General features: G+C 41.1%; 3 protein-coding genes and 1 long non-coding RNA gene across 7 annotated transcripts; 1 reads left to right on the top strand and 3 right to left on the bottom strand.

Moving 5' to 3' along the window:
* Positions 1-15,913: 15,913 nt before the first annotated feature.
* rpl38 (ribosomal protein L38) lies at positions 15,914-551,772 on the bottom strand. 3 transcript variants are annotated; one of them, XM_068004142.1, is made up of 5 exons: positions 551,767-551,772; positions 25,679-25,723; positions 23,802-23,862; positions 21,388-21,510; positions 15,914-15,994 (listed from the first exon to the last, which is right to left on the bottom strand). In XM_068004142.1, exons 2-5 carry the CDS (start codon positions 25,679-25,681, stop codon positions 15,969-15,971), a joined length of 213 nt encoding a protein of 70 aa, XP_067860243.1. In that variant the 5' UTR covers positions 25,682-25,723; positions 551,767-551,772; the 3' UTR covers positions 15,914-15,968. The 3 variants fall into 3 exon arrangements, with proteins under 3 accessions (XP_067860243.1, XP_067860242.1, XP_067860241.1); XM_068004141.1 differs by lacking the exon at positions 551,767-551,772 and adding an exon at positions 50,512-50,517; XM_068004140.1 differs by lacking the exon at positions 551,767-551,772 and adding an exon at positions 25,925-25,968 and having other exon boundaries at positions 25,679-25,720.
* Positions 44,947-50,505, bottom strand: cdc42ep4b (CDC42 effector protein (Rho GTPase binding) 4b). The gene has a single exon (XM_068004139.1). The coding sequence runs from the start codon at positions 50,374-50,376 to the stop codon at positions 49,369-49,371; it is 1,008 nt and encodes a 335-aa protein (XP_067860240.1). The 5' UTR covers positions 50,377-50,505; the 3' UTR covers positions 44,947-49,368.
* LOC137341158 (uncharacterized) lies at positions 59,725-67,211 on the top strand. Its single transcript, XR_010966972.1, has 2 exons — positions 59,725-60,161; positions 65,743-67,211. It is a non-coding gene; the product is annotated as an uncharacterized lncRNA (long non-coding RNA).
* Positions 88,637-801,525, bottom strand: sdk2b (sidekick cell adhesion molecule 2b). 2 transcript variants are annotated; one of them, XM_068004137.1, is made up of 45 exons: positions 801,256-801,525; positions 446,468-446,627; positions 370,059-370,165; positions 363,774-363,921; positions 357,746-357,879; positions 325,526-325,637; positions 315,446-315,636; positions 312,759-312,842; positions 311,113-311,307; positions 308,851-308,967; positions 306,712-306,879; positions 301,806-301,908; positions 300,224-300,400; positions 296,926-297,062; positions 294,022-294,169; positions 293,404-293,544; positions 292,664-292,845; positions 291,068-291,183; positions 282,533-282,728; positions 277,169-277,267; positions 275,866-276,057; positions 274,422-274,543; positions 272,229-272,338; positions 268,486-268,636; positions 267,096-267,333; positions 254,031-254,146; positions 253,104-253,293; positions 249,910-250,008; positions 248,684-248,878; positions 247,304-247,505; positions 241,428-241,531; positions 231,874-231,944; positions 231,458-231,593; positions 227,732-227,788; positions 220,579-220,680; positions 218,100-218,215; positions 210,458-210,644; positions 200,071-200,208; positions 199,186-199,347; positions 197,180-197,305; positions 184,800-184,964; positions 177,095-177,235; positions 161,031-161,169; positions 131,128-131,257; positions 88,637-90,542 (listed from the first exon to the last, which is right to left on the bottom strand). In XM_068004137.1, exons 1-45 carry the CDS (start codon positions 801,386-801,388, stop codon positions 90,162-90,164), a joined length of 6,618 nt encoding a protein of 2,205 aa, XP_067860238.1. In that variant the 5' UTR covers positions 801,389-801,525; the 3' UTR covers positions 88,637-90,161. The 2 variants fall into 2 exon arrangements, with proteins under 2 accessions (XP_067860238.1, XP_067860237.1); XM_068004136.1 differs by lacking the exons at positions 227,732-227,788; positions 254,031-254,146; positions 267,096-267,333; ... (22 more) ...; positions 446,468-446,627; positions 801,256-801,525 and having other exon boundaries at positions 253,104-253,289.
* Between the last annotated feature and the right edge of the window lie 149,024 nt (positions 801,526-950,549).

Genomic DNA, 950,549 nt, shown 5'->3' with positions numbered 1-950,549 from the left:
CAACTGCCCATTATCACAACTCGGCATAGATATAATCAAAGCAATCAAAGGAGTGGATGGTGTTCAGACAGAGAAACATTACATCCCAGACTACTGAATACACAAGCGGTCATAACACAAAGACAGAGAGAGAGAGACTCACAGAGAATGACCAGTTGTATTAAAAACAGATAACTTTTTTTGCTGGTGGGGTTACATGTAGCATGAGGCCATCCTCATGGGTGCTATCAATTTCTTCTCGACGATTTTGCGTTGTCGTGTGTCTCGAAGGCCGCCTTGGAGAACGCTTACCCGCAGATCGGAGGCTGAATGTCCTTGACTGCTGAAGTGTTCCCTGACTGGGAGGGAACCCTCCTGTCTGGCGATTGTTGTGCAGTGTCCGTTCATCTGTTGTCACAGTGTCTGCATGGTCTCGCCGATGTACCATACGTTGCATCCTTTCCTGCAACGTATGAGGTCGACAACATTGGCCGAGTCACAGGAGTATGAACCATGTACCTGGTGGGTGGTGTCCTCTCATGTGATGGTAGTATCTGTGTCGATGATCTGGCATGTCTTGCAGAGGTTGCCGTGGCAGGGTTGTGTGGTGTCGTGGACGCTGTTCTCCTGAAAGCTGGGTAATTTGCTGCAAACGATGGTCTGTTTGAGGTTAGGTGGCTGTTTGAAGGCGAGTAGTGGAGGCGTGGGGATGGCCTTAGCGAGGTGTTCGTCATCATCGATGACATATTGAAGGCTGCGAAGAACGTGGTGTAGTTTCTCCGCTCCGGGGAAGTACTGGACAACGAAGGGTACTCTGTTGGTTGTGTCCCGTATTTGTCTTCTGAGGAGGTCTATGCGATTTTTCGCTGTGGCCCGTCTGAACTGTCGATCGACGAACGTCATATCCCGTTCTTACGAGGGCGTCTTTCAGCGTCTGTAGGTGTCCATCGCATTCCTCCTCGTCTGAGCAGATCCTGTGTATTTGCAGGGCCTGTCCGTAGGGGATGGCCTCTTTGACGTGGTTAGGGTGGAAGCTGGAAGAGTGGAGCATCGTGAGGTTGTCCGTGGGCTTGCGGTAGAGTGAAGTGCTGAGGTGCCCGTCTTTGATGGAGATTCGTGTGTCCAAGAATGAAACCGATTCTTAGGAGTAGTCCATGGTGAGTTTGATGGTAGGATGGAACTTGTTGATGTTATCGTGTAGTCTCTTCAGTGATTCTTCACCGTGGGTACATAGGAAGAAAATGTCGTCGATGTATCTGGTGTATAGCGTTGGTTGGAGGTCCTGTGCAGTGAAGACGTCGTGCTCGAACTTGTGCATGAAAATGTTGGCGTATTGGGGTAACCGTCTGTAGTGTTCCTGGTTGTCCAGTTGTCGGTATGCTTCTTTGCAATAGTCCGTTCTGTTCTGTATGACGATGGCTCCTCCTTTGTCTGCTGGTTTGATGATGATGTTGCGGTTGGTCTTGAGAGCGTCGATGGCGTTGCGTTGTGCTCGCGTGACATTCTGGACTGTGAGTGCGGCTGATGAATCTGGCGTTGACGCATCTCCTGACAGCTTGAGCATACATGTCAAGCTTAGGGCAGCGACCCTCCGGAGGAGTCCAATTTGACTCTTCTTCGGTTGCTATACCGCGGATCCCTCTGTCTGCTGTTCCGGATCGTTGATTGTCTCATTGGGTTCGCTGCAGAAGCAGCAGACCTGACAGCTGGCAACGAGAAAATGAGTGAGCCCTTTAATTAAACTGAACAAAACAAAAGGGGGCAGAGGAGAGGAAATGGATTGAATGTCCATTTTTTTTAAATGCTGGAAATAAGTGTAAATTAGAGACCAGATTTTGCTATAGCAGGGCATTGAACGGCATTTGCCATTAATTAGACTTGCCCCATGCAGCTTTGGCTCAAAAAACTTTTGCCCACAAAGTTGCTGAAAGTGTGAACTGATAATGGCACAGCGAGCGAAACAGGGCACCTGGGACCTGAGTGAACAGGGCAACCACCAAGGATCTCCTTAACTAATGAGATTTAAGAATGGGAAATAAACAGCTGAAGGACTGAGCAGGGGTTGAATTCAATGTCAAATCAGGTACAGAAAGAGAAATAAAGAGAGGGAAAGAAAGATTGGATTAAGAGAGAAATGACGCAAAAAGGAAAAGTAACAAAACAAAAAATTTAAATTTTAAATTTGACATTTTTAAAATTTCCTAAAACAATTCACAACCTGAAGGACTAAGACTCCACACTTCAGTTAATTTTCAGTGCCAGAGGTTGATTGGCAGTCATTAACACTTACCACAACGCTAAAAGAGTACTCACGCTTGTAATTACTAGCCCGAAATATCTGCAACAGGTTTAGTTCATATCTACTGTGCAAATACAGCAACTTCACGACATTCAATGCATGTCTCCAGTGAGGCAGATAGCGAAATGCCGTTTTTGAAAAATTAACGGTGGAGCGGCACAACTCAGGCAGCAACTTTTGGCTATTCGCATTTAACCGCACCTCTGACCCTCGCCTGAAGTTGATATACCGTTTACACATAAACGGTGAGCACCATTAGCCTCACCGTTATTTTGACAGCAAAATGTAGCCCATTAAATCAGATGTCAATTAAAGATCATTTTGGTGAGCCAATTAAGAGAATGAACAAAAGCAACACAAGACCTTTAGCTGTCTTCCTCACTCTTCCCACTGTCTTCGGAGCAGAGGCTGAGCGAGATGCATGGGAGGGCCGTTAGTAGGCTAGCAGTGCAAGTGTGGACTCCATCAAAATATAGTTTTGTTAATGAGTTGTCGGGCACTCAGGCTTGTCTTTCCAGGTCCTGGTGAGACAGGTATGTGTTGCCCATGTTTTCTGATTTTATTAAAGTTCCTGTATTTGCATTTTCCTCCCTTCTCCTTATTACATTCTTTCACTGCCTTACTTTACTAAATTTGGGATGAAATGTTGCCTGAACTTGCCAATTGGCTGACGACCTGTTTGTCATTTGCAGCCAATTCAAATTTTCTCTCAATACATACAGCCACTTACCATGGCTCCCTACTGCGTAGGAATATTGAATTAGCTGATTTAAACAGGCTACAATGAACAAGTGGGCCTCCCCCTTGTGAGATCCTGAAACAAACCCATCCCAATTGAGGCAAATCATGACAGGCTCATTGCATGAGGCTTCGACGACTGCGGCTGTGAAAAATCCAAGCATTAGGAATTATAGAATCATAGAAGTTTACAACATGGAAACAGGCCCTTCGGCCCAACATGTCCATGTCGCCCAGTTTATACCACTAAGCTAGTCCCAATTGCCTGCACTTGGCCCATATCCCTCTATACCCATCTTACCCATGTAACTGTCCAAATGCTTTTTAAAAGACAAAATTGTACCCGCCTCTACTACTGCCTCTGGCAGCTCGTTCCAGACACTCACCGCCCTTTGAGTGAAAAAATTGCCCCTCTGGACCCTTTTGTATCTCTCCCCTCTCACCTTAAATCTATGGCCCCTCGTTATAGACTCCCCTACCTTTGGGAAAAGATTTTGACTATCTACCTTATCTATGCCCCTCATTATTTTATAGACTTTTATAAGATCACCCCTAAACCTCCTACTCTCCAGGGAAAAAAGTCTCAGTCTATCCAACCTCTCCCTATAAGTCAAACCATCAAGCCCCGGTAGCATTCTAGTAAATCGTTTCTGCACTCTTTCTAGTTTAATAATATCCTTTCTATAATAGGGTGACCAGAACTGTACACAGTATTCCAAGTGTGGCCTTACTAATGTCTTGTACAACTTCAACAAGACATCCCAACTCCTGTATTCAATGTTCTGACCAATGAAACCAAGCATGCTGAATGCCTTCTTCACCACACTATCCACCTGTGACTCCACTTTCAAGGAGCTATGAACCTGTACTCCTAGATCTCTTTGTTCTATAACTCTCCCCAACGCCCTACCATTAACGGAGTAGGTCCTGGCCCGATTCGATCGACCAAAATGCATCACCTCACATTTATCTACATTAAACTCCATCTGCCATTCATCGGCCCACTGGCCCAATTTATCAAGATCCCGTTGCAATCCTAGATAACCTTCTTCACTGTCCACAATGCCACCAATCTTGGTGTCATCTGCAAACTTACTAACCATGCCTCCTAAATTCTCATCCAAATCATTAATATAAATAACAAATAACAGCGGACCCAGCACCGATCCCTGAGGCACACCGCTGGTCACAGGCCTCCAGTTTGAAACACAACCCTCTACAACCACCCTCTGTCTTTTGTCGTCAATCCAATTTTGTAACCTTAGGGAGGCAGATGGACCATTGAGAATCAGGAAACACAAGAATATTATTGTGAAAATGGGGATTCCTGTGTAAGAAGTACTTCATCCAAGACTGTATGCTCAGTACAACTGCAGGTGTCTAAAATCCTGGGTGGCACCAAAAATGTCTACCTTCTGCCCATTCACTTAGTCTGTCTACATGTCTTTGTAACTTCCTGCTCCCATCTCTACAGCTTACCATGCCTCCTAACTAAGTGTTATCTGCAAACTTGGATAGACAGGCCTCTATTCCCTCAGTCAAGTCATTAATATATTGTGAAAAGCTGAGGTCCCAGTACAGATCCCTGGGGAACACCACTAGTTACATCCGATCAGAGAACATTCCCTACGTTGTCCCCAATCTCCCAACCAATTACCAACCCATGTGACAAGCTTACTTCCAATTCTGTGCGCTTCATTATTGCTAATAATCTCTTATGCAGAACCTTATCAAAGGCCTTCTGAAAGTCCAGATGGACCAGTGTTGTCCAATATTTTAGCCTCTAGCTACATGTGGCGAATTAGAAATCCAGATGTGGCTTTTCTGATTATTATAGAGTCATAGAGTTATACAGCACGGATAGAGGCCCTTCGGCCCATCGTGTCCGCGCCGGCCATCAAGCCCTGTCTACTCTAATCCCATATTCCAGCATTTGGTCCGTAGCCTTGTATGCTATGGCATTTCAAGTGCTCATCCAAATGCTTCTTGAATGTTGTGAGGGTTCCTACCTCCACAACCCTTTCAGGCAGTGAGTTCCAGACTCCAACCACCCTCTGGGTGAAAAAGTTCTTTCTCAAATCCCCTCTAAACCTCCCACCTTTTACCTTGAATCTATGTCCCCTTGTTATAGAACCCTCAACGAAGGGAAAAAGCTCCTTAGTATCCATCCTATCTGTGCCCCTCATAATTTTGTACACCTCAATCATGTCCCCCCTCAGTCTCCTCTGCTCCAAGGAAAACAAACCCAATCTTCCCAGTCTCTCTTCATAGCTGAAGCGCTCCAGCCCTGGTAACATCCTGGTGAATCTCCTCTGCACCCTCTCCAAAGCGATCACATCCTTCCTGTAGTGTGGCGACCAGAACTGCACACAGTACTCCAGCTGTGGCCTAACCAGTGTTTTATACAGCTCCATCATAACCTCCTTGCTCTTATATTCTATGCCTCGGCTAATAAAGGCAAGTATCCCATATGCCTTCTTTACCACCTTATCTACCTGTTCCGCTGCCTTCAGGGATCTGTGAACTTGCACACCAAGATCCCTCTGACCCTCTGTCTTGCCTAGGGTCCTCCCATTCATTGTGTATTCCCTTGCCTTGTTAGTCCCTCCAAAGTGCATCACCTCGCACTTTTCCGGGTTAAATTCCATTTGCCACTGTTCCGCCCATCTGACCAACCCATCTATATCGTCCTGCAGACTGAGGCAATCCTCCTCGCTATTTACCACCCTACCAATTTTTGTATCATCAGCGAACTTACTGATCATACCTTTTACATTCATATCCAAGTCATTAATGTAGACCACAAACAGCAAGGGACCCAGCACCGATCCCTGTGGTACCCCACTGGCCACAGGCTTCCAGTCACAAAAACAACCTTCGACCATCACCCTCTGCCTTCTGCCACTAAGCCAGTTTTGTATCCAAAGTGCCAAGGCACCCTGGATTCCATGGGCTCGTACCTTCTTGACCAGTCTCCTGTGGGGGACTTTATCGAAGGCCTTACTGAAATCCATGTATACCACATCCACTGCGTTACCCTCATCCACACGCCTAGTCACCCCCTCAAAAAATTCAATCAAATTAGTCAGACATGATCTTCCCTTGACAAAGCCATGTTGACTATCCCTGATTAATCCTTGCTTCTCCAAGTGGAGACTAATTTTGTCCTTCAGAATTTTTTCCAATAATTTTCCTACCACTGATGTTAGGCTCACTGGCCTGTCGTTCCCTGGTTTTTCCCTACTCCCCTTCTTGAATAATGGTACTACATTAGCAGTTCTCCAGTCCTCTGGCACATCCCCTGTGGCCAGAGAGGTTCTGAATATATGTGTTAGAGCCCCCGCAATCTCCTCCTTTGCCTCACACAGTAGCCTGGGATACATTTCGTCCGGGCCTGGGGATTTATCCATTTTTAGGCCTGCTAAAACCACCAATACCTCCTCCCGCTCGATGTTAATATGTTCGAGTATATCACAGTCCCCCTGCCGTATTTCTATGTCTACATCGTCCTTCTCCATTGTGAAAACAGATGCAAAAAATTCATTTAGAACCCCTCCTACATCTGCCGGCTCCACACACAGATTGCCATTTTTGTCCCTAATGGGCCCTATTTTTTCCCTAGTCATCCTCTTACCCTTAATATACTTATAAAACATCTTAGGATTTTCCTTTATTTTGCTCGCCAGTGTTATTTCATGGCCCCTCCTTGATCTCCTAATTTCTTTTTTAAGTATCCCCCTGCACTTTTTGTACTCCTCTAGGGCTTCCTCCGTCTTTAGCCTTTTGTATCTGCCAAAAGCCCTCCTTTTTTTCCTAATCCATTCTCGTATATCCCCTGACATCCAAGGTTCCCTGGAGTTCTTGGAACCACCCTTGACCTTTACGGGAACATGTTGCCATTGTATGGTCTCAATCTCCCTTCTGAAAGACTCCCATTGCTCCGATGCAGATTTTCCTACAAGCAGCTGATCCCAGTCCATTTTGGCCAGATCCTGCCTTATCCTATTAAAATCAGCCTTCCCCCAATTTAGAACCTTTATTTCCGGCCCCTCCCTGTCCTTTTCCATGACCACCTTAAATCTCACCGAATTATGGTCACTGTCACCAAAGTGCTCACCTACTAGCACTTCTTCCACTTGGCCGGCCACATTCCCTAGAATTAGGTCCAGTACCGCCCCCTCTCTTGTAGGACTTTCTGCATGCTGGCTCAAAAAGCTCTCCTGGATGCATGTTAAGAATTTTGTACCCTCTAAGCCTTTTACACTCTGAGTATCCCAGTTAATATTGGGGAAGTTGAAATCCCCCACTAATATTACCCTACTATTTGCACAATTTTCTGAGATTTGCCTACATATCTGTTCCTCTATCTCCCCCTGACTGTTTGGGGGCCTATAGTACACTCCCATCAAAGTGCTTGCCCCCTTTTTGTTTTTAAGCTCCACCCATATGGCCTCATTAGAGGAACCTGCTAATATACCATCCCTCCTTATGGCAGTAATTGATTCTTTAATTAATATTGCGACCCCCCCTCCTCTTATACCTCCCCCTCTGTCTCGCCTGAAGATTCTGTGCCCCGGAATATTGAGCTGCCAGTCTTGCCCCTCCCTCAACCATGTCTCTGTGACAGCAACAATATCATACTCCCATGTGTTTATCAACACCTTCAGTTCATCCACCTTATTCGCAAGACTCCTTGCATTAAAATAGATGCCATCCAGCCTTGCCCTCACATATTTGCCCTGTCTTCCAAGCTGACTTGATTTTTTCTCTATATTTGGCTGCACATCACCCCCTATTGTAGCTCCACTCTGTATCCCATCCCCCTGCCAAGTTAGTTTAAACCCCCCCCAACAGTGCTAGCAAACCTCCCCGCAAGGATATTTGTCCCGCTCTGGTTCAGGTGCAACCCGTCCGACTTGTACAAGTCCCACCTTCCCCAGAAGCAGGCCCAGTGATCCAGGAAACTGAAACCCTCCCTCCTGCACCAACTCTTTAGCCACGCATTCATCTGTTCTATCCTCCTATTTCTATACTCACTAGCCCGTGGCACTGGGAGTAATCCAGAGATTACAACCTTTGAGGTCCTGCTCTTTAATCTGCTACATAGCTCCCTAAATTCTTGATGCAGGACCTCATCTCCCTTCCTACCTATGTCGTTGGTCCCAATGTGGACCACGACCTCTGCCTGCTCACCCTCCCCCTTGAGAATGCCCTGTAGCCGCTCAGTGACATCCACTTTTTCATTACTTTTTTTTTTATTTGCTAGACACCATCATTGGGCATATGATATCAATACTCACTCACACAACATTTTCACACAGCATATTCATGTGTTCTTTAACCTTTTTCTGTATTTGTTGGTAAAACAAAAAGCAAGTGTTTTTTGATCATTGTGAGTGCTTTAGTTCCTTGGTTATTGAATAATGGTAGATACTTGGTAACTATATATACACACACCTGTGAAGTAAATTTACCTGTATTGTGTGTATGTAATGTGTTTTCTACTAAAATTAATGCACGTGGCTGAAGCAGCGTCACCGTAGCCGCACCTGTAGCTCGTCAGCAATTTCTATTGGACAACAATGAGGTAAACATACGTAGACACTCCCTTATCCACCATGCTAGTGACCTCCTCAAAAAATTCAACTAGATTCATCAGACACTATCTACCCTTCATAAATCCATGCCGACTCTCTGATCAGGACATACTTGTCCAAGTGCTCAGTCACTCTGTTCCTAATGATAGATTCCAGTAACTTCACCACAGCTGATGTTAAACTGACTGGTCTATAGTTACCTGGTTGCTCCCTCCCTTCTGAAATAATGGAGAGACATTTGCAATTTTTCAATCTTTAGGCACAATTCCTGAATCTAGAGCGCTTTGGAAAATTCTGACGAATGCATCTGCAATTTCCTTACCTGTTTCTTTTAATACCCGGGTGTAGAAACCATCAAGTCCTGGAGATTTATCAATCTTGTCCAATTTTTTTTCCATTACCATTTTTAAAAAAAACTTCTATTAAATTCAATATGTCCCTCTCCCTGACTTATTTTTAGGTTCCCTTGCACTGCTGATATTTTACCCTCCTTGTCTCCTGTGAAAACAGATACAAAGTACCCATTTAGCAAGTCTGCCATTTCCTTATTATCCATTATAGTCTTGCCTGCAAGCCTTTAACACCCACATTCCCTTTTACCACTCTCACTATATTTGTAAAAACTATTGCCATTAGCTTTGATAGCCCTTGCAAGTTCTTTTTCATAATCCCTTTTTGCACTTCATAACTTTCTTTATATCCTTTTGTTACTTTTTAATAGTTCTCCCAGTTTGCTGGATTAACACTTTTCCTTGCATTTCTGCTCACGATTTCTATCTGGTGACTGCTGTTGGAAAGGTGAGGGTGGAAATTGAACTTGGTATGATACTCTTCCCAATATTCTACTGACAGTCAGAGGCACAGGTGAAGAATGGCTATGTGAACAAGCTATTGGATAAATGACAACTGTAGAAACACAGTATAATTGAGTTCTGAAGAAGCGTGTACACTTGAAAACATTAACCTGTTAACCTGTCTTTTTCCATTTAAAGAACCATATCCCACCAATAATCTGCAGGTTTAGGAGAGAACAATTGGAGGGAAAATGAAGGGATTCCCAGCCACCAAAAAAAATTGCAAATCTAGTATAATTTGGTTCAAAAAGTTATTATTTACAGGTTTTCTTTATTGACTTATTTCTGTCTTTGCTTTCCTTATAATTTACTTTCTAGTTTTCATATTTTTCCTCAAAATTCAGGCACAGTACAACTGTTGTGTAACTTCCGTGCTGATTCAAGGTAGGTGAAGAAATTTCAACCATCAATTTGTTATTAATTAATACTACAGGACTTTATTCTTGATGACACTTAATAGTGATTGCTGAATGCAAACAGGCCTCCGGGCAATGCTTTCCTAAAGCAATATGTCAAGAACAGGAAGTCAGCGAGGTGGGAGAATCATATTTACAAACCCACATAGTAAATGCTGGCAGTGTTTCCATACTTGCTGATGCATTGAACTTTTGTTTGCAGCAAACGTTTTTTTTGAAAAAGAATGCAGATTTACTACTACCTGCCATCTGTCAATAACATTGTTAGCAGCAGGGCAAAAGACAACTCAATTCTCAAAAGCAAGGGAATGCAACTACTTCACATAAAAAGTGTGAATCTGCATTTAATTTCTCCTCATTTACTTATAACCCAGCAGATTTTAGAAATTGTGACAATTTATTCCTAACTTTTTAAAAAAAAAATTCTTTGCATTTGCCTACATTGATCCATTCACCAGCAGAACCCCAAGTAAAATATCCAAAGCCAAATCGCTGCAGCACTTGTTAGTCTCACAAAGACATCCAATGGTGCTGGAACTAGTTCGAAAATCAGGGCCCATGTTTTTGGGTTTCCATTTCCAATACATCCTTTAAGAATTTCAGAGGAAAACAGTCAGTTAGCACTATTCCAAATTAAATCTGACAGGAGTGCAGCTGTCCACAAGGAGGCCTTTCTTTTAGTTGTTTCATTAAACCCTAAAATGACACCCTAACGGCAATTCAGTTGCACAAAGCAAAACAGTGCAGTCCGAGATACAATCCAACTAGCAAGGATTTCATAAATGTCAGCTCGCAATGTCCTTAATATTGAGAAATTAACAGAGAAAGACAGAGACAAAGGGTGGCAGAAGCAACTTGGAATGTCATCTCCACTTAATTCTTCCCGAGAGGGTGGTTGATTGAGAATTCCTAGATTTTTAAAAAATTCTTCTAATTTCCTTTTATTTAGTTTGTGAGGATCAGTTTATTATGCCCTTGAACAAATTAATTTTAATACGCACTACCTGTTACAAGTTATGTGCTCTAACATTAAGCATTGGGAGCAATGGAATGCTGTCACAGGAAGTAGTTAAAGGCAGAGACCATTACATTTTTTAAGGAAATGTGCATAAACATTTAAAGCAGACAAAGATAAATGGCTAACGGGAAGAGAGCAAAGCCTTGCACTGCTCCAGCTAAGAACCCACACTGACACAATGGGCTGATTGGCTTCCTTCTGTGCAGTACACTTCTGAACAGAGATATAAAGAATGGTAATCTATTATACTCTGGCTCCCCCTTATGGGCATATCAAGTTCTGCTCATATCATGCTGAGGTGTTGAAATGACCAACGATAGCTAGCAAATCTTCAACTGTTACCACACAAGTTAAAGAACAACTTGCATTTATATAGCACCTTTAACATTGTAAAACATCCCAAGGCGCTTCACAGGAGCGTTATCAAACAAAATTTGACACCATGCCACATAGATATTAGGTCAGGTCAGAGCTTGGTCAGTAGGTAGAGGGGTTAAGGGAGGGAATTCCAGAGCTTAAGGCCTTGGCTGCTAAAGGCACGACTGCCAACGGTGGAGTGATTCAAATCGGGGATGTGTGAGGGGCCAGATTTGGAGGAGCGCAGAGATCTCAGAGGGTTGTAGCACTGGAGGAGGTTACAGAAATAGTGAGGGGCGATGCTATGGAGGGATTTGAAAACAAAGATGAGCATTTTAATACACGTTGCCGGACTGGGAGCCAATATAAGTCAGTGAGCTCAAGGGTGATGTGTGCATGGGGCTTGGTGTGAGTTAGGATACAGGCAGCAGAGTTTTGGATGAGCTCAAGTTTAAGGAAGATGGGACACCGACCAGGAGAGCATTGGAAGTCAAGTGTGGAGGTAACAAAGGCCTGGATAAGGGTTTCAGCAGCAGACGAGCTGAGGCAGGGGCGGAGATGGGCGATGTTAGAGGTGAAAGTAGGCAGCCTTGGTGATGGAACTGATGTGTGTTCGGAAATTCATCTCTGGGTCAAAGACGCCAAGGTTGCGAATGGACTGGTTCAGTGTCAGTGGCCAGGGAGCAGCATGGAGTCTATGGCTAGGGAACAGAGTCTGTGACAGGGACCAGTCTTCCCAGTATTTATCCAATATCCATAGGGGCTTTACTTTTGAAGTTATACCAAACATGCACTCTTCTCCCCTCCCCTCCCAACCGAGATTCTAACCTAATTATAAACACGTCCCTTGGTAATGACTGGATAGAGAAAAAAAAAATCAAACAGCAGCCTTTCATTTCATGTATTGGATCACATTTATGTAATAACAGAAAATGCTGGAAACGCTCCAAGTCAGGCAGCATCTGTGGAGAAAGTGTTCATGTCTCAGATCGATGACCTTTCGTCAGAACTGTTCAGGTCAACAATAACTTTCTTTCTCCACAGCTGCTGCCTGACTTACTGAGTATTTCCAGCATCTGCAGTATTTTGCATTTATGTAATGCCTCCCTTGCAGGAACATTTCAGTGGTGGACACCAAGAAGGAAAAGGAGCAATTTAGGGTGAAAGGATAGAGACCAAAGACAAAGTATGCTTTTTAAAAAAAAAGTTAAAATGCAAGTGAAGGCCGAAAGCTGACAAATCAGTGACTTTGGAAGAATTCCCAAGGCCAAGGTAATGGTGATTAAATAATCAGCCTCAACAAAGGGAATGGATTAGAAACAGTAACCCGGAGTCAGAGGAGTGCAAAATGCAGGGAGCAAAGTATGATCGAATATTGGTCAGGTATAGTTCAGAGAACAAGTGGAATTTGACAAGATGCATATGTACAGGAGTTTGTTCAGGACACTGGCTTTGGAATTCTGGATTGTAAAATATGTGAAGAATGGAGGGATGGGGGTTCTCAAGGTGATGGAGCCATAGATAAGATTTTAGTAGAGGAGGAAAGGTAGGGCATGTTTTTTTTTCATCTTTCGTTACAGCATAATCCAGTGAATGTAATACACCCCTTTGACATACAAACTGGATATGTCTTTCGTACCTGCCTTCACGTGCTTCTTCAATCTTTTCGAAGACGCACTAAGAAAACACTTGGTAAGACAAGCCAAATACAAATTGTTGATATCAGTTTTATTTCTCGTGACAGATAGAATCAGACCCACTTAATTTATATCAATACAACTGGTCTTCACATTATACAAAACAACAAACTGTGCTTCATTAGTCGGTCATATTGCTCAACTTAAATCTAAAATTCTAATTGCCCTCTTGCATTCTAACCTTCCAAATCTGGTGAATGCTTGTCCTTGCAGCTTTCTGTGTTTAAAGTCCTGACTGACAGGATGCATCTCAGTCACTTTTTTTATTTCAAATCTCCCCCCGTTTGTAAGTGGAGGAAAGCCAATGCCAGACAACCTCTACTGGAGCACATGGGACCAGAGATCTCCCACCACGATGGAGGTGAGGCATTTATTAATTCGCTTGTTTTTGCAGAAACAACTTCAAATCCTAGCTAATTAGCATTTTAAACACCTTTTGTCTCAGTGCCTTTTCAAAAAAAAACTTGTGAATACACCACTAAAAAAACCCTAAATGCAACGTCCAAATCCTTGTGCAGCATAAAAAAAAAATCAATACACCAAAATGTGACAACCATAAAAAAAGTTAACAAGTTGGAAGGAGACCATTCGGTCCATTATGGCTATACTGGCTCGTTACTGGAACAATCTAAAACTAATCCCACTGTCGCACTCTTCCCTAATAGCACTGTAGCTTGCTCTGCTTCAAATATTTATCCAGTTTTTCTGTAAAAATGCAACAATCTCTGCCTCAATCGTTCTGTGGCAAAGCATTCCATGCTTTTAACAAGCCTCTTTGTAATTTCTCTTGTGTATTTCTCCTAACCTTCTCATTTTCAGTGTTAATTCTGAATTGGTGGTCCTTTGTCACCTACTCCATCAAAGGAAACAATGAATGGGAAAAGATTATCGAGTCCTAATAACAAATCCAACAGTTCCATTGTGGGTTTCAGGTCAAACTTCAACTCAATACAAGATGTTGAAGGGAAGAATATTTCAGCTTATACATTTGAATAGATTTTTCATTAAAATGATCTCAAAGTACCATAGTTACGGTCTACAGCAGACTTGTGAAAGGTAACATGACAGGACAGTTAAATTGGATTAATTGGTCAGATAATAGGAAACTGGTTAACAATGGACAACAATCAAGTCATTCTTCCCCTCAAGACTTACAAATGTGAAGCGTTGGTAGAACCCGAGTATATTAAAATTGTTTGATATTCTACAATATTCAGAAACAAGGGGTACTCTTAGTCATACAATGAAATTTGTACTAAAATAGCAAACAGCACACACTAAAGGAATATAAAATTAAATGCAGTGCAGAATAAAGAAAGATTTTATACTCTCGCTGAGCAAACATTAAATGTATGCGAGCAATTGTTGAGGAAGAGGGGGTAGAGTTTGCGCTTTGGGGAAAATTGCACAAGTTAGGTTAGTTCAAGTGTCTGATAAAATGCATTTCCATTATCAAATGTAAAATCTCCCATGATCCAGTGCAAATCAGGTAGTGTAATGGAACGTAATTGTTTTTTCCATTAAAAAATATTCATTGATGTATTTAAGAGTGGTAACTTGGTGCAGTTTTATTAATACAGCTGAAAATGGATTGATCTAAAAAAAAGCATTTTTACCAAGTGTCCAGTCGTCGACCGGTGAGTAACCCGATTTTAAAATCAATAAAATTACTAAAAAACTGTACTGAACCATTTACTAGTTTCGTTGCTGTCGACTAGTCAGTTTCTTAGTAAATTAAATATTTTGATATATAAAACTATTAAAATGTGCCTGTGCACCTAAAAAAAAGAGCAATTTGCTGAGTCTTCCCAAACCAGCGCAAATTGGCAGAAACTCGCAACGTCAACCTGAGGGCATGATCCAGGCGAACTGAATCTTAAACCAGTGTAAAAGATCGCAGAATACCAGAAAGGGGTTTTAGGCGTAACTCACCCATTTAAAATTCTCCAACCTTTTGTGCTGGTTTGGCGGATTGCGCTAGAATCTGGGCGCAAAGCTAGTGGAATCTCTATGCCAGAATGGTTAAAATGTATCAGATCCATTTAATAAATGAACACAAATACTGGAAATGCACAGAATGTCAGTAACCGCAGGGTACAGACCGGCCTCCTGTGAATTTCCAGCCTGGTTTCAGATTCCACAATTCTCATTTTGCTTACTTCCAATGAAAGTCCAGATTAAAACACCATTCTTAGAATTGGTTTCGGTCACCATCTTTAAGACACAATCAGAAAGGGTACAAGTAAACAAGTTTAAAATCAACAAGCTCTTTAAGTCAAAGGATCTGCACCTTGTTCCATTTGGAACAAAAACAGCATGTGACATTTCTTTTTCTAGTGCATCTCCTGGCACTGTTATACAGATCAATAAAGGAAGCAGGTTAACTATTTAAAACAGGAAATGGAAGTGGGAGAAAAAGCAGTCTTGGGCTTATTCACCACCTCCTTCCCAAGACAGCAATTGATCCATTAATGGAGAACAAAAATCCCAACCAATTACCATTAGACAGGGTCTTTCCACCACCTAACTAGAGAATTAGAGCAAATTATCCCAAAAATTCAAGATGAATTAAAGTTGTTAAAGTAGGTCTAGATTGTCAATTTGTAACCATTTCAAGTGTTTATGCCAACTAGTCCAGACAAATCAGCACAATCTAGGCTGGTACTTCAGTATCATGGACCTATCTTCCCTATTCAGGTGTATGTAAAAGATACCAAGATCTTATTTGAAGAGCATGGGAGTTCTCCAGCTGTCTAGGCCAATATTTTTATCTCACCCATTGCTGCCACATCCCGACATTACAACAGTGACTACACTTAGTACACTATTAGATTGACTGATGCGCTTTGGAACATCCTGGGGGTCATGAAAGGCACAATATCAATGCAAGTTCTTTGTTAGCAAATTATTTGCTGTTTGGATGTGTAGAAATATCACAAATCCGATCACGAAAGCAACTTTTAGTAATTTTTTTTATTTCAATAAAATCTGAACATCTAGAGATTTCAGATCTTTACTTCAGCTCTTTCACAGCCAGACCTGGTAAAACAAAACAAAAAATCCAAATGAGATTAAGAGGATCTAGAGGCAGTAAAAAGAAAGAATGAGAACACTACCCAAATAAACACACATACACCCAATTAAAGCATTTCTTAAAAAAAGTTAGCAGGAACAAAAGTATTTGTGGAAGTCTCCTACTTTAGTGGGGGAAATGTGACTATTTTTAAATCTCAAACTCAGCTATGGTCACCAGCTCGAAAGAGTAACATCATTTTGGTCTGGCGAATCGTATAACTAGGGCGGGGAGAAAGCTTTAACTAAATAACGGGGGCGAGGGATTAAGAAAGGGAAGATGTGATAAATTGAAGAAAGACGACAGGGCAAGACAGCAAGGTAGCAATAAGGGAAATGATATTCCGAGCATGGCAGGAAGGGACAGAGCATGCAAACTTAAGAGTGCACTAGCAAATAAGACTGGAGGTTGCAAAAATAGTAAAAATACAGCACTAAAGGCTATGTATCTGAATGCATGTAGCATTCATAACAAAAGCATTCATAACAAAATCGATGAATTGACAGCTCAAATAGAAATAAATATGTACTGATAACCATGACAGAGACATGGCTGCAATGTGACAAAGGCTGGAACCTGAATATTGATGGGTACTTGACATTTCGGAAGGACAGGAAGCTAGGAAAAAGTAGAGGTAGCTCTGTTAATTAAGGAATGACATGAGTATAATAGAGAAATGACCTTAGTTCTAAGACCAAGATGTAGGATCAGTTTGGGTAGAGATAAGAAATAGTAAAGGCAAGAAGTCACTTGTGGGAGCAGTTTATAGACCCCCTAACAGTAACCACACTGTAGGACAGGGTATACAGGAAGAAATAATGGGGGCTTATGAGAAAGGAACAGCATGGGTGATTTTAATCTACATATAGATTGGAAGAATCTGATTGGCAAAGGTAGCCTGGAAGATGAGTTCATAGAGTGCTTTTGGGACAGTTTCTTAGAGCAGCACGTTCTAGAGCCAGAGAGCAGGCTATTCTAGATCTGGTAATGTGTAATGAGACAGGATTAATTAATTACCTCATTGAGGACATAACGTACAGGGTTGATAAAGGGGAACCAGTGGACGTAGTGTATTTAGACTTCCAGAAAGCATTCGACAAGGTGCCACATAAAAGATTATTGCTCAAGATAAAGAATCACTGGATTGGGGGTAATATTCTGGCATGGGTGGAGGATTGGTTATCTAACAGGAATCAGAGAGTTGGGATAAATGGTTCATTCTCGGACTGGCAACCAGTAGTCAGTGGTGTTCCGCAGGGGTCGGCGCTGGGTCCTGGGTCCCCAACTCTTTACAATCTATATTAACGATTTGGAGGAGGGGACCGAGTGTAACATATCAAAGTTTGCAGATGATACAAAGATGGGAGGGAAAGTAGAGAGTGAGGAGGACATAAAAAACCTACAAGGGGATATAGACAGGCTGGGTGAGTGGGCGGAGATTTGGCAGATGCAATACAATATTGGAAAATGCGAGGTTATGCACTTTGGCAGGAAAAAAAATAATCAGAGAGCAAGTTATTATCTTAATGGCAAGAAACTGGAAAGTACTGCAGTACAAAGGGATCTGGGGGTCCTTGTGCAAGAAAATCAAAAAGTTAGTATGCAGGTGATCAAGAAGGCCAACAGAATGTTGGCTTTTATTGCTAGGGGGATAGAATATAAAAACAGGGAGGTATTGCTGCAGTTATATAAGGTATTGGTGAGACCGCACCTGGAATACTGCATACAGTTTTGGTCTCCGTACTGAAGAAAAGACATACTTGCTCTCGAGGCAGTACAAAGAAGGTTCACTCGGTTAATCCCGGGGATGAGGGGGCGGACATATGAGGAGAGGTTGAGTAGATTGGGACTCTACTCATTGGAGTTCAGAAGAATGAGAGGTGATCTTATTGAAACATATAAGATTGTGAAGGGGCTTGATCAGGTGGATGCGGTAAGGATGTGTGAAACTAGAACTAGGGGGCATAATCTTAGAATAAGGGGCTGCTCTTTCAAAACTGAGATGAGGAGAAACTTCTTCACTCAGAGGGTAGTAGGTCTGTGGAATTTGCTGCCCCAGGAAGCTGTGGAAGCTACATCATTAAATAAATTTAAAACAGAAATAGACAGTTTCCTAGAAGTAAAGGGAATTAGGGGTTACGGGGAGCAGGCAGGAAATTGGACATGAATTTAGATTTGAGGTTAGGATCAAGGTCGGCCATGATCTTATTGAATGGCAGAGCAGGCTCGAGGGGCCGATTGGCCTACTCCTGCTCCTATTTCTTATGTTCTTATGGTCTTAAAGGAGCCTCTAGGTAGCAGTGATCACAATATGATTGAATTTCACATTCAGTTTGAGGGAGAGCAGAGTAAATCTAAGACTAGTGTTTTAAATTTAAATAAGGGCTATTATGAGGGCATGAAGACAGAGCTGGCTAAAGTGAACTGGGAACTTCGGTTAAGGGATATGTCAGTAGAGATGCAGTGGCAGTCATTTAATGATATATTTCATAACTCAGCAAAGATACATTCCGGTGAGAAAGAAACACTCTAGGGGAAGGACGTAGCATCTATGGCCAACTAAGTTAGATAATATCAAATTGAAAGAAAAAGCATACAATTCCACAAAGATTAGTGGCAGGTCAGAAGATTGTCATTCTTTGCTGTTTTTTATATTCTGACCAAAGAATAACAAGGAGGGAGAAACTAGAGTACAAGAGAAAGCTAGCTAGAAATATAAAAACAGATAGTAAGAGTTTCTACAGGTATTTAAAAAGGAAAAAAAAGTAGTGAGCGTTGGTCCTCTAGAGAGTGAGTCTGCAGACTTAACCTTGGAGAATAAGGAAATGACAGATGAATTGAACAGATTTTTGCGTCTGTCTTCACTGTGGGAGGATACAAATAACATGCCAGAAATAATTGTGAATCAAGAGGTGACAGGGAGGGAGGAACGTAAAACATTTACAATCACCAGGGAAAGGGTTTTGAAAAAATTATTAGAACTAAAAGCTGACAAGTCCCCAGGTCCTGACGGACTTCATCCTAGGGTCTTAAAAGAAGTGGCTGCAGAGATAGTAGATGCATTGGTATTAATTTTCCAAAATTCCCTAGATTCTGGAAGGGTCCCATCAGATTGGAAAATAGCAAATGTAACTCCTCTATTCAAGAAAGGAGGGAGACAGAAAGCAGGAAACTACAGAGAAGTTAGCTTAGCATTTGTCATAGGGAAAATGCAAGAATCTATTAAGGAGGTTATAGCAGGGCACTTCGAAAATCTCAATGCAATCAGGCAGCGTCAACATGGCTTTTTGAAAGGGAAATCGTGTTTGACTAATTTATTAGAGTTCTTTGAGGAAGTAACAAGCAACGTGGATAAAGGGGATCCTGTGGATGTGGTGTACTTGGATTTCCAGAAGGCTTTTGACAAGGTGCCACATCAAAGGCTACTACACAAACTAAGAGCTCATGGTGTAAGGGGCAACATATTAACATGGGTAATGGATTGGTTCGCCAACAGGAAACAGTCGGCATAAATGGGTCATTTTCAGGTTGGCAAGTGGAGGGCCACAGGGATCAGTGCTTGGGCCTCAACTATTTACAATCTATATCAACAACTTGGATGAAGGGACCGAATGTACGGTTGCTAAATTTGCTGATGACACAAAAGGTAGGTAGGAAAGTAAGTTATGAAGAGGACATATGGAGTCTGCAAAGGGATATAGATAGGTTAAGTGAGTGGGTAAAAATCTGGCAGATGGAATATAATGTGGGAAAATGTGAACCTGTCCACTTTGGCAGGAGGAATAGAAAAGCAGTATATTATTTAAATGGAAAGAGACTGCAGAACTCTGAGGTACAGAGGGATCTGGGTGTCCTAGTACATTAATTACAAAAAGTTAGTATGCAGGTACAGCAAGTGATTAGGAAGGCAAATGGATTGTTGTCATTTATTGCAAGGGGAATGGAATATAAAAGTAGAGATGTTTTGCTACAGTTGTACAGGGCATTGGTGAGACCACATCTAGAATATCATGTGCCATTTTGGTCTTATTTAAGGACATAATTGCTTTGGAGGCGGTTCAGAGAAGGTTCACTCGACTGATTCCTGGGATGAGGGGGTTATCTTATGAGGAAAGGTTGGACAAGTTGGGCCTGTATACACTGGAGTTTAGAAGAATGAGAGGTGATCTTATTGAAACATATAAGATCCTGAGGGGACTAGAAGGGGTAGATGCTATGGGGATGTTTCCTCTTGTGGGAGAGACTCGAACTAGGGGGCACGGTTTAAACATAATAAGTCTCCCATTTAAGATGGAGATGAGGAGAATTTTTTTCTCAGAGGGTCGTGAATCTGTGGAATTCCCTTCCCCAGAGAGCGGTGGAAGTAGGGTCACTGAATGCTTTTAAGGCCGAGTTAGGTAGATTCCTGATTAACAAGGGAGTCAAAGGTTATAGCGGGTAGACGGGAAAGTAGGGTTGAGGTCACAATCAGATCAGCCATGATCTTATCAAATCAGAGCAGGCTAGAGGGGCCGAATGGCCTACTCCTGCTCTTAATTATTTAAAAAAATGGTCCTGATGTAATGGTCCTATAGTGTTTCTCAATAACAAGACCCAGTGCTTATGAGTTTGATACCCTCAACATTCCAGGTTAGAAAGGGATTGGGGTGGGGGGGGGGGGGGCTGTAACACATCTAAAAGGCCCATGCTGGAACCTGCATGTGGACAAGATCAATCGTAGCTGTGACGCCCACTGTATAAGCTAGTCAACAACTAGCTTATACATGGAGGAGATAGCCAGCACCATGGAACTATAACCTAACAAGAATCAATGCCTTTTGGGAGTTTGAGGCACAGGAGAGGGAAGGAAAGCAGAAAAATTGACAGGTTACAAAAGTTAGGACAGGGTCTCAAATTAGTGGTTTGGACTCCATAAGAAAAGGGATCTTGACCATTGACAACTGGCACCAAAATTAAAATAGAATTTACAAAGAAGCAATCTCCCCGATTTCCCACCAATGTCCATGCACATGCAAATTGATTTGTATCAGGACTTTTCTATATGCCAAGCATTACTTGTGGGACCTGTGCACTTAGCTCCCACTCACTCGACCGATGTTGTCCAATCCATTAAATAAAACCTAATCTCAATAAGGCATCAATTTTATACTGGCAAACAAAAAAGTCCTTAAAAATATTTCTAACCTTGCATGGATCACTGAGTTTAAACCTGCAGCCCATTAATCTGTGGCACATCACACAGTGCATGGAAAGACTCTTTCAGCCTGCTGACACATTGCCATTCGTAATACACGATTTTGCTCCAGTACATTCCCCCCCCCCCCCCCAAAAAAAAATCTGGACATTGTGAATTTCTTACCTGGAGGCAGGGACTGTTTGAGTTTTTCAGCCTTCTCTTTATCTGTGATGACTAGTGTGTACAGGTACCTGCTGCACCGTACCTTGAATTTTACATTATCTTTGTTCTTCTTAATTTTCACAGCTACATAAAACAAAAAAGGCACAAATCATCTTAATGTAGCAGACAAGAAAAAAATCCTGATGAAACATTCCAAATCACATATCTCGACAATCCAGGCTTCTCGTGTGACAGTCACTGATGCCCAGGCAAAGTGAATTCAGGCGATCTCCTATCCTTTCCAAGACCACTACACAAACCTACTCAAGTTGCCAATTGCTCCCGAGTCACGGTAAATGCCCCAGCACAGCGAACAAATAACTAAAATTAACTTCTGAATCTGCCTTCGCATCAAGGATATCCACCAAAAAAATTCTCTGATCCAGGTATTTCAGAATCATGTGCAGGCCACTAGACCAGTCTCAGTTATAAGGGTTGACCTGCTTGACCAGCAGTTTGTATATTCATGACTGGACAGAACGACATTTACTCACATTATTTCCTGGAATATTTATTGGTTCAGTTACACAGAAAATCTAGTCTTCATTCCCTTTCACTTTTAATTGATTTACAAAAAATATAGGTACCATACGATTGGCTTCACGTGCCCCCATGAATTATTTGTAGACAACTTCCTACTGTGCCTCCACCAAACCAGTTAAAAGCAGGCACAAGATGATTCCTAGTTTTCAATCGCTAGAGAATGCCTTTATTTTGGATCGAAACCACAACTGCATCCTGGAATATTAAGAGTACGCATGCCTCAATGGGCAAATCCAAATCCTGCTGTCATTCACACCGATCTCCAAGGCTATTACTGACGTCCCCCCACCCCTCCTTCCTGGCATAGCACAGATTTTAAGAATTCAGTATAAACACCCAGGCTGAAAGATTCGACCCATGTGACACTACTCTCTGGCATAATTTCAAATTTCCTTCCTTCAACAATGTTGCTTTCTTTTTGCACTCAGGATGTTGAAGATTGGAACTGCCGCCAGTGGGCAGCAAAAACATCCACTCCGCAACTCAAGCCCAAACCTCAGAACACCCCATATCTGCACAACTGTTAAATTAACATCTCCCATATCGGCTATCCTGGTGGCTTCTGAACAGGACTATCAGCTAGTTCCCAACTGACCATTTTGTATTTTGGAATTGTGTCCATTGGAAACTAGGCTAAAACTCAAGACGCTTATAGCAGGAGGACGACTAATTCCATTTATCTACACTTGACTCAAACCCAGCAACCAGTGACACCACCCAGTACCCCTCAAATAATGTTTTTAAATCGATCCAAATCACAGGTACACATCACAATGAAGTGTCAATTTACACAAATATCTGCACGTTTGCTCTTTGCTTTAAAAAACAAGCTATCAATGGCTCAACTGGTAAATGCACAGCCCAGTGGTATTAAAGTCCACAAGCCAGGAACGTTCCAGGTTGGATTCTTTTTGGTGCTGAATTATCTAATGAGGGCATTCATTTATCACCACCCAGGGATCCCAGCTAGCAAATATGTCAGCAAGGGCAATGACAGGACCAGGCTTAGCTCTGATGCCACCCTCACAGGTGAACAGCCAGCCAGCATTTACTGCTCGCGCTATACAAGGGCATTTGACCAGATAACAAGCTTCTAGCACCTGCAAAAATCGCACACGAGGAAGAGACAGTACTGTCAAAACAGATGGGGAGAAAAACAAATGCGACTATGGAGTTTCAATATAAACATGGCATTCAATTGCGACTTTTTGCCAGGAGAGATCATGGCTGGCACCTTAACTAGCATATGAGAAAGCACTTTACATTATAGGAAGGCAGCAGACAATGTGGGTCTGCAATCTGGGGACTAAGCCCAGGAGGGGACATCTACACTCTACAGTAATTGGATTGCCATATTAAACATTCTAGCAGCGCTAGAGACTGCCAGCCAGCGGAAATGTTCCAAAGAGGAAGACTTCTCCTGAGATACAAACAATTGTAATGGCCAAGTACAATTACACTAAACTCCCCATAACACAAAAAGCTGAGGTAGCTGACATTTAAAAATAAAGCTTTTTCCTCTACATTTTCAGATATACAGTTAATATCTACAATAGGTCAAGCTGAACAGAAAAGCACACTAAGTAGGGCTTCCAACATAACAGGTGATGATTTCTGGCCACAAACATTGCAGTACTCTAGTATTCAACTATACTACACTGAGCACTAATCGGTGTCTGGCATAATATCGAAAATAAACAAAAGTCGACATTCCTATCGAGTCCAAATTTATACCATAAACTGTTGCATGTTGGCCCTCTGTCACATTCACCATCTTAAATTTAGTCTTACATTTCTCATTCTAGTTACAAAATGCCTTTCAATTAACTTACATTTTGCATCCTTTCTTCTTGCCGTTAGCAAAAAGTCTTTGATTTCTGCAATCATGCGAGGCTGTTTGAACACAAATAATAAAGTTGGATATTTTAGAAGTTTTGTAACACCACACAAAAACATCACTACCACTAATGTTCCAAAAAAAAGTGCTTTGACACCGTATAGCAGTACAGAACCAGTTAATTCCCCCAACAGTTCTCAATCTGTTTCCTGGGAGGAGGAAGTCACACTCCACTTCAGAGAGTCAATTCAGGACTTGACCAAAATTTGGTATCAGTGTTAAGCTGTTTTGGATTCAGACACTAGACTTGTGGAGTGAATGCACAGTCAGACACATGAAGTTGAAAGGAATACAATAAGTACAACATTTGTCTCCGTTACATGGCCTTTTTAACATGGCCAACATTGATGGTAGTATACAAACTAAAACAAACACATCAAGAAAGGTCTATGACAGTCATATACCAACATATCAGAAAATGGCACAAGCAACATTTATATAGCATTTTGAACACAGTAGAACACCCCAAGACACTTCTTGGGAGCGTAATCAGACAAAAAATTACACCGAGCCAAAGTGGCTTCAGGCCTAGACAGTTGAAGACATAGCCGCCAATGGTGGGGTGAAGGGAGATGGGGGTGCACAAGAGGACAGAGTTGAAGGAACAGAGTTCTTGGAGGAGGTTACAGAGTAGGGAGGGGCAAGGACAAATTTGAGCACGAAGATGAGAATTTTAAAATCGAGGCATTGGTGGCCAGGGAGCACAGGGGAGATGGGTGAATGGGACTTGGCAAGTTAGGATACAGGCATAGTTTTGGATGAGCTCAAGTTTATGGCCAGGAGATTGTTGGAATGGTCGATTCTTGAGGTGACGTTAGCATGGATGAGGGCGTCAGCAGCAGATAAGCTGTGGCAGGGGCGGAGATGGGCGATGTTACATAGGTGGAAGTAGGCTGTCTTTGTCACGGAAAGGATATGGGGCTGGAAGCACAGCTCAGCATCAAATAGGAAGCCAAGATTGCAAACAGTCTGGTTCAGCCTAAGGCAATGTCCAGGGAAGGGAATGGAATCAGTGGTTAGGTAACAAGAGATTGTGGCAGGGGCCAAAGATGATGGCTTCGGTCCTCCCAATGTTTAATTGGGAGGATACTGCGACTCATCCTGGACTAGACATCGGACAAACAGTTGGACAACTCAGAAGCAGTGGAGAGGTCGAGAGAGGTGGTGGTGAGGTAGCATGTGGAATCTGACATTGTCTCTTCAGCCGATATCGCCAAGGAGTATGTAGATGCAAAATAGGAGGGTGCCAAGGATAGATCATGGGGCGGGCGGGGGACCTCCACGGGTCACCTCAGTGTTGTTTCTGGAAATTTAAATCCACTCCACACAACAAATGGTGAAATTGGAGCAACAAACTGGAAGCAATTGTTCAATATAAACTTTTCATGCGTTACCAGGTCCAGCTCATAGGCAAATAGTTGATTGGTTCAAAGAATAGGATTTGAATGCTATAAGCTAAATACACATGCACCATGGATCAAATTATGTAAATCAGGGGTTCGAGTGCTGTCTTCATGTGAATGTCAAACCCGTTTTATTTAACACTTATTCGATTCTTAACAAAAAAGTGAAATAGATCAGTGATGTTGGGATTAAAGGTCTAGCTTTCTGCTTTTGTGACACCAACATCGAAAACCATTGAACTCCAAACCTGACGTTATTTGGGGGGGGGGGGGGGGGCGGCTGCTCGGGAGCCTCAGGTCGATGTCTTGGATCGCTGGTTTTCAACAGTATTTTAACCGCTTTAAATCAATTTAAGAGATTTAAAAGCAGCATCTTACCGCCCCCCGCCACTCCTCCACCAAGACTTACCATAGTTGCGATGGTTCTAGCGGCGTGGATATGAACCGCAGTCTGCAATGCAAAAATTAAAACAAACGGGTCAGTAAGGAAATCGCTTTAAATATAAACTTTCCGCGGTCAGTATCTGCTCCATACAGACAAAAAACGAGCTGCTGAACGCTTCACTTCTTGGCTGAGGTCGGTTATACCCTAATTCCGAGCGTTTTGAGTGAGGATGGCGAGAGATGCAATTGCTGAAACACCAACTGCCATTACCTGAGGCTCAGCCGCTAACGAGAAAGAGGGAAGGCCCACCCAACATCCGGGAATTAAACCAGGGCGCCGACGGATTCCGCGTAGGGTCAAAACATACTCAACCACTCACAGAACGAAAAAGTCGATACGAGGAGCATGAACGTTTATTGACGTTATCAACACACAGTTCACATTCACACATACCTTACAACCGAGAAAACAAACGAAAGCTAACCAATAGATTCGAAAATAAAGTTGGCGTAGGCCCAAAAAGCTGACAATTTAAGAACAGTCTCGAGTATAATATAAGAACTAAGAACATAAGAAATAGATGCAGGAGTAGGCCAAAAGGCCCCGCAAGCCTGCTCTGCCATTTCTTTGACCTCAACTCCACTTTTCTGCCCGATCCCCATATCCCTTGATTCGCCTAGAGCCCTGAAATTTGTCTATCTCAGCCTTGAATACATTCAACGACTCAGCATCCACAGCCCTCTGGGGTAGAGAATTCCAAGGATTCACAACCCTCTGAGTGAAGAAATTCCTCCCCATCTCAGTCCGAAATGGCTAACCCCTTATCCGCGACCCATGGGAACTGCTAGATGGTACCTATATCATAGATGATGAGGACAAGATTATAATTTTGAGCATCTTTTAGTTGGAATGGACCATCTCTGAAAATGTTACATGAGTGGTGCCCTCTGGTGATATTGTTGTTTCGATGCACTCCTATTGGTCTGTTTCAAAATAGACCAGTTCGTATTGGCACTCTTCTCCCTCACCCCCTCAATTCGACCTGATACCCTTCCCTCCAATCAAGGTGAAGCTGGTGCTCTTCTTCCATCCCCATTCAAGCTGGCAATATTCTTCCTCCAACCTAGTTTAATTTGGTACTCTTTTCCGGTTCTAACCCCATCAATTTAAGCTGGCATTATGATTCCTCACCAACCCCTCTCAGCTGACACTTCATCTTCCCCTATTCATGCTGGCACTCTCCCTCCCCACCCAAATGCACCACCCTGAGCTTCTGCCATCTTCTCCACCCCCAAATACCGATCTCAGATTCTAGCCACTTCCTCTTGCCTCAACCACCGTCCATTTTCCTGTCCCCTTCATTGTCTTGCTCCCTTATCCTCTTCATTGATACCTCTTCACTTTCCCCTTCATTGCCATCCATTTCCCCCTTCTTTTTCCCCATCACAGTCATTCAGTTCCCCTTCCCACTCCTCTTCATCACCATCTATTTTCCTTCCTTTTCTTCAAGTGTTACTCCTACCTAAGTGCTACTGCCAATGGAAGGGACTTCTGCTACTGCATACTGTATGAAGGAACTTCTCATGAGAAGTCCCACCTAAAGCATGCAGCACTTGGGATTTCTTCTTTTCGGGCAGCACTCAGAGGCAAGGAGACCAGTCTGTGCTGATTTTTGTTATCAAATGCTGCGACACTCACCAGGCCTCTAAATCGTTGATTATCGGCATGAAACTCTGATGGTTGGCAGGCATGTTTATATTCTGTCTTTCACTTAACAAATGCCCAAAATTGCTTTACAGAAAGAGAAGAAAGCTGGGGGAACTGACAAAAAATACAGTGAAAGAGGTAAGTTTTGAAAGGGCTTTTCAAGGTGGAGAAAGAGTGGAAAGACAAAGTTTAGCGAGAGATTTACAGCTCAGGGATATGGGAGCTGAAGGCTGTGCCACTAATGGTGAAGTAAAGAGGTGCACAGAAGACTAGAACTGAAGGAGCTGAGAGTGCTTCCAGGGAGCAAGAGCAAGACTGTGAAGGGATTTGAACTTGAGAACAAGGATTTTGAAATTAAAATACTTAGGGAAAGGGAGCCTGTGGAGATTGACATAGACAGGGATGATGAGTTTGCAGGATTCATGGGGTAGAATAAGGGAGCAAAGTTCTGAATAAGTTGGAGTCTGTCTAGGGTGGAGGGGGAAGCCAATAAAGTATTGGAGAAATTGAATATTAATGTCACAAATGGTTTGATGATGGTTGCAGTGGTAGTGGCCGTGAGGTAGAAGTAGGGGTGAGGTTCCAGGGGTGGAGCAGTGGATCTTGGAAATGGAGCAGAGATGCACATTGCAACTCAACTCAAGGAGCTGAAGAAGACACTGAAGTTTTGCACTTTCAGGTTCAGTCTGAGTGAACAACCGGGGGAAGAGATGCAATCAATGCTTGTGGTACAAAGTATCTGCCAGAAGCTGAACAGGGTTGGCTTTGGTGTTGCTAACACTGAGCTAAAAGAGACTCTGGCTCTTCCAGGGTGGATGTTAGAATGACAACGGTTGTGGAATAAAGGGTGGCGGCAAAAGGTAGAGCTGACTGTCATCAGCATACGCGTGGAAGTTGACCCAGTATTTGTGGATGGTGTTACTAAGAGCCAGCATATAGATAAGGAATAGGAGGGATCAAGGATAGATCCTTAGGGTTTACTGGAGATGACTACATTGGCATGGGAGGAGAAGCCATTGGAGGAGATGTATTGACTGTATTGGGGTAGGTAGAGATAGAATCAAAATAGTTGGGACAATCAACAAGTGCTTGACATGGCTGGACAAACTTTTTAAAGAAGGAGAGAATGGGGTGTGTTCAAACAGAAATTTGAGAATTTTAAAGAGGGTTATAACTTAATTTAGAATTGTACAATCGGAAGTAATAGTGTGCCCAATATCATCCATGTTCATCAATCAGTGCAGGTAAAGTTGGTATTTGTCCATTTGCTTTCTATTTCTGAATTAAGGTCGTTGCTCATGGTGACTGTAAAAGGTAGAGTTAGAAGGAAGTGCAGAGCAGAATGTTTCTCAAATGGTGATTGGATGTCTGGGTCCCCATTTTTCTTTATATTATTCAGTGATGAGCATCATCAGGCAAAACCATATATAGTCATTGTTTCAGTTTTATTTATTTTTCAATTATCTTTTTTTAAAAATAAATAAAACACACTCTGCCCATTCTGTAAATCATAACCAAAGCTTAAAAATGTGATTCACTAATACTTTTCCAAAAAAAAATTGGATTCCACTGTCATTTGCGTTTTTGTTATGAAACAAAGATTCTTGTGGTTGTGGTCTACTTTTAAAAAAAAAATTTCTGCAGTGACAAGCTAAACAGGACAAATGAGGTCAAAGCAGATTGCAATATACTTTTTATCACATGGAAGTGTTATCAACCGTTCTGGGAATGCTAGTATTCTTTTCATGAAATAACTTTTAAATGGGTTACCACGACTGAAAAGCACACGCTTCAAAATCCTTAGAATGGTGTGCGTGTAAATTCCTCTGTTTACTCCCCAGGACATGACAGGCCATTCAAGTGTGGGGAGAGCATAGGCAAACCCAATTCTGTACACACCTGACATTCTCACGTGGATTTCCGGCAGGGGTCACTGGACAACAATCTAGAGCAGGAGCTTTGGCCAATTTCCCTCTCTTTCTGCCCAGCCCCACTACAGGCCGAGTCCAATTTCAAGTGTTCCTACCGGCACCCCCACTGACATCAGTTGTCTCAGCACAGACAGGATTGAATCTGGATCCTTCCTGGTCATAGCTAAGTGGGCAGGTGGGTAATCCAGGCTTCCTCCAGTACTGTTACCACGAGCCAGGTATGAGGAGGTATTTGACAATAGCCTGCCAATAACTCTTCCGACAACTTCCGGGGAAGTTGTCGGAAGAGTTATTGGCAGGCTATTGTCAAATACCTCCTCATACCTGGCTCGTGGTAACAGTACTCTGTTGAGGAGAGGTGTCTGACTTCCATTCAGCATCCTTTCAGAGCAACCGGGCTAAGTTCAAGCTCTCGGCAGTGAAGAGAATCCAGATGAAACATGTTTAATAAAAAAAAGAGTTAACGTTGAAAAATGTAATCTGCCAAAATTGTAATCACACTTATTTAAATTTATTATTCTACTCAATACCCCATAATATGTGAGAAGAGTGATATTTGACTCAGCAGCATGAATCTTTCAAAATGTTTAGTTCTGATATCAAATCACAAATACAACACCTGCTGGCAAACAGTACTGTTGTGATTGGTAACTGATGGACTACTGCACACTTTCCAAAGAAATCAAGGCAGCCTCCCCATTTACTGACATGATTTAAAGTTCTTACAGTCAAAAACTGATAATAGCCTTAAAAACGTCAGGTAGCTGTTCCCTTGGTGACTCAGCCAGTTATCCAGCGAGCAGTTCATTACCTCCTTTGGTCTTCCCCTTTTCCTACAAACTTTAGATTTTTAAAACCCAAGCTTTGAGTCACCTATTACTACTTCCTGATTTGTCTCAGCTCCTATTCTTTTCAAACTTGGTGTCTTGTATTATTGATATTGGCTCTCCACTTTGGCTTTCCAAAATAAAAACAAAGCTGCAAGTCTTAAAAGCTTCAGGTCAAGGCTCCAGCATTGTACTTTGGTTTTACTGTTCATTGGATAAATTAGCACACAGACCAGGAAGGATCCAGATTCAATCCTGTCTGTGCTGAGACAACTGATGTCAGTGGGGGTGCCGGTAGGAACACTTGAAATTGGACTCGGCCTGTAGTGGGGCTGGGCAGAAAGAGAGGGAAATTGGCCAAAGCTCCTGCTCTAGATTGTTGTCCAGTGACCCCTGCCGGAAATCCACGTGAGAATGTCAGGTGTGTACAGAATTGGGTTTGCCTATGCTCTCCCCACACTTGAATGGCCTGTCAACATTTACTGTTGAAACGCACAAGAAAACCACTTGGATAAATAGTAGAAGCCAGCAGATGAACTGTATCCCTGGTGGGAACTTATACCTTCAAGCCAGCCAAGAGGCAAAAAAAAGCTGGAAAACAATAAAGTAGCATTAAGCTCAAAGAAAGACTTTTTTTTACAAAATGGAGAACGACATTCATTTTTTACTCCAAGTATTGACTTTTTCTGCCAGTTTTTTTCCCTGCCACAGTTAATAACATGCACTGCCCAGGCTCACATATGAATAGCTAGTTATCAGGGGGCATGCACTGCATGGGTTACCACCTTCAGTAAGGAGGGGATAAAGTAAGAAAATTGAGAGCCAACATCTTAAAACTTGGACACTTCACTTAATTTATCCATATTGATTTACATACTGAGCCTAGATTAAAACATTGAATCTCAGAGCAAACACGAGGAAAGATTAGAATCTTCTTCCAAATGATGAATATACCAGATTATAATCATTCTAAGTTTAAACACCCTCTAGTGGCTGTAAATTTTATAGTACCTGTTGTTTCTCATATACTGTAATTGTTTTGCTTTCCTTTAAAAAATGTATGTGCTTTATTTTTTGCTTAAGTTGCAACATTGACTCACTGCTTTCAATGTTCACATCCAACATTGTCTCATCTGCTATGTATGGTCATCTTTAATGTTGCTTAAATCATCTGAAAATTTTCCTGCAATAATTTCCACGCCATGTTTGGTAATCAATTGCACAATATAGCACACAATGTTTAGCTAACAAAGCACTTGAAGATTGTTTTTGTTAATATAAATAATCTTCAAGTGTATTTGTTAGCAGCCAAAGGAACTGTGCTATGAACACTTTTTAAAAAATCAGCTAGCCACTGTTCGCTGATCCTTGAAGGCACTAACTCCTTGCTAGCATATGGTTTCACAAGAATTGGTGTGCAAATTGCAAACAAAAATGGGAATACTTGCTGATTTTCTCCTCCCTTCTTTGCACAGAAGTTAATTGTAGCACCCTGCCAACATCCCAGCTGAGATCAGCCAGCTCAGCACAGAGCAGGGAATAAACCCATCAGGAAAGCCAAGCATATTATTTTGTTTGGAGAGGTAGCAAAATATTAAATGGAGCCTGCTGGAATAAATCCTACAGACACACACCCCTGAATTCAATACTTCTTTTAGATTCAGGTATGGAAGAGGTTGTTTCAAAAAAAGAGGGAATAGTTTCTTGGCTGCCATAAATTGCACCTTTGTTGTAGAATGCTCTTAACAGATTGCTGAACTGGACATGGAACACCTGTAATCTACTTAATATCAGAAAATACCCTACGAATACGTACCAAAAAAAAACCACAGCCATAGTTTAGTTATCAGACGTGGCTGTGATGTCTTTTACTGGGGAATATTGTCTGTTCTCTGCAGATTTAAAGCAGGGAGCCACACCATCCCAGTTCCTTTTAATGTTCTTAATCTAAGACTCAGTGCAAAATTAATATTAAAAGTCACATATATGGAGAGAACAGACAAGTTAACATCTTGACTGCTAACCTTTTTGTCAAAACTGGAAGATATTACCGATGAACAGCATTTAAAAAAACAGTACAAAGGGAAAGCACAAACACACACAGAAGAAGAAATAGAATGATCTGTAAAGTGCTTGAATGGAAAACAGATGGTTAAATGGCAGAAATGATATTAGCATGAGACAATAGGAGGCACAATAAGAGAAATCAAAGGAATAAAATACGTATGAGACACAGTGTACGTGTGACTAGCTGAAAGAGGTGAAGGATGAGGCAGGTGGAAAGGAAAGCATCAAAAACTGACAAAGCAGAGGAGGCTCCAGTAGCCCAGGAGTTTGGTAGAAGAAAAAAGCAGGTCGACACAATGGGTTCAGGCCTCAGCACCAGCAGTCAATAATATTAATGCCAGAGGGCTGCAAAGTTTCAAGCAGAAAAATATGGTATTGTACCTCAAGCTTGCATTGAACTCCATTGGAACAGTGAAGAAAGCCACAGACAGAGGCCAGAGTGGGAGTGGGAATGGGAATTCAAGTGGCAAGTGACAGGGAACTCAGGCTTGCACTTGTGGATAGAACTGAGTTGCTTGCCGATATGATCCCCAAATCTGTGTTTGGTCTCCCCGGGGTAGAGACTGCACTGTGAGAAGCAAATGCAGTACACTAAAAGAAAGAAATTCTTGCATTTAAATAGCACCTGTAATGAACTCAGTACATCCCAAAGTGCTTTACAGCCAAACAAGTACTTTTTTTTTAAAAAAAGGTATTGTCACTGTTGTAGAAACCGCAACAGCTAATTTGCACAGTGCAAGGTCCGACAAACAGCAATGTGATAATGACCAGATAACTGTTTTGGTGATGGTGGGCCCTGCTCTTCTTTGAAATAATGCCGTGTGATCTTTTACCTCCACCTGAGAAGGCAGACCGGGCCTCAGTTTAAGATCTTGTCCGAAAGCCAGCACTTCCAACTATGCAGCACTCCCTCAGTATTGCACTGAAGTGTCTGCCTAGATTTTGTGCACTGGACTGGGACTTGAACCCACAACCTTATGACTCAGAAGCGAGAGTGCTACCACTAAGCCACAGCTCACATGTTACAGGTTGGAGGATGTACACATTAATTGCTGTCTCACCCGGAAGGAATGTTTGTAGCCCTGAACAGTTGCTTTGTGTGGCAAGTTTTGCATCTTCTTTGCTTGTGTGAGAAGGTGCAAGGGGTGGTGGAAGAGTGATCAAGGGTGTAATGAAGGGAAAGCAGAGACAGTGGAAGGGAGGGGGAAGATGTGTTTGGTGGTGGAATCATGTATGAGGTGGCGAAAAAGGCAGACGATCTGTCAAATGCAGGGTGGAAGGTTAGGAGCGGGGGAGGGAAGAAGCACAGGAAATGGGATGGACTTAGTAGAGGGCTCTGTCTACCATGGTGGAGGAGAATCCTTGGCTGAGAAAAAAGGACATTTCGAAAGCTCTGACGTGGAAGGTGGTATCATCAGAGCAGATGTGATGGAGACGGAGAAGGGAATGGAGTACTTACAACAAGTGGGGTAGGAAGAAGTATGATCCAGGTAATTGTGGGAGTCGGTGAATTGCACAGTTAATAACAATTTGATGAACAATAAATCGTGGCTATAAATGGCTGAGCTATCTTAATCTGAAATGATTCACCGACCACAGTTGTGCCTCTGTGTGTTTGTAATAGAGTCTGATGGATAATTACAATAATAAATTATTGTTACACATTACAATAGTAACCTGCAATGTTAACAAGAAGCTACTTATGCTGGAAAGCTAAAACAAAATCAGAAAATGCTGGATATACGTCTTTAACTTTTATGTGGTTGTTCTGACTTGACCCTTCCCTGCCTAGACTTCTTTCTCTCTATTCCTGGGGGTGAGCTTTCTACTACCATCCATTATAATTCACTAACCCCCACAATTACCTGGATCATACTTCTTCCTACCCCACTTGCTGTAAGTACTCCATTCCCTTCTTGGTATTCACAACAGAATCTAATAATTTTAAACTTTACACAAAAAGCAAAAGCATATCTCCCATGATTCAACAGTTGGGAACAGAAAATGCTGGAGAAGCTCAGCAAGTGAGGCAGCATCTGTGGAGAAAGAAACAGTTAACGTTTCAGGTTGAGGACCTTTCATCAGAACTGGAAGATGTTAAGTGAGTTAAAGTTTTTGAGCAAGTATGGAGCCAGGGAAACGGGACGGGGAGGGGAGGAAAGAACAAAAGGGAAGGTCTCTGATAGGGTAGAGGGCACGAGTGATTAAATGACAAAAGGGATGATGGTGCAAGGCAAGGAAGGTGGTAATGGGACAGGTTAAGAAATAAAAGATTGATCAGGAGTAGCTGTAAATGGCAGCAACAGAACCATTACCCGCACTAGCTGACTGAAAAAATGGGAGTAGTGGTTATGATCTGAAGTTATTGAAATCAATGTTGAGTCCGGAAGGTTGTAAAGTTCCTAAACGAAAGATGAAGTGTTGTTCCTCGAGCTTATGTTGAGCTTCATTGGAACAGTGTAAAAGGCCGAGGACAGAGTAGGAGTGGGAAGGGGAATTAAAATGGCAAGCGACCGGCAGGCCAGGGTTATGCTTGCGGACAGAACGGAGGTGTTCAGCAATGTGATCACCCAGCCTGCGTTTGGTCTCCCCAGTATAGAGGAGACCGCATTGTGAGCAGCAAATACAGTACACTAAATTGAAAGAAGTACAAGTAAACTGCTGTTTCACCTGGAAAGTGTGTTTGGGGCCCTGGACGGTGGGGAGGGAATGAAGGGGCAGGTGTTGCAACTCCTGCACCTCGCATGGGAAGGTGCCATGGGGAGGAGAGTGAGTGTTGGGGTGATGGAAGACACCTCACCTTTTGTTTAGGCACTTTACAACCTTCCGGATTCAATATTGATTTCAATAACTTCAATATAAAAGGAGAGTCCGAGAGCGGGAGGAGAGTTCGAGAGGTGAGCACAGTGTAAAAGGAGAGTCCGAAAGCGGGAGGAGAGTCCGAGAGGTGAGCGTGCTGTAAAAGGAAAGTCTGAGAGGTGAGCGCAGTGTAGAAGGAAAGTCTCGAGAGCGGGAAGAGAGTCCGAGAGGTGAACGCAGTGTAAATCTAAGGCAAGTCATGGCAGCAGAGCTCGCACCCGTGATATGCTCCTCCTGCACGATGTGGGAAGTTATGGACACTACAGGTGTCCCTGGCGACCATGTGTACAGGAAGTGTGTCCAGCTACAGCTACTGACTAACCGCATTTCGGAGCTAGAGCTGTGGGTGGATTCACTGTGGAGCATCCGCAATGCTGAGATTATCATGGCTAGCACGTTCAGTGAGATGGTCACAACGCAGGAAAAGATTACGCAGGCAGAAAGGAAATGGGTGACTGCCAGGCAGAGTGAAAGGACTAGGCAGGTAGAGCAGGAGTCCCATGGGGCCATCTCCCACTCAAACAGATATACCGCTTTGGATACTTTTGGGGGAGATGGCTCATCAGGGGAAAGCAGCAAGAGCCAGGTTTGTGGCACCATAAGAACATAAGAAATAGGAGCAGGAGTAGGCCAATCGGCCCCTCAAGCCTGCTCCGCCATTCAATAAGATCATGGATGATCTGATCCTAACCTCAAATTTAAATTCATGTCCAATTTCCTGCCCGCTCCCCGTAACCCCTAATTCCCTTTACTTCTAGGAAACTGTCTATTTCTGTTTTAAATTTATTTAATGATGTAGCTTCCACAGCTTCCTGGGGCAGCAAATTCCACAGACCTACTACCCTCTGAGTGAAGAAGTTTCTCCTCATCTCAGTTTTGAAAGAGCAGCCCCTTATTCTAAGATTATGCCCCCTAGTTCTAGTTTCACCCATCCTTGGGAACATCCTTACCGCATCCACCCGATCAAGCCCCTTCACAATCTTATATGTTTCAATAAGATCGCCTCTCATTCTCCTGAACTCCAATGAGTAGAGTCCCAATCTACTCAACCTCTCCTCATACGTCCGCCCCCTCATCCCCGGGATTAGCCGAGTGAACCTTCTTTGTACTGCTTCGAGAGCAAGTATGTCTTTTCTTCAGTATGGAGACCAAAACTGTATGCAGTATTCCAGGTGCGGTCTCACCAATACCTTATATAACTGCAGCAATACCTCCCTGTTTTTATATTCTATTCCCCGAGCAATAAAAGCCAACATTCCGTTGGCCTTCTTGATCACCTGCTGCACCTGCATACTAACTTTTTGATTTTCTTGCACTAGGACCCCCAGATCCCTTTTTACTGCAGTACTTTCCAGTTTCTCGCCATTAAGATAATAACTTGCTCTCTGATTTTTCCTGCCAAAGTGCATAACCTCAGGGGTGGCTCTGCTGCTCAGGAGGGGAGGAATAAGAGTGACAGGGCTATATTGATAGGGGATTCAATTTCTGCGGCCGCAAACGTGACTCCAGGATGGTATGTTGCCTCCCTGGTGCTAGGGTCAAGGATATCATGGAGCGGCTGCAGGGCATTCTGGAGGGGGAAGGTGAACAGCCAGTAGTCGTGATCCATATCGGTACCAACGAAATAGGTTTAAAAAAAAGGGATGAGGTCCTGCTTGGTGAATTTAAGGAGTTAGGAGATAAATTAAAAAGCATGACCTCAAAAGTAGTGATCTCAGGATTACGACCGGTGCCATGCTAGTGAGTATAGGGACAGGAGAATAGACCAGATGAATGCGTGGCTGCAGGGATGGTGTCGGAGGAAGGGTTTAGATTTCTGGGACATTGGGACCAGTTCTGGGGAAAGTGGGACTTGTACAAGCGGGACGGGTTACACCCGAGCAGGACCGGAACCGATGTCCTTGCGGAGATGTTTGCTAGTGCTGTTGGGGAAGGTTTAAACTAGAATGGCGGGGGTTGGTGGGGGGGGGGGGGGTTGGTGGGAACCTGAGCAGGGAGACAGAGGAGGGGGAAACAAGGATAGAAACAAAAGACAGAAAAGGAAGAAGCAATAGTGGAAGGCAGAGAACCATGGCGAGAAACAAAACTGAGATGACTAGCAATCTTAAAAAGACAAGTCTAAAGGTATTGTGTCCTAATGCGCGGAGCATTCACAATAAGTTAGATGAATTAATAGCGCATAGATATTAACGGTTATGATATAGTTGCGATTACGGAGACATAGCTGCAGGGTGACCAAGGATGAGATCTGAACATACAGGGGTATTCAATATTTAGGAAGGACAGGCAAAAAGGGAAAGGAGGTGGGGTAGCGTTTAGTAAAGGAGGAAATCAATGCAATAGTGAGGAAGGATATTGACTCAGAAAATCACAATGTGGAATCTGTATGGGTGGAGCTAAGAAACACCAGGGGCAGAAAACGTTGGTGGGGGTTGTCTACAGGCCCCCAAACATTAGTGGAGATGTAGGGGAGGGCATTAAATAGGAAACTAGAGATGCATGCAAGAAGGGTACATCTATAATCATGGGTCACTTTAATCAACGTTTAGATTGGTCAAACTAAATTAGCAATAATACAGTGGGGGAGGAATTCCTGGAGTGCGCACGTGATGGTTTTCTAGACCAATACGTTGAGGAACCAACTAGAGAACAGGCAATCCTAGACTGGGTATTGTACAATGAGAAAGGATTAATTAACAATCTTGTTATGTGGGGTTCCTTAGGGAAGAGTGACCATAACATGATAGAATTCCTCATTAAGATGGAGAGTGAAGTAGTCAAATCCGAAACTAGGGCCCTGAATCTGAATAAAGGAAATTACGAAAGTATGAGGTGCGAGTTGGCTATGATAGATTGGGGAACTTTACTAAAAAGGAAAGACAGTGGACAGGCAATGGCTAATATTTAAAGAACGTGTGCGGGAATTACAACAATTATTCATTCCTGTCTGGCGCAAAAATAAAAGAGAAATCAACCGTGGCTTACAAAAGAAATTAGGGATAGTATTAGATCCAAAGAGGAGGCATATAAAATTGCCAGAAAATGCGGCAAGCCTGAGGAATAGGAGCAGTTCAGAATTCAGCAAAGGAGGACAAAGAGATTTATTAAGAGGGGAAAAATAGAATGAGAGTAAACTAACAGGGAACATAAAAACTGACTGTAAAAGCCTCTGTAAATATGTCAAGAGAAAAGGATTAGTGAAGACAAATGTAGGTCCCTTACAGTCAGAAATGGGGGAAATTATAATGGGGAACAAAGAAATGACAGAACAATTAAACACATACTTTGGTTCTGTCTTCACAAAGGAGGACACAAATAACCTCCCAGAAATGTTAGGGAACCAAGGGCCTAGTGAGAGGGAGAAACTGAAGGAAACCAGTATCAGTAGAAAAATAGTGCTAGGGGCTGAAGGATGACAAATCCCCAGGGCCTGATAATCTACATCCCATAGTACTAAAGGAAGTGGCCCTGGAAAGAATAGATGCATTGGTGATCATCTTCCAAAATTCTATAGACTCTGGAACAGTTCCTACAGTTTGGAGGGTGGCAAATGTAACCTCACTATTCAAAAAAAGGAGGGAGAGAAAAAACAGGGAATTACAGGCCAGTTAGCCTAACATCAGTAGTGAGGAAAATGCTAGAGTCGATTATAAAAGATGTGATAACAGAACACTTGGAGAGCATTAACGGGATTGGACAAAGTCAGCATGGGTTTATGAAAGGGAAATCATGCTTAATAAATCTACTGGAGTTTTCTTTGAGGATGTAACTGTTAGAATAGATAGGGGAGAACCAGTGGATGTGGTGTATTTGGATTTTCAGAAGGCTTTTGAAAAGGTCCCACACAAGAGGTTAGTGTGCAAAATTAAAGCACATGGGATTGGGGAGAATATACTGGCATGGATTGAGAATTGGTTGACAGACAGGAAACAGAGAGTAGGAATAAACGGGTCTTTTTCCAGGTGGCAGGCAGTGACTAGTGGGGTACCGCAGGGATCAGTGCTTGGGCCCCAGCTATTCACAATATATATCAATGATTTGGATGAGGGAACTAAATGTAACATTTCCAAGTTTGCAGACGACACAAAGCTGGGGTGGAATGGGAGATGTGAGGAGGATGCAAAGAGGCTCCAATGTGATTTAGACAAGTTGGGTGAGTGGGCATGAACATGGCAGATGCAGTATAACGTGGATAAATGTGAAGGTATCCACTTGGTTGTAAAAACAGAAAGGCAGATTATTATCTGAATGGTGATAGATTGGGAAAAGGGGAGGTGCAACGAGACCTGGGTGTCCTTGTACACCAGTCGCTGAAAGAGAGCATTGAGCTGCAGCAAGCAGTTCGGAAAGCGAATGGTATATTGGCCTTCATTGCAAGAGGATTTGAGTACAGGAGCAGGGATGTCTTATTGCAGTTATACAGGGCCTTGGTGAGACCACATCTGGAGTATTGTGTGCAGTTTTGGTCTCCTTATCTGAGGAAGGATGTCCTGGCCATGGAGGGAGTGCAACAGAGGTTTACTAGACTGATTCCTGGGATGGCAGGACTGACGTATGAGGAGAGACTGGGTCGACTAGGCCTATATTCATTCGAGTTTAGAAGAATGAGAGGTGATCTCATCGAAACATATAAAATTTTAACAGGACTAGACAGACTAGATGCAGGGGCGGGGGGGGATGTTCCTGATGGCTGGGGAGTCCAAAACCAGGGGGTTATAGTCTCAGGATATGAGGTATGCCATTTAGAACAGAGATGAGGAGAAATTTCTTCACTCAGAGGGTGGTGAACCTGTGGAATTCTCAACACAAAAGGCAGTGGAGGTCAGGTCATTAGATGTATTCAAGAAGGATATAGATATATTTCTTAATGCTAAAGGGATCAAGAGATATGGGGAAAAAGCAGGAACAGGGTACGGAGTTAGACGATCAGCCATGATCATTTTGAATTGCGGAGCAGGCCCAAAGGGCCTACTCTTGCTCCTATTTTCTATGTTTCTATGATCATAACCACAAGTAACATTCACGCAGATAAGGACTATCTCCAACAAGAGAGAGTCTAACCACCTCCCCTTGACATTCAACGGCATTACCATCACCAAATCCCCCACCATCAACATCCAGGGGGTCACTATTGACCAGAAACTTAACTGGACCAGCCCCATAAATACCGTGGCTACAAGAGCAGGTTTGCAGCGAGTGACGCACCTCCTGACTCCCCAAAGCCTTTCCGCTATCTACAAGGCACAAGTCAGGAGTGTGATGGAATACTCTCCACTTGCTTGGATGAGTGCAGCTGCAACAACACTCGAGAAGCTCGACACCATCCAGAACAAAGCAGCCCACTTGATTGGTACTCCATCCACTACTCTAAACATTCACTTCCTCCACCATCGGCGCACTGTGGCTGCAGAATGTACCATCCACAGGATGCATTGCAGCACCTCCCAAACCCGCGACCTCTACCACCTAGAAGGACAAGAGCAGCAGGCACATGGGAACAACACCACCTGCACGTTCCCCAAGTCACACACCATCCCGACTTGGAAATATATTGCCGTTCCTTCATCGTCGCTGGGTCAAAATCCTGGAACTCCCTACCTAACAGCACTGTGGGAGAACCTTCACCACACGGACTGCAGTGGTTCAAAAAGGCGGCTCACCACCGCCTTCTCAAGGGCAATTAGGGATGGGCAATAAGTGCTGGCCTTGCCAGCGACACCCACATCCCATGAACGAATAAAACAAAATTCTACAGATGGATAGTCTGATTGACCCAAAAAAAATTAATACAGAAAAATCGCATCAGACAATAAGATTCTGGCAGCCAACAAAAACATTTATCTTTGTATTGAACTATTTGAATTTTGCCTCCAAGTTGCTTCAATCCAATTGAAACACTATTTTCTGTAGTTGGTTCCTGAAATTACAAGTACAGAATCATACAATTGGATTTCTCTATTCTTAATTGTAATGTACTCTTACAGGCAAACAATAGACTTATGCTCATGTATAATTCAGAAGTAGGTGTGCTGAATGACCATCCTGACCATCTGCTGACTTAGCAACTAGATTTAAAATGATGGCCATCAACCAAACACATTTTATCAGACTTCCAAGGTGGAGTGTTTACCACCATAAAAAGAAACACTGATTCTAGCCTGAGAATTAATTAGATTATCTAATTGTGCAGTTAATAAGGCAACTTAATTTTGGTATAAAAACTAAAAAGTGTCTCTGAAAGGGTTAATGATTTGGCCTACCATGAAATAATACAATGTAGAAATTGCATCAAATATTTTGATACAATGAAAGTTTGAAGTGTCAAGCTCTTTTAATTTAATCATTCCTGAAGTTTTGTAGCAGGTAATGAGCAACTGTTTTTCTCTTCCCCTTCATGGAACAGCTGCAATAGCTTTGTACATTTACAAAAGGCTTGTGTGTGATCCACAATTATAGTGCCGTGTGTAAAGCTGGCAAGTAAACATGTTTTGTAATTGATTTGCTTTAAAGACCAGTATGAATAAGCATTTTCTAGCAAGCCTACCACAGGCATTATAGAAATCTTGTTTTCACAACAAACTTTAACACGATATATAAACATATTATGGCCCTTCAATTTGGATTGTGGGACTTAATTCAGTATTCCTACATGCGAAGAGCACATTATCCCCAAGCCGTAACACGTTAAAATTCCTGGAATGGAGCCAATTCAGAACTGTGCCATATAATTCCATTTTAAAGATACTAAATTTTTTAAAAAAAAAATCTTTTAGAATGCAGTCTCCATTCAGTATCTCCTTCACAGACCCAGCCAAGATCAGTAACTGACTTAGCAAGTGAGAGCACAAAATGAATTTAGTAAAATCAAGTCAATTGCATGACTGAAGAAATTCACATATCCCAATCAGTTTGATTATAGTCTAAATTATACGACAAGGTGCATTAGGCGGTGATTCACACCGGACACTTTAGTCTCAAATCGCATTACTTCAGGGATGTTTTAAAGACAGCATTTATAGCTGAGGCTTCAATTCTTATGTGGTCCTGTGTTTTAAAAAAAAAATGCTGTTGGGAGCATATTACATGGAGTTACATCAAAACTACAGCACGGAAACAGGCGATTAGGCCCAACTTTTTTTTTCCACAGCTAGTGTTAACGCTCCACACAAGCCTCTTCCCTCCATACTTTATTTAACTCTAACAGGATACTCTTCTATTCCTTTCTCCCTCATGTGTTTATCTAGCTTTCCCTTAAATGCATCTATGCTATTTGCCTCAACTACTCCTTGTGGTAGCACGTTCCATATTCTTACCACTCTTTGGGTAAAGAAGTTTTCCCTGAATTCCCTATTGGATTTATTAGTGACTATTTTATATTGATGACTACTAGTTTTAGACTTTCCTACAAGTGGAAACATTTTATCCACGTCTACCCTATCATCTTAAAGATCTCTATTAGGTCACCCCACAGCCTTCTCTTTCTGGAGAAAAGAGCCACAAGCCTGTCTAATCTTTCCTGATAAGGATATGCTCTCAGTTCTGGTCTCATCCTTGTGAATCTTTTTTGCACCCTCTCCAATGTCTCCGTATTCTTTCTGTAACATGGCATATTGTGCACAGTTCTAGTCTCCAAGTGTGGTCTAACTATTAGCATAAGCATTCTTCACCCCTCTCCAATTTCTCTCCTCCTCTCCTGAAGGTTGGGGTATAGTTCCATAGGTGCTAGCAGCCTCTTTGTATCTCAGCCAAGTGCCCATTCTTCATGAGAGTCTAAATGAGGAGCATTACTGTTCAATTGCAGACAGCATCACAGCCAAGTTTAATCCTACTCTTACCAGAAATCCACTCATGAAAGGATAGGTAGGAAAAAAAAGTATATTTATATACTGCCTTTCATACTGTAGGACATCCCAAAGCAATTTACAGCCAATGAATTATTTTTAAAGTGTAGGCAGTTTTGTAGGCAAACAACACAGCCAATTTCTGCACTGCAAGGTCCCACACACAGCTGCGAGACAACTACTTGCATTTATATAGCGCCATCAATGCAGCAAAATGTCCCAAGGCGCTTCACAGGAGTGTTATCCACAAAATTTGACAATGAGCTACATAAGGAGCTATCAGGACATGACCAAAAACTTGGTCAAAGAGATAGATTTTAAAGGAGTGTCAAATGAACTGTAATTTTTTTTGGTGGTGGTGGTAGTGGAGGAATAAATTTTGGCCAGGATACCAGGAGAACTCCCCTGCTCTCCAACTAGTGCCATGCGATTTTTATGACCACCTGAGGAAGCAGACGGAGCCACGGTTTAACGTGTCTTCAGAGGGTGAAATATGGCACCTCCTTCAGTACTGCAGTCTAGATTAAGTGCTCAAGTCCTGGAGCTGGGCTTAAACCCACAACCTCCTGAGGTGTGAGTACTACCAACTAAGCCATAGCTGGAGTTAGTATCAGCAAATAGTTATCAGGAGTGAGAACGATAGCTGATACTGCTCTATGGTTTACAGATGCCAAAGTAGGACCCCAATTATCACCACAGATAACTGAGTACTGACTGAAAACTGAACCTAGGATTTTCTAGTTTATATGATCTCATCCTCGCTGCTCCTGATTACTATCCACTGACTGTGCTGGATACTGCATCCTTGTACACAAGATTGGACTTCACTAATATTCCTCCTCCCCACTTCAAAACAATTAACAGACTCCGAATGCTCACCATCTAAGCTTACAAATTTAAATCAGCTGTTTTGTCAAGGCACAGCTGCCACCACCCATGGAGCCATACCCTTTGAGTAGTCATCAATTCTAATTGGGAAAAAAAATTGAGAGATCTATAATGATCACTTACACTATACCTTCTAACAGACATTTTTATTTTGTGCATTTAATATAATTTTACTGACGTGAGAAAACATGAACCATTAAAAAAAAAATCAATTCTCAATCACTGCAAGGATGCACTGGCTGGAACAGTATCTGCATGTAAAGAACTTTCTCTCGGAACAAAATTACTGCAACATTTAGTCAGATGTGTCATTCCTAATGCTCATTATTTTTGTACAGGGGAGACCAGCCAATGCCCTTCCACTCAAAAGCACATAATATATTTTTTTTGTGGTGTTATCTTTCACTGACCTTTCTTCGGTCATGATGTGGAGATGCCGCTGATGGACTGGGGTGGACAAATGTAAGGAATCTTACAACACCAGGTTATAGTCCAACAGTTTTATTTTAAAATCACAAGCTTTCGGAGCTTACCTCCTTCGTCAAGTGAGTGAGTGAAGGGTTTTAAAATCGCATAGCATATATTAGGCTGGGAAATAATCACAGCAATCAAAGGTGTCGTTGGTGTTCAGACAGGTTAGCCATGGAAAACATTACATCCCAGTATACACAATGGGTCAGATGACAGAGACAGAGACAGAGACAGAGAGAGAGAGAGAGACACAGAGACAGACAGACACAGACTGTCCAGTTGTACACTACACGTACCCCCACCAGCGGGAAAAAAAATTATCTGTTTTTAATACAACTGGACATTCTCTCTCTGCCTTTTGGGTCTCTTTCTCTGTCTGTGTAATCTGACCCATTGTGTATTCAGTATACTGGGATGTAATGTTTTCCATGGCTAACCTGTCTGAACACCAACGACACCTTTGATTGCTGCGATCGTCTCCCAGCCTAATATATGCCATGCGATTTTAAAACCCTTCACTCACTCACCTGACGAAGGAGGTAAGCTCCAAAAGCTTGTGATTTTCAAATAAAACTGTTGGACTATAACCTGGTGTTGTAAGATTCCTTACATTTCTTCGGTCAGCAATAGCTAGAGGCTGGAAAGAGGTCAAAAATATTAAGTAAATAATGGCAAAACAATTCACAACACAAAAAAGAGAGTTCACTTTGCACACAGTTTATTAACCAAAAAAAAATTCCCAAATGAATCATCAAACTATTGAAGAAAATCACTACTCTGATATAACAAAGCATTTTGAAATATTAGGTTGTGTGTTCTGTGAAGTCAGTGATAGTACCCCTTGGGTTTTAGTACTGCCAATGCATTTCAAAAATAAAACCTTTAAAATAAGACTTGTCAGTTTATTTACATTCATTTTCATAAAGAAAAAATACACCATAAAAAAGTGAACTATCAATATGTACACACATACAATGTAGCATCTCTCTGGTTAAATATGGTTGGGGGAGCATAGAAGAGAGCACTTCACAGCTGCAGCATATTATAGCAACCACGTTTTCTTTAAATATTTGGCACACAATTGGATTTATTAAGAGATTACTAGCAAAATAGGATGTGAAAACTAAAAAAAAAATCATTTTAGCGGTAACTTACAAATCTTTTTTTGTGCATTTCATTGGCGTCCCAGTTCGTTAACAAGTGAACCTGTATTGTATTTTCCACTCAATCTTCCAGACTCCAAATTATCCAAATCAAATTAGTTTATTTACAGAAAAATATTCTAACCATGCTCCTTTTATTCCACCTGTTCTGCAGTTTCCTGCATCAGCAGCAACTGTACCTGCAAGCCCTGCAGTTAGATATCGTGAAAGAACATATAATACAAATCAAGCAAGCATGGGATACTAATGTCCTTTATCCATGCACTAGTATGTTCCGAACAGTACACACCCAAAACGTCATAACCAGTCACAGATACTAACTTGAGTGTTTCCAGCATTTTGTTTTATTTCAGATCTCTAGCATTTCTAGTGTTTCCTTTTTACTTTATGATTTAAAGATGCATGTGAACTGAAATTAGATCAGACACAAGTCTATACAAGAAAAAACACAAACACTTTGCTGCTACTTTCTGCTGGGATGCTCTGGTCACCATTTCAACAAGCCCATTTTGAAGTTGATCAAATAGTATTCAACTTATGTTTTTTTAAAATATAAAAGAAAAAGAACTGAAAAAAAGCTTTAATTTCATGTACTGCAGTTTGTATCATGGGTTAGAAATACTCAACTCATGTACACTGATTTCTCTTTCTATAAACACAAGGAAATGCATTTAGTGTTGAATCTATATTACACACAAAATATACTGTATATGTAGCACTGCATCAACAAATCTGACCTGAAGTCTTGTCCAGAAACAAATTAGGGTCAATATGTGCAGTTCCCCAAAATGAGAAAACTTTAACCTTCACATTTCCAATTAAACATGCACAGTTAATGCAGTACCCTGGGCTGTATGCAGTTGTCATGTTGAAAATTTGCAATGTTCAACATGCTGACTGACCAACACATACTCAAGATTAAACCAATATTTTACACTGTACCTTTTAAAAACACGTAAACAGCTAGAAAATTTACATGTTCATAATATTAAAGAAAACTACAGTCCTGCAGAAACTAAGTCTTTTATGGCATCTTTTGTCACTTTCACATTCCAGCTTCATGGTAAAATATCATCCATCACCACATATAAGCATCAATTTTCAGTTTAAAAATTCAGGTCAGAAAGTACCATATTGCGTAACACCACGACATGTCCACATGTTCCTAAAAAAAATGCAATTACCATTGTCCATTTTTAAAAGAAAAAACCAGAAAATTCTGTTCTTAACCCATATTGCATTGATCTGTAATATAAATGGAAAATTTGAAAAAGGAAATTAATCTTGCTCAAGGCACTTCAGATTCCTGCCTTTGAAAGGTATTCAAATTTGCAGTGCCTTATATATGTTCCATTGGAGAGCTTATTGGGGAGCAGGGTAATAAAAGTTCCAAGTTTTGTGGTTCATACAAAAAAAATCAGAATATCAAAATATTGAAATTTTACTATACTCAAGCAAACATTTTCTTTATTTTTCATCACTAGACTGCAAAGAAAGATTAGATACTAGTGTTGTTCATAGGTAAATGAATGGGTCTAATTCACCACCTCAAGCTAGGTAGAGAAGAAACTGGAGGCAGAAAGGAATTCATGACTGCTTTGCCAAAAAAAAAAAATCATACAAGAGCAACTCCATAACCTGCCCCCTTACCAACACTTTTTTTGTAGGATTCTCAACAATGAGCAATGCCATGTAATTATGCATTTAAAGTAATAATTCTACTACTGGAGGGGATGAAAATCAGCTCTGGTATACTCAATTTTTCTGGTGCAAAACGTGACTAACTTATGAATTAAGAGTTATTTAAGTCAAAAGTTGAAATTATTGATGAACTGCTGGTTATTGGATTCCTTTTCTGTAGAAACAGTGCACTTTAATTTAACCCTTTTAATGACAGTTAGCAGACTAAAATGCTCCTTGAAAGGGGGGGGGGAACCTGCATTTTCTTTTGCATTGCTGGGTTAATTTTTGTGCAGTCACTGACATTTTGCATCGGAGGCTTTTGTTCCAAGACAAACAGGTGCAAATTTAATACAATGGGTACATTACTAATTATTTCATCTGTGTTTCAGATTTGCCATTTACCATGTAATTAGACTTTTCAGCTATATAATTTGTATATTAAAACTATTATATCTATAATACACTACATTTTAATTGACACAGTATTGAATTTTGGAATACAATCTGCAGAATGCCTGAAGAAGGTACAATAAATAGAGGGGGAGAGAGATATTATTTGTAGGTTGTCCACACAAGATCAGTTTTATCCTACGTGTGTGAACATCTTTATCTCGGAATATTCACCTTCATCTCAAAGATCTGAGACAGGATGCTTCTGGGATATGGTGTACTGAAGTAAGCAGCTTGCATATCCTCAAAAGTCCTGATCGGCACTCACTGTTATCCTAAAAAAAAACATAAAATCTTAACAAAATCTGTGTCTTGGCAAAAATCAGGAGGATTAAAAAAAAATCCTTCTCTATACCTCCCTCAACCTTAGTTGCTAAATTTAGGAACCAGCTGGTGTGGTTGATCTGTTCCTTGGATGTAAAACCCCAAAGTCTGTTGCTCCTGTGGAATATGTGAAATGTGACTTGAAAGTGATTTTTTTTTTGGGGGGGGGGGGGGGGGGGTGAAAAAAGGAGAGAGCAGTGCAAACAATATTCTATGAATTATTATACACATTTAACAAAAAATTGATGCGAAAAGCAGTTAGCCTTAGAAAGCTTCAGTGACAGTTCAATGTGGATGGATAATGGTCCATAACCTGGTTCTCATCATTATGATGAATGAACTTTCATTTATATAATGTCTTTTGCAACTTCAGAATGTCCTAACATGCTTTGCAGCCGATGAATTACTTTTGAAGTCACTGTTGCAATTTAGGGAGACACAACACTTGGATGTTGGACCTACAGGAATGCTTAATCCTGCAACAATGCAGTTGGTGTAACAGTGGGATGAATTCAAGATCAGTCCCCATTCAATGACATGCTAATCCACTTTCACTGAATTAACTAATTTGGCAGAAAGTGGTCAGAAGTCATCACATCTCTAGATGGCAGGTTTCAATGACCAACTCAAACCCATCACCAGTGGTCTGAGTACCAAAGACCAGTATGCCACTAAGTCATAAACTGCTTTGCATCGGGACAGAGATAATTAAACATTTAGGAAGCATTAAGAGTAATAGCATTCCACAGTGAATAACGTATGTGGTGTATTTTAACACTCAGGACTGTTTATTGTAAGAAGATTGAAAAAAAAAGATTCTTGGATTCCATATGCTATTTCACAATACTGAGCAGCTGAAATGTTATGAAGTGATGAGAAAAAGGTGCGTATCTTAAAATTTCTGAAAATAACTTAGCATCTTAAGAGTTAGTGATATCCAGCCATCTCAAGGCAAAGGTTTCAATTGGGATGCATCACAGCAGATTGTGTACATATACAGAAAAGATTTGTTCTAAACCTGCCAAATGAACATATAGAAATACAGCCAGAGGAAGTGGAAGGTAATTGAAAAATTGGGAGTGCAGCACCTTGAACCATTTTCGAAATACAAGACAGTATTTAAACAGGAAGTAGACATGCCAAGTCTTCTGAAAAAAGTCCTTTTGACCTCACAGTATAGAGTCAAAAATTAAAATACAAGATCAATAACAGCATGTACTTTTTATAAAGGTAGCACAAACATATTTAGGAATGTACATAATACACGGTTAATTCTGGTTGACTAAAACATAAGCAGTGAGTCGCCATGAGTATCTACAGATGCTGCTGTTTTATGTGGATTAGAGAATTTGGTTACAGCCTTTATTACAGAATTTGTTTTGAGTCTGTGGTGTAAGAGTCTAGTGCAATCCCGCCATAATTCATTAATGCTGTAAATTCCAGGACAGACAAATTCATCTTGTTCTCTAAATCCTTAAAGTAAATATTCCACAAAGGCCAAATCTACACACGGATTTCATCCTCTTCATCCATGAAGGTAAAATCCTTATCTCCTTCATTCCCCTCCTCTCTAAAGGAATCTCTGGATTCAGCAATATTTTTCATACTGTCGACATCGCCATGACTAACTCCCTCATAAACCGACCGCCTCTCTTCTGTAGTCCCAGAGGCCAAACTTGACACAGAGCCACTACCTTGTGATAAGTGACTCCCAGAACCTGGGCTATATGCAGCACTTTTAACATTACTTTGCAAAGCCACTGTTGAGACTGAGGGTCCTTCTACAAGCTTCTCTGTGGCCACCTTCTTTTGTGAATCAGAATAGTCAACTTGCTTGTCATCTCCAAAACCAAGATCAATATCATCATTTTCCCAGGTATCTTTCTCCATAACACTTAAAATATCACTGAGCATCGAAGGACCAAGGTCAACATGAAAGGACATGATGGATTCAGCATGCTTTAGCGGAAAGCCACCACTGGAGAGAGATGCAGGAAGATCTGTGATATCTCCAAAATCTCTCTCATCTTGATATTCTGTAGGTTTACTTTCAACTATGCTGGCAGCCCCATTGGCAGGTTTATCCTCCATTTTTTCACTTGCAAGCTTCCTTATGGGGCTTGATGAAAGGCTCTTTGCTAGTTGATTAGTTGGCTCCACAGTCTTATCATTGAGCTGAGGCAGAGACACTGCATTTTTCACAAAGATAGCTGAATCGCTTGATGTCAGTGTGTCTCGCTTATCAACACGTGTTACTGACTGAGACCGTTTGCTGCTGCTTCTGAATTTCCGAGAGAGCAGACCTGGCTTGGGGGTTGCTTCAGCAGCAGCAGCGTCTCCAACCCTGCTAGAAAGGAATGACGTGTCTCCAAAGACATCACCCCCCCGACCCACATGCATAGTGTGGCGGAAATCACCCAGAGGAGCACTAATCATATCTGCAGTCAAATCTACACGGGAGCGACGTTTGGACTGATTGGAGCTGGCCACAAGCTGTTTCAGGATTGGCATCTTCCAAACTTAAGTGATCACAACACGAGAATATATACTGGAATTCTGGGACCTAAACCTTAGAGGATTGAAAAATTCTGGTCTTCAGTTATATTCCATAAAAGCTGAATCAATTCTTGACGCAGATAAAAGCCAAGGCTCAGCCTACAATCCAACCACAATGCTGAATCACCAAAACCAATTTCTGTGACAAAATTATTACAGTTCATGAAGTGTCACACTATCTTCCATTGTAGCCGTTCTTTGCCAATGCTTCCTTCAGTATTCCAATCTACTTAATGCACCTAAACAGAAAAAGAAAAAAAAAAACTTTTTAAAAAACATTTCAAATCATCAAAATTTAGCTTTAGACACGATATGGTAGGAAAGTGCAGTTTTGTTTTCACTTCAACCAAGGTCACATATGCTCATTAAAAAGAATTATTCAAACTGACCAACTGAGAGTTATTGTTGAAATTTTAAATTCTTGAATTTGTTATCATATGCTTCAGAAAATGTCAAGCAACATTAGTAAAACACATAGACTTAAACAAAGGTAGGTTAACAAAATCTTTGATGCTGGTAGGACAAGTTGAGAAGGCTGTTAAAAAAAATCATATGGGATCCTTGGCTTCATGAACAGCGGTATAGAGTAGAAAAGCAAGGAAGTTATGCCAAGCCTTCATAAATCACTGTTTAGGCCCCAGCTGGTGCACTGTGTCCAATTTTGGGCACCACACTTCAGAATGGATGTCAAGGCCTTGGAGAGGTTACGGAGGAGATTTACTAGAATGGTATTAGGGATGAGGGACTTCAGTTATGTGGAGAGACTGAAGAAACTGGGATTGTTCTCCTTAGAGCAGAAGGTTAAGGGGAGATTTAATGGAGGTGTTCAAAATGATGAGGGGTTTTGGCAAGAGTAAATAGGGAGAAACTGTTTCCAATGGCAGGAGGGTTGGTAACTAGAGGACACAGATTTAAGATAATTGGCAAAAGAACCAGAGGGGAGATGAGAAGACTTTTTTATATGCAGCGCATTATGATGATCTGGAATGCACTGCCTTGAAGGGTGGTGGAAGCGGATTCAATTGACACACACACACACACACACACACTATGGGGAAATGGGCAAAGAGAAGGGGAGTGGGACTAATTGGATAACTCTTTCAAAGAGCTGGCACAGGCAAGATGGGCTGAATGACCTCCTCCAGTGCTGTATGATTCTATGAACTCAAACAGGATTAAAAATTGTTGAATGTGCTAAAGCTGATTTAACTGAAAAACAGGTTTGTTTACAACTAGTTTGTGTTGATGTATCTGCAAAAAGATTCAATTAGAAAACCTAGCCTCACTTTTTTCCAAATTAAGTTATGCAAATTAAGACATTAAGCATCCAGTCTAATGCTACATTCCTATTAAAGAACTGGCATCAATGGTAGGCCTACCTCCCAACTCCAGTGGCTGCTCTGCAATATAGATATGGCAGTGCTAGTGCATTTGGTGGCAAGGAGATGCACTTCAGAAAATGGTTCAGCTCCATGCTGCCAGAGGGTGGAGTTAATTGTCAGACTACATGTACAGGCCAAGGACGCTGGCCTAAATAGATCGTCCCTTACCAAACACTGAGGAAGGTCTGCAGCCATAGACCCAAGTCATTATTTTAAACAACTGCACATGCACAATGGTTTTCATGCCTATGCTCTGAATTCCACTCTGCAGTGCAAACGAGGGAGGATCTGGAACATTAAGTGTCTCAGTATATCACAAATGGCATTGGTTGGACACGTCATTCATGGACCATACAGGTTTAAAACTATGGATGTAATTTTCACCACCTGATATTCCCTGCCATTGATTTTGTGTCAGTTTTACACTCCAGTACGTAAGTTGAAAATTACCCCGTGTTCATATTTTGATCCAAAACAGAAGTTATGTACCTCTGGGCTTAAGCTTACAGGACAGCAGTGAGAATCTGCATAAATTCATTCAATGGGTTTCAAGACTCAATAGTAAAAAGAACGAAAGACCAATTATATAGCGCCTTTCAGGCAGTGCAAAACTGCTTCACAATCAAATAATTGCTTTTTAAGCGTATTCACTGTTTGTAGGCAAACGCAGAAGGCAGTTGGCACACAGCAAGGTCCCACAAACAACAAAGAGACAAATGTCTAGGCTGGGGGCACTGTGCAGGCAATTGCAATACTCCTGTTACAGCTCTAGCTGAGATCAGCTAACAGTGGAGAGGCTATTGAACATCGATGTTACGTCTGTATGTCTACAAATCACCAAGCCTTTGTCGGCACTTTAATGGAATAAAGCAAGACTGCATATTTATCCTCGGGAAATGTAAATGGTTCCACTTATGACTCTTACACAAATAAACAAACTTTGGAGCAATATTTCCACATCATGCAGAAATTCATGCAAGGTAACCTCGGTAATTCGAGAGGATCATGGACTCTAGCTAAAAGCTATAGCAGAAAAAATGGTAACTTGGGTTTCAGATGCTATTGAGTTCGGTAAATGCAAATAAAAAGTCTGTATTGCATCTTCAGAGGACAATATTTTATCCTCATCAACCACTTCAAAAAATTGTGGAGAACAAGGACCAAATGGAACTAAAATTATTTACTCCAAGACTTACCAACAAAAAAGCATGGGAAACATTCCAAAACTGAAAGACAATAATTTGAGGAAGACAGTTCAACTTTGAACAGTTCTGACCAACTTTAGCTAATTACGGCCTGCTGATTTTAATGAACGGAAAATAAAACTGCTCTTCAATTAGTCACAATTATGGTTCCAGTCTAAAGCCATAGTAGACTTCACTCACACAGATGAGATAAAGGCAGTTATATAATCTAGAAGAGAATCCAGTTATAATGTCAAATTCACAAGTTCAGAACCAAGAATTGAACTCTCAAACACTTTTGCTCCTCCAGGGTTACTATTGCGACATTGTCACAATGTTCTCTGAATGGGACACAAAAGTAATTTGTTATAACGTATAAGTAAGAAAAGACGAGTTAAGCTTAGGCTTCTTTGTACACAATATAGATGTCTCCCTGAAATTTTATACTTTAGATGGTAGATTGCATTTTTCTTCTGATATCAAACCTGGCTTTTATTGGGTTGGTCAAGTTTACGTAATCCTATATATCTCTCAATTTCATGAAGATGTGAAGGAAGAGTGATGAGCAAAAAAAGAAAAAAACACAGGCAAAAAAAGGCCTGCAGGAAACATGGTGCATCCTGAGCATTGACGACATATCAAAATTTTGGTGAAGGAGCACACACTTTGAAATCTTGACAGATTGGGTAACTTCTTTTTAAGATGGCTTGATTGTAAAACAAAATAAATTGATATTTACTTTTCCCGTTTCTTGGGTTGCCCCATGTAACATACTAAGTGCATGGAGTGTGCTTAGTCTGCTCTGAAATGGACTGGTGATGGCGCGCATGGAAGTGGACCAGGCAACTTACTCCAATTTTCCCTATGGAGCAATTTCAGGCCTCTGCGGGACACCATAGAAAAGATACAGTACATCGTGTCCGCACCTGCTCGAAGAACAACCAGGTACCCATTCTAATCCCACCTTCCAGCACCTGGTCCGTAGCCCTGCAGCTTACAGCACTTTAGGTGCAGGTCCAGGTACTTTTTAAAAAAGAGTTGAGGGTCCTTGCCTCTACCACCAATTCGGGCAGCGAATTCCATAAACCCACCACCCTCCAGGTAAAAAAGTTCTACTCCAGAGTGATAGAGATCAGGGACACAATAAAGGTGGGGGAAGAGGGTGTACTGGAGTCAGGGACACAAACCATAGTCTACCACTCCCCTGTTATAGTATCACTCTTGGCTAGATGCTGGTTTACAATTTTTCAGATGTGATACCATAGGAGAACCCACATCCACACAGATGAAAGGTACTTACTCACTGTGCCACCCAAAAAAAAGGGGAGGGGGAGGAGAGAAGGCGAAGATAGAGAAAAAGGAAAAGGATAAATAGGTTTCTTTCCATGCTTACCTCTCCTGCCATGTAAACTCTACTCATATTCACAGCCATCCTCTTGATCTTGCCATCTCCTGTGATCTCTCTACTCCCATGGTCTCAGTCACAGTCAAGGAAATCACTGACCCCTTCCTCATATCCCACACCACACATTCCCCTAACCCCTTCCAACCACACTTCCTTCTGCATATGCCCCTGGAAAAACATCTCCACAGTCACTTTTAAACTGCCGAGCCTTTGGTTCTATATTTGCAATCATACTTCTGCAGCTGTATCTGCTCAACTACTCCCACACCTCCACTTTTAATGTTCTTGTCCCCAATAAAACATTTACTCTCTCCCATCCTGGTCATTCCCCTTGGTATGGCCTTCATCTTTGCTCCCTCAAGTGCAAGGGGTGCATAACTGGTGTAGCCATCCATCACTGGATCCGGCTGGGACCACATTAAGTGCAATTAATAAATCCTGAATGCTGGCAATTTAAAAAATGTTTCCTCCCTTCCACTGGTCTAGTATTAGATACATTATTTTAGTAACAATATTTACTGTAAGCATACGTATTTCAAAAGGTAGACCCTATATTTAAAGATATAAAAACTGTTAGTGGCTCAAAATCAAATTTAAAGTTACTAAGCTTTTTTTTAAATTGTGGAACAGTTTTTGTGGGGTATGTTTTTGGGGGAAATGCCTACTTTATGACATGGCTTGCAGTGCCTTATTTACAAGCATACACAGCAACTTCATTACAATGTTCAGGTGCTGAAAATGAGTACAGTATTATTTGAACCAAACAACCGAGTTCAAATCAGGAATAAAGCATTTTTCAGGAAAGTTTTTTTCAATGAAATTTTAGAGCAGTCAGTTTGATTCAGTTACATGAAAGAATAGACTGTTCACATCCCTGATAACATGATCATGTGAATGCAGTCTAGCCAATAACAATATTGCTACTTATTCTTCTCAGGTTACAACTACTGGAATAGGTGTTCCCCTTCCTTCATAAAGACAGGACCTAGTAAGCATTAGTATCAGGAATTTCCCCATTACTCATGCCAGGTCAGCCTCAGGTGTTTACCTGCTAAAACTCAAGTCAAAATCCCTACTTATACAAAAAGCTATTGCAATGTTGCATGATTTCAAATGTTATGAGCTCACACAAAGATCATAACATTATACAATCACATTAATAAGTTCCAAGAGTAATCTCACAATTTATAATTACAGTTGGAAGGAAAGAAGGCAGTTGCACAGGATCCTCAAAACAGGGGAGTGGATGATAGTCACTACAATCTCACATCTAGTTTCTTAGGATTATAAATTCAGTGAAAGGACACCAGTTTCGTCTCCATTATACTTACTTTAAAAGCTCACTCAAATTTTCCCTTTTTAAAAAAAATACACACAAGCTGTCCTGCACTATTCCCCAACCAATAGGCCACACAGAAAACCTGCTTCCTCTGAGAACAGCATTTAAGGCAATGCAGATTGAGGGTGTATAATATGAGCTGAAATTGAATCTCTCTTTTTGAAAGGGGATAGAAAAGAAAATAAGCACCTCTATTCCACTCAGTATTCACCTACCCCAGAGGGTTCAAGTAATGTTTGGAAAATCAGCACAGGGGGGGTGCGCGGGTGGAGGAGAAGAGGGAAAAAAAAATCACTGTTGAAATGTGCCGGATGATGATGGCAGAATACACACCAGGTTTGCAACTTAATGACAGAATGAAAATTAAATTTGCCAAGTTCAATCTAGATCACAGGGATCTGAATTGAACGCAATTCTACACTGCAAACTGTATCAAATTAATTGTGTTGATGATGCACAGGAAGGACCAACTAATTAGACGTCAGTTCCCTCTACAGCACATGTGCATGCTACTTTTAAACCATAAAACATTTGAAACAATTTGAAGAAAAATTGTCTGCAGGACATATTGTGCATGACAAGGAAGCACTTAATGTGAGGGACAGTTCCTTGAAGGATACCTTCTCTTGTTGTACGGCATTCTCACTTTATATTGTAACTGCAGTAGCTCTAGCTAGTCTTTCAAGCTAGACTGTCCATAAGTACGATCCAAAAGCAAACAAGCCAATTTTATTTTGTCACTTAAGCATCTGTTTAAGAAATCCTGTTTTGCAAGAGTAGCTTTCATGTGCTGCTCTACTGGTTTTATGCTCGTTGGAAGTTGGTCTCTGTAGGCATGCTTGGCTGCTCTATATAATAGAAACCACCGGACCAGTTCCGAACATTCACTTTACCAAAACAGTTGGCCTTAAGCAGACGCCACATTGGAAACCCATATTTTCATTAATCTACAGTGACGTTTACAGTCTTTAATACAACCAAAAAGGAGAAATCATAGTCTGACAATGGTTGCATCCCTCTATTGTAAAAGTGGCAATAGATACTGGACCAGTTTCAGTACATCACTTTAGGTACTGTAATAGTCCGCAGGTTGCTTTTATGTTACTGCAGACCACAGGTATTATGTAGTAGGGCAATTTCAAATTCTTACACATTGTTAGTTTGAAACTTGTAGGAAAGGTATGCACAGAAAACCTTACGGCAGTGCTATGCAAGAGCTCAAGATCACTATTAAAACTACTTTACACCATGGCATCACTAAGTTTCACAGGAACAATGGACAACCCAAACATAGGCCCACTGTTACATAGATTATTGTTAGAGAGTAAACATAACAAAATATAAGCTGCTTCACTGTATGCAATACTACTACAGAATATACCCCCTTCTCCCAGTGCTGCACGGCCAGAAGTGCCGTCTTTCAGATGCGGCGTTAAACCAAAGTCCTGTCTGTCTGCTCAGGTGGGCCCAAAAAATTCCAGGGCACTCTTCAAAGAGCAGAGGAGCACTACCAAAGGCCTGGCCAATATTTCTCCCTCAACTAACATTACTAAAACAAACCATCAGGTTATCTATCACATTGCTATTTGTGGGACCTTGCTGTGTGCAAATTGGCTGCTACATTTGCCTAGAACAGTGACGACAATTCACCAGAATTTAATTGGCTGTGAAGTGTTTTGGGACATTCTGAGGATGCGAAAGGCTCTACATAAATTCTTTTTCTGGTTGGTTTATGAACATCTTTTACCAGTTATAAACATTCTCCCTTTTCCCTGTTCACCCTGGGCCCTGCAGCAACTGTGGCTGTCCAGCTTCCAGTTCCTAGTTCTTCACCAACGGCACTTTGTACCGCTACAGGTGACTGCCAATTTTCTTTCTCCTACAGAAAGCACCTCGTGTCTGGGCAATGCATTCCACAATGGCACAGCCAAAATGGCACTATGTTGATAGAGGGATTGCCGCAAAGCAATAAAACATAGTTTCGCTTAGTACAGGAATAGATAATTGTATGTTAACTACAGGGTGACAGGTGAGCCAGCTATGCAATGGCTCTGCTTTTTATGGTCTACATTAACAATTTGGACTTAAACGTAGGGGGCATGGTTAAGAAATTTGCAGATGACACAAAGATAGGCCGTGTGGTTGATAGTGAGGAGGAAAGCTGTAGACTGCAGGAAGATATCAACGGACTGATCAGATGGGCAGAAAAGTGGCAAATGGAGTTCAATCCGCAGAAGTGTGAGGTGATGCATTTGGGGAGAGCAAACAAGGCAAGGGAAACAATAAATGGGAGGATACTGGGAGGTGTAGAGGAAGTGAGGGGCCTTGGAGTGCATGTCCACAGATTCCTGAAGGTAGCAGGACAGGTAGATAAGATGGTTAAGAAGGCACGTGGAATGCTTTCCTTTATTGGTTGACACATTGAATATAAAAGCAGGGGTGTTATGCTGGAACTGTATAAAATACTCGTTAAGCCACAGCTTGAGTACTGCACACAGTTCTAGTCACCACATTACAGGAAGGATGTAATTGCACTAGAGAAGGTGCAGAGGAGATCTACGAGGATGTTGCCAGGACTGGAGAATTTTAGCTATGATGACAGATTGGAAAGGCTGGGGCTGTTTTCCTTGGAACAGAGGAGGCTGAGGGGTGATTTGATTGAGGTAAACAAAATTATGAGGGGCCGAGATACAGTAGACAGGAAGGACCTATTCACCTTAGCGGAGGGGTCAATAATCCTTCTACCCGAGGGTGGTGGGGGTCTGGAACTCACTGCTTGAGAGGGTGGTAGAGGCAGAAACTCTCAACTCATTTAAAAAATACTTGCAGGGCTACGGATCAAATGATGGAAAGTGGGATTAGGCTGGGTGGCTCGTTTGTCAGCCAGCACGGACACGATGGGCCAAATGGCCTCCTTCTGTGCTGTAAATTTTTTATGATTCTAGTGCATGCAGCAATCTGACAACAGTCTGCCTCACATCCCATTCTCAAGCATGTGTTCCTGAGTATAGCTTATTTGAAGTATTAATTGTATACTATATTCAGACTAATTTGAATACAAATTAATTTTCAAAATTCTCAAAATGAGATTGATATGAACACATTCTGTAACACTTCTTAAACACCTCAGGCTTGCAACTTCTCTGGTCGCCTTCAAAAGCCTCGTCAAAGCCGTTGGTCACTTTTCCCAATTCATCGCCAGCTACTGCTTGGCATTAGTTTCTCCTTCGTGAAGCACCTTCGGATGTTTTACTAAAAAGGTGCGATATAATTGCAAGCCGCATTAAAACACTTCATTTGGAATAGTTGAGAGATGCTCCCTTATGACGTTCGGTCTTGTGTCGACACAACGCACCCTCAAAAAGAGCAATTTTATTGGTCATCTCAATCTGAAAACACACTGAAAAATGCTCACTTACTTAGTTTCAAGCTGCAAAGCGCTTTGAGCGATTCAATTAAAATACTGTTTCAGCTTGCTCCCAAAACGTTTTCATATTAACGTTCTGTTGTGGCGGTAACATGGGGACCCAAAGTGGCTCATTAATAGAAACTACTTCCACGCGATTGTTAACTGGTGAAGGAGGTATCTATGACTCAGTTTCAACCGTCCCTATTACAATTCAGACTGTATTTTGTTGTTGATTCCTATTACAATTCCGACTGTTTACTCGGATTCCTTCTCCTTCGATCCTTTTGCAGTTTTGGCTGATTGCAAACTGCAGCAATTGCCTCTCCGGGTCTCCACGGCGAGGCCAACCAGAGACCAAAATTCAGCAAAACAGTCTACTGAAAGCACACTGTCGCAACTCTTAACTGAAAGGAAAAACACAAACTAGCTGGCGATAAAACGTCCTTGGGGAAAAAAAATTGAAAAGCTGCTGAGCACTGCGGAGAATCGGTTCCTACATCACCTCTATATCCGGACAGGGGGCGGCAAACCACTGAAATACTCCAAACTCCTCCAGCACACGCCTTAGCTAACATTGGCAAACAGTGACATCATGCTCAAAGTGAATCGATTGCAATGCCCGGACGAATCTACCGAAAATGTTACAAGTATTGCACAGAAACCGAAATAAGAGTTTTCTAAGGCGATCAAACTCACCCGGTTAATAAATTTGATAACCCTCTAAATCTGTAATCCAATAATTAAAAATGGCAAGAACTGCAATAATATCCCTATCGATCGCGGTTCGGAGATTTGAGTTTGGAACTTCGATCTGTTTCGTTTCTTCCTCGTGTTTTGTAAGGGAGAGAAGCTGACACCTCGTCCTTGTGAAGCTGGAGCCTGGGATCCCGACCCCTTAAGCCGTGTTACGTTTCCGCGCCTAAAAAGGGGCAATTCTCAGATTTCTCCACGGACTTACTGGAGCAGATAGAGTCGTGGACTCTTGACTGTCTCTCTGAAAGAGTACACAACTTAGACTGAGGTAGGTGGCGCAGTTTCAGCCAGTTCACCATCTCCTCCCCTTTAACTCTCACATACATACATCCACGTGGAAAACTGCACACATTCACGTACGGTTACTGAGCAAGACATAAAACGAGAACTTACTCAACGCTATAATTGCGTTTGAATGCATATGTTAAGAGCGTTTTGATTTGTACACAGTGAATGAAAGGATATGGCAAGATGATAGATTCCTAGGTGGAACTAGCACAATTGCAAGTTCAGAACTGAGCCATACTGATCAGATCAGTCTCAGGTTGGATAGCCAGGATCTTGAGTGAGCTAGGGCACTAAACTTGCTAGCCTCAAGATGGTTGTGGATAAGTAAGGCCAACAGCCCATCTTAGCTCATCCATTCCCAAAGAACCTCAAGGTCTCCTCCTTTCCCCAATCACAGCATTTACTTGTTCCTTATGTTATAAGCAGAGTTAAACAATCCCATAATTAATAATAGATCAAGTCAAAACTTTGCAACCCTGTCACATCGAGTTGTGAATGGTGGTGCACAATTAAGCAACCAACAGGAGGCGGCAGCTCCATGAGCATCCCCATCCTCAATGATGATGGAACCCAGCAAGTGAGTGCAAAAGACAAGGCTAAGCCGTTTGAAACTATCTTCAGCCAGAAGTGCCAAGTGGATAATCCTTCTCAGCCTCCTCCTAAGGTTCCCACCATCACAGTTGCCAGTCTTCAATCAATTCATTCATGCCACGTGACAGCAAGGAACGACTGAGTGTCCTGGACACAGCAACGGCGACAGGCCCCAACAATATCCCGGTTTTATTGCTGAAGATCTGTGCTCCTAGTTCAGCTATTCCAGTGCAGCTACAACATTGGCACATCTATTCAATGTGGACAGGACATAGCTGGACAATTTTCCAAAAGCAGCAGCACAAATCCAAACCGGCCAATTACTGCTCCGTCAGCCTACTCACATCAGCAAAATGATGAAAGGAGTAATTAAGAGTGCTATCAAGCAGCACTTACTCACAAATAACCTGCTCACCGATACTTCGTTTGGGTTCTGCCAGGAACACTCTACTCCAGACCTCGTTATAGCCGTGGTCGAAATATGGATACAAGAACTTAATTCCAGAGGTAAGACGAGTGACTGCCCTTGACATCAAAGCATTCAACCGTGTGCGGCACCAAGGAGCCCTAGCAAAACTGAAGTCATTGGGGTTCAGAGGCAAAACTCTCCAATGGTTGGTGTCATACCTAGCACAAACAAAGATTGTTGTGGTTGTTGGAGGCCAACCATTTCAGCCCAGGACATCGCTGTATGAGTTTCTCAGGGCAGCTTCCTAGGCCCAACTAACTTCAGCTGCTTCATCAATGACCTTCTGTCCATTGTAAGGTCAGAAGTGGGGCTGTTTGTTGATGACTGCACAGTATTCAGCTCCACTCACGTTTCCTCAGATAATTAACATTCACGCCACACAAGTGCCAGGCAATAACTACCTCCAACAAGAGTCTAACCACCTCCCCTTGACATTCAATGGCATTAGCACCACCAGGGCAACTAGGGATGGGCAATAAATGCCAGCAACACTCACATTCCAAAGAATGATTTTAAAAAGTGGTTGTAGGTTTGCCTCCACTAATTTATCTGGATATCTATTCCATGTGTTCATTACTCTATGAATGAAGTCCTAAATTTCCTGGTTTGAACTTGTGCCCTCTTTTCCTACTGCTACAGCTTAGCTTGAAATAGTGTTCCGACTGCATCATGTCTAAACCATTTATTACAGGGATGTTCAACCTATGGCCACAGGGCCAGATAAGGCCCCAGAGCCTTGACAATCCATTCCTTAAAACCTAGACAATCGAGGCCTGTTTGTGGAAATCTGGCACTTGAAGCCCAGGCAACTCAATTCAATTTGTGTTGATACGTCCTCTAAATTATGTGGGCCTGGAAGGATGGAAAGGACTCTTAGAGCTGTTAATCCTCAATCAGAAAACCAAGAACTGTTAGCATCAGCAATTTGAGATATTTACAAACTTACATAAGCATTTAAACTTTGTATTTGGCTCCTGAGGCTCCATGGTATGCATTTATGCAGCCCACAAAAGAAAAAGCTTGCACATCCCTGGTTTACTATATTAATAGAACTCTACAAGGTCTTCTCTCCTTTACCTAATTTCAAGGCCGAAAAGACCAAATCTGTCTGCTTTTTCATGTTAGAGGCCAGTCTTGGGGTTCTTTTCTGAATTTGGGGTTGAATGTTTGCTGTATGTTTCAGTAACCAGAACTGGACACAGTATTCAAAGTGTGGTTCAATCAGATACGTACAAGTTCATCTGATGCACATCTTCAACCGTACTCAGTTTTGACCGTAGTTCAGCATTCTATTTGGTTTGCTGATTGCTGCTTAGTGATTTGACAAGTGCAGAGTATATGAATATCCCTAAACCTTTCAACTTCATCCTCATTTCAGCACTACTCATGAAGTACGTCTGCAGTTTTCTTCATATATGCAATACTTACAATTGTCTGTATTAAGTTTTATCTACCACTTACATGTTAATCTAACTTATTTTGTAGGCCCCTAGCTGTCTCCTCAGATTCAACTGCCTCCTCTCAGTTTGCTATTATGTGCAACTTACGTCCTGGCGGGATATAGTTCCACAGATTCCGCAACCTTTCGGTACCTTTCCTAAGTGGCCATTCTTTATGTGTAAGCCTAGACAGCAAGTCTTGGCAAACTATTTGATTCTTGGTGGCATCAAAGCTGAGTGAGATCGTTCATGATACTTACCATTTATACTTGCAGTTTATCACATCTTAAAAGTGCCTAACAATGAATTAGGGCAGTAAATCCTATTCTCGAACACTTCCCAGCAGGGATCACTGGATAGTGAGCTGGAATGGAAACTTCTGCTGCTTTCCCCCTCCCCCAACCCCCACCACCCGCCCAGGAGCACAGATGCCAATTACAGCTACTAATACCCTGACTGAGAGCAACGAACTCAATTTGGCATTTTCTAGTCTGCAAAGTAGGCTGCCATTTCCCGAAGCTACTCCTACAAACAACTAACTCAGGTCCGACAACGAAACAACAATGGACATTCTTGTCCTCTATAATGCACTAAATAAGCGAGAGCTCTGGCCATATGCACATTTTTCAGCATGGTTACTTGGAACGGGAACCTTGGTTGATATTTAACTTTGTATTCAGTGGGGAAATGAAATAAAAACATTAAGTTGATGTTACAAAACCTCACTTGTGAATTGTTACATAGGAACATAAGTAGGCCATTCAGCCCCTCGTGCCTACTCCGCCATTTGATAAGATCATGGCTGATCTGTGATCAAGCTCCATATACCTACCTTTGGCTCATATTCCTTAATACCTAAGATAGCTTTTTGGCAACCAATCTCACATTTAAATTTAGCAATTGAGCTAGCATCAATTGCCGTTTGCGGAAGAGAGTTCCAAACTTCTACCACCCTTTGTGTGTAGAAATGTTTTCTAATCTCACTCCTGAAAAGGTCTGGCTCTAATTTTTAGATTGTGCCCCCTACTCCTAGAATCCCCAACCAGCGGAAATAGTTTCTCTCTATCCACCCTATCCGTTCCCCTTAATATCTTATAAACTTCGATCAGATCACCCCTTAACCTTCTAAACTCTAGAGAACACAACCCCAATTTGTGTAATCTCTCCTCGTAACTTAACCCTTGAAGTCCAGGTATCATTCCAGTAAACCTACGCTGCACTTCCTCCAAGGCCAATATGTCCTTCCGAAGGTGCGGTGCCCAGAACTGCTCACAGTACTCCAGGTGCGGTCTACCCTGTTCTATCCTTTTTTGATCCAAAGTGGATGACCTCACATTTGTCTACATTGAATTCCATTTGCCAGTTTTGCCCATTTACCTAATCTATCAATATCTCCTTGTAATTTTATGTTTTCATCTACACTGCTTACAATGCCACCAATCTTTGTGTCATCGGCAAACTTAGATATGAGACTTTCTATGCCTTCATCTAAGTCGTTAATAAATATTGTGAATAATTGAGGCCCCAAGGCAGATCCCTGTGGGACTCCACTAGTCACATCCTGCCAATTTGAATACTTACCCATTATCCCTACTCTGTCGCCTTTCGCTCAGCCAATTTCCTAACCAAGTCCATACTTTTCCCTCAATTCCATGGGCTTCTAACTTAGCTAACAGTCTCTTATGTGGGACTTATCAAATGCCTTCTGGAAGTCCATATAAATAACATCCATTGACATTCCCCTTTCCACTACTTTAGTCACCTCTTCAAAAAATTCAATCAGGTTTGTCAGGCACGACCTACCTTTCACAAATCCATGCTGGCTCTCTCTGATTAACTGAAAATTCGAGGTGTTCAGTAACCCTATCTTTAATTATAGACTCCAGCAATTTCCCCACAACAGATGTTAGGCTAACTGGTCTATAATTCCCCAGTTTCCCTCTCTCGCCTTTCTTAAAAAGCAGAGTGACATGTGCAATTTTCCAATCTAGAGAACTTTGAAAGATTATAGTTAGGGCATCTGCAATCTGCTCACCTACTTCCTTTAAAGCCCTGGGATGGAAACCATCTGGTCCTGGGGATTTGTCACTCTTTAGTTCTATTATTTTCTTCTTTACTGTTGCTTTACTTATGTTAATTTTATCAAGTCCCTGTCCCCGATTCAATATTAGTTTTCTTGGGATTTCCAGCATGCTATCCTCTTTTTCTACTGTAAATACTGACGCAAAGTAATTGTTCAACATGTCCGCCATTTCCCCATTGTCAGTGACAATATCCCTACTTTCAGTTTTTAAGGAGCCAACACTGCTCCTGACCACCCTCTTTTTTCCTAATATAACTATAAAAAGTTCTTCGTATTGGTTTTGATATCCCTTGCAAGTTTCTTTTCATACTCTCTTTTTGTAGCTCTTACTATCTGTTTTGTGACCCTTTGTTGATCTTTGTATCTTTCCCATTCGCCAGGGAGGGAGAGGGGGGTGGAGGGAGGGAGGGAGGGGGGGATTTCTGAGCCTCCCGATTCTTGCTACATAAGAGGAGACGAGAAGGACCAGATCGACAGGTAAGTGCCTTTATTGCAATGATTGTGGGTCAGGAGAGTTTCCTCCAGGCCCAACAAGCTTGCCTGCCGCGAACCAACACATTCGATCAGCTGAACCACCCCCCACCCCATGTCTCTGACCATCCCTCTCCCACATCATCAGACTTACCTACCATCCGACAGGCAGCCAACCTGTCAATCTGGCTGTCTGACGGGCAGGAAACCCGCTGAAAAAAATGTCCTGCCCTCAAAAGCGTCAGGACGTCCAGGAAACACAAACTTCAGGGTTTCCCATCCGGAAAATCACCCCCCAAAACAGCTCAGTGTAAAAATCCAGGCCCAGATGTCATTATGGTTATTTTCACATAAACTAGAGAGTTCTGTTATCTATTGTGTATGGAAAGTATACAAGAGTACAATTTACAGCTATTTGGACAACAGCAAATGCTAATAATCAACAGTGGATTTAACTGGTTTTGTAACTCATCAGGTTTCCAACACTTCCTATTTATTTTAACCTTAGTATTGACTGAGCCATTGCGTGAGGAAATATTTCTCAACGCTCTACTGAATGACAGCAGTAAGCTATAGGCTTCAGTGAATGGCAACAAAGCACAGGATGTCAACTTCAAGCACGATTACTCTCAACCTCTTCTGCAACACTCAGGACAACAGATGACCAATACAATCCCAAGCAGTAGTTACACAAATACTGTATATATATTTATTTATCTGTATGATTAAAAGTCTTGCATATGTCTGTAACAACACAACTTACAAACAGAATGGCTTTATACAAGGTTCTGTCTCCTCCATCACTTGGTGTCAGATAAGCAGTTGGATATCACAATAGCAGTTATGAAGTTAAGGGTGATGGCAAAAAACGTATACCGGGGTGTCATCAGCAGATATACAGACACTCATCCCTCGGTGACAGATGAAATTGCCGAGGGGCAGCAATGCAGATGGCCACCTTTGTGTGTGGCTGCCTCAGGATGTGTGTAGAGCCCCAGTATGCAAACACCAAGTGCCACTCCATGCTGAGTTTCTACCTGACCAATACAGAGAAGGCTAGGTCTGGCCACACTGGCTGAGCAGGCGCAGGACATCCTGTCCAGCTGGACCGCCCCCCCTCCCCCCCCCCACCTGTTCCAGGTGGAGAATTTCACGAAGAGGAAACCCTTCGACCACAAGGCCGTCAGACAGTGGTCGACACGAATCCTGCAAGGAATGGAAAGAGTGGACTCGATCGTTTTTTTCCCCCTGACCAGACGGTCGATGCCATGTGACAGAACATCGTGTCACCGGAACTGACTAACAGGCACCAGGATGTAGCCTGGGTGGTGGTGACAAAGGCCCTCCAAGTGCGGTCCTTCCAACACGCACAGAACCTCAGCGCACCACAAGCTGCCCTTGAGGCTGCGGTGGGAAGGAGACCGTTGTCCACTTCCTGATGGGCAGCCCCTTTGCGCAGAGCGTGTGGCAAGAGATGCGTCGGTATCTGTCCCGGCTCATCCCAAACAGTTCGGTAACACAGGACGCTCTGCTCTACCGGCTGTACCCCAGGACCCATAACGAGACAGATATCATCTGCGGCTGGAAGACCATCAACTTGGTGAAGGTGGCCCTTTGGTCTGCCCGAAACCTGCTGGTCTTCCAGCTGAAGGAGCTGTCCACGACCAAGTGTTGCCGACTGGCGCATTCGAAGGTCAAGGAGTATGTGCTGCGAGACGCACTGAGGCAAGGTGCGACCTACGCAAAGGCTCTATGGGGAAAGGCCATCGTATAAAGCCACCCCACCTTGTATTGTACAGAATGTATAGAAAATATGTAGTGTTTTTAAAATTGTAACAATTAGATCATAGTGTATACGATCTGCACTGTATTGCTTTGAACTGCTGTGTTGTATTTTGTGCCCTTTATTTGAACTGTGTGTAAACTGTGTGTATCTTTACATTTTAAGGAATAAAGTATATTTTGAAATTTAAAAAAGCAGCATGCAGATGAGGAATAGAAAGAGCCAAGCATAGAACGTCTAATCATTTGGGAGGTGCTGGTGACGAGAAGAGCCAGTGCAGATGTGTTGACGATGTTGAGACAGTTAGGAATAGAGAGGCAGTGGAGGAGGACTGAATGGTTAACACAATCAAAGGCCTCAGACATTGCTGTGGACAAGGAGGAATAATGCACTATGGTCACAGTCTCAAAGGACAACGTTGGCAACGTGGACCAGGGCCGTCAATGCTGTGGGCAAGGTGGAATTCTAACTGAAAAGGATTCGGCTGAGAAATACCGAGAGAGGTCATCAAAGTGATCCAGTAATGGAAGACAAAAATCACTGTGCGCTCAAACCCCTGACCCTCGGATTTGAGAATGTGGAGGTGAAAGTTGGGAAAGTGGGAGTTACACACTTGAATTTGGTAGGAATGAGGATGTCAAAAGTGGAGAGAGTTGTCAGCAGATCAACTGAGCTGGCAATATTGTGGTGGTTGGAGAGGGAGTTGGGGTGGTGGTGAAGGAGGTAGTTTTTTTTCCCCAGGGACAGAGGGTGATTACAGGATTGCAGGGAAAATTAAATGGTGAGAGAAATGAGGAAGTTAGCGATCAAGACTTAAGAGATGGCAAGGTCAACGAGGTGGTCATGAAGGTAATATGTGTGTAGGTTGAAGTCACCGAGGATGGAGGAGTCATTTAGTGCTTACCTAGTTGTTAGAAAACAGGGCCTGCCTGATGTCGAGATCTGGGGTCTGTTTACTGCAGAGTTTCAGGTTGTGTGAAGGGAATCTGCCATGGAGTTCCTTAAGTTCATTTTTTTTTGCATGGGTAAGCTATGGAAGGAGGGAAGTGAAGATAAAATAGCAACTTCATTGTTCTTTTGATTCTTTCCTGTTTATAAAACTCCTCTCTTAGGCCTCAAAGCAGTAAAATTTGTGAGTAGAATCTGTACTTTCTGCTCCTTAGTTGGCTTGCATTCTGCGATCTTTCAGCAATTGGGCATTTACGGTAGTTGCAGACGGGGCATTCAACTGTGCAAAGAAAAGGTGGTTTTGTACAATCCTGAAGAAATACAAGCTGAAAATGTACTGAGTGGAAGGGACAAGAATTGAAAAGAAGAAAGACACCAACTCAAATGCCAGGATTGCTGAGAATTTTAAAAGTAACATATCTCAGGAGGAGGTCATGACAGAGTTTACACAGAACTTTGCTCTGGTGTTCTTCTTAAGCTCAAAATACAACATCCTACATTCTCCACTTCCTGGCGAAATCAAGACTCATTGCGCCACCTCCTACTTTAACTTATTCTTTCCCAGGACCAAAATACTATAGAACTTTTTATCCTTCTCATTCTTCCCACAACCTACATAGTTTTAAAACCATGGTATCATCTAGTCATCACGTCGAGTTCTTACTTTCCTATCCTTTTCAACCTTGATTGTGTTGACCTATCGGGCTTGGCCCTTCACCAAGGCGCTCTCATTAAATATGGGTCTATGGTGTTAAGACGATTTTGTGCATCACAATTTACATGGCATAATACTTAATACAAGGACAGCCTCTGATTTCCAGGGTTGAAGGTGGTATAATTGCAAATGCCCTCTTATGAAATTGGTAAAAACTGAATTAACACCAGACTAAAAATCTGTTCCAGCTATCATTAAAATATGTCATGAGGAAACAGATGAGGAAGAAAAGGAGGATCTCAATAATTTTCCTTCAACAAATCTATGGTCCACATCTATCAACTGGCACTCATTAGTTAAAAAAAGCAACCTTAAAAATATACCCAGATCCATATATTTAAAACAGTTTGCAAACAGTGCCACATAAATGGCTCTCCAGATTAAGATACATTAAAAATTCCAGTTGCATATTATCCACAAAAGAAACAAATCTAAAAGGGGAAAACTAACATTTTATTCTAAATTTAACCCTAAAACAGAGCATAAAATTTAGCTGTTGCTATATTGCTTTCAGACTGGCCACTTTCATTCTTGGCAGAAGACCCACTCAGTGGTACAAAAAATATATAATCTGCTACTCAAGGTTTAGTTGCTGATCCATACTGAGTTAGGTGATGTCAGCCCAGGCCAAGACAATGGATATCTGCACTCATGGGTAGCAAAGGCAAGGAAGGATATGGGAAAGAGGGCCAAGCTTCACACTCCTGATTGCAATCCAGTGCTAGGAACTGCATGCATTTTTGCCACTGGATGAGGACATCCAGACTCTCCTGTTATGCCCCCACAGTCAAACAGCCCAATGACAAGTCAAGTTTCTATGCCACACATGAAGTTGGGGTACTTGGGCATGTATTGAAAGGCTGCCATTATCCATGGAACTTTACCTAGCACATCAGCTTACATATAATTACATGGAAATAATAACACAGAAACAGGCCTTTCAGACCAACCAGTCTACACATGTTTAGTCTCCACGTGAGCAGTCGTCCTAATTGTGTATGTCTGGCCTATTCCCATATCCCTTTGTCCCCCTTTCCTTCAATCACCTATCTGACCTATTCTTAAAAAATCTATATGGTCTCTACTTTAACCACCATCTCTGGTAGTGCATTCCACAGTCTCTTAAAAAAAATCTCCTGCTCTAAGAGAAAAAAAGAGAAATTAAAAATTATAAAATTTTATATGTCCCACTCATTAACTGTAGGCACAGTTCTACATATTTATATGGGCAAACCATTTACCAGTCACAAGTGATGATGCAGATGTTGGCTGGCGCTCTCATGCAGTTACAAAAGGGAGCCAGAGCTTCTTTTGTCTGTGCAGATTGAAGCATAGAATTCACTTCACGAACCGTATGTATACAATGCACAGCTAATCAATACAGAAAACTATTCACGACAGAAAACACACCGCTGGGATTGTTTTGAGGCATCCTCTTGTCTAGGTTCCTTGAAGTACCTTTATGAGACGTTAGTCCTGTCCTGCCCTGCCCCTTAATGCATTGGGTGGGAGAACGAAGACAAACAAATGGAAGAATTCCCATTCCTGATTTGTTGGAAATGTGCCCATCAGGTGAAGAAATGTTTCTTCTGGACGTGACAGCCTTTCAGTCTGATACACTAACAATCATTGTCCAGAGAGGTACCAGAACGGTGCCATCAACCACGTAACTAGGCTGCTTTTGGGAAAGAGAGGATTAAAGGAGGACCTTCCCTCAGGCAGTGCCTCCCGATTTGGATGTAAGGCGGTGCCTCCGGCTCCCAGCGGGAGCCTCTCGGTCTGGGCATGAGGCGGTGCCTCCGGCTCCCAGCGGGAGCCTCTCGGTCTGGGCATGAGGCGGTGCCTCCGGCTCCCAGCGGGAGCCTCTCGGTCTGGCTGTGACGAGGCAGCTCGCGCCAAGCAAACCGCCATTAACGGACGTTCTGTTCCAGATCGCAGCCGGAATTCGAACGCGCAACCCGACCCGCTCGAGCCCACCCCCGCCCAGCCCGAATGCAGCGAGGATATTCCTCCATCGAGCGGCAAAGATTCACACTCGCTCAAGAGCAAAAAAAAAAGACGGTAAAAACTCCGCCAGACCAGGCAACGCCGAACAGTATAGACTAGCAGAAACAGTGAACATGCCTATACAACAGGATAAATGACAATAGTAGCGATTGTGAACTACACGTTACGTTAATTACGAGAATCGCTCCAGCTGTACGTACCTCCCCACTGATTCTAAACACCTCCTACGTCCGGCTCTGTGGGGTTTTTTTTCCCCCTGTTTTTTGTTTCTTTTACGTTTACTCATTGTATGGAATCGCTCCGGGAATTCACAAATCGTCCAATCCCCGTCGGGTACGTCATTGAGATTACGTCATTTTAACCAACGGCCCAATAAACTGCTTCTTTAAACGATCATCATTTCATCATCACCATCGTTCAAAAGTTTGAAGCTCTCTTGTCAACTTTCAGTGTGTTGGGGCAAACATAGGTGGAGTGGCATTCGTTTGTAGTTTGCTGGGTAAAAAAAGAGCAGACTTTTATTAATGCTCAGTTCACTGCGACAGGGAAAAGGTAAACTAGTGTTAGTCTTTATTGTGTGGAGTCAGGGAAAAGAAACACATAGTGTGCTGGGTTATGGGTAACATAAAATTAACATTAATCTTTTCGAGCAGGAAAAGGTAGACTGCTATTAACCTCAGTTTGCTAGAACAAGAAAAAGAGGACCAGCAATAACATACAGTGTGCTGGGTCAGCAGGTCAACCTGACAACATCCTTTGCATGAAGGATGACTGATGACTTTAATCTCTCCAATTTTCTCCCTCTGCCCCTGCAGGTGTTGTTAGTGGGGTATGGATTTATGGGTACTTGCAGTATCTCACCCAAATGGACATTTTTTGTATGTGCTAAACATTGAGAGTTGTCAGGATATATTATAGTAAGTACAGCACAGGAGGGGGCCATTTGGCCATCGTGCTTGTGCCAGCACATTGAAAGACCTATCCAATTATTCCCATTCCCCTGCTCTTTCCCCATAGCCCTGTAAATGTTTTCCCTTCAAGTGTCTATGCAATTCCCTTTTGAAAGTTACAATTGAATCTGCTTCTACCACCCTTCAGGCAGTGCATTCCAGATCATTACAAGTCGCTGTGTTTCTCAAAAAAAATGTTTCCTCATGTCACCTCTGGCTCTGGAGGGTATCACAGCCAAGCCCAATCTTGTCCTTACCTGATGTGTATGTATGTGAGCTTTTCAGCAAGGGTCACCAGATAGGAATCGGGAGCCCTAGTAAAATTGAAGTCAATGGGAATCAGGGGGAAATCTCTCCAGTGGCTGGAGTCATACCTATCACAAAGGAAGATGGTAGTGGTTGTTGGAGGCCATTCATCTCAGCCCCAAGTCATTGCTGTAGGAGTTCCTCAAGGTAGTGTCCTCGGCCCAACCATCTTCAGCTGCTTCATCAATGACCTTCCCTCCATCATAAGTTCAGAAATGGGGATGTTCGCTGATGATTGCACAGTGTTCAGTTCCATTCGCAACCCCTCAGATAATGAAGCAGTCCGTGCCCACATGCAGCAAGGCCCGGACAACATCCAGGATTGGGCTGATAAGTGGCAAGTAAACTTCGTGCCAGGCAATGACCATCTCCAACAAGAGAGAGTCTAACCACCTCCCCTTGACATTCAATGGCATTACCATTGTCGAATCCCCCACCATCAACATCCTGGGGGTCACCATTGACCAGAAACTTAACTGGACCAACCACATAAATACTGTGGCTACAAAAGCAGGTCAGAGGCTGGGTATTCTGTGGCGAGTGACACACCTCCTGACTCCCCAAAGCCTTTCCACCATCTACAAGGCACAGGTTAGGAGTGTGATGGAATACTCTCCACTTGCCTGGATGAGTGCAGCTCCAACAACACTCAAGAAGCTCAACACCATCCAGGACAAAGCAACCCGCTTGATTGGCACCCCATCCACCACCCTAAACATTTACTCCACCACCGGTGCACCGTGGCTGCAGCGTGTACCATCCACAGGATGCACTGCAGCAACTCGCCATGGCTTCTTCGACAGCACCTCCCAAACCCGCAACCTCTCCCACCTAGGACAAGGGCAGCAGGCACATGGGAACACCACCACCTGCATGTTCCCCTCCAAGTCACACACCATCCCGACTTGGAAATATATCGCCGTTCCTTCAGGGTCAAAATCCTGGAACTCCCTACCTAACAGTACTGTGGGAGAACCTTCACCACATGGACTGCAGCGGTTCAAGAAAGCGGCTCACCACCACCTTCTCAAGGGCAATTAGGGATGGGCAATAAATGCTGGCCTTGCCAGCGATACCCACATCCCATGAACGAATTTAAAAAAAAGAACCCAGGCTGTCTTTTTTTCCATCCTCTGATGCTGTGGCCATTTTTGCATCAAGTTGCTGCCTCAGCAAAATTAGCCCAGACCAAGAATTGAACCTAAGATTCTCTGGTGTATACAGAATAATTCTTTCTAGACAAACAGGGGACTCTCGGGGGGGAGGAGCTAAATACGATTAAAATCACTCAGGAGATGGTACTCAGTAAAATAATGGGACTCAAGGCGGATAAATCCCCTGGACCTGATGGCTTCCATCCTAGGGTCTTGAGGGAAGTGGCAGTAGGGATTGTGGATGCTTTGGTGATAGTTTTCCAAAATTCCCTGGACTCAGGAGAGGTCCCGGCAGATTGGAAAACTGCTAATGTAACACCGTTATTTAAAAAGGGTAGTAGGCAGAAGGCTGGAAATTATAGGCCAGTTAGCTTAACATCTGTGGTGGGTAAAATTTTGGAGTCTATTATTAAGGAGACAGTAACGGAACATTTAGATAAGCATAATTTAATAGGACAAAGTCAGCATGGCTTTATGAAGGGGAAGTCATGTCTGACAAATTTGCTTGAGTTCTTCGAGGATATAACGTATAGGGTGGATAAAGGGGAACCAGTGGACATAGTGTATTTAGACTTCCAGAAGGCATTCGACAAGGTGCCACATAAAAGATTATTACTTAAGATAAAAAATCACGGGATTGGGGGTAATATTCTGGCATGGGTGGAGGATTGGTTATCGAACAGGAAGCAGAGAGTTGGGATAAATGGTTCATTTTCGGACTGGCAACCAGTAACCAGTGGTGTTCCACAGGGGTCGGTGCTGGGTCCCCAACTCTTTACAATCTATATTAACGATTTGGAGGAGGGGACCGAGTGCAACATATCAAAATTTGCAGATGATACAAAGATGGGAGGGAAAGTAGAGAGTGAGGAGGACATAAAAAACCTGCAAGGGGATATAGACAGGCTGGGTGAGTGGGCGGAGATTTGGCAGATGCAATATAATATTGGAAAATGTGAGGTTATGCACTTTGGCAGGAAAAATCAGAGAGCAAGTTATTTTCTTAATGGCGAGAGACTGGAAAGTACTGCAGTACAAAGGGATCTGGGGGTCCTAGTGCAAGAAAATCAAAAAGTTGGTATGCAGGTGCAGCAGGTGATCAAGAAAGCCAACGGAATGTTGGCTTTTATTGCTAGGGGGATAGAATATAAAAACAAGGAGGTATTGCTGCAGTTATATAAGGTATTGGTGAGACCGCACCTGGAATACTGCATACAGTTTTGGTCTCCATACTTAAGAAAAGACATACTTGCTCTCGAGGCAGTACAAAGAAGGTTCACTCGGTTAATCCCAGGGATGAGGGGGCGGACATATGAGGAGAGGTTGAGTAGATTGGGACTCTACTCATTGGAGTTCAGAAGAATGAGAGGCGATCTTATTGAAACATATAAGATTGTGAAGGGTCTTGATCGGGTGGATGCAGTAAGGATGTTCCCAAAGATGGGTGAAACTAGAACTAGGGGGCATAATCTTAGAATAAGGGGCTGCTCTTTCAAAACTGAGATGAGGAGAAACTTCTTCACTCAGAGGGTGGTCGGTCTGTGGAATTTGCTGCCCCAGGAAGCTGTGGAAGCTACATCATTAGATAAATTTAAAACAGAAATAGACAGTTTCCTAGAAGTAAAGGGAATTAGGGGTTATGGGGAGCGGGCAGGAAATTGGACATGAAGCTGAGTTCGGATCGGTCAATGCCCTGTGGGTGGCGGAGAGGGCCCAGGGGCTATGTGGCCGGGTCCTGCTCCGACTTCTTGTGTTCTTTAGATTTGTGGTTGGGATCAGATCAGCCATGATCTTATTGAATGGCGGAGCAGGCTCGAGGGGCCGATTGGCCTACTCCTGCTCCAATTTCTTATGTTCTTATGTTCTTATAAGCATAATTCAGTTTAATAATTACTCTTTCATGGGCAGAGTTAACCAGGCATACTGCCAACTTCAATCATGCGGTATCATTTTAGGAATATAGGAACCGTAGTATGCCATTTAGCCCTTGAGCTTGTCCCACCATTCATTGAGATCATGGCTGATCTGTGACCTAACTCCACATACCCGCCTTAGTCCCATATCCCTTAATACCTTTGGTTAACAAAAATTTATCGATCTCAGATTTAAAATTAACAATTGAACTAGCATCAACTGCCGTTTGCGAGAGAATTCCAAACTTCTACCACTCTTTGCACGTAGAAGTGTTTCCCAACTTCACTCCTGAAAGTCCTGACTCTAATTTTTAGGCTATGTCTCCTACTCCTAGACTCCCTAACTGGCAGAAATAGTTTCTATGTACCCTATCAGTTCCCCTTAATATCTTGAAAACTTTGACCAAATCACCCCTTAATCTTCAAAATTCCAGGCTCCTTGTCCGGCAACATCTCGATTTTAAAATTCTCATCCTTGTTTTCAAATCCTTCCATGGCATCATCCTTCCCTATCTCTGTAACCTCCTCCAGCCCTACAACCTGCCGAGATCTTTGCTCTCCTCCAATTCTTAACTCTTGCGCATCTCCGATTTCAATCACTCCACCATTGGCGGCCTTGTCTTCAGCTGCCTAGGACCTAAGCTCTGGAATTTCCTCCCTAAACCTCTCCACCTCTTTCTCCTTCTACTAGATGTTCCTTAAAACCTACCTCTTTGACCAAGCCTTTGGTCACCTCTCCTAATATCTCCTTGTGTGGCTCGATGTCAAATTTTGTTTGTTATCACTCCTGTGAAGTGCCCTGGGACGTTTAACTATGTTAAAAGTGCTATATAAATGCAAGTTGTTGTTGTTGTCTTTCAAAGTTCACACAGTTAAGGCACAGCACTGAAACTGGCTCCTGTTACCAAATTTAAGAGGCAGTATCATCAGGTATTTCTTCTAGCCAACCAAAACTTTTTTGGAAAAAAAACTGGCATTCTTGAGCAGGTAACAAGGAGGGTCGATGAGGGTAAAGCGTTTGATGTAGTGTACAATGGATTTTAGCAAGGCTTTTGACAAGGTCCCACATGGCAGACTGGTCAAAAAAGTAAAAGCCCATGGGGTCCAAGGGAAAGTGTCTCGTTGGATCCAAAATTGGCTCAGTGGCAGGAAGCAAAGGGTAATGGTTGACGGGTGTCTTTGCAACTGGAAGGCTGTTTCTATGGGGTCCTCAGTACTAGGTCCCTTGCTTTTTGCGGTATATATTAATGATTTGGACTTGAATGCGAGGGCTTGACCATGAAGTTTGCAGATGATACAAAAATTGGCCATGTGGTTGATAGTGAGGAGGAAAGCTGTAGACTGCAGGAAGATATCAATGGTCAGGTGGGCAGAAAAGTGGCAAATGGAATTCAATCCAGAGATGTGTGAGGTAATGCATTCAGAGAGGGCAAACAAGGCAAGGGAGTACACAATAAATGGGAGGATACTGAGAGGAGTAGAGGAACAAAGGGACCTTGTAGTGCATATCCATAGCTCCCTGAAGGTAGCAGGACAGGTAGATAAGATGGTTAAAAAGGCATATGGGATACTTTCCTTTATTAGCCAAGGCACAGAATATAAGAGCAGGGAGGTTATGCTAGAACTGTATAAAACATTGGTTAGGCCACAGTTTGAGTAATGTGTACAGTTCTAGTCACCACATCACGGGAAAGATGTGATTGCACTAGAGAGGGTACAGAGGAGATTTATGAGGCTGTTGCCAGGGCGGGAGAATTTTAGCTATGAGAAAAGATTGGATAGGCTGGGGTTGTTTTCTTTGGAACAAAGGAGGCTGAAGGGAGATTTAATTGAGGTATATAAAATTATGACGGGTCTAGATAGAGTGGATAGGGAGGATCTAGTTTCCTTAGCAGAGGGGTCAGTGACCAGGGGGCATAGATTTAAAGTAATTGGTAGAAGCATTAGAGGGGAGCTGAGGAGAATTTTTTTCACCCAGAGGGTGGTGGGGATCTGGAACTCACTGCCTGAAAGGGTGGTAGAGGCAGAAACCCTCAACTCATTTGAAAAGTACTTGGATGTGCACTTGAAGTGCCGGAAAGTGGGATTAAGCTAGATAGCTCTTTTTCGGCTGGTACGGTAGCATAGTGGTTATGTTATTGGACTAGTAATCCCGAGGCCTGGACTACTATTCCGGAGTTATGAGTTCAAATCCCGCCATGGCAGCTGGGGAATTTAAATTCAATTAATTAAATAAAATCTAGAATAAAAAAAACTAGTATCAGTAATGGTGGCCATGAAACTACCGGATTGTTGTAAAAACCCATCTGGTTCACTAATGCCCTTTAGGGAAGGAAACCTGCCGTCCTTACCTGGTCTGGCCTATATGTGACTCTAGATCCACAGCAATGTGGTTGATTCTTAATCGCCCTTTGAAATGGCCTAGCAAGACATTCAGTTGTTCAAGAAGGTGGTACACCACCACCTTCTCAAGGGCAATGCCAGTGTGCCCACATCCCGTGAACGAATAAAGAAAAATATGAATAATGACCATTTGAGCAAGGTACTAGTGTCTGTAGAACTGTACACAGCAAGGAGTTCCAATTGAGGTGAGAAAAATGCAAAAATAGTGATTTTTTAAAATTAAAAAAATTACATTTCTGATTGGATTACTGTGGTCATGCCTTGATAACCCTCAGTAACCAATTTTGTGCTTTGTCCGCTCTCGTATAGCTTTTAAAAGAATACCCTCAAATACATGTTTATTGAAATGTATTTTTTATTTGAAAGGACTCAGTGTCAAATATAGATTTTATCCAGAGTTTCCAATTGGAAATAATCCTCAATCATGAACCAGGACAGAATTAATCTTTGTTTTGAGGTTCACCACTATAATGCACTTTTTAAAAAATCACACAAATTATGAGGATGCTCTGGACAGCAACACAACTCTATTTGTTTTTACTGAAGTTCCTATAACAGTCATCCTAGAAATGGTGTAATTTTGAGAACGTGGGCTCATTGGCAGCCTTTTCCATACACAATTTGTAGGCACTGCAAGCAATAATGCAAATCCTGGCTTTGACCAGAAAAAGAAAATCGTCAAGAATGAATGACCAGACCTTAATTCCCTCAGGTTCCCAAGACAAAGTTTAATTCCTGATCGTCATCCCTCACCAAATCAGTAAATTGGAACTTTATAGCAATTATTTGGTCATTTTGACCTAATTTATTGATCAAACTTATGTGCTAGCACCAAGAAGTGAAACAGAATTCAATACAAGAGGTGATCAATCAGAAATTTTGAATTTCAATTCTGAGTACCTCATGTTAACAATTGATACTTGAGGTGGTTTATGTTGGAGGATTTATAATCTGGTTCAATTTTACATTTCTGCAGTGTAAACCTTTAGAATTAACCTCTCCCACACCACCATGATGGGCAATGAGTTGTTGAGCTGTACTGACCAGATCTCAGCTCGGGTTGGAATAGGGGCATTCAATTAGTTTCAGTACTCTTAAGTTAGGGAGGGGAAAATCAACCAAGGTCCTCACTCCTGATCACTATCCATTGACCCTTGATGAAAGTGCATATGTGTGGATGCCAGTTGCCCCTCGTGGTTGAATAGGCTGCTGATAAATACTGTTAAGGCTCACACATGAACAAAGGCTACTTGTGCAAAGTACAAGAGGTAAACTGGCCTCCATGGAAGTGAACAAGTTTGGGTCGGGTTGGGAGGGGAGATAAGATAATTGATAAAGAGAAAACTCTGAAAAGTAAACTATACTAATACAGATCAAGTATAAATACTCATCCCTCATGACCCTTCCTCACCATTGGTTTAATCCCAATATAACATCAGTATAAACATACCTGAGACAGTATAAACACCCCAGGATGTATTATGTTCAGTAAATTTTGAGGTATGCATAACTCTTGGTCAAACATTGACTTTACAATTTTCATGTTGCCCTCTGCTATGTGCTGCAACATATACAAGGCAGCTTCAAGATAACATGGCTAGGAGTTAGTTGCATACCTCAGTATTAAGGAGGCTAGAGATCTAGTAATCCAGACCTTGTTTTTCTTGCAGGTTTTGTTAAATAGAAATCAGCATCATGAAACTGAGGCTCACTAACCAGCTATCTTGAATTACAACTCTGACACCTTCTTTGTCGTGATAGACATTTAGATTACATTATGAGCTGGCTTCAACAAATCCAGTCTTGGATTCCAACTGTGATAGCCTCAGTTTAGAGGCAGACATTCAGTTACATTATGAACCAGCTATGATAAACCAATCATTTTAAACTCTAATTCTGATACTTCTATCACAATGGTAGACGTCTAATTTTGAATAGCGATGAAGAACCAACAGCATTCAATTCTAATTCTCAATATCTTTATTCTGACCAAATTCCAGTTCCAATGATTTCTGTGGCATAGCAGTGGCTTTTAAATTCAATTTGAGCATCAATATTTTACGAAGTTATACTTATTCTTTGCAGGAATTTTGAACAGTTATCACTTCTGTTATACATCAATATTTTCAATGTAAAATACTATTGTGTGTTGCACAACACCAGTTACAGGAAGCAGTATTATGTGTGGAAAACATCAATAAGTTGGCTCTAGTTCATTATGAAAGTATTTTTGTTGTTGAGATTTTCCTGCATTTAACTAAAAAATGGACACCTCAAATAATTGTCAAAACACAAGATGCTTCAAATTGGCCTTGCTGTCACCCCCAGTGTTCCTGTATCTCAGTTATAAGAAACTAGGTCAGATTTTTATTTTACATTTTTATCTGAAAAATGAAGGACTCTATAGTCCCAGATGGAAAGTTTCAATAGATCTATTTGACAATTAAGATGTATGAAATCAACACTACCTAAGAGAGAATAAAATTAAGTGCTTGTCCTGAAGTTAATGCCAGAGAAACCTCTCCTCACTGTTATATTCCATCACTTACAGATGAAAGCACAACAATGGAGGACTGGAGTTTAGAAGGGGAAATATGGAGAAGAGCAGGCCTAAAATGAATGTGAGAATACATAAGTATTTTTGAGGGTTTTTTTTCCCTTTGGTACCTTGGAGAATTGTTAGTACTTATGCAGAATTCCCCTCAGGAGATGGGTAGAGTCCATGATAGGGTAAATATTCTTTTCCAGTTACAGAAAGGGAGGTTTCCCTACTACCTTACCAACTTTGGCATAATAGGTTGACTGTGTCATTACGTCTTTTTATAGGTACTCTGTGCCCTGGCTTGAAAGTTAACTTGAAATTCTTTTACAATAGTTTGTAGAGTGGATAACAAGTTTGCTCTCCAATGTCCAACAATGAACCAAACAATCAGTCTAATGTGATGTTTTAAATTAATCTGGTTGAGTTCCACCCTGGTAATGTAAGCTGTCTTTTCTCACTACTTTAGGTCCTCTTGTTTCATAAGATAATTGGCAGGAAACATGTTTTGTGGACTGTGGCTCTTTTAAAGCAGCCACTAGGAATGTCTCAAACCTGCTGCATGATGTATTATTTTTGTACATTATGTTCAGCCAATGACATTATCTCCACCGACCTCTGCTACATTAAATGCACCTTCTATTTGTGACACCAAGATCATCTTAACCTGCTCCATGCTTATGCCTAATACAAATTATATTCTTCCCAGCCACATACAAAACTGAAAATCAACATGAGCCTTGCACTTGTTATCCAATTTATCAAAAACCCTTTTCCTGTTCATCAACTGTTTCTGGAATCATCCAATATTACAAACAAAAAAGACCAGTATAACAATGATTGATTCTCTGCAGGCCTCACTGAAAATGTAGACATTAGCTTGATACTTACTAACATGTTACAATACATGAAGTACTTTTTTATGGCCCTAAGGATAATAATTGAAGAAAAAATAAACACAACTATTTGTATATGTCTTTTCTTGAAGCAACGTTTAAAGTATCAGGCTCAAAATACATATCAATTCTCTACTACCTTATATTTGATGAGATCTTATAAGTGTAAAAAATATTCAGTGTATTGGGCAAATTATCTCCATTGACCTGAGATTCACAATAAAGCCAAACTTCAGGGAGAGGGGAAACAAAGATAAAACTAATGTATTCAAACATCATGAACAAAGGCATATCAGAAAAAAAACCTCACATAACAGCAAAGTACTGTGTACAGAGAAACACACATATAAAACCATAACATTGTTGTAGATAGAGCGCAAATTTGGCATGAATTTGGCAAAACATTAACTATAAATAGCTTAAATTACTAAAAGAATGGTACAAACTTACTGATTCATAAAACGCAAATATAACTGAGAAAATTCACACGTTTAACTAATAATTAAAAATATAGCAATATATAAGTCTACATTTCAGAGCAGGATTTCCACCAAACAGCAGAAAATATCACAGCATGTGAATGGTATGATAACACTTTTCATAAAACCAGTTCAGACTTTTGGACTCAGTGGCAAAACAGCTACTGAACATATGCAAAAAGATGGGGCAATTTTCTTCATAAACACTTTATAGTTTGATAAAAGTCAGATTTACAGCTAGAAGCTGAAATATTATGTAGAAGCACGTCCCTCAGTTTGGACCTACCATACAGACATATCTGTCATTCATTGTACAGACATAAAACTGAAGTATGAATTCTTTTACCACCTCAGAATATTGATTTCTAAAATAATGCATTTTTCTTCATGATTAATAATTACATAGGTTTAAAAACAATAGTACCATCTCAGAAAATTTAAGAAAATATATAGAAACACTTTTTTGTATAAAGATCACAAATATCTTCAAAAAATGGACTGGTTACTGTTTGCAGTTACCATTTCCCTTTTTGGTCATCATTTGCAACCAGGGATTTTTTTTTTACTTCTGGTTGGTAGCATCAAATTCTATAATGGAAGTCTGTGGACAGCCAGAGAAAAATAAATTTTATACCTCCTTCCAGGTTAGACTAAAATCCAGGTACCAAAGTTGAAAGAACACTTCTTATCAAAGAGAGAACATTTTTGTTCTTTTGTTCTGCAACAAATGCAGGCCCCACAGATGAAAGAACAGTAGTCTAATAGACAATGCAATGAATTTTATGTTTGTCAATGTGAACGCATCAGTGCTGAGGAATGAATCACTTTCCACTTTGTACACCCAGCGGCTGATTTTAACTGTGGCCACCTGGCGTAAATGGGGCAGTGGTAGCCTGCCAATGGCATTTGGCCACCCCATTTACACCAGTGCTCCAGTCACCACCACCTTGGCATTAGATGGGCGGCTGGAGTGCCCACCTGTTTCAGGTGGGAGGCCAGGTTTAATATATAATTGGATCCTATAATGTACATAGGACCACAATTGCAATTTTAATATAAAAATGGATGGAGCGATGCATTGAGAGGCTTAACCAGCAGTTCTTAAAGGGACTGCTGGAGGCCGCTTAAAAATTAGTTGAAACCTTTTATTTTTGTGGGGACAGGAGGAACGCTGGTTTGGTACGTGCAAATAGATGCAAATGAGACCCAGGTCTCAAAATGGCTTGGGCCTCACATAATGGGCAGGTGGCAGATGCACTCTGCCCAACAACCATCCATTTTGTGCCAAAACTTAAAATCAGCCCCTCAGTGTCAGTGTGAAGCACTCACAGATCAGCCACTGCATGCACTGAATGCAAGGTAAAGGCCCCTTCTACCACAACATGTGTAACCTCTAACCTCAGAAGAGCATCCCTGCTGCAATAATGTGAATAATTGCACTTCTCACCATGATTATGCTTTCTCTGACCAAGAGCGTCAAGTTGTGCTCACTAAAGACTAGTATGAGGTCGTCAATATTAATTTCACCAAAGACTTTGGAGCAAGTGGTGAAGTTCATCCTATCGGTATAGTCTGGAATCAAACGCAGATCTCAAAGGTGAAAAAAAAGTGTGCCAATTCACCGTGCCAGCTATTGCCTTTGTCCTATGAGTTTAACAAATTCTCTGCCAGATCACAACAGCATCACTCTATCTGTTAGATGTTCCTGATTCGCCAATGCAAATACAGGACTTTATATCAAACATTAACTACAAGCATGTTTTCAATTTGAAACATGTTTTGAAACTCCTGACATGAAAGTGACTTAGCCAAATGATCAATATATATATTTGTTATTTATATGTCTACGGTAGATACCAAGATAAAACACACACTAAAAGGCAACACTTTGGTGATTTCTGACTCCCTAGAAGTCACTTGTACAAAGTAAAATTTTGATTTAAAAAAAATCTCATTCTATGTGCAACACCACTAGCAAACAATTGATACACAAATTATATTTTTCAAATTCTTATCAGTGTACTTTCTGTCAGCCTACAGATTAAGTAATATACTATTCAAAATATTTGACTAAAAAAAGCTTTCCCAGGTGATGCTGAGAGCGATATACATAGCACTGGATACCACTTCCAGTCTTTCACCATCTCCAGAAAGTAGCTTGACTGAGATGGTAATTGTGTAAATAGATTGGTTCAATTCTACACTCACCACCTGTGATATTGGACAGTGTATGTGTTTGACAGTTTTTAATATTTAATTTGAGGCATATCCTGTGGCTAGATAATGTACAGTGTAAAAGACAGGACATATGTTTACATTCTGTAAGTTAATGACTGATCATTTTCCTATCAAATGTTTGAAGCTGACTAAAAAAGACACGAGTACTAGTGTCCATTCTTCATTTGCAACAGGCATAATTATATGCATTTGTTTTGCTTTTGTGAAATAAGTCTAGAATAACAAATAAGATGACATCATAAATCCCAAGAACAAAACTTAAGCTGTTAACAACCATTATCTGAACTCTGACATTTGATTACTTCCTTGAAATCTCTCCAAAGTAACTTGTAACTTTTTCAATTAATACCGCTTTACTATAGGTGGTTTAGTGGGGGGCTGATTAATATGGCTGTTAACTGTCATTGTGTCTCATCCCATTGATTCGTGACAATATTCACACTAGAAATGGATGGCTGTGATAATATGTTGTATCATATTTTAATGATTGAAGTTCCTGCTTTAACAGTGAAAGAGCAAGACGAGTACTTTAAATACAAAGAGATTTTTCCCGTCAATCTAGATATTCTTAAAAAAAATTGTAAAATATCTCCTTTGAAAATGTGTCAACAACTATTTAGCTGTATAAGCCATCAAAATCTGATCTGTGCACACCCGACATCCAGATTTGTACATTTCCAGTAGGAGTCACTGAGTAACGATCAGTAGCAGTAATACTGCTTGATTTTTCTCTTCCCTGTCATGGAACACTGAGGCCAGTTGTAGTGTCCTGCCATTGTCTCACTTGAAATCAATTCACTCAGCAGAGATGAGGGATTGAACTTTATCTACTTGGTCTAATGGCTCACCAGCACACCATGCTCTGCAGTTAACCAAACTGAGAGTCTCATGTTCCAAGTTTTAATCTTAATTTCATTCCTCATGGGATTTCTTTTACTGCAAGAAGCTGCTGCACTGATATTAGTATTGAATAGCACTACTGGAATTCCTGTACATTGACATCAAAACAATCAAGATACAGATCAGGCAGGCAACTAAGCAGGCATCGTTCAGTTCCCACCCAGGACTGTGGTGATAATGAATTTCAACAGCTAGATTGCCTCCGATTGGCATTTCTTCTTTAAACTGAAAGCATCCCCCAACACACATGCTCTACTTTACCAACCAAGTCCCCTGTGTTAAAAAGTATGCTTTATTTCTCCCAATATCAATAGTGATGAGTTGAGAGCCCATATTGGAGACGTTTTGTTCAGTAAAAAAGTTAGCGCTTCAAGCAAAATGATCAGATTAAATCTTTAGTACCATATTCCTGGACAACCAGGAACACTACAGACGGTTACCTGCAGATCCGACCAAAGAACACACCCTCCAGCTCAACAAACTGATCAAGACCTTCGATCCAGACCTTCAAAGCATCCTACGCACTCTCATCCCACGTACTCCCCGCGTGGGAGACTTCTACTGCCTCCCAAAGATACACAAAGCCAACACACCCGGACGTCCTATCGTATCAGGCAACGGAACCCTGTGTGAGAACCTCTCTGGATACATCGAGGGCATCCTGAAACCCATCGTACAGGGAACCCCCAGCTTCTGTCGCGACACTACAGACTTCCTACAAAAACTCAGTACCTACGGACCAGTTGAACCAGGAACACTTCTCACCACGATGGACGTCTCGGCACTATACACCAGTATCCCCCACGATGACGGCATCGCTGCGACAGCATCAATACTCAACACCAACAACAGCCAATCTCCGGACGCCATCCTACAACTCATCCGCTTCATCCTGGATCACAATGTCTTCACCTTCGATAACCAGTTCTTTACCCAAACACACGGAACAGCCATGGGGACCAAATTCGCACCCCAATACGCCAACATTTTCATGCACAAGTTCGAGCAGGACTTCTTCACTGCACAAGACCTCCAACCAACACTATACACCAGATACATCGACGACATTTTCTTTCTATGGACCCACGGCAAGGAATCACTAAAGAGACTACACGATAACATCAACAAGTTCCATCCCACCATCAAGCTCACCATGGACTACTGCTCAGAATCAGTTTCTTTCTTGGACACACGAATCTCCATCAGAGACGGGCACCTCAGCACCTCACTCTACCGCAAGCCCACGGACAACCTCACGATGCTCCACTTTTCCAGCTTCCACCCTAACCACGTCAAAGAGGCCATCCCCTATGGACAGGCCCTGCGAATACACAGGGTCTGCTAAGACGAGGAGGAACGCGATGGACACCTACAGACGCTGAAAGACGCCCTAGTAAGAACGGGATATGACGCTCGACTCATCGACGGGCCACAGCAAAAAATCGCATAGACCTCCTCAGGAGACTAACACGGGACGCAACCAACAGAGTACCCTTTGTTGTCCAGTACTTCCCCGGAGCGGAGAAACTACGCTATGTTCTCCGCAGCCTTCAACATGTCATCAATGAGGACAAACACCTCGCTATGGCCATCCCCACACCTCCACTACTCGCCTTTAAACAGCCACCCAACCTCAAACAGACCATCGTTCGCAGCAAATTACCTAGCTTTCAAGAGAACAGCGTCCACGACACCACACAACCCTGCCACGGTAACCTCTGCAAGACATGCCAGATCATTGACACAGATACCACCATCACACGAGAGGACACCACCCACCAGGTGCATGGTTCATACTCCTGTGACTCGGCCAACGTTGTCTACCTCATACGTTGCAGGAAAGGATGCCCCAGAGCATGGTACATTGGCGAGACCATGCAGACGCTGCGACAACGGATGAACGGACACCGCGCAACAATCGCCAAACAGGAGGGTTCCCTCCCAGTCGGGGAACACTTCAGCAGTCATGGACATTCATCCACCGACCTTCGGGTAAGCGTACTCCAAGGCGGCCTTCGAGACACACGACAACGCAAAATCGTCGAGCAGAAATTGATAGCCAAGTTCCGCACCCATGAGGACGGCCTCAACCGGGATCTTGTGTTCATGTCACGCTACACGTTACCCCACCAGCGAACAAATGTTATCTGTTTTTAATATAACGGGTTAGTTGCTGTCTTTTCTATGTTTCTACCTCTCTATCTCTGTTTTTTTTTGTTTGTTATTTTTTTGGTGATTTGTATATTCTGAGACCTGGCAGGTAACACCTGTCTGTCTGCACACTGATTGCCTTGGCAACGGGCAGTTGAAAAAACTGTCTGTAATCACCAAGCATTGTTCTGTGAATTATAAATGCGATTTCATTTCGAGGATTTCATTTTCACATCGTTCACCTGATGAAGGAGGACGCCTCCGAAAGCTTGTGAATTTAAAATAAAATTGCTGGACTATAACTTGGTGTTGTAAAATTGTTTACAATTGTCAACCCCAGTCCATCACCGGCATCTCCACATCATATTCAAAGACAGAATTGGATTTCTGTTTTTGTTTTGTTTCTCCCAAGAACATTGTGAGTTCAGGCCTCTTTACTTATGTACATTACACTTAGAATTTGAATGATGCAACTTAAGTCTCATCTCACTGTCTCCTGCTCTAACTCAGTCTTCCCGGTATCTCAAACCTGTGGAACGTCTTACCTCCCTCAGGCTATCTTCCTTCTGCAAATCTATTGGATTTTAAAACCCAAGCTCGGCATTACCTAACTACAACTTCTTAATTTATCTTTTTTCCATTTTTTTTTCCAACCTCTGTATTGTCCTGCACTGTGGGCTTTGGCCCCATACCTAGGTTTTTCTAGAAAAAACACACTCGTCATTGGAAATATAGAGAAAATAGCTTTTGCGATAATTATGAAATTAAAATGATAAATATATATATGTATGTATGTATGTATATGCGCGTGTGTGTCTGTATGTACATATACATGTTCTAAAAATGTCTTTCTGTACCTAAATGCTTTGTGGCTTCATTACAAAATCATGACAATTTTAACATCATGATAACTTTAAAAAATGTATGTAACCAAAAAAATACCATAATCCTCAAGCATCTTGAAAGGATTAACACTGAAGTTAAAAGGTGCTATGTTAATTTACCCAGAGATTACATAGCTTGCCTTTAACTCTGTATCGTAAACCTTTGGTTACTACCAGCAATATCTGGTACATCAGTTATTCAGAGACATATTATTGCATTGACACTATTAAAGCACAATTATTTTTAAAATGTTATTCTGTATTCATCCGGATAGAGTTGTTGCTTGAGTCTGGAATATCTACTGCCACTAACTCCCGAAATATATTCCTGACACGTCTATAAAATGACCAGCTTTGGAATTGACTTTGAACGATGATTAGAGATATGCTTTCCTGACACAGGTTCACACCTGAATTTGTCATTTAATTTTGGGACTGATGATGGCCAATCACAATAGAGAGGTGGTCTCCAAGGTAAGTTTCAAGCTTTATATATTTATTCCACAATGCAGTATAGCAAGTAGGAACAGAAAATACTTTTGAATGCTGCACTAAGATGATCTGCCATTCACTTGTACAGTGTATTGTGTTTCTATTTTATTATTTACAGAACAAAAATCTTCAGAACTAAGGAAAGATCCCTTTGGGCCAGGATCACATCAAGAAGTTTTCCAGATAGATATATTAGAACATCATTCCATTTTCCTGTATTTCTTTTTAATAATAAACATCAATATTTGATACAAATGACTATGCTCTGACCTGAAGCCCACAGTCTACCCTCAAGTCGCAGAATACCATGCAAGATAACACTCTGTTGGTATTTAAAGATAATATATATTCCTCTGACATTACAAATCACCTTCAATATGGATTTGGAAGTGAATGGTAGTTTATATGGCACCCGGGTGCTTATCTAATGCTATCTAGGCAATATGGTCATACTAAAGTCACTGCCGTGCTGAATCAAATGTTTACAAATGCCTGTGGAATGAAAAAAAAGAAAGTAAAACTGATTACAATTTTTTTTTGAGTAGTGAAAGGTCACAATAACATCTGGCCACAATGCATCAATTTTTGAAAGTTCATGGTGTGGTCTGTTATAAATTAAAATTAGATTCCCCCCCCGCCCCACCCCCAAGGGTTCAACTGTGTTTTCCTTGTTGTATGAACTTGCATTCATTTTGCTATGTGCTGTTGTGAAAAACAGAATGATCACTGCCAGTGACTCCTCAGTTACTACGCTGTTTGTTACAGCTACAAGAATGGCCCCACATACCATTCCTATTTTGCTGCTCGTGGCTAGAACAATGGGTCCATGTGACTAAATGTTGTTCTTCATAGCAATGACAATGTCCCCATGTTATGTTACTCTGTTGTTCTTCACAACTAGTACAATGGCCCTACATGATATTACTGTGTCATTCTTTGCATCTGGAGCAATGTCTCCATGGAAAAGAAATCAAGTGGAACGGAAAAATCATTGTACATGACTCCTAACAAAGAAGTGGGCTTGGCATAAGACTGATTACTGGACTTGACAAACTTGTGCCGAAACTATTTTTGAATTTATTAACATAGTAAGAGAAATTTGTCAGCAGTTAACGAATTTGCATTTGATACATTTTTGCAACTACTTCTCACTATGATCAAATTTGAGGACAGAAGAAATGGGGAAAAAAGTCCACTAGCGAAAACCACGTGTCCTTGACTCATGCCATTAGAATGGGGGATTCCTTGTGTTGGAGGTAGTTATACTGTGGAAGAAAATCCATTCACAACCATCACCCATTAACTTCGACTTATATCTCATGGATATTTCTCCTGCTTTAAACCCAAAGACAGATAACTTGTCTTATTTTTGAAAAAAACTCTTTGCATTTTGTAAGAACCTATGAAGAAAAAAACTTACATCACAAAGACTGTGACTTTAAAAACCAATGGCCAATAACTTCTTGTGATTCATGCAAAATATTTTTGTCTTTGTGAATGACAACTCACAAGTTAACAGACAAAGAAAAGGCAGACTTTTTTCAAAGCTTCAGATATGAATCTGAAGATTTGTCCAAAGAAACTATTTTTAAAAAGCAATGTTAAACTTATTAACATTACAATATTGGTAACACAGGTAAATTATACAAGCTTATTGGGAGAGTCACATTGTAGTGGTCATGCAGCAGTAATAAAGTGAAAACTAGCCAACAAAATTAGTTGCAAATAGCCAGGATAGCAACTAAATTAGACCTGTTGGTTTTATATATAATGGGCGCATTGAAACTAACAATAGCCACCAGATTTTTGACTTGCCAATTGGCTACTATAGTATCAGGTTATGTTTTTCTCCCACTATGTATAGATATACATTTTGAGGAGATTCATACACTTCTCAGCTGATCAGAATGTAAGCCCATTGGGGTAGCATGACTAATTCTAAGTGGGCAAAATGTCTGCCCCGCCACTTCTTTTGCAGTGGCTAGAGTCCTCTTTCTTCTCAGACCAGGGCAGGATGTCACACTGGATGCTCTTGTAATGGTTCTTTTCCTTTTAATCGTGGGTTTTTTCTGTGAATAAAATCTGTGCAAGGCTGCAAGCAGCAGATCACTGATTGTCTTCCACACAATAACTCTTCAAAACTAAGAAAGAAACACTGTTTAGCATTGTTTAAACAAAAGAGGAAAATCCTGCTAGTGGGGTCCTGGATCCTGGAGCAAGGCTGCTAGCAGGTCGATACAGGATGCCTGGCTGGCTGGTGTTATTGGAGGTGTGTTGGGGGGTGGGTGTAAGGCTTCTCTTAGCTCGGAAGAGGCTGCCTTGCTGGGTGGCCTGAGGAACATGGATGTTGTTGGTTGAATTAGTGGCAGGTTGGTGGCTGTGACCTGGATCACCTGATTCACTCTCTGTGTAACTGTAGGCCTGAATTCTTGAGATGCCTTTCTGCTGCCGTCTCCATGAGTTGTAGTATGTCGGATCACTTATGTAGTGATTAACAAAAGAATGTGTCTTCGGTCTGTTCTGATCGACTTCACATTCACTATCACTTCCCTGTGGAAGAAAAAATAATTGTCAAAAGTTTAATGATTACAATTTTTAACGTGCCTGTAAAAAAAACATTCTTGACAGATGCACAGTTCAATTTTAGAATTTTTTATTGTTTCTTGTCAGAAGCTGCTGCATTTAAGGCTGTAGGAGTAAAGAAAGTAATGAAAAGACCATAAAAAAAATACTAAATATCAATATCTGATGGCAAAAACAAAATTTTTGACAAGTGTTTCTCTTTACATGGAGTTTAGGGAGGTAAGTTATTGAGTATGCACCAACAGTGGGGAGCCTTACCTGCTATAAGCACATATCGGAAAACTGGGGGTGTGTTGCCTGCATTTTTCCGTAATGCGCTGGCAGCGGGTGTAGTTCCTGCCACCAGTGCATATTTGCAAAATTTAGTTTCCATCGTATTACGGCATCTCTGATTTTTGCCAAAAAAACAGACATGGACAACTAAAGAGGTAAGGGACAGTATAAGACATAAGGAAAGGGCATACAAAAAGGCAAAAAATGGCACCGATCCTGGCGAATGGGAAAGATACAAAGATCAACAAAGGGTCACAAAACAGATAGTAAGAGCTACAAAAAGAGAGTATGTAAAGAAACTTGCAAGGGATATCAAAACCAATACGAAGAACTTTTATAGTTACATTAGGAAAAAGAGGGTGGTCAGGAGCAGTGTTGGCCCCTTAAAAACTGAAAGTGGGGATATTGTCATTGACAGTGGGGAAATGGCGGACATGTTGAACGATTACTTTGCGTCAGTATTTACAATAGAAAAAGAGGATAGCATGCCAGAAATCCCAAGAAAACTAATATTGAATCGGGGAAAGGGACTCGATAAAATTAATATAAGTAAAGCAACAGTAATGAAGAAAATAATAGCACTAAAGAGTGACAAATCCCCAGGACCAGATGGTTTTCATCCCAGGGTTTTAAAGGAAGTAGGTGAGCAGATTGCAGATGCCCTAACTATAATCTTTCAAAGTTCTCCAGATTCAGGAACTGTCCCTCTGGATTGGAAAATTGCACATGTCACTCCGCTTTTTAAGAAAGGAGAGAGAGGGAAACCAGGGAATTATGGACCAGTTAGCCTAACATCTGTTGTGGGGAAAATGTTGGAGTCTATAATTAAGGATAGGGTGACCGAACACCTCGAGAATTTTCAGTTAATCAGAGAGAGCCAGCATGGATTTGTGAAAGGTAGGTCGTGCCTGACAAACCTGATTGAATTTTTTGAAGAGGTGACTCAAGTAGTGGACAGGGGAATGTCAATGGATGTTATTTATATGGACTTCCTGAAGGCATTTGATAAGGTCCCACATAAGAGACTGTTAGCTAAGATAGAAGCCCATGGAATCGTGGGAAAAGTACGGACTTGGTTAGGAAGTTGGCTGAGCGAAAGGCGACAGAGAGTAGGGATAATGGGTAGGTACTCACATTGGCAGGATGTGACTAGTGGAGTCCCGCAGGGATCTGTCTTGGGGCCTCAATTATTCACAATATTTATTAACGACTTAGATGAAGGCATAGAAAGTCTCATGTCTAAGTTTGCCGATGACACAAAGATTGGTGGCATTGTAAGCAGTGTAGATGAAAACATAAAATTACAAAGCGATATTGATAGATTAGGTGAATGGGCAAAACTGTGGCAAATGGAATTCAATGTAGACAAATGTGAGGTCATCCACTTTGGATCAAAAAAGGATAGAACAGGGTACTTTCTAAATGGTAAAAAGTTAAAAACGGTGGATGTCCAAAGGGACTCAGGGGTTCAGGTACATAGATCATTGAAGTGTCATGAACAGGTGCAGAAAATCATCAAGAAGGCAAATGGAATGTTGGCCTTTATATCGAGAGGACTAGAGTACAAGGGGGCAGAAGTTATGCTGCAGCTATACAAAACCCTGGTTAGACTGCACCTGGGGTACTGTGAGCAGTTCTGGGCACCGCACCTTCGGAAGGACATATTGGCCTTGGAGGGAGTGCAGCGTAGGTTTGCTAGAATGATACCCGGACTTCAAGGGTTAAGTTACGAGGAGAGATTACACAAATTGGGGTTGTATTCTCTGGAGTTTCGAATGTTAAAGGGTGATCTGATCGAAGTTTATAAGATATTAAGGGGAACAGACAGGGTGGATAGAGAGAAACTATTTCTGCTGGTTGGGGATTCTAGGAGTAGGGGACACAGTCTAAAAATTAGAGCCAGACCTTTCAGGAGCAAGATTAGAAAACACTTCTACACACAAAGGGTGGTAGAAGTTTGGAACTCTCTTCCGCAAACGGCAATTGATACTAGCTCAATTGCTAAATTTAAATCTGAGATAGATAGCTTTTTGGCAATCAAAGGTATTAAGGGATATGGGCCAAAGGCGGGTATATGGAGTTAGATCACAGATCAGCCATGATCTTATCAAATGGCGGAGCAGGCACGATGGGCTGAATGGCCTACTCCTGTTCCAATGTTCCAATCAGATCAAATCAGGACAAATATACAACTTCAAACTAATCTAATGCTTAAGCATCACTTTTCACAATTTACAACTCAGCTTCCATGAAGCAAAATTGAGTTTCTTCATTTGACTCAATAAAGGAGAAACAGCAAGGTCTTAACAAGATTTAAAAAGAATGTATATATGCATTTATGAATTTCTAAATCACAGGCAAAGTCATTGCTTTAAGCTGGGCGTTCATTCAGGGAAACTGTTCAATAAAAATGATAATAAAATGTTTCTGTGCACCATAACAATATACATTATTTAGACATGAGATACTACTTTCTTGTTTAATATTATTAGTATGTTTTTTATTTATCATTTGGGAATTACTCTAGAACTGACAGTTATCCAAACTAATGGAATTGAAATGAAGTTGCTTCAGAGCACTATTCTACCAAGATATCAGAACTTCAATCAATAGTAATGGAAAGTTGAAATCTTGAAAATAACCATTATAATTAAGAATAGTCCTGTAAAGTCCCCCAGTAGCTCACTGTGCAAATGTCCTGTATTTTTAGTAGTAAACGATACAGAGCAGCAAAGCCCAAGTTTCAATCCTAGGTCTATGCTGAGTTCATTGATTTTATCTGGCAGGCTCAGATGCGACAATTAGCCTCAGTATCTCTGGGATATGGAGGGGAATAGTAACCAAGATGAGAAGTTGTTCAGTGCAGAGGCTGAAAGAGGAAATAAGGGAAGATTATCTTTGACAGACTGAGGGTGAGACCTGCGGGAGGCAGGAGAGAAAGAAAACTTGAAAGGAAAGGCAAGAGGGTGGAACAATGTGAGGCGATCTAAGAAAAAGGTACCAGAGGTGTATGCGGAGAGACCAAGGAGTGGTTTAGTGATAAAGGCCACGCCACCACTGTGGAATGGGGTGGTGCAGGTGATTAAAAGTATAGCCAGCCCGGGAGGCTTCAGCAAGGGGCAAGGTGGCGTTACTCGAGAGCCAAGTTTCTGTCAAAGCTACGCTGTCAATCAATGCAATCGTCCACAATGTCCCTCTTAATTAATACTTCTAACAACTTCAATTTCACTGAGAATATTTTGAAGAACATGGTTTGCATCAGGCTAAGTTTCAGCAGAAACTGATTTTCAATTTTAATCACAGTTGACATCTGTATTTTATAAACTTGGCAGCTTCTTAAGTCCTTCGTAAATTAGCTCTAACCTTTCATACAAAGGAAGCATTCAGTAGCACACGACATGCATACACATACACACACACACGTGCATATTTTCAACGGGACAGCTCTTCATTGATTCCTGGAGATTCAGATCACTGTTTTGCCCCTTTTTTGGCCTGAACTTTGTGAATATGGTACCACTCTCCCCTCTAAGTCAGGCCGTGGTTTCAAACCACAATGCAGGACATGACCTCATATTCTAGACTGACATTTCAGCACAGTACAAGAAATTACTGCATTGTTAGAGGTGCCGTCTTTTGCATGAGACTTTAAATCTGCCTGTTCAGGTGGATCTAAAAGATCCCATGGCACTACTCAAAAAAAAAGATGGACTCTCCCAGTGTCCTGGCCAATAGTTATCCCTCAACCAATACCACCAAAACTGATTAACTCATTGCTGCGCATAAATTGGCTGCCACATTTGCCTTCGTAACAATATTGACTACACATCAGAAGTAATTCGTTGGCTGCTTTGGACATTCTGAGTACATGAAAGGCACTGCAAGTTATTTCCTTCTTTATTTTCTCTGTTATTTTAGTGGAGGCATTAACTCATTTATTTTAAGTGGGCTATTGCTTTTGTTAAAATAGTGAATACAAGCCTGTTAAACATTCAGATGATAACATTGCCAACAGGAATTATAACCTTACTTGAGTATCAAGAAAATACTGCAAATAATTGACTGTCATTTTTTTAAAAGAGAGATTTTAATATAATTTTAAAGATTTGAAAAGATCTTGAAGGAAAATGAGAAAGGAAGAAAATATAATGTAAATTTTAAAACTTGGAAAACATAAAGTGCTAGATTATAAAAGAAATAAGAAAGAGTATGCATGGACACGCGCACGATTTGGGGAATAGTCATTTAGAGATTCTCACAAACCTCTTTTGTGAACACCAGCATAATGATTTTATACAATATATGAATAATGTGTGATGTGATAGAGCAGCTGAGCAGGTCAAACTGCAGCATATGTCTTGCCTTAGGCCAGGCAGCTGTTTGTTTTGGTCTAACAAGGACAGTATAATTCCTAATCTGGTTGTACAAAACATTAGATTAATTTTTCCATTACAAAGCCACTGAAGTAGGTTTTTCAAGAACTGGACAAAATCATTGGTTTTACTGTTTCTAACTTCCATCTTTCACACTATCTCTTGTATCCTTGCCATTGCCTTCTTTACAATATCTTCCCCCCCCACCCCCCGCCAGCCAAAAGGTGCTCAGTTATCCAGCAGTACAACAGACCATCTGACTTTCAACAAGATTGCTTTAGGTTTCACTCCCAGGGCTTGGAAAAATGATAAAATAAACACTGCTGTTTTCCACAGCTCCAAGGTAGCTCCTACAAAATAATCAGAGAACAGCACTGGCATCATTCATACCAAAATCTACACTACCCATCTTGCTCTCTTAACTGCATGGAATCACAGAGAAAAACAAAGAAGGAACACTATATTGGCAAAATGGTGAAAATTATGGAATAATATTATTCTCTTTTAGGTTATTCATGTCCTGCAAACGACAAGAGGTAATTTTATAAGTAATCTTGCTCACTATTAGCAAATGTCAAGAAATCATGGGCGCATTGTTGCAAGCACATACTCACAAAATTTACATTAATCCCAGTCAAGATGGTGCAGTGATAACCCACTTTGTCAAAGCTGCTCTGCAATCCTGGTTGCTAAAAGGTCTGGGAGAGCTACCCAAAATGGCTTTCTTTCAATTTCTGTGGGGAAGCTTAGTGCCTCCCTAATTGCCTGGTAATTATGGTTCTTTCGTTGTGCAGGGAACAGCAGGCATAAGCCTGCAATCCATCACTTTATAGCACAGTGCACTGTCGTACCAGACCACCTTGAGCGGAATTTTCTCCTTTCTTTACCACCTTCCCCCCATATCATTACTCCTCCTATCCGAAAGGTAGTCATTCAGGCTATGTACAGTTCACAGGTCTGACAGTCCTCCAGTACTTCATTCAAGTTACTATTCGCTATTTGTAAACCTGGACATTTAAGGGCTGATTTAAACTCCCGCTCGGCTCTCCACAGCATGAGGCCCAGGGAAGTTTAACCCCTGGGTCTCATCTGCATAGGCCCGTCAGTCTTCCACCTCGGCGGGGTGTGCTAGCTGGCTGGTGGTCAGGAGCGGTATTTTGGGCGACAGGATGCCGCTGTCAGGGACCCAAAGGAACTATCCCCGGCATTCATGTAATTGTTTGGGACGGGCGTCGAGAGGGCATTGCAATCAGGGAAAGGGAAGCTCAAGAACTCCTGCTCCTCCTGGCCCCATAAGGAAACAAAAAAAAATTAACTCACCTTTCTGGGCCTCTTCTGGCTCCGGATGCTCTTGCTGCTAGGTAGGCCTGGCAAGGATGCCACAACAGCTTCCCCGCACAGGCCACGGGTTAAAATTGCTGTTGGGCACCAATGATATCATCAGAGCCTAATCTGCATATTTAAAGAAGGACCCCACTGCCTTCTGGTGGATGTTCCTCTCACCTGCTCAAAAGAGCAGATTAAAATTGTAGTAGGATTGGTAGTGGTAAATCAACATGCCCAATTTAACTGCCCACCCACCCAGTTTCCTCCTGGTGAGCACAGTTAAACTTGGCTCTTAAGTTTTAAAGAAAGAACGTACATTGATATAGTGCCTTTTACAAGCTCAGAATTTTCTAAAGTTAATTAAGTATTTTTGAAGTATTCTCACTGTTGCAATGTAGGAAAACATGGCAGCCAATTTGTGCACAGCAATGAGATAAATGACAATATAATCTGTTTTAGTGATGTTGGTTGAGGGATAAATATTGGCCAGTACACTGGGAGAACTCCCCTGCTCTTCTTTGGATTGTGCCATGTGATCTTCTATGTCTACCTGAGACGCCAGTTTAACATCTCATCCCAAAGATGGCATCTCCAACAATGCAGCATTCCCTCAGTACTACACTGAAGTGCCAGTCTAGATTATGTGCCCAAGCCTCTGGGGTGGGGCTTGAACCCACAATTTTTTGGCTTAGTGAGGAAAGTGCTACCCCTGAGCCAAGGCCGACACCTGTTGGCAGGTGATTTTTCTTTCGGGGGGGGGGGGGGGGGGCAACATCACAGATGAGCCCAAAGTTGTCTTCACTTCACATCCAGACACATGGCACGTTCTAATGGCGGTCATTGGATGGTAATCAGGAATGGATCCCTGGATGATTCGCAACTTCATTAGCCTGGGAAGGCTAAGGTCAATTCTAGTGCACCTACTACTGCTCTGGTTCAGATAATTTAACTCAGTACGGATCAGGAATCTGCTCAGTACCTCAAATGGTGATGCAGTTACCAAAGTGAGCCATTGCGGAAGAAGAAAATAAATACAATATCAACGACACCAAAAAGTGCCTTTGAAGGGCAAAGAACGAATCATATTATAAACACTGATCAGGTCCAAAGAGACTTTTAAAGGCTTTTGTCTAATAATTGTCAAAACAAAATAAGAACCATCCTTCAATACATAGGTAGAAAATCAATTATCAATTATTGTACCACTGTCTATGTTCTTGGTTGTACAGTCTTAGCAGGGTACATTACCTTTTCTCTGATCCCTCCTCCGGGGTTGTCCCTGAATCCAAGCAAAAATATCCATGTTGACAAGTGGTCTTACAGCCAACCCACAATTGAATTGAATTTGCATTCCCCTTCGACTGTAAGAATTCCTCAGTTGTTTGAGTGTCAGGAAAACCATTAAAACAACCCAAGACGATTGCCACACATTTTCTCCTGTAATTGTAATCTAACTGTACATCCTTAAAGCTGGTCACCGTACAAGCGCGTGGAACACCTGGGCGTAAGCACTCAAGTTGAATTGTGATGATGCATTTATGTTGATGTTTAAAAATCAAATTTTGGAATTGGAAGCTAGAAAAAAAGACAACACAGAAGTCCTTTACAATTTCCTAACTGGGAAAATGCTAGTGGATTTATACAGTTTTTACTTGTCAACTTTCCTACCTCAAACAAAGTTTGCTCGTGAATTTCACCAACTCATCTTAACTATATCCTCACTTTGGTATCTTGATCTCTGAGACAAAAAAAATGCAGCAACACAGCGAGCATATGTTGCAATGTGATTCATTGTGCATAGATGGTTTGTCACTCACTTTCTTGGTTTTTTTAAGTCTGAATTTCCTTGGTCTGAAAAACAGCTCAAAGCAAGAAACTGCTATTGTTTAAAAATCAATAGATGGTATTCAAAATATTAAACATATTGAGACCAAAATTGTTACTACTTTAGGCCCAAGCTGTAATACAAGATCTGCTAGCCAGCCAAATAGCATGTTACGGTGAAATGTACAGCATAAAGAAAGTTCCATTCATCTGAACAATGGTCAAACAAGAAATCATGGGAGTCCTGCTAATGTCCCAACGCTGCTCCTTATCTTATCCTTCCTATGACTGCGGCTGTTGTTTCCAATTTCATAGCAATATCAGGCACTGATCAAATTGCAGCCAAAACATCATCCCATCAAACTACAAAGCTTAAACTTGCAACAGCAAATATAACATACTGCAATAAAAAAATTGTAATAATTTAGCAATTAAGAAGAAAACCAACACATTCCTTGGATACAGTATTTTGCTTAATCAAATACTTTGTGATTACTGGTGAAATATATGGCAACCATTTAAGTGTATACAGACGGCCAGAGACAGGACTGACTGCATTTTAAACCAAAGAAGAGCTCACTGACATCATGTGAATCTTAATGCAACTTTTTAAATAACTCCATTCAAATGGTGCCAGACATAGCCAACTTAAGCTATGTAAAAGACAAGTTCACCTTCAGTAACGTGTGATCCAAATTGAATGCACTTTTTTATCAGTCACAGTACTCTGGTCTCTAAGCCTTTGCATGCACTTTCCACTGAAACTAAACTACCACTCCTTTGCTACGTACCATGATAGGAGATTCATATTAGACCTTGATGTGAATATGCTGATTCACAATAGAATTCATGTCTGCTATCTTGTCATGAGTTTTTATTCTGAGCTAAGGGCAGAACACGTAACTGATCTGTTCACAACAACAATGCAATTATAAAGGGCCTTTAATGTAGAAAAATGTTCCAAGGTACTTCACAGAGGCGTAAACAGACAAAAATGGACACTGTGTCTAAGAAGGAGCAATTTGAAGAAGTGACCAAAAGCTTGGACAAAGAGGTGGGTTTTAAGAAGGGACTTAAAAGAGGCGAGGAAGTGGAGAGGCAGTGAGGTGTAGGGAGGGAATTCCAGACCATGCGGTCTGGATGGCTGAAGGCATGGCTGCCAATGGTGGGGTGAAGGGGGAATACACAAGAGGCCAGAGTTAGACAGAGAACTCTGAGGGGGTTGTAGGGCTGGAGAAGTTTACAGAGATAGGGAGCAGTAAGGCCATGAAGATTTAAACACAAGAATGAGAACTTTAAATTGGAGACATTGGGGAACTGGAAGCTAATTGATGTCAGCAAGGATTTGTGAGCAGGACTTGGTGCAGAATAGAATATGGGCAGCAGAGTTTTGGTTGAGCTGAAGTTTATGGAAGGTGGAGGATGGGAGGCTGGTCAGGAGTGCATTGGAGTAGTCAAGTCTGGAAGTTACAAAGGCATAGATGAGGGTTTCAGCAGCCAAAGGGCTGAGGCAGGAGTGGAGGTGGGCAACATTATGGAGGTGAAAGCAGTTGGGCTTTGTGATAGAGAGGATACGAGGTTGAATGCACAGCTCAGGATTGAGATTGCAAGCAGTCTGGTTCAACCTGAGACGGTGGCCGGGGAGGGGATGGACTCAACTTTGGTTCTCCCAATGTTCAATTGGAGAAAATTGCAGCTCATCCAAGACTAGATATCGGACAAGCAGTCTGACAACACTGAGGCAGTATAGGGGTTGATGGAGGTGATGGGAAAGTAGAGCTGGATATCGTCGGCGTACATTGGGAAGCTGACCGCATGTCTTTGGATGATGTCGACAAGGGGCATATTTAGATGAGGAAAAGGACGGGGTCAAGCATAGAATTTTGGGGGACTCCGGAGATAATGGTGTGGGGTGGGAGGAGAAGCAGTTGCTGTAGATGCTCTGGATACAATTGGATAGGTAATATGGAATAAACAAGGGCAGTCCCACCGAGCTGGACAATGGAGGAGGTTGTGATCGACCATGTCAAAGGCTGCAGAGAGGTTGAGGAAGGATAGTGCACCACTGTAAAGGATCTCATTTGTGACTTTAATTAGGACCATTTCAGTGCTGTGGTAGGGGCAGAAACCTCATTGGAGTGATTCAAACATGGATCTGGTGAGGGATGGCTAAACCAGTCATGCACCAGAATCATTCAAGTCTGTATCCTTTGGATTTAATGGAACAAATATGGGAGCCACACCGGGAGAACAACTAGGATGTGAGAGTTTAAGGGTTTAACTGGGGACAAGGGCATCAAAGGTGGAGGAGAGCGAGTGATTGAGCAGTAGAAGTATCATGGCAAATGGAAGGCCAAAAGGCTGGTCAGTTGGCAGCTGGAAAGTGCAATTATAAATGACTTGGGGGGGGAGACTTTTTTCCATGGGTGCATTGGAAGGGGGTAGGAGGTTGTGATAATGAGGGATAGATGGAACTGGTTGGAGATGGCCTTGTCTGTGATCGAGACCATGGGAGCCATGTAAGATAGGAAGTTTGAGGGGGTAGCTGTTAATATGGTGAAGAGTTTATATGGGAGAGGTTTAAGGAAGACAGGAGGGCAGTAAAAGCAGATAAGAGAAGGCAAGGTGAGTTGAGATGGAGATTAAAATCACTGTGGATGAGTTGTTCAGTGCAGAGGCTGAGGGAGGAAAGCAGGGAGGATATCTTGGCGTCAAAGGACTGCTGAATTTGAATGCCAGTTAAACTTGGGATTTAAAGTCACAGCTCTTCAGAATTTGTCCATAACTCTGCTAATCAGGGCTATTGAGGTTGCACTCATCTACTAGGAAAAATCTTGGTAGACTTGACAACTGACTGAAGATGTGTCACTGAAAAAGTTAAAGGTTCTGACTGAACAACACCATGGACCCATGATTGGAACTAAAAAGATATCAAGCCATCACAGCATTTGGTCAGTTCTAAAAAAAAAATTCCTTCATCTTCAAATTTCTCAGTCATTCTTCTCACTCCGATCCACGATGGCTCAGTAAGTTATTCAGTGAATGGTCAACCCATACAGACCTAAAAGGTCTGAGGCCTGTGCAAAATTAACTGCCATCACCAGAACAGCATTATGCGTCCACAATTGATCTCGATGTCACTGGGCTCAGCATGGGAAGAAAAACTAATTCCCATTCCTGAGTGTTGACATGCATCCTCTTTCAACTATGCTAGAACAGAGGGAGAACATGACTGTAGACTTTTCTATAATGGTCATATATGTGGCAATATGTCCCTTCACTGAGTCGAGTGTCTTATCTGCCTTCATGAGGCAGTGGACTCAGATCTGAACAAAAAACTAACAAATGTTGAAATCATAATGCTGCTGAGCTATCTTCTTTAAATACATTTTTTTAGTAAAACAATTCAATTGATAGAAATGGACTTTACATAATCACCTTGGTGAGTATTGGTTAAAAGTAAATCCCAAGCACAGTGCAACACTTCTGGATTATTTAGTTTAAAATCATTTGGTATTAAACTTGTAGTAAGTTACCTCTCCTAAATATGCATCTTCTGCCTATCACACAGTGTAAAACAATCAAACAAAAAGAGCTTCCACCAATGAAGAGTTACTTTACTGTTCTGCTGAAATTCAACACAAACTTATCACTCCTCATTTCCTGACTTTTTGGGCATGTTGCCAATGTCCTTTGGAGAAGGATTGCGTTACCACAAGGACATAGTCCAGCACAATGCACAGCTATCATCTTACAAAAGCTTTCTACTGAAATCAGATCGCTCTATACTCTCCAGGGACTTTTACTGGTCTGCATGTTTGGTTTAAAACGGCCGAGTCTTTTTGAAATGAATAAATGAAGCGCTTGTAGTATTTTTTACTCTAAACCATACTGCAGTCGCACAAAGATAACCTGGTTACTGTATACACCTACATTTCCTGCCAAACTACACCTATTACAACTTGTCAACACCCACTTATTCATACTTAACAGATTAATTTACATTTAAACAATATCTAAATATTCAGACAAATGTCAGCCATTTTCTCTCACAATAATTTACAGTGGATGGTGTCAGCTTGACTTATTTGACAGGAATCTGGATTAGATATTTGAGGGTTCAGGTCCCACACCAGGATTTGAAGAAACAGGGACCAACACCTGTGCAGAACAAAGGATTTGCTGCATTTTTGTTTTATTCGTTGATGCAATGTGGGCGTCACCGGAAAGGCAAGCATTTATTGCCCATCCCTAATTGCCCTTGAGAAGGTGGTGGTAAGCCGCCTTCTTGAACCGCTGCAGTCCGTATGGTGAAGGTTCTCCCATAGTGCTGTTAGGTAGGGAGTTCCAGGATTTTGACCCAGCGACGATGAAGCAACGGTGATATATTTCCAAATTGGGATGGTGTGTGACTTGGAGGGCAACGTGCAGGTGGTGTTGTTCCCATGTGCCTGCTGCCCTTGATCTTCTAGGAGGTAGAGGTCACGGGTTTGGGAGGTGCTGTCGAAGAAGTCTTGGCGAGTTGCTGCAGTGCATCCTGTAGATGGTACACACTGCAGTCACGGTGCGCCGGTGATGAAGGGAGTGAATGTTTAGGGTGGTAGATGAGGTGCCAATCAAGTGGGTTGCTTTGTCCTGGATGGTGTTGAGCTTCTTGAGTGTTGTTGGAGCTGCACTCATCCAGGCAAGTGGAGAGTATTCCATCACACTCCTGACTTGTGCCTTGTAGATGGTGGAAAAGTTTTGGGGAGTCAGGAGGTGAGTCACTCGCCGCAGAATACCCAGCCTCTGACCTGCTCTTGTAGCCACCGTATTTATATGGCTGGTCCAGTTAAGTTTCTGGTCAATGGTGACCCCCAATATGTTGATGGTGGGGGATTCGGCGATGATAATGCCATTGAAGGTCAAGGGGAGTTGGTTAGGCTCTCTCTTGTTGGAGATAGTCATTGCCTGGCACTAGTCTGGCGCGAATGTTACTTGCCACTTATGAGCCCAAGCCTGGATGTTGTCCAGGTCTTGCTGCATGCGGGCATGGGCTGCTTCATTATCTGAGGAGTTGCGAATGGAACACTGTGCAATCATCAGCGAACATCCCCATTTCTGACCTTATGATGGAGGGAAGGTCATTGATGAATCAGCTGAAGATGGTTGGGCCTAGGACACTGCCCTGAGGAACTCCTGCAGCAATGTCCTGGGGCTGAGATGATTGGCCTCCATCTTCCTTTGTGCTAGGTACAACTCCAGCCACTGGAGAGTTTCCCCCCAGATTCCCATTGACTTCAATTTTACTAGGGCTCCTTGGTGCCACACTCGGTCAAATGCTGCCTTGATGTCAAGGCCAGTCACTTTCACCTCACCTCTGGAATTCAGCTCTTTTGTCCATGTTTGGACCAAGGCTGTAATGAGGTCTGGAAACAAGTGCTCCTGGCGGAACCCAAACTGAGCATCGGTGAGCAGGTTATTGGTGGGTGAGTGCCACGTCGACGACACCTTCCATCACTTTGCTGATGATTGAGAGTAGACTGATGGGGTGGTAATTGGCCGATTGGATTTGTCCTGCTTTTTGTGGACAGAACATACCTGGGCAATTTCCCACATTGTCGGGTAGATGCCAGTGTTGTAGCTGTACTGGAATAGTTCGGCGAGAGGCGCTAGTTCTGGAGCACAAGTCTTCAGCGCTACAGCCAGGATGTTGTCGGGGCCCATAGCCTTTGTTGTATCCAGTGCACTCAGCTGTTTCTTGATATCACGTGGAATGAATCGAATTGGCGAAAGGCTGGCTTCTGTGATGGTGGGCATATCGGGAGGAGGCCGAGATAGATCATCCACTCAGCACTTCTGGCTGAAGATGGTTGCAAACGCTTCAGCCTTGTCTTTTGCACTCACGTGCAGGACTCTGCTATCATTGAGGATGGGGATGTTCACAGAGCCTCCTCCTCCCATTAGTTGTTTAACTATCCACCACCATTCACGACTGGATGTGGCAGGACTGTACAGCATTGATCTGATTCGTTGGTTGTGGAATTGCTTAGCTCTGTCTATCGCATGTTGCTTCCGCTGTTTAGCATGCATGTAGTCCTGAGTTGTCGCTTCACCAGGTTGGCACCTCATTTTTAGGTACGCCTGGTGCTGCTCCTGGCATGCTCTTCTACACTCCTCATTGAACCAGGGTTGATCCCCTGGCTTGTTGGTAATGGTAGAGTGAGGAATATGCCGGGCCATGAGGTTACAGATTGTGCTGGAATAAAATTCTGCTGCTGCTGATGGCCCACAGTGCCTCATGGATGCCCAGTTTTGAGCTGCTAGATCTGTTCTGAATCCATCCCATTTAGCGTGGTGGTAGTGACACACAACACGTTGGATGGTGTCCTCAGTGTGAAGACGGGACTTCGTCTCCACAAGGACTGTGCGGTGGTCACTCCTGCCAATACTGTCATGGACAGATGCATCTGCGATAGGTGGATTGGTGAAGATGAGGTCAAGTAGGTTTTTCCTTTGTGTTGGTTCGCTCACCATCTGTCGTAGGCCCAGTCTAGCAGCCTTCAGGACTCGGCCAGCTCGGTCAGTAGTTGTGCTACCGAGCCACTCTTGGTGATGGACATTGAAGTCCCCCACCCAGAGTACATTCTGTGCCCTTGCTACCCACCGTGCTTCCTCCAGGTGGTGCTCAACATGGAGGAGGACTGATTCATCAGCTGAGAGAGGGCAGTAGGTGGTAACCAGCAGGAGGTTTCCTTGCCCATGTTTGACCTGATGCCATGAGATTTCATGGGGTCCGGAGTCAATGTTGAGGACTCCCAGGACCACTCTCTCCTTACTGTAGATCACTGTACCGCAACCTCTGGTGGGTCAGGACATACCCAGGGATGGTGATAGAAGAGTCTGGGACGTTGGCTGAAAGGTATGATTCTGTGAGTATGGCTATGTCAGGCTGTTGCTTGACTAGTCTGTGGGACTAGTTTTTGGCACAAGTCCCCAGATGTTAGTGAGGAGGACTTTGCAGGGTCGACTGGGCTTGGTTTGCCTTTGTCGTGTCCAGTGACTAGTGGTCTGTTCGGTTTTATTCTTATTATGACTTTTTGTAGCGAGATAGTACATCTGAGTGGTTTGATAGGCCATTTCAGAATCAACCACTTTGCTGTGGGTCTGGAGTCACATATAAGCCAGACCGAAAGGGCATTAGTGAACCTGTTGTGTTTTTAAGACAATCCGGTAGTTTCATGGCCACCATTACTGATACTAGTTTTTTTTTATTCCAGATTTTTACAATTTAATTAATTGAATTTAAATTCTCCACCTGCTGTGGCAGGATTTGAACTCATGACACCGCATTATTAGTCCAGGCCTCTGGATTACTAGTCCAGTAACATGACCACTATGCTACCATACCTGTTATCCAATTTTTGGAGCTGGTGTCCTTTGGATAAGTCTTATTACCATCTTTATTACTGTGGGTAGATGTTAAAATCCAATGATACTATTTGAAGGGCAAGGAGTTCCTCTCAAGTCCTGGGCAATATTCTTCCTTCAACCAATACCAAGAAAAAAACATTCATTGATCATTCATTCATTTGCTGTTTGTAAAACAATGTGGTTTACGTTGGTTGCTGCAGTTGCCTTCACAACAATCACAGCACTCCAAAAATAATTCATTATGTTAAGTATACTGAGATGTTTCAACATAATAAGTTGACATATAAATGCTGGCTTTTTAAATTTTATAGTATGTTATTAATGATGTCCCTTCAATGGGGAGTCTCAACCTCACATATCTTCATATATACAAAAACACATAAATACAATAATCATTCTTAGTTTATTCTAACATTTGTGAAGCTCTGACAACAAGAGTTAGTGGGAAAAAAAATCAAGATTAAAACAGATTGCAATCTTTGCTGTCTTACTTGTTAATGTTGGATTCCTTTGCTCAAGAAATCTGTGACACTCAAACCTCTTTAAAACTGGCTCCATAATAACTTGACCTGAATTAGTTTGATGCAAACATTCTGTATTGCTACCAGTTTAGCAAATGCATGTCCAGGGCTAACCAAGAGTGGAAGTGGATACCTCCTTTCAGATGACTCATTTTTTTCAATTATTTAATCTCTGAAGTTTCACAAGCATGAAGCGAAAATTAAAAATCCTTTCATAATAAAATTACAGTGTGTTTGTAACAAAGAACACTGGGACTGCCATTCCTATCTATATCATTGAAAGTCTTGCATCTAGCTCATGTCCAAAGCAGCACACTTTTCAAAAGTGTCACACCTCACAAGGGTTACAGCTCAAAGTATCACTCATCTGTCGGGCAAAACAAATGTGATTGACTCAAATAACCAATATCTGTTAAATTACCAATCCCAGCACCAGGTTTCAATTTCTTCCGTCCACCTAACCCAAGTCTCATTCCCTAGCTCCCTCATGCAAATGCGACAAAATATAACACATCCCAACCTCCCATCCTCAAAGAGAGACAAGATTGTTTCTGTGGTAATCAGAGGTTTGGGGCCTGTAGCCTGCCTCCAGCTCTCCATGGCAAAGGAAAAGAATAAAGTACAAAACATAAAGGAAAAAAAAGAAACAGACTTAAAGGAGAAAGGGAGAAAAGTGTGCGAGAGGCTTACAAAATACCAATCATACACCAAAAGAGAGAAATCAATACACAGAGGGACAAAGAAAAATACTGAAGGGCAGAGACTGCGAGAGGTATACAGAAAAGAGGACCTACACAAAGGGAGAGTTGGAGACAAACCCAGGCGTACAGAGACGACAATGAATGTCTGTAATATAGAGAGAGGGGGAGAGAAATTGGGAGACAAAAAGAATGGAAGACATACACTCACACACACAAGGATGGAGACAGAAAGAAAGAGAGTGGGAAAAAAGAAGAGACACTGACAGGCAGAGAGCTATTTATTTTTTTCTTCTAATTATTGTCTGTCACCACCAGATGATGTGGAGATGCCGGTGATGGACTGGGGTTGACAATTGTAAACAATTTTACAACACCAAGTTATAGTCCAAAAATTTTATTTGAAATCCACAAGCTTTCGGAGGCTTCCTCCTTCCTCAGGTGAATGTTGTGGAAATGAAATCCTCGAACCCTTCGCATTTATAAATCACAGAACAATACCTGGTGATTACAGATAGTCTTTCCAACTGCCCGTTGCCACGGCAATCACAGTGTGCAGACAGAGAGGTGTTACCTAAAAGGCCACCGAATATACAAACCACCAAAAAAAAACAGAGAGAGAGAGGCAGAAACATAGAAAAGACAGCAAATGACCCGTTATATTAAAAACAGATAACATTTGTTCGCTGGTAGCGTGACATGAACCCAAGATCCCGGTTGAGGTCGTCCTCATGGGTGCGGAACTTGGCTATCAATTTCTGCTCGACGATTTTGCGTTGTCGTGTGTCTCGAAGGCCGCCTTGGAGTATGCTTACCCGAAGGTCGGTGGCTGAATGTCCTTGACTGCTGAAGTGTTCCCCGACTGGGAGGGAACCCTCCTGTCTGGCGATTGTTGCGCGGTGTCCGTTCATCCGTTGTCGCAGCGTCTGCATGGTCTCGCCAATGTACCATGCTCCAGGGCATCCTTTCCTGCAACGTATGAGGTAGACAACGTTGGCCGAGTCACAGGAGTATGAACCATGCACCTGATGGGTGGTGTCCTCTCGTGTGATGGTGGTATCTGTGTCGATGATCTGGCATGTCTTGCAGAGGTTACCGTGGCAGGGTTGTGTGGTGTCGTGGTCGCTGTTCTCCTGAAAGCTGGGTAATTTGCTGCGAACAATGGTCTGTTTGAGGTTGGGTGGCTGTTTAAAGGTGAGTAGTGGAGGTGTGGGGATGGCCATAGCGAGGTGTTCATCGTCATTGATGACATGTTGAAGGCTGCGGAGAACATGGCGTAGTTTCTCCGCTCCGGGGAAGTACTGGACGACGAAGGGTACTCTGTTGGTTGCGTCCCGTGTTAGTCTTCTGAGGAGGTCTATGCGATTTTTCGCTGTGGCCCGTCGGAACTGTCGATCGATGAGTCGAGCGTCATATCCCGTTCTTACTAGGGCATCTTTCAGCGTCTGTAGGTGTCCATCGCGTTCCTCCTCGTCTGAGCAGACCCTGTGTATTCGCAGGACCTGTCCATAGGGGATGGCCTCTTTGACGTGGTTAGGGTGGAAGCTGGAAAAGTGGAGCATCGTGAGGTTGTCCGTGGGCTTGCGGTAGAGTGAGGTGCTGAGGTGCCCGTCTTTGATGGAGATTCGTGTGTCCAAGAAAGAAACTGATTCTGAGGAGTAGTCCATAGTGAGCTTGATGGTGGGATGGAACTTGTTGATGTTATCGTGTAGTCTCTTTAGTGATTCCTCGCTGTGGGTCCATAGAAAGAAACTGTCATCGATGTATCTAGTGTATAGTGTTGGTTGGAGGTCCTGTGCAGTGAAGTAGTCCTGCTCGAACTTGTGCATGAAAATGTTGGCGTATTGGGGTGCGAATTTGGTCCCCATGGCTGTTCCGTGTGTTTGGGTAAAGAACTGGTTATCGAAGGTGAAGACATTGTGATCCAGGATGAAGCGGATGAGTTGTCGGATGGCGTCTGGAGATTGGCTGTTGTTGGTGTTGAGTATTGATGCTGTCTCAGCGATGCCGTCATCGTGGGGGCTACTGGTGTAGAGTGCCGAGACGTCCATCGTGGTGAGAAGTGTTCCTGGTTCAACTGGTCCGTGGGTACTGAGTTTTTGTAGGAAGTCTGTAGTGTCGCGACAGAAGCTGGGGTTACCAACAGTTACCCGCAGATCCGACCAAAGAACACACCCACCAGCTCAACAAACTGATCAAGACCTTCGATCCAGACCTTCAAAGCATCCTACACGCTCTCATCCCACGTACTCCCCGCGTGGGAGACTTCTACTGCCTCCCAAAGATACACAAAGCCAACACACCCGGACGTCCTATCGTATCAGGCAACAGAACCCTGAGTGAGAACCTCTCTGGATACATCAAGGGCATTCTGAAACCCATCGTACAGGGAACCCCCAGCTTCTGTCGCGACACTACAGAGCATGGTACATTGGCGAGACCATGCAGACGCTGTGACAACGGATGAACGGACACCGTGCAACAATCGCCAGACAGGAGGGTTCCCTCCCAGTCGGGGAACACTTCAGCAGTCAAGGACATTCAGCCACCGACCTTCGGGTAAGCATACTCCAAGGCGGCCTTCGAGACACACGACAACGCAAAATCGTCGAGCAGAAATTGATAGCCAAGTTCCGCACCCATGAGGACGGCTTCAATTGGGATCTTGGGTTCATGTCACGCTACACGTAACCCCACCAGCGAACAAATGTTATCTGTTTTTAATATAACGGGTCATTTGCTGTCTTTTCTATGTTTCTGCCTCTCTCTCTCTGTTTTTTTTTGGTGGTTTGTATATTCGGTGGCCTTTTAGGTAACACCTCTCTGTCTGCACACTGTGATTGCCGTGGCAACGGGCAGTTGGAAAGACTATCTGTCATCACCAGGTATTGTTCTGTGATTTATAAATGCGAAGGGTTCGAGGATTTCATTTCCACAACATTCACCTGAGGAAGGAGGAAGCCTCCGAAAGCTTGTGGATTTCAAATAAAATTGTTGGACTATAACTTGGTGTTGTAAAATTGTTTACAACCACCAGATGAGACCAACTATCCTAAATAAGATTACATTAGGGATGACGTTACAAGGCTCTGTTGGTGCCTCCCTAGTGGCAGGCATGGGTTGTGAAATTGGTGGCCTGAAATTGAGAATCCCTACGTGGTCAGTTTTCGGTAAAATATTAAGATGCCTACGTGGCAAAGAAGCAGAATGCAAAATGGTTAGAAAGGGTTAATTAGTTAGTAACTGAGATTGGTACAAGTGGCCTGGCCTCCTGCTGGGCCATATGTTTGCGTAGTCAGCAGGTTTGCATGGTCTTATCAATGTAGAGTCTTTGATGTGATTCAAGGACTGGTCTGAATGTCTCCATGTTTATGGCAGATCAATATAGGTAACGAGCTTAGCCAAAGTTGAAAGACATTCCAGGTTGGGAGATAAGGAACAGAAGGGACAGGGAAGAACATTCCAAGTTGGAAGGTGAGGAAGTATCCCCTTTGATGTCTAACAGCAACATGATCAGCACATGGACGATTTATGATTGGCCGGAAATAATGTAACCTCGCATGGCAACCTATGCCCGGCCGGAAATAATGTAACCTCGCATGGCAACCTATGCCCGGCTTATGATTGGTGTTGACCCTCGTTAAGTATGTTCCAACCCTATTGATTTGTATAAAAACGTGTGGATTTCTGTATGTTTTTGTTCTTGCTCTGCCAGCATAGAGGGACTCTATTAGGAGTCCAAATCAATGCTGCAGACTAAGAACCCTGCTATTAAAGTTGTGATGAACTTTAAAATGTATTCGACTTCAGTTTTTACTGAACCAGACTGAGGGGAAAGAATCCGGATCGTCAAAATCATGTCCAACTCGTAGTGCGTTGAAGATGTGATCTTTACGGGGCAAAGGAAGCAGAGCTGCTGGAAATAGAACCCAAATTTCAATCCAATAATTATTCAAATGAGGTCCCAGCTGAACTTCATAACCTCAGGCCTAGCCATGTTGCCTAATCCTTAAAGTATGGTTGCTATTGTTTGAGTTGATGAACTGTAACATCTTGCATAGCTTTTTTGGCCTGCACATTTCTGTTGTTGCTAACGAATTTGGGAGGATGGGAATCTCATTGGATGTTTCCATTGTGCTTTATAAGTGTGATGAGGAGGTTGATTTCATAAGGGGACAAAATAGTCAGGTTCAGTGAAACCTCAAGCAGTATGTTTGTTCCTGTCATTACCCAAGGAAACATTCTCATGGGCCATGACACTCTTATCCGGGTATCTCAGAAGAAACCTGTCTTCTTCATCTCTTCATAGAGGCAGTGACCAAGATGTGCTACTTTCTGTGGGATGACTTACAGACAACTTCAAGGTCTGGGATGGCTCTTCCCAAGCTGCGAAGGTCACAAAGGCATTAAGTTTCTCTGCAACAGCATTGTTCCGGGCCATCGTTGGGCGCACCTGCCAGATATGCCAGTCAGCAGTTTATACCGACATAAAGCAAGTAAATGCTGCCATGTTTGCCAGTGAACACATCCTTATCACTTTGTTAGTGGAAAGAAGAGCCCAACTCGAGAGGACACAGAATGTTTATTCGGTGGCAGCTTTTCCAAGAGCCCAGGGCATTCTCACTGGAACGCATGTGACCATCGAGGTGCCACATGTCAACTCTAATGCACAAATGAACAGGAGGAACACTACTCTGTAAATATTTAGGTGGTATCTGACTGCAGAAACATGGGGCAGAATTTTAACTTTGAAAAACGGGTGGGTTGGGGGTGGAGGGGGGGCATTGAAAATCGCATTAATTTCAGACCCTCCGGTTTGCACCAGGGCGGGATGAGGGGCGGACAACCAACCTGCTCCCAGGAGGCGGGTTGGTCACTAAAACATTTCCAGGAGGCTATGGGCCTCCATTTTCAAAGGTTTCGTGATTTCAACCCCTGGAAGACGGGATTCCCAGGCCTTCTCCTTCACGCCACGTGAAAGGAGATGGGAAGGCCCGAAACTGCAGGTGAGTACCTTTCTGGCACAGCTTGTGCTTCCCCCTGGCCCAACAAGCCCACCTGCAGCGACCGCCACGATGATCGCAAACACTGCCCCCCCACTGATCTCCAATCCTCCCCCCCTCCAATGATTGTGGACCCCCACCATGACCCCCATGACTGACTCCTCCGATGACTGACTCACCCCCCACCCCCGTGAACCCCCCCATGCCCATCGGTGCCCCATGCCCACCCATGCCCCAAAGTGCCCCCATGCCATCAGTGCCCCTGTGCCCACACATGACCCCACCCCTCCATCCATAAAATCAAAGACTTACCTTTTCACGTCCTCTGCCTTGCTCTGTTCCCGTCCGACTGAGACCAACCTGTGAATCAGGCCAGCCAGTCGGACGGCAAACAGACAGAAAAAAATAACAGATGTCCTTACATCAAAATCGTAAGGACGTTTGGGAAACCCATACGTTTTTTTATTCATTCATGGAATGTGGGCGTCGCTGGCAAGGCCAGCATTTATTGCCCATCCCTAATTGCCCTTGAGAAGGTGGTGGTGAGCTGCCTTCTTGAACTGCTGCAGTCCATTGGTGAAGGTTCTCCCACAGTGCTGTTAGGTAGGGAGTTCCAGGATTTTGATCCAGCGACGATGAAGGAACGGCAATATATTTCCAAGTCAAGATAGTGTGCGAGTTGGAGGGGAACGGCAGGTGGTAATGTTCCCATGCGCCTGCTGCCCATGTCCTTCTAGGTGGTAGAGGTCATGGATTTGGGACGTGTTGTTGAAGAAGCCTTGGCGAGTTGCTGCAGTGCATCTTGTAGATGGTACACACTGCAGCCACGGTGCACTGGTGGTGGAGGATGTGAAGGTTTAAGGTAGTGAATGGGTACCAATCAAGCGGGCTGCTTTGTCCTGGATGGTGTCGAGCTTCTTGAATGTTGTTGGAGCTGCACTCATCTATGCCTTTTTTACCTCTAGACTTGACTATTCCACTGGTCTCCTGGCCGGCCTCCCACCTTGCACCCTCCATAAACTTGAGCTCATCCAAAACTCTGTTGCCGTATTCTAACTCGCACCAAGTCCCGTTCTCCCATCACCCCTGTGCTTGCTGACCTACATTGGCTCCTGGTCCAGGAACATCTCGATTTTAAAATTCTCATCCTTGTTTTATAATCCCTCCATGGCCATCCCTATCTCTGTAACCTCCCCCAGTGCTGCAATCCTCCGAGAGCTCTGCGCTCCTCCAATTCTAGCCTCTTGCACATCCCCAATTTCCATTGCTCCATCATTTGCGGCATATCTTCAGCTGCCCGAACCCTAAGCTCTGGAATTCCCTCCCTAAACCTCTCCACCTCTCTACCTGTGTCTCCTCCTTTAAGATGCTCCTTAAAACCTACCTCTTTGACCAAGCATTTGGTCCTAATATGTGGCTTGGTATCAAATTTTGTTTGATAAGTTGAGAAGCAACTTGGGATGTTTTACTACGTTAAAGGTATTATATAATTGCAAATTATTGTTGTTGTTTGTAACGTTTTGCTTTTGTAGCAGCAAGTTATGGATTCAAGCACTCTACACTCACCTCATACTGATGAATCCAATATTCAGGAAATGCGCTGCTGGGGATTCTTTTAATGAAATAATAAATTAAGGTCCTACCTGCCTCCTGCTTGTGAAGGCAGTGAAGGTCTCACAGTACCATTTGCAAAATTACAGTGTAAACCAAGTGTTTTGGCCATATTCCCCCAAGGTTAATCATTTTACCATCTTGTTTCCAACAGGACCAGATTATAAATGAGAAATGTAATGTTGGCGGGCTACACCCAGTTAAATATCTGCTGATACTAATGCACAGACTGAAAGAAAATCACATATGGTATCAGCATGCTGTGTGCGCTTTACTTATTGTTGGCAACAGTATTGGAATGTAGCAGAAATGTAAATTGCATAGCTAACTGTTTGAGTCAGTGTTTGGACAATATTATCAACACACCGGGCCAGATTTTCCTGTGAAAATAACAGCGAGGCTAACGGGGCTCATTGTTATTGCTGTGCAGATGGTACAGCAACTTCCAGCTACCGCGCATGCGCAGTTAAACACGGAAATCCGCAAGTTGCTGTACTAGATGCCATTCCTCCATAAGCTTCGCGAGAACGATATCTTGCTGACTGGCTCTCTATTCAAATGAATGGAACAAATGATTGCACAGTGTTCAGTTCCATTCTTAACCCCTCAGATAATGAAGCAGTCCGTGCCCGCATGCAGCAAGACCTGGACAACATCCGGGCTTGGGCTGATAAGTGGAAAGTAACATTCGCACCAGACAAGTGCCAGGCAATGACCATCTTCAACAAGAGAGAGTCTAACCACCTCCCCTTGACATTCAACTGCATTGCCATTGCCGAATCCCCCACCATCAACATCCTGGGGGCCATCATTGACCAGAAACTTAACTGGGCCAGCCACATAAATACTGTGGCTACAAGAGCCGGTTCAGAGGCTGGGTATTCTGCAGCGAGTGACTCACCTCCTGACTCCCCAAAGCCTTTCCACCATTTACAAGACACAAGTCAGGAGTGTGATGGAATACTCTCTACTTGCCTGCATTGCCCTGATGAATGCGAACTAATCTCGCCAAAAAAAGTACGTCAAGACATTTCAAGTCTCAGCACAATTTTAACAGTGTGGTAACTCGCTGGCACTGAAAATTAACTTTAACAAGTGTGGAATCTCTTCCTTCACATTTTAATTGTTGTTGAACATTTAAAAAACATTTTTTTTTAACTTTTCCATTCTGTCTATTTTACCTGTCTCTTAATTTAATATTTCTTATCCTCACTTTATTTCACTTTCTGTATCTGATTTGACATTAAATTCACTATTCTAACTTACACTTCCGGGTTCTGACTCTGCCCGGCTTATTAACATGCTTCAATCTGATTGGTTATGGGGATACACAGTTGCTTGCCCCGTTCACACAAGTCCCAGATGCCCGGGAGAGGGCACGGAGTTGGATTGAGGACCTCATGAGAGGAACTTGCCATGCAAAAGCCCATGAAAAGTCTATGGGCAAGTACAACGGCGGGCGCCGTTTGTCTGCTGCTCACAGGAAAATCCGGCTCATTGTTTAATGGTGCCATTCATTTTACAGAAAGTGGATTAACATTGGATGTGGTAGCCATCATTGATATTATGAAATGTTGACCGTCTCTGGTTCTGCATTCGCTCTTGCAATGCTGTTACTATTGGAAAAAGACATGCCTTGAAGCATTTTTATATTAATGATATGCTGTCAGTAACATGAATAGGAAATTATAATGTGAAGAAGACAAACTTTTCATAGGTCCAGAAAACAGTGGCTGAAAGCACAGAAAACTGGGGGTCTCTTTCTACTGACCCTCCACAGGGACTGGTGCACAAAAAAGGGGAGAATGGCACTCTAGCACTGCTTTCCTTAAACCTGAGCAGAAGTATAAAACTGCCTGTTGTTTGATGATTTATCCAAAGGATAGTGCTAACATACTGGACCCTTCTAGATTGTTCAAGATCAATTAAATGTCCCAAATAGACAGGAGGATTTTAAATATGCACCACTCAAAAATGCCCAGATCATTTAGACCTTTTACTTATCCTGTTGTTTTCCCCCACCTAGCCCTTTGCTGACATTGTCTGCATGCATATCTCCAACAGTAAGATATCCAATAGCTTTCTGACATGATAAATGGACTTGCAGATCTTTGACCCTGTAAGGAAAACTGAAGCTTCTGATTAACCATCTGCAGATCAGAGATGAAAAGCCAGCCCCCAGGCATTTAACCCCTGCACAAGGTCACTAAGCTCTTTTATGCAAATCACTTGCAAGTAAACTGTTTAACACCTGCTGTAAGGCACAGTGCAGATTTACAGTATTATCTTGGCCCCAGATTCTAGCTCTCACTGCGTTGAACTGCAAACAGCATGGCATAATCAGAAAGAATCATTCAATGAAAACAGAAAATGCTGGAAATACTCAGCAAGTCAGGCAGCATCTGTGGAGAAAGAAACAGAGTTAACCAGCACCTCCTGTCCGAGAACATGGGAACAGTGGTTATGATCCCATTGATTTCAATAACTTCAGATCATAACCACTTCTCCCATTTTTTCAGACAGCAAGTGCTCGTAATGGTTCTGCTGTTGCCATTTACAGCTCCTCTAGACCCATCTTTTGTTTCTTTACTTGTCCCATTACCACCTTCCTTGCCTTGCGCCATCATCCCTTTTGTCATTTAATCACTCCTGCCCTCCACCTATCAGGGACCTTCCCTTTTGTTCTTTCCTCCCCTCCCCCACCCCCTCCAACCAGCTGTGCCCGGCTTAAAAACAGTTAAATCTTTAAATTCTTCCAGTTCTGATGAAAGATTATCAACCTGAAAAATTAACTCTGTTTCTTTTTCCACAGAATCTGCCTGACTTGCTGAGTATTGCCAGCATTTTCTGTTTTTATTTCAGATTTCCAGCATCTGCCGTATTTTGCTTTTGATTATACATGCAATATTACTTCTGCAACTTGGGAGGCAATTTTTAATATTTAAAGCTTTAAAATTGCAATTAATATTTGTTTTTTATTGTTTCCTTCAGGTAAATTTTAAATAAAAAAATAGGAAAACTTTCAGCCACATTGGTGACTGCTTAAGTATTTTAATTTTAGATGCAGGCTTTTAGTGGCTGCAGTTGGATAGAGATTTTATTTTTTAGTTTCTGTGAATCATGGGATTAGTTTTAACATGACTGAGTTATTAAGAGAATTTTCTCAATTTTTTGAAGCTTGGTAAAAAGATTCCTGGTGAGTTAAGATAATACAATGTGTTCAACAACAAAAAATAACATGGCGAAAATAACCATGAACAACTTATTGCAAATACCTAGAGTGTCTTTTTGCTGCTGGTTGACCATACAGATTAATAGAATTGGGAATTGCTAGCATGTTAAAGGCTGAGGTTCTGGACTTCGGATAGGAAAAGCAAGAAAAGGACAGCCTGGAGTTAGACGCAGAAACTGTGAGGCCAACCTGGGGATTGTTGTTCCGAGGGGTCGATATTACTATAAAGTTATTTACACCAATCTGATTCCATTTTCTTATGCTAAGGTGACAGATACCATAATATTATTTATAAAATCCTGGATCATAAAAGGATCTATTAGATTTCCATTTCTCTTTTAGGACTCAAACCTGAAAATAACCATATTATCATTCATTGCTATTTTCACATAACCTTGGTGTGACACAGCTTATATTTGGGATGGATATTGTTTACAGGTTTACGACCAGAATGTGTGAGCACCTGTGGACTTCAACAAATGGGTTGTTCAAGGCAGATATCACCAAATGTAGCTTTGTGACATAAGTACCGTGACAAACATGTGCATGTCTAAAGGGTATTGAAATTTCATGGTGGCATGGTTGGACCTCGTGCAATTTCCCACATGGTATTTTTTTTTTCCTTTTTAATTGTTTTTCTTGTCAAGATGAGGGATTTCAGCACAGATATATGGAACATGCTTACTCTTTGGATACCCATTGAAAATTGTGATGTCAGGTATATTACAGCCAGTTACAGAACAAACTTCCCTTTAACCTGCCTCAACAAGTGTTTGAGCTACATTTGTAATGTTACTCAGCAAGACTGCCAATTTTCATGCTAACTTGCAACAGAGAGAGAGAGAGAGACAGACAGACAGACTTTGATCACATCAGTCTGAGCTGGATGCAAACCTTAGTCCCAGAAGGTAACCTCTGTACCATTGAACTTGCCCCCGTCCACCAGTACATGGTGAATTGTGACTTCATTTGGGCCGCCTGAGGCAGAGAGTTGAAGTACTTGCCCAAAGGGAGGAAGGAAAACTGAATGGTGAGGAAACCTCCTTATGCCAAAGGATTGGCACTGACTTGTGAACTAGGTTGCTTGCCTTCTCAAGCAGGAAATGGGGCATGATGTGGAAAATCTAAATGAGGGAAAAAATAATACAATAGGACACAGAAATAAACTTTTAACAATGTTCACACCATTTTCACTTATTTGAAACTTTGACACTTTTAAATATGTATGGGTGTTTTCAATATGATATTAAACTAAATTTAAAAGGAGTGATGCACCACCAAGTGTGATTCTGAGACAACCAGACCAGTTTTAAGTTTGATATATGGTCTGTGCTGAATGAACTGATCCCAGTTGGGATGGAAGTAGGGATGTTACAACTGAATTGGTAACCTACTTTTTGGCAGAGAAAATGATCATTGGAAAATTGGGTGCAGGATAACAGTTGCACGTGAGGTTGTAGGCCAAATTTTCCAACCCATGCAGCTGGTGAAGCTCTGGTGAGCTCCAGAAAATTTACCCTAATGTATCAAGTTAGGGAGAGAGAAGAAAATAATCACCCAAGGTTTCTGCTCCTGATCATTATCCTGTGACCTCGACTGAAAACTGCATGTGTATTGAAGTCAAATGAGGACAGGGTTAGGATTGGTTGTTATTTGTATAGTCAAATTGCCGAGCAACATTCATTGTCTAGAAGCAAACCTTGGGTGAGGTAATAGAATACGGCCGGCAGCCAGGGAACTCTACACCTGCCTTCAAGACAGAATGGATCAAACTATGGGGTGGAAATTAAAAGATTTACTCAAAATGGTTTTGTAATTTTAAATCTAATCCAGCATGTTGATGTGTCATAAACTTAAAAGAAAGGTTTGGTAGTTGAAGAATAAATCAAATTATTTATAGTACAAGGTACCGCATGGCAGGTTGTTACATAAGGTTAAATCTCACGGGATCCAAGGTGAGGTAGCCAATTGGATACAAAATTGGATTGACGACAGAAGACGGAGGGTGGTTGTAGAGGGTTGTTTTTCGGACTGGAGGCCTGTGACCAGCGGTGTGCCTCAGGGATCGGTGCTGGGTCCGCTGTTATTTGTTATTTATATTAATGATTTGGATGAGAATTTAGGAGGCATGGTTAGTAAGTTTGCAGATGACACCAAGATTGGTGGCATTGTGGACAGTGAAGAAGGTTATCTAGGATTGCAACGGGATCTTGATAAATTGGGCCAGTGGGCCGATGAATGGCAGATGGAGTTTAATTTAGATAAATGTGAGGTGATGCATTTTGGTAGATCGAATCAGGCCAGGACCTACTCCGTTAATGGTAGGGCGTTGGGGAGAGTTATAGAACAAAGAGATCTAGGAGTACAGGTTCATAGCTCCTTGAAAGTGGAGTCACAGGTGGATAGGGTGGTGAAGAAGGCATTCAGCATGCTTGGTTTCATTGGTCAGAACATTGAATACAGGAGTTGGGATGTCTTGTTGAAGTTGTACAAGACATTAGTAAGGCCACACTTGGAATACTATGTACAGTTCTGGTCACCCTATTATAGAAAGGATATTATTTAACTAGAAAGAGTGCAGAAAAGATTTACTAGGATGCTACCGGGACTTGATGGTTTGACTTATAGGGAGAGGTTGGATAGACTGAGACTTTTTTCCCTGGAGAGTAGGAGGTTTAGGGGTGATCTTATAGAAGTCTATAAAATAATGAGGGGCATAGATAAGGTAGATAGTCAAAATCTTTTCCCAAAGGTAGGGGAGTCTATAACGAGGGGGCATAGATTTAAGGTGAGAGGGGAGAGATACAAAAGGGTCCAGAGGGGCAATTTTTTCACTCAAAGGGTGGTGAGTGTCTGGAACGAGCTGCCAGAGGCAGTAGTAGAGGCGGGTACAATTTTGTCTTTTAAAAAGCATTTGGACAGTTACATGGGTAAGATGGGTATAGAGGGATATGGGCCAAGTGCAGGCAACTGGGACTAGCTTAGTGGTATAAACTGGGCGACATGGACATGTTGGGCCGAAGGGCCTGTTTCCATGTTGTAAACTTCTATGATTCTATGATTCTACAAAGTGTCCCTACAGTATGCTAGAACGCTACAATAGATATTCTGTACTCTCGGCAAAATGACACAAGTCATTGTGAGCTTTGAATGCAATATCTGTTTCTCTCCAAACCACTGACTCGAGCCTACTCCACAGCTTACAGACTCTGCTTTGAATTTATTGCTGAGTAATTGAATGCAGGATCTGAACACAGATTCCAAGCACTCAGAAACCCTTTCAAAACACAGCCCTCATCCTTGATTTTTAAACTAACACACTTGAGGCCTTTGTTGTTTTGGATTGTTCACTGTAAATGCCATTTTTTAACTGGACCACACTGATCAAACTACTTCATGTCAAGATATCTTTCATGTATTATAACATCACATTATTTTGCCTAAGTTTTATTCTATAAAATAATACACTTTGAATCATCCTCAAGCTATGAGAGATGAGGAAAGGGTTAACTGAAGTGAACTCCACAAGGGTGCAAACATGTGGTTTCATGTGATTTTCAGAAGTCTACATTGGTGAGTTCCCCAGAGGGGTTATATTGCACTTCTATGCGAACTAAAGATATTGTAAAAAGGAAGTAAAGAGGCCATGTGGATAGGTTCTTGGATATATCACATGCACTGACATGTGGGATTGACTGACAAGCTGGAAGTGAATATGGACAGATTCCAGCAGCAGAGGAGGACTGAGAAGAATTTGCTGAGAAAAAGGATCATCTGGATCAGTGTTCTGTCTTAGTTTGTTTGTCAAATCAATAAACATGTTGAAATACAACTGGCTGTCATGTTCCTTCCCTTTCACAACACATACCTAAAATAAAGGCTAAAGTAGTTTAATAAGAACATAAATGTGACTCACATGAACAGGTATTTCTCTTGTGCACAACAGATTTGATGACAAACCTTGCAAGAACAGCTGCCTTGACATCACCACAATATCCTGACTTGTTACTGCCTATACCCAAGCTAAGCAATCGCAACTACCTTTCAACATTTCCTTCTATAATGGAACAATGCCAAATGATATCTTAGGGAATGAGTTAAAATGCAACTATGTTCAATTAGAAATGAGGTTGAGTGACTGATCAGGCTGTTGCATGGTTACAGATAACCACCTACTCCCAATGAAGTCAGCCAGGTTTCTTTTGATTGCAACATTATTGGCTACTTTTAGCACGTCACTGAGGCCAATTTTCATTTAAGGTGTTAAGGGGGCAGGCGTGATAGGAATAGCACCTGCCCAAGTTCATGATTGCTGAACCTGGCTGAGATTCTGGGTTCAGCCTATTGTTCATATTGTAGACGAGCTGCAGGCACAAGTCAAGTTTGGGATTGGCAGCTCGCCCATTAATCAATGGGCAATCATGTGATGTTGCATGTCTTATTCAGACTATTCCAAAGCTCTCCTGGCCAGCCTCCCACCTACCACCTTCCATAAACTTAAGCTCATCCAAAACTCTGTTGCCCATAACTTAACTCGCACCAAGTCCTGCTCACCCATTACCTCTGTGCTCGCTGACCTACATTGGCTCCCGGTTCAATGTGTTCTTTTGGCAGAGAGAACTCCAATTTACTGTATCGCTGCTACCCAGCCCTGGGACAACTTGGTGCTGCCAGTGGGTGCAATTAGCAAAATAAAAGGTAACTGTTTTTAAAGCAGGAATATGCTTAGGAGAAAGCAACAATATTGTTCTTGCCTCCGACACAAATATACTTGTGTCTCTTTGCAAAGCCCAGAATTCATATCCAGAAACTGGATGGTTTCATTTCAGTAATGAACGCTTCAGATGCTTTTCCTTATTCATGCTTAATATGTTTTCTATTAAAAAGAAGTTTGCTTGGATGTGGGATGTGGTGAATGCTTGTTAGTGTTGGATAACAGTGGCATTGGGCCAGCTTTTCCAGCAGCGCTAAAAATGGAGGGTGTCTATGATCTAAAACCATTTCTGCCATACAGGTTGCAATAGAATATTGTTTATTATAACTGTTTTAATACTAAAAGTGGACTTGAACATAATATAACAAAAAAATTTTTTTTAAGATTATTTTGAAAAAATGTTGAACTACATGCACTAGGTCAGTATGTACATAGGAACATAGGAACAGGAGTAGGCCATTCAGCCCCTCGTGCCTGCTCCGCCATTTGATAAGATCATGGCTGATCTGTGATCTAACTCCATATACCTGCCTTTGGCCCATATCCCTTAATACCTTTGGTTGCCAAAAAGCTATCTATCTCAGATTTAAATTTAGCAATTGAGCTAGTATCAATTGCCGTTTGCGGAAGAGAGTTCCAAACTTCTACAACCCTTTGTGTGTAGAAATGTTTTCTAATCTCGCTCCAGAAAGGTCTGGCTCTAATTTTTAGACTGTGCCCCCTACTCCTAAAATCCCCAACCAGCAGAAATAGTTTCTCTCTATCCACCCTATCTGTTCCCCTTAATATCTTATAAACTTCGATCAGATCACCCCTTAACTCCAGAGAATACAACCCCAATTTGTGTAATCTGTCCTCGTAACTTAACCCTTGAAGTCTGGGTATCATTCTAGTAAACCTACGCTGCACTCCCTCCAAGCCAATATGTCCTTCCGAAGGTGCGGTGCCCAGAACTGCTCACAGTACTCCAGGTGCGGTCTAACCAGGGTTTTGTATAGCTGCAGCATAACTTCTGCGTCCTTGTACTCTAGTCCTCTAGATATAAAGGCCAACATTCCATTTGCCTTCTTGATGATTTTCTGCACCTGTTCATGACACTTCAATGATCTATGTACCTGAACCCCGAAGTCCCTTTGGACATCCACTGTTTTTAACTTTTTACCATTTAGAAAGTACCCTGTTCTATCCTTTTTTGATCCAAAGTGGATGACCTCACATGTGTCTACATTGAATTCCATTTGCCACAGTTTTGCCCATTCACCTAATCTATCAATATCACTTTGTAATTTTATGTTTTCATCTACACTGCTTACAATGCCACCAATCTTTGTGTCATGGGCAAACTTAGATATGAGACTTTCTATGCCTTCATCTAAGTCGTTAATAAATATTGTGAATAATTGAGGCCCCAAGACAGATCTCTGTGGGACTCCACTAGTCACATCCTGCCAATGTGAGTACCTTCCCATTATCCCTACTCTCTGTCGCCTTTCGCTCAGCCAACTTCCTAACCAAGTCCGTACTTTTCCCTCGATTCCATGGGCTTCTATCTTAGCTAACAGTCTCTTATGTGGGACCTTATCAAATGCCTTCCGGGAGTCCATATAAATAACATCCATTGACATTCCCCTGTCCACTACTTTAGTCACCTCTTCAAAAAAGTCATCATAATACATTAATACAATTCTTTTTCCAGCTTTTATTAGGTAGAAACTTTGGACATGTAGATGCAAAGAGATTCAGTTCAAGGTGAATTCCTTCATTTATTTTATGTTCTTACTGAGAAGTTCTCATTATGGAATTATATCACAGCATGTAAATTTAATGAAATGTAAGTTTAAATAATTGATCAGTTTGGCTTGTCCTTTCTATATTTGATGCATTCCCATGTGGTAAGAGAATCCACCCAATGGGAGAACAACTTAAACTTTTCCATTATTGATTCTTCCTCATAATTTCTCGACGCTCCTTCAGATATTTTTCTTTTTTAAAAAAAACTGGCAGGTTTAATCTCACAGGAGGTTCAGCTGTCTGAAGCTGAAGTTCATCATTAATCATTAATAACTGAAAATATTTGTCTTCACTCATCTGAACGTCATCCAGCATGGAATCCAAATCCAAAAACTGGACTGTATTACTTATCTTTACTGAAAGGCTTGTTAAATGCTAATCATTATACTATCAGCATGGATGATAATTTCACCACTGAAATCATTAATGATAAACAAGTGTGTAACAGATGCACTATTGCAAATACCTCATCAAACAGAACTATATATAATAGTACCTGTTCAAAAATTGTGCTGACACATATTTAGAACTTTTAAATGCTTTAACAAATTAAGGCAAAACTAAGTTCAAGAAATATACAGAATATCTGTCCTGAGATCAACAAACATTCTGTTGAAAGATGTACATTAACCACTCACAGTTACGAATCTTTCAGACGATTGAAAGGACTGCTGTGTTGAACAATTGTAGGTAGTATCATATACTGAACGTAGAATTACCAAATGATGCAAATTTTTTGGCCATATAGATCACACTGGTTCCAGGTTCTATCTCTGGTCTGTGCTGCACCCCTGCGATTTATCTTCTCTGTAATATATACTGAATATAGAATTGCCAAATAACTGCATATTAGTTCTCAATAAACCTACAGTAGTAATCTCACAGGGATAAATACCTTCCACTCCTTAGTGGGACCCAGTAAACCTACTGAAGTGTGCCTTGAATCCCCTGCAGTCAAATAGCCTGTAGAAATTCACAATCAAAGTTCTCACATGAGGAATGACCACTTGACTGAAATACCAATGGTGTCTGTAGGACAGTATCTCAGAAAAATCAGAAGAAAAATTAGAGAAGAACAAAAAATAAACCATGCATTTAATTAAGAATAACAAACAAGGACATGTTCAAGACTGTCATGTTATTCTAATATTTAGTTAATGGTTATAAACCACTTGAAATTTACTTCTGAATTTTTTTGGCATAATATGATTTTTCCATAATTAAATTACAGCTTTGTAATTCACTCCAAGATATTCATTAATCCCTTTTAATACAGCAATTGGGACAAACTTAAACCCCAAAGGACAAATGGGAGCCCAATAATCAGCAATTAGGATGAGTTAATTTAACTGAAGGATAAAACTGCAGCAGTTTCTCAGCCACAATCTAATGTACAGCTGTGAGGCCATTATCTCTATTGAACAATTTCATATTCTTTATCCTTTTTTTCATAATTATTACAAGGCCATGCTTATACACACATACTCCCATGCTGCTTTGTGTTAACATCACAATACATTCTAACACCAACTGAATGTCAGTTAGAAGTTAATGAAAGTTATGCAGCCTGCCTGTAGGTTCATGGGAAAAAATGCCTGGACTTTCTACCCAGAGGCTGGTTTACCTGAATGCCAGCCTTGGTAGATACTTAAGCTCATTTATCCTTGTTGGGTAAATTTAATTAGTTTTCATCCATTCTGCCGAAGGGCAGAATTCGGTCATTCTTCCTCATTCTTTAAATGATTTTATCTTCCACTTATCAGTGAATAGTTCATCAACAATGGGAGAAAGTTTCTTTCAGGCATTTTTGCAGAAATACATATATTACACGACCCTCCCTTTGCCACAAGTGAGCCCAGTTGACAGCTGAATAAAAATGTTAAACTACTTATGGTGTCTAGATATGACGATTGCTCCAGGCAGCAGATAGACTGACTGACAGACAGAAAGAGATAGTAACATAAGTCTGATCAGAATCAATACAGTAATGTACTGTCTATGCTGAAACAAAAGCAAATGGTAATTTTCAATGTAAGAAATTTCATCACACATTTCCAACAGTGGTAATTAAGTTAATGTTAGCACAAGGTTTAGATTACACATGGACCAGAAATATGAGATCTTTTCTTCTCATTTCATAAACCCTGATTTGAAAGGGTGCTGTGTGTTTGAAATGACAATCAACAGGAACATCAAAAGCAGCAGTGGATGCTAGATGAATTCTAATGGAACTTGGTACAGTTTCTCACAAATTAGACGACTGAAGGATTCAGATTTACATCTTCATCAGAATGCTAAATTGAAACTTTTTCTGCATGGCACAGGATTAGATTTTCTTCCCATTGACTATTAATCAGTGGAAAATCTACTTAATGCCTTCTTAATAGAAAGTTGTGCCACTTCTACAATGTGATTTATTACCTTTATTCTTTCCCCTTTCAATATAACATTAAGGCTCATTAGAAAGGTTTGGAAAATCTGTCTTTTTATTTTTCTCCTTAATTTTCTGCCCTTGCCTTCTCTCTCCTGAAAGTGCTGACTCCTTTATGGGTTATGAATTCACAGGCTCCCTCTGGTACCTCACCCAAGCATCTATTATTCATTTGTGAGCCTTGATCAGTGAGCATTGGAAGGCTATTTGACTTCCAGCAAGAGTACTGGATAGCAATCAAGAACAGGAACGCTGATTGATGTAATGATTCTACCCAGGGGCACTGAGGCCCAATAAAGTGTCCCTACCACTGCCCAGCTAAGATCAGCTAACTCAATGCAGAATGGAGATCAAACCTGATACTTTTCTGGTCTGTAAGGCCGAGCTACTCACTGGATAAATTCACTCAATGAGACAGTTGGAGAGCCACGGAAGATCTGGTCGTTCACTTTTTATATATTTATCCTAACTGCAGAATGATCAGAATTGCAACACTCAAATTGAGCAGGTTGAAATTCATGACTTCAGAGTACTTATAGACTTGGGCTATTTACTGGAATGAAGAATAATGTATCTTGGTCAGCTCTATTTCTAGGGGAGTAAAAAGCAAATAAAAGCTGGTTATATCACACCTTCAATTTTCTTCCTTTACCATTCCTTTCTTAAAATCAGCAATTCATGTTGAAGTGCTGTTCTCCAGGTGGTGGTAACCCTCTGATTCGTTGGCATTGTTATTCAAGTGTGATGTTGGTCATTGAGTGTCAGAGATGATTCAGCTACGGGGCCACTACAGCTGAATCTTATTCTTGTTCTTACCCAATGTCCATAAATCTGTTTTTCTAGCAGGGGTTAGAAGCAGGAATTTTGATAGATTTTGGGCCCGACATTAGGAGGGAGGCGGGTTGGCAGCGGGGGGTCGACTGGGTGCGTGGGTAACACGCCCAGTGAAATCGGGGTGCTCCACACGTGATCACAGTCTAATTGAAGGTACTTCCGCCTGCTTCCGGGTTTCCTGTTCCAGACCTGCGCAGCGGACTCACTGCGCACCCACATCGCAGGCTGTCAGCAGGAGGAGTCCTATTTAAAGGGGCAGTCCTCCAATGCTCCTTCTGCAGTAAAGAATTGGCAGCATGGAGCAGCCCAGCGGCAAGGCTGCTCCAAGGTTCTCAGACTCCTCACTCCAGGTGTTGCTCGATGGGGTCAGGAGGAGGAGGAGGGAAACGTTTTTCCCAGCAGACGGGAGGAACTGCCTCTCCACCAAGAAGGTCTGGCTAGAGGTGGCAGAGGAGGTCAGCAGCAGCAGTAACATCTCCTGAACCTGGGTCCAGTGCAGGAAGTGCTTTAATGACCTAACCAGGTCAGCCAAAATGAGTATACTTACGTATTCTCCCAAACTCCGTCTTCCACATCAACTCCACCACCACCTTCTGCACTGCCACCACAACGCTCTCGCATCACTCCTCACATCCACTCAACCATCATCCTCACCTTGCCTGCACTTACTCACTGCCCCAGTTCCCATTCGAACACTACCACGCAACCCAATCCTCATACAATCTCATGGCTATGTCTCACATGCACCCTCCCATGCATCTCCTTCACGGTCACCCCCACCCACACCAATGCATGCAGCGGGTCACTATGCTACCATCACTCAATCACGCCTCTCTGTGTTTTGCCTTGATAGGAGAAGAGATGCCAGAAGGCCCAGGAGAGGGATGATGGCAAAAGGGGACATGGAAGTGGGGACGCCACTCAAAGCGCTCCCACGTCTCACCCGTTGCCCCCCTCTCAACCAGTACCCGCAATGCTGCCTCCTCTCCAGGTGGCCGAGTCTGCCTCTGCACAGGTGCAGGTGCAGGTGCAGCAATCTTTGAAGGGACCCTTACGGGCACTGAAACCCAGAGGGCGTCCGCGCAAAGCATCTCATCGGTCAAGAGCAACCTGCCACTACCTCTGCTGAAGCCACAGAGGTAGCACCACGTAGGGGTTCCTGTAAACATACGGCTAAGGTTTTGTGAGCACAAAGGGGATGCACAAGGGTGTATGACAGAATGTCATGTTTTTCATTTGGTTTTGTTTGTTTTGCCAAGCACATTTAAAATTTGTTATCACCACTACGGCCACGTCTTTGCAAATCTCGTCTGGTTTATGCAATAATTCCCTTTCCTGAGGATCACCATGAAGACCCACACCTGATGCCACCCATTGGGTCACTGCAGAGTGGGTGTAGGTGTATTTGCAGGGCTCTTTTGTGCAGACGGCTGAGAGACGTCGGCGATGTCCCCGTTGGCACCCTGGAAGGATGCGGAGGAGAAGTTGTTGACGGCAGTGGTGACTTTGACAGTGACAGGTAAGAAGATGGTGCTCGGGCCAGCCGGGAGCAGCTCAGCATCAAGGAAGCTGCAGATGTCCATGACTACATGTCGATTGACTCTGAGCCTCCGTGTGCACTGCTCCTTAGAGAGGTCCAGAAAGCTGAGCCTCAGTCTGTGGACCCTGTGGCGAGGGTAGTGCCTTCTGCGACGCATTTCTCTCTGCGGTTGCCCTCCCTCCTGCTGTGCAGGTGGATGTGTCACAGCGCTGTGTTGTGGAGCTCCATGTGTCAGAGGTGGATGGCGTGGCCGGCGAGGCTGGTGATGCTGTTCGTCCTCCGAGGAGGTAATGACTGCAGCTATGGTGGCCCCCATCCGGAAGATGTATGTTTGAGGGGGTCCGCAAGGTAGGTAAATGTTTCTGGACCCCGGGGTAAATGTGCAAGTTGGTGAATTTTAGTGTTTGGAGGAGGGTGGTGCAGGCCGAACTTTGTCCAAAGTGACAGAGTGACCTCCTGTAATGAGTGAGTGTCTCCCTCCACACCTGTCAAATGGACCTTTGCAGCTCCCACAGGCTGGTGGCTGCAACACGTCTGTTTCAACTGGGAGTGTTTCCCCCAGTATGGGAAACACACTCAGTTTATATGAAAATCCCACCCCTCCTAAAATATCCTCCCAATCAGGTCTGCAAATGACCTGAACTATCAAATTAATTGTTTCAAGTGGGATCCCGCTGGCTTTAATTGCCGGTGGGAGTCCCGCATGCGGGGGCTGCGCACGCATCTAAGCATGTCATTGGGGAACCCGGAAGTGGGCGGGTTGGAGCCGGGCTCCGGACCCGCCCCGGGAATCCCCAATTTTCGGAGCCCCCCTGCCACGAACGCACCCGCTCGGCCATCCTAAAATCGACCCCTTTGTCTCTTACGACCGTGTCAATTCTGAGGCCATTTGTAGCATTCCTGCTGCTGATGTGGCTAAGGCCGTCTATTTCAAGGGTCGGGTCTGGTTCCTTCCTCGTTTGGTGTGTTCCCATTCCATACCATGTGTGCATTTACCAATGAGGTGGTACCTCAGAAATACATTGACAACCAATCATAAAGCTGGGAGAGGGTTGCTGGAGAAACCTGTATTCAAGACCATTTGATTCAACAATACTAAATATTTTTAAGGGGTTTGGGTCTAAGAATTTGAGAGATTTCTGCATTATATTCTTATATGACTTTGGCTAGGCAGGGCAAATGTGTTTTGAAAATTGTCTTTAGCCAGCAATATCTGTTAAGGGAGGTTCATTGTATTTGTGCAAGAGAATCACAGATGGGTTGTGTGAGCCAAAGTGCCAGTAGCCCTTGAATTCAAGCTAATCAAGCTATTGATCTTTTGAACGACAATGGACATTTTATATTCTAACTCCAGGTCATGACCATCATAAAGTCATAGTTTCATTTACAGTCAGGCATGAAAAACAAACAGACCATCGAGTGGTCAAGGCATGACAGTTCATACTGCATCTACTTGAGAATTAAAATTGGTTAAATCTTAATAGTCCGAGCATTGAGAAGAAATAGTTTGACCACTAATTGAACCTACTGCATCATCAAATTAAAGAAAATAATATAATCGAGGAAGAGTCACGTGATTCCCTGTTACTTGTTTCGCGCCTCAACCACGTGATGTCCATCAAAGACTCAGTCAGAAGCATTGAAAATACGACAAGAATTTTGAAACCGTTTCTATACTGTGTAAGTCCAATATTCTATTTTTAGTATCTCGCTGTGTTTTACTGCTTCTTAAAAGTAAATTTATCTCTTAGTTTTAGCTTCTACACATTCATCGGATAGCACTATATTAATTGCCTTTGAGTAGACAGGAGACCATTATGAGCATCTAATATGATCTCTGACATTCTCCAGTCAAGGGTAATTGTCTGGCTTATTGCATGTTCTGTCATTCATGGTTTTGATTCATGGAACAATTGCTCTGCTTGTGGAAAGTGCCTTACTGATGTGAACACAAGTTACATAGTGTCTACAGTACAGAAACAGGCCATTCGGCCCAACAGCTCGATACCACCGTTTATGCTCCACATGAGCCTCCTCCCAACCCCTCTTCATCTAACCCTATTAGCATATCCTTCTATTCCTTTCTCCCTCATATGCTTTAATGCATCTATGCTATGCGCCTCAACTACTGCTTGTGGTAGTGTGTTCCACATTCTTATCACTCTTTGGGTAAGTTTTTCCTGAATTCTCTATTGGATTTATTAGTGACTATCTTATATTTAAGACCTCTAGTTTTGGACTCCCCCACAAGTGGAAACATTTTCTCTATGTCTACCCTATCAAACCCTTTCATAAACTTAAAGACTTCTATCAGGTCATCCCTCAGCCTTCTATTTTCTAGAGAAAAGAGCCCCAGCCTGCCCAGCCTTTCCTGATAAGTACACCCTCTCAGTTCTGGTATCGTCCTTGAGAATCTTTTTTTGTACCTTCTTTGGTGTCGCTATATCCTTTCTATAATATGTAGCCCAGAACTGTTCACAGTACTCCAAGTGTGGTCTAACCAAGGTTCTATACAAGTTTAACATAACTTCTTTGCTTTTCAATTCTATCCTTCGAGAAATGAGCCCCAGCGCTTGGTTTTGCTTTTTTTTAATGGCCTTAATAACCTGCATTGCTACTTTTAGTGATTTGTGTATCTGTACCCCTAGATCCCTTTGCTCCTCTACCCCATTTAGACTCTTATTATCCAAGCATTATGTGGCCTCTTTGTTCTTCCCATCAATTGCACCACCTCACACTTGTCTATATTAATTTGCCAATTACACACCCATTCTAAGTTTATTAATGTCTTCTTGTATTTTGTCACAATCTTCCTTAGTATTAACTATACTAGGTATTGGGAGAAAGCCTGAACTGTTACATTGGGCACAGTATGAATCAGTGATATACACTTCCAAGAATACTCCAGCAATCTTGGGTATTGTGACATTCCTGGAAGAATCTCAGCATGTCACTCACTGGTGCTTACCTGAGAGTCTGATATTTCAGAGGGTTTCTCAGTCAGGCTGCTGCTCTCTGCTGGGATTAGGTCATTGTATTTTGTGCTGACGTCCTCATCTGAGTAGTGGAGGCTACCGGGACTTGGCCGTGGGGGCGATCTGTGGAAACGAGATACTTGTGAGAGCCTGTAATAATCTTTGATAATGAAATGCATGACATTTTTATTGTCATCCTGTTATGAGCACAGAAATTAAAGGAAAAGCTCTGGAAACAAGACACCCCACGTAACACCACATTGATAGCACTGGGTTTTGGAAGAGTACCAAGCAAATTTCAGAAGGAGACTACATATTAATGTAATATCTGTTTGATTAGGACTTCACTAAAATTTGGAACTCTTCTTTTGGGCTTACGTACAAATAATATCAGGACTGCACTAACACCAGCTTTAGGGGTAAATGTACTGGCATCAGTTTGTGAATAGCTTGAGGTGTGACTAAAAAGATATCAGTTGAATAACTTGCTACTTCACCATGGAGTTGCATGAATATTGTATTATATTTAATACCATGCCTTCACCTCTTCATAAATGATAGTCCCTGTGTAACTTGAAAGGCATGTGTATTCATCGAACCTGAGCACCATTTAACCCATACTTGGCATACAGACACAACAAAAACACTTCTTTAGAACTTCTCTGTATTTCTTCTTCTTTAGAACACCTCTGTAATACTGCCAGCTTTGTATTGATACAGCATAGTTACAGTCACTATGTACTGCAGTGTCATTACACATTCACAGTGTTTCCATGACCTACTGTTTGTAGTTTACTGCATTCTTGTGGTTAGATAAGCAGAGTGAGGACACCCCCAGTGGCTCAGAGGTAAAGCAACTGTCAGTGAAGCATACAGAGGAGGAAGACCCCAAATTAAATCCCCAGTCTGTCCTGAATTTGTCGATATCAACCAAGGCAGCTGCATGGGCTTTGTAATTGGACTCAGCTCCTCTTGTTAGGGAGGGAGACAGGGCAGGTTGAGAAAGCGGTTAAAAAAGCATAAGGGATTCTGGGTTTTATAAATAGAGGCATAGAGTACAAAAGCAAGGAGGTTATGATGAACCTTTATAAAACACTGGTTCAGCCACAACTGGAGCATTGTGTCCAATTCTGAGCAGCGCACTTTAGGAAGGATGCGAAGGCCTTAGAGAGGGTGCAGAAGAGATTTACGAGACTGGTTCCAGGGATGAAGGACTTCAGTTACGTGGATAGACTAGAGAATCATAGAAGTTTACAACATGGAAACAGACCCTTCGGCCCAACATGTCCATGTCGCCCAGTTTATACCACTAAGCTAGTCCCAGTTGCCTGCACTTGGCCCATATCCCTCTATACCCATCTTACCCATGTAACTGTCCAAATGCTTTTTAAAAGACAAAATTGTACCCACCTCTACTACTGCCTCTGGCAGCTCGTTCCAGACACTCACCACCCTTTGAGTGAAAAAATTGCCCCTCTGGACCCTTTTGTATCTCTCCCCTCTCACCTTAAATCTATACCCCCTCGTTATAGACTCCCCTACCTATGGGAAAAGATTTTGACTATCTACCTTATCTATGCCCCTCATTATTTTATAGACTTCTATAAGATCACCCCTAAACCTCCTACTCTCCAGCGAAAAAAGTCTCAGTCTATCCAACCTCTCCCTATAAGTCAAACCATCAAGTCCCGGTAGCATCCTAGTAAATCTTTTCTGCACTCTTTCTAGTTTAATAATATCCTTTCTATAATAGGGTGACCAGAACTGTACACAGTATTCCAAGTGTGGCCTAACTAATGTCTTGTACAACTTCAACAAGACATCCCAACTGCTGGGGTTGTTCTCCTTAGAGCAGAAAGGGTTGAGAGGAGATTTGAGAGAAGTGTTCAAAATCATGAAGGGTCTAGACAGAGTAGATAGAAAGAAACTGTTGTCATTGATGGAAGGGTCAAGAACCAGAGGACATAGATTTAAGGCGATTGGCAAAAGAACCAAAGGCAACATAAGGAAAAACTTTTTTACACAGCGAGTGGTTATAATCTGGAATACACTGCCTGAGAGGGCGGTGGAGGCAGATTCAATCAAGGCTTTCAAAAGGGAATTGGATAAATACTTGAAGGGAAAAAATATACAGTGCTACGGGGAAAGGGCGGGGAAGTGGGACTAGCTGGACTGCACTTGCAGAGAACAGGCATGAACTCGATGGGCCGAATGGCCTCTTTCCATGCTGTAACCATTCTATGATTCTGGGAGAAAAAATAGCCAGTTCAAATTCCGGATTGCTATCCAATGAATGCTGCTGTAAAGGGTCCTTCCCCCCCACCTATGCTAGAATAGCCTACTGACAGTCATTGTCTGGGATAGTACATGAAGAATGGCCATCTTACTATCTCTTAAACTGCAGAAAAATAAATGATTAATACATTGCAAAATCAATATATTAAAAAGAGCAATACAGTACTTAGTAAATGCGTTGCCAAGTGTGAACCATACTGAAGGTCTCAGCTTTGAGCCAACTTAGCTAATTTCAGCTAGGATGGGTGTAGGCGTGCTACAATTATTCCCAGTGCCCCTGTATTAAGGAGGGAACAATAGAGCAAGCTTCCTGCTCCTGACTGCTTTCTACTGACCCCAGCTAGAGGTGCCTGTGTGTGGACATCATGTGAGACAGGGGTACTTGACTATGATGTATAGCCTGCTGACATTTTCTGTCTAGACTCACATGTGAAGAATGGTCACTTGGGCGAGGTACCAAGGGGACTAGGATCTGTGGAACCAAATCCAAGCAAGGTATCTATACCTTCAGGGAAGTAGATAATATTCATGAGAGAAAGACAATACAAAATGGGTAACAATAGGACGTTGAGCTTATCCCAATATTGATTTTAAGGCTTTCACTATCACCTGTTGATTATCAACTTGTTGGTTATGTAGTTACATAGTTTTATTTATTCATAAAACAAACATCATGTCCCACTTGTGCCTTTGATTTTTACCACAGAAAGGATTATGAAACCAATGGAACATTTTTATTACAGCCTTGCAGTGAAGTTTTTACGACAGCAGCAACAATAACTTTGCTGATGTCATAAAAACTTTTTTTATAATATAACAAAACTTGAAACTCTAATATTGTCCAATGTTTGGCCCAAAAAAGAAATGAATTATGAAAAAGAAAGGCAACATGTTTCCATTTGAAACAATCAGGTAGTTTGATTCATTCTGGACTAGACTGTAGGCAATTTATTTACATCAACCTCAGCAGCACATGACATGGTCACACAAGCACGCTGGCAGCGTGGATCATTATTTGCACTGCAAACAAAACCCTGAATGTGTTCTCAGTAGTGCTGTCAATCCCAACACAGCGCTGCCTGAAAGACTGATAGTCAATAACATCTGAGACCTCCAACTTTCAGTGCTTGCAGACACTATTGTAACTCAACAAAACATTTGGAAGTCCAGGCGTGGCATGTCAGACTGTTGGAACAGCGGCAACACCATTTCTTTGACAAAGCATTTCAATAGATCATAACAAAATTCCCCTAATTGATTGAAACATCTTGCCTGTACAAGATTTGAGCAATGGTCAATCTTGGGAACCCAATACATGATGAACTGGTTCTGAAGTCAGTACTAGAAAGTGCTAGGCCATTAAATTGGCCTGACATTTTTTAGGTTTTCATACCTTTACAATGTACATGAACTGAGCCATTTGGACCACAAGGCCCCTGGCTTAATCCTTGGTCTGTGCTGAGTTAGCTGATCTCAGCTGTGATGATAATAGAGATACTGGAATTGGGCCAGGAAAGTGAAAATCAACCGAGGTTCCCACTCATCACTGTAAATGATCCCTGATGCAAAGCACACCTGTGTTAATAGATTGAACCTTCCTTCCATGGTCAACTAGCTTACTGAAACTCACTATCTAGGCTCACACATTAAGAATGGCCACTTAGGAAAGGTACTGAAAGCTGGCTGGGCACACCATATCCAAACAGAGCTCAGTTATTAAAAATACAGCAATATTTTGAGGTGGCAAATTATATTTTCTGTCGGAGATATAACATTAATTTGATCCTATCCCAGTGTTTTTGCACAAGTTGGTACTCAGAAACCCTAACTATCCATCTGTAGATTTCAAATAAACACTTGCAGTTAGCCCATCAATGGGATATTTATATTATATCAGCAAATCTGGACCCACAGATTTAGGGTTTCATGCAGGCCATGGAACATTTCAACAGAGCTATTGGTTGCTCCCTTCGTGATGCTAATTTTCCTTCCATCAACTATTCCGCCTTTCTTCTCACCCTTTCCACAATTTATGGTCCCTGACACCAAGATTACAGTTATTACTTAATTTGTACAGAGCTATGAACCAGGCTATTAGCAAAATGTTAGGAATGAGATTAACGATTGAAGGAATGAAACAGATTGCAAACCCATTTAAGCACCTGGAACTGTGTGATTATTCTAAAGAAAGACTTGCATTTATACAGCACTTTTCACAACTTCAGGAGCGAAGTAATTTTGCACTGTATTCATTGTTGTAATGTAGGAAACGCGGCAGCCAATTTTGCACAAAATACAGTCTCACAAAGAACAATACGATAATGACCAGATAATCTGTTTTTAGAGATGTTGGTTGAGGGATAAATATTGGCCAGGACACTAGAATGAGATACATCAAAATAGGTTATACTTCGAAAATAAAATGGGAGACACTTGGGCCTGCAAATGAAACAATACAAAGCTAGACACGCAATGACGTCTTGTGCAGGTGGGAACAAGAGAAAATTCCAATAAAGCATATAAATCTTTTGAGGGCATCTAAAGTTACGTTTATACTATGAAAAGACCCGTGCCAGTGGTACTGGTTCCTGACTTCTGAGTTTCCCAGTCAGATGTAACCCTAAAGGAAACTTGTCAGAATTCACTAAGATCTAGGTCCTGACACTGGTCTTAACAAATCCTGGCAACCTTACTTTCAGGTTGTAGCCAGCTACATGTGACCTGGGCCCTGGAGGCCAGTAGCATAGGTCTTAGTGCAATAAACAAGTAGCTTATGTGAATTTAAAGCAGGAGCAATTCATTACAGCAGAGCTAAAAAGTGAATTTGTTTGTCTATGATGCTAGCAACTAGAAAAAGTAATCTGATTTCAAAGGACAGGGTGGCAGCACAGTGTATTGGAGCTATAGAGTGAAAGGATTCAGGCCTGTGCCTGCAGTAACTCACTTGAAGGGTTCCAGTCCTGGCGTATGCGGCTCAGGTAGTTACTCACAGGGAGGGAGAATCATAGAATCATAGAAGTTTACAACATGGAAACAGGCCCTTCGGCCCAACATGTCCATGTCGCCCAGTTTATACCACTAAGCTAGTCCCAATTTCCTGCACTTGGCCCATATCCCTCTATACCCATCTTACCCATGTAACTGTCCAAATGCTTTTTAAAAGACAAAATTGTACCCGCCTCTACTACTGCCTCTGGCAGCTCGTTCCAGACACTCACCACCCTTTGAGTGAAAAAATTGCCCCTCTGGACCCTTTTGTATCTCTCCCCTCTCACCTTAAATCTATGCCCCCTCGTTATAGACTCCCCTACCTTTGGGAAAAGATTTTGACTATCTACCTTATCTATGCCCCTCATTATTTTATAGACTTCTATAAGATCACTCCTAAACCTCCTACTCTCCAGGGAAAAAAGTCTCAGTCTATCCAACCTCTCCCTATAAGTCAAACCATCAAGTCCCGGTAGCATTCTAGTAAATCTTTTCTGCACTCTTTCTAGTTTAATAATATCCTTTCTATAATAGGGTGACCAGAACTGTACACAGTATTCCAAGTGTTACGAATGTCTTGTACAACTTCAACAAGAGATATTCAGACAGGTCACCCTCATGCATCTTACTGGCCAGCTTGAAAGCAGCATTGTTTGAGGCTTGGAAGCATTATAAGGAGAGAAAGCAAGGTATGAACATGGGAAGGGACAAGGAGAGAATTTATGAAGAGATAAAAGGGAAAAAGTCAATTACGTGAAAAGTATTGGATTAGTGGGTAAACTTCCTTTGTGGTGTTATATTTAGCCATACTGACCAAATTCAATCCTCAGCTTGTGTAAAGGTAGCTGATCTCAACCATGGAGCAATTGAGTGCTATAATTAACCTCAACAACCCTGGAGTAGAGAAGAGAAAATAATTAGCCAGGGTTTATGATCCTGATCACTATCCAATGGCCTCTACAACAACAATTTATATTTATATAGCGCCTTTGATGTAGAAAAACATCTCGCGGTGCTTCACAGAGGTGTAATCTGAAAAAAAATGGATGCCTTAGATATTAGGAGGAGTAACCAAAAGCTTGGTCAAAGAGGTGGGTTTTAAAGAGAGTCTTAAAGGAGGAGAGAGAGGTGGAGAGTCAGGGGTTTAGGAAGGGAATTCCAGAGTGTATGGCTGTGGCAGCTGAAGGGACAGGGATGGACAAGAGATCAGAGTCAGAGGAACGGAGTGTTCAGGGGGAATTGTAGGGCTGGAAGAGGTTACAGAGATAGGGATGGGCGAGACCATGAAAGGATTTAAATGCATGGATAAGAATTTTAAATTGGAAGCTTTAAGGGACCGAGAGCAAACGTACATCAGTGAGGTCAGGTGTGATGGGGGAGCAGGACTTGGTGCGGGATAGGATACGAGCAGCAGAGTTTTGAAGCTCAGGTTTATGGAGATGGGTGGCTGGCCAGGAGAGGATTGGAACAGTCAAGTCTAGAGAAGACAAAGGCTTGGATGAAAGTTTCAGCAGCAGATTGGCTGAGGGAAGAATGGAGACAGTTGATGTTACATAAGGTGCAAGTATATGGTTTTTATGATGGAGAAGATGTGGGGTCAAAGCTCAGCTTGTTGTCCAATAGGACACCGACATTACAAATAGTCTGGTTCAGCCAGAGAACAATGGCCAGGGAGAGGGAATAGAATCAGTGACAAGGCTAAGGAGTTTGTGGTGGGGTGCTGAAGACGATGGCTTCAGACTTCACAATGTTTAACTGGAGGGAATGGCGGGTCACCCAAGACTGGATGTTGGGCAAGCAGTCTAACAACAGAGGCAGTGGAGGGGTTTAGAGAGGTGGTAGAGATGTACTGCTGGGTGTTGTCAGCGTACGTGTGGAAGCTGAGCCCATGTCTCTGGATGATGGTGTGGATGGGGCAATATATAGATGAGGAAGAGGAAGGGTCCAAGAATATATCCTTGGGGGATTCTGGAGGTAATGATGTGGGGGTGGGAAGAGAAGTCATTGGTGGAGATGTTCTGGCTATGATCGGATAGGTAAGAGTCAAACCAAGTGAGGGCAGTCCTACTGAGCTGAATAATGGAGGAGAGGCATTGGAGGAGGACAGTATACTTGACTGTTTGAAATACTGCAGAGAGATTGAGGAGGATGAGCAGAGATGATGTATCATTGTCACAACATACAGGATGCCATTTGTGACTTTGATTAGGGCCATTTCAGTGCTGTGGCAAGGGCAGAAACCTCATTGGAGAGATTCAAAAATGGAGTTGTGAGATAGATGGACACAGATTTGGGAGGTGACAACACATTCAAATACTTTGGAGAGGAAAGGGAGGTTGGAGATGGGGCAGTAATTTTCAAGGACAGAGGGGTCGAGGGTGAGTTTTTGAAGAGGTGGGGTGAAGAAGGCAATTTTGAAAGGGAAGGGACAGTACCTGAGGAGACAGAACCATTTATAATTTCAGCTGGCATGGGGGCCAGGAAAGGAAGTCGGCAGTTTAGTGGGAATGCGGTCAAGGAATGGGATGAGTTCAGAGAAGACATGAGGGGAGATAGGAGAGAAACAAGAGAAAGACATTGGTTCAGGGCTAGAGCAGAGGGAGTCTTGGGGGAGGTTTAGCTTGGTGCATAAGAGGAAGGGGGAGCAGCAGATCCAACTGAATGGATGGTCTCAATTTTAGTGACAAAGAAATTTATGAGCTCCTCACACTTGTTCGAGGTAAGAGTGGAGGAGGTGGGAGGGGGATTTAAGGAGATGGTTGATAATGTAGAAAAGGAGCCATGGATTATCATTGCTCTCTAGAATGATCCTGGAGTTGTGAACGGTTTTGGCAGAGGACACTGAGGCCTGATAGCACTTGATGTGGTCCAGCCAGATCTGGTGATGAATGTTTTGCACCAGATTTGTTCAAGTCTGTGCCTCTTTAATTTGAGGGAGTGAAGGTGGGGACCATACCAGGAGGAATGACCAGGATGGGAGAGAGTGACGGTTTTACTGGGGCCAAGGGCATCAATGATGGAGTAGAGGGAATGGTTGAACAGCTGCAGAAGTATTGTGGCGAAGGGAGGGCCAAGGGGTAGGCAGTTAGCAGCTTGAAAATGCAATTCTAAGTGACTCGGAGAAGTTTTTTCCAGGGGTAGCACAGAAGAAAGTGGGGTTGGAAGGGGATACAGTAATGTGGGTGGTGAGGGATATAGGAAAGTGGTCAGAGATGGCCTTGTATGTGATCGAGACCACGTGAGATGGCAAGGTCGAAGGGGAGGCCACGAATATGGAAAGTTTATGTGGAGGGAAAGGCTAAGAGAAGACAGAACAACAGTGAAAAACATTTTTAAAATTCAGTGAAGTACAGGAAAATTGAAGTCCTTCTCAAAGCACCTGCTACGTTTTTCATTTTGTGCATTCAGTCCCTCATGTAATGGTTACTTAGCTCCTGACAATAAATAGTATTTTTATGAAGTACGAGCATTTACAGACAATTTTGATCTAGCCTGTAAAGGCTTAACTTTTTCTTTATGGCTCTTGACACCATGCAGATGAATCATGGTAAAACAGATCTTGGACAAATGGCATGAATATATTTCTACAGCAGTGGTTTGGCATGATATCTGTTTTCATTTACTTTGTGAAGTTGCCAGTCTCATGAACTGTGACAGAATATTAATAGTGTTTTTTTTTAAAAAGACTTCATCAGATTTTTGAATGCAGGCATAAACAACTTCTGTTTTACCCACTATCAGTCCAAGGTCAAGTATTATGGCATATATTCTAACAGTGCATTAGGGTGGTTTGGACTTGGGATTTTGGAAAATTTACCTCATTACATCCCTATTGGCACCATTTAGCTGTGATGTGAAAACTTGTCCTACACTGGCATGTGGAATTTAACTTGTCGTAGTGTGAGGATTTTACATGGCAAAAACTCTCGCACTTCAGCCTGTAAATATTCATTCCAGTTTTTGGTGCTGGAGTTCATTCTGATTATAGTAGAGACTTTCATCAGCTATGCACTTGCTGCCTATATATAATTTTGAAGGGACATTGTCTTCATGCATTATTGGTATTGCAAGCCAGAAATTCATGATGCAAACGAATTGGCTCACATAGCAGCGCAGCCCACCATGGTAGAAAATACTAAATTCAGTGCAACTTTTTCATTAAGTCCATTTTCAAATTAGCTAATAAGTATGGTCTTCAAGTGAAAGCTGCTACATTAAATTGACATTGCTGAACTCTTCAGAAGGACTGTTATTGAAAAGCTCACAATGGGCTGGAAATTCACCATCATGTTGGTTAGTTCATTTGCTATTGTTGTCAGCCTTGTCTCAATGGTAGCACTCTCACCTCTGAGTCTTGAGGGAATAATCTCCGCTGATGCTTCAATGCAGTACTGAGGGAGTGCTGCATTTTCAGAGGTGTCACCTTTCAGATGAGACATTAAACAAAGGCCCAGTCAACTCTCTCAAATGGATATAAAAGATCCCATGGTACTATTCAAGGAAGAGCAGGGGAGTTCTCCTAGCATCCTGACTAACATTTATCCTTCAAACAACACCAATAAAACAGATTATCTGATCATTTATCTCATTGCTGTTTGTGGGACCTTGCTGTGTGCAAATTGACTGCCACATTTGCCTACATTACAACAGTGACGACAGTTCAAAAGTATTTCAATGGCTGTGAAGCAATTTAGGACGTCCTGTGAAATGCACTTTATAAATGCAAGTTCTTTCTAGACATTGAGAGTGGGCTGTGCATGCACTTTCAGGTGTCAGCTTGGCTCACTTGGTAGCAGTCTTGCCTCAGAGTCAAAAAATTGCAGGTTGAACCCCCATTCCAGGACTTCAGTACATAAGAATTCAGTGCAACATTAAGGGAGTGCTGCATTGTCAGATGCACTGCCCCTTAGATGAGACATTAAACTGAAGATCTACTTGCCTGTTTCATTGGTTCAGGTGAATGTTAAAGATCCTACAACACTATTTAAAGAGCAGGGAGTTCTCTGGTGCTGCAAGATAACATTCCACCTTCGACTAACACCAGTAAAAAGATTAACTGATTTTTAATCTTATTGCTCTTTGTGGGATCTTGCTGTGTGCATAAATAGCTGCACTATTTGCATAGGCAAATAGGCCACTTAGAAGTAATTCACTGCATGAGAGGTACTTTGAGATGTTTCTGAGGTATGTGATCAGATGTTACATAAATGTGAGTCTTACTTTTTCTTTTGCTAGTGCTTTCTTTTGAAGTCACTGTATTGCTATCAGTGGTGAGAACCCAAGAACATTTTTTGTCAGATGTGAAGCTGTTCATCTCACTGCAAACCTGACTGAGACTGGCAAGGTCTAACGTTCTTTTTTTTTTGCTTTTGCTTGTCAATTTTCTCCCCCCTTTTCCTGAAAGTGTCGCCTCCATGTCTCCAGTACCTCTCCCAAGTGGTCACTGCTGATGCATGAGCCTTGCCAGGGAGGATTGGAAGGCTTTGGAAATTGAGATTTTCCTGATCTGTATGGCTTAGCTATTCAGATAAGCTTGCTGACTCGTTCTCAAGACATGAGTGATTCTGAAACTTAAACTGTACTTTCCTTTAAGTTTAGTGTCAGTGCAAAGAAATTTCTGCTTTGCACTGATGCTAAACGTATGCAGCGTAAATTCGGAGTGAAAATCTTTTCTTCAGGGATTTTCAGTGCAATTTAAGATCCAGCCTCGATTCTGGACGTGGGCTACATTTGCAATAATCATAACATCAGTGCAAACCAACACTACAGTTGTAGTGTAAATGTAACCTTATTTAGATGCTGTGCTTCCTATAATTCTGATGCAATGGATTTCACTTTTTTTGCTGCCTGAATGTTCCATTCAAGCATCACATATATTGCCAAACTATGTAGTGACGTAGTCTGTGGAGAAATCGCTGCTGTTTTGAGTAGGTTCATAATGTTCCAGCTTTTCCTGCTATATTCATGCCCTTGAACTCTTGCACTGTGCATTGGCATTTGATGTTGGTTTGCTGCTGGTTACTAACAGGACATTGATAATAACAAAGCTCTGTTAGAATATTAATGCAGATGAATTATTTTGAGACTGGGCATCATTTTCCAAGCATGAATGTGAAGAGGCAGAAAGAAAGGACAGCTCTAAAACTGGTTTAATGGTTTGTTACTGGCAGCCTTTCTATTGACACAGCTGTTGGGAAGAGTGCATTTAAAATGTAAACGTGTTCATGTCCACAGATATCTTTACCTCTTCAACATGAATAAAATTGTGCTTTGCTTCGATATGGTGCTGTTAGTACAATGGATTTCTGTTACTGTTACTTTCGATCTTCTACTCCAAAAGTGGAAAAAGCATTAAGTGCATTCCACTCTCTGAAAAATCTAGAAGATACTTAATGGTCTTCAACAGAATATTCAATATATTCTGAAATGAGAGAAAGAACTGATACCTTGTTTATCTCCAAACTCAGAGAAAGGATAAGGGTCTAAACCTTTAGAGGCACATGCTCCTCTTTGTGAAACTACCCTGTTTATACCTCAGACATTTTTGTTAGGCAAGGGTATTAAGGGTTACGGAACCAAGGCGGGTAGATGGAGTTAAGATACAGATCAGCCATGATCTAATTTAATGGCGGAACAGGCACGAGGGGCTGAATGGCCTACTCCTGTTCCTTCATTCCTATATTTTCACAAGCAGCAGTAGAAGCCTGGCCACATTGTTAAACATGGCTATCACCACCATGTCAGACGCCCAATCTCCCACAATTATTCCACCCTCCCACTTCACTCTTATGTACTTTCTCTTTGCCCATAGTAAAATCATGGGGAAAACTAGAATTTCATTAAATAATCCTTTGAATAATATAAAGCACCAATATGGTTTGAATGCCCATTGTATGTACATATATATCCACGTGTCAGGGTTTTCTACCAAAGTCCAGTCTAGATTTTTCTGAGAGAACATATTATAATAATATTGTGTGTGAAAAGAGAAGCCCAAAGGAAGACATAGTTAAAACTGCTAAGAGGCGGACAGTGGCAGGGGCAGGTGGGCTAGCAGTGTTCATGCTTTTTGCCACTGCAACTTAGATCTTGGAGCCCACTGCAACTTAGGTCTTAGTCCCTGTATTACCAAGAGCTATGGACGTATTATGATAGGCTAAATTTTCAATGTTTATAGCAGCAATGGAGAACCATATCATCTAGTGTGCGGCTGATTACCCAGCCATTTGCAATTACGAATGAAGTATCTTTCATTACAGAGCTGTTCAATTATAAGGCTATTAGGCATTCTTTTTATACCTTTCCTCTGTTATTAATAATTTGAACAATACTGTAATGTTCAGGAAGTCCACAAAGCAAGAACCAAGTCTACACTCTAAGTGCCCAGGTGAATCAAATGGTGAGTAACTGAGCGATAGAGACTAGGAAGGTCCCAGGTCTGAGCTGAGTTTGCTGATCTCAGTTGGGGAAGTGGTGGAGCAATAACTGTCCTTATCACTGGGTTAAGTCAGACAGTGTTTCCAATCCTCAGTGCTATTCAGCAACCCCTGCTGGAATTGTGTGCTAATGGGCATCGGGTGAGGAAAGGATCAGACTCTGTGTGACACCACAGATCAAATAGCCTGCCAACCCTCCCTGTCCAGACTCACATGAATATGTACTACATTGGTAAGGGCCCTTGAACCCTTGAAATCTGACCTCAGAAAGAGTCAATACCCTCACAAGAGAAATAGAAGGAAGGTAGGGGAATAAAGTGGTGTAAAAAGGAAGGGAAAAACAAGTTTGAATGAGCTTGCTGTATAAATAGATAATGGGAAGCATTAGCTCTGATTCTCCCTCTTCTCTATGCACAAATACTGGCCTCTGCAGTGCTACAGAGCACCTGAACTCAGCAGGGATAAAGATCAAACCAACATCCCTCAGCATGTTGCTGCTCCAAAGCACTGCCCACGTAGGGACTTTCATGTTCAAACAGACTGATCACAAAGTTACATCCAGAAGGCCCTTAATTGTTAACCTCAACTATCAGAACCCTGGGCTATAACCACCTTGAATTAAAGAAAGCAATTAATAAATATATAGCAGCTAATAATCTCCCAGCCACAGTAAATATTATTCTCTAACACATTTTGCTACACTGGGATAATTATAAATGTTCAATGTATTATTCATCCAGGTCTATTTCCTGGGAAAGATGGAGTAGTTATGATGACATTCCCACTGGATATCTATCCAGAATCCTCGGCACAGATCTGATGTGCAGATTGAACGAGTAGCACAGCAACAAGTTTAGAGATGTTGAGAGGAAATGTTTCTGAAAGAAGGGGTGTAGTGAATTAGGAAATGGCAGCAGGAAGATGGGAATTATTATTTCCTTTTACAATCTCTATTGGAGCATGTGTGTCGTGGTGCCAAATAGACAGATATTTGAAAACAGGAGAAACAAAATACATCTCACCCACTGCAAATGTGTCACTCCAGAGACTTGAGCGTATAATCTAGGCTGAAATTTCAGTGTGGTACTGAGGATGTGCTACACTGTATTTATTCCTCAACGAATCACCAAAACAGATTATCTGATCAGTTATCTCATTGCTGTTTGTGGGACCTTGCTGTGCGTAAATTGGCTGTCGCATTTGCCTACTTTACAACAATAACTATGAAGTATTTTGGGACATCCTGAGGATGTGAAAAAGTGCTTTCTTTCCTATTGGCAGATCACAGTGACATTGAGTTTGAAGTTGTGTAGATATCTAGGGCTCATTCAACTGATAAGGAAAGTGTACAGAACAGAAAGCTCAAGGTGAAGTCTCACATGTTAAATTAAAAAACAATAATAGTAATACCACTTTTACTTTTCCCCTATCTCTCCTGACCCTGGAGTCTTTCACTTTCATGTACGTGTCTGAGAGGCAGGGCTTGCCATGTAGCTTAAGGCTATTCTGCACATCATAGTAATGTCCCAGCCTCCTACTAGAATAACATATTTAATATAATTTTAAAAGATCAATGATAACCTGGTTTGCTGTTTTATCCCTGACACCTTAGATATCATGTTGAGGTGTACAAATGCTTAAAAGCTAATCTCAAATCAATAGTGCTGAATATTAGACTTGAATCATTTGATTCAGATGGAAGAAAAGATGTTAATCCAAAACTCATCTGCTTGTCATATATTTATGCAAGTTTATGGAGCATTGGGAACATTGATTGATTTTAAACAAAATCAAGCTGTAACCAATGCTAGAGGATGCAGTATCTTATTAATAACACCAGTTGTCTCAAATATGCTTTGTAAAAAGATTCAGTAGTGACATCTAATGGCTGCACATCAGGAACATGCCATCTGTCCCTTTTAATAGTGGGTGAGTGGGAGGTAATCCTTTTTCTAATGCAATGGCATAATGTGTTGGAGATTCAATTCCTTGCAACATGGAATGCTGGATTTCAGGTTCACTGCTGTGTCCCGACCCACCACCTCACCCCCACTGTATTGATTTATCATTCTTAGTTATGCTGGTCTGGGGAGGGGCCTAGTAAAGGTTGGATGCCTTTTGAAAGAGAGGGAGGAAAAGTTGGACCAAAAGTCATACTTTTTCTCGCTCACCAATTTTCTCTGCTGTTCTCTTCTTGGGGTAAGGTTGGGTGCTGGTCACCCTTTGGTAACTCACTTGTGTGGACGTTGTTCATGTGTGAACCTCGACCGTGAACATCAGCAGACTTCTGGAGTATCACAGGCATGTTTGATCGTGTCCTTACCAGATGTAGACCAGATGTCTACACACATATGTGCTTCCAGGAAGGATCACAAGATAGCAATCAGAAGCTGGAACACTGTCCATTTTCTCCTCACTATCCCAGGGTGCTGAGGCCAATTGTAACATTCCTATCACATTCCTATCACTGCCTTGCTGAGATCAGGTAATTTAGCACAAATCAGCGATTGACCCTAGGCTTCCTGATCTGTATGACTCAGTTACTTACTGGATAAACTTGCTGAGCCACTAGTGCAGTGGAAAAGTCATACTTGATCCACTGGTGTCAGACTAGCAATGCTGGACGTCTGATACCACTGCCTGCCAGAGACTCCCAAAGCTGTGAACTGATTCCGTTCATTAAGCTTCTGACCAATTGGGAGTTTCAGTTACATTTCTAATATTTTTTAAACGCATCTACATGTTTTGATAACTATGTATAGGAATACAGTAGTCACTTTAAAATTTGGTTACTGCAAGCCCATTGTTGATTGGGAGAAGAATCCATTTCCTCAAAATGTGATTGTATTCGACAGATATCATGTCCTGCAAGTTGGCGCAATGAGGCAATAATGTGTTAATAACTGAACCATTTGGGTTGCTATCACCTGATAACTGCTGGTTTTGTTCTAAAAGTAGTCTTCAAGACGTTTGTTGTATATTTGAGGGAAAGTCTCACAGTTCATTCAAAGTATTAGAAAATTAGAAACCAGTTTAATGTGACCCTGAGCAGGAGCTAAGGAGCTGTGAACACAGGCCAGCAAACATCCTCTGTGTTTTACTTCTGTGGACATTTGACAGCCTGATGCAATTGTGCAGCATACATATTCAACATTCCCAGTTCACCAGTTCCTCCAGGCCATAGAGATAGCAGCCGGAGACTCCATGGGTCTGATGAAACCCTACATCTAAGTTACGTTTGAGATCCACATTTAAGATCCAGAAATAGAGTTAGCAAAGAGTCATGTCTTATGCTATTTTGTATCTGAGGAGGGACAATGAACTAAAATGTTCTGTAAAAATAGCGAAGACCGCTGCATTGTCTTTGCCACTGCTTATCTCATTTTTGATGTGGAGATGCCGGTGATGGACTGGGGTTGACAATTGTAAACAATTTTACAACACCAAGTTATAGTCCAGCAATTTTATTTTAAATTCACAAGCTTTCGGAGGCTTCCTCCTTCCTCAGGTGAACGAAATTTTTAATAAACCTCCGTTCATAGTTCATTGTCTAAGTTACAGTGTGATAGATTGTTTATTCTACCACCTTCTGAAATCTAGGAGAGGGCTCGTGACATATCTAATAAGCTAAAAAGAGTGACGATGGTTTCTGTGTGAACATTACTAGATCTTGAGTGCATAAAGGTACATTGCAGTTTGTAGGGACTGAGGAGTTATTTATTGAGCCTGAGATATAAAAATAAACAAAATCATAACTGAGCTTATATCTGTTCTATCAGTTCCAGATGGAATAAGAATGTGTAGCTGTGGGTTTGGACCAAAAAGGAGCGTTACATTACCAAAAATAGAGATCTGTTTGAAATCTTAAAAATATAGATAGTATTGTTTTCCATTTTCTAACATTTCAAATGGTGGATGGTGTGAGCCCAAATTAAATTAGTTGCAAGTCTCAAGGCTTGGGGTTAAAATTGCACTGAGCTTTGATAGTAATAAACATGCACTAATATGTAACTTTTTTTTATATACACTTTTAATGAAGGTATTAGTCTGCATATTTTAAAAGGCTTAATTTCATAGGAGTGTGTTCTTTCCTAGTACAGTATCACTCTATGCAACTTCAGTCCCTTTTACTCCTAAATCATAAATCTTATGATCAACAAGTTAACTGAAATATCAGCATATGTCTGCTTTCAGTTGCAGCTTTTTCCAAACAAATTCTTTGAAGGTTGACATAAAGGCTGCAAGTATCCCCAAACAAACTGAATTATTGTAAGATAGTCTTGTTTTCAAGTACAGTGTTAAAATGCCATGATAGCCAAAGAAAAAAAATGTTCTTGTGGTTTGGAGAAGGAATTTCTGAGAGAAAGCTCCTCGTTTTAAACACAAAGGTCCTTTCAGATGGAAAAAGTTAGATGTGAAAGCTTTCAAAAGAGGCTCCAGTTCCACTGCACTCTGACCAATCGTGTGGGTCCCTGCCCCTCCCCCACTCTGGCTGCTGTCCAGTTTCATTTGGCTACAGTCTTTGCTGTTAACCGCAAATCCTTTTCTACCAGCCTGTGACACAGCAGGGCCCCATCTCACTCGGTCATCATGCATAGACAGAGCAGGCTTTGTCACACACAGTCACGGAGAGCATAAATACGCTTCTACCCGGGGCACTTTAATTATGCTTTACATAGTCTATTGAATCCTTTGCTCTGATATCTTATTTGAACTAAGGATTGGATTGATATGAACCAGCATACCGTTCTGAATTTCGACCACACCAGTGCATGCATTGGACGACATCACATCACAAATCTCTGATCATGTGAGTGCTGTCAAGGGTAAGGAAACAAAGATTAATTGAGCTAATGCTGTTTACCAGCCTATTTGAAACCATTCAATTCTAAAAGGCCCAGGAGATAGAGGTTTTTTATTCTAAATGATATGGAGTGTGTTAATTCTCTACTGAGATTTTGGAATTTCACTGGTTCAGAACTGGCACTCAGTTCACTGGGCTAGGTTAAGCAAGGGTCAACCAAACAAAAGTGTGTTTCCTTAGTAAAATTGCACGGACCATAGGGTTTACATCCGGGCACTTGCCTGTAAATGAAGCTAACGACCGCAATTCCATGAACTATATCAGTCTGGAACCTGCATATGACGTGCACGATGTTGATGCAGTAAAGCATTGCATCTGTTTGCGGGGGAAAAAGCACTTATGCCTCGATGGCCACAGAGCCAGCAAGCTTGATTCAGCTCAGCAAGTCACATTTACACTTGTGGCCTGTGCTGAGTTAACTGGTCCCAGCTGTGCAATTAAGATGCTACAATTTTATGTGCAAGAAAAGTTGGGGGGGGGGGGGGGGGGAGTTTGGTTTCTTATTCCTACTGATTATCTAGTGACCCCCAAAACTGTCAACGTTTTCAATTCCGAGCTACATGAAATCAAAAACAAAATACTGCCGATGCTGCAAATTTGAAATAAAAACAGAAAATGCTGGAAATACTCAGCAAGTCAGGCAGCATCTGGGGAGAGAGAAACAGAGTTAACATTTCAGGTCGAACCAGTTCTGACGAAAGGTCATTGACCTGAAATGTTAACTCTGTTTCTCTCTCCACAGATGCTGCCTGACTTGCTGAGTATTTCCAGCATTTTCTGTTTTTTATTTCAACCAACATGAATATGATTAAAAGTGACAAGCTGTGTCTGTTACTCTGGCCAGAAGGAACTGCCAACTAGCAAGGCTGCATTTCTCTCTAATCTTTTCTTGTCTCTTTTTTTCTCTGTTACATTTTCTACAATTTTTTTCTCAATTCAAAGCTTGCCTGGCTGTGGGACATGCAAAGATGTTCTCTCTCTGAAATGCTGGGAATTACTGGCACAGTCCATATACCCGTGGGAGACCCTAATTTAGAAATAGGCGGCTGGGGGAAATCAGATCTCATGTGTAACACTCACTCTGAATGCAGAAGGGCTGGATGACCCCTGCTGAAAATGCTAGATGTTGGGCGAGGATGTGATTCGGCTTGGCAGTGATGCCCCTCATGGTCAATTTGCCCACCAACATCGCCAGTCTAAGTTCACACATTAAGAACAGTAATTTGGTGGGCTACAAGCACCGAGGGCATTGTAGCTTAGCATGAGTGAATGACTTCAGGAGAAAGGGGGGGAAACATTTGAAAAATAAAACAATACTTTAGGGTGGATTGAAATAATGACTTCATGACTTGTTCAGTTTTTTACCCATTTGCAACTCTCTTCTGATTGTCCCACAATCTCAGCCCCCTCTTCCCTCTGACCATTTTTGCACTTTCCCTCGCCACAGAAGCCATCTCAGTCTTTTCCGGACTTGTCCATTCCACTCTGTTTCTCCCCATACTCTGGCTCCCATTATCTTTTGAATGTCTCTAGAAAAAGTCATTGTGATTTCAAGCCTGCTGGCAATGGAGGAAAAAAATCTTCAAGCATGGCCCACAGGAAAAAAACCAATTTCATAAAAATTAAGGACTCTGTGGCTGCATTAAAAAAAGAAAAATAAACCAAATCAGCCTTGAAAACGTGTAGCGACTGATCTCCCAAACCGCAGTGAGTGATTGAAGGTTAGATTGCTCGTGGTAGTAGTCACTGAGACAGACACACTCCAGCACCACGTGCACTGAGCGGATCAGCACCTCGGATCACAAGCTCCCCAGAGCTTTCCTCCAGCAATTACGTTAGAAACAGACACAGACAGAAACACCACTACACTAAAAAAAAAACTCAGTGTTCAGTTCACAAATTTAAATGCAGACAACTGACAGTGACATTTCTACTTCAAAATCCTAATTTACATTACAGTTTGAGGTCTGTTTGCAATCTATGGACTTTTTTTTAATTTGCACATAACCAGTTAATTTACAGTCCTACAGGAAGTAATTCTACAGTTGGAATAACCAGATGGATAGCATGCGAACTCAAAACACGGGGACAACAAGAAGTGTAGTCAAGCAGACAAAATAGCCTCACATTGCAAGATTAAACAAAGAAAGACTGAAAACTAGGATAACAAATTGAAGACCAAACAAAGGGGCATTGAGACACTGGAGTGCAACCTTGCGAGATAAATATTAAAACAAAAACAGAAAATGCTGGAAACTGGTAGCAGGCCAGTCAGCATCTTTAGAGAGAACATACATTAACATTTCAGGTGTGGACCCTTCGCCAGAGTTCTGACTAAAGGTCCACACCTTTGCCTGGTTTCTCTACAGATGCTGACTGACCTGCTGAGAGTTTCCAGCATTTTCTGTTTTTGTTTCAGATTTCCAGCATCTGCAGTATTTTGCTTTTTGAAGATAAATGTTAATTGCTGCAATGCTCACTGGGGAAACTGAGCCTTGTAGTTGAAGGAGATTACAGGGGAAGAAATTACTGCAATACTTCAAGACCAGGAGTGAAAGAGTAAATGCAAAATAGTGGCTGTGAAATAAAGTTTACCATCTGAAGGAGGGACTGAGCTGTTCATCTTGTCAGCTAAAATAGGGCTAAGCCTCATCAACAACAACTTGCATTTATGTAGCACCTTTAACGTAGTAAAACGTCCCAAGGTGCTTCACAGGAGTGATTATCAAACAAAATTTGACACTGAGCCACATAAGGAGATATTAGGACAGGTGACCAAAAACTTGATCAAAGGGGTAGGTTTTAAGGTGCATCTTAAAGGAGAAAACAGAGGGAGAGAGGTGGAAAGGTTTGGGGAGGGAATTCCAGAGCTTAGGGCCTAGGCAGCTGAAGGTACGGCCACCAATGGTGGAGCGATTAAAATCGTGGATGCGCAAGAGGCAGGAATTGGAGGAGCGCAGAGATCTCGGAGGATTGTAGGGCTGGAGGAGGTTACAGAGACAGGGAGGGACGAGGCCGTAGAGGGACTTGAAAACAAGGATGAGAATTTTAAAAATCGAGGCGTTCCTGCACCAGGAGCCAATGTAGGTCAGCGAGCACAGGGGTGATGAGTGAAAGGGATTTGGTGTGAATTAGGATGTGGGCAGCAGAGTTTTGGATGAGCCTCCACAATATCAGCTATAGGGGGGGCTGAGTCACCTAGATTGCCAGCCTAAGTAGGCATATAAAATAAGATTTTTTTTACCAAATCCATAACCAGAGGGCCCCTCTGGGGGAATTGCCTTTCAATTGCAGTATAAACGCAGCAGAAATCAAACAAAAAATATCTGATCAGACAGAGATCAAAGCAGCAGCAACCCAAGTTACAGACACTAAAGAACACCTACAGGGTCTATATGAGGTTCGTATCCGCAACTTAAGATATGCAAACTAATGGGGAAATGGATTTAAGGTTTATAGGTGGCCTGCAAGGCATGCCGAAAAATTGGCCACAAAGGCAACAAGCTTGGACACCCCTAACCTAACAACTCCACTGCCATCAAAACACCTCATCTACACCATCATTTTAAAGCTCAATGTCTTTAACGCTTCCCTCAGCGGCATCCCCAGGTCTACCCTACACAAATTCTAACTCATCCAGAATTCCATAGCCTGTACTGTATCTGACACATGCAATCTCTGTGATTGCCAACTCCACTGGCTCCATGACCCTCAGCACAGGCTTCAAAATCTTCATCCTAATCTTAAAATCAATCCACGGCCTTCCCCCATCCTACCCGTTGTAATCACCCGACACTGGTGCCTTGTGTATCTCTTCCTCCCCTCCCTCTACTCCAGGATTATTGGCAGACCTTTCAGCTACCACGACCCTGATTCTGGAATTCTATACCTATACTTCTTCACCTAGTTACCCCTCTCCCCACTTTCAAAAGCTTCATCAAAATTCACCTCTTTGACCATGCCTTTAGTAATCCCTAATTTCTGCCCTGTTCGGCATATACCACCCCCCTTGAAAAGTGCCTCGGTACTCAGCCACAAAGACCAGGAGGGTCTTGGGTTATGTGAAAGCAGCAGCTGTTACTTTTAATGAGTCAGAATTTTAATGGTTTTTTTGGGAACTGTAAAGAGGTTGTATTACTTCCCTGCAAATAAATTAGAGATTCAACTAAATGCAGGCAACTAGTTAAATCCTGTACTCCTTCTTCAGCCGATGAACTAAATTATAACACAAAGTCACCGATAATATTCTCTGTGAACCTGACCATGGCATGTTATCCCTCCTTGTCCTACTCAACCTTCTGGGTCATTTTACAAAGTTGACCATTCTATCGTTCTCCACATCTCTCCTCTGTGGTCTATCTCAAGAAGGCTGCTGTGACTTGGTTCCTTTCCCAGTATAGCCAGCACATTTCTAGCAACAAATTCATCTCCAGCCCCCTATGGTGACATCTGAAGCATCCCAGGGTTTCATGCTTGGCTCCCTCAGTTTCCTCATTTACATGCTGACCCTCAGAGACTTTATCCACAAGCAGGGGGTCAATTTCCATGTGTGTACTGAAGACACTAACTTTACTTTCGCATGACTGTGATTGGTGCCATGAGGATCTCTGCTGAGCTGATATCAATTATGTATAACTGGACCTTGGGAAACACAATCCAATTTACTTGTTTCCTGCCAACGACCCTGCATCCCAACCCTCAATTACATTCCCCTCTCAGCACTTCACTCAGACTGTGCATTATCTTGGTGGTCTGTTCAATCCTGAGCGAAGCTTCAAACACCAAACACTATGTAAATGCAAGTCTTTCTTTTCTTTTTTGAGTCAGAAGGTGTGAATTCAAGTTCCACTCGAGAGACTTGAGCACAAAATCTAGGCTGACATTCCAGTGTAGTACTGAGGGCGTGCCGTCATTCGGATGAGACGTTAAACTGAGGCCCCATCTGCCATCTCAGGTGGATGTAAAAGATCCCATGGCACTATTTCGAAGAAGAGCAGGGGAGTTCTCCCCCGTATCCTGGCCAATACTTATTCCTCAACCAACATCGCTAAAACAGATTATCTGGTCATTATCACATTGCTGTTTGTGGGACCTTGCTGTGTGCAAATTGGCTGCCATTTTTCCTACATTACAACAGTGACTACACTTCAAAAGTACTTCATTGGCTGTAAAGTGCTTTGGGATGTCCTGAGGATGTGAAAGGCGCTACATAAAGGTAAGTCTTTCTTTTCTTTTATACATCATTCAGACTGCTTACTTCCACCCCCACAACATTGCCCTCATCTACTTACTTCACTCCCAATGCCATTGGGGAAAAAGCGGGAACAGGGTACAGGTTAGACGATCAGCCATGATCATTTTGAATGGCGGAGCAGGCCCGAAGGGCCAAATGGCCTACTCTTTCTCCTATTTTGTGTTTCGATGAAATCCTTATCCATGCATTCAACACTTGATTTCTTCAATGCCCTCCTTGCTGGCCTCCCAAGCATCACCCCACATAAACTCGAACTCCACAAAATTTCATTGCTTGTATCCTCCCATTTACCTACTAGCTCTGTCTTGCTAACCTCCATTGCTGCCTTCTTCCAATACAACAAATTTAAAATCTCTGTCTATAAATACCTTTATGTCTTTGCCTTACCCCCCCTGCAACCTCCTACATCACAACCCATGCCCTTCAATTGCTCAATTTTAGCCTCCTGTGTAATCCTCCCTTCCCACTATGCCTCAAATGGTGACAAAGCCTTCAACCTCAGGCCTACTCTCTAGAACTCCTCCCTAAGCCTCTTTTCTTTGCTGCTACTTCCCGCATTTTTAAAAGTCTCCTCAAAACCATGCCTTTGATCATGTCTCTTAACTCTTCTTACATTTAAGCTGTAGTTGTAGGAGTCTTACAACACCAGGTTATAGTCCAACAGCTTTATTTGAAATCACAAGCTTTCGGAGGCTTCCCCCTTCGTCAGGTGAGGCCGCTCACCTGACGAAGGAGGAAGTCTCCGCAAGCTTGTGATTTCAAATAAAGCTGTTGGACTATAACCTGGTGTTGTGCGACTCCTTACATTTGTCCACCCCAGTCCATCATCGGCATCTCCACATCATACAACTACAGCTTGGCATTTGCTCTCCTCTATGTGAAGCACTTGGCAAGTTTGTAACATTAAAAGTACTATATAAATGTAAATTTTTGTTCTTTGAAACTTTGAACTTCAGCAATTGAGAGAGACACAGAGCTCACAGTTTAATCCAAATTGTTATTAGATGTGTATTTATTGGGAGACAATGTAAAATGTACAACTCTATGGTTGCTTTAAGTGCTTGAAGCGTTTTTTTATCGTGACAATTTGTCTTTCACGGTTTCCTGAAAGTTTTGATTCTGGGGTGCAGTTTCATGGGCACCGTTGCTCTTCAATACCTTTCCCAATACATATGTGAGCCTCAACAGTGAGCATTGAAAGGCTTTTCAATCATAGAAGCCATCAAAGCTGAACCTGACCTTGTCCTCACTCATACTCCAGTCTGGGACACTGGATAGTGATTAGGACCAGGTATTTCGATTGATTTTTTCCTCTTAATCCAGGCTCCAGAGGACAACTCTGACGTTCCAACTGCTGCTTCAGACCAGCTGACTTTGGGATTGAATCTGGTACTTTCCAGGTCTGCATGGCTCAGTTGCTCATTGGATAAACTCACCAACATCTGGGGAGCCAAGAACATTCAACAAGCAGACTTTTCCCATCCACTGTGCAATCATAAAAATTACTGGGCAGCCAGCCCTGAAACCAGACTGTCCGGTTCAAAATCTGACAGATGGCTATCCTACTTTGGAAGGAAATTGGGCAGGGGAAAAATAATCAAGGAAACAATAAGCCAAACAATAAATGTAACAAAAATAGTTTCTGTCCATTCCCTGCAAACAAATCACTATTTGAATATTTGACTAATCTGTGAAGAGCAATAACAGCTGGAGCTGGGCACTCAATGTCTTTTGCAGCTTTTAAAATAAAATCCATTTTTACTGTGTAGCAGTTTTGTGCAATTTGACTTTTCTTCCCAAAATGTTATCGAATATTCAGATAATAACTAGGATTAAAGTGTTCAAGGACTATATGTATTTACGCAACATACAAAGCCCCTGAACATTTTTACACTAAGTATTGTAAAACCAGTTCCTGCAAACAATCTGTATCTGAAACATGAACTTATCTTTTTTCTTTTCTGATGGTGATGGACCTGCAGTATTTTGTTTTTTATTCTAGCCCCCACACTCCACCATATGGCCTCGAGGCTCAATGCCCTACATGGTTTGGTACTGGTACTGAGCCATGCAGACTAGAAGGTTCCAGGCTCAGTAACTTTACACTTTGGTAAAAACACACTTAAAGAATGTTCTAGGTTTAATTCCCGGTCTGTGCTGTTAGCAGATTTCAGTTGGATTGATGTTGGGAGCATCACTATGTTAAGAAAAGAGAAAATCTGCCAAGATTCCCACTCCTGATCATTATCCAGTGACTCCCTACTGGAAATGTGCACGCATGAGCATTCACCAAGGACACAACCAGGCTCAGTTGTGATGATGCTGGATGGTCCAATAGCTTGCCGATACTGACTGTCTAGATTTACATGAGTAGTTGCCACTTTGAGAGGGTATTGGAGGGTGCCCAATGTCCACGGAACTGTACCCCAGCATGGAAGTCGATGTTTTTAAAGAGGGGGAAGGGTGGAGGTGAGGGGAGAAAGTTGGAAAAAGAAAAAAAATCTAAAATGGTTTATTTCACACTTGACTCCAGAATTTTCTGTATATGCACATTTGGTCACCTAACATCTTCACAAAGGATTTCCCACAGATATATCTGAATTGTAGCAACATGCAGAGCAATAGGACATTGCTTAACTCTGAACATTTTGGAAATAAACAGAATTGTATCCTTATTGATTTAATGCAATCTCCTTCAGTCCATATTCACATCTCTCTGCTACTCCAAAACAAAAGCAAAATACCACAGAAATAAAAACAGAAAATGCTAGAATTGCTCAGCAGGTCAGGCAGCTTCTGTGGAGAGAGAAACAGAGTTAACGTTTCAGGTCAATGACCTTTCATCAGAACTCTGTTTCTCTCTCCACAGCTGCTGCCTGACTTGCTGAGCGTTTCCAGCATTTTCTGTTTTTATTCCCTGCTACTCTGCACGGCCTTCACTGTTGCTTCATATTTGAATGTTAAAGCCTTCCGTGCCAGCATAAACAATTCTTATCATACTGCCAAAGTTTAACTTTACAACAATCTCTTCACTCAAAGACAAATAATGTTTTGTGCTCAAGCTGTTTTGAAGGATGCTCATTAATTCCAAATTTAGGCTAAAAAATGAGTGAATGTCTGTATTAATCAAGGCAAAGGAAGACAGTGCTGTAGAATGACTCTTCGATCACAAGCTTTTTTAAGACAATTTCTCCCTGCCCCCACCAAAGGCACTGATGCATGCAGGGATCTGGTTCCATGGACATCAGCCAACCTCCAGAAACCTTGCCCAAGTCTCCACTCTTTCTGCCCAAGGCTGGGAGTGTTGGCAGGCTATTTGACTGTGGTGTAGGAGTGTGTGTGGGACAGGCTTTCGGGGAGGCATGATAAAGGCACAAGAGAAACTTACCCAGCAAAAGACCTTACAGTCAGTAGGTCTGTAATCTATGACTGACCTTAACAATTACTCTTTAAAGTGTAAGGAAGCCAGTCTGACCTCCAATTGACCAAACTTTTAACTGAGATCAGCTTCTGATTAATTTCAAGAATAGAGGAAATTAGACAATGTAGCCTTAAAGAGACACACACCTGCACTTTTGTAGCAGAATACACGTTGATTGTTACAAGGTATTATGCTCCTGCCCTTTGACTTACTGTGAAAAGTGCCACAAGTATATCGGTATATGGGGTGCCATAGCAACAGGATGCCTCTGGAAAGAACTAATAATCATACACAGGCTCTAGATGGAGCAGGCCAGATGGGCCAATTGGCTTTTTCCTCACAGAAACACAGAAAATCTCTGGAAAAGCCTGCAGATCTAACATTGGGAAGACCAAAGCAATCATCTTTCGCCTGTCTGATTCCATTTCCCCTCCCTGGCCACTGAAACAGACTGAACGAGACAATTAGCAACCTGGCCATCCTATTTGGCTCTGAGCTGTGATTCTGAACCAATATATTCTCCCATCACAAAGACCATTAACCTCCGCCGCCATAACATTCCCGATTCCGCTACTGCTCCTGAAACCCTCATCCATGGCTTTGTCACCTCCAGACCCAACTATTCCAATGCTCTCCTGGACAGCCTCTACCCTCTGTAAACTATAGATCAGCCAAAACGTTGCTGCCTGTATCCTACTACAGGCCACGTCCTGCTCACTCATCACTCCTGTCCTCGGCGACCTATATTGGTTCCTGATCCCTCAACACCTCAAATTTACAATTCTCATCTATGTTGAAATCCATTTGTGGCCTTGCTCTTCTCTATCTGTGTAACCTCCTATACCCGTACAGCACCTTCTGCACCACTCCCCCAACCCCGCCACTGCTCCCCCATGAACTCTCCATTCCTCTAAATCTAGCCTTTTGTATATCCCCTCCTCCCTTCGCCCCAGCATTAGCAGCCATTCCTATAGCCACCTGGGCCTGAGGCTTAGGAATTTCCTCCCTAAATCTCTCCGCCTCTTCACCTACTTCTCCTCCTTTAAGACCAATCTCACCAGCCAAGCTTTTGGTCTCCCCTCCCAATATCTTTTTCCTTGGTTCAACATTCATTTTGTTCTTATGCCTCTGTGAAGCACTTTGAGACATTTTTTTCATGTTAAAGGCACTATAAGTGCAAGTTGTTATAGTGATATTTAATTTAATTATTAACATTTGGTAATCAACGTGAAAAAATGAGATTGAAATATCATCTAGTTTCACCTTGGCCGCTTATGACCCAAAAAGAAACATTTTTTAGGTCGATCTCCCTGGATTGGATTTAAATCCAGATATAGAAGTGACAGGAATGTTTCCTAATCCATTTATGAATAAAATGAATCACAGTCTACCATTTTGTTTATTCTGGACCTTTTATTCACCAAGAAAGTTTGAGCAGTGTACAGGCTTTCATTTATTTTAAGTGAATTTGTACCAGGTTTGTGCTACACAGTTGCATTTAAAAGCAGCAATGGGATTTTAAGTTTCTCCTGCCTGCTACTGGAATCACCCTATTTCTACAGCGGGCTGGCTTCACCAATTGAGCAGAGGAAAAGATGGTTTGTGTTCTTTTCAAGTCGTTTTCATGGGACACACTTGAGATTTGGTACTCTTGCTATGAGTCTAATAGGGAGCACAAAAAGAGTTGTTTTCTGCTAGCCTGAAGGCTCGAACCCCAATTGAGATATGACTCCACTCCAGCTTTCCAGTGTCTTCCCAAGTTGCCAATCTTCTTGTGTGAGCCTGAACAGTGCTTGTTAGCAGGCTATTCAACAGTGAAAGCCACAACAACCGACTCCAATCCTGTCTCACACGACGTCAATATATATGTCCTATCCAGCAGGAGTTACTGGATGACAATCTAGAGTTGAAAATCTGACTGATTTTTCTCTCCTTAACCCAGGGGTCACTAAGGCCAACTGTAGCACCCCAATGCTGCTCTAGCTGAGATCAGCTGACTGGACTGGAAATTGAGCCTGGGGCCTTGCTAGTCTATATGGCCTAATAACACATTGGGCAAGGCCTCTGGTAAAGCTGCATTAAAAAAAGTAAAAAGTCCATGCACCAACAGGCTGTGCATATTATGTGCACGTACATTACATTTTAAGAATATACACCTGAAAACTCCATTTTGGAACCACAGAAAGAGAGCCAAGTCCAAAGTAGGTGCCATGACAACCATTTGAAGGACAGTTGGAAGCTGAGGGCAGGATCCGGGTGATCTTCTGGTGGCCATGTTAATTCATCACTGCAAATTCACATTTGGAGACTACCAGATTTTATAATTATGGGAACTCCAACTAGAATATTTTGCAAAACACAATCCACCAGCAAGCAGATATTATTTCAACTTCTCAAAGTGTTTTTTCTTGTTGATTCAGATCCCTGTTTGCTACTATAAACAAGGTATGTCTTGTAGATAGAACCAGCACCAGAAAGAACTGGAATGAAGACATTTATTACTGCATTATTATTTAACTAGGGTTGCCACCTGTCCAGTTTTTGATCCAACGACCCAGTTTTAATTTTTTTAAATGTAAACCGTGGACAACAGTCTGGATTTCTGCTCTTTTGTCCAGCTTTTAACAGATTTTCTTTCCAGGATTTACAGTAAAATATCAAAATTGGATTGATTTGAACTGTTCCCACGTCTGCAAAATCATCATGGCCTTCAAGTTAAATGCAGCACCACCAGCAAGGAGAGTAGCAACCGGTCCCGGAAGTCAATTGTGAAATTTGGGGTTGCACAGCTAGTGGCTTTTGATGAAGTGGAGTGCGACTTATGGGTGATGCTTGAGCAGCTGCAGTACCACTTCAGAGAGAAAGGTAACGTAAGGCACAAACCAGCCGCAACTGAGAACAGGCTCATTTACACAAGATCTAGAGAACGTGCAGTTAGTATGGCCTGGCTCCTGGTCTGAAGGAGTCTAACTCCTCCAGTCAGACATCATCAGATCTGGGAAAGGGAGTGAGGCAGCACCAAGATAAATATAAAACATAATAGACATTACCTTCAAATAAATATAAGAACTAGGGTCAAAATTAATAACAGATACAAAATATAATACAGTACAACTATTAAACAGTCATAAATAGTAAGGCACTCCAGCAAAATAATATAAACAAAGAGTCATAAAAGAATCTTACACTATAACTGGAAAGCATGGCAATGGCTCAAAATAAAATACAAATACTGGGTACAAAATATAATACAAACAATGAGCAATAATAAGGAGGCATAAGCACTACATCTAATCCAAAAGCAGGCAAACATGCAGGAGTCTGGATATCCCGCAACACGGAGAAAGAAGCGAGAAGCTGCAAAGAAATAGGTGTACCTGCTACTGTTAACTGTTGAGCCCACATAATGATTGAAGTAATTTACCATAATACATGCAATTTAAAAAAAATTCTGCAGCAGTGCCTGCCCCCTCCACTCCCCAGCAGCCTCATCCTCTGTTCAGTTTGGACTGGACAAATGATGGCAACCCTACTTTTAATCCAATCCCTGAATCTTACTTCAGACAACCATCAAGAAGTTATACTCAGCAGATACTCAATAACGTATTTTTTTAAAAATTGCGTGCGATGGTGGCTACCTGTTGTAGATGCCATTCTTTCTACAGAAGGAGTTCTTCACTGAAAGTCGTCTGTTGTTGAGTTCCAGTGCTGGGAATCGTCCATTGTCGAGGCTCATGATTTCCTCATGAGCCAGTGTGCCAGTCTTCATGTTATTCCCTGAAACAGAAAATAAATGTGTAAATCGAGCACAATGAAGTTAACGCTCAACATATTGTGGTCTTAGCCTCAGTGCAGTTAACATCAAACAGTGTGCTGACAATTGCACTTGAGTTTCTGAGGAACAAATGTCATTTCTCTGGGAAAATTGATCAATCTGATTTCAACAGTTCTCCTAGGTTTTTGCAAAATTAAGAAAAATATTGCTTTCACAAGCTTATTTCTGGGGATAAAAGCTGCTTTGTAAATTATATATTGTGAAGCTTTTTAAAGGTATAGAGAAAATGGTTCTTATACCACATGGTTTCTGTAACACAAATCTGGAAAAAGGAATTTCAGAAATGCCAGGACAGCACACCAAGAGGACACAGGTTCAGGATGGTGGAGGGCAAATGTCAAGAATTATTTCTTTGTACAGAGGATAAGCAATAGCTAGAAAGGGATGCCAGAAATAGAAACATAGAATCTTACAGCACAGAAGGAGGCCATTTGGCCTGTCGTTTCTCCGCCGGCTCTTTGAAAGAGCTGCCCAATTTAGTCCCACACCCCAGCTTTTTCCCCCCTTACCCTGCAAATTAGTCCTCTTCAAGTACATGTCCAATTCCTATGGAATCTGCTTCCATCACCCTTTCAGGTAGTGCGTTCCAGATCTTAACAATCCTCTGTGTGAAAAAATTTCTCCTCATTTCCCCTCCAGTTCTCTTGCCAATTATTTTAAATCTTTGACCTTTGGTTACCGACCCACTTGCCAGAGGAAACATTTTCTCCCTGCTTGCTCTATCAAAACCCCTCATAATTTTGAATATCTCTATTAGGTCTCCCCTTAACCTTCTCTGATCTAAGGAGAATAATCCCAGCTTCTCCAGTCTCACAACATAACTGAAGTTCCTCATCCCTGGTATCATCCTGGTAAACCTCCTCTTTGTCCTCTCCAAGGCCTTGACATCCTTCATAAAGTGTGGTGACCAGAATTGTTCCCAAAGATGGGTGAAACTAGAACTAGGGGGCATAATCTTAGAATAAGGGGCTGCTCTTTCAAAACTGAGATGAGGAGAAACTTCTTCACTCAGAGGGTGGTAGGTCTGTGGAATTTGCTGCCCCAGGAAGCTGTGGAAGCTACATCATTAGATAAATTTAAAACAGAAATAGACAGTTTCCTAGAAGTAAAGGGAATTAGGGGTTATGGGGAGCGGGCAGGAAATTGGACATGAAGCTGAGTTCGGATCGGTCAATGCCCTGTGGGTGGCGGAGAGGGCCCAGGGGCTATGTGGCCGGGTCCTGCTCCGACTTCTTGTGTTCTTTAGATTTGTGGTTGGGATCAGATCAGCCATGATCTTATTGAATGGCGGAGCAGGCTCGAGGGGCCGATTGGCCTACTCCTGCTCCAATTTCTTATGTTCTTATGTTCTAATACTCCAGCTGAGGCCAGTGATTTGTAAAGGTTTAGCATGACTTCCTTGTTTTTGTATTCAATGCCCCTATTTACAAAGCCAAGTATCCCTCATGCTTTCTTAACCGCCTTGAAAACAAGGATGAGAATTTTAAAATCAAGGCATTTCCAGACTGGGAGCCAATGTAGGTCAGCGAGCACAGGGGTGATGGGTGAATAGGACTTGGTGCAAGTTAGGATAGGGGCAGCAGAATTTTGGATGAGCTCAAGTTTATGGAGGATGGAAGATGGGAGGACCAGCCAGGAGAGCATTGGAATAGTCAAGTCTAGAGGTAGCAAAGGCATGGATGAGGGTTTCAGCAGCAGATGAGCTAAGGCAGCGGCAGAGACGGGCAATGTTACGGAGGTGGAAGTAGGCGGTCTTGGTGATGGAGCGGATTCGTGGTTGGAAGCTCATCTCAGGGTCAAATAGGACGCCAAGGTTGTGAACAGTCTAGTTCAGCCTCAGACAGCGGCCAGGGAGAGGGATCGAGTCGGTAGCTAGGGAACGGAGTTTGTGGGGGACCAAAGACAATGACTTCGGTCTTTCCAATATTTAGTTGGAGGAAATTTTTGCTCATCCAGTATTCGATGTTGGACAAGCACTGTGACAAATCAGAGACAGTGGAGGGGTCGAGGGAGGTGGTGGTGGTGAGGTAGAGCTGGGTGTCATCAGCGTACATGTGAAACCTGACGTTGTGTTTTCAGATGATGTCGCCGAGGGCTAGCATATAGATGAGAAATAGGAGGGGGCCAAGGATAGATCCAATGGGGGACTCCAGAGGAAACGATGTGGGAGCAGGAAGAGAAGCCAATGGAAATGATTCTCTGGCTACGACTGGATAGATAAGAATGGAACCAGGTGAGCACAGTCCCACTAAGCTGGACGATGGAGGAGAGGCGTTGGAGGAGGATGGTGTGGTCAACCATGACAAAGGCTGCAGACAGGTCAAGAAGGATGAGGAGGGATAGTTTACCACGGTCACAGTCACATAGGATGTCATTTGTGACTTTGCCGTTTCAGAACTGTGGCTGGTGTGGAAACCTGATTGGAAAGAACTCAATCAGGTTAGCGAGACACGATTTGCTTTTAACAAATCTGTGCTGGCTGTCCCTTATTAACTCATACTTCTCCAAGTGAGAATTAATTTTGTCCTTGACAATGGTCTCTAGTAGTTTTCCCACCACTGACTTTAGCCTGACTGCCCTGTAGTTACCAGGTTTATCCCTTTCCCATTTTTTGAACAGGGGTATAACATTTACAATCATCCAGTCCTCTGGCACCACTCCCACATCCAAAGAGGATTGAAAGATTGTGGTCAGAGCGTCTGCTATTTCCACCCTTGCATTCCTCAGCAACCTAGGATGCATCCCATCTGGACCGGGTGACTTATTAACTTTGAGTGATGCCAACCTATTTAGACCCTCCTTTCTATCTATTTTTATCCTATCCAATATCTCTACTCCCCCCTCCTCTACCGTGATATTAACTTCATCCTCTTCTTTTGTGAAGACAGATGCAAAGTATTCATTCAATACCTCAGTCATGCCCTCTGCCTCTGTAAGATGATTTCCTTTTTTGTCCCTAATCGGTCCCACCATTCCTTTAACTATCCTTTTACTTTTTATATGTTCATAAAAAAATTTTGGGTTCCCTTTTATGTTACCCGCTAATCTTTTCTCATACTCTCTCTTTGCCCTTCTTATATCCTTTTTCAATTTCCCCCTGCACTTTCCGTATTCTGCCTGGTTTTCTACTCTATTCTGTACCTGACATTTGTCATAAACCTTTTTCTGTATTATTTTAACCTGTATTTCCATTGTTATCCAGGGAGCTCTAGTTTTGGATGCCCCATCTTTCCTCATGGGAATATGTTTGGTGTGTACCCGAACTATCTCTGCCTTGAAGGCCTGCCATTGCTCGTTTACTATTTTCTTGGCCAATCTTTGTTTCCAGTCCACCTGTGCTGGATCCCATGTCAAATCAATGAAATTGGCTCTCTTTCAGTTGGGTATTTTCACCTTTGGACTTGTTTAAGAAATAGCTAGATACTATAATGGGAAGATGGCGGGTTTGTTATTCTGGAAGGAATACACTAATTGGATTGCAAAGCTTCTTCATTCCAATCTAAAGCTTGTGATTTCTAGTCACGCATAATGTATAGAGAGAGGGAGAGATTTGATCTGTACACTATTTGTAACAAAATTTTAACTCTTCCTGGGTAAATAGGCATGATGTGGAGATGCCAGTGATGGACTGGGGTTGACAATTGTAAACAATTTTACAACACCAAGTTATAGTCCAACAATTTTATTTGAAATTGGGTAAATAGGGCACTGACAACTGGACATCAGGGAATTGAGCTTCTTCAAATCTGCTATGGTGCAGTTCCTGCTTTTTCCTTTTTTAAATGGTGGTCAACAAAATAAATGTGTAAATGCAAAACTATTGGACTTTATGGTCTACGGCCAGCCCACCACATTTGTTGGTGTAGACCATGGTGATTGGCTCTTCCGTGAGCAAGTATATGTTTGCTAGATAGATAGATATAGATATATATCAATCATGACACAAACACATGATGCTACATTTGGAATTTGTGTCACTGACATCTCCCTCCCGCCCCCGCCATTCCATGGACTGAGCAGAATTCATTATACTTTGAGACTTAGGCTTTTCAGTCTGCAAAGGAGGCATATAAATAACAAATGGATTGGAAAAGGATAACCTAGAATATCATAATTTAAACTGTGGAATAGGAAAAGAGGACACAGGTCAAACTAGTAAAATGTAACTATGACTGATATCAGAAGGTTCTTTTTAACACAGAGAGAGATCAACACTTGGAATTAACTTCTGGGGAGAGTGGTGGAGGTGAAAAGCCCTGGAATCATTTAAGAAACAACCAGATGCAGCAATGGTAGAAATGTTTTTTTAAAAAAAAGCAAAATACTGCAGATGCTGGAAATCTGAAATAAAAACAGAAAATGCTGGAGAAGCTCAGCAAGTCAGGCAGCATCTGTGGAGAAAGAAGCAGAGTTAACATTTCAGTTCTGACGAAAGGTCTTCGACCTGAAACGTTAACTCCGTTTCTTTCTCACAGATGCTGCCTGACTTGCTGAGCTTCTCCAGCATTTTCTGTTTTTATTTATGGTAGAAATGTAGTTTGTTCTGGAAAGATGATTTAAGATGGACTGAATGTGCTTCCTCATCTTTGAGATATCTTGTGATCTTGAAAAGCGCCATATAAATTTTCTTTCTTTCTTTAAGCACCCAGCTTCTAATTAAATGGGAAAACTGGATGGCTTGTGACTGTAATCATTCTCCCCTACCATGACCCTCAGTGGGACTTTCCTACTAACAAGAGGGGAATTCCTGTTTTTATCGATACTGTGCCAGTGTAAAATCACATTACCAATGCTAGTCATCTTGTTGCTTCCAGCAGGAATATTATATCCAATAAAGAATTCAATTAACCCAAGGCATTAGCTAAGCAGCATTTTGTAATTATTATTTGTTTTGCTAATTTAGCTGATCAGTTAAACAACTGATCCGTAGCCATGAGGTTCAGATTCATACAATGGGACAACGCTGTAAATTAACAGATAATCAAATGATTGAGTAAAACATGTGTTCTTCAGTGGTCTGATCTTAATCAGATCTTACATTACAATCAAAAATATATTCTTCAGCTTTGTAAATTTTACTTTTATCTGAAAACAACCCAGCAGAGAATAAATTAACTCAAATAATGCAGATTTTGAACGAAGCAAAAATGACCTAAGTACATGACAATGCTTTTGCTAAATCTGACTGGTTGAATAATTAATTCAAAGCAATAAAATTGGGATACTGCAGTTCATAACTTTAAATGCTAGATGTGCATTCAATCTGAAGCCTTTATAAATCCAGTGAATATGCATTGTGGAGAACATCATCTGTAACAGAAAATAAATTCAAGTTTCCCTGATGGCTCAGTGAATGAATGCACTCGCCTCAATGGCATGGAGGAGTACAAACTGGTAGGGTCCTTCGTCTGTGTTGAGTCAGCTCACGTCAGCAGGGATGAAGTTAAAAGGCCTCTAAGCAAGGAGGAGGAGGGATGCGGGCATAAGAGGGGTGACGATCCCAGGCAGCGGAGGCACTCAGGTCAAGGCCTCCCTGTACATGGATGACGTCGCCGTCTTTTGCTCGGATCAGCTGTCGGTCCGCAGATTGATGAGCATCTGCGACCAGTTCGAACTGGCCTCGGGGGCCAGGGTAAATCGTAGCAAGAGCGAGGCCATGTTCTTTGGGAACTGGACCGACCGATCCTTTGTCCCCTTCACCGTCAGGTCGGATTACCTGAAGGTGCTGGGGATCTGGTTCGGGGGGGCCGGGGCGTGCACCAAAAACTGGGAGGAGTGTATCTCCAAGGTTAAGCAGAAACTGGGACTGTGGGATCAACGATCCCTCTCGATCGTGGGCAAGAACCTGGTCATCAGGTGCGAGGTGCTCTCGGTGTTGCTGTATGTGGCGCAGGTCTGGCCCATTCCTCGCTCCTGCGCCGCGACAGTCACCCGAGCCATCTTCCAATTTGTCTGGAGATCAAAAATGGACCGTGTCCGCAGGGTCACGATGTACAAATCTCCAGAGAAAGGGGGGAAAGGCGTGCCCAACGTGGCCCTCATCCTGATGGCCACCTTTGTGTGCGGCTGCATCAAGCTGTGCATAGACCCTCAGTACGCAAACACAAAGTGTCACTACGTGCTGAGGTTCTACCTGTCCCCGGTGTTGAGAAGGATGGGCCTGGCCACGCTGCCACGGAACGCTCCGTCCAGTTGGACCGTTCCGCCCCACCTGTCCTTCGTGGAAAGGTTTGTGCAGGAAAACACCTTTGACCACAAGGCGATCAGCAAGTGGTCCGCACGTAACGTCCTCGAGACCCTGCGGGAAAAGGAGATGGTGGATCCTGTCGGTTGGTTCCCCGAGCAGACTGTCAATGTCATTTGGCAGAACGCCTCATCGCCAGAGCTTTCAAACAAGCACCAAGACCTAGCTTGGCTGGTGGTGAGAAGGGCCCTTCCCGTCAGATCCTTCATGCACTCCCGGGCTCTCAGCGCCACCGCGCGCTGTCCCAGAGGAGGCTGCGGTGGAGACGAGACCGTCACCCATCTCCTTATGGAATGTGCCTTTGCAAAGAAGGTCTGGAGAGAGATGCAGTGGTATCTGTCCAGGTTCGTCCCGAGCAGTTCCGTAACACAGGTTTCTGTGCTCTACGGGCTGTTCCCGGGGACGCACACTGAGACGGACATCGGCTGCTGCTGGAAGACCATCAACTCGGTGAAAGACGCCCTTTGGTCTGCCCGAAACTTGCTGGTCTTCCAGCACAAGGAGCTGTCCTCGACCGAGTGTTGCAGACTGGCACATTCCAAGGTCCAGGACTACGTGCTGAGGGACGCACTGAGGATGGGTGCGGCCGCCGCAAAGGCCCTGTGGGGAAAGGCAACCGTTTAGAGCCTTCCCGCCATTGTAAACCGAGGGGCTGCAATCAGGGAAAAACCCCCTCGGGCAGAATGTAAAATTCAAATTGCTGTAATGTACCTGTAATGAATCTGAAATGGACCAGAAATGAATCTGTAAGCAATAATCTGTGTTGAGTATGATACAATGAGACACCCTAGAGTGTCATGAACTGCAATGATGTCCAATGTGTTCATTGTACTGCACTTAACGTAACCTGCAAATTGTATAATCTGTATTGTGTACGTTTGGAAAGTGATATGACAACTGTTTTGTATGTACTGCTGCAAATTTTATGAATGAAGTATATTTTTTGAAAAAAAAAGGAGGGGGCCTTTTTTTTTTAACCCCCCCACCACCCCGCGGGTTTCGGTTGGGCGGGGAGAATACAAAACAAATTTGCAGGCTTAAATTTGAGGCCTGGTGTATTTTAACACTCGGGCCTCATCTGCATACGCTGGTCTAGCTGCTCACCCAAAATAGATGGAAAGCGACAGCTGGTCGGCGAGCAGGAGCGGAAGTTCGGGAATTTGGATGCCGCTGGCCGGCATCAAAAGAAGGTTCATTGTCAAGCTGGTAAATCGTGGGGAGGGAGTTTTGGAGGGTTTCGTGGGAGGGAACTTGGGGGGGGTGGGGGGTGGATTTCAGGTCAGGGGAGGCCACGACATTCCTTGTGGGGCCCACACCAGCTCCTCCGGACCCCACAAAGAAAAGTTTTCCACTTACCTTGGAGGGCCTCTTTGTCCTCCAGAAAGCTGACAACCTCCCTTCAGCTGGCCCCGGCAGCTTCTCCACTCAGGCCCAGGTTAAAATGCACTTGGGTTCTCATGACATAATGAGACCCCGGTTGACATTAATGTATAAGGCTCCTACCTACTTCCAATGGGCGCCTCAGTCACCTAACTACATTGAGCAGTTAAAATAGTGGCCAGCGAGAACATGACTGGATGCTCCATTTTAAAGGGCGCCCTGTCTCATTCCTGCTAGGCAGGGTGGATTAAAATTCTCTGCAATATTTCTGCTGCTGATCACTGTCTCGTGACCCCTGCTGGAAGTGTACATGTGTAGGGATTGGGTGTGGACAGAATAGAGCTTGGCTGTCATGCCCCCATGGTTGAATAGCCTGCGAACACTCACTATGTCGCCTCTCATATGAAAATAGCCAGTTGGACAAGGTCCCCCATTAGTGCTCATGGAATAGTACTCCGGGGTGAGAGGAAGGGAGAGAAAAAAATTGAAAGAAGAAAATTAACTTGTGAGGATAGTTGACCTGGCCTCAGTTTAGTTAGATTTCCTAAGAAAGAGAAAAAACATGAGGGCAGCTGAATAGATTTAAAGCTTCTGTTATTGCTACCGGGGGAATGACATGTGACCTGCCATTGAGAGATAATGGAAAATGTGACTTCATTGGTGACCAGAAAAAGTATATTCATCTACACTTTCAGTGGTTTATTAATATTTATTGAATACACAATGTTGGAAAGTGCTTAGCTTTAAGATGCATCTTCAAAAAAGATTTGACCTCAAGGGATAATAAATGACGGCTATTATTTTCCACTTATGGCAGTGCAATATTACAAATATATCCTTCAACTAAAGGGTTCTATTAAAAGAGTGCCCACGTTGAGTGCATAGTGTCTACTGTATTTTTGCTTAAATATAGCATGTGACAACTGTGTTATGCATCATCTATTCCTTCAGCTATCGTGCCCTCAGTAAGTGAAATGTTTGCTAGCAACAATATCACTGACACTTACAAATGGAGCTTGGGCCTATCAAGTTCCAAGGGTCAGGCTTGCATGACCTGCTCACCTTGGCTGTAAATCATCTTTTTAGCCCGTTAACTGAGGCCCATGAGAATACAACTACAACGTCTTGTGTGGCCACTGTGATAGTGAGTCTGTAGCTGATATTATCAACAGTCTTTCCTACCCATGTGGTTACATTTTAATTTTATAGAATAATATGTTCTTGTCTATTTCATGTGATAATATTTACTTCACTATACTACTCACTAAATTGCAATGGAATCATCAACAGAGAATACTGATTCAAAGCAACATGATAAGGTACACACCATCCCAGAAAGAAGTGCCATGCTTAAAACCGGTGGGTTACAGGCATAATTTTATTCAACCAGACTGGCACTAACCATAAATTTGATATCAGGAAAAAAAACCTCACATTGGTCCATCGCTAATTTATTGTGAGACTGTACTATTGCTGTTATAACTCGTGATGGACCTGAATTGGGGATGGATGGCGCAAATCAAAATCAGAAGTCTGGGAGAAAGAATCTCTGATAACGAGCAACTGGTTGGCTTCAGTTTAATATCTCATCTGAAGGGTGCCATCTTTGATAATACAGCACTCCCTCAGTACTGCACTGGAGTGTCACCCTAGATTAAATCCTGAATGAACTTTGAACCGACAACCTTTTGACTTAGTGGCAAGAGTGTTATCAACCGAGCCAAGCTGACAAGGTGAAACTAACTAAGCCTTTCACAATTTAACTCAAAAGTGCAAATACACCAGGCAGCCACCATCATCGAGTACAGACTAGGGTCTTACACATCACTTAATTCAGCACAGACTCTTAATTAGGATAACAAAATTATTTGCATTTGAAGTTGTTTTTAATTGAAAAGCTAGGAAGGGACATTTTTGCTTCTCTTTAATACATTCATATACTTTAAAATCTGGCAGGCTGAACTTCCTCACTGGCTGTTTGGGAGGTGCACCCAGTGTGATACCAGGCCACATACATCAGAAAGTTCCCAAATTTGATTCCAAGTCTTGGCGGACTAGTTGATCTCAGCCAGTGGTACTACAGTTGGTCCCAGATTGGGGAAGGGAATAATCAGCCAGAGTTCCCACTCCTGATCACTTTCCAGGAGTGGACAGGACCAGGATTATCTATGATACTTTCAATAGTCAAATAGCCTACTGATGCTCATTGTCGAGGTTTCCACAGGAAGGTCACTTGGATGAGGTACCTGAGTGCTGCCTGTGCCTCGAGAGCTGTACTTCAGCAAGAGTCAGCAAGCTTTTTTTAATGGATTATCTAAAAGATTTTTTTTCTAAATTAAAAAAGTCAAACCTCACTAAAAAAATAAAACTTCACTGTAAAATAAAAAACGGAAGAGTTAAAAAGAGTTTAGTCATTCAACAACAAACACCTGACGGTTGGCTGTTTCTCACTTCTCATCTGGTTCCATTTACTTCAATGGGTTGTACTACAGTTAATTTTTATCAGACTGCAAGAGGATATTGATCAACGGAAGTGAAATTCACAGTAAAATTACAGGAACACAGAAGGAGCTGTGCCACAACAGGTTGGGATGTGGCTTTCTACCACAAGGTAAGTTCAGCTGTGGTGTCCAAGCGAGCATCCTCACAAGAAGGGAAATTAGAGAGGTCAGACTGCTCTCAGAGTTCCTACACTAACCCTCTATACAAAAAGACCATTTGAAATTGTCTTTTCTTTCAAACAACATATTCAAAAACATATGATGTGCAAAAATAAAGCCAAAGAAATGGCCAGAATATTTCTTATTCATTATTCTAGGAATAAGCAATTAGAATATTGTTAGTTATAGTTGGACAGAAATATAGTTTTCAACAGCTGCCCCCAGATCTGTGGCCTGTTTTCTCGCCTTCTGTAGCTTCCTTGCTACAAACACTACTCTGTGCCAAAAGGCTATTTCCTCCTCTCAGATGGCAATGGAACACATGGATAAGCCTTTGCTGCAGGTGGCACTAGCAACAGTTCAACAAATTGAATTGAATCCTCTTTCCTTTGCTGTGAATGACAGGTGTTTCCTCAGTCACTCAATGACTGTCTTGCAATTCTCACCCTGCATGACCCTCACACTCGATAGATGACGAACCCTCTCATCAACAGAAAACTACAATTTAACAAGAACAAAATACCTTCCAGGCAGGACGTTGCTTATTTACAATTATGGGTAAAAATTGTTGTCATTGCTAAATTTAGTGAAGACGTGAAACTGATGAACTGCAATAAATTAGAACTGGGTTGCAGACAAGCTGCCAGATAGACTTGCTGCAGATTAGTAAGATGATCCACTTTTGGGGACTTAAAGGAGCCAGTACAGAGCAGCTTGGGCTGTGCCTCCTGATGGCTGATGACAAAATACCTTTGGAAATTGTATATTGGATGCATTACCAAGACTATTAGATACCAGGGAGTTGGACCCATCCCCTGGCAGGGAAGTTAAATACATAACTGTGTTACACTATCAGATGCACATCTCTACCAGGGTGTTGGAAGTGTACCCAGGCTTGACTGCCAGGCAATTGCAAGCAGACCAATCTGCAGGGAAACAGAAATATAATCATACCAAATCACTGGGGAATCGGAAATGTACCTTTCCTAGACTGCCAGAGCATTACAAGTGTACCCACGGCAGAGCATAGGCATACTACATTGGCAGGTAATCAAAAGCTGCCAAATTACCACCATGAATACATCAAGACTGACACAAAATGGCTTCTCCGATGATTCAATGAATTTATCTGGTGATTATCTGAAAAATAGAGACTGCTGTGACCCCTGGACTGTGGTGAGTTTGCTGATCTTAGCCAATGCTGCATTAGAGGTGATGGAATTGTCCTCTATTTCTTTCGATTAGGATGGAGAAATCAATCAAGTTTCCTGCTCCTGATCACAATCCAGAAATTCCTGTGGGAAGTGCGTATATGAACATCAATTAACGACAGGATGAGACTCGGCTGTGATGCCTGCCTGCAGTTGAATAGCCTGTTTATACTGACTGCCAAGGCTCACAAATAAATAATGGCTATTTGGGCAAGTTGCTACAGGATACCCAGTACCCGTTGAACTATGCCCCTGCAAGGAGTTAAAGCCTTCAGGAGAGGAAGAGAATGGAAGTAATTGGAAAGGAAAAAAAATCATAAATAAAATGTAAATAAGGGCAGTCACCCCATTCTGTTGATTATTTTACCTGACAAGGAGACTTGTTTGGGTTGCTGATATGCCCAAGTAACTTTTTTCCAAATCCCTGAAGCAAAGAATTCATGCCTTGCTTTTAACCCTCGGTATAACATAACACCAGTGGAATAATGCTCTATTTCCACTTGTACTACTGTCAACATACGCCCAGATACCATATATGATGTTAAAAAAAAATCAAAGAATTAATAACATACAATCATGTGATGTTTTCTAGTTTTGACTGACAAATCAAATATCAGTGGTACTGCGATATGTCTCAAGTTTACACCAGTTATGGAGCAGCTGGCTGAAAATACACTCAAGGTTAACTTGTTGACTGGCTCCGCAGGGAATACAAATATAGTTACAGCACCATTGCTGTTGCGACGATGTATTCTTGGCACACAAGGACAAATTTCCTTCAAGCATAACTGACTCCATTTATAGTGGATTTCACTATTCTATCAGCTGTTCATGGCCTAAAGTTGCAGTTCACCTCCAGGACTATAGCTGGGAAACTGCAAAGCACACTCTCAATTATTGTGCAAGATAACTTGTGTTTCGCCAGTGGAATGGATGGTTAGGTACACTTATAATCTGACTTTCATCCAGAAAAACTTAAAGCACAATAGAATTCGTTCTGTCTCGGAGATTTCTGATTGTCTGAAATACTTAATAAACTGATTATGTGCTCTGTATATATTGTACTGTTACAAGACTTCTCCTTGTCCCATCCTGAGAATGTTGACTCCTTACTGGGGTACAGTTCCTTTACCCAACAGGTATTATTCATGTGTGAGCCTTGACTGTGAATGTTAGCAATCAATAGAGTGGACGGGTGAGACCTCAGCTGAACTTGATCCAGTCCTCAGCCAATGTCAATATGCACACTTCCAGCAGGGATAGCAATCAGGAGTGAGAACCCTGACTAATTTTCCTATCCTTAACCCAGGGGCACTAAGATCAATTCCACCACCCCTATTGCCACCCTAGGCTAAGATCAATTAACTCAACATAGACCAGGGATCAATCTTGAGACCTTGCTGGTCTGTACGGCTCAGCTACTCACTACATAAACCCACTGAGCCATTGGAGAGCCACAACTTAAGTATTAATTACAGGGCACTGAAAGATTTTTGATGTGCCCTGGACAGCCTTGGCAAATTGAGAATAAATTAGATTACAGAACAATATCAAAGCCCACTGGTGCTTTTCAATTATATCTGAAAAAAGTTGTACATTCTAAAGTAGCATTGTTGTTTATAGGGATGTTGTCAGTGTTCTGGGTTGTTTTCAGGTTGGCTGAGTGCCTGGAACAACTGCTATGCAGAGTCCAGCCAAATTGCATCATCTTGGCTACCAGTGAAAGTTTGTGTTTTACAAGGCACTTTGGTTGTTGCTGAGTAACTTCTGACATGCATTGTAGATTTCTATTTTATGTTTCTTTAATTTTTCAGTCTTGACAGTGAACGTTGACAGGCTATTTGACTACAGGGACCATGCAGCTGAATCTGATTCTGTTCTTACTCACCATCCGCACTTCCAAGTGTCAGTGGGTAATGATCAGGGGCAAAAAAAAAACACTGGCCAATTTTCAGCTGTCGAACCCAGAATACTTGGGCTAATCATAGAGGTTCTACTGGCATCCCAGTTGTAATCAGTTAACTCAGCACAAATCGGGGATAGAACTTGGGCATTTCTGGCCCATATAGCTCAAGTACATAAGAACATTAGAAATAGGAGCAGGAGTAGGCCATATGGCCCCTCGAGCCTGCTCTGCCATTCAATCAGATCATGGCTGATCTTCAACCTCAACTCCACTTTCCTGCCCGATCCCCATATCCCTTGATTCCCCGAGAGTCCAAAAATCTATCTATCTCAGCCTTGAATATACTCGTGATGTGGAGATGCCGGTGATGGACTGGGGTTGACAATTGTAAACAATTTTACAACACCAAGTTATAGTCCAGCAATTTTATTTTAACTTCACAAGCTTTCGGAGGCTTCCTCCTTCCTCCTTCCTCAGGTAAACAACATTTACCTGAGGAAGGAGGAAGCCTCCGAAAGCTTGTGAAGTTAAAATAAAATTGCTGGACTATAACTTGGTGTTGTAAAATTGTTTACAATTGAATATACTCAGCGACTCAGTGTCCACAGCCCTCGGGGTAGAGAATTCCAAAGATTCACAACCCTCTGAGTGAAGAAATTCCTCCTCATCTCGGTCTTAAATGGCCGACCACCTATCCTGCGACTATGCCCTCTAGTTCTAGACTCTCAGCATCTACCCTGTCAAGCTCCCTCAGAATCTTGTATGTTTCAATGAGATCACCTCTCATTCTTCTAAACTCCAGAGAGCATAGGCCCATTCTACGCAATCTCTCCTCATAGGACAATCCTCTCGTCCCAGGAATTAATCTAATGAACCTCCATTGCACCGCCTCTAAGGCAAGTATATCCTCCCTTAGATAAGGAGACCAAAACTTTATGTAATATTCCAGGTGAGGTCTCACCAAAGCCCTGTACAATTGTAAACAATTTTACAACACCAAGTTATAGTCCAGCAATTTTATTTTAAATTCACAAGCTTTCGGAGACTTCCTCCTTCCTCAGGTAAATGTTACATTAACATTTACCTGAGGAAGGAGGAAGTCTCCGAAAGCTTGTGAATTTAAAATAAAATTGCTGGACTATAACTTGGTGTTGTAAAATTGTTTACAATTGTCAACCCCAGTCCATCACCGGCATCTCCACATCATGTACAATTGTAGTAAGACTTCCTTACTCTTGTATTCCAACCCCCCTGCAATAAAGGCCAACAAGCCATTTGCTTTCCTAATTGCCTGCTGTACCTGCATGCTAATTTTTTGTGTTTCTTATACCAGGACACCCAAGTCTCTCTGGACACCAACATTTAATAGTTTCTCACCATTTAAAAAATATTCTGTTTCTCATTGATTAGTTTTCCTGTGTCGGTTTGCATACACATTTTCCATGATGCTGCGGACCTGAGCCCATCACTTCTATTACGCTCCTTAAAACCTACCTCTTTGACCAAGCTTTTGGTCACCTGTCCTCATAGCTCCCTATGTGGCTTGGTGTCAAATTTTGTATGATTACGCTCCTGTGAAGCGCCTTGTGACGTTTTACTACGATAAAGGCTCTATATAAATGTAAATTGTTGATTAACCTGCCGAGATATCAGGCAAGCTCACTTATACTAATAGCTTTACATTAACATAGAAAAGGTATCCAGGAGGATGTGCGATTGGTGATGGAAACTGTCCTTGCACACTCGTGCACAAATGTGAAAAAAAATGTCAAGATATTTTACAAAGTAGCAGTACTCCTTTAAGTGAGGTATCTTCTAACACGAATCATACCATCATAACATGTGCTTGTATCCATCATGCAAATTCTGAATATTTAAAGTGAAGTTACGGGTGGGTCATAACCATTTAGGCGAGGAGAGAGTTCTGAAGAAACCTGTATCATTGTCTTCATGCAAACAATGTCATGATGTTTCTCACAATATGTTTTCTGATGCAAGTGGTGTCACTTTGAATGTTTGCGGGGGGGGGGGTGGGGGGAAGCTTTTCCGATAAATTTACATGAGCAACAAAGTTGGTAATGTACTGGTGTGAATACTACTTAGGAAACATTTGTGCTGAAGCAGATTGCAATCAGAACTTTACACCAGCAGCCATCAGGACATCTTTTGCAATGCAAGCTGTCCCTGGCAATGCCTTTGCAGTTACACATTTTTTAAAATTTATTTTTCAAAGAGTGGTCTATTTATACAGTTTGCTAATTTCATTCACAGGATCCATTGCAAAATATCATTGTTGGAATATTTTTTATGTTTTATATTTTTGTGTGTGCTGCAGAGGTAGGGTTCAATAACATTGTTGCATTACTCTACATAGAAAGGATCAGTTTAGGCACCTTTAGTAGCTTCAATTTTAATCCCAGTTTCACAAGGACCCGGTGAGCTGACCTGGCATTCTCGTGTACTCACCCGATTCTGTTTTTTTTGTGTATTTTTTGCTTTGTCCACGGATTATCAGCACAAACACCAACAGAAGGATAAAGATGAGTCCAACCAAGGCAATAACCACCAAGAACCACCACTCTTCATAAAACGGGGCAGCATTCTGGGCTGAAAGATTCAAAAAGTAGAAAGAAATCTAAGCAAGCCCAAGATGATAATAAATACCATGTAATGGAAAACAGTTGTGCAAGTTTCGGTGACCTGTACTCTGTGAGGTCATTCAGAAATAATACAGCCTCTCAGCTTGAGGCCAATTTTGATATTGGCTGTCATTATACTGTTGTTTCTGTATTTGAGCTTTGTTTCTCATCGCCAGTAAAGTTCACTCTCTGGACTTCAATATGAACACAATGAAGGATGAAAGCAAATGAAACACATGTGGCTCTCTTTCTGTCCAATCACTCATTGCTTGGGTTCATGCATATTTTTGTAATCCAAATGATTTTATTTGCATGACGTCAAATCTGCTGCTTTTTTTAAACTACAGGAGTGTTTCTGGGTGTGGCCTGTCTGGAGTTCTAATGTATGAACACACAAGAATGTTCTAGTTATCTCTCAGTAGTCCGATATCACTCACTGTTCGTGAAATTTAGCAAACTTTAAAGAACCAATCACAGCAGCCTATTCATTATCATAATTTAGCACTTTAACCAAGCAGGAAATGAACTTTTTGACCCCTATGAGAAATCAACTCTTTGCTATTCCTGATGTACTGATCAGAAACTCCAGAGAAATGGCCCAGCAACCTGCAAATAAGGTGCTTATTATCAATATTGAAGTACTGAAGCCATCCTGATGGCTAGAGGTAATTTCTCTGTTGCTGAGACTGGGCCACAGGCTGTGCTGAGATGGCTGATTAGGAATGCTACGGTTCGGGGGGCCTCCGGCCTGCACTAAGAACTGGGAGAAGCTGATCACCAAAACCAAACAGAAGCTTGGTACGTGGGTGGGGCTTCCCTCTCCATAACCGGCAGGAACCAGGTGATAAGGTGTGAGGTACTTGCAGTGTTCCTCTACGTGGCTACAGTCTGGCCCATTTCCCATAACTCCGCCGTCACAGTCACCCAAGCTATCTTCCACTTTGTCTGGAGGTCCAAGGTAGAACGCGTCCGCAGGGCCACCATGTACAAGCCCCGAGACAAAGCGGGGAAGATTGTCCCTAATGCCGCTCCGATCCTGATAGCCATCTTTGTGTATGGCTGCCTCAGGATATGTGTAGTGCCCCAGTATGCAAACACCAAGTGTCACCACGTGCTGAGTTTCTACCTGTCCAACACAGGGAAGGCTGGGTCTGACAACACTGGCCGAGCAGGTGCAGGACATCCCGTCCAGCTGAACTGTTCCCCCCCCCTCCCCACCCCACCCCTGTCCCAGGTGGAGAAGTTCCTGAGGAGGAACCCCTTTGACCACAAGGCCGTCAGACAGTGGTCGACACGAAACGTTCTAAGAATCCTGCAAGGAATGGAGAAGATGGACTCGATTGGTTTCTTCGCCGACCAGATGGTTGATGCCATTTGGCAGAACATCTCGCCGCCGGAACTGACCAACGGGCACCAGGATGTCGCCTGGTTGGTGGTGAGAAAGGCCATCGCAGTGTGGTCCTTCCAACATGCACAGAATCTTAGCGCCACCGCGAGCTGCCCTCGAGGCTGTGGCGGAGAGGAGACTGTCATCCACCTCATGATGGGCTGCCCCTTTGCACAGAGGGTGTGAAGAGAGATGCGTTGGTATCTGTCCCGGTTCATCCCAAACAGTTCGGTAACACAGGACGCTGTGTTGTACGGGATGTTCCCTGGGACGTACACCGAGACAGATATCACCTGCGGCTGGAAGACCATCAACTTGGTGAAGGCGGCCCCTTGGTCCACCCGAAACATGCTGGTCTTCCAACTGAAGGAGCTGTCCACGACCGAGTAGCACACTCCAAGGTCCAGGAGTACGTACTGCGGGATTCACTAAAGCGAGGTGTGACCTACGCAAAGGCTCTATGGGGAAAGGCCACCCCACCTTGTATTGTACACCATGAGTCAGAAGAAATACCGTGTTTGAATTATAATAATGAGATCACTTTTTGTACAATCTGTAGTGTTTTGGTTTGAATTCTACTGGTTTGGAATTGTGATATTTACATAGAATTTAAAGATACACACAGTTCAATGAAATAAAGTATATTTTGAAATAAAATAAAAAGATGAGGAGTGCTACAAATGATCCCAGCACTCATGGGTTGGGAAAGGGAAAAATTCACCAAGGTTTCTGCTCCTTATTCTACCCAGCAACCCTTCCTGTTCTCTTGCCGGGCGTGAACAGGACCAGGTCTTGACTGTGATCTCTTAGAAACATAAGAACAGGAGTAGGCTGTTCAGCCCCTCAAGCCTGTTCTGCCATTCAATGAGATCATGGCTGATCTGTATCCTAGTTCCATTTACCTGCCATGGCTTCATATCCCTCTATCGATTTCAGATTTAAAATTATTAATTGGGCTAGCATCTACTGCTTTTTGTGGGAGCGAGTTCCACACTTCTACCACCCTTTGCATGAAGAAGTGTTTCCTAATTTCTCTCCTGAATGGCCCAGCTCTGATTTTAAGGTGACGTCCCCTTGTCCTAGACTCCCCCACCAGCGGAAAAAGTTTCTCTCCACCTATCCTATTAATTCCTTTAAAATCCTAAAAACCTCAATGAAATCACCCTTTAACCTTCTTTATTTCTAGTTCATGTAATCTCTTCCACAATCAGATAGTCTGCTAGCACTCACTGTTGAGGCTTATGCATGATTAACAGCCACGTGGATGAAGTTTTAGAGGGTGGCCCATGTCCGTGAACTGTACCCAAGTGAGGGAATCAATAACTTCAGGAGGCAAGAGAAGAAAATGAGAGAGAGAAAAAATAATACGGGTCAAGTGGGCAGCAATATTCAATTCTGGTGTTGCCCCTAATCCTACATCTGAATTCAATAGAGTAAGCCTGGAATGAGATTGCCAGCCAGGTCAGTTCTGTATCCACCACCTGTAAAACCTGGCAGTAGGTTGGGAAAAGGTTCTATGATGTAAAAAGAAAACAAACAAAAAAAGACGACTAGTACTGGGACCACAGGAGAAGAAGCAATTAGAAAATTGTTGGACCAAAACCCTAATCCACATTTTGATCACCTCCAGAATAGATTTCTCTCATGTTGTCATTGACCTCCTCTCCTCCACCTACCATAACTCCAGTTAATCCAGAACCCCACAGCTTGAGTCCACACTCTCACAAAATCCTGGCACATCCAATAGCTCTGTCCTGGCTCAGCTCCATAAGTGCTTAGGCTTCAAGATTGCTGTCTAGGACTTCATCTTCAAATGAAGGTGATCAAAATGTGGATTAGGGTTTTGCTGGCAGATGAAGAGATGTATGGGCACAGATGGGCAATGTTTCAGAGCTGAACAAAATGCAGTCTTGGTGGCTGACTAGGTGTGGGATAGCTTGTGGTTGCACTCTACCAGTTTCAGCCTGAGCAGGTATTAAAGGAGGTTAATATGGCTGGGACTGGAAGCATTTAGTGTTGGTAGGAACTGAAAATCTAACTGACTTGTCCTACCAATAAAGTCAAGTGGCTTTGGAACTCATTTCCGAAACCACTTTGCCTTGCAATCTCTCTCCATTCTTTCAAAAGCCTCCGAAAATATATCTTCTTCACTGCTCCCTTAATTCTTCCTATCCTCGACTCAGTATTCTCCTTGCCCTCTTGCAAAGTGCTCCATGTTGTTCTTCTATGCTGTTGTTGAAGTGATTTGTTAGATAGGCTCAGAAACCACCACAGATTAATTCTCGCTTTGTGTTTAGTTAGCTAATCTCAACCAGGACAGGTGACAAGAGTTATTTTAACTGGCTTTAGTGTCCTGGGATAGGGAGGGGAAAGCTTATTGTTGTTGTCACTGCTGATCACTATACACTGTTCTGGAGGTGCACATGTAGGGATGCCAAATGAGTTTATGATAAGGCAAAGCTATGATGGTCCCCACTGCTGAATAACCTGTTCAGGCTTACATATGAAGTACGGCGGGTTGGGTGAGATCTGATCCTAAAGGAACGCTCCTGTCACATTTTGGGTTTTGTGACTATCCCTCCACAGTAGGATACATTTTTATATCCCTTGGTTTACGCCATCATATAAATAGATATTGGACAGTGAGAGTAAATGCTGGAATGTAAGGAGACATGGGATCCACTTACAGGAGTAACTGATGCCACTGAACCAGAGAATGTGTCTGTGGAAGACCATGAATTTGTAACAATTGGTGGCAGCTACCTGGGATGTTGATTTGCACAGTGACAAAGGTGATTCAAAACTTTAAAAGTTAAAATGAACAAAACAAGAATAGTAATTTCTAAAAAAGTGACCAGGTCAAAAGGGGCAGAAACTGAGTTAATGTGCTTAGCGGCAGAGGAGAAACAGTGCCAGCATGCAACCAAGGAGAAAGACAAGGAAAGGGTGTTCCACTTAGAAATGTTAAAGTTATCGGCTGAGAAAAAGCACTGGAAGCAGGAGGAAGACCAACGAGAAAAAGAGCAACATAGAGAGGAAGCAGAGTGAGGAAGGCAGGAAGCGGAGTGAGGAAGACAGGAAGCGGAGTGAGAGAGAGCAACATAGTCAGGAAAAAGAGTGAGAAAGAGAGTAACAGAGACAGGAAGAAGAGTGAGAAAGAGAGTAACAGAGACAGGAAGAAGAGTGAGAAAGAGAGTAACAGAGACAGGAAGAAGAGTGAGAAAGAGAGTAACAGAGACAGGAAGAAGAGTGAGAAAGAGAGTAACAGAGACAGGAACAAGAGTGAGAACGAGAGCAACAGAGACAGGAAGAAGAGTGAGAAAGAGAGTAACAGAGACAGGAAGAAGAGTGAGAAAGAGAGTAACAGAGACAGGAAGAAGAGTGAGAAAGAGAGTAACAGAGACAGGAAGAAGAGTGAGAACGAGAGCAATGCAGGCAGAAAGAAAGGGAACAATGTGAATTCGAGGCCGAGAGGGAGAAAGAGCTTGGTTACGCTCTTGAACTGGCAGAGAAACACGCATCAGCAGTAAATCCCGTTAAGTGGGTCCACCATTTTATTTAAAAAAAATTTATTCCAAATTTTGAGAGAGATGATGCTGATAGTTTTATCCAAGCATTTGAATTGTTAGCTGGTCACTACAAGTGGGACAAAAATGAACGACCCAGCCAACCCACGACATCACTAAGTGGAAAAGTGCTCTCTGTGTTTTCTCATGTTAAGCTGGATAATAATATTGATGAGATTATTATACAATGTGTGAATTGCACAGGCAGAAATTTAAGAAACCATGAAAGGACTTGGACAGTACTTATAGAGAAAAGGTTATCCAGCTCGAAGACACTTGACCGACGAGGCAAGTAAATAAAGGTGTAACAGATTACGAGGGGCTTCGTCATTTAATGCTAAGAGATAGATTTCTGGAAATAGTTCAGTCGATTTAAGAATCTGGTTACTTGATCGGGAGTGTAATTCTCTCAAGCAGCTAGGGGCATGTGCTGATCATTTTTTGGCCTCATGAGCAGAAGCCAGCTGTCGAACATAAGGGAGACCTAATGCCTCACGCTGTCCCACAGACAAATTGCTCAGCAAGCCAGTTGCTCAGCCTGCCCCGGGTGAGGACAGTGGGCAGCAGCCAAGTCGAAGTCAAAGATCTGAAGACAATGAAGTCAGGTGTTTTAAATGTGACGAAGCAGCCAACAAGATAGAACCAATGACATTTACAGCACAGGAGGAGGATCTTCGGCCCATTCTGTCTGTGCTGGCTCTTTGCCAGAGCAATCCAAAACTAATCCCACTGCTTTTCTCAAAGAAATCCCATGACTCAACATGGGAGGCTGTGTGAGCTCCTCAGATATGTGGTGGCCCCCGATGCAGATATCTTCACCCCATCACGGTGAATGGGACACACATAAGGGGGTTGCAAGGCACTGGGGCTGCTGTTTCATGATGACACAAGGCAGCCTGGTAAAAGACTGCCATTATGTAAAGGACAAAGTGGCCTACATTCAGAGACTGTGAATGACCACAGAAGTATCTGTGCCAGAGTTTGGCTGGAATATTTTGGTTACGCAGGGGTTACAAAAGTGGGAGTTTATTTGTGCTGTTCATGCTTTAATAGGTAATGGCGTAGATACTGAGGGGATTATAAAAGGACAGCTCAGGGAAGAGGAGATAAGGGCAATGTAGCACAGAGCCAGCCTCATTGGTCCAGCACAGACACCTGCAAAAGTCACTGTCTGGTTTCCATGAAGTCTAGAGCTCCCCACATCGGAAGACACTCCGGTAATAAGGAAATTTCAGGGAGACGGCTTATTGGATTGGCTTCAAGTATAGTGGCGATGAGCAGTTTGGTGGCAAGCTGTGCGTCAAATGTTGTTAAGGGGTTTCACAGTCCAGGGAGGCCTGGACAGTACAAATTGAGGAGGATGGTGGATGTGCAGCTGGCCAACTGCACCCAAGGGTTCAGGGAATGACAGAGAGAAAGCTCACCCTTCACCTCGCAGTGTGAACGTAAAAGGGCACCATATCAAAGGAGAGTGTGTTCAGTTACATGGAGGGGGCGGTGGGGGGGGGGGGACACAAGGTGCTCGAGAAACAAATCTGCACCACACCTTGTGCAGACGAGGTAGTTTTGTGCGTCTTACTTGCTCAAGGGGGAGACATAGGAGGTCAAGTGGTACACCGCCTAGCTGGGGGCAGGGCAAGCCCCATTCGTATGATGCATCTGCTTCAGTTTGGTGGAAGATGGACAGATGGAGGTAGCCTATGGAGGAACCTGAGGGCAGCACCCAGGAACATCCAGGGATGAAGCTGGGGCCGAGTGATGATGTGATCGCATGGACCGTACTGGCATTTAGGGGCCTCCTAGATGACGCAGTTACATCCTATTGTACAATATGTATGGCCTACTCCTGCTCCTATTTCTTATGTACGTGGAACTGCATTTAATGCAAGGGGTCAGAGGTGCCAAGCACTGGGGTTGCATGTTTCTCAGGCAGGTTTCCAAGCAGCTCATGGACTCCGGGGGTAAGGAATGATTTGCATTTGTGGTGGCACATCTAGTTTGGGCTCATGGTCTTCATGAGCAAGCTGTCAGGCTCATACATAAGGGTCCTATCCTGTGATAGAGAGATATATCATATTTTGAGATTCAGACTATGGCCTATTGGGGGATGCACTGTTACAACCCCAGGTTATGCTATTGTGCAAGTAGATACTGGCAGTGTGAGTCAGCTCCAAAACATAAGGGTACACAGGATCCACTTCTTTCTGGAGTTGACTCACACAATACCTACTTACACAATTGCATGGGAGTAACCGATGCCACTGAACCTGACAAGGTATCGACAGCAGACCCCAGATTTGTAACAGCTCCCATAGATTGCATACAAATGCCTCTTGAAAATGATGACTCAGATTTTGTACAGAGAGAACCAAAAAGATTATATAATTTTAAAAAAATTTCCACTGACATTATGAGTGCATTGCAGCTTCCATCACAACTTTGAATGATTCAATTTACCTTCAAGTCTGCTGAATTATCAGAAACTCCACCAAGGGAGTGACGAGCATTTGAGGGCTCAGATTCAAATAAGCTCCACACAACAATATTATTAACACAATTTTAAGAGGCAAATCTTGTACCTGAAATAGATGGAGAAGGGGAGCTGGGTGTTCCATATCCATAATCATTCACAGCTATCACTCGGAAATCATAGCTCACACCTTGTTTCAGGATGTCCATGCTGAAGGTGTATGATGTCACTTCCTTAGGAACGTCCTTAATTAGAATATCCCACAATCCTTCATCTGGAAAACACAGAAGTAGCACTGTCACAAATATCCAAAAATTATCTATTTATTCAATGCTCGCCCAGCACCTACATAGGAGTGAGAATCAATACTGCACTTTAGGGAATGTGTGGGCACATTTTCCTCTGTTCAGTAAACAGGTTTCCCCATTTTATACTCACCTTGGCTTTTTCTTCTACATTAGTGACTGGAGAAACATGTTCCAATGATTCTTCTTTTTTTGAAAAAAAGTAAAATCAGTAACTAGGTTTTAAGCTAATCAGAGCAAGAAGATTCCAGGTTTCAGGTAATGTCGCACATGAAGCACAAAATTCCTGAGGGCTGTCAAGGCCAGTGGAATTGGACCATAGCAAGAGTAAGCGGTTTCAGGAGCAAGGGCGGAAAAGATAAACTATGGCCATCAGGGTTCCTTTAAGGTAGAAATTCCGGCCAATGATTTTATCACACGGATGTTTAACTTGCTTGTACTAACTTCCTCTTTCCACTTTTTTTTAAATTGTAAACAATTTTACAACACCAAGTTATAGTCCAGCAATTTTATTTTAAATTCACAAGCTTTCGGAGATTTTCTCCTTCCTCAGGCAAATGTTTCAAGAGCTCCTTTTTTTTTAAAAAGAGAGGAAGGAGGTAAACAACCTATTTCAAATAGGTTAACACCGCCATTAAAATAGTGGAGAGAGGAATTTAGTATGGGCACGTTAAACATTCACACAACAACATCACCAACAGGAGTTTCTACCCTTTTGTTTCATTAGTAGTGCTTGCAAGCTATAAAATGGAAACAAAGAATGATCATCATATGCCTGTAAGATCAGTCTACACTCCTGCTGAGCACTTAAAAACACTGAACAGCAGTCAATTCATGCATTAATAATGGGGACTAATCTGCAATAGCTGCACATGGTAAAAATCTCTAGAAAGCTGCTGCAGTAAAATATTTATGAAGCACAGTCCCACAGGAACAAATGGCCCTAACTTTTGAGGAAGGAACAAAGAACAAAGGTTTAAAGTACTGATCGCAATACCAGTACTTTAAAAACAGTGTTGCTCAGTTTGTTGATACATTGCCCAGAGTGGTGTTGAGCCAATATTGCTCCCCAGTCTGTATTGAGGTCTCATCGCAACTGTGGCGTTGGTAGCATTGCTGCACTTAACTTCACTGCACCCGGGCGAGGAAAGGAAAGAATACACCAGGATTCACACTCCAAAACACTATCCAGGGACCTCTGTTCGAAAGTATACACATGTGGAAATTGGAGGAGGATAAGAATTTGACTCAGTTAAACAGCCTGGTGACCCTGAAAATTCATAATGTTTTTGGCAGATGGAGATTACTGGGATTGGAAGTTGGGTTGGGACCAAATAACGCTTGGATTCTGCCCTGTTCCGTGATGCTCTGGGGTTTTCTATGGGGGCTGGTGTGGGTTGCCCTGTTGCAGCTGAAGTCTGGAATCGAAGCAGGATTCATAGGAACTGTTAGAATTCCTTCTAATCCCATCTCTGGCATCCCGCGTGTACTGCTGGCCTACAAGAGACATGCGCACAGTACTTCTCAGTGGCAGAAATGGGGCCCACAGGAATCTTTCAGGCTGGAATTGCCTCCCTAAACCTTTCCACCTTCTACTTCTGTCTCCTCCTTTAAGATGCACCTTAAAACCTACCTCTTTGACCAAGCTTTTGGTCATCTGTCCTAATACCTCCTTATGTGGTTCGGTGTGAAATTTTGTTTGATAACACTCCTGTGAAGCGCCTTGGGACGTTTTACTACGTTATAGGTGCTATATAAATGCAAGTTGTTGTTGTTGGTACACCGAAGACAATCAGATTTTGCCTACGTTAAAGCAACCTTCCGAGAAAGGGGCCGATTTCCTATAATCTTTACGACAATCTTCAGACAAACCTGCCGGCTTTACCACCGAGCGGCTGGCCATTACTATATTTTGCTGACTCCCCTCCCACCGAGTGGGTGCTTCAGCCCATGTGATACTGGTGTCACCACATACCAACAATATGCTAATTGCCTGACTATGGAAATTCCAATGTGGTCAGGAACTTTAACCTTGGGTGCATCAGAGGTCCCCCAACACCACTCTTATGCCGGCAGAGGGGGAACCTTGATTTTTGGGCCTGTCTAGGTTTGTTAATAAGTAATGATCATTTGGGAATGGTACGAGAGGGAGACTGGTGCTTGCAGAAGTTTATCCCACTGCTTCTTCAGGGGTGGACACAAGAATCCAAACAGAAATCCATTTTAATGCATGGAAATATCTCAAATCAGTCAGCTTGGTATTGTGTCAACTGATGTGGAAGAAAGCATTGAGAAAAAGAACAGTTTGCCCCTTGGCAATGTCTGTCCAAAATGTCAGAGGAATAAATGGACATTCTCTTGTGCAGACAAATTTTATGAAACTAAGTTCAGACTTTTTTTTAATGGTCCAAAACAGAATTTGTTCTGACAATTCCAAAACATTTTAACTTGACGGGTTTGGTAGGGCATACAAAAAACTTTCTGGGCAATGTTCATGCCTCGGGCAATCAGTGATCGCAGAGTCAAAGGCTTTTTTTTGGAGGGGGCAGAATAAATGATTCAAACTATCCCAATTAAATGTTTCTTCCATTACCAGTAAGTGACAAACATAGGAGAGTATTGTGCTGTGAACTTCAAACTCCTAGGATCTGGACTGCCAAAGCTGTTAGAAGCAGGTTTTCATCATTCTCTCTAAATGATCCCTCAAAGCCTTAATTGCAGCGGTCAAAGCATCCTCCCTGGTAGCTTTCATTTGTGTTGAAGCCTTCTCAGATATTGGCACTGAGGCTAGGACTCCCACTATGATTCATGCCATCTGTGTCAGGTCCTCTGAGATGGCCTTAGTGCCTCCATGTGAGAGTGATGCTCATCCAGCATCCTATTTTTTAGTGCAGGATTGCAGAGGCCCGACTTCGCAGGGACAAGAGCCAGGGGCTTACTTCTGCAGAGCCTCCGCACCCCACCATCTGGTTCCATTTCCACCTTGCACTTTTATGACACTGTCAGGGTAATGCGTCATAAATAGACTGCAAGGAAGGACCAGGCGAAGCACGTATGGTTATTGAACTACTTCTTGCAGTGCAAAGGAGCCCTGTGGTTCAAGGAGGTGGCATTTACTTCTCCTGCCACCGCTAGCCAGCCATTCAGAGCCTAACTCCTGCCTTTTCCCCAATTTCCACCTCCATCCCTCAGCATATCTGAGATGTTACAAGCTTTATATAGAAAGCCTACAAGCCTCCCTATACTTAAATTGGCTGACCCCGCAATTTACAACAGGATCAGCACCAGGCAGGTAGAACAGGCTCAAAGGGCTGAATGGCCTATTCCTGTTCCTCTGAGTGGGAGTCCTGTCCTATTTTACTTCCAGTGGCACAATGGGTACTGCTAGGATTTGGGGCCCATTTACTTTTTTGTTCCCCCACTAAATGTCTTTATAATGCTTTTCTCCACCAATCATTTTGAATAAAGTCACGTCCGGTTTGCAAGAACTTTATCCTCAGTTTGAAGGTATTTAAATTTAGTCTCAGACACAATCACTCCTGCTCTTCACCCGATGACAAACATTCCCCTTTGTTTTTTCCTCCCTCCTCCCGTTTTCCCTGTTAAATCTCTAACTTCTTCCAGTTCTGATGAAAGGTCATCGACCTGAAATGTTAACTCTGTTTCTCTCTCCACAGATGCTGCCTGGCCTACTGAGCGTTTCCAGCATTTTCTGTTTTTATTTCAGATTTCCAGCATCCGCAGTATTTTGCTTTTGTTTTAGTCTCAGACACACTTGCAATTGCAAAACAATTGCTTCACCATACTAATTAATCTGAAGTGGACTATTGCTAAATATACTTTAACACAACCTGCAACAAATTTACCGTTCAAGTAGCAAAATGAATAGAATTATAATGAAACCAGGGGTTGACACAGTTTCACTCTGTGGAGGACAAGCAGAGGTCAGAGTTGGTGGAGTGGCACACTGAGAAGATACATTAATAGTTTAAGTCAGCACAGCAGCATTCCAGGGAGGAAAAATGGCAATCACAAAGAAAGGGCAACTCCAGAATTTCGCGTTAAAAATTGCAAGATTTTGACACAATATTGTGAGTAGACTCAAGATAGTAATTCTCATGATACAAACATTTGAGTTGATTTCTGTACACCAGCACACTATTAGGCAACCTATTGACATGGATAGGGAATTGGTTAGGGGATAGGAGACAGAGAGCAGGGATAATGGGTATGTACTCCAATTGGCAGGATGTGACCAGTCCCCAAGGAATCTGTACTGGGGCCTCAACTTTTCACTATATTTATAAATGGCTTAGATGAAGGAATATCAAAATTTGCTAATGACCCCAAGTTAGGTGCCACAGTAAATAATGTAGATGGGAGCAGAAAGTTGTAAAGGGACATTGATAGATTAAGTGAGTGGGCAAAACTGTGGCAGATAGAGTTCAAAGTGGGGAAGTGTGAGATCATCCACTTTCGACCTAAGAAAGACAGATCAGAGTATTTTCTAAATGGTGAGGAGCTAGAAACTGTGGAGGAGTAGAGAGATTTAGGAGTCCAAGTACAGAAATCACTAAAAGCTAAGCGGACAGGTAAGAAAAGAATAATTGAAAAGGCTAATGGAATGTCGGCCTTTATCTCAAGGGGGCTGGAATATAAAAGGGGTGGACGTTATGTTACAGCTGGACAGAGCTCTGGTTAGACCCCATTTAGAATAGTGCGTGCAGTTCTGGGCACCACACCTCAGGAAGGATATATTGGCCTTGGAGGAGGTGCAGCACAGATTCACCAGAATGATACCTGGGCTAAAAGGGTTAAATTATGAGGACAGTTGCATAGACTTGGCTTGTATTCACTTGAGTATAGAAGATGAAGGGGTGATCTAATTGAGGTGTTGATGATGATTAAAGAAGTTGATAGGGGAGATAGAGAGAAACTATTTCCACTGCTGGGGGACTCAAGAACAAGGGGGCATAACCTTAAAAGTAAAGCTACGACATTCAGGGGTGATGTCAGGAAGCACTTTTTCACATAAAGGGTAGTGGAAATCTGGAACACTCCCCCCCACAAAAAGCTGTTGAGGCTAGGGGTCAATTGAAAATTTTAAAACTGAGATTTATAGATTTTTGTTAGGCTTTTTAAGGGTTATGAAACCAAGGCGGGTAGATGGAGTTAAGATACAGATCAGCCACGATCTAAGTGAATGGCGGAACAGGCTCGAAGGGCTGAATAGCCTACTCCTGTTCCTATTGTTTTTTTTTTGCTTGGACATACCTCACTGATCAGAGTCGTACAATTCAGTAAATTATCATTTCTAATTTCATTGCAATGAATAAAAGCATCACCTCACTGGCCAGTAGAATTATCAGTCAGATCCCAGGAACAAATTATACTAACACAATGAGTCAAACATACCTCACTGACCGAAGGAATAAAGCCAACTCAGTAGAGCACAGAAAAAATAAAGATTGAGACTGTCTCTTCAAAAGTAGTATTTCCACAACATGCGCCACTTTATAAAGCTCTGGCTTTATCATGCTGAGCTTTTAGCATTGTTTACAACAGCTGGGACTTTGGGCCATATGGCATGCAGAAAATCAGTCCTACAATGGTAATTTGACAGCTCTATAAGTAAGCTTTACACAGCTGAGGTAACCCCCAAGATTGTGACCTTTACATCAAAGAGATGACCCTCACAGCATCATCATCTGGGCTTGATGCTGATGGAAGGTCAGAGTGCAACTGCTTAATGCCCCTTGGAGAATACAAAGTGCCAACCTAGAATTTCCTGCAACAGATTAAATACGGAAGATACAGCCAATTTCCATAAGTGAGTGATCTGAAGGACCCAGACAGCTCAATGGGTAACAGCACTGCCTTGTGTGATTCAGACCCATTCACATGAGCAAGGTCGAGTTTTTTTAAAGTTTTATTTTTTAATGCTTTGCCTCCTCCAATTTTCTCTTTTCCTTTCCTGAAGCCATTGATCCTTGCTGGGAGGCTTACAGTACCTTACCCAAGTAGTTATCCTTCATGTGTGAGAGTAGATAGTGAATGTTGACAGCATAATAAACAAGGTGCAGCTGAAAGATATTGTGCTGGGGACAGACATCTCAAGAGGATTGAATGTGGTGACTGCTGAGACCATGGAATGAGCTGGTCAATTTGGACCAGGGTGCCAAACAGCCTTACAATGGCCTAATGCAAATTCCACCAATCCAGGCTCAACAAGGCTGCACTTGAACTTGTGCAAAAATGACAGAGTTTCAGGGGACAAGACTTGGAGACAGTGCCACCAGCTTGAAAAGTGGTATAGAAAGAAGAAAGTCTTGCATTTACATAGCGCCTTTCACGACCTTGGGACATCCCAAAGCACTTTATAGCCAATGAAGTACTTTTAAAGTTTAGTCACTGTGGGAATGCAGGAAACGCAGCAACCAATTTGCGCACAGCAAGGTCCCACTAACAACAATGAGATAATGAGCAGATAATCTGCTTTAGTGATGTTGGTTGAAGGATAAATATTGACCAGGACACTGGGGATAACTCCCCTGCTCTTCTTCAAATTAGTGCCATGGGATCTTTAGGTCCACCTGAGAGGGCAAACGGGGCCTCAATTTATCGTCTCATCTGAAAGGTGGCACCTCCAACAGTGCAGACTCCCTCAGTACAGCACTGAAGTGTCAGCCTGTATTATATGCTCAAGTCTCTGGAGTGGGACTTGAACCCACGACTTTCTGACTCAGAGGTGAGAATGCTACCAACTGAGACACAGCTGACATAGCAGAGGAAGCTTTGTCGTTGTTATGCCATAAAGACATTTTGGACTAATAGAGAATACGAGAAGCAGTTACCACAGTTCTAGCATTATTGATCCAAAGAGCAATTACTACGTGACTAAGTGCTTTTAATACCAAATTTGCGGTATGTGTGTATCGACACATACAAACAGTTGTGCACAGACGCATGAAGCAAGTCATGGATGCATTGTTCTCTACAACTTGTAATTTGACCAGTTTCCTATTGACAAGCAGCTGCCACATGACATTTCAATTTTACTGAGTAGCATAATTTCCAAAGTTCACGGAATCAGAGATTGAACCCCTGCAGTCATAAAAGCTCCCTTGATTAATGTCAATATTACATCCACAGGAAAGGTTCCCATTCTCTCGATGTGCAGCTTCTTTGCAACCTGCAGCACACCATCAAGCAAATGAATGCTCGCTTCCCAAGCAGCTGCCATGATGCCTTCATTTCAGGAACTCCAGCATGTCAGCCCTCTTTACCACAGAAAGGCAAACCTCTGGGTGTATCCTTGGAGATCAAGGTCATCCTCTACAGACATGGCTTATGACACCTGTGTCCTTTCTTAGGGTAACAGCTGAGCAGCGTTGCAATGACTTATATTCATCTACCAGTCATCATGAGCATACCATTGGCAATTTGATGGCACGCTTCAGGTGCCAAGATCAATCTGGGGCGTTCAACAATCATGGTGGTGTGCTGTATATTACACAATTTCACTCTACAAAGAGGCTTCCGCATGGAGGTCCCAGAGACGAAAGCTCCCCTACTGTGAGCAACAGCCTGAAGATAACACAGAGGAGAATACATTGATGGCTGCAACAAACCTAATGGTATGTGAGACTCAGTACAACCCAGGCGTCAGCAAGCAGACCAGAATGGGCTTGATGACAAGTCCATGCACAAAGCAATTACATACCATGTGGGGCTTTTAGTGGGATGATTGCATGTGAGGCCATAAGTGAAGGAACACTTCTAGGTGAAGGCTGAGAGCGTAAAAAGAACTGCATAGCCTATAAATTCAAGCACTTTTACACAATGTGAGGGGAGAAGACTGAAAGTGTCTGGCATGCTTGGTACAGTGCATTCCTGGAAGGTGTGGCTTACTGCCCTGATTTGGTAGATTGTGAAACTTTTTCCTGCACTGAGTTCCATGTAGTAGTTGGCACTGACAACCCTGGCTGCCTCCTGCTACGAGAGCTGTGCGGCTCTCCTTATGGGCTAGTATTGTTACATGCCAAACAGTGCCTCCCTCCTCTGCCTGACTTCATGCAGAAGGACTTATACATCAGTGAATCTACAGGTTCTAGGCTTTTCAGTTTAGTTACCATCATTATTTAAACTAGGCAGACCCTAGAAACTGCAGAAATATTTAGCCCATGGGTGTTACTGGGCTATTTGACTGTGGGGAAAATCACAGCCAAACCCAATCTCGTCTTAATCCATGTCCACACAGACACATTGGATGACAATTAGGAGTTGGAATTCTGTTTGATTATTTTCTTCCTAGCCCGAGGTCAGTGAGGTTAAAAATGGGAATTGCTGCTCTGGCGAAGATTAGCTAACTGACCAATATTGAACCTAGGTCCTTTCTCCTCTTCACTGCTCAGATCCACATTGAGCAGAACATTTATTGACTGAATCATCAGTTAGAGCATGTGGTTCCATTTCAATTTAATAGTATTTTCAGATACACTGAAATAAAATGCTGACACTTTGAATCATTTGCACTTAACCACTTTATATTTACCTAGGCTGTTTCTCAGATCGAATATACTTTTATTATTCACTCTAAATTGCAATGGGATCCTCAACAAAAAAAAACTCCTCTATGTGAAGTGAAAAGAAACACCAATGCATGACACAATATTCCAGAACAAATTGCCATGTTAAAATTGTGGGACTACGTTCTCTATTTGGTTGCTTGCTTGTATTCAGCAAGCCCAACAATAATCACAAGTTCAAATCTAGGGGGAAAAAATGAATGGAGTCCACCTGCGGGATGAGGAACTCTAGCTCACTTTCCCCTCCCTAACCCAGAGAAACTCAGGCCAAATAAAAACTCCAACTATTGCCTAGCCCGAGGTCAGCTAACTCAGCATAGATTCAAATCTCGGAGCTTCAGATCCATTTGTTCTGGTATCATACCAAGGTGTGCAATTACCCACTAAGCCACCAGGGAGCTAGAGCAGCATAGAGTTAAGGAAAACTATCACGTCATAATATCTACCAACCATGGAAGGCAAGACAATATAAATCAATTTAAGTTTCCATGTACAATAAAACTGCAAAGGTTCAACAGCTCTGAATGAACAAATGAAAGCTAGAACATGTCTCAACAGCAGTTACAGTCAATCAGACACAGTTCATTGGTCTCTCAACAAGTTAACACATCACATTTCTAGAAAACTATTTTTCAGCCTCATAATTCACAGATACTACAATGAAACCAATAAAATGTTTACAGTACAACTTGTTCATTCAACCTTATTTTTTTGAATAGGATTGTTCCACAAAAAAATGTTTCTCCTTCATGAAGACTACTACTACCAGCCATCCCATTCCAGTCTATGTCCCAGGAGACTCTGTCCAGTGTGATCAGCCAACTGCAGGTACAAATGTATGGCCGAGACTTGGACAGAGGTCTGGGTTATCAGATCATCAATCAGAGTAGCCATGTATTAGTTGGCGCTGACTGCCCTGGTACCATATTAAATGGGAGGGCATCAGACTCATAATCAAAGAAAATAGTTTCTTTGCCAGAGTTTCCAAAAAGGAAAAGAATACCAGGACAGACCATCCAGCCATACAAAGAAAAATGACACTATTGATGATTACATCAAAAAGAGTAAAGTAGATAGCAGCTTCTGTGATTCATAGGCCCTCGGTTAGAAATATTTTTTGCTCATTGGAGGAATTCACTTTCGTTTGTCCTCCTTATACAGACCTCATTTAACTGTTTGTCAGGTGTTTCACATCTAGCCTATATATGATTGATAATTAGTAAATATCAGCTAGATGAGTATTTTTTTCTCTTCTAAGAGTTCATAAGGAATTGAATCATTCCTACAGTCGGACAGATACGATACAGGAAGTTTTCTCTTAAATATCTCCCTTCAGTGTGAAATTGATGAGCCTTTATTTTTTCTGAATTGTTGGTCCAACTGCCATTCAATTTTATAGGTGTGATTTGACCAGGGTGGGCAGGATGACATCACCTCAACTTCCTTCTTTCATCGAGCTGAGAACTGACCCAACTTAGCCAACTAAGGCAAGTAGGCTCTAGTGACAGGCATCTTACTCTCAAAAACATTTGACTGTTCCGTTATTAAATCATCCATTATTATTTAAAATTTCACCACAGGTACGTTAAGTTATCATTTGTGCTCGAGGTGCTCAGACAGAAGATCTGGTAGAATCCAGTCAGTTGCAGTGATGATGCTGAGGATCATGAAGAAGAATCCAGAAGCCTAAAAAGAAGTTCCAGCAGATAGGAGTTCAGAGAGTCGGGGCACTGAGTGTGGATGGCAGATAACTTGGAGGAGGTGGTGGGGCACTAAAAAAAACCATCAGGAACCTTGGGAGAATACGGCAGGAAGCACAATCAAGACACTGGGGAATGGAGAAGGGATTCAACATGTTTTTATTTTGGCTTTCACAAGAAAAACTCAGACCCATAAAAATAGCAGACTATTATAAAGAGACTGCTACAGGAAGGGGAACATTTATTTACTACTGTGCGTAGGGGGAAAAATTGCTTTGAATGCTATGTGTAGCAATGTTGTAAATGCATTGAAAAAGATCATGTTTACGATTTTGCTACATGGCGACCAAAGCAATTAATCCGCTATGATATAAACATATTTTGTCCTTCTCTTGATCTATGAAGGATTTAAATGTATGAAAACTTTTTGAAAATAATTTTGGGTGAGTTCTCTCAGGCTGTTTACTATTTCTAAAGCATAGACTTTGGAAAAGAGAGGGGAGTGATTTGAGTTAATTTACTGGATTTCTGACAACTGTTCCATTAATGTAGCTGATTGTAAGATTGGATTCAAGATATAAACTGTTTCCATGTCCAAACAGTTATTTTATCAACATTACAGATCTGTACTTTATTTGTATTTTTATGTTTTTTAAAAATCATTTTAACATTTGCTTTTGATTGCTCTATTTAACAGTCCCAGTGTAATAAAGATATTGGAAAATTAATTGGTGGGGGGGGGGGGGTACTTAATGCATCTGAAAGATTGAGAAAACAATTTGGAAACATTCTTGGAAAATCTAATCAAACATAAGCACTCAAAGCAGATGTTGATTTAATTTGTGCAACTCTGTTAACCCTTTAAAGACTTCAGTAGCATTTCTGCAGCAAAACAAATAATCTTGAGCCTATGACTGCAATTAATATTGAGATTTGTATAGCATTGATATCTTTAGTACTATTGTGCATTTGTTCAATGACTTTTGCAGTAACATTTGATGGGTAGATGTTAAGTTGACCACAAGGAGAGAAAATATGGGACTCTGGATAGAGAAAGTGAGATAGAAAACATAGAAAATAGGAGCAGGAGTAAGTCATTCGGCCCTTCGAGCATGCTCCACCATTCAATATGATCATGGCTGATTCTCTATCTCAATACCATATTCCCGCTCTCTCCCCATACCCCTTGATGCCTTTTGTGTCTAGAAATCTATCTAGCTCCTTCTTAAATATATTCAGTGACTTGGCCTCCACAGCCTTCTGTGGTAGAGAATTCCACAGGTTCACCACCCTCTGAGTGAAGAAATTTCTCCTCATCTCAGTCCTAAATGTCCTACCCTGTATCCTGAGACTGTGACCCCTCATTCTAGACCCCCCAGCCAGGGGAAACATCCTCCCTGCATCCAGCTGTCTAGCCCTGTCAGAATTTTATACATTTCAATGAGATCCCCTCTCATTCTTCTAAACTCTAGTGAATACAGGCCTAGTCAACCCAATCTCTCCTCACACAACAGTCCTGCCTTCCCAGGAATCAGTCTGGTGAACCTTTCACTGCACTCCCTCTATGGTAAGTATATCGTTTCTTAGGTAAGGAGAGCCAAAACTGCACATAATACTCCAGGTGTGGTCTCACCAAGGCCCTGTATAAGTGCAGTAAGACATCCTTGCTCCTGTACTTAAATCCTCTTGCATTGAAGGCCAACAAACCATTTGCAGGATGATTGGCAAGTGTACCATTATGCGAACTCTTATGCCATGAAATGATAAACTGTGGAATGTCTGTTCTCCAACCCCACCCCTAATATTATTTCCGAAATGGTTGGTACCAGATCTCAGTCATGCTATTGGGGTGAGTGGCGGAAAGAGACAAAAATCAGATGAGTCGAATCTTCTCACCTGATGGTCTGGCCTCAATGACATATCGGCTGATTGGTGCCTTGCCGGAGTCTCCACTGGACCAATGAATAGTAATGGCTGATCCATACCTGTAGATCACTGGCTCACCTGGGGGGCCGGGAGCACCTTGAGGAGGGGGGAAAATATCTAATCAATAGAAAGAAGGAAAAAATAATTTGAATGTAATAGCGCTTTTCACAACTTTAGGTCATCCCAAAGCGCTTCACAGCCAACGAAGTATTTTCTTGAAGTGTAGTCACTGTTATAATGTAGGAGATGTGGCAGACAATTTGTACACATAAAAAGTCCCACAAAAAACAATGAGATAAATGACCAGCTTTTGAGTGATGTCGGTTGAAAGATAAACATTGGCCAGGACACCAGGAGAATTCCCTTGCTCTTCTTCGAATAATGCCATCATGGGATCTTTTACATGCACCAATATTCACCTTACTTTACATATTCATTGGAGAAAAGGCAGCATTTAGGGAAAAAGGACGACACCTTCATAAAATGGTCACTAACTTTGTCAATGGCTCCCTCTCCTCAGGTTCATCAGGCCCCTTCTGTTCAAGACGGCCATCATTTTTCTTCCCCCGTCCCCTCAAAGATCCCACCCTTGATCCTTCTGTCCTGTCTGAATACTGCCCTTTTTCAAAATTGCCCATCCTCCTTCAAGTTCAGTATGACATCCATCCTTCCCTCTACGAATCCCTTCGATCCAGTTTCCACTCTACCCGTTGCACTGAGTCCATTTGCATCAAAGTCACCAATACATCCTTTGTGACTATGAATACAGTGCACCTATCCCCCCTCATTCACCTTTACCTCTATGCAGTGTTTGACATAGTGGACCACTCCATCCTCCTCCACTGTCTCCCCTCTCTGGTCCACCTTTGTGGCACTTCCTTAGCCTGGTTCCACTTCAACCAGCACATTTCCACTAAAGCCTTCTCCTTCATCCCCATGTAGTCATCTCAGATGTGCTCCATTTTTGGCCCCCTTCTTTTCCTCAGCTAAACATTGCCTGTTGGTGACAGTATTCACATTTAGGCTGACAACACCTAGATGAACCGCTCTGCCACTATCCTTGATTCTTTGATCACTTATATGCTTAGTCAACATCAAGTCCTGGATGACCAACTTCCTTCAACTCAATATTGCCAAGTCCAAGGCCACCTTGTTTGATTCCAATCAAAAATTCAGCACCTTATCCCCTGACTCCATCCCTCTCCTCAGTTGCTCTCTCAGATTGAGCCTGATGATGTGCAATCTCAGTTTCCTGTTTGACCATGTATTGAGATTGAAATCCAACATCCTTGCTCCCAGCAAAACTGCCTATTTTCAACTCCACAACATGGCTTGACTGTACCATCTCACTCCTACTGCTGCTGAAACACTTATCCATGCCGTTGCCACCTCCAGACATGATTATTCCAATGCATACTTCAGAAATTTTAAATGGTCCAAAACTCTGCTGCCTGCTTCCTATTACGCAGGCTCCCACTGCCCTTTTCATAGCTATTATTAATCGACTCCCTATCCTCTGATGCACATATTTCAAAATTTTTGTCCTTATTCACAAATCCAGCTGATAAGATGGCGAGGTGCTAAGTGCCAGCTATTATTGCTGTAAATAGCACAAGGGGAACTCAGAAGCCAAGCACAGTGAATTGGTTTTGAGCTGTTAAAATGTGGAATTTTTCTAAACAAAAGCCACCAATTTATCTTTTTTTTTAATATGAAGTATTTTAAAAATATATGTATTATATTGAGATTGAGATGTCCCTGAACCCTGGACAGGCTTGCCTGAGAAACTACATTCTCATAGGGTAGAATTTGGTTAAGGTTGCTTTAAAACTTGACCATGGAATTTTAGGTGCATGATTATAACTGAGCTGGCAGTGCTTGAAGCTGCCACTAGGTGAAGATTATAAAGAATTGCAACTCAAAACAAATTGAAAAGGCAAAGAATTAAAACTTGGAAAAAAACCTTATTTAGTTACCTTCTCCTGGTCCAGTGGTGATGTTTGCCTCAATCTCTGGTCCATATGTGAACGTTTTTGCTTTGATTCGGTAAGTGTATGTCACACCGTCTGACAGGTCTTTAATTTTCATCCATCGAGGACTGTTTCCCTTCACATCCACAGTTACAATCTTACTAACTCCTGTACAGTGAGAGAATTACTGAAACTATCTCAGCCAGCCCACAATGCCAGGGACAACTATAACAGATTTTGGAGTAATTATAATAAAAGGTGAAAAGGTACACAAGGCAATCACTTCGAAATCAAAAATCAGTAAATCTGATCACAGTGGCATGCACCATAATGTATCATTCTTTTCTCTTATTGCCCATTTTCTCCCCTCCTCTTCTGAAGATGAACTCCTAGCTGGGGAATAGTTACATGGACATGGGTGCCCTGTGGAATCTTTGCTAAGTGGACATTATTCATGATTAACTGTGCGATGATGCAGAGATAGGAGTCATCAAGTTTTGTTCCTTAAAATACTCGTTTCCTTCTTTCAATTTTCTCTTTTCCTTTCTAATTATTGCTTTGATTATTTCGGTTCTTATTTTATTTATGTATTTTTTATTTTTCTTTGCTCTTTTTTCAAACTTTTTCTCTCCTGTGTCTTTTATTCCCATGATTTTGTTTCTCCCACTGTCTTTCCATAATTTACTGTTGGTGAACCCACTGTTCTAGGCCTCTATAATTATCTACAGCAAGACTGAATGAATGTAAAAGACAGCTTGTAAGAATTAGTAGACACTCATTGATCTTAGTTCTATGAGGAGGATTCCTTCCGCTCTACCTTTACTTTCTACATACTTCTGTACCAGCTTAATAACGTATTTCAGAATACAATTACAAACTTTACATGCTTACCATCGACTGGTGTGCAAGGCTCGTAAACTAGTCGATATCCTTCAATTATTCCATTTGGATATTTTGGTGCTCCCCACGACACATTCACAGAGGTCGTCGTCAGTTCACTGAATCGGATGTAGCTTGGAGTGCTTGGAGCTGTTCGTGGAAAAATAAAATTGTTAATCAGCCACACTGTTATCTGTATTTACAAGTCATACAATGAGGAAAAACCAGATGTTTGATAAATGTGACCTTTTAAAATTTGTACTGTTAATGGAGATATTTTTAAATATTTCTTAACATTTTCCATTCATGTTCATGATCTCCCATGGCATTGCACATGGGGAGTCAAGATTAAGTGCAGTATTCAGGTCAAGAGAAAGGGAGCAAGAAGCTTGTAAAAAGAGAGGAGGGAGAGGAGGCAAAAATGGAGAAAAACTGAAAATATATGTGTGCATTTGTAGCTCTGTGTACATATGTATGTATGTATTAAAACATCTTGCATCTGCATGCATTTTCTGTCGACAAAATCTTACTTCCTGTTGTCATGATTTTGTTACACATTTGTGTCAATTTTTCCCATTATGAAGTTCTCTGTCCACATTTATTATGGAAAATGCCCATGTAAAGTTGTCATGCCATAATTGCACTCACTAGCTAGTGCATCTCAGTTTTGCACCTCCCAGTTTTTCAGCCAGTACCGCAGAGAAACTCTTATGCTTCAACCACCTCTACATCTCTGCTTTCCAAATTGGTGTTAGGTTTTTCTTTTTAACTATAAATAATATTTTCAAATCACAATATTATATAAAAATAAGGATAGCATGCATGACTTTATAATGGGGGCTGAATTACATCTGCTCATCCTGGTCCAAATATCTCCTACCTTCTAATTCCACTTCACCTAAAGGCTACACTTGGTCTTAACTCTTCATGTGCATTGCCACAGGATATATATCTACATCTATCTTTCTAGCTTAATATGAAGGAGAATGGGAGGGGAGGGAAGGGAAGGGGAAAGGAGAGGAGAGGAGCGGATAAGGAGGGACGAGGAGGAGGGGAATGGAGGAAGGGGGAAAGGAGGTGGAGAATAAAAGGAAAGCTGGGAAGGGGTAGAGTTGGAAGTAGAGGAGGAAGGAAAGGGAAAGAGGGGGAGTGGAGGTGAAGCAGTGGAGGAATCATAGGGAAGGGGGAGGGAAGGAAGGTGATGAGAAGAGGGTGTGAGAGAAGGGAAGAAGTGATTAAAATGATCCCCTCTCTTACCTCTTCCCCTTTGAACTACCCACTCAACCGCCATAAACTCTCCTCCCCTCTTCTCCTCTATTCCTTTTCCGCCTCTCCTCCTGCTCCCTCTTCATCCTTCTGCTTCCTCTACTCTCACAGCAGAGACTTCAGCACAGAACCTAGGCTGACCGTCTAGTGGTGTACTGAGGGATTGCTGTACTGACGAATGTGCTGTCATTCAAATGGGACGTTAAACCAAGGCCCTGGCTGCTTAGTCATGTGAATGTAACAGATCCCATGGCACTATTCAAAGAAGAGCAGAGGAGTACTCCCAGTACCATTGTTATCATTTATATCTCAAACAGTACCACTAAAAATAGATTCTCCTCTCATTCATCTCATTGTTATTTCTGGGACCTTATGATGTGCAAATTGGCTGCAACAATGACTGTGAAGCAGTTTGGGACATCCTGAGATGTGAAAGTTGGGACATAAATGGAATTCTTTCTTTCAGATTCCTTCCGTTATTATTTTTGTAACTTTTTACCCCATTTCTCTGCTATTTTGATAAACTACTACCATCCAGTCAAGAGCGAGAAAAAAATTCTTCACCAGCAGGTTTGTGTATAGTGCCAGCTTCTTGCAGTTCCTGGAAAAGGCTGTATATTTCACACCACCAACAGACAAAGCATCTTTGTTTGAAAAATTGTCTTTCTGAGGCTTTCCCCAGCAAATCCCAAGTGAATTTTATTATGCACCAAATAATATCTAAGACACAGCTAGCTTTTTTCTTGAAAGGGTCAACAGTATGTAAATCATATAACACCATGCTCTATCTCCATGGCAAAATTTTAGTAATGCTATACAGATTTCTCCAATAAAATATGGGTAACTTGCACTCTAAGGAGTCTCTTATGACCAAAACATTTTATTTAAAAAAGATGTAAAGACAGTGTTGCTCTGATTTCAGAAATAATTCATGTTTCCAATTTCACCTTGTAGCCAATTATCCCATTTATCCATTATTTGACAGGAAATATGTGCTGAGTTAAAGCAGTCCAGGGTAAATTGCCCTCTGAATTTCTTTTATGTGGGGAAAGACTTGGGGATAAATTTTAACCCCACCAATGGGTGAGTTGGGGGTGAGCAGGAAGGTAAAAATTGTAAAAAAGTAAAGCCCTCCCCAACACGCCCACTTCCAGTTTTAATGGAGGTGGGTCGAAGGGCGGGCGACCAACCCGCTCTCAGGAGGTGGGTTGGTCAGTGAAAGCTTTGAAGGAGGCTGAGGGCCTCCATTTTGACAGGTTTTTTACTTTTAACTCCTGGGGGCCAGGATTTCTGGGCCTTCTGCTTCACGCCACGTAAGAGAAGGCTAGAAGGCCCTGCTTAGCAGGTAAGTGTCTTTATTGCACTGCTTGTGGGCCAGGAGGAGCAGGAGTGTTTCCTTCAGGCCCAACAAGCTCACCTGCCATGATCCCACTCACGCGATCTGACAACACCCTCCATGATCTCCGACCCCCCCCAACCCTCACGATCTCTTGACACCCCCACGACTGAGCCCCTGATGATGCCCTAATGATCGCTGACCCCAATAACTCCCCCGATTACTGACACCCCCGACATCCCCCAACCCCTCTCGAAGACCCCTGACCCCGACCTCCCCGAAGACTGACCCCCGACCCTGACGACTGACCCCTCAAATCTCAGACTTAACTACTGGCATCTGTTCCCTGGCTGTTCTCCCATCCGACTGACAGCCAGCCTGTCAATCTGGCTGGCCTGTCGGGCGGGAAACGTACAGAAAAAAAATGAAAGACGTCCTTGTGTCAAAACCGTAAGGACGTCCGGGAAACCCGTACTTACGGATTTCCCTCAGGAATTGCCCCCCAACCCCCCACCTCCCAACCACCCTCTTCCCGGCTCCTCATTAAAATTTACCCCTTGATATCTGCCTGCCATCTCTCTTGATAGCATAATAATGTTGAAGACCCTTTCAAAAAATATACACAGTAATTGCACATAGTTTGCGGAAATGAATGTCATATTCTTTGCAAATATATGTGTTTGAATCCTGCTTCGCACTGGGCTTTACACTGTGTGTACAGGGCACCAAAAGGCTTTAATGTTCATCATCAAAGGACTAAAAAGAACAAATACAATTCACAGTAAAGTCTGTGTAGTTGCCAAAGTTGAACCTATCAGTTTTTCCATACAAAGGCCCTTTTTATAAGGTACGCTGCTGTGTCTCTGATAAAGCCTGGTTTTTATGGGTTGCTTGTTCATAGGGAGCCCATAAAAATACATTTTACAACAGTGTTTTTTTATATGACTTTCAAAAGCAGCTTTATAAAAGAGAGAGAGGTCTACTGTAAAGTTGGATATTCTACTTATTAATTTAAGAACCAAGCTACCCTGACAGCTCAGAGAGTTTATTCTGTAGGTTGCTGAGCCATACACACCAGGAAGGCCCCAGGATTGATCCCTGGTCTGTGTTTAGTTAACAGATACCAAGGTGGTTTCTGTTTTAGATTCCAACGAGGAAACTGGCATCTCACAGGTTATGAAAAACTGTGGGCCAGATATTGTCCTGAGTGGCGAACCAATGGCGCCCGACGTTTGTTGGACTTGCCATTAAACTGGCCTGGGCCTTTAAAACAAGGTGATAATAAGTAGAAAGTACCAATGAAAGATCTGACAATAAGTGCTATCGATATTGCTGTTGTCAGGTGCCATTGTGTCTGCTTTTATATTGGTCGTTAGCCACCGGCTCCTGCAGTTACTCTCTCACACAGCCAGTGGCAACATCAAGTTAAACTCAATGGCTCAGATTTTTGCCATGAGCGGCGAACGAACAGCACTAGCCGGTGGTTAGATTGGCACTCGCCCATAGACTTTCTGAGAGGGATACGATTGCCTATGTACAGGACAGGGGGGTGAACACCTGCCTCATCAGCCTAGACCAGGAGAAGGCCTTCGATAGAATATCCCACATGTACATGATGGACGTGCTCTCCAAAATGGGGTTTGGGGAGAGAATCCGCGATTGGATCCGGCTGCTCTATACGGACATCCATGGCACAGTCCTAATCAACGGGTGGGAGTCAGAGAGCTTTCCAATCAGATCTGGAGTCAGGCAGGGCTGTCCTCTCTCCGCGGTCTTGTTCATATGTTGTATCGAGCCGTTGGCCGCGTCCAGCAGGAAGGATGCAGGTATCAGGAGGGGGCTGACGATCCCAGGCAGAGGAGGCTCTCAGGTTAAGGCTTCCCTGTACATGGGTGATATCACCGTCTTTTGCTCCAATCAGCAATCGGTACACAGACTGATAGACATCTGCGACCATTTCGAGCTGGCCTCGGGGGTCAGAGTTAAATGAAGTAAGAGCGAGGCCATGTTCTTTGGCAGGTGGGAAACCTGATCCTTTGTCCCCTTCATCGTCAGGTCCGACTGCCTGGTGCTGGGAATCTGGTTCAGGGGACCCCAGGCCTGAACCAAGAACTGGGAGAAGCGGGTCGCCAAGGCCAAACAGAAGCTTGGTATGTGGGTGGGGCGATCCCTCTCCATAACTGGCAAGAATCTGGTGATAAGGTGTGAGGTACTCACGGTGTTGCTCTACGTGGCCAGGGTCTGGCCCATTCTCCGCCGATCCGCCGTCACAGTCACCCGAGCTATCTTCCACTTTATCTGGAGGTCCAAGGTCGAACGCGTCCACAGGGTCGCCATGTACAAGCCCCAGACAAAGGGGGGGGGGGGGAAGAGCGTCCCCAACACCGTTCTGATCCTGATGGCCACCTTTGTGTGTAGCTGCCTCAGCAAGTGTCACTACGTGCTGAGTTTCTATCTGTCCACCACACTGAGAAAACTGGGTCTGGCCACGCTGGCCAAGCAGACACAGGACGTCCCATCCAGCTGGACCGTTCCCCACCACCTGTCCCAGGTGGAGAAGTTCCTGAGGAGGAACCCCTTCGACCACAAGGCCGTCAGACAGCGGTCGACACAAAACGTTCCCAGAGTACTGCAGGGAAAGTAGAGGGTGGATCCGATTGGGCAGTTCCCCGACTAGACAGTTGACACCATTTGGAAGAACGACTCGTCTCCAGAACTAACCAACAGGCACCAGGATGTAGCCTGGATGGTGGTGAGAAGGGCCCTCCCTGTGCGGTCCTTCCAGCACGCACAGAATCTCAGCCCCACCACGAGCTACCCTCGAGCCTGCGGCAGGGATGAGACCATCGTTCACTTCCTGATGGACTGCCCCTTCGCGCAGAAGGTGTGGAGCGAGGTGTATCTGTCCCAGTTCATCCTCAACAGTTTGATAACTCAGGATGCTGTGCTCTGCAGGCTGTTCCCTGGGACACACACTGAGACAGATATAACCTGTGGCTGAAAGACCATCAACTTGGTGAAGGAGGCCCTTTGGTTCGCCCGAAACCTGTTGATCTTCCACCTGAAGGAGCTGTCCACAACCGAGTGTTGCCGACTGGCACACTCGAAGGTCCAGGAGCTCATGCTGCGGGACACACTTAGGAAAGGTACGGCCTATGCAAAGGCTGTATGGGGAAAGACCACTGTGTAAGGCCACCATACTTTGTATTGTACAGAATCAGGGTCCTGTTGACGTATTAGGACCCCAATTTGCATGGGCAATTTGCATGCATTAGAAGATATGTACTGTGTTTTGAATTGTAATCATGGGATCATAGTGTGTACGATCTGCATTGTGTTGGTTTGAACTGCATTGCTTGGAATTGTGTCCTCTTACATTGAGCTGTGTATTGCAGTTTGAATATTATTGCAATGTTTAAACCAGATTGATTTTATGAAATAAAGTATATTGTGAAAAAAAAAATCCTTGTAAGGGCCGGAGCCAAGGATGCCAAGGGGGCAGGGACTCGGACCCTGGCAGGTCCGAACTCCACAACCTCAGTCGGACCTCAGCATAACGTGGAAACCAGTTCACCCAGTGAGATGAGGTGTATCAGCCTCCAGAAAGACGCATGTGGGTCCGACTGTGTGCAAGGGGTTGGCGCAGCAATTAGTACCCCATTCCCATCTACACCTGGGGCTCTGCCATTTAGGTGGAGGCCTTGAAATAGGTGGCCCAGACGCTTGCTGGAAACAGGATGGAGCCTCATTAGCCCACGCAAATTGTGGTCCTAATACGTCAATCGGACCTTGATTCAATTTTCAACTACATAAAAGGAACCTTGCAGACTACTCAAAAAAAAATATTTTAAAAAGGTGTTTGAATAATTTTTGTGGGGTCAGGAGGAGCACTAAAACTCCTCCTGGTCCAAAAAAAATCATTCCTATGCCCCCGATGCTCAACCCTCCAACACCCCTTCAACAACTGGGAAAAATTGATCAGGGGGAGCACGAGCGATGTGTGGGGGTGGGAGGGGGAGATCTTGGAGTTCATGTAGGCTCATCACTGTATAAACAGGGTGGTTCCAGGGACCAGGAGGCACCAATTTCCACTGCTGAGCCTGAATACGACTTCAGTCCTTGACAATTAAAGAGGGATTTGAGAGGTTTACCCGTTCCAACAGAAAGATCTTTTGCTTGACCTGCAGCTATTACAAAAGCCTTGTTGTCCTAAAGGCCTATTTGCAAAGAAGAAAGTACTATTCCTACATCAGGACTTCATTACCGAGTACTGACCTCACCGTCCCTTGTCCGGGTGATACGATAATGACAGCTGCATGTAACATCATGCAGCTGCCGTTGCTTTTGCAGCAACCCGGATTATTCCAAATTGGTTTCAAAATTGTGCTCTAGCAGCAAGTTTGATGATGCATAGCCTTTGATAAAATACATGCCATTCCTGAACTCTGTGCACTTTCTGGATTCTTAGTACTGCCTGAAAGTCGTCATATGAACATCGCTGCTTTCTACATTCTGCTGCAGAAAGACCAGCATCTTTTCGAGACTGTGATCCTGGCAGAGGCCAGTTTACAGAAAGCAAATAAAAGTCAGAAAAGTGCAAAAGAGTTAACAGGTCTCAAACATCCCGCTGTGATATAACAGACATACTTTGGAATGTCTCAGCAGGGAAGGACTCCTGAGGAGCAAAAGGTTTGATCCTTGTTAGTTTTTATTCTCATTCCATTTTTCATATATCTTCAACCAATAAAAATATTGTATTTGGGAAGAGGGTAGAATCATCAATTAAAGTGCCTGAGCTGTTGGAACTTGGAAGCAAATGAAAAGTTCTCTCCAAATTCAGAGTATTTAATTTGTGTGTTGGATAAATCAGATTTTCTTTATCTCTTAGGAATTATATAATACCAAATCCAAACTATAGAAAGAAAAGAAAGGACTTGCATTTATATAGCGCCTTTCAGGACCTTAACATCCCAAAGCGCTTCACAGCCAATGAAGTACTTTTGCAGTGTAGTCACTGTTGTAATGCAGGAAACATGATCTTATTGAATGGCGGAGCAGTCTCGAGGGGCCATATGGCCTACTCCTGCTCCTACTTTTTATTTTCTTACGAAACGCGGCAGCCAATTTGCACACAGCAAGGTCCCACAAACAACAACGAGATAAAGACCAAATAATCTGTTTATAGTGATGTTGGTTGAGAGATAAATATTGGCCATGACACTGGGAGAACTGTGCTGCTTTTCGAACATTACCATGGGATCTTTGACGTCCACCTGAGAAGGTAGATGCGACCTCAGTTTAATATCTCATCCAAAAGATGGCACCTTCAACAGTGCAGCGCTCCCTCAGTACTGCACTAAAGTAACTTTATAAAAAAAGACATGTATTTACTTATCAGTCATTTGAGGTGTTTACTGTATCTGGGGAAAAGTCGGAGGCAACCAAATCTGTTTGTACAATAACCGCAACTTCCTGAAGTCATTCTTATCACTGAAATGATTAGCAAACAGCCAATTCTGGGCAGCATTACTCCCCTGCTAGATGAGGTGGTGATTTCACTACTCATCACTAACATATTCTTAACTTTTATATTGGTGCTGCTTCAGTTCACTGCTGGTGCTGCTTCAGTTCACTGCTGGTGCTGCTTCAGTTCACTGCTGGTGCTGCTTCAGTTCACTATTGGTGCTGCTTCAGTTCACTGCTGGTGCTGCTTCAGTTCACTGCTGGTGCTGCTTCAGTTCACTGCTGGTGCTGCTTCAGTTCACTGCTGGTGCTGCTTCAGTTCACTGTTGGTGCTGCTTCAGTTCACTATTGGTGCTGTTTTAGTTCACTAGTGGCATGGTTTTAGTTCAGACCCCAAGAAACCAGCATCCATGAGCCAGCTCCAGAATTTTGCACTGCTGAATCCAGCTCCATTATCCTGGTGGCAGACCAGTTTTTCATGAGTCTGCCTCTAAGATAAGGGAGTCAGACTGTGCAATATAAACCCAGAAGCCAGCTGAATGCTGGTCTCCTGCAATCCAAACTAATACAGTACCATGATTACACCTACTTTTATATGGTGCTATTTTAGTTCAGATTCCAACAGCTCTGACACTATTTTGTCTCACTTTTACAAGAAGTTTGCACTTTTAAATTGCTGAACTCTCTATAATTGAAAACCTTCAGCTGTTTGCAGATTCCCATTACTGCTATTTTTGTGACAGTCGAAACTGACTGTTTATAGTACGGAATGATTCCTGTCTTGCAAAGCAGAAGTTTTTGAAGACTATATGGAGAGGCGAAGTCGTCATTTATAGTCATAACTTTATATATTTTTTTAAAATGTTCTTCCCTTCCTGGAAGTGCTAACTTGAGTACAGTTCTACAGATTCTGGCAGCCATCCAATGCCTCACACATGTCCGTGCTTCATGTGCCATCCTGGGTAGGGAGCGTTGGCAAGCTATTCATCTGGGAGAGTAAGGCAGGGGGAGGGGGTGGCGGTTATCACAACCAAGCCTGATCAAATACTCACAAGGCATCCATACATGTGCACTAGGCACATTAAGGATCATTGGATAGCAATCAGGACAGGAACCCCAGTTGATATTTCCTTTCCCTCAATTAGTTAAGATCAGTTAACAATTCAGGGTAGGGATTGAATCTCGGGCTTCCTGGACTGTAACACTCAGCTCTCCTCAAGGAGGGCAGTCACAGTTTTTACATATTTCTGAAGAAATGAGTAAAGCACTGAGTGATCCCCAGGAAATACCTACATATTGCTTCAATGAAGAAAGGTCAAAGGAAAACAAATCTAAACAGGATGTCTACAATTTCTGATACTATTTGCATCGGTGAATTGAGCACAAGCTGCAACTCATTTCAGTGAGAATAAGTAATAAGGATATGGTTAATGGGAATAATGTTTTAAAGGGACATTTGCTCAGGCACCAATCAGTATTAAAATACTCAAATCATCTTATTTAAACGTGGCGTTTAAATAGGATAATTGTATTTCCAGCTTTTTGCTCTAATTAACTGGATTCAATTGTTTAACAGTAACTATATTCATTTTGTGTAGAGGTGTCTTTGAACTTATTTAAAGGTTGGTCCAGTGTAATTTACTATTTGTGCTTTAATGAGATTTGTATAACCCGACTTTCTATAAATTAAGAGACTAAGCAAAATTTGAAGAGGCATTTCACACAGATCAAAAAAAAAGTCATGGGGAACATTCAGTCTTGATTCACCATGGTAATGCCAGAAACAGAGAACCATAGCTGTGAGGAGAGACTTGTTGGAGCATGGAATGGTTTGCCACATGGATTGGTTGAGGCAGAAACCATTGCAACTCTTAAAAGGATAATTGGATAAATATTTAAGCCAAGAAAGATACATGGGTATGGGAAGAGAGCAGGGCAGTGGGATTAATTTTGGATTGCTCTCACAAAGGGCTGGCACAAACACGATAGGCTGAATGGCCTTCGTTTGTGCTGTAAACGTCTATGGCTAGCGAAAAATGAGTAAAAGAACAAAGAAAATAAAAAAGTAAAGTAACTGATGGCTATAAAATTTGAAAGAAATAATTATAAACCTTACAGACTTCCTTAAAATGACAGCATGACACTACAGCCAAAGCTTGAACAGTCTGAGTCCTCCATCTTTTTCTCACCACCCACTGGGCAGTGATCATCAGCTAACCCTTGTATAAACCTTTCAAACTATATGAATTTGAACAAAATACTGTATATATTTTTCTCTTCATGACATTACTATCCAATGGCTGTATTTTCTTAGACTTATTTTGAGGCTCTCACCTGCTTGTTGTGTCCGACTCCTGATAGGTGTACTCCTAGGACCATCACCAGCAGCATTAAATGCACTCACACTGATCAGGTAGGTCGTGTACCCAGTTAGGTTCTTCAATTTCACATTGGTTTCAGGTAGGAAAAGTGTCTTCAATTTTTCTGTCTCATTCTGACGCTGGAACTCCCAGTAGTAAATCTGAAAGGAAAACAGCATCATTGGAGTCTTTGAAATCCCGCAGAGTAAGGCCCTGTCTCTGATGACTTTATCCTCAACTATTCATGTGAAAAACACACACCTGTACTTAATTTAAAAACATTATATTCATATTTGTAAAAAAAATGAAACTTACTAAAGACAGTTAGCCTTCCAACCTGAGCTATCATTTTCTTGCCATTTCCAATATTAGGCATGTACCGTTAAATCCAGATACAGTGGTCACCATTTGTAATGATCATTCACTTACAGTGGCCAAAAAAATCTTTTGTCTTTAACCACAATCCAGTCGATACTACATTATTGTGACTGTAGTGATCAATGAAGTTCAGTTGTATTGATCAGTAATGGCAGTTCCCCACTGTCGTCTGAGTTGCAACACTATTGATATCTGTGATCTAGCATATGAATGGGTAACGATATTAACAATAGGCTAATTGGATGTAACTAACCTCCCGATTCCCCAAAGCCTTTCCACCAGCTACAAGGCACAAGTCAGGAGTGTGATGGAATACTCTCCACTTGTCTGGATGAATGCAGCTCCAACAACACTCAAGAAGCTCAACACCATCCAGGATAAAGCTTGATTGGCACCCTATCCACTACCCTAAACTTTCACTCCCTCCACCATCGGCGCACCGTGGCTACAGTGTGTACCATACACAGGATGCACTGCAGCAACTCACCAAGGCTTCTTCGACAGCACCTCCCAAACCCATGACCTCTACCACCGAGAAGGACAAGGGCAGCAGGCACATGAGAACATCACCACCTGCACGTTCCCCTCCAAGTCACACACCATCCCGACTTGGAAATATATCGCTGTTCCTTCATCGTCACTGGATCAAAATCCTGGAACTCCCTACCTAACAGCACTGTGGGAGAACCTTCACCACACGGACTGCAGCGGTTCAAGGAGGCGGCTCACCACCACCTTCTCAAAGGCAATTAGGGATGGGCAATAAATGCCGGCCTTGCCAGCGACGCCCACGTCCCATGAGCGAATAAAAAAAAAGCTTAATATAAAGGATCCTGTAACAAAAGCAAATACTGCAGATGCTGGATATCTGAAATAAAAACAGGAACTGCTGGAAACACTCAGTAAGTCAGGCAGCATCTGTGGAGAGAGAAACAGAGTTAAAGTTTCAGGCTGAAGGCCTTTCATCAGAATTCATGAGAGGTCATTGACCTGAAACATTAACTGTTTCTCTCTCCACTGATGCTGCCTGACCTGCTGAATGTTTCCAGCATTTTCTATTTTTTGTTTGATATTATATTATAAAAGATCCTATAGCTGTTTTTGTGTGGTGCTGGAGCCACTGGCTGCTGATGCATGGCTCTTGCAGTGGTGGTGGCAACACCGAAGATAAATTTGCCAGATTCACTAAGGCTTTCCAACATAAACTTGCCAAATTCACTGCCAGTAGCTGGGACGATCCTTTTTAACGAAGAAAAAATAGGCAACTCCATGAATGGTGTTGAAATAGCTAAAGGTGAAATTAAAAGAGATCAAGCTGTGTCAGCAGATCAGCTCTTAACATGTCAGTCACTGCAGAGCAGCAATTATCAAAGCAAACAAGATGCTAAACTATACAGCCAAATTAGTAGAGTACAAGGCAGGGGATGTCATAATAAAGTTGTGTTGTGCAGATCTAGAGGATTGTGTCCAGTTTTAGTCAAAGTCACAAGTCAGACATTCAATCCTGGAGATGGTGCAGAGAAGAAACAGGAGGCTGATTCCTAGTTTTAGTGGACTGAGTTATGAAGAAAGACTGGAGCATCTTGGGCTTTTCAGTTTTGAAAGGGAGGGACGAAGAGGGGACCGAACAGTCACCAAAAAGATAACAAATGGTATGGAAAAAGTAAATGTGGAACACTAATTCACAGGCTTGTCAATTTAATTCAAATTATGACAACAGGACAAGGCAGTACAAGTTCAAACAGGCGAAAAGCAATTCTTCAATGTCAGGGCATTCTTTTTCACATAAAGGGTGATGAGTACGAGGAATGGATTTCTGGTAAATATAACCTGGAAGACAAACATGGAATTGTTTTAGGAATAATTGAATACGATGATGGAAGGAACTGTAAGGTTTTTCTGAATGACTGTTACGATGGGCCAAATAGTGTTCCTCGTTCATAGATATTTTCTGATCTTGTGAACCACAATGACAAGCACACATTATGCCCTATTTAAAGGAGAATATAGATAAAACTACCCCACATTATCGACAGGTAGTTTTAATTAGGGAGTTTTAAATCTTGAACTGTTTTTCAAAATTGTGATAAAGTGGAGTGGACCATACTTGATCATAGGAGACAGATTAAAGCCAGCATGTCTTTACTTCACATTATCATCTCTTGCAATTTTGGAATGAACTGTCTCAATCTATAACGTAATCATAATCTGGACAAAAGTCAAAACTCAATACAGAGCTAGAATTGTTCTTGCTAAATCCCACCGAAAAGATGCATAAAATTGATTTGTAGTGACCCAATGTGAACATATTTGAACTCAGTCAAATTTTTGTCTGTCTTAAGACTGCAGCTGGGTGCCATTTACACAGGGTCCTATAGAGAGCACAATAAATTCAGATACACAAATGATCTTAGTCCTTTCCTTGTGATCTATTGATGAACATGCTACTTTCCATCTGCATGTAGTACTAACTGAGCTCAAGGGATTGTTTGCCACAAGGGATTGATTTATTGCAAAAGAAAGTCAAATTAAATGCTAGAATATAGCATCCAACACATCGATAGCTCCAAGCAAAACCATTACCTAAACTGCCACTATACAGAACTAGATCTGTCACAAAATCACTGCTTACTGTGTAGCTAGGGTGTCCAAGCTTTTATCCTTGTGGACTACAAAGGTGTGTACATGGAATTTTGGGAGCCACAAGTTTAAAATCAATGTTCCTGTTAATGTGTACACATCTCAAGTTTCTGGTACTGACAGATCTTGATGTTCAGATTTTGTATTTATCCACCAGTGAAATAACAGCATTAAAAACATCTCTCTACAAACAGGACAAACCGGCAAATATGAAATATGAAATTAAATAGAACTGAGTTGCCTGGGTTTCGAAAGCTGGATTACCAGGGCTCAGGGGCATGTGATCCTAAGGCTGAGAGTTGGACCTCCATCTCTCCCCTCCACACCCCGTCCTTGGTCAATGATTATCAGTAATTATTCATACCCAATGGAACGTTTCATAATGGATATTCAAGTAAAAGTTAAAAACAATGAATTAGTCAAATCTGTAAAATAACAACAACTTGTATTTATATATCGCCTATAAATTAGAAAAAGACCCAAGGCTTTTCACACAGGTGTAATCAGGAAAAAAAATGGACACCAAGCCAAAAGGAAGAAAGGAACCAAAAAACTGGTTAAAGTGGTGGGTTTTAAGAATGGTCTTAAAGAAGGAAAGGAAGGTGGAGAGGTTTATGGAGGAAATTCCAGAGCGTAGGGCTGAGATGGCTGAAGGCACAATCACCAATGGTGAGGCAAGGGGCTGGGGGAGGGGAGAGGGGGGAGAGGGGAGAGGGGGAGGGAAGGAGGCACAAGAAGCCAGAGTCTGAGAAATGCAGAGTTTGGTGGCAAAGGCATGCATGAAAGTTTCAGCAGCAGATGGGCTGAGGCAGGGGTGGAAGTGCGTGATGTTACAGATATACGTTTATATAATTACACATTGCCTCCAATTTTTATATTTTGCATCTCCACTGTACATGTCTGTGTCTGCTACACTTCAGGTATTAACTGTTACACATGCAAATTTCTCTGTCACACTTAAAAGAAGTGTAATAAAAGAAAGATAGCCAATCTGTCTGCTAATTGATCTGAGCAAGGCACAGCAATTATAACTTGGAGCCTTAAAGGAACATATCAGTTGCACACAGTTGCACCTCAGCAGCAGAATGATGTATTGAAAATTACTTGGTATAGTGTTCCTGTCCTTATGAATAGTATATTCTCTGACCTACCTTCAGCAGCATCCCAGGGCATCTGTTAATGTATTCCACATAGCTGTAATGTCATATGCTGACTATGTGTTTCATGCTCATCTGTTCAAATTATTCAATAATGAGCAAAAGTAGATGAGATCATAGACTCTTACAGCACAGTAAGGGCCATTCAGCCCATTATGCCTGTGCTGGCTCTTTGAAAGTGTTATCTAATTAGTTGCACTCTGCCTTTCTTTCCCCATAGTCCTGCAAATTTTTCCTTTTCAAGTATTTATCTAATTCCCTTTTGAAAATTACTATTGAATCTGCTTCCACTACCCTTTCAGGCAGTGCGTTCCAAACAACTCGCTGCGTAAAAAAATTCTCCTCATTTCCCCTCTGGTTCTTTTGCCAATTATCTTAAATCTGTGTCCTCCAGTTACTGAGTGGAAACAGTTTTTCCACATTTATTCTATCAAAACCCCTCATAATTTTCAACACCTCTATTAAATTTCTCTTTAACCTTCTCTGCTCTAAGGAGAACAATTCCAGTTTCTCCAGTCTCTCCACATAACTGAAGTCCCTCATCCCAGGTATCATTTTGGTAAATCTCTTCTGCAGCTTCTCCAAGGCCAAGATGCACATATTTATTTTTTGGAACTGCAAGTTACCTAAATAGCAAACATGTATATATAACATATACATGTACATATTTGCTATTTTTAACTGCATTACATGTGAGGGGGGGGGGGAGGGGGACAAGGGAGACACAAATTTCTTACCTACCTGTAGTGGATGAGAAGCGCATTATTTATTTGTCCGCCATTTTAATTTTTTTAATACATGAACGACGCCATGGCAGCTCCATTTGTACTTAATCAAATAAACTTCCTTTTATCTTTCCATGCATTTGGGTTATATATTTGAGTATGGAAACCCTCCAGTCATGAATGTGTGTGTATTGGGGTGGGGGAAAGAGAATGAACAGAAGCACAATCACCAGTAATTCTGTACTTCCCCCATTCATGAAAATCCAGGTCAACAAGTCTGAATATGTCATATGTACCCTCTATTAAATAGTTCACTGCAAACATATTGAAACAAACCAGAGGCAAAACACAGCAGAGGCAACACACATCAATGCCTAACTTTCATGAGCACAACTTCCTGACATCATTCAATAAGTCCTGTTCATTGCCTTTTACACTGTAAAAGAACCAGTGTCTTCAACCATCTCACGAGTTACCCTGTACTGATTCTAGAATTCAACCATCTGAGTTGTTCTCCTCCAGTGATTATGAAATACAGAATGACATACTGCTAACAGAAAACTTTTAATTTTGATATGATTCTATTTCTGAAAAAGATGAAAGAATTACAAGTATTCTGATATATTTTAATTATGAATATACAGAATTCTTACCTACTTTGTACACACTTGTTAAGGTGTATTTTTTTCTAGTCTACCTCGATAAATGATAAATTTATCCGGTGAGGAGTTGGGCTGTAAAGACCTAGAGGTCCCAGTTTCGATTGCCAGCCTGTGCTGTCAGCTTTATCTCAGTTGGGCTCGTGACAGAGGATTACAATTAGCCTTGGTGCTCCTGGGTTAAGCTAGGTAAAATCAGCTCATTGTCACTATTCAGTGATCACTGTGTGAAAATCAGTTGTGGTCGAATAACTCAGTGATACCTCTGATCCAAACTGACACTTCAGTGCAGTACTTAGGAATTGTTGGTGCCGTATTTCGAATGAGGCATTAAACCGAGACCCTATCTGCCCTCCCAGGAGGACGTAAAAGATCCCATAGCACTATTTGGAGAAGAGCAGGGGAGTTCAACTAGTGTCCTGGCCAACATATATCCCTCAATCAACATCACTAAAAAAGACTATCTGGTTATTTATTTCATTGCTGTTTGTGGAACCACGTCGAGTGCAAATTAGCTGCTGTGTTTCCCTACATTACAACAGTGACTATACTTCAAAAGTACTTTATTGGCAGAGAAACACTTTGCAACATCGTGAGGTCATGAAGGACACTATATAAATGCAAGTTATTTCTTAACATTTGTTCCACAACCATCGCCAATAAAAACAGATTAACTGGTCATTTATCTCATTGCTGTTTGTAGGATCTTGCTTTCCACAAATTGGCCGCTGTGTTTGCCTACATAACACGGTGACACTTCAAAAGTAATGAATTGAATGTGAAGCATTTTGAGACATCCTGGAGGATGTGAAATGCTTGGTTTAAATGCAATTCTTTTCTTTCTTTATCAGAGAATCCTTGCCATTGTACACCGACTTGTTGGAATGAACTACATCCCGCCAAGTGATTCTCCTCTCTTCGGTAGGCAAATTGAACGTACACTCTAACTTCGACCTGAAATGTTAACTCTGTTTCTTTCTCCACAGAAGCTGCCTCACTTGCTGAGCTTTTCCTGCATTTTCTGTTTTTATTTAATAAACACTTCCCCTGAAATAAAAGCAGAAAATGCTGAGAACACTGAGCAGATTCGGCAGCTTCTGTGGAGAGAACAGACAGGTTGAGGTTTGAGATGTGACCTTTCCATCAGAACTGGAGGATATTACAGATGAACAGCATTTAAAAAGGAACAGAACTAAGAGGGGGGGAGGGGAGCACACACACACACACACACACAAAAAGAAATACAATGACTTGTAAAGTGCTTGAGTGGAAAACAAGAGATGATTACATGGCAGAAGTGATTTTGCATGAGATACTTGCTAAGCATAATGAGAGAAATCAAAAAAAATTAACAACATTTTTGAGACAGAGAATGCGGTAGAAATGGAAGTATGAAAAACTGGAAAAATGCTCTTCCACTGCCCTCACTAAGATTAGCTAACTCAGCACAGACCGAAGATTGAACCTCTAACCTTCCCATTAGTTTCTTGCTGACTAAACTCACTGAGCTATCAGGGAACTATTTTGTTTCTAAACAATTATTATACTAAACACAACACATACAAAATAAAGCTTCTCTTAAATAAGTGCTCCATGATGGCAAATGTAAATATTTAACCAGCAGAGACTTTGGACTAGTGAGAAATTTCACCCAGTCTATTGCATGATACGCTGTTCAGTTTGTAAACCCTAAATGTACACTGTTCAGCCTACATAACAACAATGAATGCACTTCTAAAGTAATCTGTGACACTAAAGCGCTTGGGGACACCCTGAAGATGTAAGAGGCTCTATGTAAATGCAAGGTTGTTCTTTCTTCACAGCTCCACGTGTAAAGTAACATACTATTCTATTTGTACAGCTATCTTGTGTAATGGTAATGACCTAATTTGTTTGTATAAGCCTCTGTGCAAAGGTAAGGGATTGCTCAGCCCATGTAGTTTCCATTTAATGAATTGTACTATTCCATCCATACATGTTCCTGCACACTGCTACCATTCTTATGCAATTATTTGAGCTCCTTTCTTTTTGCAAGATGTGGCATAAATTGACTGTACCTTGTATCCCTGCATGTCTCCATTCTGTGCTTCAGGTGGTGGAGGCTCCCAGGTCAGGTCCAGCTGTGTCGCTGTTGAGCTCTGCACCTGCACATTTTGGGCTGGTGCAGTGGGAACTAAATGAAAGAAGTGAAAACTGTTACGAATAAGAATAAAACTATAGTGCTGTCGTACAGAAAAAAAAGGGAGGGGGGTTTAATTATATTTTAAAATGCCATCACCATCCAAATGCTTGAAGGAGAAATATATAACATAGAAAATAATCAGATCTAAATACCAGTTCTCCCACTTTAGTTTGACTTCGAATCATAGAATCTTACAGCACAGAAGGAGGCCATTCAGTCATCATGCCTGTACCGGCTCTTTGAAAGAGCTATCCAATTTCTTCTGTCCCATTCACGCTTAGCTTTACCTCTCCATCACCACCCTTGATTCCATGATTGTCGTTGTGCCTAATTACCTATCCAAAATCAAGCTGTGATTGAACTCGAACATTTTGTAGCTGAACACTGGCAAGGCTGAAGCTACCTTGTTCAGCACCAATCAGAAGCTCTGCACCCTACCTGATTCCAACCCCGATCCTAGATGCCAACTCAAGTTCAACCTGACAGTGTGCAACCTCGGTTCGCTGCTAGACCCTGGGATTACCTTCAAACCTCACCTTCGGTCATCAACAAGACCACCAACTTTCACCCCAAAATATCACCCATCTCCGTCTCTGCCTGGTGCCCCTTCCTGCTGAGATTCTCATTCACGCTTTTGTCACCTCTAGCCTTGAGTTTTCCCATGGCTTCCTTGCCAGCCTCCTGAGCTCCACCCAACTTAAACTCCAACTCACTCAGAACTCTGTCCTCCACACCTATCCTGTACAAAGTCCCACTCACCCATTACCCCCAACCTTCATTGACTGTTGTCCCTTAACTTCAGAATCCTCATCATCTGCAAGTCTTTCCACGGCTGTGCTCCTCTAGTGCTATCATTCTTGCTCACATCTTCTGCTTCTCCTAACTCGGATGTACTGTGTATTCCTTCCTCCCTATTCAAAAATCCTCTTGAAACCTACTGCTAACAAATACAAATCTCTCCTTTTCCTGCTTGGGAAGAATTTGCCATCGTAAAGGTGCTACAAAAATCCAAACTATTGTTTTATGTCAGCCCATTTAACTGTTTATTTTACAAATAAATCTCAGTTAAAATGACCTGAAGTATCTTATTCTGATCAATGTTCAATGCATTGGCTATGTCACAGATTAGCACTTGCAACTCCCGAGTGTCCAACCTCAGGCAAGTTATCGGGGCAATACGTTGAATGAAGATAAAGTTCTCCACTATGAGGGAGGGAAAATTGGAGAGTGAATCATCTGGGGTCATTTTCATTCAGTTGCTAGAGGCCATTTCAAGAGGAATTCCATAGAGGCCTAATTGCAGGTCACCTACCTGCCCTCTTAGCTAGGGAATGTTATGTGCCACAAAATCACTAAAAATAAGTGAAAATACACTTAAAATAGAGGTGGGGGAGAATGTAATACTCTTACTAAGTATCATTGATGGAGAAATCTTCCTTAATTTACTCCAGTTGGAAATGTACAGATTGAGGACAGCGTGATGTTTATCCTGTTCCTTAGACAATGCATTACTATGAAATCTGCTATACCTGTTCAACTAGAGCCAGGACTGAAGGAGGTGGGACTGGATTGATTAGGCATGATGTGGAGATGCCGGTGATGGACTGGGGTTGACAAATGTAAAGAATCTTACAACACCAGGTTATAGTCCAACAATTTTATTTGAAAATCATAAGCTTTCGGAGATTATCTCCTTCGTCAGGTGAGTGAGTGTGGGACTCCTTGAACGTTTCGCATTTATAGTCAGAGAACAATACCTGGTGATTACAGATAATCTTTCCAACTGCCCGTTGTCAAGGCAATCAAAGTGTTCAGACAGAGAGATTGATTAGGGGAGTGACTGCACAATTATAAAAATATAACAGATTGAAAGACGCACAGTGCCATCAGGAGGAATGTGGCGATTGCACTTAAAAAAAAATACAATGTGAAAATCAATTGTTAAATCTGATTCTTTTAATAATTTTCTCATTTAAAAAAAAATGTATTTATTTCAAAATGCAATTTAGCAGGACATAGAGCTGGGATACTACATATTGCTTCGAGTGGTTCTGAGACAACAGTGAGACACGTGTTGTTCTTTCAAATGCTTTCAGTTTTCATGCTGTAGACTTTTCCCCGATAATAAACTTGGCAGCGAGAGATTATTGTATCTATTTATCAGGAGTCAAAATATTAAAACATTGATATTGTTCTGCCAACTGTTTAGGCTAAACGAGAGGTGTAACAGCCAGGCTTATACCCAGACACAAATGAGAGCTCTCTGTGGTGCACACCATTGTGTTTCCGAAAGAGATTTTACTTGCTCTTAAAATCTCTCCGTAACTCCCCTACATTAATGCGTCTGGACTTACCTGCTTCACCTACAAACACTTCTTGAGGTGGGCTGGTCGGCCCCTCCCCCACTGCATTGTACACGCTCATTCTGATTTCATAGCGTCTGTGCTTGTTCAGATCTGTGGGGATTCAGAGAGCAAGTCATTATAACTGACATAACTGATGAAAAATACATTTTTAATGCTCAAATACCATTCTAATCAAAAGTGATACCTTGCATTTCTTCCTGACTAAAAAACATTTAACTATCCACTGCTAATTAAATACACTACTAATGTAATGGAATTGACAACTGGTTTCTACACCGAGTTCCAAGGATTGGCCCATAGTGCTCCACTCAGCACCCCCTCCCCCCTCCCCCCCAGTCTGGCACTATGGTACCAATATTTACGGGGAGGCGGGGAGGGAGTGGGGGAGGCCGGAAGCAGCCTAAGAACCCGGCAGAGCCGGGGATGTGGAGGTCCTGCCGAATTTAATGGCAGGACCTCTTTATCATTTTTTTATTCCTTATCCCACCCAGCAGCCGGCCAAATTGACAGGCTGGCCATCTGCCGGGTGGGAAAACCAGCGACAGGAGGCCACAGCCAGGGACCCTTGGGGACAGTCCCCGGCAATCGGGAGGGGGGCGGAGGTGGGAGGTGGGGGGGGGAGAAAAAGAGAGTCGGCCGTGATCGAGGGAGGGGAGCAGGCTACAGATCGGGGCTTGGGGAGGGGGGAGAGGGGAGCGGCGATGGTGGCAGGGGCTGGAGAGAGTCTGCGATCGGCAGAAGGGAGGCCGAAGGCTTCCTTGAGGGGTCGGGGGGAAGAGCGCCAGCTCCTCCTGGTCCACAAGGAGTGCTATAAAAGGCACTTACCTTCTGGAGCCAGCAGCTCCTGCCTCCATTTCGCAGCTGGGTTTCCCAAGCCTTGGGGAAACCTGCACAGCAGTAGTTAAATTTAAATCTTGGCTTCCAATTGCACTGAGGGAGCTTGATTAAAGTGTATTAATGAAGTGTCCTGCCTCTCCCAAGACAGGACACTCACAAGCTGCCGTAAAAATGGCGGCAGGCGTGTACGTGTCAGGTTGGGGCTGCGTTTAATGCTTTTTAGGGTTTAATCCTTCCCCCGACCTCCTCTCGCCCCTTGTCGGGGGGGGGGGGGGGTTAATATCGAGGCCTATGCCTCTCATGAGTACTTTCTGTTTCCTTTTATTAAATCTGATTCTTATCCAGTCCCATATTCTACCAAGGATTCCCATGATTTAAGCTTAATTACTGGTCTTTCCTGTGGGATTTTGGAAAAGGTCCTTTGGAAATCCAAATAAACTATATCACAGCAAGTCGAAGTTAAGGAGGTTTACCAAGCAGAGCTTTCTCCTCCTAAATCTATGCTGACTGTTAGTTATTAAACTAGTACTACCCAGGTGCTCCCCCAATCTAATCCTTAATACAATTTTCTTCATTTTATGAACGTTGATATAATCTGTGTCAGATTTATCCTCCTTTTTAAATAAAGGCACTATGTTTGCTGACTTCCAATCCTGCAGAAACCTTGTAAGGAACCTTACAATACCAGGTTATAGTCCAACAGTTTTATTTGAAAATCACAAGCTTTCGGAGCTTCCCTCCTTCGTCACACCTGACGAAGGAGGGAAGCTCCGAAAGCTTGTGATTTTCAAATAAAACTGTTGGATTATAACCTGGTGTTGTAAGATTCCTAACATTTGTCCACCCCAGTCCATCACCGGCATCTCCACATCCTGCAGAAACCTTCTCATTGCCCAACAAATCTTCCATTTTCTGTTGCCAGTTCTCTTCAAATTTCCGCCCTGGTCTCCTTTAGCATCTTAGAATATTTGCCACCAAGACCAGGGGCTTTGTTGATCATGTAACTTGTCAGCAAACAGCTTGCCTCAGTTGGTAACACTCTCACCTCTAAGTCAGAAAGTTGATCTTGTGGTTTAAGTGGTTTTAAAGATCCCTTGACTCTATTTAAAGACTAGCAAGGACTTCTGTAGGTATCCTGACCAACAATGTTCCCTCAACCAACGTCACAAAAAGAAGCAAATTAACCAGTCATTCACCCTGCTGTTTGTCGGATCTTGCAGTGCGCAAATTGACTGCTGTACTTACCTACAAAACAACAGTCACTGCAAAAAGTAATTCATTGTGTGTGAAGCACTTTGGCATGGTTGAAGCACATGATAAGCCAATAGATAAATGCCTTCCTTTATCAAGCACCTTCTCCTTACTCATTTCAAAATATTCTATGATATGCTTTGTAGCACAATAATTGGATAGCAAACCAATATTTTCATCCCTGGTGAACACGTGTAGAAAATAACCAGCAAGTAATTCAACTATTTTCCCTTCATCCTCAATTATTCCATCGTTTTTATCTTTTAAAAATATAACTTCTTCCTGAACCATTCTTCTACTATTATGATGCTGAAAAATGGGTTTTCTCATTGTGTTTAATGTCCTTTGCTATATTTCTCTCCAGTGGCCTTTCTGCACCCCAGTACCTTTTTTTAAAACCCATTTTGATATTTCCTTATGTTCCTTCTGAAGTTCATCCTGTCCCTGTTCTCTGAAGGTTTTATGTAATACATTTTTCTTTGTTATCTCTATTTTGATTTCCCTGTTCATACATTTTGGCTGGGTAGTGGATGGTAATTTCCATCGGATGGTTTCGGTCACTTTCGGGGTTGATTCTGACACCCTTGGAATAGGAGATTGCTCATTTAGTTTACACATTTCCCTGCTTTCCACTTATCTTGCATACTTGACAATACAGCTTTAAAAGTTTTCAATTCTTCCTTGACTGATGCCTCAATTTTAATTTCTTGTAATCCAATCCTCATGCCTTTAAAGTCTTCGATCTTGATATCATATACTTCTTTCTTGGTTCCTACTGGCACTGACTGGCAGATGATCTCAGATTTGATCATATTATGGTCATATGTTGCCACAGCTCCATTACTTCTAAATTGTTGATGCCATCCTGACTGCTTTGAAGAAACACATCTAGATGTGAGTTCCCCCTAGTGGGTCCATGACATATTGTGCCAAAAAGTACTCTGGCATCTCATTTATCTGTGTAGATTTTGTTGTCTCACTTCCGTTTGGGCATTCCCAGTTAGTTAGGTGGCTGCAATCACCCAATATTGCATTATTAAATGTACAAACCCTTCTAATCCAATCACATAAAATGCAGTCATCTTCTTTCATTTGAAATCAGGAGGGGGGAGGAATTCGACTTCCGCCTGAAATTTCTGCATGAAGCTTCCTGCTGAAAGCCAGTTTTGGGAGACCCGAAACAGATTTGGGTTCGGGCCTCATTTTAAAAATCGCTGGAGAGCTGTGGGCGCCAGCGTGCAGCTCTCTGGTCGGGGAAGGCATAAATTGGCCAGCAGGATGGGCTGAGGTGGGGGTGGCAATGGGCCGGAGCAATTTTGTGGGCTCTGGTGGAGCCCTCCTGCTTCACCCACTTGTAGCTGAAATTTGCAATCGGTTGTAGGACCCTGATTTGTGTACTTAAGCAGCTGTACGCCTGTTTCAGACAGGTAGTCTGCTCATTCATTTAAAGGCATGCCTGAACTTTTTTTTTTATTCGTTCACGGGATGTGGGCGTCGCTGGCAAGGCCGGCATTTATTGCCCATCTCTAATTGCCCTCGAGAAGGTGGTGGTGAGCCGCCTTCTTGAACCGCTGCAGTCCATGTGGTGACGGTTCTCCCACAGTGCTGTTAGGAAGGGAGTTCCAGGATTTTGACCCAGCGACAATGAAGGAACGGTGATATATTTCCAAGTCGGGATGGTGTGTGACTTGGAGGGGAACGTGCAGGTGGTGTTGTTCCCATGTGCCTGCTGCCCTTGTCCTTCTAGGTGGTAGAGGTCGCGGGTTTGGGAGGTGCTGTCGAAGAAGCCTTGGCGAGTTGCTGCAGTGCATCCTGTGCACAAGGTGGGCCTTGGCATCAATGAGGTTCTCGCCCCCCTCCCCGATTTTTAACTATGCAATAAACGGGCAGCTGGCATTTGAAAATCATCCCCGGGGTCTGTAACAGATCTAAATTATTAACCCAGTCCTCTGCCAGTTTTTAATTCCAACCCGGCTGCTTCATTTTTCCCTTCCCTTGAGATTGGCTTCAACTTCCTTTAAACCCAGATTCTTCTGTATGTACAAAGCAACCTCTCCTATCATCTCTATCTTTCCTGTACAATCTATAACTCTGCAAATTGAAATCATTTCCATCTTCTGTGGTGAACTATGCTTCCAGGATGCCTGTGAATTCATATTTTTTTCATGACATATGCTTCCAATTCCAGCATTTTATTCCAATTGCTTCTAGCATTCAGGTAAAGGCTTGTTAATTGTGTTTCTTGCTTTAGTTTTAGTTTTGATTTTACCCTTTCTGAATTTATTAATAGTGCTACGTTTAAATTTCTTAACTTGGTTAATTACTGAGCACTCAAATTCCAGCCAGAATGCTGCAAGGGTAAAAACCCTAGAGCTGCTCAGCCATTCAAACTTATCCACCTTAGTGAGGAGTTCTGAGCCACAATACTCGATAAGGTGATACACAAGGGCAAGTGCTCCAACTCAATGGATGATAAAACTGACACCCTTATTTACTGTCACTGCCAACCGTTTTCAAGCTAATGCTGATAGTTGGCCTCTGTCCCACATCTCCAGTTACACGGTGTCACATGCAAGGAACATGGAAGAGGTCTCTTGCCGAACTCTTTCAGCTGGGGAAGGTGCATACCGCTGAAGGAAAATCAAAGGGGAATTTTATTTGTCAAAATGGAAAATGTATTGAGTTTTTTTTCCTCTAATATGAACATTCCAAAAGCCTCAGGATCTGAAAGGGTTGAAACTGTGTGTGAGGTACTTGTTATTAGATACCAGTAAGAAAGCTCATAAGAACAGGGTTTACCCACACGCAATTCATGAATCAGGAAAAAAATTAAACATTAAACAGATAACATACAGTACAACATATTTCTCCAGGTTTAAGCACAAGACATTGTGTAAGGTAGAGTTTAAGATGGATTAAAAGTAGACAAGTGCCACACAGCAGAAGTGCCACAATTGGCATCAGCACCCCTAGATTAGAGAAGAAGGGAGAAACGGCCAGGGCTCCCATTCCAGATGCTAACCCGTGACCTCTGCTGGAAGTGTAATTTGTGAACGTCAGGTGAGGACAGGATTGAGTTCAGCCATGGTGCACCCGATTGTCAGCAAGCTATTTAACCGTCACTGTCAAGGCTCACACATGAATGACCACCATTTAGGCAAGATACTGGCACCAGTGTAACTGTATATCAGCATGGAGTCAAGGGCTTCAGGCAGGAGGAGAAAAAAATTGATATGAACTTTCTCAAATGTTAAGGTTTAATGTGCAGCAATTAATAGTGATTTATACAGGATTTAAATGATAGCATGTGAAGCATTATAAATGTTTATGTCTGATGATGGATAAGCAGATTAGATCAGTGGGGGATTAAGGCCTGGTTTGGATTTGAGTTGCAAACTATTTAATGTTCTTCTCATCTTTCAAGCAACTTAAATTTCTCAAATGAGGCCAAGTTTCTTAACGTTCTTTTTAATTATTTCATTTTAGTGCGTTTCACTAAGCGCATCTACATGGCCTGTGAACAATGATGCTTTGCGCCCAGAGGCTGCTGAAGTGTGATCCAAAGCAGCAAGTAGGCCAATTTCAAGTAGAAATCAAAGCCAATTTTCCTCCCACCCAGTGACGAGGCACCTTGCACCTTGTATTCACAGATATGCCTGAGAACCTGTTTAACAGTGGTAGTATGTGGCCGTGGAGAAGATCAAGTATGAGCATCAACTGAGGCTCAGAGTCAACCCTGGTGTTCCCATGCTCTGCATTGAAAAATTAGAAATTTAAAAGATAGTGCAGCTGTAATGTGAGCTGTAATTTTTAAGTGATTTTGTTTCTTCACATGAAGAAACAATATCCTTACAAGATTTCTTTTCGTATGAAGGTTTAAGCAATCTCTTTGATAAAGTACTTTCTTCCCTACCACAGCTTCCTAGAAGCAGGTCGCCCACTTGCTTTCCTAGTCATCATTTATAGCTAAGAAGAAATGAAAGCAATCCATTCCTAGGTCTACATTTGTTAAACTTTGAACATGCTTTTGGGAGGTGCGTAAGAAGGGTCCAGATATTACTTTTTCTTCTTCCTTATGTTTGGTGACCAAAACCGAACACAGTACTTGAGAAGTGGTCTGACAATAGCACTGTACAGTCCAACTTATGGTCAATTGATCTAGTAATATAGTTTAATTTTGCGAGAAGGGTGTGTATCTGCAACATTAACTAGTCTATTCTCTCCACAGATGCTGACTGACCTGCTGTTGCGTTTCCAGCATGTCCTTTCTTTTTTTGTTTAATATAATTTAGTATTGTTTGCTTTGTTTATTGCTGTTCCACAGTGTTTTGAAATGTTAAGTGCTGAATTCAGTGGTGTGAGGGGCTCCAAACATGAACCCAAATTCCATCATAACCATAACTTTAAATTGTGCATTGGTGCCCCAAAATGCTCTATCAATATGCCTTCTCCCTCTAAAATGCCAAATGATGAGTTACTAGCATAGAAGAACGTTGGCAATAAGATGCAAAAGAAAAACACTGAACAGTTTGCTGGCTAAACTAACCAGGAAAATACCAACCAGTTCCTCCTTCATGAAGCAGCATCATACGATGGGCTTTTAACTTGCTATTTATTTTATCACAAGCTACTCTTAGTATTAAGAGTTGAATGAGAAATTTCGAGCTCCCAGATGGCTCTCTGGATAGATGCACTGCACAGTATGAAACTGAGCCATGCAGATCAGGAAGGTCCCAGATTTGCACCAGGTTAATGCTGAGTTAGCTCAGCTCAGCTAACAGTGGGGGGGACTAAATCTGGTCTTATTGTTCATGGTTAGGGAGGTGGGTTATCAGCCAGGGTCTGTAACATTCTCCAGTCATGAAGCACAATCAAATTATGTGCTGACACTCCCTGTGTAGGCTCTGACTTGAAGAATACTTATTTGCATGAGATACCAAACGGCTGCAGGCAGTCATGGAACTATATCCCTGCTTAGGAGGAGAGAAAAGGGGAGAAAATGGGGTAAAAAAAGAAAACTACATAAAAGAAAAGAATAAGAAAGTTGACTTACTGTCCAGCTCATATTGTGCTAGTGTGGAGTCACTCAGGTTCCGAACATTATACACTGCTACAGGAGGTGTGATAGAGTGAAGAGATAGGTTACAATGAACAGTGAATATTAGTGAACAAAAACATCAATCAAGTAACATTCATTTAAGCAGCAGCAGGCATAATTGAATAACACATTAATAGCATTGTGCTGGTTATTGGGAATTAATGCAGTGTTATTGAAACAAAACTCAGACATGGTAAAAAACACAGGCAACAAACTGCAAGCTATGAATATAATGAGACATGTGGGATACCACACTGGTGTCAATATGCTACACAATGGTTATTTAAACAGTAATTATAATACACGTCACCAATACAATTTTCTGTTTATATTGTAGCCATTTCTTTGTTGGATATAAAGCCTGTACTACATGGCGTGTATGGTGGAGTTCATAAGGTGATTCTACATTATGTGGAGATGCCGGTGATGGACTGGGGTTGACAATTGTAAACAATTTTACAACACCAAGTTATAGTCCAACGATTTTTATTTGAAATCTACAAGCTTTCGGAGGCTTCCTCCTTCTTACCTGAGGAAGGAGGAAGCCTCCGAAAGCTTGTAGATTTCAAATAAAAATCGTTGGACTATAACTTGGTGTTGTAAAATTGTTTACAATTGATTCTACATTAGTGTGTTGAGTGAGGCCTATTAAGCTGCTTCAGTTCCTCTGTGTGTATCTGCAACAGTTTAAGTCACGTGTTAAAGGAGACAATAGATGGGAAGATCTCAATGATCACAGAAAAACACTAAGTGCATTTAAATGTACTGAAACGCTAATAATCTGCAGATGTTATAAGATACTTGTATCTTGCTACATAAAACACATTGTATGGACAAATATATTGGTCGTATCTGGATCTGAAAGCAACAGCAGGATGTGATCAGAAACAAAGGGTGAACAAATTGTAATGTTAAACATTTGCTTCTTTTGGATTAATGTATATTGATCTGACTATGTTGCAACAGTAGAGCTTTCATATGTGCAACTATTACAAAGGTATCAAAATGCTTTACATTCTGTTTCCCTAGATTGTATTGGGTGAGGGTGGTCACAATGGTAAAACATCACATGGAGTGAGGCAACTTTCTTTGTGCACAAATGTAAATAAATAACTACAGTATTACTACTGTAAAACAAAACTTGGGAGAGTCTGTGTTCATCAAGGTAAGAATTTTCAGTGTAGGGGAATGAGACGTTTTCCCACTTATTTCACCAGTGTTAGCATCAAGTACTCATGGGTCAATACAGCATAGGTAAGATGGAGGAATGCTTCCTTTAACACTTCTCCAGCAACGTGCCTCCGCCCCAACTGCAATAGTGCGACACCCATATATAGCACGCACCCGTTTTGTTTCCCTCAGTGAGAATGCCAACTTAGTGCCAATTCATGCATAATTATTTTGCTATTGACAGTGCTGTGCTTATTTTCTTTCTTGTTCCTCTTAAACTGAAAATAAACTGTGCTACATGCTCAACTGTCTCCCTGCATCCTCACTGTGTTGAAATCAATGCTCACAGCACAATCCTTTCTCTTTCTATGAGAGAAAGAAATCTCATTCTTTGCTAGCGCCTCAAAACTAATTTCCCCTCGTTCTGTCCTCCCTTCTACACTCTTCAAGCGTTGAAATCCCAAACTTGGCATCATCCAAACACTATTTTCCCTTGGATTATATTTTTTTCATCCTTGGTAGTGTCCAGTATTATGGCCTTTCACCAAGGTTTTATCAATTAAAAAAAAACTATGGCCGGCTTTATTTTGTGTACTCGTTCTGACTCGAAACTGGATTGAGTTTGACCCAAACTCACTTCATTAGGAAACAATAGAGAAATAATAGAAAAGAGTCTTTGACTCCTCCAGTCTGTTTTGAAAGATGAAAGAATGATGTTCAACCCAATCCCCACTCCAATGCTAATATAACCACTGTTGGACGCAGATGTAAAAGTCATAAAGAAGCTTTACTGCAGGAAGTATTTTGGTGCTGGGTAGATCGCGAGTTGTTTTTAAAATCCATTCTTGGGACATGGGCATTGCCAGCAAGGCTGGCATTTATTGCCCATGATGTTTGGTAGGGAGTTCCAGGACTGTTGACCCAGCAACAATTTGAATGGCAATATATGTTCAAGTCAGGATGGTGTGTAACCTGGAGGGGAACTTGGAGTTGGTGTTCCCACAGGCCTGGTACTCTTCCCTTTTTAGGTGGTGGAAGTTGCGGGTTTGAGAGGTGCTGTTGAAGAGGCCTTGGTGAATTGCTGCAGTGCATTCTGTAGATAGTACACACTGCAGCCACGGTGCGCCAGTGATCTAGGGAGTGAATGTTTAAAGTACTGGACAGGGTGCCGATCAAGCGGACTGCTTTGTCCTGGATGGTGTCGTGCTTCTTGAATGTTGTTGCAGTTTCACCCATCCAGGCAAGTGGTGAGAATTCCATCACACCCTGGCTTGTGCCTTGTAGGTGGTGGAGAGGCTTTAAGGTGCCAGGAGGTCCACAAAATACCCAGCCTCTGACCTGCTCTAGTAGCCACGGCATTTATGTGGCTGGTCCAGTTGAGTTTCTGGTAAATGGTGACCCCCAGGATGTTGATGGTTGGGGACTCGTTGATGGTAATGCCATTGAATGTCAAGGGGAGGTGGTTAGACTCTCTCTTGTTGGAGATGGTCATTACCTGGCACTTATGTGGTGAATGTTACTTGTCACTGGTTGCTGTCCAGGTTTTGCTGCATGCAGGCATGGACTGCTTCATTATCTGAGGAATTATGAATGGAGTTGAACACTGTGCAATCATCAAAGAACAGCCCCACTTCTGACCTTATAATGGACAGAAGGTCATTGATGAAGCAGCTGAAGATGGTTGGGCCTAGGACACTGCCCTGAGGAACTCCTGCAGTGATGTTTTTGGCTGAAATGACTGGCCAACAACCACAACAATCTTCCTTTGGGCCAGTTATGACTCCAAACACTGTAAAGTTTTCCCCCTGATCCCCACTAACCTCAGTTTTACTACTTTGTTTAGTAATGTTTGGTACATTTTCATAAGACTTCCAATTCAAATAGATGATTTTAAAAGCCAGTTTATTTCAAACATGAACTCAAGTCTTAAATTACTTCTTTTGAGCTTTAGGAATGACATAAATGCTAATAATTTGAAAAGAATTAGATCTAAGTGGATAATTCTATCCATGTATTACGTGAATCACATTTCTCTCCATTTTTTCCTTTGAAGTTTTCTCTGCTACTTCTTATTCCTGTGGCTGCAATACATAGCAAAACTCAATTGAAGTATTTTGGGATGATAAGTGATGTCAACAAGGACTGCATTTCCTGCAAAAAGCATGCCATCTCACAAAATCATTCTCACCAACTGAAAGACTGCTTAAACTCATTTAGTTTAGAGGCTATTACAACCACGATTGAGGGGGGACCTTCAGTCACCTCTGTCCCAGTTTAAATTGGACGTTTGCCCCAGAAGTGAAAGTACAGTATTGCAACATGCTGTATCACCCAATTCCCTGGAAGGAACTTATTAACTGGAACAAACTGTACATGCTTGTGTAGGGGAATTAGAACTGAAAGTGCCAGGCTAAATCCATAACAAATTAATAAAACAACAGTACATTGTATAGAGAAACAGAGAGGCGACCTGTATGCCGGTACAACACTATGAAGATGAAACAGACTTACGTGTGAGTTCGGACCATTTAGCATTGGGATTGCTCACACTGCGAAGGGTAAAACTTCTGTAACTGTCATAAACTAGTTCTCGGTAGCGAATCCGGTATCCTAAGAGGATTCCATTAATCTTCTCTTCTGCGGGTGGCTTTGGGGAAAGGAAGTATCGTCAACAAGCAATTTCTTTGGGGTGGTGAGCTGCCAATAAGTTCTATTCCACATGTTTCCATTTTGGTACACTGCAGCAGTATAACACAGCACGGTTTAAAATCAACACTCCAATAATTTCACAAATAAGTGTGCCATGGCCTTATTTCACAATAAATCAGAGGAATTAACACTAGATTGGCCACATGCTACTTATGGAATCAAATTACAGAGTAGAAAAATGGAATGGGGCCAGTTTTACTGAAGTATCTCGAACTCACCTGCCAACGAATCATTACCGAGGTTGTGGTATGTGGTGTCACGGAGAGAATTTCAGGTGCCTCATCTGGTGCTGCAATACAAAATTAAGCTTTTGTTGAAAGCCTTTTGACAGCATTGTGACGTTAATCACAGACCTATGCAGAAACATTGCAGATGATACTTGTATTAGATTATGATGTGGAGATGCCGGTGATGGACTGGGGTTGACAATTGTAAAAAATTTTACAACACCAAGTTATAGTCCAACAATTTTATTTTTAATCCCACAAGCTTTCGGGGGCTTCCCCCTTCCTCAGGCGGTGTGGAAGGGGGAAGCCCCCGAAAGCTTGTGGGATTAAAAATAAAATTGTTGGACTATAACTTGGTGTTGTAAAATTGTTTACAATTGTATTAGATTAAGCATGTATAGCCGCAAGATTTGTCATCTCATGTGTCTCCTCCTTTAGGCGAAAGTTTGAAGGTCTATAAAACTGCACTTCCTCAGTATGCTGCTAAAATGTCTCCTATATTTTCCAGTGTTCCCTTTTTAAAAAATTGCAATTTTCTCCCCTCCTTTTTTCCTAAAGGCATTGTCTCCTGCTGAAGTGTGATTCCATAGGTGCTGGTCACCTTGCCCAAGTGACCATTCTTCATATGTGACGGGAGACAGGGAATGTTGGCAGGCATTGCAGTCGAGCACAATCCTGTTCTCATCTGATGTCCATTCACATGTACTTTCCACATGTACTGGATAGTGCCTAAGAATGGTTCACCTGGCTAAATTTCTCTTGATTTCAGGGGTGCTGAGGCCAATTGTAGCACCCCAACTGCCACTCCAGTTGAGGTAAGTCAACTCACACTCAAAATTGAACCTAGGATCTTCTGGTCTGTATGGCTCAGGCTTTATCAACTGAGCCATCAATGGATTTCATTTCATTCTTCTTTTACAAGTTTGTACAAAGCCAAACCTGTACTGTCTCATCACAGTCATAGTCCTGTAGAAGGCATAGAATTACATACAATGTACAGCACAGGCCATTCAGCTCAACAGGTCCATTCCAGTGTTTATGCTCTACACGAGCCTCCTCCCACCCTTCTTCATCTAACACAATCAACATATCCTACTATTCCTTTCTCCCTCATGTGTTTATCTAGCTTCCCCTAAAATGCATCTATGCTTGTCACCTCAACTGCTACTTGTGGTAGCCAGTTCCACATTCTAACCACTCTGGGTAAAGAAGTTGCTCTTGAATTCCCTACTGGATTTATTAGTGACTATCTTATATTTATGGCCCCTAATTCTGGTCTCCCCTGCAAGTGGAAACATTGGGCTCGATTTTGGCGTCGGGTTTCCGGCGGGTTTCCAGCGGGGGGGCCCCGAAAATCCCGATATCCGGTCACGTGACCGGATCGCGACGAAATCCCGGCCACTTCCGGGTACCGCGCTGACGTGCGGGGCTGCGCGCGCAAGCCCCGCTGGTGGGAATCCCGCAGGCAATTAAAGCCAGCGGGGTTCCACTTGAGAGTACTTACCTTGCTTGTTGAGGTCAGTTAATGAGCTGAAGCAGCTGTCAAAAGAGGAAGTGTGGGATTTTAGGTTCAAGGCAGTGAGTTTCCCACACTGGGTGAAACAGTCTCTCTCCAACCAGACGTGTTGCAGCCAGCAGCCTGTGGCAGGTGCCAAGGTGCGCTCCACGGGGGAGAGCCCTCACCCACGCAGGAGGCCACCGCGTCACATAGGGCAACCCCTGCCCCCCACCACCCCCCGCCAAGCCAGAGGACAGACCGACACGAAACCGCAGCCCCAGTCCGAGGAACCACCCACCTACCCTGCACAACCACTCAGACCAACACCTGCCAGATGGGTGGTGTGTGGACACCCTCGGAGGACGAACAAAATGACCAGCCCCAGCAGCCTCGCAGTCCACGCCGTCCGCCGCAGAGACGTGGAGCCCCCCAACACGGTGTTGTTGCACGCCCACCTGCACAGCAGGAGGGAGGGCTACCGCAGAGAGAGACGCATCGCAGAGGGCACTACCCCACTACCCTCGCCACAGGGTCCACAGACCGAGGCGCAGCTCCCCGGACCTCTCCGAGCAGCAGTGCACACGGAGGCGCAGATTCGCTCGACATGTAGTCGTGGAGATCTGCAGGCTCTTTCATGCCGAGCTGCTCCTGGCTGGCCCCAGCACCAACTGCTTACCTGTCGCTGTCAAAGTCACCACTGCCCTCCACACCTTCTCCTCCGCATCCTTCCAGGGTGCAGCCGGCAACACCGCCGATGTCTCTCAGTCGTCTGCGCAGATGAGCCCTGCAAATACACCTGCACCTACTCTGCAGTAACACGATGGGTGGCATCAGTGGTGGGTCCTCATAGTGATACCCAGGAGCGGGCATTATTGGACACAGCGGACAGGATTCGCGGAGACGTGGCAGTGGTGGTGTCAATATAATGTGTGCTGTTTGTTGCTCTGAAATTCAATATAGGTAACACCCATGACAAACCCTCCGACACCCTTGTGCACCCCCTTCATGCTCACGACACGTTTGCCTTACGCTGCCTACTGCACATATGTGATGCATGCCCTGTGGCTGCAGCACAGGTGGTGGCAGGTTGAGTGAGGCTGGCCGTGAGGGAGATGCACGAGAGGGTGAGTATGGGATGGAGCAATGAGATTGTATGAGGATTGGGTTGCGTGTTAGTGGCAGGATGAGTACTGGCGAGGTGAGTAGGTGGAGGTAAGATGAGGATGGGGTTTGAGTGGGTATGAAGGGTGATGTGACAGAGTAGTGTTGGCGGTGCCGAAGGAGATGTGGGGTGGGGGCAGTGATGTGGCAGACGGAGTGTAGGGGAAAGACTTTGTGTTCTCACTGTGGCTGACCTACTGCGGTCATTGCAGCGCCTCCTGCACTGTATGCAGGTGGGCCATATGTTGGTGGCGCAGGTGACACACTCTGCCACCTCGAGCCAGGCCTTCTTGGTGGCAGAGGCAGGCCGCTTCCTCCCGACCGCCGGGTGGAAGATCTGTGTCCTCCCCCTCCTCCTCACCCCATCTGATGATACCTGGGGTGAGGCATCATTAAACTGGGAGCAGCCTTCCCCCTGGGCTGCTCCATGCTGCAATTTGTTCCATTGGTTGCAGCATCTGTCAGTGGAGGACTGCCCCTTTAACTAGAGAGCCTCCAGCTGACAGATCGTACTGCGCATGCGCAGCCCGCCCGACGCGCAGGCCAGCGCCGCGGACCCCGGAGGATCAGGTAATTGATTCCTATTAGTGTGTTGCCTGCTACGATCGCGCGGGCAACCCACTCATTTCTCCGAGCCTGTTGACCACGCTTCCGAAACCCAACCCGCCGGAAACCCGCAGGCCTGCTAAAATCAGGCCCATCTTCTTTAAGTCTACCCTATCAAACCCTTTCATAATCTTGAAGACCTCTATCTTCTCTTTTCTAGAGAAAAGAGCCCAAGCTTGTTCAATCTTTCCTGATAGGTATAATCTCTCAGTTCTGGTATCATCCTACTAAATCTTTTTTGCACCTTCTCCAGTCCCTCCATATCTTTTTTATAACATGGAAACCAGTTCTGTTCGCAGTACTCCAAGTGTGGTCTAACCAAGGTTCGGTACAAGTTTATTATAACTTCCCTGCTTTTCAATTCTAGAAATGAACCCTAGTGCTTTGTTTGCTTTTTTTATGGTCTTATTAACCTGTGTCGCTACTTTTAGTGATTTGTGTATCTGTACCCCCCGATCCCTCTGCTCCTCTACCCCATTTAGACTCTTATTTTCCAAGGAGTATGTGGCCTCCTTATTCTTCCTATCAAAATGTACCACCTCACACTTATCTATATTGAAATTCATTTGCCAATTACACGCCCAACTGCAAGTTTATTAATGTCTTCCTGTATTTTGTCGCAGTCCTCCTCGGTATTAACTGTACCCCCAATTTGGTGTCATCCACAAATTTTGAAATTGTATTTCCGATTCCCGAGTCCAAATCGTTTATGTAAATGGTGAACAACAGTGGTCCCAGCACCGATCCTTGTGGAATATCACTTCCCACCTTTTGCCAGTCTGAGTAACTACCTTTAATCCCTACTCTGTTTTCTGTTTTGTAGCCGGCTTGCTATCCATTCTGCTACTTGCCCTCTGACTCCACATGCTCTGACCTCTGTCATGAGTCTACTATGCGGTACCATTTCGAAGGCCTTTTGAAAATCCAAATATATTACATCTACTACATTACCCTTGTCTACCCTTTCTGTTCCTTCTTCAAATAATTCAATAAGGTTGGTCAAGCACGGCCAAGCAGTGTGCACATCGCCATGCATAAATTGTCCTCATACCTTGCTCATTACTATGGTGCCTATTTCTTTCAAGTTTTGCCAGGTCTTAAATTTAGTAACTTCCAGTGCGTGGATAAAACATTATACTATCTTTCCCTTTGACTGATGCAATAACACAGTTAGTACCAAACATGTCTGAAATAAACAGATTATGCATTAAGCTGCATAACCCATGAGCGAAGGGTTCGAAAGTAATTTGCTATGCTCAGATTCAATATTTCCTATTTCCCATCACATACTTTTTTCCCTCTTCCTCTTTAGGTTCTTTTGTGCTGTATACTAGTCCTTGACAGACAGGGCAGGCAGCCAATCTGCTCTCAGGCTTCTGTTAAGATGGCTGCAAGCAGGTGTACCAGGAGAACAACAAATTGACTCACCACTATTCTCCTAAAAAATGAACTCTTTACGGAGGAAGGAAATGACACCTCTGAGAAAGGCACATTCAGCAATATTGGCTGAATAAAGCAAACTTCTGCTTTTTCATCACAATTGAAGATATTATAAAATAAATGTTTTCATTAGCGTCCTGGTGAAAAAGAATTCATCCAAAAGTGAAAGGGTCCAAAATAAATAGTGGTAAGTGAATATTTGAAATGTGGAGGAAGCTTTAAAATATTTGATGCTGACATTTATCTTAATCTTGCATCAAATCTTACATCTTTAAATTCCTGCTAAATTCATTTTTTGGCCAGATTTTACATTTTATCACATTTTACATGGTCATGAGCTGCATCGTTTCCTGCATACATGCCAAAATACATTAATATTGCAGTCCGAAGTACTATTAACTTTTCACCCCTGTGATTATCAACATTGAAAGTGGGGCAGAAAATAGCAATAACTTGTTAAACTCTATCTAATTATTTGTACCACAAATTCACAGGGATTCATATTTTGAAAAAAGCATGTGTGTTTTTTTTTAAAATAAAGATTTTTGCTGATAACGTGCTGCACAGCCACACAACAATTTGCTTCTTTCCAACATCTGATTTTGTTCAGTTTCTATTGGAATGTTAACTGTTCAATGACCCAAAAACCAAGTGTTCTGAAGTCTTTTGATCATTGTTGTTGAGTACTTCCTTTACAGAGTTGAGGAAAGTGCAAAATAAAATGTGAAATTTGACAAACTGGTACCAAGAATACTCCAGCGTGTGTTTAAATAACACACTTGGGTGGGGCAACAACAGGAGATTTCACTGTTTCCTAATCAGCTGGATATGCAAAAATCCGGGACACTAATCTGGTAACAAAAAGCAAAAGTGGAAAATGGACCAACTGTTCTACAAGTGGATGTATTGCCCATAGTAACCTGTGCCTGCTCATCTCATTGGAAAATCCAGCCTCAGATATTGCACTTCATAGCCCTCTATACATCATAAATTTGGTGTTAGGGCTGTTAACCCCCCATCTCATCTCACCTTGCCTTATTTCCTCTGCTTTCAATGCCTTCTTGTCCTCCCCTAAGCTGTTCCTCCATCTAAACACTCCAACCTATATTAATGGTCACCCCCTTGATCTCGCAATCTCACGCGGCCTCTCTACTCCCATCATCTTGATTGTGGATAAGGCCATCTCCATCCACTTCCTTGTAACCTTCACCACCCCCATCCCTTATCCCCTTCTAATCCCACTTCTGTGTCTGCCCCTGGAATAAATTCTCTCCCAAGTCATATTCAAACTCCCAACTTGGCCCTCCATTCACCATAATACTTCTGCAGCTGTCGATCTGCTCAACCACTCCTTTACCTCCATCTTTCATCCTTTGTCCTCAGTAAAACCCTAACTCTCGGCCATCCTGGTCTTTCACCCAGTTTGGCCTCCACCTTCGCTCCCTCAAATCCAAGGGGCACATACTTAAGAGTGATTGCTGCACAACTGGTTTAGCCATCCATTACCAGATCTGGCTGGACCACTTCAAGCACTATCGGGTTTTGCTCTCTTCTGCCAAAACCGTTCACTATTCCAGGATCACCCTGGAAAGCAAAGATGACCCCCAGCTTCTTTTCCCTCCACTACCAACTGTCTCCCCTGCCCCCTCCACCTTCACCTCCAACAAAAAGTGCGACAAGTTCAAGGACTTCTTTGTCACTAAGTTTGAGACCATCTGTTCACCTGCCTCCGCCGCACCTCCCCCTTCCCCCTGCCCACTAAGCCAAACCTCCCCCAAGGTTCCCCCCCGCCCCAACTCTAACCATGAACCAGCAGCTTTCTCTAATTTCTCTCCTATCTTCCCTCATGCCCTCCCTGAGCACATCTTGTCCAGGAAACCCACTTTCTGCTCCCTTGACCTCATTCCCAATAAACTGTTGACTACCCAGCTTCTCTTCCTGGCCCCTTGCTAGCTGAAATTGTAAACGGTTCCTTCTCCTGAGCTACTGTCCCCCTCTCTTTTAAACCTGTGGTCATCACCCTCTCCTCAAAAAATCCACCCTCGGCCTCTCATTCCTTGCCCCATCTCCAACCTCCCTTTCCTCTCCAAAGTCCTTGAAAGCATTGTCGTATCCCAAATCCGTGCCCATCTTTCCCAAAACTCCACGTTTGAACCTCGTCAATCAGATTTCTGCCCCTGCCACAGCAATGAAATGGCCGTAAACAAAATCACAAATTACATCCTCTGCAACTGTGACCATGGTTCACTATCCCTCATCATCCTTCTCAACCTCTCTGCAGCCTTTGACACGGTCAACCACACCATCTTTCTTCAATGCCTCTTCTCTGCTGTCCAACTCAATGGGACTGCCCTCGCTTGGTTCTAATCTTACCAACCTAATTGTAGCCAGAACATTTTCAGCAATGGCTTCTCTTCCCACTCCCACACTGTTACCTCTTGAGTTCCACAAGGATCTATCGTGGTCCCCTCTTCTTCCACACATACATGCTGCCCCTAGGTGACATCATCCACAGACAAGAGTTCAGCTTTAACATGTACATGGACAGCACCCAGCTCTACCCCTTTACTGCCTCTCTTAGCCCCTCACTGTCTCTGTGTTGTCAGACTGCTTGATCAACATCCAGTTCTGGATGAGCTGAAATTTCCTTCATTTAAATACTGGGAAGGCCAAAGCCATTCTCTTCTGTCCCCATGACAAACTCTGCACCCTCACCATTGATTCCATCCCCCAGCCATAGCCACTATCTCAGGTTGAATCGGATGGTTCACAACCTCAGCATCCTATTTAACCGAGCTGAGCTTCTGATTCGTTATTCTCTGCATCACAAAGATCACCTACTGCCACCGCTGCCCATCTGCACCCCCATCTCATCTCATTTGCAGTTGAAAGCCTCATCTACACTGTTGCCACCTCCAGTCTTGATTATTCCAATGCTCTGCTGGCCAGCCTCCATCCTCCATAAATTTCAGCCCATCCAAAACTCTGCTGCCCGTATCCTAACCTGCACCAAGTCCTGCTCACCCACCACCCCTGTGCTCGCTGACCTACATTGGCTGCCCGTCCCCCAATGCGTCAAATTTAAAATGCTCATTTTAAGTGTTTAAATTCCTTCACAGCCTTGCCCTCCCTATATATGTTACCTCCTTTAACCCTACAACCTGCCAAGAACTCTGCGTTACTCCAAATCTGGGCTCTTGTGCTTATCCCACTCCCTTCACCCAACTATTGGCAGCTGTACCTTCAGCCATGTAGTCCCTAAGCTCTGGAATTCCCTTCCTAAACCAATTGGCCTCTCCACCTCCCTGTCCTCCTTAAAACCCATTCCTTTGACCAAGCTTTTAGTCACCCATACTAATATTTACTTCTTTGGTTTGGTGTTGATTTTTGTTTGATCATGCTTCTGTGAAGCGCCTTGGGATGTTATTTTACGTTAAAGGGCTATATAAATGCAAGTTGTAGTAGTAGTAGCAGCATGTGTTGCTGCTACCAAAACAGAGAACCAACCCAAGAGGTGCAGCTTGCTTACTCCTCGGGAGACAGCAGCGTTGCCAGTGGTGAACATACGTGCTTACTATTGACAGTACAGGCTGTCACGTTCTGTGGCAGCAGATGGGCTGTGCTTTGAAAACTGTATCACTGGCCTGAATGGACCTATTCCATCCATTAGGGAAGGTCTGTGATCAGAAATGAAAGTGGTGTTCTGCAACTTTTAAACAACTGCACTTGTACAAGATTGTTTTTGTGCAGTTCTTTCCTCCACTGACACTGGTGTTGATGAATCCACCCCACGATATTCCATAGCCTTTTTGCTTGAATTAGTCTGTAATATAAAGGGGGCTTTACTCACAGCAATGCTCATGAATTATGCATTTCCACATTGAAGAAAGAACAATGAAAATACATCACCACTCTCTGCAATGAGCCCATGCAAATGACAGTTAAATTTATTCTGACCTCAGACAAACACTGAAAGCAAAAGAGTTTAAGCTTGGGATAGCTGTTGCTTGTCCCAAGTAATGTGCAAGTAATTTTCAAAATGACAACCTCATGTTCCAGTGATATGGTGATGCATTTAAAATAGGTACTTGTGCTAGTGAACGGAATGCATATTGACATCAGATGACTAGTCATTGGCATTATAGGGATCAATTTTGGTTTGGTTCCTGGAGTCACAAGCAGGTCTGTGGGTGAACTCTGAGCCAGTAGATTTATTAAATTTAAGTTAAATAAGCATGGATGAAAAAGTCACATTTGATCCCATCCTTCAGGAATACCAACCCTACCGTCTTTCCATTACAGCCTAAACATCCACCGGAACAGGTAGATAAGACCTTGGTTTAATATCTCATCAAATGGATGGTACCTATGACGGTGCAGCATTCTCTTAGTTCTCTGGTGGAGAGTCAAGCCTGGATTAAGTGCTCAAGCTTGATATGAGACTCAAACAACCTTCTGACCCAGAGGCAAGAGTGCACCCAATTGAGGGAATCTATTTTAGCACTAGTTGATCTTGCAGGCAGGAGCAGAGCAATGTGGGGGTGGGTAAGGGGGAGGGGGGGGGCGGTTGCTGCTGAAAAGGACTGAGATCAGGACATTAAATATCCAGGAAGTGCAATCAGCAGTGTAATTTAGGGACATTTGATTATCTGCCAATTTCTATTATCCACCAGAGGGCTCCATTAAAAGACAATGGAGATTCTACCGTATCATTTCCTAAAAAGTATCCCCTTGATTGATTGCCATTTGAAATATGCTGTCAAAAATGCTGAAAAGGATTAATAATGTAAAACACTTTGCCTATCCTACCTCTGGCTTCATGGTTTACCCTGAAACTCACCAGCCTGCAGCGTTGTGACAGAATCTGACTCCTCGCTATATTCACTGTCTCCGATGTCATTAGTTGCTTTCACACGGAACTTGTACGAGGTGAAGGGCTTCAGCCTGTAAAACAAGTATTAATGTGACGTCACTGGGGTTCAATAGTGTCAAATTAAAGTATCTTTGGAGTCTCAAAAGTGTAACCGTCGTACAAAATCTGTTCTCTGTAACCGACTCTTGATTATAAAACTGGCTTCATTAAAGACTAATGTAAATGTAATTTTTGCTTGTCACATTTGTCAGCAAACGTTGCTATTTCTCAACAACTTTCCCTTATTTTTTCTAATTCCCCAGCACAAGATGTTTCCATGAAGATCCGCAAATTGACCTTGGTAGATCCTGATGCCACGTTGTCACCTGAACAATGAGGTTCCCGGTGATCTCCTGGTATGGCCTGTCATTGGCTTTGCCTGATTTGAAATGCATGGACTTTGCTGCATTTAACACCATCTCAAACCACGATCCATCTTGACACACACCTGTTTGATCTCTGTTCAATTTTGGCCTTAGACAAAAACTAAGAAAACTAACTTTTCCAGATTTCTTAGCCTACTCACAAGAGGTAATACATTTACAGTGTTTTTGAGTCTTGACTTGAGCAGTCACAGATATGCTGAGCAGGGATATGTTATTAGGAATGCAGTGGCCCCATTGTCTCTTGACTAGGGTAGGGGTGAAAAAAAATTAGCCAAGAATCCTGCTCCTGATTGCCTGTGACTGAAAAGGCTGCATTTGGGGATACCAAGTGAAGGCAGGATCAGGCTCAGCTCCAGGGTCAAACAGCCTGCCAAAATTCACTATCCTGTCTCACACGAATGGGCCCTTGAGTGAGGTTCTGGAGAGCTATCTGCAGAACTACACCATAGGATGAGTCATCTGTTTGAGAAGGGCAGAAAAGGAGGATAAAAAAAGACAGCGGTAGAAAAAGAAAAAGATAGCAGTGACTGTATTTTTTTTTAAAAACTGCACAGGAAGCCTTCTCTCCTTTTTGGTGCAGTATTAAAATGGCAAGACACAGTTTTTCACTGTACTTAAATGACACTGAATAGTGACTAATGTTATGCACTGCATGAGTGCAGGAATAGAAATGTATAATTGTACAAAAAAGGATGTGGTGAGTTTATGTAGCTGATGACTTATTGAACTAAGAAACAAAGGCTGAACCAATTCAAGTGGCTTCTGTAGAGCTCAACATAAGGTCAAGCTATTGCAATTAAATATCGGGGTCTTACTGTAAAGAACGAACAACTATCGTGCAATAACACTATAGCCAAAGTTCGTTTACAAAAATAATAAAAAATAGAAGTCAAAAAGCAGAACAACTGGGAATCGTTACATTTTTTAAAACCGATTTCCACATTAAATGCATGGATTGTTGGGGCTTGCTGGGTCGGTAAAAAAAGTTTCTCTCAATTTTTAAATTTAAAAACCCAAATTCTCATTGGTCTTCACGCAGAATCCCGAGGTGTGTGTGCACTGCGTCCGTGACTTCAGCTCGTGCATTGTGTACCATGCTGACATGACGAATGTGACTGGCTCACACTCTGGCTCTGATTTTGGACAGGAAAAGAACTGTAGGATTTAGCATTTGTATTTTCTTTTTTAATGTTCCTGATCTTCTTGGCTCAAATCAAATTAGTTCAAGTTATAACATAAGTGCTTCTGTTAAATAATTGAATTTATTTTATTTATAACCTGTACTCATACAGACCCTACTGACCAGAAGGTCCTAGTTTCCATTACTTATGCTGAGTTAGCTGATTTCAACAGGAGCGGCAATGAGAGTGTTATATCTGGCCTCGGAGCCTCTAGTTCGGAGAGGAAAAACAAATTAGCCAGGGTTTCAACTCCTCATTGCTACTGAATAATATCTGCTGAAAGTGTATGCATCTGGACATGGAGTGAAAAGAAGATCGTGCTTGGTTGTGATGCTCCACTTGGTAGAATAGCCGACTGACTTTCACTGTTCAGACTCATAAATAAAGAGTGGTCACTTGGGTGAGGTAGCAGAGGGCTGCCAGGGCTTGTGAAAGCAGAAGTCAATGCCTTCCAGAGAAAGGGAGAGGAGAAAATTGAAAAAAAGTGAAAAAAAGACGTCAGTTCACAAATACTCCTGTAATTTACCTTGTTACTATACGTGTTATTTATGAATTTTTAATTTTATTATTTAAAACCAGTAGCTTCATATATTACCATTCATATCACATGCACTCAAAGCAGGTAGAAATCTTTTTTAAAATTTACTTACTTGTTAAACCTATCTTTTAGCTACTCATTTGAATCTGACTTGCTGCATAATACCTAATTTAAAGCAGGTATTGATTAAACCATGATTTGAACTCAATGTCAACATTTACTTAACCAGGTTTACAAATCTCCAATACTTAATCCTTTGTTTTCCAATTATAAACAGCTTTTTTCAATCCTGACATTTGATTTTTTCGGATTTACTAAATCTAGATCTACAACAGTCAGTCAAGATTTTGATATTTATTGAGATCTGCAGCCTTGGTTGATAGAAGATCAGAGATTTACTGCTCATTCCTCACAATTATAATCTTAACACTTCTCCCAGTGTAGCTGACTGCCAGCTGATACCAAAGCTGGTGAAATTATGTCCAATCTCGTTCTTTCCAATGGTAACTTGTTGAACCTTTTCCCACTTCTTATTTTAAAAAGTTTACATAATTTCATTGCACTAAGTGTTAAAGCAGCTAGGGCAAAGTTACAAGGATAAAAAGATCAGCAAGACGATAAGCTTACAGTTTGTGTACTGGATCTGGAATGAAAAAGTTGTTCTGAAGCAGCCTTGTTCTGAGATTGACATTTCTTTAAAAACAGTTGCACAACTGGACCTAAAGCTGTATTTAATAAGGAAGAGCTCATGATCTTAAAAGTTGTGCTTCGAATGGATTATTCTTTTCAAAGAAGAATTTAAACAATTTTTGGACACAACAGCAACTGGCAGAATAGGAGAAGTTGAATAAGAACATCTGTGACTGTAAATGTGCAGCAGTCCTAATCTCATTTATTAATAAAGCTTAGTAATTAGTACTTAATAATCCTTGACTGTAGCTTTCCTGATTTAGTAACTCGGGGCAAATCTGGATTTAGATCTGTGTCAGGAAGTTACCAAATTAAAAACATCAGCATTATTGATTTAACATAACAGCTGATCTTTCAAGGCTTTGCTCATGGGTGGTCTGGGATTTGGAGAACAGCTGCAAAAATGAAGCTGTGCTTAACGTGGTCTGTCCCTTAAGGTCACTGCTCATAGAAACATAGAAAATAGGAGCAGGAGTAGGCCATTCGGCCCTTCAAACCTGCTCCGCCATTCAATATGATCATGGCTGATCCTCTATCTCAATACCATATTCCCGCTCTCTCCCTGTATCCCATGATGCTTTCTGTGTCGAGAAATCTATCTAGCTCCTTCTTAAATATATTCAGTGACTTGGCCTCCACAGCCTTCTGTGGTAGAGAATTCCACAGGTTCACCACCCTCTGAGTGAAGAAATTTCTCCTCATCTCAGTCCTAAATGTCCTACCCCGTATCCTGAGACTGGGACCCCTCGTTCTAGACCCCCCCCCCAGCCAAGGGAAACATCCTCCCTGCATCCAGTCTGTCTAGCCTTGTCAGAATTTTATATGTTTCAATGAGATCCCCTCTCATTCTTCTAAACTCGAGTGAATACAGGCCTAGTTGATCCAATCTCTCCTCATACGACAGTCCTGCCATCCCAGGAATCAGTCTGGTGAACCTTCGCTGCACTCCCTCTATAGCAAGTATATCCTTTCTTAGGTAAGGAGACCAGAACTGCACACAATACTCCAGGTGTGGTCTCACCAAGGCCCTGTATAACTGCATGTAAGATATCCTTGCTCCTGTACTCAAATCCTCTTGCATGAAGGCCAACATACCATTTGCCTTCCTAACTGCTTGTTGCACCTGCATATTTGCTTTCAGACTGGTGTACAAAGACACCCAGGTACTTGCTGTGAGGAAGTGTTCTAAATAGGCACATTCTGAGGTCAATTAGAGGCTAATTGTTGAGGAAGCTTTCTGTAGATTTGCAGCTGTCTGTAAATTGCTGGCCCTTGACCCTGTAGATCGGCCAGGTTATCAAGGTTAGAGAAACCAGCAGCATATGACTGACTTTCCTTAGTTTAAAAAAATACTTTCAAGTGTGACATCTCAAGTGTGGTGGATGCAAGCTTTTTTGTAAAAAAAATGCAGATAATTTTTTAAAAAAGAATTTAACTAAAGCTTTATGAATAAAAATAAGCATAGAAATTTCAATCTAAATATAAGTAACTACTTAATAAATGACCTTATACGCAATTTAGCTAATCATAAACAATACAGCAGGATTCTTTAAGTAGATAAATAAGTCAGTGTTTAATGGACATCTGACAACAAGCTATCAGATTTAACTAAAGCTTTATAAATAAAGATAAATATAAGCATAGAAATGTCAATCTAAACATAAGTAACTACTTAATAAATGACCTTAAACACAATTTAATAAACCATAAACAATACAGCAGGATTCATTATGTAGACAAATAAGTCAGTGTTTAATAGATATCTGACAACCAAGTTATCTATAATGACTGGTACCGAAATGAGAGATGGAGAGACTGCATTAGAACAGTTTTATGTTTTTTCAATTGTAGACTATTTGCATAAGAAGCCTCCCTGACTGAGAGGGATGGACTGAAAACTCACTCCCAACCATTTACTAGTGCTGTTCTTTTAGGCCTAAGGAGACTCACTCCTTGATTCTGGTCTTCCTTCCTTAGGAAAGTATGTCTTTATGCTCTGGATCTCACTACAACAGTGTAGTCAAGAGTGGAAGTTCACTTTGGGAAATCATGCAAAGCCGCACCTTAAGTCCAAAGTATAATTAATCAATATCTCTGCCTCCTTCAAGCCCTATCATATAATGTATAAGCTGGGCACCTACATCCCTGTGTTTTATATCATTACATGGATTACTTGTTAAGGTTTAGCCATTTCCCCAACATTTTTGCCTTGCGTTCATAGCTAAAGGCAGTTGCCATAAGCAGACTGAGACTCCTAGGGACTGATAGCTATGTCCTTGTATGTGTCACATGTGGGTTAGTGTGCTCAGGTATAACAACTAACAGCTAACTGTAGTATACTTTTCATTGGATATCGCATGGGATGCCCACCACATTCTCCTGTCTTTCCCAGAAGATTGAAAATATCACACCAACAGCACAAAGCATTTATACCATAATATTTGATCAGATTTATTTACAGGTTAAAAAAGAAGCTAAATGATACAGAAAAAAACTGAATCAGTATTATACTTAAGAACAATAAAGTTAGTATCAGTCAATGAGGGGTTAAAATTTCCTTATTCCTTACGGAGTCTGATAGGTGCCATGACTTTTGGATAAAATGGTCAGGTTTGTCTCCAGGTAGACCTTCTTGTGCCAGAACTAAAGACAATTGTAGAATTCCCCTACCAGTGGAAGGGTCTCTGAAGGCAGAGCTGTTAATCACCCATGATTAAAGATGCAATAGTAGGAATTATTGTGTAGAATACAGATACGGAAAGTTCAAGTCATCATGGTTCCAAGTACCTATTAATACCTTGACCATGTACAATTCAATTAGCACCTAGAACAAAGCTTGGTACCCTGACTATTTTCCAGATCAGCCAACCAGGCTGTCTCCCATTCTTCATTTTATCCATTTTAACTCTAAATATTTCACAACTGTATGAAGTAAGCACAGAAATGTGTCCATTTTGTTACAGTACCCGCTTGAAATCTCGACCATCCTGTGTAAACACTATCACTTACCTGTCTACAAGATATGTAGTAGATTCGTGGCTCACAGAAGCTGAGTGGAGTGACCAGTTTCCGCCAGGTAGCTCTAGCGTTTGGGTGGTGTAGTACCTAACTGGAGACAGACCGTCACTTCCTGGTTCCCATGACAACAGCACGCTGCGTGCCTGCACATTCTGCTGTTGTATGGTAGGTTTACTGGGAGGTTGCGGGTGAGCTGGGGACAGAATGAAAATGTTTAGAGGACAGGCTGCCTTTTACTCAGCGAATCATAGAATCATGCAGCACAGGAGGAGGCCATTCGGCCCATCATGTCTGTGCCAGCACTTTGAAAGAGCGATCCAATTAGTCCCACTCCCCTCCTCTTTCCCCATGGTGCTGCAAATTTCTCCTTTTCAATTATTTATCCAATTCCCTTTTGAAAGTTACTATTGAATCTGCTTCCACCACCTTTTCAGGCAGTGCATTCCAGATCATAACAACTTGCTGCGTAAAAAAAATTCTCTTCATTTCTCAAATTTTACAGAAATTTTATGAAATCAGAAGTGAAAAAGTTCCTCGGGGAAATGATTAAAAAGTTATATATAATTTTCTTTGGCAGGGCACAGGAGGAATCAGAGATTTTTAACTTTGTTTCAACCCCCTGTTATTCATAATTCCATGATGTCAGCCTTTCGTTTGAGAGGTCAAAATGGTTTCGGTCATGGAATATTTTTTTAAAATCAACAATGCTGCTCAGCTTCCACTGCCATAGGCTTGCTTTTTCAAGCGGGACAGTTCTTCTGGACATTAATCCCTCCTGGTAGGACTGCTCATGTCCATCTCCCAGCGCAGTCAAAAACTCCCCATAGGGAATGACAATACGTTTCAAAGTCATTCAAACTGATTTCAGCTGGAACTTTTAGAGAAGAATGAGCTCTCCATCCTATCAGTCTGAAGATGGATTGAAATTCAGGTTCCAGGGGTAAAAGTGTTTTAACCCATCGTGTGTGAACTGCTAATCTCACATAACTTCTGAATGGTGTTGTATCAGTTTGAGTTACACAGCATGATTCTGTTAAGTTTCCACTGAGCTTTGTTATCTTCCAGGTTTCCAAATTTCTTGTTCGATCAGCATTTTGATTTGAAATGTATTACAAAATAATAAGTAGGCATATGTTGCCAGAGAGTAGCAGATTCCAGGGACAAACTGATATTGATAAAGTGCTCAACATTTCGTTTCATCACTTCTATCATTCGAACCCTTCAATGTGTCACTGGCTTGAAATACACTTCAAGGTCTCGGACCCATTATAGAAAATAGACTTTTCAGGAGGCCAATAGTTTTTTGATAAATACATAGAATTGCTCTCATTAAATAAAAACAGTTGCATTATTTATATTGTTCCTACCTACCTCTCTTTTCTGTTGTTACCACCAAGGCTTCTGCTGCTTCACCCCATCCTTTGCGAGTCTGAGCTGTAATGCGGAAGACGTAGCTGCACTCTGGTTTGAGTCCAGTTGCTGTATATTGTCGAGCACTAGGGTTCAACACATCCACTGTGGCGGTGTTTGTGTTGCTTGTGTTTAATCGATAAGTTATCTGGTAAGCTGAGGAAAAAGATGACTAAATATTAAAATAAGATCAAAGTATGTGAAATTAAACAGTGTGAGCGCACTACAGCATCCTCCCAAAATTGTACCTATGGTCTATAGCTTTCCAAACTGGGGTCTGTAAAAGGATCCCAGGGATTGCACAAGGTCATTATATTTGTGCCTCTCTGAGGTCAGACTTGTGACAAACACAGTGGGGTAGAAATTCTTCTTGGATGTTTCATAGAAGTCAATAGGACTGAGTAACGGGTGGGACATATAATGGGCAGCAATTGCAATTTTGTGTTACTGTCCAGAACAAATTTCTCTCCCAGTCTCTCAAGTACTCTGTATTCTTCTGCCTTTGTTGACCTCACAGCACATTATTTCTTTTGCTGTATAAAAAAAAATCTGCAATTGTAATGCTATTTTCATTTGGGTAGCTGATTTTGGAAATTACAACAGGGGGTCCCCAGCTGCATGTCAAAAGTGTCAGGGGTCCCTGAAAATGTGTCAACACAGTTAGTGGGCCTGCAAGACATTTAGAATTTGAAAACTATTGCCAAAGTATATGAATATGTCCCCAGTGTGAGTTAATACAGTATGGTTTTATGTATTTTTAATATTACTTTACAACAGTCATTGTTAGAAAGTTACAGCAGCATCTCAGATATAACCCACATTGCCAATCAGTCTGTTAAATAGGGGACAATTTCAAATGCCTTTTCTATAACACACTACAAAACTCTCTTTTATCACAGATTCAGTTATAACATACAGCTGCTCTTCATTAACAGAGAAATGATATAAAACAAGCCCTCATTATCTCATGCTTTTGCGTGGCTTGAGACTATCATATTTGCACCTCTTGCACATGTTTGTTGAACACTGTAGGAAATCAAAGGATTAACACAACCAATATGTTAGGCTTTTCCAACAGTGTCCTGGCTCTAATTTCCTCCTACCATGTCTGACCAGAAAGATAGAAACACTAAAAAGTGTTTTGTTTCACATTTAATTCAAGTTTCAGGAGTTCCCACGTCACCCACCCAGGATGATCCCGTTGGGTTCCGCTGGAGGTTGCCAGACTAGACGCACAGATGTTGTTCGAACTTCTGGAAACAGGATTCCTACAGGGGGTCCAGGCACTAAAAAAAAACAGAAATAATTAAAACAAGTTACTTTTGCAGCTTAACCTTTTCACTGGACAGCTGTAATGATTCAGGAGCTCCCACTGTTGCACTATGTTCCACTTGTACATGACAGTGTCCTTGAATATCACTTTTGAGTTATCTCTTTGATCAGCTCTAGTTTTCTCTTGCCAATTTTCCCCTTGCCTCCCCACCTCTCACGAAGGCTAACTCCACAGGCTCTGGTCATTTCGGGTGCCTTGGCCATTACTTATATGTGTGTGTTAATAGGTGACATATGTTGACAGATGAAAAGCATCACTTGTCAAGTCCAATTCTGTCCTGTCGTCATCAATGTCTAAACATGTACAGTTCCAGGAGGGTTCACTGGATAGTGCTCACGTTTGCTGATGATCGCACAGTGTTCCGTTCCATTCGCAACCCCTCAGATAATGAAGCAGTCCGTGCCCGCATGCAGCAAGACCTGGACAACATCCAGGCTTGGGCTGATAAGTGGCAAGTAACATTCGCACCAGACAAGTGCCAGGCAATGACCAACTCCAACAAGAGAGAGTCTAACCACTTGACATTCAACGGCATTACCATCGCCAAATCTCCCACCATCAACATCCTGGGGGTCATCATTGTTCAGAAACTTAACTGGACCAGCCACATAAATACTGTGGCTACGAGAGCAGGTGAGAGGCTGGGTATTCTGCGGCGAGTGACTCACCTCCTGACTCCCCAAAGCCTTTCCACCATCTACAAGGCACAAGTCAGGAGTGTGATGGAATACTCTCCACTTGCCTGGATGAGTGCAGCTCCAACAACATTCAAGAAGGTCGACACCATCCAGGACAAAGCAGCCCACTTGATTGGCACCCCATCCACCACCTTAAACATTCACTCCATTCACCACTGGCACATCGTGGCTGCAGTGTGTACCATCTACAAGATGCACTGCAGCAACTCGCCAAGGCTTCTTCGACAGCACCTCCCAAACCCACGACCTCTAGCACCTAGAAGGAAAAGGGCAACAGGCGCATGGGAACACAACTACCTGCACGTTGCCCTCCAAGTCACACACCATCCCGACTTGGAAATATATCGTCATTCCTTCATTGTCACTGGGTCAAAATCCTGCAACTCCCTACCTAACAGCACTGTGGGAGAACCTTCGCCAAACGAACTGCAGCGGTTCAAGAAGGTGGCTCACCACCACCTTCTCAAGGGCAATTAGGGATGGGCAATAAATACTGGCCTTGCCAGCGACGCCCTCATCTCATGAATTAATATATAAAAAGGAATGGGAAACCTGTCTAAAACCCTCTACCTAACCCAGAGGCAGTGAAACTCACTGTAGTGTTTTGACTGCTGCCCCAGCTAAGATCAGCTAACTTGCAACAGACCAGGATTGAATCTGGACCTTCCTTGTTTGCAGTTCAGCTACTTACTGGATATGATTAGTTGTCTTATTCTTGCACCAGATGCAAACTTCAGACAGTGAGGTTATGTTGGGTCAATGAAGCATAATGAAAACCTGAGCTTATTACATTTTCAAATCATGTCTTAAAAACAAAATCATTAAACCCTTTAAGAAGTAGTTTTCAACAAAAAAAAATCAGGGAAAATGTGGCTTCATGCAACTTTAACATATTCATAAAGTGAAAATAAAATTTCTTTGAACAAAATATATAATTAAAATGTCACAAGATCATGTAATTGGCATGAAAAAGGAGTATTATGGACAGCAGTGAAATGATTAAACCATTTTCATCTAATTTTTCTTGTCTCTCCAATCTAAACCAAATTGGTTTTGGATCCAAAAGTCACCGTGACACCTTCTTTAACTGCTAGATCTCCAGTTACTTGCGAACGAATGCAATTTTAACGACTCCACCAAAGCTCTATTAGCACTACTTACCTGTGTGATCATTGCTGGCTGCATTTACACTGCCTTCACAAACAGACAATTCTCTTCACTAGTGAGTAAATTGACAAATGAGTCCAATTCGGTAAATTTGCAAACTGATGTTAATTACAATTCTGTTGACAAATCACACTGCCATCATTTATGTGCAGGCTGTAAATATTAGCAGCATAGTAAATAAAGGTTTCATGTTGTCTCATGACTTGGATGACATAAGTTTAAATCTCAAAGGATGAGAGGTAAGGTAGTAATAGTATTCAAGAAAACTCCGAACACATAGAATCATAGAATGGTTACAGCACAGAAGGAGGCCATTTGGTCCATCGAGCCCGTGCCAGCTCTTTGTAAGAGCAATCCAGTTAGTCCCATTCCCCTGCTCTTTCCCTGTAGCCCTACAAATTTCTTCCCTTCAAGTATTTATCCAATTCCTTTTTGAAAACCTCGATTGAATCTGCTTCCACCATCCTTTCAGGCAGCGCATTCCAGATCATAACCACTCGCTGCGTAAAAAAGTTTTTCGTCATGTCGCCTTTGGTTCTTTTGCCAATCACCTTAAATCTGTGTCCTCTGGTTCTCTACCCATCTGCCAATGGAAACAGTTTCTTTTTATTTACTTTATCTAAACCCTTCACGATTTTTGAACACCTCTAACCTTCTCTGCTCCAAAGGAGAACAAACGCAGCTCCTCCAGTCTATCCACGTAAGTAAAGTCCCTCATCCCTGGAACCATTCTGGTAAATCTTTTCTGCACCCTCTCTAAGGCCTTCACATCCTTCCTAAAGTGCGGTGCCCAGAATTGGACACAATATTCCAGTTGTGGCCAAACCAGTGTTTTATAAACTTCCTTGTTTTTGTACTCTATGCCACTATTTATAAAGCCCAGGATCCCTTATGCTTTTTTAACCGCTTTCTCAACCTGTCCTGCCACCTTCAAAGATTTGTGCACATATATCCCCAGGTCTTTCTGTTCCTGCACCCCCTTTAGAATTGTACCATTTAGTTTATATTGCCTCTCCTCATTCTTCCTGCCAAAATGTATCACTTCACACTTCTGTGCGTTAAATTTCATCTGCCATGTGTCCGCCCACTTGTTTTTTACCAGCCTAATATAATACGATTGAAAGTACAAAATTGGGATTGAGACCACTTATCTATTCTCATTTATCATTGCAAAAATACCAACCATCGTCCAGTGTTCTCTCAAGAATGGGTGGGAAGCTTGGCATTCCATCTCCAATTCTGGTAAAAGCAAGGACTTGGATTTCATAGAGCACATACTTCCCTAACTCTGTAAGTTGAACAGCATGTGTAGTGTTGCCTTCAATGGTCCGGAACTGCATAGGAGCCTCCAAGTCCTTCTCTTTGTACAGGACCTACATTCAAACAGAGAGCAAAGGGTAGGGAATATTGAGGGAATTCTGTCAACATCATTGTGAAAAGAAGATATGTTTCATAGGAGTCCATTCATAAAGTAAATAACAGCATCCTTCATTTTTTTTGTTGATGTATAATGCACACCAAGCATTTTTAAATTCTCCCCATGAGATGTTTCACCAATAGTGATGGCAGTATCTAAGGATGTCATCAGATTTTAAGTTGACTTCTTTTTGTTAATCGTGTTAGTGTTAATAATATAGTTCAGCGAGACAGGCGGCCCAAAACTGGATACAACAGTCGGGCGAGCTGCCTCTGGAGGCGGAGCAGGCACTGGCAGTTTGCCAAAATTAAGCAAATGAGGCCCAAATGTCATTGGTAATGGACCCAAAAACAGAGATAGAAAACTTTATTGTACCAGTCTGCTACATGGGCTGGATTCAAAATCAACCCTTTTGATGACTCAAAAAAATTTCAGTTAGGCTCCTCAGCTAAGAAAAGATGCTTTAATTCTATCTGGTCTGGAAATTCATTTAAGTCCCAGAGATGAAAAATCAGCACTGTATTGCAGAGAGCCATCTAATTCCCTCTGCCTCATTTACCTTTTAGAGATATGGGTTTAATTTAGAGAAAATCAAAATGTCACTGAATTAAATATACAATATTTTTGTGTTCTCGTTTAAAAATGGACTCAAAATGCTTCACTTTTAAGATTGTGTCCAATTAATCAACTTGCCTTATAGCCAAGGACTAGTCCATTGCGATCTTGTTGTGGGACCTCATTCCACTTGACCAAGATACTGTTTGAGTTAAGGGCAAGAGTAGAGACATTTGTTGGTCCAGATGAAGGAACTAAGAAAAGAAAGAAAGGCATTTTTGTGCATGGAACAAATATCCTTATACAGTTACAATGAGAATTTCAAAATCAACCGTAATTACGTTTTTGCAATCGCCATCTCAACAATAGTAACAAAAGGTACCAACGGCACTAACCGTATCTTCCATAAGCAGCACGATCTGCTAATATCATGTTAATGTACTAATCCCAGTCAAGAACATGAGAAACCATCATTAGTCAAGGATGAGGATTGTTCCTCTTGTTTTTAAACTCTCACACCCAAACACATTTTGAATTCTGTCTTTGATTTCATTACCTGTCCAAATGTTCATCATTCTTTGAGTAAAGATTTTATTTCTTAATATCTGTTTCACTAATTTAAACTTATGTCCTCTTTTCCTGCTGACCAATAATCTCAAAGTAATATTCTGGGTTCAACTTTGTATAGGTCAATGAGGTCAGCCCTCGACAACTCAGTTTCTCTCTCTCCACAGATGCTGCCTGATCTGCTGAGTATTTCCAGCATTTTTTTGTTTTTATTTCAGATTTCCAGCATCTACAGTATTTTGCTTTTACCTAACAGAAGGTGATACAGGCAAGCAAATTCACAAGGAATGTTAATTAGATGGCAATCATTGTGTTGGTCAGGGCCTTTATCTCACTCAGTGTGGAACAGGTTACACAAAGAATTTACACTTGAACATGTTAACAACCTTTGCGTGCTACGCACATTTTAACAGATGAACGAAAACAAGAGAGGAAATTGGGCAATACCTTTCAGCTGCATCCACATTATATTCTTCACAGTAAACCACATAGTAGGTACAGCACAGGAGGAGGCCATTCAGCCCATCGAGCCTGTGCCAGCTCTTTGAAAGAGCTAGCCAATTAGTCGTATTTCCCTGCTCTTTCCCCATAGCCCTGTAAATTTTTTCCCTTCAAGTATTTATCTAATTCCCTCATGAAAGTTACGATTGAATCTGCTTCCACCACCCCTTCAGGCAGTGCATTCCAGATCATTACAACTCGCTGCATAAAAAATGTTTCCCCATGTCACCTCTAGCTCTTTTGCCGATCACCTTAAATCTGTGTCCTCTGGTTACTGACCTCTCTGCCACTGGAAAAAGTTTCTCCTTATTTACTCAAAAAAACCATTCATGATCTTGAACACCTCTATCAAATCTCCCCCTAACTTTTTCTGTTCTAAGAACAACCCCAGCTTCTCCAATCTGTCCAGATAACTGAAGTCCCTCAGCCCTGGTACCATTCTAGAACATTTCTTCTGCACTCTCTCTAAGGCCTTGACATCCTTCCTAAAGTGTGGTGCCCAGAATTGAACACAATATTCTGGCTGAGGTCTAACCAGTATTTTATGAAGGTTTAGCATATCTTCCTTGCTTTTGTACTCAATGCCTCTATTAATAAATATGCTTTTTAACAGCCTTCTCAACTTGTCCTGCCACCTTCAAAGATTGGTGTATGTGCACCCCCAGGTCTCTCTGTTCCTGCACCCCCTTTAAAATTGTACTATTTAGTTTATATTGTCTCTCCTCATTCTTCCTACCAAAATGCATCATTTCACACTTCTCTGTTAATTTTCATCTGTCATGTGTCTTTTAATATATAGTAATATATCTTTTAATATATATTTCATAAGGCTGCACAGACGATATTTACACATGTTGACATTGAAAATATTTCACCAATAAAACAAGCATATCTATTAATAACTACACACTAATAGGCTGCTTATAATCTCTGAAGCTCAACAACATCAGGAGAGTTTTAATGACTGCAACAATATACTGTAATGATGTCATTAATGTCCTAATGAAGGGTGTTTTACATTGCAGTAATCATTAAAAATGTATCACAACATTTCAATTATCATAGTCTTTCAGCACATCAATAATACAGTTTGTTCAAATAAAAAGGCCTCACTATTGTCTTCAGCTTGGTTTGCATGTATAATGATCTTCATAAAACGGAAAGAGTTAACATCAATTCAACTTATACTGGAAAAAACCCGTTAGATATGCAATCGCATCATATACACATAGATGAGTGAATAATCTGATCCTGCAATACTGCTCGGGCAAGACTCGTGGAAATGCTTTTAGAAGCCACATAATCAATATCATGGATTTGCTTGATTCCTGAAAATCATTGACTGGCCTCCCTCCACTCGGTGCGAAGGTAGAGCTAATTGCTGGTAAATCTCCTGGAAATTGAATTTCTACAAACCACAATAAAAACAGGTAAGAGGTAGCTAAAGAGAGTAAATCAACTGGAGAGGGAGACAGAGTTGGGTTTAGACTAAGTACAACAGCAAGGGAGATTTGTATTCACAACTGAATGTCTTGTAACTCTCTCTTGCTTATCCATTATTCATTGCACCACAGATTAATGAGGTAGTCAACCCATCATTATTATCAATTACAAAAGTCACAAGTATTTACGAATATCTTTTTAAAGTCTATTCAGAAAGATTTTTGAAATTTTATTTATGATGATTTTTGGAATTTTATTAAAACAGTGAATGGTGATTATCAGTTGTAGAGCTAGGGTCAAACTTCAGATTTGGCCAAATTGGCCCCACAGTTGGCTGAATTGATCTCTGTGAGCAGCTCCACCCCTCAGCCACCTCCTCCTCTGCTTCCATTTCTAAGAGGGTAGAACTGAGCGTTCAGGGCCAGAGACAAAGCAGGGAGTGCCTGAGCACTGACGGTCTGATGAGGAGCGCTGCAGGAAGAGGACCAAGCTGGGGACTAGAGAATGCTGACTTACTTAGTCCGTATGCTGAGCCGGGAACTGCCCAGATTTGCAGGCCAAATCTGCAGGCTGAAGACGGGTGATGGAGGTTCCCGAGAGCAAAAAAGAGGCGGTCCTCAAAAGCTGCATTGGCCAACCTAAAAATGATTGTGCGGGGGTCGGGGGTCAATACCCTCCACGATCCCCCACTGGTGATCATATCTTTGGTAATGGTTGGGAAGGTTTACTCATCCCAGCAGGATGTTAGAGTTGAACTGATATTAATGAATTGACTGAAGGAGGGAATGCATAGGTGGAATAAACCTCATCAAACACCTTACTGAGACCAGCACTCCAAGATCACCAGTCCAACCAGCTGGAGGGGAAAGTACTCGAGAGCAGTGGTATTAAACATTGGGAGCAAAGTGTGTGCTAATACTCCTTAAACTCTGTTCCAAATTTCTAGATTACAACTTCACAAGTTGCAGTGTAGATGTATGGAAAAGCCTCAAACCATATGTTCTGCATGTTTTGGGATCTAGTCCCAGGCAAAGGTGGATTTTTTTTTGACAGATTTGGATTATAAATTTCTATTTTGCAAACAGCAGTGAATCTTCTGCCAAAGTTGTACTCCAGACTATTTCCTATAAAGAGTTCTTAATTGTACATGACAACCACGGCAACAGTTCACCTGCTCCAGAAAAAGCAACAATAATTTAAATGTTATATGCTCGTGATGCATCCTTTGGCAATCCTGCCATACTAGGAAACAGTGAATAATTCTTCACGGAAGAGGTAATACACAAGATTGCTACGTGGTTATAACCTCCTTCACAAACAGTGGCACAGATGGTCATATTGTAAGCAGGGATTGTCAAGCACCCGTGGTCAAGACTTGGAACCAAGTACCTTTCAATCTCATTTTGATGAAAATACTTTTCAATAAGAGGAAGGTCTCTTTGGCTGAAGTTTACTGTCTACCATCTAATGATTTCAGCTTTGCTGACCAACCAAATATGATTGAAAGAATTTGATTAACTACCCCTAGATGCACCATTGTCCTGATTGTCAATTGTCATTATGACTGGCTTGCAAGCAAAAGAAAGGGAGACAATGACAGCACTGCTGCACTCTGCTTTACAATTGCTAATGGCCTCACCCAACTGATTTACTCTCCAAATAAGAGGAATGCTTGTTCAGATTTGGCATTATTTGGCTCTCCTGAATGCCCAATAGTCCTGAAAAAACCAGTTAGCAATGCTTGACCACCACTTGGACTGCACCTAAGTTGCCTTTCATTGCTACCTGGTAAGAACATGAAATACAAGGTTATATTGTATGATCAGGACAACTGGAACAGCCTCTAAAAGGAAGTAACTATCACAGACTGCCATCCCACCGACCAAAGGATCTCGACTTTATCTGGGCTCAAAGCAAGTACGGTTCCAATAAAAATGCTACTGACATTTGCGAATAGCACAGTTTAATTAAAGATCCTTAGGGTATACTTTGATCTGCTCTTTAGTGCCAAAAATGCAACTGAGTTATGGTCAGCATCACGAGTGGGATCTAGATCGTATTCCATAGTTTCTCACCTTGTATTCTATATATACCGTTAAAAAGGTAGATGAAAATAATTTGAAATCTGAACTATATTGATGTAAAGACTTTAGATCAGTCGTTTCTTCTCTCATAATTCAATTTGTCTCCAGTTTGAGATCATCTCCATGAAATATGGAAATATTTCACAGAGAAACATCACTGTACATGGTGACAGTATGAAAAGTAATGGTGGCTGGTGAGTTGTGATCAGATTTTTTTCCCTCTACAATTAGGGCATGGTTCCATGGACAGTAGATGCCCTCCAGTACCTTGCTCAAGTGGCTTTCATTGTGTGAGTCTGGACTGCGACTGCTGGAAGGCTATCTGGCTGTGGAGGACGTAAAAGCGAGCGTGGTCTAGTTTTCACCGAATGAAAACACACATGCACTTCGAGTAAGGGTCACTGTATACCAATCAGGAGGGGAAACCAATGCCAACAGTCCCTTCTACAACCCAGGGGCTGTGGCCGGTTGTCACATCGTTACAGCTGTTCGTAAATCAGCTAACTCAATACAGACCACAAATCAAACCTCGGAGTTTCCTGGTCCACGTGGCTCAAAGGCAGAGACTTCACTTGTGAGCCACCAGGATAGTGATCAGATATTTCAATATAATAATTACTAGTTTCCCTTTAACACAATCTTGACTTGACCAAGACGACTGAACATACTTGTAACATATACATTGCTGAACAAACAACTAGAACTACCTAGCTGGTTGATGATAGTTACATTTTATTTAAGCATTCAAACATTGCTTCCTGCTATAATTCAATGATTCCTGCACCCTGAACCTGGATGTAATTCTGCACTAAATAACACTATATTATCAGCCTTCTCACAACTTCCTTTCTTAGAATATGAAATCACAGCTGATGGCTGCAATCATTGAAAGATCAGCCATCAGGAAATTACATTTCCAATGACTCTGGCACCAAGATAATCTGTAATCAAATGGCTCCAGGATGAGATCAGTTTATAATATTTGCACCACTGTCTTTGATTTTATATACAGTCAAGAAACAGCATTATTACAATCAAATAAACACGGGACTGATGTAGCTTCATGAAGGCTACAATAAAATTATTCTAGGGTTAAAACACGCTGGTCTCATACCAAGTTGTAATGAGGTTGGTTGCTAAGCTGATGGCGAGCTCCTCCAAAATTCTGCTGCCCGTATCTTAACTCGCACCAAGTCCCGTTCACCCATCACCCCTGTACTTGCTGACCTACATTGGTTTCTGGTCCAGCAACACCTCGATTTTAAAATTCTCATCCTTGTTTTCAAAACCCTCTCTGGCCTCGCCCCTCCCTATCTCTAACCTCCTCCAGCCCTATCCCGCCACGATCTCTGTGCTCCTCCAATTCTGGCCTCTTGCGCATCCCCGATTTTCATCGTTCCACCATTGGTAGCCCTGCCTTCAGCAGCCTAGCCCCAAACTCTGGAATTCCCTCCTTAAATCTCTCTGCCACTCTACCTCTCTCTCCTCTTTGAAGATGATCCTTAAAACCTACCTCTTTGATGAAGCTTTAGGTCACCTGTCCTAATATCTCATTATGTGGCTCGGTGTCAAATTTTGTTTGATGATCGCTCCTGCAAAACGCCTTGGGATGTTTTACTATGTTAAAGGTGCTATATAAATGCAAGTCGTTGTTGTATTTATGATAGAAAATGTCATAAGTCTCCCTGCTTCAGTGCACTTCCCGGTTACATTTGTGGTGCAGTAAACTGGTATAAATCAACAAGAACAGTTCAAGAAAATTTATTATCCTAACATGGGTAAGTGGGACATATTTATTATTCACTGGTGAGGGCAACTTGGTGATGATAAGTTTGAGTAAATGAGGTTTGTTTTATGTTTTGCATTACAAATTTTCTTCATTATAAAATATTTCTTTCTTAAGGGGCATATTCTTCTTTAGTTCTGGTGCACTTTCTCCTGTTTTATTCCAGTTCCTTCACATTTATTGGGATTGGTCCTTTGGAGAGTGTGCACAGTCAGTACACAAGGAAATGGCAGAGATGTTAAACAAATATTTTGTATCTGTCTTCACAGTAGAAGACACAAAAAACATGGTGGGGAACGAAGGGTCTAATGAGAGTGGGAAACTTAAAGTAATTAAGATTAGTAAAGAAAAAATGCTGGAGAAATTAATGGGACTAGAAGTCGACAAATCCCCTGGGCCTGATGGCCAGCATCCTAGGGTTTTAAAAGAGGTGGCTGCTGAGATAGTGGATGCATTGGTTGTGTTCTTCCTGAATTCCCTAGATTCTAAAATGGTCCCCATGGATTGGAAGGTAGCAAATGTAACCCCGCTATTCAAGAAAGGAGGGAGAGAGAGAACTATAGGCCAGTTAGCCTGACATCAGCAGTAGGGAAAATGCTAGAATCTATTATTAAGGACGTTGTAACGAGCACTTAGAAAATCATAATATGATTAGGCAGAGTCAACACGGTATTAGACTTTTTTGAGGGTGTAACCAGCAGGGTAGATAAGAGGGAACCAGTGGATGTGGTATGTTTGGATTTTCAAAAAGTATTTGATAAGGTGCCACACAAGAGGTTGTCACACAAGATTAGGGCTCATGGGATTGGGAGTATTATATTAGCATGGATTGAGGATTGGTTAACAGACAGAAAACAGAGAGTAAGAATAAACAGGTCATTTTCGGGTTGGCAGGTTGTAACTAGCGGAGTGCCGCAAAGATCAGTGCTTGGGCCTCAGCTGTTTACAATATATATCAATGACTTAGATGAGGGGAACGAGTGCAATGTATCCAAGTCTGCTGATGATACAAAGCTAGGTGGGAAAGTAAACTGCGAGGAGGATGCAAAGAGGCTGCAAAGGGATATAGACAGGTTAAATGAATGGGCGAGAAGGTGGCAGATGGAGTATAATGTGGGGAAATGTGAAATTATCCATTTTGGTCAGAAGAATAGAAAAGCAGAATATTTTTTTCTTTTTAAAAGGTGAGAGACTAAGAAATGTTGGTTTTCAGAGGGATTTGGGTGTCCTTGTACATGAATCACAGAAAGTTAACATGCAGGTACAGCATGCAATTAGGAAGGCAAATGGTATGTTAGCCTTTATTGCAAGGGAGTTGGAGGATAAGAGTAAGGAGGGCTCTGGTGAGACCACACCTGGAATACTGTGTACGGTTTTGGTTTCCTTACCTAAAGAAGGCTACACTTACCTGAGAGGTGGTGCAACAAACGTTCACTGAATTGATTCCTGGGATGAGAGGGTCGTCCTATGAAGAGAGGTTGAGTAGAATGGGCCTATACTCTTTGGAGCATGGAAGAATGAGAGATGATCTCATTGAAACATATCAAATTCTTAGAGGGCTTGACAGGGTAGATACTGAGAGGCTGTTCCCCTGGCTGGAGAGTCTAGAACTAGGGGTCATAGTCTCAAGAGAAGGGGTCGGCCATTTAGGACCAAGTTGAGGAAAAATTTCTTCACTCAGAGGGTTGTGAATCTTTGGAAGTCTCTACCCCAGAAGGCTGTGGATGCTCAGTCGTTGAGTATATTGAAAACTGAAAGCAAAAGATTTTTGGACACTAAGGGAATCAACGGATAGGAGGATAGGGCAGGAAAGTGGAGTTGAGGTAGAAGATCAGCTATGATCTTATTGAATGGCGGAGCAGGCTTGAGGGGCCTTATGGCCTATTCCTGCTCCTATTTCTTGTGTTTCTTATCTTCTTCGTACCCCTATCTCGACTTTGCTATATTCCAACCTCTTTATTTACATCTAGCTGACATAGTAAATAGTTCTCTGTTTCCAGGTATTACCCCCTCCCTTTCAGAAACATTGCTACACCCACCACCAAAAACCTCACCCTCGACCTCTCCATCCTTGCAAACAACCGCCCGATCTCCCTTTTCGCACCAAAGTTTTTGAACATCTTATCGCCTCCACAATTCTCTCCCACAACTCTTTGAATCTCTCCAATCAGGTTTTTGCCCCTCCAACAGCACTAAAATGGCCCGAACCAAAGTCGGGGCCAATGAATGACATTCTCAGCGACTGTGACTGTGTTTCATTATCTCCCCTCGGCTGCTCTGCAGCCGTTGACATGGTCAACAACACTCTGCTTCTTTAATGCCTCTCCTCTATTGTCTAGCTCAGTGGAACTGCCATCACTTGGTTCCTTGGTTCCATCCACTCTTAATGATCCAAGTGTAAGCAGAGTAATTACTTTTCTTGCCAACCCAAAACCATTGCAGTGGGAGTACCTCAAGGATCCATCCTTGGCCCTCCTCTTTCACATGCTGCCCCCTTTGTGACATCATCCACAAAAATGGGGTCAGCTTCCACAGGATGACACCCAGCTCTATCTCTCCACCACTTCTCTCGACCCCTCCACTGCCTGTGTTGTCAGGTTGCTGGTCCAACATCCAGCCGCAATTTCCTCTAGTTTATCATGAGTAGGAAGGCCAAAGCCATCGTCTTCAGCTTCCGCCACAAACACTACCCTCGCCATCAATTCCAGTCCTCTCCTTGCACACTGTTTAGGTTGAAATAGACTGTGCACAACCTCCGACCCCAAACTGAGCTTTTGACGCCACATTTTCTCCGTCACAAAGATTGCCCACTTCCACTTCTGTAATAAATCAGGCAGTAGGGCAAAAGACGCCATACAGCCCAGCCCACATCCTTCGTTCCTCTGAATCCACATTACTTCTTGTCCTTCGCTTCAGTATCAAAGGGACGATTTTTCACTCATTATGTCCCTATCCTCTGGAACTCTCTTCCAGAGCTATGCTGCCTTACAACCCTCTCTTCAAATTTTCAAAACTGTCCTAAAAACCTGTCTTTTCAACTGTGCCTTCAGCCTCCTCTGCCTTCCCCTCAAATTCCTTACTTCCTGTTGTGACCACCACTCCCTTGTGTTGAAATAATTTTGTACAATTCACCATTGCTACAGTATATCATTTTCCTGATTATAAGCTCTTTGTATCTCAGTCTCACCTCTTTGATCTCCTCTGGAAGTGGAGGATGAAACAGAAAATCAGCAAAAAGCAGTGGTGTTGCTATCCAGGGTTCATGATGGCTTTCTGACCTTTTCAACCTACTGTGTGCATCTACACTTCATAGTATACTACATTCATTCTATGGCCGCCCACATTCCTTCTAATGAGCTGTTAGAGGCTCTGTCATTTATTTCTACACAGAACCACGAGAAATGGTGATGCAGCTGAAAGACATGAATATTGCACAGAATTATAGACGTGCAATCCACAATACCCACTGCACGACAGAAACTGAGGCAACAAAAATAAAGAAAAATTGATATTTTAGATTTCTGTCCTCTCCTTTAATTATCATATTCTATTAAAATAATTTATGGGCTGGATAGTGTGCCTATTGTGAGATTATTCCAGTTTAACAGATTGGGGAGGACCATGGGACATAAGTTTAAACTGTGCAAGAGTAGGAATAGACTGGATGTTAGGCGGTTTTTCTTTTTCCAGAGAGTGGTGAATCTCTGGAATAAGTTGGCGCGGTGGGTGCTGACTCTCTGGATGCCTTCGAGAGGGAGCTGGACCTGTTCTTGACTGGGGCAGGGATTGCATCATATAGAAGGTAAGTGTCTTTACAGATAACCCATGGTCAATGTGATCTCGTGGACTGGTTTCGATCACCTGAGAGGGGGGGAGGGGGGTCGGAGGGGAGTTTTCCAGAGTATTTTTTCCCTTATTGGCCATGAGTTTTTTGTCTGTTTTTTTTTGCCTCTCCCAGGAGATCATGTGGCTGCCGGGGAGGCGGGGTGGATGGGAAGTGTCTAGTCACAATGCTCCAGCCATCATGAGGTGTGGGGCAGGCTTGATGCACCAGCTGGTCTTTTCCTGCCCGTCAATTTTGAATGTTGGTAATTAGGCCTCACTGATCAATGACCAGCCCACACCTGAAACATTAACCGGCCTTTTCTCTTTTCAGATACTGACGGACCTGCGGAGCGTTTTGGCGGTTTTGGTTTTTAATTGTCTCCAAGTTGCGTTCTTTGATTTGTTAGATTTTAGTTACTGAATTCGGTTTTGCTTCTTTAAAATTTTATTGCAGGCAAGAAAATTGAAACAAATCACGTCACAATTTCTGTGTAAGAGGCAGATCAGGAGGATGAGTAAAATAAGAAATTGGGGAAAAAATCTGAAGGTAAATTAACAACGAGGCAAACATTGATCAGTGTAGGGGACATCTTAATGTTGTTCCCTGCTCCAATCGATCCCAATTCAGTAGAATTACTGCCCTGAAGGGGAACATTCAGTAATAGCTTTCTGTAATGGAATGCAATATCCAGATCTATGCTCAAGTTGAACTCTTGATTGCTTATTTGCTGGTTTCAGATAAGAATGAAAAATTGCCCAGCCTCTTTCTCAGAGCAATTCTAGGGCAAAGTTTAATGTGACTTTTATTGTGTAAATGCAGGATTTCTGTGTTTACCGGAAATATTTTGCTGGCTGGGAAGGAGTTACTGAACTGAGCTGTATTAAGGGACTGAAGCGACTGACATGAGTCCAGATCAGATTCAGCTCAGAATGAATCATGTAGAGTAAGCAAGGCTAAAGTATGACAGCTTCAACTGTAATCAGAAACTGCACCTCGGGTGACCACAAGAAACAGGACTCTGGTTATTAAGAACACAGCTGCCAGATACCACAGCAAACTAACACAGGAATTCTTACTCCACAGGGAAGCCTGAGAAATCAGAAATCACTTAAAAAGAACAAAAAAGGTCCTTTTTCCAAATAGAAAAGCCACTAATGGCCTTTCAATTATTATCCTACAGAAGTATTGTGACATCCAGATGCTAAACTTAAAGATCATTGATCAAAATATTAATAAACTGCAAAAATCTCAAAATATTGATTAAATATTTACTCAGTTATGGTAAAACAAATTAAATTTCCCCCTTTAAACAGTTACTGTGTATGAGGCCACTCAGGATAAACACTCCACTTCTTATCTGCAGAGCAGTTTAATGCCATCTTGTGGCAACAATTGATTACTGCAAGTACACAGCGCTGCCTTCCAGCATACGCTTCAGGGGGCATCTTCTGATTTTGTGCGACCAGTGGGGAGCCTCGATCACTGGGAACGTATATTAGAAATTTGGACATATGCAGTGCATGATGTTCCAACTATTTAAAATGATGGTTGGAAAATTGTGTGCAATGTGCACTTGAATATCCACTGTGCACTCCTAGCAGTGTTTGGGAGCATGAAATTGGAAAATAACCCATATTGTTTGTGGTGCAGGGGATGTGCAGCTTCTGATGGGTTTAGTGGAGCTTCACAGGGACCGTTTTCTTCCCATTTTGCATTGTATAAACTTAATGTGGGAATTCCATCATAAGATTGCGATCGCTATTCTCCTATTGCAAAGCACTTTAAGACGTTTTTCTGCGTGTGTGACGTACTGTATAACAACTTACATTTATATAGCGCCTTTAATATAGTAAAATGTCCCAAGGCGCTCCAAAGGATCGTTATCAGACAAAATTTGACACTGAGCCACATAAGGAGATATTAGGACAGATGACCAAAAGCTTGGTCAAAGAGGTAGGTTTTAAGGAGTGTCTTAAAGGAAGAGAGAGATGTAGAGAGGCGGAGAGGTTTAGGGAGAGAATTCCAGGGTCGTCATGCCCCGTTGGAGCCCATTTTATGCCGGCATAAAATGGGCTCCAACGGGGCATGACGATGCCCCGTTTATGCCCATAAAATGGGTGCACGTTACTACTGCCTTTTATGACACATTTTGATTTCAAGCTCCTACTCCAGGACTTCATTAGAGTCTAGGCTGACTTTCAATGCAATAGCTGCATTGTCTGAGGTCCTAACCTTTGGATAAGACATGAAACCAATATCTGTTTGGCTGGTTCAGGTGGACGTTAAAGACTGCATGGCACAGTCTGAAGAGGAGCAGGGAATTCTTCCCATCAATATTTCTACTTCAGTTACCATTTAAAAAAACACAGATTAATTGGTCATTCAGCTGAACGCAGTACGGCTGCTGTGTTTGCCTATGTAACACTATTTTACAATACGTCGAAGTAATTCATTGTATGCAACACACATTGGGATGTTTCGCAGAGATGTGATAAGGCAGTACTAAAATGCAGATTTTTTTTCTTTTACAAAGCACAATTTACATTGTCCTACTGAACTAAAATCCTTACATTATGTTGTCATGCCAGAGCTTTCATATTTTTTCAAAAATTAAGAGCCGCGAGTGTCACTTTCACTGCGGGAAGCACGTGGTAACATTGTGGTTATCAAAGACCAGAAGAGAGAAAACAGCAATGCTTAAACTCTGGACTCAGTGAAGTTGAAATTGATCTCGTTGCGCCCATTTTATAGGCATAAAATGGGCACCAATGGGGCCCAACGTCCTGGGCCCCAAGGACATCTCAAAAACATCTGATCCAAAAGATTAGATCCTAATTTTGAGACAAATTTAGTGCTTCAGGTTAGCATGTCCATATGGCAGAAAATTAACCAGGTTGACCTCCATGTCTCTCTGGGAAGTTTCTTAATTTGATGTTGGTAATAATGTGAAACTTTCCAGAGCTCCTTGTTGTACATAAGGTTTAAAAGAACCTTACCTGACTCTCTCGTGCGACCCTTGACCACTGGGTTCCATGGTCCAGAGCCAATAGCATTGAATGCTTGAACTTGCACTCTGTATTCAGTCCACTCCTCTAGATCCTCGATGGTAAATTCCCGCTCGATTCGGTCACTGATAATGTGTGTGAGAGTGGATCCATTTCCATCTGACTTCCCGTATTTTATTTTGTATCCAACGGATTCCTGATTACCATTATACTCTGATTCAGGCAATGGCTGGAAAAAAAAAGATTCTGACTGTATCTTCTTTATCCTTTCATTTTTGGGCGTTTTAATTAGTCATGTTGTAAATGCCTAACTTATCTAAACAAGCTTAATCTAGCTTTTTTGCAGAACCATTAAACTGAACTGATGGTAACCCCTATCCTGATGCACTCAGTACTAACTCGACTAATTCGAGTTCACAATTGCCCTCCATATTCTCACTTTTTTCAACCACAATAAGAAAAATCTGCAATTTAGATTGGGAACTGAGTAATCTTCATGGTATAAGGTATAATTGATCATTTTAGCTTAATTAGCATCGCAAATGTTTGTCTTCACCTCACTATACTTGGGCTTGTATAGAATCACATTCAGCAGTTAATAATTGCTATGCGCTCATGACATCTTCCGGCACAGATAGCTGCACACCACTTCATTCATTTGCTTTCTTTGAGGAAATGAACACTTTGTGGAGAGTACTAAACATTGATGCACGGTGCTTATCATCTCCTCTTTACATGGCTTGAAAATTAAGGTCATTGAAGTAAAAGTTCTAAAAGGTTCAATCTCTGTTGAACACTTCTGTATGACGACTTAAAAAGTCTTCCAAACGAGCACTGAAAGGAAGGGTATAGCAGATTTCCATTCCTACACCATAAAAGCGCTTTCGATTGTGGTTGAGATAGAGTCGGGAGACAGGTGGGTTGGTGGTGGTTATCTTATTATTGGCACTATGACCATCTTTTCCTCTTTTGTGTGGTGAAACCTCCCTCTGGTACAAATGGTATAGTTTCACCAACAGGAGGGAGAAGCCCTCAATACTCAGAGCCACTTTCTGCCCACAGAACTTGCCATACTGTCACGGTATCTGTCCTCAGATGGTCCTGACTATAGGGATTGACAGTGCACTCAATAGAGTAATTACTCAATGAGTAATGGAGGATGACCTGCAGAGGTATTCTCTCTCTCTCTATATAGGATGAATGCAATGTAAAAGATGTCAAAGAAATAGATTCCAGAGGAGAATGTTATCCACAATCAATTGTCTACCTCCTGCAACATTAGAATTCACAAACTTTACAACTACTCAAACAAAGGCACAAGCTAAAGAAAAATCTATATTGGTGCTTAATCCTGAAATGATTGCCCACATCTGTTACATACCACCCAACGGAGCCAGAGGCTTGTCTCACTTGCAGTACGCAGAGTCACATTGGCAGGAGCCATGTCAGGCGGGGCCTGGAGGGTTTGAATTTTGCGTGATGACTGACTTGGCAGACTTGTTCCAACAATATTGACCTGTCTCATGCGAAATCTGTAGAAACACACGGCTTGTATTGAATGAAAGGGCCTTCCAAATATTCAGAGACATCCTTAACGGTAAAGGTAAATAAACTGCTTGTAAAATGAAAGTAATGGAAATGAAAATCGTGTGGTTTCTAGAACGGATGGCCATTCAGTAATGGCAGTTTTATGCCTGGGCGGCAAGTTGCTAATCTACCCCAGTATATCGTCGTTCTCCTGGGCACTCTGCAGCCCTCTGGTCTGAACTGTAATTTTGGCAACTTCTGACTTCAGTTATCTCCCACATTTTCTTGCTCCTTTCTTCAAACTACCCCCTTCCACTTCATTCCCTTTGATTCTCGAACTCGTTTTTAAATATCCATCTCTTCGCACTGCTTTATTTAGCTATTTTCACCCTCTTGTTCTTTTATTTTCACTCCCTTTTGTTCTTTAACTGCCTTTTAATTATCTGACTGAGACCTTTGTGTGCCATCCAACAGTTTTTACTTCTTTCTGGCTTTTAAGAAGAAAAATGTTAATGTGGATATTTGCAGGGTATTAAACCCATTTAGTGCCTTTCAGCGAAGAAGTCAACATTTCAAGCATCTCAACTTCTACCTGTTGCTCTCCTCCCCACCACCTTCATTTTACTCAGTCTTATAAAGGAATTTGCTGATCTTCCAGTTTCCACTTCTGACAAATAGTCCACACTTAAAATGTTAATCTGTCCTTTTGGTGAGTGGCTGTATATTTCCACTTTTAGTCAGATTTGTATTTTTTTCTTTTACACAATAATAAATAGCTGAGCAGTGCATGGGCACCCAGAGGCTGAAGACAGCTTTTCGAACTGTTTAAAATGCCCAATTTTAGAAAAAAAGCACCATTCAAATATTTGAAAATATATCTTTAGAGAACAGTTAAAAAATACTGAATTATACATTGAGATGTCCTCTAACATTGGGCAGATTTGCTGAAGAATTTATGTTCTCATGCTGCAGAACTTGGTTGGATGTGCTGTGGAAGTAGATCCTGAGATACTTCAGAAACCTAAATAAGAGTGGAAAAAGACCCAAACTGCCTGCAGGATCATCAAGAACAATTCACGGCTTCTTTTTCTCCAATTAAATTACTAGATCCAAAGATAGTAGATAGATCCTGCAATCATTTTGTTTCGGTCTTTTCGTGCTGAAAAAGAAATCTTGATTTGGGTTTGAACACAAGGCCTGAAGATAAGGGCCACTTCTGTTAAGGAGCTTTTCTGCTATTTGGGCAATGCTCGCAAGACTGCATTAAATGCCCATTTCTTGTTGCCCTGAGAAACTCGTATGGGCCTTCTCCTTGAGCTGCTGCAGTACTTGTGACGATGGTGCTCCCACAACAATGTTAGGTAGGGAAATCCAGATTTTGGCCCGCTGATGAAAGAACAGTGATAAATGTCCAAGTCAGGACAGTGTATGACTTGGAGGGGAACTAGCAGGTGATGGTTCTCATGACATAGTAGCTGTTGGATTTCTTGGTGTTAGAGGTTGCAGGTCTGGGAGGTGCTGTTGAAGTAAACTTAGTTTCTGCAGTGCATTTTGTAGATCATACATACTGCAGCCACAGTACGTCTGTGAAGGATATTAAATTCAGTGGCAGGGGTGGTGATCAAGTGGATTGCTTTATCCTGGATGGTGTCAAACTTATTTAATGTTGTTGCGGCTGCATGCATCCAGGCAGTGGTGAGTATTCCATCAATCTCTGGACTTGAGCTTTTTACATGGTATAGAGGCAATGAAGGGTTGGGAGGTGAGCCACTCATTACAGATTACCCAGCTTCTGCCCTGCTCTTGCAGTCACAGTGTGGACACGGCCAGTCAAGTTAAGTTTCTGGTCAATGGTGATTGCCAGGATGTTGATGGTGAGGGATGTGATAATGATAATGGTGTTGAAGGTCAGTTGGAAATGGTCTTTGCTGTGCACTTATATGGCACGAATGTCACATGTCATTCCAAGCCTGGATGTTTTCCATGTCCTCCTGTAGGCTGGCATGGGCTGCTTTATTATTGCTGGACCTGTGAATGGAGCTGAACATTGTCGAATTATCAGTGAATAGCCCCTCTCCTGGCCTTACGACAGAGGGAAGGGCATTGATGAAGCAACTGAAGTTGGTTGGGCCAAAGATGCTGCCCTGAGGAACTCCAGCAGCGATGTCTCGTGACTGTGATGATTTCCCTATGAGAACCAGGACCATCTTCCTGTGCGTCAGGTATGATAAGCCACTGGAAGGTTTTCCCACTGACCCCGGTTTTGCAAGGGAAATTTGCTGTCATACTTAGTTGAATACTGCTTTGATGTCAAGATGAACTACTCTCACTGTCCTCTGGCATTCATCTTATGTCCATGTCTCCATGAAGGCTGTAATGAGTTCAGGAGTCAAGTGGTTCTTGCAGGACCCAAACTAAGCATTGGTGAGCAGGTGATTGGTGAGTAGGTATGACTTGATGGCACTATTTCTTCCGACACTTTACTTTTGGAGAAGGCCGATAGGACGGTAATTGGCCGAGGGGGTTGGACTTATTCTGTTTTTTTGAACAGAATATACCTGGTCAATTTTTCATATTGTTGGGTCGATGTCAGTGTTATTCCTGCACTGGATAGCTTGACTTGGTGGGAGGGGGCAGGTGTGCAGGTCTTCACCTGGGATGTTATGTTATCAAGGCCCATAGTCTTCGCTGTGCCCAGTGTACTCAGTTGCTTCTTAATAAGAACATAAGAAATAGGAGCAAGAGTAGGCCAGTTGGCCCCTCGAGCCTGCTCCGCCATTCAATAAGATCATGGCTGATCTTCGACCTCAACTCCACTTTCCTGCCCGATCCCCATATCCCTTGATTCCCAAATGTCCAAATGTCACAGGGAACAAATCGAATTGGCTGGACATTGGAATCTATAATGTTGGGGATCTCAGGAGGAGGCAGAGAATGATCGTCCTTTTGTAGCTGAAGTTACTAGTGCCTGACGATAAGTTTTGGTAATTTCGTTAGCAGGATGCCAGTTTGATTTTTGAAGTTAAGTAAGAGAGTTGTTCTTGGGAATGTATGTTTGTTTCAGCCATCTAAATTTACTTTATATGTGAAAAACTGCATTGGATCCTTAGGGTGGCAGGGTGATGAATTGGAGCTCCAACAAGCTGTGACGCAGAGTAGGTAGACATGGATTGTACCCATGACTTCAAACATGATGAGTGCCTGATCTTGACCTTGCCATTCTGAGGAGATAAGAGCGGAAAGAAGGTGATTTTTCTCACTGAGGGAGGCAATATCAGAGGGCCAGTCGGCTTAGACTGCTCTCACACACCTCATACTGGGCAGCTATAAAGTAGCATTGGTGCAAGTTTCTAGTTCATCTTCTCAACAGGGGAAAGTATCTACCATGTGGAGGAGGAGGGGAGAAGACTTACAAATGGAGGTAATTAGAAAACAACTTGAAAAAAAAAACTATATTTCCCTTGGTGAATCTTTTATGATTAAGGACCAACTTGGATTTTCAGGGCAATACGTGTGGGTTAATGTTGATCTCTGCTCACTAATACATGTTTATCATATGGATCCTAAAGGTACTGTAATAAAGACAGTCAACTGTACCTGTAATGTGTGAATGGATTGAGGTCGGGAACCTCCAGTGAGCGAACATCAGGCTCATTGACCAGCTGATGAACAAGAAGCCACTCTTCATGGTCACCTATTACACCAACCTGAGGAAGGAGAGCAATAATTGTCATACAAGTAGACTGTCCTAAATCTGGGAATATTCTTCATAATTCCACACTCATGATGAAATAATGGAACTGATGAAGCGCCAATGTCATAAGAGGCAATAGATCTCAAAAAAACTAGGTAAGAAAAATAACACATGAGGGTAGAAACTATTGTTGGTAATGTCATTGTTTGACTGCTTAAGCACTTAAATCAAATTTCTTTTCCCACTACTTTAATGGAAGCAGTAACCCAATTATATTTTAAACATAGGCTAACATCTAGATTAAAATAGTTTGAAGAAATTTGGTATAAGCATGTTAAGTGTTTGTACAATAACCTCACCAATTCTTTTCACCAGAGTATTTAGCTGAGGTTAGAAGTTCAATCAACTATTGAACATATTTGTCATTTTCCCCTCCCCTACACAGGATTCTTTTATATGTAATATTGACTTCATTACAACAACAAGAACTTTATATAGTATCTTTAACATAGAAAAACGGTGTTGCATAGAGGCATAATCAAACAAACATGGATGCCACGCCAAAGAGAGATATTTGGAGGGTTGACCAAAAGCTTGATCAAAGAGGTGGGTTTTAAGCCTGGTCTTAATGAAGAGGGAGATGGAGAGGTGGAGAGGTTTAGGGAGGGAGTTCTAGAGCCTGGGGCCTGGAGAGCTGAAGGCATGGTCAACAACGGTGGGGCAATGGGAGGGGGGGACTGCACAAGAGAAGAGAGTCAGAGAAATGGAGAGTTCTGGGTAAAGGGGATGTAGGGCTGGAGGAGGTTACAAAGACGAGCAAGGACATGAACAGACTTCAACACGAGGAAGAGCATTTTACATTGGAGGTATTGGGGGATTGGAAGCCAGCATAGGTCAGCAAGGGTAGGGATAATGGGTGAGCGGGACTTGGTGTGAGACAGGATATGGGCAGCACAGTTTTGGAAAAGTTTACAGAGGGTGGCTGGTCAGGAAAGCATTGGAAAGTCAAGTCTGTAGGTGACACAGGCATGGGAATTTCAGCAGCAGATGGCCAGAGGCAGGGGTGAAGTTGGTGAAGTTAAGGAAATGGAAGTAGACGGTCTTTGTGATTGGAAAGATATTGGGTCAGAAGCTCAGCTCGGGGTTGCGAGCAGTCTTGTTCAACCTGAGACAGTGGAATCGCTGGCAAGGGTACAGAGTTTGTTGCAAGGCCCAAAAATGATGTCTTTGATCTTGGGTTACGATTATGGTTCTAAGCAAGCACTCATCCAGGCCACTGCTTTTCCTCCAGGCAAGTTAAATACAGCTTGAAATAAAAGTGTGAAGTTCAATGTGCCCTTATGCCAACATGCATTTTCAGTGGGTACATGCTGGGATCAGTGACATAGTGATGCACTGCAGTGTGCCTCCTCTGAAATCCATATGGATAAAGTAAATGCAATTATTTACTGGAATTAATTTCTAGGGAGCATTCAAGTTGAATTCAGCAAGGACCACAAATACATTCCGACTCACTTTTGCTCCAGATTGACTTTCACATGTTCTCTTTGCATTCAGATTACTAATTAGGTAAACAGGCTTTAACATTAAGGAGCCTCTGCCCAACAGATAGGTTAGTTCAGTCAAGCTGCAAAGGAACTCTAACTATAAAAGGATGAGACACGAAAAGAGACATAGAGCATCCAACGTCCCAGGGGGATAATGATAGTCATTCACGTACCTAATTTCAGACATGTAACATCCAAAGTAGCCTCAACCCCTTACATTCCAGTTCCCACCATGTTTTTCTCCTCCTGTTACTGTGAATCTCAACCAATGTATAAAGTGAAAATGTAAGTTTTATTTTCTGCTGGCAAAGTCAGAAACACCTTGAACCTTTATTTCTACTGATCAAGCTCCAAACCAAACTTTATCCAGATGAGAAAAATTAACAACTTTTCTCATTGTCATTCAAACTGGCAGACAGGAACATTTTAGTGGTGACCTATTACAGGCCTGATTAAACTGGAGAATTTTTTTTCCGGGTATTTCTAGTGAATGATTAACATTTCACATTGTTCATCATTGGGAAGTGTAAGTGCTTGTGTCCACTCTACCTGAGCTTCCACCAACCATCGAGAAATGGAGGTTTTACCATCATAGCCAGGTCTAAACTGAAGAGTTACTGTGCGAGGGCCAATGTTAGAGATGGCTAAGTTTGTGGGGGAACCAGGCAATTCTGTTGGAAGAAGCACACATGACATACAGTATTTTAATAAGGAACTTAAAAAAAAGGAAATATCCACAGAAACAATGCTACACTTTAGAATGTCGATCTTAAGCGAAAATAGATTGAACAACAGTTGGGAGCAATTGTATATTCCTCTCACTCGTTCTGAAGCATTCCAGGCTGGCAGCATTTCCCTTAAAGTGCGAAGCTCAGTTTCTCAGTCAAAGAGTGACCCTTAAAGATACTTTCTGATTTGGAGGAAACCAATTAAGAATTGTCGAATTTCTGGTCTCTTAACATTTCCTGGCAATCTCACTCACAGAGGCATAAGTATGACTGGCAGAAGTGGGAATGTTCATACAAGTGCAGTAGGGGATGGCTTTTCTGAGATAGAGGTTAAAATGTGTGGGTTGAGTTGGGGGAACTTTTGATCACATCTGAACACGTGATAGCTTATGTGGAAGTTCTGGCTGGTGATGGAAGTGGAGCAGTATTCTATTCATCTGCATGACACACTTTACTTTGATAAGCACAGAAAACAGCAAAATAATATTTTCAGAAATAACCCCTATGAAGGATGATGAGGTTCAATTTACATCGAGAAAAAACATACAACTTTTAAAAGTCCTAGGTAAAAAATATACTGAGGATTTCTAAATGTTTCTCTATTTGTAAATTCTGCACTTAATAAAGTATAGAATGGTATTTATTAGAAGAATTGTCATTCTGGGCTGTTCATTACTTTTTTCCATCTTTGTTTATTTCACTTGTTCCTTTCAAGCCCGAAGTTGACTTTCGAAAACTGTCCCCTCCAACCAAACACAGCTTTAAAAGAAAGCACAGAATGGGGCAACATCATCCAGTATTCATCTTTGTTATTTTGAGGCTGAAAGCAATGTTTAGCAATAGCATTCACAAAAATGACAACTGGTTTTTGAAATATTAAGTTGAAAAATTTTGCTAAGTTGAATTTTAAGTGAGTTTCCTTTTAATGAGCTGGAGAGTGAACAACCAAGTATTCATATAGTCCAGATTTAATTTTTGTGAACACCCGATTCTAGGTGGGATCATGTGGGGAATGAAAACTTCAGTTTAGAAAAAAGGCAAAATAGTCCTGCAGAAGAAAAATGTTGTGCTTTTAATTGTATAAAAAGGACAATTTTGGCTGATAAAGTATTTTCCAAAGTTAAATGAGGATTTTAGCAAATAAAACTTATGGGATTGTGCAGCTTCAAGTAAGTAACTCAGCATCTTCGGATAATGGAGATGGTGATCATCATTATCTACTCGTGTAATTATACCAAGATAGCCAATGTAGATATTCTTCATACCTGGAGGAACCCCTGAGGAGATGGTGGATGAGGAGGTCTGTCCCTGTCCCTTAGACGTCATGGCAGCTACCTCAATGGTATAAGTGGTGAGAGCAGTCAGTCCAGTAACACGGTAGTCCAGTGTCACATTAGGCAGATAGTGCGTCACCCGTGTGTTAGTGCGATTGTACTCTTCCCAGGAAATGCGGTAACCTAGGTAGGAGCAACAGCGCAGACATTTGAATTATTTGCTAATAATACTTTGTAACTGAATGTAAAGGGGATTCATTCAATTGTTTTGAGGACTGGGATTTCAAATATGCTGTTAAATATAACAGGGATTTTGTGACAGCAGAAAAGATTTAATAATTCAATCCTCGCATAACCTCTTCAGGATTACAATAAGCTTTCTTTTACCGAAGTAAAACAATTGCAACTTCAACTGTATTCACAGAACATTCTGAAAGAATAATGTTTCTATGGGGCTGTACTTTTCTGTAATTCTACTTTATAAATGACATTTAGCATTGTTAATTTACAAAACTGAATAATGATTCACATTCCAAGGCCAAGGACTCATTTAACCAGTCCCTTTGTGGTTAATCAAACAGATTAATCTCACTTTGTTTGGAAAATCTGCTAACTCAAAATGAGTTAAAGTTGTCAAAATGAAAACAACCAGCTTCAAAAGCAGCTGCAGCAGAATGCGAAACCTAGAAAAGGATTTTAAATGTGTGGAAGATTGAAAACCAGAGCCGCTGCTGTGTTGAAATCACATGATAGGTAAGGAAGTGATATCTTTCTAGGAACATAGTGGGGTCATTGCCGAAATCCAGGAAATGATTACACTCTCTTGGTTTGTTTCTTAGTAATGAAAACATAAGGGTTAGAAAGAGCACATTGTTTTGTGATTTAAAAAATGTATTTGAAAAAATTATGCTATGCAATAGCAAAATGTACAAATCTGAAAGCTGTGAAGCCAATTCAGTGCTCTGGTGACTGAAATGGCTATCCCATGTAAGTACTGTAATAATTTCGCCAGTCTGACTTGTCCCAAAACAAGTCCACCAGTTAGCTTTCTCTAAAATCAATAAACATGACAGGCTCGTTGTTCTTTTTTTCCCCATTTAGTATAACTTAATCCACCTTGCCTCCCAATGTATCAAAGAAACACTCAAAGCCCTGCTGTTCACTCTTCTGTGATACACATGTGAAAGAGGGGACCAGGGCAAAAATGTCCATTCAGGTTACAGAAATTAATTCTAAAATATTATTTTATGTTTACATAAAAAGCAAAATATTACCAAGCTTCAGAAAGTCTAACCTGTGAGAATTCCATTCTTTTCATGTGGTTCTCTCCAGCTGACTTTCAGAGACGTGTCCAGGATCTCTGTGAAACTGAGGTGTCCGATTGGACCAGGGTCTGAAGAAAGAACAATGTGATTATGTTAGGGCACTTAATCCAACAGTCACCACAATGTGTAACTATTTCTTCCTGTTAGAACCCTCAAATGTGGAAGATCACAGTGGATGGGGGAGCGCAGTGAAAACAGATATTTATAGCTGGGACACTAGCATAGTGGAGCACTGTACAGTTTGATCACAATTTCCTCTGACTTGCATTCTACTGTTTTGGCTATGCAGTTCAACATTCTATTGGTTTTGTCCTTTTGAGGTTTAACCTTGTCTGATGTTTGTTGATTGCTGCTCTGTATTGGTTGGAGATGTTGAGTCTACGAAGGCTACGTTAGATCCCTTTCAACTTGATCCTTAGCTATTTCAACACCATTCATGAAATATGCATGTTGCCCACTTCTGCTTTCTATGTGCAATACTTTACCACTTTCTGCATTAAATTTCATTTACCATTGTTTGGTCACTGTCATGTTTGTTAAGATGTGGAGATGCCGGTGATGGACTGGGGTTGACAATTGTAAACAATTTTACAACACCAAGTTATAGTCCAACAATTTTATTTTAAAATCCACAAGCTTTCGGAGGCTTCCTCCTTCCTCAGGTGAATGTGGAAATGAAATCCTCGAACCTATCGCATTTATAAATCACAGAACAATGCCTGGTGATTGCAGAAAGTCTTTTCAACTGCCCGTTGCCAAGGCAACCAAAGTGTTCAGACAGATAGGTGTTACCTACAGGGCCACCGAATACACAAATGGCCAGAACTAAAAAAACAGATGATGTGGAGATGCCAATTAAAAAAACAGAGCGAGAGAGGCAGAAACATCCGGAAGGAAAAGACAGCAATTGACCCGTTATATTAAAAACAGATAACATTTGTTCGCTGGTGGGGTAACGTGTAGCGTGACATGAACCCAAGATCCCGGTTGAGGCCGTCCTCATGGGTGCGGAACTTGGCTATCAATTTCTGCTCGACAATTTTGCGTTGTCGAGTGTCTCGAAGGCCGCCTTGGAGTACGCTTACCCGAAGGTCGGTGGCTGAATGTCCTTGACTGCTGAAGTGTTCCCCGACTGGGAGGGAACCCTCCTGTCTGGCGATTGTTGCGCGGTGTCCGTTCATCCGTTGTCGCAGCGTTTGCATGGTCTTGTCAATGTACCATGCTCTGGGGCATCCTTTCCTGCAACGTATGAGGTAGACAACGTTGGCCGAGTCACAGGAGTATGAACCATGCACCTGGTGGGTGGTGTCCTCTCGTGTGATGGTGGTATCTGTGTCGATGATCTGGCATGTCTTGCAGAGGTTACCGTGGCAGGGTTGTGTGGTGTCGTGGACGCTGTTCTCCTGAAAGCTGGGTAATTTGCTGCGAACGATGGTCTGTTTGAGGTTGAGTGGCTGTTTAAAGATGAATAGTGGAGGTGTGGGGATGGCCATAGCGAGGTGTTCGTCGTCATTGATGACATGTTGAAGGCTGCGGAGAACATGGCGTAGTTTCTCCGCTCCGGGGAAGTACTGGACGACGAAGGGTACTCTGTTGGTTGCTTCCTGTGTTAGTCTTCTGAGGAGGTCTATGCGATTTTTCGCTGTGGCCCGTCGGAACTGTCGATCGATGAGTCGAGCGTCATATCCCGTTCTTACCAGGGCGTCTTTCAGCGTCTGTAGGTGTCCATCGCGTTCCTCCTCGTCTGAGCAGATCCTGTGTATTCGCAGGGCCTGTCCATAGGGGATGGCCTCTTTGACGTGGTTAGAGTGGAAGCTGGAAAAGTGGAGCATCGTGAGGTTGTCCGTGGGCTTGCGGTAGAGTGAGGTACTGAGGTGCCCGTCTTTGATGGAGATTCGTGTGTCCAAGAAAGAAACTGATTCTGAGGAGTAGTCCATGGTGAGCTTGATGGTGGGATGGAACTTGTTAATGTTATCGTGTAGCCTCTTTAGTGATTCTTTGCCGTGGGTCCATAGAAAGAAAATGTCGTCGATGTATCTGGTGTATAGTGTTGGTTGGAGGTCCTGTGCAGTGAAGAAGTCCTGCTCGAACTTGTGCATGAAAATGTTGGCGTATTGGGGTGCGAATTTGGTCCCCATGGCTGTTCCATGTGTTTGGGTAAAGAACTGGTTATCGAAGGTGAAGACATTGTGATCCAGGATGAAACGGATGAGTTGTAGGATGGCGTCTGGAGATTGGCTGTTGTTGGTGTTGAGTATTGATGCTGTCGCAGCGATGCCGTCATCGTGGGGGACGTCCATCGTGGTGAGAAGTGTTCCTGATTCAACTGGTCCGTGGGTACTGAGTTTTTGTAGGAAGTCTGTAGTGTCGCGACAGAAGCTGGGGGTTCCCTGTACGATGGGTTTCAGGATGCCCTCGATGTATCCAGAGAGGTTCTCACATAGGGTTCCGTTGCCTGATACAATAGGACGTCCGGGTGTGTTGGCTTTGTGTATCTTTGGGAGGCAGTAGAAGTCTCCCACGCGGGGAGTACGTGGGATGAGAGTGCGTAGGATGCTTTGAAGGTCTGGATCGAAGGTCTTGATCAGTTTGTTGAGCTGGAGTGTGTGTTCTTTGGTCGGATCTGCGGGTAACCGTCTGCAGTTTTCCTGGTTGTCCAGTTGTCGGTATGCTTCTTTGCAATAGTCCGTTCTGTTCTGTACGACTATGGCTTCTCCTTTGTCCGCTGGTTTGATGACGATGTTGCGGTTGGTCTTGAGAGCGTTGATGGCGTTGCATTGTGCTCGGGTGACATTCTGGACTGTCTTCTGAGTGCGCCTGATGAATCTGGCATTGACGCATTTCCTGACAGCTTGAGCATACATGTCAAGCTGAGGGCAGTGACCCTCCGGAGGAGTCCAGTTTGACTCTTTCCTCTTCGGTTGCTGTACCGTGGATCCCTCTGTCTGCTGTTCCGGATAGTTGATTGTCTCATTGGGTTCGCTGCTGGAATTTTGGGGTTTGTGGAAGAATTCCTGGAGCCTCATTCTCCTGATGAATTCCTCTGTGTCCGCCGCGAGACTGGGAGGGTTCCCTCCCAGTCGGGGAACACTTCAGCAGTCAAGGACATTCATCCACCGACCTTCGGGTAAGCGCACTCCAAGGCGGCCTTCGAGACACTCGACAACGCAAAATCGTCGAGCAGAAATTGATAGCCAAGTTCCGCACCCATGAGGACGGCCTCAACCGCGATCTTGGGTTCATGTCACGCTACACGTTACCCCACCAGCGAACAAATGTTATCTGTTTTTAATATAACGGGTCAATTGCTGTCTTTTCCTTCCGGATGTTTCTGCCTCTCTCGCTCTGTTTTTTTAATTGGCATCTCCACATCATCTGTTTTTTTAGTTCTGGCCATTTGTGTATTTGGTGGCCCTGTAGGTAACACCTATCTGTCTGAACACTTTGGTTGCCTTGGCAACGGGCAGTTGAAAAGACTTTCTGTAATCACCAGGCATTGTTCTGTGATTTATAAATGCGATAGGTTCGAGGATTTCATTTCCACATTCACCTGAGGAAGGAGGAAGCCTCCGAAAGCTTGTGGATTTTAAAATAAAATTGTTGGACTATAACTTGGTGTTGTAAAATTGTTTACAAATCTTTGTTGAGCTCATTCTGTCGTTTCTGGGCAGCCTCCTTAAATTCCACTGACACTTCTCGTTTAGATTAACCAATTTGCATTGAGTTTCAGAATCGTGGTAATTGATGCAAATTAGAAAAATAATGGTCCCAATACTGAGTCCTGGTGCAACCCCCCTCAGTATTTCCCCCTACCCTGATATTAACTCTCTAATCAGTACTCGTTGTCTTCAGTCAGTTTCTTATCTAAACCTAAATTTTGCCCTGAATCCCCAAAGCTTTGACCTTACTTAGTAATTAGTAACCTTTCGTGTGAAACTTTATCAAATGCCTTTTAGAAATCTAAGTACACAACATCATAGGGTTTGATTTGGGTTGGTTTTTCAAAGAAATCAAGGTGGTTGGTCAGGTAGGATATTCCCTGTCTAAAGCAGTGTTGATTGCTGTTTATTGGATTGTTGTTGTACATATAATCCTCAAATTTATTCCTGATAATTGATTCCATTATTTTACATGGAATTGCGGTGAGACTAATGGGCCTGTAGTTGTCTATGTCTGTTTTGTCACCTTTTTGTATATTGGCACCACATTCATTCATGTCCAATCTTCTGGTATCTTTTCAGTGTCCAGTGACTCTCAGTGATTGTCAGTGCCTCACAAATCTCAACACTCTGAGATAAATACCATCTAACCTGGGGATTTATTTCCTTTCAGCTCATCTAGTTGCCCTCTGGTTGCTTATCCAAGTGATAATTCTTCACAGGTAATTGTCAGCAGGCTATTCAATTGTAAGTGGTATTACAGCTGAACCCCAATCCTGTCGACATACACAAGCAGTATTTCCATCCGTGATCCTTCATGGCGATCAGGAACAGGAAAGCTGTCTGATTTTTATGGCTGGAACATTTGAGTTTGTCAAGGCAAAATGATGGTGCTCTGTGTTGCAGCAACAGCATGTAACACTATAGAACTGTGCAGGTGCAGATTCAATCCCTCATTCCACTGAATTTCCAATCTCACCTGCACAGCACTAGCAGACATAGAGAAGAAGCCAGGAGTCTCCTTGCAAGAAAGTGGGATCGGGGTAGGTTACATCAGACACGGAATTTCACTGGCCTGCTCTTGTGTTCCTCCTGGTTGCTGGCTAAGAGCATCGTTGGTGATAGTCTCAGAACTGGAAATCCATCCCACCCTCCAGTACATAATAACCGTGTGATTTGGGAGGGGAGAGGAAAGGAAGGACCAGTATGGGGAACATATTAAAATGGCACTAAAGTTTTCTTAAACCACATAACAGCCTTTAGTGTTGGAAATACTTGAAACTGTGGTAATTGTTACAATAAATTGATGCAGAGATCAGGGTTTATCTATATAATTAAGTTTTGCATCTGTAGGGCAAACATATCCCTGGGGCATAAAAGGTCTAGACAGCAAATAATTAAGTCAGTTGCTGCATTTAATAATTTATTAATTTACTGCCTGCAATTATTTAAATTACTCACAATATTTTCAAAAAAAAATCATATATTTAGTTCATTTTACAAATTCATGAGGTCCTCACTATAATTAATGACATTTTGGTCTGAAAGTAAGAACTTAGAACCTCAATTCCTCAGTAATAACCCCATCCGTTTTGTCCATGAGCAACACAAGGGATAATCAACTAGTATATTATACACATTTGGAAGGACTCATGCAGCTGAGAAAATACTTACAATCTTCATGTGTGCGCACAAGGTGGGCTGGACTCCTGGGCCCATCGCCTGGTGTTGTGAAACACAGCACTGAGGTGTAATATTCTGCAAACCTCTTCAGACCTCGGATGTAACCAACATGGACCATATCCTGGAAATTTGGCCGGACTGTCACCATAGTAAAGTCTTCAATCTGACCGGGCTCCCAAGCTAATAGCTGAAAGATTAATATAAATATTGGGGAGGGGGTGGGGGAAGGAGGGAAGTTTTATAACGCATTGCTGTAAACCAACATATTTTCAGCAACCACAAGGTTATGTGTTCTGCTGTTATGTGTTTTCTTATTCTAGATTAACTGCAAGGAAAGTGTAGTGAATTTCAGTTCTCTACCAGTCAGAAAGTTAATTTTGTGTGAATTTTATTGAATATGTTGTTATTGCAAGAATGACCATTTTAAATGTGGAACCTATTTTTGGCTATTTAAGTGAAACTACAGCAACTTTTCTTTATCAATTTTTCAAAAAGTACATTAACATTTATATTTTATGAAGCTACTGGACATTTTGGTGCAGAAAATAATCAAGAAGGCAAATGGAATGTTGGCCTTTATATCTGGAGGACTAGAGTACAAGGAGGCAGAAGTTATGCTGCAGTTATACAAAACCCTGGTTAGACCGCACCTGGAGTACTGTGAGCAGTTCTGGGCACCGCACCTTCGGAAGGACATATTGGCCTTGGAGGGAGTGCAGTGTAGGTTTACTAGAATGATACCCGGACTTCAAAGGTTAAGTTACGAGGAGAGATTACACAAATTGGGGTTGTATTCTCTAGAGTTTCGAAGGTTAAGGGGTGATCTGATCGAAGTTTATAAGATATTAAGGGGAACAGATAGGGTGGATAGAGAGAAACTATTTCCGCTGGTTGGGGATTTTAGGAGTAGGGGGCACAATCTAAAAATTAGAGCCAGACCTTTCAGGAATGAGATTAGAAAACATTTCTACACACAAAGGGTTGTAGAAGTTTGGAACTCTCTTCCGCAAATGGCAATTGACACTAGTTCAATTGCTAAATTTAAATCTGAGATAGATAGCTTTTTGGCAACCAAAGGTATTAAGGGATATGGGCCAAAGGCAGGTATGTGGAGTTAGATCACAGATCAGCCATGATCTTATCAAATGGCGGAGCAGGCACGAGGGGTTGAATGGCCTACTCCTGTTCCTATGTTCCTATTTTGATTGTATGGTGCTTGTGGGAGGAGGGCCACGGCACGTCCAGGTTTCTTGGCATAACTGCTCGAGCTGGGAGCAATGTAGGTCAAGGGGTTGAGGCAACTTGTTTGGTCTTGGTTTCTAGGGATTCATTAGGGCCGGAGAACCTTTTATAAAATGAGATTGCTGTGATCTGGTAACTTAAGCTTCCTACAGTCATACCCATAAAGTTTTTCTGGACCAACCAGGATGAACAGATTTCTGTGATGAAAACGTGTCCTGTTCGCGTGAACTGTGTGGTAACACAAGGCTTTTTCTCGGTCTCCAACTTTCCAACATCCATAGCAAAATGATACTATAGGGCTGGCTGCCCTGGTGACTCCGTCAGTAAATTTGGTGTCTGATATACTCCTGTATTGCCTGGTTTTAAGTTACATGATTTTACATGACATTAGTTAGGCCAGGGCAAGGGAACACTTGAAAGAAAGACTTGCATTTATACAGCGCTTTTCATGACTGTAGGATGTCCCAAAGCACTTTATAGCTTTTGAAGCGTAGTCACTGTTGTAATGTAGGAAACGCGGCAGTCAATTTGCGCATAGCAAGGTCCCTTAAACAGTCATGTGATAATGACTAGATAATCAGTTTTAGTGATGTTGGTTGTGGGCTACATGGGTGAACTCCCCTGCTCCTCTTCTTCTTTGCTGACTTCACTATGATTGCTGTCAGTCCAGGGAGTTTTCATTGGGCTGCTCTTAAGTGCAGCTGTGTCACTGCGGGGTGGAGTTATAGTGGGTAAAGAACTAATTTATCTATCTTTCATCAGCGATGGAGTGTCCCACTACATATGGCTTTCTGACTGGTAGAGAGTCCAAAATCTCAAAGAGTTACAGATAGTTTAGAGCGATAGCCTGGGAAGAATCCACTGCTCCACTCTTCAATATCAATTATTGATCAATAGGAACAGTGGAAAAATTAAAATCCTCGTATGAATAGTTTCAGTTCAGAGGCAGTATGGAATTGCCTCCAAATATTTGTAATTTTTCAGTTACAACATACCAGAATTCCTACACAGTTACCAGTGATGAAAAGCAATTGATTTACAGGAGTCAAAGGAAACACACATTCAAAAAGTTAATGCTCTTGGAAGTTTTCTGACAGGCTTACTTGCCAACTGCGGTGAAAGAATTGATGAGATTTCTCACCATCTGCTTCAAAACTGTATCAGAGAGGATGAATGGGGAGAGTGTAGATAAACCTTTGATTATATAGCTGTACTGACAGTGCTCAGCTCTGCAGCTGGAAACAAGTGTGACTCATCCAGCCTACCACATGTGCTATTTTTCTTCAATTCCTTGGGGATTAATTTTACACTGACTGACTAGACATTCCAAGCAGATTTTCCAGTTTTACCTCATTACCTTTGCTGCCATTAGGAAATGTTTGTTGTGGTTGTCCACAATCCTTCTCTCAACATGATTCTGATCCTTACTCTTCATAGAAGTTTACAGCACAGGTGGTGGTTATTCGGCCCATTGTGTCAGTACCAGCTCTTTGCTAGAGCAATCCAAAACAAATCCCACTGCCCTGCTCTCTTCCCATATCCTTTGCTTCAAATACTTATCCAATTTTCCCTTAGAAGAAGCAATGATCTCTACCTCAACCACTCCATGTCCCAATAACCTGCCAAATAAAGGAGTTTCTCCTAACCTATCTCCTCACTCTTTTACTAATTATTTTAAATTGATGACTTCTCATCACTGACTCCACAACCAGAGAAAATAATCTTTCCCTATTCATTCGATTAAAATACATCATAATTTTAAAAACCTCTATTAAATCTCATTTTAGCCTTCTCTGCTACAATGGAAATAATCCCAGCACCTGAATTCTCTCCTCATAACTATAGTTACCCATCTCTCACATCATCCTGGTGAATCTACACTGTATGCTCTCTATGACTTTATTGTCCTTTCTATTATGTGGTGCCCAAAAATTGCACACAATAGACTGCCTTCTACCCAATGTTCGGTATGCATTCACCATTATTCCTTTGTTCTTGTACTCTGTTCTGCTATTTATAAAACCCAAAATTCTTTTGACCATTTTATGGCTTTATCTACCTGCACTTTCAGGGAATTATATATTTGAACCCCCAGGTGTCTCTGCTCATATGCACCCCTCAGTGTCTTTTCATTAAGTGTATACTCCCATTACCTGTTTTTCCCTCCCAAAATATGTTACCTCACACTTATCCACATTTTAAATCGGTTATTTCTTCAAAAGATTCTCTAAAATTAGTACAGAACTTGCCTTTAATAAATCCATGCTGATTGTCCTTGATTAACCTTTGTATTTCTAAATGCTTACTAATTTTATCTTGAATAGTGGATTTTCAGAGTTTGCCCACAACTGACGTTAGACTAATTAGATAATAGTTACCCAGTTTATCCTTCTCTCCCTTCTTGAACAAGGATTTTACTTCGGCTACTCTCCAGTCCCATGGTACAACTGGCATATTTAAGGTGGATTGAAAAATTGTGCCCAGAGCCTCTGCTATCTCCATTCTGACTTCTTTCAGCTTCAGAGGGTGCATATCATCAGGGACTGGTGGCTTATCTATCTTTAGTACTCAACTTATTTATTTCAAATTGCAGAGTTTTGACTAGAAATTAGACCTTACACCAAGCTTTCACTTTGCCATTGATTTGTAGGAAGAGATTTGAAGTTAAATCTCTTGGATTGAACCAAGACAAACTCAACACATCTTTCACATGGATACAGATGGCTTCACATTTTAATGAACGTTATACAGCTGCTTACTAAATCTGCATTGTATTTTGGTTGAAGAATGCTTGCAGCCACTTGCTGTACCGCAGGCTGAGTGTAGCTACCGTGAAATGAATAGTTTTCTGTAGAACTGGTAGTTGGCAAGTATTCATGATATTGTGATTGCTTCAATAAGTCAGTTTAGTGGTTTTGTGATTTAAGTTCAGGTTTTATTGCAGTGAGACATTGCTACATCCTTGACTTTTAAGAATGACTTCAGGAAGCATAATGGTTCTGCTTATTCCAGAATTTATATTAAGGTATGGAATCTCATTTGAGAATTTACAGCACAATCATTGGTCAATCCCAGAATTATGAAGAAACAGAAACTGTAGATTCTTCACCCAAACTCCATTGTAAAATTTGTGTGTGGGTAAAAACCAAAAATGCAGATGTCTCTGTTGGGAAACTGTGAGTAGTGGGGGAGGGGTAGTGTAGAATGGCATGCAGTAGTGCAGCAGCCATCCAGAGCATGCACCACGCATTAATCCTAATTGGAGGAAAAGCTACTCTCAATGAGGCAATAAATGGTTTTCCTCCTGTCCCTTTTTTAAAAAACTTATCGAGGAATGGAGCTCTTTCTATTTCAGGTACCCACTGAGAGTATCAAGCACTTCCAGGTCAGGTAGAACACAGCTTGATGCAGAATAAAGTATTTTTTTCCATTTCCCACACGAGCCATTCTTAGGCCTGTCTGAGTAACATTCCTTAGTAGTGAATTGGGGGTAGTTTTACGCTGAGGGTCATGCCCACTAGGAACTGGATTGAAAACGTCCTAACAGAAATAATAGAGAATATGAAAAGTAGAAGAAAATCTCTTGTTAAAAAAAAAAGAATAATCAAGAGTGAGAACCTTAGATGATTTTATCTCCTTTAGAGTCCAGGTACACTGAAGTTTTTTTGCAGTGCCTTTGTTGCTGCTCTGGTTGAGATCAGTTAACTTAGCACAGACTAGAAGTCAAATTTGAGACCATCCCGGCCTGCGTGATTCAGTAACACAAAATGAATTGCATCTACCCACTGAGGAGAGCGAGACAATGTGTCTTCAACTTCTACAGAGTTGTAAATTTACAAAAAATAGTTTGTGCTTAAAAATGTCAATGTTACTCACACATTGCTGGCTGATGAAAAATATCTTAGATGCTAAAGAATTCAAAATTTGTTAGAATTAGAATCGAATTGCAAGATTATGAGTGATGTGGAGATGCACCGGTGATGGACTGGGGTGGACAAATGTAAGGAGGAAGCCTCCGAAAGCTTGTGATTTCAAATAAAACTGTTGGACTATAACCTGGTGTTGTAAGACTCCTAAGATTATGATTAACTGTAGTGATCTATATGATGCAATATCAATAAAAATGGTTTGGTTCTCAAATGTTTCACATTAGAATGGCTTTTCTCAACTTACAGATCTGCGTTTTCTGCAACTAAAGGCTATCAGCATCGAAAGACATTTTCATCTTTCAATGTGATGCTCTGCATTGATGTCCCAGTACAGTGTGCCACAGGTGGAGCTTGTACACTTGGTGCTCCAGACAATGAATTTCCAAACTCAGGCATGCTGCTAGAGGGAAGAAACCAAGTGGACAGTAGAGGCATGCACACATGGACTGAGAGAAAATCAGAGGGAGAGACCCTTGAGTCACTCTTGCAATCCTGAAAGCCAGCATTTTTAGAATTGCATTGGAAAAGGGCTAGCAGCAGGTCGCCTGGTTGCTCATCTAGAGAAGGTGAGTGACACTGAGACACCAAGAAAGAGTAAGGAGAGAAAATACATTGTGGAAAGAAAATACATTGAAGAGAGAAAATCTCACCCTCAAAAGAAATTATATATAGACTAGTCGATATCCCACGGTATTGTACACAAGGAGTGAAGACCAATTGTAGTCTTCAGGTGAAGTGGGGTTAGAGGATGGCGTATAATTCAACCGGGGTGCGTAGATTCTATCCTTTTTTCCATATAATGCCTTGATTTTATATAATTATTTATAATCAAAATAGCAAAACTTAGGGCAATTTGGGAAGTTGAAAAGTAGAGTTGGTTGGAGCATGGGAGTTTCTCTGCAGCACAGGTTGAGAAGCTGGACATTCAAAACTGAAGCCTTATAGCACCACCACTAGTGGGAGAATGTAATTACAGCATGACAAATTTATAGAAGCAGTTTCCATTATAAATGTGGACATATGAATTTAGAAGGGAAGTGCACAAGTACATAAGACCTTTAATATATTACTAGTTGATCTCCTGTGCTGTGCAATCTTCAGGTGAAATGGGGTTAGAGGCTGGGCAATATTTGGACAATGGCTGCAGATGTAATTCAGGCCCATTTTAACGTTATACATTCTGTCTTTACTTTTATACTTCCATTATAAATTCCTATATCGACATTTACAATGGAAACTGCTTCACTGAGGAGAGGGTGTAACTACAACGTGACAATTTTACATGGTAATTGCCATTATAAATATGGACGTAAGAATTTAGAATGGAAAAAGTTGACAGGAATTGTGTGAAAACTTACATTTTTAAATATATTAGATACATATATGTATCTGTAGAGTTGGAGAAAAGTAACCAAAGAACTTTGAGTTGGTAATACTTGGAATAAATAAAATATCTTTAAAAAAGTTATCATTTTGATTTTAGTGCAGGATTGCTATAGCAGTCCAAAGGACATTGACTCCTAATTAATTGTTGTTTAGACTTTTGTCTGTACTTGGTACAGTATAAGCACAAAAAAAAGTTATTTTAAGTATTGTGTTCCAAAGGAATTTTAATATCTCATAATACTAGTTCATTTGTGTCTAACAAGCCATAAAAATTTGCTGTAAATTTCATAACTAGATTTCTGACCAGTTTCAAACATCAGGTCTTGATTACATTTTTAAAAATGTTCAGAAAACATGTCCATGGACTCATTTTCTAACCTTACATCAGCAGTAACCTTTTCAAAACAATTAGACAGGCCAGACAATGCAGTCTGATTTTGTAGCTGGATTCACATCTGAGCAAATGAAAAACATGCTGATCCTTTTCACTCAAGTAGGTTTTCCTCCAATATCATATTATCCCCGTGGGAAAAAAAAATATCATCTGTACAGCAGGACAGTAACACCACGCCACAAGGGGGTTGAGTGAATTCAAACAAAAGACAGGACAGGGTTAGAAATATTACAAAATAATGACAAAAACCATTGGCTGAGCAGTCACTGTCACAGCGGCTGGTGTTTCTGTCTCATTACGTTCCCAGGCAAGGAGCTAGAGTAGAGATAGTCAGATAGCATAGGTCAATAACAGAGCAACTGAACTCAGTAGAAACATTTAGCAAAGAATGAAGATAACTTTGATCATTACAGTTTTTCTCACTGTTTAAATGAACATTTCTTTAGAATTAGCAACTGATAATATTATGAGATGGACGAGGAAGCATTACTTGCGATGGACTTGCCCCCTTTAAGACAAGCTTTCTGATCTGCTTTTTATTTTCGGGGTTAACGTTGCTAAATTAGAAGCAGCACTATTTTCATTGAAATAGTCGTATGTTGTAATATTATCTTTTTCTCTGTAAAGAAAAAACCTCAGATACCCATGTTATTTTAACATATCAAGGGCTACTTCAAAACTTCAGACAAAAAAAATTAAAGGATGAGAAAGGAGCGGGTCAAAACCAAAAGTCTTGATTATCCTTACAATCTGAGATTCACTTTCTAAAACACAGATTTCATTGCAGATAAAATATTTCTGTCATAATATATACCAATCTGTGTAGGGATGTGGAATTCCACACTGAACCAACCAAGGTGTTGAGAATGTAGATCCCTGTATATTAACCATATTGCAAATGAAAACAAGTCTGGGTTATGTGTCGCATAAGTTTCCTTTTTAGTTACTGCAGAGACAAAAAAATAAACCAATATGTATCAGAATGTGACTGTATTACTGGAATTTGTTTCGCTACAGGTTAGTTAGGAGTTAGATCCGTCACCTGCTCCAGAATGGCTGATAACCTACACAAAGTATTCAGAGGTTTAGCAATGGTGCCCTGATTTAATTGCATTTCAGGGATTTCTCTCTTAATTTCTGATCTACTCTGAAGCTGTATCTAAAAGAACATGATGGGCAAGGGGTGGGAAGTGGGATAGCCTTCCAAGTTTATCCGATAGCAGCCCCTTCACAATAAGGAGATGATGCTGACAGCAGCCCTAACTATGATAACACCATTGTAATATAAATGAGATGATGCTGCTGCCATTGGAGGGAGACAACCATCTCAAGAGGTTTTTTTTTTGACAGGACCAACAGTGCAATTTGGCCACAAATCTAAATGCTGATTGCACCACTCATATAGCCAATGATGGAGTTTGGTAAATTGCTGTTCTCTGCAGTCCTTCTGTAGCCAACAGGGAATGTTGAGCAATAATTCCTGGAGCGCTGGCAACACTATGCACAATCTTACACTGAACAAAACCTAACCAACAATATTAATCTTTGAAAGCTTGTTGAAGTTATGGGTATTACCTTGTAACCTTGGTTAATGCCATTGATGAACTGAGGGCTGGGTGGTGTCCATGTGAATCGGATGGTTGTAGAGTTAATGGGTTGTGCTTGCACATTTCCTGGAGGCACTGTAGGAACTGGGAAGAACAACAGATAAACTTCAAATTGGTTCCACAAGAAAAGGGAGAATTGGAGAGTAAATGGTCCTTCGAGACAAAGCATTCACACAAATAGAATAATAAATCATTTTGCAATCATTGCTGATGTGTACATAGCCCTGTTGTGATCAGTATGGTTCAGAAGTCATGTTCCTGCACTATGTTTACTTTGAAATTGTGGCTTGGAACTCCTAATGACTTCTTCTGCTATCAAGGTTGATCACAAAGGATCCAAATAAGAATGATTTGATTTACATCAGTATCATGTAATTTGAATGTGCAGTTTATTTTCTATTTTCTCTTTTGGGGGTTAAGGGTGTGGATTGACATCATCTTATGTGGGAGTGCAATGTCTTTTCTCCTGCAGTGGTCACATCGGTCCATGCAATTATGCATCCAAGCAGGTGGAGTGGCTGGTCCCTGTTCAAGACACCATGTCTAATACTTTCTCCTACTGGAAGCTCATGGTCTCCACTGAGAATTTCCTTGAAGCATTGGTCATTGCAGTGGGGGAGATTGAACCTGTGTCCTACTGCTCTGTGGTGCATGCATGCACTATCATGTGAATGTGACATTTATTTTACCTTTCTCAATATTTGCTGAACTTGTTCCCATTCTATACTCTCTCTAGGACTGCTTTTCACCATCAGAGAGGACATGAGAATCTAGGCTGCAGACTTCTGTACCACTGCTCTCAGTATTACTCAATGATTGCCAGCAGGAGGTGAGAGAAACAATCTGCCCTTTGTGCTTCAAAAAGAAAGCCTCTCTTGAATACAATGCTGAATAAAGGGCCTGGGTGAAAATTAACATTTAAGTCATCTTCTCCATTAGCCTTAGAGGGCTGATCGTGCTGCTGGTTCTCAACATGCAAGTCTCATGCTCCCATTGGGAACCACAATGTAAACTTGCCAGATTGGAGTGTAGAAAGACCCAGTAAAATACAGGTTTTCCCAGTGACTGATCTTAGCGAGTCAGGCAAGTTTACATTGGGATGCCACTGGGTGCATGAGAACCACATGTCAGGAATCAGTGGCACATGTAGCCCCTATAGGTCCATGTAAAAGCAGCTATAGTCATAGTACTAAGGAAAACAACACTACTTGAGCGTAACCCAACAGTGTTCAAAGACTAGAATCGGTTCTGGGCTAACTGGATTTAATTTGAATCAAATTGGATTTTAAGTATGCATTAAGAATGTTGTGTCCTCTCCTTTATTGTGCATGTAAATTCACACAAAAATGTGCAATTTACAAAGAATTGGCTGAGTTTCCTGAATTGCTAAATTTACCAACAAACCATCTGCTACATTTACTAAATGTTTTGATGCAATCCTCGTCAGTGATTTTAATGTCCAAACTGGTGATAGTACTTTTACTAAAGCAGCGCCATTTTGTGGCACTTTACCCTTCCTTCACTCTCCCCCCTCCCCACCCCACCACGAGCCCTCAGTACCCACCCCCTTGCAGGGTCCATTCAGTGACAGTTGGGCTGTAGATTCCCAGACCAGCCCCATTATAGGATGCAACTGCAATCTCATAATTGGTCCAGATGATGAGGTCTTCAAGTAGGAAATTATTGACATCAGAATTGGTGATATTCTTATACTGGTGCTCTACAGGTAAACCTGCCAAGCAATACCTACAAGGAGACAAGAAAAGTTCATCATACAACTGATTTAGCACTTTTCCTAGGTACTTTTGAGTACTATGCACATCAGAGTATGCACAAAGTGTACTGTAATAAGAAAATATCATGCTGTCTGATTCCAATAAAAAGATATTTTGGCATAGCAAAATGTTTTCACATTAAAAACTCTGAATTGGCCCCGTCTTGTTGACTCTTGAACACAGTTTTCAAGTTAAGTTACCAAGGCACAAGAAGACAAATACAAACACAGCAAAGTATAACTTATAAGCAATTCAAAGTAAAATACAAAAGGAAGCAAAGAAAGCTCATGTTTAACATCAAACTTTAAGGGCCATCAGGCAATAATACATTTTTTAATTGATTTCCCTTTGTTTCTTCAAAACAGGATATTGCATCATTTTCTAGCTTGTTAATATTTTTTGTCAGCTCTGAATTGCTTTTTGCAATGGAAACGAAAGAGAAAATGTATCCTCAAAAATTAAGGCCATGTTTATCGTCTGTAAGCTTCATCCATTAAGACAGCAAGATAAGGATTCTGCTCTGAGATACCTGATAATGTAACCCTTCAGGGCTCCATTCTGATGGTTTTCTGGTGGTGGCTGCCATTGAATCATAATAGACTGATTGGTTCTGCCACTTGCAATGACGTTTTGTGGGGATGCACTTGGCGGTTCTTCAGGGAGTGACAACCTGAAAGAATTTATACCATTTGGTTATGAAAAATATACGGTTAGAGATAATATTCATTTTCACCAAAACAAAAGTTAATGGACCTGAAAAAATAAAAATGGGGTGCACCCAACATGCTATACCTATGGCTCATGAATTTGTTGCAGTTCTTTAGTGTTTAAGAATAGTAGATGTTGGTAATATGGTAGCTATTGTATTTGATAAGCTCCCATACCAGAGATCTATGGCTACAACAAATCTTCTTGGGATCAGTAGGAAATTGCAAATTAGATAATGAATGACTAAATAGTAGGAAACAAAGGCCAGTTTGTGATCAGTGGTGGCAGTTCCAATTGGAGAGTTGTGACATGCAGAGTATCCTAGTGATTGGTCCTTGTATCTGAGTTCATAATATGCATATACAATCTCAATTAAATTTGTGGCATATCACAATTCATCTTTTAAGCCAACTGCACTGTATTGGAGGCTAGCCCTTACCTCTCAGTCTCTCTACTGTATTGGCCCTTTCCGACATCATTCACAGCACAGATACGGAACTGATAGGACCTGGCTGGAATGAGTCCCCTGACCATCAGTTCCATGGATTCGGGGTTAACGTTCATCAGATGAACAGTCCAAGGGGAATCTGTAGCAAAAAAGGAAGGTTTTTTTTTTGTAAGTACTCAGTTTTTGACTTTAAGCGAAATATGGGACAACGAGAAGGAGTGATGTATGGACAGAGAACAAAGGCTATTAAGTTTGCAGAGTGTCACTTTGTTTTCACTATTCTTTGAACAGTTCCCCACCCCCTCAACAACAACTTGCATTTTAATAGTGTCTTCAACATAATAAATGTCTCCAGATGCTTCACACATAGTAGGCACAGCACAGGAGAAGGCCAGTCGGCCCATCGTGCCTGTGCCGGCTCTTTGAAAGAGCTATCCAATTAATCCCATTCCCCTGCTCTTTACCCATAGCCCTGTAAATTTTATCCAATTCCCTTTTCAAAGTTACTTTTGAATCTGCTTCCACCACCCTTTCAGGTAGTGCATTCCAGATCACAACAACTCACTGCATAAAAAATTGTTTCCTCTGGCTCTTTTGCCGATCACCTTAAATCTGTGTCCTCTGGTTACCGACCCATCTGCCACCAGAAACAGTTTCTTCTTATTTACTCTGTCAAAATCGTTCATGATTTTGAACACCTCTATCAAATCTCCCCTTAACCTTCCCTGTCCTAAGGAGAACACCCCAGCTTCTCCAGTCTGTCCACGTAACTGAAGTCCCTCATCCCTGGCACCATTCCAGTAAATCTCTTCTGCACCCTCTCTAGGGCCTTGACATCCTTCCTAAAGCATGATGCCCAGAATTGAACACAATACTCCAGTTGAGGCCTAACCTCAGTAGTAAAGAGTTAGCAGAGATGACCAAAATCATGGTCGGAAGGATGGGTTTTGAGGAGAAATAAGTTGCAAGAAAAGGAGATCTAGAACTAAATCTAACCCAGGCAAAATCTAGTATCCCTACTCCAGGCCCCAGCTGAGTTCAGCTAACAACTGATCGGGGATCAAACCTGGATTTTCTGTCATTACAAACAGTTATCGGGGAGGTAGGCAGCATTTTCAACAAATGTCCTAATGAACAGCAAGACTTCTGATCTGCCATAGTGGAGTATGCAAATATTTACAAATACAGCTCTGAAGAGGTTCCCCAAATATCCTAAAAATTAATCTCAATTTCATTAAAGACTAAATTATTAGGTAAAAACATTTTATTCAAAATTATGTTTTTATATCAACAATATTTCATTGTGATATTTTGCAATTTGTCTTGTACTGTGATATCTGAATTACAGCTCAGATGTTACACATAGAGCAAATCAACTTCTAAGACCGGTTCAAGTTTGAGTCATTCATTTATTGCAGGAATGATATTTTAATAATATTAAATATTATGTGCATTTATATTGTGTCTTATGATGTTGAAACATTTCTAGGAGTTTCAGACAATGAATTACTTTTGGAGTGACAGTTACGCTGGCAAACCCAGGGCCACTGATTTATCATGGCTGATGAAATCAAATTCCATTTTTATGAAAGAGATTCTGAAAGATTTTCTGCGAGTATTTCCATTTTTCCTTGGAAACTGTGTATCTGCGGCTTTGATTAACCAGATACCAGTAAACCTGCCTCACAGATTCACACGAGGATCAATTTGCTAGTGAGCATCTGTATTGTGCTTCAAAGTATCTGAATTCAACCATGAAATCTGTGGAGTCAACTTCAGAAAGTATGTTCTATGACAAAAACTAATATATATTTATAATAATGTTTTATATTTACACCAATATACCAATTTAGGGCTGTCTCAAGATAATATTTACACCCAATAGATACATAACAATGAGATGTTAAATTGAGCTGATTTAGAACTACAATTAAATAAATTAACATTTGTAAAGGTGAGAATGGGATAATTAATCCACTGTCTAAATATGCTTTGTGGCCAGGAATTGGCAATTACAAGGGAATTTTTCACATTGTGCACTTTACAAAACTGGTTTCTGCAGAAATGAATGGTGACTGAAAAGGAATATGAATTCTCACTTCGTATAAAAGAAATGCTTAATGGTTATACATTGAAGTGATAACAGATTTTAGCACAGTTTCCTCTTAGTGTTATATACACTGAATATGCTAATACCATCACCGAAACCCTTATGCTAGCAAAAACCAACTGGATGGCTGCAGAAATTGCCAATTTTACATTAACCCCAGATGACAAGAGGCAGACAAAGCTGTCATAAACCTCTGATAAAGACTGACCTGTCAGTCTGCAAGATATGACATGGGCGGATGACGATTGATTTCTTTCTTCTGCTTTACACTGGGTGCTCCCTAACTCTCATGATAATTACACCTTCGCAGCTGCAATTATCTTCAATAATATATGGCATGGGTTACATGATGTTTAAGTTCCAATAGTGGCTCATCAAGTTAGCACGTTAAAAAGAGTGAGAACAAGAGAAAACGGGAACATCCAGCCAACAGGTTTTATATGTTGCAGCCAATCTACTGTCCACAATGCCCCATACCGTACCTGACCAATGGGCAGTGCCTGAGAACACCATGGCCATTCTCCCTCCTTACTTCCTGCCTCTGACATCCCCAATCGAGGTTGTCATCGTTACATAGGTCAGAGTCCAAAGTGCAATTTATTATAAAAGATAATTCCTAACTATCAGGACAGTATTACGAAATGAATTTTAAACATGTTTACATTTGTACAGAGTAAAGTGAATATTCATAGCATCATGGACATTTTTGCTTTTAAATTTACCAAAAAACAGCACCACAATGAAGATAGCATGCACTCTTAAGAATGTGTTGCTGCATCACTCACTGTTTTCAGACACTTCCAAAATGTAGTGAATCAGGGGGCTGTTCCCATCAAATGCTTTTGCCCATGTCAGGGAGATGGCTCTTTTTTCACTGGAACTCAGCTGGGCAACCAGGTTCTCTGGAGAGTGTGGGAGCTGCCTGTAGCAAGAAAGTAAAGCAAGAAGAAAATAAATAAAAGTGCATTTTTTTTTAAACGGAGTTACTTGCCCACCAGTTTTTTTTTTCAGATTGTCTCCTCATGTGCCTGAATTCAGTCTCCAAGTCTTACTAAACACTGGCCCAATACGATTCAAGTGGCGTATATCATGCTGCTTTTATACCCTAATGGAAGCAGTTCAGCAATTGAGCCAGTTCCGATTGTTGCTGAATCTTGTGCATTGATGCTTAATATAAAGTTCCATTCATGATTATATCAAGCTGGATGGAAACTTCCCTAATGTCGGCGCAAGGTAACTGATAACTGATGGCAAGTACTGTTGGTGGGAACATTTTGGAGTTCCTGGCTGCACAGTTTACATAGAATATACAGCACAGAAACAGGTCATTCAGTCTAACTGGTCCATGCTGGTGTTTATGCTCCACACGAGCCTCTTCACACCCTTGTTCATCTAACTCTATCACAGCATAACAACAACAACGACTTGCATTTATATAGCACCTTTAACGTAGTAAAACGTACCAAGGCGCGTTACAGGAGCGATTATCAAACAAAATTTAACACTGAGCCACATGAGGAGATATTAGAACAGGTGCCCAAAAACTTGGTCAAAGAGGTAGGTTTTAAGGACCATCTTAAGGGAGGAGAGAGAGGTGGAAAAGTTTAGGGAGGGAATTCCAGAGCTTAGAGCCTAGGCAGCTGAAGACATGGCCACCAATAGTGGAGCAATGAAAATTGGATACATTTCAGGTACAAGGAAGCGTTCAATCATCAATTAAACTGCGCAATACCAGCATTGTTGCTGCCGATTTAATTCCTTCTACACTTCTCTTTCACATTAGGGGCAGGTTAAATAGTTTTAAATTATGGTTACACAATTTGGTGGGGCCCACCACAGTCTGGCCTGCACGAAACATCTTGTACCTTCTAACGACAGTACAGTAATGACAGTTCAATGAGACGGCTAAATGCCTATTATGAAAACATCAAGATGACTAAGATCAGAGCATGTGGAATCTGGGGACAAGTAGCAGAATGGATAGCAAGCTGGCTACAAAACAGAAATCAGAGAGTCGGGGTTAAGTGTAGTTACTCAGACTGGAAGAAGTTGGGAAGTGGTGATCTGCAAGGTTCGGTGCTGGGATCACTGTTGTTCACCATTTACATAAATGATTTGGACTCGGGAATCGGAAGTACAATTTCAAATTTTGCAGATGACAACAAATTGGGGGGTACAGTTAATACTGAGGACACTGTTGCAATAACACTGTCAGAGGGAATTGCTTGCTAAATGCTCAATTTTACATTAAAGGCGTTGTCATGAGAAAATGTTCGGGCGGGATACGTTCCTTCAGCGGTCCTCTCTGTGCTGGGGCCCCGCCTCCATCAACCTTCTATTCCTTTCTCCCTCGTGTGTTTATCTAACTTCCCCTTAAATGCATCTAGGCTAAACGCCTCAACTACTACTTGTGGAAGCAAGTTCCACGTCTAACCATTCTCTGGGTAAAGACGTTTCTCCTGGCATTCCCTGTTGGATTCATTAGTGACTATCTTATATTTATGTCCCATGGTTTTAGTCTCCCCCACAAATGAAAACCTCTTCACTGCATCTACCCTATCAAACATTTTCATAATCTTCAAAATCCTTTAAGATGCTCCTTAAAAACTACCTCTTTGACCAAGCTTTTGGTCATCTGTCCTAATATCTCTTTATGTGGCTCGGTGTCAAATTTTGTTTGATAATCGCTCCTGTGAAGCGCCTTGGGATGTTTCACTATGTTAAAGGTGTTATATAAATGCAAATTGTTGTTGCAAAGACCTCCATCTGGTCACTCTTCAGCCTTCTCTTTTCTAGAGAAAAGAGCCCCAGCCTGTTCAATCTTTCCTGGTAGGTGTAACCTCTCAGTTCTGGTATCATCCTTGTAAATCTGTTTTGCACCTTCTCCATTGCTTCTATGTCCTTTTTATAATATGGAAACCAGAATTGTGCACAATACTCTAAATATGGTCTAACCAAGGTTCTATATAAGTTTAACATAACTTCTCTGCTTTTCAATTCTATCCCTCTAGAAATGAACCCCAGTGCTTTATTTGCTTTTTAAAAAAAAATGGCTTTATGAACAAGCATCGCTACTTTTAGTGATTTGTGTATCTGTACCCCTAGACCCCTTTGTTCCTCTACCCCATTTAGACTCTTGTTTTCCAAGGAGTTTGTGGCTTCTTTATTCTTCCTACAAAATGCACCATCTCACACTTATCTATATTGAAGTTCATTTGCCAATTACACGCCCATTCTGCAAGTTTTTTAATGCTTTCTTGTATTTTGTTGCAGTCTTCCTTCCTCAGTATAAATTATACCCCCCAATTTGGTGTCATCTGCAAAATTTGAAATTGTACTTCTTTTATGTAAATGGTAAACAACAGTGATCCCAGCACTGAACCTTGCGGATCACCACTTCCCAACTTTTTCCAGTCTGAGTAACTACCCTTAACCTCTACTCTCTGTTTTCTGTTGTGTAGCCAGCTTGCTATCCATTCTGCTTCTTGTCCCCAGACTCCATATGTTCTGATCTTAGTCATGAGTCTACTATGCGGTACCTTATCAAAAGCTTTTTGAAAATCCAAATATATTACATCGACTGCATTATGTCTACTCTTTCTGTGACTTCTTCAAAGAATTCAATAAGGTTGGTCAAGCATGACCTTCCCTTTTGAAATCTGTGCTAACTACTCTTTATTACATTTTCATTTCGAGATGTTTTTCAATTACATCTTTGAGTAAAGATTCCATAATCCTTTATACCACTGACATTAAGCTAATTGTTCTATCTCCCTTTTCAAATATAGGAATCACATTAGCTGTCTGCCAGTTCTCTGCACTATTCCCTTTTCTAATGATTTTTTATATATATGTAATAATGCTTCTGCTATCTCTTCCTTAACTTCTTTTAATATGCTTTCTATCAGAACAATGTAACAAAATTCCCACTGAAGAAGGTGCTTTGGTGTCTTTTAAGGCACTGACATTGGATCATTTACGCTATAGGGTTGGCCCCGGCAACTTTTGCCATCGCAGAGAATGTCGTAGCACGAAGGTGGCTTTCAAGTGCTTTAACATTATTTCATCAAATTCCTCACTTACCTGACTCTGACTGGAGCACTGCGAGAGTCATTCCCTCCCACTGATAGCACTTTGCAGGTGTACAACCCAATATCTCCTGACCAGGTCTGAGAGATGTACAATGTTCCTGCTTCATCAAGTCGCATACGTGGGATGGCATCCACGTCAATCACAGCCCCATCCTTCTGCCACACGTATCTGCATAAGAAGAAAGGAAGAGAGTGACACAGCACAGAAATGTCATAGGATTAACACAGTAAAGTGGTATATTGGAGAGCAAGATTACATTTTTTTTTGTTTTTCCATCACAGATTGCTTGTTTCCAATAGCAACCATCAGCCAGGAGCTGAACAGGCGTGATCATAGATTTTTACTTTGGTCAACAGGATGTCTGACACATGCACAGAAACTTCCAACGCACTAATAGAACCTGAGGGAGTACCTACCAGGGCCTGGAAGTTTTCCCACTCAGCTCCAGATAACTCTAAAAGCCAATGCTCTAACAGATTGGATGGTTCTAGCTGGGACGTCACCTACAAGAAAGCTACGGTCTGTCGGGTCAGACACAAACTCAGTACAATGCTCTTTCCAGATCATGAGGATGCCCTCTCGAATTTGTTGGAGAGCATTGGATTTGACAGTTATTTGCACTAGGTCAGTGGAATTGATTTGATCACAACTGATAATGGACTTTAGCTAACCAAAGAACAATTTTTGTGTAAGTGTGCACCCTTGCCGATGAATGTGACCTACTTCATGTCTCTAATGATCCTCCTGGCCTCGCAACATGGTGTATCATGCAGCAGCTCCTGATCAATTCTAAAAGGCTTTTAATACTGCTTTTTTTTTCTCTTCTTAGCAGCTGTCCTTCCCTTTGCAGTTACCTTAACAAGTGTTGTTTAGTGAATGAGCACCCAGCAGGCTTGAGCTTCAATTTGTTTATGTTTTCAGCTGCAGAGGCAAGAAAATCTCTGGCACCATCATCTGCAATCGAGTCCACCCTACTGGCAGTCACACTGACCCAATCCCAAGCTTTGAGGTCACCAATATCCTTCTTGTGGCTCGGTGCCTTAGCCTGATCACTCACAGCACAGATGCCATCAGCCACTCTGACTTGGCGGTGACCTTTTCTCTGAAGTACCCCCTCTAGCCCAATACAACTGAGAGCTTCCCTCTTAAAGAGAGCAGCAACCGGCTAGTGCTCTGAAATTTCCAGCAACACTGAACACTGTAATCGGAAAGTAAAGGACATGCCAAGCTATTCAATTGCTATGTCCTTCCGAGCCCCGTGTCATACCCTGTAATTAATGACCCTCAGAAAGGAAGCAACAAGCGCTGCTGGAAGTGGATTTTGCATCACTTTTAAGCTCCAAAATTGTCATATTCAAATAACCATAAAGAGTAATGCACAGATAGATAACCTTTCTGCGAGACTATCCAGAATTGTACCTGTAGTCTTGGGGGATCTCCAATGCTCAGCACCATGCAGCTTCTGAGAAATGACAATGGATCCCATAGACTTCATTATTAACTAGAGGAATGAGTGAGGACAGCATAAGGACTGTAGCCATTGGCTCTTCAGAAATCTCACCAAAAACCATACCTGATTACAACATTAGGGTCATGGGTCACGCCACAGGTTAGCACTGCCATGGTTCCCTTGATTACGCTTTGTTCCTGCGGGGGATTTGTGATACGAGTGCGAGCTGTAAAACAAGTTATAAAAATTAAAATCTACCATTATTTGGGTCGTTATTAACATATTGGTCGTCAGTTACCTTTTAAAAAAATTGATTCTCAATGCCTTTCCTGTGAAAAAACAACCTCCATCAACAAGGACTTGGAGGACAGACTGGATAAGGTACCAGACCCGAAAAATCCTGATTTCCACCCGGTGGGGAAGGCGGCCCACGAATTTAGGGTTGAACCCAATTACAATGGGATTCCATCCTATTGAGACTGACCTTTTACTTTTCAGTCAATTGGGTTCTTCTGCCCACCCATCCCCGCCTTCCCTCCCCCCAGTCAAGAGGATTTATCTGGGGGAGTTTGCGGGGAGTTCCCCAGCTTCGCCAGGAAACTCTGTTGTTGAAGCCTTCCAACAGAAAGCTGGCGCGAGTCCTGTAAAAAGGCTCAAGCCTTTGCTGAAGAAAGCCTCTTGGAGGGGATCGATTACCTTCCCAAAGAGGCCCATTTGCTCCACTGGTAGCAGAACATTTGAAGAAGAATTTCTTCGGGACCTCGCCAGACTATTCTCTGCCATCAGAACAGCAAGGTACTGCTTCAACGTTCCCGCAGGCAGTCTGGAGCGGATGCCAGTAATGTGCCCTTGAGATGCGATACACACCATGGTCCTGGCCATGCAAATGACTGCTTCCCTGTGATTTGGGATGGGGTCTCCAACTGGGGGCTAGGGCAAGTAGGGGATCTGCTCTGTGGGACTTGTGCCGGTGGAGTAGGCCCCCAGTAATTCCAGAGCATCATACTGTTCCATCACTCTGTCTGTGTGACGCAGTATTTTGGCAGCAGGGCAGATATTAAACCTAAAGTCTTTTTACCTCCACCTTCTTAGAAGCAGCTGAATTTCCACAATGTGCCCAACTAATTGTCAGGGATTGAATACCATATATATCAGAGGTCCTGGACTTGTTATTTTGAGTCTGGACCTGCAGAAAATACCAAGTCCAAAAGACATGTAGAAATTTTGAGTACTGAACCTGAGAGTTACAGTACTCACACAGAATCAGTAGAGGGCACTCTAACATAGACTGTTCACTCTGAGGCCTGCAGCAGAAATATTGTATAGCAGCATTATAATACGAGACATTATGGCATAGTTAACTCCTGCACTACTTTGTATAAAAAAGACACATCATATGGAATTGTGATGCCTTGTCCAAATTTACCTCGTCCAGAAGTATCGCTATTGCTATTGTTTAGTCCTTTCCTTTAATTACATTTAATTTCTTCGCAACCAACTGGTTTGACTTTGTGGAAGCAAACAACCAAAAACACATTGTGCAAAGTTACTCTGTTCTAGTGAAAATAGCATTAGTCTGGCCGTGATAGAATCAGATGAAAACCTCAAAAGAGAGAGGTTCACAGATGTTGTCCATATGGACTTCCAGAAGACACTTGATAATGTTCCGCACAAGAGATTGTTAGCAAAAATGAGAGCACACGAATTTGGAGGCAACCTTGTGACATGGGTTGGTAACTGGTTGGGAGGTAGGAGACAGGGAGTAGCGATAAAAAGTTTGTTCTCTGATTGGTAAGATGTGACAAGTGGTGTTCCCCAAGGATCTGTACTGGGACCTCAACTTTTCACCATATATATTAATGACTTGGTTGAAGAAATAGAGAGTTGCATATCCAAGTTTGCAGATGACATTAAGTTCGGAGACACAGTAAGTTGTGTGGATGGGAGTAGGAAGTTACAAAGGGACACAGACAGACTAAGTGAGTGGGCAAAACTATGGCAGATGGAATTCAATATGAGAATGTGTGAGGTCATCCACTTTAGATCTGAGAAAGACAAAATTGAACTTTTTTTAATGGCGAGAGACTAGGAGCTGTGGAAGAGCAAAGGGATTTAGGTATCCATGTATACAAATTACTAAAAGCAGGTACAAAAAGTAAACAGAAAAGGCTAATGGAACGTTGGCCTTTATCTCAAGGGAATTGGAATTCAAAAGCTTCAACTGTACAGAGCCTTGGTCAGACCCCATCTGGAGTACTGCATTTAGTTTTGGGCACCAAACCTCAGGAAAGATATGTTGGCCTTGGAGGGAGTACAGTGCAGATTCACCAGAATGACACCAGGGTGTAAAAGGTTAAATTGTGAGGACAGGTTGCATAAACTTGGCTTGTATTCCCTTGAGTTTAAAAGGTTGAGGGGTGATCTAATTGATGTGTTTAAAATGATAAAGGGATTCAATAGGGTAGATACAGAGAAACTATTTCCACTGGTGGGGGAATCCAGAACAGGGAGGCATAATTTTAAAATTAGAACTAGGTCAGTTAAGAGTACAATCAGGATGCAATTTTTCACACAAAGAATAGTGTAAATCTGGAACTCCCTCCCCCAAAAGGCAGTGGTTGCTGGGCCAACTGAAATTTTCAAGACTGAGATTTTTGTTAGATAAGGGTATCGAGGGATATGAACAAAGGCGGGCAAATCGAGTTGAGGTACACATCAGCCATGATGGGCCAAATGGCCTCCTTCTGTGCTGTAACTTTCTATGATTCTGCGATCTAACCAAATGGCGGGACAGATTCTTATTCATACGTTTTAAGGTTTGCACTTCTCTGGTTTCAGCATTCATGAATCAACCTTTATATCGGAGCACTGCAAAAGATTGCAGCCAGTTCAAAACATGGTACTCTGAATAGAACAGAGTCCCTCTGTTTATACTAAACTACTGACCACAATCACTTCATATCCTGTTGATATATAAGCTTGTATAATGGCAGTATAAATAGGTTGTCCCTAAATTTCCTCCACCATTTTCGCCACTTCCAGCGCAAAGCCACAACTAAATATATCTTCCCCTCGCCTCCTCTTTTCACATTCCGAAAGGACTACTCCCTCCATGACAACCTGGTCCACTCTTCCATCACCTCCAACACCCGCTCTCCTTCCCACGGCAGCTTCCCGTGCGAGCACAGGAGATGCAACACCTGCCCTTTCACCTCCTCCCTTTCCACCGTCCAGGGCCCCAAACACTCCTTCCAGGTGAAACAGCGATTTACTTGTACTTCTTTCAATTTAGTATACTGTATTCGCTGCTCACAATGCGGTCTCCTCTACATTAGGGAGACCAAACGCAGACTGGGTGATCACTTTGCTGAACACCTCCGCTCAGTCCGCAAGAGTGACCCTGATCTGTCGATCGCTTGCCAATTTACTTCTCCATCCCACTCCGACCTCGGCCTCTTACACTGTTCCAAGCTCAATGGAAGCTCGAGAACAGCACCTCTTCTTTCGATTAAGCACTTTACAACCTTCTAGATTTAACAATGATTTCAATAACTTCAGATCATAACCACTGCTCCCATTTTCTCAGACATCAGGTGCTGGTAATGGTTCTGATGTTGCCATTTACAGACCCATCTTTTGTTTCTTTACTTGTCCCATTACCATCTTCCTTGCCTTGCACCATCATCCCTTTTGTCATTTAATCACTCCTGCCCTACACCCTATGAGAGACCTTCCTTTTTGTTCTTTCCTTCAGTCCCCTTCCTCCCCCCATCCCCCACCTTTGCCTGGCTCTGCACTTGCTTAAAAACTGTATAATCTTCAACTTCTTCCAGTTCTGACGAAAGGTCATTGACCTGAAACGTTAACTCTGTTTCTTTTTTCACAGATGCTGCCTGACTTGCTGAGTATTTCCAGCATTTTCTATGTCTATAAATTTGTCTGTTTAGTGTTCTAAAACAGATGGGGATACAGATGAGGAAGGACACTGAACCCATTCTAACTGATTCATCCAGAATAAACCTACACAGCACCACAGCTCCAACTGTTTCTTAATGATTCCAAGGTTTTTGCCTTCCTATCTGGAAATCCATTCCGCATGCTGATCACTCTTTCTGTGAAGAATTCCCCAACATCAGTCCTAAATTTTGCCATTCACCAGTTAGAACCTGTGGTCCTTGTTCTGCTATCATGGTCTAATTTGTAGTAGTGTTCCAGATTTAATGTTTCTATACCATTTGCTATATTATACACTTCTATGAAGTTCTTTCTTTTTCACCTTCTTTCAAGGCTGAAAGGTCCAAGGTTCCAAGTCTTTCCTCAAAACTCAGTTTGCTAATGCTAAGAATCAGCCTTGTGACTCTTCTCTGCAACTCCTTCAGGGCCTGAATGTCTGTCTTATCTTTCAGTGACCAAAAACAGACACAATATTTGTGGTCACTGGATTACAGCTTTGTTCCATTTTAAGTTTTGTTTTTTTCAAAGTCAGCTTCTGGCTCTGAGACACACCAAGCAGTTAGACAACAGTGTGTGCCAAGCATGTATCATGGGCTTTAGGCTAAACACTAACATTACAGTACACCTGGGTTTGTTTTGTAATGAGACAAAGCCAAGTGAAAAACTTCAATCACAGATGCGAAGTAAAACCCATGATGAATAAACGGCTCTGAGTTCATTACTGGCATGAATATTTATTATTCAGATTGGCTCTCCATTCTATGCTAACTACATTTACTTTGCATACACAGAATAGACTGATTACAGAACAGACTGATTATAAAATAGACTTTCCTCTAGCTCAAATAGCACAGGTGGCCTGTACTGTTCAAAATCATCTCCTGTTGGTCTGTTGTGTTGATGCCACAGCTACAGCTCTGGTGCTTATGGACTGAAGGTTCTGAGAAGTAAGAAAGCTATGCCTTGATGATGGGATTAACAATTGTTATCAGCTTCCTCCAATTTCTAATTTAACATGGAGCATCTGTGGTAAGAATTCTTTCATTCAGGCAAGTATGGCAATCTCATCTCTTACCCCACACAATGAGATCTCCAGAAGCCTCATCCACTCCTCGAGAATTTGTGGCCAGACATGTGTAACTCCCTGCGTCCGAGATGTGGGAAGGGCTGATTAGAAGGCTGCCAGATTCCAGCAATGTGAAGCGAGGGAACTGGACAGACCCACTGGCGAGTACTTTCTCTCCTGTTTTTAAAAAAGAACAGAAGTGAAGAGACCATTGCACAGCGGCTGCTGTCTACACTGTGATAGCACAGCCAACCTGCAGGAAAACTATGGGACTCGAAATGCTACCCAGTCTAAAAAAAAATCCCCCATGACATGAAATCATAGTATTGTCACCTTCGGACTATAAAAATCATGAGGCACTCGTTTGCGTCAAAAATAGCAGCTGCTTTTCTTCAGCCAGTAACAGGGGACAGTAGAAATCAGCTTGGGGGGGTTCCGGGGGCAAGAGGAGGGGAAATGGGAGCGAGTGAAAATCAGCAGGTGGGAGGCCACCTGACGTAGATAGGATGAGCACAGGTCCGCAGGTCGGGAATGGGGACTGCCTGGGTTCAAAAGAAATGGGGATCAAAGATTAATGGTGGTCAAACTCTATGGGAGATCCGGGAACAGGGGTTGAATGATAGGTTACCCAACAGCAGTGCATGCTGAGAGCCCAGACTGAGTGTGAGCAGAGCTAATTCAAGAACCTGTGCTACAGGTTTTTAAACTTTTAGGAAGCAAAAGGCAGTAGGTTTGGTCGCCACCACAGGAGAACTAATGAGAACAGTTGATGACCAGCATGCATGGCTGGGTGATGCCAACATTGGGAACAGAAGGCAAAAAAGGGAATTTAAAAATGAAGAAAAAACCTGGAGTCTGTTATAAAAGTTTAACCAAATCACATCTTTTATTTTGTAAATTAAAACATTTCCCTCCCAAATGGGTGCAGAGAACAAAGAATAAAATATTACCGAGAGGAACACAGAAACAATACATTGCCAAATTAGTGTCCAGGTGAGGGGGAGGGGCACGTTCAGTAGTTTTAAACAGCAAATGCTCACAAATACATAATGTTTGCAAGTAATAGTGCAAAAGTGCAAAGAGCTTCAATGCTGAAGCCTTACAAGTAAAGAAAAAACTTAACATATTACAAAGCTCCTTATCACATTCGCCCAAAGCACTTCACAATCAAAGGACTACTTTTGAAGTGTGGTCACTGTTGTTATGCAGACAAACATAGCAACCAATTTAAGCACAGGAAGATCCTACAAATGGCTAATGATCGAATGGCCAGATAATCTGTTTCTTTTTGGGAATGTTGGTGAGTTGGCAATATTGTACAGCCATGATCCTACCCTCCATACTACGGATCAACAAACAGCGTGAACTGTGTTTGCTCTGCAAAGGAACATTTCCTTTAATGCAGTTTATTTGATCTTTCAGTGTGATTTGAGAGAACAAAACTAAAATAGTGATCAAGCGAAATGTATCAATAACGACCAGCCTTGGAATGGACACAAGTTACTTGTCGTAGTCCGGTGGTCTACTGATCGAAGATCAAGTCAGAATCATCTAATTATTGTTGGCACTGATGTTGGATGTACCATGTAGAAAGGGCTACAGATAGTGTTTCACATACCATCCATTTTACAGGGTTGCCCCTGATGGAAACAGCACAGTTGGAGTAATGACCTGGAACCAGTGTCCTTGGCGCACTGGAACCCTGTTTGAGAGGGGATTTCTTGGGTACCCCCAACTCCTGGGTGGCTAAGGTAAAAGGCTGCCTTCAGTAGCACTTTTGTTCGGTTCATCATTTGGGTCTGGCCGTGGGCATCCTGATCCCTATATCTGCCTGTAAAGACCAGGAGCATGTTTTTTGCTCTGTACAACATCAGGGAAGATCCTACTAAACTGACAAATTTATGAATGTACTCAATGCATACGTGTTCATGTTCATGTTCATGAGTCCTGAGCAACTGGCCATGGCCAATTCCAGCATCCCTGGTCGTTAGGAGAGTGAGAAATTGTGAATGGCCCTCTCTGCACACAGTGCATAAATTCAAAGTATGAAAAAGTGAGCAGCACGCAAAAGCTGGAGTTAGCAGGCTGAAGGAAATAGTACACTCATGAATTGTTTCACATGCAACAGCAGTAAATTTTAATACTTGCCTCTCTGCCAGGTGATTGCTGGTCGTGGTGCCCCTGATGTTTCACAAGAAATGATGACTGACATCCCATCAATCACTGTGCTGTCTGACGGTCCCTTAGTAATATTGGGAGGAATGCCTGTAACAACAAAAAGAAGTCAATGATGTTCTCACATTAATTCATCTCAGTATTGTTGAGTGTTCCTTCAAAATTTATTTCATGATACCGTTAATTTAATTTGTGGTCAACCAATGTTAATTTTACCTAATACACCTCTAACGGCAACTAATGGAAGCAATTAGGTTCTGTTCACAACACACTGGATTGAATACCCACAATCGCACTCCACTGCTGTAATTAGTAGAATTGCCAAACTTCCCGTATTGCCTGGTGCTCTGCTAGAATGGGGCATGAATCTCCTGGGCACTGCTGCTAGCAGCCCAGCAGAACTTTGCGCTTTAAATTTCCCGCCCTCCATGACGTCACTATTACAATAACTCACTGATAATCTATATGTATTACTGTTGGTTATGAGGCAAATCTGAGTGTTACCAGTATTACTGTTAGTTATTGGTACAATTTCAGTGAACCCTAAAGCAGGGTTCTCAATCAGGTGTTAAAAGAACAAGGAGCTCCCTGGACTTCTTGGAGAATTTTTAAACCTATTTGAGGTTCATTTAAATATGTAGACAGTGGACATTGCTACCTGTGCTCTCTAAACATATCAATTATTACTACTGGGATAGGCACTCTCAGTCACTTGTGCAGGAGAATTGGAGTTCCTGCCAGGTAGTACCAATGAGAGGCTTCAGCTACCACTCTCAGCACTGGAGACTTTAAATGGTTTGGGAAGAATCGAATTAAAACCTAATAACTATCTTCGCACGGACAACAGAATATGAGGAAATATATTAATTTAGCCTAATAACCTAACAAACCTATTTACCCTGTAAATTCTCCAATAATCTCCACTGAATTTAATTTCCACAAGCAAGGCTAACTATACTACTCAGTTTCATTCAGTATTTGATTCATAACACACTGGGGTAAGAATTTCAACTTGCCACCTGGGTATAAAACTGACGTTTGTGAATGGACTGCCCATTATAGAAACTGCCTAGTTTTTTTTCCATTGATTTCAGTGACAATGGAAATCGGATAGTTTCTATAATGGGCGGTCGATCTGCAAATGTCAGTTTTATACCCAGACGGCACGTTGAAAATTTATCCGACTATGTTTTTGTTGTTTTCTACTGGGAGGGTGACCAGTAACTTTTATATAATCGGCTTGAAATCATTTTAAAACACATGGCAGCAGCACATTTTGATTACAACTCAGAAACTTCAATGGGTAGATTTTCAAATTGCTGCCCACCTGTAAATTGGCCTCCCATTTTAGAAAATCTTGAAAATCTAACCCTAGTTATCTAATCTGCCTCTGTGAAGTCGGAAACAAGGATAAACTAATCATAAAATGTTATAAAATTCCCCTACCTATAATCTATTGCTGATAACAAACTCCAAGGTTTTAGGACTCAGCCTTGTTAGAATAGTCCCTATTCTGCTTTAAAAAAAACAATGATAAACGCATGTATGAGTGATTAATCAGTTGTTTGTGAGGGTTTGTAATTGGGTGAAAATATTGCAAATCCTGCGATAGATACAAGAAAGAAAAAAAGAAAAAAAAGAAATTGCATTTATAGTGTTCCTTTCATGCCCCGAGCACTTCACACTCAATGTATTACTTTATAAGTATAATCACTGTTATGTAGATGAGCAAATGAGATGAATGACCAATAATCTGTTTTGGTGGTGGGTGATTGAGGAATGAATATTGGTCAGGACAGCAGAAGAACTCCCTGCACTTCGCCAAATAGTGCAATGGAATCTTTTACATCCACAGGTAGTCAGGGCCTTGGTTTAAACTTACAGGTTTCAACGTAAACAAGCAATTCTTTCTGCTTTAGAAAATAAGTCGTCCAACGTGTATTGATGAGCAGGAAAGGTATGGTAATGAATCCTAATCAAAAACTTGTCCTATCTTTAGTGACGAATCCCCCCATGGTTTGTGGTATTCCATAAAGGACTCTGATACTCCTAAAGCCACACCAAACCATTTTCCCCCAAAAAACTCTCCTGAAGATTAAAGAAAACTTTACAATTAGAAGTGTAGGTCTGCAAAAGTGGAGCATCGCTCATCAATTCACAAACCTCGAATAAAGTAGAGGATAAAAATGTGAATGAAGGTAGTTAGGAGAATAGCCTAACAGATCATTTACTTACTGGTAACAGCAAGATATGTGAAGGTTTGCACTTCACCAGCATCATTTCTAGCAAAGCACTGGAACATGCCAGTGTCATCAGGGATCAGGCCATTGATCTGTAGGCTGCCATTGGACCGCACCTTGTATCTGGGGACATTTAACTTTGTGATCAGTGTTGCATCTTTATACCAATACATCGCCGGCAATGGAACACCTGCAATCACATACATCATTCATTGTATGTTTGAACAAAATGCTTCCAAGAAACATGTTTAATATGTATGCTGGTATCCTTTCATGTTCAGCATGATCTCTTTTCTGTGAGGTCGTCAATGAATAAAGAATACAGCAGACATCGAATTCAACAAGACTTTGACAGAATTAATTTAAATCAAAATACTGAAAGTATTCAAGGTTGTAAAGTTGAACAAGTAATATTTAGCGACTGGAATTGTTTAATTGCTGTCTTGTATCAGTCCGTTATCCATATCACAAACACCACCTCGACTGCATAGAAATAGTCCAGGTCTTAGTCATTCAATGCATATCTGAATTGGCCAAATTTATATTCTCCTAAAGTCACACCACTTTGCATTCTCTGCTCCTCCCAGATACAAATGTTGTGGGAGTCTCAGTGCATGCTTCATAGCAATAACACATTTCAACAGAATACATTAAGGAACAGCAGTACAGGAGTGTAACATGTTGTGATTCATCCTAGGGGATAGAAAACGGATTTGAATGAAAATAATAAATTGATCCTCTCTCTCCTGAAGGCACTGACTCGAACTGTGTTGTGGCGGCACGGATGCTGACAGTGGCCCAGTGCCTTGATAAAGAAACCAGTCTTCACTTTTGACCTTGGACAGTGAGTGTCAGTGGGTTATTCGACTACGATAGACAACATCGCTTAACCTATCCTTGCTCTCATCTGATGTTTATACATGCACTTCCTAGCAGGGGTCAAGGGCAAGCAACTGGAAATGGTAACTTTGGGTGATTGTTTCCCTGCCATCTCCAAGGGGTTGAGACAACTGTAACACTTTAATTCCTGCCCTGGCTGAAATCAGTTAACTTCGTAGAGACAGGGAATCAAATTTGGAACCTTCTGGTCCGTATAACTCAGTCCAATGCCACATAGAACATCGATTTCTTAAGCCACCGGAGAGCTCCTCAGGTGTAAGAGAGAGCATATACCAATCTCAAACGCTTTTGCTCATCAGTTACTGTAAATGGATGCAGAAGCCAACTTTGAAACTTCTGTGATCCCAATTAGTGATTTTGTGAGTGTTCTTGATAACTTAAAATGAAAAATTGTTGCCTAGCAACAGTTTTTCAGGCAGTTTGCACTTTTTGGTTTTTCAAAAAAGCAGCACATCTCTCAAACCAACTCAATAAAGTCACATAAATGCTGAAGTCCATTTCTAGTCTATATGCACAAAGAACTGAGGGAACGGAATGTATCACCTGCTAAACTCATTTAAAAAGAGTAACTCATTCACAGGTATTTGAGACTAGAGAGATCACTCATCATTATGGACACCAAGCAGTCACCAGGAGAAAGAACACTGTTCAAATATACTGCATCACTTAAGTACCCAGCCCCTGCCAAATATAATCTTCCTACTAAGTTTAATAAAAAGTGGATTGTCTGCTGACTTTTACCTTGAGCCTGACAAGGAATATCCACCACTTTCTCTATCTCAGCTGTAATGTGACGCTCAGGTTCCAGGACCAGCTGTGGGTGCTCTGCAGGATGAGAAGGACTGAATATTAATCAGCGAAATGAAATTCTTCTACCCGATGAAAATATTTCTGTTTTCCTCCTTGATGTAATGTGAAGTAAAATACAGTGTAAAAAATTATCATTGGTAAAATCTTATGCTTTTAATTATTCTGAGCATTTATTTCACCACACTCTCAAACCATATTCTCCATAATGATATAACTTGTGTTGGGGCAAGCTAGACAACGTCATTTTTCCAGCCGCATGAGGTGGAATGTTTTCTCCTATTATGGTCAGACCATTAACTGGTAAAATTCATCCCAATTGTAAGGGGAATATTGAGCTGTCCAGTATCTTGGAACACATACACATCAGGCTGAGAAGTCAGTATTGTAACAGCCCAACTGACCACCCTATTACCATTATAAACTCACACAGCTATGTGTCCACTTCGCAATACGACTGCATGCAGTCCCTGCATCCTATCTCCTACCTACTTGCAACCTAGAACAATTTCTCATCATCTCCATCAGTACCTTGGGGTTTAAACAAAGTAACAGATAAAATGAACTACATGGTTAAACTAACTGATGCCTGACGTCAGTCGTCGGGAAAATGTTGGAATCCATTATTAAGAAAGTGGTAATAGGGCACTTAGAAAATCATAATATGGTTTATGATTTTTTTCAGGTTTTATGAAAGGAAAATTGTGTTTGACAAATTTCTTAGAGTTTTTTAAGAATGTAACTAGCAGGGTAGATAAAGGGAAACCAGTGGATGTCGTATATTTGAATTTTCAAAAGACGTTCGATAAGGTGTCACATAAAAGGTTATTACACAAGGTAAGAGCTCATGGGGTTCGGGGTGATATTTTAGCATGGATAGAGGTTTGGTTAATGGACAGAAAACAGTGAGTAGGGATAAACGGGTCATTTTCAGGTTGGCAGTCTGTAATTAGTGGGGTGTCGCAAGGATCAGTGCTTGGGCCTCAGCTTTTTACAATATATATTAATGACTTAGATGAAGAGACCGAGTGTAGTGTATCTAAGTTTGCTGACCATACAAAGCTAGGTGGGAAAGTAAGCTGTGAGGAGGACACAAAGAGTCGGCAAAGGGATACAGACAGGTTAATTGAGTGGGCAAGAAGGTGGCAGATGGAGTATAATGTGGAAAAATGTGAGGTTATTCACTTTGGTAGGAAGAATAGAAAAACAGAATATTTTTTAAATGGTGAATAACTATTAAATGTTGGTGTTCAAAGGGATTTGGGTGTCCTCATACAAGAAACACAGAAAATTAGCATGCCGGTACAGCAAACAATTAGGAAGGCAAATGGTATCTTGGCCTTTATTGCAAGGGGGTTGGAGTATGAAAGTAAGGAAGTCTTGCTACAATTGTACAGGGCTTTGGTGAGACCACACCCGGAGTACTGTGTACAGTTTTGGTATCCTTATCTATGGAAGGATATACTTGCCTTAGAGGCGGTGCCACGAAGGTTCATTAGATTGATTCCTGGGATGAGGGGGCTGTCCTATGAGGAGGGATTGAGTAGAATGTGCCTATTGTCTCTGGAGTTTAGAAGAATGAGAGGTGATCTCATTGAAGCGTATAAGATTCTGAGGGGGCTTGACAGGGTAGATGCTGAGAGGTTGTTTCCCATGGCTGAAGAGTCTAGAACCAGGGGGCGTAGTCTCAGGATAAGGGGTCGACCATTTAAGAGTGAGATGAGGAGGAATTTCTTCACTCAGATGGTTGTGAATCTTTGGAATTCTCTATCCCAGAGGGCTGTGGATGCTGAGTCGTTGAGTATGTTCAAGGCTGAGATGGATGGATTTTTGGACTCTAAGGGAATCAAGGAATATGGGGATTGGGTGGGAAAGTGGAGTTGAGGTCGAAGTTCAGCCATGATCTGATTGAATGGCGGAGCAGGCTCGAGAGGCCCTATGGCCTACTCCTGCTCCTTTTTCTTATGTTCTTACTTTTACAAGTAATCAGTGCCACTGATTTACAGTTTCCACGCAAATATGCACATAATCATAGAATTGAAGCCCAAAATTATCACCAACACTGTGATACTCTGCAATAAAAATGCAACTTGACTTATTCAACCAAAAAAATAAATCTGTGCCCTTGATAATATATTATGCTTTACATATCAAAATACTGTGCATCCTCTAACTCACTATGAGCAATGCCATGGTAGATCTACTAGGGTGTATATTACAGATAGAGATTTTGACAAAGAAACATTCAAGAGGAACCATTTTTGCAGCAGTCAGAACAAAACAATCAGTCTGCTGCAGCGATGTGATTTCATTGCAGATTCTGAGAGCATTCTAAACATTTGCATCTGACTGGAGTGACAAGGAAATTAGATTAAAAAATGAGTGGGAAGCTATGGATAGAATCTGGGCTCTTTTGAAAGCAGTGACCATAAAAATGATGACAAGGAGTGGTTTGGTTCCTGGAAGACAACAAGTCATTTAACTACTTGTAATGAATCGTTAAATAAATCAGTTTGATTCTGAGTCTAGACATGGGGATTTTCTGCGACTGAACTTGCAGAATGTTTCATGCCATAACGCAGGTAACTCTTCACAGAACCATGAAATTCTCAGGAACTCACCCAGCACAGACAAGAAGGCCCCCGCACTGACTGAAGGAACACTACTGCTTCGGAGAATGGCTTCGCATTCATAGTACCCAGCATCGCGCACTTTCGGGTTTAGGATGGTCAGTTTGCGGTGGTAATCACTGAATCCACTTCTCAGTGGCACCCCATCTTTCTTCCAGATAATATTTAGCTTAATCAGTGGCCTAAAAAAAACAATACACAAAAGTTATACTGTTGATTTGAAGATGTTATCACTGTTCTCCTGGTATAAAGCCTATTGGAATTATTTACAAATGATTAAAACTTTCAGTAGGTGTTGTTAGACATCATCAAAAACATTCAAGTCATGATCTTGCAATAAAAGTGCATCTACTGATAATTGTATCCATATGATTTGTATCAATTAATATTAATTGTATTCAGGTGGTGTGTATCAATTGGAGACTCTCTTGTATCCATTTATATGAGAGTTTATCAAGCGTGTGGAGTGGGCAATGTGGATCGCTGTGAATAAAGGCTTGGAAGCAACTGAAGATCAGGCTCTAGTATTCTATCCTTCACCACCTGGCTATCCAATTTATTACATCTACAGTGTGAGTATTGACTGTTTAGGTATCTGGGTTACAATTCAACTGATTGACAAAAATCAATATTTTTCAATTGCTAACAAAAGTGATTCGGGGGCGGGGGGGACTGGGTGGGAAATAATTACTCTAGTGGAATTGCTGTCTGTGTGAGTGTGTGTGTTGGGGAGGGTAGGTTGTCACCAGATAGGCACTAGTTTGTTTTTGCAATTACTAAGATGGTAAGCTTTTAGGCAAGAGGAAGAGAGGAAGGGAAATGATGAGGGTAAGTCAACGTTCGGGTATATTTCTTAGTGGCCAATTCAAGATCGGCAATGGCTAAATTTAGTCAACCCCCTCAGTTTGGTAATGATGGGTAACACAGAGGTACAGAGAAAATTATTTACAGAAGGGGTACCAGGCAGTGGGGAGATGAGTAATTAATTAAAAATCTCATTAGCACCTCATTCATATTACAGAGATGTCTCTGATAACAAAAGTACTATTGAAGGCAATTGAACAGCATAAATACCGCATTGTGCATGCTGGCGAAGGCATCAAAACCCTCTTTCAGGAGGAAAAGGTAGGTGCCATGATGTGTATCTAAAGTGCTTGCATCAGTAAAGGTAAGCACTGCCATTTTAATCCTGACTGAAAGCCATTTTGTAACAAAGAAGACATCGTTGCACTATCATATTACAGTATCACTATAAAGAGAGCAAACTGTAGTCTAAAGGTCTTCCAGAGGCACAAGTCCCCAAAATCCCATATAAAATAAAGATTTGTTTTCTTGAAATTAATACGAATAACAAAATATTTTTGAACATCTGCTTATACTCTTTCTAAAATTTGTTTTTGTGTCTGATATTTATTTTCTATCATGCATATTAACAAGGGAGGAGTTTGAATTTTGCTTCTTTTCTTTCTCTGACACAATCAGGAGATGGTTGTGAGAATGTGAAACTCATGCTGCACTCTACTGTTGTTACCGCTCTTTAATGTGTGAACTTTCTACGTCCGTAAAATGCAGGCATAACAGGACTTGGAACTGAATATTTTTGCTCTTTGTTCAAAGCAACAGCATAAAGCAATCTCATGTCAGGTATATCAATGGTTAGTACAGTTTAAAGCTTTCCCTTCACTACCACAACCTCAGGAGAACATTGCCCTACTGCACTAGCATGAACTTTCAATTCAATATTCTTACTGATCTCTGATCAACACTGTTTAGTGCAACATCTTCTGGAAGCCGTATGTTGTGAACTTCTGTTCACTGTGAATTGGATGCTGACTGTGTAAAGTGATTCATTTATGCCCCATTTATATGGCTTGATTGATGCCTGTGTGAGACAATCTTTTGCACTCTACCAATACTAAATTTCAAGTGTAATGTAACTGATTTCTGGGAAATTGGTAGTTTATCATAGGTAGCAGGATTCTCTGGGAGATGTGGTCCCTGTTGCTGGGAACTGGCTGCAAGGCAGCTTTTTAATCTTAAAATGTAACATTTAAAAAGTGGCTGTTGTACCAATATAAAGTTTTTAATGTCAGAAAGCAGTTGACCAAAAGATTTGCAAATTTAGACCAGTTATATAATTGGGCAGGTAAATCATACAACTATCTATATATTATGAAGTATAACAGATTTCAAGGCTGTAATTTAATTGCCAGGTTCAGCTAACCATCATAAACTACTTGAGGCATCTTTTTGTAAGTCATGATGTCATCTGAACCCCGTTGATTTGATTAATTGCCTTGTACCCTGTATAGCAATTGATAGTGGCAAATCGAATTCAATCCAGAGGTGTGTGAGGTAATGCATTTAGGGAGGGCAAACAAGGCAAGGGAGTACACAATAAATGGAAGGATACTAAGAGATGTAGAGGAACAAACGGATCTTGGAGTGAATGTCCACAGATCCCTGAAGGTAGCAGGACAGGTAAATAAGGTGATTAAAAAGGCATACGGGATACTTTCCTTTATTAGCCGAGGCACAGAATATAATAGCAGGGAGGTTATGCCAGAACTGTATAAAATATTGGTTAGGCCACAGCTTGAGTACTGCGTACAGTTCTGGTCACCACATTACAGGAAATATGTGATTGCACTAGAGAGGGTACAGAGGAGATTTCCAAGGATGTTGCCAGGGCTGGAGAATTTTAGCTATGAGAAAAGATTGGATAACTGGGGTTGTTTTCTTTGGAACAAAGGAGGCTGAAGGGGGATTTAATTGAGGTATATAAAATTATGACGGGACTAGATAGAGTGGATAGGGAGGACCTATTTCTCTTAGCAGAGGGGTCAGTGACCAGGGGGCAGAGATTTAAACTAAAGCATTTGAGGGGAGCTGAGGAGAAATTTTTTCACCCAGAGGGTGGTGGGGTCTGGAACTCACTGCCTGAAAGGGTGGTAGAGGCAGAAACCCTCAACTCATTTAAAAAGTACTTGGATATGCAGTTGAAGTGACGTAACCTACAGGGCTACGAACCAGGTGCTGGTAAGTGGGATTAAGCTGGATAGCTCTTTTTCGGCTGACACGGACACGATGAGCTGAATGGCCTCCTTTCTGTGCTGTAACTTTCCATGATTCTATAGTAGGTACAGCTCAGGAGGAGGCCATTCAGTGCATCGTGCCTGTGCTGGCCCTTTGAAAGAGCTATCCAATTAGTCCCATTCCCCTGCTCTTTCCCCATAGCCCTGTAATTTTTTTCCCTTCAAGTATTTATCTAATTCCCTTTTAAAAGTTACAGTTGAATCTGCTTCCACCACCCTTTCAGGCAGTGCATTCCAGATCATTACAACTCGCTGCGTAAAAAATGTTTCCTCATGTCACCTCTGGCTCTTTTGCCGATCACCTTAAATCTGTGCCCTCTGGTTACCGACCCTTCTATAAATGGCAATTTTAAAAATGATAAATATAAAGTAATAGGCATAGGTCAAAATTTGTGGGTCTTAAGTATATAATGAATGGAATAGAATTAGCACAAGCAGAAAGGAACCTCAGAATAATAGCAGAAACCTCATTTTCAATGTCCTGATAATGAGGTGAAGCAATTTAAAAAGTTAATCGAATGCTATGATATATCACTAAAACAGCTTAATACAAATCTACAGACGTTATATTGAGGTTTCACAATGTACTACGACTACACAAGCATTGTGTTCAGGTTTAGCCATCAAAAAAATGTCAATGCATCGTAAACAGTACAGAGAAGAGCAAAACGACTGGCTTTAAGTGCAAAGGGGGTGAGCTACAAGGAAAGAATAAGGAAGTTTAAGATTTACAATTTTGAAAGATGGTAGTTAAGGAAGGGTGGGGTCTCACCAAGTTAGATAAAATATTAAATAGGAAATAAAAGGGAGCCTAACAACTACAAAGTAAGCCAGAGAAGTAGAAAGAATGGAAATTAGTGAACAGTCAACTTAGAACAATTATCAGAAAACATTTCTCAATGAAAGATAAACGTTTGGAATAATCTGGAAGGCAGGATAGTAGAGGTAAGAACACTGGGATTGTTCAAAATACAGTCGTATGTTATGATTGGAAAATTAGGTTACAGAAGTTTTGGTGCCATCAAAAGCAAATACACTGTGGCATTTTTGTAATGCGGTTGCCCCCAGTGGCTGAGTGATCTTCTATGATGATGTCCTTCTTAGCTGGAGGCTGTGAGCAAAGCTGTGTGCAGGAGTTTGAAGGGCTTTTTATATCCAAGAGATTCACTCTCCCAATTTGCTTTCAAATTGGTCCGCCAGAATCCTAGAGGAGCAGCGCATGCGCAGGATGGCCATGACAAATCGCCTCCTGTGCATGTGCAGCATAACTGTGTCATAACGTTATCAACTTCTGACATCACAAATTACCAGATGTGTATCAGACCATATATGTGATGACATTATAGCATCATCAAGAGAGCATGCCCAAATCACACTGCTGTTGGTGCAGTACAAAGAACAGTTAGATAGGTGGAAAGCACTAGGATCCAGGGCAAAACAGGCCAACAAAATCCAGCTGTTTTAACTTCATCTGGCTGCCAGCTGTAGACAATCCAGGTTAAGGGAACCAGCGGCCAAAGAATATACAAGGGGCTTAAACACACACGGAATTCAGCTTTCCTCAATTCCAAATCAATGCGAGTGGGCAATAGAACCACACTACTGACTTGCATCACTCCCAGAAATGTCCCAATACTGAACTGCTTCTTTCAGTATGATTTGAGCAATACAACCCTTAATATGAGGGACAGAGGGATAGAAGGATATGAGGGATAGAGAGTGTGTGACTCTGCTGCATTAGGATTGGCATTAGGTAACCAACAGCATCTGCAGTAACACAGACCTCCATATTTACAGGAGTTTCTAAAGCAAATTATTAACCTACACCTCACTCAAGCTGCAAAATGTAATCACAAATTTCAACAAAATTATATAACAAATTTCAAGGGACCTCCTCATGACATTTTTTAAACATTAGCTTATTCATGATTATAAGATTCTTGATTCATAGGGGACTGGACTCAAATAACTACAAGCTTCTTATGTACACAGTACAAGTCAGACACTAACACAACAGTTATGAATGCTGAGAGACTGATACAGCTCCACAGTGCTCAGTCTCTCAGGTACCTCAGCTAATAATATTAGTGCAGTCTCTTGTAATAAATATCTGCCATTTTTGGAATACTGATTGGTAAATATCACATCAAGACAAATTATTCTTCATAAAATACCAAACCATTGACTCTGCACAGATTCCGACAATCAAAGAGGGAGAAATAATATGAAAATCTTCAGTAATACTTTTTGTCAATGTTGCTATTCTGCTCTACTCTAATTATTTCCATTTTTCCCTCCTCTTTCAAGATTGTTTAAGTTAATACTAAGGTAATAGGCAAGTAGGGTCACAGAATCTTTATTGCTACAAATGTTCTTCTTAAAGTACTTGCTGCTGCAAGAGGTTGAAATTCTACTCTGCAATATTTTATTGCATGGGTAATGAATGCATTAAAATGAACAGATTAGTGACTTTGTTCGATTAGAGAACAAAGGAATTTCATGCAAAAGTGCTAGCTGATGCATTACAAATATTGCAGAGCAGAATTTCTGCCCTGTGAGATTATATCATATGTGGACAGCAGATGAAGTAAAAAAACCTCGTGATTATGAAATGAAACTTTCTTAACCATAATATGTCATCACTGCAGTTTCCTTAATACACCATAAAGATTAATATTGTCATAATTTAATTTTTCCAAGAACAGATAATTAAAATGAAATTCGACGTTGATTTTTTCCCTTGAGGACAAACCCTGCTGACTTTGATTGTAACACTTAATTCTTCAGTCAGCATTCATTGGTGCTGTCACTGATACTACCAATGCAAGTCTGGATCAACTGCCAGATACATTGCTTCTGTATAACAGCCGGTACCGGCTTTACAGTGGAATCCAGTTATAGTGATTGTTTTGGCCAGTAAGCCAAGTGATCACTATAACTGGTTGAACAGATTAGGTAATTCTCAGGGGTCGATTTTAACTCCAGGCCAGGAACCTGAGCTGGCGAGCAACCAGCCCATCTGGGAACAGCAGCGGGGAGGCCCAGACGGTTTTCAATGGCTGGGCCTCATCAACATTATGCAGGATGGACTCCTGCCCGAACAAGGAGGGAATAATGAGGATGTCTGCAGGCAGAAGCAGGATTTCGAGCGGCAACCAGTTTTGATTTTATCACAAATAGGTTAAAAAAGTTTTCCATAGAGCCTGTTCAGATGGATCAGTGTGTAAATGCTCCTCCTGGTGTGGCATTGACACTGAGCTACACAGACTATCAAGGTCCTAGGTTCAGCCTCTGGTCTGTGTAGAGTTAGCTGACCTCAGTCAGCATGACAGCAGAAGTGCTATTATTGGCCTCAATGGCCTAGCTGGGGAGGGGCAAATTAACCAGATGGAAAATTGACAAACAGTTAGAAAATTTATGATTCAGATTAAGTTTTAGTACTAGGTGAATTTAGCCTTGGTCTATAAATAGGGCTTGAATTCAATATAGGGCCAAATCACCTCAGAAAAAAAGATGATATTTAACATGACAACACTGGATTTGTGCTTATTTCATGACTGAGGAAAGCTTCTACTTTTTAAGAATCAGTTTTCTCCCCTCATGTTGTGAGATTGCCAAAACTTGCAATTTCTTAAATTATTTGCTGATTTTGCACTACTTTTTTTTTAATGCATGCAGCTCACAGAGATTCTCTCTCTCCCGCCATCCTGATCAAACATGCAAGATGAAGAAACTGTGCAAAACCAATAAATAGTTAAAAGATATCACTGGTGCTAGTAGTGCCAAAGTTGTCTGTCATCTGTCTCTGTCCATGCCCACACATGAAGAATGGTCACTTGCAGAATTACTGGAGGGTTGCTGCTGCCCAAAGAATACTGTCCTACCTTAAGGTTGCACCTCCTGTAGAGGAGGGGAATAAACTGGTAACAGTGGAAGCTTTCCTCAAGGGCTGCTGGGGAATATTTCATTCCCAGGGCATTTCAGTCCTCAAGTAATAGCTCAATTTTTGCTTCTATTCCATAAAGTGAGATGTACGTGTTACTATTCTTACAAAATACTAGATTATGAACAATTTGTAAAATTGCTTTTAATTTTCATGAAAGTGGTGTAATTTGTAGTACAATGCATTGGTGATGATGTGTATGCGTGTGTGTACTTGCATGCAAATGGTCCAACATTCAACTAGATTGATCTGGTCAGTATTCTAAGTCAATGCTAAAGTGTTTGCCTTTTAATTAATATGCTATTCACATTTAGTTCCTGTGAAAAGGTTAACAAAACTCTTGTGATGCATTTTTGCAAAACCCATGTGTGATATTCACCTATCTGTTCAAACAAGCAGATATTAAGGCAGGAATTCTTTGTAGACTATATTCTTTGTCAATGCATTCTAGCTATAATTAACCTTTATTTGCTTGAGGAGTTCCATATTAATGAAGGGTAAAGCAGAAACAAAAAGGGAGAATGGGGATAGTGATAGCAAGAAATTAAGGGTAAGTTGCTACAAATAGAGAACTAGCCAAGGTAAAGTGAAAACTGTAAGATAACAATCACTGTTTAAGGCCCCAATTTTAACTTCGGACAGGTGGGTCGCGCGTTGAATTGGAAACTCACCCACTACTCCTGAAATGAGGCCTTGGCTATTTTAACTCCGTGGCCTCATTTAAATCCCGCTGGCCAACTCACTGCTCATTCTAGGCAGGAGGTCAGCTGAAAATTGTTCCGCCTGGAAGCTGCCCGCCGACACAGGTAGATGGCGGGGTCGGTTTCTGAGGGGGTCTTGCGTTCAGGATTGTGGGGGAGAAGTCCAGACTAGGAGAGGCCTAAGCTTTCCTTGTGAGGCATGAAGGAACACTCCTGCTTTTCCTGGTCCCACAAAGTAAAGAATCAAATTTAACTTTATTGGCCTCTACATCTTCCCGCCAGGTCCTGACTGGTTTTCACCTGACCCTTTCATGGTTTCATACTGGCAGGTTGTGTCAAGGTCCAGATAAAAGACAGTGGAATTCAGTTCACTGTTCTTCTGTCAAGACTTCTCCAACAATGCAGCACAAAATCCTCAATTGTTTCGGTTGTGGAAAATTAGTCCTTTTTGGGCTGACCATTGCTTAAGGACTTTGGCTCAAACAGTGTCAAGTTAAAAAAAAATCCTTTAATATTACGAGCAACAAAGGCTGATGAAAGTTTGGAATAATCTGCTATGCAAGATGGTAGAGATAAAAACATGGGTGATTCAAAATGCAGTTGGATGCTTTAATGGGAGACTTGGGGTACTAGAAGAATGACCTTTGATTGGCCAAACGGTCTTTCCTCGACCTCAACTGTTCTTGTATATTCTTAAGTTTGTTTTCCTCTCTCTTCACTGTCTTGATCCGACCTGGGCACTTACAGCAAGAGTCACTGGATAGTGTTCAGGAGTGGGAACCTTGGTTGATTTTCCTCTCTCCCTGTATGTGCCAAAGCCAATTGCCCATATTGCTGTCCTGTCTGAGATTAGCTAACTCAGCACAAACCACAGAATGAACGTGGGATTATTTTAGCTCAGCCATGCATAAATGTTCCATGGGGGAGCAGCATTGTCTACATTAATTTAAATGAATGAATCAGAGGTTGTGGTTACCACAGTTTTCTGACTGAGCGCCGATCCTCACAGGGACCTCCTGGATTGGGAATCAGCCTTTTGGAGAAATTTGGTATAGCTTAACGGGCACTACAAACAGCCATGTCTTCTCTCTGGTATCAGCTGTAGGTCAGAGGTACACACTTGTCTCGGAGTCAGAAGGTTGAGAGTTCAAGCCCCACTCTCAAGACTTGAGCACAAAAATCTAGTGCAGTATCTACTGCACTTTAGTGCAGTACTGGGGGAGTGCTGCACTAATGGAACTGCCGTCTTTCAGATGAGACGTTGAACTAAGGCCCCGTTGGATGTAAAAGATCCCATGGCACTATTTCAAAGAAGAGCAGGGGAATTCTCCCGGTGTCCTGGCCAATATTTATTCCTCAACCAACATCACCAGAACAGATTATCTTGTCATTATCAAATTGCTGTTTGTGGGACCTTGCTGGGCGCACATTGGCTGTTATGTTTCCTACATTACAACAGTGACTGCACTTCAAAAGTATTTCATTGGCTGTAAAGTGCTTTGGGACATCCTGAGGTCATGAAAGGTGCTATATAAATGCAAGTTCTTCCTTTCTTTCTATTTTTCCTAGCATGATTGTGTCTTTTTCATAACTCCTGTAAAGCCACAGATCTTCAGAACCACAGCAACTGACTGAGCTTTCTGCACGATTTGGTTGCACTCACATAGATGTGGATTTGGGTTTCAATTTTTTAGACCGCTCCCAAAATTAATGGTTTCACTTTATAAGGCAGCAAAGAACCCATCAGCCCGAGCGCACAATTCTGATTTACAGAGAAACGTTCTTCTCCTGTTCCCATCCACTACAGTGATTTACAGTACTTTCCAGCTCTGCTTTGATACTTGAAGCTCATGGGTGACATTGTAGCATCACAGGTGAAAGGACGACGAGAAAGGCAGTCAGTAATCCTTTAATATTGTTTTTATAACACAACCTTTTTGGAAGTCAACCAAACGATTCTGCTATAAACCTGCATCTAAACCTCATTCAAGTGGAATCTGCACTTTTTCCTTCAAAGGTACTAATCTCATCAGAGGTTTCAAAAGCAGCTAATAACATTTTTGAAAACGATTTAAAAAGATGATAATGCAGTGTGTCAGTATAATAGCTGTGCAATTTCCAAAGCTGCTGCCTAGGGCTGCTTATTTGAAACTGTTCAAAAATATCGCAAATGCAATAACAGTGGAATTGCTGCCATTCTATTAAACACTCAACTCTTTCTTTTAATTATAAATCAGCAGTTTCTGTCCTTTGAGGTGGAAATTGATGGAAACGCCCTTTTAACAATTATTCTTACTTGAAACAAAGCAAGGTGAAAAGTTGAAGTACTAACCTGGCATTGGCCACACATTCCATTGTAACCTCAGGGAACCCGAAGACTACACTTGTGTTCTTTGGTGAGGTGATTATAACTGGAGCTATAGGGTCTGCTGGAGCACCTGTATCTTTAAGAACATAAAAAGACAAAAATAATCTCTGAAAAGGAACTATTTTTAAAGGCTGTATACACTTGAAAATGTGTTTTTCAAAGCACAGTTTTCCCTTGCAAATAAGATGATGTTTTGGAGCAAAGGTTGTGGTGGAATTAAGCACTCACAATTTCTACAGTGATTCTATTTTAAGCTTTAAACAAGAAATCTTCAAATAACATTTTTTTAATAAGATGGTCGCACTTCTATTACTATTCAAAAACAAAAGATCCCGGCAAACTTGCCTGTCTGCTCCTATCTTCTGTAAACCAATCTGACCCTGATCACTGACCCAGAACCAATGTCGTAATGGCAATTAGCATTAGCTGTTATCACAGTTGTGTTGCTTCTTGCCGCCCCAAACGAGACAATGGAAGGCATTAATGCAGACGAATCCCGATACATGCAGAACTGGTTGGAGAACTTCATTGTACATTGTGGGTGAGGTAAATTTAGGATTGAAACTGGCAATGTTCACGGCAGTGAGGATTGTGAACATGCATAAACTATAAACAGCTTAAACTTGGATAAGAATGAATGGGAAATGATTTGGTAAATTGGAATTCTATGCTTGGATCAGGCTTACATTTAGTCAGTCAGCTGTACTGCAGAAGAAAATACATCAAGGAACCAGTCATCAAAGAGGACTGTTCCAAAGGAGAAAGGGAGAGAATTATAGATTCTGAAAAATCCATTCATTGGAATAGTACAAATCAGGTGATTATGGTGCAGTGGAGAAGTAAAATATTTTTTCAGCTTCTAAAATTAACTTTCTTTCATACAAATGCAAGAATGGCTGTATAGTCCCGATTTTTCAATAACAACAAAATTGGGGCCATGTTCCAGGCTTGACCGCTCCAACAACTCAGAGGGAGGGCTGTGTTATGTTGCATTTTCTGATTGAAGTCGCTTCTAATTTGAATAAGCCATTTGTGCAAAAGTTTGCTCAGACAGCTTGACCTGTAAACACACGTGAGTGGAGAATCTTGGTGAGTAGCAGCCAACGGCTGCAACTCACCATTAAAGGTGGCGACAGGAAGTTGACTAATTATTTACAATGGTGCAGTGGAGACACGGACGCCACAGTATTACTTTTGATGCTGAAGGGTTGGAGGTCCTCCTGCAGGAGGTGCACTGAAGGAGGATGGCCCTATTTGGAACTGAAGGCCACCTTCCAATGCAAGCTCAATGAAGTTATCCAGGTCCCTCATACCTACCTCCAAATGAGGAATAAGTTTGTTAGTATTAGGAGGAAGAAGAACACTATTTCTCAATTTTGCTCACAGTTCTTGTGGGTCCCATCAAGTCAGTAGCTATTATCCAGGAAGCAGCTGTGATACCTTCATTGTGCAGCATTATTAAAAAGAGAAATATTGAGTGAATGGCTCTTGAAAACTATGCTGCCCTCTGCATCCATTCCTCCTGACCCTAGTGGAAAACCCTCAAACAGCAGAAGGCCACTCAACCCAGACACTTCAGCATTTGTTTAGAGCACAGGAGAAGATCATTAGGCCTATTGTACCCACACTGGCTCTTTGAAAGAACTACCCACTTAGTCCTCTCTCCCTGCGCATAAGTTAGGAACTGCAGTACCCGTTACAAAGTACAATTTGAAGCACTGTACACAATTACTGCCCTTTTGCACACAGTCTTTCATTGTGCCAAAATTGCACAACATAGTTTTCTTGAAGATGAATGTGGTATCTGAGGAACAGCAAAAGAAGAATTTAAAAAGGGTACAAGGAGAGCAAACTAAGTGACTGGTTCTTTCAAAGAGCCATTGTTTCTTCTCTTTTAAAGGGTCGAGAACCAGAGGGCACAGACTTAAGATGATTGGCAGAAGAACCAAAGGCGACATGAGGAAAAACTTTTTTTTAATGCAGCAAGTAGTTATGATCTGGAACGCGCTGCCTGATAGGGTGGTGGAAGCAGATTCAGTCATGACTTTCAAAAAGGAATTGAATAAATACTTGAAGCGAAAACATTTGCAGGGCTATGGGGAAAGAGGAGGGGAATGGGACTAATTGGATTGCTCTTACAAAGAGCCGGCACAGGATCGATAGGCTGAATGGCCTCCTTTTTTGCTGTAACCATTCTATTATTCTATGAAATAATGCTGCACAATGAAGACAGACAGCTTCCTGGATGACAGCCACTGACTTGCATATTGTTTCTGTGATCTGTGCCACCTGAACAGTGATGCAAATCCTCCCTGTTCCTATAAGTTATGAGTTGATATAAAGATCCTGATGCCTTTATGGGTTCCAGCTACAATGCTCTAAGTAACTCTGCCAACCAGTAAAAGCTGTGCATCCAACTGATGCGGGCTTTCCACTAAAAGTGATCACACAGTGTGTTTCCACTTGCTTGATGCAGGTGTGCACTGCAGATTGGAAAGATGTGGAGGCATGAAATCTTCATGCTCTGGTAACCATCCCTTCTATGGGAAGAGCCATCACTGTTCAAGATGTTGCCTGTAGATTTTCCCACAGCAGATGGGACAACTGCTCTTGTGAGGCAGAGGTGACAAGACAGTTTGGAGTCGGTGTGAAATGATCTATAAATGCTGGTCCCAGGACAGTGAAAGGTACAGACCAAATGCCTAGGTGTTGTTCTTCCTCATCTAAATCAAGCAGCATGTTTGAAAGCACCAACAAAATACCCATCCTCACCACTTTGTGTGGTGAGATTTAAATGACAGCAGCAACCAAGAATAATGAAGGCAAGCATTCGAAAAGTTCAAAAATGCAAAAATGGTTGATTACCCATAAAATCAACTAACGCATTAAGCAGGAATGTAGCAAAATGTAAAAAAAATGCGAAAGAATCAAAGAATTTGAGCAGCAACCAAAATGTTATTTGCCTTCAAGACTGCTTGATCAGGCCAAAACCTTGGACTCCCATGTGTCCAGTTTATATAGACATGCATATTGGATTACACTAGGCCTGTTCATATGTAGGAAAATAATACATGCTTAACAGCTCATGTGAGCAAACTATTGTCTTTAACTAAAAAGTTGGAGCTTCATTTTTTTGCATAAGTACAAAGTATTTAAGGTGATAAGAGTGCGTCTGCACATGGCCGCTTTGAACACTGTCAATTCCCAGTCATTCATTGTAGATGCGCTCATTTAAAAAAAACGCAATCACATCACAGTCATTTCTAAACCATAATTGCTTTGCCATTATTCTATTCTCCTTCAGTTGGGAATGCTGCCTGTGCCATGGCCTCCATGATTGGCATCAATGCCATTTTCCAATTCCATGGTGGAGTACCATGGCCAGTCATTTCTCCCCTGAGAATGAGCGTTCTGCTTTACAAAATCATCCATCCAACGAGCCAACCATGAAACTGGTTCAACTCATCCACTAATGGCTTAAATTTGATCAAGGCCCATTGGACCAGAGCCCAATGCCACAGCTATCTGGCCACCACTCACTCAATATTTGTATCTTGATTTGTTTTAATTCTCAAAGTGACTCCCTCATCAAGAACTGTTACTAAATATTGGAATGTGCCATGTTCTGAAACCATAAATTAAACTACTGTTGGGAAATATTTTGCTCTTGGGTTGACTGGTGGAGGACTTGTTCAGAGGTGAAGATCTACTATAGATTCTTTCAAACCAATTCTTTCACCCATTTTCTTATTGGAACAGAGGTGCCTTTGAATGTGGCATGTGCTGATTAATAAGAGCATAATGGTTGTGTAAGATACCCTTAATAGAACAATACTGTGATGTTCTTAATCAAAAGAAAAACAGCTTAATGTCGTGCCTCCAGAGGCAGCTCGCCTATTTGAAGCAGATGAATTTCAGGCCACTTGCCTTGCCTGCAGCGACCCTTACGTAGGTGCCGAAGAGTGGGTGGAGGGAGGGAGTGGACATTGGGAAGGGGGCCAATCATGGGTCAGCAACGACTCTCGGGAGTGCTGAACTACTGATGATGATTACAGATTAAAAGTTGCTCTGAGTCAGTACGTACTGTCATTAGTATAGAGAGACATCAAGAAAGGACTTTCTGATCACTGTCCAGCAGCCACCATGAATGGAACCCATGCATTATAGGATTTGACTCAAACAACTGCACTGTAAAGTTGCACAACCTGCAACTTCCTCCAAATTTTTCTTGAAGCACTTCAGTAAATAATCCTATTCTGAAAAATAGCCTAACTTCAATTCTCTTTATTGAGATTGCAGCAACATAAAGACTTTTACATTTTTTTTGACAGATTGTATGGAACCTGTGATTTTAGCAGCTTCTATATTGAGTTATATACCATGTTAATGCCGTCAGCTCCTAACCAGTAAGTCTGATGCAGCTAGTGGTAACACTAAAGTAAAGGGATTCACTAAGTCTGGCAGACAGGATGATTCATTTTATACTGCATCTTTCCAATAGCTAGCATTAGCAAATCGCAAGTTTCCTAAGGGTTTCTATTGGCTAAGTGACATCTGTACATCAGGATTCAATGGCACCTAATCATCACATATCAAAACAGCAGCGTAACTTACCTCACTGACCTTACCACAATGGCAATGATGACATCTTCAGCAGTAGTGCAATAATGCAAATGAAGTGTCTCTGGCAGAGCCTAGACCCAACTCAAGAGGTGTTTTTTTCTCCCAGGTTCCTCCAGATATCATAGTGGCATTGGAGCAGCAATGCAAACAGTTAGCTTTGGTGGCCTCAGTTAGCATTTTATATGGTATTGGGTGAGCAGAACATTCACTTACTGGCCAATAGGGAAGATTTGTAATGAGAAGTAAAACTTGCTATTTGTGTCTTTAAACAATTATGTAGCTTGTTTGTTGCCTTTGATGCCGTTGAATCCACTCTATATCAATCTAAATGGAGCAGATTTCACTGCACTGATAGCTAAAGCTAATATAAAAGTGACATGTTGATCACACCATGTGACACTCTATAGAACTTGGGGTCACTTTGAGACATACTTCAGAATTAAACAAAGACAACTGTGTATTGATGCAGCTTTAGGTTACAACTTTGCCCTTATACTGAAAGGTCACTTTCCATTACCCTAATGCAGATAACTGCAGATGTCCAACTCAAGAAAAGGTGTTGGTGTCCAAATGCAAATGCTTTGATATTAGGTCAATGCCATTTTACCCCACTATAACCATGTCACCTTTCAGTTTATTTGTACTTATAACCTGCATTCTTCTGCTTAGAGAAGAAAGTGTAAAATAATTGCTTTTGGTTCAGTTAAAGTATGGACGAGAGCAGAGATTCCCACTATGTTTTGAAGGAGTGACAATAGCATCTAATGTTTTGACAGAATCCATGAATTTTGGTGCAAATTTGATAAATTTTCCATTTTTCAATCCAACTGCTTTTATGACCTTATAGTGCCAGGGGACATTAAAATAACTGAAGACATTGTCAGTAGGCTGCTTAGAATGCAACAACATCTTTATTTTCATTAAACATGATATAGCTTTACAAAATAGAAAGTTTTTATTTTACCCTCCTTCTAGATTCCTATTACTCCTTCCCATTATTTCACATTCTCCTTCAGACAGGGGTTAAGACAAGTTGTGTTAGGAATTTCTACATGTTTCCATCAATACTATAATCATCTAAAAGAAAACTGTCTGTTTGGGACACAACTGATCCCATCAGCCCATTCCCCAGTGCCTGACAGATCAAGGTCTGAACACTCACAAAATGCCCACCTGGCAGCCTAGGTGAAGGGCAATTCCAGGAGGATACGACTTAACTTACATTAACAGACCGCCCAGTGAAAAGTACTGATCAGATACACTCTACAAAAAGTTCCAGGTGTTAATCAAGATTGAAGCTGCAGTATCAGGACTGAGTGGAACAACTTGCTAATTTGCTTTGAAATCTGCATTAGAATTCCAGACTTGGTTGATATTCACATTTGAAATTCCTCAGACCAGAATTTGCCGGACTTGGCTGTTTTGGTTTGGCATAGTACCAGAGTATCGGTGTGATAGAGGAAGAGACAGCTGGGGTTCTACCTGAAGTGGTGTTTCTTCACTCCTGACTGGCTAGCTGGTGACAAAGCAGCACCGCTGAATATTTTTGATATCTGTTTATCAGGTTAAAAAAGTTGCGGTGGTAACATCAGTGGTAATTTTGGGAATGGAAAGGGGCTGAATAGTCCCGGTAATTCAGCACAGTCTTGCATAGTGGGAGCGCCTGGCAGTTTCATCTGTTACCATTTTTGGGGATGGGGGTCATAAACTGTACAAACAAAATTGGGCGTGAGGGAGAACATATCTCCCCTCACTCCCCGACTACATATGTCCAAGATCTAGTCTCTCAGCCATCGTCCGAGGCATATGGCCTATGAGGAAGAAAATACATTCACTAAATTACATAAATTTCATCGTGAAAACAGCATGCCTTTTAAAAGCTGCAGCCCTGAAGAAGTAGGAAGGTGTATTTTTACAATCATCTTCCTGGACCGTAGCACTTTAAGGACACTGTTAGTAAATTAAACCAAAAAAGAAATCTCAGTCACAGAACAGCACCAACAGAGGAAAGGAATTCAAGTCATAAGGTGAGTGGTAAACAAAACTAAAGAAAAAAGATGCACAGAACTCTGGGCATAAGGTTGAACAGAGGGAAAAGGGAGCATTCACGGAATTGTTAAGAAGTAAATGTTACCGTATGTCACAGATTGGTTGCTTTCTTTAACTTTTGAATGCTTCATTTTCACAGTGATAAATACTTCTTGGCCCTGAGTACTGGGCCAAATGTAAAACTATGTTTGCCTTTGCTGCTTTCCTAACATCACTCAATCCAAGGATTACCAGAATCAAAGCAAAAATTCTCCTTTTTTGTCCCTTCCAATGTCTTTCCCAAAGGTGATGACTCATGCTGGGGAATGGGTCCATGGACTGAAGCACCCTTAAACCTCCCCTCCCCCGCCCCCCCACCCCAACAAGGACCTCGCCCAAATTCTAATTGTCGCGTCTGAGCCTGAACAATGAATGGTGGCAGACACAGAGGCCTACACAGTTGAACCTGATCTTGTCCTCACCTGATATCCACTTCAACATTGTGCCAGGACGTATCAATGAATAGAAACCACTAAAGGGATCATTGGCTAATGCTGATCCCCTCAGGTGTGGAGTTTCCCTGGCTGAGATCAGCTAATGCAAGATGCATCAGGGATCAAAACTAATAAAATAATTTTAATGAAAATTATCAGAGTAATTATAGAAATTAATTTATGCTGTTCTGAATACAGATCTCCAGAATGTTGACAAACAAAGCAATGGAGCTCCAATGTTGACAAACCATGCACAGGAGCTCCAAGACAAGTCAATTTGTTTCATTAATTTTCAAATAGCTGGCAGAAATACTATCCCTCCAAGGTCAGTATTAAAGCAACTTGTGAGTATAACCAAAAAATTTCACTGGGGGAGATGTGAGTATCACAGAGGAAAGAAACAATCTCACTTGACGACAAAAATTGCATTCATATAGTGCCTTTAACATAGACAAATGTTCAAGATGTTTCACAAAGGCGTAACGAGACAAAATTGGACACTGAGCCAAAGAAGGAGATATTAGAAGGGGTAATCAAAAGCTTGGTCAAAGAGATTTTAAGGGGGGTATTAATGGAGGAGTGGGAGCTGGAGAGGTGCTGAATTAACCCTGGGATCTTCCTGCGCAAATTGACTGCCGCATTTCCTATATTACAGATTTAGGGAGGAAAATTCAAAAGCATGGGGCCTAGACAGTTTAAGGCATGGCTGCCAATGGTAGGGAGAAGAGGGAAGGGATGCACAAGGGGCCAGAGTCTGAAGGTCACAGTGTTCTGGGGCGTGGTTATAGGGCTGGAGGAGGTTACAGAGGAGGTTGAGGGGACAAACCATGAAGGGATTTAAACACAAATATGAGAATTTTAAATTGGGGGCGTAGGAGGAGCAGGAGCCAATGTAGATCAGGGGGATGAGTGAGTGGGGCTTTGTGTGGGATAAGATATGGGTAGCAGAGTTTTGGATGAGCTGATATTTATGGAGGGTGGAGGATGGGAGGTCGGCCAGAAGAGCCAAGAAATAATCGAGTCTGAAGGTGACAAAGACATGAAAGAGTGTTTCAGTAGCAGATGGGCTGAGGCAGGGGTGGAGGTGGGCAATTTAATGGCTTTAGAAGGAGGTGGTCTTTGTGATGAAGAGAATATGAGGTAGGAAGCTCAGCTCAAAGTCGAACACAATGCTATGGTTGTGAACAATCTGTGGTCGTGAACAGCCATTCGTTCGCCGTTCACCTTAAAGGGTAAGTGCAATATAGGAGGTCAAATTATTTCTGCCTAATTCTTGATTTATAGTGACAGTAAAAGTTAGTGAGGATTTGCGGGTTACACAGTAACACATTCTAAAACCTTACCAGCAAATGTTCTTTCACCTTCATAAGCTGAGAGAAACCAAGAAAAAGGAAACAGTCAAGAGAAAAATCAATAGGTACAAGCAATGCACACAACAGAGTGAATCGCAGCAAGAATGGAACAACTCTGCTTCCAGAAATTCCCAGCAGCCCACAGCCACTGAACCTATTCAGCAGGCTCCTGCCTTCAAGTAGCCTTATAAAGTCTGCAGTCAGCGAATCATGCTGAAACACAGTTTGTTAACTCTCATACAGGAAGATGGGGGCTGCCTGCGGCATCAATAGCTTGAAAAGTAAAACTTCCATCAATCCTGTATGTAGTACCGAGAAGGCCCAAGGCTGAGATTTCACCCTATTTATTAAACCCATTGATTAAATCTTCACCTAATTTCCATATATATTTTCTGGGTTATAAATGTGCTTCTATTGAAGACTGCTTCAAAGCCATGTACATTGAAATCTAACTATAATTGAACAATTTTAATTTGAATTGTGGTTGTCTTTACAGGCAGATGGTCACTGACTATAGGGCTACATATCAATTTCTCTTCTTATTGTTGCTGAGGGCTGTAATTGAAATATGTTTCACATAAACATAGATCCCCTTGTCAGACAAAACATGATGGACTGAGTTGAGAAATACCTAACACGGCAGTTTTTTTGAACATTTTTCAATTTTCAGACTGTACAAAAACATAAATTATTACAAAAACTTAAAGCAGAGACTCAATGACCTCACAGATTGGACACCCTAATTTGGCCATGTCAAGCTTTGATTTCTGAAGATTCTTTTGCAAGACAAAACTACACCTTCAAATATGAAAGGAACTTCTGAGGCTTAATTTTTAAGGCTGCGTTTAATGACACCACCCGGTGTAATTAACAAGATTTGTGGTTGCGCTGCCAGGAAGCGGGAGGATAATAATTACCTAACACTTTACCTGGAATGTATAATTTGATGCAGTCAACACGATCGAGTGGGACTGTACAAGGGGCCCAGCTCTGGGGCTCTTCCATTACAATTCTGTGAGACATTAACTGGAACCCCGGCACTTACCAATGCCTGCAGGAAAGATGGTGAGAAACCCCCTGTGTGCAGAGTGAGAATTTGTAACATGTAATTTGATGCAGTCAGGCTGTAGAGTGACAGTACTGCATTGTAGTTCTCTAATGAAGTTCTCTACATGGCTAAGTGCAGAACTTGGCAATGTATAGCACTTCTGGAACTCACTGCCTGAAAGGGTGGTAGAGGCAGAAACCCTCAACTCATATAAAAGGTACTTGGATGTGCACTTGAAGTGCCGTAACCTACAGGGCTACAGACCAAGTGCTGGAAAGTGGGATTAAGCTGGATAACTCTTTTTCGGCCAGCACAGACACGATGGGCCGAATGGCCTCCTTCTGTGCCGTAACAGTCTATGCTTCTATGGCCAGTGCTCAAGGAAATTCATTCCAGCAACTTATGAGTGTTCTCAAGAGGGCAGAAAAAATAACAAATGAACAAAGTTTGATGTGATAGATTATTTAAGAATTGGTAGAAAAAATAGGGTTAAAATAATAGAGTGGAGAGGTTTGTCAGGTGAATAGATATTCTCTTATTTTTAACCAAAGTTGTGTTTAATTTAGTAGTTTAGGGGTTATGATGCAGTAGCAAAGCTACTCCTGATATGGAGTAGCTTTATATTTGCAATATTAATGGATGTTTCAGCATCAGTTTATGATTTGAAAATTTCTAGGAAGATAGAAATTCCCCATATCTATCATTAGTCTAAGGCAGGGTGTCCAACCTGCAGCCCCATAGTCCTGACAAGTCAGCCCTCGAAGACCAGGCAACTCAGTCTTATTGCACTTATATTTATTTTGTGGGCCTAGAGATTTAGAACTGGCAGTTTTTAGCACTGTTGCTCATTGGCAGATAAATCTTAACTCACAATACCAAGATCTGTTAGAATCAGCAACTCAAGGGGCCGGATTTTGCTGTAATAATAATGGTGAGGCTAACAGCGCTCACTGTTATTCATGTACAAAAAGGACAGCAAAACTTCTGGCGACCGCACATGCACAGTTAAACAAGGAAATCGGGCAGTTGCTGTACTACATGCCCTGCTCTTCCAAAACATGCGCCAACATGGCATCTCGCCAGCTGGCTCCCCCATTCAAATGTATTGAACGGCGTGAAGTTCCTGCACTGACGTCATAGATACAGTCTAAACCCACCACAAAAAGTTAGCGTTTGTTCATTCCAGTCTAAGCAACCTTTTAACGGCGTGATAAGTCTTAATTACTGCCGAACCACCTCTCTGGCACTGAAAATCCACTTTTACAAGTGTGGACTCTCGTTCCTTCAGATTTTAATTCTTGTTGGACATTTAAAAAATAATTTAAATAATTTTTAAAAACTTTTTCTTTCTGTCTCTTTTATTGTTGTCTCTTAATTCAATCTTTCTTACCTTCTCGTTATTTTGCTTTCTTTACCTGATTTGACAATGAATTCACTATTCTAACTTACACTTCCTGGTTCTGACACTGCGCTGTTATAAACGATGCTTCAATTTGAATGGTTAAGGAGAGATACACAGTTGCTTGCCCTGTTCACATAGGTCCCAGAGGCCCTGTGGAGGGCAGGGGATGCTTTCTGGCTCTCTAATTTAGAGGAAATTGCCGTGCAAAAGCTCATAGAAAGTCTATGGGCAAATGCGTTCGCGCTCACAGCCCAAGATGTTAGCAAATTATCGGGAACGTGGATTCAAAATTTTATGTGGTCTCTGAGGCTCCGTGGTATGCTTGTGGCTCACAAAGATAAAAGCTTAAACACCCCTGGTATAAGGGTTGAAATTACATTCTGAGTGTCTGCGTAATTTGCATCAGATATATGGATTTCATGTTAAAGTCCAAATTGCATATTAAAAAATTAGCTGCCTGTGCAAAAATAAATGCATAAATATATCAATTGGCAAAATAGTTATGGAAAATACCATCTGAGCTAGAGATTTTCAAAATTCTGGTCATTTAGGTTCCTAACAACAAGATTGGTGAATAAGTCACTTAAAGAATGCACCAGCAATCGAGTTCTTTTCTTTAATACTATTCATACTTTCAAATTAACATTGCAGTAATAATTTTGTTTTAAAGGGTTTGTACTAAGAATTCTCCTGTTATCCTGACCAACATTAATCCCCTTAATCAACACCATCAGAAACTGGCCATTCATCTCTTCTGCTATTTGTGGGATCCAGATGTGTTTAAATCGGCTGCCATGTTTGCCTACATAATAATGGTGACTGCACGTCCAAAGTAATTCAGTGGATGTGAAGCGCTTTTCAGCATCCTGAGGACATGATTAGCTCCCATGTAAATCTAAGATCTTTGCATGTTTTATGAGTAGAAGGAGAGACAGAATTTGACAGAGGAGACACAATAGACTTGTTGTTGATGTGTTACGTTCGCTGTTGCTGATTTGACTATCACTAGCAGTTCGCTAAACTCATCTCTTTTGTCCCCTTCGGCTTCAGAAGCGAACACTGTTCTGAAGAAGTAACCGGCCGGTGACATTAGCAGTAACAATGATAATATTTCTCAACCAGCCTCCTCTCCCCCTCCCAATTTCCTGCAAGACAATCATTCTGAGAAGCAGTGAAACTGGCAATGTGCCTTTGATCAATGACTGGTATTTCAGTCTCATTCTGTTTAGGTCAGACCTTGATGAGACAGCTTCACAAGTAAATTTGTCATAAATGTAATCATGAGGTTAAATGGACTGTAATGTACCTGCCTGTCAGCTGGTGAGAGGTTGTATCCGAGGATAATCTGTGCGCATCACGGAAGAGTTATTACTGCAGTACAGGATCATTTTGACCACTCCCAAAGTAGTGTCATACATGTTTAACTCTCTCCTACGTAAATGTCTTCCAAAATAATGACTTTAATTCAGATCGTACAGTACACTCAGTCTTGCTCCATGCCAATATTACACAAATTAAACCTAGCCGCAGGGGGTTTAGTAAACAAACAAGATCTGCCACAATTCTTCTGATCTGCAGTAACAGAATGTGTTGTGCCAAAAAGATTACAATAGTCAAGCTATTCATACCATAGGGTCAATGAGTGGCCTCAGAAGGTATTAGAATGGGTTCCAGCTGGAAAAAGAAAAATGGAAGAGCAAAGCTAAAATGGTGGAATAAATAGGAAGATCAGCACGGAAAATTGCTAATCGGCAGAAAACTATGGGGGTTGACAGGGGAAGAGCATGATGGTGAGGTCTTGTGGTTCGTATAGCCTAACTGATTAAGTTAACCATAGAATCATAGAATCATAGAATGGTTACAGCATAGAAGGAGGCCATTCAGCCCATCGAGCCCATGCCAGCTCTTTGTAAGACCAATCCAGTTAGTCCCATTCCCCCGCTCTTTCCCCGTAGCCCTGCAAATTTTTTCCAATTCCTTTTAGAAAACCACCTTTGAATCTGCTTCCACCACCCTTTCAGGCAGCACATTCCAGATCGTAACTACTTGCTGCGTAAAAAAAGTTTTTCCTCATGTCGTCTTTGATTCTTTTGCCAATCACCTGAAATTGGTGTCGCCTGGTTCTCGGCCCTTCCACCAATGGAAACTGTTTCTCTTTATTTAAACCCTTCATGATTTTTAACACTTCTATCAAATCTCCTCTTAACCTTCTCTGCACGAGAATGACCCCAGCTTCTCCAGTCTTTCCACGTAAGTGAAGTCCTTCATCCCTGCAACAATTCTAGTAAATCTTTTCTGCACCCTCTCTAAGGCCTTCATATCCTTCCTAAAGTGCGGTGCCCAAAATTGGACACAATACTCCAGTTGTAGCTGAACCTGTGTTTTACAAAGGTTCAACATAACTTCCTTGCTTTTGTACTCTATGCCTCTATTTATAAAGCCTAACATCCAGTATGCTTTTTTAACCGCTTTCTCAACCTGTCCTGCCACCTTCAAAGATTTGTTTACATATACCCCCAGGTCTCTCTGTTCCTGCACCCCTTTAGAATTGTACCATTTAGTTTATATTGCCTTTCCTCGTTCTTCCTGCCAAAATATATCACTTCGTACTTCTCTGTGTTAAATTTCATCTGCCATGCATCCACCCATTCCACCAGCCTGTCTATGTCCTCTTGAAGTCTATTACTATCCTTCTCACTGTTCACCGCATTTTCAAGTTTTGTGTCACCTGCAAATTTTGAAATTGTGCCCTGTACACCCAAGTCTAAGTCATTAATATATATCAAATAAAGCAGAGATTCTCGTACCAACTCCTGGGGAACACCAGTTCCTCCAGTATACCTTCCTTCAGTCCGAAAAACACCACTACTCTCTGTTACATGTCACTTAGCCAATTTCGTATCCATGCTGCCTATGCCACTTTTATTCCACGGGCTTCAATTTTGCTGACAAGCTTATTATGTGGCACTTTATCCATCGCCTTTTGAAAGTCCATATACACAACATCAAAGCCCTCATCAACCCTCTCTGTTACCTCATCAAAAAGCTCAATCAAGTTAGTTAAACACAATTTGCCTTTAACAAATCCATGCTGGCTTTCCTTTATTAGTCCACACTTGTCCATTAATTTTGTCCCGAATTATCATATCTAAAAGCTTCCCCACCACCGAGGTTAAACTGACTGGCCTGTAGTTGCCGGCTTTATCCTGACAGCCATTTTTGAACAAGGGTGTTACATTTGCAATTCTCCAGTCCTCTGGCACCACCCCCAGATGTCAACTGACTAGATCTCCAAATAAGGATTGGACATTACTCACGCCTTTTTACTCTTTATAACCTGAATGTTGAACCCCTTTGAAATAGAGACTGCTAATTTTAAAATGGCAAATTCCATGGAGTTCTGTGTTCGACACAATGCTCTCATTGAAAATGATTTAGTCTTGGGTCGTAAACACTAGGACAGGGGTGTCAAGTTTCCAGCCTGTGGGTCCTTTAAGCGCAGGCACACAGTGCTACTCACACTTAAATTCATTATTCCCTGGTTTGTTCTGTTGGGATTTTGTCACTTTGAAAGTTGGGAAACTTGGGTTACCCAACTTTGACCCACAAAAATCCTGATGTTTAAACTTTAGTTGATCTACTAAATTTTGACTTATCCATTTTCAGTACAGCACTGAAGTTTTGCTGGTGCAAACTGAAGCCTAGACTAAACTAAAAGCTGGTAGCTTTTCATGTCAGTATATGCTCTCAAAAAATTACAGAAAGATCATCATTATTTAGTATCTGCATTTTATTTACAGTTAACAGAGTTTGAATATTGCCTGTCCTTATCATTTCCTGTAATTCGGTTATGCTTTCAATAACCTGAGCATTTACAAGCATTTCATAAAACCTATTTAAGGATTTATTATGTGTAATTTAACAGTCACTTCATTAGTTATTTATGAATTCTGGAGGCAATGAAATTAAAGTTCAATAATGGATTTGTGGGTGAAAGGAGGAAATCAATGTGAAGGGCAGGAATATTGAGTCTCTCCGTAACTGGCAGTCGATACATGATCAGCTTTCAGTGGTAGAGGACAAGGAAATGTTATTAATGAAGGACAAATGCTTTGAGTATTTGCTATTAATGTTTTCCAATATTATCCTGCAGCCAAGAAACCACTGATGTTCTGATTTCTACTCCTAGCCAGTCACGTCCAGAACATAAAACCACTATTATAAAGACATGATACCATTGGTTGCCATGGAAAAGAATGGTAATTATAACTACTTGCATTTATATAGAACCTTTAACGTAGTAAAAATATCCCAAGGCGCTTCACAGGAGTGTTATCAGACAAAATTTGACATTGAGCCACGTAAAGAGACATTAGGACATGGCTTGGTCAAAGAGGTAGGTTTTAAGGAGAGACTTGAAGGAAGAGAGAGAGGTAGAGAGGCGATAAGATTTAGGGAGGGAATTCCAGAGCTTAGTGCCGATACAGCTGAAGGCATGGCCGCCAGGAGCTGTCCTCGACCGAGTGCTGCAGACGGGCACATTCCAAGGTCCAGGACTACGAGCTGAGGGACGCACTAAAGCTGGGTGCAGCCGCCACAAAGGCTCTGTGGGGAAAGGCTACCGTTCAGAGCCCTCCCGCCATTGTACACCGAGGGGCTGGAATCAGGGAAAAACCCCCTCGGGCAGAATGTAAAATGATAAATGAATGAAATGTACTGTACCTATAATGTATCTGTAATCAATGAGCTGCATTGACTGTAATGCAATGAGGCACCCGAGAGTGACATGAACTGTAATTATCATGTACAATGTGTAACTGTATTGTTGGAATCAAACGAACTGTACTTTATGTATTTTGCAAATTGTATAATCTGTATCGTCTATGTTTGAAATGCGATATGGCAAATGTATTGTATGTACTGTTACAAATTTTGTGAATAAAGTATTTTTTAAAAAAGAAATGGTGGAGCAATTAAAATCGGATGCGCAAGAGGCCAGAATTGGAGGCCCGCAGAGAACTCGGGCCGGGGGGGCGGGGGTTGTAGGACAGGAGGAGGTTACAGAGATAGGGAGGGGCGAGGCCATGGAGGGATTTTAATTTGAAGGATAAGAATTTTAAAATCGAGCCATTGCCAGACAATGTAGGTCAGCGAGCACAGGGGTGATGGGTGAACAGAACTTGGTGCGAGTTAGGATACGGGCAACAGAATTTTGGATGAGCTCAAGTTTACGGAGGGTGGAAGGTGGGAGGCCAATCAGGAAAGCATTGGAATAGTTGAGCCTGGAGGTAACAAAGGGATGGGTGAAGGTTTTAGCAGATTAGCTGAGGCAGGGGTGGAGACGGGCAATATTACGGAAGTGGAAGTAGGCGGTCTTGGTGATGGAGAGGATATGGGGTCAGAAAACTCAGCTCAGGGTCAAGTAGGACGCCGAGGTTGCAAACAGTCCAGTCCAGCCTAATGTACTGTACCAAACGTAACTAATGCTATGTTTGAAATAACATTGGAAACAGCACTAGCAAGTTGGCACATAAAACAGTGATAGGGTAAGAATAATTCAACCAGGAGTAAAGGGGTTGTGTCAAAGGCTACCAGAGTTACCTAAATGAGTAAAGATATTAGGTCAATGTTGAAGTCTAAGGAGGAGGTATACTGTTAAAAATCAGAACTCTATCTTGTATTGAACCATAAAATCTCTTTAATATGAAATTTTAGAAAGGGCAATATATTGTGAAAATTTATTTATTAAAATGAAACTCTATTAAGTACTTTTCTGCAAGATGTACTGTGTCTTTGAGTGGGGGGCAGTGAGCTGAGGCAATACACAAATATTGTCTAGGAATTCAGGAAGTTATAAATTCAGGAAGTGGGAACTATGTAACCAGCCAGGATCCCTAGTGGCAGAGGGAGGGGAGAGGAGAGGAAGTCATTACACATTATTTTGCATCAGGAATTCCCCCTTGGCTTTCAAATGTTGGTTGCATGCAAAGCTTGCAGACACAAAACGGTCACTGAGAGGTGCTCTCAAGACTAAGCTATTTGACAAACAAGTCAGGTTTTGGAAGATAATGAGATCCTGCCAAATGCTGGAAGTCAGCATGTCATGTTTCAGCTGCCTGAAAACTAAAAAAGATTACAAGCATACCAGACTGTTAGCACCCTCGGCATTCTATTCAATCCTCAGCTGAGCTTCAGACCTCATATTCTCTCCATCACAAAGAATCTCTATTTCTATCTCCTTAACCTGCCTCAACCACAGCCAATTTGCCACAGAAACTCTCATCCATGCCTTTGTCATCTCCAGATTCGACTGTTCCAATGATCTCCTGGCTGGTCTCCCATCTTCTACTTTCCGAAAACTTTAACTCATCAAACCTCTGATGCCTCTATCCTATCCAACACCGAGTCCGATTCACCCATCACCCCTGTCCTTGCTGACCTACATGAGGTTCCGGTTCCCTAATGCTTCAAACTTAAAATTTACATTCTTTATAGAATCATAGAAAGGTTACAGCATGGAAGGCAGCCATTCGGCCCATCGAGTCCGTGCCGGCTCTACGTAAGAGCAATCCAGCTAGTCCCACTCCCCTACCCTTTCCCCGCAGCCCTGCAAATTTTTTCCTTTCAAGTACTTATCCAGTTCCCTTTTGAAGGCCTCCACCACCCCCTTGGGCAGTGCATTCCAGACCCTAACCATTCGCTGTGTAAAAAAGTTTTTCCTCATGTCACCTTTGGTTCTTTTGCCAATCACCTTAAATCTATGTCCTCTGGTCCTTGACCCTTCTGCCAATGGGAACAGTTTCACTCTATTTACTCTGTCTAGACCCTTCATGATTTTGAATACCTCTATCAAATCTCTTCGCAACCTTCTCTGTTCCAAGGAGAACAACCCCAGCTTCTCCAGTCTATCCATTTAACTAAAGCCCCTCATCCCTGGAATCATTCGAGTAAATCTCTTCTGCACCCTTTCAAAGGCCTTCACATCTTTCCTAAAGTGCGGTGCCCAGAACTAGACACAATACTCCAGTTGTGGCCGAACCAGTGTTTTATAAAGGTTCATCATGACTTCCATACTTTTGTACTCTATGCCTCTATTTATAAAGCCCAGGATCCTGTATTATTTTTTAACCACTTTCTCAACCTGCCCTGCCACCTTCAACGATTTGTGCACATATACCCCCAGATCTCTTTGTTCCTGTACCCCTTTTAGAGTTGTGCCCTCTGGTTGATATTGCCTCTCCTCGTTCTTCCTGTCGAAATGTATCACTTCACATTTTTCTGCGTTAAATTTAATTTGTTATGTGTCCGCCCATGCCACCAGTCTATCACTATCCTCCTCACTGTTCACTACCCTTCCAAGTTTTGTGTCATCTGCAAATTTGGAAATTGTGCCCTGTACACCCAAGTCCAAGTCATTAATATATATCAAGTAGATAGAGAGAAACTGTTCCCATTGGCAGTGGTCCCAGCACTGACCCCTGGAGAACACCACTGTACACCTCCTTCCAGTCCGAAAAACAACCGTTCACCACTACTCTCTGTTTCCTGTCCCTTAGCCATGTTGCTACTGCCCCCTTTATTCCATGGGCCGTAATCCTGATGATAAGCCCACCCTGTGGCACTTTATCAAATGCCTTTTGAAAGTCCATATGCAGCACATCAACTGCATTGCCCTCATCTGCCCTCTCTGTTACCTCATCAAAAAACTCTATCAAGTTAGTTAAACACGAATTCTGTCCCAGATTATCGTTTCTAAAAGTTTCCCCACCACTGAGGTTAAACTGACTGGCCTATAGTTGCTTGGTTTATCCTTACACCCTTTTTTGAACAAAGGTGTAACATTTACAATTCTCCAGTCCTCTGGCACCACCCCCCGTATCTATGGATGTTTGGAAGATTATGGTCAGTACCTCTGCAATTTCCACCCTTACTTCCCTCAGCCACTTAAGGATGCATCCCATCTGGACTGGGTGACTTATCTATTTTAAGTACAGCCAGCCTTTCAAGTACCTCTTCTTGATCAATTTTTAGCCCATCCACCATCTCAACTATATCTTCCTTTACTGAGACTGTGGCAGCATCTTCTTCCTTGGTAAAGACAGATGCAAAGTACTCATTTACTACCTCAGCGTTCCCTCTGTCTCCATGAGTAGATCTCCTTTATGGTCCCTAATTGGCCCCACCCCTCCTCTTACGACCCGTTTACTGTTTACATGCCTGTAGAAGACTTTTGGATTCCCTTTTATGTTGGCCACCAGTTTATTCTCATACTCTCACTTTGCCCCTCTTATTTCCTTTTTCACTTCCCTCTGAACTTTCTATATTCTGCCTGGTTCTCACTTGTGTTATCAACCTAACATCTGTCATACGCCTCTTTTTTCCGTTTCATCTTACTCTCTATCTCTTTTGTCATCCAGGGAGCTCTGGCTTTAGTTGCCCTACCTTTCCGCCTCGTGACAACGTGCCTAGACTGTACCCGAACCATCTCCTCCTTAAAGGCCGCCCACTGCTCGATTACAGTTTTGCCTGCCAATTTTTGATTCCAATTTACCCGGGCCAGATCTGTTCTCATCCCATTGAAATCGGCCCTCCTCCAATTGAGTATTTTTACTTTAGAATGGTCAGAGTCCTTTTCCACAGCTATTCTAAACCTTATGATGCTATGATTGCTGCTCCCTAAATGCTCTCCCACTGACACTTGCTTCACTTGGCCCACCTTGTTACCTGGAACCAAGTTCAGCAATGCCTCCTTCCTCATTGGGCCAGAAACGTACTGGTTAAGAAAGTTGTCCTGAACACATTTCAAAAATTTCTCCCCCTCTGTGCCCCTTATATCATTGTTATCCCAGTCTATATTGGAATAGTTGAAGTCCCCAGTTATCACTACTCTATAGCTTTTGCACCTCTCTGCAATTGCCCTTCAAATTTGCTCCTCTATATCCTTCCCACTAGTTGATGGCCTATAGAATACACCCAGTAGTGTAATGGCACGATTCAATTATTCTATTAAAATCCCTCCATGGCCTCATCTCTTTCTATCTCTGTAACCTTCTCCAGCACTAGAAGCCACCCCACCCCCCAAACTCCCTGTTCCTCTGACTTCTCTTCTCGCCCCACCTTCCGTTCGCTGTGCCTTCAGCCACTTAGGGCCTATGCTCTGGAATTCTCTCCCTAAACTCCTCCACCTCCCTCTCCTCCTTAAAGCCCAACTCTTTGACCAAGCTCTTGACCACCTCTCCTAATCTCTCCTCCTTTGGAGTGTCCTTTTTTTCCCCCTTATGTCTCTGTGAAACAACGTGGGAATTTTTCTTATGTTAAAGGGCTATAAAAATGCAAGTTGTTGTTATTGTCGAGAGAATTGTAAAAGCCTGCGTGGAAAGACATAAACTTGGCCGGCTTTTCCTTTTCTGCAGTTGTGAGTTGTCTTCTGTCAACCTTAGAACCACAGAAGTTTACAGCACAGAAGGAGGCCATTTGGTCAATTGTGTCTTTGCCAGCTCTTTGCTGGAGCAATTCAAAATTGCCCTGCTCTCTCCCCATACTCTACTTCGAGTATTGATCCAATTTTCCCTTAAAAGTTGCAATGGCGGCTGCCTCAACCATGCCCTGTGGCAAAGCACGCCATGTTTCAACAACTCTGTGTTCAGCCTATCAAAACATTTAATAACCTTAAGATACAACTAATAAATCTCATCATAGCCTTCGTACTTCATTTGAAATAGTCCCAGTATGTTGAATCTCTTCTCGAAACTTCAGAAATAAACTAAAATTGAAGAGGAGGGTATATGGGCATATGATAAAAATGAGAAAATGAAGGAAAGAGGTTAAGAGAGGGATCTCCAAAAATGTTAAAAAGTAGTTAAGTATTCCGCAAATATATCAGTAAAAGGATCATTATCTCAAAATAGAAAAATTCTGAAACAAAAGCAAAATACTGCAGATGCTGGAAATCTGAAATAAAAACAAGAAATGCTGGAAATACTCAGCAGGTCAGGCAGCATCTGCAGAGAGAAACAGAGTTGATGTTTCAGGTAGATGACCTTTGATCAGAACTGGAAATTGTTACAGATTTAACAGTTTTTATGCCAGTACAGAGCCGGTGGGGGGGTGGGGCGGGGGCGGGGGCAGGGAAGGGGAGGAAAGATCATGTGATAGAGTGGAGGGCAGGAGTGATTACATGAAAAAAGGATGATGGTGCAAGGCAAAAAGGGGTGGCAATGGGACAAGTAAAGAAACAAGATAGGTCTAGAGGTGGAGTAAATGGCACCCGTAGAACCATTACCAGCACCTGCTGTCCGAGAACATGGCAGCAGTGGTTATGATCTGAAGTTGTTGAATTCAATGTTGAGTCTGGAAGGTTGTAAAGATAAAAATAAAAATAAAAATGGTTTCCTCTGGCAAGTGGATAGGTAACCAGAGGTCATAGATTTAAAATAATTGGCAAAAGAACTAAACAGGAAAGGAGGAGAAATGTTTTCACACAGAGGGTTATTAAGATCCGGAACACACTATCTGAAAGGGTGGTGGAAGCAGATTCCATAGGAGCTTTCAAAAGGCAATTGGACATGTACTTGAAGAGGACTAATTTGCATGATTATGGGGGAAAAGCTGGGGTGTGGGATTATATTGGACAGCTCTGTCAAAGAGCCAGCACAGGCACAATAGGACGAATGGCCTCCTTCTGTGCTGTAAGGTTCTATGATTCAAGGGGACCCGATAAATTAAAAATTCCATGTGTCACCTTCTTGAGTTTGTATATAAAAACTAGCTTTGAAGCAATTCAAATAAAATAATAAATTGTGTTTTATCAAAAATACTGCAAGAGTGATTTAGCAGCAGCCTGTGCATTTTCTGAAATCCATCTCTTTATTCTGACTTCAAGCACTCACACACCAGTGTCGGTAATCTCTGACTGAAGTTGCTTGCATATTTTAGGAATCTTTGAATTCGGATATGGTTTTTTTGAAAAATGACTGTGATAGTACTTCGATGTTAAGCTTCCTCTCTCCTGTACATCGGAATTTGGGAATAAAAGCATTAAAATATTGATCCTAAAAATGAAACGATTAATTTTTATGCAGGCATCTACCAATTTGGATTGTAATTGCTGGTAACCATTATTCTGTTTTTACACAAAAAAGAACAATTTTCCCCCGTCCTCAAGTCCTTCCTGCATTGTTTGACAGAAAGGGGCAGATAAGAATAAAACCGGATGGACCACCTGGCATCGGACACGACAAAGGCAAACCAAGCCCAGTCGACCCTGCAAAGTCCTCCTCACCAACATCTGGGGACTTGTGCCAAAATTGGGAGAGCTGTCCCACAGACTAGTCAAGCAACAGCCTGACATAGCCATACTCACAGAATCATACCTTTCAGCCAATGTCCCAGACTCTTCCATCACCATCCCTGGGTAGGTCCTGTCCCACCAGCACGACAGACCAACCAGAGGTGGCGGTACAGTGATATACAGTGAGGAGGGAGTGGCCCTGGGAGTCCTCAACATTGACTCCGGACCCCATGAAATCTCATGGCATCAGGTCAAACATGGGCAAGGAAACTTCCTGCTCATTACCACCTACTATCCTCCGTCAGCTGATGAATCAATCCCCCTCCATGTTGAGCACCACTTGGAGGAAGCACTGAGGGGAGCAAGGGCACACAATGTACTCTGGGTGGGGGACTTCAATGTCCAAGAGTGGCTTGGTAGCACCACTATTGAAGGAGCTGGCGGAGTCCTGAAGGAAACAGCTTCCAGACTGGGCCTGTGGCAGGTGGTGAGCGAACCAACACGAGGGAAAAACCGACTTGACCTCGTCCTCACCAATCTACCTGTCGCAGATGCATCTGTCCATAACAGTATTGGTAGGAATGACCACCGCACAGTCCTCGTGGAGATGAAGTCCCTTCTTCGCACTGAGGACACCATCCAACTTGTTGTGTGGCACTATTACCGTGCTAAATGGTATCGATTCAGAATAGATCTAACAGCTCAAAAATGGGCAAACATGAGGCGCCATGGGCCATCAGCAGCAGCAGAATTGTATTCCAGCACAATCTGTAACCTGATGGCCTGGCATATTCCTCACTCTACCATTACCAACAAGCCAGGGGATCAACCCTGGTTCAATGAGGAGTGTAGAAGAACATGCCAGGAGCAGCACCAGGCGTACCTAAAAATGAGATGCCAACCTGGTGAAGCTTCAACTCAGGACTACATGCATGCTAAACAGCAGAAGCAACATGCCATAGACAGAGCTGAGCGATTCCACTACCAACGGATCAGATCAAAGCTCTGCAGTCCTGCCACATCCAGTCATGAATGGTGGTGGACAATTAAACAACTAACAGGAGGAGGAGGCTCTGTAAACATCCCCATCCTCAATGATGGCAGAGTTCAGCACGAGGGTGTAAAGGACAAGGCTGAAGCGTTTGCAACCATCTTCAGCCAGAAGTGCCGAGTGGATGATCCATCTCGGCCTCCTCCCGATATCCCCACCATCAAAGAAGCCAGTCTTCAGCCAATTCGATTCACTCCACGTGATATCAAGAAACGACTGAGTGCACTGGATACAACAAAGACTATGGGCCCCGATTACATCCCAGCTGTAATGCTGAAGACTTGTGCTCCAGAACTAGCCAAGCCTCTAGCCAAACTGTTCCAGCACGGCTACAACACTGGCATCTATTCCGTTCCATTCGCAACCCCTCAGATAATGAAGCAGTCCGTGCCCGCATGCAGCAAGACCTGGACAACATCCAGGCTTGGGCTGATAAGTGGCAAGTGACATTCATGCCAGACAAGTGCCAGGCAATGACCATCTCCAACAAGAGAGAGTCTAACCACCTCCCCTTGACATTCAACGGCATTACCATCGCCAAATCCCCCACCATCAACATCCTGGGGGTCACTATTGACCAGAAACTTAACTGGATCAGCTACATAAATACTGTGGCTACAAGAGCAGGTCAGAGGCTGGGTATTCTGTGGTGAGTGACTCACCTCCTGACTCCCAAAGCCTTTCCACCATCTACAAGGCACAAGTCAGGAGTGTGATGGAATACTCTCCACTTGCCTGGATGAGTGCAGCTCCAACAACACTCAAGAAGCTCGACACCCTCCAGGACAAAGCAGCCCGCTTGATTGGCACCCCATCCACCACCCTAAACATTCACTCCCTTCACCACCGATGCACTGTGACTGCAGTGTGTACCATCCACAGGATGCACTGCAGCAACTCGTCAAGGCTTCTTCGACAGCACCTCCCAAACCCATGATCTCTACCACCTCGAAGGACAAGGGCAGCAGGCACATGGGAACACCACCACCTGTACGTTCCCCTCCAAGTCACACACCATCCCGACTTGGAAATATATCGCCGATCCTTCATCGCCGCTGAGTCAAAATCCTGGAACTCCCTTCCTAACAGCACTGTGGGAGAACCTTCACCACATGGACTGCAGCGGTTCAAGAAGGCGGCTCACCACCACCTTCTCAAGGGCAATTAGGGATGGGCAATAAATGCTGGCCTCGCCAGCGACGCCCACATCCCATGAACGAATAAAAAAAAAATAGGCAAGCTCGTCCCTGGCCATTGTCTGTGCTGTACTGTAACTGTTTACTGAGGTGAGTGAGAGGACTGCCTAGTTAATTACCCTCCAATCTCTCCTCCCATGGAAGTGCATAGTCTTTGGATTAAAAACAGAAAATGCTGGAAATCACAACAAGTCAGGCAGCATCTGTGGAGAGAGAAACAGAGTTAACATTTCGGGTCGATGACCTTTCGTCAGAACTGATGTTTCATCAAAAGGTCATCGATCTGAAACGTTAACTCTGTTTCTCTCTCCACCGATGTTGCCTGACCTGTTGAGTGCTTTCCAGCTTTTTCTCTTGTTTCGGATTTTTAGCCTCTGCAGTATTTGCTTTTGTCATAGCCTTTGGGTGATGGCGTGGAAAAGACCAAAAACTCAGCCCATGTAAAATCATGGGTGCAAACCCATGGTGCTATATCATGGAGTCATTTATATTTTTATAGTAACTTAAATAATTGCTAGCTATCTGTGTAACATCATAAATGCTCAAGATTTATTACATTTTCCTCTGAAAAGATTACAGCCGATTTATGTGTTCGAGACTTTAAAGGATTCAGTTCTTTAGTTTAATATTCTCTGGCATCCCCATGTGATGCCTGTCCATTTCAAGCATCTCAGTTAGATGCAGGAGGATTAAAATTTACAAAGCAGTTAAGGCATGCACTAAATAGAGAACCCCTTTAAATCAATCAAAAAATTCATTTCCCCTGCTTTCTCTCCTCTCCCCTAGGGAGGAGACTTGCTGCCCTAAGTTATTGAGCACCGACAGCTCACATTACTCAACCTGGTCCTCTCGGGCTGTCTTCTGTCCTCTGCCGGCTGCCACAAGTATAGAGGTGTCTATCCATTTACTTTCTGACACTCGGCCTTCCAGCCTCTATTTTTGTTTGGTCGTTGATGAGGAGAGATTGAGGGGAGCACCAGGCTAATGAGTCTCAAGTTTCTTCTTTATGTAAGATTGTGTGGACTGAATCGGATGCTAAGTAGACAGTAGGAGAGATGAATAGACATATAATTGCTTTCTGGAGAGAAGGTGCCAAAATCATCTCACAGAAATCAAAAGGTTAACTGTGTCAAATTGAAGAAGATGAACTTATTTAATGTGGGAGTCAACACTTCATTTAACTGTAACGTGTTTGATCATGGCTCAATCAAAAAGGGAAAAAAAAAATTTGTTCCCTATTTAGTTTGTTATAAATCCTCTCCTCCCACACTCTCCCTTTAAATATTTAGCAATCAGATGCATAACATTTTGAAGTCTGTCCTCCAGCGAGGAACCAACTTTTCTAATGCAATCATTATTCAGCACATATGCTCATACTCAAAGTGGACTTTCATTTGAACAATTTCAAAATATGAATCGCTGATTTTAGGTGCACGGTACAGTACGTTTGATATTGCAGCTGAAGTGGAAAAAAAAAGTTAAGAAAATACATGTGCAAGTACAAGATCCACAAAGATTCTCAAAAAGGGATGAGATACTGATTTAAAGTGTTAAATGTCATTTTTTGTGGTTCTCATGAGGACCAGTTATTTGTTACACTTTTAGCCTAAATGTATTTCATAAAATATGTAAAATAAATAAAATGTCTTTTCCTCCATACCCCACAATTTGTAAATTATGTTCTCACATTTCATTAAATCTCATTATGCCATGCACTATTTCCCACCCAAAAGGTCAGTTTCCAAGCATCTGCTAGTTTACCTCTATGAGTAGGTACAGGTTTTCTCTGTGGGTAGACCACTCTCTGGTTTCCACCCTCTTCCTCTGCTTAATGACTTCCCCAATGGCCTAACTGAGGTTAAGGCCTCATTTCATGAGAAATGGAAGATAACAGATGTTTGGCAGCAAATTATGAGGCAGTAGCTCAACTTAGCGGTCTTTTGACGCCATAAACTGCAAGACCAAATCTTAAGCTGTTTATTCGTTGAACATTAAGATTAAAGTACAGCCCTAAACTGACTGACACTTGACTATTCTTTATATTTATTGTTTGTAATTTATGGTGACTTGTTCATTTTTAGAAGCATCGTGTGATAGGTTCCTGAGTGATGGACAAGAGGTGTGACAGACGTGACAGTTTAATCAGGATAGCGACATGGGAGTTGAAGGGACGTGGTATCATACAACTGGCACTATAGTCATTTCAATTTCTTTTCCTCCTTTTCTTTTTTTAGCAGAATACAGGAAAATAATCCAGACATTATATATTTTACTGTCTTTTTTCCTCATATATGGTCATGCTAACATTAAACACACCGGGGCAAGAATTGTGCAGGTCAATACATGTAGCAAATAAGTAACATCTTCTATTTGAATGTTGCTATACTTAACAAGTAGATTGATTCATCATTCTTTACATGGAAGACTGGCATTTCTTTTTAGTGGAAATTTGCATCCAATCTTCACATGGACTAAGACTTTCCAAGCTTTTCTCACTCATTGAAATTATTTCGGAGGAACTAGTAACATTCCACAAATTTACCCACAAACAAAACTCTCTGCCAAGTGTTCAGAATAAACATGCATGTGTGCTCTACAGAAATGAAACTTGGAGGATTGTAGTTCTTTCACCACTAGAGAATCCCCTTGATCCTTTATGCTCTGCAGCTGTGTTATGTAACTGTGGCCTCCTTGTGCTTTGTCTTACTACTAAATAACTGTGACCACTTATATGCAGTAGCTGTGCTCTGTAACAGTGATCTGCTTGTGCTGTTACTGAGCTGTACACCTGTGACTGCTTGCGCTGTCACTGACCTATAGAACTGCAGTCTGCTTGTGCAGTAGCTGTGCTCTGCTTGTTTTGCCTCTGAGCTGTATAACTGTGGTCTGTTTGAGCTCTGTAGCTGTGCTCGAGTTATGTTAGCATTCAGCTTAATGGAATTTCCATTAAAATATTGGGCTCCATGATATTTTCATTGATGAACTACTCAACTGAGGGGTACTGCTATTTGACAAATGTTCCTGCCCGAAATGTTACCAATTCATAAATAGAGATGTCACAATGGCATGATTGGGATGCATCTTCCCCTATGACATTAACATTTTGTTCCAAAGCAGCATTAATTCTCGCCCAAAACATATTGCAAAAGTGCACACAGCAGCGATTATAGCTTTCAGCACCACACAAGCTCACCCCAGCAGCCCAAGTTTTCAATTTTGATGAGAGATTTTGGAGTAGGTAGCTCTAGAGACTTACCTGGACCCGACAACTCAGTATTATCAAAAATATTGGCAGGGGAAAAAGAATGGTAACTTCCTTTTGCTATTCCTCCTATCCAACTTGCCACTTAAATTAGTGGAGCTCATTAACTAAAGGCTAACAGCCCTGGAGCCCTCTCAAGCAAACACAGCTTGTACTTGATGTGCTTATTCAAACTCTGAGCCATAGGTCACCATTCTAAATCTAATGCAGGTCTTCCAACTCACTCTCATTTCTGAATAATCAGCCATATTTTGACACACATATACAAATAAATTATGTAAAAGATCAGTGTAAGACACGCTGTACAGTGTGGGTGTGAATTCCCGTTCACAGTGCATAGCACCGTCGATCACATTAGGTGCGTGAGCAGGTAAAAGCTAGGGAGTAGCAGCCATGGGGCTGGAGAGAGGCAAGATTAGCATCTTTATTGGAAGGAGAGAGAAACAAGCAGCATTTAGTGGGAGAGAGGTTGAGAGAGAAGCCAGCAGCTGCAGCACTTGGGGAGGGGAGGAGGGGAGAAAGAAGCCAGCAGCAATTCAGTAGGGAGAGGGAAGAAACAAAGAACTTGCACTCATATTGCATCTTTCACAACCTCAGGACATCCCATAGCACTTTACATCCATTTTGAAGTGTAGTCATTGTTTTCATGTAGGGAAACACGGCAGCCAATTTGTGCACAGTAAGATCCCACTAACAGAAATGAGATAAATGACCGGACAATCTGTTTTAGTGATGTTGTTTGAGGGGCAAATGTTGTCCAGGACACTAGGAGTAGTTCCCTACTCTTCTTTGAAAAGTGCCATGGGATATTTTACGTCCACCTGAGAGGGCAGATGGGGCCTCGGTTTAATGTTTCATGTGAAAGATGGCACCTCAAACGATGCATCACTCCCTGAAAACTACAATGAAGTGTCAGCCTAGATTTAGTGCTCAAGACTCTGGAGTGAGGCTTGAACCCACAACCTTCTGACTCCAAGGCAAGAGTGCGACCACTGAGCCAAAGCTGACACCTGAAGCAACATCACTTGAAACAGGAGAGAAAAGCCAGAAGCAGTATCTATGGAGGAAAGAGACAGAAGCCAGCAGCAGTTCTGGGGGGCAGGGAGGGAACAAAAGCCAAAAGGAGCATTGGAGAGAGGGGAAAGACAGAGTGAGAAGTCAGCAGGAGCACTTTGTTGCGAGAGAAGAGAAACAGGACAAACAGAAGCTTTGGGAGGGGGAACTGAAGTTGGGAGCACCTAGGATGGGGAAAGGGAAGCTCGGAGCGGTGCTTTGGAGAAACTGGCTCTGGTTCGTCTGTTGAAAACCCAATTGACCAAGATTTTTAATCTTAAGAACAGAATTAAACAATCAAATTTGAAGTGTAAATGTATTGAAGTTAACCAAAATTGATCATTTGTAATGTAAATGTTTTTTCCCCCAAGGGAAGTATATGCTCCAAACCTCCCATGATACATGCCACCAGTTAGGTGGTGGACAACATTTGGAAGGACGATTACAATTCTAAATTCACTGCCCACAGCCCTGACTGGAACAATCCTGTAGTAAATAAGTCTGGGTTTGAATCTCTACTTGCTAATAAGCATCTTTTTTGGAAAAAAAGAAACTTTTTCCTCTGAGATCATCTCCTCGTACTTTGCCAAAAATCTTTTGAAACATTAAAGAAAGATTATCACCAAAAGTGACAACTGGAGAAGTTTTCAATAACATTTAGCAAAAGTCTCTCCTTTTCATGATGGAAAAAACACTGATCCTAAAATACTGGAAAATATACCAAATAAAGTGTCGAAAATAAAAAAAATTCTGGGGGCCAGGCCTGGGGGCATGTCTGCACAACAAAGTTAAAAAAAAATCTTTTGCCTTCAATACTTGCATTCCCTTTTAGGCTTTCAGGTACTTGAAGACATATTGGGTATACCCACATTTTCAAGTTACTGGCTGTACTTTTGGGGTAATTACTTGCTTTCACATGTGTTATCTTTTATTCAAGGCTGTTCTTGAGTTGCCAGCATTTTGGGGGCTCTGTCAAGTTGTACTGGTTTTCCAGATTGACATATATGCTTGGTTGAGTCTTCATAAAATTTTCCTCAGGTTGGAAGGACCACTAATGGACAATTCTCCCATGCATCATGGTTATTAAATGCTCCACAACAAGGAACAAATGATGTCTTTGGATGGGATGAACTTTGGCTGTCTCAGGTTTGTCTGGACAACTCTTAAATACTAAACTGTTCATGTCAGTCTGTGGAGATTTACTGCAAATTAAATTCTGCAGGAAGCTGACAGGATCATCTGAAATCTGGAGACCTGCTCAGAGCTCTTTAAAATTCATAACCTAGTGAACAGTACGAGGTCAAGCACGAATTCTTACCCTCATTTTTTGCTTTGAGGTTAGTAAGCCAAGAGCTAAAGTAAATGTCACAGCTACTGAACTACCGTCAACCTGGTTGGTTAAGAAGCCAAAATAATGCAGCATATATGCAATCAATTTGAAATTCGACAGTATAGTGCCACTACATTAACAAAATATTTGTATTGATTACTACCTAGACCATTGGTTTCATCATTTCCAAAGGGTTTCATTCAAAAGGTAAATCATTCGTTCTAAAGTCAGTTTCATTGTAATCAGATGACAAGAAAAACAAATGCATGTGTAAAAAAAACAAACTATGGAATAAATTTCTCTCCTCTTACCCTGAAATTTTCAATGAGGTTTTACTATTTTCTAGAATATGACTGGGATTATAATGTACCAATGGCTGCCTACCATTAATGACTGATGTAAATAAAAAGGTAACATACTTGCCTTGGCTCAACAATGTAATTCCATCTTTTGCCTCTCGTACAAATTGGGTGTTTGCAGTGACAGGTATTTTCACACATACCTGTCTCAGTGTGAGAGGGGACAGAATAATGACTTTTTCATCCTCCAAACAGCTTCCCCGCTTTCACTGCCATGAAATTTCCTGCCCATATAAGAACCCTTCACTATTGCAATTAGAAATGCTAAAAAAAATGAAAATAGAAGCCCACTGAATCAGTTAAAGTAAAAAGAAAATATAAATATTTAACAAAAACCAATGATGCAAGAAAGTACCAAAGTGCATTCAGACTGCATTCTCCCGCACTAATTTTCAATCATTCTGTTTTATACCAACATTATCTAAATGGCTGGACCTTCAAAAAGGGGCAGGTCTATAATTCTGGAAAGTAAGCCTGGGAAACACTGCTACAGTAAGAACAAAACAAAACCACAAGGTCAATGAAAGAAGCTAAATTATCAGCACTCTTTTTTTCCCTGACAATCTGCCAATTTTAGGTCAGTTTCATTTAGTTCAAATTTAATCAGTCAATAATGTCTGTACAATTGACATAATTTAAGCGTGTGCTTTATTAGGAAAAAAGAATCCTGAAATAAATAAATAAAAATCATTGGTTCATTATAATCCCAACGATCAAAAGGGGGAACTGTGCTAATTTACAGGTGACTTTAAATTTGCAAACAAAAATAAGTTGAACAGGTGCAAAAAACTAGATACCTTTGAGAGTACTTAGATCAATCCTGCCTGCCAATAATTGCTTAGTATTTCACCTATAGAGTTAAGCTCTCTTGGCTAAGGTTGAACTGCTCACTCATTATCCATAATCACTGGTCTAAATTCCCTGTTCCTCACCTGTAACTTACTGGTAGGGAGCTGAACATAGCTCGGGGTGCTGAAATGTCTCATTGCACTACTTATTGATTTATAGTAAAACTATCACAAATGGCAATTATTAAGAGGACTGTATTGAGTTGGAGGCCATGTGTATACACAGGGATAACAGATATTTCATACAAATTATTAATCTTCTCTGGCCCAAACAGTATGATGTTAAAAATAACTTGATTATGGATTTCATGTAAATACAATTTATGCAAAAAGATTAAGAGATCATGGAGGTCATCTTGATGACATATTATAAGCCAACATCTCTAAAAGGCCCACTGTGACTCAGTAAAATATATATAGATTATTCAATGAGTGGAACCCATTTTAAAAAAAATTCCTCATCCAAGAATTACTAATTTGCATTCACAGACCAAGTAGACAAATATTAATCCAAGGTTGAGCACCACCTGTTGATAACAGATTCATTCCATACTCTTAGTTTAGTAGTGAATTGTTGTATTAAGTATCACTTGGCATTGACTTTTTTTTAAGCACAATATACGGTGTTAAGATTTCATTCATCATATGACATATTGATTAGGACTGACCTGAGGTGATGTTGTTTTGTTGTATGATTCTTGACCCATACTTCTGTGTAGTATACTATGATTTTAGCTTTTGTTTAGTGTAGATATTGTTCCTGTTTCTGAAATACCTTTCATTCATTGTGTAACCTATTGATGAATACGCTCTGTTCATAACTTAATTTCAATCTCTGTGTAACTTACTTTCCACAGTCAAGGTAATGGGCTGGCTGGTTTTGTTTTCTCCATTTTTGTCATTTACCGCCTGCACGTAGTATCTTCCTGTGTCGGGGGCCACTGTTGACAGGATGACGAGCGTGTTTTCCATTGTAATAGCTCTGTTGGGACAAAGGGGGGAGAAATGAAAAATGGGAAGGCCTGCAAAAAACGAAATCTGCCTGTGTTGTCTTTTAAGACTGTAATGCTCTTTGTGCACATAATTGTCTGGAGCCAAAGAGACATTATCCCTGTTTCATTATCATAGGGTAAACAACTCTCATATCTTGTCTATAACTCCAACTAACTTCTGGTAATTGGAAGTGAATATTTCCAATCAGATTTTCTCCTTTAAGGTGAAAGTCCCACAGTGATACTTTGATATGTTTGTGTCTCACTGAAATTCGGTAGTTTGTGCTATCTGTGCTAACAGCTCCAGCCCAGATAGTTTTGTGATTTCACAAGAAAGTTACCATCACATGAGGAAACAAACTTGATGAAAATAATGCAAAGCAGGAAGATTTCCATTGATAACTTTACTATTTAACTTCATTTTGGTTAAAACAGTAAAAGGGTTGAATCTTAAACACCTAAGTACCTCACCAAGATTTTTTTCTGCTTGCATTGGGATTTCTATAAACTGCAGTGAAAAATATCCAATTTGCAAAATTTTATACAATTTCTCATTTAATGTTCATTCAGCATCTTAGTCTAAACATAGTCTACATTAAATATTAAACAAAATATATTTTATACAAATGTGATTAGATTTCTGATAAATGCTGCTGTGTCTAGGTCAGGTGGAAATAGATTTTCACATGACCTAGACACAGGAATAAATGGAATAGATGCTCAGCATTAAAATTTAGATCATTAAGGAACATTTTATCGTGGATCAGGATTTAATATTTAATGGTATGCAGAGGTGTTGTTGAAGACAGGGTGACTGTTGGCAGGACACCATCAGTGTTAGTGTGTTAAGATAAATATGGTGATACTGCAGGGCCAGCTATATCCATCTGAAGAAGTGGTTTTCCCTCGTACCTCCAGAGGTCGTAGCATTGGAACAGTAATATGACCGTTCAGTAGCACAGACTGGCTCCTTTATTGCCTGCCATTTTTTTTGCATGTGATTTCTTGATCATTGGCCTGAATGGACCTTTCCCAATCATCAGGGAAGGTCAGATGGCCAGAAAAAGAAAGTCTCAATCAAATGCACACTAGCTGCTAAGGCTACAATGGACTGGTTCTATTTGAGCGGCTCTATAATATATATTGTATTATACTTGGATGAGCAATTCTGCAATAATTGGGATTCTTTGCTTGGATCAGGTTTGCTTTCCTTTAGAGTAGCTGTCTTTGCCTTTGTAAACAGCAGATGGACTGGTGCCAGACCACAGTGAGGTTCAGTCGAGAAGCTAACAGTGTAACAATGGGTCGATTCCTTCTTGCAAATCTGATAATGTAATAACAGCTTCCTTTTTGAACTGGTTCTACATTTTAGAGGATACTAGTTGGTTGGAACAATTTCAAAACTTTATTTCAATTGCTCCTGAAAACTAAAATGCACAGCATTCTGATTCAAGTTTAATTGATCACTTACCAAATTTCATCCAAGTTCTCAAGATATTATACCTATTATATCAGAGTAAATCGCCCATACCTGGCAATATATGCCGCCTCCAGTATTCAAATTAGTAGGTCACTGTAATTCGTACAGCCGCAGTATTTTGTTCAGCTATACTGCTCATTTTGTGCCCTATGTATATATATTTTGCATAATACTATAAATATAATTAATGTCTGTTACTGTAACTTAAATTAGCAGATCTCTGAATTTCGTAAAAATGCCAATCATTAAATGTAATTAACTGACTCCTGAAAACGTTTATCAGAAATACGGAATGATTTCAATATAAAAGAGTTCTGCTGCATTTGAAAAGGATAGTGTGAGATTTTGAGATTGGAAATGATGGTGGGAAGGAGGTTGGGTAATTACATGAGGTCTAATTACCTTTAAAAACTTCAATTTAATAATCTTTAATTGTCCATTTAAAATCAGCAGAACTAGGCTCTTTAGAATACTACAATGATGTGCAGTGATTATCATACCACTTAATATAACTTCATTATTATAGAATTTAAAATCAGACCATCTATTAGCCACAGACTTTGCAAATATAGCACAAAAATGCATCTACACTTTTCACACCGCATCTAAATGTGAGGTGCTTTCATATTTGAAGAGTGCAGCTGATGTAACCTTTACTATTCCAGTGGTAATGGAGACCCACTTTTCATGAACCTTGCAAGGTGTTGCCAGATTCACTGGCTCCACTTCTGGCTGGCTAAAAATGAGGCTGACATCATGATAGCGGTAGCCAAATGCCACCCAGTTGCTAAGTCCCATGTTATTTTGCTGACAGTAAAATGGTTCTCTATGCTCTCACTTCACTGACCTGTGGCGTATGGGAAGCAGAACCAAGTGAAGTAAGCTAAACAGGGAGAGCTGAGCATTGAGTTTGGTGCAGCGTTGCTCTTCTGAACCAACATTCTTATTAGCAGCAAGTAAAATGTGAATTGCTTCATCATTAGATTCTTGATGACACATCAGCACATCAATAGTCTTGACCACTGTCAAACTTCTTTCGTTTACATTTTCTCTGACTTTTTAAACTCAAATTTTTACATGTGTATGTTGACTCAGAAATCTGCTCATTGGCATAAACTTGTTGATCTGGGACTAAAAAACATCTACCAAACAGACACACACTTTTGTGTCTAGCAATGTCCTCGGTCAACAAATTGGGACATTTGTTGGTTGTAAACTGAAATATCGAAGTCTAGAAACTAACTGTGTCACTTAGAAAATTGCAAGAATAGAGTAAGAGAAAGAAAGTGAGATTGCTTGTGTAAAGGAAATGTCAAATGTGTACAGTAAAAGGTTCTTTTGCAGCTGGACGCGCTCTCAGGTCCATGTTGGTAGCACACTGCTTTCTGTTTGCCATGTGGCACACTTGACTAGAGATTTTTATATTGTCACTGGATGGAAAGTTCCATTGCTCAGTATGATAACCGTGCACACAACAAATCAGCACAAAGTTGAATAATGCTGTAATGCTAAACAAAGCACTCGGCACTGCACAAAATATTGGATAATTTGGCCTGAATGCAACTGCTGACACTTGTGATAGCAGTGATTCTCTCACTCTTTTCATAGTAAAATTCAAACTCAACAAAGACTGATGTCTGCAACTGCCTGATAATTTTAATGTAAAGCACAGAGCATTATCCTTTTTGTCATGTTGCACCTCTTTTCTCTCTCTACATAGTCCACTGCTGATAAGACTGAGCAATCTCTGTTTAACTGTGCAAAAATTAAATTTGCCCAGAATTTGAATGCCTTTATTAAAAATCTGTTTTCAGGATACCACCGCACAGTCGACATCACTTCTCAAATTACAAACTGAATTCCAGTTAGAATTATTCGAGTCTTTTCCCATTAAACTCCTGTGAACATTAATGATGTGCAATGTTACAGTAAAGTGTAAATGCATTAAACGTGGTCTCTACGTGTCTTCATAAATATCTGACCAGCTCCTTCCTGAAATATCCGTACCTGTACTTCAGGAGTGAAGGAGTGGAGAGATACACTAGATAGCATTGTTAGTTCAATACAATGTGCATCAATGGTAAAACAGCATCTTTACAAAAACTCTGTTGGTTGGTCAGATAATCTGCTTAGCCCTCTGCCTGCATCAGGGATTTTTCAATCTTTTGCCCCCATTTTCTCCCACTTACTCTCCTCCTTTCCTGCAGACACTGTCTCTTATTGACATACGGCTCCATGGATGCCAGCAGCCCTACCATGCCTCACGCAAGTCATTATTCTTCAAGTGCGACTGCAACCAGTGAGTACTGGCAGAATATTTGACCATGATGGGGGCGTCACAGCTGAGTCTGATCCTGTTCTCACCTCATGCCCATTCATAAACTTTCCAGCAGACCCATCAATGAATATCTAAACACAATGGACCTCGAGCTGAAAGTTTTTCCCTTCCCTACCCACAAACACCAAGGCTAATTGTAGCGCTCCTACTCGATGCAGACTGAAGGTTTATAGTGAGACCTTCCTTGTCTGTGTGGCTCAGCAGCACATCAGATGATACATTTACCCACCAAGTCGTCAGGATTCATTCCATGAGGCTTTTCTTGAACCCTTCTGTTTCCAGTAGTAAAATATGCAGATTTTGTGTCACTACAACATTCAACCAGCACGTAAAATCAGCCAGTGCATACCACAGTCCATGTAATTCAGGCTTCATCATTCTGAAAATAGCATTATTTCTAAATGTAAATTGGGAGCACCTACATGCTGCCAGGGACCTCCCTCTAATAGAACAGGAGTGATTGGAAATTGATGTGTCGTGGAATTCCAAGCATGAATTTTTATTCTATCCCTGCACCACTCTCTCTGGGAAAGGCTTTGGTGGTTCTCAGGGTGTAGATTTAACTCAATTCAGCTGCATATCCAGCAAACAGCAAATGAACAAAGAATACTCAACTGTCTCATTTAATGACTGGTGATGCATTCGTGCTCCTGCATAATATGCAGATAAAATCACTACACAACTGGTTATAAAACTGAGACAATAAAAGCAGTGATTATTGGAAATGATCCATGATCACAGTGGAAATTGTGTGTTAGTTCTCATTTCAACTCTGGTGAATGAATCGGGATAGAAGGCCAGTGCATTTTGCAGTAAAGAACATACTGTACTTAAACATACACCTGTGATATAAACACCCCATTTAAAAGTATATATTTATTATATATATATACCCAGTTTAAGTAGATTTAAATGTATGTCTATTTTGAGGGTATGGATTTATACATATTCAAAAGCTGGTGGTGTCAAATTACATATTTCTCCCACCACTAAAATCTGCTAGGCTACTTACAATTTTGTATATGAATGCAAAGGGTATGAACAAAATATGGAAAGGAAAACTCATTAAAACAGGATACTGAAAGAAAATATAGCAACCATTCAAATAAAGATCACTGAAAATCAACACAATACAAAAGCACCAGTGAGAGAGAATACATCAGTCCAAATGTTCAACATACATCAGGAACAAATGAAGCAGGGCAGTCATGGCAAGCAATTAAAAACTGCAGTTTGGAATTCTTCTCGTGATCTTCTGGGAAGTATTTGACTGAGGAATTGATGACAATAAAAAGACTAGAGGCAAATGTATGACTTTATATTAAGGAAAAGTTTTGCAGTACTTGCACTCAATGTGCTCGGAAGGAGAAAGTGCCATACCTCACTCCCGTCCCCTTAGAGTAAAAGTGTAATCAACACGTATTTTGCTACCTTGCAATTTTTTGGATCTCAATCAATCCATTTTTTTTTACTATGGATGCCAAGAAACTAATCATTGTTACAAGATGGTTTTCTATTAAATAATCAAAACAAATGCTTTGGATTTATGGTACCCTTGTTAGTCAAAAAATAATTTAATATTTATTTCTATATTGCCATTTCCTATTCTTTCTCCCTCTCTGGAGTGGGGGAAGGAGCAGCTGTTTATAGCATGACTACAGTAATTAAGTTGCATTTAAGAAGTGTTTCGCATTAGTACTGATTTTAAATTCCAAACAATTACAACGAATTATCATTAACATGCTTTCACTTATTTGTCTCGGCAGTGTGAGGGAGTTGAATTAGCATAAACAACTGAAGTTGAAGCACAGCTGGGTTAATGACTGTACCTCACTGGATATTATTCAGCTCTCTCACACTGGCAGGCTCAGTAACCTGTCCTGATAATGCCATCAGCATTCACTGTTCAAACAAAAAAAGACATAAAAACAGACATAAAAAGCAAAAGATTGAAAATACTTGAAAACTAGACCCCCTTTTTCAAAAAAAAGTAGTGACATTATTCTCACATTAATGTAACTTTAATTTAAAAAATGTAACATAAAGATCACATTGATAAAACTTACATGCGACTGCTGGGTGAGATTTTCCGTCCATCTCTGAACCATGTGACTTGGGGCTGGGGGAAGGTGGAAATTTTCGGTGCCCTGATAACTGCAGCATTTCCCTGGGAGACACTTAGATGTTTTTCACCACCCTCAAAGTTTGCCATATCTAAAAAACAGTATTTATAAACAGTCAGTTTCAGCCATTTAGCACCAAATATCCACGAGAGGCCTCAGCGTATAACCATTTTTAGTTATAACATCTAGAAGAACAATAGTCTGTTAATTTCTGTGTAGAGTAATATAAAGCCGTATTAAAAACCAGGCCTGTGCAGTGGGCCTGTGCAGTGACTTTGAGCCACAGAGTGGTGGGACACGCCTGATGTCAGTGATTGCTCATGTTGAATTGGTAATCCCAGCCATGGAGAAGTGTAAAGCAGAGGCCGAGTGCATTCCAACTGGAAGAAAGGGAAAATAGAAGGGAAATCTATCCTAGGCTGCCATATCTCATGATAGCTGGTCTTGGAATGGCACTGGCAGAGGTATAAAAGCAGAACACCCACCACCTTTGCCATGGATGATGCACATCATGCAAGAAAGATATTCGAAAAATGAGGAGTTTTACGTTCATCAAAAATTAAACATACTGCACTGAAAGTTGGAAGAGGTTCCGAGATGCTGATCAGAATCTATAAAGCAGGAAGACGATCCCTTAAAGAACACTTTTCAAATTTACCTGATGGTCACAAAATTAGGAACTCTAGTGAGGATTAGTGCTTTCTCACCAGCCAATCAGGTTACATTGTTGTAATAGACCATTTATTTTGTTTTGAAAATATTTATAGCAAATTTCCTCCCCCCTTTTTCCTTTGTGATGGTCTCTCCATGTCATGCACTACCTGCAGCCAAGAGGGCAAGGAAGCAACCAGTGTCCAGGGCTTTGTCAGGGTTGCACTGAAATGGCCAAAGACCCTCTTTCAATTTTGCATTTCCTCTCTGTGGCGAGGTTTCTGACCTTCTCTTGGCATCGACTCACAGTGGCTCAGTGAGATCAGGAAATCTGTGATGTGTACACTTGAAAGTGGGTACCATTATCTCATTACACTGTGTATTACCACACACCACCACTATCCCACACAATTGAATATTTCTTCATGTGCAGGGGTTGTGAACTAATATAATTCAGGACTGAGTGGCACAGTGGGTTTCCAAAATGCCCTTTCAACTTTCATATTTGAATTTAAATCCACTGCAGAATGACAAGGTGCAAGTAATCTCTGCCTGCTGGTTATTGGAGACCTACATGAGATGAGTATGGGCAGTCTCAACACAGTTCCAAGTGGGCATGAGCCCCCAGCATAAAATAGTAAATAGTCACTAATGTGTTCCTAAATTGTCTGCTCTCACTCAGTGAGGCCATAAGGATGACTCTTGGAGGAAATAATAATGACACAGTGGGTGCAGTAACGGGTGCTTTTCTGAGTTTGGAGTTGGTAATACCCATTGCTGGCTCACAGTAGGGAGCTTTCCTCTGCATTCAATCTGTTCTGATCCTGACCTGACAGGTGTGTGATGCTGACAGTGGATATCCAAACTGAGAAAGTGCTCCATTCTCCACCACACAAACATTCTTTCTCTCAGGAAGTATATAAAACTAACATTAAATTACATTCTTCTTTGAACAGTAAAACTGCTTATTTCTGAAAGGACTTAAAATGGAAAAGTGTAAACATAAAAAAAAACAATGTTGAACATTTTCCTCAGTTGCTTATTTGTCTCATTGACAATCTTCCTTTTGTGATACTCTATGTTGTTTAATAGTACAAGGACATCTGCAGCTGTCATCACTTGTACTGTAGAGCGTATCCTCAACACTTTGTGACACCCAATCTGCCAGATAATATATTAAACATAACAATGCAGCCTCTCCTTAATTCCAAACGTTGCCAGTTTCAAATAGCCATTTTTCTTTCCCAACAATCTATTTGTCAATTTCAGGTCAGTTTCAAGCTGTACGTTCAGAATCGACCAGTCACTGATCCTAAGGCATTTAAGATGCTTCAGAAACAGGATCCTCAGTAAATGGATTACTGTAGTACAAATGATCAGGATGATACAATTGCAAAAACTCACACGGGGCATAAAGAGAGGATATTAAAGATATTTATTTCCTTACTGAGTTCGATAGTCAGGTTTCATTTTTTTAAAATTAGGTCTGAAAATCATCCTGTCTATCTGGCTGTGTATCACTATTTGTAGTGGTTTTACACAACTTGTGTATTAACTAAAGAATTCGGTTGAAAGGTTAGTCTCCTTCAGTGCAGTAATAAGAAACAGCATTATGGTATTGATTTTGATGCCTGCCAGTCATTTTGAACATAAAGCCTATGGTTTGAAATCTATCTAAAACACCAATAGCTGTCATTGTGTCATCACAAGAGCGGCAGTAAATTACATATGTTAATGAGTTGACTGAAGGTATATAGTTGGGAGGGAAAGAGCAGAAGAAAATGAGCTCAACAATGTCAATCAAATTGTGAGGATACAGCTGGGAGATGGTGGGGAATACAATGGATGAGATATCATAAGAAAATGAAGCAGGAAGAAACCAGAATATGTTTTACATTGTCCTTATTTTCCTTCCTGAAATAAAATGCATCAGAGAAAAAAGAGACAGATTAAATATGATTGACAGAGGCAATTCTCATATGAAACTGAGGTATTAGACATTTGCTGTTTTTACTTGAGTCTATAATTGAGACACATATTGGGGGTCCCTGAGGGTCAAAACAGCACAATACTACACCACATCTTTTCCACTGAGCATGAGCTATTTGAACTACCATTCTGAGTTACCAATCGACATTATGTTTGTATAAGCTTTCTGAAAACTTATCACTACTTGTACTTTTGTGCAAAAGAACAATTAATAGTAAACTGCACATTTGAAAACAACAGTCTGTATGACTGAAATCTTAAATTGGGCACATAAAATATCTTCTGAAGGAAGTGTGCCCCCAGACATCTGAAAACAGATTTTATGACCAGAACAGCACATTACCAAAAAACTCACTGGAAGCTTGGCAATATACAGTGAACTACAGAACTTCCTTCACAGTGTTTAGGTCAAATACTGGGATGGTTGGCTTGATGCAAAAATGGCCATGGGAAAAGTGATCTGATCGAATCCACTATGCTCTTAGCCATTTTGCTTCAAGATGATTATCACAGTATGACCAAATCACTGCAGAAATAAAATCAAACAAAAAAAAAATCCAAAACATATATGTTGGTAAAAATATTTTGGATCATATATTGGAAAAAAAATAAAATAAAAAGGCCTTCTCCCTAATGAAGATAAGTTACAGGAACTCTTTCATGTGCGAAAATAACATGCAATTTTCATTCTCTCAGATGATAGCACAGGGAATTCACAGCAAGACACACTGACTGTCAATGAGGTGATGTAGGTGTGTGCATGGAATGGACAAAAGTTAACAAAGTGGCATTTTGCAAGTGCAGTGGGACGTTATTCTTAAAGAAGTAGGCCATTCAAATCAAAGTCACCCCAAATTGAGCCAAACATCAGGTTTTTAATTTTAAAATAGAAGGTTCAATAGCGAACTGTGGAATAACTGTTGATGAGGTTTATTGGTCTAACAATAGCTGGCGATATCGATTACTTCTTTTTGTTTTGTTCCAAACCTATGAGAAAGATAAATCTAGCAAAAGCCTCTTGTGCCCTTAAAGGATTGCCTTTCTACAGATCTGCAGCTTGCTGTAAATGTGCACGTTTCTGCTGTGCCCAAATAGACTATGGTTAATTAAGCTAATTAAAACAATGTACAAAATCTTCTGTGATTTTCACATTATCGTTATTCATTAATGCTGCTGCCTGATTAGATTCTCATTACCTAGGTAATTAAGCAGCAGTGTAACTTCCCCGATTTCCCTTCTCCCCACTTCAACATTCAGGCTATAAGCATTTGTACTGTCTCTTGGTACAGTGCTTAAGCATGGAACTCAGGTTACACCATCCAATACAGCTGTAATTTTAAGCTTGCTTTTACCGTTCGCAGTGGACTATTATTCTGATTGGGAAAAATCCACTTTGATCTTCATGTAGTAAAAATATGATGTTGTATTACAGCACATTTAGTCATGCAGAGGGAGGAACAGATGGAAGATCCTCATTACTGAGATAGAAAAAAGGCATTCTGCTCTCCACATGCTAAACATGCTGAAATGTGTCACATTATGTTCCCCATGGAAACTTCAGCAGCCTAAAGTTTCATTCCTGACAACCTCCAGGATGATTTACTATCTGGCAATATATGTCCTTCCTCAGCAAATGAATGCACAGGACCCATCTCACATCAAGCTCCTGTGGTGCCCATTTTCTTGAAAGGTGAAGAAAACAGGTGACTGGATATAGGCCTAGCCAAAGGAACACAACAGCGTAAAAAGAAATCCTGTGGCAACTGCCTCTCACTCCATGAGTCTTCCACGTTTTCTTGCCTGTCAAGTTCACTCATTTGTTTCTGTGACTTCATTCTTCTTCCAATGTTGTGAAGATCGAATGACTAAGAATAAATCCAACTTTTAAAATATCAGTATTTTCATTTTAGGCCTGTAAAGCAATGTATTATCAGATGTCATGTTACATCTCCCGTGAAAGGCTCCCTGATGTGGATTTCCGGGTATACGTATGTGGATGGGCCACATACTGTACTATTAAATTATTACCATTAAAGCAGACAGATAGAAGAATGAAAAACTGCCAACGATAATAGGCCCTGGGATACAGATGATTGTTTTGAAATTAGGTACAAATGTCCATTTGAAGAAAATATGGTAACACTTTTTTTTTCATTGCATGTTTGCATCAATTTGCCATACAAGAAAACAAGCCATTTTAGTGGTTATAGTGTTCACTTTTCCAACAGCTAATACTTTATGCTTTGGCCAATGAAGTCACTGTAAGACATAGAGGCAATGGAACAGATTGAGATAAAGTAACAAAGATAGTCTCAGCTATTGCTCATTAAACTGTGAAGAGTCTAAGACTACTAGATGTTGTCAGGTATTTTATGTGGATCAGGATTGGAAAATAGGGGGCATGAGGAACAAAATTTAAAGGGAAGCATCTTTTACAAAAAGTATTTTCAAAGAAGAAAATGTAGTAATATGTATTTGTCACATGTTGAAAAATATTTTCAAAGTCCTTATGGAGACCTACCATTTCAGGTTACTTTTCCCCCCCCAGAGCTGCTGAGGTGACATCAATAATGAGGAAACACTACTGCATCAGAGAGGTGTTTCGTTCAGTTCAATGGGATCTGGCAATTTTTATCAGGCTGGGAGTCAATCTGGAGACATCCGCTCCAGAAAGCTTTCTACCGATTGAGTATTTTTTTTCCTGGGTCAGGCAGCTCCAGATCGGGTACATGTAGAATATCAGATGTGCTTTAATTTAGAATCAAATGGGTTTGTGCAACAAAATAAAACTTTAAAATACACAGATTAGATGACACTGATATTTATCGAGCTGAGATTGAGAATCTTAAATACATGTATTGTTTACAAATTGTGCTGACATTTCCTCGCTGCTGCTAGGTCATGCATCTGTGATTGGCAGGAATTCATAATGCAAAGTGGATGTCAGCACAATTTGTAATACAACCGACTCAAGTGAGCTCCTCAATTGATGCAGAAAATTTCAAATGCTTTCCATATCAACTGTTTCCAACACAACTTTTATTTGTTAGTTCGTCCAATTTTGGTTTTGGGTTATTGCAGAATGGGGAGCTTTGGGAATAGAAATTCCCTTAAGGTTTTTCCAGTATGAGACAAGAAAGGGAGTCATATCTGCAGAAAGTGGAATTCAGGGCAGTAGTGTTCTAAACATAACTTTTTGATCAACAGTAGAAAAGCACTTGATTTGTTATAGCTTCATCTGAGAATGTAAAAGAACTCCCAAAACAGTCATTATCTTTTTTTATTCTCTGTTTAATTTTTTAAAAATAGATTTAGATCTCTGTTCACATCAGCAGAATTGCCATATGTGAAGTTGTTTTTACCAATTTACAGTTTTAGCACCAGGTTCTTTCAGTCACGGACTGTCACTCCTTCCCACTCCCATCACTCTACCCACTATCAGCAGCAAACAAGTTGAACTTGGATAAGATATTTTTATGTATTTAAGTTGGATTTTTCATCTGCTGATGTCACATCATCTACCAAGGACACATTCAGCAGCTGCCCTACTGGCACATTAGTATCATCTAGCACTCTGGGCCAACTTACATGCCACCTGGACTTCTGTCCTCCTCTGCATCAGTGCACCAACACGATTCCTCACTATGCAACGGTAAAAGCCAGCATGGGATCGATCCAGTGATGGGATCAGGTATCTAAAAGTAAGAACAAGTTAGTCAGTTGGAGATCATGTCGAAGTTTGTTTTTTGCATTGATGCTCTTTTTTAAAGTCTAAACATTTTAATCTGCATGTGCACAGTTGCTGAATCAGTGCCAGCATGCAGCATTCTTTTCCTTCTAATGACTTGATCAAACCATGGCAAGCTGCCCAGTTTTAGAATTTTCCTTTGTGTCCTCTATCCGACTCACCCAGTTTGCCAGCTGGCAATCTAAACTAACAACATGTGGAGAATCTCACATTGAATAAATTGATACTCTTCATGGCTCCTTGTACAGCCATCCTTTAAAAATGAAACCTCATTGTAACAGATCTCTGATTTATTGTGTGTTTAAAATAGCTCAGAAATGCCTGAGGAGAGGGAGCCAGATGCTCTGGTAGTAGATTGTTAAGATTCCCTTTCAGAAGGTCTCAGTTCAAATGTCAATCTGCAGTGTCACTAAAACTCAATGGGTTTATTTTGTTCACTTTCAATGTAGAAGATAATCTTGAAGAGAAAGTTGATTCTTGGTGCCATTACATTGCAACTCTGATGCCTCTGGAAAGCGGGTTTCATATCATAGAGATGCAAGGTGAACTGTAGAACTGTGTCAGCATTGCAAACTACAAGCAGTGAGTAGCCAGCTTTTGAAACTTTAAAGTTTTACAAGAATCAAGCTGGTTTGCTCAAACACCTTTACACTTCTCATGTTAAAAAGAATCAGCTTTCCATAAGGTCTCATGCAACAATAGAAATTTTACCAACTGTCAGAGTTCAGTGAAAAGGTACAGAGCTGTATTTTCCCTGATTGCAGAGGTGTGAGCAGGCAATCTAACTCTGCACTCTCAGCTTGCATTGCTAAAACAATGAGGCTGGCATCAAACTGGTGGTACCAGTGATTTATTAGCTTGGAAGGGATACCATTCTTCAGCATACTTTTACGTAAGCAATAGTTCATGATATGTTGATTAGAATTTCCTGTTATCTTTTCACCATTACTACTGAAAATATTTCAGCCTCTATACTGGATTCACTTGATTGTTCAGTACTCAGCATGATCCCAAATTACCACATTATCAGTTTATGGTCTGTCGCACACCCTTGAAATCAAACACTTGCTGAATGAACAAGAGCATCATCCAAGCCAACTGTTAGTGTTTTAAGCTGACAGGCAGCATTTCAATTAATGTATTTTTTTTAATCCACAGGGATTGGAAGTTATCAATATCAATTAATTAGGTCAGTTAAAAGGTAGGATTGAACATTGTTAGACTCAATTTGATTAGTTGGAGGTCAGAATTGGAGCTGGTCAGAACCAATTAGATGCACTCTGTTGTTTATTGACTTGAGGCAGAAAAAAATGATGGTTTCTGAGAGTTGCAGTTAAAAATATATTTAGTGCTTGTCCACAAAGAAGTTATATATATAAAAAAATAAACTGCTAAAATGCAGATTTTAAAACTTTTTATTTTACACAAAGGAATTTTCTGAGATATGCCCAGCTTCCATCATATGTGAAGGTTTATTTCCTTAAAGACTAGTTGCAGCTGCTTTTTTGAATTAAGGATGATGCATTAACTGAACACTATTAAAGCATTCCTGTCACTGTACCTGTGAAACTGCCAGGGTTTGGAAATGAATCAGTGAAGTTGGAGTTTTACTTAATTAAAATTGACTTATATTCCCATATTTAGGATTTTACTACTGTATTATTGTGCTGTGTGATACAGATAATTGCCCTGTTTGTGAGTTTACATGACTAATCAATAATACCACAGACTACAAACTCCAGACTGGAGATAGCCAGTCATGTCCACCAGAGAGTACAAAATTCAGTTCCCTTTGCACATTCCTGCAAATTAGATTTTTGTGCCTTTTTGTAATGATTATTATTTCCAACACAAGAAAATAAACCTTTTCACAGGGTCAAAAGAACAATATCGGCTTGAAATTACTGTTGGTGATAATAACAACAACATGCACTTGCAACATTTTTCCATGCTTCTATTTTAATAACAGTGGTTAACCCATTTATTTTACATGGGTTAACACCTCCATTAAAATAACAAACAGAGGAATGTCACATGAACCTCGCTGGTTAAAAAGCAGAAAATATTTGAAATGCATGGCAGGCCAATCAGCACATAAGAGAAGTTCAATGTTTCAGCATGACACTGCAGCAGAGTTCAGTTCTAAGGCTTTGTTCTGATGATAGTGTCTCACCCGTATCCTTCTTAAAGCTCCTTGGGAATAAAAGTTGTTTATTTAAAATTGCTGAATCAGAACACCCTCAATGCAAGTAAACCTCCAACTGGGTGTCATGAGCGACACTGAGCCAGTTCTGTTTTATAAATGTAGAACGACTTGGTAATTCAGGTTATTGGAGGCACCTGTTGTAAAAGGTAGCTGTTCACAAATTAAAATGATGCATCAGAAATTTCATTCCCAGTAAAAGGAATTAGACTGTGTGAAGTTAAAATGCCCCCAACTGCTTTTATTTTCATATTTAAAATATCTTTAATCCTTCCAGGATAAACTGTTTTTGAAGCTTTTGATTAGATTTTGCCAGTTTTCTACATTGAAATTCATGGAAAATTTTAAAGTCTCCATCCAACCACCTGTGAAAGGGTCTGAAAAACCAAGCGATGCCAGTGATAAAATTGATGAAGGCACCTTAGTATATTAACCTCCTTCAGCCAAAGAGGTTTGGAGCACTATGACTATCACCTGGCATTACCTGGGCACTAAGCAGCAAGACCCACACAACACCACATTTTATCAGTCACAGGTCATGCAGGTAGTAAGTGTACTCTGCTCTCAGAAAAAAAAATTACAGATTTCTTCGATTAAATAGTAGAGGTGCAAATTAAGGTACAGTTTATTGCTAATTATTTATATAAGACAATGATATTGCTGGTTGTGCAGCAATTCCCACTGTTTGTGTACACAGCAGTACAACCTGTTAGACTTGTGCTATAACATGTGACACTAAGGTACAGTAACATTGGAATGGAATAGTTGAAGTATTGCATGTTTTGTATTTGTGATGTATTATGTAATGTGACACATTACACAGACTATAACACTTATAAAAAGCTGCACTGAGTAAACTAAAGTGTACTTCAGCTCATATTCTTCTAAAAATAGAAACCATTGAAAACTTGCACTGTCACCATAGTGCAGTGAATTGTATTTATGAATCTTTAATCATACTTTAACCGTTGACTCTCAATGCCAGATTTTTTTCTGTATAACAAAAAGGGGAAGCATGCCTCATTCTCACTGTTGATGTTTTCTTATAATATAAATTAGTGAGCAAAGATTGCATGATTTCCAAACAGGTCTGCATTGGGAAACAATTTCTCATTCATTTGTACAGTTATCATTTAACTGCATAATTTGGTTAATGATGTTAAAAAGTTGCTCACCCCATGACGATGTAATTATGCACAAATATTAATTTCATAGTAACACATAATCATGAGATTAATAATTATTTCTCCTCCCTAGCTTTCACTGGCTTCTATATGTGGATTTTTAAAGAAAATATAGACTTTATAAAGCCCAGCAACACAATTTCATTTTTTACTTAACAGAAAACTTTACTATGCAATTTTAAAGTTGTTTCTCTGCCATCATATAATTCCCTCCTGCCTTTGCTGTATGACATTCATCAGAGCATGCATGGGTGATTTGTTTCCAGTAATCCGTCCCTGCTGCTCTTACATCAGGTGTATGAGAGCTGTCCAAAGTGACATACCCACTTATTATTCCCCCCCACCTCTTTCCAGGGAAGCACTTAGCTTCTGCTTCGTGTTTGAAATGAATTGCATAGTGAAGACTGGCAACATCTTGGGTGGAGAGTCATGGGAGTAAACCTACACCCTTGTACTCTGCGTAACAGTAAATTGGAACACAAACACCACACTCCATTACCTGAAGAAGATTCATTTCCATTATTTTTTCAATAACCATGCATCCAGTGACTACTTTTTTTTTATTCGTTCACGGGATGTGGGCGTCGCTGGCAAGGCCGGCATTTATTGCCCATCCCTAATTGCCCTCGAGAAGGTGGTGGTGAGCCGCCTTCTTGAACCGCTGCAGTCCGTGTGGAGACGGTTCTCCCACAGTGCTGTTAGGAAGGGAGTTCCAGGATTTTGACCCAGCAACAATGAAGGAACGGCGATATATTTCCAAGTCGGGATGGTGTGTGACTTGGAGGGGAACGTGCAGGTGGTGTTGTTCCCATGCACCTGCTGCTCTTGTCCTTCTAGGTGGTAGAGGTCGCGGGTTTGGGAGGTGCTGTCGAAGAAGCCTTGGTGAGTTTCTGCAGTGCATCCTGTGGATGGTGCACACTGCAGCCACAGTGCGCCGGTGGTGAAGGGAGTGAATGTTTAGGGTGGTGGATGGGGTGCCAATCAAGCGGGCTGCTTTATCTTGGATGGTGTCGAGCTTCTTGAGTGTTGTTGGAGCTGCACTCATCCAGGCAAGTGGAGAGTATTCCATCACACTCCTGACTTGTGCCTTGTAGATGGTGGAAAGGCTTTGGGGAGTCAGGAGGTGAGTCACTCGCCGCAGAATACCCAGCCTCTGACCTGCTCTCGTAGCCACAGTATTTATATGGCTGGTCCAGTTAAGTTTCTGGTCAATGGTGACCCCCAGGATGTTGATGGTGGGGGATTCGGCGATGGTAATGCCGTTGAATGTCAAGGGGAGGTGGTTAGACACTCTCTTGTTGGAGATGGTCATTGCCTGGCACTTATCTGGCACGAATGTTACTTGCCACTTATGAGCCCAAGCCTGGATGTTGTTTCAATGGAAGACTGAACACAGGTCAAACCGATTTCAAAGCTATTTTTTTTTGCAAACCTCCACCACCTGGAAGGACAAGGACAGCAGGTGCATGGGAAGACCATCACCTCCAAATTCCCCTCCAAGTCATACACCATCCTGACTTGGACATATATCACCATTCCTTTATCATCCCCGAGTAAAAATCCAGGAACTTCCGACCTAACAGTACTGTGGGAGCACCTTCATCACATGGACTGCAATGGTTTAGAAGAAGTCTCACCATCACCTTCTCAAGGGTAACAAGGGATGGGCAATAAATGCTGGCCTTGCCTGTGATGTTCACATCCAGAGAATGAATCACAAAAAGGTTTCAAACCTATCTCAGATTACAATTAAAATACCTGAAAATGCCAGTCCTAACACAGGTCAAGAGTCGCTGGTATTTTTAAAACTCCTGAACCTTTGAGCACTGTATAATGTATAACACTCCCCTCCTTTTCTTGTAAAGAGATTGTGTCAATAAGGTATTAGCAATGAAATGTACATTTAGATGGCTGACAAGACTACTGCTCAGAGACTGGCTAGATAGATATTAAACAGAGTAGTTAACATGACTGACATGGTCTTTTCAACTTTGCTATGATTTTTACGTTAAGCGTTACTTGTGATAGTTTCAAAAACTGAGTCTTCATAGAAACATATTTATTTCTTCTGGGCTGTCAGGCAATGTGTTGAATGTAGCACTGGCGTATCCTGTCGGGCTGAAATCAGGAATTCACCACGTGTGAGAAATTAAGGGAGTAAACTATCACCACTTAGTGTGTTGGTTCTCCCACTTGCTGCACCCACTTTAAAATAGAGATTTTTAAAAAATTCACCTTTAATCTGTCAATACACATCATCAAAGAAAAAACTTTACAACAATGTAACATTTTTTTTCTGTAGTGTTGTCCACAGAATGATGGGTGAAACAACTATAACTGAAACTCTTGATTTTTTTTGTTTATAATGCAATAATGCTGAACACAGACAACCTGCTTTTTTTGAGAGGTAATGGAGGGATTGTGATGGAATCTCCAATTAGCTAAATTGTATGTCAATGTACCTGTTTTGCACAATTGATGCAAACACTGGGGAAATAGGTGGGAAGAGATGAGGCTTTGTGATTTTAATAATTGCAAAAACAAAACCAAAACTGTCCTCTCCTGAGCTCATTGGAAGAAATAAAATACTGACTGAACATTGTGATGAAAAGTTTTGCTCTCCACAAATAAATGGCATGCCTTGTAGTGCAATGAAAGGCCTAACACAACCTGGGACTTCCAAATGTTTAGTTTTAAGGCTTTATTTTTCCTGCTGATGACTTCATTTATTGCGCAGCTAATCAGAGGATATGATTTCAATTTTGTTCCGGGCAACACATCTCTCTGTTCTTCCCAGGCACCTTTGGTTTCCAAAACAATGTGTTATTGTGGTGGCTACCACTTTCAGACTCGGTCATTGTATACAGAGAGTTTAACAGCCAATTAAAGTCAAAGTGATGCACCTGGCCAGTCTCATTACAACCCTCAGAAGAGACAGGCTCATATTCCTGAAAGATAAAAAAAATACTGTGTATTGAAAAGTCATTTTCTCTCGGTGTCCTTGCCAACATTTATCCCTCAACCAACATCGCTAAAAAAAACTGTCTAGTCACTTAACTCATTGCTGTTTGTTTGACCTTGCTGTGTGGAAATTGGCTGCCACATTTCCTTACATCACAGTAATTGCAGTTCAAAAAGTACTTCATTGGTTGTGAAGTGCTTTAGGATGTCTTGAGAATGTGAAAGGTGCTATATAAATGCAAGTTTTGTCTTTGTTAGAGTTGTGATTGTTTTTATTGTTTTATCTACTTGAGGAATTAAAGCTTGTCTACTGTAAATATAAATATTGTTGGCCAGGGGCTGCAGTAACCTGAGATTCCCAGCTGCTGACACAAAGGCAAAAGCAACTTTTGAACTGAAGTAACCTGAGTTCAGTCGCTGGCCTGAGCTGGCTGGAACCGGTTTGAATTAGCTAAGTTTTGTGAAAGACAAAGGAGATGTGATAAGACACAAGTCCTTATTTAGAAAAGGAGTAATGAGGTAATGCTACCTAAGTCCTTGGGACAGAGCCACTGAGGAGAAGACACAGACTCGGCGAGCAAACCTAAACCAACGGGAGAGAGAGACAGCACAGCTTGAAGAGATAAGATTCGGAATAAGAATGAAGAATCTGGGGCATGGAGCCAGAGCGAAGACTCCAGAGACCAACCATCGCGGAAGTGGAAGAACCTACGTCAGGTACGTAGAGACGACGTCGAGAGAGAGAGAGAGAGAGAGAGAGAGAGAAAATGGAACGCCTGGCCAGCGTCAGCTCTCCTTTTTGGGTATTATCCTTTATATTCTGTGACCACTCAGGGAGTGTCAGAGAAACCTAGTGGGTGTGCGTTTAGATCCTAGTTTGGGTATAAAACTGTATAACCTGGTGCAAACTGCATGTCTATATCTAACCAGAGGTATAAGCTATATGTATATGATCTAATGACGTGAATAAAGTGAATTGAGAGTTAAGAGAGAATTGACTCTTCTCCTCTTTGTACTAAGCCAATAACCGTAACCGGTGACCTCCGGTCAACACTATGATATTACTGTTAGATTATTTGCTTGTTCGTTACTTGTGTAATAAATTCACTTCATATTTTAAACTTTAAAGATGAGGTTTGCTCTGACGCTCTTTCTACTTTCAAAGACTGAAGTGAAATCTTATGGAGGCAGAAGATAGAGAGGTACCTAACAGCAATTACTAGACAGGCTTTGCTGTTCATTTCCTGGGGACATGACTGAAACCTTTCTTTGATTTCAAGGTCTCAAAGGTTTGGAGTGTTAACGTTCACCCATCTACAATACGACAGCTGAAATTATCTGGGATAACAAGATTTAAAAAGGGCCAAAAATGGAGAAGTCTTCATCTGTAATCTTGATAAACTTCAAAGCTGCCAACATCTGTGAGGGGACTTCATAGCTTCCCAGTGAGTTGCAACGAAACTTCAAATCAACCAACTGCAAATAAGATGAAATGGGTACCAGGTAATCTTTTTATAGCATTTTCTACAAATGCTATTAACTGAGGTGATAGCTTGTTCACAGAGTGAGTCCAGTATTTTTCTGTTAAAATCTGTCAATATGGTTATTATTCTCTATAATTCTATCCCAAAACATAAGGGATTAAAAATCAGCTTCACTCAGAAGAATGTTCCAGTTCATTTTGTTGCAAAATTAATAAGTTGTCTAAAATCAAGTGTTGTGGGATGGGCCAAGGCACTCAACTCAAAGGTGGACGTTTTGTCTGTTTGTTTGGAAGCTCGTATTGAATTTAACAGGCAGTTATTCCAATTCCACCTGCAGCTTTTAAAGAGTGCTGGTCTGTAGCCTTTGAAGCAAGCCTGTCTGGAATCTTCAAAGGGAGTTAGTCATGAAGGAACCCTGAAGGCACACGATAGAATCAATGGCTAAAACAATCTGAAAAGGATTCTGTACATTAGCTGGGCACGTTCTGAATTTTACCTAGATATTAGGACAAGTGAAAACACTCATTTTCATAGAGAGCTAGGGCTCACCTATGAGAATAATCTGAAGCATGGGAGTCAAAAGTATGCAGAATAATAAAGGTAAATGAATTCCAAAAATGCAACAGTTACCCTTGTTGTACAGGTCTCAAGATGACCTAATCTCCTGATATGGGCCAGCAGGCCGACACATGGGCACTCTTGGCAACTCTGAGTTATGAGCAAGGAACACAGACTTCAGGCAAGTGACATCCCGACAGATAAACGACTGACCCCAAAGTTGACAATGTTTTTAGTAACTGAAAAGATTAAAATAAAATACAGATTGTATTAACACTATGGTGATTTTTAGTTCACAGCCAATATATTTACAGAGACATTCTCTAGTGATTCAAGGCTGCCATTCTTTACTTTAGATTTATTGCAAGTCATAATAAGAAAAAAAACCAGACAGACCACCCGGCATGGACCACTAGGTAGCAGACACGACAAAGGCAAACCAAGCCCAGTCGACCCTGCAAAGTCCTCCTCACTAACATCTGGGGACTTGTGCCAAAATTGGGAGAGCTGTCCCACAGACTAGTCAAGCAACAGCCAGACATAGCCACACTCACAGAATCATACCCTTCAGCCAACGTCCCAGACATTTCCATCACCATCCCTGGGTATGTCCTGTCCCACCGGCAGGACAGACCCATCAGAGGTGGCGGGACAGTGATATACAGTCAGGAGGGAGTGGGCCTGGGAGTCTTCAACATTGACTCCGGACCCCATGACATCTCATGGCATCAGGTCAAACATGGGCAAGGAAACCTCCTGCTGATTACTACCTACCACCCTCCCTCAGCTGATGAATCAGTCCTCCTCCATGTTGAGCACCACTTGGAGGAAGCACTGAGGGTAGCAAGGGCACACAATGTACTCTGGGTGGGGGACTTCAATGTCCATCACCAAGGGTGGCTTGGTAGCACCACTACTGACCGAGCTGGCTGAGTCCTGAAGGACTGGGCTTGCGGCAGTTGGTGAGCGAACCAACTTGATCTCACCCTCACCAATCTACCTGTCGCAGATGCATCTATCCATGACAGTATTGGTAGGAGTGACCACCACACAGTCCTTGTGGAGACAAAGTCCCGTCTTCACACTGAGGACACCACCCAACGTACTGTGTGGCACTACCACCGTGCTAAATGGGATAGATTCAGAACAGATCTAGCAGCCCAAAACTGGGCATCCATGAGGCGCTGTGGGCCATCAGCAGCAGCAGAATTGTATTCCAGCACAATCTGTAACCTCATGGCCCGGCATATTCCTCACTCTACCGTTACCAACAAGCCAGTGGATCAACCCTGGTTCAATGAGGAGTGTAGAAGAGCAGCACCAGGCGTACCTAAAAATGAGTTGCCAACCTGGTGAAGCTACAACACAGGACTACATGCATGCGAAACAGCAGAAGCAACATGCTACAGGCAGAGCTAAGCGATTCCACAACCAATGGATCAGATCAATGTTCTGCAGTCCTGCCACATCCAGTCGTGAATGGTGGTGGACAATTAAACAACTAACGGGAGGAGGAGGCTCTGTAAACATCCACATCCTCAATGATGGCAGAGTCCAGCACGTGATTGCAAAAGACAAGGCTGAAGCGTTTGCAACCATCTTCAGCCAGATGTGCCAAGTGGATGATCCATCTCGGCCTCCTCCCGATAGCCTCAAGATCACAGAAGCCAGTCTTCAGCCAATTCGATTCACTCCACGTGATATCAAGAAATGACTGAGTGCACTGGATACAGCAAAGGCTATGGGCCCCGACAACATCCCGGCTGTGGTGCTGAAGACTTGTGCTCCAGAACTAGCTGCGCCTCTAGCCAAACTGTTCCAGTACAGCTACAACACTGACATCGACCCAACAATGTGGAAAATTGCCCAAGTATGTCCTGTCCACAAAAAGCAGGACAAATCCAATCCGGCCAATTACTGCCCCATCAGTCTATTCTCAATCATCAGCAAAGTGATGGAAGGTGTCGTCGACAGTGCTATCAAGTGGCAACCTACTCACCGATGTTCAGTTTGGGTTCTGCCAGGACCATTCAGCTCCAGACCTCATTACAGCCTTGGTCCAAACATGGACAAAAGAGCTGAATTCCAGAGGTGAGGTGAGAGTGACTGCCCTTGACATCAAGGATACATTTGACCGAGTGTGGCACCAAGGAGCTCTAGTAAAATTGAAGGCAATGGGAATCGGGGGAAAGCTCTCCAGTGGCTGGAGTCATACCTAGCACAAAGGAAGATGGTAGTGGTTGTTGGAGGCCAATCATCTCAGCCCCAGGACATTGCTGCAGGAGTTCCTCAGGGCAGTGTCCGAGGCCCAACCATCTTCAGCTGCTTCATCAATGACCTTCCCTCCATCATAAGGTCAGAAATGGGGATTGTACAGTGTTCAGTTCCATTCGCAACCCATCAGACAATGAAGCAGTCCGTGCCCGCATGCAGCAAGACCTGGACAACATCCAGGCTTGGGCTGATAAATGGCAAGTAACATTCGTGCCAGACAAGTGCCAGGTAATGACCATCTCCAACAAGAGTCTAACCACCTCCCCTTGACATTCAACGGCATTACCATCGCCGAATCCCCCACCATCAACATCCTGGGGGTCACCATTGACCAGAAACTGAACTGGACCAGCCACATAAATACTGTGGCTACAAGAGCAGGTCAGAGGCTGGATATTCTGCGGCAAGTGACTCACCTCCTGACTCCCCAAAGCCTTTCCACCATCTACAAGGCACAAGTCAGGAGTGTGATGGAATACTCTCCACTTGCCTGGATAAGTGAAACTCCAACAACACTCAAGAAGCTCGACACTATCCAAGATAAAGCAGCCCGCTTGATTGGCACTCCATCCACCACCCTAAACATTCACTCCCTTCACCACCGGCACACTGTAGCTGCAGTGTGTACCATCTGCAGGAGTACTGCAGCAATTCGCCAAGGCTTCTTCGACAGCACCTCCCAAACCCGTGACCTCTACCACCTAGAAGGACAAGGACAGCAGGCACATGGGAACAACACCACCTGCACGTTCCCCTCCAAGTCACACACCATCCCGACTTTGAAATATATCGCCGTTCCTTCATCGTCACTGGGTCAAAATCTTGGAACTCCCTACCTAACAGCACTGTGGGAAAACCTTCACCACACGGACTGCAGCGGTTTAAGAAGGCGGCTCACCACCACCTTCTCAAGGGCAATTAGAGATGGGCAATAAATGCTGGCCCTGCCAGCGACGCCCACATCCCATGAATGACTAAAAAAAACTGCACAAGTTCCCCTGGTGAATAAGGATAAATATGGTGCGGTATTAAGCCACAAAGACCACACGGTGACAAGTTCGATCCCCAGTCTGTGCTACATTAGCTATCACACCCTGGACATCAGCTGGGGTGTAGTCATCTTGTAGGAATAGGATCAGGCTTAGTTACGATGCTCTCGCAAGTCAAATACCCCGCCAACACTCAGTGTCAACCTTCACTGATGAAAAATTATGAATTGGGCTCGGCACCCAGGGCTGCCAGTGCCCATGAACCCAGCAAGAATCTACTTTTTCACCAGAGAAAGAGAAAAAAGCAAATTAACAAGACATATGCTAGCTTTTACCATTGGCCTGCCGTGAATCTGTAGTTGTAACAATGAATGTGTTAAGAATAAATTCTCCAAAGGCCTTTCTGTAATACAAATCGGAAATGAAATACTTAAAAAAAAATTAACAAGAAGATGTTTAAGGAATAGAAATGATGGGAAAATGAACACATGAAAAATAAATGAGAACACAAGGTGGAAATAAAGGATTTCAGTGGTGTTATTTAAAATAATCTCAAATAATAGTTCCACTTCAGAATTTTTTTTTTAGAACAGCTCATTCTATTATTTCAGTTGCTTTTAGCAATCTTATAAATTGAGTTCTTTTTAAGGTTCAACAATATTTCATTTCCCTAAAAAAATGGGACTATTAAATGAATCTTTCAGCACTGCTCAAATAATTGTAGACTTTTTTTAACAAGTTCTATTTGCAGTATTGGTACAGTCTCACCTTGCTAATACTGGAGTGTGTTTTTCTTCTGCTGTGTACCAAATAAATTATAGTATTATGGTCGGTACAGCACAGGAGGAGGCGGCAATTTGGCCCATCGTGCCTGTGCCGGCTCTCTGAAAGTGCCATCCATTTATTCCCATTCCCCTGCTCTTTTCCCATAGCCCTGTAATTTTTTTCCCCTTCAAGTATTTATCCAATTTCCTTTTGAAAGTTACTACTGAATCTGCTTCCACTTCCATTTCAGGCAGGGCATTACAACTTGCTGCGTAAAAAAACGTTTCCTCATGTCGCCTCTGGCTCTTTTGCCGATCACCTTATTTCTGTGTCCGCTGTTGTTAATTGCATCCATGTGATTTTTTATCAATTAGTGTTAATTGTATTCAGGTGGTGTGCATCAATTGGGAATTCTCTTGTATCCATTTATAAGAGAGATGATCGAGGGTGTAGTGTGGAGCTCTGTGAATAAAGGCTTGGAAGCAACTGAAGACCAGGCTCTAGTATTCTATCCTTCACCACCTGACCATCCAGTTTATTACATGGTAGCAGAGGATGGTTGCCTAAAGGTGGAGGTTGGAAACTACGATTTTTTTGTGGACTTAAAACAAAACTTGAAAGCCTAGTGGCCAGTGTGGAAAATGGCAGAAAGGTACAATTTCCCTCCGATGTTCTCGGAGTTTGAACCGTATGACCAGTGGAAAAATGAAGTTGATATGTGGACATGGGTTACCACTCTGCCAATGAGAAAACAAGGCATGGCCTTGGCATTGTCACTTCCTGAACAAAGTAAAATCAGAAGTCAGGTATTTTCCGAGATGGATGCAGATCTTTTGGATAATGATGAAGGTTTTACCTTTCTAATAGAATTTTTGGATCAAATCTACAAGAAAGATGACCTGTTAAGTGCCTACGAGGCCTGGTCAGCATTTGATAGATTTTGGAAAATGGACGGTTATTCAATGGAAGAGTATATCATGGACTTTAACAAATTGTACAAAAGGCTGACAAAGTTCCGATAGTGAATCCCTGGATCGGTATTAGTGTTTGAATTATTAGATTGTGCTAAGGTGTCTCATGTGGACAGGCAACTGGTCCTAACTGGCGTCCAGTTCTCAGAATAGGAGATTCTGTTGGATCAAATGTCTGCTGCCTTAAAAAAAATTCCTGGGGAAACAGTCATTCCCTTCAGCCTTCATGGAACAAATGAGGTCTTCCGCTCTGATGCAAAGAATGGAAGATTTGATGGTTACCAGGTTTTGAAATGTTCCAGATACTAAACGCAGGCGCCAGTCCAGGTTTCAAAATTTTCAAGAGACCAGATGTAGGTATTGAAATGATGGAAGGATTAAAAACAGCCAGATTGGTGATGAAAGTAGGTACATCAAATCCAGTTATATCAACAGAAGACAAAATTGGGACAGTGATATCGGACGAATGAATCCCAGGAATGCCAGAGAAAAAATCAGTAGATGTTTTAGATGTGACTCTAATTATCATTTATGAGGCAAATTGGCCAGAGCGAAGATGCAGGTTCTTTGAAATGACGCATGAAGAAAGTAGTTCTGAGGAAGAGAATAAAGATAATGAGGAAAAAGATGAAGACAATGATGAATATGAAAAGATTATACTGGCCACAAGGAGTTTTAATCCTGTGGTGAATGTATTAATCACGGATTCCTTTAATTGTGCGGTATTAGATAGTACATGTACTTCAACTGTATGTGGAGTAGATTGGTTAAAATGTTATCCTGATTCACTAAGTAGTGAGGATCGACACAAGGTTAAGGAACATAAAAGTTCTACATGTTTTAGGTTTGGAGATGACAACCATCTTGAGGTCACTCAAGAGAGTGATAATTCCATGTAAGATAGCTGGAGTAAGCCATTTAATAAGTACAGATATAGTCTCCAGTGAAGTACCTATACTTTTGGGTAAACCGTCCATGAAAAAGGCAAAAATGAAATTTGACATGAATACTATGAGGCAATCATTTTTGGGAAATCGGTTGATTTGCAGTTTACCCAGTCAGGGCATTATTGTATCCCCTCGATAAAACCTGATGTTTCTCATCAGCATGTTAGGCAAGTATTAATGGCATCAGGCGATACGGATAAGAGAGAAAAAAAACAAATTGTCTTGAAGTTACATAGACAATTTGCCCACCCTCCTTGTCAATGTTTAAAAATCCTGCTGAAAGGTGCAGGTGTAGTTGATGAGTATACGAGGCTAATAGAGTTTAGCGAGAATTGTGAAATCTGTATGAAGTATAGACGGACGCTCCCACGTCCTATTGTAAGTGTTCCATTAGCTCGTGACTTTAACGAGGTAGTTGCCATGGATCTAAAGGTATGGGACGAAGACACAAATGTTTACAACTTACATTTTATTGACCTGGCTACGAGATTTAGTATTTCTACACTAATATATAGTAAGGAGAAGGAGTTTATTCTCGATTAAAATTATGGAAAAATGGATAGGGACTGGACTTGGGACACCAGCAAAGTTTTTGATCAATAATGGAGGTCAATTTGCTAATGTGGAGTTCAGAGATATGTGTGATAATATGAATATAATTGTCATGAATACAGCAGCTGAGAGTCCTTTTAGCAATGGTCTTTATGAAAGGAATCATGCTGTGATTGATAGCATGGTGCATAAAATTTTGGCTGATCGAACAGAGCGTAATTTGTCAACTGCCCTAGCATGGGCAGTTCATGCAAAGAATTCTCTTCAGATGGTTGGAGGGTATAGTCCTTCCCAACTAGTCTATGGGCGCAATCCCAAATTACCTTCTATTCTTTGTGATTATCCTCCTGCTCTAGAAGATACTACAATTAGTGCCATTTTTTCTGAGCATTTAAATGCTATGCATGCAGGGAGACAGGCTTTTATCAAGGCTGAGGTATCAGAGAGAATTCATAGAGCACTGAAGCATCGTATTGGACCATCTGAGACAGTGTTCAATTCAGGAGATTTGGTATACTAAAAAATAAAGGGTCATTGGCAATGGAAAGGCCCTGGTAAGGTAATAGGTCCTGATAGTAAGACAGTAATTTTCCAACATGGCAATCAAACTGATAAGGTTCATTCCTCACGATTGATTGGACTTAATTATAAAATCTTGGACTCTGAGCAGTTGATCGAAGTAAACAACGCACCTTGTGCCTCAGATGTTCAGGATTCTTTTGATGAGATTCCTAAGGTACAGACTGAGGTAGGTCAAAGGCTAGACAGTGGTAATGTCAGTGATCAAGAAACCCATGACAGAGCTATCACATCCACAGAGCAATTGCCCAAAGTGGTTACAGGGGTGACATATGTTCTCGAGGGGACTGATGAATGGACGGATGCAACAATTTTAGGACGTGTCGGCAAAGCTACTGGTAGGTTTAAATTTTGATTGAATGTTCAGGATGATGGCCATGCAGCGAGGTCCATGGACTGGCAGAATGGGATAAAAGAGTGGAGAATACGAAAACGGAATACAAGTCATGATAGGGAGTCCGGAAGTGAATCTCACGTCAGAAAACGATCGCGAACGAGAGATGAAAGAGGAAGATCTTTTAGTAGTAGTCCCTACGGATATGGAAGTGGAAGTAGAAGATGTAGCTTGACCAGGTCAGACAATGAAACAGAGACCACAGAACAGTCATGTAACAGTATTAGGAGCAGAAGTCCTCATGATCGTGACGTTTTGGTGGCTGCCAATAAACTTGAGGATAAAAGAGTAAGAGAGGCAAAAACAAAGGGAGTTAAATAGTTGGAAAGAATTTGGAGTTTATTCTGAGGTAACAGATAAGGGTCAACCAGCTTTGTCGCATAGATGGGTTTGTACTGAAAAGGTCCTTGTAGATGGGACTTATAAGGCTAAAGCGAGGTTGGTAGCTCGGGGTTTAGAAGAGAAACTGGGTGATACAGATGTTTGAGTGGATTCTCCCACTGCTGGAAAGGTAATCTTAAAAGTTCTTTTGGCTCTTTTGGCAATATATTCATGAGAGTAATACTCCCATCCTGGTGAATCATACTAGACCATCACAGAAAGGTGATGTTATGTCTAAAGATGAGACAGCAATTTCAAAGCTTGAATGGTCAGTTGAACTGGTTGTGCTCAGACTAGACCAGATGCTAATTTTGATGTGTTGGAGTTAAGTACTTCAACAAAACACCCCAGAGTAGAAAATGTTTTAAGGGCAAATAAAACAATACAAAAATTAAATATAGATAAATCCGTACTTAAGTTCCCATCCTTAGGTGACCCAAAGGAAATGAAGCCAGTTATCTTTAGCAATGCTTCACATGCTAATCTTCCTGATCGGTACTCTGGTGCAGCTGGATTCATAGTGTTTCTTATGGGTGAGAATGGGAAATGTTGTCCTTTAGCTTGAGAAGCTAAGAAAATAAAAAGGGTTGTTAAAAGTACTCTGGCTGCTGAAACACTGACTCTTGTTGACACAGTGGATATGGGATTCTATTTGGCAAATGTTTTGAGTGACATCCTGTACAATGGGAGTACTGAAGATAGTCTACCCATTGAATGTTATGGAGACAATCATTCATTGTGGGATAATGTACACTCTACGAAAAATGTGAATGAGAAAAGATTACGGATTGACCTTGCTGGCTTGAAACAAATGCTGGAAAGGAAATATCTAAAAGTAAATGGGTGGATTCAAGCCATTAACTGTCGGATTGTTTTCCTAAAAGAAGTACATGTACGAAGAAATTATTAGGGGTCCTGGAGAAGGGTCGCCTCACAATGTAATGCTTTGAATAGTGTAAATTGTACATAGTATGGAAGTTTGTGATTTTTGAAATTTTTGTTTGTATTATATATAAAGTTTAATTTTTTTTTATTTAGAGAGAAGGGAGTCTGTTAATTGTATCCATGTGATTTATATCAATTAGTGTTAATTGTATTCAGGTGGTGCATATCAATTGGGAACTCTCTTGTATCCATTTATGAGAGCTGATCTAGGGTGTGGTGTGGATATCTGCGAATAAAGGCTTGGAAGCCTCGGCTCAAGTATTCTATTCTTTGTCACCTGGCTATCTAGTTTATTACACTGGTTACCGACCTTTCTGTCACTGGAAACAGTTTGTCCTTATTGATTCTGTCAAAACCGTTCATGATTTTGAATACCTCTATCAAATCTCCTCTTAGCCTCTGTTCTACGGAAGACAACTCCAGTATCTCCACATAACTGAAGTCCCTCATCCCTAGCACCCTCTCTAAGGCCTTGACATCCTTCCTAAGGTGTGGTGCCCAGAATTGAACACAATAGTCCAGTTGAGGCCTAACCAGTGTTTTACAAAGGTTTAGCATAACTTTCTTGCTTTTGTACTCTATGCCTCTATTAATAAAGCCCAGGATCCTATATGCTTTTTTTTAAACAGCCTTCTCAACTTGTTCTGCCACCTTCAAAGATTGGTGTATGTGCACCCCCAGGTCTCTCTGTTCTTTTGCCCCCTTTAAAATTGTACCATTTAGTTGATATTACCTTTCCTCATTCTTCCTACCAAAATGAATCACTTCACACTTCTCTGCGTTAAATTTCATCTGCAATGTGTCTGCCCATTTCACCAGTCTGTGTCCTCCTGACATCTATTACTATCCTTCACATTGTTTACTATATTTCCAAGTTATGTGTCATCTGTTAGCTTTGAAATTATACCCTCTATACCCAAGCACAGGACATTAATATATATCAAAAAGAGCAATGGTCCTAATATCGACCCCCAGGGAACACCACTGTATGCTTCCCTCCAGTCTGATAAACAACCATTTACCCCTACTCTCTGCTTTCTGTCTCCTCGCCAATTTTGTATCCATGCTGACACTGTCCCTATAATCACATGGGCTTTAATTTTGCTAACAAGTCTATTATGTAGTACTTTATCAAATGCCTTTTAAAAGTCCTTATACACAACATCAACCACATTACTCTCATCAACCCTCCCCATTATTTCATCAAAGAACTCAATCAAGTTAATCAAACACGATTTTCCTTTAACAAATCTGTGCTGACTTTCATTTATTGGCCCATACTTTTCCAAGTGCCGATTTATTTTGTCCCGGATTATTGTCTCTAAAAGTTTCCCTACCACCAATGTTAGGCTGACGGGCCTGTAATTGCCGGATTTATTCCTCTCGCCCTTTTTGAACAGGAGTGTAACATTTGCAATCCTCCAGTCTGGCATCATCCCTCTATCTAAGAAGGATTGGAAGATTGTGGCCAGAGCCGCCACAATTTCCACCCTCACTTCCCTCTGTAACCGATGATGCATCTCATCTGGACCGGATGACTTTTCTACTTTGAGTAGTGTCAATCTTTTGAGTACATCACCTTTATCTATTTTTATCCTATCCAATATCGCTACTACCTCCTCCTTTACTGCTACAATGGCAGCATCCTCTTCTCTAGTGAAGACGGATGCGAAGTATTCATTTAGTACCTCAGCCATGCCCTCTGCCTCCACATGAAGATCTCCTTTTTTGTCTGCAGGAACTTTAACGTGTATTTTTGAACATGAATTGCCAGATTGGGTTTCCTGATGTTGGATGAAAGCACATTGAATCTGTATAGTGCTCCCAACAGTAAGCATCCAGTCAGTTGCAGCTGCAATAACAAGTCTTTTCAACATTTTGAAACAGCTAACGAGTGGCTTAACTAGTTTAAATATTGTGACAATCTTTAAAAGAGCTATGCAAGGGTGAGAAAAGGAGACCTTGAACAAAATGGCTGTGCACTACAAACAGGAAGCACACTTCACTGATAGAGAATGTGAAATGTTACTGGACAGAGTCCATTCAAAACACGAGCAGCTGCGCAGGGTTAGGGGAAGGAGAACAAGTGAAGGAAGAAAAATTGCTGCACAGACAATGATCGTGGAAAATACCACAATAAGAACCTGGAAATAAACAAGGAAGATGTTCAATTACTTGAGAGTCACAAAGGGGAGTGAACGTCATCACTGAGTTTAACAGGCTGAAGAGCTGCCTGTCTTTATATGCGCAGTAAAGGAATGCACATAAAACGTAAAGGCAAATGGTCCAGCAAACCAGCAATTTGAAATGAAGTATTCACACAAACCTAAGTGATAAAGCATGTAACAAGGTAGATATAGTAAAGAAGACTACAACACTTAGGTTCACTGCATTACATATGGCACAATGACATGGGCTAGCCAGTGTAGGATAGCATTAACATGGGTGAACTCATCTTGCCTAAATATATATTGTTGTTACACCTAAAAATGGCCCATAATTGTCATGTTCTCACCAACACAAGGGGTGGTGCTGGCATCCATAAGGCACTGAAACCCTTTCAGCAGAAGATGACTGTATTTATTAGAACTGTCATAGACACATGTCTGCAGGAGTATGAAGATATGCACCGTACAGATTGTACTGTGTATGAAATTTATTCTACCTGCTGAATTTTTGGGTAAAAAAGAAATGCTATTGATAGCAATATAACACATACTTCTACAATAATATTACACTGCAGAAGTGAAATGCACAAGTATCCCCTTTGTCCTTAGATGCAGGAAAATGTAGTGATGTGCTGAAGAGCCCGACAGTTCCAGTGCCCACGCGGAATATGGCTTGAAACCATGCACAAATGCTTCTTGTACCAATGAAAGCAAATCAGCATTCACTCATACATCTACAGGACGGCCTGTATCACAGACACCTAGCCATTTTTCCCAGGACATGCCAACCACTCCTACTTACTCATCAAGGATGCACACAGAAGAAATATACAGGTACATTATGAAGAAGCTCAGGAATTTCACAGGATGAATACAGTGGGAAGACTGAAAAGTTACATCATGTGCACTATGGGATCATATACACTTTAAGAGACAGCACCAAACACAGAAAATGAAAATAAATTCGCACATTATCTTTCTTGTCAGTTTTATTCAACAGACAATGTGAGTACATCTGTGTCATTACTGTTCCAATATTGTCCACCTTCCTAAAAGTAGATGATTATGATAGCCTCTTTTGTTTTTTTTTCCTGTGTGTAGTGCCTGCTCTGCTACTGGACGGTTTGGTGGCCCCTCTTCATGTTTTTCAACCCATGCTCACCAATGAGGCCTTTATTAATGGAAATATCGTATAACCTGGAGCAGATTGTAACAATTTTTCTCACCATTAATGAAGAGCATGATAATGGCTCTGATCAGACAAGGCATATGAACACTTGTTCCAGCAAACCAAATGTTTGCACTGTATGACCCTGATACTTGCATGTGCTTTATAATACTTTTGATTTATCACAGGGTCATCAGCCATGGCTTCAATGCATATTCTAGATTGTCAATCCTTTCTTCCTCTACTAACAGGTGGGCCATTTTGGATTGGTGCAAAATGAACAAATTGTGTGTACTGCCTGGAAATCTTGTATTCACATACATTATTTTCATGTTGATGTTGCAAGTTGATGTGCCTCTCTCTCTGGCTGGCTGGAAAGTACCAGTGGTTATACATTTAAGGCAGGAGTGACCTTCATTTTGACTGAAAGGGCAGTGCTAACTGTGGCTGCAGGGCATTCTGAATTAGGTGGCACAGTTCTCTCACTGCAATCCTGCTAAGCCTGAATCTTGTGAGGCACTACCCATCTGTACCATTCCTGAAAGTGTTTGGAAAAGAAATCAACAGTGCTGTGCTGTAACTTGCATTTCATTGTCTTACTGAACGCCAGGTGAGAGTGTGCGTTTAGATCTTGCACACAGAGCAATTTTTCTTGACGGTTACTTAGAACAAAGACTTCCAAAATATAAAGAAGCATATTTATTTATTTATTTTCCCTGTTTATTCATTATTTACACTCAGCTCTCTAACAATGCACTACCATCGCTGGCTTCTATCAATTTATCAGTAATGCTCAAATTCCTTTGCACTAAATGCAGATCTCCTGATTCTTAACAAGTTACGTCCATGAGTAAAATATTGTCCACTGATTTGCACCTTAGTAATAATAGTACCTTACATAGCACTAACTGAGAACGAGAATGAGAGTGCCTCAATTAATTCATTTGCAGTCTTAAAGGGAGAATGTTGCCAAGAATTTTAGGATAGGAATTCTACATAATACCTGCACTCAAATATCACATGTTGCAGAATTGCTAAAGATGGTGGTTGAAGTCATCAACCGGTTGCAATTGTGTTGTTGTTGGATAATTTAAAAGGTCCAGTCATAGAAAAGACTTTTCTAGGGCAGTCTGGGTCATCAATAGCTATATTTTAAAACCAGCTACAGCCATTACTAGTGACATTTTTGATGCTCATGAACTAACCACCAGCTGTACATAATAGCATCTTGAAGAGCTGAGAGAGAAGACGACAAGGAAAAATAAATAGATAGCGACATATTCGAGGAGACAGATTGAAGGAAAGAGACAGATGAAATAAACATAATTTGTACTTCCTCTAAGGAATAGGTGTCCCAAAGATGCTTTGTTCCTCACCTTGACCTGTCTCTTCTACAGGGGCCAAGGGCATTTTAGGCAAACAGAACTGAAGGTGAGGACAACTTACTAGAAATCACATTCCTCCTTTATGTCTAAATGCTTGAAAATTCACACTGCACAGTTGAAATGGAATTTCTTTTGTTCTATTTTTGATAGAAGGTTTGATGCATTTTAAAAATGCATGAAAAAGTCCTCCACTAATTATGGGGATTTATCCAGTGACCAACTGAACCATACAATCCAGCAAGGTCCAAGGTTTGATCCCTGTTTTGTGTTGAGCAAGCTGATCTTAGCCAGAGTGATAGTAAGAACAGTTTGCCTCAGAGCCTCTAGTTAAGGTAAGGAAAAATAAGCAAGGTTTCTGCTCCATTGAGTGCTTCCTGTTGGAACACTATGTGTAGAGATTGGGTGAGGACAAGTTTGGGTTTCACCATGATGTCCCCAATATTTGATTAGCTTACCAACACTCACCACCAAGGCTCATATGTGAATGAAGGCTACATCAACGAGATACTGGATTGGCTGAGAAATCTTACCTCAGGAAGGAGTCGATGTCTTGAAGAGAGAACAAGGAGGAGAGAAAGTGGTGAGAAAAGATAAAATAAAAATGTGTGCTGAGGAAAAAAAACTTTGAATCTTTGAACTACTCAATTAGGTCAGGCAAGGAAAAAGACAGAAATTCTGTATTTTTGCCAGGTTCAATATCATTAAAAATGGATTTAGTTATTTGTAGCCTGTTATAGCGGTCACATATCAAATAGATGCTCATTAGTGGAAACGATGTTATTTCCATCAAATAACATTTGAAATATTGTCACGTCCATGTGCAGACACACACAAAAAATAATAGACCAGCATCTCGTTGAATTGTCCTACCTAATAAATCACCTCCACTCTAGGTTAAACAAGTCTGCCATTCAGGTAATTAACACATCATTTAGGTAGTCATTTAAAATGTAAAATTGTTAATCCACTCGTTTATCACTGGTGTGTCCTGATCATCCTCCTCTCCCGATTCTACAATGACGACCCTAATTTGAAAAGCTCTGTGTTTGACTTTTCATTAGAAATGCTCAGATGTTCGTGATGAACTTTTCATTTTTAAATTAACAGAAGCAATTTTTTGTTTGCCTTTAAAATGATTTAGTGACAACTTGAAAGTAAGGACGGACTGGAATACCTCATCAGAATCATGCGAGCTGTCAAAGCTGAAAAAAAATCTCAAACTGTTGTTAGCTAATGAAAGCCTACCATTAGAAGATGCATTCAAACCTTTCAGTTCTATACATATCAAGCTGGAAAAATAGTAACAGCTGCCCAGCCACTTAAAAAAAAATGATACGGTGTCAAAAAAGCTGGCAACTCAGAAACAGATCTCAATATCGGCCTATGATACATAATGACTCAAAGTGCTTTGGGGCACAGGCTCATCATAATTTAAATTGCAGGTATACCGAACAATTGTATAACATAAAATTGTGGCAAAAATTGCAGAGATCTTCTCTCATTTCTTGCAGAGAAATTGTGAATGTGTATTGGTACGATCTTAGAATAGCAGGTGGTTTTTGGCAGAGGAGAGTGAGACTCAGTAGAGCTTGATGTGGTCTAGCCAGAATTCTGGGGATGAATGGCAAATCTGTGTGTCAAATATGTGCAACTCTGCGTGTCTTGAACTTGACGGAATGAAGATAGAGGCTTTACTGGGGCAATGACCGGGATGGGGGATAATGAAGGTTTTGCAAGGACATCAGGGGGAGTGGTTGAACAAATTGACAGCTGCAGAGTTATCATGACAAATGGAAGGCTAAAGACTAGGCAGTTAGGAGTTTGAAAGTGCAGTTGTAAGTGGCTTGGGGAGAATTTTATCCAGGATGGATGCAGACATAAATGGGGTTAGAAAGGAGTGGGGAGATGTCGGTGTTGTGGAATACGAGGAAATGAACGGAAATGGCCTTGTCGAGTCAATGGGAGTAGAGAGGCCGTAGCGGATGGCGAGATTGAGGGGGTGGTCCTGAATGTGGGTGGGAGAGCTTCTATGGAAGGGAGGTTTAGGAATGACAGTAGGGCCGTGAATTCAGTGGAGAAAAGGAAAGGGGAGGTAAACTGCAAATTGAAATCAGTGCAAAGGCTGAGGAAGAAAAGGAGGGAGGATATCTCGGGGAGAAACTCAGTGTGGGGCTTAGTGGGGTGGTAGACAATGAGGATTTTAACAGAGAGGCGAGAGGATGGAACAGGATGTGTTGTTGAAGGAGAAGGTGGGAATACCAAGGTGTGACTTGATACCATCAGCACCATGGTGATTTGGATGGTCAGATGGTGGAAAGTATAGCAAAGCTGGGAGGCTTTGGTAAGGGGCAAGTTGTCAAAGCCAGGATGTCAATACAATCATCCACAATTAAGTTGTTTGTGAGTGAATGGACATTCTGGAGGGAAATGCAGAGAAGGGTGGTGAATGTTGATCTGCTAGCAAAATCTAAGGCAATAGTGGTGGATGGGGTGGATAGGAGTTTGGTGAGGTTAGCTTCCAGTGCACATGTTGATCGAGAAGGGCAGTAATTGGGGTTGCTGCTTGCAAGGTGCTTTGATGGGCCCTTCAGAGAATTCCAAGAGAGGCACAGAGAGTAACCGTGGACTTATTCAAGACAAATTCAAGGTGGGGTGGCAACAGGAGAGTAGGAAGGCAGAGGAGCAGTGATGGGTTGAGGTATGGATTAGGGGAGCAAATACCTGAGAAGGTATGAAAGGTGGCATAACTGGGTGACAAGATGATGAGGAAACAGGAGAGAAAAGCCCAAGAGGGGCCAATAGAAAAACAAAGGGAGATAGAAGTAATGGGCTCAGGCTCAAATACGTTTTTAAGTCTGTTCCATATAGCCAACATTCTGTGACCCTTTTTAGCTCTGCCCTAGACTTTTCTAACCTGTGTGTACACTGCCTTAAAATCTGCCATACCAAAGTGGTCCAATACTATTAATTTTCTCATCCTTTCCTTATCCTGAACCTTATGACCCTGTGATCACTGTTCTACAGTTGGTCCCTCACCTCTTGTCCCATTATATGTCCCCAGTGTCAGCATTAGGTGGAATACATCTTGTTCCCTCCCTTAAAATGCTGAATCATGTAACAGTCCTCTATTGCATCTAGAAATTCCTGACCTTTTTTTACCATCTCGCTAGCATAACTCCATCCATTTCTGGGTAGTTAAAGTCTTCCATTATTAAGACATTTTCTTTGTCGAATGTTTTCCTTACCATTCTGTAAAATATCTGATCGATATCAGCTGTTTGTTCTGATGGCCTATAGCAAGCTCCCACCAACAGTTTCTCCTTATTTTCATCATTTAACTGTAGCTCGGGTGATTTCATTCCCTCAACTCCTCTGTGAGGTCTTTTTTCTTGCATCCTTTTCTTCCTTTATAAATAATGCAACTCCACCCCTAATGCCTTCACCAATCTATCCCAAACAATTTATACCCCTCAAGTGTCATATCCCATTTGCACTTCTTTTTTAACAAGGTTCCTTGTCTGTATCACGATGTGTAACGTAAAACAAATGAAGCAAAGGCTGCTGGACCAGGTGGATAAAGATCGGATATATGATGCTAACAAGATAGTGTGCGCGGGCCTGAGAGGAGGGAGGGGAGCTGTTAGGAACGCTGGAAAGGTTGTATTAAAGAATTAATTTTATATTCAAGACTCCATTTTGTGGTTAAACACAGTTTCTCCAGAAATGTGATGGAACAGGCAGTATCTGTGCAATGTCAACAAGACAGCCCAAATCTCCAAGGGCCCTTGCAAGGCTGGTACCGACTGTTGTCACACAAGATAGGTTTCTTATTCCTCGTGTAGTTACGATCTTCTAGTAACTAAATCTATTTGCTTGACAACTATATGTTTACCCTTCCTGTACATGTAAGGAGACAAGACAGCATGGGCATGATTTTTACTCCATGCAGATTACCCCACGTACCCGCAGATATCCACGTGGGGAGCCCGGAACTGAATTGAGTGCGTCACAATCTGCGATTGCAACTCAATTGAAGGTGAGTATTTGAGCTTCCGGGTTTTCCACTCGCCAGGCAGCCAGATTGACAGGGAGGGAAAGGAGCTGCAAATCAGAGAGAGGGCTGGGAGGGAGAGAGAGATCATCGGTCTTGGGAAAAATTGGAGAGGAGTTGGGGGGCGGGTAGAACGTGGACGACATTGGGGGGGGGGGGGGGGGCGCATCCAACAACGGAGATCGGGGGGGGGGGGGGCAGTGGGGGTCAGCCGATCACGGAGGTCCTGTCGACCAGGCGAGCTTGTTGGGCCTGGATGAAGCACTCTTGATCCTCCGGGCCCACAACCAGTGCAGCAAAGACACTGATCTCATGGATACACTCCTTCCTGCCTGTTTTCACCTGATGTGATTCGGAAGCGATGGGAAACCCAAACAGGTACGGTTAAATTCATTTTAATATTCCAATACACAAAATATTAATTACCTCAAGTCTCTCAATGAGGTACATTTCCCTTTTAAGTATCAGCTTGCTGGCTGTAAGTGGGGGCGGGACTTCCTGGTGTCTGCTCTCCACACGCAGGCAAACCTGCCTGGGTTAAATCCAGAAGTGGACGAGTTGGAGCTGGGATGTGGTCCCGCTCCAAAAACTTGTTTTTTAACCTCCCACCTGCCCCCTATCCACCCGTTCTTGGGGATTAAAATTTCCCCCCTTATATTATTAAATCAGATCCATTATGGAACTTTCACCCACTCTTTGGAATGTTGAGCTGATGTAGTTTGATGTAAACCAAGGGTAAAAGTCATGGAAGAGGTATGATGTAATGACCTTTTAGCTCAGAGATCATAGAAACAGAGAGCACAGAAGAAGGCCATTTGGCCTATCATAGAATCATAGAATCATAGAAGTTACAACATGGAAACAGGCCCTTCGGCCCAACATGTCCATGTCGCCCAGTTTATACCACTAAGCTAGTCCCAATTGCCTGTACTTGGCCCATATCCCTCTATACCCATCTTACCCATGTAACTGTCCAAATGCTTTTTAAAAGACAAAATTGTACCCGCCTCTACTACTGCCTCTGGCAGCTCGTTCCAGACACTCACCACCCTTTGAGTGAAAAAATTGCCCCTCTGGACCCTTTTGTATCTCTCCCCTCTCACCTTAAATCTATGTCCCCTCGTTATAGACTCCCCTACCTTTGGGAAAAGATTTTGACTATCTACCTTATCTATGCCCCTCATTATTTTATAGGCTTCTATAAGATCACCCCTTAACCTCCTACTCTCCAGGGAACAAAGTCCCAGTCTATCTAACCTCTCCCTATAAGTCAAACCATCAAGTCCCGGTAGCATCCTAGTAAATCTTTTCTGCACTCTTTCTAGTTTAATAATATCCTTTCTATAATAGGGTGACCAGAACTGTACACAGTATTCCAAGTGTGGCCTTACTAATGTCTTGTACAACTTCAACAAGACATCCCAACTCCTGTATTCAATGTTCTGACCAATGAACCAAGCATGCCGAATGCCTTCTTCACCACCCTATCCACCTGTGACTCCACTTTCAAGGAGCTATGAACCTGTACTCCTAGATCTCTTTGTTCTATAACTCTCCCCAACGCCCTACCATTAACGGAGTAGGTCCTGGCCCGATTCGATCTACCAAAATGCATCACCTCACATTTATCTAAATTAAACTCCATCTGCCATTCATCGGCCCACTGGCCCAATTTATCAAGATCCCGTTGCAGCTCTTTAAATGCGAGGCTACTGTAACATGAAGTTAGGGAAGATCAGGGGCTGATCGCCTTGCAACTGAGTGCAGCAACTGTAACATGAGGTCTTCCGCAGCCCTCGCATCATCGTGTATGTCTTCTGTGACTATCATTTCCTCTAATAAATCTATAAACAAAAGACTCTGCATCTAGGACTCTCATTCCTGGCACAGAGACCACAGCTCCAAGCTTGTATCTCTAGGATAATTTTAACACTGATGATGCCCACAAATTCTGTGTGCACTAACCCTTCTGCCATCTGTGTTGTCAAGACTTCGAGCATTTAGATCCCTCCAATTTCCTTACTTTTGCTCCATTTGTGTTTGAATTCTTCCCTTGTTGTTATAACTTACCTTGTTTGTTATTCTATCTGGTTCTGCACTGCCTTCCTGTGGTGTTCTTCTGTTTATTTAGCTCTCCATCGAAACCTTCCTAACTATCTCGTACATCTGCACTACCCTTAGTGTTTCATCTTCCTAGTTATACAGCTAATTTGTGCTTATTTATAAAAGTTTGAGAAAGTAGCAGTATTACATTTACCAGATTAGTTTAGCAGTTTTATATGATCCTACATGTTAGCATTTAGCCATGCAAACAAGCTTCACTGTTCCAGATAGTGGAATCATTGCAATACAATTTGATGTAAGTAACACTGGCACTGGAAATAATGGGGCTAGCACTTCAAAACACTGTTTTAATTTCTCAGAGAAAAAAAATCAAATTATGAGGTTCGGAAATGCAACATTTTTAAAGTCAGGATGTTATTTTTATTTTAGCAACATGGCAACAATATGCTGAGTATTTATCCATGAAGGGTATGAAAGAGGAACACTATGCTGTTTTAACAAAAACAGATTATGGTGTGGGAAGCTATTTAACTAAGCACCTCCTGTTCCTTTTATTTAGGATAAATTCAAACTTTCCACTTTTAAACAATTCTTCTCCTCTACAGAGACTAATTGCCAAAATTTATCAGATGGGGTACATTATACAGAATGGATTTCCTCTGTCATTTATATTCCCCCAAACTGGGTAGGACTGCAGCATAGTTTATTTGATGGACATCTTTTCAACAGTACTGTTTTCTGTTCACTTGGGCAATATTGAGTACATCAGCTCTGTTGTATGAAAAAATGTGAGTCATCCGGTGACTTTGCTTACAATTGAGTCACAAGTGCTACAGGATGATGAAATGTTACTTTCAAGTTGAAGTTTACCAAAATATAGTCACTTCTACTGACAGGAACAGAGAATTCTGTTGGTAAATACACAGTACAATGATGGCTACAGATTTTAGGAACAATTCATAACATTTCCAAATGATTCAGGAGTTTGAAATTAAGTCATCTATTTATCAAGGCCTATTGAAATTAACTGGAAAAATAATAGTACTGGAGGTCTGGATCTAGCATTGTAGAAAACAGGAGTACTACTCTTACCGTTTGTCTAACTGCTCCCTACTCTTCATCTGCTCAACAGCTAAGACAAGTGGCACCGAAGGATTTTCTTTGATGTGGACAGCTGAGAGGAGGCCTTTGTTAAAAGGTTAAAAGAAAAGCTTCAAGCCCTGGTGTTTTTTTTAGCAACAGTCAGGATGAACTGATGGTCTTCACAAGCAGGACTGCTCTCTCTCAATTTATATTATCTTATTGTTGAGGCTATAGATATAGGTGGTCTCTTTATATAGTTAGGTTTCAGTAAATTTTGGCTTGCTTTCAGGATCTGGCCTTCACTTTGCAGACTCAAAAGTATTGATTGAAGCCTCAAGGTTTCATGTTGGTCTGAATTTCAATGTAACCCATGCTAACGTATTCTTGGCTGGAAGGATTTAACCTCTGAAAGGCAAGAGTACATTCGGATTCACATAACTGAAATTCAGAAAATCTTAATCCAAACTGCAAATGGCACTTTCCCCCCATAATACATAGGTTTGAATGCCTTATGTATATGTTTTTAATTTTTAATGGTGACATGCGTGGCCATATAAATATCTTGGAGTGCAAACCAAATTCTAGTTTGTGCAAAACTTCTTAAAGTCAAATTCAGAAACTTAAATCATTCAGATTTACCCACGTTAATCAGTAATACATGAATCTAGTCAAATCTAGATTTCTCATTCCAGTTGGAACACATTACTACTGGGAAGAGTCACAAGTTACTTTTCAGGTGTCTCACCAGAATTATTCTTACTTCACAACAGTTAACAATTTAGAAATTGTATTTATAATAAATGTATTCAAAAATCAGAAGAGAATTTTAAGAAATTGCCTGAAATGGACACATTAAAGCCAATGTTTAGTCATTAAATAAAGAACAATTTAATGAGCGCATCAGTATTTAGGGTAGAGTCAAATTCAAATTATTAGTAGGGCTGCTAATTTTTCATGGAATTTTTGGTTTAGGTTCACAGTCTTTGGTGTGAGGAAAGAGATGACTTTCACAGGTTACACACAGACATGAGGAAAGAGGTCGAGGCTAGACAGTAGTTAGTGTTTGGACATATGCACTCTCGCCTCTGAGTCAGAAGGTCACTCCAGAATATGAGCACATAGCCTGTGTCTAGGCTGACATAGTACAGTACTGAATAATGGTGCATTGTTGGAGGTGCCATGTTTTGGATGAGATGTTCGATAGAGGCCCTGTCTTTTCATTCAGGTGGACATAAAACATTTAATAGTGTCATTCGAAGAAGAGCAGGGAATTCTCCACGTTTCCCGGCCAACATTTCTCTCTAACCAACACCACCAAAAATAAATGAGCCTCATTTGCTGTCATGGGACCTGCTGCGGGCAACCTGACTGAGGATGTAGTAAGATGTTCTAGAAATGTAAGTTCTTTCATTCTTGCTGCAGTGCTTCCATTGGGATAGGGTGGACTTATGGTGTGGTGATCTAGTGAGTGTAGCTGGGTAATTTCTGTACCCTTTAAGTTTTGTCCTGGCATGGAGTGTGACTGTGGTGAAGACTGGTGCCAAGTTTTGAAGGGTAGGCCTGTCTCTTGATTCCAACTGTTTCTGGGCATGTTAACAACAGCACTGCAACGGGTTTGTTTGCATCTCAGACAGTCACATTCTTTTTAGGGCTTTCACACTGTTTTTCTTATATTTGCTCCTTCTTCCTTCACTGAACTTGGTCATGATTTTTCCCTGGTTTTGCAATCATTTGTTTGGAATGTCAATTTTGCGAGGTCTTTCCAGTTTCACCGGATCGATGCAGCCTACACAGACACTGATAAATTACAGCCCTAATCATTGTTAATATACTAGAGTAACACGTCAATCTAATGATTCACTCATTAACAGATTGGAGCATTCTGCTGAAATTAGTGCTGGCAATTTGTGATGTGCAATCTTATTACAAGAGGGAAAAGTTTCCATTTTTGTTGAGAAGTGGGTAAATTATCTGTTTTCTTGAAATTAATGATCCGCAAACTAAATCTGATTTCCGAGAATACAATTTCATTAAAGAAGACGAGAAATTGACATCTTCAATAATGATTCTTTAACGCCTCTCAAGCAGCTAACATGACACTTTACTGATATTAATGTTGGAAACCCCTTTAATTCAGCTGTCAAGTGCACAGTTGTAGCAAGAACGGGTCAACACCAAGAGTGAAAATCTGGTTTAGTAAGAAGGTGTTCCAAATCTCTCAACTCTGTGACGCAGTGTTCCCAAGACACTTTTGGTGGGACTGGGGAGATAACAAAATATGGAAAGGAAAAAGTCAAGAAATAAATAACACGGTTAAGCAGCAGCACAGGACATTGACGACAATGACGGAAAAGTTGTACTTGTAATAAATTTATCTGCACATGGACTTCACAAGTAAGGTTTTCAGAGATTATCCAAATTACATTGTATGTGTCATTATGAAAGAGAGACTGCACAGTTTTCAGGGGTCAAATCACTTTGTCTCAATACCCACTGCTCTTTTATTTATATTTGAAGCTGTCAAATAATCAGAGGGCGAAGGAAGGAACAGGTGTCGAACCCCCAGACCATGATCCATTGACCCAATATGAGAAAGCTAAAATAAAATTGTTCAGGAGGGAAAGCTTGGAAGATTTAGGAACTATGGAAGATGGAGGACAGCACAGAACTCATGGCATATACGATATTGCTTTGATGTTCTGTCATTTGCACATAATATTACACAAATGCATCCCAGCAGCTGCATAGACTTTTGGAGCAGTAGATTGTATTCAGGAGGGAACACAAGGTGAGGAGTTGAGCACTGGTGATTAAGTGGCAATGTGGCGATGATTGGAAGAAGGATCAGTTCGCCGAGGCATGCTGAGGGCTCCTGTACAGAGATATGTACTGTGGTGGAACTCAGCTCTGTCTGTCAAGCATTCCAACTCTCAACACGCTTGGTTCCTCCTCCCTTTTAGATGAGTTGGTCGATAGGTTCCAGTGTTTGATTAAATTCTTTGGGGCTTGAAAGAGAGAATTGTTTCCCATTTTTTGTTAGGTGGCTGGCTGGAGTCCCAAGCTGTTAACAGCCTGACTTTTCTGTTTTTTCCAAGTTAAATGATTCGTAAATTTTAGGGCAGCTGGATGCCTTCAACCACATCTGGTGCATTGCTTCAGACCAAGTTGTTGAAAAGTAGCATTTTAAAAGTGGTTGGATTAGATTATTTTTCCTGAATTAAGCAGATTGCAGCTGTCAGGTAGTACACATTGATGGTTTTGTTAACAATTCATGGTTTTATTTTTCCAAAATACTTCATAAGTTTTCAATATTCCAGAGCTCATGAACTTTTGTTGCCTGCAGCATATTGGTGTAATCTAAAGTTAAAGTCCTTTCAAAGCTTGTAACTCAACGGTTTCTCAGCAATTTTTCTTTGCAAATTGCACTCTTCCTATTTATTAAAGAAAGTACTCTACTGTCATTTCACATTAATCTGCTGGAGGCAAAAAAGGCCATGAGGGCAGGAAAACGCAATTCAACCTTTGGTTATCATTTTATGTTTAAAGCTTTACTGAAATAATATTTTAGAGTATTAAAATGTGCAAACACTTATCGTAATGTTAGTACAGTTACTAAAGAGCTCCACTTTTGTATTTGGAGTTTCAATGCTTTCTTCACATTTAAAGGGGGAGACTTGACCTTAAAAATTAAAAACTGTCTCAAATACTTCTCAGTAACTATTCTTAAGTTGTCATTTTTTGGGGGGTGGGGGGGGGAGGGAAGGGATGTACCAGCTTTTTTGAAGCTGTTAGGCAGCTCTTGTGAATTTTCAAGTTTGGATATATGCTTATTTCTATAACGTTCACGCTTTTCATAATCAAATATTTGCTCAGCTCCTATATTTGGTAGGAGTCTATTTCACATATGTTTTTACTGTCTGGGGAAAAACATGTCCAATCGCGAATCGGGAAAAAATTTGCAGGGCTAGGGGGAAAGGGCGGAGGAGTGGGACTAGTTGGATTGCTCTTACAAAGAGCCGGCACGGACTTGACGGGCTGAATGGCCTCCCTCCGTGCTGTAACCATTCTATATGGTTTTGAGCTCATTTCCTGCTTATGCTGAGTCCAAATACCCGACCAAAAATCATCTTCTTGACTCTATCTGAATTGTTGAAGCTGGTTTTCATTTGTTCTCAGTTGACACCAATACTTCTTGCCTTTACTGACATGATTGAACATAGTCCTATGCATAGATGCTGCCTATGATTCTCCACAAATTGAATATTCATTGGAGGGAGTACCAGAAAATAGACTTTCATTCGGCCAGCAATTAACGCTGTGCTGCTTCAGAAGGGCCCCCGAGAGTAAGACCCATCCCTGAGATTGTGTCCTTTTCTTGGGACCAGTTTAAAGCAAAGAATTTACTAAGCCTTTTTATACTTTTTATCACCAATTCTCTCCTCTCTCGCCTTCGTCTCCTGAAGGTATTGACTTCTTGTTGGGCTACAGCTCCATCAATACCTCTCCAAATAGCCATTATTTATATATGAGCATTGACTGTGACTGTCAGCCGACGATCCACTTGTGAGGTTGGGAATCATAAGCGATTGCCCCCAATGTCCACAGAATGGGGCACTGCATTGCAATTAGGAGAGGGAAACCCATACATATATTCCCCTTCCTGACTCGAGTGCTGAGGCCAATTGCAGTGCTTCTATTGCTGCCAATGGAGAATAAGCTGGGGATTGAACATCGGGCCTTCCTGACCTGTACGCTATTCACCGAATAAACAAGCAAGGGAGTGTACCGAAACAGTCAGTTGGGCTTAGCGGAGAACAATATGTGGAGACAGAGGCTTACCATGAGACTCAAGCGTGTCAAGGCTATGATAGATTGGGGAGCTTTACTAAAAGGGATGACGGTGGATAGGCAATGGCTAATATTTAAAGAACGTGTGCAGGAATTACAATAATTATTCATTCCTGTCTGGTGCAAAAATAAAACAGGAAAGGTGGCTCAACCGTGGCTTACAAAAGAAATTAGGAATAGTATTAGATCCAAAGAGGAGGCATATAAAATTGCCAGAAAAAGCGGCAAGCCTGAGCATTGGGAGCAGTTCAGAATTCAGCAAAGGAGGACAAAGAGATTGATTAAGAGGGGAAAAATAGAGTATGAGAGTAAAGTGGCAGGGAACATGAAAACTGGCTGTAAAAGCTTCTATAAATATGTCAAGTGAAAAAGATTAGTGAAGACAAATGTAGGTCCCTTACAGTCAGAAATGGGGGAAATTATAATGGGGAACAAAGAAATGACAGAACAATTAAACACATATTTTGGTTCTGTCTTCACAAAGAAGGGCACAAATAACCTGCCAGAAATGTTAGGGAACCAAGGGCCTAGTGAGAGGGAGGAACTGAAGGAAACCAGTATTAGTAAAAAAAATAGTGCTAGGGAAATTAATGGGGCTAAAGGCTGACAAATCCCCAGGGCCTGATAATTTACATCCCAGAATACAAAAGGAAGTGGCCCTGGAAATAGTGGATGCTTTGGTGATCATGTTCCAAAATTCTGTAGACTCTGGAACAGTTCCTACAGATTGGAGGGTGGCAAATGTAACCCCACTATTTAAAAAAGGAGGGAGAGAAAAAACAGGGAATTACAGACCAGTTAGCCCAACATCAGTAGTGAGGAAAATGCTAGAGTCTATTATAAAAGATGTGATGACAGAACACTTGGAGGGCATTAACGTGATTGGACAAAGTCAACATGGGTTTATGAAAGGGAAATCATGCTTAACAAATCTACTGGAGTTTTTTGAGGATGTAACTAGAATAGATAGGGGAGAATCAGTGGATGTGGTGTATTTGGATTTTCAGAAGGCTTTTGATAAGGTCCCACACAAGAGGTTAGTGTGCAAAATTAAAGCACATGGGATTGGGGGAAATATACTGGCATGGATTGAGAATTGGTTGACAGACAGGAAACAGAGAGTCGGAATAAACGGGTCTTTTTCCAGGTGGCAGGCAGTGACTAGTGGGGTACCGCAGGGATCAGTGCTTGGACCCCAGCTATTTCACAATATACATCATGATTTGGATGAGGGAACTAAATGTAACATCTCCAGGTTTGCAGATGACACAAAGCTGGGGTGGAATGTGAGCTGTGAGGAGGATGCAAAGAGGCTCCAATGTGATTTAGACAAGTTGGGGGAGTGGGCAAGAACATGGCAGATGCAGTATAACGTGGATAAATGTGAGGTTATCCACTTTGGTTGTAAAAACAGAAAGGCAGATTATTATCTGAATGGTGATAGATTGGGAAAAGGGGAGGTGCAAAGAGACCTGGGTGTCCTTGTACACCAGTCGCTGAAAGTGAGCATTGAGGTGCAGCAAGCAGTTAGGATGGTGAATGGAATGTTGGCCTTCATTGCAAAAGGATTTGAGTACAGGAGCAGGGATGTCTTACTGCAGTTATACAGGGCCTTGGTGAGATCACATCTGGAGTATTGTGTGCAGTTTTGGTCTCCTTATCTGAGGAAGGATGTCCTTGCCATGGAGGGAGTGCAACAAAAGTTTACCAGACTGATTCCTGGAATGACAGGACTGACGTATGAGGAGAGATTGGGTCAATTAGGCCTACATTCACTAGAGTTAAGAAGAATGAGAGGTGATCTCATCGAAACATATAAAATTCTAACAGGAGTAGACAGACTAGATGCAGGGAGGATGTTCCCGATGGCTGGGGAGTCCAGAACCAGGGGTCTCAGGATACGGGGTATGCCGTTTAGAACCGAGATGAGGAGAAATTTCTTCACTCAGAGGGTGGTGAACCTGTGGAATTCTCTACCACAGAAGGCAGTGGAGGCCAAATCATTAGATGTATTCAAGAAGGAGGTAGATCTATTTCTTAATGCTAAAGGGATCAAGGGATATGGGGAAAAAGCGGGAACAAGGTAATGAGTTAGACGATCAGCCATGATCATTTTGAATGGCGGAGCAGGCCCAAAGGGCCGAATGGCCTACTCTTGCTCCTGGTTTCTATGTTTCTATCTGGTCCATGAAGGATTGTGGGATAGTCAACCATCTGCCATTCAATCTCATCTTAAATGGTACAGGCTCTTCAAGGGACCCACATGGGACATCTCAGGAGCCAACCACTTCATCTTTTCAACTATTGACACTTTCTTTCCTGCGCAATGAAAGAATCATGCAAACTGAATTAAATTTATTAATTACTTCAGTGTTTGTGTCATACATGCTTTGCTAGTGCATTTGCCTCTTGTGTGTTGTTTTTTTATATATGCCCAACTATGAAGTGCTGCATAGCTGAACGGTTCACAAAAGGCCACCACCTATATTTGTGATGAACCTTGATGGACTTGCATCAGTGGAAAGCCTATCCTTGGTCGTTGTCAGTCTGGGCCCATTATTTTTAGAGGAGGCAATTACTGTCACTTGTGCAGGGTCAGGTAATGCCACTCAAACGCCACTGAGATGAGTGACAATTGCCTACTGCTGGTCTATCCACACATGCTGCTGCTGGAGGTTTTTGTTTAACTAGATCCGCTGGTATGTCTGAGTGTAGAATATTAGGCATCTACGAGCTCGCAGAATTCCTCCCACATGTTGCCTAGAACTGTTGTGTAACTGAGTTGAAGCCGCCAGTAACTACTTTTTGGAGTATTATAATGGTGGGATCACCACTGAGAGATGATCCTGTTGCGCCCATGGCCTGCGTAACTATGGACCTCAGAGAACTTGCCATTGGTGTCACATGCTAAGAGGCAGACTTCAGTGCACATTGCTGTTCCTCCATGACTTGACTCTTGTTAGATTTGGAAGTGCATATGTCTATGTTGGACTCCTCCACATTATCCAGAGCACCTTCCATTATCACATGCAAAGAGGCAAGCAATTCCTTAATACAGTCTTACCGCTGTGCCATCCGACATTTCAAAGCAAGCACACAAAGGTTTGTACTGTATTAAAGTATATTACTTCATTTAAACGCAGGCCATACAAACCAGGAAGATCCTCGTTTAATCCCTGGCCTGCGCTGAGTTAGCTGATCCAAGGTGGAGTAGCAGTATGGGTGCTACAATTTGCCTCAGCAACTTTGGGCTATTGACTGGAAAATTGGTTCAGGGTTCCCATTCCCGATTGCTATCTCGCGAGCCCTGCCTGAAGCGTGTACGCTGTCAAGCAAGATCATGATTGAACAGTCACCATCAAGGGACACACGTGACTTGACGGATAGTACCCATGGAACCATATTCCAAGCAAGGACTTAATGCCTTCAGCAGAAAAGAGAAAATGAGTTGGAGAAAAGGAAAATCTGATTGCAGTTGAAGCTGGGAAGTAATCGTGCAATCCGCATTTAGTTCTGGAAAGTAAGCTGTAAGAGAGGCTGTGTGTGGACACTTAAAAAAATTGCAGCTACATCAGTTCTATTCTTGGTGGAAGTGGCAGTGGTGAGACACAATCTTTAGTTTCATAAAATCATACAGCACAGAAAGAAGCCATTCACTCCCCTGCTTAAAGAATCATACAGCACAGAAGGAGGCCATTTGGTCAACCAGCCCATCGAGTCAGGCAGGCATCTCAGCTGCCCAAGAAAACAGCATTGTTAAAATAGAAATCAGGGGTAAATGTTCATGGGTTTAACACCTGTTCTGCCCAGTTTCTGCTTGGAGGGAGTTAACATTCCCCCTCAAGTCTCTCCAGTCTTTTTTCACAACTCAAGCCCTCGACTGGGTATCAGTTTTGTGGGTCTTCTCCACCTGCCTCTTGGCTTGACCATCTCTCTTGTTTCTTGGCAACCAGAACTGGATGGAACATTCAACTTGCGGTCTGACCACAGCATTATACAGTTTGAACACTAGCTGCTCTGATTTATATTCTACTGTTTTGGCTGCATTATTTAACATTTTATTGGCTTTGTTAATTGTGAACCAAAAATGTTTTTAAGGTGAAAAAATGGATAGTCAGAAACTGTGTGCACTTCTGAGCTTGTTTGGGCTGGAATTCAAAGAAACAGTGGCCTTTATAATAACCTTCTATCCAAGGTGAAAGTACAGATGAACTGGAGGTTTACAATGAAGAAATTAGTAAGCTAAATCAAAAGTCTGAATTAGATGAAAATTTTAGTGTATTTTCTGGCATTATGGAAAAAAATATAAGGTTTCTGGTCTATACTTTAATACTGTATACATGGAAAGAGAAGACCAAATGAGACAGCACCCAGGTTATTATAAGATTCGGGAATAACAAAGTTGGGGTCTACTTTCTGCATTTCAACAGTATAGTGGAATGTGAAGAGGAATCTGAAATGGAAGATAAACACTTTTCTTGTCTTCAGATTTCTATTACAGTTCCCACCAGGACACCCTGTTCATTTTCCACCACTGTGTGACCTTACCCTCCCATCAAGTTCCATAGCCATGTAATGTCCTGTTTGGACAGAAAAGGCAGAGATTCCTGCTGTCTGAAATGAGCCTTTGGTGAATCCAAAGGTATCATCAGTCCATCAGTCCACTAGTTCATACAGTAATGATAAGATTATACTACTTATTCATGACTGTTGAAGCAGAATTTCCACATTTTTTTCCAGTTCTTTAGGTATCTATTCCCAACCTTTGCATCACCCCTCTCCCTATCATTCCAGGTACCAATGACATTAGAGCAACTATTGCATTTCTCCACAAAACAGAATTGTGAATACTCAAATGTTTCCTTTTACCTGTACCACTTTAAGATCACATCAGATATAAATCCACTCATTTACGTTGCCAGGCAACAATGAGACTTGATGCCACTGTGGCTCCACTGTATGCTACCCTGAGTCTGTATAGGTGTACATTACAAGGTTCAATGTCGGATTGATTTACTTTGCAGAGTACCTTACAGGAACAGACGCCAGACTAATGGGCCATGGAAGCACAAGTTTCTGGTGATACAGGCCACATAGAAGTAAAAAGATCAGTAAAGGGTGAATCTTTGTTTCAGAGCTGTTATGTGCCAGAGGTTGGCAATGCTTTCTAATAACTTTTGCAGAGCACATATTGTGAGTGGTTCAATTCACATTTAGTGGTTCCTTTATTTTTCTTCACAATCTTTCATCCACTGCAGTTAATAGAAGGTCCTCTGCACAGCTTCAAATTTGTCAAAAACATATTGGGCCAGAATTTACTATAGCTGGCGAATGAACTTGTCCTTGCCCATTTAATTTCCATGAGACTTTTGCACTGGAAATTGCTGGAAGTGGGAGATGGAAACGGCGTGGCGCCCTCTACAGGGCATCTGGGATCTGTGTGAACAGGGCAAGCAACTGTGTATCTCCTTAACAAATCAGATTGAAGGATTGTGAAATGAACAGCGCAGAGTCTGAACCAGGAAGTGTAAGTTTTGAATAGTGAATTCAATGTCAAATCAAGTACAGAAAGCGAAATAAAGTGAGAGTAAGAAAGATTGGATTAAGAGAGAGAGGAAAAAGAGACAGAAAGAAAAAAAGTTAAAAAAATATAATTTTAAATAAAAAAATCTCCAACATCAATTAAAACATGAAGGAATGAGACCCCACACTTGTAATAGTTCATTTTCAGTGCCAGACAGGTTGTTTGGCAGTAATTAAGAATTATCCCGCCGTTAAAAAGGGTACTTAGACTGAAATGGACAAGCCTTAACTTTCTGTGGCGAGATTAGTTCCCAAGTACAGGAACTTCACGCCATTCAATACATTTGAATGGTGCGTCAGACAGCGAGATGCCGTTTTCGTGAAGCTAACGGCATTTCGGACAGCAACTTCTGGATTTTCGCGTCTAACCTCGCACCTACCCTCGCCTGAAGTTGCTGTGTGATTTGTGCATAAAAAATGGTGTGCGCAGTTAGCCTCACCATAATTTTGGGCCACTGACCCAGATTTTGATGTCAAAATAACAGTGAGGCTAATAGCGCTCGCTATTATATATGCGCAAATGGTACAGCAACTTCAGGCGAGGGACAGATGTGCAGTTAAACTCACATATCCAAAAGTTGCTGTCCAAGTTGCGATGCTCCGACATTAGCTTTGCGAAAACTGCATCTCGCTGTCTGACTCACCAATGAAATGCATTGAATGGCGTGTACTTGCTGTATTTGCCCGGTAGATACGAACTAAACCACAGAAAGTTAGAGCTGGTCTGAAGTGACACAAGGAGCCTGTCTTGGAGCAATTTAAGGCCCGCGCCTATTTAATTTAAAGCAAAATACTGCGGATGCTGGAAATCTGAAATAAAAACAGAAAATTCCTGAAATACTCAGCAAGTCAGGCAGCATCTGGAGAGAAAGAAACAGAGTTAATGTTTCAGATCGAAGACCTTTCGTCAGAACTGGAAGATGTTAAAAGAGTTAAAGTTTTTGAGCAAGTACAGAGCCAGAGGAAGGGGGAGTGGGCGAGGGGAGGAAAGAACAAAAGGGAAGGTCTCCGATAGGGTGGAGGGCACGAGTGATTAAATGACAAAAGGGATGATGGTGCAAGGCAAGGAAGGTGGTAATGGGACAGGTTAAGAAACAAAAGATTGATCAGAAGTAAATGGCAGCAGCAGAACCATTACCAGCACTAGCTGACCGAAAAATTGTGGTTATGATCTGAAGTTCTTGAAATCAGTGTTGAGTCCAGAACCTTCTGCTGCTCCATCAAAACCCCTCATAATTTTGAATACCTCTATTAGGTCTCCCCTTAACCTCCTCTGCTTTGAGAACAATCACAGCTTCTCCAATCTCTCCACGTAACTGATGCCCCTCATCCCTGGTATCTTCCTGGTAAACCTCCTCTGTATCCTCTCCAAGACCGTGACATCCTTCCTAACGTACGGTGCCCAGAATTGTATACAATAACCCAGTTGAGGCCGAAACAGTGATTTGTAAAGGTTTAGGATGGCTTCCTTGTTTTTATATTCAATGTCCCAATTTACAAAGCCAAGTATCCCATACGCTTTCTTAACCGCCTTATCAACTTGCCTTGCCACCTTCAAAGAGTAGTGAATATGCACCCCCCAGGTCCTTCTGCTATTGCACCCCACTCAAAATAGTACCATTTAGATTATTCTGTCTCTCCATGTTGTTCCTCCCAAAGTGCATCACTTCACACTTAGTCGCATTAACTTGCATCTGCCATGTGTCTGCCCATTTCACCAGTCTGTCTATGTCCCCCTGAAGTCTGCTACTATCCTGTTCACTATTTACTACATTGCCAAGTTTTGTATCATCCGCAAACTTCAAAATTGTACTCCCAAACCCAAGTCCAACACATTTATATATAACAAGAAAAGCAATGGTCCTAATACCGACACGTGGGGGGCCCCACTGCTCCCTTCCCTCCAGTCAGAAAAACATTCATTCACCACCACTCTCTGCCACTTATCCCTTAGCCAATTAAGTACCCAAGATACCACCGTCCCTTTAACACCATGAGCTTCTATTTCTTGAATAAGTTTGTTATGTGGTACTTTATCAAATGTCTTTTGAAAGTCCATATATACCACCATCGTTGATATATATTAATGACCTGGACTTGGGTATACAGGGCATAATTTCAATGTTTGCAGATGATACCAAATTCAGAAATGTAGTAAACAGTGAGGAGGATAGTAACAGACTTAAGGGGGACATAGACAGACTGGTGAAATGAGCAGATGCATGGCAGATGAAATTTTACACACAGAAGTCAGAAGTGATTCATTTTGGTAGGAAGAATGAGGAGAGGCAATATAAACTAAATGGTACAATTTTTTTAATAGAGTATAATGTGGGAAATGTGAGGTTATTCACTTTGGTAGGAAGAATAGAAAAACAGAATATTTTTTAAATGGTGAAAATGTATTGAATGTTGGTGTTCAGAGGGATTTGGGTGTCCACATGCACGAAACACAGAAAGTTAAAATGCATCTACAGCAAGCAATTAGGAAGGCAAATGGTATGTTGGCCTTTATTGCAAGGGGTTTGGAGTACAAGAGTAAGGAAGTCTTGCTGCAATTGTGCAGGGCTTTGGTGAAATCACATTTGGAGTACTGTGTACAGTTTTGGTTTCTTTATCTAAGGAAGGTTTTACTTGCCTTAGAGGCGGTACAACAAAGATTTACTAGATTGATTCCTGGGATGAGAGTGCTGTCTTATGAAGGGAGATTGAGTAGAATTGTCCGATACTCTCTGGAGTTTAGAAGAATGAGAGGTGATCTTATTGAAATATATAAGATTCTGAGAGGCCAGGGTAGATGTTGAGAGGCTGTTTCTCCTGGCTGGAGAGTCTAGAACTAGAGGGCATAGTCTCAGGGGTCAACCATTTACGACTGAGATGAGGCAAAATGTCTTCACTCAGAGGGTTGTGAATCTTTGGAATTTTCTACCCCAGAGGGCTGTGGATGCTCAGTCGTTTGGTATATTCAAGGTTGAGAAAGATAGATTTTTGGACTCCAAGGGAATCAAGGGATATGGGGATTAGGCAGCAAAATGGAGTTGAGGTCGAAGATCAGCCATGATCTTATTGAATGGCGGAGCAGGCTTGAGGTGCCGTATGGCCTACTTCTGCTCCTATTTCTTATGTTCTAGGAACAGAGGGACCTGGGGCTGTACGTACACATGTCTTTGAAGGCTGTTGAGAAGGCTGTTAAAAAGGCATACGGTGTCCTTGGCTTTCTAAATAGAGGCACAGAGTACAAAAGCAAGGAAGTTATGCTAAACCTTTAAAAATCACTGGTTAGGCCCCAGCTGGAATACTGTGTCCAATTCTGGGCAACACACTTTAGGAAAGATGTCAAGGCTTTAGAGATTGTGCAGAGAATGGTACCAGAGATGAAAGACTTCAGTTACGTGGAGAGACTCGAGAATCTGGGGTTTGTTCTCCTTAGAGCAGAGAAGATTAAGGGGAGATTTGAAAGAAATGTTCAAAATCATTAAGGGTTTTGATAGAGCAAATAAGGAGAAATTGTTTCCACTGGCTAAAGGGTTGGTAACCAGACAATGCAGATTTAAGGTAATTGGCAAAAGAATATGAGGAAAAAAAATTTTATGCAGCGAGTTGTATGATCTGGAATGCACTGCCTGAAAGGGTGGTGGAATCAGATTCAATAATAACTTTCAAATGGGAATTGGATAAATACTTGAAGTGGAAAAATTTGCACAGCTATGGGGAAAAAGCAGGGGAGTGGGACTAATGGGCAGCTTTTTCAAAGAGTTGGCACAGACACGATGGGCCGAATGGCCTCCTTCTGTGCTGCATCATTCTATGATTCTATACAACATCTATTGCACTACCTTCATCAACCCTCTCTGTTACTTCATCAAAGAACTCAATCAGGTTCGTCAGACATGATTTGCCTTTAACAAATCCATGCTGGCTCTCCCTTATTAACCCATGTTTCTCCAAGTGAGAATTCATTTGTCCTTCACAATGGTCTCTAATAATTTTCCCACCACTGATGTTAGACTGATTGGCCTGTAGTGAGCAAGTTTATCCCTCGCCCCTTTTTTGAACAGGGGTGTAACATTTGCAATTTTTTTTTTATTCGTTCATGGGATGTGGGCATCGCTGGCAAGGCCAGCATTTATTGCCCATCCCTAATTGCCCTTGAGAAGGTGATGGTGATGCCTTCTCACAGTTCTCTGGCACCACTCCCATATCCAAGGAACATCGAAAGATTGTGGTCAGAGCTTCTGCTACCTTTACCCTAGCTTCCCTCAGCAACCTAGGATGCATCCCATTTGGACCGGGTGACTTATTAACTTTGAGTGATGCCAACCAATAGCACCTCCTTTTTATCCTATTCAGTATCTCTACTGCCCCCTTCTTTACTGCGACATTGACATCATCCTCTGCTTTTGTGAAGGCAGATGTAAAGTACTTATTCAGTACCTCAGACATGCCCTCTACCGCCACAAGATTTCCTTTTTGTCCCTAATCAGCCCCACCATTCCTTTAACTGTACTTTTACTTTTTATATGTTTAGTGATAAGATTGATTAAGGAGATACACAGTTGCTTGCCCTGTTCACTCAGGTCCCAGATGCCCTGTTTCCCTCACTGCCCCGTTATCAGCTCACACTTTCAGCAACTTGCCATGCAAAAAAACGGGCAAGGGCAAGTCTAATTAATGGCAGACACCATTGGATGACCTGCCACAGCAAAATCTGGGCCATTCTAACCCAAACAAAAAGGAAAACATCCCATTTTATCCCTATATACAAGCAATGCTATTCTCAAAGTTTTGGGATATTATTCTAGATATTTTCTTGGGTTCAGCATCATCTGTCACTCACATAAGTGGACCTCACATTCCCTATGATCCAGAGCACATCTTTTCCCACCCAATATTGAGGTAAAGAATAGGGACAACCAGAGATCAGAACAGAAAACCTACACTTTACACTACCTGTTGAAATGCATCACATGTTGCTACATGATTCGCCTCTCGTTCTGAAAATGGACTGGATATACAGTCTCAGCAAATCAAGTTGCATGCTTTGAACCAATAAGTAATTTTATTTACACAAGGTAGATGAATGAGCAGTACACAACACAGTGAAATATGTATATGTGTACACTACTCAATATATAAAACAGCAAGATGAAATACACTTCCTCTCTAAACACGGACCTTTAAACAGAATTCCAAAAACTGAAAATTCACTCTCCCTTCCTGGCTAGTCCAGCACAACAATAAAAAACACTCAGCCTTACAACTGGTAGCAGCGAGATTCACTCAAAACCTGCCCTCTGACTGAAAAGTGATTCCCAATTTCTTTAAGAGGAGGGCCCTGACCGCTGAGCTTTTGATCAATGATCTCAAACAGCTGTCAATCAAAGTCACTGAAGACCATACTTTCATGTGTTCCGAGAGCAAAGGCAAAATATGGCTGCAACTCTCTTAACTGCCCCAGATCAGCAACCGTTCACAGGTTATCAATTGCTTGGAATGTTTTATGATGTGAAGATGCCGGTGATGGAATGGGGTTGACATTTGTAAACAATTTTACAACACCAAGTTATAGTCCAACAAATTTATTTTAAATTAAATTCCACAAGCTTTCGGAGGCTTCCTCCTTCGTCGGGCGGATGGTGGAAATGATATTTTCGAATCCTTCGCATTTGAAAAACATAGAACAATGCCTGGTGATTACTGCCCGTTGCCAAGGCAATCACAGTGAGCAGACAGAAAGGTGTCATCCAAAGGCCACTGAATATACAACCCCCCAAAAAAAAAAGAGAGAGAGAGAGAAGGAAGACAGTCAATGACCCGTTATATTAAAAACAGATAACATTTGTTCGCTGGTGGGGTTACGTGTAGTGTGACATGAACCCAAGATCCCGGTTGAGGCCGTCCTCATGGGTGCGGAACTTGGCTATTAATTTCTGCTCGACGATTTTGCGTTGTCGTGTGTCTCGAAGGCCGCCTTGGAGTATGCTTACCCGAAGGTCGGTGGCTGAATGTCCATGACTGCTGAAGTGTTCCCCGACAGGGAGAGAACCCTCCTGTTTGGCGATTGTTGCGCGGTGTCCGTTCATCCGTTGTCGCAGTGTCTGCATGGTCTCGCCAATGTACCATGCTCCGGGGCATCCTTTCCTGCAACGTATGAGGTAGACAACGTTGGCCGAGTCACAGGAGTATGAACCATGTGACTCGGCCAACGTTGTCTCCCTCATACGTTGCAGGAAAGGATGCCCTGGAGCATGGTACATTGGCGAGACCATGCAGACACTGCGACAACGGATGAATGGACACCGCGCAACAATCGCCAAACAGGAGGGTTCTCTCCCTGTCGGGGAACACTTCAGCAGTCATGGACATTCAGCCACCGACCTTCGGGTAAGCATACTCCAAGGCGGCCTTCGAGACACACGACAACGCAAAATCGTCGAGCAGAAATTAATAGCCAAGTTCCGCACCCATGAGGACGGCCTCAACCGGGATCTTGGGTTCATGTCACACTACACGTAACCCCACCAGCGAACAAATGTTATCTGTTTTTAATATAACGGGTCATTGACTGTCTTCCTTCTCTCTCTCTCTTTTTTTTTTGGGGGGTTGTATATTCAGTGGCCTTTTAGATGACACCTTTCTGTCTGCTCACTGTGATTGCCTTGGCAACGGGCAGTAATCACCAGGCATTGTTCTATGTTTTTCAAATGCAAAGGATTCGAAAATATCATTTCCACCATCCGCCCGACGAAGGAGGAAGCCTCCGAAAGCTTGTGGAATTTAATTTAAAATAAATTTGTTGGACTATAACTTGGTGTTGTAAAATTGTTTACAAATGGAATGTTTTAGTGCAAAGCCTATTTCTCACAGCATGTGTGCGCCATGCTGGGTGAATTGAATAGAACAACACCTTTAGGGGCAAGGTATCGCAAGGTACTTCTAAAGAGTCATGTAGGCAACCTTTGATAATGGCATAAGAAGTTTGGATTGCAAATAATGTCCTACTGGTTTGATTAACCAGTTCACACTTCACAAAATCGTTGCGTGGGCCATAACAAATGCACATGTTACGGAGTCCTTTCCCAGACAATTCATCTATTCTACGCTTAAGGTTCTTTGGTGACAAGGTGCTTTGTGTGACCTTGAGTGTCAACCCCTTATATTTTTCACTGCTAAAAGATGATTGGCAAAAGAACCAAAGGCGCCATGAGGAAAAACTTTTTTACGCAGCGAGTTGTTATGATCTGGAATGCACTACCTAAAAGGATGGTGCATGTAGATTCAATCGTGGCTTTCAAAAAGGAATTGGATAAATACTTGAAGGGAAAAAATTTGCAGGACTACTGGAAAAGAGCAGGGGAATGGGACTAACTGGATTGCTCTTACTAACAGCAGGCACGGGTTCGATAGGCTGAATGGCCTCCTTCTGTGCTGTAACCATTCTATGATTCTATGAAAAGCAGAAAGTGAGTTAATTTTTTTTAGTACAGACAAAAAAGTATGTTTTTGCCACATCTATGTTTTTTGAAAAGATACAGGCTAGTTTGTCATGTTTCCATTAAATCAGCTGTTCAACACATTCTCTCCTTGCTATCACTGTAAAATAATTTGCTGAAACACTTTTTCATTTTGCTCAACTATGCAGTGCTGGAGTTAAACCCCTGGGGTCTCAGTTTCGAAACAGGATAACACCCCAATACGGTCACATTTTCCCATAAAGCAGAGCTTCACAATGTTGTCTCTATCACCCTGTATTATGGTGGTAAACAACCATCATTGCAACTGCCTCACATTCAGAAATGATCTTGTCTATTAGCGCCAGCTATGGCCCTGTCCTCTCTGCTGTATGACTTAGATTTGCGCAGCAAGTCCTTCATCAGAGTTCAACAGTTTGACCTCTAAAAGGACCAACTTATTCCCAGTATGGTCATGGTCCCCTCCCTCCTAGGTGTTGGACCCCTCCCCACCCCACTCCAAATGCAGCTCTTCAAATGCACCATGTAACATCTTCCTGGAATTATTCGTAGGGAAAGATTTTTTTTTTAGAAGTGTTGTGCTTAGAGTTTCTAGCATCTTGGAACAACATTTCCAGACGTATTTATATGAGGTGACAGATGGGACTGGCTTGTGTTGCATGCTAAAACAGCATTATTTAATCTTGGGGATTTAGGGTTCTAATCCAACCCAGACTGGTGGGATGAAAGCCTCTAGTCTCTGATGATTGTTAAGGGTCCTTAGTAAAATCAGCCTAACCTGGCTCTCTGTTAATCTGAATATAAGTGGGCTGTCAAGGATGTTTAATATATTATGTACGTTCAAAGATTGGAGTCTATGTTGCACATTAAGGTGTTTACCTGTCTAACAGACATCACTGACAAGATTCTATTCCCCGGTGGCCAGGTGCAGTCAAATCTTTTCAGGATAAGTCAAAGTTTAGTAATTACTGAGATTTTGTTACGGTTAAGATAAGTTGCTGTGGGAAATGAAAACTATCAATTCATGTATGTGTACTGAGAGAAGTGTATTAATAGCCTTTAATTTATTAACTGGATAAATGACATGTGTTGGCTGAAAAATAGAAAGATTTGAATTTAAATAGTGACTTGCATTTACTTGACATCTTATCACATCACTCAAAAATGTCTTAAAGGGCTTCACATAATGAATTACTTGTTTGGAGTTAGTACTTCTTGTTATGTAGATAAAGACAGTCATCATTCTGTACCTCCAACTTTCCAAAAACAGCAATAAGATGAATGACCAGTTATCTGGTTTGGGTGGTGGTAGTTAATATTGACAGAAAAGATCAACAAATTCCAGCCCCATAATTCCAGGTCGAGCCAAGTACTCCAAGTTGACCCTTTGGCTTATGACATAGGATTAGGCCTCTCCAAAAAAATATATTTTCTCGGGACTAAATCACTCGACAAACATTTACAAGTCAGAACAAGCATTTTAAGCAAAAACAGTTAATTTCAATTTTTTTTTAATGCTATATGTTTTTTTTTAAACCAGGAAGTTTCAGCTGGGGTGAAATTTAACATAGGAGCTCAAATCAATGTCACAACATTTTTGAAGTGATTCAATGGCTTCAGCTTTTCCTTTTGTGTATTAGTAACTATTGCTAACTGTCATTTTTAATTCATAGTTTCTGAACTTCATGATTCGTTGTTTTCATTCCTGCTTGCTACTTCCTGATTGATACCAGGTCTACCCGTTCAGTTGTGATTTGTCACTAATATGAAATTTCAGCCAATACAAGTGTGACAAAGAAATTTACATGAGGGTCAGTGCAATGCTGAAATGTAATGAACAGGAAATGTGAGCAATTGGATCATTTTTAGAATTTCACTAGCTAATTTACTATGGCACGGTTCACCGTAAGTCAGAAGATACATAGCATCACAAAAATTATACCATGTCTAGGTGCATGACCCTTTAAGGCTACAAACTCCAATTGCTATTAAGTAAACATTAGGTTCATGCAGATACTGATACTGATAATACCAACTTAAGGGGTATGGGAAACTGTAAGGAAGATAGATTAGCAGAGCGGGTAGGTGCAGTTCAATGCAGAGAAATGTGAAGTCGTACATTTTGGGAAAAAGAAAGCAATTTTACCTAAAGGGTGTTTTTTCTATTGAGGGAGGGAGAGGGTCACATTGTGCTACATGGGCCTCCCAGAATGGACACCAGACTATTTAGAATTTGCCTAGTTCCAGGTGGGGGCCAAATATCACTCATTCTGATTGGGATATGTCCCTCATGTATTTTAAGCACATTGCTATTCTGAGGATTGCACTTTGCTACAGAGGGAGGTACACCTTCGTGCAGCCAGAAGTGAGAGATGTGCTTGTCTGCTCATTTCATTGCAGGGGTCTTCAAAATCCATTGGGCAGCTCCAGCAAGCACTGAGCTGAGCCTTCTGGGTTTGCAAGACTGGTCATTGTCTGAGAGTGATGGATAATAACTTTGGATGAATATAATAGACCAGAATGGAAAGGGTTAATCAGGGTGTTAGCAGTAGTACTGTAACCCGCCTGATTGATTTTTCAAGGGAATTTGCTAGTTTTGTATCTATGCTTTGTTTTTTTATATAAGGTTATTGTGCATATTATAACTGTGTGAAATTTTAACTTTTCACCCGAGAAAGATGGTAATATAGTTTTAAGCCATAATATTTTGAAATAGCTACTCAATGTCTGGTTAGTGTTCTGTATGTTTGAGCAGATGGTTCCTGTATGAGAAATAGATAAGGAAGTGAAATCTGTAGGAAAAGACATTATACAAATGTCATTGTGGTAAGGGTGCTGAAACTAGAGACATGTAGGTCTGTCTTTTTAATTCAATGCAGCTTAACATTCAAACACCCTCAGAAGAGACCACTAGAGAGCAAGAGAATCCCCATTACCATTGCAACACTCTCAGCCTGGAGACAGGTCTGTGCCTTCCTGAAGATCCTACTCGGTCTATGAGCCCTTTCCCCAGTCTGGCACACCAGATTGGGCTGATTGAGAGTGACATACTTAAGTCAGAAACTAGAGTTTTAAATTTAAATAAAGCCAATTACATACTTATGAGGGCAAAGGTAGACTGGGAAATTAGATTAAAGATTATGACGGTAGATAAGCAATGGCAAAAATTTAAAGAAATATTTCAACATTCTCAATGAATATACATTCCATTGAGAAATAAAAATTCCATGGGAAAAGTGATTCATCCGTGGCTAACTAAAGAAGTTAAGGATGGTATTATATTACAAGAAGAGGCCTATAATGTTGCCAAGAAGAGTAGTAAGCCTGAGCAAGGCCTCAGATTCATCCCCATACGCCCCCACCTCAATGAATTTCAAGCTTGGCACGATGTTGAGCTCTTCTTCCGTTGCCTTTGTCTCCTCGCCCTTCTTTGGCCAGGAGTCTTCCATGCACAGCAGACTCTTTCTCCTGTCTTCAGAATTCTCGTTCCACCTGGACCCCTCCCTCTGGCCTCTTACCCTCTCTTGATCTTTTCATTGCAAAGTGCCGGCATAACATCGGCCGTCTCAATTTCTCTGCTTCCCTCACTCACTCTGACCTACCTCCCTTTGAACTTGCAGCACTCCGTTCTCTCAGGTCCAACCCTGACATTGTCATTAAACCTACTGACAAGGATGGCGCTGTTGTTTGGTGAACAGACCTCGACCTTGCAAAGGCTGAACGTCAACTCTACGACACCTCCTCCTACCTCCCCCGCACCACGACCCCACCGCCAAACATCAAGCCATAGTTTCCCAGACTGTCACTAACCTCATCTCCTCTGGAGGTCTTCCCCCCACGGCCTTCAACCTTATAGTCCTCCAACCCCGCACCGCCCGCTTCTACCTCCTTCCCAAGATCCACAAACAGGACTGCCCTGGGAGGCCCATTGTTTCAGTCTGTTCTTGCCCCACAGAACTTACTTCCTCCTATCTCGACTCTATTTTTCCTCCCCTTGTCCAGTCTCTTCCGACCTACATCTGCGACTCTTCTGATGCCCTCCGCCACTATAACTGTTTCCAGTTCCTCGGCCCGAACCGTCTCCTTTTCACCATGGATATCCAGTCCCTCTGCACCTCCATCCCCCACCAGGATGACCTGTGGGCCTTCCGCTACTTCCTTGAATGGAGGCCCAACCAGTCCCCATCCACCACCACCCTCCTCTGCCTGGCTGAATTTGTTCTTATGTTGAACAACTTCTCCTTTGACTCCACTCACTTCCTCCAAATAAAAGGTCCCCGTATGGGTCCCAGCTATGTCTGCCTTTTTGTTGGATACATGGAACATTCCTTGTTCCACTCCCACTCAGGTCCCCTCCTTCACCTCTTTTTCCGGTACATTGATGACTGTATGAGTGCTGTTTCCTGGTCTCGCCCCAAACTGGAAAATTTCATCAACTTTGCTTCCAATTTAGACCCTTCCCTCGCCTTCACAAGGTCCATCTCCGCTTCTTCCCTTCCTCAACTTCTCTATCTCCATTTCTGGGGATAGGCTGTCAACTAATATCTACAAAAAGCCCACTGACTCCCATTGCTACCTTGATTACACTTCCTCCCACCCCACTTCCTGTAAGGACTCTATTCCCTTCTTCCAGTTTCTCAGTTGCATCTGTTCTGACGATACCACCTACCACACCAGTGCTTTCGATATGTCTTCCTTTTTCCTCAACCGAGGATTCCCCTCCACTGTGGTTGACAGGGCCTTCGACTGTGTCCGTCTTATTTCCTGCACTTTTGTCCTCAGCCCTTCTCTTCCCTCCCAGAACCGTGATAGGGGCCCCTTGTCTGCACCTTCTACCCCACCAGCCTCCACATTCAACGTATCATCCTCCGCCATTTTCACAACCTCCAGCACAATTCCACCATCAAACACATCTTCCCCTCCCCTCCCTTTTCAGCATTTGAAAAGGACCACTCCCTCCGCGACACCCTGGTCCACTCTTCCATCACTCCCAATACCTGCTCTTCTACGCACAGGCACCTTCCCGTGCGAGTGCAGGAGATGCAACACCTGCCCTTTCATCTCCTCCCTTCCCACCGTCCAGGGCCCCAAACATACCTTCCAGGTGAAACAGTGATTTACTTGTACCTCTTTCAATTTAATATACTTTGGGGAGACCAAATGCAGATTGGGTGATCGATTTGCTCAACACCTCCGCTCTGTCCGCAAGCATGACCCTGACCTGTCGGCCTCTTACACTGTTCCAATGAAGCTCAATGGACTCGAAGAACAGCACCTCATCTTTCGATTACGCACTTTACAACCTTCTGGACTCAACATTGATTTCAATAACTTCAGATCATAACCACTGCTCCCATTTTTTTGGAGAGCAAGTGCTGGTAATGGTTCTGTTGTTGCCATTCACAGCTACTCTAGACCGATCTTTTGTTTCTTAACCAGTCCCATTACCACCCTCCTTGCCTTGCACGATCATCCCTTTTGTCATTTAATCACTCTTGCTCTCTACCCTAACACAGACCTTCCCTTTTGTTCTTTCTTCTCCTCCCCTCCCTGCCCCCGCCTTTCCCTGGCTCTGTACTTGCTTAAAAACTTTAACTCTTTAACTTCTTCCAGTTCTGACGAAAGGTCTTCGACCTGAAACGTTAACTCTGTTTCTTTCTCCACAGATGCTGCCTCACTTGCTGAGTTTTTCCAGCATTTTCTGTTTTTATTTCAGATTTCCAGCATCTGCAGTATTTTGCTTTTGATTTGATAAGCCTGAGGATTGGGAGGGTTTTAAAAACCAGCAAAGGATGACCAAAAAATTAATTAAAAGGGAGAAAATAGAATATGAAAACAGAATATGAAAGGACGTAAAGGAAAGAGAGTAGCAAAAGTAAACATTGGTCCCTTAGAGGCTGAGACAGGAGAAATTATAATGGAGAATAAGGAAATGGCAGAGCCGTTAAACAAATATTTTGTATCTGTCTTCACAGTAGGAGACACAAAAAGCATATCAGAAATAATGGGGAACCAAGGGACTAATGAGAGTCAGGAACTTAAAGTAATTAATATTTGTAGAGAAAAAGTACTGGAGAAACTAATGGGACTAAAAACCAATAAATCCCCTGGACTGACGGCCTACATTCTAGGGTTTTAAAAGAGGTGGCTGCAAAGATAGTGGATGCATTGGTTATGATCTTCCAAAATTCCCTAGATTCTAGAACAGTCCCAGTGGATTGGAAGGTAGCAAATGTAACCCCGCTATTCAAGAAAGGAGGGAGAGAGAAAACAGCAAACTACAGACCAGTAAGCCTGATATCAGTTGTCGGGAAAATGCTGGAATCCATTATTAAGGAAGTGGTAACAGGGCACTTAGAAAATCATACTATGATTAGGCAGAGTCAACATGGTTTTATGAAAGGGAAATCGTGTTTGACAAATCTATTAGAGTTTTTTGAGGATGTAACTAGCAAGGTAGATAAAGGGGAACCAGTGGATATAGTATATTTCGATTTTCAAAAGGCATTCGATAAGGTGCCACATAAAAGGTTGTTACACAAGATAATGGCTCATGGGGTTGGGGGTAATATATTAGCATGGATAGAGGATTTGTTAACGGACAGAAAACAGAGAGTAGGGATAAACGGGTCACTTTCAGGTTGCCAGGCTGTAACTAGTGGGGTGCCGCAAGGATCAGTGCTTGGGCCTCAGCTATTTACAATCTATATTAATAACTTAGATGAAGGGACTGAGTGTAATGTATCGAAGTTTGCTGACAATATGAAGCTAGGAGGGAAAATAAACAGTGAGGAGGACACAAAGAATCTGCAAGGGATATAGACAGGTTAAGTGAGTCGGCAAGAAGTTGGCAGATGGAGTATATTGTGGGGAAATGTGAGGTTACTCACTTTGGTAGGAAGAATAGAAAAACAGAATTTTTTTAAATGATGAGAAACTATTAAATGTCGGTGTTCAGAGAGATTTGGGTGTCTCTGTAAAAGAAACACAAAAAATTAGCATGCATGTACAACAAGCAATTAGGAAGGCAAATGGTATGTTGGCCTTTATTGCAAGGGTGTTGGAAGCCTTACTACAATTGTACATGGCTTTGGTGAGACCTGGAGTACTATGTACAGTTATAATAGATAGGTTCAGTTACGGTGCAAGCAGTGCAAAAGTTCATTTTGTCGAATGACCTCCTGAGCTGTAATCTCTGTGATTTTATGATTCAGAGGTCAACGAAACACTGGGTGAGTTCATAAAAATGTCATTAAGACACTAGTGACATCCGGCCGTCGTATTTTGTTTTCCGGGAGAGTTCCTTTGTTTCTTTATCATTTTCTTTGAAGTGAGACACTTGGGGGGTGATTTTAAACCCCAAGAACGGCTGGGTTGGGGACAGGTGGGATTTGAAAATAGTTGTTTTTTGGGTCACGACTGCAACCCGGTTTTATTTCCGGGTTTAACGTCGGCGCGTAAAAGTACAGGCTTCCCGCTGGGAATGTAAAGTCCGAAAATTTTGCGGTTGCGACCCAAAAAAACAACTATTTTCAACTCCCACCCGCCCCAAACCCACCAGTTCTTGCGGTTTAAAATCACCCCCTTGAAGTGTGACAGATTGAAAATGCTTGTTAAAGGTACGATTTTTCGAAATATTAGAGATAGACATTGTTCTGATGTGATATTTCTGGAGTGTAGGCTCTGCATGAATCTTTGAACATAATGAGTCCCCTTAGATTCAAATCAATCGTGCCCAGAGAATCCACAGAATTTGCTCCCAAAATACTTCTGGAGGTGTGGGCACTTCTGACCTGATTCTAAAATATCATGATTACACAAAACATTATCTACATTGTGCTAAGTTAACCAATTTCAGTTTGGATGTCAGTGGGGTGCTGTTGGCCTTAGTGATTCTAAGCTAGGGAAGGGAATATTGGACATTTCCCCCTCCTAATGGCTATCTAGTGAAATCTGCTGGAAAGATCACGTGTAAGAGAACAGGATGTGATAACGCCACCCCACTTCCCTCCATCGCCATCGTAAAATAACCTGCCAACAATCCATAGATAGGTTCTGGTCTGAGAAATGACTGCTAAGCAAGGTATTGATGGGCCACTACCCATGGAATTATATCTCAGCATGAGGCACTGGCTTCAGGAGTAGAGGGGAGTAATTCTGAGGGGGAAATTTCAACATTTAACCAGAAACTAATTCTACCATTTTATAATGGATTAACTTACCCTATTGTTCATTGTTTCAATAACTGATGAAAATCGGATTATAAAATAAAGGACTGGTTCAGCTGGTTTTGAAAAAGTCAAAACAAATAACATTTTTGAAGTGTTAAATGGTCTTGATTGATCTGAACCTTTTCACTTCAAACAGCAAGAGTCACATCCATCACATCAAGGTTAGTTATTTTCTCTCCACTTGAAATTCTTAAGGCCATTAATACACTGCAGTTGGTAAACAGAAGACAACCCCTGCTTCACGTTATGATATAAATTGGAAGGCATTCAGCAATTTACTGCCTTTTCCGGGCATTATATTTTCACAGAAACTGGTAGTATAATGTATGTAACCTCAATTATTTCCCTTTGCAATCCAAAATAAATATCCTGTAATTTCTACTTTTTATCCTCCGTTTTCTAATTATCATCTTTGCTTCTTTAATTCAGTGAGTACCATTTCCTGGCCAAGATGGCAGATTAGTCATCTCTTTCTGCTCTGTAAGTTGTTCTGTGGCATCGGTCTAAGGTTATTGATTCTTTCTTGCCTTCTATAGGTGAGTGCTCTGTCATTACTCTGCACTTCCTCTAATCACCCAGGAGAATTGGGAACTCGCTGTGTGGAGAATTGCTGGCATGAACCATGCCTTTATAATTTATGAGGTGTGGCATTGCTGTGCCAATGTGGTGGGCCATCCTGTTTCTGTATTTGAAGAGACAATTTTTGCTATTTTGTTGCCACGTCTTAATCCCATGGAGAGATTTGAAAACAAGGATGAGAATTTTAAAACTGAGGCGCTGCTGGACCGGAAGCCAATGTAGGTCAGCGAGCACAGGGATTATGGGCGAATGGGACTTAGTGTGAATTGGGATACGGGCAGCAGAGTTTTGGATGAGCTCAAGTTTACGGAGGGTGCAAGGTGGGAGGCTGGCCAGGAGAGCACTGGAATAGTTGAGTCTAGAGGTAACAAAGACATGGATGAGAGTTTAAACAGCAGATGAGCTGAGGCAGGGGTGGAGATGGACAATGTTACGGAGATGAAAGTAGGCAGACTTGGTGATGGAGAGGATATGGGGTCGAAAGCTCAGCTCAAGGTCAAATAAGACGCCAAGGTTGCAAACGGTCTGGTTCAGTCTCAGACAGTAGCCAGGGAGAGTGATGGAGCCGTGGCTGGGAAACAGAGTTTGTGGTGGGGACCGAAGACAATGGCTTTGGTCTTCCCAATATTTAATTAGAGGAAATTTCTGTTCATCCAATTCCAGATGTCGGTCGACAAGCAGCGTGACAAATCCGAGACAGTGGAGGGGTCAAGTGAGATGGTGGTCAGGTAGAGCTGGGTGTTGTCAGCGTACATGTGGAATCTGACGTTGCATTTTGCATATTCTCTGATAACACAATATTCTGTTAGTACTGCACTGCAGTGGAGAATTATACTCTCAAATCATGTGTGGGGCCCAAAGGTACAAACTTTTGATTGAGAGGCGGAAGTGAAGTAGTCCTCAAATGGTTAAAACAGGACTGAGGATAAATTAATGCCCATTTGCACCTGAAATACAACAAAATGGCAGAAGCCTTAGATTAAAGAGTTAAAAATAATTCTCAACAAGGTCATTGCAAACAACCTGCCTTCTTTCACCTCTGACTCACAGGCAGTGTAATGGTTCGATAGAACTATTTTAAAGTGCACTGAAATAGGACAATCCAGATCAATGCAAAGTGCAGGTGTCTTGTAGGTCTGTCAGACTCTAGCAGCAGTGCTTATAGGAAGCAGAGGCTTACCAGTAACGATTGCTGACTGCAAGCCACTAGAATTCTCTGCAGGATATCCCTGGAAATCGAAGGGAGCTGCTTAGCCACAGAGGGACACATGTCATCATTAGGAAAAACTCTAGTGTGATATATCTTGTGTGATTTCTGAAATCTTTCTACTTGGAATACAAATCTGAAAAATGAAAAAGAAATCTATATTCTATAGTCCAATTTACTGACCATGATACTAAATGTTTTGAAATATAATAACTTCTGAGTTAAACCAAGTGAGACACTGGAAGTGTGACAAACAGAAAATGCACATTAATGTACCATTTTTCTAAATGTGAGAGATAGACATTGTTCTAATATGATATTTCTGGAGTGCAAGCTCTGCATGAATCTTTGAAAATAATGAGCCCTGTAAGACTTTCCTTCCTCAAATCAAGCATGTCCAGAGTCCACAGAATTTGCTCCCAAAATTCTTCTTAATGAGATGGGCACTTCTAACCCAATTCTAACATTATTATACAAAATATTGTCTACATTGTGCTGAGTTAACCGGTTTCAGTTTAGATGTCAGTGGGGTGCTTTCGTTGGCCTTAGTGATCCTGAACTAGGAAGGGGAAAATTGGACATTTCCCCCATCTAATGGCTATCTGGTGAACACTGCTAGAAAGAGTTTTTAAACTTGTTGTTGACTGGCCCGAGCCTAAACCTAAATCTAAACTATCACCAGTTATTTCCAGTGCCCAGCCATCAGTCTTCTTTGCTGTAATTGAATCCAAAATGTAGATGTCTATCAGCACATTTTATTAAATGTTTGACTGGCTTGAAGGACTATACTCCATTAAATCATTTCCTTCAACTAGTATTTCCACAGAAGTCCTTAAAAGATCCTGCTGTACATCATCTTGCTGGGCTTTGGGATGTTTGCATCAACTTTTCAACAACTTGGAGCAGCTCAGGCAGCTTCCAATGGCAACATGATTTTTTAGACATAATGCATAGTGCTATAAAGTAAGTGATGAACCACAATGTGTTATTTATTAAGAAAGCAGTAGTAACCTGATTGAAAACTAGCTAACTTTAGCACAACTGTTGTAAGCAATCTCAAGCTCTGGGTGTGGGTTAGCAAGCAAAATAACAATGAACGCATTGGGCATCAGTGAAAACACCACAGACAAACTTCAGCCACCTTGTAGAAGCAAACAAGGGCTGCAGATAATATTACCAGCATTTTCAAAACAAGCTATTGTGACCCTTTCACAAAGCTAATGTGTGTTTGAACTGAAAACCGAAAGATGAGTAATTGCATACCCTGTGGTGCTATTTGCAGCATATTAAATTACATTAGCAAGTTGTTGCTATGGTAATTTCCCCCCATTATGTCCACGAAATTACTTCCCACATGAAGTGTATTAGTCCTAATGACATAATTAACAAAATAAATTACGTTGAGCATCTATAGGATTTTATATTCCTGTAGTCTTATGACAAAAATGCTATTTAAAGACATCACGTCCTTGACTAGTTATATCCTAATGGTTAACCTTGTATTTCTGTAAGTTTCTTTAATATAATTGAGACAACGATAAAATACCCAACCACATGGGGCTCACGCTATGTAATCCTTCTTGTAAAATATGTTGCTAATTAGATAGTTTCTTCTTGGATGTCACATACTGAAACCTTTAACAATCAATGAACATGTACATCAGTATATCATGCCTATTGCTTGCCATGCAGGAGTTTTGATTACATGGTTTGCTGATATGCAATAGGCAACTCACAATGATAAGGTAGGCAGTTACTATAAATTTAGCATATTGTTCCTCTGATCTGGACTCCTGTTTGCTTAAAGCTCCCTTGTTTCAATATTTTCAAAAGTAATTCCTCCATAGAGTTAAAACAAATAACACTAATTTTTCCTACAATAATGTTGTTCTTTTGCCATTATTCCAGTTTTCTCCTGTTCTCCTCAATGTGCTAAGCTATGTTGGGGTATTGTTCCACAGACTCTCTGGTGCCTTGCTCAAGTTGCCATTTTCATTTGTGGGCCTAGACGATGAATGTCAACAAACCACTCAACTACAGGTGAGGATATCACATCCAACCCCAAAGCTTCATATTTTCCAGTCATGGTTATTGAACAGTGGTCTGGAATTAATGTTTTCCTTCTCTAGCTTGGGGATGCTGAGGGCAATTGTTACGCCCTCACCATTGACATGATTGAAATCAATTAGTGTAGCACACACCAGGGATTGACGACCCAGATAAGGGCATTGTTAACCCTAAAATAAAAAAATCTATGACTTTTTAATGGATTCTGGATATCTACAGAGAAGAGATGGCTTCCATTACTTTAAGAACATTGACTAGATGGGCAACATTAAAGTTGTTTGCATAAATGTGTTTATTTAAACATCTCGGATCAAGAGGGCTTTTTTGTAATGGACAATTCAGGAGTAGAAACCACTTCTCTCAATTGGCAGGCTTCAAACCTCATGACTTTTGACTGTAACATCACAATTATTCCGTTGAGAACCTATTGTCTGCAGACATAGCTTTGAGTTTATGATCTCTTGAAAGAAACCCTTTCGCAGGCATCTCATAATCCTGTGGCCTGATTTTAAGCACCCAAGAGTGATGGTCATCCATTCTTAAGAAACATGTTTGGTACAATCAGCTTGGACAAGTAACTTGGAGCAAAATGTAGCTGGTACCCTCTTTTCTTTCTATTCAAGGATCCTACTCCAGAGCACAAAAAGGGATTCGCTAGAAAGATATATGGCCTCAAAGAAACATACAAAAGCCCTTGCTAAATATTTTGCCCTTCATGCCCTTAGCTAAAGGAACTAAAATTACTAAGTCAGAATTGACAATTTTCTGAGCATCCTTCAGTGAAAAGCTGGGCATATTCAAGAAAAATCAAATCAACAGTCTGGACATCTGTGCAAACTTGATGGCAAATGTCCATGGCTGAGGCCTCTGTAACCAAGGCATTTCTGGCTGTTGAATCTGAAATATAGCAATTTCAACATATTTGTAACAGGTAGACTGAAACTTGATCTTAGTATCAGAAGCAACATCTACATCAGGGATATGCATTATATGGCCCGCAAGTCTTTCTTGCAGCCTAAAGCAGGATATGGTTCAGTCTTCCATTTCCTGCTCTACCTGCTGTTTTAATAATTCTAATCTCTGTCTCTGACTTACCTGCATGGGCGGGCGATGCAGCTGGCCGGAGGGATGTAAATGAGGCCCGTGAGTTAAAATAGCCTGGTAGACTCGATTTGATGCTGTGGGGGGGTTTGACACTTGCCCGCCTGCCCAAAAAACCATTCCCCCCCCTTTGTTTCAATAAATTATTTTGAAATGAGAAAATAATGTAAGGATGTCTATTTACCAAAATGAAGAAAGCCAAGGAATTATGAGTTTTAAGTTATGTGTGATTCCTATACAAGATCATGTAATGATTACTGTGACATCCTTCAGGATATTTGATGCTAATTTTCAAATAGTTTAGGCATAGCCTAACTTGCCATTTTTTGCATTTCAACTGGACTAATTACAACTGACTTTGCAAATTAAAAGTACATTTTGAACAAATTTAAAATTCCAAATTGTTCAAGTCTTCACTACTTCCAAAATAAAGCCTTAATTTTTTAGATGATTCAAAATCCAGTATCTTAACAAGCTGGATGTTTATTTACAAAGGGTTCCTTTCTGAACAACAATGCAAGAGATGGAATAAGGTATAATATTCCTGGACATTCTAATTGCTTACATTACTCCTGCTGTCTCTTTGTAGTAAAGTCTGACCTTTTGTTTAGAATTTGGAAGGCTAGGTGCTGGTGACTATCGTTTTGATAGAAGAAAATTGAATGCATGGATCAGCATTATTCTCCCAGACAGTTTTCTAGAAACAGCATAATATGTTTTTAAAAAAACACTTGCAATTTGTATTTCAGCCTATTTCTCATTAACATCAACTCTCACAGGGTTATTGTTTCTCATTGACTGTGGCTGTGGCTGTGGCTGTCATTTTATGTGCTTTTACTTTCCCTACCATTTTCTCTGCGTATCATCCTGAATAATTTGGATTCTAGAATTGGTTTCCTCTTGGACTGAACTAGATCCTTTTCAAATGTTTGGATTCTCTGAAGAAATTGCAAATTTGGATAAAATCTCTGCTGTTAAAGTTTCATTTTGCCTTCTAATGGACAGAGACAGGATTGGTATGAAGTACCATGTTGTTTTGAGAAGGAAGCAGACATTTTGAATCAATTTTGAGACACACTGCAGACCGTCTCCAAAGAGTTGTTCAAATACAATATAAACCTTTACATGGTCGACGAACAGAGATGGAAATTCAAGATTTAAAGATTTTCGACCATGTAAGAATGGAAGAAAATGTCATGGAAGCATAGGGGAAAAAACAAGCTTAGGAGACAAACAAACAAAGGCTAGTACTTTAATATCTGCGATAAATGGGGAAGCAATAGAGGTGTATAAAATATATGCTGAGGGAGAGGAGAAATAGAATCTAAAGGTATTAATGGACAAGTGCAAGTTCAAAGTACTAGGTGTCAGTTACATAGGACACACACAATTTGTAGAAGGACTCGAGGCTGATGGGGTGAAAAAAGTGGAAACAATGAAACACATTAAAAACCAAGCTAAAGAGGACCGATAGCAATACTTTGGCATGGTGAAGTAAATAGGTAAGTGTACCTGTTCAGTTTGTCAGGTATCACAAAACTGCTAAGAAAGCTACTTGAAAAAGTGGCGTTGGCCTGATGAGCAGGACGGAAGATTTCATGATCTGCAACATCTGGTGACAGTGCTGAGAAACTACAATGTGACCAAGGCGGTGAGGATGAGCACTGATACTTCCAGTTCAGGATTGGGTGCAGTATTACTATAAGAGGAACACCCTATAAGATGTGCCTTGAGTATTTGCACCAGATCATTGCAGGATTGCCCAAATAGAGAACAAAATTCCAGTTGTAGTATTTGGGTGCGAGAAGTTCCAGCAATATGCGCATGCGAGAAATTTTAGGTTGGAATGTGATCATAAACCGCGTGAAAATTATGAACAAGCTACTTTATGAAATCCAACCAAAACTACAGAGCTTGTGACTTATGTTGCAAAAGTGCAGTTTGACAACAGAATACATGAAGAGCCAATACAACCTGAGATAAATACTAAACCTGAGATTAGGAAGCGTGAACTGGAACGGAAATGTCCAGCCAGAATCCGATTAAACTTACAGTTTACCTGTATCAATAACATAATAATAATCCCCATGTACAGTTGAGTTTAACTGCACATCTTAGCAATATTTTTATTATACTTGTACAGAATTATGAACACTCAAACACCATCTGCGCCCAGAGGACAGGAGGGCATGGCACCAAGCCAGAGGTGAAGAATGTACAACTCACTCATTCAGACCTCCAAGCCCTCCTGCGGCATTGAAGACAAAATAAACAGACTTCTGGGTGTGGTGCCAAGTCATACAGAATTATCACTCATGCCACTGGCATTGACTGCCAACTCCCTCATCCCCAGGACTGCAGAAAGGTGCCGCACTGTTATATTGCAATATAATTTTCAGACCTAATAATTACAGTTATATGGTCTAAGACCAATAGCCACTGGTTTATGGTGACTGAGTAACTCAAACTCCTTTTCTATTACATTAGATTACAGGAATTTTACTGATGTTTTGGGTATCATAATCTGTAATTCTGTCTATTTTCTTATGAAAAGTGAAAAAATAGCAGCCTTCATATGCAATAAGGTGCTGCTAGTCCTATTATTAAGGCCACTGATTTACATCAACTGAATAAGCCAAGTTCTACTTTATTTCATTGGGTCTGGGATCTTTAGCAGGTATTTTGGATCTGTGATTCTATCTGCTTTTCCATGAAAACAAAAAAGAAGTAGCCTTGCCAATAGCTTGAGAGTGTAAAGTGCAGCTGACAATACTCAAGTTATATGGGTCCTCTGATTGGTGTGAATTAAACTCTACTCACCAAGACACAGGTGTGAGCATGTGTGCTTAAATGTATGCTCAGAGTTCTGCTGCCTAGCAGTTTTTAAAATTAACATTAGGTGAAAGCAGGTGGGAGAGTCTGCTTTCTCATAACACTACAGAGACTCTGCAATAACATGATCAAGTACCAAGGAGGTTCAACAGCCTGGCTGAGCTGTTTTTGAGTCTGGCTTCACACGGCACTGGAGTTATACTCCACATACTGCCAAGCTAAGTGGTATGAGACATCTGCTATGGTTCAGGTTTTTTCCAACAAATAAGTTTCCAAAAGTAGACTGAATCTCCTATGACACTCTTATCCTTATTTCCTGCCATGTTTGGGTTACCATAGTCCAGATCAAAATATTGACTCCCAATTGTGTAAATTGCTCATTAGAGAATACATGGGGTGGCCACCACAACCTTTCTATCACCTCAGATAATAGAAAGTACCACACAGCTGGACCACTGCAAACATGCTGAAGTTATAGAGAAACTGTTTAACTATTTGAAAGCTTCTAGTTCTTACAGCTCCTTTAGGTAAGCTCATAAAGCAAAAGAGAAGCAGGTACCAATTCCAAGAATCCACTGAACGTCAAATAAGGCTGCTGCAACTTAAAAAGACAATAATGCAACTGGGTAGCAGCTCTGGGCCACCAGTTTCCTGATTGACGACGCTTATACCACATATGGCAGTTAAGAAAGACTCCATGGAGCCATTGCCCATGTGACATATTATCGAAAACGCAAATCAAAATCTACTGAAAGAGCTGTGAGATTTTGGACTTTACATTGTTTTGAAAAAGTTTATTATGCAAGTCAAAAATTGTAATACCACTCTTATGCTGTATTCTTCAGCTTTTGTATAATTATCTTGTTTGTAGTTCAGTTTGTTAGTTTTAACCTGAACATAACAGTCTGACTGTGATATTTACTGCCTTTTGGAGTGGACAAGAGTATGGTGGGCATTTCCTATGGTCTCTGGTGCGTAAAACTATCCTAAATTGAAGGGTATGAGTGATCAACGCATGGACAGGATGTCTGGGTAAGGTAGTGGAAGCAAGCACCCTGAAATCAGCTAAGAAGAAGTTGGATGCTGTGATGGGGGGACTATTGCAGATTTTTGGATGGAAGAGCTAAAACGGAGGCTGACTGCAGTCAACAGAACTTGCCAGGAATGAAACAATAAATTTAAATTAAAAATTACAATATAAAAATGGTCATGGAGACCAAGTGGTAATTGGTGCATGGAAAGGTGCTAAAAAGCAGACACAACCACATGAAAGAATAAAATATTTAGAAACAGAGAACTTTAGGAATAATACAGGTGGAAGAAACTCAGTCATAATCTGGAGGAGTCACATAGAACTTCTTAATGTGAGCATGATAAAACATTTACCTCAACTTGTATAATTCCCAAAGTAGTTCTATATGACTCCTCCAGATTATGACTGAGTTTCTTCCAATGAGCCCCATAATCCACTTTCACTGCTGAGCCAAATCCTTCTGCCAGACAGAGATATAATTCACATCCATGTGCTGTGTCACACAGATTTATAAAACTGTGCAAGATCTGTAATGAATCTGAACTATAATCTGTATACGGTAACAACTTGCATTTATATAGCGCCTTAACATAGTAAAACATCCCAACGCGCTTCACAGGAGCATTAACAAAATTTGATACCGAGCCACAGAAAGAGATATTAGGACAGGTGATGAGGTAGGTTTTAAGGAACGTCTTAAAGGAGGAGAGAGAGGTAGAGATGCAGCGGGGTTTGGGGAGGGAATTCCAGAGCTTCGGACCTAAGTAGCTAAAGGCACAGCCACCAATGGTGGAGCGATGAAAATCGGGGATGTGCAAGAGGCCGGAATTGGAGAAGCGCAGAGATCTAAAAGGGTTATAGGGCTGGAGGAGGTTACAGAGATAAGGAGGGGTGAGGCCATGGAGGGATTTGAAAACAAGGATGAGAATTAAAAAATCAATTGTAAACAATTTTACAACACCAAGTTATAGTCCAGCAATTTTATTTTAAATTCACAAGCTTTCGGAGGTTACCTCCTTCCTCAGGTGAACGATCTCGAAATGAAATCGCATTTATAATTCACAGAACAATGCTTGGTGATTACAGACAGTTTTTTCAACTGCCCGTTGCCAAGGCAATCAGTGTGCAGACAGACAGGTGTTACCTGCCAGGTCTCAGAATATACAAATCACCAAAAAAAACAACAAACAAAAAAAAACAGAGATAGAGTAATAAGTCTTCCCCAAAATCAAGGCATTGCTGCACCAATTTAGGTCAGTGAGCACAGAGGTGATGGGTGAACGGGACTTAGTGCGAGTCAGGATATGGGCAGCAAAGTTTTGGATGCGCTCTAGTTTACGGAGGGTGCAAGGTCGGAGACCGGCCAGGAGAGCATTGGAATAGTCGAATCTGGAGGTAACAACGGCATGGATGAGGGTTTCAGCAGCAGATGAGCTGAGGCAGGGACGGAGACGGGCGATATTACAGAAGTGGAAGTAGGCGGTCTTGGTGATGGTACAGATATGGGTTTGGAAGCTCATCTCAGGGTCAAATAGGACATATTAATAATAATCATATAAGTGTGCTGTATTCAAGAAAAATTTGATTACAAAGATGTTTCTATCAAACATTTGCCTTTACCATTATGACAAAGGTCATAAATAGAAGACGTTATTTAAAATATTTCACAATTTAAAATGGAACTATTGCTTTCATCAGCTCTATTATTATCTGCACCTTATTAAAGGACATGTTGATTTTGCAGGACACTGACCCCTTTAAAACAAGAGTTCAAAGTATCAAAATTTTAAAAATAGGGATCTTTTGTACACTCAGGTTCAGGACATGTATAGCGTACAAGAGTTTTTTCAAGTCATATGTATAGCGTTGTATTTTAGGTCAGTACAATTCTAAACCAGTTAGCAGCATAATTACCTTTTCCTGTCAGTGTTCCACTTTGGCTCCCCGCCACATACATCTCTATTAAAATTCACTTTAGGGCTCTGGGAACAGTTGCTGTATTTTTTTCTTATAAAGTACCATATTTCCTTTAAAGGTCAAGTGATAAAATGTGAAATTTGTGAATAGCTGGTCCCAGAATGCCAATGAATTTTAAAAGTAATAATTTTTAACTTTTTGAAGTGGTGAACGGAAATCACTTCCTGCTTCTCTGCAATTTTTCTTCTCTCCAAATAATGTTTAACTTATTTTTCTTCTGTGAATTTAGTGGTCATAGTGATGGCAATCAAAAACTCCAAGATCGTGTATAGCCAGACAGGTTAACACAAGAACAACAACTACCTTTGCTGGCTTGTGAGAAATATTGGGGTGGAAAGACCAAGGCACATTGCACATGTGCAACACACCACAAAATTCCCTCTGAACTATATCGCAAAATAGAAAATGAAGAAGTTTTATTATGTACATATGGTACAAATATTAGAGCACTGAAGCGTCTTGAGAAAACCTTGGGCCTAAGGAGGTATCAGTGGTAGAAAATGTTAGGCAGATGAGGGCCGATGTCTGTTGTGGTTATTCTCTGTGGATTTATCTTCCTCTTCTGCTGGCCTACAAATTATTCCAAGCAGTGGTGACTCATCTTCCTGGTGTCCACTGTGATTCTATTTTCCATTATTGTTCTTTTGTCAATAATTCCCTAGGTTTACTTGTTTGAATTTGGTATGACTGATGTTTTGAAAAGATCTGTTATTAGCACTGCTCCCTCTTTTATGAATAAATTCTAAATTGCCCAGTGAGGGACCAATGCTGAGAACAGGCCTTGAACTTGTCCTGAGTGAGACAAACTTGATCGCTTATGTCGTGGGATGATATGATTCATTATGCCATACTTTTCTGTAAAGACTTTAGGTCATTAAAACAAGTTAGCCACCACTGAATTCAAAACAAGAGATAATCTCAATGGACCAGAATTTGATGCCAAAATAACGGCGAGTTTAATGCGCACACCATTATTAATGTGTAAATTGTCCAGCAACTTGTGGCAAGGAAGAGATACCCCGTGAATTGGGAATCACCTCAAGTTGCTGGACGATTTGCGCCGCTCCGTCATGAGCCTCATGAAAATTGCAGCTCGCCCTCAACCTCCCCATGAGTTTCAAGAAATTGCTGCATTTGCACATTAATTGCCAATTAAAATTGCTGCAGAAAGTTAGGGCTGGTACTTAATAGCGTAAGTACCTTTTTAAGACCTAATTTGATTCTTCACCCTATTTCCTTCTCCGTCATTCCTCTGTTTCTTTCTCAATCCTTAAATCTCATTGGTTACGGAGACAGACTGTTGGTCCCGTCGTTCACCAAGTTCCCAGATGCCGTGTTGCCCTCGTCCTGCCATTATCAGCTCGTACTTCCAGCAACTTGCAGCGCAAAAAGATTTCAAGCTTGAGAGTGAGGGGAAAAGTCTAACTAACGGGGCACGCCGTGAGATGCCCCGTTCCAGCAAATTCTGGGACAACAAATATTCAGAAAACACACTTCTAGTCGATAACTTCAATGGAAGTGCAAATTTGGTGAGTTAAATCAAAAATAAAAGCCGAATCATGCTGTAAATAGAAATACGAGGCTCTTTTTTGTCCCACTTCTCTCTGAAGATGGTGGTTCATTCTGGGGTATGGTTCTATGGGTAATGGTAACTTACTGGTATCTCATGCTGAATCATGCCTGAATATGTCAGCAGATTACAACCATGGGGAGTGGCGGGGGCAGGGTGTACTGCAGTAGAATATGATCATGCCTTACTTTCCAGCAAGAATCATTCGTTAGCGATCAGGGCGGGAACATTGGTTGATTTTTTTTCCCTCCGTTATATAGGAATGCTGAGGCCAATTTTACCACCCCCAGTATTACTGCAGCTGAAATTGAAGAACTTAGCACAGACCAGGAGTTGAAGTTAGGGCTTTTTTGATCTCCGTGGTTTGATATCATACCACATGATCATAAATGCACTGAGCGATTGACACTCTTTCCTGTCGCTGCCTCATCCCTGTGAATTATACTTTTACCTCAGTAAATTGCAAACTTCCACCAAGCTAATAAGAGATCAGGCCTCATGATTCAACCCCACAAGATAGGATGCAAACTTACTTCAAAACATAATTGCAGTTGGGATCTCCGAATTCATGAGAGAGTTCAAAACACAGAAAAAGGCGTAAAGCCAGGGCAAAATGAAAAGAGAGAGAGGTACTGAACTGGAATAAAAGCTAAAAAGGCATTGAAGTGAGAGAAAAAGAAATAGAGGCAGCAAGCTGAGACAGAATTAAATAGGATTGTTAACTGGGACTGAATGGGAGGCATTAAACTAGATGAAAAAGAAACAGAAGCACAAAACTGGAACATGATCCATTTTCATTTTTCATCTTTTGCATTCATTTTTAATTTTGTGTTCATCATCTATGTAGTTCAGGGACAAAAATAATTGAATACCCCAAGCAAGTTATGTCTTTAATTATATTTTGTGAATGTAAAATGAAGCACACACAGTAATGTGGTAGCAATCTGTTCTCAGAAACAAATCTATCTGAAAATATATAGTTTTAACGTGTAAAAGTTGTATTTGAGTGCACTGAAGCTTATCCCAATGTCGACTGCATGATAGTACATTGCCTTGACTGTAAAATTACACCATGGACCTTCAGCATTATAGCATGAATGAATCCTTTACTGTCTTAAAATCAAAAAATTAAATCAAAAGACCAATTACACTAAAGTTACTCGATAATGTAATGCTTAACATTTCTATGCTAGTTATTAGGCTCCAACAGGTAACACGGGTTTCTACTTAAAGTCCATTTCCCATTCAAGAAAGTTACTGAATACATAAAATATGAATCAATGATGCAGATTGCACAACAGTAGTTTACAGAAAATGAATAATATGGTATGAATCATAAAACTCATAAACAAGTTACGTCGGCTGTGACACAATTGAATGTGTAAATTTTCTTTTTGTTAGTTTATCACCTTTTTTTGCACACTTGGCATTTGACATTCACCGATAGAAAAGTCATGTGATGCAGTCTCCTGCTTTTTTCTCGGTTTCATTGAGTATGCGGTTATCAAGTTATGAAGTAACAATGAAGGATCATTGCTTCGCAATATTATTTTTTGTTCTGCTTAATAAAACCATTTGTGTAGCTCTTTTTTTGGTGAGCAGTCAAACTAGAGTTTTTTTGGTTGCCTTGTTAATCATCCACTGATGAAGATTATCCTAATGGTATGATTCTCTTATTACTTTCAGGGGGTCTGCGCAGTTTGAGTGGATATTTGCTGCTCACTACATGTTTACATTGAAACCTGTGTGAAATAGTAGAGAGATAGAAACAGTTTTATTTTCATGTTTATGATATTTTGTGGAATTTTTACTTGTGTTCTGCTGGATAATCCAGAAAATCTACTGTGTTACACATAAGTTTTCATACAAATGTATGTCCTATAGACTTTTGTGTCCAGTAATTTACACAAATTGTTTTGGGGAGATATCGCAGCCACTGATCAAGCACTAAGGAGGCGACTTATCAGGTCAGACAACATAGGATGTCAGAATCGATTCTGGAGTTTTGCTGGATTTAAATTTGGGGGGTAATCAAAAACTGTACAGAATCTTCCTCAGGAGCTTCAGTGGGTTGGGAATTGGGAATAATTTGAAGGAGTGGACTTGATTGGCTGAATACACTTTTCTTATTCAATTCTTATGTTCTAAATTTTCTCCTAGTCATCAAAATAATGTGTCCTGCATAGAGTCCAGTCAATTGACTGATTAGGTGAGACAGTCTCTTTTATGGAAACCTGAAGTTATTTGGTAGGTTCTCAAAATTTGTGAGGTCAAAATCTATTGAATTCAGCAGCTGCTTAATGCTGTTATGCAAATCCCTCTGATGTGCAGGTTTTTTGGCAGTTTCCATTGACATTTTATTCTATCCAAACAGATGCCTTGTCAAATCTGTCCACAGATTATTAAAAACAAAAGAAGGTATGTTATATTGCTGAACCAATAAACAAACTCAACAGTCATTAACCAAATTAAAGAGACTGACAGCATAACTGACAATCAAAAAGCAAGATTAAATCGGGAATGCCAACACTCTTTTTAGGCACATAAAATAACCCAGTGGTAAAGGCCTGGTTCTTTAAAAAGGCCATTAATTAACAGTTTTATGCTTTTCTTGTCTGCCTGCAATTCAGCAAGACAAAGTTGTCAGTCTGCTTCATACACTTGGTGAAACTGACCTATCTGCCTGTTGTACTGACCCAAGTGAACAGTAAAACAGAACAAAGCTTCTAATAAAGTCAAAAAATCAATGAGTAGATTATCTTATTGCACAACCTTGTATGGCTGCAACAAACTCTTTAAATGAAGCACAGTTACACTCACAACTGGGAATGCTGCTGTATTCCTGAAAGTTGTCACCTATCTCATGGTGATGCAAGGCCGTCAGATTTCACAGACTCTGTGTGGGCATAATCTGACCAGACGGGTCTTGGTTAAAAGTAGCTAACACACAATGCAAAAACTTGAATGATTATCTTAAGCGGATCACTTGCTGTTTCTAAAGAATTTAATTAATTCAAAAAGTATCAAAGCTAGAACTGTACATAGTCATTCAAGCCAGAAACAGTCAAAAACATCTTTTGACTATAAAGACAATTGATCATTGACAAGCTGTATTATCTATAGGTTTTAAATCTGAATTCCCATCTACGAGCTTTCAGTCATTTCAAATTACTCTGCCTCTAGATGTCACCAGTGTCCTGTGTAAGTCCTATCTATTTTAATGATATCTGGTGGCAGAAAGCTGCTACATCAGAATATTTGGAAACCAATCTTTCTGATTTGCCCAGCTAGAACCTTATGCTGTATTAACATCACATTCATTCTTGGAGTAATTAATCCTTAAAGCCAAGGTCTTAATTTGGGAAGGCCAGTTAAGTATCTACAGGGAGGAGTTACCCTGAGCTGCCCTCTGTACCTCCCAATGACTGGTCAGATTTTGAACACATGGTTTTAATGAGACCCTTTCGCTGTCAGAGTTGATTAAATACGCCATTAAGTAGAGGATTTAAGTTTAAGACATCTGAATGTTTGAGCTGGTGCCTTTGTTACAAACAGAGCTTCACAGCAACATTGATGTTGTTGTGACATTTTCAAATTCAGCCAGCTGGTGATTTCTGTGTTCATGGAATTATTATTTTATTGGATCAGTCAGAAAAGGAGCAACTGTATGCAATAAAATTATCATTTTTGTTTAGCAAAAAAATGAAACGAACTCATACTGAGCTTCTCCAGCATTTTCTGTTCTTATTTTATACATATAAAACCCTATGCTGTACTCTTCAAGTGAGTAGTTTTACAAAAGCCCAAATTTTTCCTCATTCATTCCATTTAAGTCTGTTATTAGGAGGAAAATAAATTGGCAATTTTCATTCAAGTGCATAGTTTTGCCATCCATACACACAATACTGTGCAGCTGACTAATAGCCCCATTCATATTGTACGGAACGGACTCATCTTGTACCTTATTATTCACTACCAGTGATTCACTGTGTATAAGCTCGGAGCCATCCTAGATGTGCTATGGGATGCTTTATTTCTGATCCTTTTAAACATGCCATTTGGTTTTGTATCAATTCTACATTTAACAGAGTGCATTATATCATTTTGTGTCAACAAAATCTATTTAAAGCAACAAATTAAAAATCTGTTTCCAATTTAATAATCCATGGGAAGTATGCCTTTCACATGCTTTATGCAACAAATAACACAAATTATACTTTTCATATATACCACAGCGAGTTATGTGGTTTGAAAAATGGCACAAAAAGATTTACATTAGTTTTCTCTCCCAAGTTGCTGAATGCCATTAGAAACCGCAAATCGGTGCCTTTGTTCTGTCTGTAGCTGTGACAAAAATAGACTTTTTGTCTTGGTAGGCACTAGTAGATATCCTGTGGCCTTGCTTACCGTTAGTCCTCTCAGCCCATAATCTTTTTCTCTCTATCATGATATCGCAATGACCTATCTCAAGTCTTCCCATCATCTCTGTCTTTTTTTCTTATCTCACCTGTCTCTCTTTTGCGAATGTCTTTATCTGTGTGTCTGTCACTTTCATGCTGAGTCTTCCATTTCAGGTCTAGCGTTGTCCTTCTGACGTCTGTGTCCTTGTTCTCTATTTATTTGCTCATCTTTCTCCCATTGAATCTTTATCTATGTCTGGCTGGTGTATTTTTCTGTAATTTTTCCCTCTTAATCTGTGAAGTCTTGATTTCAGTCTTACATAAGCCACTAAACCTAGTCAGAAACCTTTCCCCAAACCTGATTAATGCTACAGCCTTTCCAGAATGTGCTGCTCTTATATTAATCCTTTTTATGTTAATTGTTTTTAAATTCTCTTTCAGACACATGCATAATCAGAAGAAATACAGCTGCTTTCACCATCTCTATTAGATTACAAAATATATAAACATTACAGAACAGCAAAATTTCTTATGTCACATATCTGCAGAGGCCTGAAAATTATCACCAGGGAAGACCAAACTGAAGAAAGTCAGCCCCAGGAAAGAAGCAAAACTCAAATCCGAGACCATGAGAAAGGGTAAGCCTTTGATATAAATAGGGCTGCAACCTGAGGCCTTATTTCCTCCCTAACCAACCCAGGTTACAATCTCCCAGATACTGGGTCCAGCTTGCTTCTGCAAATGTGATAAGATGACACATACCTCAGTGGCCTACTCCCTGAGACAGAAGATCATCCAGTACTCAAAAAAATTAATGCCTAAAGTATGAAACACGCCAACTAACTCTTATAATAACAGATCGCAATGATCTTTAAATCAACAACGGTAGGAACTGATTATACATAACTGAAAACACCATGAATTGTGTGCAGTCGCACAAAGTGAATGACCCCCCACTTTAAGCCTACAGACACTATATCAGAACACTAGCTGATCTCCCTTGGTGTTGCTGAGGGTTAGTCTGAGATCTGCGGCATGGTTGTGAATGCTCAGATGGAGCTGTGTTCAGCCCAGCCTATCCCTTTAAGGCCACCATTTATGTTGTTCCTGTAGGAATGTGACAAATTTTGAAGTCAATTAGAGGCTAATTGCTAAGAGAAGTTTCTGCAGTATTACAGTCCTCACCACTTAAAAAGTCCACATTTAAATCGGGCAATCGCTTATATTGGCCAAAAAGCGATAACCATTAGCCATTTGTATTAACGTCAATTTCAAAGTTGCCGGTTATAGGGTCTTACATGCTCCGTTTATTTTGGGGCAGAAAACAGCTGAGCTTCACTCACTAGTTCGTTCCTCATTAAAGTGCACTAAATGTGATAATAGAATCTTATTGAGGGAGACTTCATTTTAATATTTTATATTTTCAGATGAGAATCCTTCACCAAATCCTGCATGGCTGTGCAGGAAATTGCCCCCCATTAAAGATTGACTAAAGCAAAGAGAGAATTCTTTACCTTTCTAATGAGTTTGTGCCTACAGTCCATCAGTTCTAATAAATGACCCAGATGTGAAAGCTATCAGGTAAATATAGACATGCTGCAGCGTGAATTTTAACTGTCCTCTCTCTGGCAGTCTTTAAAACTGTAATTGAAATGATTTTTAATTTTATTAACACTACGTTTTCACTTCCATTAAATCCACCTCCGTATCCAGTCCTTTCTTCTGGTTTGGCATACTTTGCAGTGTTGCACTCTGATCTTCCTGCCCAATTCGCATTCCCACAGATTTTACACTGCAAATCATTGGCACTAAAAAGGCCGCAGTTTTTTTCTGCAAGAGCCTTTCCAATTTCTGTTCCTCCAGCCTTCATTAGCTTTGCTTCACATGTTCTTCCTTTTCCACATCTGTTACAGTTTGTTCTTCTTGCAAAGTTGACATGTCCACATTTTATCCAGACACCATTGCAGACGTGAAAGCTTCTTGCCGACATCTGATCCGCCCCCATCGAAGAGACTGAAAATCGGGAAGCTGCGGGGCAGCTCGTTACAGGAAGAGAGAAAAAAACCTTTCTTCAGGCATTATACCAGCCATCGCGTATAACGGGCAAATCGTGCTTGCATGAACGCGCCCGCTATAAGCAGTAGGGACTGTACTTGTAAATCCTCAGCTCCTGTCTGGAGGGAGAGACCACGTTATGAAGCTCAGAAAGACCAGCTGGAGAGGAGAGCTTTTAAAAAAATTGCTTTGACACTTTGAAGTATGACAGGCACACACTAGACGGCAATATTTATATAAACACAAGAAATTCCAAAGCAAGAAAAGACCATTTGGCCCATCAAGCCAGATCTATCCAGAGTCCATGTATGATCTTTCTATCATGCACTTCCCTCCCATCACCGCTTGTTGATTCCTACTTTAAGGAACACTAAGTTGCTTCCCATAGCCTCCTGAAATAAAAAATCAAGCAATGCTACCAATATTTCTATAGACCTCTCAACAGATATTTATCCAGTTCCCTTTTAAAGGTGTTAATTGACTTAGCATGAACTACTTTCACCAACAGTCTGTTCCACATTACCAATATTCTGAGGGGGGAGGGGGGAGGGGGGAGGGGGGAGAGGGGGGAGGGGGGAGGGGGGGGAGGGGGAGAGGGGGGAGGGGGGACACGGTGTCAGTAGTAGTTACTCCTGCATGAATCCCAGGCAATTGTTTTCTTAACTAACGGTGGGGTGTTGGGTAGGGGGAGGTGTGGGGGCAAGAGAGAAGAAACCATCTGTAATCCCATTTACTGGATTCACCCATTTTAGCGGAGTAGGTATGCTCTACTGATATGGGTAAAAGGACTTCTTACAATCATCATCAATTGGATTTATCTTTTTGCAGACTGATCACTCATTCCGCCCCATAAGCTTCTGTAAAGTATTTGCTAAAACATAATGGACTATTCTGGATAAATGTTAGTAAAACACCATTGTAACTGGAAACATCCTGGGCCTGGCTGTTTCAAAAGGGACACAAATATCATCAAACTTTTAACAAAAGTCTGTTAGAAACTTCTGAGATTTGTTTGGAAAAAGTTACTTCAGGCCATAACTCACTTAGATTCAGTCATTGGTGCCTGCAGACTGGCTCCTGAAGCAAAGCTGTGGTAAAATGCTGGAAACGTGACTATAAATAGGTTTTGATTAAATTCATCTGTCATTAGCAACAATAACACTTTGTACAACCTGATTCTTAAAACTTATTTCTATCTGGCTCAAATACAACAGTTTCCCTCTGGTAGCTACTTAGGATATAACAATAGGACTCTCAAAATACTGCAAACAAGTTTCATTAAAAATTTTAAGAACTGGGTAGATGAAAAATATCAAAATAATCACACAGAATTTGATCGATAGATTTGTTTCTCAGACTGCAAAGATAAGGTGAAGGGTGTTCCACAGAGGTATGTGTTGGGGCTGCTGTTATTTATCATACACAAAAATGATCTGAACTTAGGAATTGAGGGAAGAATATCAAAATTTGCTGATGACACCAAAGACTGCAGGACAGACAGACTCGCAGGTGAGGCAGATAGGTGAAAGATGCAATTTAATGCAGAACAATGTTAAGTAATACATTTTTACAAATTTGGGTATTGCCTTAGACATTCTCCTGGGTACAGCAGTGCTAACCACTCCTGCAAGCGGTCTGAGCATTTCACATCCAGGAATGTGCCCGTAGAACCCAATGACTAACTATACAACAGCATAACCCAGGGTGTAACAATAGTACCCACTTATGATCAGAACTGGATATTCATGTCTTTCCATTTGACCTCCCGTGGGCCTTTCCAAAGGCAGGTTGAGATAACATTTGGTAATTCAAGGAAAGTTACACATTATTAAGCTGGTTTATTTCACAGCAAATGAACATATTGAGTAACAGTTATGATCAATTAGTTTAACCAGTGCAACTTGTCTTCATGTAATAATAATTTTTTAAAGTACTTTTACCATTGTATTTACGACTTTCCTACAATGGCATGCTGAAAACTGTACACAATACTCAAATTACCTCCTAAATAAGGCCTTGTACAGGTTCAACATTACCTCCTTGCTTTTATATTCTGTACCCCAAGATACAAAACCAAGGATTCTGCAGCATAATCTGAACTGAAGCAATTCATGTACCAATTTCATCAATCAGGAACTTCTGGTTAAAAGCTTTCATGGAACACAAAGCTGAAATTTCAAGAGTGTACCTGTACTCTAAAGAGAAATGAGTCAGCTCCGTATTGTTGTACAACCATTTAAACTCCAAAGGCCAGCTCCCTTCCGCCATACATGTCAGTACCAGCCGGTTTCCCTCCAAGTGGATCTGTGAGCGAATGGGCTCCGTTTTAAAATAAGGAGCTACATCATCTGAAATAAAGATAAATATTGTTTAAGAATAATACATTTGGTATGCCCATTTTATTTACAAAGAAGGAATACAATGACACCAGCCATATCTAGTATTCTGACGAGCCTCAAAAGCAATGGACCCGATCTGTCAACAGCCTGTGGCATACTTAAGCCATGAACCTAATTTTGGGTTCTTCTGAAATTTTCCTTTGCATCAATCACCACAAAGAGGTGTTGGGTTAGATATCAAGTTATTAAATTAAGACTATCAGACCCATACTTATCTTTCACTTTACAGCCTAAACCTGTTCAACAGACTTGCTCTTAATTATTTAACACCAATTTCCTTCAATATGAATCACATAAGCAATGATGGGAGTTTTGTAATTGATAATATAAATAACCAAGCGTATAGTAAAGGCCCTGAAATTATGCAGAGGGATACTAATTTCGGAATGCTATTTTAAACAGAGGTTAATTTATGGATAAATTCAGCAATCCCACATTCCCACCAGGAGGCCAAATTCAAAGGGAGCACAGACCAGAGAATCATGACGACAATGTTTTAGCCCCATTCCTGACTGGTGCTCTCAACGAGTGTGGATTCCCTGCTGGGAGTGTGGGATTGCTAAATTTACTCTTTATTTTAAAAGGATTAATACCTTCACTAAAAGAGAAATTTCAGGTAAATATTTTGAGCTGTTCTACCCTAATATCCCATGGTGTCATTTCAAGGGCAACAATTTTCACCCAGTGAACCACGTTAATCAATCTGCTTGATTACGTGATCTGAAAAGACCTGCCAAGTGCACAATTCCTCAGAAGAGTCTCTCGTGCTTTTTACTGATCTCTTTCACTAAGAGATCTGCACAACTCAGAATTTCTCCTTTATTTCCATAATAAATTTGTAGAACAAAGGATTGTTCCTTAATTTTAATTCAATGGTTTGCAATTCTAAATAAACTATAGTGAACTCAGAGAAGAAAGTCAAAGAAACTACTCATGGAGAGAAAAAAAAACTATGGAATCAAAGAATGACTGGGACTGTCTGCAGAGTTATATGCTTTAACCAGGAATGGTGCAGTGGTTCTTTAGCCTCAGTCTAGGTTTACTTTGCCTTCTAGTCAATCCCAGAAAAGGAAGTATATGGACCTCAGTTCCAATAATGGATAAGAGAATACAAAAGAGAGAACATTTTTTTTAAAGGAGCAATTTCCCAAGCTTATAATATTAAATCTGCCATCCTGTCATCTTAGCAAATTCTCTCCTCAGCCAGAACCAGATGTTTTCTAATTGACCATATCAGAGAAGGAAAATACCTCAGTCCAGTGTGTCATTTTACATCACACACAACTTTACATGTGTCTTTTTACTATCATAATGTTGTAGATTTATAAAGCACTGCTAACATTTTCTTAGCCCTGATGATGCATCTCCCATAATTATTTGGATCTCGATTGGCAATGAAATGTTGTGAAGGAAAATTCTGGGTTTCTATGACATGGATGGGCCGAATGGCATCCTTCATTTGTATTTATCTTTGTGGTTAAATTACCTTTTCATAGAATTTCATCTGCTGTTAAAATATGTTAGCAACATGAGTAAATGTATAATGCCTTGGCTTAAGCAGCTACACACTGACAACTCAATCAAAAAAGGTATTATTAATGGGTTTGAAGGCATCCAGTATTTCTCAGTTATTTCCATTGGCTATCAATCTTTGCAAATTGTTGTTTTCCCCTTATGGTTCACCGAATTTTTCTAGTGAGTACCTGAGCCATACAGACCAGGAAGATCCCAGGTTCAACCCCCTGTATGTGCTGAGTTTTCTGATCTCAGCTAGGACAGCAGTAGGAATGCTAGAATTCCATTTTGGGAAGCACAAATAGCCAGGACTTCCTCTCCTAAACTGCTGTTCAGTTGCCTCCTGCTAGGAGTGCACATATAGATGTCAAGTGAAGACAGCATTGGACTCAGCAGCAATGCTCCTACAGTTATATAGTCTGATGACACTTAGTATCAAGACTCATAAATAATAGCTACTTGGGTGAGGTACCAGGGGGTGATTGATGAATGTTGAGTTCAGCAAAGGAATCCATGTCTTGAGCAGGTAAGGGAAGCGAAGCAAGTTGGTAAGCAAGAACTGTTGACAAAAAAAGCTGCTGTTCAATATATCTATTTGACATGGCTAGATATTCTAGCTGATGGTATATACCAATAAGATGTTTCAGGATTATCCATTCTATCCCCCTCCCCCATTTTCAGATGTCAGAACTTTTAATTTAATCGTCACACAGTAGCCTTTTCAAATATCCCACAAACTCTCTGGCTTGAGATGAGCAGGTGAGGAATGGAAAATACATTGAAATCAAAGGTTTCATTACTGCTGGTGAAATATGTTTACAGCTGAAACCATCAAAACTAAAGCAGCATGCAATGGCACCATGTAAAACCAATCGATATTTCATTCTCATCAAAATACAGATTTCAAGTATTAGGGCAGAGCAACAATGTTTTCTTGTTGAATATAGTCATTGTGTTAACCGATTATTCTGCCCCCTTCCCCCAGGATGATTGTTATGTTTTGTTGAATACTTTGGTAACATGCCATCAAATTCAGAAGATTGATGCAAACAGATTGAATGAAACTTCGAACATTTGTAAAAATGTCACATCACATTCCACAGTGTCACTGCTCTTTTCTGAAATAAATCTGTGGCTAGTTTCAAAATTGGATTTGGTAGAGATCAGTAGATTGTAATGTAGGATATCATCAACATATTTCAAGGGCAAATGCCAATAGCATTTCAAGAGCTTATTATTTCTAAAAAGGTGGCAAGTAAAGGTGAAGTGTCCTGTAAGGCATGTTATGTTGTGAGTAAAAAGAATACATAATGATGCCATTGGCAATTGTTTGCCACTAGCAAGACAACAAAAAAGGTTTGAAATAAAGACATTAATAAGTCCATCTCTCCACAGCCCTTGTGTGTCGTATCACGTGGAGGTATTAATTAAAGTTATTAACATTTTCAATTCATTTTCACCAACAGAAATACAAAGATCAGAACTAAAGCTATGGTGTGTGTGTGTGTGTGTGTGTGCGCGCGCGTGCGTGTCTCTCTTTGCAATTCCGCAATCTTATCCTACCTCCTGTCTGGTTTTGGTTAAGGAAGAAAAATCTTACTTTCCATCACCACCAACATGGTGATGCAAGAGTACAATATCCTCAGCAGGCTGTCTGAAAAATAAGCCTCGAGGTGATAAAATTCCCCCTGGAGTTGATAACAATCCTTGACCAAGCCTTCGATCACCACCCCTCATCTCCCCTTTGAACTATGTCTCCATTTTTCTTAGCATCTTTGAAGCACCTTAGGATGGTTTTCTGCATTATATAAATGCAAGTTGAGATTGTTGTTGTTTAAATACCAAGTTTAATGACCATCAACAGTGCAGTAGTTAAGTCAGATTGGTTGAATCCAAACGCTAATACAGTTCTCCCTGCAATTTTTCAAGCATGGAGGCCAATGCTTAAAGAACTAAAGGTTGCAACTTTCTTGAACTTCTTGTCCCTGAATCTTTGAGCTGTTCAGCGTTACCTGTCATGGCTTTAAAATGGTGAACAGCTGCGCACATACAATCATTTTCGTGCCTGCTCGAGGATCCTTTATTATACTTCCTCTGTCACACATAACACTGTCAGCAGGGTCTGTCTTTAGGAAAAAAACCCAATAAAACTCCACCCCCCCCCCTCCACTCCACTCCTCCACCCCTTGAGCAAGACCCTTCTGGAATAAAGTTATTATTGTAGTACAGATATAAAGTGCAGTGCTTAAATATTTACCAGAGTCCTCTTAGCTCCCCGGAGTCAAATTGGGCAGAATTGCTCACAGCTATGGATTCATATTTTATCAATCTCAATGCCCTCCGGAGGAGCTTGCAGCTGAACACCATCAAAGTTGTAAAATAAAATGCTTGAAGGGTATGAAAATACTTTGGGGCTACCTCTGTAATCTTTCTTCTTTTGCAGTATGCAAGAATGGATTTTCTTGTGACAGAAGATTTTCTTTAGGACTTCTATTGTTAACCCTGTACCTGTTCCAATTTCCAGCAAGCAATTTGTTGGATTTTTAAAGGAAATTGGCTTAGCAGAGTTAAAGCAGCTGTACATTTTAATTGGTATTTTCACTAATATTGTGATTCTACCATCAATGATCTTCCAAATGAAAATATTTTCTAAACATAAAAAAGGAACAAGAATTAATTACAAGCATTGTTCCACAGTTGCTAGTCTGCCACAGCTGCCATGCTGCTAAATGTGAGTGAACTGAGTAGGCAGCCATTCTAGGTTCTATAGCCAAGTGAAACCTGACCTGACACCTGTGGTAGTGTACATGATAAGGTCACTTTCCAGACCGTCACTGAATCTGACCTGGCATCAGTGTGTAGGTCGGGGTTGCGGGGAATGGGACTAATTGAGTTAGAGAAAAATTATAATTTATTTTTGAAGTGCTTTTTGAATTGATAAGGGCACAAAAAATTGAATATATCTCCCACAGTATTTCTTTCTGTACAACTATTTCCTGACCCCACCACCACCACTGCCCCCCACCTATCTATTTTCCATTCTGTCTGAGAGTCCATGAGGAAAATCCAACATTTCGGCTCATCCTCTCAGTGCCATGCAATTCAGAATCTCATCTCTGAATTTACTTTGACATTGCTCATAGGTTGTGAGAACTCATTTTATATTAATATGGTGTAATTAATAATGTTTTTAAAAAACTTTTTAATCTATAACCATCCTTTCACTATCTGAAAATTTAATAAATGATAACATCCCAATTCCCGTCAACACTTTTTTGGGTGGGGAGAGCTTACATACGTGGATGTGCTTGAAAAGATTTTCCGTCTATCATTAAAATCACAAGATCACAGGATAACAAGACTGGTCTGGAAGAAAGGGATTCTTCAGCTCATTTGATCTTGTTCCCTAGAATACCAACTCTTCCTACTGTAGCACCTAGTTGCTTATTAAGGCACTTTCAAATTGCCAATTGTTTTGTTCGCATTATTGTAGAGTGGAATCCACACACTGCTGAAACCAACTTCCTTAATCTGGTGGGAGAACTATAGATTCATATTTTCATGGATCTATGATTCTGCTGATGGGACCAAGGTGTCAGTTTTAGCACTGTAAATAGAGAGATAGAGCGCTTCCACAATCCAATCTAAACAAGTGCCAAAGCAAAAGCCTCGTTATAGGAATCAAATGTCCCAGTCTCAACCACCCTTCCTGGCTACACAATCCAGGTGTTGATCATGGTCTGGCTAAAGAAATACTTCCTGATACCTGTCCTAAATTTGGCCTTCATAACTCTGAAGCTGTGCCCACTTGTCTTGCTGCTGTGACACATCTAAAAATATTTTTTTCAGGTTTACTTTCTGAATCTTGTTAAGTATCTTATGTCATCTATAAAGTCCCATCTGAGACATCACGTTATGATGTTCAAGAGCATTAATTCATCAAGTTATTGCTTATAACTCTTCCCTCTAACACTGGGGATCAGCCTTGTTGCTCTCTTCTGCACTGGATAGCCTTTTGATATTACAGGGATCAGAACTGTATGCCAGGTACAGCCTGACCAGGACACTTAACAGCTTCAGAATAATCTCTGAGGATTTGAACTCACCTGATTTGGCAAGATAACGCAGAATCCTATTGCTTATTTTTATTACAGCCATACACTGTTTAGACATGGTGGGCTATGAGCCAACTCGGTCTTTTTCAGCTTCCCACTGAACAAGCTCTATCCAATCCATGGAATACACATTTTTCCTGTATTTAATTTCAAAATAAGCAGTACCTTGCATTTGACAATATTGAACTTAATTTGCCACTGATCAGTACAGATGCTAACACTGTAAAGCTCTCATTTTCAGATTGTGGTTGCCAACCCTAAATCCTCTGTCTCCTCACTTGACAGCTGGATGTCTTCTGTAATCTATGTATACTAGGAACAGGAGGGCAGGAGGTATTCAAGCATGGACCCCTGGGGCACCCTGAACAGATATTCAGAAAATACTGATCATGGGATTTTACATGCTGTCCTTGGCTGATTCAGACTTTCTTCGCTTCCTCTTGAAAGTGGTGTGCGACTTGCGTGAGACTGATATCTCACTAGGCAGTGTCCAGGAAGTGGAAGACTGCCAATGAGGCTAGAACCAGCAGGCCCAATCCTGAGATGAAGGAGTGGTAAGCCTGGTGCTGAACATTAGGAGTGGAAGCTATGGCACTGCTAGGAGCAGGAGGCCTGGTGCTGACGTTCAGAAGTATCATAGTATCATACTATGTTACAGCATAGAAGGCGGCCATTCAGCCCTCATGCCTGAGCCAGCTCTTTGAAATAGCTATCCAATTAGTTCCACTCCCCTGCTCTTTCCCCATAGCCCTGATAATTTTTCTTCTTCAAGTATTTATCCAATTCCTTTGAAAGTTTTTACTGAATCTGCTTCCACCACCCTTTCAGGCAGTGCGTTCCAGATCATAACAACTCTGCATAAAAAAATGTTTCCTCATGTCACCTCTGGTTCTTTTGCCAATCATCTTAAATCTGTGTCCTCTGGTTACTGACCCATCTGCCACTGGAAACAATTTCTCCTTATTTACTCATCAAAACCATTCATGATCTTGAACAACTCCATCAAAACTCCTCTTAACCTTCTCTGTTCTAAAGATAACAACCCCAGCTTCTCCAGTCTCTCCACATAACTGAAGTCCCTCATCCATGGTTCCATTCTAGTAAATCTCTTCTGTACCCTCTCTAAGGAATTAACATCCATCCTAAAGTGTGCTGCCCAGAATTGAGCACAATACTCCAGCTGAGGCCTAAACAGTGTTTTATAAAGGTTTAGCATAACTTTGTTGCTTTTGTACATTATGCATCTATTAATAAAGCCAAGGATCCCATATGCTTTTTTTAACAGACTTCTCAACTTGTCCTGCCACCTTCAAAGATTTATGTACATACACCCCCAGGCTCTCTGTTCCTGTACCCCCTTTAAAATTGTACCATTTCATTTATGTTGCCTCTCCTCATTCTTCCCACCAAAATGTATCACTTCACACTTCTCTGTGTTAAATTTCATCTGCCATGTGTCTGCCCATTTCACCAGTCTGTCTATCTCCTGCTGAATACTGTTACGATCCTCCACATTGTTTACCACATTCCCGAGTATTGTGTCATCTGCAAACTTTGAAATTATTCCCTGTATACCCACGTTCAGGTCATTAATGTAGATCAAAAAGAGCAATGGTCCTAATACCGATCCCTGGGGAACACCACTGTATACTAGAAGTAAAGGGAATTAGGGGTTACGGGGAGCGGGCAGGAAATTGGACATGAATTTAGATTTGCGGTTAGGATCAGATCAGCCATGATCTTATTGAATGGCGGAGCAGGCTCGAGGGGCCGATTGGCCTGTTCCTGCTCCTATTTCTTATGTTCTTATGTTCTTATACTTCCCTCCAGTCTGAAAAGCAACCATTCGCCACTGCTCTCTCTGCTCTTGTCCCTTAGCCAATTTTGTATCCATGCTGCCACTGTCTCTTTAATCCCATGGGCTTTAATTTTGTTTACAAGTCTATTATGTGGTACTTTATCAAATACCTTTTGAAAGTCCTTATACACAACATCAACCACACTACCCTCATCAACCCACTCCGTTACTTCATCAAAGAACTCAATCAAGTTAGTCAAACACAAATTTCCTTTAATAAATCTGTGCTGACTTTCATTTATTAGCCCATACTTTTCCAAATGCCAATTAATTTTGTCCCGGATTATTGTCTCTAAAACTTTCCCACCACTGATGTTAGGCTGACTGGCCTGTAATTGTTGGGTTTATCCCTCTCCCCTTTTTTTTTTAAAGGGCTGTAATATTTGCTATCCTCCAGTCCTCTGGCACCACCCCCATATCTAAGGAGGATTGGAAGATTGTGGCCTGAGCCTCCGCAATGTCTACCCTTACTTCCCTCAGTAACCTAGGATGCATCCTATCTGGACAGGGTGACTTTTCTACTTTGAGTAGTGCCAATCTTTTAAATAGAAGGTCCAATACTGAGATGAGGAGCAGCAGCTCCAGCACTGAAGTTTTGGAGCATGGAGTGAGACAGGTGTAAGAATAGAGGGCTCAACTGTGGCAATGGGAAGAGTTGCTGGGAACATTTCTGGAGTGGGGGTGGGGGGTGGTAATGAGTGGACATACAATTCTCACAGATACATAAACTGGCACTGCAAAGAGGCCCCAAGAAGAGGCATTGAGGAGTTCTGATCACAAGCACTGGTAGAACACTGAATACCATTGTGGAAGGCCCAGAAATGTGCTGGAATGTAGCAGAAGGCAAGGTTGAAGTCCCTGACAAATAGAAAGCCTGTGCTTGAGTAAAGTTGTTTTAGGTACTGAAAAATGGTAACTACATTTATTACGCTATAAATTATTTGGGATGGCAGAGTGGGTGGGTGGGGAACCAGCATGGTTGCTGAAAGGAACATTTTTGTGAGCAACACAAATAGTTTCTTTGTGAATGGGAATATTTTTAAGAATTTGTGAAATAACATGGTTGCTTTGTCGTGGATGGACTTGGAGCCAACCAGCCTGCTTTCCATAAAATTGTAGCCAATCGGTATGCTTTGTGCTGTAGCATAGATTGGCTCCTTCCTCATGTCACTCTACAGACATGCACAAAACATTTAATTATAAAGATTATACAATAATGTGGAAGACAGCCTCCAGCACCTGATTTGATTACCTGACTGATTTAGAGAAAGAGGAAGGAAAAATGGAGAGAATGATTTTAAAAAAGGGAGGGAAGAATACAAGAAAGATGACAGGAAAGAAAGATATTTTTTATTATGCTGCAAACCGTCAACCTAACTCATAAGCTAATCTTAAGTGGAAACTTGGCAAAGAGCCAACCAGAAGGAAAGAAAACCCTTCAAGTGCTCTGACACGGCCAGCTCTAAGTAGTAAAAAGAGCACGGAAGAACGAGCTCTAGTAGGAAGGCGGTGGACTGAAGTCAAGCTCTGATGCACAGGTCTTATATGAGATTTCAGAGTGGAGAGCTCTGCTCCTGTGTGAGACAAGACGACTGACTTCAACTCTGATCTCAAACTTGTCAAGAGAAATCAAATGGACCCGCTGCATGTCCATTTGACCTTTCTTTTCCCTCTGCATTCTCCACTTGCTGTGGAAAAGATTTTGCCTGCAGCAATCTGTTAAGTTCAGAGACCTCAAAAAGTCACATTCCCGACTCTTTCAAACAAATAGGAGTCCTGCTTGAAACACCATGTTCAGGGAAAATCCATAAAAAACTTAAAAGAAAACTTGTATCTACAGTGCTGTTGTATAAGCTGCATTGTTTTGAGACAGATTTAATCCGAGCACTATAATACCAATTTAGTACTATAATAACTTCCTATCGTGACTTTCAGACTTAAATTGTCACCTTTGTGAAGCCTAAACAATGGACAAGAGGTTGGATTCTGATTGAAGCTCTGATCCTTAATTTGCTGCTGAAAATAAATTGAACGGCTTATTATCTTCAATAATTAATGCCTTCATGTCATAAGACACAGAAGTAAGCAGGAAAAAGTAACTGGACGGTCCAGCCCAAAGCCAGAAGATAGCAAGCCTTGTCAAATAGTGCAGCAGTGGAATTCCTACGGTAAGGAAGGCTTTAAAGGCATTTAAATCTCAATGCACATGCTCAGCCATTTATTAGTCTCAGAGTTGTTAGGCTCAGAGGCTGTATGTGAACAGAATAGCCAAGACCTTGATCAGCCTGAATACTCAGGGTGTGCTCTAATTATTGCAGTAACTTGTTTAATTTTCAAACCATTGTCAAATTCATCAGTGTGCACAAGAATCCAACAGCTATGTCCCTGATGGTTCATATAATCTTCATTAAGTACCTTGGGAATAGACTGGATGCTCACTTTCTTGTTTGGGAAATTATATTTAACATAGAAGAGGGCACCTAAAAGAAACAAGGGAAGAAAAATATACTGATTGACTTGGAAATTTAAAAGAAAATGTTCAAAAGGTTGCAAATCCGGAATATTTCAGTGTCAATTATCTATAGATACATTACCTCATTTCTCTCAATGGCCAATACAACTGATCATAGAATCATAGAAATTTATGGCACAGAAGGAAGCCATTCGGCCCATCGTGTCTGTGCCAGCCGAAAAAGAGCCAACAGCCTAATCCCACTTTCCAACTCTTGGTCCGCACTTCAAGTGCACATCCAAGTACTTTTTAAATGCGATGAGGGTTTCTGCCTCTACTGCCCTTTCAGGCAGCGAGTTCCAGACCCCCACCACCCTCAGGGTGAAAAAAATTCTCCTCAACTCCCCTCTAATCCTTCTACAAATCACTTTAAATCTATGCCCCCTGGATATTGACCTCTCTGCTATGGGAAATAGGTCCTTCCTATCCACTCTATCTGGTGTTGTAAGGAATCTTACAACACCAGGTTATAGTCCAACTGTTTTATTTGAAAATCACAAGCTTTCGGAGGCTTTCTCCTTCGTCAGGTGAATGACACTCACCTGACGAAGGAGAAAGCCTCCGAAAGCTTGTGATTTTCAAATAAAACAGTTGGACTATAACCTGGTGTTGTAAGATTCCTTACATTTGTCAACCCCAGTCCATCACCGGCATCTCCACATCTGGGCCCCTATTGACCTGGATTAAATTTCTTCTGAACACTTCCGCAGTAAGTGTTCCGCACTTCTGCTACTTCTTGTAGCAGCACTCCATTAAAATTATACAGGAAATAAATTGCTTCTTAGATACAGAAGTCCTGTTAAAGAAATTATGTTTTGGGCCTTTTAACACCTGACAAATCCACTCACCCAGGATCCAATGCTTGGATTTACTTCTTCGTGCAAATAGTGACATTCAGTGGTGCAAATGTTGTGCAGCCTGATTGAATTTTGTATCTTCATGTGATGATATTAATAGCCCAAAAACGCAAAAAGGGAAAGGGGACAAACTAAGAGAAATGACTGGATTAAAAGAACAAAAGCAAAATGCTGCAGATGCTGGAAATCTGAAACAAAAACAAAAAACACTGGAAACACTCAGCAGGTCAGGCAACCTCTGTGGAGAGAGAAGACAAGCCATTTCTAGTATGGAGCCTTTCTCCAGTTCTGATACACCATACCCAAAAGGTCTTGCCTATTCTCTCCACGGATGCTGCCTGACCTGCTGAGTGTTTTCATTTTAAATTAATAGAAAATAGGAATAAAATGAGAATGTGAGTAAATGATGGAGCACCAATTCACTTGAGTTGATTTATCTTACATTCTGTCTTATCTGCCAAATAAAAAGATATTGGAAAAGGAACCACAAAATTGATTTTCTTTGCAATTCATACTGTTTTAAGTGTTGACTTTTTAAAAACAACATGCTATCTCATTCAGTGTTGTTACGTTATTACATTTTACATTTTGTTCTCAAACCAATTAGGAGCTCTTTTAAACACATTGTCATGTCAAAGCAAGGCAACATTATCACTTCATCCACGAGCGTTTCGATTGACTCACAGTTAATCAAAGTAAAATCAGCCATTCAATATCTGGTGTGTTGGACCACTGAGCAGAGCAGCTGTCTGAGATTGGGTGGTAATTGTATGGATGGTGAAGCATTTTGGAGGGAAAGTAGGAATGTCTTTGTTACTGAAAAAACCTATTTAAAATACTACTGAAGGGGAAAAGCACAGAAATAAACAAGGTGGGTTAAATTGGTTACAAATTAACGGATAAATGGATAAACGATCTCTGAAGAGAGTTTCAAATGAAAAACATCAAGTCATTTTTCAGATGGTCGACTGGAGGAATGGCCCGATTGTGATGAATTGATAGGAAAGGGAAAATTGATGGCAAAAGTCACCTTGCAGGGTTCAAATGACTCAGGGATTCCAGAATTAGGGTTGAATAAAGGTACATTTACAAGACTGACAAAATTTACACTTACTCTCCGTTTGACATTTTGTTTTCATCAGATTTATTTTCTCACTGTATTGTCTACCAATACATTCTCTTCCACGTTGGACAGCAAGATATAGTGTAGGTTGCAGATGTCACTGAAACTAGTAGTAATGCTTCCCTTCTGCCCCCTCCCCAAGATAGGGTTGCTACCTCTCTGATTTTTAAGCAAGCTGTCCAGAAAGTTCAGTTCGGAACATTAAAAATATATTTTTTAAATAGGAGTCCATTTTCCTTGTTCTTATGATGTGGAGATGTTACTTATTGAAAGTATCACGGTTTACAATGAATTTTCATCATTAAAACAAAGAGCAGAATTCTGGCCCAGATTCTTTCCCCTGCCCCACCCCTATCCTGCCCCAGTTTTTTTGGCGTTGAAAATGGTGGCAGCTGTAGCCTCACCCAGTTGGGGAAAAAAACCATTCCCTGACAGTCCATCCGATAGTCTGGCAGAAAATTGCAAAGTTCACTCAACTGACAAGCAACATTTTTCTTTTTTGGGGGAGTGTGGAGGGAGAAGACCTTGGTCCTGAACTTTCAATGTTGCAGCGTCCACCTAGGTCACCACCCTCCAGTTGGGTAAACTTACATTTCAAATAATCTCCTAAAATAAGCAGCCTGACAGGAATACAGTTCACTCAGTCTTTAGGCTACAAGATTGTGTCAGAAAAGAGTTCCCAAGCACAGATAAGGCACGGATTCAAGTCCCAAGATTCCTCATCACTTGAACTGACCCAACACATTTGTCATGCATTCATGAACAGCTTACTAAATGGCTTTGGAGATGATTAGAGAGAACTGATGGTGATTTTTAGTATACCATTCAGGACTGTGTCAAAAATAATTGTGGAGATGTTCAAACAAAGACCATCCATAATGCTGAAAGAAGCTGTTCTACTGGACATAAAAGAACAAAATTTTATTCTTGTTTCATGTAACAATGAATGGAAGGAAGTTCGAGCCTGAGAGACTGCATGATCAGAATTTGGGTTTTACTTTCTTTTATGGGAGGAGTAGTGGGCACCACCCCTTTTTATACATTGACAAAAAAGGGGAACATTTGTTGAGAGGGAAAGGCAGGCAGAGATGTAGGGAGAAAAGCAGGCAATGAGAAAAGGAGATGGAGCAGGATGGAGGTAAAAGGAAGTATGAAGAGAAAGGGGTCAAGAGGAAAGAGAAAGTGGCAGGAGGGAAGAGAAAGAGGACGGCAAGGATGGGGTGAAGGGAAGAGCAGGATGCGCAAGAGTTTGAAGTCAGAGGAATGGAAAATATGGAGGGGGGAGTTGTAGAGTTGGAGGAAGTTGCAGAGAAAGGGAGAAGTGAAGCCATGGAAGGATTTAAACACAAGCTATCAGAACTTTAATTGTGAAGTGTTGGGGGACCAGAAGCCAACGCAGATCAGTGCGGAGGCATAAATCAAGAGGAAATATGGATTTAAAAAAAAAAATCAGTTTTTGGCAATTGTTTTAATTTTAGAAATTGCTTAAGAGCCCATTTTAAAACAACCTGCCCAGTGCAAAATCAGATAGACAGCAATCCTATTTATTGGATGTCATTTACCAACCTTTGCCCAATTCAAGAGTCACAAAGCAGCAACCTAATGGCTCAGTAAGTAATTGCATCATCCATTGTGACCCGAAGACACACAGACCAAGTCCATTAATCGATGGTGACAGGTTGATGGTGGTCGTGGCTGGGGGATGGAGGAGGGTTGTTACAGTTGGCGAAGTGCATCAAACCACTGTATCCCATTCTCTATAGTGAACAACATGCCAAGTGTGAATCTAGCATAGACTTTCTATAAACCGCATGGATATTCATTATACGTTTGCACCATAAAGGAATCTTTTTGACAATGATAATTAAAATTTCAGACCATTTAAAGAAAACATCATTTTTATATTTTATTCTAAGGAACCTTTTGTGAAAATGGAGTCTTGTATTGTCATCGATCAAATTGATTATTTCCCAAAAAAGAGACACTACACCTCTCTGAACCTGACGCAAGAGGTTTAACTGACAATGATATTATGCAAGAAGTGCACGGGTTCTTTAGTGACTGACATTTTGACAGGCAGTGAATGGCCTGTTCCTGTGTGACTGATGGGTTGATATTAGCTTTGGATAATTTCCAATTCACTGCCTCCAATCCTAAGCATCACTCTAGAAGCTGGATGCATCACGTCAGACACACCTTCAGCAGCTCTTGACTTATTTTTCCAAAAACCAGCACACAGTAGCTTAATGGAAAAAACCCTTATATACCACTTTTAGCTTCAGAGCCAGCAGAGGATATACATCCCTTGATGGTAAATTGAGGATGCAGTTTTACTGTCACTTTCAAATCTATGTTAAGTACTTTGGGGTGCACATCAACGCATAAATAGCAGTGTAATTCAGGAGCATATCGAGCCCACTAAAGCCTTGTAGTGTGTTACTATTGTAAATGAAATAATAATAATGTCCGTGATGTAGAGGCAACTCATGTCAGCCGGAGACATGCAAAGATAATTAATTTGTTCAAGTGCTATCCATCGTATGACACTCTATATAGTCCAGCTATTATATTGGGAAGTGTCAAGCCGGTGAATATAGGATTCTTAATCAGTTCGAACCCAAGAAACAGAGGGACTTACTGAGTTTAATTAATCAATATTTATTCAATTGCATAATTAGTCGCTAGCTAATCTTGTTACATTACATAACATAGACTAACAATTACATATACTTATATCCACGGATCAGGATTTCCTCTTCTTCCAACATCACTACAGTGGCTATATTTCAAAAGTACTTACGAACATACAAAATTAATGGGCAGGAAAAGACCAGCTGGTCCATCAAGCCTGCCCCACACCTCATGGTGGTTGCAGCATCATGACTAGACACCCCTAGTTATTTATTGTTATTATTCATTGGCTGTAAAATGCTTTGGGATGTTCTGAGGTCGTGAAAGGTGCTATAGAAATGCAATTCTTTTTTAGTTTTCTTTCTTCACGATCATCATCTTTTGGAGGTGGTCATCTTCTGGCCTGCCGCTAGCTTCTCTTCTCTGATGGCAGCATTTCTCCTCTTCAGACTTCTGTGACCCACTTGTTTACAAAAAGTTTTGTCTACCTTATCTTGTTTTTAACCAACCCGCTTGTTACTTTTCAACAGTTTATTATTTTCAAGAGTTAATTACATGCTTTATGAGTGCAGAAGTCTGTTTACCTGCACTCCTCTTCACTTGTCCTTGATTATTCTTCGGAAACCTGCCATATCAGCACAACCTCTGCATGCCATATACACATCGTCTTTGAAGCAACAGTTGGCTCTCTACGTATCAACGTTTTAAACAGTCATCATTCTGTCAGCAATGTCCTAATTACAATCTCATTGCATCCTTTACAACTGCAACCCACATCCTTCTTTTATAGGCACGAACATCTTAATTGGTACGGGTATTTAACCCTTTCCCATACAGTTCAATTTTACAGAAACTTAATTTTCATTAGCATAGTGCAATAATTCATTACAAACATGTAATATATACAAGGCTGCCTCAAGCAAGTGGTTTGAGATTGCACAGAATGCATTTTAACTGCAGTCTAGGGCATTTAGATTGGTGAAATTGAGCTCACAAAATAATATAAATATTATAAACCATCAACATGAAGTTGCATGTACTAATTCTACCATGCATCACTTCATTGAAGTTTTAGGATCTTTATTTTAAGTAGTTTTATGATTCAGACAGCACAGACGGAGGCCATTCAGCCCATTGTGCCTCTTTGAAAGAACAATCCAATTAGTCCCACTCCCCCGCTCTTTCCCCATAGCCCTGCAAATTTTTCCTTTTCAAGTTTACATCCAAATCTTTTTTGAAAGTTACTATTGAATCTGCTTCCACCACCCTTTCAGGCAGTACATTCCAGATCATAACAACTCGCTGCATAAAACAATTTCTTCTCATCTCCCCTCTGGTTTTTCTGCCAATTATCTTAAATCTGAGTCCTCTGGTTACTGACCCTCCTGCCAGTGGAAACAGTTTCTCCTTATTTACTCTATCAAAGCCCTTCATAATTTTGTGCACTTCTACTACATCTCCACTTCATCTTTTCTGCTATAAGGAGAACAATCCCAACTTCTCTAGTCTCTCCATGAAGTATGCAAAAGTAAAAAGAACAGGAGCCTGCTTGTGCAGACTGCAGAGTAATTCCTCGTCAAGTCACACAATGTGGTCTGGTTGTGCTTTATCCAACTGTTACTCATTAGGAGTGGTGATCTTCAATTCCCTGTCCATGCTCAGTTAGTGGATCTCAGCTAAGGTGGTTGTTGTAGTGCTATAACTGACCTAAGTGGCCCAAGGCTAGAGAGGTAGGAAAAGCAGTCATGGTTCCAGAACCTCATAGCTATCCAGTGAACTCTCCCCTGCTCTAACCCTCCTCCCCTCCACCACTCTGTGGAAAAATGCACATGTACTGTGATGCCCTTTATGATAAGACAATGTTCATTGTCTGGGCTTAGACATTAAGAATAGCTACTTGAATGAGGTATTGGAGGGTGACTGGCATCCATGAACCTGTGCTCCACCAAGAAGTAAGACGTGCAGACAAAAATTGACCAAAAAAAGACTGACAGTCAGTCATTTTGGTTCATAATGAAACGTTTCACTTGCATCATTCTTAAAAATAAACAGAGCTCCACAAGTTTAAATGGTTTGCATTCTGTAGCATTCTTGCTGATCATAAATGCCATTCCTAACATTTTACTGCTGGTGACAGCTCCAGTTATAATAACCTCTGCCTTTGGTGGATCTGTGATGTTTGAATTTTTACTGGCTGTTGCAATGGTTTTGTATGTACATAACTGGCCACCTGCTGTGCACTAACAGCCAGCTGTGTCTCCTTTGTCACAGAAACTCTCTTGAATAAAAGTAATGGAAGATCAGTGGGAAAACAAAGTCTTCTGGAAAAATGATAACTGCAAACAATGCCTTGTTCATTGCAAAACAACCACCTAACCAAGGAATTAGCTTCAGTATTTTGAAAAAGTGGTTGACCCCGATATTTACGGGGAGATGGAGAGGGAGCCGGGGGTGGGGTCATAGCGGAAATTTGGGTAACGTGGAGGTCCTGCGAATTAAACGGTGCGACCTCATTAAAAAAAATTTCTCCTTTTCCCGGCTGGCAGCCAACCAGATTGCACTGGTAGGCCGCAGCCGGGGAGTGGAGAGGAGGGAGGGAAGGCGAGATCGTGGGTTGGGGGCAGATAGTGGAGGTCGGGGGGAGGCGGGGAGGAGGAGATCATGGGTTGGGGGGGGGGGGGGAAGAGAGAACATGGGTTGGGTGGGGGGGGGGGAAGAGAGAACATGGGTTGGGTGGGGGGGGGGGAAGAGAGAACATGGGTTGGGGGGGGGGGGGAGAGAGAGATCGCGGATCGGGGGGGGGGGAGATCGCGGGTCAGGGGGGAGATCACAGGTCGGGGGTGGGAGATCGCGGGTGGGGGGGAGATGGCAGAGATCAAGGGAGGAGATCATGGAGGGAGGGAGGGAGATCGTGGAGGGAGGGAGGGAGATAGTGGGTTGGCGGGGAGAGATCAGGGTGGGGGGGGGGCATCGGATCGGTGGACATAGCTGGCAGTGCACAGCAGGCAGCCAGCTACATCTCGATGTCACGGCCACTTTCTTGAATAAAAGTAATGGGAAATCAGAGGGAAAACAAAGTCTTCTGGAAAAGTGATAACTGCAAACAATGCCTTGTTCATTGCAAAACAACCACCTAACCAAGGAACTAGCCCTGGGAAATCCGGCCCACAGCCATTAAAAGTAAAACTCTGGTGAAATTTAAGGCACGCAGCCTCCTGAAAATATTTAAATTACTGACCCGCCTTTCGGGAGCAGGTTAGTCACCCGCCACCCAACCCGCCTCTGTTAAAACTGGAAGTTTTAGTTGGAGGTGGGTTGGGGTTGGGTTTCCCATTTTTTAAGTCTTCACCCCCCCATCCCCACCCTGCCGCCCATCCTAGGGGTTTAAAATTCCCTCCATTGTATCTACAATACTTACCATGTAATTTATGTTGTGTGACTAAAAGCTACAATAAACAACATTATATTTGGCGGGAATCTTTTGTGTTCCTCTAAACAAGGGATGTCAATGCTCAGGAATGGTACACCTGTTCACTTTTGGAACTCATTGTCAGCATCAGACCATCCCACAAAATGCACAACAGGAACAGATGCAGAGTGAAGCTCCCTCTGCTCTGGCACAACAAAGTATCTTAAATCCAACCTCAAAAGGGCAATCTGTACTGCAGTAGTCTGAATCGTCCTACTTCCACACCAGTCAATTATGAAATGCTTGAGTGAGACTGCCAATTTATGCCTGATTATGGGCAGTTGTGTGCTGGGATTTTGTACCCCTTTGGAATCAGGTTTAATCTCACTTCATATCGGATCATGGCAGAGGAAGATACTTTTATGTCATCAGTCTGGATTGTTGTTGAAATTAGACCCTCAGATATGCCAACCTAAACAACTCAGAAAAGCTGCCAAATAGCAACAAAAAACCCGACACAACCCCTAAAAAGCTGACAGCTCAAAAAAAACAACATACAATTGAAAAAAACTCCTGAGGAAAGATGGATGATCAACGCCATTGGGTGAAGGTGACTGAATATGTTAAATTCCTATTTAATATACTGGATTTTAGGATTTATAATGGTGCTTGTTTTTGTGTGAAAACTGAAATCCAATGCCTCATGTTTACTGCTGGACTCCTTGTAGAAGGTCTGTACACTGATAGTAAATTTTTGGTACTTCACTGTCTTATGTGATTTGTGATATCAGTATTTCTGAACGCCAAAGCAGTTAAGAATGCAGTTAAGATTAGACACCCCATTTTTTAAAAAAAGGAATCATATTTTGAGAACTAACAACAAAGTCTTTACACTTTATATTTTTATGTTACAGTTCTATCTAACCTGTACTAATTTGCCAAAGTACTTGCAAATCCAGAACAAACTAATAAAAAAAACACGTCAAAAACCATAGACTAGATTGGCAGCTCCTGGGGACACTTGCAAGCAGTGCTGTTAGACACCAGTGAGCCTGTGGGTATCAGTCAGCTGGAGAAAGGGCAGTGTAACAAGTTGGTGCACTTAATCACCCACTTCAGCTACTCCTGCAAAACACAAATGTAGAAATAATGTATAAAGATGGTAACGCTCTTAAAATTATAAAAGCAATAGAAGAAAAAGGAAGCATTCCTCGACGTTCATTGAACACGTATATCCAAAAAACGACAGCCATTAAAGCTGCCGCATAAGTTGGAGAATTGATGCAGGGAAGTAATAGATTTGTAATTATAAAAATCACTGGTGTGATTTGAGACAGGGCTTTGAGACATCTGATTTACGGCGAGTTTGCAATATGTTTTCCTCTTTTATAAATGACTTTTGACCTTTGAAAGAACATAGTGCTTTTCATGATCTCAGGATGTCCCAAAGCGCTTCACAGCCAATTAAATACTTTTGAAGTATAGTCACTATTGTAATGTGGGGAAACATGACAGTCAAGTTAGACTCATCAAGGTCTGACAAACAGCATGAGATAAATGATCAAATAATTGTATTTTGGTGATGTTGGTTGAAGGATTATGGCCAGGACACTGGCAGAACTCTCCTGCTCTTCTCCAAATGGTGCCGAGATCTTTTAAGTCCACATGAGATGGCAGATAGGGCCACAGGTTTAACTCCCATCCGAAAGGCAGCGCCTCCGACAGTGCAGCACTCCCTCAGTACTGCACAGATATATCAGCCTAGATCATGTGCTCTAGTTTCTGGTGTGGGTCATGAATGCAGGAGCTTCTGTCTCAGAGGCGAGAGTGTGCCTGCTGAGCGAAGGCTGACATCTGAATGTGACAAAATCACTATTAATTGTTGCTAGGAGCTAGTTCATGCTTGATTGAAAAAGTCAATATATTTCTGCACCCCTTTGGGGAGATGTTTGATGAGAAGTCTGGAGCACAAATCACTCAAAAAATTTTAAATCCCTGTAATGACGACACATTCTAGGAGTAGGACAGCACTATGTCTGATGTTTTCTGGCTAGGGATTTCATTGCTTTCAAATTTGGTTGTTCATGTGAGCCACTGGGTGCTCACCAAGTGCCTTCTGCAACTGATCCATATCCATGGCAACCACCTGCATGAAACCTGCAGGCAGATTTGAAATCTTGTACAGTTCACTCCTCTTAATTGATTTTTTCCAGAATGTTATATGTGTTAACTGCGTGAAACAGGATACATTATGCAATCGATGGAGTGCCCAGTTATTTACAGGTTTGGTACCTGCAAAAAAAAAGAAAATTTGTGCACAGTGAACAGTGGTGTGTGTGTGTGTGCGTGTGTGTGTGTATTTGGTGTGTTTCGTGTTTCTTTTCAGGCAATGGTACTATCTGGAGGAAAACAAGGGAGTTCTTCCAGTGTCCTGGCCAACATTTATCCCTCAACCAACAATATTAAAAACGTAATTTATCTCGTAGCTGAATGTGGGACCTTGCTGTCAACAAATTTGCTGCCCTGTTTGCCTACATTACAATAGTGACTATACTTCAAAGGTACTTCATTGGCTGTGAAGCATTTTTGGCACATCCTGGAGGCATAAAAGGCGCTATATAAATGCACCATTCTTATTTATCTACTGGCTCATGCAAAACGGCCCTGGAATAGGAAAGTCTTTCATTCTCCATTATGACCAATTATTAAAATTAAGGGAAGATGTTTGTTCATTTATACCAATGGTGTGAAAATTTTCAAATAGTTCAGTGTTACCTCACTTTTGTATGACATCACATGTGACTGTACATGTGAAGAAAAAGCACAAGGCAAAGAAATGAGTCAAGTGGAGACCACTGTAACTCACACTGTGCACCAATACTCTCCTAATTCCAGCACAACCCACAACAAAATATATGAATCACCCATTCCAAGCTAATATAGAAATATCAACTTTCTCGAAAAACACCCACAACTGTACAATTCAAATCAACACTTCAACAAAACCAAAAAAGCCCCCTGCCTTCCCACATCCAGTCCCCATGGTGATCAAGAATACCTACTGTGCACCTCTCCCAGCACAGACTGACCAGAATTCATACAGCACTGCACTTCTGCACAAAATAGTCTTCAGAAATGTACAGTTCTTTTATGCAGAAAATAATGGAATTCAGAAAATTAGATATAAAAAACTTGATAATTGTGAGATAAACATGATACAAGTTGGATACAAAATTGGATTGACGACAGAAGACGGAGGGTGGTTGTAGAGAGTTGTTTTTCAAACTGGAGGCCTGTGACCAGCGGTGTGCCTCAGGGATCGGTGCTGGGTCCGCTGTTATTTGTTACTTATATTAATGATTTGGATGAGAATTTAGGAGGCATGGTTAGTAAGTTTGCAGATGACACCAAGAATGGTGGCATTGTGGACAGTGAAGAAGGTTATCTAGGATTGCAACGGGATCTTGATAAATTGGGCCAGTGGGCCGATGAATGACAGATGGAGTTTAATTTAGATAAATGTGAGGTGATGCATTTTGGTAGATCAAATCGGGCCAGGACCTACTCCGTTAATGGTATGGCGTTGGGGAGAGTTATAGAACAAAGAGATCTAGGAGTACAGGTTCATAGCTCCTTGAAAGTGGAGTCACAGGTGGATAGGGTGGTGAAGAAGGCATTCAGCATGCTTGGTTTCATTGGTCAGAACATTGAATACAGGAGTTGGGATGTCTTGTTGAAGTTGTACAAGACATTAGTAAGGCCACACTTGGAATACTGTGTACAGTTCTGGTCACCCTATTATAGAAAGGATATTATTAAACTAGAAAGAGTGCAGAAAAGATTTACTAGAATGCTACCGGGACTTGATGGTTTGACTTATAGGGAGAGGTTAGATAGACTGAGACTTTTTTCCCTGGAGAGTAGGAGGTTTAGGGGTGATCTTATAGAAGTCTATAAAATAATGAGGGGCATAGATAAGGTAGATAGTCAAAATCTTTTCCCAAAGGTAGGGGAATCTATAACGAGGGAGCATAGATTTAAGGTGAGAGGGGAGAGATACAAAAGGGTCCAGAGGGGCAATTTTTTCACTCAAAGGGTGGTGAGTGTCTGGAACGAGCTGCCAGAGGCAGTAGTAGAGGCGGGTACAATTTTGTCTTTTAAAAAGCATTTGGGCAGTTACATGAGCAAGATGGGTATAGAGGGATATGGGCCAAGTGCAGGCAATTGGGACTAGCTTAGTGGTATAAACTGGGCGACATGGACATGTTGGGCCGAAGGGCCTGTTTCCATGTTGTAAACTTCTATGATTCTATGATTCTAAGTTATGTTTTCTCTCCATCAAATCCATTTCTAAATTTCATTTTGAATAGTATATATCACAGGTAAAGAAATGGGGAAGGGTGTCGAGGGAAAAATGTCACTCCATTTACAAAACAAAGTACATATAAATCTAGGCAGGCAGCATCTGTGGAGAAAGAAACAGAGTTAACATTTCAGGTCGATGACCCTGCATCAGAACTGGAAGAAGTTGAAGATTAAACAGTTTTTAAGCAAGTACAGAGCCAGGGAAAGGTGGGTGGGAATGGAAGGAGAGAGGTGGAAAGAACAAAAGGGAAGGTCCCTGATAGGTGGAGGGCAGTAGTGATTAAATGAGAAAAGGGATGATGGTGCAAGGCAAGGAGGGTGGTAATGGGACAAGTAAAGAAACAAAAGATTGGTCTAGAGTAGCTGTAAATGGCAACATCAGAACCATTACCAGCACCTGCTGTCTGAAAAACTGGGAGCAGTGGTTATGACCTGAAGTTATTGAAATCGCTGTTGAGTCCAGAAGGTTGTAAAGTGCCTAATCGAAAGATGAGGTGCTGTTTCTCAAGCTTCCGTTGAGTTTCATTGGAACAGTGTAAGAGGCCGAGGACAGAGGTCAGAGTGGGAGTGGAACGGGGAATGAAAATGGCAAGTGATCGGCAGGTCATAGTCACCATTGCGGACAGAGCGGAGATGTTCAGCAAAGCAATCACCCAATATGCATTTGGTCTCCCTAATGTAGAGGAGATCGTATCATGAGCAGCAAATACAGTATACTAAATAGAAAGAAGTACAAGTAAATCGCTGTTTCACAGGGAAGGATTGTTTGGGGCCCTAGTCACCTCCTCCCTTCCCACCATATCAGAGACCTTCCCTTTTGTTCTTTCCTCGCCTCCCCTTACCCCCGCCCGCACCCCCCCGCCTTACCCTGGCTCTGTACTTGCTTAAAAACTGTTTAATCTTCAACTTCTTCCAGTTCTGACGAAGGGTTATCGACCTGAAATGTTAACTCTGTTTCTTTCTCCACAGATGCTGCCTGACTTGCTGAGTATTTTCTGTTTTTATATCAGATTTCCAGCATCCGCAGTATTTTGCTTTTGATTACATGTAAATCTACTTCACATTTCACTTATGTTAATCAGATTAGCAATTCTCCTCTGCTTCGACTCCAGCACATACTATTACCACATCTTACTTATTTTTTTATTATCACTTTATGATGGAAGCTCTAGTTGAGTTTACAAAATAAACAAGATCAGCATTTCAATGCAAATTCTAAAATGATATTCAATATTTTGTTATAACTATATTTATTTTGTGGGGGGAGATTGCAGGGAGAAGGTAAACTTTTGTGCCCATCAAGTGAGGGATGTTAACACTTTTCCACCTCTGGTAGGTCCAGTGAGAGCTAAGTGCACAGTAAATTTCTCTTTGCTACGTGGGGTGACCACTGTCACGTGCAGGATAAGTTTTAAAGTTCACAATAACCGAGGAAGCCAGGGTCAACTGTTTAGCGCCAAGTCTCCAAGTCCACAAATTGTCGCCGTTTGCCCCTGCCCACGGCCACAAATTGCTGCTTCCTTTCCCTATCCATCCATCGATGCCTAAACTGGCTGCTGCCTCCCTCATCAAGTTCATCCATCTGCAAACTGCTGCTGTCTCCCCGCAGTCGCCAAATTGGCACGGCCTCACTCATCCCTGAATTGCTGCCGTCTCTCCTTTACCCAAATTGCTGGTGCTTTGTCCAGCCGAGGTTACTGTTGCTACCCTTCCAACCTCTGAGCTGGGAGGGTAGCAGCAGTACCCCAGTTTTCCAAATGCTAGTGTCTCTCCACAGCCTCCCCAGTTGCTGCTGCCACCCCGGTCTCTCAATTTCTGTGGAATTACCTTGCTTGCATCCCTCTTTTGTTTTGCCTTCTGCTACCACAGAGTCTCCTTAATGTAAAGGAATATATTAATCAGAAGAATCCCTGTGCGGAAAACACGTACTGAATCCATTATTTACCATCAGGAGATTCTTTTGGCATAAGTATACCATGTCAAAGAAAATTATTTTAAAATCCTTTCCACCAGCTATTTCTGGGAAATAAAGTTTTTAATTGTAATACTTTAATACCCAGTAATAGCTCATCTGCTGCCACTGTGGGAAAATAAGGCTTAAATTATCAGAACTTTTTTCTAATTTGAAGAAAAACAGAGAAAAAAATCCCACTTTTTGACCACAATTGGAAAGCTGTGGATACGAAAGGACAGATACTAAATCTCCTATTTGACTTGAAGAAATTTCTTTCTAAAAGTTTTAAACAGCAACTCCATTCTTAAGTCTGCCCTGGACCCCATGTTCTGTGCATGGTTTGAACTTGGCAAAGGTTGTCATTCTACTACACTCTCCAGATAATTGTTCTTTAACCCAAACTTGGAACACCATTGCACCAGCGTGGCCTCAGTCGTGAAATTGCTAACTTGAGAACAGTTTTGTGTATGGGCTCACACACATTGGGGTCTGGGTTGATAACGACCAAACTCTTTTCATGTGGGACTCTTACAGCCAGTCCCAATTTTAATCCCAGAAGTAAAAGCACAGTATCCACCAACCAGTCCCCAGCAGCAAAAACTTTCGGAATCTCTTACTCTTCAGGCTATAGGATTTTGGAATTGCCTTCCTCTGAACTGAAGATCTAACAGACACCAACATTACAACATTTAACAGCACACCTTGAATGTTGTAGATATTATCTGTCATTTCAGATTTATATTTTGTGGCGGTATGGCACTGCATTAAAATAAATGAGTGAGCAACTCTCAGTTTTTTCATCTCATGCTTTGGCAGCGAGGGAAATATAAAAACATAAATAAAATGTTCATTCAAGCCTTTTTTTTATAATGGTGAATAGTGTTGCAACTTTGGAGAGGCAGGAATTGTTTTATTATTCTTGAAAATATAATTTATGAAACAAAATCTGTCTAAAGCTGTACACTGTGTCATACAGTGTGTTCTCTTCACCTCTCTCTCCTTTAAGATGTTCCTTAAAACCTATCTCTTTGACCAAGCTTTTGAACACTTGTTCTAATATCTCCTTATGTGGCTTGGTGTCAAATTTTGTCCGATAACACTCCTGTGAAGCACTTTGGGAAGTTTTACTACATTAAAGACACTATATAAATGCAAGTTGTTATGTTACATTTTTTTGGGGTGTCAACCTTGGCCCAGTGGTAGCACTCTTGCCTCTGAATCAGAAGGTCAGGGGTTCAAGCCCCACTTAAGCACCTGGCTCTCAATTAACATCACTAAAATCACTTAATTGGTCAATTATCTCATTGCTGTTTGTGGAACCTTGCTGTGTGCAAATTGACTGTCACGTTTCCCTACATTACAATAGTGACTACATTTCAAAAGTACTCAATTGGCTGTGAAGAGTTTTGGGACGTCTTGAGTCACAAATGGTGCTATATAAATGCAAAGTCTTTCTTGATATTATATTGATCTATGTTTCTCTGTACATCTAGCAGTTCACTAATTTACCTTTTTTTTTACATAAAATTAGGGATAAGTAGAGAGAAGGGTTGTGCAGTCTTTCTTCACTGCTAGAATATGGAATCAAATTGAACCCAGAAAGATAAAAGCTTCCCTTCTTTCTCCCTCTCCCAACAATGTGAGGATGTGAGGGCAGTCTCAGCTTAGTTTCTAGAGCAAAAAAATTGGAAATCTCACCTTGGTCATAAGGATCCCCGGAAAATAGGAATGGCATGTTCGAGCAGAGGCTGATGATACTGGTGTTGTGCTTAAAGCACAGCAGATGGAGCTTTAATCTGGCATGTACTGTGTCTAAACTCAGAGTGCTTGATGATACTGGATATCAATGAGAGAGTGTTCCATTCCCTAGCACCAACATCCATCATCTTGATGACCACAAATTTTACAAAAAATATATATTTAATAGGGTGAGAACAAAAAAAATGTTCTTTTCCATCTGACATGGAATTTAAACCAACCCCTCCCCCCACCTCATTTATATCTCATAACAAATCAAATTGGCAGCAACATCTGTTTATCTGATGATCTAAAAACATCTAACCAGAGCTTATAAAAAAGCTTGTTTGAGACTTTTTAAAAAAATTAATGGGAAGTTCCTATGCAAGTTCAATTGTTAAACACTATAATGGAACAATGGCACAAAATATTAAAGATATTAAAACTCTGTTTTAAAAAAGGGGGAAATTTATGCTGCATTACATCTCTCTTAAAGTGCAATAAAAATTCTGATTATTTTGCTTGCATGTAGCACAAATATTACTCATGAATAAATCAGCTGTTCCACCTCCAGCGGTATCTTCATTTTTGCATTTGTAAATGGGCAGTCACTTCAGTTATAATTTTTGCAACAAACTGGACCTCTAAGGAGTGCAATTATTTTTGAATTCACAAGAAAATAACACGCTTGGGAATTTTCAGAATGTTTTATTGTGTTATGGGTAATCATGTTCTGAGGTTAAAAATGTGTCTTCTTCACATTGTTTGCTTATTACAAATATCCTCAGTCTTTTTAGTAAGGAATCATACCTTCTGGCAAGATGCTAAAAATAAAGTGTATCTTCAGTCTGACAGTCTTTTCTCTGGATTTGGTGCATGTTTTTCTAAATTTCCTGTACTGTGTCTCACTCTTCACTGGTGATGGAAGATTCTCTGATGGTTACAGAGGGGATGTCGAGATAATGGTTTATGAATTATAGACTTAAAATGACACTCAATTTGTTATAGACTTTTGTGGTTAAACATAATCATCTTTCTTCTTGCCTTGCTGATTAAAGTGGTGGCATTTGTTGCTGTTGTTATAACAGAATCATGAACCATGCAGACCTGTTTCAAAACCACTTGAGCCATCTGGTGTAGGGGGGTAAAAGAAATAAAACCACAATGATATGCTCTCAGCTGCTTTGGCGAGTACTCAAGCAGCAATGATAACATGGTGGCTCAGCAAGTTGGTGCTCCAAAGCATCATGCCACAGAATGAAAGGACATCTGTGCTGGTAATTATGCACAGCACCTCATCTTGGTTATGCCTTCAAAGGCAACACGTGGAGTGGAAGCCAGAATTGTACTTGCAGGGAAAGCGCAATAGAAATTAGTAAAAAGGACAGTAACTGGCGTCACACCAGGTTGTTTTTGCACACTTCATGGTAACCAGTCACAGCCACGCTGATGGGGAGGAACAGGTTCTACTGCCCACTCTCTCAGTCAAATGATGGCGAGTGTCCTGAATAGGTAGCAGAAGGGGAAAGGGAGAAAATAAATAAAGCATTTTTGTGCTTTCCAGCCATTCAGGTTGTCAGATCATTCTGTTCAAAAGACATGAGAAAGAGAAATATGGAAATAAACTGCAGTGTAAATTAAATCAGCTGTGGTTAGTTATCACTTAATGTCCCCCACATTCCAGAATACATTCACAAAGACACCCCTCCAATAATAACATTGTCACACTGACAGTGCATGAGGGAGATACTTCCATTTATGTGAAAGACTGGAGTAACATGTCTGTGACACCCTTGACTTATAAGTGCTTCAAACTCTTGCAACACGTGATCACCAGTGCAATAGAGATTCAAATCAAGCAGTTTACACCACCATAAAAATGGGCTTGCATCATAAATTGCTTGGAATTTTTTTACTCAACAAAGAGCAGAATAAATAACTTTGCATCATTTAAGCTGACAATTTAACTGCTAATGAATAACAACGCAGCTTTACTGCCAGGACATTACAGGGTTGCTTGCTCCCCATTTCCTTATTGTTCCTTTCTGCCTTTCTATGTGTATTGCCATCTCACTCCCTAGTACTTTGTTTGTCCTGCAGATTGAAGTCTTCCACTGTCACCACATTAATCTCTGTTGCTGCTGATGGGTTGCACTAATCTCACACTTCATTCGTTTTTCACCTGAAGGTCACAGCTCTCGTCCCCTGCAAACACAGGTTCATTTGCTATCTCAGTAGCTACAGAAACCCAACTTCTCATATCTCACATTTAAACTCATGCATGACCTGGTTTAAAATACCCTCAAAGCAGTGCATGATGGGGAAGTACAGCCGACTAATGCAGTTATCTGTAAAACCTACCTGTGATTTTAGAAGTAAAAAATTCTACTATAAAATGATGTTTCAATATTTAAAGCATCATAATTAAATAAGCGGGGTCTTTTGTATTGTATAAAATTGTTATATACAGAACCTGACATTGGGATTTCAGGCTCTTTGCAGATGCTGCTGTTCCTATTTACCCTTTTAGGCAATATCTACCCCTTCAAGTGCTTTCATATTTTGATAAGGTGCAGACAGGCAGACAGTGTCAATTAAAAGAATAGGTTAGATCGGGTCTATAGCACAGGAACAGGCCATTCAGCCTAACTGGTCTATGCAGACGTTTATGCTCCACACGGACCTCCTCTCTCCCTACTTCACCTAACCCTATCAGCATATCCTTCTATTCCTTTCTCCCTCGTGTGCTTATCTAGCTTCCCTTTGAATGCATCTATGCTGTTTGACTCAACTGATCCTTGTGGTAGCGCGTTCTACATTCTTACCACTCTTTGGGTGAAGAAGTTTCTCCTGAATTTCCTATTGGATTTATTAGTGACTATCTTATATTTATGACCTCTCGTTTTGGACTCCCCACAAGTGGAAACATTTTCTCTATGTCTACCCTATCAAACCCTTTCATTATCTTAAAGATCTCTATCAGGTTACCCCTCAGCCTTCTCCTTTCCAGAGAAAAGAGCCCCAGCCTGTTCAAACTTTCCAGATAAGTATATCTTCTATGTTCTGGTCAGGTTCTGGTATCATCCTTGTGAATCTTTTTTGCACCTACTCCATAGCCTCTATATCCTTTTTATAATATAGAGACCAGAACTGTGCACAGTATTCCAAGTGTGGCCTAACCAAGGTTCTACACAAGATTATTAAAAAAATGTAACAAATGAATCAGCAAGTACAGTAATTCTGTTTGGAACTTGTTGTAAACACTTGGATCTGACCAGTGGCAAGTAAATTTAAGAAGTCCGCAGAATTCCTTTGTTCTCTCGACAGTTCACAACCCTTGTAGAATTATTTTTATTGGCTCTTTTAGTCTACAAAAAAGTCCTCAGCGCTGTTACTATATAATATTGTAGCAGCGGGCAACTTGCCAATGAAGTATAAACCGAACTCTTGAAGCGTCCAGGAACATGATATTTTGCTGGCAGATTTATTATTTAAAAAAAATAATTAAAGAGTTTGCAGACATCTACTAAAAAAGGGCGACATAAGTTTTTAGTTTCTGTTCAAGATTTCTGGGACAAACTAAAGTTCTAAGGTTTAAAGTTATTTTCTGCAGTGTACTTTTACCTACCAGTACAATTGTGCTGCAAGCCCATCAATGGGAATACTCAACAGGTCAGGCAGCATTTGTGGAAAGAACTGACAAGACGTTTCGGGTATGGATCCTTCATCTCAGTTCTGATGAGGGATCACATACGTGAAACATCTGGTCTGTTCTGTTCTGTCTGACCTGCTGAGTGTTTGTAGCATTTACTGTTTTTGTTTCAGATTTCCAGCATCTGCAGTATTTTGATCTTTTTAACCCATTAATGCTACATGGCACTGATATATCCATTCAAATTCTTTCATTACTTAAAATATTGATCCAAAGACTTTTGTCTATTTAATGGGGCAGTTCTGAAGACTGTGCTGTGAACATTAATATGTTTGGTTATCATTTCTGCATTTCAAAAAAGCTACAGATCTTGTGCAGCAGAGACCCTTCCTGCAGCCCTAATGTAACATTTCAGTTTGTGATTGGCCAGTAAAAGCACTTATAGACAATTAGAAACATTTGATTTATTCAATGATTGAATTAATTAAGTTTCAGGTAGGTGGGGAGCAGTCACTCTGGTGGCTGATTGATGACAACCTGGGGTTTTCTCTCCCGCACAGACAGAAAACATTCGATATGCTGATGGCTTTTTATTGGTGAACAATGATTGAAATAACCAGACAGTAACACGATCATGACAGGGAAAAATATACCAAAGCAAGGGCAAAGTTTCTCTTTCTTATGCTTGGGATAGGCGTGGCAAAGCTGGAATACATTCACTTATTCCAGCTAAATTCTGCTATTATAATAATGTTGACTCATAAACAAGACAAAGCCTCATTGAAGTTGAAAATGATCATCTTTGATTAATTCTCTTTCTGGTTGTCTCTTGTTATGTTGATCTGATAACACCTCCCAGGGACAGGGCACACATTTATTTATGTCCCAGCACATTGATCAGAAGTTGAGCTGGTAGTTATTTCTATCATTGCATTTCATTCACACTGTTTGCTAAATTTAAATTGATTTGGACTTCAAATCATACTTCAAAAGCCAAGCGAATTGCTGCCTTTGAAATGGAAATGAAATCTTTATCCAGCACAAACCTTTGCAGTTGCAGCTCTGCAAAATAAAGCGGCAGTCCAAGTGAATGACAACAACATTTGACTCCTCGAAGAGCTTACCACTCAAATGCTGTGCAAATACTAAATGGGTATTTCTATCAATGAGGTGGCCAACATATAGCAGACACTGCCCTAAACTGGATGAAATAATAGTGCCAGACCATAACTTGTTGCTGATACAGTCCCTTCATAAGTAAAAAGAAAGAACTTGCATTTATAGAACACCTTTCAGGACTTCTAGACGTTCCAAAGCACTTTATAGTCAATGAGGTACTTTTGAAGGGTAGTTCCTGTTGTAATGTAGGAAATGTGGCAGCCAATTTGCACACAGCAAATTCCTACAAACAGCAATGAGGTAATGACCAGATAATCGATTTTTTTAGTTATGTTGGTTAAGGGACAATATTGGCCAGGACAGTGGGGAGAACTCCCCTGCTCTTGTTCGAATAGTGCCATGGGATCTTTTACGTCTGCGAGAGGGGAGATGGGGCCTCGGTTTAACCTCTCATCTGAAAGACAGCACTTCCGATAGTGCAGCACTCCCTCAGTACTGCAGTAGGTCCAACTGTCTGTGAATAAATGAGTGGGTGTGTCCATGCGTTTAGATGACGGAGGGTGCACACAGGTTCATGCAAAGGTGTGAAAATGGGAAGAAGCAAAGATCATAACAAAATTTTCTATGTTTTGTTGGTCAACCTGCTGAGTGGGATGCCAATCTGAAAGTAGAGAGCCACACGTTAGGAGAATGGACAAACATGGACTTCCAACTTTGAATAACTAACTTTGGCAGTTCCCTGATGGGTTTGTGAGTAAATGTGCTCCCATGTTTGATACTGAGCCGTACAGGTCAGGATGGTCTGTGCTGAGTTATCTAATCCCAGTCACAATGGCTGTAGGGGGTGCTGCAGCTGGTCAAAGCACACCAGGCGAGAGAAGAGAAAAAAATCAATCTGTTCCTTATCGATGTCCAGTAAATCATGCTTCATAGTATATGTCTATGAGGATGAGGTAAGGACAGGATAGGATAGCGCTTGGCTGCGATACCCTCCAATGGGCTTCTAGCCTGCCGATGCCATCTATGTTCACACACACAAAGAAAGGACACTTTGGTGAGGTTTCAGAGAGCTGTGATATCCCTGAAACATCCTAATCTACATGATTTACTGACTTTTGAAGGGAAAAAAGTAGAAAGGAAAAAGGAGGAGAAGGTGCCAGAGGAGTAGGGGGACAGCTCGAAGTATGACTTGCTGATAAGGGCCACACTGCCGCCCTGGTGATTTGGGTGGGACAGATGGTGGAAAGTATAGCCAGGTGGACAGGCTTCAGTAAATGGCAAGGCATCACCACGCATGAGCCAAGTTTCAATCAAAAATAGAAAGAGATAAGGAGAGAGAAGAGCTAGACAGTGCAAGACAAGACGACTGGTGCTGGAACAAGGAAATATAAATGCACTTGAGTTACATTTTTTTTTCTGTGTGAGCAACACCCACAGGAGATCAAATTGTTTTTAAAAAATATGTTGGAATGTACGTGACCAGAGGGTGGATTAAAAATGTCACCCCATTGCTGTAAAACCACATATGGCTGTTCTTATATTATTGTGTTTTTAATTCAGATTCTGAGAGCATGATGTCCATGAACTAGCTCTTGATGTTTGTGCTGTTAAATCCATTTCTTGTAGCCCAGTGGCAACCACGTATTACGTGAGTCTAAGAGTCAGTTGTTGGGCTACAGAAAGCTGATTTAAGCTCACATAACAATGAGCATGCTTGTGTTTGCTAAATGCAAACACCATTCTGAGGAGTTCAAAGATGAATAACAAAAGCTTTAACTTTACATACACATTTCTGTTAAACTATTGTGGGAAACACAAAAATGTTTACATTGGGCAATGATAAAAATCCTCCTGCCAGTACTGAAGTGGTTCATTCAAATTCAATGGGAAAAGGCATATTTACTTTAATAGCTAGTTGCTTCAGTTATACTCGAAAAATCTCACTGGGGCCAAATAGTGAGGATCCCTTGTACAGATGCTCTTGTCTAACAATCTGGGTGTTGCAAAGAATCACAACATGAATTAACAGATCTACCCTAAAGTGAAGGTTATTAACATTACTGCTTACCATGTGCTTTTTTCCATCTGCTCATTTTGTTTATGTATATCAAAAGCTTTACAGCTTTCCCAACACTCAGCACCTTGTGACATAAACTGTAAACAGACAAATTCCTTTAAAGAATTTGAGGAAGGGGGAATCATTGTGAAGCAGAGATCAAGTATTTTGCAAATAATACTCTTCACGGAAGGGGGAAAACCCATTAAAGTCTCCAGAAGCTGGAAATTGAAGTTCAGGCCCCCTAGTCTCAACATATAGGACATATAATTTCGTCTTCCCAGAGAAATGTTATAAAAAAAATCTTCCTTGAAAGCAAAAGAACAATTTAACCCCCACCCCTTTTAAAATGAACTATAAACCCAACCACCTATTTTTTTCTATTTCCTCTCGAACCTTCCTGGAGCTCAATGTTCCGAAGCACTGACTGTGTCCTCAAGTCTCTATTAAGCTCCACTCACATTATGACTGGAACTTCAATCCTGCTGGAAGAGTGTGGTTAATCCCTAAACAGGCAATAAAAATGGGACATTTACTGTGATGTTAGTTTAGATTAAAGACTCATTTGATTGCTGTGTATCTGAACAGAACTGCAAAGCTGGAAGATCGCATCAGGTTGCTATAAATGCCAAATGTAACTGCACAATAGTTTTCTGTAACAAATAAAAACAAAGAGCATGTGTTGAACTGATGACTGAGTAAAGGTTGCAAGACGGAGAGCACTTATTTGGAGATGAGGTCATTGTGAATGCTGCAAATCCATGTTACACGTAAATCATCCTGGTCCACAATATCCTGCAGTGTAAAAATAGCTTCTGTTATTTATCAACTATCGATAACATTCTTCTTTTGAGATTCTTTAGTTGAAGATAAATCAAACAAAAAATGCATTTTGTGGGTCAAAGGAGGAGCATTAGCAGTTGGCACCCAGTAAACACTCTTACCTCGTATTCATAACAAAACACAGACTCATATCTCCTTTAAACCGAAACTTGCAAACTTACGTGGCGTGAATGGGATAGTGTACTATAGAGCTAATAATTAACCTTTTAGAATGGTATTATACACTGGAAACTATGTGAAATACTCACTGCATTCCATTTCAAAAGATGATATAATGCCATAATGATATAATGATATAGTTCAGGCTAAAACTAATAGTGTAATTTATTTGCAAATGAGATAATTACACGCATGCAAAAGTCACATTGCAAATAACTAACAGTGCAAAATTTGATTTGGGACATACTTAAAACTTTGCGGAAGTAGAGTCCAAAATCTTTGCAGTTCTTCCCAGAATCTTCAAACTGAAACCTAAACTGGCATATTTTAATATCAGTAGCAACCCTCTTCCCCTCCCAAGTGTTCGGAATATGCCCATTTACACTTTGTGTCTCAAGGTGCTGGGTGTTGGGAAAGCGGTGAGTCTCTGATGAAACTTGTAAACAACAAACCCTATGGAGCCCATTTTTACTCCCTCAATGTAGAACAGGCAGTGAAAACAGGGAACTCAAAACCCTCCCTCCCAGCTCTTATACAACTTTCTGGGATTTCCAAATCCCAAGTTTCAAAGCCCAAGGACAAAGACATTACACAAAGGGGATCCTAACAAACAATCTGACACATTATCGAGGTCTCACGCTTGCCAAGGCATTAAACAAGCAAGTTGAAACTTTGACCAGCCTGAAATGTCCTTGATGGTTCAACCATTGGAGCCAATGAGTTTCAACCTCTCTTCCAGGCTGGAAACTTACATGCATGAACATTCAAATACAAATTTCTGATACAATTCATTTATGAATACAGGCAACAGTATCACTGTGTGAAACTGACTTGGCCAGATGGCCCCTGGAAAAATGGATATTTTTAGAAAATTTTACATATTGATTTACTCCCCGTCACCAAGAAAAAAAACTATGGCCGGGATTTCCTGGAACGGTGTGAATGGCGACGTTTGCCATTAATCACACCGTTTCACGTCCCGATCTTCCAGTTGTGAACTTATGCCAGAATTTCCTGGAAAAGTCATTTGAATATGCAGCAGCGAGCATAATAGCAAATCAGGAACCTCATAAGCAGCGCTGCCAATGGCTTACCCCAAAAACATTCACCTGCCAACACAAAAGCTCAGAATAGACTCCATTCCTCAGAGTGAGGCTTGGGAGTGCAAGGTAAACGTCAGCATGCTTTATCTGTCTTGTCTGAAATCACTTAAAACACTTCATTTAGTTCAAAGGTTCCGTGAAACACTGTAAAAAGTAATTTCCAGTGTTTGAATATCCCTGTTTTCACAGAAATGCCACAAGTTGAGGCCAAAAGGAGAGCTGTGAACTTCGGCGAGGAGGACCTTCAGACCTTTCGGAGAAATGGAAAGGCATCGTGAGCGGCTACTGGGGACATTGAGAGGGAAGGATCCTCGCGAGGTCAGCCAGGCTGCGTGGAAGGAGGTGGCGGTAGTGGTCCCAAGCACTATGTGGTTGATGCCGCAGATCGGGGACCCATGCTGGGAAAAATACAATGAGGACACGGATTTAAGGTGATTGGCAAAAGAACCAGAGGCAGCAGGAGGAAGCATTTTTTTTACTCAGTGAGTGGTTATGATCTGGAATGCACTGCCTGAAAGGGTGATGGAAGCAGATTCAATAGTAACTTTCAAAAGGGAATTGGATAAATACTGGAAGGGAAAAAATTTAAAGGGCTATGGGCAAAGAGCAGGGGAATGGGACTAATTGGATAACTCTACTAAAGAGCCGGCATAGGCACGATGGGCCAAATGGCCTCCTTCTGTGCTGCATCATACTATGATACTATGACTTGAGCAGGGTAGGCAAGGTAACAAACTCAGCATGATCTTCAAAAGAAAATTAAGGATCAAAAGCAAAATACTTCATCATTTCCTTTCTTTGCGGTTGCTGCCTCTTTTCCTGAGTGTTTCCAGCACATTTCAGTTTTATTTCATGATGTTTAAAAGGAACGACTTGTTCAAATGCTTAAGATGGTCTCTCAGCAGCAGGTGCCTAATAGGCATTGGCCGTTTCATGCAGGAATTTGAGATGGGGGCTAGGCAGCTGCTTTCAGGCCAGATGTGTTTATTTATTCAGGTCAGCACCCAGTAGCAAATGTGTTGACAAATTCCTTGAATCTCTGTTGCCCAGGGAGATATGCTTTTAAAAGTGGCCTATAATTGAATTAGGCAGAAGCATGTTCCTGCTCAAGGGCTCATTGCAATGCCTGAAAAGTTCTCTCAGAAAGCGACAACCAAGTGCCGAAACCACCAAGCAAGCTGGCACCCTGTCACCTCTCATATGCCAAGTCCATGTTTTGCACACCTCACCCATATTGTGTTTACTCTCCACAAGGCAAATTGGTGCATAATTCACATGAGGGCAGGGTAACTAACCTGGGGGTGGGGTGGGGTTGGAGTAGGGGCCGCCTTCCTCAAATCACTGACTGTGCACGAGGAGGGAGCATTGCAGCTGCAGGGAGACCACGGTGCCTCACCTGTGGCATGAGTCAACACGCTGCGAGGTGAATTTAAGAGCCCCTTGTTTTGTCTCCGGGGCAGCAATCTGGCCCAAGGTTGCATCTGAGGATGGATATGCTGCACCATTCTAATCTTCCGTCCTCCCTTCCTACAGGCTCCACAGAGGTCTGATAAGACAGGAGGAGAGGCCGCTTCACAGCTTCAGTGGTCCTCCTAGGCGGAGAATCATGTGAGAGCCATCAATCATGTCGTTGCTAGGTGATCAAGGGCTCACCTGCGCCATTATTTTTCAATCTAAGTGCCCTGGTGTGAGAAAACCAGCATAAATCCAGGAAATTCGCGATCGCCTTTTTGAAAGGGGTGTGGAGCTATGATCAACTTTTCACGGTTTCGACGGAGAGACACAATAGTCCCAGGAAATTAAGGCATAGCGTGAGTAGTGGTGTAACCCACTAATGCCATAACTTCCAAGGACTATTGTGCTGAAAGATGTCCCCCATGACATAGATATGCCATTTGACTGGTGCACATCTCCAGGAAATCCCCGTCCAATGTCTCAGCTTCAACTAACTGACTAAAAGTCAATCTTATTCTGTCTGTTTGAGGTAATATCAAAAATTAGATATTAGAGAAATGTTGCCTTTTGAGACATGTTGGAGCTCTTATTCAGAGACATAATCAATAATAACCTTTAAAATAATTAATGTTCTGGGTCGCAGAATGGCAGTAACATTCTGAGCATGGAGTGAGGACTATGTAGGTAAATCTGTTTCACTCATTTCCCAACCTGAGCAACATCTAGTAGGGAGACATTGAGCAGAGGCTGTGACATCTCAGAGAGAGAAGAAGGGAATGGGAGAAAAGTCATGCCTGGCTGTGCACAATGGTTCTGACAGATGGCTGTGGGGATATCGGTAATAGTCAGAGCAGGCTAATGGCTTGGCCCAAGATCAGGCAGATTGGCAGGGCTAATTTACCATAATAAAAAATTATACAATTAGAAGAAAAAAACCTTTCAGTTGCTTAACGTATTAAAATAATTTTGATGTAGATGTAATATACATGACAGTGAGCAAAAATGTATGGAGGCTGGTACCATTAAGTGACATGGAAGCAGACACAACTTCTAATGAACATGTGGTGCATGTTCTATCCACTGGACAGTACATCAGTACTCTTATCACTATAAATATCACAAACTGTGATGTTGGGTAGCACTGCTTTCTTCTCCAAATGTGGGGTAATCCAAATTTACAATTACACCATAGACCTGAGGCAACATAGCTTGAACCAAATTTAGAAAGAAAGAAAGAACTTGCATTTTATATCGTACCTTTCATGACCTCAGGACGTCACAAAGCACTTTACAGCCAATTAAGTATTTTTGAAGTATAGCCACTAGTATAATGTAGGATCCTTTCCTCTGAGAACTGTAAATTTAACTGTATGGAAGTAATTCTCCTGATTTTTCCTGTACTTCCAGTTCTTAACTAACCCCACCGCTACAGGAAACCTCATCGCTCCTAGGCATGACTTCGCCAATGCTTTCCTCACCAGCCTCCTGAGTTCTGTCCCACTTAAACTCCAACTCATGTAAAGCTCGCATTCTATTCCATACTATCTTCTGTTTTCTGCATTTGCCATTGGCTTTCCGTTCCCCTAATGCACTGAATTTAAAATATTTGTCTTCCTTCACAAATAATGCCTGTGACCCTGCCCTCCCTGTCTCTGCAACAGCCTTCATTCAGCCTTATAGACCAGCAGATCTTCTATTCTTCCCAATCAGGCCGCCTTTGAAACCGCCAGCTCCCTCTTCTCCACTTTGGATAGCAGAATGCATTCATCTGTCTTGGCTCATACTCTGGAACACTCTCCTAAACCTCTCTGCCTTGTTGTCCCCCTCTCTTTCAAAAGCCTCTGCAAAACCTACCTCTTTGATCATTCTTTCAGTCACCTCCTCTAGCTCTTCTCTCACTACTGCTTAGAATCTATTTTCACTTCTGAAGTGCCTTGGGATGTTTTACTGTTAGATGTTATACACATGTAAGTTGTTATTGTTTCTTCACTTTGGGTGGATAGAGCTGCAGTCCTGTGCAAAGCTGCATTCAAGAAGTTCTATTAGACAATCTGGGAACATCTTTAACTTAACTTGTAATGTTTTTAATATGAATGGACAGCTGATTCTCCCATCAGTTCTTTCCTAACATTAAAATCTAGCTGGCACTCGCAAACTAGTAAGTGGGTTTTTCTGTGTGCTTCAAACACGTGCATGCATAGCTCTGTTGTTACTGAACAAGTGTCTCTGAGACTGTTATTTGGAGTATAACTGGCCCATTATATTCAAACCTATCTTCTCTCATTGGATAAGAGTCACCTGAATGCAATCTGCAGCTGCGAACATAAAGCTGCCTTTCTGCCGAATCAAAAGTAATAACAATGGGCCAGATTTTGCTCTGAAAATAATGACGAGCCGAACAGCGCTCACCGTCATTTCAGTGCAAATGGTACAGCAACTTCTGGCGAGCGCACATGCGCAGTTAAACGTGGAGATCCGGAAGTTGCTCTACCAAATGCCCTGCTCCCCTGTAAACTTTGCAGGAAGGAGATCTCACCAGCTGACTCACCGTTCAGATGAATGGCACAGCGTGAAGTTTCTGCACTGCCCTGATGGATACAAACTAATCTCACCAAAAAAAAGGTATGTCAAGTTATTTTTAAGTCTAAGCACCCTTTTAATGGTGTGGTAAGTCTTAATGACTGCCAAACAACCTCTCTGGCACTGAAAATTAACTTTAACAAGTGTGGAGTCTCATTCCTTCAGATTTTAATTGTTGTTGGACATTTTTTTAAAAATTGTTTTACTTTTTCTTTCTGTCTCTTTTATCCCTGTCTCTTACTTCAATCTTTCTTACACTCTCTTTATTTTACTTTCCGTACCTGATTTCACATTGAATTCACTATTCGAACTAACACTTCCTGGTTCAGACTGCGTGGCTTATTAACACTGCTTCAATCTGATTGGTTAAGGAGATAAACAGTTGCTTACCCCATTCACACAGGTCCCAGATGCCCGGGAGAGGGTGCCATTTTGGATTTAGCACCCCATGAGAGCAATTTGCCGTGAAAAAAAAGCAAGAAAAGTTTATGGGTAAGTGCAAGTCTAACGAGCGGCAGGCACCATTCATTCACCGCTCAGAGGAAAATCCAGACCATTATTTCATTCATAAAAATCTTTCAAAAGTTGCTTATCAGGATACTCCAATGTAAATTCCCCCTACACAAATGACTTGAGAGAAGTTTTTGTACTGCAGAAGGGTTCCATATGTTCTTCAAAGAAGTGTTTTTATTGCCACACAGCCATATTGAGAGTGTTTAATTTTGTTTTCTTATGGACTTCTTTTGACTAACGCGGTTTTACTGGTTATTGAATGCTCAGATTCTGACAAATGTTGCTTTTGTGAGTTGAAAACTGAGGCATGGCTGCAGCTTTTATGAAAAGTCTGTATGTTGGCTACACAAGAGATGAGAGAAAAGTTAGAGCAGATGACTCAACAATTTGCTTGTTTATCATTTAGTCTTGCTTAGCTGGTTGACCATAAGACCATAAGAGATAGGAGCAGGCTTAGGACATTTGGCCCTTCGAGCCTGCCCTGCCCTTTCCCCATATCCTTTGACTCCCTTGCTGATCAAAAATTCGTCTAACTCAGCCTTGAATGTATTCAATGACTCAGCCTCCACAGCTTTTGGGGGTAAAGAATTCCAAAGATTCACGACCCTCTGGGAGAAGAAATTCCTCCTCATTTCCATCTTAAACAGGCAACTCCTTATTCTGAGACTATGCCCCCTAGTTTTAGATTCCCCCATGAGGGGTAACATCCTCTCAGCATCTACCCTATCGAGTCCCCTCAGAATCTTGTATGTTTCAATAAGATCTCCTCTCATTCTTCTAAACTCCAATGAGTACAGACCCAACCTCTTCAATCTTTCCTCATAAGACAACCCTTCCATACCCGGAATTAACCTAATGAACCTTCTCTGAACTGCCTCCAATGCAAGTATGTCCTTCCTTAAATAAGGGCACCAGAACTGTACTCAGGGCTCCAGGTGTGTCTCACCAGCACCCTGTACAGTTGTAGCATGACTTCCCTGCTTTTATACTCTATGCCCCTAGAAATAATGGCCAATATTCCGTTTGCCTTCCCGATTACCTGCTGCACCTGTACATTGACTTTTTGTGTTTCATGTACGAGGACACCCAGATCCCTCTGTACCGCAGCATTTTGTAACATTTCTCCATTCAAATAATATTTTGCTTTTTTATTTTTCCTCTCAAAGTGGATGACTTCACATTTTCCCACCTTATATTCCATCTGCCAAATTTTTGCCCATTCGCTTAACCTATCAATATCCCTTTGCAGACACTTTGTGTCCTCATCGCAACTTGCTTTTCCACCTATCTTCGTATCATCAGCAAATTTGGCCACATGCACTCTGTTCCTTCATCCAAGTCATTGATATATATTGTAAATAGTTGAGGCCCCAGCACCGATCCCTGCGGCACCCCACTAGTTACAGATCGCCATTTTGAAAATGACCCTTTTATCCCGACTCTTTGTTTTCTGTTAGTGAGCCAATCCTCTATCCTTGCCAGTATATTTTCCCCAACACCATGAGCTCATATCTTGTGCAGTAATCTTTTATGTGGCACCTTATCAAATGCCTTTTGGAAATCCAAATATACTGCATCCATTGGTTCCCCTTTATCCACCCTGCCCGTTACTTCCTCAAAGAACTCTAATAAATAATGCGAATACACAGGGTCTGCTCAGACGAGGAGGAACGCGATGGACACCTACAGATGCTGAAAGACGCCCTAGTAAGAACGGGATATGACGCTCGACTCATCGATCGACAGTTCCGACGGGCCACAGCAAAAAATCGCATAGACCTCCTCAGGAGACTAACACGGGACGCAACCAACAGAGTACCCTTTGTCGTCCAGTACTTCCCCGGAGCGGAGAAACTACGCCATGTACTCCGCAGCCTTCAACATGTCATCAATGACGACGAACACCTCGCTATGGCCATCCCCACACCTCCACTACTCGCCTTTAAACAGCCACCCAACCTCAAACAGACCATCGTTCGCAGCAAATTACCTAGCTTTCAAGAGAACAGCGTCCACACCACACAACCCTGCCACGGTAACCTCTGCAAGACATGCCAGATCATCGACACAGATACCACCATCACACGAGAGGACACCACCCACCAGGTGCATGGTTCATACTCCTGTGACTCGACCAACGTTGTCTACCTCATACGTTGCAGGAAAGGATGCCCCAGAGCATGGTACATTGGCGAGACCATGCAGACGCTGCGACAACGGATGAACGGACACCGCGCAACAATCGCCAGACAGGAGGGTTCCCTCCCAGTCGGGGAACACTTCAGCAGTCAAGGACATTCATCCACCGACCTTCGGGTAAGCGTACTCCTAGGCGGCCTTCGAGACACATGACAACGCAAAATCGTCGAGCAGAAATTGATAGCCAAGTTCCACACCCATGAGGACGGCCTCAACCGGGATCTTGGGTTCATGTCACGCTACACGTTACCCCACCAGCGAACAAATGTTATCTGTTTTTAATATAACGGGTCAGTTGCTGTCTTTTCTATGTTTCTACCTCTCTATCTCTGTTTTTTTTTGTTTGTTGTTTTTTTTTGGTGATTTGTATATTCTGAGACCTTGCAGGTAACACCTGTCTGTCTGCACACTGATTGCCTTGGCAACGGGCAGTTGAAAAAACTGTCTGTACTCACCAAGCATTGTTCTGTGAATTATAAATGCGATTTCATTTCGAGGATTTCATTTCCACATCGTTCACCTGAGGAAGGAGGAAGCCTCCGAAAGCTTGTGAATTTAAAATAAAATTGCTGGACTATAACTTGGTGTTGTAAAATTGTTTACAATTGTCAACCCCAGTCCATCACCGGCATCTCCACATCTAATAAATTTGTCAGACACAATTTCCCCTTCATAAAACCATGTTGACTCTCTTTGATTGTTGTAAACAATTTTACAACACCAAGTTATAGTCCAGCAATTTTATTTTAAATTCACAAGCTTTCGGAGGCTACCTCCTTCCTCAGGTGAACGATGTGAAAATGAAATCCTCGTATTATGAGTCTCCAAATGTCCTGCTACTACTTCCTTAATAATGGATTCTAGCATTTTCCCAATGACAGATGTTAGGCTAACTGGTCTATAGTTACCTGCTTTCTGTCTCACTCCCTTCTTCAATCGGAGTTTTACGTTTGCGGTTTTCCAATCCGCTGGGACCTTTCCAGAATCGAGTGAACAACTGAGCAAAACTTTCCTTTGAAAAGACTTCAAGTCTGTCTATTGTATTTTAAATTTGAGTTTTTTCTGATTCTAACATTGTGCACACACCCTCATCATCATGTACCAGCCTTCCTCCAGGAAGTAGCAAGTCTGGGCCTCAGGCTTTTTCACGACCACTATTAGCCGCACTCTGCATTCTCCTCTAAGTCGCAGCAGATGTGACACACAATGCCAATTTTGACTCATTGTGAGACTTTGAATTCAGTAGAAAGGCAATCAGTTTTCATTCAATCACCAGTGTTAGCAGCTGAGTAGCACTGACAGAGTTCCAGCAGCAGTTTGCCACCATGTCCCTTTGATTGGGACTGCTGAATGAATAGGAGCTAACAGAAAATGGCAATAAGAAACATAAATAACCTTCCTCTGATTAGATTTCTCACTGACAACTATGCTTATTTGTTCTTTGGGGGATAAGTAATATTTTTACTGACTAGTGACTGACAATTCACACATTCAAATATAATTATTGGGCCAGATCTTGCTGGAGGAGGGCATCTCATGACATACTTCGTTAGACTTTTTCCTGCACCCTGGACCAACTTGCTGGAAGTGCGAGCTGATAACAGAATGGCGAGGGCAAGGGAGCATCTGGGACCTTAGTGAACGGCGGGACCAACGGTGTACCTCCATAACCAATGAGATTTAATGATCAAGAAAGAAACAGAGGAACGATGGAGAAGGAAATAGGGTGAATTAAAGTCAAATCGGGTATAGAAAAAGAAATGAAGAGGGAAAGAAAGATTGGATTAAGAGAGAGAAAAAAAAGAGACAAAAAGGTATAGTAAGAAAATAAAAATTATATTTAAAATTTGACATTTTTAAAATCTCTAAGAAGATGGGATGCTCTGTTTAGCATTCTAAAATCCAAAGGCTGTGCTTAAGTTCACGAAATGATTTACTGCCATAGACAGGTCTGTTCTTTCACCTGTACAAAATAACTACAATCGCTCATCTGCACAGATGAGGTTCAAGTTCTCCTCTGTTCAAAAACGCAATTACAAAACTCAAGTTTGGACAACTCAGAGCCTAAAAATCTCCTAGTAATTATTTGCATGTTTTGGAGAGAGGAATATTACATCTATTTGCTTTTTTTCTAGTTAACATTTAAATTTAAACATGCGATTTAGGAAGTGGTTCAGCAGCAGAGCTGGTTAATATGTGGTAGGACTACTGCAAAACAGCTGGATACAGGCTCACATACACTATGGCAAATGGCAATCTAAATAAGTTTAATTTTGTTCCCAAAGAGCTTGAGGCCCATCCGCAGATAAGAATGTATCTCTAATCTAGCCACATCTTGAGTTTTGTATTCAGCTTGGATCGCTGATGGAGACAAGAAACTTCCAACAATCCTGGTGCAGAAAAGGGCCGCAAGGTTGATCCCTAGTGTAAGAGGACTTAGGCCTAAAGGAAGGCCAGAAAAACTCAAACACTTCAGCCTTTTACAGCATTAACCCGCACCTCCATTCTACCATTGGTGGCACAGCTATCAACTATCATGACCTCAAACTCTGTAACTCTCTCTAACCCCCTCTGCCTTGCTACTTCTCTCCCCACTGGCAAAAGCCTCCTTAAAATCTACATCTTCAACTGTGGCTTTGGCTACCTCCCCTAACTTCACTCTTGCACCTGCTTGGGTCTAACCCCCGTGAAGCACTTTGGAACGTGTTTCCACACTGAAGGCGCTACATAAATGTAAGGCAAATGAGAGGGCACTTTATAGAGATATATAAGATACCAAGCAGCATAAAAAAGGTAAATCCAGAGAATTATTTTGTTAAGCCATGATAATCTCCGGTCAAGGGGAAATAGGTAGAAAGTGGCAAAAGGCAAGTTCAAGACTAAAGTGAGGAAGTAGCTTCATGCAAAGAGTGATCAATAAGTGGAATGATTTTCAAGCTAGGTTATTGAAACTAAAAAAAACGGTGGGATCTTTCAAGAGGCAGATAAATGCTGTGACGAGGAACCATTGCTTTCTTATGGGAGGATGAAAGGCTGAATAAACACCTTCATTTTCATTTATCTTTCCGATCCTTGTGACACACTCACACTACCTCTACTTTAACTATTTGGAAACGATGCATGTGACCCAGTTTTCTCCTGTTTTCTGACAGAGGCCCTTCTTTTTAAAACAAAAATTAAATAAAGCATTCTTTGTTCCGTAGACTCAGTAACTTGTTAGAAGGAACACGAAATTCCCAGAAAGCTAGAATGAAAAAAACGGAATTTAATTGTAGCTGTGCACCGTAATCTAGAAGCGTCACTTAAAATCAAGTACAACTCATAATTTCAGCCTGTCTTTCCTTCAATATTGACATTTACTTGTACTTTACAAGCACTTGTAGCGGCCAGACTGATCACTCGTGGCAAGGGAGCAATTAACTCATTTATTGGTGACTGTTGTGCAGGGTCCAGGTAAACCAGATTAAAAAGGGGGAGAAAAATAATTGGGGGGGGGGGTGGGGAGAGGAAGAGGGGTTTACAGTCCTACCAATTAAAAAAAAAGAATGTTTAGCTCTGCTCCAATTCTGATGCTGTTGGACAGACAGAATGAATGTATCTGGAACAGGGTAAGCCGTTTCCAGAAATATTAGCAAATAATGTCACTCAAACTGCAAGGACATTGCTGGAATCTGTAGAAGTCACCACAATATTTACTTTCAGGAATGAAGCCAACTTTTTAGTTTGCAGAAAAATGCAGAGATTTTAAATTCTGGAACGTTCTGAGAATGCATTAGGCCCCTAAACATGGCCGAGTGAATCTGAAAGGCCTTTACCTTTATAGCCAGTTTTGATTTGTGCTTAGTCACACAGTTAGTGTAGTTGGGACCCAAAACTCTATGCAAACTCTTTTTTGTGGAAGAGGAGCTAGGTTAACGCTGTGCTGGAATCTGAATTACTATATAGACTTCTTTTTAAAGCGCGCACTATTAAACATCTAGTTGATCTGTTAACAGTACTGATAATTTGCCATTTGAATTGCTCGTAATTAATGTAAATACTAAAAGTTTATCACTTACGGTGACAGAACATTAGTGCCATGCAATTGTCTCACTGTTTTGCAATTGTGGTAGATTCTTACCATATTACTTTTCTTGATGGTATTCGGAATGTAAAAAACATCAAAATTAAGTCAAAACCTTACGTTAACTAATAGACTGTCTGTAGTCAATGTTAGATACAGAGAAAAAATCACCATGAAAATATAACTAACAGTAACCTATAGAATATCTGTGCAGAGAAAAGATGTAGCCAGACAAAACAAGTTAAAACTTGTTTTTCAATGCGTGGGAAACATGCCCTCTGACTCTCTGGAGGCAGGATGAAACACTGAGTTTATTTATGAAATGAGTGATCGTGGCTGATCCCATTTCTTCCACTAGTTCCGTAATGTCCATTGAGCAGACAATATCTCGAAAAAGTTTAGATTCTGCCCCAGCCTTGCGGCCAGTATAAAGGTTTGCTCTTAAAAGGAGTTAACATTTTCAACAGAACTTCCTACATAACAACAGTCAATGCATTTCAAAAAATTATTTGTGTGCAGCACTTGGAGACATTTTGGTGGCCTGATATTGTTCTATATAAAATGCAGGCATTTCTTATTTTGCACGTAGTCCTGCAGCTCGTCCTGCTATTGCCACGGTTGGATTCTTGTGAAGCCTGCAAATCATAGAAGTTACAACATGGAAACAGGCCCTTCGGCCCAACATGTCCATGTCGCCCAGTTTATACCACTAAGCTAGTCCCAATTGCCTGCACTTGGCCCATATCCCTCTATACCCATCTTACCCATGTAACTGTCCAAATGCTTTTTAAAAGACAAAATTGTACCCGCCTCTACTACTGCCTCTGGCAGCTCGTTCCAGACACTCACCACCCTTTGAGTGAAAAAATTGCCCCTCTGGACCCTTTTGTATCTCTCCCCTCTCACCTTAAATCTATGCCCCCTCGTTATAGACTCCCCTACCTTTGGGAAAAGATTTTGACTATCTACCTTATCTATGCCCCTCATTATTTTATAGACTTCTATAAGATCACCCCTTAACCTCCTACTCTCCAGGGAAAAAAGTCCCAGTCTGTCTAACCTCTCCCTGTAAGTCAAACCATCAAGTCCCGGTAGCATCCTAGTAAATCTTTTCTGCACTCTTTCTAGTTTAATAATATCCTTTCTATAATAGGGTGACCAGAACTGTACACAGTACTCCAAGTGTGGCCTCACCAATGCCCTGTACAACTTCAACAAGACACCCCAACTCCTGTATTCAACGTTCTGACCAATGAAACCAAGCATGCCGAATGCCTTCTTCACCACCCTATCCACCTGTGACTCCACTTTCAAGGAGCTATGAACCTGTACTCCTAGATCTCTTTGTTCTATAACTCTCCCCAACGCCCTACCATTAACGGAGTAGGTCCTGGCCCGATTTGATCTACCAAAATGCATCACCTCACATTTATCTAAATTAAACTCCATCTGCCATTCATCGGCCCACTGGCCCAATTTATCAAGATCCCGTTGCAATCCTAGATAACCTTCTTCACTGTCCACAATGCTACCAATCTTGGTGTCATCTGCAAACTTACTAACCATGCCTCCTAAATTCTCATCCAAATCATTAATATAAATAACAAATAACAGCGGACCCAGCACCGATCCCTGAGGCACACCGCTGGACACAGGCATCCAGTTTGAAAAACAACCCTCTACAACCACCCTCTGTCTTCTGTCGTCAAGCCAATTTTGTATCCAATTGGCTACCTCACCTTGGATCCCATGAGATTTAACCTTATGTGACAACCTACCATGCGGTACCTTGTCAAAGGCTTTGCTGAAGTCCATGTAGACCACGTCTACTGCACAGCCCTCATCTATCTTCTTGGTTACCCCTTCAAAAAACTCAATCAAATTCGTGAGACATGATTTTCCTCTCACAAAACCATGCTGACTGTTCCTAATTAGTCCCTGCCTCTCCAAATGCCTGTAGATCCTGTCCCTCAGAATACCCTCTAACAACTTACCCACTACAGATGTCAGGCTCACCGGTCTGTCGTTCCCAGGCTTTTCTCTGCCGCCCTTCTTAAACAAAGGCACAACATTTGCTACCCTCCAATCTTCAGGCACCTCACCTGTAGCGGTGGATGATTCAAATATCTCTGCGAGGGGACCCGCAATTTCCTCCCTAACCTCCCATAACGTCCTGGGATACATTTGATCAGGTCCCGGAGATTTATCTACCTTGATGCGCGTTAAGACTTCCAGCACCTCCCTCTCTGTAATATGTACACTCCTCAAGACATCACTATTTATTTCCCCAAGTTCCCTAACATCCATGCCTTTCTCAACCGTAAATACCGATGTGAAATATTCATTCAGGATCTCACCCATCTCTTGTGGTTCCGCACATAGATGACCTTGTTGATCCTTAAGAGGCCCTACTCTCTCCCTAGTTACTCTTTTGCCCTTTATGTATTTGTAGAAGCTCTTTGGATTCATGTTTTAGGGGGCTGCTACAAAACAAAGTTTCTTGTCAGCTATTAGATATCCTTGTGATATAGATGCCAGAATATCTGAATAAAGGTTTACAATTTTTATTATCAAACAAAAATTTGTTTTGGTCACATGGAAACAGGAAGACTCCTTGAAAATGCAGTCAAAATGGCTTATCAAGTGATGCTAGCTCTAATTCTGTTTAGGTAATATCTAGTGTTTTCCGTTTGTTGTTGTTGTTGTTGTTGTCATGTACTTAAAACAAAAGCACAGTAAGTACTAATCTCCAGTAATTTAAAATAAAACCATTCCAGCCCTCGGAGGTTAAAGAGTTTATCTGCTAAAGGTTTTTGAATGTTGTCCTTTATACTCAGTTTCTCAAACTATTTGACATATTACACCAACGCTTTATGGAAACCAATTTTAGAAGCCTTTCTTTCTAAAAGCTTCATCTATAGAAAGACTGATTCAATCTTCTAACAGATCGGGCTGAAAGCAGAGCCTTCGATTGAAACCATCCATTTGCCTGACAGCAGTAACTGAAGAGAGTTTGGGTCATTGACCTGTTTCTTACCAAATATCAAAACCTGTCTCCAGTACAGATAGAAGTTTTCTATTAATGGTATGGGCAAGAACTGAATGCCTTTTACTGTAAGTCTTTGCAATCCACGCTTTTTTGAATAATAAAAACTGTGCTTATTGACTGTCATCCAAGTCATTCAGTTCAGTCACCCTCTTAGTGTACATGTCAAGATCACCTTTTGCATTTGCTCACAAAAAATAAACTCGTATTGTAATGTTTGAAATATATTTTATATTAAAAAAAAGCTTGTCTGCCTTATGAATTTATTGATGTAGAAGGTGGTAAACAAATGACTTCATTAACAATTTAACAACAAGAAACAAGATCCCATTTGGCAGAACTGTCTCCCTGGTACCTTGATGGGTATGCATGTCAAAAGAAATTTACTGAAAAGGAAGCCAAGCTGGTAATGTGTCAGTGTCCATCGATCCACCTCACCAACATACTGGAATGAGAAAATAACTTATTTGTTGCTCACTGCCAGTGCAGTGTCACTTGCTGCTGCCTGCATCCACTCTGCACAGCTGCAATAAGTACACCATCTGGCACGTTCCCACCATGAGAGACTGCAGTAACACATGCCAAATGACACTTTTGAGTAGTGAAATTCAACTTTATATAAATCTAAACATTGCTACTGAAAAGATATTTGTTTCACATAGAAACAAAAGAAAAACAGACTTGTTTATATGAGAAATAATAAAAAAATACTGTGATTAGACTCTTCCTCTTCTGTGCAAAGGTTTTTGATCTCTGCGAACTGGAAAGGGTTAATGCTCTGCACGTCACTTTGTGAACAATGCGGGCTTCTCAGTGTTGTTGTCACCATAACACATTTCTCCATCGGTTACTGTTGTCCCTTAGCAAATTATGCCAACTATCCACACAGATCTATCTAGAACAAATGGGATGACAAGTTCAGCTAATGTAGTTTGTAAAATCAACAGACGATTACAAACACTGTGGCAGCTTGCGAGTGATGAAAATCCATTTGCTGCCTGCGGTGTGATGTTCCTTTCAGCCAGTCAACATTAACATTGTGCGAAGGAGATGGAGCACATTCACTCACTACCTAACATTTTTGGCTCGACTGTTTCAAAGGATACTTCAGGCTATGTAAAAAAAAGTGCAGTGACAGTGTCCTGCTATATGGTTTCCAGCCAATTTTCTAAAAGCTTGTAGATTTCCAGAGTTATTTATAGAAACTGACTGGTCTTGTGGAGTTATGCACTTATGAATGCCTTGGCTGCAGAACCACTAAGCCCAAATGTTCCTCACTAGGTCAATGCAAGTGGCAAAAAGAAGTTATTATTCGTTACAGCCTCTGACTTCCTTCTTGATTACATTTAAAATTCTGTACATCTAATACTATCTTTTAAGAATACTTAATAAAAATTACATTTTATAAGCTGAATTCAGTTCCCTCAAAGGTTAAGGGCCTCTCTTAAAAATAAACACCATTCTATCTTGGCCCATTGCAGAATCCATGAGTTGTCCGTATCCAATCTCTAGTCTCATTGTGATAGCTGGCAGAACTTGAGTGGCTTGCACCCACAGTATTGGACATGATTTGTACCTCAGCCCAAGAGTGCTAAAAACAAGGAAGCTACATTTACAAGTACAAAAAAATACAGAATTCTCAAAATAGGATCCCTTGATTTAAGGGCTTTAACGGGGGAACTCGGCTCTATTTTAAACGAGGAAAGTATACAGTGGTGTTCCCCAGGGGTCGGTACTAGGACCACTGCTTTTCTTGATATATATTAATGACTTAGACATGGGTGTACAGGGCACAATTTCAAAATTTGCAGATGGCATAAAACTTGGAAGGGTAGTGAACAGTGAAGAGGATAGTGATAGACTTCAGGAGGACGTAGACAGGCTGGTGGAATGGGCGGACACGTGGCAGATGAAATTTAATGCAGAGAAGTGCAATGTGATACATTTTGGTAGAAAGAACAAGGAGAGGCAATATAAATTGAAGGGCACATTTCTAAAGGGGGTGCAGGAATAGAGACCTGGAGGTAAATGTGCACAAATCGCTGAAGATGGTAGGGCAGATTGTGAAAAAGGTTAAAAAAAGCATATGGGATACTGGGGCTCTGATTGTTTACCCTGACTTGCGCTCATTTAAAGTTCACCATTGGCAAAATGGGTGCGACATTGGGCGCATTTTCAGGTCTAACAAGCAGGTTTCACCCCAGGAGAAAACTGCAGGCCCAGGAGTTTAATCACAAACACAACTCTTTACCCAGAGGTATAATCCAAGTTCTGTTGTGCTGTGGAAAAAAATAAGCCGTGGGACATAATTACTTTGGGAAACAATCCCCAACAATGGTCATGGTCTCGTTATCTTCTGCAGTTTTGCGAATCAAGTGAATAGTTTGTAATCGATTATTTTAATCACAATTGTGCATTTTTACACGAGACACTAAGCTGCAAGCTCCTCTAATGTTGCGGTTAGAAAATGTACTTCTCCTTGTGGAACTGAGCCACACAGGCAAAGAAGGTTTCAGATTTGATTCCGGACTGTGTTAAGTTAGTTAATGTTAGCTTGGGCTACAGAAGGGATCACAACTTGCTTCCATTCTAAAAGGGAACACCAAAGCAACAAAGCATATGGAAAAAAACTGCTGCATAAAGGGAAATCAAAAGTTAAATATGGAGGGTAATCGCTGGTTAACATTACGAGGAAAGCTGGTATCCTTGATTGCTGTACATGTTGTAGCAATAAAAAGATTCCAGTTCAGAACTACACGTTCAATTGAAGTACTCTGTTGCCAAATACTTCACCTTTTACATCATAGTGGAAGAGAATGTTGCCACTAATATATTTAGCTAATATCTCCCAACTGGAACCTCATAATTGGTTCAAGTACAACAATCAAGGAGGAATGTGTCCCTTTAATGTAACATTAACCAGGCAAACAAATCAGAAAAAATGTATTACGTGACTGCAACAGTAATCTGGAGTAATGTTGCAAGTTGTTGTTGGGGAGGGGGGGAGGGAATGAGGACAGAGCATTTAAAGTACTCAGATGAGAATACCTAACTAAAAACTTTGCTTTTTAAAGTGCAAAAAAGCAATACAATTTAGATTTTGAGAAAAAAAATCTTTTTAAAGAAAGGTTTTTTTTCATAACGAGCCAGAATGCTGTTGAAAGTTGTGAAGCAGAGGAGCGTGTAGTCATGAGATCACTAGAGAATTACCATGAATTATCAAGGGGAGAGAGAGAGAAGGGACAGAAGAGGGAAGGAAGTAGAGGAGAGAGAGGGAGATGGGAAGTAAGAGAGAGAGAGAAAGGGAGAAGGGAAGAGGGAGGGAAAGGAAAGCAAAGCAAGTGAGAAAAGAAGCGAGAAGCCAAGGAGGAGAGTGTGAGAAAGGGGAAGAGAGATAATGAGAGGGGGAAGGAAAAAGGATGAAGGAAAAGAGGGCAAGGAGGGAAAGAATTAGAAATTGTATTTGAGAACGACTGGATTAGATTGTTTTTGTTTGAATGTATTGCCTAAAGTGACAGATTGCATGTACGAGCTGTGAGCAAACCTAGGCTTAAAAATATGAATTCAATTTTATTCCAGGATTTTGTTGCAAAAGAATTAGCTGTGCCTACTTCTGGAGCGCGAGTGTGTATGAGAGGGAGAAAGAATGTGTTTGTGTGTGTGTGGGGGGTGGGAACGGGGAAGAAAGAGTGTGTATTATGAGGGAGAGCGAGTGTAAGAGAATGAATTTGAGTGAGAGAGATCGTGTGTGTTAGAGGCAGAAAGACATATCGAGATAAAGTTTGAGAGTGGGAGAGTATCATGCACATTGAGAGAAAGCGCAAAAAAGACATATATATGTGAGACACAGAAATGGTGTGAAATACAAAGAGAAGACAGAATGAAAGAGGGAGAGAGATGAAGGAAGGTTGAAAGAAGCAGAACATGGCACCTTAAAATCCTAATTAAAAATTTAAGCTTCATAGTATAACACTCTTGTAATTATGAAACAGTCTATCCCCTGTCTCACTGTAACCAATGCTAAGATCCGCTAATATATATAAAAAATGTTCCGTCCAACACAAACGTTCTTCTGTCATACTTCAGCATCATGCCAATATGTCTGCACATTTCTCTGTCACACTTGGATCTAATTGGCTGAAATTACGTATCAATGAAAGAGCAACAAATTACAATTGAAAAGGCAGGGGATGTACGAAGCAAAAGTGAGGGACGTGGCTTGAAAAACTAGATTAAAAAACTCCTTAGGACATTCAAAAACATCAAATCATGTATCAGCAGTTAGAAATCTACAAATAAAAGGAGAAACCAAACCAATAAAACTTTTCCAGATATTTTGAGACTCCTTTCAGCAGCTGTCCTACTTCCTCCACTAAGCTAATTACTGTCCACTGGCAACAAGTTTTTTTTAACATAATAAAGGCATAAAAAATTATAACATTTACAGGAAAATGATAGAAAACTCTATTGTATAGGTAAGTTCAGTGTTTTAAAAAGCCATAAAAATATTTTTATTGGAGCCAAAAAAACATGAGCCTTGAGTTTATGCAGGGTCCTTGAACCATCACTGTTATCCGAGGAGATTCAAGCTAATAGGCTCCAGCATGCACTTGAAAGTTCAAGTGAATCCTCAGAGTTGAAGTTATGCCCTTAAGAGGTTTGGAGAGCATTACTGTACACTTACAGAAACCACTCAAGTGCATGGAGGACACAAGTTATAAACCTGAGGAGTACCAGTAGCTTTGTTCAAATGATCAAAGTGGAAGAAAACTCATTATAATAGTTAATGCCCCCAGGCTTATCCTCATTCAGAAACTTGTCCTTTAAGAGAACTGGTTACCCAGGTCTCCGAGGGCCTTGTGAACCATGAGCAAAAAAACCCAAAACTTCTAACCTTCTCCTTACAAGTAAAGTGCAAAAGCTTGTAAAGATACTTAAATTCCTACTTATAGATGTGAGTAACAGATGTAATTAGTAGGGTTTGGAGAATAAAGGAAATAGTGAAGAATTACCGGTGATTCAGTGTGACAGCTTTCTCTTACAGTGATCAAATCAAGCATGACATAGTACAGAGTTCCTCACTTAATGCAAACATCAGTCCACAAAATAGAGATTCTTGTTAAACAACAGAGATAAACCAAGGACCATTAAAGTCAATCTTAATCTGTCGATTTTTGGTAATTCCTGTCATTGTGCTTGGTAACCTCACTTGCAATTTGCTTTTATCTCATTCTGCTTGAGCTATTCACAAAGAAATGCAGGTCCTTTTTATCATCAGCTGATCAAATACACTGAGTACTAAAAGGAATGATCTCTTGAAAACTAGCACTCGAGGCAGCCTCGGGCAATTGATGTGACGACCCTCCAGTCTGCGCCCCTTCAGCAGCAACACAATTGTCTGAAATGCGCAGAACAAAGACATGAGATGGGAAAATTAGCAACCACATAGCATGGAACATAGGCCTGCAAAGAGTTAGTGAAGCTTTTAGGACAATGCATTTGAAAGAGATAATGGGTTTTTTGGGTCTCTTGTTTATTAAAGTGAGATATATATCCTTCCTAATAGTGACCAGTTAAACATATAGAGACAGCAAATCCTTTCAGAATTGCTGCCTGCATGGTAGATATATGCCAATACAGACTGGTTGGGCCAAATGGCTTGGTTCCACGATGTAATTTCTATGTATTTCTGTGTTTCAGCAAGTTATCACAGCAATCTTCATATTCAAAAACTGGGGTACATCAATCAACACAATCTTTTAAATTAAACTGTAGAATTTTGCTTGTAAACTGAATCATTAAAAATCTCAGTAATACAAAATAGAATCCCAATATAATTTACATATTAAACCGGTAACATTCATGCCAGACAAGTGCCAGGCAATGACCATCTCCAACAAGAGAGAGTCTAACCACCTCCCCTTGACACTCAACACCATTACCATCACCGAATCCCCTACCATCAACATCCTGGGGGGTCACCATTGACCAGAAACTTAACTGGACCAGCCACATAAATACTGTGGCTACAAGAGCAGGTCAGAGGCTGGGTATTCTGCGGCGAGCGACTCACCTCCTGACTCCCCAGTGCCTTTCCACCATCTACAAGGCACAAGTCAGGAGTGTGATGGAATATTCTTCACTTGCCTGGATGAGTGCAGCTCCAACAATACTCAAGAAGCTCGACACCATCCAGGACAAAGCAGCCCGCTTGATTGGCAGCCCATCCACCACCCTAAACATTCACTCCCTTCACTACCGGCGCACAGTGGCTGCAGTGTGTACCATCCACAGGATGCACTGCAGCAACTCACCAAGGCTTCTTCGACAGCACCTCCCAAACCCATGATCTACCACCTAGAAGGAAAAGGGCAGCAGGCACATGGGAATAACACCACCTGCATGTTCCCCTCAAAGTCACACACCATCCCAACTTGGAAATATATCGCCATTCCTTCTTCGTCGCTGGGTCAAAATCCTGGAACTCCCTTCCCAACCGCACTGTGGGAGAACCTTCACCACACAGAATGCAGCGGTTCAAGAAGGCGGCTCACCATCACCTTCTCAAGGGCAATTAGGGATGGGCAATAAATGCTGGCCTTGCCAGCGACGCCCACATCCCATGAACAAATTTTTAAAAAAGCACAGTCATGCGCAGAACAGCTGGAGTCACTGTTGCAATCCCTTATACCAGCTATTACAAGAGCATGAAATATTACCACTTGACAATATGATGGTCAACTGTAAGGAGCATTTACAATATTCTCACAGTACTGAACCCAAAATAACTCAGATGGTCCAAGTCAGAATTCTGAATGGGTTGCTCATGCACAGCAAGCTTTTCCCCTTGGGTACCACGGAAATGGACAAAAATCCTTCCCCCGCCGTCCTGCCCCAACCAAAGAACTCTGTTGCAGATTTCCTAACTGGTCTACCAGGAGACATGGACACATTTCTCCTTCCCTGACATGAATCACAGAAACATAAAAGAGTCCCCTATTTTTCACTTTCCTCTTTTTTTTGCACATAAGCTGAGACTCTAAACCTTTTACCTCCTGCTACAAGAGCAGCTACTTTAAACATTAAAGTCCAGTATGCAGCAGTTCACATTTAATGCATACATATATAAACCACAAAACTTCTCAATACCAATTCCAGTTTGTCAAAAGTCTGTCTGACATTAGGTCCTGGATGAGCTAGAATTTGCTCCAGTAGAACATTGGGAAGATCAAAGCCATTGATTTCAACCCTTGCCAAAAATTCGACCCCCTCACCACCAAATCCGTCCCTCTCCCCTGTTGCTTGCTCATTCTGAACCAGATTTTGCACAAACTTGTCAGCTTGTTCAACTCATAGCTGAGTTTCAAACCCCATATCCTGTCCATTATCAAGACTACTTTGCAACATCACCCTCATCCACCCCAACCATAGCCAAAAGCTTTAACCATGCTTTTGACCTCTTTTTTCCAACGACCTCTTATTTGCCCCCCGACCTTCACACTCCATGAACTTCAACATCCAACCATCCACATCCTGTGCACATTAAGTCAAGTTTCTTATCAATCCCATCCTTGCTCCCTCTCCCTCAATGCACAGCCTTGGCCCACCCTACCCTCTGCATACCTTCTCCAGCCTTAAATTTCCTTTCATGCCTCTGGACCTCTGACTCTGAGCACTGCTTTGCGTGCAGGCATAAATCCAGACGACAAAATATTTTGTACTTAACGCATCCACAATGGCAGTTTGAGGAGTGATCATCAGGACTTTGTTAAAAGGGTAGCTGCTTTATCTATTTGTCGCTTCTATCAGCTTACATTCTACAGCAGTGCTGACCTTAATAGCAGGTGGATCTTTATCCAAGTCCCAGTCTTTTATTTAGGAAATCTATCGCCAGGGTTATGGGGCATTTTGATGATTCGGCCAAAATCTGGCCTCCAAAATACAGTGTATTTGGTTTGATTTATCTATATGAAATCTGTGTTGATAAAAAGACCCACTTCAGGGACTGTTTTCACATAGTTTCTATGCGGTTCAGAGGTATGCCAGCATAAACTGGTGGCATATCAAAGTCTCAATCTCTCCACTGAAACCATATCCCCTTATCATATACCATAGCCTCTATGGCATTCTTTGTTGCTCTTTTCATTCATGCATATTTAAAATATGACATTTTGGAAAGCTGCCCTGCTGACAACATATGGTATAAACAGTGTAGCTGCACTCAACGAGTCTTCAGAAAATCCACGTTAGACCAGCATATACAGAACAACTTGCTGCTTAATTTGAGAGGTTAATCCTAAGCAGTGCATTTGTACAACAGTTCATGCTGTGCCACAAAGCCTTCTCGTTTCACGTCAGTTGATCTGAAGTGAGAAACAACCAATTTCCATAAGCAATAATTACGCTGATTTGGAAAACAAATGAACACAGTTTTACCTCATCTTTTTTCTACCTCAAAGCCAATCCAAGGATTTTCAAAGTACACTCTGAGATCTACAATCTATTCTGACTTTAGCTTGAATGAGATTTTCTTCCCCATAACAATCCAATTTAACTGCTGCATGTAACCCTGGTGCAAATTTCCAGCTTATTTCTGCAAAACAGAAAGCCTCTGCATAACTGGGGCTGATAATTTAATGCTACCCTGTGCGTGATCATGAAGCAAATCAAGGCAGCTCTAAGCATCTCAGGAGGCTATCCTGGTCCAAAGTGAACACAATCTGGAACGCCACTGTACATGTGCAAGGGCACTGCAAATTTCGAACAAAACTGCAGCACTTAAGAGGCACAACCTGCTTCAGCTGGCCATGCACAGTCAACTGTTACTGGAGCAAGTCTATTGACATGAGTTTGAATAAATGACTATACTGAATGAAGATCATTCACATGTACACATGACTGCGCAGTCAAACCTTCATTTCTCAAGGAACAAAAATAGAAAAAAGCTAGAAACACAGCAGGTGGAGAAAACTGACAGTCAGTGTTTCCATCTTGAACCCCTTTTCAGATTTAAAAATTGAGAGACGGGTAATCATATTAATAGAATCAGAAAAAGGAGAGGGGGGAAAAAAGCAAAGATCAAACAGAGGAACAAACACAGAGTCATAGTATTAGTGGAATGATTGGAGTAAGATGTAACAGTTAAGTAATGGAAACATTGAGATGATCTGTAACATTATGCAGCAATTATTCCACTAATACTTTCTCTGTGTTTGTTTGTCTTTAATTGCTTCTTTCCCTTCCCTCCCCCTTTCATTGATCTGCCTGTCCGATACTTAATTTTCAGTTCTGAACGAGGGTAAGAGCCTGAAACATTGACTGTTCCCTCCACAGATGGTGATGAACCTGCTGTGTTAATTGTATGATTTACATCAATGAGTGTTAATTATATTCAGGTGGTGGGTAACAATTGGGAACTCTCTTGTATCCTTTTTATCGGAGAGCTTATCGAGTGTGTGTGTTTGAGTGCATATAAGGGGAATCTTTGTGAAAAAAAGGCTTGGAAACAACTAAACACCAGGCTCTAGTATGCTATCCTTCACCACATGGTTATCCAATTTTAACATGCTGTGCTTTTCTATTGCTGTTTCAGATTTACAGTATTTTGCTTTTCCTTCCTCATTTTTCAAGTGTCTGATGGAACCACAACAGGAACACCATTTCCAGAACACAATTAGACTCTGCTTGCTGATATACTACAAATTTAGAGTTTGATTATATGAATACCAAAGTAAGTCCAACGCTGAAATGATTGAAGAACAGCATTAATGATCAAAGAGACTGCACTGAATTTGAACAAAAATACACTTCAATTCTCAATCCAGTTTCTAAAAAAGTATATGGGCTAGTTATGGATGGTGACCAAGTACCTTGGGAACCTAACATTCTCTTGCTCGGCTAGCCCCAACGCTCCTCTCTCTCCCAGCTCAGTCTCAGATGCAGGAAAACCTCTGGCCTCCCCCTCTAAGTCACCACGGACTTATACGAACATACGAATTAAGAGCAGGAGTAGGCCATTCGGCCCCTCGAGCCAGCTCTGCCATTTGATAAGATCGTGGCTGATGTGATTGTGACCTCAACCCTACTTTCCCGTCTACCTACTATAACCTTTGACTCCCTTGTTAATCAGGAATCTATCTAACTCGGCCTTAAAAATATTCAGTGACCCTACCTCCACCGTTCTCTGGGGAAGGGAGTTCCACAGACTCACTACCTTCAGAGAAAAAAATTCTCCTCATCTCCATCTTAAATGGGAGACCCCTTATTTTTAAACTGTGGCCCCTAGTTCTAGTCTCTCCCACAAGGGGAAACATCCTCTCAGCATCCACCCCTTCAAGTCCCCTCAGGATCTTATATGTTTCAATAAGATCACCTCTCATTCTTTTAAACTCCAGTGTATACAGGCCCAACTTATCCAACCTTTCCTCATAAGATAACCCCCTCATCCCAGCAATCAGTCGAGTGAACCTTCTCTGAACCACCTCCAAAGCAATTATGTCCTTTCTTAAATAAGGAGACCAAAACTCCACACAGTATTCTCGATGTGGTCTCACCAATGCCCTGTACAACTGTAGCAAATCATCTCTACTTTTATATTCCATTCCCCTTGCTATAAATGACAACAATCCATTTGCCTGCCTAATCACTTGCTGTACCAACTAACTTTTTGTGATTCATGTACTAGGACACCCAGATCCCTCTGTACCTCAGAGTTCTGCAATCTCTCTCCATTTAAATAATATACTGCTTTTCTATTCCTCCTGCCAAAGTGGACAAGTTCACATTTTCCCACATTATACTCCATCTGCCCACTCACTTAACCTATCTATATCCCATTACAGACTATTTATGTAGGAACATAGGAACAGGAGTCGGCCATTCAGCCCCTCGTGCCTGCTCTGCCATTTGATAAGATCATGGCTGATCTGTGATCTAGCTCCATATACCTGCCTTTGGCCCATATCCCTTAATACCTTTGGTTGCCAAAAAGCTATCCATCTCACATTTAAATTTAGCAATTGAGCTAGTATCAATTGCCGTTTGTGGAAGAGAGTTCCAAACTTCTACCACCCTTTGTGTGTAGAAATGTTTTCTAATCTTGCTCCTGAAAGGTCTGGCTCTAATTTTAAGACTGTGCCCCCTACTCCTAGATTCCCCAACCAGTGGAAATAGTTTCTCTCTATCCACCCTATCCGTTCCCCTTAATATCTTATAAACTTCGATCAGATCACCCCTTAACCTTCTAAACTCTAGAGAATACAACCCCAATTTGTGTAATCTCTCCTCGTAACTTAACCCTTGAAGTCCAGGTATCATTCTAGTAAACCTACGCTGCACTCCCTCCAAGGCCAATATGTCCTTCCGAAGGTGCGGTGCCCAGAACTGCTCACAGTACTCCAGGTGCGGTCTAACCAGGGTTTTGCATAGCTGCAGCATAACTTCTGCCCCCTTGTACTCTAGTCCTCTAGATATAAAGGCCAGCATTCCATGAGCCTTCTTGATTATTTTCCGCACCTGTTCATGACACTTCAATGATCTATGTCCCCTTCACAACTTACTTTCCCACCTATCTTTGTGTCATCAGCAAATTTAGCAACCATACATTCAGTCCCATCATCCAAGTCATTGATATAGATTGTAAATAGTTGAGGCCCAAGCACTGATCCCTGTGGCACTCCACTCGTTGCATCTTGCCAACCTGAAAATGACCCATTTATGCCTACTCTCTGTTTCCTGTTAGCTAACCCATCCTTTATCCACACTAATATGTTACCCCCTACATCATGAGCTCTTATTTTGTGTAGTAACCTTTGATGTCGCACCTTGTCAAAAGCCTTCTGGAAATCCAAGTACACCACATCCACAGGATCCCCTTTATCCACGTTGCTTGTTACTTCCTCAAAGAACTCTAATAAATTTCCCTTTCAAAAAGCCACGTTGACGCTGCCTGATTGCATTGAGATTTTCTAAGTGCCCTGCTATAACCTCCTTAATAACAGATTCTTGCATTTTCCCTATGACAGATGTTAAGATAACTGGCCTGTAGTTTCCTGCTTTCTGTCTCCCTCCTTTCTTGAATAGGGGAGTTACATTTGCTATTTTCCAAGCTGATGGGACCCTTCCAGAATCTAGGGAATTTTGGAAAATTAATACCAGTGCATCTACTATCTCTGCAGCCACTTCTTTTAAGACCTTAGGATGAAGTCTGTCAGGAAGAGTCTTCAAATTCTTCCTTCCAATTTCCAAAAACTAGACACAGATCTACCCCATCAGATCTTCAGTGAGCATAGATGAATTTTCCTCACCAGTACCTAGGTCATACGTGGGATGGCATCAAATTACTAGCTTGTGGCACTTGCTACAGATCTTTTCCAGTCAGATTTGAGAAGCCCAGATTTGCAGAAACCTTTACCTTCACATTAACAATTGAGAGTTTTAATAACAGAACATTAATACATAACTTTACATTGTAAATTCACAACAAAAACAAAACATTTCAGTACAATGTAGGCTCCAAGATCCCAGAGAGCTTTATGTACCATTTTGTTTAAAATGTATTAGTTTGAATGACTCCAGCACTAAAAGTTCCTACAGATGATGTACTGATTCTCAGCAACATTGAAGATTCCACTCCAGCCCTAGTACAAATCATACAGTAAATTCCTCATCTGACCCCATGACCTTTGCTAAGCATAGTGATGTGATCTCTGTTTCACAAGATGCAAAACCAATTTTCAACTCTGTATATAAGGCTGTAAATCTCCAGCAAACCCTGACCTTGCTCTTGAGCTTGCACAAGAATACACTCCTACAGTTCAAATCTTCTTCCAAATAAATTCATTCCAAAACAGATCACAGGGGATGAGCAGTGAAAAAGGGTGTAAAATTGAGTTTTACCTTTACCATGAATTTATTTTTAAGCTCTGACAGATTAAAGACTTGAAAAGGAAAAAAAATTGTTTTTACTGAAGTCCATTTAATCTGTACATACTCTCTGCTCAGATACAGTCGGTGTTTGGTAAACTTGTCTGGAAGACACTTTAAGGATAATGAAAAATGTATAATCCTCGGAACACTGACGTATTTTATAATTGAAATCTGCAGTTAACGCTCTTTCAGCAATATATTGACCATGAATCAGTCTCCACGAGGATGCTGTCAGCTCCCCCATGACCACTCTCAATGCCACAGGCACAACTCCACTGGAGCCAGTCAGGTGCCTCTCCTTTCCAGGAGAGTTTTTTTGACCCAGATGATGGGACATGTCACAACCATGTGCTGCTCCGGGCTTACCCATAACCACCAGAAACCACTACAAACCAAACTTAGAACTTTCCGACTGCAAAGGAAAGAACTCCATACTTGGCCACATATATGACATCAGTGTGTCATGCTGACAGTCGGCATTCTGGGGTCCTGGTCAGCCATTGCTGACGCATGTTATTGCAATTGGCCCCCTGCTGCATCGCTGGGGAGAGGAGACACAATGCATGGCGAGGGGAGGGGGCGGAATACATGGCAACGAGGAATGAATGAGAAGGGGAGAGAGAAAGGGATGACATTGAAAGATGGGACTAGAGCATATGACAGTGAAAGGGGGGAGCAGGTGCTAGGGAAAGAGGAAGGAGTGGATCATCACAGAATCATATAAAGTTATGGCATAGAAGGAGGCCATTCAGCCCATCATGCCCATGCCGGCTGAAAAAGAACTATCCGGCTTAATCCCACTTTCCAGCACTTGGTCCATACCCCTGTAGGTTACGGCACTTCAAGTGCACATCCAAGAAATTTTTTTATGAGTTGAGGGTTTTCTGCCTCTACACCCTTTCAGGCAGTGAGTTCCAGACCCCATCACCCTCTGGGTGAAAAATAATTCTCCTCAGCTCCCCTCTAATCCTTCTACCAGTTACTTTATATCTATGCCCCTTGGTCACTGACCCCTCTGCTAAGGGAAATACATCCTCCCTATCCACTCTATTTAGTCCTGTCATAATTTTATATACCTCAATTAGATCTCCCCTCAGCCTCCTTTGTTCCAAAGAAAACAACCCCAGCCTATCCAATCTTTTCTCATAGCTAAAATGCCACAGCCCTGGCAACAGCCTCATAAATCTCCTCTGTACTCTCTCTAGTGCAATCACATATTTCCTGTAATGTGGTGACCAGAACTGTACCCAGTACTCTAGCTGTGGCCTAACCAATGTTTTATACAGTTCGAGCATAACCTCCCTGCTCTTATATTCTATGCCTCGGCTAATAAAGGAAAGTATCCTGTATGCCTTTTTAACCACCTTATCTACCTGTCCTGCTACCTTCAGGGATCTATGGACATGCACTCCAAGGTCCCTCACTTCCTCTACACCTCTCAGTATCCTCCCATTTATTACGTACTCCCTTGCCTTGTTGGGGAGAGCAAATAAGGCAAGGGAATACACAATAAATGGGAGGATACTGAGAGGTGTAGAGAAAGTAAGGGACCTTGGAGTGCATATCCACAGATCCCTGAAGGTAGCAGGACAGGTAGATAAGGTGGTTAAGAAGGCAGATGGAATGCTTTCCTTTATTAGCCGAGGCATAGAATATAAGAACATAAGGGTGTTATGCTGGAACCGTATAAAACACTAGTTCAGCCACAGCTTGAGTACTGCACACAGTTCTGGTCACCACATTACAGAAAGCATGTAATTGCACTGGAGAGGGTGCAGAGGAGATTTACGAGGATGTTGCCAGGACTGGAGAATTTTAGCTATGATGACAGATTGGAAAGGCTGGGGTTGTTTTCCTTGGAACAGAGGAGGCTGAGGGGTGATTTGATTGAGGTGTACAAAATTAGGAGGGGCCTAGATAGAATGGATAGAAAGGACCTATTTCCCTTAGCAGAGGGGTCAATAACCAGGGGACATAGATTTAAAGTGATTGGTAGAAAGATTAGAGCAAAAATGAGGAAAGAATTTTTCACCCAGAGGGTGGTGGGGGTCTGGAACTCACTGCCTGAGAGGGTGGTAGAGAAACCTTCAACTCATTAAAAAAAATACCTGGATGTGTACCTGAAGAGCCATGACATGCAGGGCTACGGACCAAATGCAGGAAAGTGGGATTAGGCTGGGTGGCTCGTTTCTCAGCCTGCGCGGACACGATGGGCCAAATGGCCTCCTTCTGTGCCGTAAATTTTCTATGATTCTAAATAAAAGATCCCATGGCACTATTCAAAGAGAAGTATGGAGCTCTCCTGGTGTCCCAGCCAACATCCTTCATCAACACTACCAAATACAGATTAACTGGTCATTTATCTCATTTGCTATTTGTGGAATCTTGCTGGATGCAAATTTGCCAATCTTTGCCTACATAACAATAGTGACTGCACTCCAAAAAGTAATTCATTGTTTCTTAAGGGCTTTGGGGCATCCTGAAGACATGATGAGTTGCTACATGAATCGTAGGTCTTTCTTGCATGTACTTTCTTGTTAAGAAAAAAAAAATCTCTATGCCAGTAAACTCTAAAATATGAAGGTTAATATATTTCCAGCTTCTTTTCCCCACCGTTCCTGTATTTGCTAATTGCTCTGCCCATGTTTCCAACCATAGTTGCACCTCACCAAGTCATAACTGAGGTTTTTGAATGTTTGCATGAAAAATATAGCCTGTAGGTAAGGACAACAATAATTAGCTAAGCAGGTTAGTGCTTTTACACTGTCAGTGAATTTCACATGATGCAAAAGCAAGGTGAAGAAAAGTTCCCCCGAGTTATGATTCTGAGTTGTGCCAATGCAGCAAGACTGGGGCAAATTCTTACTGCAACACCCAGAGAAAAGATCAGAAGATAATAACAGATGAGGAAGGCCAGTTGGCCAATTGTAGTTTCCGATTGTTTCATAAATGGTGTGTGTGTGTGTGTGTGGGGTGGGGGTGAGTGTGCAAGAATTTCCTGATATCAGTCCTAAAATTGCCAATGCCTATTTTTAATCTGTCTCTCCTAGTTCTATTCTTGCACGTTAGTTTAAAGTAATATTCCAGATTAACTTTTGCTACTCTCTTAACAATCTTACAGAATCATACATACTGAAGACGGCTATTCGGCCCATCGTGCCTGTGCCGACTCTTTGAAAGAGCTATCTGATTAGTCCCACTTCCCTGCTCTTTCCCCATAGTCCTGCAATTTTCTCCCCTTCAAGTATTTATCCAAATCCCCTTTGAAAGTTGCTACTGAATCTGCTTCCACTACCCTTTCAGGCAGTGCATTCCATATCATAATAACTTGCCGTGTAAAAAAATTTCTCCTCATCTCACCTCTGGCTCTTTTGCCAATTACCTTAAATCTGTGTCTTCTGGTTACTGACCCTTCTGCCAGTGGAAACAGTTTCTCCTTATTTACTCTATCAAAACCCTTCATGATTTTGAATGCCTCTATTAAATTATGTATATATATAAATTTATAAGGTCACTTCTCAGACACCTCATTTCTGGGCTGAAATGCCCAAGTTTCCCTAGGCTTTCCTCATAACTCAAATCCCTGACCCTGGGGATCAATCTTGTGGCTCTTCTCTGCACTACCTCCAGAGTTTGACTGTCTCTCTCATTTCTTAGTGACCAGAACTGGATGGAGTATTTAACGAGAGGGAACAGAGCACTATAAAGTTTGATCTTTGACCTCCTCCGACTTATATTCTATTAATTTGTCTAAGTGGTTCAACAGCCTATTAACTTTGTTGTCTGTTCTGCATTTGTTGGACGTATTTAGGATTGAGTCTACTGATTCTTAGCTTCATTCTTAGTCACTACATTTACTTCCTCAGTTTGTCAGAAATTGTTGTTGGATGGCTTGGTATTACAGGGACAAGTCCAGGACTATTGTTTCCTCTTCCTGGCTTACCTGCAAGTTCTTCGAGTTCATGTTGTTTGACTTGAGAATGTGTCATAAAGAACACAAAACATCATCATAGATAGGGCTTAACTCAGACTTAAGATGGCCACAATTTAGCCTTTATGTAGCATATATAAGTAAATGTATACCTAATTACAATCTATAGACTTCAAAATATATACTTTTTTTTGTACATTTCTACTGCTGAGCATGAAGTTGAAGAACATAAGAACATGTCATAAAGTGGCACTATCTTCTTGAAAAGGTGTTTGAGAAGTTTTTTTTAGGGAAGTCATGCATCTTTTTCATTGATATGTCATCATGTACAAATGTTTCAATATCATATGTTTGCAAAGTTAAAATGAATGTTTTGCCAAAGACTTATTCATGAGGAACTGATAGTCCATGGAAAAACTGGAATATTGTAAAATGTTGTGATTTGCTTTCAAAATATTTTTTCAGCACCCAAAGGGTTAATTATTCTTATGAAGTTGTATGCAAGACATGGGAAGTAAAGCCTGTCTATAATGAACACCCTGGGGATGGAGCAGTTGATCTTTATGGACAGGTGGTCTCCTTCTATGGATAATCTTTAAGATCATTTTAATCATATAGTGAATTTTATTGGAACCAGTGAACATATTCCATGCAATTGTCCCAAAGAAAGGTGATCTGATCCAAAGTAATTTTTTCTCTGACGCACTTAATGATTGAACAACAAGAGTGAATCATTTCGTGTTCTAATCTATCCTCACAGTTCAGGAAAACACCACTTAGGCAAGTACAACATTTTAAGGATTACCTTCCACACCAACAGTGTGAGCTGTGCAACTTTTAAAAATTAATCCTGTTTGAACCCACTGACTGTGAGGTAAGACACAGTGGAACACAGTTTGTACTCAGAATGAATGCCAATATCCTGATCCATTTACCCCATTACTGAATGGATAACATACCTTTGACAGTAAAATTACTGCCTACCTACAGTGAAAATCAGAGTCCATTTTGATCATTGTTCAAATGCAACTACCAGATATTATCTACTGTGCAGTACCTACAAAGCCACACACATATTTCCAAAATACCGGCTTTGCTGGTCTACAATGAACTCTGTTACCTAATATCAGTTAATTATATTTAGAATGAAAATGTAATCACCAGACAGATCCGCTCTATTATATATATGCACATTTAAGGTAGAAACTATTAGATTTTGAATTATAAAACTATCCAGACCATCAAAACTCTTGAATTGTAGCTCACACTAGCAGTCGAATTACTCTTTTTTTTACATAAACAATCCTACAAGGCTACCTCTATGAAGGGAATGCAGTCAGGTGATAAGGAGGTAACATTCCTACAATTAGATAGAAGGCCTTTATTGGTTCACTAATGTTACCACTTGAGGATGTTTGTTTTGTAACTTTCCTTCAGCACAATCGTTTGATTGGCAGGTGTGCTGAAAGTCAAGTCAGCTGCAGATTCAGGACTTAAATAGAAGGACACTTAGTAGCCTAGATGAATTTGCCCCCTTGGAATAAGAAAGCTGATAGTTACAGTTACGGTGGATCAACTGGTACCTTCCAGATTTAGTAATTATCAATCTGTTTAGTTTACAGATACAGCTAATTAGATGAAGAACTTTACGACTGCATGAATACTATACTACGTGTTACTTTGTAGAATCTCTTACATAATAGATATTTTGTTCTCATTTAGTATATGAGTTATATTACCGTGGAATCTACATTTAAAAATAATAAAGTCTGGGGGACTAGGGTGTGTGGAGTATTTCATTGATGGTCTCGAACCAAAACCAAAAAATAAGCAGATACTGCAACCTGAACAGGTCAATACTTCCAGAGGCAGCCTTTTTGTTGGAGTGATATTACATCTACAGGTGAGCACTTCTGATGTAATGAGACTGTTTTAGCACGAATCTCAAGTTCCTTTTGCCGAAAGTGCTTATGTAACTTGTGTAATGACATGGAAAATGCTCCTTCCAAGAATTAGTGAAGACAGTCACAAAAAGGCGAGGAGAGTGACCTCTGGACATGGAAACAGAGTGAGGACAACAAGGAAAAATGCCAACTCAACTTGGAAATGTTAGGAGATTTATGATGAATCCAGGCTGTGGTTTGAACTTGTGACTCTTACCTATCCCCGTCCCCAAAACCCAGATTAGGATTTATATTCTAGTTCTGCAGCTTTATCTGATAAATCAATGCTGTTATGTTTAGGACCAAGAACAAAAGTGGTACCCTAGATTTTAATGCATCCTTTGTGAAATCTGCTGGAAGACATTCATTCAACCACAAACTGAAGATGATTATACGATTGGTTTCACACATACATTGTGATAATTCCACAGGACAACAATCACAGCGTGCCTCTTCTTGATGACATGGTTTAATCAGTCAGAACATTATAGTTACATATCTGTAACTAAGCTTCATGTTTTCTTGAAAAATGTAGTTTCCTAATAAAATCTATATTCATCATCTGTAAAACTGCTCTTTATGTGCATAACCACACTTTACCATAACACTGTTTTCAGGCTTCTCACATGACCTTTTGAAGTACATTTTTTTAAACTGTTGTTTTATATTCTAGGCCAGATAGGTCCAGGTTTTTTGGGCTGCTTAGGGGCGTACAGTGGAGTCTCTGGGGCCACATATAAAGTTTAAATCAATGCTGTCATTAATTTGCATATATCTTAACCTGTGGATACTACAGATCTTGGTGTTCTGATTTAAAACTCAGCAATCGATGAAGCAACAGTGCGAAGAGAGGTCCTTTCCAAATCCTTCGATCAATGAAATTCAAACAAGACGAACTAACCAACAAGAAATATAAATGTAAATAGGATTGAGTTGTCTGGGCTGGACTTCAGGGGCCAAAAGTGGCCCAGGAGCTACAGGTTGGACACCGTACCCCAGGATATTTTCTGAAGTATCTTTTTGAAGAAGTTTGGTCAGAAATGTGCTGCGTAAAAGTAAACTTTTCTTGACTGGGGAATTCCTAGAATCCATACCCAGAACATTTCCAGTCATGCTTTTTAAATAAAAATACAAGTGCTAAACCAAATAAACGATAGGATAATCTAGCTCCTTGGAGTTCGGATTCTAAAATGGCAATCCTGGCAAAGTTGAGATCGAGCAGATTTTAATTTAAATTAAAAATATTGTAAGCCAGAAAAAAACAATAAAAATTGTTCAGGTAAAGTTTGTACATGAATAGGTATATATTTCTCCAGTTGCTAATGGGAGTGAACTAGTTAATGCGAACTGACCTTTCCAATGTTCTCAATCAGATTAACAACCGAAAGTAAAATGTCACTCAAGTTTTAGTGAATTGATTTATGATCTATAATTCTGTCAAATACAACTACGATTGTAATTACTGATTAAATTAAATAGATCCAAAATAAAAGCAGTCTTTTACAGGGTTTCAATCCACAATGAAGTCAAGCCTGCTGGTTGAGAGCTGTATTGCAATAAATGCAGTCCTGAGTTGGTTTGGGGCCAGGGTGCGTTTAAAAAAGGTCAGGTGAAAGATGCAAATCAGCAGACCATCAGGATCTAATTTTGGAGCCAAGATATGCAGAAAGTTGTCCACAGTCCATAGTGCCAATGGGAAAATAATTAAGCCATCAGAGTGTTGCAGTACCCAATATGTGCCACAAGAATGTTGATATCTCACTAGTAACCACCACCATGTATGATTACTTTTTAACTTAAAAGTGAATAAATTACTCCTGAGCCCAGATTCTAAGATAATGTATTGAACAATTTTACTAAATTATCAATTTACCACATTTCTCCCCCTGGAAACATTTAATAGATCCTCCCTTGTCACTCTGCTGCTTTTATATTAGTATCAGTGAGGTGTTTGTATCACGAGTTCTGGAAGTGTAGGTTTCACAGAGTCAGTGATAACCCCAATGGATTTGCTAGCAGCAAGAACCAGTTTATAAGAAATTAATGAGACTCTTGTCAAGTAACTGACTGCTTCCTTTGACTGTATTCTAAAGAACACAAGCGTGTTTAGACATTTGTAAAGGAAATTCTGTCCTCAAAGGTTTAAAGACTATTGGGAAAGGAAATACAACAACAACTTGCATTTATATAGCGCCTTTAATGTAGCAAAACAAAGGGCTTCATGGGAACGTTATCAAACAAAATTTGACGCCGAGCCACATAAGGAGATACTAGGAATTGTGACCAAAAGCTTGGTCAAAGAGGTAGGTTTTAAGAAGCGTCTTAGAGGAGGAGAGAGAGGTAGAGAGACAATATCGCTTTCTGAATTCTATGGCCTTGTGTTTACAGACACAAACCACCAGCATCTGGTGCATGTTATTCAGCATTGCCAGAATCTACAAGCTTTTCATTGATGTAGCACAACAAAACACACCGGTGGAATGGATTTTTAAAAATGAGGCCCTAGTAAATGAGATGAAAGGGTGTTCTATGAGTGACCCGTGATCAAAAGAACTAATTTTGCAGTCAGCCCAAATTAATTTATTTCACAGACTGTATGTGAAATAACATGAGCCGAAAGAGACACTGTGATTGGAAACACCCAAAACAACTTCAACTCACAAAAAATCTTTTACTTGTCTTGGAGGGTGAAAATATCAAGCCCAGCAAATCAGCTAATCCTGAGTCTGTCGCATGTAAAATTATTATTTGCAATATTATTCTGACGGGAAAGAGAACAACTTGCAGAGGATGTGGGTCAAGTGGAGCAAGTGTCAGTGGGGGAACATTTAGGGAACAGTTAGGGAAGAGTGATCATAGTATCATGAGGTATAGATTAGTTCTTGAAAAGGACAAGCAGCAATCTAGAATAAAAATGCTCAATTGGAAGAGGGCCAATTTAATTGGGTTGAGAATGGATCTGGCCCGGGTAAACTGGAATCAAAGTTCAGCAGGCAAAACTGTAATCGAACAATGGGTGGCCTTTAAAGAGGAGGTGCCTCGGTTACAGTCTAGGTACATTCCCATGAAGGGGAAAGGTAGGGCAACCAAAGCCAGAACTCCCTGGATGATGAAAGAGATAGAGAATAGGATGAAGCAAATAAAGGGGGTGTATGACAGATGTCAGGTTAATAATACAAGTGAGAACCAGGCTGAATATAGAAAGTACAGAGGAGAAATGAAAAAGGAAATAAGAGGGGCAAAGAGAGAGTACGAGAATAGACTGGCGGCCAACATAAAAGGGAATCCAAAAGTCTGCTATAGGCATATAAATAGTAGACGGGTAGTAAGGGAGGGTGGGGCCAAATAGGGACCGAGAAAGAGGTTTACACATGGAGGCAGAGGGCATGGCTGAGGTACTAAATGAGTACTTTGTATCTGTCTTTACCAAGGAAGAAGATGCTGCCAAAGCCACAGTAAAAGAGGAGGTAGTTGAGATACTGGATGGGCTAAAAATTGATAAAGAGGAGGTATTAGAAAGGCTGGCTGTACTTAAAGTAGATAAGTCACCCGATTCGGATGGGATGCATCCTAGGTTGCTGAGGGAAGTAAGGGTGGAAATTGCGGAGGTACTGGCCATAATCTTCCAATAATCCTTAGATATGGAGGTGGTGCCAGAGGACTGGAGAATTGCAAATGTTATGTCCCTGTTCAAAAAAGGGTATAGGGATAAACCTGGCAACTACAAGTCAGTCAGTTTAACCTCGGTGGTGGAGAAGCTTTTAGAAACGATAATCCGGGACAAAATTAGTAGTCACTTGGACAAGTGAGGATTAATAAAGGAAAGCCAGCAATGATCTGTTAAAGGCAAATCGTTGTTAAACTAACTTGATTGAGTTTTTTGATGAGGTAACAGAAAGGGTTGATGAGGGCAATGCAGTTGATGTTGTGTATATGGACTTTCAAAAGGCGTTTGATAAAGTGCCGCATACTAGGCTTGTCAGCAAAACTGAAGCCCATGGTTTAAAAGGGGCAGTGACAGCATGGATATGAAATTGGCTAAGTGACAGGAAATAGAGAGTAGTAGTGAACGGTTGTTTTTCAGACTGGAGGAAGGTGTACAGTGGAGTTCCCAGGGGTCGATACTAAGACCACTGCTTTTTTTTGATGTGTATTAATGACTTGGACTTGGGTGTACAGGGCACGATTTCAAAATTTTCAGATGAAACAAAACTTGGAAGTGTAGCTAACAGTGAGGAGGATAGTGATAGACTTCAAGAGGACATAGACAGGCTGGTGGAATGAGCGGAAACATGGCAGATGAAATTTAACGCAGAGAAGTGCGAAGTGATACATTTTGGCAGGAAGAATGAGGAGAGGGGATCGGGCAGGAAAGTCGAGTTGAGGCCAAAGATCAGCCATGATCTTGATGAATGGCGGAGCAGGCTCGAGTGGCCATATGCCCTACTCCTGCTTCTATTTCTTATGTTCTTATGAGAAGCAATATAAACTAAATGGTACAATTCTAAAGGGGATGCAGGAACAGAGAGACCTGGGGGTATATATGCACAAATCTTTGAAGGTGGCAGGGCAGGTTGAGAAAGCAGTTAAAAAAACATACGGGATCCTGAGCTTTATAAATAGAGGGATAGAGTACAAAAGCAAGGAAGTTATGTTGAACCTTTATAAAATACTGGTTCGGCCACAGCTGGAGTATTGTGTCTAATTCTGGACACCGCACTTTAGGAAGGAGGTGAAGGCCTTAGAGAGGGTGCAGAGTAGATTTACCAGAATTGTTGCAGGGATGAAGGACTTCACTTACGTGGATAGACTGGAGAAGCTGGGGTTGTTCTCCTTAGAGCAGAGAAGGTTAAGAGGAGATTTGATATGTGTTCAAATCATGAAGGGTTTAGATAAAATAAATGAAGAGAAACTGTTCCCATTGGCAGAAGGGTTGAGAACCAGAGGACAAAGATTTAAGATGATTGGCAAAAGAACCAAAGGCGACATGAGGAAACACTTTTTTACCCATCGAGTAGTTATGACCTGGAATGCGCTGCCTGAAAGGGTGGTGGAAGCAGATTCAATTGTTGCTTTCAAAAAGGAATTGGATAAATAATTGAAGGAAAAAAATTTGCTGCGCTACAGGGAAAGAGCGATGGAGTGGGACTAACCTGATTGCTCTTACAAAGAGCCAGCATGGGCTCAATGGGCCGAATTGCCTCCTCTGTGCTGTAACCATTCTATGATTCTATAAGTGAAATTCCTTGGAATGGTTTAGGAACATTACAGTAGGCTGGTGATGCTGTGAATCTGTTGTGTCTTACATTAGAGGCCAGTCATCTTTTGAGATCCAATTTACTAAGTTTCTGATCTTAGCTGTGCTACTTAAAAATAAAATGCCTCCTTGCCACTCTTGTACAGCTTCCAGCCAATTATAAAGTGGCATTGGCAGAATTCTGGGAACAGGCTCCTTGCCAACTTTCTCAGTCAAAAGCTGGTTAGAAGATCGTGCATTCAAAAGTTCAGTCCAGAACTTGGGCACATAATCTAGGCTGACACTCCAGTGCAGTGCTGAGTGAGTGCTGCATTGTTGGAGTGAGATGTTGAGATCTTTCGGGTGAGATGTTAAACCAAGGCCTTGTCAATTTGTTAAAATGGACGTAAAAAATCCCATGATGCTATTCAAAGATATAGAAGTTCTCCTGGTGTCCTGGTCAACATTACTTTCTCAACGAACACCATCAAAATGTTATTAATTGACCATTAATCTCACTTGCTGTTTGTGGGACCTACTTAACACATTTCAGCATGCAATTAAATGGATGTGAAGTGTTTTGAGACATTGAGGATATGATTAGGCAATGTATAAATGCAAACTCGCTCTTTCTTAGTATTTAGTACAGATAAGACCAAACAATGGACCTGATATTAGGAGGGAGGCGGATTGCCAGCGGGGGGTTGACTGGGCGCGTGGGTAACCCGCCCAGTAAAATCGGTGGGTTCCCCATGCAATCCTAAGTAAATTGAAGCCACTTACCTTGGCTTCCGGGTTTCGCGCTGGAAAGCTGCACAGCAGGCGGACTGCGCAACCGCATCATAGGCTGTCAGCTGGAGGAGCCCTATTTAAAGGGGCAGTCCTCCACTGACTGATGCTGCAGAAAATAGGAAAAATTACAGCATGGAGCAGCCCAGGGGGAAGGCTGCACCCAGGTTTAATGATGCCTCACTCCAGGTCCTACTGAATGGGGTGAGGAGGAGGGGGAGGACAGAGATCTTCTTCCCGGTGGACGGGAGGAAGTGGCCTGCCTCTGCCACCATGAAAGCCTGGCTCGAGGTGGCAGAGGAGGTCACCAGCACCACCAACATATCACGCACCTGCATACAGTGCAGGAGGCGCTGCAATGACCTAAGTAGGTCAGCCGAAGTGAGTACACTTACTCATTCCCCTACACTCCGTCTGCCACATCACCGCCCCCACCCCACATCTCCTTCTGCATTGCCAACACTACTCTATCACATCACTCCTCACACCCACTCAAAGCTCATCCTCATCTTACCTTCACTTACTCACCTTGCCAGTACTCATCCCATCACTACCGCTCGACCCAATCCTCATACAATCTCAAGGCTCTGACTCATACTCACCCTCTCATGCATCTCTTTCACAGTCAGCCTCACCCAACCTGCCACTACCTGAGCTGCAGCCACAGGGCATGCAATGTATGTGTAATAGGAAGCGTAAGTTAAACGTGTCGTGAGCATGAAGGGGATGCACAAGGGTGTTTGAGGGTTTGTCACGGTTTTTACTTATATTTGATTTCTGATCAACTCACATTACATATTATATTGTCACCACTACTGCCACGTCGTGGCCATTCTTGACTGGCTTGTGCAATAATGCCCTTTCATGAGGTTCTCCATGAACACCAGTGATGCCACCCATTGGGTCACCCTACAGTGGGTGTATGTGTAGTTGCATGACTACTTTGTGCAGGTGCCTGTTGTGTCGCTCCACGTGACGGAGGTGGACGGCGTGCCTGGCGAGGCTGGTGATGTTGCTCGTCCTCCAATGGAATGATGAATACAGCAATGGAACCCCCCCATCCTGATGGTGTGAGTGTGAGGGGGTCCACAAAGTAGGTAAATGTGTTTGGACAGCAGAGTTTAGGGTATGATTTAATAATTTAGAGTGTGGAGACAACGGTGTGGCAGGCAAAACTTTGTCTGAGGTGACAGAGTGCCCTGCTGCAATGAATGACGGTTTACCCCGCACCTGTTAAATGGACCTTTGCAGCTTCCACTTGCTGCTGGCTGCAACACGTCTGTTTAAACAAGGAGTGTTTCCCCCAGCGTGGGAAACATGCTCTGGGTCGTCCAAAATCCGAATCCTCCAAAAATCTCCAACTAATGAGGTCTGTAAATGACCTCAAGTACCCAGATAATGATCTTAAGTGGGATTGCCGGTGGGAGTCCAGCATGCGGGGGCTGTGTTTGCACCAATTCGCGTCATTGGGGAACCCGGAAGTGGGTGGGTTGGAGACGGGCTCCGGACCCGCTCCAGGAATCCCCAATTTTAGGAGCCCCCCCGCCCCGCCACGAACGCACCCGCTCGGCCATCCAAAAATTGACCCCAATGTTTCTGGGGTGGGGGGGGGGGGGATGGCGGACGGGAGGGGAAAGAGAACAGGAGAATAAAAAGATGAGGGGAGGGAAAAGGATAAATAAAAAGAATCGTAGTAATGGAAGATTTATTACAAACAGCCAATTAGTTTTCTGTTCTGCATAATTTATCGAAAGTAGCAGAAGGGGAGCACGATCCAAACTACTTGCTAACCTTGGTTAAGTGATTGATACGAAGACTGTGGAGATGTAAATCACATCCCAGTCATCAAATTCTTAGACTACTGGGGTTAAAGAAATAATATAACTGCTATCTTGAACAACAAAAATAACAATAAAATCGCCCCTCAAGGCCATGTTAAATCCAACCATGTTGCTGTGCCTTGCAAACATCTGCTATATTTTTGCTCATTTCTTTTACCTGATGTGAGAACAATGCGGTCAGTGACTGGCTGTAAAGAGAATGAACCAGAGAAAATAATACACAAATGATTAACACTGATGGATCAAATTTGAAAACTGTTGAAACATTTGCTCATTATAAAATGGCAACATTAGAGTAAGTCGACTTGTAGGGCCTACGTGGCACGGGCAGCAGCAGATGAACAGAGCATTAATCTGTACATCTAATCGTCAAAAATACAATTAGAGGTGATTTCAACCAAATGGCATTCTTAATAGTAAGAAATTAACCCTTTCCCAACTTGAAAAACAAATCTCCTTACGATTACCTAACCAAATATTTTTACAGAAATTAAGTATTAAACATTTAAAGCAAAGCCAAAAGATGGCATTCAACACATAGAAAGTGTCTCTCTTTATTTCAGCAGTTCTCATCAGCTGACTGTCATACAGTAAATTAATCAATGTCAAAGTTTAATCAACAGAAAATTAATCGACTAATTGCCTTATCATCAAGCCAGATGCATATGGATGGCTAAATGACAAAGGACTTTCTGTTGCTTATAGGTGTGGTGCAGCACTGTTCATTATTTGATCTGGGTCATTCACACTCTGCTATATACTGTTGCCATCACTGGGTTAACAAGACAGATATGGAGGTGTGCCTGTAGTCTTCTGATTTTATATGTCAGGTGTGAAGCAAAGAATAACTCAAAATGTAATTTTAACAAAGTCAGGGCTTGTTTGGGAGAATGTCAACACATCATTTAATCACCTTTCCATGAGTTCTGGTGTACCTAACTATTTGTTCATTTTAGTAATCAATATAGCATTACATCAAATATAACTGGTTGGCAAAGTCCTTTTTATAGTGCACTCTGGAGGAGGAGGAGAAAACAAGGAAAATTGGGGCCCTGGTTTATTTATTTTTTAATGTGATGGATAAACACTCTGTCGTCCCCTTAAAAATTCTCCTAGAAGTAGAAAACAGAATCAAACTTTCTTCAATTTTGAACAGGCTACTACCAAGGCTACGTGCAATAGAATAATGCAGGTTGAGCCCTGGAAAACCAAACACTGCAACTTTAGGATAGTTAATGGCTATCTGTCATCAGAAATTTCTGCCTTGCAAGCTAAAAATTTCTATTTGTAAAAAGTGACCAATTTGGAGAATCAAAGCTGTTGATAGCTATTTAAAATCTGTGGAAAATCTATTCTAAGGAGGGGATTGGCTGTTTAGAAAGGAAATCTCATTATAAAAACAACAAAGATTATTCTAAAGCTGATATAATCATGCTGCTTCCCTCCATCATCCTGAATTATTGTCTGCTGGATGATCTAATGTCTGTATATTGTTACAGCCCTTTGTGTGGATAGTGATGTGTTGGCAATGGACACTGTGCATGAGATGGCATAGCCACCCATAAAAAGCTTTATCCACAGTAGTAATACTGCACTCAAATCTTCTTGATGGGAATATTTGCTTCAGGCGTTTTTCTCATGTTCTACCGTTAAGGAATTATTTGGGTTGATTCATTGAAATAGGTGTAAGAGTGGTCTCCAGCTCAAGCAACTTTCACCCATTTGTTCTAATGCTGCATTTAACTGATGAGTACAGAAGCTAAATTCTAAAAATTCTCCTGAATCATGAACAAGATTTACAGAAACAACTATATCCCTTGGAGAATATGTAATAATTGTAAATGTTTTCTGCCATGTTGAGTACTGACTAGCTCATTAGCAGCCTCTAGTGGCAGAAAGGAAAGCGAAATTGCATGAGAGAGAATTGCTTTGCAATTGCTGACTTGTATCATTGATCCTGGTTACCTTTAAATCTGTTATTATATACGTAATTGTTTGGACCTTTGTCTGGAAAAAATGGAAGTCGTTTTTATCCAGTGCTTATTTGGGTCTTCACACTATCAAAATAGGATTTGGTGATTCGTGTACACTGAAGGGCTGGTTTTATATCAGTGAATGGATGTAAAACTGTGGGCAGTTCGCCCGCAATTCCCCATATGCATGGTTGATAGGTGCGGTCAACCAAAGGTGGCACGCATTCGTACAACTGGATGCCAAACTGCTTCACACTGATACTACAGTTGCAGTGTAAATGCAGCCTAAATGCTCTACACAAATTTGAGGTAATTCACATATATGCTTCTTTAACCTGATTAAAACACTTTCTGGTATTCATTTTGCGTCACTTAGAATACCAAGTTGCCATAAAACAAGCAGATTCTAGGGTTTTTCTGTAACAACTTGTGCGTTGCTTAAAGATTTGATTCAGGTCAGATACTGATTTACTCATTCCTCATTCTCTACCCTGATGAGCTCTTATTAATCAATAATGTTCACCTTAAGAATAGTTCATATAAAAGTAGAACATCACCGAGTCCATACTTCATCTAATTTCATGTAAATCAGTACATTACATGCTAATTGAGATGCTCTTAATCGATATTCCAGTTATTAGGGTTATTTCTGGCTGAGGCAAATTGCAGAGGATTAATGTAAAGACGACACTGAGTCTGCCACTGACAATTTTATTATTGATTAGGTCTATAGTAGTGAGGACAATGATAGATGTCAATTATTGGTTGCAGTAGAGTACAGTCAATTACTTTTTTCTTTCCTTTGTATAGTTCGTTCTAATTATTTTTGAGCGATCTTGGTCCCCTCAACATGTGACAAAAAATTGTTAAAGCTCGAGTTTTTGGGTTGCTTGTCATTCCAAACCTCCATGGGTAGCATACATTTTTTCACTAGTCAAATATTCTACCGCAAGAGACTTGGTGCAAACAATTTCAAAATACTGCAGTAGATTTTTTTTTGTTATCGAGTTATACCGATAGACTTACATATATTGTCAAGATGTGGAAATGCCGTTGATGGACTGGGGTGGACAAATGTAAGGAGTCTTTCAACACCAGGTTATAGTCCAACAGCTTTATTTGAAATCACAAGCTTTCGGAGCTACACTCACCTGACGAAGGAGGAAAGCTCTGAAAGCTTGTGATTTCAAATAAAGCTGTTGGACTATAACCTGGTGTTGTAAGACTCCTTACATATATTGTCAACACTGAAAAACACTTTTTACTCAATGCTGTTTGCTCACATGTTTAAGATTATGGTTCAGCAAGCATTGTATTCGTGGAATCAGGGATAAGGGAGGAGAGAGAGAGAGGGAGAGAGGGAGAAAGGGGGGAGGTGAATTGATCAATCATCTTCTGTGCTTGGTTCATTACCATGGATTATTCCACTGCACTGCATCACCAAGGTATGTAATTAACAATAAGCTATGTGCGCATGAGAGTGTAAAATATGTTGGGGCCAACTCAATAGCAGTGTCTTCCTGCACCACCACCAGGCTGGTATTTTTTCATGAAAATATATACATAATGGGATGGGGGGAGGGAGGGGAATAAAGTGGAATATGTAATAATTTATTCTAAAATCTCATCATCCTAAAATTATGACGCTCTTACTTATGAAGATAAATATGTTTATCTTATTTGTATAATCAGTTAATGCCACTTATATTTGACTATTACATTTATTAAAAAATTACCTTGAATTGGGCACAGTAGCTTACTGCACTACTGAGTATCAACATGTTGTTTTTCCCCTTCAGTCTCCCTCAATGAATGTACGGGGGTAATTTTCAACTTTGCCACCTGGGTGGTAATGTATGGAATGGATCGCCTGTCCTTTATACAACTTGTCCGATTTTCATCCTAAAATGTGCTTTTTTAAGCTCACTATGAATTGACCACAGATTGATTCAGCTGAACATGAATATATTATATGGAAACCATCGGGACGTTGTAAAGAGAGCACCATTTAATTTATATCTGCAGCAAGGTGTGTTTTTGGATGTCCGATCTCGTCAGTATGAGAAGCAGAAGACGACTAGTCCCCTCCCCATGGGGTTCACCTGTATATCAATAATATATTAAAAGTCTTACGTCTGCATAAACTTCCCATCTACAAAACCTTACTTTCTGTGTCATGTTTTTGCCACAATTCTTGTGTCAATATTTATCTTTTGTTAATTCCTTTGTCTACATTTTAATGGCAACTGTCAAATCATATTGAAAAATAGTAAAATACTCCGGATGCTGGAAATCTGAAACAGAAACAGAAAATGCTGGAAACACTCAGCAGTTCAGGCAAATTAAACTCGTCAGGCTACAAATATACCCTGCTGCCAGTGGTGGCACTGTAGCACCTCCAGTTTGCATCTTCCTGCTCCTCAACCTGTACTGCAGCAAAACCCCTGTGTTCCAACAAACTCTACTTCTTTGCTTCCCAAATTGCTGTAAGTTTGGTGATTTAACTATAAATAATAATATAAAATCAAGGTGTTGCATAAAAGGACAGAATGTATAACTTTAAAACGGGTACTGAATTAAGGCTGAGCATCCAACTATGCCCCAACCATTAATTCTGCTTCATCCGAAACGACACTTGGTCTTAACTCCACATGTGCAATGCTGCAGGAGATCGACTAATGTACATGAAAATGTAAAATAAATTGGAGCACACGTCAATGAATTAACATATCTCTGCCTTCACATGGCACCTTTCTGGTCAATGTTAAGAATAGTCCTGTCCCTGGGATTTTGCTCTTAATGCATAAAAGGTCACACTACATTGCTGGCCAGATCACCTTCTAATTATATATATGCAGTATGCATTACATGGGAAAAATAAATTGCAAGACTGAGTATTTTGGCAATTTACACAGCCCAAGAAAGTCAACTGAAACTTTTTTTGATGTCATCCTGCCATTGTGACTTGTTTTATTAATGAAACCTGATTTTTAATTTGACTTCTTCACACAAATATCATGATAATTTATGAATTAAATGTGATAAATCTGTTACCCTTCTTGAAAGCACTTCTGAAAAAAAACATCTGCATATTGAAACAGCTATAATAATTAGCTATAAATACCATATCCACATTTGGAGATGAGTTGAAGCAATTTTTTCCTGACTTCTGCAAAATGAAAGGATTGAATAATAAACCACCTGGAATCTTGTCAGCTGCAATGCTGGAATGATTGGAACTTCAACTAGGAAATCTGAGTTTGAATTCCAGTGTTTAAAACACAAGAGGTGGGGAGGTCTTGGAGAAGAAACCTATGTTATATCCATGAAAATATCTGCAGTCACAAATGTCCCACGAAACACATTGGCTACAGACATGAGTGTATCTGTGGTTTGACTATCTACCCCACCAGCTGAGGTACAGCACTGGTTCCACTCAGATATCTTCTGTCCTGACCATCCAACACGTCAAGTGAAGGTATACAGCATGGCTGCAGGGCTAGAAATTTTGCAGGGTGGAAAAACCAACAAATACACACAGTTTTTTTTTAAAAAAGAGCACCCAATGTTTCCTATTTCTTCTTATGAATGTAACAAACACAAGCACTTAAATTCTGTAACAAAACATGGCAAAAACAAAAAACATTTTTTTTACTTTAGGTAGTGCAGTGCTACAGTGCTCTGGTGTACCCCACATAGTGGATTCTCCTTCCTGTCTGTGCGGTTAGAGAACATGCCAAATTGGAGCAACACAACTGTGAAAACAGCTGGTGGTTCTTCTTTCATATGGCAGCTTGCAAAGCAACATTAAGGGCTCAACTTTAGCCCCCAAGATGGGGTGAGTTGGGGGCAGGGGGGGGGGGAGCAGACAAAATCGATGTTTTTGGGAGTGGGCAGACGTCCAGGCTAGAACCCATCCATTTTTGCATTAGACTCAGGCAAATCTGTGTGCGTGCGCACAGCAGTCCCCAGGAAGCCCCGCCCCCACTTAAATACGGTGGGCCAATACTTAAAGGGGCAATATACCTCACTGAGGTACTTAAGGTACTTTATATTTTGTGTATTGAACACTTAAAATGACTTTAACGTTACCTGGGCAGCTTTCCCATTGCTTCCGATTCACGCCTGGTGAAAGCAGGCGGAAAGGGCCGGGTCATTGAAAAATACACTAAATAAATTAAATAAAATGACATTTTCCATTTAAAAAAAGTGAACAAACTTACCTTAAAACCGATGCTTTCTGGGCCCCCTCAACTCCAATCTCCAATGTTGCCTGGACCCCCCCGCTCCAATCTCCAATGTTGCCTGGACCCCAGCTCCGACTTCTGATGTCATCTGGACCCCTCCCTCCGATGTCTCCCCCACCCCGGTCACACTTCTAACATCCAATGAGGTCTCTCTCCCCTCCCCCCACCTCCTTTGATGTGCAGCTCCTCTCTGCCGACAGGCAAGCAGCCTGTCAATTAGGCTGGCTGCCGAGCGCGAAACCTAGAAGAAGCATTTATCGGCCTGATTAAGGTCACGATCTGTGCAACCCACCTACTTCCCTTCCGGGTTTCGCACCTGAAAATTCCCCCCCACTCCGCCAATTATGCCCTAAATTTCAATGTCCAAGTTAGTCATCCGCTCTGTAACCTCTGGCGATCTGGAATGAATAAAAGTTATTCTTCCAGGGAATTATCTTAGGGAGCAATGTTTCACAAGATGCTCCATGGTTTGGATAGCTTCTCCACAGTCGCACATCGAGCTATCCTTCATCTTCCATTGATGTAAGCAGGTGGTTGCAGCGCCCATATGAAGTTCTGATGCAGTAATCCATATGTGGCATAGTGAAGCCAGGAGGTTGATCCGGAGGGCCCATGATCAGGTCCTGATTCTTGACCTCACTGGTTTCCCACATCCTCCGCCACTTGTCTTTAGGTGAGCGTTCCGAGGTTCTGAGAATTTCGGCCACTAGTCAGAAGGGGTTGCTGGACTAAAGGCGCCATCTCGGGACCGAGTGGAGATCTTCATTAATAGACAGATCTGAGTTTGCCAGGGCCAGTTGTGTTCTCTGATTACTGCTGCTTCTCTTTAAGAGGTGATGGCAAGATATATGCGAGGACAGGGAGCCAGACTGTCAGTGTTGGTTTCAGTACTCCTGTGAAAATTCTCATAGCAGTGTTCAGTTGCACATCCACAAGATTTGTACGTGCACTACCTGCCTATGCTGGTGCAAAATTTGCAGCTACTGAGAAAACAAGGACCAAGGCGGCTGGCTGCAGGATGTGAGCATTTGCTCCCCAGCTGATCCCAGCTAATTTGTGGATTAAGTTGACCACAGTCAATACCACGGTAGGGAGCACTCAGGCACTTCTTTGCATGTCAGTTGTCCAAGTGAAATGCAGAGACAAGTGTTTTCTGAGGATTCGAACAAAGCTGCCACAGCTCATAATAGTCCTCAAGTATTTTCAAGTCTTCTGCAAGCATGTATTCCACTTGGGCAATGGTTCTCACTTGGATGGCTGTCTAGGTCATTTACATATCCAATTTTCCTTGACTGGGTCGGCGGGATGTCATGGATGTAAATATTAAAAAATTATGCTGCCAAGACGGAGCCTTGTGGGAGCCCGTTATTTAATAGGCGAGCTCTGCTAATCTGCTCCATTTGTGTGGAACTTGCAGTTGGTAAGCATGGCACACTCTGTTGATTTCTCCAGCTCAACCAATGACATCAACAAGGCAACCGAATGCTGATCGATGGCCTCCCTGGTCCAAAAAGCAACACACTCGACATTCCTGACCAAGGCGGTCCTTTTCGGGGCCAGCATTAAACGAGAGACAATAAGCCCACATCTGTGTTTGTCACCTCAATGTGGAAGTCTCATCCACAAAATGCGATTACTTGACCAAGTTTCTATATGGACTGAAGATTGATGTTCTCACCCAACAAGAGACTTATGTTGCTGATAAAGAACAGCTGGCTACATTGGCAGAAACCCGAGAACTGGTTGGCTGCCCACCTTTTTGGCCAATACTGAAATGTGGTGTAGGTGGGAAGCATGGCAGAACAAGATACTGGAAAGAGGGAGAGAAAAAATAAAAACTGGGAGAAAGAGCAAGAAATATTTTAGTTTTTGAAATTTCTTCAGATTTTAGTGTGATTTTCACTATTTAAAAATTCCCAACCCACAATAACAGGACATTTGTTGTTCTGCACCTTTTTTTTTGAAGACAGTTATATTTGAATTTGAAATAACCTTTAATGGAACAAAATTGGATTTTCAAAATAGATCACGTTTTGCCCAATTTTGATCCAGTGCTCATCCTCAATAATAATGCTTTCTTTTTATCCCTGAACGTACGGTCAAATCCAGCATAGACAAAGAGGCTGAAGGTCGTTCTCGCAGAGATCTGGAGTATGCTGGAACGCTGTCATTTCACTCCTGGGAGCAGGATTGAAATCAATATGGAAACCTCTGCACGAAGCAATTGCCTTAACTGTGTTCCCAGGGAAGGTTAAAATGCAAAAGGGGGAGGTGTTATCTTTTAAGGCAATCTTCTGTATTTGCTGTCATAAAACATTGCACTGCCACCAAATCATGCATTGAATGAAAAATCACTCATCAAAAAGCAACCATTTAATGTAATTTGGGTTTGGAGTTCATGCCTGACACTGCTCACAGTTATACATCTGTTGGCAGACAAAGCAGTCCAGTGAATTAGCTCCTCAGGAAATAAAAGCTCCTTTCCTTACTTTCCGATGCAGTTTTTCTTGAAAATTCAAACTAATTATTATTTCAACCGTAGTGATTCAAACTAGCTTTATCAGTAATACATTTTATTGAAAATGCACAGAAATGTGATGAAGTATTTCTTTACTCATTACTCCTCAAATAACAAAACTATACAGCATGTGACCAATCTCATTTTCAAAGATTTGTGCCTGTGCAGTTCAAAAATGAAACAAAATAACTCCAAATAACTGTAAGTTAAGCTTGTGTGGGTATAAAGATTAACAGCTAACAGGCCTTTACTGTGCTGGCATTCTGTACATTTACACTGATGTTAATGGTAATGCAATATCCCAGTTATATAATGGTGCAGATACTGCACCAGCTTGTACTGTTGCAGATGTCACACAAACCAGCATTTAACCTGTACATGGACTAGTACCCACTCTGTATTGGTGTAGACATTACATGTACCATACCCAACTTATATTGATATAAATATTACACACATTAATACTCAACCTATACTGGTGTCGATATTACACGCCCTATTAGCTAAAGTGTACTGGTTAGATATTACATGCACTAGTACGCAATCTATACTGGTTGGATAATACATGCACAAAACCCAAACTGTTCTGGTTAGATATTACACGCTCCAGTAGCCAATTTGTACTGGTTAGACATTATATGTAGCAGTATCAGATCTCAACCCTGAAGATCTCTAAATGTTGCTGGTTGCATGAGAGTGCAAAAAGCACGAAACTCTCCTAGAATAGTCAAGTATTCCTCGTGGAAGGACCTTCCATGTTCTCTCTTGACCATTATTCTCTGTATTAGTTAAACAGGTCTACAGAAAAGACCAAAGATTCATAGTGCCTTTGCCAGCAATTACAGGATTTACGTTTTAATATCAATCATTGAGGATCAAAGTGAAGACACTGTAACTGCTGACAAAGAAAAGTTGTAGCTGAATGATGAGTGGAACTATGAGCTTGCAAAGACTTTTCAGTTTCCCAGTAATATTAACTTCTTGTCGATAACAGCATTCAGTGTATATTCAATGATTACATCAAACAACATAAGCAAAGGATTTTCTCTCAGTTTTTGCTGCCGTCAATTATACATTTCTGGTTCTGAAATGGAAGGTCGTCTTAAACCATGCTCTTCAGTAACGAAAGTATTTTCCTTTTGGGTGTGTTGCCTTTCACTGCAGTGACTGGAGCTTAACATGTGACTGATGGTGCAAAAAGTGTTACGGTATTACAAAGCTCCCATCACTGCTCACTTAACTTGGAAGGAAAAGTAAAAGGTGTCAGGGAGATCAGGATGAGCTTGCTGAGCAACTTCAAGGAGCTTAGCTCCATGGATTATATTTTATCGATTCGGGGCCAATTCACCAATCCTCCATGCGGCTGTCTGAATCAACAAAAAATGAAAAAAACTCATTGGCTTCATGCCTACAGTCCACTTTAGACAGAGTTGAATTAAAGAAATAAAAATAGAATAGTTAGTTCTTTTCACTCTCCAAAAAAACAATTCAAACCAAAATTTGGTTACAGGTTTAATCATGTCAAGAAAAACTACTGCAGTTTAACAGGAAGTAAACAATTCATGTGTCTGCACGCACTTCCTGTCAACTTTTTCAGTTACAAATTCCGATGTCCACCTATCCAATTGTAGCCAGAGAATCTCCAACAGTAGATTGTCTTCCCGTTCCCCCTCCACCGTTACCTCTGGAGATCCCCCATCTCTCCTTTTCCTCATCTACGTGCTGCCCCTTGACAATATAATCTGAAGACACGGGGTCAGCTTCCACATGTACGCTGATGACACCCAGCTTTACCTCTCATCACCAACTTAATCCCTCCTCTATCTCAGTGTTGTTAGACTACTTGTCCAATATCCAGTCCTGGATGAGCCGCAATTTCCTCCAGTTAAACAATGGGATGTTCTTTGGCCCCTGTCACAAACTCCGTAAGTTTGCCACCAATTCCATCCCTCTCCCGAGCCATTGTCTCAGGTTGAATCAGGCTGTTTGCAGCCTCGCAGCCATATCTGACCTTGAACTGAGCTTCTGACCTCATATCTTATCACAAAGACAGCCTACTTACACGTCCATAACATCGCCTGCCTCTGCCCCTGCTTAAGTGCTTCACCTGCTGAAACCCTTATCCATGCCTTTGTCACCTCCAGACTCAATTATTTCAAAGCTCTCCTGGCCAGTCTCCCATCCTCCACCCTCCATAAGCTTAAGCTTATCCAAAACTCTGCTGTCCATATTCTATTCCGCACCAAGTCCTGCTCACCTATCATCCTTCCCTAAATCTCTCCACCTCCCCCACCTACTTTAAGACCCTTCTTAAAATCCTAGCTTTTCATCACCCTTCCTAATATCTCCTTCTTTGGCTTGGTGTCCATTTTTGTTTGATTACTCTTCCATGAAACACCTGGCAATGTTTTTCTACATTAAATGCCTTATATGGAAACTGTCCATGTAAACTCGTCACATTGTAATTACAGCTTCCCACCTGTGGTGCTGCTGTAGTGCCTCTATTTTGCATCTTTCAGTTCATCAGTTTGCAGAGAGACCTTTATCCTCCAACCATTACTACTACTCTTCTTTCCCAAATTGTTCCAAGTTTTGCTATTTAACAACAAATGATAATATAAAACCAAACTATTATATAAAAACAGAATATATGAATTTAAAATAGGGATCGAATTATGTCTGTGCACCCTAGCCCAATTATCCTTGCCCTCTAACCCTGCCTCACTTGACTCCCTGTGTGCAAGGCCAGGGGCAATCAAATCAAAAGTAAGCAGTGCATGGCATAAAACAGTTTTAAACAGTACAGGTATAAAGTTTCTGAGCCTTCAGCACCTTTTACGACCTGACAGCCAAAAGTATAGACTGGGCAGTATAATAATTTTTTTCATTGAATTATCCCACTGTGATTAAATCTCACTTACCAGTCACTATACGTGGCTGCTAGAAATCAGTGGTTAAAGCCATCAACGTTTCAGGTAAGCAAATAGCACTTAAATTCTCTTTAATGCAGAAGAGGTCATACCACTGATAATTGCAGAACACTCAATTCAGATGACACAAGGTCAGTCATCTGAGCAACAATGGACTGCACACCATCCCACCGTGTTTGAGAGAAGCTTAGCATCCTGTTCTCAGTGTTTGCTTTATAGTAAACAAAGACATCAATTCTGACTCCATAAAGAGAATGGGGTGCTATTGGCACATAAAAAATCAATGACAAAAGGCCAGGTTTTATTTGCAATCATGACAAGGTGTAGACAAACTGCTCCCATCGCGCTCCATCAGGGAGAGTGGTTGCTTTTATGGCTCTATGAGGTACCTGTCAGTTTGCATACAAATCAGAAATAGTATCAACTCCATATCAATTTGTATGTGATCCACCACAAATTTCAATCTAAAAAATCACTTCCAAATCCCTCTCCCTACACCGATTATATAACATGTTGTAATGTAAATTAGTTCATGGTCGATACAAGACAAAAGCCAATGTCCCCCCATTTCTAACAACTGTCAAAAAGCTGAAAATGAATGTGAGAAGAACTTCAAAATTAAATAATAAACATGATTTAACTGAGATAAAATGCAAATATCACAAAGTAGGTACTCTCATGCAGCTAGCACGCTTTATTGAGAACAGTATTGAGCCAGCCATTGGCAGCATGCAAAGTGTACTCTTTCTACTGGCTCTTTAACAGGTTGTGTTAAATGGCTCAGACCTGGCAAAGCATCCAATGGAAGTAGCAAGAAGTGCAGGAACAAGATATTCTGATATACTAAAGCTCAGAAAAGCCAACACTGTTGACTTTTAATATCCATGGAATCCTGTAATACCATAAAATTAAAGCAATATAAAGTTATCCCTTTTGGAAGTGCAATCTTCATTTAGGTAAAAACATCTTACAGGGATAACATTATCAGCTGCTAAGGATTAATATTCCATTGAAAGATTTCTTGAAGTATACTTGGGAAACGATCCGTGCTCATATCATTTCACAGTAAATGGATCATTTATTTCTGAAGATTGCTCTTAGCGTAACTGAAAACACAATAATACTCTACTACATACTTTGCGTCTCTATTAGTGTATTCAGGATTGCTCCATCCACATGTGAAATGCAAATCATATTCAAAAATATCCATATTTTTCATTTCCTACACTTTGTATAATGTAGCCACATTGTTCCGACAAGCACTCCTCAGATTTCTGTACTTCTCCAAGAACCTCAATTTCCCCAAGTATCAACAGATAGGAAGCTTAATCTTTTGTATTCCTTGCATTTTTTTAAACCAAAGATTCCTATTATGTTCCAAATTCAGCTATATTATGTGTAATTAAATCGGTTTCAATACAAAATTGCAAATTGGTCAGAGTCCCAACGTCTATCCAAATACAAGGGATGGCTGAATATAATGTGAACATATTTTCATGGAATATTTATGTCATGTGCTTGGCAGTAAAGCAACCCATCTCTTACAATAAATCAAGTACAATGGAGATTGAATCCTTGATTTTTATGATACTGCCTGCTCTATCCACAATACTGAATCACAGATCCTTTTCAAACATCACCAACAAGTCACAGGCTGTATTGGTCAAAATTATTGTTGGATTGGACCATAACAAAAGAATGTGAAAGATTCATTCAGCCTGTTACTCTGTTCTATCAGGATGCAGACCTTTGGAACAATGGCAAAAAAATAATTTTAACATAGTTCCTGCTTATTACATAGAAGTTTAGTAATGTTAGTCCAAACTATTTATTCCAAATTATACTTTCTCCAATTAATTTGATCTCCCAAGAAAACTTCTGTGGAGTTTCTCCTTGCTCTCAAATGTAAATTGAGTTAATCTCCAGAGCACCAGTCTATTCCTATATCTTCTATTACACATCAATGACTTTCCTTGGCTTAACACTTTCTGGGAAGGCAGCTGATGTAGGGTTCATAGTGCAGGATGCAAGGTGAGATCATTTTCAAACTGGCAGTAATTAGTTTGTCAATTATTTTTACACATTGATTCATCTGCTTTAAGAGTTAACTGAAGGGATAACCTTTTACTGTGTTCCAATATCTGTATTCCATCTAACGAAAAAGATTGATATCATATTTTGAAGAGATGTGGATTTGTGTCTATTTGGCTATTAAAGTGCTATATAGCCAATTCAAAATATGTGCGCTGATATCACTGTGCTTGATGGTCTCTTTTCAATTTGTTGTATCATGTATCAACTATAAGACAGAATTATGCATATGGTATTTTTAGTTTACTTTTCTTCCACTTCCACTTTTTGATCAGAGGCTGTTTTTAAAAAAAAACTTGATAAACATTTTCTGGAGCTCTATTTAGGTGAAATTTATAGAGTGTTTTTTTTTAAACAAAGAAGGCATATGCGTGCACATGTGCATATAAGAGAATGAGAGAGAGAGCAATAACAGACTGTACTGATTACACATGTCATAATTTTTGCTTCAAAGCTGAGAGTGACATGCAGAATATATTTTCTCATTCTAATTTGAGTTCATAAAACACAAGTTGAATTTTGTGTTGTTAACAGTTGGCAAGTGTAAACATTCTAATTACTGACATCTTTGTGTGTGTGCGTGTGCGTGCGTGCGTGCGTGAGAGAGATAAATAGAGTGCCTTTCCACATTCTAATTTGAAAAAGAGTTCAATTTTGAAAGTAAACAAATCTTCTTTGAGGGAAGGATTTTTGGACTAGTGGGGAAGGAGGCCTCTGGCTACCTGCCCTTGGGGGGAGTGATTAGGACTGAGGAGAGAGTGGATGGTGGGTTAGAGGTGAACAACAGCAGAGTGAGATTTATGGAATGGGTTGGAGTATCAATAGGAGTGAAGGGTAGCTGACTCAATGGAAGCATGGAAGTGGGGGAAGCAAATGTGTTGTGGGGGGGTGGTGCTGGTGGGGATAAGGGAGGGGGTGATGGTGGGGATAAGCAGGTAGCTGCTGCAAGTTGCAGACCACATTTTCCCTGCATTTCTCTGCATCACATAAAAACTGCAGTCCTCAAGGGCATCTTTACCTGCAATAAAACCCACCACTTTCCCCCTGAAAGAAAAGAAAAAGACAGAAAAAGAATCAGAGAAAAGCAAAAATAGAGAGAGTAAAGCAAAAAATAGAAAGGGAGAGACAGAGAAAGAATGAAAGAAAGAGAAAGAACAATACTAAAATAGAGACAAGTAAGAAAGCGATTATATTCTCCAACTCCGTTCAATGCCACCAGAGATCTAATAGCAATCTTAAAAACAGAAAATTGCATTTCATTTAACCATTTACCACCAGTTGAGAGCACGTGCTGGAGGCAACCTATTGGTTTGGATAGGGAATTGGTTTGGAGGTAGGAGACAGAGAGTAGGGATAATGGGTATGTACTCCAATTGGCAGGATGTGACTAGTGGTGTCCCCCACTATCTGTACTGGGGCCGCAGTTTTTCACTATATTTATAAATGACTTGGATGAAGGAATAGAGAGGTGTGCATCTAAGTTTGCTGATGACATTAAGTTAGGTGGCACAGTAAGTAACGTAGACGGGAGCAGAAAGTTGCAAAGTGAGTGGGCAAAACTGTGGCAGATGGAGTTTAATGTGGGAAAGTGTGAGGTCATCCACTTTAGACCTAATAAAGACAGATCAGAGTATTTTCTAAACGGCAAGAAGCTAGGGACAGTGGATGAGCAGAGGGATTTTTGGGTCGAAGTACATAAGTCACTAAAAGCTAGTGGACAGATACAAAAAATGATTAAAACAGCCAATGGAATGTTGGCCTTTATCTCAAGAGGGCTGGAATATAAAGGGATAGTTATGTTACGGCATTGGTTAGACCCCATCTGGAGTATTGCATTCAGTTCTGGCCACCGCACCTCAGGAAGGATATATTAGCCTTGGAGGCTTAGCAGATTCACCAGAATGCTACCGGGGCTAAAAGGGTTAAATTATGAGGACAGGTTACAGAGTCTAGGCTTGTATTCCCTTGAATATAGAAGATCAAGGGGTGATCTAGTTGAGGTGTTTAAGATGATTGAAGGAGTTGATAGGGTAAACAGAGAGAAACTATTTCCTCTGGCAGGAGAGTCTAGGATAAGGAGACATAACCTTAAAACTAGAGTTGGCCGTTCAGGGGTGATGTCAGAAAGCACTTCTTCACACAAAGGGGAGCGGAAACCAGGAACTTTCGCCCCCAAAAAGTTGTTGAGGCTAGGTCAATTGAAAATGTCAAAACCGAATTTGATGGATTTTTGTTAGGCAAGGGTATTAAGGATTACGGAACCAAGGTGGATAGATGGAATTAAGATTCCGCCATTCAATTAGATCAGCCATGATCTAATTGAATGGCGGAACAGGTTTGAGGGGCTGAATGGCCGACTCCTGCTCCTATGTTCCTAGTTCTAACCTCTAATGGAAGAAAATTCTTAAGAGATCACTAGCTGAGAGCAAAAAGAGAGTATCCCATCACTGCGATTTATAACAGTGGGGGAAAAAAAAATGTCCTCATTACTGAGTTCCATGAATTTAGATACTTTATACTATCATAGTGTCTGAAATGATTTACTTTGTCAATATCTGCGTTATGCAAATTCGAGAATAGACAGACAAATACAAAAACGTGACTACATGTGAAAATTATTGATTTATTAACTTGTCACCAAGCTAGACACTTGTGGCATGACCAAGTACTGTGCTTAAAATTGATCCACACATTCAGATCCTGAGCTGCAGAGTCTGGTAGTGATGCCAAAATATTAAGTCTCAACTGTAGTCACTCAATATTGAACAGTTACTTAATAAAGGACTACAATAAAACTGAATGATAATAGCTGCATTTTAGGGGACTTCAAGTTAAAATGTGGGTCCAATCTACAATTTGTATATGGTTGCATCCCTAAAACCAGTAACATTGTTGTAGTAACAAACACTGAAATGCAGTAGAGATTTTTGGAGGTTTTCTGGCGAATTAACATGTATCCACTCAAAATCTGGAACGTAAAATTGAGCAAGAATTACCTCAGCATAATAATGCAAGACATAACATTAACTCTTGGCCAGGATGTTCAAGATGACCACGAGTTAATTCATTTAGATATCTATCTAATCATTTCAGTAACTATTACCAAATTGAAATCAACGATTGGGAAAATTAATTTAAAAGGAAGTCGGGTTTCAAGAGAAATTAATTTCCCATTGATAGTTATTTTAAAAATTCAACAACACAGCAATATTGTTTATTAACTCAAATTCTACTGCCAGTTGTGTGCAAATTAACATAAAACACCGACAGTCCATCTTCAAAGCAGGCCTGTAAATCCATTACTGCTGACTACTTTGAAGAAGGAATTAAGAAAAATCACTGAGCAAGCCATATCAGAACACCCAAAAGTTCATTTTGGATTGACCAATGGATTCAGATTACCTCTTTTATGATAAACTTCAAACAACTAAGTTATTGAAATAGCCTAAACCCACACAACCCTCAAGTCAACAATTCTTCATTGCAGTTCAGTGACCTGTGAATATTGCAGATAAAAGTTTCACAGTCACATAGCAATGAATCTATCAATGTGGACTATAACGTTGTTATCAACATTGCATGTGCAAATACTTAGAGTCATTCAAGTGATTCAGCAAATATACTTTTGTGCTTAGATTGTCTGGAACTGATGACTGTTTCTGCCAATGGAGAATTTAAAAGAATAGCTCAAGCTCAAAGATCAGTATAGATATCCTGAATACACAGAGCAATTGTACCACAAGGCTCTATTTTATATACATATTCGATAGGAGTTGATGAAATTTAAGATAACACTAAATTAGAGGGAGCAGTAAAGTCTGGTAAAGCAGCTAAGGAATGAAAGCAACTAGACAATATTTACAAATGGGCAGAACTATGGAGATGAAATTCTATGCAGATAAATTTAAGGTCTTACACACTAGATTAAAAAAATGGAGAATACATTTCATTAATGGTGTTGAATTATCAGAGGGAGAAGCTGGAAAAGATCGATGAGCTTTCATAGATTACACTGTCATTGCAGAGCAGCAATTAATGAAGCAAACAGAATTTTCAGCTTCAATACCAAATCAGTAGAGTTTAAGTCTGAGGCCACCATCCTGAAACTGTATTGCGCTGTGGCTGAAACTATCTGCTTCAGAATGTGTGGCGAGTTAATAGTATGGCTTTGCCATCATTGGTGGTGCTGATATTTGTGGCAAACTGCCAAAGTAAATACAGCAAAACAAAGTAAGGTTTTCTGTTGGGAATGTTCCATTTGCTCTCGAGGAATTGACTGTAATTGGCTAATGAAAACAAACAGAATCTTATAATAATGTACTGAGGGGCAAATATCTATCAACAGCACAATTACTGAAAGAAACGAAGACATACTGACTTATTAAAATATCAATTTTAAATGGGTTGAAAACTAGAATTACAGCAAACTCTGACTTCCTGGCCTATCTTGATTAAGTAAACATTTTCAAGTTGGGCCAATAAAATGGGACTGGGCTAGCCCAATACCACCAGAACAAAATATCACTACAGGTGCTCTCCTCAAGAGGAGGGCATCACTGATGCAATAGTCCAAATCAAACTAAAATTGTTTGCAGTTAAATCATGATCTGGTTTTCGCTATTAATGATGCAGACAGCGTTCAGATGGCCCACTGGTAGTGGAAGGCTGCAACTGAATTGGGACTATTTTGAAAGGACCAATAGATTTTCTCAAAAACAGATTTATAAATTGGTGCTGCACCTAACTGAGCAGTTACCTACTAAAATAACATGACAATAGCTGGGAAAAGAACATTGCAGTGGAGACCTCTTAATGATATCACTCCATATTGTGATGACAGAGAAAAATAACTTTTAAGATTTTAAAAAATAAACTATTTCAAAGTGGCAGAAGAACAATCACATTTATTCCCCGGAAAAAGGGAAGTCCTGCCTTTGTTGAAGAGACCGTTGATGAGCTTAATGGTTCAAATTAGGAGATATCTGAGAACACAAAGGCATCTTGTTGTTCTCAGGACTGAGATGTCATAAAGAGTTAATTGGCTTTTTCACTCCTGTCACCATGGCAAATTATGGGAACTATCTTGAGAGGGGCTTTAATTTGATTGACAATCCATAGGACAACCTTGTGAGAGTAACCAGATATAACTAAGGATTCAATTTCAAATTCATTATTTTCCATTTTCCTTCAGAAAGCAGATAGAACAGGGTTTGCTGTTCTACCTTCCAGTGATTGTCATTTTCTTTATAACCCTCTGAAGTTTAGTGTAGCTCAACAACTGGAATACTGTTGTAGTAGTTGAGCGGTTTCTATTTGATTCAAATCATTTTGTTTGTTTGTGTCTGAAATGGAGCCTACAGAATCAGACTTTATGTACATACTGTTGAGATTGCTTTCAGTTGGTATATTGACTGACTCCTAACTCATGGCATGTGGTCTGGGCTCTACTGATTTATAATCCGATTTTCATTTGTCTAAATAAGATGCTTTTAGTTTGACTGTGACTAGCACATTTTCTGACGTTGGTAGCAACAAAAGGCTTGGCTCTGCTCTGCAGTGAGCAAGGCATGAAGTGATGAGGATCTTGTAATAAAGACAACTTAAGCTGCCCTTTTTCCAAAGATTCTTATAAAGCACCCAGCCTTGAAAGTAGTGTAAAATGATCCAGTTGGTGATAAAGCATCCTGTATGTACCCATGAACAGCACTAGAAGCTGGGAAATGTTTATTTACCACACTCATTTTCTCAGCTAAGAAACTATTCATTCCTCAGTGTGAGGTTTAAAAGGGGGTCGGGGGAGGGGGGGGCGGCAGGGGGGAGAGAAAATAACTTCAAATGGGGGAAATAGAACAATTAAAAAATCTTTTACTTAAAGCATGCACTACTTGTCCACAAATCTTACTCACTGTTGTCATGATTTTTGGTCACGCTTTTGTGTCAATATTTACCATTGTAAATTGCTATGCCAACATTTTCCATTCAATTTTGCTGTGCCAACTGTCATCATATAGTGCAGAGTCTGACCACTGGATGGAGCGAGTTTCTGAAACTCCAAGTCACACACCATCCCAACCTGGACATTCCTTTGACATTGCTGGGTCAAAATCCTAGAACTCCCTACCTAAAAGCATTGATGTGGAGATGCCGGTGATGGACTGGGGTTGACAATTGTAAACAATTTTACAACACCAAGTTATAGTCCAGCAATTTTATTTTAAATTCACAAGCTTTCGGAGGCTTCCTCCTTCGTCAGGTGAACGTTCACCTGACGAAGGAGGAAGCCTCCGAAAGCTTGTGAATTTAAAATAAAATTGCTGGACTATAACTTGGTGTTGTAAAATTGTTTATAAAAGCATTGAAGGAGTATCTTCACCACAAGGATAGCAGCAAATCAAGAAGGCCCACCGCCACCTTCTCCAGGGTAGCTAGGGATGGGCAATAAATGCCAGCTTTGCCAGCGATGCCCTTATCCCGAGAATGAAAAAAAATCTGCATCCTTCTATCTGCCCAATCTATTGATCCCCTCCTGAAGTTCCTTACAGTCCGCTCCATTATTTCCTCAAAGAACTCTATTAAGTTTTGTCATATGTGACTTGCCTTTTACAAATCCCATGCATCCCCTCTCCCTCTGCTCTAACTTAGGTGTCAGAGACTTCAGCCCGACTCTTTGTAACTTCATCCCAAATTCTTCCATCACTCTACCTCCCTACCCACCTTTAAAACCTTTCCCAAAACATATCACATAGATCAAGCTTTCAGTCACCTCTCCAAACTCTCCCACAAAGGCTCAGTGCCTGCTCCTTTTCTCCTCCATTTTAAAGACACCATGTAAATGCAAATTGTTGTCATGCAGCTCTATGTAGTCCCCCCTCTGTTGCCTTCTTTAAAAGGCTGAAGAGCCTAAGTTTTTCACTCTTTCCTCATCACCCAGTCATCTGATGCAAAGGATCAGTCTTGTGGCTCTTCCCTGCAGTGCTACCAGGGCTAGAAAATCTTCCTTACATCTTGATGACTAAAACTGACAGAGTATTTAAGGTGCAATCTGATCAGAGTACTGCACAGTTTTAACAGGGCATCCTCTGACTTGTACACTGCTGATTTATCAATATAGTTCAGTGCTCAAGTTGTTTTGTTGATTGCTGCTCCACAGTGACTGGATGTGTTAATCGCTGGCTCTACTAAAACCCTTAGATCTCTTTCATCTTCACTTTAACTATTTCAACACTATTCGTAGAGTATTTTTCTTCCAATGTGCAATACTATACACTTATTCACTATGAATTTTATCTGCCACTGACAGATTTTATCCAACTCATTTTGTAGATCCTTGATCATCTCATCAGAATCAACTGGCTCCCTCTCCAGTTTAGCACTGGTTGTGAATTTGACTAATGTGCATTGAGTGTCTGAATCCAAGTTGCTAATATAAATTAGAAGCAGTAAGTTTCCCAACACAATCCCTGGGGCTCTCTTCTCAACCCTGAAATGTCAATGGTTTACAAATTAAATAATGGCCATTTGAAACTTTGTACCAATCCATACATTTCTCAATTAACAATCTGCTGAAATTTTATCACTCTTGTGGTATAGTAATAGTTACAGCAGAAATGGTTGTTTAAGAAATGTAGAATAATGAAGTGTAGAGTCAGTTCAGTTTAATGAGTAGATGCAAACTTGAGTACAGAATGGAGATGTTAGAATTAGAGAAAATGACGCTTTGCTATATTGGTGTGGAGCTGATTGTTGATCTCTAAGGCAGCCAATAAATACTCTGATTTAAACCTTAAAATTTGCATTTATTAATTTTTTTAACTTGAATCTTAACTTACATCTGCAATGTTACTTTGACCTTCGAGATAGCTCTTTTTTTCCACGAGAAGCGAAATGTAACGACCGTGGATAAGTACATTAAAACTAGCTGGAAACCAAGTAACGAAGTGGCAACACTTGTTTGTGTTGTTATTACTACTGTTCTAGGTTTTATGCCCATTCTTTAAAGTTTGTGCCAAAAATAACTAAAACATGAAAGAAGTCCTGTTAAGATCTGGCTAATAGGGTTTTAGGGGAAGACCTGACAGATTTCCATGGGGAGAAATGAAAAAAAGAGTTTTCTGTTGATCTGGAAAGCTGAAGTCAGTCTAACAATGTTAAAGCAGCAGCACAATACGCAGAGAATGAATGTCCAGGTGCCCAGAATGGACCTAGAGTTAGTTTGCCTCCAAGTCACAAGGTCGTAGGTTCGAGACCCAATTCATAATTTAAGCACATAATCCAGGCTGACACTTCAGCCCAGCACTGACGAGTGCTGCATCGATGCTGTCATTGTCTTTCAGATGAGATGTTAAACCATGGTTAAGTCTGCTTGTTTGGGTTGATGTAAGAGGTCCCATGACGCAATTTGAAGAAGAGGAGGGAGTTCTCTTATTATCCTGGCCAACATAGAGGCTGCCAGCTCTCCAGTGTTTTGCCCTGAGCAGACTGTGACTGCTGGCAGGTTTTAGGTGCATCAGAGTCAACCATGATCCTGTTCTCACCTTATGTGTACTTTCCATTGGATAGTGTTCGGATTAGGAAACCCACTAATCTTTCCCTTCTTTCGCCCAGGACCTCTGAGATCAATTGTAACTGCAGCAGCCCTGGCTAACTCCGTAGACTGGGAATTGAATCCAACAGCATCCTGATCTAATGGCTCAGAACCATGTTCTACTGAATCAGTGTGGTGGCTAAAATTATGTTTTATATTTGTTAATTTACAGTGCTGTCCCCTTAATCAATTTTGTGTTTGGGTCTCTGCATCCCTCTCCCACACAGGTTGTGGGGTGCATTGCATGGATCAGGTGCTAACTTCACTACCCTGAATTTTGGCATTGGCACGTGCTTTAGTCTGGTGTTCATCCCCTCAAGCTTGCTCCCTCTCTTGGGAGCGGTACTACACGTTTGGATAGGGAATAATTCAAATTATAGGTAAAGCTTCATTTAAAAAAAATAGAAACGGAAACTGAATTAGCTTCCAGATACATAGGACAGCTTCCTTAAAGCGACAATTATATTATGCTTTCAGTCTGAGGTCAGCAGGTGTGAAACTGGCAAAATGACAGTTATATTGTTTGGCTGCCAGTAGAGAACTTTTCTCATTACTCTCCAGATGGTAATTTTTTTAATGTTATGAGAGCACCAAGAGGAGCATTTGCTTTCTCAAAACATTAAAAAAAGGCGACTCAGCTTGAACTTATAAAGTGCACAGGAGGCCTGAGCAATTCTTAAACGCAGCTTGACTTCACATTGGATTATATTCCACGTGATGTCAAGACCAAATGGTGTGAGATGGCCCCTTACCCCTGGTGAGGTCTCAAAACATTGCATTCCAGAGTAAGATTGGAACCTGACTCCAGAGTTACCATTGCACTTGGCACCCGAAGACAACAAGAATGATTGAGCCTTTTTATTTAAATTATAGTAATAACTTTCAGGGAACTACTGACAGCAGAGGATCAAAACATTGTGATGTGAAATACATACAATTTGGGTGCCTCAATATTTTCCTTAGTAACATAGACTACAGGTTAAATTATTCAGGGTCCGTGTCACCAGAAAAGCCTCACACATGGCCAGTGCCTTTTGGAAACTCATGAGTGCACTGCCCATTATTTTCTGATATGGACTAGCTGGATGCGAGGTCTTGACAGTCAAACAGGGCCTCTCAAAATTTAAGGTTTAATGTCCTACTGATCTGATGACCCCATATTGGAGAATATATTTTAAAATTATTTTTTTACTGTAACCTGTACCACTGGAGTTGATTTCACATCTTAAAATCCAGGCTCTCGCTCAAAATCAGCTCTGTTTCTGTAAATATTATCATTTAACTTGTAATTACCTCATTGGACATGGCCCTGCAATGCTGCAGATGACAACAAAGGAAATACAGTGGTTCCATTTACATTGTAATCAATAAATTATTCATGGAATTATAATATGGAACAGCAAAAGTCTTGCAATCAATATTGTAATTACATTGTTATTTATGAAGCATTCAATAAAGTGCATATTGTTACATTGTGTATATCTTTCTCAATTGTAATGTATACACTGTAGATAAAATGCACACCTCAACACTTCAGCAAAGAATTGAGTTATCCATACTTTTGATGGAATAAAGTCGTTATAACAGAGTCTGTGATCCGGTTGACTATGCCATAGGAAAGACCTAGGTCTCAGTTTCAGCTCAGATCCATTGTCTTATGTGAATAAATCATTGGTTTATTTTCTGAAGTTCCAGACCTCCTGCCTGGAATGGACTTGGGTCAAATTGTTTCTGTTACTTACTGAATAAATAAAAAGTGATGGCAGCTGGGGGAATTCTAATTCAGTGGCACTACCAGGCTGGCAGCCAGGCAGGCCCATATCATGACTCAATTTAGAGCACAGATGGAGCTTTTAATCAGATAAGTATAAAGGGCTCTTACATAAAGGAGTATTCCTTAATTGAGGCTCAAAACAGGCCAACTATATTAAAAATGCTGGAGCTGATTACACAATGCAAACAGCTGACTGCACTGCAGTAGATTTAAATGTAATAACGTTTAATGGAATTAAATTTTAATTTTACAAAGAAATTCTCTCAATGCTTCAATGAAAAATGCAAGAGACAATGAAGGGAAGGGGCAAAGAAACCTGACCCTATGCACGTGTTGTGGTTTTAGATGGACACCCGACAGTCTGTATGCATTCATAGCACAGTTCCATATGGAAACCCAGCCCTCCACGTACACATATTGCAGTTTTAACTGGAAAGTCGAGCCTCTGTGCACATGCACCTCAGTTCTGGATGGAAAGTTGACCCTTGCACTGTGGTTCCAGAAGGAAACATGAACCTCTGTGCACTTGAAGGGTAGTTGTGTTTAATATACAAGCTCTGCATTTGCCATTTTGTTTTCAGTTTTGATGTTGTAACATCAGACTAGCCAATATATTGTTGCTTTACTAAAATAGTTCAAGTATGAATTGAACATGTGTTTTGGTTCTTGTTACCAACAGGAATAAAGAATGGTTCAACTATAATGATCAGCAGAAATAAAGCCATTCCTTTCCTATGAGAAATTTGTTTGAAGCTGAGATGAAATGACAGTGAAGTGCGCAACATCTAAGTTGATTCGGGATCTTTGTGGAATCTGTACTAGTCTAAACTTGGACATTGCTGATAGCTGGCTGATAGCAATACTGGTGCTGGCCTGGCTTACTCTCTCAGCTGCAGGGGGTATATTATCCAGGAGAGGCTAAATGTGGTGGGAACCTGAGGGGGCAAAAGTGTAACCTCAAGATAAAAAACAGTTAAATAAAACAATGGTTTGTAAATGCTGCTAGAAGACACTCAGTCACCCAGTGATGTTCTGTTTCTCCTGTTCCTAAAAACTCAAGTCAGCAACTCAAGATACAAAAAGATGAACTGTTGCTGAAAGCAACATAGATCCTTTTCCAAAAAACAAGTGAGTTATGTTACAATGACTAACAAATGAGAAATGTGCTAATTACAATTATAACTGTGTTTATAGAGAGTAGGGTTGGACAGTACTGATGGGTGAGATCAAGTTGCTGGGTTTTATCATGAACTGTGATAGCAAATCTCAAGCAGTGTATGAAAATTAACAGAACAACGGGATGGAATTGCAACTCTGTAATTCGCTGTCAGCTGTCAGGAGACATTGAAAAGGCAGACTAGAATCATAGAATCCTCCAGCACAGAAGGAGGCCCATAATGCCTGCACTTTGAAAGAGCTATCCAATTAGTTCCACTCTCCCACTCTTTCCCCATAGCTCTGCAAATCTTTCCTTCTAAAAGAGTTTCTTTTAAATTTTTAATTTTAATGAACTCTGTACCTGTTTTTATAATTATTTTTCTTCTTCTTGTACACCTTACTGTACACTTTACCCTGACTAAGACAGTGGGCTGGTGACCCACACTCCCTGTAATGGGTTGCTCAAAAATACAACTTTCCAGATGCCTGACAGATTGAGAGAAATTGCTGTTTTTCACTGTTTTCCCCACAAGAACATGGTGGCACATTGAGTAATGGTAGTGATGCATAAGTGAATGGGTAAGAAGGTGGACTGACTTTTAGCCTTAAAAGGTAGTGGCACTTGAGAGGTACTGTGCATTACATTTTGTTTGGGGAGGGGGCAGGGGGAAATAGGAGTTTAGATGCTGATTATTGGTGAATAAATCATGGTATATTGCAACTTTGCTCTCCGCTTTCAAATACTGGCCATTTCAATCTAAGAGAGGCTGCGGTGAGGGTGCTTTCAATAATTGTTACGTTTGCTCCCACAACAACTTGGCAGGGCAAAAGAAAACTTTTTACCATTTCCTCTGAAGTTACTGCAAGTAAGCAAGACAGTTTGCAGCAACTTTGTTAATTTTTTTCTCTTTTGCGAAATAAGAGCTGTTTGCTCTTTTCAGGGAGCCTTTCAGGGAGTATCCCTGAGATGTTAGCAGTGGAATTGCAAACATAGCAGGAAGTGTGTTTGTAAACACTGGGCTGTGCCAGCAGCATCATGAGTAAAATAGCTACTCAGGTAGTGGTGGAGATAGGTTAATGGCTTTGAGAGAGGGATATAATAGCCATTTGTACCAAATGTTTGTGGTTTCTTTTTAAAAGAAAAGACAAAGCGTTTTTTGCATGAGGAGGGCGAAGTATGTCATGTTCTCGTAACATTAAGAACATGATGCCAGCTATAGAAGCAACAGCCCATATCATGGGTTATCAAAGTATACAAAAGCTTGGGGATCTTTGATAGGTATTGGTGAATAAGGAATTAAACTGTCCCATGATGGACCAGTGTGAGTTGACTTAATTTTGTATCTTCTTTATCTATAATTTAATATGAATATAAAGCTGGGAATAGTCTCGACCACAAAATTTATATAAATCCATTTCCAAGTCAGTTAATAACTAATGAATTCTTCATTATCCACGCCCTTTGTATGGACACTGTGCTCCTGATAATACGTCGTTGTAACACATGGGGTGCTTCAGGGCTTGATGTCCAACTGGAGCCTGAATGCTGAATTGTAATTACCACAAAGCCAATGGCAACAAGAAAACCAAACAGCAAGTTATTTTTCCTAATTAACTGTCTGAACTGGTTGGAATTAAAAGCAGGTCTCATCGATCTTAAAATGACAGGCGCAGAGAGGGCGCCTCTTCACACAGAATTGATTTCCTAAGCCTGTACATTAATTTGCCTCCATTGATGGGTCTATTGGTGATGGTTTACAGAGCTGATGAAAGTGGTTGGGTTTGTCGAAGAATTTTAATGAACACTAATCAATTAAGTGACATATTTTCTTCTACGTGTAAAATTAGATTTCTTTGCTATGGAAAGTTTGGACAATAAATAGTTCAGCAAAAGGCCTTTCAAAAAGGCAACTTTAAGACTGTCTCATCACAAGGCTTCTATTATCAATTATTCCAAAATTCCAGTGCTGGATATTACTTTATAAGCAGATCTGTCAAATGGATCATTTGGATGAAATGTTTTGTAAAGATCTTTTCCAATTAGTTTTGCAAGTGTCCACAGTGATAGTTTGTGCACTATGTCATGAACCCACTGGTTTGTGATAAAATATTATAAATCTTGTTTTAAATTTAATTTTCATTCCCAGATCATACAGATTCAGGCTTAAAGCTATTGGCACCTTTGAGTTTTTTCAACACTTTTAGAGAAGGTGGTAAGCACAGGGAAGTGTAACATACTCCCCTTGAATCTACTTATTGCAATAACATTTGTAAAATTCTATTACCTTGTAGGAGAAACTTAGTTTTAATCTTATTCCCACAGCATCCTGAAGACCCACTATTTCAGACCTCTAATTCATTAGAGAGCTATTCAATTGATAGCCAGCTGTAGGCTCAATCAGCAAGTGGTTTCATACAGCCTGTTGTGATTAGTATCCAGGACCAAAAGGATGCCAATCAGTAGGTGCCAACCACTTAGAAACTGAATGCAGGCAGGGCACCCAGCAGAGCTGCTAATTACCATCAATGTACAATGTTAAACTTTACTAACTACTTAGAACTTAGTTTATAAAATCAAATACAACAAATGTTTATGGAGTAGCTCCTGGATTTTTGTCCTACCCACATTTTGGTTGAAGCGTAGTTTGGGGAGTTAGCCCTGTTCTCCAGGAACTTTGTTGCAAAGGGACACAGAGACTATCAAAATGTCTGGATTATGATAAGTTTATATTTTATAAAGAAAAAACAGCTCCCATGACAGTATATAGAATGGGTAACTTATGAAATGAGATCTTTGATGTAGTTTTTCTATGCTTTTTAGAAAAATATAATTGGGTTTGGAATTAATTGCATCAAATCACTTTTTTAAATTTGAAGTTTGCAGTTGAATTTGATAAAGCAATAAAATCATTAAATAATTCCTCTCCCTTTAGATTCCCCACACATTCACGACTCCATGTCTGAGAGGTGAATAGGTGGATCTAATCTCTGACTCTCTGAATGCTGGTTTGTAAATTCTATAAGGTTTTGGTATAATTTGCAGGAATGTTTAATGAAATTTGCAGGACAATCTTTCTGTATCTAAGAGGATGTTCTCATCAATAAAGGGAGAGCTGCTTTGTCATCCTTCGGATAAGGTCCCGATTGCCCATTCTAGTGGCTCAGGTGAATGTTAAAAGACTCGGTAACATTTCTTTAGAAACCAACACCACCAAAAACAGATTTATGCAATTCATCTCATTGCTATTTGTGCCATCTTGCTGTATAAAATTGCTGCTTTGTTTGCATGAATAACAATAACTGCTGCATTTCAAAATAAGCCTTTTGAGACTTTTCTGCTGAAGTGCCTTATAAATCAAAGTCTTTCTTCCAAACTTTAGGAAGTGAAGATTTAATGAAATAGCGGCAATGATTTATATATAACAAAAACCACACTGTTAGATCTTACAGGAAAAACTATTTGTATACAACAAGGGTGGCCAAAATTGTGTCCTTGTGGGCTGCATACATGTGAAACATGGAGCCTAGGAGGCCACATATGGGGGGGTGATTTTAAACCCCAAGAATGGGTGGCTTGGGGGCAGGAGGGAGTTGAAAATAGTTGTTTTTTGGGTCACGACCGCAACCCAGCTTTATTTCCGGGTTTAACGTCGGCGCGTAAAAGTACAAGCTTCCCACTGGGAATGCCAAGTCCAAAAATTTTGCGGTCGCGACCCAAAAAAACAAGTATTTTCAACTCCCACCTGCCCCCAAACCACCCGTTCTCGGGGTTTAAAATCACCCCCATGAAGTTTAAATTCATATTTACACATAATGCAAATTGCTGATACTATCAGATCTTGGTGTTCTGAGTTAGTACTAATCCACCATGAACCAATAGTGCTTAAAAAAACCTTTCCAAAGCTCAGGTCCACAAAAGTTAAACAAGACAAACCTGCAAAAAAGAAATAAGCACAAATAGAACTGAATTGCCATGTTTTGGAGGGCAAGATTATCAGGGTTTGAGGCCACATATGACCATAGGGCTTTAGGTAAACACACTTGGTATACAAGCTATGAGAAGGATGATGATAAAACTTCATATTCTACATGGAATTGAAAGAGATGGTTGATACATATTTCATTTATAAGTGTGTAGCATAAACAAGCATAACTGCAGCGTGTGACTCAGTACAAGAACGACATGTGCATCCTCCATTGTAGTGTTACGAGGTACAAGCAAATTCACAACTTCAACATATGGCTCTCTCTACCAAAGTCACATGTGTTTAATGAGTTTTCCAGGCTCAGCCAAGCAAAACTATTGTATTTCATTACTTCCATAGTTTTCTTGGTACATTCTCACTCTTGTGGAAATAAAGTGAAACCCTCAAGAGAGGAAAACAAAGCACAGCCTGCTACAAAGTCTAATTAGGGTCTGGGAAACAGAGAAACTACATTACAGAACACCATATATAAAGCCATGAGATACAGTTGGATTACCTTAAATCTTTGAGAATTCAGAACTACCAAAAATTAAAATGTACAAACTGTATCAATACTGGTGTAACTTTATATGCATAGTTAAGTACAGGAAGTTTTCAGTTTCTGACCAGGAAATGTTTTTATACTTAACAACTGTCACATACTTAAAATGGTGGGTGTTTTGAAGCTCTTCAGTTTCTTCTAGTTTGTTACTAACTTAACTTAATTACAAATGCCACACAAACCATTGGTTTCTTTGTTTATTATGATAAAACTATGAAGAAAGAAATGCTTTGTGATTTTGCACTTTGATTGTGTCTTTGCACTGTTGCCAAACGAAGGAGACAAGAAGAAAGAAAACAGTGAACTCTATTGGAGGTCCCAAAGCAGATCAGTTTGGGTCAATTTGTTGAATCTTCAAATTTATATAGTTCAGACTGCATTTTCAGAAAATACAGCAGCATTCAATGTACATGGTACAAAATATGGCTGACACTCAACATGACACTCATTCTGCGAACGTAATACTCTTCACTTTATACAACCAAAGAATGCACTATTGAAATTCCCTTTTTGATCCATACTTCAGATAAATGCATTTCAGGAAATTTGAACACATCAAAAAAATGTTTAAATCTCTCATTATTAATTCATAGCTACTTGAATTTTCTGAACAAGTAATACCCTAAGAGGTCCTTCATCTGTTGGAATATGACAAGGAGGTAGGGAAGGGGGTGAACCCAAATAGGATATTGTGTTCTAACAGTATAAAAGGCATCATTACCTCTTGGATAATTTCTTAAATTGCATATAAATCACTTTGCAACAGTTATTCAAACTTTTTGGCACAGGCACGATGGGCTGAATGGCCTCCTTCGGTAAAAAATGTTTAAATCTCTCATTATTGATTCATAGCTACTTGAATTTTCTGAACAAATAATACCCTGAGAGGTCCTTCATCTGTTAGAATATGACAAGGAGGTAGGGAAGGGGGTGAACCCAAATCGGATATTGTGTTCTAACAGTAAAATCTGTATGATTCTATGGTTTTGTTCAGGAACTATCAGTCTTTAAAAAAGACTGGAGCAATTTGAGAGGATCTTGGTGGCACAGTGATTTAGAGAATGGCCTTGATCCCTGGGACCTGCATTCATATACAGCCCAGACTGACGGAATGAAATTCTCTGCTCGCTGTTAGGATCCTACGTGAAATGAGTTTGATCAGTCTCAATCCAGTTCCTAGTGGACATGGTCCAACAGCACAAAAACTGTCACTGGTTGGGCACTAATTAGCAATCTAACTCAGAGAAGCCACAGGGTGACTAGTGTATGAAATGGAAAAAATGTCACTCTGGTGCAATAGGAGGTACTCTTCTGAGGTAGTGGGCTGAGGCACAACGTTGGGGCAGAGTCTGCATTTGGCTCTGCTACAATTGACTTTGAAGTGCTTAATAGTCACACTGGGTGCCTGAAATAAGAAGAGTTCCATCCCCATCAGGAGTATCCCTTGCCTTGATGAGCACAAAAATTTAGAAAAAAATCTGAACAAAATTGCAAACCTTTTGGAGTCTCTGAATGTGCTTACTCACCCACATTGATGCCCAACATTCAGGTGAAACAGTTGAACAGGTTAAAAAAAAAATCCTTAGATTATGGTGAACATATCATGAGAACTAGTTGTTATGTTACTGATCTAGGTGTGTAATGAAAGAAAAAATATTATTCCTTTTTGGTTTGTCTTAGATTGTTTTGATTGGTATATGAAAAAAAAACCTTTGAAGTCAGTGCCACCAGTCTTACTGGAAAGCTGTTTTTCATTTAATTATATCTGAATGTATGCGTTAGATTTGTAATTGACTGAAACAGGATTAGGCCTTATTCTCTTGCTCAATACTGTATTAAAATCACTTGAACAGATGTTGGAACAAGGCTCAACCCCTGGCATTCAATGCAGTGATATCAATGCTACACAGACCCCACGAACAAAGGTTGAAACTTGAGCTGAATACTGTGACCCGACGTAGTACCAGCATCTCCCAATATTTTAACTCTTGCAATACTGTCATGTCCTGAGAAAATAAACATGGTTTCTATCTCATAACCTAAACCTGTTCCAAGATGCTGCTCTGACAAGGTGCCAGTACTCAATAAGCATAAGGAGAATGGAGTATATAAAAGTTTCTATTTTTGGTATTGCGAGAACTACATTGGACTTGTGTTACTTCAGTTCCTTCACAAGTAAGTAAAGGCCTGTAAACTCATGAACGTAGCAGGCACAAAGGGTGAATTAGGACTTCTGTTCAAGTAAAGGAGCATCATTAGGACAGGAGGCTGTTAGTTTTTGTTTTTGATGCACTTGGAGGTAAGTATTCAAACACAGAATTGGTGCTGATAAAATTAAAGCCAGACCGGACAGTGGGCCCTAAATTGGGCCGTATAGCGCCCGTTGTTTCGGCGCTACACGGCCTCTCCGACATCCAAGATGGCGGTCTTAGATGCGCACGCACATTTCCTGCATGACTTGCTCCAGACGCCATCTTGGTATAGGAGTTAGCGCAGGCGCAGATAACGGACGCTGGAATCATGCAAAGTAGGGAGAAAATGGCTTTAATCAGTGTGCAACACTGATTTAAAGTGATAGTCACCATTTTGGGACACAACGCTCAATTCAACACACAGTCTTAACGCCGACCATCTGAACGTGTCTTAGAGTGCCTGGAGGATCCCCCACCGGCACTATTTAAAGGGACCATGCAAGATTTACAGGTTAGTGACTGGATTATTGCTTCTGGCTGCCGAGACATTTGTAACTGTTTTTGGAGGTCTCCTAGACTGCAATATTAGGACGTGGGGACATAGCCTAACATTTAGAACCAGGACGTGCAGGAGTGAAGTTAGGAAATGCTTCTACTCGCAAAGAGGTTTGGAACACTCTTCTGCGGACGGCACTTGATGCTAATTCACTTGTGAAAGTTAAATCCGAGATTAATAGGTTTCTGTGAACCAAGGGTATTAAGGGATATGGGGCGAAGGTGGGTATATGGAGTTAGGTCACAGGTCCATCATGATCTCAATGAATGGCGGAACAGGCTCAAGGGGCTAAATGCCACTGCCACTTGCTGCCTCTTGATATGCGCCACCTTCTTCTGCAAGAAAGCGGGACGTGTGTCTGGGTGATGTGCCTGTCATGGTTGAATAATTGCCAGTGTGTGTGGCCTGTGAGTTGTGGGTGGGCGGCTTGAAACAGTGGTAATGTGTAGGGGTGAGAGGAAGCATCTGATTGGAAGAGTTGAGTACTGATGGAAAGAGTTTATTGGTATGTGGGGGATGGGGGTTGTAGTCCGTGGTGCAGTTGGTATGAGACACCACTTGACAGTTGACCTCACTCACCTTGACCACTCATGTCAAAGCATTGAACTTCTTCCTGCACTGCATCCATGTTCGTAGCGCTGTGCGCCTGGCATTGACTTCGTCCCCCGCTGCCTCCCACTGCCTTTTGAGTATATGTCTGGAGGGCCTCTTGCAACTCCCGCCCCCCCCACTGTGGATACAGGATGTCCCTCCTTCTGTCCACCTCTTGCACCCAAGTTGTCTAGTGCATCAGCAGAGAACCTTGGTGCATGCACTCTCGCAGGCCTGTTACCAACTCAGATCGGCAGATTGGTGAGATCTGGCGTGCAGATTGTAGGATGTGAGATTTAGTAGTGCGCAACCTTTATTCAATGTTTTAACACAACTCATCAGTGTGTAAACATAGGGATGGGATCTGCATCTGTGTTTTACGTGTGCGATGTCTGATCTCTGTTCAGTCTCCGTGCAGGCAAATAACAGGTACCAGCGACCTTTTAAGAGATCTCGAAGAGACATCCTCCCTTTAAGAGATTGAGCTCCCTCTGGTGGTGGAAAGTGCAAATTGCATTGATTCCACGTGCAAGGCCTGGAAAGGAACGCTGATCGCAGGTAAGTCCTCAGATGGGTCCAAACTTGCGTCCTGCCTGCGTAGGGTCCATCGGGCGCGGGGTACCAGCTCATCGTGCTACCCCCACCCGAAACGGACCCTTTCCAATTTTTCCCCCACTGTATCCACGTGCAGATTAAAAATACACACAGAAACAAATTTCATTCTCCTAAATGTATTACTTCATGGGATGCTGACAGAGCTGCTAAATTCAATAAGTGGTCTCTGCTGAGTCAGTGATCTCAACTGTGCAGAGTGAGGCACAGTTGTCTCACTATCTAGAAAAGAGATTTGGGAGTCCAGGTACACAAATCATTTGAAGCTAGTAGACAGGTACAAAAAGCAATCAAAAAGGCTAATGGAATGTTGGCCTTTATCTCAAGAGGGCTGGATTACAAAGGGGAGGAAATTGTGCTTCAGTTGTACAAAGCCTTGGTCAGACCCCATCTAGAGTATTGCGGTTTTGGGAACTGCACCTCAGGAAGGATATATTGGCCTTAGAGAGGGTGCAGCACAGATTCACCAGAATGATAGCTGAGCTTAAAGGGCAAAATTATGGGGACAGGTTGCATAAACATGGCTTGTATTCCCTTGAGTATAGAAGACTGAGAGGTGATCTGATCGAGGGGTTTAAAATGTTACAAGAATTCAAAAGGGTAGACACAGAAACTATTTCCTCTGATTGGGAAATCAAGGGGGCATAATCTTAAAAATAAAGCTAGGCCATTTGGGAGGAAAATCAGGAAGTACTTTTTCCACACGAAGGGTAGTAGAAATCTGGAATTCTTCCCCCAAAAGGGTGTGGATGCTGGGACAATTTAAGCTTTCTGAGACCGATAGCTTTTTTGTGAGGTAAGGATATCAAGGGACATGGAGCTAAGGCGAGTAAGTCAGATTGAGGTACAAATCAGCCATGATCTAATTGAATGGCTGAGCAGGCTCGAGAGTCTGAATGATCTACTCCTACGTTCCGTTGTCCAGGGATATTAGGAACAGGGCTCCTGATTCCGATAACTATCAAATGATTCCTGATGACAATCATGCAGGTATGGGCATCAGATGGGGACAGCATCAGGCTTGGCTGTACTGCCGTCCATAGAGGAATAGCCTCTCAACACTCACCAGACTTGCACATTAAAAATGGTCACTTGGGGTGAGGCACCGGACAGCTGCTAATATCAGTGGAATTGGAACTCAGTCCAAGGCTAATTTAAGCTCTGCAGTCACAATAAACAAAAAAAAAGCAGCAGTTTCATTACACATGTTTCTTTTTTCAGGTATTACCATTGATATAGTTAGATGTGACTTTACACATAACTGAATATTAATCAAGAGGTAGAAAAGCAGTTTATAAAAATAAGTATATTTAAATATAATTTCATAATTATAAACCACATTTTTGGCTTATAATGCAAATTTCACAAAGAAGGATAGAAATCCTGTTTAATCTTAAATTGTCATGGCCCAAATATTATTTGCAAATGAATCTAATGAAGCAATAAAATTGGATAATGTCATAAATCTATGAATCCGAGGTAATTGCCAATATTCCCAAAAACTGAGCATCAGGAGGGGAACAGCAATACTGTGCAATTTCATCTGAGACGGCAATAATGGTGAAAACATACAGCCTGCGATGTATGAAAAACTGAGAATATCTTAAATGCAAAGGATATTTATTATGAGGTCAAATCCACTAATAATAAGCAACGTTCCAATATACAGATTCTGCTTCAATCAATCCTCATTCTGTTCATTATATTTGATAATGCACGATGTGTTCTAAAGCAGTAATACAGAGACACTGGGGTTGCATCTTAAATTGCCTAAGTAGTTTATTCATATTCTCACAAAGCTGAAATATGCCCTTCACTGTATTAGAGTTTAATAGAAACTTACTCCCAATAGACACATGGCACTATGATATCTTAGCTATTACAGAAACATGGCTTAAAGAGGGGCAGGAATGGCAGTTCGATGTTCCTGGTTACAGGGTTTTCAAGCGAGATAGAGAGGAGGATAAAAAAGGAGGGGGGTGGTGGCAATTTTGGTTAAAGAAACAATTCTAGCTGTGAGGAGGGATGATATGTAAGAAGGATTATCAAATGAGTTGAGCTAAGGAACAAAAAAGGGGCAGTCATACTACTGGGAGTGTACTATAGATCCCCAAGCAGTCAGAGGCAGCTAGAAGAGTAAATATGTAAGCAAATTTCTGAGAACTGCAAAAGCAATAGGGCAGTAATAGTAGGAAATTTCAACTACCCTAATATGAACTGAGATACAAACACTGTGAAGCGTATAGAGGGCACAAAATTCTTAAATTGCATTCAGGAGAACTTTTTTAGGCAGGAGGGAACAAGCCCAACAAGAGAGGGGGCAGTTCTGGATTTAGTTTTAGGAAATGAAGCTGGGCAGGTGGAAGCAGTATCAATCGGAGAGCATTTTGGTGGTAGTGATCATAACTCAGTTAGATTTAGCATAGTTAAGGAAAAGGACCAAGTTGAAAAGGTGTTAAAGTTCTCAATTGGGGAAAGGCCAATTTTACTAAGCTGAGAAGTGATTTAGCAAAAATGGACTGGAAACAGCTGCTTGAAGGTAAATCAATGTCAGAGCAGTGGCAGGCATTCAAGGGGGAGATTCAAGGGTTCAAAATAAACATGTTCCCACAAAGAAAAAGGGTGGGACTGCCAAATCTAGAGCCCCCTGGACGTCAAGGAGCATACAGGGTAAGATATGGCAAAAAAGGAAAGCTAATGTCAGACACCGGGAGCTCAATACTACAGAAAGCCTAGAGGAGTATAGAAAGTGCAGGGGTGAAATTAAAAAGGAAATTAGGAAAGCAAAGAGAGGGCATGAAAAACTACTGGCAAGTAAAATCAAGGAAAACCAATGATGTTTTATAAATACATTAAGAGCAAGAGGATAACTAAGGAAAGAGTAGGGCCTATTAGAGACCAAAAAGGTAACCTATATGCGGAGGTGGAAGATGTTGGTGTGGTTCTTAATGAATACTTTGTGTTTGTCTTCGCAAAAGAGAGGGACGTGCAGACATTGTAGTTAAGGAGGAGGAACGTGAAATATTGGATGGGGTAAACATAGTGAGAGAGGAAGTATTAAGGGGACTAGCATCTTTGAATGTAGATAAATCACCAGGCTGTTAAAAGAAGCAAGGGAGGAAATAGCGGAGGCTCTGACCATCATTTTCCAATCCACTCAGGCGTGGTGCTGGAGGATTGGAGGACTGCTAACGTTGTACCATTGTTTAAAAAGAGAGAGAGGAATAGACTGAGTAATCACAGACCAGTCAGTCTGACCTCGGTGGTGGGCAAAGTATTGAAGTCAATTCTGAGAGACAGGATAAACCGTCACTTAGAAAGGCACGGACTAATCAAGGACAGTCAGCACGTATTTGTTAAGGGGAGGTTGTGTCTGACTAACTTGATTGAATTTTTTGAAGAAGTAACAAGGAGGGGCGATGAGGGTAGTGTATTTGATGCAGTCTACATGGATTTTAGCAAGGCTTTTAGCAAGGTCCCACGTGGCGGACTGGTCAAAAAAGTACAAGCCCATGGGATCCAAGGGAAAGTGGCAAGTTGGATCCAAAATTGGCTCAGTGGCAGGAAGCAAAGGGTAATGGTCGACGGGTGTTTTTGTGACTGGAAGGCTGTTTCCAGTGGGGTTCCGCAGGGCTTAGTACTAGATCCCTTGCTTTTTGTGGTATATATTAATGATTTGGACTTAAATGTGGGGGGCATGATTAAGAAGTTTGCAGATGATACAAAAATTGGCCATGTGGTTGATAGTGAGAAGGAAAGCTGTAGACTGCAGGAAGATATCAATGGACTGGTCAGGTGGGCAGAAAAATGGCAAATGGAATTCAATCCGGTGAAGTGTGAGGTAATGCATCTGGGGAGGACAAACAAGGCAAGGGAATACACAATAAATGAGAGGATACTGAGAGGTGTAGAGGAAGTGAAGGACCTTGGAGTGCATGTCCACAGATCCCTGAAGGTAGCAGTATAGGTAGGTGGTTAAGAAGGCATATGGAACGCTTTCCTTTATTAGCCGAGGAATCGAACATAAGAGCAGGGAGGTTATGCTAGAACTGTATAAAACATTAGTTAGGCCACAGCTTGAGTACTGTGTAAAGTTCTGTTCACCACATTACAGGATGGATGTAATTGCACTAGAGAAGGTATTGAGGAGATTTACGAGGACGTTGCCAGGACTGGAGAATTTTAGCTATGAGGAAAGGTTGGATAGGTTGGGGTTTTTTTTGGAACAGAGGAGGTTGTGGGGTGATTTAATGAAGGGCCAAAATAGAGTGGATAGGAAGGACCTATTTCCCTTAGCAGAGAGGTCAATAACCAGGGGGCATAGATTTAAAGTAATTGGTTGAAGGATTAGAGGGGAGCTGAGGAGAAGTTTTTTCACCCAGAGGGTGGTTGGGCTCTGGAATTCACTGCCTGAAAGGGTGGTCGAGGCAGAAACCCTCATTACATTTAAGAAGTACTTAGATGTGCACTTGAAGTGCCAGTAACCACAGGGCTACGGACCAAGTGCTGGAAAGTGGGATTAGGTTGGGTGGCTCATTTTCGGCTGGCACAGACACGATAGGCCTAATGGCCTTGTTCTGTGCCGTAAATTTTCTATGATTCTATGATTTATCATCCTTTGCAGATAGGGGTTCTTCCCATTTACAACACAATCTGGTTTGTAAAAGATGATAGATTTAAATTGCAATCTTCCCAAAGTCATTTCATTTGGGTTTTGTCAAACCTATTTCTTGGTGATCTGTTTCTGGAGATATTGACTGAAGTAAAACTGGTGGCTGATTTCCCCTTTCTGGTTTGCACTCCAAAATATACTATAGGCTGTTTTTATAAGAGCAATTGAAAATATAGTTGGAAGCTGTAGGGAATAGGCTTGATCAAAGAAAAAACACCTTCCATCTATCCCAAAGTTTCAGCCACATGTATTAACATGGACATAAGTAGAGTATAACTTGCCTACCAGTAGGGTTCCCAGTTTTCAGGTTCAACCCTGATTAAATCAATGTAAACTTTTAAATTCTGTGTTATTGTTAAAAAATACTGTTAAAACAACCATGTGCATTTGCTCCCCAGAGACACTCTTGTTTGCTAAGGAACGGGCAGTTGCAGGGGCAGTCTGTAAACACCATGTATTGTTCTGTGATGTATAAATGCGTAGGCTTCAAGGAGCTCCTGAACATTTACCTGACGAAGGAGGAAGCCTCCGAAAGCTTGTGAATTTAAAATAAAATTGCTGGACTATAACTTGGTGTTGTAAAATTGTTTAAAAAGGAACTGGATGTTCTCTTTGTACTCATGTGGATGTCTGAAATTGCCATCAGGGCAAGCAGGGAAACATTTACAATTCTGATATTGCCTGTCTTGCTACAAAACAAAATAAAAAAGTAATGAATTCAGTGAAGCCAAAAAAAAAGCTAAAAATAAACAACGAATCAGAAAAAATATGTACACTAAAAGCGGGAAAGCGAATCTTAAATAAACCTGAGTGCAGCCACCGCTTTCAGAAAAATAAAATCCAAAGGCCTAATGGCCAAATCCATCTGTATAAAGTAAGGGGATCCACAGGAATAAAGGACAGAAGTCTAGGAATGGGTGGCTTGGAACAAAATTATTTGCAATCAGCAGCAGCAGTTAAGAGCTTGCTGGTTGATGCTGCAGTCAATGAAATGTTAGCTGTTTTCAAAGCCGTTCTATGCAAGTCTGTAAAAAAGGTCAGTGCAGCTTTATGTCGTTGTTTGGGTACTGAATTGGACATACTATTCCCCTAATGTTACTCCATTTCATTCTGTCAATAAGATTATCATTTTCACATAGCAGCTTATTTAATTCACGGCTGCTTTCATCGAGCAAAAAAATTAGAGCCAGCTGTGAAAATCTGAATTCATGCTCCCTGCTAATAAACACAGGCTCGTCAATATCAGAAGATAAATATGATTTTTTAACCACTTCAGGCCCATTTGCAAACAATGCAGTTATTTAATGATTCAGACAAAAGCTAGAAACATTTTGAATTGTACTAATTATTGATTGTTGCAATAATTATTCCAATTCCAATCATGTATTCAGACACATTAAGTACAGAATAATCGTTATTGGGAAGTAATTGCAGGGGTGCAGTATAATAGACAGGGAAAATGATTCGGTTCTGCACAACAATTCAAGATAGATCTTGAGATCTTATATATATGTGCAATTCAATTTGCTGCCCGAATACCACTATTTTGCCAGAAAAGAGCTGGAGGGACTGAAAATGTTGGTTTCTGAGTGGACCTGAGTGCTGACTTAATCACTTGTTGCAGCAAAGCCTTTACCCTACGATTAGTGAAATTTACATACCATAACTGAGCAAAGAGAAGCTTTCGCTAATAGTAATCAGAATCCTATAGTAATCCTATGGTAATCAAAAGCCCAAAAGTAGTTTGCTTAGTCGTAAAAGTAGCATATAGCTCATTCCCTGTGTCTTTGTTAAAAATAATATAAATTACATTGCTTGTGTCACTACAAGTGGTCGGCGTGTTCTGAATGGACCAATAGGAGCACGGGGAGCATGCTCGGAAGCCAGCAGGAGCAGCTGTGCTGTGTTTACATTAAAAAAAGCCAGCAGGTCATAGCTTAGCAGAAACAGAGGTAGGTAATGCACATTTTTAGAGTGAGACACAGCATAGGAAACAGCACATGGGAAAACTGTGGGGGGAGTGGCATGAAGGAAGACTGAGGGGAGAAAAAGAGACACACAGAGTGGGAAAAGTGAGTAAAGAAAGACTACAACATCTTATATTTGTATAATGATTTGAAAGTAAAGAAACATCCCAGAGGTGCTTCATAAATAGGCATAAGGATGCAGATGCCAATCCAAGGAGGGAGATTTTCCAAGAGGGGTGATCAAAAACTTGGTTAAAGAGATGGATTTAAGGAGGTTCTTAAAGGTGGACAGGGATGGAGATGTGGATAGGTTTAGCAGTGAGAGGGTTTGAGAAAGTACTGAGGCAGCTGAAGGCTATGCCACCAATGGTTGGGCAAAGGTGGTGAGGGAGAGGTTGCATGGAAGGTTGGAATAAGAGGAATGGAATGTTCAAGAAGGTATATAGGGCTGGAGGAGATTGCGGACAAGGATGGTGAAAGGCCTTGGGGGACGAGGATTTTAAATTTAATATGTTGAGGGATGGAAAGTCATCAGCAAGGATGGGGGTTATGGACAAGAGGGACTTAGGGACAGGATACATGTAGCAGAGTTTTTGACAGGTTGGAGTTAATAGAGGATAGAGGATGGGAAGTCACCGAGATGAAATTTAGCACAATTAGGACTGTAGGGGATAAAGGCACAAAAAAGGGTTTCAAAAGTATAAAGGCTGACATAGGCCTGCAGGTAGGCAATGTTGAGGAGGCAGAAGTAAGCAAAGATAACAAGGCGGGGGAGGGAAGAGAAGGCATTGCTGGAGATGCACTGGTTGCATTTTAATAGTCTGGAATAGAACCATGCAACTGTACTCCCATGGAGCTGAATGATGGAAGAGAGGTGTTGGAGGAGGATGGAGTGGAGAACCATATTGAACTGTGCAGAATGGTTGAGGAGGGATAACTCAACACACTCACAGAGGATATTGTTTATGATTTTGGCTTGGATGGAAGCTGGACTGGAGGATTCAACTATAAATAGGAACAGCAGCGAAGGGCATTTGGGAAGTTCAATTGGAAGGGAGTCAGAGAGTTTACAGATGACAAAGCTGACTAAGGAAGGGCAGCAAAATGTGCAGAAAGTTTGGTAGGGAAAGAGGGTGACCAAGGAGTGCAGGAGAGCGCTTAGGGAAGAATGGTAACTAAGGAAGGGCTGGGGCACAAAAGCTGACAGCAGAAAACAGGAACCAGATAGAAAAAAACAAAGGTTGAGTAGGAGAGGGAAGTGAGATGCAAGCTAGGGTGACATACTTGCTTAGTTGAGGGGACCAGGGCAGGGAGAGAGTCTGCGTCCAAGATTTTGACCAAGAAAAACCAGGACCAGTAGTGAGAGGTAGACTGAAGCAGAAAGAGCATGTGAAGCAGCAGAGAGGGAAAGGCAGAAACTGACAGGGACATAGCTGGTAAGAGTGTGACAGAGAACCTTGAATGTTGGAGTGCCTAAACCACTCAAGGCACAGAAAAGCCCAGTGCTGTGATGTGGGATGAAACCTCCCTCCTGCCGCACCCCCGCTGGCCCTCCCCACCCTCAGTTCATGTGGCAATCTTCTCCACATTATATTCCTAGTACACGCTAGCACTCACCCCAATCAGTTTATGCTGACCTTCATCTTTTCCCTCCTCCAAACCCTCCAATTCATAGAAGCATTATTCTCCGATTCTCCCCAGCCCCCAATTTACAAAGCCATTCTTCTCCGATTCTATCACAAGGTGAAGAATTTCACTCATAGCGGTAGTAGAGTTTTAATCACCTACAGCAGTGAAGCTTCAGGTAGGGTTGAGTGAGGAATTGCACTGATTTTTGTCCAAGAATGTAAAACAATAGATATTGGGATAACTGATTGGATGCCCATTATAGAAACCGCTCGATTTCCATTTCCATCCAATGAATTTTTATTAACATGGTCAGCATTTCAGACTTAATAGGGTAGATTTTCAACTTGCCAGACAATGCTTGCTGACCATGTTTATGAAAATGCTAAAATATGCCTCTAAACCTTAATTTGGTGTCTTTGAATTATATACTTTGTGTGTGTGTGTGTGTGTGTGTGTGTGTGTGTGGGGGGGGGGGGGTGGTGGGTGGGTCACATGACATCAGTACAAGGCGCTATTCTCTATAAGTTTTGGAAAACGTTATCCAATATCTGCCCTCTTTATTCAGGTAAGGCGTTCTAATGGGAAAATTGGACGGGCAGCTGCAGCTTCTCCCACCCACAACATGCCTTTGGAAAAGGTACATTTTATTCATGCATCTCCCACAGGCTATATTCATGCCCTTGTTTATGTGCAGGCAAATCATGGAACAGCACTGACAGCATTATTGGAAGAGTCCATGCCAGGACTGTCCAGTCCCCCTCCCCAAAATACATTGAAATTCAAATGTGAGGCAGGAGACCATCAGGGCAATGTGAAATTGAGCAACTTTTTTCAGGTATTTAATGTGTACCTTTGCAGAAGACTTTTAATGGAACTGTATTCATTCTGAAAGCTGTCAGATCAATACATACTGAAAGTTAACACCAAATATGTTTAAAGGATATTTTTTGAATTTAAATTAAAATGTGAAATTCCTAAATTTAGGAGCTCGCTAGTTGGTTATCATGCAGCACATGCTAGAATTATGTTTTGCTAACATTAAAAATCTCATATCATAGATGTTGTGACACAACAGAAAAATGTGTCAAATGAACAATGACATTGGAGGCTGAAGGTGAGTAAAATCTTGATCATTAAAACACAGTGTGAAGATGAACTAATGACAAAATTCTATAATTATTGCTCACCACACCAGTAAATATCAGCATATAGACAGTAATATTCTGCAATGTATACTTTTAAAAAAATATTGTAATAGCGTTGGTTGAGATAGCAAGTGATGTTTGCGTTAGCGGTGCTGTCTTCTTTCAAGAGCAGAAGAATGAGTAATTCACAGAGCTGTTGAAAGAAACAAAAGACTGGAGTTGGCCAACTAAAATGGACAGAGAAGGAATATGTTCTCCTCCAGGCTAAGGACAGAAGAAAGATTCTTTGTAGAGGAAAGGGATAAGCAGTTTTTATTGTGCAGCTTGGACAGACTTTTTAAAAAATCCTACACTATATCAGTACACTTCCCAAGGAAGTTTATCCATCACATCACCCCTGCTTGAATTTAGAGGGACATTTCTGAGGTTTGGTATACATTCTCAATGCTTAGAGATAGTAGGAGGTGATTCATGACCTAGATGATTCAGAGTTATTCATCGAAATGTATTAGACTGATTCATTGCAAATACTTTCAGTGGAGGTGACCTGTTTGATTTTCTTTGAAAGAAATTCAGCACATTTTCTTTCAGAATTTCTTTTGTTGTATTTAATCTCAAATGTATCACAGTGCATGAAAATGAACGCTGTGACGAGGGTGCTGGCCTTACTTTTGAGACATTGCTTAGCTAACGTATCTCCAGTATGCAGGGCAGAGTCTCTTAAAAACTGATTCGCAGGTACATTCTGAAGCTGCAAAACAATCCAAATATTGTTCTTCCAATTCAAGGGTTTACAATAGCTAGAGATTATGTTACTTACAGCATTGTACACGTTTCAGGGGAATTTTAGAAGTCCAGATCATTTTTTTTGGATATCAAATGTTGGAATTTGGGAAGTGAACGCTAAAGGCTGCATTTTTCTGTAGTTGGTTAATTTTACAGCCCAATTTCTCAATGATTTTACCTATGGTAATAATATGCAGCTGACATTGACAGTAACAATAATTAGTAACAATTGCTGTGTGCATTGTAGAGTTATTGGGGCAGGTGGCAGAATTAATACCATGTGCTCAACTTTTCTAATTTCTGGAAACAATGGCGTCGAGGCAAATAGAGGCAAAAAACAAATAAAAAGAGAAAATGCTGGAAATACACAGCAGGTCAGTCAACATCTGTGAAGAGAAAAGGCAGGTTTATATGACCTGTTGGGTGTGCATGGTAAATATTCATCAAAATTGATTAGAATCTATACTTAGTTAACGTGAGATAGTGACACTTCTTTTTGTTATAGACGACATGCTTCATAGTTGATGAAATCCATTAGCAACAATCCTGAGTAATTGGACTATTCTTCTTGCTTGTTCCAGAAGTCAATAAAGAATAAAGACCTGCGAAAGAGATATATGTAAACTCTGGGGAAACATGGAATCATCTGCTAATGCCAATGTAGCTACAATGATTGATTATATAATTGCCTCCAATTTTGTGGCTGAATTAAATGCCAAGCTACCCAACTTCACGTAAACAACGGATATCAAGAAAATTGTGATAAATTTCAAAATAGTTAACATTTGATAACAAAACTGGTAAAATTTAAAACTAAAAACCCAGGATGCTCAAATGAATATCATATTTGTTGATCCAATCCAAATTAGTCCATAATGTCAGCAGACCAAATGAGCTCTGTGCAAGTAAATATGGTCTTTAACCAATAAAAATAACTGGTTTTATTGGTTAAAGACCATATTTACTTGCATAGAGGCAGATTCAAACACAGATCTGAAAATGACATCCTCCTAATATAAAAATACTGATTTCAGCATAGCATTAAATACGTTTCAGCTTTAATGTCAATTTTTGATGAAAACAAAACCCTGTAGAAAGCTCTGTATTGCACATCAGCACAAGCTTGTCTCACTCCAGTACACACACTGTACAGTGTTACGCTTACTGGTCACTAAATGTTCTTCCTTTATTGGCTAATTCTTCGATTTATACCATGCAATTACAAAGGGGCTTTATTAAAAAAAATCCAAATGGAATGTTAAGATATATAGGCAGAGCAGTGGAATGCAAGTCTATAGAAGTTATGTTACAGCTTTAAAATGCAATGCTTAGACTACAATTACACAGCAGATTTAGTGTTGGTACGAAGCAGTTTCGGCTACACACCAAAGCTAAACTTGTGCAGTAAATTGGCTGTCAAAACTCAAACTGACTCCGAAGCAAAGTTGAGTGAGAATACCTCTCTGGGGAGGCTCACCCCTTCTCACTCCGGTGTCAGGTTGGGCCCTTATTCTAGATTCAGGCTGGATTTATACTATGACTGCAGTGCCAGTGCAACAGAACATTTGTAGTGTGAACTTATCCTTTAAGTGCTCCATAAGATAGACATGCTTTGGGAAGGGTACAGAGAAGACCAACACGACTGATCTCAAGGGCAAAGGAGCTGAATCGTGAGGAAACATTTTAGAAGTTTGAGCTCTACATTCTAGAAAGAAGGCAGTAAAAGGGGCTGGATTCACAATGTACTACAGCATATCAAATATTAAATGTTTTTTTTTAGCAGAGATTATTTCTTCCAAGATAAACAAGCAAACTAGGGCCACATGATATAAATGTAATCTCGTGAGAAGTAAATATTTAACATAGTAGAAGAGCATTTTTACTCAGCAAATTATAATGACAGATTAGTACAGGCAAAAACACTGTAGTTGCACTGCATCCTGTAGATAGTACATGTTTCAGCCACAGTGCGCCGGTGATGGAGGTGGTAGATATTGAGACCAGTGGCAGTAATGTCAATGAAGTGGACTGCGAGGTCCCTGATGGTACCTAGCTTCTTGAGTGTTGTCACAGCTGCACCCAGGCAGATGGTGAGTATTCCCTCACATTTCTGACTTCAGCCTTGTAGCTGGTGCAGAGGCTTTGAGGGGTCAGCAGGTGAGCCATATGTCACAGGGTACTCAGCCTCTGCCCTGCTTTTGTAGTCAAGTTGTGGATATGGCTGGTTTACTCAAGTTTCTGACGACAGCCAGAATGTTGATGGTGGGGGTCTCTGCAATGGTGGCATCACTGAAAGTTAAGGGGAGGTGGTTTGGTTTTTATTGTTGGAGATGGTCAATGCCTAGCACTTGTGTGAAGCATATGCTACATACCACTTGTCAGTACGGATATTGTCTAAGTCCCACCGTAGGCTGGGGTGGACTATTTCATTACTGAAGGAGTTGTGAATGGAGCTGAACGCTGTAGAATCATCAGTGAACGGCCACGCTCCTGATCTTTTGACAGAGGTGGTGATTGATGAAGCAGCTGGTGATATTTGGGCTGAGGACAATATCCTTAAGTACTCCTGCAGCGATGTTCTGGGGTTGCGATGATTGACCTCCAACAACCAAGACGATCTTCTTTTGTGCCAGGTATAACTGCAGCCACTGGATAGTTTTCCCCTTGAACCTCATTGACCTCAGTTTTCCGAGGGCTTCTTGGTGAAATACTGAGTCAAAAGCTACCTTGATGTCAAGGGCATTTAATGCCACCTCCCCTCTGGCACTCGGCTCTTGTCCATTCGTGTCTGGAGCCAAGTGGTTCTGTCAAAATCCAAACTGACCATTGGGTTTCCTTTCTGACATTTTTCAACGAACTATTTTTGCACATGACCACACTGGAAATTGTTCATCTTGCTGACAATTAGCATTCCATTAACAAAAAGAGCTGTCTCCATTTTAAACCCTGGCTATTTGAACTATATAAAAACAAGGACAGAAATTTACATTGTTGTTACACAGACATTAGTTGTTAGAGTTTTCTGGCTTTCTGTATACAGCAAGTGCTGCACTTCTCAAATTTGTCAGGATTGCAAGATTTGTTGACATCAAATTACCCAAAAGAACACCAGACACAAATAAATGGGCTACAATTATTTTTCTTATTTATTGATGGTTTAATCTAATAAACTATGGGATAACCAAGATCAACTTCATGTAAAAAGTCATCTGCTAAAAGGAACATGACATGCCACTGGTGGTGAAAAGAATACTGTGTTATGACTGGATTTTCCCACATCCTTATGAAAAGTTGGCAGAGAATTCCCCTTGTGAGCAAACTACTCAAACGTACCATTTTAAACAGGGTTTCCCTTTACAAGTCCTACATCTTTGCATCCGATTCCCAACAGATAGGGTGTCTACAGCTCAAAAGCTGCCATTGTCAATTTATTTAACAAAGTGCAGCATGCTTTATGCCACTGGGGACATTTTCATTCAAACATTTCCCCATTCCAGCACAGCAAGTAATTTTATTAAGTATTTTATATCCAGATGTCCTTGACCCCAGGCATGCTGACATATCCCAAAACACTGATATATTTTTCTAGCAAACATCACTGCCTACTGGGTTATATAGCATTAAGTCTTATGTGTGGGTGTAATATTCAAATTAAAAGCTAGGAGCTTTGCAGGAAGCCTGCCTAAATTCTCCTCTTAACTGCTTCCTCTGCACATCTTTACAGTTTGTCTCGTTGGCTTAACCAAGCTGAACAATAGTCTATTTTTTATAATGTGTCCTGATACCAATCAATATACCATGTGTTTCCTATTGTGATCCTAAGCTCCTGATTTGAGGTCATAATGAGTGAGGTCCAGTGCCGAGCACAATAGAGAGCCCATTGTGTTTGCCATCTACCTACCATCATTAGGGAAATGGGGTCAAACTGCACAACATGCAGCCTCTCAATACCCCTCCTGATAAATTTTCAAGATGTGAGCCTGATGAAAAGAGGAATCTATCCTTCCTTCAAAAAACAATTAAGCATACAATATGCATAATGTGGGGTGGGGGGGGGGGGGGGGGGGGCGGGTTAAGTTGGTAAAAATATGAATCCCGAGCCCAACCCCAAACTGTTGCGAACCGCGAACGCTCATCTTCCAGTTTAATCGTGGCGGGTTTGGGGCTCGAGAAACCTGGCAGCTGAAGGGAGGTTGAAGCTGCCAGGTCCAGCAGGTAAGTGCTTTCCCATCAGTGCTTGTTGGCCAGGAGGAGCAGGAGGAGAAGGAGTGCTTCCCTCTGGCCTCTCAAGCTAACTTTCTGCCACGCTCTCTCCCTCTCCGTAATCATCGACCACCCACCCCACCCCCCCCAATTTCTCCCTCACCCGCAATCGTCCGACCCCCGGGCGATCTCTTCCCACTGCGATCTCTCCCTCCCTTCTCGCTGGCCCCCTCTCCACCAACTCCCAATCTTCTCTGATTGCCGAGGACCATCCCCAGGCTCCAGCCTTCTTCCGCAGGCTTTCCCGCCCAGCAGCCGATCAGCCTTCAATCTGGCCGGCTGCCGAGCAGAAACGAAGTAAAACAATTCTAATGAGGCCCCGCTGTTAAATTTGGCAGGACTTCCGCCTTCCCGGTATTTCCAAGATTCCCGGCTGCAGACTCATGCCCCCGTTCCCTCCCTGTCTCGGGCCATGGAATCTTACAACACAGGAGGCCATTCAGCCCATTGTGCCTGTGCCAGCTCTTTGAAAGAGCTATCCAATTAGTCCCTCTTCCTCAGTCTTTTCACGATAGCCCTGCAAATTTTTCCTTTTCAAGTATATGTCCAATTCCCTTCTGAAAGCTACTATTGAATCTGCTTCTATCAACCTTTCAGGCAGTGCTTTCCAGATCATAACAACTCGCTGCGTAAAAAACTTTCTCCTCATCTCCCCTCTGGTTCTTTTGCCAATTATCGACCACTGGTGATGCACTTTGTCTTTATTGGTCACCAATGGTAGAAAATAATCAAGAAGGCAAATGGAATGTTGGCCTTTATATCTAGAGGACTAGAGTACAAGGGGGCAGAAGTTATGCTGCAGCTATGCAAAACCCTGGTTAGACTGCACCTGGAGTACTGTGAGCAGTTCTGGGCACCGCACCTTCAGAAGGACATATTGGCCTTGGAGGGAGTGCAGCGTAGGTTTACTAGAATGATACCCGGACTTCAAGGGTTAAGTTACGAGGAGAGATTACACAAATTGGGGTTGTATTCTCTAGAGTTTCGAAGGTTAAGGGGTGATCTGATCGAAGTTTATAAGATATTAAGGGGAACGGATAGGGTGGATAGAGAGAAACTATTTCCGCTGGTTGGGGATTTTAGGAGTTGGGGGCACAGTCTAAAAATTAGAGCCAGACCTTTCTGGAGCGAGATTAGAAAACATTTCTACACACAAAGGGTTGTAGAAGTTTGGAACTCTCTTCGACAAACGGCAATTGATACTAGCTCAATTGCTAAATTTAAATCTGAGATAGATAGCTTTTTGGCAACCAAAGGTATTAAGGGATATGGGCCAAAGGCGGGTATATGGAGTTAGATCACAGATTAGCCATGATCTTAACAAATGGCGGAGCAGGCACGAGGGGCTGAATGGCCTACTCCTGTTTCTATGTTCCTATGTTCCTAAATGCTCAAGTAACTATTTGTGCTACTAACAACTTACTGCTTTCCTTGCTCCGAGAATGCTTCACCAGCATCTGACCATTTTAGCTCTATTTATTTGCCTTCTAAATTACTTTTGTTGAATTGTTTGGGCTTACCACGATAAGGGCTCTCAGAATTAAGTATTGCCAGGGAGATTAAGTTGTGAGGTTAAGTTCCTGAAACACTACCAGTGGCCCCAATTACAGAACAGCATACTCCACTGCAGCACTGATATTTGCATTTTCCACTTGAGCTATCTTTGTGTCTGCTTCGATACTCCCAATTTGCTGAATTCAGAATTTTGGGCAGTTTTATGATGTAGACGACTGCCCGGTAGCAACTGCCCAAACCGTGTTCACTGTGGCTCTTACCAACCCTCAGATAGAAGGCTTCTTTCAGTCTGAGCTGGATACACGTTTAAGTTCCAGAGGTCTAGTCCCCTTTCAAATCTGTTCTTAAATATTTGAAGGTGAATCAATTTCATGTACTTTAGATTTAGAAGCATCCATATCTCTGAATTAATTTAAAAAATACACTACATACATAGATTGATACTGGGTACATTCTTGTTCACACAAATACACATAATTATTTATTAAGCTGAGTTTTTGGAATAGCTTTGTACAGTTAGAGGACAACTAAATCATACAGTAGCAGGGGACTGTGGTCATGGAGATTAACATGCAAGGATAAGAGACACCATTTTTAATGTCCCAGTTTCATGGCACATCGTGCTTCTTCTTTCACTCTGGAGAGCAGGACAGTCTAATGTCCAGATGTCTCCAAGGTCATTCCTGATAATAGTCTGCAAATGGCTAACAGTAGTTGTACTTCAGCAGCATATAACGGCCCTGTTCATTTTTCTTTCCAAGTTGGAACCCTCTGATGCTGTGCAGTACATCATTTAGTGATTTGGTGAAGAATTGGCAAAACTTTCCTAACTGGGGATATGGCCATCATTGTAGTCATGGTACAGTTTGTTCAAACATATATTGTTTTACATGTCATAAACTTAGTTTTAAAATATTTCTAAGAACACCTTGGGAAAAATGAGTGAAGAATAACCCTTTTCTCCCCTCGTAGATTTTGGTTTTGCAAAACATTGACATCTTGACCCTTTTCAGGAATTCAAGATGGATGCAGAACTTTTAATACCAGTTGTTATCTGCTGAATGAAACACACATTCCTTGACTATAGGGCAGGTTATTAGCAGAAACCCTAAAGAATTGTTACAGTGCTATTATTGGAAACAATGGGGGTCATTTTAACCACCCGTTTTACACCCTGCTCGATTTTACTCTGCATTGAAGTCAATGGAGAGTAAAATTTGGTGGGGTGTAAAAGGGGCAGGTGACCCGAACCCGCCCATTTTCCGCCCAGCGGGTTAATTTAAAATTACCCCAATTATATTTTATATGCTAACAGAATACGACTCCTTAAAAATTCAGAATGTGAGAAGTGGAGCATTGTCACTTTATTTGCAAATTTCCTGTGCTAACTTTCAATTATTGCAAACCTACACCTAAAGTTGAAAAACATCAGGATGTGTTGAAGCCAATGCTTCTTTGTATCAAATTCAGCACTGAACTTTTCTGACAGGGTAATGAAAAGCAAAGTTATCGGTGGCAGCTTTGCCTGATGGCAATAGTAAATACAGCAACGCTGCTATTGTTAACCTACAACTGTCAACTTACAATCAAAGCAAGGAATTATCAAGTGGTCTCATGAAAAGGGTGGACAGCAGATCTATCAATTCAATACCTCATATCCCTCTTCTGTGACAGTCACCTGTGACAGAGATAAGACCAGGTACAAGTTTACATGACACTAAAACAGCACTTACACTGAACAGGAGGCAGAGTCATTGAATATTTTTAAGGCTGAGTTCGATAGATTCCTGATTAACAAGGGATAACAAAGGTTATAGTAGATAGATGGGAAAGTAGGGTTGAGGTCGCAATCAGATCAGCCATCATCTTATCAAATGGCAGAGCAGGCTCAAGGGGCCGAATGGCCTACTCCTACTCTTAATTCGTATGTTCGTATGAACCACTAATCTGAGAGCTATAGCTGTAGGGCATGGCACCTTTGTTATACTGTCAGTAGCAAATCTCTTTCTGCAAACCAGGATGGAGTCCCAAATGACCTATTAAGCATTTTTTAAACTAGTCTTCACACTGTATTGGAATTGATTCCTACTTGGTGCAAGCTCAAGTGGTGTGAGGTGGGGGCATTCCTCACACCACATGGTTTGCCTTTTGCAGTCAGATCAGGACTTGACTCTGGAATTCTGCTCTTACTTTCATGTTGATGCACCCCTGAAGCTGCTTTGCATCGACACGGAAGTGACAGTGGAACAAACTGGCAACTGCAATTCTATGGAAAAGAAAAATCATTTTAAGCACTCATGCAGTGGGGCACTATGTCACAATGCCAAACACAAAACAGCAGCCTGGTGTACAACAATACTAGGGGTGAGCACTATAAATCAGCAGCAGTAGGTTGTTTGAACAGATGATAGCTAAATTGTTTTCTTGCAGTGCAGAATTACCTCTGCAATCTGCAGGTGGTTTTTGTTTTGATTCACGACAAAGCCTCAGTGGGAGACACTGAACCGTTTAAGTGACTTTTACCATTTCGAAACAGCTAGTAATGCAGTACAAAACCAAAATAAGAGCCCCCATGTAAATGGTGCTAAATAGACTCTTTAAAAACAACTTGCACTGCAGTTCAATTTTAACTCTCAATCATTATAGTTAGCTGGTAGAAGAATGTAACATACATACAGCTTTACTTTTTTTGATAAAAATGGAGCTTAGTAATACAATATTTGAAAGTTTTGACAGGTGCAACAGGATTGATCAGTACAATGGGCTGAAAAATATCAATTTGGACCAGATACAAGTCATCAAAATTAAATACTCCTTATTCCATTTTTGTACCCTTTTACTCAAACTCCACTGCTGCCACTCGTGATGCTAATAAGTGTGCACACTGGGGACAGCAATGGTAATTTGCAGTGCAGGAGAATAAAATAAATCCAATTATATTAAAAATTATTCAGTATACCTATTCAGTATTTCTTTGGACAGAAAACTAACAATTAGCCTAGACTGATCACGTAATTTCTCAGTAATCAACTGTGGATTACCACTCAAAAACATGCAGTACTTTTGTCACAATTTCTAATCCTCAACTGTGAATGTCATTTTGCATTAAGAACCAAGAGTGTCCTTAGACATGCCACCAGCTGCCAGCAAAGAAAAAACTGAAAGCAATGAAACTGCCCCCTTAATCTCCACTGTATTCATTTTAAAACATAAATGATTGAGAACAATCTCAAGGCTGACAGGACAGGATACACTATGAATGGAGATCAAATGTGCCAAGTCAGGGAAAGGATTAAAAAGATTAAATCTGAAGCCTCGCAGCTCTAGCAGTAGATCAGTGGACACCTATTTCACGTTTTACGGTTCAAATTCTAGTCTCAAACAAATTGGATACTCTTCATGGAGGGGTTTAACTAGCTCTTCACTGTGATACCAGATTGAATTTGTCTCACCTTATCCAGTACACACCCATTCAGTTGCAGCAGTTTGCATAACTTGCGTGTTAAAGAATTAGCTTTGAAGTTAATCACAGTAACAGATATAATGCATAATCTAAATTTGTTTAATCCAGTGCTCAGTCATTTCTCATACATTTAAAATGAAACAGAAAATTTTAATTCAGGAGTAATGTTGGACGATCCAGAAGGACAGCAAAGAATGAGCCATATTGATTTCAATTTCAAGACTCCGAGCAACTCATGTCTGTGCCAGAATGCCTAGAGACTTATTAAACTGGGTTTTATGTATTCCGGATAAACACTTTACAATATTTAGAAACATGTACAAACATGAGTCGCTCACAAGTTACGCTCAAGAATCCATTAATTGTTGCATGCTTTATCAAAACTCAAGATTACCATTAAGAATATTTTATCATAAAGGAAATGATCAGTTTTTATGAAGCTGAGACTACAATAATACCCCAGTGGTCTCAAATAATGCAAGGGCATCAAGTAATCCTGTCATAGTTGTAGTGCAGTAGCTATAATATGGGAGCTGCAGCTGTTACACATAACGTTTATGTAGGTGATGAGCTAACTGTATGCAAGCTTGATCGTTTGTTTTGGCAGAAAGAGAGAAAATTCAAAATAGATGCGCAAGAATTAGAAAACTATAGTCGTACTGAATTACAGTAAGAGACAGAGAGTGGTGACCAATGCAGAAAATTCAAATGAAACATGGTCAAAATATGGACTGCTAGGCTATTGATCATGATTTATTGCATCTCTTTATGTTCTTGTTTCCCCAATTCATTTCTTTCTTGCTTTATTGTATTACTTTTGCAATAATTTTATTTTCCATTCTTGTTTTTTTCTCCTGCATGGTTTTTTTTCTCTTACCTGTATTGGTTACATGCTGATTTTATATTCTTGTTTTTCTTTTTTCAATATTTCATTTTTTTAATGTATTGTCTTTTTTCATTTCTGTTCATATTGAAGTGAATACAGTCTTCCATTCATTTTTAAATTTTAATGATATCAATAATGTTTACCCTTTTCCTGATAATTAGCAATAAACAAACGAGGACATGCGAAAGTAAGTACAATTTTCAAAAAGGTCAACAGAACTTTTTGAACCATGAATTTTAATTTCTGCATGCTAGAGTTCAAGCAATAACAGGCTGATCCAGGGTTAATCATACAGCAAATCCTATTAATGATCACACTGGAAAATATTCACACTGGAACAGATTCAATTTAAGCTTGCCAAAACTTAGACATGATTGAATGAAATGATAAATATTTGAACTGAAGGAAACTAAACAAATAAGTAAACCTCAGAATCGACACGTTTCAGGGCAGCAATGGTCCAGGGAGACAGCAATTATTTATGTGGACAAAGCAGTGTTTTTTTCAAAAGACCATGGAAACAAATGTACTTGAGTTGAAGGCACTGAACCCAGGATCGTCTGTTCACAAGACAGGTGCTTTAACCACTAAGCCGCGGTGCCCACCCTAAGATATGAACCTGCGCGGGGAAACCCCAGTGGATTTCTAGTCCATCGCCGTAACCGCTCGAACACGACCACCAGGCACTGTTACGTAATTTTCACCATCATTTCATGAAAGTCAAAGCTTTCTAAAAAGGTGTAACTTTGGCACGTAACAGCAAGTTTACAAATACCTTTTCTGTTTTTCCTGGCTCACCTTTCACTCTAAATTCCATAACTTTTTGAGCCCTAGTACAATTTGGAAGGCCCAGTCAGGAGTGACAAAGCTTTTGTCTTTTTGGGTGCATATATGCATACCATGGGGGATCACATATAAAGTTTAAATCTATGCTCCCATTAATTTGCATATAACGCAAGCTGATAAAAATGATAAGCCTTGGTGTGCTAATTATCTGTCAATGAGCCAATAGCATTGAAAACAATTTCCAACAACCAGGTTCCAAAATTCAAAAAAGGAAACAGGCAAGTAAGAAATACAAGTACAAATAAGACTGATTAGGGTGGACTTCGAGGGATAGGTTGCCTGAGCTCGGAGGCTGCAGGCAGGGAGGGAGAGAGAGAGAGAGAGACAGAGTGAGGGGGAGAGGGTGGGGGAAAGGGGGGGGTGGGAGGGGAGAGAGAGAGAGAGAGAGAAGAAAATGGGAGAGAAAGGAAGGGGAGAAGGAGAGGGAGGGGAGAAGGAGAGGGAGGGGAGGAGGAGAGGGAGGGGATAGGTATGGAAAATAGGTCAAATCAAATTGGAGCAATTTGATCGGGTGGTAGCAACATGAAATAGTAATACAGTTTTAAATTATGCTGTTATTTATGGGTATACATATCTCTAAATATGCATTTATTCATACAGTTATTATATGCTTATGTACAAGTTTCTCTCTAACTCCAAATGTCAACAAAAAAAAACTTAAAAACTTCTAATTATTGTGCTAATTTTGAGTTGATATCTATTGTGTGGTATAACATTACTATAGGTATAAAATTACTGGCAATGAGAGTTGGGGTACAGAATGTACATCAAGTGGTAGTTGGGAGAAGTAATCTACAAACCTGACATCTTCTCTCTTTCCCATCAGTCAGTACTTCTATATATCGCAGGTTTTCATGACACAATAATCCAAACAAAACTATTGACAGACATAATTTATCGGTCATGTGATTAATTTTCTGGTTGAAATAAACTATGGAAATTAATTTACTGTAACCAATACCAAACAGGTGATAGAAATTCAAAGCAACTAAAGCCCCCCGAATGGACCACTGGGTAAATGCACAGCAGTTGTACGACTGAAACATAAGCCCTGATTTTAACTCAGGGTGGGAATCAAGCAGGAGCGGAATGTCAGGCAGCAGGAGGCCGTCGGCAGGAACCGAAGAAATGGTCCCCAGTACTATGGTAAGTAGCGGGGTCAGGAGATTCAGGAGGGCCTCGTGATCATGAAGGGGGAAAGCCCAGAATAGAGGAGGCCTAGACCTTCCTTGTGTGCCACGGATGAGAAGGAAAAGTTAAAAAAAAATGTTTAAAGTTTGTTCCTCTCTTGGCCCCGACTCTTCTTCCCACTAGATGGATCTGGCGGGAAAGCCACAATAGCTTCCCTGCTCAGGTCACTGGTTAAAATAGCAGTCAGGCTCTGATGACATCATCGGAGCCCGATCTGCATATGTAAAGAAGGATGGCTAAGGCAAACGTAGGTCCCTTAGAGGATGAGACCTGGAAATTAATGGTGGGAAACATGGAAATGGCAAAAATGCTGAACAAATATTTTGTTTCTGTCTTTACGGTAGAGGACACTAAGAATATCCCAACACTGGACAAACAGGGGGCTCGAGGTGGGGAGGAACTAAATACGATTAAAATCACTAAGGAATTGGTACTCAGTAAAATAATGGGACTCAAGGCGAATAAATCCCCTGGACCTGATGGCTTACATCCGAGGGTCTTGAGGGAAGTGGCAGTAGGGATAGTGGATGCTTTGGTAATAATTTTCCAAAATTCTCTGGACTCGGCAAAGGTCCCGTCAGATTGGAAAACTGCTAATGTAACACCCTTATTTAAAAAGGGTAGTAGGCAGAAGGCTGGAAATTATAGACCAGTTAGCCTAACTTCTGTGGTGGGTAAAATTTTGGAATCTATTATCAAGGAGACAGTAGCGGAACATTTGGACAAACATAATTTAATAGGACAAAGTCAGCATGGCTTTACGAAGGGGAAGTCATGTCTGACAAATTTGCTTGAGTTCTTTGAGGACATAACGTGCAGGGTGGATAAAGGGGAACCAGTGGACGTAGTGTATTTGGACTTCCAGAAGGCATTCGACAAGGTGCCACATAAAAGATTATTGCTCAAGATAAAGAATCACTGGATTGGGGGTAATATTCTGGCATGGGTGGAGGATTGGTTATCTAACAGGAAGCAGAGAGTTGGGATAAACGGTTCATTCTCGGACTGGCAACCAGTAGCCAGTGGTGTTCCGCAGGGGTCGGTGCTGGGTCCCCAACTCTTTACAATCTATATTAACGATTTGGAGGAGGGGACCAAGTGTAACATATCAAAGTTTGCAGATGATACAAAGATGGGAGGGAAAGTGGAGAGTGAGGAGGACATAAAAAACCTACAGGGGGATATAGACAGGCTGGGTGAGTGGGCAGAGATTTGGCAGATGCAATACAATATTGGAAAATGTGAGGTTATGCACTTTGGCAGGAAAAATCAGAGAGCAAGTTATTATCTTAATGGCGAGAAACTGGAAAGTACTGCAGTACAAAGGGATCTGGGGGTCCTAGTGCAAGAAGATCAAAAAGTTAGTATGCAGGAGCAGCAGGTGATCAAGAAGGCCAACGGAATGTTGGCTTTTATTGCTCGGGGGATAGAATATGAAAACAGGGAGGTATTGCTGCAGTTATATAAGGTATTGGTGAGACCGCACCTGGAATACTGCATACAGTTTTGGTGTCCATACTTAAGAAAAGACATACTTGCTCTCGAGGCAGTACAAAGAAGGTTCACTCGGTTAATCCCGGGGATGAGGGGGCGGACATATGAGGAGAGGTTGAGTAGATTGGGACTCTACTCATTGGAGTTCAGAAGAATGAGAGGCGATCTTATTGAAACATATAAGATTGTGAAGGGGCTTGATCGGGTGGGTGCGGTAAGGATGTTCCCAAGGATGGGTGAAACTAGAACGAGGGGGCATAATCTTAGAATAAGGGGCTGCTCTTTCAAAACTGAGATGAGGAGAAACTTCTTCACTCAGAGGGTAGTAGGTCTGTGGAATTTGCTGCCCCAGGAAGCTGTGGAAGCTACATCATTAAATAAATTTAAAACAGAAATCGACAGTTTCCTAGAAGTAAAGGGAATTAGGGGTTACGGGGAGCGGGCAGGAAATTGGACATGAATTTAGATTTGAGGTTAGGATCAGATCAGCCATGATCTTATTGAATGGCGGAGCAGGCTCGAGGGGCCGATTGGCCTACTCCTGCTCCTATTTCTTCTGTTCTTATGACCCTGCTGGTTTCCTTTGGGTCTGTTCAGAGGGGTAGGTTAAAATGGCTGGGAAATGGAGAAAAAGGATACGAATCCCATTCCAGATCACTATCCCGTGAACCCTACTGAAAGGGTACGTATGTATGTGGATGTTGGGCAAGAGCAGGATTCAGCTGCGACTTACTGCACAGTTGAATAAGCTGCTGACATTCACAGACAAGGAATGACCACTTGGGTGAGCTACTGGAGGTGCTGCTGCATCTTTAGAACTGCACTCCAGAGGAGGAGGGCAACAAAAAGGAATATGAAGGAAAAAAATTCAAACTAACTCTGAATTAAAATGATTAAAGTCCTGCTAGTGTAATTAACCTGACCCTTGTAAGATACAACTCACGCTTCAGAATATACTGCGATCCTGGCTGATTCATATTATGCTCCAAGGATGCCATTTTGACAAATACTTAATTCAGCTTGGATCAATATATCTCAACTAAATACCAGTCACCATGTGAGCAGAATATTGGAGCACACATAACAGTACACTAAGTATGTACTCTGTGAGGCTTGAGTGGAGCAGTAGAGCTTGAAATAATGTTCAGAACCACTTTTCCTGCAATATTATCGGTTAGATTGTTCTTTCTTGCAATGATGAATCAATTGCTATTCAAAATATCACCTGAAATAGGAGCAGGAGTAGGCCAATCGGCCCCTCGAGCCTGCTCCGCCATTCAATAAGATCATGGCTGATCTGATCCTAACCTCAAATCTAAATTCATGTCCAATTTCCTGCCCGCTCCCCGTAACCCCTAATTCCCTTTACTTCTGGGAAACTGTCGATTTCTGTTTTAAATTTATTTAATGATGTAGCTTCCACAGCTTCCTGGGGCAGCAAATTCCATTGCAAACATGGAATTTCATTGTGAAGTACTGCAGAGGTAAAACAATACAAGACAGAAATTAGTGACTCCGTTATGAATCCTGAGAAGAAAACTGCTGCAAATTATTGGAACGATGCATGATTTTTTCCTATTGTTTCCTGTAGTTCATTCTCTAGCTTTTAATTTATTTTACACCTTGAGCCAGAAATATCAGCATGTGTAAAGGAAATGTTAATTTTTGAGGTATGCTGTAAATTCTATTTATAAAGCTGAATAAACTGCTGGTAATGGCCATCAACAATTACACCTCCACAATAACTGGATAGATACAATTCACTGGTTTAATCAACTATTCAAGATTACAGGTGAAAGCATAACTAGTTTTAGTTTCAACCTACATATAACGACTTAAGCAAAAATAAGGTTTTATTGATATTCGAGTCTCCTATGTTCAGCAACCTGTCAACTTCCAAGTCAATATCATAAACACAAAATCACTCCAAATGATCGCTATGCAGAAGCAGAACTGTCAGCAAACTGATGACTGCAATGTATTTATCTGCAGCACTAATTTTTCCCCCATGGAACATGGGCATCGCTGGCAAGGCTGGCATTTACTGCCAAACCCTAGTTGCCCTTGAAAAACTGGTGGTGGGCCTTCTTCTTGAATGGCTGCAGTCTGTGTGTTGAAGGTGCTCCCACAGTGCTGTTAAGGTAAGGAGTTCCAGGATTTTGACCCAGCGACAATGAAGGAACAGCGACGTATGTCCAAGTCAGGATGGTATGTGACTTGGAGGGGAATACGGAGGTGATGGTGTTTCCATGCACCTGCTGCCCTTGTCCTTCTAAGTGGTGGGAGTCGTGGGTTTTGGAGGTGCTGCTGAAGAAGCCTTGGCGAGTTACTGCAGTGCATCCTGTAGGCAATATACAGTGCAGCCACAGTATGTCGGTGATGGAGGAGGTGGATGTTTAGGCAAGTGGAAGAAGTGATGATCAAGCAGACTGCTTTGTCCTGGATGATGTTGAGCTTCTTGAGTGTTGTTGCAGCTGCATCCATCCAAGCAAGAGACAAGTTTTCCACTGCACTTCTGACTTGTGCCTCGTAGGTGATAGGCAGGCTTGGAGGAGTCAGGTGAGCCACTTGCTACATGTTACCCAGCCTGTTTTCTGCTCTAGTAGCCACAGTATTTATGTGGCTGGTCCAGTTGCATTTCTGTTCAATGGTGACCCCGAGGATGTTGATGGTTGGAAACTCAATGATAATGCCATTGAATGTCAAGGGGAGATGGTTAGGCTCTCTCTTGTTGGAGATGAACATTACCTGGCACTTGTGTGGCTCAAATGTTGTCATTTATCAGCCTAAATTTGGATGTTGCCCAGATTTTGCTGCATGTGGGCATGGACTGCTTCATTATTTGAGGAATTGCAAATGGGGCTGAACACTTGGGTAATCATCAGCAAACAGCTCCACCTGTAACCTTATGATGGAGAGAAGGTCATCGATGAAGCAGCAGAAGATAGTTGGGCCTCGGACGTTTTCCTGAGAAATTCCTGCAGCGATGTCCTGGGGTTGAGACGATTGGCCTCCAACAATTACAATCATCTTCCTTTGCACCAGGTATGACTCCAGCCACTGGAGAGTTTTCCTCTTGATCCCCATTGACCAGTTTTACTCGGGCTCCTTAGTGCCACATGGTCGAATACTGCCCTTGATATCAAGGGCAGTCACTCTCACCTCACCTCTGGAATTCAGCTTGAATCTATGTTTGGACCAAGGCTGTAATGAGGTCTGGAGCCAAGAGACCCAGGCGGTACCCAAACTGAGCATCAGTGAGCAGGTTATTGGTGAGGTCGTGCCACTTGATAGTACTGTTGACGACGTCTTTCATCACTTTGCTGATGATTCGCAGATGGCTGATAGGCCGGTAATCAGCCAGGTTGGATTTGTCCAGATTTTTGTGGGCAATTTTCCACATATCGGGTAGATATCAGTGCTGTAGCTGCACTGGAACAGCTTAGCTAGGGGCGCAGCTAGTTCTGGGGCACAAATTTTCAACATTACGGCCGGGATATTGTTGGGGCCCGTAGCCGTTGCTGTATCTGGTCCACTCAGCTGTTCCTTGATGTCACGTGGAGTGAACCGAATTGGTTGAAGACTGGCACCTGTGATGGTGGAGATCTCAGGAGTAGGCCAACAAGGATCATTTACTTGGTACTTCTGGCTGAAGATGGTTGCAAACGCTTCAGCCCCGTCTTTTGCACTCATTTGCTGGGCTCCGCCATCACTAAGGCCTGGGATGTTCATGGAGCCTCCTCCTCCCATTAGTTGCTTAATTGTCCACCACCATTCACAACTGGATGTGACAGGACTGCAGAGCTTTGATCAGATCCGTTGGTTGTGAGATAACTTAGCTTTGTCTATAGCATGCATGGCATCCTGTGTTGTAGCTTCACCAGGTTGGCACCTCATTTTCAGGTATGCCTGGTACTATTCCCAGCATGCTCTTCTACACTCCTCATTGAACCAAGGTTCGTCATCTAGCTTGATGGTGATAGTGGAGTGAGAGATATGCCTGCCATGAGGTTACAGATTGTGGTGGTATACAATTTTATTCTGCCGCTAGCCCATGGTGACTCATAGATGCCTTGTTTTCAGCTGTTAGATCCGTTTTTTAGCATGGTGATGGTACCACACGACACAATGGAGGGTGTTCTCAGTGTCAAGGCAGGACTTTGTCTCCACAAGGACTTTGCGGCGGTTACAACTACCAATGCTGTCGCGGACTGACACATCTGCAACAGATAGATTGGTGAAGACGAGTTCAAGTAGGTTATTCTCTTGTGTTGGTTCTCTCATCACCTGCCGCAAGCCCAGTCTGGTAGCTGTGTCCTTCAGGACTCGGCAAGCTCGGTCAGTGGTGATTGATTGCTCAAAGAAACAAAGCTCTGACATTTGTATGTTAACCACACATTGTAGATTGAAAACAAGTCCATTAGCTTCATACCACATTGTAATGTAATGTTGCCTGTTCCTTAGAATGTATATACTTTTAACTTTTCCATTGGAAGTGGAAATTTCTGGTCACTTACCAGTAGGTAGAGCAATTACTTGGCCCTCATGTTATGGCAGGGTGACACCGATAAATGCAAATTATAAGCACTGTGATGTAAGGAAGGCCAAGTTCATCAGTAACGTAAGCGATGGAATGATATTTGAAGTGTGTTTTACAGTGATCCATGTATTTTATGAACAAGAATTAAATATATAAAATGACACTATCACAAATATCTAATCTCCTAACAAACAAGGTCCCTATGAATCCAAGTCAATTCAAGGCTATTATAATTTTTACTTTAAAATACAGCTTGATGGCAAACTACTCACCCTTGAATTTCCGTTTTGCTAGTGACAAAGTTATTTCCAACCTTATATGTCCCTGCAATAAGCAAAATTCATTCCTGCCCCCATTTTACCTACCACAATTGTTCATTTTCCTTGCCCAGTTGTGCACCTGCCTCTAGTCAAAAACAACATCTTGCAAATATTCAATCAGAATGCTGCTGTTCAAAAAAAATTAAGCACAAAACATCAAAGACAGAGTGGTATGAATGAGCTTTCTGTAACTTTCATCACTTTACATAGAGTGGTGAGAATGTGGAACTCGCGGCCACACGGAGTGACTGAAGTAGCATTGATGCGTTTTAGGAGGAGGCTTGATGCAAACATGAGGGAAATGGGAATAGAGAGATATGGGGGCATGGTTGTGAAAGGCAATTAGAGTGGGAAGAGGCTTGTGTGGAGTACAAACACCGGCATTGACCAGTTGGGCCAAATGGCCTGTTTCTGTGCTGTAGATTCTATGTTTGTAAAAGTTTCAAAAGTAGAATCTTCCTAAAACAGTTTTACATGAATATTCTATTTTGAAATACCAAAAGCTTTGTGAATTCATTTGCCAAATTGGGGGAAAAAGGCAAATGGAAGACATTTTTCATCACCACCCAAGGATCCTTGTTTCTATATTAAACTGATATTAACCACTTTTTTTTTGCTTAGTTAACAAATATAGTGAAGGAATAAATCTTCAATAGAGATTCTGAAGCATTCGTGCATTGATAATACATGCCTGTAGAAGGGGAGTATTGCACCTAAGGCATTCTTAAAAATAAACACCCAATTTATCCCACTATATAACTACCATCTTTCAATCACACAGCAGCACTGCTGGTCTTGGAGATGCTCAGGACCTGCAGAAACCTGCCTTACCTTCTATCATGAAAGATCAAGGCAAATCGTGTTTAACTAACTTGATTGAGTTTTTTGATGAAGTAACAGAGAGGGTTGATGAGGGCATTGCGGTTGATGTTGTGTACGTGGACTTTCAAAAGGCGTTTGATAAAGCGCCACATAATAGGCTTGTCAGCAAAACTGGAGCCCAAGGACTAAAAGGGGCAGTGGCAGCATGGATATGAAATTGGCTAAGTGACAGGAAACAGTGGTGAACGGTTGTTTTTCGGACTGGAGGAAGGTATACAGTGGTGTTCCCCAGGGGTCGGTATTGGGACCACTGCTTTTTTTGATATATATTAATGACTTGGACTTGGGTGTACAGGGCACAATTTCAAAATTTGCAGATGACACAAAACTTGGAAGCGTAGTAAACAGTGAGGAGGATAGTAATAGACTTCAAGAGACAGGTTGGTGGAATGGGCAGACACGTGGCAGATGAAATTTAATGCAAAGAAATGTAAAGTGATACATTTTGGCAGGAAGAATGGGGAGAGGCAATATAAACGAAATGATAAAATTCTAAAGGGGGTGCTGGAACAGAGACACCTGGGGGTGAGGATACCTAGGCAAGAACCATAAAAGAACCCCACGCTGTTTGTTAAGGGTTCGGTTGAGTTGTTTACTGGACATTGTGCAGCTGGAACATCCTGCGGTTTGGAAATGATTATCTTGACCGTCAAGTGTTTTGCTGTAATGAAGGAACAATGTAACCAGGGCGTGACTACCAGAATGCGTATGTGTACCACTTATGATTGGCTCCTGATAATTGTCGGTTATGCTAATGCTCTCGCTGTAACTGTATAACTATGCAACGCACTGAATGTTAATTGCCTTGCTCTGTTGGACTCGACGGACTCTGATAGGAGTCACTGCCGATGCACTAGAGTAAGCCCCGCGGATAATAAATTCTGTTGAACTCTGAAGGTGTATTCGACTCAGTGATTGCTGAACCAGACTGAGGGTCAAAGAATCCAGATCAACAGGGGCATATGTGCACAAATCTGTGAAGGTGGCAGGACAGGTTGAGAAAGTGGTTATAAAAGCAAACGGGATCCTGGGGTTTATAAATAGAGGCATAGAGTACAAAATATATAAATCACTGGTTCGACCACAACTGGAGTATTGTGTCCAATTATGGGCTCCGCACTTTAGGAAGGATGGGAAGGCTTTAGAGAGGGTGCAGAAGAGATTTACTAGAATGGTTCCAGGGATGAGGGACTTCAGTTATGTGGATAGGCTGGAGAAGCTGGGGTTGTTCTCCTTAGAGCAGAGAAGGTTAAGAGGAGATTTGATAGAACTGTTCAAAATCATGAAGGGTTTAGATAAAGAAAATAAACTGTTCCATTGACGGAAGGATTGAGAACCAGAGGACACAGATTTAAGGTGATTGGCAAAAGAACCAAAGGCGACGTGAGGAAAAACTTTTTTACACAGCGAGTAATTATGATCTGAAATGTGCTGCCTGAAAGGATGGTGGAAGCAGATTCAATCCTGGCTTACGAAAAGGAATTGGATAAATACTTGAAGGGAAAAAATTTGCAGGGCTACGGGGAAAGAGCAGAGGAATGGGACTAACTGGATTGCACTTACAAAGAGCCAGCATGGGCTCGATGGGCCGAATGGCTTCCTTCTGTGTTGTAACCATTCTATGATGAAAGGTTTTTATCCTATTATTGCTTACTAAATGCAACTTTTTTTGGAAAAAAACACACAAAAGATATACACAAGAACTATAATTATAGGAATATAAATTAAGAAGATATGTCTGACACTATTTTCAGGAGAGCAGCACTGTACTGTGATTACACTATGCAAGGCTGCAGCTGTTGAATATTTTACCTACATCTAGCTAATCGATTACAGTATTAGGCTGGGTTTGTTTTAAAACTAATTGAGCCACTATGGATTAGAAAAGAATAAGATGTATAAATCCTCATTTGTGATAACTTTCTTGGCACCTAACAGCGAGAATTATTGGAATTTTAATTTGAGAGTTATTGCGTTGTGCTGTTCAAGTTAATCGAATAATCCATAAAAAAATGTAATCAACAGAACAATAAATGAATTTTGTCATGGAGCCAATTTTCAGTATACAGTCTTCAAATAATAATGCTGCAGTCAATATTGGATGTTTCACAACATTTTCTAATTTCGCTGGGACAAATGCACCAGACCTATATTAATCAATTTACTATTGTATTGTTAGATTCAGATGAGCTCTCCTAAGTTCAACTCTTGTTTGATAAGAACAGATTGATCTTAACAGATCTCTACATTTTTGCTCCAATGACAACTAATGGAAAGCAAAATTCCCAGCTGTGCAATCTTTGCAAGTAAATATAAAACTATGCAGATATTTCACCAATGCACACATACACAAAACATGAAATGTACTCAATTTTCTCTCTCCAGATACCCAAAATCTAATTATCCACTAATTACCTGCAAGCCTTTTGGTAAAGCACTCTACCTTTACTGTGAAATCTAGTACAATACCCCAGTCTAGATCAAGCATTACCACCCAGTGCCCAACTCCATTGCCTGTGCCGCCATCTACTGGATTTTTTCATCTATGGTGAGGATAGTGGACCACAATTGCATATAAACAGTCATTAATACTTCCTCTGATTTAAGTTAGACAATCCCTGATATTGCGAGTATTGCTGATTGCTCCTGACCACTCCCATTATACTCTATGCCTGACACCAGCAAGCCAGTTCCCCTCTTGGCTTCGTTGTAAGAAATGTAAGAAAAAAAAATGAGTTGTACTACTTTTGCTGCTGAGAATCATTTCTAGTTCCGTTTGACTTTTTCCTGCTTTTTTTTAATACATTTATTAGCACTCACCAATTCTGTCTGCAATGAGAACTAGCTCTTACCAGCATCTTTATGTTGACTGAAGCATGATTGGCAGAAATGGATCATTTTAAAACATGGTCTGCTGCAATTATTACTGCATCGGAGTTTTTGCCCTGTTCAGATTTCCCTTTTTTCTCAAACTAAATACTGATGTTTTCTTCCGACAAATGCGATACAATAACTGAACATACTGACACATTCTTCCAGGGGCACTGTAACTGCTATAAGATCAAAAGCATAATTCTGACAGAGCTAGAGCGGTTTATAATTTGCCACGAAAAACACTAGGCTAGTTCGTTTAACTGGGAAATGATCATTTTCTAGCGTGTTTCTCCCATTCATGCTATGGAAACCTGAATGGGTAATTGCTTGTGGGATGAATCAAACTGGTTGCTGCACTGGTAGTGATTAAATCCAGATGACAGATATTGGAATTGTAACTAAAATGTCAATGTTAAGTCAAAATGACTCAGCATTCAAATCGCTGGGCTAAGTTCATTCTTACTCAGTTTTATCCTCCCAGAGAGTGAAGAGCAGTTACCTAATTTCAATATTGAGCTTTCACTTCTTTCCTTCAACTCCGTGGTCATCTTGGTAGCAGCAGCAAGATAGATCCAATGAGAAAGGCATCATTCGTAAATTCCACGTCTTTCATTGGGTTTTCTGTCTTCAGAGCCTCTGCTTCCCAATCCCCCTCGTATGACATGGCCCATTACCAAATTAAAGGAGAGTCACTTCGAACCATCGCACTATTTCTCCTTCAAGTTTTCACACTTGTCCTTGTTCCCTTTAGCAGTCTGGTATTATTTCTTGCCATAATGTAGAGAGTGCTTTCATCTCCCATTTACAATCTCTCTACACTGAACTGCACATCTTATTAAGGTATAAGAAACATAATCACAGATCTTTCCCATTCATCCAGCACTTTTCAATCATCATGTACGTTAATTTGAACTTTTTAGACCAGTGGCATTGATCACATCAACAGAGGTAGCTAAATATAAGTGGAGTGTAGCTGTGATTTCAAATTCAAATAAAAACTTAGAAGTTATAGGAAGGGAGGGGGACAATGCTTTAAAATAGAAAGCCCAGTTAAAATCATTATTCCAGCCAAGTGATCTCATCATCTAAGATACAGTCTGAAACCCACCAACTCCAGGTTCTTTCACAGGCACTAATGCTCTTGGCCATAATCCAGGCTCTTCCTGTGAGTTTGCTGTCAGCTTTTAGCTTTTAATGATGTATCACTGAAACCTGACTCCAGCCCACAGGATCTCAAAATATTCCTCCACATGCACATTGTTTAATCAGTAGGATTACTTTACCTACTGACATAAAAAATTAATGGATTCCAACCACACATTGACATTTAACAAGCAAAAAAATCCAAGTTACATAATAGAACCCTGCTCCAACAGATGCACCATAACAAAGAATGGACAACTTGCAACAAGCTCGCTCTGGTTTGTATACAAACTCTCATCTGTCACTGTTTGCAAATAAATGAGCTACTCTTAATTCACCTTTTATCGTTCACAGAAACAAACTAATCATTTAGAATCTACAGCACAGAAACAGACCATTCAGACCAACTGGTCTATGCCGGTGTTTATACTCCACACGAGCCTCCTCCCACTCTAATTACCTCTTCACACCCTGTCCCCATTCCCTTCTCCCTCATGTATGCATCAAACCTCCCATTAAATGCATCAATGCTATCTGTTTCAATCACTCCAATTTTTTTTATATAGGCCTGTCATTTCTTTATGCCAGAATGAACACTAGTTCACATAAAATTGTCTCCTAAAACAATACCAATCCACTTTGAGAGAGGACTACAGATGCTATTGCTGCAGTACAACTAAAAAGGTGCTTGTCTTTAGTCTTTCCCAGTACAACAATCACATTCTTCAGAAAACTTAGTCTTCAATAACAGTACCATCAAGAACTGGTAGAGAACTGGTATTCAGTACCCGGTCTGATGTTTCCATTGTACTTCTGATACTCCATTTTCAGTTGTAACTCCAAAAAGCAGTGGACTCATCTTATGATTCAGGTAGCACTCAGAAACCACTTAAACTTTGCAGCAATTGCTGACACGACCTAAACTTAGTTGGTTATAGCTTTGTAACTCTCTCCCAGGTATTACCATTTTTGCAGCCTGATGAACCAGTGGAGGAAGTGTGTTCCACTTCACTGTTGTCACAGTTAACAGTGCAGTGCTTATTTCCTGCCAGTAGAAGTTGCTAGTGAGTTCACCCAACGCCACCCAGTGGTCGAGATCAAGTCTTGGAGCAGCACAGGACTGAGTGCCTGTGCATTATTGGGATGTTATTTGGACAACACGAGGTCTCAGAGAAACCATACCTTTCTGTATAGTCTTTTAGCTAGGAAGGTCTTCTGGTGAATTGTAAGCTACTTTAAAGATTTCAAAACCAATGCAACTCCTTTCTCAGCCAACAGGAAGTAAATGTGTTTCATGTACAGAAAATTAATTATCTTTTCCAAATTACATACTGTGTTACAATGGACTTGGGAGAAAAAGCTTGTGATTTTACGTTGTTGATTTCCAATCCAGAGAGAGGACAAAGGTTTGAATGTCAGCCTCAGAGGACATTCAAACTTGGATACATTCATTCTGAAATTTCACCAGCTTTCAGTTGGGCTGCTGGGAAACGGTGGTGCAATGGGATGTTGCACTGGAGTCAGAATTACAAGCAGAGTCAACCCACCATAATAAGCATGCTTCCTTATGACAACAATGATAACCTTAATGTCTGTGGCTCAAATCGGCCTGCCATTCTTGTTGATGGAAGAAGCGTAATGCAAAGAATTAAAGAGGCATAAAGTGGAAAAAGTGAGGCAATCACACAGATCTGTTCAGACAATGGGCACGGGTGAGTCACACCAAGCTGTAACTCTAAGAAGAGGTTCAGATGACAAATTGAAACTCAGTTTATATAACATGAGCCCAAAGTTTTCATAATTGTTTTGAAGTCACTCATTGGCGTCTGTTGTTTCAGTTAATACAATTGGCAGCTATATTAATAAAACAAATATTGGAAATGCACAACTCATCTGTTAGAATGTGAAAAGAGAAAAAACAGGTTAACGTTTTGGGTTCAGACCTTTCATCAGAACTCTTACAAAGAGTCTCAACTGGAAGCATTAACCTGCCTTTTATCCTTTTAGATTCTAAAAGATATTCTATGTGCAGCAATTTTTACTTTTTGTTTCTAATGACCAATCTCACTGGGGTGGAGGTAAGTGAGTCTCTTTTGGGTTGAAATGGTGCCAAGATGAAGATTGGAACTAAATCAACCCTTTCTGGAAAAATTAGTAATCTAACATTATCTGAGTCAGGCAGGTCTGCAGTACTCCAGGGTACTGCTGTTGGTTGAGCAATTAGCCTTTGTCATGAATAGAAAACAGAGGAAAAATTATTGCAGCGGCTGGGAGTGTTCCTATTTAGCTCCAGATGACCCTGACTGGACAAGCAGTGGGAAAGCTTAAAAGTGGTCTGCACAGGTTAGCTACAAGGTCCTAACTGATAAAACTCCAGCAGTGCCTCTGTGTAAACTTGGGGGTTACTAAGCTTTTACCAACCTGTTCCCTAATTTCTCTGGATTTAGACAAATGGGGTACGTTATGGGGAGAGAGTGTGCACTCCATATTGGACAAACATAAATTGCATTAATAGATTTCTCAGCAGCTTGGAATGGAGATCCTTTATCGTTACACATCATTATGTTTACGAGAAACTCTTTGATTAAACTGTCATTATAAAATTCTCCAGCCGAGCTCAAGGACATTACAAGAACTTGAGCAAAACAGACCCCAGAAGTTTAAACCTCTCTGAGGACTAAAGTTACAAAATGTAAGCAGTAATATTTTAAACCAGCAAACAGACTTTTCTACCATCAATCAAGGAACTTTTTTTCATTCCTTTTTGTTTCAGTCCAAGGTACTAAATGAGTACTTTGCATCTGTCCTAACCAAGGAAGAAGACGCTGCCAAAGTCACAGTAAAAGAGGAGGTAGTTGAGATACTGGATGGGCTAAAAATTGATAAAGAGGAGGTATTAGAAAGGATGGCTGTACTTAAAGGAGATAAGTTACCCGGTCCGGATGGGATGCATCCTAGATTCTTCGGCCAATTCGATTCACTCCACGTGATATCAAGAAACGGCTGAGTGCACTGGATACAGCAAAGGCTATGGGCCCCGACAACATCCCAGCTGTAGTGCTGAAGACTTGTGCTCCAGAACTAGCTGCGCCTCTAGCCAAGCTGTTCCAGTACAGCTACAACACTGGCATCTACCCGACAATGTGGAAAATTGCCCAGGTATGTCCTGTCCACAAAAAGCAGGAGAAATCCAATCCAGCCAATTACCGCCCCATCAGTCTACTCTCAATCATCAGCAAAGTGATGGAAGGTGTCGTCGACAGTGCTATCAAGCGGCACTTACTCACCAATAACCTGCTCACCGATGCTCAGTTTGGGTTCCGCCAGGACCACTCGGCTCCAGACCTCATTACAGCCTTGGTCCAAACATGAACAAAAGAGCTGAATTCCAGAGGTGAGGTGAGAGTGACTGCCCTTGACATCAAGGCATCATTTGACCGAGTGTGGCACCAAGGAGCCCTAGTAAAATTGAAGTCCATGGGAATCAGGGGGAAAACTCTCCAGTGGCTGGAGTCATACCTCGCACAAAGGAAGATGGTAGTGGTTGTTGGAGGCCAATCATCTCAGCCCCAGGGCATTGCTGCAGGAGTTCCTCAGGGCAGTGTCCTCGGCCCAACCATCTTCAGCTGCTTCATCAATGACCTTCCCTCCATCATAAGGTCAGAAATGGGGATGTTCGCTGATGACTGCACAGTGTTCAGTTCCATTCACAACCCCTCAGATAATGAAGCAGTCCGAGCCCGCATGCAGCAAGACCTGGACAACATCCAGGCTTGGGCTCATAAGTGGCAAGTAACATTCGCGCCAGATAAGTGCCAGGCAATGACCATCTCCAACAAGAGAGAGTCTAACCACCTCCCCTTGACATTCAACGGCATTACCATCGCCGAATCCCCCACCATCAACATCCTGGGGGTCACCATTGACCAGAAACTGAACTGGACCAGCCATATAAATACTGTGGCTACGAGAGCAGGTCAGAGGCTGGGTATTCTGCGGCGAGTGACTCACCTCCTGACTCCCCAAAGCCTTTCCACCATCTACAAGGCACAAGTCAGGAGTGTGATGGAATACTCTCCACTTGCCTGGATGAGTGCAGCTCCAACAACACTCAAGAAGCTCGACACCATCCAAGATAAAGCAGCCCGCTTGATTGGCACCCCATCCACCACCCTAAACATTCACTCCCTTCACCACCGGCGCACTGTGGCTGCTGTGTGCACCATCCACAGGATGCACTGCAGCAACTCGCCAAGGCTTCTTCGACAGCACCTCCCAAACCCGCGACCTCTACCACCTAGAAGGACAAGAGCAGCAGGCGCATGGGAACAACACCACCTGCACGTTCCCCTCCAAGTCACACACCATCCCGACTTGGAAATATATCGCCGTTCCTTCATTGTCGTTGGGTCAAAATCCTGGAACTCCCTTCCTAACAGCACTGTGGGAGAACCGTCACCACACGGACTGCAGCGGTTCAAGAAGGCGGCTCACCACCACCTTCTCGAGGGCAATTAGGGATGGGCAATAAATGCTGGCCTCGCCAGCGACGCCCACATCCCGTGAACGAATAAAAAAAAAAGATTGCTGAGGGAAGTAAGGTGGAAATTGCAGAGGTGCTGGCCATAATCTTCCAATCCTCCTTAGATGTGGGGGTGGTGCCAGAGGACTGGAGAATTGCAAATGTTACTCCCTAGTTCAAAAAAGGGTGTAAGGATAAACTCAGCAACTATAGGCCAGTCAGGTTAACCTTGATAGTGGGGAAGCTTTTAGAAACGATAATCTGGAACAAAATTAATAGCCATTTGGACAAGTGTGGATTAATAAAGGAAAGACAGCACGGATTTGTTAAACAGAGAGACCTGGGCGATTTGTTAGGAACAGAGAGACCTGGAGGTATATGAAAACAAATCTTTGAAGGTGGCAGGACAGGTTGAGAAAGTAGTTGAAAAAGCATATGGCTTTATAAATAGAGGCATAGAGTACAAAAGCAAGGAAGTTATGTTGAACCTTTTTAAAAAACTGGTTCGGCCATAACTGGAGTATTGTGTCCAATTCTGGGCACCGCACTTTAGGAAGGATGGGAAGGCCTTAGAGAGGGTGCAGAAAAGATTTGCTAGAATGGTTTCAAGGATGAGGAAGTTCAGTTATGTGGATAGACTGGAGAAGCTGGTGTTGTTCTCCTTAGAGCAGAGAAGGTTAAGAGGAGATTTGATAGAAGTGTTCAAAATCATGAAGGGTTTGGATAAAGTAAATAAAGAGAAACTGTTCCCATTGGCGGAAGGGTCGACAACCAGAGGACACAGATTTAAGGTGATTGGCAAAAGGACCACAGGCGACGTGAGGAAAAACTATTTTACACAGCGAGTCGTTATGATCCGGAATGCGCTGCCTGAAAGGTGGTGGAAGTAGATTCAATCATGGCTTTCAAAAAGAAATTGGATAAAGACTTGAAGGGAAAAATTTTGCAGGGCTACGGGGAAAAAGCGGGGGAATGGGACTAACTCGATTGCTCTTACAATGGGCCGGCACGGGCTCGATGGGCTGAATGGCCTCCTTCTGTGCTGTGATCATTCTTTGATTCTATGAGTTGCTGCTCTCTCCCTTATTCCACTGAACTCAAACCTCCATGCAACCTCTCTCACTGATTAGAACAACAGTTGTGACCACCGGTCCTTAAATCTAGCAATTTCATTGAAAGGAGGAAAGCTTTTACAGGTACCTAAATTGTGGTTGGCAAAGAGAATCAGAAGCAAAGCCAGGCAGGTAGACTAAAGTCCACTTGTGTTCAAGTTTCCCTGTGTTCTAAAGCTTCGAAAGGTCAGCTTGCATGTACCAAAGTTCTGACACTTGCTTAGACTTCAAATTTATCTGCGGTACCTTTGCAGCCAATCATATTTACTATTACACAGAAATTATTTTTACTGTGGTTCATGATCAAGGTTCTTCCTTGCTGATAGGAGGAAAGTATATGTTTTATGGATCCTTCTTAGATAGGCACAGCGTTCAGCCTATTGTTTACACTGTGTCAAAGTTCCATCCGTCTAATTTTGATATTGGTGTTCCATTTCTTGTAAGTCCAGCTCTGCATCCTCCAGTTAGTAGGATACAACTAGCCAGACAATGGACCTTTCTCATGCTAAGCAAAATTTCTACCTCTCCTTTTGATGTTTCAACTTGAGAAATCAGAAATTCCTGCTCATAAAATCTCAATGTATGATGGTGGCATCAACTTTAAAGAGATTGTCAGGCATTCTATTTTCAGGCAGTTTCCTATTCATAATGTTTCTGTCAATTTCAAAGGAGAATAGTTAGAAAGGCATGTTTAGATGACCTGCAGGTAAGAAACTCCCGATGGTGCAGCCCTTTAAAAGGTAACTTCATTATTAAAATATGAGCTTTAGCGGGCTGCCTCCAGGGACATTGTGTCTTTAAATAAAAAGTATATATTTTTTTATTACCTACGGTGAGATTTTGACATTCAACATTTGAAGTAAAGCAAATCTTATTCCCAGCTCTCAGAACTGCATTATTAATACACACTAAGTGATCTTTACAATGTTTAAAATGATATGTGATATGGGAATTCTAAGAAGCAATTTGTTGCTTTTTAATATGAAGAAAGTCACTTTTATTTTGCTTTTCTATTTAATGACAGAATTTATTACTCTGCCTTTGGACTCCTGCTCTCACTACAGGCAAATAGATGTCAATGGCAAGAAGCACAGTGTTGAAGCTCAGGGTTATTTCATATTCAACAGCAAGGTCTTTATCATTAACATAAAGCAAATACATGTTTGAAATTCAGAACAGTATTTACACACATCAGTTTCCCTCGGAGAATGAGAACACCTGCAAATTCATGCCGCACTTTATGGAAAATAAGATGCATCACAAGTATATATTGTATCAGCAAAATAAAAGTTCGGCAAAGTAGAAGAGCCAAGCAGTTCATGCAGGGTGTTAACCACACAATTCAGAAATCCTTGACTGGCATTTCAGCTCAGTTGCTCATCCTGAGTGCCTTCTACTCAGTCTGAGTTACTAGATGGAGCACATTTGGCAGCAGAGTGCAGTGAATTTTTGGAGAAAAACGAAATGAGCAAGATTCATTAATGACTGTTGGAAATGTATTTCCTATGATCATTAATTGATGGAACCAGTGAGGAGCACCCTCTCTCAGACTTCCTTACCCTCGAGTCAGAATTTTGCTGGTTTTTATGTATTTGGAAAATTAAATAATCACTGTTTAAATGCTAAATACTGAATCAATATAAGATTAAGTTACACTCCCTCAGCCTCTTTTTTTAAGCTACGGCATGCAGTACGTAACATTTCCCAGGTGAGAAGGTCAGCAGATGACCAACTCTTATGCTTCTGCTAATGGTGCTTTGTGAGCAGCTGCAAAGCAAAGTATGTCGTCATCCTTTGTTCCATCTTTCCTTGTGGTAAAATACTCTCACTCTTGGCCCTGCAATGCCTAAGATCAGAAACTCACTAGGGTTGAGTTTGGCTTTTGGTTGACTGAGCAGCGGAGCGCGCCGGCTGATCGCCCGTCCCAGCAGTCAAGAGGCGGCCGCGATTTTGAGACGCTGGCCTCATTAAAATCCTGCCGGTGAGTTGCGCAGCGCCAAACGGGCGTCCCGATGCAGCTCACTAGCTTTAGGCCTCTAAACATTGGCCCATTCCGGCTGCCAGCAAGGTTAGGGGGTGGGGTGGGGAGCGATCGCAGTCAGGGTCATAGGACCCCAATTTGCATACTAAAAGGGACCTACCGCCTGAAACAGGTGGCCGCTTTTGAGTCCAGCAGTAGACCCCTTTCAAAATGTCACCAGCCTCTTCGTTGGTGTTAACTGGGCGGTAATGCTACCGACCTCATTTTGAGGTTGTTACTGTCCTGTTAACGCCAGGTGATCGAACTGAAAATTATCCCCAATATGTGGGGAATCATGGCATGAAACCTCATGGCACAGAATATAGATCTCCACCTGGCTGCACTGTGAGATGAGAAAAAGGACAAAACTGGGAAAATGCTATTTAACATTGACTAAATTTGCTGAAACGCCTAAGCACTGTTTTGCAATAAGTAAAAAAAATAGTAGCTGTTAGCCAAACAATACATCTTCTGAAATATCTGTTTAAAGCCTGTGATTAATCATCGTAGCTACGCATACAACTTTGTCCATAAAATGAGCCATGTTCTTTCACTTGAACAGATACTTCATCAGAAAAACTGCAGATTATAAAGACTACAATTTCATTTTCATAGTGCTATATATGCAATTCATTTGATGCCCTATGTTTCAGAAATTCAAAAGGAACAGATTACCAATGCTTTTCTGGTGTAGCAGTAAAAAGATTACAAAAATAAAAAAATCACCAAAGTACCAATGACAGACGTGTATTTCAATCTTTATAAATCACTGGTTTGGCCACAACTGGAGTATTGTGTCCAGCTCTGGGCACTGCACTTTAGGAAGGATGTTGAAGGCCTAACAGAGGGTGCAGAGGAGATTTACTAGAATGATTCTAGGGATGAGGGACTTAAATTACGTGGATAGACTGGAGAAGCTGGGATTGTTCTCCTTGGAACAGAGACGGTTGCGAGGAGATTTGATGGAGGTATTCAAAATCATGAAGGGACTAGACAGAGTAGATAGAGAGAAACTGTTCCCATTGGTGGAAGGGTCAAGAACCAGAGGGCATAGATTTAAGGTGATTGGCAAAAGCACCAAAGGTGATATGAGGAAATACTTCTTTACACAGCGAGTGGTTAGGATCTGGAATGCACTGCCCGAGGGGGTGGTGGAGGCAGATTCAATCATGACCTTCGAAAGGGAACCAGATAAGTACTTGAAACAAAAAAATGTGCAGGACTACGGGAACAGGGTGAGGCAGTGGGATAGCTGGATTGCTCATGCACAGAGCCAGTGCAGACTCGATGGGCCGAATGGCCTCCTTCCGTGCTATAACCTTCTATGATTCTATGAACTGCAACATTCTTTGTGCAAATGCATAAAACCAGGTACATTTGTTAATTTAGTTGAATGTTTTGTTGGTGGTTAAAAATAAGATTACATTCATGACTGCAATATCCTGGACCTCATCCAGGTTCAACATTGCTGGCAGTATGTGTTCACATTACTGCAGCAGTTACTTCCTGACTGTGTAATCTCTAAATAGATTCCATTCACAAAAATCACACAACAGATCAGGTTTTCTTTGCCTCTTGTCTCTCAAGAGCAGAGGTCATTCAGTTGTACTTGTACAGGTGGTACTTTTGGTGAGTTTTAATAATTCTGTTCTTAAAACATTATGCCAAGAACCTCACCAAGACAGATTATTTGGGCAGGGAAGCAACAGGGAAAATTGTCCATCCTGATTAATTATAAAGTGGTGCTGTGGGTAGCTGTACAGAATTTACAAACCCTGACTACCCTGCCCTCTGCACTGCAGGAAGCTTTGTGGTAAATACAGTTGTTAATTCATTCTGTAACAATCATCTGCGATTTGTAAAAGTGGGGTTTCTTTGCATGAAAGCGCCTATGATGTTTTCAGATGAGTTGGCAACAAACAGCAATGAGAGTCTAATTTTGCAATCTGCTACTGCAGCCTTTATATTACTAAACTGGTCTGTGAGCAGCAAAGACAACTCTTGATGATTTTGGAGAAAGTGAGTTTCTAGCTTGTATGTCAAGTACTTCTGATGGCATATGCCCATGCGCTTTACTATTTTTTATAATACTAAATAGTACATAAATTGCTGCTGAAAAAAACCTGGTACAGTACTTATTATGTGAAGTAATTGTCCTTTAAGTTGGTATCCCAAGAAATGTAATCATGGAATCATAGAATGGTTGCAGCACAGAAGGAGGCCATTCGGCCCATTGAGCCCTTTTTAAGAGCAATCCAGTTAGTCCCATTCCCCCGTTCTTTCCCCGTAGACCTGCAATTTTTTTTTCCCTTCAAGTATTTATCCAATTCCTTTTTGAAAGCCACAATTGAATCTGCTTTCACCACCCTTTCAGGCAACACCTTCCAGATCATAACTATTCACTGTTTCTCCTTATGACGCCTTTAGTTCTTTTGCCAATCACCTTAAATCTGTGTCCTCTGGTTCTCGACCCTTCCGCCAATGGGAACAGTTTCTCTATTTACTTTATCTAAACTCTTCATGATTTTGAACACTTCTATCAAATCTCCTCACAGCCTTCTCTGTTCCAAGGAGAACAACCCCAGCATCTCCAGTCTATCCACGTAACTGAAGTCCCTCATCCCTGGAACCATTCTAGTAAATCTTTTCTGCACCCTCTCTACGGCCTTCATATCTACCTAAAGTACCCAGAATTGGACACAATACTCCAGTTGTGGCCGAACCAGTGTTTCATAAAGTTTCAATGGACCAAGCTAGGGGATAGATTTGTGGCAAGGGAAATGGTTGCAAAGAGGGAAGATTCTGGCCTTCGTCAACTTGCTGTTCAGCACCCTGGATAGGGAGCCAGCCTCACAGCAGGTGCATCTATTTGGCGATGCTCCTGAAATGAGGACCTGGATTAAGCAGCTGATAACAAGTGAGGCTGGTATGCAGCATTAAATCTGGACATTGAGGACATCAGGTTGGCTGCAATATGACAAGCTGTCCTGTTTAGGTCCTTCCATTGTGATGAAGGTAGATTTTCATAATACACCTGATGATGAAACTCTGAGGTTTGGGATGAAAGTGGCTGGAAAGTGACCCTTTAGGCTGGCAATTAACATGTTCTTATATACAGGGTTCAGTGCCTGCCTTGGTTGTGCTGCAGAGGGGCCCATGAAAATGCATAGGTTTTGGGATACGTTACACGTACAACTGCCTGAATAGCTGTACAGCATATTTAAAAATAAAGGGGCTCAGGTTTATAAAATTATTAGATTTTGGACCCAGCATATTCAACTGATGTATAATTTTGGTGATTCAGAAATCAGTTTTGTACATAACTATTGGCCAAGGAGGCAGATTGTCCATTTATGTTCCTGTTAAATTTACAGCAATTCTAAGTGGAGTGTTTTCCTCAATTATTTTTAAATTTTCACATTTGCACTGGTACTCACAAGCTAAGTGGCTGCTAACAAAGCTGTTACTTGGCATCAGTTCTAAATGCTGATTGGACAAATCTTACTGATTTAAGAGATGTAATGAGTGAAAATGGGATGAGGGAAGCATGCTAAGCAGGAAAATAAAGTTCCATCTATTGGCCAGCAGCCGTCATGGAGTCATTGAGAACACCAAAAATCCCATTATTCAGCAAATTCCAACATTATTCTGACTCATCCCACTGACTGCTTTCAAACAAAATGGGTTTCCACCTACATTCTGTAACTTGAAATGTACAGTCTTTCATTGTAGAACTGATTTGTCTGGGAAAATCACACCAACAATGTTTCGTTGAACACAGTTAAATTGGTTGTTAGTTTCAATTTGTAGCGTTTTCTGTTTTTTTTATCCAACTTAGCATTTGCTGCTTTCTTTTTAATTGCAAAGGAAAATATCCTCTTTAGAGGCAAGGATTGGGTTATTTTAGAGGGAGATTTGAATTGCTGAGGACCCACACTCTTGCACATGTGCTATCGGTATACTCAGGTACAGTATGTACACATTCTCCACATGTACTTGAAGGTGCTCAACTCTGAGTGTAAGGGCAGGTGGGATATTCCATTCCTAATTTTGATCAGCTCAGTCACCTAAAGAAAGACAATTAAAAACTAATACAACAAAGAAAAGATCTTTGCTTAATGTTTCAGTATTCTGGGATTTATGCCTTCTGAAAGTTTAAACATAATTTTTTTAACTCCAGTTTTTGATTTTTTTTAAACACTGTGGGTGAACAAATGCTCAGTGGTCTTGTATATTTATCAAACTCTACAATTAACTTTAGAAGGAGAAAGAAAATCCTCACAATTGTATGAATCAGAGGTTATGCTGTTGCAAGGGGTGAGAGGTTGGATTTGGGCAAGGGTGTACATGGCTGATATAAGGATTTGGAAAATGCTTGAGATCTGCTCAGAGACAGTGAAGTATGTCTTTTTTGACTGGCTCAAATTTCCCAAGACAGTTAAGATTTCTTGAGTGAGCAATACTTCCAAAGACATTGATACACAGATCTGCTGTAGAATTGCTCATGCATAAAAAATAAATAGGGTACATTAATGGGTAGATTCATTTGTTCCACTTGCTTAAACAAACCTAACAAATATAACAAGTTGTAGTTGCATAAATAAAGAATCCTTAAATATAGTCTATTTCATTTTTTTTTCTGTAGTTAGTTACCTCAGATAAAGTTCATGCTTTATTTAGTTTTGATGTGTTCATAGAAAAAAAAGTTCACCATTACCTTCACAGTCTTAATAATGGCTCCATAGCTTTTAATGCTGTTGGGGAGGGACAAGACTTATTATCAGGAAAGTCTGTGAATACCCACTCTTGTCAAAAAAATCCTGTGTGTTTTGATCTCCAAGCTCCAAAATATAATTCGTTACACTCCAAGGGGAGTAGCCTTGACCTTCATTGTGGGTGTTCAAGTGCACAGATTGCTTAGACAGGGTGCATTCTGGATTTTTTTAAAAAATAAAGAGTGCCTGCATACAGTTACTCTAGTACATTTGGGAGTTGTAATTTCCAACCCTAGTTGAGCTTCTTCATTCAGCTGACAGGATAATAGCTCTGGGTAACCCCAAATACTCAAGCCCCAGCAAGGAACAGGCCTCTGATGAAAAATACTCAAAACATTCATGCACACAAAAGACATCTGCGTTAGCAAGTTTCATCAATTTCTTGTAAATTTTGCAGCTTTTTGTGTATTAATGTTAGACACCTCATTTCTCGTACTAAATTCTCAGCATAATGAGAAATCAAGATGGGGGTCAAAACATTTTCAAAAAATATGTTGAGCAATTTCACTGGTTGCCATCTTTTTCTTGGTAGCTGATTACTGATTGTTGATTGGTAGTTTTTGTTATTGCTTGTGGCTTCTTAATTGATACATTCCATCAGTTGTGATTTGTTGGTATTTTACAAAAATGATGCTTGGGCCAATTAGCTACAAGATTGACACTTTGAAGTGTGATAGTGTGATACATTGAAGTGTGAAGGACATTCTATTATGTACACATAGTAAAAGTCGTGCACCTAGTACACACTTGCTATTTTTTACCCTTTTGCTGTCAGAGTGTTGATTAGCTCAAAGTAAAAGAGCCACAAATCTAAACTGAAGACGTAGGGAACGTACAAATGAAAATTTGTTGTCCTTTGCATGTATGACACTTTTGAAGTGTGAGGCCTTTGAGATTAATGATGCTATGGACACATGCTAGTCACAATACTTTTAGTTAGATAGACTGTGAAAGCTACAATGAACCATTAGTATTGTGACAACAGCAATGATGTCCAAGAGTTCTAACAAATAGAAAGGAATTATAGGGTGTAGAATAAATCATATATTCCAGCTTCCTGGACCGAATCTTTTTGCCATACAAATAACAACTTGAAACCAATTGTAACTTGAATAAAGTTAGACATGTTCAGTTGAGTCAACACCAATGTTAGATCTAAAATTCTATTCCCATGTCTAGTTTTCAGGAGTCGAATAGTTGACTCTGGAAGTTGAAACAAAGGTAAAGGTGGTGTCACCTTTATGGTGTCTCCCAAAAAGCCTTTAGTATGTTTTGTAAATATGATGTAATATACAGAGCTGGAACAAAAATACCGCACCAGGCTTTATTTTAATTATATTGACAGGTTGTCCATTTTGGATTATTTACATCCTTTTCATACTGTCAAACTGGAATGCCAACCATTCATAAGATAATTGGATATACAACTATCTTTAATATCAGCTTACTTCAATCTTCAACACAGAGGTCTCTGAAGCAAATGGGCCACTGCTGGATCACATTTCAGAGCGACAACCATAAATGAAGGCCACAGTGACTTCGGAATTCCATGCACATAAAACATGAGTGGGCAAATTGCTATGGCTGTTTCTAGAATTATAAGATCAGTTTGACTTCTTTAGGTCGGATTTGCCCCTTTAAATCGCCATGGCCTAAGATCACAATATACATACAGATGAGAAGGGTTATTCAGCTCATCTTAACTAAGCTATCTAGAAAAACCTACAGTCTTCCGTAATATCCAAACTTTTCCTAAATAAGTCTCTGCACCATTTCCACGCCTTGAATGTGATTAATGTATGTGATTAGAATATGAGTATAGTGCAGAGATTAAAATTTAACACCCACCTCTACTCTCCCTGAAGATAAATGGGATGACCTTGATTTATTCAGGTTCTTTTATTATATAATAAATGATAGTTCTATCATAACTTGTTCTTTTACATGCACACATTTTCAGTTGAAGTGATTACAAAGTTTTCATAAATATTCCGAGAAATGTTTCCAAAGGGGTTCCGCAGGGCTCAGTACTCGGTCCCTTGCTTTTTGTGGTATATTGCAATGATTTAGACTTAAATATAGGGGGCATGATTAAGAAGTTTGCAGATGATACTAAAATTGGCCATGTGGTTGATGGTGAGGAGGAAAGCTGTAGACTGCAGGAAGATATCAATGGAATGGTCAGGTGGGCAGAAAAGTGGCAAATGGAATCTAATCCAGAGAAGTGTGAGGTAATGCATTTGGGGAGGGCAAACAAGGCAAGGGGATACACAATAAATGGTAGGATACTGAGAGGTGTAGGGGGACAGAGGGACCTTGGAGTGCATGTCCTCAGATCCCTGAAGGTATCAGGTAGATAAGGTGGTTAAGTACAGGATACTTTCCTTTATTAGCTGAAGTATAGAATATAAGATCAGGAAGGTTATGATAGAACTGTATAAAACATTGGTTAGGCCACAGCTAGAGTACTGAGTACAGTTCTGGTCGCCACATTACAGGAAAGGTGTTATTGCACTAGAGAGGGTACAGAGGAAATTTACAAGGATGTTGCCAGGACTGGAAAATTTTAGCTATGAAGAAAGTTTGGATAGGCTGGAATTGTTTTCTTTGGAACAGAGGAAACTGAGGAGAGATTTAACTGAGGTGTATAAAATTATAGGGGCCTAGATAGAGTGGATAGGAAGGACCTATTTCCCTTAGCAGAGGTGTCGATGATCAGGGGGCATAGATTTAGAGTAATTGGTAGAAGGATTAGAGGAGAGCTGAGGAAAATTTTTTTAATCCAGAGGGCGGTAGGGGTTTGGAACTCACTGCCTGAAAGAGTGGTAGAGGCAGAAACCCTCATTGCATTTAAAAGGTGCTTGGATGTGCACTTGAAGTGCCGTAACCTACAAGGCTATAGACCAAGAGCTGGGAAGTGGGATTAGTCTGGATAGCTCTTCTTTGGCTGGCACAGACACGATGGGCTGAATGGCCTCCTTCTGTGCCATAAATTTCTACGATTCTATGAAATATGTTAATTTTCTTGCTTAATTGCATTTGAACATGCAAAATTATCCAAACAGCACATGGCCATAATATAAATAAATGTATATATATATATATATATATACTATGAGAGACACAGAACTTTTGCTGCATTGATGAACATAGTTTCAAAAGAGCAGATTTATCCTGCAGAACATTTGAGTTCCTGGATGCTGAGACGATTACTGAGGAATTTACTGAAAAAAATTATATATTGTTGTTTATGTACTCACACATTTATCTACATTATAGTCTGTTTATTTGATTCAATTATCTTTGCGTTATTTATCTGCCTTATATTTGTCACATGGCTTGATATAATCAACATATTTTATAATAGTACAACAAATACCTTCCTATAAATTGTTTATGAATTGTGTCACCAGCAAGGAATCAAAATAAATCCCTGCTGAATTCCAATAGTCAGTGCTCTCCAGATAGAGCTTCTTCCATAAATTACCACCATCTGTTTCTATTGTGAAGCCAGTTTTCAATCCAGTAACTAAATTGCCATCAACTCCATGAGCCTTAAATTTTTTTTTAAAGGTAACGTGGAACTTGATCAAAAACCTTTTTTAAAGTCCAAATAATTCACACCCACAACCACTAGTTAAAGCTTCCAGTAAACTACCACATTAGCATTAATCCCAAGTGGTTTCCAATGTTTATTGGATGCGCAAGTGGTAGGAAAATTCAAATTAATTTTCTTCGCACCTGTCTGATTCCTTCTACCTGTCTACAAAAGGAAAAGAGAACATAATCATCTTGCAATCGTCACCTCCAAACTCTATTACTTCATTGCCTCCTGGCTGGCCTCACATCTTTCACCCTCCATAAAATTTAGCTCATTCTAAACTCTGCTGCTCGTATCCTATCCCACATCAAGTCCACCTCTGCTACTCGTATCCTATCCCACACCATGTCCACCTCTGCTGCTAGTATTCTATCCCACATCAAGTCCACCTCTGCTGCTAGTATCCTATCCCACATCAAGTCCACCTCTGCTACTCGTATCCTATCCCACACCAAGTCCACCTCTGCTGCTCGTATCCTATCCCCCATCAAGTCCACCTCTGCTGCTAGTATCCTATCCCACATCAAGTCCACCTCTGCTACTCGTATCCTATCCCACACCAAGTCCACCTCTGCTGCTCGTATCCTATCCCCCATCAAGTCCACCTCTGCTGCTCGTATCCTATCCCCCATCAAGTCCACCTCTGCTACTCGTATCCTATCCCACATCAAGTCCACCTCTGCTGCTCGTATCCGATCCCACACCAAGTCCACCTCATACCCAACCACAACACGTCAAATTTTAAATTCTCATCTTTGCGTTTACATCTCTTCACGGATCACCCCTCTCTAGCTCTGTTACCTTATCCAGCCCTCCAATCCCCACAAACTCTTCATTTCTCTGACTATGGCCTCTTGTGCGACCCTCTTCCTTTGCCCCACCTTTGGCAGCTGGACCTTCAGCCACCTAAGTCCCGTTCTCAAATTCTTCCCAAAACCTCCCCGCCTCCCTTTCTTTCTTCTTAAAATCTACCTCTTAGATGAAGCTTTTGGTCATCCATCCGAATTTCTCTTTCTTTGGCTTTGCATCTGTTTTATTTTCCTCACACCTCTGTGTAATGCCATGGGATGTTTTTCTACGTTAAAGGTAATACAGTGTATAAATGCATGTTGTTCTCATTATTGTTCTAGTTCTGTTTTCCGCATATTCCTTTCTGGAGTTCCTTTCATAGCTTCAAAATTTGCTGTACTAAAGCCATATACCACTTGTTAATTTAGGTTTTGTTTTTCGTACAGTAACAAATCAAAAGGCATTTGATAAAGTGCCACATAATAGGCTTGTCTTCAAGATTGAAGCCCATGGAATAAAAGGGCAGTAGCAGCATGGATACAGAGTTGGCCAAGTAACAGGAAACAGAGAGTAGTGGTGAATGGTTGTTTTACGGACTGGAGGGAGGTGTGCGGTGGTGTTCCCCAGGGGTCAGTACTAGGACCACTGCTTTTCTTGATATACATTAATGACTTGGACTTGGATGTACAGGGCACAATTTCAAAATTTGCAGATAACACAAAACTTGGAAGTGTAGTGAACAGTGAGGAGGATAGTGATAGGCTTCAAGAGGATATAGACAGGCTGGTGGAATGGGCAGACACATGGCAGATGAATGAGGAGAGGCAATATAAACTAAAAGGGGTACAGGAACAGAGAGATCTGGGGGTACATGTACACAAATCGTTGAAGGTGGCAGGGCAGGTTGTGGAAGCGGTTAAAAAAGCATACGGGATCCTGGGCTTTATAAATAGAGGCATAGAGTACAAAAGCAAGGAAGTCATGATGAACCTTGATAAAAAACTGGTTCGGCCACAACTGGTGTATTGTTTCCAGTTCTGGGCACCGCACTTTAGGAAAGATGTGAAAGCCTTATAGAGGGTGCAGAAGAGATTTACTAGACTGATTCCAGGGATGAGATTTAGTTATATGGATAGACTGGAGAAGCTGGGGTTGTTCTCCTTGGAACAGAAGGTTGAGAGGAGATTTAATAGGGGTATTCAAAATCGTGAAGGGTCTAGACACAGTAGATAGAGAGAAACTGTTCTCATTGGCAGAAGGGTCAAGAACCAGAGGACATAGATTTAAGTTAATTGGCAAAAGAACCAAAGGTAACATGAGGAAAAACTTTTTCACACAGCGAGGGGTTAGGATCTGGAATGCACTGCCCAAGGGGTGAGTGGAGGCAGATTCAATCATGGCTTTCAAAAGGGAACTGGTTAAGTGCTTGAAAGGAAAAAAATTGCAGGGCTACTGAGATAGGGCGGGGGAGTGGGACCGGCTGGATTGCTCTTGCATAGAGCCGGCACGGACTCAATGGGCCGAATGGCCTCCTTTTCTGTGCTGTAACCTTTCTATGATTCTACGATTCAATGAAATCTAGATATATACTGAATTTGCAGAACTGCCACATAAAATATTTTCATGTGGAATTTGCTCAGTATCAGTACTTTGGTTCACAAAGATCTATGAAAAATGCAAATGTGTTAATAATTAACGCTATTTCAAATGGTTACTTTATTTCTTTATGACTCTTCTCCCAAAGTTGGGGGTCATGCGATGGAAAGAAAGTTCGATGATGTATTTCTGTCATTAGAACATAGTTTCAACACACCTACAGAGGCATTGAAGGTCACTGATGAGAAATGGGCAGGAGATTAGGTGGGGTGCAGTCAAACATGTCCAGTCCCCTTTTCTGTCGCAGTTCCACTTAGAAATTGGCAGAGGGAGAATGGAAGATCTCAGTCACTGTACCCAATCATATGTGTTCTAGTGTTTTTTATCTGATTCTTCCAAATGTGTTTCCGTATAATTTGAATAGAAATCAGAGAGTTTTTAATCAATTTTATTATGGTAGCCAAAGAAAAATATTAATGACAATGAATGCAGATCAATAAAGACATAAGTTTTTATTCCCATATAGTTTCAACTTGTATCCTTACTTTTAGACCATGAAAACATAAGTTGCATAAAAGCGCAATACTTTAATATATTACATGACGACACAAAACTAGGTGAGATTGTGAGCTGTGAGGAGGATGCAATGAGGCTTCAAGGTGATTTAGACAAGTTGAGTGAGTGGGCAAATACATGGCAGATGCAGTATAAAGTGGATAAATGTGAAGTTATCCACTTCGGAAGGAAAAACAGAGAGGCAGAATATTATTTAAATGGTGATAGATTGGGGAATGTTGATGTACAAAGGGACCTGGGTGCCCTTGTACACCAGTCACTGAAAGCAAATATGCAGGTGCAGCAAGCAGTTAGGAAGGCAAATGGTATGTTGGCCTTCATTGCAAGAGGATTTGGGTACAGGAGCAAGGAAGTCTTACTGCAGTTATACAGGGCTCACACCTAGAGTATTGTGTGCAGTTTTGGTGGTCTTACCTAAGAAAGGATATACTTGCCATAGAGGGAGTGCAGCGAAGGTTCACCAGACTGATTCCTGGGATGGCAGGACTGTCGTATGAGGAGAGATTGGGTCGACTTGGCCTGTATTCACTCGAGTTTAGAAGAATGAGAGGGGATTTCAATGAAACATATAAAATTCTGACAGGACGAGACAGACTGGATGCAGGGAGGATGTTTCCCCTGGGGGGGGGGTCCAGATCAGGGGTCGCTGTCTGAGGATACGGGGTAGGACATTTAGGACTGAGATGAGGAGAAATTTCTTCACTCAGAGGGTGATGAACCTGTGGAATTCTCTACCACAGAAGGCTGTGGAGGCCAAGTCACTGAATATATTTAAGATGGAGCTAGATAGATTTCTAGACACAAAAGGCATCCAGGGGCATGGGGAGAGAGCGGGAATATGGTACTGAGATAGAGGATCAGCCATGATCATACTGAATGGCGGAGCAGGCTCGAAGGGCCGAATGGCTTACTCCTGCTCCTATTTTCTATGTTTCTATGCGATTGGAACCAACTTTTGGCATTGAGTTAAAAATACCAGTGATTAAAGGTTTGAAAATTGAGATTCTCATCAAGTTGCTTCACACTTCTCTTTTATAGCAGAAAAAAAGGTAGTGTCTTTGTGTAACACTCCTAACCTAATGGGAATATTGGTATATAATTTGTCATAATTACACAGAGTTTCTTCAGGTGTTATAAATAAAGCGTCACAGTGCAGCGACAGCACTGCATGAGACATCAATGAACTGCCATGATAATCTGTGAACACGACCATTCCAAGTAAGTTTGCATTCGTCACCAATTTAATAGCTGCAATTCTGTGAATCACTTCTCGTAGAATCAGGACAGAACCAGAATCATCCTGGATTTTCTGCTTCAGAGACATATGAACAGTAATCAAAAAATGACTGAAATTCATCTGAGGATTTTCCCTTCTCGAAAGAAAATCAAATCTAAACTGTTGTTTCTTGTCATGCTATGTGCAATGCAGATGGAACAGAACTTGGGCCTGAAATAAAATAAATGTCAACAATTTGGAACAACTTCACCTCATTACCATAAGAGAGCGTTATAGTATTAGTTTTGCAGCACTGTAAACACGATAGTTAGCTAACATTGAGGCAGTCTGTCACGAATATATTCCGCCTTTGTATAGTTTTCTGGGTTACATGATCGCCTTCTCTTTAAATGACTGTAGAAACCAGTTCAGCTTTAAGCAGAGTGGATTTCTGCCAAGAATGTCAGGGTGATTAAGAGAAAACACTGAAAAAAATCAGCACGAAAAAAAAAACAAAGACAATGAAAACATTCATTTACAGAACCAAATGTCTAATTTTCTTCAAATCTTGATATCAGATCATGCTTATTAAAGACCATTTGCATAAGAAAAGAGCAACAGCTGCACAAGAAGCTAATTCAGCCTGCATCTTATCACACTGACACTGTAACTGAATCCTGGGCAGCTTCTGACGCTGCTCTTGCTCAGTTTATAAGAGTATACAGCCAGGTTTGTCCTCATTTCCACAGAGTGGACAGCATTTCCAATGCCTACATTCATTGAATTTTCACATTAAATATATTTGAGTCTCTTGAGCAATTAGTATTGCTATGAATTTTGAAATGAATATTTTTCTTCGTATTCTTTATTTGTGCTCGCTTTGCCCCCTCTCCTGAACATCAGCACGATTTAACAATCACCAACCAAGAAGATAGGTCTCCACTAACACTACACCATAACCAAGCTTTTGGAAGGTATGCATGGATGTTTGACGTCCATTTGTTCCTTGAAGTGCCGTGGGCCATTTTTCTACATTATGCAGCAAGTGATAAGATCAGGGACTTTGGAGTTGCTGCAGACTTCATAAGCTTATCTGCAGTAACAGTTCAAATGTGAAAGATAAATACACTTCAGTCCTCAATACATTATTAATAGTAGCAAAGCTTGTACATGGGTAATATCAGAACCAGTTCTTCAGGCATCCATTATAGACAAGTCCTTTTACTTACTGGTAAATGAATTGGTCACAATATTAATGACATACTGGTCGATCTCCTGTGGCATTATACATGGGGAGTCAAGACCATGTGTGGTCTTCAGGTGAAGCAGGGTTAGAAGATAGGGGCTATTTGGACCAGGGTGCAAAGAAGTAATTCAGTCCCTATTTTTAAGTCATACATTCTGCCCTTGTTTTAATATTTCTAATATATATTCACATTTCTAACATATATGTCCACATTTAGAATGGACATTGCTTATGGAAAAGTCATGCTGTGATTGCACCCTCCCACCAGTGGTGGCTCTACAGTGCACCCACTGGCAGGAACATGTAATTACAGCATGACAAATTTACACAGGTCCCCTCCATAGAAATGTGGGCATGGAATCTATAAGGGGAAAAAGCTGGTAGGAATTGCACAGAGATGCAAGGTTTTTAATATATTACAGATAGATAAATTACCCAGCTCTCTTGTTAGGTTACTATTACCTTGTTTCTTACTTCAGTCAGTCAGGGAGGTAGGTTTGTCACTACCAGTGTCACTGCAAGTTTGACAATTAGGAGGTCTATAGCAATTGGGCAGGAAGTACTTATCTATTGATCGAGTTTTAATTATAAGTTTGGATTCATATTCAGGCACTCTGAATAGAAATCCATCACTCTACCACTGGGGCTATTGAATGTCTTAAATTTCTGTTGTTTTCATACATTTACAATGTTGGTTTGACATTTTGTTACTGTAATTTTTCACAATGATTTTAGGGGCCGAATAGGAAAATACATTTTTAAAATAAAAAGGAACATGAAAAGATAAAGCTTCACAATAACCTTATCCTCAAATATATTCATTGGTAAATTCCCAATCCATGTATCCAATTTAAAAAACTGAATTACAAAAAGTCATGCTGGCTGGAATCTAGATCACGATTCCCTTATTTGTGGTGTTTTCAAGGTTGTGCCACTGAAACATAAAATGTCTTCACTAAAGCTTCAGCTGCCACCACTCTTTGGAGCTCCCTGCTTTCATTGCAGCAGTGTGGGTGGGGGAGGGCAAAGCATACTGGCAGCTGAGGCTGAGTGAAGAACCGTCATATTTCGAAAGAATTTGAAGTGCATTTAACTAACAAAAACCAGTGTAGAAATGTAGGTTGGAGTATTTTCCTTTGTTGGGTTGGGAGTGCTTTGAACTTAAAATCCTTACCCCTATGTCTCTCACAACCTGTTGTTACTTAAATTATGACTCTGAAGAATAATCTCTGCAGCTGTTGGAAAACTGACACTTTGAAAATGCGGATGAACCCCGCTGAAGTCACCATGGAATCCAGTCACATTTTATCCACGTGGAGAATAATGGCATTTGGTGTCATTTTTACTTGTACTTTCTGAACAGGAGCTGCGCTTTATAACCAGTAGTGGGTAGAGATTTTGCTGTCTTTTTCCCAGTACTGGTTTACAAAGTGATTATGTTTCCTGACAGATTTAGACGACGAAAAATAAAAGTGTTAGCAGCAGATTGTGACCCCCTCACAAATTGTCACTTGTTCAGTAAAGACGAAGTGTCTGGAGTTTGGGAAAAAACAGAAGCTGTGGCAGCCATAAGAAACTAAGGTACGATTTCTCAACTCCTGTCCCATTCAGTAAAGTCAATAATGGTCTCTCTGAAAAGCCAGTGCAAGGAAGCAGCTTATCAGCTGAAACCACTGCTGTTGAGCATCAGATATCATCCTCAAAAGAAAATGTCTAATATTCTGATTCGGCCAGTGGGTGTGCTATACAAGTCCTTACCCAGACCCGTACATAGAGGGAAGTGGCTTGGGAAACGGTTAGTCCCAGTCCAACCTCTCAGAAAGACAACTCCTGTTTGACTTCTGTAGATACCACAGGCAAAGATCAGAAAGGTAAATACAGACGAGAAAGCCCATTCAGCTCGTCCTTTGATAGCATTGGTCACCATCACCAAGACAACATATGCTTCCTCCTTCATTTGGAATGACTGGCTGCATATTAGTGAGAATCCGAAATGGGAAATTTCAATGAGAAAAAAGTGAAGTTTTAAAAAAAATCAGAAACCCAAAAAAAACTGCAAGATAAGGCTCTGTGAAAGCGGAGAGGTTTTCCCCCTCAAGTACGAATTTTTATTACCCTAACAAATGGAAACCAAACATCAACACTAATATAATTCATATCAGTCTGTGGTTGATTTGGTGTAATTACTTGTTTCGAACAGTCAGTGTTTCCATGGAATACAGTCTGTATTAGGGTCTAATAATGGAATCTATAGGATTTTCACAGTGCATCAATCCACGTCATTGCTATTTAGTCTATTCAGATCGGCCACGGGGAAAGAAATATTTCTAGCACTACAAATCATTGATTTTTTCTCTTTCTAAAGTGAAAACTATCTTCTGTATAATAACTTGTCACCAAAAATATTACCTGCCTAGGATTAAAAAGAACCCAAAACTTAAACCTGTTTCCCTGATGCAATGCAATCCCAGCTCCACTCTCTACTCTGAATGCACAAAACCGCGACTCATAATTAATTCACTTTATTCATTCCAACGTTAATCTAAGGAGAATGCATTTTTCTTCTTATCTATTACTGGATGCACAAATAATTACAGCTCTGATCTTCCCTCCTGAGTAGGATTTAATGATTATTGAAGTACAATGGGTGTGTGGGGCATAATTAGTATCACACACAGCTGCCGAGTGAATAAACGCATGCAATGTGCTCTTCTTCACGCTCATTAAAAAGCAAACTTATGACTTGACCCATTCGGAGGGGCATTTACACAAAGCAGGATTCCACTAGTAGAAAGAGGTAGATAAAAAAAATCTTTCGACATTGATAATCATCTGGTTCCCCTAATTGTCAAAGGCTGTGCTGATCTTCAATCCATGCTGTGCTTAAGGCTTCATTGGAAAGTGCTGTTGGCAAATATGCAAAGCTTTAACAACACAATTGGTAATCAATGTTACCAGTCTTGAAACATCAAGGAGTTTTTTCTTAGTAGCAGACCTGATTTGTTTTTGCTATTACACCTACACTCAAAGTTCAATGGTACATAAATCACAAACTCACAAAGTATAAAAGCAAAGTGCTGTGGATGTTGGAAATCTTAAATGAAAATAGGAAATGCTGGCAAACAGCCCTTTCATCGGAACCAGAAAATGTTGAGAGATCAGGTGTAGAGGGACTGCTCATCAACCAGATACGTTAACTCTGTTTCTCTCTCCACAGATGTTGCCTGGCCTGCTAAGCGTTTCCAGCATTTTCTGTTTTTACTCTAGGAATGAAATAGCTGCGATTTTTGTCAGATTACCATTCTGTGATGCACCTTAGGTCATTTTTTCTACATTAAAGGCACCATATGAATGTAAGTTGTTGTTCAAATTGTTGTAAGGATAAACTTGAGAGACCTAGCAGTCCGAGTAGATTGAATGCTGGGGAAGGGACTGGACAGTATCTCTGCATGAATGAACTATAGGTTGATTAGTCTCCATCATCTATAATTATCTTGTGATCTTGACTAATGCTCTGGGAGGTCTGTTATTAAAAGTTTTACATGTTGCATGTACTTCCTCATACTTACAGGAAGGTCACATTTACATGGTCACACCTGGGAATTATTTTTAAGTTGCATATGAATATTTACCATTATAACTCCTTTTCAGTCCTCCTGAAGCCAGGTGGCACAGTGCTTCATAGCTCTATGCATTTCGCAGACATGACCGGATTACCCCTTGCTTACCAATGCAGCCATCCGGTTTTGCCCTTCTGCCCATCGTCATTGCAGCCTTGGCTGCGGCTTTGTACTTCAGTCACTGGATTCCTGGCCTCACCTTAGATTTTGGGAGCTGCTTCCCCACTCCCTCAGGCTGCTGAATTTCAGCTTCTCCTTTGAGTCTTACTTATTCTGCTTCCTGCTTCCCCATTCGGCCTGCTACCTCCTCATTGTCGGTTTCCAACACTGAATTATGAAACCAGAATTTTAATTTTTGAAGCACTCATCACACTTAATGTATTTTGCCAAATGTACAGTAACTGGCAAGGAACAGGCAGCTGGATGTGGGGGTAGCGACACTACAATGCCTTCAGGTGAGGTGATGTACTATTCTTCCCTGTCTTGCCTATTGTTTTTAAACATCACTAAATTGCTGAAGTAAAAAGATTGCTCTCCTGTGTGATGGTCACTGTGATGCAAACAAATACAAGTTATTGCTTTTCAACAAGAAAAAGGTGTGGGTTATTGATTGTGAAATGGCTAAAAGGTACATATTTTTTCAGTTCATTCTGGAGAGCACATAGTACGAATTATGTCTCCAGTAGAAAGTCAATGAAGTGAAACAAGAAACAGTAACAATATAATCAGCACTGGGGTGGGGGGGGGGGGGTGGGGGGTAGAAGTATGAGTTACAAAGTCCTTAGTTAGTTTAAGTTAAATGTCAGGCAGAACCCCTTAAGTGGCAGGCAACATATGAAACACTACTATAAGGGAGCAGGAAGTTGAGCTATGGGTTCCTATCATTCTTTAGGTTATGGACAGGGAGGCGTTTACAACAAGGATAGTATTTAATATCGATTAAAGGAATTAAGATATATATATATATAGAACTTGAATTCATATAGCGCATTTCTTGGCCTCAGAATCTCCCAAAGAGCTTCACAGCCAATTAAGTACTGTTGAAGTATAGTCACTTTTGTAATATTGAGAAACATGGCAGTCAAATTGTGCATATTGTTTTTTTGAGAAACATGGCAGTCAAATTGTTCATCCGATGAAATGATTCCACCACATTTCTTTGTAGTTCTGTATAATATCCTGTTATCTAACAATGTTGGATGTTTCAAACACAAAATAAGATGACAATGCATGAGCTACTTAGTGAAATGCAGGTAGAAATTTTGGTAGCCAGCATTCTAATTATCTTTAGAAAACATAAACATTATATGCAGGAAGTGATTTATTTTTGGTTGATTTTTTGGGAAGGACAAATAAAGGATTTGAAAACCTGGAGCGCCGAAATCACTTCATACATTCACATTATGTATCAAGTTGAGAATGTCAGGAGAGATCGCATATGGATTAAATGAGAAACATTGAGGCAGTTTTTGCTGTAAGACTGATGACAACAAGTAGAGCAAAATATTCAACTGTTAAGGCACTGGTTAAGGATTTTTAAAATATTTATTAACAGCATATTCAGTGTACTTGGACATGAAGCAAATCTGCTCCCTGGACAAAGTTTAACAGGAGGATTCTAGATATACTGGAACATAGGATGTGTTTGTCACTTGTGTTGGAATAGGGATATTTTAGCTAAGTCTAACAGGTTTCCATGGGGATCGTGGCTGGTAGTGTGGAATCTTGTATGGGTCAGCTTTAGATGACATGCAGCCAAACAAACTGCTTAACATAATGACCAGCATGACTGTATTGTGGCATCCAAGTACTAAGTTGGCAATGAATATTTACAGTGACTACAGTGTTTTTTTTCCACAGTGTTTGTCCAGACTACCGTAGCTTCGTCCAGTTTAACAGTCTTTTCAGAATTGGCTTGGTGCGGGAGGGAAATAATAATAACTTTATCCAACTGTACCAGTCTGTTCTTTAAACAGTTCACAAGATTGTTGGTGTGGACGGCGAACAAGAGGCATCTCCTTGTGGCAGTCCTAAGCTCCTACACATCAGTGGTTAGTTTCCATTGAAAAAGATAGTTCAATTGTGTGAGTGATCAATTAAGTGGTTCAGTCTTTAATCAAAAAGGTTCGGAGGTGTTTTGTTCCAAGAGATTATAATAAATAGCAAAGATGTTAAAATACAAGAATACAATTAAACGTACTAGTAAGATGTTGGGATACAACCTGGCAAAACTTATCACCGTACAAGATTCTGAGGTGCACTTCCCAAAGGTCCTGGAAATTACAGTAGGGCGATCCAGCCTCGCTCCAACAAATAAGATTTACTTCTTAGTTTATATAGTTATTAACATATTAGTTCTACAGGGGCCGTGTGCAAACATGGGGTCTCACGTCAATTGCTTTCCCTGTCTCCAAGTTATGACTCATTCTTTAAACATTTGTTATTCACATTTCTCGACCCCTTATAACAGAATACCTGACATCATCATTGCATCCCTCATTGATTAGCTGTCTCTGACTTATCAAGGACACCATGTTTATCCCAAAGCATCCTGTATTCTTACTAAACTATGGCCAACTCCCTTTACCCTCCTTATGCACATGAGATAACAATGACACAGGATGCTCATTATTCAAGGGTGCCTCATCTACACAAGGTGACCAAAAGCCTGTGATGCTAATATACAGAGAATCAGAAAGCCTTGTTCACAGGAAAAGCCAATATAATGCTTTTCCTAACTAGGTTAACATTATATAGAAAGCTTATATAATGCTTCTCTTACAACTTGAAACACTTAGAAACCTGTATTTAAGTTGTGATGAGGAAAGAGAAAGAATGTACATTTTTATGGCACCTTTCATGACATCAGGACATTCCAAAGTGCATCACAGCCAATTACATTTTGGATTGTGGTCACTGTTGTATCATAGAGCAAACACGGCAGCCAAATTTGTCCACAGCAAGGTCTCACAATGAGATAAATAACCAGGTAATCTATTTTGAGGTTGTGAAAGGCACTATATAATACAAATCTTTCTTAAAACAAAGCAAGTTTCTGGTCAACAGAACATTTATGCTTTCATTGATAATGATGATGATAGCTACATCTTCCTCTTTAAAATTTTGCGGTTCTGTGATTTTTCTTTTCCCTATTTGTGTATAAAGTTATTATTTCCTACCCCCCACCACACACATCTTTTTGTAATTCCAGGGTTGCGTTGGTGCTAAAGCAGTTTTGGCTGTGCGTTGACACGAAAATGGCAATATTAACAAGTGTCAAGTCTCACACTATGGGCAAGCCTGTTAGGAGACTGTTAGCAGCAGGGATAAAGAGGGGCGAGAGCGAAGAGCGGGGATAAAGAGGAGCGGCGGCAGTGAAGTAGATTTTTAAAAAATTGCCCAAAGTGACGTCAGCACAAGGGAAGGAGTTGATGTGTAAGCAGCTGGTGAGATTTTTTTTTTTAAGTCTGAAATTTATTTCTGATAAGTTTAGTTAGCAACCAATAAATAAATAGATGCATGCAGGGCACCTCAGTCCTGTCAAATTCACATCTTGTGCCATGTGGGACTCCAGGACATTTCCCGTGTCCTGGACAATCACAGGTGCAGGAAGTGTCGTTCGCTGGAGGAGCTCGAGCTCCGGGTTTCAGAGCTTGAGCAGCAGCTGGAGTCACTGCAGTGCATCCGCGAGGCTGAGAGCTACTTGGATAGCATGTTTCAGGAAGTGGTGACCCCGCAGCTTGAGAGTGCAGGCAGAGAGGGACTGGGTGACCACCAGACAGACAAGGAGGACCTGGCAGGTAGTGCAGGAGTCCCCTGAGTGCATCTCGCTCTCTAACCGGGAATACTAGTGAGGGAGAGGATTCCTCTGGGGAGTACAGCCAGATGCAGTCCACAGCACCATGGGTGGCTCAGCTGTACCGGGGGGGAGGGGGGGGTGGAGAAAGGTCAGGAGAGCAATAGAGATAGGGGATTCAATAGTTTGGGGAACAGACAGGAGTTTCTGCGGCCGCAGACGCAAGTCCAGGATGGTACGTTGCCTCCCTGGTGCAAGGGTCAAGGATGTCAACGAGCGGCTGCAGAACATTCTGAAGGGGGAGGTGAATGAATGAGGTCGTGGTCCATATCAGTACCAACGACGTAGGTAGAAAGAGGGATGAGGTCCTGCAGGCAGATTTTAGGGAGCCAGGAAAGAGATTAATAAGCAGGTGTTCAAAGGATGTAATCTCTGGATTACTACTGGTGCCACACGCTAGAGAGTATAGAAATAGGAGATAGAGGATAGAGCAGATGAATGTGTAGCTGGAGAGATGGTGCAGGAGGGAGGGCTTTAGATTCCTGGGGCATTGGGACCAGTTCTGGGGGAAGTGGAACCTGTATAGGCCAGACAGGTTGCACCTCAATGTCCTCACGGGGAAGTTCAATAGTGCTGTGGGGGAGGGTTTAAACTAATTTGGCAGGGGGTTGGGCACCAGGATGCAGCATTGGAAAGGAGAAATAAGGTGCGCAAAGGATTGGGAGAAACAGATAGCACTAGAGTAAGAAATAGTACAGTATTGGATGGGATCAGACTAAGAGAGAATACAAGGAGGTCTAAGGTAAGTTTACAGTGCATGTATGTAAATACATGAAGCGTAGTAAATAAGGTTGGTGAGCTGCAGGAACAATTAGCCACAGGGGGATATGATATTGTGGCGATAACAGAGACCTGGCTCAAAAAAGGGCAGGATTGGGTACTAAACATTCCTGGATACCAGGCGTTCAGGAAAGATAGGGAAGGAAAGAAAGGAGTGTTTGCGGGGGGTGGCAGTATTGATTTACAGAGAATATTGCAGTGCTGGAGAGGATGTCCTGAAGGGGTCGAAGACAGAATCTATTTGGTTAGAGTTAAGAAATAATAGATGCCATTACACTACTGGGTGTATTCTATAGGCCACCAACTAGTGGGAAGGATATAGAGGAGCAAATTTGCAGGGAAATTAGAGATGTGCAAGAGCCATAGAATGGTGATAATGGGGGACTTCAACTATCGTAATATAGACTGGAATAGGGCAGAGAGGGGAATTTTTAAAGTGTATTCAGGAGAACTTTCTTGACCAGTGTGTTTCCAGCCCAACGTGGAAGGAGGCATTGCTGGATCTGGTTCTGTGAAATGAGGCGGGCCAAGTGGAGCAAGTGTCAGTGGGGCGACATTTAGGGAACAGCGATCATAGTATCATAAGGTTTAGATTAGCTATGGAAAAGCTCAAGGAGCAATCTAGAGTAAAAATACTCAATTGGAGGAGGGCCAATTTCAGTGGAATGAGAACAGATCTGGCCTGGGTAAATCGGAATCAAATATTAGCAGGCAAAACTGTAATTGAACAATGGGCGTCCTTTAAAGAGGAGTAGGTTTGGGTACAGTCTAGGTATATTCCTATGAAGGGGAAAAGGTAGGGCAACTAAAGCCAGAGCTCCCTGGATGACGAAAGAGAAAGATGAAGCAGAAAAAGGGGGTGTATGACAGATGTCAGGATGATAATACAAGTGAGAAACAGGCTGAATATAGAAAGTTCAGAGGGGCAGAGAGAGTATGAGAATAGACTGGCGGCTAACATAAAAGGGAATCCAAAAGTCTTCTATAGGCGTATAAACAGTAAACGGGTAGTAAGAGGAAGGGTGGGACCCATTAGGGACCAAAAAGGAGATCTACGCATGGAAGCACAGGGCATGGCTGAGGTACTAAATGAATACTTTGCATCGGTCTTTACCAACGAAAAAGATGCTGCCAAAGTCAAAGTAAAAGAGGTAGTTGAGATACTGGATGGGCTAAAAATTGATAGAGGAGGTATTAGAAAGGCTGGCTGTACTTAAAATAGATAAGTCACCTGGTCCGATGGGATGCATCCTAGGTTGCTGAGGGAAGCAAGGGTGGAAAATGCGGAGGTACTGGCCATAATCTTCAAATCCTCCTTAGATATGGGGGTGGTGCCAGAGGACTGGAGAATTGCAAATGTTACTCCCTTGTTCAAAAAAGGGTGTAAGGATAAACCCAGCAACTATAGGCCAGTCAGTTTAACTTCGGTGGTGAGGAAACTTTTAGAAACGATAATCTGGGACAAAATTAACAGTCACTTGGACAAGTCTGGATTAATTAAGGAAAGCCAGCACGGATTTGTTGAAGGCAAATCATATTTAACTAACTTGATTGAGTTTTTTGATGAGGTAACTGAAAGAGTCGTTGAGGGCAATGTGTTTGATGTGGTGTTTATGGACATCCAAAAGGCATTTGAAAAGTGTCACATAATAGGCTTGTCATCAAAGTCGAAGCCCATGGAATAAAAGGGGCAGTGGCAGCATGGATATGAAATTGGCTAAGTGACCTGAAACAGAGAGTAATAGTGAACGGTTGTTTTACGGACTGGAGGGAGGTATACAGTGCTGTTCCCCAGGGGTCGTTACAAGGACCACTGCTTTTCTTGATATTAATGACTTAGACTTGGGTGTACAGGACACAATTTCAAAATTTGCAGATGACACAAAATGTGCAAGTGTAGTGAACAGTGAGGAGAATAATAATGGACTTGAAGAGGACATAGACAGTCTGGTGGAATGGACGGACACATGGCAGATGAAATTTAATGTAGAGAAGTGCGAAGTAATACATTTTGGTGGGAAGAACAAGGAGAGGCAACATAAACTAAATGGTACAGTTCTTAAAGCGGTACAAGAAGAGAGAGATCTGGGGCTATATGTCACAAATCGTTGAAGGTGGCAGGACAGGTTGAGAAAGCGGTTACAAAAGCATAAGGTATCCTGGGCTTTATAAATAGAGGCATTGAGTACAAAAGCAAGGAAATTATGATGAACCTTAAAAAACACTGGTTGTGGTTCGGCCACAGCTGGAGTATTGTGCCCAATTATGGGCACCGCACTTTAGGAAGGATGTGAAGGCCTGAGAGAGGGTGCAGAAGAGATTGACTAGAATGATCCCAGGGATGAAGGACTTCAGTGACATTGATAGACTGGAGAAGCTAGGGCTGTTCTCCTTAGAGCAGAGAAGGTTGAGAGGAGATTTGATAGAGGTATTCAAAATCACGAAGGGTCTAGACAGAATAGAGAGAAACTGTTCCCATTGGCGGAGAGGTCAAGAACCAGATGACATAGATTTAAGGTGATTGGCAAAAGAACCAAAGGCGACATGAGGACAAACTTTCTTACACAGTAAATGGTTATGATCTGGTGTACACTGCCTGAGCAGGTGGTGGAGGCAGATTCAATCTTGGCTTTCAAAAGGGAATTGGATAAGTACTTGAAGAGAAAAATTTTTCAGGGGTACGGGGAAAGGGTGGGGGAGCGGGACTAGCTGGATTGCTGTTGAAGAGCCGGCACAGACTCGATGGGCCGAATGGCCTCCTTCCATGCTGTAACTATTCTATGATTCTATAATATCATAGTCTATGACAATTTTCATAATGAGGATGCTTTTGAAGGTGCAGTCAAGAATTCAGATTTGACGAGTCTCAAAAACACCTTTTATTACAAAAGTTACAGCAGAATTTCTGGTAGGGTTGCCAACCCTCCTGGAGTTGAAGATTAGCCTCTAGGATACTGCTGCAAGCATTCTGGGAGGAGAAAATTGGCACCACTATCTGATTATTGCGAACATTATTTACACCGTCAAGCTCACAGCCAAGTTGAACAAACAGCAGGGCGGTAACGCCTGCAAGATGTAATGCAGCTCTGGTGCATGGGTGATCGAACCAGGAAATGGATAGTGTGGTTTCTGGAACACAAAGGATTGTGGGTATTATTGACCAAAATCTGCAAAGATGGACCAATGGCTGGGGCGTGAAAGCAGGACGGTTGGAGGCGGGATGTCACGTGATGAAACTTCCAACTCGAGTTGGTAACACTGGGCTAGGGGCACAGAGCGAGTTGATGCTTGTGGTGGGGATCCAATTGGATCACCATGTAGTTTCATAAATTTCTGTCACTATACCTCCTATTGTCTCATGCTAATATCACTTCTGCAATTTAACCATCCCCTATTCTCCACTTAAATACTTTACATGTCATTCTGTTTGGTGTTTTGTGTGCATGTGATTTTTTTTTCCTTCCCCTTGCTCCGTTCTTTTTAAAATGCTGTTCATTAGCAATATGTTCCCGGTCTGATGAAGGGACCACACCTGAAACATTAACTTGGCTGTTCTCTCCACCGATGCTGCCTGACCTGATAAGTGTTTCCAGCTTTTTCTGTTTTGTTACAGCTAAAAGACATAACATTTCCCTTTAATTTGTCAAACTGTGCAATTTCAGATATCAGTATTATTGCAATGAAACTGTCACTTTTTCAAAACAAAATGTCAGTGCAGCACCATTTATCTGGAATCGAAGTAAACTCAAAGATGAGGTACCGTGCACTTGAGAGATCTTTTTTCTGTGATGTCCAAAATGTCACTGTACAATATTTCAATGGGATGCTCAGAACTCAGTATAAGATGAAATTCTATTGTACTGCAGCTCATTCCAACACTTTATACTGATTTGCTGGTGTTGCAATACACAGGGTCCATTAGAGAAATGCTGGAGCTTAACAGTTCAGTAATATAAAATGCGACTAATAGGCAGCAACCTCCTCATCAACACTCAAACAATACAATTTTAAAAAGTGTAAAATGTTGCATAATTACAATCATGTCAGTGGCCTAAGTGCTGAAGTCAGAAGAAAATAGCTCCTGTGCTGATTAAATGCTAAGGCAGTACTGTTCAGGGGCATTCACTTAGGGTTTCTAACATTCTGCATTGAACTGAATATGCAGCATATTTACCAGAATAAAAGTCCTCTTTCAATAATACTGGAAGAAACACAATATTATATGCACTCCAAAACAAAAGTATAAATCATTGCAGCAAAGTAGGACTTTGAGCTTCAAAAGTTAATTTCCAGCCTCATAAAATGTCAGCCTGTGAACTGTCTACGGTAAATCCAAGGAATAGAATCAAGATATTTTTAGTGAGTACAGATTCTCTTTATTGATCACATATTGGCAAACCTGATGATTATGCAGTGTTGCTGTTCTTCCTACCTGCGTTTGTATATATATTTTGATGTTTTTTAAATATTCATTGTCAAAATCAGAACGTATTTTGGATTAAGAAAGCCATCGATCCTTTGGTTTTATTAAATAGAGTAATATTTGATTTTCATTGTCAAATCATGTGCTGTGATGTTACCTGAGTTTATGGAATCTTTTATGTCATCAGACTTAGACTTTCAAACTCTTCAATGACAAAAGCAAATTATGAAAAATGATATAACACACCATATGACGCATTGTCAGGTAGGCCTTCCACCACTTCAGTATTTAGTAAATATTATAATTACATTATCTCTTCAACATTGATCTTGGGACCCCTGGAGACCCCAACATCCCATCATTATTTTTATTGCTCATGCACTCTGTGTTTAATGGCTGTTGAAACCATTACAGCCCACTTAGTAAACACAGCTCTGTATATCTTTTTACGTCTAGTATGCCAGCCCTGCATCTATCTCCTTAATTTTGCCAATCAAACCTGTTCAGTTACTGGAACTCTGGTCTTTTCCTATAATCCTCCATCAGCAATACGTTGGCAAAGAACAATCGGAAAGAAGTCGGGCTATATGGGTCAATAATGAGATACAAGAACACTTCTTTTATCGTGGTTATATCTAACTCTAGCACTCAAATTGCTAATACTTTTAACAGTATTCGAAAACATATAAAGCTTATTCGACTTAATAAAGCTTCCCACCTTCTGTAATGCAACTGAGGAAAAACTCAATCTCAAAATGGATGGCTGTATGTACTAACTCGAGGTTTTTTTTTACACACTTCAGTGTGTTTAGAAAATAGGTGGACAAAGATTCGCTGAAAGGTACATGGTCCTGGGTTGCTCGAATCAGTTACATGCTTCAGTGACCCAAAACAAGTCAAGATCCATGAACACCTTAGTAGAAGTACATAATCTTGCAAAGCTAGGTATTTTCAATTTAACCCAATTTGAGGCAGTTAATGACTGGCCGCAGCCTGGCACAAACTGCCAAATTTGGGTGGGATTCGGTTTTTCACCCAGGTGCTATGCTCAACTATAATGTGACTTAGTTCTATGCAATAAATACTGCTGAGAGTCACGACATTTTAGAAATTGTAATAAGGCTTACGCCAACGAATCAATTATTAATTTTAATTGACAAGAAAATCTGATTGGGAATCAAGTTGCTATTAGGCATGCTTCAATACAAGGCAGTAAATATACTGATCTGGTTGGTCAGGTCCTATTCTAGCAGAAACAATTTTTTACAAATATATATATATATATTTATAATACATTTAAAATATATTTTTGTTTTTTGGTACATTAGCTGGGCTACAAACATATGCACTGTCCATAAAAAAAATCTTTGTAGCTCATTGAGCAGGACACTGAAATCTACACAACCGATAGACATTATATTTTTTTCAATGATGTGCACATTAGCTGGAGAATCGCTTTGCAATCTTTAATGGGATGGAAACAGATACTCATGCAGACCCTCTCAGGTGAACCTGTGCACTGCAAATGCAAACTATATGAGATAAAAATTGTAAATGTAAGAAAAGCTATTTAAAAATAAAAAAATCAATGTCCAGTCTTTATTATAATGCAAATATTTGATGGTTTCGAAGCCAGCATTCTAATTTTAGTGTCACAGTGCTATTTTGTGCTGTGCTTGAATGACTAGCATAAATTCTGCTAATTATATCAGACTCCAGACAGGGAAACCTGCCACTTATATGCTGATGTGCCATCAAACACAAGACAAATTGCTTCCATAAATCCCCAGCCAGCCTTTGCCTCACTAGACATGTTAAGTGCCATTTTAAAATAAAAAAAAATGATGCTGTCACTCATACCTGTGCTGTACCTTCCACTTAAGTGAGAATAAAAAGTTATTTTAAGTGCCAAGTGTTCGGTCACAAGAATAAGGTACAGAAACGTCATGTAAATACACATATTTCTGCAGAAAAATAATCACCACATTCTTTCAAGCCAAGGTAGATGTATGTGTACTTTACTACAGTAACATAAGGTAGATACATCAACATATTGTACTGAATATATTGCACATTGGTTTTTCTTTGTGAATTCCACAGGGCCAGAAATTGTAGGGTAAAATCTCTGGTAATGTCGATTGAAAAAATGTTTGTTTACTGTAATCATCAAGCTCAGATACTATTATAAAGCCTGGTTATTTTCACAACTCTTAAAATACACGTTTATCTGGGGATAATTCTGGGGATAGGCTATCAACCAATAATTACTATAAGCCCACCGACTCCTACAGCTACCTTGATTACACTTCCTCCCACCTCGCTTCCTGTAGGACCTCTATTCTATTCTTCCAGTTTCTCCATCGCATCTGTTTTGATGATGCCACCTTCCACACCAGTGCTTCAGATATGTCTTCCTTTTTCCTCAACCGAGGATTCCCTCCACTGTAGTTGACAAGGCCCTCGACCATGTCCGTCCCATTTCCTACACTTCTGCCCTCATCCCTTCCCTTCCCCTCCCAGAATCATGACAGGGTCTCCCCCTTATCCTCACCTTCCACCCCACCAGCCTTCACATTCAATGGATCATCCTCCACCATTTCTGCCACCTCCAGCGCGATGCCATCACCATACAGATCTTCCCTTCCCCTCCCCTTTCAGCATTCCGAAGGGACCGAAGCGCAGGAGATGCAACACCTGCCCTTTCACCTCCTTCTGTCCCACCGTTCACAGCCCCAAACACTCCTTCCAGGTGAAATAGCGATTTACTTGTACTTCTTTCAATTTAATATACTGTACTAGCTCCTCACATTGCAGTCTCCTCTACACTGGGGAGACCAAACACAGATTAGGTGATCGCTTTGCTGCTCACCTCTGCTCAATCCGCAAGCGTGGCCCTGACCTTCCGGTCGCTTGCCATTTTAAATTCCCCGTCCCACTCCCGCTCTGATCTCTCCGTCTTCTGCCTCCTACATTGTTCCAATGAAGCCTAACAGATGCTTGAGGAACAGCACCTCGTCTTTCAATTAGGCACTTTACAATATTGATTTTAATAACTTTAGATCATAACCGCTGCTCCCATTTTCTTGTACAGCAGGCTCCAGTAATGATTCTGCTGTTGCCATTAACGGCTCCTTATAGACCTATCTTTTGTTTCTTTACTTGTCCCATTAGCACCCTCCTTGCCTTGCACCATCATCCCTTTTGTCATTTGATCATTTCTGCCCTCCATCCTATCACAGACCTTCCCTTTTGTTCTTTCCTCCCTCCGCCTCTTTGCCTGGCTCTGTACCAGCTTGAAAACTGTTAAACCTTTAACTTCTTCCAGATCTGACGAAAGGTCATCAACCTGAAAAATTAACTCGGTTTCTTTCTCCACAGATGCTGCCTCACTTGCTGAATATTTCCAGCATTTTCTGTTTTTATTACACATTTATCACTATGGTCCATCCATAAAATCCCTCCTCCTGAACAAACAAATCTTACAAAGATGGCTGAAGAGAGATGTCACTGGGACAAAACAATGTTTTTCATCTACTTCACCCTTGCAAATGAGGGAGTCCAGCATCATGCCAAATGACCAATGTTTGAGGCACGAAGAATGGATAGAAAACCTTTTGCAAATATATTGGAGATGAGTTGTTTGCAGAATTCTGGTAAGAAACACTCCCAAAGATTGGCGAGAACATTGAATTCGGAAACCCCAAGCAATTCCACCATATTTGAAATACCTCAAAGAGAAATACTGTTTAGCAGTGTGGAGGAGGGGTGAGAATGCCTGCGCTCTGTGTCAGTTGCAGTATAAGTCTAGATTACTTCTTTGCATACACAGAAGAAATTGTGTTTTTGGACACAGCACAGTGAAAGAAAACCCTGTGTATAAAGCTGGAGGACATTTAGTTTTATGTAACTCACTGCAAGATCCCACATGTAGGATGTGATTAAAAGGGTAGATATAGCTTGGAAGACAGCAAAGCAGTTTGAAGAAACTGGAATCAATGAGCTCGGGATGAAGTGGATATATATAATTTCAATTCTGGGAGTAGTCAAGTCTGGCAGATTGTGATGATTATTTTGACTTGAGAGGAATAGAACATAGGGCTAATAAGTTAGCTATAAATGTTCTCTTATTTGACAACCATTGTGCTCCATACTTTTTATATTCTGGACGTGCGATTTGTAACACAATGTTACACCTGCCCATTCTATCACATCATTTAGCCACGTTCTTCCATGCTACCATTTGATCAATTACCATCAACATTTCTAGTCAGTAACAATCATAGGAACAGCAGTAGGCCTTTCAGCCCCTCGTGCCTACTCCGCCATTTGATAAGATCATGGCTGATCTGTGATCTAACTCCATATACCCGCCTTTGGCCCATATCCCTTAATACCTTTGATTGCGAAAAAGCTATCTATCTCAGATTTAAATTTAGCAATTGAGCTTGTATCAATTGCCGTTTGCGGAAGAGAGTTCCAAACTTCTACCACCCTTTGTGTGTAGAAATGTTTTCTAATCTCACTCCTGAAAGGTCTGGCTCTAATTTTTAGACTGTGCCCCCTACTCCTAGAATCCCCAACCAGCGGAAATAGTTTCTCTCTATCCACCCTATCCGTTCCCCTTAATATCTTATAAACTTCAATTAGATCACCCCTTAACCTTCTAAACTCCAGAGAATACAACCCCAATTTGTGTAATCTCTCCTCGTAACTTAACCCTTGAAGTCCGGGTATCATTCTCGTAAACCGACGCTGCACTCCCTCCAAGGCCAATATGTCCTTCCGAAGGTGCGGTGCCCAGAACTGCTCAGAGTACTCCAGGTGCGGTCTAACCAAGGTTTTGTATAGCTGCAGCATAACTTCTGCCCCCTTGTACTCTAGTCCTCTAGATATAAAGGCCAACATTCCATTTGCCTTCTTGATTATTTTCTGCACCTGTTCATGACACTTCAATGATCTATGTACCTGAACCCCTGAGTCCCTTTGGACATCCACTGTTTTTAACTTTTTACCATTTAGAAAGTACCCTGTTCTATCCTTTTTTGATCCAAAGTGGATGACCTCACATTTGTCTACATTGAATTCCATTTGCCACAGTTTTGCCCATTTACCTAATCTAGCAATCTCACTTTGTAATTTTATGTTCTCATCTACACTGCTTACAATGCCACCAATCTTTGTGTCATCGGCAAACTTAGATATGAGACTTTCTATGCCTTCATCTAAGTCGTTAATAAATATTGTGAATAATTGAGGCCCCAAGGCAGATCCCTGCGGGACTCCACTAGTCACAATGTGAGTATCTACCCATTATCCCTACTCTCTGTCGCCTTTCGCTCAGCCAACCTCCTAACCAAGTCCGTACTTTTCCCTCGATTCCATGGGCTTCTATCTTAGCTAACAGTCTCTTATGTGGGACCTTATCAAATGCCTTCTGGAAGTCCATATAAATAACATCCATTGACATTCCCCTGTCCACTACTTCAGTCACCTCTTCAAAAAATTCAATCAGGTTTGTCAGGCATAACCTACCTTTCACAAATCCATGCTGGCTCTCTCTGATTAACTGAAAATTCTCGGTGTTCAGTCACCCCATCGTTAATTATAGACTCCAGCATTTTCCCCACAACAGATGTTAGGCTAACTGGTATATAATTCCCTGGTTTCCCTCTCTCTCCTTTCTTAAAAAGCGGAGTGACATGTGCAATTTTCCAATCCAGAGGGACAGTTCCTGAATCTAGAGAACTTTGAAAAATTATAGTTAGGGCATCTGCAATGTGCTCACCTACTTCCTTTAAAACCCTGGGATGGAAACCATCTGGTCCTTGGGATTTGTCATTCTTTAAGAACATAAGAAGTAGGAGCAGGAGTAGGCCAATCGGCCCCTCGAGCCTGCTCCGCCATTCATTAAGATCATGGCTGATCTGATCCTAACCTCAAATCTAAATTCATTTAGTGCTATTATTTTCTTCATTACTGTTGCTTTACTTATGTTAATTTTATCGAATCCCTGTCCCCGATTCAATATTAGTTTTCTTGGGATTTCCGGCATGCTATCCTCTTTTTTTACTGTAAATACTGACGCAAAGTAATTGTTCAACATGTCCGCCATTTCCCCATTGTCAATGGCAATATCCCCACTTTCAGTTTTTAAGGGGCCAACACTGCTCCTGACCACCCTCTTTTTCCTAATATAACTATAAAAGTTCTTCATATTGGTTTTGATATCCCTTGCAAGTTTCTTTTCATACTCTCTTTTTGTAGCTCTTACTATCTGTTTTGTGACCCTTTGTTGATCTTTGTATCTTTCCCATTTGCCAGGATCGGTGCCATTTTTTGCCTTTTTGTATGCCCTTTCCTTATGTCTTATACAGTCCCTTACCTCTTTAGTTGTCCATGGCTGTTTTTTTTGGCAAGTAGAGTTCTTCCCCTCAGGGGTATAAACCGATTCTGTATCACGTTAAATGTTTCTTTAAACATTTCCCACTGATCATCAGTCGTTTTACCCAACAACTTTTCTTGTAACTCTCAAATAATATGCCCGTAATATTCCATCTTTCTTATTGTCATCAGACTCATCACTTCTCTTTTTGCATGCTAGGTCAAGGACCCTCTATTTAGTCAGAAAATTATGAAACCAAAGTTAAGATAGAATTTTCTGTAAATAGCTGAGACAGATGGAAATTGAATTGTAAAGAACAATGAAAATGTTTATTGATGTTGCATGAATAACTTTATTACAACACTTGTCTCATTCCCCTCACAAAATCATTTATTTTTAAATTATGTTTTCATTGCTTTCAAAAGTCTTTGGTGAACTATTTTAGCAGGCAGTAAAAGTGAGACAAGAACTGCTGACCTCACAAAGCACAAATTACAGCTTTCTGTGGAACAGTTACCCATTACAATCTTCAACTGGAGAAACCTTTCTATTTTATGGCACAGGAAAATGTGGAATTACCCCTTAGACTATTAGTAGGTCTCGTGAAATTGCAGTCAGCTGACCATTTTGAATTAACACTTCAGCTGACATAGTAGTGACTATTTAAAAAAAACACATTAGAGAAATAAAGCTACTTGGATATGAGGAGTAGCTTTATTTCTGCAATATAAATCTTATATTACTAAAACAATTTCAAATGAAACTTAAAAATATCCAAATACTTTACTCGCTTTTTTCAACCTCTGGCAAAGTATGTAATAAAAAGTACTAGGCAAACCTATTACAACAATCAATAATATACTCATTTGGAACACATTAAAATTTTCAATAATGCAATTATAATGTTGTATAGGATCCTAACATTGAATGTGCAGTGATTTCTATAACTGCTCACCAAAACACTGTAGATTCTCAGGTTGGAGAGTTGGATTTGTGTTCTCAGACACTGTGACTGAAATTAGGCCCATGAACCTTGGGATCTTTGTGGCATAGATAGTATACAAATTACAGCTTTCTGTGGAACAGTTTCCCATTACAATCTTCAACTGGAAACTTAACTTGTCAGAGACCACTGTATCCTAGGAAAAGCCCAACTATTCTCAAATCAATGATTTAAAATGGAGTTCACACTTTTAATCGCATTCCCTTATTCAAATCCTATACAACTGGATATGTTAGCATTGCAAAATATGTACTTTATTGATAATTCACTGACAAATCTATTAAAAATATAAAATGTAAATACATAAAGTGCCTTGGAAAGAAGTGCAGCAAAGTAATCAGTGATATTATGACATGACTGTGGCACTAACAGCAGCATACAGGAACATCCCAATTGATCTGTGGACAGTTAAAGGCAAATCTTACTATATTTAGAAGCTATGATTAGTTGAAAGTATCTAGACATGAACAGGTGTTCTTTTGAGACAGTGTGGCAAGATGAAGGATAATTTTAAATCTAATTTTTCAATGCCTTATATATAAATAAATGAACACAAAACAGGTTAACCCCTTTATATCTACTACATCATTCTTTTTATTCACACTAGCAGGTAGTAAGTAAAACATAGCTTCCTTGCTGTTAACTTCATAACTGATTAATCTTTGCAAATAAAACACAACATTGGGCCATATCTTGAAGGGATAGAATTCATGATGCATTTTAATCATGAGGAATTTGCCATGAAAGGTCAGTCACGCTCATATTTACCAACATGGGCTACTGTTAAAGGAATATAATGAATTTTCTTTTGGATGGAAACATACATTTTTCAAGTAGATTTTTCTGCATAATTTTTGAAATATTATTCCATTTTTTGCATTTAACAATAATCTAGTGAATGCTGTCAATTTAAGCCAGAAAACTCATGCAAATTTCATTTGTCCAACTTAAAAAACAAATGACTTTCTTCTTGTTGGTTGCTCTGGAATACAGAATGCTGTGCTTTTGTTACAAATAAAAATCAGTAAATTGTTAGTATTGGAACCTAGAGACCAAAATCGAAGATAGAAATACAATTTGAAAGTTATGTAATTCGATTTAATTGGAAAATAATTTAATTTATGTGAAACGTAAGAGAACATCGCAAAAGACTAAACAAAAACGTCCGTAGTGAGTAAACCAGAAGCAACAGAGTGTGAGTTGACATCACCTGAAAAGGATTCTATTAATAGTAAACTTTATAGAACAGACATAAAACGTCCAACCAAATAACATACGCGATGGTGAGATGTGTCACAGACTGTTTTAATTACATTCGAGAACCCAGAGTACCTAAAAAGGCTACCTATGTATGCCAACATTTGATTTATTAAATGTTTCTCCATATTGTGTTGACACTGAACATGACAAATCTACTATTACCCAAAAGATGCCCTTCAAAGTCACTCTGTGCTAATTCTATTTTCTTCATAATGAACTTGTTACTCATTTTCTGCCAATATGCATACTTCACAAAAAAAATCATTTGTATTCCCAACTGTTCGAAACCCTATTGCAAATCATCAACTGCATCCGCTGTCCCAACTGAATCCCCTATTCTACTGTCTACAGATTTAGCAATTGCTTTCTGCATCCCAGTCATAAAGAATGACGGTCCAAGTACTAACCCCTGCAATACACCACTCAACACATCCATCCCATCTGACAACATAGACCATTCTCAGTTTCCGATCTTTTATAAACGCAACTTTTTATCCAGTTCCATGTTCAACCATGGATTTCCTTGGTTTTAGTTTTTTTAGTCTGTTAAGTAATTTATTCTTTCACCACTATTTCCAGATAAAGTTCCACAATTAACTTTGTACTATTGTTTCACATGATTCACTAGGGGAGAAGGGAAAGAGAAAGACCATTTTTCTCTTCATCTATTCTTCTACGTTCAGGAATTGCACGCAATAGAAGAATTGTGTGCTAAAACAAAACATCAATGAAATAATAAAGTGCCAACTTAAAAGTTCACACTGGTGACAAAATAAATAGATGGATATACAATTCTGAAGGCAGCTGTGTAGTCTAAGAGGCCTTGAATGAAGATAAAACAAGAACATTTCAACACTGAATTAATGTCAGTTATGCTGAGGTCTCCCTGTCCTTCATGAGCCTCGCAGATTATTTACTGTAACTATATTGAATCATGATAAGCTATTGTTGAATTTCTGGTTTCACAATCACTCCTACTGAGATTTTACATTAGGAAAGGATACATTTCTGTACCAAGGCTTTTCCAAGATTGGCTGACACATTAGCAGGCAGGCAGAAGGCAGTTTTGGTAAGCACAAGGGAGACCAGAAGCATGGGCAAAGTCATGAGGGACAATGGAGTAAGGAAGGGAGAAGAGGAAAGTGACAGCTGTAAACAATAGAAAAAGCAAAGAAACAAAAGACAACATTAAATACTACAGAAGAGGAAGGAAAGAGAAACAGCAGTATCATCTTCTGACATTTGGAAGAAAATCAGATGACAAAATCTATTTAGGAATAACTTGTCTTGCTTTGTCTAGAGATTGGGATTGCTCTACAAATGAACACCTTCAAACAGAATAAGCAACAGGCTTATTATTCAGGTGCTAAAGGCTACATATGTATTATACATAGGATAAGACTGATGCACACCAAGGGCGGGCAAAATGCATTCTTTAACAGTAAGGAATCTCACTGAACTTCTAGTCATTTTGGCTCCTAACTTCAAGAATATTAACACTCATAAAATCTAAGGCTCATCTTCCTCTCTTAGCCTTGCACAGGAGCAATTCATGTCCAGGAACACCAGAAATGGCTCTCCGACCTAATTTAAATAAAGAAGGTGCCACGATAGTGCACCTTTGGCCATAGCCAAAAGTAGCAGAGGAATCAGTGCATCATGGGCCTTAAAGACACGAGCAACATTAAAGGGGTAGGCACAGTTGAAGACCTCTGGGAGTATCAGGAATAATTTTTTTGCAGGTAATGGGGCAAGATGATTATTTGGACAGCTTCTGATGGAAGACTGTATGTTTTTAAATCATTGTATGTGTGCTAGAAGTTGTAAATTGCATGTTGGTGGTCATCGCATTTATTCAAAAGTTTCATCCCCAACGAATGAGTGTTTATTGCTGTGCCATAGCTGGGACGGCAGCAGCATCCCAAGTATCAGTCTGGACACAATTACAACCTGCCTTGGAGGGAACTGGTAAGAGGATGGCAGCATTGTGCCAAACAGTAGGTGGAAGAACAGGGAAGTGAAATGTGGCTATAAAGAATGATGCTGCAGTAATAAGAGGGTGTTGGATTGACTCCGAGGCTTTTCTATTTATTCCAGGTGGCAGGGAGCAGTTATATGATCCGGGGGGCGGTATTCTACTCTATTGTATAGTAGCAGGTGTCTGTTGCTCAGGAAATGATCAGGCAAATGGCTTCAGCAGCTGTCAACAGGGCTACTGGTTGTTTCCCCTCTTCTACTTCCAAATAAGCCGTATTGCAAAAGACCAGCTGCTCATGACTAAATAATGCCTCCATCAGTAAGTGTAAAATACTAGCAGCATTCTGCAACAAGCACAAAAGCAACAAAATCATTTTTTAAACCTCAAAAGTACAAAACTAAAGAGCATTCTTTGCAATACCTGCCCGTCCCTTAAGACAGAAAGCACCTAAATGGCAGCTCTAGAATCAGTAATGTCAGGTTTTTCTGGGAGCAGTGTGCCCCTGAACTGCACCCGGTAGTTTAAACGTAGAGATCTCTGCATGAAATTTGCATTGCTGCACCATCTTCAGGCACAGTGCAGACACCAACAAATCCATTGAAAAACTTCATGTGCATTACTATTCAGGAGTGAAGGATTTGCATCATTTCTTCCTCTGCTTTGCCCCCATTTTTGGGTGCTATTTGGAAGCAGTGCACAAGAAAACCAGCCCTCACGAGTCTCACTACAAAATTACAGTCGTTGGCAAATTAGGAGATTTCATCATAAGTATTATAATGGGAGATAGCTGATTGTTTACTTGTCTTTGTCACTGCTTATTACTGTTTTTTAATGCCATAGGCTGCTGGCTATTGATGCTTCAGTGGTTTAATGCACTTCTTGGTGTGACTGTGTGTTATAGAAACTAGGAAGGTCACAGATTCGATCTCAACCTCATGCTGAGTTAACTGGAACCAGCTGTTCTGGCACTGTGGGGACAATTAGCACTAATGTCTTTGGACTGGGGGTAGGACAGAAATCTGCTGACGTTCCTGCTACTAATTGCTATTCATCAATTACCACTAGAAAGCGAATGTTTGTGAATGTCAGGTGAGGATAAGATCAGGCTCAACTATGATGTGTTGTCGTTCACCCTCCCCCTCCCCCATGGTAAAACAGCCTGCTGGTACTCACCATTTTGGTTCACGTGAAGAATGACCACTTGTGTGAAATACTGGAGGACCATACAAGGATGAGTCCACATCTTGTGGAGAGGACAAGTGAAACATCAAAGAAAAAATTTTAAACAACTGCTGACTAGAGATGGTCTGGGAGTAAACCTGGTGCATGGGACTCCATCATGAAACAGACAGTGGATCGTGGACACCACTCATTCATTCATGATCTCAGTGGAGCTGAGCTTGATCAACTCGCAGAAGGAGTGCTGTATGAAATGTTTATTCCTAGGCTGTCTCTTTCCAGTAGTTCTAGACTATAAAGCACAGTAACAAGGGGCAACAGACACACTGGCTGATAAACATTAGGCAAATGGAGCTATCTTAAGATTATGAGGCAATAAAGTGGATTACACTTCCTCAAACAGAAAAATGGTTTCTAACTACAAATTGTAAAAAATCAAATTAGAGTGAGGAAAGAAACTGCTTTTTTGCCTTTCTCTCTCCTCCCTCCCTCCCTCCCTCAGTCTCATAGGTGTTAGCAATCAGAATCGTCATCTCACGGGTGTAAGCAATTAGCATTGACTTTTTGCTGCTGTCAACAAACACACGTGAGATAACTAGCTAACTTCAAAATTCAACTGGTGTTTTCTATTTTAAAATTGAACTATTAAATGAAGAAACACATACTATTGCTCTCTCCCACCCCATCCCTCCGCTTAATATACTTTCTGAATTCTACAGAATGTTAAACGAACGCTACAAGTATCCAATCAAAGCATAGTTATGTTTTCTCTGTCTTCACACACAGGTACTCTATTTTAAAAATGTTTTACATTTTATCGTAAAGCTTTCAAAATGTTCCTGTTTTTCAAAATTATTTGAGTATGTAGTGCTGCAAACTAGTATTACATCAGTACAGCTGACTGTCTATTACTGATGCATCCTGGAAAATTAAGCACACTGTACATGCTGAGACTGAACAATCCAAATTCAGCTCTCAGAATCACAGCTCTGGGCAAAATATCAAGTCTGAGTCCAGGATTTTGGGAGAGGCAGAGACCTTTAAGTAAAAACGAATAAAGGCATTAAAAGAACAGAAATCAGTGGATAAATGTAATCATGCTATTGTGAAATATGCATTTTGTTGAATTAAATCTTAATTTGGAGAAGTCAATTACTAAAGAAAAAATGGCATATCAAAAGATTTTCAGAAGGCATATTGAGTGATTTCTCGGAATCCAGTGGCCAAATTGTGCAATCACAGGGTGATAGACTCTCACAATAAAATAGCAACTCGTGTCACATAGCGTGACGCCCTTAACATCGATAAAGCCTATCCTAGCACCACCTATAGGAGTAACAGGTACTTATGAGAGTTCACTGAATAGTGCCCCCATACACTAAATTTAATAGATAATAGATAATATAGTGGCTGTTAGCATTAATTATGTACGATTGATATTGATAGGGTAGAGGACCAAATAGTGGATCCTTTCATGTGACACAGAAGTACGTCTGAAACAGTGGGAGTTAAACTGGTCCATGGCAGTAGCACAAAATGGGCTCATAGTGAATAGCAATCCATTTTACACCGTGCCCAATTTTATTTTTCATTGAAGTAAACTGAAAAGAAAATTGAACACTGTGTCAAACGGGCTGCCGGTTCACTGTGAGCCCATTTTGCCCGACTGGCGCAGACCAATTTCACCCCCACTCTGGGATTCAAGTTTAAATCCAGTTCAGACTGCTCGGAAAGAAGTCTGCTCCATCTGCCAACTATGAGTGTTCTATGTTAAATAAATATGGGCAATCATTTTCAGTTAGTAGTTTACTTGTAGCACTAAACTGCTGCAAATTTGGCAAAGTCACGCATAGAGCACAGGATTGCTAGTGTGTGAAATTATGAAATGTCTTGCTGGTACAGCAGAGGAGTTCTGCAGTTGGGATTGAAACACAACATTGGCACAGAGTAGAGGGAGCTTTACTTTGCAGGGAGCTTCACTATACGTGAACTGGTCCTGCATAGGTCCTTCCACCATGCTGGCAGCAGATGTCTGCTATGTAGCTAATGAGGAAACCTTGGGGCTTGGGACAACAGCTGTTGGAAGGCATTAGCTGAGGCTGAGTATACAAACATATGCTCACATATCTAGCACTCAATGCCTACTTTATTTGGTTTACAGAGAGACAAGCTGCTCCACATTTCCAACTTGTAGAATTGTTCACTGTTCAATGGGATATAATGTGTGTCCAGTCCATGCTGTCGCTGGGATGATGGCGGCAATGCACTCACATATTTTATGGTAAGTTATGCTGCTCAGTCTGTTGCTCATTAGGGGTGTCCAATTCCTGCAGTCCACCCAGAGGCCTCAAACCTGTACATGTCAGTTGTCTGATGAGCAATCGTTCTTGGGGGAGTTAAGGGGATTTTTTTGGGGCTGAATTTGCTCCAAGATAATATACCTGACTATGGGATTCAGAACAGAGTTCATCTTCTGTGCCAAATTCAGATTCGATATTTGAGCCAGGTAAGTCTGCAGTACTTTATGGTGCTTTTGATGACTAACCAGCTGGTTTAGTTCCTTGGTATGTCCTGAAGAGGTAGAGCCATCACTGGGAGCTTGGATTATTTCTGGTCATTTCCTGATAACCTTGCAAGCGAATGTCCTAATGGGTAGAGTGGTCCTATCTGACTGTGCACTTCTCTACTTACATGGATTTTTCAGAGGTTAGATTGGAGATCTTTAATCATGGTGAACAGCTTCTGCTGATATCAGACACTCACTGACCAAAAAAAATATATACCTGACCTGGGAGTGCACCAGATGCCTGAAATGGACACAATTTTGTTATCCTGCACTAACAACCTTCATTTCAATGAACACAAAATTTGTAAAAATTAAAATGATATTCATTAGATGAAAAAGATAAATTAATAAAGGAACACAAATTACCTATCATAGAAAGACTTGTGAAATGTTTCAGATAAAGCTTTTGCTTTTAGCCCTAGCTGCAGTTCTACTCACCGATTTTTACCGAGGCTTGTAACGATAAAAAGGAACTCTGGACAGATCAACCTTTATTACTTTAGCTTTACTGACGATAGATCAATTGTGCTTTATTTTTCTCACACTAAATTTGAGAGAAAATGCATCGTCACAGTCACACAGATAACTGAAAATATTCACGGGGCAAATGCAGCAAAAAATGTTTTGCAATACCGTGAAGTACTATCTGCAACTAACTGTGATTTTTATGATGTGAAAAAATGTCTTAAGTGCAGTCTGGCTCCAATGCAATCAGCAGCTCTTGCCTACTTGACTAAAAAAGAACAACTATTGGTAAGGCAAATGATTTGTTGTGAAAAGTGTCAACTCAGATGATGGCATTTTTCCTGCCTCTGGCATTTTTATTACTGCGAATTTGTGGGGCTCAGACAGTAAACTACGCTACATGGATTAAGTGTAGAAATTTGCAGGATTTGTCATGGGGTGTCAAACCGTGCCAAATCACTTGTCCTAATTATTGGCAACAAGTATGAAGCATCTTTTTCGTTCTAGTAAAGTTTCTCAATAACATATTGCTTATGCAAATATCTGAAACAGAAGCTTCTTCGTTTTCTTGGTTAGGCTCCCGCATCCTGTCCAACAAGAAATCCCACTCACCATCAACCGTGTCCTCACTGACTTCCTGTTCCCTACGCCCCGAATTGAAATTCCTTGTCCTTGTTTACAAATCCCTCCATGGCCTTGCCCTAACCTACATCTGCAACCTTTTCCAGCCCTACTTCCCTGGCATTCAAGGCATACCCTCTCACCCTCCTTTCCTGCTGCTGCTCAGTCAGCGGCATAGCTTTCAGCCATTTGGGTCCTACCCTCCAGAAGTATCTCCCAAAACCTCTCTGCCTTGTAACTTTTCTCCTTGCCTTTAAAAGCCTTTTCAATTGCATTTTTGGTGCACTCTCTTAATCCTTCATCAGCTTTCTGGTATGAGAAGCACCTTGGGATGTTTTATTACAGTAAAGGCAATATAAAATAAGAGTTGTTGTTGTAGGTTCACTGACTGGAGGATAGCAGGGATGCTGGGAGCACAAGCCTGTCAATTCTTCTGGTAAGTGTCACTCAATAGAGACAGCTAAGAATGTCTGAAACAACGGTCTCTATTCTTCTGGCAAGGTTCATTGGCTGCAGGCTACAACTCATATTTGGAGACATTAGGCTACTCATTATTCTTCTGGTAAAGGTAACTAACAATTATAGATTTTGGTAAATTGTGGAAATGTCAGATGATTTCAAGCTTCACAAGATGCAAATAGAATGCGCCAAATGATGTAACTTATATCCCGTGCAGCTGCCAGCAAATGTGTTACTGTATTCAACTATGAAACTGTGAACATGCTTCACTGCAAACTTGATTTGTGTCAGAAAAACAATTAGCTTTGGTTCAGCAATATTTCAAGTCTGACATCCAATTAATTTGACATTCTGGAAGAACACAAATGACATTATATACAGTACTATATACAGCTGGTCAGGAAACTGAGGGTGTTCACTGCAACTGATTCAGTTGCACATCTCGAATTAGATGGGAAATTCTTCAAACATACAAGTGTGGGCCAGGACCACCATCATGAATGACTCCACATCACCATATTGAGATCCCTGATGATATGGGCAGTAGAGAATGATTCAAAAGCCACATTTTTACTTCTCAAGAGGGTTTCCAATTTGACCCATCTGATATACTGCTATGATATGGTTCAAAGGGCTTAGACAGTTGGGCAGCTCTTCTTATAAAGTCCAGCTATAGAGACACACATAATGGACAAAAATGGATGACTATGGATGAATTGAATCTTTTTGTTCTAATAAGTAGATAGTCATGTAAATCAAATGGGCACATAGTACTACATTTTTATCTCTCAAAAATAATTACTACAGACAGAGACACAGCAAAAATCTATGTTCCATCTATTAGCTTGCAACATCAACTTATCCATAGTCAGCCATTGCTGTCCATTATGCATGCCCAGATGGCTGGACATTAAGATGGAAGCTAAAAGTTGGTGTTTCACATGACCAGGAGGCCACAAACTAGCAAACCTGCAGTTCAGGCACTGTGAACGGGACGCATGCAGTTCGGACTGAATCGCACAAAATGGATCAAATTTTTGATTGTCATGTCTGTCCAAATTATTCAATTTAACCTGAATTAAAGCTGTAGAAATTGTGCAAAACATTTGTTTTGCACAAACTAATTAGACTTCTAAACACTGCCTCTCAGAGAAATTTGAGGGTGGATTGATTATATTTTAGTGTTCTGAATATTAAAAATGAGATAATAAAGAGGCATTTCATACTTCATCAGTATTTAAGCATTATACTTGAATCAGAAATGAGAATGAGTGGGTGGTGGTTTTGTACTAAGTATGGATCAAGTACACATTTCTTTAGAGACAATTAAAGCTATACCAAGAAACAGTTCGGGATTGTTTGTATTTCAGTTCTTAATCCTACATAGAACGCAGAAGTGTTATTGTGGCTTTGCAGAGTGGATGCAGACCTCATTAAAGTGACCAAGGTTGGGAACTGAATCTTCAGGGGTATCTGACATTTCAAATGGATAGGAAGAAAGGAAAAGGTGGTGGGGTAGCTCTGTTAATAAAGGATGAAATTAGTACAATAGTGAGAAATGATCTTGGCTCAGAAGATCAAGATGTAGAATCAATTTGGGTGGAGGTAAGAAATCACTGGTGGGAGTGGTCTATAGGCCCCCTACCAGTAGCTACACTGTAGGGCAAAATATAAATCAAGAAATAATGGGGGCTTGTAAAAAAGGTAATGCAATAATCATGGGCGACTTTAACTTTCATATAGATTGGACAAATCAAGTTGGCAAAAGCAGCCCTGAGGATGAGTTCAAAGAGTGTAATCAGGTCTGTTTCTTAGAACAATATGTTGTGGAACCAACCAGGGAACAGGTCATTTTAGATCTGGTAATGGGTAATGAGACAGGATTAATTAATGACCTCAAAGTAAAGGATCCCTTAGGAAATAGTGATCATAACATGACAGAATTTCACATCCAGTTTGAGAGTGAGGATCTTGGATCTGAAACTATTGTATTAAACCTAAGTAAGGGCAATTACAATGGCATGAGGACAGAATTGGCTAAAGTGGACTGGGAAAACAGATTAGAAGATATGCCGGTGGATAAGCAGTGGCAGACATTTAAAAAGATATTTTATGACTCTCAACAACATATCCCAGGAAGGAGGAAAGACTCCACGAGAAGGGTGTACCAACCATGGCTAACTAAGGAAGTTAAGGATGGTATCAAGTTAAAAGAAAAGGCATACAACGTGGCAAAGATTAGTGGTAAGCCCGAAGATTGGGAAAACTTTAGAATCCAGCAAAGGAGGACTAAAAAAAAATAAAGAGGGAGAAAAATAGATGATGAGAGTAAACTAGCAATAAGTGTAAAAGCTCTTACTGTCAGTTATTTATAAGTATATAAAAAGAAAGAGAGTAAGTATAGGTCCCTTAGAGGATGAGATTGGGGAAATAACAATGGAAAACAAAGAAATGGCAGAGGCATTGAACAGATATTTTGTATCTGTCTTCACAGTAGAAGACACTAAAACCATAATAACAATAGTAGATAATCAAGAGGCAAAGGGGAGGGAGGATCTAAAAACAATCACTATCACTAGAGAAAAAGTACTAGGCAAACTAATGGGTCTGCAGGCTGACAAGTCCCCTGGACCCAATGGCTTGCATCCGAGGGTCTGAAAAGAAGTGGCTACAGAGATAGTAGTTGCATTAGTTTTAATCTTCCAAAATTCACTAGATTCTGGAAAGGTCCCAGCAGATTGGAAAACCGCAAATGTAATGCCCCTATTCAAGAAAGGAGGGAGACAGAAAGCAGGTAACTATAGGCCAATTAGCCTAACATCTGTCATTGGGAAAATGCTAGAATCGATTATTAAGGAAGAGGTAGCAAGACATTTAGAGACTCAAAATAAAATCAAGAAGAGTCAACATGGTTTTATGAAAGGGAAATCATGTTTGACAAATTTATTACAGTTCTTTGAGGAAGTAACGAGCAGGGTGGATAAAGGAGAACCAGTAGATGTAGTATATTTGGATTTCCAAAAGGCATTCGATAAGGTGCCACATAAAAGGTTACTGCACAAGGTCAGAGCTCATGGTGTTGAGGGTAATATATTAGAATGGATAGAGGATTGGCTATCTAACAGAACAGAGAGAGCTGGAAAAAGGGGTCATTTTCAGGATGGCAATCTATAACTAGTGGGGTACCGCAGGGATCAGTGCTGGGGCCTCAACTATTTACAATCTATATCAATGACTTGGATGAAGGAAGCGGGTGTACTGTGGCCAAATTTGCTGCTGATATAAAGATAGGTGGAAAAGTAAGTTATGAGGAGGACACAAAGTGTCTGCAAAGGCATATAGATAGGTTAAGCAAGTGGGCAAAAATTTGGCAGATGGAGTATAATGTGGGAAAATGTGAAGTCATCCACTTTGGTAGGAAGAATTAAAAAGCAAAATATTATATAAATGGATAAAGACTGCAGAATGCTGTGGTACAGAGGGATTTGGGTGTCCTCGTACATGAAACACAAGAAGTTAGCATACAAATACAGCAGGTAATTGGGAAAGCAAATCGAATATTGGCCTTTATTTCATGGGGGATGGAGTATAAAAGCAGGGAAGTCTTGCTACAACTGTACAGGGTGCTGGTGAGACCACACCTAGAGTACAACGTACAGTTTTGGTCCCCTTATTTAAGGCAGGATATACTTACATTGGAGGGGGTTCAGATAAAGTTCACTAGGTTGATTCCGGGTATGGAAGGGTTTTCTTATGAGGAAAGATTGAGCAGGTTGGGCCTATACTCATTGGAGTTTAGAAGAATGAAAGGAGAAATTATTGAAACATATAAGATTCTGAGGGGGCTTGACAAGGTAAATGCTGAGAGGATGTTTCCTCTCATAGGGGAATCTGGAACTCGGGGGCATAGTCTCAATAAGGGGTCGTCCATTTAAGATGGAGACTAGGAGAAATTCCTTCTCTCAGAGTGATGTGAACCTTTGGAATTCTTTGCCCCAAAGAGCGGTGGAGGCTGAGTCATTGAATATATTCAAGGCTGAGTTAGACAAATGTTTGATCAGCAAGGGAGTCAAAGGATATGGGGCACAGGTGGGAAGGTGGAGTTGAGGCCAGAATCAGATCAGCCATGATCTCAATGAATGGCGGAACAGGCTCGAAGGGCCAAATGGCCTACTCCTGCTCCCATCTCTTATATTCTTATGTACACAGTTATAGTATGTAAACATGATGTGGAGATGCCGGTGATGGACTGGGGTTGACAATTGTAAACAATTTTACAACACCAAGTTATAGTCCAGCAATTTTATTTTAAATTCACAAGTTTTCGGAGGCTTCCTCCTTCCTCAGGTAAATGTAATGATGTGGAGATGCCGGTGATGGACTGGGGTTGACAATTGTAAACAATTTTACAACACCAAGTTATAGTCCAGCAATTTTATTTTAAATTCACAAGCTTTCGGAGACTTCCTCCTTCCTCAGGTAAATGTTTCAGGTAAATGTTTCGGAGACTTCCTCCTTCCTCAGGTAAAACATTTACCTGAGGAAGGAGGAAGCCTCCGAAAGCTTGTGAATTTAAAATAAAATTGCTGGACTATAACTTGGTGTTGTAAAATTGTTTACAATAGTATGTAAAGAATAAGTGTTCCGTTTACTGTTCTTTTCATTGTACGTTAACGCCCCAAAACTAAAGCTTCGAGACAATTTGGACAGAAAACAATTTTTTTGAAATTTTATATTAAACCAAAATCACAGTAGATAAATCTCTCTTGTACACCACAGCATAAGGGATTACATTTCATAGATTGGTGGCAAGTGAAGACAAAAGGTATGATCTGCTTTTCATCTCTGAGAAAAGATAAGATTTGATTAAATTCCTGTAATATTAATTTATCACAAGTATTTTGCCGATATCTAAGAAATGGCTTTTAATTAATGGGTAAAAAGAATTAGATTTCATTTTGCTTTGAAAATTTAGCATAGCATGAATGAATTGAGTGAACGTGTAATGTTGTCAGAAGAGAGGATATTAATAAGAAGGTAACATACTAACTTTAAACATTGTTTGAAGCACAGGAACAGTGGAGATGGAATGAAGCATTAGAAATAAAACTGCATATATTGCAACTCCTGGAGTTTCAATTTGGTCCTCAGTGAATGTAATGTTGAAAGTACTCTCAGATGGTGCAAAACAATACTAACATGTTTGGATTTTTATGGGAAAGGAAATCACATTACAAAACTTAATTCAAGATTTCAGTTTGATGTTCAATTTAAAAGTGTGGATATGGATTGATAGTTATATTATACATTAATTTGAACCATGGTTTTCAAGTAAAAAGGCTTCGTTATGACTGTCTTTAATCATTTTCTGCTAATCGATTACAATTATCATGATTTACAATCATAATGCGCAGGGAAAACAGATGGTACAACATTGTGACTTCCATATTTTATATTTAGATCTCATTTGTACATGCCATATGTATTAAATTATGATAAAAATATATGCAGAAATAAAACTGTTTACATTAAGAAAATCCCTAACGTTTTTGCTTTTATTGCACTGGAGAACAAGTGTTTTTATGCTACAAACCCTGATTATTAAAAAGGGCTGAATCCTGTTGAAACTAAAGAGGACAAATCTAGTGGGAAAGAAATTGAACAAAACCAATTAGGAGGTTCTCAACACAGCAGTGGCCCATGGAGTGCTCTGTAACATTTGTAATTGTTTTCAAACAGCTTGTAAGCTGACATTTGGATCACACCTTTCAAACTATTGAAAAACTATACTATAATGCAGTATTTATGATACACTCTGTGACTGCCATCAAGTTAGATAACTTTGAATTAACTTGGCCTTTCACAGAGTGTAAGAAAGTAACACAGAGACTGTACATTTTGTAGTTTTCAACTATTATTCTATGCCTCTGCTTTTAAATTGGCCTTAAAGTGACATGGCATTATTGGTTCCCATGCACCCAGCACCAACCCCGATGTTAAATTGTCAGCTTTGTTAAGTCCAGCTGCTGGCAAGTAGTCTTCGTTAATCTGAAAAGTTTACATTGGGGCTGCCACCAGGTGCAAGTGACCTGTGTTTCAGGAACTGGTGGTACAAGCATCCCACTAAAGATCATGGGCCAGATTTTGCTGGAGCGGGGCATCTCGCGGCATGCCCTGTTAGTTAGAATTACAATTGCACATTTAGGTTTTAAAATTTTTTGCCCACAAAATTGCTGGACGTGCGAACTGATGACGGCGCAGAGAGGGCAAAGGAGCATTTAGGAACTTGGTGAACAACGGGTCAACCAGTGTTTCTCTTTAACCAATGAGATTAAAGAATTGAGAAATAAACAGAGGAAAGACTGAGAAGGAGGGCGAATTCAAAGACAAATCAGGTACAGAAAGATAAATAAAGATTTAGATTAAGAGAGTGAGAAAAAAAAGAGACAGAAAAGTAAGGGGGGGGGAGGGGTGGGGGAGGGGGGAGGGGGAGGGGGGGAGGAGGCGAGATGAGAAAAATGGGGAAAGAGGAAAGGGAAGGGGAAGACAGATGGGTAAGGGGGCTGGACATTCTGCTTAGTGCAGGAGGGGGACAATGGCCTCAATTCCAGCATGGATATACAGCTCCCTTTATTGTCCTTCAGCAGAATGCAGTATAAGAATGCTATCAGGAAGCAAGATTATCCCAACTTTTATGTAGGAATTAAAAGAGCATTGTTAAAATAGAACTGTTGGTCTTATAGATTACTTTTTCCATTTTCTATGAGGAAGTGCCTGATTTCCTCCTGGCAACTTCCAATGCTGTCATATTCATTATGTGGGGAATCACAGGCATAGACCTCTGTTCCACCATGCTATGGTATAATATGTTGGTGCATTCCTGACATTGACCTTCAAATAGCACATTAGTTGGGTTAGCAACATTGCCATAGGCTAACAGATGACCTTTGACTGCTGATCAAACACAAACTATATACGGTAAAAATTCCAGCATCAACTACCTTTTGAAATTGGCACCGTGGGGCTCACATGTGGCTCACCCTGACACCTGCATATGTTCTCTGTGGACCTAGGTACTGCTGGGCTATCAGAGGCATACCTGGCAGTATTTTTGGAGTAGCTTGGGAACAACCCTTTGATTAGTTTGCAAACCGCTGCCGAGACGCATGGGGGCAGGCAGGAGAAGCACCCATTCCCCTTGGCATAATCTGCTGTGCCTGTCAGGGGATGGAAACCGGGCTGATCCAGGTTCAGGTCCTAATTCCAGTGCCTCCACTGATGCTGCATCAGATTTCTGTCCCGAGGGAGTGGAATTTCTGGGCTCATACCTCCAACAGAAAATATTATGTTTAGTGCTTTAACCTTAAATCTCTTGAAGAAGCAGGAGTTCCAGGCAATCATCACAACTAGCATTCCGATGTATTGAATTTTCTCTTCCTATATGTCACCTGTTCTGCATTCAGAACCAGAGGAGATGCTAATGCATCATAATCCCAAAGAGATCACTCAGTGATTTGCCATAACTGACAACAGCGGAGTAGTTCTCTGGTTAAATGGGGGAAATCACAAGAAAAATGCTGGAATTGGTAACATATTTTCACAATACCCAAATGGGAGAATTATTTCTTTAGTTTTCTTCTTGAGTTGAATTATTGACATGGTGTAATAGATTGCTTAAAAGCCAGGTTCAGATTGTATAAATGGTACCAATGCAACTTCCTTATTCTATTACAGCTTTGCAATACTCCATTAATTGTGAAACATTACCCTTTCGGTTATACAAGTTGCCTCAACCTGTGTCTCAGGTATTATTAAATGCTCTTTGTCTTTTGTACAACCCTGAGGGTGCTACTTTGTCGTTTTTGAGAGAAACATCACTTGCACTAAGTTTACCTCACAGAAACCAAAAGATTAATATTGTCTGGCTTCATCAGCAGTGTTGTATTCAATGTAGGCCAATTCATCAACATAAAAAAAAACATTGAAGGATTGATCGATAAACCGAGTAAGTGAAATAAACAGCTGCACTCCACATTGGTGTTTATCAGGAATTTTCTGCAACATTAAACCGTACATCCATTGTTTTGATGTCTAATGTATAAAAGAATTAAATGTTTTATTCACAAAGTGCTCATCAGTCAGGAAGCTGACCCAGGTTATCATCTGTTTCAAGACATAAAATACAAATGTCTGGGCCTGCAGCCTTTCCATCAGTCGCAGGCTATTGCCCAATTTAATGTGTGCATTGGACTTCAGGCAACAGCTGCATGGTGTCTGTTTATGTCCACCCTATGGCTTGGAAGGCTGGGGCTACTTTGGCGACCCACCAGTTTGCTTGATGCTATTACTAGCCTGTATGTAGTGAAATTGATTTTGATTGAGTTAATTGTCTAGCAAGACAAGTGTATCATAAGCATGAGATTGTCATAAGCATGATCTAACCAATATATTATCTGACTGACAAATTTTAATGAAAAGAATTCAACTTGATCCCCAGTATAGTAAAAATCAAAGCCAGCATCTAATGATATGTAGGGTATTTCACTAGAGCTGAATGTGTTACCTGTTCTGTGTTACTTTTAAGAGGTGGTGACACAGTCACTGCCTGCTGGAACTCATTGTTAATACTACACAAAACCATCAGCTCATTAAACTGTTCTTCAAAGGCAAATTTCACATGTATTTTTTGATGCCTTTTTATAAACATGAAAATTGCTCAAATTAAGGACATGTGAAAGTTACAAGGACTGCAATATTCCATTATGCATCAAATCCACCTGAATATCTTCAGTAGAGATACCATATTACTCAAGTGTGCTGTAAATTTAAGGCTACACTAACTGGCTTCTATGGGCTGACAGAGCATGTTAGTGTCTTTAACAAGAATTTTACTTGCCCTTGCATCCTGGGAATTTCCTGCTGTCATTGACAAACTCCTGTTTGTGTGAGGAACAGAGATGCATCATGGCTGTTATAGTTTTCACCCTGTCCCTTAAGAATTACAATACCCAGAGTGTATCTTATGATGACAAAGCAAAAAAAATAAATGGGGCACAGCAGTGACAAAAAATGTTTCCACTGTTTTATACAGTTTAAGCCATTAATGAAAAATTGAGTTAATGTGTTGCTTGGGATGAGTGCTTTTTATGTCACTGAGAGGAACTAATGTTAGCACCAGGGACAAAGGGAGATATTAATGGGGCAGGAGATACTAATGGGGCAGGAGATATTAATGGCCTTGAAATAGAAAATGAGTATAGTAAACATTCTGAACGGTTAATTCAAGTATTCCCAAAGGAAGACATGATTAACGTGTTCTCCCCGAGCAGATTTAACCAAGACAAAATTAATGATTTTGATATAAATGAGATACAAGTTCTAAACAATTTAAAAGGGCCAAAACCACTAAATTCCCATGGATAGAGAGATTTATCCTAGCATGCTAAAGGAGACTGGGAAGGAGATCTGAATTGACAATCATTACAAGGGAGTCACTTGACATTAGGGAGGTACCAGTAGATTAGAAAAAGGTCAGTATGGTGCCCATATTCAAAAAATGTGATAAATTGGACACAGGCAACTATACACCTTTTGGACTTACTGCAAGCCTGAGTAAAATAATGGATATGATTAGCAGGCGTAAACTTAGAAGATCATCTGTAAAATAATAACTCAGTGAACAGCAGTCAATATAGATTCAGAAGGGGAAATCCTGCCTGACCGAACTTCTTGACTTCTTTGAGGGAACGACATCCCAAGAGAACTGTGATGAGCCTTACAACCATGAATAGTGTTGAAATCGCTAAGGATGAAGTTAAAAGAGACCAAGGGGTCCTAGCAAACTCACTGCTCATTCAAACTCATCTAGCACAGTCTGACCTGTAAAAAGCTTCAGTCCAGCAGAATGATAAAGTCCGATTTAACCTAAAAGAGTTGGAACAATTGACTCCACTTATTATCATGTCTTTTTCCCATTACCGGATCATAAAATACCAAATACGAAACCAATATCTTTCCCACATCTGTACAATTTCAATTCATTACATTTCAACATAAATAATGTGATTATGTGTGACCCATGAGTTAAACTTTTAATCAATTTTACAACCTATACATGCCTCAATAACTTCACACCTCATTATTTCCTTTTTGATATCTTCTTTTGTCATACTCAGCTGCTTCTTGTGTGCTCTTCCGATTTTTTAAAAATCAAACCCATTACTTTTTTCTGTCTAAATGCTTAATCTTGTTTCTTTTACTCTGCCATTATCCTTGCTTTAAATGTGTGTGTGTGTGTGTGTGTGTGTGTGTTTTTCCACTCATTTACATTCACGTGCATGTCTATAATTGAGACTGACAGTAGAACATTCCCCTAACATAGGAACAGGGGTACGCCATTCAGCTCCTCGAGCATGTTCCGCCATTCAATGAGATCATGGCTGATCTGTGACCAAACTCCATCCACCCGCTTTGGCTCCATATCCCTCAATACCCTTGGTGAGCAAAATTCTGTTGATGTCAGCTTTAAAATTATTACTTGAGCTGGCATCTACTTCTTTTTGTTGGACAGAGTTCCACACTTTTATCACCCTTTGCGTGAGGAAGTATTCCCTAACTTCTCTCCTGGATGACCTGGCTCTGATTTTAAGGTTATGTCTCCTTGTCCTCGACTCCCATACCAGCGGAAAAAGTTTCACTCTATCTACCCTATCAATTCCTTTCAAAATCCTAAAAACTTCAATTAAATCACCCCTTAACTTTCTATATTCCAAGGAATAAAAGCCCAGTTTATGTAATCTCTCCTCATAATCTAACACTCGGAACGCTGGTAACATTCTGGTGAACGTGCGCTGTCCTCCTTCCAAGGCCAATATATCCTTTCTAAGGTGCAGTGCCCAGAATTGTACACACTATTCCAGATGCGGTCTAACCAGGGCTATGTATAGCTATAGAAAAACTTTCTCCCCTTGATATTCTAGCCCTTCAGTTATAAAGTCTAATATTCCATTCGCCTTTTTGATTATGTTTTGTACCTGACTACTACATTTTCGTGATCTGTGCAAATGGATCCCTAAATCTCTTTGGACCTCCACTGTTCCTAACTTTTCACCATTTTAAAAAATACTCAGATCTATCCTTTTTTGGTCTAAAATTGATGACATCACACCTGCGTTGAAATCCATCTGCCACAATTTTGCCTACTCACTTAATCTATCACTGTCTCTATGTAATTTGATGCTCCCATCTACACTTGCTATGCCACCAATATTTGTCTCATCGGCAAACTTGGATATATGGCTCTGTATTGTGTTATCTATGTCATTAATAAATATAATGAATAGTTGAGGCTCCAACACAGATCCTTCTGGGATGCCATTAGTCATTTCCTTCCAATTCGAGCGCATACCTATTATCCCTACTCTCTGTCTTCTACTGCTTAAACAATTTCCTAACCAGGTTAATAATTTGCCTTCAATTCCATGAGTTTTAATTTTGGCTACCAGTCTCTTATGTGGTACCTTATCAAATGCCGTCTGGAGGTCCATATAAACTACATCCACAGACATTCCTTTGTCTCCTACTTTAGTTACTTCCTCAAAAAATTCAATTAAGTTCATTAAACATGACCTACCCATTACAAATCCATGTTGGCTCTCTGTAATCAACTCAAATTTCTCGAAGTGCTTAGTCACCCCGTCCTTAATTATAGACTCCAATAACTTCCCCACAGCAGATGTTAGACTAACAGGTCTATAATTTCCTGGTTTCTCTTTTTTAAATAATGGAGTTACATTTGCAATTTTCCAATCTAAAGGGGCAATTCCTGAATCGAGAGCGCTTTGGACGTTTATGGCTAAAGCATCTGCAACTTCCTTTAAAACCCTGGGGTGGAAACCATCTGACCCTGGGGATTTGTCCATGTTTAGTGCCATTATTTTTTCTAATACTGTTTTCTTGCTTACGTTAACTTTAGTGAGTTCCAGTCGTTGATTCATTCTTAGTTTCCCTGGAATATCAAGTATGTTATCCTTTTCCTCTACTGTGAAGACTGACCCAATGTAATTATTCAACAAGTTTGCCATTTCCTTATTTTTATTTGCAATATTACTTGCATCTGTTTTAAAGGGCCCACATTATCCTTCACTACCCTTTCTCTTCTAATATAATTGTAAAAACTATTTGTGTTAATCTTGATATCCTTCAAAAGTTTCTTTTCGTATTCTCCTTTTGCAGCTCTTACTATCTTTTTTGTCTTCCTTTGTTGTTCTTTATATCTGTCAAAGTCCCCTGGATCTACACTATTCTTTGCACTTTTGTATGTTCTTTCCTTTAGTTTTATATTATCTCTCACCTCTTTTGCTGACCATGACTGTTTTATTTGGTAAAAATAGGGGTATATACTGGTCCTGTATTAAGCTAAATTCTTTTTTGAACACCTTCCGCTGTTCCTCTGTAGTTTTCCCTGATAACAGTTTTGACCAGTTTGCAGTCATCAGTCTCTGTCTCATCCCATTAAAGTTAGCTGTACCAAAATCTACAATCTTAGTAACTGTATTAAGTTTCTCATTTTCAAACCTAATATTGAATTTGATCATATGATCAATGTTAGATAAATGTTACTGTTAGATTATTAACTAAGTCTGGCTCGTTACTAAATCTAGTATGGCCTACCCTCTTGTTGGTTCTAGAATATATTGCTCCAGAAAACTATCTTGAATGCACTCAAGAAATACATTACCTTTCTGACTTGAACTACTCTGCTCTTCCCAATCTATATGAAAATTAAAGTCTCCCATTGAAACAACTCTGCTTTTGCTACAAACCTCTCTAATCTCTGAACTAATACATTCTGCGACTTCATTGCTATCAGGAGGCCAACAGACAACTCCTGTTACGGTTTTAAGTCCTCTCTTATTCCTCAATTCTAACCATAGAGTCTCCGTTGATTTCTTTCCCTTACCTCTATCCTTTTTCACTAAGAACATAAGAAATAGGAGGAGGAGTAGGCAATACGGCCCCTCGATTCACTGATTCAATAATTCAATAAGATCATGGCTGATCTTGGACCTCAATTCCACTTTCCCACCCGATCCCCTAAAGTCCAAAAATCTATCTACCTCAGCCCTGAATATACTCAATGACTCGGCATCCACAGCGCTCTGGGATAGAGAATTTCAAAGATTCATAACCCTTTGAGTGAAGAAATTCCTCCTGATCTCATTCTTAAATGGCCGACCCCTTAGCCTGAGACTATGCCCCCGAGTTCTAGACTCTCCAGCCAGGGGAAACAATCTCTCAGTATCTATCCTGTCAAGCCCCCTCAGAATCTTGTATGTTTCAATGAGATCACCTCATTCTTCTAAACTCCAGAAAGTATAGGCCCATTCTACTCAATCTCTCCTCATAGGACAACACTCTCATCCCAGGAATCAATCTAGTGAAGCTTCACTGCACCGCCTCTAAGGCAAGTATGACCTTCCTTAGATAAGGAGACCTAAACTGTACACAGCATTCCAGGTGAGGTCTCACCAAAGCCCTGGACAATTGTAGCAAGACTTCCTTACTCTTGTACTCCAACCTCCTTGCAATAAAGGCCAACATGCCATTTGCCTTCCTAATTGCTTGCTGTACCTGCAAGCTAACTTTCTGTGTTTCTTGTACTAGGACATCCAAATCTCTCTGAATACCAACATTTAATAGTTTCTCACCATTTAAAAAATATTCTGTTTTTCTATTCTTCCTACCAAAGTGAATAACCTCACATTTCCCCACATTTTACTCCATCTGCCATCTTCTTGCCCACTCACTTAACCTGTCTATATCCCTTTGCAGACTCTTTGTGTCCTCCTCACAGCTTACTTTCCCACCTAGCTTTGTATCATCTGCAAACCTGGATACATTACACTCGGTCCCTTCATCTAAGTCATTAATATAGATTGTAAATAGCTGAGGCCCAAGCACTGATTGTTGCGGCACTCCACTAGTTACAGCCTGCCAACCTGAAAATGACCCGTTTATCCCTACTCTCTGTTTTCTGTCTGGTAACCAATCCTCTATCCATGCTAATATATTACCCTCAACCCCATGAGCCCCTATCTTGCATAACAACCTTTTATGTGGCACCTTATCGACTGCCTTTTGAAAATCCTAATGTTGTAATGATATCTTAAATCAATAAGGCTACCCCTCCTCCTCTTCCAGTTTTCCTATCCTTTCTAAAGACCTTATAACCTGGAATATTTAACTCCCAATCATTATCAGCTTGCAGCCATGTCTCAGTAATGGCCACCATGTCATACTCTCTACGCTGCATTTGAGCGTCAAATTCACTCAATTTATTTCTTATACTCCATGCGATAGTATATAAAACTCTTGTTTGGGTGAGACACCCTAACCTGTCTTTCTGCCCTGATGCTGTCTTTCTCACATCGTTTCACTTAACACATTTCTCATGTGTCACTCCTGCTGTAACTACTTTAGTTATTTTAGTATTCCCTTCACCAGGAGTAGCTGTTAATTGTATCATGTGATTTATATCAATTAGTATTATCAGGTGGTGTGTATCAATTGGGGACTCTTGTGTCCTTTTTATATGAGTGCTTATCGAGGGTGTGTTGTGTATGTATGGGGAATCTCTGAATAAAGACTTGGAAACAACTGAAGACCAGGCTCTAGTATTCTTTCCATCGCCATTTGGCTATTTAATTTATAATGGTATCTATATCACTCTTTGTGACCTGAACTCTGGTCTTATCCCTTTTTAAACTATCATTTTACTTTTGTTTCTGACTGAGATCCCCCCTCCCATTTATTAATTGAAAGTCTTCTTTACCACCATATTTATCCTTTCCAGCCAGGTTCAGGTGCAGCCCATCCCAACGATACAGTCCCCTGCTGTCCCAGTACTGATGCTAGTGTCCCATGAAATGGAACCCCTCCTTCCCATGTGTTCATCTTCCTGATCTGTTTGTCCCTTTGCCAATTAGCATGTGACTCCTGAGATTACCACCCTTGAGGTCCTGCTTTTTAATTTAGCGCCTAACACTCCCTCAGCAGGACCTCTTCCCTTTTCTTCCCTGTGTTATTGGTCCCAACATGGACCATGATAACTGGATCTGCCCCCTTACCCTTTCCAAATTTCAGCTGCATCAAGATATCCCTTACCCTGGCACCAGGTAGGCAACACACCCTTCAGGACTCTCGATCGTGGCTGCAGAGGAAGCTATCAATCCCCTAATTATTGAATCCCCAAAACTACTACATTTCTATTCTGCTCCTCTCCCCTTTGGACAGCCCTCTGCTCCACAGTGCCTAGGTCAGCATTGTGGCTGTCCTCCCAGTAGTCTTTCTCCTTATCCTCACAGGTATCAAGTACATTGTACCTGTTCGATAGGACCAGTGTCTGCTGGACCACCTCCTCTATCTCCCCTCGGTTCCCCCTATCCTGCTGACTGACAGTCACACTCTCCCCTTCCTGCACCTGTGCTTTCCTCTGAGGTGTGACTGTACTCTGGAGAAAACTATCCAGAACATGGATGTAATTCATCAAAATCTTACACCCGAACATTATCATTACTTCCAGTGAAGCAGGGGTTCTAGTCAAAGATGCATCAGGTTTCAGGGCTTACACTTGGAGAAGTGACAAAGACTACAAACCCTGGTTTTATTATTGTACCTACCAGAAAACTGGGATGGGACTGGCTGAATTGAGAGAGTACTATTATCATTTTTTAAAAATTAGTCAAGAATAAGGAGAAGTGAGAATTTTAAAATTAAAAAAATTAATACAATTGAAGCACACCGCTCCTTTAAAACAATGGATTCACGATGCACTGCACTGTGGAGTGGTAGGATGTGGGCTTATGTCCATGATCTATTACTTCAAATCCCCACTTTCAGATGGCCCACTGTGGAAACTGCTGAATGCAAGGATATTCTCCACAGGGCAACCCAATCTGTGTAATGTTGCATCAGATAATTGCTCGAGGATTGTGAACAGGCTACCTGTTTGCTTGCCCTCTTAGCAATGGTTAGTGCATGAAAACTAGAGATCCAAGTAAAGAAAAAGCAAAAAAACACTTTAAAAAAAAAGGGAGTCTCACCTTCACGAAATATAACATTGTGTGAATTTGCTTTTGTTGTATTGATACCCAATGTAAGTACCAGAATTAGCAGTGAAACTATTGATAAGCAGAGGTCCTAATGCAATCCATCTCTGTGTCAAGTTGTCCAAGGATATATTTCAATCTCAGTATAAAAATTACCACTTTAACTTGGACAGAAAGAAAAAAATCTCAAGCTGGTTCCCAGTGTACAAACCCACTATATACAAAAAAAATCACCAAAACAAAAATCAAATCCATTGTCAATATCACAGCGTCCTCACAAAGACAAGTATAGGGAGTGAAAATTCTACATTTGTGCTGGAGGGAGGAGGGGAGGGAAGGGGAGATTGTCATATTTAAGTTACATTATCTTGGCAATGTTCGGGAGTTCTCTTTCCTTTGCTATATCTGATATGAAATTATTTGATGCTGTTACTGGATATAAAATTGTTACATTTCTCAGTTCTATCCCTCACCTTGAAAAGCCCAAATACAAAAAACGGATAACTATGACGTATATAAAACATAGCAGATACTCGTTAAGACACACCTTTGCAGAGTAATTTCCCAAGGAAGAGATAAGCTTATTGATCTCCCATGCACCTGTTGTTCAGCTTCAGGCTTTCTAGTCAGATTGTAGTATTTTTGCATAGGTGAGATTCTATTTATGATTTTAGCCCTACATAGTGCTTTATTACAGCAATCCTAGGTGCTAAAGCTACAGTATGGGAATTTTAGATGAACACGTGGGTTTATCAAGCGGGCATAAGAACTCAAACAAAAATGGATAAATTTCAGGCAGCAAATGAGATCCCAGGAAACCGTAAATTTAAATTAAGTTTCTAATGAGTGAGTTCAGTGTATTGAGAAATTTTATGAGAAGAATATAAATACTCAGTTAATTCCAGATTACGCTGATATATATTCCTAATCTCCTTTGTGCTTGTAAATCTCACTATGGTGCTCTTCGTCAGGAGATAATACATTTACTGGGAAATCCTTAAACAAAGGATTTCATTGGCTTCAGTTGTTCATGTGCTTCATTACTATAACTTTGTTCATATCCAATTACACTTAAATGCCAGTGGCTGCTATGTATAAACAGCTCGGTTTGCACAGTTCATGTAATTGTTCTGGCATAATTTACCTCCAGTGGTCTTTTTACCCCTTTGTACTGATGCCGCGAATAGATAAATTCTTGGATGTGTGATAGTGTACACCTAGATTCACTTGTTTACCACGCCTTTTTAGTGATGATACTGCTCATCAGTATCATCACTAAAAAGGTGTGGTAAACAAGTGAATCGAGGTGTACACTATCACACATCCAAGAATTTATCTATTCGCGGCATCAGTACAAATCAGTAGACCCCACCTTACAGCAGCCTGTTCCCCTCGCAAAAGGGTTAACCAAGTTAAAAATTAGTAAGATCACTTCATCACCACATGTTTTCATTAGAAAGGTAAAAAAAATGAGTATGATCGACTTTATGAACTTTATGCTGATCAAGGTGAGAAATGTTGGTGCATTTTGACATCCATACTCATTATCAAACATTTCCAGTTTAGGTACAGCATTAGTAGATGCAGAATAAAACTACCTCTATTCTTCCCCAAATACGCACCTAAGCCTTAACTACAGAAGATCACTCCGTACTGCACCTATGCATCAGCTTTCCATTTCTCACATTGGCCATCCTCTGACCTTTCTGATTGGGAATGGTAATTAAGTGCCAAGTTACAGGCATTTTTGTGCTGTGGGCCTATGCTCATTTCACGGAGATTCCTTGTAGCCAGAAGCCAAAGAATTACATTCCATTCCTCAGGCTGAATTTGAACCCAAGTCCCAAAGATTGTTTTTTTTTAGTACCAGTCTGACTGATTTTAATTCAACTTGTAAAAGTTCTAATGGTATTTATCAGCTTGCTTTATTCCAGACTTCCCAATATACTGGGTCCAGAAAGATCAGCGACAGATTACCAAAATCAAGAAAACCCAGGTGGATTGGTCCACAATTCACAATGGTGGCCACAGGTTTTGACAATACTATTGCCTTGCTTGCGGACAGGTGGACTTTTTGCCAGAACTTACCAGCTGGTAGCCTGTGTTTGTACTGCAATTAAATAAGTGGGTTCTCATGTTCCAGGAAGCCATCCCATCTTGGGAATACAAGAATTTGGATCTGCTGATTTATTTGCAAATGTAAATAGGCCAACCACTGGTTAGCAAGTCCTGATAATCTTGGTGCATTCAAAATTATAGTTATGAAGAAGGTAGAAGCAAATCTGAAAGAGATTCTAACTTCCTGTTTGGGGTTGGCCTCTGCAGTTAGCATAAGTTACAAATTCTTAGTGTGCTATTTGGACTGATTCTTCTTTTACTTTACAAGGCAATTATGGTTGTTTCATGTGGGTATTTTGAGCACATGGTGGTTGTTGGAGTGCGACAATTTTTTCCATCCTTCCACAAAATTACTCTGAGTGCAGAGTCTGTCAATAAGACTGGAAGTGAGAATTCACCTCACAGACAGTATCAAAACCTGTTTGATTATCATGACAGAACTGTAGTTCAAGTAAAATAAATCATGCAAAAAGACATACTAGGGTGTGCATTATGTTGCTAAGATGGTATTTCTGTTAACCCTTTGGGCACATTATGTTGCTAAGATGGTATTTCTGTTCATCCTTTGGGCACAGACATGATATAGTTTGTGAAATCCTATATATTTTATATTATTTTTCTAAAGGAATTGGTCTTGATAGTTCTTGGTCTTCAAAAATGACAATCCTATTAACATTCTGAAGTTTTGCATTAGGATTATGCACCCTGACCACCACAGCTCTTAGCAGCAAGGCCTCAATATTGGCAGTCTTGACACAATCTGCCAGGCAAAAAAAAAACGTCAATGGTGTTGTGGTTTGCATTGTGGCCACATCACATCTCCAGAAGGACTGAGTTGACAACATTTTCAAGAAAGGAATTGAGAAACACTTATGAGGATTTTCTATGCCATCAAAAGAAGCAAGATTCTATGATAGTTGTTGCAGTTGCTCTGGAAAAGGAACTGTTAACTGTAGAGTAAACTACTTGCAATGCAAAGTATTTATTAACCCCTTAGATATTAAAATAAAAGCCTCTCATTCCTCAATAGAAAGACATCATCTTAAAAAGACCAAGACAACGGACTCTTCAATCATTGAAATGAGGCAGATGTGCTTACGATACTGGACAGGAGTATTTAGCTCAGTTGGCATTGATTTCTGTGTGGTGGTTATTTTACAGACTCGCTTGGGAGTCTTAGTTTTTAATTTAGTTTTGCAAACCTCATCACGGTCCACATCACAATGAATAAGACTACTCTCATTTGGGCTTTCTAAATAAATACTATGCAGAATCAAATTCAGCCTGTAGATGTATGATGAAAGGAGTATAACTGCATCTCTTTCACTTGACCTTTTTCCAAAGAAGCCCCTTTACAAAGAGATCAAAGTGTAAGAAAAGGAAGTGCTTAGAAAATAACATGGAACACATAATAGTATAACAAGCACTTGATAGTAAGATTACTTCCTCTACTGTTACCTTGTCCTTTTACACCTGGAATTATTTCTGTAGACACGTGGTTCGGTAAATAAGTATGGAATGTGGAATCTGAACTTTTTTTGCCACCTCCACGTTAATAATGTGCTGTCAACAGCAGCTGCTTGGTACTCTCAATCTAAAGGAGGTGAGACCAAGCCTTTTACAATGAGTTTTCATGGGTCTTCAGAGCTGCTGTTGGAGACAGCTCAAAACATAAGCCTCCAAGGAGCCCAACAGAATTCAGCAGCACACTGAAATCAAAAAAGAGAAAGCAGTGCTGCAATAAAATGACTTTTGATTCAGTACACAGAATCAAATGCCTCATTTTATGAATATTTGGATATCTTTTGGTGTGCATACCTGATCAGACTTTCACGATCTATATCTATGTTCATTTATTGCACAATGCCACAATTAAACTTTTCTTAATTCCCACTACTGTTGGAATATATTAAAAAACTGTAACCCTGTATTTGACTTGCTATGCAAATGATACAGAACTAGTGAGGAAAGTCCATATAATGGGTGCCATGTAAGCAATTATATCAGTCTAATGGACAGAAATAACTGAATGATGCTGTTCTGATTCAACAATTCTGATGAAGGGTGTGGCATTACATGAGGTGAAGCTATCACAAAACTGGAGAAACACATACAAGCCCCAACACCAGTGCAAACCTCAAGTGAGAAAGAGAGTGGAAGAAATTCTTCTTACCCTTGGAGCAGTGAGTTCTTGAATGACTCCCATCAAAAGTACTTAACGCTCATTGATTAACTCCTTTAAAAAGGAGCTGGATAAATCGCTAGTTAAGAACTGGATTGAAGATCATGAGGATAAGAACAGCCATGGATTTTCAATATTCTACAGAACACTGGGACCATGGAAGTATAATCTATGACCTTGGGTGGGGAGGGGGAGGATATGTTTCAAATTTCATCTTACAAGTTTTATCTGTGGTTGTTCAACTTCCTCAGGAAATTAAATAAGTTGGAAAAGTTCTCGAAAATACAAATTGCGCATGACCTGTGGGGAGGTCCAATAGACCAAAAACCTTTTTTTGTTCCATACTTTCTTATGGAAATTTATGCAGAAATTATTGGGAGGAGGGAGTCACTTAAAGTCTGAACATTTGACAACATAACATGCAAGATGACAATTAAACTTTACACTTTTCATAAAATGTGACAAAAAGGCATGTTGACTGCATTATCTCATTTACAAGCTCACATTAAAAATGTGTTTTATTCACACTGCAAACACCATCTGTTCAAACAGATCTCACTTCATGTTTTCTGCTGTTCAGTTATAGAATTTAATCCAAAAAATATTTTTAAAAAAGCATTTTTTAAGCGAAGAAATTGACTGAAGGGTAGAATCAGTGGTCAGTTGTTTGGGAACTTATGTTGAATTGAGTGGGAAATATTGAGTGGAATGCCCTGGGGATCACTATTGAGACCCAAAACCCATTTCTAATTTACATTAGTAACTTAGATTCAGAATCTCACTGGTCAAATTCATAGACAACAGTGGGATGGTGCACTCAAATTTGAAGAGGTAACTAAGGACCAATTAAGTAAGTTAGTCAGAATATGTAGGTGGGTGGATCAGTGTCAAATTAAATTTAATATGGATATAACTATAAAGTATTGCACATAGGAAGAAAAAATGGACAACATATGTACTCCAAGAATGGTGTTGAAATAGCCAAGAGTGAAGTAGGGAAATTTATCATTATTAGTTGGTTCAGCGCTTATGATATCCAGTCGCTGCTGAGCAGCAATCAACAAAGTAAATAGCATGCTCAACTATATATCCAAAACGATGGGGCCAAAGCATGTCACGCTGAAACTATACAGACCTGAATAGTGTGTTCAGTTTTGGTCACTGAAATACAAGGGAGACATTCAATTGCTGGTGCTGGTGCAGAGAAGAGCCAAGAGGCTGATCCCACCATCAGAGGAATGAGTCATGAGGAAAGCCTACAAAAATGTGGGCTTTACACCATTTTAAGGAGGCAAAGATGGGACCTCTTAATGGTACTTAAGATAGTAAACAATATAGCAAAGGTAAATCCAGAACATTACTTCAAATTTAGTATTGATGTCAGGAAGTTGTTCTTCACATAAATAGTCGTCAACATGTGGAATGGACTTCTGGGTAGAATAGTGGAGGCAACAACCTGGTGTCATTTAAGAAACAATTAAATGATGCAATGGGGGAACTCTTTTGTTCTTTCTAAATGGATAAGTTAGGATAGGCTCAATGACTCTTGTCATTCATATCCACCTCATGATCTTACACGTTAGTAAAGATGCAAGGAAACAAACAAGGGAAAATGTGTTAAATGGAACAGTGGTGCAGTGTACTGATCCGGAGAAATGTTTTAGAAGTTATAATGGATAAATAGATTAAATGGATTGAAACAGTTCTTGAGACGTAGACAATGCTGGCAGGACCACATTTATTGCCCATCCATGGTTGCACCAAGGGCATCAAGAGTCAATCACATAGGCCCGTAAATTGCTCTGAGCAGCGAACAAACGGTGCTCACCGCTCCATTGATATATACTCACCCACAAACTTAACGCAGGCTATTGTGCGGCAACTTCCTTGAATGGTGAGCCAAAAACATTCCAGTGTTTACTCCCAGGAACCTAGGACTTGTGGGAGAGGTGAAAGGACCGATCTCTCCCCTCAACTAATCAGCTTGAAGCAAGCCACGCAGCGAGAACCAGGAAGTGAAGCATCCTTTGCTAGCCGCGCAGACTAAAAACAAGGAAATGCCCGATAAGGTTAGTAAATTCACTGCAAAAAATGACAAGAGAAAGCGAAATAAAGAAAGGGTGAGATTAAAAGACTGAAATAAAAAAGACAGAAAGGACATTTTCTTTACATGTCCAAAAACAATTAAAATCAGGAGTAATGAGACTCCACATTTCTAAAAAGTTAAGTTTTGGTGCCAGAAAGGTTGTTTGGCAGTCATTAATGCTCACCATGCTGTTAAAAGTTAGTTTAGACCTAAAAAACTCAGCATACCTATTTTGTGGCGAGATTAGTTAGTTTCCAGCTAGGCAGTGCAGCAAGTTGGCGCTGGCCCATTGATTGCAGCTGGCGAGGTCCCTTTAACGCAAAGCTATCAGATCAATGGAGAATCAGGAAGCGCAAGTTCTGGATTTCCGCGTTTGACTGTGCATGTGCAGTCGCCGGAACTTGCTCTTCGATTTGCCCGTTAATAACGGTGTTCGCTCTTATTTTATAAGCAAATTCCAGCCCGTACTATAGGACAAGAATCACGTGTCGGTAGGAGTGGCAAATTCCCTTCCCTGAAGGAAATCAGTGATCTGGATTGTTTTTACAATAACCGAGCAGCTTTCACGGTCATTTTTACTGGTGCCAGCCCATTGCAAGATTTACTGAATTCAATTTTGCAGCTTGTCATGGTGGGATTTGAATTCATGACCTCTGGGTTGCTAGTCCAGTAGCACAACCACTACACTGCAGTTTAAAAAAAACACAAATAAGGCACTGGATTGCATTAGCCAAGAGATAAAGGACGAACCAAAGAAGTTATATTATTGCTGTATAAGGCCTTGGTCAGATCTTTCTGAAACACCGTGTACTGTTCTGTTCACCAAATCAAGGATATTAGTGTCCTTGGGAGATATCAGCAAATTAAGTTGTGAAAAACAGGTCAAGAAAGTTGGAGTTTTTTGGGGGGGTAAAAAAGGACTTCATAAATCTAGGTTTTCAAGCTTGTGATTAGAACAAAAATGCTCCAGGTAAATAGTTGGCTAAGGCGAAAAGTTCAAATACCGGGGACACCAGTTACAAATTTCCAAGTTGTCAGTAAAAGGGGAAGCCAAGGAGAACTTTTTCACCAAAAGACTAACAAAGTTTTTGGCGAGATTGCCAGGGTGAGATCATTGAAACAGGTAGTTTAAGTAAATTCAACAGAGAACATTCTGCATTTCTGAAAAGAAGGGATTGGGGGATTTGTGAGACGGTGGGGTGGTGGGGGGGCGGGGGGGAGGGAGATAGATAGGGAGGGACTTATGATAAACCCATTGGCTTTTTGAGCTCAATGCCTTTTCCTGTTCCTTGTAACATTACATGGTCATACACTACATTCATTGTGTACAGTGCACACATATACTGTGGTAGTGACTGAGCTTCATTAAGAAAGGTTCTCAGGAGTGGTTGTGCTGTGTTCTGGATGTCGTGGCAGAGGCTTTAGAGTGACCCTATTGGGCATGGTGGAGCACGCTTCAAGTGTTTGTCGTACACGATATGTGAAGCAAATGTTTTAGATCAAAAAGTTCAAAATATTCAATTTCAAAAACCTAATCAATTTTAAGTACAAAGTGTAATCGTGGGTAAAATTAGAATTTTAATTTATGACAATAAATAAATATCGGCACGAGAACGATGGGCCGAGTGGCCGCCTCCTTGTTATATGATTCTATGACAGTGACTAGATTCATGGACACTAATTTCATTCATGGTCTTAGTGATTATTTATCAAATTTTGACTTTTGCCATTTCAGCTTTTTTTTTAAAAACATCATGCCAAAAGGGCCCTATGGTAGTTTAGTCTCATATTAAACTGGAGTCTAAGACTGTTATATAAATCTATTTGAATGCTCTCAAGAGTCAACAGTCTCATAGCAGGACAGGTTTTTGTACACAGTAAGGTTTTATAAGTTTCCCTTTTTTAGATCACTATGAGCCTGCAGCCCAATGATATTCTTTAGGTTGCTTCCTGCATGATTCCCAATGTGAAAATATAAAAATAGTAATATTATGCAGTTTGTATTTTTGCAAGCATATTTCCCTGAATTGGGCAAATGAAAAACAGTTGGTACCTTTTTTTCTTAGGAGGGGGAGGGAAGGAGTGAAATTATCACTCATCACAGTGATTGATGTTCATGCTGGGAAATTAAATGTTTTCCCGATTGCTGCAACAAATGTCAGCACTGTGCACTTCTACGACTGGTATGGCACTGGCTAAACCCTAATTATACTACATGTTTGGTGTTAATGCAGCAAAGTTAATGTATGATAATTTGACAATAATAAAGTCATATGATCTTACAATGATAGCACTGTAAAATAAACTTTACAAGAGTTCAGCTGGCCCAGTGTAATACCTTCAAATTTCCAATGATCATCAGTTTTTCAACCATTTGAAATTTCATTGGTGGTTAGAGACCAGTAAAGAGCTACGTAGATATGTTTGAGTGCAATGGGCTTTGGATGCACAGTAAAGTTCCACCCTACTTAGAATCATATCATCATAGAAAGGATACAGCACGGAAGGAAGCCATTCGGCCCATCGAGTCCGCGTTGGCCCTATGCAAGAGCAATCCTGTTAGTCCCACTCCCCCGCTCTATTCCCGTAGCCCTGCAATTTTTTTCCTTTCAAGGACTTATCCAGTTTCCTTTTGAAAGCCATGATTGAATCTGCCTCCACCACCCCCTCGGGCAGTGCATTCCAGATCCTAACTACTCACTGTGTAAAAAACCTGTTCCTCAGGTCACCTTTGGTTCTTTTGCCAATCAACTTAAATCTATGTACTCTGCCTCTTGACACTTCCACCAATGGGAACAGTTTCTCTCTATCTACTCTGTCTAGTCCCTTCATGATTTTGAATACCTCTATCAAATCTCCTCGCATCCATCTCTGTTCCAAGGAGAATAACCCCAGCTTCTCCAGTCTATCCACGAAACTAAAGTCCCTCATCCCTGGAATCGTTCGAGTAAATCTCTTCTGCACCCTCTCTAAGGCTAAAGTGCACATCTTCCTAAAGTGCGGTGCCCAGAACTGGACACAATGCTCTAGTTGTGGCTGAACCAGTGTTTTATAAAAGTTCAGCATGACTTCCATACTTTTGTACTCTATGCCTCTATTTATAAAGTCCAGGATCCCGTATGCTTTTTTTAAAAATCGCTTTCTCAACCTGCCCTGCCACCTTCAATAGGTTGAGCCCTCTAGTTTATATTGCCTCTCCTCATTCTTCCTACCGAAATGTATCACTTTGCATTTTTCTGCGTTTCTGCCACCAGCCTGTCTAAATTCTCTTGAAGTCTATCACTATCCTTCCAAGTTTTGTGTCATCTGCAAGTTTTGAAATTGTGCCCTGTACACCCAAGTCCAAGTCATTAATATATATCAAGAAAAGCAGTGGTCCCAGCACCGACCCCTGGAGAACACTACTGCACATCTCCCTCCAGTCCGAAAAACAACCGATCACTACTCTGTTTCCTGTCACTTAGCCAATTCTGTATCCACGTTGCTACTGCCCCTTTTATTCCATGGGGCGCAATCTTGATGATAAGCCTACCGTGTGGCACTTCATCAAACGCCTTTTGAAAGTCCATATACACATTAACTGCATTGCCCTCATCTAACCTCTCTGTTACCTCATCAAAAAACTATCAGGTTAGCTAAACACGATTTGCCTTTAACAAATCAGTGCTGACTTTCCCTAATCAATCCACACTCGTCCAAGTGACCGTTAATTATGTCCTGCTTTATCGTTTCTAAAAGTTTCCCCACCGCTGAGGTTAAACTGACTGGCTTATAGTTGCTGGGTTTATCCTTACACCCTTTTTTGAACAAGGGTGTAACATTTGCAATTCTCCAGTCCTCTGGCACCACCCCTGTATCTACAGATGTTTGGAAAATTATGGCCAGTACCTCCGCAATTTCCACCCTTGCTTCCCTCAGCAACCTAGGATGCATCCCATCTGGACTGGGTGACTTATCTACTTTAAGTACAGCCAGCCTTTCTAGTACCACTTCTTCATCAATTTTTAGCCCATCCAGTATCTCAACTATATCTTCCTTTACTGAGACTCTGGCAGCATTTTCTTCCTTGGCAAAGACAGATGCAAAGTACTCATTTAGTACCTCAGCCATTCTCTCTGCCTCCATGAGCAGATCTCCTTTATGGTCCCTAATCAGCCCCACCCCTGCTCTTACTACCCATTTACTGTTTACATACCTGTAGAAGACTTTTGGATTCCCTTTTACATTGGCCACCAGTCTATTCTCATACTCCTTCTTTGCCCCTCTTATTTCCTTTTTAATTTCCCCTCTGAACTTTCTATATTTTGCCTGGTTCTCACTGGTGTTATCAACCTGACATCTGTCATACGCCCCTTTTTCCCATTTCATCTCACTCATTATCGCATGTGTCATCCAGGGAGCTGTGGCTTCAGTTGCCCTACCTTTCCACCTCATGGGAATGTCTCTAGACTGTTCCCGAACCATCTCCTCTTTAAAGGCCGCCCACGACTTCCCCCAACCTTAACTTCAGAAGAGCAACTTGCTGCACAAATCCTACACACTAGCTGCTCTTGTGGCCTCTCCAAGTTTGGAGCTGATTTAGTGTAAAACAGTGCTTCTTATTTGAACCCAAGTCCCAGGATGAAAGACTGTGCCCTAACACATCATTCTGCCTGATACACCCACCAATGAAGATTCAGAAACCAGGTGGGTCTCTGCTCGTTTGAACGGGATCACTACATTGAGTTCACAAGTGGAGAAGGTGGAGTATTGTTCACAAGAGAATATGACTGACGATGCTACATTAGGATTACTATTGTCTCCTTCGATTAAATTTTGTGGAAAATCCTCAGAATGAATGGCAATGTACAAAGAACCATCCCTTCCCTTATCAAGTCCATCAGCTCCTTCAGCAAAATCTCAACAGCCATTTGTTCTATTTCTGCGTAACCCCACCTGTTAAATTCCATCTGGATTGTTTTGAGATGGAGAGTCCATTTGTGTGGATGTACTTTGTCCTTGCTCAGTGAATCTGTTGCAATTTTCCTTCAGAAAAATTGAAGATAAACTACTGCATACACGTTCAGGAGCACCAAAAAGAATGATGAGATTCTGGTGCCACCAATGCTAAATCCACATTGTGTCCAAGTAAAGACACCTGGAGTGAATCCCTCGCTGCATGATACCTTATTAGTGTCATCAGACTAGAGTCTCTCTGATTGCCTGCAGATTAGCTCCCTGAACAAGAGTATACAAGCTGCTCAAAGCACAAGCCCGTTATGTACCAGCCGGTGAATGGTTCTGTACAAATCTTGTGCCAATGGTCCTTGCAGGTAGTTGCTCCAAGTGACGGAAGGACATTTTGAGCAACAAAGTTTGCAGCGGTCATCATCATGAACAGATTTATCTCTTGACAATTCAGATTTTGAGGTAATAGCTGTCACCTAACCAGTCTCTACATTACAGAAGTGAAAATTTTGGGAGGAACCATTGTGTAAAAAAGTGTTTAGTTACAACAGCCTCTTAAGTTTTGCATCTGGCTGCACAAAAAAACTGCTTGCAACAAGGTGAGTATTGATGTCCTAAGGCATCAGTCCGAGAAAGGCCTGTGGCAGCCCCCCGAAGCTTCAAATATGACCGATATTGAGTTGACCAGAGAGAAAAGATGTTGAAACTAAAAGCAGAAACGTCGAAGATAAACTCCCGCACTTATTATAAGACTGCCTGCTGTTACTTCATATGGTTCATAACTTAAATAGGTACATTACCAGTTCAAACACTACATCTACATATTTAAAAAAGTCTTGGTGTGGCCCAACGGCAGGAGTACCGCTGATGATGGGGGGGGGGGCAGCATAAAGAGAATTGAGGTACAAATCCAGAAGAAAGCCCTTACGTGAAGCACAGGCCAAGGGATATCATACGGCTTGCATACTACTGCAAGGACGTCAATAAATTGTCCTACATTCTCTGCTGTTTGGATGACAGCTTGTTTATTTGGACGTGGAGACTGAGCCCATTCAAAATGAATGTTTAAACATCAGCAGCTTGAACCATTTAAACCCCTCCGATGTAATGCTTCTGAAAAGATTGAGTTATTTGTTGTCTGCTAGTACCTTGCATATGTCACTGCCATGGCTAACAGTTTCTTATTGAATCACTCACTTTCTCATCTTCTATGGAACAATGAACCTTTTCACAGCTGAATTCTCTGTCAATAATTTTTTCTGCACTTGTAAACTACTTGTCAAAATAATGCTGACTGAGAAAAAATAAAAATTAGTCCGAATGCATTTAGTTTACAAAATCTCAGTTGCTAAAATATGAGACACATTAATTGGATTTGCATTTTAAGCTGTCTTCCAAACAAGAATGGGTGATCTAAACTCTTAGGCAGATGCAGCTGTTGACTCATCTCCAAACAGGTTCAGTTGAGGAAAATAATGCTTCATCACATATTGTGTAAATTTGAACAAAATTGCACAGTATAACGTGTACGGACAGGGGAAGCTTGAAAATCAGTGCACAGACCAAATATTTCTCTCCCTGCCCCCAGTCATGAATTTCAAACGATTACAAAATCTTTACAGTTAAGTTACTTGTCAGCCAAATTCAATCCAGTTAATACTGTTTTGACAAGTACTTTAAAACTGTGCTAAATTATTTACAGGGAATACAGTTTAAAATATTGTTGGGGGCCACACTCGGCATAGCTACTTTGTTCTGGTTCATATTTAAACAACTTTTAAATGTACCTGTGAAAGTCTATCTGGCCACATAAGCCAAGTTCAAGGGAAATGACCATCATTGATGAGAAGTATTGGAGAATGAGGTAGGAAGGAATAGATCTTGATGACAAGATTCGGAAATCTGTCTGTGACTAACTAGGTATGAACAGATATAATTTTTTTTAAATTCAACAGACATAAATGGAATTAATGAACTGTACAAATTCATGTACTGATGCTGTAGAAAACAAGGCTGTAGAATGAAGATTATCTACTCATGTAATATAACTGCTGGAGAATGACTGCAAGACTTCTGCATATCTGTATAACATATCCAAAGTTTATTTTAAAGAAATACATTTTCACACAAACCTAAATTTAACAATTAGCACAGCCAACACCCAGTTGAATATATTCTGAATAGAACTGTATACAACTTATCATGTTTTGTTTCAAATTAGACTCTGAATGCTTCAATTTTTTAAAAAAGTGGACATCATTTGATGACATCACGTCTCAACACCATCAAATCAATATGTAAGCTAGAATCTGAAGTACAGAAATTTGAGTCCAAGCATGCACACATTTAAGGCCTTAGCTTGTATGTTTTCAGCAATGTTTGTAACACAAAGTGAAACTCAGTGTAATAATCAAAACGCAGGGATGTGATTTTTTTTGATACTATTATTTCATTGGTCTAAGTTCACTTGCAAAGTTACCTGCATTTGGCTAACAGCTTGTCAATAAACCATCAACTTCTGATTAAAACTACAGGACTCCACAACTGCTCTGAAACACAAAAGAAACTGCTTCAGTTGTGGCCAATTAACACATTCACTTATTGCAGTAAAAGTCAATATCAGAAGCACATGTAATTTCCTGACAGTGAGAGGGAAAACGATAGGTCAGTGGTATGAAAAAACAACGTGCACAATCTTTTTTTATTCGTTCATGGGATGTGGGCATCACTGGCAAGGCCAGCATTTATTGCCCATCCCTAATTGCCCCAGAGAAGGTGGTGGTGAGCCGCCTTCTTGAACCGCTGCAGTCCGTGTGGTGAAGGTTCTCCCACAGTGCTGTTAGGAAGGGAGTTCCAGGATTTTGACCCAGCGACGATGAAGAAACGGCGATATATTTCCAAGTCGGGACGGTGTGTGACTTGGAGGGGAACGTGCAGGTGATGTTGTTCCCATGTGCCTGCTGCTCTTGTCCTTCTAGGTGGTAGAGGTCGTGGGTTTGGGAGGTGCTGTCGAAGAAGCCTTGGCGAGTTGCTGCAGTGCATCCTGTGGATGGTACACACTGCAGCCACTGTGCGCCGGTGGTGAAGGGAGTGAATGTTTAGGGTGGTGGATGGGGTGCCAATCAAGCGGGCTGCTTTGTCCTGGATGGTGTCGAGCTTCTTGAGTGTTGTTGGAGCTGCACACATCCAGGCCAGTGGAGAGTATTCCATCACACTCCTGACTTGTGCCTTGTAGATGGTGGAAAGGCTTTGGGGAGTCAGGAGGTGAGTCACTCGCCACAGAATACCCAGTCTCTGACCTGCTCTTGTGGCCACAGTATTTATATGGCTGGTCCAGTTAAGTTTCTGGGCAATGGTGACCCCTAGGATGTTAATGGTGGGGGATTCAGCAATGGTAATGCCTTTGAATATCAAGGGGAGGCGGTTAGACTCTCTCTTGTTGGAGATGGTCATTGCCTGGCACTTGTCTGGCGCGAATGTTACTTGCCACATATCAGCCCAAGCCTGGATGTTGTCCAGGTCGTGCTGCATGCAGGCTCGGACTGCTTCATTATCTGAAGTGACCTCTGTATATAGATGACACAGGGAACAACATTTCAATTCTTAAAAAATTGGCAGCTTCTATCAGTATGTTGGAAACAATTGGAAGGCAGCATGCGTATGGGGCACTGCAGCTTTAAATATGTAGTGCGGATCCAAGCAGAAAACAATCTGCCTCTCACCCAACTGAAACCAAAACCAGATTCCAAATGCTAAATTTGCTACTGAAATCAATAATTCTTATACAGAAATCAACAAAACAAGTAAAATTACTCCTCCGGTTTAGACTGGCTGCTAAATGGGGAATTCTGACATATCGCATAAAACATATTCTGGAAACGTTACCCAGCCTGATCAAAGCAACAGATTGAAAATCCTTTTGATTTTTAGCCTGGATTTGCACATCCTCTGTTTTGATTGAGCATTCAATTCAATGCATAATTTCACCCAACAGTAACATATGATCTTTCACAAATTGACACTTTTTCAATGCTGCTTTGTGTTCCAATTCAGATGTGGACAACAGCACAAATGACTAAGTAAAGATTACAGAACTGATACTATAGTTATTGTTTTAACAATCCATTAAAATGTGACGCAAGTAGAAGGATTTTTCATGCCAGATTCTGATTTTGGTAGGAGACTTTTGGGACTGCGAATTAGCCACTCATATCAAGTTAGTTAAAAAACCTTCTCGGTTGAATTGATTTTCCTTTTTGCCCCTGGTTAAGGATATTATAATTAATTGCGCACTCATTGAATACCTGGTCATTTGTACTCAAAGGGTTAATTTTTTTTTAAAAAGTGCAAATATTATTATAGCTGTGTTTTATACAGACGGGTCTAACCGGCAATGACTTCAGCCTCTAACTCCTCACCCACTCGTGCAGATCAGGTACGACACAACTACAGTCCTTGCTGAGGAATTAGTTAATTGCCAGTTGGATTTGAACTTGCTTATATTGTGTAATGAGTTCAGGTCACTTTACTGGGTTACTGCGAAGGTTTTCTTTGGCATGTAAATGAAACCAATCCAGCTATAACAAATTCCTTGTGATCACTGTTCCATTCATTATTCACAATTTGAAGCCTGATCCTAATTAATTCTTTCTTCATACCAAATTTGCTCAAAAACTCAAAAAAGCAATTAATCTAAGACTTAGATGAGGCAAATCATAGCAAAAGTTTTTTTGTGAGAAAAACTCCAAATTGCAGACATGAACAGGCTGCGCCAACTCAAAACTATTCTAAGTAATTTGGAGGTGGTCATATTTTTGTGACTCTCAGCAAGCAATGGAACCCACATTGCTCCAAACGATGTATAGTCCTCAACTCCGAAGCTGCTGAACCTGCATATTTGAGGTGCATCTGTAGGAGGGCAATTAAGCGACATCACTCCTTTTTACTGAAAACTGAAAACACTTTCTAGCTATGATACAAGCAACTAAGGGATCAACAGTCACAATCAAGTCATTGGCGTGGTGAGGTGGACACCTGAGCCAGCTTTGAAACCCAATCTAAATACTAAGTCCAAAACTGGTTCTTTCTAAGTTAAACTTATAATTTTGTTTAATTTTGGCCTTTGTTGCAAGAGGATTTGAGTGCAGGAGCAAGGATGTCTCACTGCAGTTATACAGGGCCTTGGTGAGACCACACCAGGAGTATTGTGTGCAGTATTGGTCTCCTTACCTAAGAAAGGATATACTTGCCATAGAGGGAGTGCAGCGAAGGTTCACCAGACTGATTCCTGGGATGGCAGGACTGTCGTATGAGGAGAGACTGGGTCGACTCGGCCTGTATTCACTAGAGTTTAGAAGAATGAGAGGGGATCTCAGTGAAATGTATCAAATTCTGACAGGGCTAGACAGACTGGATGCAGGGAGGTTGTTTCCCCTGGCTGGGGGGTCCAGAACGAGGGGTCACAGTCTCAGGATATGGGGTAGGACATTTAGACTGAGATGAGGAGAAATTTCTTCACTCAGAGGGTGGTGAACCTGTGGAATTCTCTACCATAGAAGGCTGTGGAGGCCAAGTCACTGAATATATTTAAGGAGATAGATAGATTTCTAGACACAAAAGGCATCAAGGGGTATGGGGAGAGAGCGGGAATATGGTATTGAGATAGAGGATCAGCCATGATCATAGTGAATGGCAGTGCAGGCTCAAAGGGCCGAATGGCCAACTCCTGCTCCTATTTTTTATGTTTCAGGGTCAAGTTGGCCTGACTATTAATAAGAAAACCAACAGAGGCATGAAAGAGACAGAGAATGTCCCCCATGCATACATAGCTTCTATTGTCTTCATCCCATTTCAAGTTGCCTCACCATTAAGAGAAGCAACCATTGGCAACTAGAGTCACAATAACAAACCTCCACAGTTGATTGTTATTTTTTGTTATTAACTGGTTGTCTAGAGGGGACTGACACTTCTGATCCATATAATAGAGAGCTCGCTCCATTTTCCAATGAGCTGATTGGCCTGGGGCACGTACACCTAATTTCAGTGAGTATAGACTTAAAAAACACTTTTCCTTTGTGGTGCTGACAGGTTTATTACCCTGAGGAAGGGATGATGTTTGCATCTGATCACTGCTAAAGTAAAGCTGAGTATATATTCATCGCTCCTAAAACCAGAATGACATGGAAACAACTGAGATCGGAATCAGGATTCGACCTTTTGCTGCAATACTTAAAATTTGGACCAGCAAAGTCAGACCTAAAACAGATTTCTTCCTGGCCATCTCCTCTGAAAATACTCAATACAAAAATCTAACACTCCACCCATACTATCAAGCTGCCTTTCCACATTTTATTGGTTTGATTCATAGCTGGCAGTAATCCTATTTCATGGGTAAGGCAAATGATTTTGACACTGGATGATGTCCTGTGACAAATCCTACAGCATTTCTACAGTTACTAAGTGCATCATGATTTGCAGGAAAAGTTCCAGAAGCAGCAGAAGTGCCAGTTTGAATGGATCTGAGGAATAAATCATTTACCACAGCAACTCACTTGCATTATTAATGGGTTATGGACAACTGTTTTTCAAGATTACCTGGTATAAGGCACACATTTTGAACATAGTGTAAAGCTTTACCTGAACTGCCATGTAATCTAAATGTGAAACATGTATAGGAATTTCACATGCTGTAAAATAGGTCCAGGCTGCTTTTAGCTGCAGATCAAGTGGTTCAAACAAATTGACCTCAGAAAATCCAGTGTTCAGAAACAGATGTGCTGCTGAAAACTTGCCTCCCTCAGGATGCAGCCCGAGGGTACTTCCTACAACGTTGCTCTTCAGCCTTCCAGTAAAAAGAGAGCCATAGCATCATTACCATTGGAACCTGATGTATTTCCCTGAAAACAGTACGACTGAACTGATGCCTCAAGTTAAGTCAATTCTTCAGGTTACAAACAGTCTACTGCAGTGGCTCACTTTCAGTTTTTCTTTCCTTTTTGAAAGTTTCAATCTCATTTCTTGACATTACCATTTCCTTTATGCACTCAAGGTGAACCAACATTTGGCTTTCCTCAACTAGGTAATTTTCAATTAGATTGTCGGGAAATGGCTGATTCAAAGTTACTCTCATGTTATACGAGAACTGATGTAATGTCAATCTGCTATCAGACTCCTCTCCTTGAATGGATCTCAATGGTGATAGTAGAACTGCAGCAATGTTGGGTTCAGTGGGATCTTACTCCAAATTCTGTGCAAAATTGAAATACATGGGATCAGCTTCCACATGTATGCTGATGACATCCAATTCTACCTCTCCGCCATCTCTCTTGACTCCTTCACTGCCTCTGTGCTGTCAGACTACTTGTCCAACATCCAGTCTTGGATGAGCTACAATTTCCTCCAGTGAAACCTTGGGAAGATCAAAGCCATTGTTTTTTGATCCCTGTCACAAATTCCATATCTTAGCCACTGATTCCACCCCCCTCCCTGGTCACTCCGGTTGAACCAGACTGTTCACAATCTTGGCATCGGATTCAACCCCAAATTGAGCTCCTGACTCTATGTCCTCCATTCAACAAACTGCCTAACTTTCAGCTCCATAACAAAGCCCACCTCCACTCCTGCCTCAGCCCATTTGCTGCTGAAATCTGATGCATGCCTTTGTCAGCTCCAGACTGGACTATTCCAATGCACTCCTGGCTAGCTGCCCATCCCCCACACTCTGTAAACGTCAGCTCATTAAAAACTCTGCTGCCCATATCCCATCCTACCACGTCCTGCTCACCCATCACTGCTGACTTATATTAACTGCCGGTCCTCCAATGTCTCCAATTTAAAATTCTCATCCTCTAATTTAAATCCCTTTTAGGCCTCACCCCACCCGATCTTTGTAACCTCCTCCATCCCTACATCTCCCCCAGAACTCCCTGTTCCTCCAACTTTGGCCCCTTCTGTATCCCCCCACTTCCTCTGCCCCACCAATGGTGGCTGTGCCTTCATCCACCTAGGCCCAATGCTCTTAATTGCCTTTGTAAACCCCTCTGCCTCTCCTCCTTTAATACCCTCCTTAAAACTCACCTCTCTGATCAAGCTTTTGGTCACCACTCCCTAATAGCTCCTTCTTTGGCTCGGCATCTAGTTTTGTCTGATTATGTCTCTGTAAAGCATCTTGGGACATTTTCCGACATTAAAAGGTACTTCTTAAATGCAAGCTGTTGTTGTATTGGCATCAATTCAGTGCAACATTCATTGTTTAAACGACGGCACAGAGGCACTACTGATAGCACAGAAGATGACTGAGGTATACTAAAGAGCGTTGAAACTATTGAGTACTAGAATTCAGTCATTTCCAATGCCTTATTTTCCAATGTCAGCGTCAGCTTGGCTCTCTCTTGACATTCAGGTAAACACCCAAGGATAACAGGCACCATCTTAATTACAACATAATAATTGATCGGCAGAGAGGGGAGAAATTACAGGCATAAGAAAAATCAACTGAAGAGATGTCCCAGACATTGGAGGCTTAGTCAATATGAAAATCACTATTGATTCGGCCTAGGGAGCATATTGCACTTTATGAGATGAGAATCTTGACATGATAATAACAGCGGAAGTGACTCATCTCAGGCAACACATTGGGAAGAGCCTAGATTGGCAAACATGATAGTGTACCATAACACACAATCCACGCAATACAAAACAGTATGTTACATTTTAGAACATATAACTCTCCCCACCCCAAAAATAGTACAAATAAAGTTAGTTATGTAAAATAGGTTTACAAATTTAACGTGCCATCAGTAATTTGCAAAGCGCCTGGCTGGTGCAGTGGTTTTAAAAAAATCTTGTTTCAAACCTAGATTTAAATCCAGCTCCCCTGGTGCCTTAGCTGGTAAAGCAGTGAGTAACTGGCCCATATAGATCAAGAGAAGTTCAGATTCAATCCCCAGTCTGCGCAGAGTTAGCAGACTTCAGTCAAGATAGAGCAGGGATGCTTTAATTGGCTTTGGCGTCCTGGGTCAGGGACAGAAAAATCAGGCAGGGTTTCAACTGATCAATATTCAGTGTGTGTATGTGTGTGTGTATATATATATATATATATATATATAGATAGAGAGAGAGAGAGAGAGAGAGAGAGAGCGCAAGAGGGGGGTTGGGAGGGCAAGATGAGGATTATCTGTGATCTGTCTCTCATTGCCCATCCCCTTCTCCTCATTGGTGATGGAATAAGTGTCTACGCTCATAGATGAACAATGGCCACATGAAATTATATTCAAGCAAGAATTAATGCCTTCAGAAGATAAATAGGGATAGGGAGGAATTAGTGAAGAAAGGAAGAAAAAATTGCAACGTTAACTATATGGGTTTTAAGTGATGTGAATGAGCTTGGGATGTCACAAATCAACTCACAGTGGTCACAAGTCAACTGCAATTATTCTGTACTGAAACAGTAATTTCAGAGAGTTTAGGTGAGAAATTGAATTGTTTCACTGGTGAAGTAGAGGGTGCTGTAATAAGTCTAGCCACATTGTTGGAGCTGCAGAGGGAGCTTTCGTTGTGCTAAGCTCGATATGGAAGTGCTTCGTATCAACATTTCCGACAAAGAGTGGAAAATGTTCTGTTCTCCACCCTCGTGTGCACAAATATCCATCTCCTGAAATGCCAAAAGACCTGCTTACTAAAATGTACTGCATTGGATACTGTTATTTTTATAATCGCAATAATGTCTTTTTGAGGAGATCTGGTACTCAGAACTGTGTGTGTGCACTGAAGGCTGGAAACAGAGGCTGGTAGTTTAGTCTGGAGATGGATGAACTTTGCAGAGGGACTGAATCCAACATGGCTATGAAGATATTTGAGTTTTGTTCAAGTTTCATTGAGCATTACTTCTGGAGTACTATGGCTTTATTCAACAATCTATAGACAAGCATTGTCAAGCAGCCAAATTGGACAACAAAAGTATTAACATTTCATTCTGATGGTGGGTGTCTTTCATGCCTTTATGTTCAAAGTTCATTTGAAAAAACAGTTGCTTCACTTAGCTTTTTGGGAGCCAACTCTTGCTCCTTTCAAGACTATTTAAATGAACTATCCCTCACAGCACACGTTTTAGCCAGGTCATTCTGAAAGAGTTACAAACACAGTTCTGTTCTCTCATAATCGTAGCATGTTTGGCTGTAGCATAAATACTTAACTAACATTTGAGAAGAGATGCAATCGAAAACTGCATTTTAAGGCCTTTTTTTGGCTTTTTTTTACTGCGACAAATTGTGGTTCAAATTACGTTCAGTACAGATGCATAAAGAGGGGATATTTTATTTAATCATGGCATTGGAATTTCACACTCAGCTATTGTGAAGAAAGCAAATCCATAAATGTTATCGAGATAGAAGTGCTCAGAACAGACATCTAATTTTTTCTTCAATTGCTATCACAAGGGGTGAACCAGACAGCTTATAATTTCACGGTCTTGGTGAACCTATGTTGTTTAAAAAAAAAAGAAAAAAACAGTCAAAGAAAAAACTTGCCTCCTTGGTAGGACAAGACTTTTTTGTCAACAATACTCAAAATATTTGTTCATTTCTTTTGTGTTAAGAGGGTTTTATTTGGATTGTCTCAGGAGCAGAATCTTTGAAGAAGCACATTTATATGAAAATCCTGCTTGAGACCCTTAAAAATGATATTTACCGTAAAATTCTCTATAGATTTAATCTGGCCACCCCCCACCTTTGCTATTACAAAATAGGACACTGTCACAAGCAGTGTTCTTATAGGTGCTGCATTTTTGTCAATCACAATTTCTTATTTCCAAGCAAGAAACACAGGAGTCTGCATTTCCTCTGTGAGGGTTCACACATCTGTGCTCAATATCCTCTACAAAACCATTCCAACCCTCAGTGGAAATATGTGCTTTAATTGGCGCCTACTTGATAGAGGTCAAAGCAATGCCCTGCTCCCCAGCAGTGCTGTGAGACTTCATACTTCAGAGGCCAAAGGAGGTATGTCAGTTGCTATGCATTCCGCCTACACACAGGATAAGAGGCGCCGTTCTTTAGAACAGTGACAGGAGCAAGGCAGCTTGGCCCAACTCTCCCTGACAGTCTCTGCCACTAATCCTCAGAATTCTCAAACGGCTGTGCAGCAACCCCTCTGTGCCAGAGGGGAAAGTAATCAAAGCAAAAAAGAACTGAAAAAGAGAGTTTGAAACCAGATACTCTGTATAGCTACATCTTATTGAAGGAAGGGTTAGACAAGTGTCAAACACTGCTACTAGTGAATTTTACATACTTTTAAATATCCATTTTATCAATTTAATTTTCTGTCAAGTGAATCAGTTAGGATCAAACCACCAACCAAGACCTGTTCAGGTGAAGGCTTTCACTAGCATAGAACAACATATCTATCAATCATAAGCAGTGTCTTATAGACCCCCAATATCAATCCAATAGTAAATTGATGATAGAGCTGAACATGCATTAGACCTCCTGATGTCAGTTCCAAAGTTGGCATCCAACATACACATATACTTTACACAGATGCACAAATAACAGACACAAATACTTTATACACACACACACTAATATCATGGATGTGCATAAGTTGAAAAATATCACATGTGAGATAACATGACTGGAATTATTGCTCAGCAACCTCTTCCTCTTGACTACCAGGAAGGGAAAATTAGTTCCTTGTAAAGACAAAATGCTGCAGTAAGTAAAAAAATTTACTTACCACGTAAATGAATTGAACAACACTTATGATTGAGGATTAGTTAACGGACAGAAAACAGAGAGTAGGAATAAACGGGTCATTTTCGAATTGGCAGGTTATAACTAGTGGGGTGCCGCAAGGATTGGTGCTTGGGCCTCAGCTGTTTACAATATATATCAATGACTTAGATGAGGGGGCCAAGTGTAATGTACCCAAGTTTGCTGATGATACAAAGCTAGATGGGAAAGTAAACTATGAGGAGGATGTAAAGAGGCTGCAAAAGGATATAGACAGGTTAAGTGAGTGGGCGAGAAGGTGGTAGAATGAGTATAAAGTGGAGAAATATAAAATTATCCACTTTGGTAGGAAGAATAGAAAAGCAGATTTTTTTTTAAAAGGTAAGAGAACTAAGAAATGTTGGTAGTCAGAGGGATTTGGATGTCTGTACATGAATCACTCAAAGTTAACAAGTAGGTACAGCAAGCAATTAGGAAGGCAAATGGTACATTAGCCTTTGTTGCAAGGGGGTTGGAGTACAAGAGTAAGGAGGTCGTGCTGCAATTATATAGGGCTCTGGTGAGACCACACCTGGAGTAGTGTACAGTTTTGGTTTCCTAAGGCCTAAAGAAGGATACACTTGCATTAGAGGGGGTGCAACAAAGGTTCACTACATTGATTCCTGGGATAAGAGAGTTGTCATATGAGGCGTGATTGTGTAGAATGGGCCTATATTCTCTGGAGTTTGCACCGCCTCGAAGGCAAGTAGATAAGGAGAGCAAAATTGTACACAGTGCTCCAGGTGTGGTCTCATCAAAGCCCTGTACAATTGTAACAAGAATTCCTTACTCTTTTGCTTCAACCCCCTTGCAATAAAGGCCAACATGCCATTTGCCTTCCTAATTGCTTGCTGTACCTGCAGGCTAACTTTCTGGGTTTTTTTGTACGAGGACACCAACATTTAATAGATACTCACCATTTAAAAAATATTCTGTTTTTCTATTCTTCCTACCAAAGTGAATAACCTAACATTTCCCCACATTATACTGCATCTGCCACCTTCTTGCCCACTCACTGTCTATATCCATTTGCAGACTCTTTGTGTCCTCCTCACAGCTTACTTTCCCACCTACCTTTGTATCGTCAGCAAACCTGGATACCTATAGATTGTAAACAGCTGAGGCCCCAGCACTGATCCTTGCAGCACCTCACGAGTTATAGCCCGCCAACCTGAAAATGGCCCGTTTATTCCTACCCTGTTTTCTGTCATTAACCAATCCTCTGTCCACGTTAATATATTACCCCCAACCCTATGAGCCATTATCTTGTGTAACAACCTTTTATTTGGCACCTTATCGAATGCCTTTTGAAAATCCAAATATACTATATCCACTGGTTCCCCTTTAACTAACCTGCTAGTTACACCCTCAAAGAACTCTAATAAATTTGTTAAACACGATTTCCCTTTCATAAAATCCATGTTGACTCTGCGTAATCATATTATGATTTTCTAAGTGCCCTGTTACCACTTCCTGAATAATGGATTCCATCATTTTCCTGATGACTGATGTCAGGCTAACTGGCCTGTAGAGTTCCCTATTTTCTCTCTCCCTCCTTTCTTGAATAGCGGGGTTACATTTGCTACCTTCCAATCCACTGGGACCATTCTAGAATCTAGGGAATTTTGGAAGATCAAAACCAATGCATCCACTATCTCTGCAGCCACCTCTTTTAGAACCCTAGGATGCAGGCCATCAGGTCTAAGGGATTTATCAGCATTTAGTCTAGTTAGTTTTTCTAGTATTTTTCCTCTACTGATATTAATTATTTTAAGTTCCTCACTCTCATTAGCCCCTTGGTTCCCCACTATTTCTGGTATTTTTTTTGTGTCTTCTACTGTGAAGACAGATGCAAAATATTTGTTTAACGTCTCTGCTATTTCCTTATTCGCCATTATAATTTCTCCTGTCTCAGCCTCTAAGGAACCAACGTTTACAAGCAGTATTTTTTGCCCATCCCTTGTTGCCCTGAGGGCATTAAAAGTCAACTACATAGTCTACATAGACTGGGAGTTACATGTAAGCCAGACTGGGTCAGGGGGTCAGGTTCTTGTCCCTGAAGGACATGAGTGAACCAGTTGTGTTTTAACAACAATCCTGCAGCTTCCGCGGATAATTTGTCTTGGTATTAGGCCACGTATTAATCACAATTATTGAGTTCTATTTCACAACTTGCCATGTTGTGATTTGAACTCATGACCTCTGGGTTGCTAGACCATATCGTAACCATTAGTCTACTGTAGCCAATACCAGGAACGTCTCATGATTAACAAGTTGAGCAGCACAGCTCATTGTAAAATTTGCGAGGACATTGCCACCATCCTCCTGATATCAGCATGGGCACATATTATTCCCCAACAGTGGATCCACCAGTTAGGGGTGTGGCATTTCAACAGCAGCTGTTCACCTCTCTGCAAATCAATCATGGTAGGAATGAAACCTTGGCTATATAAGCCAGTATTCCCATACCCCGCCTTAAAGTTTTGTATTCCTGCAACTGTTGTCCCAAATTTAGCATTTTCCCATCAGCTGTACGACAGACATTTGCCCTCACCATGACTGAAGGACCTATGCAGGACAGCTTCAGAGCACTGTAACCATTCCCTGCAAGGAAATAGTTGGCTTAATAGCTTAAATAGAACAGTTGCATTGCAGTAAGCGATTACGATAAAAATCTGTGGTTTGATGATTACATGCAGTATTCAGGTTCATTGTCTCAGTTTATGATATCTGGTATTCTGTTGCTGCTTTGTAATTCATTCTAACTAATGACTATGACGTTTAGAAATTTGCAGAAATGTATAATATGTAATATCCATATGTGAAAAAGACTGGAGAATACATATTTGGTTATGGTCTAAATGCTTAAAATACAAGCCAATTACAACCACACTGACGCATCCTCTTAGGAAGTGGAAACTTCATCCTACTCACAGTATCACTGGGTAACATTGCTGCTTACAGTAACGATATTGCACTTAAAGAATTTGACTAAAGATACTTGAGCTTCCATCATAGTTGCTTAAAGTTCAGGTACCGCCTAGAACATAAGAAATAGGAGGAGTAGGCCATACGGCCCCTCGAGCCTGCTCCGCCATTCAATAAGATCAAGGCTGATCTTCGACCTCAACTCCACTTTCCCGCCCGATCCCCATATCCCTTGATTCTCTTTGAGTCCAAAAATCTATCGATCTCAGCCTTGAATATACTCAAAGACAGAGCATCCACTGCCCTCTATGGTAGAGAATTCCAAAGATTCACAACCCTCTTAGTGAAGAAATTCCTCCTCGTCTCAGTCTTAAATGGCTGACCTCTTATCCTGGGTCTGTGCTCCCTCAGCATCTACCCTGTCAAGCCCTCTAAGAATTTTATACGTTTCAATGAGATCACCTCTCATTCTTCTAAACTCCAGAGAATATAGCCCATTCTACTCAATCTCTCCTCGTAGGACAATCCTCTCATCCTAGGATTCAATCTAGTGAACCTTCGTTGCACCGCCTCTAAGGCAAGTATATCCTTCCTTAGGTAAGGAGACCAAAACTGTACACAGTACTCCAGGTGTGATCTCACCAAAGCCCAGTACAATTGTAGTAAGACTTTCTTACTCTTGTACTCCAACCCCTTGCAATAAAGGCCAACATACCATTTACCTTCCTAATTGCTTGGACCTGGAGAATCTTCATAGCATGTGACCCTTCTGCTATGGGAGTTGTTAGTCAAAATAGTGGTAAATTTAATTTTAAGCATTTGTTCTGCTTTGAGGATAGCTCTAACAAAGATATGAAAAAATAGGATTGCTTAAACTTTTGTACATGTTTGTCTAATTTTCTGTTGACTACAAAAAGCTGACAAACAGCAAAGATAATGAATCACTTTTGGAGGGAAACAATCTGAATAAATGTTGCAATGAATTTACAAGATATCATGATAAGCACATTAAAACAAGCTTCAAGCATAGACTTTTATAAAATGTTCTTGTTATGAGCATTAATAGAAAATTATTCTTCAGATTTACATCTTTAGATCTGCTTCAGGTATCATTATATTTGAACCTGTCTAGTAACAAAAATATCATTATGATACAGCATATCCATATCTCACTGAGAAACACAAAATCATGCCATGGTGGAACACAAAATCAACTGAGAGTGACATAGCATTAACATTTAACTGGACAATCAATATCAAATTCAAGGAGAAAAAGTACAGATTTAATGATGTTTCACTCGAAGATGTATTACGGCCAGTTTCCTGAAAGAATCACAACCTGCTCAATGAGTGGCAATGACAAATATATGACTGCCGTATTCATATCTAACAACCAGTCCCAATTCTTAACCCTTGCTCCAAGTTCCAATTTCACACTGCTCTTTCTTGGAGATCAATTCCAAAAAAAAACTAATTTGCCCCTCTTGCAAGAATATCTTCCCATCTCACTGAAAAACCAAACCTCATTTCACCCTTTACTGTTAACACTTCCCTGTGTCTACTTTAAAAATATATGTTTCCATCTTAAAAAGGAATAATTTGGGGTTGTCAAGAATAGCCAAGTAAGTGCATGATGCTCATCAGCTCATCTGATGGGCCCATGCAAAGTTGAAAGCAGCTGATTCTTCTTGGAATGCAGCCTGTGTGCCACACGTCTTCCACCTTTTAAAAAAAATACTGGAATTATATCTATCTTATTACTAAAAGTAAACAATCATAATGGTAACTGGCAGATGGGTCACATCAGAGCTGCTGTGCTCAGCTACGCATAACATCATCACATGACAACATCAGCAGGCCTTGGGTTTGGTGAAGCCACAGATTGAAACTGTCGTCATTGGCTATCCAGATACCCAAATATTTCTTGGCTTCTGTACAGGGTTCAAATAGAATTTTTATATTTCTGGCAGCTGTATTCATTTACACCATTTGGTTTTAATAAACTTTTCTTCCCACGACTAATTTTTCCAACTGCAATTTTTCAAGGAACAGCCATTAATGCTGTGAGGGCAGCAGCAACATATCTGGGCTCAAACAGATGAAGACTGAAATATGTTAGTTTATTCAGAGAATATGGTTAACCAAGAGCCATTCTGTGGTTCTGTACATTTCTTTAATTCAACTTGGCAAAGTAATATTCAGCATTACAAACCAAGACTGCTTAGTTGACAGAGCATTAGTCTCTCAAAGTCTTGGAAATTTATAGCAGATATTTTATTCTGCATCTTTTATGGCCAAGAATGCATGTTTTGTATTCTAAAAGCTACAATGGCAATCTAATATTCAAAGGATTTATATGAAACAGACAATAGAAATATAGTAATTGAAAGATCATGCTGTATACAACTGCAGCAGAATGGATATTCCTAGAACACACATCTAAACATAGAATGTGCAGCAGCCATGATGTTGACTTGTCAAATACTGAAGCTCGGCTTATCAGTACTGTCTAAAGCGGCATCAATTATTCAGTATTGACAAGTACTGCAACAAAGTAGTAGCTCAAATTGAAATATTCACCACAGCCAAATGTACACTATATAGGTTGAGAGGAAGTAATACAAGAATCACCTGAGGTGTCTTGAATGGCTTTAACAAACAAATCAGTACATTGACTATTAAGGGTCAAAGAAACATCTTTTCATCACAATGATCTTATCTACTTCATTATTTTTATAAATAATATGTCTACATTCTCGTACATGATGCACACTGTCAAGTGAGAAAGACCTACAGAAAGGCACAATTATAACAGATTATTTCTTAGAATTAACTATACAGACTAAGGAGAAGGATCCCATTCCGTTAATCTTATCAGGTTACAAACACAGCTATTTCTAGGAAATCAGTCACACAACATTAGATTTGCACCATTACATAAGAATTTTTTTTTTTTACAGTGGAAGGCACATGAAGTTGATGTGAAAGAAGTGCTAGTGGAGATAAATATTCAGGAGGACACGATTAAAAAGTAGACAAATTAGTTGTACCTTAGGTGTGGGCAAATTTCTTGAGTCCATAGTACAGGATGAAATTGGTGAATAGTTCGGAAGGCATGGGCCAATCAAGGACCTGCGCTTGGCAAGACAGGTCATGCTTGGGTAACTTAATTGAAATTCTTTGAGGAAATCACAGAGTTTATAGGTAAAGGGAATGCAGTGGATGTTGTACATATAAATTTTGAAAAGGTGCCACATAAGACTTATGAAAATCAAGGCATATAGCATTAGTGGAAATATAGCTGCGGGTACAGGAAGAAGATTAAGAGACAGAAAACGAAGAATGCAGATTGGGATGTTTCTCAGGTTAGCAGGAATTGGGTAGTTGTGTGTTCCAGAAAGCTGCGCTGGAGCCTCTTAAATTTTCCATTTATCTAAAGGATCTGGAGGAAGGCAGGTAACAAATGATATATAACCGCAAACTCAGAAGAGGGAGGATCAAAAGATAGCTTAGATTTAACTACGTTACGCGGACAGTGGTGAATGTATGGAACAGATTGCCATGGGAGGGGGCGGGAGCTGATTGTATGACCCAATTCAAGAAAGAATTGGATAAGTAACTGGAAAAAAGTGTGTGCAATATGACAGGCATCCTGGGACATGAAATTTCCTAAACACTGAGACCAGTCAGATGGACCATAATCCAATTCTCCCTTGAATTTGCTGGTACAATTAATCCCCACCACATCTCCTGGCTGTCAATTCCACACATTCACCATCCTCAACATAAGGTAGTTAAATCTAAACTGTCTTTTTACCTTCCTTCTTCTTCTTCTATCATTTATTTCCAGTTCTGTACATTCCTAACTTCCTATACCAAATGAGGGGGTATCGCATACTCCAGAAAAGGATGCAGGTGATTTCAGAAGATCGGACAGGTTAGAGGAGTGGGTTGATAGTTTAATGCAAAGAAATGTGAAGTAGTATATTTTGGGAAAAGAGCAGTGAAGAAAGTATACATTAAATGGTATGACTCAGATTGCTGTTACAGTGATTTAGAGGCGCAGATACATAAATCTTTAAAAGTGGATGTGCAGGTTGAAAAGGCCAAAGAGGCAAATGGAATTCTGGATTTTATACATGAAGTATTGAATATAAAACCAGGAAATGACTACATGTATTGACGCCAAAATACATAATTTGCTTCAAAGTTCCCATTACCAACCAAATGGCTTAGTCAGTAAATGCACCTTGTGGTGTGGCCTATATACAAAGCAGGAAGGTCCCATGTTCTATTCTTCCTTTGTGCTGAATTATTGGAGCTCAGTTAAGGCAGCAGATGGGGTATTTTTATTGGTCTCAGCCAATGTTGAATTTTGGAATTGACAGACAGCCATTTACTCTCAATACAATTAAATATTCAGATACAGTAAGACAACAAAAAATTTATACAACCTTCTGCTCAAACATGTTTAGTGCATTGCATCATAATTTGTCAATGTCACACTAAATTAACCTTTTCTCCTTTCATATTTATATAAAATGTGTCTATCAGTTGCTAAATTAACTGAAGTAATACACTTTTTGTTATCACAATGCCTGCAGTTTGCTGCAAAACAACTGACCAACCAGCTGTGATGTGTACACATGACTGGACAACACCAGTAATGCAGTGAATTCTGAACCAGTAAATTCTGTGTCATTGAGGATCTGAGAAGTCAGTGAAGAGTAGGGAGAGAAGGTGTTTAAGTGGAATTCAAGTTGGAACCCTGACAAATTTCTCCTCCCATATCATTATGCAAGCACTTCATTTTACTTGTGAAGCATGTAATGGCCTGACCAAGATCAACTCATCATCTATAAGAAACTCAAGTAGAGGCTGCAATTTATTTTTGGCTTTCATGTGCAGTATAATTTTGTTACTTGTTAGTGTGATGCTTTAATCCTTCTACAATCCTCAAGGTGGTCAAAAAGAATAGCCATGCTACATTTGAATAGGATGTGAAAATGCAACTGCAGCCCTCACAAGGTTATGGGAAACAATGTACTTGTCAGCGATACAGATGTCAAAAAACGCATAGGAGATTGATTACTACTCCTGGGGGTCTGTCGCTCTGCTGGATCTACAGAAAATGCATTTCTTGGCATAGTCCTGATTAGGCCATTAGGAAATGACAGCTATTGCTTCAACTCTTGTATTTTCTTTTCTGAATTCGATATTTAAGCCTGTCGAAAAGGTGAACATCACTGGTCTTCAAAGGAATGGTCTGACGTGTCGTGACGTTGAATAAACATGCTTTACAGTGCAAATGGATTCGTAGGACTCAGTATTTGAAGATTTCACCTGATACTCGTCTGGGGCAGAGTAGCATTTATAGTAATCTTGTTGTAAACCGAGACAAAGGAAACAATGAAAGAACTTGCATTTATATAGAAAAAAGCTACAGGCTCAATATTTCAGAGTACAGTTATACAACTTTTGAAGTTGATAATCTAGCAAGGGAACATTATTATGGCTCTTAAAATTAAGTAATATATTTAGTCTGTGAAGATTAGGGAAAGGGGAATGGAGTTTTTACAGTGTGTACAGGATTCCTTTCTTACCCAGTATTTGAGAAGCCCAACAAGAGAGGAATCACTGCTGGATCTAGTAATATGAAATGAACCAGAGCAGATAAGAGAAGTAAGAAGTAGAGGAACATTTAGGCAATAGCGATCATAACATAATAAGGTTTAAAATAATGATTGAGAAAGACATAAGTAAGACAAAGACCAAAGTAACAGATTAGAAAAAAGCTAATTTTGAGAGGATGAGAATGGAACTAGGAAAGGTAAACTGGAAAACAATTCTGATGAGGAGATAGAATAGCAGTGGGAAATATTTAAAATGGTGATCGATAGAGTTCAGGAGAAATATAATTCTCTAAAAAACAAGAACAAACCAGCCAATAATGAAACAGCATGGGTGAATAAAGAGCTACGAGTAAAACTGAAACTGAAGAATAAGGCATACACTAAGTACATAGACAATAAAGGAGAGGATGACAAATGGGAATACCAAGAGGTTAGGAAATAAGTCAAAAACAATTAGGAAAGCAAAGAGGAACTACAAAATTAACTTATCAAGGAATATAAAAAGGAATAAAGTATTCTGCAGACACATAAATAACAAAAGAAAAAGCAGGATAGGGATGGGGCTATTAAAGAATGCAGAGGATAAACTCAAAGTAATGACAGTGAAATGGCAGAAATATTGAATAGCTACTTTGCCTCAGTATTTACCAGGGAAACATACAAGGTGGGCATGACATTAGAAGAAGATATCAAAAAAGATATAAAGACATTTAAGATAGAAAGGGGGGAGCTAATTGATAAACTAATCAAACTTAGAGAGGATAAAGGATTGCATCCGCACATATTGAAAGAAGTTAGGGAAGAGGTAGCAGAGGTAGTATTACAGATATATAAAAAGTCATTAGAAAAGGGAATAGTGCCAGAGTACTGGTGGACAACTAATGTGATTCCTATATTTAAAAAGGGAGGTAGAACAAGTCCAGGGAACTATAGACCAATTAGCTTAACTTCGGTGGTTGGACAGGTAATGGAATATTTGCTCAAAGATGAAATAGAAAAACATCTAGCAAGCGAAAATATAATCAAGAGTCATCAACAAAGATTTTATGATGGGAAAGTCATGCTTGACCAACTTTATTGAATTCTTTGAAGTAATAGAAAGAGCATCATAGTATGTTACAGCACAGGAGACCATTCAGCCCATCGTGCCTGCTCTTTGAAAGAGCTATCTCCCACTCCGCTGCTCTTTCCCTACAGCCCTGCAAATTTTTCCCTTCAGCCCTGCAAATTTTTCCCTTCAAGTATTTACTCAATTCCCTTTTGAAAGTTACTATTGAATCTGCTTGCACCACCTTTTCAGGCAGTGCATTCCAGGTCATTACAAATCATTGCATAAAAAAATGTTTCCTCATGTCGCCTCTGGTTCTTTTGCCAATCATCTTAAATCTGTGTCCTCTGGTTACTGACCCTTCTGCCACTGGAAACAGTTTCTCCTTATTTACTTTGTCAAAACCCTTCATGATTTTGAACACTTCTATCAAATCTCCCCTTAACCTTCGCTGCTCTAAGAAGAACAACCCCAGCTTCTCCAGTCTATCCACATAACTGAAGTCCCTCATCCCTGGTACCATTCTAGTAAATCTCTTCTACACACTCGCTAAGGCCTTGGCACCCTTCCTAAACTGTGGTGCCCAGAATTGAACATAATATGTCAGCTGACGCCTAACCAGTGTTTTATAAAGGTTTAGCTTAACTTCCTTGCTTTTGTACTCTATGCCTCTATTAATAAAAAAGCAGAGAGATCCTGGGTTTTAACAGCCTTCTCAACTTGTCCTGCCACCTTCAAAGATTTGTGTACATACATCCCCAGGTCTTTCTGTTCCTGTACCACTTTAAAATTGTACCATTTAGTTTATATTGCCCCTCATTCTTCCTACTAAAATGTATAACTTCACATTTCTCTGCACTGAATTTCATCTGCCATTTGTCTGCCCATTTCGCCAGTCTATGTCCTCCTGAAGATGTTGCTATCCTCCACATTCCCGAGTTTTTTGTCATCTGCAAACTTTGAAATTATTCCCCGTCTACTCAAGTCCAGGTCGTTAATAAATATCAAAAAGAGCAATCGTCCTAATACCGACTCCTGGGGAACACCTCTAAACTTCCCTCCAGTCTGAAAAACAACCGTTCACCACTACTTTAGGCTTTCTGTCCCTGAGCCAATTTTGTATCCATGCTGCCACTGTCCCTTTAATCCCATGGGCTTTAATTTTGCTTGCAAGTCTATTATGTGGTACTTTTTCAAGTTCCTTTTGAAAGTCCAGATAAACAACATCAACCACACTACCCTCATCAACCCTCTCCATTACTTCATCAAAGAACTCAATCAAGTTAGTCAAACACAATTTTCCTTTAACAAATCCATGCTGACTTTCATTTATTAGCCCATACTTTTCCAAGTGTCAATTAATTTTGTGCCGGATTATTGTCTCTAAAAGTTTCCGCACCACTGACATTAGGCTGACTGGCCTGTAATTGCTGGATTTATCCCTCTCCCCTTTTTTGTACAGGGGTATAACATTTGCCATCCTCCGGCACTGCCTCCATATCTAAAGAGGATTAGAAGATTGTGGCCAGAGCCTCTGTAATTTCTACACTAACTTTCCTCAGTAACCTAGGATGCATCCCACCTGAACCAGGTGATGTTTCTACTTTGAGTACTGCCAACCTTTTAAGTATCACTCCTACCTTTTCCTTTACAGCTACATTGACAGCATGCTCTTCTCTAGTGAAGACCGATGCAAAGTATTTTAGTTCCTCAGCCATGCCCTCTGCCTCCACAAGATGATCTCCTTGTTTGTCCCTAATCAGCCCCACCCTTCCACTATTTATATGTTTATAAAAGACTTTTGGGTTCCCTTTTATGTTAGTTGCTAATCTATTCTTATACTGTCTCTTTGCCCCTCTTATTCCCTTTTTTAGATTTCCTCTACTTTCTGTATTTAGCTTGGTTCGCTACTGTATTATGAACCTTACACTGGTCATAAGCCTCTGTTTTCTGTTTCATTTTAATCTCTGTACCTTTAGTCATCCAGGGAGCTCTCGCTTTGGATGTCCTTCCTTTCCCCCTTGTGGAAATATGTCTACTCTGTACCCGAACCATTTCCTCTTTGAAGGCCTCCCAATGTTCAATTACTGTTTTGCCAACCAATTTTTTTATTCCAATCCACCAGGCATGATCCCTTTTTAACTCCTTGAAACTAGCCCTCCTCCAGTTAAATATTTTTACACTTGATTGTTCCTTTATCTTTTCCATAATTATTCTAACCCTAATGATATTATGATGACTGATCCCCAAATGCTGCCCCACTGAAACATGCTCCACTTGCCCCAATTCATTCCCCAGAACTAGATCCAGCACTGGTTCCTTCCTCGTTGGGCTGGAAACACACTGACCAAGAAAGTTCTCAAACACATTCCAGGAATTCCTCCCACTCTTTGCCCTTTAAATTGTTATTGTCCCAGTCTATATTGGGTTAATTGAAGTCCCCCATTATCACTAATCTATAGTTCTTGCATCTTTCTGTAATTTGCCTGCAAATTTGCTCCTCTATCTCCTCCCCACTATTTGGTGGCCTATAGAAAACATCCAGTAGCATAATAGCTCCTCTATTGTTCCTTAATTCTAACCAAATAGATTCTGTCTTTGATCCCTCAACTACATCATCCCCTTTCAGTGCTATAATAGTTTCTTTGATCAATACTGCCAACCCACCCCCCCCACCTTATTTCCTTCCCTATCTTTCCTGAATACCTTGTAGCAAGGAATGTTAAGTACCCAATCCTCCCCTTCTTTGAACCAGGTCTCTGTTATTTCCACTATATTATAGTTCCATGAGGCAACTTGAGTCTGCAGCTCACCAACCTTATTTACCACACTATGTGCATTTACACAAATGCACTCCAAACTCATCTTAGACTGCCTTGCATTTTCTCCCAGTTTGATCCTTCCTATTTCTGAACTATTCTTTGCTCCAGTGCTATTTGTCTCTCCCGGTCCTCAGTGCACCTTATTTCTCCTTTCTATTGTTTCATTCTGGTGCCCATTCCCCCAGCCAAATTAGTTCGTAGACAGTGGATGAAATATAATTGGATTTTCAAAAAGCCTTCGATAAGACTCATGACGAAGGTCAGAGCATTTGGGGTCAGGGGACAGGTAGCAGAATGGATAGCAAGCTGGCTACAAGAGAGAAAACAGAGAGTAGGGATTAAGGGCAACTACTCAGACTGGCAAAAGGTGGGAAGTGGTGTTCCACAGGAATTGATGCTGGGACCACTGTTCTTCACAATTTACATTAACGATTTGGACTCGGAAATCGGAAATACAATTTCAAAATTTGCGGACATCATCAAATTAGGGAGTGTAGTTAACACAAAGGAAGAATGCGTCAATATGCAAGAAGACATTAATAAATTTGCAGAATGGGCAGGTAATTGGCAAATGAATTTCAATATGGATACGTGTGAGGTTGTGCATTTTGGTAGAATAAGGAGGCCACATACTGCTTGGATAGTAAGAGTCTAAATTGGGTAGAGGAGCAAAGGGATCTCCGGGTACAGATACATAAAGCAGGTTAATAAGGCTGTAAAAAAAGGCAAACCGAGCACTGGGGTTCATTTCTAGATGGACAGAATTGAAAAGCAGAGAAGTTATGTTAAACTTGTACAGAACCTTGGTTAGACCACACTTGGAGTACTGTGCAGAGTTCTGTTCTCCATATTATAAAAAGGATATAGAGGCATTGGAGAAGGTGCAAAGAAAATTCACAAGGATGATACCAGAACTGAGAGGATATCCTTATCAGGAAAGGCTGAACAGGCTGGGGCTCTTTTCTCTCGAAAAGAAAAGGCTGAGGGGTGACCCAATAGAGGCCTTTAAGATAATGAAAGGGTTTAATAGGGTAGATGCAGAGAAAATATTTCCACTTGTAGGGGAGTCCAAAACTGGAGGTCATAAATATAAGATAGTCGCTAATAAATCCAATAGGGAATTCAGGAGAAACTTCTTTACCCAAAGAGTGGTAAGAATGTGGAACATGCTACCACGAGGAGTAGTGAGACAAAAAGCATAGATACATTTAACAGGAAGCTAGATAAGCACATGAGGGAGAGAGGAATAGAAAATAATGATGGTAGGGTTAGATGAGGAAGGGTGGAAAGAGGCTTGTGTGGAGCATAAACGCCAGCATTGACCAGTTGGGCTGAATGGCCTGTTTCTGTGCTGCACATTCAACGTAGCTATCTACGTAAGATGAAAAATTTTAACGCCAAGCCATGTAGTTGTTACTGGTTGTGCAGTCAAGCAGCCAATGAGGACAAGATTAGCACTGTGTCATGATTTAAGCATATTGGCAATCAAAGCAATGACAAAATTGAAACCACATGTATATACATTCGCAACTGATCAATTAAATTAAATTAACCATAATTTAACAAATTACTCTCACCCTGGCTACTCAATCCAATTTTGTCACAGTTTAAAAGCTGAAATGCCACATTTAATTGGGAAATAAGCCTTGAATTACAATTATAAATCCAAGTGAACAGTGATGTGAATCAGGAAATTGGGTAGATCTGAATTTCTCCAATGTGAATTCCAACTTAGAGCAGTTGTGTTCAAATTGAGCTACACATATTCTGTGCAAGAAACACACAAATCCAACAAGCTCCAAGCTAACTGACAAATATTATATCACTGATATTTCAGCATTAGATTTCAGTTATCTGAATCCAAAGCAGACCCAATTTCATTGCAGATCCAGAAGATCTGCAGTGAAATTGGGTCTGCTTTGGATTCAGATAACTGAAATCTAATGCTGAAATATCAGTGATATAATATTTGTCAGTTAGTTTGGAGCTTGTTGGATTTGTGTGTTTCTTGCACAGAATATGTGTAGCCCAATTTGAACACAACTGCTCTAAGTTGGAATTCACATTGGAGAAATTCAGATCTACCCAATTTCCTGATTCTCATCACTGTTCACTTGGATTTATAACAAACCTTTTGTGCAAAACCACCTCTCTTTAACCCATCATTAGCAGCCATGCCTTCAGCTATCAAGGATCCACAAACTCGTCCTTCAACCCCTCTGCCTCGCCACCTCCCTTTCCAGCTTTAAGGCTCTCCTTAAAACCCAACATTTTGACCAAGTGTTTGGTCACCCCCTCCTAATTACTCTTTCTTTGGCTCAGCATCCAAGGACCTTGCGATGTTTTCCTACATTAAAAGCTCTATATAAAGACAAGTAGCTGTCGTAGTAGTTGTTGTTTATAACTTATTCCATTTTTAGCTTCAGTGAGTAACAAGTAAGGATTTACACTTTTCAGGCATGTTTGCCATCGGTCATATTGTACCCCTTGTATCCAAGAAATTTGCTCTGCTATAGAATATTTTGAACGTAATGTTATAAATATCCACTACTGAGATGAAAATTGTGAGGTTTGCTGATGAGCTTCCAATTGTTCTCGATAACTCAACCCTGTCTGTAGCAATCCTGAGTTATGGCTCTCATCACTGTTGCTAAAGATCAATAATAATGCACCATCACCAATGCAAAATCCAATTGAATGAATAATTTACACTGCTCCAATTACCTATTTACTTGAAGGTATTACATCAATACAGCCTTGCATCAAGATATCTTCAACTGATCTTAACCCAACCTTTGCAGAAACGTTACAGATACTCTTTCATCTAGTCAGCATTTAACCATTTTACTACAAGCATTCTTGAAATTTTTATTTTGCTGCTCACATTATATCGTGGTACAAATTAGTGGCTTAATGCTAAATCTAAAACAGATGGGTTTTAACTTTACATCGATGTAAGTCAACAGCATCAAGCCACTAATCTTGAGGACATGATGCTTCATTGCAGTAACTTGTCTTGGTCAAAAGCTTTCCAAATCAAATCACAGATATCAGAGTATGTTTGTTTGAACAGATTCCATATAATTCTATTAAGGTCACAGTGTGACATGTCTCACTAGCTAACAGCTGAAACATTGTTTCTTTTATGCACATGTATGTCGAAAACTTGGCTATTTTTGGACACTTAAATTTTAATTGGCTAATACATAGTACCTTCACACCTAATTTCTCAGTGATCATTAATTTTGTTAGAATCAGATATCTATATGTTTTATATACAAAACATTTATGGAAAAAAGTCCTTTGTGAATTCAGTATCAATAGTTTATTTGCATTATTTATGAATCCAGAACTTTTTCACACTTAAAATCAGGCAGCATATTACATGACACACGTAAGTGCATTTCTAATTAAACTGTACCCTCTTACATCTGTGCTTCTATCAGTTATTTAATCTTTGCCACAATATCCTTTTCTTAAAGATTGATATAATTTGAAAATATTGAAACATTTTCCCACAATCTTCTGCAACTCCACTGAGTGCACATCAGCCATGCCATCTCCATACCGATCTCCCCCAACAGGTAGATGATTGCATCCTTACACAACAACTCTATTATGGAGCCCACAGTAGCCTTCTGTGATGGCATCACCATTGAAATAAAGCCATTAAGGCCAAAAACCCACCAGTGAGGGGCTGGCGCATCCCAGCGTAAGTGCTGGTAGACGACAACTGAGACCTCTGCCACTGACCCCGTTAAAATTGGCAGAGCCATGGGAAGGTCCATTATTTGAATAGGAATGGTGGTTGCCTGCGACACTAAGAGCACATCTGAGAAAGCCCCTGCCGAAGCAGCCACAAATTGTGGGGAGAACGGTGGGTGGGGGGGGGGGGGGTGCCGTACCCCCTTCCCCAGAAAGATCTTTGCCTGCTCCCAGTAGGCCCCTTTGTAAGGAAGTCGCATTTAGATTAGTAAAGAAAATCTTAAATTTTTTTCAGTGTCCAGGCAACAATCCCAGGTGGGCACGCTTTCATCATTTCGCAGCCTGATCAGCGAAAGTACCAATAGTAGGGGTGCAACAATAATATCCCCTTGCAGTCTGAACTGGTTATTTTCTTTGAAGGAAGACTGAAATAACACTTTGTAAGATACAAATCATTACGTTTCTATATTTTTCAGCATGTGAACATACAGAGCAAAAGTTATAAGAACATAAGTAGGTGCAGAGGTAGGCCACAGGGTCTCTCGAGCCTGCTCCGCCAATCAATTAGATCATGGCTGATCTTCGACCTCAACTCCACTTTCCCGCCAATCCCCATATTCCTTGATTCCCCTAGAGTCCAAAAATCTATCTACCTCAGCCTTGAATATATTCAATGACTCAGCATCCACAGCCCTCTGGGGTAGAGAATTCCAAAGATTCACAACTTTCTGCGTGAAGAAATTCCTCTTCATCTCAGTCTTGAATGGCTGACCCCTTATCCTGCGATTATGCCCGCTAGTTCGAGACTCTCTAGCCAAGGGTAACAATCTCTTAGTATCTACCCTGTCAAGCCCCCTCATAATCTTATATGTTTCAATGAGATCACCTCTCATTCTTCCAAACTCAGAGAGTATAGGCCCATTCTACTCAACCTCTCTTCATAGGACAACCCTTTCATCCCAGGAATTAATCTAGTGATCCTTCGCTGCACTGCCTCTAAGGCAAGTATATCCTTCCTTAGATAAGGAGACCAAAACTATAACCAGTACTCCAGGTGAGGTCTCACTAAAGCCTTGTACAATTGTAGCAAGACTTCCTTACTTTTGTACTCCAACCCCCTGCAATAAAGGCCAACATGCCATTTGCTTTCCTAATTGCCTGCTATACCTGCATACTAACTTTTTGTGTTTCTTGTACGAGGACACCCAAATCTCTCTGAACACCAACATTTAATAGTTTCTCACCATTTAAAAAATATTCTGTTTTTCTATTCTTCCCATCAAAATGAGTAACCTCACATTTCCCCACATTATACTCCATCTGCCACCTTCTTGCCCATTCATTTAATCTGTCTTTATCCCTTTGCCGACTCTTTGTGTCCTCCTCACAGCTTACTTTCCCACCTAGCTTTGTATCGTCAGCAAGCCTGGATACATTACACTCAGTCCTTTCACCCAAGTCATTAATATAGATTGTAAATAGCTGAGGCCCAAGCACCGATCCTTGCGGCACCCCACAAGTTACAGCCTGCCAACCTGAAAATGACCCGTTTATCCCTACTCCCTGTTTTCTGTCCTTAAACCAATCCTTTATCCATGCTAATATATTACCCTCAACCCCATGAACCCCTTTCTTGTGTAACAACCTTTTATGTGGCACCTTATCGAACGCCTTTTGAAAATCCAAATATATGACATCCACTGGTCTGTCACGCTAGTTACATCCTCAAAAAACTCTAATAAATTTATCAAACATGACTTCCCTTTCTTAAAACTGTGTTGACTCTGCCTAATCATATTATGATTTTCTAAGTGCCCTGTTTCCACTTCCTTAATGATGGATTCCAGCATTTTCCCGACAACCGAGGTCAGGCTAACTGGCCTGTAAGTTCCCTGTTTTCTCTCTCCCTCCCTTCTTGAATAGCAGGGTAGCATTTGCTACCTTTCAGTCCACTGGGACCATTCCAGAATCTAGTGAATTTTGGAAGATCATAACCAATGCATTTGCTTTCTCTGCAGCCACCTCTTTTAGAACCCTTGGATGTAGGTCATCAGGTCCATGGGATTTGTTGGCTTTTAGTCCCATTAGTTTTTCCAGTACTTTTTCTCTACTGATATTAATTGTTTCAAGTTCCTCACTCTTATTTCCCCCTTGGTTCCCCACTATTTTTGGTATGCTTTTTGTGTCTTCTACTGTGAAGACAGATACAAAATATTTGTTTAACGCATCTGCCATTTCCTGATCCTCCATTATATTTTCTCCTGCCTCAGCCTCGAAGGGACCAATGTTTACTTTTGCTACTCTCTTCCTTTTTACACACTTACAATCCATTTTTATATTTCTTGCTAGTTTACTTTCATATTCTATTTTCTTCCTTATCAATTTTTTGGTCCTTTGTTGGTTTCTAAAACTCCCCCAATCCCCAGGCTTATTACTCTTCATGGCAACATTATAGGCCTCTTCTTTCAATCTAATACTCTTCTTAACTTCTTTAGTTAGCCACAGGTGGATCACTTTTCTCGTGGAGTTTTTATTTCTGAATGGAATGTATATTTGTTGAGAATATTGAAATATTTCTTTAAATGTTTGCTATTGCTTTTCAACTGTCAAACCCTTAAATTTGATTTCCCAATCTACCTTTGACAACTCGCCCCTCATACCTATGAAATTGGCTTTATTTAAGTTTATGACTCTAGTTTCTGACTTAAGTACGTTACTTTCAAACTCAATGTGAAATTCTATCATATTATGATCTTTCTTCCCCAGTGGTTCTTTTACTCCGAGAGTAATAATTAACCCTATCGCATTTTATAATCCAAGGTCTAAAATAGCCTGTGTTCCCTGGTTGGTTCCATGACGAATTGCTCTCGTAAACCGTCTCAAATACATTCTATGAACTCGTCTTCCAAACTACCTTTGCCAATTTGATTTGCCCAATCTATATGCAGATTAATGTCCCCCATGATGACTATATTTCTTTTGTAACAAGCTCCTATTATTTCATGATTAACACTCTGTCCAACGGTATTGCTACTATTAAGAGGCCTATAAACTACTCCCACCAGTGTTTTCTGCCCCTTGTTATTTCTAATTTCCACCCATATTGATACTACTTCCTGATCTTCTGAGCCAAGATCCTTTCTCACCACTGTCCTTATGCCATCCTTTATTATTAGGACGACACCCCCTCCTTTTCCATTCTGCCTGTCTTTTCTAAATGTCATGTACCCTGGAATATTTAGTTCCCAACCTTGGTCATTTTGCAACCATGTCTCTGTAATGGCTATTAGGTCAAACCCATTTATCTCAATTTGTGCAATCAACTCATCGATCTTATTACGAATGCTCTGTGCATTCAGATAAAGAGCCTTTCATTTTGACTTTTTACCATTTTTTCTTGCTTTGACCTTACTTGTTGTTGCACTATTATTGGTAAACTCTCTGTACCTTCCTGCCACACTCTGCTGATCTTTACCCAAGTCACCACACTGTTCTATTGTCTTAACTTTTCTCATTAGATTTCGAAATTTCCCCTCACCTGACCCCTCCCCCCCACCTTTTTAGTTTAAATCCCTGTCTGCATCCCTAGTTATTCAATTCGCCAGGACGCTGGTCCCAGCCCGGTTTAAGTGGAGCCTATCCCGTCGGGACAGCTCCCTCTTTCCCCAATACGGGTGCCAGTGCCCCATGAATCAAAAGCCGTCTCCCACACCTCTCTTTGAGCCAAGCATTGAGCTCTCTGATCTGTTTGTCCCCATGCCAATTTGCACGTGGCTCAGGTAGTAATCCAGAGATTTTTACCTTTGAGGTTCTGCTTATTAATTTAGTCTCTAGCTCCTCAAACTGTCTCAGCAGAAGTTCTTAGTTCTACCTACGTCGTTGGTTCCTATATGGACCACAACAACTGGATCCTCCCCCTCATGCTCCGTGTTCTTTTCCAGCCACGAGGAGATGTCCTTAACTCTGGCACCAGGCAGACAACACAGTCTTTGGGACACTCGTTCACGGCTGCAGAGAACAGTGTTTGTCCCCCTGACTATACTATCCCCTACGACTACCACATTCCCTTTTACTCTTCCCACTTCAATGGCCTCCTGTACCACAATGCCGTGGTCAGCTTGCCCTTCCTCCCTGCAGTCCTTGCTCTCATCCATGCAGGTAGCGAGTACCTCATATCTGTTGGACAAGGTCAAGGGCTGAGGCTCCTCAATCACTAGATCCTGGGTCCCCATACCTGCCTGACATGCAGTCACATCCTCTTGTCCCTGATCACTGAATGAATCCAAACTACTATCTAACCTAAGGGGTGTGATCGCCGCCTGGATCTAAATGTCCAGGTAACTCTCCCCCTCCCGGATGTATCACAATGTCTGCAGCTTGGACTCCAGCTCAACAACTCTGAGCTGAAGCTCCTCGAGCTGCAGACACTTAGTGCAGATGTGATTGCCGGGGATCAAGCTGCTCTCCACAAACTCCCACACGCTGCAGTTATGACACACCACTTATCCTGCCATCGCTTGTCAAACCAGAATTTATTTATTTACTTTATAGAGTTTTTAATCTCTCATTATTCTTAGGTTTATTAACTAATTAATTTATCTAGTTAAAGTTCTTCATTTAAGTTCTTAGTTAAACCTCTGCCCTAACTCAGAGAGAAAAAAAAGTAATACTCGTCAATCAATCACCTACCTGCTGTCCTATGACATCACACTCAATTTCTGCCTGTGGTGAGTTGACTCCAACTGTGTAAACGCCACTTGTCTCTCGCTCTCCTCTCAGGCTTTCCACCGCCGTCTCTATCACTCCCGCTCTCCTCGCGGGCTTTCCACCGCCGTCTCTATCACTCCCGCTCTCGCACTACTTACGGGCTTTCCACCACCGCCTCTATCACTCCCGCTCTTGCTCTCCTCTCGGGCTTTCTGCCGCCACTTTTTTTATGTGGCTGGTCCAGTTAAATTTCTGGTCAGTGGTGACCCCCAGGATGTTGATGATGGGGGATTCGGTGATGGTAATGCCGTTGAATGTCAAGTGGAGGTGGTTAGACTCTCTCTTGTTGGAGATGGTCATTGCCTGGCACTTGTCTGGTGCGAATGTTACTTGCCACTTATCAGCCCAAGCCCGGATGTTGTCCAGGTCTTGCTGCATGCGGGCACGGACTGTTTCATTATCTGAGGGGTTGCGAATGGAACAGAACACTGTGCAATCATCAGCAAACATCCACATTTCTGACCTTATCAAGAGCAGGAGGCTTTATCGCCTCCTGCTCTCGCTCTACTCTCGGGCTTTCCACCACCGCTGCTTTATCGCCTCCCGCTCTCGGTCTACCGTTATGATTGGATTTATTTATTTAAAATGAATACAACTTATTTTCAAGTAATAATACAAAATAACGAGTACGCTTTCCCATGTTGCTAGGCCACCTTGCGTGACTTTGGTCTTCGGCTGCAGCGCCAAACAGGCAATAACAAATCACCAGCTTGTTTACAGAGGATGCATGATGGGATTATAAATGAATATTCTTTCATGAAATCTTAAACTCCCTTTCATTAAAGTGGTCAGAAACAACCATCACAACATTTTCCAACAAAGTTTCAGACTGCAGGATTGACTTGTTATTAAAATAGGCTCCACTGACCAATTCTTGGTATTAAAAATTGATTACAGTAAAATTCTCATCTATACAGTATCATTCAGTGCTTACTTTGCTTCCTACTTGGCAATGGCGGCCTGGAATTTCCTGCGTATTTGTGCTCAAAGACACGCACAATCAGGGCTATAAAGCCGTGTATGTGAATGACCTGCAATTGTGCTGGTTCAGAACGGCTGTAAAATTAAGTCCAGAATTTTAATGTAGCAGGAAAAAGTAATTTTTCTGTATTTTATTGCAATTTCTTGACCGTTTAAAAAAAACGGTTCTCACAGTCCTGTGCTGTATATTCTGTTTCTTGAATTGCATTTTTACAGCTTCAGTATAAGTCACATTAAAGTTTGAAAAGCTTCTCCGATTGCAGGTGCTTAAACATGCGGTGCCTAATGCGCATGAATGATGGTGAAATTGGTTGAAACATTAATTTTGGCACTTAAAGGAATACATGGTGCGAGTTCAGCACTTTCCTTGGGCCCCGATTGTTTACGCTGATTTCTGCCCATTTTATATTCGGCCATTTGCTAATGAGATTGGGAGGAAATTTGAGCATATTTTGACATCAGTGGAATGGGTGCTGGAATGGGTGTAATTTCGGGTACAACCTCTGGGTTGCGCCCTGCAGGAAATTCCAGGCCGATATGACTTTTTTGGTTGGACACAATTTTTTGCCCAGATGCAATTTTTGCCCATTCCGATCTATTGCATTGAAAAACAAACAACAAAAACTTGGATTTATATAGTGCCTTTAACATAATAAAACGTCCCAAGGCACTTCACAAGAGCGATTATCAAACAAAATTTGACACCAAACCACAAAGAGATATTAGGACAGATGACTAAAAGCTTGGTCGAAGTGTTGGGTTTTAAGGAGTGTCATAAAGGAGGAGAGGTAGCGAGGCGGAGTGGTTTAGGGAGGGAATTGCAGAGCTTAAGGCCTAGGCAGCTGAAGGCACGGCCGCCAATGGTGGAGCGATTAAAATGGGGGACGCGCAAGAGGCAAGAATTGGAGGAGCGCAGAGATCTCAGAGGGCTGTAGGAGGTTAGAGATAGGGAGGGACGAGGTCATGGAGGGATCTGAAAACCAGGATGAGAATTTTAAAATCGAGGCGTTCCCGAACCGGGAGCCAGTGTAGGTCAGTGAGCACAGGGGTGATGGGTGAACAGGACTTCGTGAGAGATAGGATATGGGCAGCAGGGTTTTCTGTAATTGACATGTTGTCAAGACCACTGCTATGTTATAAATTGGATAGCCAGGTGGTGAAGGATAGAATACTAGTCCCTAGTCTTCAGTTGCTTCCAAGCCTTTATTCACAGAGCTCAACATTACACCCACACCATACCCTAGATCAGCTCTCTTATAAATGGATAGAGTTCTCAATTGATACGTACCACCTGAATATAATTAACACTAATTGATATAAATCACATGGATACACTATACAGAGTGTTGGCGAACACTTACTCATGATGAGCACCGAAATAATTTCTAAACCCAAAAAGATCCAAACGGATTCAGTCGGAAACTTCTCTCTTTGTCTCATTTGGATGGATCTGGAGATGCATTACAGGCATGGCCAGTTGAGGTGATTATATGTTCAGCATGATCTTGATAAATATTTATACACACACAGACACACAAGACGATCAAAAAAGTTGAACTACAATTGTAAGAAATTGGTGATCAAATAAAATGAAGGTTTGAACCCAAACTTTGCAATGGGATTCAGCTAACTTGCTCAATCGTTCAGATACTACATTCCACACAGCTGCTGAAACAAACACTATAATATATATTTTTTTTATTAGCCAGACAGCTGACATGAGTTGGTTGAAATCTGTAACCCCAGTGAGATGGCTCATGCAAAAATATTACTCTTAGATATACTCCACATATCAAGAGAACATGTCATAACAAAATCTCAGAATTGAAAAATAATTTTTCAAATAGCTGATAAAAATCAATCTGTTGTACTTTTGCACAACTGCCAGCATTGGTGATACTCATATGCAAATGATAAATTTTGACAGTTACCAAGGTCCTTGGTAGTAGCGGCTCCCAGATCGAAGTCACACTTATGGATAGCAGGAACCAACTCATCATCTCTAATGTAAAATGATCAGTCCATTTGGGAAATGCGCTTACATTCGTAGTCTGAATGTGAAATAAGAAACTTACAATAAAAGACCTAAAATAAAATGTAAAATGAGAACAGCCTTCACATTTACCCTGTTCAAGTATCACTGAACAGACATTTACCAACTAGAGCAAGTTTTTTTTGTAAAAATGGAACAGTAAAGGTTTCTTCTGTGCAATAAAAGAATCTGAAGTCCTAATAATTGAACATTTAGACAGTTTTATTGATTTTATTCGTAATAAGGATACAATCCAAAAGTTGGAATCCAAATATATTTGAAATTGGACTGTGTCACGCTTTTAGACAAATATCCAAAAACTTCCAATTATCCAAACATTTACACCGAGTCCTCAGATTAATAGTAGTGCACCTTTAAGACAATGACCCTAGACATCAATACATGGCAACTTGCTGGAATATGTTCCATTCTTGCTGCACAGAATTAACCATCAGGTAAGTAAGTGCTAGTTCAAAAGAAAAAAAAAATCACATTTCTTCATCTGTCCAAGGCATCTCACGTTCCTGGAAATAGAATGGGTGTAAATAGAGTTTTCCAGCATTCTAATTACGATACATCAGAGAGTTGTAGCAGTCTTCTGGAGACATATCCACAAGTTTGCCTTGGCAGGTTAACAGCTACATGTTGGGGGTGTCCTTTCCTCCAAAATTCAAGGGAAACTTACTCTACTGAGACTCACATTTGTTTGAGTCATTGTTTTAGGAATTAAACACTATTTGCAACCTTTTAAGTTTCCAGACTATTTCCCATCAAGATGGTGGTCAAATGGATTTCCCAACTGATGGCATGGTTTCCCAGCATTCCATAAAACTCAAGCTGGTTTGAAGTTGCAGCAACTATATTTCCTATGGAACTGCTCCAAAGACATTTACCTTGTTGAACACAGCAGTTGCCTAGCAGGGAGGGAGACCTGACTGGTATGTAAAATTATCGTTTTACTATAACTTCAAATAAAATTCCATTGAGCCTATTATTTTACTCTATAAACCGAGGGAGTACTTTGAATAGAACGTACTATTTCAAGACATTATCTTTAAGGAAGCTACATGCAGGGAAAAAAAAAAAATCACAATATGCCAAACAATTAACTACAGATTAATGAATGAATGAGAGGAGTCTCTTTATTCGGAGACTACGTTAAGAAATCAAGAACATTCTTGTGCTGGAAATATTTCAGGCAGTGGCTATTAAATCCTTTTCTAATAATTGCATTTTGAAAGCACCTCATTTAAGTCAGCATTATGCACTGACTGCTGAGTTTGTCCTTCATAGAAACTGCATTGATTTTTCCAAACCACCCTTCAAATTCCTGTTGTTAAATCTGGTTATGGAAAGAAAGAGTATATCCATAATTGGCAGAATTGTTACTTTCTCAGCTGTAAATAACAAATTGTGTGTAGTTCTGCACCATCAGTCAAACTGTTAGCTTATTTTACTGCAAGGGAATATTCTAATATTTACAAAACTGAGCTTCGTCACAGCAGTCTGATTATATTCTTTTGATATGATCCAATACTGAACAATGTGCACTGCCCCAGTCACTCTGCATAGGAAACAGACTGTTATAGATTCCCCTGGTCACTCTGTAAAGGACAGTGACAATGTGTTATAGAATCCCCTAGTCACTCGTTGTAGGACACTGACTGTGTGTTTGAGGATAGTCAACAATTCAAGTCACGTAACTAAAAAAATCTGATGGAAATACCACAAAGTACTATTATTTTTGTGAAAATTATATTCATAATTTTTTTAAATCAAAATACCCTGCTCCAAAAAAGACTTAAGCTTAGAACAGTTTGTATGAATGGTTTGCCAATATTAGAATTGTTCCTCTACTCGGCAAACAGAACTGTGGCTGAAGCCAAGCAGGTCCCAGCTGTGCAAAGGAAACAGCACCATGGCTGAAGCCAAGGCTAAGCAGGTCCCAGCTTTTGGTCCAAAATTAATTAAGCAACCAATTTAGAGCTAATCACATTTACTGTTTGGCTGCAAAATCTTTTCCTATAGTTGGCTTTCAATTCCCTTGCAGTAAAATAAGCTAACAGTTTGACTGATGGTGCAGAACTACACACAATTTGTTATTTACAGTATCAATCACTATGCTCGTCACTGTTCGTTAAACTTGCAAGTCAGAGAAAATGTGCCAAGGAGATTACCACATACCTACTGATTAACTTCAGCTCTAAATTGAAAAGAAGCTTGGCTTGAGAGACAAGATTGGCCCCTGAAATCAATACACATTTTTTTTGGAGTTAATAGTGGCTCCAGATTAGTTAACTTGTTCTGATGTATTTGTCAATGACATGCACAATAAATTTGTGCCAACCTAATTGGTAGCTCTTTCAGAGAGGTGGCACAGGCGAGACGGTCCAAATGGCCTCCTTCTGTGCTGTATGATTCTAATATTTGACTTATCATGGTGGTTTGAAACAATTGACTATTTCAAATAGTTGTCACATTTCAGACCTTAGTGTTCACAGTGAGGGATTGTACAAGAAATATTTGTAGAAGACGAACTACACTTAATAGGAAAATATCACAAATTCCAAAGAAAAAGGAGTTTGGACAAAATCAATATCATTCCTAATATAATACAGACTAAAACTGCTCTAGAATTTATATTAATACTTTCAAATGAGAAAGCTGTAATAATGCAGGAGATGGAGGTACTAATGCAATAGAGAGCTTTTTTCCAAGATTGGGGTTGAGACTGAGGAATAGATTGAAGACTCCACATTAAAATATATGAATGTGAGCTATATTTTGCTTTAAAGTACGAGATTCTGGTGAATAGAAACTGGAAAAGACTTTGCATTTTGGAAACTGTGAAGAAAAACGAGGATTCAATAGGCACACTTGGGAAACGTTTGCACTTATCAGTGTGAAACTACCTACGAGAAAGATTATCAAGTGTTTTAAATATGGAATGTTTCCTTTCACCATTAAGTTTTCACTTTTCAAAATATGGATAAAAATGCTAAGCTACATAAAGCCTCTTCTCTTCCCTCCTCCCCATTCAGAACCATTTCTTTTTTGCAAGTTGCTGTAATATGAAACAGATGGGACACTGAACTGGTCTCCTGTAATACGTTATAAGGCTTTCATTCCACAAAAAACACTCTGATTCTCTCAATGAACAATTAATGCAGGCTCAAAGCCAAATTGTAGCACCTGTCCTAACTCACAAAGGGAGCCATCAACTACATGTCAGGAGAACTGCTTATTGATTTATTAATGATATGCTAATTGATTAATATATAAAGCCAGGTATTTCTGTAATTGGTAGTATGCTGTTAAGCTGGCTATCACAAATGCCATTACTTTATTCTAAAGAAATAGGATCACTTTGAAGGACCAAGAATACAACAAATGAAAAGTTCTTCTTCCCTCTTTTTCGTGAGGGCAAAAAAAATTCAGTCATCGTATTCTAGTCCATCACTGACACTATGTAACATGCAGTTACTAATCTGATATTTCACATAATTCTTCTGGCCTAAATCACAATATTTAGACAATGCATCATCATAAACAGGATCATTCACTTATTAGGCAATATTCTCAGTATTACATGAGACTAAACATCTTAAATCACCAAAGAAGACCAATGTACCATATGTTTTACAATCTCTTCACCTGATTGAAGTTAGCTCATTATTTACCAGATTTAGTTTTAACATGCAATTGATGTGATTTATATTCCACTTGCGTTGACGATATGTCCTCATAAGTGATCAGGTTAGTCCGTTCATGGGAGTTCAATCAGAATCGATCCACATTGGATTCAGTAGACCCAGACCCCACATTTTAGATTATCTTCCTTCCTGTGCATATGGCCATAGTGTTAACAACTGTGATATCTCAATAATCTATATGAAATTAGTTTGAATGTTAGGTCAATAAAAACATGAATTGCAGAGAATTCTATCATATCCATCTTGTTGAATGCCCACATTACATTTTAGTCACAGTCTATAGGCAAACTGCACATACAAATAACATCAGCCTTTCCCATAACTGAACTTTTGGCAGAAAAATAGATCAATCAATGTTTGATTAAAACTGACTCCATTCTTTCTAAGGACAGATGACCAAAGATGCAACTTCTGGCTAGTTTGAAGAAGAAATTTTGTAAGAAGAGGAAGAACTTCAAGATTCAGGAACTGTCCCTCTAGATTGGAAAATTGCACATGTCACTCCGCTTTTTGAGAAAGGAGAGGGAAACCGGGGAATTATAGACCAGTTAGCCTAACATCTGTTGTGGGGAAAATGCTGGAGTCTATAATTAAGGATGGGGTGACTGAACACCGAGAATTTTCAGTTGATCATAGAGAGTCAGCATAGATTTGTGAAAGGTAGGTCGTGCCTGACAAACCTGATTGAATTTTTTGAAGAGGTGACTAAAGCAGTGGACAGGGGAATGTCAAAGGATGTTATTTATATGGACTTCCAGAAGGCATTTGATAAGGTCCCACATAAGAGACTGTTAGCTAAGATAGAAGCCCATGGAATCGAGGGAAAAGTACGGACTTGGTTAGGAAATTGGCTGAGCGAAAGGCGACAGAGTAGGGATAATGGGTAAGTACTCACATTGGCAGGATGTGACTAGTGGAGTCCCACAGGGATCTGTCTTGGGGCCTCAATTATTCACAATATTTCTTAACGACTTAGATGAAGGCATAGAAAGTCTCATATTTAAGTTTGCCGATGACACAAAGATTGGTGGCATTGTAAGCAGTGTAGATGAGAACATAAAATTACAAAGGGATATTGATAGATTAGGTGAATGGGCAAAACTGTGACAAATGTGAGGTCATCCACTTTGGATCAAAAAAGGATAGAACAGGGTACTTTCTAAATGGTAAAAAGTTAAACACAGTGGATGTCCAAAGGGACCTGGGGGTACTGGTACATAGATCATTGAAGTGTCATGAACAGGTGCAGAAAAATCAATAAGGCTAATGGAATGCTGGCCTTTATATCTAGAGGACTGGAGTACAAGGGGGCAGAAGTTCTGCTGCAGCTATACAAAACCCTGATTAGACCGCACCTGGAGTACTGTGAGCAGTTCTGGCCACCGCACCTTCGGAAGGGCATATTGGCCTTGGAGAGAGTGCAGCGTGGGTTTACTAGAATGATACCCGGACTTCAAGGGTTAAGTTACGAGGAGAGATTACACAAATTGGGGTTGTATTCTCTAGAGTTTAGAAGGTTAAGGGATGATCTGATCGAAGTTTATAAGATATTAATGGGAACGGATAGGGTGGATAGAGAGAAACTATTTCCGCTGGTTGGGGATTCTAGGAGTAGGGGGCACAGTCTAAAAATTAGAGCCAGACCTTTCAGGAGCGAGATTAGAAAACATTTCTACACACAAAGGATGGTAGAAGTTTGGAACTCTCTTCTGCAAACGGCAATTGATACTAGCTTAATTGCTAAATTTAAATCTGAGATAGATAGCTTTTTGGCAACCAAAGGTATTAAGGGATATGGGCCAAAGGCAGGTATATGGAGTTAGATCACAAATCAGCCATGATCTTATCAAATGGCGGAGCAGGCACAAGGGGCTCAATGGCCTACTCCTGTTCCTATGTTCCTGTGAGTACATTTCTCCAAATGTAACCAAAATAAACCAATAAATTTGCACATGTGCTTTTAAATATTGATTTGCACCATGATGAAGACTGATCAACTCTCCTGCAGAGAGCAGGATACCATTGTACATCCTATGGTACCAATCATTTGTTCTTGGTCCTGCAGTGGTACCAATGAAATTTCTTCAATAGAGAAGGGGCAAGGGGAAAGAGAGAGAGAGAGAGAGAGAGCGAGAGAGAGAAAGAGAGAAGGGAAGGGAACAGAACTTGTGTTTAGTATTTGGTTGAAATAGAAAGCGATGAAATATTTTTGGCAGTGTGGCAAAATTTATAGAACCTTGGCCCTCGTCTGAAAGCTGGTTCATTCAGTTTATGTTAAAATTTCAATTTTAACTCTAATTTTCAAATACAGCAGAGTTCTAATGATCTCGAACTGCTCCTTAAATTTTACTATTGTTTTTGAATACTACATTTAATAAAAATATTTGCTTTATTTCATAAAAAATAAACCATAGGGTAGATTTTGAAGTATTCCAACCCAGTAAAATAGTTTTTTTAAAAAAAAACACTCACGCCTCCTGCCTGCTATGACAACCCTTATCTATTATCACAGTCTTACTCTTCCTGTCCTCCAATCATGGAATCATAGAAAGGTGACAGCATGGAAGGAGGCCATTCGGCCCATCGAGTCCCACTCCCCCGCTCTTTCCCCGTAGACCTGCAAATGTTTTCCTTTCAAGTACTTATCCAGTTCCCTTTTGAAGGCCATGATTGAATCTGATCCACCACTCCCTCGGGCAGTGCATTCCAGATCCTAACCACTCGCTGTGCAAAAAAGTTTTTCCTCATGTCACTTTTGGTTCTTTTGCTAATCACCTTAAATCTATGCTCTCTGGTTCTTGACCCTCCCGCCAATGGGAACAGTTTCTCTCTATCTACCCTGTCTGGACCCTTCAAGATTTTGAATACCTCTATCAAATCTCCTCGCAACTGTCTGTTCCAAGGAGAACAAACCCAGCTTCTCCAGTCTATTCACATAACTGAAGTCCCTCATCCCTGGAATCATTCTAGTAAACCTCTTCTGCACCCTCTCTAACGCCTTCACATCTTTCGTAAAGTGTGGTCCCCAGAACTGGACACAATACTCCAGTTGTGGCCGAATCAGTGTTTTATAAAGGTTCATCATGACTTCCATACTTTTGTACTCTATGCCTCTATTTATAAAGCCTAGGATCCCGTATGCTTTTTTTAAACCGCTTTCTCAACCTGCCCTGCCACCTTCAATGATTTGTGCACATATACCCCGAGATCTCTCTTTTCCTGTACCCCTTTTAGAGTTGTGCCCTCTAGTTTATATTGCCTCTCCTCATTCTTCCTACCGAAATGTATCACTTCGCATTTTTCTGCGTTAAATTTCATCTACCATGTGTCTGCCCATGCCACCAGCCTGTCTATATCCTCTTGAAGTCTATCATTATCCTCCTCACTATTTACTACCCTTTCAAGTTTTGTGTCATCCCCAAATTTTGAAATTGTGCCCTGTACACCCAAGTCCAAGTCATTTATATCAAGAAAAGCAGTGGTCCCAGCACCGATCCCTAAGGAACACCACTGTTCACCTCCCTCCAGTCCAAAAAACAACCGTTCACCACTGCTCTCTGTTTCCTGTCCCTTAGCCAATTCTGTATCCATGTTGATACTGCTCCCTTTATTCCATGGACCGCAATCTTAATGATAAGCCTACCGTGTGGCACTTTATCAAACGCCTTTTGAAAGTCCATATACACCACGTCAACTGCATTGCCCTCATCTACCCTCTCTGTTACCCCATCAAAAAACTCTATCAGGTTAGTTAAACACGATTTGCCTTTAACAAATCCGCACTGACTTTCCCTAATCAATCCACACTAGTCTAAGTGACTGTTAATGTTGTTCCGGATTATCGTTTCTAAACATTTCCTGACCACTGAGGTTAAACTAACTGGCCGAAAGTTGCTGGGTTTATCCTTGCACCCTTTTTTGAACAAGGGTGGAACATTTGCAATTCTCCAGTCCTCTGGCACCACCCCTGTATCTACAGATGTTTGGAGGATTATGGCCAGTACCTCCGCAATTTCCACCCTTACTTCCCTCAGCAACCTTGGATGCACCCCATCCGGACCAGGTGACTTATCTACTTTAAGTACAGCTAGCCTTTCTAGTACCTCTTCTTCATCAATTTTTAGCACATCCAGTATCTCAAGTATATCTTCCTTTACTGATACTCTGGCATCATCGTCTTCCTTGTAAAGACAGATGCAAAGTACTCATTTAGTACCTCAACCATCCCCTCTGCCTCCATGAGTAGATCTCCTTTATGGTCCCTAAACGGCCCCATATCTCTTCTTACTACCCTTTTACCGTTTACATGCCTGTAGAAGACTTTTGGATTCCCTTTTATGTTGGTCGCCTGTCTATTCTCATATTCTATCTTTGCCCCTCTTATTTCCCCTCTGAACTTTCTATATTCTGCCTTGTTCTCACTTATGTTATCAACCTGACATCTGTCATACGCCCCTTTTTTCAGTTTCATTTTACTCACTATCTCTTGTCATCCAGGGAGTTCAGGCTTTAGTTCCCATTGAAATCGGCTCTACTCCAATTGAGTATTTTTACTTTAGAGTGGTCCGTGTCCTTTTCCATAGCTATTCTAAACATTATGATACTATGATCGCTGTTCCTTAAATGCTCCCCCACTGACACTTGCTCCACTTGGCCCACCTCATTCCCTAGAACCAAGACCAGCAATGCCTCCTTCCTCGTTGGGCCGGAAACGTACTGATGTGAAGCCATACTGCTAAAATTGGTTGCCGCAGTGACAGTGGTTAAGAGAATATAGAAACTAATTCCTGTACTCAAATGCAAAAGGAGGTAAAAACAGAAACCAATGTATTATTTTATAAAAGATAAATGATGACTGTGAATGTATTCAAAGTTGTAGCACACCTTGACATTCAAATGATTATAAACTGGTCTTCATCTCATTGTTCATTACATCATTTGAATCCCCTGAATATATTACAGCCTCAAACACACGTTAAGCTGTAAAATATTCTCTTTCTTACAGCTGTGAAATAGTTCATATTTGTTGAGGGTTCAAAGGTAACATTAGCTGACCAGCAAAATGCTAATGGCTGTTTTAATTTTGCTACTCAATATTTCAACCACAAGGGCCTTGATTTTGGAGTCCTCATTCCCAGGTAATTCCAAATGGGGCTTGTTTGTGGAATAGAAAACTTGCTATAAACAGTAACGCCCAAGCAATAATTCGCTGCCTGGGAAATGAATTACATTTGAGCCAGTGAGGGTTGGGTGAAGTACTTAGACAGAATGTGACTCAAATAACATGATTGCCAAGTGAATAAGTGTTGTAAAGTTGCTTGATTATTGACAGTGAACAAATGGACACATTTGTGTGTCAAGTTTTTAATATGCATAAAAAGTTTTCATGATTTATATTCCATTAGAGATTACTTCCCTGTAATAACATCTATTTTTAAATTCACTTTCCATTTATCAAAAGATGCATAAATACAAAGATTCACAAATATACAAAGATATATTTTGCACAAAATTGTGAAGATACCAGGGATATCATACCAGGCTTTATACTGCCTGGATGCAACATTATTGTTCAAACTGTTCCAGTGAAATAGTTTACCACAATTTACTTCAATCAGTGCAACTCCCCTTACTTACTGAGAGGCTACTATTCATTGCAATTCAATGGCACAATTATTTCTAACCAGATTATGTAACAGTACAGAATTGTGTGTGAAACCTGTGCCGACTGAGCACTGAAATCAGCCCTTAAAAAGAAAAACAAGTTATAAAAAGGCAGGCAACGTAAACATCAATCATGGAGAGGTGAAGAATGGAAGTGCAGTTGGAACACTGAATACATTTATGAAAAAAACACACACTTAAGATACAGGATTCAATCTGACTTTTCATAAAACAAATCTTACAATAACCACATCTCATAACATTACAACACACTAACATTTCTTCTACCGTCTAAATAAACATCTGGCTTTTACTATTCCTTGTGATTTCATTGCTCAGTCTTTAGATCAAAACTGTCCTGTTTATTTTTCCCTTAAGTCACAGAGTCTAATGTGTTCTCTGGAATGTTTTCATAACCTGAATGAAGTCAGTGTTACCTATACAGTAACTCCAATTCATAAAGCCGCCAGGGTGGCAGTGACAGATGGAGAAGCAGATCAACAAGGAAGAGAAACCCTGGACCTCAGAAAAACACCTCGTCATCCAATCATGGAATGACAGACAGCAGCTGTGACGTTAGCACCCAATTCGTTCTTACTGGAGGTGTGATTGAGGGTAGCAGCAAAAGGTTCCATGGGAAGAAAAAACATTTCTGAAAGTGAAGTTGCATTCTAAACTGGCACCCAGAGTCGTTCCATGGCAAAACGGCTAACTTCTTGCTTGTTAATCTTACCATAGAATCTATTGATGCAGTATAAAAGACACTATAATTTAAGACATTATTTTATATATTGACAACTAGGTCTGAAATCCACATATGCATAGATCTCAAAATGATTTTCACTTATAATAGCCCAGATTTTCAATGGCACACCTATGTCATAGGGACTTTTGAACAGCACAAAAATAAGAGGAAGTTATGCAGTAAGTGACTTACGCCATAAATTACGTCACTCCATATTTTCCTGGGACTTTTGCATCATCTGCCATTACCCTCGTCACTGCCACTTAGACTTAAACATTATGACATTGGTGGCCTGGCAGAGGTGTGATTTATTGCTCCAAAATCTGGTTTAAACTCCCAGCTATTAAAAATGTATTCCAGTTGCAAAGATTAAACAACCAGGATCTTTGAGTCACCACTTTCTGCACCAAGGTTAGCTTGCTTTGCTCATTTTAAGCTCTCGTAATCCACAAAAATAAAAGATGATAATTGTTTTATTCCTAAATTGTTAATAATTTATAACATAGTAACTTGGTGTGACCTGAAATCATAAATCTCACAACAGCAGTGAAACTGACAAAAATCTCAACACTCAAAAGGAGACACTACAGCTTAAAATAATTGTAAATTAAAGATTATTTAACAAGTTACACTCCCATTCACTTAAATCCTCCCACAGTTCTGGTTGGGGAATGTGCCATCACTTCAGCTCTTAGATTGGCACTGAGTGCCGAATTCACCACTTTGTTCGCATATTCTAATTAGAAATCCAGCAAAATTTGGAGCAAATCAGCAATGGTGAGATCGGCGTGCTAGATGGCGAAATTTACAGTGCATGTTGCTAATCTTGCCATTGCAGGAAAATTTGAGACAATGTGCACAATTTTTCTTTGGAAAACAGGCGAGCGTTACAGTTGAGTACCTTACACATGACTGTGTGCTTTACATGTGAAATAATTACAGCAAATAAAAAATCCTTACATAAGGAACTTGATTGAATTTTGTGCAAAGTTTTGCAAGGATTTTACATGGTACTATGGAACTTTCAATTAGAATATAGATTGCAAAATAATCATTTTGGCTTATTTAGAATGGACATGAAAACAAATAACTCCCTGGCAATTAAGTAATGCAGCTGCAAGCAGATAAACATACGTTGCTCTTTTCGTAACTGAGAAATCATTTGAAAGCATCACTAACATAGTATTCAATACATATTGTTAAGTATTACACACATTCTGCAATACCACACTTGGTGCAGATATTGAATTATAATTTGCTGTAGCGAACTAGGAATTCATTGCAGTGACATCAGAAATATCTTGTGTATCTTCACTATAGCAATTAGAACATCACTGTCCTGTGAAAGAACTACTTCCCACAGAAGATAGTGTAAAGAGCTTTAATTCAATGAAATATTTTAATTGAAGGAAAGTGTAGGAGTTAAAGCACCTTCAACTACCTGAGAATACAGTATACACTCCCAGTTAAAGGCAACATTCCCTATGTTTAATATGAACATGTGGATCAAAGGAATATTTGATCACCATTGAGAAGTTCCCATCAAGAAGCTAAGAGGCTCATGCCTTATATTGACTGTTCTATTTTTTTAAAAATGAGGGACTGAAGCTGGACTTGAGAATTTAGGAACAAGCTCAGTCACAATGAAAAACTCCGATTTGCTTTCAACAATTCCTTAAATATGTAAAATACATTAATATTGCTCGGCACTACATATCTTTACACTTCTCATGGCTTTTTATTTCCCTATTGAAGATTTGGAAGGGTCCTGATCATAAGCTAACTTAATGTATACCTAAAATAAACCTTTGACCATTTTCAATATACCATGAAGACCCACACACTTCAAGTGACTCTGGATTTATCTGTGCAAGAAAAACTGCACTAACAGAAATGGAGTTTGGCTCAAAGCCATCTCCTAAAATTTTAAAAATGGAGCTATTTTGAAAGTTGTGATTTGTTGTGAGCTAGTCACCTCATTGGAGACCATTTAACTGGTGTCATGCAGTTTTTGTTTCACCAGCTGCAGTCTTTGGATGCAGCAACAAATGCTAACATTTGATGCCCATTACCGAGGCACAATGATAATTGTAAACAGTAATCACAGCTGCATTTCAGGGTGGCTGCCAAATCCAGGTGCAGTGTCCACTGACTTACATTACCAGCCCATCAATTTTATCGTGACCCAAATGTGTGAATAGCTTAGTAGCTCGGATTAGAGACTCCTAAAATGGTGACAGATTTCCATGTGATAAAAATCTGGCTGACTTGGTCCCACACAAGATGGACTTACATAATATTAGAGCTGAATTTTACCATCAAGAAAGCAAACATGGAATAAAGCTGAAACAATCAATTGCATTGTTTTTGTTCTGATATCTGTGCATATGAGAACTCAGCACATAGAATACAAGTGCTTTATTTCATAAATTTTGAGACCAAGAGGAAAGGACCTACGTTTGCCATCTTTCACTGACAATATATATTTTATTTCATGGTGAAATGCTGTTGCAACAAATGGATGGAAATCTGTCCTTCTAGACATATCCAAAAAGACAGAAGATTTTCTTTAAAAAAACAATCAAGCTGGTGCACTGGTTATCATCATATAACTAGAAAAAATACACAAGTAAGAGAGGGGTCAGCTATTCTGCCGACCTGCCCATAATTATCCGACTTCATAAATTAATTATAAAATTTGCTATAATTTTTGTGTAAAACCACTCAAATATTGGGCAGCGGAATTGCTACGTCCTCAAAGAGGGAGGGAAAAATAATAAGAGGGCGGGAAAAATAATAAGAAGGCAAGTCACCCTGGAACGTTAAACACCTTGGCGTTCCTATGTAACTGGGTGCCATTGGCAGGGATCTGACTAAGTCATCTGTCAGCCCTACTGACAGAAATGATGTACACTATAGCAAATGTAAAAGAGGGACAGAATGGCCTAAAAAAAGGGGAAAGAATAGAATATTTGCTCATTGAATATGATTGTATTTATGCAGTGGGTTTATTCCACACTTTCTACATTATTATTACAATAAATGGCAGTCCTCGAGTCAATACAAAATTGACTCCTGAAATCACTGGAGTCAGGGTGGTATAATCTTAACTTGGAGAAACATTTTTTTGGGATGTGTTATGAAGCACGAAGGAACAGCTCGAAGCTCTCACACTCGATTAATTATTCTCTCCAAGTCCTGAGGCTGGTACTCTTCCAGATGGTGTACCATCCTCTCAATCTTCATTTAGTTGCTGGCAGGCATCGCTTTTGTTCATTCTAGCTGCCCCTGGTACCCTTGTGCATCCTGGTGAAGTGTCATTGATATTTCAATCAACATTTTTGCCAAGTTCATGTGTCAGTATTTATTCACACTCGGGGCTGATGGTGTCTCAGCATTGATTGTTATGAGTCTCCTCCTTGGCCACCTGTCCTCCTCTATCAATCCACAATGACAATAAATGTGCAGTTTTTTAAAAAAAAACATGGAGATATTAAATTGGACTAGCCTGTAAGGTATTATGTTCTTGACATTAAATTTTATTTTGCAGGAAAAGACTGAACACATAAGTTGGCGTTCTACAATGCCAAACGTAAGGTAGCTGCTGGCAAGATAAAATTGCTATTCATACTGAATTCACTTTGATGAAATGAACTTAGTTTGAACAGCACCTCACCTTATTTTAGATATACTATTAAAAGTTTTTTGTGGTTGTATCGCTCAGTCAGTTGAGTGCCAGACTCGAGCCAGAAGGTTCAAATCCTGGCAGGAATCACTCAGCCTATTATCCTTCTGAGGTGATAAAATAAGTGCCAAGTCTTAGGAAGTGAAGGCTCATGCGATGCTTCCCACATTGTCACAATATCTGTTTTTAGACATCTGTGGTTGTTTTGACTGAATACATGGATCAGTGCTGGATCAGTCAAGTCTAATGGAGGCCAACTTCAACAGGTGATGGGGCAGAAATTGCTTGCGAAATAACTGAGCTCAACAGCGCTCTCTGTTGTTGGTGGCGAAATGGAGCAGAAAGTTCCGGCACTCGCACATGCAGAGTGAAACGTAGAAATCCGGAACTTGTTCCGACTGGTTCACCGATGATACGAAAGCTTCAAATTAAAGGTATATCGCACGCTGTTATCAGAGAAATCATTGAAAAAGTGCAAACTTGCTTATCTGCCCAGCTGGAAAGTAACTAATTACGCCACCAAACAGGTTCACTTAAAAATACAGGTCTAAACTAAGTTTTAACCATGGTAAGTCTTGATGATTGCCAGCAACTAAAAATTAACTTTTAAAAATGTAGAGTCTCATTATTCCTTATTTTAAGAGGTTTTGGTCATTAAAAATGTTGTTTAAAAAAATTAAAATTTAATTATTTCTCACCCTCTTTTTTCGCTGTCTATACCTGTTTTTACATTGATTTTAATATTGTACCTTTCACTTCCAGGTTTAACAATTCAAGCCAAAAGATTGGCTTGATTGGCACCCCATCCACCACCCTAAACATTCACTCCCTTCACCACTGGCGCACAGTGGCTGCAGTGTGTACCATCCACAGGATGCACTGCAGCAACTCGCCAAGGCTTCTTCGACAGCACCTCCCAAACCCGCGACCTCTACCACCTCGAAGGACAAGAGCAGCAGGCACATGGGAACAACATCACCTGTACGTTCCCCTCCAAGTCACACACCATCCCGACTTGGAAATATATCGTCGTTCCTTCATTGTTGCTGGGTCAAAATCCTGGAACTCCCTTCCTAACAGCACTGTGGGAGAACCTTCACCACATGGACTGCAGCGGTTCAAGAAGGCGGCTCACCACCACCTTCTCAAGGGCAATTAGGGATGGGCAAAAAATGCCGGCCTCGCCAGCGACACCCACATCCCATGAACGAATAAAACAAAATAAATCTCTGGAGCGGTGAGCAGTTCGTCGTTCCGAGCAATTTCTGGCCCAATATCACTCTCACTCTGACTCTTTGAACTAAGTATGGGATTGATTAGAATAAACTCAAGTTGATAAATATTGCATTATAGAATACGGTAGGTTTCCATCCTGAATTATGCAATCATAGTAGGTACAGCACAGGAGGGGGTCATTTGGCCCATCACACCTGTGGCGGCTCTTTGAAAGAGCTATCTATTTAGTCCCATTCCCCTATGAATTACTGATTACAGCTGGACCATCGAGGGGAAGCATTGGCCATCAGGGAAAATCGCCATTACGACAGGAAGGGAAAACTCACCAATTGTCACCAAGCTGTCATAATATTCTGTCATAATATCTCCAACCAACAACCTGTAGTCACTGAATACAATACTAACATCTACTATATGGTACATAAATAAACTTTATTTTTCTTGTGAAATTTCACGACATTTCCCCACATAAACTTACTACAAATTTAACATGGGTGACATTATTTCATTTACCGCCAATATATTCCAGCAAAATTAATTTTGCATTGCATCAGGTTGCACAACATATTCTTTATGCTAATGTTTTCCAATTATAGTAATTTTAACTGACACTTCTGCCAATTACCACTCATCATTCCACTGTTGACAAAGACTGTTTAGAATATTATTGGTTATATCTATCAACTTGCCATCACCCTAAAATTCATGGCTAACTATCCAGGGTATCCCTTGTCCACTCTGTCAATGACAAATTAGAACAGCGGATCAGTACAACTGTGAGACAAAACATCTGGAGGAAGAGTGAGGGAAGAAATGAAAAGATACATACAAAAGTATAAAGGATTTTTTTTAAAGAATAAATTATTGGGAGTATATCGCATGAATGACAAGTGTTATACTACTAACAATCAACTTTAAATGATGTTGGAGACCAAAAATAACAGATTTCTAGTAAATAAAAGTAAAATTGCCTACCTTCCTTACACACATTAGGATAGGTTCATCATCTAATGGGGAAATCACGGGGATGCTGTACCTTTAGAAATGAACTGACTGCAATTTCACGGAAGCCTGTGTGATCTTCCCACAATACTGCGCTGCTGAAAAGCCAGAAAGCAGCTGCAGTTCTTCCAAATTCAGGCAGCCACAGGGTAGGTTGTGCTTACAAGCTAAGGAAGCAATGTTAAAATTGTATAACAATATCCAAACATTGCAAAGTTGGAAACAGTGGGTAGATTTTTTTTTCATTTGTACATCCTTCATTTACATTTTAATTACGCTATAGTGCCAAAAATGGTTATGTAGTAGTCATCATAAGTATATACAGTATAAGTAAATTATCTTCCCCTTGGGGTGACATATCAGCTGTTCCAATGCATGCCTGCTTTGCCACGGCTGATTTACTGCCTCAGGGTATCTTGGCGAGCTCCTACCTGTTATTCTCTTCCTAAATCAGATTCAGTCACATGTTACTTGTCGGAATTCCTGATAGGCTTTTCTCAGAGTAGGATTTTCCACCCACAGTACATGGAGAATCTAATGACAGAACATCAAGTTGAAGCTGAAGCCAGGACTGGCAGTGAGGAGTAAATCAAGAGGGTTAGTGCCTCTGTGAACACATGGCTGAATTTTGGATTTCATCCAGTATGTGTAGTTCAGTTACAAGATCCAAGTAAGGGTAAATGGGAGTCTCGTTGAATCTCTCTTTCTCTCGAAAAAGGAGTGAGGCTAAGTTGTCCACGGTAGTGTATAACTACTGTGAATATGCTGTTTATATCTCTACCCCAAACTTTCAGTATTCATCTGCCTTCCTACTCTCCATCTCGAGCTTGTATTCCCCTTGAATAAGCTCACAGCTATCTTGTGCCTCTCTTGGCAATTTCGGAAAGGCCGAACAAGGTACCCATTGTTGCCTCCTTAGGAGCTAAATCCCTGAATGCCCCTTTTTTCCTCTCTCGCAGACCCTCCCACTCAGCCTGTCTGCTGGGAGCTAACCTCACCAACACCCTTCCCGCCTGTTCAGCAATCCACTACTGTTCCCTTGGACTCTGCTACAAGATTAACAATCACCATCCCTCTTCACATTTCCCTCCAGAGCTTCTGCACACTCACGAACAAAGCTCTTGCCATCAACAACATTTTTGTTGATGATTGTATTAACATCCTGCTTTTGACTGAAACTTGGCTCATGGGTGGCAATACCTTGCCCCTTACTGAAGCCTCCCCACCTGGTTATACTTTCCACTGCCCATACTCACACCTTGGTCTCTCCCTCTACTCTTCTGGCACCTTTTCTTCCTTCGACCACCTCACCCTGTGCCATTCCTTTCGCCTCCTTTACAATCCTCATCATCTACCAAGCCTCACCAGAGTTTGTCACCGAGACAGCCTCCTTTCTCTCTTCCCTTAGCCTCTACACTATGCAATGACTCATCCATGGTGATTTCAATCGCCATCTTTGCTTACCTTGTCCTTCTTTCTTCCCTAAATCTCTCCCTCCATATAAACTCTCCTATCCATATCCACATCCAGCCCCTCAACCTCACCATCTTTGGTGCACTCTCTATTTCCTTGGTATTGATCACAAACAAGGCCCTTACCCTCCTTCTAACCCCACATCCTTCACCGTCTGCTCCTGGAAAAAGCTCTCCCCCGTCACTTGCAATTGGAGTTTCAAACTCCCAACTTCCAAGACATTGGCCCTTGGTTCACCATATATTTCTGCAGTTGTTGATCTGCTCAACCACTCCCTCACCTCACCTTTGATGCCCTTCTACCCAGCAAAACATTTACTCTTTCCTATCCCAATTGTTTCCCTTCATATAGCACTCAAGGGGCGCAGTCTTGAGCGTATCTGGTGCACAACTGGATTGGCCATCCATCTGGCTGGACCACATCAAGTGCTATCAGGTCTTACTCTCCTCTGTTAAAACCACCCAGTACTCCAGGATCATCTTGGACAACAAAGATAACCCCCACATTCTTTTGTCCATTACCAACTCTCTCCTTAAAACCTTCTCCCTTGCCTCCTCCATCCTCACCTCCAACAAATGAGAGGAGCTCATGGATTCTTTGTTACTAAGATTCAAACCATTTCTTCAGCAGCATCTGTTGCTTCCCCTAAAACCAAATCTTTCCCCAGGCTCCCCCGTGCCCTAGCCCTGAACTTGCATCTTTCCTTCCCATCTCCCCTCATGCTCTCTCCAAACAAATATGTGTCCACGAGGCCCAACTCCTCCCTTTGAAAACTACTATCATCACCCCGCTTCTCAAAAAAAAATCCTCTCCTTACAAACTACTACCCCATCTCCAACTTATCTTTAATCTCCAAAATCCTTGAACGTTGTCGTCTCCCAAGTCCATGCCCATCTTTCCCACAACTCCCTTCAATCAGCTTTCCACTCCTAACACAGCAATGAAACAGCCCAAATCAAAGTCCCAAATGACATGCTCTGTGACTGTGACCATGATCCCTCCTCTACCTCCTTGCAGCCTTCAACATGGTCAAACACACCATCCTCCACCAGTGCCCCTTCGCCGTTGTCCAGTTCAGCGAGATTGCCCTCACTTGGATCCATTCCTGCTTATCGATCATAGCCAGAGCATCTCCAGCTAGGACTTCTGTTACTGCCCCCACAATGTAATGGCCTGAGTCCCTCAAAGATCGATCCTTGACCCCTTCCACTTCCTCACTACATGCTGCCCTTGGTGACATCATCCACAGACATGGGTTCAGCTTCCACCTGTAAACGGTCAACACCCAGCTCTACTTCTCCACAACCTCTCTCGATCCCTCCGCTGTGTCTGTGTCGTCAGACTGCTTGTCCAACATACAGTCTTGGATGAGCCGCAATTTCTTTCAATTAAACATCAGGAAGCCTGTAGCCATTATCTTTGGTCCCAGCCACAAACTCTGTACCATAGTCTGGCTAAACCAGACTGTTTGCAACCATCCAATTCAACCCGAGCTCAGTTTCTGATCCATATCCTTTCGACCACAAAGACCACCTATTTTCACCTCCGTAACATTGCCCGCCTCCTCCCCTACCTCAACCCATCTGCTACTGAATCCTCATCAGTGCCTTTGTCACCTCCAGAACTGACTATTCCAATGCTTTCACATCCGTAAACATGAACTCATCCAACACTTGGCTGCCCATATCCTATGCTGCACCATGTCCTGCTCACCTAACACCCCTGTCTTTGCAGACTTGCATTGGCACCAGGTCCCCCAAAGCCTCAAATTTAATATTCTTAGCCTTGGATTTAAATCTTTTCACAGCTTCAACCCTCCTGTATCTATAACCTCCTCCAGCCAGACAACCACCCCCTGAGCTATCCGTTACTCTGACTCTGACCTTTTGTTTGATAACGTTCCTGTGAAGTCCCTTGGGACATTTTACTATGTTAAAGGCGCTGTATAAATGCAAGTTGTTGTTGTTTGTGCATACCCCCCATCCTTTTTCCGCACCATTAGTGGCCGTGCTTTGTCATCTAGACCCCATGTTCTGGAATTCCTTGTCTAAACCCCTTCACTTCTCCACCTCCCTCTCCTCCTTGAAAACCTCCTTAAACCCAGATCTTTGAAGAAGTTTTGGTCGCCCCTCCTATTATCTCGTTCTTTGGCTCAGCATTCATTTATTTCTGATTATGCCTCGGTGAAGGATTGTGGAACATTTATCTCTGTTAAAGGTGCCATATAAATGCAAGTTGTTGTTGTTTGCACTGAGTACATTTCATTTACCTATTTAATGTTAACTAAATGTTGATTGGTTTATAGTCTGTAAAATAAAAGAGTCTGACTTTTAAAAAGGAAACTACTCACGTAATTTTCTGTCATTAGACAATCACACTCATCAGATATGTGTGAAGGATAAAGACGGACTTGCATTTATATGGTGTATTTAAATCCTCAGGATATCCCACACACTTCACAACCAATTAACTACTTTTGAAATGTAGTCACTATTGTTATGTAGGTAAATATGACAGAAAATTTGCAAAGAGCAAGATCCCACAAACGGCAAATGAGATAAATGATTAGTTCATCTATATCAAGCTGATTGAGGGAAAGAATGCACTTTTTTGATGTAGGAAATACAGGACAATTTACTATACTAATGGACTCCAATAAATTGAAGTAAGCTGCATTGCTTGCTGTCTATCAACCTTTACAGTACCTTTACTGATAAGTATAGATTATTTTCAGCTCTCAATCAGTCTGTAAGTCAGTCATTGTCATTAAAAACCAATTATCTGTGGTGATTGGCCTGCAATTACTTGCTTGAATTCCTTCAAAGCCCATATATCTTCATAAAAACAGATGACAGAGTCTTGTCTCTACCAAGGTTAATTTGTACCAATATATCATTGGTGTCTATCATTTCAATATCCAAGACTCAGAAGAGCAAGCTTCAAGACTGCATGAACATTGAATGTTTTCTCTATTATTTAATGACAAGATTGTCCTTTTTATGTAAAAAAAATGCTATTGTTATACCCTAGCAGGGAAGTCTTTCAAATATTTCAGTCAAAATAAGATTTTGAAAATATATACTCAGAAAGTTTAAAGAATTCTAATTAACAATTTAGCTAGTTGTCACTACACAACCTAACTACTTATATGGTTGGATTCAGTCATCAACTTCTCTCTTTTGTATGATGCCAAATATTAAAAGGGTAGCTGGTCTGAAAGGAAGCATAATTATCACAGATGCAATATATTTAAAGGGTCGGAATAAAAAACATAAAATTACAAAAACAAACAAAACATGCTTTTGTCACAACATGGAAATATTTTGTTTGCCATACTTCACTATCATACAGTAATGGCATGCATCTCTACAAATGTTATTCATGAATGAACTTGTGAATAATGGCTTCTGTTGATCACAATTTCACAATTCATGAAATACAGCACATCTGCAGTATTTTAATATTTAGTCTACCCATCTTAATTTGAAGTAGCTTAATTTGAATTTGTTGAGCACTAAATTCCTACTTTGCCATGCTATTTCCACTGCTTAACTGGAATTACTGGATAATTCAAAATCTTTAGTGCAAAGAATTATTTGGAATTATCAAGAGCAGACTGTATTCCCAAAATGGTAGAAAAGTCAAAAATATAGGTTGGGGAAGACCAGAGGTCATGCGTATAAGTTACGTAAGGGTAAGGTTAAATTCAATGTTAGATGGTTCTTCTTTTCCCAGGGGATGTTAGACCGATGGAACAAGTTACTGGCTCACAGGGTGCGTGCAGACTCTGCATGCCTTCAAAAGCACTGGACTAGTTTCATGTCTTATAAAAAGTAGGTCTAATACCAGGTGCTATATGTGTGGTCTATGTGGTCCCCTGGACTAGTTTCAATCACCTGAGGGGGGTCAGAGAGGAATTTCCCAGATTTTTTTGCCTCAGCAGATTACATGACTGATGGTGGGCAGGTAGGTATGTGCACATGCGCTGGTGGGTATGGGTGCCTAAACGTGATGCTCTAGGCTTCACAGTTGTGTGAGCAGGCTCAATGGACCAGCTGGTCTTTTCATGCCTGTCGATTTTGTATGTTCATGTGTATATACTAAAGTAATTAATTGAAGCTATTAAGTAAAGTTTCAGCTTTATAACTGAAACCCAACCAAAATGCCTGAGCAAATAATACTTAGAATTTGCAATTTAGTTTATAAATCAAGTTAATTGAATTGAATTATCAACTGGAGTATGAATTTAATAAAATGTACGTGGCTCAGCATCACACACTGATAGGCATTTCTTATCTCAAGTACATGGAATGTGGACCATATGTCCACATAAGTATCACCCTGGTCAGAGCAACTTCTTCTAAACATCCATTAGTTTAAAAGTATAACAAACAGCAATGTGCATGTGCAATTCCAATCAGCAGTGAAAGCTAAACCCAAATGTTGCCATGACTGCCACTGGGCATTCTGGAATTTCAACAATACCAAAGGTAAAATGGTGCTACCAAGCCATGTATCAAAAATATGGTACAACAAATTTACTAAATCATCATCTAAATAATAATCAAATGCCCATAACTTTCTATGTCACCCTAATTGTCAACATAATCCTTCATTACATCTTTTTTGCTAAACAAACAGCAGCTGATGTCTGTATTCAAGCATGCTAGGGTACGATTAAATACTACGTCACACTGTATAACAAAAAGATTCCACCATATCATATCCAAAACACAATTAGAACATAAGTTGCAAAGTATAAATTTTTTAAACGATGCCACACAAAAGTCACATAGATTAAATAGGCATTTACAGATCATGCATTCCACTTGTTAAGGAAACCTGCATGACTCAGTGTCTTTCTTGTGGAAGAAATATTCTTTCACCATAGTCAGCAACTTCATATACAGTATCCACTGTTTAGTCACTATGGCCAAGTTTCTGCTGGATTGTGCAGGCATTTTCAGCATAATTCACGCCCAGCGTAATTCGAGTTTCCGTGATGTTTTGTGCAGGCTCAAAAAAAATTGCACTTGAGCCGGTACTGGCCACGCCCCCCTCCCCGATCGAAACAATGAGGATGGCTAGTGTCTGCCGATTGCACCTGCCTGCAGCCATTCGAGGTGGTTCTTAAAATTAAGTTCATTTTCTTAGGCACCCAGGCATTAGTAGGCACGTATTAAACGTTTTTAAATATTAAAAAATATTTAAGTTACTAACAAATTGACTAGTGTACACCAATAAAACTAGTAAATGCTTCAGTATAGTTTTTTTAAAGTAATTTTCAGTGATTTAAAATCAGGTTACACATAGGTGGAGGATTTGACACTTATTAAAAATACTTATTGTTTGTGATAAACCCATTTTCAGCTGTATTAATAAAACTGCACCAGATAACCACTCTGAACTAATTTGCGCCCAATTGTCGATTACGTCCCAATCAGAAATTCAGGGCCGATATGTAATGTGAAGTACCTGAGTGGCCTCAATAGTCAACATAATTCAGGACTGCATTGGATTTTTAATAAAGGGTCATCATTTTTGAATTACAAATTAAAAATAAGGTTTTACTAATATAAAATGTATACAAAGGCTAGCGCTGAATGGGACATTCGAGCCTGTAGAGATACACCCGATTTCTTTCAGACAGGAAATTAATTTTCTACCTTTTTTGTTATTATTGTTACACTGTAGTCTCAATATTGTTCTTCAGCGATCAGTTAATAAAGAAAGCAGAGCCACATTAGCTTTTACTGTTAATTTGCACTAACCCTCCCAACATTCCACACAGTTGTTATGAACACAACTCACTTACATTTTTTTCTAAACAATGGGTAAAATGCCTCAAAATAGACATTGCAAAATTTTAAAGCTAATGCAGCTAATTGCTGAATTAAAATAGTTTCATTTCTTTTATAACTCAAGTTAAGATGTGAGCTGTGGCTATAGTTCCCCACATGCACGTTTCGAACATCAGCTGGTCTGGTGGGGTGAGACATGGAAAAATCAGTAATTGAGATACTCCAGACTGCTCTTGTTTAGCAGTGAAGGTGAAACATTAGCAGAGGAGTAGGTGGAAGCATTTTTTTTAACCCACGTCTTCTAAGTCAATACAAAGTAAGTCAGTCACATTTTTGCAAAGATTTTGATCCTAACATCCATCAACCAAGAGAAGCAAATTCTTGGATTTAGTTATGGATAGAAGGTTGGTTGATAGATAGGAAACAATGAGTTAGGGTATTGTTTGAACTAGAGAAGGGTTGGAAGAGGTCCATTTTTGTTCTGTGTATATATAGATGATTTGGAGTTTGGTGCAAGGAATACAACCTTGAAATTTGCTGAAAGCATAAAAGGAGGATGCTTGGCAAACAGTGAGGAGGACTGTAGCAGAATGGGTGGCAGTTGCAATTTAATGCAGTTAAGTGTGAGGAAATACATTTTAGGAGAAAAAACAAAGAATGATTATGCACTTAATGGTAAGACAATAAAGATATAGACAACAGAGAAACTTAGGGTTCAAATACATACCTGTAATTAATTACCTGAAAGTGCAAGTGCAGATAAACCCATAAAAAAGGCAATATAATTTTGGAGTTTAAAAATAGGGGCATAGAGTACAAGAGCAAAGGACTAATGATGCAGTTATATTAAATATTGGTTAGGGTACTGTGTATAGTTTTGGGTGCCCCACTATGAAAAGGACATTAAAGCCATAGACATTCTTCATCGGGGAAAGACAGGGCTGGGAGACTATAGCTATGAGAAGGGACTTGAGATACTGGAGTAAAGAATGCCAAGTGGAGATTTAAAATAGGATTTTAAAATTATGAAGGGTATGGATAGGGTGAAGAGAAAAATGATTTTCTCCGGTTTGTGAGACAGTGAAGAGGGGGTCATAAATTTAAAATGATCGCCGAGGGAACATAGGAACAGGAGCAGGCCATTTAGCCCCTCAAGCCTGTTCCGCCATTCAATGGTTGATCTGTGTCCTAACTCCATATATCTGCCTTAGCCCCATATCACTTAATACCTTTGGTTAACAAAAACCTAGTAATCTCAGATTTAAAATTAATATTAGAGCTTGCATCAAATCACCCCTTAATCTTCTAAATTCCAGGGAATACAACCCTAGTTTGTGTAATCTCTCCTCGTAATTTAACCCTTGGAGTCTAGGTATCATTCTAGTAAATCGACACTGCACTCCCTCCAAGGCCAATATATCCTTCCAAAGGAAAAGTGCGCAGAACTGAACACAGTCCTCCAGGTGTGGTCTAACCAGGGCTTTGTATAGCTATCACATTGCTTCTACCCCCATGTATTCTAGTCCTCTAGATATTAAGGCCAGGATTCCATTAACCTTTTTGATTATTTTCTGTACCTGTCCATGACATTTTAATGATCTATGTACATCTATGACCTCTAAGTCTCTTTGGACTGCCACTGTTTCGAGCTTTTCATCATTTACAAAGTACTCTAATCTATCCTTTTTAGGATGACCTCACACTCGCCAACATAAAAATCTATTTGCAATATTTTTGCCCATCTGTTAATATCTCTCTGTAATTATATGCTTCCATCTACACTGCTTACAATGCTGCCTTTGTGTCATCAGCAAACATGGATATGTGGCTCTCTATCCATTCATCTAAGTTGTTAATAAATAGAGTGAATAGTTGAGGCCCCAACACAGATCCCTGTGGGACACCACTAGTCACATCCTGCCAATTCGAGTACCTGCCCATTATCCCTACTCTGTCTCCTGCCACTCAGCCAATTTCCTAACCAGGTCAATAATTTGCCCTCAATTCCAGGAGCTTCAACTTTAGCTAACAGTCTCTTATGAGGAACTTTATTAAATGCCTTCTGGTAGTCCATGTAAATAATATCCATAGACATTCCCCTGAGCAATACTTTAGTCACCTCTTCAAAAAATTCAATTAGTTTCGTCAGGCATGACCTACCCTTTACAAATCCATGCCGGCTCTCTCTGATCAGCTGAAAATTTTCAAGGTGCTCAGTCACTCTATCCTTAATTATAGACTCTAGTAATTTCCTGATTACAGATATAACTGGTCTATAATTCCCTGGTTTCCCTCTCACCTTTCTGAAATAGTGGAGTGACATGTGCAATTTTTCAATCTAAAAGAACCATCCCTGAATCAAGAGAACTTTGAAAGATTAGAGTTAGGGCTTCTGCAATGTTCTCACCTACTTCCTTTCGAACCCCAGGATGGAAACCATCCAGTCCTGGGGATTTGTCACTCTTTACTGCCATTATTTTCTTAAATTATTGTTAATTTGCGTTTGTTAATTATGGCGAGTCCCTGTCCCTGATTCAAAATTTCCTTGGGGTGTCTGGCATGCTAGCCTCTTCCTCTGCTGTAAATACTGACACAATGTAATTATTTAACATGTCTGCTATTTTCTTATTTTCATTTACAATATCACTATTATCAGTTTTGAAGGGACCCACATTGCTCTTGACCACCCTCTTTTTGCTAATATAATTGTAAAAATGCTTTGTGTTCATTTTGATATCCATTACAAATGTCTTTTCATACTCCCTTTTTGCAGCTCTTACTATCTGTTTTGTCACCCTTTGCTGTTCTTTGTATCTCTTCCAGTTGCCAGGGTCTGTGCTTTTTTTTGCATTTTTGTATGCTTTTTCTTTTAGTTTTATGTTGTCCCTTACCTCTTTTGTCATCTATGGCCATTTTTTTGGCAAATAGAGCTTTTGCCTCTCAGGGGTACAAACTGGTTCTGTATCACTTTAAATTATTTTTTAAACACCTCCCACTGATCTTCTGTCATTTTACCCATGAACAGATTTTCCCAGTTTACTGTGGACTCTGTCTCATCCCATTGAAGATGGCCTTACCCAAATTTAGAATCTTAGTAGCTGTTACGGGTTTCTACCTTTCAAATACAACACTGAACTTGATCATATTATGATCGCTATTAGATAAATGTTCATGCACGTTAGGCTGTTAACTAAATCTGGCTCATTACACATTATTAAATCTAATATGGCCTGCCCCCTTGTTGGTTCTAGAACATATTGTTGCAGAAACCTGTCCTGTACACACACAAGAAATTCGCTACCTTTCTGACATGAGCTCATCTGCTTTTCCCAATCAATATGAAAGTTAAAATCCCCCATTAAAACCACTCTGCCTTCGCTACAAGCTTGTCGAATCTCTGCATTTATGCATTCTGCCATTTCGCAGCTGCTACCAGGGGGCTCATACACAACTCCCACTAGAGTCTTAAATCCTTTTCTATTTCTTAATTCTACCCATAAAATCTCCACTGCCTGCTTGCCTCTTGTTATATCCTCTCTTATCATTGAAGTAATTTCATCCTTAATCACAAAGACTACCCCCTCCCCCTCTACCAGTTTCCCTATCCTTCCTATAGACTTTATAACCTGGCACATTCAGCTACCAGTCCTGACCGTCTTGCAGCCATGTCTCAGTAATTGCTACCATATCGTACCATGGTAGGTTAGGAGAAATTTCTTCACAGAGTTGTTGCTTAGCCATAGATAATCGCTGAGGCAGAGTTCATTGCAGCTTTTAAGGGGAAATTAGATAAATATTTGAAACAGAGGAAGATACAATACTTTTGAGACAGCAGCTCTTTGCAAGAGTTTTGGACTGATCTAGAAAAGAGTTGGCACAGACACAATGGGGCAAATGGCTTCCTTCTTTAAGCTTCTATGGTTGTAATGTGATGGGAAGATCACAAAGTGCATCTGTGCACAAAACCTCACTGCATCCACAACTGACAGTTGATGAGAAACAAAATGGCATACCTCTTAGAAAAAATGGGAATCTACTGAAAAAAAAATCAATAGTTAACAGGTAAATCATTGATTCTACCAATCTGTTTCCAATGGCAACTTTAATATTCCTAAGGAGTAGTGTCATAAATGTGGAGGTCTAATTTACGCAACAACTCTTCTCGTGCCACAATGGTTATGATCTTGCAGAAGGCCTGCGAACCTGGCCACACATCTCTGATTTTGTGGAGAATGGATTGTCGCATGGCGTATCCTCATTCAATTTGTTGACCTTCATAACTTTAGGTTGTACCAATGCTGGATCAATGGATAGGTTTCTCTATAGACTGCCAAACAGGACTACAGCATTCCATCTGTGTGCAGATATAAGACTTGCAGAACTTAGAAAATACTAACATGAACAAGTCAGTCTAAGTTTTGAGGATTCTCACTCTTCTATCAGCTTTTTCAGCCATCTGTTTGTTGTAGCATAGAATTTCAATGCACTTATCTCATCAAATGGATTTGAAACTGAAGACCATTTGATACCCCTATACAGGGATGGAGGAGCAGCATCATGGTATTTTTTTTTTCTTGGCAGAGTTATAGACTTGATCTTCTCAGTGCTGAAGATGCACATCATAGTCTCCAACTTTGTTCAATTCTGTTTAGATTTAACTTCAGTGATTCAGTTTCTGCTTGACCATCTAAAAGGAAGTTAATTTCTCTTTAGAGGGTTTCATCAGCAAAGATAATATTCTTTTTCATAATAGCTACCAGGTTATTGATAAAGATTAGAAACCGAGCACAACCAAACATGCTTCCTTGAGGGATGCTTTTGCATATATTGTGTAAAACCAGTATCCATTTTTGGGAAAGACCAGATAGACTGTAGTTTTCTCCAGTCCTCGATTTTCCTATTTGCCCACTATTTAACTTCGACAAGGAAGCCATATATCCAGCACAACAGATATCACAGAAGAGACACAAGTGCTTGTGTTTTTAAAGTCCTAAAGTCCTGTGTCATCAGGATAAATATCTTTGCTGGGATCAAGCTTTTGAAGGTGAGGGTTAACTATCATGTGGCTAATCTTGATTCAGTTGATTGGGTTGGGTATGCAATCAATTCCTATCTGTGTCATTGCTGTGGGGAAAATAATACATTTGTTCCCTGTTTCTGTGACCCCAGTATCTTGAAAAAGACTTGCAAAATTGTTTTGGAACTTAAATATTCTTTCATAGCTGTTACCACAATCTTGTTCCTGCACCCTGTGAGACATTTTATTGCCTATAATAGTCTTGAAGTTGATCATATTCTAGCAGAATCCCACCACTGGAAAATCTTGATTTAAAAAAGAACACATCAGTGCACACCAATCTTCAAGTTCACACAAAGCAGAATTTGAAATTTGTTATTATTTGACTCCATCCCCCACCCCATGGAAAATCTATATGAGGTTCATCTGCTGCTTAAGTTCTTAATTCCAGAAATTCAGAGTTGGAATTTTTTTTTATTGAGTGCACAACTAAATAATAAAAATAACAGTGCACAACTAAATATAGATTAATGCTATGCTGGAAATTTTATCTCTATAGTTTTATAGTGCTGAAATATGCTAAACCTTGGCACCTGGCCAAACTCAAAAAGTGTTTACTTATCATAACATCATACAGCACAGGAGGCAGCCATTCAGCCCATCGTGCCTGTGCCAGCTCTTCGTACGAACTATCCAATTAATCCCATTCCCTTGCTCTTTTCCCATCGCCCTGTAAATTTTTTCCTTTCAAGTATTTATCTAATTCCCTTTTGAAACTTACTATTGAATCTGCTTCAGTGGAAGCCTGATAGCAAATGTTATTGGAAGTATTGTTTAAGGAGGACAGGAACATTATACCAAGTGAAATGGAATGCACATTTCTCAGGCTGGATCAAGTTGCTCTGCATTCTTGAAATGAAGAGTGAGTTCTCTTACAGCTCAGGTTGCAGATCAGAACCCTGAGCTTGTCTGATTTACAGGTCAATTAAGACTTTGTGGAGCCAAAACGCTTTTGGAGAAAGGGAGCTGAAACACATAGCATTTTAAGATTGTTTTATTTCTGTAACAACAATTTGCATTTATATAGCAGTTTTAACATAGAAAACTTTCCAAGTGCACTTCACAGAAGTGGCATCGGATAAAATTGATGCCAAGCCGAAGAGGAAGATACCAGGAGAGGAGGCCAAATGCTTGGTCAAAGAGATAGGATTGAAGGAGGGTCTTAAAGGAGGAGAGGGAGATGGGAGAGATGGAGAGGCTTTGGAAGGGAATTCAAGTGCGTGGAGCCTAGATGGCTGAAGGCACGGTCGCCAAAGTTTGGGCGAAGGGAGGGGAGGATGCCCAAAAGGACCGAGTCAGAGGAACTGAGAGTTTGGGGGTGGTTGTGGGGGAGGAGGAGGAGGTTATGTTTATTGGGAAACACAAGGCCATGAAGGGATTTAAACACAAGGATGAGAATTTTAAATTGGTGGTGTTGGGACAGTAGAAATCAATATAGGTCAACAAGGATAGGGATGATAATTGAGCAGCACCTAGTGCAGGATAAGATACAGAAAATTGATAAGCTGAAGTTTGAGGAAGGTGGAGGATGGAAGGATGGCCAGGAGAGCATTGGAATAGCTGAGTCTGGAGATGAAAAACCAAGGATGAGGGCTTCAGTAGCCGATCAGCAAAACAGGGGCGCAGGTGGCTTACGGAGGTGGAAACAGGTAGGGGGTAATTTTGACTTTGAGCGATAGCATAAAACGGGCGATAGTGAATTGGCAGCCTGTTTCACATCTCTCCTGATTTTTATTTCCATTGATGTCGAGGCTTGGCAGCTTTGAAAGCTGGTATACCTGGGGCTTTGGAGCATTGGAAGAGCATGCACTGGGCAGCACTGCACTGGTGATTCTGGGCTTTACTGCAGTGGAGCTCTTGAGATTTGGCAAGACTGGAATGGAGACAGTGTAATCTGGCAGCACTGCTGTGGTGTCTTGATGCTTTCAAGTACTGGGGCGGGGGGGGGAGAAAAGAGAATCTTGTGGGTTAGATGCATGAAAGATGGTCACAAAATTTGGAAGCCAATGATCACAAATTCCTCTTCTCACATAATTTGGAAAAACAAAGTGAACTAGTTATACACTGAGCAAATACACAATTCAACATTTGTATCAAAACATTTTCTGTAAACAATAAGGGCAGGATTTTCCATTTGTGTGACTTACGGCCTGCGATTCTCTACCTCCATCTCCCCCATTTATTTTAACGGGCAGGAAAAGCACAGGCTGCTGACGAAAAACACAGAAGTGGAAAACCCGAGCTTAATTGTTTCGAAATATAAACAGAAAGCACGGCTGGCTCCCCCTTACTCCTTGCTGAAGAAAGCTTTGAAAATTGATTTTGCAGCTTGTTGGTGACATGCTCTGAAGGGCTAGTCTTGCTATCTTGAATTGTCCTCAGAAATCCCGAAGTTGATGGTTAATGCAATCATCAGGTTCTTATTGAAAAGAAATCCAATTACTTCACACTTTTCCACTCTACTGCAAAGGGATGGGGCTTACGAAACAGCAGGTGCTTGCATGCAGGCTGTTTCTTTGAAGTAAAAATTAAGGACTTGATAATAGTTTGAATGCAAAACACTCCCTAAGTGAACCTATTATAATTCATTCTCCAGCTGGTTTTCAAATAATTTAGAACAACTCAGAAATCCTGTTGCTGGATAAGGGAAGAGAGTCTTCAAGTTATACTCTAAAAGAATTATCATAATGCTGTGAAATTCTTCACTCTGCACACACTCAAATTATACCATCTAGAGAATTGAATGCAGAGAGTGTTAGCTGTGGGAAAAATCATCAACTGCAAGCCCAGGCTTTTGAGAGGGGCTGAGGCCTTGAAGTAAAAACTTCAATGAAAATACGAAAAGAAAACTTTTCACCTCTCCACATCGGCAACTAAAGCTATGTGTAATCACGATAATGAGCTAAACTCAGAAAGCTGGATGCAAATAGCACATTTCCATTTGAGTCCATCCAAATACTTGCCAAGAATCATTCCAATCTAAAACGGCACCAATAGTGGAAAATCTAGGCTGTAAAAAAATTAAAACCGCAGTAAGTCAGTTCTTCCATTTCCTTGATGAATGGGATTTGCCCTTGAATGGGAAATGTATTAGCAGAGATCATACTGCAATTTAGATTTCTAATGGGGTCCTCGCATACAGAAAAATGTGTTAAAGCACCTTACAGGTTTGGAGAAAAGGGTAAACACCAAACAGAAAGGGAAACAGAAAAGTTAGGGGGCTGAAGGCATGGTTGAGGAGAAAGATTTTGAGGAGGATTCTGAAAGCAGAAAGAGATGTGGCAAGGCACAATGGCTGAAAGAATATTTGCAACTGATACAGTGGAGAACAAGGGGTGGAGGGTAACAGCCAACTTGTTGAGGCATGGGGAGCTTGCAAAAAATGAGTTGGTTGGAGTGCGAGAGAGTTTGGTGAACGCAGTGTAAATCTAAGGCAAGTCATGGCAGCAGAGCTCTCACCCATGATATGCTCCTCCTGCACTATGTGGGAATTGTAAACAATTTTACAACACCAAGTTATAGTCCAGCAATTTTATTTTAAATTCACAAGCTTTTGGAGGCTTCCTCCTTCACACCTGACGAAGGAGGAAGCCTCCGAAAGCTTGTGAATTTAAAATAAAATTGCTGGACTATAACTTGGTGTTGTAAAATTGTTTACAATTGTCAACCCCAGTCCATCACCGGCATCTCCACATCATGACTATGTGGGAAGTCATGGACCCTACAGGTGTCCCTGGCGACCATGTGTGCAGGAAGTGTGTCCACCTGCAGCGACTGACGAACCATATTTCGGAGCTGGAGCTGCAGGTGGATTCACTGTGGAGCATCCATGATGCTGAGATTATCGTGGCTAGCACGTTCAGTGAGGTGGTCACACCGCAGGTAAAGATTACACAGGCAGAAAGGAAATAAGTAACCGCCAGGCAGAGCAAAAGGACTAGGCAGGTAGAGCAGGAGTCCCCTGGGGCCATCTCCCTCTCAGATATACCGCTTTGGATACTGTTGGGGGAAGATGGCTCATCAGGGGAAAGCAGCAAGAGCCAAGTTCATGGCACCACGGGTGGCTCTGCTGCACAGGAGGGGAGGATGAAAAGTGGCAGGGCTATATTGATAGGGGATTTAATTGTCAGGGGAACAGATAGACATTTCTGCGGCTGCAAATGTGACTCCAGGATGGTATGTTGCCTCTCTGGTGCTCGGGTCAAGGATGTCACGGAGCGGCTGCAGGGCTTTCTGGAGGGGGAGGGTGAACAGCCAGTAGTCATGGTCCAATATCAGTACCAATGACATAGGTAAAAAACGGGATGAGGTCCTGCAAGGTGAATTCAAGGAGTTGGGAGATAAATTAAAAAGCAGGACCTCAAAGGTAATGATCTCAGGATTACTACCAGTGCCACGTGCTAGTGAGTATAGGAAAAGGAGAATAGACCAGACGAATGGTGTAGGAGGGAGGGATTTAGATTCCTGGGACATTGGGACCGGTTCTGGGGAAGGTGGGACCTGTACAAGCGGGACGGGTTACACCTGAGCAGGACTGGGACCGATGTCCTCGCAGGGGTGTTTGCTAGTGCTGTTGGGGAAGGTTTAAACTAGAATGGCAGGGGGGTGGGAACCTGAGCAGGGAGACAGAGGAGGGGGAAATCAAGGATAGAAACAAAAGACAAAGGGAAGAAGCAATAGTGGAAGGCAGAGAAAACAAGGGCGAAAAACAAATAGGGCCATAGTGCAAAATAAAACTGAGATGACTAGCAATCTTAAAAAGACAAGTCTAAAGGCATTGTGTCTTAATGCGCGGAGCATTTGCAATAAGGTAGATGAATTAACTGCGCAGATAGATATTAACGGTTATGATGTTATGATATAGTTGCGATTATGAGACATGGCTGCAGGGTGACCAAGGATGGGCACTGAACATCCAGAGGTATTCAATATTTCGGAAGGACAGGCAAAAAGGGAAAGGAGGTGGGGTAGCATTGTCAGCAAAGGAGGAAATCAATGCAATAGTGAGGAAGGATATTGGCTCGGAAAATCACAATGTGTAATCTGTATGGTGGAGCTAAGAAACACCAAGGGGCAGAAAACTTTGGTGGGGGTTGTCTATCGGCCCCCAAACAGTAGCAGAGATGTAGGGGAGGGCATTAAACAGGAAATTAGAGACGCATGCAAGAAGGGTACAACTATAATCATGGGTGACTTTAATCTACATATAGATTGGTCAAACCAAATTAGCAATAATACTGTGGGGGGGGGGGGGAGAATTCCTGGAGTGTGTATGTGATGGTTTTCTAGACCAATACGTTGAGGATCTATTAGAGAACAGGTGATCCTAGACTGGGTATTGTGCAATGAGAAAGGATTATTTAACAATCTTGTTATGCGGGGTCCCTTAGGGAAGAGCGACCATAACATGATAGAATTCTTCATGAAGATAGAGAGTGAAGTAGTTGAATCCGAAACTAGGGTCCTGAATCTAAATAAAATTATGAAAGTATGAGGTGCGAGTTGGCAATGCTAGATTGGGGAACTTTACTCAAAGGGATGACGGTGGATAAGCAATGGCTAATATTTAAAGAACGTGTGCAGGAATTACAACAATTATTCATTCCTGTCTGGCGCAAAAATAAAACAGGAAAGGTGGCTCAACCGTGGCTTACAAAATAAATTAGGAATAGTATTAGATCCAAAGGGGAGGCATATAAAATTGCCAGAAAAAGGAGCAAGCCGGAGGATTGGGAGCAGCTCAGAATTCAGCAAAGGAGGACAAAGATTGATTAAGAGGGGAAAAATAGAGCATGACAGTAAACTAGCAGGAAACATAAAAACTAACTGTAAAAACTTCTATAAATATGTCAAGAGAAAAAGATTAGTGAAGACAAATGTAGGTCCCTTACAGTCAGAAATGGGAGAAATTATAATGGGGATCAAATAAATGGCAGAACAATTAAACACATACTTTGGTTCTGTCTTCACAAAGAAGGACACAAATAACCTCCCAGAAATGTTAGGGAACCAAGGGTCCAGTGAGAGGGAGGACCTGAAGGAAACCAGTATTAGTAAAAAAAAAAGTGCTAGGGAAATTAATGGGGCTAAAGGCTGACAAATCCCCTGTGCCTGAGAATCTACATCCCAGAGTACTAAAGGAAGTGGCCCTGGAAATAATGGATGCATTGGTGATCATCTTCCAAAATTCTGTAGACTCTGGAACAGTTCCTACAGATTGGAGGGTGGCAACCCCATTATTTAAAAAAGGAGGGAGAGAAAAAACAGGGAATTTCAGACCAGTTCACCTAACATCAGTAGTGGGGAAAATGCTAGAGTCTATTATAAAAGATGTGATAACAGAACACTTGGAAGGCATTAACGGGATTGGACAAAGTCAGCATGGGTTTATGAAGGGGAAATCATGCTTAACAAATTTACTGGAGTTTTTTTGAGGATGTAACTAGTAGAATAGAAAGGTGAGAACCAGCGGATGTGGTATATTTGGATTTTCAGAAGGCTTTTGAAAAGGTCCCACACAAGAGGTTAGTGTACAAAATTAAAGCACACAGGATTGGGGGAAATATAGTGGCATGGATTGAGAATTGGTTGACAGACAGGAAACAGAGAGTAGGAATAAACGGGTCTTTTTCCAGGTGGCAGGCTGTGACTAGTGGGGTATTGCAGGGATCAGTGCTTGGGCTCCAGCTATTCACAATATATATCATTGATTTGGATGAGGGAATTAAATGTAACATTTCCAAGTTTGCAGACGACACTAAGCTGGGGTGAGGAGGATGCAGAGGCTCCAATGTGATTTAAACAAGTTGGGTGAGTGGGCAAGAACATGGCAGATGCAGTATAACGTGGATAAATGTGAGGTTATCCACTTTGGTTGTAAAAACAGAAAGGCAGATTATCAGAATGGTGATAGATTGGGAAAAGGGGAGGTGCAACCAGACCTGGGTGTCCTTGTACACCAGTCGCTGAAAGTGAGCATTCAGGTGCAGCAAGCAGTTAGGAAGGCGAATGGTATGTTGGCCTTCATTGCAAAAGGATTTGAGTACAGGAGCAGGGATGTCTTACTGCAGTTGTACGGGGCCTTGGTGCGACCACATCTGGAGTACTGTGTGCAGTTTTGGTCTCCTTATCTGAGGAAGGATGTCCTTGCCATGGAGGGAGTGCAACGAAGGTTTACCAGACTGATTCCTGGGATGGCAGGACTGACGGATGAGGAAAGATTGGGTCGACTAGGCCTATGTTCACTAGAGTTTAGAAGAATGAGAGGTGACGAAACATATAAAATTCTAACAGTACTAGACAGACTAGATGCAGGGAGGATGTTCCCGATGGCTGGGGAGTCCAGAACCAGGGGTCATAGTCTCAGGATAGGGGGTATGCCATTTCGAACAGAAATGAGGAGAAATTTCTTCACTCAGAGGGTGGTGAACCTGTGGAATTCTCTACCACAGAAGGCTGTGGAGACCAAGTTATTAGATGTATTCAAGAAGGAGATAGATATATTTCTTAATGCTAAAGGGATCAAGGGATATTGGGAAAAAGCGGGAATAGGGTACTGAGTTAGAAGATCAGCCATGATCATTTTAAATGGCGGAGCAAGCCCGAAGGGCCAAATGGCCTACTCTTGCTCCTATTTTTTTAAGTTTCTATGTTTCTATTTCTGGCTGGATTTTTTTCATTCATTGAGGATTCGGGCTGGTGTGGGTAATTTGTGACATTTTGTTTTCAAAGAATGCTCTGTGACAAAGTATTATTATTTTAACTCTGAACACACTCTTTAATCAATGTATTCTAGATATATATTACAACAGATATAAAAATAATTTTGATTATTTTCAAAATAAATAAATCAATTTTCTTCATGAATAACCTTCCATTTCTGTCAGTAGATATCAAAATCATATTGTGCACAATCATAATGAGAACAAAAGCCAGTAAATCAGACAATACAGTTTGTGTGGGATTCTGTATCATGTTATCACATATGATGGTTATGTTACAATATTGTTACAGTTCCAGTTAAAAGACTGCAGAATATTCACTTTTTTTTCCTAGCAGTTTTCTTACCAACACTCTGCATCCATACTGTGATCTCCAATGTGGAATCCATGGACCTCAATACAAAATACCAAGACCATCTGTGAAGAACTATCCAAGGCAAATAGCATTGGAGATAACATATTTAGGGATGACATAATGGTCACCCAATGGCGCCCTCTCATATCCTTTTCAGTTCTCCAGTACTGAAGACATATATCCAGTTTGCTGCCCACATACGCCAAAGAAGATGCATTTAAGATCTTGTTATTGACTGATCTTTGCTCTAACTGTGGCTCAGTGGTAGCACTCTCACCTCTGAATCAGAAGGTTGTGGGTTCATGTCCCACTCCAGAAACTTGAGCACAAAATCTAGGCTGACACTCCAGTGCAGTACTGAGGGAATGCTGCACTGTCGGAGGTGCCGTCTTTTGGATGAAATGTTAAATCGAGGACCCGTCTTCCCTCTCAGGTAAAAGTTCCCATGGCACTATTTCGAAGAAGAGCGGGAGATTTCTCCCCAGTGTCCTGGTTAATATTTATCCCTCAACCAACATCACTAAAACAGATTATTTGGTCATTATCACATTGCTGTTTGAGGGACCTTGCTGTGCACAAATTGGCTGCAGGTTTCCTACATTGCAACAGTGCCTATACTTCAAAAGTATTTCATTGGCTGTAAAGTGCTTCGGGACAGACACCCTGAGGTCATGAAAGACGCTATATAAATGCAAATCTTTCTTTCTATTCATTGTAAATAGTTTATCTCGGATATCATGTACAAGTTGAATTTGGGTAAGATTACTGTGCGAGTGACAAAATTTGGAGCATATTTCGTACAGGTTCAGATATCCAATGTCATCAGGTGAAAATGCAACTGCACTCTGGACAAGCAATGGAAGAAGTGAGGAATAGGACTATCAAACGTACAAATGCCAAAAACACTGGTGAATGATGCAGTCATAGAGAATATTCCCTAAATACCACAGAAGAAACTCCCAATACAATGAATCAGTAGAGAAACAAATCTCTTCCCCCAGCAACCCCACCCCTGCCAAGAAAAAGGACAATTTTGTATGTTAAACTAACTTGACTAGCACATAACACAAAATAAAAACAAATTAAAATGATGAGCCAATTAACTGACAGTCATATTTTCAGCTGTTAACTGCAAAAATGTACAGCATCATATTTGCAAAATAACATACAAGGAATGGATTTGAGGAAACAGGAGACATTTCACCTACTGAGTAATTGGATTGAGATAATTATTCCAAATTAATTAGAAGCAGCCTGATCTGTTCTCAGCACAAATCTATTTAGAGCTTATTCCTACACTATAATAAATTCTCAATTTTTTTTACTTGTTAACTATGACATATAATGTACATTTACCATATACAAGTAGATCTCCTCTATCATTGATTGTCTGTGACCTGGAGTGCAGTTTTGTATTTTTACCATGATCCTGCTGTACCCTAAACATGGCAGCAATTTACTCATTGCTCTAATACAGCAGATTTACTGAAGCCACATAAAATTTTGAACTACTTACTGATACGGAGAAATATTGGCCGCACAAATATTTTATAATATTTGCATTACTATTGTCCCCACACTTCACAAAACTTACTTAAGATGCAAATTACCTTCTCAAAACATCTTATTCCCAGTCATTTAAATCATTTTCCCTCTACCTCACTTGTTTTTGGATGCAAGTATTTTATTCATTCTCCCCACACCTCTCAAAATCTTGTTTCTTTTTCCCATTATTTACATAATTATAAAATCGTTTTTTCCTTTCCCTTATTTCCCCTGGTGGACTTGTGGTTCTTACTGAAGCTTTTATTGATGTAATACTGCCTCAGGGAAGTATTTTCCACTGTTGAGTATCCAAAGATCAACATCTGGGACTGGCTGAGTAACTGCCAGTGTCTTATGTCATTAAGTGCCTCAGGCAATCCCCTATGGCCCTCAAAAAACCTAATTTCAAATAGCATTAGCTAAGAATTTTTATTTCATGGTTTAAGTTGTATAAAATGCTGAAAAAGATCATATTTTTCTCATTCATGTCTTATTCTTCACAAATTTTCTGCCTGCTTGTCACACACTCCGGATAGTTCAACAGGCACAGGGTAAAAACTACAACTCCCATGATGCATCTATCACACACACACAATTCATCCATCGGGGCGAAAATACCCGATCCTTTTCTACCTGGTTGTCATGTGACTCTGGGTATTGTTGTTCCCAGAAGCAGGGTGAAGACAACAACTTCCATGATGTATCACTTCAGACCGGACCACACACACACACACACAAACCCACACCATCAGCAACAAGGCAACACAGAGACAGCTAAGAGAATGACCATATTCTCTGACTTACTGTGTGAAATGCCACAGAAGATCAACTAATATGGAAATAAGAACGGAATGGATGACGATAAAAACAGAACTGAATGTCCGTATGCCCTGGTCCAATTATCCTCTAGACTCTCACCTGTTTTATCTGAAGGCTACTCTTGGATTTGACTGTCCATGGGAGATCAATTAGCATCTTATTAAATATCTGCATAAGGGATTCACTTCCCACTCACAAATCTTTGTTCCTGTTGTCATGATTTTTGGTCGTACTTGTCTGTAAACATCTACTATTGTAACTTGCTATGTCAACATTTCCCATTCAATTTTGCAATGAAAATTGTCACAGTGGCTCAGTTTGTAAAGTTTTGTTCCCAATTTCATCACCATTAGGGATGTACTAATTTAGGATAGCATAATGGCAGTAGAATAAAGGGACATAACTAACAGAAGGATAGAAAGAGAATCCATATGGTTTGAAATAAAAGATGAGGTCGATCACGCTAATAGGGGTATACTACAGACCACCTAATAGTGGAAAGGACGTAGAGGAAGAAATATGTAAGCAAATATGTAAAATGAGTCAAGGGCACAGAATAATAATCATGGGAAATTTTTAACTACCCCCAAATAAATTGGCAAGAAGAGGTAAGTAAAGGGGTACAGGGAATGGAATTTTTACAATGAGCCAGAAATTGCGCACAACGGCGTGGCAAGGCTCTCCGCACATCCTGCAAAGAAAAAGGAACGAATATACTAACTGCGGGGTCCGCAACGTCAACTTCCTCCATCTTGAAGTTTTCTCAAGCTTTGTGTTGTCAAATCAACATCCGTAAGGGACAGACTGTGGGAATGGAAATCACACCCACAGAATCTGTCAGGAAGAGAAGTCATGCCCAAAAGTAGGCAAGTAGAAATCATTCATTTAAAGTAAACTTCTGTATCAGTGTAAAAAAAAATTAACATTTTTTAAAATAAAAATCTAAGCAAATAATTGAATTTAACTGAAGAGACTGAAGTTAAAAATAAAAACATTTAAAATTTTTTTTTAATGATCAAAAAAATTACAAGAAATTATGACATTCCACGTTTTTAAAATTTAATTTTTTGTTGTTTCGCAGTCATTAGGAGTCATCGTGCTTTTTAAAAAGTAGCATAGACCTGATATTTTTCAGCGTACCTTTTGGTGCCGTAAGTATTTCCGTTGCAGCTGGGCAGATAGGTGAGTTTATGATTTTGCATTAATTTCAGTGATTGTAGCGTAGCTTGTGCCTCTAATTCGCAGCTGTCAAACCGCCAATGAACCAATGGGGAGCAAGTTCATGACTTCCGGGATTTAGTGCGCATTCGTGAACTTGCTTCATCGATTCGCCGGCGGAGAGAGGGCGCCATTGAAGGACAGTGTCCCGAAGTGAGTAATTTCTGCCCCAATATGTGCAGGACTCATTTCTCACCCTGTATGTAAAAAGCCCAAGGTAGGAAGCACTGCTGGATCTAGTAATGGGGAAATGAACCAGAACAAATAAGAGAAGTAAGTGTAGAAGAACATCTAGGCAACAGCAATCACAACATAATAAGGTTTAAGATAAAGATTGAAAAGGATACAAGACTAAAACCAAAGTAATAAATTGTAAAAAAGCTGATTTTGAGGGGATGAGAATGGAACTAGGAAAGATAAACTGGAAAAATTTACTGACAAACAAAGAAATAGCACAGCAGTGGGAAACATGTAAAATGGTGATTACTAGAGTCCTGGAGAAATAAATCCCACTAAAAAGCAAGAACAAACAAGCCAGTAATGACACACCATGGGCGAATAAAGAAAAAGGCACACACTAAGTATGTAGACAACAAAGGAGGGGATGACGAAAAGGATTATGAAAAGTTTAGGAAAGAAGTCAAAAAATAACCAGGAAGGCAAAAAAAAACTCCAAAATTATCAAGGAATATCAAAGAAAAGTAAAGTAATCGACATACATATAAATAACAAAAGAAAATCAGGATAGGGATAGGGCCACTATACACACGATAAACTCATAGGCAATCACAGCAAAATGGCAGTAATATTAAATAATTACTTTGCTTCAGTATTTACCAGGGAGGTGAATATGGTGGGCATGACATTAGAAGAGGAGATCAAAAAAAGATGTAAAGACTTTAAGATAGAAAGGGGGGAGATAATAAGCTAATCAAACTTCGAGGGGATAAAACCCCTGGTCCAGATAGATTGCATCTGCGCATATCAAAAGAAGTTAGGGAAGAAATAGCAGAGGCACGACTACATATATATAAAAATTCATTAGAAAAGGGAATAGTGCCAGAGGACTGGCGGACAGCTAATGGTGATTCCTACATTTAAAAAGGGAGATGGAACAAGTCCAGGGAACTATAGACCTGTTAGCTTAACGTCAGTGGTAGGAAAGATAATGGAATCCATACTCAAAGATGTAATAGAGAAATATCTAGAAACTGAAAATATAATAAAGAATAGTCAGCATGGATTTCAAAAGGGAAGGTCATGATCGGCCAACCTTATTGAATTCTTTGAAGTAACAAAGTGTAGACAAAGGCAAAACTGTGGATGTAATATATTTGGATTTTCAAAAGGCCTTCGATAAGGTACCACATAGTAGACTCATGACTAAGGTCAGAGCATGTGGAGTCGGGAGACAAGAAGCAGAATGGCCAGCAAGCTGGCTACAAAACAGAAAAGAGAGTAGGGGTTTAAAGGTAGTTACTCAAACTGGCAAAAGGGGGAAGTGGTGTTCCACAAGGATCAGTGCTGGGACCACTGTTGTTCACCATTCACATAAATGATTTGGACTCGGGAATCAGAAGCACGAATTCAAAATTTGCAAACACCACCAAATTGGGGGGTATAATTAATACCGAGGAGGACAGTGACAAAATACAGGAAGACATTAATAAACTTGCAGAATAGGCATGTAATTGGCAAATGAATTTCAATATAGTTAAGTGTGAGGTGGTACATTTTGGTAGGAATAATAAGGAGGCCACATACTGCTTGGAAAAGAAGAGTCTGAACAGGGTAGAGGAGCAGAGGGATTTAGGGGTACAGATACACAAATCTCAAAGTGACACAGGTAGATAAGACCATTAAAAATAGCAAACCAAGCACTAGGGTTCATTTCAAGAGGGATAGAATTGAAAAGCAGAGAAGTTATGCTAAACTTGTACATAAACTTGGTTAGTTCACACTTGGAGTACTGCGAATAATTCTGGTCTCCACACTATAAAAGGGATGTAGAAGCACTGGAGAAGGTGCAAAAAAGATTCATTAGGTATAACCTCTCAGTTCTAGTAATATCCTATCAGGAAAGATTGAAATGCTGGGGCTCTTTTCTCTCGAAAAAAAGACTGAGGGGTGACCTGATGGGGGTGTTTAAGGTTATGAAAGGTTTTGATATCTGTAAAGTGATATCATATAGTTGAACTGCAATAATTTCAGAAATAGAAACAGTCGCTGTGCACACAATCATCCACTGCAAAGGAAATTTTTTCCATCCCAAGTGACAAAAAGTTTTGCATGTGATTAGAGTTAATAATATGAAGCAGATACAGTACCGTGGAGTACTGCCAGTTCTCAACTCGCTCATTCAGGTTGTCATAAAGTCAGCAGGCCATGCGGATGTGTGCATAATATATAATGTACCGAAGTGTTACCATGACCTCAATATCACTATTATCTCTATGGTTCATGTGGAGAATTTGCATTGTAATTATGTGCAGAAAAGACAGACACCCTTCAAACTTTTTACTTCTTTTCAAAATCTTTAATGATCAGCAGTGATCTGCTGGTAGAATAGTGAAAAGGTGAAAATTGTTTGGAAGCTGCATGAACACACAGGAGGAAAGACAGCTAGGACATCCCTTAGGTAAAAGCAGTGTGGTGCTTCACTGTGCTACACGAAGTAAGCACCCCACAATTGACCTAATGGAAGTAATACTAAGAAGTCCATTGACTATACATTTACATTATTAAATCAGATCCTTTTGGAATAAGTTGCCATTTCTCATGCCTTTTTATCCACATTATAAACTGGATACCAAAAATCTAATTTTAAAAATAAGTGAATTTCAAAAACTTACTTGTGTCTTTTAACATGGAGGCATTAGTTACTAAGATTACCAAGGTTTACAACGAATTTATCAATTAATCAAAAATCCAAACTAAAGTTCTTGGTCAGCAACTCGGGAGGGGGATGAGGTACGGGACAGGACTGCAAGAAACTGCCAAAAATCTTCAGTGGGTGCAGAGGAGTCCCAGGGTCAAAATGCTGCTCCCTGGAGTGGGATCGGATGGTTTGGGTCTCAGAGTATTTTTTTGAAGTAACAATCTAACTCCCCAGACAGCCTGTAGGCAGCTGGTTCTGTTAAGTGTATAATAATGAACACATTTTCGAATCCATAAACGTCACCCACACTTAGGCAGATTAATTACCCCCTACACTTGCAAATGTTACATAATCAATTATTCATCACAAGAAATCAGTTAACACCTCATCATTCATTAAATAATATGGTCCAGCCAGAACAACTGTCATGTCCTTAAAAATATAAAAAAATACATTCATATCTGTTTTAAGATACTGCACGTTATATAACCATACAAGGAATATATCTATAGGGATGAAAAAGCACTTACAGTGCAGAATCTTACTGAATAGCAGGCAGATTGGACCAGCAGGCTGTTGTGTCAACACATCCAAATTGTGGCCATGCTAATTTTCCAGTTAGTTAATGACCAGGACGACAGGGAATCGGGCATGTTGACTACTGCACACGACTGTCCAACCTGTCCTTCCATCAAGCGAGGCTCTATGCCAGGAGAAGTAATTTGTAAAATTTACCCGACAAAAGTTTGTAACATGTTAAACAGTTAAGAGTGTTATCAAATCTTCTCACTTTGACTCCAAATGTATAGCATAAATATCGATCATGACCACCTCTCTCCTCTCCCATAGTTAAAGGCGATTTAATGCAATACAGAATCACAAAGGCTGCTTCCTCCACTGTTCACATGTTTCTTACATGAAAATGGAATCCTAGTCACTCGCTGTAAATAAATTCCAAAACTAGATCTGGAACATATACAGCAGCAGTCAGTTGCACACAAAGGATATTATGACTACAGGATATGTAGATCAGACAGGGAACATGAAAATCCTCCACAAAAGGTAAACAGGTTGCAAAATGAGTTGTATGTGAGGATTGGAAAGTGGCTTGTGTAATCTCAAAAAGGAAGCAAGACATGAATTATAGGTCAATTCGGCCAACAATGGTAGCACAGTAATAGGGCAAGCTGGGAAGGATGGAAAAAACACAGGGACATATTGCACAAATGACAGACAAGCTTGTATAAAAGTTTTCTGACTATGAGTTAAAGGTCCCAGTATGACTGTAACAATGGACAATTCTTTGCTTGAGCTCTCGTTTCTGTACCGAATACATTAAGTGAAGCATATTTAAAGCAGTTTAACAAAAAGGACAATTTCAAATTCAAACTCAGAGCAAAACAAATTACCACCCCTGGAATGTTATACATTTGCTGTTGATGGGAGGCATTTTGAGACCACACCTAAAGGAAACATAACTTGGGCTTCTTATACAGAGGTATAAGTATTGGACAAGGTTTTGGTCTCAAGCTATGATGCCCTCAGTTAAAAGCCTCCAGATTGTCACTGTCAAGGGTTAAATGTGAATAAAGACACTTGAACAAGGTACAGGAGGATGACTGGGGAACTGTACTTCAGCAACGAACCTTCAGGAGAGGAGAGGTAACAGAAGCAGTCACACTAAACTGCAATGATTTGGACACAATAGTGTCATTATTATTGGCAGGATAGAAGCCAAACTGAAGGAATTTGAAAAGAAATTGGTGGCCACACAGTTGGGTAGCGATGACACATTCTAAGAGAGGAAGGGTTGGTTGGAGATAAGGCAGCATTTATAAAGAATGGAGATGTTCTAGTGAAGGCTTTTTGAGAAAGGTGATTGAGGCTATTTGTTTTTCTTTTTAAAATGGTGGGGAGAAACAGTGTCTAAGGAGAGAAAGCAGCTGAGAAAGTCGGTGAGCATTCGGCCAAGGAAGAGATCAACAGTCAAAAGTTCAGTCCTGCTGCCGCTCAGCTGAGATACGGATCGGAAATCAAACCTTTTTGGTCTATGTGGCTCTGCTGCTCACTATAAATCTGCAGAACTATTATTGGCATCCTTTGGAAAGAACTTAAATTTATATGGTGTCTTATCTTGTCCTCAGAACATCCCAAAATACTTCACAACCAATTAACCAATTTTGAAATGCAGTCAATTGTTATATAAGCAAATGTTGCAACCAATATGCACACAGCAAGGCCTTGGGTACTCTTCAAATAAAGACTCTACCTTCATTTAGAAATAGTACATTTCACGAGGAAGGTTTGGTTATAGGCAACCTCTAGACATTGCCCTTCAGTGACATTATACATCAGTCTACTGTTTTCTGAGTGATGAATTCTCTCCACATTCAGAATGTCACTACAGAGGGAATTCCAAACAAATTATCTGCTCCCAGGCTGCCTCTGACCAACAGCGTTAAAGCAAAAAATACATGAATTATGAATGACTGAATGAAGCTGGTAAATGTATAGATATGCCCCTTCAGAACATTTAGGGTTATGTGACAATTCATATGAATATGATCCTCTTTTACTCCCCAAGGCAATCCTTTGCCATGTTTTTCTCAGCGCATGGTAAATTCCTAAAGTGGGACCCAACACATTTTCCAGAATGTTAATTTGTTACACATCAGCTTTCCTGCAGACACAGCAATACAACAGTAATATGCAGTTAAGCATTCTCCAAAATACATGCCTCTGGGAGCCTTTTTCTTAAAACAGAAATCTTTCTGCTGCTGACTCATTTTATACTAGGAAAAAGAGTAATTTATATCACTTTATGATGTAATTTCCATTAGAGAGTAATTTATAGCACATTTTTATGACATTATTTCCATTAAATATTTTTCAGCTTTTACTGAAAGTGGTGGATGGGGGAGGGGGAGGGGGGAGATGGGGGGACAACAGTCTTGTCAGAAATGTTAACAGAACCGCTCTGAGAAGCATAATTTGAGTTTAATCTAGAATTAAAATAGACACGTCTCTTTGATTATTTGTTAAACATGCAGACTTAACAAAACACAAATGCCATGGGATAAAATCTATATCAGACTCAACACAGCGACTATAATTCACTCATGAGTTATCATTCAACTGGGCTGACCTGATAAATCATATTCACCTACATGTCCACATCTTTAATCCTCTGCATTTCTGCCTTTGTGGTGAACATTATTATTATACTATTGCTGATAGTAAATAGGGGAAAATCTTTTACTGGAGCATTTTGTTTAACACTTATTTACTTCCAATGTATTTAAACAAAAATCACGATCTCATAATTGGGGCAACTCAATTCCTGTTGCCATATTACAAGCACCATCTGCACAACAAGCAGAATTCTTGAAGGAAAAAAATTAATTCAGGACACGTTAAGAGAAACAATGTAGAACATCATGCTGGTAACATATTAAGATTTATAATTTTGAAAATTAGGTTTTGCTTTGCCTTTGAAACTTATTTATTGGCAGTCTTATGGAGATATCTTGGCCCGGCTAGCAGGCTGAAGGCCTCCTGGAACAAATGCTAATTTTTAAAAAATACATCACAACAGAGCTTTTTGAGTGTGATCAGGAAAGCAAGACATAATCTCACCTCAACATGCAGACTGGCCAACTTTCAGAGATTCATGCTAGCAGTAAGCATTTTGTGGCCCTGGTCAACATGTCAAGTGTTTGCTGACGAATATCAGTGTGAACCTTGTTGGATGGGGTACAGTGCCTTTGAATTGGATCTGGAGGAGATAGAGTGTCTCTGTGAACTGGGGCAAAGTCGTTGGGATGTGGGAAAGTGATTGTTGTGGTAACTTTTGAGGAAGTGATGGCCGGGTCGGAAATTTAAATGTCACTTTGCTTTTGTTTTTAAAAAGATTAAAAATCTATTGTCAAATATAAAAATGCTTAAAATTAACCAGAATGCATCATTTTAATGCAAAAATGCAATCTTTCACAGACCCCCTAGAAATGCACCAACAATTTTGCACGTTCAATAAGTCACAGGCTTATAATCAGGGCCATCATCCAGTTGTCAACTTTTTGGAAGCTGTGTCAGCTTTTTTGAAGTTATTGGTTAACTTTCAGCCTTTTGTCCAGGTTGATATGTATAGACCTGGCAAAAATAAATAAATAAATAAATCGGTTTCCCTCACCTGGAGCAACAAAGCCTATCAGTCCCTCCACCACTGCTTTTTGGCCAAGGATAGGACTTAGACTCCAATTCCTGGATTTCCTGCTCCAGTCTCCCACGCTATTGCCCAAAATAAGGTTACTCTTTTGAAAACTCAACTTTGCTGCTGAAAAGTCCATGAGGTGTGTGCACGCCCCCCACTTAATATGATTAAAACTCATTCCCATTCTGGAACCCCCACTCTACTGAATTTGTTTTCTGTAGCCAACTACCCTCAACCCCTCAGTCTACCTCCCATTGTTCACATAGGGCCAACCCACCCCTTCACCCAAGATAAGCTGGGTTTCCTTAAATTCCTTCCATTACATGGCAACACCAACAGCAATAAAATCAGTTAGATTCCCAATGCAGCAGCCAGTGACTGACATAACATCAGCAAACCCAGAAGGAAACAATGCATGTGACTCCCAAATGAGTTATAATGTCTGCAACTGTGTGGAAAGCAAATTTCAGGTGTAATTAGTGATGAGCCCTCGGGTCCCCACACCACAGATTGGGAGGTGTCCAAGGAACTCCATAACACGCCTACCACCACCCGAAAAAAAACCCATGCAATCCCAAGCAAGATGGCAAGAATGGACTCGGGCCCCAAATGGAAATTGACTCAAATTGACCATTGAGTCCTATCTACAGAATTTTAAAAGCTCAAAGAAAACTTCATCATCACTGATAGAAACATGGAAACAGAAATCCAGAAGCAAATATGCAGGTGAAACACTGCATAAAGGAGCTTGAAGCCCACGTCCATGAAAGAAAAATGGTCATAATGAACCTGAATTCCCAGATAACTATCTGTGGGAATAGGATCAAGAAACATCCACCAAAGTGGATGACCTTGACAAGTGCAGGAGCAACAACGTCTAAATCTTTGGTAATCATAAAGTCCTTGAGAAAGGCAGACTATTGCCTTTTATTTAGATCTATAGATCTATGCAGGATATCTAAGGTAGACCCAATATTGGACAGGGCTCACAGATCCCCTCAGAATCAAATTACCCAAGGCTCCTCGTGGTCTGGGTACACATCTTTTCGAGCTAAGAGCTCATAATGGCGAGCCAGAGCTCAAGGAGAGCTGAACCTCCAGGATGCCACTTATCTAATGAGCTCCTGAGGAGGCACAAGGCCTTTGATGAGATTTACCACATTCTTCAAAACAGGGGAATTGCATACAGGTTTGATGTATCCCACTAGGCTCAGAATATGAATGAGGACATTCCAGGCGCAACCAGGGCCTGGTCACAGAATAAGGCTATCCATGCCCAAGCCGCTCAAAGGCCCCCCCACCTCTCCCTCTATTAGATTGCAAAATAGAGACACCACTCAGTCAAAAGGGAGGAAAAGGCATGCACAGAATACCCACTGTAAAGATTTGCTGGAAGCTCCACCATATGCCAACCAAAAAAAAAGTGCTACACTGCAGACAGAAATGCAGGCACAGAGGATGTCCACCCACCTAAAACACTAATGCCATCCTAAAGATTAAAAGGGGATCATCACCCAGATCAAAACAATGCTGGACATTTTCAGGTATCAAGGAGGGTGAGGGAAAATTGTGAAGATGGGGGAAGGAGGACAGCATCCAGCAGCCAAGACACAAACGTAACTAATTAGGACAAGCCAACCAATCAGCACTCGGCCCATACTGGACTGAGTGCAGTATCATGTTGGAATCAAACACTGAAAATGAATAAAGGCTCACTATGCAGACTCTCCGCCTCCGCCTGTCACATCACCACTGTGCCCAGTGCAAACCCAAGGGTGAATATGCCCCAACCTGGAGCTGAGCGCACAAGTGAGGACAGCGTGGCCACAACCAAACCTCTCCCCACCCTCACCACTCTGGTGAGCACCTCGTCTTAGTTGGGACTACATTATCCAGTTCTGGTCAGAAAACGGAAAATACTAATGAAAATATTAGCCTAAGCCTGAAGGCTCTCAATGCATGAATCACAACCGTGGCCTTGCTTAATTACCACCAGTTTTCCAATATGTTTATAGCTACCATATAATCACGAGGGATGAAGATGCTTGTTCCAAATGCCATATAATGCTAAAAACGCATAAAGCCCTGTGGGATGCAGAAATCACTGGCTGGTAACTCAAAGCCCAGTCATGTCAACACTCTCACAAATACAGCAGCTGGACAAGCTGGGCTAAAGATGGAAGTTGAATGGAAAATGATACCACCCAGATGCCAAGCAAACAAAAGCAGACCAGGCATAAAATGGAAGCACACTAATACATACACCATAAATGATTCAACACTCCCAGAAAAGGTCCCCCACCCCAATGGCCTTTCTGACACTCAAGTATGCAAAATTACAATGCAAGTTTGCTATGAATGTACACTTCTGTAAATACTGTGTTAAAAAAGTATAATTACACCGCTATGCAAACAAGTATAAATCTACTTAAAATACGAAATTTCTTTACTGCTCATTTTTTCAACAACAATCCATTGTACTGAGCTTTATAAATGCAATGCAAACTACCGCCCCCCATTTACAACCTCCACTTCCTTTTCAAAGTAACTGAACATGTTGTCTCCCAAATCGATGCCCATCTCTCCCACAACACCTTTTGAATCTTTCCAATCTGGTTTCTGTCCCTCTCAGCACTAAAACGGCCCTAAATAAAGTCATGAACAACAATCTCTGACAGTGACCATGGTGTGTTATCCCTCCTAAACCTCTCTGCAGCTTTTGACATGGTCAACTATAACATTCTCTTCCAATGCCTGGCCTCCACTGTCAAGCTTGGAAAAACTACCCATGCTTGGCTTTCCTCTTACCTATCCAATTGTAATGAGAGCATCTCCAGCAATGGATTTTCTTCTGACTCCTGCCACATTACCTCCAGAGTCCCCAAAGGATCTATTCTTGGTCCCCTCATCTACATGTTGCCCCTCGGCGACATCATCCATAGCCATGACGTTAGTATGCTGATGACACCCAGCTCGACTTCACCACTGCCTCTCAACCCATTCACTGCTTCTGTTTTGTCAGACTGCTTGTCTGACATCCATTCTTGGATGAGCAGCAATTTCCTCCAAATGAACACTGAGAAGGCAGAAACCATAACATTTGGCCCCCAACAAAAAATCCACTGCCTTGTCTCCAATTACATCCTCCTCCCCAGCCTCCTTGAACTTGGCATCCATTTTTAATTACACCTCTGAAGCACTTTGGGACATTTTTCTATATTAAAGGCACGATGTAAGTTGTTATAATCTCCAAAGATGATACCGAAAAATCGAGAATATTTCCTTCGTGATGCAAATTACTTGAAATGGTTTACAAGATGCAACGATAAATGTAAATACTTAAAACACAAATTCAAGTACAGTTTAAACAGGGTGGTGCTTATATACATGAATGTGATCGAATTCATAGATGTGAATAAAATATACAAATGTAGCTTTTTCAACGCTGCACTGGTCTCCACAAACATGAATTCCGCTCAACAAAACTGAATTCCTAACATCTTTCCTTTAAATTGTGCATATGTTGCATAACTTCAGGGAAAACTGCCTACTGCAAACTTAGAAAGCAAACTAATTATATTTTTGCCTTGTGTAAGCACAGATAAACCTGATTCGGCTCTGTGTGAATTAGTTTAATCATGCAAATGTGAGCAGAATACAGAATAGATATTGTAAACCTTAGTGGGTTAATCTTCATTCTATCAGGCAGTAAAGGGTGCACTAATCCCATTTCATCCCTCTTTCACAGCTGTCAGCTATTTGCAGGCATTCAGATTTACATTAGGGCTATTGTTCACCTCAGCTCTACTCAAAGTAGTCTATCAGATGAGGCATATTTATGTGATGTGACATGCTCACCATGGACTTTCTCAACCAGACATGTGTAGAGATTTGCTGGGGGCCGGTGTGCTGGGCTGCTGCTAAAATTATCTGCAGTGTTAGCAGTCACTTCAAAATATTCTCATTACCCACTTTACCCTTGCTTCCTTTTAGTTTTGTCCTGTGGGGTTCACAATTCTTTGCTCAATGGAGGGGACATATTGCTTTCTTTCTGAACTTTGCAACCAGCTGTGGGGAGGTGCATGACAGTTGTCGGGATAGACTTGCTATTCAATTTTCCTTCCCTTGCTCCGCAGAACTGCCTAGCCTTTGCCTGTTCTTCTCAGAAATCTAAGCGAGATTAGGAACTGACTAGGTAATTGGCATGTTCAAATCTTCATCTTAGAACTATGTCACAAAACATTAGTAATATCAAGCATTGTACCATTTTGCCACCCATTATTCATGATCCTTAACATAGCAATGACCTACACATTTCCAAAGTTAATCCAATGTAAATTATTCTGTGGACAGCCAAAATAAGAACACAGGTTGAGAGAGAAACGGAGTTAATGTTTCAGGTTAATGACCTTTCATCAGGTGTTCTGATGAAAGGTCATTGACCTGAAACGTTAACTTTGTTTCTCTCTCCACAGATGCTGCCTGACCTGCTGAGTATTTCCAGCATTTTCTGTTTTTATTTCAGATATCCAGCATCCCCAGTATTTTGCTTTTGCATCTGTATAACATTAATAGGACCAGAATTCCAGAACAAAATCTATTTACTACAGTTCCCAGATCAATTTAAATATTTACCTCATATTAAACTGAACTTGTAGAGCGTGCAATCCACTTTATTTCAAGATTGAAGCTGTACTAGATTCTTCCTGGATTTTAACACGTCGCTGGGGAGCATTGGGATGGCTTGCTTTTCATTACTAGTTTTACTGCTTCAGCATAAGTAGGCTTTCAGTGATCTTGCACACATCATCTTGAATTTATATAGCCCCTTTAATGTAGGAATACGTCCCAGGGCACTTCACAGGAGAGTATTCAGACAGAAATTGACACCGAGCCGAAGATGATGATTTTGGGGGGGGGGGGGGTGACTAAAATCTTGGTCAAAGAAGTAGGCTTTAAGGAGGGTCTGAAAGGAGGACAGAGGGGTGGAGAGGTTTAGGGAAGCTCAGCTCAGGGTTAAATAGGACACCGAAGTTGCAAACAATCTGGTTCAGCCTGAGAGCGGGATGGAATCGGTGGCGAGGAAATGAAGTTTGTGGCAGGGGTCGACGATAATGTCCTTGGTCTTCTGAATGTTTAATTAGAGGAAATTACGGGTCGTCCAGGACTGGATATCGGTCAAGCACGCTGACAACATGGAGGCAGTAGAGTGGTCGTGAGAGTGGTGGTGAGGTAGAGCTCTGTGTCTCGTCCAGCATACACGTTGAACCTCACATCATACCTTCGGATGATGTCACCGAGCAGCAGCACATGGATGAGAAATCGGAGGACAGATCCTTGGACGACTCCAGAGGTAATGTGAAGTGACGAGATGAAAAGTCATTGCAGGAGATTCTCTGGTTACAACTGGATAGTTAAGAGTGGAACCATACGAGGGCAGTTCCACTCAGGTGGACAACAAAGGAGAGGTGTTGGAGGAAGATGGCATGGTCAATCGTGTCAAAAGCTACAACGAGGTCGAGAGGGACGAGGGGGAATACTGCACCATGGTCACAGTCATAGAGGATGTCATTTGTGGCTTTGCTTAGGGCCGCTTCAGTGCAGTGGCAGCGGCGAAAACCTGATTAGAGAGGTTCAAACATGGAGTTGCAGGAATGATGGACAGGAATTTGGAAGGCAACAACACGCTCAAGGACTTGAGAGACAGGTTGGAATTTGCAAGAGCAGAGGGGTCAAGAGTCGATTTTTTGAGGCGGGATGGTGATGATGGCAGACTTGAAAGGGGAGGGACAGTACCTGAGGAGAGAGAACTGTTCACAATGCAACACCCATGAATTGCTCTCCTACCACTAGAATCTATGTGCCTCAAACCTCACAAGCATACCTTAAAAACAACCCGTTAACTGTTTGTATCTACCAGTTTCTGCATCCTGCAATTCTCTTATCTCTCCCATTGTAATATTGCTCTTTGCTGCTTGATTTTGTCCCTTTTTGGCTGCAATGTTCTTTTCTTTACTTGCCCTTTGACAAGTTCTTTGTACCAGTTGGTCTCCTGTAGTCACCATAGCATACATTCACAATCCTGCATCCCAGCAGGCAGCCTCACTCAAAGGAAGTACGGGTCAGAGAATCTGCACTAGGATGTTTTAAGCCCTACCTTTGACCCATGCTCATTTTAAGCAAGGCCCCCTACTTGGAGCACAGGATCGGAGAATTTACCAGGACATCTCTTGTTTAGCCTTCTGATTTTCCCCCCACATAACGGTGGTAAAAATTCCGTTTTGTAATGACACAAATTATTTTACTTATTCCGATTCCTCTTTTAGTGTGGCACTCAAAAAAAAAGGCACTGAATTAACGTAGTTCTGTCTTTAACGGAATCTGTAATACCGGCACTGCAGGCCTCTGAGCAGTGCAGGCAGTTAAAAATTTATTAAAGAAAATTCAGAATTGATTGAAAAAAGAAAAACATACAAATGTGAAATTTTACAAATGCAATAAACAGCAGGGCAGTAAGCATTTGTAAAGAGAGAGCACGTTATAATGTTTCAAGCATGTACCTTTCATCAGAACTGTAAAGAAGAATGAACATGCATTTATAGAGTCATAGAGTCATAGAGTTATACAGCACGGATAGAGGCCCTTCGGCCCATCGTGTCCGCGCCGGCCATCAGCCCTGTCTACTCTAATCCCATATTCCAGCATTTGGTCCGTAGCCTTGTATGCTATGGCATTTCAAGTGCTCATCCAAATGCTTCTTGAATGTTGTGAGGGTTCCTGCCTCCACAACCCTTTCAGGCAGTGAGTTCCAGACTCCAACCACCCTCTGGGTGAAAAAGTTCTTTCTCAAATCCCCTCTAAACCTCCCGCCTTTTACCTTGAATCTATGTCCCCTTGTTATAGAACCCTCAACGAAGGGAAAAAGCTCCTTAGTATCCATCCTATCTGTGCCCCTCATAATTTTGTACACCTCAATCATGTCCCCCCTCAGCCTCCTCTGCTCCAAGGAAAACAAACCCAATCTTCCCAGTCTCTCTTCATAGCTGAAGCGCTCCAGCCCTGGTAACATCCTGGTGAATCTCCTCTGCACCCTCTCCAAAGCGATCACATCCTTCCTGTAGTGTGGCGACCAGAACTGCACACAGTACTCCAGCTGTGGCCTAACCAGTGTTTTATACAGCTCCATCATAACCTCCTTGCTCTTATATTCTATGCCTCGGCTAATAAAGGCAAGTATCCCATATGCCTTCTTTACCACCTTATCTACCTGTTCCGCCGCCTTCAGGGATCTGTGAACTTGCACACCAAGATCCCTCTGACCCTCTGTCTTGCCTAGGGTCCTCCCATTCATTGTGTATTCCCTTGCCTTGTTAGTCCCTCCAAAGTGCATCATCTCGCACTTTTCCGGGTTAAATTCCATTTGCCACTGTTCCACCCATCTGACCAACCCATCTATATCGTCCTGCAGACTGAGGCTATCCTCCTCGCTATTTACCACCCTACCAATTTTTGTATCATCAGCGAACTTACTGATCATACCTTTTACATTATATAGTGTTTATCAGATCCTCAAGATGACCCAAAGAGCTTCACAGCCAATTAATTACTTTTGAAGTGTAATCACTGGAGTTTTGTATTTGACAAGACAGACAGGGCCCCTATTTAATGTCTCAGCCAAAAGACAGCACCTCCCTCCATATTACACTCAAGTGTCAGCCTGTACTCGAGTCCTGGAATGAAGCCCAAACCTGCAACCTTCTCACTCAGAGGTGAGACAAGAATAAAAGACAGATATTTTAGTAAGGTTGAAAATAAAAAGGTAATAAAGGAGGGGTGGAGAATTAATAGATACAGCAATCACACAGAGGTAGTTAGTGGGTTGAATGACCTGTATACTGCTGAAGAGAGAACTATTAAACAATATAAAAAATTAGTGAGCTAATTAAAAAACATTTAAAAGGGCAAAAGCATGTGCAACTGGCGAAGGCTGAAAAGACATGGGAGAGGCATACACAGATGAACGAAAAGGTGAGGAAATAAGAAAAATAAAGAAAAAAGGCAAGCTACAAATGTAGTAGATCTGAAATTAAAACAGAAAATTTTGGCATAAGGCAGTTGATCCACTAGTCCTGAAAATAGAAAAAAAACAGATCAACACCAAGGGCTCAGATTCCCACCAGTGCTGATTCTGATGAAGGATATCCATACCAAACGACAACCCACCTCCCCTTCTGCCAAACACTGGCATATCCACCTCAAACCACAAGCACTCCCTGTTGTAACGAAAATGGAGAATAAAGCAAAGGTCTGACGTTACTAAATCAATGTTCAGACCAAGTAAGTTGCAGAGCACCCAGCCATGAGCTAGGTGCCTTTGAGTCTGCAGCCTTAAGACTTGAGGAAGCAGAGGTGGGTATTATGCTGGAGGAACAACGGGTGGGAGACCTAAGGTTATTTGGTCGGGACAAGGATATCAAAGGGCATTACTCTAACCTTTAAGCCAATTATATTCCAAATAAAATTTCAGAGTTTTTGTGTAGCCACGAGTGAAGCAGACATCAGTGGGCTCACATGGGAACCACTGTGAGAATGTCCATATGTAACTAACAATGACCAGTAATAAACAGACATGAGAAATGAGGCAATTCTGATTGAATTTTATACAAAGATCAGAATAAATCTGTATTTGAATCTAGAAATGTGAATTCTACTTCCCAGGACACTGTGTACGAAGCACTCACCATCACTTCACTGCATTCTTAAGAAAAAGTGAACATAGATGCAGTGTATCTAAAAAAAAAGCTCGTTCTGACTAAAATTCTTGAGTCACTTCGTACCACTAATCACCCTAAAACCTTTCATGAAATTTGATAGACTAAGAACCCCAACAGCAGCATGGATTCCTCCTACACAGATCATGAGCTTGTTTCCTAGGGCTGCCTGCCACTTGAATCTATCTATCTCAGTTGAGTGAGTTTTGTCAGTTCTCAACTAGGCTGGTAGACGGAGCACTGCTCAGGAGAAAGGCATTCCTCGTCTGAGACCGAGAAACTGTCACTGCCTGTCTCACGCCACTTGAACCGGGCCTTCTATCACCAGAGAATCCCATCGACCAGAAAATCATGCTCTTCCAGTTCAAGAATACACAGCACTGAGCGTCCAGGAAGGAGCTAAAAAAAAGGGGGTGCAATGGAGACTTAAGTTACACAATGTTTTAAAAAATGAGACCAGCTCGGATCTTAAATCAAATACTTGAGCAAAAAATTAGCCAATTCAAAAAAGCATTTGATTGTATATTAACCATAAATAACATGTTGTGTTCAATGACTGATGTGTACGTTTATGCTCAAGAAATCGGTTAAAAAAAAATCACTGCAGATGTTATTTGGTGTTTTCACTTGCCAGACAGGCAGTGAATAATAGAATATTAATGGTTTCAAACATTTGGTATTGAACCAAAAATGTGGGTCACGTATATAATACACAAAAGTCCAACAGACACAAACATGCAATTTTGGTAAAGCTTCAAAGTAGTTAAATTTCACAATTTTTTTTTCAGATTTCAATTCTATTCATAGAGTCCTGTTTGGAGTAAGGGGCATTTGAAACTAAAAATTTCAAGCACTTGCTCTCTGTAAATTTGGAATCTGAGAGGAATGTGATACTAATGCAAGAGTTCGCAACATTAGGAAAACATTATTGTAACATTTTGAGTGACTAATACCACAACACATTGAATGCCTTAGGACATATGCATCTTCCCTGCTAAAATAACTTTAAAAAAATATTTTGACATTTAATCATTTTGATGTGCTGGAGTTAAAATGTTTCTCGGGGCAGATGACATCTTGCTATTATATCATCATGCAAGTGTACATTTTCTTGTATGCACATAAATGCAAAGGTACTAACATTAAAAAAAACTACTTCTATACTTCTCATCCTTCATTTTATTCCCATGTACATAGGAATTTCTTTCACCTTGTATCATTGATACCCTACTGTTTTCACTTCCATGTTTTCCTCTCTTCCCTGTCCTCATTTTTTTTGGCTGGGTTTCTTCTTTTGCAGTTTAGTTATTTAATTTTCTCCCTCTCTGCTTCACCCAATCTATTGTCTCTGCAATCCAAGACCACAACATAATGGCACTAGATGGGAGTTTATTCCACTTATCAATCTCCCTCATTCACTCCATGCATCTGATCAATGAGTCTCCGGCTTAGATGCCATCTTGCCTGATAAGCCTGTTTGAGTCCCACCTCTGTGAATCGTTCCTCCCTAAATGTGTGTACAAGGCCATTCTCTTGCATTAACAGTTATAAAATATTAGTGGAAAATGGGGCTATCCTAGCAACTGGTCTGTCGTCATTGCAGAAAGCAGACCAGCTTCATATCACAGGGCAGCCTATAATCGCGCCAATTCTCGTAGCATCCCAGATTTTTGCTTTGAAAGCAGGCATGAGGTGCAGAGGTGGATTGGGCTGGAGAGGCATTAATGGCAGGCAGATAAAATTGGGCAGGAAAAGGCTGAGCGTGACTGGATGACAAAGGGGCAAATGAGGAGCCAAATTGGAAAAATATATTGGGCAGAGAAAACAGAACACGGGGATATAAATTAGAAATCTTGTATCTAATGTCACTGATTTATTTTCTAACTGCCATGCATAATATTGTCACTCAATGCATTGTTGCCCTGCCCAATGCACGATAATTAGTAGCTATGATAATCAGGACCAGGAAAACAGAAACTGAACCAGACATCAGGCCCCTGGTAAATGTGAAAAGCTTCAATGCACAAAATTTTTGGTACCATCGTCCAAAACTTGAGCTGGGCAGTGCAGTCCTCATTCCAACCTCATCTTCTTTTCTCAGCCAAACAGGAATATATATTTTATGCGTACAAACTTCAGTTTTGTGATTGACCTCTTAGGCGACTCTCCATCAGAATGAAAGCACAAATAGTAATTTATACCCAACAGATTGAACAGTTCAACTAATTGCAGCAATTCTTCACAAAGATATCTGCAGCATTTAATGCTCAAAACCAGATTACTGGCAAATTAGTTCCAGACTTTTGACAGCTGTGCCTGGCAGAATGTGTCACCACAAATGGTTACCTCAACACAGATCAAGTTTCTGAGTCCACAAGGCTCAATCCCAACTCCAAAGCTCACCATGAGAAAAAGCATTCTTCCCATTCTGATACTACTGGGATAACAGGTGGCTCATGTCCAAAAACATACTGCAAATATAATTGAAATTACTCATTATGGCAGCTGAGGTATAGTACATAAAAGGGAGAAAAGGCTGCTAGTCTTTATTTCTCTAAGCACACCACTTCAAGTTACTTCATGAATTATGTTTAAATCTCAAACAAAAGACTTAAACAAATTAGAATCAGAAAATGCAAGGAAACAGTTAATCATAATCATCTGGTCCTTGACTCTAAACTGAAATAAATGGTTAAAAAGAACAAAGTTAGCTTGATAACATTTTTAAAAATCCATGTTACTTTTGGTGTTGTAATGGAACTTTTTATTTCAAACTTTTGCATTGCCTAGATTGGACAAGCTGAAGCTCTTGATCGGTATGATTCCGGCCCAACGAGGAAGGAGGCATTGCTGGATCTAGTTCTGGGGAATGAAGTGGGTCAAGTGGAGCAAGTGTCAGCAGGGGAACATTTAGGGAACAGTGATCATAGTATCATAACGTTTAAGTTACTTATGGAAAAGGACAAGGAGTAATCTAGAGTAAAAATACTTAATTGGAAGAAGGCCAATTTCGGTGGGCTGAGAACAGGTAAATTGGCAGTCAAAACTGTAATCAAACAATGGGCAGCCTTTAAAGAGGAGATAGTTCGGGTTCAGTCCAGGTACATTTCCACGAGGGGGTAAAGGTAGGGCAACTAAAGCCAGAGCTCCTTGGATGACGAAAGAGATAAAGAGTAAGAGGGCAATGCGGTTGATGTTGTGTATATGGACTTTCAAAAGGCGTCGATCAAGTGCCACATAATAGACTTGTCAGCAAAATTGAAGCAGATGGAATAAAAGGAGCAGTGGCAGCATGGATACGAAATTGGCTAAGTGACAGGAAACAGACAGTAGTGGTGAACGGTTGTTTTTCGAACTGGAGGAAGGTGTACTGTGGTGTTCCCCAGGGGTCGGTACAAGGACCACAGCGTTTTTTGATATATATTTATGACTTGAACTTGGGTATACAGGGCACAATTTCAAAATTTGCAGATGATAAAGGAAATAAAGGGAAACTGTTCCCATTGGCGGAAAGGTTGAGAACCAGAGGACATAGATTTAAGGTGATTGGCAAAAGAGCCAGAGGCGACATGAGGAGAAATGTTTTTACGCAGCGAGTAGTTACAATCTGGAATGCGTTGCCGAAAAGGGTGGCGGAAGCAGATTCAATCGTGGCTTTCAAAAATAAATTGGATAACTACTTGAAGGGAAAAAATTTGCAGGGTTACGGGGAAAAAGCGGGGTATTGGGACTAACTGGATTGCTCTTACAAAGAGCCAACATGGGCTCGATGGGCCGAATGGCCTCCTTCTGTGTTGTAACCATCCTATGATTCTATGTAGTAACTACGATTGATGAACAGATAGCAGAGAAATCCTGTACACGTTCAAACATCTTGCATTCTCGACTTTACTTAAATGATTAAAGCAAGTGACAAATGTCATTTGTGAGAATATGTGGAAAGCAATGGATACAGTGCACTGCTCAATGATGCATCGTTCTGTAAAAACAAATAAAATAAACATCCAACTCCATCTGAAAGTGTTAATATTGTGATGATATTGTGACCCTTAAAAAGGGGAGATTGGTACACATCATACAATCCTAATCTGGTTAATTTGATGACAATCACACTATGAAAATACTTCTTCAAAATAGTAACAATAGCTATTTAATATTAAAGTTTAATATCTCATTTGCTTATTTTAAAGTGGTGACATCAGCAGAGAAGCTGACATTGAATGGTGACACTGTGAAGAAGCTGAATTAATGTCTACAAAAATACAAAAGAAGGTTCAGTGACTGCATCAGTTTAACTGTGAATGTTAATTCAGGCTCACCAACTCAAATAAGCCTACTTTCCCAATGACATCAGCTTTTATAGTTTAAACAAAAGTATTGAAATAAAAGAGAAAAAACAGAAATGGAGAGAATGAGTCAATTATGTTGTGAATTAGTTTTTTTCTTAAATGGGTACTTGCAGTGAAACTGCCTCTTTAATGAAGCATGGTCTTCATCAAAAAAAGTATTGCTTTTGTGTGGCATCATCTTCATGAAAATGATACATTGTTCTTCCACGTTTTTTATTTCCCCAAAACAAAAATAAGCTTTCATAAACATTTTTATGAAAATAGAATCCCTTTTCGTGTTTTTATTTATCCCTTGTTCTACAAAATTTTCTATCTCAATTTTCTCCCCATGTCAACAGATACATTATAAATTGCTTTGGTAGTTTCCTGCTGTGGAGTTAAATGTGGGTAAGGGATTTTATTTTAGTATTTCTATGAGCACTAACACCTAAGACAGGATTTATAATCAAGGAGGAACTTTAAAACCTCAAGACATTCAAATTGATGTTAAATGTCTGTTTGGTATTGTAATAGTAATCATCCCACTTATGAATATCTAGCCATTCTCAAAGATCACAAGATACTTTCAGATGAGCAAAGCCACATCTATCCAGAACACCTTCCCATTACAGTCTTTAGCTGTTTCTTAAATGATGTCAGTATCCTGGCCTCAACTCGCTATTTACAAACTATTCTAGCTCACATTCTTGGAGAGTAGATTTTAGGACAAAAGCTTGTGAATGCAGAAACACACATTTCAGTTCATCAGCAATGTGAAGCTATGGCATAGCTCCAAATCAACTCAACGAAAACTAGATTACATTTAATATTTTGTGTGAAACCAAAATTAAGTAGTGTCGACAATAGCTGAAACTGTGAAGGCAGGATGAAAAGTAACCCAATATATAATCATCAGTTTGATGTTTCTGGTTGAAGAAGCTGAAGTCTTAGGATGCCTCATGTTGATAGTGTAAATACAGCCTGAATTGGGAGTCAGAATCCAACCTGACACCTGAGTTGAGCAGAGCGACACTCCTTAGAAAAGGGTGTTGCATTCTGCTTTGCTTCAGAGTCAGTTCAGGTCTTACTACCCGATTCATACAATAGAAATCTAGCATTGGTTCAAAGCCAAAATCAATTGGTACTGGTGCTGAACTTGTCATGTAAATACACCCTTAGAGTAAAATCATTAGTTCCTTAAGTGTACCACATTATTCACATCTTTCTCTTTTTAAAATAACTGTTGCTAAGTTTTCAATGAACACAGCAAAACTCAATGAGAACTTCATTAAAAAGGAAAAAAAATAACTCATCATCAGTCTATGCAGATAAATGTCCTGAGACTCGACAGCACAGTGGGTTAATAGAGTCATTTATTTTATGGACCTCCATCCAGGGCTGATCGATGGATAAAAAACCATGATGAAGGGGAAAGCATAAGGTTCCGAAGCATAAAGAGTTTGCACAGTTTCAAGACTTGAAACTGAGAAAACAATTTATAATTCAGCAATAATTAGCATCAACTGTCTATCTCAATCAGAAAATCTGAGGCCATAAGTTGGTGCCAAGAATTGGAAGTGTGATACTGTGCAGTAGAGATTCATTTTAGAGTCCTAGGCACAGTCTGTTGTCCTGTATCTATCCAGTATTGCACTATCAATGATTCGGTCAACAGTTGAAGAAAAAGTGTGTTTCCCGGGCATAGATATTCCTCACCTTGTAGATTATAAAATTCACAGGTTCAGGAATCATACAACTGAAGGCTGACTTAAAATCCAACTGCTGTCAATAGATTAGTATACTTGCAATACAAGTCACAAGCAAACAATTTAATTATACCCAAGATGGTAGATTTCTTGCAGCTGGCCAATCACACCTTTAAGATTTCTTCTGTTAAGCCGGCAGAAACTTTTTCTAAGATAGGTATTTTACTATATTCTTGAAAATTCGGACAAGTAGGCACTAATTCTTCTGTGTAACCAGAAAGTCGTTGAAAGCCATGTCAGATGGCCAGAGAAATCTATTGCGCATAAAAGGCAAAAGAAATCAACTATCATTAGCTAAGTTACAATTTTCTATACCACTTCACACATGGCTGCTGCAGGATGTAATCTTTGGTTTTGCATTAACACATTAAGAATTCTACAGAACAATGTAATGGAAGTACCAAATACCAGCTAAACGCAAATCAGGGCTGTAAAAATCTAATTTACCAGGTCAGGAGTGTTAAATTCCAGATTTGGGATCTAAAAACTAAAATAACGCAGCAGCTTGCAGTAGTGTTTGTTCTTTCACACCTACTCCTTCGTTTATCTGGGTTTTCATCTTTACAAAGACATGTATTTTAAGATTAATTTTCTTTGATTTGCATTCAAGCTTAAGTGACAATTCATTTGGGGAAGTTCCAAAAAAGGAATACGCAGCAATTAATTTTAAAACATTAGTCAGTTTCCTGTGGCTTTGCACACATCAAGTCAGGGAATATGGGCACTCTTTTGCCCATCTCTGATGTCTGTCTTCACGTTGTGTTTCTCTCCTCTTCTGTTTCTATCTCCCTCTTTCTTTTTACTGCTTCTGTCCCCTTAGCTCTTCATTTTGCTTCTCTCTTTACCCTTTTCTTATTTCGCTGCGTCTTTTTCTTTCTTTTGGGACGGGATGAAGTGGGAGGTATAGCATGGTGTGATGAAGAAAGAAATGTTTTTATTTTGGACAATAGAATTTTCAGTTACTGATGAAAAAGAATAGCAGATGAAAAAATTCTTAAAGCATGTTGAGCAATTTGTGGGAACCTAGTGACCAGATCACACAATCACAGTGACAAGTTTACACTGCCAAAACCCATTGTAGATGTAGACAAAGGAATTCATAATTGAAAAAGTTGACACAAAAAGTGAGTCAAAAATTTGATGTAAGATGTTTAATATATTATAGATTTTTCAAGCACTGACACAAATACAATGTTGTTCAAGAAATGAAATCACTCCCTGAAGTAACCTAATGTGGATAAACATAAAATGGGCTATTCTTGTCAGATCAGGAAACCAAATATGTACACAATGAAGTGGTCACATTTTGAAATGGGTCACTCAATTATTAAATAGTGATACATCTCCTCTTACAACGAGGATATCAGAAATATTTTTGCTAAATTTACGAGACTGATTCCAGGGATGAGGGGCTTTAGTTACGTGGATAGACTGGAGAAGCTGGGGTTGTTCTCCTCGGAACAGAGATGGTTGTGAGGAGATATGATAGAGGTATTCAAAATCATGAAGGGTCGAGACAGAGTAGATAGAGAGAAACTGTACCCATTGCCAGAAGGGTCAAGAACCAGAGGACATAGATTTAAGGTGATTGGCAAAAAAAACAAAGGTGTCATGAGGAAAAACTTTTTTACGCACTGCCTGAGGGGGTGGTGGAGGCAGATTCAATCATAGCCTTCAAAAGGACACTGGATAAGTACTTGAAAGGAAAGAAATTTGCAGAACCACATGGATAGAGCGGGGGAGTAGGACTAGCTGGATTGCTCTTGCATTGAGCCGGCGTGGACTCGATGAATAGCCTCCTTCCGTGCTGTAACCTTTCTATGATTCTAAACAGGTGCACCTTCCTTAATAGGCAAGAACACAATAAATGGTTCCTATTTTGCATGTATTAATAAATTAAGGGATTTTGTGGTAATTATTGATCACTGAAAGTTTTCATTACATATGAAACTGTTATCAACAAAGCTAATGAGAAAATACCATACATCGCATTTGATTCCAAGTCAAAGCAAGTTATTCTAATCTTGTGTGAAAGCACATTAGGAATATTGTATGGAGTCTATTTGGACACTCCATCTTCACAAGGACATTAATGTGTTGCAGATTGTTCAAAAGTGACAGGGGTGATTCCAGGACATAGGGCTCTAAAATGTGAGGAAATACTTCAACGGTTCAACTTTCTTTTATTAAATGGAGACATGATCCAGGTCTCTAAAATAGTCTGGGATGGATGATGCTAATGTAATTATACTTCATTTTAACTGTGAATGCAGAATTACTGCCTTAAAACGGACAGGTTTTCCCACCATGAAACAATGTGTATGTGGAATAGGCTTCCAGCACAAACAATTGTTGCTGTGATTGTTATCGCTCTTCAAAAAATATCTGACTGGATGTGGAATTAGAGGTTATTAGAATAGGTATAAACCAAGATGATCCAGTAGCTCACAGGACAGATTCTGCGGTAATATGACGGGAGTGGTTATTATCTGTGGATGGCAACAGCCAGGGTTGAACAGTGAAGATGCAAAGGTGGATTAACATTTTGGAGCTGTGTTTCATTTCCTTTGGATGCTACAAATTGTATGGTGTCCTTGATGAGCTAGATTCTATATGGAAAAAGCAGATTTGTAGGGCCACACAGCCATATCTTGTTCCAGATTTTATGCTCTTATGACCTTTATCGAGCTCACGCTAAATTGCTTCAGAATAGCAGAGGTCTTCAGAAATATTATTCTGTCTGAGTTTCATGGATACTTTTAATATATGATAAAATGCAGATTATGAAGTAGTTTGATTCAATATTTCTGTTAGCATTATGAAAGACAAATTAGCAGACATCAGAGATATGGCATGAAGTCCATAAAAACATGACTTTTTCCTTCAAATCGTATTTCCACCATTTCTGCACAATGTAAAAAGCTATGTGCATTCTGATGCTTTTCGGGTTTAAAATCATGAAACACTGGCTCAATAAGAAAATGTGGAGCCACAGAGACAGAAGGTCTCAGATTCAATACTAGGACCATGCTGAATTCAAGAGAGTTGCCAGTGAGGCATTACAATTAGCCTGAGCATCCTTGGGACAGGGAGAGGGAGGGAAACTGTTGCCAGTGCTTCTGCTCTTGATCACCACTCAGTGACCCATTCTGAATGGGATAAAACCGGGGAAAAAACAAAACATAGTGAAAACCATGAGAGCGAGTGCATAACTGTCAGACTGGGTCAAAATCTGAACCTTTAATATTGCCCTCCATTGACAACCAAAGCATAGATGGAATTGAATATATACTTTGAAAGGAAAAAGTTGCAGGTCTATGGGGAAAAAAAGAGCAGCTGAGTGGGACTAATTGAAAAGCTCTTTCGAAAAGCCAGCACAGGCACAATGGGCTGCATGACCATAAGACCATAAGAGATAGGAGCAGGAGTAGGCCATTCATGGCTGATCTGATTTTTACCTCAACTCTACTTTCCCGCCTTTTCCCCATATCCTTTGACTCCCTTGCTGATTAAAAATTTGTCTAACTCAGTCTTGAATGTATTCATTGACTCAGCCTCCACAGCTTTTTGGGGTAAAGAATTCCAAAGATTCACGACCCTCTGGGAGAAGAAATTCCTCCTCATTTCCATCTTAAACAGGCGACCCCTAATTCTGAGACTATGCCCCCTAGTTTTAGATTCCCCCATGAGGGGTAACATCCTCTCAGCATCTACCCTATCAAATCCCCTGAGAATCTTGCATGTTTCAATAAGATCTCCTCTCATTCTTCTAAACTCCAATGAGTATGGACCCAACCTGTTCAATCTTTCCTCATAAGACAACCCTTTCATACCTGGAATCAACCTAGTGAACCTTCTCTGAACTGCCTCCAATGCAAGTATGTCCTTCCTTAAATGAGGGCACCAGAACTGTACGCAGTACTCCAGGTGTGGTCTCACCAGCACCCTGTACAGTTGTAGCATGACTTCCCTGCTTTTATATTCCATCCCCCTAGAAATAAAGGCCAATATTCCATTAGCCTTCCGGATTACCTGCTGCCTCCTGTATGTTGACTTTTTGTGTTTCATGCACGAGGACACCCAGATCCCTCTGTACCGCAGCATTTTGTAGCATTTCTCCATTCAAATAATATTTTCCTTTTTTTTTCCTCCTAAAGTGGATGACTTCACATTTTCCCACATCATATTCCATCTGTCAAATTTTTGCCCATTCACTTAACCCGTCAATATCCCTTTGCAGACACTTCATGTCCTCATTGCAACTTGCTTTTCTACCTATCTTTGATATATATTGTAAATAGTTGAAGCCCCAGCACTGATCCCTGCGGCACCCCACTAGTTACAGATTGCCATTTTGAAAATGACCCTTTTATCCCGACTCTTTGTTTTCTGTTAGTTAGCCAATCCTCAATCCATGCCAGTATATTACCCCCAACACCATGAGCTTTTATCTTGTGCAGTAATCTTTTATGTGGCACCTTATCGAATGCCTTTTGGAAATTCAAATATACTGCATCCATTGGTTCCCCTTTATCCACCCTGTCCGTTACTTCCTCAAACAACTCTAATAAATTTGTCAGACATGATTTCCCCTTCATAAAACCATGTTGAGTCTCCAAATGTCCTGCTACTACTTCCTTAATAACGGATTCTAGCATTTTCCCAATCTAGTGAATTCTGGAAGATTACAACCAATGCATCCACTATCTCTATAGCCGCTTCCTTTAAGACCCTCGGATGCAAGCCATCAGGTCCAGGGGACTTGTTAGCCTTTAGACCCATTAGTTTACCTAGTACTTTTTCTCTAGTGATAGTGATTGCTTTTAGTTCCTCCCTCCCCTTTGCCCCTTGATTTTCTACTATTATTGGTTTATTCGTTTCTTCTACTGAAGACAGATACAAAATATCAGTTCAATTCCTCTGCCGTTTCCTTGTTTTCCATTATTATTTGCCCAGTCTCATCCTCTAAGGGACCAATGTTTACTTTAGTTACCCTCTTCCTTTTTATATACTTGTCGAAGCTTTTACTGTCAGTTTTTATATTTCTTGCTAGTTTACTCTCATAATTTATTTTCTCCCTCTTTATTATTCTTTTAGTCATCCTTTGCTGGTTTTTAAAGTTTTCCCAATCTTCGGGCTTACCAGTAATCTTAGAATCTTACAGCACTGAAGGAGGCCATGATATAACTACCTGATATGCACAAAACAGCTTTAAAACCTTCCCTCCTGTTAAGGAAAGTCCGTACAATTCAGTAACGCAAATACCACATTGCTGCTATATTCAGTGGTGTGGCGAAAACCACCTCTTGAGATGGTCCTCCATGCACCAGAGACAATGGCACCACCTCATTTTTATCCCAGCGTTGTCAGTAAAGTCAGGCTGCCACTGGTGGCAGCACTGCAATATAGCTGCAGCATTAGTTTCATGCTTCTTATTAACTTATAGTTTGTTTTCACAGCCTCAAACAGCAGGAAATGTCATTGTGATTAAGTGATGCCAACTCAACCACACCATATCCCGATACAAGGTTTGAAATGTGAACAAGTTGATTGCTGTATGAAGTTTATTTTGTAAAGCTCTGCAAGACAATTAGGAAGGAAGTCAAGACTTTGGCGTAGATAGAGAATGCTTCTTTTATTGTGTCTAGAATATGGTGACAAATAGGCTATTTATTCAATAAGAATCAACTCTGCTAACATTTCTTCGTGGGTGATTCAAGCTGCTGCAGCTGTTTTTGTCTGTGCTATGATGTGTGGCCCTGCCTAGTGTGTGTAACTCCCAGCAGGACTGTAACCTAGTAGGCTAATGATCAGCCTCAGTCACTGCTCACCAGGCTGCTACTTACATCAAGCAGTTACTAACTAAACAACCTCCTCTTGTCGTAGACTCCAGGGAAACATTGGCAGGGCTATAAGAGAGCTGCTGAGCTTTACAAAAGTTCAATGCTGTGCATCCATATTTGAAGCTTTGCGCATGCGTGCATGTACTGCCTTGTCTTACTGCTTTTTTAAATAATAACAGACACACACAACTTTAGGTCAGTAGGCCATGCAACATTCCACATTCATTTTTAAACACTAAAATGTGCATTGCTTTTGGTTTTATAAAAAGTAGATTCGTGAGAGCACATTAGTCCTATTGGATTATATTAATGGCTGCTGAAGCTTTCAAGACCTGCAATAAAGCTCATTCAATTTCCAGATATAGGAATAATCACACATACTAATGTTGATCATACTTGGACAGGGGCTTCCCTGATCACACAGTGGATAAATGCAATGCAGACCAGGGGGATACAAAATCGATCCGTTTGGCATGGGCAGGATGGGAAATCAGTTATAGTTTCAACTCATGATCGCTAAGGATCCCTGCTGGGAAGCATGCAGGTATGGGCAAAACAAGGCTTGATTGTGATGCCTCATAACTTCCTTTGTAGACATTCACAGCCTAGGCTCACAGATGAAGAAGTGGGCATACGAATGGAGAACTGCTGCTGGCTCTGAAACAGTACCTCAGTTTTAGTCAATAGCTTCAGTGGAGAAGGGAAAGAATGCAAAGGAGTATCCTGTAGAGGAACAATTCCTTTAAGTCAGTAACACATTCAGGATCACGTAATATTGAGAGGTTCGCTCCTGAGCAGGGATTTCACAATACTGAATGGCAATTTATAAATCAACTAGTACTTGAGACCAATCAGAAGTGCCATTTTATCATTTCAGAAGACACTTTCAATGGGGTAAGAGTTGCCAGGAACGTTCACTCTCAAGCAGATTGCATTCTATTTCCATGACAATCTCTGACCTAACTACTGTGTTCAAGAAGCTTCATAATCTTAGACTGTACAATTTCCTTTTTTGGATAGAACAATTTCTAACATTTTAGAACAGTGTGTAGAAAGCTTACCTCTGTGCTGATAGGGCCTCCTTTAATTTCCTCCTGCAGGATTGAATTGTTCGGCTGATAATTCTACACAACAGGAAAAGATCTCAAGAAGGCACACATAACAGAGATAAGTACCACTGTGTGCCCATTACAAAATTATATATATGAACATTTACAAACTAATCTATTAACTATCTGCAAAATCAGACTTTGCAACTTCCATATGCCAGTCATATATTTATATTTGTGTCACAAAGCTCGGAACATGCACTCGCTTGATGTAATTTCACAGGGATCAGCATCTCATCACCTGTGAATACCATTAATTCAATGCAAAATTCCAATTTCACTCAAATGCTTGTGGATCTTAATACAGGAAAGTAAGAGTTCGAGGCACCATTTTTTAATGACAAAACCTGCAACAAGGTAAATTACACAATGCTGCCACTTGTATGATTTTTTTTAGTTTGCTAAACACTTGTTTTCATTTACACAGTGTCCATTAAAGTAAATCATTAGCATAAGATTTTTTTTTGGGGGGGGGGGGGGTGGGGAGAAAAGGAAGGAAGGAGACAAATTCAATCAATTTTCAAATCCACTCGTGAAGTCGTGATCCATAGTTTCTCCCTGAAAACACCAGTAACCAAAGTAATGAACCAATGCGTCAATATTTTTTTGATTCGCATTGTTCTCGTTTCAGATTTTTAATAGCACTTTTCTTTTGTGCTCTCTCTGATGGAACAGTTCTCATAAGTGAACAACATCTTCTACAATTTAGAAGCTGCACTTTTTATGTAATCTTCCATTGCCTAGTTAACAATGATTCTTAGTTGCAGTTCCGTTTACGGGATTAAATGTATCTTGTGTTACATTATCACACTGACTTTGGAATGACGGATGTTCAACTCAGATTGCAACAACTAATAAATTATCTACAATTAAATAGAGATATAAAGCATGAAAAATAAATGCAGACAAGTACATAGTGAGGTGGTTACTCTTTGTAAGAATTGCTTCTGAAGAACTAAAAAAAAAGTCTATTGGGTTTTTAAAAATAAAGCTCTGGTTACTGGAAAAGCAAATTTTGTAGTTTCATCTTCATGATATCAGTGAAACATAAATGGAGACATTTCCCTTGAATGGGCATTTAAAAGTGAGCCAAATAACAAAAATAATCCCCAGGGTTAGATGGAATTTATCCCAGGTTCTTGAGACTAGCAAAGAGATTTGTGAAACACTGAATTGTTATGAAGGAGTCACTGGAGACTGGAGTAGTACCAGTAGATTGGAAACAGGTTAATGTGGTACCTATTTTCAAAAAGGGTAACAAAATATTCACAGGGAACTACAGACCTATCAGTCCTACTTCAATTCCATGTAAAATAATGGAATCAATTATCAGGAGTAAACTTGAGGATTACGGAGTACAACAGCCACCTAGTAAACAGGAATCAAAATAGCTTTATACAGGGCAGATCCTATCTCACCACCCTCCTTGATTCCTTTGCAGAAATGACAACCAAAGTCAACTGTGGTAAACCCTACAATGTTGTGTATTTAGACTTCCAAAATGCATTTGAAAAAAATTTCTCATGAAAGATTACTAATTAAACTCAAGCTGTGAGGATTCAGCACAACATTTGGGTAGGAATAAGAAATTTGCTGAAGGGCAGAAAACAACAGGTACTGGTTACAACAATATTTTAAGAGTGGTGTGAGGTGGAGTGTTGAATGGGGTGCTCCAGGGTTGGAACCACTACAATTTCTTATTTACATTAATGACTTGGATTCTAAAACTCAATGCCAATTAGTTACATTTGTAGATTCCGGTCTCTTGCTCATCTCTGATTTTCACCGATCCACCAATGGCGGCCATGCCTTCAACTGCTGAGGCCCTAAGCTCTTGAATTCTTTCCCTAAACCACTCCTCCTCTCACTCCTCCTTTAAGACGCTCCTTAAAACCTCCCTCTTTGACCAAGCCTGTCCTAATATCTCCTATGTAGCTCAATGTCAAATTTTGTTTGATAAGGCGCTTCACAGGAGCATTAGGATGTTTAACTACGTTAAAAGGTGCTACATAAATTCAAGTTGTTGTAGGAGATACCCAACTAGGAAGGACAGTGGAATTGAAGGAGACAGCCCAGAAACTGCAGAATTAACTAAGCAAAATATGTGAGTGGCCAAACAATAGCATATGAAATTTAATGCAACAAGTGTAAAGTATTGCATATAGGAAGGAAAAATGGACAACATACATACTTCATGAATGGTGTCAAAATAGCCGACGATGAAGTTGAAAGAGTCCTCGGAGTCTTAATAGATTCAGTGCTCAAAAGATCCAGTCAAAGCGCAGTAGCAATAAACAAAGTCAAAAGAATGTTGAACTACATAGCTAAAACAGTCAGAGGAAGCTGTAACCAAACTATGCAGTGCTCGGGTCAGATCACACCTTGACTACTGTGTCCAGTTCTGGATGCCAAGAAACAAGGTGGACATTCAAGCACAGGCAGTGCAGAGAACAGCCATGAGGCTAATACCGAGTGTCAGGGATCTGAGATATGAGAAAGGACAGGAGTGATATGAATTTTACAGCCCAGAAAGGAAGCATAAGAGGTGATCTTATAAATATACTTTAAACTGTAGTAGGACAAAGAAACACAGGTTCAAACTAGTAAAGGGTACCTTTACGACTGATATTCGGAGATGATTCTTCACACAGAGAGTAATCAACACTTGGAATGGACTTCCAGGCAGAGTGGTAGAGGCAAAAACCCTGAAATCATTTTAAAAACAACTAGAAGCAGCAGTGGGGAAGTTTAGGGTTGTTCTGGATGGATGAAGATGAGCTGAATGGCCTTCCTCATCCCTAAGAATTCCCTGGACTCCCACTTTAAATCTCATGCTCCTAAAACAGGTCAGCCTGCAATTAAGTTAACAAAATAATGTCAAACATTAGCAGTTACACTGAGTTGCAAACTAAACATTTCCTTTGGGGTGCCAGCAGAGTAGAGTCCAGAGTTACTTTTTATCTGCTAATGTAATTAGCACACTTCAAGTTAAAGACAAGACCAATGAGCTGTGCAAGATGTGGGAATGCATCCTCCATCTAATTTTAACAGTGGTCCCAAAGCAACTTTAGTTCAAATCCCTTGTCTGCTACTTGCAGATTTTGTCCCCTATGCTTTCTAAACAACAAGTAAATTTTAATAAAAAATACAAAATTTAAATGATCTTTCATGAGATACAAATTGTACGCCACTTCTCCATATCATGCATTTTCTATCTATTGCTATCTTTTCAAGCTTGCAATTAACCTTCGCACATAACAACATTCAGGTATTTTACCCCATACCAAGGGGAAACCGAAAAATGCAACAGGGGGAGGAAAATGACTGTTGAAATTGGAGCAGCCATTCATACTTGCATCAAAATTCATGATATCCCTCCCAGCATACCTCGTGTACAGAAGCAGTATTCCAACAAAACCCAACCAAAGTTTCAAATCTGGAAAATTTAAATTATTTACTATGTCATTGTTACAAGGGGATACAATTATACTTTTTTTGTTACACACACACACACACACACACACACACACACAAATAGGAATAACCTTGAGCAAATATAGCACAGTTCCACACCAACCTCAACTTGCAACATTCCTAATTTAGATAAGCACTACAATATGGAACATTTCATCCAACTAACTGGGTCCACTGACATTGAACTTTAACTCTTGTTGGATGGGAGACAGATCATGACCTTTCATTATCACAGCAGCTTCTGTCAACCCAAGAATTGTAAAGTCATTTCACAAATGAACTGTGGGCTAATTTCTAGATTACACCTATATTCATCTTACACTTTTGTGAAATATAAAAGTTCTTATCTCTCTCAAATTATTGAAAGCATCAATTTTATGTGGCTGTTAAGGGACACAAGAGCTTTTGGAAATATGCATTTCAGAGTTATAGCATTTAAGAAGATTTCTCAGACAACATTTTTCTGATACTCAATACTTTGTAGGAGAATCTGATTCCAATAGAATCATATCCCAACATCCTTTTCCCCAATTGTTTCTTTTTCAATTAGACTGCTAATTGCAAGGGATTTCAACAAGAATTTGCATGAAATCTTTTAATATTGTTGTTTATTAAGTCAAGTTGCAGAATTAGACCTGTATGCACTTACAACGAAGCAAGTCGGAGGTCAGACCTCATTATATTCATGCATAAGTCGAGCACATTTCTAACCGTGTGACCAGACTGCGAGAAATATATTAGCGTAACTACAGAAGGTTTCCCTGGCAAATCATTTCCAACCATTTTGAATGCAAGTAGTCTTTGTTCAGTACCGTCAAAATATATCACCTTCATAAGTAAAAATACTTTTTGTTGTGAGTACTACAACAGACTATCGATAGATCAATCCAGGTAATAGAAAAAAGAACTCTGCACAGATTTCCATGATTGAATTTATTATAAATGATGTTTTGATGCTGTGCAATTGTACTAAACAGAACATACTTACATTTGATATGGCCTGACATTATTTTGGCAGAGGACGATCTTGTTGCAATTTTAACATGTATCAACACATTTATTTCACTTGGTCTTGATTATACAGCAACTGCATTGTGGCCAGGAGGCCCGGCCATATATAGCATCTACTATCTCGATTGCCATATTTATATTTGCAAGAATACATTTCGGAAAGGTGGAGAATTGGAAAGACAACTGCTGGATGACACACAAAGAAATAACTTACATTTATATAGTGCCTTTCAAGACTTCAGGATGTCCCAAAGTGCTTTACAGCCAATTACGAACTTTTGAAGCATTGTCGCTGTTATAACGTAGGGGAGCTTGGCAGCCAACTTGCACACAGCATGGTCCCAGAAACAGCAATGAATCAATGACCATATAATCTGTTTTAGTGATGTTGATTGAGAAATAAACATTGGCCAGAACACTGGGAGAACTTTCCTGCATTTCTTCGAATAGTGCCATGGGATCTTTTTCATCCACCTGAGGGGGCAGACGGGCCTTGGTTTAATGTCTAATCTAAAATAAGGTACTTCCAACAATGCAGCACTCCCTCAGTACTACAGATTATGTGCTCAAATCTTGAGTTGGTCCTGAATCCACAACCTTCTGACTCAGAGGTGAGAGTGCTACCAAGACTGACACAGAGACAAAGCTGACATCATAGGATCCTAGGAACAGAAGCAGGCCATTCCACCCCTCAAGTCTGTTCCGCCATTCAATTAGATCATGGCTGATCTATATCTCAACTCCATTTACTCAATCTTTGCTCCATATCCCTCAATACCCTTACCTAGCAAAAATTGGAAGACAGATACTGAAGACAACATCCATTTGACCCATCCTGTTTCATTCTTTCAAAAAAAAATCCACCACTATTTATCTTAGTATTCAGCTGTTTTTTTAAAAAAATGATTCCAAGATTTTTGCCTGCACCACCCCACCAAGATTCCATAAATTCATCACTCTTTATATGACAAAAAACATCATGATTAGTCTTAAATTTGCAGAGGGAATAATCTTCTTCGAACTAAAATGATTAAAAGTCAAACAAGACGAAATAACACATTATGCATTCCATTTTTGCCCTCTTTTATCAGTTCTAATTCTGTCCTTATGGTCACTTTTCCTCTAAAGGAACAATTTTTCCAATAGATTTATTTACACTTCAATCTCATTAGAGTCCTTAAGAGTCAAATACTTTGTGTGTTAGAATATGCAACTTCTTACAATGGATGTACTGCAGTATAGCCAGAGGCCATGGAAGAAATCATTTGAGCATAAATTATACTCAGCATAGAAATATGTATCAGTATTTTTGTTATCTGTAGTTTACTGATGTGCACAGATTACAGTGTAGGTACACTTGTTTTAATAGAGTACAGGTACTTTGATGCACTTGCAATACACTTTTATGCACGGAACAAGTTTATTTTGAATAAACTGCAAAGAGATACAATATTAATAAAAATATATTCAGCATCACTAAGTACAGTACAGAAGTAAATATTCTATATAATGTCCGATGCAACAAATAAGAAATATTTTCCACATTCCTTTACTCAAGAATATAAAATGTAACATGAAAGTCAGGAGCCAAGATCCAGCAGCTCTTTAATGGAAAGCCTTAAGAAACAACCTCAGATGGAGGGTACGTATGTCAGATGGTTTTTATTACCAAGTCCCATCCAAAGTCACTTTTCAACACATCCTGATGTATACATGTTATTGTAGTCCTGTTTTACTGCAAATGAATGTTCAAAACTTCATTCTGAATGGGGGGAAGTGGGGAAGAAATCATAATCCACAGCCACAACTAACCTATTTTACTTGGATTGCTATTGCAGATTACTATTTATTTTTAATATTTCTCTGAAGAAAGCAGTGGAATGAAAAACTATTACTGTCACTCTATGTGGATCATGTTTCTGGCTAAAAATGTGATGGGAGGAATCCGTTGTACTTTTAAAAAAGTGAAGTTCATTCAGTGACAATATCTTTACTTTGTGCAACAGCACATAAGATTTAGCTGGGATATTCATAGACAGATGACCAGAAGTATAGCCAACTTTTGAGCAGAGATATTTTGGGCTGACTGCCTTAGTCTCAATCCATTAACCAATCGAACAAAAAGATCAAATTAAATACAAGTCAAAAAGAAATATTACTTCAATTCAGGTCCTTTGTTTTCTTTAAAAGAACCTGCAAGACAACTTGCATGGTTTGTAAATTAGTGCATACAGTTACATAAATATAACACTGCACGACAAAATCTTTAAAGATAGTTAAATTTTAGTTAGCACAAACGTTGTTAAAACACTTAAATGTGAAATTCTATGGATAGTGAATAAAAACCATCACAAATTCCTAATATGCAAGTTGATCGCCTGTGGCATTGCACAGGGGGATTCTAGAACTGAAGGGCTGTAAGCAGGTCACCTAATGGCATTTGCCGTTAGTTAGACTTGCCCTTGCACATTTAGGTTTTTAACCAGATTGAAGGATTGTTAAATTAACAACGCAAGGACTGAGAAGGAAGTGTAATTTTAAATTTGACATTTTTAAAATCTCCAACAATTAAAACCTGAAGGAATGAGACTCCACATTGTAACAGTTAATTTTCAGTGCCAGAGAGGTTGACTGATGGTAATTAACAGTTATCACGATGTTAAGAGTGTATTTAGACTGGAATGGACAAGTCTTAACTTTCTGCAGTGAGTTGAGTTCATCCGCACAAATACAGCAACTTCATGCCATTCAATGCATTTCAACGGTGAGCCAGACAGTGTGATGTCGTTTTCGTGAAACCAATGGCGGAGTGGCACAACTGGGACAGCAACTTTTGGATTTTTGAGTTCAACTGCGCTTCTACTCCTCACCTGAAGTTACTGTACCATTTGTGCAAAAAAAATGGGTAGCACTATTATCCTCACCGTTATTTTGACTGCAAATTCTGGCCACTAATTTTCAGGCAAAGTGGGATTAGAGGTCAAATAATAATTGGATCAAGACATGCAGATATAATTTAGCCCCTATTTTCAAGAATCAAATGTTGTCTTTATTTTTATGTAATGTTTCAATTTTGTATTATTTAGAGTTATGGCAATTTGGGAAGCAGAGAGATAGAGTTGGTTGCAGTGTAGGAGTTTTTCTGCAGTATAGGCTGAGGAGTTGGAAGCTCCTATAAGCTCCATTTTAAATTTGGATCTACAAATTGATAATGGAAAAGTTGACAGTGCGACAAAAATGTGACAACAGGATGTGCATGCAGGTGTGCAAGACTTTTGGTATAATACATTATACATGTACTTCAGTCAGTTCAACCATTGTACTAACAGAACTTGAAACAATTCACGTGTGCAAAATGACCTTAGAACACATTGGATATTATATCATATCCATAATGAACGGCAGTGTTAGACTGACAATACTCAATGTACTGAACATTAAAATTACAACTGAGGAAATCAGGGCATTTTTGCTTTACCATAATGCATTTAAGTGTTATTCCTATATTACAAAAATACTGTGGGCCGTTACCAGCCCATGCATGCGACCCCCTCTGGGATCGGCTCCTACCCTCAGGCCTGACCTGCCGATCTGACATGGGAAATCGGCCAATTTCAAGCCCTCCCTCAAATGATGAGCTGCAGCAGGGGCTGTTTGGCAGACGCAGCTCGCCAGCAGATTCGAATGAGGCCCAAACCTGAAGACGGTGTGGGCCTCGTAATGCTGGCTTTATGCCAGTTTCAGGTGGAAGTCAAAGATTGCCCACAATATCTCTATTTTTCTTCCCTAGTTGGAATGCACCCATCATGAGGTATTCTGCCCATTAGTGATTTTCAGACTCAAATCCATTATCATACATCTGGGATGAAAGTCACATTTTTTAATATTTTTTCAAAACTTACACATATACCTAGCCAGTGTTTAGATAGAAATATGCATGAACTGGAAAGTGATTCTTGTGATCTCTAGTTCTACCATGGGATCATAATAAAATCGTGAAAATAACCCAAAAGTCCTGTGATTTGTACCATGGGTGTGATCACAACGAACCCAAGTCAAAAATATAACCCTTGCAGCATCCCTTCTCTATAAGTGAAGAGTCAGAATAGGTTTTGTAGACCATGGCTGGTTGACCATATTAAAATTAAAATCAATGCCACCACTTCACTTACCATTAAGTAACATTTACCCATTTTTGTTATGTTGCTGCAAATATTTCACATCAAAATTCACTTCCTTATCAATTAGAACACGAAAGAATTTTGTAATATTTTTAACAAAAATATCAAAACATCAGTCAGTGCACTGATGATATTTTCAAAATTCTCTTCTTGTTTTCTTCAGAGTTCACATTTCTTCAGTAATGTAAGTTAATTGTATTTCAGACCCACTGGTTGGGTTAACACTGCACACATTCATAGGAAGCTCTTCTATCCGAATGCATGCTTGTTAAAAACATTTCCCCTAATTGCTGTGATGAAGAAAACTGAAATCACACCAGTTTTGATGGCAACATCTTCATTATTGTCTTGCAGCTGACCATCATTTGCCCAATGATGCAAGAGATGATAATGAGCAGGTAGGACAGATCATGACTATCCTCCTGGAATGAACTCATGTTAATGGTGGTAAACTATTTTATGCTCCATGAATTTCCTATTTGTGTGGAATCCTTTTTGGGGATTCACATTTTAATTGAAATGTGATTTTCATATTTTCATTAACACCATGACAAATCATGGCAAAGTTACTGCAACCAACATGAAATAGATATATGTAGTGTAAAGGAAAAGCAGTTGCAATCTCATCTTGCAGTAAACTAAGGTACAGCACTACGTAGCATTGCTTTTACTGTTGTGTGCCCAATATCTCTCTTATAACCAGAGGTAATGTAACATGCAAATCACCAAAACAATGGTTAACTCACATTATGTTATTGAATTATTTACGTAGGATCTTATAATACATTTTACCTTATTAAGTGCCAGCAAGCATTTTAACAACAGTGTGGAAATGCTATTTGTGTGAAGAGTTCAAAATGTCCCATTGTGCAAAGTCTCAAAAGTCCTCAAGACAGCAATGAGGCTCACTACTTGCATGTAGAATCGATATTTATTCCAGAAAACGTTTTCTCCTGATTGGTAGAGGTAAACTACACTGTGGCTGCAGTGTTTACTATCTACAAGTTGGACTGCAGCAATTCGCCAAGGCTTCCTCGGCAACACCTCCCAAACCCGTGACCTCCACCACCCAGAAGTACATGGGCAGCAGGTGCATGGGAACACCATCGTCGCGACGTTCCCCTCCAAGTCACACACCATCCCAACTTGAACATATATCGCCCCGTTACTTCATCGATGCTGGGTCAAAATCCTGGAATTCCCTACCTAATAGCATTATGGGAGTTCCTTCACCACACGGACTGCAGCGGTTCACAATGGCCCACCACCTTCTCAAGGGGCAACTAGGAATGGCAATAAATGCTGTCCTTGCGAGCGATACCCATATCCCAAGAATTAATTTTTTAAAATGTTAATTTTTCCATATTTCTACACCAGATACCCTTTAGGGCTTGAGAGTGAGATGTAAATTTGTGCCAATTGTGCGCATTTGAGAGTTGTGGACTACAAATTTGGTTAATACTGCATAAATTTATTGCACATAGGGCCCTGAGAAAGAACTTGCATTTATATTGTGCTTGTCCTTCTAGATGGTAGAGGTTGTGGGTTTGGGAGGTGCTGTTGAGGAAGCTTTGGCGAGTTGCTACTGTGCTTCCTATAGATAGTATACACTGCAGTCACAGTGCACCGATGGTGGAAGGAGTGGATGAGCTGACGATCAAGCGGACTGCTGCAGTATGTGCTGCAAAGTTACACCAAGGCACATTGTTGAGTCAGAAAAGAGAGCGCTTTAGTATGCATGTGACCATGCTACACCTGACTCAGGGGTGTTTGATGATGCAAGTAGAAAAAGAGATAAAGTCGATCGCTTTTTAAAAAAATAAATTCATCTCGGGTTGTGGGCGTCGCTGACAAGGCCAGCATTTATTGTCCATCCCTTTGCCCTGAGAAGATGGTGGTGGGCCACCTTCTTGAACTGCAGAAGTCTTGTTATTCTTTGTAGTTATTTGATGTACCTGAGTGGCTTACTCTGCCACTTTAGAGGGTAATTAAGGGAGTGGGGTCATATATTGGCCCGACCGGGTAAGGAGATTAGTGAACCAGCTGAGTTTTTAAGGCAGAGAGCTTCATAGGCACTTTTTATTTAGAACTGATAGTAGCTTTTTATTTCAGTTTTTTGAAAAACTGAATCCAATTTCTCAAACTGCCACTGTGGGATTTCAACTCATGTTCTGTGGATTATTAGTCCAGGCCTCTGGGTTACTAGTCCAGTAACACAACTACCGCACTACCATACCCTTGCACAAAGTACTTCATCAGCAATAATTGAAAAGGAAAGAATACAGTTCAACATATTTGTGACCATGCACTAAGTATGCTGAAGACATAGTTGGAGGTTTTAGCTGGTATGAAACAGAATCAAGTATTACTATGCATTGTAATATTCAGCTTGATTGATCAGAGGATGATACTGCAATATTTGATGGTTTATCCAGCCAGTACTTCTCTGATCTATGCACTATGCAGCACATTTTATATTATGGCTTGTTATATTAATGAATCAGTGTGAACAAGGATGAACAATATCTTATCTTTGTGCAGCCCTTTCATATGTTGCTCAATTATTTTACCAGAGTCTGGACAGACTGGTTTTGATGTCGCATATCATGGACAATGCTCTGGCTGTCGTAATCAATCTGACATTTAGAACTTGACTGAATATATTCCTGAATATGGAAATCTATTAAAATTGCTGTTAAAAAGGTAGATTTATTAATGTTTTTAATCAGAGAATTATTATTGTTTTCATGTCTCGAGTCCATAGGGCAGCAGTGTTAAAAAGCCCTCTTTGTGGAAAAGCTCTGAGCTCCAATTATTTAAAATAAAAACTCTTATTTTAACTTAATGATTTTTTAATTTATCCAAAAGACTTTTTTGAAGAATTAAGTTGAAGGGTAAAAACACCTCCAAGGAGTAAAAGAGAAGATAAGTAAATGGAGTGGTTGTGATTAATTTACACTAAGCTTGTGTGTTAAAAGCCTAAAGATTGTTGGAGAAAGTAAAGATTGAGGCAGGCAAGGAGTTCAACAGTTTTGAGGTCCTGGAGAAAAATGAGTCGGAGAGACTTCAATAAGTCTTGATTTCAACACAGTTGGATGAAGGAAGCAGGAAGAGATTGTAGTATGCAGCTAGGAGTTGATCAATTATAGAATCATAGAATGGTTACAGCACAGAAGGAGGCCATTCGGCCCATCAAATCCATGCCGGCTCTCTGCAAGAGCAATCCAGCTAGTCCCACAGCCCCGCCCTATCCCCGTAGCCCTGTAAATTTTTTTCTCTTCAAGTACTTATCCAATTCGCTTTTGAAAGCCACGATTGAATCTGCCTCCACCAACTGCTCAGGCAGTGCATTCCAGATCACAACCTGTGTAAAAAAGTTTCCCATGTCGCCTTTGGTTCTTTTGCCAATCACCTTAAATCTATGCCCTCTGGTTCTTGACCCTTCCGCCAATGGAAACAGTTTCTCTCTATCTAATCTGTCCAGACCCTTGATGATTTTGAAAATCTCCTCTCAACCTTCTCTAAGGAAAACAACCCTAGCTTCTCCAGTCTATGCATGTAACTGAAGTCCCTCATCCCTGGAATCGTTCTAGTAAATCTCTTCTGTACCCTCTCTATGGCCTTCACATCCTTCCTAAATTGCGGTGCCCAGAACTGGGCACAATACTCCTGTGGTGGCCAAACCAGTGTTTCATAAAGGTTCATCATAACTTCCTTGCTTTTGTATTCTGTGCCTCTATTTATAAAGCTTTCTTCACCGCTTTCTCAACCTGCCCTGCCACCTTCAACGATTTGTGCACATATACCCCAGATCTCTCTGTTCCTGCGCCCCTTTTAGAATTGTACCCTTTACTTTATATTGCCTCTCCTCATTCTTCCTACCGAAATGTATCACATCACACCTTTCTGCGTTAAGTTTCATCTGCCATGTGTCCGCCTATTCCACCAGCCTGTCTATGTCCTCTTGAAATCTATCACTATCCTCCTCACTGTTCACTACCCTTCCAAGTTTTGTGCCATCTGCAAATTTTGAAATTGTGCCCCTGTACACCCAAGTCAGAGTCATTAATATATATCAAGAAAAGCAATGGTCCTAGTACCGACCCCTGGGCAGCACCACTGTATACCTCCTTCCAGTCTGTAAAACAATCGTTCACCACTACTCTCTGTTTCCTATTACTCAGCCAAATTTGTATCCATGCTGCCACTGCCCCTTTTATTCCATGGGCTTCAAATTTGATGACAAGCCTATTAGGCGGCACTTTATCAAACGCCTTTTGGAAGTCCATATACACATCAACCGTATTGCCCTCATCGACCCTCTCTGAAACCGCATCAAAAAAACTCAATCAAGTTGGTTAAATACGATTTGCCTTTAACAAATCTGTGCTGGCTTTCCTTTATCAATCCACACTTGTCCAAGGGACTGTTAATTTTGTCGCGAATTATCGTTTCTAAAAGTTTCCCCATCACTGAGGTCAAACTGACCAGCCTGTGGTTGTTGGGTTTATCCTGACTCCCTTTTTTGAACAACAGTGTAACATTTGCAATTCCCCAGTCCTCTGGCACCACCCCTGTATCTAAGGATTTGATAGACAATATTATCGACAATTTTTTCCACAGTTTTCTGTGCACTTCTATGTGTGTTGCCAACATATCACAGTTACTTATAAATTCAAAGACAGCACTGGAGAACCATTTAAGCAGTTTATTGAATAAAATATTTCCAGCATGCTTCAAAATTAACTTAAAGCAAAGTTTTGTCATGCACACTCTTATCCACTGGGAAATGATTGATGACCATTAAGTTAAACTTCTCCCTTTTAAAAATACAAACTTATGCCATCTCGCTTAAATTCTTTGATAGTTGAAATTTACTGCAGATTGAGACCAGCTAAACTAGCTTCAGGTCTTTAATTTTCAGAATTTTCACTAATTACCCATATTTTCACAGATCACTAACGGGTACAGATAAATCGCCCTCTGGCCTCAGCTGCCACTTGTAATCTGTATCAATTGAATGAAAATTTCACCAAACCGAACAAAGCAGTAATTAAGAAAAGCTGTCATAATACAAGGACATGATATATTGGCTGGTGTTCAAATAATGTATGCCACTTGGAAGTTACCAGGGCTCAAAATTGAGGCTGCAGAATTATCAAACAACAACAGTAGCTAACAAAAATTACTGCTGTGCCAACATAAAAGAAAGTGTTATATATCAGAATATATCAGATGTTTATTGGAGGCAGTTTATAAAAAAGGTGCACAAGAAACTTCCTCAAAGCACTATCCAGGGAATTCATACTGTTGTGGGAATGTCTTTTATTGGTTCATTGGACCAGTCACACCTACAGGCTGACTGGCTTGCTATTACATGTACGTATTTTGGTCTAACACAGCAGTGCTAATTCAATTCCTAAGCCAATCTAAGAATTTTATATATTCTGAACATGTTTCATAGGTATTCAAATCCAAACACAATTAATTATGCTCTGTTAATGGGGATCAGAGCTTAGAAAATTGTACATCACATTATCATTCAGATGTGACCAATGTTTATCATGTCTCAAAACTTTAAAAATATTTGAAGCCTAGCAAAACCAGATTGGTTGGAGAGTGGAACCTGAGGCTGTTAGAACCAGATGTTATTCTCTCCCACTGCTGATAGCAATATACACACCAACTATTGCCAAGTCCCCCAACATCAACATTTTAGGGATCACCATTGACCAAATGCTTAACTGGACCAGTCGTAGCAACACTATGGCAACAAGAGCTGGGCAAAGGCTGGATACTCTGTGTTGAGTGGCTCACCTCAGCCCTCAAAATCTATTCACCATCTGAGAGGCTCAAGTCAGGTATTCTCATCACTCATCTGGATGAATGCAGTTGCAAAAACACTCAAAAAGCTCCACACCATCTAGGACAGAGCAGTTTCCTTAACTGATGCTCTGTTACCAGGCTCAATACCCACCCCAGCCATCACCGAAGCACCATGCCTGCAGTATGTACAATCTACAGGATGCACTATAGCAACTCACCAAGGTTACTTCAACAGCACCTCCTCCTCTGCAACCTTTACCACAGAAAATAATAGAGCAGCAGTCTGGTGGAAACACCACCAGCGCCACGTTCCCTTCCAAGTCACACATCATTCTGACTTGCACATACCTTCATCGTCACTGGATCATTATTGTGGAATTCCCTACCTAACACCATTATCAAAAGGACTGCCACAGTTCAAGAAGGCCCACCCCCACCACCATCTCAGGATAACTAGAGATGGGCAATAAAAGCTACCTTACTAGCATCACCCACATCCCATGAACAAATATGAAAAAAACACATGTTTGAGGCAGAAAAGTTTTAAAATGAGCTGCTGGCTTCTGAGAGTTGCAGTTATAAGTTTATTTAGAAATGTTACATATGGAAAATAACATAATAAATGCATGCTTTATAAACTTTTTATATTTTGTAAGGGAACTTTCTGGGGCATGTCTAGCTGTTGTCTCATGTGAAGGTTTATTTTCTTCAAGTCTGTTTGCAGCCGCTTTTTTGAGAATAGGAAGATGTTTCCTGGTATGAATGCATTAACTGGTTTTATTTTAGAATTTCCAATTGTCGAATTACAATGGTTTGGAAATAAAACAGTAGAGTTGGAATCGTGATGAGTTTTACATAATTTGAAAAATTACATGGCAATTCCTATATTTAGAAATTTACTAGTGTACTACTGTGATGGGTGATGTGAACCATTGGCCTATTTTTAATGAGTGTAGTATTCGGTTATGGTCTGTAACCTTGCCTTACAGTAATTTGGAGAAAATCCACACCATCCTTATGGAGTTCAAAGGCTTTGTTTTGATGTTATTGACCCACTCTTATCCTTCCTGAAGCTATTTAAAATTTAAATTAAATCAGTATGTCCTTAATCCAGATAATCCCTTGCCGCCTCTGGGCTGCCATGAGACCCAGGACTGGGACAGATGTCAGTGAGCTGGTATTTTCTTATCAATGTAAAGTATACTGGAACAAACACAGAAAATGTTGGAAACACAAACACAGGTCAGGCAGCATCTGTAGAGAGAATAAACAAATGTAAGGACTTGCACAACATCAGGTTACAGTCCAGCAGCTTTCAAATAAAGCTGCTGGACTATAACCTGGTGTTGTGCAAGTCCTTACATTTGTCCACCCCAGTCCATCACCGGCATCTCCACATCGGGAATAAACAAGTTAGTGTTTCAAGTGTGCAAACTCTTTGTCAGAACTGACGAAGAGTTCACGTAATCAAAATTTTAACTTGTTTGTTCTCTCCACAAACGCTGCCTTTTTCCAGCATTTCTGCTTTTTGTTTCAGATTTCCAACATCTGCAGTATTGTGCTTTTTGTTCTTAAAATATTCTGGAGTTGGGGCATCGCGGATGCCTGTTGTAAGAGGCATAAAAGGTTCACAAATGTATATATGTCTGGGGTTAGAATCCCAATGAAAAATTGTGGTCCATTTAAACTTGTAATGAAATACTGACAACCTACTTTCATTTTCATACTTAAAAATTCTTACCCCCTCCAAAAAAATTATTTTTGGCTTAAAAGGTAGAATTACAGTAGGTGTCAAAACGCTGGAAAACACATTAAATAAAAGTCAAAAATCAGAATTTCAAAGGTGGGGATGGGGGGGCGGAGAAGCAGGAGAGCGCAAACTCCAGGCCCGCTAGAAAATAAAACTCTTCAGAGTTCAAATCCCACTTCATTAATCTCTAAATTTACCATGGCTGCAAATGACATTTTTGTGGGCTGTTTTTCCTCCATAAAATAAAGGCTATTGATTATTTAATATACCAGCAGCTTAAGTTATGACAGGCTCTTGATCCACTGCATGTTCAGTCTAACTCCACGTCTTCAGCCTTTGTTACGGTTGACCACACCATCCTCCTCCAATGCCTTTCCTCCGTTGTCCATCAGGGTGGGTCTGCCATCGCCTGATTCCATTCCTATCTATCCAGTCGTAGCCAGAGAATCTCCTGAAATGGCTTCTCCTCCTGCTCCCATACTGTTACCTCTGGAGTCCCGCAAAGATCTATCCTTGGCCCCCTCCTCTTTTTCATCTACATGCTGCCCCTCGGTGACATCATCCGAAAATAACGTCAGGTTCCACATACACGCTGTCAACATCCAGCTCCACCTCACCATCACCTCTCCCGGCCCATCCAATGCCTCCGATTTGTCACGCTGCTTGTTCGACATCTAGTATTGGATGAGCAGAAATTTCCTCCAAAGAAATATTGGGAAGACCGAAGCCAAGACCACCTTCCTCGACCTCCATTACATTGCCCGTCTCTGCCCCACCTCAAGTCATCTGCTACTGAAATCCTCATCCATGCCTTTGTTACCTCCGGACTCGACTATTCCAATGCTCTTCTGGGCGACCTCCCACCTTGTACACTCGGTAAGCTCATCCAAAATTCTGCTGCCCGTACCCTAACTCGCATCAAATCCCATTCACCCCATCACCTGTGCTCAAAAACGTCGTGCCGTAACTTGCTGGAAGTGCGAGCTGATAATGGGGTGGCGAGGGCAACGGAGCATCTGGGACCTCAGTGAACAGTAGAACCAACAGTGTATCTCCTCAACCAATGAGCTTTAAGGATTGAGAAAGAAACAGAGGAACAACTGAGAAGGTGGATGAATTAGAGTCAAATCAGGTACAGAAAGAGAAATAAAGGGAGGGAAAGAAAGATTGGATTGAGAGAAAAAAAGACAGAAAGGAAAAGTAAGAAAAAAAATTTAAACTGATTTAAATCTCTAAGAAGAATTTACTACATGCAGGTATAAGATTCAACAGTTTAAATTGTTCCCTTTCAGTGAGGTTGATTGGCATTGCATTTACAATTATTATGTCGTTAAAAGAGTAAGAACATAAGAAATAAGAGTAGGCCATACGGCCCCTCAAGCCTGCACCACCATTCAATAAGTTCATGGCTGATCTTCTACCTCTACTCCACTTTCCTGCCCTATCTCCGTATCCCTTGATTCCCTTAGTGTCCAAAAATCTATCGATCTCAATCTTGAATATATTCAATGACTGAGCATCCACAGCCCTCTGGGATAAGGAATTTCATTGTTACACTCTTAATTACCAGCCCTAACTTTCTGCAGCAAGTTTAATGTGCAATTAATGTGCGAATCCGGCTAGTTCTTAAAAATAACAGGGAGGCTAAGGGCACGATGCCATTTGTGCGATGCAAACGGTAGAGCGCATAAATCGACCAGCAACTTCTGGAGATTCGCAACTCGCAGTGTATCTCTTAATCCCCTGAACTTGCTGGATGATTTATGCATTAATAACAGATTGCATCGTTAACATACTGTTATTTTTCAAACAAGATTTGGCCCCATATGTTTTCCCTCCACCTTCCCTGTGTTCTGCTCCTTTTTAAATGTTGTTTTTCTGTAATATCCTCCAGTTTTGACAAAGGGTCCACACCCACAATGTTAATTCCTCCATTCACTCCACAGATGCTGCTCCACACATGTTGAGTGTTTCTAGCATTTTCTGTTTTTTGTTTCAGGACAAAGGGCCACTCAGTCTGCTGATTATAAAGGTTCTATGTAAAATAATTTTGGGCAGTTTCAAGCCAGCGTTTGTGGTTATGGGTTCATATTAAAAAATTGCCAATAACTTATTGGCTAATTTGACTCACAATGCCACAAGGATTTCTGGTATGGTAAATGAGGGCAGGGCAGGTCAGGTTAAGAAATCGACATTGGTGCAGTCAGGGACTAAGGCATAGTAAAAAGAGCTTTGCTCTGTTAGACTACACCCTGCGCTCCATAGTAAAATTCTAAAAAAAAAATCCACTCCCCAGTTTGGAAATCCCGCAACATGACATGCACAGAATTTAATTCTAAGGTCTTCTGTTGGGTAAGATATTGACAGGAAATGCTTTTGTAATGGCATCCTATACTTTTTTCATTCTATCCTCAATTTTCAAAGGAGGGGGTGGAATAAAAAAAAATCACCCATTTTATAAAGCACTGGTAACATCCTGACTATCCACGATGCTGTACTTGAGGTTCCCAGTCTTTAAAAGAACAAGTGAGGAGACCAGCCCAGGGAGTGTGGTACAAAGATATTGCATAAGAACATAGGAAATAGAAGCAGGAGTAAGCCATCTGGCCCCTCGAGCCTGCTCCGCCATTCAACAAGAGCATGGCTGATCTTCTACCTCAATGCCATTTTCCTGCACCATCCCCATATCCCTTGATGCCTTTAATATCTAGAAATCTATCGATCTCTGTTTTGAATGACTGAGCCTCCACAGCCCTCTGGGGTAGAGAATTCCAAAGATTCACCATCCTCAGTGAAGAAATTTCTCCTCATCTCAGTCCTAAATGGCCTACCCTTATACTGAGACTGTGAATCCTGGTTCTAGACTCCCCAGGCAGGGGAAACATCCTCCTTGCATAATTCTGTGCTGGCAACCTGTAAATTCTGCAAGCTTAATGAATCCTAAAGTAAGACCCCATAACTTGATAAATATTTGCCCACCAGACTTATGAGTTTTGATAGTCACATTGATTTAAAAAAAACATTTTTAAACTGGACTGGCAAGTCTCTGATGAGAATTTTTAATCCACTGAAATGCCATGGCAACAAAATCTTTGCACAGCCTGTGACTCAATTATGTGAAACACATAATACAACAGCTAGCCTTTAAAAAAATAATCAAAATCCAATAGAATGGGTTGGCTCATAGAAACAAAAGATTTTCACAATATAAAATTAAACACAAGCAATTAATCAAATAAAGAAAATTTCTACAGCTGCCTTCATTTAAAGATATTTCTTGCCTAATGTTTTTAACAGTTAATATGACAACCAATTCAACTTATAACAAATGTAATGCATGGTCTATGCAAGCAATATAAATTTGCTGTATATGCATTTCATTATGTTGTTGAATGTCACATTTTAGTCACAGTTGCACAACTTAAACTGCTCTCTGCTTGTAGTAATTTAGTACTGAGGTATAACATTATATTTACAGTTTAGTGAAAAAGCTGGAAGCCTCATCATAAGTGCCAGGGAATTTAACAGCAAAGTACTTTATCGTGATATAAAGTTATCAGCCTTAACCAGAGCAGAGTGCCATAATTGTCAACCGCCTTGATCTTGGCACAAGAGTTCTGCATCATTGTACAGATATGTGTTGAACCATACTGAAACTTGAATCATCTGAAAACTATGGTGTATTTTCTTGCTGATGAAACTCCAGATAGAGGACTGAAAGGATAAAAAGATGGTTCACCTACTAAACACAACCTATACTTCCTGCTCATCAAATGAGAAGCTATGCAAAAGGCAAAACACATCAACCAAATATCTCTATACTGCGTATTTAAGCAGTAATATTGATGCAAAATTTTTGGTGAAAGAAAACTAAGTTCGATTGCAACTTGTATAGCTGCAGAAATTTAAGTGATATTTTTCAGTCCATAGTTTTAACTTCAGCTGACAGTGTTAAATACAACAATCTTTTAAAGTAAAATGCAATTATTATGAGCCGTTATGAAGATATTTAACTGTTCATTATGACGGTCAGTTTCAGCAACATGCTTCTTACACACACATTCACAATGCTGACATCTACTCTTCATCTTAGGATTCTTGCCAACGAAGACTTGCGGACAAAAAGCTGAAGTCAACACTGCAAGATGACAAACCATGTGTTCCAAAAATTAACCTCCATTGTGAAAAGTTGAAATACTTCATTTAAAGACAAAATAAGAACATTTTTCTTCAAAGAAGAGACAGGTAGTTTGGAAGTGTCTCATTACAGAACAACTAAGTAAAATAGTGCCCATTTAACGAACGTACTCTGCAGTAAATCTACCACCCTTCCTTCCAACCAGAGGAAAATCCCATGGAGACAGCAAAATTAGAAACGGAAGAGATAAAGAGAAAAACTCTGGAAAATACTGTCTAAGTAGTTCAAACGAAAGAAACATCAGTTTTAATATTTAATCATGAGTAATTATTGCATAGCATTTTATTATCTTTAATTCCACAGCAAGTTGCAATAAGCTATGTGATTATCTAGTTCTAATTATGCCTTACAGCCAAAAATAAGATTGTTTTTTCTTGTATCCAGAGCACTCCCACACCTCAGTGTGCAACAGATCAAATGCATCAGAATACCACACCAGATATCTGCTCTGTAGAGACATTAAATTTTTAATATACTTTGTAAATAAATGACTGTTTCCTGTTGCTTATTTTTATCAATGAACTTACTCTTGTAATTGTGCACATCCAGCTGAAGTGGCTGAATTAATGTTTTAAGCAGAAAATTAAATAATTGGGTCAGAAATTATGGTAAAATCTTGCAATACCCTAAGCTGACGGCAATAGCAACATTGTCATACAACACTGTGATGGAGTTTTGCTGGATCACAACATTAAGACAGTACCTATCCTTCCTGGGGCCTGAGTTTAACTCAGGCTGATGGAATTAAGATAGCATCCTTCCAGTCATAGAGGACAAAATGTGCTCAGTCTTGACCCAGATGCCAGTGGACACCAGATCACAGCATAAGACTTGCTTTTCGGTCAGCACCAACTGGGCAATCTCACTCAATGAGAATGCAAGGATAGGGGGAAGTTCTTGTGAGATTCAAGTTGAAGTACAATGCTGCAGTGTCTAGGGAGCTCTGCACTGTATGTAAATATGCTACGCTTAACTTGGGATTGTTTGACATACACACTGGCTATAAAAATATTCAATTTTCCAGGATTCACTTTTTCAAAAGAAAAAAAGTTAATTTTAATTTTTCATCCTAAATTATCCCCCATTATCAGGTTTTCCTCACCTTCACACCTTTCCTTCTCGCCTCTCACTTTCTGTTCTCAGAATAGTGCCAGTGCCACCCGTGACCACCCAGGAGGAGACAACAGGAGCTGGCCAGTTGTAACTCTATTTTCTGATATTTTTTCTCTCCATGCAGAGTGATATCACAATCTCTGCTCAGCAGCAAAACTGTCAGTGTGACTAAGATCAGGAACTGGGCAGAGTGGGAATCACACCAATGCTCATTCTACTCTGTGGCACAAAATATCCGTGCAGTGACGCTTGGTGCCACCGTGCTGTCTGAGTTCCTCCCTTTTCAATAATTAAATCTGGAAATGGATAAGAATTTGAATTGTCTGAAGGAAAGGTACTTCCACTTGCTAGAGAAATGATTTGTGGTGGTGGTGGTAGGCGGGTGCTGAAATAAGAGATGGGTGTACCAAATGGAGCACCCCAATTATTGGTACTGGGGACGCTACAGTTTCTAAGTTACAACAATGCGGATTCAGAAACTCAAAAATTGGTCAATGCTGAAAAATAGTGTAATCTTTGGAACAACTGGGCCTTCAAACTCTAAACAGACTGTTCTTCAATCATGAATATCTTATGTTAAAATTTACATTGCCAGATTTCTATTTGTAAGCAACTGCTCAGTACTATTCTGTGGCTATTTTATTTTTGTAGTTTTGGAAAATACCCCACATCCACACCCCTAACATTCTCGCCAAGTAACACTCGACAACTGAATGTCCTCTATTGTGCTGTGAGTTTATTTTAAATCATAGATATATTGTCAACTGACTTGAAATGCGTTACCTACTTCCCATTACGTTTGCTAACACAATCTATTGAAAATCTCTCCTAGTCACCTATAGTTCTCAGTCGCTTTAATGTTTATTTTCCACTTTTGCTTTTTCTTTGGAAACATTTCATGCCTTAGGGGAAAACATGCACACTAATAGCTCTGAAACAGAGCAAGATATTCCCCCAGAGGTCCATCATCAAAATAAACAAGATCACACAAAATGAATACACTATAGGTACTATAGGGAAGCAGATTGTGGAGCTAACTACAGACGTACACAATGCAGAATGGAAGATTACACAAAACAGAGCTGACATCAAATGTTAATTTTACCTTTTACATCGGCTCCATTGAGTGTTGTGTCAGGCATTTGCTTTTGAAGTTGAATCCGGAGAAGTATGAGGTTATGCATGGGGAGGGCAAACGAGGCAAGGGAATACACAATAAATGGGAGGATACTGAGAAGTATAGAGGAAGAGGGACCTTGGCGTGCACGTCCATGGATCCCTGAAGGTAGCAGGACAGGTGGATAAGGTAGTTAAGGAGGCATATGGATACTTTCCTTCATTTGCCGAGGCATAGAATATAAGAGCAGGAAGGTTATGCTAGAACTGTATAAAACACTAGTTAGGCCACAGCTAGAGTACTGCGTACAGTTCTGGTCACCACATTACAAGAAAGGTGTGATTGCACTAGAGAGGGTACAGAGGAGATTTACGAGGATGTTGCCAGGACTGGAGAATTTTAGCTACGAAGAAAGATAGGATAGGCTGGAGTTGTTTTCTTTGGAACAGAGGAGGCTGAGGAGAGATTTAATTGAGGTGTATGAAATCATGAGGGGCCTTGATAGAGTGGATAGGAAGGACCTATTTCCCATAGTAGAGAGGTCAATAACCAGAGGGCATAGATTTAAAGTGATTGGTAGAAGGATTAGAGGGGAGTTGAGGAGAATTTTTTTCACCCAGAGGATGGTGGGGGTCTGGAACTCACTGCCTGAAAGGTTGGTAGAGGCAGAACCCTCAACTCATTTAAAAAGTACTTGGATGTGTACTTAAAGTGCCGTAACCTACAGGGCTACGGACCAAGTGCTGGAAAGTGGGATTAAGCTGGATAGCTCTTTCTCGGCTGGCACGGACACGATGGGCCGAATGGCCTCCTTCTGTGCTGCAAATTTCTATGATTCTATCAATTATTGAACTGATTAACAATAGTTCTGGTTACATTTGCGCTCTGTATTGAACGATAATGTACAGGTGCCACACTGAACAAGCCTCAGACTGAAGTTAACAGATTGAGGTTTGAGTGACCAGATCCAATCTGCATACTATATTACCACAGCCCCCCTCCCCCCAAATCAACAGAGATGTTTTAAAAGATTGCTTGATTAATTTACAGAAGAAAATTTTCAAACTCTTTCACCATTTTATATCTTACAATCTCCCCCAAGCCTAGTAGTTATGGTATTGGACTTGCAACTGAGAGGACATTAATTTAAATCCCATCTTGGCAAGTAGTGAAACTGAATTCAATAAATCTGGTAATTTATGGGCTAGCACCAGAAAAATTACTATGAAAGCTGCTGGATTGTTGTAATTCAACTGGTTCACTAATGTCCTTCAGGGAAGGGGAGTTGCCACCCCTACTCAACCTGGCCTACACATGACTCCAGTTTCACACTGCATGGATGACTCTTAATGTCCTCAGGGCAACTATGGATGGGCAATAAATATTCTCTCATCAGTTGCATCCACATCCCAAAGACAAGTTTAAAAATTGCAGTTTACCTCCATACATGGGATCTTTACATAAGTCAGGCATATATAAACAGTTCATCATTAAATTAATAATGCTGTAGTCCTGCATGTACTAATTAACTGCTCCAATCAATCCGCAGACCTGAATTTTAAAAAAAACGACAAGCAACTGGAGTTAATAACTTTGCAGGTTCACTCCTCTGTTGGCAGCAGAAATTAGACTTAAATTTGTTCAACAATTCTGCAAGAGCTTTTCTGGAACCCAGATATTTTTTCAAAGTGGAGTTGTTCTATGTAACCTGTAATAAAATGAGTTTCATCTTAAGTTCCATTTTCTGAAACTAGTATCTGTAATTGTCAAGGTTTGGAGCTCCTCCACTGAGAATTCTACAAACACATACAAATTAATGTTGAGTGCGTATGATTATGCAGTATCGTGGCTCCAACAGACTACAACATGGAATAGTAGGACCTAAGATTATTATTAGTGATGCCCCAGGAGCAGAGATCTAAAATAAAGTCAAAGTCAGTTGTGTGTGGGGGAGGGGGAAGAAGCTGGCGGGAAGGTCATTCCCAGATGAATCTTGTTCCTCAATCCCCTCTCCTCCACCCCACCCGCAAGCAACTAGGAGTGTCAACTCTGGTTGGACCATATTCTAAAGGTTTCATCATATGACCTTCTGCCTCCAACAACCCCACCCAGTCATTGCTCGACTGTCAATAATGGCCGCTATAATATCCATAATCCTCTGCACTCCAGAAACCACTCTGTCCAATGCATGGTTTTATAGGGTCGCACTGCATCTAGGGCACATTATGGCTGTGTTGTTTGTTGTCAGTCTGGCCAGAGAAATTCTTCAGTTGCATTTCTCGCAGAAGTATCCGGGAGATTAATCTTTAAAGCTGGGAGACGCCGGGACAGTCCAGGAGGACTGGCAATCCTACGAGCAGCTGGTTTCAAAGCATTAGCAGAGACCTGGGAGAAGGTCAACTGCCTGCTTCCCCTCACAGCTGAGGACGATAGCAGTGGACCCAAAAAAAAAGATAAACGAAGAGCAGTAATCTCAGATTCAAAAAAATTACAGATATATAATTCTGGGTAGAGAAAGCTAAACTTGCTGAGGAAAAAATGAGTGTGACCAGGAATTCACCTTCCACTATTTTAAAGTAGAGTACAAAAAAAAACTGCTTCTCGGTTTTAGAACGATCTAAGGGTAGTAAACTGCACTGCAACCTCACAATGAATTCATGCATTCTTTACTCTGAATATTATTTTTTTAGAAAAAAACTGCCTTTAAACCACACATTTTCAAATAGAGAAACATGGAAAATGTAGTCATGTTCTAAGCGCTGCAGATTCTGTCTCCGCTTTCTGATTGGTTTTGCAATGTTCTAACAGCAGAACTGTACAACACTCATAGGGCATTAATTTTGACTTACATTCTTTCCTAAATTGTGGCTGTCATCACATCATAGCTGTACGTGTCCTCGGGCACTTTGTAATTGCAAGGTCAGAGATGAAAAATTGAGACAGACATTGATGCTAAAATGTGGAAAAGTACAGAAAACTGCCTACCAAATGTAAGATAAAGAGCACCCTCCTCAAAAAAAGGATGTTTTGTGGGCTGTATAAATTAACAGATAGTCAAGGTAGGTTTTCTGTATGTGCACATACAAGATCAAAAGCAATGAAAGACCTCCAACCCCCAACACACATCTATAATTCAGCCCTATATTCCTGTCATTTAGTGCAATATGTACAAGGTACTATTTTCGTTCCTTTGGTTTGTGGAACAAAAATGCCATTCTCTTGCTGGTCTGAAGCTATTCAGACCACTGCCAAATCAATAAACATTGAATGCAGTTGATAAATACACCACCCAGCGCGACTAGTACCATAGATACCATAGGAAGGTACTGATTCAACACCGTCTCAGCTGAGCTAGCTGATCCCAGCCAAGCAGCAGTAAAGGGACTACAACTAGTCTTGTTTGGAGAGAGGGAGAAATAGTATCAGCCAGGATTCCTGCGCCTGATATTTCTACAGAGGAACCCACTGGAAATGCACATTTGTGGACATCATCTGAGAATACGATTGTTGTTAAGATTGTCAAACTGCCTGTCTAAACTCAATATCTGTGCTCAAGCATAAAGAATGGCACTTCACTCAGTTACTGGTGGGAGAGTGTGACATTGGATCCTAACATGAGTCAGTGCCTTCAGTAGAGGATTGGAGAAAAGTGACAACATGTTCTGCAGCAGAGGCAAAAGTATGGTGATGCTATTCTTGAAGATGCAAAATTAGTGATATATTTTCCACATTCTGATACATTCAGGCCAGAAGGATATAATTTTCATAATAAAAGGTAAAAAATACCATGTAGCGGACATACCGTTTTCTGAAAACTTTACGCTAACAAATTTAATGGCCAGATGTTTTTCTGTAACTTCTACCCTTGATATCAATTGTCCATTGCACAAGACTATCTCTGATCATATAAAAACCTATTGGTTTTGTTTTGTTCTTCATTAGGAAAACCATCTTCTCTGGCAGATTCACCCAAAACATTAGACATTTATGATCAAATGAATAAAATACAGACTACACTATATTCAACAATTAGACATCCCACTCAGACATTAGAATGGTAGTAAGTAGTTAAATCTATTGATATAAAGCATACACAATCCAAATAATCTTTGTGAAATGGTAGGTTACTTTCAAATAAAGTCCCCTTCTATGGTCATTTGTCAGGGAGATCAGGAATTTTGTCACAATTGATGTAAATCTCACATGGAGAGTAATGAGCACGACATGTGGACTAGTAACAGAAGAGCAGACATAAAATATAAACACAAAATATAAAAGACTCACACATTACGACAAATATCAGAACAACTGCTGAGTCGTGTAGTACTTCAGTACTTTTTAAACTGATGAATGGGGTACCTGCTGGATACGTTGACCCATGCGCATAGACCCCTTGTGCTAAATCTGATCAAAGGTTGCAATTGGCAACATCAAGCACTATAGTAATAAGACTTTTTTTCCCATTGTTATTTTTCTACAACAGTTTTTATAATTCATTAAAAACAACACCTCCATTTTGTGCTTCTGTAACTTATTGTAAATTCAACAGGATTATTTCCTTGAAGAAAGCTAAAGTGGAACTTACAAATAGCCAATAACAATGCTGCCAAAAGGCCAATAGTTCCCGTTGCAGCTTTCAAAAATCCTCAGAGCAAATGTATGACCACTTCATTTATGTATTTCATCGCAGTCTGCCACCTGAAGTTGAAGGCAATAAGACTGTCCGTCAAGGGAATTGTCCCAAGAGACCAATGACCACAATGCTGTAGTCCCTGGACCATATTGTCTGGGACTACAGCTATCTGAAACAGTCCTTAAAAACATCTCAGCTTCTCTCCTGGACCTGGTGGACTTTCCCTCCTCAGTACAGTTTCAGTTGATGCATTTGAGGCACAGGTCTCTCTCGTTTTCTCTCTCACTGTCTTATTCATTCATTCTGCTGACACTCAACTCTGCTCCTGTACACCTCCGGCAGTCAAGACCTTATGCATCCCCTGAACACATAGACCCCCTTGTGAAAACCACTAAAATAATGTGTGCAATGTGACCTCTTTATGTACTGCTCTTGTAGCAGATCTAGCATCACAATCTAGCAACACACTTTTGGCCATCTGTCATTCTATATTTTAAGAAGCATTGTTGCCACATTGTGGAGTCTTTGAGTAGGTGCTGTTTCTGGTACAGCATGCTCTGGAAAAATGTTAAAAGCTACCTCGTTTGCTGACAAGGAAAAGTTTGCATTGCTGCACATTATATCTGTGGCAGTGTGGTTTTCAGGTTTTAATCTTAGCTTTTCATTGCACATTGTAGAAATCTTCTTTTAAAATAAGATAGTGACATAATTATGACATAGCACCCAAACTACATCATTGTGTATTCTCCAGCCTCCACAGCACTTTGTTCCTTTAAAGACCCCGAACTGGAAGACAAGTGTTGTTTAAATATATAAGGAATTCCAAATTTGACTGATTATAATTCCATGTGTGGGAAGGTCGTTACTTTGACCAGTAATCGCTTTTATTGAATGGCTGGTTTCCGTGTTCAAAACACTTTGATTATCAATCCATTGCCCTCAAGGCGTATTTGAACAAAATAAACAATTCGCATCTTGACTGGCATCAGAGGACAAGACAGATTGATGCAGCCAACAATACATAAACAACCGCACATGCAGGCTTTCTGTCCAAACCTTTAGCAATCAAAGTGGTTACCAATAGCAACGCATCCGTTGTCAAAAAGAACAAAAATCATGATTGCTCATTGCGTCGGGGACATTCTGTTTTGTAGGTGGCATTCTATTTTCGAAAATGCCAATTATCAATTTTATAAACAACAATCAACCAACCAATGAAGTCTGAGAGATCAGTTCCGTTGATGGTGGAAATTGTCAAATTACAGCAATAAACTGTAAAGAATGAATTAGGTACATTCTTACAAAGCAGTGCAGTGCACTTCTTCAAACAACGAGATCAAAGCACACGAAAGAAACGTGATGCATTTCAAATTCAAACAGCACAAGAGGCAGAGAGAGAAAAGCGCCCATTATTTGCTGACAAAATAAAAATCTGCCACATTCTGCCTGTACTAATCCTCACACACAACAGTTAATTGATCTGTTTTAATAGCGGTCATTATGTTTAAAAGACGTGAAAGATCGATACAGAAAGCAAGGGAAACTGTCACCCCCACACACACTAAACCACAATTAACTGCAATCGAGTTACTTTCATTCTTTTCCATCTCACTTTCCATTTGCCCTGTTCATTCAGTCCTATAACTACAATTCGATGGGTTAAGGACTCGATTTCCCATTTCATATCTACAACTATCACGTTGACTCTCTCCAGCTGCTGCTTGTCACTCTTCCTCCCCACGCCCGTATTTCCATTTTCTCTCGGTGTACCTCCAATTCTTGGCTGTCAAGTTTTTTTTTCTCTTACTTTCTACGGTGTGTTCTTAGTACAGATACCAATCTCTTATTTAAGTTTGCCGCATGTTTTCAATCCCTCACTTAGTTCATTCTATTTTATTGCACATTCACACGCTCTCCTGTTCTAACACGCACGTCCACTTTTACAATTATGCACGGATTTCGCTCTTTATTCATGGTTGTTCCAATATTTATTGTTTCTTCTCACCATTTTTCCCCCTAATCATAGTCTCCTTCCTCTCTCTGGAAAATTGTCATGTCTGAAAATACTCGCTTAAATTGTGATGTTTGAACATATACCAGCACCGATACCAGGGTCTTTTTCCTATATTCCATCCAAAAAAAAACAGCTTTGGATTATTTCCCCTTAAAGGAACCAGGCTCCCAAATTCAACACCGCTCTCATCTTTTGAGTGATGCTCTGAAATGCACCATCTCGGTCTCACTTACCTTGTGCTCGTGTTGCAGCGCCGTTCAGAAGTAAAAAAGCCACCAAGACGCAAGTCTCCAGCCCGGGCTTCCTCGACATTGTTAAACTGCAGCTTAGAATCCTTTTCTTCCCCCGGGTAGATCCTCTCCACATTGCTGCCGCTTTTTTTTTTCTCCTTGCTTTTCAAACTGTGTTTCTTTTTTAAAAAAAAATACGACAATCCAGCGGAGGAGGTAGGTTCGGCAGGAGAGAGTCTAAAAGCCGCGAGTGTAACGGGATCTCACTCCCGAGCGTGAGGGAGCGAAACGAGAAACGGGGCACGAAAAGCAAAAAATAAATAAATCACCCCCCCCCCCCCCCCCCAAGAGAGAGCAACTTCCCGAACTCAACACAACCCTCGGACTCTCCCAGAATAAAACACTGCAAAATGTTTAAGTCGGGCATCAAACTTCTTCAAACTTCCAGTCGCCTCCACTCTTTGCTGCAAGGCTCTCAGTTCCCAAACTCCCTTCCCCTTTTCTTTAATTCGTGTGTTTTGGTGAGGAGAGCTGCTTTTGGGAAGATAGTGAAATTCTCAGTGGTTCCCAACAAAAAAAAAAGCAAACTCGTTTTGCTTTCTTTTTTTTTTCGTTTTTAACGCTTATGGTTTACATTTTAACAGCCAAGGATCACTGTGCTGAAGAACAACTCCAAAAAGAAAAAGACCAAAGAGCGCTCCTTATTCCTGCAATAAAATAAAATTCCAGCTGATTCTCTCTGGGAAAAAAAAAGTTTCTCCGGGTCGAGTGTCTGACTTGCCCCGTGTGTGGTGGTGGTGGTGGTGGTGGGGGTGAAAGCAGCAGCTCTCTCTTTTTTTTTCTTTTCTCCCCCCCTCCTCTTCTAGGGGGGGGTCTGGATACGCCGCCACCTCCACCGTGGGACGGGTAAGAGAGAGAGAGGGGCGTAGGGCGGCTGCTTGAGGGAAGGAGCGGAGCAGCTCTCTCTGCTTTCGCCGGGTTTGTGTCACTCACCAGGCGCGGCGGGGAGGGGAGGGGGGGGGGGATGAGGATGAGGATAAGCCTCGCCAACCGGCGCGGGAGCGAGCTAAGCGCGCGTCCGCCGGCCAGTGCGGGCTCGCGAGTCTGCGCAAAGAAACAGGTGGTGGGGGAGCGGGCGCGCGCCCGGCGAGGTGGGTGTTTATTTATTTATTTTGTTTTAGTTTAAGTTTGCTGCTGCTGCTGCTGCGATCAGCGCCACCTAGGAGGTGGAAGTTGGTGACAGGAGTAAATCACCCGGGAGCGTCTTCAGTGTGCGAGTGAGTGTAATCTCACAGCACCAACGGAGAGATAATTCACTACCAGCTGGAAAAAAAAAATAATAACAATACATAAAAATTACACTCATTACAATTTGACAGCTTCTGGCCCTGAGAGAATACCTGGTTTAAAAGGGCTGCTCGCCCAGATTTTGTGAGTCCATGCAACACGAAAAGTAACGGAGGGGGTCGATGACTTTCAAAAGGCGTTTGATAAATAATAGACTTGCGAGCAAAAATTGAATCCCATGGGACTGAAGGGGCAGTGGCTGCCTGGATACTAAATTGGCCGAGGGGACAGAGCGCAGAAAGTAGTGGTGAACGGTTGTTTTACAGACTGGAGGGGAAGTGTGCAGCGGTGACCCCCAGGGGTCGGTATTAGAACCATTGCTCTTTTTGATATATATTAACCTGCACTTGGTATACAGGGCGTAATTTCAAAGTTTGCAAATGGCACGAAACTGAGAAATTTGGTAAACAGTGAGGAGGGTCGTAACAGACTTCAGGAGGACATAGACAGACTGATGAAATGGGCAGACATGTGTCAGATGAAATTTAACACATTTTAGTGGGAAGATTCAGGTGAGGCGATATAAACTAAATGGTACAATTTTAAAGGGGGTGCAGGAACAGAGAGACCTGGGGGTGTATGTACACAAGTCTTCGAAGGTGGCAGGACAAGTTGAGAAGGCTGTTAAAAAGGCACATGGGTTCCTTGGCTTTATAAATAGAGGCGTAGAGTACAAAAGCAAGGAATTTATGCTAAACCTTTATAAAACACTGGTTAGGCCCCAGCTGGAGTATTGTGTATAATTCTGGGCACCACACTTCAGGAAGGATGTCAAGGCCTAAGAGAGGGTGCAGAGGAGACTTACTAGAATGGTATCAGGGATGAAAGACTTCAGCTATTTGGAGAGACTAGAGAAACTGCGGTTGTTTTTCTCAGAGCAGAGACCGTTTAAGGGGAGATTTGATAGAGGTGTTCAAAATCATGAAGGGTTTTGATAGAGTAAATAAGGAGAAACTATTTCCAGTGGCAGAAGGTTCAGTAACCAGAGAACACAGATTTAAGGTAATTGGCAAAAGAACCAGAGGCGACATGAGGAAATTTTTTTTCATGCAGCAAGTTGTTATGCTCTGGAATGCACTGCCTGAAAGGATGGTGGAAGCAGATTCAATAATAAATTTCAAAAGGGAATTGGATAAATACTTGAAGGGGAGAAAATTGCAGGGCTATGGGGAAAGATCAGGGGAATGGGACTAATTGAATAGCTCTTTCAAAGAGCTGGCACAGGCACAATGGGCCGAGTTGCCTCCTTCTGTGCTGTATCATTCTATGATTCTAACAGTATTCCCTGCAATAATTTTTAAGCATTAGCACTGAAAGCCTGTCTCTTTTATACTGTAAATTCTTCCCTCCCCTGCAATTTTTTGCACTAATCTATTTTCCGTAAATTTGAATAGCTTGTGCATATTCAGTGATGCGATCATAAACGGACAATGTTGCCTTGTAATGTAAATTTGTAATGACAGTTTAGGCGGTGCAATAATCCTGCAGTTAATGTCCTAGATTTTAAAAATGAAATAAACTAACATAAAAAAGGGAAAAAACATATTTTGAAAGTTCACTGGTGGAATTTCTGCTGCAATGCTGAACATGATCCCTATGTTGGGAAGCCTCTTTGGCGAGAAGGAGGTAGGGTTAATGTTTCAGGTCAGAAGTGTTTCCAACGAAGGGTCATCGACCTGAAACGTTAACCCAACCTTCCTCTCACCACAGGTGCTGCCTGACCTCCTGAGTGTATCCAGCACTTTATGCTTTTATTTCAGATTTCCAGCAGCTGCAGTATTTTGCTTTTCGTGAACCTATGTTTACTCAATTTTTCAAGCAAACTGTTCCAAACATCGAGCTTCCCTAAAACCTGCTCCATGCAATAATAATACTCTTAATAAACCTGGAAAACATGCTCCGATATTAAATTACTGTTTTGTTTTTGTTTAATCTATGATATATTAAATAATCAATCCTAGCAGATACAATTTGTTTTCCTATCATTATGTAACAGGTGTACTGGATATGATAGTGATGACATGATAGAGGCGAAAGGGTATCAAAGATGATAAAGACCTAAGGTGCAATCTGTAGGACATCATATAACAGGCACGTACTATTTTTTTTTGGCAACATATTACAAGGGGATACACCATTTACGATACATTATGCAGAGACAAGATTTAAAATCTTTTTGATCAATGCCTTTGGGTAAACACTTAACAAATCTTACATGGTAGAATTAATACAAATAAATGGACACCACTGTGAATTTTCATGTTCTAATTAATTTGATGAAGTGTTGAAAATATAAGTGAGGGAGGCCTTTCCACAGAACCGCATTCCTCAAATTTCCCCTTTAGTGAATAAATATTGAGCTGATGGTTGGAGGGACTTGAAAATGAGTTGTGCAGCTGGGTAGGAAATGTCCTGGGCTGTCAGGTAAGCTTATCAAGTATTTCAACTACCTAACACATTTGGGATGCTCGGGTCAGTCAGACACCCACTGACGTTGAAGCCTAAGAGCATGCGTGACTCTTGCTGGCGATTTATCATATATATAAAACATAAGTTACTCCAATTCTAATGACGTTGCGATTGCCTTGGTTGGGTTCACAAATGTTATAAATATTGAAAGCAACCAAGTGCCATTCTAATGTCCATTAAAAGTATGTAAAATGACCGTATACATATGTCAATAAACTCACACGTTCTACAATGCACAAACAACTAGGAATTGTTTATAAACTTTATCTGTGAGATTATTGAACTTTTCAGTTGCTAATGATACATATTTTAATTTTATACTAGACCAGAAACCTATGTGCATGGAAGGTGAGGCTCTTCCCACTGAGGACATCTGGAATGATTTTGAAGCCAAACTTCAGGGGACTTTTCACCAAAGAGTATCGTTGCCTGGAGCAAGTCATGGGTGAACTTACACGGTGAAACGTGCATCAAGTATGATTTAAAAAAAACACTGGCTAGTGACATGTTTTGCTATTTAATGTTTTATATATGAACAGTGGTTTCCCGGGCAGGTGACAGCTTCTGTTTCCCCCAAGAGTCTTGACACAGATGATCTATTAATTGCACTGTCAGTCCCAAAACTGCCACATGATACAAGTGGTATTTATACCACAGGTATCAAGACAAAAATGCACTAAGTTATAGGAAATGGAGACTGAGAGGGGCCATTTCAAGTTTATAAAATATATATACTGACTGTATTTCCCAGAAATTAACTTTTGATTGTCAATCGATGAACTTCTGAAGACTAAATCACAATTATTAATCCAACAGCACAGCTGTCACTGTGCATCAAACTGTGTGACAAGAGTGATTCTTGAATTATAGTTTGTGTGATCCTGTGGGTTGAGATCAGTATGGGACTACCAGGTGGGAAGCTGGAAAAAAGCACAACCAACATAGTAGTGGGAACTGATGAGGCGAAATGAATCTTAGAAAATTCATAAATAGCTTTAAAAACAACTAAACTGTCTGAATTCAATAAACTGGATAAAATCCTCAGAGACACTAAGGCTTTGGCGACCATCGAAGTCCATTTGTAACAAAATTAATGGTTCTGGCAGCAATCATGCTATTCACTTACAAGAATTACCTGCTTTATATGGTGTTGGATTTTCAGACCAAGAGGTCTGCCAGGTGACCTATTCTCAGCCCTCTGTCAGCACTGCCTTTGATTGTCAAACTGTTGAAGGTGAAATTTAATAAAGAACAGATCTCCTATTATGTTGCTCATGGTGAGTTGCAGATATGCATTTTATCATGTCTTGTAAGATAGTTGATGTCCTTTGACATTGCTCACAGACAAAAAAGTTATAAATATCTTCCTGTAACAGTCTTTCTGCTTCTTTCTCACTTTCTAATTCTTTTTGTGTCAGTCACACTTTGTCTTCCATGCTATCGGCAGCATTCTAGTGTCTGCAACACTGACTCTTTTTGTCATTGTTTCTATCTCTTTTATAGGTGTCTCCTCTCCTCTGTCAACTCTCTCATTTGCATGCCTCCAATGTCTCTGAATAGTTCTCACATACGTTCCTTTATTGATGTAATCAATAATAATCTCACCTTTTTCAAGGTCTACAGTATACAGTAAGCAAAATATACATAGGAACAGCAGTAGGCCATTCAGCCCCTCGTGCATTCAATTAGATCATGGCTGATCTGTGGGCATCACTGGCAAGGCCAGCATTTATTACCCATCCCTAATTGCCCTTGAGAAGGTGGTGGTGAGCCACCTTCCTTTACAACTAAGTGGCTTGCTAGGCCATTTCAGAGGGCAATTAAGAATCAACCACATTGCTGTGGGTCTGGAGTCACATATGGGCCAGACCAGGTAAGGACAGCAGGTTTCCTTCCCTAAAGGGCATTAGTGAACGAGATGGGTTTTTACGACAAGCCGGTAGTTTCATGGCTGTCATTACTGATACTAGTTTTCTTTTATTCCAGATTTTATTTAGTTAATTGAATTTAAATTTCCCCAGCTGCCGTGGTAGGATTTGAAATCATAACTCCAGAATATTAGCCCAGGCCTCTGGATTATTAGTCCAGTAACATAACCACTATGCTACCATACCCACGTTAGTTCCGTAACCCTTAATAGCCATACTCAATAAAAATCTACCAATCTCAGTTTTGAAATTTTCAATTGACCCCTAACCTCAACAGTTTTTTGGGGGAGAGAGTTCCAGATTTCCACTACCCTTTGTGTGAAGAAGTGCTTTCTGACATCACCCCTGAATGGCCTAGTTCTAATTTTAAGGCTATGCCTCCTTGTTCTGGACCCCCCCCCCCCCACCAGAGGAAATAGTTTCACTCCTTCTACTCTATCAACTCATTTAATCATCTTAAACACCTCAATTAGATCACTCCATAATCTTCTGTACTCAAGGGATTACAAGCCTAGACTATGCTACCTGTCCTCATAATTTATCCCTTTTGGCCCCAGTATCACTCTGGCAAATCTGTGCCGCATCCTTCCTGAGGCCAATATATCCTTCGTGAGGTGCGGTGCCCAGAATTGAATGCAGTACTCTAAATGGGATCTAACCAGAGCTTTATATAACTGTAACATAACTTCTATCCCTTTGTATTCCATCCTCCTTGAGATAAAGGGCAACATTCCATTACCCTTTTAAATTATTTTTGTCCCTGTCCACTAGCTTTTAGTGATTTGTGTACTTGGACCCCTAAATCTCTCTGCTCTTACACAATTCCTAGCTTCTCAATGTTTAGAAAATACACTGATCTATCTTTCTTAGGTTCAAAGTGGATGACCTCACATTTCCCCACATTGAACTCAATCTGCCACAGTTTTGCCCACTCACTTAATCAATGTCCCTTTGCAACTTTCTGCTCCCATCTACACTATTTACTATGCCACCTAACTTGGTGTCATCAGCAAACTTGGATAGATGGCTCTCTATTCCCTTATCTAAGTCATTTATGAATATAATAAAATACCCCCTAGGACGAATGTGAAACTGGGGGAAAAGAATTGTCTGGGGCATGCTGCAACATGGCAGTGGAGAAAGAATGGGAGACTGAGGGTCAGGTTTGGAGTGCTATTTTGGCCTGCTTGCTCAACAACTTTTCCAGTGCAGTCGTAATTTTGTGGAGAACTTTGATTCAGTAGGAAGTGGACTCTGGTAAACTGGATATCCTTATCAAGTCCACCAGTTAGCATTGCTTCGAACTGTACTGTGCCCAGGTGCAGGAGATGGGTTTTGTCTACAGCATTCCATCTCTGACAGTGTACAGGTTTTGTGGAACACTCAAGCTGCTGACAGTGACAGGTACAGGTACAGTAGCCTAGCAGATTATCAAGAAGATTTCAATATAACTAGAACAGAAGGTGTTTGTCTTCCAAAAATATTTTTGTCCTCAACCCACCACATTGTTCATGCCAGACCCAAATTGTGGAAGGTAATTTTGGAGTACCTAAGGAGGATTTCATCACCAAATAACTATGTATTTAAGATAACCTAACTTCTTTCTAATGTGCTCTATGTATTTAGCTATTGTTATAGTTCTATTTGGCAATGTCGAGTATCGAAAATTCACGGAAATGCATCTTTAGTATTACTTGTGTGTCAGATAATCTGCACATTTTAATATATATAAAGGATATTCATTTCTCAAAGGAATTAGAAAAAATTACAGATCCATGGGATATATTTTGTTGGTATTTACATCTTATGTAAACAAAGATAATTAGCCTATTTCTACTAAAAATTGAAAATGCTTCTTGCACTACGCAGCAGTTTAATTTTTTTCCATTGCCGCCTTCTTTTGTGTGTTGCAGAGTTCTGCAGTCTCAGCTAGGATGTCCCAGTCTCAGCTCTGCAAATCAACGTGCTATTAGTATTTTCCATGCAGCACTGCTGTGACCCGATTGTGTCTAGTTTTCACAAGAGTTTTCTTTTTGTTTTGAACTTAAGGTCTGTTCATGAATATTAATGATTGTCACCTACATGCACTCACGATATGTTAGTAAGTATACACGTGGTTACTTTTTTCTTTCAGAATGCTCATTAAGGGGAGGTATGACAGTGCTAAAGTAAAGAGCATTTTTTTGTCTGCTTTCAGTGACAGTATAAATGAGCAAAGATTATTTAAGTCGTGTTTGTAAAACACCATTTATCCACAATTAATTTTCAGCTAATTCAATTCTGGAGTTAAAAATGTGTGTAAACAGGATAGGGGATAAAGGGGACAAGCTGATTTGCATTGGAAGTTGAGGCTAGCTGGGAAAGAGCTGCAGGTCAGGATAAGGTAAAAGATGCAGGTAAGGTAACAAGGGGTGCAGGCTTGAACTTGGCAGAGCACAGACATCAGAGTTGGATACAGAATGGAGATCAAGCCCAGGTAAGAAGTGATAGTCCAGGCTGTGTAGAAGATGAAGATGTTTAGAGGATGGAGATTAGGGTTGGCTGTTGGGTGGAGGTTAGTGCAGGGGACAGGAGGTTGATATCTAATTATAATCTGGAGTAAGACTTGTAAACAAATAATCTAGGGTTAAGAACAGCAGGAGTATTGAGATCAATCGTGAGATGCTTGTGAAGCCAGGGCCCAATACTGAAATGTATGGTGCTATTGTCTAGCTTGCGACAAATGAGATCTTAAATTTCAAAAGAATATTGTTTTCCTGCTGGAAAGACTAAAAGAATTAGAAATTACAGCAGTAGCTTACAATAGCATGATTTGCATATTAATAATAGGATACAACATGGTGACAGAATGTTAGTCTGTCATAACATTTTCAGTGATGTATTTGTAGTTTTGAAATATGATCCACATGTTCAAACTCTTCAAAAATGGTTTTGTTGAAAAGATGACATGAGATTTATACCCTGCTGTTGCATTAGATGCTGCCAAATAGGAAGTAAATTTGCAACAATACTAATAAACAATAAAAGATTATTTTTTTTTAAAAAAAAGAACAAAACAAAATTGTTAGAAATTATTAACATACCGTTTATTTGGATTTGTAATGCACAGAAAGCAGTTATTTTGTAAAGTATATAGCCTAGAAATTATTGTTGGTGATATCAGTGGATGAATGATAAATGTGCTACTTAGCTATTTTAGTGGAAGTGCCAATCCATTTAAAATTAAAGGAATAATGCTTGCATTAAAATGGTGGACAGAGGAATGTCACACAAACGTGCTAAGCGTTCATCTGCTAATATTGACAGCAGTGATTTCTAGACTAACGTGGAATTTATAGTTTTTTTTAATATGCTACATCTTCATTGTGGTTTAGTGCAGAAATCAGCAGGAGGGTGAGGATTCAAACCTACATTAAAATAATGGGGTGAAGCATCCCGTGTTGACTTTCAAAATGGACATTTCAACTTGTGTGCGTGATAGCTTTATGAACTTTTGAGATCACCTCTAAAGTGCCCCCTGCCTCCCCACCAAAAAAACAAGCAAATACAGCTTCAAGTCAACTGTCAAGTTTAAACTCTTTCACATATGCATTCTATCCACTGATTGGTGAACTGATGTTGTCCTACAAATACCATCCTTGGTGTTGGGTTAGCAGAGAGTGTCAATCAACGGCTCACTATTTTTTATGCGCATCTTCCAATTTTCAGCTACTCTAATAAAAGCCGATATGATTAACATTTAATGAAGTGTAAAAATTATGACTGTTTTTTTCTTGGTAATGAATATGTTCATGTTCATTTCCGACATTCAACTGATTTAGCTCAATTGAGCAGTTAATGGACATTTCTAGCCCTAACTGTTATGGTTGATGACTCAAGTAATATCATGTAATATCGAACCATTTTACTCCCAAGACTGCAAGAATGTTCTAATATTTTCAGCTCGAGCTGGATGTCTGTTTATACTCTGATTTGTAGACAAGGGCTAATAACAAATGTGAATTTCTATATGTAAATCATTTACACTGGCGTGAGCAGCCTGTGCCTAATTTTTCTTTTATGGAAAGCCATTTGAGCCATTGTAACTCAAAAATATATTGTTACTGCCAACCTTGCTGTCTTCCCTTTTTAAGGATTAGAAACAAGTAACTACAGCAAGGGATTGGGGAAAGTGTCCCGCTTCTAACAATCTACCGATTAATGTTGGTCCTTCACAGATGGCAGAAACAATCGTCCTGATTGATGCAAAAACAGCTAGCATTATTACTGAAATTATTTTTGTTCAACAATAAAAACAAAAGGACTCCTGGCCATTTCAAAATTGACATCTTGCACCTATGGTCCCAAGTGTTAGACACACTAAAGTGAATGGAGCTGTTCCAGAAGATATACAGCCTATTCCTATAATTTTCATTACAGGCTGGTGTGGAGGGACGGGAAAGCAAAATGGCAGGTCTCTGTGTATTTATTCCGATATTTTTCTCAGACAGAGAAGGGGGTATACTTTGAACAGAATTACTCCCCTAGATTTTCCTGCCCCTTTAAGTTTGTGTAGAAAAAGAGCCCCTATTATTGTTTTTTAAACATAACAACATAATGGCCCCAAATTCGACATGGTGAGCTGCACCAAATTTGCGCCAATGTGCCAAGAAATGTTTCCGCCAATGCTTTTACAGAGCAGAAATTGCCAGAATTTCATGTTTAAGCTCATTTGCATATCCATTGGAGCATCTCAAGTGCAAATTCCATGTAAAATGGGACTAATGTGCTGGGGGTGCTTGGAAATTAGAGTGCAGCCTTTAAACAGCCAAGTTTGGCTAAAGATTACAGCAACAGGCTGGGGGAGTAGCAAGCAAGTAAGTAAGAAAAAGTGTTTGGATCGCTGAGTTCACTGTCAGGTAACTGCACTGGATGGCTCATGTGACATTTTGTCCCCTTTTTCAAGAATGTCTACCACTGGAGGATCTGGCACAGACAGCCGAGAAAAGGACAAGGGTAATGCAAGGAGGAACAGAAAGAGAGCTCACAATTTCAGTGAGGTGGACCTCAAAGCCCTCCTGAAGAAGATTGAGTAGAGGAGAAACAGACTGCTTGGTCTGCACTGGAAGAAACCTCAAAAAAAAAACCCATCCGGTCATGTGGAGGGAGGTGGCACCGTACTGAGTACCAACTCCGTCATTCCCAATAATAGAAGACCAGTAAAATATTGTAATCGCCAATGTATTCTGCTAAAAAAGGGGGAGAAATTTTGTATGTCGTTACACGTTACCCATAACTCAAATCTCTATTTATTATTCCTCACGTATTCCTCACTGAGCGGCTGCAGGACATTCTGAAGGGGGAGGGTGAACAGCCAGAGGTCATGGTACATATCGGTATCAACAACGTAGGTAAAAAGAGGGATGAGGTCCTGCAAGCAGAATATAAGGAATTAGGAAATAAGTTAAAAAGCCGGGCCTCAAGTGCAGTAATCTCAGGATTACTCCCAGTGCCACGTGCTAGTGAGTATAGGAATAGGAGAACAGACCAGATGAGTGCGTGGCTGGAGGGTTGGTGCAGGAGGGAGGGATTTAGATTCCTGAGGAATTGGGATCGATTCTGGGGAAGGTGGGACCTGTACAAGCTGGACGGATTGCACCTCAACAGATCCGGGACTAATATCCTCGCAGGGGGGTTTGCTGCTGCTGTTGGGGAGGGTTTAAACTAGAGTGGCAGGGGGATGGGAACCTGAACAGGGAGTCAGAAGAGAGTAAAGTTGAAAGCAGCAATAGAGGGGAGGTCCCAGGGGAAATTTACAATACAAATAGCTGTTCAAGAACAAGTGAAAGGGAAAAGCGTAGAGCAGCAGAAAGAGAGTGTACTTTAGGCACTACAGATAAAGTGAAAACTAGAAGGTGTAAAGCGATTAACCCAACATCAAAGCTGAAGGACAGGCTGGGGTGTGTGGCCCAACTAAGAGTTCTATATATAAATGCATGGAGTATAAGGAATAAATTAAATGAACAACAGGCACAAATTCAAATTGGAGGGTATGACATGAAAGCTATTACTGAGACATGGCTGCAGGATGGTCAGGATTGGGAACTAAATATACCAGGTTATAAGGTCTACAGGAGAGATAGGGAAAATGGAAGAGGGGGAGGAGTAGCCTTAGTGATTGGAGATGAAATCACTTCAATGATAAAGGAGGATATAACGAGAGGTAAGCAGCCAACAGAGACCTTATGGGTTGAATTGAGAAATAGGAAAGGATCTAAGACTATAGTGGGAGTTGTGTATAGGACCCCTGGCAGCAGCTCTGAAGTGCTAGATTGTATAAATGCAGAAATTAGACAAGCGTGTAAAAAAGGCATAGTGGTCTTAATGAGGGACTTTAACCTTCACGCAAATCGGGAAAAGCAGACTAGCAACTGCCAGAAAGGTAGTGAATTTCTTGAGTGTGTCCGGAATAATTTTCTACAGCAGTATGTCTTAGAGGCAACAAGGGGGCAAGCCATACTAGATTTAGTAATGAGTAATGAACCAGATTTACTTAACAGCTTAACTGTGCGTGAACATCTATCCAATAGTGATCATAACATGATCAAGTTCAACTGATTTTTCCTGCCAAAAAAAAATGAGAGAGCAAGTTATTATCTTAATGGCGAGAAACTGGAAAGGACTGCAGTACAAAGGGATCTGGGGGTCCTAGTGCAAGAAAATCAAAAAGTTAGTATGCAGGTGTAGCAGATGATCACGAAGGCTAACGGAATGTTGGCTTTTATTGCTAGGGGGATAGAATATAAAAACAGGGAGGTATTGCTGCAGTTATATAAGGTATTGGTGAGACCGCACCTGGAATACTGCATACAGTTTTGGTGTCCATACTTAAGAAAAGACATACTTGCTCTCGAGGCAGTACAAAGAAGGTTCACTCGGTTAATCCCGGGGATGAGGGGGCGGACATATGAGGAGAGGTTGAGTAGATTGGGACTCTACTCATTGGAGTTCAGAAGAATGAGAGGCGATCTTATTGAAACATATAAGATTGTGAAGGGGCTTGATCGGGTGGATGCGGTAAGGATGTTCCCAAGGATGGGTGAAACTAGAACGAGGGGGCATAATCTTAGAATAAGGGGCTGCTCTTTCAAAACTGAGATGAGGAGAAACTTCTTCACTCAGAGGGTGGTAGGTCTGTGGAATTTGCTGCCCCAGGAAGCTGTGGAAGCTACATCATTAAATAAATTTAAAACAGAAATAGACAGTTTCCAAGAAGTAAAGGGAATTAGGGGTTACGGGGAGCGGGCAGGAAATTGGACATGATTTTAGATTTGAGGTTAGGACCAGATCAGCCATGATCTTATTGAATGGCAGAGCAGGCTCGAGGGGCCGATTGGCCTACTCCTGCTCCTATTTCTTATGTTCTTATGTTCTTATGATCCAGTGCGCCTCCCTAATTGAGTGTCATGCTGCTGCTGGGTAGATGTGCTTGCCTGTTAGTGAGTGAGTTTGACGGGGGAACAAGATATTATGCAAGAGGACATTTGTGTTGTTACCAAACCACCAAGCTCTCCCTGGTCCACACCCTCTCTTGCCTCCATTGATTTGAAGGGCTATCTGCTCATGGCAAATCAAAATTCAGTGGCTAACATGGCTGCCACATATTCAATTTGTCTCCACATGGTTGTGCACAGTCTTCCCATTTAAAAAAGGACAGAAGCCCGTGATTCCCCTCCCCTCCATTGATTGTACTGCTTGCATTCATGCAAAAAGCACAGGGAGCATTTCCAAATTATTATAATAAGCTAACCTTGGGTAATCCGGCAAGATCAGCTATCGTCTCTACTTACACAAAGGATCACGGGAACACTGTGATCTTGACTGCATTTTTGCCTGGATCGCAGAATCGGCTCTTAATTACAGTTTTAATTCTGTGGCATCTTGGAGCAATTGCCACAAAATAAGGGCAAGTGGTATAGTTTGGTAAGACAGTTAGATCACACATGTAACTGCGAATGCAGTAGCGGTAATTTTCCAACTTTGTACCAAAAATCCAGGCAGGGTCAGCACATGATGTTCCAACCATTCATTTAAATGGTTGGGAAAATATGCACAGCATGCAACTAAATTTCTGATATGCACATCCAAGAGAGAGAGAGCATAAAATTACCCCCAATACTTTTTTTAAAATTCGTTCATGGGATGTGGGCTTCGCTGGCAAGGCCAACATTTATTGCCCATCCCTAATTGCCCTTGAGAAGGTGGTGGTGAGCCGCCTTCTTGAACCGCTGCAGTCATATTAGTGATGATTTGGTAAGTGAAGCATACTAATCCATACGAATGCAATATGAATCTCCATCAGGTGTTCTATGTGCACCACATGTCTATACAATGTGGACAGAAAAGAAAACCAAAACAAAATGTTCTTTTTGAGCTGTGAGAGCTAGTTCAATGACCATTGAGTGGCAGCTGTTTGCTGTTACAATTATTATGGTTCAATGTGAAGAGAATGGAACATCGGAATTTTTTTTAAAATGGAGTCATGTTGTTATGCCAGTTACATTTGTTTTAATTTTACCAATATACATGCAAACACACTGAACCAGTAAATGTCTCTGCAGTAAAAATATCCTGTATACCAACAATATTACCTGAATTTGAGATTAGACAAAGCATTCACACATTGCATTGTGCACATTCTTAGAACATATCAAATGACCAATTGCAACCTTTCATCTGTGACCAACTATTGTTCTTCATTGAACTATCCATTATGTGATCCATAATCACCTCAAAATCCTTTTCTAGAAACTTATCGGAACAATTCTCAGAACTGCCAATTACACATAATAATTATGAAAAATTTTTTGCTCAGCTGAAAGAAAACTATCACAGAAAGAAAAAACATTCAGGATTATGAACATAGCAGCTGAAATTCCTCTGAGGTTCTGCCAGTTTCCCACTGTTAAGTCTGGAGGGAGGTTGGCAGAACTCCTTAGAAAATGCTAGCCACCTGATTGTGCTGGGTCTCTGCCATTTCTAGGAGTTTCTTAATGAACTTAAAGCCAGCTCCTGGTCACAGAAGGAATGCAGCTTTTCTTAACATGGACTCTCTGAAGGGTTTCTCTGTGCTAAGCTGAGAATGATCTGGCCCTAAAATTCCTGTTGGGCTCAGGGCAGAAACATAGCAGATCTCCAGATTGGGGTTTGCAAAAGGATGCAGAATCCAGTGTCACTAGAATTCCACCCTTTTTTTTGGTGCAGCTATTTCCCAGTGGGGTGGGGGCAGGAGCTGTTCCTCCACCTGTCCTCCCTGCATAAAGAGAGAGGTCTCGGGCTACTGTGGGAATTCTGCCCTTTACATCCTTAAAAGGCATTAGTGGAACGATAGTCAGCTGACAGCTGGTGTGAATCCCTTTAAGAACTTTTGGAAGGCCCAGAACCTTACCAAGACTAAGGCAAACAATCCAGAGAGCTGTTCTGCTTTACACGGGTGTATTGGGATGGGCAGCGCTGAAGTGCCACTGCAGACACAATGCTCTATTCTTCACTCCTGCTTTACCCCCAGACCCTCCCTACATTGCTCCCACATCCCAGGACACCTATAGAGTTTCTACCCCCAGAGAAAGCATGAAGATGTTCAAGGAGTGGATTAATGATAAGCATATAGAATTTGTGGTGTCTGAGAAATTGGTTCAAGAAACTTTTGGCCTGGTACTTCCAACCTGACAAATGGAATATTCTCAATTGGCCAGAGTGAGATCAAACCTCTAGCTGGGACAATTGTCCAAAGCGCGTTCGGAACCAAGGAAACATGCAAAATTTTCTCTGGGGTCAGCCATGACAAAAAATGAACACGGGAAGACGGGAACAATAGGACTGGCAGACTTGTGGAGCACGACTTATCTAAAGGAACCAAGTTTACTTCAGTAAGTTCATCTTCTTCAGTTCAACAATGGCAAGTTTGAAGCCACCTTGTTTGACCCTGGCAAAAATTTTGCACCTTAGCTTCCAATTTGAGTCCACCCCCCAACAATTGCTCAAAATAGGCTGTCCAGGAATGTCCTATTTTGATCTCTACATATATTGACCCCCCCCACATCCACTCTTTCATCACCTCCAGACTCAATTTTTCAAATACTCTCTTTGCCAGCTTTTTGAGTTCCACCCTGCATAAACTCCAGATCATGCAGAATTCTGTTATCTGCATTCTGACCTGTACTGTCTCCGTTACCTATCACTCCTATCCTCACTGACCTCCACTGGCTCTCCATCACCCAATGTATTGATTTCAACCCTCTTATCCTCCTTTACAAATCCTACCATGACCTTGCTACATTCTACTCTGCAACCTCCTTTAGTCCTCCATCTCAATTTGAACCCTCTGCTTCTTGAATTCTACTTGACTGTGAGTAGCTCCATTCCTCTGCTCCAACTATCAACTTACTGCAGTGGAATTCTCTACCTTGCCATACCTCTCTCTGTTCACCTTCACAAGCCTCATGAATACTTAATTCTTCATTTCTGCTTTGGTCATCTCCCATCATGAACTCTTGCTTGTAAAGTATAAGTTTATTTGTTGTACTTTTTCCTCAGCTGTGTACAGGATTGACTCTGCATTAATTTCAAAAAACATTGCTACATCTGCAGTGATCAATTTGTTCACAGTTTGTTGATGTATTTCCATAAGAATAAACCATTCCTTGTTCATCACCCAATTCAGACCTTGGGCCCTGTTTCTGCCTGAGAACCTTGACCTAAAATTGAGGAATCATGTACCGAATTGCTTCAATACTAATGATCATCAAGCGATAAGGACCTAAACCTTTCAGGAAGTGGGTAAGGAGATATAAAGAGAGAAAATAATTTCCAATGCCTTACAAAGAAACCAAAAAGCTGAAAGACAATGGATTTTTTTTTCCAGTACAAAAAAATTCTTGAACAAAACATTTGACTGAAACAACCCTGGAGAAAAATAATCGAAACATGATCAATAAAAAATAAATCTGTCTTGGAGAATGAAAAACAAAATGAATAACAATTGAATGTAGGGAGTAGCTTGGAAATTGTTAGACCATGCACTTCATAAAGCAGAAACACCAAAGTTTATCCTAGGTATTAGAAAAGGGAATGAGTCAATGTCTATAATCCCTTCTGAAGTCGATGAAAAAGTCAGCACATTTATGAATCACTGTATACCTCAGAAATTGAACCATTGGGAAGTGACCTTCAATCCTCCTTTGATGCAATCACTCTTGCGTTATTATCTTAGGTCTACTTTGTGTTTCCACCAGCATCATCATTAAACCCTCAGCCATTCCACATCAATCTATTCTGCTTTTGTGCTGCTTTCCACTGTTTAGCATGAGTTAACATAGTGGAAGGTAACATACTGTTGCTGCACATTTTGCAAATGAGGAGTAGTACGAGCAAAAAACTTTCACGCTGATCAAACATGTTGTTCTGGTAAGCAGAGGCAGAAGTGGCATTAAAAACAAAGGCTGTGTTTTAAATATTGTATTTACAATGTCTTGGAGTCTTGAAATAATAGTCCCAAATATATGCATTCTGGCATGCTGCCACTGTAACTTCAGCCAGGGGAACAACCAGAAACTAGACCAGGACCCAGATGCACTGGATCCCAACCTTGCACTGAACTTTCTGGATGACCTTGTGGGCCATCAGCATACGAGGGCAAGGGACTCCCTACATCAAAATTTCCTGTGACTCAGGCCTTCAGTTGAACTCTGTATTTGGTTGGTGGAGATACAGCTGGTGAGACTAGGCATACCTACCTGCCAAAGGGCGGAAGTGGGGCTATATCCTTTTTCCGGGGTTGGGGGGGAGGGTGGTGGTGGAGCTACAATACCCACTCTGGCTGGGCCACCTCCACTGAACTTTCTGCTATCTTTACGATGGGGACATCTCAATGTAACTTTAGTACTGTATAAAAACAGTCCCTAGTTGCCCTGGAAAGTTGGTAGTAGGCCTTCTCCTTTAAACAGATAAATCCAGGAACATCCTCCTGATCCTAGAATGTTACTAGGGTCAGTGGCATAGGTCCTTGGCAGGGGCATCTTGGCTCTTACAATGAGGTGCGCCCCATTGTGGATTTTTGGGGCCAATGATTCTGTTGCCTGGATCACTTGAGGGGTTCATTACAGTACACCACAGAGAACTTGTTTAAGATAGTGATGGTGTGCTGCATACTGCATAATATCATCTTAGAGAGCGGCATCAACATGCAGGACACAGATGAGGTAAACCCTAAATTTCTGCACTATTCCAAGGCCAATTTCCACAGCTAATCTAACCAAAATTTGCAGCATAAAAATATAGATACTGTGGCAAGTTTGGCTAGTGTTGGAGGACAGTAACTATACTTCAAATGTTCTCAATTGGCTGTAAATCGCTTTGGGATGTCCTGTGGTTGTGAAAGGCACTATATAAATTCAAATTATTTCTTAGGGTTCTATGTGCAACAAGATTGTGCACTTTCAACCTAATTTGTAGTCCACAACACAAAACTGCTCATAATTGGCACAAATTGACATCTCACTCTCAAGCCATAAAGGATATCATTTCAAAATATTTTCAAAAGAATGCAATTTCTTTACAATTTTTTTATTTGTCCTTGAGACATGGGCAACACCAGCAAGCCCACATTTATGGTCCATCCTTAGTTGCCGTGAAAAGATGGTGGGGGGCCTTCTCCCTAAACCACTCTGCCTTTCCACCTGCATCTCCTCCTTTAAGACCCCTCCATAAAACCCACCTCTTTGACCAAACATTTGGTCACCCTTCCTAATATTTTCTTTTTTTTGCCTGATTAAGCCTCTATGAAATGCTGTGGGACATTTTTCTATTTTAAAGGTACAATATAAATGCAATTTGTAGTTGTTCCTGGTCAGCCTTCTGGTTCTGACCAAAGCTGAGTTTAAAATGAGCAAGTTTTCCCTTGTTAGGCCCGGCTCCTTTCCCAACCTAACTGTACTGATTGACTGTACATGTGTCCCCTTTGTCCTTTTGCTCCCTGTGCACCCAGCTAATGGAAAGGCTGTGCCCTGACCTCTTTCCTTTTCAGAGACTTGCCAGTCGGTCTCTCAACCAAACTGGCTACCTCCTTCCCAAGAGTATATTCTCAACAGGCCACCTCCTGCAATATAACCGCTCACGTCAGTGGGCTACTGGTAGTTTGAAGTGAGATAGTGGATTACTTATTGCTCATTGGTCATTGTGAAAACAGTTAGGTTAGTTAGTTCATTAACATATCGATCCCCTCTTTATGTTAATCATTGTAAAGATGACTTAATTTTGAAACACAGTACTTAAAATCATTATACATTCCCAAAATATTTTTTAGAAATCCTTAAATGTAACTTCTCTTGATTCCTCCTCAAAGCAGAGAAACAAAGGGAGGCCTAAAGGAGACCTCATTGGTTCCTGACACCAAGTCTGCAACCTTAAAACTGAAAAAGAAATGGCAAAAAAACTGTAAGAATATTTAAAAATACATTAAAAATTCTTAATTATCCTTTAAAAAAACTTAATTTTACTTTAAAAACACTTAAAGAAACATTTAAAAAATTGATGGAAACTTAACTGAACTTGAAAGTACTTTTATAAAAGCTTCAGGTTGCTCTGGATCCCTTGTGATCTTTGAGTATGGAGTGCCTCTAGCCCACCACAAGCAGGCCGCAGCATAAATTTGCATTTGATCGGGTGAGGAAGCGGCGGGTATTGATGGTGCCCCAGGCAGGACAAAGGAGAATTAGCTGGTGAGTTATTTGCGGCAGGGAACCAGTATGAGGCCTCACTGCCCGATTTTCCACCTACCTAAAAACAGGCAGCAAAACAAAGAAATCTAACTCAAGATATTTGTTCCAATTAAATCCAGTGAGGAAAACATAGGAAAATATGACAGGGGATGAAACCACACAGCTGCTGAATCACAGATAACAAAGATCTCTGTCTCCAGTCTGCAGGGGATAAGTAGAATGAAGAGGGACCCAAGTGTATGGCTAGTGAGAAGGGGTGGCCCTGGCAGGCAGCCAGCAATCTTCATCTGAGTTTCAGTATTGTCACCATTGAAATGTCCTGGGAACAATACTGGTTGTCCCTTTTCCTTGTCCTCTGCAGTGCTGATGTTGCTCCAGATAAAGTCCTTTGCAGGAGCTAATGACTGGCCAATGTTTCACACCAAACCAAGGAACCAATCACTGTTGTCTTATAAGAGGCTAACCATTTTTATTGCCTTTGCTATTACGTCAATCTGTCTCTTTGAGGAACCAGCGTACAGCATATCATACGTGGTGACTAATGCTGGGTGGTCTAAATTACATCCCAGATGCTATATTTGGCCCACAAACTCAGCTTATTCAGCCAGTCAAATTCCAATCCTCAGTGTCGCACTTTTTAGTAGAAATTTCTACCTCCATGATTAATGGATCTGATCCAATCAAGGAGAAGCACTTTGCCACCATTATGGCGGCTGCCTTTTCCAATCTGCTGGGCTCACGAAGTTCAAAAAACCAAACTGAAGAGCAGAATAAATATAGTTAAAGCATCCAAGAATCATGAAGAGAAAATTCAGTTAAGATACGGATAGCGACAAAGACCAATAGAAGACTGGGAGGAAGCAAAACAGTGAGGAGCACCTGCGGAATAGTTGGAGAACAAGCAGGAGAGGGGAAGAACTTGCAGGATAGCAGGAGGGCCGACAGATAGTTAGGAGTGTTGCAGTTCAGGCTTTTTCTCATGTAAACAGTTTTCCATGTAATGAGAGCTTTTAAAAGTAAACTACATCTCCTGTTAACTGAAATCAGCAGCTTTTATTTTCTGTTGCACTGAGTCTGCATAGCCCAGGTCTGACAATTGAACCCGATCATGATAAATTGCCTACTGGAGAACACTAAGGATGCCCACTACATCTCCTGTCAATTGACAATTCACAAAGCTAGACCACTTTGTAAAAACTAAACTACTATCCAGATTACTTGCAAATAAAATGATTCACAAAAGCATAAACAAGTAAAATACTAAAATAAAAACAGAAAATGCTGGCTGCTGCCTGACCTACTTAATGCTTCCAGCATTTTCTGTTTTTATTTCAGATTTCCAGCATCTGCTGTATTTTGCTTTTGTCATAGGTAAAATACTGTTAATTTGCACAATTAGTAATTTGCAATCGATGCAAAAAGTCTCCACAAATTCTGTCTGTAAAATCTTGAAAGGCTACGGCTTTTTACATAGAACTAACATAGAACTACGTAGAATGTATAGTACAGAAACAGGCCATTCAGCCCAATGCCAATGTTCATGTTCCACATGATCCTCCTCCCTCCCTACTCCATCTAACCCCATCAGCATATCTTTCTCCTATTCCTCCCTTCTTCATCTGTCTATCTAGCTTCCCCTTGAATATATCTATACTAGTCGCCTCAACTACTCCTTGTGATAGCGAATTCCACATTCCAACCACTCTCTGGGTAAAGAAGTTTCTCCTGAATTCCATATTGGATTTATTAGTGACTATCTTATATTTATGACCCCTAATTCTGGTCTCCCCCACATGTGGAAACATCTTCTCTACGTCTAAACATGGTCATCATGTCAGTGATGTTCTATACATCTTCCGTACATATAACAGCAACAATGGGCAGAAACTGTGGGTCAGCAGAAGATTCTTGAGCTCTAAAGATACTTTCTGCTTTCAAGTTCAAGCAAACAAAATGTTGAGACTTCACGCAGTAGGATAATAGATTTGTAACAGTTGTGTTCTTTTTCTTTGCTGTGAATTTCCACATTTCAAAAAGACAATCCTCGTGCACAACAACTGGCAATAACATATTAGTGTGTTGAGTGCTGCATATGTTAACATTTTGATAATTCTTCTGCCTGATTAAAGAGATAAGGAAGCAGCATGATCAAAATGTTAATATATGCAACATTATTAACCCTGCCTGTTTCTCACAGACAGAGCATCTCAGGTCTCCCAAGGTCTCCCACTTTGCTTTTAGTGAAGAACATTCTCCATCTTAAACCTGTGTTACATAGAATCATAGAATGGTTACAGCACAGAAGGAGGCCATTCGGCCCATTGAGCCCGTGCTGGCTCTTTGTAAGAATAATCCAGTTAGTCCCATTCCCCTGCTCTTTCCCCATAGCCCTGCAAATGTTTTCCTTTCAAGTATTTATCCAATTCTACTGCTGCTTTTAAAATATATAAAGCTAAAGGCAAAAATTCCTATTATTATCAAAAGCAGCATTTGGCTGGAAGACCAGAGACAGCGACAAACATCGGCAGTGGAGAACAGAGACCACCAATGGTGGAGAATGGGGAGCAGATAGTGGGGAGCATCAGTGCAGGAGAACAGGAAGTACCAATGATGGAGAACAGGGTACTGAGTTAGACGATCAGCCATGATAATTTTGAATGGGGGAGCAGGCCCGAAGGGCCGAATGGCCTACCTTTGCTCCTATTTTCTATGTTTCTATGGAGAACAGGGAGCACCAGTGGCAGATCCTGGAGGGCACCAGAGGTTAGAGCAGGGGTCAGGCAGCTGTGAAAATAGTGAGCAGGGATCAGGCATTTGGCACTGAGAGATCAGGAACAGCAGATTTCAATTTTTACTGCTGATTTTGATGTATACTTTTGATATTTACTATATCATTATTTAATGAGGAATCATGTAGAAAACTTTCTATTTCTACATCAATTAGAGTACTCATTGCAATTAATTGTCAACATTTTCTTCTTTGAAACTCTGCATATGTTGACGATTAGAGAGAAAAATAACAGGCTGCTTTAGTTTAATTTTACCACCTTTCAGTTGAGTGATAAAAGTAGTGTGATTAATGAAGTGTTCCTTATATGTGGCCTATGAGTCTCTACGGTTAACAACTAAGTAGCTCATAAAGAAAAAGCATTCGGACATCCCGGATTAGTGTGTCAGAGGGTGGGACACAACACATGCTTCATGAACAACATATTCAATGAATTTAATGTAGAGGACCATCCTGTCGGAATACAATGTGTGCATCAATGTGTGGCCTGCACTTCTTTTAAAGGATGTTCTTCCACCATTATGTGCTTCCCTACCTGAGGACATAACCTTAAATGATGCAATATATGATGCAGATTGAGGGTTGTCGGATGAAGAAGATTTGCTACTTATATGTACAAATGAAACTGAAGGTCCTCTACCAGTCTGGCTGGGGGTGTTATTGACTTGCAAGGAATCTCAGGTGTGTCATCCACTTATGCAGAACTCAGTGGTTGCACAGGAGTCTCACCACCAGGTGTGCCATCGTGCTTGAAGGCACTGTTCAGCAAATCAGTGACTAGATGCTTGGGCAATAGGTAGACCTGCATCAGCTAGATCCTTTATGGGTGTACAAATTTCTGTGTTGACTCCATGAGGCTGTTCACTCTTTCCTTCCAAGAGTTGAAGCCAACTTAGATCTTGAGCAGCTGTGTCTACAGGGACTAAACTACTGCACTAATGCTTTCAAGGACTGAAATGCAACTTGTACCATGTTAAATGCATCTGGGAGAATCCATTTTCCATTATGATGGCCAGTTTGTTTATATTGGTGGACATTTGGGTCATATGTTCCTATATAACACCTAGATATTCACTCAAATTTGCTCCATAGAGCGGAATTATCTATCAGCATCACAACCTTTTTTAGCTTGTTCCAATCTAAGTGACCTTTGTAGAGGATTCCATTTCTTAACTGCACAGTAGAGGCAGCTGGCAACAGGGACCACTGCAAAAAACCTTCAGCCCTTTCTGAAGACTGCCCTGGATGCAGCCAATTACATTGTACACTGAGCGATCTCTGCTCTTTCTGCAAAAGTGAGGTGTTAGTACAGGAACTGCTCAATATAAGTGAAAGTGAGACTGACTATTGCTATGGAAGACCCTGGACTCACTAATGGTTTCCTGTACTGGTCATAGACTGTCTTCAGCTGTGGCAAGGGCACATAGAAAAGATTAGTTGTGGCATACTTGCTACCATGTACATGCATGCATAGCAATACAATTACAATTCAAGACTGCCTGCATGTATTTCAAAGCTGGTGCGATCTATTGTCCTCTTTCCAGGTTTCATTGCCTCACACGTACATATTGGATTGTGGTTGATGGCCCTTCCAGCATGGGGTGATGTTGGGGGGAGAGAGGTAAACAGCAACTGCAATGAAGGTGTCCTTGCTAACAAGTTCCATCATCCGCTCTTACTACTGCGGCAGTTTAGTAGGAATGAACTGCCATCTACCTATGACCTGGCTTTGTGTGCCAGCCTGGTCTGGCACAAGCAGAATGATGCTAGGTCAATATACAGCTGGTTATAGCACATATATAACACCTTGGATATATTTAGAGAAATGTCTGCCACTTCTGCCAGCTGTGCCTTAGTTTCCAACATTGTACCAATTAACTGTAACTCATTTAGCCAGCAGTACTGAAAAGAATAGCTTCCTTTACACAATTTTCTCATTAAATTATGCCGCCAAGTATGCAAAATGTCCTCATCGCTTTCCTCCAACAGGTTTTTACAGCGTCTGTGGTCATTATTCATATTTTACAAATCCTTCTCTTTATATAATGTCCCTTTTGTTAATTGTATGATTTATATCAATGAGTGTTAATTGTATTCAGGTGGTGGGTATCAGTTGGGGACTCTTGTATCATTTTTATAGGAGAGCCTCTCTCGGGTATGGTATGTGTGAAAGGGGAATATCTGTGAATGAAGGCTTGAAAACAAGTAAAGACCAGGTTCTAATATTCTATCCTTCACCACATGGTTATCTGATTTTAACACCTTTTGGAGTGCAATTTGCATTTCATTCACTTACTTTGGTGACTTTCTCATTAAATAATTTTGGATTTTCTTTATCATACATCAGGTTGAGGTTAACTGCCTGAATCACCTCCTTCCATGCACAGTGTTGCCAGGACTTGGTGAGTATGGGTATGGTAGCATTGTGGCTATGTTACTAAATTCATAATCCAAGAGGCCTGGACGAACAATCCAAAGAACGCAAGTTCAAATCCCAACATGGCAGTTTCAGTTTTAAAAATCTGGAAATAAAAAGCTGATACCAGTAAAAGGTCGTAATAACCCAACTTTAAGGAAGGAAACCTGCCATTGTTACCCAGTCTGGCCTACATGTGATTTCAGTCCCAATGTGGTTGACTCTTAATTGCCCTCTGAAGTGGCCTAGCAAGCTGATCAGTTATATCATCAACTTCTCAGGGCAACTAAGGATGGCAACTGGGATGCCAGCAACACACATATCCTGAGAATGAATTTTTTTAAAAATTGCCCGCCAATTCAAAGTTTCTCGACTATTGATCCAGCACAGGGTCCACCAGCTCTAACGTTATTCATGAGCTGCACTTTCATGCTACGTTTTTCTGCCACAGGAGCATGAAAATCCCCACTTCTCACAGCTGCTTCAGTGGCTGCAGCCACCGTAATCTCAATTCTGTATGATTTAAGGGCATTTAACAGATGTTAAGAAGCCTACCCATTGCTATTTGCTGATATCAGTAGCACCACGGAGAATTTTCTGTGTTTGACAGGCAGCAAGGGTCAGGACAGAGTCCAGCTGAGTGTCACTAATTTTTACAAATACTGGCTCTGTGTACAGCACGGCACCTGAAGTGGAGTACTGAGTTCATTGTGGTTTTGCAAGGGATGGTGATTCATTTGCTATAACCAAGGACACTGAAAAATCACATGATAAGTCTGTGTCTCGTTAAAAAATTGCAACAATCCAAGCTTCACTGATATGGAGTTGGATACACATTATTTTAAAGTACATGACTTGAGGTTTTGTAGGACTATTAACATAATTGGAGTTGAGGGGCTCATAGAGTGCTGCAAGAAGATTGGTAAAGATAAACAGATGGGAGAAAGCACACTCATCTTTACAGAATAAGCAGCAAATCTTGATTCAGTAAAATCATCTTATGTCAACACATTTCCTAATCATATTTCACATCAGGATTACTGTAATATCTTGCAGCTTTGCTGACTGTTAAATTCACTGCCACACAATTCTGCTCTGCACTTCTGAGTCAATGATTTGACAGCTAGAAATGTAATCGCATTTTCATGATTGTATTATTTAGATTTATGTTTCATTTGAGTTTATTGTAATGGTTCATTGTATCTGAGTGAATGACATGACTATAATTTGAAGGGAATTTTAAAATAAACCTTAAAATTGATTAAAAATGCAACTATACACTTTCAGATTGTGTTTAAAAGCACAAATGTACTCAAATTCATTTTGTGTTTTTTTTAGTTGTGTAATCTATATTCTGCATTTTATCTCAACTTTAAAGAACTTAATGTGAGTCTCAGCTGTTGTTATTTGATGAGCATACTGTTCTGGGTACTTTATATAGAGCTCAAGTTTAATTTAAAATTTGCCTGATTAGAGTTTCGAGTTAAAAGCGTATTTCTGGATCTTTCCAGTACTTTCCTTTGTCTTGCACTTTGAATAGTGATGGGTTTACCCACAAGGAATGAGGTTTTCCAAACCAAAAGAGAAGTGAACTTTAATGAGCCAAATGGCCTTTTCTCAAATCTGTCTTTTCTTATGTTCCTAAGGCATAGTGGTGCCTCTGCTAGCTGACCTCCTGGAGCGCTTTGATTGGCTATTATAATTAGGATAGAAATTGTTTCTCTACTTTATTCTAATTGGCCATTCTAATTATTTTGTGGTCATCTCTATTAACCCTCTACAAAAACTTTGTTTTTATAGAGGGAAACAAGGAGATGCGAGAATGTTTTCTGGTTTCTTGGACTTAACCCATGACCATTCAAAGTGCAAAATAAAGGAATGTACTGGCAAGATTTAGAAATACATGTTTAATGGAAACTATAGTTAACCAAATTTAAATCAAACTAAATCTGTACATACTATTATGAGAATGCATTTTAAATCAGGGCTAGTACTCTAGTCTCAATTTAGCTGAAGTTGAGACTACAAAATAGCTTTGATTTTGCAATCCTAGCAAAATCTGTGCTGGGAACGGCTGACTGCCTGGGCTAAGATAGCCCACAGGGCACTGAGGTGACTGTTCAATTGCAGGGTCTGTTCATTTGAATAATTAACATAAGTTCACAGCACAGCTTTGGCCTTGTGCCAGCAGCTGGCCTCATGGGAGATGTGCAAAACTCAGCCGGCCGCTCAATTTAAATGATGTGTGTACTTAAATATAAAGTGGCTGCAAAGGGGGACAAATATTATTTCAGCCTTTATAAAGCCTCGAAATGTATTTTAGCTATTGGTCAATCTTTGCCAAGGATAGGGCTGAGGGTGGAGGGGTGGGAGAAATGGTGCCAGGCTAAAGTCAAGTGAAAGGAAATCCAATAGGGAAGCACACAATATATGTGCAAATGAAAGAGTGGCAGCACCAGATTCTCTACTTGACGGCTGGCAAAGTGGATATGCTTTTGCATAAGGTGGGCGCTTTTCCCAGAAGGGAAGTTCACCCAGTGGTCTGATGTTTGTGGGATCTTGCTGTGCACAATTTAGCTGCAACATTTGTCTACATAACAATAGTCACTACACTTCAAGAGTACTTTGGATGTCCTGAAAATATGAAAGGTGCTGTGTAAATGCAGCTTTTTTCTTTCTTTAGAGCTTGTAAAAGCACAGTAATCCATGGGACAGCTACTATTTAGCAAACAATAGAGTTGTAAGAAATAAGGATAGTATAATGGGCGAGTACTCCCATGTGTACTCTAATGTGCTGTACCATGGAATGGTAGGACCTAAATTTCTATCCATGATTTCTCCTATATAATTAATTTCCAACTCAAACATGTCATTGTGGAAGTACCATTTAGAGAGTATGGGTTTCTTCACAGACAGCAAAGGAAAACTGGAGAATGAGGCATTCTGCCTCTTGTACTCTTCATGGTAACCATCTTGCAAGTAGCATTATAAAAAGGTCTAAGAAATGGCCATCTGCCACCTCAGCAAGGGTGTCGTGAATGGCACAGAGAATTCTGACAGTGGGAATAAAAAGTAAATAAAAATGAGAAGAAAGAATTATGAAAAAATATATTGGAGACTTCAGTGACTCAGAAGTTTGTGATGTGGAGTGTAAATTCCTTACTGAAACCCAACTGGTTCGCTGATGTCCTTTAGGGAATTTCACAATTTCAAAATTTGCAGATGACACAAAACTTGGAAGTGTAGTGAATAGCGAGGAGGATAGTGGTAGACTTCAAGAGAACGTAGACAGACTGGTGGAATAGGCAGACACGTGGCAGATGAAATTTATCGCAGAGAAGTGTAAAGTGATACATTTTGGTGGGAAGACTGAGCAGAAGCAATATAAAGTGAAGGGTACAATTCTAAAGTGGTGCAGGAACAGAGAGACCTGGGGTATATGTGCACAGGTCGTTGAAGGGCAGGTTGACAAAGCGGTTAAAAAAGCATAAGGGATCCCGGACTTTATAAATAGAGGCATAGAGTACAAAAGTATGGAAGTCATGATGAACCTTTATAAAACACTGTTTTGGCCACAATTGGAGTATTGTGCCCAATTCTGGGCACTGCACTTTCAGAAGGATGGGATGGCCTTGGAGAGGGTGCAGAAAAGATTTACTAGAATGGTTCCAGGGATGAGGGACTTCAGTTACGTGGATAGACTGGAGAAGCTGGGGTTGTTCTCCTTAGAGCAGAGAAGGTTGAGTGGAGATTTGATTGAGGTGTTCAAAATCAAGAGGGGTCTGGACAGAGTAGATAGAGAGAAATTGTTCCCATTGGCGGAAGGGTTGAGAACCAGAGGACACAGATTTAAGGTGATTGACAAAAGAAGCAAAGGCAACATGAAGAAAAACCTTTATACACTGCGAGTGATTATCATCTGGAATGCACTGCCTGAAAGGGTGGTGGAGGCAGATTCAATTGTGGCTTTCGAAAGGGAATTGGATAAGCACTTGAAAGAAAAAAAATGTAGGGCTACAGGGAAAGGGCAGGGGAGTGGGACTAGCTGGATTGCTCTGGCATAGAGCCGGCACGGACTTGATGGGCCGAATGGCCTCCCTCTGTGATGTAACCATTCTATGGTTCTATGATGCTAAAGCACTGTTATTACAAATTATCCAATATAATAAACTTCCCCGCTTCCTAGCAGGAGGACCAGTTTAGAAGTACTGCAGTCAACAGAGGACCATAATCATCTTTGAGAACAACCTTTTATAAAAAAACTATTCTTGAATGCTGATAGGTTTACAACAGCAAAGTTATTGATAAGAATTCTATTTAGCACACCTCAAAAACTTCAGAAAATGTCTTAATTTGAAAAAATCCGAATGACAAAGCTGTATTAAAATTACATCTTCAGTTTCAAAAGTATATATTTTGATTTTTTTGATTTACAATTGTATAAAGGAGGTTGTTTTTTTTGATCCAATAATTCTGGGTTTGAGTAGTTTGGAGTCAGATATTCACAATCATTTACTGTAGTTTGCTGCATCTTTAAATCAAATAAAGCTGATTAATGTCGAAATCTTTTGTAAAAATGGAACCTTTTGGATATGTAATTGTTGCATCTAAAGCTTTACGCATCTATAGCATTCAGACATATAGTTGGGTTTACAGATTTCCTCAGTTCTATTCCTAATGTCTACTTAATGTGGCATTTTATAATGAAATGATCAGTTTAGTGCAACAATACGGAAAGAGTGTGTGCGTGTGCATGTGCATGTGTGCACGTGTGCATGTGTGTGAGAGAGAGAGAGGTTTATGCTAAAAAATCTTTTCTACTGTTGGCAATCCAGCTCAGGATTAGCAATAATACTTTGTGATAAGAAGGCTTCCAATTTCCATGCCCTCTCAAGGAGGACTGTCTGGCAAATATGATATAGATTTTTGCATACCAGAAAGACTGGACTGATGGATTGTTGGTGGTGCAATAATAACCCTCAACTTGCTGAATAAACAAGAATTTCAGAAAGCACAACAAATAAAAGAGTTAAAAATCTTCTGCTGGTAATTTTATGCAAATAGCTGGTGTTAGAATAAAACCAGGTTTCCCATTTTGTCCTTCCACGCAGCTAAAGCGATCAGTGCTGCAAAGTGACTCTATAGTCTTGTAAAAGAATCTTTGAGGACAGAAACTCCACAGGGAGTCAAAAAACATAGTTATAGCAGACTATGCCACTGGTGATACATAGCATGGCAGCATCTGAGTGAAGCAAGTTCTGTAGTTTTGAGATCCACTATAACTTTTGTAATAACGCTATTCTTTAAAAAAATTAAATGCAATTTACTGATCATTGAAAATATTCAAAAACATAGTTATTTTGAAAATCACAATGCACTTTATAGCAGCACTATATTGATCAACCACTTGGCCCTGTCAAGTTTCTATTCTGCAACATACTTTCACAAGTTGATGCATGGCCTAAACAAACAAACCAGAACTTTATACCACCAGCGCAACAAATATTACATCCAGTGTTTAACATTTAGATAAAAAATAGTTTAAGTGTGTCTAAGATTTATTCTTACTTATTTTAATTGCTAACACTATTATGCAGCATTTCTTTCATCTGGAGCATGAATCACTTGGTACTTAAAAGTCCCCACTTGATATCAGTGATAAATGAACTCTTCATTGGAAAAGCTGCACTTCAGACTAAATAGTAATTTTGTTTTATATTTAATAGAATTATTTTCTGCAATAACTTACCTTAGTAAAATTATGTAGCAACATTTTGAGATTGTTTATAATATTTCAAATGTCATTCTCAACAACATTGATCATAAGGCAACAGAGTAAATTATTATTTTTTTAAATGATGGTGATGAACCATCTCAGTGCATGAATTATTTTTTTTAAAAATGAAGACAATCAACTGCAGATTTAAAGAAAAAAAACTGCAATTTATTAAAATTTATGGGCTACACCAGTTTTAATCCCTTATCTGCTACCTTGAAATGGCATGAAAGTGGTGGAATCATACCAAGTACTATATATTATTTTTGAATTAAGAATGTTTGCATTCTCAGATCCACTAATCCCAAAGGATGAGGAGTTCCCAAATGCTCTAGTGTCATATTCAATCATTTTTTTTCTGTCTTCCCTGACTGTGGCACTGACTTAAACCAGGAACATAACATTTAAATATTAATTCAGTGGCATGAAATTTTGCTTTGTGCTCCAGAAGAGGATTGCATTTTAAAAAAGAACCACCTGACACTCTTATTTATATGTTGAAAAAATAATTTAGACCAATGAGATTAACTTAAAAATTGCTATAACAATTTCCTTCATAGATTTTATATATATAGTTATGATCTGGAATGAACTGTCTGAAAGGGTGGTGGAAGCAGATTCAATAGTAACTTTCAAAAGGGAATTGGATAAATACTTGAAAAGGAAAAATCTGCAAGGCAATAGGGAGAGAGCAGAGGAATGGGACTAATTGGATAGCTCTTTCAAAGAGCTGGCACAGACACAATGGGCCGAGTGGTCTCCTTCTGTTCAGTATGATTCTATGATTCTATTTTAATTGAATTGGGACTCAAAATGAAGAGGAGCTGCTGAACAATGATTGGGTTTGAAGGGGAGAGCCCCCTCTGGCCCTTCTTAGTGCTTTCACTAGGTCTTTCAAATGAACATTACAGATCCTAACATGACATAGATTATCTGTAAAGCTCTATTTCTTGTTTCAATATCATACTACAGCAATTATTATATAATTGAATAATAGCGTATACAAGGAAATTCATTACAGCTATTCAATAGATAGTTGTTTGGACTAATGATGATTTATTGTACAATAACAGAAAATGGGAATTGTTGCTTTCCTTTTACTAGTTAAAGTATTGCACTGAAAGCAAAATACAAAGAGGAGAAGATTGTGTTACAGCAGCACTTCACCACATAGAAGCTATGGGTTCAAATTCAATGGAGCCCTGAATGGAATGTGCCAACCTCAGAAATGATGAATTATTCTCAGCTCAGTAAAATGTCTTGAATATTGCACCTTGGTTAAAAGAAATGAATTGGAGATGCCGGTGATGGACTGGGGTGGATAAATGTAAGGAATCTTACAACACCAGGTTATAGTCCAACAATTTTATTTTAAAATCACAAGCTTTTGGAGATTATCCCCTTCGTCAGGTGAATGAGTGGAAGGTTCTCAAATTGCATATCTTATATTAGGCTGGGACAGCATCACACCAATCAAAAGGTGTCGTTGTTGTTCAAACAGGCCAGTCACGGAGAACAGCACGTCCCAGTACACTGGATATACATTGTGTCAATTACACAGACAGAAAGAAAGAGACCCAAATGGCAGAGAGAGAGAATATTAAAACACATAACTTTTTTTTCCCCTTTTTTGCTGGTGGGGTTACGTGTAGCGTGACATGAACCCAAGATCCCGGTTGAGGCCGTCCTCATGGGTGCGGAACTTGGCTATCAACTTCTGTTCGACGATTTTGCGTTGTCGTGTGTCTCGAAGGCCGCCTTGTAGAACGCTGACCCGAAGATCAGTGGCTGAATGTCCTTGACTGCTAAAGTGTTCCCCGACTGGGAGGGAACCCTCCTGTCTGGTGATTGTTGCGCGGTGTCCGTTCGTCCATTGTCGCAGTGTCTGCATGGTCTCGCCAATGTACCATGCTCTGGGGCATCCTTTCCTGCAACGTATGAGGTAGACAACGTTGGCTGAGTCACAGGAGTATGAACCATGTACCTGGTGGGTGGTATCCTCTCGTGTGATGGTGGTATCCGTGTCGATGATCTGGCATGTCTTGCAGAGGTTGCCGTGGCAGGGTTGTGTGGTGTCGTGGACGCTGTTCTCCTGAAAGCTGGGCAATTTGCTGCGAACGATGGTCTGTTTGAGGTTGGGTGGCTGTTTGAAGGCGAGTAGCGGAGGTGTGGGGATGGCCTTAGCGAGGTGTTCGTCGTCATCGATGACATGTTGAAGGCTGCGGAGAACATGGTGTAGTTTCTCCGCTCCGGGGAAGTACTGGACGACGAAGGGTACTCTGTTGGTTGCGTCCCGTGTTTGTCTTCTGAGGAGGTCTATGCGACTCTTCGCTGTGGCCCGTCGGAACTGTCGATCGTCAAGTCGAGCGTCATATCCCGTTCTTACGAGGGCGTCTTTCAGCGTCTGTAGGTGTCCATCGCGTTCCTCCTCGTCTGAGCAGATCCTGTGTATTCGTAGGGCCTGTCCATAGGGGATGGCCTCTTTGACGTGGTTGGGGTGGAAGCTGGAAAAGTGGAGCATCGTGAGGTTGTCCGTGGGCTTGCGGTAGAGTGAGGTGCTGAGGTGCCCGTCTTTGATGGAGACAACGGCCAACGTTGTCTACCACATACGTTGCAGGAAAGGATGCCCCGGAGCATGGTACATTGGCGAGACCATGCAGACACTGCGACAACGGATGAACGGACACCGCGCAACAATCGCCAGACAGGAGGGTTCCCTCCCAGTCGGGGAACACTTTAGCAGTCAAGGACATTCAGCCACCGATCTTCGGGTCAGCGTTCTCCAAGGCGGCCTTCGAGACACACGACAATGCAAAATCGTCGAGCAGAAGTTGATAGCCAAGTTCCGCACCCATGAGGACGGCCTCAACCGGGATCTTGGGTTCATGTCACGCTACACGTAACCCCACCAGCAAAAAGGGGAAAAAAAAAGTTATGTGTTTTAATATTCTCTCTCTCTCTCTCTCTCTCTCTCTGCCATTTGGGTCTCTTTCTTTCTGTCTGTGTAATTGACACAATGTATATCCAGTGTACTGGGACGTGCTGTTCTCCGTGACTGGCCTGTTTGAACAACAATGACACCTTTTGATTGGTGTGATGCTGTCCCAGCCTAATATAAGATATGCGATTTGAGAACCTTCCACTCATTCACCCGACGAAGGGGATAATCTCCGAAAGCTTGTGATTTTAAAATAAAATTGTTGGACTATAACCTGGTGTAAGATTCCTTACAAAAGAAATGAAGTCACTGCTAAATTCACCTTATATTGAGCACAGCTTACATTGATGAACATCACTGAAACCATTTTATGATAAGCATGACTCTCATTGGTGAATTGCAGAGTGGAAAGGCCGCTTCATTGTTCAGGCCGCCTGGATGAATAAAGTTATTCTTGATGTGTGAAGTCACTGAGGGAAATTCAATGGATAAAATACTATTAAAGAAATACCAGGTGATCTATTTTGTTACATAACGTTTATATCACATCTATGGCAGAAATCTGAATGCAGCCTTGAAAAAACATCTGGTTACAGCAGTGAGCAGCTTTGCCATGTAGACAAGAAAACTCACAGGTTTGATCCCTATTTTGTGTTGAGTTAACTGAAATGGAAAAGACAATGGAACGGAGTGCCATATGGGCTGCCGATTCACTGATGCCTGTTTTGCACTACCGTCCAGGACAAATTTATAATCCGATGTCTTCAGAAGAGGTGGGAAAGAAAATTGACAGGAAAGGGAGGTTGGGGGGGGGCGAAGGGGGGTGGTGGGAACATAATCCATGGATCTGGATTCAAAAAGGTCTCGTTCTCACGAATATAATGAGTCTTAAGTAAAATGAATTGAGGCAGGCAGGCTTGAATCAGTTCATAGTGATCAGGAAAATCAAAAGCTGTCTTCAAAATCAATACCGGAACAGAATTGGTAAAAAGAAATCTTTGAATTCCTGCTGCCATGGCAAACTGTGTTTACTCTATGATAACTGTCTCACAATCTGTTCACTTCTGTTGTGTGTGACGAGACAAAGGATACTTAAATTTAGACATTGTTTAGAAAATGCTTGGATTTGCTCTTCCTGTTGGTTTAGTTTAGGGCAGTTACTGTGAGACTAAATTCCACTTGCAGCATTGATTACCCCTCTGCTTCAACCGAAGTACAGACATTTTTGGGTTTTTACTCCGATGTTTTCCTTATGATTAGCATCCATGACCACTGCTGTAAGCGCACGCTTGCCACCCCCCCTCCCCCACACAAGTCCGAATGTAACGTTAGGAACACAGGGCTAAAATTCCAGGTAGATCAAGGACAGAGAGTGGGCAGCTTGGCCGCTGGGGGATGGAATTTGGGGTGAATGGGTTCCACCACGATTCCAACCCGTTTTCTCAATGCAGCCATTTTCCAGCAGGTTACAGCTGTGGGCAGATGGTCTGCTCACCCCACCCAACATCAAGGATGGTTTATCTTTCTGAGGCACCCTTCAAAACCAAAGACTCCTTGGGTGGAACTTCCAACTTCGGCAGGGGTGTAAAACAGGCGGTAGATTATCAGCCACCCGTTATACACCCCACCCCGATTTTCCTTTCCATTGATTTTAATGGGACGGCAATCCTTTTTCTCTATTGCCTGTAAGGGCTCAAATTAACATCAGTTTGGAGAATTCCCATTGCGAATTCCTGCAGCAGAAAAGCTGCTCATAATTCCTCAGCAACCTTGCTTTGAGTGCCCATAATCTTGGCCAATATAGGAAATGCAAAAAATAAACACCAATGTAGTAGGCCCTACTGAGGTTGGAATTAAGCAATGTTGTTATAGCAGTGTGTAGGGACCCTGCAACTGTTATGTTTTATCTGACCTGGCAGTGCTTTATACTAATATTGGGTGCCAAAAGTGGAAAAAGGCATTGTATGTCCCATCTATTCAGTAGCATTCTTCACCCTGATTAACACAGTTCACCAGAAATGTCATTAATCTCTAAAGTTTCCCTACATTACAACAGCGACTACACTTCAAAAAGTACGTAATTGGCTGTAAAGCGCTTTGGGACGTCCTGAGGTCGTGAAAGGCCCTATATGAATGCAAGTTATTTCTTTCTTAATCGTATTAGTGGAATGTGAATGGTGAGGGAATGGGTGAAGTGAATTCCAAAATTATGTAACTCGTGGCCTGACCATCCCAAGCCAGCAATTCCGTACATTCTGCTCGCTTCACATTATCTCATCCATAGACACATATCTAAATGCCTTTTGTGCATAGCATTGACAATAATAATGAATTTCAATGTTGCCTGAAGTGGCAGTGCCTGGAGTGCTCCCTGTACTATTAGAATGTTCTATGCAGAGCAAAGAAGTTATTAATGGTGTTAGATTAACTCAGTGGGTTATTCACCTCCAGAAGATTAACCTCTTTGTTAAAATTGGGATGCTCCAAAAAGATAATCTACTGAACAAACATTAGCTTTGAAAGCTATTGAAGTGGAAGGGGAAAAAGTTACAGTAATTTCAAAAAGTTAAAAAGACCACATACATTTAATTAGTAGTTGGTTGAGTGAATTCTAAAATTCTGGTTGTTTGGCCAGAGGTCCTCATTTATGAACATATTGTAGCAGTGGAGATTATTAGATGTTGCTCAGAACATACACTGACTAGAATTGAACCCTTGGAGCTCATTGGCCTAAAAAAAATGCAGTATAATATGAGACGTTACAGTATCTTAAACAACACTATCTCCAAGACACAGCATTGCACAAATTTTGCACAGGCTATGTACCTACTTCCTTGTTTTATAACGGAATGGGTTATGTTTTGGGGTCTTTTCTGCCCTTCTTGCTCTCGATATTTTAGCTTGTTTTTTCAGATAGAGCTTCAGAGTAGGTCAGGAACTAAGAGAGAAATCCCTGAAATCCAATTAAATCAGGGCACCATTGCTAAACTTCTAGATACTTTGTGTAGGTTATCAGCCATTCTGGAGCAGGCGACAGGTCTAACTCCTAACTAACCTGTACCTAAACAAATTCCAGTAAAACAGTCACATTCTGATACATTGCTTAGGAGTACATATTGGTTTATTTTTTTGTCTCTGCAGTAACTAAAAAGGAAACTTATGCGACACATAACCCAGGCTTGTTGTTATTTGCAATATGATTAATCTACAGGGATCTATAGTCTTAACACCTTGGTTTGGTTCAGTGTGGAATTCCATATCCCTAGACAGATTGGTATATATTATGATAGAAATGTTTTACCTGCAATGAAATCTGTGTTTTCGAAAGTGATCTCAGATTGTAAGGAAAAGCTGTTCCTTTATCGTCACCAGGTCAATATCCTAGGATTCCTGATCCAGCATTATTGTGGAAGTCCCATCTTCACAAGGACAGCAGCGGTTCAAGGATAAGGCGCACCACCACTTTTTGAGGGTGACCAGGGACGATTAATAAATTCGGTCTTGCCAGCATTGCCCACGTCCCAAGAACAAATATACAAAAAAATATATAAACAGCAGTTGTTAGACTATACTAACTCCTCGAAATAAGAACAATGAGCAATTTAGCAATTTTGAGCATTTAATTAACTTTTTATGTATGCAGTTATTCTTTTCTTATGTTCATACCGACTACAGGAACTAATAAGTCTGATTAGTCTCTTCGAAAGTTTCAGACTGACTCTCCCAGATTTGCTCAAGCTAATTAAATACCCCCTACAGCAACCAAGGCTCCTTGGATTTGAAGAGCGGTCAGCTAAATTCAAAAGGAATAGCCATCAAGGGATATAAATGAACAAATTACACAGCATATTTCTGTTTGAGTTATTATGGCTTGGCTTGTCCCCAAGGTAAACTGACCAGCAGGAATCACAACATTGCACTCACCTGTACACAGGACATGATTCTGAATGCAACTCGTTTTTAACTCTTTGGGCATGATTTTAGCCCCCAAGTTCGGGTGGGTTGGGGGCAGGGGGGCAGTGAAAATCGATGATTTTAGGAGCAGGAACGAAACCCGACTCCAAGCCGCCGATTTTCGTGTTTGATCCAGATGCATCTGGGTCCACGGGCGCTTCAGGAAGCCAAAAGTCCTGCCGGATTTACTGATATTTAAAGTGACAATTAAGAGACTTAAACTTGTTAAGTTAAGGGGTTTAGTTTTTAGTGGATTGAGGCAGGGATATTTTTTAACTCTGCCTGAACGTGTCTCCCATGGCCTCTGAAAGATACCAGGGAAACAGGGGCGAGTTGCGGCCGGCAGCCATTTGAACATTTAAACCAATGATTGACACATGTGAAGAAAAGGTGAGTTTTTGCAGCAGGGCAATCAGTTCCCTCAGACAAACCTTTGGCTGGGAGTTCTTTGTGTTTAGATTTCTTTGTTCACATTCAGAATTCTTGTGTTCACACATATTTACCTACATTTTGGACCCCCTCAAACTGACACCATCAGGATGGGGGGGGTGCAATGGATTTATTCAGGAGTACATCTGAGGAAGAGGCACATCACCATCCATGGCAGGCATGGCGTGCAGTTCTGGGACTTAAAGCTCCAAAAGACAGAGGTGCTCTACAAGGACCTGCAGAAGAGCAGAGAGGGGAACAATGGAGGCGTGAAGTCGCAGGAGGCACTACCTGCGTGAGAGGGTCTGCAGACAGAGGCTGAGCTTCCTGGACCTCTCTGAGGAGCAGTGCCTACGAAGGCTCAGATTGAGTCGGAGGTGGTCGCCGACATCTGCACGCTCCTTCATGCAGAGCTGCACCCAGCTGCGCCTGGTGGCCACACATTGCCTGTCGCAGATAAAGTTGCCACTGCCCTCAATTTCTTTGCCTCCAGATCCTTCCAGGGCACCACCGATGACATTGCCGGGATCCCTCAGTCGTCTGCACATAAATGTATACGACAGGTCACAGATGGCTTGTTTGCCAGGGCATCTGACTACGTCAACTTACCCTGCGATGACATCAGCCAGACTGAGAAGGCAGTGGGTTTCCACTCTCTGGCTGGCTTCCCAAGGGTACAGGGCGCAATTGATTGCACACACGTAGCAATCCGAGCACCTCCACATGAGTCAGGACTGTACATCAACCGAAAAGGGATATCACTCCATCAATGCGCAGCTGATTTGTGACCACCGGTAGAGGTTTCTTATAATGTGTGCCAAATTCCCTGGCAGCTGCCATGATTCCTTCATTTTGTGTGAATCCAACATCCCAGCCCTCTTCCACACACAAGACAGACTTAAGGGATGGCTCCTTGGAGACAAGAGATACCCCCTGCAGATGTGACTCATGACACCTCTAAGAAACCCCACCAGCGAGGCACAGCAGTGGTACGACAGTCACATCATGACCAGGCTTGTCACTGAACAAGCCGTATGGCTGCTCAGGATGTGCTTCAGGTGCCTGGATCGATCTGGGAGAGCCCTTCAGTACGCAGCAGCGAGAGTGTGTATAATAATAGTTGTGTGTTGTGTCCTGCACAACATCGCTCAACCGAGAGGGTTACCGGTGGCTGAGGTCCCATGCGCATGAAGCATCCGCATCTACCATCAACATTGAGGAGGAGGACGATGATGGGCAACCCATCGGCAGAGCAGCATCTCACCTGGCTGCTCGTGATGCCAGGGAGTCACTCATATTTGATAGATTCTCATAAGGAGATCTGCAAAAGGACGATAGTCAAGTGCTCAGACCACTTGGAACGACCACCATGACCACCAACACCACCACTCCCCCACTGAAGTTTCACAAAACAGTCCTACAATCTCACATACACCCATTGTAAATGCACCAGGGCATCAAGGGTCACCGTTCATGATGAAACACATGAAATGGTGCTTTCACAAAGGGACTCAAGAATTAGCGAGACATGACACTAGTGGTGAGAATTATAACATTTACTATGCATTTAACAAAAACCAAATATTAATGAAAAACATGACAGACTGTCAGACACCCTTGTGCATACCTTTCGTGATTATAAAACCATAGACTTCCTCTTCTTACCGCTTCCAGTGGCTTCAGCAGAGGTAGTGGCAGGTTGCTCCGATTCATGTCCTGACTGCTTAGATGCTTTCAGCCTACACCTTCTGGGTTTTGGAGCCTGTAAGGGCCCCGCAAAAGACTGCTCCACCTGCACCTGTGCAGGGGCAGACTCGGCCATCTGGAGAGGCGTCAGCATTGTGGGTACCGGTTGAGGAAGTGGGGGGGGGGGGACACCGGGAGAGACGTGGGAGTGCTTTGAGTGGAGTCCTCACTTCCATGTCCCCTTTCGCCATCATCCCTCTCCTGGGCCAGGGCCATATCACTTCTACATTCTGCTGGCCAACAGCTTGGAGGACATGTGTGATGCCTCATAAGGCCACTTCTAATGCATCAGTCAGCCTGTTCAAAACGGCAGAATGTTGTTCACCCTGAGTCCGCACGGCCATTGCCAGGGCCTGGATGGACTCATTTGTGAGCTAACCATGGAGGCTGCCATTCCCTCCATCGCAGACACTCCCGCACTTACCTCTACCACCAGTCCACTAATGCTGGAGGTGGACTCTTCCATCCTCTGCGTTAATGTGGAGACTGATCGTGGCACGTCTTCCAGTACCTCGCAAAGGTGCTGTTGTACCTCGATCATTCTCCTTTTCAACAATGGCTCCCAGGGTTCAGCATCTGTGTCCAGCTGAGCAAAGCTTGGAGAGGAGTGCGCCCACCGACACAGACTCTCCACACTGCCCATGCTCGTGCTCACTTGTGTGCGGTGACTCGCCAGGTGACAACCCAACTAACTCTCTATTAGGACCCAACGAAGTGTGAGTATCTGCGCTGGTGCATGGCTCACTAAGATGTGACGGTGCGCCCTCAGAGGCAGGGAGCTCATCTGAGGAATCGCCCTCGCCCACATCTTCAGTCCTTGACGGTGCTGGAAGAGAACATAGAGCAATATTAAGAATCATCGCAGAAGTAATGTGCGATGAGCATATTGAGGTGTGCAACAGGTCAATCATTGATAACATCAATCCATGTTGTGTGTGAAGGATGTTAAAGTTCTGTCACCAGACATTTGCGGGGTGCCAGTCTCGGCATTCCCGACACCATTCCACCATTCGGCTGATTTCCAAGGCCGCCTCCTCCGCCTCTGTGAGGGCCACAATTTGTGGTAACCCCCCTCCAGTCCGACTCCTCTCCCTTGCATTTTGCGCTCTCTTCTCCGACAAGGGGAGAAAATACAGATGTGTGAGTGAGTGAGGGTGACGAGGTCACCCGATGGATAAATTGCTTTGTGTGAGGCTGACAATGAAAAAGATGCATCAGAGGGTGACTATCGGACACATTGATCACATTGCATCAGGATTGGAGTGAGTGGGAGTGGTGGGTGCACAAATGGGGAGGTGAGGAAGTGCACAGAAAGTGAAGGTAAGTTGACGATGAGCCTTAAGTGGGTGTGAGAAGTGATGTGATGGAGTAGGCTTCGCAGGGTAGTGTGTGAGGTGGAGTGATGTGCATCACAGAATGCAGATGAGTCAGTAACTGTACTCACTTTTCCTGACCTGGTTAGTCATTGAAGTGCTTCCTGCACTGTACCCAAGTCCAGGATACGTTGCCGCCGCTGGTCACCTCCTCTGCCACCTCAAGCCAGGCCTTCTTGGTGGCAGAGGCAGGGCGCTTCCCCCCACCCCCCGGGTACAGCAGCTCCCTCCTCCTCATCACCCAGATCAGTAACAACTCAAGTGAGGCGTCACTGAACCGGGGTGCTGGCTTGGTCCTGTGCTGCTCCATCTTTTTTAATTCTGTCTTTCACCCTCTAAAACCATGCATGCAATGGCCCTTTAAATAATCCATGTTCCAGCACATCATTCGGGTGCACAGTGCACCCGCTGTGCAGCGTGGTGATGCCAAACCTGGAAGTCTTCAATTAAGTCGTGAAAGGTAGGAAAATTTTTTACGGGTTTCCCACGCACACATTGACGCCTCGCCACTGAGATCCCGCGGCCATGCTAAAATCATGCCCTTTATGTATTGAAACTAAATTAAAGGAGCCACTGCCAAGCTAAAATTCAGCAAAAATGCTTCATTTTTGTCATAGAACACTGCTCAATATATATTTTAGTCTGGCTAAAAGGAGTCAGCTATCAAATTGCCTTTTACAACCAGAAGAAAGTTATCTTTAAGTGAATTTGCAGTCCAGACACACAATAGGCTTGATGAGTGTCCATCACTGTCCCTTTAAGGCTGCAGTGACATAATAATATCATGGATCTTCACAGAGAGCTAAGTAACTGTAATTATACAGATTAAAAGTTGGTTCCTTTGACAATAGCACTTTCCCCCACTGCCCTCTCCACCCCATTTTCCTTTGAAGACACTGGGCTCGATTTTGCAATGGTAGCAGGTTGGCAGCGGGCGGTGGGGGTGGGGGTGGGTGGTGAAGGAGCACGTGGCAAACCGGCATCAACAAAACTTACCGTTTCCGACGTGATTGCATGTTGGTTGATGATGATTAACGTCCTCTCCGGGTTTCACGCCCAGCAGCCAGCCTGATTGAGAGGGGACGATCGGGGGGGGAGAGGGGAAGATCGGGGTGGGGGGGGGGGGGTGGAGAGGGGAAGATTGGGGGGACATTGGGGGGGTGAAGAGCGGGACATTGGGGGGGTGAAGAGGGGGACATCGGAGCGGGAGACATCGGACATTGGAGCTGGTTGCAAAGGTAGGTTCATTTTGTATTTTCACTTCCTTCCATGGTTTTTTATTTAATTTATTTAGTTTCTTGTTCCCTGATCCGGCCCTTCACATCTGGTTTCACCAGGCGTGAATCAGAAGTGGCGGGCAAGCCGCCCAGGTAAGTTAAAAATCTTTCTAAGTATTTACTCTGTCACAGGTAAAGTGCCTCAAGTACCTCAATGAGGTCCATTTGGCTCTTTAACTGTCATCCCGCTGGCTTCAATTGCTGGCAGGACTTCCGTTTCTGGGTCCCTGGGAAACTCGGAAGTCGGCGGGTTGGAGCCAGCTTCTGAACCCGAATGGGATTTCTGTGATTTTCGGAGCCACCCCTCGCCCCCAACGCACCTGCAATTGCCCCCTAAAATTACCCCCACTGATTCACATGTAACATGATTTCGAAGGTCCTAGCAGCACAAAAGTACTTCATCCAAATAAACATTCATCATTAATGAGCCTAGATATTGAATGGTAGCAAGCCTAATCCTGTCCTCACCTGGGCTAGATATTTGTCTTCACCACCCGGGCAGTAATGTGGTGGGGCAGATCACATACCTTTACAGAACCTGCCTGGTTTTAATTCCATTGAAATTGATGGAATGAAGACCAGGCAGGTTCTGTAAAGGGCATGTGACCCACCCTGCCAGATTACCGCCCAGGTCGTGAAGATGAAAATCTACCCACCCACCCCCCCCAGCCCCCCTGCCCGCCCCCCCCCACCCCCTTATCCTGGCCCTCCCCGTCCAGTGTCTACACAGATGCATTTTATCATTGTTCTTTATTCTTAGAATATTTTTTGTGCCCATCAAGATGAAGGATGTTAGTGCTGGGGAATGCACTGTCTAGCAGGCTCACTGTGCCTGTGGGAATCCCGAAATATTTTTTCCCCCTCTGTAGCCTAGGATACTGAGACCAGTTGTAGCCTCCAAACTGCTGTCCTGGATGAGATCAAAACATTCAGCACAGACTGTGGATCAAAACTAGGATTTTGCTGGTCTGTACAGCTCAGTTCCACACTGGCCAGCTGCTTTACCAGCTGCACCACTGAGGGAAGCCAGTTTAGCTTGCAGCAGAATGCCTTTTCAGATTTCAACGAAAGGACTCAGCACTTGTCTGCAGAAGTAAACATTGAAAGTGAATTGGTTGAACATTTTAAAAGAAATTGGCGATTGAAAGATTTAGGACACTGATGTGTACCCTCTCTATATATATATATATATATATATATATATTTATGTAAATTCTATATGTATATATTTTAAAATGCAGCTACATGTATTCCCAGTACCCATCCCCAATTTTCTCCCCTATTCGCCTGAAGCAGTTGTCTCATTGCTGGGGTTAAGTTCCTTGGGCACTAGTCACTGTTTGGCACCTCGCCCAAGTAGGCATTATTCAGGTAAAAATCTTGACAATGAGCATGGGCAAACTATTCAAGAGTATTGCACATCACAATCAAGTCAACCCCGTTCTCACCCGGAATATACACACGCACACACACAAGATTATAGCAGAGATCAGGGGGTAAATTTTAATTTCCAGCATGGACGGGAGCAGGGAGTGGGGGGTAGATTTCCAACTGCGAAACCCGGAAGGTAAGTGGGCAACTTTCTTAACGAGGCCCATCAATTGCACTTCCTGATTGACAGGCTGGCTGGCTGTTGGGCAGGATGGCCTGCTGTAGCAGGCAGCAGCCGGGGATCAGAGAGGGAGGGAGGAAGGGAGCGATCAGAAGCCGGAGAGAAGATGGGGGGCGGGGACACAAGGAAGGGATTGGGGGGAGAGTCTGTGAAGGAGATTGGGGGGCTGAGGAAGAGATTGGGGGGCTGAAAAGACGATCAAAGTCCGCTGGAGCATGGGTGAAGAGTCGGAGGTACGTGGGTGTCCACCATGGAGATGGGGGTCCCCCATTTGGTGGGGGCCTCATCGGAGTGGAGGGGGGGAGTTGGCCAATTGCGGGGGTCCTGTCAGCCAGGTGAGCTTTTTGGGCCTGGATGAAGCGCTCCTGCTCCTCTGTGTCCACAAGCAGTGCAATAAAGGCACTCACCTCATGGATATGTGCTTCCCGCTTGCTTTCACCTGTTGTGAATCGGAGGCGATGGGAAACTCGTTAAGGTTAAGTTTATTTTATCATTCCAATACACAAAATATTAAGTACCTCAAGAATCTCAATGAGATATATTGTCCTTTTAAGTATCGGCCCACCAGTTTTAACTGGGCGCGCGACTTCCTGGTGCCTGCTCGCCACATGCAAACAAACCTGCCTGGGTTAAACCCAGAAACAGCCGTATTGGAGGCAGGATGCGGTCCCACTCTGAAAATGGGATATTTTTACTCACTGTCTGCCCCCAGCCCACCTGTTCTTGGCGGTTAAAATTTACCCCCAGGCGTGGGAACCTTGGCTATTTTTGCCTTCCCAAACCAGAGGGAGGTTGGGCCAGTTGAAACACCCCTACCCTCTCTTTAATTGAGGTCAGCTAACTCTGTCCAAATGATTTATAGAGAGACAGAGACAGAGAATACAAAAGCAGGACAATCCTACTACCCAACAAGTCTGGTTAACTGAGCCTACAAATGAGTTTGGAAAGAAGGGAATCTATCAAGGGAAGTTGTGTGAACTGCAGAGGTTAATGTACAGCTGTTCTGAAGAGACTGCTTGCAGTAAGCAGTAATAAAAGACACGGATTTTGTTAAAATCTGTTCAGAGAGTGACTTGTTTGTGATAGTATTAGGATAATCTCCGTCGAGTCTGGTCATTATTGCTGTTGTTAGGAATTGCCTTGCTAAATAATAATAAAAAATAAATGCTGCATTGGAGTTAGCAGCACAACCAAAATTTTGGGGGAATGATTGGTTGAGCTTTTCTGAATATGAGAATAAAACTGCAAAGAGATTTACTTTCATTTTTTCTCCCATGTCTTTAGGTCCCTTTGCCCTGTACCATTTCTTATTTGAAAGGGAAGGCAGATGACCTAATGTTACTCTTCTGCCAATGATGTTCTGTAGTTGCTGCTAGCAGGTGCAAAGGAGTGGCTCACATTGATTCACTCTCTGAATTTCCCTTGCTTGTTGTGGCGAAGTGCTGCCTCTTGGTGATTTACTTCAAGAGTTGTTTTAAAACCTGTGACCTTTTCACGTGATGTTCCACAGGTACAGGTCTAGCATGGGTCAACGTATCAGTGCACATTAAATGTATTACATCACCAGTTCACCCACTGAATGTTACATTATAAATATGAAATTATAAATGTATGAGTATTTTATGTTCATCATTGAAATATAGGTTCACACATTTCATTTATATTATCATTTAATTTTGGCACAAATTGTCCTCCTTTTTGTGCAGAAAGAACTTTTGAATGGAATATTTATAGAATAAGTATGGTTTGCACATTGTTCTAGTTACTATGATTAAGAATAACTATTCTGTACTGAGTTGAATTTTAATACCAGACAAATAGATGCTTTTTGCATTGTTTAGGAATAGCTTGTCTTTAGAGGGTTGAATTATATTATTGGTTATTGGGTAGACCCAATAAATGCATTTAAAATGTTCAATACCATAAATTCTTGTAGTAGTTTTCAATAATTCTTATAAAATGCAAGTCCAGAGTTCCCCTGATGGTTCAGCTGAGTAGAGTTGTGAGTAGCTGAGCCATAAAGATCAGGAAGGCCTCTGATTCAATCTCTGAACTCTGATGGGTGGCTAGCTGCTCAGGCAAATGAGTCAATAGCAGTGGTGGCAGAGCAAGTCAATGCCACCAGCATGTCCCCAGGACCTGGCTGCAGTGCAGGAAGAAGTTTAATAGCCTCACCGGGACTGCCAAGCTAAGAGTCCTCTTCACATCTCTCTTACTCTTTCTATAGCATCATCCTATTTTAATCCCAGTATTATATATCCTTCCCTCCCCCACTTCCCATGCCTCCCTTACAATCACAACAGGACACTTCACTGCACCTCCTTCTGCTTGCACTCATACTCTTAAGACCTGCTACTGCCCTCACAACTACTTCCCTCTTTTGGCTTTACTTGATGCTTCTTCCTCTCATTAAGCACACAATGCTAAGCTACCTCACACATCTTCAAACCTACTTCCTAACCTACTTCCACTCTTCTTGCAGGAGAAGCTCGCACACATTAGGAGGGAACATACCCGAACAGGAGAAAGTCCTGCCTCTACATACATTCTGACATTAATGGAGGAGGTGGTCATTAACATCATTGGCAGCGAGATGGCATACAGCATTGGAGATGCTGGGGGCCCCACACAGCAGGGTGTTTGAGCATCTTCCCTGCCTTTTCTCTTTCTAGTTCACTCTCTCACTCACACACACTCAACATGATAACCTGGTGGTGCCTTGCACTGCCGCTCATCTGCGACTGCGTACCCTTGCCACTACATGCTAACCTTGGTCTCTTTTGCCTTTTTCTAGGTCCATCAGATGTCTTGGGCCTGTCCAGAGAACCCTCCCCAAGTTGAACCATCATTTGTTTTCAGACTTATAAGCACCAGCATAGAAATTGGCACCCCATGTGATATAGATAATGAGTTAGAGGGGCCTTCACCGAGCACAAGTGAACAGGAACAGAAGCATGAGCAAGTGAAGGTGGAAAGAACAGCACCAGGAAACAGCTCACCGGAGGGGAAGCTCGCATCCTAGCTCTGCTGAAGAGGACAGAGTTGCAACTCAGAGATCCAGCCCTTAAAAGGAAGATGCTTTCTGTGCATCAGGAATTGCTCAATGCATTGGACTGCCTGTCAGGGAGCTATAAAAACATGTCGAAGAGTGTGGAGGAGTCCACTATTACCTGTGTGGGGTTCTGGTGCATGACGTTGACACATTGCAGTCAACGATGAGGTCACCTCAATGGCTACTGTAGCTGGGCCTTCCCAGCAGGAGTCTCTAGCACCAGTATACCATCTCTCAGAGATGCTGATAGTGGGCTCCACCATCTCCTCTGTCTTGGACAGGCTAGGAGACTGAATGGATACATCATACCAAGGATATCCTACAGCCTGCTCTCCTGCAGGTTAGGGGGAATGCTAAGCAGCAGTTCGGTAGCAGCTACAGTCATGCAATGGGAAGGGAACAATGTTGCCGTCTCTCAGGATGGCAACATGTACCCTCAGTACCCCATAACCAATGTCTGTCCTTGTGCCAGAAAACAAACTGGGCCAGTCTGCCCCAGCAGCAGCTACTTTGCTGCAATCTGCACGCAGGCCCTTTTAGTCCTGAGCATCTTAGAGGTTGCCAACCACGAGCATCTCAAGAGTCCTTGACTGAGCCACAGCAGCCTTCCATCTCCCATACTTCAGTCACTAGGGAAGCACCTCGTAAGGGCACTAATCTAGGTAAGAGAGCACTTAAGACAGGCACTAGGGGCTCAAACCAGAGTAATATTTACTGTTAGGCATTTGTATAAGGCTATAAAATTATAAGCCTTTTTGAAATCTTTGTGTCTACAATGTTCCTGTAGTAGCTGGTGATCCTGCAATGTTAGTTGACATAAATAATCAATTTAGGTCTTTGGGCAGGTGCAGTTTATTTGAGGGTGGAAGGTCTGGGAGATGTGGGACATTATTTCCAATACCTCCCATTTTAGTATCATCTCGAAATTTTGACACCACACCCATTAGTCCTATATCCAAATCATGGATGTACACATTGAACAGAAACAGTCCCAGAACAGCACCACAAGGAACACTGCTATCCATTTCCAACCATTCTGAAAAACTATCCGTAACTTTTTGTTTTGTCCCTTCTAGACAGTTTTTATTCCAATTTACTACCATCCCCCTAATTCCATACCCCATAATCTTCTCCAATAGTCTCCTGTGTAATACCATGTTACAGGCTGTCTGACAGTCCACATACACCCATCCATCATGTCTGTCACCTCCTTAACAAACTCTTATCAGGCTTGTCAAGCACAATCTTCCTTTCTAAAATCCATGTTGGTTGCTTCTAATTATTTTCTCTTCAATATACTTACATTAGAGAAGGGAGTTTCAGCCAGGGATCCTGCTAATAGTACTTTAAAAACATGGCTGTTAGGTGAGGAAAGGATTCAGTGTGGTTCTGATAGCTTCTACAGTCAAATAGCTGACTGACAGTCATTGTGCAGGTTTATACAGGAAGAACAGCCACTTAGATCATTAAAATAGATGGGTTAATTCCTTCATTAAAATAGTGAGTCAAGAAATTTCAGCACAATATCAAACCCAAAGTTGTTTATAGGAGACAAGCAGCAGGTGGTTGTGAGTTATAATAGATGAGTGAGATCAGTAATGCTCCCTCGACGATGCACATGTTCTATTTATAAAAGGTTCAATCCTTTTAGGTTTAAAGCACATTCTTGAATACATCCAACAGATTGAACCATTGAGTGATAATCTATTGCAGTAAATGATCACAACCCTGGATGTGAATTTATCCTTCACTCTTGTGAAATAAAGAATCATTTTACTCATTGATAATTGCTTATTAGAAGACTGTGACTTTCTGTTAATGGTGTTCCCAAAAACTGACCAAGCATGCAGGGAGAAAATGATTTAAAAAGAAAATTGTTCTGTTGCTGACTTGCTGTCAAATAGAAGAACACAAGCAATTTAGTCCACAACTTAACATGTTGGTATAGTGACAGTTGATAGTGAATGCTGTATTTGCCCATATTGTTTCTCAGTCATTAGATTGCTGTAAGTGGAGTTTAAATGGGTAGCAGGGATGTTTTATGACACGTGGTAACACAGAGATTAAATATGGTTGCTGGTGGGATAATTTGCAGCAAAAATGTAAAAGTTGCATTCTCACTATTTCCTAAGTTAGCTTCATCTGAAAATCAAAATGGACATTCAAAATGAATTAGTGTAACATTTCAGCAGTTTTCATTGATTTGGGGAAATATTGTAATTGTTATCTGGTTTTGTATAAGATATCTGTAGACTGGATGGGATTCAGACCCCACTGGAAAAGGCTATAAAATTAAGAACAAATAACAGGAAAAATCAAATGCACTCAACATAATCCAACAAACAAGAGATTTTGGGAAATGTTCTGCGTTTCAAATGCTCCCATGATAATAACTGCTGAAAATTATCTTCCCTGTTGAATTGGTGACAAAAATCAACGAATAAGAATAATGTTGCTGTGGAGTGATGTTACTATAAGACACTGGGAAAGCAATAGGATTACAATTCCTAAATTCTGCATTGTTTTGGCAAGATCTGGAACTTTGCCATTCACAAAACATAAATCAACAAATGACTGGGATCCAACACATAAATACTGTGGTTGTTAAGACCATCAAATGCATAATTATATTCATCTATTACTTGAAAATGATCTGTAAGATTAAAATATTTTGCATGCTCCTTACTGTAGCTATGGATCAAACAATACTACCCGCATTTGGTTATATTTAATTTTATAATATAATTTTACTAACAATTTTAGTTGCCCACATTAAGTGATAAATAGATTACCAAGCCTATAGCGTTCCTTTGCAAAAATTGGTCAGTGTGTTGTTCATATGTAAACAATTTTACAACACCAAGTTATAGTCCAGCAATTTTATTTTAAATTCACAAGCTTTCGGAGGCTACCTCCTTCCTCAGGTGAACGATGTGGAAAACGATTTCCACATCGTTCACCTGAGGAAGGAGGTAGCCTCCGAAAGCTTGTGAATTTAAAATAAAATTGCTGGACTATAACTTGGTGTTGTAAAATTGTTTACAATTGTCAACCCCAGTCCATCACCGGCATCTCCACATCTTGTTCATATGTTGCAGATAAACTTACAAGAGTGCTTTCTACAATATATTAAAAAGGAACCTACTTTCGGTCTACAAATTCTTACTTCCTATTGTCAACTTTTCCTATTATAAATTCCTATATCCACATTTGTAATGGAAACTGCCTATGTAAATTTGTCATGCTACAATTACACTCTCCTGCCAATGGTGAAACTGCAGCATCTCAGTATTTCATCTCTAAGTTCCTCAGCCTATACTGTAGAGAAACTGGTATATTAGAAAAAAAATTGTTCTTGGGACATGGGCAACACTTTCAAGCCAGTGCTTACTGACATCCCAAGTTGCCCTGAGGGAATTAAGAGTTCAGCTAGTAGTGTGGAAGTGGAGTCAAATGTAGACCTCACCAGGATAGGGGTAGCAGATTCCCTTCCATGAAGAACATTAGTGACCCAATTGGGTTTTTCCCAAAACCCAGCAGCTTTCATAGTTATTTTTCTGCTGCTAGTTCATAAATTACCAGATTAACTGTGTTCAATTTCTCAAATTACCATGCTGCAATTTGAACTCACAATCTCTAGGTTAGTTAATCCAGTACCATAACCACAAAGCCACTTCTCTGTTTATCAAATTACTGCAAGTTTTGTAACTTAAAGTATTTTGTAAAAATAAGGGCAGAATGTATGACTTTAAAATGGGAACTGAAGTTATGCCTGCGTGGCTTGGTCTAATTATTCCCCACCCACGAATGTTGCTTCACCTGAAAACTACACTTGGTCTTAACTCCTTGTGTGCAATGCCATAGAAGCTTGACTAGTATATCTATTATATATTAAATTTGATATGTGGAACCTGCATTTCATCGAAAACTTTCATGTAAAGTTTGTTGATATGGAAAATCCCAATACAGTACCTGGAATACCAATGAAGAGCGAGGGAGTTCTCCGTGGTGCCCTGGACAACATTTATCTCTCAACCAACATCACTAAAAACAGATGATCTGGTCATTATCTCATTGCTGTTTGTGGGACCTTGCAATGTGCAAATTGGTTGCTGCGTTTCCTGTATTACAACAGTGACTACACTTCAAAAGTACTTCATTGGCTTTAAAGCGCTTTGGGACGTCCTGAGGTCATGAAAAGTGCAGTATAAACACAAGTCTTTTTGCTTTTTTTCTTACACCTGTAGGAGCCACTGTGATAGTGGTTTTCAGTGTTAAGAGTGTTATATTTGTTCTGTCACATATTCACTCAGCCTCAATAGGCATTATTATACAGCTATACGGTCTTTTAATGTTTGGGACCTTTTTGTCTCTAAGTTTTGCTTTTGGAAAGTTAAAATAAATAATTTGGAGTTTTAATTTTTTTGGCCCTCGGACCATCCAGCTTGGTCTCTCATTGTATGCTTTCTTTGCCCAGTACTAGGTCTCTCCCAATACCTAGCCACACCATCAATGTTCCCTAAAGCCTCCTATTTATATTTTTGAAGAAGGCTGTGTGCTGCCTTTTGAATTTGTTCTTTTATATATTTTGTAATGTTTTATCTGTGATTCTCAGGGCTATCGCCATCCACACTTGATCCCTTTCTACCCAAGCTTCCCCTTCCTCCGAACACTTCTGCCACCCAGTCATAGTCGTCCTGTTGGGAAATTTCACAATGATTCCGTCAAGTGTCATGGGCACTCTATTTCTCTACAAAGGGAGTTTTCTGCAAATCTGGGATATCCACAGAACCAATCTTTACAATAGAGCGCTTGACAGCTGCACAAAGCCAGTTTAATTTTCGCTCACATTAACAACCATTTTACAGGGTGCACCAACATAGTTAAAAGATATAGCACGCTGTCTTAAGGAAGCAAGTTTTTGATAAAATAGATATCTAGTGTTCCTTCCACTTCTGTTTCTATAGGGATGTCACCAGAAGCAGCTGTAGTTTTTAGGACCGCCCTAAAAGCCAGAATATCAAAGCAGCGTCGGTCATTCACTCCTGTTGCAAGTACTAGCTCAACATCCACCCCAGGGAGTTTAGATAGTGAGTTTGAGATAGGTGCATGAGGTGATGCACTGAGCACAAGTGCGGAAGAGCAAAGGCAGGTCACAGTGGAGGAGCTGGAACCTGCTGAGTGCCAGCTTGGTCTTTCCACAGCTGCAAAGCATAGGTATTTGGACCTCACACAGCTTGCTTAAACAAGATTGCTTTCTGAGCGAGATCATCTAATGGAGTCCTTTGGGTTTGTCCAAAACTCTCTGTAAGGACTGGCTAGAATTGTGGGGGAGTCTACAGGCTGAATGTGCAGTGTGAGAGGAAGGCTTCTTGGCAGTGCAATTCACTGTGGAGTGCCTGGTATTCCAGGGAGCTCTGCAGCAATTCACTGTGGAGTGCCTGGTATTCCAGGGAGCTCTGCAGCAATTCACTGTGGAGTGCCTGGTATTCCAGGGAGCTCTGCAGCAATTCACTGTGGAGTGCCTGGTATTCCAGGGAGCTCTGCAGCAATTCACTGTGGAGTGCCTGGTATTCCAGGGAGCTCTGCAGCAATTCACTGTGGAGTGCCTGGTATTCCAGGGAGCTCTGCAGCAATTCACTGTGGAGTGCCTGGTATTCCAGGGAGCTCTGCAGCAATTCACTGTGGAGTGCCTGGTATTCCAGGGAGCTCTGCAGCAATTCACTGTGGAGTGCCTGGTATTCCAGGGAGCTCTGCAGCAATTCACTGTGGAGTGCCTGGTATTCCAGGGAGCTCTGCAGCAGAGACCAAAGGTTAGTCAGAACATATTTTGAAAGTGCTCAGAGTTTTACGATTGAGATTTTGGCTACAATCTGCAATAGCCTATAAGAACATAAGAAATAAGGTCATACGCCCCCTCGAGCCTGCTCCACCATTCAATAAGATCATGGCTGATCTTCAACCTCAACACCACTTTCCCACCTGATCCCCATATCCCTTGATTCCCCTGGAGTCCAAAAAACTATCTACCTCAGCCTTGAATATACTCAATGACTCAGCATCCACAGTCCTCTGGGGTGGAGAATTCCAAAGATTCACAACCCACTGAGTGAAGAAATTTCTCCTCATCTCAGTCTTAAATGGCTGACCCCTAATCCTGAAACTACGCCCCCTAGTTCGAGGCTCTCCAGCCAGGGGAAATAACCTCTCAGCACTTACCCTGTCAAGCCCCCTCCGAATCTATATGTTTCAATGAGATCACCTCTCATTCTTCTAAACTCCAGATTGGATAGGCCCATTTTACTCAATCACTCATCATAGGACAACCCTCTCATCCCAGGAATCAATCTAATGAACCTTCATTGGACCGCCTCTAAGGCAAATATAGCCTTCCTTAGATAAGGAGACCAAAACTGTGCACAGTGCTCCAGGTGAGGTCTCACTAAAGCCCTGTACAATTGTAGCAAGACTTCCTTACTCTTGTACTCCAACCTCCATGCAATAAAGGCCAACATACCATTTGCCTTCTGTAAGGATAAAATTTGGATTAAGGGATATAAAGGGGTGGGCCCCAATTCGCCGGTATAAAACAGTCTGAAAGGTACCATTCAGTCTTGTTAGGCTGGAAACAAAACACTAAGCACCGTGGGCTACTTGACCATGTTAGCCCTTTTCAAACTAACATAGATAGGTTTAGCTGACCAAGGACATTCCAAGCTTTACTTAAGGAATGTTTAGAAGGGGTCTGTTCCTGAGAAGAGGTAAAAGTACCAAGGCGTATTGATGAAACATCTGCTGATGGTCTGGGAAAGGAGTCAGTTGGCTGCATAATTCAATAGAGCTTTGTAGTCAAGCAGGCCATGTTCCTGCTGAAGATACCTCCCTATAGTGATAACAAGGGTAAGAGATAGCTCAAGAATGCGAAGTTAGAGTGAAGCCTCTGCAGCCCATAAGCTTCTCACAGGGGGTACTCGAGTTCAAAGGGCAGGCCTAGTAGTTGATTGATTAACCCTATAAACCAATGATGTATCAATATTACCATGTATACGTCCCCATTAGTAATTAGTGGGTGTTGTCTAATAAACTGTATAAACTAAGTTGTATTGCCACTTTTCCTTTGAGAACGAGGTCTCCAGCTGGGGTGGCTGAGATTGTTCTCCCGTGTGCACTCGTAATAAACTATTGATCTGGGTAACACCTGAGTCTGTTAGTTCTGTTTTAGCTTCCAGATTTTCCTCGCTTACAACTCCAACCTCCATGCAATAAAGGCCAACATACCATTTGCCTTCCTAATTGCCTGCTGTACCAGCATGCTAACTTTTTTGTGTTTCTCGTACGAGGACACCCAGATCTCTCTGAACACCAACATTTAATAGTTTTTCACTATTTAAAAAATATTCTGCTTTCTATTCTTCCTACCAAAGTGAATAACCTCACATTTCCCCACATTTTACTCCATCTGTCACCTTCTTGCCCACTCACTTAACCTGTCTATATCCCTTTGCAGACTTCTTGTGTCCTCCTCACAGCTTACTTTTCCACCTATCATGTCTGACTTTAACATTCTATGGGGTCTGATTGATAAAACCTTGAGGCAGGGCTTTACTGGCCTCACTATTACCCAGACGTTTGCTTCCACACAGATGACTGGACATGCTGATGTAACTCCCAATGGCAAGGTTATGGCTGTAGTAGGCAAAGATGCGACAGCTGTCTCCCAAGGCAATGCCACATCATACAAACACTCTCCAGTGGCTGGAGTCATACCTAGCACAAAGGAAGATGGTAGTGGCTGTTGGAGGCCAATCATCCCAGCCCAAGGACATTGCTTCAGGAGTTCCTCAGGCAGTGTCCTTGGCCCAACCATCTTCAGCTGCCTCATCAATGATCTTCCCTCCATCATGAGGTCTGAAATGGTGATGTTCGCTGATGATTGCACAGTGTTCAGTTCCATTCACAACCCCTCAGATAATGAAGCAGTCCGTGCCCGCATGCAGCAAGACCTGGACAACATCCAGGCTTGGGCTGATAAGTGGCACGTAACATTCGCGCCAGACAAATGCCAGGCCATCTCCAACAAGTTAGAGTTAACCACCTCCCCATGACATTCGACGGCATTACCATCGCCAAATCCCACACCATCAACATCATGGGGGTCACCATTGAACAGAAACTTAACTGGACCAGCCACATAAATACTGTGGCTACAAGAGCAGGTCAGAGGCTGGGTACTCTGCAGCGAGTGACTCCCTCCTGACTCCACAAAGCCTTTCCACCATCTACAAGGCACAAGTCAGGAGTGTGATGGAATACTCTCCACTTACTTGGATGAGTGCAGCTCCAACAACGCTCTATAGGATCTTTCTCTTGTCTTCATTAAATGGTGGGGAATCATAGCATCAGGCCCCGTGTTAAGTATAAACGAATAAGAAAGTTTATTTAACAACAAATGAACAAGTGAATAAAATAACATTACTATAATACACATGTATATTTATAGTCGAAGGCCTTTACTTTTCAGGCCGTATATTTCTTAGAGGTTCCAAACTGAAAGACACAGCTCAAAAAGCAGATATTAAATTTCCTGGATTTGGAAAATTCTTGACCACATTTGAAAATAACTGGTTGTCATAAAAATAAATCCAAAAGGAAAAACCCTGAAAAAAATCTGAAACGTGGAAAATTTGTAGATCGATATTCCCTTAAAACAAAATTGGGAAGGAGGTAGTGAACTCATCAATGGAGCAAATGCCCATATAACGTTGTCCTCTTTATTAGCCAATGACAGGAAACAACAGGGGTTACATATAAACTAAAGGTGATACACTGCTCAGTGTACCTCAATCCCAACCTCTGAAGAGCATCCATTACTGCACCATTGTGACATTGATATTTATCATACCAGTATCATTTTGGGCTCTGAGAGAGACTAGCAATGTAGTGGGGAGAGAGGGGGACAAAGAAAGAAAGAATGAGAGAGAAGGTAAACAAAAGAATGGATTCTGACTGGTTTCAAACCAGATTTCAGAGGTGAAACAAACAACATTTTAAGAGATCCAGTCTAACTGTATGTAGACATCTGGTTCAATCCATTCTCTGGTAAATTTGCATTAAAGTATGTAAATAATTAAATTTTACCTAATTTAGTTTAATGAATTATTAATTCTGGAAGTTTCAGTTAACTTAACATTTATTATTCCAGTTGAATGTAAACTACTCCTTCCCAAACTGCCACATGCAGCATTTGTAACCTTTCAGCTGGAGATCTAGACTTTTATGAATAGATTATCTTGCTTCATAGAATCATAGAAAGGTTACAGCATGGAAAGAGGCCATTCGACCCATCGAGTCCGCGCCGGCTCTATGCAAGAGCAACCCAGCTAGTCCCACTTCCCCGCCCTGTCCCCGCAGCCCTGCAAATTTTTTCTTTTCAAGTACTTATCCTTTAGAAGGCCATGATTGAATCTGCCTCCACCACCCCCACTGGCGGTGCATTCCAGATCCTAATCACTTGCTGTGTAAAAACGTTTTTCCTCATATCACCTTGGTTCTTTTGCCAATCACCTTAAATCTATGTCCTCTGGTTCTTGTCTCCTTTTCCAATGGGTACAGTTTCTCTCTATCTACTCTGTCTAGACCCTTCATGATTTTGAATACCTCCATCAAATCTCCTCGTAACCGTCTCTGTTCCAAGGAGAACAACTCCAGCTTCTCCAGTTTATCCACGTAAGTAAAGTCCCTCACCCCTAGAATCATTCTAGTAAATCTCTTCTGCACCCTCTCTAAGGCCTTTACATCCTTCCTAAAGTGCAGTGCCCAGAACTGGACACAATACTCCAGTTGTGGCAGAACCAGTGTTTTATAAAGGTTCATCATGACTTCCATGCTTTTGTACTCTAGCCTCTATTTATAAAGCCCAGGATCCCGTATGCTTTTTTAACCGCTTTCTCAACCTGCCCTGCCACCTTCAACAATTTGTGCACGTATACCCCCAGATCTTCTGTTCCTGTACCCCTTTTTGAGTTGTGCCCTTTAATTTCTATTGCCTCTCCTTGTTCTTCCTACTGAAATTTATCACTTCGTATTTTCCCACGTTAAATTTTATCTGCCATGTGTCCGCCCATGCCATCAGCCTGTCTATATCCTCTTGAAGTCTATCACTATCCTCCTCACTGTTTACTACCCTTCCAAGTTTGGTGTCATCTGGAAATTTTGAAATTGTGCCCTGTACACCCAAGTCCTAGTCATTAATATATATCAAGAAAAGTGGTGGTCCCAGCACCGACCCCTGGGAAAACCACTGTACACCCCCCTCCAGTCCTAAAAATAACTGTTCACCACTACTCTCTGTTTCCTGTCACTTAGCCAATTCTGTATCCATATTGTTACTGCCCCCTTTATTCCATGGGCCACAATCTTGATGATAAGCCTACTATGCGACACTTTATCAAATGCCTTTTGAAGTCCATATACACCACATCAACTGCATTGCCCTCATCTACCTTCTCTGTTACCTCATCAAAAAGCTTCAGAGTACGTTTTTGTTCAGAATTCATTTGTCATTCTTGTAGCTCACTTTTGACAAATTACAGCAGCCTTACATCTTCAGGCACATCATTCTCATGAAGACTCAGTTCAGTTCTTTAGCTAATGTAGTTCATGGATTGTTCCTGTAATTTATAAGTGGCCAATCTTTTGTTTAAGGGCCTAGATCTTTTACATGAGGAGTTTGGAATTTACTATCTCAATAATCAGATGGGTAATTCAATGTGAACAGTGATCACAATATCATAGATTGTAAAGAACTGATAAATGAGAATTTTTCATCAGAAGATAATTAATATTTAAAGTGGCAGCTTAATTCTGAGTCAAGTAAAAAAGATGTAACAGAACAATGTTTACAAAAATTGAAAAACATATAAAATATACAAAAAAACATACAAAAAGACTCACTCCAGAGCTTGAGTACTTAATCTAAGCTGACATTTTAATGCAGTATTGAGGGAGTGCTGCATTATCTGCCTGCTGCAGTGTATGTAAAAAATCCCTTGGCATTATTTGAAGAAGTGATGTGGAGATGCCAGTGATGGACTGGAGTTGACAATTGTAAACAATTTTACAACACCAAGTTATAGTCCAACGATTTTATTTGAAAATCACAAGCTTTCGGAGGCTTCCTCCTTCCTCAGGTGAACGTCAAGAAATCCTCGAACCTTTCGCATTTATAAATCACAGAACAATACCTGGTGATTACAGATAATCTTTCCAACTGCCCGTTGCCAAGGCAATCAAAGTGTTCAGACAGAGAGGTGTTACCTACAGTACCACCGAATATACAAACAACCAAAAACAAAACAGAGAGAGAGAGGTAGAAACATCCGGAAGGAAGAGAAAGACAGCAAATGACCCGTTATATTAAAAACAGATAACTTTTGTTCGCTGGTGGGGTTACGTGTAGCGTGACATGAACCCAAGATCCCGGTTGAGGCCGTCCTCATGGGTGCGGAACTTGGCTATCAATTTCTGCTCGACGATTTTGCGGTGTCGTGTGTCTCGAAGGCCGCCTTGGAGTACGCTTATCCGAAGGTCGGTGGCTGAATGTCCTTGACTGCTGAAGTGTTCCCCGACTGGGAGGGAAACCTCCTGTCTGGGGATTGTTGCGCGGTGTCCGTTCATCCGTTGTCGCAGTGTCTCCCCCACGATGACGGCATCGCTGCGACAGCATCAATACTCAACACCAACAACAGCCAATCTCCAGATGCCATCCTACAACTCATCCGCTTCATCCTGGATCACAATGTCTTCACCTTCGATAACTAGTTCTTTACCCAAACACACGGAACAGCCATGGGGACCAAATTCGCACCCCAACACGCCAACATTTTCATGCACAAGCTGGAGCAAGACTTCTTCACTGCACAGGACCTCCAACCAACACTATACACCAGATACATCGACGACATTTTCTTTCTATGGACCCACGGCGAAGAATCACTAAAGTTCCATCCCACCATCAAGCTCACCATGGACTACTCCTCAGAATCAGTTTCTTTCTTGGACACACGAATCTCCATCAAAGACGGGCACCTCAGCACCTCACTCTACCGCAAGCCCACGGACAACCTCAGGATGCTCCACTTTTCCAGCTTCCACCCTAACCATGTCAAAGAGGCCATCCCCTATGGACAGGCCCTGCGAATATACAGGATCTGCTCAGACGAGGAGGAACGCGATGGACACCTACAGACGCTGAAAGACGCCCTAATAAGAACGGGATATGACGCTCGACTCATCGATCGACAGTTCCGACGGGCCACAGCGAAAAATCGCATAGATCTCCTCAGAAGACTAACACGGGGCGCAACCAACAGAGCACCCTTCGTCGTCCAGTACTTCCCCGGAGCGGAGAAACTACGCCATGTTCTCCACAGCCTTCAACATGTCATCAATGACGATGAACACCTCGCTATGGCCATCCCCACACCTCCACTACTCGCCTTTAAACAGCCACGCAACCTCAAACAGACCATCGTTCGCAGCAAATTACCCAGCTTTCAGGAGAACAGCGTCCACGACACCACACAACCCTGCCACGGTAACCTCTGCAAGACATGCCAGATCATCGACACAGATACCACCATCACACGAGAGGACACCACCCACCAGGTACATGGTTCATACTCCTGTGACTCGGCCAACGTTGTCTACCTCATACGTTGCAGGAAAGGATGCCCCAGAGCATGGTACATTGGCGAGACCATACAGACACTGCGACAACGGATGAACGGACACCGCGCAACAATCGCCAGACAGGAGGGTTCCCTCCCAGTCGGGGATCACTTCAGCAGTCAAGGACATTCAGCCACCGACCTTCGGGTAAGCGTACTCCAAGGCGGCCTTCGAGACATACGACAACGCAAAATCGTCGAGCAGAAATTAATAGCCAAGTTCCGCACCCATGAGGACGGCCTCAACCGGGATCTTGGGTTCATGTCACGCTACACGTAACCCCACCAGCGAACAAAAGTTATCTGTTTTTAATATAACGGGTCATTTGCTGTCTTTCTCTTCCTTCCGGATGTATCTGCCTCTCTCTCTGGTTTTTTTTGGTTGTTTGTATATTCGGTGGTACTGTAGGTAACACCTCTCTGTCTGAGCACTTTGATTGCCTTGGCAACGGGCAGTTGGAAAGATTATCTGTAATCACCAGGTATTGTTCTGTGATTTATAAATGCGAAAGGTTCGAGGATTTCTTGACATTCACCTGAGGAAGGAGGAAGCCTCCAAAAGCTTGTGATTTTCAAATAAAATTGTTGGACTATAACTTGGTGTTGTAAAATTGTTTACCATTTGAAGAAGAGCAAGGAGGTATCCTCGTGGCCTGCCTAATTGTTCATCCCTCAACCAACACCACCAAAACAGTTGATTATCTAGTCACTTACTTCATTTGCTGCTTGTGGGATCTTGATGTGTTTGTCTGCAAAACAGTTATTACACTTCAAAATAAATTCATTGGTTGAGATATCCCGAGGACATAAAAGGTGCTAAATAATTGCAAGTTCTTTCTTTACGTTAGGGTGAGTGGTTAATCTTTTGAGAGTTGACCTACAATAGGGATTGGGCAGGGCTAGGCCATATTGCAAGCTGTCGTATCTGACTTATAAATGGAGTATAATGCATAGGTTATTACTTTGTTCATTCTCAAAACATATTTAATTTTTTTTTTAGTTGAAAATTCTGGCAGAAAATTTCCCTGGTTTTGACTTGAGTTACGTAACCCTTTAAAAGAGGCATTGTCACAATTTGAAATGTCTATGAACAAAGAGCAAATAATACATTGTACTAAAGATGGGACAAATGCAGGTCTTCTGAAACTTGAACAGTGGCCATTTCCTTCATCAGGAATGTGATGAATAGTGTTTTTAATGCATCAATTTGTTATTTATCAACCTGATTTTTCATCTCGGAAATGCAACAAACTGCTTCAGATTGGGAATGAATTGTCCAATGAATTAACAGATACAAATCTGGTCTTTAGCATATAAGTAATAATAATGCATGGAACTCATTTAAATGTTCTCAATACACTATTTGTGCTATTTGCAGCGATCTAAGATGAACGTTACTGGGCAGCAGAGAAAGGCTGCTCAAAGCTGGAGAGGTAGAAGTTGACCTCCCTATAATAGAAGTTTTGAAAAAAAAGTTATGCTATTTGTCACTGCCAGCAAGGGCACAAACCCAATGGTTTGTGAAAAAGACCTGAAGGAAATTGCTAAAAGGTTCATTTCAACCTCCCAGGTCAGGACAACAAGGGATGAGTGCAGGGTGCATTCTAATGACATCTGTAGGCATGTAAAGAAAAAGCTTGGTGCAAAAGGAGGGCCATTCGAGGAAATATGTAAGGACTCCTCCCCAGAAATCGGCCTAATTTTTTACCGTGTTAATCTCCACTGTTTTCAGGTACAAGTTGATTTTTGGCGTTATCAGGATGTGATGTAAGTGTGTAACTTGGAAATCAGTCAGGAGATAAGTAGACGCTTAGCATAATATACCAAGTTTGTAAACCACAAAACTCTTTGAAAGCTACTTTTCATTGGTCAAAAAATAGAAATTAACTTGTTCCTGACAGTAGTCATTTTTCAGAGAGGTTGTTTTGACTGTTGATAGAATTGAAAGTAAATAACAGGATTGCTGAAAGTCGCAATAGCTTAAATATAAAGTAGTCATAGTAATAAACACAAATTCAAGAAAAGGTTAGGATCACAAACCAGTGCTGCAAACATTCAAAATGTAAACCTAAAAATTACTGTGCTGATATCAGTGAATGAATGCTTGAAGTGTTGGTATGACATTCCTTTGATTGCAGTTTTAATGCAGCATTAACCCATTTATTTTAAGTGAGTTAATGCCCCTGCTAAAATACCAGACAAAAGAATGTCATATGAATGTGTTAAGCATTCATCTGCTAATACTGCCAACAGTCATTTCTAGGCTTTTGTCTTTTTTTGCCCACCATACCTTCTGCCCAAGAGACCACTGGGACACACAACATTGGGGTCATCTTCGTTAGTCAGCTCTCAGAAGTGGTGATTCCTAAGGGAGTGGCCCACATTGCTCAGAGAATGAGATGAAAACAGAATGGACAACAGCAGATTGTACTGGTCATGCTATTTTCTCCTTTATATTTGAGAAATTTAAGCGACCCTTTTTAAATGAATAGGGCAACACAAGAAGGCATGCTTGTATGCACATATCTATTTCTTATTCAGAGGCAACAAATTGCACCTGGAGCAAAACTGACAAAGAAAATTCAGTTGAGAATAAACCCGAGCACAATATAATTTGGAGCAATGAACCAACTGGAAAAGTATATTTTTGCCAAAGCATAAATCTACTTCAATATTTGTGGACAATTTCAAAATTATGTTCAAACTTTTCTGATGTAATATTGTGCTTTAAGATGGCTCAGACACATTATTATAAAGACATTTTTTTCTCCTATCCTTAACGCTTCAAAGCTGATCTACCCACTTTGCATAAGTGAATTTCTAGCTTATATGTCAGAAATTCTTAATGGCAATATTCCTTTATGGCAATTACTGTCCACAAAACTATGAACTCGAATTACTGAGTTCTGATCCCAACAAAAATTGTGCATTCAGCTGATTTAAATACTGAGAGGTAACTCGACTGCCTCCATCCAGCCTGCAATACCTGAGATTTGCCAGGAGGGGCAGGAAACTGGACGAAAGGGGTGAGTTGAACCCCAAATGAGCCTTGAATGGCTAGTGAGGGGTGGAGGAAGAGGCAATGTGAAGAATTTTTTTTATTCGTTCATGGGATGTGGGCGTTGCTGGCAAGGCCAGCATTTATTGCCCATCCCTAATTGCCCTTGAGAAGGTGGTGGTGAGCTGCCCTCTTGAACCGCTGCAGTCCGTGTGGTGAAAGTTCTCCCACAGTGCTGTTAGGAAGGGAGTTCCAGGATTTTGACCCAGCGACGATGAAGGAACAGTGATATATTTCCAAATCGGGATGGTGTGTGACTTGGAGGGGAACGTGCAGATGGTGTTGTTCCCATGTGCCTGCTGCTCTTGTCCTTCTAGGTGATAGAGGTCACGGGTTTGGGAGGTGCTGTCGAAGAAGCCTTGGCAAGTTGCTGCAGTGCATCCTGTGGATGGTACACACTGCAGCCACTGTGCGCCGATGGTGAAGGGAGTGAATGTTTAGGGTGGTGGATGGGGTGCCAATCAAGTGGGCTGCTTTGTCCTGGATGGTGTCAAGCTTCTTGAGTGCTGTTGGAGCTGCGCTCATCCAGGCAAGTGGAGAGTATTCCATCACACTCCTGACTTGTGCCTTGTAGATGGTGGAAAGGCTTTGGGGAGTCAGGAGGTGAGTCACTCGCCGCAGAATATCCAGTCTCTGACCTGCTTTTGTAGCCACAGTATTTATATGGCTGGTCCAGTTAAGTTTCTGGTCAATGGTGACCCCCAGGATGTTGATGGTGGGGGGGTTTGGCGATGGTAATGCCGTTGAATGTCAAGGGGAGGTGGTTAGATTCTCTCTTGTTGGAGATGGTCATTGCCTGGCACTTGTCTGGCGCGAATGTTACTTGCCACTTATGAGCCCAAGCCTGGATGTTGTCCAGGTCTTGCTGCATGTCCTCCTGGGACTTAGATACCCTGAGACATGGGCCACCTCTGCCCCAAAAGGCTTATGATATCACAGTGCAGCCAAGCACCACTGGCATCCCTGGCCCTCGGGTAGCCCCTCAGCACAGCAACAGGATAGGTTTAAGAACAGCACCTGTTGCACAGTAAAACAACTTTGTGATATGAAGTCCAGTGTTCTGAGGTCTGTCTGTTCTTTGTTTGGTTTTTGTGTTAGAGAGGATGTCCAGAGGTAAGTTTGCAACAGGATGCACAGTTCCTTCTATGCCCCCTTAATGGCAGATCTCTTCTGGGACATTCTTGAGGAAAGAGTGTTGACTCTTCTGGAAGAGTACCTCCTCATTGATTATCTTCTCCTTTGGTGTAGCCTTATCCTGCATGTCACTCTGACCTTGTCGTCTTCCTGCTCCTATTCTGCCTCCATCATAAGGATGTATATGGGAATGGCCATAGTGAAATGCATGGCGGAAGAATGGGAAGAAAAAGAGTTCCTCGCCCGGAACAGTGAAGGGCAGCTTGCAGAATCTTTTTCCAACAGCACAGCTGTCAAAGCTAATATTTCAGACAAAGATTGTAGCAGTCAAATCATGTGAACTCAACTACTTCCTGGTCTGACAAGTCATGCAGGCAATTTACTTCTCTTCTACGGGTTTTAATTAATCCAGGTGCAATTCTGGCATAAATGACACAACTTCTGGGACAGCAGGTTTTGTCCTCGTTATCCTATCACTTGGATATATGCACCACTTTGGGGATGGGCACATCTTCTGCCAGCACCCAGATCCACCGGTGTAACTGGCATATTTGACTCACCCCTCAATTTTCAGCCTTTATACCAGAACTTCACTACTTTTGATTCAATAAATAGCAGAATTTCAGGCCTATATATAGCTGATAGTCCATCCTTTTATATAGTTCCACAGACTGACAAAATACTATTTAAGTCATGCTGTAATACAAAACACACAGAGAGAAAACTGTTTAATTTCACACTAATGAAACAGTGTAGGAGCGCTTAAAGAGAGATTTGTACTGGCCAGTTTTGGATTGATAAACAATTAAAATAATATTTAGAATAATTAGAATGGAAGTGTGGAGTGCAAAACTAGATGCAGAGAAGGAAATAAGATTATTATTACAGATAACATTTCCATTGAAATGAATGGTGGAATTGTTTTGCTTTTTGTAAAAGTCATACACCTCAATGGGGTAAACAGGTATGTAGAATATAGATTCTTGTTGCTGTGCAGTTATACTCCCTCAATTGTAAATTCTTCACAAAGCCTGAAGGAAATGTACATAAATCCGTAAATGATTCCTGACTTAGCACCAATGTGCTAAATATTTGCTTTACCAGTTCACTAGTGCAATAAGTGAGATTAATCAATATACGTCATAATGATTGGCTTCAATTAAGTTTAAATTTAAGTTCAGAACCTGTTAAACTGTTATTCACTTAAACAGTTACAATTTTCTTTGTTTTTCCCCCCCACAGTGTTTGATGTTAAACTGATTGATGGACTGTCCAAAGCAATTTAGTTTGTGATACATCATCAGCCGCAGTAACACGTTCTGTTGTATTACTGGCTTCAACAGGTGACACTGCATCAGGATTAATAACATGGATGAATCCATAACCCATCCACATAATCTGTCTGATAACCTCTTCTCACATCTTCCACAATGCACTGCTGTCTCCTGGTAACGTACAATCAATATCATATCCCCACTTTCTGTGTATAGATCAAAGCTACTGGGACAATTTTAAATCTCCACAACCAATTATCCCTTCTCTCCAATCTTTTGTCTGTCAGTACTTCCCACAGAATAAAATGTACAAAATATTAAAAAGCCTAGCACCCAGAACTATTTTTTTAAAGTAATAAAAAATACATTGGTCCTTCAGAGCTTCATAGATCGCACAGTTTCTTGCAGCAATATTATAAAGACAGTCATGTGCTTACACAGATTGAAACTAGTTTATCTTCCAATTTCCCAGTCTTTCCTGTAATTTCTTTAATCTGTAGAGCTAATTCAGCAACCCCAGCAAAAATGGAGTCTGGATTAATGTTCTCTCACAATGCGTCGGTGAAGTGGATGGGAAAGCTGACTTTGTTGGATTCAGTGAAATCAGCTCCATCATAATAATTTGAATGTGCTACTTTCACATTTCTCACCAATGCAATAGCGCAATGAATGACAGAGGCAGGGAAAGATTAGACTGGCAGCTTTTAAAGGGCTGCAGCTTTATTTTGGCATAGCTGTTTGTTTCGGATGCAGTAAAGTGCAGAAATGGAAAGACAGCAAGGGCGTGCAGGCAGAAGTGTCCCTTTTTATGCTGACAGTTTGCAAGAGTTGCGACTGAGTCATATTTGTGGCCAAGGTGGCCTAATTAAGTGAATACTATCTCCCACATCCACAGAACAAGGGAAGGTATGAGGAAGAAATTCTCAAGCTGGAGAAAGAGTGACAAGGTAAGGCTGCCCACAGTTTGACAACTCAAATTAAGTCCATAGCTATAGTATGCTAATGTCAGTTGTAATTTAATGTGGAGAAATGTGAGGTAATACGTTTTGGGAGGAAAAAGAAGGAATAGGAGCACAAACTTAATGAAAAGATTATGAAGGATATGGAGGAACAGAGATACCTGGGGGTACAAATACATAATTCCAAGAAGCTCGACACCATCTAGGACAAAGCAGCCCACTTGATTGGCATCCCATCCCCCACCCTAAACATTCATTCCCTTCACCAGAATCATAGAAATCATAGAAAGGTTACAGCACGGAAGGAGGCCATTTGGCCCATTGAATCCATGCCAGCTCTATGCAAGAGCAGTTCAGCCAGTCCCACTCCCCCACTCTATCCGCCTGGCCCTGCAAATTTTTTCCTTTCAAATGCTTATCCAGTTCCCTTTCGAAAGACGTGATTGAATCTGCTTCCACCACCCCCTCGGGCAGTGCATTCCAGATCCTAAGCACTCGCTGTGGAAAAAAGTTTTCCCTCCTATCACCTTTGGTTCTTCTGCCAATCACCTTAAATCGATGTCCCCTGGTTCTTGACCCTTCTGCCAATGGGAACAGTTTCTCTCTATCTACTCTGTATGGACACTTCATGATTTTGAATACCTCGATCAAATCTCCTTTCAACCTTCTCTGTTCCAAGGAGAACAAACCCAGCTTCTTCAGTCTGTCCACGTAACTAAATTCTCTCATCCCTGGAATCATTCTGGTAAATCTCTTCTGCACGCTCTCTAAGGTCTTCACATCTTTCCTATAGTGCAGTGCCCAGAACTGGACACAATACTCCAGTTATGGCCGAACCAGTGTTTTATAAAGGTTCATCATGACTTCCTTGCTTTTGTTTCTAAAGGTTCAAGATTTTTAATTTTTTTTGGATTATTTGCACAAGATGGGATTTAGACTGGGTACTGGGTAAAATTCCATGTTTTTCCAGATACTGAAAGCATAAATTTGGCCTGTTTTTGAAGGGGAATCTTGCATACAACTGAATATATAGGGGGCCTGCCAACTTCTAAATTCTGAATCAGCCAAGGAGAATAGCCCTTCAAATCACAGGCGTCGAGTCAATGGAGGGTGTGGGCCACAGAGAGCTTGGTGACTTGATGGCAGCTTAACAAGGCAAGTGCTATCTTCAGCTTCTTCTTCTTTTTGCTCCTTAAACCTCACTCACTAACTTGGAGGCATATTTACCCAGCACCAGCATGGCACTCACATGTATTGGTATTGGGACTGCAGATACCGAGTAACACATGTTTCTTCTCTCTTTTTGCAGGTACCTTCCAAAATGGCATTCCTCCCACCAGACATGAACAGGAAGCTGTGCCATCTCATAAGCACGTGTCATAAACTGCTGAGAATGCACAAACCAGCTCAGATATATGCACATCAGGGGAATCAGATAAAGAGTTTCAAGAGGAAATCCAAGTGAGCACACAGCATAAGTGAGAAGGAGCAAGTGGAGGTGGCTGCAGAACAGCAGGAACAATCTGAACTGAGAGCAGCCCACACATTCCACCACTGTAGGGCCCATGGAGGAATGGCATAAAGAGGGGAGCTTATTAATGAGCAGGAGGACCTTATATAATCCTTTGAAAATCATCAAAGCTCCCTGCCTAATATGTCGGAGACACTACAGACATCTGTGCAATAGTGTGAGAGGGATTGGAAAAGCAGTAGGCCATCACGCAGCCAGTGTCAACTCCACAGCAACTGTAGGAGAGGATAGAAGTCCAAAGTTCAGGTGTAGTGTCCCTTGTGGTATAATAGCAAGATAGCAAACTGTCAATCACACTTTTAAGAATTAAACTTCTAAAATCCCCAAAGTGAGACACTCCTGTCAGATATGGAACAAAGTCTTGGCAATGAGATGTTAGGTGTGTGCCCCTCTCAGCAGCAAATATATTGGGGCAGAACTTACTCAGCTCGCAGGCCGTTCCTCAATGGCATTCTGTCCAACCATCGTCAAATCCGTCGGAGCAAGTTTGCGAATGCGCACATGCGCAGTAAAACCCCGAAATCGCAAACTTGCTCCGATTGGTTCACCGGCATTTTGACAGTTACGAATCAAAAGGCCACCCACGCTACAATCAATACAATCACCAAACAATCCTAAACTTACCCGTCTGCCCAGCTGGAACGAAGATACTTTTGCCATGAGAAGGTACGCTTGGAAATGCCAGCCCTACACTACTTTTTAAAAGCACGGAGACTCATAATGACAGCAAAACAACAAAAAAATGAATTTTAAAAATGTGGAATGTCTAATTATTCTTACTTTTATATTTTTTGATCAATAAAAAAAATTATTAAATTTTTTTTTAAGCTTTTAATTTATGTATGTTTCAGTACGTTATAAATCATTTCCTTGCCTTTTTATAATAAGGTATGTTATTATGTTAAATTTTTATTTAGACTACCATTGGGAATGTCACTGGGGAAGATTTCAAAGTTCAGCTAATGGACGTCATGGCCTATGCAGTGAGTACATTCGTACTTTTTATCTGCAGGATGTGCAGAGAGCCTTGCTTGGAGCAAATTCCGGGCCATTATCTAACTGTGGATGGCAGAGAAATTATTTTTGATTTTTTTTTTAATTTAAAAAAAATCAAGAGCCGGGGCATTGAAGGGGTCCAAACAACTAACATTTAACAGCAAACACTGTTAAAAGACACTGTTTTGTCCATTGAACTTTTATCAATATGTCAATGAAGTATGCTTAAAAATCCTAGGTGAAGGTGGATCACATGACAGATACTGACATATATCATTGAATAATTTGATGCACTTCACCAGGTAAACATTTTTTAATGTGGACAGGCTTCAGTGGTTACTTAGAATTCCTTTACATCTTTAATGGATTTTAACAGTGACAACCAAATTTCTTATCACTTCCTCAAATACTGCTATAAGAAAATTATGAAGATCAAAGACCAACAGTTTTAGAACTCAAGTGTAAAGGCAGTAGGAGAATATTTTGTAAAAAAAATATAGCAAGACACCTTAAAGGGGTTTCAAGAAGGAATTAAACAGGTTCTATTTAACAAAATGGGATTCAGAGTAATTAGAAATGTACCAAGCGATCACTGTTGACAGGTGAGCTAAATGGACCAAAGATCTTCTCCTGCCTTAAAAGAAAGAAAGAACTTGCATTTATATAGCGCCTTTCACAACCTCAGGATGTCCCAAAGTGCTTTACAGCCAATGAAGTACTTTTGAAGTGTAGTCAATGTTGTAATGCAGGAAACACGGTAGCCAATTTGCGCACAGCAAGGTCTCACTATCAGCAATGAGATAATGACCAGATCTTCTGTTTTTAGCGATGTTGGTTGAGGGATAAATATTGGCCAGGACACCTGGGTGAACTCCCCTGCTCGTCTCCTGCCATGGTATTTTTTACGTCCACCTGGGATTAAACTGTTACTAAATTAGCACTATTAACTATGGAGTATAGGCACAGCTACTGGTAGGGATTAGAAGGGTGTATTACCCTCTCAAATGTTCTTTGGCATGGATTATGTTCCTCTTTTCACTACACTCCAATTACAAGAGTTGCTACTGATGTACCCTCCCATTTATGCATAGTTGTCCCTTTGTTGTGGACTCAAAATAATTAAAATAGTTCAAAACATTGAAACCTGAGGCAAGAAAATCCTGAAATGCTTAGCTTTTCAAAAGCAGTCTTCAAAGTTCGACAAAGGGAAGAGCTGGAACAGATTTATTCTGATGTTTTCACAATATAATGATTTTTAAATATTGAAATGTACTACTACGTCAAATAAGGGAAAAAAAAGTTTGACAAACACTTTTTAAAGACTTTTCCTCTTTATGTTAAATCACTTTGTCATTTGACAGTTTTGTGATCTTCTTCACTCCGCATAAAAAATGGTATTCCACAGCAAGTCATTAAGCAACTTGCATATACACATACATTTAATGGCGTAATATAAATCACTCGTAAGGGTAAACAAACTGGCCTTACGACTGACTGCTAGCTATAAATATATGACATTTTATTAGGATTCAACTCCATCCATGACATTGCTTCGTATACCAATTTGTTTACAAGATCTTAGATTCTTTAACGTGGCAAATTAGAAAAAGGTATTTTCATTATAAAATTATTTATTTCAATCATCTCTAGTGTAAAAGTATTGAAATTGTGATATTCACAATCAAATTTTGGAGGTATGATTTGTCATAACCTTTTTTGTTAGCCTTGTATTGCTTATATTTCTCAATTATACATCCCATAAAATGATAACTGAGGTGTTCAATCATTCCCCTAGAAAATGGCATGTAAGGGAAACAGAAATAGGACTCCAAGCTATAACTACAGAAACATCATGTGATGCTTTAATTGCTTTCCAACAAGCCTCCTGTAGTCTATTTAAAATGAATCCTTAAGCTAAATGAGTAACAGCAAAATTTCAATTCTGAAAAAAAATGTATTCCTTATTAAAATTGTTACAATCCCTCTGCATTTCAAAATCCTTCATGGATCAACTCAGAATTAATAATCAAGCAATTAAATTCTTCAAGATGGAACAATGGAAATTTTTATCTCTAAATACAGAGGCAAATTCAATAATAATAACCAGTAGGGTGATTCTTAATTTTTTACCTTTTATCTTTGTTACTTAACCACTATTATTAAGTAATATTTGATGCCTTGTCACCATATGGTGTGCTTCCATCATTGTCCTCAGGCTGCTCCCAAATCCACCACTGCAAGAGGTTATTCTAACTCAAGGACAATCTGGGTCAGGCTTCCATGCTGCTTCTGTACTCAACCATCAACTGATGTTGAGCACCATCAGTCCTGAAGTTATCACCCTTAGTTATAATGGTTTTAACTGGGCATTAGTGGTCCTTCCGGTCTTCAACTAAATGATTTTGTCTCACCATGTCAGTCATCTGGTTTAATTTATATTCAAGACCACAAGAAAGTTATGGATGAGGAAGGCTATTTGGTCCATGTTAATTCACCCATCCAGAAGAACCTACAGCGGCCCTCCCCACCATTGCTGCATCTAGTTGCTTCTTAAATGATTCCAGGAACATAGGAACATAGGAACAGGAGTAGGCCATTCAGCCCCTCGTGCCTGCTCCACCATTTGATAAGATCATGGCTGATCTGTGATCTAACTCCATATACCTGCCTTTGGCCCATATCCCTTAATACCTTTGGTTGCCAAAAAGCTATCGATCTCAGATTTAAATTTAGCAATTGAGCTAGTATCAATTGCCATTTGCGGAAGAGAGTTCCAAACTTCTACAACCCTTTGTGTGTAGAAATGTTTGGTGGCTTTTCACCTCCACCACTCTGCCCAGAGGTTCATTGTGAGTGTTGATGAACTTCCTGATATCAGTCCTAAAGTTACCATTTACTAGTTTGAACCTACGCCCTCTTGGCCTTCTCCCACAATATAATTTGAAGTAATATTCCAGATTTACCTTTTCCATACAATTTACTAATTTTTATCTCTTATAAGATCACCTTTCGGACACCTTTTTCCCAGGCTGGAAAGATTTAAGGCTTTCCAATCTTTTGCAGATTTATTGATTGAGTACTACCCCAACAGTTTGCAGTATATAATATATAAAAGTTTAAAACTCTTAAGAGTATACCTCTTTTTTCTTCAGTTTATTGGTCATGCTAGTCATCATCATACATTTGCCTTTAACTGGGAAGAAGGAAGAATCTGGTCTTTTAAAGTCAACGATGGCATTCCACAATCTGCTGTTCTCACATATTCTCTTCTCCCCACCCAGTGTTTCACGACTGGGGCTGCATTCGAACTAGAAAAATTAATTCACTAAAGATTATGTTCAAATGACTGAGATTTGAACATGAATTCCTTGCATAGGAATCCAGCAAAATGCTGAACTTATAACTTACATTTCATTGTCAAATTAACGTTGTTCTCATATTCTCAAAGGATTGATCCAAAGATGTTATAACTAATTTCAGTGATTATTATTCAGTGTATACTATTTGTTCTATTCACAATATCTTCAAATAGAATACATTATTTTATAGGAGATGAATATTATTGTAACAATAAAAGGTTTGAACATTGAATTTTATTTAAGAACCTATTTATTTTCAAAATGTGTGAAGCATATGTGGTTACCTTGTAATTTAACTGTAATTTTATTTACTGTCACTTTTCTGAAAGAACTATGCAAGTATTAATGTCCCTGTGTACTCTTGGCAGGTCGACAATGGATGTCTTGCCTCTGTAATTTTCTATTGTTAGCTCAAAGGATTAGACCTGAGGGCTTTTTACGTTTGGAATTAAACAGAAGGTACTACTGGGAATGCAAATGCTGCAAAAACATTACCAGATGTTTTATTTGATAGATACTTACTCAAATTTTGTGGTAAGATGTAATTTTAAAAAAGAATTTATATTATTTACTAAATCAATGTGATAATTGTTCACCTAATCAGATGTTAACAGGTTAATATTTGGAGAAGTGAAAATGGATGCATGGTCTGTACAACTTGGCATAAAAAGGAAAACACCTTTATTATGATGCATTTAACAGCAAATAATTTTAAAAATGAATGGGCGAAGAGAAACATTGATAGTTCAGAATTATATATTTAACTGGTTTCACCTCAAGAGCTACATCTGCAGTGGAAATTACACATATCTAAAAATATATTCCAATTAAATAAGTTCTTGGATGCGTACTTAGCAGGTATAGACCTTTGTGACGTTCACTATATACAGCTATAAAATTTGATTAATTAAAAAGTATATTTTAGGGCAGTCTGGGAGCTTAGTGATTTAGGACTAATTCCATTTTTCACCTGGCTGGATGCAATTTTAAATCCCCAGGATGACTGCATCCCAAATAAGTATTCTGCAATAGGGTACCATTTGCTTGACCGGGTCTTGACTGTGACCACTTGCAATGACTTATGTTGAAATGAATTAATCTGATTTTGCTTCAACAATTCAACTCATTTTAACTAGATAAAAACCAATGAGACACAAAAGCTTGAAACCGAAAAGCTCATGTGCGTTTTATGTTTGCAGTGTATTGTGATGCAGGTTGTGCACTGTGCGAGTTGCTTGATGTGCAGAATGCTCCATATCTGGAGGGTATGCAGTACATTTTGCCCGATGTAGACAATTCATTTTGTTTTAGAATACTATTCTTTCCACAAAAATTTAGTTCCAACGTGGCTGATTTCTGCACTGTTTTTTTTACCTCTAACCTGAATGGTGCAGAATATAAATGGGGGCTATCATTTCTCAATTTGTTTTGCAGATTTCACAACGATGGGCAGGTCTTCATGGGACTAATACATTTATTCTGTAGAAAGGAATGCATCCTTCAGGATTTATGGAAGTTACTTTAGTTTTATAGATTAGTCTGACATGCGCTTTTCAGAGATATGGGGGTTGATTTTAGGGGGTAATTGTGGGTGCGTTGGGGGAGGGGGGAGGCTCCGACAATGGGCATGGGCGGGAAAATGGAAGTTCTGCCGGCAATTAAAGCCGGCAGGATGATAGTTAAAGAGCCAAATGTACCTCATTGAGGTGCTTAAGGCACTTTACCTGTGACAGATGAAGTAATTAGAATGATTTTTAACTTGCCTGGGCGGCTTGCCCACCGCTTCTGATTCATGCCCTGTGAAACCAGGCGTGAAGGGCCGGATCAGGGAACAAGAAACTAAATCAACTAAATAAAAAACCATAGATGGAAGTGAAAACACAAAATGAATCTACCTTTGCACCCTGCTCCGATGTCCGATGTCTCCCGCTCCGATGTCCCCCTCTTCACCCCCCCTGATGCCCCACTCTTCCCCCCCAATGCAATGTCCTCCTGATGTCCCACTCTTCACCTCTCTCCCCCCCCTGATCTTCCCCTCACTCCCTCCGATCTTCCCCTCATCCCCCCCCCCCCAGTCTTCCAGTCCAGCACCGGATGACTTCCCGCTCTCTCTCTTTCTCGCCCCCCGCCCCCCCCCACCCACCACCCCCAGCGTTGCAGCTCCTGATAGCAGCCAGCCTGTCAATCAGGCTAGCTGCTGGGCATGAAACCCGGAGAGGACGTTAATCATCAGCAATCAACATGCGATCGCGTCAGAAACGTTAAGTTTTGTTCATGTGGGTTTGCCACGCGCACCTTCACCCCCCCACCCCGCTACCATTGCAAAATCAAGCCCATGACATCCAATGTTATTGCTTAAGGGTATACCAGGATGGGGCACTGTACCTTGAGGCACGGTTTCAGTTCTATTTTATATGTATTTCCAGAGAAAACGGGGGTAAATGGTCTGACATAACACAATGCAAATCTTGCAGTCATTCTCTACTTGTGGGCACCTTCAAAAATTCTTGTAAATGTTATGACATTATATATATAAAATCTAGCTGGGTAAGGAAATTATAATCATGCTCTTTTAAAAAAAACAGATGTATCCCCAATGCACCACACGGGAGTGGGGTATCGTGTGGTATGACAGTAAGACCAGGCATGCTGCTTTAAAGGATATAAAACGGATACCAGCAAATCTTCCTGAATTCTCTCTCTTGCAATAAGAGATGCAGTGGAGCAAATGGATGGTATATAGTATTAAAATAAAATCCTTTCTGACAACATCTACTTGCATCACAAAATGTGACACACGTACTTTTGGAACAAGGCAAATATAATGAATTTTTGCCCTAACATTAAATAAGAAAAGGGTACATAACTTGTATGAAAACTAAAAGATGATTTGATGTACTTGCTTACATAACTTAAATCAGAAAAGATCATGACCCATTCTAATTGATCGTGCTGATGGCTTGGGGCTATCAATTCTCCACATTTTCTCTGGAATCGGAACAGGGGTGCCTTACTAGTTGGATTGGGGAAATATGTTTACATTTCCATTGTTCTGGTTAGATGCTCCTTGATATGGGCCAACACTCTTTGACTCTCATTGCAGATTATTTCTACTTTTTTTCATGTGGCTGATACACAGTCATATATGTTAGTGCAATATGCAATACGCATTAGATGGGTGAATAAAATTCTAAGTACCAACCATGTCAACTAATTTCTACTGATCCCAATTGGATTTTCTTGCAGGGTTTGCATTTAACCTTTGCTATTGATTTCTTAGTTTCTTATGACCGGTCTTTTAAAGATGTTGACGTATGTAGGGTACAGTTCTATAGATGACTGCAGCCTTCTGGTACCTTGTTGAAGTGGCTGTTCCTCAAGTTCATTAAGACCATAAGACCATAAGAGATAGGAGCAGGAGTAGGCCATTTGGCCCCTCGAGCTTGCTCCGCCATTTAATGAGATCATGGCTGATCTGATTTTTACCTTAACTCCACTTTCCCGCCCTTTCCCCATATCCTTTGACTCCCTTGTTGATCAAAAATTTGTCTAACTCAGCCTTGAATGTATTCAATGACTCAGCCTCCACAGCTTTTTGGGGTAAAGAATTCCAAAGATTCACGACCCTCTGGGAGAAGAAATTCCTCCTCAATTCCGTCTAAAACGGGCAACCCCTTATTCTGAGATTATGCCCCATAGTTTTAAATTCCCCCATGAGGGGTAACATTGTCTCAGCATCTACCCTATCGAGTCCCCTCAGAATCTTGTATGTTTCAATAAGATCTCCTCTCATTCTTCTAAACTCCAATGAGTACAGACCCAACCTCTTCAATCTTTCCTCATAAGACAACCCTTCCATACCCGGAATTAACCTAATAAACCTTCTCTGAACTGCCTCCAATGCAAGTATGTCCTTCCTTAAATAAGGGCACCAGAACTGTACGCAGTACTCCAGGTGTGGTCTCACCAGCACCCTGTACAGTTGTAGCATGACTTCCCTGCTTTGATATTCCATCCCCCTAGAAATAAAGGCCAATATTCCGTTTGCCTTCCGGATTACCTGCTGCACCTGTATGTTGACTTTTTGTGTTTCATGTACGAGGACACCCAGATCCCTCTGTACCGCAGCATTTTGTAGTATTTCTCCATTCAAATAATATTTTGCTTTTTTATTTTTCTTTCCAAAGTGGATGACTTCACATTTTCCCACATTATATTCCATCTGCCAAATTTTTGCCCATTCGCTTAACCTGTCAATATCCCAAGTTTAAGACAGTGATTGTTTGCAGGCTGCTGGAGCCCTCACATAATACACACATTGTGGGATTACTAGACAGAAATCAGGAATCTGAACCCAGGCTTGTTTTTCCTCTTAGCTCAGGGCTGAATGAGTTACTAAGTGACCATAAAATCAAGCTGGTGCAAGCTGAAATGTATGGTGAACAGCATTGTAAGGAGATGAAAATTGAACCTTGAATGCTATATTTAAAAGGGGTTTGGAGATATTTGAGTTATGGTGCTGCAGATATTTTTCTTTTTTAAAAATTTATTCATGGGATGTGGGCATCGCTGGCAAGGCCAGCATTTTATTGCCCATCCCTAATTGTCCTTGAGAAGGTGATGGTGAGCCACCTTCTTGAACCGCTGCAGTCTGTGTGCTGAAGGTTCTCCTACAGTGCTGTTAGGTAGGGAGTTCCAGGATTTTGACCCAGCGACAATGAAGGAACGGCGATATATTTCCAAATCGGGATGGTGTGTGATTTGGGGGGGAACATGTTCCCATGTACCTGCTGCCCGTGTCCTTCTAGGTGGTAGAGGTTGTGGGTTTGGGAGGTGCTGTCGAAGAAGCCTTGGCGAGTTACTGCAGAGCATCTTGTAGGTGGTACACAGTGCAGCCATGGTGCGCCGGTGGTGGAGGGAATGGATGTTTAAGGTGGTGGATGGAGTGCCAATCAATTGGGCTGCTTTGTTCTGGATGGTGATATGTGCTGAAAATGAGCTAAACAAGCAAAAGGATTCGTGAAAGGGTCTTTGAACTGACAGAAGAGAGAAATGATGAGGCTCATTATGATAGAAGCAGAATCCATATGGATTGGGACAAAGGATAAGAAGGGATCAATCATGTTTATAGATACATTCTGCAGACCACCTAATAGTGGAAGGGAAGTGGAGGAAGAAATATGTCGGCAAATCTATGAAATGAGTAAAATAAAATCTAATAATAATCATGGGAGATTTCAACTACTCCCAAATAAACTGGCAAAAAGAGGTAGGGAAAGGAGAAAGGGGAATGGAGTTTTTACAGTGTGTACAGGACTCCTTTCTTACGCTGAATGTGAGAAGACCAACAAGAGAGGAATCACTGCTAGATCCAATAATGGGAAATGAACCAGAACAGATAAGAGAAGTAAGTATAGGGGAACATCTAGGCCAATCCAGAGAACTACAGACCAGTTAGCTTAACGTCGGTGGTAGGAAAAATAATGAAATCTTTACTCAAAGATGTAATAGAAAAACAACTGGAAAATGAAAATTAGGCAGCACAGATTTCAGAAGGGAAAGTCATGCTAAACCAACCTTATTGAATTATTTGAAGAAGTAACAGAAAGAGTAGACAAGGGTAATGTAGTAGATGTAATATATTTGAATTTTCAAAAGGCCTTTGATAAGGTACCACATTGTAGAATCATGACTAAGGTCAGAGTATGTGGAGTCAGGGGACAAGCAGCAGAATGGATAGCAAGCTGGCGACAAAACAGAAAACAGAGTAGGAGTTAAGGGTAGCTACTCAGACTGGCAAAAGGTGGGAAGTGGTGTTCCACAGGGATCAGTGCTGGGACCACTATTGTTCACAATTTACATTAACGATTTTGACTCGGAAATCGGAAGTACAATTTCAAAATTTGCGGACAACACCAAATTGGGGGGTGTAGTTAATACAAGGGAAGAATGTATCAAAAGGCAAGAAGACATTAATGAACTTGCAGAGTGGGCATGTAATTGGCAAATGAATTTTAATATAGATAAGTGTGAGGTGGTGCATTTTGGTAGGAAGAATAAGGAGGCCACATACTGCTTGGATAATAAGAATCTAAATGGGGTAGGGGAGCAAAGGGATCTCGGTACAAATAAACAAATCACTAAAAGTAGCAATGCAGGTTAATAAGGCCATAAAAAGGTAAACCAAGCACTGGGGTTCATTTCTAGAGGGATAGAATTGAAATGCAGAGTAAATATGTTAAACTTGTATAGAACCTTGGTTTGACCACACTTGGAGTACTGTGCACAGTTCTGGTCTCCATATTATATAAAGGTTATAGAGGCATTGGAGAAGGTGCAAAAAAGATTCACAAGGATGATACCAGAGGTGAGAAGATACCCTTATCAGGACAGGCTGAACAGGCTCGGGCTTTTTTCTCTCGAAAAGAAAAGGTTGAGGGGTGACCTAATAGAAGGCTTTAAGATAATGAAAGGGCTTGATAGGGTAGACATAGAGAAAATGTTTCCACTTGTCCAATACTATAAGTTTAAGATAGTCACTAACAATTCGAAAAGGGAATTCAGGAGAAACTTCCTAATCCAAAGAGTGGTAAGAATGTGGAACTCGCTGCCACAAGGAGTAGTTGAGGCAAATAGCATAGATGCATTTAAAGGGAAGCCAGAAAAGCACATGAATAGAATAGAAGGAATAGAAGGATATGCTGATAGGGTTAGCTGAAGTAGGGAGGGAGGATGCTCGTGTGGAGTATAAATGGCGGCATAGACAAGTTGGGGCGAATGGCCTGTTTCTGTGCAGTAGACTCGATGTAACTTGATGATGAGAAAATGACATTTTGCGGGCATATTATTCATGAGTTACAAGGAAAGTTGTTGTGGTTGTTACTGTTTGGAAAGGTTGACCATAATAGATCAAGAAGCAAAGAAGGAAGAATGTGCCTGGATGATGTGATGGAATGGGCAGGTGTAATATCAGGGACTGATCCATTCTACTTGTGCAAAGACCAGAAAGTATGAAGTCTTCTGGTCAGCAATTTCCAGAGAAGGCACACTGAAATGGAGAGTGTCCTGGGCACCAAGGCGAACTGCAGTGACCCTATCAGTGCCTTACCTGAGATTGACTAACCAGGACAGACGTGAACCTGGGAACTTCCTGGTCTGTATGACACAATCACATCAGGCAGTGCCTTCACCCACCGAGCCATCATGAGCTGCTCCCACTCTGGTGAAATCTGTGGCCAAGATTCTCTCATTGTATAAACTGAACAAAGCACCAAAGAAGCAAATGGTGAGGGACATTAAGAGAAAACCTCCCAAAACTTATTGCACACTTGTCTATATGGCCAGATGGAATTATGATATGAAGTGGATAGGTTATGCAAGTCACATAGTCAAACAGAAAACAGATAGAGCTCATAATGGTACCAGATGGTGTACACATCCTTTTCTGTGTTTCTCAGCTTCTTTCTCTCTGCTTGATTTGTGGTGCTGAAACAGAATTCATTCATTTCTTCAAGAAATCTGACAGCTACATAGGTTTCCGTCATCGTTACCTGCTCAGAAATTAAACTTTCCATTTGATGTAACCCTGTAGTTCCATAAAGTTTTTGTAAAAGCTTTTGTTAGATTGATAAATGTTTCTACTTAAAGCATATTATGCATTTTGGCAAAGTAATTATAAACAGTTAAGATCATTTTATTCAACTGAAATTGTAAAACATAAATGGTCAATAGCAATATGCAAAAAAAATTATTAGCCTATATATGTGTCAGAATGGAAAACCGGGTGGGGGGCAGGGGGTGGGGGGTGGGGGGATGGCCCTAATAATAAAGGATGACATAAGGATAGTTTTGAGAAAGGATCTTGGCGTGGAGGATCAGGAAGTCAAATCAATATGGGTAGAAATAAGAAATAACAAGGGGCAGAATACACTGGTGGGAGTAGTTTATAGGCCCCCCCAACAGTAGCTGTATCATTGGACAGAGTATTAATCAAGAAATGATAGGAGCTTGTGACAAAGGTAATGTAGTAATCGTGGGGGACTTTAATCTTTACATAGACTGGACAAATCAAATTGGCAAAGGTAGTTTGGAGGATGAGTTCATAGAATGCATTTGAGACGGTTTTCTAGAACAATACGTCATGGAACCAACCAGGGAACAGGCTATTTTAGATCTTATATTTTGTAATGAGACAGGGTTAAATAGTAATCTCACAGTAAAGGATCCTCTGGGGAAGAGTGATCATAATATGATCGAATTTCACATTGAGTTTGAGAGGGACATATTTATGTCTGAAACTAGAGTCCGAAACTTAAATAAAGCCAATTACATAGGTATGAGGGGCGAGTTGGCGAAGGTAAATTGGGAAATTAGATTAAAAGTTATGACGGTAGATAAGCAATGCCAAACATTTAAAGAAATATTTGAATAGTCTCAATGAATAGACATTCCATTGAAAAATAAAAAATGGGAAAAATGATTCATCCGTAGCTAACTAAAGAAGTTAAGGATAGTATTAGATTAAAAGAAGAGGCCTATAATGTTGCGAAGAAGAGTAGTACGCCTAAGGATTGGGAAAGTTTTAGAAACCAGCAAAGGATGACCAAAAAATTGATAAAAAGGGAGAAAATAGAATATGAAAGTAAACTAACAAGAAATATAAAAACGGATTGTAAGAGCTTCTACAAATATGTAAAAAGGAAGAGAGGAGCAAAAGTAAACATTGGTCCCTTAGAGGCTGAGACAGGGAAAATTATAATGGGGAATAAGGAAGTGGCAGAGTTGTTCAACAAATATCTTGTATCTGTCTTCACAGTAGAAGATGCAAAAAACATATCAGAAATAATGGGGAACCAAGGGGCTAATGAGAATGAGGAACTTAAAGTAATTAATATCAGTAGAGAAAAAGTACTGGAGAAACTAACTGGAAGTGTCTACCCCAGAGGGCTGAGGATGTTCAGTCGTTGAGTATATTCAAGGCTGAGATAGATAATTTTTTGGACTCTAGTGGAATCAAAGGACCTGATGGCCTACATCCTAGGGTTCTAAAAGAGGTGGCTGCAGAGATAGTGGATGCATTGGTTATGATATTCCAAAATTCCCTAGATTCTAGAACGGTCCCAGTGGATTGGAAGGTGGCAAATGTAACCCTGCTATTCAAGAAAGGAGGGAGAGAGAAAACAGGGAACTACAGGCCAGTTAGCCTGACATCAGTCGTCGGGAAAATGCTGGAATCCATTATTAAGGAAGTGGTAACGGGGCACTTAGAAAATCATAATATGATTAGGCATCATCAACATGGTTTTATGAAAGGGAAATTGTGTTTGACAAATTTATTAGAGTTTTTTTGAGGATGTAACTAGCAGGGTAGATAAAGGGGAACCAGTGGATGTCGTATATTTGGATTTTCAAAAGGCATTCGATAAGGTGCCACATAAAAGGTTGTTATGCAAGATAGGGGCTCATGGGGTTGGGGGTAATATATTAGCATGGATAGAGGATTGGTTACCGGACAGAAAAGAGAGAGTAGGGATAAACGGGGTCATTTTCGGGTTGGCAGGCTGTAACTAGTGGAGTGCCACAAGGATCAGTGCTTGGGCCTTAGCTATTTACAATCTATATTAATGACGTAGATGAAGGAACCAAGTGTAATGTATCCAAGTTTGCTGATGATACAAAGCTAGTTCGGAGAGTAGGCTGTGAGGAGTACACAAAGAGTCTGCAAAGGGAAAGAGACAGATTAAGTGAATGGGCAAGAAGTTAGCAGGTGGAGTATATTTTGAGGAAATGTGAGGTTATTCACTTTGGTAGGAAGAATAGAAAAATAGAATATTTTTTGAATGGTGAGAAACTATTAAATGTTGGTGTTCAGAGAGATTTGGGTGTCTTCATACAAGAAATACAAAAAGTCAGCATGCAGGTACAGCATGCTATTAGGAAGGGAAATAGCATGTTAGCCTTTATTGCAAGGGGGTTGGAGTACAAGAGTAAGGAAGTCTTGCTGCAATTGTACAGGGCTTTGGTGAGACTTCACCTGGAGTACTGTGTACAGTTTTCCCTTATCAAGGGAAGGATATACTTGCCTTAGAGGTGGTGCAACAAAGGTTCACGAGAGGTGGTGCAACAAAGGTTCACTGGATTGATTCCTGGGATGAGAGGATTGTCCTTTGAGGAGAGATTGAGTAAAATGGGCCTATACTCTCTGGAGTTTAGAAGAATGAGAGGTGATCTCATTGAAACATACAAGATTCTTAGAGGGCTTGACAGGGTAGATGCTGAGAGGTTGTTTCCCCTGGCTGGAGAGTCCAGAACTAGGAGGCATAGTCTCAGGAAAAAGGGTCAGCCATTTAAGACTGAGATGAGGAGGAATTTCTTCACTCAGAGGGTTATGAATCTTTGGAATTCTCTACCCCAGATGCTGTGGATGTTCAGTCATTGAGTGTATTCAAGGCTGAGATAGATAGATTTTTGGACTCTAGGGGAATCAAGGGATATGGGGATTGGGCAGGGCAGTGGCATTGAGGTCAAAGATCAGCCATGATCTTATTGAATGGTGGAGCAGGCTCGAGGGGCCGTATGGCCTACTCCTGCTCGTATTTCTTATGTTCTCATTCTATCTGTATGATACAATAACTCAACCAGAATTACATTCTCTTGAGGCAACTCTTGCTCAGTGATTGTCTAATTTCATACCTCTTTGATGCACACGAGAAAACAGATCCTCAAAAATTGTGCCAAAAATTCTTTACTGCTATTAGAAATTTTAGATAAAATAAAGGCCATTATTTTATGTTTTTTACAAAGAGAAAAGGATTTGATATTCATATAGAATAATGGGAGAGAATAACTCAACTTGATAACCAAAGCACTGGTAAAAATCCCAGTGTACCATGTAATAAAAATGGAATTTGACTTATTGGGGTAGATTTTGACTTTGTGCGACAATGTAAAACGGGTGATGGCGAATCGGCAGACTGTTTTACATCTCTCCCCATTTTTATTTCCATTGACTTCAAAACTACCTCAGGCTTTGTTCTAAGAACAAGGGAAACACTTTTGGCAATTTGCCAGGTAGGAGTGAGTCAAATTTTGGCAGTTATGTATTAATATTGAGTGAAAGTTAAAACCTTGAGTGTGTTTTTTAGGCACAACATGTTACCATATATGAAATTTTATCGACCACACCTAAAAAATGAGAAGTGTGGTGAAGACTAATTTACAGCCCTTCACCAAGAGGAAGAACAAAAAATGATGGATTTTTCATGATGTCCAGTGTTAAAACCAGATGGATCTCTGCTCATCACAAGGCATGGATGAAAAGAGTCGATGAGTGTGAGCCCCAGTGGTCCATAGGAGAAGTGGTGAAAAACTTGCTGCATAGATTTATTAGAAGTGTCTTTATTTTTCAATGAACTTCACGAGTTGATCTACTGTGGTGTTTGTTGCCCACTGATGAAAATTTCAAAAAATTATGTCTTCCTGTGACCGTGGTCTACGTGTTTCCCACTCTAATTCCTTTTGTAGCCTTTTGTCTCGGTGTGCCTCTTTCTGTCATGTATCTGTATTTGTCTCTTTCTCGTTCCCCTTTTCTTATCTCCGACTGCTCTCTTCTGTATATCTCCTACAATAGAAGAGTAGCAATAGACTGTATGTTAGGCGGTTCTTCTTCTCCCAGAGAATTGGGAGCCTTTGGAATACATTGCTGGCTGGTGTCGTGGGTGCTGACTCTCAAGAGGGAGCTGGACCGGTTCCTGACTGGGGCAGAGATCACATCATATAGAAGCTAAGTGTCTTTATAGATAACATTTGGTCCATGTAAACTCCTGGACTGGTTTTGATCACCCAAAAGGGTTGGAGAGGAATTTTACAGAGTACTTTTTCTCTTATTGGCCCTGGTTTTTTTTTTTTGCCTCTCCCAGGAGATTACATGGCTGCGGGGGTGGGTGTGGAGAGGGGGTGGGGGGGAGGTCGGGGTAGGGTAGAAATGTTTAGCAATGGCGGTCCGGCCATCATGATATGGGGCAGGCTTGATGGACCAGCTGGTCTTTTCCTGCAAGTCAACTTCATTTGTTCATACTTTCTCTGTATGCCTCTCTCACAGTCTCTATCTTTTTCTCTCCACATTTTTTCACTCATTCTTTCTCTATTTCTTTACAATATTTGATATTCTAGATACATGTCTCTTTCTTTCTCTCTCTCTCTTTCTGAGTGTCTTGTACTCTATCCTTTTCCTGACACTTGCCATGAACACCTGCAGGTAGACGCGGGACTCCAAGGAGCAGAAGTCTGGGACCATTGATATCTTGTCACATTTTTTAAAAAATTCGTTCATGGGATGTGGGCGTCGCTGGCGAGGCCGGCATTTATTGCCCGTCCCTAATTGCCCTCGAGAAGGTGGTGGTGAGCCGCCTTCTTGAACCGCTGCAGTCTGTGTGGTGACGGTTCTCCCACAATGCTGTTAGGAAGGGAGTTCCAGGATTTTGACCCAGCGACGAAGAAGGAACGGCGATATATTTCCAAGTCGGGATGGTGTGTGACTTGGAGGGGAACGTGCAGGTGGTGTTGTTCCCTAGTGCCTGCTGCTCTTGTCCTTCTAGGTGGTAGAGGTCGCGGGTTTGGGAGGTGTTGTCGAAGAAGCCTTGGCGAGTTGCTGCAGTGCATCCTGTGGATGGTACACACTGCAGCCACAGTGTGCAGGTGGTGAAGGGAGTGAATGTTTAGGGTGGTGGATGGGGTGCCAATCAAGCGGGCTGCTTTATCTTGGATGGTGTCGAGCTTCTTGAGTGTTGTTGGAGCTGCACTCATCCAAGCAAGTGGAGAGTATTCCATCACACTCCTGACTTGTGCCTTGTAGATGGTGGAAAGGCTTTGGGGAGTCAGGAGGTGAGTCACTCGCCGCAGAATACCCAGCCTCTGACCTGCTCTTGTAGCCACAGTATTTATATGGCTGGTCCAGTTAGGTCCTCTGGTCAATGGTGACCCCCAGGATGTTGATGGTGGGGGATTTGGCGATGGTAATGCCGTTGAATGTCAAGGGGAGGTGGTTAGACACTCTCTTGTTGGAGATGGTCATTGCCTGGCACTTATCTGGCGCGAATGTTACTTGCCACTTATGAGCCCAAGCCTGGATGTTGTCCAGGTCTTGCTGCATGCGGGCTTGGACTGCTTTATTATTTGAGGGGTTGCTAATGGAACTGAACACTGTGCAATCATCAGCGAACATCCCCATTTCTGACCTTATGATGGAGGGAAGGTCATTGATGAAGCAGCTGAAGATGGTTGGGCCTAGGACACTGTCCTGAGGAACTCCTGCAGCAATGTCCTGGGGCTGAGATGATTGGCCTCCAACAACCACTACCATCTTCCTTTGCGCTAGGTATGACTCCAGCCACTGGAGAGTTTTCCCCCTGATTCCCATGGACTTCAATTTTACTAGGGCTCCTTGGTGCCACATTCGGTCAAATGCTGCCTTGATGTCAAGGGCAGTCACTCTCACCTCACCTCTGGAAATCAGCTCTTTTGTCCATGTTTGGACCAAGGCTGTAATGAGGTCTGGAACCGAGTGGTCCTGGCGGAACCCAAACTGAGCATCGGTGAGCAGGTTATTGGTGAGTAAGTGCCGCTTGATAGCACTGTCGACGACACCTTCCATTACTTTGCTGATGATTGAGAGTAGACTGATGGGGCGGTAATTGGCCAGATTGGATTTGTCCTGCTTTTTGTGAACAGGAGATACCTGGGCAATTTTCCACATTGTCGGGTAGATGCCAGTGTTGTCGCTGTACTGGAACAGCTTGGCTAGAGGCGCAGCTAGTTCTGGAGCACAAGTCTTCAGCACTACAGCCGGGATGTTGTCGGGGCCCATAGCCTTTGCTGTATCCAGTGCACTCAGCCGTTTCTTGATATCACGTGGAGTGAACCGAATTGGCATAAGACTGGCTTCTGTGATGGTGGGGATATCGGGAGGAGGCCGAGATGGATCATCCACTCGGCACTTCTGGCTGAAGATGGTTGTGCAAGGGGGCTGGCAACTCAGGACCTGGGATGAAAGGGAGCTGGGTTTGATGCGTGAGACTAGGAATGGAGCACCAGGGAAGCAACTACTAATTAGTAGTAATATTGATGTTGTGGGCTGCCTGTATTTATTCTCAAGTGGCCAATTTCCTGGTTTTTTGCTCCTTTTAATGTCAATCATCATAGACACTAGTAGCAGAAAACATATTCATTTGTGGATAATTTCGACACTATCTCCAGGACTACATTGCTAATGTGGATCAATTCTTGTTATTTCAATGATTCTTTGGATGAAAGGGGATGTGTAGTGGAAGACAGCATTGATTGTTAAATAGACATGGTCCTAATTACCCATACTGTGTAAAAAGGCCTGTCTGTGCTCTCTTAATCTACAAAAGCTTCTCTATATTCAAGCTAAATTAGCCATTTAGTGGCACCAGTTCAAGAACTGAGCTAATGTAACCTTTTCTAGGTGCGTAACATTTTGTGGTTGGCTAAGATGACAGCCAGAAAAAGGCACACTTTCTAGTCTGACCCACATTTATTTTCTGGCTCTTTTAGTAAAACTGGGACATTAAGATGCAAATCTTAAATATCCCACCCATAAATATAAAATGATTCTGTTAAAATAGTGTTTGATTTTCTTTCCTCATGCTGTTGAGTTCCTGACCTCAACTGTGTTGCTTGGAGAAGCAAGGTACTGTTGAAGGTAGGTGGAAGTAAAAGGGAGTATCATCATTAAGCTTTTGTTGTATGACATCGAACATCCAATTGGCAAAACAGCTTACAATGATGCATCGTCCAGTGAGACTAATACTATGAGAAACGGAGCAATTTCATAAATCCATTAAAAAAGTAGAACTTCAGATTTTCTTTTAAATAAAGACTCAATTTTATCCCATCAAGTGTAAACTTGGCTCAGTGGTAGCACTTATGTTTGAGATACAAGGTCGTGGGTTCAAGCTCAATCCAGGACTTGAGCAAATAATCTAGGCTGACTCTTCAGTGCAGTACTGAGGGAGTATTACATCGTTGGAAGTGCTGTCTTTCAGATGAGACATTAGACTGAGGCCCCTATTTGTCTTTTGAGGCAAATGTAAAAAATCCCAAAGTAGTACATAACAACAGTGATTACACGTTAAAAAGTAATTAATTAGTAGTGAAGCACTTTGGGACATCCTGAGGACATGAAAGGTACTATATAAATGCAAATTCATACTTTTCCATTATAATGTAGTCAGGCTAACAGAAAATGAAAGAGGGAGTCATTGCAATATAATTAGCTTTGCAACATCTAATGAAGTATTATGACGTAATTTGCCAAGTAACAGAAAATAAATAGTGATGACATCATGATATTGATTACAAAGAATGGCAATTTCCAGATTCAACAACAAATAGAGGAATACTGGTTTGGTATTAAACCAAAAAATGACATAAAAATTATCTGCAAAAGTCTTGAATATAGATCAAAATGATGAGGTGAATTTGTTCATTTTCTTAATGAATACATTACATTATTTTCAATAATTTCTTATAAATTTAATTGGCTTTATTTGAAGATTGTGAAAAAGTACATTAGGATGTACATTTGTGTCTATGGTTTTCTCTATTTGCCTACCTCGGTTCCATATCCCTTGACACCCTTACCCAACAAAAATGTATCAATCTCAGTCCTGAAAAATTCATTGATCCAGCATCCAAAACTTTTTGGGGGAAGAAAGTTCCAGATTTCCACTACCCTTTATATGAAAAAAATGCTTCCTGATTTCACTCCTAAATGGCCTCGCTCTAATTTTAAGATTATTCCATTTTGTTCTGGATCTCCGCATCAGAGAAAATAGTTTCTCATTATCTACCCTATCGAACCCCTTTTTTTGTACCTCAATTAGATCACCCCTCAACCTTCTAAACTCAAGGAAATACAAGCCAAGTTTATGCAACCTTTCCTCATAGTTTAAATCTTTAAGCCCTGGTATCATTCTGGTGAATCTGCACTGTACCTCCTCCAATGCCAATATATCTTTCTTGAGGTTCGGTGCCCAGAACTAAACGCAATATTCCAGATGGGGTCTGACCATGGCTCTGTACAAATAAAGCATCACTTCCTTATTTTTGAATTCCAAGCCCCTTGAGATAAAGGCCAACATTCCATTAGCCTTTTTGATTACTTTTTGTACCTGTGCACAAGCTTTTAGTGATTTGTGTACATGGACACCTAAATTCCTTTGCTCTTCCACAGCTCCTAGTCACTCACCATTAGGAAACTGTTCTGTTTTGTCTTTCTCAGCTCCAAAGTGGATGACCTCACACTTCCCCACATTGAACTCCATCTGCCATAGTTTTGCCCACTCATGTGATCTGTGTATGTCCCTTTGTAACTTTCTGCTCCCATCCTCACAACTTGCTATACCTCCTAACTTAGTGTTATCTGCAAACTTGGATATGTAACAGTCAAGTAGCATAACTTGAAAGAGTGGACCGGGAGACCACAGTTAGCACCTCAGGTTTTGATAACAGTGCGTGGGTTAACAACATTGGCCAGATTGTTGGTTATGGCATGGAGCAAATTGTCAGGCTGATGGGAGAATGTTACAAGCAGCAGCTTGCAAAATCCAGGCCATTACCAGATAGTTATGGAGACATCATCGTCATATAACCATCCTCTTGCTGGTGCTCACAGTGTGTGACTACAAAAGAAAAGGGATTGGGTAAAATACACAAATACTATTGTTTGTTTAATGCCTAATGTTGCAGTTCATTGCTGAAAGATTTCTGATATCAATATTGTTTTTGTTCAACTCTGGTTATAATGACCCACCAGTGCTCTGCATTTGAGGGCTGATCTTTTATGACAAGTCTCTGTTCATTGAAGAGCTTCTGGCGATGTACAACGTTATCAAGCTCAGCCAGAATACATCCAATCTGCTGCCAATAACACTATATTAAGAAAAAAGGCTGAATAAGCTTGTCATGTCAAAGAATTAAAAAAAACTTCATTTGTGTTTCTAGAGCCAATAGCAATAACTCCTCTCTGTCTCTGGCAAATGACTAGATGCTGCATTAAACAGTTGCAGATGTCTGTGTAAAAATGTCACTCTTGTAATTCACTGTGTTTAAACACCGGCATAATTTGACTTTAATTGCCAAGAGTGTGTTATGCAAAGCAAATCAATACTGCAGTAAGTACAATAAGCTTCCTCCCTGTTCTGAACTTTGTTATCTGACTTTGTGCTTCAAAGGGCTAAAAGGTAACGTGTGTAATTTTTTTTAACAGCACTGACATGGATGGATATTTTAGCCTCTGACCATTTATCTTAATTAACCAGTGCTCCTTCCTTCTTCAAATATTTTTGTGCAAGAAGGCAGAGGGTGATGACAGCATTCTTGGACAAAGAAATTATTCATTCTTTACACCTGGTGGGAATAATATACACAAGGGATGGAACAGCTGTTCAAATATTCCAGCAATGTTTCAATGCAACATTTCTCAACTAGAATCATTCCAGCACTGACTTTTAAAAATAGAATGTATTAGTCTGGTACTTGACAGCTCCAAAATGGTTAGGTCCTGAGACAAAACACAGTGGTCTGCTTAGTAGTGTTGCAATGCTTGATTTCTGCCTGTGGGTGTTCGTAAGTGACCTGTATAAAAAGTACCAGCAACATCTACTGGCAAACTCAAATACTGCAAGATTCCCTTCCATTGGTCTCTCACTCTTCAGATTGGTGTTATTGCTTTGTTTGGGCTTGGGGATTGCACTTTTCAATCTATGGGTGTTGTCATGTCTGATTATCACTGCCATTCATAATCAGGATGTGGAGATGCCGGTGATGGACTGGGGTTGACAATTGTAAACAATTTTACAACACCAAGTTATAGTCCAACAAATTTATTTTAAATTTCACAAGCTTTCGGAGGCTTCCTCCTTCCTCAGGTGAATGTTGTGGAAATGAAATCTTCGAATCCTACACATTTATAAATCACAGAACAATGCCTGGTGATTACTGCCCGTTGCCAAGACAATCACAGTGAGGAGACAGAGAGGTGTCACCTACAAGGCCACCGAATATACAAACCCCCCCAAAAAAAGAGGGAGATAGGCAGAGACATAGAGACATCCGGAAGGAAGACAGCAAATGACCCATTATATTAAAAATTGTTTTTAATATAATGGGTCATTTGCTGTCTTCCTTCCGGATGTCTCTATGTCTCTGCCTATCTCTCTCTTTTTTTGGGGGGGGTTTGTCTATTCGGTGGCCTTGTAGGTGACACCTCTCTGTCTGCTCACTGTGATTGCCTTGGCAACGGGCAGTAATCACCAGGCATTGTTCTGTGATTTATAAATGCGTAGGATTCGAAGATTTCATTTCCACAACATTCACCTGAGGAAGGAGGAAGCCTCCGAAAGCTTGTGAAATTTAAAATAAATTTGTTGGACTATAACTTGGTGTTGTAAAATTGTTTACAATTCATAATCAGGTTCATTTTAAGACAAACAGGTTGTGTGAGTAAGAGTCATACACTGAGACTGAGATGAAGGAGAAGAGAGAAAATAAATTCAAATATAAACAGCAAGCAAACAGAATGTTTAACATTAGGTGTTATGAATTAGCCAAGGTGACTGGAGCTGACAAAGTTTTTATACATTTAATTTTTTAAATCTAGTTTTCAAGAATTTATGTACAAATGCATATTTTGTGGAGCCATTGTACGCTTTAATTGCACAATGTACATTGGTACAACAGGTGTATGGCCATTGTAATATACATACATTCTGTGAGCAATAAGGATGAAAGCAGCTTGTTTGATGTTGGTCTCTGCAGGTAGTTGCGTTAAGGGGAGCTACATATATTATTTAATTGTCCAGTTGATTTCAGGTAGGTTGTTGTTGTTGGCTATTCTCTCTCCTGCATTGGTTTGTTTTCTTTTCCTGGGAACTGGTTTGATTTTGGACTGAGATCTTTTGCTAAATAAGCCCCAGACTGTGTGTCATTTCCACAACACCAAGCGACAATTGTACATGACCTCCCCCACACTATAGTTATATGGAGGCAAGTGCAGTAAACTGAATTTTCTCTCCCACCTCTGAAACCTATTCCAGATACTTCAGGCCAAGGTTCCATTCAAGCAATTTTGAGACCTTGCGAGATGTATCTCCAGATTCCTCTGGGCGGTGGTCCAGAAACACCCCACATCAGTACTTTTAACCTTCTAAAATAGTGGAGGGGAAACTGGCAGCCCCTTAGCAAATGCGCATTTGAAAGTTGTTGGCAGCAGCAAAAAAAAACTAAATAAAGGGCCAAAATCAGAGTAGAAATAAGATTTCTGCAAATCCTACAAATATAGCTGCTGGGTTCTTTTGCTGCCTTCTCTACAACATCTAGCTACCCGGGTTGCCAGTTTTCCTTGGGTGAGAACATGAACTAGCAGAAATGAGGTAAGAACAATGGGTCTTATGACATCATGGGCTCGATTTTAGGGTCGGGTTTCCTGCGGGTTTCCAGCGGGGGGGCCCCGAAAATCCCGATATGAGGTCACGTGACCGGATCGCGCTGCGATCCCGACCACTTCCGGGTTCCCCGATGACGTGCGGGGCTGCGTGCGTGGCCCCCACTGGTGGGAATCCCGCAGGCAATTAAAGCCAGCGGGGTTCCACTTGAGAGTACTTACCTTGCTTGTTGAGGTCAGTTAATGAGCTGAATCAGCTGTCAAAAGAGGAAGTGTGGGATTTCACCTTCATCGCAGAGTGTTTCACACACTGGGGGAAACAGTCTCTCTCCAACCAGACGTGTTGCAGCCAGCAGCCTGTGGCAGGTGCCAAGGTGCACTCCACGGGGGAGAGCCCTCACCCACGCAGGAGGCCACCGCGTCACATAGGGCAACCCCTGCCCCCCACCACCCCCCGCCAAGCCAGAGGACAGACCGACACGAAACCGCAGCCCCAGTCCGAGGAACCACCCACCTACCCTGCACAACCCCTCAGACCAACACCTGCCAGATGGGTGGTGCGTGGACACCCTCGGAGGACGAACAGCATGACCAGCCCCAGCAGCCTCGCAGTCCACGCAGTCCGCCGCAGAGACGTGGAGCCCCCCAACACGGTGTTGTTGCACGCCCACCTGCACAGCAGGAGGGAGGGCTACCGCAGAGAGAGACGCATCGCAGAGGGCACTACCCTCACCACATGGTCCACAGACCGAGGCGAAGCTCCCCGGACCTCTCCGAGCAGCAGTGCACACGGAGGCGCAGATTCGCTCGACATGTAGTCGTGGAGATCTGCAGCCTCTTTCATGCCGAGCTGCTCCTGGCTGGCCCCAGCACCAAGTGCTTACCTGTCGCTGCCAAAGTCACCACTGCCCTCCACAACTTCTCCTCCGCATCCTTCCAGGGTGCAGCCGGCTACACCGCCGATGTCTCTCAGTGGTCTGCGCGGAAGAGCCCTGCAAATACACCTGCACCTACTCTGCAGTAACACAATGGGTGGCATCAGTGGTGGGTCCTCATAGTGATACCCAGGAGCGGGCATTATTGGACACAACAGACAGGATGCGCGGAGACATGGCAATGGTGGTGCCAATATAATGTGTGCTGTTTGTAGCTCTGAAATTCAATATAGGTAACACCCATGGCAAACCCTCCGACACCCTTGTGCACCCCCTTCATGCTCACGAAACATTTGCCTTACGCTGCCTATTGCACATATGTGATGCATGCCCTGTGGCTGCATCACAGGTGGTGGCAGGTTGAGTGAGGCTGGCCGTGAGGGAGATGCACGAGAGGGTGAGTATGGGATAGAGCCATGAGATTGTATGAGGATTGTTCGCGTGTTAGTGGCGGGATGAGTACTGGCGAGGTGAGTAGGTGGAGGTAAGATGAGGATGGGGTTTGAGTGGGTATGAGGGGTGATGTGACAGAGTAGTGTTGGCGGTGCCAAAGGAGATGTGGGGTTGGGGCAGTGTTGTGGCAGATGGAGTGCAGGGGAAAGACTTCGTGTTCTCACTGTGGCTGACCTACTGAGGTCATTGCAGAGCCTCCTGCACTGTATGCAGGTGGGCGATATGTTGGTTGCGCAGGTGACCCCCTCTGCCACCTCGAGCCAGGCCTTCTTGGTGGCAGAGGCTGGCCGCTTCCTCCCGCCCGCCGGGTGGAAGATCTCTGTCTTCGCCCTCCTCCTCACCCCATCTGATGATACCTGGGGTGAGGCATCATTAAACTGGGAGCAACCTTCCCCCTGGGCTGCTCCATGCTGTAATTTGTTCCATTGGTTGCAGCATCTGTCAGTGGAGGACTGCCCCTTTAACTAGAGAGCCTCCAGCTGACAGATCGTACTGCGCATGCGCAGCCCGCCCGACGTGCAGACCAGCAGCGTGGACCCCGGAGGAGCAGGTAATTGATTCCTATTAGTGTGTTGCCTGCTACGATCGCGCGGGCAACCCACTAATTTCACCGAGCGTGTTGGCCACGCTCCCGAAACCCAACCCGCCGGAAACCCGCAGGCCTGGTAACATCGAGCCCCATATGTCACCACATCGTTCGAACTCCTTTGCATGTTCCCCCCAAAAATGAGTGGGCACTTCCAGTGGCCACCTAAAATCACAATGGAAAATGGATCATTGCTAAAATAGTAGAATTTCTTTGGAACAGAACTCTTGCCCCTTTTCCAAACCAGGCCGTCTGACTTATGCCAACAAAACTGGTGGCCCAAATCAGTAAATCTCGGCAGTGGAGCTCTACACATTTATTATCCATATGTTATTTAAATTCTATTTTTTCTTTGTAAATGTAATTATCACCAGTTATTTATTGGTGTCTGTTTAAGGTATAGTTGTGTTCAGTGAATATCAGTGGTTTAGAGGATCAGTTTCATGGTATGAAAATGAATAAATAACTATTTGTTGGTTAGAATAAGGTGTAGATTATCTTTATCTTAAAATAGTACATAAATGAGAAATCTCATAAAAAGAAACCTGTAATTCCTTTGTACTGTAAATTATGGAAAATAGCTCCAGTTAAAAATATCAGTTGGTTGTATTATTTTTCCTCCAATGTCATGGTAAGCATCCTTTCAAATCCTTAAAAGTTAATGCAATATAAAAGTACAAACATGTGGAAGAATGTATTGAGGCTGCAATCCAACCTTAGTGCTTAGATGACAGTCACAAACTGCCGGACTTGGGCTATCACAATTGAGCGTATTATTTGGACATTGAAAATGAATTATGACCTTGCATCTTCCTAACCATCTGTACACTATTCTGATAACTATACTGTCCTGCAAATCACCTGATGCTGCTTCACATTCTAGGATACCACACTCAGCGCAGATGTTAAATTATAATTTGTGGTAAATTGGCATGTATAATGTAACTGCAATGAATTATCGTTTGTATCTTCACTGCAGTGAATTTTCACGTTGTTGTCCTGTGAAAGAACCACCAACGACAACTTGCATTTATATAGCGCCTTTAACGTAGTAAAACATCCCAAGGCGTTTCACAGGAGCGATTATCAAACAAAATTTGACACCAAGCCACATAAGGAGATATTAGGACAGGTGACCAAAAGCTTGGTCAATGAGGTAGGTTTTAAGGAGTGTCTTAAAGGAGGAGAGAGGTAGAGAGGTTTAGGGAGCCTAGGCAGTTGAAGGCGTGGCCACCAATGGTGGAGTGATTAAATCAGGGAGGCAAGAATTGGAGGAGCGCAGAGATCTCGGAGGGTTGTAGGGCTGGAGGAGGTTACAGAGAGGCGAGGCCATGGAGGGATTTGAAAACAAGGATGAGAATTTTAAAATCGAGGCGTTCCCAGGCCAGGAGCCAATGTGGATCAGTGAGCACAGGGGTAATGGGTGAACAGGACTGGTGCGAGTTGGGATATGGGCAGCATGGTTTTGGATAAGCTCAAGTTTATGGGGGGGGTGGAAGATGGGAGGCCAGCCAGGAGAGCAATGGAATAGTCAAGTCTAGAGGTAACAAAGTCATGGGTGATGGTTTCAGTAGTAAATGAGCTGAGGCGGGGTGGAGACGGGCAATGTTACGGAGGTGGAAGTAGGCGGTCTTGATGATGGAACGGATATGTGGTCGGAAGCTCATTTCAGGGTCAAATAGGACGCCAGGATTGTGAACGGTCTGGTTCAACATCAGACACTGGCCAGGGAGAGGGATGGAGTTGGTGACTAGGGAAAGCAGTTTGAGGCGGGGACAGAAGACAATGGCTTCGGACTTCCCAATATTTAGTTGGAGGAAATTCTTCATCCAGTGCACACAGAAGATAATGGAAAGTAGCTTCAGTAGAATTGAAGGAATTTGTACCAGAGTCAAAGCACCTTCAGCTACCAGTAGCTGTCAATAAATGTATGTTTATTAACAGTAATGTTACTTCAAACTGGAGAGAAAGGAATATTTTCCCATCCATTGAGGAAGACCTACCAAGAAACTGCCAACAGATTTGTGCTTTGTATGGATTTTTTAAAAGTAAGAAAACAGAACTGTTACTCTTGCAGTGCTGCTAGGTAGATAAATGTGTTCTCTTATGGGATATTTACTTTGGACAGAGATCTTTAAAAGTCATAGAAATTGCATTGCATAACTTTACTTGTTTTTAAAAGAATATACAGCTGACAAACCCTTGCTTTGGCTTTGTACTTCCCTCTGGATGTGGCTTCTTCAGGGTTACTGCAATCTGATTCAAAGTTTCTAAACCACCTGCTTTTGAATCCATATCTTGGTAATGGCCAGATGCAAAACATCAGGGCAGATAGTAGTTTTAATAGTATGGTTGGACACAATTGGAGAGAGGATTTAGAGAAATTCTTTAAAAAGGCAAAATGAAGGTATGATGAACTACAAGAACTTTTAAAAATATATATTTTTATTAGAGTTTGTCCTGGTGCAGGTAACCCGGTGAGTGAAATTTACTTCCCTCGCTGATTTGGAAGCCAGGTTATACCATCTGACCTGCAGGCAGCTTGTGATATAAATCTTTTCTGCTTGTTTATGTCTTAAATGCGTTAATATAAAACTAAATTATGAAACAGCAGACTATTTATTTTGCAAAACTCCACCCAATTACATTTCCATAATTTTCGGTCCATAAATTGCTTTTAACCTCATATAGGAGGATGTTTAAAGCCGTTTGGAGACTGATCAGTGTGTGAACTCTAACCCGTTGATCATTCTTTCCTGGCTTTCAACGGCCATGAATTCCTTTCTCAAAGGACTAAGCCATTTTTGGAGTCACAATGGTTCCTATCATTGATTCAATTTTTTTTTCACTTCCAAACTACCGTTCATATAGGTCTGCTGCGGGAGAAGTTGAAAGGTAGAATTCCAATTTTCTTTGGAACAAATAATTTCAGGCAGTTCCTCTAAATGCCAATTTATTCATCAACTCCATTTTGTTTGAATCAAATAAAAATGCAAAATAAGAAAAATATCCGTTGAAAACAACTTTGCTGTGGGAAATCATTTCTTCATGATTAAGGCAAGAATGATTTGAGAAATGGTAACAATAATTGAATTTATTTAAAACAGGTTACTAGGCCTGATGGTTATCAATTTTATTTTGGAATATTCAAACTGACTATTGAAAATGATTTATATAACTGCGGCAAAGTGGGATTAGGTTGGGTGACTCGTTTCTCAATCGGCGCGGACACAATAGGCCGAATGGCCTCCTTCTGAGTCGTAAATTTTCTAAGATTCTATTCTATGGTAATGGGAGTTGGTATATCCTTTTTTTCTTTTTTCTCACTGCATAAAACACCTTTCATGTGCAGTGCTTCAGTAAGCCAAAAACTAACAAAAATGATTCAACTGGACCCAACAAATTTTAGCGACAGCCAGCCCTGGGTTTAAACATACAGCCTCTAGTTGGAAGTTAAGCATTGAATTGACCCATCAAACAACTTATTTTTAGTTCATGCATTTTTTCACTTGAGGACTACTGATTTCATGGGTGTCCTTCAATTGGCAAGGCAAGCAAAGGAATTACAGACCACAATGACATGAGGTCATTGCACTACAGATTCAAAGCCATTCCTATATTAAACTCAGTCAAGCACAAAAGCATAATTGCTGTAACATCATTTTTCCCATCCAAGGTAGGAAAGTTGGCCATGAGCTTTCCGAAACGAAGCTTGAGTACTGATGAATGTGAATACAGTTCACTCCCACTCAAGCATATACTTGTTAAACCAGGAGTACAAATAAGGTCTTCATTCACCAAGCTCTTTACAAATCTGATGAAGTAGCCATTTGTATATCAACTGTGGCTGCAGATTATGCAGGATCGTTGCTTCATGGTCACTATTCTTGTGCACTAAATATTGATTTGAACATTTGGGGGTGTTTCACTGCAAATTAGTAGACAGGTATGTGTTCTTCACTAAAAACATTTCTGACCTGCAAATTACTACGTAGCAAGTAATTTAATGATAAGAACCTCAGGGTATTAATTCCTCTCGAAACATTGTGGATTCCAGACTGCCAATCAGTTGTGTTCTGGGAACCTGACTCTTGTGTGTGTTTTAAATCACATATCGCAATAGTCTGAGTGATGTACCTAATCCTCCAAAAAGAGGATTTACAGGACGTGGGAGATCTTCTTTGACAAGAATGCCACCTTGATTGAGTCCTTTGATGTAGTAACGCAGAGGGTTGATGAGGTTAGTGTGGTTGATGTTGTGTATATGGATTTTCAAAAGGCGTTTGGTAAAGTACCACATAATAGACTTGTAAGCAAAATTAAAGCCCATGGGATTAAAGTGACAGTGGCAGCGTGGATACAAAATTGACTAAGGGACAAGAGCAGAGAGTAGTGGTGAACGGTTGTTTTTCAGACTGGAGGGAAGTATACAATGGTGTTCCCCAGGGGTCGGTATTAGGACCATTGATCTTGTTGATACATAGTAACGACCTGGACTTGGGTTTACAGGGAATGATTTCAAAGTTTGCAGATGACACAAAACTTGAGAATGTAGTAAACAATGTGAAGGATAATAACTGACTTCAGGAGGACATAGACTGACTGTGAAATGGGCAGACACATGGCAGATGAAATTTAATGCAGAGAAGTGTGGAATGATACATTTTGGCAGGAAGAATGAGAAGAGGCAATATAAACAAAATGGTACAATTTTAAAGGAGGTACAGGAGCAGAGAGACCTGGGGGTGTACATACACAAATCTTTGTTGGTGGCATGACAAGTTGAGAAGACTGTTAAAAAAGCATATGGGATCCTGGGCGTAATTAATAGAGGCATAGAGTACAAAAGCAAGGAAGTTATGCTAAACCTTAGTAAAAAAACTGGTTAGGCCTCAGCTGGAGTATTGTGTTCAATTCTGGGCACCACACTTTAGGAAGGATGTCAAGGCCTCTGAGAGGGTGCAGAAGAGATTTACTGGAATGATACCGGGGATGAGAGACTTCAGGTATGTGGAGAGACTGGAGAAGCTGGGGTTGTTCTCCTTAGAGCAGAGAAGGTTAAGAGGAGATTTGATAGAGGTGTTCAAAATCATTAACAGTTTTGATACAGTAAATTCATTAGAAATGGGAACAGTGCCAAGGGACTGGCGGACAGCTAATGTTATTCCTATATGACCCATCTGGTTCACTAATGTCCTTTAGGGAAGGAAACCTGCTGCCCTTACCCGGTCTGGCCTATACGTGACTCCAGACCCACAGCAATGTGGTTGATTCTTAATCACCTTCTGAAATGGCCGAGCAAGCCACTCAGTTGTACAATCTCGCCACGAAAAGTCATAGCAAGAATAAAACTGGACGGACCACCCGGCATCGGACTACTAGACACCGGACACGAAAAAGGCAAACCAAGCCCAGTCGACCCTGCAAAGTGCTCCTCATCAACATCTGGAAACTTGTGCCAAAATTGGGAGAGCTGTCCCACAGACTAGTCAAGAAACAGTCTGACATAACCATACTCACAGAATCATACCTTTCAGCCAACGTCCCAGACACATCCATCACCATCCCTGGGTATGTCCTCTTTCACCGGCAGGACAGACCCACCAGAGATGGCGGTATAGTGATATATAATCAGGAGGGAGTGGCCCTGGGAGTCCTCAACATTGACTCCGGACCCCATGAAATCTCATGGCATCAGATCAAATATGGGCAAGGAAACCTCCAGCTGATTATCACCTGCCGCCCTCCGTCAGCTGAAGAATCAGTCCTCCTCAATGTTGAGCACCACTTGGAGGAAGCACTGAAGGTAGCAAGGGCACAGAATGTACTCTGGGTGGGGGACTTTAATGTCCATCACCAAGAGTGGCTCGGTAGCACCACTACCGACCGAGCTGGCCGAGTCCTGAAGGACATAGCTGCCAGACTGGGCCTGCGGCAGGTGGTGAGCGAACCAACACGAGGGAAAAAACCTACTTGACCTCATCCTCACCAATCTATCTCTCAAAGATGCATCTGTCCATGACAGTATTGGTAGGAGTGAGCACCGCACAGTCCTCGGGGAGACAAAGTCGCGTCTTCACACTGAGGAAACCATCCAACGTGTTGTGTGGCACTACCACCGTGCTAAATGGGATAGATTCAGAACGGATCTAGCAGCTCAAAACTGGGCATCCATGAGGCGCTGTGGGCCATCAGCAGCAGCAGAATTATATTCCAGCACAATCTGTAACCTCATGGCCCGGCATATTCCTCACTCTACCATTACCAACAAGCCAGGGGATCAACCCTGGTTCAATGAGTGTAGAAGCATGCCAGGAGCAGCACCAGGCACACCTAAAAATGAGGTGTCAACCTGGTGAAGCTACAACTCAGGACTACATGCATGCTAAACAGCGGAAGCAACATGCTATAGACAGAGCTAAGCGATCCCAGAACCAACGGATCAGATCAAAGCTCTGCAGTCCTGCCACATCCAGTCGTGAATGGTGGTGGACAATTAAACAACTCACGGGAAGAGGAGGCTCGGTAAACATCCCCATCCTCAATGATGCCAGAGTCCAGCACGTGAGTGCAAAAGACAAGGCTGAAGCGTTTGCAACCGTCTTCAGCCAGGAGTGCCGAGTAGATGATCCATCTCGGCCTCCTCCCGATATCCCCACCATCACAGAAGCCAGACTTCAGCTAATTCGATTCACTCCACGTGATATCAAGAAACAGCTGAGTGCACTGGATACAACAATGGCTATGGGCCCTGACAACATCCCGGCTGTAGTACTGAAGACTTGTGCTCCAGAACTAGCCGTGCCTCTAGCCAAACTGTTCCAGAACAGCTACAACACTGGCATCTACCCGACAATGTGGAAAATTGCCCAGGTATGTCTGTCCGCAAAAAGCAGGACAAATCCAATCTGGCCAATTACCGCCCCATCAGTCTACTCTCAATCATCAGCAAAGTGATGGAAGGTGTCGTCGACAGTGCTATCAAGCGGCACTTACTCACCAATAACCTGCTCACGGATGCTCCATTTTGGTTCCGCCAGGACCACTCGGCTCCAGGCCTCATTACAGCCTTGGTCCAAACATGGACAAAAGAGCTGCATTCCAGAGGTGAGGTGAGAGTGACTGCCCTTGACATCAAGGCAGCATTTGACCGAGTGCGGCACCAAGGAGCCCTAGTAAAATTGAAGTCAATGGGAATCAGGGGGAAAACTCTCCAGTGGCTGGAGTCATACCTAGCACAAAGGAAGATGGTAGTGGTTGTTGGAGGCCAATCATCTCAGCCCCAGGACATTGCTGCAGGAGTTCCTCAGGGCAGTGTCCTTGGCCCAACCATCTTCAGCTGCTTCATCAACTACCTTCTCTCCATCATAACTTCAGAAATGGGGATGTTCGCTGATGATTGCACAGTGTTCAGTTCCATTTGCAACCCGTCAGATAATGAAATAGTCCGTGCCCGCATTCAACCAGACCTGGACAACATCCAGGCTTGGGCTGATACGTGGCAGGTAACATTCACGCCAGACAAGTGCCAGGCAATGACCATCTCCAACAAGGGAGAGAGTCACCTCCCCTTGACATTCAACGGCATTACCATAGCCGAATCCCCCACCATCAACATCCTGGGGGTAACCATCGACCAGAAACTTAACTGGACCAGCCACATAAATACTGTGGCTACAGGAGCAGGTCAGAGGCTAGGTATTCTGTGGCGAGTGACTCACCTCCTGACTCCCCAAGCCTTTCCACCATCTACAAGGCACAAGTCAGGAGTGTGATGGAATACTCTTCACTTGCCTGGATGAGTGCAGATCCAACAACAGTCAAGAAGCTCGACTCCATCCAGGACAAAGCAGCCCGCTTGATTGGCACCCCATCCACCACCCTAAGCATTCACTCCCTTCACCACCGGCGCACCGTGGCTGCAGTGTGTACCATTCTACAGGATGCACTGCAGCAACTCACCAAGGCTTCTTCGACAGCACCTCCCAAACCCGCAACCTCTACCACGTAGAAGGACAAGGGCAGCAGGCACGTGGGAACACCACCACCTGCACGTTCCCCTCCAAGTCGCACACCATCCCGACTTGGAAATATATCACCGTTCCTTCATCGTCGCTGGGTCAAAATCCTGGAACTCCCTTCCTAACAGCACTATGGGAGAACCTTCACCACACGGACTGCAGCAGTTCAAGAGGGCAGCTCACCACCACCTTCTCAAGGGCAATTATGGATGGGCAGCGATGCCCACGTCCTATGAACGAATAAAAAAAAATGTAAAAAGGGAGATAGAACAAGCCCAGGGAACTATAGACTATTTAGCTTAACGTCGGTGGTAGGAAAGATAATGGAATCTTTACTTAAAAATGTAACAGAAAAACATCTAGAGAACAAAAATATAATAACAAATAGTCAGCACGGATTTCAGAAGGGAAAGTTATGCTTGACCAGCCTCATTGAATTCTTTAAAGAAGTGACAGAAAGAGTAGACAAGGGTGATATAGTAGATGTAATATATTTGGATTTTCGAAAGGCCTTCGATAAGGTACCACATTGTAGACTCATGAATAAGGCCAGAGCATATGGAGTCAGGGGACCCGTAGCAGAATGGATAGCAAGTGGGCTACAAAACAGGAAACAGAGAGTAGGAATTAAAGGCAGTTACTCAGACTGGCAAAAGGTAGGAAGTGGTGTTCCACAGAGATCAGTGCTGAGGACCACTGTTTTTCACAATTTACATTAACAATTTGGATTCAGGAATCGGAAGTACAATTTCAAAATTTGTGGACGACACCAAATTGGGGGGTTTAGTTAATGCAATGGAAGAATGTATCAAATTGCAAGAGGACATTAATAGACTTGCAGGGTGGGCACGTAATTGGCAAATGAATTTCAATATGGCTAAGTGTGAGGTAGTGCATTTTGGTAGAAAGAATAAGGAGGCCACATACTACTTGGATAATAAAAGTCTAAATGGGATAGAGGAGCAAAGGTATCTAGGTATAATGATGCAGGTTATTAAGGCCATAAGAAAGGCAAACCAAGCACTGGGGTTCATTTCTGAAGGGATAGAATTGAAAAACAGAGAAGTTATGTTCAATTTGTATCGAACCTTGGTAAGACCACACTTGGTGAACTGAGCACAGTTCAAGCCTGCATATTATAGAAAGGATATAGATGCATTGGAGAAGGTGCAATAAAGAGTCACATGAACGATACCAGACCTGACAGGATATACTTATCAGGAAAGGCTGAACAGGCTGGAGCTCTTCTCTCTGGAAAAGAGAAGGCTGAGGGGTGACATGGTTGAGGTCTTTAAGATAGTGAAAGGTTCTGATAAGGTAGACATAGAGAAAATGTTTCCACTTGTGGGGGAATCCAAAACTAGAGGTCATACATATAAAATAGTCACTAATAAATCCAACAGGGAATTCAGGAGAAACTTGTTTATCCAAAAAATGGTAAGAAAGTGGAACACGCTACTACAAGGAGTAGCTGAGGCAAATAGCATAGATGCAGTTAAGGGGAAACTAGATAAGCACATGAGGGAAATAGGAATAGAAGGATATGCTGCTAGGGTTAGATGAAATAGGAAGGGAGGAGGCTCGTGTGGAGCATAAACGCCGGCATAGACCAGTTGGGCCGAATGGCCTGTTTCTGTGCTGTAGTTTTGATGTAACTCAATGTAAGTAAGGAGAAGCTGTTTCCAGAGGCAGATGGGTCGATAACCAGAGGACACAGATTTAAGGTGACTGGCAAAAGAACCAGAGGCGACATGAGGAAACATTTTTTTTACTCAGAGAGTTGTTATGATCTGGGATGCACTGCCTGAAAGAGCGGTGGAAGCAGAGTCAACCATAACTTTCAAAAGGGAATTGGATATATACTTGAAGGGAGAAAATTTACAGGGCGATGGGGAAAAAGCAGGGTAGTGGGACTAATTGGATAGCTCTTTCAAAGAGCCGGCACAGGCATGATGGGCCGAATGACCTCTTTCTGTGCTGTAACATACTATGACACTATGACACATAATCTGCAGGAACAGATTAAACTGTCATGTCATTGATGACCTCTGCAATGAGTCAAGTGATGATCTCAAGCTATCTTACAGTTGCATACGGGCAGTGCATGTAAAGTTTACTAATTTTTTGCAATGCTTTCTCGACCCCTGTAGAAGTAATTTATCTCAAGGCAGCAGAATCTGATGACAGTGCAAGATTGCCCATCCTGAGCAGCTACACGACTGAAATCTTCTGATCTAAAGTCTGCTGCAGGTTAATCATGGCAAACATTATGCCTGGGGTGAAAATAAGAAAAGTGTGTGTGTGGGGGGGAATCAGGTGAGAATCTGCTTCAATAATGTCAATGAAAATAGCTGTTCAATGGAAAAATATTCAGTTCACCATTGATCTAAAATGGACAGGGTGACCTGAAATTCTTGTGTACGTACAGTGCCCCATTCATTTATTTTACTTGAAAAATTAGTTTTAAAGGCACTCTGTTCATAGAAAACTTCTAGTCTAGAAGTTTGTTAAATTATGACTGCCTTTCCTGTTCTCTTCTATCTTGAAATCTTTAAACTGGACATTTCCTGCAGGAACACATAGGTTCCATGCAGAATGCTGACTGCATGATTTTTTACTTTCATCGCTAATTAAAAATGCAACAGACTGCTTTTTATCCTTTAGCAGAATTTAAAAAAAAACACACCCAAGTCTGTTTCCAAGTACTTATGAATTTGCTTCTTCTAAAATTTACAAATTGGTTGAATATTTAACTAATCTAGGATTTTTAAATTATTTGTCAATCATTTCTCTTCAGGCAGCTTTCTGACGAAGCCTCTCGTGTTTCTATGTCCTGTAAGAAGATAGGAAATGCTCTTTTTTCATTTACATAGATTGTTTTCTGATCTGTAAAGCAATCATTAATCTGTGGTTTATCAGGACACTGAGAGGGACTGAGCTCTTTATTGGATTGTTGTCAGGAATAAGTGATTTAGTTTGGGGATATCACTGAAAGATTCTGTTCGGGATTACGATGTCCAATAAATAAAGCAGGGGAATTAATTCACACAATTATGTTCTTAGGTTGTATAAAATATCTTTCAGAGTTCTCTTCTATCAATATTTCTCTCTTCCCCAAACTGCTTTTAAATTAAGGTTGGATAAACTAATATATCCCATTTATGCCTAAACAATGTTAATTCTGTTATGTCACAAAGTCTTTTTAATCTCTTTCTAGAAAATTGGATTTCACGGTGAAATATGCCTTTTTCAGACAGAAATTTTGATTTGCCTTGTTAAAAAATAACATTTATACTATTTCAGCTCGGTGGATCTTGGTGGAAATCTCAAAATGTCCTTACCCAGATGAATTGTATCTGGGTACAAACATTGTTGAATGTATATTGTAACTTTATAAAGTATCCGTTTATAGCAATATGGCTCGAAGCCAATGTGATTGAGGGTCTCTGATTCCGTTCACTTAATAGAAATATTTACTGATCAGGTTGTATAAGCCAACGAGTAGAGTTTCTGCATTGGGCGCAATCGGTAAATTGTGCTCAAAATGCATTTGAAATTGTGCTGGTTTGGTTACAGTTCAAGTTTCCGCTAAAATTAATTTGCATAATGACAAACATAAAATCTTCCGTGAATCATTGCAATCGGGCAGCCCAATAGAAGGTAATTGCTTATTTTTTTTTCTTCCCATTAAAAGTATTCATTTATGTATTTAAGAGTGGCAACCTGGTGTGGTTTTATTAATACACCTGAAAATGGGTTCAGCACCAAAAATAAGCATTTTTAATAAGGTCCTCCAGACCTGTAAGTAACATGATTTAAAGTCATTGAAAATGACTCAAAAAATGATACCGAACCATTTATGAGTTCCATTGGTGTATACTAGTCAGTTTCTTAGTAAATTAAATATTTTTTGATATGCAAAAACTGTTAAAATGTGTCTACTAGTGCCTGTGTACCGAAGAAAAAGAGCACCATTTGAAGAGCCTTCCCTAACCGGCACAATTGGCGGACTGTCGTAATTTCGACCAGAGGGCATGGCTAGTTTTGGAGGCGGGGCCTGATTTGGGCCAATTGAATCTTGAACCAATGGAAAAGATCATGGAAAACACGAGTCTAAGTGGTTTTGGGCGTGACACACTTAGGTTTAAAATTCCCCGATTTTCTGCGCTGATTCGACCTACTGTGCTGGAATCTGGAAGCAAAACAAATGGCTTTTATTGGCTTAACAACTTCAAAAGTCAGCAAAGCTGTTCAGTTTACACAAACCGCCCTTGTAATGTATTGCGAGAATTTCTCTCTTCCAAAATACTTTTCCCTTTAGTCGTCACCTAATTGAAAAGGCACGAAAAAATGTGATAGACTCACTATTGCTTAGCCTCATTGCACTTCAAAAGATTGTTTACAGACGAAAATGCACGTGAAAATTCTCTTATGGGTCCAATAGTTTATTTGGTAATATTTCAATTTAAAATGCTTATCAATTCGATTATCTTCAAACTGCAGTTGGCTTCTGTTTACTGTTAAATTAACTTGTTAAACATACAAATGTTTTGATCTAGAATATTAATGAGCTAACCATTAATAAACTAGAGTTATGAGATTATGCACTTTTGTCCCTCCAGGTCATTTGTAAAAATAGCAAATTACATTTTTAGATATCTCTTGATATTATGGTTCTGAAGAAAACTGGAGATTTTTAGATGACTTATCAATTTAGTTTGGATACATATAAATTTATGATCTCAAAATATTTTGATTAATAACACAAATCCCAAACATTTTGAAAAAAATCAATATTGTAACTATATTAAAACATATTAATCTAATAGATGCAATAGAATTTATGTTTTGAGGTAAGTTAGTATTTCTTGTGGTAATTACATCTGTTTGACAGTCCAGGTAATGACATCTTAACTGCCATCATAAAGCACATCTTCTCTAAGGGGCTTTTTAGTAACTTTTGAAACTGAGATGATGGGGGTAATTTTCACCCCGAAGAACGGGTGGGTTGGGGGCGGGTGGGCAGTAAAAATAGTGGATTTTTGGAGTGGGCCCGCATCCTGGCTCCAATGCGCCCACTTCCGGGTTTGAACCAGGCGCACATGCGCAACAGAAACCCGGAATTCCCTCCCCCACTTAAAGGTGGGGGAGGGAATTCCGGGTATTTAAAGGGGTACTGTACTTCATTGTGACAGTTGAGGTACTTAATTTTTTGTGTATTAACAAAAGTAAAACAATTTAACCTTACCTGTTTGGATTTCCCATCGCTTCCGATTCAAGTCAGGGGACAGAAGGCAGGAAGGGCCAGATCCATGAGTAAGTACCTTTATTGCACTGCTTGTGGGCCAGGAGGAGCAAGAGTGCTTCATCCAGGCCCAACAAGCTCACCTGACGCGACATGTCTCCGCAATCAGCCGATCCCACCCCCCCCCCCCCCCCCCCCCGCCCCATATCCTGATACTGGATGTTGGGCCCAGACATTGCGGTGGGGGGATCTCGGCCATCGCGGGGTCGGTTGTTTGAGGGGTTCTAAACGTGGCAGATAAACTTGTTGGACCTAGAGGAAGCACTCCTAGCCTACAAGCAGTGCAATAAAGGCACTTAACTGATGAAATGGCCCTTCTTGCCTCCTTTTATCTGGCGAGATTCACGAGCCCCGGGAAAGCTGTCCTGGATGCTTTAAAGTTAAATTTAAGTTGCATTCAATAAGGAAAAAGTTACTTAACATCTAAGGACATTAACTGCCCTGCTAAATACATGCTCATCGGAACTAATTGGGGACGCAACCTCCATGATTCGGCTCCACGTGTGCATCCAAACCTGCCCATGTTAAATCTGGAAGTAAATGCGTTGGAGCCGGGTTGTGGTCACGATTGCAAAAACTAGTATTTTCACCTCCCACCCGACTCCAACCAACCGTTCTTGGGGGTTAAAACTCCCCCCCAAGAGGTTCGTATCTTCTTGTAAATTGGATTATTAACTGAAATATCATGGATCTTGGAAATACAATTAAATGAAACAGAGACTCCCTCTAGGTGACTGCTGTATGGCAGAACAAGTATCTGAAGACTACAACAAATATATATTGTTTCCTTTAGAAATTGTTTCCTTAATGGGCATAGTGATTCTTTCAAAAATAAGCCCATTGGTACATTTGCTATGGGAATATTTCCAAATACTCCTTTTTTGGACCCGTATTGGTAAATGGCCACAAGTAGGACATCGAGAAAAGAATAGTTAGCCTTTTCGTATCTTTCAGAGACAGGAAGTGTTACTTAATTGAAAAAACAAAACCTCCAAAGCAGAGAATGGGTATAAGAATTAAAGGAACAGCCACAGCACTTTAGTTAACTTCCATATTACTGGACGGACTTCTGGATGACTAGGCGATGAAGAAATCCTCAAGTTTCCCATTTTCCCCCTAAATTCAAACAAGCACACTTTTCCACCCTCCCCTCAGTATGTTGTGCCCAGTTTTGATTCCTGCAAATGGCAAATTATATCAAGGTTCTGGAGAAGGTGCAGAGGACAGCTTCCAGATCGATACATTGCCTTAGGACTTTTGGTTATCAGAATAGGTAACCCTCTCCTCCCCCTCCCCCACATTACTCATACCTCCTATCTACTGTTGCTGCTGCTTCAGGATTGAACACCACTGCATGCTGTGGGTGGGAATTCCTGATCTTGCAAAACTAATGAGAGAATTCCCATTCACAGTGTGCAGTGCCGTTCTATCCCCAGAAGCAGTTGGAAGTCATAGAACCAGGAACAGTGCTGAAGGGGGAGGTCAGGAGCAGCACTGATTTTCATTTGCAACATGGATAAATGGACACTGACTGGAAAATCCGGAGTGTTGTGTGAAACACAATCGGCAAGTGCGTATGTGTTTGTTTTGCACTATAAGTTCTCTGCGGTCACTTCCTAGATTCTGTCAACAATTCAAAATGCCAGCAAAAGGAAAGGAGATAAAAAAAAGTAGTCTATATTCAGTGCACCTCTTCCCTTCAAAAGGAATGGAAAAAATTGCACTCACGAGCAAAAAGATCTGCTTCCAGCAGATGCTCGAACTTTGCACGTTATCAGATCGATATATGTTTATGAGTTCCACTTGAAATGTATGCTGGTCTCTTGTAGAATAAATCACAGCGAGTTGGAAGTTAAAATTGTGGAAGGAGGTGTGCTGGGGGAGGAGGTGCATATGGTAAGTGAAAGGATTTGGAAAGAAGTTTGAGAGATCGGCACGAAGAGACAATGAATAAGTGTTTTTAATTAGTTCTTGGGAAATTAAGCCATTCAGGATATTTCATGTGATTAATACTGATGGAACACATGCCAGCCATAATATAATACAAATTATATTAAAAACAGAACGTCAACACTACAGATGTCACATCCTGTCTGATGCAAATATACCTATCACATTGAATACCAGAGCCAGAATGTCTTCAGCTTCTTCACTGACCATCCTACAAAGTCAGCATTCTTATCTGCAGTCTGAATGGTAGCTGACCTGAGCATTCATTTCAAGAATGTAGAGCAATTAACCTTGTAACCTTTGCAAGTAGTGGTTTAAGCAGAAAGTTGGCCAAATGTGCAATCTTCGATCATGCAATTTACAACCTGTCACATATCCATTATACTCTGCTGTGGAGGAGCAGAAAATGTATCTCTTGTTCAAGGTGATAAGGTCTGCTCCTTTGGGGGAGTTTGTAGCATTTCAGATATGTCAAGACAGCAGGACAAGAGAGCACAGGATCAAGATTGTAAAAGCCAAATCTAGGGCAGACATCAGGAAGCATTTCTTTACACAGAGGGTAATCAGTAGCTGGAAGAGGTCGGTCTGAATGGTGGACTCACATAAAAAATAGCTAGATGCTGTAATGGAAAGATAGTTGAGTTGGTACTCTGAAAAGCTGAAATCAAATGGGCTGGAGGGCCTTCTTCTTCTAAACCTATATTATATTACATTGCAACATATTATTTTTTGAACAGGACGGCTCTATAACTGGTATGGAATGTGGACTTTTTTTTTTAAAAAGGAGAAGTGATACAAGGGCCGGGTTAGTTGTCTCTGGTTGTCAGGAGGAATAAATTAAAACCTGTCCACATCAAGAGGCTACCCCAGTGCCCTTTCCACTTTCCGCAAAATGGAACTTCTAATTCCTCCCTTTGACCAGAAGTCAACCTAACATCAGCAAAACATGTCAGTTCCCGTCAAAAACTTTGTATGCTGGCACATGACTCCTCGCTGGGTACTTGCTCAGGCTGGGACTGACAGTGTGCGGGGGGTGATGGCAGTGGATCACCTCCGGATGCATTTTCGGCCACATCCTGCTGGAGTTACATGTGCTCCAGCAGAAAACTCATGATAGAGTGAATGAGAAGAATCCTGCTTCCAGGGCTCCGTAGCGTCCACAAATCAGCCAGGCCCATCTCATCTTGAAGTTTCTTTAATTGAGAAGCTTTTTATTATATGTTTAAAACTGAATCTAAAATTGGATCTATGACTCATTAGCACCATTACGCTCATCTCCACAGGGTTTCTTTAAACTGGGACAAAGGCAGAGACATCCTGAAGGAAAAAAAGTGTTCATATTGGAATCATATATATTTGCAAAGTTTAGTTCATCAGTTATCACCTTATGACTACAGGTTATCATGTTACCCCCACAGCTCGGCGATTGTGACCAAAACTGCCACAAATTACTAATTTGCCCCATGTACTTATAAAGTCAGTATTGCTGAGATAGATAACTAATTCTCTTTGATAAACCATGCAGAATTTTGCTGAAAAGTGGAGCACTCTGGTCTTTCTCGTACAGAAATACTCCCAAGTTCTTCTTGTCTCATCGGATCACTAGCTATTCTGCTCTGATGAAGCTGGGCTGTCGCCAGCATTTTCTTCAGAAATATATTTTCTTCCAAATAAGTCAGAGCTTAAATTTGCAAGTAATTCAACTTCACTACTTCCCAGCCTTTAGTTTTTCCAACTTTTGCTAAGCAGGAAAGATTCTGCTAAGTGAAGAACTGGTATAGCGGAGAGCTAAGACATTCAGACTTCTTTTTATGTTTCAGAAAACACATAATATATCCGAAGGATGAACTTCAATGCTGCCTCTAGCTGCAAGTATCAAAGTGTCTAGTTGGCTGCTTCTTAGGAAGGGCAGATACAACTGTTCACAACTCTGACTAAATTGGAATGCAATCAAAGTCTCCATAAAATTACACAGTCACTGCAAAAAGCCACTTATTTTTAGTCATTTTATTGCAAAATTGTTCCTCTTAAATATTCTTCTGATAAAAATTACATTATTTTGAAGTGAAACTTGGGTATTACCATTTCATACTGATCCCTTAGTATTGGCTGGAAAATTGAAATTGACAACAGGAATCCAGTATATAGTAAAATTGTGGAGTACATCAGTTGTCTGCAAAACCCAATAAACCACAAAGCTCCCTGAACCTTTGATACCAGGTCAGGTTGAACAGAGTTTCAGACTGGAGAATCTATTAAACTGTCACAGTAAGAGATAGACAGTCACCACAAATAATCTCCAGTCTGGACTGTAGCCTCATTAAACTTCTAGTGTAGAGTTTTAGACAGTGACTCCATAGTTACGACAGGCAAGGAAACCCTTTAATCACTGTCAGCCTTAAAAGAATGGATCTGGCATTCATGACTGTTCTTTAGAGCTGAGTCTTTTCTCTCTCCCACAAACAGAAGCAAATATCCTTCTGGGTTTCTTCCCCCAAAATTGCTTGTTATTACATGGCATGTCACCATTCTTCTGCAATGATTACATTCACTTAAATCTGTTGTCAAAGAATGCTAAAAATTGCAGCATACAAACAACCAATTTGGTCCACTGCACTTGTGCTAGCTCTGGTGCTGGCTCCTCAACTGGTATAATCTATCGTACTATTTCCTTGCCCTATCCATGCATCCTTTCATATTCTTCCTTTTCCAAATACCTGTCCAATTTCCTTTTAATTGATGTAGTTTCTACTTCAATGGACACTTGTGGTAAAGCACACCATGCCCTAATGAGTCTGTGTGAATAAAAATCTTTTAACACCTTTGATAGTTCTCACTCTATGCCCCCTGTTATAGTCGTGTTGTATTTTTTTTTGAATTGTTGCTTTCAACACTAGTGTTACCAAGATTTTTGAGTGTTGAAAAATAGTAATATTTTACAAGTATTGCAGTGTTTGTTTGGAAACATATGAAAATAGTGTTACTTCCCATTTCCTTACCTATTGTTTTACTCTCATTTGCAGAAACCATTTTTCTCTTTCGCCAAATGCATTGGCACCATTGTCAATTGTTTAGGGCACATTTCTGAACATCACAAACCCAAGAGCAGGAAAATGCATTCAAAATTAAATTCATTCATAAATTAAAGAAAGAAGACAAGGCAAGAGAGCAAGGTAGCAATAAGGGAAATAATAATCAGAGAGTGGCAGGAAGGGACAGAGTGTGCAAACTTAAGAGTGCACCAGCAGATAAGGCTAGAGATTGCAAAAATAGTAAAAAGACAGCACTAAAGCCTATGTATCTGAATGTGCGAAGCATTCGTAACAAAGTGGATGAATTGACAGCTCAAATAGAAATAAATATGTACGATCTGATAGCCATTACAAAGACATGGCTGCAAGATGGCAAAGGCTGGAACCTGAATATTCAAGGGTACTTGACATTTCAGAAGGACAGGAAGCTAGGAAAAAGTGGAGGGGTAGCTCTGTTAATTAAGGATGACATGAGTATAATAGAGAGAAATGACCTTAGTTCTAAAGACCAAGATGTAGAATTAGTTTGGGTCGAGATAAGAAATAGTAAAGGCAAGAAGTCAGTTGTGGGAGTGGTTTATAGGCCCCCTAACAGTAACCACACTGTTGGACAGGGTATACAGGAAGGAATAATAGGGGCTTGTGAGAAAGGAACTGCGATAATAATGGGTGATTTTAATTTACATATAGAATGGAAGATGAGTTCATAGAGTGCTTTTGGGACAGTTTCTTAGAGCAGCACGTTCTAGAACCAACCAGAGAGCAGGCTATTCTAGATCTGGTCACGTGTAACGAAACAGGATTAATTAATTACCTCATTGTAAAGGAGCCTCTAGGTAGCAGTGATCACAATATGATTAAATTTCACATTCAGTTTGAGGGAGAGCAGAGTAGGTCTAAGACTAGTGTTTTAAACTTAAATAAGGGCAATTATGAGGGCATGAAGACAGAGCTGGCTAAAATGAACTGGGAAATTAGGTTAAGGGATATATCAGTAGAGATGCAGTGGCAAATATTTATTTAGATATTTCATAACACTCAGCAAAGATGCATTCCAGTGAGAAAGAAAGACTCCAGGGGAAGGATGTACCATCCGTGGCTAACTAAGGAATTTAAAGATAACATCAAATTGAAAGAAAAAGCATACAATTCTGCGAAGATTAGTGGCAGGTCAGAAGATTGGACAGAATATAAAAAACAGCAAAGAATGACTAAATGAATAATGAGGGAGAAATTAGAGTACGAGAGAAAGCTAGCTAGAAATATAAAAACAGATAATAAGAGTTTCTACAGGTATTTAAAAAGGAAAAGAGTAAGTAAAGTGAGCGTTGGTCCTCTTGAGAGTGAGTCTGGGGAATTAATAATAGAGAATAAGGAAATGGCGGATGAATTGAACAGATATTTTGAATCCGTCTTCACTGTAGAGGATACAAATAACATGCCAGAAATAATTGTGAATCAAGAGGTGACAGGGAGGGGGAGGAACTTAAAACATTTACAATCACCAGGGAAAGAGTTCTGAAAAATTATTAGAACTAAAAGCCGACAAGTCCAGTCCCCAGGTCCTGACGGACTTCATCCTAGGGTCTTAAAAGAAGTGGCAACAGAGATAGTAGATGCATTGGTATTAATTTCCAAAATTCCCTAGATTCTGGAAGGATCCCATCAGATTAGAAAATAGCGAATGTAACTCCTCTATCAAGAAAGGAGGGAGAATGAAAGCAGGAAACTACAGGCCAGTTAGCTTAACATCTGTCATAGGGAAAATGCTAGAATCTATTATTAAGGAGGTTATAGCAGGGCACTTAGAAAATCGCAATGCAATCAGGCAGAGTCAACACAGCTTTGTGAAAGGGAAATCGTGTTTGACTAATTTATTAGAGTTCTTTGAGAAAGTAACAAGCAACGTGGATAAAGGGGATCCTGTGGATGTGGTGTACTTGGATTTCCAGAGGCTTTTGACAAGGTGCCACATCAAAGGCTACTACACAAAATAAGAGCTCATGGTGTAAGGGGTAACATATTAGCATGGATAAAGGGTGGGTTAGCCAACAGGAAACAGAGAGTAGGCATAAATGGGTCATGTTCAGGTTCGCAAGATGTAACGAGTGGAGTGCCACAGGGATCAGTGCTGGGGCCTTAAATATTTACAATCTATATCAATGACTTGGATGAAGGGACTGAATGTATGGTTGCTAAATTTGCTGATGACACAAAGGTAGGTGGGAAAGTAAGTTGTGAAGAGGACATAAGCAGTCTGCAAAGGGATATCACTTAATAGGTTCAGTGAATGGATAAAAATTTGGCAGATGGAGTATAATGTGGGAAAATGTGAACTTGTCCACTTTGGCAGGAGGAATAGAAAAGCAGTATATTATTTAAATGGAGAGAGATTGCAGAACTCTGGAGGTACAAAGGGATCTGGATGTCCTTGTACATGAATCACAAAAGGTTATTATGCAGGTACAGCAAGGCAAATGGAATGTTGTCATTTATTGCAAGGGGAATGGAATATAAAAGTAGAGATGTTTTGCTACAGTTGTAGAGGGCATTGGTGAGACCACATCTAGAATATTGTGTGAAGTTTTGGTCTCCTTATTTAAGAAAGGACATAATTGCTTTGGAGGTGGCTCAGAGAAGGTTCACTCGACTGATTCCTGGGATGAGGGGGTTATCTTATGAGGAAAGGTTGGACAAGTTGGGCCTGTATACAGCTTAGAAGAATGAGAGGTGATCTTATTGAAACATATAAAGATCTTGAGGGGACTTGAAGGGGTAGATGCTGAGAGGATGTTTCCCTTTGTGGCAAGATTAGAACTAGGGGACATAGTTTAAAAATAAGGCGGGAAAAAAATTCGATAAGGGTCCATTTTGGGCAGTGGTAGCATGACGCAAGTTTGGACCCACGCGAGCACTTACATGCGATCAGCGTTCCTTTCCAGGCCTTGCACGTGGAATCAATGCAATTCGCACTTTCCGCCACCAGAGGGAGCTCAATCTCTTAAAGGGAGGATGTTTCTTAGAAATCTCTTAAAAAGTTCGCTGGTACCTGTTATTTGCCTGCATGGAGACTGAACAGAGATCAGACATCGCACACGTAAAACAAAAATGCAGATCCCATCCCTATGTTTACACACTAATGAGTTATGTTAAAACATTGAATAAAGGTTGCACACTACTAAATCCACATCCTCCAATCTGTACACCAGACCTCATCTATCTGCCGATCTGAGTTGGTACCAGGCCTGCGAGAGTGCATGCACCAAGGTTCTCTGCTGATACACTAGAGACCTTGGGTGCGAGAGGTGGACAGAAGGAGGGACATCCTATATCCGCAGCGGTGGGGGGGGGGCGGTGCAAGTGGCCCTCCAGACATATACTCAAAAGGCAGTGGGAGGCAGCGGGGGACGAAGTCAATGCCAGGAGCACAGCATCACGAACATGGATGCAGTGCAGGAAGAAGTTCAATGATTTGACATGAGTGGTCAAGGTGAGTGAGGTCAACTGTCAAGTGGTGTCTCATACCAACTGCACCACGGACTACAACCCCCACCCCCCACATACCAATAAACTCTTTCCATCAGTACTCAACTCTTCCAATCAGATGCTTCCTCTCACCCTTACACATTACCACTGTTTCAAGCCGCCCACCCACAACTCACAGGCCACACACACTGGCAGCTATTCAACCATGACAGGCACATCACCCAGACACACATCCCGCTTTCTTGCAGGAGAAGGTGGTGCATATCAAGAGGCAGCAAGTGGCTGTGGCATTTAGCCCCACAAGCCTGTTCCACCATTCAATGTGATCATGGTGGACCTGTGACCTAACTCCATATACCCGTCTTAGCCCCATATCCTTTAATACCCTTGGTTCACAGAAATCTATCAATCTCAGATTTAACATTCACAAATGAGCTAGCATCAACTGCCATTTGCAGAAAAGCGTTCCAAACGTCTCCCACCCTTTGCGTGTAGAAGCATTTCCTAACTTCACTCCTGCAAGTCCTGGCTCTAAATGTTAGGCTATGTCCCCACATCCAATATTGAAGTCTAGGAGACCTCCAAAAACAGTTACAAATGTCTCGGCAGCCAGAAGCAATAATCCAGCCACTAACCCGTAAATCCTGCATGGTCCCTTTAAATAGCACCGGTGGGGGGGGGTCCTCCAGGCACTCTATGACATGTTTCGATGGTCTGGGTTAAGACTGTGGGTTGAGTTGAGCGTTAGACACCATTTTGGGACTTATCACTTTAAATCAGCGTTGCACACTGATTGAAGCCATTTTCTCCCTACTTTACATGATTCTAGCATTCATTATCTGCGCTAACTCCTATACCAGGAAGGTGTCTGGCACACGTCACGCAGGAAATGTACGTGCGCATCCAAGATGCCATCTTGGATGTCGGAGAGGCCGTGTAGCACCGAAACAACGGGCGTTACGTGGCCCAATTTAGCGCCCAAGGAGTCTCTCATTTAAGACGGAGATGAGGAGAAATGTTTTCTCTCAGAGGGTCGTGAGTCTGGAACTTCCTTACCCAGAAAGTGGTGGAGGCAGGGTCATTGAATATTTTTAAGGCTGATAGATTCCTGATTAACAAGGGAGTCAAAAGTTATAGTAGGTAGATGGGAAAGTAGGGTAGAGGTCACAATCAGATCAGCCATGATCTTATTAAATGGCAGAGCAGGCTCAAGGGGCCAAATGGTCTACTCCTGCTCTTAATTTGTATGTTCATTTGTAAATATTGTGAAATCATACTGTAAGCAGGAGACTGGGGTAGACAACACATACCTCTGATTTAAGGAACAAAGCTGAGACTTGCGAAAACATTGTACTTTGAAAGCATTACTGCAGTTTCCCCCCATCAGGTACGCATGAGTTTAGATTCAGTTATATCTTGGAAATTAGTGCATAAAGCTACACAGTGTTTGATTTCTAAATGAATACTTATAGTGGAGCTTTGAAGCTTTAATCATCATAAATTGTTTCACCTGCATGAACTATATTGCTGTAACACATCAAAGCACCAGACAACTGCTTAAAGAACTCCCTGTCTGACCACAGCCTTATTCAGAGACAATAATCTCCGTTCACTGTGATTAATCTTTGTCACTTCCGCTTCCTTCATGAAACAAAATGGCATTTTGAGAATGTTTTCTTGAAAGCTGCAATTTCCTTACAGCACCAGTCAATGTCACATCAATTTCACAGATTTCTTTGTTCTCCTGCCAATTTAGATGTGGGATATTCAACAAAATCCTGTAGTAAATTTTATGTATTTTAATTTCCTCACCTCCCCTCATTTTCTCCCTATTAAGAACCTCTCATCTTCTTTAGTTCGGAGGGCAAGAGAGGGGAAAATATGGGTTGGGACTTAGAATTATAGAATGATCGCAGCACGGAAGGAGGCCATTCGGCCCATTGAGTTTGTGCCGGCTCTATGCAAGAACAATCCAGCTGGTCCTACCCCCCCGCCCTATCCCCGTAGCCCTGCAAATGTTTTCTCTTCAAGTACTTATCCAATTCCCTTTTAAAAGCCATGATTGAATCTGCCTCCACCACCCCCTCAAGCAGTGCATTCCAGATCACAACCACTCGCTGTGTAAAAAAGTTTTTCCTCATGTCGCCTTTGGTTCTTTTGTCAATCACCTTAAATCTATGTCCTCTGGTTCTTGACCCTTCCGCCAATGGGAACAGTTTCTCTCTATCTACACTGTCTAGACCCTTCATGATTTTGAATACCTCTATCAAATCTCCTCGCAACCTTCTCTGCTCTAAGGAGAAACAACCCCAGCTTCTCCAGTCTATGCATGTAACTGAAGTCCCTCATCCTGGAATCATTCTAGTAAATCTCTTCTGCACCCTTTCTAAGGCCTTCACATGCTTCCTAAAGTGCGGTGCCCAGAACCGGACACAATACTCCAGTTGTGGCCGAACCAGTGTTTTATAAAGGTTCATCATAGCCTCCTTGCTTTTCTACTCTATGCCTCTATTTATAAAGCCCAGGATCCGGTATGCTTTCTGAACCGCTTTCTCAACCTGCCCTGCCACCTTCAACAATTTGTGCACATATACCCCCAGATTTCTCAGTACCTGCACCCCTATTAGAATTGTACCCTTTAGTTTATATTGCCTCTCCTCCATCTTCCTACCAAAATGTATCAGTTCACACTTTTCTGTGTTAAATTTCATCTGCCAGGTGTCTGCCCATGCCACCAGCCTGTCTATATCCTCTTGAAGTCTATCACTATCCACCTCACCGTTCACTACCCTTCCATGTTATGTGTCATCTGCAAATTTGGAAATTGTGCCCTGTGCACCCAAGTCATTAATATATATTAAGAAAAGCAATGGTCCCAGTACTGACCCCTGGGGAACACCACTGTATACTTCTCCATTATCACTATCCATGTCACTCTGATCAGCTCATCGGATGATAGTAAGATTACCAACTTTTTTTTTACTTCTGATGAGGCTGATGTATTACTGCAGGTAGTTTAATATACATTACTAGGGTTAGATAAAGTAAGACGGGAGGAGGCTCACATGGAGCATATACACCAGCATAGACCAGTGGGGCCAAATGACCTGTTTCTGTGCTGTAAATTCTATGTAATATGCTTACTATTATCCTCATTGAGTTTATTTACTGCAGATATTATGCAGATGAATTTGGCAGGTATTCATATAGCAGGCCAACATTGCCCCTTTATAAGAGTTTATTTTACTTACAGTAATTTCTCCTCTGCTCCCCACATTGCATAAAAAACCCAGTTCCTGATTCCATCCTCAGTACTTTCAATGAAGGCAACTGCTGAATAGACCAAAGTGATATAACAAGGGAAGAATTTAAACAAATATAAGCACGAAGCACTAAAAATCAGAGAAATGTCGGCCTGGAAATTGCAATTGGCGTGCTGTGCAGGAATAAACTGTGGGTGGCTAAACATTTCTGCAGGAATTTATTCCTGTTGATTGACCCACAATAGGGCTGTTTTCAGTCTGTGTTGCTTTCTCTCACTTAGTGGGCCATTCGATGAAAAGGGAGCAGTATTAATCTTTTAAACCAGCTGTGAATTACAATTAGGAGACAGTTAAACACCTGAAGTAGAACTGGGAAGACAAAGCTCACTGATTACTCACCAAATTGCTGCAGCTTTGGGCATCACTGAGTGAGAAAAGCCAATTTGACAGGCCAGGGGCTGAAAACCCTTCTGCAAAGATTTCGGGAGAGAAGGTACACAATTAAGGAACTAATGATCATCTCTTCCCAAAAGCATGTGATGCATCAGGCGCGAGGTAGCTCAAAGCAAGTAACACCAGTTCAGTTACAATAGTGTCAGATGTAGCTCAGTTCAGGGAGGTCTTGTGTCATCAGCATCCCTAAGTAAAATGCTTCAGTGACCCAACACACTCCTTCTACAACGGAATAACTTAGGAGTAGTAGGTTAGGTGTCAGTCATCTGAAACAAGCACTAAGGGGCATCACCATATTAACTTAAGCTACCAACATTCACAAACTATCCAAAAGAGGAAATAAATGCCCCACACTTGACTTGGACATTATACTGAGGATTTATTTGTTATCGGTTACAATATAGTAGGAGCCATGCATAAGATGAAGAATTGTGTTTGTATGTAGGACAAAGTGGTTTGAGCAGATATGGTTTGCCTTGAAAGAAATGGTGTAGCTGTGGCACTCTTTAAAAGGCATTTGGAATTAGTGCCTGGTGCACCAGTCTTCTTTGCTGCAATGCTGGTATCACTGCCAATTGGTGCAAATGCAGCAAATTAAAATTATTCTGTAAACCCCGGGGGCATTGTACTGTCATATCACTCCCAATTGGGTACAGATGTGAACCATTGCTTCTAGATATCAATGGTATTTTTGATACTAATTCTGGTTGAACATGAGCATTGTTGCATAGGGAAGCTTTAATCTTGTACCACCCTTCCAGTTCATGGCTTTAAGATGAAGGCAAGTGAGAGCTCCTGGGAAGCAAGCATTGACCAGCATAATTCAATGTTGATGGTCATCTACAATATTCACATTGAGATAAAGAAATATCTTTCAGGTCACATACAGCACAGCATTGTGTAAAGTGCCCTGAATGGCAGCATGGGTGCAGACAATGGTCTTCTGGATTCTGGGAAAGCTATCGGTTCTGCAGGATTTTGTTGCCCTATCATGATAATAATGTTGGTTAGAGGCAAGAGTGACGGAGTCATTGGCTCTTACGAATGACACATCTATGATCTCCTTGTTACATTTGTGGTCAGCAAAGTGCCTGACACTGCCAGTGTTCCCAATGCTAGACTGAAAGGAGCCTAATATATAAAAACTGAGGGATACAATGCCTTTGATGACCACTGGAAGTACTGTATTGATGTTACATCATGTGTGGAGGTCTTTATGAAGCTCCAGCTCTGACACAGTCGCCCAGTAGCCAAAAAAAATTTGCAAATATTGAATCATTTATGTTTAAATGAAGACTACAGCTATGTCCCTGTAGTAACATTCTGCACATCCTTGTGGCAATACTAATGCCAAATCTGCAATGCAACTCTGGAAAGAACGTGAGAGTGAGTGCAATCCTGTTCAAATTATGCACTATCTTGCATTATCTACAATCTTGCTGCCTATCTGTAGATTAAATCTTTGAAGGATCTGCCACACTGCTCAGTTCAAGTCTGTTAGTATGTCAGCTAATTTATGGCTTTACCAGCACATTTTGGGTGAAGACCTCTTATAGTAGACGTCAAATCTTGTGAAGTAAACATATGTTAATAGAATAAAAGATGATGGTGGAGTATATAATTATAAACTGGTAAGATGATTTATTTCCCATGGCCACCAAGGCAGATCAACTCCAACTCCTGATTCATCTCTGTCCTGGAATAATTAAGGGTGCTTTAGGGACCAATGATTGAGAAAGCCGAATTGCAACATTCCATGTAAAACCTTCATTATAACCACAAAGATGGCCACAAAGATGGCTGCCGGTATTCTGTAAACCAAAATACATGGAAAAATCTAAGTGAATACATCTGGACATCATCTGTCTTGCTGCTTAATAGAAGAACAAAGATTTGTATTGCAGACGCTTTTTTCACAGAATTCCAATTAGCTGGATGTATTTCTGGAAATAAAATTTGAACCTTAACAGGCAATTTGGTTATTATTATTTTTGTTAATTGGTACAATTAATGGGGTTTATGACAAATATATAATGATGAGCTTGTAAATATACTTTAAAAAACTATGATTTCTTAATCTAACCCAATGAATACCTATCTGTACACTGAGTGATAAAAATGAACTTCTTTCTGACAATGGTTCACAAAGTGAGTTTCAGGAACAGCCATAAATGGAGGTGTCATGTGGAAATTAGAAACTTTTGAGAGGGAAGGAAAATCAGGTCATGATTGAACTCTTGCACTTTCCAGAAGTTGGTTCAAAACAATGGCAATTGCAGAGGCCAGGCAACAAGACCCCATCCATATTATTAGGGTGCATTTAATGGTACATTGAAACTATATAGATGGAACTCAATGTGAATCACACCAGAATTTGAAAGAAAGAACCTGCATTTATATGGATGTCCAAAGTGCTTTGCACCCAATGATGCACTTTTGAAATGTAATCACTGCTGTAATGTAGGCAAATGCGGCAGCAAATTTGTACTGGCTGAGGGATAAATGTTGGCCAGGACACTGATAGAACTCCCCATCTCTTCTTCGAAAATAATCTTTGATGTCCACCTGAGAGGGCAGCCAAGGGCCTCCATTTAATGTTTCATCCAAATGGCAGCATCTCAGGCAGTGAAGCACTTTCTCAGTACTGCACATACGTGTCAGCTCAGATTATGTGCTCAAGTCTCTGGAGTTTGAACCTATGATCTTTTGAGTCAGAAGCAAAAGTGTTATCACTGAGCTAAAACTGACACCTTTCTTTTGAGTTTGAACTCTCCATTCACACTGTCACCTTCAAAACACAATCAGAGCTCAAGGGCAATCCTTTGGCAGTGACATTATGACATCACAGCATCACAACACATGCAAACAAAACAGTGTAGTTAGTTTTTGTGCATGTTAAGATCACTTCTAACTTAATTTGCAGGAGGGACAATCATCGGGGAATGATTTGTGACATTAAAAAAATTATTCTTGTCACTGCTAAACCTTGCCCTTCGGGTTACAAATTGCAGAAAACTATGTTTACACAGATGTCTGAGATTTGCAGTTCAAGTCTGAAGCCTTCAAGCAGTGAGTTTAGACAATCATGTATGGAAATTCTTTAACCTGCTATTGACCTGGTGTACACACTACCTTTAGCATCCCTGACAAGAAAGAACTTCTTTGCAGCAATGCTAAAGATGATGAGCGATTGCTCTCTGAAATGAAACAATCAACATCAAACTGGTAGCTGCATTTCAGGTTTCAGCCAAGTGGTTCCCTATTTATACCAGAGTGTCTATTGACACTACTCTGTCAGCCAATGAGTTGGAGGTGGGTCGGGATACACGTCCAGACTCACAGCAGTCTATTTTACAGCAAGCAAAGTCTATTTACTCAGCACATGACAGCAAACAGTCTACAGAGTCTATTTAAAAATACTCTCTACGAACTACAGCAAACAGAACTCATGACTGAAGCAGGGTGATTACTCCTCATGTCAAAAGCAGTGTGATTTTTCCAACAAAATGCAGTGAGTGGAGGATAGTTACATAATACAAATTGATTATTTCTCCAGCAAAAAGTAATGAGTGGAGGATAGTTACGTGGAAATTATGTGTGTAAAATCAATCCCAGCCACTTATAGCAGTACGGTTTCCAGGCATGATTGATGGGGGGATTTACCCAATCATCTTCATTCTGGCTGGGGATAGTGTTGTAACAAATGCAGCTTGTTTATACTGCATGTCAGAAATTTAAGTTCTACTTCCCAGCAAAGGGCTGCACACATACAAAAAGTTCCTCTCCCCTCAGTTAAATTTTAAAGTCTTAAGCAGTGAAGGCAGCAGTATCACATTGTATAAGCACTTAAACTAATTGCAGATAGGTTTTTTTAAACAGTAGGTTTGACACCACCCTAGAGTTACACTGAAAATGTTGTCAAACTGAACTGATTTAAGACTAATTCCTCTAACATGTCTCACATTGCTTCTTTATGGATTTAGGTCACACTGTTAATCCAAATTTATATTACAACTTTAGCCTCTTCTCCACTCTTCCATCTTAGTTCAATTATCTCCCTGCCCTTTAACCTGAAGAGTGCCCTTCTCTTGACTCCCCATGTGCAACATCAGAGTAGATTAACTACTATTACAAATAATATCAAATAGCAGGGATTGAATTGAAGGTTGTAATCTCATCTGAGGGCTCATCTAGTAATTAGAAACTGCTCTGGGTTCACTTTCTTATTTTATGATGCTACCTGCATTCCTCAAGTAGATTACTGTCACTATCACTCATAGGTATCCAATATTCTAAATGTAATCCCATTTGTGTTCACCGTCAGAGAAATTATGCTAAATCCATTTAACGCAGTACTGAAAGTAGGAACCATACATTCCAATCAGGTTCATTTTCTGCACATGAAGAGGTATGTCTCATATTAATTGTGTTGATAATCTCAAATAGGCAGTGTGTAATCCCTCAGTAGGTTTCCTCCTTCCAATAAAATCTTCTGTCCTGCCCGAACCTGTCATTGATGCAGTACCTTCCATCTCTTCAGAACCTTGGCGATATTTTTAGATGTTTATCGATGGCAAATGGGAGGCAAATCATCCTCTCAAAAGAGGTGCTTCAGATCCAATTCGGCATGACAAACATTGTGACTTTATAACATTGAAAATACAGTTAGCCACCTTTTTGTTTTGTCTGAATGCACTGCTCCTGTTAATATAGGCAAACTAGGCTCTGCAGTCAAATTGTGGGGTGAATTGACATGGCCAATGTCTCTATGCCTGTTTCTTGTCTTCACAGTACTGCTCCACTCTCACTTTAATCATGGAGTAGTGGGACGTGTATACATACAAATGTTGCCCCACATTACCAAGTTCCCAATGTTCTGCCTGTGTGAAAGTACCAAGCAGTGGCCACACACTTCCCTGAAAGGAGATGGGGGGTTGGGGCATGAGAGTTCCACAAACTGCTGTTGTTCATCTATAAAGCAGGAGGAGAGTTGGTAACTTATCTTTAAACCTCTTATTCAACAGGAAATCCATTTCCTCTCAGAGCTTTCCCAACCTGCATGACTGTAATGCCTCTATCTAATTCTTTTACTGATATACGGTTATTTAAATGGTCCATCTGTTCATTTGTCAATTTGAGTGGGTTAAGGTTATCCAGGAAACTGAAGCAGGGTTGGGGGGGGGCTAGTTGTTTTGTTTTTAGGATAAAAATTCCAACAATTAGTGGATCAGAACAATAATTAAAAATGCAACAATTTTTCAATCATTAATATTGGCAATGTTTCCTGTCCTGGGTATATTATGCTGTGGAGGTCACCTTAGCACCAAAATCAATCTTTGTTCTATAATATAATTAACATGAATTGCAGGGGCCAAATTGGAACCAAAGTAAACCAACCTGAGGAGTTGGTTTCATGCCAGTTCCAATTTGAGTTGGTGCCAGTATAGCCAGTAAGTGGCTTACCCCCAATTAACTTGATTAGTCCAGCCAAACAGATCATTTGTGAAATATTTGTTTGTTATCCAAAACAAAGATATAATGAATGAAGCCAAGAACTGAATATTAAACAAATTAATCCAGCATCATTTCCTACATGCTACATTGTAATGATGCAATGCAATGTTACTGCAAGAGCAAAGCTTTAAACTTAGATAAGCATTCTGCACGAGGAGGGCAGAATATCAAACCTTAATTTGTAGATTTACAATGAGATTTATAAGGAGTCTGGGTGATGACCCAGGTTTTAGCCAAGGCAGTAAACAAAAATCTGTTTGAAGAAATTATAGTCCTCATCCCACTTTTAGGATAGCTTTTGAGGCATTCATATGCTTTTATATAGTTAGAAGTCACTTATAGAGAAAATGAAAGGACAAAAAGATGCAATAATAATAACAATGTCTTAAATAATTGAAGTATCCTGGAGGTAAACGATATCAAAAATAATGTTCCATGGAAATTAATGGAAAGCTCTCAATGTAGACTTTGCGCCAATCTGATTAAGTTATCTGAAATTGAACAAATTAAACAGGTTCTTAAGCTATCTCCTTAGCAAAACTGATATCTAATGTAATATTTTAAACAAAGGAATGATGGTTAGTATGAAAGAACATACCTCAGAGGCACATTAGCACCCTGTTCTAGCGTACCGCTGAATCATTGACACAAGCCGAATACTGTACCATCAATACAAATTGAACCAGCAATATTTCACACTTCACTATATAGGACTTTGACCTAAATTACTGATGGATCTTTAGCAAATAGCCAAAGGATTGCTAAAATTTCTTAACTGCAACTTTGTCTCAGATACTCATTTTTATTCTAAAAAAATGGACCCAGTTTTCTCCTCAAGCCACTAGCAATGTATTTTATGCTACCAGCAACTGTTTCCACCCATTTCCCAGCAAATTACAAGAAGTCTGGAAATTATCCAATTGCTATTTTACATTTATAAATACTTTAGTTAGGATCGAATCCACATGGCATTTTTGAATTGATGCTGAGGGGAAATTGAGGGGGCTTCACTAGGGTTAATACCAGGCTTCACCTGTTGTTAGCTTTTGGATAACAGATACCAGCAAGGGAGTTAAAAGATATAGGTAAATATTTTTTCTTCAGGACTCCCAGTGCAGAGTTTCACATGGTGGGAGCACATATTAGGAATTCAGGCATGTGGGCCCCACGATTTTCCAGCCATTAATTTCCCATGCATTGAGAGTTCTGGAGATGCTGTAAATCAGAATTAAATGATTTATAAATTCCATCTCAATTCAAACAAAATTTACTGGCTCAATCTTATTTCTGGCATTGTTTGTTGTATAATAGACTGCAAGTATTACTTGTTTACCAAGGTCAATCTCTTACCAAGGGCTTGGGACTTTGTTGGTGGGCGTCTATGTGAGACACCAACTTATCAGTGCAATGGTTGCCACCCATTTGGATTCTGACCAAAGAGGCCAGGCCAGGCCAATTTTTTTCAGCAATTTGTCAGTTTTTTTCATTTTAATGCACACAGGGCAGCGAAAGTTCAGTTGTCGAGGTTTTCGTCCATTTTTTGGATCTTTTTTATCTTGTATTGTAGGCTTTACACTAAAATATTAAAAACCAAGACTGATTGAAACTATATCCATGGCTGCAAAATTACCAAAGCTTGAAAATAAAGTACAGCAGCACCAACAGGAAAAGGAGCTGTTGGTCTCAGCTATAAAGATGCAAAAAAAAATCAACAGAAAGCCGAAGAGTTCAGATAAATACTTCACACTGTAACTGGAAACCAGAGGAATGTCTCCAAATATAAATGGAAACAGATACACTAAAAACTGGATACAAAAATTAATATAAAATATACGACAAATACTGAGCAATAACAAGAAGCCAAAGGCACTGCATCTAAATTTACAGATAAATAAAGAGCCAGCCAAGAGGCAGGGACCACTAAATCCTGCAAGAAAAAGAGAATTCACTTAAACAAATACATTCTCTATAATAGGTGAATGTTGAGGCCACGCAATGGTTGAAATAATTTGTTTTAGTACAAATTTTAAATAAGTTTTCCATAAGCTATGCACCTGTCCTGCTCTCAGCCCTGCCTGTTTCTGGAATTGGCAAATAAAATCACAACCCTAACAGTACAGCTACTTGACATCTGTGTGTTTTGACAATTAGAAATGGAGACAAGGGAGGAATTGCATTCCTCCTCCAAACAGAGGGGAAGAAAGAGGAAGAAAACAGCTTGTAAATTAACCTGGGATAAATGTTTTAACAACAGCTGATGGAAGATGACCAAGGAAGAAATGTCCTTTTCTGTCAGTTAATATACCCATTTTAGTTTCCATTGTATTTTGAATTGACAAGTGTTTCTACAGATATAATTCTGCAACAAATGAAACGATCAGAGAAATTATTTGCTTTATCTCAAGGTACATCACATCGGCTTCCAATATATCATTGGATAACTGGGCATGTTTTTATCATTAGTTTTCACTGTGTCCAAAATACTTATTACTAAACTATTAATCCATGGATAATGTGAAAAGACAGCAATTGACACAAAACTCAGTTGCCCTAAATTGTTTGACTTGTTAGGTGTTCTCTGCAGTCTTGGATGGGATTAATCCCAAATAACTAAGAGCAATTCCTAAGATTTTATTTGATCTTCCAGATATATATTCAATTTATGAATAAGGGGAAATTTCCATTGGAATGAATAGAGATACATATTACTGCCCTACTTAAATATGTTTGCAGGCCAGTTTCAATCTTGTCTGTTTCATTAGACATTTTGGAGTGTATGGGGAATGAACTCCATTAACAATTAATTCACAAGTGTCTCGTGCAATCAATTTGAATTATGGCAAATGTTCAACAAGCTTGTTGAATATAATTGGTGAATGGTAACAGAGAATAAGCAGGGAAATCTAAACATCTTGTTTTTATTGACCCTCCTAAAATCATTGATCCAATTTTGCAAAGTTAATTGCAAAATGTTAGAGTATCATACCGCTATAATGGTGTTACAAAATCTTCACACCATGCGGCAAAGGAACGGGCTTTGGTCTAGGGTCTAACATTTAAACAAAGGCAATCATGTAGGTATGAGGGGCGAATTGCTAAGGTAGATTGGGATATTAGATTAAAAGATAGGATGGTAGATAAGCAATAGCGAACATTTAAAGAAATAATTCTCAACGAATATATATTCCCTTGAGGAATACAAACTCCACGGGAAAAGTGATCCAACCATGGCTAACCAAAGAAGTTAAGGATAGTATTAGGTTAAAAGAAGAGGTGTACAATTTTGCCAAAAAGAATAGTAAGCCTGAGGATTGGAAGGGTTTTAGAAACCAGCGAAGGATGACCAAGAAACTGATAAAGAGAGGGAAAATTGAATATGAGAGTAAACTAGCAAGAAATATAAAAACAGATTGTAAGAGCTTCTACAAGTATGTAAAAAGGAAGAGATTATCGAAAGTAAATGTGGGTCCCTTAGAGGCAGAGACAGGAGAAATTATAATGGGGAATAAGGAAATGGCAAAGACATTAAACAAGTATTTTGTATCTGTCTTCATAGTAGAAGACACACAAAAAAAACAGAAACATTGGGGAGACAAGGGTCTAATGAGAGTGAGGAACTTAAAGTAATTAAGATTAGTAAAGAAAAAGCACTAGAGAAATTAATGGGACTAAAAGCCAATAAATCCCATGGACCTGATGACATCCTAGAGTTTTAAAAGAGGTGGCTGCAGAGATAGTGGATGCATTGGTTTTGATCTTCCAAAATTCCCTAGATTCTAGAACGGTCCCCGTGGATTGGAAGGTAGCAAATATAAACACGCTGTTCAAGAAAGGAGGGAGAGAGAAAACAGGGAACTATAGACCAGTTAGTCTGACATCAGTAGTAGGGAAAATGCTAGAATCTATTATTAAGGACGTAGTAACAGGGCACTTAGAAAAGCATAATATGATTAGGCAGAAAACAGTTTTTTTTAAAGGGAAATCATGTTGGACAAATCTATTAGAGTTTTTTGAGGGTGTAACTAGCAGAGTAGACAAGGGGGAACCAGTGGATGTAGTATATTTGGATTTTCAAAAGGCATTCGACAAGGTGCCACTCAAAGGTTGTTTTACAAGATTAGGGCTCGTGGGATTGGCATAATATATCAGCATGGATTGAGGATTGGTTAACAGACAGAAAACAGAGAGTAGGAATAAACGGGTCATTTTCCAGTTGGCAAGTTGTAATTAGTGGGATGCCACAAGGATTAATGCTTGGGTCTCAGCTGTTTGTAATATATATCAGTGACTTAGATGAGGGGACTGAGTGAAATGTATCCAAGTTTGCTGATGATACAAAGCTAGGTGAGAAAGTAAGCTGTGAGGAGAACACAAAGAGGCCTGACATAGACAGGTTAAGTGAATGGGCGCGAAGGTGGATGATGGAGTATAATGTGGGGGAATGTGAGGTTATCCACTCTGGTAGGAAGAATAGAAAACCAGAATATTTTTTAAAAGGTGGTAGACGAAGAAATGTTGGTAGTCAGAGGGATTTGGGTGTCCTTGTACACGAATCACAGAAGGTTAACATGCAGGTACAGCAAGCAATTAGGAAGGCAAATAGTATAGTACCCTTTATTGCAAGAGGATTGGAGTATACAAGTAAGGAGGTCTTGCTGCAATTATATAGGGCTCTGGTGAGACCACACCTGGAGTATCATGTACAGTTTTGGTCTCCTTACCTAAGGAAAGACATACTTGCCTTAGAGGGGGTGCAACGAACGTTCACTACATTGATTCCTGGGATGAGAGGGTTGTCCTATGAGGACAGATTGAGTAGAATGGGCTTATGTTCTCTGGAGTTTCTAAGAATGAGAGGTGATCTCATTGAAACTATAAAATTCTTAGAGGGCTTGGCAGGGTATATACTGAGAGGCTGTTTCCCCTGGCTGGAGAATCTAGAACTAGGGGTCATAGTTTCAAGATAAGGGGTCGGCCATTTAGGACCGAGATGAGGAAAAATTTCTTTGCTCAGAGGGTTGTGAATCTTTGGAATTCTCTACCCCGGAGGGCTATGGATACTCAGTCGCTGAGTATATTAAGATCGATAGATTTTTGGACAATAAGGGAATCAAGGGATATGGGGATAGGGTGGGAAAGTAGAGTTGAGGTAGAAAATCAGCCATGTTCTTAATGAACGGTGGAGCAGGCTCGAGGGGCTGTATGGCCTACTCCTGTTCCTATTTCTTATGTTCTTTTGAGTTCAGAAGCATAGCCAAACATTTCTATGAAGATTTGGATATTCATCTGCCATTACATAATTCCATGCCATGAAGCTAAGATTTGCTCATAATATAAGCAGGATAAATGACCCACAAAAAGAAATAAAGTTTTGTTCCTAAATTTTACACGTGGGAGTGAACAATTTAATAGCAGGAATTTTAAATAAAGAAAAATCGCCTGTTGATAAGACAATTAAAACACAAGACCTTGCTTGACTGCTTACAGTGCAGCCTGTTTTGTGACCCCACTGGTAATAGAAAAACAAATCAAGTTTGATGACATTTACACTACATGTTGTGCACAGTTCGAATAATGGGAAATTCATAAAGAAACATTTATTTCAAGTCCTTCTATTGAAACTGCTTACTATGATATTGGGTAAAATCACAATCTGATTGCCCTGTCTATTACCATTATTGCTCCTACTAAACAAGCTGTTCTGTAAACAACCATTACTTCAAGTTCTCCATGGCTGGCAGCAGGAATTTCCTGCTTGATCACCCAAGGTCTTTAACAGCTCACCATTTAGGTATGTTCTTTTCTAAATAAATCAACTTTGTAAACAACATTGTCTGATTATTGTAAGCCTGTATAACTAATTGTTAAGGTCACACTTGGATTATTCTGTACAATTGTGGGTATTCTATCTTCAAAATAACACTGATTGTAAAGCTTCAGTAAGGATTCAGAGAAGCCTGATGAGAATGATTTCAGGGGTCTGAGTTGTGAGGAGAAAAGTGAAACATTTGAGAGAAGACACAATGTAGAGCTATATTTCTGAAAGGCATAGATAATGTATGCATAACCATAATATTTAACTTAGACTGTCACCATTTTCCAATCAAGGTATTGAGTTCGTATTTAAAGAACATGAGCGCTTCCACAATTTCCCTTTAGAAAGATGACGCTCAGTATGATTACCGAGCATTACTGATATTACAAAGTGTACTCAGTTACTGGCTTTGCATTTGCCTTAGTGGCACCATGGGTGACGTCATGGATATGCTAGGTTACATAATGATCACTGATTTCACACTGTCGACAATCCTGGGACTTTCTGCAATTAATTGTTTGTGATGAATTCTTGGCTTATGTTGGACCTGATGATGGGAGCTCATCAAAGCAAACGCGAGCAGCTGTTAAAGGGTTGCAGCTAAGATTTAAAGGGATGTAGCCACTTAAAGGTAAATGGCCACATATTGGGGTAAAAATTGTTATACAGGTCACAGAGTTTTGATGGCTGGTGAACAAGAAGTGTTGTTGCATGAAGTGGGTGTGAGGAGAACTGTCCTGTTTGGTGTTCGAAGGAACGGTCCCCAGAGGACAGCAGTGCTCAGACCTGACAGGAGGTGGTGACCAAGGTCAACAGTGTGCACATTCCCCACAAGACCTGGCAACAGATGTGGAAAAATATGGCACATCTCAAGGAAAGTGCCAAGGAAAGACTATCCAACAGTACCATATACTAAGTATATATGGAACAAAGCGTTGCCTGTAAATCTATTCTCTATTTCGTGCTGGCTTATGCCAAGCCTTCACTGCCAAGCCCTCACACAACCTAATGGCTGTTTTATTGCTTATCATGCATGCCCATAGTACAGCAATGCACACATGAGCTACAACGTACAACTGACACCATTGGGACACTCATGTTGTCAAAGGGCTTCATCCATAAAATCATTGCATTACAGCCTATTTGCAAGATGCTGTTTAATTATAGACACACAGGAGGTCCACAATGCTGCCATCAATAGCCCTCCTACTCTGGGAAGTACAACAGTGGAGCTAAGTTGGTCAGCTGTATCTGCTGTGGCTTTCGGTTGGGAAAGTAAACTGAGTGCTGACCATACTGATCTGTGCATCAGTCACTTAATTGTTACACGTGTAAAGAATCATACAACACCAGGTTATAGTCCAACAATTTTATTTGAAAATCACAAGCTTTCGGAGATTATCTCCTTCGTCAGGTGAGTGTGGGATTCCTTGAACGTTTCGCATTTATAGTCAGAGAACAATACCTGGTGATTACAGATAATCTTTCCAACTGCCCATTGTCAAGGCAATCAAAGTGTTCAGACAGAGAGGTGTTACCTACAGGACCATCGAATATACAAACGGCCAGAACACAAGACAGAGAGAGAGAAGGAGAAACATCCAAAAGGAAGAGAAAGACAGAGAATGACCCGTTGTATTAAAAACAGATAACTTTTATTCGCTGGTGGGGTTACGTGCAGCGTGACATGAACCCAAGATCCCGGTTGAGGCCGTCCTCATGGGTGCGGAACTTGGCTATCAATTTCTGCTCGACGATTTTGCGTTGTCGTGTGTTTCGAAGGCCGCCTTGGAGAACGCTTACCCGAAGATCGGTGGCTGAATGTCCTTGACTGCTGAAGTGTTCCCCAACTGGGAGGGAACCCTCCTGTCTGGCGATTGTTGCGCGGTGTCCGTTCATCCATTGTCGCAGTGTCTGCATGGTCTCGCCAATGTACCATGCTCCGGGGCATCCTTTCCTGCAACGTATGAGGTAGACAACGTTGGCCGAGTCACAGGAGTATGAACCATGTGACTCGGCCAACGTTGTCTCCCTCATACGTTGCAGGAAAGGATGCCCTGGAGCATGGTACATTGGCGAGACCATGCAGACACTGCGACAACGGATGAACGGACACCGCGCAACAATCGCCAGACAGGAGGGTTCCCTCCCAGTCGGGGAACACTTCAGCAGTCAAGGACATTCAGCCACCGATCTTTGGGTAAGCGTTCTCCAAGGCGGCCTTCGAGACACACGACAACGCAAAATCGTCGAGCAGAAATTGATAGCCAAGTTCCGCACCCATGAGGATGGCCTCAACCGGGATCTTGGGTTCATGTCACGCTACATGTAACCCCACCAGCGAATAAAAGTTATCTGTTTTTAATACAACGGGTTATTCTCTGTCTTTCTCTTCCTTTCGGATGTTTCTCCCTCTCTCTCTCTGTCTTGTATTCTGGCCGTTTGTATATTCGGTGGTCCTGTAGGTAACACCTCTCTGTCTGAACACTTTTATTGCCTTGACAATGGGCAGTTGGAAAGATTATCTGTAATCACCAGGTATTGTTCTCTGACTATAAATGCGAAACGTTCAAGGAATCCCACACTCACCTGACGAAGGAGATAATCTCCGAAAGCTTGTGATTTTCAAATAAAATTGTTGGACTATAACCTGGTGTTGTAAGATTCTTTACATTTGTCAACCCCAGTCCATCACCGGCATCTCCACATCATTGTTACATGTGGGCAGCACATCGGCTGATAATGGAGATGATCCCTATTCAAGGCTGAAGGAGATGGAGACAAAAAATTTGAAGAAGGTGACTATGACTGCAGCTGGCAGTACCATCCCAAAGGGGTAGGTCGGCTGCAGGTGTCCTTACAGCAGATAGCGCAGATCTGCAACTGGCTCTCTGACGACCATTAGTCTGTGAAGCAAGTTCACATAGTTATTGCCAGGTAGGTGGTCCAGAAGCTGCAGATGTGGTTGTTGGCAGAATGGTGGGTGTGGGCAGACAAATCTTGTGCCTACTGATCTCCTTGGTATGCCTTCTTTCGTTATTTAACACTTCACTCATGAGATACTGTTTTTGTGATGCTTCAAAACCAACCTCCAAAATTAATTTTAACCTGACTTTCCAGCTGCTTTGCTGCTCCCTGACCTCCTGTGATAGTTTGTATTTCAAATGTACTGTTTACAGGTCTCTTCTTTTTTTTAAACTCATGCTGTTGTGCTGAAATCTTGGCAATGTATCAATTACAGTTTGCTTCCCTGACAATATTCAACTAGTTCAGGTTCTACAAAAGCATTTCTTACTTTCGCAAAATTTTAAAAAGATTAATTTTTCATAAATATGCCAACAAATATTAAAAGAGAAACTGATACTAAAAAGCATTGGAAAACAAAAACCAATAATACCTGGGTCTGTTTTAAGAGCTCCATCACTCATGAGGTTTCCCATAGGCCTACTGCAAATAGGAAAAGGGATTACCTCGCCCAGTGCTGTCCAAAGCAAATGGAAAATTGCAATAGGCTTAGTTTCAACACATTCTAATATTTAAATGAGACTATCACTCCTTTTTGGCTAGTCTAAAAGACTTGGTAGAAAATTCAGTACTAAAGTGATGTAAAGATGACCATAGGGGGCAATTTTAACTTCCCCCTTCTGGCGGAAACCAGACTGGGGGGCAATTAAAATGGAGCGGGGGGCTCGTCCCGCCCTGATCTGGCTGACTGCAATTTTAAATTGCAGATGGCAAGAACACCCATCCCAAACTGGCGGAGTGCTTTTCAAATTAACAGGTCAGGCTCTGATGATGTCACTGGGGCCTGATGTGCCATTTTAACCTAAGGCCTGAGCGGGTGAACAGTGGTGGTTTCCCCGCCAGGTCAAACCTGGTAGGAACAGGAGGCAGGGTCAGAAGAGGTCCAGTAAGGTAAGTTTTTTAAATTTTTGTTTTAGTTTCCACGAGGGCCGGAAAGAGCAGGAATGTGTCCCCGCAATTGGCCCCCTACTGCCCGATTTTAATAGCTGGGCTGCCGCTTCTCGCGGTCTTTCTGACCATTTTGTTCGGGAAGTCAGCAAGCGGCATGTTAATGAGGCCCGGTCGTCAAAATCGGTTGAGCATCCCTGCCACCGTTCACAGACAAGCTGGCCTCTTGCTTTGCCTTGTTCCTGCCCAAGAGTTAAAATCAAGCCCAATGGATCAGCGATAGATTTTCCAGTCCACCAGCACTTGTTCTGCCTCTGTGTCACCAGCCTTAGCAGCCAAACATGTCTCCAGACTTTACCATTATAGCTTACAGCCTTTAAGTAATTAGATGCAATTAAACTGTTTTAGATTTGGCGAAAATTACAAGCACAAAATATTCCATTTTAATAAGAAATTACAAAACTCTTGTCATTTGACCTTTAAGAACTATCAGGAGACTGAAAATGAATTGATGGGAAAATGTATCAGAGCAATTCTGACCAGAAAGTAATGTGAAGTTCCTTGACTAATCTTGAAATATATTTAAAAACAATTCACACTTTTAAATTCATCGCTCGCAAAGAATAATTAAGTTTTTCCAATTTAATGCTATCGAGTAGAGTAATTACTGCATGTAGGTTTTGAAAATATTTTTTCTGCAGTGATGATTTTCTTTTGCATCAAAGAAGGCACAATGTCATTGCCTTTCACTGCAAAATATGGGTGACCAATGTCACCTTTCTATTGGAAAACTGTTTCCACTTGTTTTGGGGCTCCTGCTGCTTTATAATTCTCCCCATTTACATTACGGCATATGTTCCAGATCACCAGCAGCATCAGGGAGGCAACTAAGCACACATGAAATGGGTTATCAGCCCAACAACATGAGATTAATGCCAGTGATAAATTCCCTTCTACTGCCAAAGAGTCAACTGCACCCTTCCCACATTTCTCAATACAAGCACAGAACTGAAGCACAGATTGCATGGCGAAGAGAGTGGATCGTGAACCGAGTGGGAACTGGAGAATTTGGTGAGAGTGGGAATCAGATGCAGAGAGGGAAGGAGGTGCTCAATTTAAAAAAAAGGGAAAAAATCCAAAACAGACTAAAAAGTAATTATCTATAAATAAATAAAGACTAAGTTATGGCAGAGCAGGTTGTGTGTCTGGACTTCAGTATTTGGAGTTTGTGGACATCGAGAATGTCCCGAGTGAACACATCTGCAGTAGATGTCTCTGCCTCGAATCTCTCCAGCTCAGAGTCATTGAGCTGGAGTGAGAGTTGGAGACACGCTGACACATAAGGGAGGGGGAGGAGTTTCTGGATAGTTTGCTCCAGACCTCGGTCACACCTCGTAGAGAGGTACAGGATCAGAATGGATTGGTGCGACCAATAGTGTACAGAGTAAGGGGAAACCAGGTGAGATAGCAAACGAGGATTTGCAGAAACTGATCCTATCCAACAGGTAAAATGTACTTGCTATCTGTGAGGATAAGGATAAAGACAGTCGGAAGGACAGCCAGAATGCTGACCACAGCTCCCTGGAGCAGGAGGATGTCCAAAGGGAGGAAGAGGAGGAGGAGGAGGAGGAGAAGCGTGATGTGGTAGTTGTAGGGGATTCAATAATTAAGGGGACATCCTTTGTAAGCAGGATTGAGAGTCCCACATGGTATGTTGCCGACTTGGTGCCAGGGTGAGGGAGATCTCGAACCGGCTTGAAAGGATATTGGAGAGGGAGGGGGAGGATCCAGTTGTTGTGGTCCATGTTGGGACCAATAACATAGGAAACAGTAGATAAGAGGTCCCGTTCAGAGAGTACCAGGAGCTGGGAGCTAAATTAGAAAACAGGACCTCAAGGGTTATAATCTCTGCATAATTACCTGAGCTACGTGCAAATTGGCATAGGGATAAGCAGATTAGGGAGGTGAACACATGGCTGAGGGAGTGGTGTGGAAAAGAGGGATTCCATTTCATGGGACACTGGCACCAGTACTGGGACAGGAAGGAACAGTATGGTTGGGAGGGGCTCCACCTGAACTGGGCTGGGACCAGGGTCCTAATGGAAAGGATAAACAGGGCGGTCACAAGGACTTCACACTAGTAAATGGGAGGTGGTGGGGAGGGCTCAAGTGGAAAAGGTAGTATAAATAATAATTCTAAAACAAATGAAAAGGAAGAGAGTAGAGGAATAATCAGAAATTATGCTTTAGGCACTACAGGTAAAGGGAAAACTAAAAGTTGTAATGTAATTAAATCAGGAGAGAGAAACAGCATTAGAGCAGAAGGACAGGTTAGGGGGTGTGGCCCAAATAAGCGTTCTTTATACAAACGCATCGAGTATAAGGAACAAACTGAATGAATTGCAGGAGCAAATTCAACTTCGAGGGTACGATATGGTAGCCATTACTGAGACATGGCTGCAAGACGGTCAGGACTGGGAACTGAATATACCAGGTTATAAGGACTACAGGAAGGTTAGGGAAACTGGTAGAGGGGGAGGATAGCCTTGGTGATTAAGGATGAAATCAATGATAAGAGAAGATATAACAAGAGGTAAGCAGGCAGTGGAGACTTCATGGATAGAAGTAAGAAATAGAAAAAGATTTAAGACATAGTGGGAGTTGTGTATAGGCCCCCTGGTAGCAGCTATGAAGTTGCAGAATGTATAAATGCAGAGATTAGACAAGCATGTAGTGAAGGCAGAGTGGTTTTAAGGGGGGATTTTAACTTTCTTATACATTGGGAAAAGCAGACGAGCTCATGTTGGAAAGGTAGCAAATTTCTTGAGTATGTTCAGGACAGGTTTCTGCAACAATATGTTCTTGAACCAACAAGGGGGCAGGCCATATTATATTTAATAATGAGTAATAAGCCAGATTTACTTAACAGCCTAACGGTGCGTGAACATTTATCTAATATGATCGACTTTAAGGTTGTGTTTGAAAGGGAGAAACCCGTAACAGCTACTAAGGTTCTAAATTTAGGCAAGGCCGACTTCAACAGGATGAGACAGAGACTGTTCACAGTAAAATGGGCAAATCTGTTAATGGGTAAAATGACAGCAGGTCAGCGGGAGGTGTTCAAAAAAGAATTTAACGTGATACAGAACTGATTTATACCCCTAAGGGGCAAGAGCTCGACTTGCCAAATAAAAGTCATGGACAACTAAAGAGGTAAGGGCCAACATAAAACTAAAAGAAAAAGCATACAAAAATGCAAAAAAAATTGCACAGATTCTGGCGACTAGGAGAGATACAAAGAACAGCAAAGGGTGACAAAACAGATAGTAAAAGCTACAAAAACGGAGTATGAAAAGAAACTTGCAAGGGATATCAAAATCAACTCAAAACATTTTTACAATTATATTAGCAAAAAGAGGGTGGTCAAGAGCAATGTGGGTCCCTTAAAAACGGATAATGGTGATAATGTAAATGAAAATAAGGAAATGGCGGACATGATAAATAATTACCTTGCATCTGTATTTACAGTAGAGGAAGAGGATAGGATGCCAGACACCCCGAGGAAGCTAATTTTGACTAGGGACGGGGACTCACCATCATAAACATAAGCAAATTAACAGTATTGAAGAAAATAATGGCACTAAAGAATGAAAAATCCCCAGGACCAGTTGGTTTCCATCTCAGGGTTTTAAAGGAAGTAGGTGAGAATATTGCAGATGCCCTAACTATAATCTTCCAAAGTTCTCTCGATTCAGGAACCGTTCCCTTTGATTGAAAAATTGTACGTCACTCCACTATTTAAGAAAGGTGAGAGAGGGAAACCAAGGGATTATAGACCAGTTAGCCTAATATCTGTTATCAGGAAATTACTATAGTCTATAATAAAGGATAGAGTGACTGAACACCTTGAAAATTTTCAGCTGATCAAAGAGAGCTATCATCGATTAGTAGGCCATGCCTGACAAACATGATTGAATTTTTTGAAGAGGTGACTAAAGTAGTGGACAGGGGAATGTCTATGGATATTGTTTATATGGACTTCCAGAAGGCATTCGATAAAGTCCCTCACAAGAGATTGTTAGCTGAAGCTAAAGCTCATGGAATTGAGGGCAAATTATTGACCTGGTTTGTTAACAACTTAGATGATGGGATAGAGAGCCACATCTCCAAGTTTGCCAATGACACAAAGATAGGCAGCATTGTAAGCAGTGCAGATGGAAGCATAAAATTACAGAGAAATATTAATAGATTAAGTGAATGGGCAAAACTGTGGCAAATGGATTTCAATGTAGGCAAGTATAAGGTCCTCCACTTTGGACCCAAAAAGGATAGATCAGAGTACTTTCTAAATGGTGAAAAGCTCGAAACAGTGGCAGTCCAAAGAGACTTAGGGGTCCATGTACATAGATCATTAAAATGTCAGACAGATACAGAAAATAATCAAAAAGGTTAATGGAATGCTGGCCTTTATATCTAGAAGACTAGAGTACAAGGGGGTAGAAGTTATGCTACAGCTATAGAAAGCCCTGGTTAGACCACACCTGGAGTACTGTGTTCAGTTCTGGGCACCACACCTTAGGAAGGATATATTGGCCTTGGAGGGAGTGCAGTGTAGATTTACTGGAATGATACCTGGACTCCAAGGGTTAAATTACGAGGAGAGATTACACAAACTAGGGTTGTATTTCCCGGAATTTAGAAGATTAAGGGGTGACTTGATTGAAGTTTTCAAGATATTAAGGGGAACTGATAGGGTAGATAGAGAGAAACTACTTCCGCTGGTCGGGGAGTCTAGGACTAGGGGACATAGCCTAAAAATTAGAGCCAGGACTGCTCGGAGTGAAGTTAAGAAGGAGTTCTGCACACAAGGGTGGTAGAAGTTTGGAACTCTCTTCCACAAACAGCAGTTGATGCTAGCTCAATTGTTAGTTTTAAATCTGAGATTGATAGATATTTGTTAACCAAAGGTATGAAGGGATATGGGGCTAAGGCAGGTATCTGGAGTTAGGTCACAGATCAGCCATGATCTCATTGAACATTGTACAGACTCGAGGGGCTAAATGGCCCACTCCTGTTCCTATGTTCCTAAAACGAGTTTGCCAAGTGACAGCTGGCATTGCACTTCTATCTGTAAGTAAAACTGAGGACTTGAAGTGAGCAAGTGAATATAATGTCAAAGTCCTGGCAGCATTTAGGTGTTTTTTTAAAAAACGTTTTTGCCTAAATTTAGAAAGATCTTGATGATGTTTGCAGATACATACACTGAAGAGTTTGAATAGCTCTGTACATTTTTGGCAGTGCATTGAGGGTTGATAGGATCAACATCTCTTGCTATCAGTAGCAAAGGGGCATCAAATGTTCCACAGGTATTTACTGTGGGGGTACCAGGCGACACATCAGATGTGGTGCAATCTGAAACCTCCACAGTAAACATATGGCCAAAGTACCTGTGATATTTGTCAATCTGAGTGAGTGATACCTAAGTTGCACTTGGTGGTGTTAATAATTTCTGTGATTCAATCTGAAATCCGACATTTATGCAGAAATATTTTATCATGTATATCTTAATTTGAAAACTTGAACATAAATACTTTTCTTGTGCCAAAGTATGTTAGTAGTTTTATCCTAGTCCTGACATTTAATATGACTACTCAAGCATACAAAACCAAAATAATACCTAAACGAACCAAATTACAAGTGAAAAAACATTTTTCACATTGCATTTGCTCTATTTACTGAACCGATAAATGTAAGAGGTTTGTGAGTAGAATCCCAGATGAAGATTAAAAGAAATGAGAGGGCAGGAAGGGAAGGGGATCCATTACATTTATTTTTAGAAAGGTTCCAGGAAACCACAGTAAAATTCTACAGGATCTCAGCTGGGTTGGGAAAGGAGAGTAGGTTCAGTAGGGTTCTCGTATCAGTAATCACTGCACCAATTGTTAATTAAACCCATGATCAGAGCAGCAAATTATATAACTGGAGTTAACAGTTCCAGAGCAGAGTCTGTGCTTGATTCCTTGATGAAGATGTGTAGCCGTCTACATCTCAAGCTGAAGCCACTCACGGAACACCTCATAGGAGCACTAGAGTAGGTAGAAGAGCAGTTATGACAGACATTATTAGGTTACACCAGGGTGAACAGTAGTTAATGGCAATGTAAAGATCACTGGAAATTACATTCCTGTTTGAAATTCTTGTTGTACAGTTTGGTGGGTACTTGATGACTACACAAGGGAGGTCATTTTGACTTTGTATGACAGTGTAACACAGGTGATAGCGAATCGGCAGGCTAGTTCACATCTCTCCTGATTTTTATTTCAAATGAAGACAATGGAAATAAAAATCGGGAGAGATGTAAAATGGGCAGGTGATTCACTATCACCCACGTTACCCTATCGCGCAAAGTCAAAATTACCCCCAGTGTGTTTTGTCTGAAAGCCCCATACTTGTGTTTGGGTTGAGTGCAGTGCTAAGGCTGGCGGAAGGACTGGGGCTGATGTTCGGAGGCACTGTTGGCGCAAGAGAATAGTAAGTTTTCAGCCAAAATGCTCCCATATGAGCTGCTGTTGCAGAGTTTTTACAGCTGACAGGATAGGGTCTTGCTCTTCCTCATCATCCTCAGTGTCTTCCTGTCATGCATGCTCTTCCACCTTCACATCGTCCTCTGCAGCTGACTCAATGGGTTGGCCCCTCTGATTGGTAATGCTGTGCAGCATGCAGCAGACAGGATGTCCCCGGAGACTCTCTGGGGACTATGCTGCAGCACACCTCCAGACCTTTATCAGCAGTGGAAGTATTGCTTCAGGGGGCCTATGGTTTGCTCAATTAGGGCTTACATGGAGTCTTGGCACTGATTGTACCTCATCTCTGTATCTGTGCTCGGGTTCCTGAGAGGTGTTATTAGCCAGGTTTGGAGAGGATAGCCTTTATCCCCAAATAGCCAGCCTCTAGCCTGATGTTCAGGATGAAAGAGAGGGAGGGGTTGAGGGCTGGCGCAGGATAAAAGCATTGTGGCAGCTACCAGAAAACCTGGCATAGACCGACATGATGTGCTGAATGTTGTTGCGCACCAGTTAAATGTTCAGTGATTGAAATCCCTTCCTATTCACGTGGAATCCAGGCTCTTCACCTTTAGCACGTAACAATATGTGTGTGCAGTCGATGATGCTCAGCACCTGGGGGAAGCCTGGAATCCTGGCAAAGCTCAGAATCCTGTCTTCCAGTTTCATGGCGTCTATGGGGAAGGAAATGAGGTCATTGGCTTTGGAAAAGAGTGCATCCGTCACCTGGCGAATGCAGACCTGAACTGCTGATTGGCTGATATTGCAGATGTCACCTGCTGTAGACTGGAATGACCCTGAAGCATAAATGTTCAGGGCCATCGTACCTTTGACAGCAACAGGCAAGGATGTCCGTGACCTTGTGCTGGCCTGCAGTTGGTGCTGCAGCAGGTGGCAGAATTCTGTGTCAGCCTACCTGGTAAAGTGGAACCTCCTCACACACTGCTCCTTGGTGATCTGCAGGTACGAAGTTCTGGGCCTGTACAATTGTGTGGGGTAAGGCCTGCTGCTAGCTGTCCTCCTGTCTCTTCCCACTGCAGCTGCAGCTCCCTGGAGTCGAACCTGCTCCTCCTCCTCCTCCTCTTCCAGCCACAATGACAGCAAACCCACTGAAACCAATCAGAGGTTTGCCAGAAGACCCTGGTCAAAAATCCTCTGCTGACTCACCAAATACTTTCAGAAACAATTACTGTCAGCTCCAGCAGCCAATGCTCCAAAAAAGCTCAAAAGCAGCACACAGGCAGTCCAAATAAACTAAGCATTGATATACCTGAGATCGATAATCATAGATCATAGAATCATAGAATCATAGAAGTTACAACATGGAAACAGGCCCTTCGGCCCAACATGTCCATGTCGCCCAGTTTATACCACTAAGCTAGTCCCAATTTCCTGCACTTGGCCCATATCCCTCTATACCCATCTTACCCATGTAACTGTCCAAATGCTTTTTAAAAGACAAAATTGTACCCGCCTCTACTACTGCCTCTGGAAGCTCGTTCCAGACACTCACCACCCTTTGAGTGAAAAAATTGCCCCTCTGGACCCTTTTGTATCTCTCCCCTCTCACCTTAAATCTATGCCCCCTCGTTATAGACTCCCCTACCTTTGGGAAAAGATTTTGACTATCTACCTTATCTATGCCCCTCATTATTTTATAGACTTCTATAAGATCACCCCTTAACCTCCTACTCTCCAGGGAAAAAAGTCCCAGTCTGTCTAACCTCTCCCTATAAGTCAAACCATCAAGTCCCGGTAGCATCCTAGTAAATCTTTTCTGCACTCTTTCTAGTTTAATAATATCCTTTCTATAATAGGGTGACCAGAACTGAACACAGTACTCCAAGTGTGGCCTCACCAATGCCCTGTACAACTTCAACAAGACACCCCAACTCCTGTATTCAACGTTCTGACCAATGAAACCAAGCATGCCGAATGCCTTCTTCACCACCCTATCCACCTGTGACTCCACTTTCAAGGAGCTATGAACCTGTACTCCTAGATCTCTTTGTTCTATAACTCTCCCCAATGCCATACCATTAACGGAGTAGGTCCTGGCCCGATTCGATCTACCAAAATGCATCACCTCACATTTATCTAAATTAAACTCCATCTGCCATTCATCGGCCCACTGGCCCAATTTATCAAGATCCCGTTGCAATCCTAGATAACCTTCTTCACTGTCCACAATGCCACCAATCTTGGTGTCATCTGCAAACTTCCTAACCATGCCTCCTAAATTCTCATCCAAATCATTAATATAAATAACAAATAACAGCGGACCCAGCACTGATCCCTGAGGCTCACCGCTGGACACAGGCATCCAGTTTGAAAAACAACCCTCTACAACCACCCTCTGTCTTCTGTTGTCAAGCCAATTTTGTATCCAATTGGCTACCTCACCTTGGATCCCATGAGATTTAACCTTATGTAACAACCTACCATGCGGTACCTTGTCAAAGGCTTTGCTGAAGTCGTAGAATATCGCTAGAAATGGCACCCTCCAGGCTGTTCACGCCCATGGTTTCTGTGACTGATTTAGAATTGCTAAACAGGACAACGGAGCTGTTGAAGAAGGCATTTAGATCCTAAAACAAACGCAAGACCCTAATTAGCATTCTTGAATAGGCGCCTGGTGATTTTAGGCGGGCAGGCTAGATGCCTAAAAGAAGCACCAATTCGAAGTGGCGATGGGCTAATTCTGTGTGCGAAATGGGCCTGTGAGATCTCGGCCCAATTTTCAGAGCCTCAGCACTCATTTTTTGGAGGTAAAGTGAACGTTCCCAAGTTGAAAGTCCCCCTCGTTGTCTTCCTAGAATGTAAAATCATAACCATTACCACAATGGTAAGATGCAAACTTTAGTAAATATTTGCCTGTTGAAATTTGACATTTCACTAATTTGGTCACAGATGCAAGTAATGTGTGCCAATAAACACAGCTGTGAACACTGACATTTGCAAAATTACAATAGAGAAACAAAGTGGTGGGTTTTGCAAGCAAATTCTGTATTATAAATCCCATTCATGGGTCTAAACCTATGTTTATGTTTGAACTTCCTGAACATTAACCTAGATTTCAGTTTGCATTGCTGTCAACCTGTGTAACCCACAATAGCTCGCACGACTGTAAAGTACCATGTAGCTCATGTTTAACAGATGTGATGCAGCATGAGCGGAACTGCAATTATCAGGAATATATAGAAGGACAGAAGATGTAAAGACAATTGCATAACTAGCAGCACACAAAAGTTCTTAAAGCTTCTGCAAAATAACAACCTCCTGGCTAAATGGGATTGGGATGAAGTTTGTCAGAAACTGCTGATTTACTTACATTAGAAAAAGACTTAAAAGATAGAAATTTCTGGGAAAATAAAATGATCACAAAGATAAATTCCTCTTGTTTCTCCAATGCCTCAGATTTAAAATTCTCAACTACGTGTTTAAATCCCTCCATGGTCTCGCCCCTCCCTATCTCTGTAACCTCCTCCAGCCCTACAACCCCCCTCAGAACTCTGCGTTCCACATTTACTCACCCGTGCCAAGCATTTACACAATCTTACAGCTCTGTCATTGAATTTTGTGCATACCCATACTTCAGTGAGGCACACATTCAAGTGCTTTTACTTGGCAGAGAAAATATCTCCTCTTGGAGCCAGCAAAACAACAACAGTGATGTGACTTTGCTTTCCTTAATCAATATCAATTCAATGAATCACTGATTCTCTGCATCTGGTTCTCACAATAACTGTCAGACTACTAGACATGATAATAGGTACAAATCATCCCTACACCCAGGCTCCACTAGAGTATGGAACTCATATCCTACTCTTTGATGGTGTAAATAATTGGCAATTAAATATTCAATAACACTTGGGCTATTACTTATTGATGATTCTGAACTTCCCTTCTGTTAAATCATTGAGGAACACAACACAAGTTCTTTGAGACAGCTATGGCACAGATTATGTACTCAGACATTTTGTTGCAGTTTCACATTCTGAAAATGTAGGCTCGTACAATTTTTCTAACAGAATATCAGTCTAAGGGATAGGCAATTGATGCCGTCAAACCAAGAGATCTTAGAGTTAGAGAAACTGCACCGGTTGGCAAAGAATAGATCATATTTATAATTGGATGATTTGGCATTATAAATATTGAAAATCAATAAAGGAAATGAAAGGAAAACCACCTCCTTTGCCAGCTTTGAAAAGCTGACAGCAAAAGAAGCTACGTTTTCTTTGCTTTTCCCGTTGCTATAAACAGTAGTTTTGGAAAAATCTACAGCCACTGGGAGCCTGAAGACCTTCTATTCCTCAAGTCTTCTCTCTACAACAATTGAAGCACTTTTCAAGGGTTTTACCTGCAACATCCCTCCTCTGCATTTCAGTGAAAAATAAGCCTTGTAAAAAATGTAAAATTAAATTTAAATCAAAACACATCAACTACTGTACATGCACACTATGTGCGTGAAAACAATATTTTTTGATGTGTGGAAAGCTTTTTAATTTTTTCAATCCACTTCAACATCCATTTCTCCCTAAACTGAAGGAGTGGAGGGGAATCTCTCTTATCAAATGGCGGAGCAGGCTCGAGGGGCCGAATGGCCGACTCCTGCTCTTAATTCATATGTTCTTAATTCGTATACCCATATACCTGCTGAGAGACTCTCTCTCATACTTACTTGCCTGCTCACCTAGGGATACTTTCAAAGACCCCACTGATTTTGCAATTTTTTAAACTTTAGATATGGATTAATTGTTTTTGTCAGGAAGGTTGAATCCAAATATAAAGTAAACATTTGATTCATATCAAAACATTGATCCCTACCGATTGGTACTATTTTAATAGATCAGCTACAAATGTAAGAAAATAATTGATTGTTACAATAAGAATATATTCAGAGAAGTAAAACTACTTGAATTTTAATAACAGACTCGTTACATGCAGTACTGGTTTCGGATTCATCCAGCCAAATGACTTTGGGAATTAACCTGATTCTGAAAATCAGAAAGTGGCAACTGTAAAATTTATGAATATTAATGAACAATTAATTTGTGACATGTGCCTGGAACAGTACAAGACTTGTTTTCAGATGTTCTGCATTGCCAATTGCTTAGATAAGTTCAATTGCCTTAACATGTCAGGCTGGTTCAGGCTAACCCAATAACCCAAGCCTTGTTTACAGTTTTTGGTTCATACAGTGTGACATAGTAACAAGGAACAATTCTCTGCAACAAAGTCTGAATACAGTCGCACACTTTTAATCAAAACTCTTGGGTTTGCAGTTCAGTTTGATTATTTCTTGTTCCTTTCTGTTTTGCCTGTCTAATATTCAGCACACTACTAATGCCATCCCCAATTTACTATCAGAATATATATATAAATATCCTTGCATTAACTTCTAAAGCACTAAGTGCCTTTTATAATTTTCCAGAAAGATGACAGCTTCCTTTTATATAACACTATTGTCTTCAAACATTATTTTCTGCACAGTACTACTGCTGTAAATACAAACCAGGGTCACAGAAATGAACAGAATAGTAGGCTATTGCTCAGTTCAGTCTCAGAATAAACAAATGTAAATAGAGAAAGAGGATTTGAAATCATCCTTCAGAAATAATTAGCATTGGGCGAGAAATTAGAAGATTAATACTTGTCTCAGCCAAATTAGGTAAAAACACATTTCAAATAAAGAAGAAACGAAGAACTTACATTTAAATAGCATCTTTCATGACCTCAGGACATCCCAAAGTGCTTTTCAGCCAATGAAGTATCTTTTGAAGCAAAGTCACTGTTGTAACGTAGGAAATGCAGCAGCTAATTTGCGGACGGCGAGGTCCCGCAAACAGCAATATGATAATGACTAGATAAACTGCTTTTGGTGATGTTGGCTGAAGGATAAATATTGGCCAGGACTCTTCTTAAATATAGGGAGAACTCTTCTTCGAAATACTACCATGGGATCTTTTACATCCAACTGAGAGGGCAGACAGGGCCTCAGTTTAACGTCTCATTTGAAAGATGATACATCCAACAGTGCAGTGCTCCCTCAGTACTGCACTGTCGGTGTAGATCTTGTGTTTAAGTCTCTGGAGTTGGACATGACTCAGAGGCGAGAGTGCTACCACTAAGCCACGGCTAACAGTTTATTATGCGCAGATTTCTTTGTCTTGTGTTCTAAATGGTTTGCAACCATCTTACGGAAAAAATCAAACCTGTAACGGTAATTTTAATCACTCTCTTCATTCTGTTTTTGTTCGATACAATCCCCAATAAGAATGGTCGCAGGAAGCTCACCGCAGCAGTGTCATGGAGCTCAGAATTCTGCATAAGGTATCCCGTGTGGGACAAGTTTAAGTGAACTCCTCCACAATGGTCCTTGTAATCAAAATGCAATTAAAATAAGCCTAAAACAGAAATCATTAATTTTTTTTAAAAAACAAGATTGTCTCCTCTAAGATTTGACAGAATATCAATTAAGAAATTAACCTAAAAAAAACCTCCAGAACCGTCCTTCATACATAAGATTGATTCATGAAGGTTCACTGCCCAAAAATGAAGGGTTAGTAACTGATGAGTGCTGCTGGCATGACTAAGTTATAGGGGAATTTTAACCCTCCCCACCCGGCAGTATGTTAATGAGGCCTGGCGGTTAAAATCGGAATAGCCTCGTTTTGCCGTGGGCAGGCAGGAAATGCGGTTTCCGAAACCCACTCGGAGTCAAAATTGACCCCATAATGTCCTTCAGCCCAATGAAAGAATGACATTACGCCGTCAAAGGCATAATATTTTATTTTATAGGTGGATTCAATTTAAAGTTTTAAATGTATTTTGGAATAAAGCTGGTAATTGCAATAAAATAGCCAATTACAAAGCAGCAGAATCACAGACTATGTGCAGTGGATTAAAAGGGTATCATAGTATCATAATAGGTACAGAGCAGGAGGAGGAGGAGGACATTCTACCCATCATGCCTGTGCCAGCTCTTTGAAAGAGCTATCCAATTAGTCCCATTCCCCTGCTCTTTCCTCATAGCCCTGTAATTTTTTCCCTTCAAGTATTTATCCAATCCCCTTTTGAAAGTTACTATTGAATCTGCTTCCACCACCCTTTCAGGCAGTGCGTTCCAGATCATTACAACTCGCTGCGTAAAAAAATGTTTCCTCATGTCGCCTCTGGCTCTTTTGCCGATCACCTTAAATCTGTGTCCTCTGGTTACTGACCCTCTGCCACTGGAAACAGTTTCTCCTTATTTACTCTATCAAATCCGTTCATGATTTTGAACACCTCTATCAAATCTCCTCTTAACCTTTTCTGTTCTAAGGAGAACAATCCCAGCTTCTCCAGTCTCTCCACATAACTGATGTCCCTCATCCCTGGTACCATTCTAGTAAATCTCTTCTGCACCCTCTCTAATGCCTTGACATCCTTCCTGAAGTGTGGTGCCCAGAATTGAACACAATACTCCAGCGGAGGCCTAACCAGTGTTTTATAAAGGTTTAGCGTAACTTCGTTGCTTTTGTACTCTTATGCCTCCATTAAGAAAGCCAAGGATACCATATGCTTTTTTCACAGCCTTCTCAACTTGTCCTGCTACCTTCAAAGATTTGTGTATGTGCACCCCCAGGTATTTCTGAATCCCCCTTTAAAATTTTACCATTTAGTTTATATTGCCTGTCCTCATTCTTCTTACCAAAATGTATCACTTTACACCTCTCTGCGTTGAATTTCATCTGCCACGTGTCTGCCCATTTCACAGTCTGTAAACTTCCCTCCAGTCTGAAAAACAATCGTTCACCACTACTCTCTGCTTTCTGTCCGTTAGTCAATTTTGTATCCACTCTGCCACTGTCCCTTTAATCCCATGAGTTTCAATTTTGCTAACAAGTCTATTATGTAGTACTTTATCAAATGCCTTTTGAAAGTTCATATACACAACATCAACCGCATTGCCCTCATCAACCCTCTCTGTTCATCTAAGAACTCAATTAAGTTAGTCAAACATGATTTTCCTTTAACAAATCTGTGCTGAGTGTTCTTGTACTTCAAAGATCTGGATTCAAAGCCTGGTTGAGATTTGTGATGCTCTAAGGGGCAAATTTGAAATTAATTTGTATTCCTATGTCAATTCTTAGTGGGCACAATGCTCAAAACTGCCTATAATTTGGCAATTTTGCTCAAAGGGACTGTGAGGATGCCCAGTGTGAGAAATAGAACAATTCAGCCTGGTGCAATATGGGTGTTCTTCCAAGGTTGAAGTTGAGACATGTTGGGGCCGATTTTCGGATGGCCGAGCGGGTGCGTTGGGGGTGGGGGGGGCTCTGAAAATGGCAGAATCCCGGAGCGGGTTTGGAGCCCGGTTCCAATCCGCTGACTTCCGGGTTCTCCAGTGACGCGTTCGGGTGCGCGCGCAGCTCCCGCATGCGGGACTCCCACCGGCAATTAAAGCCGGCGGGATGCTGCTTTAGATAGTTAGTCAGATAGTTGAGGTACTTGACAGACCTCATTGAGTGGGGATTTTGGCAGGAGTGCAATTTTGAAGGATCCTCAGCGTGTTTCCCGTGCTGTGGGAATCACTCCCTGTTGTAGCTGACGTGATTCAGCCAGCAGACAGTGGGAGATGCAAAGGATTATTTGATAGGT

The sequence above is a fragment of the Heptranchias perlo genome, chromosome 23, assembly GCF_035084215.1.
Source record: "Heptranchias perlo isolate sHepPer1 chromosome 23, sHepPer1.hap1, whole genome shotgun sequence".
Classification (NCBI taxonomy): domain Eukaryota; kingdom Metazoa; phylum Chordata; class Chondrichthyes; order Hexanchiformes; family Hexanchidae; genus Heptranchias; species Heptranchias perlo.
Note: the sequence above shows the minus strand (reverse complement) of the source record. Positions and strands in the feature narration are given on the sequence as shown.

What these genes read in the sequence shown, in the direction of transcription:
- rpl38 (XM_068004142.1), bottom strand. An exon ending in AAGAAGAAAGGATGCAAAAT is followed by an intron (nt 21,511 to 23,801) that starts GTAAGTTAATTG and finishes TGTTTTATGTAG; the next exon opens with CTGTGAAAATTAAGAAGAAC. An exon ending in CAAACAGTCCCTGCCTCCAG is followed by an intron (nt 15,995 to 21,387) that starts GTAAGAAATTCA and finishes TTGTTTTACCAG; the next exon opens with GTCTGGCTGTGAAAGAGCTG.
- cdc42ep4b (XM_068004139.1), bottom strand. Translation starts at nt 50,376, where the DNA reads ATGCCAATCCTGAAACAGCTTGTGGCCAGCTCCAATCAGTCCAAACGT.
- sdk2b (XM_068004137.1), bottom strand. Translation starts at nt 801,388, where the DNA reads ATGTGGAGAGGATCTACCCGGGGGAAGAAAAGGATTCTAAGCTGCAGT. An exon ending in ACCCAACGGGATCATCCTGG is followed by an intron (nt 248,879 to 249,909) that starts GTGGGTGACGTG and finishes CTTTTTCCTCAG; the next exon opens with CTTACCAGATAACTTATCGA. An exon ending in TAAATGGTCCGAACTCACAC is followed by an intron (nt 227,789 to 231,457) that starts GTAAGTCTGTTT and finishes CACCTCCTGTAG; the next exon opens with CAGTGTATAATGTTCGGAAC.